Here is a 1,153,433-nt window from a genome sequence, read left to right as displayed (position 1 = left end):
AAGTGGTTGCCCAGCCAAGCATTACAAAAAGGTGAGACCATTTTATTTTATCCTGGGAAGTAAAATGTGCTGGCAATGATGCATGTCACATCCTGACCTAGGAAGTTTCTAAAAATAGAGTTTGCTTTCTTCACCTGTACTGTATCCCTCTGATGCTCTCACCAGACACATGTTGAAGACTTTTAGCTCCATAACATGCTTCTATCCTGGATTCTTGAGTCCTTGCTTGAAAAAGAACCACCCAACATTGAAGGGGCAATTTTACTGAGATTTGAGTTGGACTTTATTGCAAAAAGAAGTACTTGCTGAGTATGTTAAGTCCCCAGGATTTTAGGATTACCTATTATAGATGTTACCCTCTTGATTAAAATGCCTACTGTATGACCTCAAATGGGATAATTTAACCTCTCTGTGCCTGTTTCCTCAGTTGTAAAATGGAAAGGAGAATAGAGAATACCTCATAGAGCTATAAGAAGGAAATGGGGATAATTTGTGTAAACATTTAAAAGAGTTACTGCCACATTGTAGGCACTCAAAAAATAGCTATTGTCATTTGTACCATGGTATTTGTTTTGTTAATGGAACTAAAGGTGGTCTTTATGGAAAGCAGGCTCATTCTATTTCTTCTTAATATATGGTCAGACTGATGTGGGAGACAAAGTCAGAAGGAAATGATAGATAAAATTAAATTTCCTTATAACCTGCCACCCATTGACAAATACTTGAGGCAGGCAGGGTGTAAGATTTATCTAGGAACTCCCTACTGTCTTAATGTTAATGCTTTGTTAGAGGGAAAAATAACCTTATCTTGACAATAGCTAGCCAGAATCCTGTTAGTCTTTGGTAGCCTATGAAAATCCTTTGGGAAACTTCCCCTTGCCTTTACCTCCCCCCAATTCCCAAGTATCATAATCAGTCACTCCTCACAATCCTGGGACAGCTCTTTCTGCCCATAGGCCCTGTCCCTGTGCTTTAATAAAACCACCTTTTTGTACCAAAGACATCTCAAGAATTCTTTCTTGGCCACTGACTTCAGACTGCCCTCTCCCCGCCCCCACCCCACTCCAAAACCACATCAAGACCACAGGGTCAAATTAAGCAAAACCTAAAATCTTCCTCCAGAAATCCAAGAGAAAGTAGAAAATCCACTGAGAAAGTAAATAATCCTGTTGTCTGTATTTCAGTTTGCCAGAATTGTCTAGGTAATTGGACAGAACTTTCTTGAAATGGCCATTCTATCAATCCCTTCTTTTTCTTGGGCTTAGCCTATCCAGCCACTAAACTAATGGCTAACAGAGCAAATTCAACTGCCCTATTGATAGATCAAATTATTATTTTCACTATTGGGCAGGCACAGCATCCTGGTGGGGACCGTCTATTGTGTTGACTCTCTCCCACATCTGATCCACCTTGTAACAGAGGCCTGCCTTTATGGGGCATGGAACTCATTGCAGAGAACACATTTCCTACCATGAAGCTTGAAAGAGTGCCTGAGCCTCCTTGACTCTGTGTCTCCAGCATCCCACCCTGCCTGTGGGTGTTGGCAAGGGTGGGGCCAGAGAAATGTCCTCTGGGAAGCATTGTTAGGCAGACCTGCCCTCCTGTGATGTGAGAAGACCCAGGAAGAGAGGAGAGTGGAAATGTTATGTGGGGTCACCCCCAAGGAACGCCAGCTGTTGGTAGGCATCTGTGCTATAAGGCAGAATCCACCTGTTCCTCCCTTTAAGCTATATCAGAACTGTTTTTATTTGAGTTTTGACCCTGCCTGGTCTGACTCACTTTCTCCCACCAAGTTGATTTGGATCCATGTTCCTTCTTCACTAAAAGTGTTTTCATTGCCTTGACTTAATTTTAAAAAACAATTCTGGCATTACTTAAATTCAAAAGGAGCCCTGAGGTAGTTGCCCCCCCCTGTCTCTTAATCCATGACTTAATTATTTATTAAAAGACCATGAAGAGCACCCTGCCTCTTCATCAGGACCCAAGGCACGTCCCCCATGTCCCCTATCACTCCTCACGCTGGTTTCCCTCCCCACAAGGCAGCTCTGGAAGAAGCCTGTCAGCACTGGGAAGGAAACCAAGCAGATAATCAGGAAATCAAGTATTCACCAGCAATGGGTATTTGGAGTGCAGCAAGTTCAATTTGCCAGATAATTTGCTTCCCACACTCAGCTTTACCTACAGCACAATGAAATACATTTCAATCTAAATTGCCTCCTAACTCCAATCAGCATTAATTTAATAATACATATTCAACAGATATAAACACTTTAAATGACTGGAAAATGAGTACAGATCCACATGTGTTTATGCTGATATTGGTGCCTAAATACGATATTTATCAGTGATGGCAATGGAAATGTTTTTTCATTTTATTCCCCCCTCCCAGATGTGAATATAAAATCATTTGCAAGCTGCTAAGGGGTTTACATATTGGCAGGGTTGGGAAAGCCTTCACCTACTTTACTTTGCTTGCCTGTGTGTTCATTATGATTTTCTCTGCTGGGCCTTGCTCTGGTCTGAGAAATTTCTTCTCTAATCAGGACACACTGCCACCTCTGGTTGGTGTAGAGGCTCAGCTCCACCTGCAGAGGTGATTTTTCTTCCAGCTTTGTGGAAAAAGAGGGGAAACTGAGGAAGCATTAGTACATAGGCAAGAGAGCCACAAAAAGAGCCTTTAGAACAGAGAACATCTAGAAATGGAGTAAGTTCTATGCAGATGGGGAAACTGAGCCCCTGAAAGGAAATGAGTGTTCCTTAGAGTGTTAGGCAAAGCAAGGACCAGAAGTCGGGCTTCCTGACCTCCAGGCCTCTGGACATCCCCAGATGCCTCTTCTTCTCTGGGAAAAATGTAAAGGACTTATAATTTACATGGAACTAGAATGGCCTTTTTTATTGGTTTTCAAAGACATGGTAGGGCAGCTAAAAAAATAATGAAAAAGAAATTTGAGAATTTAATATAAAAGCAAATGATAGTGATATTGGAAGAAGTTTTATACGACTAACTGGGTCAAAGTACAACTTTCAAAAAGTTAAAAACATGATGCACTACAAATAAAGTATGAGCATGTGTCAATTTATTAACTCATTAATAAGGAAATAAATGAGATGGTAAAGCTGGTTGCAAGAACATTTGAGGAACTGAGCATTGATAGGAATTAAGAAATGTTAGCCTAAGTTTGCTAGGTTGGATACAAAATTGGTTAATATCTACAAGACATTAAAACCTTAAAACCTGAGTGTTTGGGGGTATCTTTTCTACTGGATATAAATCTACAAGTTAATGTGTAATGTCACAGTGCCTGGACTCCAATCAAACACTAAATAGCAATATCAAACACAGGTATAGTCTTCCAGAGAACTAATCCATTGGTAAAAAATGCCACTGTTCCTGCCTCTCATCTTACCTCACAGATTTGAATAATAAAGCAAATTACAAGTTTTAGGTCATCATCACAATAGAAGTTCATAACCACCCTTTGCGTTTTTCTAAATATACTTCTACCAGACCCTCCCTGTCCTGGTCACACGCATGCTTTCAGCAGACTCAAAGCCTGTGTGGGTTTTTATATTTCCACCCTCTCTCACAGAGTCCTTACTCTTCCTTCCTCCAACTCAGTACTTCTTTCCATTTCCAACATTAGGCCCACAAGATCTTCAGACTTTTACAGTTCCTCCTGTCATGGATCAATCTAGTGATCTTTAAAGTCAGAAATGGTCATGCTAGGTAAAATTCCATGCCAACAATAGAAAGGCCAGACCCAGAAAGCAAAAACTAAATTTTCCCTGGGAGAGGAAGAAGTGGGGAAGAAACTAAGCATACTCAAGCATTAGAGATCTTATTTTATCCCTGCCACCAGTAAAATTCCCACCCAAGAGTAGGTCTGTCAGAGATTTGTGGTCTGGAAAACATACAAAGATTTGGCCTTTGGGGGCCATTGTACCAATTCAGGGTAGCATCAGCTCCTTCCCTGTCTATCAGCCCTAGACCTTCCTGAGCTATCCTAAAGGCCACTTTGTTTTTTATTTTATTTTATTTTATTTTATTTTATTTTATTTTATTATCATTTTTTTAATATATGAAATTTATTGTCAAATTGGTTTCCATACAACACGCAGTGCTCATCCCAAAAGATGCCCTCTTCAATGCCCATCAATTACCCTCCCCTCCCTCCCACCCCCCATCAACCCTCAGTTTGTTCTGTTTTTAAGAGTCTCTTATGCTTTGGCTCTCTCCCACTCTAACCTCTTTTTTTTCTTAAGGACCACTTTGAAGATTCCAAGCTTTCACTAAGAAACTTTGTTGCGTGCGTTGTTTCTCTCTCTCTCTCTCTCATCTCTCTCTCTCTCTCCTCTCTCTCTCTCTCTCTCTCTTTTGCTGATTTCTGTGTTTGTTTTCATGGATATATAATTATTATTAACCATTTGGTCTGTTTATTCAGGCACATACACTTCAATTGCAATACCAGGTTCTAATATTTTAAGAAAAATGTGTTTGAAGCTGACATTTCATTGGGTTTCTCACAGGATCTAAGACATGAAATGCATTTGCTGGGTGTAAATAATTAAAGACATTTCTGCCTTCAATTGGAGTCAGTAAGTGCAGAATTTGTTTACTTTTAAAATAGATCAGAGATGTGGTGATGTGAGGTTTAAGGTTGGAAGACCCTGGTTGTCACCTGAGGATTCTTAAAGGTAGCTGTGTAGCCTTGGGCCAGCTCTGCAGACCCTGAGTGGGAAAGAAACTCTTGTGTGGGTCTTTGAGTTCTACAGAGAGCTAGTGAAGAAAGTATATGGGGTGGTGGGGGGAGGGATAATTGAATGGGTAGGAGCATCATGAAATCCTGCTCTCCTGTTTCTCAGTGCATGCAGTAAAATCAAGGGTTATCCTGGACTTTATTTTTTTTTTGCAACATACCTAAAGGATATAGTAATCCTCATCATTAACAGAGCTGCATTTTGATTAATTTTCAAACTGGAGGCGAATGGGCAATGTGAGTATTTGCTCTTCATTTTAGACAATGCTGTCTCCCTCCCTGTGAATTCTGCTTGCTCCTACCCCTAGAGAACGACTGCTGTGAACAAAGAGGTTAGGGAGATGTTGATGTGCCCATTGACACATGCACTGTCTCTGTAGCACTCAACCTCTGCCCCCACACAGCAGTCACCACTGAAGGACTCTGAACACAGGTATCAGAACGCAGGAGGCTTCCACCTGTGAGTACATTTTACATGATCTCCTCAAAGGGACCAGTGCATATCCTAGCTATGGTATGAATGATTCATCACGTTACAGTCCAAGCCCTCCTGAGCTCAACAACCTGGGGCTCACATTTGGGCCCGGAAACTTTGTTATAATTCCCCTTTGCCCTACATTTTCTGCTGTTTGTTGACTTCTTTCATTCTGGAGATTCTGAGTTATGGCTCTTGACCAAATTTTGGCACAGATGGCACAAGGTCAGCAACCATTTCTCTGTGGCTACATCTCTTTAAAAAAATTTTTTTTAGCATTTATTTACTTGGGTGGGGAGGGGCAGAGAGAGAGAGACAGAAAATCGAAGGCAGGCTCCGTGCTGTCACTACAAAGCCCGACATTGGGGCTCAAACCCACAACTGTGAGATCATGACCTGAGCCAAAGTCAGATGCTCAACAAACTAAACCACCCAGGCACCCTTCTGTGGCTGCTTCTCTTATCTGTATCCTATAAATAGGATTCACAGGCCTTTAGATTGTATACATATTGGCACATCATGGCTTTGGAGTTCTATGATTTCTGAGACTTCTCATGAGATGTGAATGCAAGCTTCCATGTAGACCAATGCTTCCCAAATTATCTATGGTGAAAGGTCAGTTTTATTATTTAAATTTTTTTTAATCCACTGCAGACTAATATACTTTTACAATGCAAGAAAATGAATTTTAAAAAATGAAACTAAAAAAGAGACTACAAGCTCCTTTTTTATACTATTAGATTCAGCTAGCACAAAATTGTTCTGTCAGGTCTCTGTTAAAGTTTCTGAATGCTTTCATCTCGATTTTCAGTTCTTACCTTGCTGTGGAACAATAAAAAACAACTCACAGACCAGCCCTGTTGACTGTCCACAGTTTGAGTAGCTCTGATCAAGAGAATGTGTAGGAAGATTCTCAGCCAAGTGTATACTGTCCTTTTTATGGTGAGAGTAAAGATGGTCTCCAGCTGTGATGATATACTCAAAGTTGTGAGTGCCTCCATCCTACCCATCCCCTTCTAAGAAGTTAGGACCACATTTGGAAAGTATGAGGTAGAAAGATATTCTTGTTCATAAAATCTAATCAGAGCTTAAGAAGACTTCTTTTGTAATAATGAAAATGAAACGAATGCAGGAATACAGATCCAGCAGATGATAGAAGTCATTCTATATTTTCCCAACATGCCAAATTGGAGAGGGTTCAAAAATGTAAATATGAAAAGACCCTGAATAGCCAAAGTAATGTTGAAAAAGAAAGCCAAAGCTGGAGGCATCACAATCCCAGACTTTAACCTGTATTACAAAGCTATAATCATCAAGACAGTATGGTATTGGCACAAAAACAGACACATAGGTCAATAGAATAGAATAAAGAACCCAGAAATGGACCCACAAAAGGTATGGCCAATTAACTTTGACAAAGCAGGAAAGAGTATCCAATGGAAAAAAGGCAGTCTTTTTAGCCAATGGTGCTGGGAAAACTGGAAAGCAACTTGCAGAAGAATGAAACTGGACCACTTTCTTACAACATACACAAAAATAAATTCAAAATGGATGAAAGACCTAAATGTGAGACAGGAAACCATCAAAATCCTACAGGAGAAAACAGGGAGCAACCTCTTTGACCTCAGCCACAGCAACTTCTTACTTGACACATTTCTGAAGTCAAGGGGAATAAAAGCAAAATGAATTATCGGAACCTCATCAAGATAAAAAAGCTTCTGCATAACAAAGGAAACAATCAACAAAACTAAAAGGCAACCAATGGAATGGGAAAAGAAATTTGCAAATAACCTATCTGATAAAGTGTTAGTATCTAAGATCTATGAAGAACTTATCCAACTCAACACCCAAAAAACAAATAATCCGGTGAAGAAATGGGCAGAAGACATGAACAGACACTTTCCAAAAAAGACATCCAGATGGCAGACACATGAAGAGATGCTCAACATCACGCATCAGGGAAATACAGATCAAAATCACAATGAGATACCACCTCATACTTGTCAAAATGGCTAAAATTAACTCAGGAAACAGCAGATGTTGGTAGGAATGCAAACTTGTGCAGCCACTCTGGAAAACATTGTGGAGGTTCCTCAAAAAGTTAAAAAGAGAACTACCCTAAGACCCAGCAAGTGCACTACTAGGAATTTATCCAAAGGATACAAAAATGCTGTTTTGAAGGAGCACATGCACCCCAATGTTTATAGCAGTGTTATCAGCAGTAGTAAAATTATGGAAAGAGCCCAAATGTCCATCAGATGATGAATGAATTAAGAAGATATGGTGTGTACACACACACACACACACACACACACACACACTGGACTACTATTCAGTGATGAAAAAGAATAAAATCCTGCCATATGCAACAACATGGATGGAACTGTAGGGTATTATGCTAAGCAAAATAAGTCAGTCAGAGTAAGACAGATATCCTATGATTTCACTCATATGTGGAATTTGAGAAACTGAACAGATGAGCATAGGGTAAGGGAAGGAAAAATAAGATAAAAACAGACAGGGAGGCAAATCATAAGAGATTCTTAAATATACAGAACAATCTGAGTGTTGATGAGGGAGGAGAGGGGAAAATGGGTGATGGGCGTTAAGGAGGGCATTTGTTGGGATGAGCACCATGTGTTATATGTAAGCAATGAACCACTGAGTTCTACTCCTGAAGCCAAGACTACACTGTATGTTAACTAACATGAGAATAAAAAAAAAAGTGTAAATATTATTTGTAAAGAGGTCTGTGTAAAAGCCAGGAACTTTAAAATGAACATAAGGAAGCCAATGACCTCAGCTAAGTGCTTAAGATAACAACATAAGTACTACATGAAATGAAGGGCAGAGGGAGTGTCTGGGGATGGGGGCTGGGTGGGGTAGGAAGGAGAAGGAAGAATCTGAAGCCAGCACAGCAGATGCCCTCAAAAGAGATGGATTTGATGAGTCAGTGCTAATCTTGAGATTCAGATGCATTTGCATTTTTAACAACATCAAAATCACTTAAACTTTTGTTACTCCGTGGAACACCTCCAAGATGTTTAAATTAATGCATCATAGCATTAACTACATTAAGTGTATTTGCTCATTGCCTGAAATAATGGCATCAGTCAACAAGATTGCAACTGGCTTTGTATATAAATGCGAGAGAGATTTACTTCTGAGACTGGAATTAGGTGGACCAATTAAATGGAAAAAATAGTGCCATTATTTGAAAGAAAAAAAAAAACTCACACAAAATAAGCTACCCCAAAGATGAAGTTACACAAGGAGGTTTTGAGAACTCATCAGAGAGAATTTTCTAGGTTGACACATTGTAGAAGAGTTGATTTTATCTAATCCGACTTACTACTTGGCAAAACTTATTGGTACTGGAATATATGATGTATACCTTGGTGAGTGCCCTCACCAAGCTGATAAATCATTTCTGTAAGTTAGAAACAATTTGGTGCAACTGATGTGGTAAAATGCTATAATAGAATGAAAAGTCTTGTAGTTGCCCTTTTTTTTTTCATATTATATCACTTCCATTTATTTATACTTATTTATATATATGTATTCCCACCCAATAATGCCTATGTGGTTTTTTTTAATATATATATGAAATTTATTGACAAATTGGTTTCCATACAACACCCAGTGCTCATCCCAAAAGGTGCCCTCCTCAATACCCATCACCCACCCTCCCCTCCCTCCCACCCCCCATCAACCCTCAGTTTGTTCTCAGTTTTTAAGAGTCTCTTATGCTTTGGCTCTCTCCCACTCTAACCTCTTTTTTTTTTTTTCCTTCCCCTCCCCCATGGGTTCCTGTTAAGTTTCTCAGGATCCACATAAGAGTGAAACCATGTGGTATCTGTCTTTCTCTGTATGGCTTATTTCACTTAGCATTACACTCTCCAGTTCCATCCACGTTGCTACAAAAGGCCATATTTCATTTCTTCTCATTGCCACATAGTACTCCATTGTGTATATATACCACAATTTCTTTATCCATTCATCAGTTGATGGACATTTAGGCTCTTCCCATAATTTGGCTATTGTTGAGAGTGCTGCTATGAACATTGGAGTACAAGTGCCCCTACGCATCAGTACTCCTGTATCCCTTGGGTAAATTCCTAGCAGTGCTATTGCTGGGTCATAGGGTAGGTCTATTTTTAATTTTCTGAGGAACCTCCACACTGCTTTCCAGAGCGGCAGCACCAATTTGCATTCCCACCAACAGTGCAAGAGGGTTCCCGTTTCTCCACATCCTCTCCAGCATCTATAGTCTCCTGATTTGTTCATTTTGGCCACTCTGACTGGCGTGAGGTGATACCTGAGTGTGGTTTTGATTTGTATTTCCCTGATAAGGAGCGATGCTGAACATCTTTTCATGTGCCTGTTGGCCATCTGGATGTCTTCTTTAGAGAAGTGTCTATTCATGTTTTCTGCCCATTTCTTCACTGGATTATTTGTTTTTCAGGTGTGGAGTTTGGTGAGCTCTTTATAGATTTTAGATACTAGCCCTTTGTCCGATATGTCGTTTGCAAATATCTTTTCCCATTCCGTTGGTTGCCTTTTAGTTTTGTTAGTTGTTTCCTTTGCTGTGCAGAAGCTTTTTATCTTCATAAGGTCCCAGTAATTCACTTTTGCTTTTAATTCCCTTGCCTTTGGGGATGTGTCGAGTAAGAGATTGCTACGGCTGAGGTCAGAGAGGTCTTTTCCTGCTTTCTCCTCTAAGGTTTTGATGGTTTCCTGTCTCACATTTAGGTCCTTTATCCACTTTGAGTTTATTTTTGTAAATTGTGTGAGAAAGTGGTCTAGTTTCAACCTTCTGCATGTTGCTGTCCAGTTCTCCCAGCACCATTTGTTAAAGAGGCTGTCTTTTTTCCATTGGATGTTCTTTCCTGCTTTGTCAAAGATGAGTTGGCCATACGTTTGTGGGTCTAGTTCTGGGGTTTCTATTCTATTCCATTGGTCTATGTGTCTGTTTTTGTGCCAATACCATGCTGTCTTGATGATGACAGCTTTGTAGTAGAGGCTAAAGTCTGGGATTGTGATTCCTCCTGCTTTGGTCTTCTTCTTCAAAATTCCTTTGGCTATTCGGGGCCTTTTGTGGTTCCATATGAATTTTAGGATTGCTTGTTCTAATTTCGAGAAGAATGCTGGTGCAATTTTGATTGGGATTGCATTGAATGTGTAGATAGCTTTGGGTAGTATTGACATTTTGACAATATTTATTTTTCCAATCCATGAGCAGGGAATGTCTTTCCATTTCTTTAAATCTTCTTCAATTACCTTCATAAGCTTTCTATAGTTTTCAGCATACAGATCCTTTACATCTTTGGTTAGATTTATTCCTAGGTATTTTATGCTTCTTGGTGCAATTGTGAATGGGATCATTTTCTTTATTTGTCTTTCTGTTGCTTCATTGTTAGTGTATAAGAATGCAACTGATTCTGTACATTGATTTTGTATCCTGCAACTTTGCTGAATTCATGTATCAGTTCTAGCAGACTTTTGGTGGAATCTATCGGATTTTCCATGTATAATATCATGTCATCTGCAAAAAGCGAAAGCTTGACTTCATCTTTGCCAATTTTGATGCCTTTGATTTCCTTTTGTTGTCTGATTGCTGATGCTAGAACTTCCAGCACTATGTTAAACAACAGCGGTGAGAGTGGGCATCCCTGTCGTGTTCCTGATCTCAGGGAGAAAGCTCTCAGTTTTTCCCCGTTGAGGATGATGTTAGCTGTGGGCTTTTCATAAATGGCTTTTATGATCTTTAAGTATGTTCCTTCTATCCCGACTTTCTCAAGGGTTTTTATTAAGAAAGGGTGCTGGATTTTGTCAAAGGCCTTTTCTGCATCGATTGACAGGATCATATGGTTCTTCTCTTTTTTTTGTTAATGTGATGTATCACGTTGATTGATTTGCGAATGTTGAACCAGCCCTGCATCCCAGGAATGAATCCCACTTGATCATGGTGAATAATTCTTTTTATATGCTGTTGAATTCGATTTGCTAGTATCTTATTGAGAGTTTTTGCATCCATATTCATCAGGGATATTGGCCTGTAGTTCTCCTTTTTTACTGGGTCTCTGTCTGGTTTAGGAATCAAAGTAATACTGGCTTCATAGAATGAGTCTGGAAGTTTTCCTTCCCTTTCTATTTCTTGGAATAGCTTGAGAAGGATAGGTATTATCTCTGCTTTAAACGTCTGGTAGAACTCCCCTGGGAAGCCATCTGGTCCTGGACTCTTATTTGTTGGGAGATTTTTGATAACCGATTCAATTTCTTCGCTGGTTATGGGTCTGTTCAAGCTTTCTATTTCCTCCTGATTGAGTTTTGGAAGAGTGTGGGTGTTCAGGAATTTGTCCATTTCTTCCAGGTTGTCCAGTTTGTTGGCATATAATTTTTCATAGTATTCCCTGATAATTGTTTGTATCTCTGAGGGATTGGTTGTAATAATTCCATTTTCATTCATGATTTTATCTATTTGGGTCATCTCCCTTTTCTTTTTGAGAAGCCTGGCTAGAGGTTTGTCAATTTTGTTTATTTTTTCAAAAAACCAACTCTTGGTTTCGTGATCTGCTCTACAGTTTTTTTAGATTCTATATTGTTTATTTCTGCTCTGATCTTTATTATTTCTCTTCTTCTGCTGGGTTTAGGCTGCCTTTGCTGTTCTGCTTCTATTCCTTTAGGTGTGCTGTTAGATTTTGTATTTGGGATTTTTCTTGTTTCTTGAGATAGGCCTGGATTGCAATGTATTTTCCTCTCAGGACTGCCTTCGCTGCGTCCCAAAGCGTTTGGATTGTTGTATTTTCATTTTCATTTGTTTCCATATATTTTTTGATTTCTTCTCTAATTGCCTGGTTGACCCACTCATTCGTTAGTAGGGTGTTCTTTAACCTCCATGCTTTTGGAGGTTTTCCAGACTTTTTCCTGTGGTTGATTTCAACCTTCATAGCATTGTGGTCTGAAAGTATGCATGGTATAATTTCAATTCTTGTAAACTTATGAAGGGCTGTTTTGTGACCCAGTATATGATCTATCTTGGAGAATGTTCCATGTGCACTCGAGAAGAAAGTATATTCTGTTGCTTTGGGATGCAGAGTTCTAAATAGATCTGTCAAGTCCATCTGATCCAATGTCTCATTCAGGGCCCTTGTTTCTTTATTGACCGTGTGTCTAGATGATCTATCCATTTCTGTAAGTGGGGTGTTAAAGTCCCCAGCAATTACCACATTCTTCTCAATAAGGTTGCTTCTGTTTATGAGTAATTGTTTTATATATTTGGGGGCTCCGGTATTCGGCGCATAGACATTTATAATTGTTAGCTCTTCCTGATGGATAGACCCTGTAACTATTATATAATGTCCTTCTTCATCTTTTGTTACAGCCTTTAATTTAAAGTCTAGTTTGTCTGATATAAGTATGGCTACTCCAGCTTTCTTTTGGCTTCCAGTAGCATGATAAATAGTTCTCCATCCCCTCACTCTGAATCTAAGGGTGTCCTCAGGTCTAAAATGAGTCTCTTGTAGACAGCACATAGATGGGTCTTGTTTCTTTATCCATTCTGATACCCTATGTCTTTTGGTTGGCGCATTTAATCCATTTACATTCAGTGTTATTATAGAAAGATACGGGTTTAGAGTCATTGTGATGTCTGTATGTTTTATGCTTGTAGTGATGTCTCTGGTACTTTGTCTCACAGGGTCCCCCTTAGGATCTCTTGTAGGGCTGGTTTAGTGGTGACAAATTCCTTCAGTTTTTGTTTGTTTGGGAAGACCTTTATCTCTCCTTCTATACTAAATGACAGACTTGCTGGATAAAGGATTCTCGGCTGCATATTTTTTCTGTCTAGCACACTGAAAATCTCGTGCCAATTCTTTCTGGCCTGCCAAGTTTCAAAAGAGAGATCCGTCACGAGTCTTACAGGTCTCCCTTTATATGTGAGGGCACGTTTACCCCTTGCTGCTTTCAGAATTTTCTCTTTATCCTTGTATTTTGCCAGTTTCACTATGATATGTCGTGCAGAAGATCGATTCAAGTTACGTCTGAAGGGAGTTCTCTGTGCCTCTTGGATTTCAATGCCTTTTTCCTTCCCCAGTTCAGGGAAGTTCTCAGCTATTATTTCTTCAAGTACCCCTTCAGCACCTTTCCCTCTCTCTTCCTCCTCTGGGATACCAATTATGCGTATATTATTTCTTTTTAGTGTATCACTTAGTTCTCTAATTTTCCCCTCATACTCCTGGATTTTTTTTATCTCTCTTTTTCTCAGCTTCCTCTTTTTCCATAACTTTATCTTCTAGTTCACCTATTCTCTCCTCTGCCTCTTCCATCCGAGCCGTGGTGGTTTGCATTTTGTTTTGCATTTCATTTAAAGCGTTTTTCAGCTCCTCGTGATTGTTCCTTAGTCCCTTGATCTCTGTAGCAAGAGATTCTCTGCTGTCCTGTATACTGTTTTCCAGCCCAGCGATTAATTTTATGACTATTATTCTAAATTCACTTTCTGTTATATTATTTAAATCCTTTTTGATCAGCTCATTAGCTGTTGTTATTTCCTGGAGATTCTTCTGAGGGGAATTCTTCCGCTTGGTCATTTTGGATAGTCCCTGGTGTGGTGAGGACCTGCAGGGCACTTCCCCTGTGCTGTGGTGTATAACTGGAGTTGGTGGGCGGGGCCGCAGTCAGTCCTGATGTCTGCCCCCAGCCCACCGCTGGGGCCACAGTCAGACTGGTGTGTGCCTTCTCTTCCCCTCTCCTAGGGGCGGGATTCACTGTGGGGTGGCATGGCCTGTCTGGGCTACTTGCATAATGCCAGGCTTGTGATGCTAGGGATCTGGCGTATTAGCTGGGGTGGGTAGGCAAGGTGCACGGCGGCAGGGGGGGCAGGCTTAGCTTGCTTCTCCTTAGGTGATCCACTTCAGGAGGGGCCCTGTGGCAGCCGGAGGGAGTCAGATCTGCTGCCAGAGGTTTGGCTCCGCAGAAGCACAGAGTTGGGTGTTTGAGCGGAGCGAGCAATTTCCCTGGCTGGAACCAGTTCCCTTTGGGATTTTGGCTGGGGGATGGGCGGGGGAGATGGCGCTGGCGAGCGCCTTTGTTCCCCGCCAAACTGAGCTCTGTGGTCCGGGGGCTCCGCAGCTCACCCTCCCTTTGTCCTCCAGCCTTCCCGCTTTCCAAGCAGAGCTGTTAACTTATGACCTCCCAGACGCTAAGTCGCGCTTGCTGTCGGAACACAGTCCATCAGGCCCCTCCGCTTTTGCAAGCCGGACTCGGGGGCTCTGCTTGGCTGGCAAGCCACCCCTCCACCCCGGCTCCCTCCCGCCAGTCCGTGGAGTGCGCACAGCCTCGCCGCCCTTCCTACCCTCTTCCGTGGGCCTCTCATCTGCACTTGGGTCTGGTGACTCTGTTCTGCTAATCCTCTGGCGGTTTTCTGGGTTATTTAGGCAGGTGTAGGTGGAATCTAAGTGATCAGCAGGACGCGCGGTGAGCCCAGCGTCCTCCTACGCCGCCATCTTCCCCTCCTCTGTAGTTGCCCATTTTTATTGGGTATCAGAATTGTCTGGGGTGCTTGTCAGTAATAGAGATTCCAAGTAATATAGGGTCTCAAATCTAGATATTGTGATTCAGCATATCTGGGGCAACATAAACTGCCTTCACAAGCAATCCCTGTGAGTCTAACCCAGGTGGTCCCTAGAACACATTTTCAAGATTTATACAACTTTCTCATTGGATGAATGAGGAAATGGGGACTCCTTAGCTGTATGACCTTGATAAAGTCATTTAAATTCTAAGAGGCAGAACCAAGACTAAAACTCAGGGATCTGTTCCCACCCACATGCTGCCTTAGGAGTACCTGGGTCTCTGGCTGAATTGTATCCCTGTACAATTCCCTGCTACAATACGTAGCTTGGAAGCAAACGTATCTCTCTCAGTTTACAACTAGAAGGGTTTTGCTGAAACCAGGGATGACTCACACAAGAAAATTTTCTATGGGGTCATTGAAGTTGCTTCTCAAACTCTTACGTTAGTGGTAACATGTCCAGTGACTACCTTGGGTTTCCATAATCTCAGACACAGCCTGAGGACATAAGGGGCAGACAGTCTCTTTTTTGCTCCAGGTGGGGAATCTGAGAATCACAAGAGGAGGTAGAAAAACTGGAGTTCATACCCAGTCCAGTTATCAACATGTGAAGGAAGGCTTAGAACCACGGCAGTTGTCTCTTGAATCATTCTGACAGTAATCCTCAGGTATCCTTTGACTCAGTTCAGTTTTAACACTAACCACCCAGAGATAGCACAGACACATTGGTTAAGGATTAAGTCCCATAAGACTGCCCCTACTTCAGATGCCAGCCCTATAGCCCAGGTGTCACCATGCCACCTTCACTTCTGCTACAAATTGGAGAGTTCCCATGACCTCCTTTCAGGTTTGATAATTCCTTAGAACAATTAGCAGAACTCAGGAATCAGCTATACTTATACTTTAGGATGGAGAGAGATGAGGAGGCAGAGCTTCCTTGCCCTCTCCAGGTTTGCCACCATTCCCAGTACATCAATGTATTTGCCAACTTGGATGCTCCCTGAACCTCAGTATTTCAGAGATTTTATCAAGGTTTCATTATAGAGGCACAGTAAATGAGCTTATCAGTCATGTAATGGAACTCAGTCTCTGGTTCCACTCCTTGGACAGAGACGAGGGGATAGGGCTGAAAGTACTAACCCTCTAATCACCTTTGATCAAGCTGAGGTTCTTCGGTGGTCTTGCTCTGGTCATCTCATTCACATAAACTCAGGTATGGTCTAAAATGACTTTATATAAATAATACAAGATAATCTTGCCACTCCAGAAATCTCACAGGTTTTAGGTACTCTCTCCTGGGAACTCTGGACAAAGGCTAAAATAGGTTTTTTCTTACATTACCTCTTTCAATTATGTTTTGAATAAAGACTTTTGTCAGAGAAGACCATTCATCTTATTGACTTATCTGCAACATTGTGAAAGGAGGCATTTACTATCTGTGTCTAGACTGCAATATGTAGGAATATTAGAAATGATTACGTGTGCAGTTTGCATTTCTTACATTAAAAACAAGAAATAAGATGACTTTACAGATTATTTTGTAACTGCCTACATGCTGTTATGATGTAAAAGGAAGAAAAGATTTATATAAGATGGTATGTTACCTTGTTAGGAAAATTAGGCTGCAGCAATAAATATCATCCACTGGCAATTTACAGTTTATAATGTACTTTCATGGGCATCATAATAAACTAACATTTATTAGACACATCTTTGGGTCAAACTGCTAAATGCTTATATGCATGATAATCTGGCTTTTAGGCCTCATAACTCTATTAAGCAGGCACTATTACTATCTTCATTTTGCTAATGAGGAAACTGAGGTGTACACAAGGTTAAATAACTTGCTCAAAGTCACAAATGAGCATTAGCATCAGAACTTGATACCTGGTGCATCTGAGCTTAGTGCCCTCCACTGTACTTATAATCCGTGCCCTATAACCTCAAAGTAGAGGAGAGAATCCTGGACTGATAGCCAGGGTGGCCTGGATTCTAGTCCTTGTCACACAGACTTGCTCTTTGACCTTGGACACCTCACTTTGTTAACCTCTGATTTCCCACTTTGACCTTGTTGGCTGGGAGGCAAATTGAGGAAGATGTGCTTTGACATTTCAAGTTTTACTGTTTATGACCCAGTGCCTTGACTTTGGCTTCTGCTCGTGTTTGGTCCCTAACATTTGGAAAAATGACACTTTATAAATCTGGGGGTTTGGAGTGTCAGGGGCAGCTCCTTGAGAAATTCGAGGGCCAGTGCCCTTGTTTCCTTTTATGCTACAATCCCTAGCTCCAACACCTTTAATGACAACATATTTGATTTCTCTGAATGTAAATGGAAACCATTTCACAGAGCCATATGGACAATGTAAATCAGATTTAAAAATAAACAGCATCCTGGGAAAATGCCTTCACAATCTCTAAGGTTAATATTGCTTTTATTTTTTTCACAAATGATTGAAATCAGGGAGCATTTGGAAGTCTGTTATTCCCTCTTCGTATTGCAGAGCATAAACTTGTTCATGTTTTGAAGTTTTGCTTTCTGAAGTTTTGTTCTGAAGTTTTGCTTTCTGCTCTCTTATTTACCAACAGAACTGATCTCAGTCAAGTGACATGACTATTCAGAACCTCAGTTTCTTTATGTGTCAGATGACAATAACACCTACTTCATGAGATTATCAGGGGGATAAGAGGAAGGAGCCTGAAAACTGCTTGCTCCATGTTGTGGATGTAAATCGACCTTGGATCTTTTCTGAGCCCCCTTCCCTGCCCTCCCTCCTCTTTCTCTGCCTGAGCTCATCAGGCAGCAGTATACAGGTGGGTCTGGGGCACCTGCTGGGCCGCTAGGTGTGCTGCTCTTGCTACTGTCTGTTTCATTTTCAGATCTTCCTCCACCCATCTCAGCAGGATCTCATTTGGAGATGGAAATTAATATTGTGGGGTTAAGCAGAAAATTCCTCTCAGTTCACAGATAGGCTTTATCTCCACTGTGAGTCTGTTCCCAGAGCCTTGCAGTGGCCTCAAGAGTAATACACATCTTTCAGGGCCTTGATTAAAGGTGGTCCTGATTTTTTTGTCCTTATGGTCAGTGTGACCTGAGTAGTAGAGCCTCAAGTACAGGATAAATCCGTGTGGACATCTGAGACTCTGGCTTCCTTGTGGTGTGCTTGTTTACCTTGGCAGATAGGAGGGAGCAAGGACTTTGAGAGCTTCCTGATGCCTCATTTAGACACAGTACAGTCTAATGAGCATTTGGACTCTGAAGATAGATTCCTGGGATTCAAGCCCAGGCTCTGCTGCTTTGCTGACTGGCTTGATAACCTTGGGCAATTTAACTTACCCGTCCCTCAGTGTCCTCTTCTGTATGATGGAGATAGTAATAGCTATCTCTTGGGTCATGGTGAGAATGTCTGACACATATTAAACACTGTGTGTTTTTGCTATTACTTTAAGTATTTGCATTAATATAATGAATGAAGCCTATTTACCTATTACTCTTGATATATTACTATACTAAAAATAACATTATCAAGAATCAGGAAACTGTGACAACTTTAGAGTTTGTAATAGCTCTGCTTAAGTCAGTTTCTCCAAGGGTGATGGTAAAAAAAAAAAAGATGATTTTGGATGACATGAAGACAGGCTTTATTTTTCCTAATAATTTTGAATCTACTTTAATGTACTTGGGAAAACATAGATAACACATCAAATCCATGGGTTTGCTTGGGATGAGGCCTGGTGGTCGGAGGACAAGGTTCAATATACATGAGGCAACAGAAAAGTTTCCATTGGAGAATTTAAGCACTTGAGATGTTCTTAATCTGAATATGTGGCTCTAAGTGCTTGCAGATCTTGAATGCAAGTTACAGAGGAGGCATGAATCATCAATGACTTGTAATGAGATGAGATTACAGTTAAGAATTGGTGTTTTAAAATAATTTTGAAAAACACCTTGAGAAGAAAAATGTCTTCATATGTTTGGTAATGATAAACGTTAAGTGTTTTTTGTTTTTTGTTTTTTTTTCCCCTGTAGTGTTTCAATGATAATGAACAGTGATTCTTCCCCCGGGCCTGGTTCTTGTTTATTTAGTAGTGAATATTCCTTGATAGAATCTCCTTGATGGCTGCTAAAAGACTGTTTCTGAGAAATTGCCACTCAAAGAGGGAAATAATGTAGCCCTAACTGACTGATGGACAGAGGATAGCTTCAGGGTGGAAAGCCCTCCATGTTGATTGCTTGACTTCTCATTTCCCTATGGTGGCCAGATCTGGACTTGCCATTCTGTTCTAAAGAAATAGCCACTGAGAAAATCCCACCAGTTGTCGGCTGTGACATAAATAAGGAAGATAAGAGGAAACCTGGGTTCTCTTTCCAGTTCTGTGTCTTAGAATGTCTGACTTCGGGTTAGTTATGGGTACTGTCCGGGCTTCAATGCTTAAGTAGGGTAGTAAAGCCAGGCCAGAGCTCAGAGTCATCAACTGGATTATTTTAGTTCCAGTTTGGATGCGGGAGATTTTTTTTTTTTTCCAATCTGCACCATGTTGTTTTTTTTTAATTGTTTTTTTAAATTATTTTTTATTTTTTTAAGTTTATTTATTTATTCTGAGAGAGAGTGAGGGAGGGGAAGGAAGGGGCAGAAAGAGAGGGAGAGAGAGAGAATCCCAAGCAGGCTCTTCGCTGTCAGTTCAGAGCCCAATGTGAGGCTCAAAATCATGGACATTGAGTCCAAGACCTTAGCCAAAATCAAGAGTCAGACGCTTAATCTGACTGAGCTATCCAGGTGTTCCTGCACCATGTTTTAAATAAGAGGAAATTTCACCTGAAACATCTGTAAGTCCTGTTTCTGTTTGAAACTTGGAAGATCCAATGACCTTGATCTCATATTCCTATGTGGTGAAAATCCACTGGAGATGAGTCACTGTTGCCACTTGAGATGTAACTTCCTCATGGTTTACACTAGTTCTGTTGTCTTACACACAAGCCTCTTTCTTCATTTGCAGCACTTGCCTTGCCTCTGTGGTGTGCTTGTAATGTCCAGAATTCTCTTTTGGTTGCTCAAATGTCTTCATTTCTACTTCCTTGGCTACTTCAAAAATAGATTGGATTTGCCATTTAAGCAGTTTCTGGATAAATAAAATGCTTGTAGTAAGTTTTCAGAATTTTTCATATGTATGATATTGATCATAATTATGAGTGTGAATGTTATGTTTAGTTACATTTTTATTCCTTTAAATCTGAAATTAATCTCCAAATCATAAAATGATATGTTCTTTTAAAATGCTTGGTTTTGATGTAATTTCAAAATAAAATCCAAACTTCCTTTGTTCTCTAAATTATCAAGGGAACCAGAAATAACTTAGAATAAGGGCAAAAAAGCCTTGGAGTTCTCTGTAACTTGCTAATGTATTATGTCTCCATCTTTAAGGAGTCCACATAAATGTAGTTGTTGGGGGAAAAAGACATTGGGTAGAGGAAAAACCTAACAGATAAGAAAAAATAATAAGCACTGACTTAATAATGGGATATTATTATATATAATAACATAGGCTTTTTAAAGTTATGATATGAAATAGATATGGGACCCACCATCCTTTCAACTCTAATTCCAAGGTTCTGAAATTTTGGCAGTATGCCATATTTTACAAAGACCTTTTTTCAGAAATTATTTAACTGTTTTTGGATTTAGAAGGAGAGAGTTTAATATCTGGAAAATTCTATGTGATACAATTTTTTCTTATCTTCATATGTGACTTGTACAACCTAGCATGACATTCTTGGGGAGTTGGCACAGCTTGGTGGGGAAAATCACTGGACTGATGTCAAATAGAATCTAGCCCATGTCCTGGCTCTAAAACAGAGTCGCAAAAAGAGTCCATTTTTGAGGCACTCAGAGCTTTAATTTCCTCCTTTGTTAAAAGAGATAATAATGGGACTTATTCATGGGGAAGGTCACTAAGACCAAATAACACAGTCTTCCTAAGTCAGTGTAGTATGTGCCATAAAATAAACATACCATAAATATTATGTTTTAGTTTTGGCACAGTAAATAATTATTGTTGTTGAATATTCCTTAAATCCTAATAAATCTTGAGAAGTCACCTTGTCTTAGATGTTTTAACTATTGTCTATTTTTTTTAAGAACAACATACAACAACAACAACAACAACAATCCACTGAAAATGGATTAGAGCTAGTTTATTTCTCTCCAACAGTACCTTGTCAAGATTTATGTGCAAATGTATGTTACATTTATCCTGACATCTGAACTATATTTTATCATTTAAAAGCTCCATCTTTTCTAGAGTGAAAGGTTTCCACAGGCATCCACTGCCAAGATTCAGTATATTTTGTTTACAACGTTGGGTGTTAACTAACCTGATCCCACACAGCCCTCATAGCATTGACTTAGTATGGTCAGGGACCAGAGACATGCAGAATTCTTGTTTCGTTGAGGTTGTTGGTGAGAGTGCCTGTGGCAACAGATGTTCTTAGGTAGTTGTATGATGCCGTGTAAGCAAAAGCGCCACTTGTATGGATCTTCCACCTTCCATCTGGTTGTTTTTGGTGTCTCAAACCATGGGATTATCTGTAGTCTTCTGGGTTGGTGGGAGGATTGAGCACTTGGTAAATCAATGTGCTATAGCATGAAAACTGTTAACATCCTAAATGCAAAGTGTCAGAAGTCCTTTAAGAAATGAAAATCAAGGGGCGCCTGGGTGGTGCAGTCGGTTAAGCGTCCGACTTCAGCCAGGTCACAATCTCACGGTCCGGGATTTCGAGCCCCGCGTCAGGCTCTGGGCTGATGGCTCGGAGCCTGGAGCCTGTTTCCGATTCTGTGTCTCCCTCTCTCTCTGCCCCTCCCCCGTTCATGCTCTGTCTCTCTCTGTCCCAAAAATAAATAAACGTTGAAAAAAAAATTTAGAAATGAAAATCAAATGTGTTACTCCCTTTGAGATTTAAGACACAACACTTCACAGTACAGGATAAAGAGAAAGGAAACCTAACTCTGGAGAGAAATACACGAAAGCCCATAAAAGTCACTTGAGAGCCAATCAACGCTTTTAACTTCAGCCTTTTAAGTTACTATTTCGTATTGTACTCAATTTGATTCTTAACTTGCTTAAAGAAGAAAACAAAAGTAAGAGTGAAACATCTATAGAGGTGGAAAGAACTAATCCCCTCTTGGTTTGTATTCAAAAGAAACCCACATATTTAAATAATTCCTGTTTTTGTAGAATTACTGAAGATTTCTTTTTCTTTGTTTCTTCCTTTATTGTTCTAAACTTTTCTCAACATGTCATTTAAGTTGTATTTACTATAGGCATCATATAGCTAGCTATTATTTTGTCTTAATAAAAGGATGCAGCCATTCATCATTATTTTGATATCTTATTTCCTCTATATTCTTTTATGTCTATTACTTATTCCTTTTTTGGCATTCTCTTTGTTTTCCTTTCTTTGCATTTATAAGATTAATATGTTTTATTTCTTGCTAATTTGAGATTTCGATTATGGATTTACATTTCATTAGTGGTTACCTTCATAGTTTAACAGTTGTATTTGTGCCCATGTCAAACCTTCTATTTTTTCCAATGCCTAATTTTGCAAATATTTAGACATACAATACAGTTGAAAAATGTTACAACAAATAGCTGTGGGTGCTCTATCCAGATATACAATGTTCATGTATATGTTCATGCGAATGTTCATGTTCCTTGGGTATGGTCTTCAACATGACTTTTCATGCTTTAGCTCCTGCTTACCTTTCCTTTTACTATACTTAATTTATCAATTAAGGCATTGCTTTCCCAAAACTTCTTTGCTAGTGTTTGTAGTAATACTAGAACATTTTAAGTAACTAAAAAAGTGCATTCAAGCTCATTATAGCCCTTTCTAAAATAGAGGTGGTTGAGCTAAAGTGTGCCTTACTCATTGATCTACATGGTCCAGCCATTCTGTCCAATAATCTCAAAAAGAATTCATTATCTTAACACTGGGCCTTCAGAACTAGTATTATGTTCTGATAATAGAGAGGGCTACTCAAAGCTTCACCATCCAAAGTTAAATTGGTTTATCATATGCAATTAGGTGTCATTTGTTGCTATTTCCAGAAAAAAAGGTGATAAATTTGCTGCTTATCTTGATAAATTTTTCAGAAGTTTTTAATTTTTAAGTATACCCCCAAATGGTAAAGTCTAAACCTATATTTTGTTTTTTGTTTGTTTCTTGGAAATCTCCTCTGTAATAATTTTGAACTGATTTTATTCATTGAATCTCTCTAAAAGTCAACACCATTGGTGTATTTAATAAATAAAAATACTTTTAAATTACATTATTTTATATATGTTATTAGATGTCTAATTATTCCCAGAACATGGATTTCATCTAAACTAAAATAAATCATTTGGTTTCAAAATATTGAAACACAAACATATTAATAATAAAATTAAAATAGGAAAATCATGAAGGAAAATAATTAACATGTCAAATGTTGCAAGAAATATCAAAATATGTATTTTATAATCAAATATTTTGGTACCACATTGTAAAATGATGACAAAAATATAAAAGAAGTATAAACTGAGGAAACTTTGTAGATGGCTCTCATAATAGATCATCTGCACTAAAATTAATAAAATAAAGGAACTTAAATGCATTATGGATATACATGAATCTAAAAGCCTTACATCTGTAATACCATGATGTATTCCAGATCACCATTCTGGGCCAAAGGTAGACTTGTTTTTTTCTATGTGGCCTTCTAATTATGTTTGAACAGAATCTATACAATATCTTTGAGCAATCACTGGACTTGGCATAAGTAGATTCTTTGTCAAAGTCAGAGAAAAAGTTGTGAGAAAATGAGAGACAAATCAAGTATCCCATTCCTTCCTTCCAATACTATTGTATTTTTCCTATTCTTTACAGCCAAAATATTTGAAATTATCATCAATATTCTTTGTCTCTACTTCTTAATCTTGCAATAACACCTTCTCAACCCATTTCTCACCTGGATTTTGCATTTTTAACACCACTGAAAGTGGTTTTCTAACTAGCATCCACTATATCAATTGACAATATCCATTCTTAATCTTGTTTGAGCTTTCTACAGAATTCTGCACTGATGAGGATGGCCACATTTTAAAATCTCTCCATTTTGGATTCCACATTGCTGCTTTTTCTAGGCTTCTTCTAATCTTCTGCCTGCTCCTTCTCACTGTTTTTCATGGGCTTTGCTGAATCCTCAGTGATGGTTTCCCCTCTGGGTTCTCTTCTAGGCTGTCCTCTCAATCAACATATTATTCTTGAATAAAGTGTTCAATTTTCTCTCTGCTATTGGCATTTGTTCTAAATCACCAGCTCAGACTTCTCATCTTTTTTTTTTTTATTTTTTTTTTTAAATTTTTTTTTTCAACGTTTATTTATTTTTGGGACAGAGAGAGACAGAGCATGAACGGGGGAGGGGCAGAGAGAGAGAGGGAGACACAGAATGGGAAACAGGCTCCAGGCTCTGAGCCAACAGCCCAGAGCCCGACGCGGGGCTCGAACTCACGGACCGCAAGATCGTGACCTGGCTGAAGTCGGACGCTTAACCGACTGCGCCACCCAGGCGCCCCCAGACTTCTCATCTTGAAACTCATATATTCAAAAACCTACTGGAATGAACCATCTAGATGTCCCCAGGGCACCTGAAAGTACATTTGCTCCCAAATGAATTTACCTTCCATTTTCCTTCACCCAGGATCTGTTCCTTCCCTTTGTTTTGATATTTCAAGTGGCACCACTTTTTGCCACATGGTCTGTGAGGACATTTGGGATTTTATGTATGATTTCTCCCTTTCCTATTCTCTTCTCACTTTGAATAGTTCACTAAGTTCTCCATGCCTATATCTTAAATGATTATCACTTCGCAATCAACAAAATCCCTTAGTCCTCCCTTGCTGCTCACCAACATAAGTTGACTCCATTAGTGAAACACAAGTTGAATTTTTCTCTTCCTGGGTCTCCCAACAGTTTTCTAGACTGTGTTCACTTTCCTTGCTGAAGTGTAAATCTGATAATAACTCACTTTGGCTTGAAAATCTGGAACAAATGTTCATGTTTCTTGGGTATGGTCTTCTTTTTTTTTTTTTTTTTGTCTTTTTTTAATATGAAATTTATTGTCAAATTGGTTTCCATACAACACCCAGTGCCCATCCCAACAGGTGCCCTCCTCAATGCCCATCACCAACTTTCCCCTCCCTCCCACCCTTCATCAACCCTCAGTTTATTCTCAGTTTTTAAGAGTCTCTTATGGTTTGCCTCCCTCCCTCTCTAACTTTTTTTTCCCCTTCCACTCCCCCATGGTCTTTTGTCAAGTTCCCCAACATCCACATAAGAGTGAAAACATATGGTATCTGTCTTTCTCTGTATGACTTATTTCACTTAACATAACACACTCTAGTTCCATCCACATTGCTACAAAAGGCCATATTTCATTCTTTCTCATTGAAAGTAGTATTCCATTGTGTATATAAACCACAATTTCTTTATCCATTCATCCGTTGATGGACATTTAGGCTCTTTCCATAATTGGGCTATTGTTGAAAGTGCTGCTATAAACATTGGGGTACAAGTGCCCCTATGCATCAGTACTCCTGTATCCCTTGAGTAAATTCCTAGAAGTGCTATTGCTGGGTCATAGGGTAGGTCTATTTTTAATTTTTTGAGGAACCTCCACACTTTTCCAGAGTAGCTGCACCAGTTTGTGTTCTCACCAACAGTGGAAGAGGGTTCCCATTTCTCCACATCCTCTCCAGCATCTATAGTCTCCTGATTTGTTCATTTTGGCCACTCTGACTGGCATGAGGTGATATCTCAGTGTGGTTTTGATTTGTATTTCCCTGATGAGGAGTGACATTGAGCACCTTTTCATGTGCCTGTTGGCCATCTGGATGTCTTTTTTAGAGAAGTGTCATGTTTTCTGCCCATTTCTTCACTGGATTATTTGTTTTTCGGGTGTGGAGTTTGGTGAGTTCTTTATGGATTTTGGATACTAGCCCTTTGTCCAATATGTCATTTTCAAATATCTTTTCCAATTCTGTCAGGTGCCTTTTAGTTTTGTTGATTGTTTCCTTTGCAGTGCAGAAGCTTTTTATCTTCACGAGGTCCCAATAGTTCATTTTTGCTTTTAATTCCCTTGCCTTTGGGGATGTGTCAAGTAAGAATTTGCTACGGCTGAGGTCAGAGAGGTCTTTTCCTGCTTTCTCCTCTAGGGTTTTGGTGGTTTCCTGTCTCACATTCAGGTCCTTTGTCTATTTCACTTTTTGCAGATGACATGATATTATACATGGTAAACCCAATAGACTCCACCAGAAGTCTGCTAGAACTGACACATGAATTCAGCAAAGTCGCAAGATACAAAATTAATGTACAGAAATCAGTTGCATTCTTACACACTAATAATGAAACAACAGAAAGACAAATAAAGAAACTGATCCCATTCACAATTGCACCAAGAATCATAAAATACCTAGGAGTGAACCTAACCAAAGATGTAAAAGATCTGTATGCTGAAAACTAAAGAAAGTGTATGAAGGAAATTGAAGAAGATATAAAGAAATGGAAAAATATTCCGTGCTCATGGATTGGAAGAATAAATATTGTTAAAATGTCAATACTACCCAAAGCAATCTAAACATTCGCTGCAATCCCAATCAAAATTGCACCAGCATTTTTCTTGAAGCTAGAATAAGCAGTCCTAAAATTTGTATGGAACCACAAAAGACCCCAAATAGCCAAGGTAATATTGAAGAAGAAAGCCAAAGCAGGAGGCATCACAATCCCAGACTTTAGCCTCTACTACAAAGCTATAATCACCAAGACAGCATGGTATTGGTACAAAAACAGACACATAGACCAATGAAATAGTATAGATACTCCAGAATTGGACCCACAAAAGCATGGCCAACTAATCTTTGGCAAAGCAGGAAAGAATATCCAATGGAAAAAAGACAGTCTCTTTAACAAATGGTGCTGCAAGAACTGGACAGTAACATGCAGAAGGATGAAACTAGACTGCTTTCTTACACCATTCACAAAAATAAACTCAAAATGGATAAAGGGTATGGTCTTCAACATGACTTTTCATGCTTTAGCTCCTGCTTACCTTTCCAGCTTCATTGCCTGCTATTCTGTTTCCCTACCCCACAATCCCATGTACCATCTGGCTTTTACTTTACCTGTTCTAAATGTAGTAGTTTATGTCTGTCAACCTCTTGTGCCCTCTTGATCTTCTGCTTTTGCACATACTGTTCCCTTTTGTCTTGACTATTCCCACTCAAACTAGTTCTCATTCATCCTTCATGTCTTAGCTTGGACATTTCTTGCTTTGGGATGACTTTTCTAGGTTTTCCTTTTCAATGTTTTTCTTTTTCTTTTTCTTTTTCCTTTCAATTGCATCTTTTCAACATGTGTCTGCATATCCTTGGTTATGGTGCTTTTCAAATTGTAAAATATTTCCCTCTTGCCTTTTCTGTTACCAACATTTCATCAAACATTTTGCTAATAATAAATTTATGTCAGCAACTGCTAGTAACATTTATTGAATGTTTTTTTCATGTGAAGTGGTTTTAAGATCTTTCCATGTTAGTATTAATAAATTAAATCCACCAGTATATGTGGAAGTATTATTAAAAATTAATGCAACAACTTATGTGGCAGATTTTATTAGTACTATTGGACATAACGGACAGGCACAGAGGTTAAGGTGATTGCCTAAGATCTTACAGATGGAAGTGATAATATCAGTATTCAAACCCAGGCAGCTGGATCTCAGGTCCCCCATTTTAACTTTTGAAGACTGGAACATCATGTACCTTATTCTCATATCTTGAGCATCTCACATAGATAATAGTACATGGTAGGTGCTCAATGAATAGTCATTGAGAAAAGAGAAAATGATTGATGTACTGGACCCTGTGTCAAAGCCATCTGGAGTTTGTGTAGAAGTGAAGAAATCTGCATACAATGCCTGATTGCCTGATGCTACCAGGCTGCTGGGCCAATCTTTCTCAAGCACCAGATACTCCAGTTTTCCCTTACTTCCCCTCTGAAGCATATATTATATTAGCACATATATGGTATATATTACCCGGTAGGAAACCAAGATATTCTAAACTGCTTGCCTACAATACAAACAATATGCTCTTGTTTGTAAATCAATGAAACCAAATTTGATTAAATGGCACTGAAGGGAGATCTTTTGGAAGGCCACTCTATAATGCATAGAGTCAGTGGGAAGAAAAAATTTGCAAATCAAGTAGAACCAAGATATAGCAGGAAAACAGGTATGCATATGATCCCTCTAAGTAAATGGTCTTTATTAATTCACTTCAAATGCTGTTGCCGGCATCTTCTCCATTCTCTTTGTCTATTGTAGGACTCTCATGGCAAAGTCATGACAAGAGTTTTGAATCTCCTTACAGCAGCTGCCAACACCTTGAAAATATCTTTGCTGTAGCTGGGTATTTGTTGTTTCTTTAATATGTGAAGTCCTTGTTGGAGACATCTGACTGGCTACCCTAATTCTTGGGTCTTTACCATGAGCTGGTCCATCCCTCCCATGTCCCAACTCCTATATTTCTCTATTTCTGTATTCTCCAAATTTAGAACAATAATTTTAATGTCTGGTAGTCCCCTTTATTCCCACCAAAAATACCTAGGCAGAGCCTGTGCATTCTCTAAAATTAGAAGAAGAAAGTGATGTTTTAAGAAATCTTAACCCCTCTTACCAATTCTTGCTTATTCCCTTTTGAAGTAAGGGATTTAGTCTGAAATAGGGTAAGTATTGACACCTTCTGATGTATTAAGGGATCATATTATATTCATTCATCTGTTACATTTATTAAGCAGCTACTATGTGCTGGATACTACTCTAGGCACATACTGAAAAGGGAAGATGGTATCCTACCTTTCAAAGAACTTATAAAGCCCATTAATACACTAGCAATCAGAAGTCAAAAAGGCTAATTAGAGTACATAAATTCTCTCAGCAGAGTACAGAGAGCTCAGAAATTCAGAAGAATGATATAGCAAGGCACAATTCATTATTCTTTGTTTAGGAAGATTAGGAGACAAGTTATTAGATTTAGTTTGACAAAGACTTTACAAGCTCATTTTTAGCTTCTTTGCCTCAAGGGAGCTAGTTCACTGTCTTCTCAGCAGGCTGGAAGCCATCTCAGCAGATGGTCCTGGGCTGTGTATGCCAGCCACAGAGCATTTGCCTGGCGTGTTTGCATGTGGCTCTGTTCTTGTCCAAGCAGGAGGCTATCAGTGCAGAGTGTTTCCCACTGCTCTCCAACAGAGGATAGGGAGGGAGGAGAAATCCATGGGTGGAGATCCAGAAGTGGCTTTCTTTCATTTATGATCCTTTGTAAGCAGGCTCACTGCTTGACAGACTCCAGAGGCAAATTATGAAACTGACAGAATCCTAGAATCTGAGAGCCCAGAACAGTACCTACTAGGCGTACTCATTGGTGACTGATATGTTCTTATGTTTCTAATAATTTCTCTCCCATCTGAAGAGCAACACCATGCAGTATCAGTTCCCCAGCTTGTGTCTTGCCTACTCCTGGGGACTGTACTACTAGACTTACTTTAACAATATATTAAACAGCTGTTTCTTTTTAAACATCATCAAATGCTTCTGGTCCAGGTTCCAGTCATGACCTTCGCTGTGTAATTTGAACTCTTCCTTGAACTATTCTGAACTTCAGTTTCCATAGCCATAAAATTGGGAGAAAAAAATAACGCTCTCTTTAGCTGTTGAGAAGATGGAAATTAAGGTGCATAAAAACATTTGTAAACTACAAATGGCTTTTCAGATATTCATGTAGTAGGTATCATTATTATATTACAAAGGTGATATTTAGAAACCTCAGATATTACTAAAGAAAAGTGTTTAAATATATAAAAAAAGAACACAGGACTTTCAACTATGTATGGATTTAAACTAGTGTTATCTATAATATGAGGGTGGTGATAGGTAGGCTACAAGGTTTATATACGGAGATTAGTGAAGTTCAAGATAAGAGTGAATATAAATCTCTGCTCTCAATCTTTGTGACTCTAGAAAAGTCTGTTAACCTTTCTGAGCCTCCATCCTTTCATTTCAAACAAGGATAATACCTACTTTTCAGCACTCTTGGAAGTACTGAATAAGGCAGTTTAGAGAATGCATCTGGCCCAAAGTAGACTTTGAATGTATGTAAGCTGTATTTGCCTTTTGTTGTTACTTATAAGGGGATAAGCATTTCCAGAGTTTTCTCATTGTCCATGGGGAAAGGAGGGAACACATAATCTCATCTGTCTCCTCCCCCCGTTTTAGGGGGTTGATCTGTTCTTAAAAAATGATTACAGGAGGGGCGCCTGGGTGGCGCAGTCGGTTAAGCGTCCGACTTCAGCCAGGTCACGATCTCGCGGTCCGTGAGTTCGAGCCCCGCGTCGGGCTCTGGGCTGATGGCTCAGAGCCTGGAGCCTGTTTCCGATTCTGTGTCTCCCTCTCTCTCTGCCCCTCCCCCGTTCATGCTCTGTCTCTCTCTGTCCCCAAAAATAAATAAACGTTGAAAAAAAAAATTTAAAAAAAAAATGATTACAGGAAAAAAACAGTTTATTTTATTCTCTTTAGGTAAACTATATGAAGAGAGAAAAATTAGATGTAGAACATATCAACAGTTGGTGGTCTATTTTGCCACTATTCTTCCAAGTCTCCTATCAAACTCTTCCCAATTACCTGATAATTTTTTTTGGTGTTTTTGAGTATTAATGTAAGATATTTGTGGTTGTGAGACCCCTCAATGAGCCATATCCTGTCCTTAGTTCTGGTATTTTCATTAGGTTGCTATTAACACATTCATTGATTTTGTAAACAAATCCAAGACATTTCAATAGCTGTTTTCTTCCATCACATTAATACAAAATGGGAGACACCAGGCTTCCAGTGAGCTTTTTCCCTATACTTCACTTACATTCAATTTCCTATGCTATTTTATGGAGGCTTCCCTAATAACTTATTTTTTGTTCATTTGTTTTTCCCCTTCATTATCTTTATTACAACTGTCCTATTCTTAAATATCAAAATATCTCTTTTTTGCTGCCCAACTATTTCTTCCTCTCGAGTTCCATGTGATTTGTTTCTATATGAAAACTAAAATTTATGAATCTTTCTTATTAATTTGAAATAATTTCAGTCTAAAGAAAAGGAAGGAAAACTAAAAATATTTTTTGAACCACCTGAGAATAAGCTATACATGTACTACTCCAGCATGCCTGAACACTTCAATGCAAATTTCCTTGTTTATATTCTCATTGTTTATAAGATAACCAATAAAATTAGAAATTAACATTGCTATGTTACTAACATCCAATCCAAAGATTCCATGCAAATGTTGCCAAATATCTCAATAATATTTTCTATAGCCAAAGGATCCAAAATAGGGCCATGTGTTACATACAGTTATCATATTTTTTCAGTCTCCTTCAGTCTGAAGCACTTCCTCAGTCTTTCCCTGAAACTGTTTAAAGAGTATAAGACTGTTATTTTGGAGAAAATCCTTCAATATAAGGCTCCAAGGCTCTCACTGTAGAGAAAGCTAAGATATATATGTATGCGTATGTGGTTACCCATATTTACAGCTATATTTATTTCTCTATCCCTCTATCTAACCTGTCAAAAATTATAAGTTACAGTTGTTCCAATTCCAATCTAACACCAGATTGTTAGTTTCATTTTTTTCCCCATTTTTTTCCGTCTCTGAATTTGTAACTCCCGCCTCCAGTGCTGACAAACCTGGGTGCCATTTGCCATCTCCTGTATTTTATGTGTTCAATCTCCATTTTTGGAACCAGTCTCCCAAAGCTTCTGGAACACCATCTTTCTGACTGTGCCCACCTTCCTTGCATAGGCTTCGACCCTAACGACTTTTGAAAAGATAGAGAAAGGCAAGAAGGCAGACAGGCGGACAGAGTAGGTGGCTTCTAGCTTCTTCATATGTTGGTATTTTAAAGTACCACACTACTAAGGATTTGACTATATGTTTATATCTGGCTCTTCCCGTCTCTTTTTAAAACCTTCCATACTGAGATTGGGGTGGAGGTATCTTAAAGTATCTCCTTTCCCATTCCTTCTTGTCATTGGTTTTTGAATTGATGCCATTTGTGAGGCATTTCTTCGGAGCCTATTATTACCCTCTTCCCTGAAATGTGAACATCTCTTAGAGGGGCCTCCCTTTTATAGTGTGTGATTTTTCATGTCACAGATCTTAGGATATTGCCACCTCCTTTTTACAACACTCAGTGACTTCTCACTTACAGTAGTGTTTTCAAACTTTTCATTTATTTTATTTTAGAGGCAGATGTTCTTTTGCAAATGACATCATAGGCAGACGACCAATTTAAATCATATAAAAGGCTCTTCCTATTACAAGGCAGAACATTCTGTGAGAACCAACCCCCCAGTCTATATCAGGAATTTTCTGCTTTTAAATTGGTCCCCAGTTGGAATTGATTTTATCTTATTCCTTGATTCACAATATACTCTTATTATTAATCTGTGCATGATCTGTTTTTTTAATCTACTTAGTTAGTGATTTTTAATAATATAATAAGCATCTACAAACTTACCACCCCCAAGCAAAAGCTAGCGCTTTAATCTACACTAACCATATGACTTCCCTTCCCACTATATCCCCTGTCATTTTACAACTGAAAAACCCCTGTCCTGAATCTTGAGCTCATCAATCCTTTCTTACATTTTTTTGGTAGCTTTAATGCCTCTCTACACTTCTATAAAATATACTTTTATATGTTTATAAAACTATAACATATACGTTGAACTGGTGTTAACATTATAAAAAGGTATAATTAAGTTTTTTTTTCCACTTGATAATATGTTGCTAAGATTCATTGAGCTTGTTGTATACCCTTTTAGTTCATTTGTTTTCACAGCAGCATAATATTCTATTGGGTGAATATACCATTGTTTATTCTCCTATTAATGGGTGTATGATGTAGTTCTATTTTTTTCTCATGCGAGTAGATTAACAGTAATGTCTCCTCTTGTAAACATATAAGCAAGCATTGAGTATATAGATGTGAAATTGCTCTGTCATAATATATTTGACTATTTTACTTGGTACAGCATTTCTTAAACTTGGAATTATTGGCATTCTAGGCCACATGGCTCTTTGTTGTGGGGCTGTCCTGTGCAGTGTAGGATGCTTAGCAGCACCCTTGGCCTGTACCTATTGCATGCTGGTAGCATCTGCACCCCAGTTGTGACAACCAAAAATAGCCTCTGACATTGCCAAATAAGACTAGATGTGGGGTTGCAAAATCATCCCTGGTTGAGAAATACTGCTTTAGAAGTTGAAGCCAAGCTAGTTTTTCAAAGCAATTATACCATTTGATACACTCACCAGAAATGTTAAAGAGGTCTATGTCTCTGTACTCTCTGTAACACTTGGTATCTTCAGACTTCTGAAATTTGCCAATATTCTTTAGCATGACAATTTAACCACAGCCATCTGTTCTCATTTCTGGCTCGTATGCTCTTATCAACTAACATACTCTCCATTGACTAAACTGGCCTAATAAACTTCTTTGTTTATTAATCCTACAAATATTAGCAGCAATTTCATGCCAAAGTATGAAGATGCTAAGCACAAGATACCATGGTAGTAGAAACAGGTGTGGTTCCTGCTGTCATGATGCTTGACCTCTAGTGAAGGAAATACACATTAATCAAATTACCATACTGTTCAATAGAAGGGAGCAGGAGCATAGCACTGATAACCTATAATCAAGAGATTTGACCAAGTCAGCAAAGTCAGGAATACATAAGGAAGTAGAAAGGACTTCTGTTTTTGAAGACCATAGAGTGAGGGGATTGTGGTATGAGTTGAGGCACGAGACAGAGGTGAGGGTCAGACCAAGTAGTGCCTTGCTGGCCATATTAAGGTGTTTGGATGTTAGATACATTTGGATAAGAAACATGGACACCTAAACTGAGGGTTGATGGGGGGTGGGAGGGAGGGGAGGGTGGGTGATGGGTATTGAGGAGGGCACCTTTTGGGATGAGCACTGGGTGTTGTATGGAAACCAATTTGTCAATAAATTTCATAAAAAAAAAATAAAATAAAATAAAAAAAAAAAAAAAAAAGAAACATGGACACCTATTTATATTAGTCTTCTAGGGCTGCCAAAACAAATACCACAGAGTGTGTGGTTTGAACAACAGGCACTTACTTTCTTACAGTTCTGGAGGCTGATCGAGGTGCCATCAAGGCTGGCTTGGTTTGCAGATGGCTGCCTTCTTGTTGTGTCCTTACACAGCCTTTTCTCTGTTTCCTCTGTGTGCTCCTGGCATCTTTTCCTCTTCTTATATGGACACCCACCTTTATGACTTCATTTAGCCTTAATTACATCCCTAAAGGCCCTATGGCCAAATGCAGTCACATTGAGGGTTAAGACCTCAACTTATACACTTGGGAGGGTCACAGTTCAGTCCACAACACCTTTGAAATGTTAGAAGTAGGGAAATAAATTGATTTGTCTATTTTAAAATGAGGTGATTGCACTGCAGTATGGATTAGAAGGCCACTTGAAAGTTAAGTGTAGCAAGAACCAGGATGGTGATAGAGATTCAGGGGGGTGTTATCATCAGACACTGATTTAGAAGCTAAAATAGACCAGGAATATTGATGAGGAAAGTGTTAAGGAAAAGGGGATGATGATGGCACTACCTTATGGCAGTGCCATTTCGTGAGTCTGGGGCTGGCTGAGAGGAACTGAGAGAGGGCCCGAAACAGGTGTGTGGAGTGATTTGGTTCAAAGAGTGTCCTCTGCCCCAAATGCTTTTCACCCTTTATCTATTCTTGTCCATCTCAACTTTTACTCATCTCTCAAGGCCCACATTGAATATTGCTTCTTTTTTAATGACCTTTCTTAGATTTTCATCTTTTCCCATCCCCTCCCCAGCTTTACACTCATGATTGCATGTATTTTTTATTGCCTTATTCCACATTGCCTGAAGGCACAGTTTTTAGGACATTAGAGAACAGATATTCTGGTTTTGGATCTCAGTTCCTTCCCAGGTAGGAAGCTCCTTCAATCCAGGAAGTATGTTTGGTTCACCCTTTTGGTCTAAGAGTATATTCGTGTCTATTACAAATGAATTGTTCAGCAAAGAGAGAAAATTGATAACCAGAAGGGGAAAGAGATGCTCAATGGAGAAATGAGCCCCAGTCACAACCTTCTTTGCTGGCATTTATGTCTGTTCTCAAGTCAGCCCTGGTCTGGCCCTTCCTCTTCTCCTTTCTGTTAGAGTTGGGTGGGTTTGGTGCCTGGAGGGCTTCACCAGTTTGTGTGTGGATCCTTTTTTCTTACCTTACTCTATCTCCCTCTGCCTCTTTCACTCATGTGTTCATTCATCTATCCATTTATTTACTCATTAATTAATTCATTCAACAAATCAGTCCTTCATTCAGTATTTATTAATTAATAGACACCCTTCTAGGTACTGGAGAATAGAGCAGAGAAAAAGCAGATGAAAATATCTGCTCTTATGGGAAAAACCAGGCCCTAACCCTGAGCAAAGTTTTGTCACTGATGTCCAGCTCAATGGTAGGTAAGGTCATTGGCTTCCTCATTCTTTGTAGCAAAATTTTAGAGGAAATAGGAAGGGGTATCAAGAGAAAAAGTGATAGTGGTGACTCTGCATCCCAGAAGGCAGATTTCTGGGATGGAGAGAGGGGGAAAGTGTCTGTCTTTGGAAGTCATGGAACAGAGAGACAAGAACCTGCTGCCTGCCCATTGTGTAACTTTAGATCATAATCTGTAAGAAGAGCAGGTTAGTCCAGATGATTGCTAAGGGGCTGCTGCATGTCCCATCCATGGATGCACTGTGAAGTAAAAACAGAGACTGCATTAGGAAACGACAGGGCCTTGGAGGTACCTGGGTGGCTCAGTCTGTTAAGTGTCTGACTCTTGATTTCAGCTCAGGTCATGATCTCACAGTTCATGAGTTGGAGCCCCGCACAGGGCTCTGCACTGACAATGTGGAGCCTGCTTGGGATTCTCTGCCTCCCTCTCTCTGCCTCTCCCCTGCTTGCTTTCTATCTATTTCTCAAAATTAATAAAAACAGAAAAAACAGTTTAAGGAAACAAGAGGGCCTAGAAATCCTAAATAGTCACTATTTATACTAAATTTAAATATTTACTTCCAAATAGGTAAGTAGCCAGTTCACTGCTTTGATTAGTCCTATATTCCTAGTCCTTCTCAGCTAGCATACAAGTTCGGTGAAACATTTATCTAACGTTAAAACAATTAAGTTTTTAAAAAACATACTGCTGCAATGATGTAGTAGTAAAAAGAGAGGAGGTATTTGAAATTCATTGCAGCATAAAACTAAATTAAGTAGATAAGTGCCTATTTTTTATTTGAACCTATGTAAAGACTGCTATTCAAGACATTAATTTTTAAATAAAGAGCTGCTGTCAGGATCCTGTAATAAATGGCATATGTTCAGAGGTAAAAGGAAGCCCCAAATTAGACAAATTTAAATAATCTAGGATCCTCAAAGAAGACATAAATATGTATTTGCTTATATTCTCTGGGAAGTGAGATGAATGCCTCCAAGCTCTAATTCAAGAATGTTGACATTCTCTATCCATTCATGTTAACTCAAATATAATTTAATACTTTGCCCCTCATCGTATAAATCTCCCCATGTGTTTATTTTGCACACTAATGTTGGTTTCAAAATCATTCCTTCAAAAACAAATATACCAGGTAGCATGCTCTATAATAATTTAGGGCGGGAAAAACCTTTCTGTGAGGAAAATATAATAGAAATAATACACCCTGTAAATCTGTTTCTTGGTGATGCATAGTATGTGATGGGTACCTTCACCCTAGCATTTCATTAAAATAGTTCTTTATCTGACATGACTTATTATGGGTTGGTGCAGTTCCCCAAACCCTGGCTTTCTCATCTCCAGAAACACTATTATTTCAGGGGCAATTACAATACTTCACGGATAAACTCTGTGGGTAGTAAGGTTAAGGTTATTTTGTGAAAAGTGATGAGGAAGACCAAGGCTCTTGCAGATAACAGAATCAACTTATGCTGGTTAAGCAGGAAGGAAAGAATCACAGAGCATTAGATAGCTTACCGAATTTCCACAAGGATCAGGACCTAGGCTTGTATCTGTATAACCAAGGTCATATGACCAGGAGAAATGCTCAATCATAGTATGGAATGTTCTGAGTGAAACCCCTACCCTGCCCTTTATGTCACTTGCTACCAGTGATGTTGGGTACTTGCTCCTGAGCTACTCTTAGAAGAACCATACACCTTCCCTATCAAACTTTGCAGAAGCTCCACTCTCCCTGCATGTTGTCACCTCATCATATTGCTCAGAATTAGATTCTGAATCTCAGGGAGGTGTCTCAACCTGGCTGAACCTAGGTCATCTGCAGAACTCAAAGCCATCTTGGAAACATCTTTTAGTATAGACAGGAAGTCATTCCAGCAGGGGGCTATAGTGGGAGCTATAGGAGCCTACTTGCCCTGAGTAGCTTTACTGTGATGTTTACCTGTTTTTAGGTAGTTAGACAAAATTAGACAAATTTGAATAATCTAGATTTTTCAAAGAAGATAAAAGTATGCATTTGCCCATATTCTCTGAGAAATGAGAATCTTCCTTCATCCTCAGGTCTTCTTTTGAAAATCAGAAAGTTGCTCCAGGGAAAAGGAAGCAATTTGACAATGTTACACTTTATGGTACTTAATATACTTTGGAGACATTTTTAAATACTCTAATAGTATTTAGAATATTTAAATATGTACTCACTTCTTAGAACTTACAGGTTCTAGGGGCGCCTGGGTGGCGCAGTCGGCTAAGCGTCCGACTTCAGCCAGGTCACGATCTCGCGGTCCGGGAGTTCGAGCCCCGCGTCGGGCTCTGGGCTGATGGCTCAGAGCCTGGAGCCTGTTTCTGATTCTGTGTCTCCCTCTCTCTCTGCCCCTCCCCCGTTCATGCTCTGTCTCTCTCTGTCCCAAAAATAAATAAACGTTGAAAAAAAAAATTAAAAAAAAAAAGAACTTACAGGTTCTAGATCCAGATATTTATTTTCTAGCTAGTGATATTTGATGTTCATCCATTCAACAAATATTTAAGATTTCCTCTCTTCAGAACACTCCCAGGGAACAGAAGAGTTCAAAGAGATTGGAAACAGTATATAGAGTTCCCATGTTGAGAAGAAGTAGAAAGTGCTTGGGGGAAATCCAGCACTTCCATGTGGGTGATGTGAAGTGGGCTAAGGGGCCAAGAGATTTATCTGGAAAGATAATAGAGCCAGTTCAACAGGGACCTTGTATGTCAGGTTATAGATCAACTATTTAACTTCTCCCAAACCTAAGTTTTATACTAGAGCTCTCTCAAATCGACAAACTTTAAATCACAAAATGAAACAAAACAAAACAAAAAACAGAAACAAATGAGAGAGAAACTGAGAGGATTTATTAACTTGTGGGCTGGAAAAGATAGCCCACAGGATTCTGGAAATAAATTCAGTAAGCAATAGTAAGTAAGCTTTGGAGACTGGAACTCGAATTGAAGATACTCAGGACATGGACTCATATCTCTCTTTACCTTTGTCTCTCTCGCTGTCGTTTGTCCCTATTTGGTTTCACTTAAAGGACAGGTGTTTCTCACATGGCAAATTAAAATCCATCCAACATCTTGGAAATCACATCTTCCATCTTAGAAATCCTAGAGGAAAGGGAACCTTGTCTCTGTTCTCTTTCATTCAATCCCAGGGAAGCCAGTTCACTTATTTACCCTGCTTGAGTTAAATGCCCATTAATTTCTATCTAAGTTACCAGGGTGATAGCCAATGCCAATCCTCTATACTTGGATCACATGTTTTTCCTGGGGATGGATGGGTGCAATATTTTGTAATTGTTCCATTAAAAACCCCTATCTGATAGTTTCTCTTCCGGTGAGTAACATGACTGTTGAAAGTTCCTTATTTATATTCTTATAGCTTATTATCCCCAGTAGATATTAATAAGCTACATATATTATGTGTTCAAAATATTTTTTGTGGGAGGATTATACACTTCCTAACTCATTGATATCAAATTTGGCCATATAATTTGTAGTACTTCTCTCTGTGTGAAAATTATACTTCTTCACTTCATTAACATAATATTTGGAGCCAGAAAGACACCTTGGTCATTGAAAGCACTGAAGTTGAGGAGTTTGTAACAGTAGCATAACTGAACCTAAGTTGACTGATACACACAACTGTTTTCTTCAAATGTTTACATATTAAACCTATGAAAGAACTGTATTGGCTCTGCTGTCCAAATATTGAACCAAATGCCATTTTTAGAGGGGCCAGAGATGTGATTGGCCAGCTCAGGAGGTCACATGTCAGTTTTTTACCAATCAGGAAAGAGCTAGTGGTTTCTGTGTGATGTGGGTAGTGCTCTGTTGGTACCAACAGAAATTATTGTATGGAGGGGCGCCTGGGTGGCTCAGTCTGTTGAGCATCCGATTTTGCCTCAGGTCATGATCTCGCAGCTTGTGGTTTGAACCCCGCGTCGGGCTCTGTGCTGACACCTCAGAGCCTGGAGCCTGCTTCAGATTCTGTGTCTCCCTCTCTCTCTGCTCCTCCCCTGCTCACGCTCTGTCTCTGTCTCTCCAAAATAAATAAATAAACATTAAGAATTTTTTTTTAAATATTGAAAAAAAATTATTGTATGGAGAGGAGGGTTGTATGGGTTCTCAAAAGGAAAGGAAGAATAGACTGCTAAACACAACATGTGTCCATTTGGACTTTGTCCTCCCTGTCACTGTTGGTAGTACCTCTGTACTTACACACAGCAGGTTATGGACAGGTGTCACTGAAAAGGTTTCTGAGAATAAAGAGAAAGATGATTTTGTTTGGGTTTGGTCTCTGTTGTGTTAAGAAGAAAAAGTTTATTTTCTACTTCTCTTTCAGGAGACCAGAGCCATCCTGTGATTCACCTTTTGATTTATAACAAAGACTAAGTGACTGTTTCATCTTCTTTCACAAACAAGACTCATCATTCACCCATTTTTGTTCCTAGAAGGCTTGATAAAAACTAAAGCTGCAACCTCAGAGAGAATAGAGCTGCATATCCATCCCTTCACCTGCATAAATATAATCCTGCTTTGTATCCAACCCCAGACCTATCTTTACCTTGAGAAGCCCAGACTAGACTTGCCTGGGGTAGGGAGTGTGGGTTATCTGCACATGTATGACCATCTTGCCTTGGTGGCAAGCATTCCCTTTAATGACTGTGCCTGAGGGAAATCTGCCAGACTAATTTGGGGCCACTGGTTTGTGCTGACATTTGTGATCAGGGAGAACTGATATGCTAAACCTATTGAAAACACCATCTGTAATTAAAATCTGGGCCCTTGTAATATAGAACTAAATGAACATCATCTATTATCTTGTATTGTTGAAGTCTAACATGAGACATTTCCTTGGGAGCTGCCTTTGGGATTTTAAACCTGAATTGAATTATTATTGGTAAAATAAATCAAGACTTTTTCCCCTGCAATTTTTAGCCCAAAGTTTACAAGATATGTCTGTTTTCCTAGTAGTATCATGCTTATTTTTGAGCCCCAGATGATCAGATAACACACAGTTCTCACTGTCATGGTATATCTACTCTAGGATTTTTTCTTTTAAAACCTGGTGGGTTCACGTCTGCCTTCAGAAGGGCTGGGACAGAGTGATTAAAACAAGATAGTACTTTATCATATTATTACTGACATTGATATTCAATCCATTTAAGAACTAACTATTTCAGGACTGCATTGCATTTCTACTTACTTTATCTACCTTGGAGAACTGAGTGATGATGGAGACTGTAGGTTTTTACCTGTACCTAATGGAAGAGTCTAACTCTACATTATTTTACATATGGATAAACTGAGGTCCAGGGAGAGAGAGTTCCTATATGAAGTGGAACAGTGAATTAGTAATGGTGGAACTGAGGTAACTACCTAGTTTCTTTTCTTCTTCTTTCTGATGCACCAACACCAAAGTGAAGGACTTTTACTGGTGATCCTTCAGATGAGATTAGAGGGTTTCATGCTGGAACAATCATTCGCTATTCAATCCTATTTCATTCTTTCACACTCCAACAAGGAGATGGTCTTAGTTCAGTGTCAGCCTGTACCTGTGTATACTTGGTAATCTTTGTTGAACAGAGACCCTGAGCCTCATTAAATTTTGCTACATTTAATAACATAACTTTGCTTACATTGAATTTATGTTCACAGTTGCCTTTTTCTGTATAAGAAGTGATACTGCTTTTTTTATTTACAGTAGCTATATAAAATTCCTTTCTAAAATAAAAAATGTAAAGTGAGTTGGTTCAAAGAAAAACATTAAGTAAAAAGTAGAGGTGGCATAAGGATATGGTAATAACCTGAAGTTTCCCTAGAGCTGTCCTTCGGGAAACAGAGGGCTCTATTATGTTGCTCTCCTTTCTTTTATTATTATTATTTTTTAATGTTTATTCATTTTTTAAGAGAAAGAGCATGAGCAGAGGATATGAAGCAGGCTCTGAGCTGACAGCAGCAAGCCCCACGCAGGGATCAAACTCACAAACCCAGAGATCATGAACTGAGCCAAAATCAGATATTTAACTGACGAAGGCACCCAGGCACCGGTTGCTTTTCACATAGGCTTCACAAACAACTGATCATCAATGCTTACCACTTTTGCATCTATCTCTCTATCTACTTACTTAGGCCACACAGATTGATTTCTTTCCTGATTGGCTGAATTCTACCCAGTCTGGGGGTACTTTACATAGTCATCTTAAGGTAACTTCCGTCTGCAATGCAGAACCTTTAAGTAAACAAATAAGCAAACCAGCAAATAAATAAACCAACCAAAAGCCCCAATAACTTTGATTTTTAATGGTTTTGCTTTACTTAAAAAATGTGCACACTCATTGGAACACAGAGAACAGGAAGTTTTGTAAGAAGAATCTTCCCAGGATCTGGATTTATACAACTTTCAGTCATGGTTCCTCTTATCAGTCCCCTGGTGAGGTGACTGCTGTGAAGGCTAACTGCAGGGAACACTGTCCCCCATCTGGCCCTCTGTCTGGTCTCCCTGAAGCTGTCAGAATGCTTGTCCAACCCTCAGGGAATACAGGTAGCTCATCTGAATTTAGTAGGAAAGGAGTATTAGTTTGGCCCCAACTCTGATGGCAGCACTAGAATATAGCTTCTAATTAAGCCCATGTAGCTAATACTTCTTGAATGCTTACTGGTCCCATGGTCAGTGATGAGCGCTGTGTACAAGTTATCTTGTAAAATCCTTTCAGCATTTCTAGAAAGGCTTCTATTCTTACAGCGATGGAAACAGAGAACTCACTTGCTCATTATATTTGCTCTTTTTGTTTTCCAAGGACTACACCCTCACACATAAAGAGTGGCTACAGCTCCTAGATTCTATGCTGGGAATTCACTCACCAAGCAAATCTAGGTTCTTACTAAATTGTTTAGTGAGCACTTAAAATGTTCAAGTAAGCTGGGATACAGAGATTAATCATGAAACCAAGCTTTTAGTGACTCCCCAGCTGGTCCAAGGCACATGCATGAAAACAGATCAATCATGATACTGCTTGGGGTGGGAGAGGGAGGCAATTAGAGGAAGCCAAATGTGAACTTGGATTTGAAAAGAGGAGAAAGTAGATCAGGTAAAGAAGAAGGGAAGAACAAAGGCACCATCACATCTTGACTTCCCATGTCAGTAGGCTTCAGCCTAACAATAGGGTTAAGAGCCATTTTTTGAATGTCTACTATATGGTTGGCCTGGCAGAAGGGACATTTCTTTACCTCATTTAAAATTTTAACAACTATAGGATAGTTACTAGCATGCTAAATTTTTATAAGAAGAGACTGAGACTTGGAATAGATGAGATGAAATTGTCATTTAAGAAAGAAGATACACCAGAGTAGCAGCCCGGGATTAAAATTTATGTTGATAGATAGCTGCTGATATGCATGAATGAGAGTAGCTTCTGGAGTGCTCTGTGGAGAGAAATGGCGAGGCTGTGTCCAGCTCTCTGGTAAGCAATGGTGTGATTCATTAGTCTGGGTATGGAGAATGGAGAGCAGTAGTAGGAATGATGTGTGATCCCAGAGTAAGACATGAATGGTGTATGCAAGAACCATGAAGAATAAAAGGTTCCATAAGAAGTCCTAGGAAATGAACCTCATTTGAGCCACCACTGCCATTTTAAGCCTTGTCATTGCTGTCTGCATTACTCTTAATGCACTGATAAATACCCTGTCCTCCATCTCCTGCCCATTCAGTGCATTCTCCACACCTCCACTGACTGTAACCTTGAGTTTAAGCATATAAAACAAATCCTTGGCCTTCTTTCCTTTCACTATTAAATGTAGTTCTTAGTACATTCCCAAGAAATTGGTTGCTTCTGAACTCTCCACAGTCACCATAGAAACACAAAGTCAAACAAGTCATTTAAAAATTATCATATAATTTTCTCTTATTTCTAAAGCAAAGCTTTTGGTTGCACTTTGCCTTGATTTGACAGACATCATAACCTGTGATTGAAAGTCTAGTCTTTTTATACTTGCAATTTCCCAAAGGTGATTCCTGTGATATTGGCAAAGGTAGTGAATTAATTTCCATGCATTAGAAAATAACCATATAGACCATATCTTTCTGACTAATGTACACTTCATCAACAAAATTAACTGCCTACCTCTGAGGGGTGGCCGTTGGCTGTCCAGCTCAGTCTGGTACAGGGTAGGTAAATCTATCTAATTCAGGGAAATCATGGGGAACAGGTTTGCCCACAAACTGAAGTCATATTCTCCAAAGAGCTTTCTCAGCATTAAATTTAATATTCTGATTTCCATCAGTCAGTCTCCTTTGACTTAATTTTCATTTGGTTCCTGTTCTGGTCATTTGCTTGTTTTGTTTTTTTTCCCCCTCAGGTCCTTCCCTTGCTGATTCTCCTCTCTTTATTATAGGAAGACTGACCTTTCAAACTACATTTCTAACTTTGCTGCTGACTCAGAAAGTGTAGGCACTAGCAAGGTCTTGGAAGACAGGAAGAGGTAGGAAGCAAGGGTATTTTTTCCCTCTCTCACTTCTTAGAGTAGTATTCCATCAGTGGTTGCCAGAGACACAACTTGGTTCTGGCTTCTACTACCTAGTTATCCCTTTGGGGGTAGGTGCCTTCCAGAAAGCTCCAATGTTTCTGCTGGAGGCACCTTCCCCTGGGCTCCTCTAGCATTCTCTCCATCCTTTGTCCATCCAGTTCTTGAGGTCATAGGAGCTTCCTCCAGATTATCATCTCTAGATTGCCACCCCTTTCCATGTTCCTTTTTTCTTTTCTTTTCTTTTCTTTTTTTTTTTTTCTCTCTTTTGAACATTGAAATAACTAATTTCTCATTTTTGGTCTGCTCTTTTGAGTTACCTGGTGCAGTTTTGTTTTTCTACTTGGACTCTGGTGAATACAGTTCCATATTCAGAAGGGGAAAGGGGGGCTGTGAACATTTTATTGATCACCTGAAACATCATCAATATCCAGTCCCAAACCCATACCTCTCTAGTGTGGCATGACCTTACTGACTAAATACAATTATTATCCATTTCTCACACCGTATAAGTGAATGGGGAACAAATGGATCAGATCAATGATCTAAACATAAAATTGTGAGTATAAAAATAGACTCCATCCAGGGAGAATATTTATGTAATCTTAGTGAGAAGATCTGTAAGTCTTCATTTTACATCTGAAGCTCATTGGGACTTAGTAATGTGTTTAAGAATAGAAACATCACTAGAATTTCAAACCCACAGGTACAATAACCTTGTTGGTCTTGTTTACTGCCATGGCTTCAGAAACTAGAAATATTTATTACATAGTGTGATGTTCCAGAGCACAGTGCCAGCAAATAACAGAATGAGAATTCATATATAGTCTGATTAGCCTCTCAGCTTAGCATTTATCAATAGTTCCTTCCCATGGATCTCAGTGGCCAGTGGTAAAGGCACATGGGATGTTATCACATCGGCAATGAGACACAGTTGCTCACTGGGTTTACAAAGCACTCAACTTAGAGAAATGTGATATTAGAAAAATTATTCATAAATATATAGTAGAGATGAAGAGACGTGAAGGCTTGTCTCCACTAAAATACAAAGTGCGCCACAACACAGATAACAGTCTCAAAACTAAAAGACAGTGTTGGAACCGGCTAACACAACACAGAATGATCTTCTTGATACCATGTTTCTGTTGCCTCATTTGCGAGGTCAGGGTTATTTGTAGAGCTTGCCACTTTTTGTTGCTTTCCAATCATGATAGGAAAGTGGCAGAAGGAAAAGAAAAGTGCAGCAGCAGCAGCAGCTGCAGAGTACAAAATATGTATTTAATATTTAAAAAGTACAGGAATGCAGACTGCCTTCCAATCTATATGATCATAATTTGGCCACTTTATAGGTTAAGTTATTATGTATGTAAGAACATAAAAAGAGAAAGATCATCCCTTTAAAAATGAACAGTGACAACAAAGCCCTCTGGACCTGAGGAAGCACACTGGCTTTTAATATATTGAAATGTGTCTGTACTGTTACCACAAGCCCCACAGCCCTCTCCCTAACACTTCTGGCTGTCTACATGATCCTGCACTATTGGGACCCCAAATCCTTGCTCCAGCATCTGTTCTGATTGATCAAGTCCCAGGCTGCATTTCTTGTTAAATATATTCAATATTATCTCTGAAAACATGTTTATCACAAGCAGATCTAGATAATAATTGCATGATAGAAGCCAATACCTCTACATGATCTCATGTTTCAGTTTTGCACAAAGTGTATTATGGATTGAGCTTTGTCCCCCAAATCTGTATGTTGAAGTCCTAACCATCCCCATGTGACTCTGTGGAAATAGTGCCTTTAAAAAGGTAATTGAGGGGCATGTGGGTGGCTCAGTCAGTTAAGCATCCAGGTCATGATCTTGCCCTCTGTGAGTCTGAGCCCCGTGTTGGGCTCTGTGTTGACAGCTCAGAGCCTGGAGCCTGCTTCGGTTTCTGTGTCTCCCTCTCTCTCTGCCCCTCCTCTGCTCACACTCTGTCCCTCTCTCTGTTAAAAACAAATAAACATTAAACATTTTTTTAAAAATAAAATAAAAAGGTATTTGAGATTAATGAGTTTATAATGGTGGAGTCCTAATCCGATAAGACTGGTGTCTTTGTACCAGGAGTAGGTGCACACAGAGAAAAGGCCATGTGAGAACATGGCACAAAGGCAGCCATGAGCAAACCAGGGAGAGAAGGTCTCAGCAGAAACTAACCCTGCTGAAATCTTGGTCTTGGACTTCCAGGCTCCCAAACTGTCAGAAAATAAAGTTAAGCCACTCAGTATGTGGTATTCTGTTATGGTAGCCCTGGAAGATTAATACAGGTAGTAATGAACTTAAAATGGAAAAGAAGGTTGTTTTTTTTTTTGTTTTTTTTTGTTTTTTTTTTTTAAGATACAAAAAAGGGTGAACACCTAGAAATAGCCATAGATCAGTGTGATCTATCTTAGGGCATGAAGACCCTGCCAAGACAATGCTAGTCCTGTGCAGATCTAATGGTAGAAAGCAGTGTGATGTGAAACAGCAGGTGACTAAGATATGTTTCCTTTGAGTAGGTGATATAGTTCTGTATCCTTAGTACCTGTCTGCCTACATCCATCAAGGGTCACAATAATGAAAATTCAATGATAGAGCCGAGTCAGAAAGATAAACTACCTATTCCACTTGAGAAGAGACAGCCGTCCTTGATTTTCCAATAATAGCCTTTCAACGTACACTTTAAAATTTAATCCTTTAGACTCCAACATGTCTTTAATTATTTATACCGATTTGGCTCTATGTATGGCAGCCGACATGTAGTGAGCAATATTAATTGGCCTCTCCCCTGGTGCAGTTTCTCAGAGTTGTATTCTTCCCTTGTGCATGAATACAAGTTGTGTGTGTAAAAATATGTTAATCCTGATATATAGGGAGTATTTGCAGTTTTCAAGCCTCTGTGCTGGTTCTGAAATGAATCAAATGCTTGCTTTTCAGTGGGCAGTCTGTATCCTGGACTTACAAGAATTGTTTTTTGCTGCCCAAACATTCATCCCCCGTAACAGCACATTCTTCTTATAATGGGACTTTACTTTTCCTTCATAAGTATGTTAAGGCATTTTGGATAAGGAGTACAAATTATTTTCCCAATGTAGGTACCAGGATCTGGGTTATAATGATCAAATTAGAAGTTCACCAAGTTAACCATAGAACTTGATGAGTATTATAAAAGGACTAGTTGCAAATGACTGAATCCATACTATGGAATCAACAGTGTGTGATTCTTTATGCATTACAATAATTATCCATGCAATAAATGAAACATTTATAATTTCCTCCTCAGTAAGAGGTGATGAAAACCTTTGGCATTGACTAGTTAGAGCTTTCTTGACTGGATTTAAATTTCTTTGACTTTTATTGTTGACACTCAGCTATTCCTCTAAGGTTCCATAATACAATTCTGACCCTCTTTTGTGTGCATTCAGAGGTCACATTCTTGAATTGTAAACCTCACTTCTTAATCTGTTTATTGAATTGCCTGAAGCTCATTTTAAGCAATGATCAATTGTATTGCTAGACAGAATTTGCTTTTCTCCAGTTATGTGCTGTGAAGTACCCACAGCTAGGCACATAGGTTGTGAAAATGGCTTCTTACTCAATTTCTGAGACAATATGTGAGTTTGTAAGACACCCTGCCAAAGGAATGGTTATGTGCCTGTTTATTGTGGTAGAAAGAGTAGGTTGAGACTGGATCTTGGCCTCAGATGTGGCTGCCCACCCCCCACCCACTCCCAGGGAAAAGCATGAGGACCAGGAAACATGTGACATACTAGTTGTCATCCTGTAGGGTGGCAGTAATTTTCTATAACTGTTTCATACCCATCCCAAATCCACATCTAACAACATGATAATGGTACCACGTGGAGTCTACAATGCTGTAGTTCTGATGCCTATTACTATTATTATTAATGTCCATTATCTTTTAACCCATGTATAGACTTGTGATTCAATACGTATATGTATATGTGTATATATATATATATATATATATATATATATATATATGTTTGTGTGTGTGTGTGTGTAATATAATACATATATAGAGAGAAATGGAGAGAGATCTTTTCTGTTATCTATTAGGCATATATTCATTCTGATGGTTGCAGACAATTATTTGTTCCATAACTATTATATTTATAAAGCATCTGCTGGGTGCTGGCCATTGTTACAGGAGCTACAACCAAGAAAGCAGGCTACCAACACATCTCTGTTCTCATGGAACTTACGCTACTGTGGATGTGGATCAACCTTGCCCTAGAGGAAATGCAGGGCCAGCCAATGGGACAATGTTCAGTGTTTGTTTATTGGACGCAAATGCGGTACAATGTGTTTACAAGAGCAAATAAAGCTATAAAGAATTGTGGGATTTAGGAGTGAAATGATTGGTTGGGGGCAGATTCTGGAGAGTCTTAAACTGTATGAGTTGTTGGAGTTTCTTTATTTTTAAATTATTATTCTTAATAATTTTTGATATAATGAAGTAAGAAAGATGGTAACATTAATGGCATTTCCTTGGCCTCGACTTGGGTTGAAATTAGCAGATCAATCTAATGACTGTCAATAGTTACTGGATTTCATCCTTGAGCAATAACATACATCTTAATAGACATCAATTTAGGCACATTTGCATAAAATGAATATTTGTGATTTTGCATTTCAAGCACATACTCAAGTAGAAGGCAGAGTTCTGTATTTGGCATTGGTAAAGCAATTTGCTTTATGGTTAATCTTTCCGAATTACTGCTATTGAATTAATTTGTTTAAATGAGACTAAAAGGAAAACAAAACAAAACGCTGACATAAATGTGATAGAAAAATAAATCTATCCATTCTTGTGGAATGGAGTATCTAAGTATAATCTTTGTTCAGGATCCTAGACTAAAGAGGCAGTCAGGGAGGGCAAGTGACTGAAATCTGACATATGAATTCAAGTTAAAGCTATCAGTATCAGAATAAAAAAATAATTTATGTAATCTTCAAGGCAAATTTTTCCTGCTCCTCACAGGTTAATAAGAAGGAAAGTAAGGTATTCAAAGCACCCTACCCCACATAATTGTACTTCAAATATTTGTAAACTACTATCATATCTCCTCAAAGCTGTGATGTCAAACTGAAACACACATACAGGATTCACATACTGAACTGCTGCTGCTTTGATTTACCTGCACAAGACACCATGTCATTAACATAAATCATTGAATATTGCGTATTGAGGTACTGGCCTTTTCAGTTGATTCCTGTGCTCCACAGATAACTGTATGAACACATTTCTAGAACTGTCTGCCTAGTTCCCTGACATCTCAATCTAATTTCAGGTTTTCAACTTGTTTATGGGTTTCTTATGGATGAAATGCATTGATTTTGCTTTTGAATAAGAATGATTTATCGTGGGGACATGACATCCCTTTGGTAGGTTGAAGGTATTTTGAAAACAGTAAGACCCAAGTCCCTGACTTCGGAGGACAGCAAAGCAGTTATGCAGAAGCTAACGTAGACTTTTGAAAAAGGGGAGACTAAGGCTAATCAAGGAATATAAACACCAGCTTGTTGTGGGAAAAGCGTGAGATTGATTTCTCCCCAGTTGTACAGAGGCAATTGAGCTACAATTTTCACACTGTATTTGGTTTGAATTGTCTGGGAAAAATAAAGTTGTGTATTGATTAGCATTTGAAAACCCAATTAGTACTCAGTTTGCTTGAAGGACAAAATGAGCACAATGTCAGAACCAGTTATAGGTGTTTCTAGGACTAACAAGCACCCCAGAACTCCTAAGTGGGCCCTGATATTACGAAGAAGCAGTTTCTGAATAGGGACTTGATTTCCTTCAGAACTACATGGCATGCATCCACACTTTGTGGGGGGGTTGGGGAGGCAATTCTTGCTTCTCTGTTACCATCTGGCTATAGAGTTGATGTACATATGATTTTGCATGTTTTTTTTAATACAATACTTTTTTGCTTGTTTTGTTACATGCTTCTTTGTAATGCTTTTCCTGTCCTAATCTCTTTCCCAACAAAATGATGAAGACAATGTTGCCATGAACATTGAAAAACTTCTGGAAATCAGCAATTTCTAAAATATAACCCATGAACACTAGTTCCAAGGGATTGACAAAAAGTTATATGAAAGATAATTTGTACCAGCAAGTAAGTTGGGGAAGTGCTGAGTTAACTTAGTTTAACAGAGAACTTTGCTGCAGGATCTAGGTACACCCTTAATATGCCAATGTAAATGGTGGCTTTCAAAGAAAAAAGAATTTAGGAGAATGGACTAACTCCTTATTTTTCCATTCTTTTCCCCATTTTGTTTGTCTGTCTGTCCGTCCATCCTTCCACCCATCTGTCCAACCAACCAACAAACTTATTTCATTCAATAAACTACATGTGACATTGTCAAATGGGGCAAGGGGCTGAAATAACTTCCTATGAGAATAGAGAAGAGAATGTTAGGTTAGAAGTAAAAGAAACTTGGCCTCATCTTGGAGATTTTTCAGGACTTCTAATTTGAAGAATTTGCCTGCTTATGTGGAACTTTAGTTTCTTGAGAATGTTACGAGGTGTTTTTTTTCTTTCTTATTTAGATTAGTGATACTTTTTTCTTGCCAGCATTAATGAGACTGGAACTTAGTGGCAGTTGACTGGGCCCTGAGGAGAGGAGCCCAGGGCTGCTTCTTATCTCCATGGTGGTTCAGTCTGCAGTTTGAGCTCTAAGGCCTGAGGTATAAAGGTGACTAAGAGACAGTCCTTTGATCACTAGTAGAGTCCAGAGTCTCTCTGTTGCCCAGCTGGTCTAACTCAGCAGGCAAGTGAAAGTGAGCAGAGAGAGACTAAGGACACACGTTCTCAACATCTTTTATTTATCTCAGCTTGTCATGGGGCATAAGGGTGGGGACCTTTTACATTGTCCAGGTGAGCAAGAACTGCATGCAAGGATGATACAGTAGTGAATTCTCACATCCAGGAGAAAACTTAGCTCCCAGCCAAGAAAGCTTGGCAAAGGACATGCACATTGACTCTTAAAAAAATGTGTTCAAGCTGAGAATTTAGTAGCAATAAACCTGAAAGTAAAGACTAGGGGCTTGCAAATTGCAAAACTCATGAAGCTTCAGTATTGTAAGATTAAATAAATCAGTAAAGTAGAGGTCTTTCCAATGAATCAAAATCTAAATAAAGGCAGGAATGTTAGTTGTTCAACTTAGGAGCTAGAGCAAACCTCCACTATGTTTATCACAAGTCAGGTTATCCAAAGACACTCCTCTCTCCCTTAAGAGGGAGAAGAGTGGGTCCCATCATGGACCAAGATCATTTTTTCCTATGGAAACATCACATTGTCTCTGGAATCTATTCTCTGTTGTCATTGCATTTTTTATTAGGTTACTACATAGTGTGAGCTGTGTATATTAATCAAATTAGATCTCACGGAAGAATTTGGTTCTTGCTGAGTGGTTAATACCCTGTGTGTCATGCTGAGATGTGACAAAAATGCCATCTTCTGAGCACAGCAAGTGGCTGGGGAGAGGCCAGCTCCAAAGATTTTTTTTTTTAACCAGGAGTATTCTGTGACTCTAGGATTTGGGACTTGCAGACTGCACTGTGTTTTAATAGTTTTTGGTATCTGATACCTTATAAAGCATCTTGAAATGGGCAATTTCCTACTTGGTGTTTCTGCAAGATTGCCAGAAAATTCCTCGTGCCCCTCCCCAAATCTCCGCTGGCTGAATCTGTAATTCTGTCTACTTGTCTTTTAACTCAAAGCTTTTTTTGCCAGCAACTATGCATGTGTACCTGGCTTTTCATCGAAATCTATTTTCTGGTCCTTTACACTATAGTGTAAATGTGCTTTGGAACAATTCTCCATTCACTAGACCCTCATTTTGAAAGTATATATTGGGTTGTACCAGGTACCATGTTAGACACTTGGGGAAATGTGGGAAGCCAAACAGATATGGTTCCTGACTTCATAGAAGTTTTCTATTTTAGTGGCTCTCAACTTTTTAAAACTGGGATTGGCAAATTAGAGCTCTCAGATCAAATTTAGAGGGCTGCCTTTTTTATGTAAATGAAGTTTTATTGGAACATAGCCACAGCTGTTCATTAAATATTTTTATTTATGGCCGTTTTTGAATTGCAATCATAAGGTTGAGGTTGTCATGACAGAAATCACATAGCCTGCAAAGCCTAAAATATTTACAGAATATTTGATTCTTTCTAGAAAAAGTTTGCCAATTCCTGTCTTAAAATTGCAGGTATTGGCGACCCACTCTGAGATATTTTAAATCAGTAGACCCACAGGTGTGTAACTTTGGGCACGCACACAACTTTATATGCACAGACCTCTACTATAGCCACTCTTCCCATGAAGGGATTCTCTTAGCTCTACATATGTGCCTTTGGTTTTTCCTTTAGCAGTTTCTCCTCTTTTCTCCTCTCCTTTCTAAGGCAGGTGCATGTGTTCTAGCAGCCATAGTGTCTGTCCTCTGCAGTTCTCCATTGGCATTTCATCTCCCAATTTCTTCCTCCTTCCTCCTATTAACTATTCTTTGATAATGCCCCAGATATCTACATTTTCAGTTCTTGCTCTTCTCCTAGATTCCTCCCTGTATTTCCAGTTGCCTGGATCATAAGGCTCTCTTGTCTCAAACTTAGTGTGTTTGAAACAAAATTCATCATCATTTCCTCCAAGCCAGCTCAGCCTCTGGACTTTAGGATTTTCTGTTATTGGGAACATCCGTCTTCCTCTCTGACTTCTTAGTCATTAAAAATAATGATCATATTTCTTTCAAATTTACCTCTTGGTCCTAAAAAACAATCTAGTTGAAATCAGGACCTAAGGACAAGTAACAAACGACAGAGGTTTATGAAAAGTTCACAAAGCTTACCAGATGTATAGGCTTTCTTATTTTCCTATGGGAGAAATAAGGAAGGAAAGAAATTAACCAGGATCAGGCATCCACAATGAGCCAGGCATTATGCTAGCCACCTTTTCTTTTTTTCCTTTCTTTCTTTTTTTCCTTAGAGAAAGAGAGAGAGCAAGGTAGAGAGGCAGAGGAGAAAAGGAATCTTAAGTAGGCTCCACCCTCAGTGTGAAGCCCAGCAGGGGGCTTGACTTGGGGCTTAACAAGGGGCTGGATTCCAAGACCCTGGGATCATGACCTAAGCCAAAATCAAGAGTTGGACATTCAACCAACTGAACTACCCAAGCACCCCAGTGCCAGCCACCTTTTCTATTTAATGTACATAACACTCTCAATAATGCTATGAATATTTATATCCTCATTTTATAGGTGAGAAAGCTGAGTCTTACAGTACCACTTAGGTACTGGTAGCTAGATCTAAGTTTTTAATATGGTTTCCCATCTTCTTGTGGAACAGCAAACCCAGCTTCTACTCTTGAAAAATATCTTGGGATTTTATTGAATTGATGTTTGCTAAATGTTCTTTTTTAATATCTATCAATCAAACCTGACTATTCAATTAAGACTGACTGTATTTTTAAGTATCTCTTCCTCTCTTGCTCCCCACTAAACAACAATAATAATGATAACAGTAATAACAGTTGACATTTATGGAAAGATTCACTATGCCAGGTGTCCCTACCTACGACATTGCATGAATGTTTGATTTTTGTCTTCACTTCTACCTTGTAATGCTGACTCTTTTGTTATCTCCACTTCACAGATAAGGATACTGATACATAGAGAGATTTAGTAAGTTGCACACAATCACAAAGCTAGTAAGTGGTTCACACATAGGCAGTCAGACTGCAAAGTCCTTAAACTTATTTTTTGTAGCTGATGTCATGTTGTTATATATTTATCAACTAGCACTATTTTGTGTGGTTGGGGGGATTTGTAGCACTTATCAAGTTCTGTGGTATAAATATCCCCATCCAGGCAAATTTCAAGCTACATCACTATGTTGCATCACTGCCTTACAATATACTTGGCTGATGGTATGTGAAAAAAATTAGCAATGGGCTCTTGTGATCCTGTATTGACTTGATCTACACAGAACCAGATACAGATACTTTAATGCATTAGGGCAATTTATTCCTTATGCTAGAAATGTTGCAATATTGATGAGACAGAACATGCTTCAAGAGTTTGGAGTGGGTAAGATTGGTGTGAGCCAGGTATGGTTAATCTTGCAGTGTATGATGGGCGACATTCCAAGAGATTGAAAGAGACTCCCAGGTGCAAAGCATAAGCAAATGGGAAATGTTGGGGAGGTAGCAAGATCACACTGACCCATCTGGAACACAGAGTAACTTGGGAAGAAGACTCTAGAAAAGAGCCCTTTTAACATTGGGCCATGTCATTTAGAGCCTTTAATGGATGGGTGATGGAGATCTTCAGCCTCCTGGGTTTGGACTTTGGAGAAGATAGTGCCTCCAAAGCGTGCACACACACACACACACACACACACACACCCAAGACAGTACCCAGGAATACTGGCATTTAATATTTCTCTGTCATGCTCAGATTTATAACATTTTTTCAACCAAAATCCTCATTACAGGTAGGGTTGCTTTTTATGATGATATGAATGATACACATTTGAAATTAACTTAATCCAAAAAAAATTTAAAAGACTCAATTAGTCTTTTAAGTTTGAAATAAGAAATATCTCTAAATTGTTAAAAATGCGATCCCAAAATATCAAGGCTGTCAACCCACAGAAAGTGTAAACCATGTTAATGTTAGTATCTTGTGAGCATACCACTTGAGTCATTTAAATGGAAAGAACTCATTTTCCTTTGTTGGAATTGTGTGTCCCACACTTTGGTTTCTGTGCAGTGAATATTCTGCAAATGGTATTGCTTAGCTTGTAACAGTGGTGACTATTAAAATATAGTGGTCTTTATTATACAGAACAAGCTTGTCATCTATGTGCTATTGATGTGGATTGAAGTGTTGGGGTTTGGAGCCAAAGGCCAAGAAAGAATTCTTGAGATGTCTTCTAGTGTAAAAGGTGGTTTTATTAAAGCATAGGGACTGGAACTGTGGGCAGAAAGAGCTGCACTGGGGTTGTGAGGAGTGACTGATTATATAAGATTTTCTATCCTATAGAGGGGAAGGTGATGTTAGGGCTCCCAGGAAATTGAATCTATGGGTTTCTGGAGATTTCTTTTTCTTGTAAATCATTAAGACATTTGCAAATTGATGAAGACTCATCTACTGCATGACTGTGGTCTCCATCAGTTAACAATTTGTTTTTCCCTTTCCTTTGTTCTTGGGCAGCCAGGAAAGCCCGAGGAATGATACACATATCACCCACTGGAGGGAGGGGGGTTGTTAGCTTGTGCTTTGCCCTCAACTTGCCTTTGTTTCCTACATCAGTATTATTAATCCGAGCACTAGAAAATACATCCATAGAATAGTTAACCGGTCTAGAAGTTGACTTTGGTAAAACAGTAATGATGTGCCATGATATTACTAGAGGAACAGACTTAACTGCATAGTATGAGAGATAATGCTAAAACAAAACAACAAAACAAAATGGGATTAGAAAAAATAATATATTCATTGCAGATGTACAGTCTGGGAAAATAAATGTTATCCTTTCGTATTTTAGTGAAGTGTGATGATGATGATGATGATGATGATGATGATGATTAAGTTATGTAATAAAATTTTATTTTTGAAGAGGAGAGTTGTGCATTATGTGGTGCCCTGGAGATACCATATCCCATAGGTGCCTACCATATACATTTGGGTGTCAGAATACAATTCTCCCCTCCCCTACAAATATGTGGGATTTTGGGGTGATGGTGTGGGATTGGAGACAACAGCCAAGAAAGATCTCTTGAAGATGTCTTTGGTGCAAGAAAGGTGATTTTATTAAAGCAGTGGGGCAGGACCCATGGGCAGAAAGAGCTGCACTGGGGTTGTGAAGAGTGATGGATTATATGCCTTTAGGTTGGGAGGGTGTTAGGTACAGCATAAATCTCTAAGGAATTTTGGAAGCAATGTTTCCAGTACCTTGAGGGGCTAGCTGTTGTTAGGAAAATGCCATTTATTACTGTTTAGTAAAACCTCAGTCATGAGACCCTGCAGATGTAAATCAAGGGCCATATGCTTGGAGTATAATTGCCAGCATATACTTGGGAGTTAAAGATAAAGAAGGTTTACAAAGGAATTTTTATGTGTTTAAGGGGACTCACAGGAGCCTGAGGGGTCAGAATAATGTTAAGCCAAGATTCCCTTTTGTCCCCAGCAAAGTGTCATCATCAAGGCAGCTGAGTTCCCAGAGGAAGGTCAGTCTGCCTATTTCAAGGACTTGTCAGTGGGCTGGCCATAGGCAGTAGGAAATTTAATTTTTCATTTGCCTTTGTTTCCCACATCACCATGGCAAACATTTGAACCCCCTTACATCTTGATGAGGGCGATATTCGGTCTCCAGGAAATGGAGTCTATAGGTTTCTGGAGATTAGGATATGGATAAAATTGTCATTTTCTTACAGTTTACTAATTTATCCATAAACTGAAGAAGACTCCTGTCCTGCATGACTGTGATCTCTATCAGTCAACCATTTGCTTTCTTTCCTTTCCCCTGTTCTTGAGCGGCTAGGAGTGTCCAAGGAATATCACATATATCCCACCTGGGGGTGGGGGGCGTTGTTAGCCTGTACTTTGCCCTCAGTTTGCCCCACACTCCTTCATCAGATGCCACTCTGTTAGAAATTTTGATATCTTTTCCCCATGTGCCTCTTCTGCAGGCTGAGGATGAGGAGTTTATGTGTAGCTCTATAACACTTACAAATAAAATGCAGGTGTTTGCAATGGAAATGTCTGTGGACTTTTACACAATCAAAATGTCTTTCCTGCATAGATCATCTGACATAAAACTGTATACAAAGGGCCAGAGAAGAGCTGAGCTTCATACACACAGTTTACAAGACTGCTGATCAAGCCAGTAGCCCTTCATACTGGGAAGAGACCACTGGACAGGAGGGCATCATAAGGCATTCTCATCCTCTTGCAACTCCTGCCACTCTTTAACTATTAAACGTATATTTCTTTGGCTTGTTAAGAACCATAAAAACCAAAGAAATACCATTTCCTCAGACTGAGTAATAGCCTCTTTGAGGGCAAGCATTCTGTCACTTATATATCTTTGGATTTGTCCCAGAATATAGCATAATGCCTTCTCAAACACTGACTACCTGATGCCTTTCTCTATTAGATGTTATTTCCAAGAAAGAAGAGAAATGTTTACTGGTATTTTTACTCCTTGACTTAAAAAATAGCCTATTCCTTTAATAAAGATCTGAATGTAAGGGTGCTGGCTCACTCACTAACTGTGTAGTATGATATAGACATCTAAACTCTCTAGACCTGTTTACTCATTTGTAAAATAAGGTGGTAGGACTAGATGTTGCATCAGAGAAAAGTTGATCTCTAGAGATGCCCTGTGGAGCTCCATCTGCCCAACATTTTCATCAGCCATGAAGATGTGAAAAGCATACTAATAGACATCACAGAAGACTTGGAGCTGGAAGGCATGGTCAGTGTTTGACAAAAGCTGAAGACCAAAAGATTGTGGCAGCTTGGAACAATGTGCTACATTCCAAAGGTAAATTCTTCCTCTGAATGTAAAACCTTCTATAATGGTGTAAAACAAGTGAGAAAAAAGTTGGAAGGCCACAGCTTCAAAACAGTACATACAAGTAAGACTTTCGAGAAGCAGGCTACAACGTGGCATATGATTTGCTTTAAATTAAAAAAGCTTAACTTTTATGAGCACAGAAGATCAAGGACATGGGGTATGTTCAGATCAAGATGGTCAATCTGTCTAAGACAAGTTTTCATCTCTAAGGTAGGGATAGTCATGATAAGTACGGTTCAGAAATGTATCCTATGAATCTTAAGCACTGTGCTAAGGGCTTTTCCTGGCACATCTCAGTAATCTTCATAAAATCTCGGTGAGAGGTAGGTATTAATAGAATGCCTGTTTTATAGGATAGATGAAGAAATTGCAAAATAGATTATGTAGGTCATTGTCCAAGGCTTCACAGGTAGCCAGAGGTAGAGTCAAATACAGTTCTTTCTGACCTCAAAGCTCAAGCTATAAAGTGCTATTTTCTATTGCTTCCCTCTATAACATTTAAGGGGCACAGAGCTAATTGTGCCATATAAATCCTAGCACAGTGCCTTGTGTGAAGGCATAGAGTAAATGCTAATTCCCTTCTCTTTTGCTCCTTCTCTCTCCTTCCATCCTGTGCCTTAAAGGCCAAGCTCCACCTCGGTACGTCCTTCTGGGGATTTTTTTTGAGGCTTCAAGGGTAGACCCTCTGCATATAGGAATAGTTATTCCATGACTTTGCCTACCTGCCACTCCTCCTCTGTTAAATAGAAATCTTTTGCTTGCAGCTGCAAAGGAGGCCATTTAATTATTCACCATCAGCAACAATGCTCACCTCTGCCTCATTCATACTCAAGGCTTGCTAAGAAGTTTGGAGGGCTTGAATTTGTGTCACTGAAAACATTCTCTGGAGAAGGCTAAAACCTCTCTGCTAATAGACAGGTAAACAACCTGAAGAGAAAATAATTCATTTTTAATACCATAGCACAGACTCAGGTTGAGCCAATGGCAGCATCTATGTCCCTGCAGAGGAGATATGCTTGGGTCTGAGGGGCATTTCTCCTTTTAAGAATTTGTGGCACTACTTATTTTATAGAATTGACATGACTGGTTTTGTCAAAAGTATGTATTGCCCAAGTGGCTGAAACACACATAATTATCAGCTGCCTGTTACTCCCAAGAGGGACAGAAATCTCACTTTCTACTTACTCTTGCTTTTAAAAAAGTCACAGCCACAGATTGGTTCCAAATCCTGAATCAGTAGTGTTTACCACTAACAGAAGCGAGTGTGTATGGGGATTGTAGCTGCCTTATAGTCAGTCCCTGTTGGAAACATTAGTATAGTCCAACCATTGAGGGAAATGACCTCTTTATAGTAGAATTGAGTTGACCTCAACCGGTAGCCCCCAAGTTTTTTCTCTGGATTCGAACCTAGGGATAAATAAGTTAAAATCCCTTGGAAGTCTGTGAGTTCCATGTTGTCTCAACCCAAAGTTTGAAAACAATGATCTTATTCCCAAGACATGAAAAAACAAAAAACAAAAAACAAAACAGGGGCACCTGGGTGGCTTAGTAGGTTAAGTATCCAACTTTGGCTGAGGTCATGATCTCACGGTTCGTGGGTTTGAGCCTCACATTGAACTCTGTGCCGGCAGCTTAGAGCCTGGAGCCTGCTTTGGATTTTGTGTCTCCTTCTCTCTCTGCCCCTCCCCCACTCACATTCTGTCTCTCTCTCCAAAATGAACAAACAAGAAAAAATTTAAAAAAGAAAAGAAAAGAAAAAAAAAAAACCCTTACCTAATACACATAAAGAAAATTAAGTTTGAAAAAATTACCTCAAACTAAAACAAACAACTATACTATTATATGTACAATTGACCCTTCAACAACATGGGTTTGAACTGCATGTGTGTGAACACATAGGTTATTACAGTTCAGTACTATGAATGTATTATCTCTTTCCTATGAGTTGCTTAACATCTCTTTTCTCTAGCTTACTTTAATGTAAGAATATAGCATATAATACACACAACCTAAGAAATATGTTAATCGACTGTGTTATCAATAAGACTTCTGGTCAAGAGGCCCCTGGGTGGCTCAGTTGGTTAAGCGTCTGATTCTTGGTTTTGACTCAGGTCATCATCTCACAGTTCATGGGATTAGGCCCCACGTCAGGCTCTGCTATGACAGTGCAGAGCCTGCTTGAGATCCTCCGTATCCCTCTCTCTCTGTCCCTCCCCTGCTCATGCTCTCTCTTTCAAAATAAATAAATAAATAAACATTAAAAAAAAGACTTCTGGTCAGCAGCAGCCTATTAGTAATTAAGTTTTGGGGAGTCAAATTTATATGCAGATTTTTGACTCTGCAAGAGTCTGATGTCCCTAGCCCCCTGCATTGTTCAAGGTCAACTGTATATTAAAAAGATGAGAGGGAGGAAAACTGCAAACAGTTAGCAAGGTTCTCCTATGTTCAGAGATTGTACATAGCTGAAATTTTTGCCCCTTATTTTTATTTTCTGAATTTTCTCCAATAAACAGGATTCCTTTTATAACCACAGAGTGCAAATGTATTTTGGAAAACACTTTGAAATGCTACAGTAATAAGACAATCCAGGGTATGTATGCCTACATAGGTCCAGGGAAGTGGCCACAAAGGATGCAGGTGAATTAGATGTCTCCTTTACTCCATCTCTGACCCAGCACTGCCCTTTGAGCAGGAGCAAAATGTTGCAAGGATGGATGTGGTTGCATATGTGAATTCATTTGCCAAAAGATACTTAGGAGTGAAAGTTTCTTTTTATTTTATTTCTTTTTTCTTTTTTTTGCAATGCTAAAGAGGATAGCAGACACTGTCAAGGAAATTTATTAACAGTGACCCTGCTTTTTTTTTTTAGATAAATCATGGAACTTTAAGGAAGAAGACTGCTAGGTTTAAAGAAGATATAGTAATAATTATTTTATAGTATCCCTAGTTTGCAAGGTAATAGAAATGTATTGCTGAATTTTTTTGCCATTATAAATGAGTGTTAAACAAACACGTATTAAGTCTTCATGCTGATCTACAATAGTACTAGGTACTTGGATTACAAAGAACAAAGATCCTTCTTGTGGCCTCTCATAATGGATTTAAAAAATCAAACAAACATGAATAAAATGATGTTAAAATATGATAGTTGGTGTATGGGAGGTGTGCACAAAGAGGGGGTATGAAATTGGCATGTAGTAAGTCACATAGCCCTGTAATGTTTTCTCTCTTTTGATCTCTCAGCCTGGTAAACTAACTCGGTATTTCCATATTATAGAATACAGCAGGAAAGGGGTGCCTGGGTGGCTCACTTAGTTGAGCGCGGACTTCAACTCAGGTCATGATCTCATGGTTCGTGGGATAGAGCCCCTCATTGAGCTGTGAGCTAACAGCTCAGAGCCTGGAGCCTGCTTTGGATTCTGTGTCTCCTTCTGTCTATGCCCCTCCCCTGCTCATGCTCTCTCTCTCTCTCTCTCTCTCTCTCTCAAAAATAAAATAAACAAAGAAAAAAAATAAGAATACAGCAGGAAAGAGCTTCCTACCAGCCAGGCACTGTTCTGTTCTTAACAGGAATTATTTATGTATTACTACTCCCTCCATAAAAGCCTAGCAAGGGGGTCTTGTGCTATTTCTATCCTTACTTTATGGCTGAGGAAATTTGGCACAGAGACATTTAGTCATTTGCTGAAAATCACCCAGCTGGTAGGTGGTAAAACTGGTACTCTAATTCAGGTCTTTCTCCAGAGTCTGCTGTGGCCTCCACATGGAGAAGTGAAGTCTCCTAGATGGCAAGTGGCCATGCCAGCCCCTTGGAAGGGTAGACCTGTCCCAGGACCTGGTGTTTATCCTTCTAAATTCAGCCTAGTGAAGGAAAGAGAGTGAACCATGAACCCCAGTTTCTCCTTTGACATGTGTACTTTCTGGAATGTTTGCAGTCTGGAGAAAAAAGAATGCATGTGTTAGGGATTGTAAATTCCTGAAGTTATTTTTATTTTTAGCTTTATCATGTTTTGTAGATAGACAAGACAATAAAAGGGGGGAAAGAAAGAAAGAAAATCCAACTTCTTTTTTTCTTTTGGTTCTAAGTGAGAGTAAACCTTGCCATTAGCAGCTGATTAAGCACCTCCCTGGTTTCTGTCCTAATTCATCCACAGGGAATCAATGTCCTGATGTTCTTGTTCATGGGCTGTTAGCCACCTGTTGGAAGGACCCCAGCACATAAGTCCTCAGAAAGTGACACTTGCATTCCTTTTCTCCAATGACCTGTCTATGGACTGTCATGTGATCTTGAGGCTTCTTGGCATAGTACACATGCAGTCTGCCCCAAATCCTTTGACACCTCAGCCCTAACTTCTCCCAACCTATGCCTTGTACCCTTCTGTCTTTCTGGCTTTGTTCATGCCTTTTGCAGATATGTCCATATGGCCCAGTAGTATCTGTCTTTCAAGGTCTCGCTCAGTTATAGTCCCTCCTTTGCCCCCAAGGAAGCTTTCCCTGGGAAGTTTTCTTTTAAGAGTTGTTCAATGTATGGACTAATTCTCACCTCTGAATCAAGAAGTTAGTGGTGAATATATTTAAGGTGAGGGGATAAAAAGTTTGTATTATGTTAAATGAAAAGAACAACAGCTCGCAAAATTGTGCATTCACTTTGGTGTTGACATGATAGAAATGTACATGCATATCACAAGAGATCATAAGAGAACCTAGGGAGACAAAGGTAATCACAATGGTGAGGTGGTAATATTCATTTATTATTATTATTATTATTATTATTATTATATAAAAAAACACCATTTTATAATATTCCTTAAAAGTATCTATGCATTTTCTTTTAACCTGCAACGTCATTCATTGCTTTCTCGATGGACCTCTGATCTTTTTGCCTGCCTGGTATTTATTTCTCCTCATAGGAATATCTCTCTTTGCCTTTGTGTGAAGTCCTTTCCTACACTAATTCCATCAGGAGGGCCAGCCTTTCTCTAGTCCAGGTACAGGTATGTGAGAGCCAATCAGTGTATTGATTACACTGGTTTCTATATTTGGATCAGGGGTATCACACAATTCAAATTGTTTAGGCGAGATTGATTTCTAAGAGTTTTGTTGGAATGACTGGGAAACAGAATCTCCATTTTCTCAGAGACTTTTAAGCTGGTACATATATCCACCAGAAGCAATCAGTGATCTATTTTCTGACTGCCACCACAGAAAAGCAATAAGGAAGGTCTCCTAATTGATCAAAGGAATTACCTGAGTCCATGAATGCATAACCTTTACAATTCATGGTGTAAAATCGTATAAGACAAGCTGATCTAATTTGATAGGCATGAGTAGAGATACTGTAGCCTTATTCATTATCTCCAAAAAACTTGACCCACATAACCACATTGAACTTGAAGATGAGAAGTCTGTGGATGGACTGGGATTGATGCTTTCCCTACTTGGCAGGACAATTCCTTGAGACTTGATGGTTTTGCAAAGTATGGCTCTCTCTTATTTATGGCAATTGGCAGTTTGTTTCATGCTGAGTAAATGGGGCTGTCTACTTTGTCCATGGACTACTTTCTTTTTGCTGCAAGCTAAGGCCTATTATATCTCAGGAAACAGAAGTCTTGGTTTCACCAAGTCTCACCAGGCCACTGGTGATCTTGAAGTTAGTTTTTCAATCTCACAGTATTTGTTTCTCTACTGTGAAAATGACAGGATAATGTTTCATGGCTTTTGGGATTCCTTCCAGCTCCAGTACACTGTGAATCTATAAATATACACTGATTTCCCCGGAGCTGTCCAACATATGGTGCATATCTAGGGTATTATTACAGCATGGTAACTTGCTTTACCATAGTGGGGTCTCGAGAGTGTCAGTGACTCCATGTTCATGTTTCACAGTGAGGGTAGATTATGAGGGCACACAATGAACATTGAGTTTAGGCTTGTTTGCAATTCACTCTGACCTCTGATTTTTTTTCTCCAACTTGACCCATTTATTCAAAACTGATTTGGTTGTCATCCAGCTTTGCTCATTTTGATTTGCAAAATTTAGCCTATCTTGGTGTATCTAGGAAGGATCATTTTGGCTGATTATTCAGAATTACTGAATACTTTTAAACTGCAATTTTGTTGTCTAAGCCAATACTTAAGAAAGTAGTGAAGGACCACTTTTTGTTTGTTTTGTTTTAATTTTCAATCTATTATGGACTTAGACTTAGGAAATCATGCATTTGGATGCTGTGGCAGTTCCAGATTACTATATATCTTTCTAAATGCTTGGTCTCAGATTTGCACATTTTCTGTTTGTATATATGCATTGATTTATTTCTGAATTTTCTCATTCTCTTCTGCTGGTCTATTTAGCTAACCCTGTGCTGATACTACACTGTCTTAATTACTATGGCTTTATATTGAGTCTTAATATCAATTAAGATGAGCCCCTTCTCTGAGCCAACCTTGCTTTTCAGGAGTACCATGGCTATTCTTGGCCCTTTGTTCTTCCTTGTAAACTGTAGAAGTGGTGTGTCAGGGTTCACAAATAATTTAATTTAATTTACTTATCAATTTAAGGAGAGTTTTTGTCTTTCCAACAACATGTCTTCTTATCTATGAGCATGGTTTATTTTACTAGTTATTTAAACTTTGAATAAAGTTTTATAATTTTCTCTAAAAAAATTCTTGTGTATAGTTTATACTTATTTCTTGGTGGTTTATTAATGCATTGTTATTGCAAATGACCCCTTTAAAATATGTTAGAAAATGTGCTTTCTAACATTTTGTGGCTATTTTATAAGTACGCAATTGATTTTATTATATTAATTTATATCCAACAGTCCTGCCAAACTCATTCTTTAAATAAAATAATTTCTCCATGATTTTTTGTTTCTGACATAGTCATGATTTGTGAATAATAAGTCTGTTTCTTTGCAATCCTTTTATTTACTATTTATTTTCTTGTCTTATTGCAAGTATATTAAAGTTTTGTATTACTTTCTTTAACAAGTGCTATAACGAATTACCACATTCTGAGTGACTTAAAGCAACAGGAATTTGTTTTCTCACCAACTGGAGACCAGAACTGCTGTTGCTAGGGGCTTGCTCCCTCTGACAACTCTTGGTAGGAAGGCTTCCTTATCCCTTCCAGCATCTGGTGGCCTCAGCACTCCTTGGCTGTGGCAGCATGATTCTACCCTTTGCTCCTGTCTTCACTTGGCTTTCTCTGTGTGTCTTTCTGTGTTTTCTCATCTTTTTACAAGGATACCAGGCATTGGATATGGGGAACACTCTAAATCCACGATGGTTTCTTCTCAAGGTACTTAACTAATTGAATCTACAAAGGCCCTGTTGCCAAATAGGGTCGCATTCTGAGATTCCAAAGTAGAAATGAATTTTGAAGAGACACTATTCAATCCACTACCAGACCTTCACTAGGATAAAGAATAGAAGAAATGGTAGTGGGCATCCTCTTGCAGTCCTAATTTTTAATAGAATGCTTTTAATATTTCCATAGTTACCATGGTTTGTGAATTCTAAAAAACATGAATTTTCACTTTTCAACAAGTCAGAAAGTATTATGAGTCTTACAACCAGTGATTACCATAGTTTAACTTGTAGCATTTTTTTCCTTTATTTGTAGTGCATCTTATAACAAATGGTACCTTAGATTGAACAGAATAAAATAAATTTGTTTTGCTTTATATTTATTTTGAATCTACGTTTAGCAGATTAAGAAATTTCCTTCTGTTTTTAGTGTAATGAGAGCTTTTTAATTTTCTTCGAAGATTTTATTTTAAATTCAACTTAGGTAACAGATACTGTAGTATTGGTTTCAGGAGTAGAATTTAGTGATTCATCACACACATATAACACCCATTGCTCATCATGAATGGATGTTGAGTTTAACTGAATGCTTCTTTCCTCTTTCTATTGAAATAAATATGTGATCCTTCTCCTTAATAGGTTAAGTAATAGGGTAAATTTTATTAATAGATAATTTAACTTTAAACTCACTTTGGATTCTTTTTTTTTCTCTAATATGGTTTTATTTACTTATTTATTTTTTGTTTTATGTCTTTTTTTAATTTAAATCCAAGTTAGTTAATATATAGTGTAATAATGATTTAAAGAATAGAATTTAGTAATTTATCACTTATGTATAACACTCAGTGCTCATCCCAACAAGTGCTCTCCTTAATGCCAACCAACTATTTAGCCCATATGCCCACCAAATAGCCTGCCAGCAACCCTCAGTTTGTTCTCTGTATTTAAGAGTCTCTTAGGGTTTGTCTCCCTGTCTATTTTTATCTTATTTTTGCTTCCCTTCCCCTATGTTCATCTGTTTTTTTCTTAAATTCCACACACATATGAGTGAAATCTTATAATATTTGTCTTTCTCTGACTTATTTCCTCTAGCACACTACACTCTGGTTCCAGCCATGTGTTGTGAATGGCAAGATTTCATTCTTTTTGTTCACTGAGTAATATTCCATTGTGTGTGTGTGTGTATATATGTGTATATACATATATATATACATACATATACACACACACACACACACATACATGTATACACACCACATCTTCTTTATCCATTCATCTCTTGATGGACATTTGGGATCTTCCCATACTTTAGCTATTGTTGATAGTGGTGTGCATTTGTCCCTTGAAATCAACATTTTTGTATCCTTTGGATAAATATGTACTAGTGCAATTGCTGGGTCAGAGGGTAGTTCTATTTTTAATTTTTTGAGGAACCTCCATACACTTTTCCAAAGTGGCTACACAAGTTTGCATTCCCACCAGCAGTGCAAAAGTGTTCTCCTTTCTCCACATCCTCGCCAACATCTTTTGTTTCTTGGGTAGTTAATTTTAGCCATTCTGAAATGTGTGAGGTAGTATCTCATTATGGTTGTGATTTGTATTTCCGAATTATGAGTGATGTTGAGTATCTTTTCATGTGTCTGTTAGCCATCTGGATGTATTCTATGGAAAGTGTCTATTCATGTATTTTGCCCATTTCTTCACGGGGATATTTGTTGTTGTTGTTGTTGTTGTTGTTTGGTTATTGACTTTGATAAGTTCTTTATAGATTTTGGATACTATCCCTTTATGTGATATGTCATTTGCAAATATCTTCTATCATTCCGTTGGTTGCCTTTTAGTTTTGCTGCTTGTTTCCTTGGATGTGCAGAACGTTTTTATCTTGAAGAGGTCCTAATATTTCATTTTTGCTTTTGTTTCTCTTGCCTCCAGAGACCTGTCAAGTAAGAAGTTGCTGTAGCCAAGGTCAAAGAGGTTGTTCCCTGTTTTATCCTCTAGGATATTGATGGCTTCCTGTCTTACATTTAAGTCTTTCATCCATTTTGAGTTTATTTTTGTGTATGGTGTAAGAAAGTGGTCCACATTTATTTTTATGCATGTCATTGTCCAGTTTTCCCAACACCATTTGCTGAAGAGACTGTCTTTTTCCAATGGTTATTCTTTCCTGCTTTTTCAAAGATTAGTTGGCCATACATTTGTGGGTCCATTTCTGGGTTCTCTCTATTCTTTTCCATCGATCAATGTTTATGTTTTTCTGCCAGTCCCATACTGTCTTAATGATTACAGTTTTGTAACACAGCTCGAAATCAGGAATTCTGTTGCCTCCAGGTTTTGTTTTCTTTCTCAACATTATTTTGACTATTCAGGGTGTTTCCTAGTTCCATTCAAATTTTAGAATTGTTTGTTCTAGCTCTGTGAAGAATGCTGATGTTATTTTGTTAGGGAGTGAATTGAATATGTAGATTGCTTTGGGTAGTATCAACATTTTAACAATATTTTTTCTTTCAGTCCAAGAGCATGGAATAATTTTCCATTTTTTTATCTTCAATTTCTTTCATAAGCTTTCTATAGTTTTCAGTGTATAGATTTTTCACCTCTTTGGTTAGGATTATTCCTAGGTATTTTCTGGGTTTGGATGTAATTGTAAATGGGCTCGATTCCTTGATGCCTCTTTCTGCTGCTTCATTATTGGTGTATAGAAATTCAACCAATTTCTGTACATTGATTTTATATCCTACAACTTTCCTGAACTCATAGATCAGTTCTAGCAGTTTTTTGGTGGAATCTTTTTGGTTTTCCACATAAAGTTTCACACCATCTGTGAAGAGTGAAAAATTGACTTCTTGCCAATTTGGATGCCTTTTATTTCTTTCTTTTGTTTGATTGCTGAGGCTAGGACTTCCAATAGTATGTCGAATAACGGTGGTGAGACTGTTGTGTTCCTGACCTTAGGGGGAAAGCTCTCAGTGGGTCTTTTTCATATATGGCCTTTATGATCTTGAGGTATGATCCTTCTATCCCTACTTTCTTGAGAGTTTTTATCAAGAAAGGATGCTGTATTTTGTCAAATGCTTTCTCTTCCTCGATTGAGAGGATCATGTGGTTCTTATCCTTTCTTTGATTAATGTGATGTATGACATTGATTGATTTGTGGATATTGAACCAGCCCTATATCCCAGGAATAAATCCCACTTGATTGTGGTGAATAATTCTTTTAATGTATTGTTGGATCCAGTTGGCTAGTATCTTGTTGAGAATTTTTGCATCCATGTTCATTAGAGGTATTGGCCTGTGGTTCTCCTTTTTACTGTGGTCTTTGGTTTTGGAATCAAGATAATACCTCATAGAATGAGTTTGGAAGTTTTCCTTTCATACCTATTTTTTGGAACAGCTTCAAAAGAGTAGGTGTTAACTCTTCTTTAAATGTTTGGTAGAATTCTCTTGGAAAACCATCTGGCCCTCGACTCTTATTTGTTGGGAGATTTTTTATTACTGATTCAATTTCTTTACAGGCTATGGGAATGTTCAAATTTTCTATTTCCTCCTCTTTCAGTTTTGATAGTTTATGTGTTCCTAGGAATTTTTCCATTTCTTCCAGATTGCCCAATTTGTTGGCATGTAATTGCTCATAATATTTTTATATTATTGTTTGTATTTCTTTGTTGTTGATTGTGATCTCTCCTCTTTCATTCATGATTTTATTTATTTGGGTCCTTTTTCTTTTTGATCAAACTAGCTAGGGGTTTATTGATTTTATTAATTCTTTCAAAGAACCAGCTCCTGCTTTCATTGATCTGTTTTATTATTTTTTTTAATTTCAATTTCATTGATTTCTGGTCTTATCTCTAGTATTTCCCTTCTTCTGCTGATTTTGAGCTTTATTTGCTGTTCTTTATCCAGCTCTTTTAACTGTGAGTTTAGGGTGTGTATTTGAGACATTTCTTCCTTCTTTAGAAAGGCCTGGGTTGCTATCTACTTCTCTCTTATGACCACCTCTGCTGAACCCTAGAGGTTTTGTCCTGTCCTGTTTTCATTTTTATTGGCTTCCATGTAGTTTTTAATATCCTTTTTAATTTCTTGGTTAACCCATTAATTCTTAGTAGGATGTTCTTTAATCCCCAAGTATTCATGGTCTTTCCAAATTTTTTCTTGTGATTGATTTTGAGTTTCATGATGTTGTGGTCTGAAAATATGACAGTCTTTTTGTACTTCTTGAGGGTGATTTATGACACAATATGTGATCTGTTCTGGAGAATGTTCCATATACACTCAAGAAGAATGTGTATTCTGCTTTAGAGTAAAAAGATCTGAATATCTGTTAAGTCCATCTGCTCCAGTGTGTCATCAAAGCCATCACTGGAGTTATAGCTCAGTGGCAGAACATTTGACTGCAAAGCCATAGTTTCCTTGTTGATTTTCTGTTTACATGATCTGTCCATTGTTGTAAGTGGGGTGTTTGAGTCCCCTACACTTATGGTATTATTATCAATGAGTTTCTTTATGCTTGTGATTCACTGATTTATATATTTGGGTTCCTCCACATTGGGGTAAAAATAGTTACAACTGTTAGATCTTCTTGGTGGACAGACCCTTTAATTATGATATGATGCCCTTATTCATCTCTTGCTATAGTCTTTATTTTAAAATCTAGTTTATCTGTATAAGTATGGCTACTCTAGCTTTCTATTGATGACCATTAGCATGATAGATGATTCTCCATCCTCTTACTTTCAATCTCCAGGTGTCTTTAGGTCTAAAATGAGTCTCTTGTCTCTTAAAAACTGAGAAAAAACTGAAGGTTGATAGGGAGTGGGAGGGAGGGGAGGGTGGGTGATGGGTATTGAGGAGGGCACCTTTTGGGATGAGTACTGGGTGTTGTATGGAAACCAATTTGACAATAAATTTCATATATTGAAAAAAATTTTAAAAAAATAAAAAAATAAAATGAGTCTCTTGTAAGTAGCATATAGATGGGTCTTATTTTCTTATCCATTCTGATATGCTATGTCTTTTGATTGGAACATTTAGCCCATTTATATTTAGAGTGATTACTGAGAGGTATGAATTTAGTGCCATTGTCTTGCCTGTATGTAGAGTTGGTGTTTCTAATAATGTTCTCTGGTCCTTTGTATTGTTTGTTGCTTTTGGTGTGTTTGTTTGTTTGTTTTGTTTTGTCTTTTTTCCACTCAGAGTCCTCCTTAAATTTTCTTCAGATCTGGTTTAGTGGTCATGAACTCTTTTAGTTTTCCCTTGTCTGCAAAACTCTTTATCTCTCCTTGTATTTTGAATGACATCCTTGCTGGATAAAGAATTCCTGGCTGCCTATTTTTGCAAGTCAGCATGTTGAATATATCCTGCCACTCCTTTCTGGCCTGACAGGTTTCTGTGGATAAGTCTACTGCAAACCTGATCTCTCTTCCCCTATAGGTTAAGGACTTTTTTCCCTTGCTGCTTGCATAATTCTTTCCTTGTCCATGTGTTTTGTGAATTTGACTACGATATGCCTTGCTGATGGTCAATTTTTGTTGAATCTAATGTGGAGTTCTCTGTGCTTCTTGGATTTTGATGTCTGTGTCCTTCACCAGATTAGGAAAGTTTTCTACTATAATTTCCTCACATAAACCTTCTCTGTTTTTTCTCTCTTCATCTTCTTGGACTCATGATTTGGATGTTATTCCTTTTTAATAAGTCACCGAGTTCTTTAAGTCCTATATTGTGATATTTTGCCTCTGTTTTCCTCTTTTTTTCTGATTATTCTCCGTAATTTTATGGTGTATATTGCTGATGCACTGCTCTGCTTCCTCCATTCTTGATGTCATGGCATCAATCGAAGATTGCATCTTGGTCGTAGCATTTTAAACTTTGTTCCAATTTCACTTAATTTCTTTTATCTCTACAGGTAGGGATTCCCTGGTGTTTTTTATGCTTTTTTCACCCCCAGCTCATGTTCTTACTATCATGGTTCTAAATTCTAATTCAGATATCTTGCTTATATCTGTGTTGATTAAGTCCCTGGATATTTCTTCCTGTCCTTTCTTTGGGGTAAATTCCTTCATTTTATCATTTTGGAGGAAGAAAATTAATAAATTAAAAACTAAAAATTAAAAAGTTAAAAACAAAAAATCGAATAAAGGAAGCTAGATCCTAGGTGTGTTTCAGTCTTCTTTTTGAAAGAAGCTTGATAGAATAGAGAAAAAGGGGAAAGTAAAGAAAACAATGTAAGAAAAAACTGAAAAATTAAAATAAGTACATAATAGAACAGAATAAAATGAAATAAAATGAAAAATTTTGAAAATAAAAAATAAAATAAACAAAATAAAAATAAAATTTTCTCTCTCTGTATCCAAGAAAGAGAAAGAAAGAAAAAAGAAAACAATTTTAGGGGCGCCTGGGTGGCTCAGTCGGTTAAGTGGCCAACTTTGGCTCAGGTCATGATCTCGTGGTCCGTGAGTTCAAGTCCTGCATCAGGCTCTGTGCTGACAGCTCAGAGCCTGGAGCCTGTTTCAGATTCTGTGTCTCCCTCTCTCTGACCCTCCCCTGTTCATGCTCTGTCTCTCTCTGTCTCAAAAATAAATAAAAGTTTAAAAAAATTAAAAAAAAACAATTTTAGCAAAATCAGAAGCAAAGAAAATGAAAAAAATAAATGAACCAGCAAACAGAATGAAACCCTAGTGAAGCTACATCCAGTTTCCCCTAGAACTCAAACTATGAAGCACTCTATAATCTATAAACAAGCAGGTGGAGTGACTTGTGCTGGTCTTCTAGAGGATGTGCTTGGAGGATGCAACTGGGTGGGGCTTGGTGTAACAGTCTGTTTTACACTAAGTGGTGCTGCTTAGCTTACTGGGGTGGATCAGTGTGCATGTGCACATGCGTATTCAATGAGAGGTGGAAATGGCTTTACCCAACTCTCTAGTCTCTAGAGCAGGAAGTTTGCTGTCTCATCAACCAGCAATTAAGCACCCCTCCTTTGTCGCAGGCCTCTGTCCATTCCCTGCTTCTGCCTGTCTGTGTGCACGCTGTCTGCCTGCCAGGTGGCACCTACCTCCAGAGTTTTATCTCAGATGGGGTTGTATTTCAAAACCCCATATTTCAGAGACCCCCACAGCTTGGACCTGTGCCAGCTCTCTGGGAGAGTGTCTTGCTGAGTAACGGCCAGGTGCCAGCTTGCCCCAGAAAATGTTCAGTGATCACACAGTGGCAGCTATTCAGAGATTATGGCAAATCACAACACACAGCTAGTGCCATGTTTTGCCACACTCTGGTTTCTTTGTCCCAATACCAGCAAATATGGCTGCTCTCCAGGGCCCACTAGGACCTTTGCCTGTGAGGAGGCTGTTTGGCCCATATTGAATGAGGGGGAACCGCTTCTCCCTGTGTGGCACATGGACCCCTTAGACCACACTGCCTGCTTCTGGGTATTTGCCCCATTTCTTCACTGGACCACCACCAGGCACTGGGCTCTGAAACTTTGGACTCTCTACTCCACTTTTTATAGAAACCTGGTGATATTGAAACCTTCTCCTATCTCCCTGTCAATGACTGTGGGGAACAGATTTCTTGTTAAGTCCCCTGTAAATGTTTTCACTCTTTCTCTCTCTTTCTCTCCAGGTACTTTTGGGGGAAGTGCTTTCCTTGAATGAAACCAATGTACTATACTCTCCCCCTTTCTCTCTCTCTCTCTCTGTCCTCTCTCCATGACTATGACTCCCTACCATCCGCAGTTTTTCTCTCCCCCAGTTCACCTCTCTGCACCACATACCTACCAAGTTCTGTGGCTCAAATTATGCAGATTATTCCATTAATCCTCAGATCAATTTCCTAGTTGTTCAAAATGGTTTCATGCTGATCTAGCTGCATTTCAGGGATGAGACAAGTTCAGGGTCTCCATGTGCTTCACAATTTTATCCCATCCTCTGGATTCTTTTGATAAGTCCCACTTGGTTTTACTCTGTCATCTTTATATAGGCACTGTTTACTTAAAATTTTCCAATTAAAAATATATTTGTAATATGTTCATGAATGATATTAGCTTATAATCTTCCTTCCTCTTATTTTTTAAAAGATTTATTTATTTTTATGTTTTAAATTTGTATTTATTTATTTTCAGAGAGAAAGAGAGAGAGAAAGCATGAGAAGGGGAGGGGCAGAGAGAGAGGGAAAGAGAGAATCCCAAGCAGGCTCCATGCTGTCAGTGCAGAACCCAATGCAGGAATAAACCCAGGTACCTACAGATCATGACCTAAGCTGAAACCAGGAGTCAGACACTTCACTGACTGAGGCACCCAGGTACCCCATCTTCCTTCCTCTTCTTATTCAGGACTGGTTTTATCAAGATTATACTTGGTCATGCTGTATAATGTTATTAATATGCTGTTGAATTCGGTTTGCTAAAATTTTATTGAGAGTTTTTGCATCCATGTTCATCAGGGATATATAACAGACCTATGGTTTTTCTTTTCTTATGATGTCTTTATCTGACTTTGGTATGAGGGTGATGTTGACCTCTTATTTTATTTGTAAAAAACTTTAATAGACATTAATATTATTTTTTTTGAGGGGGGAAGAGGCAGAGAGAGAGTGAGAAAGAGAATCCCAAGCAGGCTCTGCACTATCAGTACATCCTCTCTACCAAACATTTAAAGAATTAATATTGGACTCCAGCGTGGCTCAGTTAGTTAAGTGTCTGGCTCTTGATTTTGGCTCAGATCATGATCTCATGGTTTACAAAATTGAGCCCTATTCTAGGTTCTGTGCTAACAGCATGGAGCCTGCTTGGGATTCTCTCTATCCCTCTCTTTCTACCCCTCCCCTGCTTTCTCTCTCACTTAAATGAATGAATGAATGAATGATGAATAAATAAATAAATAAATATTTTGTGGGACTCACCTGCAAAGCTTTCTGATCCTTGGTGTTCTTTGTTGGGAACTTTTTTTATTAGCAATCTAATATCCTTGTTTGGTATTGGTATTCTCAGGCTTTCTATTTGTTCTGAGTCAGTCTTGGTTGTATGTTTCTGGGATAAACAGAAACTAGAAGCTAGTTTCCTCTAGCTTATTCAATTTATTGTTGTATAATAACTCAAATAGCCCCTTATGACCTTGTGTTTTTTATTTCCATGGTATCAGTTATAATGTCTCCTCTTCTTTTTTTTTAAATGTTTATTTTATTTTTGAGAAAGAGAGAGAGAATGCAAGTGAGGGAGGGGCAGAGAGAAAGAGGGAAAGGGAAAATCCCAAGCAGGCCTAACATTGTCAGCACAGAGCCCAAAGTGGGGCTTGAACACATGAACCATGAAATTATGACCTGATCCAAAGTTGGACGCTTGACCAACTGAGCCACCCAGGCAGCCCATGTCTCCTCTTTTATTACTGATTGCAACTCAAATTCACAATGAGATATAATCTCATACTTGTTAGGATGATTATTACCAAAAAAAAGTTTAACAAGTGTTAGCTAAGATATCAGAAAAAGAAAACATTGTACATTATTCATAAAAATGCAAATTCATCCAGGCACTATGGAAAACCTTACAAAGGTTCCTAAAAAGTCAAGAAGAGGGGCACCTGGGTGGCTCAGTCTGTTAAGTTTCTGACTTCAGCTCAGGTCATGGTCTCACAGTCTGTGCTGACAGCTCAGAGCCTGGGACCTGCTTCAGATTCTCTGTCTCCCTCTCTCTCTGCCCCTCCTCTGCTCACTCTCTGTCTCTCTCTGTCTCAAAAACAAATAAAAACATTAAAAAAAATTTTTTTTAATCAAGAAGAGAATGACTACATGACCCAATAGTCTCACTTCTGTATAGATATCCAAAGGAACTGAAATGAATATTTTAAAGAGATATCTGCACTCACATTTTTATTGCAACATTGTTCTCAGTATCACAGATATGGAACTAATGTAAATGTCCACCAATGTTTGAATGGATAAAGAAAATGTATGTAAGAGTTACATACACACAATGTAATATTATTAAGCCCTAAAAAATAACAAATTCTCATGTTTTAAATAACATGGAAGAATGTGGAGGGCATTATGCGAAGTGAAATAAGTGAGACACAGCAGGAAGATATTACATAACACCACTTATGTGAGGAATCTAAAATTGTCAAACTCATTGAAGCAGAGAGTAGAATGGTGTTTGGCAGGGGCTAGGAGAATGAGAAATGGTGAGATATTAGTTAATGGTACAGAGTTACAGATTCACAATATGAATAAGTCATAGAAATTCACTTACTCTACGTATGTACTGTCTACTGTACAGCATAGGGCCTATAGTTAACATTATATACTTAAACATTTGCTAAGATAGTAGACCTTATGTTAAGTGTTATTACAAAACAGAAACAAAAACAATAATAATAATAAGGAGGAGGAGGAGGAGGGGGGCAAGAGGAAACTTTTGGTGGTAATGGACATATTCATGGTATAGATTATGGTGATAGTTTCATATGTGTGTATTTATCTCAAAACTCATAAAGTTATATACATTATATATGTATATAATTTCACATGTCAAGTATATCTCAAAATTGGTTCCTTAAAAAACATACTAACAAAAATAATTGACAGTGTTCTCTCATTTTATTCTCTGAAAAAGCATATATATCTTGGAATTATCAGTCCAGACTTTCATTAAAACTTGTCTATGAATGTACTTGTACCTATTTTTTTTCTTTCAGTGAGAATGTTTAAATACTTGTCCAATTTTTGTTACAGAGGAATGTTGAGGTCATCTTTTAACCTTCCCGATTCACTTTTGTTAAATTAGATTTTTCTTGAAATATGTCTATTTAGTCTGTTTTCAAATTAAGTGTCATAGAATTGCTCATATGAATTGTTTGTTAGAATTCCTGCTGCATCCCTAATAATACCACTTAGGTGGTTCCTAATATATAATCTTCTTTTACTTATCAATTTTCTTTAGTTAGTTTAAATTTGGTTTTCTCTGCTTTGTGTCTTCATTGACTCGATGAGGTTTCAGCTCATTTTGTATTATCTCCACTTCTTCCTTCTTTCTGATTTAGTCATTAATCTTTCTTTATTAGTACTATTTGCAGATATTCTAGTGGCTGCCTGTGTAATTTTAAATGATATAAATATTTTACATTTTTTTTCTTTCAAATTTTCATCTCTGCTTACCCTTTGAGAGGTGAGATAAAGGCCCTTCCTTTTGTTCTTCAAATTGCTACTTACAGATTAATGGTCCTGTCAATCAGCAAAAATGATTGCTCTTGAATGGCAGTCTATGTTCCCATCCCTATGTCTCCCTTAAAAGTAGTCCAAATACCACTTGAATGCACCAAATATTTCCATTTACTCAAAAGCAAACTGTATGTAGAATCTAATTTTGAAAACTCAACTAGCTGCATGACTTAGGGAAAGAGTTTCACCTTTTCAGTCTCAGATTACTTATTTGTGAAATGGGAATGCAGCCTGTCCTACAGGGTTATTTTAAGACTATTATTAGGTGACAGCTGTTAGTGTGCCTAAGACCGGCACTGCATGGAGTAGGTGCTCAAGATAGATATTTCTCTATGCCCATTAATAACTTTTCTGTTACACAGCATGCTCCCTTTTCTGTTTGAAGATAGTGCAAATGACTATGTATTGGTTATCCACAATTTTCCAATAACTTAGTACATCAACTAAATTCTAGGAATAAATGGGCACAGGTCTTTTCTCAGCCTATGCATATGTATTGTAGGAAGTAGAAGAAAAATTAATTGATAGAAGTATTGTGAGAATTCTAATGTCCAACTTTAAAAAAAAGATTAGTGTTTTATACAGAATAGAGTGGTGGTTACTGTGGGGTTGAGGGTTGGGAGAAAAGGGAGATGTTAGTCCAAGAGTACGAAGTTACAGTTGTAAGATGAATAAGTTCTGGATATCTGATATAGAGCATAATAATTATAGCTAATAATATCATATTATATACTTGGAAATTACTGAGTAGATCTTTGATTTTTCTCACCACAAAAAAAGAAATGGTAATTGTGTGACATGGTGCAGCTGTTAGCTAATGTCATGGTGGTAACCATTTTGCAGTACACAAAAGAATAGTAGTTTATAATCTCTTTTGTGTCATCAACCTCTTGGAGAATAAGATAAAAATCATGGATACTGTCTTCCCCCCAAAACACATCTGCACAATCTTTTACACAGAATTCTATATTTCATATATCCTTCATAAGCTAACTATGAATTGAGGAGTAAGAATCTCTCTTTCAGAAAGTAACAGTTTTCTTTAAGGTTAGCTGAATGACATATATTTGACAGCACCGATATTCCAATTCCATGCAGACCAATATATCCTGAGTTAGAATATGAGTTTGAAATGGACAGATAGATTTTTTTGACACTGGTATTCTTTTTACTATCAGTCATAATGACCCCGAAAGGAAACCAGAAACAGCTTATGTGCTTAAAACAGAATGTGAAAACATTTCTCAACTCTTAGGATGTTCTGAAGAATGTATCCCCTGTGAAGTCCCTGTGAATCTTACATTGAATGCATTTAAAACTTCAAAAACTCTTCTCCTACCTTTCTTTTCCTTTACATTCCAAGTTATGCTGGACTTTGTATAAAAGCAGCATCTAAGGCAAGAATATACTTAGTGTGTCAATGATAAGAGTAAAATGCTATTTATCTTTGTTTCAAAAACAAATAAGGCTTTGTTAGGCCAAAAAATTATGTGTGTGTGCACATGAACAAACACACATGAGAGAGGGGGGAGGGGTAGAATTATACCAATTTTGACCTAATGCTCAGAAGTACAAAAATGTCAGAATCTAAAATGTTCTCACATAGCTAAAACATTGTAAAACAGTGGGGTACATACAAGAAGGTGAAACTTAGAATAAGACTGAAACCTTGAATTTTTAAAAACTCAGGAATGATTTTTAAAAATCAAATAAAAAATAATAATGATACATGGAAAGATCTTTAGGAAGTATCTGGTGTGTAGTTAGCATAGCCAAGGTAGTTATTGATTCCTGCTCTCTTTATTTAAAATTTGTGCATTTAAAAGCACTGGGCTCTAGCTTCCTTTGCTGCTTCTCAAAATATATATTTTAAAAATAATAGTGGAAATAATTTTTGTGGTTGATCTTGTCAAGTAAACTGTTTTTTGCCAAGGATATGCTAGGACCATCTTCATATGAAAAATCACTTGCTGGTTTGAAAGATACATAAATGGAGTAGGTTTGATATGATTACAAATCATAGGCTTCTTTAGTCATCAAAGCTGACTGGAGGTAGGACCAAAGCTTATAGAACACTCAAAGGTAAAAATCAGGCTTACTAGTAGAAGTCCAAAACTTGGCTGGAAAGGGTTGTAAAGGACAGGAAAAAATATCTTTAACAGACACAATCTCTAATCTGCAAATATTCTTTCTAGACTCCACAGAGTATATAAGATGGGGGGAGAAAGACAAAAAAATATCATTCATGAAGGACTTAGATAAATGGTAGGTAAATAATCCTGCAATAATGACCAAGTTCATCTACAGACACTAGATTGTTCTGTTGTGCAAATTGATACGCTATGGTACAGTTAGACACAGGTGTTCTTAATTGGAGCAAATCCCTAAAGACTTTAACTTAGGGACACACTTAAAAATATCAAAAGATAGAGGGACACCTAAGTGGCTTGGTCAGTTGAGTGTCTAACTCTTGTTTTTGGCTCAAGTCATGATCTCAGGGTTCATGAGTTGAACCCCGCATCAGGCTTTGTGTTGACAGCACACAGCCTGCTTGAGATTTGTCTCCCTGTCTGCCCCTCCACTGCTCACTCTCTACTCTCTCTCTTAAAAATAAATAAACATTTTAAAAATATCAAAAGATCAAAAGGTATTATTGTGTTACAGATAAGAAGACAAACTCTGATTTCAAAACCAAAATCTAAGCCTTGAACACTTGTTTGCTAGCTAAATGACTTTAGGTTTATGGCTTAACATAGCCAAACCGGCTTCCTCATATGCCAAGGGAGTCTATAAGGGCCCCAACCTTATAGAATGACTGTAAGCTTTAAATGAGGCTCTGTGTGTTTAAAGCACTTAGCACAGTATGTTGCACATAGAAAGCACTAGATATTAGCTCAATACTGGTTTTGACATTGTTATTGATCGTTTGAGGCATCCTCTGACCTCAAGGATATTAGTTGAGAAAAACCAAGTTGATAAGAATATAAAAGTCTTAATGCAGTAAATATGCTTATTTTTAAATGCCTAACCAAGTATACAGGAACACTGCATTAATGAAGTGTTACAGGAGAAAGTCAATAGGATGAAGTAACAAGAGGCACAGTCATTTCTTTAGGTAGTTGAGACAAGGCAGAAGCGTATCCTCTTCTCAGAAGTGAGTACCACGAGACTTCCAGGGCAGGGTCAGCACGGACAGCCCAAGACATATTGCCATACATTAGTTTTTCTCAGAACTATTTTAAAAATTCCTACAGTATAATTAGGGTGGCTGTGATAAACGAATTTTAATGCCTTCATCAAGATGTGTGCAGTGGTATTTTTCCAAAGATCATTTCTCTGTCATCTTAAGGGGCAAAACTAGGAAGATATATTGGAAAACATAAATGATTCACTAACTCTCAAAGGAGAGTTGAGATAAATATTTATATTGGTCATTTATCATCCATTTAATACTCAGGGGCTTATTATATCCACAGTTACTATGTTATCTGTTGTAACTATTCCCATTGGAGTGATTTTTCTTAGCAGCTATATAGAGGAGGTGCTAATAGCCCAGGCATCTCTCCATTTTTTTTCTCCATTTTAATACCCCATTTGCTGAGCAACTACCTCCTTCGTTTCAAGACTGTGCATTCTATTAATTTATGCATAGTGAAATTCTATGCTGTTCACAGATTGGTATGCTTGCTAGACCCATTACCTAACCGAAAATAGCCTGAATGAATGGCATTTTAGGAAAGTGAGAAATTAATATAGTAAAAATCGTAGATGATAGCATTGGGGTTATAAAAGTCACCTTTGCTTTCCATATATCACATACTTTGCTCAAGATCAATTATAAATTGAAATAGGCTCTAATTCATTCCATAATTATTGAGCACCTACAATGTACTAGAAAAACAGTGTATAATAAAATACTGTCCTTATGTTCAAGTGGCCTGTAGTCTAGTCAGTATAACAAACTTATAATTAAAAATAATAGAACATTAAGTAAGGTATGTGCAGTGATAGAGATATGCACAGTAAATATCCAGAGTAGGGGTACTTACGTTATCTATAAGTGGTCAAAGAAGTTTCATGGAGAAGGAGAAACCCAGAAATGTCATTCACATACGCACACACAAAGTTAGGTTTATCTCTCACTTATAGGTATATTCATGATTATGTATCTCTGTCCATGGCACACAAGGTTTTAAATAATTTGAATTTCATTCATTAAATTATCTGAACTAAGTCTTAAAACACCCTGATTAACCAGTAGAAAAGTGTGGCATTGAAAGGTGTTCTAAGACAGGGAGATTAGATCAGTAAAGGCTTGAACTCAGAGATAGCAGAATGAGTACAGACAAAAATAATTCATTGTGACTGGAGTTTAAAGTGGTAGGCACAAAGATACAGCCATTGATGTAATCATGGCAAGATAATGGAGGTCTTTGTTATGAGCCATTGCTTTGTGTGTCCTTCTCTGTGGGTGCCCCATTTTATTGGTGCTTCTCCGCATGAATTGTTTTGGCCAGTGGAATGTGAGAAAGAAGTGAGATATGCCACATCTGAGAGGAAAATTAAAAGCTATTCTATGATCCTGATGTCACTCTTCTATACATGCATCCTATCAGAAGGCAATCCACAACCAACATATTAATGAACGAGAAAGAAAAGTTGGTTGTTGTAAGCCAACTGAGATTTGTGGAATCACTTGTTAATACTTGGTTTAAGTATTAACTTAAACTTGGTTTAAGCTAACTGTAACAGTCATATTAGATTATTTGGTGGGCAACACAGAAGTTTTTGTGTGTGTGTGTGTGTGTGTGCGTGTGTGTGTTCCTATACATAGAAATGTTCAGAATTCATGAGTAGAGACTAGAGAAATGTTCAGAATTCATGAGTAGAGACTAGAGAATTATAATACAGGAAGCATATTCATATGATGTATATCCTGATTAGAAAGTAGAACATTACCAGCAGTCCAGATATTCTTCTACATACATCTCCTTTTCATTAACATCTGCACCCATACAGATAACTGCTATCCTGATTTCTAATGTCATGAACTGGTTTCAACTTTTTATAAATGTAAAGCATACATTATGTACTTTGCTGTGCATGGATTCTTTCATTCACTGTAATGTGGGTGAGATTAATTCCCATTGCAGGTAGAGCACTTCATTTTATTGATATATAGTTTACCATTTTATGAATGTATCAAAATTATTTATTCTGTTGATGGGTTGTTTCAACTCTTTGATTATTACAAATAGTACTGCTATGAATATTCATGGTTTTGGGAAAGCTTACATATGCATTTCTTTTGTGTATATGCTAAGGAATATCACAGAGTATGCCTGTGTTCAGCTTTAGTAAATATTGCAAAATGGTTTTCCAAAGTGATTGTACAAATTTATATTGCACACAACAATATGTGAGAGTTTCAGTTGCTCCATATCCTTGCTAGTATTTGGCATTGACTATTTATTGTATTTTTAGCCATTCTGGTGGGTGTAAAAGTAGTATAGAATGTTTCAATTAGGGAACATAGTAGGGCATATCCTTTCACTTATTTGGACCCTTAATTCTTTCAATAATGTTTATATTTTTGTTCTAGTTCAATTTGTAGTCATGTTCTATGTTGACACTGTAATGTTTTTCCTAGACTTATTCTTAATTATTTGATGAAGAAGCCTTCTTTGGTGCCATTACAAGTTTTTTTCTATATATTTGTCACTGGTATATAGGAATACACTTAAATATACTTGATATATGTTTCATTCAACATTATTTTTCTGTGCCTATGGGTATATCTGACTGTATTTATTTGAATATAAATAAGTATATATTCAATTATTATTTTAAATGTTAATTTATTAATCGAGAGAGAGAGAGAAAAGGAGGGACAAAGAGAGAGAGAGAGAGAGGGAGAGAGAGAGAATCCCAAGCAGGCTCCACACTGTCAGGGGAGAGCCTAATGGAGGGGTCTAACTCATGACCATGAGATCATGAACTGAGCTGAAATTGAGTCAAATACTAAACCATCTGAGCCACCCAGGCATCCTAATAAATATATATTCAATTATTAATAAATTATTATTTGTAGAGATATTTAAATTTGCTAGATCCACAAGCCTATCATCTATACATAATGACCTTTTTAACCATTTTTAAACTTTTTAGTGGGAAATAATTTGAAACATGAAGAAAAGTTTCAGTAAGTATGCAAAGAACACTCATAATATTATTTATCCAGATTTATCTCTTGTTAACATCTTATTTCCTTGATCACTTTCTCTACTTCTCTTCCCTAGATATACATGTATAACATTTCTGTCTGGCCAAATTGAGAATAAGTAGCATACATCATGGCAATTTATATCTGAATACTTCAGCGTGTATTTCCTATGAGTAGGCATTATTACCTTACTTAACTACAACAGTATAATTAATCAACTTTACCTAATGTAACCTTGATAGAATATTTTTAATTTACCAATCAATTCCAGTTTTGTGAATTGTCCCAACCAGGCCATTTATAGCCCTATTTTTCTTCCTCCAACAGAAGATCCAGTCTAATATCAGCAAAACATGTGATGTCCCTGTCTCTCTAGCCTCTTCTCTTATGGAATATTTTCATAACATTTGTCTTTTATGACATTCACAATTCTTAAGTATATAGTTCACACTTTTTGTAACAGTGCATCTCATTTTGTGTAGTCTAGTGTTTTTTCATGATTAGATTCAGTTCACATAAGAGAAGTTGTGTGTTTTTCACAGTATCACATCTGAGGTACATGGTGTTCATGTGCCTCTTGTTGATTATGTTAATTTTGACCATCTTGTCCAGAAAAGAAATGCAATTTCTCCACAGGACAGTTACTGTTTTTTGTTTTTTTGTTTTTTGTTTGTTTGTTTTTCCTTTCACCTACTAGGATTTCTTTAGGGAGATAATTTAAGATCGTTCAAATGTTCTGATCCTTGTCAAAAATTTCCCCTGGGTTTCTTGCCTGAACCTATAAAGCCATTTCTATAAAAGCTGCAAAATGATAATTTTTCATTGCTAGCATTTTATCCATATTTACCAATTGGTGTTCAATATTCCAGAGTATGAAAGAGACCTCCTTTCTCCTTCATTTGTTTATGTCTTTATCTAGGTATCATCATTTGGACTTAAAGATTCTCATGCTTTCATTGGTTTATAATTTATTACTATTTTTAATTATTTTGATGCTCAGATTATCCCAGATTTGGCCAGTAGGAGTACCTTCAACCTATATTTTGTCTAAGCTCCCCAGTCTCCACTGCTGATTGCTTTCTACTTCCACAACCTTGCTATAACAGGTGAAAAGAGAAACTCTGTTGGCTTTCTTTTCTTCTCTACTTACAGGTAACTATAATTATAATAAAGACGTCTGTATTCTAGCAAAATTGAAGGCAAAGCTCATGTGTGGTTTGTGTACTTGATTTTAAAGTCTTTTTTGGAAGAGTATGGGAGAGTTTCCAAGTCCAGCCGCTGCCACTTTTCTACAAACTTATAGATGTAGCATTTAAAGTATTTCCAATAACGACTATTTTATTTTTCCAACTTTTAATCTATTTATTTTACTTTGTGTACTGTATTTCAAATAACAATGTTAACTAATCATGATGGTATCAGATGCCCTTATCCCTCCAGTCTTAAAGGAAGATGCAAATATTTCCTCATTAATCATAAAGTTTATTATAGATTTTTGGTAGATATCCATAATTAGATCAGTAAAGTATCTGATCCAGTGAAGTAGCCATTTGAACTTTGGAGTTTTCTTTCTGACAACATTATTGTTATTTTTAATTTCCTGATTTACTGTTTTTTGCTAGATATAATTTTACTAAGAGTGTCCATTTCTTCTTTGTCAATGTTAGTAAACTTAATTTTTTCTAAGATTTTGTCTTTTTTTTAAATTTTTTTTTAATGTTTATTTATTTTTGAGACAGAGAGAGACACAGCATGAACGGGGGAGGGGCAGAGAGAGAGGGAGACACAGAATCGGAAGCAAGCTCCAGGCTCCGAGCCATCAGCCCAGAGCCTGACGCAGGGCTCGAACTCGCGGACCGCGAGATCGTGACCTGAGCTGAAGTCGGACGCTCAACGACTGAGCCACCCAGGCGCCCCCTAAGATTTTGTCTTTTAATTGAAATGTTCAAACTCATCCTAAATGAATAATTATTCCTCCCATGGTTTATAAATTTGACAAGTTTTTTCAAAGAATCAATTTTTTACTTTATTGATAATTTCTATTGTACGTTCATTTTCTATTTCACTAATTCCTTGCCTTAAATCTATACTTCCTCCATTATAATTTCTTGGGTTTAATTTGCTATTTCTTTATTACTTCTTGAAATAAGCATGGCAGCTCCCAAATTTTCAGTCTTTCTTCTATTTAAATACGTGCATTTACAGCTATAAATATTGTCTGGACCGTGGCTTTAGTTGAATCCCACAATTTCTGGTTAGTTGTGTTTTTGTCATTCAATTCAAAATATTGTGTAATTTTCATTATGATTTCTCATGTAAACCATAAATTTAGAACTGATTAATTTCCACAATTGGGGATATGCTAGTTATCTTTTTATTATTGATTTCTATTCATTTACATGGTGGCTAAGAAACCTTTCTGTATGACTTAAATTCTTTTTTGTTTGTTTATTTTTTTACTTAGAGAGAGAGCATGAATTGGGGAGGGACAGAGAGAGAGAGGGAGAGAGAGAATTGCAAGCAGGCTCTGTGTTGCTGAGCATGAAGCCCAATGTGGGGCTTGATCTCATGAACAGTGAGATCATGACCTGAACCAAAATCAAGAGTTGGACACTTAACCAACTGAGTCACCCAGGTGTTCCTGTATGTCTTAAATTCTTAAAAATTTCTTGTAATTTTCTTTTTGGCATAATATAGTATTGATTTTGGTAAACATTTCCTGTCTTCTTGAAAAATATGTTCTATTATTGTTCATTTTTCCATGTCAATTTGGTCAGTTTTATTAATTGTGCTTTTCAAATATATATCTTTATATTTTTCTCCATATTTTGTCAGCTAGTTGGACAGATATACTGAAATATCCTTCTCTGTATATTTGTACCTTTCTCCTTTAGGTCTGTCGATTTTTGTTTTGCATAGTTTGAGGTGATGTCACTGCCAAAAAATAACCACAGAGCAATTATTTCCTCTTCCTGGTGATTGAAGCTGTTATCCTTATACATTATCCTATATTTGCAATAATAATTTTTTATTGTCTTAAAGCCTAATTAGTCTGATCATAGTACAAATTCATGAGCCTCCTTTTCATCAGTATCTTAGTCTGCATAACAAAATACCATAGACTGGGTAGCTTTAAACAGTATAACTTTACTTGCTCATGGTTCTGAAAACTGGAAGTCCATGATCAAGGTGTCAGTAGAGCTGGTGTCAGGTGAGAGCTTTCTCCTTTTGTTGCAGTTGGCTGCCTTCTCTCTATGTCCTCAAGTAGTCTTGCCTGGGTGCATGCATGCATACAGACAGAGATCTATCTCTCTTTTCCTCTACCTATAAGGCCACAAGTACTGTCAGATTAGTATCTCACCCTATGACCTTATTTCACCTTAATTATCTTCCAAAAGGTCTTTAGTTAAATGCATTCACATTGCAGATTGGGCTTCAATATTTGAATTTTGTGGGGACATGGATTAGTCCATAGCAGTTAATTACATGTAATATATCATTTTCATACTTTTATTTTCAAACTTTCCATATCTTTTTGTTTATCATATGTCTGTTTGAAAAATGTAGAATTCAGTTTAATTTTTTAAAGCAATAATATTCAGTCTGGCAATATTTTTCTTTTATCTAAATATTTAATTTACTTACCTTCAATGTAAATACTTAGACATGAATGTAAACCTGTGCTTTATCATTTACTTTCAATGTTAGCACCTATTCTATATTCCTTTTTTATCATTTTTGTAATATTCAAGTAGTTTTTTACTATTGTACCTATTTCCCTCACCGGCATATTATGTTATTTGCTATTTTTTAGTGGTAGCTCTAGAGCATAAAATACATATTCTTATCTTGTTAAAGTGTATAAATTGGTATGTTTACCATATCCTAGGAAATGTAAAAACCTTATAATATTTAATTTTTATTTAACCATCCCTGCCTTTTCTTTGTTAATTATTTTAATTTTGTATTTGCACTAAGCTCCACATGTTATAGTTTTATATAATCAGTCTTAATTTAGATTTATACACATTTATACACATTTTTATTTCTACTTGCCTTCCCATTAGAACAGCTTTTTAAAGTATTTATTTTGGTGTGGGTTTGTTAGTAAGAAATTGCCTCTTTTGGTTGGAAAATATCATTATTTTTCCTATTTTTTAAAAAAATTGTTTAAGTTGAAAGAGAGAGAGAGCAAGCACATGTGTAAGTGGGTAAGGGCCAGAATGAGAAAGAGAGAGAATCCCAAGCAGGTTTCTTGCTATCAGCAGAGCCCAATGTGGGGCTCAATCCCACAAACCATGCAATCATGATCTGAGCTAAAATGAAGAGTTGCATGCTTTAACCGTCTGAAGCATCCAGGACCCCCCATTTTTTCCCCATTTTTGATGGATATTTTTGTAGGGTATGAAATTCTACTTTGGGTATTATTTTCTTTCACTATTTTGAACATACTCCATTGTCTTCTGAGTTATATTATCTCTGTCAAGGATCAATTACTTTTCTTGTTGCTCCTTTGAAGATTAGGGATAGTGTTTTTAAGATGTATCTCTTTTTGTTTTCTTTTCTTTTCAGCATTTTTCTATGAGGTCCTAAGGTGTAGCTTAAAAATTTTTTGAATGTTTATTCATTTCTGAGACAGAGAGCGAGAGTGCAAGCAGGGGAGGGGCACAGAGAGAAGGAGACAGAATCCAAAGCAGCCTCCAGGCTCTAAGCTGTCAGCACAGAGTCCAATGGGGACTCAAACCCACAAACTGTGAGATCATGACCTGAGCCAAAATCAGACCCTCAACCTACTGAGCCATGCAGGTGCCCCACTAAGGTGTAGTTTTAAATATCATTTTTTGGCTTAGTGATTCTAGGATGCTTGAATTTGTGGCTTGATGCCTTTCTTCCACTTTGGAAAATTCCTTGTCAACACCCCTTTGTATATTACTTCTTTTAAAAAAAATAACTTTTATTTATTTTTGAGAGAGTGTGTGTGTTTCAGCAGGGGAGGAGCAGAGAGATTGGAGACCTAGAATCCGAAGCAAGCTCCAAGCTGCCAGCTGTCAACAAAGAGCCCAACATGGGGCTTGAACCCATGAACCGTGACATCTTGACCTGAGCCAAAGTTGGAAGTTTAACAAACTGAGCCACTCAGGTGCCCCATACTTCTGAAAAATTCCCTCTCTCTGCTCTTTCTGGGAATTCTCATAACATATATTATTCTTTTTCACTGAATCTCACCATGGCTTTTACTCTTTTTTCATCTTTTAAAAATCTCCTTATGCTTAGGCTTAGTGTTTTCTACTAACATCCCAATTTACAAATCTTCTCTTCAACTTTATTAACTCTAACTTCATTTAATGTATTTTTCAGTTTTATGATTTCCATTTGGTTCTTTTTAATAGATTACAGTTGTCTCCTGAAACATCTCTAATGGCTTTTTGGAATTTATGGATTAACAGCTATTTAAAATTTTTTTTCTGTTAGCTCCAGTATCTGAGTCTCCTTTGAGCAGTATATTTTATTTTAAACTATTTGTTTTTCTATTCTGTTGTTCTTTGGACATTTAGCCTTAACTCCTGGTAAGTTGAATGATAAAATTTTTTTTTTAATTTTATTGAATGTCAGATATTGTGTGTGAAGAATTACAGAGATGATTCATTGATCTGATGATGTTATCTTTCTTGAGCTAAGAGTTAATTTTGCTTCTAGCAGTCGCTTGAGCTACAGATATATCACTTTAATATATTTTGGAGTTGAGTTGATTTCAACTGGGTTTGGTCATTGTGAGTGGTAATCTGTTTCTACTTAGCTCTACTTCATTGGTATACTCCTTCAGACATCCCAACTGAAATGTTTACCTGGGCCCTTTATTTTTCGTGCCCTCTACTCTCCAGTTTTAGGTCCCAAGCTCCTGAGATTACCTAATGTTCAGTTCAGCCTCTCAGCTACAGCTTTATACTCATTGTTGTTATCTTGCATCTTTATGTCCCTTTTGGTATCTGCTGCTTCCATTTTTGACTTGTATGCTGCCAAGTTGAACTGGTAAATGCCTGAGGCAAAAAGCTGTCTCCAGTGTCAGATTTTCATCTCCACACTTACCTTCTCTGCAGGTTTTGATGCCTGGATGCTCACTGCTTTGGTTAATCTTTAATACCTTCAAATATGTTATTTAAAAACCATTTTATCTGGAATTTCTGCTTGTTTTCAGTGGGATAATTGGTCTATTCCAATCTAGTCTGCTAAAGAGAAAAGAACTGTACACCATATTCTTGTGGAGGATTTTAAGATCATTGATTCACGTCATGTTATCAAATCATCATTTTAGAAAAGATTAGGCTCCCTAATTTGTGGTATTAGGTAATGCCCAAGGCCAGCCAGAAGCCTTCACAGAAAATCACATTGCATTTAAATGCATCAGGAGTGTTTTTAATTAATGCAAGTAATTAAAACCCTTTGCAAAGTGAAATTTCCCTTTATAATTGAACATCCCCTTATTTTTATAAATCTTGAGGATTCATATTTTTTTAAGTGAGGCACACCTGTTATTTTTTTGGCTCTTCTTCTTGGTACGATTTGAGGTTTTAGAAATCTTTTTGAGTAAGCATAGAGCCTGCTGTTTAAAAACAAAACAAAACAAAACAAAACAAAACAATCCACACAGGCCTGTGAAGATTTTGGAGAACCACATGATTTTCTTTTTTTAATCCAAGTGTTCCAGGAAATATCCATTTTTAAAAGATGATTTGCTGACACTTCGAATCTTGAATCCAAGTTGCTGATTCATGCAGTTTGAAGTTCAGAGAATTGCTTAAAGTTATAGCTTCTCAGGAAATAATCATGTTGATGTCAGAGGAAGTTTGTAGAGCTATGAAGAATTGTAATTACATAGTCTGCTGCTATATACTGCAGTCTGATAGATAAGGGACAGATTTAACAATGAGGTTGACAGTGGAGCTGTTATCGATCTTTTGTTTTTAAAGCTAGCAATGATATATCTCACATTGTAACTTCAGTTCAAACCCACATAAATATGAAATTGCTGAGGTAGGAGTAGGACACAGAACAAACAGGTTAGAACATGTGACTATCTGAATATGTAAAACTATAAAAAGTGCATCACTGATAGAATGAATAAATTCTTGAGGGAATTTTGTCATGTTAGATATTTATAATAAACTTTACCACACTCTGGAATGTAAAGAAAACACCAGCCAATATATGATGTAGCTATATTATTAAACCACATATTGCATAGTTTTAATTTTGTCATATCCTAAATCAGTACTTGGGCTGTGTCTCTTTAGTAATTCTTTATAAATAAATGGTGCTAAATAAATTCTGCCCCATTCATGGAATAAATTAATTTAAAAAGTACAAGGTAAAGTTTTAATCCTTTTTTCCCTTGACCATTTTAATTCTGTTCATGAACCACCAAATTGATTATCTTGGTAGGACTTTGAGGTTCAAGAAATTTATGGGCACCTGGGTGGCTCAGTCAGTAAAGCATCCAACTTCGGCTCAGGTCATCATCTCCCGGTTTGTGAGTTCAAGTCCCACATTGGGCTCTGTGCTGACAGTTCAGAGCCTGGAACCTGCTTCAAATTCTGTGTCTCCTCTTCTCTCTGCCCCTCCCATGCTCATGCTCTGTCTCTCTCTGTCTCTCAATAATTAAATGTTAAAAAAAAAAGAAATTAATATACGGGGACACCTGGGTGGCTCAGTCAGTTAAGCACCCAACTCTTGATTTCAGCTCAGATCTCAAAGTCTTGAGATTGAGCCCCGTGTAGGGCTCCCTTCTGAGTGTGGAGCCTACTTCAGATTCTCTCTCTCCCTCTCCTTCTGCCCCTCCCCAACTTGCATTCTCTCTCTCTCTCTCTTTCTCAAAAAAAAAAATAAATAAATAGATACATAAATAAAAAGAAATATATGTATCTATGTAACAACATACATAAAAATAAATTAAAGAAGACATCTATCACCTACCCAATGGAAAGTTCATTTTTAAAATTTTGTCCCTTTCTCCTTCCATAGGTATAACCTATTTAAGGTTAGTGACTATTAAGTATATATAAAATTATGTTAAGTTTTCATTTTATATATTACATAGAGAATGCTTTTACAATTTATGACATGCAAATATCTGTGTACAATATGCAGTATTATTTTGCATAATTTAAAAATGATATAAATGTTATGATGTTACTTGCAACTTGTTCTTTGTTAATATTATATTTTTGATATTAATTTATGTGGATCCATGTACACCATTAATTTACTTACCTTATAAGATTAAATTTATGAATAATAGGAATAATATGTTAATTTCCCTCTAATTATAGGCAATTAGATTATTTCCAATTTTTTCACTGTTTGAAACATAATGTAGTGAATATACTTGTGCAGGTCTCCTTGTACACTTTTATAAGAGCTTCTCTAGGCTATTTATCTAGAAGCAGAATTTAATTAGAAATTGCCAGCTTGTTCTCTGAAGTGGTTATATAATTTTATACTCATACCACTCTGTGATTTCTCATTTCCCCGCATACTCATCAACACATGGAATTATCTAAGGCTAACAAACAAACAAACAAAACAAAAAATCCCCACAGCTTTCAAGACTCCCCTCATTATGACCATCACACAAAACATAAGGACTGGAAAAAACAGTCCCATACTTTAAATGTTAAGGTTTAAGAAAAGACCACTCCTTCCCCCAGCACACCCCCCTGGTTGGAAAAGCAATACCATATCTCTCACTGTTGAACCAAAAGCTCAGCATTGCAAGCCTTCATTCTCTCTGAGGTTGTATCATTTTTCTATGGAGCCATAATAAATATTTCATCTGGGAATATATCTAGCCAACGCTTCCCCAAACTTGTAATTCAAAACATTAGTCAAAGAAATTTCCCTTGAAAAGCAAATTCCATCTGGGAAACGATATATGTTATATCCCTCTTCAGAAATTTAACAAAGCTTCTGATAAATTCCACAGTGAGAAAGCCAATCTAATTGGGTTAAACACAACTTTTCCTAATTTTGTTAAAATCAACTACTACTAGGAACACAGTGGAGAACACTAATCTAACCCCTTTCAAGCTATCATTAGCAAAGAATTGTGTATTAGAAACCTGGGTTCCATTCCAGACTTACCATTTATTTGTTCTGTAATTGTAGACAAGATATTGACTGTTCATGAACATTAACTTTCTCATCCCTAAAGGAATATGAAGTCTTCTTTACAGGTGATAAGAAGGAATAAAGTGGTCTATACAAAGCACCTAGCATGCCCTAGCCCATAATAGGCATTTGGTATATGCAGGATTATTCCTCTGTTTTCAACTTCTTGAGATAGCTTCATGCATGTATTCTCCCTAATTCAAAGTGTTCATTTTATTCTTCTAAAAGTACCCTTGTCATGCAGATATGGGCTATCTGCTATACATAGGTCAGAATTGAGAAAACCATAATCGTTCATGATTGTATAATCTCAGTTGGAAAAGCCTTGATTTTCTTAGCCTGTCCTAACAGACCAACTCCAAGCCTTCTTGATTTCAATTTAGCTTCTGAAGTTTTCCTTTTACTTTCTTATATGTTGCTTCATCTACAGCAATGAGGGATGCATGAGATATTTCATAGTTAGTTATACCTTATTTTTTCAGAGCCTCACAGAACCATCAGGCTAAAAGATACCTGCTCTGAATTTTTCCATTCCCATAATGTCAAAGAAGTTGAGATTCAAGCAAGTTAAGTGTGAACATTTATGTGAGGAAAGAATAATATGGCCTAACAGTCCCACCTGCCTTGTGGCTTATTGCATGGACCTTTGACAGACACTGTGTTGGGTTCATATATCGCCCCTTTACTTGTGACCCTGAACAGATGACTAAAACTCTCATAGCCTCAATTTCCCTACCTGTAAAATAGGTAAAATTATATCATCTCCTTCATTTTGTGCTTGAAGGAATGGGCGAAGAAATGCAGCACAAAACATGTGAGAATTCTCAACAGATATCCATTTCTTCCTGGAGATGTTTACTTTGGGGTAGCCTCCACTACTCCAGAGGTCTATTGAAATACTATTGTTTTGAAATCTTTATTGAGTTCCCATTCATTATCTACAATGCTAATTGAAAGAACAAGTCTGAGGATGTTGCATTTAAGCAAGAAGTGTTTTATTGTAATTATCATAAAATATATCCCCTACTCAATACTACTTAGACTAGCTGAAGAATGAACACATCTTTAGAGGATAAGACTGACCATCAGAGTACTCATTTCTATGTAAAACAGTTACAACTTATTGAGCAGCTACTATGTGCCTGTCAGTGTAATAGAAACTTTGTATGATTATAATGATCACTCCCAATTGCTTTGTAGAAATTAAAATAAGAAAGGAAAGATCTTATTATCATGAGGCACAGTGATAGTGCATGTGGGAGTGGTTAGTAATTCCAATACCGCCACATCCTACATTTATTAAGTACTTGTTATGTGACACATAGTGTGATCAGCACCTTTCAAGCTTTATTACATTTAATGCATACTAAAACCTGGGTATTTACTATTACCCATATTTTACAAATGAGAAAAACAAGGGCTAGACAGTTTAAACAGTTGTTCAATGCCATGTTGTTAGTAAATGTTGAAGCCATGATTTGAATACAGTTCCCTCTGATACCACAGCCCAGGGTTAGCTGCCTCCTAGAAAGATGACATTTGTAGACTTGGTGCTTTTTCACGGTCATACATGGACACTCAGTCTCATGAACTTGGAAACTAACTTTGTATATTCCTGCAAGCACTTCCATCTTTCAGGATATAATCTCAATTTAAACAAGATCACAGAATGATATGTAAATTAACTCTTAAGAGGATTCCAGATATCTTTCCCTATAGATATACACCTGCCTGTGAAACCAAAGTATTTGGAAGGTTGCTTCACCTCTTTCCAAAAGAAAGTTTGAGACCCAGTTGGGGGAATGAGGTATATGATTTCAGAGGCTAAAGTATTGAACTAAGGCAGTTTGATGCATTCTCTCTTTAAAAGAGGTAGACTGCTCTCATGTGGTCAGTTTGGGATCCACTTCCCAGGACATAAAAGGCTCTGAGAACCATCATTGCTCTCCATTCCAAAGCTGACCACCTTCTTTTAATGGACATTTCCTTCCATTAGCTACAACAGAACCACATCTTTAGTTACGGTCAGGTTCTCAGGTTTAAAAGGAAGTACTTTTGCTAAATAATACTGGGTATATATTAAATTGATTGTAAAATATAGCACACACATTTATATATGATATTAGAAATTAACATAGCATGTCTAGTAATCCAGCAGCTTATTTTCTCAGTGGAATTGTGTTTCCTCACACAATTACCATATGTAGTTATTGGTTTACCTTGGGCGCCAAGTAATGTAAAAATGAGCAGGAACTGACACTAACTGTAGGATCAGCCAATTTTGGGCCTATTATCTGGCTTTCACTCAGTGGAATGTGTTCATTCACTGAATTGACAGGTGGAGAATCAGTGTATAATGACTATTGAAGTTACTCCTCTTCTCTTTTATTCCCTGGAAATGGAGAAATGAATTCTGATTAGCAAAGTATGCAAATAATACTACTTTTCATTTATCGACTTTCATCCATTTTGCATTCATTTTTCAGTTTATCACTTAAAGAGCATCTTACTTTATTTCCACATTTTTGAGGACTGTTGAGCCCTGCCACCCAGGAGCTGCTAACGCACATCTTTGTTATTTTTGTGTTGTAGAAAAGAAAAGGCAAAAACTGTGATAGCTGTATGACTTGTACCCATCATTGGTAGGAAATGATCATCCCAACATATGATTCCAAAACCTATTCTCTTCCCATTGTGATCACATTTTTCAAATTGGTTTTTAGGAAGTGCTAAAATATCATGGCTCAGCTGTCTTGTGCTTGAGATCTAGAAGGTATGTAGACATATAGATAGACATAGACTTTAATTTCTGGGTTTAGTTGTTATCATGTTCTCTTTTAAAAAATGAGCATATTTTTGCGTGGATGACCACCTCCTATCTGAAGTCTCCTGCAATATATCGGAGTCCATGTTTGTGTTGTATTTGAATGGTATTAGTGTGAAGAAATGCCAATTAAAATTTTTGTGGTGAGATTTAAGAACAGAGATGGGCTTTATCAAAAATTTATGTCTTCTTCATTCCCAGTGAAAGGCAAATGAAATACATGAGGTTATGAAAAGAGACGTCCTAGGAGTGTTTGAATGAAGAAAAGTGGTGGACAAATTGGGTCTCTTGGTAAGCCATATTGTAAAGGATGCAGCGCTCTTTTGAGCCTATATGTCAGCACTAAGTATGCCATTCACTCTTTGGACTCAAGTTGTTTTTAGGAAAACAACAGAATTATGTTGTTTTAGTGATTTCATAGTTTTATTTCAATTTTTATTAACAAATTTTATTTCAGGGTTGGATAAGTTCTGTTCTAGAAACATAAGTTTACATAGTCTTCTCTTTATACATATTTATGGAACTTTACATAATATAATTTCCCAACTCAGAGTTGGGGGAATTCTGACTTTTTAAAAAATAAGGTATGAGCATTGATCAAATGTAGGAAATATTGCATATATTTTTTTAGTAAACATGTATATATTGCACTTATATACTACATTCTGTGAACTTTGCCAGTATTGCTAAACTTCATCACTTCTAAGGTGTTTTTCCTCCCACATTTAATTTATTCAAAATCAGTGTATAATTCATTGCCATTTTTCCTCCTATTGATACATAAAATACCAGTTCCTCTAGCATATTAGAATCAAGGAAACTTGGGAACTCATTTCATCTGCATATTAACCCTCAGAGAAGTATGATTGTTCCCACGTTTGAGGTGTGAAAATTCAGGCATAGAGATGTCAGTGAACTTGTGCAAAGGCAAACAGCTAATATGCAACAAAGTCATTCCCACTCATGTAGTCTAATTAGAGAGTTCCTGCTCTAACCAATACAACTATAATGGCTGCAATTAACATACTGTTGATAATGTAAAAATTAAAATTTGCCAATAGCTATGACCAAATTGCTACAGCTTAGCAAATTACATACTAAACTGGCTTGATTTCTGATTAATATCCCCTGCTATTTTTACCAAATACTACCACTATGTCATCTTAAGACTGTGGAAGATTGACAAGTGCATCAAGTGCTTTAAATCTCAGAAGATACTACTGGGAATTGAGTTCCTCTGAATCTGTAATGTGATGGAAACTGTTCCGTCTTCACCAAAGATTAATTTATAGTAACTAGGTCCGATGTTAGTTCCTCACTTAGATTTTTCAGTTTGACAAACCAATGGAATGAACATTACATACGAAAGAAATTCAGAACAGTCTTTGGAAGGGTTGGAACACAAACATTGAAGACACATCACAGCATTTCCACGGGTTATAGATGTCAACACTTAGCATCTGTGAATGAGGACAGCGGGAAGGGTTACAGGTTATTGTAACGTCTTTGTTTCTTTTGTTAGGAACTTCTTGGCTTTAAACAACTGACCAAGACAGTAGGGCAGAGTGAGAGTATGGCGCAATTGAATGTCTTAGTGTCAATAAATACCATAGAAATGGCCACTGGTATGAATGTTCTTGAATATGAGTATACATTAACTGCTATGATTTATTAAAATGATGTTTTTAATCCATGGCCATTTGTGTAGTCTGCAAAACTTTTCTGAGAAAGAAATTCTCCCTTTTGGTCCATGTGGTATGTGGTTCACATTTTCTTAGGTACTTGCAAACACATGTAGCAATACCAGTCCCTGTATTGTTAAAAGAATGTGATGTTTATTCTTTAATTACTGTGCTACTTTGTATTTTGTATGTTTATTAATACTGCGTATAGTTTATTGAGGATATTTTATGTTAGCTGCAGACCTAGTGTATCATTTAGCTTTAACTGTGGCACAAACCATCCTAAAACTTAATGGCTTTAAAACAATACCTATTTATTTAGCCCATGGCTCAGCAGACTGGCAATTTGGCTTACCTTTAGCTGAGTAGTTATTCTGGTTTCACTTAGTTTCACTTACATTCCTATGATCAACAGTTAGGTTGACCTGAGGCTGGCTTATCACCAATGGGCTTAACACTGAGAGCTCTTATCTTTTCCATGTGGTCTCTTATGTTTTAGCAGGTTAGCGTGTGACTTTCACATGGCAGCTGGGCAGGTTTCTAACTGAAAAATTGTAAGTTTCTTTAGGCTTAGCCTTAGAACTTGCACAATGCCATTTCTTCCCCATTGTTTGGGCTAAAACCAGTCACAATTCCAGCCCATTATCAAGGAGAAGGTAAATAGACTCCATCTTTTGATTGGAAGAGCTGAAAATACACATTGGAAAGTACAAGGATACAGCAAGGGATTGAGATTAACGGCCATTTTTGTAGTCTACCGCATTTAGCCTTTCATCTGTCTTGCAAGATAATGTTCTTTTTTTCCTGTTCATTTTTTAGTACTATTCACAGGTTTATTCTACCACAGTATCTACCATCTGATTCTCTTTCTTTTCTTTCCTTTTCTTTTCTTTGTTGCATAGGTGCAGTGAGAGGGAGGTTGAAGAGTGCAAAGACTATTGTTCACCAAATGAGCAGTCCTTTCCAGAATACCTTGATATTTAATGGTGTTTGAGACTACATGAGATCTGTAAGAAATCCTACCATAACTCTTCCTCTAACCCACCAGAGTGGCTAGCAGATTATGTAAAAGGACTAATTCAAATATAATGGGAACTCTAAAGGAGACTGTAGAAGATAAATTCTTGATGTGGCAGAAGGATTAAGACCCACAAAATATGAAGGGCAGTGGAAACAACCTAGTATCAGGTGGTTCAGGGAATTGATATCTCAGATAAAACACAGTTGTCCTCAGATATAAATAAGGAGTAAATTGTTTTTATTTGGCCCCAAAATGCTGAGCTAGTACCAATAGGTAGAAATTACAAGAGTCAGGTTATGGCTTATTATATTGAAAAAAATATTTTAGACTCCCAAGGCTTTTCAAAACTGAAAAGGGTGATAACAACTAGTAGTTAACAGCATGGTAAATCTGGAGTCAGATTGCCTGGGTATAAGTCCTGTCTCTTGTGCTTCCTGTCTTTGATCTTGGACAAGTTCATTAACTTCCCTCATCTATAAAATGGGACTAATAAAGACTTGTACTTTCCTTTTTTGTGTTTCTATTTATTTTTTTAATTTTATTTTAAATTCCAGTATAGTTAACATACAGTGTTATATTAGTTTCAGATGTACAATATAGTGATTCACTAAGTCTATCCATCACCCAGTGTCATCACAAGTGCACTCATTAATCCTCATCACCTATGTAACCCATCCATCCACCCACCTCCCCTTTGATAACCATCAGTTATCTATAGTTAAGATTCTGTTTCTTAGTTTCTCTCTCTCTCTCTTTCCCTCTTTTGTTTTTCCTTTGCTTGTTCTTTGTTTCTTTAAATCCCACATATGAGTGAAATCATATGGTATTTGTCTTTCTCTGATTCACTTATTTCACTTAGCATTATACTCTCTAGCTCCATTCATGCTGTTGCATATGACAAGGATTCATTCTTTTTATGGCTGAATAATATTCTATTGTGTATATATACCACATCTGTTTTATCCATTTATCTATTGATAGACACGTGGGCTGCTTCCATAATTTGACTATTTTAAATAATGCAATAAACAGGGGTACACGTATCCCTTTCATTTAGTGTTGTTGTTTGGTGGGGTTGGGGGGAGAAGTACCCAACTGTGCAATGGCTGGATCACAGGGTAGTTCTATTTTTGATTTTTGTTTTTTGTTTTTTGAGAAAGAGAGCGTGAGCAGGGGAGGGTCAGAGAGAGAGAGAGAGAGAGAGGGAGAGAAGGAGGGAGAGAGAGAGAGAATCCTAAGCAGGCTCCACACTGCCACCACAGAGCCATATATGGGACTCAAACTCATGAAACCTGAGCCAAAACCAAGAGTCGGACACTTAACCAACTGAGCTACCCAGGTTCCCCTATTTTTAACTTTTTGAGGAAGCTCCATATTACTTTCCACAGTAGCTGCGTCAATTTGCATCCCCAACAGTGCAGAAGGGTTTCTTTTTCTCTACATCCTTGCCAACACTTGTTGTTTCTTGTGTTTTTGATCTTAGGTATTCTGACAGGTGTGAGGTGGTATCTCATTGTAATTTTGATTTGCATTTCCCTGAAGATCAGTGATGTTGAGCATCTTTTCATGTGTCTGTTGGTCATTTGGATATCTTCTTTGAAGAAATGTCTGCTCATTTTTTAATTGAATTTTTTTTTTTTGGTGGTGTTGAGTGGTATAAGTTCTTTATGTGTTTTTGATACTAACCTTTTATTGGATATGTCATTTGCAAATATCTTCTCCCATTCTGTAGCCCTCACTTAGTGCCACATTCCATGTTAGACCTTGAGAACAATGAAAACAATTTTTTGATTGTTTCCTTCGCTGTGCAAAAGCCTTTTATTTTGATGTAGTCCCAATAATTTATTTTTACTTTTATTTCCCTTGCCTTGGGAGACATATCTAGAAAAATGTTGCTGTGGCTAACATCAGAGAAATTATTGCCTGTGTTCTCTTCTAGAATTCTTATAGTTTCAGGTCTCACATTAAGGTCTTTAATCCATTTTTTAAAAGTTTGTACTTTCTAATATTAGGATTTGATGATAACTCATATGGTAGTTCTTATTGTAGTGGCTGGCAAGATAACTGTTCAAAATGGTTAATAATTAATAATAAAAATATCTATATGTTTGAAGCTGACTGAAGGCCTCAGTGAACAATACAGTTGGTGAAATATCAGGCAGTAAGGAATACTAACACTCATATGCTTCGTGGGTATGTGACACCTGTCTGTGCTATTGGAGATTTTCTCCCACCCTGTTAGAATTGCCCCAACAATTCACTAAAAACTCTCCTTTCCCTTCTGTCTATAAAAACACATTATTACTATTTTGGTCCAGGCCTAATTACTATGGATTATAACCTTATTTTCTCTTATGGAAATAATCGATAATTCTCAGTGTGCAAAGATATCTACTTCCAACTATGACTTTATCTGAAAAATCATTATTTTAATGATCATCACGGCTCATTTTCTTCCTTTTTGCCAACATCATTCTTCATAAGACCATTGCTTTAGGTGACTCAGAAAAATCAATTCAAGGGAAAAAAAATGCAGTGTCCATAGGAGGTCAGACTAATGGTTGATGGTGCCCAAAGCAATGGCTTCTGATTACCAATCCACTGGAGTGGGTCTTGGGATTGAAAACAAATCATTCAGCCAATGGCTGTCTTATCAGTTTGTTTGTAAATTGGGTCTTTTTGAGTTACAGGGCATTTTGCAGCTTTAGCTATGCTCCTAATGTGCTTAGGAGACTTGGATGAAAGATGCTGATAGCATTTCTGGGAGACTAGGTCATTTGAGTGATCACCTGCTGACTTTTGTTAATGTAGGCTAGCAATCAGCAGAATTCAGTTGGAGGAAAAAATCCATTTTCTATGTTCAGCTACCCTGCATAGGGGAAACACCTGTGAAAATTCCTACTTGGAATTATGGTAGCAAGAAACTACCATAACAATCCTTTGAATAACAGCTGCTGAGCTAATCGTTTTATACTCTACTCTAGTATAATATTATCACATATTATATGCTAATAAATATCATATATTCTCTATATATCATTATATATATGCTATATATATTTATATATATATAGCATATATATAATTCAAATATATGATAATTATAATATACAGGAATAAACAAGGTGGAAATCAATTTACAGAGGATGCTAGAAAAATACCATAATTGTTACATAATCCTAAAATCTGTTTATAAGAAATAAAACACTAAAATTGAATTGCTTCAACAACAGTAGCCAAAGGCTTGGATTTTATAAGTGTAATGCCTTAATTCTAAGACTATTCATTAACTACAGCTGTACTCCAGTTCACCCACACTGATCTTTGCAGCAGCCACTAGCCATAAGAGGGCTACTGAGCACTTAAAATGCAGCTACCTCAAACTGAGATATACTATAAAGAATAAAAGGCAGATTGCATTTTGTAGGCTTAGCATAAAGGCAAGATTGGAAATACCTCATTAATATTTTTATGTTGATTTTGAAATAACATTTTGGATATATTAGGTTAAATAAAGTACATTTCAAAAGATTCTTTTTACTTTTTAATATGGCTTCCAGAAAATTTAAAATTACTTATTTGGCTTGCATTTGTGACTCACATTTTCTTTCTTTGGGGCAGAGCTGGGCTGGAGTTGCATTACTCAAAATGAGGTCCTCAGACCAGTGGCATCAGCATCCCCCGTATAAGAAATGCAGAATCTCAGATCTTGCCCCAGACCTCTTGAATCAGAACCTTTTTTAAGAGGATTCTCAGTTAATTCACACACACATGAAAGTTTGAGAACCACTGGGTCATGTCCAGTGGAGCTAGAGTGAACTGATTAAGAGGAAAATACCCTTGTTTCATCTGTAATGTCACTCTGACATCACATTTCTTTGGTGTGTCCATATTACCATGGTCCACACAGACCTTCTATGACACCCTCTCCATGATTTTATAATGGAAATTAATAAAAAATATAACTCAAATAGCAGAAAATTCACTTTCTGGTAAACTTTTTAAGAGTAACTCATTTGGAAAGCAGAACTTTTCTGTAGCTGATGCTGACTTCCTTTTTCTTCATTGTCCTGCTTGATGGTAATCAAAGAAGGGCAGATCCAGGCCTCCACCCTCACCATTTTCCCCCTTTCATCTTTGAGTCTCATCTTGAAGGTGGGATAGGCTTTTCCTGACCATACTCTGCCTCTTCCTCCAGCCAGTCTCTCCCCATCACATTGAGTTGTCTAACCTTCATGGCATTTCTCTCTTGTTAAAATCCTTATTACTAACTCTTTATGTGCTCATTGTCTACCTTTTTCCCACTAGACTACAAATTCTTATAGGACAAGAACATTCCCTTGTTCACTTCCACAATGACTCCTGACACCAACTACCCCAAGCTATGCCACATTTCTCAGGTTAAGAGTATAGTCCCCCAAAACTGTTTGATTTCAGACATAGCTTCAAGTTTGGGGGTCCTCAGGCCACTTCACTTCTTACCAGTTGGCTACAAATTTGGGGGTTCCACTACCCCCTCAGGTTTGAGAATTTTCTAAATGAATCACAGACCTCAGGAAAGCACTATATTTATGGTTTTATTATAGTGAAAGTTTACAAATTGGAACCAGCCAAAAGAAGAGACACATAGGGTGAGGTCTGAGGGGGTCCCAACATGAATCTTCCATGTCCTTAGGGAAAAATCACCCTCCTGGTATATCTGTGTGTGACAATATTCAGAACATAATGCCAACTAGGAAAGCTCCCTTGAGCTTCTGTACTTGGAGTTTAGATTGGGGTTTCGTCATATAGACATGGATGCAACTGGCCATGAGGTTGACTCAATCTCTAATTCTTGTCTTCTCCCCAGAGGTTAGCTGATATCCCATGGCTCAAGGCCCCAGTCCTCTAATCATCCTTATCCTGAGTCTCCTGGTTGGCTTAAACTATCTAAGGGCTCACCACAAGTCACCTTGTTAACATAAAGCCAGGTGTGGTTTAAGGGGCCCAGCATGAAAAATAGCAAAAACATCCCTATTATTTGGGAAATTCCAAGGGTTTAGAAGCTCCTTCCCAGGAACTGGGGACAAAGGCCGGTTAAGCTCTTTATGGTGCAGGAACCTCTCTAACCTTACTGCCTACAATGTTTCTTGGCAAATGTGAGTACCCCTTAAATATTTGGATAAATGAGTTCTCAGTGCCTAGCATGGAACCTGGCACTAAGTGAGGGATAATAAAACTTTGTCAATAGAATGATTATACTTTCAGTTCTTCAGTTAGGTGTACTGTCTCAGAGTTTAGAAGTAAGAGTTACTTACTTCTTCGCAAGTAGCCTTCTAATGCCTTACAGAGGTGCAGCATTGTTAAACAGAATTAATTACAATAATGGAGGTGAAGAACGTAAATCTTTTACGTAATCTTTAAAGGAAGGAAATGAGCTCTATAAAATGACTCTAAATTGGTATTTGAGCTTTTTCTCTTGTAATTAATTATTGACAGTTTGAACTCATTATGCATGGGGGGGGGGGGAGAACACCAATTATTAATACTTTAAGACAACTCCTATAGATTAACTTGTTCTTTTGATGATTGTTTTGATGTCCTCAAAAAAACATTGCTCTGTCAAGAAATGATTGTTATAGGGGCACCTGGGTGGCTCAGTCAGTTGAGCATCCGACTTCAGCTTAGGTCATGATCTCACAGTCTGTGAGTTTGAGCCCCGTGTCAGGCTCTGTGCTGATAGCTCAGAGCCTGGAGCCTGCTTCATATTCTGTATCTCTGTCTCTCTGCCCCTCCCCTGCTCATGCTCTGTCTCTCTGTCTCTCAATAATAAATAAACATTAAAAACTTTAAAAAAAATAAATGATTATTACATACTTTCTTGATTCCCAAATTGTTGGTTGGAATAGCTAAAATTCTGCCTCAGTGAAGAGGAAAAAAAAAATAAAACAGGAATTTTCAGTTTAAATAAGATTAAACCAGGCATGAGATTGAATTGGTGGTCTAATAGGTTCAGAACCTTGGACAGTTTCTGTGAAAATGGAGGAGGGTGGCAGAAAATCAGAGAGGATTTGGAGTGGAGGATAGATAGGGTAGACCGTGCAAGGAGTCAGTGGTTTGTGGTTTGGGAAACAACCTCCCACTGCTTGTGAAACGAGGTCAAGCCCTTTATGAAGTTCAGGGGAAATAAGTCAACTGGTGCTTTCATGTTTATAAATCTACAACTTTGTTCTAGTACCTGTTAGTTAGGTGATTTGGGGTGAACTACCTCACCTCCTGACATCATTTTCTATAACATGGGAGAATAATTCCTATCTGAAAATAGCATCTACTTGGCAGGGTTGTTGTAAGGGTTAAGTGGAGCTGTGCCTGTAATGTCCATAGTGTGTGCTCCTGAGCTGTAGCTCCATGAACATCATCTCTCTCCTTTTGGATCTCCAAGTTTTTTCATGTCACATTCCTTACAATTGAGGAATGTGAACAGGTGAACAAGTCTCTAGAAAAACACATGGTTGCAGATTTCTCTCAGAAGAACCAGTTTTTTGTGTTTTTTTTTTTTTCAGATCATCTTTAGAAAATATCCCACTTAGCTAGTCTCTGTTCCTGGGATATTTCTCATAAATGTTTGTTTCTCCCAATCAGTATTCACATATGAGAGATTTCTTCATTTTTTCTTTGTAAATATGGACAGTAGTTCAGGATGAAATTAAGAGTAGACACATAAACCATGGCCCATGAATATTATTTGATGTGAAATGGCATGGTCTTAAATGTCCTCTTTTCAGAAATTACCTTTCTTCTTTCCTTTTCATTTTTGTATAGAAACACAGTTACATATAAGGACTTTGGAGTCAGGCAGAACTTGATTTTTCTTAACCTCTCTGAGTATGAGTTTTACTCTCCATATGAGGATGATAGTTCTTGCCTTCCTTGGGTGGGAATTAAAGTGAGACTCTTATGCACTGTCTAGTCTGGTCCTCAGCTGGCTCTGAAAGCCTCTACCTGCTCAGCTCTCCTATCAGAGGAACATAGTTTCTGACTTGGCCACCGGTGACTTTCCATGTCTTGGCTCTTGACTTTCACATCTAGACAGTCAGGTGAATTGAGGCCAGAAGAATTTACATATTCCATGATGTTTCTTGTTGGGTCTGTGATTCCCTTTGAAATACTTCAGGGACATGCTGATATCCCCTGTGTTTATGTTAGTGGTAAGTAACCTATTAGGTATAGCTAGAATCTTGATTAAGGATTTAGACTCTAGTGTGGTCAGCTAGTACTGCTACTAGAAAAGCTTTACTCTAAAGATGCCTACTGCAAGGTCTTTAGTTATCTTTAGTTCTCAGTAACTCAACTTTTTGCCAGTTAGCTTAATAAATTAGTTTATTGGTGAAACTGGTTGCTTGTTAATCAGCACGATGGTTGATAGAAATGAGTTCTCCTTTGTGAAAGGAACAGAATTCAAGTTTTGGGGCTTGGCTAAAATATCATATGATTGATGTCTATTATTTATCTATTTATCTTATGTTGTGATATTTCAGCCAACACACTCTACATATATATGTTATGTGTGTGTGTGTGTGTGTGTGTGTGTGTGTGTGTATACATATAGTCCTCCCTCTTGCAAAGACAGAGCATAAGAATATTGGTGGTTTGTTTGGATCCTCTTTCAAATAAATAAACTGTAAAAATACATCTTTAAGGCATTTGAGGTAATCTGAATATAAACTATGCATTGGATGATAAAGAAATATTAATTGTTAGGTGTGATAATGGTACTGTGGTTAAATTTTCTTCAATTCCTTGTCTATTAGAGATATATATTTAAATAATTACAGGTCAAATGACACATCCTGTATATGGGATACACTTTAAAAATTCCAGCCACATCTTCTAACAAAGACAAAAACAAAAATTTAAGAACAAAAGAGCAAAAACAAAACAAATACCTAGGAGGATAGATAAAATGAAATTGGCAAAACACAAATAGTTGCTGGCAATGGATATATAGCATATAAGGATTGATTAAACTATTCTCTCTAAATTTATGTATGTTTGAAAATTCCCATTGAAAATACTCTAGGGGGGGCACCTGGGTGGCTCAGTCAGTTGAGCATCCGACTTTGGCTCAAGTCATAATCTCACGGTCCGTGGGTTCGAGCCCCGTGTTGGGCTCTGTGCTGACAGCTCAGAGCCTGGAGCCTGCTTCGAATTCTGTGTCTCGCTCTCTCTCTGCCCCTCCCCCACTCATGCTCTGTCTGTCTGTCTCTCTCTCTCTGTCAAAAATAAACATTAAAAAAATTAACAAATACTCTAGTGGGGCCTCCAATCTGAATAAATCCTTAGGGAAGGTGTGAAGATGGTCCTGGGTACAATGTCAGGGCATTTCTGGGTGCTGATGCTAACTTGAATCTGACTCATAATGGGTCTGGGATATTGTCATATTTGCTTTTAGTAAACCTTTCTGACAAACTAGTGGTTAGAACCTCTAAAAGAACAGTGAACCAGGGCTACAGGAATTGGCAGAACATCTGTACAAACTAATTTGGCCTATTTGCTGAAAAATTTTTCTTTAAAAAATGTGTGAATAAGACAAAATTTGACCTGAGACTTATTTATGTTGGAATTTGATAATGAGGTTACAGGTGGGTAGCTGATAACCATCCTAAATCTTCCAGTGGTAGTATCAGCCACCAAAAATAGAACTCAGAACTGTGTACAGATGGGCTTATGCCAATTCTAAGCAGTGTTGCTGAAAATGGAAAGACTGACTGAGAGGGAGCAGAGCCTGAGGAATTAGCCCCTGTGACACAAGTAGAAGGGGGTAAGAAAAAGGAAAGGGAGTGGCAGGGGGTTCCACACAGAACTTGAGAGAGAATCTCACGTTGTGATGGACATGGATGGCACATGCAACATGTGGCTGACTGAGGGAAGCATGTGTGCAAAGTAGAGCTCCACAAAAAGGGGGTAAGTTGGGAGCTACTGGGGGCCAGTAGTAGGTGGATAGTTCAGGGTCAATGGGAGAAAAAGAACAGGTAAGGCTTCAACAGGACCTTGAACCCCATGAGGATGTGCTTTATTTGGAGGGGAATTCTATTAGCAAGAGGAAGGCAAGCACCCCTCCACCCCTACTAAATAATGACATTTACCCATTGAAGGAATTTGTAAGCCATGAGGTAGGAAGCCAAGAGTTGAAAGTCATTACCTGAGCTAAGGTTCATAGTGAAACTTGTGTTTTGAAAATGGTAGAAGCTCAGTTATCCTTGGGTAGTCAGGTCAGAATGAATATATTATCCTGAGCTATGAACTGGGTCTCCTTAAATTCCTCTTAAATCCATCGCTGGCTAATGATCATATTGGTCAGTGAGAACATAGGGGGACTGAGGGGTAAAGTTATTAGGTGGATTCTAGTCAGAACTTGCTTCCAGTTGCTTCTCTTCCACAGGCATCTCAACCTGGTGAGGTAATTTATCGGGGTATTAGTTTGTGTTTTCTCTCCCTGCAGACCACATTCTTTGCAGACCTTTAAATTCTTTCTGCTTGAAGAGAGGTTATGTTAGTGAAACATTAGCATTCATTACATGCCTTCTTGCTTTTCCCTTTGGGCTTCTTTCCCCCTAAGGCCAAGTCATTAAAAAGATGATACATTACCAAGGGAGATGTTGCCAAGCTAAAAGGAGAGATGCCCCCAGAGGAAAGAGAGAGTAGGGGTCTACAGAGCCTGTGAGCAGTGGGAACAGGACTTGCTCCCTGATGTTGCTCTGGGGAGATGAACAAGTGTCGCCAGGAAAGGAAATTTGGAATAAGCAGAAAAGAGTGTTAGGTGAATTCAATGGAAATCTATGCATATAACATTACAGGTTAAAGTTCGCAACTAAGTAAATTGTAGCTAAAAGTAACGCAAAATAATTCTTGTCTGTATACGTGCAAATACATTCTGTCCAGTGGGAGATTAATTGGCTTCTCTTCCCACCTTTTGTGCCTATTTGTAAATTCCCTTAAGCATTCCTGTGCCCCATGTAAATGAATGCTGCTTTGACTTCTCCTTCAAACTTGTAATATTTCACCATTCCTTCATTAATAATGGATTAAATAAAATCTTTAACATGTATTCATTTTATACCTGTTGAAAATTTTCAATTATGATTCTACCTTTTATGAAATTTATTACTTTCCAACAGGACAGGGACATGATACGTCTCATATATCTGGGCAGTACCCCACAGGGAGCCTGTTGCAAGCTTACGTAAGCCACTTAAGTCACTCGATGCTCATTTTCTCTTGGTAAATAGTTAATTGTCCTCCATAATTAAGTGCGTGGGGTAGCTACTCTCCTCCCTTGCAGGCTTGCTTCCAGGGAGTTTGATTTAGTGATGCCAAGTCCCAGAGAGAGTATGCCACTTATACAATGTTGGTAAACAGCCATAGAAAGGAAAAGTCAGTTCCCAAAGACCCACTTGGCCAGGCACCCTGAAGCAATGAACTGATGTTCTCATGGCTGGATCAGCTGGCCTTCTGCTTGTCTTAGGTGACAAGACTTCTCCATGAAAGAGAATAGATGGAGGACCACATGTGTCGTTTTAATCTAGGATTCTACTTCAAAGTGTAAAGCTATTGGGCTCACTGATTCCTTAAATGTTGCTCATTGAGGGCAGAGGTGCTGGTTCAGTCTTTCTAGTGTAGTAGTGTTCAGGTACTCATTTCACTAAGAAAAATTCACACTATGCTATTTAGCAAGACTTTTGTTGCATATTTATTTTTTTAAATTAATTTATTGATTTTTAATTTTGCATCCAAGTTAGCATATAGTGAAACAATGATTTCAGGAGTAGATTCCTTATAGCCCCTTACCCATTTAGCCCATCCCCCCCCACACAACCCTTCCAGCAACCCTGTTTTCTATTCTTAAGAGTCTCTTCTGTTTTGTCCCCCTCCTTGTTTTTATATTATTTTTGCTTCCCTTCCCTTATGTTCATCTGTTTTGTATCGTAAAGTCTTCATATGAGTGAATTCATATGATATTTATCTTTCTCTGACTAATTTTCCTTACCATAATACCCTCCAGTTCCATCCACATAGTTGCAAATGGCAAGATTCCATTCTTTTTGATTGCCAGGTAATACTCCATTGTATATATACACCACATCTTCTTTATCCATTCTCCATCAGATGGACATTTGGGCTCTTTCCATACTTTGGCTATTGTTGATAGTGCTGCTATAAACATTGGGGTGCATGTGCCCCTTTGAAATACCACACCTGTATCCCTTGGGTAAATACCTAGTAGTGCAATTGCCGGGTCGCAGGGTATTTCTATTTTTAATTTTTTGAGGAATCTCCATACTGTTTTCAAGAGTGGCTGCACCAGCTTGTATTCCCACTAGCAGTGCAACAGAGATCCTCTTTCCCCACATCCTCTCCAACATCCATTGCTGCCTGAGTTGTTAATGTTAGGCATTCTGATAGGTGTGAGCTGGTATCTCATTGTGGTTTTGATTCTTATTTCCCTGATGATGAGTGATGTTGAGCATTTTTTCATGTGTCTGTTGGCCATCTGGATGTCTTCTTTGGAGAAGTGTCTATTCATGTCCTTTACCCATTTCTTCACTGGATTATTTGTTTTTTTGGGTGTTGAGTTTGATAAGTTCTCTATAGATTTTGGATACAGACCCTTTATCTGATATTTCATTTGCAAATATCTTCTCCCATGTCTTTGGTTGCCTTTTAGTTTTGCTGATTGTTTCATTTGCTGTGCAGTAGCTTTTTATTTAGATGAAGTCCCAGTAGTTCATCTTTGTTTCTGTTTCCCTCGCCTCTGGAGATGTGTAGAGTAAGAAGTTGCTGTGGCCGAGGTCAAAGAGGTTTTTGCCTGCTTTCTCCTCTAGGATTTTGATGGCTTCCTGTCTTACCTTTAGGTTTTTCATCCTTTTTGAGTTTATTTTTGTGTATAGTATAAGAAAGTAGTTCAGGTTCATTTTTCTGCATGTTGCTGTCCAGTTTTCCCAGCACCATTTGCTGAAGAGACTGTCTTTATTCCATTGGATATTCTTTCCTGCTTTGTCAAAGATTAGTTGGCCATATGTTTGTGGGTCTATTTCTGCATTCTCTATTCTGTTCCACTGATCTGAGTGTCTGTTTTTGTGCCAGTACCATACTGTCTTGATGATTACAGTTTTGTAATACATCCTGAAGTCTGAGATTGTGATGTCTCCAGCTTCAGTTTTCTTTTTCAAGATTGCTTTGGCTATTCAGGGTCTTTTCTGGTTCCATAGAAATTTTAGGATTGTTCTAATGTAGGTTGGTTTGGGTAGTATCAACATTTTTACAATATTTGTTCTTCCAATCCAAAAGAATGGAATATTTTTCCATTTTTGTGTGTGTGTCTTCTTCAATTTCTTTAATAAGCTTTCTACAGTTTTCAGTGTAGAGATTTTTCACCTCTTTGGTTAGGATTATTCCTAGGTATTTTATGGTTTTTGGTGCAATTGTAAATAGGATTGATTCTTTGATTTTTCTTCCTGTTGCTTCATTATTGGTGTATAGTAATGCAACCAATTTCCATGCATTGCTTTTATATCCTGCGACCTTGATGAATTAATAGATCAATTCTAGCAGTTTTTTGGTGGAATCTCTTGGGTTTTCCATATAGAGTATCATGTTATCTCTGAAGAGTGAAAGTTTGAATTCCTTCTGGCCAATTTGGATGCCTTTTATTACTTTGTGTTGTCTGATTGCTGAGGCTAAGACTTCCAAAAGTATGTTGAATAACTGTGGCAAGAGTGGACATCCCTGTCATGTTCCTGACCTTAGGGAAAATGCTCTGTTTTTCTCCATTGAGGATGATATTAGCAGTGGGTCTCTCATATATAGCTTTTATGATCTTGAGGTATAATCCTTCTATCCCTACTTTCTTGAGGATTTTTATCAAGAAAGAATGTTGTATTTTGTCAAACACTTTCTCTGTATCTATTGAGAGGATCATGTGGTTCTTGTCCTTTCTTTTATTGATGTGATGTATCACATTGAATGTTTTGCAGATATTGAACCAGCCCTGCATCCCAGGTATAAATCCCACTTGTTCATGATGAATAATTCTTTTAATGTATTGTTGGATCCAGTTGGCTAGTATCTTGTGGAGGATTTTTGCATCCGTGTTCATCAGGGAAATTGGTCTGTAGTTTTCCGTTTTAGTGGGGTCTTTGGTTTTGGAATCAAGGTAATTCTGGCTTCAGGGAATGAATTTGGAAGCTTTCCTTCCATTTCTATTTTTTGAACAGTTTCAAGAGAATAGGTGTTAACTCTTCCTTAAATATTTGGTGGAATTCCCCTGGGAAGCCATCCGGCCATGGACTAATGTCTGTTGGGAGATTTATGATTACTAATTCCATTTCTTTACTGGTTATGGGTCTGTTCAAATTTTCTATTTTGTCCTGTTTCAGTTTTGGTAGTTTATATGTTTCTAGGAATTTGTCCTTCCAGATTTCCCATTTTATTGGCATATAATTGCTCATAATATTCTCTTATTATTGTTTTTATTTCTTCTGTGTTGGTTGTGATCTCTCCTCTTTCATTCTTTATTTTCTTTATTTGGGTCCTTTCCTTTTTCTCTTTTATTAGATTGGCTAGGGGTTTATCAATTTTATTAATTCTTTCAAAGAACCAGTGTCTGGTTTCATTTATCTGTTCTACTGTTCTTTTTGTTTTTGTTTTTGTTTTGTTTCATTTTGTTTTGTTTTGTTTTGTTTCGATAGCATTGATTTCTGCTCTAATCTTTATTATTTCCTGTCTTCTGCTGCTTTTGGTCATTATTTTCTATACTTTTTCCAGCTCTTTAAGGTTTAAGGTTAGGTTGTGTATATGAAAACTTTCTTCCTTCTTTAGGAAGGCCTGGATTGCTATATCCTTCCCTCTTATGACACCTTTGCTGCATCCCAGAGGTATTGGGCTGTGGTGTTATCATTTTCATCAGCTTCCATGTACTTCTTAATTTCCTCTTTAATTTCTTGGTTAGCCAATTCATTCTTTAGTAGGATGTTCTTTAGTCTCCAAGTGTTTGTTATCTTTCCAACTTTTTTCTTGTTGTTGATTTAGAGTTTCATCACATACTGGTCTGAAAATATGCACGGTATGATCTGGATCTTTTAGTACTTGTTGAGGTGTGATTTGTGTCCTACTATGTGATCTATTCTGGAGAATGTTCCATGTGCACTAGAGAAGAATGTGTATTCAACTGCTTTAGGATGAGATATTCTGTATATATCTGTTAAGTCCATCCAGTCCAGTGTGTCATTCAAAGCTATGATTTCCTTGCTTATTTTCTGTTTAGATGATCTGTCCTTTGCTGTAAGTGGGTGTTGAAGTCCCCTACTATAATGGTATTATTAACAATGAGTTTCTTTATGTTTATGATTAATTGATTTATATATTTGGGTGCTCTCACATTTGGAGCATAAATTTTTACAATTGTTAGGTCTTCTTGGTGGATAGACCCCTTAATTACGATATAATGCCCTTATTCATCTCTTGTTACAGTCTTTATTTTAAAATCTAGAGTGTCTGATATAAGTATGGTTACTTGGGGCTTTCTTTTGGCAACCATTAGCATGATAGATGGTTCTCCATTACCTTATTTTCAATCTGAAGCTGTCTTTAGGGCTAACATGGGTCTCTTGTAAATAGCATATACATGGATCTTGTTTTCTTATCCATTCTGTTACCCTATGTCTTTTGATTGCAGCGTTTAGTCCATTGACTTTTAGAGTGAGTACTGAAAGATATGAATTTATTGCCATTATGTTGCATGTAGAGTTGGAGTTTCTGGTGGTGTTCTCTGGTCCTTTCTAGTCTTTGTTGCTTTTGGTCTTTTTTTTTTTTTTTTCTTATTTAAGAGAGTCCCCCTTAAAATTTCTTGCAGGGCTGGTTTAGTGGTCATGAACTCCAATTTTTGTTTGTCTGGGAAAATTTTGGTCTCTCCTATTTTGAATGACAGCCTTGCTGGATAAAGAATTCTTGTCTGAATATTTTTCTAATTCAGCACATTGAATACATCCTGCTATTCCTTTATGGCTCTCAATTTTCTGTGGATAGGTCTGCTGCAAACCTGATATGTCTTCCTTTGTAGGCTAAGGACTTTTTCTCCCTTGCTGCTTTCATGATTCTATCCTTGCCTGAGTATTTTGTGAATTTTGACTATGATATGCCTTGTTGTTGGTCGGTTTTTGTTGAATCTAATGAGAGTTCGCTGTGTTTCCTGAATTTTGATGTTTGTGGCTTGTTAGGAAAATTTTCCACTATGATTTGCTCACATAAGCCTACTACCCTTTTTCTCTCTCTTCATCTTCTGGGACCCCTATGATTCTGATGTTATTCCTTTTTAATGAGTCACTGAGTTCTCTAATTCTTATTTTGTTCCCTTTTGCCTTAGTCTCCCTCTTTTTTTCTGCTTCATTATTCTTCATAAGTTTGTCCTCTACATCACTGATTCATGCTCTGTTTCATCCATCCTTTCCGCTGTGGCATTAATTTCAGATAGCAGTTCATTTATAGCATTTTTTATTTCATCCTGACTAGCTTTGACCTCTTTTAGCTCCACAGAAAGGCATTCTAATCTATTTTCAACCCAGGTAGTACTCTTATTATCATGATTCTAAATTCTGGTTCAGACATCTTACTTGTATCTGTGTTGGTTAAGTACCTGGCTGTCATTTCTTCTTGTTCTTTTTTGGGGGGTGAATTCCTTCATTTTGTCATTTTGCAGGAAGAAAATACATTAATAAAGTAAAAAAATAAAAATTAAAAAATTAAAAACAACACGAAATATCTGATTAATGATGTTAGGTCCTAGGTGTGTTTTGGTCTGGTTGTTGAAAACAACTTGATAGATTAGGAAAAAGGGCAAAGATAAGAAAAGGGAAAAAAGGAAAAAAAAAAAGAAAGGAAAACATTCCAAATTTGAAAAAATGTATAACATAAAATAGAATAAAATGAAATGATGGAAGTAAAATAGAATTTTAAAAATTAAAAAAATAAAAAATATAGAAGAAAATAAAATTCTTTTTAATAAAAATGGAAAATAAAAATTTTCTTTCTATATTCAAGAATAAGAAAAGAAAAGAAATAGAAAAAACATTCAATAGATGGACCAGAGAACAGAATCAAATGCAATTGAAATTACATCCAGTTTCCCCTAGAAGTCAAAGTGTGAAGAGCTTTATAGTCTATAAACTAAGGAGGTTGAGAGACTTGTGGTGTTCCTCAAGAGTGTGGTTAGCCCATTTGGGTGGTGCTTAGTGGAATTGCTCCATTCTCCACCAGATGCTGCTGCTTGGATTAGTAGGGTGGATTGCTGTGGCTGGGTAGGTATGTATGCACATGCGTGGGAGGGGTGAAAATGGGATTACCCAGCTACCCAGTGTCTAGTATCAGAACTCTGTGCTCTCCCTGACTGGCAATCAAGTGCCCCTCCTTTGTCTCTGGCTTCTGTCCACTTCCCACTTATATACTGTGTCCAAGCCATCAGGCTGCCAGGCAGCACCTTCGTCCTGAGTTTACCTAAATTGGGGCTGTGTTTCACAACCCCTCACTTCTGAGGGACTGCGCCTTTGACCCATTCTGATCATCTGGGGGAGGGTCTCACCAAATAATGGCTGGGTGCTGGCCCATCCCCAGGAAATGATCATGAGACCATGTCATCGTTGATGCCCAGAGACTGTGGCCAGGCACCAGCCTGCTCCAGAAAAAGTTTGTGTGATCATGTAGCAGCAGCACTTCAGGGATTATGGCAAATCTCAACACACATCTGGCACCAGGCTTCCCCCTTAATGTCCTTATTCCAACACCAGCGAATGTGGTTGTTCTCTGGGGTCCAATGGGACCTTTGCCTGTGAGGAAGCTGCACTGCTTCTACCAAATGTCCTTCCAGCATGGGAACTGCCACTCTCCGAGTGGCCCAGGGACCCCTCAGACCTCACTCTCTGCTCCCAGGGATTCCCCCTTCCCACCAGAGCACTCCCAGGTATTGAGCTACAGAGTTTCAGACTCTGCAGCTCCTCCTGTTTATAGAGTCTTAATGGAATTTACACCCTCTCCTTTCTCCTTTCTCCCTTTTTTTTATTAAAAAAATTTTTTGAACACTTATTTATTTTTGAGACTGAGAGAGACAGAGCATGAACGGGAGAGGGTCAGAGAGAGAGGGAGACACAGAATCTGAAACAGGTTCCAGGCTCTGAGTTGTCAGCACAGAGCCTGACATGGAGCTCGAACTCACAGACCACAAGATCATGACCTGAGCTGAAGTCGGATGCTTAACTGACTGAGCCCCCAGGCACCCCTCTCCTTTCTCCCTTTTTAGTTCAGTCCTTCATGGCTGTTTCTACTCTTCCTTTTTCTCTCCAGCTACTTTGGGGGGATGCTTTTCCCATACTCTCCCCCCATCTCTGTCCTCTCTCCATAAGCAAAACCACCTCCCTGCCCTCCATGGCTTTTCTCTCCCCCAGTTCACCTCTCCACACTGCATACCTGCCGAGTCCTGTGGTTCAGGTTGTGCAGATTGTTGTGTTAATCCTCAGATCAGTTTTCTAGGTGTGCAGGGTAGTTTAGTTTTCATCTGGCTGCATTTCAGAAATGAGAGATGCAAAAATACTTCCATGCTCTTCCACCATCTTGGCTCCCTCCCTGTTGCTGATTTAGATAAAGATATCTGAAGTATATCCACAGAGATCTCTGGAGTGACTTCCTGGTTAGGTCTGTCAAATATTTAGTCTGTAGTGTGTAAAACAAAGGTAATTGTCACACATGTGTGTATCACACTTTTTACTGGTATCAGTTAAGGGAATTTGCAGAAGGATTTTTTCCCCAAATTTTTATTTAAATTCTAGTTAGTTAACATATAGCATGGTATTGGTTTCAGGAGGAGACTCTAGTGATTCATCACTTACATATGACACCCAGTGCTTACCATAACAAGTGCTCTCATCCATTTAGTCCATCCCCCATTCACCTGCTTCCATCAACCCTCAGTTTGTTCTCTGTCATTAAGAGTCTCTTATGGTTTGCTTCTGCCCCCTTCTCTCTGTCTCTCTCTCTTTTTCTTTCTCTGAAGAAGGATTTTTGAATAGAGGAATGACATCATATGTGTACTTTAGGATAGCACTTGTGCCACATGTGAATCTAAGGATTTTACTAAAATATGTAATCTGAGGGGCGCCTGGGTGGCTCAGTCGGTTAAGCGGCCGACTTCGGCTCAGGTCATGATCTCGCGGTCCGTGAGTTCGAGCCCCGCGTCAAGCTCTGTGGTGACAGCTCGGAGCCTGGAGCCTGTTTCGGATTCTGTGTCTCCCTCTCTCTCTGACCCTCCCCCGTTCATGCTCTGTCTCTCTGTCTCAAAAATAAATAAACGTTAAAAAAAATTTAAAAATAAATAAATAAAATATGTAATCTGATTCACCAGTCTTGGGGAGGGCCCAATCTGCATTTTTAGCAAAACTCTCAGGTGATGCTGATATCGACTGTTAGTCCCTAGGTCACACTTTTTGTACCAAGGGCTTAAAACAGGAATCTGAAAATTTTTCTGTAAAGGCAAAGAGAGCAAATATTATCAACTTTGCACATCACATTTGTTGCTGCTTCATTCTACTATTACAGCATGATACCAGCTATCAATGATACATAAACGGATGGTTGTAACTGTGTTCTAATAAAATTTTATTTAAAAAAAAAACCTGTTGAATATTTGAATTAGGTCCACAAACAATAGTTTACCAACTCCTGGTTTAGAAATATCATTCTGGCAAGAGTGTGTAGATGGATTGAAAGAATGGAGGGAAGATTAGAGATAGGTAGCCCCGTTAAGTGGAGGAATTTTGATGGAAGCTAATAAATGTTTAGACTAGGGAAAAGGGTTGGGAAATCAAAAGTGGGAATAGAATTGATAGGACTTGACAGGAATAGATAAAATATGCAGAGCTGACATCAATATTGGATGAGTTTTAGGTCCTCAAGTAATAAAATAAACCATGACTTTTCATGGACACAGTTTGAGAGGATTAGTTTTTGGTCTTTTTTCCCCCTTAAGTTATGACAGCTTTTGTTACTGATGTCCTTCAGAATTTATGAAAGCCCAGACAATTTTATGTTCCTTTTGATGATGGAAAATTGGAAAAATTTTATATGAGGTTTCATATTTCGAGGAAAAAATATCTCATTTTAATTAACTCTTCTTTCTACTGAAATATGAACAGATTTGTTTATACATTAATTGTAGCTTTTAGAGTTAAAGAATTGTATGCCACTTAAAATTAAGTTTCTTTTCTTCTCTGGGGCCTCTGGTAGGTGATAAGGTATATTCAAGGACGATCAGTATTATGTAGTAGGTATTTATGATTAAAAAGTGAATTTGACAGACATGTCTCAAGCTTAAGAAATCGAGCTTTTTTGGAGAGAGTCTAAAGTAAACACCCCTAAGTTAAATAATAGAGGAGTTAAATTCTATCTCAAAGTAGTATTGCACCAACTGAGTTCTGTAGAATAGTTAGAAATTAGTCCCATGGTCAAAAGATCAGGAGACATTAATTACCTACTTTCAGTATTCAGAATAAGGGCTTGCTTTTCCATGCCTCAAAACCATTATGAAATCTATGAAAATGAAAAACCCATCATATTTAATTTTTGATTTTGCTTCAATTTTCTCCAGTTGTCCCTGTAAGATCTTTTACTGTTTGTTTTAAAATCAGGATCTAATCAAATTTCATACATTGTGTTTGGTTGTTACATCTTTTATAGTCCAGTGTTCTCAAAATGTCATCCTTAGGCCACAAGCACTAGCATCATCTGGGAACTTGTTAGAAATGTCACTTCTCAAATCCCACCCCAGATCTACTAAATCCAAAACTCTAGAATTGAGACCAAGCATCTGTGGTGGTGATCCTGAAGCAGTGAAGTTTGAAAACTGCTGCTTTAGTATACAGTCTTGACTGCTTGTCTTGGCTGTGTAATAGTTCACCCAGGAATCTTTTAAGAAGACTCAATGTCAGTTAGAACTTCTAGGTGTGAAACTCAGGCATCAGTATTTCTGAAGCTCCTCAGGTGTTTCTCCTGTGCAGTCAAGACCCCTGCTTTAGTTTCTGTTCACCTTGAACTGTCTCCTTTATTTAATGACATTGACTTCATCTTGCTAGTTATTTTGTAGAAGGGCCTATAGTGTTTATTTGATTGGATGCCTACTTTTTGCACCTTTATTGGCATTCCTATTCCAAAGAAATGAAAGGAATAAATCATATGTCTTTTCTAAAGCCTTCTGAAAATATCTTTGGGCTTGCATATTCCTTGCAAGTAAAACAGATAATATCACAACCATCTCCTTGGGTTGTGGGGTTTTTTTGTTTTTTTGTTTTTTCAACCAAGTACATCTCTCTGCCACCTATTTTTCCTGTATTTCTCAGCCATATTATTACCACTCTGGATTTCAATGCAATTTTTATTTTTCATGTTGATTTTTTTTTGTGGAACATTTCTGCAGAATTTTGCCCTTCTCTTTCTGGGTTTATCAGCTATCTGCTCATCGTATGGACTCATCCATTTCTCCTACCTCTTCTATTTCAAGCTATGTTTTATTAGAGGATTTGTTTTCAGTATCTCATCTGGCCATCTTGTGTGTTGAGAGGCATCTTTGTTGTCTTACTTCTTTTTTTTTTTCCCTCCAGCCACTCAGTACAGATTTGCTTAGATGCCTGCTCTGAAACCTGTTTTTATGTCATCTGTCCTGACAGTTACACTGAGTTTCTTTTTGTTTAGATTTGTAGGACAAAACCTGTTGACAGTTAATATGTTTCTGTATCATAGAAGGCTCTAAGTCTCAGTAGATTGACCCACATTTTTTTAACCCAGGATGAAGCAACTCTATGATATTATACATGCATGTTACCTCTATACGAAAATAAATCAAGGCATGCATTCTACCACTTTCCATCTGCTAAGATAAAGGTCGTTGAATATAATGCAAAGGGAAGTAAGTATCTTCATGAGGATTTGATAACTCATATACATAACAGAATCAGTAAGTCAAAAAATTAGATTTTTAAATTCTATCTTAGTGATAATAAATAGTGTTAAAGGATAATTTTCATATATAAAAAAGTAAAAATGAGCACATTAAAGAGTTTACTTAGCTCATTATTAATGAGTGAACCAGACATTTTATATAACAGGCTCACAGGAGAAGTCTAAGAAATACAAAATTTACATGAAATAAAAGATTGAAATGAGAGTGCAGATTGACACCAAACAGGGTTTATTTTTTGATCCCCGGGAAAAGACTAAAGTCAACTGGACCTCTACCAAATAATGTATTTTTAAATCCACAGGTATGGTTTTGCAGTACTATCAGTTATATGCACCTTACAGAGCTGTAATGGAGCTCAAGGTCAATGAAAGAATAAAAGCAGATAGAAGAGTATGCTTAAAATATTTCATTGTTTTCTATTAGAGATACCAGTAATCCTTTTGGTATTTCCAAATGCCCTTACAGAAATAGCATTTGTAAAAGGCTTGATGGCTTGCAAGACTTACAAATATATGCTTTTAACCATCAGCTCAAACTTGTCACACAGAGTGGTGTTATCTTTTCATAGTTGGCTTCAGGGAGGTAAGCTATGAAAACACATAGTGTGATACAAGTAGGTGTTCACAATGTTGTAGCTCTTCTTAGGGAAGCAGTGTTGGTGGTGGTGGTTAAGAGCAAGGACTCTGGAATCACACAGATTGTGCCTCAATTTTCTCATCTGCACAATGGGGACAAAATAATGACAATCTCATGGAGTTGTTACGAGGGCAAAAGAGCTTATTTGTAGAAGTGCTGAGAACAGGGACTACCTCAATAAATGCTGCCTTTGTTGTTACCATTGGTTGGCACTCACCTGTCACAGACAAGGTCCAAAAATGGCACCCAGATCCTCTGCGTCCAAACCCATGTGTACCCTTTGTCAAAGATGCATTGTGAAGAATGACATATATTTACATATTTGACAGCTTTTTTCTCATTTTTTTTTAGCAATCAAGCTGGTTTGCAGGAAGCAGGTTTTCTATTTGAATCTGAGAAATTTGAGTCATACTTGAGTAGATATTCTGTTCTGCGTCTCCTTTCATCTTGCAGGTCAGACGTGCTCAGTTTACCATATTCAGCCAAATATGAACTATGCTAATACCCAAGCCTTAGCACTTGATGTCTACTTAAATGGAATCGGAAAATAAATACTTCTGAGCTCTCAGGATGACATTTCAGTGGCATTAGGAAGACAGACAAGAGTGCGGCAGAATGCCAGTGTCAGGTCTTGGTGATGAACCATAGGAAATGTTTGCTTACAGCAGTTCTTTGTATGGATGAGAACAAATGTGGCCCAAGGAATAATTAACTGAGCAGAGCTTGGGTTTGAATGCTGGCCTGTCTTCAGTATGTGATTCTCTGAGCTCTCTTGTCTTCTGCTCAGAGGGTTACTGTGGTACAGTAGATTCCAGATAAATGTGGTTATCAATATGGTTAATAAGGACTAAAGAGTAAAACAAAGGTCTAGTAACTAAACCTACTTCATAGAGTAACAAGCTTAGCTGTTGGCAGTGGGGCTAGAGTTTTGGTGAAAGAGTAGACTTTGGTGTTGAGTCTTTCAGATGTTGAATTGGAGCTCCTGAAATCCTCCTGGACCAGGAACTGCCAAGACCTGATTATGGCACTGAGGCTGTGAGAAAGACCTACATGAGGCTGTCAGAGGACTGGGAAGACTATAAAGCCAGTTCTGGTTTATATAGACTGGAGTGGGGAGTCCATCTGTATGTCCATTTCACCCATTCCTAATGATGAAGCTTAGCAGAGGTCATCATTGGGGTGGAAGGAAAGCCCACTAGTATCCTCACTTTTAGAGCTCTGTTGCTTGTTTCACTGGAGTTTGGTTGCAGGGAAACAAATGTAATATTTTCCTTTTCTAAAAGGGTGTCATGTACAGACATCAGCATAAGACATCTTGCATGATCACAGTTGGGGCTCAAACCTGGTGTGTTTGATTCCAAACTTTTGTATGTCTCCCTTCAACATTCTGTACACCTGGTTCATTTCTTAGGGCTGCAGTCACAAAATACCATACATGGGCTTGCTTGAACAACAACAACAACAAACACAAAACATAAATGTGTTGTCCCAGTGATGGAGGCTGGAAGTCCAAAATCAAAGTGTTAGCAGAGCCGTGCTCCCTCTGGGGGCTCTCAGGGAGGGTCACACTTCTGGTAGCCCTGGATATTCCCTGATTTGTAGCAGTACACCTCAATCTCTGCCCCTTTCTTTACATTAGTGTCATTTCTCTATTTCTATGTCTTCATATGGTTTTCTTCTGTATGTGTGTGTGTGTGTGTGTGTGTGTGTGTGTCTGTGTCCAGATGTCCCCTCCCTGTAGGTATTTTAATCATATTGGATGAGAGCCCATTATAATGATTTCATGTTGACCTGAGTACATAGGCAAACACTATTTCCAAATACGGTCTCATCCACAGTTACCTGGAGTTGAGACTTCAAACATGTGATTTTGGGGAATAGACTTTAAACCAAAATATGACCTATTCATTTCTCTGGCTCCCTTTTATTTTCCAGGCACCAGGTTTTCACATTTGGTAATTATTTGTTCTTTTCTCTATGTACCCATCCTTTTAATAACAAAATACTAGTGATGGCCTACTGTGCATAAAGCAATGAGCCCATAATGATGCATGCAAGCAATGGTACATAAACCTGAAAGAGACACAGAAACAAGTAAGCAGATGGGTAAAAAGAATCTCAAACCATGCATAGTATTATAAAGGAGGGAGATAGAGGTGGAGACATGGAAGGATGGGTGAAGGTATAATCTAGGGTAGCCCAGGAAAGTTTCTTAGAGGAGTTACAGCTGAAATGAGACTGAAAGAACAAGAAGTGATGTCCGTGCAAAGCTAAACAGTGACCCTGGCTAAGGAAGAGCAAGTACTAAGAGCCTGAGGCAGGGACCAGCTTAGCACATTTGAGGAGCAGAGAGGTGAGGAGTGTGGCCTGGGACTTGAGGTAAGGCAAAAGAGAGAGCTAGAGATTTGTGCAGAGGACAGATCTTGCAGAGTCATGGAGGGAAATGTGAATTTTAACTTAGGTCAACAGCTGACAAACATCATATCATAAAAGCAATGACATGCTAACAATAATAATAATCAGAATTTCTTAAGCATCTGCTCTGTGCCAGGCATGCAGCTGAGTACTTCTCACATACCAGGTCATCTCATCCTCACTACAAACCCGAGAAGGAGATGGTTTGAGAATTCTTAGAATATTTGTTCATTCTTACATTTATGGAGCATGAAACCTATTCTAGGAAAAATACTAGACCCTCCAGGGATGTGTTGAGGATCCCTGCCCTCAAGTTAAATACAGTCTAGTAAAAACATGTGTTAATAAACTACCACTGGTAGCTGGATGTCAGGGCTACAGCCTCCCAAGCACTCTGAGCTTCAGTGCACTCCATATGTCAAGTGGGGAAGTCATCATTTCCTCTTTGCAGGGTCATGACAGTTACCCACAGTGCACACTGGGTGAGAGAGAGCAAGAGAAGATGAAAAGTCTCTGAAGAGGAGGGTGAGCTGAGCCTTGCAAGGAAAGTGGGCATTTCTCAGGCAGACAGAGGAGAATGACAAAAATTTGATTTTGATTTGTTATGCCTAAAGCATTATAATCTTTATTATTTTTTTCACGTTTATTTATTTTGAGAGAGAGGGCACACATGTGCGCATATGAACATGTGAGCAGGGGAGGGGCAGAGAGAGAGGGAGAGAGAGAATCCCAAGTAGGCTCCATGCTGTAAGCTCAAAGCCCAACATGGGCCTTGATCCTACGAACTGTAGGATCATGACCTGAGCCAAAGTTGAGTCAGATGTTTAATTGGCTGAGCCACCCGGGTGCCCCTATAATCCTTACTATTAAAATTAAATGTGAGGAACGAGTGTATGCTCTTGAAAACAGGCTACACGATGTAATTTGACATCTAAACTTTGTATAATGCTTGGTAAGAAGTGTGCTAAAACACCACTTACTGGTCAAAGTTCTGCATATAATTTTAGTAAAAATGAGACTGCCATGGTAAATAGAGACCCATTCAAGGTTTTCTGTTTCCAAGATTGTAGTATTGTCTTTTCTTTTAAGAAAAGGTATATGTCAACTTGCCCTCTAGTGACAGTATTTTGTATTTCACTCAAATTTAGAAAATAAACTGCATGCTGTCTCCTCCACAAAATAATTTGCTTTTTATAAGATAGAAGCCTATTGTGTGTATAACTACTAAAGGTGTAGGAAACAGTGACCTCTGTGAAGTGTCTTTATTGTGTGCTGGTGATGTGCCTTCCAGATGGTGACAGGGGTCATCACTGAGAGATAATAGTCCAGAACTTAGGCAAGTTGCCTACCCTCAGGATATAGTCTCCTCTTGACATGAGTTGACCAGGATGGTGTGGATTTACCTCTCTGTTACCCCTACCAGAATGTAAGCTCCATGAGGGTGGGGGTTTTATTTGCTTCACTACCAATCCCCAGTGCACAGAACAGTGCCTGGCATGTAGGAGGCACTTAATTCCTGAGGTGAAAGAAGGAATGGACAGTGACAAGTATGAAGGTCAAAGGCTGTCAGTTATAGAAAGCCCAAGTTGCGTGGTCACATAAGCACATGCGTGCTTAACTGCATGATGGTGTCTTTCCTTCTGTGGCTATGATCACTTGCTTTTTATTTTATCTAATCAGGTTTATTTTTCCAGGCTGTTTTCTTAGGATGCTTTCTTTGGCCATTCTGAGCAAAAACTTAGAAGAGGAACAGGGAAGAGAGAGTCAAGGATGGGCTGTTCTGGGTCTGAAAGATGAGGAGACAATTAGCAGACTCTTCTTATTGATGACTTATTATGTTTAAACCCTCTTCTGTAAATCATCCATTTATTTATGTCTGTAATGTGCTTTGGTGCTAAACCATAGACACACAGAATATGATAATCGTGGAAATCTAACTGAGTCTGTCATATAGCTTTTCACTGTTCAGTGTAGCTTAACTCAGCAGCCTCCCAGGCTTTCAGAAAGGACAGTAACTAGTGTTTCTTTGTCATCCTCTTCATAATTGTTTTGTTCCTTTCACCAAGGGTTTACTGCTCACTCCTCCTTTGAAAGAGAGGACAGGGAGGCCACAGAGATGAAGGAGATGTGATCACACTTTTCCCTGCTGATGGCTGAACATGCTTGCTACTTACAGTTGAAAAAGCATCATCATCTTCAAGTGCCTTTTAGGAGCATTCATGCTACGAAATCAGGGTGAGCCAGGAGAGGAAGGAGGCATTTCTTAATGTGCTTTTTAAAGTCTTCAGAGTCGAAATCCTTCCTTAAACAGTCACCCCCTTGGAGAGAAGAGAACATATCTTTAAAGTTTCTTCCCAACATCTTAAACCTTTCAGGGTTTTATCAAGTCAGAGATGATAGTGAAAAGATACCCTTTGAGAGGTAGAGGCAAAGGATGGATATGGATTTATCCTTTTACTCCATGACATTCTCCTCTGCAGAAACAAGTAATGCTTCCCAGTGGGTGGAGGATGAAGGCCAAACTTCTTAACCTTCCATTTTAAGGCTTCTAGAGCCCAGCACCAATCTATCTTTTTGAGGCCATCTTCTAGTATCCACTTTATGATGTTCCAGTCCAATTGTCTTCCCCAGTAGCTTCCAGCTATGCTTTGTGCTTTCAAAATTTAATTACATTTTTTTTTCTGGTTAGGGAAAGATAGAGTTTTGACTACTGAAATCTGAAAAGTACAAAACAGAAGATGGCATTCATAGTTCTACTCCTCAGAATTAACCTTTCTTGGTCATTGTCATATTGCTTCCGATTGCTAAATATATATAAGTCTATTATAATTACTGTGTTTACAAATATTATTAAAAATTACCAAAAAAATGATTAATCATTTAATCAATCCTGATTCCCTTCACCTTCTCCAGAAGTAACCACTACTTTGGTTTTCTTGCATTATGTTAACTTAATAATATACGGTATTTTTCTACATTTATTTTATTTCACATAAATAACATCGTATGGTGTGTGTCATTCCATGATTTTCTTTTTTCCTTAAACCACATGTGTTGATGTCTAGCTATGTTGTTCCAAATAGTTCAAATTCATTGCTATTAACTCCCATTCTCCACTGTATATTCTGCTTTTCCTTTTACCTGCTTGGTGGGTATTTGGACTCTTTTCATATTTTTGCAAAGCTGCAGAGAAAATGAATGGAGTATTTCATTCACACATGCAAGTATTTCTCTTGTGTGTCCAGGGGTGGTATTGCAGGATCATCGTGTCTACATGCTCTGAGTGTTCATGGAAGATGCTACATCTCCTTGTCCTTTTACTAGCTTACAGGCCCAAATTGGGTGAGCAGAGAGAGACATATCTCAGATATTCTTTCTTTTCTCCTTTGAATTTCACATGTGTAGGATTCCCTTTATTCTTCTCCTCTCTTATGGATGCTCAATCTGTTTATCAAAATTCAATTGACATAACATATAATGAATATTCCTCTCATTTGACATTTACTCCATATTTTGACTATTTTTGCTTTAGCCATTGATACCCCTGCCAGAGTGAATAAATGGATTTAGAAGGCACAAGGCCTGAACACTCCTTTGTATTCTGTAGTGCCAAGCCTAGTCTCTGGCCCACAATGAGTACAATACAGAGCAAAGTCAAGTCTTGCTTGAAGCCTATGTACTAAATTGAGAGATGGAACACCCAGGATAGTCAAAATCACCCTTGTTTTTTTTTTAATTGCCCATAATTTGCTGTCTTGAAATAAGCTCACTCAATTTTTTTCCTGCAGCATTATACCTAATCAAGGCATCTTTGTTTGATCAACAGATAAAGGTGATGGACCTCTTAGTATGATAAATATGCACTGTAATTTTTAAATGCATTTCACCCAGCATGTAATGTACACGTTTCTTTTGGGAGAGGCATGTGGGAAATGTAACTGACAATGGAAACAGCAGATAACCTCTCATCTCATCCTCCTAGTGGGGCATTTATGCTGGGGCAGATCAGAAGGAATCATCTGCCTGCCCTTCATCTCTCCCATGCCCCAACACACCTGTACTTGGTGTGCTTTTTCATGTGACCTCACCAAACATAATGCTCAGATGAAGCAGGTATTCACCACAGTGGCAGCTGAAAATAAGCACCCGCCTCCTTGGTCTTGCCCCACAGAGAGAAGAGGATGAGACAGAATCCAGCAAATAAGGCAATAGGGTAGCTTTTCTATAATCAGTCTCCTAACACTCCCTGAGGTTTGACAGAAATAATTAGTTCCCAAACACTTTTCTGAAGGTCATTTACACTCTGCTGTTGTGGGAACCATTTTATTTCAAAGTTTCTGGATATAACCCTGGTGGTGAGTTAGTAATAGAGAGAAAGATTGCCTCAAATATGTACAGGCATATTCCTCAGTTTCTCAGGCACACATAGACCTAATTTGTTCTCACCGTACATGAGATTACTCATTGATTGTTTTAAAATACAGGTTTTATGTTTATTTAGGTATGGTGAGGCCCATAGATCAGGAGACGGCTGTCTTTGAAAACATAGTTTGTTGCTCACAGATTTCCAAGATGAGAGGGCACACCAGGCCATGAGGGTCACACAGGGAAGTACAAGGAGGGATAGGTCAGGAGGCAGAGGGAGTGGGGAAACTGTGTTAGAACCTTTATTGGTTTTTGTGGAAGGAAGGGGTGAGGCACAGAGAGCAAGATTTGAATTGGCTTGTTTGAGTAATTTCAGTGGGCTCTGGAGTGTAGAGGCCATCCCTAGTTGTTTGACTCCTGGCCTGGGATAATTACAGCAGGTGGGTAGTGGCCTTGGTGTAATAGCCTGATAAAGGAAGTGGTTGAAGTGTTGGCTCTGGATGGGCTGGTTCGCATATGAAAAGCTAGCTTGCCAATGAGTCCTTTGCTGTCTTTAGAAACTCTACCCTAGGAGGGTCAACAAGGCCCCAGGACCTCAAAGCATTAGAATACAGAGAATAAAGCATAGTTAATACAATGAAATTCTTCATGGTGATATTTTCCCTAGGTGTGGCTTGGTCTCCTGTATCCACATAATGTGTTTGTGACCTTCTATGAGGGATATAATCAGCTGTCAACAATGGAACAATGCAGAATGCCACAAATTTAGATGTCGGGGCAACAGAGATTTGGAAAAAGCTACTGGGGGTGGGCAAGCATCCTGATTCCTACAGGTGTCCTTCAAGTGTACTCCCCTCCCCAAATGTCCTTTAGACTAAACTATAATTATAATGTTACCATCACTGGCTCCTTGTAAAAAAAAAAAAAAAAAAAAAAAGGTGGTTTAATCTGCAATTTTGTGTTAATTTGTTACCTCTCTCAGATAAGATATTTGCATTTTGAATGGTAACCAACTGATCTTTGCCCTTAAATTTCTCTCTTGATGTCCAAAGATTTGTAAAATGGCATCACCATCCACCCAGAGAGCCAACCCAATAATTTGGAAAACACCTTTGACCCTTCCCTCTCTCTCCCCTCTTCATATGATTCCTTCCTGAGTATTCCCTCTTATTGCCCCTAAGTCTTTCTCATATCCATATGTCTGTGTCTATTACTTCTCCATTAGCTGACTTCAGGATCACTTCTTTTCTTATCTGCATCATTACAGCTTCCTGACAGTTCCTTCTCTTCTCAGGAAAAAGGAAAGAAAGGACAAATCACCAAAATTGGCAATAAAATTACTTTCAACCCTACAGATATTAATAGAATGATAAGAAAGATCCTCTGAAAAAAATCAATGCTAACAAATTAGACAACTTAGACAAAATAGAAAAATTCCTAGAAAGATACAACCTACCAAAAATGTCTCAAGAAAAAATAGAAAATCTGATTTGATTCATATCAAATAAAGTCTCTGAATTAGAGGGGAAAAACTTTTTCACAAATAAAATGCTAGGCCCAGATGGCTTTCCTGTTGAATTCTGTAATTTTTTTTCTTTCTTAAGGAAGAATTCTAATTCTGCACAAACTGTTTCAGAAAAAAAGAGGAGGAAACACTTCTCAGCTCATTGCAAAGGCAAACTAAAAGCATTCACAAGAAAACTACAGACAAACATCCCTCATAAACACACAGGAAAATTCTTAACAAAATTAACAAATCAAAGCCAGCAATATATAAAAAGGTCTGTATACCCATGACTAAATTAGTTTATGTAAAGAATATAAGGTTGACTTAACATTTGAAAGTCAATTAATGTATTATAGTGTACTGATAAAATAAAGAACAAAAACACATGATAATCTCAATACACACAGAAAAAAATCCAACACCTGTATACGGTAAGAGGGGAAAAAAAATCTTAACAAGCGTTGTAGGGAAGTTCTTCAAGCCGATAAAGGGTATCTATGAAAAGTCCCCAGCTAACACGTTTTTTAATGATAAAAAACAGAATCCTTCCCTTTACGTTCACAAACAAACAAGGCTATTCACTCTGACCACTTCTGCACATGGTGTACTGGAGGATGTGGTCAGTACTAAAGGCAAGAAAAAATAATTAAACCCATACAGTTTGGAAGAAAAGTCCTAAAGAATCTACCAAATGGTGACAGTAGCAAGACAGAAGGATTTAAGATGTGTGAGCAAAACCCTACTGTATTTCCATATAGTAGCAAAAATATCCAATATGGTAATGAAATCAATTCAATTTGCAATCATATCAAAATAAGCAAAATAAGTAGGAATGATTTTAACAAAATAAGTGTAAGACCTAAACACTAAAAACTTCAAAACATTGCAGAAAGAAATTAAAGAAGATCTAAATAAATAGACACACCCTGTTATATTATTGTTTTAAATATCCATTCTGTTCCATTGGGTTTATTGTTCCTCTTCAGGATCAATTTAACGGTTAACTTTTTCAGTTCATTATATCTTTATATTTTTTTCTCAGCATACACATGTCAAACTCCTTCCCAAATATCCCTTCTAAATGGAATTAGTTGGACTTCGGTTGTGAGTGGACCACCCTGTGATGTCTCTTTACTTCATTTACATGTTCTTTGTCATTTGCAGATGACTATCCTAAGGAAGGGACCCAGGGAAACTAGGGATGGTATTTAAGCCTTTCTTGAATGTATTCTTCTGCTGGGACTGCCGTAAAAAAGTGCCACAGACTGGATAACTTAAACAACAGAAATTTATTTTCTCACAGTTCCAGAGGCTGAAAGTCCAAGATCAAGGTTTTGGTAAAGTCTGTCTGTCCTGAGGCCTCTATCCTTGGCTTGCAGGTGGCTGCATTCTCGCTGTATTCTTTATATCGCTTTTTTTTTGCATCCCTGGTGTTTCTTCCTTTTCTTATGACACTAGTCCTATTGAATTAGGATCCCACTTTTATGACCTCATTTAATTTTAAAGACCTCCTTAAAGGCCCTATCTCTAAATATAATCACATCGGAATTGGTCTTCAACATATGAATTTGGGGGCACATGAACAATTCGGTTCATAATACTGAAGATGCACATTTTGTGGTAAAACCCCCATTGTGTTTCTGTCTCCCTCGCTTCCGTGATCAAAAGAACCCTTGAGTGTTTCTCCTTGTCTTGTTATTCCTCATAAGGTTTTATCAGCTCTATCCTAAAGAACCAATGATTACCCTTTACTTTTTATGTTCCAGGTACTTTTTGAACGTTATAAATTTCCAATGTGTTAAACCATTTCTGTTACTGTGGTTTTGATTTCTAGCATTTCCTTTAGACTTTTTCTTAGTGTTTTCATCTCTCTATTTTCATCCCCCATCTGTTCTTACATGTTGGCTACTTTTTCTATTAAGGCCCTTATCATGCTAACCAATATTTAAAATTCTCCAATAATCCCAACACCTGTGTCACATCTGAGTCTGATGTTTGCTTCATTTTTTTTTTGTCTGTTGGAATGCCTTATAACTTTTTGTTGAAATCCAGACACATTTTACTGAGCACCAGAAGTTGAGGGCAGTAGATTTTTAAACTGATATTTTAAGTTAATCTGACTAGGAGTAGGGCTGTGTTTAATACTCCTTTGCAATTATGAGTGCTGGAGGATTGAAGTTCCTATAGTGTCTGTATTTTGGTTTTGAGATTTCCAAAGTCCAGCCCCTCAGATAGTCTGTGCATCTCCCAACTCTTTCACCTATAATACAGTATTGTTACATTGGAGCCCTATTATTGTGGTAAAAAGGAGTGGGGAAGGGGCATTCATTCTTTAACCTTCTGATTAAATTCAGTATTTTACTGAGCCTGTATCCCTTGGCTGTGACTTTCTCATGTTCATTCTGTGGTATAGCTGTTTTACCCCCACCCCACCCCTATTCCCTTCTTGATAGTGTTCTAAACCAATTTCCTTAAATCCCTGACCTGTGCTGATTAAGTTTTTTGTCTTGCTAGATGAGACAGGATAAAGTGTACATGAGTAGGAGAAATGCCTTTCTCTAAGCTAAGTTCCCCAAAATTGTTTCTCCTCAAGGCAGGCCTTTTTTCTGGATTGACAATGATCACTCTTCCGCTTCATCTTTTGTTGAGCCAGGAGAGAAGCTTTTTTTTGGATCCTCACCCTGAGAACCTATAGGGTTTCAGGAGGTAATGCCCAGAAAGTGTCACTTCCCACAAATAATTTTTTTAAAAAGTTATAAATAAATGTCTAGGCCCAGATGACTTCACTGGTGAATTCTATTACACATTTGAAAAATAAATAATAGCAATCCTACGGAAACTCTTCTGGGGGTGGAGGGGCGGGGAGAGAAGAAGGAAACACTTCCCAACTGTTATTCTGATATCAGTATAATGTGATAAGCTTGGCCTCCTGCAATTCCTCAACGTTACTGTTTGGGTGTTTCTACCAGTTTATGGTGTCAGCAACTTCTGCTCCATGTAGGTGGATCTTAACTGTGACCCTGGATATGCGCTTTAATCTCCAGATTTCAGGCTGGTGGTTTGTCCTCTAACCTCAATTCTTTGATGGGTCCAAGAAAAGCCATTGATCTTTAGTGTTTTTAGCTTTCTCCTATTGTATGGATGGGAGTGATGACTTCCAAGTTGTTTTCATGTCAGAGCTGACACCAGAGGCCCACATCTATTAAATTAAATGAGTTAACTCCAACCCAACGAGGCAGATGACATTATTATCTCCATTTTACAACCAAGGAAACCAAAACCACATGTAAATAGATTGTTTCTTTGCCCATGATGACACAGTCGGTGGTACAGTCAAGTTTTAAATTAATTCAACTTATTGTCTTTTACTATGTAACCCTAATACATTTTCTTCCTTCTGACAAGACACCCACTGTAAAAATTTCTCCTCTGATCATTGATGCCTACTGAGAGCCCATTATTTTCCAAGTAAGCATTAATGCTTGTAAATCACTTAATACAATGCCTGACACAGAGTAGGTGTTCAATATATAATGGAAGTCATGTCTTTTGCCTTTACTATTTCATTTATTCCTCACGATGATTCTTTGAGGTAGCGTTCTATACTTGCCATTTGGTACAGGAAGTAGGTACTACCCTAGACATCCTAATATAATAGAGCTAGGATGCAGCCTGAACACTGCAGTTTTGAACAACTTCCCAGGTAATTTCATGCGAAGCCAAAATAAAGAAACACCACTGTAAAAGCCATGCTAGTCAGCTCCATCCCACTGGTGCCAAGAGAGAGGACAGACCCTGTGTCACCAGACATATTTTTGTCCTTTTTTTTTAATAAAAAAGGAAGCTGGAAAGTTGAATTACACTGTGACATTTCCTAATTCAAAGTTGTCTTGAACTTTAAAAAAAAATACATGGACTCCTGGGAAGTCATGGCATACCGATACTTTGCAACCAGTGCATTGGGCAAGTTGGAAACATCAGTGTTGCTGTCCTAGCTAGTGTTTAGATTAGATCAGTGGTTCTCAAAGTATTGTATCAGTATCACCTGGGAACTTGGTAGAAATTCATATTCTCAGACCAGGTCCAGACGTATTGAATCAGACATTCTGGGGGTAGGTACAGTATTTATGTTTCAACCAGCCATCCAGGTGATGCTGGTGTATGCACAAGTTTGAGAACCCCTAGAAAAACTGGCTGTCCTTTTTTCTTCCATTCCATGGAGAAAGTCCACATTAGCAGAGAGGGTCTATGGAAGCAAACACTACAAAACATGAATCAGAACATCAGGGTTCAACTCAGGTATCAGCCTGTAGAAATACTACATTGCATGAGAGACAGACCCTTCCTTGAAACCCAGTTTTGAGGACAATTCAGGGAAAGTTGAGCTGATGTGATGGCATTTTAATTTGTTTGATTTTCACCTCTGGTACTTACATCTTGAAAGACCCATTAAATCAGCCTATGCAGGATCTGTATGAAGCCCCTTATCTTTTCAGCCATATGAATACAAAGGGATGGGAGGAAGGAGTGGGACTCTGGTTAGAATAGGGAAGATGATTTATGCTATAAAGGGTGTGAACCATGGAAAAGTGTTTCTACAAGCTGAATACTAAAATATTAATCTGGAGAGTGATATGGAACTCTGTACTCTATACTACTTAGTTTCAGTATATTCATCCCCCAGGTTAAATGCGCATGCACACACACACACACACACACACACACGCACACACACATTCCTATACATACATGGTATACATAAATGCATGTATGTGGGAAATGCATGTGGAATATACCATAAGACTTATGAGCAGTTGATGTAAACTCCTCAAGTCAGAAAAAGTTTCAGGATATGGAATGATGGGGTGGTAATGAAATCTGAACAGCAGCCTTGAATGTGAATGGAAGATGACTTGGAGGAGATTGCCATTGGCTGTCCACAGCCTGGGGACTGTGGTGGATTATACATACATTACATTCAGACAGCCCAGGGTTGTCTTCTTCCCTGAAAAGTATTTGGGGCTTGTCAGCTTAAGCACTAGGGACCCTGCTTGCAGACAGCTTATTCAAGCAAGATGAAGGCTAGACAAAGAATTATGAGTGTACAGAGTGTTTTTAAAAAGTGAGGTTGCTAAGAGGTTGCATAGTAAGGGAATGAATTATAGTCTGGAAGTGACGTGAACCTGGGTAAACAGTATTAGGAAATGAGTGGGAATCAGCTGGGTCAGTGGCTCTCCACCATTGCAGAGTATGAGACTCTCCTAAAGTATTTGTTAGTAATGCAAAGGTGTGATTCCCTCTTGCATCCCCATACCCATTGCCTAACCTCTGGCAACCACCAGTCTAAAAGGGCAACAGAATCATTGTGGTGTTACAACTGATCAGTATTTTAACTGTGATGGTGTGTATGCAAATATACAAAAGGGATAGAATAGTATGGGATGGAACATAGACACAAAGACAAGCAAAACTGGAGAAATGTAAGGTGCATATCAATATCCTGAGGGTGATATTACACAATAGATTATACATGTTTCCATTCGGGGAAATTGGGCTAAGGATACAAAAGATTTCTGTATTATCTTTTACAACAGCATGTGAATCTACAATTATCTCAATTAAAAAAAAATCCCCAAAATGTATAGGTCCAGGCTTCTCCTATTCCAGTGATGTTGGGTCTCTGTGTGCTTTGCTGACTTTTCAGGGGATTCTGATATTCACCAAAGTAGGAGAGCCACTGGGCTAGATGATTACTGGTAGGAGTGGGGTGGAGAAATCATCTCAGGCGGGAAGGATAGAAGAACAGTAACTGTGAGGACCCAAGGAGAAGAGCTTAGCAGATTTAAGATGCAGGAAGAAGACATTATTACAGGAGATTAGGCTTGAGAAATGGGTTGTGGTCAATTTAGGAGTCTGGTAAACCCTTATGGGGCAATTGCAAACTCTGAAGAGCTTAAAAGAAAAACCCTCCGTAAGCAGATCCTCACTCTAGACATCTCCATCAGTTGAGTGGGGTGGAGCTGGGGCATCATTTTTTTTAAGAACTATATCTCTAGAGCTGTTGTTGATTTATAAGAAAATTGAGAGGCATGTACTACAATTTCCCCTATATCCCTGTCCCCACACATGCATAGCCTTCCCCACTAACAATATCCCAGTTATGTATCAGCAACAGAATAGTACTTTTTCCCCCCAACGATGAACCTACATTAACACATCATAATTATCCAAAGTCCATAGTTTACCTTAGGGTTTATGCTTAGTGTTATACATTCTATGGGTTTGGACAAATGTATGACATATATTTATCATAATAATATACAGAGTATTTTCACTGCCCTAAAAAATTCTTTGTACTCTACCTCTTCATCACTTCCCCATGCCCAACCCCTAGAAATATATTTGTATAGCCTCCATAGTTTTGCCCTTTCCAGAATGGCATATGGTTGAAATCATACAGTACGCAGCCTTTTCAGATTGGCTTATTTCTCCTAATAATATGCACTAAAGATTCCTTCTTGACTTTTCATGGCTTGATAGCTTATTCCTTTTTAGCACCAAATAATATTCCATTGACTGTATGTACCACAGTTTACTTATCTATTCACCTATGAAGAACGTTTTGGGTCCTTCCAAGTTTGGCAATTACAAATGAAACGGCTGTAAACATCCATGTACAGGTTTTTGCACGGACATAAGTTTTAACTCCTTTGTGTAAATATCAAGGAATGTGACTGCAGGATTATATGATATAAGAATGTTTAGTTTTGTAAGAAAACAGCAAACTGTCTTCCAACGGCAGTAACTTTTGAGATTAGCACTAGCAATGAATGAGAGTTCCTCTTCCTCCACATTCTCTCCATCTTTTGATGTCAGTATTGTGGATTCTGGCCATTCTTATAGGTGTATAGTGGTGTCTTATTGTTTACTTTACATTTCCCTAATAACATATGATGTGGAGCATCTTTTAATATACATATTTTACCATGTGTATATTTTATTTCATGATGTGTCTGTTAAAGTCTTTCGCCCATTTTTAAATACAGTTGTTTTCTTATTGTTGAGTTTTAAGAGTGTTTGGGTATTTTGGATACTTTATCAGCTGTTTATTTGACAAACAGTTCTTTTTCAGATGTTTATTTTGCAAATATTTTTCCCAGTCTATGGCTTATCTTCTAATTTTCTTAGCATTGTCCTTCACAGAGCACAAGTTCTTAATTTTAATGAGGTATAAATTATCAATTATTTCTTTCATGGATCTTGACTTCGATCTTGTATCTAAAAAGGCATCACCATACCCCCAGGTAATTTAGATTTTCTCCTGTAATACCTTTGAGAAATTTTATAGTTTTGCATTTTTACATTTACATTTAAATGTATGATCCACTTTGAGTTAATTTTTGTGAGGGGGTATAAGGTTTTCTAGATTTTTTTTTTTTTTGCATGTGGATGTCTAGTTCTTCCAACACCATTTGTAAAAGAGACAAGTTTTGCACCACTTCTTTGCTTTGCTCGTTTGGCAAAGATCAGTTGGTTATATTTAAGAGGTCTATTTCTGTGCTCTCCATTCTTGTTATATTAATTTCCTTTTCTATCTTTTCACCAAGACCACACTTGCCTTGATCCCTGTAGGTTAAAAGGAAGTTTTAAAGTATTGTCAGTCCTCCATCATTGCTCTTTAATATTGTGTTAGCTATTCTGGGTATTTTGTCTTTTTATATAAATTTTTGAATCACTTTGTTGGTGCACATCAAATAACTTGCTGGAATTTTTATTGGAATTGCATTAAACCTATAAATCAAGTTGGAAAGAAATGACATTTTGAATATATGAGTCTTCCTTTCCATGAACAATGAGCATGGATTTATTTAGGTGTTCTTTGATTCCATTTATTTAGTTCTCTGATTTCATTAATCAGATTTTTTTTTGTAGTATTCCTTGTGTAGATCATATCTTGGGCAAATTTTGTTAGATTTATAACTATTATATTTTTTTGTGCTAATGAAAATGATAATGTGTTATTTCAAATTTCACTTGTTCATTTTTAGTATACAGCAAAGCACTTTTTTGTGTTTTTTTAATGTTTATTTTTTATTTTTATTTTTGGCAGAGAGAGAGTGAGTGAACACAAGCAGGGAAGGATCCAAATCATCTCTGCACTAACAGCAGAGAGCCTGATACGGGGCTGGAACTTATGAACTGTGAGATCATGACCTGAGCTGAAGTCAGATGTGTAACCAACTGAGCCACCTAGGGACCCTAAAGCAATTTACTTTTGTATATTACCCTTATATCCTGCAACCTTGCTATAATTGTGTATTAGTTCCAGAAGTTGTTTTTCTTTTCTTTTTTTTTATTCCTTTGGATTTTTTACGTAGATGATCGTGTCATCTGCAATTTTATGATAGTTTTATGTCGTCCTTCCCAATGTGTATAACTTTTATTTCCTTTTCTTACTGCATTAGCAAGGACTTCAAGTATGATGTTGAAAAGAAATGGTAACAGGGGACTTCCTTGCTTTGTACCTTATCTTAGAAATTTTTTGGTTTCTCACCATTAAGTAGCTGTGGGTTTGTTTGTTTTTTATTTATTTTTTTTTTTGTAGATAGTATTTATCAAATTGAGATAATTCCTCTGTATTACTAGCTTACTAAGGGTTTTCATCATAAATCATGTGTTTTGCCAAATGCTTTTTCTACATCTATTGATATGATCACATAATTTTTTTTTTAGTCTGTTGAGCATTGTGTTAAATTTATTGATTTTTAAATGTTGGACCAGTCTTACCTACCTGGAATAAATTCCAGTTGGTCATTGTGTATAATTCCTTTTATCCTGTCTTTGGTTCAATTTGCTAGTATTTTGTTGAGGAGGATATTTGCATCTATGTTTATGAGAGATACTGTTTTGTAATTTTTCTCCTAATATCTTTTCCTGGTTTTGGTATTTATGGTAGTACTACTAGAACTCATAGAAAAGTTCAGAAATATTCACTCTGCTGCCATTCTCTGAAAGAGACTGTAGAAAGTGTGTATAATTTCTTCCTTGAATGTTTGTAGAATTCTACATTGAGCTCATTGCATCTGGTGCTTTCTTTTTTGAAGTTTATTAATTATTGAGTTAATTTCTTCAAGAGATATAGGCCTGTTCAGATCATCTGTTTCTATGTGTAAGTTTTGGCAGATTGTGTATTTTAAGGAACTGGATGATTTCATCTAAGTTATCAAATTTATGGGTAGAGTTGCTTATAATATTACTTTTAATTTTCACATCTGTATTGGTCCCCCCCTCTTTCATTTCTGATATTAGTACTTTGTGTCCTCTCTCTGTTTTTCTTAACCTGGCTAAGGCTTGTAAACTTTATTGTTTTTTCAGAAAAACAGCTTTTGGTTTTGCTGATTTTTCTCATTTCCTATTTTTAATTTCATGGATTTCTGCTCTGATTTTTATTATTTCTGTTCTTCTGCTTTCTTTGAACTTAATTTGATTCTCTTTTTCTACTTTTCCAAGAAATTAATTTAGATTATTGAGTTAAATCTTTATTCTTTTCTAATGTACATATTCAATGCTAAAAATGTCCCTCTAAACACTGCTTTTGCTGCATCCAAAAAATGTAGATAATGATGTTTTCATTTTCATTTAATTCAAAATATTTTTAAAATTTTTCTTGAGATTTCTTTCTTCTTTGATCTACATCACTTAGAAGAGTGCTGTTAAATCTCCACATTTGGGAATTTTCCAGTTATCATCATTTTATTCATTTCTAATTTAATTCTTATGTTCAGAGAGCAGACATTGCATGATTTCTGTCTTTTTCAACCCCTTCAGGTGTGTTTTATCACCCAGAATGAGGTCTATCTTGGTGAATATTCCATGTGAATTTGAGAAAAATGTGTATTCTGCTTTTGTGGGGTAAACTAGTCTATAGATATCAATTATACCCAGTTGATTGATCGTGTTGTTAAGCTCAAATATATTCTCATTGATTTTTCTGCCTGCTGGATCTATTCACTTCTGAGAAAAGGTGTTGAAGTCTTCAACTAGGATAGTGGATTTGTCAGTTTCTTCTTGTAGTTCTGTCAGTTTTGGTCTGATGTAGTTTAATCCCCTATTGTTAGGTGCATGTGCATTAAGAAATGTTATGATTTTGTGGGGAGTTGACTCCTGTACCCCTTATGTAATATCCTTCTTTATCTCTGATTACTGCCCTTAATTTTCTTACTTTGAGGTCTGTTCTCTCTAAACTTAATATAGCTGCTCCTGCTTTCTTTTAATTAGTGTTTTTCTCCACCCATTTACTTTTAATCTACATGTGTTCTTATACTTAAGGTGGCTTCCTGTAGACAACATATAGTTGGGTTGTTTATTTTGGTCCACTGTAACAATCTCTGTCTTTTAATTGGTGCATTTAGACCATTGACATCCAAAGTGATTATTGATACAGTTAGAATAATATCTACCACATTCCTTACGGTTTTCTAATTGTTGCCCAGGTCCTTTGTTCCTCTTTTTGTCTTTGATTCTTTTTCTGGCTTTGTGATTTTCATTTAGGCATTTTACATAATTTCATTTTCTCTCCTTTCTTAGCATATTAGTTATTCTTCAGTTTTACTTTTTTTAGTGGTTGCCCTAGAGTTTGCATTGTATTTTTACAACTAATTTAAATCCACTTTCAAATAACATTACCACTTCAAAGGTAATGTATCTTCTTTTTTTTAATGTAATTTCTACTTTTAAAAAATGTTTATTTATTTTGAGAGAAGGAGAGAAAGCATGAGTAGGGAAAGGGCAGAGAGAGAGTGAGAAAGAGAATTCCAAGCTGACAGTGCAGAGCCCAAAGCAGGGCTCAATCTCAGGAACTGTGAAACAATGACCTGAGCCAAAATCAAGTGTTATTATTTTGAACAGACTTATCTGTTAGCTCAGTTAAGAAAAGCACAAGTTTTTATTTTACCTTCATTTGTTTTTTCTTAGATACTTTTCTTTCTTCATATATATATAAATTTTTGACCTATGTTATTTTTCTTCTCTCCAAAGAACTTTGTATATCTCTTGCCAGATAATCTATGGGTAAGAAATCCTCTCAATTTTTGTTTGTCTGAGAAAGTCTTTAATCCTCCTTAACTTTTGAAGGGTAATTTCACAGGGTACAGAATTCTAGGTTGGTGGGATTTTTTTGTTTTTTGTTTTTTGTTTTTTGCTTTCACCACTTTAAATATTCCTCCCCATCCTCTTCTTGCCTGAATTGTTTCTGAAAAGCAGTTGGATATAATTCCTGTCTTTGTTCTATAGATAAGGCTTTTTTTCCGAATTTTTTCTTTATCTTTGACTTTCTGTAGTTTGAAGATGATATGCCTAAGTGTAGTTTCTGTTTTCATTTTTATCCTTTAGTATTCTCTGAACTTCTAGGATATGTGGTTGGTGCCTGACATTAATTTGAGAAATTTTCAGACATTATTGTTTCAAATATTTCTGTTTCCTTCTTTCTTCTTCTAATGTTCTCATATTCACATTTTATAATTGTCACACAGTTCTTGGGTATACTGTTTTGGTTTTTTTTTTTTCAGGTTTTTTTCTCTTTGGTTTTCAAGGATTGTATTGATTACAGAGATTCTTTGCTTAGCTGTGTCCAGTCTACTAATCAGCTCTTCAAAGGCATAAAGGCATTCTTCATTTCTGTTACATTGTGTTGGTTTTTGTTTGTTTGTTTGTTTTGGTTCTTATCTCTAGCATTTATTTTTGGATCTTTTTTTAGGATTTCCATCTCTCTGCTTACATTGTCCATTTGTTCTTGCATACTATTTTATCCATCAGAGCTCTTAGCAAACTCATCATAGTTGTTTTAATCCCTGATCTGATAATTCCAACATGCCATGTCTGTTTCTTTACTAAACAAGCATCAGTGTCTTTAAATTGTGGTGGGTTTTTTTGTTTGTTTTTTGTTTTTGTTTTTGTTTTTTTTGTTTGTTTGTTTGTTTTTTTTTTTTTGCCTTTTTGTATGCCTTGCAATATTTTCTTGGTAGTCAGACATGTTATAGTGGGGAAAAGGGACTGCTGTAAATACGCCTTAGTAATGTGATGGTGATGTGTGTGGGAAGTGTTATATATTCTTATGATTAGGTTTCAGACATTTAGTGGGGCTGTGCCTCTGGACTGTGAACTTCCAAGAATTTCTCAGGTTTTTCTTTTTGTTTGTTTGTTTTTCCTCCCCTTCGGTGGAACAGGATGGCAAGAGTGGGCTAGATTTGGTTATTTCCCTTCTCCTCTGTGAGTTAGGTTCTGATAATACCCCAGCATGTTAGGCTGTGGTTAATTAGTTTCCCCTGAGGGCAACCTTATTAAGAAAACCGAGTGCTCTGGTGTATTTCAAAATGGTTCCTTCTCTTCTTTTGCTGGCAGCATAGGGAGGTTTTTTCTCCTGTATTTACTGTGGGAACCTGGTCAAGCTCCTAAAGGTAAGTAAATCTTACAATATTGTGCGGGCTCAAATGAATGGGTCTCCCTGAGGTTTTCAACTCTCAGAATTGTCTGCCCTGAGCTTCCAGCAATCCATCAATTATAGTTGAGGTTTTCGTACCCTGGCATCATATTTTTTTTAAACCCCAGGTCATGCTATATTGATCCAGGGTTGGGAACCAATGTAGAAAGGCAATGAAAAGCCACCAAAGGTTTTTGGTTTTTTATTTTTTTAATTTTTTAAATGTTTATTTATTTTTGAGAGACCGAGCACAAGCAGGGGAGGGGCATAGAGAGAGGGAGACAAAGAATCGGAAGCAGATTCCAGGCTCTGAACTGTCTGCACAGAGCCCAATGTGGGACTCAAACTCACAACCCATGAGATCATGACCTGAGCTGAAGTTGGACGCTTAACCGCCTGAGTCACCCAGGTGCCCCCATTTAAAAAGAAACTTTTTTTTTTAATAGAAAGCCAGTGAACGTTTTAACCGGAGACATGGCTTTGTCAGATTTTTGTTTTAAAATCACTCTGGCTCTAGTGAGAAAATGGATGAAGATTGAAGACAAACAAGGATATGGGGGGGAAGGGGGCACCTGGGTCGTTCAGTCGGCTGAGCGTCTGACTTCGGCTCAGGTCATGATCTCACAGCTCCTGAGTTCAAGCCCCGCGTCGGGCTCTGTGCTGACAGCTCAGAGCCTGGAGCCTGCTTCGGATTCTGTGTCTCCCTCTCTCTCTGCCCCTTCCCCACTCGTGCCACATCTCTGTCTCTCAAAAATAAATAAACATTAAAAATATTTTTTTAAAAAAGGATATAGGAGGGTACTGCAGTCATCCGGGAGAGTGGTTGCAATGGTGTCTTTCAAAAGGGAGATAGGGATCTGGGGAAGATGACCATGTGAAATTAAAAAAAAAAAAAAATTAACTGGCACCACCTAAAAACTGATAGGAATGAGCATGCAGGAGAGGAGTTTTTAACTCCCAAGTACCGGAGAAGGGAGGACAAATGTGTTGTTGAGATGATTCTGAAGTTGATGGTAGAGCTTGATTCATCAGTGAGAAAAACAGGTCTACTTGTGACAGCCAATTTCAGGATCAGATTACAAGGACCAGGATTCCACCATTTAGCCATCTGATTGTACCACCAGAGAGCAAGACGAGTGTTACAGGAGACTTGAACTGTGCCCTGGGAGAGTCCTGATGCTATAGCTTTCCCCAAAACCAACAAGAAGGAGGCAAACATGGTAAAAGTGCCCTATCAGGCAGTCTTGTTAAGAGTCAGAGTGCCCAGTGGAATGGAGGGAGGATAATTAGGGAAGGGAAAACTGAAAGGGAAGAGAACTGTGGGGAGGCTAAATGCAATAGTGAAGGTATGGAGCAACTGCAGGCCAGAATTAGTGATCGCAGTAAGACTACAGGGAAGGGGAGAAGGGGGCATCATGAGTTAAGTTATGAGGGACAAATCAACAGGACCAGATGGCTGATTGAAAGTTGAGCGGCATGCAGAATAAGGAGGCCAAGAGCAAGAGGACATAGAGTAACAGTAGAAACGGGGCTGAAAACAGGGTGGAGGAAAACTGGAGTAGGGGAGACTCACCAAGATAAACAAAAATGAACCTTTGATTTCTGAACCGTCCTAGGATGGCAGATGTTCAAGCAAATAAAAACAGAGGCTGTCACTTATAATGTAGGTCTTCAGTAAAGAAATGTTAAGGCAAAAGCCAAAGAACTTTGGATGCTGACAAAAGATAGAGGGGGTTTCTGATTGCTGGTTCTTCTTCTCACCTGCTATTAATCAGTGTAGCAAAACACAAAGTTTGGTTCAACTATAGCCAGAAGGACAAATCCAACACACTGTCTGTTTTGGTAAAGTAAGTGTTACTACAATACAGTCCCACCCGTTCATTTATTTATTATGTGTGGCTTTTTTTTTTTTTTTTTTTTTTTGTGCTACAACAGCAGAGCTGATTAGATGCAATAGAGACCATATGGGCCACAAAATTTATAGTATTTACCATCTGGCCCTCAGCAGAAAATATTTGCTGACCCTTCCTCTTTTCATCATTGTCTGTACCAGTATGTGGCTTGGAGAATCTTCAACAATCCTACCAAGTACCAACACCCCAGTATCCATCTGTTCATTTTTGCCCAACACATTGTTTGTCATAACAATTCTACTTAATGTGATATACAGGTTTATTCTCCCAACCTGTGTTCCAGGAGTAAGTAGCTATCCCCCAGCTTTCACCCATCCATTCCCGATTTGAATGGAATTGACCCCATTCCTTTGCCATTGTTACTAAATTAGAATCAGCTCTTGAACCTTTGGAGCTCAGTGTTTGAGGCAAACAGAGGAACTTACTTTCTTGTAAATGAACATGGAAGGGTTTAACCTAGGAGCTGTTGAGAGAAGCCAGAGTGAGGCAAAAAAGAGGGAAATGTTGAAATAATTTTAGGGAGATTGAGCTAGATTCCTCATCCTTCAGAATCACCAGATTGATTTGAGTCCTGCCCAGGCTCAGGGCTCTGTGGTTATGTAAACAGATAACTTCCTTTGTCATGTAAGTTAGTTTGAACTGGGAACTAGGCTCAGGCAATTTAAGAGGTCTTCAATGACTTGTCCTGACATAGTTACTTGTCACTTTCCTTAAGAACACTGGAGAAGCCACATCCCCTAGTCAGTAGTTAACAAGGGAATTGATGGCAGCTTCTCCACCTGGAGTCCTCCTCACGGTGGTTTTCCTGGGCTCAACTCTCATGCCATCGGCTTCAGCCTCTATCCCTTTCTACTGCTAAAAGTTGCTGTTGGCCTCCCTCTCCCTGTATGCTGGAGTTTGTTCTGGTCAATCTTGGGATGTTTCTCCTGTAGGTTGGTCTTGTTGAACAGCTTAGAAACAACCTTCACTGTTCAGGATCTTGGTCCTTTTATGCAATTAAAACATCTGTGGCTGTAAGGAACAGCAACTAAGCCTGGCTCTTTTTGGCAAAACAAGGGACTCTATTATGGAAGAATACAGGGTAGCATATATGGTGGAGGGAAATGCTGAATTACCAGAACTTGGAAAGGACATGGTCCTTGCAGCTCTTGGGCTAGTGAGCAGGAATGAATGGACATTCTCTTTGGGATTCAGCTATTGATGAGGCCACTCCAATCCTCTTGTGCCCTATGCCTTCACTCAAAACCCATGTTCTGAGAGAAGAGACTCTGGCCCAGTGTAGGTCACCTCTTGACTGCAGAAAAACAGGGACTTTAATGGGCAGACTCTTCAGGACAAATGGAATGAGGAATGAGTAGTTACTCAAAGGAAAATAATGATAAGACTACTCAAAGGAGGTAGGGGGATGATACACTGGAAAACAATAGTTACCTGTTAAAAAACTCTGTTTGGACTCCTTAGGGCCATATTCAATGACACTTTTATCCCGTAAATCAGTTTTCAAAGCTTAGTGTGCTTTGGAGGGCTTTTTTAAAACACAGATTCCTGGGCTCCTTCTCTAGTTTCTGAATGCAGTAGCCCTGGGGTGAGGACCTGAGATGTGGCTTTTCTAGCAAATTCTTAAGGTGATGCTGATAGTCTAGGACCCAGAGTTTGAGACTCACTGTCCTATATAAATGGTGTCTTTTGCAGATTATAGTTAATTTTTTTCCCCAGCAGTAATGGATCAACCCTTCCAGTCTGAGAAACTTGAACTTGTTACATTTCTTACTATAATTCAACAGCTCTTAACTTTGTCTTTACCTTGTGAATGACAGTGGGTGTGACAGTGAGGTATCTTTTAAATTATCTTTAGGGGCACCTGGGTGGCTCAGTCGGTTGAGCATCCGACTTCGTCTCAGGTCATGATCTCGCGGTTCGTGGGTTCGAGCCCTGCATCAGGCCCTGTGCTGACAGCTCAGAGCCTGCTTCGGATACTGTGTCTCCCCCTCTCTCTGCCCCTCCCCTATTCATGCTCTGTCTCTCTCTCAAAAATAAATAAAAACATTTTTAAAAAAATTAAAAAATAAAAATAGTCTTTAAATAATACCTTCCTAAGAGAGTACCTATGTCGTTACAATATTAAAAAATAAAAATAAATTGTCTTTAAATAATACCTTCCTAAGAGAGTACCTATGTCGTTACACAATTGTAATGTCTGTCTTGAAACCTATGATAAAAGTCAAATCCTATGGTGTGTTTAGTCCATCTATTTTGACAGTCTTAGTCAAATTCCAAATAACAACAGAGGAGTGAGGGGCCTTGTAGCTAAAAATGTTTTGGCAGGACTTCTTTAGGGAGAAAAGGTGTTCCTCCATCTTAGCTTTGACAGGTATTCTCTGTTCCAACCAGATTCTTTGCTATTGCTCATTGGAAGAGGGGATGCAGGTAATGAAGGTGAAAGTGCTACAGGTGTTAGTGAGTTTCTGATTGATTTATAGAAGATATTCTTAGCCCCAGGAAAAAATGCTGGATGTAGTCTGGTGATGTCCTCTTTTGAAGGTGATGTTTGTAGACGAAAAGTAGTTTGACCAAAAATTATAGAAAGTTAGTGTCATAAGTAGAACAGGATTCCCTGTCTGTTAATTCTCAGCCCTGAGATGGTGATGGTGCTAACAATATCACCAAAAGTATCCTTATCACCATTGTTACCATCTTCATGAGCCACAGGGCTGGTTACCACTTACTGAGCTCATAGTTTGTTCAGAATTACGGTAAATGCTTAACTATGTGCTCTAACTCAGGGAGCATAGGAAACAATTATGTTAAATGTGTAACTATAGGGGCGCCTTGGTGGCTCAGTTGGTTAAGAGCCTGACTCTTGATTTCACCTCTAGTCATGATCTCACAGTTTGTGAGATCTAATCCCATATCTGGCTCTGTACTCAAAGCAGAGAGTCTGCTTGGGGTTCTTTGTCTCCCTCTCTCTCTGCCCTTCTCCCACCTCAAAATAAATAAACATTAAAAAACATAAATGCTTAAATATATGCTCTAACTCTGTGGTTAACAAAGAATTTTCAAACACTATGTCCTGTGTTGGTATAGAAAGTTTCATTGAGACACTGCCATGCTCTTGTGTTTCTTTGGCTGGCAGCCCCCAGCTGCAACAGCAGAGTTGAATAGTTGGAATAGAAACTGTCTGACCTACACAGCCTCAAATATTTACCATCTGGTACTTTACAGAAGAAGTTTTCTGATTTCTTCTGTCTGCTATTCCAGGCATCAGCCTGTGGAGTCAGCACTATGATGGCATTTTATTGATGAAAAAATAGGGGCTCAAACAGAAACATACCCCCGATCATACAAACCATTGAGATGGGATCCAAATTGAGGTGTATTAGCCTCCAAAACTTTTGTGACCTATACTTTGTATTATCTCTGATTAATTGGGTTCATTCTATGGATTGTATCTTATTAAATTAATACAGTGGGCTTGAATATGGTGACATTTTTTTCTCCCTTAAACTTTAAGTGACATTCTAAAATGGGGAACTTGTCCCTAAAGGGTAATCACATCACAATGGCATATTTACTTTTAAAACTAAATTATATTTTATGGCAGTTGCTAAGTTAATGAAATGATTATACTACCAGCTAAATGGATTTTATTACTCCATGCTTTTTGCAGGACACCTGAGAATTGACTGTTAGGCAATGAGAGAATTGATTGCTCAGTGGGAATTTGAGCCCTGAACTTAGACTCCCCTGAAGCATATCTGTATGTATTTACATGAGCTGCTTATTACCCTAAATATTTCATTCAAGCTGGTATTTTTTGTTGCTTTTAAAAGTTCCAGTTGCATCTTTCAACTCAGTGGATATCAATCTTTATGGTACGTTCCAATCATAGGGGAGTCCTGAAAAATGAAATATCTAAGCCCAGGTCCCCCTCTCCACTTCCATTAATTAATTGCTCATTTACTTAAAAAAAAAGTTGGTGTGGAGGCAGTGTTGATAGACTCTGTAAAGAATGCTTTGCCAGGGACTTGATATTTGAAGGCATACACTCTGAGTTAAGGGCTCCTTGGAAGCAGGCAAAATTAAAATTTTCTCGCTTGAATGAGCAACAAGGGACTTGTGAAAGATTTTGAGGTTTTCATTGCTCATGCTATGTGTCCATTTCTATTTTTCCTCATCAGCTAGTCCACATTTCACCTTATTAGCTTTGGGAGAAAGGTCTAGATAGTATAGATTAAGTTAATATAAATTAGACACAATTAGGCATCAGTTACCTGGAGAGCAGGAAGAGTGTGGATCATCCAAAGCTTGAGAAAGTTAAACATTGTTTCTTAATTAATTAGATATAGAAACTGTGCTTCAGATTTATTAGGTGTCCTTGATAAATAGCAGATTTCTGAGTCCTACCCCAGATCTCCTGGATCAGAACTCGTAGGGAGGAGGCCCAAAGAATCTGTAAAGGTGGTTCTTATGCACACCAAGTTGTGAGAAAAGAATATATTGAGTCCTATGTTTCTATTGATGTGTGAATATTACTATGTCAAAAAACAGGATGTGGGGAAAAGAAGCATACAGGCATGTTCAGCTGACAGAATATTCCACTGATTATCAGATGTATGTGCACACACATACTTATTTACACATGCATGCACATACAAGTATATTTCAGGTGGTCAAGTACAAGTATTCATTTGTACTTGACATCCCTTTGCCTAGACTGAGCTCTTTGTATATGTGCCTCTTCTCATCATTCAAGTGTCAGCTCAAATGTCAATCCTCCAGGGGGCTTATCTTGACGATCACGGTAGATTTATGGCAGACATTTCCCTAATGTTCATTCTTCTTTGTATCTATGCCTTTTGCCATGTGACTTTGCAGTTTATTTCATCAGGAAGTGCAGTCTATTTCCCCTCCCTTTGAATCTGAGCTGACCATGAAAACAAACATACCGTGACCAAGAATATACAATCAAAATTCCAGTGTATGGCACAAAAACAGACACATAGACCAATGGAATAGAATGGAGAACCCAGAATTGGACCCACAGAAGTATGGCCAACTAATCTTTGACAAAGCAGGAAAGAATATCCAATGGAAAAAAGACAGTCTCTTTAACAAATGATGCTGGGAGAACTGGACAGCAATATGCAGAGGAATGAAACTAGACCACTTTCTTACAACATTCACAAAAATAAAGTCAAATGGATAAAGGACCTGAATGTGAGACAGGAAACCATCAAAACCCTAGAGGAGGAAGCAGGAAAAAACCTCTCTGACCTCAGCTGCAGCAATTTCTTACTTGACACATCCCCAAGGGCAAGGGAACTAAAAGCAAGAATGAACTGTTGGAGTCTCATGAAGATAAAAAGCTTCTGCACTGCAAAGGAAACAATCAACAAAACTGAAAGGCAACCAATGGAATGGGAAAAGATATTTGCAAATGACATATCAGACAAAGGGCTAGTATCCAAAATCTATAAAGAACTCACCAAACTCCACACCCAAAAAACAAATAATCCAGTGAAGAAATGGGCAGAAAACATGAATAGACACTTGTCTAAAGACATCCAGATGGCCAACAGACACATGAAAAGATGCTCAGTGTCACTCCTCATCAGGGAAATACAAATCAAAACCACACTCAGATACCACCTCACGCAGGTCAGAGTGGCTAAAATGAACAAATCAGGAGACTATAGATGCTGGCAGGGATGTGGAGAAACGGGAACCCTCTTGCACTGTTGGTGGGAATGCAAACTGGTACAGCCGCTCTGGAAAACAGTGTGGAGGTTCCTCAAAAAACTAAAAATAGACCTACCCTATGACCCAGCAATAGCACTGCTAGGAATTTACCCAAGGGATACAGGAGTGCTGATGCACAGGGGCACTTGTACCCCAATGTTTATAGCAGCACTTTCAACAATAGCCAAATCATGGAAAGAGCCTAAATGTCCATCCACTGATGATTGGATAAAGAAATTGTGGTTTATATACACAATGGAATACTACGTGGCAATGAGAAAGAATGAAATATGGCCTTTTGTAGCAACGTGGATGGAACTGGAGAGAGTTATGCTAAGTGAAATAAGTCATACAGAGAAGGACAGATACCATATGTTTTCATTCTTATGTGGATCCTGAGAAACTTAACAGAAGACAATGGGGGAGGGGAGAAAGAAAGAGGGAGAGAGCTAAACCATAAGAGACTCTTAAAAACTGAAAACAATTTGAGGGTTGATGGGGGGGGTGGGAGGGAGGGGTGGGGTGGGTGATGGGCACTGAGGAGGGCACCTGTTGGGATGAGCACTGGGTGTTGTATGGAAACCAACTTCACAATAAATTTCATATTAAAATTAATTAATTGATTTTTAAAAATCCAGTGTATTCATCATAGGCCTTAACACTCTTGGCATACTTTTCTTGTTCTCTTGACCCACTTTTCTTGTTCTCTTGACCCCTGCCTCCATCATATAAACAAGCCCAGGCCTGTCTCCTGTTTGATGTGAGACACATGGTCCAGTCATCTCATCATCCAAGTTAACGTCCAGGTGTAAGAGCAGAAGCTATTTGATATGAGCCTGGCACAAGCTGATCTGTCTTCTGACTGCAAATTCACGAGTGAACTCAACCTGGATTAGTCTCACTGGGTCAAGATCAGCAGAACTACTTACCTGTCCCTTAATGTATGGGAATTAATAGTTGGTATTTTAAGCCACTATATTAAGAGAAATACTTGTTTTTTAAGTCCGTATATTTTGGGGTGCTTTGTTACACAGAAATAGCTAACTGGTAAAACCATCTTTTCAAAAGTCTTCACCTTATTACCTCTTCATTTTGTGTACAGTCTTCTGTGTCTTTCTCATTATCTGAAATTAGTTTGCTTTTACTTGATTTTCTCATAAGAATGAAAATACATTGAGATTAGAGTTTCTTTTTGTCTTGTCTGCTGATGAATCTCCAATGCTTAGAGCAGTGCCTAGCTGGTAGACAGTTGGTAAATATTTATTGAATCAACAAACACATTTCATATAGGCATCCCTTACAGATGTTGTTTCCTAGTCTTTTTTTTCCTAAAGGTTTATTATTAGAGAATGGTAAAATTTATTCTCAGGAGGTCTATAATGGGAAATGATGGGATGTGGCTCACACTTATGAGAAGTTGCTAGAAAATGCTAGCTTGGAAGTGGCTAAGTGGGTCACTTTCTTAAGTGGGTCATGTCACATTTTGTTTTAGTCCCAAGTCCTGTCTGCTGCATTGGCTGATGTTAAAACTTGGGAAGTTAGGGAGACACTCTAAAGATACTAAGTATTTTAGACAGGGATTCATATTTTCCAGGAATCCATGGTCTGTGACATTGTGTCCATAGGTAATATTATTTGCTTTTTTGTGCATTGAGAAGGAAATCTGTGGTATGGTTTGTCCTAGGGAAGGACATTAAATGCTGTGGAAGGGTTCTGCTCTTTTCTACCAGCTGAATGTTTCTGACAATGGGTCTGTTCTTTGGGCTGCCTAACTGTTACCTTTTCTTTTGAATCTTTCTTCTTTCCAGAAGCAATATACGCCAGTGGTTGAGAATCTCCACTTCGGAAGCTGATTTCCAGAGCTGGCAAATGGGCTCACCAATAAACATCTGTGTGACCTCAGGCAAATCACTTTATGTGCATCATTGAGGTAAGGATAGTCCTTACCTTGCAGGGCTATTGTAAGAATAAATGATCTAATAAATGTAAATCTTCAGGACCAGAGCCTAAGAATATAGTAAACACTATGTAAGTATTAACTAGGAATGTTATTACTATTGACACTCATTGTCAGTCATGTGATTTTGAAAAAAAATTGAAAAATCCATCTTAGAACCTCAAGTTGGTTATCAGATTCCTATAGTATGGTCATTAGTAACTACTAGTTTTAGGAATGATAATACTTGGATTTGATGACTGCTTACCTTGTGATAGACTGGATGCTAAAACACTTTTTATTCCTGCCTAATAATACTTTTCACAACCCTATGCTGTAAGTAGCTTATTATCATCTTACAGGTGAGGATGGTAAAGGATCAGAGAGGTTTAGAACCGTGGCCAAGTTTTCACAGACAGTAAGCCAGGATTCAAAACTATTTGGGTTGATGCCACATACCCCTCAATTCTACCTCTGACTTCCCATAAGAGAAACAAAATGTAGTAAGTTAGAAGTAACTTATCATAAAAGACTACTCTTACTGATGATGCCATTTCTATACAACTCTGGAAATATACCTTTGCATCAGACTTAGGAGTTTGTGGAGAGTTTTCACATGTGCATTATTGTTCCCTGCAGTCCTCACAACAATCTTGAGAGGTAAATGGCCTCCATTTTCCAGTGTGCTGGGAAGCAGAGGTTGGAAAAATCCAGTCACTTATTTTAAATTACACAGCCATGATGTGACAGCACTTTGACATAATCCAAAGGTCCAAGGCCAAGTCCCACACTCTGTTGACAATGCTATGTTGACATAACATCATTGACTTATTTGTATTTTTCTAACTTCAGTCTGTGAGATGTTAGGCATATTCTGGAATAGAAGTCAATAATTTAGGACAACAGGCATTCTTTAAATTCATAGAGGCTTAAAATAGCACTATAAATGGGAGGATTAAGCTACTTAGAAGGACACAATATTTTTGGGTACTTTGGTGAAATCATTGCCTCTATCCAACTACCACTCTAGGGAAATCAATTTGTTAAATCTATTGATTAAACAAAATCTTTAGATTCTAAGTCTACTCCTTGGTCGCAGCCTAATTTCACACGACTGTAGAGCTATGTTTTCTAAAACGTTACTTAAAATAGGTTTTAAGTAGAAAAGAATAAAGCTTTAAAACTATAGTATTAGATTTTTTTTTAAATCTTTTTTTCTTAATTAGAGCATGAGTAAAGGAGAGGGGCAGAGGGAGAGAGAGAATCTTAAGCAGGCTCCATGTTCAGTGCTGAGCCTGACACAGAGCTCTATCTCTCAGACCGTGAGATCACGACCTGAGCTGAAATGAAGAATCAGATGCTTAACTGACTAAGCCACCCGGATGCCCCTAGATTTTTTTTTTTTTTTACTTAAGACTTCATTATGTTAATGTGGGCTATGGAGCTCTGAAAAGAGATGACATATATAGCCTCACAAGTTTGTTTGGCCATGGAACTCCCTAGAGTAGGGGTTGGTACACTATAGCCCAGGGACCAAATCCAGTTGTGACTTGTTTTGGTTTACTCTGTGACATAAAAAATGTTTTTTGTTTTGTTTTGTTTTTACATTCTTAATGAGTTCAAAAACAAAGAAAAAAGAATATGCAACAGACTGTATATGGCTTACAAAGCCTATAATATTTACTATCTGGCCTTTCATTGAAAAGTTCTGTCAAAACAAATGCCACCTTCCAGAAACAACAGCAGCGCCCTCATCATTGCCATGGTCATGGTAGCTTGTGTCCAAGATGGCCGTCATCGGTTCCTTCCCCTCTTATACAGGCAGGCAAGTCACCCATCAAATGCAGTGTCTGTTCTCCTACTCCTTAAATGTGGGCTGGCCTGAGAGTTCTTTGACCAATAGAATATGTCACCAATGACATAACAGTTTTAGACCTAACTGTTAACAAACTGTAGTGCCTTAGTCTCTTGTAATCCTGAAGCACCGTGTAAAAGATTCAACTACCCTGCTAGAGAGAGATCACACTTCAAGACATCTTGAAGAGAGAGAGAGCCCAGTCTTCCAGCCATCCCATCAAGGACTAGATGTTAGTGAAGCCAGCTTAGATCCTAGAGACAAAGTCAAATGTCAGTGGAACATCAGTAAGTGATGCTCGTTGATGCCATGTTGAGCAAAAAAAATTGGCCAGTTAAGCAGTTTGAATAGATGCACATGATGATGACATAAGAAAAAATAGTTGATATTTTAAGCTATTTTAGAACAACCCCATGAGCATCTTTATCCTTGCCATCATTCTGGAGACAATTTCCACGACTGGCATCTCAAGACACTCACTTTGAGAAAATCTGATTTTGTAATAAAATCCCATCTCACAATTTGGTGTTTTTATTAAATTACACAGACCATTCCACAAATGGTATAGATGAGTGAGGTTTAACCTAGTGATACAATTATTTTTATCAAATGTTATACACAGAGGACTTTGTCAGTTGTGATATGCCTACTGAGACAAGATAGCAATCCAAACCCCTGAGCTCCTTAATCTCCTATCTCCAACTATATCTTACAGCCTGCACTACTATCTAGGCATGGAGATTCCAAACAACTAAACCTCTGCTATCTTAGTTGTACTGCAATCTCTTTAGGGAGTTACAAGATCGCATCAGGAAAGAAAAAAAAAAAAAAAGATCATTACATATGTACCAAATCCCAGCACATAACAGATGCTCAGTGATGGTATCTTGTGGATGTTCATTTCCAATTCAGGAGGGCATCATTCCTTCACTCCTGAATGGTTGATATTTTCTCCTTGTTGTTGATGATTGTGCTGCTCAAGTCCTGTGTAAGCAACCAGATACACTGATGGCTTGCTTTAACTTGTCACACTTATAACAGCTCATTAACATCCCCACTGTCTACAGAATATCTCTTTTCTTTAGCTCTGCCCATATGCCCTTTGATAATCTAGCCCTAGCTTATTTCCCAATCTGCTACCTGAAATTTAATGTCCCTAAATTTTTCTTTAAAAAAATGTTTATTCGTTTATTTTGAGATGGAGAGCACAATATGGGGGAGGGTCAGAGAGAGAGAGAAAATCCCAAGCAGGGTCTGTGCTCTCAGCATGGAGCCCGATGCAGTGCTTGAATTCATAAACTGTGGGATCCAAAATCAAGGAGTCCAGTGCTTAACCAACTGAGCCACCCAGGAGCCCCACTAAATTTTTCATTGTTCCCAGAACACACCATATCTTCTTATAACTTTGCACATGCTATTCCCTCTTCGCTGAATGTGTGTCCCTGCCTTTCCATCTAATGCATGTCTTCCCAGATGGCATCTCCAACTCTTTAATTTTTTTTAACATTTATTTATTTTTGATATAGAGACAGAGTGTGAGTGGGGGAAGGGCAGAGAGAGAGGGAGACAGAATCTGAAGCAGGCTCCAGGCTCTGAGCTGTTAGCACAGAGCCAGACGTGGGGCTTGGACTCACGAACGGTGAGATCATGATATGAGCCAAAGTCAGACACTTAACCAACTGAGCCACCCAGGTGCCCCATCGAACTCTTAATTAATCTCCTTTGGTATGGTTTTCAGGCTCCCCAAAGAGAAACTGTCTAGGCATGTATATGTCTGCTATATTTCTTACTACATTGGTTACAATTTATCTTCCCAAGATAAACTTTGTTTCTCTTAGCCCCAGTTTTTTGCGGTTTTTTTTTCATTCATCTATGAAATAGGAAAATCTTACATACCTTCAGGCTTATTGTGAAGAGTCAACAAAATGGAGTCTATGTAGGTATCTGGCATGTGCTAACAAAAGAAAAACTCACTGTAAATCTTTGTCTCTGTCTAATGTTCATGAATTACTGCTTTCCCCTTCCCCACCTCCTCCAACACACTGATCTGGTCTCAGGCAGGCAGTGTGTCTCTGATACTGTCCTATCCACAGTGTCTGGCAAAGATGAGGTGCTTGGTAAGTAAGTGCTGAATGTATTGGTCTTTCTAGTTGTATGATGGACCTTGACTAATCACTTTTTTTTTTGGATTGGATAATTAGCCACCTGTGGAAGAAAATACTTAAATAGAAAACACACTGCAAAAGACCTCCTTTAGTTTTGGAAGATTATAATGTACAGAAAACACCATGCTAGGCATGGTCATTTTTCTATCTCCATTGGTAGTAACTGTACATAAGGCCATTCCTGCTGTGAGTTATGTTTTCTTGGTGGGCAGCCAAGGACAAATCTAGATCCAGTTCCAGTTGTTCCCCCAAAATGACTCCTTGTCCTTCTTGCAACAAGGAGAACATATAATGAACTCACATTCTTTGCCAGTGTCAAATTTAAGAATCCATCTTTATTTTTCTTCTTTCTCTCAAGAATCTTCATTTTATCATTGCTCACTGTGTTTTTTCCATCTACCTGGTATATATTAAAATAGCAGACATGGTTTCATTTACAGGTTATTTCCTTCCCTGCTAATTGATTTTTGAGGTGCTAACTCTTTTTTCTTAATGTAATTTATTGTGAATTCAGCTGAGGTTTTATTTATAATACTCTATTTTCCATTGTCATGTGAAATGGCTTGGAGGGAACACCAGGGAGAGTCCCTTGGGATTGGTGGGAAGTAGGCTGGTAGTTTACATGGGCCTTTGGCTCCCACTGCATCCTTCAGAGAGGTGTCATTGGGGTAGAGTACATCTGGGTGTGTCACAGAGCCCTGCAAAAGCAGAAGGATCCCACTCCTTTCTGCTCTCCCCTGTAAAGAAAAAGAAAGATAGGACCATGGACAACCTAACTGCTTGGATTCAAGGTAACAGGGACTTAGGCAGCAGATTTCCAGCCAAGTCCTATGGGATACCAGCTACTCAGCACCTGGAAACATAGGCCAACATATCCTGTCGCAGGAAGGCTCATGAAAGCAAGATGGCTACTTGATGGCCCACAATCCTGTGGAAGGTTGAGTTGGGCTACCCTCTGGGTAAGGTGGGGAAGCCAGTAACGAGAGAGCTTGTTGCCAAGCAACCTAGAGAAGGAACCTGGAGTCATTGATTGGACAATCCTGCTTGTCTCCATATGCATTTTTGTTGCCATTGTTCTCCATCATATGCATCTATAAATCTAAAGGAAGGTGATCAGTAAAACAGCTCTAATCCTGTAAACTTGTATTAAAAAATCAGTCCAAATGGTCTATATGCAGATGAAAAAATTAAGAAATTTAATATTTTATACTTAAAAGGGTACTATGAAAAGGTACTAGAAAAGGGTAGCAGGGATGGATTTAAAGGTGAAATCTCCATCTTTGAAGCCTTTGCTCCCATTTTCTATTGTTTTATTTCATTTTTGCTATCTATATTGTATTGCCTTAAATCTGTGATGCTTATGCTGTGGTTTTTCAATATGGGTTGCTGAATGTCTATATAAGAAAGCAGTCTACTACTATTTCCAGTACTAGACTACATATAGTTGAAGCAACATATTCACATTTATAAATCAACTAAGATGGAAGGAAAGAGTATGCTACTGTGGTTTCAAAATCAGATCTAAAAGAGAAATTTCTGGATATTCAGACCATAGCAACCTCATTCGAGTCAAAATGCAAAATACTGTGATGATTTTATAAATAAGAGGACTTTTGTTATTTGTAAATTCTGGTCAATTTAGGAATTTATTTATTTTCTACCCACCTTTCTCAAATCATAGTTTCCATTCCTCTGCCCAATAGCCTCCGGAGGAAGCCTTTTGCTTACACTATGGCCACATTCTATAAAATTTTCACCAAGCTGCTGCTCATATTTTCTCCCATCTCTTGGAATCCAGCCAGAAAAATTCTGTTTTTAAGGGATATTGTGGTTAGATTGAATCCACTAGATAACCCAAGATAATCTCTTGTTTGTTAAAATTTTTTATTATGTTTATTTATTTTTGAGAGGGAGCAAGAGAGGGGGGAGGGACAGAGAAAAAGGCAGACACAGAATTCAAAGCAGGCTCTAGGCTCAGAGCTGTTAGCACAGAGCCCGATGCGGGGCTCAAACCAGTGAATGCAAGATCCTGGCCTGAGATGAAGTTGGACGCCTAAATGATTGGAGCATCTGGGTGGCTCAGTCTCTTGACTTTTAAGGTCTACAGCCTTAAATACATTTTCCAGGTCCTTTTTTCAAGTAAGGTAACATAATTGCAGTTTTTTGAGGAATGGGACATGTGCATCCAGGGAGGGGGTGTTATTCTGCCTATACAACATGCCTGTCCTCTTTGTCCTGTGGTGTGCTCCTGCTTAACCTTCAAATTCCAGCTCACGTGTCACTTCCCCTCTGCACATTGTACAGATGTTCCCACCTCCAGGAATATCATTGACACCCTTTCTGTGCTTCCTCAAGTCTTTGACCAAATTTTCAGTTTCAATCACATTGTTGTATTACTTTTGGTGCATTTACCTCTACTAGAATGCTGGAGAGATTTTGAAGATAGAAATGATGATTTATTTATTCCTTATTTATTCCTTATCCAATGTGATAAGTTCAAGGCTAGCACATGCAGTGAATGCTCAGTTCCTTTGAACATGTGGGGTCCAACCATATTCTAGAATACCTCATTTCATTGACCTCTTACCTTTCATTTTCCCACCTTTCTCTGTCTTTTTCTTCTCCTTTCTTCCCATAACTGCAGAACCCCTTGGACTGAAAATGACTTTGTCCACCCACACTCACAGAAGAAATGAATCAGTGTTTCATTTCCATCTTAGATTTTATTCAGTCCAATATTTTATACCATCCCCAAGTCTCTGTAATTCAAATGATAGAGAATCCAGATCTGCAAACATCTGCTGAGTAAGCTTTGCTTATTTTCTCATTTGAAATATTTTATTTAATATTTCCAAAAACCTCTTGTGATAGGTATGACCTTTCTGAAGGGGCTCAGTTAAGCGGGGAAAGGGAGACTCTTAATCAAGGCCCTAGGTTTTTGGGTCCAGGACTCTTCTATCCATATTGCTTCAACTTGTATTATTTTTGAATTATTCTCTCTGCCTCCCCAGAGATCCTTGCCTCCTGTCATCTTTGTCACTGTGACAGGCAAGTGTGAAGTTCAAAGATGGCTTTCTGTCTCCCTACTCCTGCCATGCCCCCTAGCTCCTGGATTCACTGACATAGGTGCCGTTACTTCCATCCCACCAATGTCTTTCAGATATGTCTGTTTCTTCATAGTCTCTGCACCTCAATGTGTCAGATCAGGTTCTGGGAGATGCATGAGAATCCATGGATGTTAGGGCAGACTTTGCCAGAAATGAGAGACAGGCATACAATCCAGGCACGGGCCTTCTAGGTCACCTCAGAGGAACCCTGGATATGACTTGGAGCACTGTGAATACAGAAAAGAAGTGTCCACAGGAGAGGGGGATAAAGAAGAAGAACCAAAGTAGACTAGGGAGCAAATTTTGCCTTAAGATATCAGGCAGCAAACTCCTCCTGTGTGAGCCAAGAAAGAGAACTTTGCCTTGGGTCTGTCATAAAAGGGATTTTTTGCCTTTAAACTCTAAACTCCTTTATAATAGGCAAGTTTGAGAAGGTTTTTTTTTTTTTTCCAAATAGAAGTAAGAAATCAGATTTTTAAAAGATATTTTTCTTTTAGTTCAACTCTCCTTGAATTTACGTGTGAATTTAGTCATCATCTACACAGCTTGTTCTCTCTTTCATTAGATGGTAGGATCTGCAGGGCAGTCACCTCGCCCCCCATTTGGGGATGTGCTAATACAGTGTTGGTTACTCTCTCTCATTATCAGAGCCTATTGGTAGGTCCCATATCAAAGGGTATGCACTGCACCATTTAAATTTTATCTCAGAAATTGCATTAGCTGGCATTTATGGCTGAAAGGGAGAGATTAAATTGTTCTATCCATTTTTAAACCTGTGGTGTTGCTTTGCAAGGAGTGCACCTAAAGGGATGCAGTATTCATGAGAGTAAGGCCTCCTCCCAGGTAAGCACAAAATCCTATCGACTAAACTGGGATCAAGGAGAGAACAGAGACCAGAAGTCTATAAATTTTATGCTTACTGATGCAACTTCAAAATTGTGTTCTATTTCTCAGCACATATTTATTTTTATGTGCCATCTTCTGCTATTGAAGAATGGACATGCATGGAGGGGACAGGCAGGAGACGGATTCTTACATGCGGTTTGTCACTAACTAGATGCATATAGCCTGGGTTCAGGTACACACACCTTAATAGTGATGGAGCCAGAACCAGGTTCTGTCTAAGCCCAATTTTTCTTGTATGGAAAATGCATTTAATGTGGGAGTTAAACCATATAGGAGTCTTGAATATTTATTGTAGTAGACTTTTGTTTCTCTGTCTTTAATCTCGTCTCTTTTTAACCCATCCCTGCTTCACAATAAAAAAGATCCATCTAGAATCTGTATAATATTCACAAAACTACATTCTCTACCTTCTAAAAATATTTTTAGGGGGCACCATCCTGGCTCAGTTGGTATAGTATGTTACTCTTGATCTCAGGGTCATGAGTTTGAGCCCCACATTTGGTATAGAGATTACTTTTTAAAATTTTGTAGATAATATCCAACTGTTATCATTGCTTTACTGGTTCTCCTGGCTCAGAGACGAAAACTGCTTTTGCATGTAAAGTGAATGTGGGCAAGGACTAGAAGGGGGTGGCTGGATTCACAGACTGTCCTTGGTCCTGAGAGCCTCCTTTTTTTTTTTTTTTTTTTAATTTTTTTTTCAACGTTTATTTATTTTTGGGACAGAGAGAAACAGAGCATGAATGGGGGAGGGGCAGAGAGAGAGGGAGACACAGAATCAGAAACAGGCTCCAGGCTCTGAGCCATCAGCCCAGAGCCTGACGCGGGGCTCGAACTCACGGACCGCGAGATCGTGACCTGGCTGAAGTCGGACGCTTAACCGACTGCGCCACCCAGGCGCCCCTGAGAGCCTCCTTTCATACTGCCTAGGGTGCTGCCATAGGCAGGGACTGCATGCACATGAATGAAAAGAAGCCAGCCCTCTGGATTTCACAAGGAATAAGGACACTGTTGTGAAGTTGGATATGTCCAAGGAGCTTGTTTATGTTGAAAGGATGAAACAGGGTTTCTCGAAAGAAATGACAGCATTAATATGAACTTGGGCAGTGGGGAACAGTGCAAGAGATAGTGCTGGCTGAAACTGGAAGGACAAAGTAGTGATGTTAGCATTCCTGATTTCCCCAACTGCCTTAGAGAGGCTACTACCCAGTGTCACCATGTTTACTGTATTCTAAGATTATCTCTCCTCTTTGCTCACGTTCAGGGGTTTACCTCTCACCACCCAGCTCTTCATACACCGCAGACTCTTGAACAAACTTAATCTCTCTCCCAGGGGCTATATTGGAAGGCAGGGCGACCTCATTTTGAACAACAGCTCTGCCACTGGGCATGTTTTTTAACCTATTTCTTAGTTTCTTCATTCACAAGGAGGAAGTGCTTACCATTAGGATGATCCTAGCAGAAGGTGCTGTTTATTAAATGCTTCCCTTTAGGGTAAACAGAGCACAGAGATTTCCATTTAATTCATTTCTTAGAAAATCGTGTAGTGGTAGACACCATTATCTGCATGTTACAAAGGAGGAAATGTGAGATTTACTAAGCATGGGGTGATTTATGCAAGGTCACACAAGTGATCGAAAAGCTGGGATTGAAACCCAGCTCTGCTGGGTTTTACACCCTGAGCTCTTTTTTTTTTTTTTTTTTTTTCCTTTTGTAGTGGAAGCTTTGTAATTATTTTTTTTTTTTATGAAATTTATTGACAAATTGGTTTCCATACAACACCCAGTGCTCATCCCAAAAGGTGCCCTCCTCAATACCCATTACCCACCCTCCCCTCCCTCCCACCCCCCATCAACCCTCAGTTTGTTCTCAGTTTTTAACAGTCTCTTATGCTTTGGCTCTCTCCCACTCTAACCTCTTTTTTTTTTTTTTTTCCTTCCCCTCCCCCATGGGTTCCTGTTAAGTTTCTCAGGATCCACATAAGAGTGAAACCATATAGGGCGCCTGGGTGGCGCAGTCGGTTAAGCGTCCGACTTCAGCCAGGTCACGATCTTGCGGTCCGTGAGTTCGAGCCCCGCGTCAGGCTCTGGGCTGATGGCTCGGAGCCTGGAGCCTGTTTCCGATTCTGTGTCTCCCTCTCTCTCTGCCCCTCCCCCGTTCATGCTCTGTCTCTCTCTGTCCCAAAAATAAATAAACGTTGAAAAAAAAAAAAAAAAGAGTGAAACCATATGGTATCTGTCTTTCTCTGTATGGCTTATTTCACTTAGCATTACACTCTCCAGTTCCATCCACGTTGCTACAAAGGGCCATATTTCATTTTTTCTCATTGCCACATAGTACTCCATTGTGTATATATACCACAATTTCTTTATCCATTCATCACTTGATGGACATTTAGGCTCTTTCCATAATTTGGCTATTGTTGAGAGTGCTGCTATGAACATTGGGGTACAAGTGCCCCTATGCATCAGTACTCCTGTATCCCTTGGATAAATTCCTAGCAGTGCTATTGCTGGGTCATAGGGTAGGTCTATTTTTAATTTTCTGAGGAACCTCCACACTGCTTTCCAGAGCGGCTGCACCAATTTGCATTTCCACCAACAGTGCAAGAGGGTTCCCGTTTCTCCACATCCTCTCCAGCATCTATAGTCTCCTGATTTGTTCATTTTGGCCACTCTGACTGGCGTGAGGTGATACCTGAGTGTGGTTTTGATTTGTATTTCCCTGATAAGGAGCGACGCTGAACATCTTTTCATGTGCCTGTTGGCCATCTGGATGTCTTCTTTAGAGAAGTGTCTATTCATGTTTTCTGCCCATTTCTTCACTGGGTTATTTGTTTTTCGGGTGTGGAGTTTGGTGAGCTCTTTATAGATTTTAGATACTAGCCCTTTGTCCGATATGTCATTTGCAAATATCTTTTCCCATTCCGTTGGTTGCCTTTTAGTTTTGTTGGTTGTTTCCTTTGCTGTGCAGAAGCTTTTTATCTTCATAAGGTCCCAGTAATTCACTTTTGCTTTTAATTCCCTTGCCTTTGGGGATGTGTCGAGTAAGAGATTGCTACGGCTGAGGTCAGAGAGATCTTTTCCTGCTTTCTCCTCTAAGGTTTTGATGGTTTCCTGTCTCACATTTAGGTCCTTTATCCATTTTGAGTTTATTTTTGTAAATGGTGTGAGAAAGTGGTCTAGTTTCAACCTTCTGCATGTTGCTGTCCAGTTCTCCCAGCACCATTTGTTAAAGAGGCTGTCTTTTTTCCATTGGATGTTCTTTCCTGCTTTGTCAAAGATGAGTTGGCCATACGTTTGTGGGTCTAGTTCTGGGGTTTCTATTCTATTCCATTGGTCTGTGTGTCTGTTTTTGTGCCAATACCATGCTGTCTTGATGATTACAGCTTTGTAGTAGAGGCTAAAGTCTGGGATTGTGATGCCTCCTGCTTTGGTCTTCTTCTTCAAAATTCCTTTGGCTATTCGGGGCCTTTTGTGGTTCCATATGAATTTTAGGATTGCTTGTTCTAATTTCGAGAAGAATGCTGGTGCAATTTTGATTGGGATTGCATTGAATGTGTAGATAGCTTTGGGTAGTATTGACATTTTGACAATATTTATTTTTCCAATCCATGAGCAGGGAATGTCTTTCCATTTCTTTAAGTCTTCTTCAATTACCTTCATAAGCTTTCTATAGTTTTCAGCATACAGATCCTTTACATCTTTGGTTAGATTTATTCCTAGGTATTTTATGCTTCTTGGTGCAATTGTGAATGGGATCATTTTCTTTATTTGTCTTTCTGTTGCTTCATTGTTAGTGTATAAGAATGCAACTGATTTCTGGACATTGATTTTGTATCCTGCAACTTTGCTGAATTCATGTATCAGTTCTAGCAGACTTTTGGTGGAGTCTATCGGATTTTCCATGTATAATATCATGTCATCTGCAAAAAGCGAAAGCTTGACTTCATCTTTGCCAATTTTGATGCCTTTGATTTCCTTTTGTTGTCTGATTGCTGATGCTAGAACTTCCAGCACTATGTTAAACAACAGCGGTGAGAGTGGGCATCCCTGTCGTGTTCCTGATCTCAGGGAGAAAGCTCTCAGTTTTTCCCCGTTGAGGATGATGTTAGCTGTGGGCTTTTCATAAATGGCTTTTATGATCTTTAAGTATGTTCCTTCTATCCCGACTTTCTCAAGGGTTTTTATTAAGAAAGGGTGCTGGATTTTGTCAAAGGCCTTTTCTGCATCGATTGACAGGATCATATGGTTCTTCTCTTTTTTTTTGTTAATGTGATGTATCACGTTGATTGATTTGCGAATGTTGAACCAGCCCTGCATCCCAGGAATGAATCCCACTTGATCATGGTGAATAATTCTTTTTATATGCTGTTGAATTCGATTTGCTAGTATCTTATTGAGAATTTTTGCATCCATATTCATCAGGGATATTGGCCTGTAGTTCTCTTTTTTTTACTGGGTCTCTGTCTGGTTTAGGAATCAAAGTAATACTGGCTTCATAGAATGAGTCTGGAAGTTTTCCTTTCCTTTCTATTTCTTGGAATAGCTTGAGAAGGATAGGTATTATCTCTGCTTTAAATGTCTGGTAGAACTCCCCTGGGAAGCCATCTGGTCCTGGACTCTTATTTGTTGGGAGATTTTTGATAACCGATTCAATTTCTTCTCTGGTTATGGGTCTGTTCAAGCTTTCTATTTCCTCCTGATTGAGTTTTGGAAGAGTGTGGGTGTTCAGGAATGTGTCCATTTCTTCCAGGTTGTCCAATTTGTTGGCATATAATTTTTCATAGTATTCCCTGATAATTGTTTGTATCTCTGAGGGATTGGTTGTAATAATTCCATTTTCATTCATGATTTTATCTATTTGGGTCATCTCCCTTTTCTTTTTGAGAAGCCTGGCTAGAGGTTTGTCAATTTTGTTTATTTTTTCAAAAAACCAACTCTTGGTTTCGTTGATCTGCTCTACAGTTTTTTTAGATTCTATATTGTTTATTTCTGCTCTGATCTTTATTATTTCTCTTCTTCTGCTGGGTTTAGGCTGCCTTTGCTGTTCTGCTTCTATTTCCTTTAGGTGTGCTGTTAGATTTTGTATTTGGGATTTTTCTTGTTTCTTGAGATAGGCCTGGATGGCAATGTATTTTCCTCTCAGGACTGCCTTCGCTGCGTCCCAAAGCATTTGGATTGTTGTATTTTCATTTTCGTTTGTTTCCATATATTTTTTGATTTCTTCTCTAATTGCCTGGTTGACCCACTCATTCGTTAGTAGGGTGTTCTTTAACCTCCACGCTTTTGGAGGTTTTCCAGACTTTTTCCTGTGGTTGATTTCAAGCTTCATAGCATTGTGGTCTGAAAGTATGCATGGTATAATTTCAATTCTTGTAAACTTATGAAGGGCTGTTTTGTGACCCACACCCTGAGCTCTTGACTGTTGTATTGGTTTCCTATGGCTGCTGTAACAAAGAGTTACAAACTGGGTAGCTTAAAACAACAAACATATCCTCTCCATGTTCTGGGGGCCAGAAGTTTGAAATCAAGAGGTTGGCATGGGCCATGCTCCTGAAACCTGTAGGATAATCCTGCCTTGCCTTTTCTAGCCTCTGATATGTGCTGGCAGTCCTTGGTTTCCTTGGTTTGCAGATGCTTCACTCCATCTGCTTGTCTTGTGATGTCTTAGTCACAGTTTTTCTGTTCTTGCTGCATCTATGTCCAAAGTTTCATTTTTATATAAGGTCACCAGGCCTATTGGATTAAGGACCCACCCTACTCCAGAGTGACCTCATCTTCACTAATTACATTTGCAATGACCCTATTTCTAAATAAGGTCTCATTCTAAGGTACTGAAGGTTAGGTCTTTAGGACTTCAGCACATCTTTTTGGGAAATAGAGTTCAATCTGTAACACTTACAGTGTTGAAACAAATGCCTGCAGGCTTGTCATGAGAAATAAAGGAAGTAATAAATATGAAGTATCTGGCATTTAGTAGACTTTAGAAATTGCTCATTTTTCTGATAAGATTATTTGAGGAGATAGATAATTTGTGAATCCGAAATGTATATTCCAAAGGTGTGAATTAGAAGTAAGGTGGCTGGCCATTGACAAAATGTGTTTTTTTTTGGGGGGAGGGGCATGGATCCTTTTGAAATGCAAGTATACCAGGAAGGCTATTTCCTATTTGGTTTTCTCTTCAATTTAATTAATTTAAAGCACTGTAAGTATTGAATTGCAAGCCCATTTCTCTTGTTTTTTCAGTAATTTTCTTGGTAAAAGTCAAAAGAGGAAAAGCAAAGATGCATTTCTTCTACCACATGATGAAACAGAAACATAGGCATTCCAGAAGGGGGAAATAGGTAAAAGCTAGAAATTCATGTAATCCAGTTTAAGGGTGCTGTCATTATCAAGGAAACATCACCCAATAATCATAAGATGATGTCAAAATAGTTTAAAATTTTTATCTGAGTTTCTAATAGGAGGGAAATAGTCCATTGCATTAATTCTTAGAATTTTCTTTAATTGCCATTCATTTCTTTTATGACTGAAACACCTCTGCACCATCTCTTCCAAATTCCATAATTTCTTTCTCTCCAGGGGCTAGCCTAATGCCTCCTGTGCCCTCCTGGCCTTTCCAGTTTTGCTACTTGATTTTGATTCTTCAGATACAGCATCGCAAACTCTGAAAGGTCCAACTTGACAATGGCAGGACCGTGAGTAAAAGTTCTGGATCACTAGAAACAAATTGGGCAAAATTCAAAAGCTTTTTGGGTTTGTTAAGGACATGTTGGGAATTAGTAGGCTTATTTTGTCTCCTTGCATATGATAGTGAATTATCTTGGAGTGGAGATAATTTTAAGCTTGATTCATGTATCAGTCCTGCTAATTTTCCAGGAGGTAGAAGTAGAGGCATCTATAGAGCATCAATCTGGTGGCTGTTGGAGTATTTTCTCCATACAAGACATGGTGCTAATCACTGGGGAAGTTCAGATACTTGTTACAGTGGCATAACAACTGTCAAGTCCAAGGTTTGAATGCACAATGGGTTTCCAGAGTCTCCTGGGTATGCCGGAGCTCAGAGCCAGCTCAGAGCAAAATGAGATGGGAAGCAAATATTGAGGTCAAGTATACTATAGTGTCCAACATTCATTATTTAACTTGAAGTGACATTCTTTAGGCTTTGGTCACAGAGTCTTGGGTAAAGGTAGAGACTTCATGAATCACCAATTTATGGATGACATAAATTTGGAAGGAATTGTAAAAATATTAGATATTAAAATTAAGTTCTAAATAATTTCAACCAGCTGGAACAATGGGTCTCATCTAGAAGATTAAATTTAAGAAAGATGAGTAGAATTTCATGAGTATAGGTCCAAAAAATACTCTAACTGCCAAATATAGGCATAGGGACTGTAGGGCATCATTTAGAAGGAGCTCTTGGGGCGCCTGGGTGGCTCAGTCAGTTGAGCGTCTGACTTCAGCTCAGGTCATGATCTTGCAGTCTGTGAATTTGAGCCCTGCATCAGGCTCTGTGCTGACAGCTCAGAGCCTGAAGCCTGCTTCAGATTCTGTGTCTCCCTCTCTCTCTCTGCCCCTCCCCCACTCATGCGTGCACGCGCGCGCGCGCTCTCTCTCTCTGTCAAAAATAAATAAAAACATTAAAAACTGTTTTTAAAAAAGTTCTAATAGAAGCAGCCCAATGAACAATGACTGGGGGTTTCAATTTGCTGCCATTCTGCCAATTTTGATTCATCACTGTGATGGCAGTGTAAATGTAAATATTATCTGATACATCCTTGGTGCTCATGGAACTGATGAGTGATTTCTAAAGTATTTTGTTCAATTCTCTTTGTTATGCTTTAAGAGAAAAAAATTGAAAACTGGAACATGTTTGCTGGGAAGCATGCTGAGTGGCTGAGACTAACTTGGGTCTTCTGAGAGAGGGTAGCTTGGCCTGGAGAAGAGAAGATGGTCTATTGGGTGGTCAGAGAGCAGAGTCTGGCTTCATGTGGGTCTAGAGGGAGGAATTGGGACGAATAGTAGATATATAATAAGGTAGACTTTAGTTTGGAAGACACCTTTTAAATGTGACCCATATATCAACTAAGATTTTCCTGCCAATTCAGGTTATTAGAAAAGTGTTCCTCTACCTGTGAAAACCTAATGTTCTCCCCAAATTCATATGATTTCTTTTGTATGGTCCCAAACAGTTCACTTAACATGATTTTGCGTTGATAAAGACTTGACTGAAGATTTGGAAAGATGAAGAAACTTAAACCACAGCATTTATTTTATTTTTTTTTTAAATTTTTTTTTTCAATGTTTATTTATTTTTGGGACAGAGAGAGACAGAGCATGAATGGGGGAGGGGCAGAGAGAGAGGGAGACACAGAATCGGAAACAGGCTCCAGGCTCCGAGCCATCAGCCCGGAGCCTGACGCGGGGCTCGAACTCACGGACCGCGAGATCGTGACCTGGCTGAAATCGGACGCTTAACCGACTGCGCCACCCAGGCGCCCCAAAACCACAGCATTTAAAAACACTTAAAGTTCAGTATTAGATATTCCTATTTTTAACTATTTCTAAGTCACTTCCACAACTCAGGATCCAGTATTCTACCCAGTTTCTTAACGTTCTTTGCATTCTTTTCTTCCCCATTCCCCCTTTCTCTCTCCTCTCTTTCTTTCCATGTAAAGTTATCTATCATTGTCTTTTCTTGCCGTGGCTCCCACAAGTTCCTACCCACAGGGTCACATCTTCCTCAGATAAGGTATTTAGTAAATGTGTTAATCCATTTGGGCTTCCATAACAAGGACAACATAGGTAGCCTATAAACAATAAATATTTATCACAGTTCAAGACACTGGTTGATTGAGTGCCTGGTGAGCTCCCACTTTGTGGTTCGTAGACAGCCATTTTCTTGGATTGCCACACAGTGACAGGGTGAGGGAACTCTCTGGGGTCTCTTTTATAAAGACATTAATCTCATTCATGAAGGATCCAACCTCATGACCTAACCCCATCCATGTTTCCACCTCCTAATACCTCACATTGGGGATGAGGTTTCAGCATATGAATTTTGAGGGGATACAAATAATCAGTCTCTAGCCTGGAGATTTGCCTCAACAGTATTATCTCCCTATCAGAGTCTCTGGTGCTAGTTGTTTGGCTAATCGGTTATCTTACCTCACTCCCTTTGCAAGTTGAATCACCTTGAGAATGAAATGAGCTACTCAGGAAGTACTAACTCCCTCCTGCCCAAGGGGTAAGGATTGTACTCCCTCTGGGTGACTGCCCACCTGGAATCTGGTGGTGGTACTCCAAGCTTCCACTGTGAGGTGGAAACTGGGTGGTCTCTCAAATGACCATTGGATCTGATAGACCATCATTCTCTAATTAGCACTAAGTTGTGAATGGCCAGTAATTGTTTGGTGTGGACCCTAAAGCCTCTAGGCAGGAGCCACTCTTATGTAGATTTCAATTATTTATTTAACAAGTGTGTGTTGAGCCTTCCCACAGGCCTTTTATGGTTCTAGGAATACAATATAGGGTGAAAGAAGACACCTCATGGAAATAAGAGTGTTGCTGCTGTAGACTGAATGTTTGTGTTCCCCTCAAATTAAATGCTACATCCTCACCCTGAATGTGTCAGCATTTGAAGGTGGGGCCTTTGGGAGGTGATTAGGTGAAGAGGATGGAGCCCTCCTGAATGGCATTATTGCTTTTTTAAAAGAGACCCCAGGGATCTCCCTTGTCCCTTGTACTACTTGAGAGCATAGCAAAAAGATAGCTGTCTATGAACCAAGAAGTAGGTCTTTGCCAAGTTGCACTGCCAGTGCCTTCATCTTGGACTTCCCAATAGTCAGAACTGTGAGAGATAAATTTATGTTGTTAATAAGCTACACAGTCAATAGTATTTTTTATTAAAGTATCCTGACAGGACTAAGACACTATATTGCTAAGAAGGTGTTCCTGTGTGTCTTTCAGAAAGACCCACGGTAGATACTTGGTGGAAAAGAAACCTAGTAGGTACCTCAACTTAGTCCATGGAAGGATCCAGGCTTACGTGGCTTTAGATGTTTGTTAAGGATGTATGTTTCCAGACTCCCATCTTCTTCCCTGTTGGAACATGGGACTGAGACCACACTGGCTAATACTCAGTGTCTGATGTCCTGCTTGTTCTCTGATCTAATGGCTAGTGGCCATGCATTTAAGCTGTATAATTATGAGGAATATTCATACCCACTGAGCCTGTAGATTGATACACTTGGCAGAATTATCTCTGGGAGTATCCTGGTGCAGGAGTTGTGATACACTAATAGAGTAGAAAATGACTAGATTCCTTTGGGAGAAACCCCTTGACTTCCCTTTGGAAGCATGGCATAGGCAGCCTCTTTATAATGCAATTCCCAGAGGCAGGTATTTGAAAAATTTTGGATTAAAGATGTGTGGTGAGCTAAAATGACAAAAGAAATGTCTCAGGTAAGGAAAGCACATCCAGGCAGCTGACTAGAGGGGTTCCTGAAATGTTTAAAATGGCAGTGTTTTTTGGTGGAAAGAGAGGCTAGTACCTGGGGAGGGGAAGGGACTTCTTAAAGATGTATCAATTGGGCTTTAGTACTGAAATCCCTGTAAGTATTTGGGCAGAAAAAGACTTGGTCTGGGGGCTTAGGTGCACACAAACTCATCAGCCAGGGTTGAAGTTATGGTTCTAGACTGTACCCAGGAATGGCTCTCTCACTGTGAGCTAATGACCTATAGATGTGGGGTCCTTCACTTCCATGGCCTCTCCAGATGCTCTGGGAGGAGCCCTAGCAATTTATATTGAAATTGTGTATTCCTTTTTGTGAAGGGCCCTCCTCATAATGAAAGTAAGCATCAGCCCAGCAAAGCATGGATGGGTCCCTGTCCCAGGGCAATCTTGTTCCTACCTCTGGAACCACTACTGGTGTTAGGAGTTTAATAAGATTGTTCTTCCACAATCACAAAGGTCGCAAAGCAGGAAAGCCAGTGTCCTCTACCACTGTGAACAATGACTCTTGGCACCCAGGAAAAATAATAGACACTGAAAAGCTGCTCATAGAAAACTTTGTAATTCTGTAAACTTACTTTCTAGGCAAACAGAACAGAAAGATGGTTTCATTTTCCTTTCATTTTGCCTCTATGACATATCCCCCTCTACGGCAAGAAGCGATACTAGAGATACTAGTATGGGTATACCAGCTTTCTTTCAGGTGGTTTTATAAGACACATCAAGTGTATTAATCTCCTGGAGCAGCTGTAACAAATTACCACACACTGGATGGCTTAAAACAACGAAGTTCATTGTCTCACAGTTCTTGAGCACAGAAGTCTAAAATCACCAGGCTGAAATCATGGTGTCTGTAGGGCAGCACTTCCTTCAGAGGCTCTAGGGGAGCATCCCTTCCTTGCCTCTTCCAGCTCCTGGTGGTTGCCAGCATTCCTTGGCTTCTGGCTACATCACCCCTGCGTCTCCCTGATCATACGGATTTCTCCTACTTTGTATCAAATGTCCGCTAGCCCTCCTTTTACAAGGATGCTTGTGATAGCATTTAGTGCCCACCCAGATAATGCATGATAATCTTGTCATCTCAGAATCTTTAATGTACTCATATCTGCACAGATTCTTTATTTCCAAATAAGGTAACATTTACAGATTTTAGAAACTACACTTTTACTTGCAACCTTTCTGTGCAGGGTGTTTAAAGAACGTCTCTTGTAAGCACTTGAGTTTAAAAAAAATCTGACAGTCTCTCTTTTCTAATTTGCACTGGCTTGTTTACATTTAACAAAATTGCTGACTTAATTTAGGTTTAAAACAACCATTTTACTCGTTGTTTTCTATTTGTCCTACTCTTTTTTTTCTCCCTCTTTTTTCTTGCCTTCTTCTGGAGGATAAGGTATTTTTTATTATCCATTGCATTTTCTTGTCTCAACCACACTCACATATGTGCTTTTGAATGGTGAAAACAAATTTGCATCCAGAATCTTAGTTGCAAAGGCATCTGGGAAATGTATCTTTCAGCTTTTGTGCTTCTCTGTTTAAAAGAAGCATGCAAGGTGGTTGAGGAGGAAGTTCACAATATCCAACACACATAGTGAGTTAACAGATTTGTGATAACTTCCCCACTTTTCCTTACCCTCATTAAACAATACAAGGCACTCTATACTTAATCTGGGGTCTTAGGCTTTCCAGAATAAAACATGGAGCTTGGAGGGAATGGTGGATGGATATAAGCTTGGTCATTGAACTTGGCCATAGATAAATACAAGCATCATGATAGGTTTGTATTTTTATAATACTTAAGTAGTTTGCTGAGTATGCTAAACTGAGGAAATGATTTCATGGCTTCTGTTTTGATTTTGAAGGACTGTCATGAAGACTGATAAGGTGATGAATAAAAAGGAATAGAGAATACAAATCAGTGAAAGGAATTTGAAAATCTTTTCAATCAGTGCGTGATATCGGCGAAGACTGATCGAAGGTATAGTGAAAATACTATTTTTTTTTTATTGCGTCTCTGATTAGTTCTGCCTTCGTTGTGGATGGAAACTTACCTTCACAATTTGGAATTGCCTTACTTTTAGTTTTGGTATAAGGCAGAGGAGAATGGAAGAAAGCAGGGAGGGGCAGAATTAGATACATGTTTGGTTCTGTTCCAAGTCAGTCTGGCACAGAAATTGCAGCCTGAAATGGAGTGTCTCATTGTGATTCTTCATGTGCTAGCAACAGAGGCTGAATAGATAATTTGCCTTAAAATACAATCCAGAATGGGAGTGAATGTGGGGACAGTTGCTGCTACCCAGAGAGCAAACAGGCTTCTGCAACAGCCTAATGATCTATGTAAAATGGATCAAAGTGGCCCTTGCCAGCCTTGATGTTTACTGTGGTGAGTTTTAGTTAAGCAACCCTCAGGATGGTGCACATTTAAATGGGCTTCTAGAGACAGCTTTTCAGAGTCCAGCCTGCCCGGTCCCTGTGCTTTGTGGAGTATTCAACCAGGTGATTTTCCCCAGAATAGGCACGTGAGCATCTCTTTACCCTCACTTTGAACATTTGGGACAGGTGTTCCAGAGTTTAATGTTATTGGGAGGTATCCCCGATTTGTCTTATTGGTAATAGGCATTTTGTGTCCTAAACATTTGTGAGTATTTACAAAGAAGTTGCTAGAAGTAGAAATAATTTATTATGACCTCTGGTACATTAGTTTGAAAGATCCTTTTTTCTCAGCCAGGATACCTTCCCAGTAAACTCCTATTCTCTCCTTTGTTGAAGAGACTGCTGTTCATTGGGGAACAAATGATAAACTCTGACCAAAAAACTGTAAGAATTCTTAGAAAAGGGTTTCTATTCCTGAATAAAAAGACAAAGCCTCAGGAAGAGGTTTGTAGCTTTATTTTTACTGCTTTAAGTGTGAACGTAGTGATTGGAAGTTCAGCAGCCATTTTGTGATTATGAGGGTGGAAGCCATACATCAAGGATGAGGGGCAGTGCAGGAGAAGACAAAGAACTCAGATTCTTAGATATCATCCTTGATCAGCTACAGCACATCTTAACTGTCTACCTACAGACTTTGTTTCTTAAGAAAAATAAATTCCTATATGTGTTCATTTTTTTAAGTGTATTTATTTATTTTGAGAGACAGAAAGTGTCTCTCAGGGGCAGTGAGAGGGGAGAGGAGAGGGGCAGTGAGAGCGGAGAGGGAGAGAATCCCAAGCAGTCTCCTCGCTGACATCACAGAGCCAGATGTGGGGCTCAAACCCACAAAACTTGAAATCATGACCTGAGCCAAAATCGAGAGTTGGATGCTTAATTGTCTGAGCCACCCAGGTGCCCCTATATATTTTCTGTTTGTTGAATTTAAATTTCTTCCCTAGATTCTTCTCCTGCCTTGTGGATATCCTTCAATGACACAGCCTCGCAGCCGCTTGTCCCTAACACATCCTACCTCCACACTGACAGGCACTTGAGCCCACTGACAAACTAATACCCGGATCAAAATTTTAATTAAAAATTTTTAAAAAATGTAAACATATCTGTGTGTCAGGCCTGTAGTATTTTACCTTATGTAATCCCTTAAAAACACTGAGGAATATTACAATGCATTTAGAATTAAGGAGTTTCTGGTGGCTCAGTCAGTTAAAGCCTTGGATTCTTGATTTCTGCTCAGGTCATCATGTCACAGTTTGTGGCATCAAACCCCACTCTTGGGATTCTCTATCTCTCTATGTCTCTGTCTCTCTCTCAAAAATAAACTTTTAAAAGAATTAAATTAGGGGTGCCTTGGTGGCTCAGTCAGTTGAACATTGGACTTCAGCTCAGGTTGTGCTCTCAAAGCTGGCAAGTTCAAGCCCTATGTCAGGCTCACTGCTGTCAGAGCTGAGCCCACTTCAGATCCTCTGTTCCCCTCTCTCTGCCCCTGCCCTGCTTGTGCACTCTCTCTCAAAAGTAAATAAAACATGAAAAAACTTTTTTAAAGGAGTTTCTTTTTTCTTTAATTGTTTAAAAATGTTTATTTTTGAGAGAGAGAGATACAGAGTGTGTGTTGTGTGTGTGGGGGGTGGGGGAGGGGTAGGCAGAGAAAGAAGGAGACACAGACTCCAAAGCAGGTTCCAGCCTCTGAGCTGTCAGCACAGAGCCTGACATGAGGCTTGAACTCACAAACCCACAGGATCATGACCTGAACTGAAGTTGAACACTTAACTGACTGAGCCACCCAGGCACCCCAAGGAGTTTCCATATAATCCCAAATATGACTGAAAAATTGGAAATTGGGTTTTGTTAAATTCAGTATAAAATTTTGATGCACACATGTGTCAAAGAATTACATAGTGAGGTCCCACACATGGCATAAATTTAACAGTTTTCATTTTTTGTATGTGCTTCCTCACATAACTCTAGTACCCCTGGGATCTGAAATCATTTACATGCAACTTGTAATAATTCAGTAAAATTCTCTGTTACTAAGTGTTAAAGAATTGAGGAAGTACTATGTGCAGTTCTGCTAGTTTCCCTCCAGACATACAGTCTTGGATGTGTTGGATGTGAGGATGCTGAGCTTGGGAAAGAACATTGTTTCCCCATATTCTGACCCCACCTTTGGTTCAGGGGCCTACATGGGCACTCTTAAAGTTTGGTCTGTCCTGAACGGGATCACCAGTGGGAACTGGCTGGAAATAAAGATTCTTGGGTTCCATTGCAGTGCTTCTAAATGAAAGATTCTGAAGCAGACCATCCAATGTGCCTTTAAACCATCCTTATACGGGTTTTCTCCTGCGCATTAGAGAACCAGCATTTTTGAGAAATCAACTGCACCGGTGTTAGGTGGTGGTGATTCAGGGCTTGTATTCATTATACTTTCCTTCTTCTAGCTCATCTTCTTTGAGATACACCACATGCAACTTTATTTTTTTCCAAGAACACCATCACAAGGGACACTTTGTGATCACAATATGAAAAAAAAAAGTACAATCTTACTGGGGCTAGTGGATCTGTGGTGGATCAAGTTCACCTCAACTGTCAGGCCTTTTTGGATGTAAATTACCTACATTAGTGCAATTGATCTGGTTGTCTACATAAAATGTAAAGTACCAGATGAGCAAATTAATATTTAAACTGCCCCCCCCACATGGCTGAGGAGCTAAGGATAGATGTGCCACTCCTCTCCTGACAGGACAATTTAGGGGAATTCTTGCTTACCTATCCTTTATTTTTCACTTTTGAGTCTCTCCCCAAAGAGAATTAAATGAATTGTGTGTAATTCTAGGATTCAGTAATATTTATATTCCTTTTCTTCCAGTGTCAGAAGCTTGGTCTGGAAGCTTTTGTTCAAAATAAGTGTTTGTACACCCCAGTGGGTCATACAAGTCATTTTTAATGTGTAATAAGAGTCTTCAGATGGAGAGAATACAGATGAGAGTGGGAACATGGGAAGTATTAAGGAATCTTTGAAAAAGATTCGTGCACAGCTCTGCCAAGTTCCCTTTGGAGAGATCGACATGATTTGTCCAGATAGAAAATCCTCAAGCTTTATTTTGACCTATATTCTAAATCTCTTCCATTCAAGAGAGAATGAGCAGAAAGCCAATGATACCAGAATGAAATGATTCTTTGGGTCAGGGGAGTGGGACCATAAATCTCAATTTGCCTGGGCTCGGGGGGTTTTCCAGGAGGCTGGACTTCCTGAGCTAAAACCAGCAAAATCACAGACAATACTGGGATAATTGGTAAATTTTGTCACTGTCAGTTTAGAGAATTGCATAAAAATGGATGGGTCCTAGGTCTTTTATTTCTCTATAATTGGTGCTTGTTGTGGACATGAGGTGTCCCTCCCCAGCAGCCAAGAGAGCTGTTACCTTTTTGTCAATGGCCAGATAGAAGCACTGGATTCATGTTTCTAAGTGGGACTTACCAGAACATTAGGCTAGTGAAACCAAGGTCTGAGCCATAGAAAGGAGCAAAATGTTGTCTCTTTGATGGAGAAAAGCTGTGGCTTTTCTTGAGCATGAGAATGGAAATAAGACTAGTGCTACTGACTTAATTAGTTCTATTACTCCTTAGTTTTGTCTTCCTGAAATGGGAGTAGAGCTACTCTGCTAGCAGAATTTCAGATCTGATTAAATGATTAATGATTATATGATGGAGCTTTGCTAATTTGGAGTCACTTAGAAGAATGTGGCTCATCACATAAGCAGCACAATGATCAGGTAATTTCTAGATGTATAGTGGGAAGATTGGGATCTTAGTTGAGATTATTGTGTGAATATTTTGTGTGTAGCCACAAGGGCACTTGAGGTAGTTGTCATCCCTGATACACAAAGCATCATCATTATTTGTTCATGCCCCCCCTTCTTTATGTTTAAATAATAAAATGTAATGAGCACTTGGTAACCTGTACCTAGCCTAAGATAAGAACTCACCATTACTGGTAATTCACTTCTCCCTATGGCCTTTTTCCTTATCTCATTCCCCCATTTTCCCCTAGAGGTGACCATGATCCTGAATTTTGCAAATTTTCTTCTAGAACTTTTTCACTCAATATTATGTTGTTAAGATTTATCTATGTGATTTCATGGATTTTGCTGCTGTGTAGTATTCCATTGTATGACTGTACCATGCTTTATGTGTCCATTTTTCTGTCAGTGGATACTATGGTATTTCCAGGTCTTTGTAATTGTGAACAGAGCTAGTATAAATACCTCTACATGTCTCCTGAGCTACCTGTAAAAATAATGTTTTTGAGTCACTACAGAGCAGTAGAGCAGCCAGGTCATAAGGAACACAGATACTCAAGTTTATGAAATGGAGATTTTTTTGTCCAAGTGGTTGTACCGATTCACACTCAAATCAGGAGACTGTGAGATCTCTTACAACTTTCTGACACTTCCAGTTGAATAGGGTAAAGTGTAAAATGCTCTTTCATTGTGATCTCCGTTTTCTTTTCTAATGAAATTGAGCATCTCTTCATGTGTTTATCAGTCATAGGATTTCCTCTTCTGTGAAATATCTGTTCTTGTCAATATTGAGGAGTTTGTCTTTATCTTAATTATAAGATATATGTGACATTTTATTATATGTATATTTCATATATATTCCTTATATACACACATACATATATGTGTGTATATATATACGTTCCATGTGCACATGTACATTTATTCCTAATACATATTTCTAATATTAATCCTTTGTTGGTGTATTTATTATAAATATCTTCTTACAGATTATAGTTTTAGCTCCACTTTCTTTAACTTTTGAGGAATAGCAGTCTTAATTCTGATATAATCAAAATTAGTAATTATTTTTTCTATGGTTAACCCTTTGTTCTTCAGAAATCATTCCTTCAAAGTCAGAAAGATACTTCCCTATATTTACTCTTACTTCTCTTATATTTTCTCTTTTTTCTTATGACACTTACATCCTTAATCCATCTGGATTGACTATATTATGTATAATGTGAGCAAGTGTTCCAATTTTTTTTTGCATAGACAGAATTCTTTTTTCATCTCTGTCGCAAAGATCCATGTGTGTCACTCCATTTCCAGGCTCTCATTCTGCCCTGTTGGGAGTCTGGTTTCTCAGTTTGGGAGCATCTGCTGGAAACAGGTGGGAGGAAAGTGTTATGATAGGTGGGGTAGTTCATCATTTCTAATTCCTAGTATCCATGCAAGTCCTAATCCCTGGCATCTGTGTTTCTTTCAAAGCCACACTGTGGGGGGATTTAAAAATAAATCAGTATCTAGGTTTCCCTCCAAATTTCTGTTTTAATTAGTCTGGGTTGGAGCCAGTGGGTCAGTATTTCTCAAAAGCCCCTAAGGAGATTCTAATGTAAATTCAGGGTCCAGAAGAGCTGTTACAGTTGATGCCTAAAGATGATTTCAAGTAGGGAGCCAACATCATGCTGTACTGCTTTGCCAACTTAGCAGAAATCCATAGGATGATTTTCAAATTATCTTTTCCCCCTGACGATAAATATAGTGCTTGCTCATTGCAAAGAAAACAAAAAGTTAAGGAAAAAATTAAGAGTAAAAAATAATTATTATTTGTAATTACATGGCTCATTTTGCATTTTTCCTTCAAGCTTTATCTTGGCATGTATATATGAATTTATGTAGTTGGAATCATCTTGAAAATAATTGTAAGAGCATTTTTCTACAACAACATTCTTCTGAATCAATTTTAATACTGTTTGTCTATCTTACTATAATTACTGTGTATTGTTCATACACATACTTAACCTGTAAAAATCTTCTTTCATTCTGGTTAGGGATTTATTTTGCCTATGGTGATTATAATTGTTATTTTGGGGTGAAGGAAAACATGTTTTGGGCATGATAATTTAGTGGTTAATAGTATTGGGTCCAGAATCTATGACATCTGGGTTGAAATCCCAGTTTTTCCGTTTACCCATTGCATGACTTTAGGGAAATCATTCTGCTACTCTTTATTTTACTACACATAAACATGAGGATAATATCAACCCCTCCCACACAGAGCTGCTTTTAAGATTGAATGAGTTGACTATGAATTGCTTACCACAGTGCTGAGCACAAACCAAGTGCCTAATGAACTTATCTCTAAGCTGGCTCTTCACAATGGGTAGTAGCTAAGGGCAGTCCTGCCCCCTCGGCTCAAAGACCAGTGTGATTTGCCTGACATAATTTCCCTGGTAGTAAATGTTCACTGGGAGGATGACAGTCACCAAGATAGACTTTGTCATTGTCTAGCTAAGTAGCCAGATGCAGAGCTGGCTGGAGAGTCATTTGTTCAAAGGAGAAGGTTAAAAAAAAAGTGCCAGTTACTCTGACAATGGATGCTGCTAACTGGCTGCCTGACTCAAAGTTAGAATAATTTCTCCCTAGGATTTCCCTTCATTGTAGTGAATAGGTCCTTGCAATTGAGAGGCAAATGCAAGTTCTCAACTATGGAACCAGGTGTGTACACAGTTGGGGATCTGCCTGCTTGGAGCCCACAGGACAATAAAACAAACAGCAAGCAAAATAAAGAGTCAGCATGTCCAATTTTTTTTAAGTAGAAGTGGGGGATAGCAGTGGAGGAAAAGGAAAAAGAGCAGTGGGAAAAGTACAGATTTGGGTTGGAGTGTTCGACTCTGAATCTGGTTGTACATCCTGAAGTGGCCACCTCTGGATGAAATTGCAGTATCTTCGAAATGCTTGACACCTTATCTAGAATGCAAGCTTCTCGAAGGCATGTGATTTGACTTCTTACTGCTGTGTCCCCAAGAATTGAGACAGTGCCTAGTATATAGCAGGTGCTCAAATTATCGGTTGATTGAATTCTCTACTATTGCCTATTAAAACAGTAAAGGGCCAGTGAAGAGAAAATAATGCTTTTCTAAACCAAATTCAGATCAGCAAGGAAGACCTGGTAAAGAAGACACTTAAAAGAAAGCACCAATGTCATCTCAGCATCTAAGCCAGTCTGCTCATAGCCAAGTAGGCAGATGAGGCTTTGGAGAGATGAATTTCAAAACGTCAAAATGTTGTAATGAACTCAAATCAGAAATAGATGGCAAACCTAACAGCAGAATACATTTAGAAACAGAATTCTGAATCTCTGGTCACGAACCCAGAAAAGGAGAGATAAGTGATTTAAAGAGACAAATGTAGGTATATAGCAAACCTTCCAGTGAGTTGGGTTTCAATCAATTTATGCAAAAGCTGGAAGATGGGCAAATGCAGACCACTGCGGAACAGTGATGGAAACCTACAAGGGTAATGTTTGAAGCCTAAAATCCAGAATGAATGGAGGTGTGCAAAATGAGTTAGAGCTGAAAAAGAGTCTTTTGCTTGTTTTAACCTTTTGTTGTGTGCAAAGCCAGAATACAGAAAAAGTAATTTGGTTGTTTAGACTTGCCCAGTGGTTCTCAAAGTATGGCCCCTGGACCAGCAGCATCAGCATCACCTGGGAAAGTGTTAGAATTGCAAACTATGACTTCCCACCCTGGACCTACAGAGATAAAACTCTGGTTGGGGGTGAGAGGGGCAGGGGCCCAGCATTGTGTGCTTTAGAATTGCCTCCAGGGAATTCTTATGCTAAGTTCCAAGACCCATTAAGAACATTAATCTCCCACCCTACACATGGGAAGCATGTGGAGAAAAAACAAAATGCCCAAGCTTTACCCCAGACTAAATAAAATGGACTCTTTATGGGGGGGGGGGGTAGTTCTTGCTATGGGTATATTTTAAATGCCCTTAGTGAACTGAATATGCAGTCAGGGTTGAGAACCAAACTCCAATTCAGGTACCAGCAGTACCATCATATCCCCAAGGAGCTTATTAGAAATGCAGAACCCTAGGCCCTTCCTGCTGAATCAGAATCTGCATTTTTAATAAGATCCCCAGTTGATTTAAAGACACATTAACGTTTGGAAGCATTTGTCTAAGACAAATGTTAACAAAAGTTAAAGGAATTAGAAATCAGAATTTGTACCTTGCCTCAACTTGATTGATTTACTAATTTCATTGTAAACAGGAAAAGTGTGAGACAAGAAAAGCCAGGATAAACACATTGGCATGTGGGACAGGAAGCATAGTGAAGGTTTGGGGTCAAAGAAAGACAGATGCCAGGAAGGCCATGTGAATGGAACAGGTATTCTGTAAGTCTTAGGTGCTTGAATTGCCCACACCTCTTTTGACAATGCTTCAGTTATTCATTAGCCAAACAAAATAAATCCAATAGGTCAACATCAGAGTTGGCAACCACTGGGTGATCCCCTGCTGTGGTGATGAGTTTGAGGGTGTAAGCAGACTGTGTTGTGCAATAGGTTCCAAGCCATGCTCCATGCTCTCCTCTGCCCTCGAGGAGTCCTGGGGATTCAGAGTGTGCTCGGAGTCTGGAGGTGGTATAACACGGCCAGAACTTCACATGCGGATGGCCTTAGGAATAACTTAGGAGCTTGATTTGAGTCCATGGAAGGATTGCAGGGAAGATAATGAAGTCGATGTCTTATTTTCCATACTTAGGGAAAAAAAAAGACAGCCCTAGAAGTCATTCATGGTTCATGAAGTGATAGGATTGTTGGTCTGTCTGAGGTTTTGTGACAGAGAGTCAGAGAAACAACGTGGATATAGGTGTGTTGATCTTCACAAGGCATCACAAATGCCCTTAGCTTTGGTTCATTTCTTGTTATTTTTTGTTGGGCAAGAGAAAACAACACAGGACGATTGTTCCTGCAGTTTTGAGGGATTTCTAATTAGAGCAATGACTGTATCTATATCCATCTACCTAATGCTGATTAATGCACCAAAGTCAGCCTCACCATGGGTCTCTGGTAGAAGCCGCCAATGCCCTGCTCTAGTCTCTAGCATTCTCCAGAATATTATCACTACCTTGGCTGAGAGTTACTAAGCAGATTTATCACTACCATGGCAGTTGGAAGGCTAGAATACAGATAAGAGTATCAGGATCTAAACAGACATTCATTTGAGGGCATGATAAAGTAAATTTGACAAAAGGATAATTTACAGAAGAAAAAATGTCAGGATTCTCTCTGCCCTTCCCCACTCTCACTCTTGCGGTCTCTCTCAAAATAAGCAAACTTTAAAAAGAAAAAGAAAAACGTCAAATAAGAGATAATACGACAGGACCAACTGGAGGAGGGATTGAGGGATTTTATCTATTGGAGTCTCCTACTTGAGTTTGTGTGAAGTGGTGGCCAAAGGCACTGCTGGATATCTTAGGCATGAATCATGCTGACACATGTGACAGCTGAATCATTCTTCATACTGAAGTCTCCCCTTGGACCCCAGACACCCCCCTTCCAGCTGTTGCAGGTTATTGGTTAACACATTTTGATCATGAAGTTAACATTTGGAACAGGTTTGTAAAGAGTAGTCTGATGGATGCAAAGGCTTGAATCCATGTCGTATTGATATGACAAGAATGAAGATGGGAAGAATGCACTGGTGTGTGGGATGCCTGAGACGACCCAGCCAAAATGTGCTTTGACCTAGGAGTTGTGATTCTAAATCCAGTACCTTCCTGTTACTTCATCTCCCTTGTGCCGCCATTCCTCCCCTCCTGTTTCAGATGACAGAGGTGTTTTGCCTTTTGTTTTGTTTTTTTTTGTAGAATTATTATGTAAAAGGTTATTTATTTTGAGAGAGAGACAAGCTGGGGAGGGACAGAGAGAGAGGGAGAGAATCCCAAGCAGGTTCTGCACTGACTGTCAACGTAGAGCCCGATGTGGGACTCAAACCCATGAACCATCCACAAGATGAAACTTGAGCTGAAATCAAGACTCTGATGCTCAACCAACTGAGCAACCCAGGTGCCTGGATAAAACAGCTTTTGATAGAGAATATCCAGTTATCTGTATCAAGTTCTCACTTCACTTTCTAAGACTGGTTCACATTCTGACAAAAGGAAGCACTATGCCAGAGTAGTAGTTCTGTCCTTTACTGCTGAGGATGAGCCCTAATGTTCACGTCTCGCCTATTTGTTCATCTGGATCCCCTGGGTCTTACCTGTCCTTAAACTTTTCTTTAATCTTTATTTATCTTTGAGAGAGAGAGAAAGAGCATGAGCAGGAGAGGGGCAGAGAGAGAGGGAGACAGAATCGGAAGCAGGCTCCAGGCTGTCAACACAGAGCCTGACATGGGCTTGAACTCACAAACCACAAGATCATGACCTAGGCTGAAGATGGATGTCCAACCAACTGAGCCACTCAGGCGCCCCTTGCCTGTCCTTAAAGACCCAGCTCCAGCCCCTCCTCTGCCACCAAGGCTGCTGCAGCCACCAGCATGTTTCCTCCATCCTCTTTCCCACTGTTCTCCCACTGTTTCCCCTCTTCTCCCACTCTTAACCTTCAGCCATTCATGCTTCCTTTCCCTGACTGCTTTACAAATACTCAGGGAGTGCCTACTCCTTGCCAAACCTTGTCTGGAGTGCTGGGATACTACAGAGAATAAACCAGACAATCTATCTTTTCTCCTAGTTCTCACTGAAGAAAGGGACCTGATGAGAAAGCATAAGACAAGCTGACAGGCCACAGATACCTCCTCCCTATCTCCAGGTGGGATATGTGTGATAATCCTGCCCAAGAAGAGAGGAAAGAAGAAAAACAAATAGTTAACTGATAGTTTGTAGTCTTGCAGGACTCTTCTCCATCACCCTTTCATAGTGATGTTGGAAACAAAGGCAGAAGGAAATGGCAGAAATAAATTTCTTTATAACCTGCAGCCCACTGGCAAATACTGTTTCTCCAGAAACTCCCTACTGTCTTGATGCTAATGCTTTGCTGGAGGGAAAACAACATGACAACAGCTAGGCCTCCAGTATCCTGGGAGTCTTCTTTAGCATATGAACATCTCACTGGGAACTTCCCCTGGACTGTACCTCCCCCAATTCCATAGTATTTAAGAAGTCTCTCCTCATGGTCCCTGGGCAGCTCTACCTGCCCACCAGTCCTCTCCCTGTGCTTCAATAAAATCACCTTTTGGCACCAAAGACATCTTCAAGAATTCTTTCTTGGCCGTTGGCTCCAGACCCCACTATTACCCCTAAAACCTCAGCAGGACTAGCAAAGACAAAGAAGCAAATCTAAAAAGTCACGTCATGAGTATTGCATAAATGAATAAAGCAGGTCAGTGGATTCACTGTGATGGGGGTGGGGGGGAGCACTGTTCCTTTAGATCAGCTCTGAAAAGACATCTGATAACGTGATGTTTAAGAAACTGGAAATATACATGAGGAAGTGGAGTCATGTGGTTGTGCAGGGGGGGATGGTGCTGGGCAAGAGAATAGCTGGTATTTGGGAAAGAGCACAGGGTCCTGGAGGGGAGTGCATTCATTCTGCTGCCCTGCTATTGGAACACTTTCTATTACATCTGTCCTAGGGCTACAGACACATTTCAACTTAGCTACTGGGTTGGGGATGGAGTTTCTGGAACATGATTAGAACTGCCTTCTGAGGATTAGTATGCATTGTAATGCATATGACATCCATGAGGTATATAATGCATATAAAGTAAACAATATACATTTAGTGTGTGTGTGTGTGTGTGTATATATATATATATATATATAATGTATATAACAATTCCTTATAGTACTATAGAAGCTTTAATTTTTATCCTTGTCATTATCTCCATCACTGTTATTTCAATTCTATGCTGAGGATCCTGGGCCAGAGTAAAGGTCCTTGGCAGGAGCTCTTGGCAATCCTATGTGCTTTTGTTATTTCCTCTGCACTCTTGCTTATATGTTGGAATCTTTTGGAAAGGCTCTTGCAATTTCTTGGTGAAAGAAATTATTTCTTCTATGTGGCCCAAAGTCAGCCTGACTTTCCCATGTGCTGTTTTACAGATTGTGTTTGCATGTCTGGAATGAGAAAGCACTGTGCACTTAATTTTATTTTTAAGACAAAATGTAACAGCCATGGTGGTGCGGATGCTAGCTAACACACGTGGCAAGTTAACCGAGTGCCAAGCAGTGCGCCAAGCCCTTTGCATGGATTTTTTCCTTTTCTCTTAATCCTCCTAAGTCTATGAAATATGTAGTAGTATTAACTTGTTTTCTGCTGGAGGAAATGGAGCATTCAGAATGTTTCCATAACTTTCCCCAGGATAGCTAGCTGGAGGGGAGCCAGCTCTCACCCTGGATTGTTTGGCTCTACAACTTGAAAGTGTGGATGATCCAAAACTCCTACCTGCTGTGATTAGCTTTTTATCTCATTGGTCTATTGCTTGAAGGGTGTTTAAGGGCTATGAAAAAAGTGGTTGGTATTTTAATTTTTCTTAGCGTGATCCTTAAATAAGGTTTCTAGATTTTGTGTACACATTGCGTGGGCTAAGCAGCAAGAGGTTAGTGGAGTTCAGTGACTGTAGAAAATTAGTCACAAGTAGATCCACAATGGGCCATTTAAATCCATTTAAATGTATTTTGGGGCCCTACCCTGAGTGCTAAGGACAAATGTCACCCTCTGTAAACCGACATTCTTTTGTGATCCTGACACCCAAGTTATTGTGAGGGTATTTCCCACATTTGACTTTGGGGAACCCCAAGTCTTAATCTTGCTGTCAACATGGCTACCATATTTGTTGGTAAGTACAGACAAATGCATTGTTGTAAAAATCTTTACTTAGGTTCTTTGGTTAAGTTTCACAGAGACTTTTCATCTTTTCACTCATTTGCCCCCAAATTGTTTATTGAAGCTAGTATTTCTTTATTTTCTCTTCCCTCTGACACTTTGACTATTTTTGGTGAGTAACTTACTGAGTCAATGTCTGAGGGTTCTCAGGTCTCAATTTCACTTATAAGGAGACAAAATGCATGGGCTTTGTGCTAGCTCCTTTTTTTTTTAGGAGAGCATTTAGCATCTCTGGATTTATCTATGCATTTCAGATAGGACTTGTGAGTGAAGGCTTATTTCTTTCACAACTTTGGTTGTTCACAGTGTTCCCTAAACTTAAGATTTCATGAAATAAGCTATATAACTAAAAGGGGATAAACAACTAAAAATATTTATTTCAGGAAATAAAAAAGTTAACCAAAGAATTTTATTGGTACATTCTTGGACAATATCACAGAATTGAAAGAGAATGGAAAGGGGGAGTTTTTCAGCAAGGGTGTTTTTCCACTAAATTGGCACATAAGCAGCAAGATTAACGAAAGTACTTATTACAAACAGTAAAAAACATACATGCTTTTTTTAAAGTCCTTATCACACTGGTCAGTCATAGGGGGCATGAACAAAACCTCAAGACATGAAAAATCCATATTCTTTTCTTCAAATAGCTTAATCATTATTAAAATTATTGCAAAATATCCATTTACCTTAATTAAAATAACAAAAGAGAACACAAATACAAATATTGAACGTAAATTATTAACATGTACTGTAAAATACATTACTGGCATGCATTCCAAAGATGAAGACCTCTATTCAGTTCAGCCAATACCTTCCTTTCATGTGACCTATCCTTATACCAAAGATAGGTGGGTGGGGCATACTTTCTCAGCACAGTTTTTGGTCTTTAAATACCTTTTTTGTGTTAAAAAAATAACATGATTTGCAGTGGTACTATAATCATAATTATACAGTCATTACATATGTGGTTTTAATTTCTTTCTTTTGTTTTTTTTCTTTTAGTCTGCCGAGATCTTTTTAATATTTGAATTGTTTAAAAATTTTTCCAAATATTCTGCCGTCTGAGAGAATAGGGCTCTATGGAAACAAGGCATTCGAAAACAAACAGTGAACCAAGGTACAACATCAGATGGCAAAGTGCAAAAGTCCTCACAAACTGTACAGAAAATTTCAAAACCTTGCAGTCTGGAAGTACATACGTAGAAAGACAAGTCAGCCCCAAAACGTTCACTGTGGCTCTCGATGGTTCATCCTAAAGAGCCTGGGTGGGACTTGAGTCTCAACACTCCCTGTGGTAGGGAAGGTCCAAAATTGCAGCCGAGTTGGCAGTGCTGATGCCAGTGACTTATTAAGCCAAGATAAAGTAAGAATATTTCATAAAGCAGCTGTGTAGGACACTTGGATCCTCTAACGTTGGTCTCCTGGCCGGGGATGCTCCTCCAGTGATGGGCAGCGGGCAGGACCAAAAGAGTCCTATGCCAGGTTGGGTGACGAAATAACTGAGGGTCTTCCTCTTCCATGGTTCCATGGAATGAAACAGGTTAGATAACCAGGTTATTATAACTGACATACTTCTTTTTTGCAGCAGGGCCTGAAAGAAAAATGTAAAAGGGTCAGTTGTAGCAATGACCTTGTTTGCAAAGGTAGAAACAGATTTAGATCCAGAAGGACCTGGGTGCAAAGTCAAGAAGGAACAATGCACCACTAAGGAACACACAAATCACTTTGGATTCCTATGACTCTTTCTAAGGTTTTGTCTACTAAAATCTGCAGTGTCCAGCAATTCTCAAACCATCTGTGTTCTTTATTCTGAGATGTCTCCAACCTCCCTCTTTACGGTTTATAATGGTTAGTAAATTAATAGTGGATGCCATGCTTTCTAATTAGCCAACCTTAAGCTTAAAGAGCCTACCCATGTTGCAGTATATTTTGTTGTGTAATCTTCTCCCAGACCTTCTCATAAAAAATGGTTTTTGCTTGGGAAAGGTCTGTCCTGGGTCACTGGAATTAATGTTGGTTGACTAAAGATTAGGTCAACCAGAGTGTCTTGTTCAGTTAGGAGTCACACAATCAAATTACTGTTGACTGATTTTCATAGAGTTTTCATCAGTAAGTTGTAAATGTAATTTGTGGAACAATTTCCATCAAAATCTGAGGCTCACTTTAATCTCAACATGGATGCATTACATTGTTTTCCTTAAATGTGGGATAAATTACTTATCTGGCACAGTAATTCTGGGACCCAACTCTATTCATTCATTCATTCATTCATTCATTCAGGAGATACACATCAGTTGCCTACCATATGCCAGACCCTTTCCTGTTCTTGGGCTGAAAACAAAGACACCGAGATCCCAACGTATGACTCTGATTTATACTCTAGTTCTCAATACCAAGTAATATAATTGCTGTTGTGTGACATGTTCTTTATTTATTAAATGGTAGAAGTTTTACATCAGCTTCTGTTGGACACAAATTAACTGTCAGGGAGCGTTTACTGATGGCTTATTTTACTTAACGTTTTTTATTCTAAATAGTATTATTCATTTAATACAAACAAGTAACAAGAGTCTTAAAAAACTCTTAAGTAGGGATTCATATAGGGATTTAGAAGAATGGAGAAGCCACAATAACACACTGAGAGAGAGTTTGTATCTGAACTTTGAGTAAGTAAAGCAGCCAGTATTTTACTGATATATACATGCATGTGTACACTATACAAAAAGACAGATTTTTCTGGATTAAAAATTTAGACTCTGGTTCTGACAAATTCTGATTTGAAGACTCAGACTCCTTTATGAAATCACATTGCATTTATTAACAGAAATTATAGGAAAAATGAATTCTATGAAATGGAGGGTCTTCTGGAAAATATGGTCATGAGACAGGTCAGGATGCTGCATCCTCGATAAATGTATGGTATCAGCAATGCCCCAGTATTCTAAGAAGGTTCTCATTGTTGTTACAACCTTTACTGTCTTCTTTTATATGCTCAGTTTGAATATAAAGAGAATAGCTTTCTAAAAATGTTTTCTTGGGGCACCTGGGTGGCTCAGTCGGTTAAGCGTATGACTTTAGCACAAGTCATGATTTCGTGGTGTGTGAATTTGAGCCCTGCGTCAGGCTCTATGCTGATGGTTCGGAGCCTGGAGCCTGCTTAGGATTCTGTGTCTCCCTCTTTTCTCTGCTCCTCCCCTGCTAATGCTCTGTGTCTTTCTGTCTCAAAAATAAATAAACATTAAAAAAAATTTTTAAATATTTTCTTTACTCTGAAGCCTATTTACAGGGTCATAGCTAGAAAGAAAACTTGGAGTAGATAGGTGCAAGAAACAACCACAACCTACCTCATCACATGCCAAATGCTAACTATCCTCAGGACAAAGTGGGGGAAATCAAAGGAAAAACTCAGAGGCTTAAAATGACCTAAATATGTGAGACTACCTCTATTGTGTGATTATTGTGTGACTGTTTTCCCTATAAGCATAACTGTCTAGTGAAAAAAGCAAAACACAATTGAAATTCCTCAAACAGGTTTTTTTAAAATACAATTTCTCCAGAAGAGTCTTCAGCAAAAGAATAAGTTAGAATATGTTGCCCTTACATTGCACAGCTGAGTATTGGTTTGCATTAAACTATCATCACGATGCGGTAAAAATTTTGAAGTGATAATAACAATGGTGGAAATTTACTGATGCTTGTCATGGATTACCTTCTTGTGTTTGCAAGCCTTGAGATGAGTGCTTTCATGATTGCCACCTTACATAGGAGAGGTCTGAGGCTCAGAGGGACCAGCATTCCAAACGAAGGCTGATGTTTGAATCTAGAGTTTGCTCTCCATATCATAGTTGGAAGACCATGCTTCATTTGGACTCACCTGCCCCGGGTTCTGATTTAGCTCTATCACTTACTTACTTGAGGTGTGACTTAGACCAGTCCAATGACACTGAACTTCTCTGAGCCTTTGTAAAATAGGTAGGATAATTGTCACCCTGTGGTCTGTTAATGGCATCAATGTATGAAATACTCCATTTTCTCATCTGGTAACATAATGCATGACAGTATTTTTATTTTTTTATATAAAAATTTTATTGTTTTAACGTTTATTTGTTTTTGAGAGAAAGAGAGTGAATGGGAGAGGGTCAGAGAGAGAGGGACACACAGCATTTGAAGCAAGCTCTAGGCTCTGAGCTGTCAGTACACAGTCCAATGTGGGGCTCGAACTCACAAGTGGTGAGATCATGACCTGAGCTGAAGTTGGACACCGAACCGACTGGGCCACCCAGGAGCCCCCCAAAATTTGTTTTTAATGGTTATTTTTTCTGTGTGAATGAGAGGGCGGGAGAGAGGGACACAGAGCATGAGTAGGAGAGGGGCGGAGAGGGAGGGAGGCACAGAATGTAAAGCAGGCTCCAGACTCTGAGCTGTCAACATAGAGCCCGACATGGGGCTCGAACTCGTGGACCACAAGATCATGACCTGAGCCAAAGTTCGCCGCTTAACCCACTGAGCCACCCAGGTGCCCCCATAAAGTTATTTTTAAATTGCAACATTTTACACAAATGATTAGCCTCAGTTCATGCTTTCTTTGCAGAATAGCTGGAGATCATTGCAACTAATGGTGATGGAGTTGTGCAGGTCCTAGAATGGCAATTTACATGCATTTCAAAGCAGTGTCCAATGTATTATTATGTTTATTTTTAAAATGTTCTAGCCTTGTGAGTAAATAAGATAAGTGCCTGTGGTGTCTGATAATTCTATTTATTTGAATAGCAATGTAGTTTATGGCCTAGAAAAGATAATTGCTTACTTGTGCAGTGAAATACTTACTAAGGAAATAAACTTTTTAAATTTTAAAATAGAATTGTTTTTTTGTAAAGTTACAAGTTTTAAGGACCATTAGGAACATACGGCATGGTTCCTCTCAAATTTTTTAAAGTTACCTACATCAGTAGTTTTCAAAGCAAGCTCTCTTAAAGAGTTTATGTTTACTATGAGGCAGTGTTGTGGACACAGGCTTTTGCAATGAAGTGCTTTGTTCCTTAAAAAAACATTAGACATTCCAACTTACTCTTGGTGTGTTATCAAAATCACACACAATTTGACATTAACTTGAGTGAACTGCTTTTTTCCTTGAGTTTCTCCCAAGCCTGTTGGTCTCACAAAATACTTAATTTCTCAGGTGTGTTCCATGGAACACTTAATACCCCAACTATAGGAAGTGAAGAAAAAAAAGGAAAAAATGGAAAGGAAAAAGAGTCCTGTGGATATTATACACAACAGTGAATTATGAGAAACATAAATAAATATAAAATTTTGAATGAATAAGATTAAATAGGTCTCTTTTCTCTCTTCCATATTTTTTAAATAATAAGGAATTGTATAGTTCATTAACAATATGCTATGTTTCTGTGAGCTGTTTTTAAAATTTAAATGTATATGTAGATATGTATACCTATCAGTGTCTATGAAGTGATTCACACAGCCACACAAATTGTAGGCAATAATATATCGCAGCCTTGAAAATAACACATTAATGTATTTTTTTTTTAATTTTTTTTTTCAACGTTTATTTATTTTTGGGACAGAGAGAGACAGAGCATGAACGGGGGAGGGGCAGAGAGAGAGGGAGACACAGAATCAGAAACAGGCTCCAGGCTCTGAGCCATCAGCCCAGAGCCTGACGCGGGGCTCGAACTCACGGACTGCGAGATCGTGACCTGGCTGAAGTCGGAAGCTTAACCGACTGCGCCACCCAGGCGCCCCAACACATTAATGTATTAACATCTCTGCTTCACGTGCCTCTCCATCCACCCATAGGAAATAAAAACACAGTCAAAGCCTCCCCTCCTTCCCCTTCCCCTTTGACAGGCTTCTCTCCTTGCCTCCCACCAACGCTATTATTCTGATGTTGGTGTGCCTCCGTCCCAGTGAGATTCATGCTGCTGCAGTCTGTGTAGCCGTCCATAAACTAGAGATAGTTTTGCTTTGTGTTTTTTAAATTGTTTAAAAAATACCATTCCATGCATAGCCATTTGCAACTTGTTTTTCATATAACATTGTTGTTTTAATATTAATTTATGTTGATTGGGTAATCAGAGTTACTATAGAGCTTCTTTTTTATTTTTTAATGTTTATTTTTGGGAGAGACAGAGAAAAAGCATGAGCGGGGCAGGGGCAGAAAGAAGGAGACACAGAATCCAAAGCAGGCTCCAGGTGCTGAGCTGTCAGCACAGAGCCTGACTCGGGGCTCAACCCCATGAACCCCAAGATCATGACGTGAACTGAAATCGGACACATAACCCACTGAGCCACCCAGGCGCCCCATATAGTTTCTTTTATAAATATACCAAAGATTTCTGTAATTTATTTTTTATTTGGTGGACTCTACTTACTTTATAATTATTTTCAATAGCAAACAATGCTGGAATAAATGGTATCTGAAAACGAATACCATTTCTAAAGTTAAATTATAAAGCTATTAACTAGGAGATATTATTTGCAATATATTTAAGTGACAAAGGATTGTTACACAAAATTTTTAACATAGACCAATTAGTAATAAAAGACAAGCTAATTTTTAGAAAATGAATTGAAGATATGTAAAGGTGATTTGTGGATAAAAAAAAACATAAAAAGGGCTCAACCTCATAAATTAGAAAAGTGGAAATTAATAGTAAGAAAGCGTTTCATCCCCAGCTATTACAAAATAAAAGGTGTATTTGCACTGATACCATTTGCTGGTGAGGTTGGGAAGAAATGGGGATTCTTAGACTACACTAGTAGGAATGGAAAGTGATAAAATTTCATGAAAGAACCATTTGGAAATACCTAGAAAAGATGATGGACTCAGCAACTTTATTTCTACATATATATCTGAGACACTTGTTTGTATGTGCACATAGACATGTGTGGGCCTTCCAGTGCTGTTACTACAATTATGTGGTTTGTGATTCTCTAAGAGGGAATTCTCCTATAGGGGCTGGGTGTATAATACAAATGAGCAAAGTGGGTCATGTGTAAGATGTTAAGGAATAGCATGGAATCTGATCCACTAGAAAACACATGCCCCATCTGAACAGCATAATCATTTATAGGATGTTACCTTACTTTAGTCAGATATTTCATTTTTTTAAGTTTATTTATTTTGAGAGAGTTCATAAGTGTGTGAGGAGGGGAGGAGCAGAGAGAGATCGGGAGAGAGAAAATCCTAAGCAGGCTCCACACTGTCAGCACAGAACCCAATATGGGGCTCAGTCCCAGGAACCATGAGATCATGACCTGAGCCAAAATCAAGTCAGATGCTTAACCCACTGAGCCACACAGGTGCCCCCAGATATTTCATTTCTAAAAGAGGAGCTGTACTTATGTGTTGTTAGGTAAAAATTCATTTTTTCTTCTTTTGAAATTTCTTTTCAAAATTCATTTTTCATTTATTGAGCACATATTTTGTATTAGGCTCTCTTCTAGGCATTAAAAATACCTGTTTTTTTAGTGCACAGTTCAAAATTATATTAAAACCTTTAGCAAGTCAACGGAAAGAGGTCAGGGGCCAGAGTAAGTCTCTGGGCAGCCACCTGTAGCTCTGTGATGTTATTTGCACTGTTTTCCAAATTTATTTCATTGTGTAGCGTTCTCCCCACTTTTTAGTGGATCCCTTGGTACTGTACGAGAATGTACTTTGGGAAGTATGTTTGGTTATTTTAAATTTTGGCCCTGCCTACTACATTTGTCCTTTGTAAAGCTCACCAAACTGGAATACTGGTTTATTGCCTGATGGAACTTGGTTCAAACTGACTTTTCTATGAACCCATCCTAAGCCATATCTGTGTCTCTCCTTTCTTCCAGCCATTGCTTACCTGCCAATCATAATTCACGGTTGTTGTTTAGTTAAAAATACTTTAAGTGGGAGAGATTCTTCATATTAGAGTTTATGTTTACTAAAACAAAAGGAAATACTCCTAGTAATTGGTTCTGTGGTCACTGGCCTGCTTCCTGCCTGTTTGTTTCACCAAGTAAATGGCCTTAGCCCACCACTTACTGGCAGATGAGTCGATATTACCTTCAGTTGTTAATTTTCACTCAGGATTTCAAAACTAGTAAACTTCCTATATTGTATTAAAAAATAATTTTCTAATGATTTTTCCTAAATCTTTTTTTTAATTATCATCCAAGAGTAGTAAATTACACCCCCTAAAAACATGCAAAACCCAAGAATGGGGAATATGATTATCAAAAAATGAGGTATTCACAGTTGTGTAATTTGAACTCTGATCTAAGAAAAGCTGAGACTTTTCTCTATCTTTTCTTCCCCACCTCTAGCTGTGTTGCAACAACTTACCACCAGAATTTTTGAAGTATTTGTCTTTATGTTAGGTAGCTGGACATCTTGACACAAAGAGCTTAGCAGGGTGAAAATACAATCAGCTAAATACATCAGGATTCCAAATCACCAGTAATTCTAATCTAGTCACCAAAGATCCAGAATCTGAATGTCTGTCCATATATCCAACCGCCCATCTAACAAAATATTATTTAGCATCGATTAAATACCAGTAACTTTACTACATGCTAATTATGCAAAAACAGGCTTGGAAGTTTGCAAGCTGTTTGGTTCCCTTCTCATTCATTGTATATTTGAATTATTTGACAACATTTAGAGAGGGCTGCCATGTACCATCAGCAAGGGCTTGGCATTTCCTTTATTTTATTTTTTTAATTTAAAAAAATTTTTTCTCCTATGTAGCATGATCAGGATGAGGCAGGAGATCTTAGGTCAGACTCACATTGAGAGGAGTCCCCAAAGCAAATTGGTATCTTTACCAGAGTTGAATGAGGGAGACCATTCAATGGATGATGGGGCATCGAAGCTGCTGGGACCAGTCTACCATGTTTGCAGACAATAAATAGTAATCCAGTTCAAGGGAAATAGAGAAGTAGCATCCTAGAAATCCTTGAGAAAAAGTGTGCTAAGTGCTTTCCCCATTTTTCACCAGGGACAAAGAAAGGAGTCAGGTGTAGTCCATTTTGTTAATAGATTTTATAGTTGGGGAAATGATTACAATGCTTGTGGTAAGTGCTTAAAGATATTTGACAAGGGCTAATTAACTCTGCCTTGGATGGAGGTATATTGTACAAAGCCTGAGAAGGCTTCTCAGTGAAATGGGCATTTGATCTGGATGATGAATGTGAAAACATAGGAAGGACGCAGGTGATATAAAAGTACATACTGTATTCTCATTAAAGTGCATGGGGAAGGGAATCAGAAAGTTCTGGAACTGAAGGATGAAGGGGTAGGAGGGTCCAGATAATTACTTCAGTAAATATGCATGATGCCATATTAAATTCAAGCTATAGGAAATAGTGATGAACAAGACACAATCCTTATGGTTATCTAGCTTCCTAAAGGAGTCTCTTGTCAAAGGCCTTGAATGCCAAGTAAGGCGATGGTGTTGAGGAGGCCATGGGGAACTGTCAGTGCTTTCAAAGCATAATCTTCAACTTGAGTTTACTCCCAACTTGAGTTACCTGTCTCCTAATCTGGTTACCTCCTGCTCCTTGTTCTCCTTAAAGTTTCTCAAAGTGACTCAATTCAGGGAGCCTTTCCTGACCTCCCCCAGACAAGCTAGGTGCCCCTGCTCTACTCTTTCATGGCCCCTATATTTCTCCTTTGCCATATTGCACACAGCCAGGGTGCATTGCATTTTGCTCTTGTGTGTCTCACACATTAGCAGTGGAGATGTAAGAATGGAAGAATCCCTGGATTACTAAGCATCCTAGTGCTTAGTAAGTGTGTAATACAAAGTGCTCAGTACTTAATGAATCACTATAGAAGAGCTTCTGCTCTCTGAAGTCATTGTCAGCTCTTGGAGGGCCTTAGTAGAGAAAGAGAGTCTCCCCTCCCCCCGACTCCCCAAATACATGGGAACTTCGGGGGCTTTGCCAACCTCTTTTTTTTTCCCTCAGTATCCAACTTGATGCTGTTTTACACAAAGCTAACAACTGCTGTAACTTCTCAGATTTCATTTGTAAGTTTTAAATCACAACATTCTTTTTTTCCCCTTTTAGCATCCACAGAGGCCTAAAACAGCCTAGCTAAAATTGAGAAATCAATTTTCAATTCTGCCATGAAAATAGTCAATGAACATTCTAGTGTTTCTTTAAAAAATCTAATTTGTTTTTTAAGATGTAAAGCATCAAGAAGAGGTTTACGTGGTTCTTAGATGTATTTGAAGCAAATAGACTAAGTCTCTGTTTGGAAACATCTTTAAGCGTGGCCAAGTTAAAATCTGTCTGGGTAGTTTGATTGAGGCTGTATATGTTTTGCCTTAGGAAAAAATAAAAAGAATGGACTAAATTACTGCATTAAAGATTTCTACTTTTTCTTATACACTCTGCCTGGGCACTGAAAGCTTTTGTGTATTTTGCAATTTCAATATATTATGGATGCGAGCATTCTGGAGCATATTATGAGTGCATTCCAATGGTGCATCCAAGACTGAAGCTGTGCCTGAAAGCTTGTCTTAAGGATAATGTTATGAATAAGGCAGTAGTGACAAAATAGTAGCAGAGTAATACTTAGTGTTCCTGGATGAAAAGCTCTTGATAAATCCAGGCCTTGCTGTTTGGGGGTAGGAGATTCATAGTCCATCCATTCATTTCTTTTTTCTTTGTTCCACTAATACTAAGAACTTAAAGTGTGCTAATAGTAGCTTGTTTAAAAACCAGTGGCACAGGGTGCCTGGGTGGCGCAGTCAGTTAAGCGTCCGACTTCAGCCAGGTCACGATCTCGAGGTCGGTGAGTTCGAGCCCCGCGTCGGGCTCTGGGCTGATGGCTCAGAGCCTGGAGCCTGTTTCTGATTCTGTGTCTCCCTCTCTCTCTGCCCCTCGCCCGTTCATGCTCTGTCTCTCTCTGTCCCAAAAATAAATAAACGTTGAAAAAAAAATTAAATAAAATAAAATAAAAACCAGTGGCACAAAGGTAGGGGGAAATATTCTCTAACTTTGAACAATGCCTGGTTCAGTGTGATTCAACACATATTTATTGAACACCTACTTTGTGTCAAACATTATTACAGACAGGGAAATGTGGCCATGTTAGCATTCAGTACAGCCTCTGACTGTATGGAGCTTACATCATCTTGGGGAGAGAAAGATTCAGCTGTTTCTCATTTTCTGTTATTGTTATCTTCTATAAAGTTGCAATAAACACTGAATTGGTGAATTCTGAACCATTGCTCCTGGGGGAAATGCAGGGTTAGGTTCCTATGAGCCTCTGGCCACAGCATTTTATCAACCAATCAAGATATAACCTTAATTTATGTTTTTGTTTTTTCTGTTTGAAGACACCTTATATAATATATATTATTGATTGGTTATCATTGAACTCATGACTAACAGCATTATAACTCATAGTTGAGCAAAGTTTGAATAATACATGCATCCTGAACTCAAGAACACTACACAACACTTCAGCACTATGTTTGGGGGATATTTTAAATGGTGAATCACAGAAACACAAAAATACAAAACTTGGGTATTAAGCAGACTACAGAAGGCACCCTTAGAACTGAAACAAGGCAGAAGATCACCTTGTTCAGCCTCAGCTGAGAATGTGTGCAGTGACTCAATAATTTCCCTATTCTTCATGTATCTGTAAATGACTGTAACAGTGCAGCAAGTAATGGTTTTGGAGTTACAAATCACTTTCAGAAAGTGGGGGAGTCTGTAAATATAGAACCTGTGAATAATAAGGATGAACTCTATGCTGATGTCAGGCAATCCTAAACACCATGAAAGAAGTTGACTAAGGGGCTAGACCTAGATTAGGCTGAGGTTGCTGTCCTAAGAAGGGTTACAGTTAAGGTTCAGCAAGGCTGACATTTGAGCAGAGATTTGAAGGAGATGAGAGAGAAACTATGAAAATTCTTGAATCATAGAGTGAACAGCAGGTGCAAAGCCCTGAGGTTGCCATTAGAAAGGCCAGGAAGGCTGGAATTAAAGAGAGTGAGCAGAAATGGGGGTACACATGAAGAATTCCAACATGGCAGAAGGTGCCATCATAAACTTGTGCAAGGAGGAAGGGATGAAAAATACTGCTTGAGAAACTCAAGGAAGGTATCAAGGTGGAGGGAATATGGAAGTGTGTCTTGAACAGTAAATTGTGGGCATATCTTGGGCAGGGGACACAGAAGTCATGGGCACACGTATTTAAGAACATTCCATGTGGAGGACATGACATTGGCAAAGGTCTGTTCTGTGAAAAGGCTGAGGGTTTGGAGAGGAAGGCAAAAAGTGTGGAGAATTGAAAGAGGACAGGGTTCGTGCAAAGAAGAAAGAATGCTGGGAAAGATGATTGGGGAGATTAATCTCAGATTGGCAATGATGTTTTACGTTACATATAGGGTAACATATGGATATGAAGCTGAACTGTGAGAAGTTCACCAATATTTGAATAAAGGAGAGAATGTTACAAAAGTAACCTGAAGGATGGATTGAGAATGGGAAAGAGGTGGGTGGTAGTTACAACCTAAGACATCAGCTAGCGGTTGATGGTGTGATTAGAACTGTGCGTGGTAAGTGAAATTCCAAGACAGTACTACAGTGGGATTCTAAGTGAGAAAGCATCTCATTGTGCCAGCAACACCCTAACTAACACCTTGTTCTCTTGGGCAGGAGAACACCAGAAAGTGCCTTCGGGGCCATCGTCATGGGTAGCATCCTTGAGGCCAGAGCTACCCTGTGTGTTTGTTTGACTGATTTTTAATTTATGAGGGGGTATATGTGACATGACAATAAAGTGGTGTTAAGTTCAGTTAGGTTTACTTTTAATGTGACTATAGATCTCAGAGAACTCAGAGGGCTCAAGGAGAGGAAACTAAACAGGACTACTGGTCAAGGCAAAGAAAAGAGATGAAGGAAACCTTAACTTTCCTTCTTAGAATCCAATTCATCTTATGCTGGTAGGCCAAAGACAGAGCCTGAGAATGAAAGCTCTGTCTAGGAGTAAAGATTTAGTATCCTATGGGCTGCATATTTTGGGATACTGGCTTTGCAAGATAGAAGGATTGGAATCTGCTACAGATCCCAGAAGTCAGCCATAACTTCAGTTTAAAGCAAATAAAAAACAAATGTTTCCTAAGTGTTAAATACTGGTTGCTGGGGATACAGATGTAGTAAGTCATTTCCCCATCCTGAAGGAAGGTCTCAGTCTAATAGACCAGACTCCCTTGTGGCTAAACTGAGCACTGAGTGCAAAGCTTGAGTATATAACAGTCAACTTTCATACATTGGCTTCTACAGTGTATGAAACTGAGCAGCTCATACTCAGAACTAAACCTGTTGTCAATTTCAAATCAGAACTTTGATGATGAATATTTGTTTTTTATTGTTATTAATTTTATAACTTAATTTGTTGATTTATTTAACAAAGTTTTTATGAGCAAAGACATTAACATTAAAAAACAGTGAATTTCAAGGTGCTTTATTTTTATTTTTTTTGTGTGTAAGATAAATAACAAACTTAAAAGTAAAACAGTAAATCCTATGAGTTAGTATTAGAAAAGTAATATGTATTTGGACAAAAAAATATGTATTAAGAATGTTCAAAAGAGGGACACCTGGGTGGCTCAGGTGGTTGAGCATCTGATGCTTGATTCTGGCTCAGGTCACAATCTCATGGTTCCTGGGATTGAGTCCCACGTTGGGCTCTGTGCTGACAGCGCAGAGCCTGCTTGGGATTGTCTCTCTCTCCCTCTCTGCTCCTCCCCTGCTCATGCCCACGCGCTCGCTCGCTCGCTCTCTCTCTCTCTCTCTTCCTCTCCCTATCTCTCTCAAAATGAATAAATAAACATTACCCCCCCCAAAAGGTAACTATTTTAACATAATAAAGTCATATATGAAAAAACAGACAGCTAATATCCTATTCTGGATGAAACACGGAACAATTTTCCTCTAAGATCAGGAAGAAAGGGACGCCGTCTTTTACCGCTTCTACTAAACACCATTTTGGAAATTCTGGACAGAGCAGTTAGGCAAGAAAAATGTGTGCATTGGAGCTCCTGGGTGCCTCAGTCATTTAAGCCACCAACTTTTGGTTTCAGCTCAGGTCATGATCTCATGGTTCATGAGATCAAACCCTGCGTCAGGCTCCATGCTGATAGCTGAGAAGCTTGCTTGGAATTCTCACCCTTTCCCTCTCTCTCTGCTCCTACCTGCTCATGCTTTCTCTGTTTCTGTTTGTCTGTCTCTCTTTCAAAGTAAATAAATAAACAAACTTAAAAAAAGAGTGTTAAAAGAAAATAAAAATGAGTAAGGTATAAGCATAAAGATACTCATGAAGAGGTACAATATTTGTAATTTTGAAGAATCTAAATCACTCGCACTAGACAGGGGTTAAATTAATTCTAAAGCATTCTTTAATGGGACATTTAAATCTCTCAAAGGTAAGGGCTATTAAGATGATGGAGGAACTTGGGAAATGTTTATGCCATAGCATTAATAATGTTTAGTACAAAGAACAGGTTACAAAATTGTAAGTACTCTATAATTAAACCTGTGTACTGGAAAGACTGAAAGCAATTGACCAAATTATTAAAAGCTAAAAGAAAGCTGGTGGACTTTTCAAATATGCCAATATCGTAATGGACACAAATAAGATGTGGGACTCTTTGAGATTAGGAGTCTAGGGAGACGAAACCACTAAATGCACTTCCTGATCCTTGACTGACCATGGATTAAGAGCAAACAAAACCCCAAAATATTGGCTGTACTGGGGAAAGTGGGAACATGTGAATTTTGACTTAATACTAAGTAGTAACATTGTATCAATATTAAAGTTATTGGGCATGAGATGGTATTAGGATTGTGTAGGGCAGAGTCCTCACACTATCAGTTGAGGGAAAAGATCAGAGATTTTGTATTCAGATAAAGCATGGATGGAACAGACCCCCTACCCACACCATGCTTGAGTACAGATAGTGGCTTCTATCAGAGGGGCTACACTGGAAATTGGTTATGGCTGAAGGCTGCGATTAGCAAACTTGATTCTACGACTCTGGGCTCCCATAACCAATCCAAACAACACAGCCTGTGCTCAACCATATCAGGCACCTAATGGTTCCATATTTTCCACCTTAGTGTTTTCTCTAGAAGTGTTTTTATTCTCTACTTTTGTCTCACATGTCGCCCATCTGTTGCTTTGAGGAGGGTGGATGCATAATGGTCCTTCAATGCATAGATTAGGCTCATGGAGTTTAAGATGATTTAACAATCCTGAGGGATATCTATCAAATTCCTAATTTAAATTGATGGTTTACAGTCTTTGCCTAAACATACTCTCTTTGCCATTCTAATGCCTAATAGACCCGTCTACATGGCCTGTTCCTCTTTGTATTTAAGGTCAGTACGCTTGTGATGTAACTTGAGGGATCTAACAGGAGACTGGAATTCTCAGCCCTGGAATTCAGCATGGTCTTGTGGGAATGAGCACTTAGCTGGATTAAAGGCATTGGGTTTGGAGAGACTAGACAGAGGAAGCAGAAGAGGGCCTTCTATCCGAAAGTATAAGGAGACTGAAGATGAGAGACCATAGACTTGGTGTGAAATAATAGAAAATTACTATGAACTTGGTTAGACAGGATAATGTTATGATGGTAATATTGGAGAATGCCTGAATTCTGTGATGAACTAAAATATATTGGAGTAAAGAATTGTGATGTCTTTAGTTAACTTCAAAATGGTTCAAGGTGGGGCACCTGGGTGGCTCAGTGGGTTAAGTAGCTGACTTCCTCCTAGGTCATGATCTCATGGTTCGTGAAGTCAAGCCCCACATCAGGCTCTGTGCCGACAGCTCAGAGTCTGGAGCCTGCTTCAGATTCTGTATCTTCCTCTCTCTCTGCCCCTTCCCTGCTCACCCTCTGTCTGTCTCTCTGTCTCTCAAACTAACTAACTAACTAAATAAAAATAAAATGGTTCAAGGCAAAAATATATAGATACAGATAAAGCAAATAGGGAAAAATGTTAGTTGTTCAGCCTTGGTGGTGGATTATGCCACTATTTCTACTTTTCTGGATGTTTGAGAAGTTTTATGATAAAATGCTTAAGACCCCTCATCTCTAAAGCAAAATTTATGCTTCACAACTTTGCTTGGACCTAGCCCTACCTTTGTCTCATAACATTTGCCACCAGGAAGCAGTACCCTCAGGCAGTTTTGTAGATCCAAGAAGAGATGAAAGCAAATTGCAATCACTTCTGTGGCCCGGTGTAGAAGCCCGATGATCCTAATGCAAGAGTGATTTTCAAAATAGTCATCAGAGTAAAAGGCAGGGCAGTGGAAAGGATGGATAGATAGACACACAAGGACAGCCACCACTCATTCAGCTGTTATGAGCTTGGGCAAGTTACTTTATCCCTCTGTGCCTCTGTTTCCTCATCTAAAAAGTGGGCATAACAATTGTGTCAATTGTGTTATGAGGATTAAGAGTGTTAATGCATGTAAGACACTTAGAATGGGATTTAGTATGGTTTTACTCAATATATTCAGTCTTTTCTCTATGCACTTGCAGAATCTGTCACACACACACACACATACACACACAACCCTAACTTACTGTGCATTGCCTTTCCCTTGAAAGAAAGGGATCCTTGTGCAACAGAAGGTTAGGCTGTCTATAAAATGAAACTAAATTAGTTGTTTGGTTTATGGATACTCTTAGGGTGCCAACAACTTTCCTTGAGGAGGTTTAAGGAATTGTCAGAGCACCTGGTACATTTCATCCATTCATTGAAAAAGGAATCTGTCAAGTCACTGCCAACATATTTGCATTTCTAAGTAGCTATGCTGCCATCATTAGCCATGGCTTTATCTCTGCAAAAAATGTGATACTGACCACTTGTACTTTGAGAGACTGTTAGTCAACTGGAGTCAAAGGGAGAGGCAGGAGTTTGGCGGGTTCTATTATGGCAAAAATGACAGTTTCTTATTATATGGACAGACTTGTACACATAATCAATGGCTGTTGATACTCATTCATACAATTTATGTCATCTTTGTGCAATACTGGAACTGGCCCTCATTGATTCTGGGAACCTTTACTGTAGTACTGTTATGTTACTTGTAAAATCAATTACTAGACATTGTAAATGTGTGTTTACTTATGTATTGCTTTTATCTATTTTGATTTAGTAATTGGGTATGTACTGATGAGCACCATACGGATGTCAGTCAGATGAGCTGGAGTGAGTTATCCTCTATTTATCCACTCCTCAACTTTGCTGGAATTGAGCTGTGTCTGCACTGATAAAGCAAATTGAAGACTGGGGCAACTATCAAGCTGATTCTATCAAACAGACTGAGACTTAAGCGATCTGTGTGTCTCTGATGTCTGAGTATATATATGTACACTGGGTCCATATGACCCCTGTAGGTGAGCAAACAGACTTAGCAGTGACTACTCAAAATTCCATGTTTTCCAAGGAGTATTTATGTACCCCATACCCAAAGCTACCTGTTTGCTTTCAGAGGGTAGTCTGACTTATACAACTTGATTGCAAATTGTGTAGGGTGAATCCTTAATCTCAGCAAATATTGCCGACATAACGGGTCATTAAAAAAAAAAATTCTCTTGATAGTCCTGCTTTCCCTGAGGTTAAGAAACAGGGATCCTGGATGAGGCATCAAAGAGTGCAGACCCTTGTGCTCTGAATGTAGTAGTGTTTGTTGGACACTTAAAATATTCTCGGAACTCTGCTGAGCAGGTGGTATTTTACAAACCCTTCCAATACTTCCCGCAAGCCTTGTGAGGCAGATACCAGTATCATCCCTACTTTACTAAAGGACATCTGAGGCTTAGAGAGATTAATAACCACATCCAATGTCGTATCAGATACCCCTACCTGTTTCAAATTACGGGTTTTGATAAAGCAAGAAAGGAGTAAGAGAGGTGGGGCTAATGTCAGTGGCCACAGATAATTCTTATTCCACAAACAATTTTCAAGTATCTACTATGTACCAGACAGGGCTAGATAGTAAGCTCCAATAAGTCAGGACAACATCTCTGTTGTCACTTCGTTTTATCTTTAGCACCTCGCCCCCTTGATTGCTTCCCCAGAATCCCATCCCTTAGTCCCCATGGATGTCCAGCTTGTTGTAAGAGGCAAGGCATCCTGTGAAGTGCTTAGGAAGTCTCAGTGACTGAATTGGCAGCATGGATGCTTAGGTTCCAGGAGGCTGAGAAGCACTCCTATAGACATTGATAGGCCCTCACAACAAAGCCTGGCTGGTGATACTCCATTGTTCAGAATCACCTTCCTTCTCCCCAGAGGAACGAGTGCAGGGCACTTTGAAAAAGAAATGCAGTGTGTGTTGAGACTTGGAGAGTAGATCTGAAGTGGACAATGCAATATGTGATCTCAGTGTATTCTTTAAATTTGGAGAAAAGGCTGTGGCTGAAAGCAAAAAAAAAAAAAAAAATTAACAAATGTCCAGCCTTTGCCTTCCCCAAAAGAAGAGAGAGGTGCTATCTCCTAAATCAGTGATGTGAGAAAAGATGTGAATTTATGGTTAAGGAGAGGCTTCTTGTGTCAGACTTCAGGGATTTAAATCCCAGCTTTGCTCTGTAAGCTGGGATCTTGGGTGAGATATTGCTAAGCCTCAGTTTACTTGCCTTTAAATTGTTTGCAATATCAGGATGGTGTTACTAGGGATGTTCGGAGGATCACATGTGATGATGTATGTGATGTGCACTCAATGCAGGACACCTAAGAAGATACTGTTATCATCACCTCCCCTCCCACCACCACCATCACCTCCATCTCTTTCACTGCTCAACCATGTTAATTACCATAATTGAAAACTAGTCATCTATACAAGACTGTGGATTTCAGAAGAATGGTCATATCTCATGACCCTTGTTTGATAGGATGAACTCCTCTCATAGGATGTGATTTAAATGCAAAACTGTTAGGAGACTTGGAACTGCCAGTTTTGCTATTATGTATTGCAGAGTATTCAACTCTGAACAGTCTTCAGTGCAATCCTCTAGGCCCTCAGGGAGGAGATTTTTCAGTCTATGTATAGTGTATAAGGAGATTATGTTTTTGCAAAGAAAACATAGGTGTGTAGTTAGAAGGTAGATTTTTATATCACAGCAGAAAATATGAGTGGTTTCTAGATAGCAGAGTTTGGCTAAAGAAATACTTTAATTTTTGGCTAAAGAAATTTTTAAATATTTTAAATTTGATTTAAATAAGGAAATTCTTAATATCAGGGCTGTCTTGAAAATCTTGGTTATTATGTTGCTACAGAGAACAGCACTCTTTTTTTCTGATGAGTACTTATAAACACTATATCCTCAGATAGCTACAGTCTCCAGAGATGTGTCACCTCAAACGGCCATAGTGCTCACACCATTCCATCTACCACAACTACCTGTCTCATTGTGGAAGGAGGTAAAACAGTCAGTAAATTCTTACCTGGCCCCTAACAGGAACCATCGTCCATTGCAAGTTCTAGGGTTGTGATGGGTGTACAAACATGCAAGGTGTGCCCCTGGCCCTCAAAGAAAGTCCAACCCGGCAGAAAACCTAACCTAATGTACACGGCAAGTTGCCAACATTAGCAAAATTGTCACCAAAGTCTCTGCTGCTCTGAAGTCAGTCACTTGGCATCTTTCAGTTTTATACGACCTTCTGTCCAGGGAGTTGTTTTCTGGAACAGATGTTGATCCCACCCTCCCAGGTAGGAAGTCTGGATTGTTGGCTTGGCCAATGATCCTTGCTCAGGTATCCACCTTAGGTCTCCTGTGTGGCTGGACATGTGGCTTTTTTCATTTCCATTCCGAGTCCTACTTCCTAGTATGATATTGGTGTGCTGCCTCAACTTCCAACTCCCTGGTGTCCAAGTTAATTATTTTCTCTCTTTGTTGGCCACCTTTCATTAATGTCATCTTCTCATGTATGAGGTTTGGGATAATTCTTCTCTAGGCTTTTAAGGGTCACCTTGTTCCAAGGACTTCTCATCCGTTACCTTCCACCCCCTTATGATCAGTGAGTTATGAAGGTTCTTTTGTCCATTGTAAGAAAAATGTGCAAAGGAAGGAAGTAGAGGATGAGCAGGTCTCAGGAGCTGTTAGATACTGCAAAGTGAGGGAATAATTTTAAATGGCTGATGAAAGAGAATTTACTTAATAATCGTAATGGTTGACACTTATAGAGTGGTTCCCATACCCAGAAATGGCACCCAGGCTTGTAGACAGATCATTTGACCATTGATCTGAGGTGCTTTCATTCTCCCCATTTTGCAGATGGGAAAAGAGAGACACAGGTTAAGTATAACTCTGAAGACCTCTGAGGTAACAGACCCAGGTCATCCGACCTGAGAGCTCATAGCTGACCCACCATGAACCTCTTCTTTATGTAGGAAACTTTGCCCTTGCTCATCTACTTCATTTAGAAAATGGAAATAGTGCAAGTTGGGAGAGTGGAAAAAATGAATGAGCAGGGTGTGACAACATGTAGTTCCATTCTGCTGGCATGCTGTAGCATATTCAGATGCCCCACTGAGGACTGATCAAATGTGGCAGTGGATTTTGAAAAGTGGAGAGCAGAGTTCCATCCATAGCGAGCATCTGGGGTCGCATTTGCTGTCATGAATACTCTTCTCTTTCCTCCCTGCCTCTGAAAAAGCTCATACCTGGAAACTGAATCTCATTTTTGTCAAGCACTGAAGCGCCGCCCCCTCCTGTTGCTGATGGGCCATTGTACCTGGCAAGCTACAGGCTGCCAACAGGTGTCCAGAAACAAAGATGTATCAGTTTCCACTGGGACAGAAATTTGATTTATTTTGGGCCCTTGCACTTGAATCCAAATTTCCATTTAACTTGCTATAATTTCTGTTTTTGGACAATATATCCATTGCTTCTCTAAAGACCAAAATAGGTGACAGACTGAAACATACATGATAAGAAAATCCTATGGCTGAATGCCGACTCTTTTTGGTCTCTGAGGGAGAAAAAAAAAAATACACCAGTAGTTTCCAGACTTTCTGTAACTGCTTGTATAATTTTCCAGGCACCATGATTTCACCTTTCCAAACTGCAGTCAGTAAGAAGGCTGTGTTTTACCTCTGTCTACTGGCAAAGAAATTAGTTTGATTTTGATTTTTTTAAGATGAAACTTTAGATCATTTTCTATCCATTTTTCTGGATGGTTTCAAAATAAAAACTCAAATTGATCCATCTATAATTCATCCGTTTTTATATGAGGGAGAAGAAACCAGGTCACCCAATCACCATTTTGAAGAGGAATGGAAGAGAATGATCCATTTTTGGGAAATTAAGACAATCCCGGGAATATGTCCAGCATTCTAGCCTTCTACACTTGCAAGTGTTTCTACAGTTAGTGCCAACGGTCAGAAAAACGAACCCAAGGCCATTTCAGAGCTCCCATCTGAGCAAAAAAAGATGAAATAATGCTCAGCATGCTTCACCAAGTAAACAGAGTGGAGTGATATATTTTTTGAAAATAAGAATTTCCACTGTAAGGAATGAAACAAAGAGAGGTTTATCAGGTAGCCCCAAGTCAACCAGAAAATTCAATAAACCTCGAACACCGGATTTCCCTTGCTCACTACTTAATCAGTGTTACTGGAATCAGTTTGAGTGAAACCACTTACTTTTTAACCAGCTGTTTTGATATCCTGTAAATATAGCCCAAATATCAATTTCTCTAAGGCAGCCAACCATAAAAATAGAGTCAATCAGCAGCATCATTCAATCCACAGGATTATGATGTCCAAATGAACTATATTATGTATTCAAGTTGGAGCAGGGCCATTAATTTCATTCCATTTCTATGTTCTCTCTGGTACTCTGTGAGCAAACTCAGGCAATCACTGCTCTGTCCATGCCATATATTTCCTTTTTCATAAAAGCCTACAGATGTTTTCCACTTCTTAATATATGCCCTAGGCTTTGAGATGTTGATATGTAAAGTACTAAGCTTTGGTATCACTTTTGCTGGAAATGGAATTGGATAATGGTCAGTTTATACACCCTAATCTATATTCTGAAGACTATTATTTTCTCTGTAGGCCAAAGAAATGAAAATGAGGGCAATAAATGTATCCCAGCCTGTGGGTTAGGTGAACAACGAGTGTGGGGAAATGCTGGCAAAGATACGGTCATTTTAGAATGTATCCTAAGAAGGAGACAGCTTGTGTGCCATGAGGGGGATCCAAAGGTACATGAATTAAGTCCATCCCGTGTGTCTCTGAAATAAGAAAACATCCTTCACAGCATGTTAGAAACCTCTATATTGGCCAGTTCCGTACCTTTGAACTAGACGTGAGTTTTCTCAGATGCTTCTGCGCGCAGGGCATGTGATGGGTTCCAGGCAAGGGGAGAGCCTGGTGGTCCAAGGGAGAATACTATCAGGGATCAGAGGGGAGGAAGGCCACTATGGAGAGGAACCTGATCTAGGGGAGGGCTACTGAGTTCCTGTAATCTCTTTGCAGGAGGAGATGGAAATGAACAAAGGAGGACAGGAGACATACTCTCACAAGGTAGTGTGAGATGAAGAAGGAAAAAGAGAAAAAATGATTTTTTTAAAAGAAGTCTAAATTTGTGACCTTTAAGTTCTATCTTACTTCTCTGTGTGTAGATAGCAGGAGTGGAGTACAAGTGAGACTCTGGAGCCAGACTGTGGGAGTCTGAATCCTTGTTCTGCCACTTGCTGTGTTACTTTGGGCAGGTTAATTAACCTCTCTGTGCTTTCAGTTTACTTAACTCTTCAATTAGAATAACAATAGAACCTACTCACTCTATGCTTCTGAGGATTATGTCAGTAAAGATTTAGTAAATATTGAATATACACTTGTTATTATGTCATCAGATCTGAGTATTCCTTTGTTCCTTTCTGTCTTTCCCACTGCTTTCTCTTTCTCAGAGAAACACTTGGAGACATGGTATAGAAATAACACTATTTTAATTATAAGAGATAAGCCACCCATTTAATAGGAATTATGTGACATATTCCATTACAAATTTATTTTGGCATTACAGGAAGCAGAATCCAGGTCTGCTTACTAAGGGACCTTACTAAGGATCTTTTAGTTCGGGGGTGTCCTTGTATTCCCAACCTTTGGCAGGTATGGCGTTTGATTTTGTAAATTATGCCACAGTGTGGTATTGGTTGTTGTGCTTTGGGCAACTAAAGAGGGCCTCTTAAACAGCCTTCCTACAGAAAGAGGTGCTTTTGTTAGAGCTATTTGGATTTTACTCAGATTCAACAGGAAACATTTGAATGTTGGGACTGATATGCTGTTGGGTTTGATACTTTGTGAATGTATCCCTAGGGTCCTCTCCACCCCACCTCAATGTCCCCCACCTCCCAGTGAAGATTTTTACTAGTTCTGGACATTGCCCAGAGTCCCAAACCCAAGAGGTGGAGCTTCCAGAAGTTATTAGAAAGATCATCATGCTCTGGCAGGTCCTATTTTCTTCTTCCTAAGAGTCCAGAGACAGGAGCCCAGAGCCCCCGTCCTCTGTCTTTGGCTTCTCTTACTCTTCCTTCATGTGGTCCAGAAAAACTGGACCATGGGCTCCTGCCAGGGAGAACAAAAGAGCAGTTCTACCACAGGGCTTAGAAAAAATACCTCATTTTTTCTCATATCTAATATCTCATATTTCTACCTCAAATAGAGGTGTTTGCCTCACCTCTAGCTTTGGCAAAAGAAATATTCCGTGTGCTTTCATATCAGTTCTAACATATGGGTTGGTGATAAAGACCCAGCTAAGAGTAAATAATAGTGTTTTCCTGCTGTTATGGTAAACTGTACAAACATATTTCCCTTAGGGACCTTGTAGGGAACCCAGATGATCATCTCTCTCACTAGCTATCACCTCATTTTAATTCTGACATAAAGAAAATACTTTCCCTGCTCTAAAAGATTTTATGGTCCGGCAGTGATCTTTCATTATTCCTATTTAATCATGGTCAACTAGCTCATTATCCCTACAGAGCAAATGCTATTTTCTTGTGACAGTCCCTAAAGTTGAATAGCACACAATACCATCTCTGAGTGCAAGTAGTACTGACATGGGATATGTGGTTTATCAGACTCTGACAGCCTTAAGATGCCTCCTTGGAAATGGACATTGATCATATCTGATGTGCTGTAATCACTCAGCAGATACAGCTGCTTAACTACTTCAGTAAATTATATAATGGCCCTCCTTGTGACTCTCACACCTAAGGAACTATTTACTGCCACACAGAGCAGTTGGGTCATAAGTAACACAGCTGAAGCACTTAATCTATATTCAGAATTGCTTAGACACTCACAAAAAATTTCAAAGGAAGGGTATGCGATATTTTGCTAATTCCCTTGGATAGAAATTTATTGTAATACACTGTTCCTTTTAGTTTCCAAGGAACTTTTTCTCAAGAAACAATCTTCTTATAAAAGTGTTTAGTTTTGCTAAGTGTTTTTTTTCAAAAGCGATGTATGACTCAGAAAAATACAAGATCAAAACTGCAGGATGGACAACAAAACAAATAAAAAGCACACCCAGTGCTTAAAGGCACAGTCAGTAATAGATGGACAGTATGAGTTATGGTCGATGATAAAGATATCCTCAGCCAACTATCAGGATTTAAATTCTGAATGCACGTGTTCTACCGATACAGTACTTAGGAAGTTCAGAATACTGTATTTGGGGAGGGGGAACATTTGACATTCATTTACTTACTATAAACTAGTTGTGATTAAAGCAAATTTCCTACCCACCCCCTACCCCTAGTGGAGTGTAGCATATTGGAAATCATACTGCTTTTAATTCTTAGTTTATCTATGTTTGCGGTGGTGTTTATTTAAAAGTTTGACAACAGTGAGAGTATCAGCTTGATCAATAGAAAAAGTGTCCAGTCTCAGTGGAGTGGATGTGAAGAGCTTTGAGCCTTGAGTAACCAGTTCAAACTTAAATATTGGCAGCTAGGGTTGCAAAATTCCCTGTTGGGTATTCAGTGGGAATCCCTTTAAAATCCAGAGAAGCAAAGGGTGAGAGAAATGGGCTGTTTTTCTCTGAAATGGAAAGGCATGTTTGTTGTCCTGGGAGAGCCTTGAATGCTGTTTTTGGCAAGGAGAAACCTAGGTTCCGCTGCTGTTTGGCTAGAAAGAGAAGCCACCAGCTGGGTGACTGTTCATTTGCCACTGGCCTGGGAACAAGACTGATTTAGCATTTTCCACCTGCAAATCTTCATAGGTGGGAACAAAGCCATGCTTCGGTCCTGAAACTCTTCAACACCACTGGCACCAATGAGTGATTCAGCTGTGGTCTCTCTGGATTTAGCAATAAATGGATTTAGGTATAGCCTTTCAGTATCCAACCAGTTCTTCAGTGGAGGAATTTCGCACAGAAGGAATTATGTGTCAATGGCCCTTAGCTGGTACAACCAGGCTGCTGGGTAGATAGATGCAAACATGGGTCAGCATGAGGCAGATTGGGAGAGCAGATTGGTGCCAAAGAGCACTTTTCAAACTATAATGTGCCTATGAATCACCTGGAGATCTTGTTATAATGTAAATTGAGTCAGTTAATCTGGGATGGAGCCTAAATTGATGCATTTCTAACAAGCCCCAGGTGATGCTGCTGTTGTTGGCTCACACATCAAACACTGAATAGAGCAAGGCATTGGGGACATTTCTAGAAATTTACATCCCTGTCATGTTCTGTTTATCACTCCTGGCCTTGTTGGCACACACAATTAAAAGGAGTTCTGGCACTTTTTACAAGACCATTCAAGTTATGAAAGTTGAGATCACTGAAATAGACCCGGGTTGGATTTCGTTCTTCAGTTGGAGATAACTACCAAAATAGTTATCTACAGTTTTCTGTTCTTTGCCACATATATTTAAAGATGGCCTGTGCCAACATTTCCTCCCCAAGTCTGGTTTGTTTACTAAAGCATTCAGAATAATTCCAAGCTTTCTTGATGGCACAGATTGGTCGTGTGTTTGGTTTCACATTCAGGCTTCATTCACGAAGTAAGGTTGGCAACATGCGCTCATGGACATGGGATTCAGAAACACAATCATGCACGCTTAGCGGAGATTGGTTGTCCTGCCTTCCAATTCTGCATCACAGGACGAACAACAGAAGCTCCCTCTGCTTAATTCCAGAAAAAACATACAGGCATTGGGAATGGTTTCTAGAAATGCCCTTCTACTTGTCTGGGTTGGCTTCTTCACCAAGTATGCAGTCTGCTTCCCAGGAAGTCGGCATTGGGTCAGGCTGGCATAAGGCAAAGTCCAACCACTGCCAGGGAAGCAACATTCAGGGCTATTGCTGCCCTCAGAGGCCTGGCACAAACTCCATGTTGATGGCTTTCTTTATTTAACAGTTTTAATCATCATTATCCCATAACATGCTTTATTCTAAGAACTTTCCTTGGCACTAATGGCTACACTGCTCTCTGAGCCAGGTAGTATTTTCCCTATTTTACATCTGAGAAAACAATTCAGAAAACTCATTCAAAGTCATAGTAGTGATCACAAGTAGAATTGGAACTCACACTTTTTAAAATTATTATTATTATTATTATTATTATTATTATTATTATTATTACTACTGCTGCTGCTGCTGCTGCTATTTTGAATTCACACTTTTAAGTGCTCCAGAGCTTTGAACTCTTAATCCTGTAACCACTTGGGATTCCAAAGGGGACATGTTATGGTTAAATTGTATCCCCCACCAAAAGATTTATTGAAGTCTTAACCCTTTGTACCTGTTAATGTGACCTTATTGGAAATAGGGTCTTGGTAAGGGAGGGACAAAGAAAGGAGGGGAGGGAGGAGGGGAAAGAGGAGGAAAGGAGGAAAGAGGAGGAGAGGGAGACTGTGTCATTCTAACAAAATAGACCTTTATGCGGAGTTCAGCCAAGGGGGTCACCAACTAGAGGCACCAATGTAATGTATCTAATAAATAAATAAATGGTATCAAGTCTAAACACTGAATAAATACTATTTCAGAAAATACACACACACACACACACACACACACACACACACACACACACAGAGTCTATGAGAAAAATACCTCTCATTGTTTTCATTTTATAGCTGTGAAAATTGAGACCTAGAGAGGTTAACTTACCAAAGGTGTGAAAGGTGGAGTCCAGAGTCCCATCTGCCTGATGTTCCCATCTCCTGTCCTTAGCATGATGGGCAGGAAGGCATGTACTACCTGGGGACGCTGGGGCTCTCCTGGAGAGCCCCTACGTTGGAGGCAGAGGAGCGATGGATGCCCTACAGTCTCCTGGGGCTCAGTCACATGTCAGCATACAGAAATGCTCATTTTAAGAAAGTGACTCACTGCCAAAGGCTTGAAATACTCTTATGCACCTGTTCAGTTGTTTAGTTATATAACTTAAGTAGGTGCAGAAAGAGCAGGAAGTACATAGACTGTTTTTGTTCTTACTGTTTTAATAAAGTAGTTAAAAATCTGAGAATGACTTGTCAGTTTCTGCTTTTCATAGACACAGCCATTTAGATGGAACTCGTCTGTGAAAAGCAGTGAGAGATCATAGTCCTCCGTGTGGGTGATGGTGGCCCCAGATACGTGATGTACAGGTGAGGTATCAAGAGAACCCAGGGAGGGAGGCATTGCCCAGTGTCAGTGGTTCCTTTAGCAACTAAGCAGAATGTTTCCTGAATGCCTTATATGTCTTTGAGGCATCTTGTAATTGAGAAATCTTATTCTGAATGGAGAGTCAGAGGTAGTTCAAGTCACATCACATGGTTGGTGATACCTTTAGAGACTGCCACATGCTCTGTTGCTACCTGCAGCTCTGACCTTCCTCTCCTCCACTCCCCTGCTCATGCATTACACTACCATTCTTGCCATTCTGGGTGCCTGCCAAATGTGCACCTACCTCAGGGCCTTTGCACTTGCTGTATGCACATTGTACCATTTCTGTTTTGAATGCCTTCCCAGAGATCTTTGCAGGGCTTATGCCTTCTCATTATTCAGTTCCATCTCACATGTCACCTCCTCAGGGATATTTTATCTAAACCATCAACCTATGGGTACACTCTATCTCTATACACTGCCATGATGAGTTTCTGTAAACATAGCCCTTAAAAAAATTTAACATTTATTTTTGAGAAAGAGAGAGAGAGAGAGCGAGAGTGAGCAGAGGATGGGCAAAGACAGACAGAGACAAAAAGAGATGGAATCTGAAGCAGGTTCCAGGCTCTGAGCTGTCAGCACAGAGCCCAATGCAGGGCTCGAACCCACGGACTGTGAGATCATGACGTGAGCTGAAGTCAGAGGCTTAACCGACTGAGCCACCCAGGTGCCCCAACATAGCCTTTTTTTTCCCATTGAAACATAAGCTCTGCAGGGGTAAGGATTTATTATGGATACCAGTGTGCTTCACACTTTAGGAATCATTTCACCAAGATGGGTGGTGTGGGCGAATGACACTGGGCAACCAAATAAAAGTGTGAGAGAGTCCTGTACAGAACTATATAGTATGCAGGAGGGGCATTCTGTCCAGTCTTAGAGAAATTCTCAGAAAGGGTGATGATAAGTAGACTGAAGCCAAGATACAGTTGACATTAAGATAAGGAGGCAGGAAGGTTTCTTGGTGAAGAGAGCAGGATATTTGAGGGTTAAATGTTGTTGGGCAGGAATGTAGGGTAGATTATGACATTGGGGGTTAGAAGAGATGAGAAGAGGGCAAGATATTTCAGGGGCTTTGTGCCCTGTGCTGATCAGTCTGGACAAACAGGTCCTACAAAGTATGACAGAAACCCCAGACAAATGAAGGAAGGAGCCTAGCATCTCCTCATATGTGTCCCTCACTCATCTAGGGCAGGACCAATGCCCCACCTTTCCCCCACCCTGTCATTATTTAGGTAGATGCTGTCTGGCCTGGAATATTTAGTTAATCCTTGGGTTTATCTTGTGGGTCTGGGGCTCCAGTTGGCTTTCTGATTTACTCCTTGTGGCACCTTCTGGCAAAGTCCCAGGAATGTGAGTGACAAGGCAAAACAAGGCACCCTGAAATTACCTATAATGAAAATGACTGGTAATCTCCAGCGATTACTCTGTGTGAGTGACAGGGTTGCACTTTCTGCAAAACCTTTGCTGTAGCAAAAATGGGTCCTGTGGGGTTTCAAGTTTGAGAGTTATTTTTTCCCCAAATGAAAATAGCTTTAGAACTTTTGGCATCATGTATTGTTTCATTCAGATAATGAGGCTAATTGTGGATATTTAATATATTTTACGAGAAGGTACACTGAACCTCTTTTAACAATATAAACCCAAGCTAGAATGAATGCAGTAGTATAATTCTACAGTGGAGTAAGTCAGCTATTTGATTCCAAGAGTTCCATCCCAGGCCCTGAGTTCTTAGAACATCTACAGATCATGGGAAAAAGGAAGCTTGGGCCAAATGGAGGTAGAGGAACAGCCAATGTGCCTCCTAAAGCTGGAATATGGGGAATGAAAGTAAGACCCAGGACAGTCCGATGGCCCATTTGCATGGACACATTTACTGCCCTCTGTGGATGCCTGCTCCCTGTTATGGAGAATCGTGGTTCAGAGATCACAGGGAGATGCCTTCAACCTAAGTTTCTCCAGACCCATGAAAGGAATTAGAGAAACACTGAGCTGCTTGTTGAACGTAGAAGTTTGCAAACTCCTTCAGAACCCTAACGCAAATGAATACTGCCTGGGAAGCCAAAATCTATGCCAGATGATGGAGAGGTTTCTCTGCTTGAACCCACACACAGCCACTCTTTTCCTCCCTGGGACACTCTCTGGTGTCCCTGTGCCATTTTTAGAACATGCTTTGTAAACTGGCTACACGTATATGCACAGGATTTTCAAATTCGGTGTAATTTTTATATATTTATGTATAGCTTTTGCATATATATGCACGTATGTATGTGTATGTACATACATATACACATATATATTTATGAGAAAATAAGTCCAACCTCAGTCATGCCTAACCCCAAACCAACCCACACCTGGCCTCAGGTACTTTCTTGGATCCATACCAGGTTTCTGAGTGAGCTGGAACCTCTGTCCAACAACAGGATGTCAGGCATCATGCTGTCAAAAATGAATGGTTTCTAGCCTGCATTACTGACCACAGATTTTCCATCCCAGTCATGCCTGTCGCTCTTCCAGGTGAATATCTTTGCTGTTATGAATGAAAGTTCAGGGTAGGTGTCCATATTGTAGAGTACCAATTCCTGTATCTATAAACATAAATGTGTACTGTACTTGGCTCCTTCCCTCTGTCTTATCCAACAGACTGTGTGCTTCCATCTTGTTAATGCCTCATCAGCCTTTGAGATGCAAGTCACTGTCACCTCCCCCAGGAAGCCTTCCCTGATTTCCCTAGGCAGATTTAGGTCTTTCCTCCTCTCTGCCCCTAGAACACTCTGTGTTTTCTGTACAATCAGCCATTCTACCACCTCTTCAAATTTTTTGCCATATTTGCTTACTATCTGTACTATTATTTGTCCACTTCTTTCTGCATATAAACCTTAAATCAGTTAACTTAAACCACAAACAAAGGCAAAAAACTAGGCCTCATTCTAGATAACAATATATATGAAAGCATGTTCTTGACATTAAAAATAAAAGAAACCAAAAAACCAAAACAAAAACTAGATATGTGTTGTTAGGATCGAGGGTAAAAAATAAAAAAAAATAAAATATAGAGATTTTGTGAGGGAAATAAAATGACAGAAGAGACTTGTTATGCCCTGTAAAACCCTGTAATTATGTGAAATGAGCCAAGACAAGTGCTCCATGAGATGCCTAATTTTATATATCTCCCAAACTTCCATTTTCTGAATTTGGAAGTCAATAACAAGCTTCCTCTACAGAGCATGGAAAATCAGGAAAATGAAAACTTTTATAGTGATAATGTTCTATCACAGTGCCACAAAGACCAGATTCTACATAGAATAAAGTTAAGTGGCAAGAAGGCCAAACCAGGAACCCCAGCACAGGAGCCCACTGTCAGAAGTCACTTACAATGGCTCTGCTTACAGAGAGAGACCATAGGGGATAGAAAAGATTAAAGGAACTCAGAATTTCTGTGGTAGAGACCGCAAATGTCAAATTAGTTCTTGGGAATGTTTTGGAGGCATCTGGCCTGGGTGATTTCGGAAATTTCTGGTGACCATAATGGCTCCACCATCTGCTGGTGTCTTGTCAGTAATATTTTCATCTTCCTTTAAAATAGATACTTAAAAAAAATGGTGCATCAGCAACACCCACTTAACAGGGTGCTAACTTAACACAGTGCTCTTGATTTGCATACTATTGTTTACATATTATGTCAGGTGTCACCTCCATGGAAATTGCTTGATTTTAGTGAATGGTAAAGTATAAGCAGTCATCCTGCCAAACAGGAAGCTGTCCTGCCTCTCTGTTTCCTTGTGGGTTTTCCTCAGATGGGGGTGGATGGGGGAGACCTTAGAATCTGGCCCATTAACTGACTCAGCCAGAAATGACTCAACTAAGAAACTCAGGATTTGGAGACAGATTAAAATGGTGAAATGGGACCAACTTCCCTTTTAGGCAATCTCAGAAAATGCATTTTCCCCTAAGTTGACCACAGGGGAGAAAGATAATGAGGACCTCAAGGAAGAAGAGATAGAGAAATCCTTAGAGGAAGCTTTCTAAGAGTTAGGAAACTAGTTCTGGGCAAGGTAGAATCTAACCTTGGTTCATTTAATCTGCTGCTTCTAAGAAAAATCGCGTATTTCTATAAGCCCATATTCCACTTCAATGCAATACCGGCTTTAACTCTATTTCTATTGCTATTGACATAAATCATCATTGTTTTATGTCATTGGCATATTATGAAGTAAAGGATTTAATCTTGTCTAAAAAGAAGTGTGGCCTTTTGCTCTTGGCTCCTGGGGTGTACTCTTTGTTTGCCTTGATGCTTCAGGCTAGCAGATAGGAACAGTGTGATTTAGGCAGTGGCGGGGGTTGGGGGCAGGTCATGCCTGGTAAACCTGGAGAGTGAGTTCAATCACATACACACTCAAGCAATCAGTCGTGAGATATAATGGAGCCCCAGTAAATCTCTGAACACTGAGGCTTGGGTGAGCCTCCTTGGTTGACTATACTCTGTGTATTCTCACACATCAATGCTGGAAAAGGAATACATCTTGACTTCATGGGGAAAGGACAATGAAAACTCCATGTCTGGTCCTCCTGGACTCTGTCCTATGCAATTCTTCTCGTGGCTGACTTTAACCTGTACTCTCTCCCTTTGATAAACTGTATTGTAAGTGAAATGGCTTTCAGTGAATCTTTCTAGCACTTACCAAATCCAAGGGTGGTTTTGGGAACCCTCCAAGCTTGCAGCTGGTGGGCTGTCCCATACAACTGATGCAATTTTGAGGAATGCTCCCTCTAAACTTTGTAGCTGACCTAAATTCGTCATAGAAAGATCAACTATTTTTGGCTTTCATGAATATAATCTAAATAGACACACAGAGATATCTTCATAAAGATCATAAAACTAATTGGCCTTGTGCATTGGAAAAATGGCCCTTTAATTCATAGTACAGAGAAATGATAAGGAATAAAATCAACTAAATTTGAGTAAAACAGCTCTTTAAAGTTGAGCACACCTACTTTGTTTTTCCACGTCTAAGGGCCACAGAAATTAATGAGTAGATAGGCAAGAACTGCCTTCTAAGTCACTAGAATTTTCCTATGGGTAGAGAGCCAATTCATCAGAAGATCTTGCTGCTTTTACCTTTAACATAGTTTATTCTTTCAATTTCTTTCCACCTCTACTATCCCCTGTGTAGTCAAAGCTAACATTATCACTTTAACTAATGAAATACCTCCAAACTGAATCATGGATGTTTACATATAGCTATTCTTCTACACAACGGCTGGAGTGCTTTCTTTTAAAAATGTAAATTGGATCATGTTGTTCCTTATTTTCTAAACTTTGCTTAAAACTCTTCAGTGGTTTCCCACTTTTAGAACAAGGGCAAGATTTCCCATTTTTTCTACAAATACCTGTGTAACTTGACACCCAAAACAGGCTTTCTTGAACCACACTTCCCCTGGTTCTCTTCCCTCTAGCCACAATGGCCTTGGTTCAGGCTTTCCTATTTTTCATGCCTCTATAACAAGGTCTTTGCACATGACTTATCCTAGGTGGTTTGCCTGTCACTTTTTGTTTGTCAGTGTCCACATGTCCTTCAAGCAAACCTCTCATAAGAAAAATATTCAAGGGGTGCCTGGGTGGCTCAGTGGGTTAAGCGCCCGACTTCAGCTCAGGTCATGATCTCACAGTCTGTGAGTTCAAGCCCTGCGTCAGGCTCTGTGCCACAGCTCAGAGCCTGGAGCCTGCTTTGGATTCTGTGTCTCCCTCTCGCTCTGCCCCTCCCCTGATCATGCTCTGTCTCTCTCTGTCTCAAAAATGAAAACATTAAAAAAAAAAAAGATATTCAAGGTGTCCATGGATAAATTACATAGCTCCCTGTACTTGTTTTTCACAGAGTGTTTTCAAATTTGCAGTTTCATTTCTGTTAGCTATTATTTTATGATACTCCAGTAGACTGAGTTCTTTGAATATGGGTGGATCCATGGTTCTGCACTCTTCACAAGAATCACAGATCATTTTGGTGTAGGTCAGCTTCAGACTGGACTTTGTTCAGATAACAACTGTCAGGTAGGATGCTGGCAGCTGTTCCTTTGGGATGGAATGTTGGTTGAAATAAGTGACTGTCAAATAAACATAGCCACTCAAGATCATCATTTGCATCCAGGACATGCTTGCAGATGTTTTTCCCTAGTGGATTTGTCCCAAGCCATCCTTTTCAGAAAAGTGCCTTTGATGTCCAAAAATGGTATGGGTATGATAATTGGCCAACTTTAGCCCTCTTGGGCTCTAGTAATGCAGATTGTTGTAAGCGACTGATCCCTTTAGACCCTGGGGCAGCTACTTAAAGTTTGGGACAATGTTGTCAATCATGTCCTGCCACCAGGAGCATTGTCTGGGTGTATAGGGCTCCCTTGAAAGCGTCTTTAAAAAAAGGTTTTTTTAATGTTTATTTTTGAGAGAGAAAGAGTGCGAGTGGGGAAGGGGCAGAGAAAGAGGGAGACACAGAATCTGAAGCAGGCTCCGGGCTCTGATCTGTCAGCACAGAGCTCAACGCAGGGCTCGAACTCAAGAACCATGAGATTATGACCTGGGCCAAAATCAGACACTTAACCAACTGAGCCACCCAGGCGCTCCTTTTGATAGTTTCTTAACCAGAGAAGGAACTGGTGACTTGTCTCACTGTTCCTGTAGGTGAAGGGCACAATGAATGAAATCTAGCCCTTGCCTTTCTGCCATGGAGCATGGGCAATGAGGTAGTCTCTCACCTGGATATAAGGTTCTATATATTGTGTGCCACTGCCATGACAGACAAGAGCCCCCCTGGAGCTTTAAGAAGACTTCATTCAGTTTGTGCCAAGAAAGCCAGGCAGTTGGGGATAGCAGGGCAAGACAAGTCTACATCCTACTGGTGACCCCATATATTTGCATTCACATAAATAGTAGATACTTCTGTCCATTTGTGACTGATGTACCTTTTGGGTAGCATCCTATCTAACAACATAAAAACTTGCACTGGGCTCAACATCCTTTTACATTATCGGAAGACATTTTAATATTACTTTTTTCAATAAGTGACTCTTTAATTATAAATTCAAATGCTATATATATTTCAATTAATGTAAAAAAAACGCTTTCAAACTTTTTATCATCTACTTACACAGAGTTTCTCATTTATGTTCTCTATCCAGAATTTGAAGATTTCCTCATTAAATAGTCTCAACCAGGAACTGTTTGTGCCCATTTTATGCATAAGTGGATATGAAATATCTGTTCAGGGAAGCAAGTCCAAGCTTTTATAAAAAAAAAATGAAAACACTAAGTTTTGAAGTTAGATATAAATTCAGTCTCTTCTCTAGAACTTTTAATTATTTGGTAATGCCCTTATAAATAAGATATGTTTCTCCAGGAAGTCTTACATAGATTCTGCCCCCCACCATCCAGTGTAGTTTACTAAGTATGCCATACCAGTATTATCATTTTTCACATGTGCCAACACATAAAAAAACACTGTTCTAATGGATATTTGGAATGCAAAGTCTATTAATAGTCTCACTATTTGGTCTGCTGATCAATAGGACCCAGCAGGGATGATGAAGGGGCTAGAAATTGGCTGTGAGGAACAAGGAATATTTATTTTAGAGACAAGAAAATGTAAAGTGACAGTTTTACAGGTTTTCTTAACAACAGATTATTGATTATTATTTCTGAAAATGAATTCTCTACAGGGCTTCAAGACAAAGAACTTGGTGTAAATTTTGTATGAAACTGCATGACCTTGCCCAATGTTGCAACTTTTGTAAGCCTCAGCTTGTGCAGGAGTCCAAGGAAGAGCATAACATCCATCCCAGGTGTCACTGTCATACCTTGTGAATCATCTTTTAAAACGAATCGTCTTTTAAAATACATAGTCTGTACCTAGTAAGCATCTGTAATGGAAAGGATTGGGCCATGTGGTAGTGAGTTCCTATCATTTAGAGGTATTCAAGCATAATATACGTGATCACATTTTTAAAATGGCATGGTGACAATTAGATCTTTAATTAAATGTCATTAAGTTTCCTTCCATTGCTGAGATTCCCAGACTGGAGGTAGTAGAATCAACTCTAGAATTAACACTTCAGCTCAGTTGGCTGGCTGTCCAACAGATCTCCAGCATGAGACCTTTTGATGGCCCCTCATAAGAATCTCTTCTGTAAGAACATTGACAAGAACCCTCATCCTTCTCAGGAAAGAACTTCGAGGAGCATGCACCTGGAGTGCTTGTTAAATCACACATTGAGAGACCTCAATCCCAGAGTTTCTGATTCAGCAGGTCAGGGGCTGAGTGGGCAAGAATCTTTGTTTTCAATAAATTCTCAGGTGATGCTGATCCTGCTGGTCCTGGGACCAGAGTTGAGGATCTCTGCATTAGAGCAAGGGTTCTCAGCCCTGACCGCCATTAGACTCACTGGGGACATATTTGGACCACAGCTGCCTAGACCCCATCTGATGTAACTGCACAGAGTGCTGGGTGGTGTAGGTTAAAAGCGCTCCGGGTAACTCCAAAGGGCAGTCAGCACCAAGAATGTCAGATTCAACGTGTCTTTATCTCAGCCAGCCCCTTTCACTAGACTTCAATGTTGGCTTAATATTTGCACTAGTTTTGGTATTACTACCTTTCTCTTTTGAACATTTTTTGAAATATCATAGTGACATTTGAAAAACAAGTGGTTTGTACTCTGAGGCTGTTCCAGCCATGAGTCGCACCCCTCCTCCTAATTATTCAAAAGCCGACTCACTGTTAGCAATTAGATGAAAATCTGTAGTCTGTAATTAAGATCAGTATATCTGACAGTGCAAACGGGGCTTGAATATTTTACAATTTATCTTTTTTATCACTTTAGGTGCTTTCAACTATGGTACTCGCAAGAGTAACCTACAATGACTCACAAGTGAGATGGCAACTTGCCATATTTTTATATGTTTTCTGCTCAGAGAGACTGAAACACCTTCAGGTAGCAATAGTCGGTTGAATCATGCCAAGTGTTCATGTTCACTATTTAATGATACGGTGACTGTGTGAGGTTAGTTTAAAACGTCTGCATCCGGTTGACCCACACCTTGTATAGGGGTTAGGTTTTAAAGTTGGCATGCCTGGTAGAAAGTTGGGCATGGTCAAAATTTTCCTGCACAGTTCCCCCAATCCATGATATCTAGAGTGCGGTCCAAAGGCCGTCAGCCTGGGCAGCACCCAGGAGCGTGTTAGAACCACAGAGTCTGAGCAACCTATTGAGTCCACACCAGCATTTTAACGAGATCCTTGGATGATCACATGAACATTAAAATTTGAGAAGCACTGCCTTAAATTATTCATTAATCGCTAAGGCCTGGGACTGCAGAAGCTGAAAAGTCCAGAATTACTTATTTGGATTCTCTTTGCATTTTTGCTGAGGCTTCACTTTTCCCTAGGAGGGGAGGCCTGCCTCTAGACTGAAGAAGAAAAGCAAGGAGAGCCATTTTTCTTTTCTTCTCTTCCTCTTCTTCTCCTACTGTTTGCTACTGCACAATCCACGTAGTTGAATTAATGTTACTTGAAAATACACGTATTACATCTTTCATTGTATTTAATACATTAGCTCAAAAAGTGGACTGCCCATCCAGCAGGCACCAGGCAGGAACCATGTCAGGTACTGAAGCTATGATAGCCAAGGGGAAGAAACAGTTCCCAACTTAATAGACCTTAGTGTCTGAAACTGTCCAATTAGAGACACGATTAGCAGGTCTCATTACATGAATAATACATGAACATGTTCCGTTCAGCTCAGTGTTTGGTTTCCGAATAATTTGAGCGAAGAACCTCTTCTGTTAGGAGTCCCTGTTAACTGACCGCCCATTCTTTAGGCTGAGAGGGCATTTTCTGAGGGAAGCTCCTACTACCAGTTTAACTATACTCCTCCTACAACTCTTGGGAAGGCCAGAAGGGATGGCTTGAAATAAAGGCGACCACGAGCTTCCAGATCCAGGACTCCACTGGAGAGTGGAGAATCAATGGCATTGAGAACAAAAGCATCTTCTGGGACAAGGCTGGGCAGCATGATGGCAAAGGTCCCATCTGTCACTCTGCCAGACCCTCTCAGTACTGCACAGTCCCAAGCACATCTTGAGTGGCTGTCAGTGCCACTCCTGGTATCAGCAGTCCCCAAACAGTCTGAATAATTTCATGCTCCTGCTTCCTGGAGGAAAGAGGGGAAAATGCTTTGTTTTCGCTGCCCTCTTGGGATTTCATCAATTGCACTTTCTGGCTGCTTGCTTTCTGTTGTTAACATCTTTCTTGGAGAGGAATGTTTTTTTTCACTTCTGCAGGGAAGGAAGGAGTCACCTATGAGATGAGCAGTGATCGCCTAATCGTATGATCTGAATTTCTTCCTGACATCTTAAAACTCCTTACGTTAATGCCAGATGTTTGCTGTCCTCAAAATGCCATAAGGCATTGCTTAGTGTTCTCCTTTCCCATCAATGGCTGGCAGATGTTTGAGGTTTGGTGTCTTTACATGCCTTTCATCAGTACAGAAACTGTACATCTTGTTGGCTGTTCCTCCCATACAATGGCTGCTGTGTAATGGTGTATCGTGTTTAATGAGGAATTGCAACTTGCCTCAGAATAAAAAGAACAAAGAACATATTACAGGATATTTATGTCTAAGTCTATTTACTATTTATGAAGACCCTAACAGCTTAGCAATTTCCTTCACATACAAACTGTAAAGACTGAAAAAACTATAGCTGCTTAAAATTTCACATCCTTAGTTGAATGCCTGATCTAGACTTAAACATTCTATTTGACTATCTTTTTTAAAACAAAGCTGTCAAAGACAACGCTCTCCATTATGTCTTTTTCCTACTGTGGTGCAAGTTGAGGGCCTGATGTTATTCCCAGGGGAACTGCTGACATGGAGAGGGTGGGGTTCCAGTTTCCAGCCTCCCATCGAGGGAGATGGGCTGTGGGGGCAGCTTTCTGCCCTGAGTTGAAGGAGATTCACAAAGTGGCTGGGATGTGCTCTTCCTGAAGACAGGTCATTCCCCTATCTGAACACAGAAGAGTCTCTGAGAAAAGTCTGATCTCACCAAAGTCCTAAATGATTCTCTTAAATTCTGGACACAGAGGAATACTAATTACTGCATATCAGCCATAGGTCAGACCGCATCCTGGGACCTTAGCTTGTGTCATCTCACCCAACCTCAAAAGAGCCTAGTTAATGAATGTGCTCGAATCCCCGTGTTGCCACATGAGGTAGCTGAGATGGGAAAATGTTTGTGTCAAAATTATGCTATGTCTAATTCCAAAGTCCTGGACTCTGACCTGAAGGCTGGCCTTTTCTATCAGAGATGCACTGTTTGCTTCCTCTGGGATTAGATGACTTTTCACAGGCAATTAAGTTCTTTTTTTTGAATTTTCTTTTTAATTTAAATTCAGGTTAGTTACTCCTCTTAAGAGAAATCCATGTCTGAAACCACGTTAGAAGCTTGGAACTGCACTAGGTTCAAAATGGCCATGGCAGTTTTGTAAAGAAAGCTCAGAAAATACTCCTTTCTTATCCCTCCCGGTGACATAACTCACTGAGAGTCAAAACAGGGAACAGAAAAGAAAGCTGATGTTTGAAGAATGGATGAAATTGTACAATTAGGCCACTGCTTACTGCTGGAGGCACAATTCTGAATTAGATCGTTTGAAAACCATCTTTTGTTTTATGACATGTTTCTTGTAGAATACTTAAAAGTGGGTAGATCTTTCTTGCTGTTTATAAAAGAGCTGCTCTGAACACATACCTGTTGGTTTGAAATTTTGCCCCTATAGAGACTTGGGGAGAGAAGACTTCCATTTTTTTCACTGTTGCCAAGTGTCCAGTAAATCTTGCCCTCACTGAAGTTCACATAACTGTGTTCACACTTAAAACAATGATATGATATCTGACGTTGGAGCTTCTTAAGAAGGCTGGGTGGTCGGTTTTTTTCCCCCCGATCCAGAAGCTTTCTTACCTAACATAAAACTGAGTTTTGAGCTTTCAGGTCAGGGATTGGCTGTTTTCCAGGGACCACTGGGTAAAATTGTTGCCTCAGCTTTTGCACTGTTCTTATATATTAGCCTTTGGTATCTTTAACTTCAGGATTTTTGAACATACCATACCATTCATAATGTCCTGTTCCTAAGTTCAGAACTCAGAGTATGCATTCTCTCTCACAGATCTCCTGCCATAATGATTCTACAGGTTATCTCTGCTGCTACTCCTCAGTTATAAAACCCCAAATGGCACCTTTCTCTCCAAAGGTACATTCCCACAGCCTTCAGAACTGAGGATATTAACAGTTCTGATATATTTTTCTGCCTTTCTTCAGCTTCACACATCATGTTTGTCCAGTGGTTTTCAGCTGGGCAAATTGTGCCCTCAGAGAACATCTGGCAATGTCTGGAGACATTTCTCATAGACGTGCACAACTGTAGGATGGAGGTGCTACTGGCATCTGTGGATGATGTATGTCAGCATCCAGGGATGCTGCTTAAACATGCTGCAATGCACAGGACAGACCCCTGCAACCAAGAATTGTTCAGCTCAAAATGTCACTAGTGCCATCACTGAGAAGCCTTGTGGTCTAACTATACTGGAGAATGGATCCTCCTAAATGTACCTATAACTGGAAGGCATTACAGTGGTCACAAGCATGACCTCTGAGCCCAGAAGACTGAGCTTATATGCAAGTTCCTCTAATTATCAGCTGTGTGACTTTGGGGAAGTTATTTAAAATGTCTGTGCCTCACTTTCCTCATCCTTAATATGGGCCTAATGCTGCATATACAATAAGATTCTTAAAATTAAATGAACTGATGCATGCCAAGTACTTAGAATAGTGGCTTGTGCATGGGTGGTACTCAATACCTGCTGCCCAGCACTGTTGGTAACAATGTTGCCACCACTTCACGTACTTGGGCTTGACTGAGGATGATCCCTCTGTGTGGCGCACACCCTCTCCCATGTTGGTTCATGGTTCAAGCCACAGTTGTGAGACTGTCCTCTTGCCATCCATGAGAGCAAATGGCTACTTTGTGTCTTCATCACATACTTCTTTTAATGGATCCATGAGTCGTGTCTGACAAGGACTTAGTTGTTCTTCCTTTCCCTTTGGGTTGTGAACTCCCCAAGGAGCTGTGGCTTGTTCTGTGCCAGCCTTATGTGTCCAGTCCCTAATGATAGTAAACACTTCATCAATCATGTTGGTTGGTTTGGGGTCAGGCTCTGCTGACAAGAAAACTAATAGACAAAAGAAATAGTAAACTCTTTCTTTTCAGACTTGGTTTAACCTCTTTAGTAAGTTTTGCAAGTTTACAATAAGAAGCTTGGATTTCAATTGGTTATATGCAGGGTCTTTATAAGCCTAGTAGAAGCTGAACGAAGTGCAAGACAAAACCCTTTTCCCTTCCATCAGACACTGCACACTCATCTCCAGCCATGCCAGCCTCCTAGCCTCAGGGAGATGTACAGCCTAAGTTATTATCTGGTATTAATGATCCATTTCTTCTATAGCCATCTATCTTTATTTTCCATTCTGGCTTGAGCTGTTTACCTTCCCATAGATAAGGTGACCAGTGGCTACTCAGTGCCAATAATCATCTATAAGTAGAAGAAAAAAAAAGTTGTTTTCTTTTTTTCCAGACTGTGCTATGAATCTGAATCTTCTATAATGAGGGATTTCCCTGACCTGGTTTAAAAATGAACTTCTTAACCCCCATGAGCTGTATGATGCCACCTACTTCAGTGTGATGCCCTGAGGATGAAATGAGGTGCATCCAGCACATGCCAAAATAACACTATAAAATGTTGCATAAGGGTTAGTTGATTTTCACAGTTAATTGATCATGATCTAACGTTTAAAAATTCTATGGATTTTTCTTTTTGTCTTTTCTGCACTTTTGGAACATAGACTCATTGCTACTGTTCTGTAGACAGTATCAGCAATCAACATAATCCATTGTGTTTTTTCTCCATTAGATAAGATATAGCTTGTATGGAAAGTTCAAAAACAGAAAGAGGCAGTTTTTATTTTTGCTCTACCTTATGCAGCCATTTTACAACCTGAGTTCTGGAATGAGTGATCTGAGAAGCTAGGAAAGGTCTCTCTTCAACTGTAGTATACTGGACCAGTTGATAGAGCTGCTCTGGGATTTAATATATTACACTGGCTCTTGTTCCTAGCTTTCTATGCCAGTTTTGCAGTGAAAGTTATCCAGAATATAAATTGATAGCAGAGACTCCTTTAGACGATATATGACATCACTAACTGTTCATGATTCACATAAAACTTCTGCTTGTTGAAAATGATAGACATCTTTTGCTTTTTCCTTGTATTTTTTCCTTACTCTGAAAAATTTACAAACTACTGCCAGACACGAATGCCAGGGACTAACCAATGCATAGTACAAATCATTGACCAATGCATGGGACAATTCAATCAAATTTGACTGTGGAAATTTGACTCTGATGGAAAAGACCAATAAGTTTTCACCCAACACCCAAATTGCAAATTTGAAAAGTACCTGGAAAGGCGCTATTTGGGATTGGGTGAGGGCCTATGCTCACATCCTTGAATATTTAAGTTGCTTTTCCTCTGTTGAGCAACATTGGTGTGGTAAATGAATATGTACACTGCTTCCACTTGGGTGGTGATGGAGAAAATCATCCTCTCCCCTAACTACAGCATTCTGTAAGACATATGATGACTAAAGAGTTGCCACCTTTCCTGGTTTTCAAGAATTATGTGCAACTAGAGAATCAATAAATCCAGAATGTTGTAGAAAGTATATGGAAACAATGGGGAAACTTTCCAGCTGAGAGAAAATTTTCTGGGTATTTTTGTTGTGGTTGTTCACAATATTTATTTTACATTCCACAATGTAGACCAGTCTTTACTAGATGCTACAAAATAAATGGACTCCAATGCCTTCAGAGAGAGTCTTTAGACTATTTCCACAATCATTGGAAAGTGCAAAGAACAAAAGACCTCTCTTCTATGAAGGATGTTCCTATCTTCCTTTTTACTTTCTCTAGGTGATGGCCCAGAGCACTCATGATCCAATAGAACTTTTAGTGATGATGGCAGTGTTTTATATTTTTGCTGTCCAGTATGGTAGTCATTAGCTATGTGTGCCCACTGACCACTTGCAGTGTGGCTGGTACAACTGAGGAACAAAAGAATTTTATTTAATTCTAACTAGTTTAATTTTTTTTAATGTTTATTCATTTTTGAGACATAGAGAGCATGAGTGTGCACACAAGTGGGGGAAGGGCAAAGAGAGGGAGACACAGAATCTGAAGTGGGCTCCAGGCTCTGAGCTGTCAGCACAGAGCCTGATGTGGGGCTTGAACCCACCAACTGTGAGTTTGTGACCTGAGCTGAAGTCAGATGCTTAACCGACTGAGTCACCTAAGCACCCCTAATGCTAACCAGTTTAAATGTAAACCCGTGTTTGTGGCTAGTGGGTACCATATGAACTGAGCAGCTACAACTTAGTTGGTGATATTCATAAGAAGAATAACAACTAATTGAGCATCATATTATATACCAAACATTATGTTAAGCATACTACGTACACTTATTTAATCCTAATCACAACCCTATGAGGTAGTTAGTAATATTCTACCCCTTTAGTAGAAGAGAAGTCAATGCACAGAGGATAAGCAATGCACTCACCCACCTTTTTTTTTTTTTTTTTTTTTTTTTTTTGCACCTGGTCGGGCAGAAAAGCATCACTGAAAATTTAAAAATGGTCATCTCTTTGGTAACTTCTGGGCTGATTAAATTCAGAGGTGACCTACTGAGTAGCTTGGAAAGATTGCAGAAAGATGTATCAACTCCTTGTGCCTACAAAAGTCCATGACCTGTGGCCCTCTGCAGGAACTAGAAACACTGACCCAGCTTCTCATCTGATATTGTCATGGAGATTCAGCCTTAAACAAAAAGATGGCGCTGTTTTGGGGTTCCAGGAATAGAGCTCAGCAATTAGCTTCATCTTTATTTAGTTTGTAACACCAGCCTGGAAGACTCTCGAGAGAGGAGACCTGGAAATAGCTTCTCACAGTGCTAACAGACAGCTAGAGATGATTTCCTGGGAACATCGTGGATGCCATGTGTGGGATAAACCTGAATATTTTTTTTAATCAGTCATTTTAATATCTTGGAAAACACTCAGCTCTCTAAATGATCACCATCACATCAACACCATATTGCATGTGTTGATTATCAGGCAGGGTTTAAAGAAAAAAAAAGTTCCCAAACCGGATGTGCATCAGAACCTTGGGGAAGCTTGCGACATTTTGATGAGCACCAGGTTAGGAAACAAAAGATATAAATTAGACTGAAGTATAAACTTTAAGGCATTTCAAAAAGATTTCTTCTTCACAGATTTTCTGCCATAAATAGAATTTTAAAATTGCTCCTTGGTATTTCCTTAAATACCTGAGTACTAACAGTAATATGTTAATGTAACATTGCCACAGTGGTGACCGTGTTGAATGTATTTATGCCTACGTTCAGGAAATATATGCTGTGTTATGAAACTGAATGGAAGCAAAGTGTGTTTATGTGTGGTTTCTCAGGTATCTAGTTACTTCAGTAAACTTTTGGCTTTAAGACACCATTGCTCCAGAAATGATCAATACTGAACAGGTGAAAGACAAGACAGGAGATGTATTGATACTCAATCTGAAAATCCTGCAAGTTTTTCCAGACAAAAATCAGATACAGATGGATTACTTGCACTCTCAAACTTTATTACATGTGGTACAGAAATAGAATGGGTACAAGAGATCACATGGAAAAGGATCAGATTGGAATCTCCAAATTCTTTCCTAGAGGAAACACAAATAGAAAAATTCAGTTAATGTTAAGTGACCTAATAACAACAATGATAGTTAACATTTGAATAACTACTGTGCCAAACTCAGTTCTAAGTGCTTTACTTTTATGGGTACTTCACAACTACCCTATGAGGTTATGTTTTACAGATGAGGAAACTGAGGCACAGAGAGATGATCTTTTCTAAAGGGTCAGCACTTTACCCTTGGCATAAATGAGGCAGGGTATCACATGCTGACCCTCTATTTCACTTCCTTTTACTTTGTAGGGGAGTTAGGTAGGAGCCCCCAGTGATGCTACAGTACCTGCCTCTTTACCCAGGATGCACTGAGAACCCACTACCCAGGGAGGGAATGGATTTGAAAGGGTCACATCACAGTAGATCATAGTAGGGATCTCTTTCTCAATTTGATGGTACTGATGTCTTTCCTAAATAAAGCCCCTAGAAAAGGTTCTAATGGGCTAAGGTCTGAAGACTTCGTTAGTGTAATTTCTCATGGTTTTGGAATATTGAGAGGACATTGACGGTATGTGAGGAAGACCACCTAGGGACTAAGCTTGTCCTGGAAACTGGAGAAGGTCTCTTCATTACATTCATTGGTGGGCTGGGTAGCAAAGCTTCCTCAGGACACTTAGAAGGATGTGAAATGATACTTGCCTTGGACCACCGCCTGACTGTATGCCTGTGCACATGGCCAGGTGTGCTTGCACTTTTCACCTGAATAGAAACAACAGCTGAAGTCTCAGTCTGGACTCAGGCAAACCACGGCAAATTTAAATGCAAAGGAAATTTGCAAACATGACCAAAATGAGGAATAGAAGAATTAAGTTCCTAGAACAAAAATCTAGAATTTCTCATGCAAACCCAGGGAGGCCAGCTTAATCAAATTTTCAGCTAACACAGATGATAATGACTCTGGTGACCAGTATCTTTATGGGGCTTCACTCCTGCAAGAGCAGAGAGAAAACAGGTGATGAAGCCATGGTGGCAATTACCTTTCCACATTTTTGGGCTAGGGACATGACATTTTTAAAAAAATGTTAGCAAATCCTTTTCTGAGCTTAATTTGATTAGCTTTGGTTCTCACGAGGAGGGAGAGTCTGCTTACAGCCATCAATATATGATGACTTGGGACTGTAACTCTGAACAGGCTGCACTCAGCCCAGGATGACTGGGAGGTCTTGAGTTTGTTATTCAATGGATTTCACTGAATTCTCAAGAGTTAAACATTTTCAAGTCTAGAAGACCCATGTTCTTAGAGCAACAGCTACAGTCTTTAATTTTTCAGACCAACAAAAGAATTCGAGAATACGTGGAAAGAACACCGAATAGTCTCATCATTTGCAATAACATCCAGGAAGAAAAAACAAAAGAGGGCACATCTCATTTCAAAATGACCCTTAACTCAGATTACGATTTCTGTCTTGAAGCCCTGGAGGGCCTCTAGAATCAAACGATGAGAGCCATAAATGTTGATAAGATAGATTATGCAGACTGAAACTCATTGTGTCCCAGTGCATTTAATTTCAGAAAAGTTGATTAAACAGGACTGTGGCCAGAAGCCCATGTTGAGACATCCACTGTGCCATTGGGAAGTTGTGTGTGTCACTAGGAAGTTGCCTCACTGTTCTGAGCCTCAGTTTCCTCATATGTTAAGTGGGGACGGTAAGTCCTCTCTCAATGGATGGTTGTAAGTCTGTAGCAAAAGGTATAATATGGTCCAACTATTATCATCATCCTAATTGATATTATTATTATTATTAAATTGCTATAAAGTGTTATGTGAGGCCCTTTGAAGACTGAGATAAATGAGCCTAGCTCTTCAAGGAAATTCTATATTTGATATAAGCTTGATAAATACCAAACTTCAAAGTACCAACAAAGATCTCTGAGGGGTTTTGTTAATTGATTTTGTTGTAGTACCCTAGCCTTGAAAGGAAACAAAATGTGTTTTCACAAGCAAAGATTAAGGGACTCTGTTCCACTCAGTCATTATTCTGTCACTCAAGACATACCCCAGAATGATTATTTGTACTTAAAATGCTCTTCAGCTGGCCAGCCAGCGTGGAGTTACCTGTCGAAGTTAATCATATGGAGTGGTTCATGTATCAGGAAGTATGAGCCTATCTGTCCCACAGCAGTCTCGCTGAGTGACTGATAACATTCTGTGTCAATTTCACCAAGCCGAAAGACTATTACTGACCCATCAAAAGACCAAAGTGACCCATCTCGAAAATAGAGTCTGTTGTACCTAGAGAAAAGGTTGCCCGACTTCATTGGCAATCTAGATGTCATTCCTTCCAACTTTGATGGTTTACGGTAACCAAAAAATGTAACCACATAAAAAAAGGAGAAAGCAAAGCCAATTAAAATAGAAAGATGATTAGGGACTAACAGTCCTACCTCATATATGCACATCCTTTATAAAGGAAGGCTTTTATTTACACGATTCCATTCAAGCTTCATGGTATTCCCCTGGAGAAGAGCATGCTCCCATCTTACACCAGAGGAAACTGAAGATCACATAGGATATGACTTATCCAAGATCACAGAGGTTCGTGAGGTGATAAAGCTTATGCTACCTCAAATAGGAGAGCCACCATTAGGGGCTTAGCCCAGTTTTCCTTTTTCTTGGCCAGAGAAAAGAAGCAGCACACACAAGGTCATAACCAATACTTGGACCAACACTTACGTGAAGTGGGATTGCTGATTCTTGTCATGTTCTTCTAAGTGTTTGGGTCACTTCAGCAAGAACAGGCTTTGGACACATTTGCTCAGTCCTCTTAGTGCAAGCTGGGGTCCTCAGAGGTTACTCTGAAAGAAGGCAGCAATATAAAGGGAATTCAAAACTAATCTTACACTTGAAAAGAAAAAAATAATGAGAATATTCATGTGGATTGTAAAGAGAAATAATGATTACCTTTGATTCCTAGAGAAAGTTAATTTAAAATGCATCCAAGTTCCATTGTACAGCCAAAAAAAAAAAAAAAAAATCTGCGAAGCTGAGACATGTCTTTAGAAGGCAGAAATAAGAGTCACCGTCACTTGAGTCCTGAGAGGATGCTCATTCCAGTAATTGGGAAGAAGAAAGATTGTACAGATTAACTGACTTTGGTTTAGGATACACTGTTTTCTTTTTAAATGCAAATGATACTTGAGGCCTAAAAGACAAAATCTGTCCTAAATGCCAGTCTCTAAAAAATTTAAAAAAAAATTTAAAAGCACTTAATAATCAGAAAACAATGAAATTGATAATATTTTTGTTTTTACCAAATTAGAAGTGCTAACTACTTAAGCAAGTGCATAGGATCCATTTCCAGTGGTAAATTTGAAGTTCATGTGCCCTTTGAAACACAAATAGGGTATCAGTAGTCCATAAAAGGAAAGAAGTGGGCATAAAACTTTGTTGGTTTTATACACAGGGTTAGCTCATAAAAAGACATCTTAATTACACAAATGCAGATATAGCATTGATTGTCAGTTTTAAGAGTTTTATGTAATAACTACGGCATAGTTTTGACCTGCGACATCAGGGTAAAAAAAAAAAAAAATGCCTTTCAAGGCAGTTTATAACTTTTAGAGGTTTTATCTGGAAGAATACAGTTCTACTTGCTGAGTCTGTCGATGCGGAATTTTGTTATTATGTGTACATAATGTGTTCTAGGTAAGTTTAGGAGCCTTTAGTATGTGAGGTATAATACTCCAGTCAATCCATGCACATTTTCTGAGAACCTAGTATTTGCCAGGCCCTTTGCTACAGGCACAAAGACACAGGTGACTCAGTCCCTCTACACACCAGCTGCTTTCCTGCATGTCATTCCCTGCAACTGTCTGCCTCAAAACATAATATTCCAGCCTCACAGAACTGCCTTCTAGTCTCACCATATACCATATTCTTTTGTACGCTGGGTTCTTTGTGCATATTTGTTTTCTGCCTTTTGTGACTTTTCTTTATGGTTGCCTAGAGTCCTTCATCATTTGAGACCAGCTCAAACAAAACCTGGGTGATGCTCTCCACCTATAGCTTGCTAGCACTTGGCATAGACCTCTTCTAAGAGGCATTGCCAATCTGAATGATCATTTCTTACCTTCGAGTCTTCCATCAGATCTGGGCTCCCTGAGGGTATCGTTCGCTTCTGTCCCCAATTCCTAGTCTGTCCAGGGCTGGCCCAGAGGAGTGGTGCTTGACAAACATTTCTTTGATGGACCCAACTTAAAAATGCCCTTAGCGTTCACAAATCCTGGCCAGATGATGTGCTGCCGTGATTAAATGTAAAACTTGACACAATTGTCATGGCTTTTGGGCATGATGTAAAAGTGTTTTATGCTAAGGGTACATATTCTAGCCATGTGAATTTTCATCCCATTCTTTAAGTTAACCTGAAGATGTAGAACTGAGGTGGCAAATGCTAATTGCTTTTTAAGGATGCTGAGATGTCAGGCCCCAAGGAGAGAAATAATGGTATTTCACAGAACTCTTAGGTAGAAAGAAACAGGCCAACAAGATTTATAGCTGCATTTATTTCTAAGGTGATTCTATGTCAAAGGTCGGGTAACATACATTCTGTGCTATCCTATACTTACAGAGTGTTTTCAAAATGGATTTTAAATTGACAGTGTCTCAAGTTAGTGCAGAGATATCACACTGAAGGTGAAAGAGGGGCGGGGGGCGGGGAGCTTAACATGATACAAAAACTTGGTCACACAGTTCCAAAAAGCTTTAAGATGTAAGATAACCCCATTATGGTAATTATAAGAGACGAGATTATTGATTTTTTTCACAATACCAGTTAATAAATTAGTGAAATGTCAATAATATTAGAACCAGCGCACTTGCTAGGAGGAACATACGTTGTAAAAACAAGACTCAGGGCTATTACTTGCAAGCCTGAATTAAGTTCAAGTTTTAAAATCAGAACACCATCCAGTGGTGTGAAAATTTACTTCCTAACAAAACAACCTGTTTCCTGACCTGGTGATGATGCCAGATTGATTGTGTTTCTATTGCTTAATTGCGTTTTAAAATAAATGTCATTAGATTGATAACCCTCTGCAGGGCTTTAAAATCCACAAACATTCAGACAAGAGATGCCAGGAGGACTGATTCAGTCGATGTCTGGCCTGTGGTGTTTGTCAGAGACAGGATGTCGAGTGTGTTTTCAAGCCACATTAGGTTCTGTTCTGTCTGAATTTGGACCTGCTTCCTTCAACCCCCTACAAGTAGGTTCCTGCTTGGAGAGTCTGCCTTTGCTAGAGTGTGGGGGCTGAAACAAGTCTTACTAGCCCAGTAGTACATATTGTTTACTCTTGAATCTACAAAATTTCCTTTACTGTTTTGTCTTCCTAAAAACAATGTAGATATGGATTTGAACACACAACTTTATGTGACTTTCTCCATTGTTCTGCTGAGATTTCCTGTCTTACTGTAACCTGAAAAGGCAAATCACTCCCCTTTTCAAGTAAATGTAACTTAGACCAAATTCCCAATTATTTAAAATTTTTATTATTTATTTTGAGAGAGAGAAAGAAAGCGCATGTGCACGTGCAAGCAGGGGAGGGGCAGACAGAAGGACAGAAAGAGTCCCAAGCAGGCTCTGTGCCATCAGTGCACAGCCCCATACAGGGCTTGAACTCAGGAACCAAGAGATCATGACCTGAGCGGAGATCAAAAGTCTGACGCCTGACCAACTATGCCACCAAGGCGCCCCCAACTTCCCAATTATTTTTTTTTAAGTAGCAGTATGAGATCATTATCATTAGTGTGTAGAGACACCTTTACATTGGCAGAAAAGGAGAGCACCCAATCACAATCTTTGAAACAAGAAAATCCTAGTCAAAACTTTATTCTGAAACAGCACATCCTAAAAGTATTTTTTAACTGAAGAACATTTTCATCTTGTATCCTTTAACCCAAAAGGCATCAACTCTGAATGGAGCTAAAGAGAATTTTTAATGGATTGAGATTAATTCTATCATTTTCACCCAGGGAAAATTCCTTCTCTTTTATTCTCAGGGAGTCTCATGTAAACGGAGTGTTCAAGTGATGAGTTGCAGTGTTTTGACAAGCCCTTGGTGTACAAAAACTTGAAATCTCACTGGAATTCCACTATATATTCACTGGGAGGAAAGAATGCCCTATTTAAAAACTAGGACAGATCATGTTGATATGGAAAAAGGAAATAAGTATGTGAACAATATATCCTAAATTAAAGACTGAGTTGCAGGCACCCATCTAAAATCAACAGGAAATGTAATTACTCTGAAAGTACTCTTGTCCTATCTTATAGTGGTGCTAAATGCCCCATTAAAAATAAATTAAATAAATAAATAAATAAATAAATAAATAAATAAATACAAGACACACAGCAATGATCTGATAAAAGTTCTATGTTAGCAACATAGAAACAAGGAAGACTAGCCTCTATTAGGAAGCACTATTTCCCCCTCCCATGATAGGACCTCTCCACTCTCTCTTGGAATCTTTCTACAGATTGGTTTCTCTATTTTGTAGCACAATACCAGGTTTAAAAGCAGATCAAAAGGCAACCTTTCATTCACAGCCACCACATGATTTTAATAACTTTGCTCCATATTTTCCACTGTTTGTTTTTCCACAGTTGGGAATACTTTGACTCCATCTGGATAAGGATGTTTGTCAATACAAGGGTTGTTTTGCACTATATTAAACTATTGTGAAGGCTAAAGGGTGGAAGTGTGCTACTAATAATAAATAACAAAATAATAATAAAGTCACAGCATATATGTTTTAGTGGGAGCCTCAAATAATAAACTTCAGTGATGAACCAATGATTACTTCTATGCCTGCTCATTCCTGTGTCTAGTTCACATATCACACCATTCACCATTTCTCTAAGCTATTAGTTTGAACACCTTTGGTATTTATTGATAATTCCTGGGTTTGACTAACATTAAGACTCATTTTACACTCTTGAGGTCTTTCCTTGAAGCTTTCCTTGCTCAGTGTCACATGTTATGACTGCAGTTGGTTCCATGCTTCTCTAAGGCAGAACTATGAGCCACAGATCATCTTCAACACACTATCAAGCCCATCCGGCAATGCCTTTGTGTCACTTTGCTGTAAAGAAGGAACTGAGACTATTTTGCGTTTAAGATGGTAAGGCCATTTGTTATTTTTTGAATGAATACATTTCTGGGAATGTATTTAATAAAAATAAACCAGAACAAAGGTTTTTGCTAGGCTTGTAAAACATTCCCCTTCCTTCCCTGTAAGTTGCCACATCAGCTTCTAAAACCAGAGCATGACAGCACACATTTAAAAATAATCTCTCACCATCAGTAGTTTTAAAGTAGACCATATAACAGAGTGACCAGCACCAATTCCACCACTGTTGGCTACTTGCTCAGCAAAGACAAATGTATACACATCCACACACATGTTCTCCAGAAAAGAAATCAAGTCTGTGACCTGTAGCAGCTGTCTGCACTATGCTGAGCAAACAGATTGTCTTTGAAAACACGTTTCATCATATAAATGATTTATAGGTAATCATGCAGTTTTCATGGAAACATTTCTTTTCTCAGTAGAGACAAGAACATACAAATAAATAAAAATTAGATTGTTTCTTACCTTTTAGAAAGCAGGCAAAAGCTATACTGTTGGTGGGATAGTGTACCAAGTAACAGACTTTTGTACACTCTTTCTTACTGGTGGTATACAGTCTACAGGAAAAGTAAATATATAGGTATGTATAAAATAATTGTGCAAACAATATTCCTTTTATTCTTTTTTTTTCCCGTTTGGAGAAGAGGCTGCCATAGAGACCCTGGACATTATGCCCACTCTTTCAGTGGGTTCAAAAGACCTTGGGTAGACCAGTTCACCACAATTCAGGTACCTCTGAACATGGGAGTGCCTCTTGATTTAAGGCAGTCAGGGTTTAGTTCCTCAAGCTGGAGCAGTTGGGGGAGCCAGCTCCCAGATAATTTATTTATGTGGTCAGAGTTTTCTTTCCATTGCCATCCTCCCTTTTTTTCTCTCATCCTAGTCCAGCTATAGTGACCAGCCTGCATGGTTAGTCCAGCAGGATGAAACAGCATAATGTTGAGAATGTTAGAGATCCAAACAAATGAAGAAGCAAAACAAAACAAAAACCATAACAAAATAGCACAGCACAGGAGCGTGTTCCAGAATTTTCTAGGCATCATTACTTATGTAGGGTTTGGTGCCCACATCCATTTTCCAACAGTTTGAGTTTTTTTTTTTTCTTAATCAAATGCCTCCTTATATTGACAACTCAACTATTTTATGTAATAATTCCCTTGGAGAACAACAGAAATTTTCATGTATATGTTTTCCCTATAGTAGGTGCAAAAAAATGGTAGTAAAAAAAACAGCATCAGAATATAAACTTGTATTTAAAATATCTTATTTTAGCTTTTCTATTTTAGGCACAAATTATTCTTCTAAAACATGCTTTATCATAGAACGTGCTCATTGGCCTAGTGTATGTCTAGCCTCTTTCTCAGAGTTAATCAGTCATACATTCTCATATCCAAGAAGGAGGTGTCCCAAGCTGTCCACCTGCCTGACATCTCTGGTTGCTACTGACCTTCCAGAGTCTAAACTATCTGCAACCAATCCAGATACTTGAGGACTTTCTCTGCACTACCTGGGGGCATTGGCTTAGAAAATGGATGGCAGTTTAGGACAAAGATAGCTTAGGGCTGCTTATAATTTTGCCCTGTGATCCTTTACAAGGATAGCATCTGAAACAGAGGATAATTTGCAGAGCATCTTCTGGTTCTGACCAGTCCAGGTGAGGGAGGCAACAATTCTTATCCACCCATCCCTATAAAGCCATGCTGCCTCAGTTAATATTGTTCATCCAACTGGAAAAGGGTCCTGCTGGCCATCAATAAGCCATGTCCCAAGCACAATGAGGTCTTCTTTTTTATTTGTCATCTACACGTTTGCCATGAACATAAATCTGCCAAGTAGCAATAGAAACTATAAGGAAACATGCTGAATTCAGGCTGCAGATGCAAGAACCAGAGGTTGAGGTGCCCTTCTTCTTAGAAAGGAATGTGGAGAAGGCATCATGGTGGCCAGATCTAAAGCTATCTGAAGTAGGTCAGGTTCTTCTTATCGTCTAGCAACAGAAATCTTGTTTGTGTAAATAAAAATTCAACAAGTAGCTGAGCTACACCCCTATACACCCTACAATTTTTCAATCTGAATGCAGAAGCCCTTGCCCAGCTCTGAATATCTAATGTCAGTAGTGCACAGATAATGTTACAATTTTAAGATTTACTCTTTGTGTACACGCAAATTTTTCTTTTCAACAATGGAATACTAATGGAAGAAGCAACCTTAGAGGAAAACTGAGCTTCTTGGGGAAAACCCAGGCAGTGCTGGGGCAGTTGTAATTTCTGCCCATGGTAAGCCAACAAGCAAATTCATTTTTATATAGACATGTAGTTGCAATGTGCAGTTGGATGAGGAGAAGCATGCATGCACCAGATGGCAAGCTGCAATGACGGAGCAGAGCTGTTCAAAATGAAAACACTCAAGACTGAAATACATTGAGACTAACTGTTTAGAGCAACAATGGATAAAGGGACATTTCTGCTTCATTATTTACTTTGCGGCTTATACTATAAACCCATCTTCCTCTCAGATACCCTCCCTCAGAGAATAGCGGATAGGATGTCCCCTTTGGAAAGACATGGTCCTGTTTCAAGTATATGGTCTGTGCTTTTGTTTCTTTTTAACCCGACAGCTTAATTTCAGCATATAATTCCTTTGTCTCTGTTATTAATGCTTAGAAATTTGATACTATTTGAGCTATATTTGATATTAAATAGAATATAATATTCCTTTGCATGAGCGTAGTCTTACTGTTTATTTTCATTAATTGAACTTTTCATTACTGCTCTTACCCTACATACATACATTTTTGCATTGGTCAGGACTGGCTTTCTGAATATAATTACTATCTATGATACCACTATTTCCAGATTAGTGTCTCCTTTTGGATCATTTAAAATAACTAATTGACTGCATTTTTATCTCATCTCAAATGTTTCATCCCTTGAAGTTGACTTTGTCCCAGGTCAACATCACTGCTAAAACTTTGGGAGGCATTTCCAGTATGTGTCCTAGATAAAATATTGCCTATTAAGACATAATAATTTCCAGAGATGAGCTTTCTGATATAGTAGCCAAAACCACAGATGGCTATTTAAATTGAAATTACTTAAAATAGTGTATTTCTTTAGTTAAGTAACCGTATTTCAAGTGCTGGTTTGCCACATATGACTAGAACATTTCTATCACTGCAGCTGGGTCATCAAAAACCCCAATGTTTGGAGGTACATGAATCTCCTCCTATGGTTCAGCAAATATCTATTCAAATTACTTCTGTTATTTTAGGGAGTGTCTACACAAAACCAAAAGAACTAAAATGGTTTTTAAATTGTTTTGGACTGCTTGTAAGACAAGGACTCTATTTGATTTCATTTTCCCCTCTGGGCTGTTTACCTTTGCTCTGTGTAGACACCAAAAAATCATTGACAAAACCCAATGAAACTTTTTCATGGGAAGGCACCAAGTGAATTCCAAACAGAATAGTTGTCAGGATTGGCATTAGATAATAAGTTATTTATATTTTTAAGTAAGTATGATGAGGCCTCTACCTGGGCAGCCTTCTTTGAGCTCAAGTTACTCCTATCTTTGTAGATAACACAGCAAGTAATAATAGATTTCACAGCACATTTAACTCAAGAGTCTGCCACAGACATCATTTATATTCTTTATATGCAACTTGAATCACCAGTTGAGGAAACCAAAAGAGTAATTTCTGCTTTGGAATTATGACATGCTCCTTAGGTTCTAAGAAATAGAACAGCAAAGAGAAGCAGGCATGGATTTGAGACTCAGACCTGGGTTTCAGTCCAACCTTCACTGTTAACTATATGTGTGACTTTGGTAATGGCACTTAATCTCACTAAGCCTAGGTTTCTTCAGTGAAAAGCAATTCTCATTCTACAGAGTTACTGTGAGGGGTAAGAGATCTTCCACACAAAGCATTTTGGATTAATACCTATTTCAAAGTGTAGCTATTGCGAGCATTATTAGTCATATTAATATTGCTATTAGTGTTAGCTATTAGTGTTAGTGTTAGCATTTTACAACCATTATCCTATCCAAAACAGCTTCAACAAGGATAGAACCTAATCATTAAAAGTTAATAACAGTACAAATGTTGTTTGAAAGCTAATTATTTTTAAGTAGCGAAGTACTGAGTTGTCTAAATTCAAAACTTCTAACTTGCTCATTTTTTTCCAATACATATAGACTTTTGATCATATATTCCACTTACTGATTTTTGGACACATCTACTTAAATGCTTTGGGGCATTAGTTCTGTCTACCTCCATACAGCCTTGAACTGTAACCATCGCATCTACATTTACTTTTAGGCAGAACTTTCTGCCTTTTAAGGAATAAAAGGACAATAACAATTGATATATTATTTTTCAGATACATAATACGTTATGGCATCCTTATTACATAAGTATTATTATCTTACATAAGTATTATTATCTCCATTCCAAACATGAAGATGCTGAGCTTTAAGAAAGCTCAGGGATTCTCAAAGCCACACAGCTGGGAAGTGGAGTGGATGGGATTTGAACCCAGGTCTGTCTCAACCCGAAGCCTCTTCCTATGTCACATGAATTACCACAGGATTCGCCATCCACTTCCCCTCCTCTCTATTGACCATTTGCTCTGAAGACACAAGAACAGAGCCTATACATTTGGTTTCTCCTTGCTCATACTGTGGTCCTTGTCTTTCCTCTTGCCTTGTCCCAGAATCCCTTCTATTAGAGGGTCAAAATAAAGCCCACGGTGTTGTTAACAAGCCTTTGGTACCTTGTCTATGTATTTTCAAAGAGTTTCACAGTATTCACTCAGCCAACTGCTTAGAAATGGAGATGAGCCAAGATCATGGATCTCTGAACAGGATTTGTCAAAAACAAACTCTGTTGCCTCCTGCTCTTTAAAGATCTCTCTCTTCCTTGCAGAGTACAAAGGATTACCTCAGAGTTCTTAGAATAGGGATTCCTTTCTGCTTGGCAAAGTTGATAACTGAAAAATGTCTTGAATGATTTAACGGACAACCTGAATCCCCCTCTACTTTAAAAACAGGAAGTATGAGAATCTGCCACATTCTGTCTGGAACTGGTCAACTTGTTCCTAGAAAACAAATACTGGAAGTAGTATTTTTAATCTAAAATGCACTCTTACCACCATACTGTTAGTAAAATTAGCAAGTGGGTATTCTATGCATTTAACCTCTAGTTACACGGTCTTATTTTCTAAAAAAGTATGTCCATCTTTTTGTAGTCATTTGCAGGCTACCCAGGGGTTGCAGATATAAGCATATCAAATGTAACATTTCACCCTTTATCCCCTCCCTAATGTTTTGTCTTAGATGTTTTCCCTATGTGGGGGTGTCATGAGCATGGTGGTAGATGGCCTATATAATTGGGTGTTTTCTTGTTTCTAGAAAGCTTGCTTAGTAAAGAATCCTAATGCTCTCCACATTCACATTCCAGTGAAAGGAGTTTTGCTTTCTGAGTTATTAAATATTCCAGTTTCCTTCCCACTACTACAGTTTAATCAAGTGTTAAAATTTCCCTACTGGGAAGTTGTTTCTCTAATAGGGAGAGAGCAAGAAATGTGGGTCACATCCCGACAGGTATGTTTACGTCACTTGAAGTGTTTGGTTACCAAAGGATAAGAAGGAAGGGAAGGGGGAGATTTCACACTTCAGAAGCAGAGCCTCTAAAAGCTTTTTTTCTCATAGGGAGCAAAAATGACATGAGGCCAAGAATGAGGCAAACTCTTAAGAGCAGAAGTTCGCATTTATCCAGGAACCCACTCAGTTAAGACAAGGATGGACATAATATTTCTGCAAGGAGAGGCAGGCTGATCCCACAGTTCCTAGAGCTTCCTGATGTAGTAGGGGAAGATGAAAGGAAAGGAAAGTTACTTACTGTTTGGGTCTACGTTTTCACAGAGTTCTGTTTTTGCCTCCCCGTTGGGTCTGTCACTGGGTTTGTGTGACAGCCGTGAAGACATGGTGGCTGCTGTGACTACCGCCTTGAAGCTTCGCTTCCGTTTCTGGACATTGAGTTCAGGGTGGAAAATGATGATGTACACTTTCGGCATGTATAGCATCCCCAGCGCCACTGATGCACTTAGGTTCATGGAGATTGTAAGTGTGGTAGTTTGTATGTAGAGCTAGGAGACACAACACACAAGACACTATTACAAATAAAATGACTGCAAAGGAAGTCTGAATACTTAACACAATGTCAAGAATGACTCTGGCTAGGAGAGAGAGCATAGCAATCTCCAGGGCCTTCTCATAAAAAAAAAAAAAAAAAAAAAAAAAAAAAAAAAAGAAGTCAGAATGACCCTGCACATTTATCAGAGAATTTGTGCATATATTTAACTGATGGAATGCCTTTGGGTGAATCCATGTGCATGCTTGTCCTGGAGAAGTCTCCAAAATAAAGTTCAGAGTAGATCTTTAGTCAGATTTGAAACACTTCCATCACAATGGCAGATGAATATGAAGATATGAAAACCATAGAAATTTGTGTAAGGTGGTTATTTTTTATCCCCTATATGTACACAAAAGGATTAACACTATATGATTTCTTGCTCCACAAAGACCCTGGGACCTTTGAAAGTCATGTTAGTATATGTCCCTTTTTGCATTACTATTTTTTTGAACAGATCACCTTCACCATACCTACAAAGTAGTGAGTTAAGGTCCCCTGAAAAGCCCTTGTTGCTTAGTTCTGACTTACAAAACACCAATGGCGAGGAAGTGAGATCTAGTGATGTTGGCTTGTCCAATCGTCCAATTGACAAATTGCTAATATAAGGCAAAAACCATTCTGACACTGTATTATTTGTTGTTTGGATGGTGTCTCCATAACTATCCTGTCTCCTTTCACTTCTTTGAAAAATAAGCAAACAACCATTCAGTTACTGCTCAGTGTGTTAAATCATTGCCTTGGTTATAAACTTGAAAAGGTGATGGTTGATGACGGGTGTGGGAAATTGTAATATCAGCAAGGCAGAAGCTCCTTGCCTTTGTCCAGTTATGTTTATGAAGTGCCCTCTTTAGTGATCCAGAACCGCACCTCTATATATTTACATATGTTTTCATTTTACATGACTACTAAAGGCTAGATTAAATAGGAAGTGATGGATGTGTTAATTAACTTGATGTGGTAATCATTTTTCAATTATACATATTAAATCATCACATTGTATGCCTTACCTTTTTAAGGTTGTATATAATTTTTGTCAATCATAACCTAGTAAAGCTATAAATAAATGAAAACATTCATCCATCCATAAAATTTCAATTACATTAAAAAATGAATAAATACCATAGCCTTTTATGTCAGTGGAAAACTGACAATATATTCAATCATGGTATTCCACAACTATGCCTTTCTATTGATCAGGGAATAAAATCTCCACCCTTAGTAGAGTCTATGAGGCCCCATGTGGTCTGCCCCCTGCCAACTTTGTCAGACTAATTTGCCACCACTTTTCCCCCCACCCTTCTCCTCAGGTCACCATCCATATGGGTACTCTTTTAGGTCTTGAAGATGCTGTGCTCATTCAATCACAGAATCTTTTATACATGGGATATTTCTTTATTCTTGTTTTCCTCTGTATGGAATGATTTTCTTCTGCTTCTTACAGCATGCATCCTAGGCTGCCCTCACCTACAGCCTCAAAGTTTAGGCCAGCTTCTTTGCTTATACACCCACAGAACTGTTGTCTTTATATCATTGGTCTCCACTTGTAATTATACACCCCTTGCCCCAATCTTTTGCCCATCTCTCTGACTAGTCTACAAGTACCCTGAAGGCAGGAATATGTGTCTGTAGTACATCGTCGTGTCTGTAGTACTGGCAAACAGTAGGCACTTAAATAAACATGATAGATGAGTTCACTTGTTTGTATAATGGATGTCTTTTCCTACCTATGACTTACTGGTCAAACAGCCTTTCTTTAAACATACAAGAATTTGTTTCAGACCTATTGGCTGCCTGGATATTTCTGTAATATTTTTCAAACAGGCTCTGGTGAAGAAATTAAGAGAGACTTTGCCATCTCATGTGGAAGGAATACAGTTTTCCAAAAAAACATTAATTTGAATGTGCATGTCTTTGAATGGTTTTAAGGAACTGCCAGGGGCTAACTGTATAATACATAATGAATGTAAAATAGAAAGACAAAACAGTATTGAAGTAATGATCCTTTTGGTTGTGAATCAGACCATATTTTAAAAGCTCATCTTTTCCTATCAGAATGCTTGTAGTCTTTGAACTCCATTCCAACATGCCAGCCTACACTATTTAAGAAAGGCTACCATGGTCACAAGGCTTTATGAACCCAGGCAATGTTGGTTGCTTCCCTTGTGGTCCCTGATGTTATCCTACTGAGGACTTTGCAAACCGTAGCTTAGCAGTACAAAAAAGAAAATATAATTTGACCTATGGGACCTTTGGTTTTGTTTCTCTTTCTCTGTTCATGAGCAAATTTTACAGTTGAAGAAATCAACTGTATAGATTTAAATTCTAGGGGGCGCCTGGGTGGCGCAGTTGGTTAAGCGTCCGACTTCAGCCAGGTCATGATCTCGCGGTCCATGAGTTCGAGCCCTGCGTCAGGCTCTGGGCTGATGGCTCAGAGCCTGGAGCCTGTTTCCGATTCTGTGTCTCCCTCTCTCTCTGCCCCTCCCTCGTTCATGCTCTGTCTGTCTCTGTCCCAAAAATAAATAAACGTTGGAAAAAAAATTAAAAAAAAATTCTGACATTCATCTTATAGAGTGTTTGATTTCATTATTCTCTGACTAGGGCCCATTGGGACTTGGTATTTTGTTTTGAAAGTTTTGCAGTCTTGGGGTGCCTGGGTGGCTCAAATGGTTAAGCACTGACTTCGGCTCAGGTCATGATCTCATGGTTCATGGGTTCAAGCCACGCTTCGGGCTCAGTGATGACAGCTCACAGCCTGGAGCCTGCTTTGGATTCTGTGTCCCCCTTTTTCTCTGCCCCTCCCCTGCTTGTGCTCTCTCTCTGTCTCTCAAAAATAAATAAATGTTAAAAAAATTTTTGCAGTCTCTGATGACACTTCAGAACTATGTGAAAACCAACATTAATATCACTGATCAAATTCCTACTTCCATATTTCCTCTTTACACTTCATAGTGTTTAAGAATGAGTGGTCTGGAGTTAGTCTGAGTTCAACTTTCATTTACTAGTTCTGTGACCTAGGGCAAATAATTTGCCCTCTCTATGCCTCAGCTTTTGCATCTGTAAATGGGGATGCTAATAACAGTACCTACCTCACAATGCTGTGTTGATGATTAAATGAGTAAGTATTTGTAAAGTATTTAGAATCATACCTAGAAATACTATAAAATTATTTTGGAATAAGTACATAGATATGTAGGCTTTAGTCTACAGATATCCAAGAGGTACTGGTCCTCAAAGATTCAACCCCACCAAGCCCCAAGAAAGGACCCACGTCACTTTTTGGCCTTTGGTGGGAGGATCACCTTTTGACTCTTTTTATTTCAGCATCAACTCTTAGTACATTCTTTTGGCAAGTTGTAATGTATTTATTTTTAGTCTCGAGGCTTTTCCTGTTTTACCTGATGTTTATTGTAAAATACATTACCCTGTTTAATCCTGAGTTTTTGACATTTTATCTTTTTTCAAATTTCTTTAGAGATATCAAGGAATCAGTGCCAATTTGGTCTCCTTCATCAAAACATAGAGGCCCTTGATACATAGTTTTACTGAGATTAGGCCTGTTCCCAGGGCAGGCATTCAACTAAGCCTCATGGCATTCTGGCTGTCTGAGGATAATCCCCAGTCGAGCAATCTCCCCACCTTGGCCAATCCTCCATGACTCAAGCCTATGGGAAGGATGCAGATTGCCTTGGAGTTTCCATATGTTTTGATCATTAAGGCTTAATTTTATCATTACCCTAAATGAATTTGCAGAATCTAGTTTCTGTTCCTTGGTTGAACGTGGCTTTTCTAACACCTATCATATATAATTCAGCTTTTAGAACAAGAGCATTTAGGCAAGGAATTTGCAGTCAAGCCAACAAAGAGCTTTGCATATATTCTAGAATAGTTTTTCTAAAGTCTGATCCATAGAATTTGGGGCTGTAAATATGCTCTCTGTCCCTCAGCTTCCTCAATCGTCAAATAAAGACAATAATAGTTCCTACCTTATATGGTGGTTTTGAACATCTAATTAATATATGAAAAATGTTTAGTGTAAGGTCTAGGAAATAAGTAGCCATGAAATGTTAACTACTATTTATATTCTGCCTAATATTTATTTATATTAGGTTATTAGGGTATAGATCTCAAGATAAGGCTTCCTCTGTAACCATTTTCATATATTTTATATTAAAATTATTTTAATGTTTATTTTTGTGAGAGAAAGAGACAGAGCATGAGTGGGGGAGGGGCAGGAGAGGGAGACACAGAATCCAAAGCATGCTCCAGGCTCTGAGCTGTCAGTGCAGAGACTGACATGAGGCTCAAACCCATGAACCATGAGATCGTGACCTGAGCCAAAATTGGACATTTAGTCGATTGAGCCACCCAGGCACCCCTAAACTTTTTACATATGTCTTATTGATTAACTAGGTTGTAGTGTCTAAAACACCAGGCCTATTTAAATCTGGTCTAACTGAAATGTACCAGTAAGTATATTGTTAGGGTATACAGATATATGCTTAACTTAATTCCAGGCAAACCTCATCTGAATCTTCTCCATGTACTTTTTCATCTTGGTCTAAGTTCATTATCAGATAAAATGCTAATGTATACTGTGAGATGTCATTATAGTTTTGTAACATGGTAGCATTGGGATTAGTTGAGTTCTCCTTGTCTTTTTATTGTTAAGTTACTAAGAAATTTGAAAAATGGTTGGATAGTGCTCATGAGCAACTTTGAGGTTTGCCAACTCTTCACTGTGAGTTTCAGAATCGGTGTATTTGAACACTATTTTGAGAGATTTCAAGGCAAGGTATTAATAGTTGTAATAGTGACAGGTTTCAAACTTTGAAAATTATAGTATCTGCAATACTGTCCAAAGAATAACAAAAAGAAAGAAGTAAGGAAAAAAATCTTCAGGGCACAGACACAGATACAAAACTAGAACTATCAGGAAAAACTCAGTGTCAGATTTTTGGGTTCATCCAAATACTCTCATCATTATTGCTGATGTCCTAGAAGTCTATACTACACAAATGAACTAACTGTATATTTGTACTAATGAATTACCATCTTTATGTGTATAACACTTCAATTGGAAGAAGAGTTCTGGGACTGTTTGATGGCATTAAACCATTGATAGGAGATTATTAACTCATGACCACATGCTGTAAATTCACTGTTGTATTTTGCAGATAGATTCTGTGAAAGATGCCTTACTTTTTGGTGCATTCATCCACATATTGGTTCTCCATTTTTAGTGAGATACTAGCAAGTGCCTGCACTGGCCCAAACACTAAGTGTACCATTGTGAGGATGATAGGCATTTTCCCTCCATGAGGGTGCCATATTATAGTAGCAGGAGTAAGGCAATCAAGAACCAACTAATTCCTAATGCATTAATTGTTCACCAAATCCTGTTTCATACAATGTATATTTGCCCCTGTTTTCTCCTCCTCTTGGCATTTCCTCTGCTGACATGTTGTGCCTCTGACACCTTATTTATATTTGATACTTAATCCAGTGGTCCCTTCTACATAAAGCATTCCCTATGTCTCCAGTCAAGTCATTTCTCCTGTTAGCCACTTTCAAAGGTACACTCCAAAGAGCACATAACCTGATCTGCTCAGAAGAGTACAGCCAGTTAGTTGGGCTTTAACACTTGCTTTGAAAATGCAAATTCATCCCTTGGAGACTTATATATTAGGGAACAATTTGAGTATAACACAAAGTGCATGTCTCCACGTGTGATTTCTTCCCCACGAAATTCTGGATAAGCACAGTAAACGGCATCCAGCTGTACCCAGCCATGCGGGAATACACAAAATGGACACACACACACACACACACACACACACACACACACACCTCAAACACCTTCCTGTGTCCCCCTTGCACAATTTTATAATAAATCACAAGCAGCACACTTCTGGCAATTGCATCCACAAGCAAACTTTAACTCCTTTTTTAAAGATAAAATGCCATATTTATTGTAACATTTATGCATTTCTTCATTGAAATTGTGTAAAACCATGCCACCATTTTCATTAGATTTCTTTCTTTAAAAAAAGTCACTGGTGATGTTTTTGAGGATTGTGTCCATAACCCATTTTTTTCCCATAAATCTTGTGTTTTTATTGCACAATTTTGCATAATATGGTAATTTGTAAGGACATATATGTCACATTGTAGCAGAAATGACTAGATAATAAGCACAATGACTACTAAAAGTGTGCACTTACTAAATTCTGGTTGAACAAAAAGTTCACTTGAAGCAAATATCCTTGGCATTCACCATTGTTTTAAGAAAAGTTATTATTTGTAGTCTGTTAGTATTATTATTTGTGTGTCCCCGTTTCCTTATTTCTAGAGTAGAGATAATAATGGTACCTATCTTTGGAGGTTGTTGGGATCAAATGGGTTGACCACTGTGAAATACACAGAAGTGTGTACAGCACATATCAAGCACTCAATCAAGTGTATTAGTGTCTGTTTATTGGCTATAACATAAAATAGTTTTCCACGCTGTTTTTCTTCATATTATCTTAATACATTTCAAGGTGATGATCTTTCTTAGGAAATGTGAATCGCAGCCTTTTGGAGGGAGAGGCGTTTCATTAAGTTTGCTTCTATTTTGTTTGAAAGTATTCTCAAACCACTATTTTATCTGTCATTGACTTTCATGAAAAATAATAAATTTTGTGCATTCCCAAGTGACAGTTGGGAATTGGGACAAGAAGGCCTTAATGGAGTCTTTAAGTGGGATGAGAGACCTGTACCTCATGACATCCCAAAGTCTTTGTAACAAAAATGAAAAATGTGTCTGATGGACTCACAGTAAAGATGAAGGATATGTTATTGCCTGACGGAAGTTTGGAACATTCATAGGACTAAAGTGAAATGAAAGTTCCTGACAGTTAAGACCAGTGTTTTCCATCCTTACCACCTGCATGCCTTGTTTCCTAATTAGAGTAACCATGTTTTTGAGAAAAAAAAATGACATATGGTTGGTGACGGGACAAGATGTTTGCAGTGGGACTTGCTCAGTCATCTGGGGGGTCAACATATTGAGGGCTCTTGCTCATACTGAGTTATCAAGTAAAACATGATGATAAAAGCATTCAGGATAATTATGGGGCAAATCTTGCTTTGTTGGAGTAGAGTCACATCTTCTAAAAGAATGACATTACAGAAAGAGTAAGATCTTTGTCATTAGAACTGATTTAAAATCTTGGCCCCAGATTGTTGGTTGGTGACTTTGGACAAGGTATTTCACCTCTGGCAAGTGACATTCAAAATTCAAGCCCTAGCAATTTGTTATCAGAGTCTCTGATATATAACCTTTCCTTACTCTACCACTACCATGGAGATCTTCTCACTATTGGAAGATTAAAAGGTATCATGTGAATAGTAGCGCACAGGGTCTGGAATAGGGTGGGTGCTCAGGAAATGCAGGTGTATTTATTAGAGTAGATGGCCCCATCTTCCGCAGATAATTTTCATGCTATTCTCTTTAGACCTCCTATCTTTGATGAGGTAATAAAAAGGGGAGAGAGGTGGGATATACATAACGAGATACACACACCAAAGAGCATAGGCCACATTTTGTGGATAGGTGTCTGGCATAGAAGTATAAATAATGAAGGCAATCAGATGATTATTGGACAAGATGTAGTTTTACTGTGTTTTGTTACCGTCATTTAGTATTTCTAGGCAGACATGATACATCTACACACAATTACATTCTTTATTTAGATGGACATAAGACAAACACTGCTGGTGAATGTAAATCAATTTTTAGGATAAGTGATTGTGTCATGCTTGAAATCACCCACACCTCAGTTCCTTGCTCTTCTGACCAGAAGCCTGGTGCTGTGTTTATTCCAGTGAGTTGCTGGTAGTGCAAGTGACCACGTTTGGTAATTTCAGTGTTTTGTTCCCTACGACATCCTCAAAAACTGCAGACCACCTCAAGAGCCATTTCTTCCAGGCAGTCACTTCAGATTGTGCCAGACAGATAGAAGTATAGCCTCCACACACTGATACACACAGTTTCTTTCCTCCACCAGCTCTCTGACTCCTCAATTTTGATTTCAAGATATTTTTCCCCCTATAAGTCAGAAGATTTGCTCTTTTATATATAGACAGTCCTGGCACCATTTCCCCTGTTGTGTATCTAAAAGGATATTTACCATTCCTGCTGGTTTGAGATTCCCCACAATTGTTAGGTCGATGCCTTGCAGTGATTTAACATACAAAGGTAAAACGTTTTCTTCAGTCAGCCTGGAGAGATACACTTCTGCCAGATTCCATTGGCTTCCTTTGAACTCTTGGCCACATTCATCAGGAGTAAACCTACCAGCATTTTTATAGGAAGCAACATCAAATTCTTATAATGTGAAAATGTTTGTTTGCATCTCACTGGGGAATACATTAGGTAAACTATGATGATGTTCTGTATGACTTTGCAAATAAACAAAGTAGATTTAAAAAAAATAAGTCTGAACTTAAAGTATTCTGTTTATAAAGTTGTCACTTGGAATGTCATTGGAGTTTCTGTAAGTGCTAAGCTGTGTAATCTTGCCCACTCTTAAAGTCATTTTTGTAGTTCTAATGAACATAAAGAGATAGAAATCAAATGAAAATATTGATGTCAAATTAATAGCTAAAAGAAAGAGATAATCTTTGCATTTATTGGGCATAGTCCATGTGTTTTAAGTTGGACTTGTAAAGTGTTCACTGAAACTGGACCTAAGAGTGTCATTGACAAGACAAAGCCAGGCTCTTACTAAAAGAAAGTGCATTCTTATCTCAGTTTTCAAACCATTGACAATGGCTCTCTGTTGAACTTTGACAAGTTTTGATCATCCTAATCATATAGCTTTCTCCTTTCTCTCTTTAGTTCTGGCTGTTATTTCTGTTGATCTTCCTCTGTTCCTTTTGGACTGTATCCTTCCTGTCTTGCTGCTGAGCAATGGTACCTTTCTTTTTGCCCTTCAAATTCATTTCCCCTTCCATTAACTCAGTCTTCCATATATTATCTTTGCTTCTCTGCTTTTCCACTGCCACCTGTGTGGCGGTGTGTAAGTAAATAGAAGCAGGCCCCTGAACCTCTGCCATGGTGGTAGCATGCACTGGCACCCACTGCCACCCCTGGCTGATGGGCAAAACACTTCAACAGCTAGAAAGTAAGCCAGCTGAATTGCCCATGGAGGGGTACCTTATTCTCTGAACTCCTCATGAAGGCCCTCAGCTGTGTAATGGTTTAAGCCCCAAAGGAGAAAATAATTGGAATGAAACTTAGAAAATTGTAGACAAATAGTTGCTCAAGCCTATGGCCCTAACTGGAACAGTGAGGGCTCTGAGATTAGGCAGAGAAATAATACCCATTCATTATGCCAAGAGAAATATAGCATAAGGGAGTGAGCCCAGGTAAGGAGTAGGGGCTGAGTGGTTCATGGTTTTCATCCTAACCTCACAAGATACCCTTTGCTTTGCTTCTGTTTGCAAGGTCTTGGGTCAGGGATCTCAAAACTGCTATTTCCTATCTACTTCCTCTCAAGCCTGCAGTCTGGTCTCCTTCATCACCTGCTCTGAGTTTGTCTTCCTAATTTTCCTGGACTCCTTACCAGGCATGAGAGATTTTTCCCAGGTGTCATTTATCTTTACAACTCAGTGCTGAGAGCAATGATTTTGGGGGCTTCACCTGTCCTGCTGCACCTGCTCAACTTACCATCACACATTTTATGAAGATAAAAATCCTCATCATGGCCCAGGGAACTCTGCAGGTACCCCTTCTGCCTTCCCTCACCTTCTCCAAACCTTCAAATGTGCAATGCTGTGTCCATCCTCAAGGCTTTTAAACATGGTGTTCCCTCTCCCTAAGATGCCATTCACACTCCTGGCTGCCTTTTAAGTCTGAGTCTCACTTCTCTGACTCTCAAATGTAAAATATGACCTTCCTCTCTTGCTTGCTCCTGGAACTTATCCTGCCCCTTCCTTATATTAATCACAATTGGTGAATGATTACTTATACGAGTGTTTATTTCAGAAATATCCTGTCAGTAGACTGCCCACATGAAGGCATGGACCATCCAGGCAGGTCCTGGAACATAGTAAATGCCCAAAGCATAGCAGGTGAACAAATGAATACAATCTAGGAGATACTGTGCAGCTGAGAACAGCAAAGTGTATGACCAGTGCACTGGAATTGCAGTCAGGAAATCTGGATTTGGATGCGGGCACTGTAGCTTACTAACAGTGATGGGATCTTGAGCACCTCACTTAGCCTTTCTAAGCTTAATATTGCTACTTACAAAGGGAGGTGAGTAATGGCGTCTATTCCAGATGTGACAAGGAAGAAATGACTTGTAAGTGGTCATAACTCTTTTTAATTTTTTTTTAATATTTTTGAGAGAGAGAGAGTGAGTGAGGGAGCATGAGTGGGGGAGGAGCAGAGAGACAGGGAGACACAGAATCCGAAGCAGGCTCCAGGCTTTGAGCTGTCAGCACAGAGCCCAATGTGGTCAAACTCACAAGCGGTGACATCATGACCTGAGCCGAAGTTGGATGCTTAACTGACTGAGCCACCAGGTGCCCCTAAGCAGTCATACTTCTTAAACTCTAAAGCCCTGGTCAAAGTGCTATGCTGGTAAAATTTATGCCTGTGTAGAACTGGGCAATGTAACCATGTCCAGAGGCTCTTTGTCTCTGAACAGTCATAACTGCTTCCCATTTTTTCAAATACTTTTTTTCCTCTAGCAATTTCAGTGGGTTCACTTCTTTCTCAAGTCATGGACCTGGGGCATTCCTGTGGCCCAGGCAGGGCATTCAGAGCTAATAAATAGAGAAGACAGAACATAGAGATCTGTTGTCTCATATAATAGGGAGAGAACCAGAATATTTTGTGGAAGTCAGGGAGGAACAGAACATTTAGAAGTGAGCAAATCAAAGGCAGGGACCATGTTTAATTTATCTTTGCACCCTCATTCCTGGTACAATGAACAAGTTCAATATATGTTTGATAAATGAGATGGTCTTCACTCATTTTACAAACTGAACCAAAATTCAAAGGCATTTACTCATCTTTATCTCTCAGCTCATCATGTCTCCCAGCCCATGGCCTCTTTCATATCCTTGAATATGCCATGCTCTAGTCTGCCACAGGGCCTTTGCCTATGCCCCCCCCCAACCTGGAATGTTTCCACATCCTACCTACCTTGTTTTACTTATTCTTTAGATCTCTATTCAAGCATCTATTCTTCATCCAGGACTTTTCTAACCAAAACTAGCTAATACCATCCTGTCATAAGCTTTCAAAGCAATCATAAGATTCATACCTAAACATGTCTGTGTGTGTGTGTGTGTGTGTGTGTGTGTGTGTGTGTGTGTATGATAAATATCTGTCTCTCCCACCGGGAAGTATGACTGTTTCTGTCTCATATTGTATCCTCAGTACCTAGCACTGTGGTGGGGGGTGAGGGCAAATACAAGTGACTTAACTGATATTGTTAGGGAAGTACGTCTTAGAGATACAGAAGTTGACATTGCATTTAGTCTTTGGCTCCATACGCGTCCTTATTCCGCAGGACAGAGTCAAAAGGGTACCTGGCAGGAAGGAGCAAATGTGATGTTCCCATGGACTTAAACTGCCTGTAAAAAATACTTTGCAAACCGTCCCAAGGGAGGAAAGGACTGTGTTGTCCTGGGGACTGCCACCTACATTTCTTAATCCTTCTTTCATGTGTTCACCAAAAGATAGATAGATAGATAGATAGATAGATAATAATTATCAAAAATGACTCCTTTGGACTCAGAAGGAACAATGAAAATCAATAACACTGCCCCTCTTGGAAGAATGAGAGTTTTTTCTTCAAAAAGCTTGGACTAACACCCAGGTTAGCACCTAATTGTCTCTTCACAAATGGAAAATGAAATGGTTGCTATGACAACTCAGTAAAGAGTGCATTTTTTTTTTTTTTTTTTATTTGACAAAAAGCCGCTGACTTTAACTTAACTGATAGCATATATGGATTTTGGTCTTGCAATTCTGATCATTCCTGAAATTTTTCAGAATCATCACTAAAGATCACTGAAAACATCCACCTTCTGTAGACAGTGTAATAGCTATGAAGAGGACATAAAAAGAGACATATTAGGAAGGAGAAATGAAAGAACATGGGATGGGTTGGGTGGGAAGAAGTAAGAGGAAGAGGAACCAAGGGATCCTTTTTTACATCCTCATTCCTTTTATGCAAACCACACGATAGTACTATACTAAATCACATCAGCACTGTCCAAACCCTAGAGTGGGTTTCAGCTCTCCTAAAAAAAAAAAAAAAAAAAAAAGTCCCCCCCACCCGCCCAAGTAAGAGTGGATTGACCAAAAATTTTTCCAAGAGATTTGAAGTGATAATGGCTTAATTAGATCCTTGGGCCCCCTTTGGGAGTGCTAGGACCTAGGCATTTAAACTAGTTTTATCTCTCCCAACCCAGTGAGCTCTGATCCTAATCTAGTCAACCACACAAAGCCAGTCCTTCACCCTTATTTATTTTTATGGTTAAGATTTCCTCTCCAAGCCTGTACCTTTCTTTTATTCCTACTTGGAATTCCTAACCTACCCTTTAACAAAAAAAAATCTACCTTCTTCAGAAAGTACAAAAGAGATCCATAAAATGGTTAAGAACAGGCATGTGAGTACACTGCTGTTTCTCCACCCCCCCCAAAAAAAAATCTATGTTCAAGAATAGATTGGAAATAATCTGTATTTCAATAATTTCAATATATGTTCAATAATCAATAATTTAGGAAAAAAATTCTAAAGGTCTGCTGTTTTATCTGACTCTTGAAACCATGTCACCATTTGATTATAATTCAAAGAAAATGAATGCTTGAATGTTAAAACATAATTTTTTTCAAGACAAATTCTCTGTTCAGTTTTGGCTTATGGAATCACCATATGCTATCTATGGGAAGGAAAATAAAACATGAAAGCTCTTGTCCCTAGTTTACTCGATGATGTCTACAGAGATTTCAGGCCCACACGTCAGAGTACCCTGCAGCAGACAGTTCTGAGAGGGCTATGGTCATTTATATACAACTAGACGTCCACTGTCTTTAATGTAGGGATCATCACCTTTGCCATCCTCATAGCTGCTGAGACAATTCAGCAGACATCTCAAGTAATATTGAGAATGGAACTTTCCCTGTGAAACCTGCCTCTGCACTAATTTTCTTCATTTCAGGAAGTGTTACCTCCATCTCCCTAGTTGCACAAATTGGAACCTTACGGGTTATTCTTGAATACTTGCCTTTCCCTCACATTGTACCCTTTATATTCAAGCTTTTAACCAGTTAGCTAATATTATCTGTAAAATATTTCTAGAATCTTTTCCCTTCTCACTGTATGCCCCCACCTTAAATATGTTTAACCAGTTAACACAAATTAGTACAGGGAACAGTGGTTACCATTTGTAAGTTCTCAGACTTAGCGACAATGATGATGTTAATGAAGATATGGTGATGCACTTTCACAGTGTTCCTGGGGTGCTACAGTAGCATCCCACCTGGTTTTACTACATCCATTTTTTGGCTCCCTTTAAGCAACTCTGCACAGAGTAGCCGGAATGATCTTTATAAAAACTGCAAATCAGATCACACGGTCCCCTGTAAAACATCTTTCAAAGACTTCATCTTGCCTTCTGGTATCTGGCCTGGCTACATTTACAACTTGTCAGTCTTTGTTGAATATGATTGATCTACACTGGCACTCTTGAATGTTCCAAGCTCATTTCTACCAAAGGGACTTAGCACACACCATTCTCTCTGTCCAGAATATTTTTTTTTTTGCCTCAGTTCTTCACCCAGGCAAATCTCTATCTATCTATCTATCTATCTATCTATCTATCTATCTATCTATCTATCTATCTATCTAGATATCTAAAGAGAGAGAGAGAGAGAGGGAGAGATAATCCCAAGCAGGCTGCGTATTGTTAGCGCAGAGCCTGATGTGGGGCTCAAACTCGTGAACTGTGAGATCACGATCTGACCTGAAACCAAGAGTCAGATGCTTACCTGACTGAGCTACCCAAGCACCCGTCACTCAGGTAACTCTGAACTCATCTTTTAGGTTCAACCTGCATGCATTTTTCTCTGACAGACTTTTTATGACTGTATGCTGCTCCACGAACTTGAGTTTTCTCCTTCCATGATGTTCTCTCATTGCAGCCTATTCTTTTTATTCATTGTATGTATTATAATCAATGAGCAACATAATCATGTATTCATTTATCTCTTCATCTCCTACTAGAATTCAAGCTTTATGATGGCAGGAATATACTCGTCACAAAAAAAGGACTTCAACAATATCTTTTTGAATCAATGAGGGAGGATAGCAGTTAAAATAATTCTAAAGTAAGGTATGAATATAAAGCATCCTAATGAGTAAAACTGACTTTGTTTGGGGGCTTCAAATATGTTTTGGGTAGATGTTTGTTCTTGACTGAGTATACTCAGAATATTGAGTAAATCCTGAGCTTCCAGAGAGGTCACATGATTCGTTGGGGTATCATTGTCATGAGGAACAAAGCTAAGCTGTAAGTCAAAGTCTTTTGACTCTAACAGCTCACTGTATTGTATCCACATTCAACTAAAAAGCCTATTTAATAAAAGAGTGTATCATAGAACTGTTTCATTTTTTATTCCCAAAGGCTTTAATTGCCAATGCTTAGAAAAACAAACACCTCTAAGTATTTCTTTTTTTTTTTTTTCAACGTTTTTTATTTTATTTTTTTTGGGACAGAGAGAGACAGAGCATGAACGGGGGAGGGGCAGAGAGAGAGGGAGACACAGAATCGGAAACAGGCTCCAGGCTCCGAGCCATCAGCCCAGAGCCTGACGTGGGGCTCGAACTCACGGACCGCGAGATCGTGACCTGGCTGAAATCGGACGCTTAACCGACTGCGCCACCCAGGCGCCCCAAACACCTCTAAGTATTTCTAAAAGGAACTGACAGAAGCTTCCTGTTCTTTTCCATAGATTGCATCTTGGTGCAAGTGTGTTTTATATTTAAGTCCATATTCCCTACTAAGAATAATAAGTAAATATCCTCTGCATGTGATTGAAACTGTGTCCAATTTCCTTGCCAAATTCAGCTTCTTGTCCAGAGGATGCAGTGTTGTTGTCTTTCCCCCAACTGTGCAGACACTTACACTCAGGGAGATGCCCTACATGATAAAAGGTGTGCTTGAGCAGGCAGAAAAAAATGATGAAAAATAATAGGCAAATGTCATGTAAATACTGTCTGAAGTATGAACAGGTTGTAAGGTCTGATGCTTCTGCTGATAGGTGTTTATTACTTATTGACTGGCTGATTTAAGAAGGTCTAGAGTAGACCAAGGGAACTGCAAAGAGGAGAGGAGGGAAATTCAGTCATATCAGGAAGATAAATTGGTATTCTTTGATTTTCAAGCAAACACTGAATGTCCCAGTATCATTGTTTTTTCCTTTACTGGTAGGACAGAAATCCTTCACCCTCCTTTTACTTTCTAACTGTTTAACATATACATGAGATCTTGAGATGGAATAAATAAAGGGCATTTAGCAATTCCCCTCCGGGCAGAGACTCTGTGAGTAATAGCACATAAAGAGAGAATGATGAAAGGAGACCCAACCTGGCAGTGGGAAATGTCTGATCCCTTTATGGACATAGGGCATGGGTCTGAAACGGGGACTAATCATACCAGACTATAGTGACCAAGAGCTGGTACTTTGGAGAAGGTGAGCCAAGGAATCAGGAAGGGGACAAAGGGGGATTTATTCCTCAGTGACAAGAGAGAGGCAGTATTGGGGGTGGCCTGCAATGCAAAGACTTTCCCCTGACAAGAACTTGAAGGGATTAGGTGACTAGGGGAGAGGAGACTTTTCTTGGGTTGGGTAATATGGCTATAACCTTAAGGTATATACGGTTCATAAATCTCTCTGGACTCTGGGATATTGGGCTGGCTGAATATATGGTGTTTAATAATGAACGATCCCACCTTTCCTTCTATTATAAAGCTGTAGTACAGGTCTTACATACCTTGGTGATATTTCAGGGCAAGCTACATTGCCCTTGTCATCAGAAAAGTGATATTCTCTGTGTTAAGACTTAGGGCTAACGGATTTATTAATGGTGCAGGGATGAGGTCACTGGACTCACGTGACAGCAAGCCTGATTTCTAATTTCCGCTCTGCTGCTTAATAGTTGTGGGATTTGGATAAGGCCATTTGTGAATACATTTGTGACAATGTATTATCTTTACCTTTGAACCTCAGAAATGTATCTACTCTCCTAAGCTACCTACATTATAAAACAAAAACAAAAACAAAAATGAACAAAACCCAAACCCATAGTCTCCACATCATGGCATGAATTGAGGAAAGTTAAGCTGTAATTTGAAGAAAATTAGATTTTGAAATAATTTCTATACTCACGATGTATAAAAGTGACGAATGGTTATATGCTAATTATTTTATAAGCATTATAAACAATTAGTCGTGCATGACCTGTACAAAAAGTATGCAGAACTTGTAAAAGAACCACAAGAAGCAGCATCACCCAGCAGGATTCTCCTTCAGGACTGAAGGATTTTTCCCCCGACATGCTGCTGTAGCATATGAAGCAATATGAAGAGGCTCATATTTCCTAAGGTTCTTCCCCCTTCCTGGGAGAGCCTGCAGTCCCTGGGAGATACTGGGGGCATAAAAGCTTATCCCCTTGCCCCAGGAGGGGACAGTTCTGAAGGGCAGCTTGCTTCAGAGTTTCTCAAGAGGCATCAGCTGAGACCTTGTTGAGTCTGCATCATGGCCCAATCTTTTCCTGTTCAATCCTGTTTCTTTTCTTTCTACCTATTGTTGTTGATACCAGGGGTACTCCTGAATAAACCTGAACTTGGGCTTCCAAGCAGGGATGCAACCTGGGACTAGAGGGATCAGTTAGAATTCTTTTCTTTCTTTTTTTTTTTTTTAGAGACAATGAGAACAGGTGAGAGGTGCAGAGGGACAGACAGAGAGAAGCAGGCTCCGCATTCAGCTCTGAGCCCTCTGTGGGGTTTGATCCCATGACCCTGGGCCAAATCAAGAGTTGGACGCTCAAGACTGAGCCACCCAGGTGCCCCTCGGTTAGAATTCTTATGGGCATCTCAGTTCCAATCACGATCAAGAATTTTCTCAAAACATTCTGTTCTGCAACTCCTTTTGCAGCATATACCTCAAAGTTTGAGCACCCTACAACAGTTATAGCATGTACTAGGCAGAGCAAGCAGATCTCAGACAAAATGTATCCCTCCCCACAACTTGTTCCTCTACTTCTACTGCCTGCCTGTGAATAAAGTTTTCCCTGTCCCGCTTTTCACATCCAGATACATGTAAGTACATACACTACATATGTTTTCCCCAGATTTTTCTTTCAAAAACTAAAATTCTCAGAAACTTTGACACAGGGGAAAGAATATATGTATAGTACAATTGAGGTCCACCATTGTTAATATCACACTACACTGTTTTCTCTTTCTGCCAAACATTTCTGTTTGTATCACATTTACTACATAACCACAATAATGTTATCATACTTAGGAAACTTAACAGTTACAATGTATCATCTAATACATGGGAACAAGGTCAAATTCCTCTTATTTTCCCCCAAAATTCTCCTATGATTTTCTCCACTCTCAAATTCAATCAAGTTTAATGCATTAATATTTGATTATATTTCTTCAGATGCTTAAAGAGCAGTCTCTCTGCCTTTGTTTTTTAAATAGCTTTATTGATGCAAACAATAAACTGCACATATTTAAAAAGTAAAATTTCATGTTTTGACACATGTAAACAGCAGTGCAATCATTACTACAATCAAGGTAGTAAACATACCACCTCCAAAAGTTTCCTCCTGCCCCTTAATCTTTCCCCTTCATTCCTCCCTACCCCCCAAGCCACGCAAGCACTGATTTTCTTTTTGTCATTGTAAATTTATATGCATTTTATAGTTTTATATAAATAGGATCATATATAATATATTCTTCTGTCAAGCTTTTTAAATTCAGCATAATTATTTTGAGATTCAACCATATTGTTGAATATATCAATAGTTCATTCTTTTTTATTGCTAAGTAATATTCCACTATATGGTTATATCACTTCTATTTCATCATTCATCTGTGAATGGACAACTGGGCTATTTCTGGTTTTGGCTATTACAGGTAATGTTACTACCAACATCATACCAGACTTTGTATGAACCTATTTTCTACTTTATTTTGGACATATAAGGAGGAGAGGAATATCTGGACCATATAGTAATTTCAAAAAGATTAACTTTTTTAAAAAGTGCCAAAGTACTTTCCAAAATGGTTAGTATCACTTGACGTTCTTAACAGCAATGTATGAGAGTTCCACGTCCTCAAAATTCTCTCCAACACTTGGTATGGTCAGTCTTTTTTAATTGTAGCCATTCTCATAGGTGTGTAGTGAAATCTTACTGTTGATTTATTTTGCAATTTCCTAGTAGCTAGTGATATTCAGTAGGTTTCATAGGATTGTTTGCTATTTGTGTATCCTCTTTGGTGACATGTTTGTTCAAATCTTTTGCCTACTTGTTCCTTGTGGGTTGTTTCCTGTTGCTAAAATTTGAGAGTTTTGGATTCTAGATATAGGACCTTTTTTAGATACATGTTTTGCAAAGATTTTTCTCCTAACCTGTGGCTTGTCTTCTCTGTCTCTTAATACTGTCTTTTGGAGACAAGTTTTAAATTTTGGTGAAGTCTATTTTTTAATTTGTTCTTTTGTAAATTATGCTTTTGGTGTGATATCTAAGAAATCTTAGCCAAACGCAAGGCCACAAAGACTTTCTCCTATCTATTCTAGATGCTTTAGAGTTTTAGGTGTTAATGTATAGGTCTATAATCCATTTTACATTAACTTTAAAGTGTAGCATTAGTTATCAATCTAAGTTCATTTTGGAGGGATATAAATATCATTGCAGCACAATTTATTAAAAAGCCTACCCTTTATTGTGTTACCTTTGTACCTGGGTCAAAAATTAGCTATACATGTGTGGGAGGTTCTTTGTTTTTTGTTTTTATGGACTCTCTATTCAGTGTCATTGATCTCTTTAACTTTCTTTAAACTAACATCATGCTAGAGGTTTATAATAACTTAAAAGCAGATGGTACTACCCCTCTAATTTTTTTCTTTTTCTGAGTTATTTTAGCAGTTGTAGGTTTTGTATTTCCATATGAATTTTATAAGCAGTTTGTCAGTTTCTATAAGAAGCCTTTGGGGATTTTGACTGACAATGGATTAAATTTACAGGATAATCTGGAGAACTGACATATTAACAATATTGAGTCTTCCAACATGTCAATAATGTATATCTCTTCATGTTTTAAGTCTAATTTTCCTCAGCAATATTGTGTAATTTTTAATAGACATGTCTGTCAAATTTTGTTGTTTTCAAGACCTTGACTTTTTGGAAGATCGCAGGGCCATGCCAACATCTTATAAGGTACCCCACCTTCTGATTTGTCTATTTTCTCAAAATTAAATTGAGGTCATAATATCAGGGTGTCTTGCTGCTGGTAAGGTGGTGACCACCAGATCTCACCATTATAAAGGTACAATTTACCTTTGTCCCTGAAAAATAATTTAGGAGTAGTAAATGGAGATAGAATTGTTTTGAAAAGTTAAACCATAAGGTTTTATTTAAAACTTCTGGGGGCGCCTGGGTGGCGCAGTCGGTTAAGCGTCCGACTTCAGCCAGGTCACGATCTCGCGGTCCGTGAGTTCGAGCCCCACGTCAGGCTCTGGGCTGATGGCTCAGAGCCTGGAGGCTGTTTCCGATTCTGTGTCTCCCTCTCTCTCTGCCCCTCCCCCGTTCATGCTCTGTCTCTCTCTGTCCCAAAAATAAATAAACGTTGAAAAAAAATTAAAAAAAAAATAAAACTTCTGCTCTGACATGTGAAAGTTTTTATCTAATATTCTTTTGAACAGAATACAAGTGAACAGAAGTCCAGTTTTCTCTGTAGGAAAAGTGTTAGAAAGGAAATGCTATGCTTTCCTTATCCTCACTCTCCTACAAATATTTACTAAATTTATTATTTACAGAAATAATAGGCTACTAGGAAACATTTGCCTAGCTCCAGTACCAAAAGCAGAATGATTGATGAAGGGTGGGGTTAGTCTGTAAGAAACCTGAGATGAGCCCTCAAAACATGAGGATATGGCAAAAGAAAATCTTTCTTGAAGTGCTGACAATACAAGTTTAGTTCCTATCTCAGTGAGATCTTGTCACGATGAAGCCAGCTGGGTTTTGATCAACTCTGTAAGTTTATAAGCTATGAACCAATTATATTGGCCCTCAATCAACATTAAACAAAAGCAGGTGTCTTGCATAATGGTGTGCACTATGTGTGAACAGATGGGACTTCCAGTAGGTGATCACTTCCTTTCCAGACAGCGTGTACTTTATATTCTGTGAGGAGGATTCATGTCTGTTGCTATTCTACTTTACATCAGTCTTGGTGCTCTGGGACATTACACATGTGACGGCTTTAAAATAGTCACAAACTAACCATTATGGGAGTCACAGAATGGACAGTGCCTTTAAATGGACATTGGGTTCTTTGCTTTAACATTTATTTATTTTTGAGACAGAGAGAGACAGAGCATGAATGGGGGGAGGGCCAGAGAGAGAGGGAGACACAGAATCTGAAGCAGGCTCCAGGCTCTGAGCTGTCGGCACAGAGCCTGATGCGGGGCTCGAACTCACGGACCGTGAGATCGTGACCTGGGCGAAGTCGGACGCTCAACCGACTGAGCCACCTAGGCGCCCCTGGGTTCTTTGCTTTAATCCAGGGCCCCTTTGTTTCTTCCTCGTGGGACCTCAACTGGAATATACTTTCTCAGCTGGAAAGTGTATTTTTGTAGAATACACAGCATACTGTACTATGCAATGTTTCCTCTTTCCCTTGTACCCATGAAAACCTGAGTAAACAGGTGAACTAAGATTTATGGAGAAGCAGCAATATTTATTTTTGCTCATGGAGAAAATTGCCAGGATTCAGCAAGTTATAGTTAATGTTCACCTTATTTGGCTTGGATCAGAGCAGGTCTTGAAGGGAGATGGCTAGACAGAAATAGGAGTAAGTCAGACAAAAGAGCATTCAGTTACTGGGTTGGAAAACAGTAATTACTTTTACTGTTATAAAAACTTTGGTTTTCAGAAATTTTCAATCATTGCTTAAAATGCAAAGATGTGTTTGACATCAAATACCCCCAACACTGTATAAAAAAAGTGTTAATCTTGTAAAAACTTTCATGCCTCATTGTCTTTTCATAAATTTAAAATATAGAGCAAAAGGAAAAACGCTGAAGTACTATAAACAAAAAAAAAATAGATGGGAAATTGTTAGAATTCAAACACTCATTAAATAACTTTGATGTTTTCATTTATTTGGGGTTTGCTATTCTGTGGACTATATTATTAACAATGATAGGGATTATTCTAAAATACATTAATACTGTTAATAGAATACTTCCCTAGTTCCCTCCATCCCCAAACTGTTTCTTCTTAAACTGTTTATGCAGCATTTATCACAAAGGGCATTGTTAACTTGCTTTACATCAGCCAGCTCTCTAAAAATTGACTGTGGGTCAATTTCACTGGATTTCATACATTTTTGTTGCTGAGACCTTTTGATGTGGCTAGGCTTTTTCTTATTAAAAAATTTTTTTTTAATATTTATTCATTTTTGAGAGACAAAGCAAGAACGGAGGAGAGGCAGAGAGAGAGGGAGACACAGACTGGGCTCCAGGCTCTGAGTTGTCAGCAAAGAGACTAATGTGGGGTTCAAACCCATGAACCATGAGATTATGACCTGAGCCGAAGTCAGATGCTCAACTGACTGAGCCACCCAGGCGTCCTTTGATGTGGCTAGTTTTTATTGAATGTCATAGACTGAATGAGTTGGCAAGATAAGCAACTTCTATCTAGTAAAAAGGCTATCAAATAATGGCATTTCCCAAAACCAACGAGTTCAAGTTTGACACAAATGATTTTCCTCCCTTACTTTTTGGTATAGTCCCTAGTAAATGATATATGATGAGTATTTCTTGGAGTTTTTGCTACTATAGTCTCTAAATTCATTAGGAATGTATCTAACTGGGTTTATAAAATTCACCATGAGACCCAACAAGGTTTAACATGTAAAAGATTGATTTAAATTTTAGTATGTACACACATACTCCTCGTTCCTGCATGCATTCATAAGGAAATCCTTTTGATGCACGTGAATTTAGGAATTTTGGAGAAATGTAAATAATGTTGTTCATCCTTAACAACTCTGGGCCCATCATTATTTTTTCGATTAAAGACCTTAGTGATCTAGCAGAGACACGTACCTGGGAGCAGAATGTTTTCCCCAAGGCTCCCTTAGTTGTTTAGTTGGAGAGATCTCTGAAGAAATGAGTGTTGGCTGTAATTTCCAGCCTGGTCTGTATATTGAGACCAATGGTCCTGCTCTCACTGGGTAGGTGTGTTGATCCAGGACCAGCTAATGTCAAGCTTTCCTCACTTTCCCTGGCAGATTAAGGTACTCCTTTTACTATCATTAGTATAATTACTAGTTTATGTATCACCATCACCACACTAGACATGTGCTAGTCATTAACGTATGGGGATGGATTTTCAAAGTGACGGACACTCAATAAATGTATATGGGGGGGGGGAGGGAATGGAATTTCTTTGTCTTGATCTTTTACAAACTCTACCTCAATGGAAATTAACATCAAATGAAACCTTTTCTCCTCTTCAAAAGCATGCTCTAGCTGCTTTAGTACTTTTCTTCTTCTGTGGCCTGGGTGCAGAGCAGCACAAGCCCATCACAAATGAGCTCAACCCAGACATTTATATCTGATAAAAGATTTACCATTTCCATTAGTTTCTACCCCAAATGTTCCGACACCAAAAGGTATGGCCCAAGTAATCACTATTCCTTGAATAGCTTATTCCCCCCACTAATTCTTACTTATTTTTTCTACTTTAACATTTTTCTCATTTGGAGAACTCCTGAATAGCACTGCTCCTGAAAGGGAATTGTGGGCTCCTCAACCACATCTGATATAAGCAGAAAGCATTGAAAATGGGCTTTACTTTCCTGAGCACAAATGTGCCCCTCCTTTGGCACTCATTACCTGGTCAGCCTCATTAGTTCCTATAAAAACAAACACTGAAGATTCTCCTCTATTGATTTCAAACTATCTTTGTACTTTCCCTAAACACTTACTATGTTTTCAGTAGCCTCAGTTTTCAAGTGGCATTAGGCAATATGAATTCACTTATCTGCTCAATTGGTAGGGAATTACACCCATTTTAGGTGACCTAATACTTCATTTGGTAGGGATGTCCTGACATTTTTAAGGTATATTCTGAAAGTCCCAATTATTTCATTTGTTTTTCTAGGACCTCATCTTGACCTTTTTTTTTTCTTTTGATGCTTCACTTTTCAAAAGACATTTCTGAGGTAGTCTGTAATTTACGCTTTTAAGTGTAGGCATCAAGGAGCTTGTCTCAAATAAAAACGAATGTTGATGCTCAGAGAGATGGGGTTTAACCTGGCTGTCACAGGGTCTATAAAACACTACCTGCTTCTCTATCACCATACGTTCAATATATGTCATTTTGCGTGTTCTAGGAAATAGACAACCACATACACACGTTTTAATTTATGGACAGGATAAAAAGAAAATCTAAAGCAGAAATATGCACCCATCACTGGGGAAACACCCAACAATCTCTCTTTTATTGCTATCATATGCCAAGCATGGTGCTAGGCACTTTTATATTATTCTCATTCTCATATTATAGATTGTAAGTCTTTATGTAACATAAATATGGTCACATAGCACGTACATGGTGGAACACAGATCTGTCTTACACATGGTTCCTTTATAAAGAATCCATGAAAATGGATGCATTATTTTTGGATTTTTCCACATGTCCAAAATTTGCAACCAGGGCAAGGATGAGCAGATTTCTATTCAGGGTGAGAAGTTGTTCCCACTGTTAGAATCCATATGCTGCTTTGGGAAAGCAGAAATTCATTCCTAGTCTCTTTCTTGTTCTGAAATTTCCAGTATCTAACAGCCATGACAACTAGCAAAACTAAATTGCAGTGTTGGTAATAAGGGAAAGGTCTCACCCCTAAATCTCATTCAATAGGTATCGCCCTTTTTCAATGAGGCCCCAAGGCAGAATGGTACATTTTCAAACCAACAAGAAGTAATTTGGAAGTTGGCCATTGTCATGAATTGAATAGTGCACTCCCATACACACACACTCCACACACACACGTACATACAATGTCTATCCAGAACTTGTGAAAGTGAATTGCTTTGGCAAAAGAGTCTTTGCAGAGGTTAACATTAAGGATCTTGAGAGGAGTATATCTTGGATTAGGTGCCTCAAATCTAATTCCAAGTGTCTTGAGAAATGAATAGCAAAGAAGACCCAGAGAAGGTGCTGTGAACATGACAGCAGAGATTGGAGTGATGTATTTATGAGTCACATAAGCGTAGGATGGCTGGTCGCCCCTGGAATCTTGGGGACAGCCTTGAAAAACACCTTTCCCAGAGCCTTTACAAGGAGCCAACCCTGGCAACACATGCATTTAGAACTTCTGGCCTCCAGAACTGTGAGAGAATACATTATTTGAAGCCACCAAGTTTCTGATCATTTGGAAGCCCTCGGAAACTAATGCAGCCAGTTTGGGGACCAATGGAAACAAGTTTTATTTTTCCTCCTCTTACCCCTTTTCATTTTTATTCGTCAGCTATGGGGTGCCATAACAAAATACCATAGCTTTAGTGGCTCAAACAATAGAAATTTATTTTTCACAGTCTGAGAAATGCAAGATCAAGGGGGCAGAAGGCAGATTTTGTTCTTAGAACTCTTTTCTTGGCTTATAGGTGGCTTCCCTCTCACTGTATGCTCACATGAACTATTCTTTGCTTGCAAAGAGAGAGAGTAATGTTTCTGTACATCTTCATATGGGGCACTAATCCCATAATTATGGCCTTCACCTGGTAACCTCATTTAATCTCCCAAACACTCAGTCTTCAAATACTATCACATTGGAGGTTATAGCTTCAACACATGAATTGGGCAGAGGGCCCAAACATTCAGTCCATAGCCACCTTTTCCTTATCCTTTAGGTCAACCTTACTGAGGTAGAATTACATACCATAAAATTGACCAATTTTAAATATACACAGTCGTGTAACTACCACTATAATCATGGTATGGATTATTTCCATCATCCTACAAAGTTTCTCCGTGCCCCCTTTGGAGTCAAGTCTTTCTCTCTACATTCTGACAAATGCTGATTTGCTGATTTTAATCACCAGATATTGACTTTTATATAATTTCATATAAATAGAATCATGCACCATGTTGTTTTTAGCATCTGACTCCTTATTTAGTGTGATGTTTTTGAGATTCCTCCATGTTCTTGTCAATAGTTTCTTCCTTTCATTGTAGATTAGTATTCTACTGTATGGATATACTACCATCTGTTTATCCATTGAACAGTTGGGTTGTTTACAGTTTTGAGTGATTATACATAAAGCTGCTATGAACATCTATGTACAACTTCGTGTGGACATATGTTTTTATTTCTTATGCGTAAATACCTAGGCACGGAATTGCTGTCACATAGTATTTAATTTTATAAGAACCTGCCAAACTCTTTAATTAAGTGGCTCTACACTTTTGCATACCCATTAGTAATGCATGAATCTACTAGTTGCTCCATTTTCTTGCCAACATTCGGATTGTCAGTGTTTTAAATCTTAGCCATTCTGGTGGGTATGTAGTAGTATCTTATTATGGTCTTAATTTGCATATCTGTACAGATTTTCCCTCCGCTTACCCAAGGCACACAGCTTCGTGTTTCATTTCATTCTTAGGTTAAAAGTTGATAACTTAGGACCTTTGGACCAAAACAGGGTAGGAAAATGGATGTACCAATCATCGCACAAAGTGTCCATTTGCTTATTAGTGGTTGCCCCCAGAGTCATCCTGTGAACAATTTTTTCACCTTTGTTCAAGTGACCCTTAATGAATGCTTCTGATTCTCATGATTAGGGGATGCCAGGTAACATTCCCTTCTCCTTACTGGACCTTAGTGTCTAGTAACATGAAAAGAGGGGTCCACAGTGGTGGTTCTTAAATCTGCATGCATATAAGTTACCCAGGAACTAAAACAAAAATGAAGATTTACTTCCAGCCTCTGTTTAGTTTAGCAGGTCTGGAATGAGACATGGGATTTTGCATTTTTAACACTCTAATTTCTAGACTGATGCCTATTTAACTGCATTGTCAAAGCAGTTTTCAATGCTCTCAGGTTTCTTCTAACTTTGATATTCTCTGCAGAACATGAGATGATCTGTTACTCAGACCTTTCCTCAATGTTATAAAAAAACACTTTAGATGGCTCTTATAATTTTTTTTAACTTTTATTTAGTTTTGAGAGAGAGAGAGAGAGAGAGAGAGAGAGAGAGCGCGCACAAGCCAAGGAGGGGCAGAGAGAGAGGGAGACACAAAATCTGAAGCAGGCTCCAGGCTCTGAGCTGTCAGCACAGAGACTGATGCAGGGCAAACACACGAACTGTGAAATATTGACCTGAGCCGAAGTTGCATGCTCAACCAACTGAGTCACCCAGGCAACCCTTAAATTGTTGGCTTTTGCTGAATATAGATGGATAAAGAGCATTGATGGGAAATCAGTTTCAGTCATTAAGTAATTATTTCTCCTAGTGTGGAGCAGCCATCCCCAAAGTGTCCAGAAAAGAAAAGTCGCTATTTCTTTTTCACTTAGCTCTCTGATTTCCATGAAGTATCACCTACTATCTTTTACCCTACTCTATCACTCTCTTGCTGTTGAGATGTGGCCAAGTGCTTTCTTTTTCTGAGCCTGTTTCTTCATTGTAAATGAGTGTGAGGAGAACCTTCAAGGATTTTGGTTGTGAAATAATTGAAATAATATAGATGGAAGGCTGAATATAGCATCTGGCATTTAGAAAATGGTCAGTAAATAATAGTTTATTGTTGTTTTGGTTACTATTATTCAGAGGGAATGACAGTCACTCTCTCCTCTAGCTGTTTTTAAAGCTGGCTTATGCCCTTTTCATGCCTTCCTTCAAGGAATAGAAACAGAGAAAAGAGATGACCTAGTTTAGTCTGCAGAGGGCCAATGCTTTGAGCATACAGAAGGAGAGGAAACTAACACAGCTAGGTCTGAACTGATGATGCCACTGACAAGGGTCTGTGGGATTCACTCTTTGGAGGCTTTGGAAACAAACTTTCAGCACAACATGGGGTGATTCATTAGAGAAGCTGGAGGAATAGATATGCTTTTCCCAGTTTTGGGGATTTTACATAAAACTTCTTGCTCTTCTGTATCAAATTTAGGTCTTTGATGAGAAGGCAAAGCAAAGCTACTATATATTGTGTGTTTGTGACAACAACCTAGGAAAAATCTACCTGCTTTTCTATTTACTATAAAATAACCTAACCTCAATGTCTTCTTAGTTAGGAGGGTCACAAGCTGGGCATGTCTTTAGCAGCTTACTTGATTTAAATGGGTCAATTCAAAGTTTATAAGAGGGTCCCTATGCAAACTCACCGACATCATGCTACACTGTAAAAAGAAGAGAGAGAGAGAGAATGAGTGGGAAAAGGAGGCAAATTTTTAGTGTTCTGGAAATAATAGAGTTGACCACAAATAGAACATATATGTGAGCAACCCTGTGGGATTATTTTCTAACACATAATTAGGAGTCAATTAGCGGACAATTATTCAGAGGAACAACACATAATTCATGGCTACTATGTTTGAGCATTTACTATGAGCCCAGCATCATGCTCTGTACAATGCGATTTATACACTAGTTCCTTTCAGCATCACTGTATCAGTCTCAGGTAATTCCCATTTCCTTGGATGAGACCCATAGACTCAGAAGGTGGGACCAAGCTCACACAGCTGTGTAATGGAGGAGCTGACATTCAAACCCAGGAGTTCCAAGTTCCAAAACCCAGGTCTCCACCTCTTCACTGACCTGAAAAGAAGTCCAAATAATGAAATGGATATATTCTTTATAAAACAGTGCCACTCCAGTAACTAATCCAGGAAAGATGGTTTCTGGTTCTCTTAGATATCTTACTAATCTAAGAAGAAATTAAGTTTCTAGGGTCTTTCATTTTTTTTTAAATGTTTGCTTATTTTTGAGAGAGAGAACACAAATGGGAGGGACAGAGAGAGAGGGACACACAGAATCTGAAATAGACTCTAGGTTGTGAGCTGTCAGCACAGAGCCTGATGTAGGACTTGAACCCACAAATCATGACATCATGACCTGAGTCAAAGTCAAACGCTTAACTGACTGAGCTACCCAGGTGCCCCTAAGGTCTTTCATTCACAAGCAAAAGACAGAATACAGTAGAAATAGCAATTCTGGTTGGTAATGCTTTAACTGTAGAGATCACACAAGGGCTAAAGATGTTATCCAACAGATGTGGAAGTGATAGATGAATCTGGTTCCACCTTCCTTTATTCTGTTTAGTAGGCAAGTCTGTGGAAAGGACACACTAAAGTGTGGGTTCTGGAGCATTCTCACAGTATCAATTACCTTGTAACTTATTTATGTATCCCCTCTACTTCCACAAATATTTTTTTGTTTTCAAAGACATCTTTAAGGGGCTTGCCATAAAAATAGATGAGTTCAGAGGGGGGAAAAACCCATAAAACTATAAGAGATGGTTTGAAGGACCGGAGGGATAACAACTACTAACTATGAGCTTTAGAGCATGATTCTGAGTTCCCTGGTAGAGAATGGGGGCAGACAGAAGCAATGTCACATCAGGATGACTTAAGGAAGGGGGTTGGGGAGCATTCTTGGAACCAGCAGTACCTGGAATCCACATTTCTCTTACAGCCCTGACCCTATCTTTTAGGTGAGTCATTTTGTCTACTGATATATTTTCAGAAATAGCTCCCATATACTATTTTGGTACTCTGGTCTACAGTCTCTACTGGCTTGGGTAAATGTGCTGCCCTCCAGGACTTGATATTCTTTTGCCCAACTGTTGGTCAAAACATCCTATTAAGATATTATCCAGTTCCAAAGGGATGAGGCAGGGGAAGGCACATGTGATATTCGAACTATTTTCCATTGTAGGCAGGGGCTCATGGGTTGGACCATTGCCATGCAGGTATGCTTGGCCAAAGGAAGGGAATTCTCCCTACCTCCACTCTTAGTTCGGTTGGCTGAAACTTTGGTTCTGCCATGAACTTAACATATTAATGTTGGTATGAAGCCCCTTCCTGTCTCTGAGTTGCTGCTGCTTCTGTAAAATGAAGAGTTGGACTCTGGTATCTCTAAAACCCACAGCCCAGCATATCCACATTTGGAGCTACACAGAATGAGCACATCTTTGGACTACATGTCCTTGGTGGAAACTTACCCCATGGAACCAAATAGTGATTGTTTTTACAGAGCCAGGACTGGGGATTCGTTCCCCAGGAAGTCTAATGAGATGTATGTAAATAGCTCTCCCTGCCACCAGCCTTCTCAATTACAGAACAGGAGCTTTGCCAATTCACCCGACTTCTAGAAATTCACCTCTCTGGTCCAGCAAAACAGGCATTAAGAAGCCTATAAATAATCATCTTATTCCCACATCTCTGCAGTAGCAGAAAGGCCGGTGCTGCAAGCAAATAAATTGGCAATTCATAGACAATGCAAATGAATATTGAAGGGTGAAGCTTGCATGATGTATTTGGAAGTAAGCGGCAGGTTGTCTTTTGTGGGGTTTTTTTGTTGGAACAAAGGCAACCCTTTTTCCTTTCTTCACCCTGTTTCAATCTGTGGCTTTAATTCCTTTGCCACCATAAGGTCCACAGCTAAGCTCTCCATTTCACATGCTAAAGCTAAACTTTAAGAAGAAGAAAGAAACCCTTTGGGTCCCTGAGTGGGGGACCCTGTCATTTATCAGGAGCAGACATGAGCACCCTGTGCTATTAAGTTGCATGTATTGAATGATAAAGAAGCTGCTTTTGGTTCCCTTCAGTTTTCTTTCAAACCCAGGACCGATAGCCAGATTTGGCGGCTGGAGTGGGATCAGGAGACTGTTCTCATGAATTTTCATTAGCACCCTTTCTGTAATGTTTTAAGGACCCTCTGACTCTGTCTTTTTGATGAGGAGAAATTACTATGGACTTGGAGTTGTCTCATACTCATCTTAGAAAATGACCTCTGCTTACTCTCTGTAAGACAGAAATGAATGCCACACTTCGCATTCAGTGCCACAGTAATTAATAATTTTACACATCTGAAACAAAATTAGGGCCAGAGCCTTCAGAGGTGACAAGCAGGATGCCTTCTGCAAGGTGAAAGGGGTACTTTTTTTTTTAACCAGCAGAAAGAATAATTTAGAAATTTCCATAGGGACTGATACGGAGAATTGTCATCTTTTTGGTATAATAGCCAAGAGTAGGCTCTTTGCTCAGGGCTTTATCTGCAGCATCTCACTCAGTCCCTGCACACCTCAGGTGCTGGGCAGATGGGTACCATCATTACCACCAGATGTCCAATAAGAAAGGAAGACTCAGAGAACTCATATCCTTATTCAAGGTCATAGAGCCAGGGAATGGCAGAGCCATAATCCATACTTGGGAGTGTCTTCACTCCATAGCTCATGTATTTATAGCATACAAAGTCTTGAGAAACACTAATGTTACTTAATGTCACTGGATTCAAAATAACATTAAATCATTTTTCAAATAGCCTTCTTTTCCTGATGCAGGATAAAAGATTCCCTCCCTTTAATGAATAAGCTGCATAGGCAGACATAGGCATTCAAATCAAAATAATGTAGGAAAGAACACAAAAACAAATAATTCACCATCTAATTAAGTCCTCAAATTTTCCATTTGAAGCCTAGATAATGATGTGGTATAATTATTATAAAAATAACAATCTATTATCACCACTATGAAATTACCAATTATTATAGGATTCATGTTGGCTTAGAACATTTCTCCTTATTAAAGTAGTACCCCTCATTCCCCCCCCCATTTTTTTTTACCTGTAGTAGAAAGAAATTTGTGTGGAAAATGACATAGGCTGTATTATATAATGAAGAAGAGATTTGGGAAGGAGGATGGTGAACAGTTGGATTCACTCAGCAATCGCTTTTCACCGAAATGTCAATGCTGCTCATCTCCCCCAAAGAAAGACACATAAATCTGTTAAAAATCTAGTGGTGTAAAAGCATCTCATGCAAGTAAGGCAGGAAGGCAAGGGGGTGGGGGGAGGGTTGTGGTGGTGGTGGTGGTGGTGGTACTGCACTATCTGTGCATCTACTTTGTTCTGTATCTCCACTACCTTGAACCACTTAGCAAAACAAAACAAATACCCACCTCTCAACCAGGAGGCAGGAAATTTGTCTTGTTTGTTTAATGTTTATTTATTAGAGAGAGAGAGGGGAGGGATACAGGATTTGAAGCAGGCTATGTGCTGACAGTGGAGAGCCTGATGCAGGGCTTCAACCATGAGATCATGGCCTAAGCTGAAGTCAGATGCTTAGCTGACTGAGCCACCTAGGCACCCCAAAATTTGTCTTTTTTGAAAATCTTTAGATAAAATGTTGGTTTTACCACCCTGATCACAAGCAATACACAGTTAACTTGAAGAAAATCTTAATTTGATCAGAGGGAGTCACTTCCTTGCAGAGTGAGCCTGGCCTGATCAGCCAGACACACAATGCCCAGGGGCGGGCATGAAGAGAGTCAGTGCCGCCTTTGGTGTGTTCCATTAACCAAAGAGCAGGCCCCTCTGACTTTGAATGATAGGGGACTCTGGCATGAGGCTGAACAAATGCTATGAATACCACACTCTGCCTGTCACCAACTCCCAGAAGACCTATTTTTTATAATGTCAGTAAGCCCATCCCTTTGTAAGAAAGTACAGTTTGTATGAAGCTTAGCTTAACTAAATCTGAAGAACTGTAGGTATCTTTGAAGGAGGAAACGTCTGTGCTTTGGCTATTATGGGAAATTAGCCTCTTCTCTTTTTTTTTTTTTTTTTTTTTTTTTAGTTTATTTTGAGAGAGAGAGAGCATGAGTGGGGGAGGGAGAGAGAGAGAAGCCCAAGCAGACTCTGCAGTGTAAGCAGGGAAACTGATGCAGAGCTTGAACCCACGAACCCTGAGGTCATGACCAGAGCTGAAGTCACAAAGTCAGACACTAACCAACTGAGCCACCCAGGCTCTCCATAGGAAATCAGCCTCTTGATCCTCATTGTGTCCCAGGTGTCTATGTCTTTCCTTTCTCTATTAAGCACTTTACCTCCTTTCTACCTCCCCCACCAAACAACAACAAAACCCAACTATTTTCCTATAACAAACATAAAAAATAAAGTAGACATAGTTTATAACTTAAAATTATAGCCACATAAAAAAGAAAGGATTCTCACATTTCTTTCTTTGTCAGAACTTCCTCTGGGAGCTCCCAAATCACTTAGACTCAAAGGATAGAGAAAGATTATACATTGCTTTGGAGATCCTGCCATACAAATCAGCTTTGTCCCAGTTTATTTCTAGGTTGGTTAGTGAGCAACTGGGGCATCATTATGAAATGTCAGATATGCCTAGTGAGCTTCAAAAGCCAAATCACTCCCCTCTTGTTGAAGTTCTCTTTTTGTAGGGCTAAATAAATAACACATATAATAATCTCAAGTAGACTTGAATACTTTTAATTTGTCCTCTTTCCTGCTACCTCCCCAACCCATTTCTTCCATGATCTACCTCATCTCCTTCAACAGCAGTGTCATCTGTTTAAGCCACTGATGGTCTTTCCATCCTCCCTTCTTCCCATTCCCCAGCTCCAACCTGCAGCACATCATGTCTGTTGATTCCAAATCTCTGTCTATTCAACTCTATCTCACAGGCCACCATTATCTCTGGCCTAGAAGACTCCTAGGTAGTCTTCATTTTCACTCTTGTTCCCTCTACAATGCAAAGAGAAGGATTTTTTTTTACTTTAAATTATATAACCCTCATGCTTAAAAATCTTTTATTGGTTTTCCATAATATCTACAGTAAATTCTAGACTCCTCATCATAGTCTACACTGCTTCTGCACATTCTGGCCCCTGTCTCCTTGCAGTTTCTCCAACAATTCAGTCTCTCTTCTGGTTGAGTTAGTTGGGCAAGGAGGTTCAGGTGGATGTATTATAAAAAAACTGTTTTCAGAGAAATGTAGAGGAAGAAAGAAAACAAAAGAGGATGCACCTGTTATTCCTAAGAGAAAGGAAGGGGCTGGTTCAAAGCTGACCAAGTAGGAGGCCATAGTCAGTCAGAGACACTGTGATTTGGAAGCAAGAAGGAGGAAACATAAGTTTCCTAGGCTGATTCTTGTAAGATGGGTGTCCATATCCACTTCATCATACCTGCTTGGGTTCTTCTTTTGGTCCATCTATATAATCATACATATATCCATTTAGCAAACTCTTATGGAACACTAACCATGGTCAGACAGAATGAAAAGCTGAGGAAACATTAGGACAAAAGAAGAATACAAATAGCACTTTGGACCCAACTAATCTAAAAGTGCATGCTCGTGATGTAGCACCGAGACTCAGGCCCTTTTCCTGTCTCAGCCCTTGAAAATGACTTCGAGAATACAGACTTTCCATGACTCCCTGATTAAACAGTTCAGCTGTGGACCTAAACTTCTTTAGCCTAGGAAAATGTCTTTTTTTTTGACTAAAAGAAACAAAAAAAAAAAAAAAAGGAGGGTTCACTAGAACCATTTACTGTCAGAGATTCTAAGCCCACACTCCTATTTATAATATATGCACACATGTACACATACCCTTCCCTCATCCCCCCAAAAATAATGAAGCAGAGAGAATATGCAGCTGGCTTTGTTGGGCATGGAGAACCAGGCAAAGGCTGTTGACAAAAACAAATTACAAGCATGTCTTTGGCCCCATGTGTACTGTGTGACACTAACAAGGCCCGTCAAAAAGTTGGATATTGGATCTGACAGGGCTAAGTGGCCTGTGATGGCCTGAAAATAGACTGTGGCCCACCCAAGCAAACACACTGGAAGGAGGGAAAAAGCAGCCAGTGTGACAGTTGTGGAACATGGACCCTGTATGGACACAAAGACCTGTCTTTTTTCATTAGATCGGGAAACTGCTCATTAGATTTAAGTCTAAAACCAGGAGAGAAAAAGGAATAAAGAGATGTAATGTCCTGATAGATTTTAAACATATTTATGAGAGCTTAGTGAAAAGACCTTCTGATTTAAAACAACCAACCAGATGCTCCCCAGACGATAACAAAATAAAATAGCTTATTTATGCAGGGACTGGGTGTGATAAATTCTGTGTCAACCTACTCCCAAATAGCAGGAGGCTTTGGACACTGAAAGGAAAATTGGGGTCAGATTGGGGAAGATTACCACCTGCAGAGGCTAAATGCAAAGTCTGATAGCTCAGTCATAAACGGGTCCACAGGGTTCATTTTCAATTCTCTTTCCCAGCAGCACATAGAACCTCTGCTGCTTTTTCCAGCATTACACTTAGGGAGCCAAGTTAAGACTGCATATCTTAAGACTCAGTGACTTGTAGATATTGGCTTGTCAATTAGGTTTCAGGGGTCTAGAAGACAGAGAATGTAGACTTCCTAAATCATTATTTCATTTTTTCAGGGGTTAGCAAGAAATTTACTTTCTGTAGACTCTGATCCATCTATCTCAATTCAGAAAGTAGTCACTGGTTCTTGAGGCAAGGTCTGAGTTATTCCTCTCACCTAATCTCATACAATAGTCATTTGGGGGGAACTTGAAAGGGAGAGCCAGCCTCGGAGAGGATGCAACCTTAGCAATATGGAACTTTGCTCCTCCTTTTTTTCCCTTTCTTTCAGGCTGAATCCCTAGCTGAACAGGGCTTCTGTAGAAAGGTGTATCTGCTGATGAGGCTGAGGGCAGCCCTGTGAATCTTACTGGAAATCCAGGCAGGAGGTGGTTCAGTGAGAAACTGAGCAAGGACCACACCAGATTTTATTCTCTAGACTTGGCCCAGAAGGGAGACGAAAGCCCATGTGAATTCCTCTGGAATAAAGAAATATTTTTTCTTGTAAACCAACAAAACTGTCTGGACTGCTTGTAGATTGGCAAAGTTGTTGGAGCAATTTTCTACATAAGATGGGTCTGAAACTGCCTGGAAAAATCCAGATAATTAAGGCCAAATCAGTTTCTTTTTTTTAATTTGTATTTAATTAATTAATATGAAATTTATTGTCAAACTGGTTTCCATACAACACCCAGTGCTCATCCCAACAGGTGCCCTCCTCAATACCCATCACCCACTCTCCCCTCCCTCCCACCCTGTCATCAACCCTCAGTTCTCAGTTTTTAAGAGTCTCTTGTGTTGTGGCTCCCTCAACTTTTTTTTTCTTCCCCTCCCCCATGGTCTTCTGTTAAGTTTCTCAGGATCCACATAAGAGTGAAAACCTATGGTATCTGTCTTTCTCTGTATGACTTATTTCACTTAGCATAACACTCTCTAGTTCCATCCACATTGCTACAAAAGGCCATATTTTATTCTTTCTCATTGCCACGTAGTATTCCATTGTGTATATAAACCACAATTTCTTTATCCATTCATCAGTTGATGGACATTTAGGCTCATTCCATGATTTGGCTATTGTTGACTGTGCATCAGCACTCCTGTATCCCTTGGGTAAATTCCTAGCAGTGCTATTGCTGGGTCATAGGGTAGCTCTGTTTTTAAATTTTTGAGGAACCTCCACACTGTTTTCCAGAGCGGCTGCACCAGTATGCATAACCAACGGTGCAAGAGGGTTCCCGTTTCTCCACATCCTCTCCAGGATCTATAGTCTCTTGATTTGTTCATTTTGGCCACTCTGACTGGCGTGAGGTGATATCTGAGTGTGGTTTTGATTTGTATTTCCCTGATGAGGAGCGACACTGAGCATCTTTTCATGTGCCTGTTAGCCATCTGGATGTCTTCTTTAGAGAAGTGTCTATTCATGTTTTCTGCCCATTTCTTCACTGGATTATTTGTTTTTCGGGTGTGGAGTTTGGTGAGTTCTTTATAGATTTTGGATACTAGCCCTTTGTCCGATATGTCATTTGCGAGGCCAAATCAGTTTCTATGGTAAGTGATCAGGATAAATGGTTCACACTGTCATTTTCTCCAGCTGACATTCCCAGGACTATCCTTTCAAAGACAGTGAAATGAAATAATATGTTGCAGTATTTAGCATGGTGAGGAATAAAGATTTAGGAATAAAGAATTGTTCCTCGGTTTCTGTACCTTTTAATATTCTGGGAACTTGTCTGGAAGGCAATTGAATTATTTAGGTAACTTGACAAAAGGAATAAAGAAAACTCATGTTACTTTCTGACATAATGTATATCAAATCGTGACCGGGAGATAACTGAAGGATTAGATCTGGGCTATTAAAATGGACCATTTCTGCAAATTATATTACCGGAAGATCGGTAGTCATAGAAACATGTTCAAGCACATCTGTAGCTTCATCTGTATTCTATCTTGTGTTCTATCAGTATCCTGGCCAACATACATACTTAACTGTACTTGAGAATCATAATAAAGGTCATAATTGGTGTATATCAAATCTGACAATTTTCTCTTCAAGGCCCCATATAGAAAGATAAGACCATAGAGTGGCCCTGCCCCTTAGATGACCATCCAGTCACACTTCTCACATAGGAAGGATGTGGTAGAGAAGTGAACGTACTGCACCTACTGTCAGTGGGTAAATGGACTTGAAAAAGATATAGCCCTCTCTCTCTCATCAAAATGTAAAACAGCTAGGCACTGGGGTACAATGATTATAATGATGATAATGATATTAACAACCTCTTGCTTTTATGATTTATGATTTATAAAGTGCTTTTCACTTATATTATCTCTGACCCCTGCCACACAATCCTGCATGGTAAGTATTATTAGCCTCATTTGACAGTCTTAAAAAAAAAAAAAAAAAAAAAAGAGCAAGGCTTTAAGATGTAATCTATAACCTGGTAGCTACCAGTGGCATGCATAACATGTTTAAAAATGTCAAGATCTGGCCACCGTTTCTCTACAGCTTTGTGGGGACAGACACCCTTAAACACAACATGGGTGCTTTTGTTTGTCACTATACTGTCCATATATACATAAATCATACACACACAATGTATGTTGATATAGATACCTACTGCACCCTATCGTCCATGACTGCCCTGTTTCTTCACTAAGCTCCCTACCCAGTACCTGTAGACACTAGAGTTGGCAACCAGTTCTCCAGAAGGATAGGAAATGTGTCCAAGATCAAAAGGTGGTACAAGTGAAGTTTGAAATCAGAATTCTGGTACCAAGTCTATCTCGGCTTCTGTTTTTATGGAGTTACTCTCAAAAAGAATGGTCTAATTTAGATTTTGGAATCCTAGGTAAGAGGTCCAAGAATCTGAAATTTGAACAATCACCCAGGATGTGATGTGACTGAATGCAAGGAAAACCATCTAGGGATCCCCTTGGTCCTTTGACTAAACTAGTCTGCCTCTCTCTCATTAAATCATTAAGTCTTTAGAAACACACACTCACACACAGTGCTGTGCTCTCTGGTTCTGGATGATGTCATTCTTTTAGGACCTTAGCTTCATTAATTACTTGTAGAATGGGTTAATATTTGCCTCCTCTCTGCCATTTGGGTATTGATATTTGCCACACTTATTCAATAAATATTTGATGAATGGATACCTACCTGGTGATACGGACTATGCTTTGCTGTGGGGAACCAACATCACAGTGTAGAAGTGGTTATTTACTTGAGCTGTCCAACTATCAAATCCAAGTGAGGCTGAGCTGTGGGTGTGTACTATACCAAAGGTACTTCAGTATTTAACTCATGTCAGTAGGCACAGCCTTTATCAGGGTCCACATTGAACTCACATGGTTTATCAATTCCCATGACCTCATTCCTTTTGTAGTGGCCCTCAAATATTCACATTCATTTGACTAAAGGTCTTCTTTTTTCAAAAGTAACCCCAGGATTTCATTTTTCAGACAATGCATTATGAAAGTAGGCAACTGCTCAAATGCCAAGTTTTAACTAAAATTATTTCACTTGTTTGCATGAGATTGAGAATAGCTATATTTGCTCTTGTCTATGAGAATATATAGATGTGTATACCTATGTTTTATACCCTCCTGATCATTTATTTTGAGATCCTTAGAGAAACAAAAGATGAATTTAAGCTCTAACCCTCTCTAAAATTTTGAAAGTTGACTAAGTACTTGCTACTGAGAATGTGGTTCCAGGACCCACTTACTGAGATTTTGCTCCAAATGTAGTTTCTTAGGCCTAAATTTACATTAATAAGATCCCCAGATTACTTCTATGTACATTAAAGTCTGATAAGTGCTGATTTAGATTCCTTGTTAATAGTTCCAATTAACCTCATTGTGGTAATAATTTCCATATATACATAATTCATATGTACTTGATATACATATATCAAGTCATCAAATTGTAAACCTTAACACTACACAATGATATAGATTAATTCTATCTCCAGAAATCTAGAATTAAAAAAAAAAAAAACAGTTCCCAAGATGTGGCTGTTTTGGTATGTGCATTCATCTAAGGACCTTTTAGATACAGAAAGCTAGGCAGTAGGAAGTGGAAAGTGTTAAGGAGTATCTACACGCTGACCTTTTCCATCATTGTGATTTCAAATTAACATGTTTGGGAGATTGTGGGCACATAGAACATGAAAAGGATAATGCAAAAAATATTTCCTTATAAATTTATATTCTTTATACATCTAGGACACTAATACCATATGCATTATACATGTTTCCAATGTTTATCAAAATTTTTGTTTTAGGTAGTCAAATAATTGGACATTATTATTTTTACTATGTTGAGAACAGTGAATCTCAACTTTGGTTACATAGTGGAATCACCTGGGACGCTTTAAAAACTATTGTAGCTTGGATTCTGCCCTTCCTCCTTTACCCCTGATGTCTTGATTTGATTAGTCTGTTGTCCTACATGGGCACCAAGAGTTTCAAAAGCTCCCTAGGTGCTTCTACTGTGCAGTCAGGGTTGAGAACCATTGCCTAGAAAGTCTTTCTATATAGCAAGATCAGATCATATTCAGGTATGAGTATTTCATATTGTTTCATGGCTTTATTCATTACCAGTTTACCTTTTTAGTTAGTTATATGGTGTGATTTTGGGCTCAACCCAGGTCATAGTTACACTCTTTGAATACCGCAAGTGCTCTTTTCCTCTTATAATTCCTCTTATTTTTTTATCTTTTCAATCCAACATATAATTGGCCTCACAATCAATTTGGAGATGACTTATTACTTCTTTGGTGTTACTTTCTGGTCCTTTACTACTGCAGTAATAGGTCCAAGAAAGTTCTGGTCTCAGGGAGTTGTAGGAAGAAGCAGGAAGGAATTAGGTTTACTGTCTCATTTGTCAATAGTCACTAATGGAAACTTAGCTCTTCACTGACTAAATTGGTTACTGATTGAGTAAGATTCAACCATAGTCTGGACAATAATCACCAGAAATGCCTATCAGCAACTTCCTTCTCTGTCTTTCCAGAGGCTCTAAAATTCTATTCTTGAACAGGTGCTCTATAATTAGGATTCCTCCACTGAGTCTTAAGTGGTTTTTGAATGGACAGAGAGGCTGTCAGAGGCAGACACATCTCATGATAGTCATTGTCGCAGCTTAGTTGAAAGTCAGAGATCTTGATGTTGCATTAGATAGTCCTCACTTCAGCTTGGAGACAAAGTAATATGCCTTTTCCCCATAAAAGCAGCTGCCATCACTGCAGAAGCCTTTGCAGCCTTGGCATAATTTTCCCCCTGTCCCATAAATTTTCCCTGCCCCATTAGATTGGCACTCAGTCCTAAGACTTTAGAAGCTTGAAGTACGAGGCTCTAGCTATTGCTATAAATAATATCTCTGCCTCTCTTCAGATTCACTTTATAAATAAACTAAAAGGGCAAACACAATATATATTCCCTCAAAATATTTGCTTGACTGGCATTCAGACTTTGCATTCTTCAACTTCATCACATTCCATTAGTTGGGAACAAGCTGAATTTTTGACATTTTCAACTTTATCACATTCCATTATTTGAGAACAAGTAGAATTTTTGACATTTTCATTTGAAATTTGTGGTCATAAAGTCCACAGAATGCAGGGCACGGTAACCTGTCCCAGGCATATGGTCATGTCAAAATGCAGAATATCACTTCCCCAAACCTCGCATATTAAATCAATTCTCACAATGTAATAAGGTGCTATAGATATTGCGTTGCCTTCCTCTTTACATCCTGCCCAATAAAACCATCACCTCTATAAAATCCCTGGCCTGGTGGCATATAGTTTCACGGAGGATATGCTTTTCTGCTTATACTTGACCTTTCTCTTGAAGTCAGCTAATGACCCAAGGAAGGAATTTATCATTTGCTTAATTTAACAAATATGTATCATGTATCAAATATACTTTAAACCCTGTTTGGGGTACTGTGGGAGACAGGAGATAAATTAATTGCACCCTCTGCCTACATGAGATTACTTCTTAGGGGTGGACAAAAAATAGATAAAGGCAAAGATTTCTTATAAGATGTGGCAACAAAGTGCTCCAGGAGTTCATCACTGTATATATGCAAGAATGAATCTCAGGAAAAGTTTTGAGTAAACCATCGAGACACAAAACAGTACATACTGTATAAATTCATCTATGTGATGTTCAAGAGCAGGCAGAATAATCTATGTTGACTGAGGCAAAATAATGGTTATTTGGAAATTGGTACTAATTGGAAAAAGACAAAGGCAACTTTCTGGGTAATGGAAACCTTTACCTTGATGTAAGTGATGGTTATACAAATGTCCATATTTGTCAAAATTCATCCCAAATACACTTAAGACCTGTGTATTTCACTTTGTTTTATATATATAATTAAAAAATAGGGGGTGCACCCTCGTGGCTCAGTCGTTAAGTGTTCAACTTTGGCTCAGGTCATGATCTCATGGTTTGTGAGCTCAAGGCCCAAATTGGGCTCTGTGCTGACAGCATACAGTCTGCTTGGGATATTCTCTCTCTCTCTCTCTCTCTCCCTCTGCCCCTTCCTGACTTGTGTGCTCTCTCTCTCTCTCAAAAATAAATGAACATTAAAAAATATTGTAGCCAAATATCAGAAAAATTGAGATTGAAAACACTGGGTCCATTTTTTACTCAGAAAAAAAAAGGTTATTTCCTTGGGAGGCCTCCCTGTGCTGGGGTGGGCTGTGCGTGATACTAAATACCCGAAGAACTGGTGGGAACCCCACCTCTACTATCTTCAAGGTGTGATCTTGAGGAAATTTTTTAATCTGAGCTTTAGCTTCCTGTTCTGAGAAAGATAATGATGTCTACCTTAAAGAGTTATTTTCAGTATCAACTCAATTAATTGGTGTCAAAATGCATTATAAACTGTAAATCATTGAGGAAAACTGAGTAGCTATCATTCCACTTCATAATGGTGAAGTCCCTATATTTGGTGAACCTGCTATTTCCTCCATCGACGAATGTTTTCCCAGGAGACTTCAAAGCAGACTACTCTTTGCAAAGATTAATTTGTGATTCTGGAACTTGACCCTACTCCCTGCCAAAAGGGTGTGGATCTATTAGAGTGAGGAAATGTGAAAAAAAATGAGGCAGAAGTGGATAAGTGTGGAACTCATAACTGAATACACTTTGAAGAGGACTTTCTTTTTCTTGTTTTCTGATCCTGTGTCTCAATTCTCTTGGATATGCCAAAGGGAAGTTATTGAGTTTGCTTAAGGGGGCTCTTGGTCCCTGGACACTGCAGTGCCTATAGAGGGCAAACATAGCTTTTAGAGTCTTATGAGGCCCATGTCAGAATTGTCAGATCAGGCGCTGTGATGGTTGCCCGCAATTGAAGATTGCCTCGAAGGCTCACTCCCATGGGGGAGGATGCTCAGAATACCAGCCTGTCAGACTGTGCCTCTAAGTTTCACTGCTGATACTGCACTAGCTGTTGCTGTCACTGATGCATCCAGTTTACATGCTCTGGTGACAGAACAACACCACTGTTCAGGTTGACCAACCCTGTCACCACAGTAAGCAGTCTGCCACCAGGCCTTCCCCAGTTCAGCACCTTTGTATCAGATGACTTCAAGCCCTGTTTCCAATCTAGGTGTGCCTCCTTTTTTACCCAATAGGTGGCAGGCTCCTGCCAAGTGCCGGCAGAGAGAATTTGTGCAAAACAAGTTCTATTGTCCCATTGGTTTCCTTTGGAGCTGCAAAAAGGCTTATGTCTGACTGAGTTATTGATTGGGGGTGGCGCCTGGCATGTCAGAATTGCCATTCTCAGAGACATGCACAGTAAGGAAAGCCACGTATACTGTGACTAAATGGCTGGCTGAATGTGATCAATTCTTTTGCAAAGGAACATATCCTGATCAAGAAACCCTAATATACCTCTTCTTGAAGTTCAGATCTTCTTGTCTGGTGGGGGCATTCTGCAACTATTCCTCTTCCTAAACTCTGCATCCTACCCCAATACATGCATTTCTGGTAGACATTCTTTTGAGGTCATTTGAAAAAAAAAATGGACCAATAGTTTAGGATGTCTCAATTCATCTGGAATATTGTCATGTCATGACCACTAAGTTAAGGGCTATTTCCATAATCAAGGGAAAAGAATATTTTGGAATATGGAATTTGAGGAAATTATTGTATCTTAATAGAAATCATTACTTTTAGTAGAAGGAATGCTTAATGTTTTCATGATTTGCCAGCAACTCTGACAGGTTTACAACCTGGAGAAGACTTGGGCACTTGGGGTGACCCTTGGGTACTGAGATGTTTGTACATGAGTGAAGTGATTAGCACGTATACCACCATGAATCCAGAGTTTTCTCGGTGTCTACACAAACCTACTCTACGTGGAAATGTTCTTTATATGCAATAGACCCATGGCATTTAAGATAGGTATGTTGAGATACAATCACAGATATCCTTTTGGCAATTAATATTTATAATAACCTGTATGGTCTCTCTCCAGTTGCTGTCCTGATATAGACAAGCAGGTCTCTGCTTATTACCTTCATTGAGACCTGACCCTTAAGAATTGTTCTAGTATACTTCATGGAAATGTTTTTATGAATATGTGCTAATTTATCAAATAGTTGCAGTGTCTTTACTATGCCCAGGCCCCTAATAGATATTCAGGAAAATAAAGATGAATAGGACAGTCTCTGTCTTCATTTGGCTTAAGTCCAGCAGCAGAGAAAGAAAAGAACACTCACTCCGATATCTCTGTTAATATGACTGCAAGAAAGTGTAGGACCTGGGAAGTAGGGCAAGAGAAGACATAAAGTGAAGCTCAAGCTAAATTTTGAAAGATGAATAGGAGTTAGCCACGTGGACAAGATCAGAAAGGGTATTTCTGGCAAGATAAGCCATCTACAGTTAAAATTTGCCATAAACAGATTTTGAAGAAATCCCTTTCTAAAATTTGCTGGTTCTGATAACATAGCATATTTTATTTTTTAAAATGATGAATAAGTCAGATATACTTTTGTGGCAGAGTGAATTAGCTTGTACAGGTTTGCAGCAATCTTGGCTTTGGATCATGATAGTATTACACCAAAGAATCTGGGCCTTAGATCAGTGTGAATAGCTCCTAACAAAGATCGAAGTAATTATCTACTGAAGATGTTACCTGCAAACACAGCAGGGCATTCTATAGTTTTCAGCTGAGAAATAATGAATTTCATCTTAAACACCAGTGACGATATCATCTAGAAAAGTTAATTAAAGATGCCATTTCATTAAAGAATTAGCCTGGTATGACAGCCCCATTCCTCAAAGTTACTGATGAAACAGACATTGTTTAACATCCCTCAAGTTCTGCTTGACTTTAACCAGAGTTTTCTTGAGTTATTGGAGAGATTTAATCCACCTACACCTGCTAGGTTCACTCTTCACGATTTTCAAGTCCCATCTATTCACTGATGTTGTTTTAGGAGTTACAAATTCCCGCCTTCTTCCTATCTATAGACTATCTATAGTCGTATTGTGGTACATGGTAGGTAGTAGCTATTTAAATTGAATCAAAATTAAATATTTCATTCCTCACTTATACAAATCACATTTTAAGTACTCAATAGCCACCTGAGGCTGTGGCACCATACTTGGCAATGCACATATAGAACATTGTGATCATCACAGAAAATTCTATTGGGCACTGCTGATCAATGAATACCCATGATTAATCCCACTTAGCCATATTACAAGAGTATTAGGTAATGCTCTTAAAGAGATCTTTTGTACCTCTTAAAAACTATTATTTTCTTTGAATATACTATTCAAAATCTGACCACTTACTAGTAAACTTGAAAGATCTATAGTTGTTTCATTTTTTTAAGTGCAAAATCAAATCCCAACCATTCCCACCTTTAGTGAAAATTTGACAATGTGTTTAAAACATAGCATATGCTTTCAGTTTGCAATGTGAAAAACACATGGAGATGTTTTTGTTGCTGTTTGTTTAGAAAATAGGTTCCTAATTGGCCCAGGAAATAATAAGATGATATGTGACAAATTACTTGATTATAAGCAGTTGGAAGTGGTGGACATATCAGAAGTGTGGGTAAACTGCCTGCTATAGAATAAGATTAGTTACACAGATGTGAACTGAAACTTATTGCTTCTTTCAGATTACATTGTCAGCCAAGTCATCCAAATGTCACCCTAGACATAGAATGAAGGGAAACAGGAAATGGACATTTGGTATGATGCCATGAGCTAGGCACAATGTTGGCGGTTCTATGTATCTGTGGAATGAAATCTACCATGCTTCTTAACTACTAATTAATAGCATCTTGGTGAACAAAAAGCAAGCATAGTGCATAGGACAAATTGGGATATATTCTCTTAGGCTGCTGGCAATGTCTATTGTTATACATACATCCCAAGGTCAAGGAGTAGGACATTGCTAATTAAGAAAGAACCCTATTTATTGGAACGTAATTAAGTTGATGAAAATGAACTATAACAAAAGATGCAAAAAATAACTAAAAAGAAAAGGTCAGCTTGAAAGGGTCTTGTTGATAAATCATGGGGTGCATACAAAGAAATAATGTAATGGGAATGCCTTGCAGGGAAAGAACATCAATGATAACTTGGAAATTTTTGTTAGCGCCTTCTAACAGGCTAGTGTGCATAGCACAAAAAATGAAACTAGTTTGATGTGGTTTGTAAAAGCTGCCAGGAATACTGCAGGGTCAGAAAAGTTTTCAATATTGAGGATTACAGTAATTCCTGTTTTATTCCTCTTTCCTCCTAACCACCTCCTCCTTTTTTACACGTACCCTGCTCTGCACACCAGCTTCTCTGTTATTTTTTCTCATAATTCTTGTCTCTCCTGTTCTCCTAATTTATAGCCCCATAATTTATTTTTATTTTATTATTATTTTTAATGTTTACTTATTTATTTTTGAGATAGAGCAAGCTCACAAGCAGAAGAGGGGCAGAGAAAGAGAGGGCTCTGAGTGGTCAGTGGAGAGCCCAACATGGGGCTTGAACCCACAAACTGAGATCACGACCTGAGCCACCTAGGTGTCCTTGTTTTTTTTTAATGTTATATTTATTTTGAGAGAGAGGAGAGAGTGCATTTGGGGGAGCGGCAGAGAGAGGGAGACACAGAATCTGCAGCAGGCTCTGATCTGTCGCAGGGCTGGAACCCACAAATTGTGAGATCATGACCCAAGCCAAAGTCTGAAGCTTAACTGAGCCACCCAGGCACCCTTTTAGCAGTATATTTTAATGGTTAAAACATAGACTCTGAAATGAAAGCACCTTATTTCAAATCCTGAACATCACTTGCTAGCCATTTATCTTTGGATAAGTTACTAAACCTCACTAAGCCCTCAGTCTCCTCATCTATAAAATGAGGATAGCAATACCTACTACATCAAGTTGATAGGAGTATTAAATGAGTAACAGAACAATCATGAAAATTCTTGGGACACAGCAAGTTCTTTGTGCGTGCATGCCATCATTAGCAAAATGTGCTATCTTCAGGAAAGCTTTATGGCACTTGTTCCCAAGTCCATATTTTGGTCATGTGATCATTATAAGCATGTGTATCTCCTATTCCTTCATTGGCTAGGACCATTCTAGATTTTGATGCCCGTTTCATCTTAGTACCAAGTTTGTATAGACATCAATCCATATTTGTGGATGAATGATTGATTCCACCATCTTTTGGTAGTCATTCGACACTAGTCCATTTTGTTTTTATTTCTATCAAAGCATAATCTTATTTTCTGTGTATGGTTCTTCAGGTTATCCTGTAAAACTCAAGACTGGCTATCAACACTGTACATGATATTAAGGAGAAAAAATGTTTTCCTTCAGACTTTTCTTGCTCTATCGTTAATTAAAAATAGATTCACTAAGATCTTTCTTTTTAAAGTAAGTTTAAAACACATTAAATGCAAACTTTGATAACTAAGTTTAGGCTAAGGAATAGATTCTAGACTGAAGGTGGTCAAGGAGAGCAAACGAATTTGACAGACATGTAGGAGATAAAACATGATATTTAACATGGAAGAAGTTGTTAAAAACAAAATAGGCCCCAAATGGAGTGGCTTATGCTAATCCTCACATCTCCACACCAAGATTCAGTTGTAGTTTCAGCTCTCCCAGTTAATCAGGAATTGCCTGATCAGCATTAGTTAGGAAATCCATCTGATAGATGCCCCAAAGGAAAGTGACCTTGCTACAACCAGTCTGCTTTTGGCTAGTATAACTCTCTTGTCCCCACTACCTTCTGCTTATAGAAGTCTTTCATTTTGTAAAGCTTCTTGTAGCTCCTTTCCATATGCTAGATGGGATACTGCCCAACTCAGAAATTGTTGAATAAATCCAAAAAGATCTTTACAATTAATTCAGTTGAACTTTGGCTTCTAATGAAGTTAATATTGTTCTTGATAATAGTAATTAAAATATGTTGACATAGAATAAGATTTTACTGAATTCTCACTCTTCATTAACAGATATTTAATACATTCTTTTTGATCCCCATTTTACAGGTTGGAAAGTAATCTTCAGCACATTTCACACACATCTTATCACTTACCCATTTTGATTTTGTACCATCATCAGTTCTTTTTAAATGAAATAGAATCTAAGGGCAGGTTGGGATGCAAATTAATTTTCCCATATTGATGGGGCTCTTGTCGTATTTTCCATAGGATTCTATTCCTTTACTTTGTATCCCCTGTAAGCACAAGTGAAACACGCAGAGGGCCTTCACACAATAGAATGAGTAATGATGCTGACTTGGTCCTAAAATGTAAGTACTATATCTTCCATGCTTAAAATTGTCCAAAGCTTTCCTGCCACACTTTTTTTTTTAATGTTTATTTATTTTTGAAAGACCAAGACAGAGCACAAGCTCAGGAGGGGCAGAGAGAGAGAGGGAGACACAGAATTTGAGACAGGTTCCAGGCTCTGAGCTATCAGCACAGAGCCCAATACGAGGCTTAAACCCATAAACCCGTGAGATCATGACCTGAGTTGGACACTTATCCAACTGAGCCACCCAGGCACCCCCTACCACACTTATAATAAAATCCATACTCCTATCAGCCCTCGAGTCCCTCCACTCACACTGGCCTGCTTTAATTCCATGAAAAGATCAACATTTGCCTCAAGCTGGGCCTAAGTATTGGTCTTTGTGTAACACTTCTATATTCACCATGATCCTTTTAGGTCTTCTCTTAAATATCACCTCCTAAAAGATGCTTCCCCTAACCCTTTAACATTAATTAAATCCAATTCTATGAATTTTGTTTCCTTTGTGATATTTATAATAACTTAAAAATATACACGTATTGATTTGTTAGTTTCTTTATATATTAATCTAGCTAAACTAAGGGCAATTTTGTACCTACCTCTCCACCTGGGGGATATTTGGCAAAGTCTGGAGACCTTTATTATTGTTCCAATCAGGTAAGGGAGGTTATTACTGGCATCTCGCGGGTAGGGGCCAGGGATATTGTTTAATATCCTATGATGCACAGGACAGTTCTACTTCTCCCCATCCCCCAAAAGAATTAACCAAAATGAAATGTCAATAATACTGAAGTTGAAAAGCTCAGATCTAGTTCCATCATTATACTGAAAGCTTAATGAAGGCTGTCCCTTCTCTGGCTTATTCATCATTGTGGTCCCACAACCCAGCAAATGATCCTAGTGGATGAATTAGTGAGTAATATAAAGAAAGAGGGGAAGGTGGGTGAAGTTCTTAACACCCAGAGGCCCTCCAAATGCAGAGATCTCAGATTCTACCAGGAGTCTCATCCCATTTGGGGGTTGGGGGGAGGTGTTCCACTTAAGTAAGTATCCTTAGCTGGGACTCTCCAATACTCATCATTGCAGGTTACTTCCACCTGAGGCACAAGTATTCGTCTATTTGAATCTTTGTCATGTAAGAAGACAGAGATTTGTAGCAGAAACAGACTTAACCAAAGGTGAACATCACAGGGCACAAAGAGAAAAAAGGACAGTGGGTTCCAGCCAGCTATTTGCCCACTGGTGGTTTGGTGTGATAGTGCACCATCCATCTTCTACATTACATGGGTCATTGGAGGGGCCAGTTGTATTCCTGTTGTCTGGTCCCCACAGCTGAAAAAATGAATGGTCTCATCCTCAGAGGTCTGTTTGGCAAGCAGTTGGCTGTGAAACAGACTACAGATCCAGAGGGGACTAAAATGAGGGCTTTACAGGAATTTCCCTTTTATAATATCTAAGTGTTGCAGTGATTATTCATGTTTGGCATTTCTGGAAAAGTCATATTATTAAATAAGAATTCCTCATTCACCTATTGGACTAGACACTTGGTGGCAACATAATCAGACAAAAAGTTAAAAGTACGTAACATACATCTAATGCCCCCAAATGCCAAAATAATGTCAAATATGCAGCTATTCCCTGAGGGTAAAGAGTTTCGTCCCAAATTTGTAGGTCTAAGAAATTGGGAGATATGATGTAAGCTTAACTGTTCTGGGTAAAGTTAGGCTTTTCTTCTATAAATTGCTTGACTTCACCGATAATGCCAAATGTTGTCACTGGAGACAGATCAGCTCACCAAAGCACAGAGGTAGGATGATGATACCAATGAATTCTAAGGGACCAGACAAATTTGCTATTTCCAGTTCCAAGTGATTTCTAAAAGCCTTCATGAAGTGACAGAAAACATTTTTGGATAGCAACCATCCATCCCTTGCCCCTTATCTTCCCTCCATCTTGTCAGCAGAAGTACACCTGGAAATGCTGTCAGTGTGGTGGGTGAGCTCCACAGAGATGCAGGTCACCAATGAAATCTGATTTGGTAATCAGTGGTATTTTGTAAATTTGCACCACATTGGCCATGTACTAAAAATACTGAGGTAACTCAGTGATTCTATTGTCACTCTTGTTTGTGTCTGATCAAACATCTTAGGAAGATTACCCAGTCTGATAGAGCAGATGGAAATTATTACCCCCTACCCTGTGTTCGTAAGGGGGCTTTCTTTCATGAGTCTTTCCCCACCCTCAAGTCATTTAACCTCTATAATGGAAATCATCCTTGTCATTAAAAATTGGGGGGCAAAAAAAAGCAGAGTATCATGCATATGTACAAATGACTGCACCTCAGGCTAAATTTTAGATGTCAGATTATACTAACAATGTAACTTGCTTTAAATATCACCTCATTTCTAACTCTGAAGAGAGTCTAATGATTAATTCAAATTAAACTACTCCACAGCCAAAGTGGTATGTGTTATAAAACATGAAAGCAAACTGGCTGAAAATTTTTAATTTTCCCTACTTATTAGCTATCTCTTCTGGGAATAAATTGAAGGTGTTAATTTCCTGGGTTTCAAAACTATTTTAAAATGTGCTAGGCTGAGAGAGAAAAAAAATGGAATGTAGAATAATCTTATCTATGAGACAGAATTAAGAAACTTGGTTATCTTTTCAGAATTGTGTTGGCTTTTGAGATACTATTTTAGAGTTTAGATGTTAAGTTCTGGTTGCCTCATCCATATGATGCTTAACATAAGATGATACATAAGCTCTGTATAAACATTATGATGGGTTAAATTGAGTACCCCCAATGTGACTATATTTGCAGATAGGGCCTTTGAGGAGGCAATTAAGGTTAAATGAAATCATCAGGGTGGGCTTTAATCAGATGGAACTGGTGTTTTTATTTAAAAAGAGAGAGACCAGATAGTTCTCTTTCTATGTATATTCAGACTTCAGACCACATGAGGACACAGCACAAAGGTTGCACCTGCAAACCAGGAAGAGAGACTGCACAAAAACCCATCCCTGCTGGCACCTTGATCTTGGAATCCTAGCCTCCAGAACTGTGAAAAAAAACAAATGTCTATTGTTTAAGCTACTCACACTATGGTATTTTGTATCCCAAGTTAATCCACAACTCTACCTAATTCTCTCCTTTAGTCATATAATACCATGTATTACTGTCAAGTCTCACAAGGAGGTTCATTTCTTGTATAATTTCATCTAACTGGTGACCCCAATACTGAGTAATAAAAAAAGCTATCCCTAAGTCCATGCATTTTAAGCTGTGATAGTCATGTCACTTGCTTCCTTAACAGAGTCTTTATAAATAATATTATCCATTGGTCTACTAGGATCATCCTGCTTTTTCTAGGTTATTATAAGCTTTAGGTACAGGATAGGTTGAGATGCAGAATATATATCCCCATGCCTACTTTAAACCAGATAGCAATTGAAGGTGAACAAACACAAACAACAACTACTACTTAAAGGCCAATTAATCACTGTGTAGTCTGAATAATGTCACTGCGTGTTCCTAGAGGCACAAACTCGGTTTCAACTACCAACATGGTACCCAGGACTTGGGGCAAATTTTGCAAACACACAAGGATTGCTGTCACTTCTGATCCTTCCACTGCCCCAAATGCTTCTCTACTGAGTCTCGCTTGTACTTCACAATGAATCTCAAATGCTCCCTCTTCCAAGAAGGCCTCTCTGACTCCCCAAATCTGAGTTAGCCATGGAATTACTGAATTCAAAGTGCCCTTAGAAATTTCTGTTCTAAAACACATTTTTTACAATGGAAGAAATTAACGTGAGTGACATTGCTGGCATAGGACCAGGACTCCTAGACACGCTTTTTACACAACACGTTAAAATATTTACATCTAAAATAGTTACAAACTAATCCTTTTTCTTTTTTCAATTACATAGTAAAACTAACTGCTGATAATGAAGTGCCAGGCACTGAGGATGTGGAGATAAAGGAGAAATGGTTTGCGGCGCCTGGGCGGCTTGGTCGGTTGGGCGTCTGACTTTGGCTCAGGTCATGATCTCACGGCCCGTGAGTTCGAGCCCTGCGTCGGGCTCTGTGCTGACTGCTCAGAGCCTGCAGCCTGTTTCAGATTCTGTGTCTCCCTCTCTCTCTGCCCCTCCCCTGTTCATGCTCTGTCTCTCTCTGTCTCAAAAATAAAATAAACATTGAAAAAAAATTTAAAAAAAAAAAGGAGAAATGGTTTGAGTTCTTTCTAAAGTTATAGACTGGGCAAGTTGTGAAAAAATACACTGGGGACTGTTAGAGTAAGAACTTTATCTGAAGATGCTACCACAATCCCTGGACTGGCACACAGCAGAACTTTAGGAAAAGTATGGTGAGTGAATTAGCTACTATCAGTAATATAATTGAAGTATATACCACCTATTTTAAGAGAAAGGAAAGATGACCCTAATTTCTTGTTATTTCAAGGAAAAACTGTCTCAATTTTAGTAAAAATCTTGGGAGCTGTGCTTTGGAGTTCTAAAGTAAAATGGTAGATATATTTTGCCTGTGAGGAAGACATGAATTTGGGGTGATCAAAGACCAGAATGTTATGGGCTGAGTTGTGTCCCCCAAAATTCATATGTTGAAGTCCCAAGCCTCAGTGTCTTGGAATATGTGACTCTGTTTGGAAATAAGGTTTCTAAAGAGTTGATTCAGTTAAAATGAGGTCATTGAGGTGAACCCTGACCCATTATGACTGGTGTCCTTAGAAGAGGAGGAAATTTGGGCATAGACACGTGCCTGCACAGAAGGTAGGCCATGTGAAGACAAAAGGAGAAGGTGACTACATGCCAAGGAGCAAGGTATCAAAAGAAATCAGGCCAGCACTTTGATTTTAGACTTCTAACCTCCATAACTGGGAGGCAAGACATTTCTATTGTTTAAAATCACCTAGTCTGTGGTACTTAGTTTATGGCAACTGAGCAAACTAATAGAGTAGAAAAGACATATGTTGAGATACAAGTATTTTCCAGCAGCTACAGCAACAAGCCTCCAACTCTGACTAGTGGAGATTTTGTAGTTTTAACACTATGCAAATATCTGTCATGCTGACCTTTCTATATCTACAAAGGAAAATTTCTTATTGTCTTTATGAATATGAGATGCTACTCTTCCACTAGAGAATAATTATTCCCTGAGATATCCAACCTTAATAAGCTAACAAGAACATCTAAAACAGGGACATGATCTCTGTTCTACATCCACAGAAAGGTGGAGTGTTAATTTGTACTTCAGGTAACGTTTTTGAGACTAATTTGCCACCTAAGGCCATGTGCTGGATTTCAAAGATACGCTGATCAATAAGAGGAAAAATAAAAATGACTAGGTTTCTTCTTGGTTTTGTCTTTATAAACTTTAAATGATAAAAATAACATTGAGTGTGTGTGTGCTTTACAGCTTTTCTAATCTGTTTTTGCATTTCATTTGATCTGAACCACAGTACCCTGACTTGGAAGGATGAATTTCTATGTAGACAAGCAAGCTGAGGCTCAAAGACTTACCCCAAGCTGAACATGGCCTGAAAACAGTTGAGGTGGGACTGCGGTCCAATGATGCTTCCCCCCTTACTGAATTACCGATACTTTTAAGGCAGCCAAAGGGAACATAGTTGTGATTTCAGAGTGTCTATAAAGTGAAAATGAAAGGAGGTGTTTGTGTAGGCTTCTGGACCTGAGGTACTGTAAATAAGACCATGGTAATGGCAGATTCTCACATGTCAAAGCCCTTGGTACTTCTGAACTGTGTCTCCCTTACCACAAATTCATATACTGAAATCCTAATCCCCGCTACTTCAGAATGTGACCTTATTTGGAAATAGAGTCATTGTAGATATAATAATTAGTTAAGATGAAGTCATACTGGAGCATGGTGGGCCCCTAATCCAAGGTAACTAGTGTCCTTATAAAAAAGGGAAATTTGGACACAGACACACATACAGAGAAAATACCATGTGAAGATGAAGACAAAGGCTGGAGTCATGTTTCAACAAGGAACAGCCATGATCGCCAGCAAACCACCAGAAGCTTTGGAAGAGGCATGGAAAAGGCTGTTCCTCACAGCCCTCAAAAGGAACCAACCCCGATGACACCCTTATTTTGAATTTCTACCCTCTAGAAATGTGAGACAATAAATTTCTGTTAAGTCCTACAGTCTGTGGTCCTTTGTTATAGCAGCCCTGGCAAACAAATACAGTCCTGCTCGTGTGATGATTTTAGAGCTGACAGAGGATCTGCCTGGGGACTCCAGCAGGACTTTTTATCTTCAAGGATCCAATGTATACATTTACACCACAGAGCTGTTATTCCCTACCAAGTAATACAGTTAGCTTCTACCCACTACCAATTAGTGAGCTACACCATCAATGTAAGACGCTGGGAGGAAGAGTCCTGGGCTCACACTGGAGGAGCCTCAAAGTAGTATGCCTGGGAAACCAGCTTCTGATATGGGCCCCCCCCCCTTTACCTCCTGTGGTCTAGCCTCTAGGTCTTCCATTGCCCTGAAACAACTCTCCTTCTTCTTAAGAAACAGCTCCATGATGCTTAACAACATGCTTTCCATGTTGTTAAAAACTGCCCTTTTCTCAGCTGTAAAAACCATATGTAACCTGCATGTTTTCTCCCTTCTTGGGCCACTCCTTGTTCTCTTTTTTTTTTAACTTTATTTTTTATTTCTTAAGATTTACATCCAAATTAGTTAGCATATAGTGAAGCAATGATTTCAGAAGTAGATTCCTTAATGCCCCTACCCATTTAGCCCATCCGCCCTCCCACAACCCCTCCAGCAACCGTCAGTTTGTCTGCCATATTTATGAGTCTCTTCTGTTTTGTCCCCTCCCTGTTTTTATATTTTGTTTCCCTTCCCTTATGTTCATCTGTTTTGTCTCTTAAAGTCCTCATATGAGTGAAGTCTTATGATTTTTGTCTTTCTCTAATTTCACTTAGCATAATACCCTCCAGTTCCTTGTTCTCTTTTAACTCTGTGTCTTTGCTCACCTTTCCTCCACTTTCTCCCTTTGCTGTATTGCCAGCAAAATGCTTGGATGTAGATGCCTCTGTTCAGCCTGTATCTCTCTTTGAGAGTCCTAACATATGTCCATTTCCATTTGGATATCTAACATAACTTCAATCTGAACCTACAAAGGCAGCCTGTACAGAAGACAGAAGGTATCTTCCCGTTCTTATCACTTCACTCCAGGAGTTGTGTAACTTTTAACAAAACATTTCTGAGCCTCAGTTTTCCCACTCAGAAAAGAAGCAAATGATTTATAAGGGCTTGTTCAGGTATAAAATTCAGAGATTGAAACAAAATCTAACTCCTATACTGGTTGCCTTGCTTTTTGCTACAGCTCCATTATTTTTTCTTCCTCTCCAGACTGTAGGCTTTAGATTCTTTTCATTCCTACCTTCTCTAGCAAACCTTGTTTTTTATTTCTTTGCTAATCCCTTGCATGCATCTGACTCAACTTTCCAGATGCATCATCCCAGAATTGGTCATTATCACAGCTACTGGAGGCATCTTAAGAATTTCTGTGCTCTGGAAATTTGTTCCCACTGCCCGCTGTATTCAATGTTGTGTATAAACTGGCCTTTCTAAACTTCTGCTTTCCTTTCCTGCTCCAATCCTCTGAAGGTGAAGTTAAAACTTGGAAAAGACAAAGTGGAGAAACCAGAAGATTATCACTAATCTCACCTGTAGCGAAGTTTCGAAGACAAATTAATGTTTATTGAGCCTCTAAAACTCTTCAGACCCTAGGTTAGGTATTTCCCATACATTATCTCATTAAATCCTTATGACAACTCAGAAATAGATTATATCACAGTTAGTAGACATAATTGTTAATAGGTAAATTAATAGAACACACTGAAAATTAGTAAAGGGAAACCTCACTAACAGAATTGGGAGGCTTACCTCCTGATGTCAATTATAGGAAGAAATGTCAACTACAGACCCAATAGAACCATCAACAAGGAGGAATAATCAATTCTAGGCCCCAGCAGGGAGAAGATGTAGACTGCATCTCTTATAAGAAATCTATCCCCACAACCCAATGAGAGAGAAGCTGTCATCACCCTGAACTCTGGCTTTTCTCTAGTGGACTTTCATTCAAAACAACCCCTCCCAATGTAGTACTTCTTCTCCACAAAGTAACCTTCCTCTCCTTTGTTTGCTGGACTTGCCTCTGGTTTTGCTTTAGCTTTCATGTGGCTGAATTACAGTTCTGTTATTTTTGGATGAACCCATTTTTGCTGGTAAAATAATTGACAGTTTTAGTTTTAATATTCACAAACTGTTCTAGCAATTTCCATACATTAAGATTGTGTAGGCTTTGAGAAACATTACATAAACTGAACTCAATGCAGTTCATACAACTTACAGTAAGAAGTATCATTAGAAATTCAGGGGTACCTGGGTAGCCCAGTCAGTTGAGCATCTGACTCTTGATTTTGGCTCAGGTCATGATCCCAGGGTCATGGGATCAGCATGGAGCCTGCTTAAAGATTCTCTCTCTCCCTCTCTCTCCCCCTTTGCTGCTCTTCCCTGATCACATGCTCTGTCTCTCTAAAACAAACACTTAAAAAAGTGTCATTAGAAACTCCTGTTACCAGATTCTACAGTACTATTATCCAAATGTAATTGCACAGTTATTACAAAGCCAAATATACATGATGTGTAATTTGTAGTTTGAGTGTATTAAACTGATACAATTATGATTTCCTATATAGAGTCCTACTTCAAATCCTTAATTCCTGAAGTCCACATGGTATATCTCATATGAAGATGGCTTCTTCTTGGAGGGCTCTTCTTCATCCCATATATAAGACACCAACAACCCCACTCTGACCTCTCATCTTGCTTTATTTCTCTTCTTGCCAATCTTCATCACTTTACTTTCTGCATCTTTGTTTGAAAGCTACTTCTAAGACTAGTTACTGTGTTTGGCTCATTATTATATCCAGTCCTCAAAACAACCTTGTCATGTAGACAGTATTACTGATAGAGTAGGCAGTTAGCTAGATATGAACTGGATACAAGGGTGGTGGTAAACAATGATTTCTTGGTTTCTCATCTTCTGGGGCTAGCAGACCAAGAACAACAGGTGCAGAGAAAGCACTCTCCTTTCCAGCCTGTTTCCTACAATAACCTGTAACTTCATTATAATATATTTGTTCTGTAGTTTCCACACCACCACCACCACCCCGCCCCCTGCCATGGGGGAAGATGGCCAAGACAGTTCTGGCAAGAACCTTGTAGGACCAAAAATTCCCCCTCCTGACTAGTAGGAGGAGGCCCTTGGATGACCAGAAATAAACTCAGTCAAAACCAGCCCTAGCTATGACCCATAACCTATGCAAACATAAATAGAAAAAACATTTCTTCACTGGGTTATTTGTTTTTCGGGTGTGGAGTTTGGTGAGCTCTTTATAGATTTTAGATACTAGCCCTTTGTCCGATATGTCATTTGCAAATATCTTTTCCCATTCCGTTGGTTGCCTTTTAGTTTTGTTGGTTGTTTCCTTTGCTGTGCAGAAGCTTTTTATCTTCATAAGGTCCCAGTAATTCACTTTTGCTTTTAATTCCCTTGCCTTTGGAAAAACAACCCTACCCCCAGTGCAGTTGCTCCCTCTGGGCCTGCCTGCTTTCCCAACTTGAGAGTGTACTCTTCTTAATAAGCTGCTTTGTGCTTGAATACTTTCCTTCTGACTGTCTTTATTAGAGTGTGGATCCTCACATAAATCTTTGGTGGGGAATCCAAGAACTGAGACCTTCATTCATACAATTCAGACTCTCCCAACTGTAACATTACCCCTATATTATAAGGGACTGAAGTCTAAAGTGTTGTACTAACTTGCGCCAAAATTCTAACGTGAATCTGACAAACTGTCCCCTAAGACACTTTGACAAAGTCAACATGTTCTGCTCCCCAAAACTCAAGCCAAACCAGTCTTGACTGAAGGTTCTGAGCCTTCCTATGTGGGAAATTGTACCTGAGATTGGGCAGACAGAAGTGAATCAACAGCCATGCCATTTCTTTATTTCTGTCCCGTTATCTTCTGAACCTACACTCACCCCACCTTGTCCTGGATCCTCCAGCTTCTTTGATTCCTGTGTGTGTGTGCTTTTAGCTCCAATGACTCATTGTCAGGTCACAGGCAGCACATACTGACACAGGCTTCAGTTAGCCTTTAAAGGCTCCAGCTTGTCCTTGTGCCCCCCCCCCGCCGCCATTTTATATCCCTGTTTTGTCCTCAGATGCCTGCCTTGTGGGCTCCACGTTCCAGTATTAAATGCCAGGATGACAGTCTTACAAACTGTGCACTGCTGGCTGCCACAACACCCTGGTTGTTCTGCCTGTCATAATGAAGCCTGGCTAAGTCTTCTTCAGATATCAGCTCCATCCCTGCTTGGAACTGGATCAGTTTCACCCTAGTCTGTGCCCTATAGTACAATATCCTTTCCCAAAGCATTTATCATTGTCACAAAAATTCCACTTATTTGTGGGATTACATGAAGAATGTCTGCCTCCCCTCCCTGACCATAGTTCTGGAAAACAAGATCCATGTCTATTTTATTCATTGTTTTATTCCTTTGCACAATGTATTTATTTAACTGATATCTCTACAATGTATGGGTACTGAACGTATTTGTTGAAAGTCAAGGTAGTCTATTATGGTGTAGGTAGTATGATATGGGAAGGGAAGTTTCATGGCTAGATCTTGCTCACTCTTTTATCCCACATGCCTACCACAGAGTAGGTGCTTAATAAATACGTTCACTGAATGATTCAACAAACTGACACTCTAAAATCCATCCCTGAGCTATTTATGAAGCCCTGCTCTACACTCTTCCGGACAAAAATGGCCCCGGCTTAGTGACTTGGGGAAATCATTTTACCTCTCTAAGTCTTAATTCTACCTGAAAAATGATCACAACACCTTCCTTTTAGGACAGAGAATATTAAGAGAGATATAGACATACACTTACAAAATCTGATGAGGAGAGAGGTATTGTTCCAGCCTTTCCCCAGATTCACAAACAGAATGTAACAACCCATCCTACTTTATCTCAATCCAATCTACCATGTTCTTGCTTCTCTTTGTGAAAAGCCCACCCGGCTTTCAATGATGTCAAATCATAGCTGGGATGCCACAGTTTTTCCTATGTAAGCTTTTTCCATTACAGACTCCTATTTTCAGGAACTCAGTGTGTGAGTGGAGACTCTCTGGTTTCATCATTTTCTGTAATTGCTGTGAGCTACCACCTCCTTCCATATGACATTTCACATATTTTCCTGATATGAACTGCAACAACAAAAAAACATGTTTCATTGATCGGTGCTGTTTTATTTCATTTGAGAACATACTTTAAAAATAAATTAGGAGTCTTGTAATGGGATACAGCTAAGAAAGATGTATTTAGAATATACAAGCATGTCAGTTCCCTCTCATCCTCAGCTGACAGGGCTTATGCAAGACACATTTTACAGGTGCATTCCAATGGATGCTAATTTCACCCATAATTCTTTTGGCAGAGTCCAAGTTTCTGTTTAATTAACTAAATGACTTGAACCATCCAATTCTTGTTGCTACTAATGTATCACAATTAGAGCAAACAGTAGCCATGGAAACCAATGGCTTCGTCATAATTCCTAAAACAAGTATGGCTTTACTTTTGAACCCATCAAATTCACAGCTCTCTGCAGCATACGTTTATGGTTATTGCTAAATGGGGATGTGGTCACTCTGGAATGCAATGTGGAGCTCCTTGTTTCAAACGAATGTCATTATATGAAGTCTGTCATTTCACTTATGTTTGCCAAGTTCCAATCATTCCCAGATCCCTCATATTTATGTTCAATTAGGGAGATACTGCAGTCCATAAAAATGGATACAAATTCACTATGGGGGTGGGGAAAGACATCCTTTTTTCTACAATGCAAAAAGGAAAAGATACAAATGTGTGTTGAGCTAAAACTTTGACAGCCTTGAAATTAATCATTCACCTCCTCCTCTAAAATGGGCTGTTCTCCCCACTCCCTTGTGGCAAGAATATTATTTTCTGTAATTTTATCACCAGGATCTGTTCCAACACTGGAAAGAAAACAGAGGTACACCATTGAAATTCTGGACAAGGCTGCTATAACCTAACAGGCAAGGAGATGGAATCTGCTATTCCTGAATAGCAGTTGCTAAATGGTAGTTTACAATTTGGGTCATTTTAAAGCAATTTCTGCACTCTGTAACTGGCTATAAAAATGAAGGGAAAGTAACACGCTACATTCCTCCACCAGCATATAAAAGTCATTTGTGAAATAAAACCACATATGTATATTTATGTGTAGCACATATATAATATTAGTGCTGGGCCCAAGTGCCACAATACTGCCTGGTATGCTGTAAATATAAATCAAGAGACCTTGCCACTCTTCATTTCTTGCAGTTCTGTTTCTGAAAATGAACTGTGGTTTTAAGTCATAATAGTTCATTAAGACATCAACTTAATACCTTACCTGTCTAAAATCCTGAAACCTAACTTTTTTGCCCCATGGCATTGCATTTAGCTGGGCAAACAGAGTTGCCAAATAACATAGAAGACACTTAGTTAAATTTAAATTCTAGATTAACAACAGAGGCATTTTTAGTATGCATAGGTCCTAAGTAGTACATGTTTTGTGTACCAAAAATGATTCCATGTAACTAATATTCAAATTTAACTGGGCATGATGTATTTTTATTTGCTAAATCTGGTAACCTTAGAGACAAAATGTTTGTAATTTTTTTCACACTATTGAGGATTTCAAAGGTCTCTTCTCCTTTTCTACTTCTTCATACTAGGAATGAATACTTAGCTCCCTGCTGAGGCCAGGCAAGTGAGGGGAATGGGCAGTGAGATTTGGGGAAGAAAGCCTAAAAAGTAGTGATTCATATTCAGATGGCTGCCATTTGCATAAGAGGGCAAAGGCAGAATTTTAAGAAATGGCATTGGGCTACTGAGACATTTTGCCAACAGCTATCTCACTCATCATGGATAACCAAGGCCAGAAGTGCTGAATGCTAAGGAAGCTGAACTTAGAACGGAAGGCATAAAATGTCATTAAAACATAAAATGTCATTAAAACATTATTACAAAACATAAAGCTTTGCTGACCATTTGTCTAGGACTCTGGGTCACTTGTTCTGAGGGAGAACTTTCTGATTAGAAATTGCATTCTTGGGGCACCTTGGTGGCTCAGTCAGTTGAGCGTCTGACTTTGGCTTGGGTCATGATCTTGCAGTTCGTGGGTTCAAGCCCTGCATCAGGCTTTGTGCTGACAGCTCAGAGACTGGAGCCTGCTTCAGATTCTCTCTCTCTCTCTCTCTGTCTCTGCCTCTCCCTGCTCATGCTCTGTCTCTGTCTCTTAACAATAAATAAATGTTTAAAAAAATGTAAAGAAATTGCATTCTTTATGTCTAGCTTGAATAAGCTCTCTACACACTGAATTCTGCCATAAGTAGATACATGGATAGATTTGCTTCCTTAAAAAGAAATCCCTGGATAGCGTCCATGTTTTCTGCTCTTCTCAGAGGACAAATGGAGAACATAGCAGTTGCCAATGATCCTTGGAGGACAGACCTTTTCACAGCAGCTTTTGAAGCCATCTCTAAAACTTTTTCTTTGTTCCAAAAATGAACTAACTCAAATCATACTGGTTAGTACATAGGCCCTTCATAGGCTTGTGTTTGGTCTTTACTCAACCTACTGAGACCATGCAGATCTTTCTATGCAATAATTCTAGGCTGACTTTTTCTTTGTTCCAAAAATGAACTAACTCGAGTCATACTGGTTAGTACATATGCCCTACATAGGTTTGTGTTTGGCCCTCACTCAACCTACTGAGACCATGCAGATCTTTCTATGCAATAATTCTAGGCTGGTAATTCTAGGCTGACTTTTTCTTTGTTCCAAAAATGAACTAACTCGAGTCATACTGGTTAGTACATATGCCCTACATAGGTTTGTGTTTGGCCCTCACTCAACCTACTGAGACCATGCAGATCTTTCTATGCAATAATTCTAGGCTGATATTTTCCTAAAATTCACCTATGTCTCTCTTATAAGTGCCCACATGATGAGTCAGAGCCATTGCACTGTCCAATTTAGACTTTTATTGACACCTGACATTTGAGTAATATCCCAATTCTTCAATTTCATCATTTAGGGCCAATTTAGTCTTCACATTACGTTGATAACCTAAATTGTTAGCAGAAGCTGTGCCACCACTAGTGAGGAGAAACTTGTCTTCAAATTACATTTAATTACCTTCATTAAGGACGACAGCATTCTGTGACACATATTTGCAAAGTGGGCAGACTAAAATAAGCCTGGTGAATCTCATTTCCTGAACATCCCAGGCTTTTTTCCCACCTCTGTCCCGTTTGTATCTAATCATTGTCCTCTCTAGCATTATTAGGTCAAAGGCAAAACTGCCCACACACTCTCTAGTCAAAGATATGACCTTTTTCTGAAAATGAATCTTTTTTTTTTTTTTTTTTTTTTTCCCTGGACCTCTTCTGATAAAGACTTTGATAAAGCAAAACTCATTACAGATTTGAATTTTCCTAAGGGACTGAAAGTGGGAAATTTCTGCTTAGAGACGAGTGCTGATGGTCAAGAGAATTGGATCTTCAAATGAAGGCACGTTTTCTCTTAAATGAGTACGTGGACTGAATAGTTGCCTGACAGCTTCTGTGAAAGAGATGTGGCTTTGTGTTGGTTACCTATGCAGGGGATTCTGGGTTAAAGTCAAAAAGACTTTTTAAAACAATGTTCATCCAGACTTGATTAAATACTGTCTGCCCTCACTCTATTTGTGATATTTAACTGGGTTCTTTAAAGTCACAGTTGGCAAAAGAAAGCAAACTGCTTGGGCCTACACAAACTAAAGGAAAAAAAAAAAACACCTTGTTCCCCCTTCCCACATTTTTTACCACATTTCCCAAATGTTCCTTCTAACATTTAAGCAGTCCTGATCACTACAGCTAATTTTTGCTAGCTAGACCCAGTAGTGCTCTTTTAACAAACCCTTCAGTGGCACTTAATGGATGCCACCCTAGTTCCAAAGGCAAATGTGCTTTCTAAGTATTAATTCACTGCACTGCCATATCGACCCCACTGTGTAAGTACTATTATTTCTCCAACTGGCAAATCTAGAAACTGAGGCCAGAAAGGTTAAGTGATTTACTCAAGATCACCCCTCGCTCCTTCACACAGAACTGGGTTTTGATTCCTGACTCAAAATGAAGGAGTGAAAGTAAGTCTATCAGTCAACAGTTATGATGCACTTGTGTGCCTGTCACTGAGCTAAGCATTATCTAGTCTTTTCCTCATCAGTTCTGTGCAATGTATTCCTACCCTGCCACCCCCACTTTGTATGTAAGAATACTAAGGCACAAGATGGGTTGTTATGTGATTTACCCAAGGTCTAAAGTTGGATGCATCCAGGGAAAACAGCACAGGACAGGCATTTGGAACCCTGCTCTCCCCCTGCATCCAATCCATTGTCCTGAATTGTTTCTCACTGGATTGAAAAAGTGTCGATTTACTTAAAAACAAATCCTTATTCTCTAATCAAGGGTCAACACTTGGAATTGTTTGTCATGGAGACTCCCCCAAATCTTCCAAACCTTTTCCTATCTCTGGTAAGATAGTGTCATGCTGTTTTCTGTCATTTGTTCATATGACTTTATCAACCCTGTTCACTCTATCTCAGAGTTGCTTTCTGTTTTGTTTTCTCTCTCCTTGATTTATTTTGTTTTCTTTACTTGCAGGAATCTTTTATATTTTCTTGTTTCTTTCGTTTGCTAATAATATTTGCATCCATTCTGTCATTCCTGTGTTTTATTGTTTCTGGGTCACTGTTCATCTCAGAAGGTTCTTCCCATTCTAATATTTTCAAATTTATATTATACTTATAGATGTCTTTCTTTTTAATTTTAGCCATTTTCTTTATCTACGGTTTCCTTTGTGTGCAACATGTGAAGTATGGGTTGAAATATTTTTTTCTTTCATGGAGAGTATCCAGCTCATTTCACATTATGCATTGAGCAGAACATCTTAACTTCATGATGTGCAATGACACTTTTATTATAAAGCAAATTCCCACACACATGAGTTTCTCTTCTATTAGGTTCCACTGAGTTATTTATCCACCCTTAAAACAATACCACAACACTTTAATTATGTTAGCCTTGATAGATATCTTGCCATATGATATGGTAAGCCACTAACACTACTTTTCCAAACTTGTCTTTATTATTTATTTTCCTTCCATATTACCTTTCAAATTAGCATAAACATTCTTACCAGAATTACAATGAATCCATGTATTAATTTGGAACTGATAATCTTCTTCCTCTCCAAAGCCTATCTCTCAATTCATTAAGGCATCCTTTCAGTTTTTCTTCCTAAAGTCATTAATTATGACAGTAAAACTAAAGTAAACCTATTGCTTATGGCAGGGCTTCTAAATTAATCAGTGCTTTTCATTAGTAACTTCAGGGTTTCCCATTGTTAGGATAAGAAGGTTTTGAGATCCTTTTATTTATATGTGTTACCTACCCCTTAATAAGTTTATTATAAATATGCAGGAAACACCAACTGTATACATGGGATAAGAAAAGCCTATCATACAGCAAATAAACACAGGCTCCATCAGATAATGAATGCTGGAGTGTGGTAGCAGGAAAGTTCAATATGCCTGCAGTCATTAAGGGTACCTGCATAGAGGATGGGGACATTAGCTGGGTCCTGATATACCTACTGAAAGTTTTGATTAGTGCGTGAAAGCACCAAACTATGAGCTTAACAAGATGCAAGATACATTCTATATTAGCATCTTGAGATTCAAAGTTTCAAGGATAGTCTATGTTAGGTGTAATAAGCACACAGATCATAGCTGGTTGTACTTGAATATATTCCAAGCTACAAGTTTGTTTACGGTGGTGAGGGGGGAGCATTTACTGTTGAAAGAGCCCTATGCTTTTCATTTTAGAACCTTCAAAAATGTGTGCAAAATGTTGCCAACAGTAAAGTCTGTTAGCATAAGACATTGTATTTTATCACAGTAAATGTTTTTATTTGACCTTTAAGTAAAGTAGCATCTACATAAAACATCATTAAAGAGATGACTTTCTTTAAAGAGAAAAACTGTAGGGAGAAGATCATAAGAAAGAAGATAAACAATAATCCTCATATTTTGGAGGGTTTTATTTTTCCCCTTTTCTTCCATTTTGTATTTCTCCAAGAGCCGTGCGCTTATTCTAGAAAATATCATATTCATCCAGGCTTTGGTATGAGACCTCAAAGGGTCATAAGCTGGTAATAAGGGCTATCTAGAAATATACCAGTCCTTACAGAGCTCAGCTTAGACTTGCTTAGAACAAAAGTCAATGTTTTCTACTACCTCAAATTATCTGTACAGTTTCTCCTATATAATATTCAGTTGGTGTTAATTATTAGTTATTCAAGGTAACAAGATTGAAACGATGGCAAAAAAAAAAAAAAACCCTCAGAATTCAATGCAATAGCTTTAATGGTAGATTAGGACAGAGTTCAAAAGATTAGAAGATATGTCAGAAGAGGGGTACCTGAGTGGCTCAGTCAGTTGAGCAGATGACCCTTGATTTTGGATCAGGTCATGATCTCATGGTCATGGGACTAGACCCCATGTCAGGCCATGCTGGGCATGGAGACTGCTTGGGGATATTCTCTCTCCCTCTACCTTTGCCCCTCTCATGCTCCCTCTCAAAAAAAAAAAAAAAAAAGAAAGAGTTAAAAAAAAAGGTGTGTCAGAAGAAAATAACCAAAAAGAGAAAATTGAAACAAAAGTAAGAGATTCATTAAGGCATTCTAAGTTACTTAAACTTAGAGTCTCAGTATGCAGTGAAAGTGAGAATGGGGAAGAAGTTATACTCCTCTTGAACTTGGCTGTTCATGCTAAATACATTAGAGGAGTGGACCAAGGCTGTGGATTCTGGGTTCTTACCTTCAACTGGATTCTTCAGTTTCTGCCATTACTCAAAACTTACTAAGGTGGTAGTGACAGGGGAAGGGAGAGGGATGAGAGACCTGGGATGCAGTAATACTCTGATTATTAACAGGGGTGCTGATTATCTGGATGTGCTCATTTTGTGAAAATTCATTGAGGTGCTCTTGCATTGTTCAGGTACTTTAGTTAAATTAACTCATCAGCTAGTTAATTTTTTAATTAATGTTTCCCATGAGTTAAATAGCAACATTATCAGAACTTCTAATATAAAAATAAGTTTCCTCCAACTTTCCCTCTACCAGGACTTAAGTTACTTGCAGTAGGAAGATCAGTCAAAATACCAAACATGAGGCCCTGATGACAGAAGTTGAGACTTACTACCACTGTCTTCTGAATTAGATCATGTTACCAGACAGTGTCTTATTCAGAAGTGGTCACAGAGAAGAAACCAAGGCCCAGATCACCTGTTTTCCCAGACATAGGGCATATGTGTTTGGGAGAATGCTTGAAAGATATTCTCTCTTGTTAAATAGTAAACATTCTTCAACTTCTAGGGAAAAACACAACTCTACATTTGGAAGATGTAGACATTTCCTTCTCTACTTCCCCGCCCAGGGAGAGACGGTTGCCTTATGTTTATATTCTGAGTGTCAGGGATGAATAATGCCACATATTTAGAGTGTTCCTCAAATGCCCAATCACCATCTGGGTTGAAATTTAGCTGCTTTTACAAATGTTTTGTCAGCTATAATTGAATCTTGTTGAAATATGCTGGACATATGTATGTTATGGTTGTAATGCTGAATGCACAGAATAAGCCCTATCCAGCACTTGGAGAGCAATTGTAGAAACAGATATTTACTGGTCAACCCAACACTTCCACTATCTCCTACCTTTATTATCTAAGCAGAATCTCATTAATCTGGTAGTCACTGATCTCAAATCCACATTCATTCAGACTAAGTGAAACAGGCAGATTTTAACTCAGCTGATGAAAAGTATTTCCCAGGCAAACTGAGAGGGTAAATACATTGGGAGATTGTTTTTAAGGTCTTTACATCACATAAGTATGTTAAAGACTTAGAAACATTAATTATATATTCACGTTGCTGATAATTATATGTTCATATTATCTGTTCATTAAAGCAGCTCATTAATTTACTCTGAAAGAGTAATTGGTTCAAGTTATGATGCAGATTTGAAAGAAATGAAATTCTGCTTCCTTAAAGATAAGCAATGGATATTTTACTGAATCTAATTGGTCCTCTCCACAAGCTAATTCAAATTCATGCAGTTTTACGGAAGCTGTCTTTAAGACTTCTTCTTGGGTGCTCCAATAAATTAATCTCTCCTCTAAACCCAGGCCTTCCCAAATATTAGCAAATATGAATGGCTATTTCCCAAATCTTGAGGAGTCATCCACCTAAAATCCCTTCTACCCTTCATCTTAATTCTGTGCCTTGATGCCACATGGGGACGTCTGAGCCTCTACTCTATGACACCCATTGTATATAAGATGTCTATTATGTCTAATGTAGCTGTCTTACCTTCTCCAAGTTAAATATATCCTATTTCCCCCCTGAGCTTAGTTTTTCCATGGTCTTTTTGAACTTGGCCAATCACACTAAATCCAGACCTGCCCTGATTCCAACAGTTCACAGCAGTTTCAAAGGAGAGTTCCCTCCTCAAAAGTAGGGATTCTTCTTTGCTGCCTATCTTAGCCTGGGTCCTGACATATGAAATGTATATTGTCCAATGGTTTTAAACACTTTATAAATACTATTTCAATTTAATTCTGAAAATCAACTCAAGAAAGTAGTGACTATTGTTTTTATGCCCATTTTAGAGATGAAGAAACTGAGACAGAAAGGTTTAAGACACCTAAGGGCATATAACCCAATGGTAGTGAGCTAGCTAGGCTTTGGAAGTCTGGCTCTGGAGTCCAGGCTCTTGAAATGCTATTCTTTAACCATCCTACCATGCTGTATTATTAATGCCATCAATATAGAACTACAATCCAAGACTTTCAGAAAGGTCTAAGAGAGGATCTAGCAAAGGTAGACAGAAGAAGGAGTGGATCCAAAAGAGGACAAGAGACGTTAAGGTGACAAAATTAGGATTAAAATTCCAGGCTATTGCCTTTCACTCCAAAGCTCTTCCCACAATATTATTCATGAGCACTGTGAATTTAAAACATTGTTCATATTCTTTTTTACTTATTTATGATTATGCACCGTCAAATTGAATTAACTTCAGTGTTCCACATCTCGATTTCTCTTTGCTGTCGTTTTCTACCTTTAATGGGAATATGCATATAATCTGGGTTTTCCGTTAGAATGTAGATTCTGATTCTGGGGTCAGGACTGAGAGTCTACATTTCTTTAGTGCTTCCACATGCCAGTGATTTCAGTCCATGCGTTTGAATTTACAAGCAAGGACACAAGCTGTTCTTGTCCCTTAGGATCCAGTTTCCATTTCCAGTCATTGAAAGGCTTGGCCTTGATAATCACAAAGACTCTTTCGAGCTCCATTAAGTTTGTGGTATTTTTTCTTTTTAAAAAAATGTTTTAATGTTTATTTATTTTTGAGAGAGAGAGAGAGAGAGAGAGAGAGAGAGAGAGAGAAAGGAGGAGGGGCAGAGAAAGAGGGATACACAGAATCTGAAGCAAGCTCCAGGCTCTGAGCTGTCAGCTCAGAGCCCAATGCTGGGCTGGAATCCATGAATTGTGAGATCACGATTTGAGCTGAAGTCAGATATGTAACCGACTGAGCCACAAAGGCACCCCTGTGGTATTTTTTTCTTGTTTCTCTCTCTCCTCATTAATCTCCTGGCCTCTCCTTCCTAATTTCTCTATCCTCTTAGCTGACTTTCCAGTTTGTTAGCTGTGATTACAATATGTACATTAGGGTTAAGAAAGTCATTCTAAACAAACTTGTCTCCCAATCCTGGCTTTGGAACTTTGGAACTCCTCCCTAAAGCTCAGTTTCCTTATCTGCAAAATGCATACAACCCATTTACCCACAAAGTGGTTAAAAGGAGCCCTCCCCCCATCAAGGTGGTGTTTACACCAGTGCAGTGTGACAATCAACAGACTTTTGGTTCTATTTCTCTCCACCACCACCTCCACTCCCAAGTAAGTTACAGATTCAATCATATCACCTGCCTTCTCTTCTAGAGGTTATTAGCATTTTCAAAAAGTTCATCATACCCATCATCATCATCTGGGGGATAGAGTCCTCTCTCACTACTATACCTAAAAACAAGGTGCTTCTATTTCATCTCCAAGTCAACAATAGGGGGTCAGAATCTGTAAAGCCACCTTAAAGAGAAAATGGTCCTTGCCCAGAAGATTAAAGCCGAAGAAGACATACAAGGCTATAAGACTTAAAGCAAGAATAGGCGCATGAGAGAGATTTGGTTTGCCTGGGTCAAGTACCTTCTAAGAGCCAGATGCCCAGGTATCTAGTTCTCTCAGCAAAAGCCTCCTGATTGAGGAGAGAGAGAGTTACTAAACTGCCTGAAGCCCTTAACCATTCATTCATCTGACCCCCACCATTATTTACCTAACTATAAGAGAGAGGACATACAAGCTGTGCCGAACTAGATATGATGGTTCCAATGGCAGTTCTGTTTGACACTGCAAACTAGTCATCAGCTATTCTATTTTTTGAAATTAGTTTCCTGAGCTTGGATTATTCAAGTGGGCCTTTTATATAGGTGGTAACTGAGTCTGATGGTTAGAGTCCATGTAAGCAAACACACTTTCGTTCATGGATGAGTCCTATGGAATTGACTAAGCAGAACAATGTGATCCACAGTGACCTGGGAGACAATGACCATGAAAGGAGAGCCATTCTCTTTAGCATAGTCATGGAGGACTTCTCTAAGGAAGTGACCTTTGTGCTCAGACCAGAGTTGTGAGAGGTGAAGAAAGAGGGTTCTGTACTGTTCAGGAGATCATACAGAGGTATAATAGGAAATGAACATCATGTGTTCCATGAATAGAAAGAGGAAGCTTGGCAAGGAAGACAATACAATGGATAAGCTTGGTTAGAAAAGAGGCAAGGACCATACCATGTGGTCCTTTTAAGTTTTGGAGTTCCTACACAGAGTAGTGGGTGCACATGGTTGAAAGTTTCAATTGGGTAAAACCATAATCCTTTACATTAAAAAAGAATGGAAGTAAACAACCCAGTCCAGAGGCTGTCATGGTGGCAAGAAGGATCAGGGTTTGGATTCGGGTGGTAGCAATGGAGACCAGAAGGAAAGAGGTATTACAGACATAATTTCGAGGAGGGACTTTATCAGAGACCATTTCATCTTCCCTAAAGGGTTTTCTGCATCCCCATATTTTCTTCTTAAATTCCTTGTTTCCTCCTTACCACAAATAGCTCATTCACCTGTGTAACATAGCTCATTGTCCTCATTCCCACCATTCTCTACCAAATTACAGGGCCATTGATACAATAAGGCAACAGTGTTCTGTTTTGTTTTGTTTTTAATAATGATTATTGGTCACTATTGGTCAAGTACTGTTCAAAGGAATTTATGTGGATTCATTCATTTAATCCTCACAACAATCTAAGAAGATAAGTACTATTAGCATCTCCACTTCATAAATGAGAAATATGAGGCTTGGCAAACATAAGTAGTGAGCACAAGCCTTGGGATATTCATACACTTTTGTAGAATTAAAATGACTATGATCCATGAGGAAATGTACAAGTCAATTCTACATATTCTGTAAGACTGCTTTTCATATAAATGCTATCTAAATATTTGAGGGTTGATAGTACACTCCACTGGCTCTGTTATGTCTAGTCAAAAAAAATCTATTATTACACATTAAATATCTTCTTATTGATGCTTGTTTCTTAGTGGGCCAGGCAAGAATGATCCAAGGAAAATTTAAGCTAACCATAGCCCACTGCTTACAATCTTCCACTCCAATTCATAGTGCGATAACTACAGAAGAAACCAAAACCCAGAAACAAAAAATATTTCACCTCTAAGAAAATGTGGCCTTGGGGATTATCTGGAGGCTGTGAAAGACTACAATTTCAATTGCTATGGGGACAATAGAATAGGCCAGATGTAGTGACCTGAATCATGAAAATAAGAAACAAAATCCCGGGATGTTTCTTTTGGACACATGTTGTACCTAAATCATTCTGCCACCTTTGCAATAGCTGATTTGTATTTTCCTGGTGTACTTATTTTTGTTAGGCCAATTACGCACTGAAAACTGAAAATTTCCCCCCAAATATATTGCAGATCATTTAATTCTAAGTTGTAGTTTCATGGCCATAGCCATGTATTTTAATAGAAATGAGAACATAAATGAAAATGCCTTATGACATTGCAGAAATTAAAAAAATCCTATCTGGTTGTTTCATCTGCAGGGTAATTGCTTCATTTGACTAGACTGAAACCAGTGTCAGCAGGGCTATTGGAAATTCTTGTAATGTACTCTCATATCAATCGGTATGTGTGTTGGGGAGGAGAGTTCAAATTACTTTGAAAAGCATCTCTATTATGGCTACTTCTTTACTCAGTAGACAATTCATGAGTGGCTTTATACATTTTTAAAGAAATGATTCCTGGAGATAACTACCGCTATTAGGGACTAAAATCCTATACTAATTTAGACTTAAAGTTCAAGAAACTTTTAGCCTAATGCAGTTAGCCAAGAATTCTTCCAAGTGTCTTACCTTCAGTAAAATAGATGTTCACTCATATTTGCTTAAAGGACCACCCCTCTTTCCAAAAAAAATTAAAACATAAACATCAAGCATGGGACAACAATGGTTGAGTCTGTTTTAAGTAAAACCAAATCAAGCAAGAAGAGTTAAAGGACTCGGAATCTATTTGGCGTGGGACGGCTAGATTTACAACCAATTCTTTCCTGGTACCACTTGTTTCGGTGTTCTTGTTTAAAATTCTAGAAGTGGGCTTTTAACAGTGGCTGGTTTCACTTTAAATTCATTGCTACTAACTTCAAGTGGCTTCCTGATGTTTCCTAAACATCAGACTGTATTGTTGGTCCTACCTGTTCCAATTCTCTAGGTGAGAGTGTCATACATTGTCCTCTCTCCTTAAAATCTCAACATTTTTGTCCCTGATACTCATTTGATGCCCTTGCTTTCTATTTAACAGAAAAGAAACCATCAGAAAGAAGTTTCCACCAGCTTTCAGCCCACATTTACCCACCTGCCTACACCTGTGTCATGTACTTGGCTTCCTCCTGGTGACACAAATGAAATGTCCATCCTCAGTTCGGTCAAGTGCTCCACTGGCGCGATAAAGCTAATCTACTCTCCCCTACTCAAGAACATTGTTCCAGCAATCTCTGCCCCCCACCATGCATCAGCAGTTTCTCCCTGCTTACTAGATCATCTTTACCTACATGCACGGATGGTATTATTTCTGCCAACATTTAATTTTACCTACTGATTTCACTTCCAAATAAAATGTCATTTCCTAGCTTTTCTGTAGTTTTGGATACCTAGAAAATTTCTAACTAAAATAGAATAGCATACTTCTGACTTATGTACATTTGTTTCTTACTTACAAGCTGTATCTTTGGACCATATAAATGAATGTATTCATTTTTGCCACTTTGAGAACTTGTACGAGGGGCGGGTGTGGTGGTAGAAGGTTAAGTGTGTTCATGAGTTCTGTGAGTTTATTGAAATGGTAGTGTGTGGCAGGCAGTTCTCAATTATCCACCCCTCCAGCTTTCTCCGTGAAATAGTGGCTATTTATTTTAATTAACAACTGTAATTAATATAGGTGTTTGAGATTATACTTAGGACCAGTGATTTCAGGGAAATAAAACCATGTGTATGCTTTTATACTAAAGTAGTGAGCAATTGGGTTTCTTTTGTTCCTCTTGTTTTGGTCTCCCTTCCTCTCTTCACATAACTTATACTCCTATATTCTTAAAAATTATTAAGGACTCCAAGGAGATTTTATTTATTAGTTGTAACTATCGGTATTTACCATGGTGGAAATGTAAAAGAAACTAGTTTTACAATGCTTATATAATGATTCATATGAAGATAGCAAAGAAGAAGACATCCCATGTTAGGACATCTTAGTAAGAGTATAAGGTTAATTCTGACCTGTGTACCCCCTGGGATCTGTCCTAAAATAAAGCCTCCATTGGTTCTAGAACATCAAAGAACATAATAACAGATGGAACTTGGAGAATGAAATTTATTTGCCTTGGTTAGAATACCTGAATCTGCGAAACTATACAACGTGTTCAAGTGTTAGCAAAACTTCAATTTTCATGAGCTTATTTTCTTAATTTATGAATTAATGACTTTAGCTGCAATAAGGATTTTTTTCTGTGTAATCTGTCTAGATAACAAAGTTATTGTTTTAGCAGATAAACTCCTGTTTTATGTTCACTTTTTTATGCCCTTAAGAAGAAAGATTCCTCACTATAAAAAAAAGCCAAAGTTCTTTACAATTATATTACCTTGTATGCTTATTCTCGTTTCTATTGTCACATCTCAAGAGTCCAAGTCACCTTTCACTTTTTTTAAATATTTTGCCTTCCCCAAAGGAGATTCTTAATTAAAAAGAATAAATAAATAAAACATTCAGGGTATCTTTTCTACCTAAAACTGTCTTTGAGATTTCATAAAGGGCATCTGGAATCATAGATTTTTTTTTCTTTCACCTTACAAAAAAAGAGAAACTAGAAGTAATTAGGTTCATTTGCTATGTTATGGGGGTTGCATGGGAAAAGTAAAATTAGAATAGCTTTCCTGAGATTAAATTTGTATAAGGTAAATGTTATAAATATAAAGAAATTATATGTTTTATGGAAAGTTCCTAGAAATTTGTTGTCATCCTCACTGTTCCCAATTGGTTTTTATTTCTCAGAGTCCTGATTATGCTCTGATGATAGTAGACAACAAGAGTATATAGTGCAGCCATTTGGTCAGTACGCCAGCCCAATATGGCCCACTACCTGTTTCTAAAAATAAAGTTTTCTTGGAACACATACAAGCCCATTTGTTTATATATTGTCTATGGTTGCTTTTATACTATAATAGAGTTGAGAGCAGTGTGGCAGAGATCTTGTATACTATCAACTGAAAATATGTAGTAATTGGCCTGTTACACAATAAGTTCACTGAAGCCTGGTATAGTGTTATCCCTAATTTTAATTACTATTTAAGACACTGACTTGGTCACAACCTCACTTCTTTTACTTAAATCTCTCATTTTCTAGAAGAGTGGATTTCAATTAAGGGTGCACATCAGCCTTACCTATGCAGTTTTATGAAGACGCAGATATCTAGGGCCTATTCTAGAGTTAAAACATTTTTGCCATATTCTTGGTATGTCATTGGTATACCATGTGTGTTATATCTCCAGATTATTATATGTTACACATCAAGATTTCATTCCTCTATAAAAATTATGGTCATTAAGTTTTATATGTAGCATCCCCTATCTTCTTTCAAAAAAGCCTTAATCATTATTCTTAGGAACCGTTTGTCTAAAACATTTTTGGGTTGGCTTTGTTATCTTGTTTTGCATGCCACAGAAACAACCAAATTTCCTTGTCATTAAATTATACTTGATGTGAATGCTCATCAGGCATTTTACATTTGAAGATGGCCAGTACTAAATTAAACAGAGCCACCATGAGTCTCTCCATTTTACTGTGACTCTTCCCTGAAAGCTTTGTAATCAACTGCAGACCCTCTCAGAGTCATAAGGAAAAGGACTGTAGCAAATGTGGATGGCACGATTTGCACAACTTAAAGACCACACCTGGATTTTCAGAACTTTTTTTTTATGAAAAAAACAGGCAGCTTCATGAGACTGCTGCTACCCAAGAGTCCAAATGGAACAAAAATTAATTACATAGGACTGAATGAATTAATGAGGGAAATTGTATCCATTTGTTTGCAATACTGTTGATGCTGGCCTAATGTCCTAATTTGAATAGATAAGGAGGCCATTTTCCTTCTTAAACTAGCTGTAACTCATAACAGATTGGTGGGCTCTGCTTTGTTTTTGTTTTTGCTTTTTAAACGTTTATTTATTTTTGAGAGACAGAGGGAGATAGACTATGAGCAGGGGAGGGTCAGAGAGAGAGGGAGACACAGAATCTGAAGCAGTCTCCAGGCTCTGAGCTGTCAGCACAGAACCTGATGTGGGACTCAAACCCACAGACCACAAGATCATGACCTGAGCTGAAGTCAGACGCTCAACCAACTGAGACACCCAGGCGCCCCTGGTGGGCTCTGCTTTTGTAGACCAAAATAAAACATTGGCAAATGCTATCTCTTTCATTTTTTCCACAGTCTCCTTCCCCCAGTTCAGAAACTCTTTGAATCTCCTTACTTCATATGACTGTATAGCTACTTGCATAGATTCAATAAGAGTCTGTTCCCTTTTTTTACCAGACTATAATAGGAATTATTGGTTATGCAATGAAAGACTTGCCTGGTATATCATATTTGAGGATGATATTCATTTAATCAGGTATGGGAAGCCACATTTAAGGAAGAATGACTTTTATAGAGCCCTCACAAGAACATGGGTTTGGTACCTGGGTTTATGGGGTCTCAGATTACTGGTGGTAAGAATGCCACTCTCTGGCAGGCCAAGAATATTGAAGTAATTTGGGAAACTTGAGAAGAGAGAAACTTAACCAAATATATAGATACTGCAGGGGAAATCTGGTAGGCTTTCTTGGGCTTGGTCTCCTAGCCTCCGAATGACAAATGATAAAGATCCTTCACAAGTCCAATATGAGACTCCTTATGAAAATTTCCAACAAAGCAAACTTAAACTGTCCTAGATAATAAAGTAACACTTGCTGCACCTATATAAATAACTAGGCCAAGCCTAATGAGACTAGTCTTATTTTATAATCAAAAATAATCTTTTTTTGAGATTATTAGTGGTCAAAAGGAGGGAGAATTATAAGAAAACTGGGAATAAGCACATGATTAATAAATGTCTCTGTTGGAAAACTATGCATATTTTACAGCAAGCCCTTCCAGACTATCTGCTTTGAACTTTCATTGCCTTTGACCTCTTTTATACTCTGTAACTTGTAGTTAGCTCATATAAATGCTGAATAATTCTTGTCTATAGACAGATCAATTTTGTCCAGTATGTTCAGGAGTCAAACTGATTTTTCTACCCCTACCAAAAATTGGCAAAAGCCAATTTTGTGTCTACTTGAATATTCATTTCAACTTTACTTTATTGCATATAAACTTGTGATTCTTTGATTTCTCCTCTGAATTGGTTGTAACATATGCCTGATGCCCTTATTAATAATGCTATGAGTTATATAAAAAAATCTTAAACATGTATTAACATTTCTTTTAGATAACTTGCAAAGTTGAGTTTTTTAAATAGTATCAAAATAACTTTCATCCCACCTTCTTCCTTGACTGAAACCTATGACAATTACAATAGTGAGGATAAAACAGACAAAAATCCTATCATCCTAGAACTGACACTCTAAAATAATGTATACAAAATGAACACCAAAAGGGGAAAAGAGAAAATAAAATGAGTGTGTAAGTTAGTACATTTCAAAGTGATAGCGTTATGAAAAAAATATAAGACATTTGTATGAGCTGCTATTCTGGAAATTTAACTCAGTGGCACTGTATTTCTTTAAGAGGTAACAAAATCCTGAAGGAGCATTCTTGGGATTCTAGTGTCATTTTTGGAATATCAGGGATCTTGACTTTTATTTTATTTTATTTTATTTTATTTTATTTTATTTTAGAGACAGAGTGTGTATGAGTGGGGGAGGGGACAGGAGGGGACAGAGGGATAGAGAGAGAGAATCTTAAGCTGTCTCCATGCTCAAAGCAGAACCTGACACAGGGCTCAATCCCATGGCCTTGGGATCAGAGACAATGAATTTTGTTTCCATTTCATAAGATTTGCACTTGACCATGTATATGTCCAAGTGTTTGGGGAAGAAATGTAAGCTCTTTTGTACCAACTAAAACCAGACAAGTTTGACTGAAAGGCACATAACTGGGCTTTAGTGCAATTATTCAATGGTGGCTTGAACTAGACAGACTTGCTCTATGAGGTACAGTCTATGCCACAGATTTGTAGGAAATCAGAGGACTACAATTTTATTTCTGATTTACCAATACAACGAGTTCACAAGATATCCCCCATTTTTAACAGTAGATACTTTGCTTACCAGTGTGGTAACCTACATCTAAAAGCTTAACTCACTAGCTCATAACCAATATGCAACAAGCCTTTGGAAATAGTATAAGTGGCTAGAATACTTACTCATAGGTGGCAGTGATAGGAGAATATCCTGATTTTCTACATGAACATCAAAGACCAAACTTGCAAATCTTTAAAGAATTCCACATTGACTACCAGCCTACCTTAGAGAATTCTAACTTAAAAAAAGTAATTTCTTCCTAAATAACTTGCTTTATTATGAAACAGTAGAAGGCAAATTAACTGCAATTGCATCTTCATAAAGATTTCCATTCCAAAAGCTAAAATTTCAGGAAATCAATGGAGGGCTAATTATGCATGAGTACTCCCTGATGCTGAAAGCTGGGACGCAAGGGACAGTACTGGAGAGACGTGAATTGTTACCTCTCTGAGATAGTATCTCTCCTTCTGGTGGTAGGCATATGAATCTGTACACAATTTTAGGGAGAAGACGACTTTCAGATCTTTTCTTTTTTAATCTCTTCTGTAGACGATAATCAGAGAGACAGATAATGAATATGAAGTATAAAATATGACAACAAAAATGAACCATGTTACATTTTGGTGTTCATTTTACATCCTTTCTTTCACAGTGTGTAAAGCCTGATTCACAATGTGCCACCTGATTTGGGGAGAGGGGGGTTGATTATTCAGAAGAGTGAGATGCTTCTATTTCCCCCTACACATTCTTGTGTGAAATTCTGTTCTAAAGGCATAAAAAAAAAAGCAGGGCTGCTTATGAACATTACCCTTTATAGAATTGCTCTCCCCATACTTTCTTTTCTAAGTATTTAACAGAGAATGACATTTCTTCCTGCTAATACCTGACCTCTGATGAGCCTCCCTGAAGAGATGTGTGTCACTGACTCTGCTGGTTCCACACCTTATATTTCTTCCTTCCGATTTCTAGCATGGCTTATTGTTTGTTTATTTTTCAATCAGCCCCCTCCTCAGCTCCAGACAAGGATGCTTATCAGTCTTACCCAATCAATATATGTGGTATTATGCTGACAGCTACTCTTGGTCCAGGGAAAGGCATTCATTCTAATTTGGCCCAGTGAAACTGAAGGGAAGAATTTATTTTGCATGGTTGGAGGTAAAGGTCTCCTCTCTTCAACTACACAGAAACAAAGAAGCACATGGCCCCAGTTGTTACTAGCAGCATCTTATAAGCTCGACTGCCAACAGCAGAACAGAAGCTTGGAAATAGCCTGAGTTTTCCATGTTTCAGAGACACTGACCACATGGTACCCTAAAACTGGCCACCTTCAGACTTCATGAGTACACATCTCCTTGGTATTCAAATCACCTTGAGTCAGGTTTCTGTTCTTTGCAGCCTAAACCATTTTAAACAGAACTTTTTATGCACCTTTTCTCTAAAAATTAGATGTCAGCAGCCCGTATCATGTAACTAGCTACCTCAAAGAAGAGTTATCTTCTCCAACCTTCTATTTTTTTCACTTATTCACTCAACATACATTTATTTACCATCTCCAGGCTGCCAGAAACTTCACTACACCAATCCAGCTACAACCTCTCTCTAATTTATGGTCTGATATAGATTAACTTAAGCTCTTAGATGCCCAAGATCTTTTGGAAGTCAGTGGAAGTTGTGGACACCTTCTCAGCATACTGCCTTTAGATGTACAGGACAAAATACATCACATCACATAGGAAGTCACATGTGTTAATACACAGTTATCAAAACACTTTTAAAAATTGTGACACACTCACACACTCATGTGCTTCTCTATTAATGCCTTAAACAACAAGATCAAGGCAGAAGATTTAATAGCCAGCATAATCTAAAAGTAATGATGAGGGGTACCTGAGTGTCTCAGTTGGTTAAGCGTCCAACTTCAGCTCAGTTCAGGATCTCATTGTTCGTGGTCGGGCTCTGTGCTGACAGTTCAGAGCCTGGAGCCTGCTTCAGATTCTGTGTCTCCCTCTTTCTCTGTCTCTCCCCCACTCGCTCACTCACTCTCTCTCTCAAAAATAAGTAAGCATTAAAAAAGTAATGATGAACAGACATGATACTTTGAGATAGCCACAACAAGTATAATGTGATTTGAATATGTGTGTGATATTCAGCATGTGCAAAGACACGTGCAGGACAATATAAGTATGGAGGATTAAGGCCAATGTGGCTGGATCCCAGAGAGTTAGTAAAACATGATATATAAATAAGGTTGACTAGGTGAATATGCATTGCTTTTCTCCCTCTTTCTCTTTCCTTTCATCTCTCCTCTCCTGTGTCTTGCACACAGCGTACTTACATACACACAGACGCACACACAAATAACTACAGTAAGGAAATAGCACACACATTGGCTGAAATAGCACATGAAATAGCAATGAAATAATAATAGAAAGGAAACTGCAGATGTAGTTTTTCAAATGAATGGGTCCATTCATCAATTCTTTTACATGTGAATTTTCCCAGAGATACTATAATCCATACTAAATTATAATCTAAAAAAACCCTTGGTTGAGATGATATGGGAAAATTATAAGATATTTTTACAGTTTAGAATCACGGACTTCAGGTGGTGTTAAGATCCATTTTATGGATAGGTAAACTGAGGCCTGGAGAGGACCAAGTGACTGCTCAAAGTCACACGGGTGGATAGTGGCAGAGCCAGACCCAAGCTCTATAGTCCTTTTGCTTGAAAATTTCAACACTCTACTCTATTGCTTCAGAACATCCCGTTCACCAGGACAGGCATAACGAAGTCATTTGTGTTGCTTACCAAGAGCTTTATTGACAACTAAGGGCTCTAAGGAGAAATTCACACAGAATTATCAAAATCTAAATTTGTCCTCCTGCCAGCCCCATCTCCCCACCTCAACCCCTGGGATCCGGAATGAGAATTTCATTTGGTGCATCTCTCATCTCGTCAACACTTCTCTGTGATAAAGAAAATCCATTTCCCACTAAATTAAAACTGCTTTTTCATCCTAACAAACACTATACCCTTGGTACATATCAGAATAAAAATAAATTGATTTTTAAGTATCCACTGGAAAAAAATAACAAGAAGAAGCATAAAAATCATGGAGCCATTGTATGCCTTTTGAACAATTTAGCTATGAAAATGGATTCCTTTCCTGGAGACAGCTACTCTATCTCTATGGTGGCAACACTGCAGGGTAGTTCAGTAGCTTCAGTAAAACCTTCAGTCTTCCCGACATTTTACATGAATGATGCTAAATGACCTGTTAGCTTGACACGTTGCCAAGGTGATAAGACAGTTAATGGAATATACCACTCTCTCACTCAATAAAAGGGAATGACTTTAAAAAGTGTCTCTTTTTCCCCTTCCCCTCCCCTATGATCTTCTGTTAAGTTTCTCAGGATCCACAGGAGAGTGAAAACATATGGTATCTGTCTTTCTCTGTATGACTTATTTCACTTAGCATAACACTCTCTAGTTCCATCCATGTTGCTACAAAAGGCCATATTTCATTCTTTCTCATTACCAAGTAGATATTGTATATATAAATTGTATATTGTATATATAAATTGTATATATAAATCACAACTTCTTTATCCATTCATCAGTTGATGGATATTTAGGCTCTTTCCATAATTTGGCTATTGTTGAAAGTGCTGCTGTAAACATTGAGGTACAAGTGCCCCTATGCATTGAGGAAGGCACCTGTTGGGATGAACACTGGGTGTTGTATGGAAACCAATTTGAAAATAAATTTCATATTAAAAAATAATAAAATAAATAATGAATAACATTTATTGGTAAGCCTAAAAAAAAAAGTGTCTCAACAACCTTCAAGTCCTCACTAGAAACCCTCTAACATGTATGTCTGGGACTTAAAACCCAGCACCAAATAGTGTGCTCCTGAAACAATAGCAGATACCTAGGGCTGCACTGCCACTAATGCCTTGAACTTCGGGAGATCAAAATCCTTTATTGGTTATTCTCATCTATCCTGACAACCTCTCCTCCATAATGAGCCTGTAAAACGTTTGCCGAGTCACATAAGGGTGACTTCTCTATGCAGTGCTTTGCTAGTCATGAAATATGCATCTTTTGATACTGAAGCAAGCATGGATATCTGTGTGTCCACCTCTCTATATAAGAGTGGAGACATACTGCCAGTACTAAAACTAACACACCAGATGTCAGTGCAAAAACTGAAGCTAATACTTTGAGGACCAGGATTTCTCATCACTCATTGAGAATACAGGAACTAAAGTTTAAACAGATGTCCATAATATATCATTAAGTGATGCTTTGAACCTCTCTGGGGATGCACAGTAACCAGTAGGAAGTAAATGTATTTTAGTTTCATGGTTTAAAAAAAGAATGAGAAAGCACAAACAATACTTAAAATTCCAAGTGTTTAATTTTGTATGGCAAACATTAATTTTATAATAAGAACATCAAGAAGGACTTCTCAAAATAATGAAAAAGCCCATAGGAAAGGACATGGAAGCACTCTCAGTGCATTTTGGGAAACATAATTTGCATGTGTCCCATTAAATGAGATCAATGCTGCCAGTGATGATGGGCCCCTAGGCAGGTCCCTTCAAATCTGAGTCTCTGTTCTCAGATTTGTAGAATGAAAAAGCTGGACCAGATCCTATCTATAGTTCCTCCAAATCAATTATCTTGTGAGTGTGTGTGTGGGGGGGGAGGTTCTCTTCCAAGAAGCATATATAAAACATAAGGGAAAAAATGAAGTCCGGGCATCCTTGCCCTCTGCTCTGATTAACTCTAGCTATCTTCATTATATCTAAGCGTGGAGTCCTTCTGAAAAGACAAATTCATGTTTCAAATCATCACTGCTCCATATTTAATCCACTAAAGTCAATTATTGATTATTTCACTATTGACACAAATGCTTATTTTTTTCATCATGGTGAAACTCTTCTGCTATGTCAAGAATTATCTGTGTCTAGGCCACTTTGAAGTGTGCCTCATTAAATGCAGAATTGCCAACAGGATTTTCAGAAGCTTGAGTAAAGATCAAAACTTTTACAATTAATTTTACAATTGTTTCAAGGATTAAAAAGTCCTATTTGATTTAATATCATATGAAGGACAACTTCAAGACCCTTGTGATCAAAGCTCAAAAGCAAGAGACCCCTTTTATGATAACTGATAAAAATGTCATGAGAAAAGTTTCTTTCCTCTATGGTAGGGGTTGGGGACATTGTGTCTTTACAAGAGAGAACGCTACATAAATGAGTGGGGCATGTAAGTGGAGTGTGCCTATGTTATCAAAGGACACAATGCTGGTGACATCACATGCTGTGGCAAACACAGTGCTCACCTAACATCCCTGTGTTTCCTTCCATCTCTCAGATACCTCTTACCCCTCCCACTCTGTGGCAACCTTGGAAGTTGTGTGTTACAGATAGCATCCCTGGAAGATAGAGAAGGGCTGCCCAGTCCTTATCATAACTTACCTTGTCAACAGCCACTAGGATGTGGACATTCATCTCTTACTGTGTCATACCCTAGCCCATATGAATGAATATAAGTGTTGACACTGACATTTACCCAGAATTTTGTGGTCACTGCTCCTCTCTTATCCCCCAGCTTTCTTATCTGTGATATGTTAAATATCGAGAAGTGAAGAATAGACTCCTGAGATTCAGAGAGGGTTCTGATTTGCATGCAAATTTCATGGCTGAACAGGTTTCAAACACATTCACCCCATAGTCCAGGGGAATTCGTTGTCTAGTCTTCCTAAGAATGAAACTCTCCCTCACTCTTTCTGTCCAGGAGGTAGAAAGAGAAGGGAGAGCCTTGCTGTCTCAGATAGAAGGAGACTGTTGTCTATCCCAAAATGACCCTGTTTCTTTATCTGTGATGTGTCCTGGTCAATTGGAGACTAGTCTGCTTCCTGTCCTAGCTTTCCTCCATTCCTGGTATCTACCAGCACCATCGGAGCTGTTCACTGAAAGTTGCAGTTCTAACTTCTCACACCATTCATGGTTCCAGCAATTAACATACTTTAAAATCTCATCCTCATGGAAACAAATAACAACAAAAAATTGAGCCACACCAAGAAACAAAGGGATCCCAGATCAGAAGCCTTATGATATATGCCATCTAATAGATGGAAGCATCATACCTCCACATACACAACTGTATGTGTTAAAACAATATATCTAATTCTACTTATGGAAGACAATTTAACAGGTAGACTGCAGGGGTCAGCAAACTATGGCCAATGGGCCATATCTGCCCTGTATACAAAGCGTATTTTTGTATTTCCCAGAAGCTAAGAATGGTTTTTTGCATTTTTAAAAGATTGTAAGGGTTGTTAGATAAGCAAATGAACAACACACATATCACTCTATTAGTGATTAAATCTCCTCTCTGTGCAAGACCTTTGTATTTATCATCCAAACATTTGAAAACACTCTCCCTTAGGCTTATAACCTCCACCTGTCACTTGAGTCTATGCAGCTACATTTATGTCGTTCATGGAATCATTACAGTAACCCCCTTGGAAGCCTTCACTACACTCACTGACCCAACTCTCTCCCCTCCCATCCTCTCTTGCATCTACTCTAGTCAAGCTTTCACCTCTGTCACTCCAGCACAACACTCTGCAAGGTCTTCTGGGATGACCCCATTGCCCAATTCCATGTTCACATCTCAGTTTGCATCTTTCTCAACTTTTTATCAGTACTCCATCATTCCCTTCTCGCCCCCCGCTTTATTCCCTGGGTATATGGACATCTCTATCTGCAGGTTCCTGTGCAGCTCCTTCGCCACCTCCCTTCTTCCCTAGTTCTATAAATTGGAGCATTCTCTGACTCTCCTGTCTCATGCCTAAATGACCTCATTGAGTCTCAAAATTTAATGTTTCATTAGTTATCTGATAACTCCCAGCATCTCTCCTGAATTCCAGAGTTGGATAGCCAACTCCTAACTGACATCTTCACCATCTTTAACAGGCATCTCAGAGTTAATGTGTCCAAAATTACACCTTCCCAGCACCTCCTGCAGTCTCTTCCATCTTAGGGAATGACATTGTTATCCACCCAACTCTTCACACTGACAATCAGTTGTGGGGCTCATTTGGATTCCTCTCCTTTGTTTAATACTCCATACAAAGGCAGTCACCAAATTCTGTTCAGGCCACCTTCATATCTCCACAGTCTAATCACTTTCAACACCCACAACAGGATTACTGGAGCCCAGGAGACCACTGTCTCTTGCTTGGATTTTAGTCATTGCCCCTGACTCATCTTTGCTTCCACTCTTACCCCTAGAAACTGTTCTCCTCCTAACAGCCACAGAGTCTTTGTAAACTATAAGTGAAACCATGTCATTCCCTTGTTCAAACCTTCCATAAAATGCATAATACAACTGAAATTCCTTTTGCTGCTCCTTTTCTAGCTCCTTATCAAACTCAACACCTAAGAAACAAATAATTCAGTTAAGAAATGTGCATAAGACATGAATAGACACTTTCCCAAAGAAGACATAATGGCTAACAGACACATGAAAAGATGCTCAACATCACTCATCATCAGGGAAATACAAATCAAAACCACAATGAGATACCACCTCACACCTGTCAGAATGGCTAAAATTAACAATTCAAGAAACAACAGATGTCAGCGAGGATGCGGAGAAAGGGGAACCCTTTTGTACTATTGGTGGGTACAGAGGTTCCTCAAAAAATTAAAAATAGCACTACCCTACAACCCAGCAATTGTACTACTAGGTATTTATCCAAAGGATACAAAAATCCTGATTTCAAGGGGTACATCCACCCCAGTGTTTATAGCATCACTATCAACAATAGCTAAATTATGGAAAGAGCACAATGTCCAATGACTGATGAATAAAGGAGAGGTGGTGTCTATACACAATGGAATACTACTCTGCGATCAAGAAGAATGAAATCTTGCCATTTGTAACAACGTGGATGGAACTAGAGTGTATTAGGCTGAATGAAATGAATCAGCCACAGAAAGACAAATATCATATGATTTCACTCATATATGGAACTTAAGAAACAAAACAGATGAACATAACAGAAGGGAAGGAAAAATAAAATAAGATAAAAACAGAGAGGGAGGCAAATCATAAGAGACTCTTAAATACAGAGAACAAACTGAGGGTTGCAGGCTGGGAGATGGGTGGGGGGATGGGCTAAATGGTTGATGGGCATTAAGGAGGGCACATGCTGGGATGAGCACTGGGTGTTACATGTAAGTGATGAGTCACTGGGTTCTACTCCTGAAGTCAAGACTACACTGTATGTTAACTAACTTGAATTAAATAAAAAAAAATAAAAAAAAAAATCCTCATCATGGCCCATGGCTAAATTATCGTGTTCCTGCTCCCTCTAGCACACCTTCCTGCCTGCTCTACTACAGACACATGAGCCCCCTGGCTCTTCCTCTTACCAGTCCTGCCTCTGCCTGAGCACCTGCCCTTGCACTTGTGTGTCCCTTTGTCTAGAGCACTCCTCTCCACTGTCCACCTCCCCCTGAGATTTATTCATAGCTCCTTGCTCTGCCTTGTTCTCTGCACACACGTCACTCCCTATAGAGGCCTCACCTAACCACATGTTCTCTCTCCAACCCATCATGTCACAACATTTAAGCCACTGATATCATATCACATGCTCATTTGCTAATTAATTCAATATTGGTCTCTGCCAGAGCATGAAAGTGCTATAAAAACAGGAAATTTGATTCCTTAACTCTTTTATTCCCTAAAGTGGATGCTCAGCAAATATGTGGCAAAAAAAAAAAAAAAAAAAAAAAAAGAATAGAATAGAAAGGGGAAGACAAAGTATCTGGCACCTTAGTGTGAACAAAGCTTAACAGATCCTGTTTGCTCTCTGGGTCCTTCTCATCACAAAGTCAGGGTAACTCAGTCCCTCATGAAGCCTTTCATGAGTACAAATTCGAAGAACCACTGCTTCCCCCAGCCACTCTCAATTGTCATTAGCCTGTTTTAGTTTCTTCAGAGCACATACGACTATGTGAAATTATCTGTCAGCTGTTTTCCTCACTAGAATGAAAGCTCTAACTTGTCAGTTGTGTCCCCTCTCTAAGGCCTAGACAATGCCAGGCACAAAGTTCATAGTCCTAAATATATATATATATATATATATATATATATATATACACACACACACACACACACATATAATGTGTGTGTGTGTTATGTGTATATATATACACACACATATATATACACATATATATGTGTATATATATAGTGTATATGTATGTATATTATATACATACATGTATATATAATATATATATTACATATATATCAGTAAGTCAAATGACTGAACAGATCCCATAAGATGGGAAAATGTGGACCTCAACAGACAGACACACACACACACACACACACACACACACACACACACACAGATAGAGGGAGAGGGAGAGGGAGAGGGAGAGGGAGAGGGGTCAGGAAATAGAAAGTGACTTTCCCCCTCCTTCCACAGTGATGCTGAGTTGACACTTTTAGCCCCCTGAGAGGTCAGGCAACTCACCATCTGCTGGTTTCTCCTGGACTGGGTATCTCATCTTGCTCATGATGTGAGGGCCCTGAGCTTCGAGAAAGCCTGCAGATGTTTCAGCAAGAGGCCCAGATGGTGCTCAGGGATGTGTCTAGAATCTCAGATCAGATGCTTCACCTCTGTTACCTGCTTTGATCTGAAATGTTTCTGATGGGTTTCCAGAACGTATCCTGCCAGAGGCCTGTCTATGAGACAGGTGTAAAGGTTTTGTATTTTTGAAAATGCACCCTGCTGTCCATGCAGCCACTTCTGTATTTACAGAAAAGATGCTAAGAAACAAATGACCTCATTAGAGAGTCAAGACAAGGATAATCACTATAATCTAGGTTCTCAGGAAACTGAAAAGATCATCTCTTGCTCATCTGTATTTCCAGTGCACAGTGGCAGGCTATAAGGTACAGTTGTGTAGGCTACACACTGTACAACTCCACGAAGTAGCATTTCCATCATAGTCTGTATGAATAGCAGTCCCTGGGATTGTGCAGGATACAACGTGCACAGCCCAGCACTGTGACCCTGACTCATGGCACGTCGGGTATCAAGGTGCTCTGTAAAATGCGCTGAATGAATGGGGGAGGAAGACACGTGGGAGGCTCATTTGCTATCAGGGAACTACCTCAGAGGGCCACCTGGCAGGTGGGTGGGGCCTGAAACACCCATCTCTTTTCAGAAGGAAAAAAATCAAGAATTAGGGTCCATAACCCTGAGTAATTACCTGTAGAATTTGCCTCCATCAGGGAAGTTGTAGGACCTTGCTTACCTAATTGATCTGATACAGTGGGTACCCCAAAGGTAGAAAAGTGAGATGCTTATGCTGTAAGTCACTTTCATTTCAATTTTTCCTTCCATGGATTATGTCAAGAATATAGCTGCAAAATCTATCAAATGTATGTGTGCTTCTGAAACTGACCCCGCTTCTGGTCCTCTACAGTTATCTCCTTACATGCAGCACAAGTAGTCTTTCTAAAACATAAATCAGGCTTTGAAGACTCCTATTTTTCCCCATCTTGCTCAGAATGTATTCTATTTTTAAAATTTTTTAATGTTTATTTTTGAGAGAGAAAGGGGGGGAGGGGTAGAAAGAGAGGGGGACACAGAATCTGAATCAGGCTCCAGGCTGTGAGCTGTCAGCACAGAGCCCTATGTGGGGCTAGACCTCACATACCGCGAGATCATGACCTGAGCTGAAGTCAGATGCTTAACCAACTGAGTCACCCAGATGTCCCTCAGAATGGATTCTAAAGCCCTGCATAAACATCCCCCTGTTTCCTTCCCATCCCATTTCCTACTTCCATCCTCTACTCTCCAGGTTCTATTTCTCAAGCCAATCATCTCTGAGCAACTTTGCCCATGTTTTTCCTTGACAACTTGGCCTCTGCTATCTCATTTTATGCAGAGTTCTGCTTGAACAGCACCTCCTCCAAGAAGTTCTCCTGACCACCCCCATCTATAATAAGCCTCTGCAAAGTCTATCTAGACTCTCCTTTATTTCCCCTATTTCTTCCTGTCATTATCTAGTTATTTGAATACTATCTCACTTTTCCAGCAGAATAGAATCTCCCTGAGGTCAAGGATTTGTCTTATTCTCACTGTTCCATCCCTAACACCTCGAAAAATACCTGACACATATTAGACTTTCCATAAATAGTTGTGTGATGAGTGAATGTTTGAAATTGGAAACTGTCAAAAACAGCAAGGTGGATAAACACAGAAAATCAGAAGAAAAGAAGGTTATAAATATGGGACCATTCTTTGACTATCTGCTACTTGTTTAAGTTGTACTTTTATGTGTGTGTTTATTCATTTATTTTGAGAGAGTGCGTGTGCATAAAAATAGGGGAGGGGGAGAGAGAGAGAGGGAGAGAGGGAGAGAGGGAATGAGAATGAATCCCAAGCAGGCTCTGTGCTGCTAGCAGAGATAATCTCAACACAGGGACCAATCTCAGGAACTGAGAGATCATGACATTACCCCAAATCAAGAGTTGGATGCTTAATGGACTGAACTACCCAGGCTCCAAAAGTTGTACTTTAAAAACACCAGAGAAGAAATCCTGTGGGGCAGTTGCCACAAGCACTGATCTCATCAAATAGTATTTTTTAAATGCAAAAGTGTTATTGTTGAATTAGAGCTAGAGAGATACACTTATTTTAAAGGGACTTCCATAGTCTTACTAGATCCTACATTTGCATTATTGCATAATTACATATGGAAGCCCTAATGGCTGGTCTCAGGAAGGAAGTTACTGGCCTGCTGAAGTCTATTCAGGTTTAGGTGTTCCTAGGCTGAGAGCCAGGACAGGGTTGATGCAAGAATTCAGTGTCCTTGTATTTTCCAGCACAAACTGGCTTCTCTCAAGCAATGAGGCAACGGCACGTACATGAACATATAAGAGGATAAAGGAAGATGAAGTTTTTCTTATTCTTTTAAAATATATAGTAGTCCGGAAGAAATTTTGGATGTACTGAAACTGGAAGATAGATGATGACGTTAATATCACAAATAAAAATACCTAAGCTTTACTGAATATCTATCATGTACCAGGCACTGTTCTGATTACTTTATATGAAATAAATGTATGTCACATTGAACCTTTCAAAATTGAAATCAAATAATTTTGCCTCCATACATAATCCTCTAAAATCTTCCTTTTCCAACCAGTCTGATTCCACATGAACTGGTGTCTTGTTCTCTATTCTCCTATCCCTATCAAGCACTATGTTCCTCCTTTCTTATATATACTGTCCTCCTTGTTATTTCTCAGATATTCCTGACATGTTTCTGCCTCAGGTCCTTTGCACTTGCCATTCACACTATGTGGAATATTCTTTTATATCTCCTCATAGTTTGCTTCTTTAAATGTCTGCCCAAATCTTATCTTCTCATTGGAGACTTCTCTCAACACCAATTCAAAACTGCAAATACCATTTCCCCCATCCTGGTACTTGTGTTTCCCTTTGGGTTTTCCATATTATTTGCCATAATTTAATATTCTCTGTATTTTCATCTATTTAAATTCTATCTTCCTTCCACTGGTTACTGGAGTATAAACTGGGAAATTTATCTCCTTTGTTTCCTTTGTTTCCTGCTTCCTCCACATATGCAACAGTGCCTGATACATGTGCACGTGTGCAATTAGTTAACCCATCAATCCTTATGGTAATCTTTTAAATAAATATTACTGTCATTCTCATTTTACAACAAAGGAAACTGAGGCACAAAAAGATCAAGTAATTTTTCCAGGGCAACAGGAATGACTGTTTCTACTGTCAATGTCTGTACTCCTGAATACGGTAGTTATATGAGAAAGGGCTTGATCAGCAAATTTCTTTCTCCTTTCCCAGATCTGGGACCAGAATCACTTAACCTCTGTAAGCCTCTGTTTTCTCATATATAAATGGGTAGATGTTAACATCTATTTAGAATTTGGTGTGGAGTTTTAATGAGATAATATATACAAAGTATTCAGTCTAGGGATTGATGCACAGAGAATGCTCAACCACTGGTATTCCAGTCTTTATAATTTGCATCATCGTTTTTAACATTCATAAGTAGTACATTGTATGGAAGATCTACAGTGCATTTAACCACTTCTCTTTGGCCAGACATTTGGATTCTTTTTTTTTTTTTAATTTTTTTTTCAACATTTATTTATTTTTGGGACAGAGAGAGACAGAGCATGAACGGGGGAGGAGCAGAGAGAGAGGGAGACACAGAATCGGAAACAGGCTCCAGGCTCTGAGCCATCAGCCCAGAGCCCGACGCGGGGCTCGAACTCACGGACCGCGAGATTGTGACCTGGCTGAAGTCGAACGCTTAACCGACTGCGCCACCCAGGCGCCCCGCCAGACATTTGGATTCTGATTAGCATTCTGATACCTCCAACTTTGGAAACCTTTCCAATATCTTCCTCATCATCAACTCCTAGAAGTAGAACTACTAGGTCAAAAGTTATACATATTCTAAAAGCTCTTGGTACATAGCATTAAATGGGCCCTTCTTATGATTTGATCAGTTTAGTAATGTGATAGAGATCTTAATTATTGCTACAATAGCAATCATATTACAACAGATAAGCATATCAAATTAACATGTTGTATATCTTAAATTTACACAATATTATATGTCAAATATATGTCAATTAGAGAAAGGAAAAATAGATTTTATCATCCATTTGTATTTAATAAGAATATACATTTTCCCTCACCACCATGTGTATTACTGGATTTTTTTTTTCATTTTTACTATTCTGAAGACTAAAAACTGGTTTGAGGTTGGATATATTTTATATATTAATCATTAATTAGTTTTAATAAATAATTTCCCCAATCAGTTCCTTCAGTTTAGAAAGCCTCTATCTATCTAAGAATGCATGATCATGCTTGAAAATTTGCCTTGTCTGTGCAGTCTTCATAGACATACTGCTCCAGGAAGACCAATCTCTCTCATTTCTTGCTATAAAGCTACTTTCTGATGGTTTTATATTGAAGGCAGGGGTTGCATCTTCCTCCAGAATAGATTCATTCATTTATCCCCCACCCACTGAGATTTACTGAGCATTTGCTATATGCCAGTCACCGTTGGGGGCCCTACTGATCCAGAGTAAACTAAGTACTTACACTCAAGGTACTTATATTTATAAGGACATGCAGGCAAAAAGTACATGAGCAAAACAATTACTGACACTAGTTACTGATGAAAGACAGGAAGAAATAGGATACAAATGGGTTGGAGAGAACGTTACCTGAGATGCAAGAGTGTAAAGACCCCTCACAGAGAAGTCTAGAAGCTGCAATCTGAATGATGAGAAAGAAAAGTTCTAGGTTACAGAATCCTGGACAGATGGTACATCCCGTGTAAAGTTCCTGGGAAGAAAATGGTCTCAGTATGTTCAGGGACTGGCATAAGTCCCTTCAGCAAGATGAAGGGATATAAGTGGGCATGAGAAGCATAGGAAATGAGGGTCAGAAAGATAGGAAGGCATCTCATCATCTAAAGCAGAAGCAGCGAACTTTTTTTGGTACAAGTCCAGGTTATAAATATTATCTGCTTTGCAGGCCGTATGATCTCTGCCACAACTGCTGAACTCTGTCCTTGGAGCACGAAAGCAGCCATTGGCAGTATGTAAATGAATGAACGTGGCTATGTTCCAATAAAACTTTATTTATGAAAACAAGCAGCTGGTTGGATTTGGCCTGCCAGCCACAGTTTGTGACCCTTGTTCTAAATCTCATAGCTTCTAAGGAAGAGTTTAAATGCTATAGTTTGGATGGTGACAGAGAGGCAATACTAATATTCATAATAATATTACCACCATTAATATAAATGGAAAGTCACTAGAGAATTTTTTTAAGGAGAGGGATATCCAAACCACCCCCCCAAAAAAAACATTGAAAAATATTAGACATAGTTTTCTCTAATGAGGGGTATTTGGAAATGGAAAAAAAAGGTGATGAATGCTATTATTTTTGTTGCAAGTTTTAAAAAAATTATTGACATTTATATATGTATAATTTTGATACTTATAAAAATAATTAAAAATTTTAAACAAAATATAAAAAGTACAAACTATATGAACTGGTATACTTACTCAATGGCCAAAACTATGAGTAAGACAGGAGTTGGTGCATATCAAAGAGAAGTTAAATCATGCTAAATTTCCTGAATTGTTTGGGACGGTGATGGAAACACACATATTTTAGAAAAGTACAATGTACATATGTATTGAAATGTAAGGACAATCAATATACATAGAAATAAAAAAAAAGAGGGATATGAATCCCAGCTGTTGGGGTCTCAGGACCTGGCATGTTACAGGCAATTAAAAATCAATTGCTAAGTAACAAAGGCTATTCTAAAAGATAAACTATTTGAAAACACTCTCTCTAGCTCTGGGGTGGTAGGCACTGGAAAAAAATAAAAATAAAGATAGTGTTATTATGGGGAACAAAAATCTTTCATATTTGCTATTTCAGTACATCTACTAACCTGGTATTTTTAGACCAGTGCAATGGGAAGCACTGGATCAAAAAATTGACTGTTGATTATAAGACAAGCGATCAGTTGGAACATAAAGCTGAATGGAAGTGCACAGACACGTTAGAGAGACGATTTTCAATTTTAGGCACCTGAGGACCTGTTACAGACACCAGTGCTTTTGTGTCAGGTAGAATGATTGCCAGCATCACCGTTAAGGAATCATTTCCTCACATTTTCCTTTCCTAACAGCTGTAGTGGGAAACTGGATTTCTATGACAAAATGAAACAATAGCTCCTTCCATTTCCCAAAGCTCTTTATTAGGATCTAAAATTTAATGAGCTCACTCACCAATCATTCGCACAGCTCTAGCACTGGAATCAGAAGGCGCGTCTCTTCTGCCATAAGCATTCCTACAGTATCTGTTTCATTTCCTGTCAGTTGTTTGCCTCTGTTTGTTGTTTATTAGTGTTTGTGCCATATTTTCAACAATGGAAAATCTGAAGATTCTGAGCCTGTTCCCCACTACAATTTCACTGGGTAATATCCCAATTTTGAAACTTATACACAAGTGCCAAAGTCTGATAAAACACTTATCTATGTCCACATAGCAAAGATTCTGGGAAAAAGAAATGAGGAATTAGAATGAATTTCACTATGCATATTAGAATTATCCATGTGGCCCCTTGGCTCTCAGTTAAATTTCTTAAAAAGAGAGAGAGAGAAAGAAAGAAAGAAAAAAGAAAGAAAGAAAGAAAGAAAGAAAGAAAGAAAGAAAGAAAGAAAAGAAAAGAAAAGAAAAGAAAAGAAAAGAAAAGAAAAGAAAAGAAAAGAAAAGAAAAGAAGGAAGGAAGGAAGGAAGGAAGGAAGGAAGGAAGGAAGGAAGGAAAATGAACAAATGAACAGGATACTTCTCCATCTTAAAATCTGGAACATTAAACCAAGAGATAATTATCTTATTTCTGAGTCAAAATGAAACACTCTACTCATCTGGTGTTTGGTCCAGCAGCAGACAGCAGCCCTTGCCTCATCAACAATGCCATTTGGCCATGGTGTTCCAACCGAGTCAATTTGACAGGGGACTGGGAAGGTTACCAGAGAAACACAATGGACTGTATAGAATTGGAAGATTTAGCTAGCTTAAATATCTAGTCTTGGATGCTAAAACCCAATCATCACAAACTGATCTGGGGTTTTAGGTTTGTTAGCCAGAATCTCCCAGGTATGAATGACTGACTTCTTATACATAAATCAAGCCTCATTGGAAACACTATCAACTTCCTGAAAGTGACAAATCAGAAAAGTGCTATCACATCAAAGTTCCAAGTGAAATTGGAGAGCCTGCAATACAAGAAGGAAAATGGGACTTCTTGTTTCAGGAACTCAGTTGCCCATCAAACAGATTTTTATGGATAACCCATTGTGCCTAAGGTTCCTCCTTTGAATATATAGAGATATTTGAGAATCTCAAGGAATTGCTAAGTTAGTGGTATTGATTTGTCCTTTACATTCCTTGATACAGTATACTCTCAGCCTTGCCTTGTAATTTCTCGGTTGACTGTATACCCTTCTCTTCCCCAACAACTCCATGTACACGAGACCTAAATAGGAAAGTGTGACTTTTTTTCAGAGTAGAGGAATTCACATGGGCCCTCTCTGAAGTCTGTAATTAGATCATTGTGTAAAATTTGAGGTTGCTCACTTCTTGATGCACTGACTTCCCCATGGTTTTATGGCCAAACTCAGTCAGACCTAGAGGGCCAAATGTGACACCAAACTAGGGTAGAATGCTACCAAAGTACAGGTTAACAAACCTGGCCATCTGAGGGTGTGCAACTCCACAGCAGTTGGCATGCATCCTGATTCTAAGATCCAACTGCCAGTCAGCTGCCAGTCAGCTTTACTCATTAGGAACTCCTTACAATTCAAAAGCCAAAGACCCATTAATTATCCTTGGAAAAAGCTAGACTGGTGGCAACACACTGATGATAGCCAAAACAAGGAAGACTGTGTATAGTACAGTACAGTATTTAGAGTATATCCTCTTCAAAGAATACTTCAAAGTATTCTCACCAATACCAATAATATAAATCAACTACCACTGTGGTGTAGTCTTTCCTGTGGGTACCTCTCTACCTGGGGACAGAGGATATAGACTGGATGCAGTGTTCCAAGTTTCCTCCCCACCAGCCATCTTCTGGAGCAGGGAAGGGAGCAGGATCATAATTTTCAGATCCGAGGTATTACTCCCAGATGTGGGAGGTTTGTTTGGCTCCTTTACTAAATGGGAAGTAAAGGGAAGAACAAGTGGTTTGCAGCTCTGATCCAATGTTTTTCTCTAAGAGACTGTTCTCAGTCATCCTTATCCTTTGAGTTGTATACTGTACTATCATGGATCTAAAACTCTAAACATAGGAAAAATAAAAAATAAAAATTAATAAATAAAAGCCTAAACATAAGGAAAGTCCATTTAAATCATCACTGGTAACCACTGTCTATCTCCCCAGGGTAGAATTTCACATATTAAGGTTGTGCATTCAGCTCTCGTGTCTGGATTTTTTCCCCCTCACCACCAAGCGAAGCTTTGAAACCTGATGGGTGTCCTACAATTCTACCCAATTCTGACACTCTCTACTTGGAGATTGCATCAGACTCTACAGGTTAAGGGCTCAGTACCACAAGACGGCACCTTCCCACCCACACTTCAGATGCCCGTCTCGAGTCCATGTTGTCACCTGTGCTTACCACCTTTGGCTATAGATTAGAGGTTCCAACAACACTCTCCTTAGGCTTGAATTCATTTGCTAGAGTAGCTAACAGAATGCAAAAATATCTTCCTTACTACATTACTGGGTGTTTTTGTTTGCTTGTTTGGTGTTTGTGTGTGTGTGTTTTATAAAAGGATATAACTCAGGAACAGCCTGATGAGAGAGATGCATAGTGAATAGGTACTGGAAAAGGGAGCAGAGATTCCCTGCCCTCAGAGCATGCTATTCTCCCCAAATCTTAAAGTATTCATCAACCTGGAGGCTCTCCAAACCCTGTCCTCTTGGGTTTTTATGGAGGCTTCATTACATAGGCATTATTGATTAAATCATTGGTCAGTGGCAATCCATTCAACCTCCAGTCCTTCCCAGGGGCCAGGAAGTGGGACTGAAAGTTCCAACTCTCTAATCACATGGTTGGCTCTCCTAGTAACCAGACTCCATCCTTCAGTAGGGTCCAAAAAGTCACCTCATTAACATAAAAAGGACACCCTATTGCTTTCATCTCTTTGGAAATTCCAGAGGTAGTAGAAGCTCTGTGCCAGAAATGGAACAAAGAGTAAATGCACATTTCTTATTATAAATCACAATATCACAACTATCATGCAAATGCTTACTCATAAGGAAAGAGTAATCTTTTGAAAGCATAAATCGAACATGTCACACACATCCCTGCCCTAAAATTCATTGATGACCGCTTTCCCCTGCTTGCCTTATAAACAAAATCAAGCATGCGGGGTCCTTCAAGATTTCACCTCTACCTGCCTCTTCAGAGTTAGATCCTGTCATCCTGCTAATTCATACTAACTCCTCTACTTTCAGTTTCCCCAAATACAGGACTATGTTACCTTCTGCAGACTCTCCTGCCTTGACCTAGAAAGAAATTTTTGCTAAGGTGAGCCTAGGGTGGAAGGATACAGTTCTCCTTTACTGAGCATTTACCATGTGCTAGAAAGTGTTTGAAGTGCTCTTCTACTGTAACCCATCTGTACAATTGTGGCCTTATTGCCAATGCAATTTATAGTTTCAGTACTGTGCAAATAGGCCACTAGGTATAATAAAAGCACTTAATGAGTAAGGCTCAAGAAAAGAGGAAGAGCAAAGAAGAGGGTTTCTAGCAAGGAGATTTTTAACAGCTTTTATTAATATGTAAAGCTCCTTGTGTTCTTTTGTAATTCTTCAGCCCCCCACCCATCCCCAGCCAACAAATGATCTGCTTTCTCTCACTAAAGATTAATTCCAATGTTAAAACTATTTTGGTATAAGTGTAATTATATAGTGCATACTCTTTTTGCCTGTATTCTTTGAGCATAATTATTTGGGACTTATCCATGCTGTTGGACAGATCAATAATCTATTGCTTTTTACTTCAGAGTAGTATTCCATTTTATCTCCTGACCATGACTTGTTCATCTATTCAGCTATTGATGGGCATTTGGGTTGTTCCAATTTTTTGACTATTAAACATACAAAAAATTATATGCAAATCTGTGTGGACATATTTTTTCATTTCTCATGGGTAAAGAGATAGGAGGAATAGCTAGCATAGTACAATAGGTGTATGCTTAATATTTTAAGAACCTCCCAAACTATTTTCCAAAGTGATTGACTAACTTTTACATTCCCATTAGAAGCACATGAGAGTTCCAGTTATTCCACATCTTTACCAGCCCATGTTATCATCAGTTTTATGAACACTGTATTAAGCAATTTAAAGTTCTCATTTTCTCTTACATAAATCTACAAGTAGGAATGACTACAGATGGAAGAACCTAGGACCACAAAGGTTAAATGACACAGTCACAAGGTACAATTAAATAGGTCCAGAGCACCACAGCATGATGGGTGACGGAGGAACCGTCTTATAGGACCACAGGGCATCTGGGACCTGAACAAAACACTAAGTAGACCGGTGTTAGGCTCTGCACTATAGGTATCTTAGGACCCCAAACCTGGATTTGGCAGGCCCTCAACTGCTCATCAGCAGACTGTGTTCTGCTATGATTTCCCATGCTTTAAGAAGAGTTGTTTCTGAAAACGATAGGTAGCCTGTGATGCTTGAGAGATGCCAATCAACAGGGATTTCTCTGAACATCCCACTACTAGTTATAAAAGTGAGGTCTGCATCCTTGTGACTGGTGTCTCTTGGAGGCTAAGCTCTCACAGTAAAAGACACTTTCGGGGCGCCTGGGTGGCGCAGTCGGTTAAGCGTCCGGCTTCAGCCAGGTCACGATCTCACGATCCGGGAGTTCGAGCCCCGCGTCAGGCTCTGGGCTGATGGCTCGGAGCCTGGAGCCTGTTTCCGATTCTGTGTCTCCCTCTCTCTCTGCCCCTCCCCCGTTCATGCTCTGTCTCTCTCTGTCCCAAAAATAAATAAAAAACGTTGAAAAAAAAAATTTTAAAAGACACTTTCATGGGAAAGCTAGGCTCTCCAGTACACTTCACAGGGGACCGATTCAAGACTTGCTTAGTTTTTCCCTTTAGCAGCAATTTCTCTTTCTTGAGCACTTCTCTGTTTAAACCTTGAATGGTGGGGACTTTGTTTTAATATAGTAAGTTATTTCCTTGTTAGTCTCACTCAGTTCAGTTTTACAACGGCTCTTGCATTTACCTGCTGAACTAGCTATTCCAGATAAAGGAAGGGACTAAGATGGTGAAAACTCCCATTATCCTAGGTGACTGCACCCAAAATTAGCTTCAGGAGGGGAGTATAGGACAGCACTATCCCAAGCCACTGACTAACACCAGACGTGCAAACAGCTGGTTTCAGAGGGCTGTTTGGAGAGAAGCTCAGTTATCATGAGGGTCACAGGAGGAAGCAGAAAGGAGATTGTTCCATATGCTTCTACTATAAATTTGAACAGACAAAACTAAACAACAGAAGCAAGACCTCAACCACTGGCCCCCTTGCCCATCACAGCATGAGTGCACAAAGGGCCTCAAGGGAAGCTAAGCACTGGGACACTTCTCTCAATATGTATTTCCAGGCAAGGTGGAGGTTCTACCAAGCCTTCCAGAAAAGAAAGTCAGAATTTTTGTTTTAAAATACATCTACATTTGTGTATGAATCTGGTGTATTTACATATCCAGAAGCTGTTATCAGACTGTTAGCCATGACTGTATATAGAAGACAGAATAATGGGAGGGAGTCCTCCTTCTTTCCTTATTTAGTTGCTGTTAGAAAACAAACAAACAAACAAAACAAAACAAAACAAAACAAAACTCAAACATGGAATAGTGGGCAATGCTATTTGCGAATTCCAAAAAAGAAACAAAGTACCTATAAGCATATCTCTATTCCAGTAACAAAGCAGCATAACACAAAAGGAAAGGTAAGGCATATTATATTCCCTTACTCTTTTAAGGTTCAAAGTGTTCAAAGTAGCTTTCAAACCTGTTTTATCTTTTCTATTCCCTCAGACCTTCTTTAAATGAGCACCATCTTTTGTCAATCTATTACAATAGCTACTTAGTTTTCTTAACACCAGCAGTTACACCTTTACTCATCCTCAAGCACTGTCCCTGGATCCCTGGAATTCACATTCCAAAATACCCTATGTTCATGTTCCTCCCACCTTCATAAACCTTTTGTTGGCTCTCCATGGCTTACAGAAATAGAATCCAAACACAGTCCTCCGTAATTTGGATTTGTTTCTCTTCACCGCATCACTATCTCTGTCACAGGGCCCAGGCCCACAACATTAGAGAGGGGAGAATTGCATTAGAGAGAAGACTTTGCATAATTCAACATACGCAGAGGGGAATATTTCACCCTAAGAAGGAAAAGCGGGTATTTCAGCTTACAAGCTAGAGTATTTAAAATTAACTTGGTCCATCACTTTGAAAGATGGGATTCTTGCCAAAAGTTTAATTTGAGAATGGAATGTTGGGGTTCACACTGTTGTAAAGTTTTCCCATAAAATGTGATTTTATTAAATTTTATTCTTACACCTCATATTTGCAAGAGTCAAAGTCGCCTTAAGTGCAATCTGTCTCTTCTCTCTACACATCAAGTGTTGAAAACACCACTCCCTACTTTTTTACATGGGATATAATTTCTCACTGGATTGTCACAGCGCTTCCTCTGCCTGGTAACTTCAGTCCATGTCACTCCTCCATGAATCAGAAGTAGAGTTCTTGTTTCTGGGGTGCCTGTCCTTCAGTCCTCGTCTGACAACTGTAGCGTGCCTCACACTATTCAAAGTTGGTTTGAACATCTCTGTTGATCACTAGCTTTTGAGTTCCTGACTGAAGAACATGGTGCCTTCTTCACCTCTCCTCCCCAGTCCTTCACAGAATACTAGGGACATAGTAGGTTATTTCACAATTGGTGGAGCAAGTGCTCAAAGACCATGAGAAAATCTTAATCAAATCAAATAGGGCAGAGGCATAAACTAATATATGACTCCCAAAGGGAGCTAGGACTGTTCCTTTCTGTATGGCCTTTGAAAACTTAGAGATGTATAATCAGAGACAAGATAAAGACTAATTCAAGCACACTCCCATTTTCCTGAGTATTCTTTATATTTAAGCAGATATATTCTAATGAAAGCCACCCAATGGCTCTTGCACAAGGACAACAAACAGCTGAGTTGGCAGAGATATCAAAGGTCATTTGTCAGTGTCCAGTAATAATGGGAAATGACACATGGATTTCACATTCCTGCCAGTTCTGACTTACTGGTAGTGGCTGCCTAATGACTGTGTTGATAAGGATTTTAAGACCACACCTGAGTTTAGAGAAAGCTCGCCATAATTGATTACCACTGTCTGCCCAGGGCACAGATTAGGAAATATTTACCTACCTGCCAAATATTTCTGATCCTTAATGTCAGTCCTAGATTAGTTCACTCTGTGTTCAGATTCTGGGGCTCTGTCACATGTGGAAGATCAAAATGTTGCCTTATGTCTAAATCCTCTAGAAACACTCGTGGACATTTCTTTCTGCCTGTCTCTTTGCTATCTCTGGTTGCAGGGTCAATGTCTTGGTCCTGACTTTTAAGGTCTCTAGCCAAAGCTTACAAGTTGACACTTCATTCAGACCTCCTGAGTCTAAACTTTGTCTCTGACTCTGAATAATGTCTTTCTGATCTCCTGGTTCCTTGATCTCTGGACCTCCCAGTTGCTTGAGATGAGAATTAATTTATTCTTAAAGGCTCTAAAAATAGGGATCAGGAAATATTTATATGACATGTTCGGTGGATTAGGAAGAAAATGTTCAGGTAGTTTTCAGAAGCATGCTTGGTTTGTGCTGACATACTTCCAGCATGCTTGTTAAGAAGTCTAGAGTTCTATGCCCATCCCACTGCCCTATTGAACCAGTTGGGAATATTTTTAAAGACAAGTTCCAATGGGGATTATCATACACACAATTTTAAGAACCATGGAATTAAGGATCCTGAGTTGGTTCAGAGATTACTAGCAGTAGCCCTCTTCTGTCACCTCATGGAATAATGCTTCAGTGAAAACCAAAGAATCTTATTACTTAAGTGCTATAATCTTTGCGATTCTGTTCTGATATATGAAGAATGGCCTGTGGGCCGCATTACAGGACATACTCCTTCCTTTCAGCCACTGCTCTTTTTCCATCATTCTTCCCTGAACATAAAATGCCTCAATGCTTTTCCTTCTCTTCCTCTCCCCACCTTGCTCCCCAAACAAATACATATGCACAGAGGGGAAGACCTCTGAGACCCTCTGACTCCACTCCATTTATATCAAGGTCTACTTTGCCTTTGCAGAGCCAAGTGGTGTAAAGGTTTTCTCCTCATCCATGTGTAAAAAAAACCCAACAAAACAAAAAACAAAAAAACACTGGCTTACCTAGAAAGCTCTCCTGACAACTGGTTAAAAAGATTTGGATAAACCTAACTTCTACAGGGTTTCTCTTATTTTGACAGGGTAAATTGTATCCTCCCTGTATGAACCAAGCTCTTTTCCAGGAGGCATGCAAAAAAGATAGATAAGCCATAAACAAAGACTTTTTTTTTCATGGCAAACAATCTAGTCCTCCAGTAGCCATTGCCAGTATATAGCAATGGGACATTACCACACTTGACTAGACCAGCTAGTTCCCACATTTCTATAACTCTATTATTTCCAGTGTTTCCTTGAATCATCTCAGTGACCTAAACAGAAATTCCTAAAACCAGGGATCATTCTCTTATGGCTCAAGTTTACCTCCTTCATCATGCCTAACCTTGTTGCATGATCCTCATAATCACAGGGTTAGCAACAATAAAACAAGATAACTTTAATCTCCTGCATCCTTCTTCACAAAAGCAAAAATATACTGAGGGTTGATATTTCACGAGAAAATAAACATTTCTCATCCTTTGTGCTGTGCTAATGAACTCAACTGATGAGAAACTTCACAAAGATATCCTTATCATAATCAAAATGATTTCAATTTCCTAAAACAGTAAATAGTTATTACTGAAATCACCGCCTAATCCTTTATTTTTGTTACAATGGAATTCTTTCACTTAAACACTTAGACTCTTCAATCTAAACAGAAATGGAAGGGCTGTGATTCTGAATATTTTTAGCTTGGCAATGATGCCTTTTTCTGTGATCTCTGTTGCATTTGTCAATTTGCCGCCTTCCACAATTTAAATTCCATGGTTTCATGTACAAAAAATATTTTAAATTTATCACTCATGCTTCTCTAGCCATATGCCTATCTTTAAGATGTGTGAATTTCCATATAAAATTCACTGTTCCCATTTGGCAATTTAGTACCTTTAATTGTGCCAATCAACCATGTAAGACATCACAAACCATTGAGAGTATACAAAGAAAAACATACATGCCTTCAAAACTCTAGGATACAAAGCACACTGCTTAAAGACAGCCTACTTATTGCTGTAGTTCAGTTCAACCAGCTCAAAGTCTTACAGAACAACTGGAACCAGTGAATTCAATTCCTGAAGCCCTATATCACTTTCAGGTATTTAAATGAGTCTACTATACCCGTGATCTTACAGAAAGGATTCACAGTCATGACCAGAAAGGGCTAGAAATGACAAATTAAAGGGTAGAGACTTGAATTGTCAAATATCATTACAACAGGGACCATCTATAAAACTGCAGGTACTCCTGCCTTTTATATTCCCCAACAATAAATTTATAAGAAAAGGATTTAATGTTTTTAGCCTGTTACATAGGGATTTGTGTTTGTTTTAATAAAAAATAATTATTATCTTCATAGGCTTTGATAATACACATCATTTCCCATAAAAAGTTCAATGGTTATCAACTTACTAGCATACATTTGGGAAATTCTTTTCCTTTTTCTCTCTATTGCGTTTCACTACCCTAACTCATATTTTACTATTCCCTTGGCCCAGGGATAGATAGAAGCAATAAAATGCAATTCAGGTTGGTTTCACAGACAGTAAACATGCATTATGAATTTGAAACATACTGTTGGAAACATACTATGCTTGTTGAGCATGTATTTTAGAACTTCCTCTAAGACATTCATGACTAAAATCATATCTGGAACCATTCACTGTCCTTGGTTTCAGAATTCTCTGTGGTTTTAGAGATACTCATTAAAAACAAATAAACAAAAAAACCCCAAACCCCACACAGTCCAAACTGATGGCTTCTGAATCACACAATTTAGATGAGAGACATCTTCTCCATTGGAACACCAGTCAAAGGTCATTAATAATTTACAGGATTATATGAGAAGAGAAGTAATAATGAAAAATTCAGATTCAATGAATTCCTAGAGGCACAGATTTGTGAATTTGTAGAGATTCCTACTTCAATCCTTGTTTTCCTCATTTAGGGCACTAAGTCCTTGAATGCTTCAGAGACTCCTACAAAGTAACACAGAATCAGGCTACACTCCCTACATTTTCACTTCTAATCAAGCTATACGCATGCCCTCTCTTATACAGTGTTCCATTTAGTGCTCTAGGTCTTGGTTCTGGCTTTAGCTGTACCGCCATGCCAGAGATGACTTTAAGGAATGAAGGACAGCACATCTTATTAAGATCACCATATTAGAACTGCCCAATTTGCATACACAAAAAACCAAATCCAGGTGAGTATAAAAGATGTGTAGGAATCTCATGTAGAATCAAGGCTTTAGCAGTGCCTAATTGCATGCCTGTTGAACCTACAGCTAGACATATATTAATTGCTTTAAGAATCAACACATTAGGGCTGCCTAACTACAGACTCATAAAACTGTATAACTATATGGGGGGGGGGTAGAATGCACACTAACCATATCTAGGACCAACATATTAGGGTCCACTAATTTTGCCAACTTTGAGTTTCCACAGTTTGATGACACCTGCTGTACAACATACTGTCCCTCCCATGGCTAGAAAGTTGAGTCTCTCATATCACTCTGAATCACTTGATGTGACAGATGTATATCTAGCTTTAGGGAGCCCAGGATACAGTGATAACCAAAACTCTCCTATTTGCATCCACTATATATGTGTGTGTATATATGTGTGTGTGTATGTGTGTGTGCATATATGTAGGTATGTATATATGTACATGTATATGCATGTATATATATATACACACACACATAAATATATAGTGGATGAATATGTATGAAATATATATCATATATATGTGTGTGTGTGTGTGTGTGTGTGTGTATATATATATATATATATATATAATATGCAAATGGAACTTCTAGTATGTTGTGTTGCTCACAAACTAGGTCCAATCCACGGTGAAAACCTAGAAAGTCACTAACAAGACAGAGAGAGCTAGTAATGACCATCTTCATCCCAGTGAAGCATTGTGGCCTTTTTCTCCTATCCCAAGGAAATATATGTGTAAGAAGAGAGGGCGGGTAATGAATGAATAGGAAGATTATATTTGGACAGACTGCATGATTTTATCCTGGATGAGCTCTTGCTACACTGAATAATTCCATCACAAATTAACTTGAAAAAGCTACCTCTTGTTGGTTTCCAGTGAAATGAATGTGGCACAGTTCCCTGCAGATTTTAGATTCCTGTAGCACTGAAGCCTAGTAATTCAGGATATAAAACTTCTTGCTTTATACAATCAATTTGGTTTCAATATTTACAAAAACAGACATATTTTGAATGTGTGGTGTGGTGTGCATTTTCACTTACCTTTTCCGCTGACTGAGCAGTGCCAAAAAAAATGGGAATGAAGGCAAGCCACACTATACATGTCGTGTACATAGTGAATCCAATGGGTTTGGCTTCATTAAAATTCTCTGGGACACCCCGAGTCTTGATGGCATACACAGTACATGTGACCATGAGAAGAATGCTATATCCCAAGGAGCAAATGATTTGGAGATCTGTAATGTCACATTTGAGAACTCCCCTGGCCTGCTCAGGGTTCATTGTCTTATGTTCATCATAGTCTATGATGATGTTGGGTGGGTCAACACCAAACCAAATGAAAACTCCTAGAAGCTGAACTGATATTAAACTGGAAGTGATTGCCAGCTGTGATGTTGGGCTTATGAGTCTGGGAGCTGTCACTGATTTCTTGCCCTGCTCAAATATGCGATAAATCCGATTGGTTTTTGTCAAGAGGGCTGCATAACTGATGCACATACCCAAGCCCAAGAAAACTCTCCGGAAAGAACACACGGCCACATCAGGTTTGGCTATCATCAGGAAAGTGATAATGTAGCAAAGAAAGATGCCAGTCAACAGAACGTAGCTCAGTTCCCGCCCAGATGCCCGGACAATGGGCGTGTCATTGTACCGGATGAAAGTGGCCATGACAAAGATGGTGGCAATGATCCCCAACATTGCTAGGAAGACAGGGATGACGGCCCAGGGGGAATGCCACTCTAATTTGATGATGGGGATATCCTGGCAGCCGGTTCGGTTTTCATTTGGCCTCTGGTCGTAGGGGCAATGTTGGCATGTCATCTCATCAAACTGGTACTGGTAGCCATCACAAGGCTCACAGGTCCAGCAGCACGGAGTTCCCTTCTGAGTCTTCTTTCTTTGCCCAGGCTTGCATGGCAGTGTGCACACTGAGGGGGGGATCTCCCGGACTCCTTTACCCCACTGCATGTCCTCTATCTGCAGCATAAGAAATGAGAAGGTGTAACTGGCAGATTAGTTAAGAGAAAAGGGAGAGAAGGAAACAACAACAGTGATAGAAGCAGCATTTGAGACTTGACAAGGCTAAAGAACTACCCACCTCCCTACAGTTAGTTTGAACTAAGACCAAGATTTGACCCCAACTATTCCACCACAGCATCCTTACTTTTTGCTACTATGGAGTATGCCAAACATGCCTGATTTTAAGATTTCCCTGTGGTTGGGGCACCTGGGTGGCTCAGTCGGTTAAGCATCCAGACTCTTGATTTCTGCTCAGGTCATGATCTCACAGTTCGTGGATCAAGCCCCAAATCAGTATGGAGCCTGCTTGGGATTCTCTCTCCCTCTCTCTCTCTGCCCTTTGCCGTCTCGTGCTCTTTCTGTCTCTCAAAATAAAGAAATAATGATAATAAAAAAATTCCCTGTGGCAACTGTTAAAAAATACATATTCCCTATACCTACCCTACACATTCCAAATAAGAATATACTAAAAGGAAAAAACAAAAAACAAAACAAACGAACAAAAAAAACCCAACTACCTTTGGATCTTTAATAAATCTTTAACAAATGATAAATCAAAACACAAATTTTAAGTAATGTGAAATGTTACATGCATCTCCCTTACTAGCTGCTTTTTAAAAATTTGTTTTAAAATTATTTTAGGTGATATTGCAATGTTGACTACCTTTCCTAAAATTCTGTAGGCATCACTGCCATTATCAATGAGAAATTTTGAAGCAAATTCATTTTAGTCTATTATTTATCACATAGGAGTAATAAGGTTCATTACTGAAGGGTATATAATGGTAGTTGGCCATATCTAAGTAATTGGTAAGCATTTGAATAAAAAAAAATATGGTCTGGAAACCTTTCAACATTGGCCACGTACCTACCTATTTAGAGATGAAATTTAAAACTAAAATACCGTATCCTAGAGGAGGATGAATGTTGATTTGCTTTAATTAGAATAGTGGTTTTCTAGAGGGGAATTCATAATCAACAGTGTTCTGAGAAATAATGTCATTAGAAACAAAGAAAAAGTAGTGTCGGGCTGAAATTTCATTGTAGCAGAGATCTCTTACTTGTCAGCACACCATCTACTCTTCCTCTTTCCTGATATTGGTTCCTCAGAACTCTTTTCTACATGCTTGCTGTGAGATGAAACTTACACTGAAGTTCCAGGGGTTGCTCACATGACCCAGTCTTGGCCAGTTAATGTACAGCAGGGGTTCTCAAGCTTGAGAATGCTTCACTAGGAGGGTTCCTTACCACCCAGTATGCTGGGTCCCACAGTAGGATTTTTTGACTGCGTATAGAAGGGATCTGAGAATAAGTATTTCTAACCAAATCTTTGGTGATGTTTCTGGGGGTTATCTAGGGACCACACTTTGTCAAAAATGGATACATTCCAACCTCCTAGCCACAGAATATGGGTCAGGGATGGGATTGTTATAGAATGGGGAGGAATTTAATTTCATTTTTACTGAGATTATACGTAATAAAAATCTCTCGTTTTTGTTGGACTGGCAGTTTGTAGGATATAATGATGCCAGTGTGCAAGACTATAAGAATGAAGGAGTTTCTAAGAGAGAGAAGTCAACAAAAAGAAAAGCATTACTGAGAAAGAGAAGAAGAGAGATTACTAAGGAGCCTGTTTGAGCTACTTGAGACAGCCATGCCTGAAGCATGAATTCCCTAGACTGTGCCATTATACAAGCCAGTAAATTCTGCTATGCTGAAACACTTTCAATGGCATTTCTGTTACTTGTGATCAACAGTCCTGAAAAATACATGTATTAAATAAGTTAAATAAAAAATATAAATTAAATATGACTTTAATTAAGTCAGAAAATTAATTCATAGAATAAATGCCAATGAACAAATTTAGCTGAAATTCCCCATACCTTTTTTTTATTTTATTTTATTTTTATTTATTTTTTTAATGGTTTTATTTTTTTTATTTATCCATACCTTTTTTTTAATGTTTATTTTTGAGAAAGAGAGAGAGAGAGTCAGAGCACAAGCAGGGGAAGGGCAGGGACACAGGGAGACACAGAATCCAAAGCAGGCTCCAAGCTGTCAGCACAAAGTCCATGGGGCACCAACTGATAGCCCATGAATCATGACCTGAGCAGAAGTCAGATGCTCAACTGACTGAGCCACCCAGGCACCCCTTATCCCCCACACCTTTTTAATACAGTTGGACTAAAAAAATAGGATAGAAAAATACCGGAAAATCTGAGACTTTTTAAAAATGCATAATTTTAAGAGATGAGGGGGAAAGCAAACTAATTTATTGCTCTTGGAAGTTTAGTACTGTATTAAAACAGAATGCAATGTATAGCAGGGTGTGATACTTGCATCAAAACCCGAGTTAAGATCCACATTCAAAATCTAAAACAAATGTAGTTAACTGTGAAAAATAATGGCTCAGGGATTAAGCTTCATAAATTATCATAGCCTTGTAATGGTTGAATTTGAACTTTAAGCAGAGACCCAAAAATCTTCAGATGACTTGTGTAAACCCATTTGCCTCAGCACAAAGCCCAAGTCAGTACTAATAAATCTAACTAAATATAAAACATAATCATCTCTTTCTCAACATCATGATTTTTGAGGCAGTAAGTCACTGGCAGCCATCCCAAAGTCATAAAATTAAGGAAATAATTTGTAATAAGCGATAAAAAGATACACATTAACTTTACAAATGTCAAACTGCGAGAAGATGGAACCTAAAAAATTGCTATTATTAATACAAATTTTTCCAAATGTCAAATTAAAAGGTCCTACTCCTGGTTAGTAAGAAAGATTAACCAAAAAAAAAAAAAAAAAAAAAAAACAAACAAAACCCAGCAACCTATAAATATATTTCATTAGCTAAACTTCAGATTGCCTAATTCTAACACTAGTAGATAGTAATATGCCATATGATTAAACTTGATCTATGGGAATAGATGAAAGGCTCATACAAATATAAAAACAAATTATCATTATCTGTAATATTTTACAGCCAATTTCAAATGTTGCCAGCTACTTCTTTCCCCTTGGAATAAAATAAAATGCCCAGCAATGCTGAACAGCTTTTTTCCACCCTTAACTTATCCAAATATATACAAGAGCTATAACCACAAACATTACATTGACTGATTACTTAATTTGTTTTCAATTTTCATTTAAAGTACATCTCAACTCCGTTTAATTGTATATATTACAGCAACAAAGTTGCCTCTTGCACCAAATGAACAAAAGTCTAATTTACTCGCTTTGCCAAAAAAATCATTATTGAAAATATATTGTGTTGAATGAAGATACCAAGTAACCTTTAAAAGCTCTAGTAAGTGAGAATTCTTCTAAAGCTATACATATGATTTGTGTATATCTATACCCATCCACACACACTCAGTGGCTTGTTTCATTAGAATAAACAGTCAGCTGCAAATGCCCATGGATACTTATTAAAGGGAGAATACTCATTTAGGACTATGAATATTCAAGTATAGTGTCAATTTTCTTTGCCAGAGGCTAGTAGGAATGTAGATTTCTATTCTATTTTGATGGCTGCAACAAAACCAAGTTTCCCTTAGCTGGAAAGCCAAAGTGAAGGTGCAGAAAGATTAGAAAAACGGGCTAGGATGTTTACTGCCATCTTCTTTAGAAGATACAGTTCTACATTCCCTGATTAAGGATGCATTTTCCTCCCGGACACCATTGTTTATAGTCATTGGATACTAGGTCTGCTCAGTAGCTGGCTCATGGGGAAGAGATGTTGAAATAGATTATATGGATAGGCAGATCAATTGTTTAGGAAAGAAATGTAGTTCTGGGCAATGAAAGCAAACATAAGCCTGATGTCGAGTCCTAGGAATGTGGTTCTTCGCTCTTAAAAGAGATACAAGGAAGAGATCTATGGTCTTTAGCCTTTGAACTCTGATGTGTACAAACATGATGTATGGAGCTGCAGCAGCCACTTTTTAACCATGAAGACAAGCTTATGGGAAAAAAAGCCCATATCCTGAGGATAGAAAACAATAGATAAAAAAAGAATTTTTGTCTTTGATGGTGCTGAAATAATTTCTGGGCCCAAGATGGAGCCACTGCTGCTCAGGATGTCACCTCAGCAAACCAAACTTGGATAAGTTCTGTGCCCCTATAACAAGTTCCCCTTGACCAGACACACAGTGTACTCAGTTAGCCAGTCTCAGAATGCCAAACCAACTCTGAGCCTTCTTGGCCCAAACAAGATTGACTATATGGCCCCAGACTATCAGTTCTTTTCTATTTGTCTTTTCCTTGTTGTTTATTCTTTATCCTGTAAAAAGCTTCCTGCCTTCCATCCCATTTTGTGGTTCTCTGAAAGGAGACTGTCTAGTTCATGAAGTGTTTAAAGTTAGTTTCTATAATCTAAATGATCTTCATTAATCATTCTTTAACAGTACGATAATGATGTCACCAAATTAAACAACACTGGTGCTAACGTACCCCTGAATTTTGAACATGAAATGATAAACTTTCCTTAGTGGTTGGCCAATATTGCCTGCATAGTCAACTACTTGCAATGAAACATTCTAACAAATACACTTTTTCTTACTTCTGCATCTACTATGTGAAGACCTTCTGAGACTGTTAGACAATTAGCCAATAATTCAAATTCTAATAGGGATAGCAAGTAGCTCCAGAAGGAAAAGGGACTTTCAAACAACAAATGATCAGAAACACTTGTCTTGTCTCCTGGGAATGCTCGTAAAAGAGAGTAGGAAAGCCCCAGACTCAGAATATCAGCTGGGACTCCATTGCTCCTGGCTCAGAGAGGAAACAATGAAAAAGCACCTGTCAGCTCAAGTTCTCTAGCACATGTGATTGGCAAAGAAAAATTGGGGTCTGGCTCTAGTAGACAGTGAGCTACTTCACAGGGAATGTGCAGACCTTATAATCACTGGAATTTTAAAATAAAACCAAATTAGTTGCTGTCTTACTGCCAAAGGCAGAACTCAAACAAAAGCAGAATACACTGTTTGGTGTATCATTTGTATCTAGTAGAGATCTGTTCTTTTCCCCCCATAGACATTTTCTATCTAAGTGAAAATTTTGTCACTGCAGGGATATTTTCTTTAGTGAAATTCCATTTGCATGTTTCCTAAGCTTACTCTGTAGACCAAGCTGGCTGGTGCTTTTATTGAATAATTCTCTACAATATTATTTTTTTACTTATTAAAACCTTAATAGAATAAGCTAATTTTAAAAGAGCCTTCTTATTAAAACACTATTTGTTCATTAAAATATATTTGTCCTGTCTAATTTTTGGAAAGAGCGTTTTAGGAAAAAAAAACAGGAATATTTAATTCTTGATATTAGAAAAGAGCCAGGTTTCAGTTCTGCGGGGGGTGGGGGGGTCAAGTAAGCAAGGTAGAGGGGCTATTAAGAGCTTCACAAGGAATCCTGTAGCAGCATTCAATGGCTTTTTCTTTTTTAAGACTCAGCTTCTATTTTTAAACCATAGGCAGTATGACTAGACTATGAAACAGAATTTCAGGGCTGCCATATTACAATAAAAACACTCATTAATTCATATTCTACCTATTCAAACTTTATAAAAGAACATTTTTTTTAAGAGAGCGAGAAAGAGAGAGAGAGGGAGAGAGCAGAGGAGGGGGAAGAGAGAGAGGGAGACACAGAATCTGAAGCAAGCTTCAGGCTCTGAACTGTCAGCACAGAGCCCGATGCGGGGCTCAAACTCACAAACCCCGGAGATCATGACCAGAGCCGAAGTCGGATGATTAACCGACTGAGCCACCCAGGCGTCCCAAGAATCATCTTTGTTTTTAAAAAAAAAATTTTTTTCAACGTTTATTTATTTTTGGGACAGAGAGAGACAGAGCATGAACGGGGGAGGGGCAGAGAGAGAGGGAGACACAGAATCGGAAACAGGCTCCAGGCTCTGAGCCATCAGCCCAGAGCCTGACGCGGGGCTCGAACTCACGGACCGCGAGATCGTGACCCGGCTGAAGTCGGACGCTTAGCCGACTGTGCCACCCAGGCGCCCCTCATCTTTGTTTTTAATGTACTCTAGGAAGAAAGTGGCACCACCATATTGTTAGGAAAGGCTTTTTGCTATGGTAGAAACTGGGCATTCTCATGGAAAGATCCAGAGCTTCATCTCACCGCGGAGCCCCTGGAAGTCCAGGACGTGGATAAATTTATGCTGTCATAGAGATTTTATTTTGAATTAAGCCAGTGGTTCCTAAACCTGCCACACATGTGAATCACTTGGAGAGCCTCTAAAATTTTCAAAGAAGCATCAGTGTCTTTTAAAACTCCTCAGGTGAAATGTAGACAGGTTTGGCAACCACTGAACCACACACTCTGAAGAGCTGGGGTTTGGAAGAAAATCTTTGTGCTGTGTAGACAACTTAGTGACCACAGAGGTGGTCTTGCCTGGACTTCTATTCTCAACCTTACGATACAGTATCTCTCATTAAAAGTCAGAATGGGTCACATAAAATGCTCAGTGATACTCTGACAATTTAATGGGACAGTATGAAGCTACCGTGAAATTACAGAGTTGCATGGTCAGTAAGGTCTCTAGGCTTACGTTTCATTATGTCATTGGCCAAACAATTTAAAATGCCTACAGCAGCAGAACATAGAAAGTAAATGAATGGAGAGGTAGTGAGACATTTCTGTCCCCAAAACAACCAAGTCTAAAGGAACACAGTAAGATTATGCATACTTAGAAATAGATGTTAAATTATACATCAAGAAGAGATTTCATAATAGTTCTGCCTAAATGATCTGCACTCACTGTTTCAATGCCTGTATTTCCCTCAAATACAAGCAACAGTGGGTGGGTGCTTGTTTTCAAGTGTATATAATTGAAACCTCCCAGATTAACTGAACAGTTTGCCCCTACAGTAAATCTAGGTTTCTCATTCTTTATGAAGCTTTTCTCTATTTCTAACTAAAAGGGATGACTAGGCTTGGTTTCAGAACTTCTTTTTTATCCTCCCCACCCTCTACTCAGAATATATGGAACCTTCTGATTTTTTTTAAAAGTTGATGCCTTTTTAAAGATAGCATATATGTGAGGGCACGTTTACCCCTTGCTGCTATCTAAAATCTATAAAGAGCTCACCAAACTCCACACCCGAAAAACAAATAACCCAGTGAAGAAATGGGCAGAAAACATGAATAGACACTTCTCTAAAGAAGACATCCAGATGGCCAACAGGCACATGAAAAGATGTTCAGCGTCGCTCCTTATCAGGGAAATACAAATCAAAACCACACTCAGGTATCACCTCACGCCAGTCAGAGTGGCCAAAATGAACAAATCAGGAGACTATAGATGCTGGAGAGGATGTGGAGAAACGGGAACCCTCTTGCACTGTTGGTGGGAATGCAAATTGGTGCAGCCGCTCTGGAAAGCAGTGTGGAGGTTCTTCAGAAAATTAAAAATAGACCTACCCTATGACCCAGCAATAGCACTGCTAGGAATTTATCCAAGGGATACAGGAGTACTGATGCATAGGGGCACTTGTACCCCAATGTTCATAGCAGCACTCTCAACAATAGCCAAATTATGGAAAGAGCCTAAATGTCCATCAACTGATGAATGGATAAAGAAATTGTGGTATATATACACAATGGAGTACTATGTGGCAATGAGAAAAAATGAAATATGGCCCTTTGTAGCAACGTGGATGGAACTGGAGAGTGTAATGCTAAGTGAAATAAGCCATACAGAGAAAGACAGATACCATATGGTTTCACTCTTATGTGGATCCTGAGAAACTTAACAGGAACCCATGGGGGAGGGGAAGGAAAAAAAAAAAAAAAAAAGAGGTTAGAGTGGGAGAGAGCCAAAGCATAAGAGACTGTTAAAAACTGAGAACAAACTGAGGGTTGATGGGGGGTGGGAGGGAGGGGAGGGTGGGTGATGGGTATTGAGGAGGGCACCTTTTGGGATGAGCACTGGGTGTTGTATGGAAACCAATTTGTCAATAAATTTCATAAAAAAAAATAAAAAAAAAAATAAAGATAGCATATACTCTAAGGGCCAAACAGTGCACATCTGCTGACACTAGTTAGCTGCCTCTTTCTGAAACAATACTGTCAGTCTAGAAGCCATCTCCTTACAGTGTATATGCTGACTACAAGTGACCACTGATCTATTCCCTCTCTGGGGACAGTTCCCTAAAAGATGCTTAGCAATCAAATATTAGGTATTTAATCTTGTGTAATTACTAAATACATTTCAAAGTACTTTTTAAAAAAGCTGGATCTAACAATAACATATTCTAATAATAACGTGAACGAACATATTCGTGTGGATGCTTCAAAAATACCTCCCATTAAACTTGTTTAAAATTAAACTCATGATTGACTCAGGGACTGGCAAACTACTGCCCGTGGGCTGAATCCTGCCCACTGCCTGTTTTGTCAATAATATTGTATCAGAGCATCATCTCAGTTGTTCACTTACATGTTGTCTATGGCCAGTTTTTTGATACGATGGCAGAAGTGAGTAGCTGTGAATGCATGGACCGCAAGGCCTAAAGTATATACTATCTGGCCCTTTATAGAAAATATTCACTGACACAGATCCAAAGAAAACAAAATGACAAAGCCCTAGTGCATGGCAACCTTATGTATCTGTAAACCATAAGTTTTGTCATCTTCAACATCTCCCATTCTCTTGGCCCCTCACAGTTAAGTTACCAACACATCATGTAGATTTTACCTCTTGAAATCACTTAAGTTAATCATTTCATATAACAAACTATTTATTAAATACAGGCACATCTTGATTTATTGTTCTTCCTTTTATGGCCCTTAGGAGGTATGGCATTTTTTACAAACTGTAAGTTTGTGGCAACCTTGCACTGAGCAAGTCTGTGGGCACCATTTTTCCAACAGCATTTTTCACTTTGTATCTCTATATCATGTTTTGTAATTCTCACAATATTTTAAATTTGTTCATATTATTGTATCTGTTATGATTACCCATGATTCATGATCTCTGATGCTCAATTATAATTGTTATGGGCTGCCATGAACCACTCCCACATAAAATGGTGAGTGGGTTTTATTTAATTGATAATTTATTTAATAAATAAATGTTGTGTGTGTTCTGACTACTCTACCAGCCAGCTATTCCCCCATCTTCCTGCCTCTCCTTAGGCTTCCCTATTTCCTAAGACACAACAATACTGAAATTAAGGTAATTAATAACCCTACAATGGGCTGTAGTGTTCAAGGGAAATGAATTTGGCGGACTTCATTGTTGTCTTATTTTAAGAAACTACCACAGCCATGCCAGCCTTCAGCAACCACCACCCTGATCAGTCAGGAGACCCTGACATTAAGGCAAAACACCCCACCAGCAAAAAACCAAACCAAACCAAAACAAAACAACAAAATAAACCCAAGTTGACAAATGCTCAGAAGATGCTTAACATTTTTTAGCAATAAAGTATTCTTTAAGTTATGTACATTATTTAAGACACAATGCCATATTGCACACTTAAAAAACTAAAGTCTAGTATAAACTTCTATATGCACCGGGAAACCAAAAAGTTCATCTGACAGTATTTACTGTGATATACACTTCATTGTGGTGGTTTGGAACCAAACCCGTACTACCTCTGAGGCATGCCTGCAAACTTTTTGGTGCTGCACCCTGTTTATTTGCTGAGAACAAAACAGAAAAAAAAAAAAAGTTCCTTAGAGAAATGAATCCTCTTTTCTCATCTTTGCTATCACCATCTCCTCTGCAAAATCTTTCTGTGGAGTTTCCCCACCTCCCTTTTCCTGCTGGCTCCCTCCTAATCCCATTAGCTGCACTACAGCCAGAAGGGTCCTTTAGCATGTCACCTTTATGCTTAAGCTCTTTAGTGACTTCTTGCTATAAAACATCCTAGATGCGTCATAATCCAGCAGACACACAGAGCAATAGGCTTTAGCTGGGTTCCATGAGGGTTCCTGCCCCAGCATGAGTATGGGCCACAATATGCTGCTCTGTGATTCTTTGGTTCACTAAATTCTTGCTCAGGAGGTCCCTACCCCCACTGAATTGGCTCCTCCTTTAATAAACTCTAAAGATCCCCCCTTAAAGAACTTAACACAATTTGTAATTATGCACATATGTTACTTCATTAAGGTCTTAACTCCCAATTTATACATAAGCTTCTTGAAATCAGAGCTTCTGTCCACTTTATTCACTTGTTAGAAACTCAAAATCTGGGAGGAGGCTCCATAACACTGTTGGACTGAATGGGTGAATGGCAGTGTGAAGGACAGAGGAGACTGACCAGTCCTCTAGAACTGATTTTCCCCAGCCAAAATTCGAGTTTGATTCTAACTAACAATGAAAGGATCCCTAATTACATATGTGAGTCTCCCTGTTTTCAGGTCATTTACTATACATCTATAGAGTGAAAGTTTACAGTTGAAAAGTCTTTGGCATTTTCTTCAGGGAAGAAAGGGAATTAAATATGGAGCACTGAAATGCTAGGTAGAGGGGAAATTAATACAATTAACACATCACAGAAAAGGAGAAAAACAAGTCATGGACAATTTGCAGCCAAGGGCAGAACTTGATTTGAATAGGTCTCTGTGTCACCAGCTAGACCCCAAGACTTGGTCTTTACTGCCCACCTGCTTGTACTCACTAACCTCTGTCTTACATTTTTCCCTGAGCTCTTCTTTCTCGCTTTTCCCTTAACGCAGACAAATGAAACATGAAACCACCCCGGGTGATAGACTCTCCTGACAACACCTGCCTTAGACCTAGACCACCTAGACCTTTTCAGCTAAACCTGAGTTGTGCCTGCACAGATGGATCATGGAGTCACCTCTAGAATGACCTACAATTACCTTTACCTCATTGTAGCACTAAACTCTCCACCCAAGGAGGAGTCTTAGCCTCATTTACATAACATACAATGTAAGTATATATAAGCTTGTTTACTTCAGGCACATGTGTGACCTTATGCCCACCTCTACATAGGATGGCAAGGCTCCCCTATGCCCTCTCCCAGAGAATCACCACTTGGGAAGCCACTCCTCATGATCTCCTTGTTTGCTGCAAATAAAAGTTTTCATTGTGGGACAACTCAACCTAGTGCAGGTTCTGACTCACCAAGGAGTGAACTCATGTTGGCTCAGTTACACCTGATCATACAGGCAGAAAGAGCTAGGGGCTCCTAGGCAAATGAAGACAAGGTATAGCTTTCTTGACATAAGAAAACTCATTTTAGGCTTCTGGCCATCTTGTGATCTATGCCTGACTAGCACTACTTGCCCAAAGCACATTTCTTGCAGAACTTCCTGGAATATGTTGGGGCACCTGGGTGGCTCAGTCAGTTGAACGTCTGACTTCAGCTCAGGTCATGATCTCATGGGTCGTGGGTTCAGGCCCTGTGTAGGGCTCTGTGCTGATAGCTCGGAGCCTGGAGCCTGCTTCGAATTCTGTGTCTCCCCCTCTCTCTGCCCTTACCCTGCTCATGCTCTTTCTCTGTCTCTCAAAAATGAATAAACGTTAAAAAAAATAACTTTCTGGAATATGTCAAAATTGCAGAAGAAGAGACCCCAGTAGATAATGATTTTAAGGCAACAAAAGAATGTTAGAATAGCCACAGATATAATCATCATATCGGGGACAATAAATCAGTGGTCAAAGTCCCAGTGCTGGTTCAAAAGCAAAAATTGATTAACCTTATGCACACTCTTGAATTATCTTTGCAAGATTTAAAGCCCTGTGAGCACTCGAATACTAAACCAACAAAAGCCAGAGAACTGATGATGCTGACTCTTATGGAACCTCCTGATCTTGACTTGGATTCTGTCACCTTAAGATGACTTTTGCCCCACTTCAATGCTGAACTGCCTAGCATGCAAGCACCCTAAGTTTAAAACTTCCCCAATTTTGTTGTTCAGGGAGACACAGCTTTGGGAAAGATCTCCAGTGTTCTCCTTGACTTGTTGCAAAAAAAATCCTCCCATTTCCTATTCCTTCGTTCAGTTGTATCTTTCACTCAACATCAACCAAGAGGCAAACCCATTTTGGAGTAACAGAATTTTCTCTGAATACTACCTTCTCCATTAGCAAGGTAAGCTACAGCTCAAAGTAGAAAGAGCATGATCTGTGAAGTCCAACTTTCCTGGGTTCAAAGATAGATTTCATTACGTCCAGACTTTATACCCAAAGGCAAGAAGACAATCAGAGTATCTTTTTGCCAAGCTTATTGGTTATGAAGACTGAAGGAGATAACATGTCTAAAGAATTAGCATGGTGCCTGACACATTGTAGCTTCCTGAATAATTGTCATTAGAATATGCTAGGGCATCAGTGAGCAACTTAAGCCATGCAAAGAACATTAGGATGGCCATTCCCAATTCTCCATTCACTCTTGAGTGCTGACTCTTCCAATGGAATATCACCAGCGATAATGCGATAGCGGCATTTCAGACTCTATGCATCAAAAAGTGAACATAGCATTTTTCTTCCCTTTCTTGATTTCACCTACCCCCTCCAAACTGTCTTGGTATAGTGGAGTAGTTAACATGAATGTGGAACTCAGAAGCACATGTGCTAAAATCCTAAGAGAGTAATCTTGGACAAGGCATTTATGTTCTCTGAGCTTTATTTTTTGATCTATGAAATTTAGATGGTAAGAGTACATCCTAGACTTACTGAGAAAATTAGTGTATGTGACACACATTGTTTTACACATGGTGAAAACTAAATGAGTTATGTCTATTCAAATCATGATTAGTGACCATACTGTCACTTAAATTTTTTAACATTTATTCATCTTTGAGAGATAGAGACAGAGCGTGAGTGAGGGAGGAGCAGAGAGAGAGGGAGACACAGAATCTGAAGCAGGCTCCAGGCTCTGAGCTGTCAGCACAGAGCCTGATGCAGGACTCGAACTCACTGACTGCAAGATCGTGACCTGAGCTGAAGTCGGACACTTAACCAACTGAGCCACCCAGGCGCCCCTATACTGTCACTTTTGATACCTCTCTTCCCTTGCTCCCCTGAAAAAATAACAGTTGCAAAGTTCGTTCCAGTCTTCTTCTGTGAACCCGTTTTGTCTTTGCCCCCAATGACAAGGGTCTACTAAAGTTATCATTATTGTGTTCTCTTACTTGCTTTCTGATTTTAGGTCTTCCCTTTCACTTCTTACTTTATTATTCTGGTATCTCTTTATAGCAATTATAGTCAATGAAACATCCAGGCATTTACTTCTTTGTCTCTCTCCACTTGAAGAGAGCACATCCAAGTTGTTTCCTTATGTTTACCTTGTACCTAGAGGAGCCGCTCAAAAACTCTTTGTCATGAAGTTGCCTTCTTGGAAGGTGTGGGTCTATTGCAGCTTGGATTAAAATCCACTGCCCACCTGACACAGTGCAGACACCTGATTTTGGCAATCAAGTCCCTCCTCTCCTGCCTCATCTGCATTCACCAACCACCCTAACACCCATTACTCTTCTAGAAAAGGGCACTGTTTATGTTTCCCTTTGATACCCTGTGATTCCCCATTGGCACTCTTCCATTCACACTCAGCCTTTAGTTGTTATGCTTTCCTCTAATTCTTAAACAACTAGCTCAAATGCCCCAAATCTTCCCTGATGCCTCTTTGCTATAAATACACTCTCCCTTTGTTGACATCTCTTAGCATTTGTATCTGTACTATTCTTCTACCTCTTATACTTTGAAAACTGGGGCCCACCATGTGTTTTTTTAAAACCCTTTAGAGCCTAGAACGTGGACTGGAACCGCCACAGATTCCATTCCAAGAAAGAACTCCCAGGATTAGGACATAAACGGATAAATCCTTAGGAGAAAAAAAAAATGGCTTCTTGTTAATGCCTTCAACACTCCTGTATTCTTGCTTTTTGTTTGAGCCTTCCAACTCTGACTTGCTTAAATATGACAAACTATATAAGCAAGAACAATAGAAGTCCTCATATCACTGCTACTAAATCTTCTTTTCTAACCAGTTCAGCCATTCATCTTAGATTTTCACACTCGAGGCAACTTGCAAATTGCTTTTCACCCACTCACCTGGGGTGAGTCATGCTATCTGCCAGGTAAGTGGGGAAGAATGCTGATCAGTTTACCATCTGAGACAAGAAACGCTTTTGATTTGCCTTCTTTTTTTTTTTCTTTTCTCTCCTTTCTATTTTTGTAAGCTCCGAGTATTTTGCTTCCCTTTTCTAAACTAGAGGAAAGAAACTGTTTTTATACTGATTTTTTTTTTTAGGAAACTTAACCCACATTTCATTCTGATGAATACTAGCCCTGCAATATATTATTTTGAACATAGGAACCTCCCCCCACCCCAGTCACCTTGCATTAACCATTGCCATGTCAGGAGGGACCAACGAACAGTTTATTAAAGAGCCTGAGAAATCTTGCTGTTAAAAAGAGACTATGCTTTGATTTAAGACAGTGGTTTCTAATTCATTTGAGTGCAGAACAAGCATTCTTTACCCTTCTGTAACATCGATTTTCTCAACATCCTGCAGAATCTGTATCTGTCCAATAACACTAGGGAAAACAGTGACATTAGTTTATTAATACTTTGGGATTCTAGCACCATCTTTCAGATCTTTTCCCTTCTTGGATGAGTGTAATCTGTCACATCATGGAAGGTCAAAGAACATGAAATGGATTGTCACCCATCAGGATGCTAGTTGGATCATTTGGCTCCCGTGAAGCTTCATTTCCTCACCAGTAAGTGGAGTTAGCTAATGGAGAAACAAATACAACTGTATATATAAGACTATTTAAAAATACTTAATATTCAATTGAAATAAGTATTTTTATTTCTTCTGGGTTTTTTTTTTCATAAGAAAGAGAATAAACTAGTATTCATGAATTTTTTAGCTTTCTCTTTTTCACTGCCTCCACCCCTTTGACCACACAGCCTTATTAACTGGCATGTCCTCTCCCCTACTCAGGTCAGCAAGACTGAGCCAAATGTGTCTTCCTGATGAACATCAGGCAAGCCAAACTAAAAAGTTAACCTTCATATTACAGGGCAATGGGCTACAGCTGCCTACAAATTGAGCTTAAGGCAGCAGTGTTTAAACCATAAACTTTTCAATGATGAATTGGAAATTTACCTCTTTAAGAGACACCTCCACATTAATCCAAGGAAAAAACTCAAATAATTGGAATTATAGGCTCAGTTGTCAGCTCAGAAGATGTGGTAGTGACATATTTCGGTAAGAAGCCCTTTGGTATCGTTCACACTACATCTAAGTAAGCAGTCATCTATTGCCACTAAATTCTGTCCCATGCCATAAGGAGTTTTGCAGAAGGCTGTGGAGATGTTAGACTAATTAAGAAATGGAGTCTACGATCTCACACATTTAAAGTTCACAAAGCTAAGACAGAAGTGACCTCTAAACCAAACAGGATATGGTATGGACTGAATTGTCCCCCAAATTCCCATGTTTAAGCCCAATCCTAATGGGATGATATTAGGAGATGGGGCCTCTGGGAGGTAATTATGTCACTAATGTGGAGCCATCTTGAATTGGATTAGTGTCCTTACACAAGAGATCCCAGAGCACTCTCTCACCCATTCAGCCCTATGAGGACACAGTGAAAAGACAGGGGTTCCTGAACCAGGATGCAGATTTTCATCAGACACCGAATCTGCTGATGTTTTGATCTTGGACCTCCCAGCCTCCGGAACTGTGAAAAATCAATTTCTGTTGTTTACAAGCCACCCAGTGAATGATATTTGGTCATGATAGCTTGAATGAATGGGGACAGCATATTTGTTTATTTTTACAGGGAGAAGCGAGGTTATCTTCAGCAAGCAAGGCAAATGAAGTGTTTATTTGATTCAGCTTATCTAACCAGGAATGCTAGACAACTAAATAAAGGGATATGAAAAGTACTTTTTCATCATGGAAAGTGCATACAGGACTGAGGAACTATGATGTCTGGAAAGGATCTTTCACAGCCAAATTTTTAAGGAGACATGTTTTTAAATCATCCTCCAGACATCATCTTGTATTTCTCCTGTCTCCTAATTCAAAGGCCACTAAGAAGCTCCTGTGCTCATGCACCACATTAAGCAATGACAATACAGATATGAGAAACACTTACTTCTTCTCTCTCAATAGGATTCTGGTGTCATGCTGGACATTTGCACATAAATGTCACTAAAATCCAGTGTAACTCAAGATACAATTGTGGCCCAACTGATCCTTTACCTGCCTTTGTAGGATACTGGAGCAGAGTCTCTGGATGAATATGCACTCTTTAGAGGGACAAAAGTGGGGAGAAAGCAACTAGGAAGAGTGAGCAGCTCAAACAAATCCAAGAAAGCATGAAAACACTCAATTCAGGGATGGGGTTGAGGATAAAGGGCTATAAGTATTTTAAGTTGAGCTGAAATACAGAGTACAAGTTAAAAATAAAGAAGATAATGTTAGAGACAGACACAGACAGGCACCAGATCATGGAAAATCAGTTTGCTTATTATTGATTCAACAACTATTTACTGTCTACCCAGTATACACAAAGTGTTGTTGATTAGGATATGGCTGATGATCCATTTGGATAGGATTCCTTACCTCAAAGAGCTTAAGTTAGTAAGACAAATAAACAATACAACAAATAAAACATATATTATAACAAGTGTTAAGCAGGGAATAAATAATGTACTAATGCAAGAATAACAAGGGGGCAGCTCCTCTCCATAGATAAAGAGAAAAGGTAATTTTTAAGCTATGACCTGAAAGGTAAGGACACATGCATGGGAATTAACAGGGCTACTGCTAAGGCCCTGAGGCTGAGAAGACTGGCTTGTTGTAACAGTTCCTCTCCAACTTTAATTTGTGAACAAATCCCCTGGGAATCTTGTTACAGTGCAAAGTTTGATTTAGTCCACCTGGAGTGGGATTGATATTTTGCATTTTTAACAAGCTCCCAGGTGACAGTGCTGGTCTAAGGACTACACCTTAACAGCAAAGTGTTAAGGAACTGAAGTCAGAATGTCCAGAGCCTAGATGTGGGATTAACAACACTCTCAATAAGGGCGGAGACTAAGAAGGAGATCAACCCAGAACTGTTGTGCATCCTACTATGAAGGATATGGTTATCAGCAAGGCTACCATTTATTTTCCTCCTTTATGGAGCATTAGGGGAGAGTGAATATGGGGGCATCTTCTGGAAAAAAAAAAAGTTGCTGAGTCAAGTCTCCTTTTTATAACAATGGGCTTCCTGGCAAACAAACCAATGGCAGCTGGAGATTCTTATCTCTGGGACGCTCCTATCCAGGATGTACCTAGTCAGTGTGAAATTGCTTATGTTAAACAAACCAGCTAGAATCTATCAATTTACAGGGTATGATATCCTAGAAAACACCTTGTAAGCTGTGTGCCTATCTAAGTTTAAAATAATGGTGTTTCATGTCCAGAAAAAGTTTTTTTCTTTCTATGTAGCCACATAAATTACTTACAAACCTCATTTCTTACCCAGAGACCGAAGGCAAAAAAGGACCCAGGGGATGGTGTTGATACTTTCAGACCTCTCCCTACTTTGTCTGTGTCTCACAATTATTTGTAACTCTGGAATTCAAAGTAAAAAGCTTGTTAGTGGGTTTTATGGACATGAAGAATGTCCTCCCCAAATTCTTAAGTTAAAGCCCTAACCCTAATGCCATGTGACTCTATTTTGAGATGAGGCTTTAAGCAGATTATTAAGGTTGAACAAAGCCCCAAGGGTGGGGCCCTAGTCTGACAGAACCAGTGTCCTCATAAGACGTAAAGAGTCGCCAGGAGTGTATGTACACAGTAAAGGACACATGAGGACACAGCAAGAAGTTGGCATCTACAAGCCAGGAAGAGAGGTCTCAGCAGACACCAAGCCTGCTGGCACCTTGATCTTGGACTCTAGTCTCCAGAACTGGGAGATAATACATTTCTGAGGTTGAAGCCACCCAGTGTGTGGTATTCTGTTACAGTGGCCTGAGCTAATATGCTAGGTAAAATCACTGATTTGTGCAAATCGGGTTTGACAAACTAATCCTCTATGTTAACTCACCTTTGCAGAGAAGTTGCAAAATAACCCCGTACAATGACTGATGACTCAAAGCCATAGTACTCTGCCCTGGATATGTTGGGAGGTTTCGACATCAAAGAAAAAAAAAAAAAAAAAAAAAAAAAAAGGAAAAAAAGAAACATACCCACATCAAGGCCGCCCAGCCAGAGGGGGTCTGATTTAATTGTTCAGGGCCTATATATCAGTAGATTTTAAAAGCTCCCCATATGATTCTTATGTGCAGCCAGAGGTTTGAAATAGTGGCTGAAATTATGTTTTTAAAGATGTTTCTGGAGACCCTGGATGCAGGGATGGCTTGTGGGAAGTCTGTAAATGTGTGTCACAAACCTTGGGTTTTGTCCACCCCAGACCTGTTAGGTGATAAATTAGCACCACTTTCCCTTCATTTCAAACCTCCAAGTTCTCCCTTCTGTCAGAGCCCTGAACCTTCTGTGGGATGAGAAACCAAGCAGTGATGTAAGGCCCACACATCCCATCGATGCCTGGAGCACCAGGTCCCTCTGTAACTGCCCATTTTAATGAAAAAAAGTAACTGTTAATATATATGCATTATTGAAATGCACTCTCTAGTCTTTCTTGCCAACCTGCATATTTCTGTAATAAGCCATTGGTTCTGAGCTCAATTATTTTGTGATGTTTGATTAAACAAAATCAGTACCAAAATAATTCTATTAGGGTTAATTGACATCTTCTCGGAGGAAAATTAACCACTTTGTTGGACATGCTTTTAATAACAAGCTTCCCAGATTTCAATGGCCATATTTGAACACAATTCTTGAGGACTGCTCTGAAGATTGAATACAACCTTACAGATGGTTTTTACAAAACAGTTACCATGTGAACAGATCAAAGAATTATTCAGCCTTATAGACAGCACTATAATAATCATAAGACTTGGCAGCTAGGATTTATCTATTAAAGCCTTGTAATTAGTTTCTTAATCCAGAACTTGAAAATGGTAATAGTTTAATGCCCAAACTATGTCAGTAACATTTAGGTAATGCAATCTACTGAAATAGATGAACTTCGAATTCTCTTAGGAAATACAATGAGATGAAGAGGAAGTTAGTTTGCACCTGGGTCAGATAAGCTTTCTGAGCATAATACTACTAATCAATTTATTGTTGTTGTTGTTATTTATTATTATTTTCTTCCCTCCCTTTGGCTCCTGGCACTAGAATGTGGGATTCTCCTATAGCCCAGAAACACTCTATCAATGCTGGAGGCCTTCACATCTTTTCTTTTACTTTTTTCAATATCAGGCCAATATTTTTACTTGCAAAACCTCCTCAGACCTAAAACACAGCCAGAAAATATTTTATTTAGCTACAGCCTATGAAAAAAGGTTTTTACTCTTCAATAATACAATTATTGTTATTGAACATGAACTGAATGCTAGGCATTAAATATATACAGTCTCTAATCCTCATTATAAACCATTCAAGGGAAGAATTAGTCCCTGGGCTTTGTGAATGAGGAAACCTGGGCTCTGGTGTTAAGGGTCTGAGTCCATAATCTTGATGGCTTTAAGGACACAAAAATAATGGGCTTTTAAAAATGTATTTAGATACCTATCTTTTAAAAATTCAAAGGGTACACAATCTCATACTACTAAGAGTTACTTTCTTTACATTCTTGCAACCAAACTCCCAGAGGCAAACAAGCTTACTACTTTCTTGTACACATTTTAGTCGATCTGTAAAAATATCTTCATTAATTGCAGTGCTTATTTAATTTTGCCGTGTTTCCCTCCCCGCCCAGGAGGAAAAAAGAGAAGAGCTCCAAGGGGTTCAAAACCGCAGTCATTAATTATTAATCCTGCTTATTTCTAAGGATTGTTCCCTTCTTCACTGGACTCTATGGCTCTCTGAGGTCACACTCAGATATAAAAAGATCTGCCTTGTTTGTAAATGGCTGGCTTATGGGAATGAAAAGGAAATTTGCATATTTATGCCTCTGTTCAGAATTATTTTTAATAATAGTAATTATAAATTATTTGAAGACTGTTAATGAGGTTAAGTCTTTTACTGTTATCAAGTATGTTTAATATGATGTTCAGTTACGGTTTTCATGCGCAAACTTGGGTCTCTAAACGTAGGCAACAATTCTAGTAGCGTTAACATGTCTTTACACACCCTCCTTCTTCTCCCTCTTCATGTGATCAGTCTATCCACCTCATAGAGGCCGGCCACATCTGTGCATCCTTGACCCTGGTCAAAGTGAATGTCTTTCTCTGACCCCGCTCAGAGTCTCTCTTTTCTAGAAGGCACAGAGAAATCTTAGGCTTTCTCCTCTAAAGACCCAGGGCATCTTGCTTAAACTTCCACTGTGGAATTATAACCATCATCTCTCTAAGATTTGCATTTACATCTTCCTATAAATTCCTCCAGGGCTGGAATCCAACATGAAATAAGTACAGAGGAAATATTTTGTGGTAGAAAGCTTGAAGTAGATTTTGGTCTCATATAAGCCTGAGACCCAACACATATTTTCCTTATCTTTTATTTTGTATTGTTAGGCAAGTCAATAGATCTTTCAGAACATTTTTCTGATTCAATCAGTGAGGCAAGTGTCTGCCTTAAAAGTTTCTAGAAAGATGAATGAACATAAACTAAAAGACTACAAACACAGAAAGTGATGAATACATGGTAATTTATTTCCTTTTCCCTCCTTCAATGTTTTTTTTGAATTGACAAATATTGCCATTCTAGTTTTAATTTTAAATTAATTATAAAATATATCCTCAAACTTCAAAACTAGTTGAGGATCTGTTCGATCAGGCATTGTCCCTGTGAAAAGAATGGCTATGCCCACAGTTGAGGAATCCAGAATCCTTGAAGAGTGACCCTCCATATTGTCCTTCCCTAACTAATCTATCTCCAAGTCCTGTCAATTAAACCTTCTAAGTGCCTATCCTGGCCAACTTCATTTCTCACTCTCCATCTTTATCCCCAGAGAGTGAACTCTTTTCATTTCTCATGAAACCCTGGACTTTCAGAAGAATCTCCATGCTCATCCAAACACATCTGCTTGGCTCCATCTGCCACATACAGGTATCTTTCAAAAGGCTAGTCTAATCTAGTCACAGCAACCCTACTCTTCTCTGCTTAAAACCTATAAATGGGTGTGTTTCCATGCTCTTAAGCAAAGTACCATAATTCTAACTGTGGCCTTCAAGACATACTTTGTTGGCCTTATCCCAAATGACATGATCCCCTAGCTTTCTGCAAAGGCTTACCCGTATAGGAGATCTTTGAGCACACATGGCTCTTTCTGATAGATTCCTCTTCCCTAGCTAGCTCCTGCTCCATCCTGCAGCCCTCAGCTCTCAGATCACTTCTTCAAAGAAGTCATTCCTAATCTCTCATCTTGGTGAAATTCACTTATAATGGACTGATAGCATTATTCATTGTCATAGATGCAGTTTGATATGGTATGTGAGAGAGCATGTGATTGTCATCTGCCTCCCCTACCAAGTGGCAAGTTCACTGAGCAAAAGGGCAATGTTTTGGTTCACCACCATGTCCTTATCAGCCAGCACAAGGCCTAGCATCAAACGGACAACCAACAAAGATTAGTCAAATCAGTATGTAAACTAAAACTATACACAGCCACAGGTAGGAATAACTCAATGCTTACTACATGCCGGGCACTTTGTCTGGATCACAATGGATCACAATGGATCTTTATAACAAGTATTATGTCTCTTAAACCCTACTTTAGAGGGTGAAAATAATCAAACACTTAATCGACGTTAATTATCCAAAATGGTGATTCCCCTTTAAACATTTCAGACTGATGACATGAGGGGCTTCTAGCTGTTCCACTGTGTTGAGTAGTGATTCTGCTCCTTAACTGCAATTGTCTGCCTTGAGTGTAAGTACCAATAATTGAACATATCTGCCAATTCAAGACTCCTACTGCCTAACAGACCACCTGGGATTCAGGCAGTCATAATAATGTTTTAGTTTTCCATGAAAAGATACATAGACTGTGAGGACTAACAGTTGGAGAAAAGCAACTTGAACCTACCATATTATGTGACAGGAAAGCCCAATAGCTATTTACAAAATTTGAGTAAAAACGAAAGCCACACATCTACCCTGTCAGAGTCCTGGTAAGGAGGCAGGCACGGAACCTGATATAACCAGGCAAAGGGAAGGGAAGAGGTGATAGGGCTGGTTAGCAAAGGACCAGGTGAAATGTCACATTGACATGGAAATGGACATATGGTACTGGAGAAACAGTAGTGTTTTCTGCTGCTCTGATTTAAAATTCTAATTCCTTCAGGTCTTGCCGTATCATTACTAATGACCACCACAATAATAATTTAAAGGAATGATGTGCTTGGAATAAACTAATCAAACCCTATGCTAAATGTTATTTATAGAGTGTATCAGGTATTCCACGTCACTGCTCACAAAACAATGCTCTGTTATTGTCATCCAGGTTTCACAGCTGAGAAGAGGGAGGCATGGAGAGTCTGGATCACTAAAGCCAACCTGCCAGGCTTGCAAGAGGCAGAGCCAGGAGGAGACCCAGGCAGCCTGACTCCAGAAGCTATGTTCCTAACCAAAGTCACACTGGGCAACACTGTACTTGACCGCCTTATTCTCTACATTTTCATCCTTGAGGCAGAAAACAAGCGAAGGCTCTTCCAGGCACACAGCTTGTCCATGCTCAGCCTCCCTTGCATTTATGCTATAAGCAGACTGGTGTGTGTTATTGGCAGATCTTCCCATAGAGCCGTCCCCTCCAATAGCTGCCTTAGTGCTGTCCACCTGCCACATAAGGGAGGAGGCCCTAGAAATGGCAACATGGACGAATGGACAGTCTGGGCACTTCAAAAACTGAATGGAACCCAGGTCCTTCCATCTCCACGCCAACCGCAGTCCACAATGTCTAACCATCCTGGCCTGTGACCAACGTGAGAAAGAAATCATTATTATGCTAAGCAGCTGAGATGTGGGAGTGGGTTACTTTAACTAATTCAACAGTGTTCGGGTCCTCTACAGCACTGACTGGCAGTTACAATTTATTTGTATGTTATTCACTTACTGCTGTCTTCTTTGCTCAATTGTAAGCTCTGTGAGGGCAGCGACCAGATCTATTTCATCTACTACCATAGCTAATAGCAAATGCCCAGCCTGCAGCAAACACCCGGTAATATTTGTTAATGGAATATTGGGAGGGCGGGAAATGAAGGCAACTAAGTGATCAGGGGTCATGGTCACAAAGTGCTCCCACTGCCAGTGACATGGGAACTGTGCTTAATGAAACTTAAGTCAAGAATCAGAAATGCTCGTGTCTTTAAGTGTATTCTTAAATGAAAACTTTAGGTTCAAAGGTTGTATATATTCTTCCCCAAGAGAGGTATTAATATAAAATTAGAATGCAGCACCAAATTATGTCCCTAGATCTGGTAAAAGTCTACCCTGCATGGCTCATAGAAGGTTTGAACGGAGGGTGGGGTCCCAGAAACCCACACTCAGGTGGGAGGCCCCTGCCCCGTAGGACCTCTCTCCTTTAACTGACTTACTGAAAACACACTGAGAATCCTTTGAAACTGGGCTATGGTCTCTCCCTGCTATCATAGCCTCCCCAAGACGATACACTAAATGAATGGAAAATAAAATCTTCCTGAGAACCCACCATGGACTAGCCACTAATATCATTCACCTAATTCCCCACATCAATCCTCTGGAACAAGTAATGAAATAGTCATAATAATAACCAGAAAAATAATAATTCTAGTTTCGACCTACTTTCTATTATGGACTAGGCATAGACAATGCCATACATGCTACAGACTTTATTACATTTAATTATTGCAACACATCCAAGAAATAAATGCCAAGAAATGTTTAAGGTTCTGAGATTTCACCCTACTTTTAACTAGCAAGTTAGCTTACCACAGTCTTTTGGATGCTGGCAGAAGATATGCAAGCCCTGGGTCAGAGACAAAGTACCATTTACTATTCACAGTAATAGCAATAACCAGAGTCACATCATTTGTGCTGGTTTCTGGGGCCCCAATTCTCACAGGGTGATGTGAAGAAGGGCCAGATAGATGCTGTACACGCTGTGGTTTGCATTACAAATGAAGGACCTTGAGTTTAGAAAACCCCAGGATCTCATAGGGCCTGCACACATATACCTTCCAAGCTCTAACATGGACGGACATTATTTTTATTTTCCTGGACAGAAAACAAATCTTTCATCTGCTCTATAAGAAGAAACTTGTGTCTTCCACAGTGTTCATGATATAAATATCCTTGAAAAAACCAGTCTGGAACAAAAGCTGAATTAATTTGTTCACAAAACATGCAGAAATGTGACAGACCCATGGAGATTTGTTTCCTATTTTATGAATGTGATAACAGGTCTAGAGTCATTGAGTAATTTTCCCAGTTAACTTACCATGACTGGGAAGAAGAGAAGCAAGGATTCCAACTCTGGTCTAACTACCTCTAAAAGCCACATCCTAACTACCATGCAACATTTTTTTCTAGGTTTTCCTGAGCAGGAGACCAGGGCTAAGGAATGAAAGATAAAGTCCCTCAATGCTGAAGGAGATTGTGAGGAAACTGAGATTTGAGTCCACACCATCCAACTCCAGACCTGGTGGTGTTACCACCACACTACAGCTACTAACCAAACAAACACCAGCATACGTGAGTTTTCGGCAATGCAGGCAAAGTGAACACAGCCAGGCAAAGTGAACACAGCCAGGAAAGGTGTGGAGAAAATGGGAGGCACAATTTACTCAGGTGAGGTGGGAAGGCCCCATCAGGGTCAAAGGAGAGAGACAGACAGAGGCAGAGAGAGAGAAGCTAAGAGGGTGTGACTGGACTTGAGCTTGAAGGTTGGTTTTTACTTTACAGTGTGTAGTTTCTGTGCAGCCATCTAATTATCTAATTCACATGCAGATTGTCAGTATTGTGTTTGATGGACAAATCTTTTGAGAGCAGACTTGCCTCTCCTTTTCAGATGAGCTTACCCACTTGCACCATCCCATATTACAATTGCCCCAGCTACCCAAAAGCTCAGGCAGGATGGCCACAACAAACAGATCTCACCAGTCATGGGAATATAGGCTCCATCCTTGGAGGTTTGTAGGTGATGTCTACAGGCTTTAAAATGAAATAAGCCAAACCTCCACATAGGAAAATGAGAAAAGAATATGAAAAGAGAACTCATTAAAAAAAAAAAGACAAGAGAGGGAGAAAGGGGAATGGCTTCTAAACCTATAAAGAGAAGTGAGGGCCCCTCAGAGTAACTGAAACACAAATTAAAATCCCATGGGGACACCATTACTCAGCTGTCAGATTGGCAAAATCCAACACTTCGACCACTCAGTCACTTTCTTGGGATGCCAGGAAGCAGACACTCCTCATGTTGCTACTGTTATAAAGAGTTACTCATTGCAGCATTATGCAATGGCAAAAGTTTGGTTACAACCTAGGGGGCAATGAAATAACTGATTAAGTAGAGTCCATTCATATAATGGAATACTCTTCACAGCTAGTATTTAAAAAAAATGAAGGAGCTCTTTGTGCACTCATATGGGAAGATAACCAAAATCTATTATTAATGGTAAAAAAAAAAAGCAAATGAGTATATTATGCAACATTTTGTGCAATAAATGGGAGAATGATAGTGGTAAAAAAGAAACATTTTATATTTACTTGGATATGCAAATAAGGAACAAACGATGTATAAAAAGAGCAGAAGTACAGACAGCACAGGGTGTTAGAAAGATGGTATTATGTTTACTTCATGACTTTCCATACCTTCTGGTTGTCTGGACCATTTCAGTACACTTTAAAAATTCAGTTAAATTGCTAACACTACAAATTTACGATCAAGGATTATCTCTTCTGCAAGATCAAGTCCTAGGATGGGGAAAGTTGGTCTCCTTGGATTTCACTAGGCAGTTTCATAAGCTTCTGGCATCATCGTCACTTGTGAAAACAGAATTGATTTCACCATTAGAAAGCAATATGGATTCTACTGCTAGTCGCTGGATTTCTTTCCTCAGCATCTTGCCTGGTTTGAATAAGACTGTGAAAGTTCTTTCTCCTCCCTCGGTTTTCTAAGCACCTTTTGGGAAAATCTTTCTCTGGGTCTAACTCATCACCTGTCCTTCGTAATACTAATTAAGGTGCTTGATCTGCACCCATCCCTTCTCCCCAAAAACACCCAGAGGTGTGCTGATAAAGGTTTATAACCAGGTCAGTAAGGTGGCGGGGGGGAAGGAAAGCCTTGACTTTTAGTTGATTTCCACACTATAAATATTTACCGTGGCCGTTAACAAGTCAGCAATGTGATGTCATAGAGAAGCACTGTAAACAATTATACAGTATTTCTACTATACGAATTCAATAGAAGTAAATGACCTCAATCACAGAGATAACAGTACAATGCAGTAAAATTATTAGGAAGTATGAATTTTGAGTATTTACTTTGTTTTTAATTTATTGGATTGTAAGTTTAGGCCACTTAATTTTAATGTTCATTTAAAAACTACCTCTCAAATTTCCTAAATATTTAAGTCAGCTGATACACCGGCCACTGCCATACCCCAAAGCTCTCTTCAAGGAGGTGAACTCTTTCTGCACTGGCATACTCTTTCTGCGCTCTGCTTACAAAGCCAACTTTGGAAAACTGAACAACACATCCCATGCTAGTTGATGGGTTAAGAGCAAATGTTGTAAAATATTGAGTCCTAGAAAGTCCCAGACACTGTGGGACATGCTTTCAGTCACGATTTCATTACGCCTTCACATTAACTTTACAAAGTTTCAAATATTGGCTCCCGTGACAAAATGAAGAGAGAGGCTCTTAGAAAGGAGGCACACGTAGCATGGCAACCAAGCCATACTCACGTCTGTTCTTGAACTCACACTTTGCTGCTTGGAAATGGCTTCAAGAGAGGGTTTAAACTGAGTCAGGCAAAGACCCCTTCCTTCCTAGGGGTCAAGGTTAGGAGAAGAACCAGAGAGATATACAGACTAACAGATGGCCCTGTTCCCCATACTCCAAGCAAACACCTTGATACTATTTTTGAAGATGTTTTTGACCTTAGGTTTTCCATATTAAATATAGTCCGGATGTCTCTCAGAATATTTTTCTCACTCATGCTCTGGGTTCCTGGTTGGAAGCTTTTAGAATCCAAACCTGATCCACCTTTAACCCTACTTTCCTTCCTTGTCCTTGCCACTCTACCCTTTTGTCTTTCTCTAACCCATCTCCACCATCACCTTGCCTTCCTTGGACTTCCTTCAGGAATCTACAATCTAACCATTCTCTTTTCCAAACTAGCTCCTCAGGAAATGATCACCAGTTAGCCAAACGACTCACCTGTCTTCAAGTCAACTGCATTTTCAAGAGCCAAAGGAATGAGGCTTCTTATTAAATGGCTAAGGAGTAGTTTATACTTGTACTTCTTTGTTTTTGTCATCTTGTTCATTTTTGTTTGTTTGCTTGTTTATTTTACCTTTTGGTACAAGTGGGCATGGATAGGGTAGGAAGATCTTTCTTAGACTGGTGTTTGCCAAACTTTGCTACACACTGGAACCATCCATGGATCTTTAACACACACACACACACACACACACCCCACACACACACAGACACACACAGACATACACACACTGATGTCAGGGTTCCATCTTGGAATTTCTTAACTGATAAGGGGTAGGTCCTGGACATTGGGATTTTTTGAAGCTGACTTGATGATTCTAATGTGCAGCAAAGTTTGGCAAATGCCAGCTATTAAAAATTCACCGTGTGGATGGCTTTGCTGAGAAAGGCCACTCTCCCAAGGGCCTTCCTCATCGATCTGGTATAGGACAGGTCCATTAATAAACACTTCAATTAACTAAATTTTCACTGAATCCTCTCTTTCTACCTTAGGCCTGGTGGATTCATGATGTTTCATATTCATGAGATTCAATCTGATTTAGTTTCCCAGCACCTCCCTGCTTTCAAACAAAATAAAACTAAATGACCTCTCCCCCAAAAGAGATGGTTACTAAATAGAGTGTAACTCAGCTGGCAGTGGAAAATGTTTTTCAATGGCTTAGTAAGTTACTCCAATAGACACATTTACATGCAAATAATTAATGGACAAATTATAAATTATTTGTTTTTATTCATTAAAGCAGAACCATGATTTATTAAAGCAGGAACCAAAACAAATGGTCTTATTGTACAAATGATCCGTAGTTGTTACAGAAAACTTAGAATATAAAAACTCAGCATGTATATAAGAGAAAAATATCTCCAGGCTTTTCAGAATCCATCCAGTGGAAAATATGACTAATGTAAGGTCAGTGTTAATTCATGAATTCAGAAGCTTGGGAAGAATTTACATCTTATGCAGCATATGCCCTTGGCCAAGCTGAGGTCACCCAAAGGCTTTGTTTTTCACTTGCTTTTGCATAGGACACAGTAGTCATGAAGCTGTATTACCTCCATTTCCCAGGGCAAGTGTCTTTTGTTTATGGCCTACTGAGAGGTTTAAATATGAAGACCTGAATCATTCAATAAGAGGCAATACCATTCAGGTAAATTCACCTGGGGTATTTTCCTGATACTAGTCTATTGTTTTCCTTTCTAAGTTTCCTTAACCAGCTTCATTCTAGGGCCATGGTCAGGTCTCTAACACAAAGCCCAACTAGGGTCTGAGGAATGCATTGGTGAATGGATACACTATACAGCAAATCTACCAAAATGTTGAGTGTAGAATACACTCAATGGTTAGTCTACAAGAGTTCATCCTACTCTTCTTTCAGTTTTTCTGTGTGCTGGAAAATTTTCATGATGAAATGCTGGGGCTGAGGAGAGTCTACATCTTATCCTGTTTTTATACTCAAACTCCCACTGCTCATGAATTGACAGTGATGGACACTTCTAACTCGGTCTCAGTAAATTTCAGCTAAATGAGTAATGTTGATGAATACCAGCTAATTCATAATTAATAATCAATGAACCAGACACTGTGCTAAGCCATTTGTATACTATATTTCATTAAATTCTATTATTAAATCTGTGAGGTAGATGCTAGTATTATTTCTGGTTTACAAAGAAGGAAATCAAAGCTCAGAGAGGAAAGTAACTTGCTCAAGCAAGTGACCTTTAGAAGGCTCAGTCCTCATTCCCTGGTTTTAATTAGTCTATCTTTTTGGTTAAATGATAATGCACATCCATAAAAACACACAAATTATAAGGGTCCAGCTGTGAATTATCCTAAGGTGGACATATCTGTGTAATTAGCACCCAGATTGGGAAAGAGAAACTCCCCAGAACCTTTAAAGCTCCTCATTCTCCCTCCCAATCACTGCCCCTGTGCCTCAAGTTACCCCCTCTCCTAACTTCTAATAGTCTAGATTCAATTTATTTGTCCTTATTCTTTCTGTATCCAAATTCTCAGGGAAAAGTTCTCCTTTTGCAAGTAGTAGCTTTCTCATCCCAAAGATTTCTGGTTAAAAAGTGAGCTGAATACGTCGCTACCTGAAAGTATAAGGTTTCTTTCTCATCTGCCTACCCAGGGCTTCCAGGTTATAAAAATAAACACTTCAATGAAACAGAAAGGGTGGTTAGGAGTAAAGGTAGTGTGCTCCACTCCTTCAGTAGTGGAGAGATCTCCACACTCTTGGAATTATTTCAACCCAGGATGATGGAGATCTACATTTTAATTCTGCCTCTGATGTATTTGTTAATTTAAAAAGTTAACAGACACAGTGATACAGAGCAATAGGAAATTGACATGTGTCCTCAATATGTCGACAATTAGGTTAGAGATGAAAACAAAGATATGAGATAATTTTGAACAATGCTCTTGTAAGGTTTGGACTGGTTTTCACAAGTGGGAACAAATTTATGTTTCCTTCTTGCTATGTACCAGGCATAAAACTAGGCAATTTCTTTACCTTGTTTTCAGTTAATCCTCATTCATCAACTGATCCTTCATCCAATAAATATCATTGTGCATTTCTTATGTGCTATGTGCTAAGGATATTGTTATAAACAAGACACATAACTTCTTGTGAGTCTGTAATTTGTAGTCTGGGGCATGCATTCTCAACAGGCAGCAACATTGCCCCAAAAGGGCAAGAATTCTTGGGGGGGGTGCAAAAAATTAAATCTTACAATATTTTATGACCCTTTAAGGGACCACAGGGCACAAACTGATAGAATATCTGCGATGTTAAAATATCACGGGGAGGGGACAGCACAATTAGGAAAAAATGTGCCAAAAATAATCCTTCAAGAACACTAATGTAACACCAATGAGAAACGCTGGTCTACAGAGAACTACAGCAAATAGGTCATGAGTATTAGAAGAGCAGAGATACAGGGACCTTTGAGAACAGGTAGCTGTGAGTTCTTGTAGGCAACAACTTGGAAGGTACCTCCAGGTACCTGAAGGGATTCTTGGGGCATCTGTAATATTCCATTTATAAATATAGATACTGGGCTTAATTAGGCTGACAGCTAACTAAGATCCCCTACCTGGTAAGTGAGAGGCAAAGGTGATTTCACATCCAGAGCCCTCTCCACCTGATTCCTGTCCAAGTGTGTGTATGCTCTTTGATCCTACCAGTGACAGAAGTAGAATTCTAGATCAAGTCTGTCTACTCTGGACACCAAACAGTGGACTTGCTCCCTCTTGGGTGTAATCAACTAAGAGCTTCATGTCAAATTTCTTCTTAATGTAAATGTAGAATCCATACAATTGGCTCGTAATAGTGAAAAGCTCTGATTTAAGGAAAACATTATGTCTTTTCCCAAAGAGCAGTGAGAGTTAGCTTTTACTGGGTCAGCATAAGCCCAGGGATGAATCTGTGCCTCTCATTTAAAGCTAACTCAAGTGCAGCACCAGCCCCAGACCTGTATTTTATCTTCTGTCCCTCACAGCAAACGCTCACTGCAGCTGCAGATTTGGTCTTGATTTATGGCTTCTAAAGACACAGCCATAGAATTTTCTTCTTCTGTTAAATTCTAGCCAATTCTCTCTTCACAGCTTCTTACTGAAATTTTCCTCCATAAAATCCCAAGTATAGACTTTCCAAATTTCTGCACTGCCACAGTACTTCCAGGATTTGAACTACTAAGTGTAACAGGCCGTTTCCCAGGCCTGTAACCTAGTGGCAAAACTGGAACCAGAGCAATTAGCTTAATGTGAAAACCACACACAAAGTGGCTTCAGGATAATACTGTCCTCCACGTTTTTTTTTTTTTTTGGAACTGGCCCATGAGCTAAGATTTTTTCTTTGAGAACTTCCTGGCTAGCCCTAACCTGTATCTCTGCTTTTTGATTGTTGTTGCCTTTACTACCACCCATTACCCTCTATTCTGCCTTCTCCTCAGTTATTGAACCAGGTGGGTGACATAGAGGCATTGTCAAAGGTCACATGGTAAGCCATGAAATTGAAAAATCTGTCTCATATTAACCTCTCTGTTCTGAACCTTTTATGTAAGACTGACTTCTTGACAGAGATGTGTGTTTCCATACTTGCTTCTAGTTTATTCATTCACTTATTTGTTCATTCAATTATTCATCTGAACAAAAACTTTGAATACTTATTGTGTATGTGTGCTACAATTGAGAACCAGTCCAGATCCCAGCCCATCACAGAGTCTTATTTGGGGGGAGGGGGCCTTGGAGCAAAACACAAGCAAGAAAATAGCTAAATTGATTTGTAACTTGATTGTAACTATCTACAAATGGCTATGAAGGAAACTATCAGAGGAGAAGGAGAAGGAGAATGATAAAGAGGGATAAGGTCCTGCTCAAGAGAGGATGAGACAGGAAATGCATCTTAGAGAAGGTGGTATTTGAAGTTAAGACATAAAAACAAAGATGAAGAAAGGAATAGGAAGGTCAAGGGAGTATATTCCAGGTAGAGGAATTTGTAAGAGTATATTCTAGGCAGAGAGCAGTACATGCAAAGAGCTGGTGGTAGAGACTAACTTAGATGCTCCAGAAACTGAAACATCAGTGTAGGAGCACAGTGAGAGACAGGCAGGCATTCGGTAATAGACACCTAGGCAGGTCTTGAAAGACTTTTATTATAGGTTGAATTGTATCACTCCTAAAGATACATAGAAGTCCTAACCTCCAGTACCTCAGAATGTGACTGTATTTGGAAATAAGGCTTTTGCAAATGTAATCAAGTTAGGATGAGGTCATATGCAATTAGGCTGGGTTCTGTCCCAATATGATCATTTAAGAAAAGAAAAGAGAGGCAGACACACAGGGAGAATGCCATGTGATGAAAGAGGCAGAGACTGGAGTGATGCAGCTATAAGGCAAATTATGTGAAGGATTTCCAGCTACTACCAGGAGCTAGAAAGAAGCAAGGAAAGATTCCACCCAGAGACTCAGAAGGAGCATGGCCCTGCCAGTAACTTGATTGAGGACTGTTAGCCTCCAGAACTATTTTGTTGCAAGTTCTGTTGTTGTTTTAATCCCCCAGGTAGATGGCACTTTGTTATGGCAAGACTGGGGAACTAATACAACCTTGTAGATGTCAGTAAAGACTCCAGATTTCATTCTAAGTGACTGAAAACAGGACAGCAGCTGGGGAACACTGGAGACTTGCAGCAGCAAAGAGAGAGAATGGTGGTGGCATGGACTAAGATCGGCACAGTGAAGATGAAGAGAAAGCACTAGCTAGGCTTTGATATGGGAGCCAGTGTTTTTATGTAGGACAGTGGAAAAGACATAGAAACTAGAATTCCTGAAGTCACTTGGGGTAAGTTTATAAAACAATTCCATAATTTATTCTGATAAGTATGAACCATCGACTTGCTGGGAAGATTTACACATAATAAACATCTAAGAAAGTTACCAACTCTTGCTACTGTTAATATTACTATATCACAATCCAATGAGGGCTGGTACAAAATCTGGCTCCATAATGTGTGTACCATGTTAAATTTAGTGTCGGGAAGTGTGTGTCCAAATCTCCATTCTTCTATTTACTTTTATAAAAATGTTTGAATAGGAAATTTCTGATATTTGACTATTTTTGACCAAGAAAAATTTCAATGTCCTATGGCTTAACCAAATATCATATTCACACAGAAAAGAATATGTACAATATATAATAAAGTATAATAAATGTTGATGTTAGCATACTTGCCATTTAAGCACCAGAATATTGCCAGACTCTTGTCTTTCTCTCAACCCCTATCATTGTGATGACTAATGCTTGGTTTTATTTTAAATACGCATATCTTTTCCTCTTACAAATATATCAACTATTAAAAAGAAAACCACAAGCCCAAAATGGAACCACTTATGTTAAAGTCTTATGTCAGCAAACCAAGACTTAATACCTAACATAACCACAGTCCCCACCTTCCCCTCCCACCAGGAATGTGGTCTTTAACCAGACAAACATGGAATTTCCTGGGCAGTGGTAACAAATTTACTGACAGACCCCTTCTGTTCCCCTTAGAAGGGCCACCTTACCTAAAACAACACATTATTTTTTTTAATTTTTTTAATGTTTATTTATTTTTGAGAGACAGAGAGAGGGACAGAGCATGAGCGGGTGAAGGACAGAGAGAGAGGGAGACACAGAATCCAAAGCACGCTCCAGGCTCTAAGCTGTCAGCACAGAGCCCAACACGGGGCTTGAACTCATGGACAGCAAGACCATGACCTGAGCCCAAATCGGATGCTTAACCCCCTGAGCCACCCACGCACCCCTAAAACAACACATTATTTGTTGACAATTTCCTTTTTACGTTTCCTCTTGGCCCTTAAAAACCTTTTTCCCTGACTACAGTTCAGTAGAAGTCCTATCTATTTTCTCTGTGGGATGCTGGCTGATTCATGAATCACTGAATAAAGCCAATTAAATCTTCAAATTCACTCAGTTGAAATTCTTGTTATTTAACACGGTGTACGTATGTTTTCAAGCTTTATATACATACTCAACAATCTCTGGATTTTTCTTCAACTTCCTTTTTATTCCACTGGAATGTGTGTTTCAGTTCCATCCACGTCCTTGCCTGTAATTGCAGTTGCTTCATTTTCACTTCTGTGTAATATTCTACTCTGAATATGCTGCAATTTTATTAATAACCCATTCTTCTGCCAATGGGTATCACTTGCTGGGTAAATTAAATCATTTTTCAGTAATCCTATTTCCTAATTTTTTTCTAACACATTTTTTGTAATGAAGATCTAATTTTCATGTCATAAAATTCTCCATTTTGAGGTATCAGAATCAGTTGGCTTTTAATAGATTCCCAAACTTTTATACAGCATACTACTGACTAGTTCTACATTTTCATCACCCCAAAGCAAACCCCATATATTAGCAGTCACTCCTAATCCTGCTTTTATTCTATTCCCGGCCATTACTCTTCTACCTTCTGTCTCTATGGATTTGCTGATTCTGGACATTTGATATTAATGGAATCATGCAGAGGGAAAGGGAGATGAGGTGAGGAGGAGGAGGAGGAGGAGAGAGAGAGAGAGAGAGGGAGGGAGGGAAGCTTCTTTCACTTAGCATAATGTTTTCAAGTCTAGTCATTATTATAACACATCAGGACTTCATTTTTTTAGCTGAATGATATCCTTTTGCATGGATATGCCACATTGTGTTTACTTACGCATCAGTTGACAATAATTGAGTTGTTTCACTATTATGAACAATGCTACTATGAACATTCATGTGCAAGTTTTTGTGGGGGTACACATTTTTGACTCTCCTGAGTAAACACCTAGAAGCCAAGGTGCAAGGTTATCGCGTAACCCCATTTTTAACCTTTTGAGAAAATGCCAAACTATTTTCCAAAGCAGCCACTCCAGTTCACATCCCCACTAGCAATGAAGAAAGAGGGTTCTAATTTTTCCACATGGGTGCTAACACCTGTTTTCATTTGCCTTTTGATTACAGATAGTTCCTCATTTTAAAATGGGGATTCAATAAGAAAATCCATATGCAAAGTTATTAAGAGAATCAAATATGATAGTAGGTATCAGAATGCTATTTAAATTGCTAGGTGTCCTTATTATAAAGCTGATGGAATCAAGGAAAGTAAAGAGCTACAGAAAGCATTTCTTTAGTGCACCAGCAAGACACACAAGATATTTTAATGACTAAGTAAGACAAGCCATCTTTGAGATTCAACTCTGTGCCAATTCATTTACAATTCTAATTAACTCTTAAAGCTGAAACACCCTAGAGTTTGAAGCACACCTCTTCTGCATGACAGTGGTTTGTCTTTACCAGGTTGTCAGGGACTGATGAGGGACTGGTTTTCAAAAAAAGGAAGAAAAATTTTGCCACTCCATTTGGAAGAACTTCCTAATTCATAAGCAAAAAGCAAATTTTCCTGGGGCGCCTGGGTGGCTCAGTTGGTTGAACTACCAACTTCGGCTCAGGTCATGATCTCATGGTTTGTGAGTTTGAGCCCCGCATCAGGCTCTGTGCTGACAGCTCGGAGCCTGGAGCTTGCTTCAGATTCTGTGTCTCCCCCTCTCTCTAACCCTCCCCCATTCATGCTCTGTCTCTCTCTGTCTCAGAAATAAGTAAATGTAAAAAAAAAATTTTTTTAAAAAGCAAATTTTCTTTTTCATAGCATTACACATGCTAATTGCTGTAGGGACGTTTTTTGGTCATAAGCTTGCACAAAACCCAGCCAGAGGCCAGAGAAGAAATGTTAGGGTGAAGGCTTTGGGCTTAGCTTTTGTGCCCCCAGTTCTCTGCTGATCTAGGCACAATAAATCACCTCAATAGACATGTTCTATGGCCTCTGAGTATTTAGAATCCCAGTTCTCATCTATAAGAATCAACCATCTGAAAGTTAATTTTAGAGGTCCATGAAGAGGAACCAACTTTTGCATCATTTGGCAAATGGACACTTAGTTTGGGGGTGGAGGCTGCTCTGAGTTCCTCTGTGAAATACAAAGGCACAGTGTGGGAAAAACTCAGCTTCTCTCTTACAAGCCAAAGTCAAGCATAAAATCACATCCTACTTGCCAAGTCCCTATTCTGATAACCTGTTTGGTAACCCAGGTTTACCTAGCATCTATTCACTTGATTTTGTTAGAAAAAGAACAAAAACAGCAAGAAAAACAAGATCCATGATAAATAATGCTCCTAGAACAGCTGATATTCCTTCTGAATCCTCAGGACACAATTAAGCTGTATTTAATTTTATGTTCTTTTCATCACCTTAATTTTTTTTTTCCTTTTTTTGGTTGCTGTGGAGCACTGCATTGCTTTATAAGCCCTGAATCTGACATCTAGCTGGTACTCAGTAAATATTACTGATTTGAATGTAATTTTACCAACACTACAAAAACTGCCAACATGCTTATACACTTTCCTCAACCAACAGAACTGATTAAATTAAACCTTGGTGTTTTTTAGCCTTGAGGAAAGAGTGCACATTTAGTGATATACTTTCTACAGCCTGGCAGGGTGGCTCCTGGCCCAGGGGTAGAAACAGTCAAAGAGGGCCACAGAAAAAGGCTACGTATCAACATGCATTAATGACATGGGCAGAAACTCCTGTTGTAGTCATGGAACCAGCAGAACCAAGAAGATAAGCTTAAACCCAGTTAAATTTTGGACACTGCTGCAAAGCATATTCCTTCCAAATACTATTTTCATCTTGCCAAGACAAGTTTCGGGAAGAAAACTGTGCTGAAGCTCTCTTTTCTGCTCTGTTAATACAAATTGCAGACCACACCAGCCTTGGTCAGTAGTTCTCACACATTGGGGTACCTTAAAGAATCTGTCAAAACAATAGACTTTCTCCCCTAAAGACAGACACCTGTGCAGTTAGTTGAAGCATTTACATGAAAATGATCATTCCCTGGGCTGCCTTCCCCCACCAGCCTGAGTTCCAGAGGGGAGGAAGCTTTCACATACCATTTCTGAGGAATAAGCTCTGCTAGCACAGGGCCTGCCATGATCAGGCCTCTAAAGCATTTTTTGCAACTGACCTCAGGTCTGAGCCTTGGGACAACTGTTTTGGGGAAATGCAACATGAAAAGCAAGTACCTGAAGCCTCTTGCGTTGAGAATGGGGTTAAAACTGAACCAACCCATTTGCCTTTCCATGTATTTATTTTATTTGTTTGGAGAGTTACTCTCCTTTCCTCCCAATTCTCACGAATCTGCTGTGGTTGACCCTGCTGTTTGCCTCAAGCTACACAATCGGACACTCAGTTCCTAAAATAGCTTCTTGTAAGAAGGAAACCAACAGGAGCTACAAGAGCCTTTCTACTTGGCTTCCTCAGTGACAGCTGGCTTTCCCCATGTGAGTGATGCAAGAGAGAAAACAAGGCAAAAGCCACAAAGTTTTTAACAGACTAGCCTTGGAAGTGGCAACCCCATCACTTTGCCCTATTCTACTGGTCACATAGATCCATCCTGATATATTGTGACAAAAGACCACACAAGGGCACAAATACCAGAAGGCAGGGATGATTGAGGTTTTCTAGTAGGCTACCACATGTCCCCAGGCTCAACCTTCATCTATGAGAAACAGGAGTCATTAAATACCTGAGTTTTTGTTCCTGGTGAGACAACTCTAAGTTGTGTCCTATAAAGTCCATCAGACAGTGTCTGGGGGAATAGCTCCAGTTGCCAATAGTGATAACTGGTATTAGCTTTCCTCTCTTCCCTACGACCTCACCATGCTTCCTGGGATCCACCTGCCCTCAAACCCTTGGCTCAGAATCACAAATAAAGACAGCTCATGGCTGTCATGACCTTTTGGTACTATGTTCTTCTACAAAGAAGAATTAAAACCCATGCCTATTGTTCCTGAACATTGTCTCCCATGAAGGCCCAGCAGAAAAGCACCAGCTCCTCACCGTGAGCATCTTGAGGAGCTGGGCCACTGCCAACTCTTGTGCTTGGTGCCAATTTTTATTTTTTATTTTTTTTTCAACGTTTATTTTATTTTTGGTACAGAGAGAGACAGAGCATGAACGGGGGAGGGGCAGAGAGAGAGGGAGACACAGAATCGGAAACAGACTCCAGGCTCTGAGCCATCAGCCCAGAGCCTGACGCGGGGCTCGAACTCACGGACCGCGAGATCGTGACCCGGCTGAAGTCGGACGCTTAACCGACTGCGCCACCCAGGCGCCCCATTGGTGCCAATTTTTAAAAGGTATTACTCTCCCTGTGCAGATGCAGACCCCTAGACTTTTGGCCTGGCCAGTGGATGATGTCACTGTGGGATGATGCTCTCCTTGGGGTGGTGGAAGCATCTAGCAAGATGCACAGTGTGGCAAGTGAAACAATAGCTGGATTTAAACTCCCCTTGACCCCCTGCAGTTTGGATAATGTTATACAATATCTTTATTGAGCAAAAATTCCCAGTGGATGTTTTCTGCTCTATTGGATGCTTAGAGGAATATTTATTGTTGGTCTCCCTGGGTATGGGGAGTGGATAGTCCACATCTTCAATGCCTGATAAAGAATCTTACTATGCAGTCAAGGAAATAGAACACATGTAGGTTAGGTAAAGAGGTAGAGTTGTAGAAGTGCTTCTTGCTCATGTCCCTGAGCTTCCTGTGACTTCCTGTGCTTCCTGTGACTTCCAAGACATTCCCACACCCAACAGTGGTCATCCCAGCTGGCTCCTAGAACTATTTTGTGACTGTCTCAGATTCATTAGTACAGCAATACTCTTCATCAACTGCCCAGTGCTCTTTCAACTTTCCCCTACCTTTTTTTCAAATGGAGTATTATATATAATACACATATAATTTTTAGACGTCCATCCTCCTCCAGTTGCCTCAGCCCTGGGTCTTCTAAATCAGTTATGGTTGTTCCATTTCCTGAGACATTAAAAGTTTAGGAGATGGGCATTATGCAATTCTGGCCAAAGATGCTCAGGGGTCTGTGGGGGAACATCTGGGAAAGGTTCCTCTTAGAAAACAGGCACAGAGGAAGATTTGGTATATCCTTTAGTTTGTGGTCATTTCTGAATGAAATGCCTGATACTCTCACGACTACCCTGTAATAGTGAAGAAGGTGAGCTTCAGGACAAATGACAAAACAAAAGTGGAAGAGTGGAAAGAGGGGAAGAATGACCTACATCTGCATCCTTAGACTACTGAGATGCTGAATGAATCAGTCCCAAACCACCCTGTCTGTAGTTTTCACATTATATAAGGAAATACATTTCTTATGGTTTAAGTCAATTTGAGTCTTGCTTGGATTTCTGTTCCTAAAAGTCAAAGATAGCTCAATGGCTTCACTGGCTAAGCCATGCCTGGATTCCCACATGCTGTGTTTTGTTTCTACTTGTTACATTGCCATCAACTAGGCCATACATTCTGTAAGAATGAGGACTGTGTCTTTAATTTTATATTCCCTAGATGATTGACTACAGTGCCTTATTTACTATAGCACCTTAATAAATAGGACAAATGGGACAAGCGAAACTTGTACTTCAAAGGAACTTGTGAATGGGAAACAAGGCACAAGGATCCTCTTGCTAGCTGTGTGTGGCTTGCAATGTTATTTCTGAGTCTTGGCTTTCACATCTGTGAAATGTGGTAAAACACCAAGATGTAGAATTAGCCAGATGTGGGTTCATATCCTAGCTCCACAATAATCTAACAGGTCAAATTTCTTCACGTTTTTGTGCCTGTTCCCTCATCTGTAGAATCAGACACTAACATATCTCAAAGTATGGAAGTGAGACTTAAATAATATAGTATATTTAAAGTATTTAGTACTTTCTATGTCACACATTTAATACTCTGTTAATAAAGCATTTGTTGGGATTATTGTGTGGAGGTAATACACATGTACTACTCATAATGCCTGATGCATAGTAGGAATGCAGCAAATCACTATGGAAGAAACTAGAGATATATGTCTTGGTTGTGAGACTGAGATGGTCCAGCTCTTAATACCCTTTAGAACTGAGGGAAGTTGGCAGTTGAATGTAGACCATGGAAGTATCTCTTACCTGTGGGAATTAAATACTGATTTTATTTTCACTTCGTTAAGTTGCCTATTGATTTCAAACAGAGTAGAAGATAGCAGTCAATCACTGAACAGAAACTTGATAAATATCACAAAAGTTTGTTCTTTCTTCAGGATTGGGGCTCCCTCTAGATTTTGAGAACCTTCTGTGAGGCTACATGATTTACATGGTGGAGGTAAATCAACCATTCAAGAACCTAACCTCTACCAGTCTGAATTGTAAAATGCAGGCTAGTTATTCCCTAGGTTAAGGTTTTGAGAATGACCATAATTCTTCTTGTCATGCCAGAATTTGACATCCTAAGGACAGCACTGAGCGGAAGTGTCAGGACCCTGAGTCTGACTAGATATGTACAAGGAAGAGTAGGAACACGCAGTAAGGCAGGCAGATGAACCCTGAGCATCAGGCAGAGGTCTTTGAAAGTCCAAACAACCACACTAACAGTGGGCTAGGAACCAAGGTATGAGAACCTGAGGAAAGTCCATAAAAAGTCATGGAGCAAGAAAACTAGGCAATATGTACACGCAGAGAGTCTCTATAATGGTAATGACCCTGATCCAGTGATTCTACTCTTGAGTGTAATCCACTCAGAGTAATTCTGCTCTGTCCTAAGGAAATAATTATTAGGTTTATTGGGCTGGGTTGTACCATGTCATTCCTGGAGGGAACTGCCAATCACAGCTTTCTTTCACCCCATCAGGTAGTGGGCCATGACACATACTGAACCACTGATGGTAACCCATTCCCCGGGTGAAGCAAATGGACAGGTGACTCATACCAAGACAGAGATTTCCACTTGTCTCCCCTCCACCACCTCTCCACACACAGTCTGGAGCTATGCAGGGAAAGGCTCTTTCCCTTCCTTTCCATGAGGTTGTGAGGATGTCAGCTTATAACTCCTGGTGACCAGGTCTGCAGACTCAGAAGGTGTTTTAAGCATTGTGAAAAGAGATGAGAAGATGAGAAATTGAGAGAGAGCAAGAGACTCCAGATGAAGGGGTCCCAGATTTCAGTGATTTTGGAGAGCTCTCCTATACACCTGTTTCACAGCTTCATCGCACAGGTGAGTAAACTGGCCTCTTTCTGCTTAAAGGAGTTTGAGTTAGGTTTCTCTCCTTGGCAGTTAGAGCACATTACATCCGTGAAAATACACAAAGTGTATGAAGAAATTTAAAGCACAAAGATGCACTTTGCTACAAAGGTTTAACCGGGGGTGGGATTTGGCACATCTTTTGATAAACTTTAACACAGACATTAAAATTCTTCTTCTTTTTATTGAAAAAAAAATATTTCCAAGCACTTTACCATATGGCAGGTACTAGGTAACAGGCTCTACCTATTTCATTCAAGACTCACAACCACCCAGGGGTAGGGACTGCCTAGTCTTCTTTCACAGAAAAGAAAACTGAGGCCAGAGCTTACAAAACAAACCCAAGATTATATAGGCAGTAGTGGCAGCCAATATGCCAATCTAGATTCTTTTAACTCCCAGAGTTCATGCTCCAAACCTCTGCTAAATGCTTATCAAAACCATGTAACAACAGATTACTTTGTAAAGTTAAATAAAACAAAATGGTGGAACAGAAAACCACACATAGAGAACAGCAATAGCCATATAGAATGTATACACCAAGCAGACTAGGGAAAAATGGCCAAAATGTACATTGAGGCATAACCTGGGGTTATTTTAAAAGCTTCTTTTTGTATGTTTTTAAAAACTTCCTAGAATAAGCATGGGTTACAATCAAAATGGGGGAAATGTGCTGGGAAAACTCTTACTTTATTTTCAGCTATAAGCTCCCAAGGTAAAGCCTCTTTATAAACCCAACTCTTGGGGTCAGAAGAGGTCTTGGATGTTATTCTACCTCAAGATGGGCTTGAGGAGCGTGAGGTAAGAAAGTGCCCGACAACAGTAGAGATTTTCTTTACCGTATTTGCTGTCCTTGTGTTGTTTTCTCTCCTATATCCCTTAAATTTCAAACTGTGCTGCAAGTACATTCCCAAAAGCTTTTGGAGTGACCCTTGGAGAGCTGGCTGGGGTTCGTGGTCAGATAAGCTTTGACAGAAGAAAGCAGGTCTAATTATAGGACCTACTCCTGCTGCTCATTTGCCCCTGCTATGAATATTCTGGATGACCATACCTGGCCCATGTTCATGTTCATACCTCAATGTCACTCCAAACCAATGCAATGTCACTTCCCCTACTGCTGTTTCAGTGACTGCACTAGCTATTCAGGAAGGGCATAAGGAGGGTCATAAGGAAGGTCTAGTTTCTACCTCATTTCTCTGCTGTCACCCCTGTCCTGCACCTCTTTTCTTATAACTTAGATCCTTGCCCATCAGTGGTGATTCATAACTGCTGTCTCCCCTTTCAGTAGTCTTCTGCCTTGCCAAATCCCCTAAGTTAAATGAATGTGTGGATGGATGGCTAGCTACTTTACTGGATCGATGGATTCTTTCAATTCAGAAGCAACTCTTATGAACCAGAAGCTATCTTAAACATTCATTTAACAAACATTAACCTAATACTATCCTGAGTCAGGAAGTGTGCTAGACAATGGGATCTATTCATTTACTGCAATAATTATTTTGTGACTCTACTAGACACTGGAATGCCCAGGATAATGGACTTTCCAACTCTAATACATAGCAATTTTCCAAGACTCTTTCTAAAAATTCAGTTTCCCAGACTCTATTCCCAAAGATTCTGATTCAGTCCACTTTGGCTTGGATTGAAAAAAAAAATGCATTTTGAATAACACCAAAAGATTAAATAACACATGGCTCATGATGACTTCTGAGAAACAGTGAACAGTGTTTCAAAGCATCTTCTGAATGCTTTGGGTCCACACAGGACCACAGTGTGGTCCACTTAGGGTCCACACTGAACTTGGTCCAGCCCACTGGTAGTTTCAGTGACCTCTGGGGGAGCAAGATGGAAAAAGAGGGGCTTTTCCAGAGACTTTTGTCGTCTTACAAAAGCATCAGCAGAACACACAACACTATGCTGAGATACCATCCCTAGTTATCCTTTATTGTTCTTAAAGTCAGGATGTATTTCCTGGAATCCTCTCTCCCCATCATTGTATCTTTATAACTAAGCCCTTATTTCCCAGTATCTCCCTAATCCAGCCACACACTAATGTGACAGTGACAGTGACCATTATGGCCACAAAGGCTAAAATAAAAAAAAAAAATCCTCTCTTTCCCCAACAATTTTTCTGATGGTGTCACTGTCAGGAAAGAACTCCCCTTGCAGTTTTCCCAGATTTGCTTATTTCTCTCAAGTTTCAAATGTGTCAAAAGGCACTTTTATTATTTAAGTGCTATTAGCTTCTGGTCTTTCATGCACATGACCGAATACAGCAGGAGTGCATCCCGCTATCAGCTCAGAGATGCTTTGCTTGCCACACTGTTCTCATAAAGTACAGTGCAGCAAAATGGAATGCATATGACCAGCAAAACACTCAGGGTCTCTTAGACTCCATCTGTTACAGGCAACGAAGAAACTTGCTTAGGTGGTTTCAAGGTTTAATTTAAGATATAGGGCAGGGGAGAGTTGGACAGTTTCACGTTAGAAACAAAAATCCTTCTGTATGTCAACTGTTCCTTCCCCTTCTCTGACCTACCTCTTTGTTTAAAGCCACCATAGGAAATAACTGACGACAAATAGCTCTCTCATGGGAGAAAATGGAAAGAAAATGTACTAACTAGGGAAAAGAAAAAAGAAAAAAGAAACGTGAGAGCACAGAAGCATTTTTCCTGTTTTTAAAAATAAGTTTTATTGTAATAACTATCACTAATAACTCTGTATTTAATCTTTACCCTGGAGAATACACACATACAGACATTGCCAGCTTTAACATTTACTCCAAAGGTAGACTCTATACTAATGCAAAAGGGTAAGACTCTTTTCTCACTCAAAATCTCTTCTTTACTATAAACAATTCTCACTGCATTTGAATTAAGATTCTAGAGCATTCAGCAGAAAAGAATTTGGGTATTAGCTCCGTCTGCCATAACACAGTGTCATAGACTGTGGCTTAAACAATAGAAATATATTTTCTCATACTAATGGAGGCTGAGAAGTCTAAGATCAAGGTTCTGGCCCATTTACTTCCTGGTGAGAGAATCTTCCTGGCTTACAGACAGCTGCCTTTATGCTGTGTCCTCACACAGCAGGAAGACAGTGCTGGTCTCTCTTTCACTTCTTATAAGGGCACTAATCTCATTATGAGGGCCACTTCATGACCTCATCTAACCCTAATTACCTCCCAAAGGCCCCGTCTTCAAATACATTGGCATTTGGGGCTTTGACATATGAATTTTAGGGGGGGATACAATTCAGTCTATAGCAATCCAGAGGCCATTGTGCTTTTTACCAGCTTGCAACCTTGATGTGTTATTTGAACTCTCTGAGTCTTTTCCTACAAGTCCAAAGAAAAGAAATTAAGAAGTACAAACATTCTGGAAGTATTGGATGTGACCAGAGCTCAGCAATGTTTGAAAAGGAATTTTCTGGCTGCAGGTATGCATGCATACATGCATGTGCATATGGTTGTTGGTGGGGAGGCAATAAAATGATCACTGAGAGACAAAAGGGTAGGTTTTATAGCACCGAGGGCCAGCAGCCATGGGTCTCCACATGGGAAGAGAGGTACATATAAGATGGTATACATGGGAATACAAGGCCAAGGGCACTTGAGGATCCTGGGAGGATTGGCTAAGTGGGAAAAGTAGCACAGGGAATTGTAACTGCTGTTTTTGGACTATTTATATGTGTCCAAACCCTAGATTTCTTCTTTTTTTAAGTTGACTTCATTTATAAATAAGGAAGGGATGACACAGCATGAGAGGAGAGTCAAATTTTGGGTTTCAAAAGCTAAGGTCAAGTCATATTACAACGAATTTGATCAGAAAGAGCCAGTCTATTCCATTCTCTTCTATTTATCAACAGGCTTAATGAAGATTCCAGATGGTATAGTCCAAGTCAAACCTGAATAGGTCTATGGACCTTCAAGATGGGCCAGAGAGGAAACAAAGTTACAACCCTCTGTAAGCTGCTTCCCTGAATAAAGCCCAAGGTTAAGATACTAAGTTCCACACTCCAGCATGAAGAAGGAACCAGAGAACATAAATGTCCATGTGACATATGGAGGTAGGAGGGGGTTCTGGGGGCTTCATCCAGCTCCATTGATCCATTGAGAATCAGGGAGCCTTAAATCGTTTTTATGCAGGAAAGTGATGAATAACTTTATCTCCATTGAGTTCCTAATGGCTCAAAAGGGCAACTCCTTGTTTCTTTTATTTCTAAGGGGCACAGCAGTATCTGAGGGAGGCCAGGCCTGCGTATATCTTGTAGTAAGGTACCTCAGACATGAACCCCCAGACAAGAAGAGGGTCCCTGTAGCAGGAAAATGATCAAAGACTGAGGCCACACCCAACCACCACCATGACTCTGAGGTCAGTGTCCTTATGCCACTGGAAACCTAGGAAAAGACAGAAAGCAGAGAGACTCTGGTCTGCTTAACATTATGTTCTATTGCCCAGTGGAATGGGGCCCAAACTAGGAGTATATAAATTTATTAATTTAAAAATAATTCTTAGCACACCTGAATTTTTGGCCAGATACTTCTACCCTCTATGTCTGGACAATCATCCTGTTATCAATTTAGCTCTCCCACCTCCTACTATGTTCTTTAGGAAAAGTAAAACCTGGGTTAGAACGTACTTACCACTCAGAATTTGGAGGGGTACAGGGGTGAGAGGAAAACAGAATCTGGGATATGTTAGGAAGGGAAATCCCCAAGTTTAAAATATATTGAAGGGATGTGCAGTAAATATGTGGGAACTTAACTTGCCTTCACAATCAAGTGCAATATTGCACGCTGACAGGAACATTTCTGATGTCCCACTCTGGAAAGAAGGCCATTGGGATGATTTCACCCAGGGAATGAAATCTATTTTAAATGGGAATCTGAATGCTACAATTACAGCTCAATTGTCTATGTAACAGCATTAGAAGCCTCACACAAAGGCAAGCTATGCATTGGGTCCTAGGAAACACACTTTCCACATCCTGAAGCCCCCTGGGAAATAAAAAGGAAATAATCCATAAAATGTGAATTTGTACTGGGGTCAGTCTCAGTTGATTCTGGGCTTTAGATGCATTTTGTCTTAATGGACAAATGTTAAGAGTCCCATGACGGTGTTTTATTACACCTAGAGAGTCATTTGAATGTGGGGCATAAAGAAGACAGAATTTAGAACTAAGTGATGCAAGGAAAACCAGAAATTAAGAGGATTAATAAGATTAAGATGGGACTCTTATGTGCCTAAACTAGACACAAGCCTGGCTGTCCACTAAAGTGGCTCTTAAACCTATTCAGCAGATACTTGCCTGCCTCCTTCTTGTGTTCCTGATTTTCCATCAGGGTTTCAGCAACCATGGATAATCAGATGACCAAGCTCTTTGGGAAGATGATATGTTCCAAAGATGGCCCATGTTATGTGCTCCTCTTATTATACGAAAGATATTTTCTCCCTCAAAAGGAAAGATCTCTGTTTCTTCTTCTTGGATCTGGGTAGGGGTTATGATTTCCACAGTCAGCAGAGTATGGTGGAAATGATGCTATGCTTTTTCCTCAAGGTTGGGTCCTTGGGCTATAGTTTCCACCTGTCTCTCTCAATCTCACTCTTAAGATGCTTGCCCCTTAGCAGCCAGCAACCATACTGTGAGGAATCACAAACGAGTCCATAGGTAGAGAACATGGATAGATGATTCCAGTGCTCATTCTTTGAGCTGCTTCAGCTGATGCTAAGTAGGGCAGAGGTGAGCTTCCCCACCAAACCTTGCCCAAGTTACAGATTCATGAGCAAAAGAAATGCGTCTTGCTTTGAGCCAAGTTGCAGGGTAATTTTTACACTGCTAATAGGTAACTGTTACTGATGAATGCGTCCCAGGTGCTACTATAGACTGGATTGTGCCCACCCCCACAGCCCTGCCAATTCATATGTTGAAGTCTTTACCCCCAGTGGACAATATTTAGAGGTGAGATTTTTGTAGATAAGGGTTAGATGAGATCATGAGGTGAAGCCTCATAATTGGATTAGTGTCCTTCTAAGAAGAGGAATAACACCAGAGCTTTGTCTCTGCCATGGGAGGACATTGCATGAAGGCAGCCATCTTCAAGCCAGGAAGAGGGCTCTCACCTGGAAGAAAGCAGGTCAAGCACCTTGATCTTGTACTTCCCACCTTCCTGAACTGTGAGAAATAAACTTCCATTGTTTAAATCACCCATTCTATGGTACTTTGTTATGGCGGCCCAAGCTAACAAATAGAAATGCCTAACATTACTCAAGCACAAAATGGCGGAATGATTCCTGGATAATCAAGAAATTATCCTAATTTTGCTTCACTGGTAATTTGGAGTTATCTGTGGCCTCTCTGACCCCTGTCCCGGGTAATCAGGAATAAATAAATGTTGTTATTTGAGTTGGATATTAAAGTAACTTTACAAGATCATATAACAACAAAGGTTGTAGACTCAGCCCAGGTTATGGATAAACCTATCAATTTTCAAAAGGAAGGGCAATTTAATGGCTAAAAATCAGTTATATTATTAAACACTTTTTTAAAACATTTATTTATTTTTGAGAGAGAGAGAGAGAGAGAGAGAGAGCAAGCACGAGTGGGGGGGGGAGGCAGAGAGAAGTAGACACAGAATCTGAAGCAGGCTCAGGCTCTGAGCTGTCAGCACAGGGCCCTATGTGGGGCTTGAACCCACGAACCATGAGATCATGACCTGAGCTGAAGTCGGACGCTTAACCAACTGAACCACCCAGGTGCCCCAAACATAATCACTTTTAAGCTCTACTGAGAAGCAGTTTGGTTTCATGAAGAGTAGTACATTTATAGCAAGAAAAAAAAAAAACTGGGTTGAAGTATTCACAGTGTCATATTTTAGTTGAACATATCAATTTCTCCAGACCTCAGTTTCCTCAAATGTAAAAATGGACTGAGAATAGTGTCTCTTTAGCAAAGTTCCTGTGAGGATCCAATTAAGTGGTTTAATAGAGGGAAAGTGCTCAAAATTATTACATGAATGAGAGTTATGAATGGCAGTTTTTTAATGATTTTTTTAAAGGACTAATATTAAAAATAGCCATCTAAATCTTAACATTAATGAGAGGTCCCCTTTTCACTAAGGAAAATTGAAAACTTACTTCATTAACTTACTTTCTGAGGTATTACATGAAACTTGTTTTCCATTTACTGAAAGCCATGTTACTAATTTCTACTTGGACAGCTCTAATTGTGAATACCCTGGCTTCTCAGAGTTTGATTGGCTGATGTTAGTCTTTTAGCCAAAACATGAGCTACAGGAAACCAGAGCTGGCAGCTGTAATATTATAATTTTGACGTCTGAAAAGTCCAACCAGTTCTGAGGTATTTTTCTTAGCATTTTAATGTCAATGAGTTAATGGCTTAGTGACAGGAGCAAGGTAAAGTCAGGAAAAGGAATCTGAGATGTGCAATCTTTTTCTAGGAAGACAGGCAGGAAAACTGTGGCTGGCACCTTTTTATAACTCTTGCTTAAAACCTACCATGCCTGAATTACATAAGGTGAGAGGGAACACCCAGGCCATGACAGGCAAGATGAGAAAGATTTTTCATGATTCTTTCTGATGGACTTTACAGAGGAACTATCAAATGGCATTAACTTGGCGCTATCTCCATCCTGGGTTTGATTTTATAGAACTTCCACTGGTATAGATAGAATTCCCTCACCCCTTGGAAAGGCTGCAAAGGCTCTCTCAGCCAAAGACTTTCTGAAGTCCTCCTTCTGAAGAAAGGATTGCACCACAGCTGCTCCCTCTGGAGGCTTAGCTGCAGGGTCCTGAGCCATCTTAAACCTGTGTTTTGGGCAGCTGTTCAGATCCCACCTCTGCTACATGTAACCTAGGTAAGCTTTGGACAGCTACTTAACTTAAAATGTGAGGATAAAAGAAGTGATGAATTATGAAACCACTGTGTAGATGAATTACGATAATCCAAGCAAGTGTTAGTGCTTGACCCATGTAATCCCTAAAAATAACCAGCACTATAAATAATAACTACTGTTATAACACTATTTATACAAATTATCCTCCATTTTATACATGTTTATTAATATCTACTAACTACATGTAAAGCAAGTGCAACGCAACTTCTGCAAAATTAAAACAAACAAAACATCAAGAAAACACTTGTGATCTCTGCCTCAGTTTAACTCAATGGAAAGGAAACAGGACAACTGGAGTCTCAGTGTGATTTATGCAGCCCTGTCCTATTCATTGTCTCCAGTCTTGTCATGTCCTGGGACCATGATGCCAAGAAAGTCACAGAGTGAGAAAGCTGCCATAGCCATGCTTGTGAAAGGAATTCTGGGCAGGATCAGTGTACTTTAGAAAGATTGGCAACAGAGAGATTGATGTTCTAGGTGGCAGGCTGTGAATGGGGCCTGCAGGGAGGTGCCTCTCGGCAATGTAAAACTTAAGATTCTCTCATCAAACAGGAGATTCACTAAGTCATCCCAATGTAAATAGCCAGGCTCTGTGTTAAACAAGACTGGGTTAAATCAGAGTCTGGGTTATATCTGAAATGCTATGTCACTAAAGAGGAGGCTGAGTCATCAACAGAAGCAAAAAAAAAAAAAAAAAAAAAAGAGAGAGACTGCTGAGGTAAATGTTAGCAATACCCATCTTAGAACCCACAAGTGCTTCACTGGTACACATCCCTATTGTGGGGTACATACATGGGGTCTGGTGGCTTAATGCCATCCAACCCTCCAGTTTTCCAGTGCATGTCCTTTGTTCTCATTGCATGCTCACCAGGTGACTTCAAATATCCAGCTTCTTTTGGGGTGCCTGGGTGGCTCAGTCGGTTAAGCATCTGACTTCGGCTACGGTCGTGATCTCACAGCTTGTGAGTTCGAACCCCACCTCGGGCTCTGTGCGGACAGCTCAGATTCTGTATCTCTTTCTCTGCCCCTCCCATGCTCATGCTCTGTCTCTCAAAAATAAATAAACATTATTTTTTTTTTTAAATCCGGCTTCTTCTACCATTGTTTTAGGAATCAACTATACTGGTCATATCAACCTGAATTTAGGTAGTCTTAACAATTCTATTCTCTTTACAAATGAATGAACTAACCATCTAATTTTTGTATCAGTCACATGAAGGAGTCACTGCCCCCTAGTTTATGCAGCAAAAACATTTGGCCCTAGGTATATAAGATCTAGGAGATAACTAAGTCTGAGATGGTATGGACTTTCAAGGCTGAGAATCCAAGCCTTTGGAGTAGCTAAATCATCAATTTGATGGGAGTTCTCCAGGTGACAGGCCAGCCTCCCTTGCTATAACTTAATGGCACTATGAAACTTCTTCAGAATGCTGGGGAATTATCACAACAGATAACCATCATAACTAGGTAATGCTTTAGTGTCCCTTCTGATGCTAGTTTGATAAAATATTAGCAAGTATTATTTTCTCACTCTTATTTTATCATTTAATCCCTTAAAATAAGAGGCAAAGAGCTAAGACAGAAGTTCTCAATGAAGTAATTTTTGCTCCCCAGGAAACATTTACCAGCATCCAGAGACATTTTTGTTGTCACAACTAGGGGATGGGGTATTACTGGCATCTAGTGGGTAGAGGCTAGGGATGCTACTAAGCCTCCTACAATAAATAGGACGGCCCCCTGACTCTCCACCCCACCTCCCCAACACACACACACACAGAGTGATCTGGCTCAAAATGTCAATAGTCCTTCTATTGAGAAACCCTTATTTAAGAGAAAATTTATTTCCTTTTTCTTCTCCATCTAATACTGCACTTGTATTCCAAAGGAATAGGAACTAACATCTCTTTAGCATTTTACTCTCAAATGTATTCTTAATTTTCACAACACCCTTTGAGGTATTGATCAGTATCCCTATTTTACACAGAGGGAGAATGAGGATCAGAAAGGTTGAATAACTTGCCTAAGTTCCCATAAGAACAAGAGTCAAACTCAGGATTGTCTTATATACTAGATATCCTTTATGAATTAGGATTCCTAATTTGAGTTCAAGGGAAAAGAAATCCAGCTACTTCCTGAAGAGCAATTGAATTTTAGAGATATTAAAAACTATGCTAAGCAAAGTTTCACTGAAAAGGACTCTGGAGAATAAAATCAAGTGCTTATGTCACATGGAAAGTATTGCACCGAGTGGCACAGTAAGCAAAAAGTCACACCAGCTCCTTCAGTCATGGTATATACTTAACCGAAGTCAGGCTCACACCCTAGACTTAGATTGTACCATGCAGTGATTTATGTCAATCATTAAATTCTTCAAATAAGATGGCCTATAGTACTTTCAGAGAAGACCTGGGAGCAGAGCCCAAGGGCTTCAGGAGACTCTCCGAGAAATCAATTATCCTCACTGGCATGGACGGAAATAGGAATGGGGCACTGACTGGTCATAGCCATCCCAACCAATACCCCTCTGATGAGAAAAGGAGTGAAACACCATACAGTGGCATATCAAAGACTATAATCTGGGATTCACCCCTTAGTTAATTCAGGATTGACCATTTTTCTTTGACTAAAATTCTCAAAATTTAGCTTTCATCAGAGTCACCTGGGAAGTTCATTAAGGAAACAGATATTTGGGGTTCCTATTCCAGAAATTCTTATTCAATAGGAATCTGCAATATTTACAAGTTCTCATGCACGAGGTCCTTCTAATTAAAGCTTTAAACCAACCTATACTGAAAGTAACCTAGAGTGAGCCTCTATATCCAACCTTATGTTTGTCTATCCCTGATATTTTTCAGTGGGAGAATTATATATTTTTTGGTATGTGATACACTCAAATTATTTCTTCAAAGAAAAGAGACAAAAGGGTAACAAAAAATAGTAGCAAACTAAATTCAACAATACATTAAAAGGATTATACACCAGGACCAAGTGAGATTCATTCCAGGAATGCAAGGATGGTTTAACATCCACAAACCAATCAACATGATATAACACGTTAATGAACCAAAGGATAAAAACCATATAATCATCTCAATCAATGAATAAAACCAAAAGAAAAATTAAACAAAAAACAAACAAAAGAAACATTTGAGAAAAGTCAACATCCTTTTATGATAAAAACTCTCAACAAAGTGGGTACAGAGGGAACATATCTCAACAAAATAAGGCTACATATGACAATCCCACAGCTAATATCTTAGTCAATGGTGACAAATCAAAAGCTTTTCCTTTAAGATCAGAAACAACACAAGGATGTCCATTCTCAGCACTTCTACCCAACATAGTATTAGAAGTCCCAGATATTAGGCAAGAGAAAGAAATGAAAGGCATCTAAAGTGGAAAGGATGAAGTAAAACTGTCACTATTTGTATATGACAGAAAACCCTGTCATAAAACACTGAACACTCCTCCAAAAATGAATTAGAACTAATAAATACAGTAACTTGGCAGGATACAACTAACATATAGAGATCTATTATATTGCTATGTACTAATAGCAAACTATCAGAAAGAAAAATTAAGACAATATTTCCACTTGTATTTGTATTGAAAAGAATAAAATACCTATGAGTAAATTTAATCAACAAGGTGAGAAACCTGTACTTTGAAAATTATGAAACACTGATGAAAGAAATTGAAGGTGACACGAACAAGTGAAAAGATATTCCATGCTCATGTGTTAGAAGAAGTAATATTGTTAAAATATCCATACTACCTAAAGAAACCTACATATTCAATGCAATCCTAAACACCAATAGCCTTAGTCAAAAACTAGAACAAATAATACTAAGCTTTGTGTGTAATCACAAAAGACACCAAATAGCAAAAACAAGCAAAACCAATTTTGAGAAAGAAGAACAAAGCTCGAGGAATCACAATTCTAGATTTCAAGACATACTACAATGTTGTAGTAATCAAAATATTATGAGACTGGCACAAAAACAGACATATAGATCACAGAACAGAACAGAGAGTTCAGAAATAAACACACACTTCTATGGTCAATTAATCTACTACAAAGGAATCAAGAGCATAAAATGGACAAAGTTTCTTCAATAAATGGTGTTGGACGATCTCGCGGTCCGTGAGTTCGAGCCCCGCGTCGGGCTCTGGGCTGATGGCTCAGAGCCTGGAGCCTGTTTCCGATTCTGTGTCTCCCTCTCTCTCTGCCCCTCCCCCGTTCATGCTCTGTCTCTCTCTGTCCGAAAAATAAATAAACGTTGAAAAAAAAAATTAAAAAAAAAATAAAAAAAAAATAAATGGTGTTGGGAAAACTAGACAGCTACATGCAAAAGAATTAAATTGGACCACTTTCTTCTACCATATACAAAAATAAACAGTATTAAAAACTTAAATGTAACACTGGAAATCATAAAACTCCTAGAAGAAAACATAGGCAGTAATTTCTCTGATGTCAGCCTAAGCATTATTTTTTTTTTCAGTCTGTCTCCTTAAGCAAAGGCAACAGAAAAGCAAAGTAAACAAATGGAACTACATCAAACTGGAAAACTTTTGGAAAGAAAATGAAAGAAACCATAAACAAAATGAAAAGACAATTTACTGAATGGAAGAAGATGCTTGCAAATGATGTATCCAATAAGGTTATATCAAACTATATATATAAATTCACAAAATATAAAAAATTCACAAAACTCAATGACCAAACATACACACACACACACACACACGCACACGCACACACACACATACACACAAAATCTGATTAAGAAAATGGGCAGAGGACCTACACATTTTCCCAAAGAAGACATAAATATGGCCAACAGACACATAAAAAGATGCTTAACATCACTAATCATCAGGGAAATGCAAATCAAAGTGAGTTGTTACCTCAAACTTAGAATGGCTAAAGTAAATAGGACAAGTAATAACAGGTGTTGGTGAGGATGTGGAGAAAAAGGAACCTTCACACACTGTTGATGGCAATGTAAATTGGTGCCACCACTGTATAAAACAGTATGGAGTTTCCTCAAAAAATTAAAAATAGAAATACCATATGATCCTTTAATTCTGCTACTGGGTATTTACACAAAGAAAATGAATACCATAATTTGAAAAGATGTATGTGCCACTCTGTTCACTGCAGCATTATTCACGATAGCTAAGATATGGAAGCGATCTAAGTGTTTATCAAGAGAGAAGTATAAAAGGAAGATGTGTGTGTGTGTGTGCGTGTGTGTGTGTGTGTGTGTGTGTGTGTGTGTTGAGGAGGAAAAGCTAAGATATACATTATTGAAAAAGGTGGAAAAGAGGCAAGAAGGGGATGGATGGACACACACATACACACATACACACAGGAATACTACACAGCCATAAAAAAGAATGAAATCTTGCCATTTTTGGCAAATGGGTCTACCTAGCGGTTATTATGCCAAGTGAAACAAGTTGGACAAGATAAAGACAAACACTGTATGATTTCACTTATACGTGGAATATATAAAAAGAAAATAAAACAGAACAGAACACAAACCAATTCATGGATACGGAGAACTAACTAATGGCTGCCAGTGAGGAGGTTGGGGAAATTGGTGGGAAGACAGGCAAAAATAGGTGAAGGGGATTAAGATGTACAAACTTTCAGTTGTGAAATAAACAAGTCACCAGAATGTAATGTATAGCATAGGGAATATAGTCAATGATAATGAAATAATTTTGTATGGTGGGACATAGTAACTACATTTAATATGGTGATCATTTCACAATATATAAAAACAGCGAATCACATGTTATATACTTGAAACTAATTTATATATCAATTATAATTTAATAAAAAATAGTATTAGCTGCTCTCTTGTTTGAATTCCAAGTACACACACCAGAGCTCTGCTAGAAGCTTCATTTACAGTAACTTATACCGTAAGTATACTCACCCTTACTCACCCCAGTCAGTATCACTACCCCCACCCTACAGCTGAGGAAATTGATTAAGTCAGTCACTCAAGGCACACAGTTAATAGTGAAGAATGGGGTTTAGCTCATTACTAAAATGAGGTATTGCCCTTGAGGAATTTCTTGAGTAGCTGAAAGATAAGACAAATATGCATATAACTATGGATAGGAAAGACAAAGTCTAGGAAAAAAAAAAAAAAGACCTGCCATGCCCCTCAAAGCTCAGAGAATCAAAAGAGAATATCCAGTGAAGGGCTCAGATCACAGGTGGTCTTTCAAGTATATGTGGAGCATATGTTGAGTATATGTTGACCACACCCACTGAGTGTGGTCCTCACAGGCTCAGGAACAGACAGAAGTGTTAATTTGCGAATGTAGGTGGAGGGTAGCTGGGCATCCATTTCATTATTCTGAAGGAAGACATAGTCCAGGAGGAAGCAGAATTGGCCTAGAGGTGAGAAAGCCCTGGGTATGTAACAAGGAATTTCAACTTGGTGGCTGTTGGGGGAGGTTGTGGTGGTTGTTTCTGGTGTTGTTTTTAATCCATTCAGTGACAACTATTCTGAGTGTGCACTTGTCCTACAGGAACACCAGGAGGGAGAGGAGAATGTGGAAATAGATGACACTACTGGCTGTATGGTCCTAATGAAAAACACCAATGTGCAGACTTTATGGGTAATCTGTTTTCTATGCAACAGCCTTCTTAGGTTGAATTCTCTAATGCCCTCCCTGAAATGCTCCTAGGATCTGAAAGCAATTCCCTACTCCCTGGACTCATTTATTTTCTCCAGGTACTGCCTGGCAGCCATCTGTAACTGTAAACAAGAGTTCCATTTGGGACAATTAAAATTGATTTTCTATTATGCTAAAAACACTTAATTAGTATTCCTGCCTTTATCACATTGATGAATTTTTTAAACACAGCGACCCCTTCTAGTGTCTGGGAGGGGGAAGGACATCTTCCAGGTCTAGACTGGCCAAACACATGGCTCCCCTTCTTGTGTCTTTCCTACTCTTTTTAAGAGTGTCTATCTTAGCTTCTCCTCTTCAGAGCAGTAGCTGCTGGGGCCTCACGCAAATGTGCTCTGGGGTGGTAAAAATATTTTCCTCAGTATCATCTGATGGCTTTTAAAGAGTATTTTACTTCAGGGCACCTGGGTGGCTCAGTCAGTTAAGCATCCAACTTCTGCTCAGGTCATGATCTCATAGTTCATGAATTCAAGTCCCGTGTGGGGCTCTGTGATGACAGCTCAGAGCCTGGAGACTGCTTCGGATTCTGTCTCTCTCTCTCTCTCTCTCTCTCTCTCTCTCTCTCTCTCTCTCCCCCTCCTCCATTCATTCTCTATCTCTCTCTCTCTCAAAAATAAATAAACATTAAAAAAAGAGCATTTTACTTTATTTCATATCCTAGATTTGAAGGAAGAATACCAAAAAACCCATCCCTCAAATTTCCATAAGATTCTCCTCTCGTCAAAAACACCCAAACAAATAAATCAGTAAACAAGAAAATCCAAAACAAAAAGTTAACACCACCCCCACCCCCCAGACACACACAGATGTATATTCGCTTCCACCTACAAAAGGTACTTCAAGTGTCTCCCTTCTTCTAGAACCCAGAAATAAGGAAAATAAAGGTTGAGTCAAAGCACATTCACATCAAAGGCCAAATATTTTACATCATCATATACAAGATATACATGTACATGCATACACATATGCAAGTGGGTTGGTTCACTCTCTACAATGATTGCATACGGGCTCTACAGAAGTTTTATCATTTTTTTAAAAAGAGAAATTGACCTTCACTCTGGAAGTAATCTACCAACCTCTTATCTTTCTACTACACTTAACTTTTTTTAGTAAAATTGAATTTCACATCTTTCAGGTTTGGACATTACGTACACTGCTTACTCTGCTTAACATGAGCTTCTCTCAAGAACAAAGGTAAAATGGTGTTTATGCTGAAAACAGCTACTCAGGGGTCTTTCCATGGTCACTGATTGGTGCTTTTAATTTCATGGCAGTAACTCCTGAGGGTGGAGGCTGGACACACACTGAAGGCGTGATGGCGATGAGCCTCCTTCTCCCCAGGGCCATCTCTTCCAACTCTGCAGACAGGCACTGACTCTTTTGTAGTCTTATTTAGACACCTCCGGTTTAGCTTCATTAAAAGGTGATTTACAGCAGTTCTAAAACTGAATTGGGAAAATAAAAAAAAAATCTTAAAAAAAAAAACGTACTCATGCTTCCCTTGGGGCTCTGCCACATTTGGCATGAGATGGTGCATCACTGGGTCTGATCTTCTTGGGCAAAATGCAGCTGAAGAGATGGAAGTTGACGCTTATGACGAATGAGAACACACTAGGTAATGAGGAGGCCACTCAATCTTAATGACAAGAGGTCACGGTGTCAGGTGTGTGCCTACCACCACTCAGCAGCCTCTGAATGTGACCAGGAAACAAACAGATTCTGTTTATCTTTGGAAGGATAAGGGAGCAGTCTCAGCTATGATTTTATCTTGGCATTGATGTTCAAGTACTGTAGTGAACATCTGCTCTTTTTGCTAAGTTTCTAGATGATGGAGACATTAATCAAGGTTTCCTCCATCCCTGCAGTGAAGGACTGGGCATGTAAGCTAAGCCAGTCCCTCTCTTTTCCTAGAATTTGAAACTGAGCTAAATGAAATAATGATGGGGGCAAGCAGATTTCGTCTGATGGTGGTACCTTAAATGACAGTCTCTTTCTTTCTGCTACCTAGATTCTCAATAGTTCCCCAGTGTCTGAATTTCCTAAGCTCTGGTTGTCCAGCTCAGATATCATGAGCTAATTTAGGAACTGGCAAGCTTTTTCCTGTAAAGGTCCAGGTAGTGAAATACTGTTCTTGTTTTGATTTTTTTCAATTATTTGTAAATGTAAAAATTATTCTTAGCTCATGAGCTGTATAAAAACAGGCAATAGATCCAATGTGACCTGGCCCCTAACTACCCCTGACTTCCTTTATTTTACCTCATCTAATCAGAGTCAGTTTCTGTTGTCTGCAAGGAAAGAAGACTGACCACAATGCGCAGTGAATTTAGTTCAAAACACACTGGCAACAAGGTTCCCCAGCCAACAGTGTTCAGTTACTTATTTGCTCATTCAAGAATTCAATCTGTGTTGAGCACCTTTTATGCTGCAGGAATGTAACAGGCACTGAGAATACTGCTATAATTTAGGCTAACACCATTTTGCCTTCCTGAGGGAGCTTTCCTGTGTAAATGGTATGGACAACCCTGATGAGAAATAAAGGTGGGGATTTAAAAGAATCACCGTTGGCTGCACAGGACATTCTCTAGGGAGCCTGGATGTTTAAAAGATATATTCCAGGGGAGGGGTTGGGGGGAGTGGATTACAAAATCCAAGATGATAAGAGTGGGTCAGAACAACTGAGCTCTGAAATAATTCTTGTAGGGGAAAACAAATTAAGGGCCATCAGAAGAATTTAAAGCTCTCATTTAGAGAGAAGGAAGAGGAAAAAGCAATAAAAAATCCCAGAAAATCAACATAAACAAGACAGCATATTTTTCATTGGCTAAAAGAGGAAACAATAAATATTAGAGATGGCACCAGCATGGTTTCATAGTTTGCCAAATATGGATGGAATCACACACAAAAAGGGACCTAATCTATCTCTCTTCTAAGATGGTAAATAATCAAATGAGCCCATCCAGGGTTTTGGCTTTTCTAGTCCTCATTGGTGATTCCATACTCCTCCTCTCACCTCTTCTTGGTTTTATCCTCTGATACTTACTTAGGCTAGGGAGGTGTTTTTTTTGTTTTTTTGGTTTTTTTTTTTTTTTTTAGTATTTTTTGCTGTGTATTTATTTTTGAGAGTGAGAGAGAGAGAGAGAGAGAGAGAGAGAGAGAGACAGTGTGAGTGGGGGAGGGGCAGAGAGCGAGGGAAACACAGAATCTGAAGCAGGCTCCAGGCTCCAAGCTGTCAGCACAGAGCCCGATACGGGGCCTGAACTCATGGACTGTGAAATCATGACCTGAGCCAAAGTAGGACTCTCAACGAACTGAGCCATCCAGGTGCCCCAGGTCCTTCTTAATATTAAAGAAAATCTCCGCAGCTCAACATGTAAAAAGAAGAACTGAGTTGTGGTTGCCTTCTCTACAAAGGCTTTCTGAAGCACTAGTAAGATATGTTAATAGGTTGACCTTAAGACAGTCATTTTCCAGGCTGAATGAATTTGGGTGACTATACTTCTTCCCAAAGGGATTATTGTCCAAGTCCCTTATGAAGTGGTTTATCAGAGCACAGGCTGGATCTCCCTAACATGGGAGAGAGAGGTCCAAAGTAGTGCCTCTTTCAGACTTGGCATGCAAACGCAGATATACTGTCGACTGGGGGTGGTGCAGGGCATGTAGCAAGAACCCAACAAAGGCACTGTCAATTCACAGAGGTATTCTGAGCTTATGTTAATACGGCATTATTGGTGCCTTCCCAAGGTTTTTGTAAATTCTGAATTTGTTTCATTTTCCTCTCCTTGAGTGCTCTCAGAGGAAATGCTGTGTGAACCACTTTTCCAAAAAAAAGTTTTTAATACACTAAAATGAAAACTAGCCAAACATAGGTTCATTCCAGCCTCACCATCATATTGCTCATTATCAAAAGTAAACAGCTGTAAGGAAATCATTTATGAGTATTTAGAGTACCATAGAAGAAATTAACCCCTTTTTATAATTATGTGTATATATATACACACATGTGTATACACGTATACATGCATATAAAATTATACAATAATATTCAGTGTAAAAATATTTGTTGAAGATAAATTCTTTGTGTTCACATTTAAATAGAAGGATAAAACGCCACTTGAACATTCAAAGAAATAGGACTTCATGGCACAGATCACGTCCTTCTCTCCAACATCTCAATTATTATTTATCACTCCCTAGTTTAAGCCTCACTTTGTATTTTTCCCACAGGACTAATTGTAAATGTGATTTCCACTTCTAATGCTATTTTGTCACTCAAAGCCTGGCCCACATTTCACTACAACTACAGCCCTTCCCACCTCTAATCACTAGATTGACCAGGATGAATTGCTTGACAAAGATCTTAGAAGGAAAAAAATGCAGACCAGAGCTTTTAGCACCTAGACATTCAAAACATTGGCTAAGTTTTGAATATTCTAGGTAAGAAAATCACATACATGGTCTTTTTCTGTTCTCAGATACTATAAATCTATTCCTGGATGAGGATATGGGAAGAGGAGTGATTGCCCAAAGGAAGCAACACAAGGAGCTGTCACCAGAAGGATGGAAATTTAAGTGTTGTGCAAGCAAATATTAACCAGAAATTGTCTATCTTGTCTGACCAAATTGAGACCTAAATATATTAGGAATTCTACGTTGTTTGAAAGAAAACTGAACCCTACATTGTATACTATGAGTTCTTTAAAAGACAAATAAAATACACAGAAGTCTGAAAGTAAGCCTTTTTTAAAAGAATTAAAACAACTGAAATAATGTCGTGCTGTCTATAGTTGTAATTAACTTTCGATAGTTGTAATTAACCATCAAGTAATAGCCAATTCAGATTTACTCGATCTGTCCCAAGTATCTAAAGTTAGTGGAACTACACCAGTTCTCCCATTGTACAATATATTAAAAGGGAATCTGGCCTCAGCTTTTATCTGTTGACAGTTAATTGGCTTCAGTTAGTTTGCACACCTTATCAGAACCATGGTAGTCCCTTAGTCTGACAAATCTTTGGAGAATAGTGAATGTTTTCCTAGAAGTAGTTTTCCCCATAATATGAACACACATTATTATGTCTGCTCTCTCTCGGGACTTAGTTTGATTCCTATGTGGTCAAATTTATTTAGATGGAAATAAAAATCCTCTACATGTCCAAAGATGAAACATGCAGTTTGTGTTTACTGACCCCAGAGCTGTGTCCTGACCAGATGCTCCTTACCATGAGCTCTGTGCTGTAGTTCCTGACTCCAAGTTCTCTAGACTGGACTGTTTCCTACCTGCTCCCAAGCCTAGTTCTCCAACCTCACAAGAGAAAATTTCATTAGAACTCCCTTTTGGTTAAATTAACCAGACTCGATTTCTGCTACTTACAGTAAAATACCCTTATCTGACAAATCGTTTATTCAACTGATGTTTTCTAAATGCCCATGGTCTGTCAGGCACTTGTGCTTTAATGGTGGACAGAACTAGTCTCTGCTCAAAGGCGCTCAGATCATAGAAGAGGGGATTATAACAACAGTATGGAAAAACACACAGGGTGTGAGAGGGGTGGTGTGTCCCTTTAGATATGGTGACACAGGGATGACTCTCTCAGGCTAATTTTATTTTTTTTAATTTTTAAAAATTTTTTTAACGTTTATTTATTTTTGAGACAGAGACAGAGCATGAACAGGGGAGGGGCAGAGAGAGAGGGAGACACAGAATCTGAAACAGGCTCCAGGCTCTGAGCTGTTAGCACAGAGCCTGATGCGGGGCTCGAATTCACAGACCGTGATATCATGACCTGAGCCGAGGTCGGCCGCTTAACCGACTGAGCCACCCAGGCGCCCCTCTCAGGCTAATTTTAAAGAACAGATCTAAGTGGAGAGAAGGCAGATGTTTGAAGAACTGGAACAAGAACATTGAACTCAGAGCGAGGAACAAGTACAAAGATGGAGGAAAGACCTCGGCAGGTTTTGTTTTGTTTTGTTTTTAAAGAAAGGCAGGCTGCCGCATACAGTGTTTCATTTGGATGTATCTAGTATTGGAAGCCTGACCACCCTACGTTCTCCTACAAATGGACCTTGAGAGCTTGTGTGGAGGTTCTAACAGGGAGCCTCAGCTACTCCGACATCCTTGACCCAAGAACGGTCCTCTACCGGCGAAGGTTGTCCTCTGTGACCCAGACCACAGCTTCAGGAGGGATGCACATGGAGCGGTGAGGGAGGAAGGGGACACCCATCTAGCCAGCCAGATCAGCTCAATCACCCTGGAGATCAATGGGGTGACAGATGTCGCAGCCAGATCGCCCTCACAACCAGTAACTTGGCAGTTTTAAGGACAGTGGTTGAACCTATGTCAGGTATTTTCACCATAGACATCTTTCCACAGGCATCTTCACCACAAATATTTTTTACTGCATAACTAATAGTCTATATGGTAATTTCGCCATGAAAGAGAAAAAAACGAAAACTGGTTGACAGTTTGGTTTCATTTCTCTACTGATGCAGTATTCCAATTTTTATATTATATTCATCTTAGCTCCCATAATGATCCTTATGGTAGTACACAGGTTTGAACACACATTTTCCATAGAGGTGAAATGTCCTTCCGTGGACATGTTACAATATGCCACAAAAACAACAAACAACAAAAACAGTGCATAAGACTTTCATGATGCATTATAAAGCTCAGGTACAAGTGCACATCCTAGGATCTGGAAACTGGTACCTCTCTTCATGAGGGAAGAAGTTTTAGCAGAAAAGAAAAAGTGCAAAGGAGACAAATCAATACGCAAAAAAACAAAACAAAACAAAAAACAAGTATAATACTATCAACAAAAAGCTGTGAATACAAGTGGTTAGGTATAATCCATAAAATAAAATCAGTTATTTGTGCAGTACTGCCGTGAGTTTATACCATACATTCTAAATGCACTCAAGTAGTTTGTATTTCACAATAAACCCTTTTTTTCTTATTTAAGTATTTATTTTTCTCTTCTTTTTTCAATTTAAATCCAAGTTAGTTAACATATTGTGTAATAATAGTTTCAGGAATAGAATTTAGTGATTCATCATATACATATAACACCCAGTGCTCATCCCAAAAAGCGCCCTCCTTAAATAAACCCTTTCAAATCTCATTATTCACTTAATTTTTTTTCTTTTTAATGTTTATTTATTTTTGAGAGACAGAGATAGAGCATGAGCTGGGGAGGGGCAGAGAGAGGGAGAGAGAAAATCCAAAGAAGGCTCCAGGCTGAGCTGTCAGCACAGAGCCAGGCATGGGGCTTGAATACACAAACCATGAGATTATGACCTGAGCCGAAGTTGGGGCTTAACTGACTCAGCCACCCAGGCGTCCCTCACTATGCATTTTTTATGTTTCATTATGTCCTTTTCAATAAATGCCCCTCTTTTATTTTTCTGTTATTTTATATTTTATAGCAAAACTGCCTTATAACCAATTAGTTATGAGGCAAAAGTGTCTGTGCTTAGGTACAATTGCCAAGAACAGTTTGAATCATCTGATTCCATTCAGTAGGCCCCAGTCTCTCCTTAAATGCCCTTCCAAAGCACCTGTGGCTATAAAATGCCTGTGAGGCAACACTACTCCGAAAGTGATCTCTCCTTTCACTGAAATTATTTTATCATAAAAGTTTTATTTATTCTCAATTTGTTTCATACATTTGAGGCTTGCTTCTCAATAAAGTTATAAGCCCTTTCAGAATCAGGGACATGTCAGGCACTTTGTTTTTATCCCCACACATTATGTCATGGTAGGTATTCTGTAAAAGTACAGCAATTGATATCCCAAGTGCCCATCAAGAGCAGATTATTGTGAGTCTGTTACCACATGTGGCAATCATGCTGTAAAGATCCTGCAGCCTTCTCTCCATGGGCCGCCTTCTTTCTGCATTCATTAATTAAAGCAATTAGGATGGAGACTCTTTATATATCCAGTCCAGCCTGAAAAAGCTGACATTTCAATTGGATTCATCAGCTAAGTCCCTAAAGTTACAAGCTCTTATAATTAGCAATTGACTTAGAGGATTTAGCAAACAATGACAAACATGTGGACATTTCCAATCCTTGCTAACACAAAAAAATAATCGTCTTTAATACACTGCATTAACACCATATACAGAGGGTATATGCAACATACCACCAAGTGGGGATCCACTCTGTAGTGGATGATTAAAAGATAATGTTTCCAGCATAACTGATCAAAAAAAAAAAAAAAAGGAACAATTGCCAGGGATGTGCCAAATGGTGGGTAACTGACTTGTCTAGAACGTTTCTGGAAATCGAAATAACTGAAATATATTACATTTGCTTTTTGTTTTTAATATAATACATTTGATGTGATGTGTGGGGATGTCTCAGGAAAATTTAGGGAAATAATTTTTTTTTTCCTCTTGGTGGAGAGGCCATTGTCATCTAACAAAGAGCTGTAATTTCCATTTGTTCCCATGGTAATGAGAAGCTACACAGTGGGGATATGATAGAGGCAAAGAAGGGAGATGAACTTTATCTGGTCCTTGTCTTCTTGGGAACTCTACATTTTAAGTGAATTTCAGAATCCTTTAGGCTGTTTGATTATGTCAAAAGTAGTGATATGGAGGATTTATCTGTCCCTGAAAAGCAATTGTGTTATCCTGCCTGGTTTTCTCCTGCCTTGCTTTCTAGACAGTGCTTCTGATGCTAATTAGACACAGCATTGTGACAGGCATAGTAATATGCATACATATGTTAGCTATTACTAAGTCTTTTGTATGGGCACAGAAGTAGGGCAGGAATTTAAACTGAGAATCACAAGTCATAATTTAGTGTAACACTGAAGGGGTCGTCTAGTTATGTGGGCTCTCAGAGTTTCATCTGTGAAATGGGATTTTTCACACTTCAAGCACTGCATTAGAATTAAAATGAATGTTGACAAATATTCAAACAGTCGCTACTGCAATAAACTAAACAGCCTTGCATTTTGTTTGTGATTTATTACAACCAATATCCTCACCCACTTGGGTAGCAGTAACCCTTTACTGACCAGTAGAGAAGTATTTTCCTGGATAAATGCAAGTATCCCCTACATTTTCTCTTAGCCTCTTAGGATACAACATTCCCTGGGAGGGGTAACAGTGGATCTATTCCATAGGGCCAATTGGGAGCATTCAGCCATACACACATATACACAAAAACATAAAACATCATATTTACTCAGGGGCACCTGGGTGACTCAGCCAGGTAAGCATCTGACTTCATCTCAGGTCACGATCTCAAAGTTTGTGAGTTTGGGCCTCTAAATGGCCTTAATGCTGTCAGTGAGGAGCCTGCTTGGCATTCTCCCTCCCCTCTCCCTGCCTCTCGCCTACTCTCACATGCACACTCTCTCAAAAATAAATAAACTTTAAAAATAAATTCATATTTATTCAGATTATTTACTCTTGAATCATGCATTTTGGTTTGTTAGTTGCTTGTGTTTTATACCTGGAAGGAATAAAAGTTCATCTAATCCAAACACCTCATTTTAATGTTAAGGAACTGAGGCCCAGGCAGAGGAAAGACTTGATTAGTTTCTTGTGTCCACCCAACTAGTGTTGAAAACCAATGAGAAGGTGTTCAAATCTGTGATGTTTTAAAGAGTGATGTATTCAAATGAGAATATATGTAAATTAGAATTATCAGGATGGTGAGTAAAGAAGTCACAATTCCTTCTTAGACAGCAGTGATTGCCACTGTATGATTTGTTGTTTATTGAGGGCAGTCACTGAACCAAGGGCTTTCATACATTTTCATTCTTGACACACTCTACAACAATGTGAGGTAAGCTATATACACTGAAGGTTGTATACATAAAGATGATGAGGCTGAGCAAGGTGACATAGTTTACCTGAGTTCCTAGGTAGCAGTGAGCAGAGTCAGAATTTATGTCCAGTTTTGTTTGACTCCAAAACCAAGTGCTCTTTACCACTAAGTCATGTTTCATTGTCCACCAAATCAAGCAACAAGTTCCAGAGGATAGAAATCTCAATAGAAGTTGCATATGGAGCCCATCCTACTCTTCTGTTCTGGGATAATACAGCAACAGAATCTATGTTTTCTGATACTCAGTCCCAAGCTCTTTCCGTTATTCACTTCTATCTTATTGTGCTATGTCTGGCATAGATAGTCTCAATAAATACTTGTTCAAGGAACAATTGCAAAGACAGGGTGAAGCCACTCAAATATTACATATAATTTCTCTACAAAGAAAATGTCTCTGAACGAAGTAGTAAATATGCATCAATCTGTACTATCATAGGTGGCTTACTGTAGATTGGAAGTCAGGTGCTGCATCTGAATTCTAGTTTCATCACCTACAAGCTGTGTGACTTTAAATACATTACTTAACCTCTCTGAACTTTAGTTGTCCATCTATAATACAGGAAGATAAATAGCAACCTTAGATGGCTATTGTGCAATAAGTCACAGGATCAAAGCATAGAGTCTGACACAAGTAGTCAATAAATGACACCCTTGATCACTGCTCTTACCAGCTATGCCTGTGACAGTGGTTTCCAGGATGATTTTGCCAAGATCTGTTCTTAAAAAACAGAAGCTGTCAGTGTTCCCTAAGAATTTCAGAAGCATTTGCTTTTCTGATCTTAATAAGGATTTTCAAAATCCACTTTGGTGCCTTGTTCAAAGGGGTAAGTTTGATGAATTATTCTAATCATTTTCATCAAAGGCAAAGGCCTTTCTAAGACTCAAAAATGGAGATAATGATATTATATACTTCATAGGCTTGTTTTAGAATTAAAAGTTAATGTAAGAAATGTGCTTAGACAGTGCCTGATAGCACATCTTAGGTACTTAATAATAATTTTAAAACAGTCAATACTATTATGATTCTGATACACTAATTTCAATATGTGGGTCCCTCCCCCAACACAAACGCTAAGCAATTCTCCAATACCAGCTGGTATCTACAATTCACCTTAATCGTGACACTATCTACCCAGAGATAGCGTGGGATCCCACAGGTCAAGGGCCTAGTCGTACAGAACTGCTCCCCTAACCTTCAGAGGCCAATCACAAGTCCAGGTAGTCACGTGGGCTTCTGACCAAACTGCTGGAAATCAGAAGTTCCCTTGACCTTCTCCTCAGATTCAATTAATTTGTTAGAACAGCTCACAGAACTCAGTGGAACATTTTGCTTACTGTTTTACTTGTTAGTTTTTTTTTCTTTTTTTTATATAATGGACATAACTCAGGAACAGCACAATGGAGGAGATGCACAGGGAAAGGTATGGGAAAAGGGGGTGGAGCTTCCATGCCCTCCGAGTCAACCACTCTCCTAATACCTCCACATGTTCACGAACCCAAAAGTCCTACAAACCATGTATTTCTGAGTTTTTATGGAGGCTTATTTACATACACATGATTGATTAAACCACTGGTCGTTGGCGACTGATTCTCTACCACTCTCTCTCTCTCAGGAGGCTAGGGGGTCTGACTAAAAATTCCAACCCCCTTGGGCACCTGGGTGGCTTGTGCTGACAGCTTGGAGCCTGGATTCTTTGTCTCCCTCTCTCTGCCCCTCCCCGGCTCATTCTCTCTCTCTCTCTCTCTCTCTCTCAAAAATAAATACACATTCAAAAAAATAAAAAATAAAATAAAATAAAAATTCCAACCCCCTAATCACAGGATTGACTGCCCTGGGAACCAGCCCCCATCTTAACACCACCTCATTAACATAACAAAAGACATCTTTTTGGGGGGTCTCCTATCACTTAGGAAATGTCAAGAGTTTTAGAAGTTCTGGGCCAGAAATTGGATGAAGACCAAACATAAATTTGCTATTATAAATCACAATATCTCAACTATGTAGTCATTAAATATTACCTGTTACATTAGCTATGTTTTGCTTCATTAATGCTGTGAAACAAAAGTCTGAACTCAATGGCTTGCAAGGACAAGTATTTCTTACTCTCACAATTATGCAGGTTGACTGACTTGGCTGAAGCAGGTTGGGCAGAGCCAGGCAACTTGCCTTCATGAAGTGAAGGCTGAGGTTGAGTCTGAGACTAACCAATGCTTTTCTCATACTCCTGGTAATAGTGGATTTCCAATGCACATCTTATTAATTTGCGTTTTTTAAAAATATTTATTTATCTTTGGGAGATCTCAAGTGGGGGAGGGGCAAGAAGATGGAGACAGAGGATCCGAAGAGGGCTCTGCACTGACTGGCTGACAGCAGAGAGCCTGATGTGGGGTCTAACTCAGGAACCGCAAAATCATGACCTGAGCCAAAGTCAGCTGCTCAACCGCAGTGGCCCCAATGTCTTATTTATTTGCAGACCAGAAGTATAGGCATAAGCCAAATCATGTTGCTGCTGTAGTCAAGCTTGTTAATACTTCAGTGACTAGGGGAACCTGGGTGGCTCAGTTGGTTAAGTGTCTGATTCTTGATTTCGGCTCAGGTCATGATCTCACAGGTTAGTGTATTTGAGCTCTGCATTGGGCTCTGCAGGGACAGTGAGGAGCCTGCTTGGGATTCTCTCTCTCCCTCTCTCTGCCCCTCCCCTGCTCTCTCTTTCTAATCTCTCTAATCTCAAAATAAATAAACTTAAAAGAAAATACTTCAGTGACCAAAGCAAGTCACATGACCTAGCCCAAGTTAGTGCAGGAAGGGAAGTTTATCTGCCCAAAAAAGTGAAGGACAGAAAAGAAGATTTGATAAACAATAATCAAATCCATCACAATTGGATTCAAAGTATTCAAGAGTTAGACCAATTTAATCGACATCATCGATTATCAGAGGAAATTCCCTCCTGGCCTCAGGGTAGCCAAACCCTAAGGATGCAGATGACTGGATATAATCAGGTTCAATTTTCCCCTAAGATCATTTCCTGAAGACCAAGTTGGAGAAAACTGGCCCTCAGGCAGCAAGGCGGCATTTGGAATTCCAAATAAGGAAAGCTAGAGCTCAGGGCACTGCATAGAGAAGCATAAGCCAACTCTGAATTCTTATTACCATTAAAGGGGATGACACCTTCAATCTATCTCAAAAGAAAAACGATTTCCTTCCAAAATCAGATGACAGCTGATATATGAATGCTATGCATTTGATGCAATAGAATAGTTCATATACAGTGGACCAAAGGACGCTTAAAACCAGAGACAAGGGTTCATGTGAGCTTCATATTGAATTTAAGGGGACATCTTACCCTAGTATGTCAAAACAGTTTTGTAAAAATAGCTCATAAGGAATAATGTGGGAAGTAGAAATGAAAGGTGTATGGTTTAGGGAGTGAGAAAGCATGGTGTCTGAAGCCAATCCTTACAATTCATCTGTGCTATGATGACTTAATCACCGCTTTCTCGGCCTCAGCAGTTTTAACTCTGGAGTGGTCAAGGGTTGAGCTTTAATTAGTAACTAAAACCTTACTAACTGTTTAATCTGGGCCACTCTCCCTTTCTGATTTAGTTTTTTCATTTGAAAATAGGTAACTAGTTTTGTAGGCATTTGTAAAGCTTGATATGCCAAATATTTTAAATAGTGCCTTCTATAGAGTCATCGCCTATTAAATATTAGCTTTTATGGGTCTAAGCAACATTTTCATTATTGTATACATAATGAGAGTATATAGAAACTTATTCCATCAAGGACCTTCAAAACAAGATTCTCTACATTATAGGATGTAAGAGTTTATAACAGGACTACGAATTCAGGGACTATGAAGATGCATCATCTGTGCCATCCCACTTTGAAAGTGAGTTGGTCTTCAGGAATTGGAGAAATAGAGCATTTCGGAATTTCTGGGTGACTCTGGAGGCTACTTTAGACAAGGTGCACCTGCAACTTCTGCTAATTTCTCCTGGGACACTCTCTCTGGGAGCCTTCAGTTGCCATTTAACAAGCCCAGTGATCTTGAGGTTGCCATGTGGTGAGACCACACCCGCAAGACCCCATAGAGAGTGAGAGATGCTTCAGCTCCTTCTCTTGGATGCAGCCAAAGAAACCTTCAAGTTCTCCCAACCTCCAACAATCACCATGTGACTGCAATTGCATGGCAGAATCTAAACAACAGCTGACTCACTGGGACTAGTCAACCTCAGATGAAGGGGCAAAATCAGGGATTGTCATTTTTTTTGGTCACTGTTTTCCCATGATTTGTCATGCACCAGTAGATACCCAGATTGTAGCGATCCTTCAGTGTCCCAGTGGAAGAAGAGAACCAAGTATATATAGAGACCCAGGACAGGCTGCCCCCAAATGTGCCACTTAGGTACACTGACAATTTAAATGAAAGTTCCTTAAGAGACAGCTTGTGCAAGGACACTGAGAACTTCCTCTGTCCCCCTAAAATCAGGAAATAAATCTTCCATGTGAAAGGTACCGTCCCTGTATCAGGAGGTAAAGAGACATTCTTATCACCAGAGATGGAAAATAGAGAGCTGAGAGTACTGTACAAACATCCCTTGTTACTTTTTACTAATTTACTGCCCTAGCCAAAATTCTATTTGAATTCCTTATTAATTGAAACTCCTAAAGTTAGGTTTTCTTTGTCTTGACAGATTGACTATGTCTTTGTCTAAGAAGTATAAAAACTGCCTATCTTGGTCATTTCTTCATGTCTCAATTTCATTATTGGGCCTCAATGTACGCATAATAATTTTTCCCTATTAATCTGTTGCCTATGAATTTAATTCTTAGTCTAGCAGAAAGAACTGTGGCCTGCAAAAAATTTCAGCCTCACTTTCAGTAGCCAGAAAGGGCTACTCAGTCAATCAGAATGTCAATCAGAATAACTCTCCTTCATACACTGCATATATCAAAATACATTGTATATATTTTATTTTTTAATTTTGAAGGAAAAAAGACTTTTACTGCTAAAAGACAAGATTGTGAAAGCCATGGAACTAGATACTATGTAAAATGTCTTCTGGATCCACAGCTTCAAGTATGTAGTTCACTTTAAATGATAACAATACTTGCCTATGTACTATAAGCCACACACACTGTGCAGAGTGCTTTACATCCACTGAATCTTACACTGAATCATTAAACACTCATCATGCTCCCCAGCCCAAGATTAACCAGCTGTGAAATAACACAGGCAGGATGTGAACCCAGGCATTCTGATCTCAGGGCCCACACTTCTAATTAGATTACAAGTGCTAAATTGAGCAGTGTTACTTAACAAGAAACAGTCCTCGTGCTTCTTAAGGAAAGTTGTGAATGAGGGCCATGTCTACTTGTAAGTTGAGTGTCAGTTACATGGCACAATTAGCTTCTAAAATATTGCCAACCCAAATCACTGACCCCAGCTGCACATTCTCTAGGGTAAAGGCTTTGCCATTTGGGAGAGGTAACTCATTAAGTCATTTACACACATTAATTTCTCCTGTGGACAAGCAATGATGTATGAGGACTCAGATAATAAAAGCAGAGAGACAAGTTTTACTGGTGGAAATGCCATGAAAATAATTTCTTCAAGCAAGGTGTAGAGCCCAAAAGGGCTGTTTCATGTGTACTGGGAGGGATAAGTGGTGAGGAATTCAGATGAAGAACAGCCTAAGGAAGTCTGACACTAAAAGAATTAAGAAGAGGTCCTCAAACAAAGATCTGTATTTCTTTATTGAATCTTTCCAAAGGATCAGCCTTACCACAAGAATAATCAATAACACGAATATGATTTATTGTTAGTACTATTAGAGTCTCCAACATACACAATAATTTAAAAAAAAATATATATGTAGTTCTTACACTCATCCTATCATCAATATGTGCATTGTGCTTATAAGGAAACTGAGGCTCAGACAGGTTTAACACTTGCTCAGGCCACAGATATATATATACATATGTGTGTGTATAAGCACACATATGTGTATATGCACAAAAGGTATATATATATATATATATATATATATATATATATATATTATGTATAATATTATTATTCACTATCTGACTATTCTATCTCTTCTTTAAATGGACACAAGAAAAAAATTACCCAAGATAAATTATGTGGACATGCTCTATAAACTGAAAGCACTACCATGTAATCTGCAAGAAAATGGGACTCTGAGACAAAAAAGATGAATCTAGCCAAGCACTGAAATCTGTATTGCTTGGACAGTGGCTACATGGAGAGAAATCTAGGATCAAAACCAACTGGTAAGAAGGAGGGATTCATGAGGCATAAACTGATCCCAACAGGTAGGATTATGCTCCAAGAGAGACTTATATGTGGTTGCCAACACACTTTGAGAAACACTGCCATATTTTCTATTTATGACCTCATGCCATGGTGTGGTCATGATTTGCTCTGACTAGGACATCCCTGAGGTATCTCAGGGTTTATCTACACAGGTGACATAAATCCTATATATGACTGAAAGTAGCTTACATCACATTATCAAGCTCAAGCAAAAGTTCCAAAAACAGTACTCAAAACTTCTTATACTCTTACTAATTTCAATGTTTTGCTACATTCTTGATCTTATCCTCTCTCTCCCTTACTCAGCATGCGTATGTGTGCACAGGCATGCATGTGTGTTTGTGTGTGTGTATCCTTTTATATTTTTCTAGTTCCTAACAAAAGGATATTATTTTACATAACCACAGTTACCAAATCAGGAAATTCAACACCAATGTTTTTATGGCTTTGTCATTTTTGAAGAATATAAGCCAGTTTTTACTTTTTTAATAGATGTCCCTCATTTGCTAGGTTTCTGATGTTTCCTCATGATGAAATTCTGGTTAGACATTCCTAACCAGAATACTACACAGATAATTTATGGTATGTCCTTTCTCAATGTATTGTATCCAGAGATCTATGGTGTCCATCTGCATTTGTTAATGATATTAATGATCACTCAAAATACTGGGTTTCTCCCCTCATAGATATTGTTCTTTCTCTTGCCATGAATAAGTGATCTGAGGGGAAACACTTTGGTACTAACTTTTGGGTCCATGATTAAGGGTCAAGACCCACAGCTACCTATATGTTTCTGTCCCCAAACTTCCACTTTCCTCCTACTGATGAGAGGGGTGTAAGATGATTCCCATAACAAACATTTGGGCACTACTTGATAGAAGAAAAGTTGACAATAAAAACACTTTTTATACTTCCTCTCTGGATGAGCAGACCCATTTTTCCTTGCTCTTCCTCTGGAAATGGCTTGATAAACAATCAAAGGAAAGCTCTAAAAGGTGGTCAGTATAAAGTGAGACGGTTTGGGAACAACAGAGTAGTAGAGCATCTTACACCTTCCTATGCAACTGAAGGTGACCCAGACCCAGTTTTGCCCTATACTTGATTTATCAATAAAAGAATCCAAGTAAAGTTATTCCTCCTGAGAAAACAGGGGTGTCTCTGATACCAATGGTAAGGGAGATCTATTGAGAGTCCCGCAAGAAATAAGCAATCAGGGGGAAATACTCTCTTTTTTTTGCTGGGCCTGAGATTCCCCTTTTACCTGGAGAAATACTGAGATGGATAGAGCAGATCAAACTGGCAAGACCCACCTGCAGTGAGGATATGTAACCAGGAAGCATGTTTGTCCTTAGGGGTCTGAGACTACTTCCCCCCACCCAGACACACAGAGGCAGGTAAGGGAGGGACCAAGCTCCAGCAAGCATCCTGATCCAAGGAGCCTCTTTGTTCTTGCAGTTTCCTAACTTTCCTCCTTTCTCCCCTACACAGAGAAATCAAGAGGAGGGGTGGAGCAGTAGGAGGATCTCATCACAGCCCTCCTCCACCAAGACACCCATAGCCTGGCCTCTGGAAACCTCTTCTGCTCCCTCAGGCAACACCATCAGGGACCAAGGGAGTTGCAGTAATACCTGATAAACTAAAATAATACTGCAAAGACAGCAAGAATTAAACTGCCACTGGAACCACAGTTAGCAGAAGTAGGCCAAGACCCACTTGCTAAATTTTAATGCAGTTAACGCCTGCCTGCCAAAATTAAAGATTCAAGTAGGACCCAGAGTCTCTTATTACAATAAATAATATATGCAGGATATAAACGAAAATGACCCATCATGCCAAGAACCAAGAAATCACAACTCAAATGAGAAAAGACAACCATATGATGCTAACACTGAATCATATGTTGGAATCATCGGACAAAGATTTTAAAGCTTTCATTATAAAAGTGATTCAATGATTACTTACAGATTATCCTGAAACAAATGAAAAAACTTAAAGCCACATTAAGTAAAATAGTAAGTTATTAAAAAATAAAAAGGAAATGATAGAGCTTAAATTTACAATAACAATAAGAAAATACTTACTGGATGAACTCATTCAAAGAGTGGATATGATAGAAGATACGATCAGTAAGTTTGAGGATGTATCTGTACAATTTACCCTATTTGAACAAAAGACAACAGACTGGAAAATAATGAAGAGAACCTCAATCACCTGTGGGACAATAACAAAGGATACAACCTTTGTATTTTCAGAGACCCAGAAGAGGGGAAAAAAAGAGTGAGGCTAAAGAGCATTAAAATAAATCATGGCTTAAAGCTTCCCAATTTGGATGGAAGACACAAACTTACAGATTCCAGAAGTTGAACTGACCCCACATAGGATGACCCAGAAGAAACATATGCCAAGACATACCCTAATTAAACTTCTGAAAAAAAGAAAAAGAAAAAAAGAAAAAGAAAAAAGAAAGAAAAAATCCTGAAAGCAGCATTATCTGTAGGAGAATACCAATTTGAATGACAGTAGATTTCTTATGGAAATGATGAAGGTCAGAAGGGCATACTTCGCAAGTGATAAAATAAAAGAACTGTCAACTGTGAATTCTTCATCCTGTGAAATTACACTTATAAGCAGGAAATAGAAATTTCTCAGATGAAAACAAAAATAGTTCATTGCTACTAGAGCTACTCTGAAAGGAAGTTCTTCAAACAGAAATGGCAAAAGAAGGAATCTTGGAGCACCAGGAATTAATTAAGAACAGATGTGGTAGAAATATGGGTATATACAATAATCCATCATTTTCATAAATCATAATTGATGTAAAACAAAACCTCCAACACTGCCTGTTACACAAGACAATGATTTTTAAAAGTGGGGAGAGGTAAAGAGACCTAAATTAAAATGAAAATAAAGATTCCAAAATTCACTCAAAGTGGTGAAATGTTGATGCCAGTAAATTGTTACAAGTTATTTATGTATATTATAACACTCTGAATAACCACTATGAAAAATATACAGAGAAATACACACAAAAACACTAAATTGATCTGGAATCATCAAAAATATTTAAACCAAGGAAAGGCAAAAACAAAACAAAACAAAACACAAAAAAACAGAAGAGCAGAACCAGAGAAAATAGAAAACAAATAATCAAATGCCAGTTTGAAGTACTAATATAACAATAATTACCCTAAATGTAAATGGTCTAAATATGCTAATGAAAAGACAGAGATGGGCAGAATAGATTTAAAATATAACCAAAATATATGCTGCTTAAAAGAAACTCATTTCAAATTTACCTACATAGATTGGTTGAAAATAAAAGGATAGAAAAATATATTGCAGATATGCAGATATTAATTCTTTTTAAAAAGCAGGAGTGGCTATTTAGTATCTCATAAAGTAGACTTCAGAGTGAAGACAATTACCAGAGACAAAAAAAAATGTAACAAAAATGATAGAAGGATCAATCTACTAGGAAGGTATAATGATCTTAAGTGCATAATCACCAAAAAACAGAGCCTCAAGATAAATGAACAAAAACTGGTACTGCTAAAAACTATTACAGACAGATTCACCATTACAGCTGGGGGCTTCAACACTCCCTTCTCAGCAACTGGTTAGACAACTAGACAGAAAATCAGCAAGGATATTGGGATATGAACAACACAGTAAATCAACAGGATCTAACTGACATTAATGGAATACTTGAGCCAACAAGAGAAAAATCTCTACTTTTTGCTCCCAAACATTCATCAACATAGACCATATACTGGGCTATAAAACAAACTACAACAAATTTAAAAGATTTAAAATCATTCAGCATGCTTTAGAATACCAATAGAATCAAATTAGAAGTCAATAACAACAATACAACAGGAAAATCTCTAAATATGTAAAAGTTAGACAACACACTTCTAAATAATTCATGGGTTAAAAGGGAAATGACAAAGAGAATTGTAGATATCAAAGAAGATCAGCATTTCATATCAAAAATTGTGGGACACAGCTCAAAACTTCCATGAAGGAAAATGCTTACTAAATGCTTACCTTAGAAATGAGCAAAGTTCTCAAATTAATAACCTAAATTTTTACCTCAAGAAACTGAAAATAATAAAATAAATCCAAACCAAGTAGAAAGGATGAAATAATAAAAGGAGAAATCATTGAAATTGAAAATAGGGAATTCATAAGGGGAAAAAAACAGTGAAAGAAAAGCTATTAAAAAAATCAATAAAATATAAACTTTTGGTAATACTGATAATACAGAGAAGACAAATGCCACCAACACCAGAAATAAAATAAGATATATTACTAGAAATCCTAAGTCATTAAAATGGTATGACCAACAACTTTATATTCCCAAATTTAGGCACTTAAATAAACTAATTCCTTGAAAACTAAAAACTTCCTAAACTCAATTAAGATGAAATAGACAATCTAAATAGTCCTGTAATAATCAAGCAGATCAAATCTATAATTTAGAATCTCCCAAAAAAGTAATCTCTAGGCCCAGAGGGCTTCACTGAACAATTCTATCAAATACATAAATAAGAAGTAACACCAACTGTATCCAATCTCTCTTAGAAAACAGAAGAAAAGGAAACACTCCCCAACTGATCTTGTGAAGCCAGTAGTGCTCTGATACCAAAATCTGGAAAACACAGCACATAATACAAAAACCACAGACCAGTATCTCTCATTAGTCCAGATGAAAATCCTCAACAAATTATTAGAAGTAAAATTTAATAATGTTGTCAAGAAAGAATTATACATCATAACTAAGTGGTATTTATTCTAGGTATGCAAGGCTGATTCAACATTAGAATATAAATCCATGTAATCCACCATATCAACAGGCTAAAGAAGAAAGATGATATGATCTTATGTCCATGTTCCCCCACTGTCATTGTCTTAGTGTAAGAACCCAGATGGACCAGGGCTACTCAAGAGGGGTTCTGGAAAAGGGGCACATTCCTTTCAACACTATAGTTAGTCTTTTTGAAAGGTTCCATGTCATTTAGGTATTTACTGAACATCTACCAGGTACTAAGCTCTTTATCTGGTGTTTCCATATTTTTGTTTAATCTTTATTATCTCCACATTTCAAATACAGAAGCAGATTCAAACATTTTCCTAGGGTTGCACAGCTCTTATTTAGGGGAGCTGGTGTCTAAATCCAACACCCATGTTCATTATACCTTCCACTGTCGACTAGAAGGAGGCTATCACAAAATCTGGTCATTTTAAAAACTGGAAGGAAATGCAGGGTTTAGAGGTCCAAGTTCCTCACGTTGTCGATGAGAGGTGGAGGGGCAGTCTCAGGGCTTCCTTCTCCGGAGCTCAGGGCAACACCACACACACAATAAACAAATATTTCATGCAAATTACAAACTAGAGGAACTTTCTACAGATTGCACATATTATCTCAACAATTTTCTTTAATATTTTTTAATGTTTATTTATTTTTTGAGAGAGAGAGGGAGCGAGCCAGCAGGGAGGTACAGAGAGAGACGGAGACACAGAATCTGAAGCAGGCTCCAGACTCAGTGCTGTCAGCACAGAGCCTGATGAGGGGCTCCAACTCATGGACTGGCAGATCATGACCTGAGCTGAAGTCAGATGCTTAATGAACTGAGCCACCCACGCGACCCAATAATTTTCTTTAATATTTTATTGCATACACAAAAGAAATCATAACATGTAAAATAATTCACCCATTGTTCCAACACACTAACAAAGCCCTTAGAAATCACCTTTGTTTTCATATTTGCTTATCTCTCTCTAGTCCCTGTTTACCCGCAAATGTCATTTTTTTATTAATTTTTTTTTTAATGTTCATCTTTGAGAGAGAGAGTGCACATGCACATGTGTGCAAGCAGGGGAGAAGCTGAGAGATAGGGAGGCAGAGGATCCAAAGGGGGATCCATGCTGACAGCAGAGACCTATTCAGGGCTCAAACTCCTGGACCATGAGATCATGACCCGAACCCAACTCAGAAGCTTAACCCACTAAGCCTCCCAGGTGTCCCCCAGAAATTGTTTTTTTTTTTTTTTAATTTTTTTTTCAATGTTTATTTATTTTTGGGACAGAGAGAGACAGAGCATGAACGGGGGAGGGGCAGAGTGAGAGGGAGACACAGAATCGGAAACAGGCTCCAGGCTCCGAGCCATCAGCCCGGAGCCTGACGCGGGGCTCGAACTCACGGACCGCGAGATCGTGACCTGGCTGAAGTCGGACGCTTAACCGACTGCGCCACCCAGGCGCCCCTAGAAATTGTTATTTTTATATAATTTTTCACTAACATAAACTAGGAAATTTTCTTCACTTTGGTGATATCATGAAAATCAAAAATAGTCTCTATCTTCATGACAATTAGACAGTGATGAGTCCATTTTTATTATTTTATCATAGTAACATTCTTACATGTCCACATAATTTTATTTTGAGGTATCAAAACATATTCCCTAATTTCCCTATTTTAAATGTAGAATATTTTAATTATGTCTAGATTTTTACTATTTCAGGGAATAATACAGTTTTTTTGTTCATTTTTCTTTTGTTTGCCATTATGTCTTTTCCTTAGACTTCATAAAGTGTGGCTGTGGGGTTTCAAGAGTATGCACACCTTTACTGTGCTCAAATGTATTTCCCAATTTATTTGTGAAATAGTTGTGCATACTTTATACAACTACCAGTTAGATACATGGAGTGTTACACTATACGTGGAGCAACTTTAGGTATTGAGATTTTTAAAAAAACGTTTTTAATGAGACTTTTGAAACATAAGCAAATCTAGAAAGATAGCCTAATGGCCCCCCATATATAAGACATTCATTTCAATAATTACATACCACTTGTCAACTGTTTTTTTTATTGGAGTGAGTTGGAAGAGAGCTGTTTTTTTTTTTCACTCAACATCTACTAAATAAATATGTTAAAAATGATATTTCAAGTTACAGTTTCAGGCTAAGATGAATCCACACATTTACTCAACAAGTCAGTCTCTAGTTAGAGAACATCACATAGGAAAAATTTGAATTGCATGCTACATTTGGATGAATCCAAAATGTAGCTTTGCATGTCTATGCCAAGGGGGAGCTTTAGAGAGGGAAAAATCTTAAGACTTGAATTCATTCAGTACTTACTCTACTTCTCTATTATTCCAAGTTGAAGTGCAAGGTTACTATGTGACCCCAAGGTAAAAACATTGGGGAAAAAATGGTTCAGAAAAAGAGAAAAATAATGAATAAACTAAATTTTCATTATATTTTATTTATAACTTCCATATATTGATTTTCAGATGGGTATTTATATAGATTTGTTTTTATTGTTCACTTGGTAACGTTTTATGTGATAATCATTTAGGAATCTTTGGGATAGGTTTTAGCACGTTTTTCATAATTTTCCCCATTAATATTATTGGGAATATAATATTATCTGTGTGTATATGTGTATAGAGTTTATAACATTATGTTATAGGAAATAATGTATGTTATCATATATCTTACTACAAATAATAATTACATACGCGCACACACACACATACACACACACACACACACACACACAAAATCAGAGGATTCTGGTGCTACACTGCATTCTACCTAAATAATTTGGCTAAATCACAGGAACAATGCACGGCTGCTATTGGGGAAGGTCACTGAGAGGATGCTGTTACAAGGTGACCTGTGAGCAAGACCCCAACAATCGGAGGCTTTGCACCCCCTCCCCTGTTTTTGGAATGTGATGCTATTTGCCTTCCCTGTTCCCAGAAGCTGTCCCAAGAACACAGCCTTGAGAAGAGTGTTGTGATGTTGAGATCATCTGGACAGTACACATGATGGAACCCAGTTGAGGCCACTACACAAGCTTTTACTATCTGGTGGGCAAGTACAAAGATCTACTCTTCTTGCAGCTGCCTAAGATGAGGGTCATATGTAAGCTCCCTCCCTTATGAAACCTGCCACCTACCTACCTGGAGTGCTCCATATCTTCCTTCAGTGTCTCCCTGCTATCCATGTATGAGAACCAGTTTCATATTATACCTGGGGAAGTTCTTGAGGGGGCTGTGAACCAAAAGCAGCCTATACCCAAAGAATCACTCAAAGAATAAATCTTGTAGATGGATATCATGTTTACCATGGCTTTTATTTTTTTAAGTGTATTTATTTTCAAAGAGAGAGTAAGAGAGAGTGTGTATGTGCACATGTGCTCACACATGCATGCTAACAGGGTAGGGGCAGAAGGAAAGAGAGAGAATCCCAAACAGGCTCTGTGCTGTCAGTAGATCTCACAAACCATGAGCTCATGATCTGAGCTGAAACCAAGAGCTGGATGTTTAACCAAGGGTGTCACCCAGGCACCCCTGCCATGGCTTTATAATGCAGTATGGGGAGAATGTGTGTTTTTAATTTTTTTTTTCAACGTTTATTTATTTTTTTGGGACAGAGAGAGACAGAGCATGAACGGGGGAGGGGCAGAGAGAAAGGGAGACACAGAATCGGAAACAGGCTCCAGGCTCTGAGCCATCAGCCCAGAGCCCAACGCGGGGCTCGAACTCACAGACCGCGAGATCGTGACCTGGCTGAAGTCGGACGCCTAACCGACTGCGCCACCCAGGCGCCCCTGAGAATGTGTGTTTTTAAAACAACATATCTGGGTTCAAATCCTGACTCTACAGTCTATTAGGTTGTAAGCATTAATGTAAGATTTAATTTTCCAAGCTACATTTGTAAAATGGAAATAACACAAACATTGAAAAAAGGCTGTTGTGGTTACCAAATTACATTATGTAAAGTAAATTACATTATATAAAGATATTCAACAGATGGTGGTCATGGTGAAGGAGGAAGAAAATGAAGAGGAGGAAGGGGACAGCATTTCTGAGTTTAAAACCACAATCTTTCAACAAAAATAAAAAGTCAAAGAATAAAAATACTTTGGGTGTGTTCATGTCTGTATGTTGTCCCAAGAAATAGGTTTCTTACATGGACCATAGTCAAGTAAGTTTTTCTTTTTTTTAATTTGAGAGAGAGAGACAGAGAGAGAATATGTGCGAAGGAGAGAGACAGAAGGAGAGAGAATCTTAAGCAGGCTCCACATTTGGTGCAGAGCCTGATGTGGGACCTGATGGAACGACCCTGGGAAATCAAGTGGGATGCTCAACTGACTGAGCCACCCAGGCACCCCTCCAGTTTTTTTTAATGTATCTGTTGAGATACTTTAATATTGTGAGGATGGTTTTAATACCTACTTCATAGGGTTGTTTTTAAATAAGTTTAAGCAGGCAAAGTACTTGAAGCAACAGCTACACAAAGCAAGCAAATGGTAAGAATTAAGCAATTATAACTAGTTGTTGCAGTTACTATTGGTATTGGTGATCTTGTCACTTTGTCTCCAACCATGTGAAGAATGTGATTTGCTAAGTACTCTGTTTGTCTACTATGTCATGCCTTCTGCTAAAAGAGCAAAGAAAGACCTTCCTTTATCACTGGTTTCCAGAATGTGCAACAAGATCAAACAGTGGAGAGAGGAGACTAAAATAAGAAAACTAATTTATAATTTTGCCAAGGACATAAGAACAAGCAACAAAATCTTCCCATGTTTTATCATCATCACCACCACAACCACCACCCCTTACAAATCAAGAACTCTTAAATACTTACAAACAGAAAAAAAAAATCCCAGAATAAAGTTAATTAGATAAATTTAAATTTATGAAAAACCTTTACTTGTACCTCCTTAGAGCAAAGTGAAACATTCCTAGGTCAGAGTCAGTTGAAGAGGCAGCTCTTAAGATCTACATTTTTTGCCTAATTGACTCTTTAAAAAACTTTAAAGCTTATCCTCAACTTCTGTGAGACCTGGCACTTATTTCTCGAAGATTTGATCATATATAATGTATCTTTTTCTATATATACACTTACTTATGCATTCACTTATGTCTTTACATGTTAAAGGTGCCCCAAGTTACAGCTTCTACTATTATCTACTCATGGATTGTTGGAGAAATGCAACCATTTAAGTTCTTCCGATTTTCCCTTTCATCCTTACATGTAGGCAGAGTTTGTGAACATGGGTTAATAATATGCGCCATTAACTTCCTATATAGTGGCACCATAAATTTTCTTGCTGTCATGATAAGACACAAAGGACAGGAAAAGAATACTTGAAAATCTATTTTCTGTAATCTTTGAAAAAGCAAAAAATAAGACAGCAAAGAGGCTTTCTGGGAAAATAATTAGTGTCATATCTGTTAAAAGAATCAGCAATTCCTCAACTTCCTTTAGTACTTTCTAATGCTTTGGGGTGATTTAATGTTTATCTTAAAGTTCAAATTTAAAACCTTTTGTGTTTAAGTTTCTTTTTTTTTTTTTAAGTTTCTAAAAAAAAATTTCCCCCACTCATTCAAACAGGAAAAGGTAAGTACAAACTAAAAGTCATGTAACACTATTATGAACAGATCTATCTCCCAGAAACCTGAAGACTGGTCATCTTAGAACTGAGGTGATATACTGCATACTTTCCCAACTAGATGTATCTAAATGACGTGTCCAGAGCAGTCTTAATAGGTGAGTTGAGAAGCTCATTAAGGAACACTTCACTGATAAGTTCTAACTCTCCTGAGAATGTGTACATTTGGAAGAAATAGAGAAAAGAAAAAAGTTGAATCCAGAAAGATCGCATATTAGTTAGATATTGCTGTGTAACAAATTACCCCAAAATTGCTGACTTAAAACAACAAACATTTATTTTCTCATACATTCTATGGGTTGGAAATCTAGACACACCTTAATTGGGTCCTGTGGCTCATAGTCTCTCATACTGCTACAGCCAAGGTGCCAAATGAGACAGAGTCTAATATCAAAGCTCATAAGAAGGACTGTTCATTTCCAAGCTATGAACACCCACCACATTTGCTTATTTTTATCTGCTACAGGTGAGTTTCTAGCTTTGGCTAACACACAGAGAAGAGGGTTGGAAAAGCATGAAACTGAAAGCTGAGGAGCACTTTGGGCTATTTTAGAGATCCCACCACAAGAGGTTAGAAGGTTCCATCTAATCATAAATTTCTCAACATTAGAAATCAGAAAAGTAGTATTATAAGGAAATCATACAAACATACTAACCCCAGGAATGCTTTTTGTCTATTTTATTCCAATTGCATTCTAGTGCTAAGAACAGTGCCTGGCACACAATTCAATGAAGGTAAGTGTGGAGGATGTATAACTCATGCCCCCTGTCTGGGCCTCCATTCATACATCCTCACAATTAGAGGTTGGGAGCATTTAATCTCCACTCTATGATCCTCTCAGCTCTGGACACTGGAGGAGATATATTTTCACACATGATAGACACTGCCACCTATTACACTTACTGTGAATTGCTATTATCCAGTGTCAAGCAATCCTCACAGTATGGACAAATGGATTTAATGGAACCTTGGATTGATGAAAATAATATTACCAGTGGAAATTAAGAAAATGGAGGAGGTACCACTTCTCTTGTTCCTTCTTAAGTGCTACTAAAGGGTGTAACATGTTCTGATCCAGTTAAGTCTGACAAATTCCACACACGCACAGTGAACTGTATCAAAAGACAACTGGAAATAAAGATTGTTCTCATTAATAACACACCTTACTACAAGTATTTATTTTATATTTATATTTTGTTCCCTTAGGAGGTGGTGTCTCAGTTGTGACAGCTATTCAAAACCATTCCAGAAATAAACTGACTTCAGAGCCAGATCTTTGAATCTTAGTATCAGAATTTGTTAAACCACATTTAAAAAAAATAATGAAGTATTTTGGATTATATTACCCACCAAAATGTTAATGGTGTTTTTAATAGCAATATTTAGTGACAGCAGTTTTTTACTTTTAATGTAATAAACTATTTAAAATACTTCTTTCCTCTTTAGCAGATTTTTTTCTCTTTAGATTTTTAATGTCTATTTTGTGTTTTATAGTATTCCTAAATGGTATAGTAGTCCTCACATAGTCCAACATAATGCATATATTTTATAATACATATATATATATATATATATATATATATATATATACACATATAGATACAAGCATATATTTATATCAATTCATACACAGAAAGAGAGATTGGGAATGCCAAAAGTCATTTTTACTCTTTGGAATTTCCAGTTCAAAGACTTTATAAATAGTCCTTCTCACCTGGAATAATAAAACCATTCAGCCTAACTAGCTTTTCTCCTGCTCCCATCCCCTACAACACAGTCTCAGTCCCCAAACCACAGATATAACTCAGATCATATCACTTCTCTAATTAAAATCCTCAAATGACTTCTGGTACTCTCAAGAAAATCCAAACTCTTCCCAAGATCCAAGATCCACTGGCCCTTGCCTACTACTGACCTTGTTACCTATCCCCCTAACTCTACTTTCCAGCTGGTAGCTCCTTCAGTTGCCAGAACACACTAGTGTCCTCTCTCCTTGAGGGCTCTATTCCTTGACTGCTTTATGTTCCACCTAGCAAATCCATTCTGTCCCCAGATTAGTTTCCCTGGTTGATTGTCACTCCCATGTCAACTTGACTGTCACCTCCACAAAGGGGCTCTGCCTTCCAGTTTAAAGTATCACTCTGTATCCATCACCCTATTTTATCTTCACATAGCACCTGCAACTGTCTCTTTATTTACTGGTTTTACTGCCATATTCTGCACTTGGATGTCATGCTTCATATGAACATGAACCTACTTCCTCTCGCCCAAGAGGCTGAGCCCTCAGCATTTAGAAAAGCATTTGGCACAACAGGCACTCAGTGCATATCTATTGGATGAATCAATGGATATGCTAGGAAGACAGTAATATTACTCATGTTCTTGTTCATTTCTTTTTTGAAAAAGGGCAATTCAAGAGCTACATACTTCTTAAGTTTGCTAGGAATGTCATAGATGATAAAAGTAAATTTTCAATGATAAGGATAACAGAGGAGGCATAAAATGAATGTTAGTTCTTCCTTTTCTCTCCCCAAGGACCATATAATTCTCTTAATGTCGTTTATTTTTTAAAAAAGGAAAAAAGTCGCATGACACAACAGAGCACATGATCCTCAGAATCAGAGGAACCATACCCTCAACCTTTTTCCAAAACACTTCTGAGACCTCCTTGCTTAAACTTCCATTAATAAGGGCTGCTCATTCTCTCACTTTCTTCCCTTAAACTTCTACAAAAACCTCTGTGATCTACTTTCTTCCAGAAAATAAGCCAGCTACTTGGTAGACAGAGTCTTTCATCACTGGATACCGAGTTGGCCTATATATAACATCACCACCTCTGTATCACTCCAGTCTCTCATTTCATGACTGTCTGAAGATATGGTGTTCCCTCCTGGCACTGTCTTCCTTCAGGACCTTACAGATCAACTTGTCATTGACCTTCCCCAGTTGTCCCAGGCGCAGTTAAACTGCTGGCACTTTAATGGGAACTAGGTACCTGTGTTAACAGTTCCTCTTCCCACCTGCAGTTAAATGAGGTCATTACTTCAGGACAGTGAGTTTACATGGAATCAATCAACTGACAGATTCTTTGTCTAGAGCACTGTCTATGGGATTGAGATCATTTAATCAAAATCACCGGGTTTACAGGACCCAACTTGCCTGCCATGGTGTGAAATACTAATTTCTAATTAGCAAAATGCTTTGACCTCTGAAGTACATTCACACCTTCAATGCTTTCTGCAGCTCACAGCAGGGATTTTGCATGGTTGCTGCCAGATGCTCAGTCCGGCTACACTGAGAATACTTCCTCCATATTCTCTAACAACCTTGGGGAGGGAGTGGGCACATTCAATATCCACATGAATAGACATGAGTCCTTTTACCTCCCTGAGACAGGTTCTTTCTGCCAAGTCAATATAACATGTATTGAGGGCTCAGTCACACATAGTGATAACAATTACCATTTTTCCTTACAACAATCCTGTTAGCTGGTTATTGTACCCCCTTCCTCAACTGTGGAAACTGAGGCTAAGAGAGGCCATATAAATTGCTCAAAGCCTTACAGCCACTATTTGACCAATCTGAGATTCAACTCCATGTTTCCCTTACAAACTGCCTAGTATTTGCATCAAATTAAGGAATGAATTTCAGCTTGCTTTGAAAAGTATGAAGACGGACAATTTGGACCTGGGGAAGATGGCGGTGTACGAGGATGCTGCTGATCACTTAGATTCCACCCACACCTGCCTAAATAACCCAGAAAATCGCCAGAAGAATAGCAGAACGGATTCTCCGGAGCCAAGTGTAGACGAGAGGTCCACGGAAGAGGGTAGGAAGGACAGAGAGGCTGTGCGCGCTACACGGACTGGCGGGGGGGGAGCCAGGGCAGAGGGGCGGCCCGCCGGCAAAGCAGGGCCCCCGAGTCTGGCTTGCAAAAGTGGAGGGGCCAGATGGAGTGTGTTCTGACAGCAAGCAGGACTTGACATCTGGAAGGTTATAAGCTAATAGCTCTGCTCGGAGAATGGGAGGGCTGGAGGACAACGGGAGGGAGAGTTGTTGAGCCCCGGATGACAGAGCTCAGCTTGGCGGGGAACAAAGGCCTCACCAGTGCCATCTCCCTCACCCATCCCCCAGCCAAAATCCCAAAGGGAACCAGTTCCTGCCAGGGAACTTGCTTGCACCGCAAACACCCAATGCTTTGCTTCTGCGGATCCATCCCTCCAGAGGGTCTGACTCCCTCCTGGTGCTGCAGGGCCCCTCCCGAAGTGGATCTCCAAAGGAAAAGCTACCTGAGCCTACCCCTCCTGCCCCTGTGCACCTTGCCGATCCACCCCAGCTAATACACCAGATCCCCAGCACCACAAGCCTGGCAGTGTGCAAGTAGCCCAGACAGGCCACACCACTCCACAGTGAATCCCGCCCCTATGAGAGGGGGAGAGAAGGCACATACCAGTCTGACTGTGGCCCCAGCGGTGGGCTAGGGGCAGACATCAGGTCTGACTGTGGCCCCACCCGCCAATGCAAGTTATTCAAGACAGCACAGAGGAAGTGCCCCGCAGTTCCGCACCACTCCAGGGACTATGCAAAATGACAAAACGGAAGAATTCCCCTCAAAAAAACATCCAGGAAATAACGACAGCTAACGAACTGATCAAAAACGATTTAAACAATATACCAGAAAGTGATTTTAGAATAATAGTCATAAAATTAATAGCTGGGCTTGAAAACAGTATAAAGGACAGCACAGAATCTATTGCTACAGAGATCAAGGGACTAAGGAACAGCCAGGAGGAGCTAAAAAATGCTATTAATGAGCTGCAAAATAAAATGGAGAAAACCATGGCTCCGATTGAAGAGGCAGAGGAGAGAATAGGTGAACTAGAAGATAAAATTATGGAAAAAGAAGAAGCTGAGGAAAAGAGAGAGAAAAAAATCCAGGTGTATGAGGAGAAAATTAGAGAACTAAGTGATGCACTAAAGAGAAATAATATACGCATAACTGGTATTCCAGAGGAGGAAGAGAGAGGGAAAAGTGCTGAAGATGTACTTGAAGAAATAATAGTGGAGAACTTTCTGGATCTGGGGAAGGAAAAAGGCATTGAAATCCAAGAGGCACAGAGAACTCCCTTCAGACATAACTTAAATCAATCTTCTGCATGACATATCATAGTGAAACTGGCAAAATACAAGGAGAAAGAGAAAATTCTGAAAGCAGCTAGAGATAAACATGCTCTAACATATAAAGGGAGACCTATAAGACTCGTGACCAATCTCTCTACTGAAACTTGGCAGGCCAGAAAGGAATGGCAGGAGATCTTCAATGTGATGAACAGAAAAAATATGCAGCCGAGAATCCTTTATCCAGCAAGTCTGTCATTTAGAATAGAAGGAGAGATAAAAGTCTTCCCAAACAAACAAAAACTGAAGGAATTCATCACCACTAAACCAGCCCTACAAGAGATCCTAAGGGGGATCCTGTGAGACAAAGTACCTGAGACATCGCTACAAGCATGAAACCTACGGACATCACAATGACTCTAAACCCATATCTTTCTATAATAACACTGAATGTAAATGGACTAAATGCACCAACCAAAAGACATAGGGTATCAGAATGGATAAAAAAACAAGACCCATCTATTTTCTGTCTACAAGAGACTCATTTTAGACCTGAGGACACCTTTAGATTGAGAGTGAGGGGATGGAGAACTATTTATCATGCCACTGGAAGTCAAAAGAAAGATGGAGTAGCCATACTTATATCAGACAAACTAGACTTTAAATTAAAGGTTGTAACAAGAGATGAAGAAGGGCATTATATAATAATCACAGGGTCTATCCATCAGGAAGAGCTAACAATTATAAATGTCTATGCACTGCATACAGGAGCCCCCAAACATATAAAACAATTACTCACAAACATAAGCAACCTTATTGATAAGAATGTGGTAATTGCAGGGGACTTTAACACTCCACTTACAGAAATGGATAGATCACCTAGACACATGGTCAATAAAGAAACAAGGGCCCTGATTGACACATTGGATCAGATGGACTTGACAGATATATTTAAAACTCTGCATCCCAAAGCAACAGAATATACTTTCTTCTTAAGTGCACATGGAACATTCTCCAAGATAGATCACATACTGGGTCACAAAACAGCCCTTCATAAGTATACAAGAATTGAAATCATACCATGCATACTTTCAGACCACAATGCCATGAAGCTTGAAATCAACCACAGGAAAAAGTCTGGAAAACCTCCAAAAGCATGGAGGTTAAAGAACACCCTACTAAAGAATGAATGGGTCAACCAGGCAATTAGAGAAAAAATTAAAAAATATATGGAAACAAATGAAAATGAAAATACAACAATCCAAATGCTTTGGGATGCAGTGAAGGCAGTACTGAGAGGAAAATACATTGCAATCCAGGCCTATCTCAAGAAACAAGAAAAATCCCAAATACAAATCTGACAGCACACCTAAAGGAATAGAAGCAGAACAGCAAAGACAGCCTAAATCCAGTAGAAGAAGAGAAATAATAAAGATCAGAGCAGAAATAAACAATATAGAATCTAAAAAAACTGTAGAGCAGATCAACGAAACCAAGAGTTGGTTTTTTGGAAAAAATAAACAAAATTGATAAACCTCTAGCCAGGCTTCTCAAAAAGACAAGGGAGATGACCCAAATAGATAAATTCATAATGAAATGGAATTATTACAACCAATCTGTCAGATATACAAGCAGTTATCAGGGAATACTATGAAAAATTATATGCCAACAAACTGGACAACCTGGAATAAAATGGAACAAATTCCTAAACACCCACACGCTTCCAAAAGTCAATCAGGAGGAAATAGAAAGCTTGAACAGACCCATAACCAGTGAAGAATTGAACCAGTCATCAAAATCTCCCAAGAAATAAGAGTCCAGGACCAGATGGCTTCCCAGGGGAGTTCTACCAGAAGTTTAAAGCAGAGATAATACCTATCCTTCTCAAGCTATTTCAAAAAATAGAAAGGGAAGGAAAACTTCCAGACTCATTCTATGAAAGCCATTATTACTTTCATTCCTAAACCAGACAGAAACCCATAAAGAAAGAGAACTACAGGCCAATATCCCTGATGAATATGGATACAAAAATCTCAATAAGATACTAGCAAATCGAATTCAACAGCATATAAAAAGAATTATTCACCATGATCAAGTGGGATTAATTCTTGGGATGCAGGGCTGGTTCAACATTCGCAAATCTATCAATGTAATATATCACATTAATAAAAGAAAAGATAAGAACCATATGATCCTGTCAATCGAGATGCAGAAAAGGCCTTGACAAAATTCAGCAATCTTTCTTAATAAAAACCCTTGTGGGGCGCCTGGGTGGCGCAAGTCGGTTAAGCGTTCCGACTTCAGCCAGGTCACGATCTCGCACGTCCGTGAGTTCGAGCCCCGCGTCGGGCTCTGGGCTGATGGCTCAGAGCCTGGAGCCTGTTTACGATTCTGTGTCTGCCTCTCTCTCTGCCCCTCCCTGTTCATGCTCTGTCTCTCTCTGTCCCAAAAATAAATAACGTTGAAAAAAATTAAAAAAAAAATAAAAATAAAAAAAATAAAAACCCTTGAGAAAGTCGGGATAGAAGGAACATACTTAAAGATCATCAAAGCCATTTATGAAAAGCCCACAGCTAACATCATCCTCAATGGGGAAAAACTGAGAGCTTTTCCCTGAGATCAGGAATACGACAGGGATGTCCATTCTCACCGGTTGTTTAACATAGTGTGGAAGTTCTACGCATCCGCAATCAGACAACAAAAGGAACTCAAAAGCTTCAAAATGGCAACGATGAGGTTAAGCTTTCACTTTTGCAGATGACATGATACTATTACATGGAAAATCGGATAGACTCCACCCAAAGTCTGCTAGAACTGATACATGAATTCAGCAAAGTGCAGGATACAAAATCAATGTCCAGAAATCAGTTGCATTCTTATACACTAACAATGAAGCAACAGAAAGACAAATAAAGAAAATGATCCCATTCACATTGCACCAAGAAGCATAAAATACCTAGGAATAAATCTAACCAAAGATGTACAAGATCTGTATGCTGAACTATAGAAAGCTTATAAAGGAAATTGAAGAAGATATAAAGAAATGGAAAAACATTCCATGCTCATGGATTGGAAGAATAAATATTGTCAAAATGTCAATACTACCCAAAGCTATCCACACATTCAATGAAATCCCAATCAAAATTGCACCAGCATTCTTCTCAAAACTAGAACGAGCAATCCTAAAATTCATATGGAACCACAAAAGGACCCAAATAGCCAAAGTAATTTTGAAGAAGAAGACCAAAGCAGGAGGCATCACAATCCCAGACTTTAGCCTCTACTACAATGCTGTCATCATCAAGACAGCATGGTATTGGCACAAAAACAGGACACATAGACCAATGGAATTAAATAGAAACCCCAGAACTAGACCCACAAACGTATGGCCAACTAATCTCTGACAAAGCAGGAAAGAACATCCAATGGAAAAAAGACAGTCTCTTTAACAAATGGTGCTGGGAGAACGGGACAGCAACATGCACAAGATTGAAATTAAACCACTTTCTCACACCATTCACAAAAATAAACTCAAAATGGATAAAGGACCTGAATGTAAGACAGGAAACCATCAAAACCCTAGAAGAGAAAGCAGGAAAAGACCTCTCTGACCTCAGCCACAGCAATTTCTTACTTGATACATTTCAAAGGCAAGGGAGTTAAAAGCAAAAATGAACTATTGCGACCTCATGAAGATAAAAAGCTCTGCACTGCAAAGGAAACAACCAACAAAACTAAAAGGCAACCAACGGAATGGAAAAAGATATTTGCAAATGACATATCGGACAAAGGGCTAGTATCCAAATCTATAAAGAGCTCACCAAACTCCACACCCGAAAAACAAATAACCCAGTGAAGAAATGGGCAGAAGACATGAATAGACACTTCTCTAAAGAAGACATCCAGATGGCCAACAGGCACATGAAAGATGCTCAACATCACTCCTCATCAGGGAAATACAAATCAAAACCACACTCAGATATCACCTCACGCCAGTCAGAGTGGCCAAAATGAACAAATCAGGAGACTATAGATCCTGGAGAGGATGTGGAGACACGGGAACCCTCTTGCAATGTTGGTGGGAATGCAAATTGGTGCAGCCACTCTGGAAAACAGTGTGGAGGTTCCTCAAAAAATTGAAAATAGACCTACCCTATGACCCAGCAGCATCATTGCTAGGAATTGACCCAAGGGATACAGAAGTACTGATGCATAGGGGCACTTGTACCCCAATGTTCATAGCAGCACTCTCAACAATAGCCAAATTATGGAAAGAGCCTAAATGTCCATCAACTGATGAATGGATAAAGAAATTGTGGTTTATATACACAATGGAGTACTACGTGGCAATGAGAAAGAATGAATATGGCCCTTTGTAGCAACGTGGATGGATCTGGAGAGCGTGATGCTAAGTGAAATAAGCCATACAGAGAAAGACAGATACCATATGTTTTCACTCTTATGTGGATCCTGAGAAACTTAACAGAAACCCATGGCGGGGGGGGAGGGAAGGAAAAAAAAAAAAGAGGTTAGAGTGGGAGAGAGCCAAAACAGAAGAGACTTTTAAAAACTGAGAACAGGGGCGCCTGGGTTGCGCAGTCGGTTAAGTGTCCAACTTCAGCTCAGGTCACGATCTCGCGGTCCGTGAGTTTGAGCCCCGCGTCAGGCTCTGGGCTGATGGCTCAGAGCCTGGAGCCTGTTTCCGATTCTGTGTCTGCCTCTCTCTCTGCCCCTCCCCTGTTCATGCTCTGTCTCTCTCTGTCCCAAAAATAAATAAACGTTAAAAAAAATTAAAAAAAAAAAAACAGAACAAACTGGGGGTTGAGGGGGGGGGGGGGGGGGGGGGAGGGTGGGTGATGGGTACTGAGGAGGACACCTTTTGGGATGAGAACTAGGTGTTGTATGGAAACCAATTTGACAATAAATTTCATATATTGAAAAGAAAAAGAAAAGTATGAAGACTAATGCACCCTGTACCCTCATGCCTTCACTCATGCCCACCCATTCACACACTTGGCACTACTAGCATCTAGGTAACTATTCAGAGTGTAACACAATCCCATGCTTAAGTGTCTCCTTTTTAATGCACTTTGTAACTGTGTGGGTAGGCTCTTCATTGATCACTTTATTAATTTTTATGCAGCTCATTCTTGGATTCCTTGGTAAATATGGATAAAGGGCCAGCCTTTCCAAATGTGTTCCAGACCCAACTACAGTAGAATTTCCTCAACACCGAACAGTGTTTTTAGCTGAATCAGAATTTCAGAGTGGTGGCTGCCTATGGTAATCTCCATTTCAACATTCATGCCAATAGGAATGTATGGCAAAGTTTGAAACTCACAGCTCTAAACTGTACATTTAACATCCCCTATCCCCCACTAGCCGTAAGTCTGCAATACTCACAATGAATTACTGCCCCCTAAGTGTAAGCAGAGAAAGAAAAAAATAACATTTATGGACCATCATTTTGCTAGTTTGCTTTTTAGTAACCTTGCAGCTCACTGGAGAAGTGGATATTATGGGGCCTATTTCATACTTTGAAGTTCAGTCTCCAAGTCATTGTTAACACAGCTCCAAACCCAAGTATGATTTGATTCTAATTGCTTTGAGGTATGTTTATATATAACCCATCTTCCCTGACATTAGTGAAGAGGATGGTCCCTCCCCCTTGTGACTTTTCTTATTTTGCTCTAAATCTGCATTTTCACCAGCTGGAACCTGGAAAACACATTGCAGGGGAAGAAGAAGAACCTGTCTGTGTTACCTTAAGGGGCCTGGCTGAGTTTTGCATGCTTAGTTTTTCATTTCTGCCACTTAGGTAGGAAATTATGGCATCTGTACTACCTGGTTAGACTCAGTGATGGATGAGACTGTCTTCCCCCACTTCTCTCTAAACTCCCAACAGCTCCTGGAACAAGCTCTCCACATGAGAAACCATCAAGTAAATGCTCTTGACTAATGATGGCATCTGTGTCTGACAAGCACAGTATCCACTGTGTACTGCAAATGAATGGGCCTGGTCTAAATTAAGCAAAGTGTCAAGTCTTTTATTCCAAAGGTCTGTTTCTGGGGTCATATAAATGGGCCTGAGTGACAAACTAAAATAAGGGTTAGAGTAGTTAACATTTATGTAAATCTAGAGATATTTTCGGCCATTTTTCCCTTATACTCAGAAGAAATAATACATAGTGGCTATGAGTGGGGACTGTGAGGCCAGATTGCCTGGATTTATAAACTCCCACTTAGTATCTATTTAACCTTCACCACCATTGTTGGGGACCTTGGTTTCCTAACCTATAAAGTGGGGATAAAGTACCCTTGTTAGTTAACTATGAGGGTTTAAATAAGTTGGCATGCAAATAGTGACTGGCATATAGTCACTATAGGTGATCAAAAAGGTCACCTAATATTATTATTAATCAAATGACTATTGAGAAGGCTCTATGGAGTAGACACACAGCTAGATCCTCTGCATACAGTATCACAAACACTCTGTGAAGGGGGGATTTGTAGCAGGTGTTGTCCATGCTCTACTCATACCAACTTGTCCCACTTCAGAGGCTAGTCTGTGGATAGTTTCAGTACATGCCAATTACTTCCAACATACTGACATGTCATTCTAGGTTGCCATGTCTGAGGATATCTTCTGGCCATTTTTAGGTGGAACTGCTGGGGAGATAATGCCCAAGGAATAGTCCTCAACCTGTGAGGTATGCAGTTGTAGATAATCCCCCAGCTTCCTTGCCATGATTCTGAGGCTCTTCTGGATACTCTCTCGGAATCTCCAGTGGGACTATGCTCAGATGCCCTCAAAGAAAGCCTGCCTGGCCACACTCTGCACTGATCCCTTCTTGCTTCACTCCCTACCCTCTCACATGTTTGCTGGGATCATCTCCCGAATGTCTGCATCCAAATCCTTGTCTCACAATTGGCCTTTTGAAGAATGTAGTAGACTAGGACAATACAAATGTCCCCACTTTATACATGGGTACACTGAGGCCAGAGAAGTTCACTGCACCCCAGAGACCATACTCTTTTCTCTTCCATGATGTAACTGTCTTCTGGTCCTTAGCATATGATTTTAAGTATCAAAGTCATGGTTAGCGTTTCTGGGGACACTGAGTAGGAATCAGTTGGAATTAGGGAAGGTTCTGCAGAGATAGTGATATTGAACTACCTGCAAAGATGAGCAGGCAATTGCATGCCTGGGGGAGGTGGGCAGAGATGGACTATAAGAGTCACATACACAAGAATAACTTTGTGAGTTGCTAAAATACTAAAATGCCTTCATACCACTTGATGAATAGAACTGCCCACAGGGTCGGGCCTGGTTAGTACTTGGATGGGAGAACTGCCTCCTCCCTCCAGGATTCACTACTGCTCTGCATCCCTAGCCTTGCCATGAGCGACCCTGCATCCATCCATGACTCAGAAACTCATGGATTAGTGCAGCAGGGGCCTTCCAGGACTCTAGTCTAACAAGGGCTGGTGACTGAACAGACTAGTTGGTCCCAAATCTTATTGGTTATTAAATATTTGTATAAACCCCCCCTGGCAGAATGAAGAGCATTAGCAAGGATATTTACTTTTCAAATCCAATGTTCTTTCTCCCCTCTCCCTTTTCAAGTGACCCCTTCATCTCACAGCTTAAAAATAAATGTCTACTTGATACATTGAGCAACATAAATTTTTAATGTCATGAGCAATTACCCAGTCGGTACCTTCCCCAAAACACAAAGCTGATTGAAACAGAGCCCAGTGCTTAACTGTGAAGACTTCCACCTAGGATGGCAGAAACATATGTCTTTCAACAGACCAGTAATTCCCCCAGATTTCCCTCCAGTTGGCTTGGGAGAGACCACGCCTGCAAATTCATGGTTACTGAACAATGCTGTCAGTGCGAGTTTCGGTGGGCTGAGGAAAGGAAGTGACTGCAAGGCAAGAACAAGCACAACAGACCAAGAAGGACTGCCAAGTTCACGTTGCAAGTTGGAAAGCTGTATTTTTCAGCTTTAATGAAGTCATCTGTTTGACACTCTGAACTTGATCTTCCAAGGGGAAAGGACAAGGGGTCATGGTTAAATACAAAGACTTTGCACCTTAACAAATGGCCATTAGATGCCCTTTTGTACCATGCTCTAGATTAGAAATTGATATGTACCAAGTTTACTGAATGTATTTGTATGTGATTTTACTTTTTAATTGGAGGATACAGAGTTTGCAGGAGGGAGAGGAAAATTAGCAATCCCATGAGAAATGGCTGGAAGAAGGGATTCAAAAACATTCAAATTAGATTTCAAAATGCTTATTTTTAAAAGGAACATATGATGCTTTTTCTTTGTTGTGATCACAGTGAAGAAGAAGAAAACAAAATAATAAAGATCCGCATCTCAAAGTGCAACAAGCAAAATGAGAAGCAGGCTAAAAATAGCCCCAAAACCATGTCCTTGGTGGAGGGTTCCTTCTTAAAGAAGTTACCTAACACAGGTAAACCTGTTAACTCCGACCACATACCCATGGATAGCTTTCTGAAAATAGCCGTCCTGGATATTAATTGATCTCAGTCTATTCATTCTGAAAGCCAGCTGGCATTAGGAAGTTAAAAAGGTAACATTGCAGAAGTATATATTGGAATCAGGAAGGTCTGAGAGCAGTAGTTAATGCTTCCTTAGTCTCTGTCTACGGAAGACTTCCTGTGCCCTCTTAGTCCTCTTTCGGGGTGAGGTTGAACCCGGAGGGTCTGAGCAATGCATGGCTCTGGACTACTGGGCATCTTGCTCTGTTGAGTGCATTTTATGAACTTAAGCTAGAGGTGCTTCTGCCAGCTTCAATAATGATCTTTCTCCATACACCGCAATTTCAGAGCTCCCCAACAAAAAGGAAGTTGGTGCCAGAGAAGATATCCAGGTTTTCAATATTTTCCTGCCAATAATTTCATTTTTAAGTAGGTCTTTGGTGCCTAACACTGTGCTGGGCCCCAGGAGGTCCAGTGCCATTGAGGACTTCATGGATGTGGTTAGAGAGGAGAATTTGCCAGGGGGAGAGGAATAGTCCCACTTGTGGGGCACAGGGGAGGAAATGCTTGATGTAGGGTCTTTCCAGACTAGTTAGAGTACTTTCAGGGACCAGTGTTTAAGTTCTTGGAAGACTATGGCATTCCAAGTGGACGGTAAGACAGAAATGTCAGAGAGAATGTGACAGATCCCATGACAATTTAGGGAGGTCTGTTACCAGAATATAAGCATGTGGAGAGGAACCCAGGTTTACCTGGGGAGAGAGCAGAAGCTGAAAAGGAGTGCCCACCCTGATCCTGGAGGAAGGACAGGACAGCGTGAAGGTCTTGGCACAGAAGAATGACAAGATCAAATCTTTTTTTTTTTCTTTTTCAGTTTAAGTTTATTTATTTGATGGGGGGCGGGGGATGGTACAGAGAGAGAAGGAGAAGAGAATTCCAAGCAGGCTCTGTGCTGTCAGCATGGAGCCTGAGTGGGACTTGATAATTCATGAACCGTGAGATCATGACCTGAGCTGAAACCAAGAGTTGACTGCTAACCAACTGAGCCACTCAGGTGTCCCTCAAATTGGTTTTTTTTAATTATTTAATTAATTTATTTATTTTAGAGAGAGAACACATGAAGCAGGAAGGGGCAACGAGTGGGGAAACGAGTGAGAAAGAGAAAGAGAGAGGAGAGAATCTTAACCAGGCTCCATGCTAAGCACAGAGCCCAATGTGGGGCTTCATCCCAGGACCCCTGGGATCATGAACTGAGCTGAAATCAAGAGTTCAGTGCTCAACCAACTGAGCCACCCAGGTGCCCCAGGTTAGTCAGGTTTTAAGAAAAGATGCACTGACAATAATGGTAGTCCTAGTAAATACTGAATATACCAACCACGATCATAGGCACTTTTCATGTAGGGGATCCTCACGAAAATCCTACTAATAAGTAGCTATCCTTATTAGTCCCTCTTTACAGAGAGGGTGAGTGAGGGCAAGTTAAGTGAGGTGAAGTAGGGCTAGTAAGTAGTGAAGCTCAGGATTTTAAACCTGCAGCCTGACTCCATGGCCCATGCTTGTTAACGCTATGCCATATGCCTCTCAGAAATGACCTATGCCAGGATACCTGTTCATGGTGACCTATTAATTCCTCTCCATTTTTCAGCAAGGAAAATTAAGGCAGATAACACAAATCTGTTTCAGGAAAGGTCACTGAAGGAATCAGCAGCATATTCTATTTAAAAATAATCCATCAGTAATTTTAGCTATAGGTTAAAAAAAATACTAATAAATTTAAACATGGAGCTGATACCAGTAAGAGTAGGGTGATTTCAGCAGGAGTCCCTAAGTTTTGAATACTTCTTTTTTTAAATGTCTGTCTGAAGGGCTAGTATCCAAAATCTATAAAGAGCTCACCAAACTCCACACCCGAAAAAACAAATAATCCAGTGAAGAAATGGGCAGAAAACATGAATAGACACTTCTCTAAAGAAGACATCCAGATGGCCAACAGGCACATGAAAAGATGCTCAACATCACTCCTCATCAGGGAAATACAAATCAAAACCACACTCAGATATCACCTCACGCCAGTCAGAGTGGCCAAAATGAACAAATCAGGAGACTATAGATCCTGGAGAGGATGTGGAGACACGGGAACCCTCTTGCACTGTTGGTGGGAATGCAAATTGGTGCAGCCACTCTGGAAAACAGTGTGGAGGTTCCTCAAAAAATTGAAAATAGACCTACCCTATGACCCAGCAGTAGCACTGCTAGGAATTGACCCAAGGGATACAGGAGTACTGATGCATAGGGGCACTTGTACCCCAATGTTTATAGCAGCACTCTCAACAATAGCCAAATTATGGAAAGAGCCTAAATGTCCATCAACTGATGAATGGATAAAGAAATTGTGGTTTATATACACAATGGAGTACTACGTGGCAATGAGAAAGAATGAAATATGGCCCTTTGTAGCAACGTGGATGGAACTGGAGAGTGTGATGCTGAGTGAAATAAGCCATACAGAGAAAGACAGATACCATATGTTTTCACTCTTATGTGAATCCTGAGAAACTTAACAGAGACCCATGGGGGAGGGGAAGAAAAAAACAAGAGGTTAGAGTGGGAGAGAGGCAAAGCATAGGAGACTCTTAAAACTGAGAACAAACTGAGGGTTGATGGGAGGTGGGAGGGAGGGTAGGGTAGGTGATGGGTATTGAAGAGGACATCTTTTGGGATAAGCAATGGGTGTTGTATGGAAACAATTTGACAATAAATTTCATATATTAAAAAATAATAAAATAAAATTTCATTGTAAAAAAGTAAATAAATGTCTGTTTATTTATTTATTTATTTATTTGAGACAGAAAGAGTACACAAATGCGGAAGGGGCAGAGAGAGATGCGGGGACAGAGGATCTGAAGGAGGCTCTGCGCTGACAGCAGAGAGCCCCTCGTGGGGCTCAAACTCATGAACTGTGATGTGAGATCATGATCTGAACCCAAGTCAGAGGCTTAGCTGACTGAGCCGCCCAGGTGCCCCCAAATTCATTTTTATAAACACACTTACAATAATGGATATGCCTAATAAGATGCTGACAGTGACATTTGCAAGACAGCTAGGACATCTTCAATAGTTTTCCAACAATGCTGCAAGTTAATGACTACAAGGCAAATCAGTTGGTCTTCTGCTCAAGCCTCCTTTCTTTAAGGCAGTCACCTCAAGTTGCAAAGGTACTCATTTGTATAACAATAGCAGGGATGAGAGAGAATCACTATTGGTTTCCACCCCTTCTAGCCAGACTCCTGACAGTCTAATCTGGCCACTCTGATTGAATTCTGTAAACTGGCATTTATAGCCAGGTGATCTATACCTTTAATGGGAAAAAAATTAACTATTGGGAAATATGCGCACAAATCTGTAACTGACTATTTACCAACTTTGCTGCTAGCTTCTTACTGAAGCATAAATGATTTCAGAGCAATTTCAAAGAGCCACTCCCTTCCAACGCAATCCATCACTGTGTTAAAGCCGGCTTTCAGATTGTGATTTCAAATGGCAGACATCATGTTCCCTGCTAAGATAAAGGCCCTTATGTCCTATTCAGTCATTGGAGGCTGTGTTACAGTATCACCACGCAATAAATCAAGAACGCATTGTTATTTATGAGAAATTTACAGTTCTTTTATTTTCCTACCGCATCTTTTCTGTCTTCCTTGTTCTGAGCTTACTACTCCTTTCTCATTGTATATTGGGGAGGATTATTAAGCAGGGCAATTGAACACCACCTACATCTGAATACTTGAGTGTTGTTGAAGAAATTGTAAGAATGAACACCTATTGGCCAGAGAGCTGTGTGTGGAGTGTCAGGCAAGACAGTTTTTGGGATTGAGGTGTAGCTTGGGACAAAGGGTATAGCTGGAAGACCACCACTCCCAGGATCTCTTCACACCTCATTTTCCAAGTAGGACAGAGATTTCTCATGGGCTACACAATCCATCAATGAGAGAGCCTAAGGGGTCGGGGGTAAAAACCCACTGAAGCCACTTTTATTCTTAACGATGAGAAATAATCTGTGCAGCCATGGAAAGACAGCTGGAACCCTGTTCCCAGGCATGGGAAACACATATGTGAACATGCACAACATAATTAAGGGGTTGGAAGGTCTGCCATTCAGATTTTTTATGCGGGAGGGTTTGCTACTCTCAAATGTAGATCATGTGGAGAAGCTATTTGTAGACATCATGCCACATAAGTGCTAGAAAGAAAGAAAGATGGCTTGCACAAAGCATCCTTAGGAAGGGCAGTGCATTACCTGAGAAAATAAGAGTGGGGCCTTCCAGGGCGGTAACCAGAAAGTGAAACTCTTTCAGACGAGGGACACTACTTAGATTAGGACACAGACACTAATTTAAACAGAGGATGGACTTTAATAGCATCAGTTATGGAGATGGCTTCCTGAAGCAAGTGGGGTAGGCTGAGATGATATATACCTTGGTGTCTGTGCTATTTTGGTTCTGAAGGTTGGGAGAGAATGGAAAAAGAAGACAGGGGTGACTTTTCACATTTGAGGAAGAATTATCCTTACATGTGGGTAGCAATGATACCACAAAATAGCCTCTTGCTAGGTGTTACAGAACTCCACTGAGGATGACTTTGCACACAGTTAGCTTATCCCAGACAAAAGCATTCTAACGGTCCACCTCAGAACAAGTTGCATGCAAGGATCAAAGACACTCTGTCTACACTAATGATGGTTCCATAATGCTAGAAATTCAGGACCAGGAAGATGAAGTTACAAATATTTTTGTAATATATATGAGGAACTTCCTAAAAATGTGTCTATTTGAATACTAGATCATCCTATTCCCAGGAAAATAAATTGCCATAGGGGAAGTCATTTTCCAGATCACTTATCACTCTACTGACCCAAGCCCTCCAATAAAATGACTATTTGCTCAAAAATACTTACTCCCCAGCCCTCCTTGCTGTGTTCACCAACATGAAACTCTAATAACACACACTTTGCTCAATTCTGATCAAGCCTCCCTCATGAAAAGAAGTGCTTCAATCCACACATGCCCTTCCTCCTTTGAGAGGCTACTAAGATTCTGTAAAGGTGGTGATCTCCCTTATTGTGTGGTAAATATGATTTTGCTTTATCAACAGGGCATGTTGGTAGCTGTGTCAGGGAGCTGGCAATAAACACCCCATATTCCAAGTTACTACTATATTCTACTCCTTGTGGCATTTCAGGGATCAGAGAACATCTGAGTTAAGTATATACCTAGGAGTGGAATTGGTAGTTCTTATGGCAACTCTATGTTTTTAGCTTTTTAGGGGCGCCTGGGTGGCTCAGTCGGTTAAGCGACCGACTTCAGCTCAGGTCATGATCTCGCGGTCCGTGAGTTCGAGCCCTGCATCGGCTCTGTGCTGACAGCTCAGAGCCTGAAGCCTGTTTCCGATTCTGTGTCTCCCTCTCTCTCTGCCCCTCCCCCGTTCATGCTCTGTCTCTGTCTCAAAAATAAATAGACGTTAAAAAAAAATTAAAAAAAAAAGAACTGCCAATATATTCTCTCTCTCTGCATTTCTGCTTTGCCACTTAAAGAGAACTAATGCAATCAAAATGAATGCTTAGGAACTTGGGGGCTATATTGGGAACAAAAGGTTAAAAGAATTAATCTTCTAGATTAAGAGTGTGAATTAAAAGATTAATTAATTGGGGATAGGATGATTGGGAAACGTCAGTATCATCAAATTACTATCTCCCGACAAATGAAAAAAGAAAATGAGTTAATGCAAGATGAAGCCTTGTCCCTCACTATCCTTTTGGGAGTTTCATTTAATAAGCAGGTTGGGCCATATTATCTGACTGATAAAAAGTTGGAGGTCACAGAACTCCCTCTTGGAGCTCAGCTAAGTCTCCTGTTGTGCTGGCATCACTTACTCTTCCTGATAGTCTTCAGTGCTGCCTCCTCACTTGGGGGGGATTCTGTTTAATTCTCATTAATTCAAGGTTCTTAATTCAGGATTTTTCCCTAGACTTTTCTAGAAATAGGATTAGAACATTAATCAAACACATTAGCTCATTTAGACACCAAAAGTGCTTAAGTTTAGAGAACTGCATAAACCTCCTATCTGTGTACACAACTATATTAACTCCTTATTTATGAATAATCAGAATATGATATGGATGTTATAGACTTCAGGTAAAGAGTTATGCAGTAAAGAACTGTGGTTAGGCAAAATAATCTGCACCCACTCCAAATAGAAACGTCCACATTCTAATTTCTTGAACCTGTCTATATGTTACCCTATATGGCAAAAAGGACTCTGTAGATGGAATAAGGTTACAGACCTTAAAAATAGATTATCTGGATTATGTGGCTGGGCCCAGTGTATCACAGTGGCCCTCCAAAGTGGAAGAGGAAGGTGCAAGGACCAGTGAGAGAGAGAAAGAGAAGGCAGTGCAGATGGGAACCATGAGGGAAGCTCAACATGTCATTGCCGGCTTTGAGGAAGAAGGGGGTGCAAACCAATGCATGAAGGCAGTCCCTAGAAGCCGGGATCAACTCACGGCTGACAGCCAAGAGAAAGCCTCAGTGCCATATGACAAAGAACCAAATGCTACCAGCAACCTGAATGAGCAGCAAACACACGATTGCCTGGAGCCTCCAGAAAGAAACACGACCCTGGTGACACCTTGATTGAAGCCCAGTGAGACCCATGTTGACTTCTGACCTCTAAGAGGATTCATTTGTGCTTTTCTCAGTCACTTAATTTCTAGGTATTATTTATGGCACCCATAAAAAACGCATACAAGAAACACAACCACAAATGCCATAGGCTTTCTTACATCAGGGAAATTATTGCAATTTATTCTCCAAGTGTTCTTGTGAAGTAGCTGTTTTGCTTGACTTCACTTTATTTTAAATTCATAGGGAACTGGGATTCAGGGATGTTAGAAGATCTGCTAAAGCACTAAGTGGCAAAGGCAGATTCTAGCTCGGCCTTCTGACATGGTCTCACTTGTTAAGACTAACTTCCATGCGTTTGAAAACATGTCAAATCAAATTCCTATATTTTAATTTTAACATGATTGGATCATTCTAGCAGTTTTTTTCACAGGGCAAAAAGTCAGGCAGAGGGTCCATAAACTCATCTCTTTCCTTACTATAATTTTGGATTGTCAGCATCTGCTGAAAGCCCCTGTTCTAACAGTTGAACTCTTTCCACTTGTCCTCCTGATTATTTCTCTTTGCCGGTGTATTATGCCTGAGTTCAAAATGCACACAGTAATAAAATCCAACAATTTCCCTATATAACATGGTTGTATATTCATAAACTTGAAGTGACTTGTGTGAATACCTACCATGCCAAAACAAAAGTCGGGGTTTAGAGTTCTTTGTTTACGTGTTTGTGGAGCCATATTGGTAATTATAAATACCATTCATCTTCCAGACGTTCATAGACTGAACACAGTTATACACCACTGACTACTAGAAAAAAATGCTGACAAATGCAAGGGTGATGTGCTTCTTTTATTTTCAATATGTTTCAGAATATGTACAAATACGTATTTCCAAACAAAAGCACTATCTTTACTAAGTGCTTTACTTGATGCTTTTAAATAAAATGTTTTTTTATGCTTATGGGTATTTGGGGTCATTAACAAAATTGGTATGTTATTGTTGCTTTTTAAAAACAAATTTCCAGAGAAAAAAGTCAAGCATATGCTCAAACCAAATAAGTGGAAATAAGTTAGAATCTAGTCTAAATCTAGATTAGGAGAATGAAACACAACGACAGGAGTAAGGTAGTGGTGGGCTTGGGAACTTGGGAGAACACATACTTTGTCTGAAGTGGGAAGTTGCCACTTAGTTCCAGCCAGCTGTTACAGCATGGGATAATGGCATGTTATCGCCAGATTTTCTGATTTTTAAAAGACCAGCCCAAAATATACTTATTCTTATGGAATTCATTGATTTTTAAAATACTGTCAAGTCATTAACTTTTTATTTTATTTCATTTCAATGTTTACTCATTTTTGAAAGAGAGAAAGAGAGTGAGAGCGAGTGAGCAAGGGAGGGGTAGAGAGAGAGGGAGACACAGAAACCAAAGCAGGCCCCATGCTCTGAGCTGTCAGAGGCTGATGTGGGGCTCAAACTCACAAATTGTGAGATCATGACCTGAGTGGAAGTCGGATGCTTAACCGACTGAGCCACCCAGGTGCCCCAAAGTCATTAACTTTTTAAACATACCTGCTGACTGTATTCTTTTTGGGATTTGTGGTCTCAAGCTGCCTGACAATTGGAAAACAGTACTTAATGTTAGATTCAGACAATAAATTAGAATTTACTGACAAATGCAAAGAACTGTTGTGACTCTGGTCTCAGGATAAATGTCATCTTTTCAAAGAAACCTTCCTTGTCCTGGTTCACAGATCTAATAACTGCAAGGAGAATGATTATACACCAGATGCTGTGATCCTAAATCTTTTGCTGTTTTGACTTCTTCACTAAGGTAGCATTAAAGGGTAGAGAAGCAGGTGGCAGATGGAACCAGCTTCAATGGCTTAAGTTTTAAGTTACTTTCACCAATACCAACATAGCCAATGACTCTCCCACTTGATCCCTCAGGACAGTAGTCCCACCCCATGTTCTCAAGAGCCACTGGTAGGTTTCTAAAACTAAGGATCAACTGAAACAAAACTAAAGCCATCTTTTATCCTTCTTTCTCCTTTTTTCCTGACTTGCCTTATCATTCTGAGACCAAAGCAGTCTATCTTTGCAGTTTTTTTTTTTTTTATTTTTTTTTTCAACGTTTATTTATTTTTGGGACAGAGAGAGACAGAGCATGAACGGGCGAGGGGCAGAGAGAGAGGGAGACATAGAATCGGAAACAGGCTCCAGGCTCTGAGCCATCAGCCCAGAGCCCGACGCGGGGCTCGAACTCACGGACCGCGAGATCGTGACCTGGCTGAAGTCGGACGCTTAACCGACTGCGCCACCCAGGCGCCCCTTATCTTTGCAGTTTGAACCAGCCTACCTACATACCATGTACAAAATGGAACTGGGAACCTGTCTGGTAAACCAAGTTCTCGGATGAATCCCTAAATCATATGAAATTGCCGATTGGGGTAGAACTTTGGACAAATCTTCTCGTCCATTCATCCAACAGACACTGGAAATTCTACATCGAAACTGGCATTCATCACCCCTAGGTCATTTATGGTGTAATTCAATGGTTTGTCTGTTTATCTCCTCATTTAGTTAATATAGAACAAGCCATTTTTATATACTAAGCATTATAATGGGTGCAGGGGTATAAAAAAATAATGAGGCTAAATACTAGAAACTGACATTTTGAGCAGTTACAGATAATGTTAGCAACTAGGGATATTAAATTATTGTTGCTCCTGTGGCTAACATTTATTGAATATTTACTATGTGCTAGGCACTGTTTTAAGTATATTACATATATCACTACATTTAATTCTAACAATAACCTTATGGAATTCATGCTATTGTAACACCACTTCACAGCTAGTAAGTAGTAGAGCTGAGACTCAGGTCCATTTAATCAGGTCAGCTTCATGACTTGTAGTCAAAACATGAAAACTATAAATTGTAAGATAAGGGTTATTCATTATTATTTATTAGGATGCACAATCAAGTGATTCTTTAAGACTGCAAACTGAACCTAAAGAAGTTCTAGGTTTTGACAACTTACACACATTTTCCTCCCTGTCAACACTGCTTTGATTATGGCTATCTATTATCTTATAGTTCATGCAATACAGTAAATTATCAGTGTGATTACATTTTTAAAAAACATTTTTACTATTGCAATTATGAAATAATAGAGTGATTAGTTTTATATGCAGGTATAAGTAAGTATTGATTTTGGCATATGTAGTTTGATTAAACAATGATTTCTGCAAATAACTGTACTTTTTATATCTTCAGATGCCTGTGAGAGCCAAAATTCTAAGCACTGAGGAAGATTCAATATATAACAAAATCTCAACATTTAAAATTACATTTTGATTACTTCAATTTAATGAAATGTGATAAATTCTGCTTATTGAGGGTAGGTGGATTCTTTTTCATTTCTGATCTGGGAATATTTTTAAAAATACTCAAATGCCCTTGATTTATTGATAACAGAGCCGTCCAGAAGGCATGGCTTCCAACAAGCTTTTCCTAGGGCTTAAAGACTGTAAGCTAGACCTGTTTCTCTCTCCAAGTTTGACTCCTCTTCCCTGGCGCTCCTGCATTGTGGCCTCCAAATGGCTCCTTGTGGATCCAGAGGGTCACATCCACTTTGGACAAGAGCTTCTTGGTATCCCAGATTAGTCACCAGACATCTAGTGCTTTATCCTGATTGGGCAAGCTTAGTTTGGCACCAATCCCATTACAATGGTCCTGGCAACCAGCTTAAGCTCAATCAGATCCCACCCCTGGTCTTGGGAATTATCTAGCACAAACCATATGGCTCAAAGGACACTTGGGTACTCTTCCCATAGGGAGGAAGCAGAGGCTGCTTGCTGTAGGTACTGTCCGTCATCAAAAAGAGATCATATTCATTTTACATGGTTTTATGTGTTAGCAAAAAAACCAGATGCCTACCGGGCGCCAGGTACTTTGCTAGTGTGTATGTAAAACAATGACTAAAATTTGGGTTTTACTTTCAAGGAGCTTTCAGTCTATAAGTGGAAAGTAAGTTCAATGGGGGAACAAATCACTTAAAAAGATAACAAGCCTCACTTACCTCACAAGATCACTAAGCCAGACTATTTTACAGAATGGCAGATGATTGAGGTTCCAGGAAAGGTTAAGTAATATTCATTCAGAGCCTTTTATGTAATACAGTGCAATTCACCGCAGGAAGGTGCCTACTAAGAGTACTCATTATTCTTAAACTCTAATTAACATTTTGGTATTTTCAATAATTTCAGTTATTTGAAAATTTAACATTATGGGCACAACTAATTTCCTACTAATTGTAAATAAATGAAAGATGACAAAAATCATCTTTATTTCTAATACACATCACAAATGTAGAGTTTACTTCATATCATACATTTAGAATTTTGAAAAGCATCTCCATTTCATTCTTGTCTTTTTTTTCTGACATATTCCCATATCTCAATTTTAAATGGTACTACATTATGCATTGTAAAACATTTTTTTTCTTCTTTCCTATCTGGGAACTACCACCTTATGCTTCAAAATGCTGTTCAAATGTAAATATACAAATAGATTGGGGGTTGCCTGGGTGGCTCAGGCGGTTTGAGCATCCGACTTCAGCTCAGGTCATGATCTCACAGTTCATAGGTTCGAGCCCGGCATCGGGCTTGTGCTGACATGACACCTCAGAGCCTGGAGCCTGCTTCAGATTCTATGTTTCCATCCCTCTGCCCCTCCCCCCACTCATGCTCGTCTCTGTCTCTCAAAAAATGAATAAATGTTAAAAAAAAATACACATTAGATTATATAATGTTTTAAGCCCGTTATATGCGGTGTATTCATTACAGACCCTTTATCCCAGTCCATGAGCTCAAGTGCAGGGCCTGCCTGTCCTCTATATCCTGGCAGCTCCACTAGCTATCATCCATCCTGACACACTGCAGATAAGCAATGTCTATTTTGTTTCATTACCCCGCTTTTCCTGCCCTTCCACCAGGCATCATGTTTTATGGAATCTCTGTGTAGCAAAATACAAACCTGAGACAGCAAGTCAGGATTATTTCTGTAGAGGTTGCAATTGAGAGAGTAAATGGCTTTACTCTTTATGATTTCCTTGTGATGAATCTTGTTAGTGCAGATATATCCTAGTAGCAAACCATGGGTCCCTCTTAGTCCAGAGAGGAGATAGTGTCCAGGGCTACCCCTCCAGCAATAAGGGAGCATGACCACGGTCCCTAGCAGACAGCACGCTCTTAGGACCTAACTTCCAGAGGATTGGATACCGAAGAGCAGAGCAGTCTGCTCAATAGGCTGGGATTCTTAAAACTCTCATTTCTTGGCTCAGAAACTCATTTGCAATTACTGACCACAGAGAAAGTGCTCGTGAAAATTTCATTGCTAGAGATGATCTAACTGGGGATGAAGCATATTCCTGATCCTTTGTAAATGAGAAGTACACTTGCCATTTTGAAATGCTTTGTTTTGTTCTTTTGACTAGAAGAAAAGAAAGCAAACATACAAAACTAAGTTTGCCCAATTACACTCTTATAAAATTTTTAACTGAATCAGATAATTATAGCAAAAGGAACATTATGTGTAGGGTGATGTTGGGTAAGATACCAACCATTGGATTGGCTGCCTGGGCATGGCCTGGCTGTCCAGGGCAGGGTACAGGAGTGGCCTCTGGGTTCTCTATCTCCTCTTTTGTCTTTCCTTTGGGATTTACATTCAACTTCATTATCTCCTAAGGATCCCATAAAAAAAAAAAAAGATGTCAACAGGGTAATCGCCTATCAAGGCTAGTTATCCTTGCAGCTCTCCTGAATTGCATTAATCCAGCCTCTCACCATTCCTGAAAATGGCCCTGGCCTGGCGCATTCATACCTCAGGTGGCATGCAGGACCAAGCAGACACTACTGGATCCAACCTGTGAACTCAGGTGTCCTGTATGCTCTTCATGACACAACACGTTCAGCATGACAAAATAGAGTAAGAAGTATTCCCATCTAAGGCTGTATCTCCCTGATTTAGCTTCCATTAACAAACACAAAAGCCAAGTGTATGTTTTACCCCAAAACTTTCCAGGCTCATGAAATCGAGTATTTGAAGCTGGGTGCTATGTTGAAAAGTTGGAATCCGAGCTGTACCATTTCCTGTGAGGTTTTTGAGGCCTTGGGTTCTAAGCTATTCTCTTTTTCTTTTCATGGATTTAAATGTCATTTATAGGTTGACAACTGTGTTTTTGTTAAATAACTGTAGCCAAAACTCTTTTCTGAGCTTTCAGACTTAAATCCAGTTCATCTTGGCTCTTATACATTTAAGAACACTAGCTTAGGATTCTCACTTTACTTTCCCCTGACCCCTGCTACACTGAGCAGCCTTCCACATGTTATGTGGCTATCATCCAACACAGCCACTCAGGCCATGAATGTGGGGTTCACTCTGATTCTTATTTTTATTCCAGTACCAGAAGTGAAGCCATCACTACATTATGCTTTTCTACCTCTAAGATAGTGTATGTAATATATAATACACGTGTGTATTATATGCATTAGACACTTATTGTTCTACTCACTTCATTATACCTCCACATCACTACAGTCTCTAAGCCAGTGGATCTCAAAGTGCCACCAGCATTACACAGAGACTCTTAGGCAAATGCTTCAGACCTCCTCCCACTCTGAGACCTTCTGAATTTAGAGGCTACTTTTGGACAACAGGTTTGAACAATGGAAACTTGATCAAGGTAAAAGGGTCCACAGAGACCTCCTGGCTGAATACAGACAGGACCATGAGGCACCTACCGCAAAATATCCAGAGGCCCTAAATGACCAATGGGCTATTTATAACCAAGCACAGTTACCAAAGGAGGAAATTCCATACTTCTCCATACCTCCCCACCTTCTCTCTTTAAAAACAGCCCCATCAACTGTCTCCTTGGAGAATCTCTCCTTTGCTCTCCCTCCCACTGCTCCCTGGTGGTGTATCCAATAAATTGAACTCCTTAGTTGTGCCTTGGTGAATCCTTCACCATCCATGCCACCTGCCTCAACTCGATCCCTAACTCCACATTTTGGGGTCCCCACCCAATCAAGACAGACACCACATGAATCAGAAACTGTGGGCATGGGCACGAGCAAGGTACGTTTTCACAAATACTCCAGATGATCTTGCTATATGCTAAAGTTTGAGAAGCCCTGCGCTAACCATCCTTTTTAGCCAGACAGCTCAAATCAACTCTCAGGTGGTCTTCCTCTCCCACTCTTACCTCTTCCAATTCATTACCTTCCTAGCAGACAAAGTAATTTTTTATTCCTAAATTTGATCCAGTCATTCCCTTGCTTAATACTTCTTAATGGCTTTAAATGCACTTGGAATAAAAATTTAAAAAATGTTTTAGCATAGCCTGCAAGTGACTTTATGCTGTGTGTCATAGCAATGGCTCTAACCTCTCTTACCACTCCTCCTCCTCTCCCTTAGTCATGCCATTGCAATTGTCAGCCTCCTGATCTGCTTGGTAGAATCACTCATACTCCCTCACATGGCTAGCTTCTCATCTGGAAGTCTTTCTCCACTTCCATTATTCTCCCTGCTCCATGCCTCTTCTCACAACTTTGGGATCTTCTCTGTTTCCTTTTGTGTCACGTACCACCATTCCAGATCATCAATTCTGTGAGAACAGGGACGACATGTGTTTCTTTCTTCCCCATCGTGCACCCACTGCCTCTTGAAAATGTTTACCATGTCATAGATGCATTAAAAACAAACAAAAAATGCATTAAATTAAAAAAATAGGGTGCCTGGTGGCTCAGTTGGATTAAGTGTCCAACTTTGGCTGAGGTCATGATCCTCGCAGTTCCTGAGTTTGAGCCCAGCATTGAGCTCTGTGCTGACAGCTCAGAGCATGGAGCCTGTTTCACATTCTGTGTCCTCCCTCTCTGTCTGCCCCTCCCCTGCTCACACTGTCTCTGTTTCTGTCTCTCTCTCCCCCCAAAAAATAAACATTAAAATTTTTTTAAACAAAAAAGGAAAACCTGTTAAATGGCTAATCAAAAACACTCATGTATTATGAAGGATAAATAGCAAACCAATAAAGAAAAATAAGATTGGTATGATGTTGGTTCTTAAAAATTGTGGGTTTAAAGGGCGCCTGTGTGGCTCAGGTGATTAAACGTCTGACTTTGACTCAGTTCATGATCTTGCCATTCATGAGTTCAAGCTCCATGTTTGGGCTCTGTGCTGACAGTGTGGAGCCCTGCTTCAGATTCTGTCTCCCTCTCCTCTCTCTGCCCCTCCCCCACTCAATCTGTTCTCTCCTCTCAAAAATAAATAAAAATTTAAAAAATAAAAATTGTGGGCTTACCAATTCCCAGGTAAGGGAGCCTGGGAGGCTCAGTCAGTTAAGTGTGCAACTCTTGATTTTGGCTCAGGTCATGATCCCGGGTCATAGGCTTGAGCCCTGCATCAGGCTCCATGAAGCCTGCTTGGGATTCTCTCTCTCTCTGTCTCTCTCTCTTTCCCTGTGCCCCCCTTCCCTGCTCATGCTCTCTCTCTCTCTCTCTCTCAAAAAAAAAAAAAAAAGGAATTCCCAGGTAATATCTGAAGTTGGTGAAGCATGGTTGGGATTCTTGTGTGCATGGACAAAATGAACAAATTATACATGCCAGGAATTTAACATTGGTGCAGGGGGTTATGCTAGCAAAGATTAATGTACCTATACAATCTTGTGGGTTTTATAATAAGCCTTACTTCACATGTGTACCATAGACCTTGATTCCCTATATTTAGTTCTGGCTGATCCATCTTTGTATGACATAGGCAACACCCAATCAAAACACACTTTGGGTATGTCAGCCAGATTATGCTACTTTGATTTGCTTTTCATTATTACCCCTTGAGTCTACCTGGTGAATTTGGTTTGTGTTGTTGTTTTGCTTTCATTTTCTATTTTTGCTCAAAATTTAGTACACTTTAAATTAAGGACAATTTTAGCTTTTCCTTTGCTTCTGGTACTCAGCACACATCTTAGCCATGGCTCACACTTGCGGTCTGCGTCCATCACAGTCTTCTGGACTAATCATTGTGTGAGCTCACTTGGATGGAAGATCTCAGGAGAGGAAGAACTAGACAGGGATGAGCAGAGCTAGGCCGGGCACCGTACAAATGAGGTAACGGATCTGTGGTGGCCACATCAGCCTCCAGTCCTCCCACTTATGAATAATCCTCTCTTCTTATAAACCATGCCCCAAACTCCCCACTCCCATAACATTAATTCTATATTACACTCTCAAGAAGCCTTACTCTCAGGAATTTCCAAAGTGTCTTCTAAAGGTGTAGAATGATAACGGTATCAGCTTAATTTTGAGCTTTGTAAGAAGCATTAGAAGGAATTTTCTGGGATAGGGCCTGTGATAGTTTCATTTTATCTGCATGAGGTACCCAACTATTTGGTTAAGCAGTATTCTAGGTGTGTATCTGAGGGTGTTTCTGAATGAGATGAACATTTAAAATGGTAGAATGTGTAAAACAGATTGCCTATCTCCAGTGTGAGTATACCTCACCAAATTTGAAAGCGGAAATGCAACATAAAGGCTAAGTAGAAAGAATCCTCTCTGCCTGGTCTTTCCTTTGGGACATGAGTCTTCCCCTGATATCACACTCAGACTGGAATTACACCACTGGCTTTCCTGGGTCTCCCAGCTTCTCGATTATACATTTGGGACTTCTTATCCTTCATAGCTGAGGGAACCATTGCCTTATAGTCTATCTATCTATCATCTATCCTATTAGTTCCATTTCTCTAAAGCAACTAGAGTAATTCAGGAACCTTCTGGACAAAAGGAGATCATGTGTTCATATACAATATAGCATTATGAACCTGGGATGTTTCTACCCAAGTTGTAAGCCGTGCCCAATGTACCCAGCTGCAAGGCCACTGCAGGAAGGGACCTGCTACAGCATCCTCGGAAGTGTAACCCTATCCAGCCCACCTTAGCACAGTGGCCCCAGAACACTCTTACTTCTCCAGCTTCTGTTGCCCTAGGTTCCAGGATCCCAAGCACCAAGCTGGGGCCTGGCCTATTTAAGGGAGAGAGGGGAAAGCAGAGGATGTGTGGTATGCTGAGTTCCAGCTATGTAGCCCAGCCAGGATGGAAGTATCCTGGCTCATGTTCTTTGCCGCTGTGAAGACTGGTATATTTATTTACATTAACATAATTTCAAATGGGGCATGGAAATATTATTAGAAGAACACCACTGAATGTTTAATCTGACATATTAAGAAACTAAAAAATTATTTTAAATGGCCAGAAATCTGTTAGCTAATATTGAGGCAGGCACATTCCAAACAGAACATCAACAACTTTACTAGAATATAAATGATAATCAGACAAAGTCACTCAATAACTAAGGTGGGACAGGACAAAAACAAGGCCACTCCACAATTGGGTCTGGAACTAGTTAGAAATAAGGATACTCTGCAACCACAAAAATGACATTTCCCTTTTTCAGCTCTCGAAAGTGCCTACTACTTCTTTGTTAGTGACAACTCTTGCTCAGCCTTTATCTTCCCATCCTTGGAACAAACATTACCAAGATGTACAACCATCACTTTATGTCTATTCCTTAGAGGATCAAAGCCAAAGCCTTTGTTTCTCTAAACTTCCTAAAAATCACCGATCTCAGCCCCAAACATATAATAAATGACATCTGAACTCTTTCATAATTAAGAAGTTTTGCTGACAGGAGCTTCTCTTCATGAAACAAGTTAAATAAACCTAACTGTGTTTGACTACAGACGAGCTCTTGATAGCTCTGGCTGGTGAACTTTGACATAACATTGCACAAGGAAGCAGCTACTTACTCAAGGTCATGTTTGACATAAAGAGGAAGAGGTTATGGAAACTAACAATGCAATTACTCAGAGAATCTCAGTACAAAACCAAAGTGACTCACAGAAATGCTTTAAAACATACATCACCAAATGAAGAAGAAAGGAAGGAAAGAAGAAAGAAAACCTGACCAAGAGAAGGATCTTTTAACATATTAGCTGGTAACTTGTTGGTTAAACAATCCAAGTCTCAGGCTAATGAGATCATTCACGTTAAGTCCTGAGTATAATGCCCAGCAGAAATTCAAAACACATTGTTTATCTTCATAATCCTCATCATGATCATTCTCTTATTACTATGGATTATCAGTTGCTACAGATGATTATAACAGGATGCATGCTCACTTGTATATGCATGCAAACATATGAGCAGGAATGTTTGCCTAATTTAGCATATTTGAAGTCTGCCCTTTCATCACATAAGCAAAGGAAGAGGAACAAGTAGTACTCAATTGAGCTGAAGTTCATCTGTCCACTGTCCAATCAGACGGTAACCAGGGTTGGTGGTGTTTGTTGTCTGGTACTGAAAGATGTCATAACGCCCTGGTGCATCCCCATTCTTGTTAAACATTACTGGGGTGCCTGCACTACCTGAGGGAGGCAAGAAAATAACAGATCTCATACAAGATTCCTTCTACCTCTTAGGCCTTGGGTGATGGTCCAGAAACGAGCTGATGAGCAAGGTAACTGGTGGAAAACCCCATTATTTAATGGTACCCCCCTAAATGGGCAATAGGCAAGTCAGCACTATGGTCTGCAGATTCTTGTTACAGAGGGTGGAAGGTGACCAGCCACCCCCTTTGAAAAAGTTATATGTCTCAGTATTTCTTAGTATTTTATACAAATCTGTCCCCTTGAGAAGAAAATTAAATGCAGTATTTTCTAGGGACTATCTTAACTTGTATTATTATTTTAGTTTCCACCTATGATTGACTGCGGTTAGTAAAGAACCATTTCAAAAATGATTAATAGATTTTTAAAAGAAAATCTAAGAGAATTATAACAAGCACACAAGGAAAAAAGTTTATTTAAATATGTACTTAGATATTAATTGCATTTAAACATATTTGTTGATTATTTCTAATTTAAATGATAATGAGTCTAAAATGCTGAGCAATAAACCTGGGAAATGTTTAATAGATATTATTCTTTTCTCAATATCCTATGTGGGTCTTACTTTGTTAAAATGTGGGTCTTAGGATGAAACCCATTATTTTGGCAGAATTAGGCACTGAGTCAATTTAAAAAGACTATACATCTATTGTGTGTCTGGGTGTGTGTATGTTTGTGTACATCTTTTGGAAGTTAGATATTAATGAAAAGCTCCTTAGTATTACCACATGGAACAACTGAAAAACCATATATAGAGAAGGAAGATGGGGGTTCGGCTTACTTTTAGCAACAGTTACAAAGGATTCATCAAAAGTTGGCACAATGAGTGCTCTTTCTCTTACGATCCCTTGGCAATAGGATAAATACCACTGGCCTCAGGGTATATGATTGGTATCTGCTCTGTAAGTTAATACTGGATTGATAATTTTCATAGAAAACAATGGTATATTTCCTGTCTTTTATAAGGAAGTTAAAGATCATTTATAAGCTGCAACAGAATCACTAAGAACAGAAGTTCATCTTGCTAATTTTTCATGGGGAAGGGTAGGGTAACTTCGGGTAAGGAGAATGAAGCCCTTTTGAGAACTCTCATTATAAATTTAAGACCCTATGATGGCAAAGCTCTACATTTGGTTAGCAAGGTCATTAGCTTCTGCAGAATTTGGGGCAAGATGATATTTGCATTAATAACACGGATGGAAAAAAAAAAGGCACCTATACTTAAGGAAGCAGGCATGATGCTGGGTGACCACAAGTGAATGATCACTTAACACAGAACAGAGTTAGAAAAATGGGTCCAGAAAGAGAGACACATACTAAGTCATCAGAAACACAGAGAGCTACAATCCTGTGCAGAAAGTTACCTCTAGTGAAAGAGGCAGTTCAATATATAGGCAGGACACAGGAACAGTTAAAGAACTCCACACCATCCTACAACCATTGGGCACAGTATTTTATGACATTTTGTTATTAAAAATGAAAAAAGGAGCTTATGATAGGCTTATAATGGCTCCCGAAGTATTTCCATGTCCTATCCCCAGAACTGTGAATGTTACCATACATGGTAAGACTTTTTACAGATAATAATGAGGGCTCATGAGATGGGCGAAGACTATTTTAGATTACCTGGGTGAGCACAGTGCAATCATAATCATCCCTATAGATAAGAGGGAGCAGGAATCAAATGAGAAAGGAGGAAGGAGTTGTGATCCCAGGAGAGCAGGCAGCCCTCACAAGCTAGAAAAAAGAAGGAAACAGATTCTTCCACAGAGCCTGCTGAAGGAACCAGCCCTGCCTTCACCTTAACTAAAGCCCAGTGAGACCTGGGTCAGACTCTTCGAATTACAGAACAATAAGATCATAATGTATGTTGTTTAAGCCACTAAATTTATGGAATTTTTAAAGTAGCAATAGAAAACTAATCAAGAGCTGGAGGACACAGAACACCAAACTTCTTAATTTTACAGGTCACAAAGTATACTTAGGTTGAAATTCCTTGCCCCAGGGTCACTCAGCTAACTAAACTAGATAGTGCCTAATAACTGGCTTTGGAATCCCCAAGAAGGGGTTTTAATTCCAAGAACCACCTACTATATGTGCGACCTTTATCAAGTTATTCTTTCTGCTTCTGTCTCTGACTGTCCCTAGTGACACCTTTCTCCTAGGGTTAGTGAGGATCAAATGTAATAAAGTATATAAACTGCTTATTACCATGCCTTTTACATAACAAATGCTCAATAGATGGTAATGATATTTTTAACTGTTTTAATTGTTTTCTGTTTTTAAAGAAAGTTCTGCCTGGTTTTATTAAAGAAAAATTTTGTGTGATTTACTTTTCACCAATCTGTACTGGCATGCTTCTAATGATATAAGAATCACCTGGATCAATGATAGGCAGTGTGCACCCACGTACTCCCCACTGCTGTGCCCAACTCAGTATTATTGTCACTGCAGTGATGGACAAGCGGTTTGGGCCAACATGGCATAGTACTCTATTTCAGATTTCCTCAAGGCTGGGCAGGTGTTGGTCAAGATGAGCAGTTTGTTCTTAGCCGCATCAGATCATTTCCAGTGTCTGCTTGTACACCAGCGTGTACTTTCCACTTTTCGTAATGAGTTGGAGCCTAGGTTGATCAACTGCACTGACTTTTTCCATCTTCTTCATAGCCACCATCTTCCTGCCTTAGGGGCAGAACGGCCTCAATGAAGAGAAGCCACCAAGTTGGCTGGGAGCGAGAAAGGAAATACTTCCATTTTTTATCATTGTTTTATGTGCTCATATCTCAAGACCAAAACACCTGCCTTCAGATATTCAGGCTGTCTTTTAAGGCAGAAAATCTGTCTCTCCTAACTGGTATCTTATTTAATTTCTCTATCAGTGATATTTTTTCCCTAAGAGTAGACTAGAGCCCATTCTGATGATGTACACTGACGTACGAATAGCATTGCTTTGGTGCTACCAAACTGAGTCAATGGGTGCATTTTGTGTGACCAAGGGCACCATTTCAATTTATTTCTTCTATGTTTTATCTGAAAGCTATCCCCAGGGCCCACAAAAACACCCAATTTTATCACGAGGCAAAGCTCTTAAGCCTTCTCTGTATGCTAATCAACATAAGCTTTTTCAGTAGAGAGACAGAGAAAAAAAACACATACAACATCGATAACAAAAACAGCTTTTTAATACAGGATTTCCACTTTCAGTGATCTCTAAGCATAAGGAAAAGAAACGAAATCTGGATTCCACATGTTATTAGCAAGAAAATGAAAATCCTATCATTTCACAGGAAGATATTAATATTCATATGCTCACCTTTCTTTTCTTCCACATTGGATGCTAGGATTCATGTTGTGCTTTGTGGTAATTCTACAGCTTCTATTCATTAAATACCAGGACTTGAGCTTTTCATAGTCTTTGAGACGAAGAGAGCAGTAATACTGGAGGCCTGGGGCTCCAAAGGGTCTCTAGCTCACCAGCTAAATATTCACCAAAATGAGACACACCGCCTAATCTTTCTCTCTTCTTACAATCTTTGTTAGGAGAAATGATTCTTGTCATGCCCTTTCCGTTCTCATTAAAGTTCATGCTTAAAAAAAAAAATTAAGGCAGAAGAGCTGAACACTTTATCTAAGTGATGACTGGTAATAGCATATTGTGTGGCTTTGACCTTTTTGATGGATTCTATAATGCAACTGGGCTTATTATTTCCAGGGTTTTTTCCGCACAGCTCCTTTTTAACAGTATCCCTGAACTTCTTGAAAGAGAATTAAGGGGATTTTGTTCAATGAAGACTATATTTTAAAAAAAAGAAAAGATCAAAGAAGTCCAGAGAGGACAAAGAAGTTATCAAAAGAGAAGTGATCCCCTGCAGAAATGTCCACAGGTATCAGGGCCAGAACCCAAGGGCACAACAGTGAAGGAAGCAGGGCCACTTGACAAGCTGGGATATTGAGAGGAAACTGATGACAGCAAGTATTTGTCTTCCACCTCCTCTATTGAATTAGAGTATCAGAATGAAATTCCTTTCTTCTAGGACAGAGAAGAATTTGGGATCTAGATTTCCCAGATGACAAAAGAGTACTTTGCATCAAGGTATTAGGATTTTTCTCTCATTTTACCACTTCATACACAGATTCCAGAAATGCTGCATTGATTTGTGTTTAATTATCTACTGCTGCTCAACAAACCCACCCTAAAAATTACTGCTCAAAATAATGATGACCTGTATTTTGAAATCCAAGCAGGGCTCAGCAGGGACATCACCTCTCTGGTCCACTTATGTCAGAGGGGGCAGCTTGAAGCTCACATGCCTGATAATTGATGCTGGCTGTCAGCTGGGACCTCAGCTGGGACTATGGCTGGAGTACCCTCATATGGCCTGTTTGAGTTCTTGGCTTGCTCCCAACATGGTAGCTGTTTCTGTAATACTATGTGTCAAGAGTACCAGGCAGAGTACTTATGACTCTTATGCTGTAGAAGTTACATAGTGTCACTTCTGCATTAGTCACAGACTCACTCAGATTTAAGGAGAGGAAAACCAGATCTTGCCTGCCAATGAAGGAAAGCTAACGTCATTTTCAAAAAAAGACAGGAGATGTGTCTTCCTTACAAAAATATACCCCAATCTACTTTGTTCTCTGGAAACTAACAAATCTAGATACAGACACACTTCACATTAGCACTTCACTATATAGCAATGCTATAAGATATGTATGTGAGGTAACAAATTTGTTAAATTTACATCTACAATAATACCATCTAGTTGGATGGGCCAACACAGACATAACTAAATCATATTTAGGCTCAAGTCATTGCATTCATTTGGGATGTAGGAAAAAATGGTTGTAAATGATAATGACAAAATTAGCCATCTTTTCTCTTACTGAATAAAAGAAGGTTAAGTACTTGGTGAACCTGTAGTAGTACTTTTAGGGCATTTTTTTATTCATAAAATGATGCTTTGGTAAATGTGAAGTTTAGAGTTATTAAATTGTACTCTACTCGTCTGGAGCAAAAACTCCCAGGGGTACAAGAAACTTTGTACTAAAGTAACGTAAGAGCACAAAATTAAGCTGATTGAGACCAAGAAAAATAAAAATCCTCCTAAAACACGAAAAAAAAGTCTCCATCCTAAGATGTCGGTCAGCAGGAATGATGCAGTAAAACCCTTATCAGAAACCTAAAGAATTGTAGTCAAGGGAGCAGGCTGTGGAGTTAGGTGCCCAGGTACCAAAGCGGGTAGCATCATTACTGTGTATATACTTTTGAACATCGTTGTTCTTAATTTCTCTATGAACCACTTTCCTTATCTATAAAAAAATTAAGGAATATAACAGAATCTATATAATTTGGTATTAAGTAAGCCAACTCAAGTGAAGTACTTAGCACAGGATCTGGCACACAGTAATCATTTGATAAACAGGAGCACTGTGTCCAGTCGGAAGCTCAGAAACTCTAGCTCATCAGTGGGAAATGTCATCTTGACCAATCAGTTTACAGACATTACCTGGAAAAAGAGTCAGGGTAAAGTCACCAAGGGCATTTGCAAAAATCAATTGTTTTGAAACTAGGGTAAGAATGGCCAAGCCATTGTTATACATAAATAAGATGTGGATACTAGTGTTGTCCTTTCTACCAGGATCTCATTACTGCTAGCCCTCTCAGTGGACAGAACTAGGCAGCACAGGTATGTAGACATATATAACATTCACAAATCTATTTATGTATCTACCTATCTGCATGCATATTAAGAGCCAAGAGTTCATTCAGGTATCTCCCATCCAAACACAACAAGGTTCCTTCTAGTTTTCTCTCATTCTTTCTAGTAACTTCTTTCTCTAACAGTAAGAAACATGGCTCTCATTATCTACAATATACTCATTATTCTCTCAATCCTCTCACATACGTAAATTATTTTCTTAATTGTGAACCCACAAGTTTACTAGCTATTGTACGATAAGTGTGTACAGTTATTTTTGCCTTTGGTCTTATAGCATACAGTCAAATACTATCTTCCAAAACTAAGTGTGCTCATTTTTTATTCCCCAAACCCCTCGGTGTGGTTACGTTGCTCATATATAGATATTTTAAATTTATTTATTACTGTCTGTCTTGAATTTACACCTACATGATGGCTAATTTTATGTGTCACCTTGACTAGGGATGCCCAGATAGCTGGTAAAACATTATTTCTGGGTGTTATCGGTGATGGCATACTTGAAAAAAGATCAGTATTTGAACTGGTGAACTGAATAAAGCAGGTGGCCCTCCCCAAGGTGGATGGGGGTAGGGCAATCAACAAGTCTCTTGAGAGACTGACTAGAGCCCAAAGGCAGAAAAAGGGCCAATTCACTGTCTCTATTTGATCTGCGACAGGTGTGCTCTTCTGCCCTCAGCACTGTTGCTCCTGGTTTTCTGGCTTTTGGACTCAGATCAGGACTTACATCATAAGCCCTCAGATTCTTAAATGTTACCTTCGACTGAATTACAACACCAACCTCCCAGGTTCTGCAGCTTGAAGACTGAAGACAGAGGGCCTTCCTTGTCTCCGTAACTGTGTGAGCCAATTCCTATAAATTAGTCTCTTCTATGTATCTATACAGATGTCCTATTGGTTCTCTCTTTGGAGAACTCTAATGTGGCCCGCATTCAGGTTTATTTTAATTATTTGTTTACTTTTTGATAAGTGAAGTGTTCACATGTTGTAAAGACTCAAGACTATATTAGCAGAGAAGTGGTATTTCTCCCTTATGCCTTCTACCTGATTTGCCAATTTTCTCACCCATCTCTACCTACTTCTCTTAGGTAACCAATTAATTTCTAACAGAGTTTTATACTCTGAGAAATGTGTGTAATCTGGGATGTGGTTATAGCAACTACAATCATTACTTCAATTGACTTAGATCCCTTTCCTTTCCTCTCTCCCCTCCCACTCTTACTAATATTTACCAAAAAAGATAAATCTTAACTCCCAAGTATTTATTTATTCTTTCCTTCATTCGCTTATTTATTGTTCATATATTGATTCAACTATTTGAAATCTTATCACCAACCAGGTCTTAACAGTAAATAATTTAACTACATAACTCAGGAACACCAGGATGCCAACACGTAGAATTCCCCAAATCATGGATATTTGGTGACTCACCATTGAAATTAACATTGCGGATATACTTCAACAACTTCTTTCCCCCAGCTTGCTCCATTTCCGGACAGACCCCTCGGTAGTCAGCACAGAGATCTTTGTTCATATGATGAAGGGCATGAGCCATTGCATAGACCGCATCAATCACAAACTGAACTTTACCCTCCTGTTCATAGTTGGAATCTTTCCCAATTCTCTCCTGTCCTGCACATTAAAACAAGAAACATGCACACACAAAGATTGGTGTTGAGTAAAGCATCTAAATTTGCATTCACATCCAACTATGCTCAAAGCAAACAATGTTTTGGAGAATACAATAGTGCAAACAGCATATCCACATTTAGCTACCATATTAAGTTGTTTGGACAGTGTTTGGCATTTGACTTGGTAGTCTATTACACTAACCTTTCCGACGTATTAGACAAACCTGTGAAGCACACTCCACAAGATCACAATGGCTTTTGTAACAAGCCAACATATTGTTCAAAATATAGTGGTCCCATAGAATAAAGAGATTGCATGGATTAGAGTCTGGGACGCTATATTCAAAAGTTCAAAGCTTACTCACTCTAAAGAGGTGATGGATACAAAGGAAAATGATATAAAATAAACTAAATTCCACACGTGAACTTCTGTATATCCACTCCACCTTTGTCTGGCTCAATGGTTGGTATTCCTGACAACTCAGGTGCTCAGGCTATAAACCATGTCATTTTTTATTGTTTCCTTTTTAACTCTCCCACCCACACATATCTAAGAGAAGCCAAGTTCTATCAGCTCTATCTCTGTAACACTGAACATCTGCAGCCACACTACCAACACCCCATTTATGCCCTTCTATCTTCCATCAGGATGCAATCAATGCTAGATACCTCCCTTCATCTTATCTGGTCATTACTCCATATCCATGTTTCCGAATAACAGAGCTTATCACCTCATCCTCATGCTCAGGATTCTTCCATGTTCTTCACTGCCTACAAAATAAAGTCCAAATTCTTTCCCCTGACAAATCAGAGTGTTCATCACTTTGCCCCCATCTGCCTAATAGGAAGAAGAACTGGGATTAAGTGCCCTTCACTGTGTTGGAAACTTGGCACACATTATTCTTATTTCATTCTTACTTTGGGAGTTAAACATTATTTATCCTCACTCTACAGATAGAAAAGGTCAGCTTTATAGAGATTAAGTAACTCCCCAAGATCATTTACAGGTAGAATAATTATGATAGCTCAGGTTCGTCCAACCCCAAAGCCCACTACATCTTCTTACTACATCAGCCCCGCACAACTCTTTCCCTGTAATTTTGTTGTTGTTGTTGTTCCAGATAGATATGACGCTCTATTTTTCTGAATACACCACACCTCTAATGTCAAGTTATATTTTCTTATGCTCTTTACTTTGCCAGAAACATCTTTCCTTCTTGCTTTCACTCGTCACAACTTAATTCCCTCTCTATGATGCAATGCAATGGTTTCCTACACTTAGTCATATTTAAAGATTTTCATCACATATAGTAGCACTATATTTAATGCTCTACTAGGTTTCTAGATTTTTTCATTTCCTTTTTACCTTATATTGCTATCAGCAAACACAGCATTTAGTATTTAGTAGATTCTAAACAATACTTGTATTAAATTATGCATTCATTAAGTACATGATACCAGAACTACCTTTAGACCTCTTGATTCCTTTAGAAAGAATAATAATTATCCACAGATTGCATTTCACTTTCACAGCAGAATTTCCTACATTGTTTTCCATGGCACATTTCTAAGTGGAAAAAAAAAAAGCAAGAGGAATGCTACAACTCCAGTCCTCTCCCCTGAAAAAATCAAAGGTTCCTGACAGACATTGCATTACTTATTTTTAGATTTCTTTACTGACTTTCCAAACCATTTAATGTTATCAAGAAAATTATAATCTACAGGATAAAATTTCACAATTTCCCAAATTTTCTTGAATTTGTATTTTTCCTTTTCAAAGCACATATTAATATCTCATAGGGAAGACACTTCTGTGTTTTATATATATTTCATTTAACTACCAATAACTTCATGCTGCTGCCTGTCATTGGATCTAGGCTTTTCAGCGTGTGTACAGTAATTTTTTTGTAAAGTTTATTTATTTTGAGAGAGAGAACAGAGAGCGAGCAGAGGAAGGGGCGGAGAGAGAGGAAGAGAGACAGAATCCCAAGCAGGTTCCACACTGTCAGTGCAGTCAGAAGCAGGGCTCAAATCACCAACCATGAGATCAAGTGAGCCAAAATCAGGAGTGAAGACGTTTAACTGACTGAGCCACCCAAGTGCCCCAGGATTTTTGGTTTTTGAGTAAGATAAATTGATCATAAATCCATAGTGCTACTTCCAATTGAAATTCATGACTACAGGGTTTTTTTTTTTTGTTTGTTTTGTTTTTTAATTAACTTTGGCACTCTTATACCTCTACTGCCTCCCTTTTATGAGAAAAATATTGGTTCTTAATAATACCATTCTGGTCATTTATTTGCTTTATTCCATAATATAGATCATGTCAGTATATCTTGTCTAACAGTCTAAAAAGTACAGTATACTAACTGCCTTCTGAAAATAGTTTTTCAATGTTTTGCCTGTTTTGGCGATGGATTCTAAGAGTGATTGCTTTGTTAAAGAGTACATTCATATGTATCTTTTGCTAAATATTGACACATCCCCCTCTAGAGTGGGATTGCACTAATTTGCTCTCCTACCAACAGAGGGTGAGAGTGTTCATTTCCCCAACCAACTCACCAAAGTATATCGTCAAACTTGATTTTGGTCAATCAGATAGTTATGTGAGAAACAACTCCACAGTGCATTTTTATTTGTATCTTTCTTGGTATAGGGTAGGTTGAACATCTTTGCATTTCTCTTTTTTTTTTTTTTCAACGTTTATTTATTTTTGGGACACAGGGAGACAGAGCATGAACGGGGGAGGGGCACAGAGAGAGGGAGACACAGAATCGGAAACAGGCTCCAGGCTCTGAGCCATCAGCCCAGAGCCTGACGCGGGGCTCGAACTCACGGACCGCGAGATCGCGACCTGGCTGAAGTCGGACGCTTAACCGACTGCGCCACCCAGGCGCCCATGAACATCTTTGCATTAAGAAGCATTGCTTTTTTTTCCCTTGTAAACTGTTTGTAATTTAGCCAGCTTTTACAAGAACTTTTCCTTATCTATTTTAAAAAGCTTTTTGTTAATTACAAATATTAAATCTTTGAGTTTAAGTTGTAACTCTTATTCCCAGTTGCTCGTTTGTCATTTACTTTAAAAAAAATTTTTTTAGTGTTTATTTATTCTTGAGAGACAGACAGACAGACACACCATGAGCAGGGGAGGAAGAGAGAGAGAGAGAGAGAGAGAGAGAGAGAGAGAGAGAGAGAATCCAAAGCAGGTTCTAGGCTCTGACCTGTCAGAACAGAGCCCAACATGGGGTTAGAACTCACAAACCGTGACATCGTGACCTGAGCCAAAGTCAGATGCTCGACCCACTGAGCCACCCAGGCACCCCTCATTTACTTTTTACCACACAATTTCCAAGTGAAATTTCTGTAAACATAGAATTTTCCTAAACCCATTTCTTTTAACTTCTGGATTTTTAATTTCCACCTTCAGAATAAAGAAGATTCCACCCATGTTTTCTTCTAGTCCTTTATAATTTGGTTTCAAAAATTAGGTATTTGATCCATTTGGAATGTTTTCTTGTGCAAAGGATGAGGAATAAATAAAAATTTTATCTTTTTCCATATAGCTATTGGGTTAAAACATACAAGACTTCATCTTCTGTCACAGATTTGAAGTTTCATTTGTAGTTTCACAGATTCATTACATATGGAAATTTAGTAATGAGGTCTATTTCTGGATTTAAAAGATCTGTTTCATTGTTTGGTTTGTCTATTCATGCACCAATGCTAGAGTTCCATTATGAAGGGTAACATTTAATAACTGGTAGAGTTAGACCTTCTTCCACATTATTATTCATTTCTTTCAAAATTTCCTGGTTATTTTGTTTACTTATTCAAATGAACTTTATTAATTGCTTACATAGCTTAAGAAAAAAAAAACCTTGATGGTACATTTATTAGGTTTATGCTATATTCATAAATAACTAGAATAGAAGTCTTTATGAAGGTGAGTCTCACTACCTGTGTCTTTCCTCTTTAACTTCCTTCAACTGTTCAGGATTTCTCAAAACAAAAGTTTTGAGTGTTTCCTGAAAGTTAGCTTAGATATTTCATTTATTTTTGCTATTATAAATACAGTTTCCTTGCTATGAATGTCTCATAGGTTTCTGGTTACATATGTAAAAGCTATTCTTGGTTGTTGTGGTTTTATTAGTTTTCAACATCCTATCACGAAACATTTTATTATTCATTTTTTTTTTCAACGGTTATTTTATTTTTGGGACAGAGAGAGACAGAGCATGAACGGGGAGGGGCAGAGAGAGAGGGAGACACAGAATACGGAAACAGGCTCCAGGCTCTGAGCCATCAGCCCAGAGCCTGACGCGGGGCTCGAACTCACGGACCGCGAGATCGTGACCTGGCTGAAGTCGGACGCTTAAACCGACTGCGCCACCCAGGCGCCCCAAAACATTTTAAACACAGTGCAAGGTTGAAAGTACTTTACAGTGAACCCACCAACTAGATGTTTACATTAACATTTTACAATACTTGTTTTACAAGGCAATTCATTTTCTCACATTAGTTTTATAACCTGCTACTTTACAATTTGTTATTTTTTATAGTACTTAAAAAAGGCCACCGTGAAGGCATTATGACCGCTATAAAATATATACTATGGAATAGGTTCAGACTAATAATTCAGGAGATCAGTTTCTATTCTGCATTCTTTGAGTCATTTATCCCAGAAAGAATACCTGGAAAATAATTGCTACATTTTAATAATATAATTTGTGGAACACTGTAGGTTTTATCCTTGTCTTAGGGAGTCACCATGTAGGTGAGCTTATTAAAGGGCTTTCAGAAGACTTAAGAGACAAGTTTGTCTTTCGGGCTATAATGACTTGAAAATGTAACCTTATATCAAGAGAATCAGAAATGGCAAGTTCATTAAAAAAACAAGGTTAACTTTATTTTCTCAAGGGTCACAAGTACAACTGTTTGCCATTTTCTCCCCTCCTTCTTTACTTGAAATCCGGTTGTCTTCAGATATTTGTACCGTGTGTGTGTGTGTGTGTGTGTGTGTGTGTGTGAGAGTAAGAAAGAGGGTTAGGGGAGAAAAAGCGAGGAAAAGAGAAATATGATCTGAACCTTCTTCGAGCCTCACTGAGTCAATACTGATTTCTCTAAGCCAATCCAATTTCCTCTGCAAAGGCTGATTTAGAACAGGCATGGGGACACAATTCTAGCTAATGAGATGTAAGCAAAGTTTGGTGGAAATTCCTGAGATAGTTTACTTGTTCTTATAAATAGATGTACTCAGTTTTATCAAATTAAAGCCCAACATATACCTTGCATTTACTCTGGTCATTTTGTGTTCCTCTGGTCATTATACTGCAAATAAAGGACAGCATAAAAATGTGCTATGTATATGAAACTATAAGTAAGTTGTAAGTTAGACAAGCCTGAAATAACCCTACATTTTTTCCATGTGATATATTAAATAATTTTTCCATGTAAGTAATGTTTAATACTCATTAATTCCCATGTTTTTATGAATGCTACACTTCTTATTCATGTACTACTGTATAATATCCTAGGGGTGTCTGGGTGGCTCCCTTGTTTAAGCATCTGACCTCTGCTCAGGTCATGATCTCATGGTTTGTGAGTTCGAGCTCCATGTCAGGCTCTATGCTGACAGCTCAGAGCCTGGACCCTGCTTCAGATTCGTGTATCCCTCTCGGTCTACCCCTCTGCTGCTCACACCCCTGTCCTCTCCTCTCTCTCCAAAATAAACATTTAAAAATTACAAAATCCTAGCATTAACCATCCCCCCAACCTAGCCCCCCCCCATAAAAACCATGAAATGAAGTTTTAAGAAATACTTTTAACATAGATTGAATTAGAGGAAAACAGGAACATTTATATGTTAAAAACTTTTGTAGTGTTTATCTTCTTGAGAGGGAGAGAGAGAGAGCGAGCACACAAGTTTGGGAGGAGCAGAGAGAGAGGGAGACACAGAATCTGAAGGAGGCTCAGGCTCTGAGCTGTCAGCACAGAGCCCGACATGGGGCTCGGGCACACAAACTATGAGGTTAGAGGTTTAACTGACTGAGACACCCAGGCACCTCAGAATACTTTTTCAGTCAACTGTCAGTTAACAGCTCATTCTTTCCATCTTTCTGATTAACTGACATACTGTCATATTCTTTTCTTGGATGAAGTTAAACCTTTTCACCTTATTTCCCAGGAAAGGGTCTGAGGTTAGATAAATGAGGAAAACTCTGCAGCACTATCTTTTACTTCTTCAGCAGACAAAGTGGACTATCTTTTTAAAGTCTTGTGATTTTCTGGAAATGGATCAATTCCTAGAAACAAACCTTCAAAATTGTCTCAGACAGAAATAGAAAATCTGAGGAAACTAATAAACAGTAATGAATTTAAGTCATTAATTAAAAAACTACCAAAAAAAAAAAAAAAAACAGAACTCTAGCACCAGATGGCTTCATAGGGGAATTCTACCAAACATTAAAGAAGAGTTACTACCAAGGTTAATAACTGTTCTCAAATTACTCCCAAAAAAATCAATAGGAAGGAAAGAATCCAAATACATTCCAGAAGTTAGCATTACCCTGAGAACAAAACCAGACTAAAACATGCCCCCCAAAATAAAACTACAGGCCAATATCTTGATGAACCTAGATATAAAAATCCTCAACAAAATATTAACCACATTCAACAATTCATTAAAAGGATTTTTCACCATAATCAAATATGATTAAATTTTGAGATGCAAAAAGGCTCAATATTCACAAATCAATGTGGCACACCTCATCAACAAAGTAAAGGATAAAAGTCATGTGATCATCTCAACAGAACAGAGAGCCCAGAAATACATGCATGCCAATGTATGTGGCCAGTTAACCTATGATGAGGGAGGCAAGAATATACAATGGAAAATGCACTATCTTCAATAAATGGTGCTAAGAAAATTGGACAGGTACATGCAAAAGAATGAAACTGGACCATTTTATTACGCCATGTATAAAAAATGCACTCAAATGGATTAAACAGCTAAATAGGAGACCTGAAATCACAAAACTCCTAGAAGAAAAACAGGCAGTAATTTCTCTGACATGGGCCATAGCAACATTCTTCTAGTTAGGTCTCCTAAGGCAAGGGAAACAAAAGCAAAAATTAACTATTGGGACTACATGAAAATGAAAAGCTTTTGCACAGCAAAGGAAACCACAAAACAAAAGGGCAACCTACTGAATGGAAGAAGTTATTTGTAATCTATACATAAAATTTATAAGTTATATATCCAAATATATATATTGTGTCACTATCCAAAATATGTAGAGGATGTATACAACTCAACACCACCACCACCAACAAAAAACTTGATTAAAAAATGGGGAGAGAACCTGCAAGACATTTTTCCAAAGATGATATACAGATGGCCAACAGAACATGAAGAGATATTCAAACGTCACTAATTAACAGGAGTGCAAATCAAAACCACGATGAGATTGTCAGAATGCCTAAAATCAAAAAGAAAAGAAATGACAAGTGTTAGTGAGGGATGTGAAGAAAAAGGAATACTTGTGCACTGTTGGTGTGAATGTAAATGGGTAGAGTCACTGTGAAAAATAGTATGGAAGTTCCTCAAAAAATTAACAACATAATTACCACAAGATCCAATAATTCCACTACTGGGTATTTACTCGACCCACCCCCCCCCCAATTGAAAACACTAATTTGAAAAGATCTATGCATCCCTATGTTTACCTGCAGCATATTTACAACAGCCAAATTACAGAAGAAACTTAAGTCCCCATTCAACAGATAAATGAATAAATGGATAAGGGAAGTATGGTGTACACGTGAGCACACACACATACACATACACACACACACACATACACCACAAAGGAATATCACACGGCCATAAAAAGGATGGGATTGTGCTGTTTGTGACAACATAGAAGAACCTAGAGGGTGTTATGATAAGTATGTCAGACTGAGAAAGGCAAATACCATATGATTTCACCTCATACGTGGAATCTAAAAGAAAAAAAAGAATAACAAAGAGCAGAATCAGACCTATAATTACAAAGAACAAAGTGGTTGTTGACAGAGAGGAGTGGAGAAGGGGGTTAGACAAAATGAATGAAGGGGAATAGGAAATACAGGCTTCTATTTTTGTTTAAGTTTATTTATTAATTTACATCCAAGTTAGCGCATGGTGCAACAATGATTTCAGGGGTAGATTCCTTAATGCCCCTTACCCATCTAGCCTATCCCCCCTTCCACAACCCCTCCAGTAACCCTCTGTTTGTTCTCCATATTTAAGACTCTCTTATGTTTTGTCCTTTTCCCTGTTTTTATATTATTTTTGCTTCTCTTCCCTTGTGTTCATCTGTTTTCTATCTTAAGTCCTCATATGAGTGAAGTCATATCATATTGTCTTTCTCTGACTAATTTCATTTAGCATAATACCCTCTAGTTCCAACCACATAGTTGCAAATGGCAAGATTTCATTCTTTTTGATTGCCGAGTAATACTCCATTGTGTATATACACCACATCTTTTCTATCCATTCATCCGTCAATGGACATTTGGGGCTCTTTCCATACTTTGGCTATTGTCCATAGTGTTACTATAAACATTGGGGTGCATGTGCCCCTTCGAAACAGCACACCTGTATCCCTTGGATAAATACCTAGTAGTGCAATTGCTGGGTCATAGGGTAGTTCTATTTTTAATTTTCTGAGGCAACTACATACTGTTTTCCAGAGTGGTTGCACCAGTTTGCATTCCCACCAGAAGTGCGTAAGAGATCCTCTTTCTCTGCATCCTTGCCAACATAGCATTCTGACAGGTGTATGGTGGCATCTCATTGTGGTTTTGATTTTTATTTTCCTGATGATGAGTGACGTTGAGCATTTTTTCCTGTGTCTAGTCATACAGGCTTCTATTTATGGAATTAAGAAGTAATGGGATAAAGGGTATAGCATAAGGAATAGAGTCAATGATAGTGTAATTATGTATTGAGACAAATGGTGGCTACATGTGTGGTGAACATAGCATAACATATAAACTTGTGGAACCACTATGTTGTGCAACTGAAACTAATTGAACACTGTGTGTCAACTATATTAAAAAAATAAATGAAAATAAATTCTCCTGATTTCCTGCTCTATTGGTATTTGTGTCCAAGAGTCCAGTATTTACCTTCAAAATGCACACCTTTTTCACATTCTGTTGAATAAACTCTCATCTGTACTACACACAGATAATCCATAAACTCTTCCACTATCAGAATTTTTAGTGTTCATTCTTCTGGTGAAGGATTCTCTTTGAATGACCTGCTTAACCTACTCATTTTTGCATACTTCTTTCTTAGAATGTATGCCTTAGTTAATATGCATAAGCAAATTTTTAGAAGAAAAAAGGAATAGGAAATGCAAGATATTATATATGGCAAGTTATTAATATAAACAATCTCATTTCACTGAAGAAACTAAAAGAAGAGATGGTGTAGCAGGAAGTCAGGAAACAAAAGATGTTTTAATGCAGACTGACAAACTTCCCAGAAAGATTCAGTGGATTTGAACAAATGGTCTAATGCGTACCATATGTTTCTAAAGGAGTGAAAAACTGATTTTTATTTTGATTTAAAATATTAATTGAAGTTATTTGGTTTGGAAAGACCTCTCTCAAGTAATGCATGCTGGTGCTGACCATGTTTATAAACCATGCATCACTCAAATTTATTTTATTGAATATAGAGCCTCAAACTCAAATATTTCTTGAGGCTGACGTGCTGAGTAGTTCTCTGTATAATTAACTATGGTAATAATGTTTGGATTTATTGCAAATGACAAATACCTTAATAAACAGGAAAAGAGTATGTCACAGGCACTCAAAACAGAGTGAGGGCAGACTTCGGTCTTAACAAAGCTGCTAGATTCTAGGTAGGGGCAGCTCGGTGGGTACCCTGGGGTGCTAGAAAATGTTGCAGGGCTTACAGTTCCTCGGCAAGCCTTATCAAGATGTTTCTGTAGTCCATTCCATATTTAAAATTAAATAACTTGACTTACTGGATATTTTCCCCCCTTAGAGGTATACATTTCTACTTATACTATGAATGTTACGGTAAAACTGGATTCTGTGTTTGAGGAAGTTTACTTTGTTGCCATCTTTTTAAGTGACCTGCATTTATAGAATCTCAGAAGTAAAAACCCATAGCCTGCAATAAATATCAGTCAAAGTCAGAAGGTTTGGATTGAAACCAAAAGCCTTCAACGTGGTTGTGCTTCTATTTGTAGGCACAACGTGGTTGTGGCTTCTAGTTGTAGACAATGGGAAACACAACTCCTGATAAAAATGGCAGGGTTCATAGTACTACAGGGAGCATGTATCTACTGCGTGCTTTCTATGCAGCAGACTCTGGGCTGAGCATATCCATGGCTTCATTTGTAACTCTCACAACACTTTCTTCGGTCAGTACTATTGTCTTTTCCATTTACCATCCATTTCCTGCCTGTTACTTCACTATACATTATGGGCAATTAGCTACCTGGTTCCTTCCTTATGTGCACATGGAAAGCGATGAACTAGAACTTTTCCTCTTTATCTCTGTTCATTTTCAACTTGAGATCCACAAATGACCTCCAGGTTTATGCTAGTCATGACTTGTACATCCTCTCATCCCCACTGAATACTTCACTACAAGAGTTTCCTCTAAGGAGGAAATGGATGGTTTTGACAACCCCCACCATATCCTCCCCTTGATCTCTCCTTGAGTGGACAAAGTATCCAGAGAAATGACCAAAATGTTGGCAGAGGAACCAAGAAAAACAAAGCAGAAATGGCAGTTGACTTATTAACTGATCCTCTACTTTAGATGACCAAAATTGATTACAAATGAACCATTAACATCCTAATGTTCTGCAGTGGATACACATGGAGTACTTGGTTATAGATTCATAAAGACTTCCAGCAAGGGAGATACACAATATCTAGCCACAAACCCTCATTTCTAATCATTTTCCATGCAGGATGCTTCCTGGGGGGAGCATTTAATTGTCACTTAAAACTGAGTTTCCTTCTGCAATTCCACTTCCAATTTCCAGGTAAGTGCAAATAAAAATACAAGCAGTGAGTAAATATGTGTGTGTGGTGGGGTGGGGTAGGGAAGGGCAGGGCAGGGATAGGGGGTTAGTTTTCAAACAATGTACTGGGGAAGAGGAATGAAAGGGCATGAAGTTTCAGACCCAACATTCACACACCTCAAACGTGTAGGTGGTGTTCTGAGAGACTCGACCAAGGACTTTTTTCACTGCCAAGAAGAGCCTGTTGTATGTAACATGAGCCAATTCAGTCAAGGTAAGAACACTCCTTCTGAAGCTCACACCAGGAAACATGCTATACCAAACAAACAAACAAAAAAAAGATGTAGATTCTTAAAGAGGAGTATGGATACAGTTTCAATTTCTCATAGAGATTTCTTCTCTGATTTCTTCAGCTGAATTCCTGTTTATAAATTTTCTATTGCTTCTTCCATGCAAACTTTAAAATCACTAGCGAAGGTTTCTTTCCAGAACTGACTTAAAGATTAAGAAAAACTATGCCATAGATGACTGTTCTTAACCACTTCTTCAGCTATAGCTGCTGCAGTGATGGGTCCTGACCCTGTTAAATTCTGTTTATGTCATTCCAGGAATTGTATTCAAGTTGAGCCTTCACAATATTAATTAACCAGTTTATTAAAAATGCATTTAGATACCACATGAATAATGGATCTGTGCAATCAGCAGCAGCTGATCAGACCATGAATTCAAAGGCTTATGGGTATTTTACAGTGAATAGTTATTTGACAACAATGGCCTCACTGCTGAATCTTTCCTGTTCTTCTCCTTCTCCTTCCCAACCTCTTCCTCCTAATTCTTTTTGGCTGAGACATTCACAATTTATTTGTTTTAATTTAGAAAGATAGCATTGTATATGCATGTATGAGAACTGAAGGAGCGTGCAAAACTAAAAACTTCACAACAGCACATCTTCAGACTAACAAAATGTCAACTTAGCTCTTCTGCCCCCAGGGTGCTCCCCCCTTCCAAACAGAACCAACCACCATCTTGACATCTTCTCAACTTCACATTACACACAATAAACCAGAATGTTATATATCCTTGATATAATACAATAATAAATCTATCAGTTGGTAAACATGTCAAATGTATGAAAAGACTGCCACACAGAGAAAGAAAAGAATGAGAGGGGAGAGAGAGAAGGGCAGTGAAGGAGAGAGAGAGACAGAGACAGACACAGAGAGAGAGGGAGGGAGGGAAAGATCTAGATCTGATCTACTGATTAATATTGAGGAAATACAGAAAACAGAAAAACAGGTAAATCAACATTGCACAGATGCAAAGAACAAAACCATATATGAGAAATTCTGTAGTAATAGTAATAAACTGTTTTATTCAACAATGGCAAGAAGTAAAATAATGGGGAGGAACATTTTTAGACTAAAAAAGACACATTAAAAAATAGAGCACATGGACTTACTTTAGGTACACATGTGAACAAGCTAATGGCATGGAGATGTTCAAGAGAGAATGGGCAGGCTATTTTATAGGGAACTATTGTTTTTTCTTTGTTGTTTACATGTATTATCATGTATTTTTAAGAACTTTTTTTCAGATTTGTGTATTTAAATGTTTAAGACAAATTAAATGTCTGGGTTTACTTTAAATTGGCCAGTGAAGAGAGGAGAAAACAAAATAAAACATGAGTTGGGTATATGAAAATAAAATACATTGGTATAAATGGACTACTGCTAAGGTTTGGTGATGGATGCAGGGGGACTAATTATATTATTCTCTCAGCTTTTGTGTTTTCTGGAAAGACAACATGCTAAGGAAAATAAAAATAAAAGGAGAAGAGAGAAAAAGAGTATGAAGAAAAGGAAGAAGAAGAAAAGGAGCAGTGGAGGCGGGCCTGTGAAGGGTTGGGGAGGGGAAGGAGAAAGAGAAAGAAAGAGAGAAAAAATAACAAAAGAAGAGTATCGGGATGAAGAAAAGGGGAACTAAGCAGGAAGGCAGGTGAGTTGCATTTAACTGGCATCTACTATGTGCCACACACTCTGCTAGACACAAGGGTTATAGGTATCAATACGGAACCCTGTCCTGTTGGCACTTTTCACAGGCTCCACTCAAATCCTCCTGCTTAAAGGTTTCCATCTCTCATCTCAGGTCTGACAGAATGACTCTGCTTCCCAGGTATTTGTTACGGGGCACACACACTGTAGATGCTAAGGCATACGGGCAGGGTCACCTGACTCCCCAGTCTAATGTCACTTCCTGGAAGCACAGTGGCCATACTGTGGGGATGGAGTGGTTCTATCTCACTGGCACCTTGACCCGTCACCTTTTGAGCATAGGCAAAGGTCCTTAGGGAATTCGTCCCACTGCGGGTTTGAAAGGACTTCTCAAAATCTTCAGTCCAGTGAAAGTTTATATAAAAAGAAAAAAACTATTGTTTACCTCCATCTGGGCTCCATATCCAGGTCTAAGCAACTCTAAATCAAACAGACAAATATATATACATATATGCTCAACTCCCCAAAGGCAAGACTGTCCTCTACACATTGCCATATGCCTAGAGCCAAAATAGGGCCTGGAAGATAGTAGACACCCACCAAATGTGTGTTGAATAAAGGATGAAACAACAAATAAGTATCTTGGGAAGGGAAATAAAATAATGAGCAAGGAGATCCTGTAAAAGAGTAGAAAAGGAAGGTAATGATCCTTCACTGTGGATAATTGGGGTTTTTCAAACTGAGTTTTTATGTACCCCAAGACTTCAATTACTGCTTTCACTGGTGTCAATTAGTTAAGTAAAGTTGATAAAAATACTGTGAGCTTTTTTTTGTTGAAGATTAATTTTACTAAACAAACAAAAAAACCATATAGGTTTACACATACTTCTTCACACATACTTTTGACTAGTTAGCTATGACAGTTCAAAAATAAGACCAGTTTCCTCATATGAGGCCTTAACAATACTCCTAAGTGATGAGAAATGAAGTTAGAAGGATTCTCCACTCCCAAGTTCTGAAAACACTGCATTTATCAATGTCACATTGCACCTGTGTTAAGAAAAAACAAATGACTGGGGTGCCAGGGTGGCTCAGTCAGTTGAGTGTCCGACTTCAGCTCAGGTCATGATCTCACAGTTCGTGGGTTCAAGCCCCATGTCCGGCTCTGTGCTGACTGCTCAGAGGCTGGGGCCTGCTTGGGATTCTGTGTCTCCCCCTCTCTCTCTGCCCCTCCGAAGCTTGTTCTCTCTCTCAAAATTAAATAAATATTAAAAAAAAAAGAAAAATCAAATCACTACCCTGACAAAGAAAGCATCTTAACCTACTCCTAACCAGAAAGTTGAAACTGACAGTTCACCAGTCCCAACACACTGAATAATTTTCCTGAAGAACAGTTAGCCACATCCATGCTACTTGTGGAACAAATTAATTCAGTAGTAATGAAAAGAAAACTCTTCACAGAGCATATAGGGGAGGTTCTTGATGCACAGGCTTAGTTTAAAAACACACAGGTTGCCAGTATGACTTAATTGGATCAAGGTCCTTCAAAACACCAACATTTTGAAACCAGTATGTGATGGCATTTCCATCTCTCCTACAATCAGCCCAACAACTGAATTAGGGGCATGTAGGCTTATATCAGACAAGCCTGGGTTGAAATTCTGCCTCTGTAGGCATTATATATGTGACTGATGCAAAGTTATATGACGTAAGCTTGTTTCTTAGTCTATAAAAACGTAGACATTATGAAAGAGAAGCTGGTTACATTCTCCATGTCGCTAGATAACATGAGAAATCTTGCATCAGTTCCAATGCTTCCAAGTTTACAGCCAGAAATGAGCTACCAAAATAGAGATCATGATTTACTTCAGCCCTACTGGGACTGATGGTTCCCAAGTTCACCTAAATCTCATAGGCACAAGTGATCACCCTCCTCCAGAAAATTCTCAAAACTAAATTATTTATGCCTCCTATCCAAGCTTTCTGGGGTACTGCCTCTCTGATGACCCTTTACTTGCCCTTGGCCCTTTACTCACCCCTATATGCTATCTTGTGCCTTGCTGAACCACCAGCTCCTTCCTCTTCACATCTTTGGCTGTGCTTTCTGGGATTTTTAATCCACATTGATCATTCCTCTAATATGGTCTTATCCAAGTTTTCAAATACTTCCTTAACTAAAATCTGTTTCCTGAGAACACTGCTTCCCCTGTGACTCTATTAAGTGGAGATCATCTTTCTCCCTTTACATAACACATGTATCTCAGTGACCTTTTGCTCCCAATACCACTTGCCTCCTCTAACTTATTACTCCTTTTGTAAAAAAAAAAAAAAACAAAAAACAAAAAAAACACCAAACAAAAAAAAAAAAACCAAAAACTCCTGCTCCTTTGAGTCTTACTCCCTATAGGTCTTGACTCATTTGTTAAGAACTATGAAGGGTCTGAGATTTTACCATACTTGCAAGCCTACAAGTCATAGACACGTTGGTGGAAGGCAGGAGACTCATGGGTCAGTGACCAGGGCTTTATTGTTCACAGCAATAGCGCTAGGTGGAGTGTCACCATTTGCAGGCTCTGACTCTCTAATCACACACACCCCTAATCACACAGGGTGACAGAAAGAGGGCCAAATGACATAGTGGGCTGTGCTACAGGAAGGGATCCCAGTGTTTTACCATAAACATGTCTGACCTTTGCCAGAAGTCACTTCCTCCACCTTCCAAGATGGTTTGCTACATAAACATCCTTGAAAAGGTAATCTAGAATGAGGGGAACTTAGTGTCTCTGCTTGCACAATTTGCAGAAACATGAGACATCCATGGACAGTCTCTTCCCAACAGCATTCATTCTTCTCACCTGATCAGTGTCTGGGTTTGAGACCTGTATTTCTTTTCTCCTAACCCTCACTCTTTCCTGGGAAATCATATTCATTCAAACAACACTTACTATCATCTACTGACAAATGTACACTCTACCTCCAACACAGACTTCCGAGTTCTACACAGGCACTGAATTGCCTTCCTAACCCTTCCAGTTGATGCCTTATTGCTATAATGAACTCAATATGTCCAAAACTAAATAGATTCTTGCCTTTCCTACCTTCCAGATGTTTGCCACCTAAATAGATGAGAACTCCTGCACCGGAAAAACTGTGTTTCTCCCAAGATCCACTCAGCACCACTCTCAATGTCCTGAAAGCTCACTTTGACAGAAAGAATCAAAGAACTCTCTTGCCTTTTCACATCCAGTTCATTTAGCAAATGGGCATCACAGGCAGGAGACTGGATGGCAGGAGGATGGTCTGGTCCTCCAGACAGTAGAAGAGGTAAATACATTTCCCAATTCATTTTCTGAGAGCAACATTAATCTGATACCAATACCAGAAAAAGACACTACAAGAGAAGCAAACTACAAACCAAGGTCCATGATGACAGTTGATACAAAACTCCTTAACAAAATATAGGCAATTTTAATACATCAGTATATATGAAAAAAATACATGATTAAGCATGTTTATCCTAGGATTATAAATTTAATATTTGACAAATCACATAATTCATGATATTGACTAAAAAACAAGCATTGCATCATCTCAATAGATGCAAAAATAGCATTTGAACAATTTATTAATGATAATAAAACTCAGAAAACTAGAATAGGAGGGGACTTCTTCAACCTTATCAAGTAGGTCCAACAACATTTATAAAAAATCTACAGCTATGATCATATTCACTGGTCCAGGACTGCTTTACCCTAAGACTGGGAACCAAATAACATACTTTCATTAAGACTTCCACTCAAAATCGTACTGGAGGTTCTCATCAGTGCCATACAACAAGACTAACAAAATGCAATGAGATTAGAAAGTGTATGGAGCACCTGGGTGGCTCAGTCAGTTAAGCATCCAACTTCAGGTCATGATCTCACAGTTCATGACTTTGAGCCTCACATCTGGCTCTCTGCTGTCAGCACAAGAGCCCACTTCAGATCCTTTCTCTCTCTCTCTCTCTCTCTCTCTCTCTCTCTCTCTCTCTCTGCCCCTCCCCTGCTCTTACTCTCTCTCTAAAAATAAAATAAACATTAAAAAAAAAAAGAAAGTATGGTGTCACAGATGACATGACATCTACCTAAAAATCTATCAAGGAGCTACTGTAACTAGTAAAGAGCACAGCAATCTAATAATCAACGTATGTATACAGGAGTCACTAAAAAATAGGAAACAAATACAAAATCACTATTTTGTGGTAGCATAAAATATAAAATACCTAGGGTTCAACAAAAATATATACAGTGAAATTGTTGAGAGAAATAAATATAGAAGCATAAGATGTTGGTGCATGAATAAACTCAGTATTATTAAAATATCCATTTTATTCAAGTTGATCTATGAGTTCAGTGTAACTTCAGTGAAGCTCCGTAGCATCTCTCATTTGAAGGTGCACCCAAAACACACAGATGTGACAGGATGACAGCAGTGGTCACCATATAAGAAATTCAATTTTAAAGTATTTGTTATAAGCCTTAAGAAGACACTAAACATCCTTTGGGGGTACCCCTCGGTTATAGAAATACATTTGGCATGGATTTCCTTCATCTGGAATAGTCCTAGAATAAGTCTGCTCATCAGAAGAGACTTGAAAACCCACTTGGATGATCCTTGTACTTAGGTCCCATTTGCTTTTACAGTATGACATTATCTTTACCAAAACGTCTTTGATAGCAATATAGTACGGCAATAGGACAGCTCTCACTTGTCTTACACATACCCTTTGCCAAGAAGTTGTGCTCTAACAAAATGTCACACTAGCTTATTAAAGACTCAGCACACAAGCTGGTGAACAGCACATTGTTAGGTAGGGATGGTAATCCCAGAAGAGGAGAGGTGTTCTCGCAAAAAGGAACCAACGTGTAGTGTTGTTTCTCCATCACGGTACCGATGATCTTCAAAACATCATCAATGCCTCTGTTCTCAGGATAAGCAGAAACATAAGGGACCCATATAGGGTTGTCCCCTAATAAGCTAATTATTAATAAATTTACTATGAACATTTCTGCATAAAGGTTTTGAGGATAAAGGTTTTTATTTCTCAGGTAAATACTTAACAGTTGCTGTGTCATGGGATCATGCTTGTTTAACTTTTAAAGAAGTTGCCATGGGGCACTTGGGTGGCTCAGTTGGTTGAGTGTCTGACTCTTGATTTTGACTCAGGTCATGATCCCAGGGATGGGATGGAGCCCCAAGTCAGGCTCTGCACTGAGTGTGGAGACTGTTTGGGTTTCCCCCCACCCCTCTGCCTCTCTCTCCCTCTCTCCTTCTGCCCTTCTGCCCCTGTCATGTTCTTTCTCTGGAAAAAAAAAAAAAGGTGCCTTGTTTCAAAGCAGTTATATCATTTTACGTTCTAACAGAAATGTATCAAGTGCAAAGCTTCTCCAGATCTTATTCAACACTTGATGCTATGTATCTTTTCATGTTATCCATGTGTAATCTTACTGTGGTTACAGTTTGTATATATATTTTTTGGTGAATTATGATTTGTTGCATTTTTTTCAGTGACTATTGGCCATTTGTACCAGATCTAATGGCCTCCTTTCTTAAGTATCTTAGCAGTCCAGCAGCCCAGACTATGCCAATTCTCTAGTAGACTGGTGCCACAGTCCAAGAGACCACAGGGTTAATGTGTGGATGATGATCAAATTCTATTTATTTTGAAACCATCCTATTGCCTGCAGCCACTAAATAATACTTTATAAGACAACTACCTCCAAGTTCTAATTTATGGCTAATTCTTTGTCATTTAGTATGTCTTTCAAGGAGTCAGAATGTCAAGTCTCTTTAGTGGTTTCCAAATGAACTACAGGTAGCAGCTTCTAAGATGTCTAAATCATATTCCTCTAGAGACTTAATTAAGCTTTTTATAGGGAAAAGTTAGGCATTGTTTTTGTTGTTGTTGTTGTTTTTTAAATATTGTATTAACCTTTTCATGCCAGGAGGTACCACTTGCAGAAGTCACTATTTACTAAAGTGAAGCTAAATGCTTTGGTTCAAATCACAGCTTTGCAAGATGCTAGCCAAGGGACTCTGAGCAAGTCATCAACAAATCTCTTAAGAACCTTGCTTTTATCTTTCTTTTCTGTATACTGTAAATATTATCAGCTCTGCCACTCTGCTGAGTGGCAGGGATGATCTATCATATGACCTAGGAGATATTAAAACAATTTAAAGGCTCTAAAGTACAGCTCACAAAAACGGTAAAATCAGGACCCAAACATATGGAAAAAAAATCCAATCTTGTAAGTTTTCCAAGAAATGCAATCAAAACAGAGGTAACATTTTAGTAGTTTTCCCAGCAGCTGAATAAATTAACATAAAGCCTGCAGTAAACAAATTGGCATACATTTCAATTGTCCAAAAATATTTATACTTTGAATCTGTAATTATAAAGTAATGTGTGCTTACTATTGTTTACCAAATGTTTCCTATCTGTTGTGCATTGTACTAAGCAGTTCACAACTTTGTACAGGTTAGCTCACTTAGTGCTTCTCCTTAAAACATAAAACCAAACCAAACTCTATCAGGTTTTATTATCATTTACATTTTACAAATTAGGAAATAGGCACAGGAATGCAACATCATTTAGGTTAGGCTTTGTGCTAGTACAGAGCAGGGGTGGAAATTGATTTAAGGTTATTTGGCTTCAAAGTTCTTATTCTTTATTACTCCATGTAACAACTTCTAGAAATTCATCCAGAGAAAGTAATCGAAAAGAAAGTAAAAGCAAGAAGTCTGAAGATATTTTCTAATGTCTTTTTTATATACCTGTTAACATTGGGCACAATATAAGTAAAGACTCAACAAGTGATGGTGTATCGTATCATTTCATACAACTATCACAGAATACTCAAAATAAGCAAGCTCTAAGTACAGTATTGACGGTTAGAAATTTTTTAAAAATTAAATTATGTGAATTTCTTATTGTCACCATGTTAGGGTTGTAGGATTGCCAGAATTTTTGGTGTGCCCATTGGAAGTTCTCTCAAGGACTATGAAGTAACACAAAAAGGCCCCCTTCCTTTGCTAAGACCATAGTGACAAATCCCAGTGATGTCACCAGCAATTCTGTGTTTCCAGGGAACCTGGGTGGCTCAGTCAGTTAAGCGTCCAATTCTTGATTTCTGCTCAGGTCATGACCTCATGACCTCATCTTAAGATGAAGCCCCACATCCCACTCTGCACTGACATTGCAGAGCCTGCTTGGGATTCTCTCCCCCTCTCTCACTGCCCTTTCCCTGCTCATTTGTGCTCACTTGCTCACTCTTTCAAAAAATAAATAAATAAATATTTTTTTAAAAAGAAATTCTGTGTTTCCATGAGCAGTAGTCAATAGGAAAGAACCGATGAGCTGCAATTCCTATTTTAAGGAAACAACACACATTCCGGTGTTAAAATCAGAAGAAAATCAGATACAGATGAACAATCAAAGAAGCTCTCCCAGGAGAGGGGAAATAGTCTTAGTGGAACACTTGCCTGGAGTTTATTATGTTACAATTTACTCCATCAGAGAAGTTCAACTCCTTTCAAGGACAACCGCTTTTTCCTTTCTCCACGTCCCTTCTCTACTGCAGGGTAGCAAAGCACTAAAAGATAGACACACTCTACTTTGGTTGGCCAACTCAATAGTAGACAAGCCCATGATACAGAGCTCCTATCAGACACTGAAGGTTAAAGCAGATGTTCAAAGCCCATCTTTGGATCCAAAGCTGATCCTCAATGTCTGAATGTCTTGGCATTACACCATTTTCACTATGAGCTGTCTCTACTCAGGAGGATGCTTGGAACAGAACAACAAACAAACAAACAAACAAACAAACAAACCAAACAACAACCCACACAGTGACATCAGGCCAGACCTAGGTTTGGATTCTATTTCTGCCACTTTCTAACCAAATGGCCATGAACATGTGATGTCATGAAGCTCCCGAAGGCTTAGCTACCATTTTGTGCCATGTGAGCTTGGGCAAGTCACCGTGACTTCCTGTGCTTCCATTTCCTCTTTTATGAAACAGTGAAAGAAATGGCTCTGAGGGTTGTTGTGAGGATTAAAAGAGTTTAAATCTGTTTCATTTTCCTCAACTAACAGTTGACAACAAAAATCTAATACTCATTTTGAGGATCATTATTGTCTATGAAAAGTAATTAAGCTAGTGGCTCATACATGCCAAGCACTCATAAACAGGGCTTATTGTAATTATTTCTTAAAAAGATGCTCTAAATAAAAGTCTTAAATGTAAAACTCGCAAAAAGCTAAAGTGTTTTTTCATTAGATACGTATTCACGGATTTATTTGTCAGATGAGAGACTGCCATTTAAATATCTAATAAGCATTGGCTACTCTATAATTTTTGTTACTATGTTTTTTGTTACTATTGTGTTACTATAATTTTTGTTACTATGTTACTCTGGCCCTGAATCTAAATTCTTCCTCAGAGTGTATAAAATGCAGCAATTCTTTAGTTATGAGAATAGCAATAATCAGTAGAGGGAAGGATATGGTCAAAGCTGGGAGGCTGATGTGTTCTTATTCCTCTGTTCCTGTGATTTTGTTTTTAAGAGGGAGGAATGTTTTATATATTATAGTTTATTGGATTTGGAGTTTCCACATTTTTACTTAAAATGGAGCACTTGTCAACTGAAACAAATGCAGATCTTGCTATGTTCTTTCTGTGTCTTGTAAAAAACAACATAATGGGCTTCTGAAACATTTAACATGTGCAGCCCAATAAATCCTACAAAGCCCTTGATTCAATCCATTTGCCCAAACTGACTCTATAAATCAGAGATTCTGTTTCAGTACTCTTAGGTACAAGAAGCTGGACACCTTTAGGAAAATATAGGCACATATCACTTGCCCCCTTTCCTCCCTATTTGATCAATCACATTGACATGTTTTATGCAAAGCAGATTTTTGTTTTAAACAAAGGAAAAGAGGGGCGCCTGGGTGGCTCAGTCATTTGAGCATCCGACTTCAGCTCAGGTCATGATCTCACGGTCTGTGAGTTCGAGCCCCACGAGCCCCGTGACGGGCTGTGTGCTGACAACTCAGAACCTGGAGCCTACTTCAGGTTCTGTGTCTCCCTCTCTCTCTGCCCCTCCCCCGCTCATGCTTGCTCGCCCTCTCTCTCTCTCTCTCTCTGTCAAAAATAAATAAGCATTAAAAATTTTTTTTAAAAAAGTTAAATTAATGCTTCGACAACTCCTACTCTATGTCCAATCTGAGCTGGGGCTGGTGGTGTAAAGAAGGTCATCAACAGAGGCATGGGTACCTCGTTTCAATGAGTCTGCAGCTGAGTACAATAAAGAGATATTTACCACGTACTCCAACTAATGCAGACACCATCACAAACATACACAAATGCAGGCCAAAGATGAGTAAGTGGGAAGATGATAACAAAGAACTTTACCTACATTGTGGTGGGAACATTAGTGAAGGCTTCTCAAAGAGGTGACACTCTTAAGATGTAAAGTGTGAGGAAGTATTAAGTAGCCAAACGAATCCACTGTCATGAAGAAAGAGAATTCTGGGCAGATGCAATAGCACATACAAAGGCCCTGCGGTACGGAAAATCCAAGTGCCTTTATACAACTACATCAAGTTCAGAGCTGCAGAAATAGGAGATGGCACCCTGCCACAGGGGACCCTGGAAACCTGGCTTAGAATTTTAGTTTTATTCCAGTGAACAATATATGGATATTGAAATGCCTCAAGTATTGGGATAACATGATTACCACATGCTAAAAATAGCACCAATTTGGGTGGTGAGCACTTCTTAAAATTCACTACTTTTTCTGCAATCTCAAAACTTGTCCAGGGAAAGAAAGAATATATTGAAATATAGTCCATGCTGGAAGCGTGATTTCTGTAGCCACGTTCATAGTCAGGTTGTCAAACATCACAAATCTAATAGGTATTTGTCCTCATGATTTGTGTATGCTTGTATGCACAGAAGGAGAACTGCTTCAGACTGGCTCTTGGAATAATTTTCTTTTTCTTTGTGTGTTTTTTGAAAAAAAAAATTTGTTTCTAAAATGTAGCCATTTGTTACAAACTTGCCTGAAACTTGCTCGTGACAGTTTCATTTTTCTCAGATGAAAAAGCAATATCATCGTGTAATTCAACATTTTCCTTCCGTAGTAAATTGCCTACTTCTGCCAGAGCATCAGAACACTTCTAACCGCAAATCCACTCTTGGTATGCATCCCCTTCAAGGTATCATTTTGTACCTCCTCCAGCTCTCACTATTTCAGTCTCCACCGTCTGCTCTGATAAGACTGTGGGTCCATGTGTCCCACTATACAAGGACAGGGAATCCCACAGGGATAAGATACATTTGGAGAGAATTTTACGGTCAGGGCTGCAACTCCCTGTTGTGTAATTATGAGACGAGGAGTTTGAATCCTGTGTCTTTCTCTTTGTGCAAGCTACTAATGTGTCATCAATATAACAAAGTTTGAGCATAAACTGGTAAACAATGCCCTGTTTTAAGTTCTAGAGAGGAGAAAAGAAATGAGGTCAACTTTGTTTCTCCACTGCATTGTACTGTTTATAAGAAAGGATCAAATAGACCAATCCAGGGTCATTTTAAATATGTTCTGCTAAGAGCCTTTATGTGGCTGGGTGTCACAAAGCAAGGGAATTGCTATAGAAACAAAACCATGAAGTTACCCAAAATGAGCAAGTGCCTATTCACACTCAGTTTTCCCTGAGTCCAAAGGCAACCAGGTCTTAGAGGACAAAGGGCACAGTGAACACTTGGTTGCATCCAAGCAAGACACAATTTCCTCATCTGCGAAATGGGCATAATAAACCTTCAGGGACGGCCAGGGCTATTGTGGTGATCTCTACCAAGCCTACTTTTCTGCAACAGTTCTTTACTGTGGTTTTCTACTTCAGCTGCTTGTTTGTTTCCTTCACGGCATTAGTCACAATTTCTAATTATTTTATTCATCAGCTTTTGGTTTCCTCTCTGCCTCCCATACTGGAATGGATGCCCCTGAAAGCAAAGCCTGTATTCTCACCTCCAGCACAGGCCTGACCACACACGTTTGTTAAGTGAACAAAGGAGTGACAGAATTCATGAGAATGAACGTAGACCATTGGGGTTATTACATTTCCTTATTAGCAAACATGCTCTCATGGAACTCAGAGGATTTCCCCAACCTTCAGTTCTGTTTCGTTTTACTCTGTAAAAAGGGGTTGACAGCTGCCTTGTCTATTTCACAAGGTCAATACAGGCATCAAATTAGATGATATAAACACATCAAAGTGTCTTGATATGTGTATAGGTATATAGAAGGCAAAGGATATGTAAAGGAAGAACAAGTCTGGGCATGAAAATAACAGGACAGCGAATTCCAACTGATAGAGGAGTTTTTCGTTTTGTTTTATTTTCTTAGGCCGAAGGTGGCATTGTTCATCACCAACCACGACAACTGTGGCATCTAAACCCACTGAGCATGCAAATTCCGAGCTGCACCATTCTGCTTACCCTTGTGCAGGATCCCATGTTGCAGGGGCTATTTTTATCTCAATTTTACACTTGAGGAAATGAGAGGAAATGAGAGGCTCAGAATGTTTCAGTAACCTGCCCCTGGTGAGTCAACTACCTATGACTTCAGGCAGCTTAAAGAGCATGCTTCTAATAGTCACTATCCTTCAAGTCAGCACAAGCGCTCAGCGCCCAGGAAGCAAAGAAGTACTCTCTGAGGATAAAGGAATGGGGAGCCTCACCCTGTGTTCATCCACATACCTGATCTACTGTTACTAGAAACAATGAGACAAAGTTACAAGTTGCTCTTCCAAGTTTTTTAAATCCGGGTTTGTATACATGGTAGGTATTTATTCGGTGGGCACGTTTTTATTTTCTCAAAAAAAAATGAGTATGATGCTGCAGACACTATAAAAACCTAAAATGCTTTTAGTATCCTTATTTCTCTTTGGATGAGGAAAAGGGGAAAAAGCAGAAGAAAACCTGTATTATTAGAAACTCTTCGTGAGGAAAGCTATATTCCATTCAAAGTTGCTTGATGATACTTGATAAGTCATTCAACAGCCCTTTCTCATACCTACTAAAATGACTCTAAGCATCCCATTTATAATACTTCTATTGCTTCGAAGAGACACTTTGTTTACAAGGAGTGATGCCGATTAGATGCCTACCCATCAATTCCCCTAGTTCACAAATTCCTTCTCATTAACTGCCTAGCCTGACAGACTTACTGAATCTGGAAAGGCCATAACTACCATTTTCAAAGCCATTGCATAGCGGAGCTAATGAGAAAGAAATGACACACAGCTCAAGTAATTATGGCTTCTAACAGTTATGGAAACCATTTTTCCTGGGTAACCCGGACTTTCAGCTTGGTGTTCCACTGCCTGGCTTGGGTCTGCACAGAAATAAGCACAACTCCTACAGATGCTTTGGTGTGCTGAGAAGAATGTGAGGGAGCACAGCTTGAAGTAAAATGATGTGTGGTGGAGACCCTTTTATATGCTCTGCAGGGTTGGTGGTGAAACGCAGAATTTATTTACTGCAGGGTCCTATAAACATCTATTTCAGAAGGCTCAAGATTAGCCAGCTCCTACCTTGGGTATCTGGGCAAAATTTAGGAAAACGAACTTTAGGAGTTTAGTGCTATATTTGTACCATTTAGTAAAGGCCAGGGCCTGCCCTGCCATCCATACCTCTTATACCTTGGTTGTGCTAATACTGTGTTGTACGGTAATATTCTTCTATTTTTATTTTTTGAGCAAGAGAGAGAACGTGTGTGGTGAGAGAAGGACCAGGAGAGGGGGAGAGGGAGAGGGAGCAAGAGAAAATATTAAGCAGGCTCCATGCCTAGAATGGAGCCCAATGTGAGGCTTAATCTCACAAACTTGAGGTCATGGACCTGAGCCAAAATCAAAGGTGGGAAGCTTAACCCAATGAGCCACTCAGGCACCCCTAACATGTTATTTGGATGTGCCCTTCATTTTCTTTCTTCCCTTCTTCCTTTATTGTAACTCCATCTCTCAGCTTTGGAAGCGACAGAGCTCTCATTTATTGCTTTTTAGTTAGTTAATAACATACCACAGGAAGACAAAAAAAAAAAAAAAAGGACTTTTCAGTTTTAAAAGCCAGCATCATGTGGTCAGTACTAGGCTCTGAGCTCCAAAAGCTGCAATCTTTCAGGACACACAGTATCTACCAAATACAAGAGGATGGCAAGGATGGGATTGGATCTAAGTTAGCCTCTTCCCTCACTTCTAACAAAGACATTCAGAAATAGAAGATGAGGAGAGAGAGACTGGGGAAAGCATCAAGTTGAATGCACCTGTAAAGAATCCTAAGCTTGCCATCTCCCCAACCATGTCACAGGAAGGCCATGGAAGTAATCAAAATCAGAAGGGAGCCTGGAGACACCCTGAGGTTAGGACCCAGAATCAGTTATAGACACCTTCAAATCTCCACTAAGGGCCAGCACATGCAAGGTACATTCCTTGAGGTGGATTCATGCACAGTCAGAAGTCATGGAAAGATGTCAACGGCACAGAACAAAGGGACTTTGTAAGCAATTCCTATATTCTGGCCTTGAAAAAGCCTGTAACTATGATTCAACCCTGCTGACCAGGTAGAACAGACTCTAAAAAGACTAATTAAATTTCAAAAAGCCATTGAAATAGAGTCTTGAAAACAAAGTGAAACTATAAAAAACAATCAGAAGTTACGTTGTTTTACACGCTGGCTTTGTTTTCTGAGCACTGTGCCTACTTTAATAGACAGCCATAGGAGAGGCTACACTAATCATCCTCTCAGAATCAAGCACTGCTACCATCTTGCTCATCTTCCCTCAAATTTATCTGGTGGGACAATTGACATAGCTAGTGAGGTTCTGCCCATCGAAAAGAAGCCACATTTTTGTTCTTCAATCCCTTTAAAAAAATACGTGTATTGATTTTAAAATAATAATATAAACTTTAAATTTTTTTTTCAACGTTTATTTATTTTTGGGACAGAGAGAGACAGAGCATGAACGGGCGAGGGGCAGAGAGAGAGGGAGACACAGAATCGGAAACAGGCTCCAGGCTCTGAGCCATCAGCCCAGAGCCTGACGCGGGGCTCGAACTCAGGGACCGCGAGATCGTGACCCGGCTGAAGTCGGACGCTTAACCGACTGCGCCACCCAGGCGCCCCTAAACTTTAATATTTAAATGCATTAAAGGCAAAGCCATAGAACTACTATGGCATTTACGCGAAGATGCCCTTTTTTTGTTAGACTATTACTAGAAACATAATCATCTTTTATGGACACGGGGTTTCTATCCAACAGTCCTGTTCCAAAAAGAATTTAAAGTTTTCCAAGAACAATGAAGTCTTCAGATGTGACATTCAAATAATTTTAATTTGGGAGATTCTATTTTAATTATTGTTTCATCTAGCTAAATTCTATTAGTGAATTCACCCAAATAGATACTATCAAATGCTATACTAAATCCACAAACTTGTATTTCTGTAGTATAATCCTTGACATTTATTTTTTTCTGTTTTGTAAGGCAGAGGCACCCACTTCAAAGACCTTTCTCTCCAATAAATACTTTGCCAACCACACAACCTGAGATCCTGGCCACCGCTCTAACCTGAGACTCCTTTGTTTTAAAGATCCAGATTGATTAGATAAGTAACCATTTGGACCGCCTGTCTTTTTCCACACTTTAAATGATCACTCTAATGTTTTAATTCACCAATACCAAGTGAGTCTGTGAAAATTTAGGCCCTCCCTGAGCACTAATAAAAACAGAACACCAGGCCCATGTGCATATGCCCTCTTACTCTCCTCCTGCAACCTTGCTGTGTAGTCTCAGGTATGTTGTGTAATTTCTAGTCTTGTAAGCAATAAACACCTATTTGTTCAAAGTTTCCTGATGGTTGTTGATAAGAGGTGTCCTGAAATGATCGTGAGAACCCCAAAGGCCAGACCAGTCACAACACCAGTTATTGAGAGTCCGACATCAGCTCAAAAGCAGTTGGTATAACTGGCAAGAATGCATGATTACTCTTGCAATCAATGAAGGGGAACACCCTGCAACTACAACTTGCTTGCTAACCACCTAACTCAGGTGGGTACCACCATCAGGGAAAGGAGGACCATTTGCTTGGCGTCCTTCTTGCTGCTGTGTGCTCTTGCATATTGCCTGTGTCATGTTATTACCCGCAGTATCCAAACCCGCAGGTTACAGCTGCCATAGAAATCCAATGATCTCCCCAGAGTGCTGTGATCAAGGCCATATGGCCTAATGAGACTATTATACTACTAATTACAAAGGATTTAATTGGCCATTAATGTGTGTAGAGGTCCTCCAAGCCTCAAGGCCAAGGAGGGTTAAGAAGGGTGGATTGGATTGCAAGGCCTTGCACCCAAGGAGAGGCTCTGGGTGAAGAGCAGGAGGAAAAGATTCCCCTTATCAGAGGACAGGAGACCCCGACCTGTGATCACTGAGTTTGTGGCTTGTGCCCAAACTACATGTCCTAGCCCAGGAGAGTCAAAGAGCCTTACAACCAGAAAGCAATGGCATTGCAGGAGGGAAAACCTAACCGGGACCTTATAGTCTCTGTGTCACTGCTCTACTAACTACTATTGCTCTTTGTCCTCTGACCCGATGAGATATTCTGGGTCCAATCCCTGGCATGACATTCCCTAAAAAACTTAACTGCCAAATATAACATCTCATTCCAGTGCCTCCTAAGAACCATGTGAAAGTACACCAGTTCCTTGGTATTAGTGTATTTATTCATTTTGGGAGAGAGAGCACACACACACACACACACACACACACATGCACACACACACACGCACATGCACGAGCAGGGGAGGGACAGAGAGAGAAGGGGACAGAGGGTTGGAACTAGGCTCTGTGCCGACAGCAGCAAGCCCAATGCAGGGCTCAAACTCATGAACCATGAGCTCATGAACTGGGCCGAAGTTGGACACTTAACCTACAGAGTCACCCAGGCATCCCACTAGTTTCTTGATAACCGCAAAACCTCAGCGACTCTTCCTGGGTGTTACTCAATGCCACGCATACCAAAGGGCCAGCACTGTGGTATATGCTCCAGAGGCCTAGGGGCTTTTTCTAAAGATCCAGTGCTTATGGCACTTGTGGAAGAAGATCCCAATCTCAGAGACGTCTCTCCAGACACCCTGGAAAAGAAAGCACCCAACTACAGAGAGAGCTCACAGTGACATTATCCAAAATGTTCCAGTAGTAACACATAAAATTAGGATAGGGGAAAAATCAAGAAGTAGAAAATAAACACACACACACACACACACACACACACACACACACAAACTATACTTTGAGTGAAATTCAAATCTTTCTTCAAGATTTTATGCAACAAGAAGGCAACAGGGGAACTAATTTGGTATTCCAGATTTTCTTGTTTGTTTGCAATGGGTTCTAAATTGTTATAGCTGCCAAAATCAATCAACTGACCACTATCCCTTAAGACCCCAAATCTGTAACTTTCTGAAAGATCCATCAGGGCTATCTGCTCATTTTCACAAAGATACAGCACAATTCTGAGCCCCCTTGGCTTTCCCTGATCAGGGCAGAACTCAGAAAGACACCTCATGAGGCATCCCAGCCAGCAAGGGAAAAGCTGACTGGTCACGGAGGCCTCTAGTGAAGATGAAAGAAAATGGAAGACAAAGGTGTCTGGAGCCACTGATATTTATAACAGGGTCTCCCCTCTCCTCACTTGGATATTTACTGCCTGGCACCATGCCCATGCCTCCAAAAGAGTGATCACCGCTATAGCTCACAGCGAGTGGAAAACATTAATATAAAGGCTTTCTCCTACTGTGCAAAAATGGTGTGGTTGCAGGGGGTTATCATTTCCACGACCAGAGGGACCCAAAAGATCCCCTTTCGGTTTCCAACCTTGAAGAGGTCCCATCTGACCCTAGGTCCAGATAATTATTCTCCCCAAGGTATTCCCCCTAATTATAAGGTGATGTTACTACATTTTAATTGGGAATTCCAAAACTATTGAAAAGGCACTCAAACTCCTAGGAGAAAGTTGTCGCCTGAAGATAAAAATCTTACCACGTCTTTGAAATGTAAACACCCTAGGAGGGAACTAAAACTTGTTGGAGAATGAAGGAAAAAAAAAAGAAGAAGCAAAGAAATCTTTTTAAAATAGAAACACATACAAAGGTTCTAGATCACAGCCTCCATAAGATTACTTGTCAAGGATAAATTAAAAAGTTAAAATTCTTCTCCACCAATATTAACAAAAATCTTTTAGGCAGGTAACTTTAACTTGCTCTGTCTGCCAAAGACACGATTACTTAGAAACTAGTGAGTCTTATATGATTTCTGCTTCATGGCTTCACTTTTGGAATGAAAGCAAGAGATCAGTGTCTCTGTCTGCTTATGGAAGTCTAGGTATGTATGTATGTTACAGATACAGTATTTCCCTACCCTTGGATAGCATTTCCAGAATTTGTAGAAGAGCTCTATTTAATGGTTTAAAAATAAGCACTTATGGATTAAGTATTTCTAAATTCCAGAAATGTAACAGAAACTAACCCAAATGTTTTTTCAAGTTCATGTAATCTAGGATAATTTTCAGTAAATAAAAACTAGTTTAAGTTTGTTGGTTTAATTAACACAGTCATGTCTTTAGAGTTATCAGCATAAGTAGTAAACCTTCTATTTTAACTAAGTTCACTCAAAGTCTAATAAGCCCATGTTACCTCCTTTACAAAATTTGTCAGCTAGAAAGATAACTTAAAAGGATGGCTAACTGCTTTCAATTTCTAGGAAATTTTCATGAGCGATCTAAGTACGGTTGTTAAGAACAAGTGAATTCAATAGATGTGAGATAAGTCTTCAGGTGAAGTTTTTAGCAAAAATTGTTTTATGATCGGTCTACTCTTCACTAACTTAAACCCTTAGAGTTTTTGCTAATTTCAATGATGAAAATTCACTGAATATCTAGATCACTTCCAAGTAAGATAAAACACAGAAAAATACATTACTGAAAGCAGGTTTTCCCATGGCTTCTTTTTTAGAGCAACTAAAGATAATCGTATCTACCCATGAACATGTTGTAGGCCATATTGGAAAAAAAAATGTACCTCTAGAAATTATGAAGTGTATTCATATACTTGCCAAACTAAAGAATGCTAGTTTAATAGGTAGTTCAAAGTTATGCAATTAATTGTCACCAGAAATAAAGGATTTTGAGGGTTAAAAATTCCAATATATATATATATATATATATATATATATATATATATATATATACACACAATGAAGGCTACTGGAAATAAGGGAAACAGTTGTATGCAAGGAAAGTAGGATGTGTTTTTAGCTAAGAAAAGGTATGAAATAACAGATACATTTTTGTTATGGGGAAAAAAAGTAAATATGTCCTATTGTAAAATTAGTTATTTTAGAATGGGAAAGAGAAAACAAAGGACAATATGGTATAGAAAGTTAGGAAAAAAGAACTTTATCTTGTGTGGTCAAATTGGCCAACAATTAAATTGTTATTTTCAGGATTTTAAAATTAAGCTTTAATACCAAATGTATTCATGTAAAACTAAACCAGTTTTCTTCTGCTGAAAGGTCGAGTTTTCTTAGACTACGTATCTGCTCTTGCTTAGGTATTGTGAGGTTATAAAGGTTTTTCTTTACCTCTGAAGTAATCTGTATGGAAGACAAATATTTTGTGTCTTCTCAAAATACTTTTCTGTGTTTCTTATCAGGTCTTTGATTATTTAAGAAGGCTGGCCCTTCTTTAGTAAAAGAGCTAAGTTATTTTAAAACACATGCGCGCGCGCACACACACACACTATGTAACTTTTGTGTTCACTTGCAAACACAATTGTCACTTTGATTATGTGGATAACTAAGTATTGTTTCATAGTGACCTATGATCCTATTTGACCATGTGTCCAAATCTTTTGATGTTTTTGACAAACTTCACTCAAATCAAATTCAAAATTAAGTCTTTTTGTCCTTGAACTAAATCTGGGTTTTTTTCAGAGGCTCCCTGGAAAATTTCATGATGTCTTCTTTTTCCTTATTAGAAATGAGAGACAGAGAGAGAGAGAGAGAGAGAGAGATGGATGTTACACTAATTAGGCTTATTTGATATGTTAAATTATATGGGAAGCTGTGAAATAAGGGATGACAAACCTTCTTAAGTTGTATTATATGGGTAAATGTTATTAATTTATGTATCTTAGAAATTGCATGAAATTCCTAAAAATCTGACATATCCTGGTATACTTTTATCACTTATAATGCTAGTTTTCATCTGAAAATGTTGTCTGCTCCAGAAATAAGCTAATTTCCTTGTCAATGAATTCTCAAGCGTTCCTGCAAAAATGTTTAATTTTAAGAGAAATTCATGGAAAGAACCCTGGCCAGTGCTTCAGAATGTAGGTTTCTGATTTCTTTGGAATCATACCAGTACAACCTGGGTAAGAATTTATAGAATTCTAAGGAAAAAAACTGGATTCCTGAAACTGCTAACAAAAGATCAACAAGAATTACATGGGGACTGAATGAACTGATAAGGATGATTATACTTTTCATGACTTTTTGTTTGAAATATTGCTGGTTCTTTAATCTTTTGTTTTCTGCATATAAAGAGACCTTTTCTCCTAAGCTATTTATAACTTACAGTAATGTAGAATTTATCTTTGTGAACAAAGATGAAACATTTATCTTTTTCTCCCTACCTGATACCTCCAGAATTTGGGAACTCTCAGTGAGTATCTTATTTTCATGGTAATATGGCTATTTGCATACGTTCAATAAGGATCTGTTGTGCTTTTAACAGGTCACAGTTGGAAACACTAGTTGTATTACCAAGGCTTTGAATGGAATGTCCTGTATGAGAGGGATATGCATACATTCAGGTATGACCACACAGCTTTAAGGAACTAAAGTTGATCTGAAGGAGCCAAAAAGGCCCCTTGGAAAAATGGGGTGGTACTTGCATACAGTGGTCTTACCAGGTGTCACTGCCTGACAGGTCCAGGAAACTCAGGGTATTTGGGGACCTCAAGTAGACAGGAATCCACCCCATCTATAGGTATTCCAGGCAGTCTGATGCCAAGTTCTTGGTTTAGCTTCTTAGCCTAGAGAGGCTGTTCAAAGTTCAATCTAAAATTCCTTATAAGAATGCATGTGGGGCGCCTGAGTGGCTCAGTCGGTTAAGCTCCGACTTCAGCTCTGGTCATGACCTCATGGTCCATGAGTTGGAGCCCCATCTCAGGCTCTGTGCTGACAGCTCAGAGCCTGGAGCCTGCTTCAGATTCTGGGTCTCCTTCTCTCTCTGTCTTTCCCCGACTCACACGGTGTCTCTCAAAAATGAATAAATGTTAAAAAAAATAATAAAATTCCTTATAAAAGATTCCAATAAAGCAGACTTTTAAAAACCTATATGGTCAGTCATTATTTTTGCTGCATTTACCCAAGTCATCAGGCCATGATTAGTGAAAGAAACTGGATTTAATTATGGTTATTTCTGATAGAAACTGAGGTAATTATAGGTGGAAAGATAGGTCAGTAGAAACTGTAAGATATGCTGCAGATATTAGACTCTAGTTCTGTTAACTGTTGTTGAGGTTTTGTTTTCTACCTGTACATTGGACTATATATTCAATTCTTGCAATGTCCTCCAATATCTGACCACAATTCTTAAAAAAAAAGTTTCCAATTTTTGTCCAGTCCTCTGATCAGCAGAAACATACAAACCACAAACCAACAAAATCTAGCAGATTGCCACTGCTTATCCTCACCTCATCTGAAGATGCTTTGAGCCTCCCATCTATGAAGTCTTCTCAAATGGTTGCATTTAGAACTCAGAAGCTAGAGTTCTAGTATGTCCAATTCTTAACCATTGCTTTTCTTTTGTTTTCATAGAAATGCTTATTAAATATCTGTATCACATAGGCCTCACATGGGTAATCCAACTGCATTGTGGCCTTCTTTAATTGAACTGACCTATTCTCAGCACTAAGAAACTCATTCAATGACATGGAATCATCGACTAACTCAGAACAGGTTCAAACCTACTTACACCAGATGGCCCAAGGTGATAAAATATTTCCCAGTATTACTCAAATCTTTGAACATATTATCAGGGTGCACCGCTGAGATTATAGACCTATTTCCATGGCTGAACCCTCCTTGTTTGAGACAATGGTTACAGACTAGATTGCAGACTACTGCCTCTATAATTATTATTGGGTTTACTACTATAATCCTATTTTGATGTGTACTCTCTGGGTTACAATGTGCCTACCCCTGACTTTCAGCTTATCAGCTACCCAAGAAGTTAATGTCCTCATCATTAACTTTCAGGCTTTGGCATCACAGGGTGGATTGGATTGTAGTGTAAGCCCTGACAGTTTTTCTGTCCTTCTTTCCCTCTTTTCTTCTCTTTTTTGTAATTCAAGTGCCTGACAAAAGCAATGATTGCAAAGGCATCCTTTACAAAGAGAGCTATCTTCAATTCATACATTGCCAGCCACAGTAACAGATCAGGAGTCCTGATGACCTTCCCCCAGTGAGGCTCCTTTATTTTAGATCTTGGTTGGTTTCAATAACTAACAGTTTGGGCCACTTTCCTTTTCTCTTTCTGCATTTTAAATTCTCACTATTATGTTTTTTTTTTTTTTAATGTTTGTTTATTTATTTATTTCAGAGAGAGACAAAGTGCAAACAGGGGAGGGGCAGAGGGACAAGGAGACAGGGAACCTGAAGCAGGTACCACACTGTCAGTGAAGCATCACACCTGGGGCTCAAACTCAGGAACTGTGAGATCATGAGGTGAGCCCAAGTGGAAAGTTTAACTGAGCCACCCAGGTGCCCCTCTATTTCTTTTTAAATTCACCAATAAATAATAAGCCAATCAAACTATGGGCCCTTGAATCTCAATTAAAGTAGAACCACAGGGTCCTGAGTATTTTCTCTCTACACCCACCACCCCACTGTGTAATCTCAAGGTCTCATAAGAATAAACCTATACTCTTTTCAAGGTTTCCTGATGTTGTTGCAGAAGCAGTTCTTCCAAAAACATAATAAAAACCACAAGGACTGGTCCATTGACAACACTGGTTGAAACCAGTGCAAAACAAGAACACCTGAGCCTTTCTGTGGTGATTCTCAGATATTCGATACTTATTTAACATTTATTTTTAAATGAATAAATTAATAAATAAAAATTCATATTAATTTGACTCATACAGTTCCAGTTCCCACAATGATAGGAACCAGCCATTAACAAGGGAGGTAGAGGCAAACTTAAGGGTGATGGTAGCAAGAGAAACATCAACAAATGTTTTCATTTCTAGAGTTAAGTCAGAATACAAAAATTAATGAAGAACATATTAACACAGGATTCTCTAATGGCTGCGACACGCAGACTCAATCATAGTTAATCTGCCTTGAAGTTGTATTTAAAAAGCACAAAGGTATAAAAATGTATTTTAATTTGCTTCTCATCAAAAGGACTTCAAAAAGTCCGAGTACCAAATGGTTAGACATTATCTTTAACATTTTGACGTGGATTCCACAATCATGCTGAGTAAATTAGGTGCTGCAATATAACATCTATATAACAATTAAAGGTCAATTCAGAATAAGATAAAACGGCAGGAAAATTAATTAGTCATAAATTCTTTCTGCACATAGATTCTCAAAGCACTTGACTTACTTAAGTGTTATTCCTTTGTCTTGACAGACTTGTTAAATTATATAGGCTCTGATGGGCCTGGGTCCCATGCGAAATGAAGGAAGCCTTGACAAAAATATGGTTTATTCATTAACAGCATTTCTTAAAAGACTTTTTTGGCCCCACCAAGAAAGTGACCTTTACTTAAACTATTTAGTTTTGACAAGGGAGGTGTCCAGATAAAGATGATTTAAGGATTCTCCCAAAATGTGAACATTTACCAGAGTATGCTCTTAAGCCTCTGATCTCTTTCCACAGTAAACATTGACTGATTAAGCACTCCAATCAAAATTGAATTGTGATTTCTAAGCACTAAGCACTAGCAATGGAAAACAATGGCTTTTTATTTAAAAAAATCATCAATTTATTCATCCTCTGTCATCTCAAAAGGAAAACAAATCTTTGAAAGTCAAATTGTCCCTTCATGGGATGATAGATTTCTAAATACTGAGTTCCTTCTGTTCAGTTAAGAGGTAACTCTGATGAATCAGTGTCCACAAAGTGGCAGTTGGCAGAACAGTAATATTAGTCAGACAAATGTTCTGTGTAAGTCCTAAGATATGACAGAGTGGTAATTTTTATGGGCTGCAATAGGCAAGCACATTCAGATTCTCAAAACATCCTTCTGAGCTTAAAAAATGGGTTTCAGAGCAAAGACCTTAGAGATGCTACAAACCACATAAAGATCTAGCATGTCAGAGAGAAAATGGTACAAAAGTTGGTCTATGGGGGGGGGGGGGGGGGTCAGTCAGTCCAAGGCCCAGCGATGCTTAGACACATACTCTACATTATGGCACTGAAATTCTTTAAACCCTGAGTTTCACATTCCATTCAGAAAAGGAAGTTGCATGCTGCCTATCAACTTTTGATACCCTATTATATTGCTATGCACGGTGTATCCCAATGAAAAGCTCCTGTATCTACTTTGCTTATTCAATTCCCTGGTTTTATTTTCCTGGAAGAATTTGATATTCACCTTGATTTTCTATAGCACTAACATATGACAATAGGATCTTTATGAAACCCTCACAGGCAACTGCATTCAGCCCCAAACAGTAGGTAATTGATACCATTAAAGTTGGAATTAAAGTTTTATTATTCCCATTTCAAAGATGGGAAAAGGCTTTGGAAAATTAAATAATGTCCAACCTCTCACAGGAGCATTGGGAAATAGCTCTGGAACACAAACCCAGGCCTCCTTCATGCCCAAAACTCTGGTTTCTTCAAAAGAGTGATTTTCTGGACTCCAAGATGGCCTCAATGTCTTTTTCAGAATTATCACCACCTGTATACTTTTCCTTCTTTCCTTAACCTTGTTATCCCCATAAAAACATGTCATTCCCCAAAATATCATAATTTAAACTGGTCTTTGTGTCAACAATATACTAGCTGGTATTAAGGGTAAACACATGTAGCCAGTGGGGTGGGAATGGGGAAGCTCAAGAAAGAAAATGACATCCAATCTTTCTGTCCCCAGACAACAAATAGGCTAGAAGTATACTTCTGGAAGTACCCAGAAGGACTTATTTTATTCTTTAAAGTATCCAGAAGAACTCACTTTTTACTAAAATTATCTAGAAGGATACTTATTTTATTTTGTGTATAGGTAGCACTAGCTCCATGACAAAATGTGCGGCTACTATGAAATGCCGTCATATTTGTTAGAGTTTGTTTTCTATGAAAGCTTAAACCACCAGTAAACTTAACTCATGTGCCCTTGGGGGATGGCAGGTAAGATCAGCCATGAGCAGGATGGGTTGCTGGCAAGTATTAATCTGTATCAGTGAAAATTAAGCAATCACCAGTGAAGGTGGGATGAAGTATGACTAGCTTTTAAGGTTGAGAGAACTAGGAATTGGTTTATCAGGCAAAGTTGAATGTTCTTAAAATACTGAACAACACGATAGCTTTCCTTGTCTAAAGGAGACTTTAAATGCATATGGATAATTTATAAGAGTAAGAATCGCCTGGTTGTTCAGGTAAATTTCTACAAGAATTCATGCACATCTAGCTCCCAGTTAAATTATGAAGTGTACATAGTTTAATAATATATCATTTTTTCATCGATTATTCTTCCTTTCATGACATTTTACCACCTTGGCCTTTCAGATCCCACTGCAATTCTGTTACCACAGGTATTTGCTCTCTCCAAATAGTATGGGACCCATATCTCATCCTCAAAGTTTGTCTGGTCAGATGATTGATTCATTCATTGTCTACTTAAGGCTAATATGGAATTATTATGGCTCATCATTATGGCTAAAGAGACTATGTAAAAAAAATATAGAAAAACAAGTTGGCATTTTAATGTGTGCCTAAATCCTAGGGGTATTTTAAGACTTTCTTATTCCTCTTTGTTTTAAAAAAAATTTTTTTTAACGTTTATTCATTTTTGACAGAGACAGAGTATGAGTGGGGAGGGGCAGAGAGAAAGGGAGACACAGAATCGGAAGCAGGGACCAGGCTCTGAGCTGTCAGCGCAGAGCCCAATGTGGGGCTTGAACCCACAAACTCCAAGATCATGACTCAGAGGCTCAAGTGACGGAGCCACCCAGGGGCCCCAAGACTTTCGTATTCTTTAGCAGAGCCCAGTCATAGATAAAAATCTGTGAGGTGGGCTGTTTTCTGCAGTTCTCAGAACATGCACTATCTACACTGCCTGGAGCCAGACTCACTGTCTGCAATGCCAGACTACTCAGCCTGCTTCTTCATCTGGATATTTCTTTCCAATGTACCCATTCTTCTAGTGTTTCAAAACCTCGTTACCAAAGCAGCTTTCCCTTTCATCACCCACATCCTTAAGCCCATCCACACTTCCCTCTCTTACCCATTCTTTTCCATTATTAAAACTTAATTTCACATCTTGGTTTCAAGAACTCTTATCAATACAATTCCATCTGTCACTTCTCTCCATCTCTTCCTTCCCTGTAAGTCTAGCTAATCTCAGCACACTTCTCCTCACATTATTCCATTTCCTAGTTGAAGCATACAGTTGAGTCTTGAACAATGTGCATAGTTAGGGTTCCAATCCCCTGCGTGGTCAAAAATCCTCCTTTAACTTTGGACTCCCCCAAAACTTTACTAATAGCCTACTGTTGAAAAGCCTTACCAATAACATAGTCAATTAACACATATTTTGTAGGTCATAGATATTATATACTATATTCTAATAAAGTAAGCTAGAGAAAAGAAAATGTTATTAAGAAAATCATAAGAGAAAAAAACATTTATAGTACTGTCTTTGTTGAAAACAATCTGTTTAAATGGACCCCGGAAGTTCCAACACAAATTGTTTAAGGGTCAACTGTTGCTAAAGGCCACAATTTTGTAAACAGTATTTTGTGAATACTTCCAAAGCAAAATATGGGTTTAGTTGGATTTAGGAAAGGCAGTACAAGAAAGAAACACACGACCACCCATGTATTCAAATCCAATAATGGGAATAAGAGACACAATGATGGTAATAGTATTTGTCTCCATTCAATACAGCAAATCTAACAACTGTGAAAGTGGTAAGGAAGGAAAGAGAGCAAGGACATTATTTAAATAAATTGGGGTCACAGGTAATTTAGTAAATGTGATCAGAGATTTGTCACATGGAAGGAGTGGGATATGAAAAACTCTTCCATATTCATTTTTGAAAAAGGATAATGGGCTTATTTTTATTAACTGCAATTCTTGACAATTAGCATGAAAATGTGACTACAAATAAAACAGCACTGTTAAAACACTAAGAGCATGGGGCTTGGCCTTAGAACAGCCCTAATGGGTGTAAGATAATCTACCTTCCAGACTCTACAGAACGCAAAATGTTACAAGAAACCAAAAAACTGTCATCAATCATCTAGATTCTTCTAGTACACTTGGATGTTGCTTGTCATATAGACAAATTATGCAGATGTCTAAAGAATTTTTTTAAGTTTCCTCTTGAGAGCTTTGTTTCACCCAGGTCTAGTCAACATTGAAATAATTTTTTTTCTTTTTTCCCTACAATATTATAAAGATCATACTTCTGAAAACACTGTTGCTACACATAATGGTCTAGAGAATGGTTAAGCTGGTATTGTAATTTACTGAGTTATTTATCTAATCATGCAATATGTTGATTTTGTATTATTTTTACTCATATCACTGTTTTTTATCTTTCCTTCACAAAAACACTTTGAAGAAAAGACCTAAACTTAAGCATCCTCACACCATTTATGATGTTTTTAGGACCATGGTTCACATGCATTATTCCTCATTAATAGGTGTTTGTTGAATGTGTCAGTCTACAGTATCTGGATGACCAATATTCAAAGACCCACAAACTAAACATTAGTGTATCCAACCTGAGTGTACTTTTCTAGATTATACAGAAAAACATTTTAGGGTTTTGTGGTATTTCAAGATCATCACTACAAATGATAAAGGGTACTGAAGTATGAAATTGGGTATTGACATGTGATATATAGCCAGGTGATAAGATAGTAGAATACATCACATGCTTCTGTAACCCCTTGCACCCCCCCAATTCCTATCTCCTCCCCTTCCTCCACCCCACCCCCAGTTTCCAGTACTCTTAGGGGAAATACCAAATTCCACATATGTCCCCACGTGGCTTATTCCTTTTCCACATGTCTACACTAGCAGCCTCAGCTCACACATTTGTCCTATTAACTGTACTTTTGTCAGGTATTTGTTTTTCCTATACTCTGAGGTACCATAATTGCTACTGCTATAAGCTCTTTGCCATGTTATTCTTCTATAAGAAATTCTCCTATCTGTCCTTACCCTTTCCTAACTAGCGAATACCTACTCACTCTTCAAGGAGGTCTTTTGAGATAGCTTCTGCCCTCAATACAAGGGAAATTTCTTGGTTCTATGCCCATATGGCCCTCAGGACACTTACTGCAACTTGTAATTATGTATTCACTGAGAGATGACTGGAATAATGTCAATCTTCCCCCACTATCCCCTGAACAACATGAAAGCTGGGTCTTTACCTGGCTTGCTTACCATCACATCATGGTGCCTAGTATTGTGCTCAACAGGAAGGAGTTGCTCAATAAATATTTGTGAATGCATCAGTGAATAATTTTGTTTTATGACTATTTCATGTATATACATATATATGCATGGCATACACACTTTTTTAATGTTTATTTTGAGAGAGAGAGACAGAGAGAGAGCAAGCATGAGTGGGGGAGGGGCAGAGAGAGAGAGGAAGACAAAGGATCTGAAGTGGGCTCTGTGCTAACTGCCGAGAGCCTAATGCGGAGTTTGAACTCACAAACTGTCAGATCATGACCTGAGCTCCAGGCAGAAGTTTAACTGACTGAGCCACCCAGGCATCCCATACACGTTTTTAAATTTGGAATAATTATGCAAGGTTCCCTATGAGGTTGCCGGAAGTTTTGTTGTTGTTGTTTTTTAAGTAAACTCTATGCCCAATGTGGGGCTTGAACTCATGACCCCAATAGCAAGAGTCACATGCTGTACGGAATGAGCCAGCCAGATGCACCCCTAAATATTTTTAAGTGTATTTTCAATAGCAGATGACTCATTAACTTGGATGTTATGGAAATCCAGTGCAATTCTCATTACTCTAAAACCAAGTATTTTGTTTCTTTAATCAAAAACACAGTACAGTCCATGATAACCATTAAATCCGGTGCTGATAAGATATTCACCAGATTTTGTCTTTGTGAAGATGACTTCATACTCCTGGCTAAAACATGAACTAATATTTATCACTGAGAGCATTCAAAGCAACATGACCCTTTTGAATTCCAAGAATCAATGAACATGTCAATTCCTGCTAGATGGACAGGCAGAAAAGAATACAATTTTGTCTCTACTTCTCTTGTCCTGTAAGACTTATGCTCCTGTTCCATTTTCTGAACAATCTAGTAAAATTCAATTTACTTTTTCAATTTGTCTCCAGCCAAGCTTCCTTCTGTCAGCTATGCAGACATTTCAATGCTGGCCACGTAGAGTAACTGGAGAAGGACAATGAGAATGAAATTACCTGTGCATTTGCGATCTGTGTCTTCTTTCTTTGACCCACTAATTGTCAACTTGCAGTTGAAGTTTTCCTCCCAGTATTCAGCAAACCATACGTTTCTTCTGTTGTTTTCAAGTGTGCGTGACGTAAAATAGGCATCAAACCCTGAAGAAAGTTAAATGAGAAGGTCATTGCTTGTGGGCCACTGCTGGAACATTGGGAAATAAAAAAAACAAGTGATGGTTTTTCTTTGTTTTAGTAGACTGGATGCTTTTGGATGAAGATTAAAAAAGGAAAGAAAGAAAAAAAGAAAGAAAGAAAGAAAGAAAGAAAGAAAGAAAGAAAGAAAGAAAGAAAGAAAGAAAGAAAGGAAAGAAAGGAAAGAAAAGAAAGAAAAGAAAAGAAAGAAAAGAAAGAAAAGAAAGAAAGAAAGAAAGAAACGGAATTCCAGTGCTAACCTATGGCTAAATCCCTAGTTCAATCTGTCAGGCAGACATGTGGCCTACAAATGACATTGCTACAGTGAAATCTGCATCACAGACCTTAGCAATGACACAACAAACCTTCTATCTCTAGTGATGCTAGACTATGGACAAAGCATCTTCATAATCATCAAGATAATAATTGATCATTTCGGGGCTTACTGTGGATAGGATTCTGTGCTTCTTTTATTCTTGGATTCTTTTATTTATCTCAACAACCTATAAGCAACTATCCTTCCCACTTTGCTGATGAGAAAATAGAGGTTCAGATGAAATAAAAGCATGCCCAAGGTCAACCATTAGGCCATCCTGCATCTCTGATTATGTGATCTACTGACCGGTGAGTATCATTTTAAGCCCTCTTTTCATTTAGCAATGTCCCATTATATAATTGATGTTTTAATAAAAATCAAAGTTTCTGCAAAGGCCCTAAGTAAGTGGCAGTCTAACACAAAGCTCAGTGCTATTCACTGAGTGAACTGATGTGTGTGAGGAACAGAAACTCAAGAGGCCATGTCTGCAGAGAATTTCTATCTCTTTAGTAGTGCAGCCTTAAATGTTCCAACGGAGCCACAAGGTCTTATAGTGATCAGATAAGATTCAATAACACAAGGGTAGGCCTGAGGACCAGCTCCACTAATGTCTTCAACTCAGGGGAACATAAGCAAATCCACGCCTTCCTCATCCTAATCTTCCTGTAGAAGTAAAGACAACACTACCTCCTTCCCTCCCAGCATCTTGTTTGTAGTTGTGGGAAGACATTGGAAACTTACAGTTCAAGGTTAACAACCACAGGAAATAGACTTGTTTTCACATTATTTAAATCACTCTGTGTTCCCTCTAAGGCCATAAGGGCGGGGGGGGGGGGAAGCCCCAGACCCCAGACTCTAAACTCCCTGAGAGAAGCATATCAGGTTAACTCTATCACTACGTGGCCGGCACCAAATTCATGGCCTGACATATATTAAACCTACTATAAATGGAAAAATTGAAACAAGTAAATAACAAAGAGTAAAGAGAAAAACAAAGCACAGGAGATTACATAATATTTTGAGGAAAATAAAGAATATTTGACATTCCTTAGGTCACTTTCCAGGCTGTTGTCAGTATATGCTGGCTAACTGTCCTTTTATAGCCACTCCCTTAACTGATTTGAAACTAATCTGGCTACAGTATGTGATCACATTCTAACACCAATACTGATTAAACTATTTGTCTGAAAACCCTCCTTCTGCTTAGCTTCTCTCCCACAACCCTGCCTCCAGACAACTTACATAGAGTAACCTAATTACATAGAGTAACTTAATATTTCTAAACAAAGGAGAATCTTTGGGAGGAAAATAGAGGAGTCCCGCCTGTTTCCCAGAACACTAAATGTGTGCATGCAGTCATGTATGTACATATACACACTCATATATGGTGACTGGTGACTAGCTTTCACTTTTTTCACCATTTTTGCCCCTTGTCCTCCTCCCAACCCCACCCGGCCTGAAACAAACAAACAAACAAACAAACCAAACAAGTTAATCAACAGTGGTAGACTGTGGAAATGGCCCCGGATTGAAACATGCTTCTGGGGTTTCATACCCATGTACAGTCTGCCTCTTAGGCACTGTGTCCCTGTCCGGGGGACACTGACAGGTGCAGCACAAGAAGACGCTGGGAAACCCTGTGCTCACTGAAGCTTGTTTTTGTGGAATTCTCTTTTTGGAAGCCTGCTGCTGTGCTCGAATACATTTAACACGAGGATGGCAGATCATGTGGAAGAAGCCCAACCAGTCTCCACCCTGCTCAGCAGAACTCCTTTGGCCCTTCCAGCCTTCCAGCTGACTGCAATAGAAGAACCACTTAGCTGAGACCAGCTCTCCTTGCACAACTGTGGTTGTTTGTTAAACCAGTAATATCTGAGGTCGTTTTTTTAATGTAGTCAAACAACTAAAACACTCTTTCTTTATCACAGCACCTTGAGCCTCTCTCTGTGCAACACCAAAACAACACACACCTCAGGAAGAAGTGCCTTCAACAGAACACGTAGAAGCTTCAGAAGTAAATCATTCGGCCACATGACACAGCTCTGAATTCCAACCAGCCTCAGAATAGAAACTACCAAAATGGCTCAAACTCTAGCAAAGATACATACCTGCCCCAGCTCAGAAGAAAACATCTTTAGAGAAAACCCCATTGTTGAAAATGTCTACCGGTTCAAAACGCCTCTCTCTGAATCCTGTGTCTGCTGGAAATGAAAAAGCCCGTCGAAGAAGGAAGGACTATGTGTGGCTAACGTGCAGGTAGGTGATTGTGGAACATTTAAAAGGAGAAAGAAAGGAAAGCAGCTGTCAAAACCTCCCTCTGTTCTGAGTGAGAATAAACAGACTTTGGGAACGCAAGCAAGCACTGTGAGGGCTGTCTGTACACAACACAGCAGAAAACGGAAAAGGGACAACATTTCTGAACCAAAACCCCCCTCCTTCCTTCTCATATATATATATATGGCTGGTACTTAATTTCCTCCTCCCCCATCCCCCTGCTCCTCCTCCCTGTGGGCCTGATGCCTACCTCACCTGTAAGTTGAGAACTGCTCTTGCTTCTCAGATGCACGTATATATGAATTGCCTGAGTATCTCCTAAGATGCAGGTTCTGATTGAGGAGGTCTGGGGTGGGGCAAAAGATGCTGCATTTTTAACAAGCCCCAGCTGATACTCATGCTTCCTGCCCATACTTTGAGAAGCAGGATGATTGAGCAAATCCTAAACTTCAGTGGGTGGGACTTGAGCAGTTCCAGCTCGATTTATAGTATCTCAGTATTGTCACCCTCTCAGCCTCAAATTTATGCCTTGGTTTAGATGAGAGGGTCTTTGCTTTGCTTCTATAGTTGAAACTTTTGCTCAGTACCTGGCTCAGTATGGCAGGAGCTTTGCCTTGCCACCCTATAGCCTGCAGATGGCCCAGGAGGATAGAACATGCTGTCTCAGTTGCTGGTGAATTTTCCTGGTGTGCTTGCTGTGTCTTTATATTCCTGAGCATTGCTGCTCTGGGCCCCTCTGCAGCCTCCAAAGCTTTGTTCCTCACCTGTATGTCCTGTTACCATGCTGGGCTCTCCAGCCTGGAATTTCAATCTGGCTGCTGTGTCTTAGTGCTGCTCAAAAGGTAACCTGAAATAGCCCTGTGTCTTCATTACCTCTTCTGAAGGTCCATGGCTCCTGATGGGGACACTCAGAGCCCCCAAGTAGTAACTCAGCATGTATTCACTTTTGAATGGTTTCCTGAAGACCTCAACAGCCACGCCATGTGAGAGCCATACTTCCTTCCAGGAAGCCACATAATGTACAGATGAATGTAGACATCAGAGACACACTGTTGAGTCTGACACCAACAACTCCCATTTTCCACTTGTATGACCTTGAACAGATGACTCAGCTATTCTGTGTCTCTGTTTCCTAATCTGTTTTTTTACATATTAAAATTAATTACAGGATTAAAATTAATACCTAATTTCGTGCTGTTACAAGCATTATATGAGCTATTATTTGTCAAGTTCTCAGCATTGTGTGGAGTAAAATGGTAACTGTTGGTTGTAAAATAACCACACCCATCCATTATAATCTCTTGAGCACTTAACCCTGTGACAGGCACAATTCTCTACACTCACAAATGTTGGGTTAAAACATACATGGGTTTTATCAGATTGATAAATCAGAATGTTAGTTAGCCTGATGGGGAAGATGGAATTTGAAAAATATCATTTAAATAAATATAAAATTGCAACACACATGCAGACAGAGAGAAATATCTTAGAGTGTCAAAGAGGGCTTGCTGGGGAAGTAAATGCATATGAGAAAAGGGAAAAATATGTTTTAACTGGAAGTGGGGGGAGGACAGAGATTAGACATTTATTCAGATGGAACAACATGTGCTTTGTCATAAGAATACTGAAGCATTTCGCATTATAAAATCTCCCAGGATGATGAGGCCTTAAAATCAACAAATATAAATGAACCATCTTCTATGTATATGCTGTCTAGAATTGCCACAAGAATTCTAATAAACCAATGGCATAAACATTTATGTAATGAATGAATAAATATGAGTAAGTTATTCTTGTGAGTAGACATCAAAATCTTTGTCAGATTTCTATTTAGTCATAGAGAATTGCACTAATAGTTATAAAAATAATAAGCATTCATATCCATTTCCTCTATCAGTGTCACATAAATCCTAAGAAGTAGGTACCAACCATATCTCCACTTTTGAGGTAAAAACTAAGGCTGAGAGAGAAATCTGGACCCAAATTAGCCTGCTTCTAGACCCCAGTTTTTGACTTCCATACATAAAGTAGTGACTCAGATTTTGGTGGGCATCACAATCTGGAGAGCTGATGAAGAAACAGAGATCAGGCTCATGGAGGTAGGTCAGCCCTGTGATTTTCCCTTCAAGTTTGCCAGGACATTCTCATATTCTTTTTGTAATGTTTATTTTGAGAAAGAGAGAGACAGAGCATGTGTCCATGTGCACATGAGTGGGGGAAGGGCAGAGAGAGAGAATCCCAAGCAGGCTCTGCGTTGTCAGCACAAAGTCTGATGCAGGGCTCAATCCTATAAACCATGAGATCATGACCTGAGCTGAAATCAAGAGTCCATTGATCAACCAACTGAGTCACCCAGGCACCCCAGAGATTCTCACATTCTAAAGACTGAGAACCATGGCTATAGAGCATTTCTGTAGTCCAGTATTATGCCACCTCTTTTCCCTCTCTAATAAATGCCCTATCACCAAACTACATCAAATATCATTTCCACTAGCCAACTGGACAGACAATTCAACAGGTTGAAGAGCAAAACAGTTCTACAGTCAGGTTCTGGAATGGGTGAGCTAATCAAAATGGTAAAACTGGTGACATGGGCTGACCGTGCTAGGGCAAAAAACAATTTCTGAAAACAGAGCTCCCTTCAGACAACTGAGAGAAGCAGAAGCAGAAGTCAATAGATGTTATTCAATTTAGTGAATGCTTGCTGATTTATCTCAGCTTAGCTGAGTCAGATTTCTTTCAGGACTTAGCAATTTGTTTATTTCTCTTTAGCAGGGCCATGGCAAGAGATAAATTAAGTCTTACTGGTTCCCTCTACTCATTTTCATTGACATGGAATGAAATTGTCTGTGAAAGATTCAAGATTCTAAAAGAGACCTTGCTGTAGCCATGTGTCCGCAATGCCTTGGAATGTTATTGGCTGCCTTTTGGGTTCAGCACACATCATACCTCTGCTTTATTAATAGAGAAAGAGCTTCTGATATGTGATGGTCCAAAGCTTTCTCTCTGGTTGCAAGCAGTAACCCAACACTCTTGGCCTGTGATTACAGTTTCTGTAGCCTAGTGATTTCAACTGTTTGTTTTGAAAGGAATGGACTACCTAATACAAGATGTACAATCACCAAGGTGCAACAGAATCAGAGACAGAAGTAGAAGGCAGAATAATTGTAATCTAACCTAATTATATATGTATACAAGGGTATGTGTGTGTATCCCAGTGAACTGAGACTTTATTCCTTTCTGATAAGAACTCAGAAGAAAAGTGATCTGAACACACATGCCTTTATTATTGGTTAAATTATCGGAATTTAACAATTTAACCCAAGGCATCAACACTGAGGTTTCAGCCCACAGAAAACAGAATAAGAATTCTGTTAAAGGAGAAAGGTCATTCTTGTATGTGAAGCTGATGAAATTCTTAGTATTAAATTGTTCTTTTTGTTGAACAGATTATTTTAAATTCTGAAATTAATCTACAGCTGATTCTAAGACAAATGTCTCACTGCATACATGTTGTACAACCTTTGTATAACCTTGGAAGTAAACTTAAAACAACATGGAAATAACAAGCCAGGTTTTAGCTGGCATTACAACTACACATGCATGGTTCTTTCCTCTTTAACTGGGGTGCTGTCCTCTGAAATTTGTGGCTGAGACAAGAGCGTGCAAGTCAATAGATGCATAATTCATCCAGGGTGGTATGTTTGGGATGGGACCTTTCCAGCTGAGGAGGAAGAAGACCTCACAAGTGTGTGGTGTGAGAGGAATGCTATCAGAGTGTTAAGAGGGGTTAGAGGACACAGCTGCCTGCTTGACCAAGGTGAAGGGATACTGACAGATACTAATGGGGCTTCACACAGCATAAGAGAGTGACCAGTAAGTAGTCCTGATTGCTGCTTTAACCACACAAGTCATGCATTGTGGGTTAGAACATCACTGTCAGCCTACATGGCAGGGAGCACCCAGGGCTTCCTTCTCACCAGCCTAAGGAGAGGCTCTTAGCTCTTTCTGGTCTATGTTCAACTCAGGAAGGATGTGCTAATGACTTAGAAACACACAGGTCCTTGCACATCATGGAGATGCAATACTAACAGAATAAATAAGTGAAACAATGAATAAAAAGAAGAAAAAAGACAGATAATGAGAGAAACAGAGAGAGAGAATGACAGAAGGAAGGAAGGGAAAGGAGGAGAGAAAGGAGAGGAGAGGGGGGAGGAGGATTGAATGGGAAGGTACCAGGGGAGGCAAGAGAAAAAAGGAATAGAATAAGAAGTAGAGGAACTCATATTGTCCGCTAACAAAAGAGTAAATCTAAAAAAAAACAGATTTTGAAAACAGGACTTTATTTATTTCACTCCTTTTTCTATTGCTGTGACATAACTCCTAGTGGGTTAAATTGTGATCCTCAAAAAGATATGTCCATATCAAAAGCCCCTAAACTCGTGTTACTTATTTGAAAAATATTTTGGTAATGTATAACAAGAAATTAAATGGCAACTGGAATTAAGTTAAATATCTCTGAATGAGATCATCCTGCATTGTCTATATGGGTCCTAAATCCAATCACAAGTATCCTTAATAAGAGACACATAGAGAGCAGGTGCCATGGAGGAGATCATGTGTAGGTGTAGGTAGAGAGTAGGGTAATGCAGCCACAAAGCAAGTAACATCTGGAGCCACCTGAAGCTGGAAGAGGCAGGAAGCGTCCTCCCCAGAGAGCCTTCAGAGGAAGCAGCACCATAATGATACCTTCATTTCAGACTTCTGGACTCCAGAACTGTAAGATTACAAAGTTATGTTTTTTTTTTTTTTTTTTAAGCCACTAAGGTTGTGGTCAGTTGTTGTGGAATCCTGGTGAATGAATGCATTCATGATAAGTAAAAAAAAAAATCCTATCATAGATGCCTTTTAACAGCTCTGTCTGGTCTGAATCACAACACTCAGGTGTTACAAACTGATGTCTGGCAGAACATATTTAACCTACAGACTTTGTCCTTTCTATTTTTCCCAAGAGTATTTTAAAACTAATTTAAAAATCAGAAAATTTCATTTCTAAGTCCTAATTTCTGGCTTCGCTTGTAAGGTCAGAAGATCTTGTCACACAGACCCCATTCCCATGTGGCAGCAGTTGGGTTCTGAAGAATGGCTATTCCCTTAAGATGAGCCTGAGCTCTCTGGCTCACAGTACTCTCCCACCACCTCTGATGGCTTCAGCCTGGCTTCTTTTCACATTTGTAAGACATGTACTGTCACGGTAGACACAGAAATTTCCACCACCAAGAAATGCATCGCCCCTTTCTTCAACAGACATTTGCAGCAATGTGAATGGTATACAATCTCCACTGAATTGAGTATTCAGGCCACTGAGAATATACCCATGAAAAAGCTATCAAGAACAAAGGGAAGTTGGGGAAGAAGCAGGATTTAAAATTACACAGAGAAATCTATCCTCCTATATGCAAAAAATAATCACTTAAAAGATGTAGTGGAAGAGAAGACTATAATTAAAAGAATAACAAAAACAACAAAGAAATGTATCCTTCTGTGTAATCAAGTTGACTTTTGTCCTTCAAGAGTTCTGTTCTAATTAATTAATTAATTTTTAAAAGTTTCCCTTACGTCAATTCTCTCAAAGCTAAATTGTACCTTTTACATGATTTTGATAAAAATATTTACATCTTTTTTTCCCCTGGAGCAAATTACTTTCAAAGTTTGTATGGAAAAAAAATAGAAGAATGAGGAGACCTCTGAAAAGGAGAACACCACAGCATGAGTATTTGGGGGTGCTGAGGATTGAAGGTGAAGGTGAGAAGGGCACACTATCAGGTAAGATAGTGTAACAACAGATTGTAAATTTTCTATGATTTAAAAGAAAAAAAAAAGTCCTGACACAAGAATAAAGAAATTAGTGAACTATTGGGATAGAATGAAAAGCCCAGAAAGACTTCCCTGCACATGGGAATTGCATATACTAGCAAATAAAGGTAATGTTTCAAATCACTAGAAACATGTTACTCTATTAATAATAATAATAAATAGCAACCGATTGCATGATTGGATAATGATCAGATTGCATTGCAGTTAGAAATATAACATTGCATTAGCCCCACAAAAAATGTGGGAAGCATTGCATGAATTTAACCATAGTAAGTGAATTTGGGGTTTCCCATTTCTGCAAGACAAGGGATTTTGAACAGTTGCAGACACCAGACATCCTCCACCATTGGTGTGATGCCACCTGCACAGGACATCTACAGTGGGGTCCAGCGACACCCAATATGCTCCCCATTCCCTGGGCATGTGGCCCTAACTGCACCTGCACAGTGCTGTGGGAGAGCATGTCCTTCTCTCTCTCTCTCTCTCTCTCTCTCTCTCTCTCTCTCTCTCTCTCTCTCTCTTTGTCTCTCTCTCTCCAGACATTGAACTCCAAGCGGGCAGATTGTGCCCTGCTCATCTCCACCTTCCCAATTGCCTGTAAACACTTATTGAGGTAAACTAGAGTTGGAGACATGTTGAGTCAGTTTGGCAAGAAAATCATTACTAATCTAGTGGGATAAGTCTAGGCTCTCAGATGCACCCCCAAATTTGCTGGCTGCATCTACTGATGAAACCAGCCATTATTTTTGAGAAAACAAATAAGAATTATTGCAATGGAAATTATCCCACAAAGAAGAAAAATCCCATGGGAGGTGTTATGGATGAGGTAGAAGGAATAATGCTTGCAATATTATTCCACAAAATGTCTCCAAAGGGCTGTTGCATATTATATAATGCTAGAATGCCTGCCATTTTTCACTCTTTTAAATTGTCTGGGAAGCAGAAGGGCATTTTATGTAATCTCAGTACACTTATATAGGAACGAATATGGGTATAAACAGTACATATTAAATTGATAGTTTTAGCATTAGAATGCCTAAAAGCAGAGTCCTAAACTAGAATTCTAGGATTCAATTCCTAGCTTTGTCACTTGCTAGCTAGATGACCTTGAGCAAATGAGCAAACCAATCTAAGTTTCTCAGTCTATAAAATGAGGATGATGATAATACAGGATTGTTAAGAGGCTTCCATGTGAGAATATATGCAGTGGTGACAATAATGAATGGCATATAATAAGAGTGCAGATGTTAGCTAACTTAAAAGAAAATTAACACAGACATGTAAAGTGAGAAAAGAGAGTACAAGAAGAGGAAATTCAAAAAATTTTGAACTTTAACACCAGGGACTCCATTCATTCATTCATTCATTCATTCAGAGAAGGAGAGAGAGCAAGTGAGAACACAGGGGTATGCACAGGAGGAACAGAGGGCTACACAGAGCCCTATGTGGGGCTTGATCTCATGACCCTGAGATAATGACCTGAGCTGAAATCAAGAGTTGAACACTTAGCCAACTGAGTCACCTCAGTGCCTCATAACACCAGGAACTCTTGACGAAGTATTCATCTATCAAAGTCCTGGCTTTAGAGTCAGATAGGCCTGAGTTTGAATCCTGCCTTAGCCAACTACTTTTTATTTAACTTCACTTATGCTAAGTCAGTGGCTCACTGGTTATATTTTATTGTTGAACTGGATATTCGTTCAGTCATTTGCTATTTCATTCATTTATGCATGCATGCATGCATGCATTCTTTCACTTATTCTGGAAAAAAAAATAAAAGTTGTGTGTTTATGTCCTCTACTAAATGAATACAGTTGTACCTAGCTTAGAGAAGGATGTAAAGTTTTAAAATACAAAGGCTAAACCAGCTAATATCTTAAAGTTGCTCAGTACCTAGAGGTTCCTTCCTCCTGCTAAAGTAAGCAGTTTCAGCTCAGTTCGAGACAGTATAAAGTAACCATCTTCCCTCTCAGAAAGCCCCTCCTTGATTTCCTATGCCACGTGGAGCCCTGTGAGACTAAGGGCTGGAATATATGTTGCTTGGTGACAGCTCAGGGTGCACAAGTTCAGTCAAGAAGAAAGATAAAAGGGCATCCCTCAAGTGAGTGCTTTAGGAGGTGAGATTTGAGAAGCCAGCTTTCTGGAGGCCATAGGGTATGGTGGAAGGCTCCTGCTCTTCTTCCTGTACTCCCCCCTCATAAAGATGCTCAGCTTGAACCCCTTCATTACCTGGTTAAGTCTATACATTGATGTTCAAGGGCCTGACTCAGGAGTCCTGATCACTCACACAGTTTATGGCATTAACTTGGCCTTGGGTTTTTAACTGTTGTTCCTCTCATTTCTTGCCTTCTTCCCCGCCTGCCTTCCTCAACTTCCCCTTCCTTCATCTATGCTGTGTTATTTTCAGGATACCTCCTCTTTCCATGTCTTTCTTCCCTCTCCAGTAACAATGAACCTAAGAAGTGTGGCGCTAAATCTGTACAATCTTGACCATGATACATGTTAGCACTATGTATCAAAAGTCATAAAAGAGGTGCAAATTCTTTGATATACCAATTTTACTCCAGGGTACTTACTTAATAAAATAAGTATATGTATTTTTTAGAAAACATGTATGATGTACTAGATGATATGAAGAAATCATTATTTTTATCAGATGTGATAACAGCAGACAATTATATAAATAATAGGTTCCTACCAGTTAGAAATACATTCTGAAATATTTTGGTGAGAAGTCCTAATGTCTGGGATTTGATCATGACCTGAGCTGAAGTGGATGCTTAACTGAGCCACCCAGGCACATTTAAGATTTTATCTTAAATGTCCCTTCACCATAAAAGTTCAGAGGGAATAGTTAAAACATGGAAAGACACATAGTGGTTTTGCTTAAATTTTCACAGAAGAAAATATGGTGGATGGTAGGGATCGTCTGTATCGAAACCCAGAATAATAGGGTGTGTTCCAAACCTTGTTTATTGATTGGTTAGTGTCTGTGGCTTAACATTGCTATTTGCATTAGAAGTGTGTGTGTGTGTGTGTGTGTGTGTGTGTGTGTGTGTATGTGTGTGTGTGTTGTGTGTATTTACCTGTAAGACTCAAAAAAGTTAAGGATTTTCTATGATTTCCCACTAGGCCATCAAGAGGCTTCTCCGTGGGCGAGAACCGCAAGGCGGAAAGGGACCATAGCCTACATTATACAGAACACACGTCCTGGTATTGCACTCCTGCTGCCATCAGGGTTGAAAACCTATCTTGTGATTAGTAGATTCTAGGAAAGTCCCATCACTTTTTTTTAAACCATGGCTTCAAGAATCCACCAGAGAAAAGGAATTATTTTCTGTCTCCTAAAATCCAAGACTCAACTTCTATTACGTTCTCAACATCCAGGAAGGAACACAGCACTAAGTTCCCAGACAAGTCACTGGCCCAATTACTTAGCTGGGGAAGATCACATCAAATCCAAAATGATCACTTAGGATCTTCCAGGAAATTCCCCAACTGAGATATGCCTTTTATAAAAGACAGCCTTTACATAAGAGGAATGTTTGCCAAGACATGCTGCATTTCCCTAGGACTGTGCTATAATAGCCCACAAATACTCATGTCTGTAGAGTTCCTCTATCTGGAAACTCATCCTCTATTCTACATGAGGTATTTGCCGAATATCTGTCTCCAACAATAGTTCTTGTCCCTGGCTACACACTGGAATTATATATAAAACTTAAAACACACACACACACACACACACACACACACACTCGTATGTTTGGACTCAAGGTCAGACCAGGTAAATCAGAATTTCTGTTGGTGGGCCTAAGCATCAGCATTTCAACTTCTCAGGTTATTCTGATGTGCAGTCTAGAATATTGCCCTAGAATACTATGTGATTTTATGACTCATATGTATATTTTACAAACAGTCCTAGAAGAGTTGTCCAAGGGACATCAGAAACACAAAAGACAAGGAATCTTAACTTGAACATAGCTATTTTTGGTATGTATATCATGATTACTCTGATAATATCACTTGCTCATATGTCTTTCGAAATATCAAATCTTTGAAAATTTTTATACATTATATGAAAGATTTCCAACATTTTAATTAATAAACTCTGCTACATAGAGAGTATATGTATGTCTATTCAAGCTTGATATAATCCTCAATGCAGAGTCAGATTTATACTTACATAGTAAATTGTGTGAACATTTGTAATACATACTTTTTGTGTAGAAATGTTTAAGAATTTTAAAAATCATATTATGATTACAGTCATGTGTGCATATGATTTACCAACAATCATAACATTTCGAAGTAAGGAATTTTAGCTCATAGTAGGTATTGAACTTTAACTACTGGAACTTACCTGTTTTTCCAGGCAATAAGAGAGTGAAAATCAGACAAACTTGTCAGAGAATTATTCTGCATTGTGGAAGCTTCACATTTTATTTTTAATAACTGTACAAAACCATGTTGCCTGGTTACCATCTTCATTTTGTACCCTGATCTAAAAATGTCTCACCAGCCAGAAGTTTTCACTGAGCTCAATACCTAAACTTACATAATCAAACATCTATAACAACCCAGAAGGAATTTTACCAAAATGATCTTTCATTTTCTTCCTAATCACAGATTCAACCACTGCCTAAAGATTGGGTTAAAAAAAAATATTTCGAAGGAAAGATTTTTCTTGTGCGAATCTGAGAGAAAAAATAAAAGAGTAAGGAAAAAAAAAAACCTTAAAACACAATACCAATGCCCCATATGTTTGACCATTTACTATTTCAGTTCCCATGGAAATATAAATCAAGAGATAAAAAATTGGAGACTGTGAAAAGCTTAACTTCATTGTAAAACAGCACCTAATAAATGCACGACAAACATCTCATCTTGGGGGTGTAGTAGAACTCTTTAATATCCTGGATTTTTGATCCCTATTCGAGCAATCCCTAAAGCATGTTATTTTGATGTATATTATTTCTTGTGTATTATTTGGCATATTAACGAAGACATTGTACTTTCAGAAAGGTAAAAACAAGCTGAAATAAATGTCCCAATGTCTTCATGTAAAGATCAAGTTCAAGAAGCAAATTCAGATTATTTAATTATTTTCCCACCCACATTAGCAAACTATTTTGGGGATGAAGACACTGCATTAGGTGCTGTAATAGGAAAGGTTATTCATTATGAACTCTTCTCTCTTTCGCTTTTGAGCGACTGTATCCTATTATCTAGGAATCCACTTACATATTTATATGGTTGTACTAGATGTGAATAACTGAGTTAGGGGTAAGCACCAAATCCAATCTGTGTCAATCAAATTCCCACTAGGAAATTTGGGAACCTGAAACTGGAAATAATGAAATTCTGGAATCAACCCAAACTGTTTACTTTAATACTAGAGATGTAAACTTAGGAGTTGCTGATAGCACTCAGGCAGACTGGGAAGTAGGAAAAGGCAGTTTGCATTGGGAGCAAACAATGAGTTAGTCAGCTGCCAAGAGAGAAGAGACATGGTGGGGGGAAAAGAAGTGTCTTGTATTTTCTATAGGGATTAAGTACCTGGTTCCTATCTCTCTTGAAGACCTGGATATATTCCTTGCCCATGGGTTCTATAAGATACCTCTTTTAACTTTATAATAAGTTATCTCCCCTCCTGTGTGCTTAGGCAAATCCCAACGGGTGTCTGCCATTGATTGGCAACTATAAGGTTGTAAATAATAGCGATGTGGTGATATGTCAGATATAGATCTTGAAGAGATTGCTAAGTAGGATACACACAGATAATTTTAACAAAAGGGAGAGTTTCAGAAATTATAGAGTGAGATAATAGACATTTTAATAGGAAGAAGCAAACATCCGTGGCTCTGGAGAAGGTGGATCAGAAAAAAAAAAATTCACAGCAGTGATAGTCAGTGCATTTGAAAATGCCTAGAATGATGACCAACACTATTTTTTCTAGGTAACTGATGTTCCATGAGTACAAATTCAATTTTATGCTATTTGGTTCAGACACAGAAATCCTTGTTTTTCCTCTCAATGTGGAATATTTCATAGAAGAATTTCATGCTCTATGTACTTTAGCATAAGCAATAGGATGGACTTGGTATTCAAACCATATAGCAACATAATACATATGGTCTTGCCTTGGACATATTTCCAACAACAAAATACAGTCAGCCTTGTTTGCACCAGAGCCCTACTGACAACACTCTCTTTACAGCAGGCAGCACAGAATGCCAGAGGAGAATTCTGTGACAGGAACTGGCAGAGCCTGAGCTTGCTACCTAGGTCACTGACATTATCCAAAGAAATACAGTCCCCTTTCAGTTACCAGGAATTGCTTCTTTGTCATCCAAACTTCAAATGTCTTAGATGAAAAAAAAATGACAGAGCAATTAATCACAGCAAAAATTAATTAAATTAATTAAAGCAAGAAGCCCCATGGTAAGGGAGATTATGAAAACACAATACATAATCACTACCTCCAAGGCACTTTCAGTCTTTGGGGGTAGATAAGAAAATACAAATAATAACAATAAGAGTAAAACTGATTCATATTTATTAAAAAATTGTCAATAATAATACTGGGCTAAGTATGTTAAATGTATTAATTCAATCCTCACAAACATCCTATGAGTTTGCCATCATTATTATCCCCATTTGGTGACTGAATAAACTGAACCTTACATAGTGTAAATATCTTGCCCAAAGGCTCATAGCTAATAAGTGGATCCTGAACACAGTCTGCCTGATTCCAAAGGGTAAGCTCTTAACCACAATGCAAAAAGAAATAAGAGAACAAAGGCATATAAAATTTTCAAAGGTACTCTATAAATGTTACACGAATTCAGGGGATGAAAGGGAATGCCAGGCTATAGTTATGTGCATTTATTCCATGGCAGAGCTGTGATCTGAATTTAGCCTTGAAAATATAGAGTTCATATACACAGGAAGAACTAAAGAGAGTAGACGATAATAGCAAGAATAAAGGGGTGATGTGGTTTTATCATATGTTTCTGGGTGTGGATTAAATGGATTTGACTACAATGGATGCTTTATGCAGAGGAGAACCTTATGCAAAGGTAGGATGGAACTAGATTGTGGAATGTCTCAAGTATAAGAAAGTTGGATATTATCTCATAGGCACTGTGAAGTCATTGAAGGTCAGTTCTTAACAATGTATATGATGGTAAAAGAAGTACCTAATGAAGAATACACTAGCAAGATTGGGAGGAGGGTTCACATTTCCTGACTGACATTGTGATAGAAGCATTCATCTCTGTGGTCTAATACAATTCTTACAACATCTTGAAATAAAGAAACTGCCATGCCCATACTTGGATGTAAGGGAAAATGCCTCCTTCAAGGTCACCAAATGAAAAAAAGTAGACATAATATTTTAGTCTTAAATATTAAAACTTAAAACCCATACTCTTAACAATTCAATATGAACAACTCTAAACAAAGAGACATTGCAAAGCTATAATAAAAGTAATAATTACTTTTCAATAACAACAGTTATTGAGCACTTATTATTTCTAGACTCTAACTGATTTATATTAAATAAACTATTTATACCTTCCAGTAGCCATAAGATAGGTACTATACTATCCCCACTTTTCAGATGAGAAAAGTGAAGCAGACATAGCATGGGACATATGTCCATGGCGATGGGAAACTCATTCCTTCATGACTCAGAGAGATGAGATTGCATCCAGATTTTCTAGCTTTATAGCATGTGCTCATGGTTCTGCTTGGAGCCACTCAATTACAGCAGCATGTGACTAAGAAATAATATGCATGTAGGGGCTCAAGGGTGGCTCAGTCAGTTAAGCGTCTGACTTCTGCTCAGGTCATGATCTCACAGTTGGTGGGTTAGAACCCCGCATTGGGCTCTGTGCTAACAGCTCAGAGCCTGGAGCCTGCTTTGGATTCTGTGTCTCCCTCTCTCTCTGCTCCTCCCCTGCTCACGCTGTCTCTCTCTCACAAAAATGAATAAACATTAAAAAAAAAAAAAAGGAAGAATATGCATGTCAACTAACATAGGATGTTTTATAAGGACAGATTGAAAATGACCTGAATGGAGAGGAGATTTGGTGACTGGATCCAGAGTTTGGGGGAAAAGATTGAAGGAATATTTTGTTTTGTTCTGTTTTTCTTTTTAAATAAAAAGATGGTGTGATTTCCCAATCACTGAACTTTAGGTGATGGTTGAACTCAAGTATAAAGCTATAGATTCAGAAGTCAAACAAATGCATGTGATACTTGGAACTGAGAAAAATGATAAATAAAAGGCAGCAAGAGAAAGGGGTGGAGGAGAGAAGAAGAAGAAATAAAATAAAATATATAAAGCAGAAAGGCACATGAAGAGTTGAGTCATGAGAAATGCCCATTATTTAAGGCTGTCAAAGAGAAAGAAGTCATCAATGGAGATGGGAGGGGAATTGCCAGAGAAACAGAAAGAGGGCATAGGATACTTCTAAGATCCCACAGCTCGGTAAGATCTAGCGTTCTCTTTACTGGTCTATGCTCTGAGACTTACACAGGACATTAACTATAGGAGGGCCTCATGCTTGGGTTTAATACTCTCATGTCACCATTTTGAAATTCTTAATTTTTGAATAAGGGCCTTCATATTCATATTTTGTACTGGTCCTCACAAAAAAAAGATAGCCAGTCCTAGAAAGATCTCAGGGGTCATTTTTTCCAATTCCCCATTCAATGATAGTATTTCCTTTAAAAATTTTCCAATCATACACTATCTAATTTCTTTACAAATTATCCATTCCCAAAGAACTTAGGGATAGTCTATTGCCTTCTCAGACAGATAGAAACTTTGAGGAGGTCTTCTATAGGAACATAAAATGTGTTTCTCTGTAATTTCTATGCATTTGTCTTGTCTTTCTCTTGAAGAAAACAAAGTGTCGGTATAATTGTGCTGCCCTTTTATCTCTAACTTTCATGATTTACTAGATTTCAAATGTTTTGTCCCATAAACCCCCAAAACTCTTCACTGCCAATTGCCAAACAGGGTGTTAGCACATAGTAGTCACTCAGGAATTACTAATGAATTAAAGTGATTCTGAATCATATAGGTGGTTCGTCACTTTCAGAAAATATATTAAAATGTACTTATAAGCCAAGCCACCCATTAAGATTTCTGAATATGGCATTTAAAATTTAAATTAATTCCCACATGGTAATTCTGAAAATTTTTAATTTTTTAATGTTTATTTATTTTTGAGACAGAGAGACAGGGAGTGGGGGCAGAGAGAGAAGGAGACGCAGAATCTGAAGGAGTCTCCAGGCTTTGAGCTGTCATCACAGAGCCCAACACAGGGCTCGAACTCACTGACCATGAGATCATGACCTGAGCCAAATTCAGACTCCCAACCAACTGAGCCACCCAAGCTCCCCAATTCTGAAAAATTTTAGAAGGCAATGAATGGTCATATTTACACAGAATCTTCTTACTTTTTTCAACTTTCCCTACAATTTGGAGAGTTTGTTCATCATGTGGGTCAAGTGTAACTTGGGTATGTTGCAGATGATTTGGATCGCATTAAATTATGGCTTCTCAATCGCAGGCCTATTTACACAGTGCCCAAGTAATTCTTTGTTGTGGAACTGTCATGTGCATTGTAGGATGTTTATCAGCATCTCTGGTTTCTACCTGATAGATCCTTCCTACTCCAAATTGTGACAAACCAATGTCATCAGACATTATCAAATGTCTCCTGATGGGCAAAATCACCCTCAAGTGAAAACCACGGATTTTAAAGTATAACAGCTCTACATGATGGCTTTAACTGAGTGTGTGGTATTTGTTTCCATAAATTACAGGGCTTACTTTTAATCACATTGAAAAATCAATGTAAAATTAGTGTGTAGTGTAGCGCACAGTTATTTCTGTTATTTATTAATATTATGATGCTTGCAAGGAGAGTAATCAAAATTTCATTATGGTAAACTTCCCTGGGGAATAAGCCTTAGTTCCTTCTTTATACCTTTTAGTGGTCTAGTTACTTCTTCACACTTTCCATATTACTCTTTAAGTTATTAATGATGAGAATGAATACTTTTTATGATAAGATAAAAATGGCATTTTTATTTTGAAATCAAATAATGAATACATGAGTAGTAAGGAAATGGAGCTCTTGGGAATAGACGCATTCAAGGAAGATTCGAGACAGGCTTTCCCTGCTTTGTTTACCACGAACCCAATACCCTACATTTATAGGAAATGGAAACAATGGTAAAGTCCATGAAGTTCTACTTTATGACCCAAGACTATTTTATAAACACATAGGAAAGGTAGGCTGATACAATAAGTCAGGGATAGTGCTTTAGAATGAAGAAGTAGCCACACCTAAGCATAGTTGCTCCTAAGGAAGAGGGAAAACGGTGCCATTGGCATCAGATGACATGTATGGGGTGGGGGTGGGGGGGCTGGAGAGTTTCTTCAGAAATAGTACCAAAGCGAATTCCTTTTATACATCTACTTATGTATCTAAAACATGTTTCTTATACAACTAATTTTTTTATCTTGATGATATAAATAGATACAGATATAAGCAGAGCAGGAGGTACTATTCTTGCATTTCCTAAAACTTCATGTAGGCATTCATCCCAAAATAATAGCAATAAATGTCATAAAATATGGATAATCAGAAAATCTCCAATACGCTAATTCACAATGCAAAAGATGAGAATTATTTTTTACAAATGATGACAGGTTAAGTGGTGAGGATATAAAGTTCTTTTATTTTGTGGCATAGTTTTTAAAAGAAAATTAAAAATTAAAAAAAATTAATGTTTATTTATTTTTTCAAGAGAGACAGACAGACCATGATGGACGGGGGGACAGACAGAGAGGGAGACACAGTATCCAAAGCAGGCTCCAGGCTCTGAGCTGTCAGCACAGAGTCTGATGCTGGGCTTGAACCCATGAACTGAGAGATGATGACCTGAGCTGAAGTTGGATGCCTAAACGACTGAGCCACCCAGGTGCCCAGAAAATTTTAATTTTTTTTTTTTTATAAGACAGTTTCTTTTATTTTCTTTCTTTTTTTTTTTATATATATATGAAATTTATTGACAAATTGGTTTCCATTCAACACCCAGTGCTCATCCCAAAAGGTGCCCTACTCAATACCCATCACCCACCCTCCCCTCCCTCCCACCCCCCATCAACCCTCAGTTTGTTCTGTTTTTAACAGTCTCTTATGCTTTGGCTCTCTCCCACTCTAACGTCCTTTTTTTTTTTTTTTTTTCCTTCCCCTCCCCCATGGGTTCCTGTTAAGTTTCTCAGGATCCACATAAGAGTGAAACCATATGGTATCTGTCTTTCTCTGTATGGCTTATTTCACTTAGCATCACACTCTCCAGTTCCATCCACGTTGCTACAAAAGGCCATATTTCATTTTTTCTCATTGCCACGTAGTATTCCATTGTGTATATAAACCACAATTTCTTTATCCATTCATCAGTTGATGGACATTTAGGCTCTTTCCATAATTTGGCTATTGTTGAGAGTGCTGCTATGAACATTGGGGTACAAGTGCCCCTATGCATCAGTACTCCTGTACCCCTTGGGTAAATTCCTAGCAGTGCTATTGCTGGGTCATAGGGTAGGTCTATTTTTAATTTTCTGAGGAACCTCCACACTGCTTTCCAGAGCGGCTGCACCAATTTGCATTCCCACCAACAGTGCAAGAGGGTTCCCGTTTCTCCACATCCTCTCCAGCATCTATAGTCTCCTGATTTGTTCATTTTGGCCACTCTGACTGGCGTGAGGTGATACCTGAGTGTGGTTTTAATTTGTATTTCCCTGATAAGAAGTGACGCTGAACATCTTTTCATGTGCCTGTTGGCCATCTGGATGTCTTCTTTAGAGAAGTGTCTATTCATGTTTTCTGCCCATTTCTTCACTGGGTTATTTGTTTTTCGGGTGTGGAGTTTGGTGAGCTCTTTATAGATTTTAGATACTAGCCCTTTGTCCGATATGTCATTTGCAAATATCTTTTCCCATTCCGTTGGTTGCCTTTTAGTTTTGTTGGTTGTTTCCTTTGCTGTGCAGAAGCTTTTTATCTTCATAAGGTCCCAGTAATTCACTTTTGCTTTTAATTCCCTTGCCTTTGGGGATGTGTCGAGGAAGAGATTGCTACGGCTGAGGTCAGAGAGGTCTTTTCCTGCTTTCTCCTCTAAGGTTTTGATGGTTTCCTGTCTCACATTTAGGTCCTTTATCCATTTTGAGTTTATTTTTGTAAATGGTGTGAGAAAGTGGTCTAGTTTCAACCTTCTGCATGTTGCTGTCCAGTTCTCCCAGCACCATTTGTTAAAGAGGCTGTCTTTTTTCCATTGGATGTTCTTTCCTGCTTTGTCAAAGATGAGTTGGCCATACGTTTGTGGGTCTAGTTCTGGGGTTTCTATTCTATTCCATTGGTCTGTGTGTCTGTTTTTGTGCCAATACCATGCTGTCTTGATGATGACAGCTTTGTAGTAGAGGCTAAAGTCTGGGATTGTGATGCCTCCTGCTTTGGTCTTCTTCTTCAAAATTCCTTTGGCTATTCGGGGCCTTTTGTGGTTCCATATGAATTTTAGGATTGCTTGTTCTAGTTTCGAGAAGAATGCTGGTGCAATTTTGATTGGGATTGCATTGAATGTGTAGATAGCTTTGGGTAGTATTGACATTTTGACAATATTTATTTTTCCAATCCATGAGCAGGGAATGTCTTTCCATTTCTTTAAATCTTCTTCAATTACCTTCATAAGCTTTCTATAGTTTTCAGCATACAGATCCTTTACATCTTTGGTTAGATTTATTCCTAGGTATTTTATGCTTCTTGGTGCAATTGTGAATGGGATCAGTTTCTTTATTTGTCTTTCTGTTGCTTCGTTGTTAGTGTATAAGAATGCAACTGATTTCTGTACATTGATTTTGTATCCTGCAACTTTGCTGAATTCATGTATCAGTTCTAGCAGACTTTTGGTGGAGTCTATCGGATTTTCCATGTATAATATCATGTCATCTGCAAAAAGCGAAAGCTTGACTTCATCTTTGCCAATTTTGATGCCTTTGATTTCCTTTTGTTGTCTGATTGCTGATGCTAGAACTTCCAGCACTATGTTAAACAACAACGGTGAGAGTGGGCATCCCTGTCGTGTTCCTGATCTCAGGGAAAAAGCTCTCAGTTTTCCCCGTTGAGGATGATGTTAGCTGTGGGCTTTTCATAAATGGCTTTTATGATCTTTAAGTATGTTCCTTCTATCCCGACTTTCTCAAGGGTTTTTATTAAGAAAGGGTGCTGGATTTTGTCAAAGGCCTTTTCTGCATCGATTGACAGGATCATATGGTTCTTCTCTTTTTTTTTTGTTAATGTGATGTATCACGTTGATTGATTTGCGAATGTTGAACCAGCCCTGCATCCCAGGAATGAATCCCACTTGATCATGGTGAATAATTCTTTTTATATGCTGTTGAATTCGATTTGCTAGTATCTTATTGAGAATTTTTGCATCCATATTCATCAGGGATATTGGCCTGTAGTTCTCTTTTTTTACTGGGTCTCTGTCTGGTTTAGGAATCAAAGTAATACTGGCTTCATAGAAGGAGTCTGGAAGTTTTCCTTCCCTTTCTATTTCTTGGAATAGCTTGAGAAGGATAGGTATTATCTCTGCTTTAAACGTCTGGTAGAACTCCCCTGGGAAGCCATCTGGTCCTGGACTCTTATTTGTTGGGAGATTTTTGATAACCGATTCAATTTCTTCGCTGGTTATGGGTCTGTTCAAGCTTTCTATTTCCTCCTGATTGAGTTTTGGAAGAGTGTGGGTGTTCAGGAATTTGTCCATTTCTTCCAGGTTGTCCAATTTGTTGGCATATAATTTTTCATAGTATTCCCTGATAATTGTTTGTATCTCTAAGGGATTGGTTGTAATAATTCCATTTTCATTCATGATTTTATCTATTTGGGTCATCTCCCTTTTCTTTTTGAGAAGCCTGGCTAGAGGTTTGTCAATTTTGTTTATTTTTTCAAAAAACCAACTCTTGGTTTCGTTGATCTGCTCTACAGTTTTTTTAGATTCTATATTGTTTATTTCTGCTCTGATCTTTATTATTTCTCTTCTTCTGCTGGGTTTGGGGTGTCTTTGCTGTTCTGCTTCTATTTCCTTTAGGTGTGCTGTTAGATTTTGTGTTTGGGATTTTTCTTGTTTCTTGAGATAGGCCTGGACTGCAATGTATTTTCCTCTCAGGACTGCCTTCGCTGCGTCCCAAAGCGTTTGGATTGTTGTATTTTCATTTTCGTTTGTTTCCATATATTTTTTGATTTCTTCTCTAATTGCCTGGTTGACCCACTCATTCGTTAGTAGGGTGTTCTTTAACCTCCATGCTTTTGGAGGTTTTCCAGACTTTTTCCTGTGGTTGATTTCAAGCTTCATAGCATTGTGGTCTGAAAGTATGCATGGTATGATTTCAATTCTTGTAAACTTATGAAGGGCTGTTTTGTGACCCAGTATATGATCTATCTTGGAGAATGTTCCATGTGCACTCGAGAAGAAAGTATATTCTGTTGCTTTGGGATGCAGAGTTCTAAATATATCTGTCAAGTCCATCTGATCCAGTGTCTCATTCAGGGCCCTTGTTTCTTTATTGACCGTGTGTCTAGATGATCTATCCATTTCTGTAAGTGGGGTGTTAAAGTCCCCAGCAATTACCACATTCTTATCAATAAGGTTGCTTCTGTTTATGAGTAATTGTTTTATATATTTGGGGGCTCCGGTATTCGGCGCATAGACATTTATAATTGTTAGCTCTTCCTGATGGATAGACCCTGTAACTATTATATAATGTCCTTCTTCATCTCTTGTTACAGCCTTTAATTTAAAGTCTAGTTTGTCTGATATAAGTATGGCTACTCCAGCTTTCTTTTGGCTTCCAGTAGCATGATAAATAGTTCTCCATCCCCTCACTCTGAATCTAAAGGTGTCCTCAGGTCTAAAATGAGTCTCTTGTAGACAGCAAATAGATGGGTCTTGTTTTTTTATCCATTCTGATACCCTATGTCTTTTGGTTGGCGCATTTAATCCATTTACATTCAGTGTTATTATAGAAAGATACGGGTTTAGAGTCATTGTGATGTCTGTATGTTTTATGCTTGTAGTGATGTCTCTGGTACTTTGTCTCACAGGGTCCCCCTTAGGATCTCTTGTAGGGCTGGTTTAGTGGTGACAAATTCCTTCAGTTTTTGTTTGTTTGGGAAGACCTTTATCTCTCCTTCTATTCTAAATGACAGACTTGCTGGATAAAGGATTCTCGGCTGCATATTTTTGCTGTCTAGCACCCTGAAAATCTCGTGCCAATTCTTACTGGCCTGCCAAGTTTCAAAAGAGAGATCAGTCACGAGTCTTATAGGTCTCCCTTTATATGTGAGGGCACGTTTACCCCTTGCTGCTTTCAGAATTTTCTCTTTATCCTTGTATTTTGCCAGTTTCACTATGATATGTCGTGCAGAAGATCGATTCAAGTTACGTCTGAAGGGAGTTCTCTGTGCCTCTTGGATTTCAATGCCTTTTTCCTTCCCCAGTTCAGGGAAGTTCTCAGCTATTATTTCTTCAAGTACCCCTTCAGCACCTTTCCCTCTCTCTTCCTCCTCTGGGATACCAATTATGCGTATATTATTTCTTTTTAGTGTATCACTTAGTTCTCTAATTTTCCCCTCATACTCCTGGATTTTTTTATCTCTCTTTTTCTCAGCTTCCTCTTTTTCCATAACTTTATCTTCTAGTTCACCTATTCTCTCCTCTGCCTCTTCCATCCGAGCCGTGGTGGTTTGCATTTTGTTTTGCATTTCCTTTAAAGAGTTTTTCAGCTCCTCGTGACTGTTCCTTAGTCCCTTGATCTCTGTAGCAAGAGATTCTCTGCTGTCCTGTATGCTGTTTTCCAGCCCAGCGATTAATTTTATGACTATTATTCTAAATTCACTTTCTGTTATATTATTTAAATCCTTTTTGATCAGCTCATTAGCTGTTGTTATTTCCTGGAGATTCTTCTGAGGGGAATTCTTCCGCTTGGTCATTTTGGATAGTCCCTGGTGTGGTGAGGGCCTGCAGGGCACTTCCCCTGTGCTGTGGTGTATAACTGGAGTTGGTGGGCGGGGCCGCAGTCCGACCTGATGTCTGCCCCCAGCCCACCGCTGGGGCCACAGTCAGACTGGTGTGTGCCTTCTCTTCCCCTCTCCTAGGGGTGGGATTCACTGTGGGGTGGCGTGGCCCGTCTGGGCTACTTGCACACTGCCAGGCTTGTGATGCTGGGGATCTGGCGTATTAGCTGGGGTGGGTAGGCAAGGTGCACGGCGGGCGGCAGGGGGGGGCAGGCTTAGCTCGCTTCTCCTTAGGTGATCCACCTCAGGAGGGGCCCTGTGGCAGCCGGAGGGAGTCAGATCCGCTGCCGGAGGTTTGGCTCCGCAGAAGCACAGAGTTGGGTGTTTGCGCGGAGCGAGCAATTTCCCTGGCTGGAACCGGTTCCCTTTGGGATTTTGGCTGGGGGATGGGCAGGGGAGATGGCGCTGGCGAGCGCCTTTGTTCCCGGCCAAACTGAGCTCTGTCGTCCGGGGGCTCCGCAGCTCACCCTCCCTTTGTCCTCCGGCCTTCCCGCTTTCCGAGCAGAGCTGTTAACTTATGACCTCCCAGACGCTAAGTCGCGCTTGCTGTCGGAACACAGTCTGTCAGGCCCCTCCGCTTTTGCCAGCCAGACTCGGGGGCTCTGCTTGGCTGACGAGCCGCCCCTCAGCCCCGGCTCCCTCCCGCCAGTCCGTGGAGCGCGCACCGCCTCGCCGCCCTTCCTACCCTCTTCCGTGGGCCTCTCGTCTGCACTTGGGTCTGGTGACTCCGTTCTGCTAATCCTCTGGCGGTTTTCTGGGTTATTTAGGCAGGTGTAAGTGGAATCTAAGTGATCAGCAGGACGCGCGGTGAGCCCAGCGTCCTCCTACGCCGCCATCTTCCCAGAATCGAAAATTTTAATTTTTTAATGTTTATTTATTTTTGAGAGAGAAAGAGACAGAGTGTGAGTGGGGGAGGGGCAGAGATAGAGAGGGAGACAGAATCTGAAGCAGGGTCCAGGCTCCTAGCCTTCAGTACAGAGCTCAACTTGGGGCTCAAACTCATGAACTGTGAGGTCATGACCTGAGCTTAAGTTGGACGCTTAACTGACTGAGCCACCCAAGCGCCCCTAAAAGAAAATTTTAGAAAAGGGTTTTTTTTGCTTTCACTGCTTCAGACATGTCTTCTCAGATTCATGTGTTTTATTTTGTGCAGTTGCACTTTCATTCCATTACAGCTTCTAATAAACAAGATGTGGTGTATACACACACACACACACACACACACACACAATGGAATATCACCAAGCTATAAAAAATGAAACCTAGTCATTTGCAATGGCATGGATGAAACTAGAGGATATAATGCTAAATGAAATATGTTAGTAGGAGACAAATACCATATGATTTCATATGTGGAATTTAAGAAACAAATGAGCAAAGGGAAGAAAAAAGACAAATCCAGAAACAGATTCTTAACTATAGAGAACAAACTGATGGCTACCAGAGGGGAGGGGGTGGGGAGATGGTATAAATGGGTGATGAGGATTAAGGAGTGCACTGGTCGTGATGAGCACTAGGTGATGTGTGGAATTGTTGAATCACTATATAGTACACCTAAAAGTAATATAACACTGTATGTTAACTAGAATTAAAATAAAAACTTAAAAAGCCAAAAAAAGTATTATTGGACTAAAAATAAACAAATTATTTAATTAATTAATGTTATATTAAATCAAATATATTGTTATAATGATTTTTTAAAAGGCTATTATTGAGAAACTTTTTGTTTTATCTCCTAATTCCTCCCAAGCTTACTTGAGTCTCACTGAGGACTTCAATAATTTTGACCAAGATGGACCCTCTCGAGAATCACGGATAAAAAGGAACTGTGATACTTTGCATTTAATTTTTAATTTTCATTGGGTGAAAAAAAATGGGGAGAAGAAATGATATCTGAAGTTAATCTCTATACTAGGCTGGAAAGAAAAGAAAAGGTAAGAGAAGTTATTTTAGATTTATTATGAGAACTAATGTGTACCCTATTTGGTGAATGTGATGTAACTCAAATGGATGGCGGAAAAGTAAATGAGGCTGTTTAAGGTTTATTTTGACTATTTTTGCTCCAAAGAAAATATACATCAAGTGGAAAAAGAAGAAAAAAATCACAAAATGGGAACAAAATCTCCAACCAAATTATGATAGAGAAAGAGGGCATCTTGTCATTCTTAATGAGTTCAAATTCAGGTCCAAACCAATTGTACTATGAAAGTTCTGGCAAGACTAAAGGAAGACAGTAAAAAATTGATGAAAATTATAAAAATTATAGTTCTGTCAGGTCTCAGACTAGAAAAAAAGTTTTCCCTATCTTAGAAAGGGGAGGACAAAGGAAGATGAATTATGGAAAACATTGAAGCTACTCTCTGGAAAATTTCTATGCACTTATATAACAAATTATAGTGAATACAAGAAAAGAATTAGATGATGATTGAGACATTGCTAACGTGTCTTGACAAAAACAAGCTGATATTGAGTTTCTGTTTTACTGACCAAGCTAGATGAGCAGACAGAAGATCTAGAACACTGTACATGTCCTCATTGGACATGTTTATTTCATTACCATCCTTTTAAGATCCTGTGAACAGACAAAAGAAACGCTGTTTGAATCCATCATTGGAGAAATGTGAATAAGGTAGATTTACAGTACACTGCAATAAGATTGTTGAATAATGGTTTCAAACAGAGCAAGAGGGCAAGACTGTAGAGAGAAAGAGAAGAGAAAAAAAGTTTTTGAATCCGATATATCTGGGTTCACATTTAGGTTCTATTCCCATATAGTGATGTGCCTTGGGCATGCTATTTACATTTTCTAAGAGGGGATTCATTTATCTCTAAGATGGGGATTCCAATAAAGACTTAGAAAGGATTTAAAATAATAACGCTCTGTAACATCATATAAAATGATATAGGTAAAATATATGCAGAGTGCCTAAGCTGAAGAAATTTTACCATCTGATTATTGTTATAACTATCAATACTAATACTATCACACTCTAATGGGGGGTATCTAAGGAGTGTGCTACAGGGACCTCTCCCTGCTCTTGACCTTTGCATGGTTTTAATCAACATCTTGTTGAAGGAAAACTTATTTGTTAAATTTACCAAATTCCTACTCAGCTTGAAATGTAGAAGAGAGTTAGTAGTGTCACAGGAGACACACAACAGTCTGTGTAATAAATGAGATGATATTTAGTAAAGCACATATGCATACACACAAAACCCTTTTAATTGTGAGTTATAATTCATGTGAAGAAAATGATATAAAACTTGGCTACATGGTAAAATGAGTAATTATAAAGCAAGCAACCATGTAACCAACAATTGGGTCAAGAAAGAGAACACTGTCAGCCTCCAGGAGCTATCCCTTTACTGTCACATTCCCTGTGTCCCATAAGCTAATCATAATCCTGGTTTTTATGAGAATCAATTCTGTTTTGCTTTTTGGTTTTATCACATTGTACACCCTGCTAAACAGTATATATTGCTATTTTGAACTTAATGTAAATGAAATCATGCTGTATATACTTTGTGCTTTGTACCTTTTGTTCAACATTTTGTTTCAATTATCAACAGTCATTCTCATTGATGCGTTCATTTTTATTGTTGTATAGTTTCCAGGATATGAACATATTACAGCATCTCATCCTTTCTATCACTGAGGGAAAATTAAGTTGCTTCCAATGTTTGGCTTTTGGCAACAAGTATGCTATGAATATTTTTGTTCATGTTTTACAGTACATTTATGTGCACATGGGAAGGTATTCATGAAAAATATATTAAAGTTACTACTTAAGTTATTTTTCTATTTTCCAAGCATATTTATTTTTATTTTCCATTACACATTTAATTTGTGTAAGTTAAATCTATTCTTTTGACATTTCTGCACATAAAAAATATATGTAGAAATGAGATACAAGAAAATTTAATAATAATAGTTGAATATAGTTTCTATGAATTAAGGTTTAGCAATATGTCTTGGCCACAGATAAGTGCTTTTTTATCAATACATCTAACACATTCCTTTCAGAAAAGCATAGATTATATTAAAATAAATAAAAGTCACATTCTATATGGTCAAATATAACCTGATTTAATTTCCTAGAAATGCATTTTCCTTTATCTTGATAAGAAAGGAATTTTAAGAACTTTTATGCATTTTTTAAGGGAAGCTTTAATTTCTTTCTTTAGCCTTAAGGGGATATGTAGACTCTGAATATTGTTTAGAGGTTTTACAGATGAAATATTCTCCATTTAAAGGCAGTTTACAAAGGAAGGTGAAATATTGTCTTTCTTTAAAAACATATTAGTCACATGTATTTGTTTATAATCTACTTGTAAGACATTTGATTTTCATAATACATTCCTTAAATTTCTGATACTTATCAGAAGAAAGAGACAAGAGAAGGATGGGCAATCAATAGTTTTGATCAGGCAGAGATGGTAACTTCCTAAATATTCCCTGACGCTCTGTGGGCAATTGGAGTTTAGCTGTTTTGTGACTGCATACACCTGTACTGTCTAGGTTGGTAGCCACTGGCCACATGTGGCTACAGAGCAACTGAAATGTGGCTAGAGCAACTTAGATGTGCTCTAAATTGAAAATGCATCCATGGGGCGCCTGGGTGGCGCAGTCGGTTAAGCGTCCGACTTCAGCCAGGTCACGATCTCGCGGTCCGTGAGTTCGAGCCCCGCGTCAGGCTCTGGGCTGATGGCTCAGAGCCTGGAGCCTGTTTCCGATTCTGTGTCTCCCTCTCTCTCTGCCCCTCCCCCGTTCATGCTCTGTCTCTCTCTGTCCCAAAAATAAATAAACGTTGAAAAAAAAAAATTAAAAAAAAAAAGAAAATGCATCCAGGAGTTTGAATACTTGGTACAAAAAAAAAGTAAAATATTCATAATTTTTATATGTGGAGATGATACTATTTTGAACATATTGGATTAAATGAAATAAATTATTAGAATTAATTTCACCTATTTCTTTTTATTTAATGCTAGAAAATAAGAAAAATACATATATGTTTGCATTATGTTTCTATTGTATAGCACTGCTACAGACCCTTAACAAAACAGAATATTCCAAAAGTTCATAAGATTTTTTTTTCAGAATCATGAATTTATTTCATGATACTCCTCAAATGAATATAAATTAATATAAATATAGACCAAATTCTTTGGTCTATAATGTCATAAAAAGCTCACTTTTACACTAAGAGTAGCCACTAGGTGGCTAGTTTATTCCTAGTGAGAATTATTAATGTAGTTAGTTATAAAAAATAAATTTCACAAAGCTAAGGAGACACTAGGGAAATTATAGTTCCATTTAAAAAGGCAAACATCAATATTAATTAAAACAAATCTTGAGGTAGACTTCATCTGTGCTCACTGTGGTAGGGGTACACTGCTGTATATTTCATTGGGTTAATATTTGGATGACTTAAATGCAGATGTGTTTCTGTTTGTATATCTTTGTTTTCCAATGTAGTACAGAAAGCCAAAGGGTTAGTTTAAGAAGTCTCCAGGGGAATCTATGACATTTCACATGGACCTGCTCATTGATGGTGGGTTTTCAAATTATCTACCAAAATCTGTTCATCTTCAGAGCATCTTATTTAATAGGTAAATACTACTCTGTAATAATCAATAGGAAAGTATGTATATAAGTAGTGACTGAATGTGTGTGTCCTTTTTTGTATGGCTATACACAAGGGGTTTTTTCCTAATAGCATGGTAATGGTCTAAAAGTTCATTTCTGGGGTGCCTGGGTGGATCAGTCAAGCATCTGACCTCGGCTCAGGTCATGATCTCATGGTCTGTGAGTTTGAGCCCCATGTCGGGCTCTCTGCTGATAGCTCAGAACCTGGAACCTGCTTCGGATTCTGTATCTCCCCCTCTCTCTGCCCCTTCCCCTCTCGCTTGCTCTCTCTCTCAAAAATAAATAAACATTAAAAAATTTTTAAAAAATAAAAATCCATTTCCTTTTTTATGTCTTTGGATCACAAAGTTTACAGCTTCCACTCCTCCACAAACCATTTTCGCACCCATTTCCGTTTGTACAATGTCATCTCAGCTACTACAGTTATACAAACCAACCAAAGAGCCAGATGGAGGGTAAAACACACCCAGAAGTTTTAAGCACCCAGCTTTTAAATACATCTAAATGAAACACCTTAAACCATTTTCCCTGGAAACCCATAAGAAAAAAAAAAAAAAAAAAAAAAAAAAAAAGGATACGGTATCTTCTCCAGATCAGTGTCTTGGTAACCAATGACTTCCATCTGAAATTTGGAGGGGAGGATTTAGACACTGAATCTGGTTTGAGACCACTCACGAATAGCCCAAGATCAATTCAAACACATTACTGACTTGGCATGGTTAAAAACCCCAGGCAAATTCCTTCCTTTGAAGTCACGTCTATGACTGGTAAGGACAGGGTGTCCGTGTGTGTTAAGCTGGAATGAATATGTGTGACGTAAAGATTAAATGATCTGCTCCAAAGCCCCTCAGTGAACTGAAATTGTGCATTGTAGTTTGATTACTTAGACTTGAGAAATCCTGTCATCTTCAAGGTCTGCTTCCTTAATGTAACTGAGAAGGTGGGCTGGTAGTCTGCCTGAATTTCATTAAATGTCATTTTAGGTTACCCACTTCTAAATTATAGACAAAAACTCTTAACACTTTTAGGTGTCAATCTCTGCTCTTGCTTTTTGTTTACCCTTTTATTCAACAAACTTCCTTGAGTGTCTTTTACATATTAGTTATTATTCAAAAGTCAGACTTATTGAACAAAATAAGTGAAAACTTCTGCTCTGTAGAGTTTACATTCTTAAAGGTTGTAATGGATTCTGTTCTTTCAATAGTAAAATTTGGATGGTTGGAGGAGGATTCCCAGTAAAGTTCAGGAATAAGGCAAAGAGAGGAATCATCACTGCCCTCTTCACCAAAATGGAGAGCTTCTCTAACATAACAAAAGTAAAAGGAACAAGAGACATATGAATTAGAAACAAGGAGACAATATCCTCCTGTTTTACAGCCAGTAGACTTGTATGCAAAGAAAGTCTATGATGATCTAGAAGCATTAAGAGTTCACAAGAGTGCTTGGTAAATATCAACAACTTTCTCTCATATCAGTTAAACACTTCAGAAATCTCAAGATCCAATTTATGACAGCAAAAGAATCCATAATATAACCAGGTTAAACACACACACACACACACACACACACACACACACATTTGAAAAGAGAGAATAAAGGATCATTATAGAGAAGTTCATAAAACATTGAAGAATGGTTCTTGTTTTTTTGTTTTACATTTTTTGTTTTTTATTTTTATCTGTGATTCTTATTTTTAAGAATTATTTTATTTTCTCTGTGATTTTATTTTTATCTGTGATTCTTAACTTATTTTGAGTCATAAATTTTTTTTTATTTAATTCTGGAAATAAACATACATATGTAAAATGTGGTGTTTGAGTGTTTGACCAGCCTCTGATGTCTACTTATGCTTAACTGTGTACTCTCAGATGTCCCACAAACTCTAAACTGTGTATCTCATTATTATTGCTTTAAGATAATAGTAATAGATTATAATAAAAATCACAATGGCAGTAAATATTTTAATCAATGAGATCCTACTCTTTCCAGGCAATATACTAAGCACTTAACCTGCAATACAACATTGAGTCCCCACGACACATCTATGTTGTAGTCACTATTATTATTTGTACCTATGGATGAGGAAATAGAGGCTCAGAGATCAAGTCAGTCAGATTTCAAAGTGATCATGCTCTTTGGATATATCTTCTTATAAAATCAATGGTTTTATCACTTGTTTTTCCTTTTTCTAGAGAACTTATCTCAATTTATATTTATATACTCCTCTGAATGATTGCTTGATTAATGCTTACTTCCCCCTATCGGACCATAAACTCCAAGAATACAGACCTTAATTAGTTTATTCATCACTGTTACCCTATATATATTTTTTTACATTTCATGGGACTTGGTTATCACTCAACAAGTATTGGCAGAATAAATTAATGAATAGGTAAAAAATGAATGAAGAATGAACCTGTCCAAATCTGCATAGCTTTTGAGTAGGAAAGCCTGAATTCCTGTCTAGATCTGCATGATCCCAGAGCCTCACACACTGTAAATGAAATGATAAAACATGAAAAATGAAAAATAGAGTATTTTAGGAGTAATGAAGTGAGCATCAAAATATACTAAATAATATACTAAATAATAGAATGAAGCAAGGGAAGCAGACAGCTGGAGCACAGATATTTATGTGGGGAAAGTAAAATTGGCTCTGAGCTTTCCTCTAGCCCAGAGCTAAGAAAGAAAAAATGATGAATTACTTTGACTTCCAAATTCGAGTTTTTCCATCACCTGATACCTCCCTTATTATAACCTGCCATTTTTGCACACCTTGTCTTATGACCTCAAGACACACCAGCCCTCCTTTCATATTCTTCACCTTAATACAAAAGTTTCACAGAGACTGTGGATATTATAATACAATAGAAAAACACCAGTTTCCCCAGAGTTGTATCTTGGAAAGAATAATGTAAGCAGAAGGAGCAGAAATGGATCTGGTTGGGCAGTTCCAGTGGGGCCTAGTAAAATTTTGGCCCACTGATACTGACTTTTCATAAGTTGGAACACTTCAGAGAACATACTCTTTTTTAGTTATGCTCAACCAACATTGCTTTCAGGTAAGTTAGTATGTTCAAATCTGAGCAGGTTTTGAAAGAATTTTATGACTCCTGTAGGGCCCACCTCCTTCTAACTCTGGTGCAATAGCTCAGTGCGAAACAGTTAACAATTAATTGATTTACAGAGCAGATATTTATACTGTCAACAAGCACTACATTTCTAGCCAGAGCAAAAGGAACAGAGAGGTTGAGAGAGAATAAATGTGCACAGAACCAATCTGATGATGCACTAATTTATTCTCCATCAGGACATTCATCCATCCCCTATTTCAACTCTCACTGATGCCCTTGTGGCACAAAAATATCTTCTTAACAGAATACATGTTCTGAACAGAATATAATGTGCAGGGTACACATTCTCTTTTTCTCTTGTTCTAAACTAAACTCTGAGCCTCAATAGCACAGATCTTCCACAGTGTAATATTAAAAATTCTTAAGGCTGTGATCAAACTAGGTCATTTAGACCATTGCCTGCATTCATAAGGGACACATAAGACTTCTCTGAACAATTCTTTGTTTCTCTTGAAGTGTTACCAATATTCTCTTTTTACAAGTGAATATGGACTCCCACATTTCAAGCTATGCCAAACTTTCTGCTTGTTTCTCAAGTTGTTGATTAGTTTTGAAATTCCATTTAGAGCTAGAGAAGATAATTAGGTATAAGCTGCTTTTGCACAGGGTCATCTGTCAGTGAAAAAGGAAAAAGGGTAAGAAGAAGGTTTGGAGAGTTGAAGACCCAGGGAGAGGACAAAGAGAAGACTGGTATGTAGTGTCTGAGGTTGCATTTAGGAAGCAGGTAAGGAAAAGAAAATCTGTTTCAGTCTCTCTGGAGATAGTGACCTCTGTGCAATAAAGATACAGAGAGCAAGAAAGAGCCAGCTGGGAGAAGCTGAATAAGAATGTAGGGCGACCTCACATTCCTAGGTACAGAAGGAACATATGTAAAATAGATTCCCAAAAAGGGTTTGCTTTAAATTTTAAATCTCCACCAAGGATACATTTCCTCCTGAAAATTAACATACTTGCATTTTTTACAGATTTATAAAACATTTGGTCAATCTCACACAAAAAAGAAGAGTAAAAATATCTAAGAAAAACAGAATAACCCACTCTTTTGTAATTTTTAAGAAATTAAAAAAGAAAAAAAAAGATACAAGTAAAGGTTTAAGAAAACAAAGGAGGTGGTATTGTTAGCTGTCTAGGGCTTAGGATATGGAGTTTGACAGTATTTAGGCAAGTCTTGGAATATCTCTAATCTTCAGAAGTTGTAATGATAATGCATATAAAATGCCCAGATGTCTGAGACATAATATGTGTTCAATAAATGTAATTTATCCAAAAGCCATGTTGCACAGACATTTTTAACTAATCACGGAATCTGATATTTGATTTAATAATGGGCTGTATATTATTTCTGTTATATGTGAGAGTAACATTGCAGTTATATAAGAGAATATTCCTAATTTTTAGAGAGGCATACTGAAACATTTAAGGGAGGAAATGTATGATGGCTCAGATTTTCTTTGAAACACTTAAGTATGGAATAAAAACACAGACAGATGAATCAAATATGGCAAAATCTTGGTAACTGGTGAGAGCAAGTTATTTCTATATGGGAATTTATCCCATTATTTTATCCACTTTGACTTTGTGTAACTTTTCATAGCAAAAATCAATCATTATTAGTTAATATATTATGTTGTGTTATATTGCAATATATTTTATTACATTAATAGTTAATTTTAGCTAATATAATGTTATATAATACAATTAACTTCTAAATGCCTCTAAAGTCCTAACTGTCCTTGTCACAGATAGGATTCTAATTTGGCATGAATTCTAACACGACATTTTCTATAAAGAGAAATACAGGAGATGAGAGATTCATCTTAGCAGTTGATCCATCTGGGGACAGTAGGCCCTTTAACTCCAGTAACCGAGATAATACTTGAAACTTCTTTCTTTCAAGGAGTAGAGAATCTAGCCTGATCTGGCTTAAGCCAAAAGAATATTTTTACTTCATATAAGTTTACATGCCCAGGTGGTCCAATTATCTTTAGGCTTGGGAGAATCAGAACACAAATATCATTAAGGATCAATTCCTGTCTATTTTTCATCTCTGCCTTTTACTCTGGAGTCTCATGTTCAGACTTCATATGGCAGCAAGATGGTGGTAACGACTCCAACCTCTACAACTTTTCAACTCACAGGACGAGAAGATCCAAGGGAGAGTCTCTTTCTCTAGAAATCCATGAGTGTATTGGCTGTACCTGGGTTGTGCAGCCATTCCACACCCAGTTACCAGGGGGCTGTGTAGCATGCCTATTAGCCTTGACAGACATCATCATGTGTTTTTGCCTGGAATTGAGATTACAGTCAGCTTCACAAAGACAGCATGGATTGAGATGGGGAGGTGGACTTCCTGAAAGAAGATAAAAGTAGATAACTAGATTCTGGGAAAATGAAAGCAACAGTCATTCCATATAAATGAGAACCACCATTTCATCCTCCACGGATACACACCCTGAGATTTTTTGCAATGAAACTTTAGCATGAAGCAGCAACTCCCGATGTTTCTGAGACTCTAAATGCAAGATTTTCATGTTCTATTAACACAACTAGTATCCAGTATTTTTGTCTCTTCTTACATAATTTCTTGTTATGTAAGTATTTCTATTTGGTCTCTTAGAGAAGCTGCTTGAAGAACTGCACCGTGTCTTTCATCAAAAGACCTAGTTTACATCTTTAGGGGATGTATTGTCTTCAAACACATACGCATGGCAGGGATTCCTGTGTCCCTTTAATGTTTTTTCAACCCTAACATATTATGGTATTAATATTCCTTCCTCCTTTCCCTACTCCTCCCACTCTCCCTGCTCCTCTTTCTTTTCCTTCCCCTTCCTTCCCACTTCTACCACTACCATTCCCATCACTACCACCCCTTGAGTACTCAGTAGGTGTCAGGCACTCTCTGAAATGTTTTATAAAAACGGGATCTCACCTACTTACACCTAACCACATTTTACAAATGAGGATACTCAGGATCAGAGAAAACAAAATAATCTACCCAAATTTATGGAGTTTGTAGGTTGACAGTCTCAGATTTAAACCCAGTTCTACTGGGGCACCTGGGTGGCTCAGTCCATTAAACATCCCACTCTAGCTCAGGTCTTGATCTCAAGATGCCTGAGTTCAAGCCCCAGATTGGGCTCACTGCTGTCAGCCCCACATCGGGTTTGCTGCTGTCAGCATGCAGAGCCCAATTCAGACCCTCTGTCCCCCTCTCTGTATGCCCTTCCCCAACTCTCTCTCTCTCTCTCTCTCTCTCTCTCTCTCAAAAATAAACAAAACACTAAAAAATATCTATACAAACTCAGTTCTGCCACACGCCACAGACTGCGCTCAATGCCCTACGGCCATACTGTCAATCCACATACACTCCTTGACTTGAACTTCTGGTAGAAGGATAAAAATAGGAATGTGGCCAGAAAAATGTCAATATTTTTTCCCCTCCTAACCACATAGATAGAGCTGTACTGTCCTTAGGTCAGTGAAATCTGTGTAAGGAGTTTGCCAAAAGAAGGAAAGTAGGTGATACATCTAACATCTTTACCTTGGTCAACACCTGATTTGCTCTTGCTTTCTTGTAAAATGTATTTGTGTCTACTGTGTCTAGAAAGTGGTTCTCAAATGGGGGTGATCTTGTCCCATAGGGGACATTTGGCAATAGAGACATCTTTGCTTGTCACAAATGGGGAAGGAATGACACTGGCATCCAGTGGGTAGAAGCCAAAGATGCTGCTAAATGTGCCACATGATACAGGACTACCCGTGCCCCACATCAGATACCCTGCCCCAAACACAATAATTCTGAGGTTAATAAACATTGCTTTAGAACAGAAGTTAGGAAAAAAGATTTCTGTAAAGGGTCACAGAGTAAATATTTTAGGCCCTGCAAGCCAAATGGTCTCTGGTGCAACTAGCAATTCTGCTGTTGTAGTGTAAAAGCAACCACAGAAAATCCATACACAAATGGGTATGGCTGTGTTCCAATAAAACTTTATTTACATGGGCGCCCGGGTGTCTCAGTTGGTTGAGTGTCCCACTTCGGCTCAGGTCATTATCTCATGGTTCATGAGTTAGAGCCCTGCACTGGTCTCTCTACTGTCAGTGCAGAGTCCGCTTCAGATCCTCTGTCTCCATTTCTCTCTGCCCCTCCTATGCACCTTCTCTCTCTCTCTCAAAAATAAATAAATATTTTAAAAATATCTTTTTTTAAAGTTTATTTATTTATTTTGAGAGAGAGAGGGAGCATACATGTGGGAGAGGGAGACAGAAAATCCCAAACAGGCTCCGTGCTGTCAGCGCAGAACCCAATGCGGGGCTCAAACTCATGAACCATGAGATCATGACCTGAGCTGAGTTGGACCTTAACCAACTGAGCCACCCAGGCTCCCCTAAGAAACTTATCTCAAAAAAAAATACACTTTATTTACATATACGGATATACAGGGCAGTGGGGTTTGTCCTGAGAGCCATACATTTGCCAAACCCTGTACTAGAGTGTCCCTGAAATTGCCTGACCCAAAAGGTAGCTGAAGCCTCTATGATTAGTATTCTGAGGAAGACTCTGTTTTCAGATAAGGAATCATCCTGTCTAAGAGCATCAGGGAATTCTACCTTATTTGAAATCCTCAATTATTTTCTCCTTAAGGAATTTAAAGGCATTTTGCAGAAGAGGGGGAAAAATATGCACATGGCACTTATTAGGAAAGTAACCTGGTATAAAGATTACAGTATTTATAAGAGTGGGCTATCAGCAGAGAGCTGGCAGCAATGGGCCACGAACTAACAAGTGAGAATCAGAAGGGAGAGAAAGCATCCTATTTGAAATAGAGTTGTCTGGCCCACATGGTGAGAAACATCCAGACAGCTGGAACCATGGGGTGTGAGCTCTTTGCTTGTCATAAAGCTGGTCAGCATGATACAGACACCAAGTCAGCAGGAAGGTTTAATTAAAACAGTATCACTTTATGTCTTTGGAGTGCTTTGCCATTTTGAAAATGCTCTCACCTACATTGTTTCATGGGATCCCTGGGACAGTCGTATCTCCTCAGTAAGCCTTTCTGAGGTATATAACTAACAGGTATTTGGGTTACAGAGGCAAGTGAGACTTGAGCTTTTCTCTCAAGGAGACCTTATTCTAATAAGAAAGACAGACAGAAAGAGACACAGAACACCAGCATGATTTAGGGAAAGTGATCTTCATCTGGAAGAGGATGGTGACATAGCCTGGCTTTGAGGTGAAGCCAAGGGTAGATATGGTCAGAGAGGTTTTCCTAGGTTGTCTTGCTTGAATCAAGTGCTAAAATAAAGAGAGGCCAATCTAGAAATTGGGGTGGGGTGGGAAGTAGGAAAGGAAGGGACATATGAAGAGTTAGCCAATCCAGGAAAGGGTTGGGATGAGACGGAGACAAAAAGGACATTGGCGGCACAGGGACAACAAAGCCATGGAGTTGAAAAACAGTGGGGCACATTGCATGTAGTAGGGGCATGTCAGGGAGTCTAGGGAAGCTGGAGATTACATTTAAGGAAGAAAACAAGTAAAGAATAGATGTTTAAGTGAGAGCCAGTTCATGGTTTGTCCTTGGTTGTCATTGGAGGGCTATGGACTTGATTCTATAGGTGATGGAGAGTTTCAAATTTCAAAACTCAAGTTATGACACAAAGTCTGTAGATGAGGAGAGTGGAGGCAACGAGACCTAGTAGGATGTGGTAATGTCATCCACACGAGAGATGGGGTGGTGATAAAGGAAGGAGGAAAGGAAAGAGACTCAAGAAACTCTTAGGAGGTAAGAATTTCAGAACTTGAAAGTCTCCTTGAATAGGCAGGGCAGGAATTATCTTATTTTACAAATGAGGTAACAATCTCAGACATCCTTTTTTAAATATGTATTTGATTGGTTTTGAGAGAGAGAGAGAGAGAGAGAGAGAGAGAGAATCCTAAGCAGGCTCCATTCTGTCAGCACGGAGCCCAACGTGGGGCTCCATCTCACCAACTGTGAGGTCATGACCCGAGCCGAAATCAAAGCCTGATGCTCAACCGACTGCACCACTCAGACATCCCCAAACTCATAAATATTAAGTCATTAGTTCACTGTCTCAAGTATGGACGCTCAGGTTTAATCCAAGCCCTCTATCTCATGCTCTCTTTTTTATATTTTTTAAACTAATATTTATAGAATGTCCACATGTGCTAGATCTCAAGAAAGCCTGTTTTACCCATGCTATATCTTACTAGTGCTCATGTAAGAAAGAGTTTTTACTTGGATTTTTTCTAGTGGGGAAACTGAGTTTCAAAGACATAGGTAACATTATGTCTAAGGACCCAGCGATATTAACTAAAGGGGCTGGCTTTCCCCCACATCATGTTGCATCTCCCAAAGAGTGTGCCATTGAGGTGACCACTCTTCAGAACTGCACTTCCTTGACACAAGTCACTAGTTACCTGGACTATTTAAATTTAAATTACTTAATATAGGAGCACCTGGGTGGCTCATTGGATGAGCATCCGTCTTTGGCTCAGCTCATGATCTTGCATTCATTGGTTTGAGCCCTGCCTTAGGGTCTGTAGTGACAGGTCAAAGCCTGGAGCCTGCTTTGGATTCTGTCTCTCCCTCTCTCTCTGCCCCTGATCGTGCTCTGTCTCTCTCTCTCAAAAAAATAAAATAAAACTTCAAAAAAATTTAAATTACTTAATAGAAATAAAAGATGCAGTCTCTCCATGAAACAAACAGTATTTCAAGTGCTCTATAACCACACATGGCTAGTGGCTACCATATTGCACAGCACAAAGTATGACTTTCATTAAGGCAAGAAGTTGTATGAAATAGTGGGGCTACTTCAGAATGCAAAATCCCAAAGGTGTGTGCCACATTCCAAACCTGTTAAAGTAGGAAACTTGAACCAGACTTCTGAGGTCACAAACCCAGGACAAGGGGAAGGGACCCCATTTTATTTTCTTTCTCTTTGACCCGTAGTAACCAAGACCCATTTGTGGATGCAAGAGTTCCACCATAAAACAAGGAACAAGCATAACGTGAATAAAAAGATCTTAAGCAATGGTGGTCTAGGTTTTTTTAATGAAGGACTGGCTTCTTGGTGCTATGTTTATTAATGCAGTTTAATGGAAACTGGAGATTAACTAAAGGAGCCTGATAAGTAAGGTCTATCTAACAGACACTATATGGGGGATTAAAGCTTAGTCTAAGTAGCCACATAATCTGATTTCTTTATATTCCTATGTGTATAAAAATAAAATAAAATAAAATTGGCCAAACTAGCATCATGGGGGATAATATCACAAATAAACTTAAGTTAACCAAATTAAGCAGTTCTGAAGAAAATTAATGACCTGACTTCTTGGGTACCAAGTGTAAAAGCAACATGTCATTCTGAAAGAAAGACTTGGCAAATGGGATTTAGAAAGCAGGATATCAGTGGTAACCAAGATAAGGTACCTCAAATAATTAAGGTATTAACCAGAGAGTGGCAGCTTTCCTTTGAACTCTGAGTCCTTATGCAGGGTGTCCTTGAGAGAGACTAAAACAGTGTGAGTGCCTTCAGATTTCTTAAATTCCAAATTCCAGAAAGATTTCAAATATACTGCTCTAATTATGCTTTCCAACTGGCAATTTGAATTGTGTTGGCTTAGTGGTACATTATATAAGACTTTTCTTTTGTCAAGAAAAATACATAAAATAAAAAGAGAAAGTATCTCTTATGTGTCCTTCATTGCCAAGGACACGTTTCTTGTAATTTTTTAAAAGGCTTTCTGCTATTTTCTTTTCTCCTCTATCCTCCACCCCACCCCCTCATAACAGAGTCCTCTTATACCAAACATAAAATGTGATGCAGGTAAAAATTGCTGTGATAAGATATAACATGGTTTAAAATAAATTATGGAGTCCTAACTGTCCTTGATGAAGATGAAAAGTATTAATAGTTACCTGTTTTGTACCAAAGTGTGGAATTCTAAAATACCCACTACCTCTTGGGAGCTTTTATTCTGAGTCATCCTGCTACCTGTGAGAAAGATGATTGATTAGTTGCTGAAATATTAAAGAGTCTAAACAGTGACCAAAGTGAATGGCATACAATTAGGGGCTACGGGAGTGTTCTGTGTGCTTGTAGCACCAAGGCTAATTGGGAGCTAATTTTATGCATGCAGACCACTTTCTACACTTCTAGTTCCTAAAGATCAGTTAGCCTTAAAGATAAGACTTCACTTTAGACTCTACCCTTGAATTTCTCAATATTTCTGAACATCATTAGCTTATATGCAACCTGAGAACAGAAGATGAATATTTCCAGCAGCCAAGAGTGTCTGACACATATTAGGATCTTGAGCAAACCCACATATACGTCTGTATATGATTGCCTGGCCAACGTTTCAAACCCAGCAGCAACTCCTAATGAGAACGCGATCTTCTGTCCCCACACCGCCGCTCTTTACCTAACTATCCCTTACGTAGTTAGTAGCGGTTTCCAGTCACAGTGCCCATGCCCCGCCTCCCTATAGCTTCCTATTGTTAGGGGAGGTCCTTACCTACAGGGCAGAATATCTAACTGAATATCTCTCCCTCAGACTCTTACATCTCCCATATCTGCCTTTCTAGCAGATTCAACCACTTCTCACTTCTGAACATCTTCTACTTCTTTAGAATTATCTCCAACTGTACCCTCAGGGTACTCTGTCCTAGAACCCTGGTCTGCATGCACCAAGCTCACTAACTACCATATTCATACTTGTGCTCGTTCTGTTTGCCACATCTATTAGAAACTCCTTCCCTTTTCAAAGCTCAACTCTTCCTTCAAAGCATTATACCAAAGAGGTTGGGCCCATGGGCTGTTTACTTGACAGGCCTGGTAGTCTGTGTGTGGTGGGGAGCAGTGTGCAGGGAGTACAGGAGGAGACCGAGACAGAGACAGAAACAAAGGGACATAGAGAGATGGAGGCATGCCCATCTCTCCTCTATAGTATTGATTTACCAATGCAACAGTATCTACCTCCTTATGCACCACTGATAACTAAATAACTTGATACATGTGACAAGCACTTAGTATAGCACATCATAAGCAATAAAGAATTATTAGTGATTGCTGTTAAGCACATCAAGCTTAACCAAACCATTTTGGTGGCTTCTCTCATCTTTAGGTCAAGTATTATAAAACATTTACTGCAATTATTACCTATTTTAGTTGTGAATTAATTACACCTAAGTGTCCACTAAGTTGGTAGCTACTTAAGAGGAGAAATACTATTCCTGTTTACATCTCCTGGATCAGTGCTCTGCAAATGTGGACTCTTTGCAAAGATCTTGCTACTGGGGTTCCACAGCATGATGGCATCAGAACTTGAGCCAGCTTTTAGACACTTTCAAAGCACTAGGCCATGACTACAACATTTAATTCTATTTTATAGAAGCTTTGCTCTGCAATCTGTTGAATTATTTTTGAATAAATAGTCCTTTACTAAAGATTTTCAGTTTCACTGTCCTAAATTATGTAGCCCATGAAGTGACCTATACTAGATGCTCACTGGATATTTAATAAGCTCTGAATGAAGAAAAAAATATTCAAAATGGTGTTTTACTTGGGGCTTCTCTTCTTGTTCAAGTTAGCAGCATATATAGATATCCCATGAATCAGGCTTCTGAAATCAAATTCATGACTGGAGGAGATTTAATATAGACGAATTTCTTAAGTTATGAATTTCAGAAACTTTTTTAAAAATTATTTTTAAAACCTGTTCTACCATGTGTAAAGCACACTACTGCATCAATGCCTTAAAGAATGGAATAGGAGGTGTGAGCTCTGATTTTAATTTTTCTACCACCAAACATATCAGCTGAAGTGTCAACTCTGATGCTGATGCTCATGATTCCTTCTGCAAGGTAAGGTGAGATATGAAGGCATAAAATAAGAGGGATCATTTCTGGTCATATTTGTACCCATTTGACTGTGAGCCTTTCAGTTTCTGGATCTTTGTTTTCTTTTCTTCTTATTTTATTTCATTTTATTTATTTATTTATTTATTTATTTATTTTTAGAAAGAGAGACAGCGCTAGTGACTGAGGGGGAAAGAGTGAGGGGAAGAGAGAGAGAGAGAATCCTATGAGTGCAGAGAGGGATAGAGGGATAGAGAGATAGATAGAGATAGAGATAGAGAGAGAGAGAGAGAGAGAGAGAGACAGAAGCGGGGCTCACCCAAAGCAGGGCTCATGTTCACCCTATGCAGAGCTTGAACTCACGAACCACGAGATCATGACCTGAGCCGAAGACAGATGCTTAACAACTGAGCCACACAGGTGCCCAAGTTTCTGGATCTTTCTGAAGATATCCTTAACCCTTTCCCTTTCTCCAACTTGGGCTCAGGTCAACCATGCCTCAGGGGTACATGAACATGAGGAACGGGTCCAGAAAGATGTTACATCAACATTTGATACTGATAGATACTGGAAAACTTATTAAAGCACTTTTAATTGACTAATTTGAAGAAAAAAAATCCCTCAGTATCAGCAACTTAAGTCTTGGCTTCAGATACCAAAAAACACTTTAGTTCTCTGAGAAAGATAAGTGGAAATTTTTGTTTTTAACCCAGGAAAGTAGGGGCCCTTGACAGAATTAATCTCATACATTATGCAGTCACCCCATAGCCTGCACTCAGCAGAGAGACTGTGATCAAAGTTTGCCTTGCTTTTGTTTTTCCCAGAGAAATTTCCTACAAGGGATGCTCACATCTTTTCAGCTATTTCCTTCATCTGTAGGATCCTCAGTTAGTTCAGAATAAAGATAAAGAAAATGCGAGAAAATAATTTATAAACCAGGGTATAATGATGCTATTAAAACAAAAACAAAAACAAAATAAAACAAAAACCTTTACCATTTATTTCTGAGAAATCTGCCTTGATTCTGTGGTTGTTCATTCATTTAACAAATATTAACTGAGCACATACTATACATCAAGGACTATGATCAGCATTAGTGACAAAATGATGGAGATGTATTTTCTGTCTTCAAGAACTCTAGACCTTAGTGGGAAAACCAGAATAAAATGAAATGGCATCTACTATTCAGGGAAAATAGTAATGTAAGAGGGAATTGTGAAAACTCACATGGCAATAACTGCTAATCATACCCTGACGTCTGTCCCCCTCAACTTTAATAATAAAATTCCCATGTTTTAGCTATCACCATGGAAACATAGCTAAAAAATTATACTTCCCAGATTCCCTGCAATTGGTTGTGGCCCTGTGACAAAGTTCTGGCAAAGGGAATGTAAAAAGAAGTAAATGTTGCCACTCTGGGAAGGAGTCCATGTGTTCTCCCTTTCCCGGACCTCTTAATCCTTTCTCCTAACTGAACATGACAACTGTCCAGACATGGAAGACACATGGTGATGACATCAAATCATCCCACAGGGCCTGACCACTTACCTCTCTCAAGCTCTATAAGAAAATCTAATACTTATCCTGTTTAACCTCATTCTGGGGTCTCTTTGTTATGTCAGCTTAGCATATACCTTAACTAAGAGAATATAGCTTGGACACCTGACTAGGTTCTGGGTATGTTCAGTGTAAAATGGATAACAGAGTATGCAAAAGCTTCTGGTTAAAAAGAAGACTGGAGTATAAGATGGGAGCTGTGCTGTATTGGGTCCTGAACCTATGTAAGAAATTTGGACTATCTTAAGATCAATGTTTAATATGTGTGTTATTTAAAAAGATATCTCTAGTTGCACTATGGAGGGGGAACACTAGGAAAGATAATTCAGACTAAGTGAGAATTAAAAATGGTTGGAACTGAGTCAAATTTTTGAAAAGCAATGGAAACAGGTTGTTGGATTCAGAGTAAGCATGAAAAACACTGATTACTATTATTCAACACATTTTTTTTTACCAGACTACCACTCTGTCCTAAGCAATGAGTTTAACATCACAGATATAATGAGAATAAAGAGTAGATACAGTCCCTGACATCATAAAGCTACACCAAGAACAATTCTGTCCCATGCATTACCCATCAGACCCTCACTATAACCAAACTGTGGTGTTTATTATCATAATCATACATTTACAGATCAGAAGGACAAAGCTCAGAGGATTTTTAAGTAATGTGATCCAAATCTGGCTTCTTTCATTGTTACACCCCATACTTTCTTAACTAAATCATGCAACTCCTTGTGGAATAACATAAAATGAAGTAGGAAATATATCATCTCTAGTTTCAACAGTAAATCCTGAAGCAATCCAAAGGTCTGAGTTACATTTTGAAGAAAAGAGAATTATGCAAAGTGAATTATCCATTACTACAAATAAAACTATCTGAGTCTCATTTTACCTGTTGCCAATGCACAAACTCTAAGAACTTAACTAACTACTGGATTAAAAAAATTACAAAAATAAGCCCTATAAAAAGAAAATCTGGGATTCATTTTGTAAGATGGTAAGGAAATATAATTATGTATCACTTTGTTTTTGTAAATCACTTACATTTTGTAATTAGTGGCATATTTGTACATTGTAGTTTGACAAACTCACCATTATATCTAAAAATGCCTATTAGTCTTCCCAAGCCAATCCCCAGGAAGATGGGTCCACTCAGGTAAAGTATGTAGTATCTTAAGGTGTGATGGTCTTGCAGTTTACGTTCACTTCTTACACTTGTTTTATTTTCTCCAAGCAGACATTACTCCTTCAATTCTTTTAAGCCCTTTTATAATTCATATTTTATTTATTGCTTATTTCTCTGTGTGTGTGTGTGTGTGTGCGTGTGTGTGTGTGTGTGTGTTTTAAAGGATTGATGTTCCTTTTCTCTTAATGGCTAGGTTTGGGAATAAGTACTGCAAAGGGAGGAATGCAGACTGTGAAGCTTTGAAGAAAGGTTTGGATCAGCTGTCTACAGGGTCCCATCTAGATGGAGGACAGAAAGATTGCAAGAGGATTTCACTTACCCAGCGCTTTTCACCAGTGAATACTACTTATTTTGTCTCTCTCTTTGAGCAACCATTCCAGACTGCACTGTTAAAATACACTTGGGTTTCTTGAGAAGATATTGGAGGTTTTTTGTTGTTGTTATTGTTGTTGTTTTTTAGTTAGATAGGATTGTTATTCAGAGCCTTCTCCTCATCCCACCCCTGTTCTTCTAGAGGAGTTAAACTGTTCTAAAGAAAACACAAGAGGAAAAGAGATAGTAGGATAGGGGTGCCTGGGTGGCTCAGTCAGTTAAGCATCCAACTTAGGCTCAGGTACGATCTCACAGTTTGTGAGTTCCAGCCCCGCAATGGGCTCTGCACTGACAGCATGGACCCTGTTTGGGATTCTCTCTCTCCCTCTCTCTCTCTCTCTGCCTCTCTCCTGCTTGCTCTCACTCTCAAAATAAGTAAACTTTAAGATAGAGTAGGATAAACAATTTTCATATTGTACTAAAAAACCTAAAAGCCTTCTTTCTAGTAACTTTTCTGTAATCCCTAACATATTTTAACAATGTAAAGTAAACTGATTCTTGTTGCATTTACATTTTAGACAATTACCATGCTTATAAAACAAAAGAGCAGCAGCAACAAGAACAAAAAGCTTTAAAAAAGAATCCATTGATCTCAAAATCCATTTTCAAGATGAACTATGGGCAACAATCATTGGAAATACAGCCAGGATGTTGTACATAAAGACAAAAGATTTAAAAAAAAAAAAGAGCACCATGAAGGGAAAAAGTAACAATACATTATATTTGTGAACCTTCTTTAACAAGGTTTTAGAAGTGTTATCTAGAAAGCATGGATGGGGGCAATGTCAACAGTCTTAGAGTAAATATAGAGCCATATGATGTCAAAAGAGATGGAAAAAAAAAAGAGAGAGAGATGGATCAACTCCAGGAAAACCTTAAGCAGCAGAATTGCAGAGATGACCTATAAGCCACTTAGAATAGAATTTTATTATGTTTCTACAAGCATCCTTAAGGAGATTCATAATAAAAGTAAGAAAATGTACTTCTAAGATAATTTTAACATTAATTAAAGAACTCATTAATAACTATAACATAACCAACCAGTATAACTTATCTGACCAATTCCTATTAAATTTTATTTTGATTAATGAAAATCTCAATTACCCAAGGCTTTTGCTAATACATTACTTTTAGAAGAAAGACTCAAAAATGATAAGCGAGTCGGGTGATGCTATGTATTATACAGAAATTCTAGTTATTGTGATTCAGAATTCTTCTCTCACATAGCTTTCTCAATCTTTTTTTTTTATACAGTGAGAAATGAAATTGTAAATGGCGTATTTGAGACACTGCAAAAATCTTCACACCAGACAAAGATTAGGGTTATTAAATAGTATGCACTTACAGAAAAATACACAGAGCAATTTTAGATAATTTCCTATCAGAGTTAACACAAAAAAAGAATAAGAAAATATCATTTCCAAAATTCATCAATTAAACATTATTTAAGCATGTTCTTTACTCAAAAAAATTATAAAAACATTGAAATGAACTATACTTCTATTTCTAGCAACATGGTGGACTGATGATATGCAAACTTGCCAATAGTTTATTTTTAAAAAAAAAATCACTTAGAAAGTGTGGATGGCATAAAACTTAACATTTTTTAGATGCATAGATAATTTGAGAGTGTAGAGAAAGTGCCCAGGTGACAATATTACGTAAGAAAAATAAAGAAAAAAAACTATAATGCAGAGGCCACAGAGGAAGAGCAAAAAAGGTAGTATTATCCAGACACAGGCCAGCACAAGTACAGGCTAACTGTTAAAGTCTTCTTGGGGGTGGAGAATACAAATTTGGGTCCATAAGGGTCAAGGGACTTCTGTATAAACTAGAACTCAGGAAAGATAGCTCCCTCCATTACAGTAAAACAAAACAATATGGCCCTTTCAGTCCAGAGAAGTAATGAAAGCAAACCATCTCCATCTTGTACCCCACACTGTTTTATGGTCAAAATTCACTCTGCTACATTCTTACAGTGTAGTGTAAGAGTATTACACTGAAAACAATATAAAAACTGGTCCTAGACTGCTAAAAGTCCCAGGATCCTAGCAAATATATTATATATTAATTTTCTCTGTAGTCACACTTTCACAGAGAAAGTCATCCCAACCCTACATGCAAAGAGTAGTACCTATCAAAAAGAAGTTTGAAAGTAAAAATTATAAACCAGAGAAAATATATAAATGAGATTGAGAGTTAATGGAGAGAGCAAACAGTTAAATTAATCTGCAGTGAATTGGTAATAAAACCATGTAAAGGAGGGAGTAATATACTGGACTTAGATGATTAAAGATATAAAAGAAAGTATAGGTATAACAATAAAAAATCAGAACACTAAACAGAGTAAGGGGGGAAGAATAAGATAATCTGAAATGACAAATATAGAAAATAAATTATACTTGAACAAAGCAAGCCATGGCAAAGGGTTAAATATTATAATAGATATAAAGAGATAATCAGTAATGTAGAAGGAAGTTTGAGAAAATTCCATACACTTCAGCATAAAGACATGAACAGAAGAGAAAATGGAAGTGATTTTATCAGGCATGGAGACAGTTAACTTGTGAAGGATTTCCAGAAGAAGAAATTAGAGAGAAGGAGTCCACATTCAAAGAGAAAATAGTTTGTATTTTTCTTGGCTTTATGTAACATATCAACTTCAACTTAAAAAGCACACTGAGGGGTTCCTAGGTGGCTCAGTCAGTTAAGCATCCAGCTTCCACTCAGGTCATGATCTCACAGTTCTTGAGTTCAAACACTGCATCGGGCTCTGTGCTGACAGCGCAGAGCTTGGAGCCTGCTTTGGACTCTATGTCTCCCTCTCTCTCTGCCCCTCCCCTGCTCACACTTTGTCTCTCTCTGTCTCAAAAACAAACATTAAAAAAAGTAAGCACACTAATTGATACATACAAATTCCCTATGCCTTTATAATAGAGAAATCACAGACCACAGCGTTTTAGCTGTTTTAAAAATAATCAAAGAGGGGCGCCTGGGTGGCGCAGTCGGTTAAGCGTCCGACTTCAGCCAGGTCACGATCTCGCGGTCCGTGAGTTCGAGCCCCGCGTCGGGCTCTGGGGTGATGGCTCAGAGCCTGGAGCCTGTTTCCGATTCTGTGTCTCCCTCTCTCTCTGCCCCTCCCTCCGTTCATGCTCTGTCTCTCTCTGTCTCAAAAATAAATAAACGTTAAAAAAAAAAAATTAAAAAAAAAATAATCAAAGAACAGCATATTACATTAAAATGTAAAAGAACTTTATTGGCCCTCTCTCTCTGTCCCTCCCCTGCTCACACTCTGTCTATCTCTGTCTCAAAAATAAACATTAAAAAAAGCACACTAATTGATACATAGAAATTCCCTATGCCTTTATAATAGATAAATCACAGACCACAGGGTTTCAGCTATTTTAAAAATAATCAAAGAACAGCATATTGTATTAAAATGTAAAAGAACTTTAGTGGCAGCAAACCTTTCACTAGCAACAGAAAAGCCAGAACTATGGAATAGTATGTTCAAAGGTGCTGAGAGGCAAAAACTGTCAACTGTTAATTCATATTTCTATACCTAACTAAACTGTCCATCAATAGTATAGACAGAGTAAGGGCAATTTTAGATAATGATTAACACTCATGTACTCTTACTGAAATAAACACTAAATGCTATTCTTCAGAGAAAAACAAGAATAAAGGAGATAAGCAAGTAGATGCAAAAATAAATAATAAGCAAGGGAATTTGTTATCATGTGAGCTAATCTAAATAAAACTCTGGCTTAAACAACACTAGTCATGATAAAGACAATGATTAAGGAATTTATAAGCCCTGGAATTTAATAGAAATAGACATAGCTGTGGAATACAAAATTGCCTGTGGAATACAAAACCCGTGGAACTACAAAACCCTGTGAGCAGGGTTACATCCTTCAATAAAGCCTAGTATTTTTTAAGTTTATTTATTTATTTTCAGAGAGAAATACTGTGAGTAAGGGTGCACCCCACAAGTCAGAGAGCAGCAGAGAGAGAGGGAGAGAGACAGAATTCCAAGCAGGTTCTTCTGCACTATTAGTGCAGAGCCTGATACAGGGCTAGAACTCAGGAACCTGTGAGATCATGACCTGAACCAAAATGAAGAATCTTGGATGCTTAACCGACTAAGCCATCCAGGCACCCCAAGAAAACCTAGTATTGTTTGAGAGGAGAAAAGACACAATTTTTCATTTTTAAGTCAAATTGAATGTTATAGTTTCAGAATTATCAATAAAAAAGGGAAAATAAAATTCCTAGCTTCCTAATATGGAGAAGAAAAATGAATGAAAAAAATGTTAAATATAGTTGGAGGAGAAAGGGATCAAATGGCAAGTAAAAATTCTGTTATGTAGAAAACACACAGGAAAGTAGTAGAAATAAATACAAGTAGTCACAATAAAGAGGACACAAGTAAAGTTACTCCTGAAAGGACCAAGATCCTCAAATACATTTTCAGAAATCTAGATAGCTGCTGCTTATAAGAGATTTACCTTAATTATGAAAAAAAATTGAGAAATGGACCAACTAAAACTGAGAGAGCCTGAATATGAGACAAAACAAAATTTAGGACAAAAATCTGTAGCAATAGTAAAGAAGTCATTATGAGAGGGGAAATTAACCAGAAAGAACAAGGCAATCAATCTCAATCACTCAATCTCCACCCCTGCTCTCTTTGTCAAAGCTGATAGGGTTGATGGAGAAATTCAACATGCACACACACACACACACACACACACACAATCACAAAGAGACATTTTAACACACCTTTCTCAGAAACAGATTAAATAGCCTGAAATCTATTAAGAATAAAATACTTTTGAATGACACAATTAATAAGCCTTATAAACAATATATGTAGTACTCAACTTCAAAAAATTGGAGAATACTCTCATGAGTAGGAAACCCATCAATGGAAACATTTTAAAAAATGATATAAACAGTAAGTTTGCAAAAAGATAAAATTAGAATGTGAAATAAAGATATGAGAAATATACTAATAATCAGGACAATGCAAGATAACACAGTAATAATTTTGTCCATCAGATCTATAAAAATCTAATAATATCAAGTGTTGCTGAGGATACAGTATAAGAGGAACTTTCATTGACTGCTGGTGGGATAAATCATTTGACAGCTTATTTGACATTAATTTGATTGAATGTACCCATATTAGCTATGCTCCAGAAATTAATTCCCTTTGATGTGAATTATTGTAGAGAAGCTCTCATATGTACATATCAAGATGTTCATCATCTTTCCAAGTGGTAAGAGGGAAAATTTGGGAATACACTAAATGTCCTTCCAATAAGGGGATGGATAAATTCTGGCATAATCATAAACAATAATTAAAATGAATAAACAGGAACTAAATCAATTAAGATAAATTAAATCTCTAAAACATAATGTTTCAAATAATGTCAAATAATGTTGAATGAGAAAAAATATAGAAGTGACATATGCCATTTAAAAGAATATATGTAGGGGCGCCTGGGTGGCGCAGTCGGTTAAGCGTCCGACTTCAGCCAGGCCACGATCTCGCGGTCCGTGAGTTCGAGCCCCGCATCAGGCTCTGGGCTGATGGCTCAGAGCCTGGAGCCTGTTTCCGATTCTGTGTCTCTGTCTCTCTCTGCCCCTCCCCCGCTCATGCTCTGTCTCTCTCTGTCCCCAAAAAAATAAATAAACGTTCAAAAAAAAAATTTAATAAAAAAAAAAAAGAATATATGTAAAATTTAAGACCATGTAGGATTTTAAAATACATTTAAGTTATCAAGGTAGACCAGTACAGATCAGACAGAAATTCACACTATTGGTTCCCTGAATTTTTTTAATGTTTATTTGTTTTTGAAAGAAAGAGACAGAGACAGAGCGTAAGTGTGACAGGGGCAGTGAGAGAGGGAGACACAGAAGCCAAAGCAGGCTCCAGGCTCTGACCTGTCAGCACAGAGCCCGATGCGGTACTCAAACCCATTAACCACGAGATCATGACTTGAACTGAAGTTGGACACTTAAATGACTGAACCACCCAAGCACCACACACACTACTTGGTTCTTTTTGGGGAATGATTCTCCAAAGAAAAAAATAGAGGTGCTGTTACTAGTAAGTGCATATAGAGGGAAAAAGGAGACGTTTATTATACACCGTCTGTTAATCTTAAGTAGAGAAAAACAGGTTTTGTAAATTAGTATTATGAGATGTAGTTGGTATTTGGCTTGAGAGGATTATAGGGAAGCTCACACATGAACAAAGAAGAAGTTTGGAGGGAGGTTGGATTTCCCAAAGTCTCTCATGACTTTGGTTATTAAATAGTGTTCATTAGGCTGTGTACCTTGCTCATTTGGTCATGCTGGTCCAAGTATTAGATAAAGTGGATTTTCCCTATCTTTATGTATCATGACCTCTTTCTTCTTCAGAGACTTCTTGTGGTATCATGTCCTGCCCAAGGGTTACTGTAGGACAAGTTATAGAATCAAGGTAATAGAGCAAACATGGCTTTTTCTACTTTGCATATGGTGTCAGTTAAATATCCAATGGCTCTGTGAGATATATTGTATCACTCCCCCTGTTCTCGGATATAAGAAACTGAAGCTTGGTTAATATGACCTGACAAATAACAAGCAGAAGAATTGATATTTGAATGAGCACATCTTTTTTTATGACACCACCCATAAACTTGGGAGAATACGTTTAGAGCTGTTATGCATGTTACCTATAAAGAAGTTTCCAAATAAATATTCATTAATTATTTTTCAATGAGTACAACTACTAAACAAGGGCTGTGATACATCAGTAGTTGTGGCTATCACTAATATGTATTAATTTGACCAGATGCATAAGCAACATATGAGAGGCAGTTTCTAGAGGAAATATATTAACAGCTTGTTGTGAAAAAAAGAAATATTTTCCCAATGTTTCTTAAAATGTTTACATCTAATATCAATATTGCTTTCAAATTATGCTACAGTAATGAATAAATAACAATTATTTTAAAGTATGGTCATTTTGTTCCACTTTGGTTTTGACTGTATATATATATATATATATATATACACATGTATACATAGATGTATATATGTATATATACATGTATGTATATGTATGTATGTATGTGTATATATATATATATATATGTATATACAGTCAAAGCCAAAGTGGAACAAAATGAATTATATATATATATATACACACACATATATATGTATATATATATATATATATAATTCATTTTGTTCCACTTTGTGTATATATATATATATATATATATATAAACTTCTTTAATATCTGACAAGAGATGTTTTAAAACCATGGAGCACCTGGGTGGCTCAGTTGGTTTAGCGTCCTATTTCAGCTCAGGTCATGATCTCCAGGTTCGTGGGTTTGAGCCCACATCGGGCTCTGTGCTGACAGCTCAGAGCCTGGAGACTGCTTCAGATTTTGTGCCTCCCTCTCCCTCTGCCCCTCCCCACTCACATTCTCTCTCTCTCTCTCTCTGTCTCTCTCTCTCAATAATAAATAAACATTAAAAAGAAACTAGAATATATCTTTAAATATGGGAACCTGCTATGCTATGTTCTAAATGTGCCCAAAACTATTACAAGTACTTTCTTTCTTGCTTCTTATTTGAATGCTAATAATACAGTTTCAACTTTCATTCATCTATATCCTCAAGCACCTTAATCATGCTGTTAAAATGGCTTGAAGATATCATTATTAAAAAAAAGTATTTCAAATTAATGATACGATATAACTCTCTATTTCTAGTTTTACCCCTTCATCTCCCAGATCACAATGACATACAATATGCAATATATATGTATGTATGTTGCAATATGACCCTACCATCAAAGCTGAAACTTGGGACATGAATAACCTATTTGTCAAACACTGGTTAATATGTGCCTGATGTATAAACATTGATCAGAGCCTCCTTAACCCTTAAAATCAGCAGAAATCTTCCCTAGAGATCCTCCAATTCTATAGTTCCCAATCTTAATTAATTCTGGACCCCTAGGATCCTATATAAGCAATATTCATCCAATCTTTTCTTCTTCCTTGAACATAAAGTTTTGAGAACTCATTTGGAACCAGGGATGTATGAGCAGCCAGAAGAAAATATCCATTGGTTCCCAGATCTTCTGAGTTGTCCTACTTCCTGTCCTTTTGGGGGTTTTCTCCCCATTTTTATAAACCATATACTTCCAATATGCTTTTTTCTTAAATTAGCATGTACTAGTGTGCACTAGTTTCTGTCGTTTGCAACCAAAGAGCCCCGAACAATACAGTCATGCTTGAGTGGTTTCTCAACTTCCAGAAAGAGGACAAGGTAGCCTACAGGGCATGATGTGAACCACAGACTCAGACACACACACACACACACACACACACACACAGAGGAATTCTCATGCTTGACAACATTACACAATTGAAATTTCAGGATAAAAACAAGGTTTCCTCAACATCAAAGAGGAATATCAAGCACTGTAAAACAGTTATCTATCAACAAGCAGATTTCTGGAGGCATTTTATGTCTGCTTAAAAACTCAGGAGCTAATAAAGACCTTGCTTGTCTGGCTGACTAACGCATTTCTCAGAGATTAGAAGAAACCTCAAGGAGAATTCCTGTTTGAGAATGAATTCTGAAAAGGAAGAAATGATAAATAATGGAAAAATAACAAGAATTATAAGATAAAGGCCTTATTTGGCATGAAGTTTATATTTAGCCCAGTAGAGTTCCACAAATGTTTTTTTCACATCTATCCTGTGCCATGTGTTGACCTCATTCATGAAGATACAAAGTCAGCTTAAAGGAATTGGGTTACAAAAAAGAAAGAGAACAGAAAAGTATGTTTCTTGGATGGAGACATTCAAAGGGATATAGCTGCTACTTTTTAGCGTCTAATAAAAAGGAAAGCTTGAGTATAAAACTGCAACACACACACACATACACACATCCTATAAAACAGTAAAGGCAAAGTCACTTTGAAATAAAATATATAGACCTAAGGAAATTTTCTGAGTTCAAGCTCATAAAGTACTTGTACAATACATTGAGGAAAGGCTCATAAATAAAAAGAAATGATGAAAAGGGGCAATCACCTATAAACATAATCTGTATTCAATAAAGAAGCTTATCACAAAAGGCATTAGGTGGAATTTAATTCGACAAGAAGTTAAAAATTATTATACGCAGAAATAAATTTTGGAAGCACTAGGTTCAAGTTGAATTGGTTTCTTTATTGCAGGACCTCTCAGAGCCTTTATAGTATTAAAATATACTTCGAATTTCCAGAAAAAAATAGTAAAATTCATTTTCCAATATATTTGCCCACAGGATCCTTCCAGTACAGAGATTTTCAAGAGTAGTGATCTTTTCTTAAGTTTATTTATTTATTTTAAGAGACAGAACACACACACAGGAGAGGCAGAGAGAGAGGTACAGAGAAAGAGACAGAGAAAGAGACAGCTCCAGGCAGGCTCTGCACTCTCATCACAGAGCCCTACATAGGGCTTGAACCCACAAACTGTGAGATCATGACCTGAGCCAAAATCAGATGCTCAATGGACTGAGCTACCCAGGCACCCGTTGAAGGATAGTGTTCTATGAAAGGATACTTAGGAAATTCTGGTCCACATGATCACTGAGTTCCTTCAACTTTTAAGAATGTTTGTTATTAATTGAATGATTGGGTAGTGACTGCCTGGGACTCAATTAATGTACTATTGTTTGTGGACTTAATTAACTAGATTTCTAGTAATAAATTGATGTCTATCCTTTCTTGCCTTACCATCACTTGGACTCCAGAATAATAATCCTTATGGGTGATGGCCATTGTGGAGGTCACCTGCTGGGATGAGCATGGGTGTTGAATGGAAACCAATTTGACAATAAATTATATTTAATATAAAGAAATAAAAAAATAATAATAAAATAAGGATTAAAAAACAGAATAATAATCCTCACATATGAAATATCTCTTCTTTTTACTCCTGGAGTTCTTCATGGATCTGTTCCTTTCCCCCCAGCTCTCCAAATACCATCCCTAAATTTCAACTTCCAGGCTTCCGAGGAGAGTTGTGTGACATGTTATATTAGAATAGGTTGGAGGAGGGTTGAAACAAAGGAGAAGGAGAAAGGGAGGGAGGTACCACAACATTACAGAGATGTATACTGAGGTCATAATTTCACATGCCTACAGGGGCCAGGCAGGTAAGTGATATGAGTAAAGCAGTCTGAGTACTGGCTTACTGGGTTGGAAGCAATATTTTTCATAGTTTTGAAAACTAATCTTCTTATTAACTGCAATCCTCTTGGTCAGTCTTTCAAGGTCCTACTTCTGATAAAGAGATAAACAAAGAGAAAGAGTTCTTTATTATGAGGAAAAACAAGAGTGCAAAAGCTAGGATATGTGGTAACCAGTCAGCCTGAACATCAGGAAGACCACAGAGGGCAGGGAGAGCGATGCATGCGGTAGATGAGGAGGATGCATGTCCCAACCAAACATGGTATTCCCTGCTGCAGAAAGCTATACAGCTGTAACTATCACCTGCCAAGAAAAGAGTGGAGGACATTCTGATTTTATTTTAAAGGATGCCAGCTATAGGGATGTCATGAGAAATCTCTGGTTTTTTAATATTGTCTCAATATTTGTAAAACACCTTGCAAAAGAAAACATGCCTGCAGGGTCTGCAACCTGAAGAATTCAGGTGGAGAAGAAGGTGAGAGGAGAAATGGAAATCTTAAATGAAAGAGTTTTTGTAATTCAGTTCTCAAGAGTTTCTGGTGAAAAAGAATTGGCAAGAATGGTGGGAGAGTAACATCATAGAGCTTCGTGAACTGCCTTGCATCTCCCTATGTATCTTTAAGGGCATGTGTAAAAAAATAAAATTCCTTGTTTATTTTTGCCTGTTTGGACAGTTCAACAGCATGGAACCACAGCTCCAATTAGGGTCCCATGAATATAAAGGTGCTATCATTACAGGATGAAGGAGGGCTGGTTCAGCTTATAAGGCAGCCAACCAGATGTTGGCAAAAAGGGACCCACAAATGGTGAGAGTATAGTCCCTGTCATGTTTTTCAGTTTTTTGGGGACACAAGATGAATGTCTTATGTCTGATACCCAATGGCAATTGGAGGGAAATCATTTCACTCTGATGGAAAGGAGGCTGCTTGCATTATGATCGCCTTTCTATAAGAAGAGACAGTGTGATGGGTTATACCTTGAGACCAACCTGGATTTGAATCCTGGCTTCATCCTTTACTGACTGGGAACTAATCACTTAAATCTCAAGAGTTTCTGGATCTCCATGACAAGAAGACAAATACCCACTTCACAGTTTTGATAGAAGAATAAAAGAGGTCATGTGCCTTTACTGATGAGAATTTAGTCTGATATCCTACAGACCTTGCAGATTACCCCTCAAACTTTATCATTTGATTATATATTATATACTTAATTTTATGTCTTGCTTGTTTGTTTGATGTTTACTTATTTATTTTGATAGAGAGAACATGAGTGGAGGAGGAGCAGAGAGAGAGGGAGAGAGAGAGAGAATCCCAAGCAGGCTCCATACTATTAGCACAGACCCTGATGCCAGGCTCGATCCCACGAACCTTGAGATCATGACCTGAGCCAAAATCAAGAGTCGAATGCTTCAAGCCCTCTACTTTCATTTCCTCTACCAAAAGGAATTTTTTATAATTGAATTCATATAAAATCATTCATACAACTGGGCATTCTTTGTATGTCAGAACACCACCAGGAAAGACTAACCTATAATAATCTCAATCAATGCCAGTTTACGGTATTACCAATTTCCACTAAAAGAAAAAAAAGCCAAATAAATCTAACACATAGCTATGAATTATTCTCAGTGGTATGAGCTAAAAGGGATAAGTATTAGCAGCCCTATAAAAATAATGTTTTCTAACTCATTTTAGAAAGCAATATGGTGCATGACTATATTGCAGAAATCATTGTGAACACAAGAATAAAGTAAACTTTAAACAATAAAAAACAACATTGTCCTTATGTTTTGTGATTAAGCACTTATAGTACAAGGACCAGCCATTCCAGCCATGGCCTTATGCACAAATGGAATAAGAACTGTGTTTCCAAAAACATAAGAGGAAGTCAAGACGGTATGTTCTGGAAAACTGCAAGATAATTCAAAAAGTAGCTCTAGAGATGACAAAAGAATTGGGCTTAAACATGCTTAGGAAATATTTGAACACAATTATTTTGTGAAAAGAAAAAGAAGAATAATTCTAAACTAGTATGTGATTCTTCATATAAATTAAAAATTTACATATAATAAAATTAGTAGATTAAAATGTATATGGAGAGCACATAAATACTTACTTGATTATTTAAAGTAAATAAAGTATATAGATATTTGACTATTTGTAAGTAGTATATAAATAGATACTTGATTAATCTATATCCTTAAGAGTTACATATACAATCAGCCAAAAATAAATTTTCTAAATCTTGTTATAGGAAAAGTGGGAAGTTGTTTCATATTAGGGAATAGGTAATATATGTGGTTCCATAATGATTTGGTCATTCCTTATACTATCGAATGTTTCTAGGGCCTGAGCCAAGTTATGGTAATGAGTTGCACCAAGCTGAGGCAGACAGGGGGGTTTCAGTTTACCTACTATGATACCATGAGTTAAAAAAAAAAATAGTTTTCTGGACCCTGCTGTCCAGAAACAACTTCAGGACTTGAGTGCCAATGAATATCAGTGCAGAATACATGTGGAGAAGACAAATTCAAAAGTAGAAATGCTCATACTGTGCTTGAAGAACAGCTAGCCATTATGTTCTGAGTTCTGCATGACAAGCCTGTCAGCTGGGCCACTTTATGCTTGTAGAAAACAAGCTGACATGTTACAGCAACCTGCAACTGCAAGTTTGCAGTGGCCAGTCTCTTAATGAATAAAGAAATTTATGTCAGGCTGTAACCAAGCAAAATGATGAAGAAAATCAAACTACAATAAAGAAGGAAAATGAATAAAAATGTTCATTGTAAGGAACTAAACTGACAGAGGCACTGAAACAGACTTTAAGAACCTGTCAGGCTGCATTCTAAAGTGTGCTCTTTGGAAACCAGGGACAGAAGATGATTTCTTAAAAGAACCGTGCTCACACTTGCCTATCTAATATATTACTGAGAAGAGGACTGCAGAGAGCACATTTACCCCCCTTCTTGCACTGAGGTAGCCATTTAATTAGCACTCACCAATAAGACATGAATGAAAATGATATGCATCATTTGCAGGACCAGGCTTTTAAGGAACGGGTGTATCTATCTAGTCCACAGTCTCTGAATTTCCACAGGTTGGATGTGGGTGTCCATAAGGCTGTAGAATAGGGATTCTCAGGCTTGGTGTGCATCACAATCACCTGGGGGGCTTGTGCCAACATAAAAATCTTGGCCCTTTTCCCTAAGTTTCTGATTTAGTGCCTCTGGGATACAACCTCATTATTTACATCTCTAGGGAGCTCCCAGCTGATGCTGATGTTGCTTATAGGAGGACCAGTCTGTGAGGGATGGAGAAGTCATGTGATAAGAATTGTCTGGTCTTTGAATCACTGTGTAGACAAGAGCCATTTGCTGATCATGGATATATTATTCTATTATATTGGCAACTTTATATATTTGGGGGTCTATCTGCTAAAGAAGCTATCATTACCATACTAATAGAGGGAGTAAATGTATAAGGAATGTTTGAGGGACAGGTCAGTGTTGGGGAGAAAACAGGAGTGAATCAGAGTTGAGAGTGGAATTGGAGATCCTGGTGTGCTTGGGACATATCAATAAGCAGAATGACTTAGTTGGAGTAAAGGGTTTAGATTAGTAAATAATAGGGATCTAACTCTCAAGACATAAAATGGAGTCCCTGGTAATATGGCCTAGAATGTCAGACTGAGTAAAAACTTGAACTCAAAAGGAAAGAAGAAAGGGGAATTCCTAGGCAAATACATTAACTAGGCTGTCAAAAGTCACTGCTTAAAAGAATGATTGCCTGAAGTTTAGATTAGAGGGCAGAGGATGTGGATCTCAGGGGGCCATGTAGGAGCCTACTACCATCCTTCAGAATCATACAAATTTACTAGCAGGGTGACTTTATGACAGAGTCACTCAATCAGTCAGAGCCTCAGTTTCCTCTTCTGTAAAATAAGAATGATGGCCTTCAGGGTTATTATAAGGAGCCAATGCATGTGTGTATGGAAAGCATTCAGCACAATACTTTGCTGTAGACCCAAAATAACTATTAGCTATAAGGCCAGAATTAACACAAAAGAAACAAAAGAAAAGAATAAACCCAAGGACGATAACAAAGAAGTCCGTTGAGGACTTCACAACCAATTACATGTGTTGAGGAAGTGATGAGTAGGACTTGGATTCATATTTCTAAACTAGGACACTCTTAAAGAGTGGGATAGAGAGAAACACTGAAGAGAGGAAGATGCAAGACAGTGAAATGTTTTATCTTTTTGTTTTTGTTTTAGGCCTAGTTCATGTTTGCTCAAAGGTAGATTTGTGGAAGCCTTTGAACAATATGGGCTGGTGGGGTATTTAGATACTGCAGATATCCAAACAACTATGGCAAAAGTATGCCATGGCTTACTTGAAAGAGCTCATTGTATGACAATCTGGATGGTTCTATGGCAGAAAGATTTATTCTAAATTTAATTTGCAGCACTGGAGAGAATATTTTTCAAGTTAAAATGACTGATTCCCAAAAATGTTGCTGGCAGATCTGCAAATGTTGCAGGTGACCCAACAAGCGTTCAGAGAGTGGAAAGGATCCACTTTGGGAGTCATTTGTTGGTGTACAGTAAGTTCCAAATATCCATTCACACAAGAAAATGGAAGCTGTGACAGAGGGGTAGGCATGTTGTCTTAAACTCAAAGGTATTGTAAGGATCAGTCCTGAAATATTTTTAAGTGTGTTGTGTTAGCACTCCAGCAACAATACTCCATTTAAATTTCAGAGCCATTCTTCTCTCTAAACATACTTGAAGGCTTCCTTGGAACTGCGATGGCATTTTATCGATTTCACTAAGTAACTTGGATTGATTGAAAACTTAGGGGAGCTTAAAACACTAAAAGTTCCTCAAGGGCGTTTTTCCCTAGTGGATGTCCTATTTATTTTTAATACAGTGTTTTCCCTTCATAACCCATCTGTCTGACCATTTTATGTGTCTGGTTTCTTTTAGAGAGTTTAGACATAGCATGAGATCTCACTAGATCTGAGCTGAAATCAAAAGTTCCAAAGCTGATGTTAGGGGCTGTCATGTGGGTTTAAGATTTCATGTTTTAGACTTATAGCCTTTCTTGGTTCCAGGGCTCACCTAGAATTTCTATCTTACTAGAAAGTATCATATTTGATATAATGGATGCAACTTGCATGATGAAGTCACAAATAATTGGGAAAGCTATTTTATAAAGGATATATACCCTTAGTTCACAGGTGATACATTTACCGATGGGCGCTTTTACTGCTCACTTGATAACAGAACAACAGTAAGGAGACTAAGGAAACTATGAATCTTACAATTGCTCACTTCCAGAGGAAAAATAAATGAAACTACAGTTCTCTCTTTTTCTCCCACATCATTGCACTTGAATCTAAACATTCCTGGAAGTAACTGTTCTCTTAGCATCTCCACATAATATGATTTTTCTCACAAGGAAATGATTCACTGGAGAAACCAAGAAATCCCAATGAAGTTCACGGAATTTTTATTAGTATTTCAATTCTTGGTTTAGTTCTAAAGAAGTTATGTCATCCACTTTCCATACAGACTGAAAACATGGAGACCTTCTGGTGGCTCCTGAAATTCACAAAATCCAGCATTCAAACTGAGGCGGGCTATTAGAATTGCTACAGGTCATTCTGGAACACATCAGAGTTGATGTGGTATACACCATTTGCAGGCAAATTTGTTGTTAAAATCCGAAATCTGTGGTTTCACATGGTTGAAATCACATAGGCACACAGAGCATGGATGATAAAAACCATATTATAAGCATGCCCTCACCCTACTATGGTGACTATCATCCTATTCAAATAAAACATGAGAGTCTTTGTTACATGCATACTAGGTGCATAAATGCCTAGATTAGTGACTCACTATTAATTTGTAGCTTTAAAGGCCATATATGGCCAATGTATTTGGGGGAAAGGATTCATAGTTTATAATTACTTTTCTGTAATTTTTTAATAACATTGCTAATCATAACATCATTATACTCTCCTTGAAAGCTGTGACTGTGCCTTACATTAATTAATACATCAACATTCTTTTTTTTTTTTTTTTTTTTTTTATTTTTGGGACAGAGAGAGACAGAGCATGAACGGGGGAGGGGCAGAGAGAGAGAGAGACACAGAACCGGAAACAGGCTCCAGGCTCCGAGCCATCAGCCCAGAGCCTGACGCGGGGCTGGAATTCACGGACCATGAGATCGTGACCTGAGCTGAAGTCGGACGCTTAACCGACTGCGCCACCCAGGCGCCCCAATACATCAACATTCTTAAGATTGATAAGCATCTTCCAAATTCAACTTCATTTAGTTTTTGTGACTCTCTATGCATAAATACATCTTACCTCAGCCTCTTGCAGGTCTCAACTTCTCCCAATGGTTAGACGAATAAAATATGGGAAGCATCTAAAATCTGGGTTGATGTCCACCCGTTATAGTGGCTAACCATATGCTATAATCAAATAGTTGACATTTATTCAAATGCTTACTATAGGTTAGACACTGCACCTAAAATAGGCTGCAAAAAAAAAGTCCTGCTGGTCATTGGAAAGAATAATCATGAAGACCTGAACATATTCCACAAGTCATAAGTGGAAATCATTATCATTATTTTATAGGCAACCCCATGTGATACAAGCTCAGATCAAGTTCAGACTTGGATATTTATAATGGAAAATTCAAATGCCACTTCAATAGTAGATCATTATCTCTATATAACAATCACATACTCTGGATTTTTCATCATTCCCCATGTTATACATTTTCCTTGTTTTCATAAACATGATTTGGTGAATATACAACTAAAGTTACATAAGTTACACCCAGATATAGATATACACACAAACTCATAAGTCAGAGGAGAAAAGGCCTTTCTAATTTGAGTGTTCTGATTTTAGATTCAGATAGTCGACCCTTCAGCTGTAGCCTCTGCATCAGGGCACCAAATTCCCAGGTCTCTCTTTCCCCACCTGTTGTATGCAATTTGTAGCTGAGGGGCTGTGAAGGAATTTCTTTTCTTTCTTTCTTTTTTTTTTTTAAGTTTATTTATTTTTGAGAGAGAGACAGAGTGTGAGCGGGGAATAGGCCGAGAGAGAGGGAAACACAGAATCTGAAGCAGGCTCCAGGCTCTGAGCTGTCAGCACAGATCCTGACATGGGGCTCACAAACTGTGAGATCATGACCTGAGCCGAAGTCTGAAGCTCAACCAACTGAGCCACCCAGGCGCCCCTCTGTGAAGGAATTTGATAGCAATGCATGACTGTAGCACATGCAGGAAGGATAAAAAGAGCAAAGCAATTCAGATGACAGATTTCAATCATCATCATGGGAAATGCCAGTCATAAAACCAGGCCATGGTCTGGTGCCAACACAATTATGTCCAAGCTCTCACAGTTTCTGAAAAGAAGCATCCTGCTCTACCTTTACCATAATGCAGTGCTGAAGATGTTTCCCTGATTTGGTCTTTCTTTCCTATAGCAAGTAATTTGTTTTTGTTCTGAGCATCAATCTGTGCAACAGTCTGCATGTTTGTTCATCACTTTGATAATCAAAAAACTCAAGCAATGGGTAAAACAGTCTACGAATAAATATTTCAACTAAAAAAGGCCTCCTATAAGAGCTGTGAACTGCTCTAACCTCTTACATTCTGGTGCCTTCTGATGCTCAGAGCAGTCCCATGTCACATAGGCCTAGATGTTGAATTCCCATAAGATGAGCATCTAAGACCTGCCATATAGGCAACTCCGAACTGACTAAAAAATCAGAATGAATATATTAATTAGCTAACACATTTTGATGAACCCACTAAGTTCGAGTATTTTTAAAGCACTTAACATATTTAAACTCACTTAATCTTCGCAAAAACCTCATGGGGGTATTACTATTACCATGTTTTACGTATGAGGGATTATAGGCAGCCTGGAATTGAATAATGTGTCAAAAGCCACAGACCTCATAAGTGGCTGGGTTGATATTTAAGCAAGGTAACTGACTCAAGAGCCCCTGATCTCAATCATATTAATAATTAAACAGCAGTAGTTCTTTTTTTTTTTTATTTTTTTTTTTAAATTTTTTTTTTTAACGTTTATTTTTATTTTTGGGACAGAGAGAGACAGAGCATGAACGGGGGAGGGGCAGAGAGAGAGGGAGACACAGAATCGGAAACAGGCTCCAGGCTCTGAGCCATCAGCCCAGAGCCTGACGCGGGGCTCGAACTCACGCACCGCAAGATCGTGACCTGGCTGAAGTCGGACGCTTAACCGACTGCGCCACCCAGGCGCCCCAAACAGCAGTAGTTCTTAAAGTGTGGTACTTGGCCCAGTAGCATCAGCATCACCTGGGAACTTGTTAGAAAGAGAAATTCTTTGGCCCCAGTCCAGATACACAGAGCTGAGTATTGTGGGGTTGAGCCCAGGAACGTGCTGTAACTTAACACTAAGCAGGTAACATGGAGGCAGGCTAAAGGTTGAGAATGACGAGTATGGGGGGGGCAGATTTGAGCACAACACATTCTGTCCTCAATAAACTCTTGAGGTAGAAAACAAAATTACATTTCTTATGCCACTCACAAAAATTATGATGATGTCCATCATGGACTTGGGCATGGAAGGATGGATAAGTAGTATGCAGACTGCATGCATCCTTTTTACACTATAGCAGCATTAAAGAATCCAGGACCTAGACACTTTTGAGGTTTGCTGGCAAGTTTAGAGGTTGAGATTGAGGGACCACCTAAGAAGAGCAACTGAAGCCAGAGGGAATAAACTTAGTTTGTCTTACAAATCACCATGCAAGGTTGTCAGGGAAAATATCATCTCTGGCTCCCTGAGCCACTGCAATATCTCTTAAAGCAAACAATTGATTTCAGTGCCCCACACAGACACAGGCACAGATCCTGCAGGGACTTTATTTGAGGGACTGTGGACTAAAGACAAGGGGTACAATAAAGGAATGCTTATATCTCATACTCTCACATATTTGTTATTTAGTAAAGCTTAGTGCCTAGTATCATCTACCTCTCCTAAATGATCCTATTGTCTACATAATCTTCATGTTTCACTTCACATTCTGTGAGTATAACCTTGTCTCTTCAAGGACAGAGGCAATAAATTAATGGTTCAGAGCACTGGTTCTAGATCCAGACAGCCTACGTTCAAAGCTCAGCTCTTCTCTTAACTTGCTATGAAACTTGAACAAGGTTTTAAACTTTTAAGCTTTAGTTACTTGCAAGTTTCTTTAGTTCTAAGTTTAGTTAGTTCTTAACTTTAGTTTGAGACAATACGAGGTCCGACCCAAAAAGGTTTTATCCAGAATGAAACACATATGAAATACATAGTGAACACTTAATAAATATTGGTCTTCTAAATTAGACAACTAGCTCATTGTTGGGAGAGACAAATGTCTTGTACCCTGCCACATACTCTTTGAATGAAATAGATTCACAACGACAAAAACTTCTGCCTAAGGTAGTTCTGCTGATCTGATCTATGGGCAGAGTACAATTCTATCTACTGGATTGCAAGCTCTTGTAAGAGACAGACATTGTTTTATTAAACTTTGCAGTGGCCAAACTCAAAGTAAATGCTGAGTAAATGTTTGTTAAATAAACAAGGAAAACATGATCTGAATTTTACCATTATTTACAATATTATCTCTACAACCCCTGCACAAACCCACGATCTCTAAATTATATTCTCCTCTTGATGCTTGAAGTGAAATCAATTGAATTTTCACCCCTCACATAATCTCTAGTAGTGCTCTCAAATCTGAGAAAATGTTCTTTTCCATAGCATTCATTAACTATGGCCCTTGGCTTTCACAGAGATACTGGATATCTTTCCAGTAAGTGATTCTTCTCTATAGCCAGAAGCTGTGTCAAAATTAACAATGCTTAAGAATAAAGAGAGTCATCTGTCAGCGTGAGCTTTCTTCATTTCTAGGATTTGGCTGCGTTTGATGATTTTTTTTTTTTTTTTTTTTTTTTGCTTGCTGCAGGAAGCTGTGGCAGCTTCAGGCTGCCTCTGCTGGTGAAGTATACACAGGGGAGGCAGTATATATTGGCCCTCAGCCCTGTGCGAAGCTCGATGCAGGCACCCAACTCACATCCTTGGGCTGTCTGAGCTCATTGCAAAGACAATAGAGATTGGCTTTTAGGATAAAACTTTTATTTCACTTAAGCCTCTTGGTCAGAGATTGGCAGTTACTAATTTTACTACTTATCATGGATTTTTTTTCACTTCTCCTGAATAAAATAGTATAAGTGATGGATCCGATACTGAGATAATACTATGGTTGAAGGCAAGAGCTCTCACTTCTGGGGATGGTCTCCTCCTCACCAGGAGGAAATATGAAAATGCATTAAGAGATGTTTACAGAGAGTATAGTACTTTCATGGAGGCACTCACCCTGGTCACTGTAACACATGGAAAAAAGAAATGACACTGTTCTTGCTCAGAAGCTTACTGTAGAGAAAGAAGATCACAAACTATCCCAACAACTGTAATGTGAGATCACTTATTCAACATATAATATGTCTTAAATGTTTGAGTGTTAGAAGGCATATATCATCTCATTCCTAAATAGTTAAAATTATCTTTAGGAAAGTTATTTCTCAGCTTCATAAAGATCTGGACTTTTGGATAACAATATTTAGAGCCAAAACATGTATTGTTCCCTGGCTTATATTTTTTCGTCTTCTGCTGCCCAAATGAATACAGTCAGCAGTCAATGAAGTCATTTTATATTTGGTAGAATGTGTTCTTTGAAGTAGTGGAACAAACTCAACTGGCCAGTTATGTAGGAAAAAAAAGTTCCATAGCTCATTCCTCCAAACACCCAGGGAATACTCAGCAAAGCTCTTCAGTTCACTACTCCCATCCTTAATGAGGTATGACCGACTTTGCTCCTTGCCACGAAGTAGCCTGTTTCTCCTTTAAGTCAATTCCTTTAAAACATGGAAAATGCACAGCAAGCACACTCATCTTCTAGGTGCTGTCTGCCTAGCTATTGTTTCAGCTGACTCTGAAAGTCAAAGATGCTGGAGTTCAGAGACTCTAGGAGGCCACTATGAAATTCCGACAGTGCCCTAAGGAAACTAACAAGCTCCTAACTCAACACAGGGTGTTATAGATTCTATCAGAGACCAGAAAATCTAAAGCACTGTATTCACATGAAATGCCATTTCAGCTAAAGGTTATACCCTGTGGCCAATTACTGTGATTACTGAAAAAATGTATTCCCCATGTGACTCAAGCCTGCTTGATAAAAAGAAAAGGCAGCAAGCTAGAAATGGAGATTAAGAGTTGGCACTTACTAACTGCCTTAATCTTTGTTCTTTTGATTGTTGTACAGGCTGTTACAGGTCTATATGCCTACCGAAGTGGCCTTGGAGTAGTCACTTTGGCAATTGACAAAGGATGAAATGGATTTATCCAGAGATTTCCTTCAGAGGGATTCTGAATATTTACCCATATCCTTACCTAGTTCATGTTTGAGATAGGACTCTTATGATCCACTATATATTATCAAATTATTGCTAAATATAATTTTCTGTGGCTCAAAGATTTTTAATTTTTAAAATGTTATTTTATAAATTTTGATGTTCTTCTGAACTAGATAGATGGAAAAATAATATTATTGGCTGTTGATGTCAGGAGCTTTACTTAGAAGTCTCTTTTTAAGAAACTATGGCAGGTGCAGTGTTCCCCTGGAAGAATGCCAAACTATATTATAGGCCACAATTTATTTCTACAATAATAAAATCAAAGAGATGATTTGCTGCTTTTAATACTAAGCTTCTTCAGGGGACAATGACCAAGTGTTATTTCTATAATCATTATATAAAATGAAGAGAGTTTACTCATTTTAATACCCGTGGTCCAGTGATTTGAAGAAATATAGACATTTTCACACATCCTCCATGATAGTGAATATCAAAAGGTAAATGTTCTCCACATAGTCATGAAATGCTATTCAGATTCCCTAAATATCAGCTATCGGTGTTTACTGCTTTTGAAGACTCATGTGAGGGAAATGTGTTCTTAATTGAAGGAAGAGATCTTTGAAGACTTGGTTATTATTGATTGTGTTATAGATTCATATATGACCCAGCGGGAATTACACAAAGACATAAATCTATGATTTTAAAGTTTAGTTAAACTACGTAGAAAGACTATTTGATACAGTGAAGATAGTTTATTGCCTGTCTCAATATTGATTTTCTTGGACCATAGCTTACCTCCTTTAGTCCCAAGAGACTATATGGAAACAAGAGGCTTCAGTACTAGTCTGACCTTCACTATTAACTCTAGGTAATCTTAGTTTTATTTCTTTCCCTATAAATTAGATAAACTATATAGTCTATTTCCTCTCCCCACACAAAGTTGTTGGGAAGACCACATTTGGTAATAAGTGGGAAGGAGCTATGTAAGCTCCAAACACTTTAAAACTCAGGGCAGCAGTAATTATGGGATGCTGAGTTGGCCTTCACTTTTATTATGTCATGGTGTCACTTGCATTGTATTTTGTGCTGCAAGGATTTGAAGTGCGCTCGAGACAAAAGGGGAATTCCTGCTGGGTACACCTTCAAAATGTATTTATAATCTGATGACTTTTCACCATTACCTCTGTTACCAGTTAAGTCTGAGTCACCATCATGTCTTACCTCCTTTAAATTTTAACATCCTTGTCCAGATATACCCAATAGAACTGCTTTGGGTTGGTGCACTTGCCAGCATGGTACTGCATGGAAACCTTCACAGAATATTCTTGAAATTTATTCCTTTTTTCTTACCTACTTCTTGAATGCCAAAACTGGTAGAGCCCTTAGACAGCTACCTCTGTATTTTTTACATATGGGGAAACTGAGGCTCAGTAAGACAAGAGACTTCTTATATGCCATACAACAATTATGAGACAGGACAGGACGACAATAGGAGGACCTTGTTCTATGACATAGCAAAAGTCCCTAGAAGACTGGGGAATAATGAGGCCAAAACATCTATGTCCCAAGCTGCAGGACTTCTGGGATTTCTGGATGTTGAATCCATGCTGCAGCCTCACAGACATTGGTTAAATGTCTACAGGAAGAAAAATGTATTATGCTTTGAGTGTGGTATTTTGTTTCTCAACAACCTTAACTGGTGGTGTGTCCACATGGAAGTCCCTGCTTCTGGTACATTTTCAGAATCTTCCCCAATTTGCCGTATTCCTTCTTTTAGTCTTTTGATCATATGATTCTCTTCTTCAAGGAAATTCTCCATTTTCCCAATTGTGCCTGTCAAAATTCTGTCAAGTACCCCCTCTATCATGGATCTTTCCTGATTGCCTTATCAGACATGCTCACTCCACTCTATAATGTTTCTGTAGTTGGGCCATGAAACATCATGCCTGCTTTGTATTCATTTACTTTAAAGTGTCTGTCAAGGGATGCCTGGGTGGCTCAGTCAGTTAAGTGTCTGACTTACTGATTTCAGCTCAGGTCATGATCTCATGGTTCATGATACTGAGCCCCACATTGGGCTCTGCACTGACAGAGTGGAGCCTGCTTGGAATTCTCTCTCTCTGCCCTCTCCCCCAGCTTGCGCATGTGCTCTCCCTCAAAAATAAATAAATAAACAAAAAATAAATAAAATGTTGATTGAGTACCTAATGTTTTTAGACCTTATTTTTCAAATTTTAGTTCAGAGAGAAGATAGTGTTAAGAGAGAAATTGTCCCTAATTTTATGGAGTTTTTGTTCTACTGGGAGAGAGAGGTAATAAGCAAGTGAATATAGGGGCAATTTTCTGATACTGGTAAGTGATGTACAAAAAAATAAACAAACAAAAAAATATAAGATAGAAAGTTTTTGAAGGGGCTCAGGAAAGAGAGACATCTCTGAAGAGGTGAGACTTCAGGTAAGAGCTGAATTAGTGGGAGAAATGAGACCAATGGAAAGAAAAGAAATAAGATAACAAGTAGAAGGACCATCCTATCTCCAGGTCCTGAAGCAGGAACAAACATGGAGCACTGGAAGAAAGGAAATGAAGCCACCTTGTCGGGAAGATAGTAGAAGGCTAGAAAATGAGGATGAAGGTCAGCTGTAGCCCTCCTAAACCAGCACAGAAAGTGAGGCTTTCTTTCAACTGGAACAGATGTCATTGGTAGATTTCATGTGAGGCTCTTCCATATATCACTAGAGAATCACTAAAAACATCCAGTGTTTCTTAGACATGTTTGTGTCATTAGTAGGACTAAGACAATGCCTTACAAATAGTAGGAATTCAACATCTATTTGTCAAGCTGACTATGAAGTACAATTTATGAGACGTTTTGAATTCATCTAGAAAGGATTCTATTTATCTGAAGTGGGTACTACATGTCACAACCTCTCATTTAGGTAACATTAATATTATCTTCTGTGTTGCAAAATTACATTTTTTCTCTCAGTGGTATTCTAAGAGTTTAATAATTAGTACTATCCAGTGTTTCCCAAATACTAGTCATTCAGGCACCACCTTCAAGATTTTTGCTAAATTCAATTACCACCTATACTATTGAATACTTAATATATTTATCTAAAACAAAATACTTTTTATTTAAATAAACCCATTTTAAAGGGAAAAATGTACGTACATTTATGTGTGTATATGTGCATGCACACATACACATACTCATACACATATACACACTCATACACATATGTTAAAGAGAAACACAAAATACATATATGTACACATAATCTTATTGAGCATCCTTGGATGTGGCTTGCTAAATATGGTTTTAAATTACATTAAAATACATGATTATTAAAAATATTAAATGTTGACTTATGTATACCCTAAATAACTTCATTGATGGTGTATATACCATCCTTTTGGAAATTATGGTCTAATCAAGTCAACTGGCTTCATTCTGAATATCCTGAGTCTCAACTCTTCAAAGCAGGGCAAGGAGACCAGTAGCTAATTGGTAAGTGGCTACACACACCCAGTGAGAAAGAATAATATCAGGCTGCAACTTCTCAATTACTGGCAATGCAGTCTAGCCCATCACGGGTCAAGCAGCTTCTCCAAGGCCCAATGTGAGTGAGTGGCAGTGTAAAACAGATTATGGTGAAGGACGGTTGAAGAGACCCGCTTGCTGAATGATGGACTGAGCAGTTTTCAGTATAGCTGTCCCTCTTAGAATGAGCCCCTTGGGAACCTGTCTTTCTCCTAGTGGAAATCATAGCAAAGTAACAAAGTTTAGGAGAGAATTTGTCATCAGAATGTTCCTACAGTGACTCGTGGCCCTGGTTTGGATGCTTTGATGATGTCTTTTGTGGCAGAAGGCAAGTTATGATTAATGCTAATGTCACCAAGCTAACGTCCTTAATACAGTCCAGGTTATAAATATAAGAGGGCTTGGGATCTGATTTTATTTTAGGTTCTTTATCAAAGCTAACTCTCACAGAACTTTAATTTATGTTCAGAAGGAAGAATATCTCCACAAAGACCAAAAGGTCCTGTACCACAGAAGGTAGACATACCAAAACATTAAAACAGACATCACACATACCCATTCCCACAAAAACTACCTGGTGTTCATCCCATATGAAAAACTCAATTATAGACAGAGGAATAAGCAATAAATCTTATCTGTGAGGGATTTACCATGTAGCTTTCTATATCTCGTACAATTCATGTCAACAGAGGGATGAATTTGGCTTTAAGTAATAGCATTAATGACTTACAGTACCATAACAGATAGGATGTAATTTTGTTTCCTAAGAAGTATTCTCTGAAAGCTGAAGTCTAGGGTCAGTGTTAAAGCTCAACAATGTCATCAGAGACCCAGGTTTATTTTCAATGTCCACTCTGCTGTCTTTACAATGCTGGCTTATTGAATCAAAGGTGAAAGATGGCAGCTCACATCTGCATGGCATGTAGGGCATGGATATGGGTCAAGGTGAGAAGAGCCATGCTGTTGTTTGTATTTCAAAGACCAAAACTCAGTCACTTAGCCACCCTTAAGAAGCAGAGAAACTAAAGTATTAAGTAAAAGGTGGTCTACTAGTGAGGTAATGGAAATGATTTGGGGGCATAAAAAACCAAGTTTCTGTTACAGGCAAATATTTCTTCAGAGACTTCTGAAGTAGGCCATGCAATCAGGGTATGCACAGTAACAATAACTTTTTTATTAAATAGCACAGGACACAAAAATCATGACAGAGATCTAGTAATTTTTTTTCCTAATCTCTTATCCTCAGTAAATCAACCATGTATAAGGCAAATCTTTGGTTACCCTAGAGTTCAGATGAGCCACAATGATTAAATTTTAGTAGGTAGCTGTGTGGTGTGATAGAAAAGGAGGGGTTTCACCATTTGGGAGTCCTGTGTTCTAACCTTGTCATGGCACTTTGTAGCTAATATCCCTGACCAAAATCATACCCTCTCAAAGCCTTGCTTTCCCTGTCTACAAAATATCACTTACCTTTTCATAGGTTTCTGGTAGGAGTTATAATGTTCTTTTATATTACTTAGAATAGAGTCTGGCTCAAGACAGATCAATAAACAGTTGCTTCTGGAATTAGATGCAATTTTAACATCAGTTTGAGTTACACATTAGGGGCAGCTGAGAGATTTGTTAAAAGTTAATTATGATGGCATTTTAGATCTGATCAATCAGAACTTCAGGTGATAGGGCTCTAGAATCTTTATTTTTTAATGGGCTTCATTGGAGCTTCAAGCATAAAGTTTGGTGTGAAAAAACAAAGAAGTCCAACTGTTTTTCTATTATGAGAATGCTTTCTACAGGGGAATACCAAGATAATTTTCGAGAGTAAATATAGAAAAATAATTTTGTAATTAGATAAAAATAAGGTCAAAATGTTAAATATGTAAATAAATATACATATGAGTGTTATCTTGGGGTGTCTGCGTGGCTCAGTTGGTTGAGCATCTAGCTCTTGATTTTGGCTCAGGTCATGATCCCAGAGACATGGGATTGAGCCCCTCATTTGGCTCTGTGTTGAGTGTGGAACTTGCTTGGGATTCTCTCTCTCTCTGCCCCCCCTCCCCATTTGTTCTCTCTCTCTCTCTCTCTCTCTCTCTCAATAAATAAATAAATAAATGAATAAATAAATAAATAAATAAATAAATAAATAAATAAATGAATTTGAATATGTTCTATTAGAGTTTATAATTATTTTTCCCTTGTATGCCTAACTAAATTTTGCATCAAAGATTTATATTCAGACTGAGGAAAAAGAACTAGAATACATCTTCTTTCCTTCCTGCCTGCCCTCCTTCCTGCCTTCCTTCCTTCCTCTTTCTTCTTTTTTTTTCTTTTCCTCCCCCGCCCCCAATCTCTCTCCCTTCTCTTGCAAGAGGCAGAGGAGAGTTATCAGTATTTTTCACTGGTAAATAACAATGGGGAAATGGACACCTAAGATCTGGCAATGAAGGAATAAATTCATGGACATTAACTCTGAGCCCATCTTTAAAATACCCAATAGAAGATTTTTTTTCCATCAATAAGTCTATCCTTATTAAGTGTTATTTGAACAAGTAACAGTGAATTCACAAGCATTCTCAGGATTAGCTTTAGGTCCAGAGATGTTGGCTGTTATAGAAAAGTACTTTAATTAATCAGTTAATTTCTGTAACAGTTTCTTAAGCACCTATTCCCAGCACCATGCTTAAATGGAGAGACATAGTATGTGTTCTTAGGAAGTGTAAAGTCTAGGGACACAGACAGACATTTTACACATTTATGCAAATAGGTATTTAAACATAATTGCATTAACTGTAGTGAGGAAGAAAAAGAAAGTCCCTTTGAGAAATTATAATAAGGAAAGGCGAGCAGAAGAGCTGGGAGAAACACTGAAGGCACAGGGAACATCACAGGCCAACGCTAAAATGTAAATGAGTAAGTATATATGAAGATGTACTGTCTTGGAACAAGACAGAAGCTTACAACCTCCAGGGAAGGCCAATGCATCTGAAGTTCAGTAATCCATGGGGGTGCATATTTAGGGCAGAGGGGAGTCAGGTCAAATCATGCAAGGCTCTTTTGGCCTCAAGGGAGAAGGAGCCAAAATCTGACACCTCTCTTCTCAGTGACTTTCATGTACCAAGTATCATAACAATTATAGAAAGGAAGGAAAAAATTATATCCCCTTTTCAGAAAGCAAAGGACCTGGCAAAGATTTCAAAATAGTGAATGTGTAAAGTGTATTTCAGATAGTATTTGTTATCTGATTACAGAAGGTTACATGTTAGAACACCAGCCTGAGAGGAAAGAGAAAGACGAAGGAAGGATATTGAGAGAACTGTGTGTACATGCCCCGAGATGAAGGATGATTAAAAGAATGTACAGATGCAGGAGTGTGTGGGTGGGTAGTGGCAAAGATAAAAGGAAACAGTTATGGGACGCCTGGGTGGCTCAGTTGGTTAAGCAAGCAACTCTCTATGTCAGCTCAGGTCATGATCTCACAGTTCATGGGATCTAGCTCCAAGCTGGGCTCTGCTCTGACAGCATGAAGGCTGTCTGGGATTCTCTCTCTCTCTCTCTCTCTCTCTCTCTCTCTTTCTCTCTCCCTCTGCCCCACCCCCTTGCAAAAAATAAATTTAAAAATGACACAATTATAATAGTGACAGTTGTGGGAAGTACAACAATAAAAACATTTGAGTATTTACTATGTGCTAGGCACTTTCCTGAGTACTTTACACATATGATCTATATGCATATGAAACTGAAAAGCCACAACAAGTAGGTTGCCACTACTGACAAGTAACAAAAAAAACAAAAAAAAAAAAAAGAAAAACAAATCTACTAACTTAATACTTCCCAGGTCCCCTCCCTCTCCCAAACAGAGCTGATCACAGTATTGTTTCTGCAAAGCTGCTTAGAGGAACCCACCATCTCTCTGCATAAATGAGGACTGGCCCCCCACTTGCCTGGAAAGCAACACTGCCATCCTTGGAGGCCACTGTGAAGCAGCAGGACCAGGCTACATGAGTGTCTCATAAGGTAAGACAGCCACATGAGAGGAGAGATTCCTAAGATCTCAGCCTCCTAAAGCTAGTTTCACATTAACCAGGAAGGACTGGATCCAACATGTAAAGATAAAAATAAATGTTATTCTTTCTCCACAATGGTGGTTTGCCTTTGATGATTATGTTGCTCTAACTACATTCATAATGTAAATTCATCTAGAAATTTCCTCCTTCTTTCAAAGCATGCACGCGAGCGTGCACACACACACACACACACACACAAACACACCCCTTTCCTACTCTCCCCACCCACACTCCACACCACTTTGTTCCATCTGTCTCTATGTCTCTTTCTTTTCTTTCTCTGTTTTTTTCTCTATCCATCTCCCTCTCTCTTTCTCACTCTCTTCTCCCCTCCTCTTTCTATCTCTCCAGCTCCCCCTCAGTAGCTGTCCTCCATGGCCCCACAAGTCCAGGCCCTCACCTTGCTCTCTCAACATCCCAGTCACTCTGCCTCCCAGACATCAGTCCCAATCCCTCTCTCTACTTTACTTTTCCTCAATGTTTCTTCCGTTCTCCCTGACACAGAGTGCTTAATTAAACCTTATTATCTCATGATATGACCACTGACTGACAAAAATATTACCTGAAAACACTTTAACGCTGAGTTCTTTATGGAAGTGCTAAGTCACTTGCTAAGATGCACCTTCATCTGTAGTTACAAAGACTATTGTAGTAAGTCACCTGCAGTTGCCCCTAATGAGTTCTCAAGATGGAATTAGCTCAACACTGACAGAAAGGAAACTGCTGTCCCATAATTACATGAACTTTTAAGTAGGCCTCCTTGTAGGAAACCACGTGATTAGGTTGTTGTTTTCCCCTCAAAAAGAGTAATTTTTTTCCTACTGTTGTCCAACAGATGTTGGTACCTTTAATTACTATGGTTGTTTCTTAAATCTGATTTCAAAGCTCTCTTCTCTTTGTTAAGAATCAGGTGGTACTCATGCTTTGGGAGGATAGAAGGGGTCATTTATTTTCTTCAGACAAGTTGGATTTCACTTTACTATGATGTTCCTTTAAGCAATGGCTCATTAGGATGAAACAGTTGCTCAAGCATGGTTTTTCGTACCGTTTCTTACCCAGAAACGGGTTTAGGCAAATATTCCTTCATTGTCGAGAGACAGAGTAAAAAAAAACACAAAACAAAACAAAACAAAAAAAACCCCACAACATTATGAATTAATTAAGTGGGGAGAAAGCCCAGCACCCAGCAAAATTTTTACTGCTGCATCATTTGGAAGAATAAAAGTATTATATTATTTTTAATGCTACAAATGTTTTAATGACTTGATACATTGAGACTCTTGTAGAAATTCTGTTCTGGGGGGCCTGGGTGGCTCAGTTGGTTAATTATCGGACTCTTGATTTCCGCTCAGGTCATGATCTCATGGTTAGTGAGTTCAAGCCCCACATTGGGCTCTGTGCTGACAGCAAGGAACCTGCTTGGGATTCTCTCTCTTCCTCTCTCCCTGCCACTCTCCACTGTGCTCTCTCTTTTTCAAAATAAGTAAATAAACTTAAAAAAAAGAAATTCTGTTCTGAAATAAGTCACATTTGATCAGAATATTAGTTCAACACTATTCAGATTCATGTAGCAGTAGGTATATCTGATTTGGCATCCCCCAAATTCCCTTTAGCAGGCTGGTGTATCTATACATCAGATGTGTGTTGGCTGATAATGGCTCAGAGTTGACACTTTCTCCAGAGCAGTGCTTCTCAAAATGTGATCCTTAGATCAGGGAACCAGTGACATGGAAACTTGAAATGCAAAAACTTGGACCGCACCTCAGACTTGGCAAATCAGAAACTCTGGTTGAGACCCAGCCATCTGTGTTTTAAGAAACCTTCCAGGTGATTCTGATAAACACTTAAAGTTTGAAAAACATTGCCCCAGAAAATCCTCTTAAGGTCAAAACAGGACCTATCAAGAGAAGTAACCATCTCTTTTCTCCCACCAAGGAACTTGGCATCATGATATCTTAGTAGGTATATTTAAGCACCTTCAATACCCAGGTTCCCCTGAATCCTCTGGCCCACCCCTTTCTAGAGGATAGTGCAGGACTCTCACTTGAAGATTGTGAAAAAAACATAAAATGAGGCAAGTGGCTTATAAGACAATGTATGGTCTCCTCATGGTCTACCTCCCCTTCATTCTTGGTCAGTGGAAAAATAACCAGAAATAATCTCAGCATAGCCTGACTGGAAGTGCTGGCCTGCTAACAGAGGAAAGGAATTATAGTTTGGAAAAGCTGCAGGACCCAACTAATATATAATGGTAGGAACCAGAAGAGTATATTTAGAAATAGGACCTCAGGTGTTAGGTCAAAGGAGAAGGAGCCAGAAGAGGAAGATGGGTAAGAGAATTTTTTCATATTGGACACTTACCTATGACTTCATATTGGACATCCTGGCAAGTATTCTATTGGTTCCATCCTTACCAGGTTGAAATGGCTCTTAGAAGTAGAGATACCAAAATGCCACAGCAGAGTGTGGTATGTGGTCATGGCTATTGATCTAACAAAAGTCAGATCCCTCAATGTTTCTAACCAAAGTGCCCCCCCAAGGCAAAACTATCAGAGGCAGTTTGCTTTCAAATGGGAGAAACAATAGTATGCATGAACACTGCTACAGGATTATAAACTTCCTACTCTACCACAGTTTATTTTAACAATATAGACATTCTGTAGAAAATAAAATGTGGTCACTATACTACAAATATTATGTTCATCAAACATGTTGTGCAATAAGTAGCACGCTCTGCAGATGTCCTAGTAAGACAGATGGTGGGAATGCATATTGTGAAGATTTAGGATCCTGCTATGTCAGTAAAGTTTCTGGGGGGTTTAATAATTTGGGACATGTCAAGACTAATCCCTCAAAGTAAAAAAAAAAAAAAAAAAACAAATTGTGCCCTGACCCTTCTTACTCCTAAAAATGATTCACAATGCATGATATTATAGACTGAGTACTTGTAGCTTACCCTCCCAATTTCATATGTTAAATCCAAACGGCCAATGTGTTAAATTCAGAGCGGGACCTTTTTTAAAAAAAATTTAAATGTTTATTTATTTTTGAGAGAGAGACAGACAGAGAGACAGAGACACAGAGTGAGAGCAGGGGAAGGGCAGAGAGAGAGAGAGGGAGACAAAGAATCTGAAGCAGGACCCAGCCTCTGAGCTGTCAGCACAGAGCCTGACGTGGGGCTCAAACCCAGGAACCGTGAGATCATGACCTGAGCTGAAGTCTGACGCTTAACTGACTGAGCCACCCAGGAGCCCCAAAATTCGAAGTGGGACCTTGAGGAAGTGATTAGGTCATGAGGGCAAAGCCCTTATGGATAGGATTAGTGCCTTTATAAAAGAGACCCCAGGAAGTTCCCTGTTTCCTTCCTTCATATGAGGACACTGTATGAAAATGGCCAGTTATGAACCAGAAAGTGGGCTCTCAACAGACACTGAATCTGCCAGTGCCTAGATCTTGGATTTCTCAGCCTCTAGAACTATAAAAAATAAATTTCTGTCGTATATAACTCCCAATCTAATGTATTTTGTTATAGCAGCCCTGATGGACAAAGACACATGATAAGATGTTAATGATTCACAGCTCATTTCCTTCTTCTTTGGCTAAACAGGAAATGATTCTATGAAGTTATTTATACCTCATCCTAGGGCAGCCTGCAGCTAATGAATAAGTAACCCTGGAATACAAATATCCCTTTCTATTGCCTTGCAGGGGGATCAATTCTCTGGATCAATTCACATTACAGAGATCTCCTCTGAGTCAGGCTGAAGCTGTGCCCCAAGGGCAGGTATGTCCTTACTTAGTGCCCCCCCCCCATCTTTCTTCCTTCACTCCTTGTCTCCCTTGAGCATTCCCTTAGTAAAACATCTGTATCAGAATTCCTGGCTCACACTCTGCTTCTAAGGAACTCCATCTAAGACGGATGCCATTAAAAAGGGCACCTTTCTAACATCCAAAAGACACTTTCAGTATTTTCCCAAGCTCCCTTTAAATAAATAATAATAACTTTTAAACACCAACTGGTCAATCTACCCTTCACTAAATAGAATACAAAATAGTGGTTAAGAAAAAAGTGTTAGGAATCAAATCGTTGCTGTGATAAAATTCCAGCTTCAGCAGATTTATCTTGTGTAACTCTGGGCATGTTATCTAATCCAGGCATTAATTTCTTCATCTATAAGATGGGGATAAAAACAGTTCTTACTTTCAAGATTGTATTTCATAATATCTGTATATTATAAGTGTTCAATAGTAATGCCATTCCTGTTAACATTAACACATCATCATCATCATTAAGGTAAATAAAGACATGTAATTATATATTCACCCTATCCATGGAGAACAGGAAAACAAAAGGGAAAAAAACTTCCATATGTTTTGTTTTTGTTTTTGTTTTTGTTTTTTTGTTTTTTTTCTATTTACATAGCTAATTTCAAGGGAATCCTGTTTTCATTTCCCTCTTGATTATGCTTTTATAATTCTTGGGTTCTTTCTTGGACTCACATGGTAATTTACTAGAGACCACTCATATTGACACTGACATATGGAGGCCAGATATAACCTAAGCATGGCATAAGTCACTGACATCTGCATTAGTGATGTTGAGAGTTGAAATAATCAATTCAAGGCAAGAACAGTCCCATGGTACCCCAAAGTATTGGCTAAGTGCCAACACATGGTGCTCCATTTGGCTTGTGTATAAGAAATTCCATAAGACCTTTTTAAAAAATCAGACAAAAATTTTTAATGGTCAATTTATTCCTAAAAAACAAATTCCCTGAGGTTAGAATAAATTAGTGCCCCAAATGTCAGTGTCAGAGTGATTGGCTTTTGGAAAACTGGTATTTGATTAAAAAGACAAACAAACAAACAAACAAAATACTGCCACAAACCCAAGAGTGTTAAACTATGTAAAATATGAATAGGTGAAAAGAATTTTTGTTCCACCATGAATTGTTGTGTAAAAACAGATAATAAAATATAGCAGAGAGATCATACAAAACTAAAATATTATCTGTTTGTGAAGGAAGAAAATTATGTAATTAATTACTCTAGTTTTTGGGACTGGTCAGAGGTTGGTTTCTATATTCATCAAATTCACCAAAGAATTGAACTCTCTACTTACATATATTGGTATGTATATATACAAGTCATGAGGCTTGAGTCTAAAAGTAGAACTGAAACAGAAATCTCATCTAAATTTAAAACCTGTTAGAATCATCATTAATCTCAGAACCTCATGAACTCTATAGTATTTGTATGACAACTCAGGCTTAGATCATAAATAATCCTACTACTGCCTGCATTATATAGCCATATCTTTCTGCATTCACTGACTTTCCCTTCCATCAATATATATTGGTTTACTTTGTGACTTTATGGCTGCATCAAAAGCTCACCAAGGGGGCTCAATGACAGTGAGACAGACTATCAAAAAAAGCACTAGGATACTTTGTTAAAATGGTAGAGTAGTTGAAAAATGTGCAAGAATATGAATTTCCCCAGTAAATTTTTCTTCAAAAAGTAATAAAAGATAACAGGGATATTTGTGTCTTAATACAGTCACAGCTTGAAATTGGAAGTATCCAAAATTACACTGGCAGAGTACCATAACACAAATGTTTATGATGTATCAGTGGATAAACACATTGCAGTGTTTTGTACAATGGAATATTACATAGCAATAAAAAGAATAAGCAGTGTTATATGCAACAATAGGGTTCCATTTCTAAAACATTATATTGAGCAAACAAATCAGACACACACAAACATAAACACAGTATGATTCCATTCTTACATGTATGATTCTATGGAGTTCAGAGGCAAAATTGATCTACTTTGAGATTAAAAAAATAATCTACTTATACAAAGTGAAAGAAAAGACAGCATTAATCCTTTTGAGGATGGGAAAATTAGTGACAGGAAATGGAACCAAAAGAATTCATCTGGGATGATAAATATATTCTATGTCTTTAAAAAGAAATTAATGTTTATTTTTGAGAGAGAGAGAGAGAGAGAGAGGGAGACACGGAATCTGAAGCAGGCTCCAGGCTCTGAGCTGTTAGCACAGAGCCCGACGTGGGGCTTGAACTCACAAGCTGTGAGAGCATGACCTGAGCCAAAGTCAGATGCTCATCCAATTGAACCACCCAGGTGCTGCAAAATACATTCTATGTCTTGATTTGTGGTGGTCACTTTGCTGTATACATTGGTAAAAAGTCACTCAATGGTGCATTTAAGATTTAAATATTCAACCCTATGGAAATTATACTCCCACAAAATATTTTAAAGTAAAATTAAAAAAAAAACACAACAAAGCAATATAATATAAATCAGGTTTAGAACAGGAAATGCATGTAAAGAACAATGAGAAAACAAGAATGGTCAGTTTTTTCATTAGCCATAATAAGTGAAAGAAGCTTGTTGGGTTTTGTGTAACATTGACTAGTAGCTTCAGTCAGGCTGGAATTAAATACCTTCAAATAGCCAGTCAGATGTGGACCCTTTTGCTACACCATGGACATTCTTGGTTCTCTGAGGATACATTTTGGTGTCCGTAACAAATCTAAGAAAGATCATTCTGAGCTCTATGTTGACATCAGATCCTGGGACAAACATCTCAAAGCTTCAGATTGATCCATTTTGCTGCAGGTCTTTGAGAAAGCATGTCCAGGATGTTGTTTGTGATTGGGTCCCTTCCAGTCTCTGCATCACTCATTCAAACCCCTTCAAGCTCTTCGGTTTGTTCTAACATGTTGAAATACTATTTGCAACTTTAGCTCCCTTATAAATTCTGCTGTCACTAAACAGAAGCCCTCTACCTCTTATTTACTAGGTTAACTATTATTTGTTCTTTACATATTACTTCTTTTGACACCTACACTTGTCGGTTAATACCCTCTACCTACTGGTGTTCACACAGCCCCTGGGATTATCCCTATGAGCTCAATTCATCCTCTGCCATTAAGACAGATACCTTTTTTCTGATTCTTCAAATACACCATGAGCATATTAAAGGGATGGTATCATACTTCTTATCCCTAGAATCTATCAGAATTTCTAGTCTGTACCCAACTAAGTTTGTTGAAGATATGTTTAATGAAGGGACTTCAAAATACATCACAGGTTGGGGTGCCCCTATGTCTCTTGCCAAAACTTCCTAAACTTCAACAGGACAAAGTGGTATTTTTGTCTGAATTGTGAATTCTAAGAGAAAGCAGTCAGCAATTTTAGCAACATTAAAGAGGTTTGAGCATTAGAGGTTAGGGAAGTAATTTTCCAAGTCAAATTAAAAATAGCACAGTAGACTTAGTGCTTAGGAAGCTGTGCAAAACATCCCCTTTTACAACTAAGAGAAAAAAAAAACAAGTTTCTATTTAAAGTTAGAAGAAGGTTATTTTAACTCGAAAATTCCAATTAACCTAATAGCACACACCTAATGTCATACATACTGAGCCTGAAAAATCCCTTATCTGATTTAGCGGGGTCTTTTTTCTTTTTCTCCAAATGAAGAGAGATTAACAAACATCTAATTTTTGTTAAGAACATTAAAGAATCCCCTTCAACCTCTCAATTTTTGTAAATGATTTTTCTGCTTTCCATCCATTTGGCTAACTTAATCACCCTTTAAATTCTTACTACTGCTTTGCTTTCATAGTCAGCTCGGCATTTAATAGTTTTGAGTGCTTCTGTTCACACTCAATCCAAACTAATGGCACTTTTTAACTCCACTAGGTGCATCTCTTCACAGCCTTTAGTGGAGTCTGTAGGCTCCTGCAATGACCCCACTGGTGGCAAAAAAGCGAATCCTTTCTCTGGGTCGTTATTTAACCATCTTCTTCTAGGCAATGCACCAAGTCAACACTCTCCTAAATGGTGAACACAGACAGAAACTGTTTCCTTTGCCTTCTGTTAAGGAAATAAATAGCTATTGTTCTGGAAAGAGAAGAAAAGTTGGTTTCGGACAGCCCAATTTAAAAGATAGAGATTTTCAAAGTGTTAGGATATCTGTGATTTTTCCCTCTCCTTAGACAACATATACATTTCCTTCCTTCCATCAACTTCCAATTTCAGATCACCCTTCTCCCAGATTCCCTTTCTTGCTTGCCTTCTTCAACATCTCCTCCCATAATTTCATTGTTTTCTGATGGTATTTCAAGATGGGTATTTTCAAAAATGCTTTTGGCCTATTTTACAATTTACAACTGTTCTAAAACTTTACTACACTTGTGATTTTTATCTCTTTATTGTCTTCCCTGGGTGCTCCCTCACAGCAGGACAGCTCTCTCACAGCTAGTTCTTTCTGTCTACATTACACACACTCACACACACTCAGACACACACTCACATACTTTTTTATTTTTTTTTTTTTGCAGTATATAATTACAGAACACTAGGGCTGTAGCACTTCTCACTAATTATTTTTGTATCTACCAAAAATACAAATGTATGAAATAAATGCCTACTAGTAAACTCATCATGGTGTTAAGATAGTAAATACCTGCCTTGGTAAGTTCCTCTAAGGTTTTTGCTCTATCTACATGTTATAACATGGCCTCAGATATAAAAATAGCTTCACATTCTAGAGGTAGGATTATTACATGTCTTAAACTTTTATGTCCTTTCCATTTATAATGGCATGTCCTTTGAAGATATCCCAAATATCTAGGTGACCACACCCTCCTTCCTTTCGGTCTGTGGTAATAAATCTGGGGAGAGGTTGCTGGAGATTCTATGGGATGGTATTCATTGACAACAGACACACTGCTATAATACCATCCTAAACTAATTTCATCCGGGGTTTTGCAAATACCACTCAAAGGTAACAATTTGTCAGAATTCACCAATGAACTCCATTTTGTCAAACTGAATGGTTAAGCCTGACTGAAGAGTAGTATTTTGATGAAGCTGATGACATTCCTGTATTCTGAAATACTGTCTTGATTTGAAATATTGTCTTGTTTCCAAAAAACCATGGTCATGTTATTCTTTCCCAAACTCACTAGTCAATCTAATTTCTCATTTTCCCTGACTTTTCATGTTAAAATATTCTAGCAATCACTATTTTTATAATTCCTTATTATTCTCTAAAATGTTTCTTTAAATGCCATCTATACTGTAATTAATCCAGAAAATTAAGAGGTTTCCAGAAGTCTCTCTTAAATTCCAGGTTCCTATAATGAATTGCGTATTTCATATTTTTACTTGGATGTCTAAGTATTTCTAATCCAGCACATCCAAAATGGATCTTGTTTGTTTCCCTAAAACCTGCTCTACTGACAATTTCCCCCATCTTAGCTGATGACAATTCCATCTCTTGCATTTGTTGTGTAAGTAAAGAACTCTGCAATCACTCTTAGAGATTCATCTCTTTTTCTGTCCAAAATCTTATTGACTTCACTTTCAAATAATATTTTAAATTGGAACACTTATTACCTTCAATGCTACCACCCTGGTTCACCCTACTATTATCTCTCACTTAGTCTACTTTAACAGCATCATAACCAGTCTTTTAGACTTTATCCTTATTTCTCTATATTCTATATTCAACCCAACAGTATTATCTTTTTAATATGGAGGATGTATCATCCTATTCCTGTGCTCAAATCCTACAAAGGTCTTCTACTTTATTCATAATAAATGGCAAAATCTTTACAATGGCCTGCTAGGCCCTATATTATCTGACCATCCCATTACCTCTTGACTTCATCTTCTTCTTCCTCACTCTGTTCCAGCCTCATCAAATTCCTTTTTCTCACATACACCAGGCATGCTCCTCCCCCAGGACAACTACATTGTTTTCTATAGGAAGCTGTAAACTCTTGTCCCTCCAAAGAAATACTAAAAAGAATCAGAAACTATCAAGACCAACTTTGTCAGAACTCTGGAAGACACTGAAAGGTTTATAGCAACCAAGTGAACGCAAAATCAAGAAAAAAAGACAACTTTACAATGTTAGGAAAGCTTTGTGGCTTTTTTATTTGCTTTTTTCTCATCCATTCCCTATCTCAATGGCAGTCTGGACAGCCTGAAGGCCACAGCCTGCATTCCTGGAGTGAGACCCTTGTACTTGGTTCTGGGAAGAAAGCAGAGCAGACCTTATTAGAAAAGTGTTGTGTTTCTTTATTCTAACCTTTCTGGGGGGTACCTGAAGGATTAAAACAACTTAATAGTCTCTGTTTTGCCTAACTTGGAAATCATTAAGTGTGGGAATGAGGTAAATAGTGTTCCTAATCATTATAAAGAAAATGAAAAGCCCACAGGCATCTAGAGCTAAAAATTATAATTGAAGCATACAATAGACAGCCTAAACCCTAGGAGAAAAATCTGAAAAGAGAATTTCTTTGGTAAATTAAAACATTCACAAGTGCCTGTGTGCCCTGGGAATTTAGAAAACCACAAAAACAAACAAATGAAACAAAACACAAACAAAACAAAACAAAATACAGGGCAGGATGGGTGCTCTGGAAAGACCTGAGACCTTAATCTCTCATCTTTGGCTAATCTCTAGGCTCAACATGCAGGAGGAAAAGGTTAAGGCACAGGCATCTGGGTGGCTCAGTCAGTTGAGCACCCAACTTTGACTCAGGTCATAATCTCACGGTCTGTGGGTTTAAGCCCTACGTTGAGCTCTGTGCTTACAGCTCAGAGCCTGGAGCCTGCTTCAGACTCTGTGTCTCCCTCTCTGTCTGCCACTCCCCTGCTTGTGCTCTCTTTGTCTCTCTGCTCCTCATCTGCTTATGCTTTCTCTCAAGAATAAATAAATAAACAAGAAAGGAAGAAAGAAAGAAAGAAAGAAAGAAAGAAAGAAAGAAAGAAAGAAAGAAAATGCTAAGGCAGAATTATACAGGGCTTGGTTAAGCCTTGAAGTATTTCCCCAGAACAGAGCCAACCCACAAGACTGGGTGGTATGTTTTAATTGGATCCTGTCAAAATTTATTTGGTGAGGTCATAACCAGTACCTCACAGATGCCCTTATTTGAAAATAATACCATTACAGATATAATTAGTTAAGATGAGATCTTTAGGGTAAACCATGGTCCAATATTACCACTGTCCTTATACAAAAGGAAAAGTGGGACAGGGAGACAGACAGGGAAAACATGTGAAAAATAAAAGCAAGCCTAGGAATGCTTGCTTTCTCAGCAAATTATCAGAAACTACAAAAGGGGCATGAAACAGATTTTCTTTTATATCTCTGAAAAGAAACAACCCTGCCAAAACCATGATCTTGGACTTCTAGCCTCTAGAAATGTGAGACAATAAATTGCTCCAGCTTAAGCCATCTATTTTGCAGGACTTTTCTATGAGAGCCCAAACAAACTAATTTACCATGAAAGGCATTTTGTTTGTTTGTTTGTTTGTTTGTTTGTTTGTTTTATCCCCTGGCATTCAAAGAACTCTCTGGGAAAACACTAGCTGAATACAAGCTAATAGAGCAGGCACTTTACTGACCACAGATGACAAGGAATACAGTCTTCATGTTTGGAAAATACATGAAGCAAAACAACAGCTGCAGTCTTCCGTAATGAATAATATCAAACCATAGAAAAGATTTAGAATCTGATGATCAGAGTTATCACATTGTAATATTCAAATTTTCGGTTTTCAACAACAACAACAACAAAATCACAAAGTTACAAATAAATAGTAAATTATAGACCATTCAAAGAAAAAAAGGACAGAAACTATGCTTTAGGAAGCCTAGAAATTTTTAACTTACTAGAAAAGGATTTTAAGTCAATTGTCTTAAATATACTCAAAGAGCTAAGGAAACCATGGACAAAGAAATAAACAAAACCAGGAGAATGATGAATGGACAAAATGAGAATATCAATGAAGAGATAGAATTTATATAATTTATTTCCTGCTAATATTTTTTATTTACCTATTTATTATGTCTGTTAATTATTACCTGTTCCCCTCTGTGAGTGCATAATCTCCATGAGGGCAAGGATCTTTCTTTTCTGGCTACCAGTACCTAACTAATACCTTCAATATAGTAGACAGTCAAGATTTGTTAACATTAACTGACAATAAATGGTCTCTTCTACATCCTACTACAGTTATGTAATATAAAGAAACATTAGTGATGATGCTATAAAATAAAAAGTAATTTGGGAGCGGGTAAAGAAAAAGAGAGGTACATTTATAAAGTGACAGTTCCTATAAGTGATAACTCAGGGAGGAAATTTGGTAGGAACACAGTTGGATGAACAGTCTATAACCCTGAGAATACATTACAATCAGTTCTCAGTTGGGCAAAGATCACATAACAGTCATTATTTATTTAAAGAAATAATCTCCATAGTGTAGAAAGTGATAATCCAGTGAAATCCTTAGTAATATTATTGGTATAATATTTCCTTGACCCCAAAACATGTTTATTAATATACTTTCACATTCTGCTTTTTCCAATTGAAATTAAAATTAGGTTGTCAACATTTACACATTTATAATTTCAAAGTGGAAGTGTATTTCTTTGCAATAATAAATCCTTCCCCCTTGTTTTACAATTTTGTTGCCTGTATGAAACATAAGCTGTACTGATTTCACAAGTCTAAGAGCATTCTCTAGTTTACATTTTTCCTTCATGGGTAATTCTGGCATTGGATATTTTCATATAACTTATAATTCTTATACAAAGTCTTATGAAATGACTTAATAATAATACTTAAGATAATATTACTTAGGGTGATACATATAGGCATATACAATGAAAGCAACAAGCATTCTTGAGTATCTGAACTTTTACTCTACAGTGATATGACTTATCTTACAGACTACATATATTTTAAAAGATATTATATTTACAAAAAAAACCCTACAGCTAACATCATACTTAATGCTGAAAAACTCAAAATTTCCCCACAAAGATAAGGTACAAAGCAAGGGTTGTCCCCCACACTACTCATTTTCAACACCATACTAGAATTCCTTGGTGATTCAATTATGCTAGAAAAGGAAATAAAAGTTATATAAATTGGGAAGAAAAATATAAAAGTGTCCTCTTTCACAGATGACATGATCATCTATGTAGAAAATCAAAAGAATCAACAACCACCATAACAAAAACCTCCTGGAACTCGTAAACATTTATAAGAAAGTTGCAGAATAGGGGCGCCTGGGTGGCGCAGTCGGTTAAGCGTCCGACTTCAGCCAGGTCACGATCTCGCGGTCCGTGAGTTCGAGCCCCGCGTCAGGCTCTGGGCTGATGGCTCAGAGCCTGGAGCCTGTTTCCGATTCTGTGTCTCCCTCTCTCTCTGCCCCTCCCCCGTTCATGCTCTGTCTCTCTCTGTCCCAAAAATAAATAAAAACGTTGAAAAAAAAAATTAAAAAAAAAAAAGAAAGTTGCAGAATAAAAGGTTAATATATAGAAATCAATTGCTTCCGTCTATAACAAAAATATAAAAGTGAAATTTGAAATTAAAAATACAAAAACATTTATATTAGCGCCTCAAAAATAATTAGGTATAAATCTATAAAATAGGTATGAGATCTGTATGAATAAAACTATAAAACTCTGATAAATGAAATCAGAGAACCACAACAATGGAGAGATATTCCACATTCATAGATAGGAAGATTTAATATTGTCAAGATGCCAGTTCTTTCCAATGCTATCTATAGATATGCAATCCCAATATAATGCATTCCCAATAAAAATCCCAGCAAGTTATTTTATGGATATTGACGAACTGATTCTACAATTGATATGGGGAGGCAAAAGACCTAGAATACCTGGCACAATATGGAAGGAGAAGAAAAAACCTGGAAGAGTGACTCTACCCAACTTCAAGACTTACTATAAAGCTATAGTAATTGAGACAATATGGTATCTGTGAAATAATAGACAAAAAATCATGAATAGAATACAGAGCCCAGAAATAGTCTGTCATAAATATAATCTTTGATAAAGGAGCAAAGCAAGACAATGGAGCAAATATAGCCTCATCAACAAATGGTTCAATTGGACATCTACATGCAAAAAATCACATCTAGATACAAACTTACACCCTTCACAAAAACTAACTCAAAATGGATCAAAGACCCAAATGTAAAACAAAACTTTGAAACTCTCAGAAGAGATCATAGGAAAAATTCTAGACGCCCTTAGGTATGGTGATGTCTTTTAAGATACAACAATCAATGAAAGAAACAACTGATAAACGGGACTTCATTAAAATGAAAAACTTCTGCTCTAGCAAAGAAAATATCTAGAGAAATGGAAGAGAAACCACCGAGTAGAAGAAAATATTGGCAAAATATGAATCTGATACAAAGTTCTTACCAAAAATATATAAGGAACACTTAAAACTCATCAATAAAAAAAACAAAGAACCTGATTTAAAAAATGGCCAAAGACCTTAACACACACCTCACCAAATAAAATATGTGGACATAAATATGTGCACAAAAAGATGCTCCATATCATATATCACCAGGGAAATTAAAATTAAAACAACATTGGGATAGCACTATTAGAATAGCCAAACTCTTGAACACTGACAACACTGAATTCTGGGAGGGACAAAGAACAGCAGGAACACTCATTCATTGCTGGAGGGAATATAAAATGGTATAGCCACTTTGTGAGACAATTCCACAGTTTCTTCAAAACAACATAGTCTTACCATACATTCCAATAATTAAGCTTCTTAGTATTTACTCAAAGCAGTTGGAAACATGTCCACAAAAATCCTGCACATGGATGTTTATAGCAGCTTTATTCATAACTGCCAAACCTTAGAAGCAATCAAGATGTTCTTCAGTAGTTGAATGGATACATAAACTGTGGTACATCCAGACAATAAAATATTAGTCATCACTAGAAAGAAATGAGTTACCAAGGCATGAAAATTCATGGATGAACCTTAAATACATATTACTAAGTTAAATAATCCAATCTAAAAAGTCTACTTAGTATTATTATTCCAGTGATAAAACATTCTAGAAGAGGAAAATCTATGGGGATAATAAAAGATCTGTGGTTGCTTGTGTGGGGGGGGGGATTAATAGGCAGAACACAAAGGGTACTAAGGGCAGTGAAAATACTCTGTATGATATTATTATGATAAATATATATCATTATACATTTTTCCAAACCCACAGCATATACAACACCAAGGGTGAAGCCTAAGGTAAATGATGTACTTTGGGTGGTTATTTTGGGTCAATGTAGGTTTATCACTGGAAAAAAACGTGCCACTTTGCTGAGTGATAGCGATAATAGGGTAGACTACACGTATATTGGGGCAAGAGTAAGTGGGAAATATCTGTATCTGCCTCTTGGTTTTGCTGTAAACCTTAAACTGCTCTAAAAACATAATGTGTTTTTAAAAAGCATCATTTTATAAAATCTATTTATTCAACAAATATTTATGACCGTCATTTCTTTCACAGGCCTTTTGCAAATGCTGGGTCTACAGAAGTGAATAAGACAGAATGCATGATTAAGATTACCTTAGGCTGCATGTAACAAAATATCTAGCTTAACAGTGGCTTAAAGATAAAGGGTAATTGTTCTCACATGAAAAGAAATCCTGAGGTAAATAATTCCAGGATTGTTTCAACAACTTAAGTCATTATGGACCCAGGTTTTCCATCTGTCTCCTAGCTTTCCTCAGTTGTCATTCACTTCTCTCATTAAGGGGACTGCCATCATTACAAGTATCCTGTCCTCACAAAATAACATGACAAACACAAGAAAAAGGGAAGGCAGGGATTTTTCTCCTTGTGAGAGGGATGGGCACATACTCTGCTTTGCCTGGGACAATTGCAATTTATCCCCTCTTTTATTTCTAATTTGTCCTGGATTTGGATAATAAATAAGTTAGATAGTTGCTATAGTAGCATGCATTTTTTCGAGAGAGAGGAAAATATTTCTGAGAGCCTCCTTCAGAAAATGTTTTCACCTGCTCATCCCATAAATGCAGGGAGATGTGGGTAAGTGAACAGTTGGCATTTTAAACCTTCACAGAATGAGGAGGCTTCCACCCTTCTGGCCAAAAAGAAGGGTGAAAGAATGACTGTTGTTTCAAGAGTTAAGAGCATAGGCCATAAATTACAAATCTGCAATCTCGGAGGTAACTGGAATTTCCTCAAACCTCACAGACTGCAGGAATAAATGGAGTCACATTATCTAGGCCCTCACAAGCCCCACTGACACTTTCCTATGTGGTTCATGCACATTATCTTCAAGGGTATCACATACATTCTCACAAACAAGTCTGTCAAATATCTTACTATTTCCTAGGAGTCACTGTTTTCCTTTGGATATCTTCTGGGTTCAGTTGAACTTCCAGAGCTCTGCCAAGCATCATGTTTTCCAGTAACACCAGGATCCCCTGCTTTGCATTGCTGCCAAGGCAGTGCACATGGTGTCAAAGCTATTCAGAGGTCTGGGGCAAAGTAGCAGAGAATGCTATTCTCTCCATATGTTGTACTCCTGTTAGGACATTCCAAGGTATTACTATGAGCGTCCCAATGGCTGACAAAGTTTTTAGGAAAATGGAACTTGAGATGGATACGAATTAGTTTCAGCAATATTCAGCAGAATTTCCCTTGAAGAGAGAACTTGTTTTGACTTGCTTTGGCCAAAGAAGTTAAGGTTGAAATAAAGCGCATCCCTTCAAAATAAAGGCATTTAAGAATAGTTTGTGAATGTGCCACTCTTTCTTTTTGGCAACGCAGCACAGAATGTATTGATATGGATATGCCATAAGATAGAAACAGCCTAGAAAGCTAAGCAAATACATGGAAGCCAACTACCCTGGAATGTCTCCTAGAGTCAGAGAGCACTTCACATGGGTGAGTACTATTTGTTGTTGTGTTAGTTACTGAGAGTTGGTCACCACAGTGTAGCTTAGTCTATCCAACTGAGACTTTTTTTTTTTTTTTTTTTTTTGTAGAGTCCGACTGTTCCCTATGGAAATAATGTGTGAATTCAATGGGTTCTGGCCTGGGAAGAGTAACTTGGTCTCTTTCTTTTGACAACTAAGACTTTCTTACTGGATCAGACTAATTTTGTCATTCTTCCTTTAGAAGGGATTCTCTGCTCAATTCTGAAACAATTAGATTTTGGGAGAGCAATCTGATAGTTCATCAGTATTTCTCAGGAATATCTGAAGCCATCACTTAGACTTCATCAACATTCTGTGATATATAACTTAGAATAACTGATTATATGTGAAGATGCTTCATGAACAGAATAGCCACTGCATGGCTGAGATAATGGGATTAGGAATAAGGCTCAGGCGACAAGGGAAGGAAAACATCATAGGGTTGATGAGACTAATGGTCTCATAAGACAAGAATACATAGATTTCAAAAGAGAGGGATAAAGAAGGGGAGACTAATTAAAAAGGGACACCCATGTGAGGTAAATAGCACTTGGAAAGGATGTAACTCAGAGAAGATACAAGATTTAACAAAAGGCCTGACAGAAGACTGTCCTAATATGCAATCATATTTGTTAAGTCATTTGAGTTGTAAGTTACAGAAACCCATTCTGAAGGATCTTATACAAGTAACAGGAGTCTATAGTTGATAAACATGCGAAGTCCTGATCCAGACATGGGGAGCCAGGGGTGTGATATGAACTCCATGCCTTATCTCTGAGTCAAGGTTTTGAATCAGTGTCACCTGAGTCACATGAGCTGACAGCAAGTAGAGTGTGAGCCTCTGCAGGTGAGAATGTGGGGGCTGTAACAAGTGGAGAGAATGGATGCAGGGTAGGCAGAAATAACAGATAATCACTCTCACAATGAAGGACCCTTTGGGGATGATAGAGCTGAAAATTTTCACCTACAGGTGAAAAACTTAAGTCCTAGGAAGGGAAAGCCCAAATGTAAATATATTGGAAACTTTATAATTAAATAATAGTTAAATATTATTGAGACCCAAGGTAGGTCAATTAATAAAACATTTATATCTTGGCAAAGAATCATTAAAAATACATAAATATATCAAATATTTTGACTCAAAATCCATCCATACACACACACACACACACACACACACACTCACTTGCCAATCTTCTGGTGTATGATCATGAAAATTTTTTCCAAATATGCATCACCCATTTGGCCTCCCTGTTATAATCTTGAAAAAAAATCAACTATAATAAAATTCAGTTTTGTGGTCTTTAAAGTGAAATAAAAACTTGAAGGTAGTTGACCAGTAGTTAAGTGCAGTATGTTTCTAGTGTTTATGATTTCCTTTAAAAATTTCCACCAAATTTAGCCTACAACTAACAGTTACAAACTTATCAAATCTTTCCAAGGAACTCAAATGTATCTTCTTTGAAATAGCATCTCTCATTCTCTTTTATTTTCTCTGCACTCACTTCATTGGTTTATATGATTTTCATTACATGAAATAATTACGGTAATACATATTACTGCAGTAAATACATTTAGAATCAAAAATAGCTATTCCTGAGAGCTAAAAATTAAACTGGTGGGACATACTAGGGATCCAATTATTAACGGGGAGTGTTCAGGGTACTGGGGACATCAGACAGCATATCATGCAAACAGAATGGATACATTCTTTTTGGTTTACATATTCACTGGTTAGGAAATGATTGGTGGTCAGTTAAGCGAAGCCCATTAAGAAAGCATGTATCCTCTGGGAAGCCATCTGGCCCAAGACTCTTGTATCTTGGGAGATTTCTGATTACTGATTCAATTTCTTTGCTGATTATGAATCTGTTCAAATTTTCTCTTTCTGTTTCAGTTTTGGTAGTTTGACACACACACACACACACACACACACACACAGGAATATTACTCAGCCATCAAAAAAGAATAAAATCTTGCCATTTGCTATGATGTGGATGCAGCTACAATGTATTGTGCTAAGTGAGATAAGTCAATCAGAGAAAGACAAATACTATATTAATTCACTCATATGTATGATTTAAGAAACAAAACAGATGAATATATGGGAAGGGGGGAACAGAAGGGAGGGAAACAAACAACAAGAGACTCTTAACAGTAGAGAACAAATAGAGGGTTGATGGAGTGAAGTGGGTGGGAGATGGGCTAAATGGGTGATGGATGTTAAGAAGGGCATTGTTGTGATGAGCAGTGGGTGTTGTATGTAAGTGATGAATCACTCAATTCTCCTTCTGAAGCCAATATTGGGCTGTATGTTAACTAAAAATTTCAATAAATAAGAAAAAAAGAAAAAAAGAAAAATCTTCCTAAAAAAAAAAAAAAAGTAAAGAAAAAAGAAATTGTGTATCCTATGAGACAGGAAAAGGCATGGCCTCAAACCTGGGACTTTATACACATAAAGTGAATTGTTCTCAGCTCTCCTTAGTTACTTTCAATTGAGATTTCTCTGTTTACATTTCTGACCACTTGCTCAAGGCCAACAATGTCTAATTTAAACAACACAAGATAAAAAATGAGATGGTGTTTTTCTTCACATACCTATTCTTGTCACACCTGTGATCTGCTCACCGTCTCTCTCTGTCTGTTCTATGAGTAGAAACAGTACAGTTCAGAAAGGAAGTGCCCACGAAGTGTCTAAGACAAACAGCCTTACCTGTGCCTTCCTACTTTCTGAGGAGTCAGAGCTGAGTCTTTCCTTGTGTATTTGGAACATTCCAGCAAGTCACCTAATTAAGCCACAGGGCCAGTGCTGCCCAGATAGTCTCTCCAAACTTGAAAAAAAGGCAAGACATACAAAGAATGCAAGAGGTGCAAGATGGATAATCTCAAGGAAGCCATGAGCGGTAGGCATTGCCCTTAAGGTTCAGATTCTAGTTGTAAGTGCCACAGGTGAGCCTGGTATGTTTGGTGGTTTCAGGAAAGGGGCATGCAGCACATTTTAGACTTGGGAGCAATGAGTTTGCTTTTGCAGGGTAGACTAACTCTGAGAAAAGCAGGAAGTCTTTTGAAAATACTAATGATTTGATCTGTCTTGAAGAAAAAGTTATTTTCCAGAGAAGTAAGAAATAGGGAAATGGGAAACTTTGGTGGATTTTAAGCACTGAAAGAATCTGTTATGGATATGAGCCAGGAATCTAGAGTAGGCTACAGAGGCTTGAGCCACTGACCTGCACCCACATTCTCCCAATCTTTGTTTGCACCGAAGAAAAAGTTATTTTCCAGAGAAGTAAGAAATAGAGAAATGGGAAAATTTGGTAGATTTTAAGCACTGAAAGAATCTGTTATGGATATGAGCCAGGAATCTAGAGTAGACTACAGAGGCTTGAGCCACTGACCTGCACCCACATTCTCCCAATCTTTGTTTGGACCTGTATTGTGTCCTGGTCTCTCTTCCTCCTTCGTATCTCCATAATTTGCAAGCTGGTTTTTAGGGGGAAAATGTAAAATTATTCTAATATGATATTTTCTTTTTTATACTTTTTTTTAAATCACCTGTCACTTCTAAATTAAGTAGGCAACTAATGAGAGCAAGGACCTGGTCTAGACTGTCACTTGCTATATCTCACTGTTTAGGTTGGTGCCTGATACCCTGCTAGAGTTTACCAGTATTTATAAAAGATTCAATAAACCAATTGTCATGACACTGAACACGCAAAACTCTCATTGCTCTCTTATTAAACCAGTTATAGCTCTAAAAGGCATATGCAGGGGCGCCTGGGTGGCGCAGTCGGTTAAGCGTCCGACTTCAGCCAGGTCACGATCTTGCGGTCCGTGAGTTCGAGCCCCGCGTCAGGCTCTGGGCTGATGGCTCGGAGCCTGGAGCCTGTTTCCAATTCTGTGTCTCCCTCTCTCTCTGCCCCTCCCCCGTTCATGCTCTGTCTCTCCCTGTCCCAAAAATAAATAAAAAACATTAAAAAAAATAAAAAATAAATAAAAGGCATATGCATTGCTCAGAAATAGCACTGTGGTTTAAGGCAATGTTTTCTTTCTTGTCATTTTCTGCCATTCACCTACAAAACCTTGTGATATGTGTGGAACATTCTAGGTAATCAAGGAAGGCTAAAGTAGGACACATCTAAATTGGAGCCAGAAATATTTTAGTTTAGCTCTTCATAGCTTTGATCTCCAGTTTTAGGAAAAATAAAGAATTCATTTCAGTCTTGAATTAAAAAAGCATGAAATAACCAACTTTTTATGCCAGGTCCAGAGCATTTTTTTTGTCTCTCCTACATAGATTGCAGATTTAATTCAGGAACCAAGCTGTTCCACAGACACATTTGAAAACATCACCAATAGTCAGAGCCATTATAGTTAGCTTTGAAAATCCACCCTTCATTACACTAGCTCCCTAATGTTAATGATTATAGCAGAGATGAAAAGATACTGGTCCACAATCCCTGTTGACTATAATTAGAGGCTGCCTTGGACAGCCTATTCTCAGAGAAGCAGAGCACTTTGTAGGGCAAAGAGTTGAAAGCAACATGGACATTTTTTGCTCTGAGGACTTGTTGGGGGCTGGAAAGGATGACAGAAAATCCCAGTTAATGGGGCAACAGAAAAGAGGAAAATGCCAGAGATCCCTTGGCTTATCAGACAATTCAGAGACACTGAAAATTACAGAAGTGTTTTGGCTCAGGAGCTGGAGGAGAGCTGCCAAGTTGTGGAGACGTTCTCCAGATATCCTGTGAGTGTTGGGCAGCGATCAGGGCCATGGCCGACCTTTCCCGGGCACAATTCCTATCAACATCAAATTGAAAGGGGGAAGAACAACACACTTGGCTAGCAAACACAGAAGCCCTTTCTTCTATAAATGGAGAATAAATACAGATAGAAGATAAAAGAAGATGAGCACTACTCTCACAGAGGCCATGTGCTTGCTAGCAATTTTTCCTAAAGCAATTTATTGTTAATTATTCATGCAGATAGAGAAAAGACCAGCCAAAAATTCAGATCTTTGCTGAACATGTTCAAAATATAAATCTAAAGAAAAGAAACATGTTGATTATTGATTGCCTTTTTCCTGTTTGCATTTGTACATACAACATTACAAAACACAAACATACAGGGATATAGGAGTATTATAAATATTTGGAGGATGTTCCACGACAGTAGAAATCAATATGGGATATTTATCAAAAAGAAAAAAGAAACATTAGACAGGAGAGGAAAACTTATTTGCTGATACAGAATATTCTCCATTTTATTAGTTTCATTTGGGATATTTCATAGCTTGCTTTACAAACCTTAGTGCAAGCAAATGCATTTCTTTTTGCACTTCTTTAGGAGTGTGTCACTATAAATGCACAACAACAATCTTGATGTCTCATCTCCTAAGTGAGCAAATCTAGTCTGTTCTTTGTAGCAATGCACATAGACAATATGGCTAGACATAAGCCACACACACCAGCCAAAGAGAGAGAGAGAGAGAGAGAGAGAGGGAGAGAGAAATCCTCATTTTTATCCGGTTAGGAGCAGAGAGTTTTGTATAAAGAGTTGCTGCCCTATCATGTTCCAATTTTAACAATATCTCTCTCTCAATTCATTGTTTGGAACAACCCCTCCCCAAAAGAGAGATATAGATATAAATGACATAGATATAGATATAGACATTGATATAGATACAAATGTAGATATAGATATGTTTTTTTCAGATCTAGGATGTTGTTTTGTGTTTGATTTAAGAGCTTTGCATATCACCCCTCTCCCCACCCAAAAAAGATAACTTTGTGTATCCCTAAATACACAGCAGGAAATTTTTTTTCAAGAATTTATAAAAACTTCAAGATACTTAATAATTTCCCTAAATATCATGAAACTGGAGCTAGTAACCATGGAGTATAGGCATCCATGTCATGCGGCATCTACAGCCAAGGAAGAAAGGACCTCACTCATTCCTTGCTTGCTTTCATTCTCACCTGACTCTTACACTTCACTTCTCCATAACATCACCTGAGTGAACATTCTAACCACCTTTGATCACATTCTACTTTCCAGACACTGCCCAGACTTTCAGAATAAAGAACACTTTCCTTAGCATAATTTCAAGACCCTTTTTAATCCAACTCTGGCCCGTTTCCCTGCCATATTTTATGGCAGGATGTCAGGTGGTCTGTGATTCCTCCACCCATCTCAGCATCCAAACACTTAAAAATCTGTTTATCTGCCATATGCAGGCCAAGGGGTACTGGTGCTGGGGGCACAATGCAGGGCATACATAACAGATATGGTTCTAGACAGAGACAAGTAAAGAGATGCTACAATGGTAGGGGTCATGAAGGATGCCACAGAAGCAACAGAAAGGGTGTCTAACCCAAACCTGGCTGAGGTGGAATGGTCACATGTAGCTTCCAAGGAAAATTAATGTCTGAGCAAAGTCCTAAAGGACAGAATTAGGAGTGAATTAGGCCAATAGTGCAGTGACTGGAACTCTAGGAGAGAAAAGAGTTGTCCCAATGCCCTGTAAGTGGGAACGTTTTTAAAGAACCATAAGGATTTCAGGATTTCAGGGTTGTGCTGTAGAATGAATTATTTACTGTTATCCCAGCATGCCCTGCTCCTTCACTCTTCTGTTTCTGTCCCTGGGTTGGGGGTGGATGGTGTTCTTCTCCTCACCTGCCTGATACATTTCAAGTCATGACTTTATCTCCTCTCAGGAGTATCCCCAACTGCAACACCACCATTCAGAGAAACTTCCACAGTATCTCCTTTGTACCCTGTGGTATCGATTCCATATTGCATTTACAGTGTTTCTCATGTTACCCAGTCAATGGCTATTTTTGACACCTTCTCTCAGCTCTGTATGCCTTGAAAGTAAGGATTTTGTCCTCATCTTGTTTTTCAACTCTCAGAACAGAGCAAGACATATGGTGGATACTCAAAATTTTTAGTAAAAAGGAGTGGAGATAGTTAAAATGTTATCTTTTATTTTTGCAACCCATCTGCAAATGCATTGGTCTGTGTTGTAAGATAAGCAATCTTCTCAGGACACGTACTGGGGAATGAAATGAATTCAAAGCCTCCCAATGAACACATGGGTGACTCATGGGATCTTTATCTCCCCCAGATAACACAGAAAGGCAACAGTGACTGAACCACAACCTGGCTTGTTTAAAAAGGTCTCCATAGACCATGCAGGCTTCTGGGGAGAATAATTAATTATACTGGAGTGGAGACAGAATAGAAAGAAATGCAAATATTTGATCCTTTTTTGAGTGAGAGGATAGAGGCTTTTTTAACGTGCAAAGCAAGCATGTTTTGGGGAATCTTTGGAGACATGGTCCACCAGAAAAGAAACACAAAGCAGGATACCAGTGGAGGAGTTCCTTTTCTTCACAGTATCTTCTTTTCAAAATAACTTTTCTTTTCAAATTAAAGGAGAACATAAATTGTAATCAGCAACTTCTGTTAGATCAGAAGGATACCAATAAACACCCTCTCCTCCTTCTTCCTCTTGAAGACTCTTTGTAGCAGCAAGGAAGGCAAAGGAAAAGAAAGAGGCAATGATTTAGGAAGGCAAGAGAAAGAGAGTGAGAACAAAAGAGACCCATGAAGGCAAGGTGATGTTGGTGCCTGAGAGAGGTGGTGTGCAGTGAGATCCTGGGGGCTGGAAGACACTCCACGAAGTAACAAAGAAAACAATCCCCAGAGTTATTCTGCTGTAGAAGTAATGGATACATTGCAAAGGGAAAATATTCTTTCAGAAAAATGCAGTTCACTTATGTACACTTGGATTGTGTTATTATTTCACTTATTAATGGTGATGCTCATCTCTCAGAAAGCTCTGGTGCCACAATAAAAAAAAATGAGAATTTTGATATTATAAAAACACATGATCTCTTCAAAAGAGGACTATCAACGAAAAGAACAGAGCAGATATATGGCCTAATGTGCATTTCATGGCTACAAGTTTGAAATTACACTGCATACATTATGTAAAAATACCAAATCCTCAAAGAGACGCCTGACTGAGCCATCCTGCGTGGCACAAACCAGTCTCTTAGCATATTTTACAATGGTTAAAACCCATACCTTCGACTGTTGCTCGCTTGGGCTGAATGGTGATGGCTCCTTCTGCAATATCTTCATGCTGGTGCAGTGGGTTTATTTTGGAACCCCAGCTGTCTGATCCCACCCAAAGAAAATGGCCTACTTGGTCAGCTCTTTTGGCTGCTGCAAGGATCTGCCTGTGAAAAAACAGAAAAAGTTTTATTAATGATAAGGAACAGCTGCTGAACGTATATATATCAATTATGAATCAAGCAGAAGGAAAGCAAGCTACCAGTTCTCAAAAAGTAAGTAATCAATGGCAAAAAAGAAGTATGTCAAAGGGTTTATATCCCTGCATATATAAAGAAATTTTATAAACCACTAAGAAAAATGATCATAACAGCTTGAAGAAAATAGGCAAGAAACAGTAAAAGACAAATGACAAAAGGAGAAATATAAATAACCCGTAAGCTGGAGATACATATTCATATACGTTAGAAAGGAGGGAAATGTAAAATAGGGTAAGATATCACACTTGCTTTTCATGTTGACCAAAAGATTTGTTTTGTTTTGTGAATCTGGGCATGGGGCTGGAGAAATGAGAGTTTGCATTCACTGCTGGTGGTCTATATAATTTCTGGAAAACACCATGTCAATCTAAATTAAGGGTCTTAAATTATTCATTGAAGTGAACAAGTATGCCATACTTGAAATTTTACAGCCCAGTTTTATAAATAAAAATACTATATAAATGGGGCACTTGAGTGGCTCAGTCAGTTAAGTGTCTCAGCTCAGGTCATGGTCTCGCCGTTCCTAAGTCCAAGCCCCGTGTCGGGCTCTGTGCTGAAAGCTCAGAGACTGAGTCTGTTTCGGATTCTGTGTCTCCCTCTCTCTCTCTGCCCCTCCCCTGCTTGTGCTGTGTCTCTGTATCTCTCTCAAAAATAAACATTTAAATATATATATATATATATATATATATATATATATATATATATAACAAGGGCAACAAGGCAAATAAAACAAAATGAAAAGTAATCAATCATGGTACAGTTATTATAATATATTTTTGGAAGAAAGAAGAGGTGGATAAGGTGATTGCATTTGTAGAACAGAGGAAGCTACAACTGAGAGTCCTCTGGTGGGTCATACCACAAGAGAAATGATTTGTTTGTTTCTCAAGACTTGGAGGTACTTTGTCACATAGGTACATGGCCAAATTCTTTTTCTTCTTGGCAGAAAATGGAATGGTAATTTTCTATTAAAACTGTAAGGAATAGGTTCTGATATTGTAAACATCCAAATACCAGAAAGTTGTGAATGAGAAATGTTGAATTAAGCCTGTTAATTATAAGTTAAATTTATCACTAAGTATTAAAATGGTAAGACTCTCTGGGAAATTTACACTTCTGCCTACAGAATGCTGAAAACTAAGAGAGTGTCTCCCCCGGGAGAAAACAGCTTTTCTCAAAAAATCTGGACCATCCTAGAAGAATAATTCTATATACTGCCATAGAGAGACCCTCTAATGGAATGGCAACTTGGATGTCTGACCAGACCACTGAGAGCCCTTTTAGGTGATATGCACTGTCCATGTATCAAGAACTCTTTGGTCTTTCTCTCAAATGGGAACTTCCAGAAATCACCCGTAATTGCAGAAAATCTCCAATGTAAACTAGAAACCAAATAAGTTAACACAAAAAGGAAACTGATGTATAGTGGGGCAGAGAAACATATAGAAAAGAACAAAAACAAATATATTTAAATAAGAATTATCATATCTTCTGTAATCAAGAACAAGATAACATAGAAAATAGAATCAAACAATGGGAAATAGCTCTTAGTTATTAAAATATGAAATATGTTAGGAGAGAAAAAAAAAGAGTGAAGAAAATTATCCAGAAAGCAAAACAACAACAAAAAGGTAGAACACATTTCAGAAAATATAAGAGTCTTAAAGAATGAATCTAGGGACACATATATTCAGCTAATAAAACTTCCAAAACAAATAAACAGAGACAACAGAGTGAATTTTGTAACAATATATTTTTAATGAAGAAGAGACCAAAAAATTGATAATATGAATTTCCAAATTTAAAAGATTCACTCAGCAAAATAATGGGGAAAAATCAAGCATGTCACACAATTTAAGATTTCTGGGGAAAAAAATTAAAATATCCTAAAAGCTTCCAAAAGAAGATCAGGACACAGGAAGAAAAATAAGAAGCAGAATATCACCAACCCCTTAATAGTAAAAACAATCAAACAAACAAAAACCAGCAAACAAAAGATGATGGATAGTGGAGCAACGCCTTCCAAATTCTGAGAAAAAAAATATTTTATAATCTGGAATTCTAATATTTAACACACAAAGAATCCCAGTACTAACAGAATTAGCATATATGTCCTCTAGAACTTACAGACTTTTCCATCCAAAATTAGAACCTCAAACTCCCTGCAAGTTACAAGTCCTACAACTCATTAGCCACCATAGCTATTGGCTGAAAATCATTTATGTGCCAGGTATCATGTAATTAAAAATAAGTCTGAAGCCACCTGGATGGCTCGGACAGTTGAGATTCCAACTTTAGCTCAGATCATGATCTTGGGGTTCATGAGTTTGAGCCCCACATCGAGCTTACTGCTGTCAAGACTGTCAGCTCTGAGCCTACTTCAGAGCCTGCTTCAGATCCTCTGTCCCCCTGTCTCTGCCTCTCCCCAGCTTGCATGCTCTTAAAAATAAACACTTAAACAAACAAACAAACATGAAGCTATGCCTAACCGTTCCAACTACTAAGTAAATATGGAGAATGAGAACATTTTTTAGGCATGCAACACAAAATGTTTTCCTTGAATTTAGCCTTTACTAGAAAGTTTTGAAGAGCATGCTACAGCAAAATGAGGAAAGAAACCATAAACATAAATGAGTGACAGGGAAAAATTTCTTACCATGATATAGATTGGTCCAGAATAAAACAGGAAGATGGATATTTGAGAAGGTAAGTGTCCAGGAAAAAAAAATGGAACTCATGGATTATCTTTCACATGAATATATGGAAACAGATGTGAGACGTAGGACATTAGTAAGAAAAAGCAAGTAAAAAATCATCATATGAATGCTTTGAAAAACTAAACCTTTTACTCAAAAAAATCATATCATAGAAAAAAGATCTGATGCTGTGGTATATAATATTTATATAATCATAATAAAGCACGTACTCGTTTCTGTTAAATGAAAACCTTATAGGATAACATTGAGAGACTACGGAGGGTACAAGTGAGCCAAATTCTACCTAACATAAGAGGAATTAATAGATAATATTCAAACTTAATAATTCCAAAATTGTGTTATTGGCACATTATGCAGATAAGACAGAAAGAAATAGCTGAAAGAATTAAAATAACTGCTCAAAAAGAGCTTAACCAGAGAGTCTGAAGGGTCTGGACACTGCTGTTTGTATCAAAGTGTTTCACTTATATTTTAATTTTTATAGGTGTTTTTCGTTTTAATAAAAATAAACACAATCAATAATTTGTACTCTTGACCTAGAGATACTATTTCTACTAATCTATGCAAAGGAAATGTCAAAAACGCTGTCAAAAATGTATGTTCATTACTGCAGACAACCTAAAGGTAGAGCAATAGGGGACTGTCTAAACAAACAAGAGTGCATCCAAAGGATGGACTAAAAAGTAATTAAGAATATGCTTCATTAGAAAAAAAAGTGAATATTCTTAGCTTTCCACAAGCACTTGTTAAAAAAGAAAAATCAATGAATAAAAACTGCAATAGGTTATTCAAGTCGTATATAATAAAAGCTGGCTAAACTTTGCCAGTGTATGCATATATATACATAGTTAGAAGTACAGGGTCATCTGAGAGCACAGAAAAATAAGGATACTGCTAAAAACATATTGTTAACCTAACAGTCCACTGAGAAGGTGTTGCTGAGATTGAAGACAGTACAAATGCAAAGGTGGGCAGAAGCCAAGTAAAACAAGGAAGAAAAGACAAAACTAAAAAAAATGCAAAAAGTGGATGTTCACTTTAATATAAATGTAAAACTGTGAGTTTATTTATTAAGATAACTAAGAGTAAACTATTTAAAAATACTTATGGTTAAGTGAAATGTGAATTACAAACAGTGGAAGATAAAAAGTGAGAAATTCTTTTGGGGAAAATCTGTATGTAAACATTAAACCAGAATTTTATTCTATCTCTGATTATTGGGATTTCACATTTTATAGAGATTATTTAAAATCATTGCTTGTGATTAGTTTCTCTAACCTTAATCTTTTCTAGATAATCAGGGCAAAGTAAACTTAAAGATTCCTTTTAATAAAGAGCAACAACAACAAAAAACTTTACCATGTTTTTCACTGGATGTACAATAGTTATGTATTACTTTTATAATCAGAAAAAAAAGTGTTTCAGAAAAAGGATCCACTATTGTCTAAAATTCAAATTATCAGTGGCCTTGACTTACTGAGCATTTGTCTTAGCTTTAAAATCTAGATATTACTATCTTCTCACTGCTATTCTCTAACAAAGTATTTGAAGTTAATGTTCTAAGAAATCTCAAAATTTCCCATTTACAGTGTAAATCTTCTGAAAAAAGAAATAACATAATATTGTGAGTTAACAGTACTCTTCAGACATTACTATATTTGAGATCATGTTTTAGAAGAAACATAAATGCACTTAAATTTTATTACTGCGTTCAAGAACTATTTCTGCTATCACTGCTATGGATCACAGTATACAATAATATTCAGCACACAAACCCCATAACAAAAAGAACGAGCATAATTATTGAGTGGATTGTATGCATTTTTACAACCCAAATTAAAACCACACATTATCGGGGCGCCTGGGTGGCGCAGTCGGTTAAGCGTCCGACTTCAGCCAGGTCACGATCACGCGGTCCGTGATTTCGAGCCCCGCGTCGGGCTCTGGGCTGATGGCTCAGAGCCTGGAGACTGTTTCCGATTCTGTGTCTCCCTCTCTCTCTGCCCCTCCCCCGTTCATGCTCTGTCTCTCTCTGTCCCAAAAATAAATAAAAAACCTTGAAAAAAAATTAAAAAAAAAAATAAAACCACACATTATCTACAAGTCAAGAGTATTATGATGAATTAGTCACCAAAGCTATTTGCAGTAATTTTTGCATGACATATACCATGTATTTAGAAATAAACACAAAGCCACACCTTATCAATACTTTGAAAATGTGTAAAATAATGTATGAAAAATATTTATGAGACAATTAAGAAGGAGATCAATAGAGATGAGAGAAATAAGCAAAAACAAAACAAAAGAGTAATATTATGAAAACAAAATCTTTCAAGTAACTACCACACAAAGTGTAGAAGAAAATGGCCAAGGAGCAACATATTAGAATTTTGTAAGAAGAGAAGTAATACATTTAAGGGGTGGCCAGAAATAGTTTCGTGGAGAAGGGCATATTTGAGACAGACTTTAAAAATGGACAATTTCAACAGGTAGAGAAGGAGAGAAACAAAAAACACCATCAAAAAAAGAAAGGAAGGAAGGAAGGAAGGAAGGAAGGAAGGAAAAAAACAAAACACCATGGGGAGAAGCAATTAGAACTGCTAGAGGACCAGAGCCATGCATTTTGGGTATAGAAGTGGATGAGTGGGGATGAGGTCTAAATGTTAAATTAGGACCACATTTTAAAGCATTGTGAAGTTCACATAGAGAAGCTTATCTTTAAATTAATAGTGTGCATTAGCATAGTGAGTTCACTCATTCATTTATTTGGTACCATTTCTTGAGCATTTACTACCTACCAAACACCATGAGAGGGACTGAAGTACAGAAGGAAGTCCAAAGAGGTATCACCTCTGCCTCTACAGTGCTTACAGACTAGTGGAGAAGATGGACACTAAACAAATGATCAAGTGATGCAAAATAACATTAGTGACATAAACTATGAAGAATTTGTGAAAGGTGCATCATTCAGAGACATCTTCCCTCAGAAAGCCACACTAGAGATGGCACTGGAATGAGAAACTGAGGAAGGAAAAAAAAAAAAAATTCTAGGCAGGTAGAAGGGAACACACCAAGACCAGGGAGTGAGGAAACACAAAACATGAAGGAGCAGGGAATGAAATAAGACTAGAAAGGTGGGACGAGGCTGGATAAACAGAAAAAGAGCTTAAAAGGATTTTCATTTTATTGATGGGAGAACTGAGGCCTCAGAAATTGGGAAGCAGGATGGGGGTGAGTGACAGTGGGGAGACTTCCCAAGGTGACACAGTGCTCATTAGTTGCAAAATACCTCAGGGATCTCAATTTCAGGTTTACTATGCTTGGCATTTAATAATCCTGCCACCCTAGGTCAGAGCTTAATACTGGGAAAGTGATAGATGGATTCAGAAACAACATTTAGGGTGTGTGTGGAGGGGAGAGGCACAAAATCAGAAGGCTGACAATGATGACAGTGCAGTAATCCAAGCAGGATACAGTAATGTGCTGAGCCCTTAAACCTCACTCTGAATGAAAGATACTCACCTTCAAATTAAATGGTGTATTTTGAATTCTAAGACAGAGACTAAATAATTCCATCCAGTTCTTTCATACCAGTGGAGATATACACCAGCACAACCTCTTTGGAAAACAACATTCATATTGGAATACATCTTTGTCCTGGAAACTTCTTTTCTAGGCATTTATGTTGAAAACACTTATAGGGGTGCCTGAGTGGCTCAGTCGGTTAAGCATCCGACTTCGGCTCAGGTCATGATCTCATGGTTCATGTGTTCAAGCCCCACGTCAGGCTCTGTGCTGACAGCTCAGAGCCTGGAGCCTGCTTCATGGATTCTGTGTCTTTCTCTCTGCCCCTTCCCCACTTGTACTCTGTCTCTCTCTCTCTCTCTCTGTCTCTCAAAAATAAATAAAATATTAAAAATCACTTATAAGATAAATACATAAAATAATATAACTGCATTTATATATTTGTGTTATATTATTACATATCTATCTATTGCATAAAATGCATATATTAATAATCTGTATTTGCATATTTATATTTGCATGCACAGATGTGGAAAAGGAAGTTTATTGCAGCATTATTTATAATTACAAAAGTCTGCAAATGTCAATCAATAAGGCAGCATTTAGACAAATTATAGTATGGGTACAAGATGAAATTCTGCACAGCTATTAGAAAGACTGGATAGACAGGTACTTATATTCATAGACATCCATGATAAAATAGTGAGGAAAAGCTAGCAGGGAATACAACAAGATGTACACATAGTATGCCACCATCATATAAAAATATAGACTATCTCTAGAAGAGTATACAAGAAACTGGTCACTAGCCACTGCAGCTGAAAAAGAGAACCTGTTAGCTGGGGGGAGGCGGCAGGATGAATGGAACTTTTTTATAAACCTAGATTTTTAAAATATTTTTAAGCAAGTGTAATTACTATTTATTCTAAATAAATAAATATTCTGGACCAAGGTGGTAGTGGTCAGAGAAGAAATCAAGGCACATTTGTGTCTTAGAAACATATTCCAGATCCACATAAGAGTGAAAACATGTGGTATCTGTCTTTCTGTGTGACTTATTTCCTTAGCGTAACACTTTCCAATTCCATCCATGTTGCTACAAAAGGCCGTATTTCATTCTTTCTCATTGCCAAATAGTATTCCATTGTGTATATAAACCACAATTTCTTTATCCATTCATCATTTGATGGACATTTAGGCTCTTTCCATAATTTGGCTATTGTTGAAAGCTATTTGGCTATTATTGGCTGCTATAAACACTGGGGTACAAGTGCCCCCATGCATTGAGGAGGGCACCTGTTGGGATGAGCACTGGGTGTTGTACGGAAACCAATTTGACAATAAAGTTCATGTTAAAAAAAAAGACAAATTGAAGATAATAAAAAAAAAAGAAAGAAACATATTCCGGACACATTATGTTCTAGAAACAAAGGTTAGCTCTACATAGCTTGGCCAAGAATGCAGGAATGAGGAAAACAAGTCATGATTCCAATCAGATTTTTTACTCCTAGAAGAATCAAGATAAGAAGGGGAAGAAGTGGACTGGAGATGTGGAGGTGGACAAGCTTGGTTTGGAACATATTGAGTCTAAAGCGGTAGTAATATAGCCAGAATTATAAGACGTTTTCTCTTTTACATTAAGAGGAACCATTCTTCGGATAAAAGTCTGTTACATTTGGGTATATTTTTAATAAAAGAACCTCTGAAAGGTCCAGTGGTTTTCTCTTTTTACAAGTAATTGAATACATTTATTTTGCTAACAGAGGGGAAGACATGACAGGAACACACTGCTGCTTCCGTGGTTGACTACCACTACGTGTGTAGGGGAGAGAGCACGTACAGACTTCCCCACTATGTAATTATAGATTTGCTTCTGTGCTATCTTTTCCCCTTTCTCTGCCAGTATCCTGATCCTTCTGTCTCCAAAAGTTGCAGCATGCATATTAATGAATTACACCAGTCATCCTTACTTTATATCCTCATCGTTGGCAAAAATCACGACGGCCCTGGAGTTGGGGGTGTCCAGGAGCTGTTTGATAATTCTATCAAAGTCAATGGTTCTGTCTTTGCGCTCTTGGGGGATTCTCACAGACTGTGCAATGCAGAGCCCACCTGTTTAAGAAAAGAAAGCAGAGTGTCAATAAAGTTCCCTCAGAGATACCAAAGGAACCAGGGTCAGTAGCTGAGGAGGAGGGAATTTTGATTTCTGAGTACATAGCACTTTCTTGGCGATGCTGCTGAATGAGGATGGCTGCGGGTATTATGTGAAGTCCTGAGCTGTTGTTCATAATAGATGCATCCTCCATGATATTGCACAGCCTGATTTTCTTAGTACTGCACTTAAGAATGCCCAGGAACACCATTGATACTGATCCTGGGGAGACAAATTTAGGTTGACAAAATGGGTGGAGGAAGGTCTTTAAAATGAATGTGATACACTACAAGAAAACTAAAATCAATAAACTACAATAAAAATGTACTGAAACAGTTAAAGCTCAGGTCAATTTTTGTGACTTTCCTGGTGTTTGCATTCCCATGTTTTTTTTTTTTTCTTTCACCTTCATATCTATCCCAACTTCTAAAGGTCAGCCAATGGAATAAATTTAAAAATAAAATAGCACCATCAAAACACCAACTACTATAAATCACAGTAACAAACATTTATTGACCAGATAATATGTACTCAACCCTCAAATATGTGTTTTTATATATGTTATCCCATCTTAAAAACTTTATAAGGTAGTTGGTATTATGTATTTTTTGTTAGAAAGAAAGGGTATTAAATTAAAGAATAGATGTGTTTATTCAGATTTCTCAGAGCTGTTATGATATTAATTGTCATGAATTTCAAGATGGAAATATGCAGCAGTTTACTAAGCAATTGATGTACTCCTCATGACCCCACCTCTTGGTTAGTAGTAGCTCCTGGATATAGTACTTTATAAAACACACTTTAAGAAAGGCTGGTATAGGGGTGCCTGGGTAGCTCAGTCAGTAAAGCGGCTGACTTTGGCTCAGGTCATGGTCTCACAGTTCATGAGTTCAAGCCCCACCTCGGGCTCTGTGCTGACAGCTCAGATCCTGGAACCTGCTTCAGATTCTGTGTCTTCCTCTCTCTCTGTGCCTCCCCTGCTCATGCTCTATCTCTCTCTCTCTCTCTCTCTTTCAAAATACATAAACAAACAAACATTGAAAAAATTAAAAAAAAAAAAAAGAAAAAGAAAGCTTGGTATATGGGGCACCTGGGTGGCTCAGTTAGTTAAGTGTCTGACTCTTGGTCTTAGGTCAGGTACAATCTCATGGTTTCATGAGTTTGACCCCTGCATTGGGCTCACACTGGCAGCACAGAGCCTCCTCTCTCTTTGTCTCTCCTGTCTCTCCTGCACTCATGCTGTCTCTGTATCTCACAAAAATAAATAAATAAACTTTAAAAAAAGAAAAAGAAAAGAAAGCCTGGTATAGGTGAAAGGGGTAGAGAGAATATTTGTAGGAAAGGCATCAAAGGCCATCCAATGGGCAGAAGACCTAGAGGTGAAGAGGAAAAACTTGTTCTTGTAATGTGGTTGGGAGATATCTATTATTAAGCTTACATCCTGAGCGTGGACAACTGAGTGGATGATACTAGGCTTCCACAAACATAACAAATATGAAACCTCATCCAAAACTGAACCTCCATTACACTTTCATCCTAATCAGTGTTAGTTCTCTATAAGTGGCTGTTAATTTTCAGTGTGCACAAGATCACCGATAGTCCGTTTTCAAAATGTAGAGTTTCAACAACACCATCAACCAACTTGACTTAATTGACATTTATAGAACAATCGAGAGGACAACAGAACAGTACACATTCTTTTCAAGTGTAAGTGGAACATTTGTTAAGCTAGACTATATTCTGGTCCATTAAAAAACAACAAGAACAAAACAAATTTAAAAGCATAGAAATCATACAATGTTATCAGACCTAACAGAATTAAACTAGAAATCAATAACACTTGGAAATTAAACAACACACTTCTAAATAACCCATGGGTCAAAGAGGAAATGTCAAGTGACATTTTAAAATATTTAAAACTAAATGAAAATAAAAGTGGAACATATCAAAATGTATAGATTTCAACTAAAGTGGTATTTAGGACAATTTAGGAAAATTTGTAATCATCAAATGCTTATGTGAGAAAAGAGCTAATATTGAAAATAGCAACTGAAGCCTCTTTTTAAGGAATGAGGTGGGAAATGGCTAAGTAACTGTCCCCCCAAAAAAGCAGAAAGACATAATAAAAGAGCAAAATCAATTAAACTGAAATCAGAAAAAAATAAGAGAAAAATTTAAAAAACAAAAAAAATCTGCTTATTTGGGAACATTCATAAAATTGGTAAATCTCTAGTCAAAGCTGACCAAAAGAAATAAATCAAAAATTATTCATATCAGGAATAAAAGAGGGGCTAACCTTACTGATTGATCCCACAGGTAGCAAATGGCAGTAAGGGAATATTATAAACAATATACTTTTGCCAATAAACTTATCAAATTAAATGAAATCGATGACTTCCTTGAAAGACACAAACTATCAAAACTGAATGTGGGATATATAATCTGAATAGTTCTAAATATATTAGAGATACCAAATTCACACACACACACACACACACACACACACACAAACTTCCAAAAATGAAAGATCCCGCCTCACATAGTTTCATTGATAAAGTCTACCAAACAGTTAAGGAAGAAATAAAACATGATCTATACACTCTTTTACTGAAAAGAGAAGAGGAGAGAAAATAACTCATTTCATAAGGTCAGTATTATCCTAATACCCAAGCCAGATGAAGATATCATTTTTAAAAAGACTAATATCATTCATGAACATACCTGCAAAACTTCTAAAAAAACTACTAAACAAATAAATCCAGCAATTTATAAAAAATAGTAATATATCATAAACAAGTGGATTTCATCCAAGGATTGCAATGCTGATTCATTATTTGAAAATCAAGTATTATAATTCATATATGATCAGATTAAATAAGATAAACCATATATGATCACCTTCATATATGTGGAAAAAGCACCAAACAAAATTCAATATACATTCATGATAAAACTAGGATCAGATGAGAACTTCCTAAGACTAATAACAGGCATCTACTAAAGGCCTACAACAAGCATCATGCTTAATAGTAAGAAATTACAAGGCAACTTTTTCTTCTCTTAACACTCTTTTTCAACATTGAACTGGATGTCCTTGTCAGAGAAATAAGTGGGGAAAAAAGAAAAGAAACAAAAGGCATACAGTTTGCAAATGAAAAACTAAAATTGTCTCTATTTGCAGATGACATAACTGTCTAGGTAGAATCTTCTAAAACTAAAAGGTGAGTTAAGCTAAGTTGTGGGACAGAAATTCAAAATACAAAGGTCATATATCTACAGATCAGCAATGAACAATTATAATTTTAAACTAAAATAATGTCATTAACAATATAATAAAAAATGTGGTGCTTATGTATAAACCTAAAAAAAAATACGTACAGGAGCTATATTCTGAAAACTATGAAACATGGCTGAAAGAATTTAAAAAAATTAAATAACTCTCCCCAATTTTACCTCTAGATTCACTGCAATTTTATTCAAAATCTCAGCAACCTTTTAAAATACACTAAAACCTTGGTTTGTGAGCATAATTCATTCCCGAAGCATGCTTTTAGTCCAAAGCACTTGTATATCAAAGCGAATTTCAAGAACCATTGGCTCAGTTGTGATCATGTGACATTTGGCATCACATGCTACGCATATTGCAAGACATCACCCATTTATCAAGTTAAAATTTATTAGAAATGTGTGCTTGTCTTGCAGAACACTTGTAAAACAAGTTACTCTCAATCCAAGGTTTCACTGTACATATCAATAGCTAATTCTAACAGTTATACAGAAAGTCAAAGGAACTAGAATAGTCAAAACAACTGAAAAAGAGGAACAAAACTGGTGAACTTTCCAAATTCAAGACTTACTATCAATCCCAAGCTACAGTAATCAAGATGGTGAGGGGTTGGAAAAAGAACAGACACTTAGATCAGTGGAACAGAAAAGAGGTCCAGAAACAGATCAATACAAATACAGTCAAGTGATTGTTGGCAAAGATGCGAAGGCAATCAGTGGAGAAAGGTACTCTTTTAAACAAATGATGCTGAAACAAAAAGATATTCATGCACAGAAATAATTGCTCGACATATACTTCATACTTCATATAAAAATTAACTTTAGGGGCACCTGGATGGCTCAGTTGATTAAGCATCCAACTCTTGATTTTGGCTCAGGTCATGATCTCACAGTTTCATGAGTTCTGGCCCCATGTTGGGCTCTGTGCTTACAGCACAGAGTCTTCTTGGGATTTTTCTCTCTTCCTCCCTCTCTCTGCCCCTCCCCTGCTCACTGGTGTGTGCACTTTCTATCTCAAAATAAGTAAATAAATAAACTTTAAAAATTAACTTCAAATGGATGATAGACCTAAGTCTAAAATACGAAACTAAAAAAACTTTCAGACTGAGACAAAGGGAAATCTGTAATGACCTTAGGTTTTGCAAAGAGTTTTCGGGTATGACAGTAAAACCCCAAACTGTAAAGACCAAAATTGATAAATCAAATTTTATGCAACCTTAAAACTTTTGTTCTATGAAAGACAGTATTAAGAAAATGACAGCTCAAGCTGGAGACTGGGAGATAATCATATATCTTACAAAGGATTTATATCTACAATACATAAAGTAATGAAACTCAGCAATAAAAAAAGAAAACTCAAAATGGGCATAAAATCTGCATAGACACACACACAAAATAGATGGTAAATAATCACAGGAAAAGATCAGTCATTAGGGAAATGCTAATTAAAACCACAATGATATAATGCTACAATACCTATTAAAACAGTTTTCAAAAAATCCAGCAATATCAAATTCTGGAGAAGATGCAAAGCATAGGAATGTCTGCTCATTGTTGGCACGACTGTACAATGGTACATCCACTTTGGATACCAGTTTGACATCACAAAATGTTAAATGTAGAGGTAATCTATCAAGCAGCAGTCAGTTCCAATCCTAGGGATTTATCCAGATGAATTAAAAGCTTGTACTCACACAAATGTGCACACAAATGTTTACAGCAACTATATTCGTAATCACTAAAACTAGAAACAACTAAGACATCTGTCAACTGGTGAATAGATCAACAAACTGGTACATCCATACAACTGAATCCTGCTCAGTAACAAAAAGGAACTGCTGATTCGTGGATGAGCATGAATAAATTTTAAAAGCATTTTTCTAAGTCAAAGAAGCCAAACTGAAAAGACTACATATTGTATAATTCTGTTCATATTGCATTCCAGAGAAAGCAAAACTGTAGGGGTGGAAAACAGATCCATGGATGCCAAGGGTTGAGAGGAGGTGTTGAGTACAAAGGGAGCCTACAAGGGAATTTGGGGGTAATGGAAATGTTCTGATGGTACTGTGGTAGGAGACACATGATTCCACACACTTGTCAAAACCCTAAGAGCAACACACCACAATAATGCAAAATTTAAAAGATCAGGTTTTATCAGGGGATCCTAGAATGGAATGCAACTGTGACAAATTAATCTAATGGCATTACTAATATCTGAGGCAATTTTACTGATGGAGATGTGTAGAAAATAAGTTGATCTAAATAAACAACTTTTAAAAACTGCACTTTGACTGGAAAGTCTAAAGCTAGAGAGTAAAAGAACTGAATATAAAATGGTACTCTGATTTGTGTAGTTTTCACAGGGATATGAGTTAGCAATTCTGGAACTGCTGTCCATATTTGAGTTGGGTTGAACAAAACAGTAAATTAATTATAGATAATGGCAGATAGGTTTTACACTGTTGAAGAATTTATGCATAAGCAGAAAAGGCAGGCTAGAATGAACCATGTGATGCCAGAAAGGGTCAGAAATATCAGCATAAACTCATGTTTTAGAGAGGGAGAGATATGCTTGTATACATGGATTAGTATACATACATATGTATCCTAGCACCATCCACTGAGAAAACCTCGAAGCAATGACATACCAGAGCAAATAGTCCTCTTACTACACAGGTGTTGGTTTGGAAATATCATCTTTCAGAAAAAAGAAACAGAACTCTTTGAAGAGATGGCTGATTCTAAGGCTGGGGCAGGGCACATACAAAATGAAGCTGTAGTCAGGAATTAAGAAATACACAAAGGCAAAAAAAAAATATGGGGTTACATCAACAGGACACAAAAGCGACCTAAAAATGTGCCCAGTGATCAAAGCTCGAACAATATTAACAAAATAAGGAACAATGGTATTAAATAATTATCCAAAGACTACAATACACACTTACAAACCAATACTGAAATAAAAAAGACTAAATAAGTAAATAAGAAAGAAGGAATGAATTTTCTGTACAGAACAATTCCAAGTAATAAATGTAGAAGGAATGAGAGAAATGGAATATCACCATTAGAACATTATAGTAATAATTGTTGCACATCAGAGTCACTGATAGATGCTAAAGTTAGTGTGGGAAACTATAAGGAGACACTGAACATTTATACAGCTTAAAAGTATTTCCCTCAAAATATTTACTAATTACTCTAGTGGTCTGAACACATGCCTATAACTTCTTTGACACTATTCCTTTGAGTTAAGGCTGTACTTAGTGACTTGCTTCTAAAGAATATATAAAAGGAGAAAGCGTAACTTAGGAGTGGAGAAACCTGGCAGACACTGCTTTAACTGGATCACTAAGTGAACATCATTACTGATAAGTCATGTGGATTTCATGTGCCCTCTGATAGGATGTGATGTTAAGGGCACCCCATTTGTGTTTCATTCTTCCCCTAAATCCATAACCTTCATCTAATCATGAGAAAATATTATAAAAATCCAAAGTGAAGGACATTCTACAAAATACCTGATGTGGGCTCTTTGAAACTGTAAAGGTCAAGAAGTCAGACTGAGAAACTGAAAACCGGATTGGATCCTGGAACAGAAGGACACTCATGTAAAAAACTAGTGGAATCTGAATAAAATCTGTATTGAAGTAGTATTTTTCCATTGTTAATTTCTCAGTTTTGATAAATGCATACTGGCTGTTTAAGATATTAACATTTGGGGTAACCTGGAGAAGGGTATGTGGGAATTCCATCTTTGTAACTCCTCTGTAAATCTAGAATAATTTTTAAAAGTTTACATTTGTGTATGCATATATATGTATACTTCTATCTACCTACCTATCATCTACTTAGGTAATCTACCTAGCCCAGATCTTACCTCCAATGAATGCTTATTTAGTCAGCAGTAAAGCAGGCCCAGGAATCTGAATTTCTAACAATAATCCTTAGATATTAGTTCACTGGGAGGACTTGATAAAATACTCATTTCTGGCCCCACCTCAAGAGAATCTCGCTCAGTGGGATTAGTAAAGCTTGTGAATTTGCATTTCTAACAACTTCCCAAGGGATTCTGTGTTGCTGGTCTAAGGACCACACTTGGAGACCATTGCTCTAACTGATACGTATGCAGGTAGCTATGGGAGCATATTTTCAGAAGTATTCACTTGGGCTCTCCAAACTGACTGTACCCAGCTCAGGTGGAAGTACCATATTTGCATACATATTTTAGTCAAACTTTTTGTAGAGAGCTCTTAGGAGGGTAAGATACGGAGAAGGAAGGAAGAGATGGATCATTATACATGGTTATAAGGTTTACAATGATGCAGAGAGAGAGAACAACAGGAGAAATATCCCTGAGAATGGGGACCACAATCTCCATGCCGTAATTCCTCCAACTCTGGAAAACATCATGGAGTAGGGAGAAACGAAACCATATGCAAACTGTCCTGGGGCTGCTGGGGAGAAGAAATGGCTACTTTACCACCTTCTCGGCAGGAGAAGGGGAATAATTCTGGATGGAAACCCAGCTTCCCATCAGGATTCAATTACAGCTGAGTGATTAAGCAAATTAGAGCAAACTCCATTTGGCGATGTGATTAGTGGAGGGGCGGTCTGCACTCATGGATTTAGGGCTCACCCAGTGCACACTGGAGGAATCCATGCATGGAGTTTTGTGATTACAAAAATGAGATGGTCGCCCCCTCTCAAAGAGAACTGCTCACAGGTGTGCAAAATCAAACAACACAACAGAAGAGTGAAATTGGCTATTAACATGTTAATGGGAATGAACATGCTCATAAAACTAAAATCTTAAAAAAGAAAGAAGATTGGAAAACAAAGTATGAGAAATAAACAAGCTGTTTTGATCTTCTGCTCTTGGAAGGCTTGAGTGGTACCTCTTTAAAAGACAGTTCATTTGCCTCACCTCCATAAGGGAATGTAGTAGGTTGAAAAATCTATGTGTATTGTACATAGATGACTTCACCTCAAGTATTCAGTCCAAAGTGTATTATGCTAGAAATGTGTCACTGTGGAAAGTAATGCAAGAAGCCTTAGTTCTATTCCAGCAAGGAATGGAATGGTCTACATACAAGCACATACATGCCCACACACACTCGAGGTGTCCTGGTATCAGTTAGCTTATTTCTCAATAATGGTGGATAACTCAGTACACTACATTCTCCTCTGACACATATCCATATTTCCATCCTAAACTGCTGCCCTATTCAACGCTAAAGTTCTCTCTCTGGTTTGTGTTTCAGCTTAGACCTTCTTCACAGTGGATTCAACTTGCCTGCTGTTGCATTTCTGCTGTTATTTGGTCACCAAGGTATATGAGCAACCTATCAAAACCTTAAGAATCTCACTTTTGAGGGGCATTACACATGCATATGAAAGCTAAATGGAGTTTCATGGTGCAGGTTGTCATTGCAACTGCCAAATTAATTTTCACTTCTGTGGGGAGTAAACATAAAGGAAAAATTGAGCAGTATAATCATAAATGTTGCAAAAGAAGGGGCATAACACAGATAGGATAACACCATTCATGACATGTCAGTTTTGATTAAGAAAGCCCACTGGCAGTGGCTGGAGGAGGGAGATACAAGCCACTGAGGTAATAGAAAGAATTTCAGAGTCTCAGAAATCAATCAGCTTCTCAATTTGAAGCTAAAAACTGATCAGTTTTCTGTCTGCCCATGGTAGCTAGCAACCTGTAACAGCAAGAAGAACCTCAGGAGTTACACCACAAACTGTTTCCATTAAAAATACTTTTCTCTCTTAATGAGAATGGATAGTTTTTCATATAATAAGCAGAAGCAATAGGAAACCTTTTAAAGTTTGTAGTTCTATCCTATCAGAGGTTATACATTGTACAGTTGTACTGATGATCTGCTCTATTATTTAGATATGCCGATTCAATTTTGTAAATATTGAGACTCTTATGTGAAAGTCTCTCTAGGATTTGTTAAAGAAATATATGAAAGCAGAAGGAGCCTGAGAAATAACCTTATCTAATTCCCCATTCTGAATGAGGAAACTGAGGTCCAGAGGGTTTAACTGTAGTAGAAGGATTGCCAATTTCTGAGTTCTATGTGTCACATACCATTCTAAGTGCTTTATGTCATTGACACAGTCCATTGTCATACAGCCCTATAAGGCAGGTGTGCTAACATCCTCATTTGGACAGGAAGAAACAGAGGCATTCTCAAGTTAAGTAACTCACCCCCAGATCATAAATTTAATGGCAGGGAAATATAGGATTTTTGTCTTCTTATTCTTCATGCTAAGTGATAACACAACACTCTTGTTCTCATATACTTCACAATTGAGAGAAGAGTAGGATAAATGTTGTATAAGCAAAAAAATTTTAAAAAGGGTAGACATAATACATCTTGTTAGATAAATCACCAAAGGCTTTATGAAAGAACTTTAGTCTTAGATGGGTTATAGCACATCTGTGGAGGGCGTCAGTGGAAAAATACATAATGAAGAGAAGAGAGAGATCAAACTGGAAAGGTCATATTGGATAAAACTGTCCAACTCTCCATTGCCCCTTTTTTTTTATTTGCAGATAGATACCTGGTGCTAAGGGAAGTGAGCCCTCCATTCCCAAGCAACAACCCATCATTGATCACCACCAAAGGGGCCATTTCTGTTTTCAAATCTCTAGCATCTTTTACAAGTAGGAATGACCCTGTTAGTCATCAAACAGACATAAATTTTCTGGGGACAGTTCTGGAAAACTAAAACTGGGGGGGGGGAGCTGTAGGGCAGGAGGGAGTGAGAGGGTGAAAGAGAGAGAGGGAGAGACCTTGCCCTTCCTCCAGCATTCTGGATGTTATGTCTGGAGTTTTTATTGTCCTTTTGGTATCACTGGGACACAGGAAAAATGATGAAAACCAACACACTAAAAAGGGGAAAACAGAAAGACAGAACCAGAGTTCCTGAAGTCATGTACCACTGAGCAGAAGAAATGTCAGTAACCACTTACTTATGGACTTCCTGATATGGGAGAAAACAAACCACCTTTTAATTTAAATTACCAACAGTCAATTTTATGTTATTTGCAATTGAACATATTCCTATTTTATCCTTGCCATCCAAAAGTTCTACACCTATAAAGAAGGGGTAGAAAATTCCTGACAGTGAAAGAATTTCAAGGAAGCATAAAAAGCAGAAGAGATACCAGGGATCACCACTGCATAGAGAAGCTGGGGAAAAGGGACTGATTGGCACCTCCATGTATTTGTGGACAAGACAGTTGGGTAGGAGAGGTAGACAAAGTGAAAGAGTAAGGAGTAACATGGAAATTAGAAACAGTACCTAGGATTGGAGGAGGGGGGAGCAAGGATTTTGGTGATGGAGGCATATTTGTTGGAAGCCTGGGAGTTAGGACTTAAGGGTTCTTGTTTTTCTTAGCCATCAACTCTCTATTTGTTTCTATTTAATCTTTGACATATTCTTATCCTTTTCTGGATTGAGAAGGGAGAGGAAGGAAAGGAGGAAGGCAGGAAGCAACGACAGATTAACATGCCAAGAAAATGCTCAGATACCAGAATATAAATAACATTTTGGGGGCACGGAGAGATGAGCTTACCTGCAGCAAAATATAATAAAATGCAGTAGTTAGACAGATGGGGCTGGGCTTGTATGGAAGACTTTGTAACAAGAAACTAGAGGTTTGGGCAAGAAATGTTCTGCGTATACCCTGCCAATGAGGAAAGAGCAGAGCTCATGCACTGTTGCACATACTCATACAAGGTTACTCCATCATATCTCTTGGCCTAGAAATGTCAGACTGCAAGTCTCAGTTAAACATGTTTAGGAATTTCAGTGGTGTCATTTTTCCTGAGAAGAATTTGCATCATATTTTGGAAGACATTGAAGCTTGAAGCAATCTTGAGCAGAACCATGTATATTCTAGCTGACTTGATCTTAGAACCTAAGAGCTGAAATAACACTTCGCACAACCCTCCTGTTGTAAAGATGGTGAAAATGGTGTAGAGAGAGGAGTCAACATGCTGGAGAAGTAGGGGGACCTGAAGTTTCCTTGTCTCTCAAACATAGCAAGTATTGAGGCTAGAAGACTTAGAATTGCAAGAATCTGGGCTACATAGTGACAAAAACATCTCTAGAGGCCCACAGGGACAACTTGGTGGGCCATAGGTGCATGACTGAAAAATGGGAGAGATAAAATGGGGAGCACAGACTTGGAGGAGAGGGATCCCCTTCTGCAGAGAGACAAAAGGAAGCGAAAGACAGGCTATGGAAGTGTAGGACAAGAGAAAAACCACAGATCGGGGAATGGAAAAAATGGAGAAAGAACCAATTTCCATCTCATTCTAGGATTGCAGGGCTTTCTCCAGACTGGGGCCTGCTGCCCTGTTCGCATGTCTGGGGAGGAGGGAGCCAGCTCTGGGCTCTGTAGCCAGCTTAGAGGCTCAAGCGGAGAGAGCAATCCTCTCCCTTGAGTGCTGTGGGAAGAAGAAATATAGCCTCCAAGGACAAAAGACTTTGAAGGCACCTGCCAGCCAGAGGCCCTTTGTTGGCTGGCTGTGTGGAGTGGCACTATCCTGGAACCTGTGTGCACAGAGTAGGACCCTTTAAGTCATCAAGGTTTGAATCTCAGCCAAGCGCCTGGGAGGCACAAGAGACTGTACAGTGGAACAAACTGGCCCACTTGCACCTGCATGGCACTGTGAGGACTGCCTGAACAAAGTGGTTTGGGACACCTGATCTGGTGGGGAAAGACTAGGATGTAACCATTTTTCTCCCTATCACCAATAAGGTGGGACTTCAGGGAAGGGACAATGGGAGGTGGGACTGCCTACACCAAACCATGCCCTTCTGCATCTGGTAACTGCACATTTACCAGAGCAAGATTGGCACTGACTGAACCAGACAGCCCCTCCTCCAGACCAGCACAACCACCGGTTCCAAGGCACCATCAGATATCAGTCCAGTGGTTTTGCATTTTATGATTTTATTCTTGGTCAATTCATATATATATATATATATATATATATATATATATATATATATGGAACAACAAAGAAACTCTAAAGGCATCAGAAGAAGAGAAATAATCAAGATTAGAGTAGAAATAAAAAATATAGAATCAAAAAAAAACAACAGTAGAACAAATCAATGAATCTAACAGCTGGTTTTTGAAAAAAATAAACAAAATTGATGAAAACCCTAGCCAGACTTCTCAAAAAGAAAACAGAGAGAACCCAAAGAAATAAAAATCATGAATGAAAGAGGAGAGATCACAACCAACAACAGGGATATTTAAACAATTATTAGAAAATACCATGAAAAATTGTATGCCGACAAACTGGACAACCTGGAAGAAACAGACCCTGGAAGAAATTGAATCAGTTATCAAACATCTCCCAAAAAATAAGAGTCCTGGGTCAGATGGTTTCCCAGGGGAATTCAACCAGACATTTAAAGCAGAGTTAATACCTATCCTTCTCAAGCTATTCCAAAAAAATAGAAACAGAAGGAAATCTTCCCGACTCATTTTACGAAGCCAGCATTACCTTGATTCCCAAACCATACAGAGATCCCACTAAAGAGGAGAATTACAGGCCAATATTCCTGATGAACATGGATGCAAAAATTCTCAACAATATACTAGCAAATAGAATCCACCAGTATCTTAAAAGAATTATTCACCATGATCAAGTGGGATTCATTCCTGGGCTGCAGGACTGGTTCAATATTCACAAATCAATCAATGTGATACATCACATTAATAGAAGAAAGGGTAAGAACCATAATGATCCTGTCCATAGATACAGAAAAAGCATTTAACAACAACAACAACAACAACAACAACAACAATAACAACAACAACAACAACAAAAACCTAAAGAAAGTTGGGATAGAAGGAACATACCTTAACATCATAAAAGCCCTATATGAAAAGCCCACAGCTAATATCATCCTCAATGGGGAAAAACTGAGAGCTTTCCCCCTGAGATCAGGAATGTGAGAGAGATGTCCACTCTCACCACTGCTGCTAAACATAGTGTTGGAAGTTCTAGCATCAGCAGTCAGACAACAAAATGAAATAAAATGCATCCAAATTGGCAAAGAAGAGGTCAAACTGTCACTTTTAGCTGATGACATGATACTCTACATGGAAAACCTGAAAGACTCCACAAAAAAGCTGGTAGAACTGATTCATGAATTCAGCAAAGTTTCAGAATACAAAATCAATGTACATAAATCGGTTGCATTTCTACACACCAATAATGAAGCAACAGAAAGAGAAATCAAGAAATCTATCCCATTGGGGCGCCTGGGTGGCGCAGTCGGTTAAGCGTCCGGCTTCAGCCAGGTCACGATCTTGCGGTCCGTGAGTTCGAGCCCCGCGTCGGGCTCTGGGCTGATGGCTCGGAGCCTGGAGCCTGTTTCTGATTCTGTGTCTCCCTCTCTCTCTGCCCCTCCCCCGTTCATGCTCTGTCTCTCTCTGTCCCAAAAATAAATAAACGTTGAAAAGAAATCTATCCCATTTACAAATGCACCGAGAACCATAAAACACCTAATAATAAACTTAACCATAGATGTAAAATATCTATATGCTGAAAACTATAGAAAACTTATGAAAGAAATTGAAGAAGACACAAAGAAATGGAAAAACATTCCATGCTCATGGATTGGAAGAACAAACATTGTTAAAATGTCAATACTACCGAACAATCTACACATTCAATTCAGTCCCAATCAAAAGCACCACCATTCTTCTCAAATCCATAACAAATAATCCTAAAATTTATATGGAACCACAAAAGACCCCAAGTAGCCAAAGTAATGTTGAAAAAGAAAACCAAAGCGGGAGGCATCACAATCCTGGACTTTAGTCTCTACTACAAAGCTATAATCATCAAGAGAGTATGGTACTGGCACAAAAACAGACACATCGAGCAATGGGATAGAGAACCCAGAATTGGACCCACAATGTATGGCCAACTAATCTTTGACACAGCAGGAAAGAGTATCCAATGGAAAAAAAGACAGTCTTCAGCAAATGGTGCTGAGAGAAGTGGACAGCAACATGCAGAAAAATGAAACTGGACCACTTTCTTACACCATACACAAAAATAAACTCAAAATGGATGAAAGACCTAAATGTGAGACAGAAAACCATCAAAACCCTAGAGGAGAAAATAGGCAACAACCGCTTTGACCTCAGCCACAGCACCTTCTTATGCAACATGTTTCCGAAGGCAAGAGAAATAAAAGCAAAAATAAAATATTGGGACCCCATCAAAATACAAAGTTTCTGCACTGCTAAGGAAACAATCAACAAAACTAAAAGGCAACCAACAGAATTAGAGAATATATTTACAAATGACATATCAGATAAAGAGTTAGTCTCAAAAACCTATAAAGAACTTACCAAACTCAACACCTGAAAAACAAATAATCCAGTGGAGAAATTGGCAAAAGACATGAATAGACACTGTTCCAAAGAAGACATCCAGATGGCCAACAGACACATGAAAAGATGCTCAACATCACTCATCATCAGGGAAATACAAATCAAAACCACACTGAGATACCCCTCACACCAGTCAGAGTGGCTAAAATGAATGACTCAGAAAACAATAGATGCTGACGAGGATGTGGAGAAATGAGAGCCCTACTGCACTTTTGGTGGGAATGCACACTGGTGCAGCCCCTCTGGAAAACAGTGTGGAGGTTCCTCAAAAAATTAAAAATAGAGCTACCCTACAACACAGCAATAGCACTACTAGGAATTTATCCAAAGGATACAGGAGTGCTGATTCATAGTAGCCCATTGTTTATAGCAGCGCTTTCAACAATAGCCAAATCATGGAAAAAGCCCAATGTCCATCCACTGATGAATGGATAAGAAGATGTGGTTTATATGTACAATGGAATACTTCTTGGCAATAAGAAAGAATGAAATCTTGCCACTTGCAACCACGTGGATGGAACTGGAGGGTATTATGCTAAGTGAAGTAAGTCAGTCAGAGAAAGACATATGTGTTCCACATATGTTTTCACTCATATGTGGAGCTTGAGAAACTTAACAGAAGACCATAGGGGAAGGGAAGGGGAAAAATAGTTTCAAAAAGATAGGGAGGCAAACCTATAAGAGACATTTAAATACAGAGCACAAATTGAGGGTTGATTGGGGAGAAGAGGGGAAAGTAGGTGTTAGGGATTGAGGAGGGTACTTGTTGGGATGAACACTGGGTGTTGTACGTAAGTGATGAATCATGAGAATCTACTTTTGAAACCAAGAATACACTGTATACACTGTGTGTTAGCTAAGTTGACAATAAATTATATGAAAAAAATAAAAGTAAAGCTGCATAATAATTTAAAAAAGAAAATGGTTGAGAAATGGGAAGTGACCAACCCATTTAGTACCAGAGCTGAAGCTCGGCAACTAAGCTTTTTGATTCCTGATTTAATACTCTTCCAGCTGGTGATGTTACACTGTGAGTTGCTTTCTTTGTCATTTTACAACCATGCATTCATCCACTCTATTAAAAAATAGACTTACTAAGCATCTGCCATGACTTGAGCACTCTTTTAGTTGCTGGTGATATAGAAATCAAAACAAAAGACAAACATCCTACTCATTCACATGGGGATACATACTAATAAGACAAATTTTCTTTCTAATTCTTTTTCAAAACTGTGCTGGCTTCTGAGAATGCTCCGAGTTTAGCTCACAACCAAAATCCCAATACGGAACATCAAGTTTTTCTCAACAGCTGGTGTCTTGGCAGGTCATGAGTGGGTTAATCAAGAAACTGGTCTGATTCAGGAAGCCTTTGGAAGACAAGCTGTTCCTTTCCCTGAAAAAGATCTATGAAATTGGCTGATTTTTTACAGTGACTGGTTTTCCCTGTGGCTTTAGCAGCCTCGGCAGTCAGAATCAATTGTCACTTGTCTCCAAGCAGCAGCTTTGTAAGGATGTCCCACTATGCATGCCTGGACAATAAAAAGGAGGTCAACTCATGAGTCTAAAACATGACTGATATTTCTCAACTTCTGTTTGCATTTATTCTCTTCTACCTTGGATGTGTGGGCTCGAAATGAAGCAATAGGCCAGGCCAATTTTATGATTCATTTTATATCTTGAAAATAAGGAGATAATGGGATATCATGTCTATGTGGGAAATCCATCCAGAGAATTCTTATTTAGGGAAGGCACACACACGCACGCGCACACACACACACACACACACACACAATTTCTGTATATTCCTAGGGCAATGGTTCTAAAAATATACTCTTAGATTTGTGAATTCTCCAGTAACTTGTGTGTACAGTGCTGTTGCAGTACTATACTACAGTAATTTAAAAAAATAATTTCCATACTGTTATCTTCCACGAATAAATTAATAAGTGATTTTTGTCATTCTTCATTGGTTATTTCACTAATTGATTATTGTCTTTCCCCTACAATGATTCTTTTTCTTGGTCCTTTTTTAGCTCATCTATGCTTATTTGAATACCACCAAGTACTACCAGAGGTAGGGACAGTTGGGAGTACTGGTCCCTTTTATAGACAAGGGGACAGGAGCTTGAGAATGAAGCTGATTTGCACAATATTATACAGTTACATACAGTACCAGTAAAAAAAATTGAGAATACCTGACCCTAATCCAGAGCTATTTCCCTACCAGCTCTCAAGGATTCTGATGACATTTCCTCCACCTCTAGTCTCTTACTCTCCTCTCTATCACATTTATCTCAATGAATAGATAAAACAGAATAAATGGAATCCTTATAATTCCAAACTCTCCTGAATAGTGAACATTTTTTAACTCGTTTATAACAGTGTCTCTTCATTTAATGAATCAGTGCCAGATATTTCAACTCAACATCTTCAAACAACTTAAAATCTTCAAACAAACCACTATATGTCTTTTGTATATTCTTAGAAGATAAAAAAAATAATTGAGCCTTATCCTGTCAATAGGAAATGAATAATTTGTACACATATCTCTAGGCTTGTTCTTCACGGGTGATGAAATGTTTAAATACACATAATTCAACTTTGTAAAGAAATATAAAGAAAACATCACTTTTATATGATTAACCCTATCAACTTGGATAACAGTTTGCCACACTGGATAACAAAATTAAAATTATATAATATGATTAGCTATCATTAAAATAGTGACCTCTACATGCTAAAAGATAAATTGAAGTTGAAGAATTGTGATATTTTTCAGCATCTTTTTCTGCAGCTCTCTTCCCTCTTTCCCTTAGTGTCTTTGCTAAGATATATCAGTACTACAGTAAACTGTTAGCCTTTTTTTAAGACTTGGAAGAGTAAACATATTAATAAAATACATTTTCAAAGTATTTGAGCATCTATCACTGTTAAATAATTCTTGCTATTTGTTAGTGTTTATGTACAACCCTAAGAAGTGGAAACAAACTCAATCTGACATTTAATGGCTTTAGCATGTGTCACCCTCACCATTTTTCAGAAAGCCCAGAAAAAAAATATTTCTTCTCCTAAGAAGTGTAGTATTTAAGGCTTTAGGTCAGCTGACACTTCTTTAATCATAAGAGGTAAAGGAAGACACTGATTAACAGCACAGTCTTCATCTTAGGTGACCAAGGCAGGTAGCTTTGCATAAATGCTTTCCAAGGCCCAGGAGATCAATTCTACTGTTGACAGTAAGGAGCAATGAGTTCACTGAGTTTCCCAAGTGTCTTGGTAGAACAGTAGATTCCTTCATCTTTCAATTTATTAGTTGGTCTCCGCTTGGAGAAGTCTTGTTCCCTTTGAGTTTTCTTTTAGAGAATTCCCCCAAAAGGTCAACTACAAAATGGGCCACAAGTTTGAAAATTCAATACTTTCTGAGGTCTTAGGTCACTTAAGAGTTTGAAGAATTTATCCTCCAGTAATATTTGTGTATCATTTGCAAATAAGATAAGAGCCTACTTACAGGATTTTTCTGAAAAAAAAATTACCTCCTTCCACAGCATCAACCATGCTAGCTCTAGAAGGAGTATAATCTCTCTCTCTAGATATCCAGGAAACTGATTCTTCTACAATCAGCTCACAAGTGATTTACCCAAAACTGCATCTGATAAGACAAGGTTCTGTTCCAGGAAGGTACTGTTGGTATTAAACCAAAATGAAATGTTTTTTTTTCTTACCATATTTGCAAATATACTTTTCTTTGTGACAATCATTTTTATTGTGATTTGATAAAAACAATGAAAATTTTTTCATTCTCAAACACAAGTATATTCAAAAGAGAAATAAATAATCACACCTTTAATGACCTCAATATAAATTTGGTCAACCATTTGTAAGTCTTGAAAGAAGAGAAAAAAAAGGCATGTATGCAGATATCCTCAAATCCTAAACAGAGACAGGAATAATTAATAAAACATGACCACTTTACAAGACTTTATGTTTTGGGTGACAAAACAAAGAGAAAAAAACAGACCAACAAATATAAAGCATCATTTTCACTTTTGTTCATGCATATTTCAAAGGGTTATTGAACCTGAGTAAATAAATAAAAAAATTAACAAGAGGACTATGTGCCACACATAAATGTAAAACCAATGCTTTTGAAGCAGCTGGGCCTGTAAACCAATTGCTTCTGATACACTGAGTTTCAGGCTGGTAGAAGAGTACACCTATAAGAAAAAATGATGGATAACAAATATTTGTTGACATCACATAATTTCTACCCAAAGTAAGAAATGTGCTGTGGCATGATCCTTGGAATTATCACTGGCCCAACAAATGCCAAATTACATCTTGAAATGTGACTACACAAAATACAGTCTAATAAACTGAATGTTCAAAGTTCCTTGCAAAATATTAAAACACATGTAATCTTGCAACAGTGAATACGGATCTTATTGCTTAGGTTGGACCAAGCAATCACCTTGGTGATTATGTGAGCTCTGAGCATTAAGCTAGCTCTAGCAAATTACCGTCCCTAGAGGGGAAAGTACACATGTGGTCTCATTCAAATGCCCTAATTAGAGGTTAGGATCAGATCTGGGTTGCTACCTTTTTGACCATGTTGTGTCTTAAGGAACCAAAGGAACACATATCTAGAGGATATGCTATATTCACACATGGTGTGGATTCAACTATGTTACCTGCTAAAGACACCATAGGGATTTAGGCTACAAAAGCTGTCCTATATTAAAATCACCCTTGCACTTTGGGGATTACTATGAGAGGTAAATGGGAAGAGGAAAATTCCATAAAGAAAGATGCTAATTAGAAATGTAGACATATATACAGAATTAATAACTCTTTCCTCTCAGCCCATAGTGTTGTCTTACCAAGAGGGAATTGATATCGTACAACAATTAAAAAAAAAAAGGCAAATTACTATCTCCAAGTAGAGGCATCTGGAATTCAGCAGGCCCTAGTATATACACTCAGCCCGGCCTGGCCCTCTGGAGTATAAGAGATTATATGGATGTTGTGAGTATATGCATACTGTGCCATACATTTTATTCCCAGTTCTACTACCTGTATGACCACCTCTCTGTATAAATTATACTGTTGTGCTCTTGAAAGGAAAAGCATACTAATAACAGAAGGTTTACTGTGTATTAGACTCTATTTGGTACTCATGTATAATCTTTATTCAGTAACATGACACAAAAACACTATAGGTTGAATCAGAGATATATCAAGATGGGGTGGTAGGAAGAGTCACACAATAAGAGGTACACCGTCTATAGTGGGAATTTAAAAAAAGAAACAACTAAAAGTAATCTACTTTTTATTACAGCCATATGATAGCAATGCTAAAAAATGGTAAGTAAAAAAAAATAAGTACTATCCTCAAAACCTTTTGTTGATCTATGTCAAGAGTCGGCAAACTCCTTCTGTAAAAGGACAGATGATAAAAACTTTAGACTTTGCAAACTGTATGGTCTCTGTCATAGCTACTCAACTCTATTGTAGCAGGAAATCACCCAACTTCCCTAGATGATATATTTTATTTTATTTTTAAAGTTTTATTTATTTTTTGAGAGTGAGAGAGAGAGAGAAAGAGAGAGAGAGAGAGAGAGAATGCAAGCAGGGAAGGGGCAGAGAGGGGGAGACACAGAATCTGAAGCAGGCTCCAGGCTCCGAGCTTTCAGCACAGAGCCCGAGGGGGGGCTCAGACCTACGAACTGTGAGATCATGACCTGAGCTGAAGTCGGATGCTCAACCGACTGAGCCACCCAGGTACCCTTCTAGCCGATATATTTTAAAATTGGACATTTAAAAAGTATATTCATACAAATAGGCAGCTGGCCAAATTTGACCTGCAGGTCAAAGTTTACTGAATTCTGGTCCAAGTTCTAAACAATTGATCTAGCTACTGTTGACTTTTACACACACACACACACACACACACACAAAAGTTCCTACCATTTTTCTTATGACTTATCCTTTAACAAATATTGCATTCAATAGGTAAGTGAACTGAGAAACCCAACTTATGTAGCTGACCTCTGACACATGCCGATTCAGTTACACACACTTATTTCAAAAGTAAGTTCATAACTGCTAGAAGTCATTCAAGCTCACGTCAGGCATAGTTCATCCCTCCAATTCCTACAGTACTGCATATTCTTGCATTCATAGTGCATTTGCAGTAATCAGTGATATCACAGTGATTGCAAAGATGAAGAAACATTAACAATGAATACTTCAATTCTGCTCATTGTTCTAAAGCAGTGGATTAATGTCAGTAATTGATATCAGTCACCATTTTACCTAATTTTGCTGAAAAAGAAAACTTGAGATGTTACAAAATATAATAGACATTTAAAATGAATTTGTTGACAAAGAAGGAGAAGTTTGTCCAAACGTGGAGACATTTGAAAAATCATTCATAAAGAAATATAGACATGGATGCTATGGCAATTTCTGAAGTTATAATGAAATAGGAACTCATGAATTTTGGCCAAACTTATGCTTATCTTCAAGACTTTTCCAAATTGTGTATCTATCACTTCTTGTACAAAATAAAGTTTTTATAAATAAAATTAGTAAAATAATGTTCTTTGATTGAACAAATACACATTGACAAATCTGACTAAGTTGTCCACTGAACATACAATATGCAAAGATCAATTTTTACAAAGTAGTTGACAAATTAAGTCATTGTAAAAGCCTTCAAAAAAAATGTAATGCTATTTGTTGCAACAATGGGCCAACCAATATGGAAGTATAAAATATTTTCTCTATTTTGAAAATATAACAAACTTTATCTCCTACTTTCCTACCCTCCAAATTTATTGTATATTTATTTAAAATTTTATTACAAGTATGAACATACATGTGAAAATGCAATAATGAGATTTTTAACCACTTTCATTTTTGTCATTATTGTTATCGTTCATTTCACTTCATGATTATTATTGAAAATAACTTTGTCCTGTAGAGAAATCAGTTGCTAAAAACTTATTTACTTTGAGATTCAAACAGGTTAAATACTCCCCTCAGGTAAACAGTTGTTTTGCTTCATAAATGGAGAAAAGGTAAGAAGGTGATTTGCCCAAGACCTGGAATAAAAACTAGGTTTAATTCTATAACACAAATGTCCCATTACATCATAATAAACAGATAAAACAATGATCATGACTTAGAGTAAGCCTGAGCTAGAAGATGAAAAGCTGCCCTAGTATTCTTAGCCAGTGCTCTACTGAGAGTTGATTACATCTAGATTGTAATAAAGAAGCAGAAAGAGTCAAAAACTTTTAAATTCACCTACCCCCAACCTTTCGTAACTAGATCTCCCTATTCTAAGAGATGACATATTCCATACTATTAATTACGTGATGTAGTGTGGATATATTTTAATATATCTGTCCATTTTGACTGCTAGCATTGCTTCTCTGTGCTGATGTGAGATCCGAAAGAGAGCACATGTACACATCTCACACACACATGCATCACACAAACACACACACACAAACACACAGCATATACAGCACACACCACATATCACAGACACCATATGCTACACACTCCTCAATCCTGAAGCTAACCACTCTGGTACCTTGGTAATCAGGATTTTGTAACTATGTATGTCTGTGATTATGAGTATTGTGATTTGACTTAGCTAATTAAAACCTGGGGAAATTAGTGTGTTTTTCTCTCAATTTCTTCAAAGCTCATTTTTCTACCACAACCCTAATTGAGTTATTAGGCTGTAGTAGAGACAAATTAAGATTCCTGATTATGTTTTCCTCTCTCAGGAAAGATATTGACACCGTAGTTCCAGTTATATTTGAACTGTCATTTTAGAAAGGTATAGACAGCACTTGTAATTACAAGACCTAATCTTCTGAATTGGTTTGATTAATATGTTGCTGGAATCAGCTTTCATATAAGTTGGTTTTGGTTAGAACTTAAAAATAAAAAACCAGGTCAGGAACCCCCATTTATTTCTTTAGGAAAAAAACCCTGCTAAGTGTTTATGTGTGTCAATAATTCTTTGTGAATTTTTAACTGCCAGTACAAATCCATGTGTAGAACTTGGAAGAATCTTTCAGTGATTTGGCTCAAGTAGCTAGATCGTATAGATACTCACTGAAAGACTACTCACAGATACAGTGTTTTGCCATATAATGTACCAAGCCTTTAACTTAAATCTTATTTATTCAACCAATGCCACTCTAAACTCTTTTCCCTGGTTTGTATTTAACAGTAAATCTTAACTTAGAATTCCCTCAAATTTTTAGAGTCAAAAGTAATCTTTCACACCTATATAAACCAAACATTCCAATGAAGAACGGGCTTATCCGTCTTATACTATTTATTTAGTGCAAAGGACTTTCTTGTTAGCTTTACTTTCTATTAATAATAGTGATGGCGATAATAGTAATACCAAAAAATAAAGCCCTCATCAAAAACTTTTACTCAGTACTTGGTGTGTGCTAGGCTTTGCCAAGTATCTTATATTGTATTAACTAATTAAAATTCACAATTTATGGGGTGCCTGGGGGCTCCTTTGGTTAAGCATCTGACTTTGGCCCAGGTCATAATCTCACGGTCTGTGAGTTCGAGCCCCATGTACAGCTCTCTGCTGTCAGCCTGGAGACCGCTTCAGATCCTCTGTCCCCTTCTCTCTCTGCCCCTCTCCCACTTGTGTTCTCTCTCTCTCTTTATCTCTCTCTCTCTCTCTCTTTCTGTCTCTCAAAAATGAATAAACATTTTAAAAAGTATGCTGAAAAAATAAATTCACAGTTTTATGAGGTTGATCCTATCTTGCCATTAGCTAAAGCACAAAGAGGTCAAATGCCTTTCTGGGTCTCGTGGCTACAGCATCAGCAGTCTGACCCAGGATGTCTGACTCTAGGATCCATGTTATTAACATTTCCCAAAACTCAGAACTTGGAATTAGAGAGATTAAAATCAAGGCCATATAAAGTATAAGTGGTTGGTCCAAGATGAGAATGTAAGTTTCCCAATATACCAAGCAGAATTGAAACAGAAGAGAAAAGTAATTTGCCTACAATTAAAGTAATTTGAGATAAGGTCCAATAAGGAAAACCTAGTCCTAAATCTCCAATTCCAGGGCTCTCTTATGTGTAGGTTAAGCTTGGAAAGAATGGAAGGAAGAGTACACCTTGCTCTGGCCCATATGTCCCAAAGTCCTCTCTTCCAGGAAATGTCAATAAAAGAGTCATGTGGCCAAACACATTTGGGGATTATTATACAGTGTATCTCATTTTCAAAGTTTTATAATATGAATAACACACTAACCCCCAGAACCTTTGAGTATATTATGTTTTATGGAAAGGGAAAATTAAGGTTGCAGATGGAATTAAGGTTGCTAATCAACTGATCTTGAGATGTGGACATTATCTTGGATTATTTAATGGAACCATAGTATTCAAAAGGGTCATTATAAGTGAAAGAAGGAAGCAGAGTCATCAGAGTCAGACAAAGATGTGAAGATGCTACACTATTGGCTTTGAAGATGTAAAGTGGCCATGAGCCAAGAAATGAGGTCAGCCTCTGGAATCTGGAAGATGCAGGAATGTATTCTTCCTGAGTGTCCAGGAGGAATCTTCTTTGTTGAAACCTTGATTTTAGATCACTGAGACACATTTTGAACTTCAGACCTCTAGTGCTATAAAATAATGCATCTTATTTTATTGTAAACCAATAATTTTAAGGTAATTTGTGGTAGCAGCAAACAAGAAACTAATATGCTATTTTTCTTCTAACACCTATTGCCATTTTGGAAATACTAATCTAGTCCATCATCCTGGCTGGAAGAGACACATCTCGAAAGCTTGGGGATCATGGAATTATGACGTTTTAAAGTAGCACTTCTCAAATTTTAATATGCATAGGAATTACATAGGTACATTTTTAAACACAGATTCTGATTCAGTATGTGTTGTGTAAGGGCCCGAATTCTGTATTGCTAACAACTTCCAAGGTGATCCTCATCCTGACACTGGTCAGATGTTCACATTTAGAGAAGTAAGGGTTTTTTTTTTTTAATATTTCAGTTATATTTATTTATTTATTTTGTCAGAAAGCTTCTTTTTTTAATATGAAATTTATTGTCAAATTGGTTTCCATACAACACCCAGTGCTCATCCCAACAGGTGTCCTCCTCAATACCCATCACCCACTGTCCCCTCCCTCCCACCCCCCATCAACCCTCAGTTTGTTCTCAGTTTTTAAGAGTCTCTTATGTTTTGTCTCCCTCCCTCTCTAGGGCAGTAAAGTTTAATGAATACCTGAAAGTAAAATCTCCAGTCTTCTTAGTAAAACTTTAGTAAAAGGAATCCCATGAAGTTTCACAAAGACTATGTCTGGCTGCAAATACATGATCATGAAAATAGATTTGTAAGTACTGTCGCATCAGTATTTATGACAAAGAAAAACTTTTAAGGAAAGGGGATAAAGGGAAAAAAAGTCACTGAGATGTCCCCTCTTTGATAGATTAGAAACAATCTGCCCCACCAATAAGACAGAAGAAGTATGAGGCACAATAGGAGTTTTTATAAAGCATTCCACATTTGATAAGAAAGTCATATAAAAAACTTCACTTATCACTATAAAAAGAACTAGATTTATAGAGAATAAAATGATAAATTAAAAAAAAGAATCTGGAGACTTCTGTCTTGTTCTCTTTTAAAACCTATATTCTAAAACAAATTTTACTTCCAATGTTTCATACTTGCTCTAGAAGCACCTGTGTGCATGGGACCAGAAAGCATCATCAATTATCTTACCTCTTACCTGTGGGGGCAGGGGGAGGGGGGGAGGAAAAAAGAGCTTAAGTTAATTTGAAGGTGCTAAAGAGAACAATTCTCTCCTAACTCTGCCTGCACAAAAAGAACAGATGCTTTTTCTTTTTTCTTTTCAGAGTAAATTTAGTGTTCATGAAAGGTGCCAAGTTAAAGTCCCTAGAAACAAATGCATTCTCTGTACCTGCAAGTCTGGCAATGATGATAAAAGCATTTTCATATACCTGCTTAGTCCTGCAGGAAAGCTCATTTATAGACCATTTCTACTTAACTGGTCTTTACACAAGGAAACAGAAATTACAGACTCACCTATTAGCAAGCTGCCAATTGTAGGTGTTTTGAAGATTAATCCAAAATATATAATTTTGTACCTCAAGAAACCTTTGTTTGAACATTACCAAATATGTACAGTGTTGCAGAATTAAAGCACTGTAATAGTAAACACTTCTTATAAACACTTTTCTGAGCTCTTAGAATGTACTGGGCACTACCAGGCTTTGTATCAGTGCTTTATACATTTCACTGTATTTGCCTCTCACCACAGCCCATAAATAGGCACCATTGCTATTTCAATTTCGCAAATGCACAAGATGAGGCACAAAGTGTCCCCAAACATCACATATGTTGCCTATGATCACATAGCTAATCAGTAGAGAAGCCAGTATTTGAAACAAGGAGACTGGTTCTAGAGCTCATTCATTTAATAATTATAGGACATAACTGTCACAATTCCAAGAAATATAAAATTGTACTTACCAAATGATAAAACCAACACCCAGGAAGCATGATGTGCCAAATGTCACATAGAAAGCATGAAAATTCATATCTGTATGCAGCACTACTTTCAGAGAGAAAGGACTTTGCAGCTTGTCCTGATATACTGGCTCAAAGTGCTACCTTTTACTGAGTTTTGCTAGTGTAGAATCAATTTTGCCCATAAGAATAAAGAAGAGGTGAGCCCTTTTATGATTGAGGATATAAAGTGCTCAATATTTCTGACTTCCAAATTAGTAATTTAGCTTTTATTTTAACAAAGCAAGCACACCCATTTCTGATGGAAATATGTCCTAAGAAACTCAGGCTGACGAGGTTCCCTTGTGGTCACTAGCCTCCCTTCCTCACATCCAGCCCACAGTGAGGTTTTATAGGGAAGGGCATGGGACACTGTTCTCAAGAGCAAAAGAAACAGTCCAAATATGACCATACAGTTGGAAAATCCGTCTCCCAGCAGGAAAAATCATAACCACAAGTTGACTGGCATTTCAGAATAGCAGTGATTTCGGTGCCAAGAAGTATAAGACAACTTAAATTTTCTTCTCTCACATAAACAGACACAGACATACATACACAGACTCACACTAGACAAGTATGGAGTCCTAGAGAAGCATGTAAACCATGGAAACTGTTCTCCTGGGTCTCAGCTATTCCTCATCTACTCTTTCATTTTACGGCTTCTTGATTTCTTATCTTCTTACCTCCATTCATCTGCTGTACCCTACTTTCCACAGAGAACTTCCTCTGTTTCCTCATGTTTTCTATCCCTCAAAACTTTAGCTTGCACACATCTACTGGTGGTTGTGGTGCCAACTCTTAAAGCCAACACCAAAGCTAACAGTCTCTAGTCTCAGTACTGCATTATATAATTTGGTCAGATGTCCACTTCTTATGCAATCCATTGTGCAGAGAGGAAAAGGATAATTCTTTGCAAAACGTTATGTATATATATGTTGGTGTGTATATATATATAGGATATATATACATATATATTATGTATATATATTATATATACATATATATAGAATATAGATTATATATACATATTATATACATATATATATAATATAGATATTTCTGAGTGTGGTTAAGACAAAATTTGCCTACTCCCATTGTGTTAAAATTGATTCACTCACCTTTATTATCTAGAATACATGGAGATTTGCTTACAATAAGGCTTTTAGATAAAATGATTTTATACCTTTATTTAACAAATCACTCTCGTATTTGATGTACCTCAACAAATCCATTATATGAACTCAGTTGTGGGTAAATCCTTAATATAATGTTTTCTTATCTATGTTGAAAAACTAAAGCATTATCATACAATATTTAATATTCCACCAAAGTAGATACTAGAATTATAAATTGTCAAGTTTGAAAAGGAACTACAGAAACCATCTATATTGAGCATGACATTATTTTCACAAGAGGTTTCAATAATAATGAAATTTCTAATCTTAGGCCTACCAAAAAACTAACTGATAATTGTATTTGATGTTTCTTATTGCTTTGAAATGACTCAGTTTGTACCTAGCCCATTCAGCAAAGACTTGAGAATTCTCTGTATTCCAATTATACTTCAGTTTGTTTTTGTTTTGTTTTTGTTTTTTATATTAATGCCCTTGCAGTTTCAATCCCATACTTTATCCTGGCTCTTGTCATACTTTCTGAGCTTGCTTATATACTTGTTTTACCAACTGGAAAATGAGTACCTGATACTGGGAATCACATCTTACTCATCATTATGTCCTTAACACTAAGTACATACGTAGCATAAATAGATGCTCAGTAAATAAATGAATAAAAAAAATATACATTAAATGATCAGTGAATAAGTTAAGAAGAAAGGAGAGTAGAAGATGATGTTCTTTTATCTTAGGAAGTATAATAAGTGAATTAAAACAATGACATTAGTTTTTAAAAATATAAACATACTATAGAGTTACTAATCAAATACATGTTTTCATTTATCAGAGTATTGATTTGCTCATATAAGACAAATCATAGGGTTCAGGCTTTATCAAATTTTTTCTGCCTTAGATTTAGCTAAACCATGATGAAATTAAAATCAGAGACAAAATAAAATTCAGAGCCCAATACTAATCCTTGATAAATTAAGATTTTGTATTCAGAACTTGCTTTTGAAGTGTGTTCTTCTAAATATGGCCTTATGGTTTTAAATGTATCTTAAATATGGTTTTCATATATTTTATCACTACTAAGAATATTTATTATGCTAACTAAATCGAACTCGCTATGATATAGAAATGCTACTGCAAACCTAATTTAAAAATCAAAATGATAAAGCAATTGAAAAGCAAATATTGAAAGGCAAATACCAAAGCCAGAAGTGTTTGTTCTCAGCAATAATATATGACTTTAAATTCATAACATCTTGAAAAATCATCAATTATTACTTAGTCTCATAGTGGCCTAAGGAAGAAATAGATTCAAAATATAATACATAGGTATCACAACCATCTTTCTTAGCTAATAGCTATGAAAAATATAAAATGTGTCAAGAGTACACCATCCTGCCCATTTTCTTTTGTCTTCATCTTGTTCTCTATAATTCTCTTCCTTTTTAATGTGTCATGAAAAAAAAAAAAAACACCTGTAACAGTATAGATGACAAAATGAAAATATTTCACATGTACAGTAACAACCATTTCTTCTTAATGTAGTTCTAGACAGTTTGATTGGTACCGTATGTACCTGTACCCCAGGACACTAGCGATTGGCTCAGAATGGCGATGTTGATCAACTATTGACAAAAAGAGACATTCATGTTTTATAAAATAATGTGGAGAGTAGAAAGAAATGGATTTTGTTTCAAGCTGTCTTACTTGGCAAAGAAAGCATTGGTAATCTTATGTTAGCCCACACATTTTTGTTTTTTTTTTTTTTATTTTCAAGGTTATTTTATTTGAAATATTTTGACTCTGCACCTATCACAATTGTTTTTTTTTTTTTTCCACTTGTACCCCAATGTTCATAGCAGCACTCTCAACAATAGCCAAATTATGGAAAGAGCCTAAATGTCCATCAACTGATGAATGGATAAAGAAATTGTGGTTTATATACACGATGGAATACTATGTGGCAATGAGAAAAAATGAAATATGGCCCTTTGTAGCAACGTGGATGGAACTGGAGAGTGTAATGCTAAGTGAAATAAGCCATACAGAGAAAGACAGATACCATATGGTTTCACATTTTTGTTTTCTTAGAAAATTGTCTGGTTTACAAAATCCACCCTTATAGACATCACCTATCCAGCTTAATGTGGAGGAATAAAGTGTTTATTAAAGAGAAAATATGAGGTTAAAATTGGGCCCTAGGGTTGTGATGGTTACTTTTATACATCAACTTGAACTGGGCCCTGTGATGTCAGATTAAACATTCTTTCTGGGAGTGTCACTAGATGAGATGAACATTTGAATCAGTGGACTGAGTAAAGCAGACTGTCCTACCCAATGTGCCCCTTGTGGGTGGAACTCATCCAATTCATTGAGCGCTTGAATAGAACAAAAAGGGAGAGCAACAAAGAATTCACTCTCTCTGCTTGATTATGGAGGAGGGACATTGTTCTTCTCCTATCCTTACACTCAGACTAGAACTTACACTCTCAGTTCCCCTGGTTCTCAAGCCTTTGGACTTGGACTGCAACTATGCCACCAGCTTTTCTGAGCCTCCAGCTTCCAGGGGGTAAGTCATGGGACTTCTCCTAATTGCATGAGCCATTTCCTTATAATAACTTCCTTATAATAAGTTTCTATATGTAAATATATATCTCTCTCTATATATAGAGTTGGCTCTATTTCATGGAAAACCCTGACTAACACAAAGGTAAAGTAGATAACAAACCATCAGTGACAAGTTTGGTCATATGATAGATTAAGTGTTCTTTCTTTGACTGGACGGATTACCAATTATAACATTGCTTTTAATTGTTTCAAGTTGAAAATAACCAACCCTTATCACAAACCTAAGTTGGGAAGTAGTTGGACTTTCACAATAAATCATTATTGAGCATAATAATGACAACAATTATAACTAATATATTACTGTACCAAGAAAGCACTTTCCTCTCCATGACACCGCACACTTGGTTCTCACTATACAACAAGCAACAAACAAACAAACGGCAAAGGAAACTTAGGTGTTACTAATTCCAAGGGCTAGGGGTATATTTTGCTGCATCAAAAAGATGAGTTAGTGGGTTTGTGGGAGGGGGGATGGGCTAAATGGGTAAGAGGCACTAAGGAATCTACTCCTGAAATCATTGTTGCACTATATGCTAACTAATTTGGATGTAAATTTAAAAAATAAAAATAAAAATAAATAAAAGAGTTAGTGATCATCTAGAATCATGCATGGTTTGGAATGGTCTGAAAAATAACCCATAAAGAACCTCACAAGTAGAATGCTAAGAGTGTATTTTAGTCCTCTACATTTGCCATTGATCCTGCAGTAATTTTCATCTAAGATAGTTATGGAGCATGCAGTGATACTAAGTATTGGGCTAGATCAGGGATGGGAAGCACTCAAAGGAGTAGGTCCAGTTTGAACCTTAGAGAGGCTCCTGCCTAGGGGAGACTGCCATGCAATGCGTCTTTGAGCAAACCATTGTGTATCATAGCAGGTTATCAGGAGACACATTAAACAAGTCATACTTTTGCTATTAACTGGGTTGGTGATGGAAGTCACGATTTTGAAAGGGAAATACTAAACTTTAGAGATTTCTCATTTTCTCTTAGATTGAGGCAATGCTTTCACAATAAAGAGACAATTTCATGCATATATTTCATTTAAGAAGTAGTGGTTAAAATGAGAAACATTTCATGCACAGTGTGGCAGTGTGTAATCTTCTGCAATCACCTACAACATGCACCCCTCTGCAGTCCTAATTCATGGGGACATGTGCTCAGCAGAGAGTAGGTTTGGTCAAACTCTTTATTTAAAGAGGAAAGATCACTGGATTGGGCATCAGAAGCTTGTAATATCCCACCCTCAGTTACTCACGAGGAAAATGAGTGTGCATGTTCTTTCCCTGCACTATGTGGAAGTTGAGACTCCAAATGAGATGGTTTACATTATGAAATGATGTTATACAAATGCTTAATAATATGACAGGAAGAGGAGAAAGGGTCATGGAAAGAAAGAAGAAAAGATGGGGGTGAATGACCAAAAATATGACAACTGAGAAATAATATGGAGATAGTATGTGAGAATAAATGATGGCATCCTAAATACATAGAACTGGATTTCTCCCATAAAATGTGAGTAGATTTAAAGCTCCCTCCTAGAGTCTTTCTCCTCCATAAATCTGTCACAATATTTATGATTTCTGTTTCTTTCATTCTTTTAGATGGGACTTGGAAAGACCCTGTTAAAACTAAATCGCTGATCTCTGAGGAAGGGTACAGGAAGTGGTTATCAGCTGCCAAGAATGCAAACACAAATGTGTTGACAAGAGTTGACAGGTACTCAGCTGAAAAGGCCCTGAGAAAACAGGAAGCAGCTAACTCAACTGGCAGGTTTTGTTTTGTTTTGTTTTGTTTTGTTTTGTTTTGTTTTGTTTTAATACAAAGATGGGACAGACTGAGGATGCACTGAGGCTGATGGAGAGAAGAGTGTTTCTTGAACTGTAAAGTGCAGAGGAATCAGCTAGGGACCTTGTTAAAATGTGATTCTGATTCAATGAGTCCAGGGAGGGGCCTGACATTCTGCATTTCTAATAAGCTCTGAGCAATGCTGAACTGCTGGTTCTGAAATCACATTTTGAAGATAAAGAATATGCAATTGGAGAAGCATCCATTCTTAAACCAAGGTAAGGTGTCACAGAGAAGACCTCCAAATGGCTAGAAAGTAACATCATACATTAAGAATTGAGAAAAAAATAACTTGGGGTGCCTGGGTGGCTCAGTTGGTTATCTAACTCTTGATTTCTGCTCAGGTCATGATCTCAGGGTTGTGGGATTGAGTCTAGCATGGGGCTCTGCACTGAGTGCTGAGCATGAAGCCCACTTAAGATTCTCTCTCTCCCTCTCTCTCTCTCTGCATCTCCTCCATTGACATGCTCTCTCTCTCTCTCTCTGTGTCAAATAAAAATAAATAAACTTTTAAAAAGTAACTCAAAGAAAAGGGGTTACTGAGAAAATTTTACATTTTAAGATGAATACTTAACAAAAAGAAATTTATCCACCATTTAATACTTAATAGCCTGCCATGCAATACAAATGCTGAAGATACTATGATACACACACACACACACACACACACACACACACTATTTGTACTCAAGTGAGGCCTAGTTAGAGCGTCATGAAGGGCTAATCAGTTATCAAAACCACCAAAGAATAAATGACAGTAAGCTAAGATTTAAAGCAGTGGTTCTCAAAGTGTGGTCCTAGGTGGGCAACATCAGCATCACATGAGAACTTGTTAGAAATGTAAATTCTCTAGCCTTACCTCACATTTACTAGAGCCAAAAGTCTAGGAGCAGGACTCAACGCTGGGTGTGTTAACACGTCCTCCATGTGATTTGAATACATACTAAAGCTCGAGAAATAGTAAAGGAAGCGTAGGAGTTAACATGCCAAAGATTGAGGGGAGGGAGGGTTAGAATGAGAGAGGTTCAAGAGACAGCAACAGGTGATGGGTCACCAAATGGCCGCCCAGAGAATGAATTTGTTCAGAGTCCTAGCTTCCTTAGCTAGTGGGAAAAAGCAAGTTTAATTTGAATAAGAGGCGCAAGATCGTCCTGCATTTACACCATTAGCCTGGCCCCCAAAGGCCTTTGGTTTTGCAACCTGGGCTAAATCATCACAGGAATAGTAGTTAAGAAGTCACACCCAGTTCTTTAGTGCAGTAGTTCTTAGCATGGCTCCATACTAGAATTACCCAAGGAGCTCTAACAATATAAGAGGCAGGAGGGAAACCCAGAACAATTAAACTGCATCTCTGGGGTTGGGTCCAGGCATCAGATATTTTAAAGTTGCCCAGACTGTTCTAGTGTGCAGCAAGAGTTGATGGAGCACCACTCAGTTTGAAAAAAAAAAAAGTGTCAGCAAAATCATAGCTGTGGTGGATTTTCTCTTAATGCTTAAGGCAAGAAAGAACATAGGAGTGACCATTTTGATTATCTTGCTTAAGCCCCTTTTGTTCACATTGAAAAGGTTTTCTGTTAAATTGTAGATTCATTTCCATGAGCACAATGAATTACAGATCTCTGCATATAATGGTAATACAAACTATGTGGTTCCATGGAAAACTATGTCTTGTTTAGAGAACACCCTTCCCTCTAGGTTACCTGATTCTAATTTTGTGGGAGCCCTGTCTCTTAATCGCCTCTGAGCTATTTTACAACACCATGATTCGTAGATAACTGATAGCAGTGGGAAATAATTCTTGGCTAAAGTCATGCAAATATATTCAGTCTGATGTAGGTTCAATTGACTACCCTTCCCTGGACCCAATTTTGTATCCATTTAGATAGAGTACATTTCAATATTCCTGATCTACCAATGTGTCTTTTCTTTGGCTATTCCTCTGAACTGGTGATAACATCTCCTTGTTTCCTTCATTAATAATTAGTTAAATAAAAAACTCAATGGGTTCATTTCATAACTGTATGAGAGTCATAATTTTACCTTTTTTGAAAAGTGATACTTTGACACAAACTGGACTCTAAATTAGCACTGAAGATGCTTGAAAAATGTAGAGATATGATACGGTTTCTCTATTAAGGCTAATGAAAAGCAGTAAGGGGTATTTATAACACTCACTAATTGAACATTTATTCCATTCTTTCCCTGGGTTTCCAAAATTAAACTATCACAAAAGTACAATTTTAACCTCTTGTCTCCCAACTTCTCATTCCCAAGAATACCACTTGATACAATTCTCTTATTAACCCATTTCAGTGAAATAAATCAACAACATGGGGCGCCTAGGTGGCGCAGTCGGTTAAGCGTCCGACTTCAGCCAGGTCACGATCTCGCGGTCCGTGAGTTCGAGCCCCGCGTCGGGCTCTGGGCTGATGGCTCAGAGCCTGGAGCCTGTTTCCGACTCTGTGTCTCCCTCTCTCTCTGCCCCTCCCCCGTTCATGCTCTGTCTCTCTCTGTCCCAAAAATAAATAAATGTTGAAAAAAAAAATTTAAAAAAAAAAGAAATAAATCAACAACATTTTAAGAAGGTCTCACAGTAACAGCATGTTTTCCTTAGGAGAGATAGGATACTCTTTCTCTTATTGAACATTTTTTGCCAAGAGAGGGGTAAATAGAACAAAAACAACAAACAAAACCAAAACCCGAACCAACCAACCAAACACACAAACCAAAAACCCCAGCTTTCTTTTCTCCTTGCCAGCCAAAAATAGTGAAACAGGCCTAAGCAATAGGTGCCCAAAATATAGCACTTTCAACATGGAACCTTTACGTTTCTGTAATAAATATAATCAGTACATTTGAATTCTCCCCGAAGGAGTAATTTCCACTTGTTTTTGATGAAGGAATGAATGAATGAATGAATGAATAAAAATAAGATAGTTAACCACAGATTCCCAGTGTACAATAATAGTTACAGTGAGTTTCTCTGAAACAAGAAACAAAGTACTGAAGAATATTAGCAAGTATCCCCACTCTGTATGGAAACTACCAAATGCTATTACAAAATCAAATAAATGGCCCGTGAAAAAATTGACAGGGCCTCCCAGCAATCTCAAAGTCAAAGGGTCAGTTGAGTGGATATAAAATAAGTTAAAGTCACATATAAATAAAGAATAAAACTTATTTCAGAATACATGTTTAGCTACTTCTTTTGAAAAAAAATGAATTATCCCAGTTTAAAAAGCAAATGTAATTTGATGATTGTAGAGTTCAAGTATATTCACCACTTGAAATGTGATACAATGCAGTTTCTGTTTAGATTGTCATAAAATAAATACATTTTTCTGGGCTATATTGGATTTATACCAAAAATCCTGAGGTGGATGATTTTTGCAACCTAGAAAAAACAAAATAAAATAAAAATCATTTTGTTTGGTAAAAAAGTAAATAAGTAAGCACATTGTTTTTGCTATGTAAGGTTTTCAAGGATGACTAGTATCTGTGTTTAAGTACTGCTAATTCACAGACGTTTCTTGTTTGCATGTAACTTCTGGGCACAAGTCTGACCACACGTAAACAATCCTTTCTGGTGTCACTTAGGCTACCTTACAAAAATCTATTTCCAGCAACCTCTACCTCCACTGAGAAACTCCACATTTCATGACATGATTTCATTTTTCAGGACCATTTCTTGTAATTTCATATAGTAATTTAGGTGATTGTCAAGCATATGTTATAAAACTAAATGCTTTCTTTTGAAAAGTAATACTTTGTTACACTGAATCCTTCCATTTCTAACTAGAAAAAACTGAGTTTCATAGCACCTGTCATAACCTATATTTTGGATTTCCTTTTTCTTTTCTAATACAATAGACTAACATTTTTTCTTTTAGTATATTATTATTGTACTATTATACCTATCATATCTTGATTTGGTCATTTCATCATGTTAGTGATTATTAAAGCACCCTCTCTCTCTCTCTCTCTCTCAGCCATTTTTTTTTCAACACTGTTGTGGAGACCAACGTGCTCTGGGGCTCAGATTATCACACAGCTTCCCTGGAGTCAGGATGAACACAATGCCACATGCCCAGCAATGACCACTGTCTTGCTGAGCAGAAGCATCAGATGGCCAGATACCCTTCTCTGCAACCCCACCTGGCCTCCCAGAGCATTTAGGAGGATTAAGGAGATAATGCCATCCAAAGACTTGCACCTTCTCAGCAGGGCAATCTTTAGAAAATGAAAAAGAAGAAAATTCAGGGAGCTACAAAAGGAAAAAAGAGAAGTAATATGTCATGCTTTGCACTGTAACAGATAGAAAGCAAAGCACACACAGTTCTAACAGGACTTCAGGAAACAAGAAGAGAAATTCCCTTAACCATCCTTAAGCTCTGCTCACCCTCCCCATGTCCAGAAAACATTTTGTACAGTACCCAACTTGGTGAAATCCATGCTGGAAGTATTATCTCTCTCTAGTGTTCTTATGGATGTAACTTGAAGTATTATCCCTTTGTCTTTGGACGAAATACCTCTAGAGAGGGGAATTGTGACCTTTATCTATAATTCTTTCCCAAGGTCATGAAACTGTTCTATGACACACACACACATACGAAAGTTACTTCATCTTTCTTTGCCACTGATGCTGATGAGTAAAATGTGAATAATAATCATTTATCTCACAGGATTTGCTAAGAGTTATGATCTCTAAAGTTCTTAGGAAAAGAACCTGGGACATCGTTAGTTCTATACCTATATTTTAAATAAGTAAATTACAAAATAGATATTTTCTCCAAATGTCCACCCTTAAAGTTAAATGACATCAGAATTCTAAACTGAAAAAGTTTCCAGTCAAAATATGCTTAGAGAGAGTTAGAATGTTAGATGCTAGTAGAGAGGGAGTTGGATTGTATCATTTCTGATATTTTTTCTGGCATAGGATAAATTTGAATGTGGCCCCAGTCCTTGGGAAAGAATTCACAAATATCCAGCTTCTCACTCAACCAAAAAAGGTACCCATTAAGAAGAGTACCAGTGATTTGTAAATCAAAACCACACTCAGATATCACCTCACGCCAGTCAGAGTGGCCAAAACGAACAAATCAGGAGACTATAGATGCTGGAGAGGATGTGGAGAAACGGGAACCCTCTTGCACTGTTGGTGGGAATGCAAATTGGTGCAGCCACTTGGAAAACAGTGTGGAGGTTCCTCAAAAAATTAAAAATAGACCTACCCTATGACCCAGCAATAGCACTGCTAGGAATTTACCCAAGGGATACAGGAGTACTGATGCATGGGGGCACTTGTACCCCAATGTTTATAGCAGCACTCTCAACAATAGCCAAATTATGGAAAGAGGCTAAATGTCAATCAACTGATGAATGGATAAAAAAAATTGTGGTTTATATACACAATGGAGTACTACGTGGCAATGAGAAAGAATGAAATATGGCCCTTTGTAGCAACGTGGATGGAACTGGAGAGTGCGATGCTAAGTGAAATAAGCCATACAGAGAAAGACAGATACCATATGGTTTCACTCTTATATGGATCCTGAGAAACTTAACAGAAACCCATGGGGGAGGGGAAGGAAAAAAAAAAGAGGTTAGAGTAGAAGAGAGCCAAAGCATAAGAGACTCTTAAAAACTGAGAACAAACTGAGGGTTGATGGGGTGTGGGAGGGAGGGGGAGGGTGGGTGATGGGTATTGAGGAGGGCACATTTAGGGATGAGCACTGGGTGTTATATGGAAACCAATTTGACAATAAATTTCATATATTGAAAAAAAAAAGAAGAGTACCAGTGATTTGTAAATTAAGTAGAAATATTTCCTCTCACTAACCACTAAACATGTATCCTCACTGAGAAAGGCACATAAAGAGCCAATGAAAATAAACTTATTAAAAGTTAACTAAAAATCAATTCAACATTCATTGACTATCAACTCAGGGGCGGCTTTGATGGAAGCTGCTTTAAATACATTTACTCATTTGGTCTACCTTCATTTCAAAGGTGAGGAAACTGAGCTCAAAGGAGTGAGCTTACTATGTTTTTGACACACCCCTAATGTTAAGTGCTTTTCACTTATTCACACACTAAGTTTTCACAGCAATCCTTAGCTTACAGAACAGTGCACTCTTAAGTCCAAGAAGTCACTTAGCCAGTAACTGGTAGAGTCTGCACTTTACTCTCTGAGACTCCAGTGGTTATGGTATTTATAACCAGAGCTCTAGGAATGCAAAGAACCAGATTCAGCCTTTGCTCAGAGCAACTCAGTTAATCTCTTGGAGTCTCAGCTCTTCATCAGCAAAATGAGTTTAACATACCCAAGGATCTCAAGGGGCCTTTATCTGGCTAATGTTCTGTAACTATTGGAAATCAAAATCTCTGACCAGAACCTTTCCTGAGTAAAACAGTGAAGCAGTGAGCTGTGCTATTGAGTATCTCCACCAGTAACTGCCTTACAGAGTCCTGGCACATATTTCTCCATGATATCGACTTTGTTTATAACCATCTTATGAGGGATATGGCTCTTCTGTGTGGCTTGAGCGTTTTCAAGACCTCTACTTTACATATTAAGTAACATTCTTTAAAAATTCCAAAATTTATCAAGCAGCCAATATGGACTTTAGAATTCCAATTAACCAGTGTGGGCTTGCTGAGCAAATGCTGTAGCAGAAAAGATATAAAAAAGAGATTTAAAATGACTGTATGAAAGGCTGTGATCACAAACCGATCATTTACACTGTCAGCTTTGACTACTCCATCTGCCTCCAATCTAGCAATAGACCAGTGCCAATGCATTCACTTGGAACATCCTGCAGGGTGCACATCTTCTTCACACATACCTGAAGTGAGTCTTGTAAAGTAGTTTTACCAAATTCCTGGAGTTTTCCATACTCATCTTGGATTGCCACATTTACATAGCTTTTCCTTTCTGCTTTTTCAGTACCTCTGCACATGTTCAAGACCACCACCTTCCCCCAAGTATCCTTTTGTCATTTTCTTTTCCTTTTGATTCATCACAAACTATTGGGCACACAGTGCACTGAAATTTATAGCACAGATGTCCTTGAAACAAATCAGAAGGATATGATGGATCATGGCAAACATTCATAGGCCTATAGTTTAAACCAGGAAGATAAACTTGTGGCACCTGTTCCAAACACAGTTTGCAGGAATCTTTTGTTTACATTTGTTTTAAAATATTTGAATTAGTGGCCACCATTTAAAACTTGGTACTTTCTTATAGGATCTGCATTTCTGGCTTTTCTTGGAGAATCAGAGAGTTTAGCCACAATGGGCCCATCTGTCCAGGGCTAAATAACAGCTTCCGTTTCACATGGGTGTGTGCTCTCCTGTCGCCTTTGATCATAATACCCCCTCTACTGCTGTCATAGCCTGTCTGCCATTTTGGTAATATTACCTACTCAGATCATAGGCCTTTGGTTTTTTCAATTTTGACAGAAAGCCTAGTTTCTCAACCTGACCACCCATTTCAGTCCCCTACAATCTAGATTTAAGCATGCTTCTGTCCAACCTCCAATGACATGGTACAAGTGGAGTGAGAAGAAAAAAAAATAACTAGCTACAAAATAGGGCAATAAGAAGGCAGAGAGAGAAAAAGGTTTAAACTTAGAGAAGGATGTTGGCATAAAAACATTATGCATATTAGTTAAACAGTTAACAGAATTAAACAGTTAAACAGTTAAACAGAATTTGAACCAGTCACCTGCTAGATATAATTTGTGAACTACTGTACTTCTCTGGACCTGAGTAGTCTCAATGGAATAAAACAATATGTTGCAAACACTACCTCACATCTAGGGCTGGAGTGTAAGGATTAAATGAAATGCTTAGCACAGTATCCAACACAAGGATGGTTCAGTCACTGGAAACTCCTAAGCGTATGTGAGAAGGTAACTGGAAAATACTCCCTACAATTCTTTATGGCTAGTCACCAAAATAGGTAAAGAAAAGGAAAAAGAGCATGAATATTTTACAGGCATTAACCATTCACTATGGGAATCTCTTATGAGGGTCAATGAATGAAAGAAACCTAAGTAAAAGTTCACAAAATTGTGATGGGATTTATGGAAGAGGCCACAGGTGGACATGCGAGGTGCTGAAAGCTTAAACACTACTAAGAGAAGTGGTTTTGCAAAAGCAACACTATCTTAATTAAGTATGAGTTAGGAATAAATTTGCTTGCCATTGCTAGTTTTCTACCAAGGTCAGTTGGATAGAATAAATAAATGCATATAATAGATGTGAACAAACTATACTCCTGGTTTAATATTTATGTTTGTGGGGAAAAGAGAAAGGAGCAGAAGCTAAATTAGAGCTCTCTAGATACCTCCATCCCTGAGGCATTGAGCTTCCTAAGTTAATTGGAATGGGGTAAGCAGATTTTAATGGCCATTCAGAGAGATTCGCTCTGCTACTTAAAATGCTATGTTGCTTTTTATCAAAAAGACTCTTTTGATCTTCAATGATCAAGACATCCCTAGAGAATTCCTTTGTGGGTGGGACTGGGGCTACAGTAACCAGCAGGGAGACCATTATGTTAAAAAAAAGGTGGGGGGATATGGCTTTCTTGAGTCATGTACTTACTGGTAGAGTTGCCTTGCACAGAAAACCTTACAAGATCCCTCATCTACCATGCCCCTACCTCAAAACCTTCCCTCATTTAGGGCTCCCAAACAAAGCAGAATCTGAGGATTAAGGGACAACCTACGCTACTCAGAATGGAAAAGAGAAATCCATGTCCATGCCACTTTCATACCTTTGCTTAACCATATCCCTCTGCTGAAATGGTATTATCTTTTTTTCTGCCTGGCAAATTCTATTTCCCTTTGTGGACCGAGGTACCTAATCCAGGCTTCTCAAGTACCTGTGAGAAACTTAATCACTCTAAGTCTTCACAGCATTTTTAAAAATAGTTTAATAGTTCCTACTAAAATGTTTACTGATCTTTATCCTCTACTAGATGATAAATTCTTCTAAGATAAGTGCCATTTTTCCATTCCAAGGCCTAGAATATTCCTTGGGACACAGTAGGTGCTTAGTTAATGGAACCTGAATACCTTCCTTTAGGGACTTGATATTACTATGTGGGTGTGGTGTGTGTGTGGTGTGAGCATGCACGTGTGTGCATGAGAGCTATATACGAATGTCTGGCAGTCTATAGCTTCACAGATACTTATTTTAGAGAGAGAGAAAGAGAGAGAAGACGAGCGAGGAAGAGGGGGGGAGGGGGGAGAGAGAGGGAGAGACGAGATGAGAGAGGAGAGAGAGAGAAACGTGAGTGGGGTGGGGAGAGGGATTGAGAGAGAGAGAGAGGAGAGAGAGAGAGAGAGAGAATCTTAACCAAGCTCCACCCTCAGCACAGAGCCTGACACAGGGCTCGATCCCACAACCCTGGGATCATGGCCAGAGCTGAAATCAAAGGTTGGACACTCAACAGACTGACCCATGAGGCACCTCAATAGTTTCACAGATAAAACAGCCATCATACTACTTCAAAGGGGTCATCCAACTATAAAAACTTTGTAAGGATAACAACAGAAAGTCACAGAGGCACTCCAGTAACCCTCCAGGATATTCTCTGATATTCAAATGATAACATAGTGAGCAGGAAACCTATTCTGCTTATTGAAATATGTTCTTTCAAATAAACTAGAAACAGAAATCATTCTTATCCACCCATTCATTTATTCATTTAATAAATACTTATTTATTGAACACCTAACAGCATCAGGCAGTGTTCTAGGGACTGGACTGAACATGACAATCCTTTGTTTCAAAGTGATTTCCTTCTGGCAGGGGAAAGCATAAACTAATGAATAAAACAGATAATTTCCTAGTGTAATAAGTGTTATCTGATGTTCGAGCTGATCCCTGAAGAATAACAAGCAGACAAGCATGCAAAACTCTGGAGAAGTATTGTTCTGGATAGAAGAATTGGCTGAGCAGAGGCTTTCAATGTGAATTAAGCATGGTGCAGTGGACACAAAGAGATAAGGTCAGGATTGTGAATGACGGGCCAAGCGGGTCAGGCAGAGACATCTGTATCAAGTCTATGACCCATTGAAAGATGTGTATTTTAGACAAGTACTGATGGAGAAATTTGAGTTGGACAGTAGCAGAGTTTGGGTTCCAGTTTTATTTGGTGACTTCTGTAGCTCCATAAACAGACTGTAGGGAAGCAAGAGTGGAAATGCACAATCCCTTGGGAGACTCCCGTGGTAATCCAGTTGGGGAATGACATTTTATTGCTGGTTGACATGTTTTGTGGGATCAGATAGAATCGGTGTTAATTATAAGAAAATTGCACAGTTCTCATCAACAGTGTCTTCATGGGAGAAGGGAAACTATTATGGTTTCTCTCCACCATCTCTCACACCATCCCTTAAATTAAAAAAGGTATATGGTTGGGGCACCTGAGTGGCTCATTCGGTTAAGTGTCCAACTTCGGCTCAGGTCATGATCTTGCAGTTCATGAGTTCAAGCCCCACATTGGGCTCTGTGCTGACAGCTCAGAGCCTGGAGCCAGCTTCAGATTCTATGTCTCCCTTTGTCTCTGCCCCTTCCCTGCTCATGTTCTCTCTCTCCCTCTCTCTCTCTCTCTCTCTCTCTCTCAAAAAAAAAAAATAGAACATTTAAAAAAAGGTATATTGTTTAAACACCTTGAATGAGTAGAATGATTATTTTAGGCCACATTGGTTTTTATTCTTATCTGAAAATACTGCAGTAAATATACAGTGTTGCCAAATCATATAATTAAAATGGGAACATTTCAGAGCACCCTTTTATAATGCACTAGCTTTAATTCAAAATCAGGTTTGGATTGTCAAGAAACTGTGTTGATTCCCTATTTTATGCATGAAGAGTCCAACAACTAAGAAGGAAGTGAGTAGACCATTCCACTGGGAGGTGAGAAAGCAGTGGTCCCTCTGAGACTCAACTGAACATCACAAGCTGGAGACTAGTGGAGACACAGCAGTTAAAACCAAATGCAGTTCCAGAGTCTAAGCCCTGATTATATACATAATAGAACACCTCTAATTTAAAAAAGTTCTAGTGCAAACCCTTCATTTGTAGGTGAGAAACTGAGGCTTGAAGATGGTAGTGGCCTGGAAAGAATAAACCAGGCCTTCATTTGCCTCTGGGTTGACTAGTTCCAATGAAATGGATCCTCCATGAAGACCAAAATTGTTACTTCCTTACCACAAAGATTTGCAAAGGAAGGTAGAGAAAGGTTGTTTAATTAAGGTACATAAGAGAATATTTGCTTTTCTCTCAAGACTGATCCAGCAAAGGATTTGATGAAATTATCTCTTATGTGTTTCTATCTGCAGAATGCACAGAACTCTGAAAGTCAAGCAGTTAATAGCAATGATTATAAAAGTAGTATCTGTTGTAGTTGAAGGAGTTACCACATGTTAAACTGTGGCTAGATGACTTTTATGCACTGACTCATTTACAACTAACAACCACCTCATGAACAAAGCATGTATATTATCCTGGTTTCACAGAAAAATAAACTGAAGCTCAGAAATGTTAAGCAACTTGCCCAAAGTGAGAGTAAATGGTATAGTCAGGGTTTGAATCTGAGTCTGACTCTAAGTAAGGGCCGGTGAACTGTAGTCTGTTGGTCAAATCAAGACCAATACCTGACTACACAGATAAAGTTTTATTACAACACAGCCACTCTCATTTCTCCCTCTATTGCCATGGCTGCTTCCAGGCTACAATGACAAGGTTAAGTAATTGCAACAGGGATCACACAGCTGGGCAGAGCCAAAAATATTTACCCTCTGGCCCTTAAAGAAAAAGTATCTTGACCTAGATCCTGTACTCTTAACATTCTTTAAGAAATGTCTACTGAGTGCTTGCAATGTGAGTGCGCACTGTTCTGGGTGTTCTGAAGGTCCAGTAAAGAGAACAGATAGATAAAGATCCTTGGCCTTGTGGAGCTCTACTGGAAAATATGATGGGGTCTATCACAAAATGAAAACAGGAGACCTTTGTATAAACAAAGTATTTCCCATGGCAATGGAGAATTACACCAAGCAAAGGGCCTTTTCTAGTCATGGGCCCTGTGGGAGTGTCCAGATTACATGCCCATAAAGCTAGCTCTGTTCCTGTAATAGACTTGCTGGCCTGGGCTATGAACAACTATGCCCAAGAGTCTGACAAGTAATCTTGCATGCCTAAGGAAGGTACATTTTAACTCCTTCTTACACATAATTGACTCCTGGGAGGGGGAGGAAAGCTTTGTAGCTATCTACATGGGGCCACACCCCACAGGGCTTAATGGTATACAAAGCTGTGCTCCTTACCCTTAACACAAACTCACTCTTTATCTTCCTTTTTAAGCAATACTTCTGCAGCCATCATTTGTTAGACTGCATAAATGCCAAACAATTTCAGTTTTGATTTAATCAATCATCATATAATACAATGATTGAAACAACTCCATAAATATCTATTTTATGATGACCGAAGTGAGCTTTATAAGGTGTTTTTTGAGAGGGCTGTAAACCAGCGTCCAAGAAATCTTTGTGGGGGGCCCTTAAAGAGGTGCAGTTCATCAATAATAGTGTCTCAATGGTGGGCAAATCCAGGACATATGTTTGAGAGGTCATCTGGGAAACTTTAAAAGCCTCATCCTCTGGAATCTGAATGTCTGCATCTGAATCCTTATGCTACCACATCTAGTATTGTGACCTGGAACACATTCCCTAACCTCTCTGTGTCTCAGTTTCCTCAAGCTATAAATGGGAACAGAAATGGGACACCATGCATATGAAATAAATCAAATGTATAAAGTGCTAAGAACACCTGGCAATGCTGAATAATATATAGGTTGATTATTATTATTATTATTTCCTTTGGATGGAAGTATAAGCAAGAAATCATAAAATAAGTGATCTACCTAGCCCAGTATGAGTTAACAAGAGATTAATGTAAATGAATGAAGTTGGTATTTTAAAACAGTGTTGCAGGATGCCTGGGTGCTCACAGCATACACAGGGACATAAAGGCCTTAAATCCTGCTTGCCAGGCAATATTTTGAGGGAGTCACTATATATATATAGTATTACAGTGATTAGGTACACAGACAGAGTTTACTGGCAGGACTGAATGTTTTAGAACAGAACCGCATAGTGCCCAATGTGCTTTGGATATTTTTGCACTCCCATCATCTAAACCAATCACCTATGATGGTTCTTGTCTCACAACGAGTATTAACATACAAGGATCAGAATAGCCCAACACAGATCATTAATGTTATTCTATATTATTTGCTCTATTACAGTAATTTTAGAGCAATGATTCAAATTATTTAAGTATATGGGATTTAAACAGCATTTACTATTTTTCATGTATATTCATTATATTGTATGCTATCTCTATGAAAAAGATAGCATACCCTCCCAGCATTGTTGAAACCCTAAAAAAAAATAAATGATGTAAGATCAGGTATTTGAGAGAATAACGTAATTCTCTTGACTCCTAGTCAAGTCCACTTTTCCCAGGAAATAAACCACTCCCTTTTTTCTGCTTTGAAAACATTAACATTCTCCCTAGTTATTCATACTTTTAATAGCCCCTTGTTGAACTACATCAACAATGGCTACATTCCTTTCGGTGTATCTTAGTGAAGACTTAGTACATAACATTCACCTTATGTCTCCCAATTGCTTTCAGATAATATCTAAACTCCTTACCAAGCTTTAGAAGGCACTTCACAATCTAACCTGAGTCACCTCTCCAACATTATAATCCTTCCACCTTTACTCTGTACTTCCATTTTAGCCATATTGATGTTCTCTCCATCTTTCCTTTCTTAAGCTTCCCTAATTGGTTTCTCTCACTTGTAACCAAATGTGTTATCTAATGCATTCATAAATGAAGTATCTACCATGCAAGCGTTTTCAAGATACTTCTAGTCTGCAAATTATTTTTAATTTTTAATAGTAGTGAATAATTTAGTTTTACATGAATACCTAACTTATTAGCACAAGTTATTTCTGTAGTTAAATAATATATTAAAATAAGTTCAGTCTTTAAAATTAATTGTAATGGTTATTTATTATTGAGAGACAGAGAGAGCAGAGTAAGAGCATGGGGAGGGGCAAGAGAGGGGGGAGAAACAGAATCTGAGGCAGGCTCCACACTCTGAGCTATTAGCCCAGAGTCCAATGCGGGGCCCTAACATCAAACCGTGAGATCATGACCTAAGCCAAAGTTGGATGCTTAACCGACATGAGCCACCCAGGAGCCCAAAGAAGTTCATTATTTTATCTATTCCTAAGTACTCTGGCCAAAATAGAAAAGAAAAATGATATCCTCCCACTCCAGTAATGGTCACTACCAATTCCAAGGAATAATACAATTCTTTGAAAAAAAAGACTGTAAAAAGGAAAATGTATGTTTTGATTTTTTTCCCCTCTTGGTAGCTTTGGTTCTTTAGGGATATTCAATTTCAAATATGTTTTTTCCATGAATATCTACTCTTGCCTTTTTCTCAGAATATTTAGCTTAGTGTTTGGCCAAAAAGAATAATGTGACTAACTTCTGACAAGATATATGAGCACAAGGAGGCCAGCAACCTCCGGCCATGACCTTAAAGCAAAGAGTGTTCTCTGGCCTTCCCATTTCCTCCTTCCTTCCTACTACACAGACATAATGATATGCCATTTTGATTCTTACATGTGAGGACAATGCACTGGGCATGGTAGAGAAATACACAGTTTGGGCCCCTGACGATGTGTAGACAGAGCCACATTAGTGGCATAGAGATATAGTTCTTTCTTGTGTTTATTGTGTAATTTTTGCTCTCTCTGACACACAGCTATAAATATATTACAACAAATAAAGAAAATTTCCACAGATTTTTCACATGGCAAGTTCAGGAAAGAACCTTATTCTAATGTGGTGATTTGTCTATGCCAATACTTCTCATTCTGGTGATTAAGAAGTGATTTGTTTAGTCATGCTCTTTTCTAGCTATAAATATAATTTCATTTCCCTTATCAGAGTCAGTTTCGATATTATTGACCCATACTTAATTTTTAAAATCATACAACACAATGGATTTGAAGATAAGCATTCAAAATGCTTCCTACCTGGAGCCAAAACATAGGACACTCTTAAAAACTGAGAACAAACTGAGGGTTGTGAGAGTTGATGGGGGGTGGAGGGAGGGGATGGTGGGTGATGGGTATTAAGGAGGGCAACCCGTTGGGATGAGCACTGGGTGTTGTATGGAGAACCAATTTGACAATAATTTCATATTAAATAAAGAAATAAGTAAGTAAATAAATAAATAAATAAATAATAAATAATGTTTCCTACCCACATTTTCAAGAGTCTCTAGGTATATGGCTGATAGCACATAAAATTATTCTGTCCAAAATAATACTAAGAATAATTTTCCTCTCCCTCCTCATTTACGTTCACGTCCAGAAATGATGGGGAACTGTAAAAGCTAACAAAGCCCAGAAAAACATGCAAAGAGATCTACAGACGGCACACTCATATTCTTGTATGATCTAGGATCCATTTGCTTGTACTTTCATAAGCTAGGTAACTGCCTGGAATAAAAGCATGCCATGAAAGATAATTCCATGAATAGGTAGAATAATCTTTGAGGGAGGTCACAAAATTGTTTTGAAAATCGCAAGAATCCCAAATAACGTACATATAAATATACAGGTACATTTAATATATAATTCGGTAAAGTCACTTTCAAAGACTGCTAGAATACTATATGTGAATTCCAGAGTAAAATCCCAGACTTGAGATTGATGTTCATATCCATATCTGTACCTATATCTGTCTATTTTCTATCTATCTATCTATCTATCTATCTATCATCTATCTATCCATCCATCCTTTTTTGTGCTGGATTTTTATTTTTTTTAATGTTTATTTATTTTTGAAGGAGAGAGAAACAGAGCATGAGTGGGGGAGAAGCAGAGAGAGAGAGACACAGGAATCCAAAGCAGGTTCCAGGCTCTGACTGTCAGCACAGAGCACGACACAGGGCTCGAACCCATGAAGCAGGAGATCATCACCTGAGCCAAACTCAGACACTCAACCGACTGAGCCACCCAGGAGCCCCTGTCCTGGATTTTTAATACATTTAGTGTATAATAAACTATTGTGTTCTCCATCTGATCTCCACTTATGGATAATGACAAAAGGAGATAATAAAAACAATAAGAGTAGCAATTATTGTAATGAATGGCCTCCCATGCCTCAGGTGCTAAGCACTTTTTCTATCATTTAATCTTTAAAGTAAGTCTCTTTCATAGGTAATTTACCCAGATGGTATAGTCCGAACATAAAATATTTCTATCACTGGTCAAAGGCCCTCCATAAAAGTGACAGAACTGTATTTGAAGCTAAAATTGTTTAATTGGAGGCCAGAACTCAAAATGACCTAATTATGTTTGATAAAACCAACCCATACTGGTTAATTTCATTCCCAATAACTCTTTATTAATTGAAAATAATTTACATTTCATAAAATGCAGGTTTTAAGTTTCAACAAGCTTTGACAAATGTGTGACCACCAACATAATCAAGAAAGGAGCATTTCTATCACCCCCCTCAAATTCCTTTTTCAGGTAACCCATTTCCTCTAAATGTAAGGACTGTTTTGATGTTCATTACCACATATCAGCTTGACTGTTCAAGAATGTCATAGAAATGAAAATTATTCAGTATGTTTGCTTTTGTATCTGTCCTCATTTATCAAATAGGCTTTTAAGATCCATCCATACTGCTGTGTGTATGGTCATTCATTCCTTTTTACTGCTGAACAGTATCCCTTGTATGAATAAATCACAATTTGCATTATCCTGCCATGAACATCCTGAGTGACTTCTAGTTTGGCCATAATAAATAAAGCTGCTATGCACAACTCTTTAAGTGGACCCATGCTTTCATGGTTTCTTTTCTCTTTCTTTTCTCTTTCTTTTTTCTTTCTTACTTTTCTTTTCTTTCTTACTTTTCTTTTCTTTCTTACTTTTCTTTCTTTCTTTCTTTCTTAACTAAGAGTGAATTGCTGGGTTATAGCTCAGGTGTGTAATTTAAATTTATAAAGAAACTATAAATGTATTTCTAAGGTGACTGCACTAAATTTTACATTCTCACTAAGAATATGAGAGTTCTAGCTTGTGGACAACATCGATACTGTCAGTAACTTGTTATTTTAGTTTTAGTCATTCTGGTGGCTATATAGTGGCCTCTCATTGCCGTTTTATTTGGCGTTTCCTTGATGATAATGACACTGAGTTCTTTTTCTAATGCTTATTTCTCTTTTATGTGTTCCTTTGTGAAGCTTTCCTAAGTCTTTGACCTTTTCTTACTGGATTCTTTGTCTTTTTGCTATTGATTTGTAGGCATGTAGACATTCTCCATATATAAAAACAAAATATACGAGGTATATATATATTATATATTATAATATTGTTTCCCTTCTAGTTTGTAGTCTACCATTCTGATGAGCAGATCTTTTAATTTTGACAAAGTTTAACTCATCCATTTTTGGTTTTATACTTAGTTCTTTTTATGTCATATGAAATCTTTTCTTACTGTAAGTTTATCATACATACAGCTGACCCTTAAACAACATGGGGGCTAGGGGTTCTGATGCCCCATGAAGTTGAAAATCTGCATATGCCTTTTGACTGTCCCCAAACTCAACTGCTAGCCTACTATTGACCAGAAGGCTTACCAATAATACAGTCAATTCACACATATTTTGTATATTGTATAGTATATACTATATTATTATAATAAAGTGAGCTAGAGAAAAGAAAAAACTATTTAAAAATTCATAAGGAAGATAGGACAATTGGGTGGCTCAGTTGGTTAAGCATCCAACTCTTTTTTTTTTTTAGAGTTTATTTATTTATTTTTAGAGAAAGAGAAAGAAAGAGCACTAGAAGCAGAGGGGCAGAGAGAGAGAATCCCAAGCAGGCTCTGCACTGTCAATGCAGAGGCCAATGGAAGGCTCTAACCCAAGAACTGCAAGATCATGACATGAGCTGAAACCAAGAGTTGGATGCCAAACTGACTGAGCTGCCCAGGCACCCCAAGCATCTGACTCTTGATTCCAGCTCAGGTCATGATCTCTAGTGAGTTTCAGTCCCATGTTGGGCTTTACACTGGAGGTGTGAAGCCTGCCTGAGGTTAATTCTCTCTCTTCTGCCCCTACCTCTCTCTCTCTCTCTTTCTCCATCTCTCTCTTTTTCACGAAAATAAATAAATAAGCCTTTAAAGCATAAGGAAAAGACATTTTCAGTATTGTACTGTACCTACCAAAAAAAAAAAAATCCATGTAAGTGAACCCACACAGTGCAAACCCATGTTGTTCAAGGGTTAACTGTACTCTTACATATTTTTGTTTTTCCTAAAAGGTTTATAGTCTTAACTTTTACAATTATATGTACGATTCTGATTAATTTTTATGTTTGTTGAGAGATAGAGTTGAATTTTTTAAACTTAGATTAAAAAAACTTTCCTAACCCTACTGAATTATCTTGGTGCCTTTATAGAAAATAAACTGACATGTGTGGATCTATTTCTGGACAGTGTATTATATTGCATTGTTCTATTTTTCTATTTTTATGACAATGTGATATTGTCCTCATTACTATAGCCTCATAATGGGTCTTGAAATCTGGTGTTGTAAATCCTCCAATCATGTTCTCATTTTTCAAGACTGTTTTTGGCTATTGGCTGTTCCATAATACTTGCATTTTCCTATACATTTTAGAATTAGCTTTTGCAAGCTGTACACAAGAAAATCCTTGTGGAATTGTTTTTGAATCTATAGATCAACTGGAGAACTGACATAGTCATGGGTACCAGGGAGACTTCTCGGGTCTATTCATGTTTTATTCCGACTCACAAGATCTGCAGAGTCCACAGCTGGAACCAGTCTATTCACAAGGATCCAGATCAGGCAAGAACCTGGCAGCAGTACACAGTTGGGTATTCGTGATGAATGTAGGTCTTATGTTGTACAAATGACCATCCAGGAATTACTGTCTTTGTCTTACCACGTGATGACAGCTGAGGTAAAAGGAAGCAGGATCCCTACTATGGATGTGAGGCCCACCTTTCTTAGCCCTAAGCACACAGGAGACAATATCTCTTGTAACAACTTAATAGATATAGTTTCCAGGAATTCTGCAAGAAATGTGTCAATATATAGGATTCACTTCGCTAAGGGAAATCCAAGGTTAAGTCTTTTTATCAGGAAATTATACCACTTCCCAGGTAGATGCTATTCTAAGATCGCATTTACCATATAGCTAATGTTCCATTTTTTAATTTTATTTTTTATTTTTTACTTTTCAAAATTTACATACAAATTAGCATATAGTGAAACAATGATTTCAGGAGTCGATTCCTTAATGCCCCCTTGCCCATTTCTAGGGGAGCAGAGCTAGAAAATTCTGTATAAATGTAATAATTTTATATCTAATAAATTTCTATGTAGTTCAATACCATACTCCACTTTGATGCCAATTTCATGTTCTCATGCAGAAGGAGAAAGAATTTTTTAAAGATGCATTAACGATGAACTAGTAATATTAAGTCTTTTGAACTATGAACAAGTAGCATTCTCCGGTTACGTACACATTTCTTTAATTTCTCTTAGCATTGTCTTGAAATTATTAGGGTAGAAGTCACATACATATTATGTTTGATTTATTACTAGGTATGTTACTATTTTGATTCTATCTCAAAAGGCACTTGTAATTTAAGAAATGTACAAATAATAATTTACTACCACTATAATTTTTACTTTCTCATGTGTTATAAGTCCCTAAACAAATTATTATTATTTTGATGTGAATATTCAACTGTAATTCAAAGAATTTAAGAATAGAAAAAAAACCCAATGATTTGTATTTGCCCAATATTCACATTTCTAGTGTTTTTCATTCCTTTCCAAAGATCCAAATTTCCACTAGGTATCATTCTCTTATGCATACAGAATTCTCTTTGTTGTTTCCTCCAGGGAAGAATTGTTGAGATGAATTCTCCCAACTTTCATATTTGAGAATGTCTTTATTTTATCTTTATTTTCAAATTATGTTGTATTAGAGTTCTTCAGAGAAACAGGACCATGAGGAGACATGCATCTCTCTCTCTCTCTCTATCTTCTCTCTCTTCCCTACCCCTTCCCTCTCTTCCTCCCTCTCTCTGTCTAAATGACCATTCAGGAATTATTGTGTGTGTGTGTGTGTGTGTGTGTGTGTGTGTGAGTGCATGTGTGTGTGCCTGTGTATGTGTCGAGAGGGAGAGAGAGATTGACTGATAGAGAATTGGCTCATGTCCTTATGGAGGCTGAGAAGTCTCATGATCTTCCATCTACAAACTGGAAGCTCAGGAAAGTCCATGGTGTAAATCCAGTCTAAACCTGAGACCTGAGAACCAGGGGAGCCAATGGTGTAAGTTCTAGTTTAAAACCAAAGGCCAGAGAACCAGGAGCACCAATGTTTGAGGGCAGGAGAAGATGAGTATATCAGCTCAAGAAGAGAACAAATTTTCCCTTCTCCACCTTTTTGTTCCATTTAGGCTCTCAATGGATTGTACTTCAAGGGCAATAGTCTTTACTCAGTCTTCTGATTCAAATCCTAATCTCTTGTATCAACAACCTCACAGACATACTCTGAAATGATGCTTTACCAGATATCTGGGCATCCCTTAGCCCAGTAACCATCACAGATATTTTCCTTTGATATAGAACTCCAGATTTATGAATTTTCTTGTCTTTTTTCTTTCTTTCTTCTTTTCCAATTCAGCATTTTAAGGATTTTTTTTTCACGGTCTGTTACAAGAAGTAGGACATTGTTTCTTCTTTTTTTCTAATGTTTCTCTTCTCTCTGCCCACTTTCAGTAAGTCCTCATTTTCTTTGGTTTTCAGCAATGTGATTATTGTGTGCCTAGATATGGTTTTCTTTTTATTTTCCTGTTTGAGGTTCAGTACAATTCTTTGATCTAGAAGTCATTGTTTTTCATCATTTTAAGATTTTTTTTTGCCATTATATATTCTAATATATTTTCTGCCTCTTTCTATCTCTTCATCCCCTTATTGGAGAGAGATGTTATCCCACAGGTGATGGAGGTTTTGTTCTTCTTTTTTCAGTCAATCTGAGCTTCATTTAGATGATTGCTATTTATCTTTCCTCTAGCAGATTGATCAAAGTATCTGTTATGTCCAATATGCTATTACTCTCATCTAATGAATCTGTGACATTAAATACTGCATTTTTCAGTTCTAGATTTCCTTTTAGTCACTTTAAAGCATTTTTACCATTCTCTTGAATATAATGTAATAAAAAATCACAGTGATCTAGAAACCAGAAAATGTAGGTTTTACAACCAGAGAACATCTATTATTTTAACAGCCATCCATCCTCCCTTTTTCAGTAACTGTAACTTTTACTTTGAGGGGTGCCTTTTTTTTTAGGCTCACACTGACTCAATGGCAAAGTTCATGACCTTAGCTTAGGGCAATTGATTTGCAGTCTTCTGAGCAAAGTGATTGGTGTAGGTATAGGTTCATGTTTTATTCAGAACCAATGAGATATCAGAAAAATTTCTCCAGAAATCCTGGGAAGGAACTACTCATTCTTTTAGGATTTTATTCCAAGACACAGAAACATCTAGAATTTCTGAAACCATTTTGCCATTGTGAGATAAACAACCTCCTGAAAATAGGGCCAACATACAATGAGACAGGGAGACAATTTGAACTAAGGAATTGAAGATATTCCAAATGAAGTGTGATACACTGCATTAAGCCTCACCTTTGCTTATACTGCATAAGGCAATCATATCATCTTACCTTAAGTTGATAGAGACTGAACTATTGGTTAACTTTATTACTAGTTGAACTTAGGCCAGAGATTTGTAAATGGTATATTATGAAATGTGTCAAAAATGAGTAAAGAATATGCTTAGATCTTAATCTCTCATGTTTTAGGAAGGCCAGAAAGATCTGCAGCCCCCGGAATTGTTGGGCTGGTCAACTATACCCACTAATATCTGAAAAGGTTATCCCAGCTTGTCATGGGCATATCATTATCTTCAATCTGTTCAGTGTTATGAAAATGTTTGGAAAGCATTGCCTTAAGCAAACCATTTAATATTTCTTTTTTTTTTTTTATGAAATTTATTGACAAATTGGTTTCCATACAACACCCAGTGCTCATCCCAAAAGGTGCCCTCCTCAATACCCATCACCCACCCTCCCCTCCCTCCCACCCCCATCAACCCTCAGTTTGTTCTCAGTTTTTAACAGTCTCTTATGCTTTGGCTCTCTCCCACTCTAACCTCTTTTTTTTTTTTCCTTCCCCTCCCCCATGGGTTCCTGTTAAGTTTCTCAGGATCCACATAAGAGTGAAACCATATGGTATCTGTCTTTCTCTGTATGGCTTATTTCACTTAGCATTACATTCTCCAGTTCCATCCACGTTGCTACAAAAGGCCATATTTCATTTTTTCTCATTGCCACGTAGTATTCCATTGTGTATATATACCACAATTTCTTTATCCATTCATCAGTTGATCAACAATAGCCATTTAATATTTCTAAACTTCATTTTTACCATATGAAAAATAAGAAAGCTGTTAAAGGGTATTTTTAAGGTTTTTTTTAATGTTTATTTATTTTTGAGACAATGCGAGAGACAGAGTACAAGCAGTGGAGGGACAGGCAGAGGGAGACACAGAATCTGAAGCAGGCTCCAGGCTGTGAGCTGTCAACCCAGAGCCCAATGCGGGGCTTGAATTCACGAACCGTGAGATCAAGACCTGTGCTGGACTCTCCACTGACTGACCCACTCAGGCACCCCAAGGGATTTTTAATCTATATCATTTTATGAATCCACATTATCAATTTTGGCTGCAAAATTCCAATAGCAAAGTCCAAAACCATATTGTACAGCCATGAGAGAAATGGGTTATATCGACACAGAAAGAAACAAAAGGAAAGGTATAATTAAAAAATGGAGAGACACTTTAGCACACAAACCTGAGACACATAGGGTCACTAGAGAAAAGTTTGCCTAAAAATAATTCTAAAATAGATCAGATCACTTCATTTGTAACCTAGATGGTTTATGGCCACACCCAATTTTAAGGCAATACTACATCTAAAGCTGCAAACATGACAAAATAGATATAGAGTCTAAAGGCCCTATCAACATTAAATTTTCCATCATTTGACTAATACCCAACATTCAATAAGTGCATTCACACGTGCAACAAAATTGTCTGAAGTTACAAACAAACAAGCAAAAAAGCAATGGCATTAAAACAGTCTAGAGCAGAAAGCAAGGCACAGTTTGAATGTGGGCACGCCAAGTTTCACAAAGAAAGATGCGGTGGATTATGCTGGAACAGATCTGAACCCATCCTCTAGTACAACTCCGTCAGTTTAAAGATGAGAAAGACCATGCCAAATGTGATCATTTCCTGATAAAGCAAATAGGTTCTTTTGCCACACTGCATTCAACCAAGGTCATCTAATTTGAGGTTTACACCCTATAAGAGATCCCGTACTGTGAACCCAGGGGCTTCCTTTCCTGGTAAGTAAACAGCATGTGCTATCATCTCTCTGGACCCTTTATCCCTCGCCAGTCAGAGAATCATTATTTAAGTTTGGCATCTTTGCTTAATCTCCTGATGCTAAGCTATATCCTACAGGGATTCTGACAAAACAACCTAGCACAAAATGGGTTAGAAGTTAACAGCTTAGTTGGTGGTACCTGTGCCTGTTATGTTTTCTCAGAGATAAAGATGTTGCTTCCATCCCATTTCATTGAACCTGTAAAAAATTTCCACAGGTAAAAACCAAGAATTTCAGCAGGGGATACAGGAAAACCAGCTGTAGTTATTGTCACTGTGTGCCAGCATTGCTGAGAAACTTACTCCTGAGGCATGATGACAAAGCGGGACCCTCGGAAGCTTGCAGGTCTCTGAGATGTTCTAACAACCAATACATGCATCTGTGCATGAATAGAAATCTGGAGGGGTGCCCTAGAAAACTGGTTACAGGAACCTTATGACTTACCAGTTGGCAAAACTGAAGTACCACCAGCTTCCTACATCCTCCATTTCTCATGCTGATAAGAGATTGGAATCATTTTGGAAATTCAGAATCAGTCTCTCATCTGTTCATTCCTTCACTCATTAGCTCACCCAAGCATGCAGCCTGGCATTTAGCCGAGTGCGTAGCTGAGAGTGGGTAACCAATATATCTTGACAGAGTACATGTAACAGAAAATTAAGTAATCTTTTCTGTAAGTTCTCCTTCGCCTTTCTTGACCTCAGGTTTATGGGATGGTCTTCTTCAGTTATTTCACCATTTTTTTAAAGTTCCTAATTTAAACATTATTTATTTTTAAAGTTTATTTACTTTTGAGAGAGAAGGAATGTGTGTGCATGCATGGGTGAGCAGGGAAAGGGCAGACGGGGGTTCAGAGAGAGAGAGAGAGAGAGAGAGAGAGAGAATACCAAGCAGGCACCACATTGTCAGCACAGAGCCTGATGTAGGGCTCAAATCCACGAACCGTGAAATCATGACCCGAACCAAAATCAAGAGTTGGACGCTTAATTGACTGAGACACCCAGATACTCCGTTAAGTTCCTAATTTAAACTTTAAAAAGTAAATTCCTCTATAGATAGCAAATAATGCCAACTATGAGTACAAAGTTAATTGATATATGCAAAGCACTCAAAACAGTGCATGGCACATACATAAGCATTAAGTATTGTTATTGTTGTTGCTGTTGTTGTTATTATTGCTACCACTAGTAGTACTAACATGGTTAGTATTTTAAGATGCTCATAATGCATATAAACACCTTTATTCACATGAAAAATCGAAATCGAACATTTGGGATCGAATTAAGTCATGTACCATGTTGTTCACTGATTAAGGCTCTCTCAAATTTAAGATCAAGCAAAGAACATCACCATTCAAGTAAGTTTTGGCTAAATTACATGTTAATTAATTTAACAACCATACACTGGTTGCTTATTTATGTGCCTGGCGCTGTACAAAGAACCATGTGAGAGAGAATGAGTGAAGGAATAAGCAGTCAGAAGCAAGACCAAAATCTTCCTAAAAAGCAAAGTAAAAACCAGACTTCTCAATTCACGATCAATGATACAAATGGGAGAATTAGGCTGCTGATGGATGCTTCAGGTCTGAGGGCTGAGTAAGACACACGGTATTTCTTATCAGCTATATCTCCAACTTATGCCAATATCCAACCATATATTAGTAGTTATATAATTCCTTCATTCATATTTCAAATGACTTTTAATGTCTTTTTGCAACCGTGAAAAAAAAAAACAAACTTAAAATTCTAAGTTAGTGGGCTAAGTTTACTCCCAACAGACATGTTTACTTGGTGCATTTTAAAATTGGGAGCTTTCAGGTTTAAAATATATAGCATATGTCTAGATGCTTTAAAAAAGCACAAGATGTTACAATGTGGGGCCTTCATTCCTGCATGACCACAATAAGCTGAAGAGGAAAAGCAGGTGCTTTCTTTAGAAAAGGTTTGTTTTCTCATGGGTGTCAGGGTCCCACTATTCACTCCATGAATGAACATGCATGCAAGTATCTCACTTCACTTCCTTATATGACTTGCTCTGTCCCTCCACACATTGAAGGGTGTGACCCCCACTATGTCTCCAGAGATTTATTTTATTTTTAGTTTATTTGTTTATCATTTTTGAGAGAGATAGAGAAATGGGGAGGGGCACAGAGAGAGTGGGACAGAGCATCTGAAGCAGGCTCCACACCATCAGTGCAGAGCCCCATGCGGGGTCCCACAAACCGCTAGATCATGACCTGAGCTGAAGTCAGATGCTTAACCTACTGAGCCATCCAGGTGCCCTAATGCCCAGAGATTTCTGATATACCTCTAGATGATCACAATGCCCTGCAAAGCTAATGAAGCCTAAGCTCAGGGGCCCCTCACTGGCACAAATCCTTACAGAGCCCTGCACCTAATTTTATATATTTAGAAGGGCTGCTACCACTACACTGAATAAGTTTCAATCCCACACCACCTAGATCTGCCTCTGCTATTTCTAAAAAAGATTGTCAAACCAGAATGCAATTAAACCATGAGAAAAAACCAAAGCCAAAACCAAAACCCACACATGCTGAAAAATTGCTGCCACTCTTAACTCATGGATATTTGATGGGAAACAAGTGGGGAGACTGGATATCTGCTATTGTTGGGCATTATCTCTGATAGGGTATGGAAAATTAACTGATAAAATGATACAGTGCTTTTATTCTTAGAATGCTTGTTGAAATCTGGGGGATTGCTTGCAGCCAAAAGTAATTGAAAATGTGATCAAAAGTTACAGCCAGACTACTTGGTACAGTGTGTGATGCTCCGATTTTAGAAGGGCAGAACTAACTTATGAATTAAAGCCTTGAGAGAAAACTCTGATGCTGGAAGAATGAACACGAAGCCTTAACCTCTATGTTTCTGGCTCCCAAATCTCTCCTCTCAGGAAACCAGTTAAACAAGCAGTGTCTTTGAGAGTCTTCAGGAAAAGTTTCCAGTCCAAATATGACTCACGCTACCCCTCATGCCCAGCCCCTGAAATTATGTTCATAAGAGATGGGGGAGGTGAGTTAGGGACAGTCAGGAGGGTCTCTGCAGAAACTGCAAGTGGCAGAAAGAGACAGCCTTTCTGAAGTGAAATACAAGGGGAAATTCAGGAAGGCTGATCCCAGGTTGGGCTCCACAGCATTTGGAAATCCAGCCAAAGCAGTAAGAAGCTGGAAGAAATGTAAAACTGATACATTGTCACAACTGTCCTTTGTGACAACAGTCAGTAACATATCTAACTCTGGATCAACAGTTCAACGAACCATGGCCCACAGACTACCTGCCTCTTTTAGCACCTGAGCTAGCCCTGTATGCAAGAGGTAGAAAAACGTAATAATTATCTACTAGATATTCTATAGGCTTCCCAGAGCATCTAATAAAGACTACTTTGACTTGAGGCTTTCTTAAGACAACTGCTAAACATCATTGCCAAAAATGGATGTGGGGGCAAGAGGAATATTGAAAGAAAACAAACAGGGGCTTTAGTCTTGTGCTCAAATGCTGTCACTGCCACTTAATGTCCAAGTGACTGGGTACAAGGAACCTCTTCTGAACTATAGTGTCTTCATCTGTGAATGGAGATAAGATACTTCTGGAGATACAAAATTCACTGGGGACTAAATGAGTTTACTTTTGTTCTCACAGAGGGGGACAACAAGAAGTATTTAGTAATTCCATCCCCCTTTTTTCACGAGTAGTCAGTACAGTAGTTCACTGAAGAAGGAAGAAAACCCACTATATCAGAGAGCTATAGTCTGTGACAAACTGCCCCAAAGCACAGTGGTTTGAAATAGTATGCATTTATTGTTTCTCAGGAATGTATGAGTGCTTCTGCCCATGTGGGCCAGGATTGGCTGATCTTTAATAACCGGATCCTGGTCTGTGGTCAGTTGGGTAAGATATCTAGGAAAGATATCACTTGCAATCTAGTGGTTAGCTGGCTCTTGGCTATGGCAAGGGTAGGAACTGGATCCTGGATCCCTTATCACCCATCAGGCTGTCCTTTGCTTATTACCATGGTATCTGGGCACGGTTCAAAGACAGAAAGCAAAAGGAGGGAAGGCCTCTTGAAAGCCAGATTTGAAACTGGCACATTGTCAAGTGGTCTAAGCAAGTCACAAGGGCAGTCCATATTCAAGCAGTGGGTGAAAACTCCATCTCTTCTTAAGAGTTCTGTCAAATAGGGGTGCATGCGTGGCTCAGTCGATTAAGCGTCCCACTTCAACTCAGGTCATGATCTCACAGTTTTTGGGTTCGAGTCCCGTGTCAGGGTCTGTGCTGACAGGTCAGAGCTTGGAGCCTGCTTCAGATTCTGTGTCTCCCTCTCTGTCTCTGCCCCTACCCTGCTCACGTTCTCTCTCTCTTTTGAGAGAGATCTCAAAAATACATAAACATTAAAAAAAAAAGGAGCTGTCAAATCATACTGCATAGGGCATGGATATAGGAAGACATGAAAAGTTAAGGTCACAACCAATCTACTACATCTCTTTGTCTTGAAAAAAAAAAGGGAAATCAATATCTGACCACATTTGTGGTAAAGATCAAATGAGACAAAGTATTGCAAAGATCTAGAACAACGGCACATTCTAGGCATGTGATAGAGCTTTTCCTGTGTCAATCTAATTTGTGCACTATAATTCAATCAAACACTTTCTTCACAGCTTGTGTTTTTTCTTTCAAAGAAGAAATAAACTCCAAACAGACTTAATTCTGGGTGAAAAACAAATTATATGTACATTATATTCTTTACATCTAGTTTAGAAGTGATGAATATTATCTGTGTAGGCGCTCAAAAATAGGATGTGTTTCCGTTGTGAGTTGAATGAATTTGCATCTTTTCGTGATGTGTTAGAGAAGCAAGATATAAGTGCCAAGTGAGGGTTGCCCTGTCACTTGCTATGAAGGATCTGCTTGGTGGTCTAGGCCAAATGCCAGGATGTACTGGTGTAATGCTGATGAGCACAGTCCTTAAAGGTTGGAGACAAAGCTGGGTCAATATCAGAGTATAATGGGGGCCCAGGAGTATTAATCAGTACTGTAGAATTTCATATAAGTGGTGGCCAAGATACTAGAATAAACACATCTCTTCAGAGAAGGTTAAGAAGAAAAAGACTCTACTTACCCATGCATGAAAAGTGCTGTACCAAATACAATGAGTAACTTGACATACATACTGAGAGCTGAAAAATGCTATTTACAGGAGCAGAAAATTGCAGAAGCACAATGCATGAAGGACTATATACAAATACGGGGACATAAAAAATGCAAACAGAAAGGAAGGGAAGCACTGGCCCTTCCTATTGTTTATTATCTGGTGGATTAGTAATAACTAGCAAGGTAATTTAGGTTTAAGGCAAAAAGCTTAAATTTTTTTTTTTTTAATGTTTACTTATTTTTGAGAGAAACAGAGCATGAGAAGGGAAGGGGCACAGAGATGGAGACAGAGGATCTGAAGCAGACTCCAGGCTCTGAGCTGTCAGCACAGAGCAGGGCTCAAACCCATGGACCACGAGATCATGACCTGAGCCGAAGTCAGCCACTTAACCAAGGCGCCCCAAGGAAAAAAGCTTTAAAACTAGTTTTCTAACTTTAAGATTGGAAACTTTATTCTAAGGTGAGAAGTTCTTAGATAATAATTAGATACCAAATGGATCTAGAGAAGTGTGACATAAATAAATATTATAAAGCGTTCAGTCTCATAATAGGCAATAAAAAGATAGATGAATGTCATATTACAAAACCCTGCCCTAAAATGGTTCAAAGGAAAAAAATAAACTTTAATGAGTGTAATGAAAGAATCTTTGATCTGGCACCTTTTGAGAATACTGAGTAGTAAAGCAATACGGCATCTTTACTAAAAGTATATTTTACAAAAAAATGTCACCAGTGTATTATCTAACTTAAATTCTCTCTCAATAGCAGTGTTTTCCAACCAAATAGTATTTTGTAAACTAAATAGTATTTTGTAAACTAATGACCCTTCTCCCAAAATATAAAGAAATTCTTTTGGCTTTGCTAGAAAAAAATATGTGGAAAAATGCAAGTTTTGGGGCGCCTGGGTGGCGCAGTCGGTTAAGCGTCCGACTTCAGCCAGGTCACGATCTCGCGGTCCGTGAGTTCGAGCCCCGCGTCGGGCTCTGGGCTGATGGCTCAGAGCCTGGAGCCTGTTTCCGATTCTGTGTCTCCCTCTCTCTCTGCCCCTCCCCCGTTCATGCTCTGTCTCTCTCTGTCCCAAAAATAAATAAACGTTGAAAAAAAAAAAATTAAAAAAAAAAAAAAAAAAAAAAAATGCAAGTTTTTTAAAAAAAGTTTCTGAGAAAGTTTTATCACTCAAGTGTCATCTTCAATTATTTTTAATGTTTATTTTATTTTTGAATGGGAGAGACAAAGAAAGAGAGTGAGCACGAGCAGGGGAGGGGCAGGGAGAGAGGGAGACACAGAATCAGAAGCAGGCCCTAGGCTCCAGCTGTCAATACAGAGCCCAAACCAGGGCTTGAACCCATGAACTGTGAGATCATGACCTGACCTGAAGTCAGACACTTAACCGACTGGGCCACCCAGGCGCCCCCATAGGTCGTCTTTAGAATCATTCCTTAAAACAGTATGGAGGTTCTTGAAAAAGTTAAAAACAGAACTATCCTATGATCTAGCAATTGCACTACTATGTATTTACCAAAAGAATGCAAAAATACTGATTCAAAGGGATATAGGCACCCTAATGTTTATAGCAGCATTATCAACAATAGCCAAATTATGGAAAAAACACAAATGTGCATTGACTGATGAGTGGATAAAGAAGATGTGGTATATATAATTATATATAATGGAATGTTAGTCATCAAAAAGAATGAAACCTTGCCATTTGCAATGGCATGGATAGAGCTAAAGAATATTATTCTACATGAAATAAGTCAGTCAGAAAAGAACAGATGCCATACTGTTTCACTTATATGTGGAATTTAAGAAACAAAACAAATGAACGCTGGGGAAAAAGAAAAAGAGAGAGGCAAATTAGGCAACAGACTCTTAACTATACAGAACAAACTGACGGTTATTGAAGGGGAGGTGGGTGGGGGGATAAGTGAAATTGGTGATGGGTATTAAGGAGGGCACTTGTGATGAGCACGGGGTATTGTAAGGAAGTGATGAATCACTAAATTCTACACTAGAACTAATATTACACTGTATGTTAACTAACTGGATTTAAATAAAAACTTGGGGGGGGGGAAAGCATCACTCCTTAGATAAGATACTTGATATATGTGTCATCAATGAACATTTGTTGAATGACAATTTTATTGAGTGTATTTTTATGGATCAGGCCCATTTCTAAGTACTTTATAAACATTATCTTATTATAACAATTTTATGACGTGGGTACTATTATTACTGGATAGGAAACTGAGGCCCAGAGAGGTAAGTAACTTGCCAAAAGCAGTACTCTTAGTAAGTGGTAGAGATAGGAATCCAAACCATGCAGTTGGAATCCACATTGACTGCTGTCTTCCTTTGTGCAGCTGAAGGGAAAATTAACACATTTTAGGTGATGGGAGGTGGGTACATATTTTCTAATGAAACTCAGAATCCCAGTCAAAGGTCAAACTTGCTTTCCATTTCTTAAAGTTACCTTATATTTTAGTCTTTTATTGAATAATTCTTTCTGGGTAAATAAGGGACATAATTTTGTGTTCTTAAATCCCATTCAGTTTGCTTAAGAATCCCTTGGTCTTTGGCTATTATAAAGGCTTATATCTTAAATATCTAAAACTGTGTTAAAGACAGTAGAGTATAGGACAGCTAAAATTAGGATCACTGGGTAGAAGTTTCAGGAAGAAAACTAAATGTTTCAAATTACTTGAACATGCTTTGAGTTGCTTCAGGATATAATACTCATGATGGGAAGTATTCAAGACAAGGTAACCGCTCAGAAGGAATGCTGCAGGATGGAAGATATTAAATGGTAGCTGGGGAAAGGATGGATTAGATGGTCCCTCTTCCAACCTAGACATTCTATAGGAATCCAGTAATTGGGTTTACTCACTGCAATTTAGAAATTTATATATATATATATATATATATATATATATATATATACACACACACACACACATATATATAAATATATATTTTAATACATTTTAATATAAAGTATACATATATATACTTTATATATACTTTATATGTATATACACTTTATATATACTTTATATGTATATATACTTTATATATACTTTATATATATATATACTTTATATATACTTTATATATATATACTTTATATATATTTATTTATATATATAAAGTATATATATATATATATAACTTTATATATATATATATATATATATATATATATATATATAACTTTATTTATATATATATAAAGTTTTGACCTGTCCAAAAATCATGGTCTATATGCAAACTAAATAGAGCAGTTTTAGTCATCTGACACTTTCCTCCAGCAGAGTGTCCCATATGTAGTAGATATTCAATAAATGCCTATTGCTGCATTGCTCATAGTTGGTACAATTACACCGACTATATGGTTTTCCAAAGAGCTATTATAGGTATTATTCTCATGGCTCAGATTAAATAAGCTGCAAGGCTAAAAAAAAAAACCCCTCAGTTATAATAGCTGGTGCAATCTGATATCATAATCATAACTTTATATTATTGTCTGCATCCTTATTCCTGCATTTTCTAACAATTATGGCAGGGGTTACTTCCCACTATATCAGAGGATTAGTCACTGATGTTTAAATCAGTGAAAGGATCATATTAATCAAAGTGCCCATTTAAAAGAACTTGCCAGTGGTCAGGAAGACTTTTTAGCCTTCTGACAAGTCTTATCTTGGAAAGCTGCAGTAAGCAGATTAAATAAATTGGGCTTTTTCAATTCAAAATGTAATTCTGTAACTTCAATTACAAAGTTTCCCAGTATTCTAAACTAGGACATATATATTCCATTCTCTATTTCAAGAATGTATAATCAGTCTTTGAAGCAAAAGAAAAAATAATCCTTTGAAGTAAAAGAAAAAAAAAGTCCAAACCAAAACTTGTTAACAGCTTTAAGTTCATTCAATTCAAGAAGCTATTTTAATATCACTCTGTGGTCATACAAGTAAAACAGAATCTGTTTTCAGACAGGCTCTCCATTCACCAAGCATTCCCATCAGGGCACTCATAAGTATCCATCAATATCCATACTTGGCTACCATCTGAAGAGCTACAGAAGAAAGCCATCTAGAAGGGTGATGAGAAGGCTATATCAGGAGGTTTGTAAGTTCATCTTAATCAGCTTGAAATTGATCCTATCAGACCTCAGTTAGAATCTTAGCTCTTTTTCTTAAGCAAATGTGTAACCTTCATCTGTAAAATGTTTTGAAGAAAAGTAGCTATTGAAGTCAGGTTGTTGAGTGCATCAATTGAATTAGAGCTTACAAAACACAGTGCATAGCACTGTGGAAAAATGGAAAAAAATGGTCCCAAATATTAAATAGTCTTTCACTACATACTGTGAATAAGTACCCTTCATCTATCTCTCAGGAATTACAAGAAGTTCAAAAGGATGAGGGATGAGTTATATCTTGCCATATGAACTGATCCAAGAAAATTTGCCCCGTTTTACATGTCTCCACCTATCAGCTATTTCAGCCCATTTTCTCCACTTCCACCAAGATTCTTCTAGAAGGAGTCTATGATGGGCATAAGGGAAAATAAATGTTCAGTGTCTACCCTCCTGTTTTCTATCATCTCTGTCCCAGCTCAATCTGTAATGATAGATACATGTCATTATACATGTGTCAAAACACATAGAATGTACAACACCAAGGATGGACTTTAAGGTAAACTATGGAATCAGGGTGGCAATTATTAAGAAATGTACCACTCTGGTGGGGGCCTTAATCATTGTGGAGGAGCAGGCAGTATATCAAAAATCTCTGGACCTTTCTCTCAATCTCCGTACACCCCTTAAACTGTTCTAACAAAGTCTTAAACCCATAAAGCATTAACAAAAGAGTAATAATTTTAAAAGGCTCAGTCTGACTTTGAAAAGTTGACCTACATCTTGGGAAAAACTGATCTATATTTTGAGCCAATCCAGAGCCGACACTGTGAATTTGACTTTTTTACAAGATTTGAGTGAGAAAACATGTTGGAAAAGAGTCTTCCCACATACAAGAGAAAGCTCTCTCATGCCTCCTTACTGTGCATGGGTGCTATTTCTTCCTTTATCCCTTCACTTGTCCAAACTGGTACTCATGCGTTAAAAGGCACCTCAGATGTTGCGCATACCTGGAATATTTCCTTTCCTGATTCTTGACAGCTAATCCCTTATTTCTCTGTCCTACTTGATTATTCTTGACATACTTCTGTTCGGTGCACTGTGTATGGTGATCTGTTCACATCCCTTTCCCTCAGCAGCTCCCATGGACTGGGACCCCTGTGTATCAGTGGCGCCTCATACAGTGCCAGTATAAACTGGGTCTTGATACATGTTGAAAGAAAGTGCTGCTCCACTGGATGACAGTAGTTTAGGGGGCAGTTTAGAGTTTGGACTGCCTGCCTGAATCCAGATCTGCCACTTCCTCAAAGGGGGTCTTTGAGTAATTATTCAAACATTAAATGTTTTTGCTTCCTCATCTGTGAACAGATAATCATCTCTATCCCAGAGACAAGTTGTGAGGATTTGAAAAATCAGTGGTGGAAATTCCTTAGATCAGTGCCTACTACATTGTAAGTATTCAGTAAATCCAGGTGCTGTGAGGATTGCCGCTGTTATTGTTGTCATAGTGATTTGTCCGTAGATTTGTCATGTCATTACCCAGGAGCAACCCAGCAAAGATACTTTCATTGGTTAGCCATGGAACTTTACCAATATAAACTGTGTTTTGCAAGGAAAGAATTATATACTCCCAATTAAAAAATGATTTCATATAAAAATATCGTGGAATGCCATCTGTTCATACATTGGAGATGGCCAATTAGACAAAATTCTAAAGTAACATGTTTATGTGCTGACATTGTACTATTAGACACCTTTTGATTGGTTATCAAGTTTATTCAGGTAATCTTTGTAAGGCACATGTTCATAGGATGCATTATGTGTGCAACAAGAAAATGACGATGTCTAGGAATCACCTACTCAATATCCTAATTCAGTGAGTGCTTAATTCAGTGTGCAGGACTCACTCCCAGAGCCCAGATGTGAAAGACAACATCTGTACAAAAGTGCACAGAACCCTCTTTTCTTCCTCTAGCTGTCTTCCTATTCTCTTCCTATTCTCTCCCTCTCTCTCTCTCTCTCTCTCTCTCTCTCTCTTACACACACACACACACACACACACACACACACACACACACATTTTTGTAATAGCTCCAAGTTTGAGAGTTTAAGCCTATTGGGTGGGTAGTTTTCCAATGCTCCTGCGAATAAGTGAATGGATGGGTAGGTGCGAATGTTGTTTCTTGTGGTCCAATTGAGGTGGTAATGGTCTATATCACTATTCCACCACTACAAGGTTCATAAATATGCCAACAGGGTCTTATGCAATAGCTGCTTCCCAGAATTACTCCTACATTAACAACCCTGGTTTGCTCCATTATCTCTTCCTTGAGGCATACTTAATACTGTTTGCAAAAAAATCCTTAACACATAAGATTTTAATCTTTTCCAGGTCATTGTCAATTCACAAATGCTGTTCAGAAAAAAAAAATCTGTTCTTACATAAAGTCTCTTTGAAAGCTTTCTTCAAGTCACTGGCTCATATCCAACTTGCAATCTATGTCCAAGTGTCTCCTTAACTTTGACACTGCTCTCACTGACTTCAGATGAATCTTGGACATTTGCAAGAGAAAAATCAAAGTTATAGCAAGTGCCTCTCTTACTAAAAAGTGAACCTTCACTCAGAGGGAACAGTAAGAAATGTTTGCTGGTACATACTTAACCCTATGACTAGAATTCAAGTAACATACATAATAGCAACTTGTTGACCCTTGACTGAGGGTGTGAAAACCCAACGCCATGTGACCCTGCTTACTTTTAAGATACACATTCCTCCAAAATGATAAGCATCTCCATGGTGCCTTTTCTGTTTTGTTTTTAATTCCTTCCAAATGTTGAGTACACAATTTTGTTAGTTTCTATTCTAAAACATTTGTGAACATATATTAATTTCACTATTAATTTAGTCAATTTGAGTAGGTTTTTCTTTCTTTTTTTCCTGGGGAATTCCTGATCCATAAAATGTATAAAGGTAAAGAAGCATTAAACATCTGACAATCAGAAAAAAAATGTGTCTAGGATTAGCTGAGTTGGGTAAGTTAAGAAGCCCATCTCTTTTCTGTCTTTCCCATTGTTGTTTTCCTTTCTCAAGAGAGTATGTCACACTAAAATCCAGACACTATTTTTGAGGTGCCTGGGTGGCTCAGTTGGTTAAGTGTCCAACTTCAGCTCAGGTCATGATCTCGCCATTCGTGAATTCAAGTGCCACATTGGGCTCTGTGCTGACAGCATGGAGCCTGGAGCCTGCTTCAGATTCTGTGTCTCCTTCTCTCTCTGCACCACACCCCCCCCTCAAATATAAACATTAATTTTTTAATTCTGTCCACTTTTCAATTTTTCTCACACAAAATTCAAACTGTCACAAAAGTTTTCAAACGTCTAGAGTCTACTAAACAAGATAATGGATAAATGACTAGTATCTTCATGTGTAGTGAGAGGCAGTTTAACAAAACATGCATATCGTAGTTGTGTTTCATTCCTAGTTCCAACGCTTGTAGATGTGAGACGTTGTACAAGTTTCTTAGCACTCTGTGCCTCACTTGCCTCAGTTATAAGAAGGAAATAATAAAAGATCCCACTCTTATTGGGTTGTTGGGAGGATAGATGAATTAATACAAAGAAGACTTAAATCAGTGCCTGTTACATAGTCAATGCTCAAAGGTTATCTAATGATAAAAATGTTTCTATAGAGTAACCATTTCGTCTTTCTGTTTTTTCGGTTCTATTGTCACTATGTTGATATTGGAAGGTAAATCCAAAATCCGTAAGTTCCCCCAGTACCATCTCTCAGCTGCAGCTAGGAAGATAAGTCACCTGTAATCAATTACGGTGGACATCAGAGAAAGTGCTCAAGTCCACTTATTCTCACTGCATGATTCTTTCCATTGAATGATGCCATGAGGTCTTATAAGAAAAGCCTGATTTTTTTCATTTCATGTAAAAATAAATACTCACTACTATGCCAACATTTGTTATATATTTAATAAAACTATTAATACCTCAGCCAAGGGGCGCCCGGGTGGCTCAGTCGGTTGAGCATCAGACTTCGGCTCAGGTCATGATCTCACAGCTCGTGAGTTCGAGCCCGGCATCGGGCTCTGTGCTGACAGCTCAGAGCCTGGAGCCTGCTTCTGCTTCTGCTTCTGTGTCTCCCTCTCTCTCTGCCCCTAACCCACTCGCATTCTGTCTCTGTCTCTCTCAAAAATAAATAAACATTAAAAAATTTTAAAAAAAATACCTCAGCCAATCAATAGGTAGTTGGGTCATATCTTTTAACATTATTATCAAAGCTACTATCCTTTCCCATTCTAGACTTCTAAAATGTATTTACCAATACTATCCACAGTGAAAAAGTCAAGGAATGGAAATGGTAAATGAGGTATCCAATATGACACATGGGAGTGGAGTCATGTATAAAAGCTAGTACACTCGATTCCAAATTCCACAAACCTCTAGTAGAAGGGACTTTACCATAAGAATGGAGAGTATGACTATAGAATCTTTTGTTATTCTCGTGTGCCAAAAATCCCTTTCTAAGTCTTTTGGGAGCAGCTCCTCAGATTTTTATTTGGGAAGCTGTCCCTCTCCACTGGACACAATACTAGTGGGATTGCTATACAAGATACTCTCATAATCCCCCACTCCTGTGCAAAGGATGAAGACATGAACCAAGCTAGGGGGATAACTCACTCTTCTCCTAGGATTTGATTCTCTTTTCAAACACATTTGGAGCAAGTTCTCAGAGGTTCTTTAAGCCATAGCCTAAAGATGCTGGGTCCTGAAATTCCTGAATCCTGTTTCCCCATCTATTTTTTTTTATTTTATTTCTGATCTTCCATCCTTCTAATAAATTTGTTTTTATTAGTGTTATCCAGGATCAGTATCTATTTCTTACTACCAAAATGTTATCACTTACACAAACAGGCATTTACCTTATCACTTACACAAACAGGCAGCTCTATTGAACATCTGCTCTTTTAGTCTTTGGTATAGTATGTAGCATTCAGCCTTCTCACCTTATGATATCAACAGTTCCCCTCATCCATTCATAGTACATTGGCCTCAGTTTGGGTTGGCCTCACCCACATGTGCTGACATTGGGCAACCTTAGCACTAAATTTATCTCATCACAGTTACAGGCTCAGTGATGAGTTCATGACATAAATTGGTAACATCAGAACCAACCACAGGTATTTTGGCAAAACAAATCATGAAGGAATACCTTTCAGGTCACTTGGAGAAAGGCAGTGACTCAGTGAAGATTTTCATACCAAAGTAGACAGTAGACAGTGGATAAAGCCTAATTCCTAAAGTTCGTGAGCTTGGGGATCCAACTACCCCTAAAGTAGGAACCATCCTGGACTTTTGAATCATCTAAGCCACTATGCTGCTTACCTCTCTCTTTTTAGGAGATATATTTCTGTCAGTTGCAATAAAAAATGTTGCATCCAATATGACAGCCAGTGAAAATTTGTCTCACAATTTTGTTCTGATGCTAACCAACACATGAGAGTAATGGTGTCCTTTTATTCCTTTTAGAACTAATTGTAGTTTAAAAACACTCCTGCATGTTAAGTTCTTATTATTTTTTTACTTTGAAAAGTATTTTATGTTTGCCATTTCATTTTAAAAGTAGTAAGAGCCACAAGAGGAAGGTAGCACTATTATTCACATTTTGCAGATGGGAAAATCAGAGGGAAGAATGGTTAAGTATTTTATCCAAAGTCTTACCAAAAGGTAGGCATAGGGCACAATTCTAGGTTTCCTAGAATTCAAGGCTACACTTTCTTTGGTACAAAATGGTGAATATACTAAAGAGATGTCAAATGCAGTAGCATAGGTACTCCAGAGGCAACAGTTACTCTATTATCTGCTAGAACTCTAAAACCCATGTTGTAAAGAGTTCCCCAATTATTCTAAAATAAATGAATGCCCCTTATTTTCTAAATGCCTTAACTGTAAACATTCATTCAATGTGAATTGAATCCCTGTGATTTCCCACAGATTCATAAAAATGGTAAAATTACAAATGGCAAAGGGCAATCCAAAAAGAAATTTTATCTAATATAAAAAAGGATTAAAATATGACCAAATAAGGCTTCTACAGTTAAATAGTCTGAATACTGCAAGAGATACCTTAATTAATAATAAAATAATTTAAATAAAAATTGTACAGATATTCCAGTTAGGGTATCTATTTTCTTCTAATCTCTAGGTGACTCCTTCACCTCTATCAAGTCTTAGCTAACTCAGAATGCCCTTGAGAATATTCTCTGAATATGCTTAATGGTAAGTGAAATTTATTTATGGAAGCAAATTAGAGCAATGCCACTCTTAAGCTTTGTATGATTTGATCCTGAAAGAAATGTTTGGGATGAAAAAATAAAAACCTTAAAATAGAATTTTATTATCATGCAAATTCACTGGAAGCTGACTATAGAGTATAACACAACATGAGGACTTTCACAGTTACAAAGTAGATAAATGAGAGAATCAATTGAAAATAATGAAGAACAGGGAAGAAAGCTTGTTTTGTACAATTCAAACAGGAAATTCACTTTTCAGGTTACCTTCTTCAGTAGACACACACTGAATAATCCATACCCTTGTATAATACCCTCCCCCACAGTGCAGGTAAAATCCTGTGACTTGCTTCTAATTGATAGAATATGTCAAAGTTAATGGGGTATTGCTCCTGTTTTTATGTTATATTATGGAGGACTCCATCCTAGCCACCTGGAGTGAGAGACTTTTCTGTTGGCCTTGAAGAAGCAACAACCATAGAGAGGACAATATGGCAGGGAAATGTGGGAGGCCTCCAGGACCTAGGGTGTTCTCTAGTCCCACAGTAAGATTCTGGGACATTCAGTCATATGGCCATAAGAATGAATTCTAACAACAAACTGAACGAGTTTGAAAGTAGATTTCCCCCCGTCAAGCCTCAGATGACACTGCAGCCCAAGCTGATGCCGTAATTGCTCATCTGCAGCACTGTCCTGACTTCTGACCAATACTAAGTGTGACATAATAAATGAGTAATGTTTTAAGTTGCTAAGTTTATGGTAATTTGTGATACAGTAATAGAAAGTCAATATACTTTCTGCTCTGAAATTAATGTTCTTCTGTATTTTTGATGAATCTCAGGACCTGTCATATAATAGGTACCCAGTAAAAGCCAGAATTAGGACTACTGCTTTACCAATGGAAGACACTGATATTCTTTATTTCAAAAAAGGCCATGTATGGGGCGCCTGGGTGGCGCAGTCGGTTAAGCGTCCGACTTCAGCCAGGTCACGATCTCGCGGTCCGTGAGTTCGAGCCCCGCGTCAGGCTCTGGGCTGATGGCTCGGAGCCTGGAGCCTGTTTCCGATTCTGTGTCTCCCTCTGTCTCTCTGCCCCTCCCCCCGTTCATGCTCTGTCTCTCTCTGTCCCAAAAATAAATAAAAAAACGTTGAAAAAAAAATTTAAAAAAGGCCATGTAGATCTGAGGATGTGATATAAACCTTCTAAATTTCTCACAACTTATTTTGCTGTTTTCAAAGAGACCCAGATAAAGAGTAATGGTAAGTAGATTGTCAGATGAACTTGATATCCCAGGGACCATTTACAAACCAGTGTTTGAGTTTCAAACATTCAGAATCTCTCTTAAAATAGTTTATGGGACATGACTAACTTATAAATGAAATATACTGAGAAAATTGGAATCCTCAAAGACCAAAATGTTAGAAAAACAAACAATGCTTAAAGTCAAATATATGAAAAATTCCTGAGTGCAGATTTAAAGATCTTACCAATTAATTGGCAAGATTAAGAGCAACAAAAAGCTCACCTATACCTAACATAGTTCAGTCAATATACAAATTCAAAAACATATATCTAGAAAAACAACATGGAAAAAAGGGGGAAATATTCTGTTTCCTCTCCAACATTAGTTTAGTAATGTGAATAAAATTATGAGAAAGAAGATGTGTGACTCCAAAATTCACTATCCAGATATGCTGTCATTTATGTTGATAGCAAGAGATAAATACTCTTACACATTCAAGTGCTAAGAAAACAAACTGGGTAAAATTACTGAAAGACTGGCATTGGACAAAGAAATAATTTAAAGATAAAATTAATTCTAATTAACACTTGTAAAATGTAATGCAAATCTCAAGATCACACCAACAAATCTAAGGCAGGATGGTGTATAAAGGAAAATAGAGATTGAGCTAATTTCACTGCCTGCTCTATTAGTTTGCAATTGCCACCATGACAACCCATCACAAACGTAGTGGTTTAAAACAATAAGCAGTTATCATCTCACAGTGTTGTAAGTCAGAAGTCAGGTGGGCTTAGTGCTTCTCTGTTTTGGGTCTCACAGGCTGAAATCCATGTGTCAGCGGGGCCACACGCTTTCTGTGGGCTCTGGGTGTAATTCTACTTCACTCACCCAGGCTCTTGGCAGATTTCAGTTCTATGTAGTTGTAAGGCCACAGTCCTGTTTCCTTGCTGTTGCCAGATAGAAGTCATTCTCAGCTTCTGGAGCTTCCTGCATTTCTTAGCTTACAGACGCCTCTCCTCCATTTTCAAAACCAATTATCATGGAATATGTGCCCCCACTTTAAATCCGTGACATCCTCCCTTGCCTCATCTTCTCTCCTTCTTCCTAACACATTTCTCTAATTCTTCTGCCTTCCCCTCCACTTCTAAATGCTCCTGTGTTACACAGGATAATCTCTCTAATTTAATATTTTATGACATCTGCAAAATTTTTTTTTACCAGATACCTAGATTATTGTTTGATTGAATAACCAGGAGACAGAAATCTTTGGGGGAAGGATAACTTGAAATTCTGCCTACCATACCTGGCAACAAAGGCATTCAGAAACACTGTCATATTGTTGGTGACGATTCATAAGTACAACTTCCAATAATATTACTTTAAAACTGAAAAGTAATCATTAAGAAATTTAAAAATAGGATGTATCTCCTCCAAACCACTCAAAAGAAATGAAAAAAGAAAACTTACATAGCAAAATATATAAAGCAAAGAAAATGGAAGGAAGGAAACGTGTAAAATAAAAGATCCGAAAGAAATCAAATTAATAATTACATTAATAAAGGCAAAATGTGAAATTAAATGCAAAAAACAATAAAGGTATTGCATGAAAACATGGAACAACCTGAGAGTGGGAAGCCCTTGCAATTATAAAATGTGGAATCCATGGAAGAGATTGTTAAGCCAGCTAAATAAAGAACAAATATTTCCACATAGTAAGATGCAACAAAGTCAAGACACAAATAACAAAGTAGAAAACTATTTGTTGCATGGCTTCTATAAATCAAAGAAAAAGAACACCCAAATGGAAAAATAAACAAGAGCTATGGATTGACAGAAAAACATGCAAATGTTTTTTAAACATCTGAACAGCTGATCAACTTTATCATAAGAAGAAAAATTAAAATTAATACACTGACAGATGGTGACTACACTTATGGTGATCAGTAATGCACAGAACTGTTAATTTATATGTTGTGTACATGAAACTCATATAATATTATGTGTTAACTATACTTGAATAATAATTTTTAAAAGAAAAAATATGCTGAGATTCTATCTTTAAACAGAATAGCAAAGTACAGAATCTCTGGTAAATATTTTCTAAAGGAAACATCTCTTACATTGCTAGTGGAAGTTTAGATGATATAGCTTCAATGTAGGGAGATTGGATGATGTCTCCTTTTTTAAAGAAACTTTATTTCAGAGTTTTGGACGGACAGAAACATTGTGAAGACAATTGATCTCACACCTAGTTTTCCCTGTTACTAGTTTGTTACAATTAATAAACCAACATTGATATATTATTATTAACTAAAATCCCTACATTATTCAGATTTTTCCCCCTAATGTCCCTTGCCTATTCCAGAATGCATCCAGGTAACAATTTTACAGTTGGTCATCATGCCTCCTTAGGTTCCTCTTGGCTATGGCATTTTCTTGAATTGTCCTTGTTTTTTATGACCTTGGCAGTTTTGAAAAGTACTGCTCAGGTAGTTTGTAGTATGTCCCTTAATTAAGATTTGTCTGATGTTTTTGGATATTAAAAAAAAAAAATTTGTCTGACATTTTTTTCATGATTAGTCTTAGTACGTTTTTTTTAAAGCTTATTATCTTTGAGAGAGAGAGCAAGTGGGGGAAAGGCAGAGAGTGAGGGACAGAGGATCTGAAGTGGGCTCCACGTTGACAGGAGCCAGCCTGAAGTGGGGCTCAAACTCATGAACAGTGAGATCATGACCTGAGCTGAAGTTGGATGCTCAACCTACTGAGCCATGCAGGTACCCCAGTGTCAATATGTTTTTGAAAGGAAGGCCAGAGAAGTAAACTGCCATTCTCACCAAATCATATCAAGGTTATGTACTCAACATAGCTTATAACTTTACAGTATTCATTTTTGCCTTAGTCACTGAAGTAGTGTTTATCAGGTTTCTCCACTGAAAAGCTACTCCCTGTCCCACCCCCTCTGCCTTCCATAGTACTCCCTTTGAAAGGAAATCATTATACACAGCCCAAATTTAAGGAATGGTAAATGATGCTCTACCTCCTTGAAGGTGGAGTATCTACAACAATTATTTCAATTCTTTCATATGGGAGCTTTGTCTACTCTCCCCAGTTTACTTACTTAGTCACTTACTTATATAAGTATGGACTCATGGATATTTATTTTATACTTTAAGTTATAATCTAATACTACATTCTTCTGTTGCTCAAATTTTTCTAGCTTTGGCCATCAAGAACTCTTTCAGTTGGTTCTTGTGTCCCTTTGACTGATTTCATCATTGTGGCTTTCATTTTTTTTTTTTTTTTAGTACTTCTTTATTTTCTAGACCTGCAAATATTCTGGGTTCATTTTGCATATTTCCTCCCCCAATCATAAAATCAACCATTTCGCTGAGAAGCCCTGGTTCCAATTTACCAGGAAATGGAATAGAAATCAAGACCAGGGTGCCAGGTAGTTGTTTCTAAGTCCTCTTGGCTGACTAACAGAGCAACAACATATATGTGTACCTTACCCACGTGTATACAGATATCTATTAGTATTTCTATATGTAACTATCCATACCTATAGGAAACCAAACATGAATTCATACTGATTCCTCCATCTCTAATCCATTACCACACAGATCATTATAGCCTCTCCCCTTGTTTACTATAACTTCTCCCAGCAGTTAAGACAATGTCTTTTAGCACATGAAAAGATGCTCAGAGTCGCTCCTCATCAGGGAAATACAAATCAAAACCACACTCAGATATCACCTCATGCCAGTCAGTGGCCAAAATGAACAAATCAGGAGACTATAGATGCTGGAGAGGATGTGGAGAAACAGGAACCCTCTTGCACCATTGGTGGGAATGCAAACTGGTGCAGCCACTTGGAAAACAGTGTGGAGGTTCCTCAAAAATTTAAAAACAGAGCTACCCTATGACCCAGCAATAGCACTGCTAGGAATTTACCCAAGGGATATAGGAGTGCTGATGCATAGGGGCACTTGTATCCCAATGTTTATAGCAGCACTGTCAACAATAGCCAAATTATGGAGCCTAAATGCCCATCAACTGATGAATGGATAAAGAAATTGTGGTTTATATACACAATGGAGTACTACGTGGCAATGAGAAAGAATGAAATATGGCCCTTTGTAGCAATGTGGATGGAACTGGAGAGTGTGATGCTAACTGAAATAAGCCATACAGAGAAAGACAGATACCATATGTTTTCACTCTTATATGGATCCTGAGAAACTTAACAGAAACCCATGGGGGAGGGGAAGGAAAAAAAAAAAAGAGGTTAGAGTGGGAGAGAGCCAAAGCATAAGAGACTCTTAAAACCTGAGAACAAACTGAGGGTTGATGGGGGGTGGGAGGGAGGGGAGGGTGGGTGATGGGTATTGAAGAGGGCACCTTTTGGGATGAGCACTTGGTGTTGTATGGAAACCAGTTTGACAATAAATTTCATATATTAAAAAAAAAGACAATGTCTTTTAAATAAAAATGCACATCCAGCACTTTCAATTATACAGACTAATTCATACGTATACAAAATGACATATGTACAAATACACCCATTGTAGCACTGCTTGTAAGTCAAGATATAAAAATAATTTAACCACCAATAGATGATCAATTAAATAAATGTATCCCATATGCAGATTTATATCATACTATGCAGTCTAATTAGAAAAGGTCCCCAAGTAACAATTTTCAATAAATTAATGAATAAATGGATGAGCAAATAAAAGATGAATAAGAGAAACTGAGGAAAAAGTCATTGAACATTATCTAAAGAATCTAGCCACAGAAAGGAAGGAAATTCAAGAGCTGGGAAAAAAAATAAAGTTTATCCTCAATCTGTATGCAATAATTAACCTGAGAAGGACTGAACACTTTAAATGGGAAAGGAAAAGAGGTTAGAGACGGAGAGAGCCAAAGCATAAGAGACTCTTAAAAACTGAGAACAAACTGAGGGTTGATGGGGGGTGGGAGGGAGTGGAAGGTGGGTGATGGGTATTGAGGAGGGCACCTGTTGGAATGAGCACTGGGTGTTGTATGGAAACCGATTTGACAATAAATTTCATATAATAAATAAATAAATAAATAAATAAATAAATAAGAAAGGAAAATCTTGTGTGAAAACATGTTTGGTGAATGATCAAAACACAACATAATTCATAGAACTAATTCCAAAAATACCACATAATCAATAGCATAAACACCATTAATTTCTTTTAATGGCAAAAGTTGCAAATACAATGTCAACAGACAAAACCTACTTTTGAAAAACAATTTTGTAATTTGTAATGCACAAGACAAATCAACTATAACATTCAATTGAATTTTTTTTTATTTTTTATTTATTAATTTTTTTAATGTTTATTTTTGAGAGAGCAAGAGACAGAATGTGAGTAAGGGAGGAGCAGTGAGAGAGAGACACAGAATCCAAAGCAGGCTCCAGGCTCTGAGCTGTCAACACAGAGCCTAATGCGGGGCTTGAAACCATGAACCATGAGATCATGACCTGGGCCAAAGTCAGATGCTTAACCAACTGAGCCACCCAGATGCCCCTGAACTACTTTTTTTGAGAGGGAGACAAAACACAAGGAGGGGAAGGGCAGAGAGAGAGGGAATCCAAAGTAGGCTCCAGGCTCTAAGCTGTCAGTGGAGAGCCCAACATGGGGCTCAAACTCACTACCCTTGAGATCATGAACCAAGCCAAAGTCAGACGCTTAACTGACTGAGCCATCCAGGTGCCCCAATAACTAATATTCAAAGAAAGCTTACAAACTGATATGAAAAGACAAACAATACAATAGAAATATAGAGAGTATGAATAGGCAGTTAACAGAAGAGCAAATTCAAATGGTCAAAAAAGTCTGAAAAGATTCTCTATCTTCCCAAGTAATCAGGAAAATACATGAAAAATTACATGCCCTTTTCTACTAGTGAGTGATAGAAACTGAAATATTCAAAGTTACCCTTTTTCTCTTAAACTTGTATATATTGTTTGATCCTCTCCCACAAGGAAAATTTATTATTTACATAATTAAACAAGTGAAGGTATTTTTATTTAAAAATGAAAATATGGGGGCGCCTGAGTGGCGCAGTCGGTTAAGCGTCCGACTTCAGCCAGGTCACGATCTCGCGGTCTGTGAGTTCGAGCCCCGCGTCAGGCTCTGGGCTGATGGCTCAGAGCCTGGAGCCTGTTTCCGATTCTGTGTCTCCTTCTCTCTCTGCCCCTCCCCCGTTCATGCTCTGTCTCTCTCTGTCCCAAAAATAAAATAAATAAACGTTGAAGAAAAAATAAAAAATAAATAAATAAAAATGAAAATATGGATAAAATGTGGATATAGACAATTCAAAGAATGCAAATTGAAAATAAACATATCAAATTTTTTAATTTTACTAGAAATCAAAGTATCATTAATTAAGGCAAAATCTTGCATCACCTAAGAAATTTTCAGTGATGAAACATTGACAATGCTGTACTGTTTAGATTGTAAATCACTAAGTGCTTTCTGTAGGAATGTGAAAATATATATCAAGTATTAAACATAAACATACTTTTTAATCAGCAACTGAACTTTTAGAAATTTATGATATGTAAATAATCTAGGATTTTTGGGGGTTAGCTGTAAGATTGCTACAGTGTTAGTCATTCATTGTCCAGGCTCACAATTGTTGTTCATATCTTATGTGTAAATGAACAAAAATTATCTCTGAGGTTAGGAATTTTAAAATATTTAAAATAAAAATATAATTTTTGTTACAAAACATTTTTATCTTACAGATAATTTCTTATAGAAATTTTAAAGATTTCATAATGTGCCCATATTATTTTTTCAATTAGTACACATGTGTATAGGTGAGAAAAGCCAAATAAACACGAACAAAGGCCCAAAGGTTATTGTTTTCCTCAGAATTTTCTCTATTGTTGTTGAAATGTCTTTTATTTTTTTTGAAATGTAATTTAAATGAAATAAAAAGTAATATAGTCTTGGTGATTTGTAATTGTTTTTCTTCAGATTTAAGACTGGATAATCATTTCTATTTAAAAAGTCTGTAGTAAGAATCCTAACCAGAGTGGAAAAATCAATTGTAGGTAATAAAGCTCAAGAGGACAGCCAGGAAGCCACAGGGAAACAATAACAGCTCTATACTCTGCCACTGAGTGGGAATTAGGTCAGTTGGCAAACACTTAAGTCGATATACCATTGGAGCAAAATTATAATTTGCTTGAATCCCATCATCAGGGTCACTGGTGGCCCATTTGTAATTCACTTGTACTTCATCACATCTTTTCTCAATCTGGACATCATAATCCCTCATTCCTGTCTCAAATTAGCTCCCTTCTGTCAAGAAAGGCATTTTTTCTTTATGCTTATTTTTCCCTTTCTTTCAATTTCAGCAACAGTTAAGCAGACAAATGACCTTAGAGGTACACCAGCTCACCTAAAGAAAGGAACCATTTACTCAAGATTAAAAAAAAACAAACGATATGATTATATAAATTACTAGAAAATTTTCCATTTACCTGGTTACAGAGATGCCTGAATCACATATCAAAGACAGACACTTGCACTTACACAAATACCCTAAAATTTGTTGATGCAGCAAGATTTAGTATTGGCATATCCAACAGCATCTATAAAGCTGTCAGTTGGGTCACTTGTGCCTAATGAAAACAAACCAGCAGAGAGGACAACACACACACACACACACACACACACACACACACACACACACATACACGCACAGACGCACATACACAAACACACAACAAAACAAAACAAAATCCTAAACATTCTTCAGATGTGCTGTTTCAACCTTAGTAATAAAAACATTTGCTAACAGATTTCTGCAGTAATAGAGAAGAGATCATTTCAGGTATTTTTAGGGACAGCTAGGGCAGTGATATTAGTAATATGCATACATAAGGATGTGGGGACAAAAGATTTTTCTTCCAATTGTGAATAAGCATCTAAAGCAATCTCAAATCCTTACGTATCATGTAGACCTGAGACAATCTCATCTTTTCACAAGGTTGGCAAAGGCAGTATGAAAATATTCTGTGGTCAATTTCAGAGGGTACTTTTATTATTCTATGGAAATAAAAATTACAAAATATATTACAAATTCTGCATTCAAAGCCTGTCACAGACACATTCATTCACACACATGCACACACACTGTCTAATTTTTTCTGTCAATTAACAATCAAGTATTCTTGTTGCTTATATTATTATGCTAATATAGGATAATAGTGCAAAGATATGTTTTCTACCAAAAATTCACAGCCTTTGCTTTCCCCACTTCTAAATTACAAAACTATAGGCATAAAACCACCTGTATAATCAGGTATGTTCTTTGGAGTGAAAGGATTAGCAGAAAGAGATAAATTCCCAAAGCATTTCTAAAACCCTTTGGATATAAAAACAGAACTGGACCTGGGAAAACATTCACCTTATTATTTTAAGAAGATTAGAAAATTTAAAAACCTTCATGTAGAGCTAGGGCTAATTGTCTTCTGAATGGCGAATATTTGACAATTCTTATTCTTGTCCTCTAACACGGGGTATATTTGTCAGGAGGGTTTTCAAAAAGAGACAATTGGACGGGGATTGCCAGGGAGACACAAGCATTCTCTTGGTGGGAAAGCTGAGCTTTGTCCAGTTTTCCAAAAGCCGTGTTAAGGGTAGTGACTCAGAAAAAGGGATAATGTCTAGTTCTTCAAAATTTCATTCACACATTTGTGTAGCCTTTAAGGTTTATAAGACACTTTCATGCACACTTGCTTTTTTAATGCATGTTACTGAACCTCTGAGGGTAGAAAAGAAGTATCACTTCAAACACGTGAGGAAACTGAGTCACAGATAAGCTCAGAGGTTTGCCCAAAGTCATGAAGTAAACTTCAGAATCAGAACACAGATTTCACTTGGGACTCCAAAACTTTGTTCTTTTCAATAGATCAAACGATTTTGAATGTTGAGAAATGCGAGGTTACAAAGGGTTGCCCAGATTTTCTGAATCAGAGTTTCAGAGGAAAAGTTATAGGGCAATATATTTTTCGGCAAACCCGCAAGTGATGCATGTGTAGTACCAAATATTTTGCCACCTTGTTAAATCATTTGCCCATTTTTGTGGCATCACTTTTTAAAGTTCATAAAAAATGTATAGTTTCATGAAACACAGAAAATATACTTTCTTACTATGAAAGAGGTTTAAATGGGAGGAATATCATTATTTGCAAATGAGGCTTCTAGGTCTTTCTGAACACTAAGCTCAGAAAAACCTGGAAGTGTATAAAGAATTCAATGTTATAAACTGTGTATGTAATCTTTTAGGAAAAGTCTCTAGGTGTCTGAATACTATGCCAAGAAAATAAGAACAACAGCAATAACAAAATCAAAGCCAAGATTATTTTTTCCAATGACTAGCAATCATAATCCGTTTTTTTTTCTGTATGTATTTTTCAAACCTGGCAGAGTTTCCTTTCCTTTGAGTCCACCTCAGGAAGATTTATGAGATCTCTGAAAACTGGCTCAAGATGAAATTATTTTGGGGACAATTAAATATTTAGACATATGAAGTTTGAAGTTCAAGTACTTGTCTACATGTGTAGAACAGTTTGTTACTTATTTCATCCTGCAAGCATTTATATGCCAGGCAAGAAATCACTAGGGATATAAAGAAAAATATAATTAGTGGATCCTCCAAAAAATCCACAAAGTAGGGAAAGACATAGGATAACACAATAGAATGACTTGAAAGAGGTGAGGTCATAAGGGCAAGGGCTTGATGATGATGATGATGATGATTTATTTATTCATTCATTCATTCATTCATTTTGTTGTCCAATCTCCAGCACCTACAATATTGCCTGGGACAGAAAGGTGCACAAAAAATATTTGCTGAATTAGGAATTTGAAAAGCAATGTTTTTAATCCAATTATCAGGCAATTACTAAAAATGATTTTCTGACTTTCCTGTGGGCATGCATTTGTGACCTGGACATTTATTGTACTGCACCATAAATGACCTTCAAAAACTTGGTTTAAACAGTATCTGATGCTTTTAATTGTAAGGTTTTATCCTCAAACATCATCACTGGGTTCAGCTTATTTTCCTTCTCTTTTGTCAATTAGCTCAGATGAACTCTATGGACATCCAAAACTAACTTTGAATGAGGTTTTTCAGGTGAATATAACTTCTTCAAATAGTACTTTTTGTATAAAATAAGTATTCAAGACATGACCCAATAAAGAGTAATCTATTAAGGAATCAAATATAGGGCTCTTTACCCAAACTTACTGGGAGGTGTTTTTGTGAAATTACCCTCATCTTATGTGGTGGGGCTGTTGAGCGGCCTGGATCCCTCGGGACTGTGGGCCTCATTCTCAAGTAGCTGCTGTGAGTGTTGGAAGGTGATGCCTTTCCTAGAATTGCCCTTGTCCAAGGTCATGGGGCTTCCCCAGAGGTAGCCCACCCCCAAAGACTTATTTATGTTATTCCAGGAAGGACAACTCTAAGGGGCCATCCAAGACCATAGTCCACTGTGGTATTATTTGAGGCCTTTGTTGTAAACGCAGGGAAATTCAATCCCTTCCTCTGCCCTCCTTGTACTCCCTCACAGGTGTTCTCAAGAGGTCTCCCCGGTAAACCTGAACACACACCTCTCATAACCTACATCCCAGATAACCCAACTTTAGATACTTTATATTACAGTATATATGGTATTTGCATAGCTGTGATCAAGTCACTTAACATCCTTGGGTTTCATTCTTATTCTATCTGCCCTATTAAGATACTGAACTGGGTGATCTCCAAGGGCCTTCCTCCCTTTAAAGTTGTATGCTTCCACTACCCAATAATGTTATTATGAGATAAATAAGTGATAAATTTTATAGATGTTGGAAAAAGGAATAGCATAATTATTCTCAATCTTTTCAAGCAGTATTTGGATAATACTGTTCAAAGCCAATTTTCATATCAGGATGACACAACAAAACCTCAGAAAAGTCTGAGAATTCTCAGAAAAGTCTGAGAATTCTGTTTCTGACCTGAGCTGGTATCTAAAGGACTCTTTTTTGCCTTGAGCAGGGATTGATAGAACTAGCTAGTAAGTATCTTACTTAGAGCTCAATGACAACATGGGGAAGTAAACACGCGAAAATGGAGTGGAATCAGAATGGTGGAAACCTGAGGCTTCCAAATAGTTAAGAATTTTGTACCAAGTTTTGCAGTGTGAAATAGTCACTGCTGCTATAATGCTTCTAAAGCCTCTTCAACCTTCTCCCCCACCTCCTCCGCCCCACCAACCATGATTCACTGGGCATATGCTGTGCATCAGGCATTGTACTTAGTCCTACTTGGCATGAACAATAACTTGACAAGTTCATTATTTTCTCATTTTTTGCTGGTAATAAAAACGGAGTCAGAGGTCAGAGAGGTTAAGCCACAATGTCCCATGACTAGTTATTGCCTGACCTAGGATTTCAGTTGAATCTGTCACCATAGCTTTCCCTCTTTCACCCAGCTACAATGTACCAAGAGACACGTATGTACCAAAGCACAAAGACTGCGTTAGTGTGTGTCTGTCATAAAGGATCAGACACTGATTCACTTTACTTAAAGAAAAATAGGTAATCAAATATGGTACGATTGTTGTAGCCCAAGAAGGCTCTTTTAGAAAGTGTGAATTGGTTACTCAGTGAAGACCCTGCAATACCTTCATTAAAGAAGAAGCAGTAGCACACATGTGTGTTTGAGGAATGAAAACTCAACATGCAGAATCTTGTCAGTGCCCGGCCCCTAACGGATATGTGATGAACCAGTATGGAATTGTTTAAGGCATTGATTACCATTGAATCTCTTGTTTTTAGTACAGGGCCAGGAACCAAATATTCACTCAAATAGTCTTAGTTGGCATATGGAGAAAAGAATGAATAAAAACATAAATAAAACTTGTAGAATGTTCTTTTTTGCTCACATTCAGCATCAGCCACGTGTGTCTCTCTTATATTCCAGGGGGAAATTATCTTTCTCAGAAATATCCTTCTCCATCTCTTCCTGCAAACTCATGAGATCAGGTTCTACAGATAGATTCACAGTATTCTTGACATTTTTTCCCAATGTTGATCAAAGTTTTCAATTATATATTTTTGTGATTATTTCAATAATCTTTAGTCATTAAAGTTCAATACATGCTAGATTGACTCTGTCTCTTTTATTATCTCTAGAAATGAGCATGCTTGACACATAGCTGACACTTAATAAGTACTTATTATACAGGTGGATGGATGGATGGATGAATGAATGGATGGGTAAGTACTGTGTGAGTAAATAGGGAGAAAGAGACAGAAACTGAAAGGAGAGATTAAGAGAAAGAGAGAGAGAAATCAGGGAAAACAGGTAGATATTTCAGTTTTCCTACCATTAGGGGAAATCAAAAAGTAGGAGAGATCTAAATCTCAGTGCAAACACACACACACACACACACACACACACACACACACAAGCAAAAACAAAGAGGACCCAAGGAAATGACAGACGTTGAACAGGAATTTGGAAAACTATGCTGTATTTAGAAGGGTCGGGTCAGGGATGCCTGGGTGGCTCATTTGGTTAAGCGTCCGACTTTGGCTCAGGTCATGATCTCGAGGTCTGTGAGTTTGAGCCCCATATCGCGCTCTGTGCTGTCAGCTCAGAGTCTGGAGCGTGCTTTGGATTCTGTGTCTCCTCTGCCCCGCCCCCACTTATGCTCTGTCTCTCTCTCTCAAAAATGAATAGACGTTAAAAAATATAAGAAGGGGCAGGTTAATTCCATTGTTTGACATATGAACAAGATATTTCAACTGGAAATTGTATATAATTTTGAATTTAGTGAAATCAAGACTGGGACACTAGTTTAGGAGGGAATGTACAGGCCTGTTAACAGTTGATCCTATTTAAGGAAAATGTTGAACCTGAGGGAATATGTGTTAATTGGGAAGAAGTGCCAGCCAAAAAAAAGAGAAGCCAGTCAAAAGGTGGTCACAGAGCCAGTGCGACTGAAAAAGTTCAAGTCAGGGAAATAAGAGTAGGAAAGTTTTAAAAAAAGCAGCCACCACTGGTGATATCCGATGTAGCAGAGGGCTTGGGGAAGAGAGCTGGCTCCCTTACATTCCTCATTAACAATATGTGCTATTGGATACAATGTGAAGTCTAAAATGCAAAATGCATTTCTGCTTGTACTTACCTTTTATAAGCATTCCTAGTCAGCAAGCACAATGAAGGCTTTTTCCCCTTTAGGGTGCCATTTTTTTTTTCTGGAAGTACAGAAGGAATGCTGGGAAATTATTGGCTCTTTTTATAAGTTTGTATAAAATTCAATCCCCAAAATAGATTCTATCTGCTGATACTTAATAGAACATGGATTCACCTTATTCTGCCTGGCAAGAACTAGAGCAAGGCTTTGCCAATTAGGGTTTCAAGGCTACAGAGCTCTCACTCAGGAACCTGAGATAAGCATGACCCAAATCCAGTTTCTTCAATGCCTTGTTCTTTTCCTACTTGAATCAGATTACCACAGGGATTGGACATCTGATGTGGAAGTCCATAAAGGAGCTTGCTTGTACAAATGCAACAAGATACCATAGTTTGCAAAACCACATTTGAAAATGCAGAAGTCATCTTTATGCATTTGCCTTTTAGAAGATGTGGTCAAATTACAGACAAAGGTATGATGCTTTAATCTAAGGTGAAGTAGAAAAGCCTACTTTTTTTTCTTACTCATGATAAATACTATCGTGGGGAAAAGCCTGAGTACCTCAGTAATAAACACAATAATAAATATTTAGTGGCTTACTATTTTATTTGCAGAGTTGCCTTTTCAGTTGGGAATGAAACTAGTGGATATCACTGTACATGATTTAGTACCACCAGGGAGTTAGAAACTTCTCCATTTAATAATGAAGTGGTTTCCATTTCTAATATGGTGTAGCCTTTTTTTTTATTATTTATACAGTTATTCATCTGAACACCCCTCCTCTGAAGTAACATCATTTTACATTTTTAAATATTTTATTTATTTTTGAGAGAAAGAGAGAGAATGAGAGAGGGGCAGAGAGAACGAGAGAGAATCCCAAGCAGACTCTACAACCATCAGCACAGAGCCTGATGTGGGGCTTGAACCCAGGAACCATGAGATCATGACCTGAGCCAAAACCAAGAGTCAGATGCTTAACCGACTGAACCACTCGGGTGGCCCTGAAGTAACATCATTTTAAATGTTCTCCGGCACAAACAGGACACTGTAATTCCTCAAAAACCCAATACACAACACCATGAATACTTGCCCCTATTGCTGTGGCATTTTATGTTTTCACTCCATATACCTAAAGCATGTGAGCAGAGGGCAGAGTGGTCATAGAAGTCTTTCATGGTGAACGTTGTCCTCAGTTTCCGCTTTGATACTGAGATATTCAGATATTTCCTTTACACAACCTTTCTTGAATATTGCCTTGATTTGGGGACAGAGTGAGATCTTAAATTAGAAGGAAACTTCCATTAAATCCCATCTGTGGGGCTTCCAGCATTTCTGTTCTTGACTTGATTCTTAAAAACACAGTCCTTCCGTAACACCTGGTCCCATGCTTCCCCATCCCTGCACTCCCTAGAGCTTATCAGTTAAAAAAAAATCAGGCTCTATTTTCAGGATAGAAAATCCTCCAAAGATACTCAAGCCTGATTCATATGCTGAATGTCATGCTAAGATTTTATAAGGAAGTGGTAGGAGCGCTTCTTTGGTGCATTTCTAATGGCTGTGAAGCCACTGCAGCTAATAGATGAGAACTGAATAAATCCTCCATTTGTTTAAGCTGATAATACTTTTGCCAGCCCTGTGCAGCAAAAGCTCTGTGTGAAGTTCCTTAGCTAGGATTCCTTGACTCAGCACCCAAGCCACTTCCAATTACCTTGAAGAATGTGGCAATAGTTGAATGCAAAGAGGTATTTTATGTGATCGGACTGTGAACAGCTGATGAAGATTAGGCTCCTAAGTAGACCAAAAGGAAACACTTAATTATCATGCTTAAAGTATTCTCTCTGCAAGGGTGGTAATGAGCATGAGCTGTGAGTCCATCTTGCTTAAAAGTTTTACTGTCTGGGTCTTTTCACTTCTCATCCTCACCCCTCTAGCATTTATTCCTGAGAAGCGAGATACAAACGTGCCCTGCCAGGTTCAAAGTATTGTTCCTTTACCCTCGTGTGAAAAACAAACATAAAAATTACCCTTCCAGGCCCATGCCAGCCAGCTACACCATCCTCTATTTTCACCACCTCATCTCCTGCCCCATAGGATGGCTCTCCGCTAAGTCCCAGGTCAGGTCTATATTCACTTAACACCTTGCTTCAGGTTCACACTTTTCTTTGTTCTTACCCTCTGGCTCCTGGATGACTTCCACAGGCCTTTGAACTATGTAGTCAACAAACGGCTCCTTAGTTCCCTTTGTCTTTCCTGCACATTCTACCTTAGCTCTACCTGCTACAGGGCAGTATCTACCTGGCTCTTGACACTTTCTGAATTGCACCATCTTTTAAAGCTCTGAATCAGATGCCTGGCCCTTTGGCAATGACCCCCTACACTTCCAGTTCTCGCTCGCCCTCACTCAGAGTACACTGTTTCTGGATGTTTAACCTCCCTATTTTCTCTCCCTCTATGGGGCCCCTCCTCTCATGTACTTATCCCTTTATCTTGCCAGCTTAGATCTTTCCCTCAATTCATTTATTCATTCAACTAATTCTTGATTTCCTAGTGTTTGTATTATTCATCCCTGAGTATATAGCAGTAAATAGCAAAGACAAGAAGCCTGACCTTGTGGAGGGTACATCCAACCATGCTCTTGCTGAACCCTGAATCACTTCATCTCTTCTCTATCACATCCTCCTGGAAAAATTCTGTCCAGAATCACGTTAAATGTTTATCATCTTTGCTTTAACACCCAGATTTCTGAGTGTTGCTAACAAAGACAAATTACAGAGCCAGCCGTGTGAAGTGATGCCACAGATTTGGTTAAACAAAATAAGATAAAACAATGTTTTATACAAGTATAATGGGATGTATTAGTAATCATCCTCATTCTGAATCCCCTATATAACTCAATACAGTCCTGTGATAATAAAACCATGGCAGCCAGTGTTTCTTGTAGTGGGTGCTATGTAAAAACTGTGCCTTTGTTAACAAGGCTTGGGCCCTTTAGTAACTTCAACACCTGGCACCATGCCCAACACACAGAAGCTGCCAAGGTAGATTTGGAAAATAAATCTGTATCTCACAGATGAGAAAACTGAGGCTGAAAGCCACTCAGCAACTTGCAACAAGGTCACACACTAGAAGTACAACACAGCAATGCCAACCTGGGAACTATAGTTCTGGATCCCCCCAGCCCCCAATCTCTCACACCGAATTCATACTGTCTGTGTCACCTCATCACTGCTAAGGAAAGCATTAAACCTAGTGAGGGCTGGGGCCATGTCTACTTTGCTTTTTCTTCCAGTACCACTGCCATTTGAAGAAAGAAAGAAAGAAAGAAAGAAAGAAAGAAAGAAAGAAAGAAAGAAAGAAAAGGAAGGAAGGAAGGAAGGAAGGAAGGAAGGAAGGAAGAATGGAAGGAATAGGACAGGAAGGCAGGAAAGAAAGCAAAGAAGAAAGAAAGAAAGAAAAGAAAAGAAAAGAAAAGAAAAGAAAAGAAAAGAAAAGAAAAGAAGGAAGGAATAGGAAGGAAGGAAAAGGAAGGAAGGAATGAATCTTTAGAGAAAGAGATCAAATGGGGAGGGGGGTGAAATGTCTATCTTCTCTGATTCTGAGGAGTCACTGTAGCTGAATATGCTGTTGTCAAAAGTACTAATGCCTTTACAGAGTGCCTTCTCAATTTCTTTTGCCACAGTTGATTTTAAGGCAGCTGTACTAAATATAGAAGGCCCAGTATATCTAAATGACCTATTTAACAACATTTCTCCCTTGTGCTTCAGGTATTTCTTTAAAAATAAAAAGGTTTGAGTAAATAAATCCCATTTTCATGGTTATAATTGTAGAGGCATTCTGAAAGATAAAATGTGCCATTTTCATCATGTTTTTGAACAGATATAGCAAAGCCAGTATGATTTGCAAAAGATAGTAACATGTTCTGAAATTTATGCTATGAGTGTCTTAAAAATGTTAAATATCTTCTGTTATTCTACTGTCTCCTATTAAAGATTTTAAAATCTTACGCATTTAGTGTCCAAAGCTGAAGAGAAGGAGAGAAGCTCCTCAGCTTGACATAAAAACCTCCATTTACAGAAACACTGCTATAAAGAATTTGCTTCTACAGCTCGAGTGTTAGGATATTTTATCAGTTTATATAGATTTCTGTTGTGTCTGAGACTATGCAGAGGGGAGAGGGTGACGGGCAGGATATAAAAAGTGAGCTTGCAGATGGAAAGGAAAACACCATGAGAGAAGATGGCATGAAATGGCATCTTCATATTCCAGAGCAGTATTTGGCTAGGTTGACTGTGCCTTAGAATCACCAAATGTACAAGCCCTGTCCCAGACCAATTCAATCAGAATCTCCTGGAGTGGAACCCAGGCATCAGCAGAGATTCAAACTCCCAAGGTAATTCCAAAGTCCAACGTGAGAAATGCTGTTCCAGTGTCTTGGTGTATCGAGTGCAGACACAGCTGTGAGAAAGCGGTGGTCACAGCAGCTCGTCTGAACAATGCCAAATGTGTCCCTTCACCTCTGCATGCTCCCTCGCAGGTGTTTGGTCCCTTTGTATTTTTCTCTATTCCTCTTTCAGGATACATTTACTTTCTCAGGCTAGCTTTCTTCATTACTGTTACCTTGTCTCCATCCAAATACTCCATGTGCAAATTATTTTTAACCAAAACTCCTACTTCATTTTACGTGTATAGATCTTGTCCATATTTTTAACCAAAATTCTTCTCTGGTGCTCAGTCCACTTAAGCATCTCCAGCACCTTAGGTTCGGATTCTATTACAAAGCCAGCTGTTTAGAAGCAAGCATCCATTAGAGCACATCAAATGATAAAAGAGGGCTGAAAGGTTTCTAATTTCCTTTACATCACCTTATTCTTTATACCAATTATAGTCACACTATCACAAGCTGGGCCCCGAAAGCTACCAACACCTCTGAATTTTCTCAGATGCTATCTCTCCTTTTGCTTTTCTTGCCAAGGTTTAGCAGATATATAGATAGACTCTCCTGTCTTGCACCTCAGAAACAACAAGGTTATTTTTGCCTTGTCCAAGATGATTCAATGTAGCCATTATTAGCGCTGTTATACATCCCAGAAAATAAAGGAGGTTGGCTTTGTAAGGTTATGGACCTTGCTTTATTAAATTTGAGTTTTATTAAATATATAATACTTTATTTCTTTTCCAGTAAGAAAAAAATTAACTGTGGACAAAGAAAAAGCACATTTGCTATAATTTAGTTGTACAATAAATTGGCTGGCTTAATTTAATGATCAATTATTAATGAATTAGTAACAAATAAATTCCATAGATTATCCCTAAGCTTCCTTTTAGCTAATAATGGTAGCTGCTTCTCCCACTGAACATTTAATAGGAACTGCTAACAAGTTGCAAAATTAGCAGATTTAAGTTTCATTGCCTTTTGATTTCCCTATCTGCCTTCTAATGAGAGATCTAATGAGCAAAGAAGTGGCCAAGAGGAGGCAGTAAAAAAGAGAAAAAGAAAATAAAAGCAAAATGACTAAGAAACACAGAACCAAGTGCATTTCCTTCCCTACTCACTATTTCAGAGCCTCCTCTCTTTATTGTAACACTTTGGTGTATGTCTGAGTTAGAACTAGAGTACTAATACAATGTCATGAACAAAGACAATCATGTTGAATACAGTGAGATACCTGGGGGAAATTCAAGAATGATTTAAAGACACATAGCACAATTCTATCCATCCCTATATCATTTGGCCATGGTGTTTAAATAAACTTCAAAAGTGGGGCGCCTGAGTGGTTCAGTTGGTTAAGTGTCCAATACTTAATTTCAGCCCAGACCTCAAGGTTGTGAGTTCAAGCTCCACGCTGGGCTCCATGCTGGGCATGAAGCCAACTAACTAACTAACTAAATAAATAAATAAACAAACTATCAAAATTAAGGCTCTTCAAATAAATCTTTCTTTGATGTGGTAAAAATGATCAGATTATCAATACACATTCCTTTTTAAAAAAAAATCATCTTCCTGGCAAGTTTATCAGCAGCGTGTGAAATTACTGTTATCACTCTGTACTCTAATCTTGCTTTGGCCTTCCCTGTCTCCACATGATGGGTCACCATACTCACATAATTAACCTGCAACTATTTTGAATGGCTTTGTTGTATCTCCAAATCCTGAATCCATCTTCAAATAAAGATTTACCATCTTAGAGAATATTAAAGTCAATGAGTCTTGATATTGGAAAGCAATTTCAAAAGAAAACATGATGTAAGACTATTAAATAAAAATAGCATGACTTGACGATCTCCCTTTGCGTATGATTCTAGGTGAATTATGTGCCTCTGAACTAAGGACAACCCTGAAAGGCAGACTTTCCATTTCCTGGTGCAACCAGGAGTATGTGCTACTTGGTTGACCTAGCTAAGGAGCTGAAGTGAACAACTTTATGGTCCTACCTAAAGATATTTCGAAATTATCAATCAAAGTTATTAGAAAATGGCGACACTAAATCTAATATACATCCGTAATGCAAAAGTCCCCAGATCTTAAGCTTCTTTGAAATTATTATTATTTTAAAAACATGCTTCTGAAAACCAAGACCAATTCACCCAGTTCAGTAGAACACTGATGGTAACTTATAAAGGCATAGCATAATTTGGGGGAAAGAGGGCTCCTAGGTGGCTCAGTCAGTTAAGAGTCCAACTTCGGTTCAAGTCATGATATCACAGTTCGTGGGTTCAAGCTCCATGTCGGGCTCTGTGCTGACAGCTGAGACAGGAGCCTGCTTTGGATTCTGTGTCTCCCTCTCTATGCCCCTCCCCTGCTCATGTGTTCTCTCTCTCTCTCTCTCTCTCTCTCTCAAAAATAAATAAATATTAAAAAAATAATAATCTGGGGGAAAGCTATTTTACACTGTAAAAAAAATGACATATTTGGGAGTCTAAAACCTTAGTCCTCATAAGAATATGATTCAATTTCAATGTAAAAAGCATAGTCACTCTTCCACACTGCTTTCCTTTTTCCATACTTATTTTTAGATATAATACTTAAATAAATCACCCAGAAAGCATGATGATTATTAATTATTTACTTACTTGGAGCCAAACCTTTTTAGTTTTCACTGAATTACTTATTTACAAATGAAAAACAACTCAGAAATCCCCAACATATTGACCCAGAACATAAATTGCCTCTTACATACATATTTTTCCTCTTACAAGACTATTTTTAATATGAGAAATTATTAATGTGTTCATTTCCAAATGGAGGAGAAAAAACTGCTCTACAATTAATGCAGTGTTGGGTCCAGTATTTTTCCATTTCTGTTAAAAAGCAACAGACTGTCCAGCATTCACAATGGAAAAGTGAGGATGTGACGTTCAGTGTAGTCAAGAACATTTCTAACACTAGGACAACACCTTCTTCCTATCTCCCTAATGGTTCTTTGCACACCCAGCACTCATTTCTCCAGCATTTTCATGTGTGTGTCCACCCTTTATTATGAGGTAGCCCATGTGCTTCAGGGAGAGCTGACTTAACCTCCAGCACTGATTAGGTTTAGGGGACCCTTTTTCCCTTTGTCAGTGATGAACTCAATAATGCAGGGCTAAGCCAATCACTTTCATAAAATGCTCTTGGCTAGAGGGATTGGCTAAATAATTGGCAGGTAACCCAATTTTGGCCAGTAAAACATAGTGAATTATTGCTCAGGGCACTGAAAAAGAGATTTCTTTGCTTCCAATAGAGAACCATTGGAATCTCTCCTCCTCTGAACTTCAAATACTGACTGAGAGCCATCTGTGAGGCTGCCAGAGGGGAATGGTGGCTGATTCAGGGAAAAAGGGCAGGAGTCCCAAGCAAATGAGGCCTGACCTCTATTCCACGTCTGAACTTTGTCCTTTAAATGAAGGAATACATTTCCCATACTGTGTTAACTTGAATTTTCTTCCTTCCATTTATAACCCAAAATACTTTGACATGTTCTTCAATCACAAATATTATATCCCAGCTTCCTCCAAACACTAAAAGGCCTGTCTCCTTACAACTGCCTATTTCTGTTCTTTTAACAATTTAATTTTGTTTTTCACAGCAAGTCTTTCCTGTTTTACCTGTAATCAATCTAATTTCAAGTATCTAAATTTACAGGGAGGGAGTGGATACAAATACACCTGGTATCTATTTTCTGTGTATCTCAGAACAAAATATGTTTGTATACTATATGATGTCTAATAAACTCAGAAGATTCATAATTTAAAAGATAGTCTGGACTCAAAAAGACAACTTGTGAAAGAAGACTTCAATAAGAATCAGTTTCTAAAATACCAGCGGCCTTCTAAACAAAATGGTGGTTAATGCAGAAGCTCACATTTTAAAAAAGGTTTAAAAAATAGTCTTTTAAACTGGATATTTGGGCTTCAGAAGGTCTGGGCTGTGTTCAAGATAGGTGAGTATATCTTTGACAGAGTGGAGAATCATGAGTGATATTTTTAAAAGCAGCAAAAGAAACTGTGTGTGCTTGCTGTTGTTTTAAATATATTTTTTATATTTGACTTAGGAGTAGGAAATTGAAGAATGGCAACAGCAAAAGGCCACTTGAAACTTTACCTAAAAGCAGGTATTTAATGAAAGAAGGTAAGAGATGACAGGGAAAACACATTATCGCTCACATGTATCATAGAAAAGAGAACAACAGGGGCGCCTGGGTGGCTCTGTCGGTTAAGCGTCCGACTTCGGCTCAGGTCATGATCTCAACAGTTGGTGAGTTCGAGCCCTGCATTGGGCTCCGTGCTGACAGCTCAGAGCCTGGAGCCTGCTTCACATTCTGTGTCTCCCTCTCTCTCTGCCCCTTCCCTGCTCATGCTCTGTCTCAAAAATAAATAAGCATTAAAAAAAAATTAGAAAAGAGAACAACATAACCCTGAAAATTAGATTTGAGACAAAATGACTGTAGACTTTATTAATTAACCATACCGACAGGCTAAAACACACTACGAGGGAATACATAGCTCCAAAAGCTTCAGATCCTAGTAGAACGTTAAGAAGAATATAGTACCCTTTTAATAGAGTTAAAAATTAAAAAAACAAAACAAAACCTGGTAATGTAATTAATAGTAGAAAATAGTAGAAATGTCAGCCATTCCTTTTTTAGCAACGTGGATGGAACTGGAGAGTGTTATGCTAAGTGAAATAAGTCATACAGAGAAAGATAGATACCATATGTTTTCACTCTTATGTGGATCCTGAGAAACTTACCAGAAGACCATGGGGGAGGGGAAGGAAAAAAAAAAAGGTTAGAGATGGAGGGAGCCAAAACATAAGAGACTCTTAAAAACTGAGAGTAAACTGAGAGTTGATGGGGGGTGGGAGGGAGGGGAGGGTGGGTGATGGGTATTGAGGAGGGCACCTGTTGGGATGAGCACTGGGTGTTGTATGGAAACCAATCTGACAATAAATTTCATTAAAAAAGAGAAAAAAATAAAAAATAAAAAATAAAAAGAAATGTCAGCCATTGCCACAACCTGTTGAAGCAATATATCTTGTTCCAAAATACCTTTACTCATTATATAGAGAGGTCATTCCATTTTGACTACTGTTTCAGATAAGATTGTTCTTTTTTAAAAAAATATATTTAAATACAGATGTCCAATAGTAGCCTGCCTTTTACTTATCTATCAGTTATCCTACGAGACAATGTAAAAATGCTGGCTTTGATATTAATTAGTTATATGATCTTGGGCAAGTATCTGAACCTTGGTATGCCTTAATTTCCCCATCTATGCACTGCAGATAATAGTACCTGCTTATAAAGGGCTTATCTGGCGTGCTGCATTAGACAGCTTTTGCAAAGTATTTACATAATGTCTGGTACGCAGCAAAAATGCAAGAAAGTTTAACTGTGGCCATTACTATTAGTGTCTTCTCTCTAAATTGGCAGCAGCATACAATTTGTAGCTGCTATGGAGAATGTAAACACATGGGGTCACAAAAAACCAAGTGACTGATCCAGGAAGAAAACATCCTTTCTAAAACAGTATTTCTGGCTCTAGTGTATAACCCATGGCCACCTTGATAAGCAGAAAAATTTCCTCTACTCTTTCAATGCTATTTAATATTTCAAAATAAATTAAAAATGAGAATCAAAAGCAAATCAAACTAATTATAAAATTAAATGTGTTTTTCCATGTTTTGCCCATGCCCCACCTTCAAACTCAAGATATCCTAACATGTTCCCCTAGGACAGTATTTCATAAGCCACGGTCCTATACCACTAATATTAGAATCACCCCAGGTGAGGCAATTTATTAAAATGCAAATTATTTTGTTCCCAGCCCAGACTGAGGGTGGAAATGCAGTGGGGAATGAGGAAAGTTCTTAAACCTTGAAGTTTTGCAGTCGCTAGAGGGAAATTTTTATGTACACTTAGATGTGCAAAATAATAATCTAAGGCATTGGTTCTCAAAGTGTGATTCAGACTAGTAGCGTTAGTGTCACCTAGGAATTTGTTGGATATACAAAATCTCAGGCCACACCCCAGGCCTGCAGAATCAAACCTGGGTGCATGTCTTCAAGGTGATTCTGATGCATGCAAAAGTTTGATAACTACGTTTACAGTCTTCCTATGCAAAGTGTGCTCCAAGAAGCAATACTTAGGCATCATCTGGGAGCTTGTTAGAAATCAGAAATTTGGGACTATAATACCTTCAACTTTGTTCTTTCCAAAGATTGCTTTAGCTATTTAAGGCTTCACCCCAGTTCAAGTAAATAAGATTTTAAAATTTAAAAAGATGCCCAGATTATTTGTATGCACATTAAAATCTGAGAAATGCTAGGCTATGTCAGTGTTTCATAAACTTCCATGAAAGTAGAAATGTAACTTCCTAAGGTCCTTCCTTGGAGATTCTGACTCTGAAGGTCTGGGATGATTTTAAGATTTTTATATGTATAACATGAATCCTAGATAACTAATATTATCAGCAAAGTTTGGAAATATGGCTTTGGAGAAAATTTCCTGGATATCACCTAACTTATGAATCATTGCTCTGTACCAGGTGTCTCAACTTTGGCATTATAAACATTTTAGGCCAGATAATTCTTTATTGCAAGGGCTTTTCTGTGCAGTGTAGGGTGTTCAGCAATGTCCTTGGCCTTTCCCCACTAGATGTTAGTAGCAAGCTTTCCAGTCCTGACAATTAAAAATGTCTCCAAACCTTGACAAACGTCTCCTACTGTAAAAAGTCCCTCTATCTTCTACTGAGAACCACCACGCTAGAAGGCAACTGTAGCTATTATTTTATAATGCACTACTCTGAGGCTTAGGAGCTTAAAACAATAACCATGTGGTTTTTCTGGAGAGCCAGGAATTCAGGGCAGGGTTGGCTGAGTGGTTCTTCTGCTCCATGTGGCATCATCCCATGACACTCCCTTCATTGCCTTCTGCTAGCAGCTAAACTGGAAGATCCATAAATACCTCACATCTGGTCATTAGCGCTCTCTCTATCCATGTGATGTCTCAGAATTTGACAGGCCAACCCAAGGTTCTTTAAAACATGGTGGACGGATTCCCAAGAGAGAAAGCAGACGCTTCCAGGCCTCTTAACGGCTAGGTATGGAATTTTCACAATGTCATTTCCTCCATGGTTTATGGATAGAAGTGAATCACAAAGGCAGCCCAGATTCAAGGGGAGGCACACAGACCATGCATATTTACAGGAGGAGATGAGTTGGTGACAGTCACTATTTACCACAGTGAATTTTGCAGATACAGTGCACTTTAATAACAAATTGCTATACCATGGGTTTTTTTTTACACATAATTTAGTATGTTTATCTAAAATATTAAAATTTCAATATAATATTTTCTCTTAGTATTTCTTTTTTAAGATCTTTAATTCCAGTGTAATTAACATACCGTACTATTTGTTTCAAGTGTACAATATAGTAATTCAACAGTTCCATATATCTCTCAGTGCTTACCAAGATAAGTGTACTCTTAATCTTCTTCACCTATTTCACCCATCCCCCTGCACTGCCCCCCTGGTAACCTTATGTGTTTTTTTTTCTATAGTTAAGTGTCTATTTTTTGGTTTCTCTCTTTTTCTTGCTCCTTTGTTCATTTGTTTTTCTTAAATTCCACATGAGTGAATTCATATAGTATTTGTCTTTCTTTGACTGACTTATTTCCTTAGCCTTATACTCTCTAGACCCACCAATGTTGCTGCAAATGGCAAGATTTCATTCTTTTTATGGCTGAATAATAATCCATTTTATATACATATACCACATCTTCTTTATTCATCTATTGATGGACATTTGGACTGCTTCCATAATTTGACTATTGTAAATAATGCTGCAATAAACATAGGGGTGCATGTAACCTTTTTGAACTACCCAATAGTGTGATTATTGGATCATAGCATAATGCTATTTTTAATTTTTTGAGGAACCTCTATACTGTCTTCCACAGTGGCTGCACTAGTTTGCATTCCCACCAACAGTGCACAAGGGTTCCTTTTTCTCCACATCCTTTTCAACAACTTGTTGCCTCTTTACTTTTGATATAGCCATTTTGACAGGTGTGAGGTGATATCTCATTGTGGTTTTGATTTGCATTTCCTTGATGATGAGTGATGTTGAACATCTCATACCATGTGGATACATCCTATTATACTCACCCCCCAACCCCTAGCCAAGAGATGCATTGTGGAAAGGATTTCTTCTGGCTTTGCAATTTCTTTGCCTTCATTCTTGACCTCATCCTCATTTTGGGGAATAAACTTCTTGAATTATTACAGACTGTGAAGTGCACATAACTAAATTGTAGAACTAGGTGAGTTTTTATATCCTGGGTCAGGATATTGGTTATCAGCACTCCCAGAAGCCTCCCAGTGACTATTCCCCTTCAAAAATAACCACTGAATTCTATCACTGTGAATTAGTTTTGCCTACTTTTCAGTTTCATATTAAATGGAGTTGTAGAATATCACCCTTTTTGTGCATGGCTTATTTTGTACAATACTGTATATGGAAGATCCATCTGTGTTGTTATTTAGAAAGCCTGATATTTTTCACCTCCCCTTGAGTGGTATACCTATACATCTCTTTTCTTCTCTTTAACCCTTTATTCCTCAGCTGTATTAATATTTTGTTAAAGCTGATTCTACAGCTTTTCTGATAAAAACTCATCATCAGAATCCTGAATCTCTACTACTTTCAAAGTAAAATCAAAGGGCTTAGGCTCCATAATCTCATACCAATCTACTTTCCAAATCTTATGTTACTTACTAATCAGAATACCTACTGGGTCTCATTTAATCATTGACGTCCACCATGTTTTCACTCAGTCTTTTACTGGGATCTAAATGGAGAAATGGATCTCCTCCCAAGGTCCTGTCATTTTTTGTTTTTCCCTACTCACTTGAGTTGGCTGGGCTTTCAATGATGAGTTTTTAAGTGCTGGAGTAACTATATACTCCATTAACTTGTCAGTTGAGATCTAATAACATAAGAAAGTTGAAATTGTTTCTGGATAGACTGGAAAAAAAACTTGAGGTAGAAAGTATTTCTTCCTTAAGATGTTACCTCAATTAGAAGCAGAAATTCTCAAAATATAAAATTTGATTGATATTTCAAAAACATAATATGGTCAGGAACAGGTAAAATAGAAGCGGTTTAGAGAAACAAGTGAACAGAGGTCTATATGAATAGAACTGTATTATCTTGAAGAACTAAACAGTTTCTGTGCTACAAATAGGTCAGGAAAAAAGAGTATTAGGTGAGTATGAGGGTCACTGGAGCACTTTTTACAAAGCAGAAATTGCCTAGTCCCACTTGCTAACCTACTGAATCAAATAAAACATAGTGGCTAAGGATATACATTTTTAAGTAAGTGCCTATCAAGCTTTAAGATCTATTTTAATTCAAGACATGTTTGCCTTTGATAGCAAAAGGTGTAAGAAAGTGTTCCAATTTTTTCCTGATTCAAAGGATTCTTTGGATTTCTAACCTTAATATGGAAAATACTTTTTTCAATTACCTGAAGCTCTATTTATTTGTTTATTTATTCTGTATTCATTGGGTGGCTACCATGTGTACTGACATGGAGTTAATACAAGAAGTCAGGTCCCTGAACTCACAGAGTATCTAAATTGAAAGGGAAAGCATATGTGGAACTAATAGATACAGAAAACAAATTTATAATTACTAATATGTCAAGCCATGTAACTGTGGTGAGTATAATGAAAAAAACTATGGCTTGATGCAGAGCTGCTAATAAGGATGCTTGATTGAGACTGAAGGTCAGAAACATGCCTCCTAAGAAAAAGGGCATTTAAGCTGAGGCTGAAGGATGGGAAGGGATTTTTCAGTCCACGAATGAGTAGAAGGGCATTCTAGGTAGAGGGAATAGCATCTATGAAGACCTTGAAGTAGAAAAAAGAAATTTGTGTTTGTGAGGAACTGAAAGAAGTCCTGTGTGTTTGAAGCAGATGAGTGGTCCAAAATGAAGTTGATACTTAGGCAGCGGACAGATCAATCACAGTGTGATGGCTAATTTTATGTGTCAACTTGTCTGGGCCACTGTTCCCAGATATGTGGTCCAAAATTATTCTGGATGTTTCCATGAAGGTGATTTGGATGAGAGTAACATTTAAGTAGGTTGATTTTATGTAACGCAGATTGCCCTTCATAATGTGGGTGGGCCCTGTCCAACTGCTTGAAGACCTATACAGAGCAAAAGAATGATCTCCACCAAACAAGAGGGAATTCTGTCAGAAGACAGCCTTAGGACTTAAACTGCAACATCGGCCCTTCCCTGTATTTTCAGTCTGCTGGCTCACCCTTTAAATTTGGGTCTTACCAGACTTTTACACATACACATATATCCTATTGGTTCTCTTTCTCTGGAGAACCGTAATAAAACAAATGTAGGAAAACTTATAATACATATTTTATTTTGCCAAACATTAGAATGAGAGCCATTGCAGAGAAGTAGCTTTAGCAAATATTGGTCATCACATATTTGGTTTTTGTAGATACATTTATATCCTGCTATCTCAATATATAGACTTCTAGAAAGGGCGACCAGATTCATAGTCTACCCTTAGTCCCTTTATCTCTTTAATATTCTCTCCCATGCATTTTATATCTTTCCTTTATCCCCCTATTAATTCGTAAAGTCCAATCTCAAAAGTTCTACAACTCCCTGTTTTAAAGATTTTACTGGAGAAATCACTAAAATAAAGCAGCTTTGAAACCCATTTAACTCTACTGCTCCTAGCATATCAACTATATATAGTTCCAAAATCCTAATAGTCTTTCTCTAGAATTCACATACAGAGTGTATTTCATTGACAGACAAGAAAAATTCAGTCCAGATCCCCAAGTTAAAACAAACATCAATTTATTTTCCATTCTAGAAATAAATCTCTAAAGAACTTTCTTTGAATTGGGGTGCATGGTAGGGAGGTCTTCTTGTAATTTATTTTCATAGCTCCCATCCAAGGGAAGTCACCAGACTGAATCAAGTGAGACAGAGGCATCCTGACTGACTCACTAAAGCATGGAAGGATGGCAGAATTCTTCTCAAAGAATTCATACAATTCAGCAATTACAGCTCTCAATTTTCTCACTATGCAATGCCCGCATGACTCTTGTTTATTTTTTTAAGTCATGAATGATATTTGGGCTTTCATAAACAAATATATTTTTATAACTTACTATGCGCATGTCAAGTTTTAGGAATTGAGTGATTGATAGCATACACTATTCATTCAACAAAAACATGATGAATGCCAAGCCCTATTAAAGCCTCTGGAAATACAGCAGTAAATAAGGAAACATGAAGCATGGATCTTTCCTCTTCTATTGACTCCTTTTTCATTCCGGATGGGTGAAATAAACTATAAAATGATAATCAAGCAAGATAATTTCAAAAACCAATAAGTGCTATGACTATAATCATAAAAAGAACAAACACTTAACATATTTTGTGCCAGCAACAGCACTAAGCATTTTACTCACTTGAACTAATTTTACCCTCACAGCAATTCTATGAGACAAGTAATATTATTATCTGTTTAACAGATTAGGATCCTTAGTCATCAGTAGGTTAATGAATTTGGCTGACACTAGGTAGAGGCAGGATTTGCCTCCAGGTCTCTGACTCCAATATCTGTGCCTCTCACTTTCATGTTAGGTGGGTGGCTATGATAGGAAGGCATCAGAGTCCACATAGAAGGAATAGTTAGAAAAGGCCTCCCTGAGGATTAATTTAGCTCTGAGACATGACTAAAGGATTCAGAACATTCCAGAACTCTAAAACCCAAGGATTCAAAACATTCCAGAACTCAAATGACTTAATCTATAAATAGCAATATGGCATCTAAAATAACACAAATAGATAGACAGATAGATCGATAACACAACAAGAGCATCTAACATTCTTAGAATGTTCCCTATTTGCCAAACTGTGTTAAGCACACAATCTGCTTCATCTCACTTAGTCGTCTCAACATTCCTATGTGGTAGTGCTACACCTCCCCATTTCAATGAAGAAAACATAGGAAGTCAGGGATAATACCTTGCTGTGAGTCAGCAAGAGACCAGAAATGATTCTGTGTCCATCGTCTAAAAACGTTTGGTGATTGTAAAGGGGTGTAAACCAGAAACCACAAAATAGAAAAGGAAAGAAGAGTGACTTAAGAGTGACAGAAAATGTATTTTATACACAGTTTGTTTTTCCATTCATTAATGGAGATGAACTCTGTGGCTTACTAGAGGATGTCTCAAGCAGAGTAAACATGTCTGTTTGAAAAGAAATGAAGGAGAACAGAAATGACATTTGTTGAGTATCAATGACGTACTAGGTTCTGTACTCAGTGCTTTCCGGAGCCTGTGGATTATAGCTTTTAAACCTGAAGTAATCAAGACCCCTAATAACAGCTCAAGGTATTAAGTTTCAATCTATACTAACACCTGTCATCTTACTAATGCCTGATACTATGAAGTTTCTTATAGTTGTCAGAAGTCTGGTCTCTGGTTCTATGTTTAAGTGCCAAATTTTCTATACTTTTGTTGTAGCTGGAGCTGCATACATGTTTTAAATATACCTCTTAATTTAATAAATTTCCCCAACATCTATCCTTAATTGTATGTGAGTGAATGAGAGAGAGAGAGAGAGAGCAAGAAAGAATAAGATCAAGAGAGAGAGAAAACAAGAATGAGAGAGAGCAAGAGAGAGAGAGAGAGAGAGAGAGAGAGAGAGAGATAAAGAGAATGAGTATGAATGGGTATGTCACAAAATTTCTTAGCTGTCACAGATGCCTCAAAGAAGTCGTTCCCATGTATTACCATTCATGACCTTATTAATTCAGAACTTTGTTTTTTTTTTAATTTGCACAATAAAAATTGGGTCCCTGGAAGAAATATAGGGAGTGAGAGGTCCACTAAATCCTTGGCCTTCCCAAAGTGATCCAATGGTCAACAAGGCTTCATGTTCCATCATGGAACTTATAAGCTAAACACAATTTCATATTCTGACCATCCCTTAGTGATGAAAAAAGGAGTAATGAAAGCAAACAAGCAACTTAGAGTCTGTGTATGCCTATTAACAAACCCACACAATCAGAAATCAGTGACCTATTACCTTTGACTGTGGTGTTTGTCTAGTTCATAGATATTATTTCAGTTATCCATCCTTGCAGCCATCCATTTATCCTCTCAACAAACATATACTGAGTACCTATTAATTATAGGCCTATGATCTTAACAGTTATGGACAGTTAAGGGAATCATGAGCCTATAGATCATCAGCATGGAAGAGATTTCCCAAAGGTGGTAAAAAAATCAGTGCAAAGACTTGAGGGCCAGAAATAGACCCCTCTGGACAAAGCAGACATAGAAGCATAAAGAATTATGAGCTAGGGAAAGAAACCTAGAAGAAATAGTCATAAAATTAGGAGGAGAACAGAAAAGGTATAACTTTTTAATAAGAAAGAAGGGCTCAGCAAGATCAAATCAGATGAAGACTGGATTAGTCAGAGGCTTACATTATCCAATAACGTATCCAGGAGGTTATTGGCAGATTTTTACCTGTGACATCTCAGTGCAGGGTTGGAGGTAAAAGCCTGATTACTGTGAATTGACAAGTGAAGAATAGCCATTGAGTGGAAACTGTAATTGGAGATTATCTACTTGAGGAGTCTGGCTGTGAAGAAAAACAGAAAGGGTGAGCAATAAAAGGATATTCTAAGTCAAAGAAGAATTGCTGGTATAAGATAGAGGTGATGAGCACATTCACAGGCTGTGTGGAAGGAACCAGTATAGAAAGAATAATTGGAAATGCAGGAGAGAAAGAACAGAGGGTCAAGATGCACTCAGACGAAGAGCACAGAGGCAGAGATATGTAACCTTTGAAGATAAGACATACCTCTTCCTCAGGCACTGAAAAAGAGAATGAAATTAGATGCAATTCTATATTTTTTAAACATAAGAAGAAGTTGAAGGAGAGCACATCTAAAAATGCTGTTTTTCTAGGTGACAAAGGCAAGGTTCCACTAACTACTGGAAGAGTGAGGTAAAGAATTGGAGGGGGCCGGTGCAGTATGCAATACTTATGCTGGGCAATGGAAGAGAAGGCTAATCAAGGACATTTAGAATTACTGAGCAGACACGAAAGAGCTATCCAAGTTTGACATTCACTTGATAATGGCATTTCTTAAAGTCTGTCCCATGGACCACCTGAATTAGATTTTTCTGAAGTCCTTGCTAATAATACCAATTTGTAGATCTCATTCCAGACCTTATTACATCTTCCTAAATTGATTCTTGTGCTCACTGAAGTTTGGAACCACTTATATGGTCAGTTTCTCAAACATTCTCAATCCCCAGATTCACTTAAGCTCTTGCACAGATTCTTAGACTTTGACCGGATCTATTGAATCAATATCCTCAGCAGAAAGTTCTGGTGGCCTCTACTGTTAATGAGAGACCTGGATGCATCTGATGATCAGTCAAGTTTAAGAACACTGATCTGAAGTTCAGATGTGGTGGAATTTGGCAAGGAGTATTAATAATGGTGTATACGCTCACAGAAGAGGATTTTTAATTTAACTTTTTAAAAATTAATACACAGTAAAATTGAAATATCCATGTCCAGTTGTAAGAATTTTGGCACATATATAAGATTGTGTAATCATCACCACAATTAGAACAGTTGAATCAAGCAAAATAATTTGCTTGTGCGTTATAGTCAAATTCTCCCCTAGTTGTTAACATCTGGCAACAAGTGACCAATTTTCCATCACTACATCTTGTCCTTTCAAAATGTGCTATGAATGTTACCACACAGTGTGTAAACTTTTGAGACTGACTTGTTTCATTCAGCATAATGCCTCTGAAATTCATTCAAATTGCTGATTTATCAATATTTTGTTCCTTTTTATAGCTGAATATATACAGGTGTACCACAATTTATTTATACATTCACCCATTAAATGTATAGTTTGGTTGTTTCCAGGTTTTATAATTATGAAAAATTCTGTAATGAACGTATGTGGGCAAATTTTTGTGTTAACATAAGCCTTCACTTCTTTAGTGTAAAGAGCCATGAGTGGGACTTCTACAAAGTGAATTCTTAATTCATTAATAAACAGTTAATGAGCAGTCATTTTTAATTTATAAATAAAAATTTTAATTGTCTAAGTGCAGAAGAATTATCACAGTGTTGAATAAGATGCAGAATGACCTTCAACATGAGATAGAAGAGATGAGAGTATACACAATTATTGAAGCATGGGGTAAGGGGTAAGGACTCATGAAGGAAACAATGGCTGTGGGTTGAAGAGCAACATATTCTACCTCAAGGCTGGTATGATTATATGGAAAGACCACTTTCTCCTCTCATTCCTATGGCTAAAGTTATAGGACTCTGTGAACCCTGTGGGCTTGAAAGCTATAAGAAATCTAAATCAAGTAAGAAACAAACAAACAAAAACCCCTTTCACTGATATTTTTTTTCACCACTATATCAAAAGATTAACATGTAGCATGCAGTCAATGAATGCTTGGTAAAGAAAGAAGACTCATGCATATGTATGGTAGTGGCCAAGGGCATGATTATTTCAGAGGAGGTGGGTGAGTAACCATATACGTTGTTAGTGCTGTGGGAAAGGAGATCAGATGCATTTAAGTCATTCTTTCTATTGTGAAATCATGGTTTGGGGATGATGGGAAATAGATTCCCATATACTGATACAGCTTTTGTAGGATGACTGTCTTACTTCTGGCTGAAGTAAGCCAAAGGCTGCACCTGTCGTCCAGGTCTAAAAGAATACTCCACTCACTGGCATGTGTTAAGTAAGGGTTCATCTATGCCTATACGCTCTATATGGGGGAGCCCATGGTGAAAAACAACCCAAGAATGAACTGCATTTAGGAGAGAGAGCTACAACATAGTAATGAACTTCCAAAATGATGGTCTCTAGAGCCTTGGTCCACACCAGAAATCAGAACTGGCAAAAACAAAGCACTATGTTAGTATGACTTGAGCTCTTTATGAAAAAGTTTATAGAATAAAGCAAAGTTATTGAGGAAATAAGGAGGGAGGGATCAAGGGATATCAGATCTTGCTTCCAAACTGGAGCAAATAAGAGAATTTAGAGTCTTCCTTCATTTTAAAAATGGGCCCAGGAAGCCCATTTGTCTAAAACCAGTACACATTTTTTTGTGAAATCTGCTTTTGAATCTGTTTTTTTGACTCAGACAACATCCATTTAAGGAACATTATGAGAAGAGACACTGTATATGGAAGATAACTAATAGACAGCCTTAAGTTGGACAAGGAATTACTTATATGGCTTACTTATATGACATGAATGCCAAATGCCTGCTTCCCTCTGATCAAGATGCTTCTAAAACTGTGTATTACGCAAGACTATCACGAAAGCACAGAGAAATGATATGTGCAAATGGCATCAAGGATGTGTTACTTGACTAGAGTACAATTACAGTAATGACCATGGCTCCTGTTTAGGACATGAATAAAAAATAATACAGACATGAAGACTCAATCACTGTTCAACAACCTCTCAGGAAAGGACAATTTGCTTACTGTGAAAGTTGTCTGTGGAAAATGTGTGTGTGTGTGTGTGTGTGTGTGTGTGTGCATATGTGCATGTGTAGTGTGTGTATAAAATGTGTACTGCAATAGTCTCAGCAAAAGAGACAATGTTTAGTCATTCTAATACATCATTGGACAAATAACTATTTATATTCCTCATTCTGCATTGTTACATTTCTATGATCCTTTTTGCTTGATTTGTGACTATTAAATTCCTGAGTTCCTAAGGAACATATAGGTGAAGGAATGATTTTTATCACTGTATTTGCTTCATGATGAACACATATTTTAAATTTACCCTGCAAACCAGCTTTTCCCATCTTCCCTGGGTCCATTATCCTATTATGGAAGACAAAAGTTTGAGGTCATTGAGCATTATGTCCCGCTTCTATCTATCCATAGTCAGCTGTTGCTAAGCTACATCAACATTTTTAGACTATTTTAACAGAGCAACAACACTAATAATAATAGGAACAGCAGTAGCAGACATCTTTTATTGAGCATTTGGTATATGTCAGACAACAATCTAAAGCCTTCACAGTATTAACTCTCACTACAAAGCCAAGAGTCAGATAATCCTCATTTGACAGATGAGAAAATAAAAGTGCATTAGAAAGTATAACACTTTTCTCAATATCATAACTGGAACAAAGAAGAGCCAGAAGTTGTAGGAGAAAGTTGAGAAATCCAGAAAGTAGCAAGTAGGGAAGATCAGGCTTTAGTCTTCAACAACCCATGATTCATTGCCTCCTCATAGGTGTGTGTGTGTGTGTGTGTGTGTGTGTGTGTGTGTGTACCTAAGTTATATATGTGTATGTGACTATATATATGTGTATACATATGCATCATATATATCCATATATGCAAGATCTACCTATGTGTACTATAAGCCTTCTGGTTTCACTGTTATGGAAAACAAGCACCTGGCAGCTGTCTTCATTGCCACAGCCACCTCTCACTCTGGAAGAAATGGCTAACACAGAGCTCATGGCCATAGCACAGATCTATGACCAGAGAGGGGCCATTCAGCCAGAAAGTTCAACTTCCAAACACTTCTATTTTTAGATGAGACCACACAAAGAGCTAATGTACACAGAAAGTAAATGGGAGGGATGGGAGTCACTTCAAAACCAAGGTTTTTAAGAAGTGGGTATGTCTCTTTGTCACTCTATTTCCCTTTTCACCATTAGGTGCAATAATGATGAGATCCTATGGAATTCAGGGACAAAGGAGTGTAAGACCCTGAGTCCCAAAATCACCACACAGGAGAAAGCCACACACCACCACTACCACCACCAAAAAAACCCCCAAAAAACAATGAACTGTTTTTTGTATGAGTGAGAAAGACATTATTGCGTTTAGCTGCTCAAATGGAGAGACCTATTTGTAATCATTGTCTTTCCTTCACTTACACACTCAAGTATAGCCTTTATTCCAATATCTTTATTCATTATTTCCTATCACTTTCATGTGCAGGGACCAGCAAACTTTTTCCAAAATGGCCAGATAGTAAGTATTTTAGGTTTTAAGGGCCACAAAAAGTCACTATTGCATATTACAGTTTATTTCTTAATGACTCTTTAAAAATGTTTAAAAAAAGTATTCACTTGAGGGCTATACAGAAGCAGGCTGTGAGCGGATTTGGAATACAGGCCATAGTTTGTCAGTCCCTAACTTAGGAATATTTTATCAGGCTAAATTTTAAATTACAAATTATATTATGTTACATAGCCATTCACAAAGTTCTTTAGGTCTATGCTTCCTAGTTTATCAGCTATGAAGTTTTCTCCTAGATTCCAAACTTTTACCCAAGCTGGTTATGCTGACTGCATCCCATCCTCCCACACTCCAATCACTCTCCAAAACAAGACCATCTCTTCATTCCCCACTTACACACATCCTTTGTCCCCTATGTAGACCTCCCCTGTAAAGCACTTATCCATGTTTCTGCCCCAAGTTCAATGCCAAGTACAAGACCATACAGTCAATGACTACTCCATGTCTTTCCTCCTCTATAAACCTTGACCAGAAAACTCCAATCCTTCCAAGTTTGTCTTTATTCTGAGATCCTGAAAGAGAAATCCTACATCATACTATTTGGCACTTAATTATATTCTTGGGAATCAACTATGCACCAGTATTTTCAAAGGCACTGAGACTGCAATAATGCATATGTCATAGCCCTTGCCCTTGAGAAATTTATGTAGGACTAAACAGACCAGAAAGCAATGACAATACAAGGCTATAAGTGCTATCAAGGAGAATCAGAGAGCAGCATGGAAAGCACATAGAGAACAGTTTGTCTCATGCCTTTTTTATTTTGTTTCAAAGGCACATCTTGTTGCTAGCTTGAGGAACGAAGACTGTGCATGTGTGTGTGTGTGTGTGTGTGTGTGTGTGTGTGCTGAGCGGTGAGCATATTTCAGAAGAGCATTCAGTTGATGGAGATACAAGAATTAAGATCAAATCAATTATTAATTTTGGCATACTTATATGAAGGGCAGTGTCTCAGATACTTAGGTGTACTCAAAAAAAATTAAACATCATTTATAATCATGCTAGTTCCAGGGAAGTTTTGAAATTGCTAACCATAGAAGACTAATTAACATCAGGATCATTAAAATAAAAATAAAAATGGAAAAATAATATAGTACAAGGGAGACCACAATTATTCCAGAAAGACAGGGTAAAGATCGTTATTACAATGGCATATTAAATATGTCTCTGAGCTACACAGTAACCAATATAAATATACACAATAAAGGGAGAAAAATAGCTAATATTGTCTGATTAAAGAAAGAGAATCAGTTAACCCATATAGTTGCATTATCTGGTTAGATATTTATTTTTAAAAATAACTATGCCCTGAACTTACTCATTTTATTAAATTAAACTAAAATGTTCTTTGATGACCAATTAGGAATGATACCAAGGCAATTGGTACAAACTTTTGCTGGCAGTAAGCTTTGTTAAAAATGTATTGCCTCGATTCTTAGACAAGGACAAATAAATGTTCACATGTAAAAATTTTTTTAAAAAATCAACTCTAGAAGAAGTGTAAGTTTAAAGTACAGGTCTATACTTGAATTTCTCAAGGAAAAAAGGAAAATGAAACAAAACCATGTGCCAACCACTTAACTTTTTGTTGATTTTAATGGATAGAGCAAAAAGGCAAAAATGAAACAAAATTTGAAATTTGGAGGATTATTTAGCTCATTACACTGCTTCTCCTGAATGTCAATGGACATAAGAAAACCTTCTGGCAGGTCCTGAGTAGCAGTTGTTCAAAGAGTCAGTTCCCTGTAGAATGACTGAAAAACAGTCTTTGTCTCCTTGTTATTGGAAGATGTACCTTTGCTCCAGCAGCCAAATATGCCCATGGTAAAGCTGACATTTTGCTAGGAAACTTTAAGATCTTGACTCATTTTCGTTGAGACAGAAAGCCATATTACTTCCAGCTGAAGATGGGTGACGAAAGGCGGCCAAATTTGCCCTCAAAAACACAATTTGCTCAATTTCCTAGTAAAGTATTTATATCTGGCCCCAGAAATATAAGCATTGGCATGATTTGGAAACTTTGAAGGGCAGGTGTTCCCAGTTGGCTACATAAACCATAATGCATTGGATCTCCCAGGCTGGCAAGTAAAAGAATCTCCTAGACAATTTTTATTTTTTTTATTTTTATTTTTTTAAATGTTTTTATTTATTTTTGAGACAGAGACAGAGCATGAGCAGGGGAGGGGCAGAGAGAGGGGGAGACACAGAATCCGAAGCAGGCTCCAGGCTCCGAACTGCCAGCACAGACCTTGACGCGGCGCTCGAACTCACGGAGTGTGAGATCATGACCTGAGCTGAAGTCGGACGCTCAACCGACTGAGCCACCCAGGCGCCCCATCTCCTAGACAATTTTTAAAAATATTTTAATTTATTTATTTTACAGAGAGAGGGAGAGAGAGAGAGCACAAGCAGGGGAGGGAGAGGGAGAAGGAGAGGGGGAGAGAGAGAGAGAATATCTCAAGCAAGCTCCACACCCAACTCGAAGCCTGACGCAGGGCTTGATCTCATGCCCCTGGGCTCATGACCTGAACAGAAATCAAGAGTCAGCCACTCAACCAACTGAGCCACCCAGGTGTCCCAACCTAGAGAGTTTGTTAAAACAGATGGCTGAGCCCCAGCCCCACAGTTTCTGAGTCAGTAGGTGAGACGTGAAGCCCAAGAACTTGCATTTCTCATAGGTCATCAGTTAATACTGATTTGAGAACACGTTGAGAAAAAATTCAGTAATAAAATTCTAGGATTTCTAGACAGTAGCCCATACTGAACAGCACTGCTTTTTAGATGGGCTCACTCCTACTGGTGAGCTGAAAAACAGCCACAGAAATTTAATTAAAATGCCCAAATAGAGTTACATACTAGGATCTACCTGAAAATCGAGGAAAACTGGCCAAAATGATTATTTTCTTTTGAGCATAAATTGTCTTCAGGTCTTCTCTGAGCTTTTTAATTACTTGGTAGGCTCAGATGAACTTGTGGACATGGTAACAAATTATACAATGAAGGCCAAAAAAAAAAAAAAATCCTTTCTCAAATCCCTATGTACGGTGGTACTGTGACATATAAACAGTCTTTCCAACCTCCTTGTGAAGGCATCAAGGTTTATTTTGGAAAACATGAATATCAGAAGATAAAAGTACTTTCTTTGCCTTCATTATAACATGTCTACTAATTAAGGATATGGTTCTTGCATTCACAGGGACCAAAGTTAAATCTATACTTGAGCACTTGCTAATATGTCAATTTAGGTAATTTTTTCCCCAACTTTCTAAGCCTCTGCTGCTAGCAAAATGGTGGGAATGCCACTTAATTCATAGTACTCTTGGGAGAATAAAATAACATAATATTTTCAAGAGAATGAGAAAACAAGCTGCAAAGAGGGAGAAAATATTTGCAAAAGACACATCTGAAAAAGGACTGTTATCTAAATATGCAAAGAACTCTTAAAACTCAACAACTGAAAATAATCTGATTTTTAAAAACGGGCTTAAAAAAGAAAGGGCAAAGACCTTAAATGACAACTCACCAAGGAAGGTATGCTCGTGGGGAATAAGTAAATGAGAAGATGTTTCACATCATATGTCTTTAGGGAAATGCAAATTAAAGCAATGCGATACCATGGTACATATAAATTAGGATGTCCAAAATCCAGAACACTGACAACAACAAATGCTGGTGATGATACAGAATAACAGAAATTCTCATTTACTGCTGGTGGGAATGCAAAACGGTACAGCCACTTTGGAAGACAGTTTGGCAGTTTCTTAAAAATCTTTAAAAAATATATTTTAAACACATTTTTGAATGTTTACTTATTTTTGAAAGATATAGACAGACAGAGTGTGAATGTGGGGAGAGGGGGTGGGGGCAGAAAGCAGAGAGAGAGGGAAACAGATTCTGAAGCAAGGTCCAAGCTCTGAGTGGTCAGCACAGAGGCAGATGCGGGGCTCAAACTCATGAACCACAGATCACAAAATCACCAGAGCCAAAGTTGGATGCTTAACCGACTGAGCCATCCAGGCTCCCCCCAAACAAAAAAATTCTTACAGTATAATCCAGCAATGGCACTCCTTGGTATTTACCCAAGGAGTTGAAAACTTATATTGATACAAAATCCTGCACACAAATATTTATAGCAGTTTTGTTCATAATTGTCCCAGACTTGGAAACAAACAAGATGACCTTCAGTAGGTGAACGATAAACTGGTACATCAGAAAATGGAACACTATTCAAAGCTAAAAGGAATGAGCTATCAGACCATGAATAGACAAAGAGAAACCTTAAATGCATATTATTAAGTGAAAGAAACCAATCTGAAAAGGCTGCATAACATGAATGTTTTTCCAAGTATATGTTTCCAACTATATGACACTCTGGAAAAAGCAAATCTATGGAGATGGCAAAAAGATCAGTGGTTGTCAGGGGCTAGGGTGGGAGGAAGCAGGAATATGCAGAGCAAAAAGGACTTTTAGGCAATGAAAATACTCTGCATGATACGATAATGATGGCTACATATCATTACACACTTGTCTGAACCCACAGAATGTACACTAAGAGTGAACCCTAATGTAAACTCTGGTCTTCGGATAATCATGATCTGTCACTATAAATACATCAATTATTATAACAAATGTACTACTCTGGTGGGGAATGTTGACAATAGGGCAGGCTATGCATGTATGTGGCAGGGAGCTTATAGGAAATCTCTGCTCCTTTCCCTTACTTTTCCTGTGAACATAAAACTGCTCTAAAAATTTTACCTTAATTAAAAAAAATACAGAACATATAAAAACAGCATAATGAATGATACGCAGTAAATTCTCAATATCTGTATTTTTCTTCTGATTATTACTGCTGTTATTGACAATTGGGTGAGCACAGAATATCATTAATTAGAAAAATAAGAGCAAAATGGGAATGGATCAACAACAGACGTATAAAGGCAGACCAGGACAGCCATATTAATAATGTAAGGGGCATACATCACAACACAGTTTGTAAAAGCAAAACATTTGAGTATATAAATATTCATCAAGTGTAGGTTGCTTAAATATATTAGAGTTCATGTAATGGAATACCATATGGTCATTAAAAATAATGATGTAGTTCTAATTCATATGTATGATAAGATACCATGATGCACTTAGTGGAAATAAAGAAAGCAGTTCACAAAATAGAGAAAAAGATGCACACAGGAAGAGAGACAGAACAGAGAAGAATTATGTCAAAATCTATGTAACACAATATTAACAGTATTTATCATTGAACAGTAGAATAATTAACATATTTTACTTTCTTATATATATTTTTCTGTTATAAAATAACTATGTAAAACATGTCATAAACACATATGTATTTTACAATTGTAATACATTGTTTTTTATTTAGAAAAAACAACAAAACTAGTTTTATGTCAGAAACTGATACATAAAATCAATTAATACAGCTAATACAAGGAGCTCTGTAAAAAGACAAGGGGGACAATAGGGACCAATTATCTATGACAAGATTTACAGACACCATACTTACAAGTTTTTTGGTGTTTTTTTTCACTTTCTCAGAGAAGGAAATAAGATTATTTTCCATATAAAGCTGGATTTTCTGCTACAAAAGCATACTACTTAGTGCATTATGTACCTAATAAAATGGTTCTGCCCTTGGTCTCACTCCCTCTCTTTTTCTCTCTGTCTCAATCTCTCCTTTTCTCTCTGCCCTTTAATCATCATACCCACTATCATGAGATTAATCATTCCAAAACACAAATTTGATGTTACTGTTTTTGCCATATATATTTATCAGTTTTATTTTTTTGCTTGCAAAATTCTTTTTTTGAAATATGACATACAAGATTGTGTAAATTTAAAGTGGACAACATGTTGATTTGATGTGTTTATATATTGTGCTACCACTATTGTTGTAGCATCAGTGACTCCCTTTATCATGTCACCTAATTATCATTTCTTTTTTCTTAAGTAGGCTCCACATACAACATGGGCCTTGATCTCATGACCCAGAGATCGAGACTCTCAGACTCTGCCAACCGAGCCAGCCAGGTGTTCCTCATTTCTTTCTTTGTGGAGGGAATAATTAATTTTAGTCTCTTGGAAAGTTTGATGATTATAATACAATTATGTTGTCTATATTTACCATACCATGCATTAGCTCTCCAAGACTTATCTGCTAGTTAAAAGTTTGTACACTTAAAAATATCTTTCCCACTCTTCTATCCTCATCCCTTGGTAACTACCATTTTCCTGCCTTTTTACTAGTTTGGCTTTTTTAACTTTCACATGTAAGTGATACCATATAGCATTTATTTTTCTCTGTCTTACTTATCTCACTTAGCATGTTTGCAAGGTCCATCCACACTGTCACGATGGTAGGATTTCCTTCTTTCTCATGGTTGAATAATACTTCATTATGTATATACACATAGACCGCATCTTCTTAACCCATTCATCCATTGACACATGTCACTTTCTGTGATTGACATCTTCCATCAGGGCCACATTTGTGCAAATGGCATTCAGGACTATTCATACTTTGTCTTCAAAGTATTATTTTTCTATATGTTCAATTGTTAATGCAATCTCTTAAATTTATCTTCTCCTCTAAAGATGTCCTTAATTACTCCACCCTGAATTGTTTTGTTTTTGAGTTTTTACAGCAATGTGTATGTGTGTGTGTGTGTGTGTGCGTGTGCACACACACATCTGGTATAGCATTTATGATAGTCTGTTTTCCTAATGGCACCAACAGCCATCACAATGAACACAGTGGGACAAAGAGAAATTAACATGTCATGAGTACTTACTTAATACCAAACTCATGACAAGAGTTCTCCACGCATCACTACTTTCAGATCCTTATTAAAATATATGGTGTCATGTGTTAAAAGCATGAAGTATTTCTCTCTCTGGTACACAACTAGGAAGTACAATAAGTAGAACTGAATTATGTTTTTTTTTTTCATCTGGAGTCTTTGATGTTAATGACCATAACACTGACAACTATCCTTGAATGCTTGGATTTATGTGAGGAACTTTCAAAAATATGGACGCTCAGGTACAACCTATAATTGCAGAACCAGGATCTCTTAGAGCAAAGCAAGGGCAAGAATGTTTTTGTGTGGGAGTGTGTGTATGTGTGGTTACTGAAACATTTTAAAAGCTCTACTTGACTGATTAGAATTTACCAAGAGTCAGATGATTCATATCACATGTATTTTCCCCACTGAGGTAAGCCTGTCATTTTTATTTATCCATTCCTTTTGTTGTTGTTGCTATTAAGACTATACATTTTAAAGCCATTTTAGGGTCACAGCAAAATTGAGGGGAAGGGCCAGAGATCTCCCTTATATATCCACGTCCTACAAATGCATAACCATTCCTCCATCACAGCAGTAAACTGTTACAACTGACGGACTCACAGTGACACATCATAACCATCCAAAGTCTACAGTTTACATTAGAGTTCATTAGAACTAGAGTTCATTAGAGTTCATTCTTGATATTGTACATCCTATGGGTTCGGACAAAGGTATAATGACATGTATCTATCACTATGGTATTATATAAAGAAAAATTCTCTGTATACCACCGACTCATCCCTCCCATCCCCCAAGAATATATATTTTTAAAAGGTTTAAAATTCATTTTGACATCCAGCCTATTCAATACTTACCCATGCTATGCTATCCTACTATACTTACCATGATGTGCTGAGGAACTCTATATTCGGCTTGCAAATTCAAAATCACTGCCTTTTTTTATTTATTTATTTTTAATTTCAAGTTAGTTATCATACAGTACAACGATTTCAGGAGTAGATTCCTAATGCCCCTTACCCATTTAGCCCATCCCCCTTCCCATGACCCCTCCAGCAACACTCTGTTTGTTCTCCATATTTAAAAGTCTCTTATGTTTCATCCCCCTCCCTGATTTTATATTATTTTTGCACCGCTTCCCTTATGTTCATCTATTTTGTCTCTTAAAGTCCTCATATGAGTGAAGTCATATGATATTTGTCTTTCTCTGACTAATTTTGCTTAGCATAACACCCTCCAGTTCTATCCACATAGTTGCAAATGGCAAGGTTTCATTCTTTTTGATTGCCGAGTAATACTCCAGTGTGTGTGTGTGTGTGTGTGTGTGTGTGTGTGTGGTGTGTGTGTGTGTGTGTGTGTGTGTGTATATATATATATATATATATATATATATATATATATATATACCACATCTTCTTTATCCATTCATCCGTCGATGGACATTTGGGCTCTTTCCATACTTTGCCTATTGTCAATAGTGCTGCTTAAACATTGGGATGCATGTGCCCCTTTGAAACAGCACACCTGTATCCCTTGGATAAATACCTAGTCGTGAAATTTCTGGGTCATAGGTAGTTCTATTTTTCATTTTCTGAGGAAACTCCATACTGTTTTCCAGAGTGGCTGTACCAGTTTGCATTCCCACCAGCAGTGCAAAAGAGATCCTCTCTGTCCGCATCCTCGCCAACACCTGTTGTTACCTGAGTTGTTAATGTTAGCCATTCTGACAGGTGTGAGGCGATATCTCATTGTGGTTTTGATTTGTACTTCCCTGATGCTGAGTAAGGATGAGCATTTTTTCATGTGTCGGTTGGCCATCTGGATGTCTTCTTTGGAGAAGTGTCTATTCCTGTCTTTTGTGCATTTCTTCAATGGATTATTTGTTTTGTGAGTGTTGAGTTTGGTAAGTTCTTTATGGATTTTGGATACTAACCCTTTATCTGATATGTCATTTGCAAATGTCTTCTCCCATTCTGTTGGTTGCCTTTTAGTTTTGCTGATTGTTTCCTTCACTGTGTAGAAGTTTTTTGTTTTTTTTTTTTTTTATTTTGATGAGGTCCCAATAGTTCATTTTTGCTTTTGTTTTCCTTGCCTCTGGAGACGTGGTTAGTAAGAAGATGCTGTGGCTGAGGTCAAAGAGGTTTTTGCCTGCTTTCTCCTAGAGGATTTTGATGGCTTCCTGTCTTACATTTAGGTCGTTAATCCATTTTGAGTTTAATTTTGTGTATGGTGTAAGAAAGTGGTCCAGGTTCATTTTTCTGCATGCTGGTGTCCAGTTTTCCAAACATCGTTTGCTGAAGAGACTGTCTTCATTCCATTGGATACTCCTTCCTGCTTTGTCAAAGATTAGTTGGCTATATGTTTGTGTGTCTTTTAAAATTTTCTTACCATCTCCCCCTTCATCTCACACCTAATATTTGTCACACAGTAGGGTCACGAAAAATCTAGATAAAACCACATATGATTGCATAAAATAATGTGGTTTTTTTTGTGTGTGTGTGTTTTTTTTGTGGACTTCAGTAATGGAAGACATTATGAATGAAAGGATCCCAGTGATTTCAGCGATAATTCTCTTACCCTGGACATGGCTTTTTATTATTGGTGAGATTAGGGAAAATTTTTCTTCCAAAGAAATGCTTGTTCCAATTAATTTAACATTTCTTTCCTGAGAAATCTAGGGACTGAAGTAAAATATGCAAAGCCCATTTGAAGGAGTTGGTACTCTCTGAACTTCACCTTTATAAAAAGAGCTAAGGACAGAACATAAACTGCTAGATATACCACGTTGTAACTGTATCTTTTTCTCCCCTCAAGTCTTTTTTCCTTTACTGGAGAACAAAAGGTAAACAATAAAATAAATAAATACAATACACAAAAACCAAAGTAATCCTTTCCAAAAGATTTCTGTTGAAGCGATAAAGTTTAAGAGGTATCAGAAAAGATACAAAGGGAAGAAAATCTCCAAATTACACTAAACAGCTGATCACAGCACAGTTTTATACAATGTTTGGATAATGGCACATAAAAGGGTGAAAAGCTCGAGGCTATCTAAAGGTTAAAATATATTAGGATTCTCTTTTGTTTAAGTAGGATTTTTTTTGCATTATCAGTAAATTCTGAGAGATTTTTATTACCTGCATAATTCAATGAATTTGAATGTTGAAGGTATGTAAGAACAAGAACAATAGAGGTGGAAAAAAGATGTCAAAAGTAGAAAAGTAGAAAACAGTTATAAGTGGAACAAGACTATTTCTGGCCTGTGCTATTCTTTAGCCATGAGCTTGCAAAAGAAAATAACAGATTCACATTTTATCAAGGCTACTGCTAATTGGATTTATATATACATATATATGTTAAATTAAATTCTTATATCTTTTCTTAAATTCTGTGTAACTGAATATTATTTAAAAGCTGGAGGACAAGGTATTTTCCTCGTAATATATGGCAGAGCATAGCCCATAAAGCCCAGGCTTTTACTTTTGTTGCTACTTTCAATTATTTTTAAGAAACATGAGAAAATAGGGGCGCCTGGGTGGCTCAGTCAGTTAAGCGTTCTACTTCAGCTCAGGTCATGATATTGCAGTTTGTGAGTTCGAGCCCCAGGTCAGGCTCCGTGCTGACAGCTCAGAGCCTAGGGCCTGCTTTGGATTCTGTGTCTCCTTCTATCTCTGCCCCTCCCCTACTTGTGCTCTGTCTCTCTCTATCAAAAATAAATAAATGTAAAAAAATATTTTTTTAAAAGAAACATGAGAAAATAGAAAATTACTAACTTTACAGGCAATTAGGATCAATAAATGGAGTCTAGATTTCCAAATGGCTAAAGCTCAAAAATGATGGGTTTTTGCATAAGAAAAGACTGGGGAACATGGATCTACACTGAGGAGAGACAAATCCAGTTGAAGGGTCTGTAAATTAAACCTGAATAAAAAAAGCATGGGAAGGAATACAGAATGATAAATGTAGGAATGCCATAGGTCCAATCATTATGGAGGTCATGAAGTAAGGCAACAAGAAAAGGGGACTAATTTAAGATCTTTAAAGGAAACTACACTAGAAGACTGGGTCTTCTATGATTTCATATCAATGCTCAAAACATCGGTAAGAAGTAGATAAAGAGACTGTAGGCAAGAGGAAAATAATCTCAGCAATCATCAAGGCTTTGCTGAATGGAATTTTTTTTTAATGATTATGGGGGTATTTTGTTCAGTTCCACTAAAAATGACTTGTTAGAAATGGAGGTCAACTAGTGGGCAAAATGGACTGGCTTGAAATTAAAAAACCTAAAAGGTAGTAAATATGATAGCAAAGCTCAATAAAAATAACAGGAGCCAAAAGGTGCTAGATGCAGACGCCTTGTCAGATGGAATATATTGTTACTCTCTGACTGGAACAGAAAACAGACTTAAGAGTAATGGAAGATGTAAGTTTGCCAACCATCTGCTAAAGTGTTTCCTTGCTAAAAAAGAAGTATCTAGTAAATCCTTGATTTGACTTGAGGTATACTAGAAAAAGAATATGAATCTGGGGTCAGAATTTCGGGCTCTGGATTGGGCCTTCAGTTCTTCAAATTAGAAGCTGTGATGTGAGTGAGTTACACCAGCCAGAGGTGAGTGTGGCATGTGTCTGAACTGCATTTCAATTGCTGGAGTGCGTTTAAAAAGAGATCATCCTGATTGCCACCCTGGCCTATACTCCTATGCAGCCAATCAGTGCAGGTCCACAGACAACCATTTGGGGTGCACTAGGCTATCATGAGAAGTAAAAGATATTAAGACCTACAAGCTTCCCGCACGTAAGAGCACAATTCACATTGATTCCATCATTTTCTTTGCAGATAGTGACATAGAAGCTATTTGTTGGCAATCCTGGCCAAGACTCCAGTACAAATAAACAAGATGATCTTCAACCATTTTGGAAGTAAAGTAGTTACCACCAGATTCTAGTCTGGTTACTAGCAGCAAGTTGTTGCAAACTAATTTCTCTGACAATGTGTTTTAAAATCAATTGAGTATAACAGGGTACCTGGGTGGCTCACTTGGTTAAGCGTACAACTTTGGTTCAGTTCATGATCTCACAGTTCCTGAGTTCAAGCCCCGCATCAGATCTCTGCTGTCAGTGTGGAGCCCACTTTGGATCTTCTGTCCTCCTCCCTCTCTGCCCTTCCCCCTCTTGCACTCTCAAAAATAAATACACATTTTTTTTTATATATGAAAGTTATTGACAAATTGGTTTCCATACAACACCCAGTGCTCATCCCAAAAGGTGCCCTCCTCAATACCCATCACCCACCCTCCCCTCCCTCCCACCCCCCATCAACCCTCAGTTTGTTCTCAGTTTTTAACAGTCTCTTATGCTTTGGCTCTCTCCCACTCTAACCTCTTTTTTTTTTTTTCCTTCCCCTCCCCCATGGGATCCTGTTAAGTTTCTCAGGATCCACATAAGAGTGAAACCATATGGTATCTGTCTTTCTCTGTATGGCTTATTTCACTTAGCATCACACTCTCCAGTTCCATCCACGTTGCTACAAAAGGCCATATTTCATTTTTTCTCATTGCCACGTAGTATTCCATTGTGTATATAAACCACAATTTCTTTATCCATTCATCAGTTGATGGACATTTAGGCTCTTTCCATAATTTGGCTATTGTTGAGAGTGCTGCTATGAACGTTGCGGTACAAGTGCCCCTATGCATCAGTACTCCTGTATCCCTTGGGTAAATAATACACATTTTTTTAAAAAAAGTAAGATAAAATCAATTGATTATTTTTTTTAAATGGGTTTGGAAACAGAGAAATGGAAAAACTGAACATCTACATGCAAAAGAATGAAATTGGATCTTTACCTTATGACATATATATAATTAGCTCCCAAAGTAACAAAAACCTGAACACAAAACCTAAAACTATCAAATTCTTAGAAGAAAATGTAGGGAAAACTTTGTAACACTGGGTTTGGCAAAGATTTCTGAGATATTGTACCAAAGTACAGACAACAAAAGTAAAAGAGACAAATTTGTACATCAAAGAATACATCAACAGAGTGTAAAGGCAATCTACAGAAGAGGAGAAAATACTTGCAAATCATGAAACTGCTAAGTGGTTACTATCCTGAATATATAAAGAACATCTATAATTTAACAAGAACAAAATAACTAAATTTTTAAAATGGGCAAAGGACTTGAATAGACACTCTCCAAAGATTATATACAAATGGCCAAGAAATATATGAAAAGATGCTCACCATCAGTAATCATTAAGGAAGTCCAAGTTCAAACCACAATAAGACATCCATTTATGCCCATTAGCGTATTTATGATTAAAAAAAAAGAACAAAGAAACAAACAAACAAACAAACAAGCAAAAAACCACCAAGTGTTGGCAAAGAGAAATTGGAGAAATTGGAATGCTCAAACACTGCTGGTGGGCATGTAAAATGCTGAAGGCAGTGTAGGGATCATTGTGGTGCTTGCTCAAACAATTAGAAGATAGAATTAGCATATGATCCAGCAATTCCATTTCTCATTTTTTTTTTCCCAAAAGAAGGAGAGCAGGACCTTGAAGAAATATTTGTACATCATGTCGTAGCAGCACTTTCACAAAAGCCAAGAGGTGGAAACAACTCAAGCACACATCAAGGGATAAACAGATAAACAAAATGTGGTGTGTAAATACAAGGGAATATTATTCAGCCTTATAAAAGAAGGAAATTCTGACACAGGCTATAATAGGATGAACATCAAGGACATGATGCTAAGTGAAATAAGCAAGTTGCAAAAAGACAAATACTGTCTGATCCTACTCATATGAAATATTTATAGTAGACAAATTCATAGAAATGGAAAGTAGAATGGTGTGTACCAGGAGATAGAATAAGAAGAAAAGGGGAGTTTTTGTCTAGTAGATACAAAGTTTCAATTTTGCAAGATATAAAACTCATGGAGACTACTTGCACAACATTATAAATATACCTAGCAATACTGAAATGTACACTTAGAAATGATTAAGATGGTAAATTCTAGAGTCGTCTGGGTGGCTCAATTGGGTAAGCATCCGGCTTTGGCTCAGATCATGATCTCATGGTTCATAGGTTTGAGCACCCTATTGGGCTCTGTGCTGACAGCTCTGAGCCTGGAGCCTGCTTCAGATTCTGTGTCTCCTTCTCTCTCTGCCCCTCCCCTGCTCATGACCTGTCTCTGTCTCTCAAAAATACATAAACATTATAAAAAATTTTTTAAAAAGATGGTAAATTTTATATTATGTATTTTCTTGCCACAATAAAAAATTAAAGCATTGATTTTTTTTAGTATTCTTAGACTACCTTTTTTTATAATTAATGTTTATTTTTGAGAGAGAGGGAGCACAAGTGGGGGGAGGGGCAGAGAATGGGGAACAGAAGATATGAAGCAGGCTCCACTCTGACAGCAGAGAGCCTGAGGCTGGGCTGGAACTCATGAATTGTGAGATCATGACTTGAGCCAAATCAGATGCTTCACCAACTGAGCCCCTCAGGTGCTCCCCTAGACCACAATTTTTAAAACTATTTTCTGTGAATGTCAGGAAATTTTAATTTATAGAAGGTAAAAAACAAAACAAAAACAAAAGAAAACAATAGGAGAAAAGGAATTCCAAAGTCAATTAAGTTTGAAAATTGCCTTGTTAACCAAATTAAAGGGTTTCTACTCAGGACTTGACAGAGCTATTAATATGCTAATGTATGGTGAATCTCTGAATGGGGAATAAGGTATGGCAGATTTCCCAAACTTTCATTTTTTTGTGTAAAGTAAAAAAGCAGATGTAAATGGTGTTTTTCACATGGTTACTTAGTTATTTCTTCACCAAGTGAAACTAATCCCTAGTTAGACCTATTTTCCCTTAAATATGACACAGCTAAGGGCATGTAAAAAGTTTAACATGAGACTTACACGTCTTACTCAGTACTGGATATATTACAACTCCCAAGCAACTCTACTATAACTGAAAAATAAGACTAGATGCAGGCTTTCTAGTTGGATAGTCACCGTTTGCGTATTATGGGTTGTAATATTAATAAATTTAATTAAATATTACAGATGCTTCTACTTGCTCATGCCCTGTGTTTAATGTTTTTGTGAATGTTGATATGGGTGGGCAGTGGGGAGACATGAATATGACATTCCCTCCAATGACTTCAGATACCAAGTTCCTCTGTGCATAATGAAGTTTGAACTGTACGTACTGAGATTCTAGAGTACCAAGATATTATGTTTTTTGAGGAATGGTGTATGTCAACTATACTTCAATTTAAAAAAAAGAGGCATACCATGTATTTTGTTGTTGTTTCTTTTGCTTTTGCATACCATCCTGAAACAAAGCACAACACATTTATTTGGTGTTCAATCGAAGAAGTGGATATCTGTTTCAAAGTTAAGGAAAAAACTCAGCTGTGTTAGACCAGTTGAAAGATATGTCCATCTCCAACTTTTGTACATCTGTATGGGATTCTCAAGGATGATTTTGGCAATCTGCAATGACTGCCTTATGGGCTGACTTGTGAACCTACCCATTATACTCATTTTATATGCGTAAACTAAACCTAAAGACATAGAAGCAAAGAATCAGAGCTGGGGCTGCAGCTGCACAAGGGGTAAGCACTGAGCTCTCTTCATTATACAGCTCACATGTAGATAGAGATCAACAGGAATGTGAGGGACCTAACAGAAGAGCAAGATCCCTGGGCCATTTAAAATTCAAAGAGCAAAAAAGGAGGCAAAATCTAACTAAACAATGTAAAACAAATGATATGTAATAAATCAGGATGAGAATGACAGAACTAAGGCAGTGAAGAAGAGTGAGAAGGTTTCTAAATCAATTTTTATCTTGGTCCTAATGCCCAATACATCAGAGGTGTTGCCTTTATAGTAATTTCAATTAGCTACTAAACGTCCTTAGACATTCTGTCTAGACTTTCTGATGCCATGATATGACTCTGGCTTCAATAAAACACAGAAAAATTATTCTCTAAGAAGTCTTGCTTTCATATTAGCTGAAAGATATTCTTAACCAAAATGTTAAATTCATTAAAGTGTCATCTGCTAATAAGGAAGGCAATTAATCAGCAAACCTGAGCAAAAGCAAGAAAGAGATTAAGTAAAAAAGCAAGCTACTTTAACATTTAACATGGGACTATATATTTTGAACAAGATTAAAAGGAGTTATTTCTGGGAGGCAAAGGACATTATATTGTAATCAAAAATTCTATTTTAAAAGTATTCTCATTTGTGATAGGATTTAATCAAACTTGAGGACTTAAGTAATAGTGAATTATAGGTAACAATAAGAAAGTGTCACTCTTGGATCCTAAGAGCATACATAAAGACAAGTGGTTTAATAAGTAGTAGTATTGAAAGCATATTGTATGTCTATAATCTCAAGATATAAAAACAAAAATGATATTATTTCCCTCTTTCCCTCCTCTCCTCTTTCCATCCATTCATTTTAATAAACACAAGATATCAACATTTCAGGTAGCAGAAATAAGACCAGTGCAAAAGGTAAGCAAAGTGGCACCTGTCATTTTAGAAAAACAGAAAACGTGCCATGGTTGTTCAGAAGGAATAGATTTTACTTTCACCTTGAGATTTCAACCTCAAAGAGCTCTAAAGGCTACACATTTGGGGACATATTTTAACAAAGCCTCCAGATATTTAAACAGCCTGCTCAGTGCTCTGCAAAAAAAATAAACAGAACACTGGAATCACAATTCTGGGAATCTATCATAAGAATCCATACTCTTGAAGAATTGGTTGAATTCTGAATCAAAGAGATTAGAAGTTAAGTGGGGAAAGAACAGAACAAGCAAAGAGAGAGGTTCAGGAAATTTGGGGTCTATGTAGAGAAAGAAGAGTGATAAGGTCACTCTTACTTGAACTTTGATTTCACTGAATGGCACCAGTTAAAAACTTAGGGACAAAAGTGAAGCTTCACAAGGTTAGCTTCTGTTCTTCCATAGGTAATAGTGAGTCACAGAACTTTGAATGGTATGAATGAAGATGATCCATTAAGTGAGAGGTGTAAAATAGAAGACTGATTGGATTAATTGGCTATTTTAACAGTTGAGGTAAGAAGATGAATAAAGATAGAGAGTTTGGGGCGGCTGGGTGGTTCAGTCAGTTGAGCGTCCAACTCTTGATTTCTGCTCAGGTCATCATCTCACAGTTTTTGAGTTTTGAGCCCTGCATTGGGCTCTGCACTGAAAGTGCAGAGGCTGCTTGGGATTCTCTCTCTTTCCTTCCCTCTGTCTCTGTTCCTCCCCTACTTGCATGTGTGCCTCTCAACATATGTAAATAAACTTTAAAAAAAAAAAAAGACAGTTTGAGGACAGAAGGATAGGGTGTGACCAAAATAGAATTAACTCAAAGCCTTGACCAATAAAATAGGTCAAAGAAACAAGGAAGAGACATGCATGTAGAAACAACTGCAAGGTTTCCAGTTTTGGGCTCCAGTAAGGGTCATTTTTAATTATTTATCTTATTTTTCTAGAAGTCATTAAAAATTACTTAATATCTAATAACTCTTGAAAGGAGACACATAGTATTTAGTTTTTGCAGGTAATTTAGAAGGTGAATTGCATTTGCTTTCTTCTCTGAAAGAATACACATGAAAGGATGAGCTTGCACAATTGTAACATGAAATGTTCCATTTTGTGGATTTGTTTGATTTTTTTAGCTAATTAACAAATGTAAATCCATCTCTCTTTAAGTTTTCCATGGCACATAGTATAATCTTAGTGAGGTTAAAGTCAAAGTTAGTAATCACACTGAAAAAGTTGTATCTAATAATGCAAGTATAAATTCTTCCAAATGTATGTATATAGATGGATGGATAGATGGATGGATGGATGGATGGATGGATGGGTGGATAGACAGATGGATAGACAGACACAGACAGGCAGACAGAAATATAGACAAATATTAGCCAAGCATGAAGATGCCACCTCTACTTTTTATAGTTTTGTGCTGACTTCTGTGGCTTTTGATGGTGTTTTTTGGTAAAATATAAAATTTCAAGTTGATTCAAGTTGTGAGTCATCATTAAATTATTTTCATATTTGTTCACCACACTGTGTTGAATACTAAACTCTTCTAACAGCAAGCAAAGTCCAATAATGTTTGTTTCATTGAGACACTAAAACAATGTCAACCATTTTTTAAAAAATTAACTCAGAATGTAAAATTGCCGAAGATCATAAAATTGTGGCAATCTCTGAATACACTGCTAACTTGAGAGATGAAGGACTCTGACATTTGCATAGAATAGGATTGCTAGGAGCAGCTGTTGGCTGCATTACAGAGTTGTCTCTAGCTGAATATGGGAAAGTTATCATTTTCATTCACGTTCTCAAGAGTTTAAATACATGTTCCAAAAGCAAAACTGAAAACATCAATTTAGAACCAAGTTTAACTCACACTTTTCTTAGTTTCTTTCATTTCTTTCCTTTTCCTCTGTCCTCAGTGGAGTTTATTCTCTGATCTTCTTTCTCCTTAATCCAAAGGAATAGATCACTTATGTTCTCGACACTATGCTGGGATACTTCACATGTAATTATTTCTCTTAAAAATCTATATGTTAGCTATTGCCATCATTTTACTGAAAAAGAAATTGTGGCTTAGACTATGCAAGAAAATTGGCTGAATGCCTACCAAAATTTCAAACTCCTCTTTCTATAGTGTCAAGTTGTCCTGGGAAGCAGCTACCCAGCCAGCAATTATATTTTGCCATACTTTTGCACTGAGGCGTGATCATGTGTGCAGTTCTCACTCAGGAAGGTGGAGCTAGAGTTTTTAAAAAGTGAGACCTTGTCCCCTACCTCATACCCTATTTGTCACCTGAACGTAGCAAACTCTGAGGATTTAGGGGGACTGCAAAACCACTAGACATAAGGAATAAAGACCAAGCACTCCCATATAGAACAACAGCTAGAAATAAACTTATTATATTGAGCTACTGAAATTTCAGAATTTGTTTTATGTAAAAAGCATGGCCCTAACTAATATAGGGCTTAAATAGAATTTCCAAGGTCAAACAGCAAGTAAGAATGGCAGCTGGGATTAAAACCTAACATGTCTGACTCTGAGACACTAAATTTTAAGTACATTCATATCAAATAATTCTTCTCAAATCACTGTTTTATCACTCTTATCCCTATTATTTTAGTCACTTTCATTATTTGAAGAATAAATGTATGACTCTTGGCTATTCAATTTTACCTGACACTAGTTTGTCAAAATCATCTTCTGATAATCCCAATTTCTCATTCCATACTTGAATAAATCTACATTTTTCACCACCTATAAATACTGTGTTTTTCCATCACTGAGATTTTTATGAGATTTCTGCTACCTAGAAATATTTTTCCTCTACTCCTACCTCTAATCTTCTCTAGATTCTAGTCACCATGTAAAATGGAGATCAAACACCATCTTCTCAATGTTGCTTCCTTGCCTGCCTCAATAAAAATATTTATCTTTCTCTGGTCATTCATAAATTCATATTCATAAATTCAACCACACAATATTTTGTACTGGGCAAAGGGGTTACAGCAGGAAACAAAACTGAAAAATACCTAACTCTCATGATTTTAAGATTTACAGGACAGAGACAATCAAACACAAAATAAATAAATGAATGAAGAGCAATTGGGACAAAGACTAATAAAGAGGTATAGGTTTCCAAGTCAACTGATTAAAGAAAGATCTGTTTCAGTCTGGGGGAAGAAACCAGACTTCCATGGGGGAGTGAAATTTGAACCAAGTAATGAAGAATGGGTAGGAAATGACGTGGAAAATGCATGAGCAAATGCTGGGGTAATTTGGGGAGAGTATCTAGGCAGAGGAAATAGGACGTGTTTACACTACAAGTTCAGAGCATCATGGCATGTTTGAGGAATAGAAAGGGCCAGTATGACTGGGACAAAAAATAATCAAGGAAAAGAGAGGCACAAAACAGCCAAGCAGGAGTCAGATCATACAAAATGTTGAGAATATGTTGAAAATTTTGGTTCTCATCCAGTGAGAAATGGTAAACCACTGGGCAGGCTTAGGAAAGAATTATGTATGCAATGCATTGTATAGGATCATTATGGCCACCATATGGATAATGAATTGAAGTAAAAGAGATGGAAAAAGCAGCTGTCATCCATTGTAATGGTCCAAGGTAATGTGAGATATTCCATTGATCTGAACCAGGGTAGTGACAGTAGAAATGGAGAGAAGTGGCCGAATCCAAGAAGACTGTGAGTAGTAAGGGCAAGAGAATCTGATCCTTAATTTGAATGTAGTTGGCTATATTCTTGAAGTGCTTAGTCTCTCTTTTGGGAGGCCTAAGACAGGAGGAGGTAGGAAGTCAAACCTACTCATAAGGTCAGCATACCAGCTCTGTCACTAGCTCTGTGACCTCAAACAAGTTACTGTAACTCAGTAGCATCACCTGGAAGACAGTTCTGAGGATAATACTTTATCAGTGTGTGTGTGTGTGTGTGTATTTATTGTGGTGGTAGTTGTTGTTGCTGTTGTTGTTATTATTATTATTATTATTATTATTATTATTATTATAGCATAGATAATTTATCCTCCTCTAGTGAACAACTATTTTTTAAAGGTGGGACTGACATGGGGCGCCTGGGTGGCGCAGTCGGTTAAGCGTCCGACTTCAGCCAGGTCATGATCTCGCGGTCCGGGAGTTCGAGCCCCGCGTCGGGCTCTGGGCTGACGGCTTGGAGCCTGGAGCCTGTTTCCGATTCTGTGTCTCCCTCTCTCTCTGTCCCTCCCCCGTTCATGCTCTGTCTCTCTCTGTCCCAAAAATAAATAAACGTTGAAAAAAAATAAATAAAGGTGGGACTGACAGAGCATAATGTCACAAAGATAATGCATGTATCATTTTTTTTTAAATTCACTGTAATTGTACCACTGGGTGTAACCCTTCAAAAGAAGTATCAGTTTTCAAGTAGAACTCCAAATGTTTATTATCATACTACCAAATACTCAGAACTTATTGTTCCTTCCCAAAATATAACATCACAAATTAAGTTTATAGCCATTAACACAATGCCCAATGATGCAATCTGGGAATGAATATGCAATGCCATATTATATAATGTGTGTAGAAGACTGTGTATGGACTTTCACGGATGTCCTGGTGATTGGGGAGCTGCGAAGGATGTGAGCATCATCTTCAAAGTTTCAAGCTTCTAGGCTAGCTCAGCTACTGAAAATAAGCGCAGATGATTGAAATTGCTATTGTCTGAGTTAAGACCACGATGATCATACAAACATGACTGGGAAATCATCTAGTTCACTTCTTTATCTTCAGAAAGACTGTAGCTAATGTTTAAGGGATAGTGTGATGTGAATATAGCTATTTTATTTAAGATTTTTAAGTGTCCACCACATTACCCTTCTAATTTTCCCCTAAATTTAGCTCTCAATTTTTTTACTTAAAAAGAAAAAAGTAGAGCCCTATCATTTCAAGCCCCAGAGGGCATTCTCATATTTTCCTTTGGCAAATCTTTGGGGAGTTTAACAATTCATGTCTTACTGCCATTGTATTATTTTGAAAATCCTATGCCAAAAGAATGCATGCGGAAACAGAACACACTGACAATTTCAAATGCCAGCATGGAAGTCCTTTTCCCACATAAGTGCTGAAAGACACACATATTTCTAGTAAGAATGTATTCTAAACCTACTTCTGCAGCCAGGGAGTAAGTGCACTGGGAACAGTGCATGCTGTTTTCACTTCATTGCTGATGTATTATTTTCCTAGGGGAAGTTGTAGAGAGAATGCTTTAAACTGTGAAGCTTTCCTGACTGCACATAACCCTCACCCAAAAACACTTGGCATTTACTTGGTGCTGGTGTGTAGGGAGGAGGTGGTGTTCTCATTTTCTAAATCAGAGTCCTCAACAAGTCATGCCCTGTATCTCATGGCCCACCTGAAAAAGACCAAACAACTAAGACTGGTATGCAGAGCATTTGTCTTTTGTTCATTTAACATATATATGATGGTAACTCTAAGATCCTGACTTTGCCCCCTTGGGGAATATGATCCAGTGGTGGGGATAGACAATCACATCACTGCATAAATAACAGGAATCTTATAACTCTAATATATTCTAAAATTAAAAATCCATGGTGCTATGACACCTATTGCTATGGGTTGAATCGAGCTCCCCTAATAAATATATGGTGTGATACTAAACCCCAGTTCCTCAAAATGTGACATTATTTGGAGACAGGATCTTTATAGAGGTCATCAAGTTAAAGTGAGATCATTAGGATGGGCTTCAATCTAATATCATTAGTGTCCTAATACAAAGGAGAAATTTGGACACAGAGACAGACACATATGCAGGGACAATGACACACTCATACAAGGAAAAGCCTTATGTCTACAAACCACAGACAGGGGCCTGGAACAGATCCTTCCCTCACAGCCTCAGAACCCTGTCAACACATCCATTGTGGACTTCGCACCTCCAGAACTGTGAGATAATGCATCTCTGTTGTTTCAGATACCCAGTCTGTGGTTCTTTGTTATGGGAGTGAAAAAGATTCCAGAGGATCACAAGAGGAGGTGTCACCTCAGCTGAGAGCTGAGCAGGAACCAGACACAAATAAAGAGGTTTTATAAGCAGGCATAGGGAACATCATGGCACAGACATGCTTTAGCACATACGAAACTGAAAGACCTCTGACATACGTGGAGATGAATGACCAGGAGGAAGTGAAAGACAAGATAAGTCTGGAAATGGATGTGGAAGCCAGATCACAAAGGACAATGTAGGTCTCATTAAAGATATTCTTTAGATCTAAGTATATTCTTTAGATTCTAAAGATCATCTAAAGATCTTTAAAGATCATCTCCCAGTTTATAAGATAGGCTACCTTTATCCGTTTCTTCTTCCAAATACCTGTATAACTTCCCTGCAGTGGACCTGTTTTTTCTATGCTCAGTCCCTTGTGAACAGTCTTGCTGTGCATGAAGACATGATGAGGCTTGTTAGTGTCACTTCCCTGGCTTCTTTCATATCTAATGCATTACTGTGTGACAAGCATCTACTAATCAGATTTGAACTTGTGACGATTTGCCTCAAAACCAAACCAGTTGAGGAAGAAGGCTCCACAAAGAATCCATGAGTGGAAAACATAGGACGTTCAGGGGATGATAGTATTTTTAAGAAGCAGCAAAACTGAGAACAAACTGAGGTTTGATGGGGGGTGGGAGGGAGGGGAGGGTAGGTGATGGGTATTGAGGAGGGCACCTTTTGGGATGAGCACTGGGTGTTGTATGGAAACCAATTTGTCAATAAATTTCATATATATATAAAAAAATAAAAAAAAAGAGCAGCATCGATGTTGGCAAAATCAAAGCTACCACACAGTGATGTTCCTGGAAGTTTTGAAACTATAACAAATACACCCCTTCTCAGGTATTACTGGTCAATTAGTCATCAGGCTATTTGCTTCAGGTGGTTTGGGTCATTGTTCCTGGAAAATTGGCCTCCAAGGTGATTTCACTTTAACCATCAATGTCTATTTAATATAATGTTTCTATTTAGGGGCGCCTGAGTGGCTCAGTCCGTTAAACGTCCGACTTCGGCTCAGGTCATGATCTCATGATTCGTGAGTTTGAGCCCTGCATCAGGCTTTGTGCTGACAGCTCAGAGCCTGGAGCCTGCCTCAGATTCTATGTATCCCTCCTTTCTCTACCCCTCCCCCGCTTGTGCTCGGTCTCTTGCTGTCTCTCAAAAATGAATAAATGTTAAATATAATGTTTCTACTTAAATAGCTAAAATCTGCTTTTTATAATTAAGAATGCTAATAACTGATTTGCTGCCCTAATCACCCATGAGGTGGAGAAAGCAGTCACCAATCATGCCTTTACAGGCTACTATGTCACTGGTTCTTAAAGGTTGGTCCTCGGACCAGCAATACCTGGGGATGAGTTAGAAACACAGATCTCAATCTCTGTCCCAAACCCACTGAGTCAGAAACACTAGGGATGAGGCCAAGAAATATGTGTTTTAACAAGTCTTTTAGGTGATTCTAATACAGACTAAAGTTTGAAAACCATTGCCCCATATATACCTCTGTTTTTAATATTTTAACAGATGTTAAAAAGGTTTTCCTCCCTACCAGACTGTGAGCTCCTTGGGGAAACTACCACATCTTACTCATACTTAGATCCTCAGTGTTTAGATTGAACTGGCACAATAATTTGATGATTGGCTAAGAAATATCTCTACTCTCCTATCCTTTTTGTCAAACTGGGCTAATCACTGCCTAAGAACTCTGTCTACCTTTTCTGTGTCTAAAGGAGATGATGGAGGGGCTCCTGGGTGTCTCGGTCGGTTAAGCGTCTGACTTCGGTTCAGGTCATGATCTCACCATCTGTGAGTTCGAGCCCCGTGTCAGGCTCTGTGCTGAGAGCTCAGAGCCTGAAGCATGCTTTGGATTCTGCGTCTCCTTCTCTCTCTGCCCCTCCCCTGCTCATGTTCTGCCTCTCTTGCTCTCTCTCAAAAATAAATACACATTAAAAAAATAAAGGGGATGATGGACAATAGACATTCTTCCCAAAGACAATATACACATAACGGTACAGGCATCAAAAATGTTATGTAAGATGAAACTAACTTACAGCTTTACCTAAAGTTCTACCTACCTTCATAGGTATCTGCTACTACCTTATTCAATTTTCAAAGCTCAGATAACATTACACTTCACTCAATGATGTAATTTTCAGTGCTTCACAGTTTCCCACATCCAATTTTCTGAGGGTTTTGGGTTTTTTTCCTTGTTTTTTGTGGGGGAGGTCGACCTGGAAACTCAAGGACTCACGTGAACAACCCTTCAGCTAAGCAACCCCACAATGGAACCACTGAACTGAAGCTGGTACTTCCAAGTGGCTACCTCAGTTCTTTATTACCCTAGAGGATTGGGGGGGGGGTGGCGGGGAGAGGCAGAGAGCTGGAGTCATAGTGTTGACTGGAATGAGTAGCATTTTTGAGCTGAGACAAAATGTACTTCTATGAAATGGATGCCCTGAGATACTGAATGGAAGCCAGGAGAAAATCTGTGGTGGTCCTGTACTTCTGCCTCAGGAGAGAAAGACTACCAAGAAATAATCAGGAACCAGCTGAAATGTCAATGCAAGGCAAACAGAAAGTAGAATGGGTCCTGGCAGGGGTGGGGTGGGGGTGAGGTCCTGAATACAAGCTATGGTTATATGAGCAGTTTTGAAATCCTCTGAATACATACATACATCTAGACAAAAAAAAAAAAAAAAAAAAAAAAAAAAAAAAAAAAAAAGGTGTTCATATTCAGGCACATATAAAAAATATAGATACTTTTTCTTCTTCTCATTTGTCTGACTATGTTAAATATGGGCAACGTAGGGGTAATTAAATGGGAGACTTGTCCACTACATGCTGAATATCAAGACAAGATAAAATTCTACCAAAGAGAGGCCAGTCACTTTCCTTAGGGAATATTACTCCATAACATCACTTCTTAATGCACTCTCTACACATCGCCATGTATTTTCTCACACTGGAGAAAGTCAAATAAATGTTTACTCTTGTACAGGATACTGGATTGTGTTAATAGCAATATATTTGGATGCTGTGAATAATAACAACAATGAAACAATTATGTAACAATCACCAAAATAATGGAAACTTAATTGTACATTTATAAGGTATCAGGCACTGTTCTAAGTGTTTTCTATAAAAAAGGAGTGTTTATATATTCTGAAAAACTAAAGGGGTGGAATATAGGAGGTATTCCTGGGCTGACCACTTAGCTCACAAGGATCCTCCCTACACCCACTCTCAGGCTGACATGTGGTCCTATCTAAGAGTGAACATCAGATCTTATTTGTGCTAGATTATCTCAGGAATTTGGATTATTATTTTTTAAATGAGAGGCTCTTTAAGTCACTGTAGTTGATAAGAAAGATTCTACAAAGATGATTCATGAGAACCCACCATGAAAGGGGGTGATCTTTTTTGATCTTACCTTTTCAGAAGTGCTTATTTTAGTCTGCCTTGAATGCTGTGGCATAGGCAAATATCCTTTCAGGAAATTCATCATTTTCCTTAAGCTAGTAAGAATCAATCTCTATTATTTGCAACCAAAGAACTCTTAACTAACCACAAAATGGCACTCTGCAAAAGCATATGCAGGGATGTGTGAAAAACTGTTGATTTTCAATCTAAATAGGGCTAGAGAAAGTGAAGGTATCAGCACAATATGATGAGAAATAGTGTGTCAGGCTGAATACAAAACTAACAAGTTTCAAAATTGAATGCTTACTATGTGTGGCTAATGCAAATTACACTTATTAGGGTTGGTGTTTCTATTTGGGCAATTATTTAAGAAGGGCTCCTGTAGTATTTTTGCTTACAGTGCTAATGAAGAAATATTTGATGGATTGAACCAAAATCATTTTCTTAGGGTTCCATTACCAACAAAACAGTGAATATTAAAATGCAAAGAGCCAGGTCTGTGTTATTAAAATACTATTCTATCTTTTATCACTTGTTCGAGGTATCCATTCAGCCAGGAAAAGCTTACTTTGTTTCATAACTAAAATATAATAAAACACAAAGGTTGCCATGACTTTCAAGGCATACCATTTAAACACAAATAAGCAGATTTTACTCATTTCCTAAATCCAGATAAATGTCCAAGCAACATGGGCAATGCTGAACATAGTGACTTTTGCACTGCACAGTGACTGATTCAAGCAGAATCATTTTCTCTGATGGATGTCAGTGCCATCAAGTGACATCTGTTTGTTAATAAGCAGCTGCCCTGGAATTGGCTTAGAAAATTCAGGGATTCAGTATACATGGTCTAGTGGTTAGAACAGCAGGCTGAGAGTGCACATTTCTGGGCAAGAATCCCAGCTCTGGTCCTGTCACTTCAGGCTGCCTTGGAATGAAATTCAATCTATACGGCACTAAAACAATCTCCTAATTTGGGTGGAGGCAGTGGCTGGGGAGGGGAAGGGGAGGGTTCATACCAATTTGTCCTCTGAGAGAAAACATCTCCTGTTAACTATTGGATTATTCATTCATCAGCCGATGTGGGGGACAGTTCTAGTGCTGAAATACATCAACGGCTATTATCACAAATGCTCATTTGGGCTACTGGCTAAATTGGATACATAATTCTTCTGTCCTGAAAAAATATTACAGTATTATAGGCATAACCATAGAAAGAGTAATTCATCTATGCCACTACTAGAAAATCAAGAAAAAAACATTTCCCTAGTTAAACCCAGTGAAAACTCCTTTCCTCAAAAGAACAAAGTTCATAATTTAAATACCAGCTCCAGTGTTTTGCCTTCAATATGCAGCGACTGCTAAGTACAAAATTATACAAGAGCTCTCTGCCTCAGTTTCTCTAATTCTAAAACTTACTGCTAACCCTTAGCCAAACCAGTGAACTGTGCAAATAACATATTATAAATAATAGTAAGATAAAGAAAATTTAACATTCATATTGATGAAAATCAACATTCCCTCTTTGACATTAGAGTAAGAATATATTTCCAAGTATTTGGGAATTTAAAATGACTTTAAAAGCAAAATTAAACTTGCAATCACTGTGAAAATTCATTGAGAATGAAAAATTAATTGGCAATGCCAAATATATAATACAAATGTTGGTATTAGCATATAATTTTAGAAAGCCAGATGGCTCAACTGAAATTTTAAATATTTAAATAGAGTTTTAAAGAGTTTACCATTAATATATGTTTCTAAGTAAATGTTTTTAAGTAAAATTTCCTGAAGAGAATTGTGGTAACCAATATTTTTTTCCCTAATGTCATGATCACAAGTATTTAAGTCCTAGTATTTTGACAAGCTATATAGATGCTGAATTTACTAAGTATGCTGTATTAAAATTATTCATATATACTACAGGAAAATAATATGGAATTTTGAACCAAAAATATTAACTAATTACGGTCCGACTAAAAAAACATTAAAATATATTCATATACTAAAAGAATGAAGTGAATGAACCTTATTAAATAAAACATTTGATTCTAAATTACTCAGATAGTTTAATTTTTTCTAATTTTTTCTTATCATACATAGTACCACTAGGGAGCCAGAGATTGGCCTTTTATGACCAAATCTAGCTCATGATTGATTTCTCTGTACAGTATACTTATTTATGGAATCACTGAAGATATGTAAGCAAGAAATGCAGTTGCTGACATGTGCCATGGGGTGGCTCCTCAGATAGCAGAGTTGAAGGTGGTGAGGAAGGTGGGAAGAATGGAAACATAGAAACCTGGAAAATGCTACCTTAGTATCTCAAGTGAGGGATAATATAAATCTAAAGTGGATGTCAGTTATGTTTACTTCCTGAATGTATTCCCCATCTCTAACAACATCCTGAAATGTCCATGGGAAAATGTATAGTGTTGGTGGGGCAATAAATACAGATGTCTATCTTCTTACTATGGGAATAATTTGACTCCCAGACTTCTTTTCTTTTCTTTTCTTTTCTTTTCTTTTCTTTTCTTTTCTTTTCTTTTCTCTTCTCTTCTCTTCTCTTCTCTTCTCTTCTCTTCTCTTCTTTTCTTTTTTTTTTTTCAGCTTGTTCTCATATTACACAGCTACCACATTGTGATGGGCAAAGGACCCAGTAGGTGCAACCAGAACCTCTCTCCTAGATTTTGCCTTCGAGTCAAGTGTTAAAAGGATTGAAGATATCTTTAAATGTGTTCATTCCAATAGCAGGGCCAATGACGAGAGGGTGACTCTCACTAATGCATTCAGGTTCTTATTAGCTACTTCCTGTTGATTCCAATACATTTCTTTATATTCAAATTAGTGATAGTTTGGTTTTGCTACTAGCAACCTTCTGTCTGATTTCTATGGCAACATCAGTGGAAGAGGATATGGTCTAGCAAACAATGGGACTTGAAAGGAAGAGGTGAAAATGTGACTCTGTTAATGATGATGCAGGAGACAGAATTAGGGGTGTCGTGTGAGACATGGCTTGGGGTGAGGGTGATAACTGACTGTAGAAATGCAGCTTTGAGAAAAAGTATTGACATTCTTTGTTGCTCACTTCCACAAATGTCCAGAGGTATAAGAAGACTAGTTTGAGTCCAGGTTGAGATTTTGTTTTCTGATAAACAACAAAGTGACATAATCTGAGAGGTGGCCATTAGAATGTTTAGCATAGGGGCTATAGGGAAGCCATCTGACATAGAAGCTGTTAAGATGATTTCTGCATTAAAAGGGAAGGTATATTAGTATGACAGGATTTAGTCTCTTGTTTCAAAAATTTTATAAACAACTTTAAAAGGGATCAAAGGAACTTTTTAAAGTATGAAGTATGACTCAGGCATGACCTCAACTAAATAATTCCATATAATGACGTTCTTTCTTTGAAAGTAATAAGACATTCCTACCTCAAGCTCTTTGAACACTGCTGTTCCTTCTGCCTAGAATGATTCCTCCCAAACTTTCATGATTCAGTACCTCACTTCATTCATCTTACTGTTCAAGCATCAACTCCTCAGAGAGGCTTTCCCAACCATTCTATTTAAAATAACATCCAACATCCACCCTTTTCACTCCCTCCCATTACTCTGCTTTATTATTATTGTTCTTATCTCTGCTCACATCATAAGGACAAGAACATCATAAGGACAAGAACAATTTACCACTGATTACTCAAAAACTCTAACAGCAGTGAGCACAGAGTATATACTCACTAAATATTTGGTCAATGAATGAACGAATAAAATGAAAATCTCCCTTTCCTTTTTGAGTTCTTTCCTTGTTCAAGGAAAGGAAGAACTTCTGGTTACAATCTCTGAGCAAGATTCTTTTACATTTCCAAATACTAAGATTGGGAACAAAGTGTTCCTTGATATTGAGATCAACACTCTGGCTGCAACTTTTGGGGGACAACTAAAAGATCTAGCCAGAGATCTACCCACCTCTTCTGACACTCTGAGCCTGTCCTAGAGCTGTGCACCTGCTATATATACCACTTGCCTGGCCTGGACCTACACAATAAGGTTTCTGAGAGATAAGCCTACGTAGTCTCATATTTGCATCCTTAGTGCAGTATAGTCTAGGGCAGCAAGAGTTTGGAGAAAAAGAAGATAAGAAAAACAGAGGAAGAATAGGGGTGAGAGGAGTGGAGGAAGTAGAAGAATTGGAAAAAGAAAAATGGGAGCAACAGGACAGGAGGTGAGTGTGAAAAATAGACTCCCACATATGCTGTCCTGGACCCCTCCCAACTCCAACAGCTAATTGTCTCATTTCCATTATGATACTCTCCTACTCACTTTGTTAAGTTCTCTACTCACTTTGTTCAATTCCCCTGCCCCCATTCTTTCTTGCACCTACTCTATTCAGGTTCTGGCCTTACCATTACACCCCAAAACCTCTTTCAAAGCCATCAATGGCCTCCACGGACAAAATCTAATAGTCAATTCTTAGGTCTCATCTTACTTGATTTTTCATTCATCTTTCCTGCTTCATGAAACACTTTTTTAACTTGGTGTCCAGAACACAATACTTTCTGGCTTTCTTTCTAGCTCTTCAGGCACTTTTTAGTGCATCTTTCTGGAGCCATTTCTAGTTATGGACTTCTAAATATTATGTTGGGTCAGTCCTCCTGTGTCTTCTCTGCTGAAGTGATTACATCCCATCGCAATGCATTTGCATACCATTTATATGCTCATGAATCTTCAGAATTAGATCTCCATCATGGACCTCTCAAATGCTTGCTCAGCTCTTCCACTTGGGTATACTGTAAGTATTTTAAACATCACAAGAACAAAAGAGGGCTCTTGATATCCACTTTACTCCTCAAATCCCTCCTCAGTACTGGCTCCACCTCATAAATCTAAGCAAGCATTTGTCACCCCTCACTCCCCTTCACCCCGTTTCAAGCGATCTATGTCCCTAATGTAATGTAAGCACCAAAAAGAAAAGGAATTTCACTGTTGTATAAAATGACTCTCAGCAATTGAATGCAGTAATGCAGTAACGCCCATGTATATGATATATCACAGTATGTGCAATAGCTACATTGCAATATAAAAGTATTTGTGACTTTTATCATTTACAAAGTCATCAGAACTGTTCTTACTACAGTGGTTCACTGTCTACATTTATAATCCAATGAAACTCTGAATATGTTAGAGGGCCATGAAAATAAAGATGCACGAGAAAAATGAAACAATGTTTTTGTTGAGAGAGAGTCAAACCAAAAACAGACTCTTTTTTTTTAATGTAATTTATTGCCAAATTGGTTTCCATACAACACCCAGTGCTCACCCCAACAGGTGCCCTCCTCAATGTCCATCAAACAGACTCTGAACTATACAGAACAAACTCATGGCTACCAGAGGGGAGGTGGGTGGGAAGATGGACGATATAGGTTATAGGGATTAAGGAGCGCACTTGCTGCGATGAGCAGCACGTGATGTATGCAAGTGCTGAATCACTATATTGTACACCTGAAACCAATACGACACTGTACATTAACTAACTGGAATTAAAATGAAAACTTAAACCTAAATAAAATTTTAATTTAATTTAATTTAAAAGACTTTTTTTTCACTGATACATACCCAAAACTATCTTCTTATTTGTTATTATCTGCTTATCTCTTTAAAATGTACAAAAAAGGTCTAGATCTGTTTTGTGTATCTCTGGCATCCAGAATTGTGCTTGGAAACCACTAGACCCTCAATAAATATTTAATAAATAAATGAACAAAATAGAAGTAATAAGAAAGGAAGCATTCTTATTAGTAGAAGTAGTGGTAGTATCATTAAGGTAAAAATCATTATAGCAGCTAATGTTTATAAAGTACTTAGCCTGTGATGGCTACCATGATAAGCAATTTTATGCATTGGAGTATTTCATTACACACAAAAGCTTTTTTTTTTTTATATATGAAATTTATTGACAAATTGGTTTCCATACAACACCCAGTGCTCATCCCAAAAGGTGCCCTCCTCAATACCCATCACCCACCCTCCCCTCCCTCCCACCCCCCATCAACCAACAAAACTAAAAGGCAACCAACGGAATGGGAAAAGATATTTGCAAATGACATATCGGACAAAGGGCTAGTATCTAAAATCTATAAAGAGCTCACCAAACTCCACACCCGAAAAACAAATAACCCAGTGAAGAAATGGGCAGAAAACATGAATAGACACTTCTCTAAAGAAGACATCCAGATGGCCAACAGGCACATGAAAAGATGTTCAGCGTCGCTCCTTATCAGGGAAATACAAATCAAAACCACAAAAGCTTTTTAAGGAAAGAACCAGTAATATTTCTGTTTTACATACAGGAAATAGAATCTTTGTGAGGATAAGAGATTTCTATATTTCTGTAATGGACATAGCTAGGTTTTACCCTTAGGTACAACTAACTTTCAAACATGCTCTTAAGCATCATGAGACAGGGATATTCAGGTGTTCTATGGACATTTGTGAAAACGATAACAAAAAATGGAAAGGGGAAAAAAAAGAGAGAACAAAGGAAGCTTGAGCACCAGGTATTGAATATTTGCCAACCTCCTGGTGGTAATCTCGTCTTCCTCCAAAAAACTAGAATGAAGCTTGATCTTTCTACCAGATTGATCCCATTTACATGGGAGGGAAATAAGAAAAGTGAAATCAGTATGACCCTTATCCTCTTCTCTGGTGAATGTTCTCAGACCTTGATTTCTGCAAAAGTTAAGGTAAGTTTATCTTGAACCAGATAGTAGTCCTACCTTATGGGAAATAAATTTCTCTAGAAATTTAATGGTTTATTGTCTGTTTCTTTTACATATAGCTCTTCTTAATTTAAAAGATAAGTAAATGAACAAACCTCATTTTTGACCTCCCAACTCAACAAAAACAACTTGCCTTTAATTTTCTGGTTCCCAAGCATATATCAACTGTCTCCCTATTTTAAATGTAATTTTTCTCACAAACACACACACAAATCTATGAAAATCCACTTCACGTGTCAAACGCATAAAACAAACCCTTGAATCTATGTGCAGAATGAGTTTAGGTTTCACTTAATAATTTGATTAGATTAGGTCTTGTTTTAACAAACTCAGCGGGCACTGACAAAAAGAAAATCACTAATAGTAGAATCATAAAACTATGTTAACATTGTGTAAGTTTTCTAATCCATCGTAAACTCGCAGCTAAACCAACCTTAGGAAACTGGGGAATGCAGGTTTCTTTAGCAGATTGCCACAGCAGCTTGTCTCCAGCATTACACAAGGTGGGATGAAACACTCTCTGGAGAGGTGAAATTTACAGAAGGATTTGAATGAAAAGGGAAAGTAGATTTATGGATTTTAGATACCAGCATTTCACTACATAAACAAATGTTTATTTACTATTTAATATTTCCATGGGACTGTTTTATAAGTTCTGGCTAGCACCTGGACTGTGGGAAATGCCCCCAAATTTTCAGTTTTCCTTCACCATTTTTAATATCTGTAGCTGCCCATATGGAGTTCATAATCTTTCGTGTCACTACAGTGACAAAATGTAGTATCTCCACAGATATATGTGCAAGTGGAAGGAACAGTAGACAGGGATGGAGATGAGGAGAAAATAACACACCATGAGAACTTTACTAAGGGAGGTATATGACAATCACCTGAACTTGGGAGGGGACATTCCAGGTTTAAGAAACCAGTTGAATAAAAGCCTGGAGGGATGAAATGTTTCGTGTTTGGGGTACAGCTTGGAAAATAAAGGACAATGGAAACTAACCAGGGGTTAAACAGAAACTGAGAGAAGGGGAAATAGATTAAAAGCAGAAAGAAGAGTCCTCAATCCTCTTTTTTTCTGTATTAGTCTATGTTTTGAACTTTGCTTCATAACCGAATAATAACTGACATCTTATTTGCATTTCAGTTCTATACTTTACAAGGTTATAATTATTCACATCTTGGGAAAGTGGATATATGTGTTAAAAACTCCTCTTTCACACAGTTAGCATTTTCCCAACCAAATTAATGGCAGGCTCTCTAAAGCTAGCTTTACCAGAAATGTTTCTGTCTCCCACATAGTGTTTGAAAAGTGTTTTCTTAGGCTCTATGGCAAACACAGCCAGAAGCTTCTCATCGCTATCCCAGCATGCAATGGGTCCCCGTCATTTTCCTTCTCAACAAGTTTTGTTTCTCTTGGGCTTCAACACAGAATGTTCAGCTACCTTATTAAACTCATGCCCCTGCAGGGAAGAACTCAGGAATAAGGCCTGTCTACTGCCACTTCAACATTTCAAAGGAAGTTTGTTTACTCCCATTATCAAGACCTCACAGCCACAGAGGTTGGCTTGGAGAAATTCTGGGATGTAAAAAAATGAAATTACATCTTTTTCTACACTGCTCAGCACAAATGAGCAAAAGCCATTCTTATCATGTAAAAATGCTCCTCTTGACCCTCTATCATTAGAATGAGTGCTCAGATTCTGTGAAATTTTCCAGTGGTGGTGAAAAATCTCCCCCTACTCTCATTCTTTATATCTCAAGTCATGGGGTAAGGTAAAACTAATTGGATCACCTGATGATTGAAATCTGGCTCTTAATGAATTCTGTCACAGATGTAAAGCTTGGAAAATTGTGTTCCCTACCTTTTTAGAAAGCTAGTGGTTTGGGGAATATTCTACATGTATTTAAAGTCAAAATGGTTTCTTTTGAGAATATCTTTAAAGGAAAAAGAAGAATAATGTTATTTCAGAAATTTAACAGATCTGCTTCAACTAGAACATTTTATATTGCTACAAATTATTCTTTTTCCTTCAAGTGCACAAGGAAAGACATTACAGGGACTGGGAAGAAAATCTACTATATCACATCTGGTAGTACACAATTGTCATCAGCACCAATCACCTCTGTTTGGATATTAGGATCTGATGTTTATCTTAGATGCCCACAATAATGCCAAAAAACTGTCTGGTATAATTTTCAGTCAATGGCCAAAGGATGGGCACACAGTGGAATATAGGAATACTTTCCACTAGATTCTGAGTTTGGAGAGAAAAACTGAAGGTCTAAGTGGAGTTGGAACTGACCCATCCTGTTGGTGGTATCCCAAGGAAATGGTTCGTCATCTCCTGCTACCTAAATTTTTAGAGTACCCTTTCTTCCTGTTTCAAGCTTAGTTCAGTTCCTTGTTTTTTTTTCTTCTTTTTCTTTCTGATACCTCATAAACTTCCAAACCATCCTTTATTTTTCCCTTAACCACCCATAGTTAATGTTGCTTACATGTTTTTTTCTTCTTCTTCTTTTTTTTTTTTTTTTTTTTTTTGGTAATTCTCAAACATTTTGACTGAATGATTTAAATATCTAATAAGATCAAACAAATAAAAACACCAACAACAAAACAACTTCTAAAATAACAAGAAATTCTACTGCCATGCCTCATGGTACCAGTTCTGCCCTTCTTAAGCATAAGACAAGGTCATGATATAAAGATGTATATACCCATTTCACTGTGAATGAATTCAGGCATTTTATACATAGAAGGCTGACTTTAAGGCTGAAGTTGTTTTTTGTATACACTCAACTATAAACCTGTTTTTATGTTTTCACATAACAGATATGAGGATGACTTCCTACCTTTAAAAGGAATGGATACAGGCCAGGTAGCAAATAATAATTATCAGCCAAAAGCCAGTCAAACTGGGAATCAGACAGCTCTGCAGAAGTGTTGTTATATTATCGATTCAAGTTGCTACCAAAGCCATTACTCTAATATAGATGCAGTAATATAAGGCTGAGTGAATTTGTTCAGAGAAAATAAGCCACTGTTAAATCTTAATTCACACTATAAGAAAATGGAAACTTTTCTTTCTTTAATAACACTAAGGGATAACGTTGGAAAACTGTAACCCAAAGAAAATTTGTAAAGGAGTTTATATTCAGAGACCCTCACCTCCTGATTATTTTCTGCCCCATGACTTCCTTGCTCATTCTTAGCATCCTGTGATCTTGACTTTACTCCAGCAATCTTTACCACTAATGCATATCCTCAACCAGCATCTTCTGTCAGCTATTCTGTCTTTTTAACACAAGATTTTATTTAGAAGTTTAAAAATGTTTGCAATTTAGAATTACCATTTGGTTGAGTGCCTTACACTGATTTAGCAAAACACACAGAATAATAGTAAAATATATTAAATCTGATCCAGTTCTTTAAAAAGGCAATTACATGGTTAACACATATATTTTCATTACAAAATGTGCTTGTTCTATCTTTTCCCTTTCCAATTTAGATTTAGTATGCCCAAGTATAACTCCTATTCTGTTCTTTAAAAATATAGTGGGAGGAGTGACATCAGCAACATGGCTGAATATGACATCCTTTGTTGTATCTGCCTTCAGTAACAACTGGAATCCATCCACAGACAGAAGTGCCTCTGTAGGAGCTACAGTATTGAACATCATACACCAAGGGATCCAAGAGGAATACTGTCCACCTATGCATTAGGTAACAGGCATACAGACCTTGGACATGGAGCATGCAGTGGCCTATGAATATGATCCTCTAGGCCAGGGTTCATAAGTCCTTAGAGAGTACTGTCTTAATCAATCACCCATGGACAAATAAGCTGTAGTGACAGTTCAGGTTTCCAGTGGAGAAGTCCCAGCATATAATTAGGACCAAAAAAAGTATGAATTTGGAAGTTTTGGAGAGGGTTAAGAAGAAGAGTCTGACTTGTATCACCTCTCCTCCAAGGAGATACAATTCAGTGCCAGATGAGATCTTCTCAGTACATGATTTCTCCTGGGGATTAAATAAGAGCATGGGACTGAATGTTTGTCTTCCCCAGCTATATGGGACATTACCAAAGAGTCTCAGTTCTGTCTCACACCATCAGATTATGGAGTCATGAGCCATGGGGGGTTGGAAGAGGTAGAGAGAGAGGCACACAGGACTCTCAGAAGAAAGGGATATAGATCCCACTAACTGCATTTCAGACTCCATCAAGAAATCCACCCATGACCTGATGGGTACACCTTGTCCACAAATCACTTTAGCTTGCCCACAGGCATCCCCAGTGCTGTGTACACCTCATCCACACACACTTTCAAACTATGGCGGGCTCTCTATACATGCACCGAAAGGTAGCAAGCCTGAGCTTTGGCAGACATCTGATGAAAATGCCAACATGAATATGTGAGCCAGGAAAAAGCCCACAAAATTGAACTTTAGCTCCACCACCTGCCATGGTACAATGCAGGATCAAGAAAAGACACACAAGCTTAAGAATCCTGCTACAACAGGAAGCAAGAAACATAAAGCACAGATACCCAAAGGAAGACAGAGGAAACCTCAGACTCCCTATCAAAATGATGGAAGTCATTTCTCTCCTGAAGTCAGTTAGTAATGACTTGAGAGGTGACCACTACTGCAAATTCAAAGACAGCAACACAATACTTCAAAGAATATGGAACATCAAGGAAACAAGAGACCACCAAAGAATCACAGTAATCTTTCAGTAATAATCCCAAAGACATGGAGATCCACAATTTATACAATAAAGAATTCAAAATAACTATTTTGAGGAAACTCAATGAGCTACAAGGAAACAACACACAAACAAAATGACAACTTTAATAAAGAGATAGAAATCATAAGAGTCAAATAGGAATTCTGGAGCTAAAGAGTACAATGAATGACACAAGAAATGCAGTGGAGAGCATCAATACCAGAATGGATCAAGCAAAAGAAAGAATCCATAGATTAGAAGATAGGAACTTTGAAATTATCTAGTCTGAAGGGAACAAAGAAAAAGGAATAAAAAAAGAATGAAGAAAACCTATGTGATCTATCAGATATCATCAAAAGAAGCATTTTATTCATTATCAGAGTTTCAAGGGGGAAGTGATGGAGAAGAGTGCAGAAAGCTTATTTGAAGAAATTAATGCTTGAGAACTTTGCAAATCTGGGGAGAGATTCAGATATCCAAGTTTATGAAGCTCATAGGTCACCAAACAAACTCAATTTAAAGAGATCTCCTCCAAGACACATATAAAAATCAAGGGAACTCTCATAAAGCAATCAGCAGATGTCTCTGCAGAAATCTTAAAGGCCAGGAGAGAGTAGGATGATACACACAAAGTAATGACAGAAAAATAATGATAAAAAATTAAACCAAGAAAGCTCTATTTAGCAAAGTTTTCTGTCAAAAATAAAGAAGAGATGAAGATTTACCCAGTTAACAAAAAGCAGAGGAAGTTCATCATTAGACTCGCCTTACAAAAAAAAAAAAAAAAAAAAATGCTGAAAGGAGTTCTTCAACTGAAACTGAATGGCAGCTGATTAATAACAGGAAAATGTGTGAAAATATACAACACACTGGTAAAGGTAAGGATACATCAAATTCAGAACACTCCAACACTGTTATGTGGTATGTGAACCACTTAACTCTAGTATAAAGGTTAAAAAAAAGTATAAAAAAACTATAGTTACAATAATAGGCCAATGAATATATAATAATATAATATAAAAAAAGGCAAATTGTGACATTAAAAACCTAAAAGGGTGGGGGAATAAGAGAGTAGAGTTTTTGTATGAAATCAAAGTTAAGTTATCAGCCTTAAGTAGATATTATATCTATAAGATGTTTTATGTAAGCCTTTATAAGAGTCACAAAACAAAAAGCAACAGTAAATAAAAGATAACAAAAAGGAAATCAAAGCATACCACTAAGAAAAGTCACCAATTCATAATCAGCAAGACAGGGAGAAAGGGACAAGAGAAACTACAAAATAGCCAGAAAACAATTAATAAAATGTCATTAGTAGTCCTTACCTATCAATAATTACTCTTAATGTAAATAGATGAAATTATTAAGTCAAAAGGCAGAGTGGCTGAATGGATTCAAAAAACAAATGAAGAAAAATAAGCAAACAAAACAAACAAACAAACAAAAAACAAGACCCAATATATGCTGCCTACAACAGACACTTCAGCTTTAAGGAATTACATAGGCTCAAGGTGAAGGGACAGAAAAAGATATTCCATGCAAGTATAAAAGAAAGGAAAACAAGAGTTACAATACTTACATCACACAAAATATACTTTAAGCCAAAAACCATAATACCATGTCTCAAAGGCTATCTACTATTAAAGTGAGAACATTTATTTGGAAAAATGAGATCCTGAAAGTTGGAATGGGGACATATAGAAGACCTTAAAAGAGGTAAGAACATTAAATCATTGTATTCTGATAAGTACTTTAACTTTAGAAGTGGACTTTTCATTCCCATATGAGAGGATTAACTGAGTACGGGGGGGGGGGGGGAACAACAAACAAAAACACAAAAGAAAAAAAAAAAAAAAACCTCAATAAGAGACAAAGGAAAGCTATCAGAAGGGCACCTGGGTGGCTTACTTAAGTATCTGACTCTGGGTTTTGGCTCAAGTCATGATCTCACAGTTCATGAGTTCAAGCCCCACATTGGGCTCTGCACTGGTGGCACAGAGATGAGCTTAAGATTCTCTCACCCTCCCTTTCTTTCCCTCCTCTGGTCACGTTCGAAAGAAAGAAAGAAAGAAAGAAAGAAAGAAAGAAAGAAAGAAGAAAGGAAGGAAGGAAGGAAGGAAGGAAGGAAGGAAGGAAGGAGAAAGAGAGAGAGAGAGAGAGAGAGAAACAAAGAGAGAAAGAAAGAAAGAGAAAGAAAGAAAGAAAGAAAGAAAGAAAGAAAGAAAGAAAGAAAGAAAATTTTAAAAATGGTCATCAGATAATGATAGTCAATTCATCAAGAGACTATAATAATAATAATAAATATATATGCATCCAGTATCTGAGCACCTAAATATATTAAGCAAATACTAACAGATTTGAAGACAGAAATAAGCAACAGTACAATAATAATGGGGGGCTTCAGTAGCCCACTTTTACCAATGGATAGGTCATCCAGGCAGAAAATCAATATGGAAACACTGAACTTCTACTTTAGCCCAAATGAACCTAACAGACATATATAGGACATTTCTGCCAACAGCAGCAGAATACAGATTTTTGTCCAGTTCTCAGAAAACATTCTCTAGGATAGATCATATGATAGGTCACAAAACAGGTCTTAGAAAATTGAGGAAGATCAAAATCATACCAGGTGTCATTTATAACCATGATGATATAAAACTAGAAATCAATAACAGGAAGAAAACTGGAAATTTCACAACATGTGAAAATTAAACAACACACTCCAGAGCACCAAAAAGATCAAAAAAGAAATCAAAAAATACTTTGAAACAAATGAAAATGGAAACACAACATATCAAAACTTATGGGATATAGAAAAAGTAGCTGTAAGAGGGAAATCTATAGCAATACATTTCTACATTAAGTAGAAAAAAATAAAACAAGCAAAAAAAACAAACAATTAAGCCCCAAGTCGGGCATAAAGGAAATAACAAAAATTTGAGCAAAAATTTGAGCAGAAATAAATGAAGTAACAGAAAATAATGACAAAAGTAAGAGCTATTTTTTTGGAAAGAATAACAAACAAAATTGACAAATTTTAGCCAGACAACTAAGAAAACAAATTTAGCTAAACAACTAAGGAGAAAAATCAAATAAAATCATAAATGAAAGAGGAGACATTACAAATGATACTACAGATGAAATAAAGTTCTTTAAAGACTACTGTGGATAATAATGTACCAACAAATTGGATGACACAGGAGTGGAAAAATGTCTAGAAACATACAACGTAGCAAGGGCAAATCACAGAGACACTCTGACAAGCCAATAATTAGTAAGAAGACTGAATAAGTAATCAAAATCTCCCCAAAAAAGAAAAGCCTAGTACCAAACGGTTTCCCTGGTTACTTCTACCAATAATTTAATGAAAACCTAATGCAAATTCTTCTAAAACATTAAAGACGATGGAAAATTCTCAAATTCAATTCATGAGGACAGCATTATTCTGATACCTAAGCAAGAAGACGATACTACAACACAAGTGCAGGCCTGTATCCTTGATGGATATAGAAAAAATTCTCAACAAATCTACATATGTTGTATGCCTGAAAGTAATGTAACATTTTTTGTCAAGTATACATTAATGACTAACTAACTAACTAACTAACTAAATAAATAAATGAATAACATTAGCAAGCTGAAATCAAAACACACTAAAATGATCATATACCAATAATCAGGCAGGATTTTTCCTGGGGGTACAAGAATGGTTCAACATGTAAAATCAATAAAGGTGATACATTACCTTAATAGAATAAAAGGGGAAAAAAACATACATACGGTTAATCTCAACAGATGCAGATAAAGCATCTGATACTACATCCTTTCATGATAAAACTCTCAACAATTGGGTATATTAAATAAAATTTTAAAAAATTGGTTATAGAGAGATGATGCCTCAATATAATAATATGGCAAGCTGACAACTAAAATCATATTCAATGGTGATAGGTTGAAAACTTTTTCTCTAAGATCAGGAACAAAAAAAGGGTATCCACTCTCACCACTCCTATTCAACATAGTACTATATATCCTAGACAGAACAATCAGGCAATAAAAAGAAACAAAGGTATCTAAATAGGAACACAAGGTTTTACTATATATAATATATATAAATTATATAATATATATATATATATATATATATATATACAAACAATATATATATACACTTCACTGTTGTTCAGTCATTAGAAAGAAGGAAATCCTGCCATTTGCAACAACATGGATGGACCTTGGAGACATTATGCTAAAGTGAAGTAAGTCAGACAAAGAAAGACAAATAATACCGTATGAGACCACTTATAGGTGGAACGTAAAAAGCCGAACTCATAGAAACAGAGTAGAAGAGTAGAATGGTGGTTGCCAGAGGTTGGGAGGCGTAGGTGGCTAGGAGATGTCAGTCAAATGGTACACTTTCAGTTAGAAGATGAATAAATGCTAGGGATCTAAGGTACAGCATGGTGATTATAATTAACAACACTGTATTACATACCTGAAGGTTGCTAAGAGAGCAAATCTTAAATATCCTTACCACAAAACAAAATGGTCATCATGTGAGGCAACAGATGTTAACTAGCCCTACAGTGGTCATTATTTTGCAATATATAGGTGTTTAAAAATCATCACATTGTATACCTTAAACTTTCACAATGCTGTATGCCAATTATATCTAAATAAAGCTGGGAAAAAATATAGTGAGAGCCCAATAAATAAATAATGCAAACCCTCAAGAAGAATGCAATCTGTGAGTCTAATGTAAGCCATTCCAGTTTTTACGTCCTATCTTAGTTCCTCCCTGGTTACTGTTGAACAAAACACCCATAAGAAGAGACTGATAGCAAAATTAACATTACTCAAAAGTGTGGAGAGTGAAATGTGTACCAAGTGCATTACCATATAACAGGATTTTAGAAAATAACACTCATGATCCTGATATAAAAGTAAGTATTAACAATGTTTATGTCAAAGAATTTTGTACCCTCTAGCATTATGAGTTCAAAAACAACACACTTCCATATAATTAGTCATCACTTATCAAAATTTCTGTCGTTAAAATTCTGACAACTTTATCTTTCCCAGGAAATTAACCTTCTTTGATAAGAAATACACCAAGTTTGTGTGTGTATTATTGATTTTTTTTTAATTTTTAAAAATTTAAATGCAAAGGATCACTAATACTCTAAGAAAAAGAAACCGTTCTTGCAAGTGGACATTTTTAGTTAAGTATTCATTTATTTAGGCACTTCTAATATGTAGCTCTAATTATTCTCTTAAGACCTATATCATTATCACGATAACTTTTCTTTTAATATTTTCCCTTCTGTGTAAAAATCTATGTTGTAACTATATACTAGTTTCTCAAAGGGTCACCATGACAGTATGACCTAAAAAGAGTGATGGCATCCCACTGATATCTATCTAAAAAGGAGTTTACTTGACAGTTAATGCCAACTCTAAAATATTAATGTAATCAAATAATGTCATCTAATGATCATTAGCAATATGTTTAAAGTTTTTGTTATTTAAGATATCCAGCCAAAAGAGTAACAAGAAATGTGAAAAAATCAGGAATAGGCACATTTGGAGCTACCCAAGGTCAAAGCTTTTCAAAATCTTAATGTAGTTTGTGTTTAGGATAGCTACTGATCCTTCAGTTTGCCTGAGAGCGCTAATGCAACTGATGGAAAGCTTTGTAGAATTACGTATAATCTCTTGAAAGATTTAACAGCAGGGATCCATTTGTCAAATAAAAGGAAAACAGATCCCACTGTGCAGGTCTCAAAGAGGCTACATTTACACACATCAAGTTGTTCAAAATACAAAATTATTTAGGAAGGAGCTGAAGTCCAGTAAATAGATATTTTGAAGCAACCTATTATTAATCTAAGGTTTCTTGGACTAGAGTATTTGTTTTTCAGAACTATCCATTTGACTCTTTCCAGCGCCCACATCCTTGCCACCATTTTGATGAATGCATTTTTCTGCGTGGATTCTGTTTAAACCTCTCTTCCCCCTTACTTACCTATCCCAGTGGAATGAAACCCCGGGAAGCCTCTGGAAAAGGCAACCAAGAAGATAATATATTTTAGACCGTGACCTTCCCCAAATTTTGGTTAGGTCACTGACATTCCATTGGGAAATGTCTCTTCCCCACTGTGTATGGTCTTAATGGGACTCAAAATCAAGGTTCCTACTTTCCCACAACCAAAACATATGCACGCCAAAAAAGCATTTGAACTCTGTATATTTCCTTCTAGTTTTATAAGCTAACTGATATTCTTCTATTTTTTTCTACTGAAATCTCTCTCTCTTCTTGATATCCTTCAAAACCTATGAGAATCAAATTAAGAGTCTTTTCCAATGAACACTTTTGTAAAGACTGAGAAAAGAAAGCTTCACTTGAAGGCTGAATGCGGCGTTACTAAGTAGGGAGAATAAATCAAGCATTCTGTTTCTAAAGTTCAGTGGGTATAATATTATGCAAAATCATGGTTACTTTCCAAAATAAACTACCCCAGAACAACAATCTTCCTCTCCTCTACCCAACTGACCAAGAAATTCTATTGCCTAATACAGTCCTCAACAAAAGTTGATCTAAGTTCCTTTTCACTTCATCTTTAATCTCAGTACCACAATCCCATGTCTTTTCTCTCCTAAGCATGTGCAACATATGGTAATAATATCAAGTAGGTGAGAAAAGGAGGAGTTCACTCTATCTTCAGATCCTTTCATATACCTCCATGATGCTCAGGTACAATGAAAGTATGTAGAAGAGGTGAGAAGGAATTACTGAGATGTCTTTTCCAGTGTCTATTCCTTCATGCAGCAAAACTACTCTGCCATCATCTATTTCCAGTCCCACATCAACAATGACAGTCTATTATTGCCTGGCAGAAACCCATCCTTTGCAATCAGCTTGATATGCATCTGAGAACTGCCTGAACAAGGAAAGAGTAGTTTTCTCAAGAAATATGCACCGACTTTACAACTCAAAGAGCAGTATGCTGACTCCTGGTCAGTTACTACAGGACTTGGGACCAGAACCAGAAGTTCTTGGCTCAAAAGCCAGAGCATTTTCTGCAATAGTTTCCATGTTGTGTGGGAGAACATTTTACATCACAGTAATTCAAGACTCATAATTTTTTTCAAAGCAATGCTATTTTGCTTATACCATTTAAAATTTAAAATACCATTAAATAATTTTCTTTTGGGTTTCTAATATGACTCTCTTTTCCTAAAATGTCATTCATTACCCCAGTTAGGTAAACCTTATCTGCTAACTCCTAAGTACTCTGAGGCTTAGCGAAGCATCTACCTTCTTCCAGAGTCCTCCCTTTCAGCATGCCCCAACAAGTCTCTTTTCATGGCTCTACTTACATATTTCTAACCTTAGAAAGCAAGGATTATTATTTTTGTTTTGTGCTTTTTACTACTATAATTATTTATAACTATTATCCGACACAGTATCTGACAGAAAGAAAATACTCAGACATGCACTGGATGAATGTAAGGTGAATCAGCAGATTTTTTATGTCAGATCTTTCCTTCTATAAAGTCAGTTTATTATAACAGGTTAATAACAAGTTTAGAAAGCCAAAATTGGAAAAACTTCTAACAGTTTCACAGTACCAACTACAGCCATGAAATCATCATCTCTTCCATTATTAATAATTTTTAAATTCAATGGCATTTATTGAACGTAATATATATTGGACATTATCTGAGCATAGAGTGTTGAAAGACAAATACAACATAATGCCTATCCTCAATACACTTATAATGGGAGAGGATAATTAGACAGATTACAGTAACACACAACCAATTCCATGACAGAGTTATACCAAAGCTGTTACAGAACTCACAGAAGAGAGTTCTACTCACTCTCAATTATATTAATGAAGGTAAAAGCCAAACAACTGAGGTAAAGCCTGTCTAGATCAAGTAGAAAATAAATTATAAATTTTAATTATTATTACTGAAATTATGCTGGACAACCCACAGAATCAGTGGGAGGCCAGGGAGTCAAAGACAGAAAATGAGCCTAAACAAAGGATGACTGAGCTGTTAGGAAAAAGCCAAAAAAGGTGTCACAGAACTAAGTTAGCTGGGGCACTGTTGCCACTACTCATGGAATGAGGAGTTGGAGATTATACTACTGCTGCCCATTCATGCTGGACACCCCCTCCCCTCCCAGAAACATGGGTAACACTGCTATTGTTGCAAAAAACATGGGTTTTTCCATTGCTCCTGCTTCTTTGTGCCCCAACTCTTGATTCATCTATGGTGGGTATATCTGATTAGCCAAGACTGGGTTACATGGCTGTGCCTTGGCTTCAGGGGAGGCTGGGAAGATGAATACCTGACCCTTTTAGCTCTATAGCAGTATGCAGGCTTGTTTTCTCCTCAAGACTTGTGCAGATGGGCATTCTCTATGAATTTATTCAGGGAGGTAGACTTAAAATGGAGTGCTGTTAAAATAGACAAATGTATACACAGCAATTAAAAATAGGATCATGAAGGAAGATTAAGTCAGGGATAGCTTTTCCCAAGGTGTTAAGTTAAAAAAAAAACAACAAATTGGAGTTATCTGGCAGCCCAAGCAGAAGCATAGCATTTGCAATGGAACAGAGCCTCCTGATAGTCACAGAAGGTTGATCGTGTGGCAGGTAGAGAGAGTACATATGGAGGCTTGTATGGGAATACAAGTGGGCAAGGATAGTATGGGAATGAGACTGGTGATTAAAGCAGACACTAGATTAGAAAGAAGCTATATGCCATGCTAGATCTTTTACTTACCCCTCTGGGGAAAGAGAGGCAACAGACAATAATGAAATGGCTTTCTTAGTATTTTAGAAAAATTATCATTATAGCTGAATGAATACTATTGGAGGGGCTAATCTGGAGGCATGGATAGCTGTGGCTATGAATGAAGGTGAATCAAATGTGGCCCAGAACTAAATGGTAATGATGATATGGCTAAGGGGTCACCTCTAAGATGTGCTAATAAATGGAGTATGAGTTAAAATTTAAAATGTTGTGGGGCGCCTGGGAGGCTCAGTCGGTTAAGCGTCCGACTTCAGCTCAGGTCACGATCTCACGGTCTGTGGGTTCGAGCCCCGCTTCGGGCTCTGGGCTGATGGCCTGGAGCCTGCTTCCGATTCTGTGTCTCCCTCTCTCTCCGCCCCTCCCCCATTCATGCTCTGTCTCTCTCTGTCTCAAAAATAAACGTTAAAATTTTTTTTAAAATGTTGTGCTAACCACAGAAAATCCAAAAAATAAAATAAAAAAAATATAAAGTCTCTTCTTCAGGAATTTACAGTTCAGTTTTAAGGACAACTGAAGATAAATGATACCATGAGAGTCCTTGTGATTTTGTATTTTGAAATTTAGACTTTGAATGTTTAATGCCTGTATTTAGACTAGGACCACTGAACACTTCATTCAGGAAATACTGTAACTACATATAAAAATGCCTCTAAGTTTTCTATAGTCACCATGGCATAGACAGAGACAGGCATACAGAAGGAAGAAGGAAGAATGAAGAAGGAAGAAGGAAGAAGGAAGAAGGAAGAAGGAAAGGAAAGGAAAGTTTATCCTGAAATTCACCTTAGATGGAGGCATTGGGAATTACAGACTGTTGCATCATACTGCTTTAAGTTTTGTGGGAGGATCATAAGAGAGAAGAATGTAGTGTGACCCACAAGTCACAAAATTATATATCATGAAATTTTATGTCATAAGTGCTTCTTCTACAGGCTTTTTTTGGGGGGGGGTTGTTTTTCTAAAGGGCAAAGGAAGAAATGCAATTCCTCCTTCCTTCTCTCCTTCCCTTAAATGTTTACTAAATGCCTTTTATATGTCAAATACTGCAGTAGATGATAGGGGTGTAAGGCAAAAATCATTGACCTCATAGAGGTTATGGGAGGATGGGGAAGACTGACAATTCATACACAACGAAGGAGAATGTTGCATTTCAGAAGACAGAGAGCACAGAATCCTATAATAAGCAACTAGTTCTAAGATCTTAAAAGACTAAGGGCTGTATAAAAGTTATTAATTGTCAATTAAGTCTCACCTAATTATTCTAGAAAATTATTCTAGGAAAAAATATTCTAGGCTAAAATAAAGTGTTAAATAAAAATAAATTCTACAGTTTATCTGAATAAGAATGGTAATTACTTTATAAGACAAATTGAAATATCTGTTTAATTAAGTGATTGGCATGAAATACCCAAAGGATAGTTCAACTGTTATTTCAGGTTTTGAAAAGTTGACATATATCATGATACCATGGCAGTAGCAAATCATTACTATTTGTGTCATACTGTGAAGGAATGGTCATTCGGGATTCTCCTGAAAATTGTCTCGCAAAGTCTAAGAATCACATGTGGTGTCCTTACTCTCATGATCCTTGAACTGAATTTGCTTCAAAAATCTGGAATATACTAATGGTGTAAATACTCTCATAAGTATTTACTTTTACCTTCACTTAGAGGCCTCTGTATCTCTACTTTAGGCTATTTAGGTTATTACATCAACCTGAACTTTAAAGTGGATTGAGAGTGAACTGTCTCATTCCTTGTGATATTAAGCAATAAATTGCTTTCATTGCTGTTGCATGTGCATTCATTCAAACACACAGGGCAATTTGTGCAAGTATAACTATTCTATAAAAATTTCATCATCTGAGAAAATCATGTTACGGTCCTCTCTGAAAGTTCAACAAGGAGCCGCATCCATGCATATTTCAATTTCTCACAACTACATGAGAGGAGAATTACTGAGATTTTCCTTGACAGCATAGAGAAGATATATGCCTAGGTTTCCATGTTCCAAACAAATTACTTGGCCTCCTGTTGAAGGATGGCTTCTTTCTTCAAACATCATTGTCTTCACTTGTGCTACCAGAGTATGGCAAAGGAGAGCTCACCCATGTTCTTGACTATGGGCATGGTAGATACACCTCAGGTGGTAGTTCTACAAGTAGCCTCTGCTTCAGGACTTAAATCTAAAGTAAATTTTGGAACTAAAGTATTCTGAAAGGGTGAAACTCTTAAAGACATTTATAAAAGAGAAGAAACATAATCTTCAAAGTCAAATGGTTATGAATGGGAGTAACCCCTTCAAGCCTGCTAGCGGTACATAGAAACATCCCTTACTCTCATCCCTCTCTCTCTCTCTGTCACACACACACACACACACACACACACGCACACACATTACATACATAGGACAATTTGAACAGTTAACTTCTTTTTTCTTAATGATTCTCAAGCATTTTTTAAAGTTTATTTATTTATTTTGAGAGAGACAGAGACAGCATGAGTGGAGGAGGAGCAGAGAGAGAGGGAGAGGGAGAGAGGGAGAGAGAGGGAGAGAGAGAATCCCAAGCAGACTCTAGGCTGTCAGCTTGGAGTCCAATGCAAGGCTCAAAGTCACGAAATCAAAAGATTGTGACCCGAGCCAAAACCAAGAGTTGGACACTTAACTGACTGAGCCACGCAGGCGCCCCTTCTTCTTATGCTTCTTATATAATGAAAGCATATTATCAAAAATAGCAACTCACTATTATATATATATATGTAACTTATATCATATTATATAATTATATATATAACATATATATATATATATATATATAACCTTGTAGCTATAACTAAAGGCAAAAGTCATCTATCACTTGCATTATTTTCAAATTTTTATAACTCAAATAATTCTACTAATTTATAGAGAACTGGTGTGATGCATTAATAATAATCTGGTATTGTTGGGTGTTACATGATTCCCTATATATGATGTTATTTACTTTACTAACCTGATGAATCAGGTACTAACTGCATTCTCTACATGAGGAATCAGAGACCTGAAAAGTTAAATCATGTATCAAAAGTTTTACAGCATGAAAGTAATAGCATCTGTTAACTCAAACCTACATGTTCCTGACACCACAGGGCTTGCTTATCTCTGTGCCATGCCACCCCTCCTACACATGCACGTGGACCTGTATCTTTGAGGACCAGGTTCCACAGTCATCAGACAAGAGAAAAAGTAGACATTTAAAATTACCCTTGGGGTGCCTGGGTGGCTCAATAAGTTAAGCTTCCGACTCTTGATTTTGGCTCAAATCACAATCTCATGATTCGTGAGACTGAGATTCTCTCCCTCCCTCTCTCTTTGCCCCTCCCCTGCTCACTTGTGCGCTCTCTCTCTCTCTCAAACTAAATAAACTTAAAAATATTAAAATTACCCTTAAAATTCCCTAAGCATGTATACTTTCAAGAAGTTCCAATAAAGGAAATTTTTCTGCTCCTTTTTATGGTTCTGAATTAGAATATATTGGTGTTTCTTTGAATATCAGAGGAGGCAGTTGGATTACTGTAGAGATAGTGGCATATGAATATGTATCTCTATCTACTGAAGTCACATTTGGGGTAGCAAGATGCTCATATTACAAGGCCACATAAGTGAACACAGCTGAAAGCAATGGAATCATGTTTCCCCACTCAAGTTTTCTCTAAGTAGTGTATACATTGGTGAGTAAAGGTACTACATGCCACTTAAATTGCAATTCTTCCCCCTTCTCTGTTTTTTTTTTCTTTAGGGGTGGGGCAGGGGTGTCTGTTAAGCACATGAGTGAATTCACTTAAATTAATTGCACAAATGCAATGGTTTTGATTAAGTTTACTGTAAGTACATAATGAATATTATAATACTTATAGGAAGAAAACTAATCTGCAAGACATTACCTAAACCCTCAGTGTTTTCTTGCAATTCTGCAGCTGGCTTTTTAGTTACTCTCATCCCCAATTCAAAGGCTCTCCGATTGAAGGATCTCATCTGAAATGGCTGCTGAGGATACAATCTTTATTTCTGAGCTGGGTTATTTCAATGTATGTTTAGCTAAAGTTATGAGCTGGGAGTTGATACCATATTACCATAAAGGCTTTTCCTTTTTGCAGTGTCATTATACAGCAGACTCTGATATTATATCTTAAGTTTTCACCAAGTGACACTAGGAATAAACAACCATATGAAATTCACAACTGACCTGTCTAGAAAATATAGCTCTTTATAACAGATCCAGAGCAAACATTTGTCTTGTTCCTGTCCCTTACCGGACAATCAACATGATTTTGACCTTATGAACACTGTAAATTTTGTAACAAAATGAGTAGTGCTCTTTGCTTTGTCCAGCACAAAAGATCAGCATTAAATTTGAGACCCACTTGCAGCAATAACGTAGAATAAGATGGTATCTGAACTTTATCTCTGAGTTTCATCTTACTATTTTACCCATATTTTCTCTTTAACTTGTCTTGTCTATTGGCTTTTACACTCATATTTTAGTTATTGCTCTAAATTGGCTTCTAGCATTTGGGTCAAAGCAGAAGTCGAAGAAACAAAGAAAGAAATAAAAACACAATTATCAAAACTGATTAGGTATTTCTTTGGAAATGCATGAAGTCAATTATTAATGACTCCTACAAATCATTGCATGCATGATACAAGAACACAGGATTTCTTTCCTAATCAGAAAATTTCTAAATGAATTATATTAAGTACGTTTCCCTTGGAAACACAGCAGCTGGGACAGCAGTAGTGAATAAGACGGACATGATCCCCTAGTAGAGTCTAGGGGGCAAGATAGAAAACATCACCACCAACAAATTATACTACCATGTAACAAGTGCTGTGGGAAAAGACACTAGAAATACAAGGTCAAGCAAATAGAACCAAGGCAATTTGGGGAATGTTTATATTAACCTAGAAATGGCATTTAGGATGAGACCTATGAAGGATCAAAAGTTATCTAGTCAAAGGTACTAAGAGTAAGAATATTTCAGTCAGAAGGAAAAGTAATGCTTCCAGTGAATTATTCAAAATAGAGCTAATGATAATGTACTGACTTAAAATCATGGGATTTACACAAGCCCTGGCCTCCTTTCAGTAGCCATGTGCAGATACATGCCAAAGCTTTACATTTCTGGGTATATCTGTAGTCTGAGTCAAATATTCAAAACCATGTCTTCAGGATTTATGACATCTTTCCTTATGAAAAGGACCTCTGTTTCTATCACCTTGTTTGTTTGTTTGCTTTTATGATTAGTTAACTACTCCAGTCAATAACAATTTAGATTAGATGAAATACTCACAACCAAATGGAGGACCTAACATTAGCATTAAGAACTTTACAGGAACATCAAAGCATGTGTTTTTTTAAATATATGTTTACTACATCCAATATTTCCATTAGGGGAAGTCTAAATATTTATTGCCAGAATTTCTACGTGCAAGAATTTTATCTCATTTTTCAAAATCTGCCCAATGAAAACCAGCTGGCCAAACAGCTGAACCCTTTACTTCCATTTTGAGATAAATAAACATAAAAGAATCTACTACAAGCACTACTTAATTGAACCATTTTTCTCAAAATAATCTAAAGTTCCAAAGATTATTTGTCTAAATACAGGCTATAGCCTAGATAATTTATTTAAATTTATTTTGGACAAGTAATTCAGAGCTATCACTGTCATTTCTCTTCAAAGCAAAGGGCCACCATGACCAGGGTCTCATACTTCTAAATAATTCTATGTATTTTGGAGAGGGGCAGAGAGGAAGGGTATGTGTGGAGAGGCACATTTAGCAATACTGTCTTAGTCTTCTGTATGCAGGCTGCAATCCACACTGTTATTCATTACACAGAAATAAGATACCAAATTTAGTGCACAGCATCTTTTCTCCACTTCTGCTACTAATACTTTCAAGTACTTCAGTTTCACACTTTTGAAAATATTCTCTTCAAAAATGGCAAAGTGTTATAAATGAAGTCTTTACAAATTCACTTAACAGGCAGTAGGGAATATGAGAGTAGGGATATGGTGATTATGTACAGTGTGTGTTTAGTAAAGATTGAGAAGAACACTACAAGCCACAGGTATGTGAAGAGGGTCATCTTGACCATTGCAATCTCTTCCTACCTGCCTCTTTGGAAATCTGCGTGAAGGATTCCACACCTTTCTCTCCGTAACTTCCTTCAGATGCAAGGGTAGACACATAATTCCAGCCTAGGGCCTTTACAATGTCCACCATAGCCTGAGCTTGGAAGGAGTCAGGTGGGACCACACGAGAGAAGAAGTCGTAGCGCCTGTCATCACTTAACTCAGGTGCCGTTGATGCGTAACTGATCTGGGGGATCTGGAAAAAAAAGAAAGCACCACATGAGAGAGCACACCACCCGGATGTGAGAGATTTATTTATACTTATGACCACTGACTCACAATACAGGGCTTGCTCAACGTCCAAAGACGTTGCACCCGGTAACTGTAAACCACCTAAATGCAACCAATCACCTTCTGACAGCACAAAAGGCGGTACTTTTGTGCTTTGGCCTTTTGTTTCCTCCTCTGTAGAAGAGGGAATGAGGATAGCATGGAAATCACATGAGTCATGGTAGTTAGGAAAACAAACTTTGTAAACATTCTCACAAACATTCAGAATCATGCTTTGCTTCTTATAAACTATTAGAAACCATCATCACCACCACAACAGAAACACAATCGCCTAACTGGAGTTTGCATAGGATCGGTGTAGTTGACAAAGCCCATGAATATTGGTAGATGTCATCAGACATCTAACATTGAGTACCAATCACCTGTGAGGAAATGTCTAAGCAAGCTGCATGCATTATTTCATGGACTTTTCAAAAAATGTCATAAAGTAGCTAAATAACACCCTTAGAACCAGGCTGGAGGCTCTCTGCCACAAGGCCTTTACATCAGTGGTCCCTGCACTTTGGAGGGCCTTCTTTAAAGTTCTCTAAGCTCCTCTTTGGGTGATGGTAGAGGGTTGGCATTCCTGCCTGCATGGAGCCTGCATGGGGGTCTGATTCCCATTTTTCCCACTTAAAGAATCCTCTGGCCCTCTACCTTACACAGGATTAACCAGATGCCCCAAGGAGCTCTAGAACTTATAAGGATCATCCTAGGGCCCCATAGCAGGGACCCAGTTCCAGGAGGGTAGCCTAACATGCAGATTGCTCCCCATACCTGGTATAGTACTTTTTCTTAGGATTACATGAGATAAGGCTACCTAAGTAGGCCTGACACTCTGATTTTAGTTCAGTCAAATTACGTATAAATAAAGAGGCCCTGTAAAAAAATGTTTGCTTGGGATTCCAAATACCCAAGGGGAAGCCCTGAAATAACAATCAGTTAGGACCCTGTCTTAGGTCCTAACCTCAGGACCTCTCACTAATGACCATTACAAGCTCTGTCCCCTCATTCTTCTAACACTAGCATGCAATAGGCTAACACTAGCATGCATTAGTCCACCTATAAAAATGAGCAACTTCACAAAATTCTGCCTGTATTCTCTCCAAGGACTCACCCTTGCTTTATCATAAGTATTTCTCAAGTATCTAAAGGCCAGTTTTGATCTTTCTTCAAGCCAAGCCCAATAGTCAACTCTGCTCCAAAGATGCCAAAGCTACACTCAAGGTGATTGCTTGAGCCCTCAAAAAATTCTACTCAATATTAATCTATTCCTAAACCAAACAGTGTTGTTTAAAGCTGGTTACCACCTCTGAAAGCTCATTCCTCTACCAATTTTCCTAGGTCTGCATTACTGTTAAGTCATATGGCCTTGGCAGTAGATGACCCACCATGCAGTCCACCCTTGATGTACTTTTTCTCCATGACCATTGGGGGCACTGTCACTGATCCAAAGCCTCAAATCAGTGTGAGAAAGCCTCAGTCTCCAGATGAGGAGCAACATCCTGAGACAGGGGTAGTGAGGTACAGTGGAAATAAAATGGGCTTTAGTATTGACAAGATCTAGAATCAAAGCCTGAGGTTTCTCTTCATGAGTGTTTACCTTGGTGAAGTTAGTTTACTTCTTAATGAGCTATCATTAATAAAAGTTTGTTTTGAGGGATAAGAATAATGATTATACATTGCTTAGCATGATGACTGGGACAGACTGGTTGATTAATACATGGGGCAATGATAATCCAAACAGAGAACGGTGTGTTTCCTAAGTTAACACATTCCCCTCATTTGACTTCCCAAGTTCTCTGTGACACATTATCACATTCCCCTCATTGTCCTAAGGGAAGGACATAGTTTTATACATTCCTATCATTATCACTTTAGAAATGATCTCTACTATTTACCGAACTCTTTCCTACTGCCAGCTATGTTCTAAAAGTTTATATGCATGAACTTATCCAACCATCAGTAAATATTCTATACTATTATTACCTCATTTTACACAAGAGGAAATTGAAACTTGGAAGTAGAATAATATGACCTTGTGTTAAGTCACAAAGTTGTAAGACAGAGCAGCACCCACACCTGAGAGTGCCTCTGTGTGAACTTGTGAACTCTTAACTACCATACTTTGTTGAATCGCTGGTAAAACATTTTAATAAGAAGAATAAGACAAAGAAGGGAAGTAGATTACTAGAGTTCAGGACAATTTCTGTCCACAGAACTGACTACAGAGCCACTGAAAGTTTTTTAGTGATCAATCTTAGACTGTTATTCAAACATTTTATGTAAATGTCTTGTTGAAGCTTATACAAATATCTCAGTAGAATGAGCTCCCTATGTTTCATTTATAGTCCCAAGCTTACAAATTTTAGGTAGGAAAACATCAACTGAATAAGAACTCTAGGCAGAAAAAAAGGAAATAGATTAAGGAATGGACAAAGAGAGAGGGAGAGAGGTGGGGGGTGGGAGAGAGAGACTTTTTCATATAAGAAATAAAAAGGAAAGAAGCCAAGCATGTCAATTCATTTCCATCAGTTTCAACTTGTGAAAATGTAAAAGCTTCGTGCTGTTGCACAGATGTCTTTACTGCCAAAATCCCTTTCTACCTTTGAAACAGCGCTAATGAAGATACATCCAGTCCTCTACTTGAATTTGCATTTATGTAGCTGCTGTAAAATATCAGAATTATGGAGCACTCCCAATGCTAGTACATTTTCTAAACTGTACCCAAATTCAGTAATGAAAATCCTGGTGAAACAGATTGCTTCCCTCACTACCTGCACCCATTGAAAGTGGTCACTATATGTGGTCTAGTTCTTCATAATAAATAAGATGCTCCCAGGTTAAGACTCATATAGTCCTTTAGGATCATGCAAACATCTTATATACAGTGTACTTATTTCTACATTATGCATATGCTAGAATAAGGAATGAAAGAACAAATGGGTTTCATTTCTGTGATAAAAATATAGCTGCATAAGGACATGCCTCCTCAAAGTAAGAGATGAAGGACTGCAAGAATTTATGTAACCTATGAAATATGATCTATGCATTTATTTAAGTATTATGTTGTATATTTACTTATTTTCAAAAGAATGTTTAAGCACACAAAGTAATTATTTTGAAGTATGTGTTATAACTGGTACCTACAACTGGCCAAATTTTATTAGTCGTCTTCAGTTATTGACCTTCACACTCTCCTTGATACCTTAGTGCTACTTTTTCTTTCTGTTACTGAAACCCTCCCCTCTTGCCAATCTCCTACGGAAATGCAGAATCGATCTCTTGATGAAGAAAATTTAGTGTAGTGACACTTTGGCTATAGAAAGTAGGTATTTCATCTCTTGTTGAAACTTCCTTTCTCTGATTAAAAAGAACATGGGGGGGGTCACCTGGGTGGCTCTGTTGGTTAAGCATCTGACTCTTGATTTCAGCTCAGGTCACGATCTCATAGTTTCTGAGTTCAAGCCCCACATCTGGCTCCAAGTGAGAGAACAGAGCCCGCTGGGGATTCTCTCCCTCCATCTCTCTCTCTCTGCCCCTTCCCTGTTTGCATGCGTGCTCTCTCTCTCTCAGAATAAACTTTAAAAAAGCCTCTAAAAAAAAAAAAAAACTAAAGCACTTTTCATCTGAATCAGATGACTAAATTTTCATCTTATTTTATTATTCTCTGCTCTTCATAAAAACCTATCACACAAACATGGTTTTCACTAATGATGAGTCCAAAATAGGAATGAAAACATCTACAATCCATTGTAGTTGTTTAGAATGAGTTTGTGCTTTTTCTTAGAAAACAAAAAGAAGAAATAACTTTAATACCTTCATCCCTGTTAACAATTTGTCTCTCATTTTTGTGTGTGCATTTGGGTATGGATATACATATTACTAACTATAAAAATGTGGGTCTTAATCTCTTCTTCCCTCCCCCTGACCCTTTCATTTGTCTTTCTCTCTCTTTTTCATTGTAGAATATTCTGCTCATCTAAACCTAACATTTATTGTTAAATTTTAAAACACTCACTAAGTTTTTGCTATTAGAAGAAAAAAGAATCTTCAAAGCTAATTCAATTCTCTGTAGATATCCCTGAATATTTTGTTAGAATATTGTTCAAGCCCCTACCCCCACCAATGTGACAGAAATATTTAGGGAAATACGTTTAAATATTTCCCTATATTGAAATTATTTGGAATCATTATAGATGGTAGAGCAGCAGTCTATACTTATGGCAAAGACTATCTCTTGTCACATCTTAATTTTTTTTTAAGTTTATTTAGTGTGTGTGTGTGTGTGTGTGTGTGTGTGAGAGAGAGAGAGAGAGAGAGACAGAGAGAGAGAGAGAGACAGAGAGACAGAGACAGAGAGAGAGAGAACCAAGTAAGCTCCACGCTGTCAAAACAGAGCCCAATGCAGGGCTTGATCTCATAAACCATGAGATCTTGACCAGAGCTGAAATCAAGAGTTGGACACTTAACCAACTGAGCCATCTGGGTACCCCACAGCTTAAATCCTTAAATATCCTTGGATCACCAGGGTGTATTCTCTACTTATTCCATTTTTCTATCTTCCAAGTCTTAGGACAGTGTTTTACTATTTTAGTTCTTATAAGCTTACAGTGTTTAAGGCTATATTAGTTGGAATGTATCCTCTCTTCATAACTGTTCTTTTATAAATTACCATAGGCAATCACACTGTTTAGTTTTCCAGCTGAAATTTTAGCATATTTTTTTTCAAGTTTATAATAAAGTTCCATTAAGATTTTGATGAGAATTGCATTATATTTATAAATTAATGTGGGAAGAATTGATATATTTATAATATTTTATTTTCCCTTATGGGAAAATAACTATTTTTATCCATTTTGTTGTTCATTCTTTTCTATTAGTAAAACTTTATGACTGTCTCCATGTAGGCCTTGCACACTGTTAACTTTATTTCTAGATAATTAATATTAACTTTATTTCTAGATAATTGCTATTTTTATTGCATTATGAATGATATAACATTTTCATTTTGTTTTCTATTTATTGCTGGTATATAGGAATCTATTAATTTTGTATATTTACTTTGTGACTTACACCCTTGTTAAAATTCTTATTAGTTTTAATAGCTTTTGGTTTATTTTCTTGGGATTTTCAGGTAAGGAACTCATATTATAAAAATTCATTTAGTTTTATTTTTTAATTACATCAGCTAGAATATCCAAGAAAACAGAAATGATAGAGGTGAAAATAGATTTCCTTGTTCACATTTATCCACAGTGAGTGTTTAAAATCAACTAGAATTTATTCTTATTTCTCATCTTGAAAAATGTATAGTCAAAGGAAGAATTAAGATTATCAGTTAAAATCTTATTTTGACAACATACAGTCTTCAGCTAGAACTCATAGTACTTACTATACATGTCTCCAAATAGTTGAAAAAATATACCTCTCCACCAAGTCTTTTTTTTTTTTTTTAATAAAATCAAGGGGAACCTGGGTGGCTCAGTCGGTTGAGCATCTGACTTTGACTCAGGTCATGATCTCACAGTTCATAAGTTCGAGCCCTACATCAGGCTCTGGGCTGACAGCTCAGAGCCTGGAGCCTGGCTCAAATTCTGTGTCTCCCTCCCTTTATGCCCCTCCCCCACTTGCATTCTGTGTGTGTGTGTGTGTCTCTCTCTCTCTCAGAAATAAATGTTAAAAAATTTAAAAAAGAGAAAAATTTCATTTCTACAATTATTTCTCCCAAGGTATGAATCAAAGTGACAATAATCACAAGATGGAAATTTGTTTCAAGTAATAAAGTTTTTGAATAGTTCTCACACCAGAAAGTAGTCATTTCAAAGTTATGTAGAAGCCAATCTGGACCCTTTTTAAACATTGAAAAGCAAACAAATAAAAACAGCAATAAACCCATCATTCTTCAATTATCAGATGCGACATTTCCCAAACCTATATCTTACTCTTAAAACAGAAAAAGGAAACAACACCAACCAAACAAAAATCCCAATTTACTGAGTTCTTAATTTAACTTTTAAAATATATATGAACATTTAAGATCCTAAGAATTCCTATAAATCTAAGAGAATTAAGGCCAGTGGAAAACTCATTTCAAGAATTTTGGGGGTGCTTGGGAGCCTCAGTCAGTTGAGCATCTGAATCTTAATTTTGACTCAGGGCATGGTCCCAGGGTAGGGAGACTGAGCCCTGCACTGGGCTCTGCATTGAGCATGGAACCTGCTTAAGATTCTCTCTCTGTCTCCCTGTGACACTCCTCCCCAAGCACTTGCTCTCTCTCAAAAAAAAAAAAAAAAAAAAAAAAGACATTTAAATATAACTTACATTCTCTGCACTTCTAAAAACATTCAAGTTTTTAATACTTGTACCCCACAATACAAGTGATTGTGGTAATGGATTTGTTCGGTGGACAGAAAAAATAATCAAGTTAATTTACATCCAGTTCTTGGAACACAGCAATCACTAGGAGATGCACAGGGCTCTCTCCTAATCTTCAATATTCACCCTAGAAAGCAGGACTTCATAGCAAGGTCAATGAGGAGTTCTGAAATGCTGTGGTTTCCTTTGGAAACAAGTGTCACAACTTTCTGGGTACACTGTTAGTTATCTGTGTAATTATCTGTTTATCCTGCTCACCTTTCCTGGAGAGTACTTACCCTCACAAAGAGCAAAGACTTTGTTCATTTTATCACCACTGGACAGCACTGTGAATGAGTAAGCCAGCCAACGAATGAATAGAATAACGCTAAGAGAACAGAATCCCTCATCTACCTGGATGGGTGGCAAGAGAGACTCACAGTTTATGGGAGTTATCCCTGCCCTTGTCGGACCTGTGACTGACTGGCAGCTTTAAGCATGGAAGCAAACAACTTCTTTCACCCTTTTTATTTATCCTTGGCCCATGAGTCCTTAGGAGTACCTTCCTCATCACTGGAATGTAGGTAAAGGTAAAGGGATCTAGGGAGTCATTTCAACTGTTCATTCTGTTTTTTCTCTTAGGCCTGAGACTTGACAATTCAAGACACCTCCAGGAAGCAGCCAGAGTTCAGTCTAACTCTGCAAAACATACTTAAATTTATCATTTTAAACAGGGTCATTCTGCCCTGCTGTCTCCTTAGCTTTTCTCCCTTATACAACCAGGCTTGGATGTCAGACGCAAGAAGCAATTAGTGTTTGGCATCCCAGGTCCTTGGTTCCAGTTAAATGCTTTTACTTTATGTTAACATTGCCATTATCAAATCAAAACAGGAGGAAAAAGAAGGAATATATTAAACAAAGCTAGAGAAAATAATTCCATGTCATTTCTAATAGAAAATCAAATGAGTGTGTGATGCACTTTTGCTTTCCAAGTGTTGACAAGATTGAACTCTACTAAATTTAATTTTATCCCATAATTACTACAAAGTCAAACACTTCTAGGCAAAGGGATCTCTTGGGCTTGGAAACAGCACTCCTCTAAGCATGATCATAGTGTCAAAGTCTGTCAAAATAACTGAAGACCAAAGTCCAGATTTGGAAGTGATTACATTAATATTTTTAAAATCCAAATGGTCACCGCTACTCCAACACAAACTCGATTCTCTTCAAAATACATTCTTCAACATTTATAAAATGAAGGAACCACTTCACTTTTTTAGAAAAAAGGAAGGACCTGAAATTGATTTGGTGCATTTTGAGCTTCCTCTTCTTTATATTCTAAGGACAGTGCCTGTGACAAGGTCAGTCACCTGGGAACTTCTTAGTTTTGTAAAAGTGAATAAGGTTTACAGTTCCATGTTCCTGGGAAATCTGCATAGCTAGGGAAGGCAATACAAAATGTACTAATGCTTATTCTAGAGGGCAGTTTCCACAAAAATTGTAAAAGGCAATTTTTGAAAGTATCATGTGCAATTAAGATAATGTTTCAGTGTACCTGTTGAGATATTAATGAACTCCCAGTGGGGCATTATTAAGTTCACAGTTAGCAGCAATTTCACTCTTAGTTCTTATTAAGCTTTATTGATATGGATCCCCCAAAAGGGAAAATGAATGAATAACCCTTTCAGGTTCATTCTTTGAAGCATCATTCTCCTCACTTCATACTTACCTCTTCTCTCAATAATATCTCAGTACATATTTGGATGGTTGGGCTTTAATATGGATTTCTGGTAGTATTTATTTCTTTCAAAGCACTTAGTAATGATTAATAACTCCCAATCTATCTACAATCTGGAGTTTCACTCAACTTTAAATTGTTCATGACAGAGATTATCATTAAGTATCGCAATTTTTTTCTTTCATCTTTCATTTCTTTAACTTCATAACACCTTCAACATTTTGTGAGTGGTAAAAACCATCTTCTTGAGAGCCAAGAGTTCTACGTGTGGACTGCCAATCAAATTTGTATAATACATGTGTAAAAAGGTTTATGTGTTATTGATTTTATTGCTATTGCTTTATTAAATCTCTCTATATACTGGACTTTTAGATGTGTGCTTCTTTACATATATAACCTCATGGATTTCTGCAACAACGTGTAACAGGTAAAAATGTTACTGTCATGAATATTCTGTTTTGCCTTCCTCATCTCCAAGTTTCTAGAGTTGATGTAAAGATAACTGTAATTCAGAGTCCAGATGTTGGCACATGTGGCCAAACAGAACACAGGATTTCTGTAGCCACAAAGGTGAGTCAAGGAAAAGGACATGACCTCACCAGCCCAATGTGAATAAATGAGATGCAGTATCAATGCAAAATGGGGCAACCTAGTATCTTACACATCCCATAGGTAGCAAATATTAGGAATGGTTAGGAAATGTCCTTAGAACTTCTCTATGTCACTTACAGCTTGTTGATCCACATTTCTCATGAACCATAAAAAGTCAAGAGAAAGCTGGGACTTTTTAGAAGATTAATAGCAGCCAAAACAGTGATAGCACAAGTTACTGCTAGACAAGTTAAACAAGCTCTCTAGGGTTATATCTCTATCCATAAAATGGGGTTAATCATATAAGCCCAACCTACATCACAGGGTAAAGGTGAAATACCTACAAAACAATATTTTTACATGTCATACTGGCATACAATGCTGTTTTGTCTGGTTCTATTTGCTTAAATAAGCATCCTACTTAAAAGTGTGTCTGGGGATATATGTGTATGTAGCATATAGCTCCCTGAGAACTTCTGTTGATTGGAGAAGTATCTCCACCCATATCTCCATAGCATTCAGTGACAAAGTACAATGGAAACCTCCCTGCTACTCCGACATGGCACCACAGAAATTATCGGCATATACTTTATTAGAGAAATAGAAGAAAACAGGGAGGGGGGTGATTTTTATAATCTTTCATGGTCCTTCCTGATCCTACACATCCCTGAGTTATCTCTGGCAAGTATTCCTACAACCATATATGAATAAAAAGTAACCACAGTAAGTGTTTAACATTTTTCATATTTATTAGATTTGATCCCAGGTCTCTTTTAAGGCCATAAGGGCCAGAGTCTCATGCCTAGAGTTTGGTTTACCAAACACTAAAGGCTGACTTTTGAGGTATTCCGCTAGCAACATAAATGTCAAATCGCTATAGATCAGGGCTCCCAGACCTTGCTACTATTGATATCTGGGTTCAGATAAGCCTTTGTGGTGGTAAGGAGATGAACTCTCCTGTTCTGTGTAGGATGGTTAGTAGCATCCCTGACCTCTGTCATTAGGTGCCAGTAGCACATCCTGAGGTTGTCACAGTCAAAAATGAATGCAGACAATGCAAGATATCCCTGTCTGTACGTGGGGTTGGGGAGTGGGGGTGGGGGGTGGAGAATGCAAAATTGCTTTGGCTGAACCAGTGGAGGATTATCTGTGGAAAAGACCAGTTGGAGTCATCATACTGTGGTCACAAAATAAAAATGAAGAGATATTTTTAATGTCTTGTAAACTCAGGTTTGCATGTTTTCTCTTCTACTTGCCAATCTGTTCCAATTATCAAAGCTGTGTGTGTTTCCCAGTCACCTTCAATTATCTGGTTTCTCAATAGAATGCACAGATACAAGCTACTACAATGCAAAGTCCTTTACATGGACACAGCCAGGAACTTCTTGTTTTTTTTTTGTTTTTTTTAATTTTTTAACGTTCATTTATTTTTGAAACAGAGAGAGACAGAGCATGAATGGGGGAGGGTCAGAGAGAGAGGGAGACACAGAATCTGAAACAGGCTCCAGGCTCTGAGCCATCAGCACAGAGCCTGACGCGGGGCTTGAACTCACGAACCGCGAGATCATGACCTGAGCCAAAGTCGGACGCTTAACTGACTGAGCCACCCAGGCGCCCCAACCAGGAACTTCTTAAAGTGGAGAAGAAAATAAAATGAAATCTGAATTTATTTTCTGAGAACCATTGCCACCTTTATAAGTGTGCTATAGTCCAATAATCTTGATTATTCAGGATGCTTGAAAATGGAGTATTACAGGGGCACCTGGTAGCTCAGTCCGGTAAGTATCCAACTTTGGCTCAGGTCATGATCTCATGATTGGTGGGTTCAAGGCCCCAGTCTGGGCTCTGTGCTGACAGCTCAGGGCCTGGAGCTTGCTTTAGATTCAGTGTTTCCTGCTCTCTCTGCCCCTCCCCTGCTTGTGTCTCTCTCAAAAATAAATAGTAAATATTAAAAATTAAAAAAAAATGGAGTATTACAGTTAATTAAATATTGTAGTGAACTATGTGTCATATGAATTCCAGTTCTCAGAAAGTCAGGGCACAATAAAGTGCACTAAACAGAAATGCTACTGAACATGATACAATCTTTGCTGAAGGATTCAGAAGCCCCTTTCAGGGTATGGCAGGACTGTAGGTACATTAATTCTCATTGTAGAAGACTACAGATGTAGATGTTCCAGAAGATGAAGTTAAATCTGGGCTGATCCTCTGATTCCCTGAAAGAGGCTTACTTGAAAAAAATTCCTTATTTACTTTTTATTCCCTTCTACAGGGAGGGAAAACTATGTTCTTTATTTTAGCTTCTATATGGCTCATGTTCTGAGTAAACAAGCATTAGCAACTGTTTATTAATGCAGATAGGATGATTTGTAAGATTCCCATGTAATAAATACTTAGTATTTAATTCAGGTAATACAATTCTATGCCAGTACTATAGGACCAGATTTTTTTTTAAGTTTGTTAATTTAGGAACTGTAGATATAAGAATTAGATAGACCAGTTTTAGGGGTGTGATGATCTAATATATAAAGAAATCTGCATTCATTTTAGTTTTATATGATTATTATTCCCCAGAAACCACTTTGGTGGGGAAAACTGGTTTGAATGAAATACTGAAAGGTCACTGAGGAGAATACAACTATTTAATTTGTAAATTTAAAGGAGATATGACTAAGATGTGTTGTTTAAGCTAATTGGAAGACAGGAGGCAGATATCCCCCCAGGAAAGGAGCAAGAGAAAGCCTTTCCTGGGGGTGGGGGAAATGGTGAAAACACTGTGTAGAGTAACTAAAACATGGGGTGCTTTCGAAAAAAGCAGGGGAATATGTATGGCTGGAGGGTAGAATCCATAGTTCCACTTGCTTTAGAGCTGGAGAAAGGATAGGGCTAAGTGATAAAATAAAACTAATACCTATCTAAAAGTATTTTGTTTCTTTTATTATAACAATAACACTTCAACACTAATAAAATATACAGAACCTATTAACACCCATTACTGAACTCTCAGAAGAACAGTAAGGTGACACAAAAGGAGAAATCGCCGGGAGCCTTGATGACTCAGTTGGCTAAGCATCCCACTTCGACTCAGGTCATGATCTCGTGGTTCATGGGTTCAAGCCCCATGTTGGGCTCTGTGCTGACAGCTCAGATCCTTGAGCCTGCTTTGGATTCTGTGTCTCCCTCTCTTTCTTCTCCTCCCCTGCTCACTCACTCACTCTCTCTCTCTCTCAAAAATAAGTAAACGTTAACAAAAAAAAAAAAGGAGAAATCTCAAGAATTACTAAGTCCCAAGTACCCGCAGTGTAATAACTTAGAGGCTCCTTCACTCAACAATGATTCAGTTACATAAAGTGTCACTGATTGTTCAACAAGGTCTCCATGACAAGTTTTTCGTCCTTTCATCTGGCATCTGAAGTGGGCTATTCCCTGTTGTTACAGGAAATAAGGAATTTGGTCACTTTGTTAAAAGGTACCTCTCCTGCATATAATCTCAAGGGTTGGTAGAAGCAGCAAAGCTAAGCATTTGTCTATTTTTTTTTTTCTTTCCAGTCCTTCCTAGTTACTGGATGGGCATGAATAATAGAAAAGGGAAAACTATGGTAAAGATTTTGGAAGGGTAAAGTCTCCCAGCCAGAGGTCCAAATGTTGGTGAAGTTCATCCAGGGTTAATAGATCTTAATATAATTATTGTAAATGCACTCATGTCTTTCATGGACTCAGACATCTCTATCTAGAAAGATAATTAGTGCACCCCTCACTATTTTAGCTTCTGTCTTGACAAAGCCTATTTCTTGGTCAAGCATATGTATGCTACAATACCTTCTGTAAAATTTCCAAGATATTTTTCAGGCTAAAGTAGCCTGATAAGTTCTGTTCACGGCATGTTGTTGGAAATATTGATTTGTTCTAGAATTTGCCATTTTTAATATTCCTTCTCTATATCCTGCAACTTCTGCTATCATATCACCTGCCACCATATCATCATCCAATTACCATGATTGCATATTTCTGACATGTAATTATATTTTAGGCTGACTGCTTCCTGTGGAGATTGAGGGGGAGAGAGAATATCATCAATGGTAGAACCACAGCTGGATTTTAATGAGACTGTTTTAGGAAAGATTTTGAGATGGAGCTGATAATGCCTTCTGTGATGCATAGATTCTTATTAGGTGCAAATCTTGGCTGGACGTATCGTGTGTTCTCCCTAATCTTGTACTTTAGTTGCCAGGTTGCAAATGGCCAACGATATGATGCTACTGCTAATGGAGTCAGACCTCTACTAAAACAAAACAAAGAAAAAAAAATACCCAGAGAGGGAATGTAATTTATACAGTCACATTGTCACAATGTTAGTGAGGAATTGTTAAGTTCACATCTTTTGACTAGTTCCTACAGTGATGTTTCAAAAATCCATACTGTCCTATGTGTTCAGTCCCACTGCATATTACATTTCAAAATGAGGAAGACTGATTTTGGCTTTTATGTGATGCCAATTATGAACTGGTTTGGTTTCAAAAATAGAAAACTCAAAATAACAGTTACTCAAAAATATGTTTCTTTGTCATACAATATAAGTTGATATGTAAACAGTCCAGAGCTGGCATGACAGTCCCACTGTCACCAGGGAACCAGAGCCTTTGTATTTCTCTGCTCTAACATCCTAGAATGTCAATTCCATCATTAAGACCATTTATGATTCCAAATGCTATCAAAGATCCAGCAATGATAGATTCACTTCAGGCAGCAATATGGGAGATATGGAAAAAGACAAGGGGGCACATTTTCCAGTTGGATAAAGTCCTTTTTTTTCAATGTTTATTTATTTTTGAGAGAGAGCCTAAGTAGAGGGGTTGGGGGGAGGGACAGAGGATCTGAAGTAGGCTCCAGGCTCCGAACTGTTAGCACAGAGCCCAACGCAAGGTTTGAACCCACGAACCGCAAGATCATGACCTGAGCCAAAGTCCGAGGCTCAACCAACTGAGCCACTCAGGCACCCCTTGGATGAAATCCTTCTAAGGCACCTTCCCAGGCTTGCATAGAACACTTCCACCTATATGCCATTGTCCAAAATAGTCTCATAGTCACATCTAGTTGCAAGAAAAGATTTTTTTTTAATATTGTCCTTTAGCCATGTGCACTGTCATCCCAAATAATACTGAAGTTTATTACTAAGGAAGAAGAATGAATATAGACAGAGTGGCCATTACCTAACACAATCTTGAAGGATGGATGAGTCAGCCATCTGCATTTCTAGGCAAGGGGACTAGTAATTAGATACGTTTGACAATTTATGTATGACTAAATCAATTTCCAAAATGATTATATACAAGAAAAAGAAGACAAAATAATAATCAATAATCGCCTGCTAGGATATTAACCATATATTGATCACAGGTGATAAATCATGTTGGGTGTACATTCCTACTAACATTATCCTATAATAACCTTCAAATAGTATGCCTATTTCCATGAAAACCTTCCAGACACTAAAATGGCATGGACTTTATAATTTCCCAATTCTTCGGCTTTAAATATCCATGAAAGTTCACTAAAAGTTTCCAATCTTCTCCATACAACACTCTTTTTTAAATGTTTTTAATATGAGCAAGTTTAATATTCATTAAAAAAAAAAAGTATTTTGGCGCGTGCCTGGGTGGCTCAATTGGTTAAGCCTCTGACTTTGGCTCAGGTCATGATCGTACAATACCTGAGTTCGAGCCTATGTTGGTCTCTGGGCCCCGTGTTGGGCTCTGCTGATAGCATGGAGCCTGGAGCCCACTTCCATTTCTGTCTCCCTCTCTCTGCCCCTCCCCTGCTCACACTCTGTCTCTGTCTACCTCTCTCAAAAATAAACATTAAAAAACATTTTTTTAAAGGTGTTTTTTTCCCTCTTACCTTCAGCTTACAGGCAACTTTGTGATTATTTGTGGGTTCTTTTTTTTTGCTATAATGGTCCTCCCTGGACTGGAAAGATAGCTCCCCTAACCTACTCCACTTTGAGCAATTAAGAAGTTACAATTCTTGATTTCTCTACTACCAAGGGCAGGAAAACAGCTATAGCTATAAACTATCATCCCAAATGAAGAACTCATGAGATTCAAACGTCATCATTATCAACCTATGCATCTTGGAGCAATGAGCTACGGATATTAGCTGTCAGGTTTTCAGCAGTCAGACTTTCATGCATGTTTGCATTCATGCGTAGAATTTAAAATAAAATGAATGACAAGATAATTTCCCAGCTAAAATGCCAAGCAGGAGGTCTCCGGGGTGGCTCAGTCGGTTGATCATCTGACTCTTGATTTCAGCTCGGGCCATGATCTCATGGTTTGGTTTGTGGGATGGATCAATACTTTATGTCATTTTTTTGAAAACTGAAAAACCACTGTGCCAAGTAGAAAATTACTTCTACTTAATATCCAATAGTGATCATGTGGTTTTACATCTGCCAGATTTGTTTAAAGCAAAGGGCCCCATACATGTATTTAATCATGACTTCTAGTCTTCCCTTAGCCATCTTTTCCCTTCATTTCTCTGAAATTACATTGTGTGAGCTTCCTACTTGAATGAATCCTATTTACACAGGCTTGCACTATACCTCAGAGAAAAAATTTTGTTTTCATTCTGATCTTAATCTATCTCCACAGCAAAATCAATATGCATATTAAGGAGCTCTGGCTTCTCCACTTCTGGTAGAAAACTGTACAGATTTGAAGATTGGTCATTTGGATTAGGCAAACAATATTAGAAGTACCAAGAATGTGAGAAAATTACAAGCTAGTTACTCTTCAGTCTTAGTATAAAATACTTGTACATTTCCCATTTAGGTATATGTCCATGTATACATACTATGAATAATGTTAAGTATCATTATGCTGTGTATATTACTAGTGATAAATACTACAAATTTCATGTGATTTAAAGGATATGTTTTCCCAGTTAGCATGAAGAAAAATAAAACTAAAAACCTGCATCCATTGTAAGGAATATTGTAACCAGAAGGTTTTCTGAAGACTACTAACCATGGAGTACAACACAGCCACCTTGAGTTTAGCAGCTATTGGTGACAAGGAAAATAGATGCTGAAGCATTGATTCTAATTTGTGTGAGGGATACCACACTGTTAGAGTTAGATTGTATGATCCATTTGCTTTGTAGCAATGATCTCTCTGTTCAGTTCCATTCACCCAATACTTCACCGAATACTTCAGTCTGTGGAAGATGTTAGGGACACAGAGATGTAATCTCTCTTCAAGCATTTCGTGGGGAGAGAGCTGTGACCTTATAAATATATAGTAAAATTGGCTGCTCTCTAGAATGCAAATAAAAGATTATCTTCCCCAAATATCTCCTTCCACCTGCTCAATAGAAAGCCAGAGTGTTAGATAATTTCACAAGTGACATCATTTTTTAGTGAAGTGATAACTCCTTCTAAGATTAGTATGAAACCAATTTGGCATAATTTGTTGACCATTGCTTACTTTTGCATAATTTCTTTGAAGTAGCACATTTAGATAAGTGAGATTTACTTAATTAATAAAAGAGAATTGTGTGCACCTTGATCCCAATATTTCAGAGAGTTGGTGTCCAAGGGCAATTTTTCTTTTTTTTTTTCTTTATCATACTACAAGTAGCCTGTCCATGAGGAAGAAAAATAAAAGGAAGTCACAGAGGCGAGTAAGAGACAAAGATATGCTGACCGGAGAAAATGAAGAGATTGACACATAATAAAACAACAGAAGGGCAAAGAAAAAGAGAGGTAGAGGAGGGGGAGAGACAGAGGAAGAGGTGGTAATCCCAATTTTTTTTAAAGAACATTTTTAGGTGTATTTATTTTGAGGGGGGGCAGATAAAGAGGGAGAATCTCAAACAGTCTCCACACTGTCAGCACAGAGTCCATGTGGGGCTTTAACTCAGGAGACCATGAGATCATGATCTGAGCCAAAATCAAGAGACAGTTGCTTAACTAACTGAGCCATCCGGGTGCCCCTAAAAGACAATATTTTTTTTTTATCTTGGGATGTTAAAATTTTTGTAAATTAAGGATCTTTTTAAATTCCCTATGATATAAAAAGTAATTAACTCAGTTCCCCTCCAAACTCCACATAATCCTGGGAAAAGCGCAAGGTTATATAAGAAACAAAACACTGACAAGCAAGATGCCCGGCATTTGTAAGCCTGATCATTTTTCAACCACCAAACCATACCCCCATCAAACATGACAAACTATCAGGGTTTCATATGCGACTAGTGGTTTCCCATAGCAATTTAAAATAAGCTATTCTGTCTAGAGCATGGCAATTAAAACATCAGGGTGATTTTAATTCATTGCTCTCCATCTGAGTGTCACACATTTGACCTCAACTGACTACTTAAAAATGGGACTTTGAGTGCAGAGTTACCGTAATAGATGGCACTTTCAGAAAGGTAATTTCAAATCTTAACAAAGTACCAGAGCACCAGCCTATTCTGGGATAGAAATCACTGAACCCATCATTAGTCAAGTTCACTAAAGGCTAGAGGCAATTTGAACCACCTGAGTAACCTTCCCGAAGAGCACATCTTCACAACTGGCCAGAACCTTTGAGCTATTTCCAGTGTGACTTTTCTCTGCTCCCAGGCTGTCCTGATCCTGTTCACTTTGCAGCAGTAAGAGAGACTCTGTTTTTCTATTCTTCTATTTCCTGACACTGCACAGAACAGATTATAATTAGGGAACCACCTGAGGGGAAGGTGACAATTCAGCTGTCAATTTTCATGGGTAAGTCCCATTTCTAACAACACAAACAAGGCAAGCCTCTCACCCTCAAAATAGATACTTAGTGGATGCTGTTGTTAGCTGGTTCACTGCCCTGAGAAGGAAGCAATCACAAAGATGACAGCAACTACAGCAACAACAGAGATGTGAACAACAGAAAAAAGAACCCTCTCACTGTAAATATTTTCACTGCCAACAAGTCTCTAATGTGGTATGGAGTGATGCGAAACAGCCATCTTGCAAAGCAGCCCTTATAAGGCTAACTAAAAGCTGTCATGTCAGCATGTTGAGCGCAGCCCAACAGGGCGCTCTGAGATGAATGAGTGCAAGTGTTCAAAAGGCAGAAAATAAGCAAATGTGCAGCTTGTGGTGGGAATGTTTAGATAGCCCGGCCTCATGTGAGATTTTAGCTCAGAATGGATTAAGGAGATGTTATAACCTTCTTATCTTTAATCATGTGGATGCAAGCTCTAAAAATCTGTTAGCCAAATAGATTTTTTTTTAAATCTCAGATTAATTTTTCTTACAACAAGCTATCTTTATTCTACACATGTTCCACGAAAATTTACCCAGAGAGTGAAACACAGATGCCAAGGGTGGGATGACACCAAAAATAAAGGAAATATTAGAAGTAAAAAAGGACATTAACCTTAGGCTTGCACTGTATGTCTCAGATACAAAAGTCATAATTACTCCATGGGACTGAAACATGGGCATATCTAAATATTATCTTGCAATGTTATCATACTCTTGGATCCACTTTTCTTTCTGTTCACAAAATTTTTCATTCTGAGGGGAAAGAGCCCTAGAGCGAAGTGGATCTATTAATAAAGGACTGAACCACCTCCCTATTATTAAGGGAAAGTGTACTTGGTGTGATCCAAGAAACTGAACAAGCTAAATATTGCTTGTGTCTACTGTAGCAAAGTAATTAATGTAATTAATTATTGTCAATTACTAGATAATTTTAATCAAAATTATTCTGGGTTTTGCCAGGTTTCCCATCTTGTTTCCATCGCTTCCCACCCCAGTCTGGATTTATCCCCTTAATTCTAGATAACTACAGCTCTCCTCCATAGAGGTAAAAGGCTATGCACTACCACATTTCTTCACTTATAAGTCTTCTATACTTCACGTTTTAATTCTCCTGAAACTGGGATGTTTCTTCAATCAAGAGGTTGTCTGAATCAGAATACTGTTATTAGTTAGTTTATACTTCTGATTTAATAGTATTGTTTTCTTCACTTATGCCTTTAAAACACCATAAAAACAATTGTGTCCATGGCAGCTCCATCACAAGTGATATGTTTTATAATAGTTTATAAGCAGTAGCATATTAGAGGTGGAGAAAAGGGAAAAAAATGGACAAAACTTGCTGGATTAGAACAGGCAATAGGTCAAGATAAGAGCAGGGCATCAGGGAGAAAGACTGGGTCCAGGACACAATCCATTCTGAATGGCCTGGGAATATAACAAAGTAGAACTTAGTGAAATGGAGGCTCCCAAATTCAGGGGCAGTGGGCAGGACAGAAAAATGATTTGTAGGAATTGACAACTACACCAAAGGACAGGCAGATAAGATTTAAGTGGCCAAGAGAAATTTTATCAAGGAGGCAAAGGAGGCCTCAATACAAAGGCATTTCTATTGTTGTAGAGGCACAGGGAGATCCAGGAAGCATTGATTTCCAAGGGTGATGAAGAATTACTGAAAAGCCCCATTGGAGGGGGCAGTGGATGAATCAGAACGATAATCCCTAATGTGTATTCTACAACAACAAGGCATCATACTTCCTTAAGAACAACAGCATGTAACAGTTTAGTTATGGTAACTAGCACATGTAACAGTTTAGTTATGGTAACTAGCACACCATTGTTCAAACAGGCCAACTTCCCTAAGTCATTGGTAATCCACATCTAAGCAGCTAAAAAAAAAAAAAAAAAAAAAAAAAAAAGAATAGAAAAATGGGTCTAAAAGTTCCTGGCAAACATTACTATGATGATAAATAGAAAAAATTATTATTATGATCATTATCATTATTATATCATTTTAGTTTCAGGTGTACAATGATTCAACAATTCTATACATTAGTCAGTACTCATTTCAATGGAGGTGGGAGAAGAAAGAAATGAAAAGAACACAAGACGGGCAAATCATTTATGTGAATCGTGCATTCACCACTGACATATTCAAAGATGAAATGTTTCTGATTATAGTGATTCTGATTTACCAATTCACTTTGAGCGAGGGTGCATAATTTCCATATGTATCTCAACAGGGAAAATGGAACCTTTTCAAAAATTCCCAGGGATGCTTTTTTATAGGTACTAAGTTTTTCCTACTGCTGATATTCAAGGTTAAACAGATGCCCCTCCTCATGATAAAATCCTTCCTAAGAGCATATTAGTTGCTTTCAGTATTTGATTTATCTGAGACTTAAAAGCTAACTATTATTTTTGAAAAGTAATTTGTACTCAATGGCAGGTACCTACCCTGACAGATGTTTGCTAAATAACATGTGCTAGATGCATGAAATGTTCTCGTACTATTTTCAATAATTTAAAATGTTAGCACTGAAATATCTTTTGTTCACAAGTATTTTCAAAGGAGAATAAAAGTTAAATAATCATTGTATAGGTTAGTCAGTCATGGTTTTCAAAGCATTTTACCACCATTTTCTGTAAAAATCATATTGGTAAAATATGCAGCTTTATTAAATTAGTTTATACAGTTTGAAGAACTAATTACATCAAAACAGATAATATTTTGATCAATTCTTAATGTGTCTTAAGACTCATTTTATCTTTCAGAAAAAAAGATTTACGTTTTTTTCATCTGTGTTTTGACAATTTAGAAGTTTATTATATCTAGTACTCACATTTTAAATCATTACTTGGCCTTCAAAATTTATGAAATTTGTTCTTTATGACTTTTAATTTCTGTAAAAATTTTTTAAGTTTATTTATTTTGGGAGACACAGAGACAGTGTGAGCAGGGGAGGGGCAGAGAGAAAGAGGGAGAGAGAGAGAAGCCCAAGCAGGCTCTGTACTGTGAATACAGAGGCTGATGGGGGCCTCGAACTCACGAAACCATGAGATCATGACCTGAGCTGAAATTCAAAGTCAGACGAGATGGACAATTAACCGACTGAAACACCCAGGCGCCCCTTTACTTCTTTAATCAGGATAAAGAACTGTAACTTTTGGGCAAAATATAGTAAATATAGGATCATATTGTGGAAATACTTACCTCTCAAAATGTGTGCAAATAGACTGGTACACCTCACCTTCCTAGCCATGTACACCCACAGCTATTCAGGACCCATTTCTTACCACGCTTAGGTTTGGTTACCCATATTAGTATTATTTTCAGCATTATTCACAAATTCTATCTCTGCTTCCTTTATGCTATGGTATATCCATGCATGCTTATGTCCATAGATGTTCAATGCATATTCAGTGGCTCTTTGTGATAAATTGTCCCTTCACTGAGACTGGGTAATAGACAGAAAAGAATGAAAAATAAGAGGAAAATGGATCATGTTGAAGTCTTTTTCTTTTTCTCATTCTGATGTTTTTAATTTTTTTAATATGAAATTTATTGTCAAATTGGTTTCCATACAACACCCAGTGCTCATCCCAACAGGTGCCCTCCTCAATACCCATCACCCACCCACCCCCTCCCTCCCACCCCCAATCAACCCTCAGATTGTTCTCAGTTTTTTGTTTTTTTTTTTAAATTTTTTTTTCAACGTTTATTTATTTTTGGGATAGAGAGAGACAGAGCATGAACGGGGGAGGGGCAGAGAGAGAGGGAGACACAGAATCGGAAACAGGCTCCAGGCTCTGAGCCATCAGCCCAGAGCCCGACGCGGGGCTCGAACTCACGGACCGCGAGATCGTGACCTGGTTGAAGTCGGACGCTTAACCGACTGCGCCACCCAGGCGCCCCTGTTCTCAGTTTTTAAGACCCAATGTTTATAGCAGAACTTTCAACAATAACCAAATTATGGAAAGAGCCTAAATGTCCATCAACTGATGAATGGATAAAGAAATTGTGGTTTATATACACAATGGAATACTATGTAGCAATGAGAAAGAATGAAATATGGCCTTTTGTAGCAATGTGGATGGAACTGGAAAGTGTTATGCTAAGTGAAATAAGTCATACAGAGAAAGACAGATACCATATGTTTTCACTCTCCTGTGGATCCTGAGAAACTTAACAGAAGACCATGGAGGAAGGGAAGGGAAAATAAAAGTTAGAGAGGGAGGGAGCCAAACCATAAGAGACTCTGAAGTCTTTGTTGTAAGGTCTCTGGGAAGCTCAATCCATATCTGGAGTTGGTAGTTTCTACAAACTGATGCTTGTGTTCCCTATAAAAGTCATATGTTGAAATCCTAACCCCCAGTGACATAGTATTAGAAGTTGGGGCCTTTGGGAGGTGATCAGACTTTGAAGGCAGAGCTCTCATTAATGAGATTAGTGCCCTTATAAAAGAGACCCCAGAGAGCTCCTTAACCCTCTCTGCCATGTGGTGACACAGCAATGGCTATCTATGAACAAGGAAGGGTGCCCAGACCACACCAAACCTGAAAGCACCTTGATCTTAATTTTTCAGTCTCCAATACAGTGGGAAATTTTTTGTTGTGGTGGTTATTTGTAAGCCACCTGGTCTATGGTATTCTGTTACAGCAGCCCAAACAGACTAAGACAGTACTTAAATGCACTAGCCTGGAGCACAGGCTTAAATTTTTATTTTTAACATTTATTTATTTTTGAGAGACAGAGAGAAAGAGAGCATGAGCAGGGAAGGGGCAGAGAGAGAGGATGACACAGAATTCAAAGCAAGCTCCAGGCTCTGAGCTGTCAGCACAGAGCCCCATGTGGGGCTCAAACCCAAGAACACTGAGATCATGACCTGAGAAAGTGGGATGTTTAACGGACTTAGCCACTCACGCACCTCAGGTTTTTGAAAGAGTATATCCAAATGACTTCAAGACGATATTCACAAAATCATTAATAATCTACTTATGTAACAGGCAAAGTATCATAAACATAATTCTATAAAATAAATGGATACATGGATAGATGGATGGATGGAAGGAAGGAAGGAAGGAAAAAAGGAAGGAAGGAAGGAAGGAAGGAAGGAAGGAAGGAAGGAAGGAAGGAAGGAAGGAAGGAAGGAAGGAAAAACCACACAGGTAATCTAAAACTATAGTAAAGGTTAAATGATCCTTCTGTCTATATGTGCAGCTGGGACACATGGTCATTTGGTCACTTCCATTTAGTGAAATCTGCCACAGAATACAATGAGTTCCTGGGCCAAGTCCAAATGAATATTATGGCAATAGCAGAAAGACCTGATGATAATACTCTTGCACTTACAGTTCAACTCAATAAATATTTATTGAGATTTGTATGTGTCAGGAACCCTGCTAGGGTTTGGAGCATGTGATGGTTTAACATGTAGCTGTGGAGAGAGAAAAAATTCACAATTCAGTAAGAACAGGATGTTAACGGAGGCAGAAGGAAGAACACATAAATTGTGACAGAGTTTGATGACAATTTAAGATTTCCTTCTCCTTAAGTTTTAGAATTCCAACTGCCCTGACAAATAAAAGCTGTCTTCAAGAAAATTATATAGGTAACCTGACTGTGGCCTCTGGGTAAAACTAGCTCCTGAAATGTAGGATATTATATGAGTTGTAATGTTATGGATCAAATAAACAGTTTTGATCCAAAAAGTTTATGGATTTGAGATTTTGGTTGGTTTTAGAAATGGGAAATAGCCTTTAGTCCATACGTGTTGTTGAAATTGTTTTTATATTTAATGTGAATTTTTTTTTGCAATACATCTAAATATATGCAGTAGAATCCTGATATAATCTTATAAATTTGCTCATGGAATTGTTACATAGACCTTATGTTTCCATAAAACTATACATGTGTAATAGAAAATGTTTAGTACCTAAGGGTATTAGTCACTTCTATAGCAAGATAAATATATTGTGCAATTATCTGGGAAACACTGAATTAATACTATAATTATGATGATGAATGAATACCAAAAATCTTTCCAGGTTTTTACACCCAAAACATACCATGTAAATTAAGGTAGAGTTGGACAACTACATACCAAATATTTAGGAGCTTGAAATCTTAGAAATGCAGAACTCAAGTCCCCCATACAAAAATCTCAATTTTTCCACCTTTGACTCAGAAGTTTTTGTTTTTGTTATAGCTTTTCTAGCACATGAATATTTCAGCCACTGCATATATCAGTTTTTTGTAGCTCCAAAAGTTTGTTTGCTCCGTTCTTCCTATTTCATCCAGAGCTAAGGATCTCAAAGGTTTTCAGTGTTCTTAAATGTTATCATAGACTTTTTGTGCTTGTTTATTTCATCTCTCATTTGCCTGGGATTTATTTGCAAGACTGTGGGGCGGGGGGGGGGGGGGGTGGGGTGGGGCGGGGAAGTCATCATTTGCTACCTTAATGAAAGATTGTCCTTTCTAGAAAACCTTACAAGGAAAGAACATATTAAAGGAAAACAAGACAAATGTCATGTAAACACATTTTACAATGGGAAGAAATGAGCTATGTAAATTGGATGCACCCATAATTTTGAAATGTGAGCTAAAGCCATCTTCTCAGATATTGACCTGATTTTCCTCTACTTGGAATAAACACAAACTGAATTCATCTCTAATGAAACTGTGTTTGTGTACAGATACCTAATTCCTGATTCTGGAACAGAGGAAAAGCTCAGAGAAACAATTAGGCTAACCCTTTCATATATAGGATTTGACATAACACAAGTGACTACAAGGAAATATCCAATCCAATTGCAGATTATAGATGTTAGGGTACATTTCAACTGATCCACCCAAAATATCCACTTTGGAGCTCAAATATCTAATAATGGGGGAAACTGCAAAGTATATATTTGAGAATTAATAGTTTTTGTTTTGGTGGAACACTTTGTGAGATTTCTAGGTTACCCATACCACCAGTCTAATTATGTATGTCAAATCTCAGGAAGGCATACCTGACTGCTGTCATCCAGCCAAGAACAAACACTCATATCCAGTAAGTACACAATTTCAAGTCACACATGTTCAGTAAAATCGTCCCATGATGTTTTTCAAGAGATCAGTTTTGAAAAGGTTTTAGGGAGGTAAAAAGGAATATGGACAAACTCCATCCCTAAAAATGTGAATGTATCCTATGGAAAAATGATCCTAAGGGATTTGTAAGAACATGTGAAAGGATGTTACGCAAAATTATACACAGCACTGGATTGCCAGAAAAATCTGATCAAACACACAACACACACACACACACACACACACACACACACACACACACACACACACTGGGTTTCTGATAAGAGATAAACAATAAAAAAGGAACTAGAAATTTAATTGATTTTTTAAATGAGAATTTGGTAGGGAAGCTGTTTCTAGGTTTTAAAGCCAAGAAATAGCAACGTTAATGGTTACTTAGGAGAAGAGAAAGAGAGATTAATTATTATTTTAAGGCAAGACAAGACATGACCATAAACTTGACACTTTCAAGATGAGTGCAAATTCCTAGGTAGGATGCAATGTAGATGTGCACATATTTGAGGAGGAAGGCATGTTAATATTCTTGTGATTTAAAACAAAACAAAAAATAAAAACAAAAACAAATAAAACAAAGAACAAAAAAGTCATTTTTTAAATTGTATTTTAAAATCTAAACAGCTAAAATCTATCTTTAGGAAATTTCCAAAGGCAATGGTTCATTATCTTCATGTAGGATACCACAGAAACCACATGAAAACATGGGATTTTTAAATGTCACCATTAGAAGGGAAGAAGCAGTTTTTCTTCATTCTCTTGGTTGTTGTTGTTGTTATTTTGTTTAGTAGGAATGTAAGGATTCAACTGGCCCAACACCCAAATTTACACAGAATGTCACTTAATGTTGAATAAAAAGCAAACCACTGTTTTCTGTAATTTACATTTTGTGGGAGAAGTATATGACTACATTAAATTGTATTCCTTATTTTAAAAAGGTTTTTTTTATAGATAATTATGCATAAGAAAAATATTTTTCTCCTGGACAGGAATTTTTCTTTTTCTTTTTCTTTTTTTTTTTTTTTGCAATCCATACTGATACTTAAGTTTCTTTGCTCTACTGGATGTTTCTTACGAGGCCTGGGACCTTCTGGATTCTGACTGAGGATGAATCAGAATCATCCTATAGGTCTATCAATGGCAAAAAACTGGTGTTCTAACTTTGGAAAAAAAAGAAGTTACTAATGGGCAATTTCTAGGAGCCTGGCATTTTGAAAAATTCATATACTCTTTATTATAAGCATACAAGTGACTGATGCTCTAGTTTACAATTTCATCACTGAGGTCCAGAGTAACCAAGGATATGTCCAACTTCACACACCTACAAGAGTGGAACTGGAATTTTAAACTAGAATTTCTTATCTCAACTATCATGGTTTTTCTTCCTTTTGCTCTGAGATGGTGGAATAACTGAGCAAGAAACATGAAGACAACTGGTGGTGGGTGTTGGACTCAATACCAAGTCTACTGATGCCTGGAAAGACTGTAGTGTCAGAGTATAGCTTAGACCACCCTGGAGAAGTAATCAGATGCCACCTTCCACCTAGACTAAGTGCTACAACGAAAGGATGTTTTCTTATGTGGCCCACGGCTACAGAGATGCAAGTGGGTTATTCTCTGGCTCCAAAGAAAAGAAATTCTTAGTTCAGAATTTACTGAGACCAAGGGTCCTCAGGGAAAGAATTTTGATGTTATTTCTTCTTTTCAGATACTGTTAGAAAAGAAAGGGAAAGGAAAAACATCAGGCATTATACTTGGACTTGCTCCCTCCACATCTGAATTATGTGATAGTAAAGATCCCAGTGGAAGTGTCCAACACAGCATCATGTTCTAATATGTGATTCTTTTCCTTGCATGGCTATCACTGTTGTATTCTTCCACCTCCCCTACTGGACTTCAAGGTCTTTTAGGACAGGAATTTCACTCTCCCTGTATTCCCAGAGCAGATCAGGTTGCCTGGCATATGATGACAGAAGTGCTCACACCCCATTACTATCCAACTTACCCCTAATTCATTCTTACAGATTTACCTTTATGTGCAAAGAATCAAATTGTTTGAGCTAAAGCTTTATTCCCCAATATGGGTTGAAGCCCTGAACTTCTAAAGTGGTCAAATGTTGCTGGGTATAAGGCAAATTATCCATTTCCATAATCACAAGCAACTGAAATTTTAAACACTTAGGAAGAATCCACCTATGGCCCAATTCCTTTTTCGAAAGGTACCCAGAGTAGGAGTATGTGTTGATGATGTTATTTTACAGCAAAATAAACCTTGACATATTTTTTGAAGGGAGGAAATCAAATAAAGGCTTATCTGAAAAGAGAAGATTTAGATTTTGCTCCCAATGACCAAAGTCTGCAAAGTACAATAATGATGGTAGAATTATTTTTTCTTGGCACCATTCCAAGTCATCTCTTTTCTATTTACTCCAGAAGGTATTGCTTTCTTATAATAGTAAAGTAACCATATTGCTTTTTTACAAATGCAATGGCAGTCCACTTTTTAAATAAAGGTATAAATAGAAATAAATAGTAAGAGATAATGGTAAAGGACTTAAGCTGCAGAGTCAGAGCACCTGAATGCAAACTGGTGGCTGTCCACCTATCAGATGTATCTCTCTGTGCCTCGGTTTCTTCCTCTGCATAAGGGCATGATGGCAGGTTGTTATATGTACTCAATGAACAAATACAAGTCAAGTGTCTAGACTAGTGTCTGGAACATAATAAGGCCTTACAATCAATTTCAGTTGTACTGCACTTGTTGTGACTTGGGATTTTCAGCTTATGGTAAATCTGGCAGCCCTCAAGAGAAACAACAAGTTAGTCAATTGTTCTGGTGATCACCAAGGGAATGGCTACCAATTCTAAAAGGGATGGAATATTTTGCCACCATCACCACACTATGCTGGTATAGTCTTTGAGTAATCCTATCAAACACAACAAGCATACAGCCTTGGAAGATGCTAAGGACAAGCCTAGGGAACAAACCTCATGACTTACAACATCTTTAAATCCTTACTTGAGAAGTCTGCAGTTTAACCGCCAGGAGGCTTGTGAACTAGTCCTCTGGAAAAATCTAAGTATCTAGAGGGGCCATGATAAGACACTTAAAAGAAAAAAGACAATGTATAAACAGGATAATTTTCTGGTCCCTGTTTTCAACTCAAACAAACTAGTATCATGTTATTAATTTGCAATAACTAGGTGGTTCTGGAGACTGGAAAATTCATTCAATCGTCTGACACAACTTCAGGTACTAGTTCAAGTTCTCTCTTACCACCCTTTCTATCTGCTCAGATTAGGAATTTTTTTGGAAGGGGGTCAATGTATTAAATGAGCTGACACCATGTACTTAGATGACCTAAATAACTCCATAATAGCTACTTATCCTGAATAACTTCCCATATACTCTCCAGGAAAGACTAGCATTTATAATAGATTAGCCCTCACCTAGGGTTGGAAAACAGGCTTGGGTTATCACCCAATGGCCTTTTATTGACTCTAACATGAGAAAAATGTTTTCAGAAATATTTTTTAGCATCCATCTATAAGTTCTTTGCTGGCATGAGGGGCAAAAGGGACTCTGAAAATGTTAAGTTTCTACTCAGAACCACACAGGAAAAAGGAAAGTTGGAAAAGAAGCTAACATATCATGAGAACCTAGGATTTTTCAGGCACTGCTTTGGATGCTTGGCATAGGCTGTCTTGAAAGTTCTTTACAAAACGTCAGCAAATTTGTTATTGCTAGTTTTACAGGTAAGGAAAGCATAGCACAGAACAGTTAAGCAACTTGTACAAGAAAGCACAGTAAGAAGCAGAAGGACACTATGAGCCAAGAATGGCCTAAAGTGCAAGCTTTTAAAAATACAACATAGTGGTTAAGCTCACATGCTTTAAAGGGGCGCCTGGGTGGCTCAGTCAGTTGAGCGTCCAACTTCAGCTCAGGTCATGATCTCGTGGTGAGTTCAAGCCCTGTGTCAGGCTCTGTGCTGACAACTCAGAGCCTGGAACCTGCTTTGGATTCTGTGTCTCCCTCCCTCTCTGCCCCTCCCCTGCTCATTCTCTGCCTCTCTTTCAGTCAAAAATAAATAAACATTAAAAAAAAAAATTAAAGATCACATGCTTTAAAGTCTGAAAGAGTTAAAGTCAAGTCACCACTGGGCCATATCCCAGCTATGTGATCCTGGATCAATGACACAGCCTGTCTGCGACTTTGAGACCACATCTGCAGATTGGGGCAACAGGCGAAATCACAGAATAACAAAGATGATGCATACACATCACCTTCATTCAGTGCTTGGCACACAGCAAGTACTCCTCAAATGGTGGTTTTCATGACCTCATTCAACCTTCTCATAAACAGCCTTGTACAGAGAAGCAAGGAGAGACAGAATCTTGCCTCCAGGAGAAGACAAAGCATAGGTAGGTTGGGGCAGTAATGATCTCCAATCAGGCCTGAGATCAGCAATAAAAAGCAATCACCCTGAGGTGATCTTTAGAAACTGACAAAGCTTGATCCAAGCCTGATTCTTTTTCTCCAGACCCTTTGTCTTATCCTCACAACTGACTCTAATTAATGGTACACTCTTGAGCTTCCCTAAAGTGTGGACTTTAAACATTCCAAAGACAGGAGATCTATGGTAATTCCAACTGATCCAGGTCAGCTGGTGGGGGGAGGGTACTTTTATCAACTAGCCTTTTTGTTTATACCAAAATGACAGATTAATTGACTGATCTTCTTTGTGGTCTTAGAGGAACGAGGAGTGATCTTTCTTCTCCTTTACAGAAGGAGACTGTATCTTCCAGGTATGCACACTTTATTTTATTTATATAAATAAAGGGTATTAATAAAAATAAATAAGTACATTTTATTTATATAAAATTTTATACAACTTTATTCTGCTGTGTTGGAGAACAGCCTCCTAATTTATCAAGGGGCCACCAGATATGAATGTATAAACCAGAGCTCAAGTACACTAGCCACACACTGGAGAACAGGTTTTAGTAGGATGTTGACATTTATTATTATTATTGTCATCATTGTTGTTGTTATTGCTATTACCAAAGTAGGTTCTGAAATGAGGTACATGATGGAACTGGGCATCTTGAGAATGGGCTTGCATTTGTGTGATGACCTTGTTGCTCACCAAACTATTAAAATGTTTAGCAGCAGACACTGAAAACCACTTCTAGTGAGTATGTGCTAATGTTCACATCAGAGTTAGAGTAACCGAAGCATTATGAAAGCCTTAAACTTCTGAATGTTTTTCCAAAGTCTTAAGCTTTTCTCTCCATTAGGTAGGACACTTACACTTGATATGCCATAATCGATTAGAAAAGATTCTGGTATCTACTATCTAAGAGACAACATGTAGAGTAATTAAATTCAGGCACATGGAATAAGAAGGATGCAGGTTAAAAATCCAACTTGGGCACTAAGTTTCTATAAATCTTTAGCAATGTGACTTCATCTATAAAATGAGGATCATATAAATAATTTCTAGAGATGTTAACATTACAAAATAATACACATAAATCACTTATCAGAATACTAGATGCGTAGTAAGTACCCAAATGTCAACTGCTATTTTTCCTTTAGCCATGATCTGTTGAAGCTTCCACAGGGTTCAGGGTATGGCTCATAAGTTGGGAGTGAGGAGACATACTTTGTTTCATCATATCTAACATCATTCACTGTACCTAATATACCACCAAGAACAACAGTAACGATAAAATAACAATATTGAACAGTGCAATATACTATGATACAATGTGTTCTTATCACATAGAATTGTTTTGCATTTATATAAAGAATTCATTTACATATACTGAAATAAATATATTAATCACATAATATTTTTTTATGTGTGCTCTACAGTGTAATTAAAATAAAACACAACAAATGAAGTAGATAAGGTATTCCCAAAACTTAATCACATTCAGGATCCAACTCTTCATAATCATTATTTCCCCTGGGAACCACTTATATCTGTGCTCCATTATTTTTTACAGAATTTTCATCCAAGTTCATCTTGCCAGTGTTGATGCTAGCACTTGCCTACCTGATCACACTTGGTTCCATCTCCCCTCTTTTGAGTCATAGGCCACTGGAAGCAAAGGAACTTCAGTTCAAAGTCAGCAGGAAGTTGCATTCCCATTGTTTGATGTGTTACCAGAAATCCTGCTGAATCAGTCACACCAGTCACTTGTGACTTTGACAATTCTTTCTCCTCTTCTTGAGGGATGGCTTAATTTCTCCTGCTTTTGGTGGCACTGTTCAGCACGTGGCACCAACACGAGCAGCACCAGCAATGAACATAACTCCTACGAGGTGATGACAGCTATGGCTCAGACCAGATGCAAACATGTGAGGGCAAAGGCAAGTGAGTGGGAGTCACCACATACAAGCCTGATGGTGCCTGTAACTCAACACCAACTATACTGTATGTCTCAGTGTCAGGGATACAATATTGTGGAAAAACGCATTGAAAAATGATAAAATATGGAATGTTGGTTGGCAAACTATTAGGGAGAAATATACCACCTTCCATAAAAATGGCTAGCCAGGTTCCTACAGTTATCAATTCATGGACTAACTGCATAACCCTTCCTTTTGTGAGATTTGACCTTTGCCATATACAGTATTAACAGCTTTGATAAATCCCCTGCCTTTTGAACTCCTGCCAACTTAAATTTCAACTTCATCAGTTTGTGCCCCTTACCAAAAACATTGGGCTGCCTGAAAAATATAACTTTTACAATAAGTCAATCTCAGGCTTAAGTTTAAAAGGCCCTGAAAAAAATAAAAATAAAAAATAAAAACAAAAAAAAATAAATAAAAGGCCCTAAAGTGGGGCTTTCTAGGGGACTACTAATATATTCTGCTTTTTGATTCGAGATACTATTTACATAGATGTGTTCACTTTGGGAAAACAAGTGGAGTTGTGTACAAATCTTGAGTTTATAGCTTAGTGATTTTTTTTGCAAAATAAAAACAACCACATAGCTATGATGTGCATTTTCCTGTATGCAAACTATAATTCAATTAAAAGATAAAAGTAAAACAAATAGAAATAAAAAAAAAACCTTGAAATAGTCTGAAAAAATATAGGTGAAAATATATGGAAATAATCCATTAACAAGTTTATCTTATTACCCTAAATACAGGCAATTCCCTAGAGATACTGGATGTATTCTTCCAGACCATCACAATAAAGCAAATATTGCAATAAAGCAAATCAAATTAATTTTCCAGTTTCCCAGTACACACAAAAGTTATGTTCACACTATAGTGTATTAAGTGTGCAACAGCATTATGTCGAATATTGTTGCTGGTGTGTGTGTGGGGGTCCTGTTTTGATGTGAATGGCTGCTGACTGATCAGGGTGCTGGTTGCTGAAGGCTGGGGTAACGGTGGCAATTTCTTAATATAAGACAAGAGTGAAGTGTGCTGCATGATTGACTCTTCCTTTCACAAGTGATTTCTCTGTAGCATGCGATGCTGTTTGACATCATTTTACCCACAGAACTTTTTTGAAAATTAGAGTCAATACTCTCAAATACTGCTGCTGCTTTATCAACTAAGTTCATTTAATATTCTAAATCCTTTGTTGTCATTTCAACTATCTTCACAGCATCTCCACAAGAAGTACATTTCATCTCAAGAAACCACCTTATTTGGTCATCCATGAGAAGAAACTCCTCATCCATTCAAGTTTTATTAAGAGATTCTAGCAATTCTGACCCACCATTCGGCTCCACTTCTAATTGTACTCCTGCTATTTCCACCACATCCGTAGTTACTTCCTCCATAGAAGTCATGAACCCCTCAAAGTCATCCATGAGGGTTGAAATCAACTTCTTCCAAACTCCTGTTCATGTTGATATTTTGACCTCTTTCCTGGATCATGAATTTTCCTTATGACATCTAGAAGGGTGAATCCTTTTCAGAAGGTTTTCAGCAGACTCTGCCCAGATCCATCAAAGGAATCAACATCTATGGCAGCTATAGCCTTACAAAATGAATTTCTTCTTTTTTAAGTTCGTTTGCTTATTTTAAGTCACCTTTACACCCAATATGGGACTTGAACTCATAACCCCAACATCAAGAGGACCATGCTCTTCCAACAGAGCCAGCCAGGCACCTCACAAAATCCATTTCTTAAATAATAAGAAATGGAAGTCAAAATGACTCCCTGATCTGTGGACTGCAGAATGAATGTTGTGTTATCAGGTATGAAAACAGCAATAACCTCATTGTACACCTCCATCAGAGCTCTTGGGTGACCACGTGCATTGTCAGTGAGCAGTAACAATTTTAAAGGAATCTTCCCCCCACCCCTCAAGCTGTAGATCTCAACAGTGGGCCTTAAATATTAAGTAAACCATGCTGTAATGAGATGGGCTGTCAGCCCATTTGTTGTTCCATTTCTAGAGCACAGAGTAGATTTAGCCTAATTCTTAAGGGCCCTAGGATTTAAAGAATAGCAAAATGAGGGGCGCCTGGGTGGCTGAGTCAGCTGGGCATCTGACTTCGGCCTAGGTCATGATCTCATGGATCCCAAGTTCTAGCCCCATGTCAGGCTCTGGGCTGACAATTCAGAGCCTGGAGCCTGTTTCCGATTCTGTCTCTCTCTCTCTCTCTCTCTCTCTTTCTCTCTCTCTCTCTGCTCCTCCCTCACTCACACTCTGTCTCTTCCTCTCAAAAGTAAATAAACATTAAAAAAAATTTTTTTAAAAGAATAGTAAAATGAGCATTGGTTTCAACTTAAAGTCACCAGCTACATTTGCCCCTAAGAGAGTGTGACTGTTTTTTGAATCTATGAAGCCAGGCATGGACTTCTCTCTAGCTATGAAAGTCTTAGATGGTATCTTCTTCCAATAGAAGGCTGCTTCGTATACACTGAAGATTTGATGTTTAGTGCACCCACCTTCATGAATGATCTCAGCTAGATCTTCTACATAACTTGATGCAGCTTCTACATCAGCACTTGCTGCTTCATGCTGTACTTATTTGTTATGGAGATGGCTTCTTTCCTTAAACCACATGAACCACCTCTGCTAGTTTCAGACTTCTCTTCTGCAGCTTCCTCACCTCTCTCAGCCTTCACAGAATTGAAAAGAGTTAGGACCTTGCTCTGGATTAGGCTTTGGCTTAAGGCAATATTGTTGCCAGTTTAATTCTATCCAGACCACCAAAACTTTCTCTGTATCAGCAATAAGGCTGTTTTGCTTTCTAATCATTTAAGTGTTCACTGGCATAGCATTTTTAATTTCCTGCAAGAACTTTTCCTTTGCATTCACAACTTAACTGTTTTGTTCAAGACAGCTTCCAGTCTGTCTTGGCTTCCAGCATGCCTTCCTCGCTAAACTTAATCATTTTAGCTTTTGTTTTAAAGTGAGACATGTACTAGAACAAGCAATCCTAAAATTCATATGGAACCACAAAAGGCCCCGAATAGCCAAAGGAATTTTGAAGAAGAAGACCAAAGCAGGAGGCATCACAATCCCAGACTTTAGCCTCTACTACAAAGCTGTCATCATCAAGACAGCATGGTATTGGCACAAAAACAGACACACAGACCAATGGAATAGAATAGAAACCCCAGAACTAGACACACAAACATATGGCCAACTAATCTTTGACAAAGCAGGAAAGAATATCCAATGGAAAAAAGACAGTCTCTTTAACAAACGGTGCTGGGAGAACTGGACAGCAACATGCAGAAGATTGAAACTAGACCACTTTCTCACACTATTCACGAAAATAAACTCAAAATGGATAAAGGACCTGAATGTAAGACAGGAAACCATCAAAACCCTAGAGGAGAAAGCAGGGAAAGACCTCTCTGACCTCAGCCGCAGCAATTTCTTACTTGACCCATCCCCAAAGGCAAGGGAATTAAAAGCAAAAATGAACTATTGAGACCTCATGAAGATAAAAAGCTTCTGCACTGCAAAGGAAACAACCAACAAAACTAAAAGGCAACCAACGGAATGGAAAAAGATATTTGCAAATGACATATCGGACAAAGGGCTAGTATCCAAAATCTATAAAGAGCTCACCAAACTCCACACCCAAAAAACAAATAATCCAGTGAAGAAATGGGCAGAAAACATGAATAGATACTTCTCTAAAGAAGACATCCGGATGGCCAACAGGCACATGAAAAGATGCTCAACGTCGCTCCTCATCAGGGAAATACAAATCAAAACCACACTCAGATATCACCTCACGCCAGTCAGAGTGGCCAAAATGAACAAATCAGGAGACTACAGATGCTGGAAAGGATGTGGAGAAATGGGAACCTTCTTGCACTGTTGATGGGAATGCAAACTGGTACAGCCACTCTGGAAAACAGTGTGGAGGTTCCTCAATAAATTAAACATAGACCTACCCTATGACCCAGCAATAGCACTGCTAGGAATTTACCCAAGGGATACAGGAGTACTGATGCATAGGGGCACTTGTACTCCAATGTTTATAGCAGCACTCTCAACAATAGCCAAATTATGGAAAGAGCCTAAATGTCAATCAACTGATGAATGGATTAAAAAATTGTGGTTTATATACACAATGGAGTACTACGTGGCAATGAGAAAGAATGAAATATGGCCCTTTGTAGCTACATGGATGGAACTGGAGAGCGTGATGCTAAGTGAAATAAGCCATACAGAGAAAGACAGATACCATATGGTTTCACTCTTATGTGGATCCTGAGAAACTTAACAGAAAGAAACCCATGGGGGAGGGGAAGGAAAAAAAAAAACAGGTTAGAGTGGGAGAGAGCCAAAGCATAAGAGACTCTTAAAAACTGAGAACAAACTGAGGGTTGATGGGGGGTGGGAGGGAGGGGAGGGTGGGTGATGGGTATTGAGGAGGGCACCTTTTGGGATGAGCACTGGGTGTTGTATGGAAACCAATTTGACAATAAACTTCATATACTGAAAAAAAAATAAAATACATACTTGTAACCAGTCACCCAAAAAAATAAATAAAGTGAGACATGTGTAACTCTTCCTTTCACTTGACCATGTAGAGGCCATCAGGTGTTATTAATTGGCCTAATTTTAATATTGCTGTGTCTCAGGGAATAGGGAGGCTCAAAGAGAGGGAGAGAGACACAGAGAGACATGGCCAGTGAGTAAAGCGGTCAGAACACACACACCATTTATCAATTACATTCACTATCATATGGGCACAGTTCACGGTGCCACAAAACAATCACAACAGTAACATCAAAGATCACGGTTCACAGATCATCCTAACAAACTTCATAATGAAAAACTTTGAAATGTGGCTTGAATTACTAAAATATGACACAGAGATACAAAGTGTGCAAATGCTGTTGGTAAAATGGTACCTAGAGACTTATTTAATGCAGGATTGCATTTGTAAAAGACACAATTTGTAAAAGACACAATATCTACACAATATCTACAAAATACAAAAAGTGAAGTGCAACATGTTTGTATTAATCATAAATATAGTCTCAACTAAATTGATTCTTTAAGTAGAACCTCTACTTTTCCAAATCTGTCAACTAGACACAAGGCCATCTCTTATCCACTCATACTAGAAATGGGATCTTGCTCCTTTCTTCCATTCTTCCTTCCCTCCCGATCTTCAATCCATGGCCAAGTCTTGCAGATTTTACTTTGTACATGCATCTTGACTTGGTACCCTTAAATCTATCTCTTCCTACTGTCAGGCCCCCATAACCTCCTGCTGGACCTCTGTAATATACTAACATCTAGAACAACCTGTTCTAGTCTTGCCTACTTTCCTTTAAAAAAATGTTTATTATTTATTTTTGAGAGATAGAGAGAGATAGAGTAGGGGAAGGACAGAGAGAGAGGGAGGCAGAAAATCCCAAGCAGATTCCACACTGCCAGCCTAGAGCCCAATGTGGGGCTTGAACCCACAAACTGCAGGATCATGACCTTGAAAGAAACCAAGAGTCGGACACAACTGTGCCAACAAGGCGCCCCATTCTTGCCTATTTGCAATCTACTTTATCATCATGTATCATGAGGTACATGTCAGGCCATGTATCTTCTTGCGTAAAAGCCTACTTCAGTGCCTTATCCGTAGTTCAGGGGCAGCACCTGGGTGTGATGTATAAGGCCCTCTAGAGGGGGACCTTGATCAATCCCTATAAGTCTATGTGAACACCACTCCCTGCCTTGCACTTTAAACCCTGACACATGCAGTTCTCCTCCACCAGGCGATTTCTCCACTCCTTGCCACTACTCATGCTGCTGCACTGACTTGAAATACAGTTTCTTCCTTCATCCCAGCCCTCTCTCCTACCTCTTCTCCACCCCAGATCTCTTCTCCAGGCTCATTACTGCTACTTCAATTTGTATCTCAGACATCATCTTCTGGAAGCATCTTTCCAGGACTCCCTCCAGCCACGCTGCTTTGAATGCTCCTCATCTATGTTCACTTTCAGTGTATTCACTTCTCTTGCAGATCTTGTTATACCTTACTGTTGTTTATTTACATATCCTTCTCCCCTCCAGACTACTTCACAAATAAGTCTACACATTTATTTATTCTGGCACTCTCAATCTAGCATCTGGTACTTAGTAGGTGATCCACTAATATTTTATGAACTGAAATGAATGCCAAAGGACTCACTGAAATGGGAGGGCACAACCAGCAAGAATATAATTGTAGCAAGTAACCTGAAGCTAAGTAACCTAATATAATTCACTTCACTTAATTTATCTGTGAGATTTTTGGTATGTTTCTTATTTGCTTAAAAATTAGTGTTACACTTCACATTATACTTTCCTATAAGGAATAATAATCAATACTCATATAATATGAATTGGGTAAACACCTGGCATTAAAGTCTTTGAAAATTTTTCACCTTAATCAAAGGTATTGGAGATTTAGGTAATGTGTTAAGTTCCTGGGCCACGAAATGATTTTGCGCAGTCAATGAATCCAAGTTTTACAGCTTCAGTGTTTTAAAATAAATAATGAGATTTAGTCTCCAGGGTAGAAGAACCTCACATCCCATTTAATTTTTTTTAATATTACTATTTACAGTCAGAGAAGGATTGGAGTACATTTGTAGTTAGAACAATTTGGCTTTGATTTTTGTTCATCTAATTTAAGGGAAGCTAAACAGATTTAATTTAAAAGTGGGAGATAAAAACATAAAAAAAAGAAAAACCAATTCAAGATGAGAAGATTACATTTATAATGGAATCACGGACATGCTCTTCACAATGGTGGGCAGAATGGGGAAATTGTAATAATTGCTTGCAATGGTATTGCTTTTCTCTAAGTTGATATTACCTACATACTATTTCAAAAATAATCGAAGAAAGATGCATATGAAAGTTTCCTTTTACTGACAAGTGAATTGTTTCATTTGTATATTAAATTTTATTTTTAGCACGTAAAGCTGAAAAAAGCAGAAGAAGTGGAAAAGAATTCAGCCTCCTCCATACTGAGCTGGAACAGCAGAGGAGAATGCTAGAGAACCCCAGCTACACAGCACTATATTTACTATATTTGGGTCATCGTTTGGCCATACCTGGAAAATAAGTCTAAGGACAATGATTATTTTTCCTAAAGATGATCACATGCCTCAACAACAACAAAAAAAGCTAACAAACACATAAACATAAAAAAACGTGTGAGACTTAGTTTTTTTTTTAATTTATTAATGATTAAATTTATTACTTTATTAAATGTTTAAAATAGTAGCAATGCTTATTAAAGTTCTATAGCATATATCTAAGCTTTTTTTCAATATATGAAATTTATTGTCAAATTGGTTTCCATATAACACCCAGTGCTCATTCCAAAAGGTGCCCTCCTCAATACCCATCACCCACCCTCCCCTCCCTCCCACCCCCCATCAACCCTCAGTTTGTTCTCAGTTTTTAAGAGTCTCTTATGCTTTGGGTCTCTCCCACTCTAACCTCCTTTTTTTTTTTTTTTTTTTTCCTTTGAGACTTAGTTTAAACCCATATTATGGAATACAGTTTGGTAAAATGGAGGGAAGGGCACAAAATATTCATCAGAGTTGGCAGAGAATTTAGTAAAATCAATAGCCTTTTAACAACATTTACGTAACATAAGTTACACAGAGCTAAAACAATGACTTCGGCTTCCAATTTTTATTTCTCCTCAAACGTTTTCTTGCTGACCAAATTTCAAAATGACCACTCCCATAAATCCAAACTTTCTATTAACTGCTGGTTCAAATTAGACATTATAGCCAACCAAAAGAGAACACAAGTGTTATCTCAGCAAAAGAAACAGGTAAGAAGGAAAAGGAAGAGTGTATCTTGTTTTTCATTCTCCATCAGCCTCTCTTGTGCTCGGTGATCATACATACACATTTGCCTGAGGGTTCTGTCTACCCAGACCTTTGCCACTCACTCAGTCTCTGTGAAAATTTTTTTAAGTTAAAAATAGGATAATAATAACATTACTCTTTGGAAAAAAAATTATGAAATCTTCAAATGCATGCTACCTCTGAGACCAATTTGCTTCTGAGTTCTGCTACTATCTTGAATCTTATCACTCTGTAGAAACTTGGGAAACTTATCTGCATTGAAACCCTGACATGGCTGCAACTCCCTTCTGAGAGAAACACCCCTGGATAGCCCTTCTACATAAGTGGCCTGTGCTGTATGGCCTGTGACTCTATTATTTTGGCCATTATGGATTGGGCCAGGAAGGTACTTCCATGCCCAAAGTAGCTACCACAGTGCAAATAGCCTCTAATCTGGTCTGGTCTAAGACATCAAACAGAACTAGCACATAATGAATGGGGACTGACTGTACCAATCTTTCCCCTTGAATTATTTTGAACTTAAAATACAGACAAAAAATAGTACAATAATAGAGAAGTAGAGATCTCAAGGAGACAAGAAAGAAAACAAAAAGCAGACTGTAATGGCTAAGTCTAAGATATGGGAAAGTCACAGAAGAATCAAACACCTGCTTCTAATGGAATACAAACTCACTGAGTCCTCAGAGTCACATCAGTGGGTCTATACTCAATAACAAATCAGCAATTTGTCAGTTCTCCACAAAGCCTAGCCATATATTTGCCCAGACTCCTTCATAACCTCCATCACCTAAGGCCATCTGACCATATCGTTTCTTCTTACAATCAGAGCCTAACACAGGTCCTTTACATGGTTGCTGACAGTGCATTTTCACTCGAAAATATAGATTGTAGAATACTATATGGTTTGCTGAATGCTGTGTCAAGCAGCACTTACTTATAAAGTTAAACAAGCTCCAATCATAGCACAAACACCATTTCCACTAAAAATGGCACATTCTATCCAAGAAAACAACCCTACTGTGTGGTGCAGTGAATGACAATTTAAAAAAATTACTATTTCTTAAAGACTTGCATGTATTCATCCTTTTTCTACCTGCACTTAAATTGTTCTCTCTGCCCACCTTGCTTTCATGGCTAAGCATTTTATGAATATGTAACACCTGTCCCATCTCCTTCTCTTTTATTCTAATTGTCTGATACTGAGTCTTTGGCAATATCCTGCCACTTAAACTGGCATAGTAAAAGGCCAAGGAACTCCTAATTTCCCAAACCTAATTTTTTATCTCTTCACTTCCCATATTGACTGACCTTTAGGTCGCATGGTAAAAATGACTACCCTTTCTTTGAAACTCTCCAGACAATGGTTATCTTCCTGCAAATGCTTCTTGCCAGTCTATTTGCAATTAAGTGTACTATGAACTAAAATTACACTCAAAACTGATCTCACTGGTGTCTCTTCTTAAAATTTAAAACTTCAAAATCACTGGCTTTCCTGGAACTTTGAGTTCAGCATCTATTTCATAATATTTATGTGTGATTAGTGCTATCTACAGGATGTTTTTTCCAGGGACTCTGCTGTGGCAAGTATCCTCCCTGGGATGCACCTTTCTCACCTCATTCATGGCAAAGTACCTGATAATCGTCATGCATGTTACCCTTGAGAAGCTCCCCTTTAAAGAATTTTCATCCATGTAACAGGTTTATGGTACATGACCACTTGAAAAAACTGGAACAGCCTTTACTATAGAATATATTACATGACTATTCACTCAGCAAACATTTACCAAGCTCCTGCTGGGCCCTAGGCACCTATCTAACTGGTCAGAGAATGTATACTCCAGGCATTAATAGGAACCGTGTATGTGAGTAATACTCTCCACTGTTTGCTCAGTGCCTGGAAAGTGTATCACTATTTTATGAGAGCCCAGTAACAGTTTGTTAAATGAAGAAAGCAAACATTCCATAATCTAGCATCTCATATTCTACCAGTCTTAACTCAGGCTATCCTTTCCCTCACTCATGTCTCATGAGTGTGAGTTTGAAAGGGTTACTCGTTTTGAGCTCAGTGAACTGACAATGGTTTTTTGGGTCATCATTATATCTCTATCATACCAACTGACATTAGAGTTGACATTCAATCATCAATTTGGTGAATGGAGTGATTTTTCTCTTCTAATTTGTTGGATATAGTCTTGGGGAAGCAATACTGGGTAAGACTTCCTCACCTGTAAGACCTGCAGAATCTGTTTGGAGCTGTTCAGTAAATGGGTAAAGAAGAAACACAGTACGGAGTTTGCTTTAGTCCAGATCAGCATTGCAACTCCATCCCACAAAGTTTTTCAAGTGTCCGAAAGCAGCAGTGACAATATCAGGTAGAATTAGGTCACTAGCAGAAATCAAATGTCCAAATGCTGGAACAAAAATGGACGGCATGCACAATTAATGCAATTGTGGCCTTTGCTTCAGCTGGAGCATCCCGCATTTGTTCCAACTCAGCTGTTGCCATTATCCATTTGTTGATTGCTGCCCCATTCTTGGAAATACATAGGCATCCCATTCATTTGGAGCTTTGTTTTCTTGAAAATTATCATCCACATTTTGAAATTTTTTGTAGCTGCCTAACATAGCAATGTCCAAGAAGTTTGAAAACTCAGGCATTTGATGAAAGAAGAATTGGACCAGCAACGGGGTCAATAAGGAAGCAGAATGATTCCAAAAAAGAACAAAGAGAAGAAAAAAAACTTAATTACTTTATTAAAGCTGTTACTGACCTTCTCCAGCTTCTTCTCTAATTTAATTTTCTCAGAAATTTGAATTTTGAAAAAAAAACTAATACTTTTATTTTAGATATAAATTGTGATTTTTAGTTTAAAAGCGTTAGTCAGATGTGAACATTAGTTGGATGAATGAATGGACAGAGAAGCAAATGAACTGAATTAAACAGGAATTAGTTGAATGGGAAATATAAAGCCTATAAACATTTTCCAAATAGAGTTTTTGAGAAGTTAATGATTTTCCAGGCAGGATTACACTATATAATTTGAACTGTGAGAAAAGTACCAATAAACACCACTATAAATTTCAAACGGGTACCTTTGAAAGCAAATTCAACTTATTCCAATATCATTATTGAACAGAAAAATATTTATAATAATGACTTTTACATAGTATTGGTCCATATTTAATTGTAACAAAACCCCTCTATTTAAAAATTTTCAAATACTAATAATAGAAGATTGTTTGGGTTTATTCATCCCACTCCATTCTAAATTTTTGTCCTAACGTTATAATTCCACCTATTTCACAAAATACTTGAAGGAATTAAAAGCAAACAAAGAAAATGAAGGTAAAGTAGATGTGGCAGGTGACAGAATCAATGAGTAAGAATCATCAACATTTCTAAGATCACAAAAAAATTTTCAATAAGTAAGGGAGGGAATAGTTTCTACAAAAAACGTCTTTGAAATATTTAAGAGGAGCTTACTGGTTCCTACAACTTTAGATGTCTGGGTAATTTAGTCAATTAAATGAGGCAGGAAAAACCCTGAAAACCATAGAGGACTTATTAAAATAGAACTTGGATCATGATACAAGTAATTGTACTGCATAATGTGGGAGAGAGGGGTAAGGGCCAGCAGATAAACCCAAAGTAGGCAAAGTGGCCACCAGGATTTTCAACTTTGTAGCTACATCTCCAGAAAGATGGTTACAGATGAAGGATGTCAGTGTTTCTCATTCGTGATGGAAAATCAAAGCTCTGGAACAAATTTGCTAACTAGTGCTAAGCCAACAGCTAAATTCCTGGCCATCCTAAACTCGGAAAAGACTTCACTTTCCACATATGTTAATCTTTTAACTGTCATTACAACATTAGGATGAAGAATATTAAGGCCGAATTAAACAATATGTTAGGATCTGAAATCTGGATATTTAAGAAATATGGTCCTGAGTAAAACGAAATACATAAATATAAGATAATCTCTTATATCTACTACTTATGGGGAACCAAGTAATACCTTCATGTTCAGGGAAAACCCTATCAAAACATTATTAGATGAAAATATAGAATTAAATAAAAAATAGGACTCCAAGGATGGCAAAATATTCTTTCTTTACTCTCTCCTTGCAAAAAATTTTCAATCTAGGGGCACCTGGGTGGCTCAGTCAGTTAAGCATCCGGCTCTTGATTTCAGCTCAGGTCATGATCTCACAGTTGTAAGATCAAGCCCCATGTTGGGCTTGCTCTGTCAGGTTCTCCTCTGGGCATGGAGCCTCTTTAAGATTCTCTCTCTCTCTCTCTCTCTCTCTCTCTCTCTCTCTCTCTCCCTCTACCCCTGCCCTGTGCACATGCACATGTGCATGCACGCTCTCTCCCAAAAAAAAAAAAAAAGTTTTTTTTTCAACCTAATTTATATTCATTGCTTTGTGACGTTAAGTAAATCACATAGCTTTGTGATGTTAAGTCACCCAGATTTGGTACTACTTTTAGCAGTACAGGTTAATGGAAACTGAAGCCTAACATTTTTATAAACAGGAAAAGAAATTTGATAAGTAAACAGATTATGGATGTGGTTAGAAGTCAGTTGCAGCTGCCATAACAAAATGCCACACACTGGGTGGCTTAAACAACAAAAATTTATTTTCTCACAGTTCTGGAGGCTAGAAGACTGAGATCAGGGTGCCATCATGGTCAGGTTCTGGTGAAAACTCTCTTCCTGGCCTGCAGCCAAGCACTGTCTCACTGTATCTTCACAGGGCAGAGAAAGAGGATGAGAGAGCAAGCCAGCTCTCTGCTATCTTCTCTTATAAGGGCATTGCCCCATCATAAAGGTATCGCTCTCATGACCTCATCTAATCCTAATTACCTCCCCAAAGAACGCATATTCAATAAATCTCATTGGAGTTAGGGCCTCAACATATGAATTTAGGAAGCACACAATTCACATCCATTGCATGGAGATCGAATTTGCAAAGTCAGACAAACTTAAGAACCCAATGTTGGAATTCAGAAAACCTGTAGCAACAAATCACAATGATGCAGTGACTGGGGATATTAAAAACATCGGCCATAAACAATTTTAATTTGGTGAGTTGTGGATTTCTAGACCTAATTATAATGATAGCCACCTCTCAGGAAAAAAAGGAAGAAAAAAGAAAAAGACCCAAGACTAAGGATCAAACAGAGACGGTGTGAAGAAGCCACGCAATTAAATGCTGTACATATTTGATTGTAAATGCATGGAATTATCCCTGTCCCCTACTTGAACGATTTGGTTCAGAACTATTTATCATGGACTCAAGAGGGATAGGCTACTGGTGCTCCAGGCTACTGAATGTGTATAGGAAATAATGGACTTGGCTCTGTTTGAAACTTTCCTCTTTACTCAGTGTTTTGTTTGGTTTTGTTTTTTAATTTCTTTTTTTTTAATGTTTATTTAATTTTGAGAGAGAGAGAGAGAGAGCAAGCAGGGGAGGGGCAGAGAGAGGGTAGACACAGAATCCGAAGCAGGCTCCAGGCTCTGAGCTATCAGCACAGACCTCAACGCAGGGCTTGAACCCAGACACCATGATATCATGACCTGAGCTCAAAGTCAGACACTTAACCAACTGAGCCACCCAGGCACCCCTGTTTTTTAATTTCTTAAACTTGGCCTTGATGTCCTTTTGATGTATTATGATTATGGTTATTATTATTATTATTATTTTCTTTTTGCTCCCTGGCTGAAGGTCTTTTCATTCTCAGCAAATATTTTGATTTCCCTTCAAAGTATAAGTGAACATGGGATGATTTTACTTGTCAAAGTACAAAGCTGAATGAAGCTGGAGCTGGACGGCATCAACTACAGGAGGACCTGGGGGTATCCCTTATCACCTACAAGAGAACTTTAAGAATGTTAAGAAGAAAATGGCACAGGCTAACAGGCTAATTGCATTGATACGTTAGTATTAGATTAGTCAGCAAGTAATCTCTAGAAACACTAAGTTATAATGACCCCCATAAAGCTGGTTCAGTTGCAATGATATGTGCAAGAACCCATTTCCTTCATTAAAAGGGATATGCATACACCTTCTGAAGTATGCACGATAAAGGCAGGGACTTGAAGAAAAAAAGCTTTAAGAAATCTCCGAAAGCTAGAATTAGAATGAGGTTAGTGAGAGACGTATCATAGAATGAAGAGTTCAGTCTCCAGGTAAACACGTCATCTCAAGAAAGGTCTGCATAATAAATAACATTAACTGAAATAGAATTACATAATTTAATCCTTAACAGTTGTTAATGATTTGTCAGCTGAGGCTTTGATTTTTCACAAATATTATCCCAGTTATGGCAGGGTAGCTTGTGTTGGACTAAACTCTCCACAGGTCAAAATTATAAGATCTGGACAACATATTAAGGAAAAACCTATTTGAGTATACTGGAGTGACCAAAACCAGATAGAAACCACAGAGTACTATACCACTAAAAGAAGAGAATGGTCTATGGGTAAAGACCATTTGGTGTTATGGATTACCACCTAAAGGCACTCCTCTGTTTGTGTTAGAAGCACAGCCAGGAGTGTCATAAGATAGAGGTCAAGTGTCCAAGAATGGCTGAAAAATGAGGGGGAAGGAGGATTCCTGCAAAGGAGGTAATGACTTAACAGTTTAGGAAGCCCTCACAACTGCAGAGTTTTATAAACATAAGAAAAGGAGAAAGTAACCAGATCATAAAAGAGAAGATAAGAAAAAATACAGAGAAATTAGGCAAACAGAAGAACCCAATGTTGGGACTCAAAAGCCTGTAGCAACCAAACCAGAATGGTGCAATATCCAGATGTGGTGGAAACATTGGACACAACAGTCCTATTTTAGAAGCTCAAATCCTTCCTGAAACCTGGGCTAAATATATGTGGAGTAAACTCCATAGATCCTGAGAGATATCTGGCCATTTAGAGAAGATGAGCAGAATTTTGGTTTCTGCCCATTATAGGGCAGGCAGAATTCAGAGTTTGAATCCCACCAAATACAAAAAGCTTGGCAAATGCTTCAGGATCAAAGTTCAGAGACAAAGGCTAAGGGCTCAGACTTAACCCTCAGACTAAAAGACAAAACTGAAACAATGTATGAAATAAAGCCTCTGTAAGTTCAAGTTAATTGTTGAGGATTTTTAACAGCGTACTAAAAAAAAATCCCATAACCTTCTTTCAAAAAGGACAATAAAATCCAGAGTTCCTACAGTATATTATTCTTAATTTCTATTCAGAATTTAAAAAAATATATATATGGAAAGAAACATGAAAATGTGATCCAAAATTGAGAAAATATCAACAGAAACAGGCCCTCAAATAACCCAGTTGTTGGAATTAGGACATATTGTTTTAGAGAAGTTATTATAAATACATTTGAAATTTAAAGGAAAAGATGGGCAAATGAAGGAAAAAAGAAAAACCCAGCATAAAAAAGGAAACTGTATGAAATAACCAAATGGAAATTCTACAGCTAACACACACCCACACCCACACACACCCGCACACACACACATTCAGTATATGAAATGAAAATTTACTGGACTGGCTTAACACTGAAGACAGGCAAAAATAAAAATAAGAAAGTTCATAGAACTGAAAAACAGACTTTATTCAATGTAAATATGGGAGAGAGCAAAAACTTTTAAAAAGAAAATGAGCAAAACCTTAGTGACCCATGAGACAATCCAAAACAGTTAAATATGTGTATAATTAGCCTCAGAAATAAAGGAGAGAGAGAATGGTATTCAAAAACATAGTTGAAGAAAAATTAGCTCAATATTCCCCGATTCAAGGAAAATGCTTTCACTTACAAATCCAGGAAGCTCAATAAACTCCAAACAGGAAGAATATGAAGGAAACCAGATCTATGCACATCGTAGCCAAAGTGTGAAAATCAAATATAAAAAGAAAATCTTGAAAGCAGCTAGAGAAAAATAGCACATTATTAGAAATGGACACTGATTTGGGAAAACAACAACAACAACTGACTTCTCTTCAGGAACAATGGCAGCCAGAGCACAATGGATCAGCAATGTGAAAGTGCTAAAAAGATAAACTTTTAACTAAAATTCCACTATCAGGAAAAAAAATATTTACATGAAGTCAAAAAAAGCATACACAAAACAGCAACACCTACCAAAATAAAATACCACCAGACAATTGAAAACTAAGACAGTTGGTTGGCAGCAGAACTGCATTCAATAAATGCTCAAACAAAAAATTTTCAGGCTGAAAGCAACAAGCAATGAACAGAAAGATAAATAGTAAACAGGTGGATAAAGACTGTTTTTTCTTAGTTGCTGCAAATGATAACTGCATGTTGAACATTCACATTGAATTATGGGATATATAATATATGTAGATATAAAGCAGCTGACAAAAATATCACAAAGGATGGGGGAAGGTTAAATGAATTTATAATTCTGCAAGTGTGTCACATTTTATGTGAAGTGGTATAATACTATCTTTAAACGGACTATGATAAATTAAGAATATACATGGCTATTTCTAGAAAAAAATTACTGAAACACATACAAAAAGTTATAGGCAAAAGCCATGAAAACAGTTTAGCCAAATTCCAACAAACTAAAATGTATTTAGTTAACCCAAGAAAAGGTGTGAAAAGAGGAAAAGGGAATTTAAAAAAAAAGATAGCATCAACCATATCAGTGATTATACTACATGTAACTGTCTTTAACACTCAAATGAACTCAGTACAAAATAAAGACACAATTGCAGGCTATCTACAGGGTCTGCACTTTAAAGACACAGTAAGAAAAGGAAAAAGATGAATCAGGCAAACCATAAGCATTTAAACAGGTAGGCTATTTTAATATCTGACATGTCCTCAGAGAAATGCAAATTAAAACAAAAATGAGATGCAAATACACACTCTTCAGAAAAGCTAAAATCAAAAAGACTGGCCACATCAAAAGTTGAGAAGCTATGTAACACTTGGAAGTCTTATGCATCAATTGTTGGAAAGCAAAATAGTATAATGACTTTGGAGAATAGTTTAGGAGTTTTTTTTTTTGTTTTTTTTGTTTTTTTTTAAATAAGGTTATACATAAAGCTACCTGTGGCCTAGAAATTCCACTCCAAAATAGATGAACAACTGTCTACAAAAAGAAGTGTCAAGAACTTTTTTTTTTAATTTTATTTTTTATTTTTAAAAATTTACATCCAAATTAGTTAGCATATAGTGAAACAATGATTTCAGGAGTAGATTCCTTAATGCCCCTTCCCCATTTAGCCCATCCTCCCTCCCACAACCCTTCCTGTAACCCTCTATTTGTTCTCCATATTTATGAGTCTCTTCTGTTTTGTCCCCCTCCCTGTTTTTTTTTATTATTTTTGTTTCTCTTCCCTTATGTTCATCTGTTTTCTCTTAAAGTCCTCATATGAGTGAAGTCATAGGATTTTTGTCTTTCTCTGACTAATTTCACTTAGCATAATACCCTCCAGTTCCATCCACATAGTTGCAAATGGCAAGATTTCATTCTTTTTGATTGCCGAGTAATACTCCATTGTATGTATATATACCACCTCTTCTTTATCCATTCATCTGTCGATGGACATTTGGGTTCTTTCCATAATTTGCCTATCGTCAATCGTGCTGCTATAAACATAGGAGTTCAAGTACTTTTATAATGGCTTTTTTCACAACAACCAAAATATGGAAACAACATAAAAGTTCATCAAATACAGAATGGATTAATAAATTGTGGTATACTTACAAGACAGCATTAAAATTTATAAGGGTATAATTTGTTTTAGCGTTTTCAGCACTGAAAATAAACTACTAATACATAACAATATAAATGAATCTGAAAAACATATGTTACAAAAACATGTTAAGCAAAATAAGAAAAGAGTACATAATGTATTATTATCTTTATATAAATTTCAAGAACAAACAAAAATTTATTGTACTATAACTGAGAACATGATTTGTTTTGGGGGTGGGAACTGGTCAGAAAAGGACACAAAGCAGCTTTCTGCATTGATAGAGATGAGTTCTTCATCTTTAGGGGAGTAGTAGTTCTCTATCTTGACAGGAGAAATAGTTATGTGGTTATATACATTCATCAAAACTCATATAATTTTATTTTTAAGATCTGAGAATTTCCCTGTATTTATTTTTTTCAATGAGAAAAAGCACATTTCCAAATAATAACAGAACTGGAGTTTTAAGCTCATCCAAACACAAGTCTCATGTTTTTTTATACTATTCCACACTGCACTCATTAATACCAAACTATGTCAGGGATTTTAGACTATGATTTTGGTTGGTATTTTTGGCTTATGGAAAATTACCCTATTTTTGTTTTTCTAATAGCAACATCTTCCTTTTGTACAACTTTCTTCCTGTGAGAGAAAAAAAAAATAACTGATCTCCTTGGGAGGATGCATCAAGCACTTTAAAACTGCAGGGGTGCGGAAAGAGCCCAAATGTCCATCGATGGATGAATGGATAAAGAAGATGTGGTATATACATACAATGGAGTGTTACTCGTCATTCAAAAGAATGAAATCTTGCCATTTGCAACTACATAGATGGAACTGGAGGGTGTTATGCTAAGTGAAATTAGTCAGTCAGAGAAAGACAAAAATCATATGACTTCACTCATATGAGGACTTTAAGAGACAAAACAGATGAACATGAAGGGAAACAAAAATAATATAAAAACAGGGAAGGGAACAAAACATAAGAGACTCTTAAATATGGAGAACAGAGGGTGACTGGAGGGGTTGTGGGAGGGGGGGATGGGCTAAATGGGTGGGGGGCATTAAGGAATCTACTCCTGAAATCATTGTTTCACTATATGCTCACTAATTTGGATGTGAATTTAAAAAAAATTAAATTAAAGCTGCAGGGCTGCCAATTAACACAGTTTCAGGAAGTGTCTCAACTTAAATACCAGAAACTTTCCCATATTACTAAGTACAGAGTCCATGAAACACCATGTTGTTTCCTAAAGCTGGTGTCTCAATAGTCATCTAAAAGAAACAATAAGTACACAAAAATCTAAAAGTTCATACACCCAATATGTTATAAAAGTTTAGGTTTTTAACTCTGTCCCATTTTTCTACTGAATTTTTATATCTACATTGAAGATTTAAGTGATTCAGTGCCTACAGCTTTCTTTGGAGAAAGTAAAGACTTTTTTTTTTCTCTCTCTCATACAATTACATCTGTGAACTTTTCTAGGCCCAATGTCTTTCTCCATTCCTTGTGCATTCATTCATTCATTCCATCAATCATAACAATTACTGAACTATTACAATCAAAGAATACTGGGTCTAAAACAAGTTCCATCACAAATAATATATACAGGTCCTGGCCTTAAGAAACTCATGGCCTAAGAGAAGTTAAGGATAATTAAAAAGATAATGCTAAAACTGCATAAGTAGTGCTGGAATAAAGAAAGGCCCATGAGCAACAGGGAGCATATTTCACAGCTATTTAAATATGCTTGTGCATGTACACTATTTCTCAATGGGAGAAATTCCCATGTTCATCTAACATGTCTGTACAGCAAGTCTTATTTTTTCCTTAAATGGAAAAATGCATTATACACATAGCCCATACCTAAGGAGCCCAATCAGACTGTAACACATACCTTATCTTATCTTATCTTATCTTATCTTGCCTTGCCTTGCCTTGCCTTGCCTTATCTTATCAGCACAAAGCCTGACAGGGACTTGAATCCTGAACTGTAAATATCATGACCTGAACCAAAACCAAGAGTACATCACCCAACCAACTGAGCCACCCAGGCACCCCAGATTGTGACATCTTACAGTACTAACAAATGAAGTCCAATGAAATTATTACCCCACTTAGATGTCTTTGGTTTTTTTCTTCTTTTTTAATGGTACCTAAGAATATTTCCTAAAGCTTTCTCCACTAGAGCTATAATTATAGTCTTAATGAAGAATAAAACCAAAAATTAAGAATATATATTTTCACCGTCAAGTTCATCTTTAATGTCCTCCTTGATATTTAGTAGATTACATAAATATGTGGGACACATAATATATGAAATTATTCACAGAGGAGGAAAAAATGTCATATCCAATTCTAAATGTTGGGGTTGGTAGACATTTCTTAATAAACTTAATAACATTTCTTAATAAATAGCTCAAAAGTGACCCTAGAAACCACTAGTTGATCCAATGAATTGTGTTATATAATATAAAATTAGATTTTCAAGGTAGTCTAATGAATCCTTCTGGATTTACAGATGTAGCTTTTACTGTTGTTATTTTAACATGAGAAGGACCCAAGAAATATACCACATCTATCTGAAATTGTTAATTAATTTATCAAGTCATTCAAAGTGCTATAGTTTATATTTCCTGGCCTATCATTTCAGCATTCATGACACACAAAGTTGAATCACTAGAAGACAGAAACAGCTGTTACTGGGGAAATAAGGGAACTCTATAAAGGATTTAAAAATTATTCTGGGTAATCAGTTTCAATTTTGGAAATTAACAGCTGCTTTGAAAACACAATATCCATACGCTTCAGGCTTTGTTTTTCTTTTGTCCCTTTGCCATTTTAATGTTTGTCATCAGGATATAACAGCTAAAAATATACAATATATTGGGTTTTCACCAGTTACCCATCTCCTCAAAGAGATTCAAAGGCTCCCTATTGACCTCTACAAGTCATAGGTATAGCAAAATCAAACATTGTTGAGTAATGATTATAAGAGAGAAAGTTTCCACACAAAGGTGGTGGTTGCAAACATTAAAGGAGTCAGAGCAATCAAGGGTTTTGAATTGTGAGACAAGACCATGGAATATGCCAATTGGGAAGTTCTGAAGACCCCTCAGAGAACTTGGAGTAGTATCAACAGTATGGAAACCAAGTTCTGGCAAACATGATGAAGAAAGGGAAACAAAGGAGAGGATTCTATTTATTTATAGCTCATAAAGTGAATGGAAGTTTCTTTATTCATTAATCATTTTAATAATCCTAATTCTTTTATATTTCATACCACTCTACTGACAACTATTAGTAAGTAGGTGAGTTCAGTGCTATCTCAAGGTTTCATTGAGTCAAGGACACTTGGACACTGTTCCATAGGAGAAAGAAATATTTTATGGACTATTTACAATTCTGCATATACTACTCCTTTTGGGCCAAGGTTGTAAAAATAATGGATTCAATTGGGAAAAGAGACTAGCATCAAAAGTTCTTCTTTTTTTCACCAAGGTGTATCATTATTACATTGAAAAACACAGCGGTAGCCATTTTCTAGTTATTTCACATCATCTTAGGCATGCCTATGGGTAGGTATAATGTTCACCTTGATTATGAGTTTAAGTGGTAAGGGGGGGGGGATAAAGTTTCCAACAATGTCTGGGGTAGATGTATCTACCATTCTCCATCTTGTTTACTTGTCATTGGGTAAGTGATCAAATTGGTTTTGTCCTGCATGCATGGGTGGCTTCATTGTAAAGGGAAAGTTGTGGAAACACTAAATTGGGCTCCAGATTCATACTGTATGCTCATTTGTTCCACATTTAGGCCTTTTGTATTTCTTATTCATCACTTACAATTTAGATGGGAGGTGGGGTAAGGGAAGGGTGTTCCACAGCTCCACTATTAATACACATCTGTCTTTGCCTTCATTTCGTGACTATATGATGATTTTGATAGACAGAATCTGTAGTATAATAAAAAAAGAATAAATATCTGGTTTTTGTTCCTGGTTCCCAGCAAGAGTATTAAAACCTCTTGGCATTTCCGGAAAGATAACAGTGTCTTTTGTTATGCTAATGAGATGACTCATGGTAGGGCTCTAGACAGCTTCAGAATGGAGGTTGGTCAACAGAAAGACTAATGATGTGATTAGGACACTGGAACTGTGGACAATTCCAACCTCCTGGGAGGACAATGGGGGCTAAAGATTGAGCTCAATCATGTGGCCAATGATTTAATCAACAATGCCTAGGCAATGAAACCCCAATAAAATTTCCAATCACCAAGGCTCAGTGGAGGTTCCTGGTGGGTGACCATGTTGATGTGTTCGGAGGATGATACACCCAAACTTCATGGAAAAGAACATGGAAGGTTTGCACCCCCTTCCTGATTTTACCCTATCTGTATCCTTTATAATAAAATTATAATTTTAAGCATAGCACTGTCTTGAGTTCTGTGAGTCATCCCAGCAAATCACTGAACCTGATGGAGTTATGGGAACCCTCAAATTTATAGCTAATACATAAGAAATGTGGGTGGCCTGGTTGCCTTCCAAGTGCTGCTGGCATGTGACGTAAGAGCAATCCTGTGGAACACAGAGCCCTTAATGTACGGGGTGTGTCCTAACTCCAGTGGTTGGCATCATTATTGTAATGTTGGACACCCACTTGATGCTGGCCAGTGGGGATAGTACAGAATAGAACCTTAAGGAGCCAGCTGACTTGAAGTACCTTTAGGATAGGAAAGACTAGAATATTTTTGCAGACATGATAGAAGAAGTTTATAGAGAAGATACTTGAAAGACATCTGCAAAAATAACTGATTCACCCTATAAAGTTAATATATTATTTTCTAGTCACAAAAAGAGAGGGAGGGAGGCAAACCCTAAGAGACTCTTAAATAAAGAGAACAAACTGAGCATTGATGGGGGGCAAGGGAGAGGGGAAAATGGGTGATAGGCATTGATAAGGGCACTTGCTGAGATGAGCACTGGGTGGGTGTTGTATGTAAGTGATGGATCTATCCCAAAAATCAAGAGCACCCTTTACACACTGTATGTTAGCCAATTTGACAAAAAATTGTATTTAAAAAAATAAATTGATTAAAATAAATAATATTGCCAAAAAATACATTATTTTCAATACTCTTAGTTTTAAGCAATAGAAATAAGTATATGCATGTATATGTGTATGTATATATACATAAGTACTTTATATATATAAAGTATATATAGTATATGTATTACTACATTTTACTATATTACATAAGTATATGTGTGTATAAAACGTGCATGTATATACACCACACATATTCACCAACCCCTACATGTATATACACACAACTGTATACACACATATACAATATTCATTCACACATGCACATACACATATAGTCATACATGCACACAAATATATTCTCAAAGGGCATAGGATATTAAGTAGTTCCAGGAATGCCAGAAAATACAGAGATCAGGATTTAGAAAATGAACAGCCATACTCATGTCAAAATTACTTCATAGATCTAGCTCATGAGGAAGGCTACCAATACCTGCAAATAATATCTTACACCAGTGCCACCACCAGCATAGGACACAATTGTCTGTCACTATGACCACACTGTATTTGGAAACTGGTTATTCCTGCTAAAAGAGAATTATCAGCACTATATTTTTTATTTGTGAGCTTGAAATTCAAAGCCTAAGACTGGATGACTGAGCGACTGAGCCTTAAACTCTTAAACTGCAAGGATCTTCAACTAAGCTGCAGGGAAACTCTTTTAGCTTCTTTATTCGAAGTTAGGCTTTGCCTTCCAACAAGATTCTTGTGGTTCAGAATTTTCTACACATGTATGAGTGCTTCTTTATCAAGAATGAAAAATTTACAAATCTGTATTTCAGTTATCAAGCATTTTTTTAAGTTAAATAAAACAGAGTAGATAGCTTCTGAATCCTAAGTCCTCTTAAACCCCTCATATGTCCCTCATTCTTCCACTTTATTTCACACACAACCAATATTTTATTATGGACATTTTCAAACATGTAGCAAAGTATAAGAAATTTCACAGTGAATACCCATATAACTACTATCTAGATTCTACTATTGGCATTTTATTATACCACTTATCACAGACCTATCCCTCAGTCTAAAGTATTTTAATGCATTTCAAAGTACCTGTAAACATCAGTACACTTTTCTCTAAATATTTCAAAGTATATGTAATTAACTAGTGTTCAATAATTTTAAAATTTATGCAAGATTCATATATACTGGAAAATAGACATCTTAAGTGACAGTTGAGTTTTGACAAATGCATACACCTGCATGATCCAAGAGATATATAAGCTTACAAACACACCAGCATCATAATTCTCTCTCCAAAGCCCCAGACCCAACAAATATCCTGATTTTTCCAGCATACGTTAGTTTTGCCTATTCTAGAATTTTGTATAAAATGAATTATATATTTATTACTTTTAGGTAAGTCTTCTATTACAAGTAATTTGAATTTTTAATAAGTCTGCTACTTTTCCTTGGTAAATTGAGCATCTTAAAGGATCAAAACAGAAGTGAAGAAATTTAACTATTAGCAGGAAAGAAATATGGCTAAACGAACACAGAAGAGATAACTTCCTCTGAAATTGAAGTGCTGACCCAATTCTTTATGATATTTTGCATTTTTATCTCATCTCTATATTCCACGAACATAATATAGAATACATTCCAAATGAAATATGAAAAATGTCTGCCTCACATAAAACAGACACATGGATTTATTCTTCAGACAACCAGTGAAAAAGAATGTTGTTTTGCATCTCCCAAAGTCCCAGGCTCTCCACAATATGTGCATTCAATGTGAATGAGTTCTATTATTTAAAAAAAAAAAAAGAAAGAAAGAAAATTCAAAGCAATGACAGACATTAAGCTTGAAAATTTCTTAAAGGAAGGGCATCAATTTGGTGATTAATTTCTCACTGAGGAATTCTTTAAAAAATAAAGTACAAAGTATTGAATTAAAAAGTTGATGGATGAAGTCAAGCCATTTTGTAATCTGAGCAAAATAATAGAATCTAGGGATGCATTGCTTCTATTTATCCATCTGTCAGATAATTAAAGTTACTTAATTTTGAGAGGTTTAGGGATGATTAATTAATTTCTTAAAGTATGTTGAAGGTGAAAACTCATTTTATTTTCAGCAAGTTTGCTCCTTACATTTACTAGGTTGGGGAAGACTATAAATACTAAGGACCAAGAGACTGTACTATAGCAACCCAAGAACATACTATAGGGGATGGACAAGAAACTAAAGCAATATACACACATATATACATTACACACATTTTGGCCCTCATTGAAGTACCATTTTTCCATATTATTAATCAAACATTAATAAATGTTCCCATGTGCTAAAAATATTGTAATGTACTTATTAGAGTTCCTTGATTAATTCAAAGTAATTTTTTTTATGTTTATTTATTTTTGAGAGAGAGAGAGACAGAGTGTAAGCAGGAGAGAAACAGAGAGAGAAGAGAGAAAGAGAAACAGAATATGAAGCTGACCTCAAGCTCTGTGCCAACAGCAGAAAGCCTGATGCAGGGTTCGAACCCATGAACCACAAGACAATCACCTAAGCCAAAGCCGGATGCCTCACCAAGTAAACCTCCCAGGAGCCCCTCAAAGTGATTTTTTTAAAATGTTTTTATTTATTTTTGAGACAGAGAGAGAAGAGCATGAGCAAGGGAGGGGCAGAGAGAGGGAGAGACACAGAATCTGAAGCAGGCTCCAGGCTCTGAGCTGTCAGCACAGAGCCTGACGCAGGGCTTGAACTCACAGACCGCGAGATCGTGACCTGAGCCGAAGTCGGATGCTTAACCGACTGAGCCACCCAGAAGCCCCTTAGAGTGATTTTTTAACATTTATTATATACTAGGCTGTGTGCTAAGTGACTTACATGTATGAATTTACCTCCCCAAATCTATACTATATCTAATTCATTTTATTTTATTACCATTTTACAAACCATGAAATGAGGCTCTGCAAGTTTAATTATTTTGCCCCCACTTATGTAGTAATAAGTAGCAGAGCCAAAATATAAACCCTATAGCCTATAGTTTTAATTATATTGCCTACAAAAGCTATTTAAAGTATTTCTATGCGACAATTTAGTTTAGGCAAAAATATCCCCAGACGGGAGTACATCTGATGCAAGTCAAAAAGTATTGTATTTGGGAGATAGGCAACATATTTCAGGCCTAGTTCTGCCGTTACCTACCTCTTTGGCTTTGATCAAGTTAATTCTTAGTTTTCTATGTGTACACTAAGAAGAATGGTGTGAAAGATGTCCTAAGTTTCTCCTGGTTCTATGTCATCCTTCTTAGGGAAAAGCCATTTCCTATGTGAAATGCTGTTAGGCCATAATCTGACATAGTCCTCACATGTGTGAAAGAATTTGTACAATCAATTGTGCAGATTAAATGCAGAGAATTGAGCAATATAATATGCCACCCTTACTCTTTGTCTCAAGGAACTTTGCTTTGTTTCGCCTACTTCACTTGTCTACAGAGTCACCTCTACTGTCTGACATTATATTAGTTATCTATTTAATGTTTATCTCTTCCAATGGAATGAAAGCTCTGAGGGCAACAAATTTATCTATTTGTAGTATAACAAAATTATACTATTTCCTGCTGTATCCTTAGCCCCCAGAACAGTGGCCAGTACATGATGTTCAATAAATAAATGTTGAATGGAAAAATGAGTAAAAGAAAATGGCTAAAGAATTCAATGACAAAATGTAAAGATGGTGAAGTAAGCTAATTAGTACATACATACATACACACACACACACACACACACAGAGTTTCATCCCATAAATACAGTTTTCTAACTCCTCCTACATTTGAGCTAATAGCTTCTTCTCTGGTTGTTAGTCTCTAACCACACTATTTTTAAACAATTTTTTTTTTTCATTTATGTATTTTTTAGAAACAGAGTGAGACAAAGTGTGAGTGGGGGAGGGGCAGAGAGAGAGGGAGACACAGAATCCGAAGCAGGCTCCAGGTTCTGAGCAAGCGGTCAGCATAGAGTCTGATGCGGGGCTTGAACCCACAAACTGTGAGATCATGACCTGAGCTGAAGTTGGACACTCAACCGACTGAGCCACCCAGGCACCCCTCTAATCACACTATTTTAAATGATATAGCAGAAACAAAACAAAACAAAAATAAATAAATGATACAACAGAGGTGACAACTACAACAGTTCCTGGTACACAGGTGGTGCTCAATAGGAGTTCTTTGAAACTCAACACAAAACTCTCCACCTGGTTCCAATATCTTACATTTTAAGAAGCAAAAGCAACTACTTTAACAAAGTATAAGAATTCCCTCTTTTCCCCTGATAGATATACAGATGTGCACACGCGCCTATGTCATAAACCTAGTAATATTTACCTTCTCTGTTGCAGTCTGTCTGTATGAGTTTGAAAAATCAAGTAACCAAACTGGGTCTTAACTGCCTCACTGGAAAACTAAAAATATTTTAATTGCCTGAAGTCTCCAAGCAAAAGAGAGTCACTATCAATGTTCTCTGTGTCACTCCTAAATCAGAGTTTAAAACTTCAATAATTTCTCTGAAGTTTAATATTGATAGTAGGAGAGGGTCTACATTTTGGTCAACCTTAACTATTCCAGTGGGGCTTTTGTAAACATGACTGCCACCTTTCTCACAAATGTTAACAGTTCCTCTGACCTGGGCACAGTAGTCATCAGAGCCTGCAAAGCTACCTCAAGATCCCAAGTAATTAATGAACCTATGAGCTGCCCACATTCAAAGTATATTATTGCAACTGAAAACATCAACAGAAAGAATAACCAATAGGACCTAGTGCTTGAATGTTCATTAAGTGTCAGATTCAACCATTCAACATAAATTATCTTATGTATACTTTCAATATGCCATTTTACAAAAAAACAAAAACAAAAATCAAAAACAAAAACAGAAGTATAAAATGATTATCAATTGTCCAAAAACATGAAACTAGGAAGTAGTGGATCCCAGAATACACCAAGAAGTAACTATAATCTCTGTGGTTTATGTTAGAGATACATCAACAAATGCACCTAAGATCAACTAAGAAACTATATCGATTAAGAATTCCTGTCCTTGGGGCACCTGTGTGGCTCAGTCGCTTAAGGGTCCGACTTCAGCTCGGGTCATGATCTCTCGGTTCATGAGTTCCAGCCCTGCATCCGGCTCTGTGCTGACAGCTCGGAGCCTGAAGCCTGCTTCGGATTCTGTGTCTCCCTCTCTCTGTGGCCCTTCCCCTCTTGAGCTCTGTCTCTCTCTCTCTCTGTTTCTCAAAAATAAATAAACATTAAAAAAACATTAAAAAAAGTAAGAATTCCTGTTCTGGGGTGCCTGAGTGGCTCAGTCAGTTAAGCAGCAGACTCTTGATCTCTGCTCAGGTCATGATCTTGCAATCATGAGATCAAGTGCCACATCGGGCTCCATGCTGACAGTGCACGGAGCCTGCTTCTGATTCTCTCTCTCCCTCTCTCTTTCTCTGACCCTCCCCGCTCATACTTGCTCTCTCTCAAAATAAATAAACTTTAAAAAATTAAATTAAAAAAAAGAATTCTTATCCTAAATGTGCCTAATTAGCCATGGAAAAAGTTGATTCACGGGCTCCTAACTAGATTCCAGGCTGCTATATCACCGTGTCATTGATTCCTTTATTTTATGGCTTAAAAGAAACTTTGTTTTATTCAATACATTCTTCCATTTTACAAATAAGGAACTTGAAGTTCCAGATAGCAAAGTGAAATCATGTGACTGCTCTGAGATTGATAATTACAATATTGGTCAATAAAGAGCTTTCCTATATTGTACTAAGGCAGAAACTTCACATAAAGTATAAAGCAGCATAAAGTAGCTACTGTATCATTTCAGCTTCTATAATTATTCTGAGATTTTAAACTCAGTCTGCACCACCTTGTGAAAAATATCCATTACTGACTTTAAATACCTGACTTTAAGTTATTTATACAGGTTTTAGTCCAAATGTGTTAGCCGAAAAGGCAGAACATATCAAATACAAATTGTGAGACTTTGCAATTCATTACTGCATCTCCCCTCCTGCACATAAATGATTTTGAGATAATGGGACTCTAGACAAGAGCGCAAATCCAAAAGGGAACAGACGTTGCTAAAAAAGGTCGTTTTTTGATGCCTGTAGCAAAGAAAACTGTTGAAAATGGACCAGTGTAAACACACCAGGAGGCACAGCACAATATGCTTGGCAGCCATTCATAAGGTATTTTATGTGTTGTGTCTGATGAAAATAATAAACATCTTACATCAAAAGGTAGAAATGATGTTGTGTGTTTCTGCTACCTGCTGTGGTATCTCTTTATGTGGCTGGAGACACCCAGAGGGTGTGTAAGTCCCAAGAGAGGGCCTTTTAGTCATCAACATTTAACAAATGCACTGGCTGACTTCCATCATAGGCCCTTTTGGCAGGTCACTGCTGGACCTGCACACATATCCTTGTGACATCCATTAACCTGTAAAATTCCTGTACCCTGTGCAGAGCTAGAGAATTTACATCAGTTAATGGGTACATCCTACACATTCCGAAGGATGTTCCCATATAGGGAAATACAAGGTCAGTATCTTGGGACATATAAATAATTACAGATACATTTAATATGCTAGTCATTTAGAGTCAAATTCTCACTGTTCAGCTCAACATGTCTTCACTATTCTATTTTTTAACCTTCATGTAATTTTCTTAAATAGTTGTTTGAAAAAGCTCAGTAAGGGGATCTCATAATAGTTTTATGATTTTTTCTTTAATATATGAAATTTATTGTCAAATTGGTTTCCATACAACACCCAGTGCTCTTCCCAAAAGATGCCCTCTTCAATGCCCATCACCTACCCTCCCCTCCCTTCCAACTCCCATCAACCCTCAGTTTGTTCTCAGTTTTTAAGAGTCTCTTATGCTTTGGCTCTCTCCCACTCTAACCTTTTTTTTTTTGTTTTTTTTTAACGAAGCTAAATGCATTTTCTTAAGGACTTCAAAGACTCATTGCTGAACTTGAGTTAGCTACCCAAGGATGACAAAGAATCGCTTTCTCAATCTTAGAGTTTTCTCTATTTTCTTTTTTTTACTTTATTACCTATCACTGGTTCCTACTCTGAATTCCTTGAAAATAATAACTGGGAGATATAAGAGTTATCTGTATACAGGGTAATCAAATCTAATTGTTTATCTTTGGTTTGGAATACTATCAGTTCTCTGTGGCCATTACTAATCAGAAGTTTTAATTGCCTGCTGACATTAAAATAATAAATAGGCATTATCAACGAATTAGGCAGTTATCAGAGTGGAATGGCACTTGATCAAATCTTTAGATTGGAAAGAGGAGAGCACAGACATCTGGTAACATCACTGTTGGAACATTCTTGCATTCTGAATGAATGCCATATGTTGGAAACCGTTGCTTGTTTCGTATGCTCAACCCTTGTCCCATTCTTAATGTCACATCACTCAAGCCAATATTACACTCATACATCCTCCTCATTGGTCTGCAGCTCCAGACTTACCTGTGTCTACTCCACAGTTATGATTTTCAGATTAATCTTTCTCAGTGGCTGCCCACTGTTCACACATACACACGTGACTTGTGCACATGCACAGAGAACCATCCCAAATCCTCTTTCCAACATTACCATTCTCAAATTCTACTTATTGTGTGCATATCCATAAAATATCCCCAAACTCTACATTCCCTACAACCCATTTATTTTTAATTAGTATTATTTAGCTATGTTTCCTATCATTACTGTTGTCAGGCCCATATCAGGAGCCTTTGAAATGTAGTTATTTTCCAACATCCAGCTCTTTGTGTATTAGTATCTTCCTCTTTCTCTAACAACTGAAACAAAAGGTCTTCAAAGCTGTAGCTTTGGTTTTAAACTCTTTAAACTTTAGGTTTTAAACTCTTAAACAAAGTTCACAAGTCAATCCATGTTGAGAACCTCCTTCCTGATTGTCTATATGATTAAGTAGCTTTATCAACTATCATGGTCCTCAGCACTTACTGTCTTCACTTTTAATTACCCCCAAAAAACATTGTTTAAAGAACAGAGATAATATACATAATTCTTCCGATTTTCCCACACCTCATAGTCAGCATTTTGGTTGAATATATACTATTAAATGAGGCAGAGTATATGTTTGGAGAATTATGGAATTGACACAAACAGCCTTAAAAAGAAATGGATATACAAAACACTCTACTATGTGGAACCCACCACTGATACAAGAAAATTGCATAATACCATAAGCCTATACTTTTATATACCTTTCTCACTGATTTTATGACTTGATGTTTTATTTATAATATTTCTTTATCCTACTTATTTCTTATAGATTTTATGCTATTCCTGGTACTACTGAATTCTCTAAGACATTGGGTAAAGACTTTGAGATAAAGTAACTCTACCAAGCGAAGTGGGAATTTCCCAAAAGATATATATACTTTTTACCAAAACCATGAGAAAACTGGGAGGTTAAACTCAAAGGAATGAAAAGTTCACAAACAATTTTTGTCAGTGGCATTTGATTTTGGTTGGAGGAAACCTGGCCTTTTCTTTCTGAAGTAGGTAGAGCAGTAACAAATCGGCAATGGTAGAAGGTCTTGCTTTTAAGAGAACAGGTGTATTTGGACACTGAAATACATCTTCTCAGGATGTCATTCACTAAAGAAGTTCAGAGCTTTGAGAAGTCTAAAAAAATTCTTTAAAAAAAAACCCTACTGCATACATTCATGTTGCTCTAGAAGTAGTTTCCAATTCTTCATTCTTTGAGTCAAAAGTATGGGGTCATGGAGGGTGTTGTCACCAGAATCATCTGTTTTATAGCATGCTTGCTTAGCACACAGGTGCTCCTGTGGAATGAGAAATCAGTAAACTTCTGGGATCCACTCAAGGCTTTGGGATATTTTTAGAGAATGAACTAAAGGATCATTCAACAACCCACACTTAGTTATTAAATGCGAAAGTTATAATCATTAATTTTCCAAAGCCACACATTTAGATCACTGCCCCTATCCTCCCTGATACATCATAGCCATTAAAAAACAAACAGGGGCAACTGGGTGCCTCCATCGGTTGAGTTTCCGACTTTGGCTCAAGTCAAGATTTTACAGTTCCTGGGTTCGAGCCCTGCGTTGGGTCTGTGATGACAGTTCAGAGCCTGGAGCCTGCTTCAGATTCTGTGTCTCCCTCTCTCCCTGCCCCTCCCCAGCTCATGCTCTCTCTCTCTCTCTCTCAAAAATAAACATTAAAAAATTAAAAATAAATAAACATATAAAAACACTCTAGCTAAACACCCACTTATAATCAATGTGCCATTTTTTGCCATTTTTAATTTCATATAAATCTTACATTCATGACTTCATTTTGTAGATGTTCTGAAGAATCTCTCAGCTTCTTCTGCAAGATATATCTGAGCCAACATCCCTCTTGGCAACCAGTTCTACACACTTCTAGATTTTGGCAACCATCAAGAAAGGCAGAACTGACTTTTTCTTCCAGCATAGGCCTCCTCTGTAAGGCAACCCAGGTCTATGCCCCAGGAATGGAGAAAGGGTGCTGAACCCTTAGCAACTGAACTTAGTAATGATTGACAATAATAGCTCATTGTTTATGGATCAGCCACAGGTTTATTGCTAGATTCTCCACATTCATCTTCCCAGTATGACTGCCAACTAGGGGGTGTCACTATTATTTTAACAGATATGAAAAGTGAGGATCAGAGATGTTAACTACTTTGCTCAAGGACACAGTTATTAAGCAGTAGAGAACTTAGTCCTATCTGACTGTAAAAATTATGATTTATATCATTATTTTGTCCACTACATTATGTTGTCTCTCTTATAACTATTAGCTAATGTTGGCCAACTATTAGGATATTCTATCAACACGAATAAAATCATTTCACATTTATACACCATATAATTCCCACAACCTTTGAAATAGATGGGCAAAGTATCATTTGTATGTTAAAGAATTAATTTTATAAACCCTAATGCTACAGAGTCTGTGTATTGCATATACAAAACACTTTTCCTAAGGAGCTTTCAGCTCTGAGATCATTCATTCTCTCACTTAATCTCTTTCATTTCTCTACTCAGGGTTTAAGAACAGAGTATTGACTCACAATAGCATTTAAAATGTTGGTTGTATGAATCAACACAATCAGGAAATACAGACATTGAAAAGTCTAGGTCTTTCTCTTCCCTCAGCTGTCTCTCTCAAGTCCATAGACCCTGAAAGTTTTCTTTCTTTCAGCTATGAATACACTTGTTTTTGTCCTAGCTCTCAATTGGAGAAAAGGTCATAATAGCTATAAAGAATTTTTTTTTAGTTAGAGTGAAAAAATTGAGTCTATTCCAACCTAGAAGATATACAGTCACTTAGCAGAAAACTTGGCATGCATCAGATACAATCATTAGTTGTATCCACAACCTTAATGAAATTAAGACCACCATTAACTTGTAGTAAGGGAGGTTTATGTTCCACAGAGTTTAAGCTCCCAGGAATGTTATTTCATCTAGCGAACTTAGAATAACTCTTTTGATAAACTAATCTTTTAATCATTAAACATCTCTCTAAGTTTTTATATAAACTCCAATTAGTTAACATAAAGTGTAGCATTAGTTCCAAGTGTACAATTCCGTGATTCATCACTTATGTAAAACACCAGGTGCTCATTACAAGTGCCCTCACCTATTTCCACAAAACCTATTTCACCCACCCACCTCCCCTCTGGTAACCATCTCTTACCAGATATGTCTCCTGAGGCAAGGGGAAAAAAACAAAAATAAACCAATGAGACTTTACCAAACTAAGTAGATCTCTTAATTATAAGAAGAAAAGGCATGTCTCTCAATCAGATATTTTGGGGCATTTTAAAAATGGCCCCTAAACTTAAAAGTGAGAATTTTAGACTTTCTTCTGTTTGTTTTCATTTTGGCCTCGTAAAATGTCTTCCTTTATTAGCACTCATTGCCTCATCCAGGAAATGGGTCTGTTTCATGTACTTATTTACTTTTGGAAGAAACACCAAAATGACAGCTACCTAGACTGAAATCAACATTAGCCTCAGAAATAGTAGCATCACATCCAGCAGCCAGAGAGTCACCTCTATGTGAAGCAAAATTTCCACTCCTGAGTTCTTGAGCCTGGATCTTTCTTCTTCCTATTCTTTTATATTTTTCTCACACAGATGCAACAAGAAAGGACAAAAATGAGACTAACCCTTTTTTTCCTTCAGTTCACTGACACCTGCTAAGGCCTTGTGGCTTTCTATTCTTCTAACTGGCTAGATTCCTTGGCAACTTCCCCTTTTAAAAAGTGAACAACACGATGAACAAGAGAATAATACCCAGTCGCCAAGCCCTAGACCTTAATATCAACAGTTACCTGTACACCAAGGTATTAGCCAAGTATCACGAAATATGTGAAGTATTTCTTTGGAAATAACTTCCTCCCTCTATCTCCCTCACTTTTGCCTTCTAGAAACCCTGTGCTCTTATGTATTCCTCTACTTTAACAAAACTTCTCAACACTCAAAGCCACCCTAGTTTGACTGAAGGATCTTTAAAAAGAATAACAACTTATGTCCCTAAAGGACTTTTTAAATTTTAAGATATACATTTATAAACACATGCAGATTTACACACACCCCACACACACACCCTCACATGCATATTTATTTATTTATCCTGATAAAAAGCATCACTTGGAAAGTCATTCTAGATAAATTCAAAACCCAAGCAAATGCAAAATATAAATGTAATAAATAAAATGCTTAGGTGGTAGATTTTCCCCATCATTGGAAACAGTAATGAAGAAGTCTTACCAACTATTTATCAGAATTGCTGATGGTATTTGGAGAGGATTAGCCTAGATAACCGAGTAGGGTTTCTTAACATTCCTAAGATTCTGTAGTTGTGTATCTATTCGGATTTTTTAAATAACTGAGGTAAATGAGAGCTAGGATTTTCATTACTATTTCACATTTTAAGGAAGAGTTTAAGAGTATTATTGAAAGGCCCAAACTCTACAGTGGCCAAGGTAATATTCGGTTCTAATTCTTTATGTTTCTCCAAAAATATCAGATATCCTCTTACTAGTTTGCCCAGCAAAACTAACATATTCACTGTTTGACTGAATGTTATAAAGAAAACACATTTCTTTTTAAGGATAACCTATTCTATGCTTGCCCTCCCAAGGGACACATGTATTTTTAAAAAGGAACACAGGAGTGTAAAGTATACATACTAATAGATAAAATGTGGAAAGCAATAAGGAAACACCATCTGTGATAAAAAAGAAATTGCCCCAAATTTAAAGAAGATCATGTCTTTTCCTTATGAGTTAGAGTTTAATAAAATAAAATATGTTTAGCCACCTCAACTATATACACCATGTACACACAAAGTACATTATATATAAGTAAATAAATATATAAACAAATAAATTAAGTATACATATATGAAATAGAATCCTATTTATATTTATTTACCTAAGGTTGCATATTTTTAAATATATCATAAAAATACATATGTATATATTATTATACTTTTATTATATGTCCATATATTGATTTATTCATACATTTAAAACTTTCCTCCCCAAGATTCATGAAACAATTCTATTTTAAATATGTACTCATGCCTTCAACATAAGCCTCTTTGTCTTCATTGTAATATATTTTTCTGAAGTAAATTTTCTTTCATGTTTTTGAAATATGATTTTTATTTAATTTGAGTATAATACTATTCCTAAAAATTGTATCCCAAACTGAAAAACAGAATTCCATAATCCTCTAACAGATCATTTTTGTATCCACCCCTTAAGCATATAACCATGATTTCTACAAGATAACTACTTACTACTTTGTAAAGTGAATTTGAAGACATGCTTAGAATGACACCAAATACCTCTAATTCTGAGATAATATTTTCATTAGTATATATCAAATCTATCTCAATTTTTCTTTCTAATTTTTCTTTGTTTTTGTTATATAATCCCCTTAAGCATCCAAAATAAACATTGATTTGGGTAATTTCAGACTACAGTGTATTCTCTAAGCAGTGCTTTGTTCCTTTAAATAAATAGAGTCTTACATTATGGGAGAGTTTATAAGAAATCCAATATAAGGTGCTTTTTTGGAGGATTTATAACGAGTACTGGTAGAATTATTTTCAACCTTCATCTGACATTTGGGCATTATATTTATAAAACAGCAAAAATTTCCATGGCCCCTTGTGTGTGCCAGACCACACCTTTTGGCTAAAATAGCAGAGGTTAATATCTTGACATCTCCCTTCTAAAACAAAACACTCCTGCCATAGCCATTGTTCACATTTCCAACCGAACTTAAAACTGAATGCTTGCATGCCCAGAGAAGTAGAGAGCATGGAGGAGGTATGCAAGGCGCATCCATTACCTGAAGCATTTTTCACAAACACCACATCTCAGTCTCACTGAACACTGAATGACAAGACAGAGTTATCTAACAAAGCCAGATCAGCAGCATGGAAGCCATCTTTTCTGCAATACATGAACCAGAATGCCAGCTGCATGTCCTAGCAGCTAATGTCAAGTTGAAGAAACTCTGAGCTAAGCTGGACGTGAATGGAAATGTTACAGGACACAGTGAAAAACAACTGCAGAACACATGAGGATAACCGGGATCTAGGAACAACCGAGAACACACACCCCTGGCAATTATTAGACCTATTAGGATCAATGGATCTCTCTTCAGAGAAGTAATTTTAGCAATTTTTTTCAACCCAGGAAGGAATTTTATCCTTACCAACTCAAAGCCAAGTCATTCCAGTTCAAACTCTACCAGAACAATTTTTATCACATGGCTTTATTTTAATTATGCAGATCACACATTGTTTTTATGACTGATTCATAAATGTGCATCATTAAAGTATGCTTACACTTCTTATGGATTTGAATAGCCTTTAATGACTTTAAACAACTGAACAAGATCCACATTTCAGTGGATTGGGTAAGTTCCATATGTAGACGAGAAGGTAGATATTTTGGCCAACTACCTATTTCCTCATTAGGAGGTATAAAGGAACTATGGAAGCCATGCCACCTACTATGGCTTCCACCATAGTATGCCACCACTCAAATTTTACCTGGGTACTCAGCAAAAGAATTAGTTGAACTGAACAAACTGTTCCATCTTCAAAACACCTAGAATAATTAGCTTGAAACTCTCCTCTAGTTTCTGACACTTTCTTCTACATTTGCCACTACTACTGAAATTCTAGAGCATCAAAATACATCAAAACCACAATTCAGGACAGAACTATGCAATTACTGTTGTTAACAATTAGGTAGAGAGTAATGCTATTACTTCAGATTCTTAATTCTTTAACAGGTCTAAATATAACTGGTTATCCCATTATCATTCAGGTATATTGTTGGTTGAAAAATAACAAATAAAGATAATGCATTGTACTTCAAACAAAGGGGAGATTGGATGACATACACAGATATCCAAATTTTATTAAATAACAAATTATGTATCAACAGCCAATATCATGTTAAACTGTACAAAATTAAACTGATTGGTGCAAATTAGGCCTACCATATTCTGAAAATATCTGATGTAGAACAGATTTTACAGACTATTAGTATCCTTAGTTGAATCTCCACACAAAAAAAATACCACTCTATGGACTTCCAAACCAAGTCGGCCCCTCAGCAAGCTACTAAATCACATACAGAGTACTGTCTGAGGATATGAAATGCCATGACACCTTTGACTTTCAAAGTAATAATGGAATAATATTAATTTCTAGGTTCCCTAAAAAAATACTTAGTCATTTAAGAGATTCTATTAGGTGATCCCCAGCATATGACAAATTAGAGGAATTAGTCTCGTGAAAAATTTAAGAATTCACTTTTTGTTTTGACCTAATTTTAAAACTGCTGCCCTGCATAGTTCTTTAATCTCTATAGTTCTCAACTATTTCCACTTCTTGAACAACAACAACAACAAAAAAAAAAAACCATAATAGCAGTCAATTAGTCTTCTTAAATAGATTCATTAAAGAGAAACTGAACTCCACACGTGAACATCCAACTGCCTACTTAACAACTTCACTTGGATGCCTGCTGGTCACACTGAAAAGAATATATCAGAACTAAAAAGATCTTCATTCCAACTGTTCCTCCCAGGATTCTCTCAGCATGTGGTAACCTGATTCCACCAGTTTCTTAGTTCAAAAACCTCACAATGATCCTTTTCACACATCTACCTCACATACAAGCATCAGTCAATCCGGTTAACTCTGGCTTCAACATATGTCAGGAAAGGACAACTTCTTACTGCTTCCAAAGCTATTCATGCCCAAGAATGGTGGTTCTCAAATGTTGGTGAGCATCAGTATTTGCTGGAGAGATGGTTATAACACATGTTTCTGGGCTCCCCCTACTCCTAAACGTCTCTCATTCAGAAGGTCTGGGGTGGGACCTAGGTAATGTTCATATTGCTCTAGGAAATGTCCTTGAGAATGACCGTCCCTGTACAAAGCCACCAATACATCCTGCCTAGACTATTTAATAGACTCCTCTCTAGTTTCCATTTTTCATCCCTTATTACTTGAGGTTTTCCTCCAGAAAGTATTGCAGATGATCTGCTTTAAATCTAAGTCAAATTATATCACTCTTCTTCTTAAAATCCACTCATGACTCCCATCTTACCCAGAGAGGCATCTAGAGTCTTTATAATGACCTAAAAGACCTTACAACATTGATATCCCCTTCTACCTCTCTAAAATCACTAATTCTTCTCCAGGTGTACTAGGTGGGGGGAGAAGGGGCTGCTCCATGAACATCCAAGTATATTCCCACCTCAATGCTATTTAGGTTGCTGTTGGTTCCTCTTGCAGTGCTTACCCTCCACACTGCGGTGATATATTCCTTCAATGTGCTCCAATGGCATCTTATCAGAACTGCTTTTTCTTTCCTCTCAGCACTCACAGAAAAAAAAATTATATATACATATATATATATATATATATATATATGTGTGTGTGTGTGTGTATATGGGGGGCAGGGAGAGATAGGGAGGGAGAGACAGAGACACAGAGTTAGAGTATAAGTAGGGGAGGGACAAAGGAAGAGAGAGAGAATTTTTTTATAAGAATTTTTTACTGTTTATTTTTGAGAGAGAGAAACACAGAGTGTGAGTGGGGGAAGGGCAGAGAGAGAGAGAGGGAGACACAGAATCTGAAGCAGGCTCCAGGCTTTGATCAGCACAGAGCCTGATGAGGGGCTTAAACTCACAAACAGTGAGGTCATGACCTGAGCCAAAATCAGAGGCTTAACCAACTGAGCCACCCAGGTGCCCTGAGAGAGACAGAGACTCTAAAGCAGGCTCCAGGCCCAGCACAGAGCCCAATGTGGGGCTCAATCTCACAACCATGAGATTATGACCTAAGCTGAAATTGAGGCAGATGCTTAACTGACTGAGCCACCCAGGTACCCCTACAGAAAATATGTTTAAAGTTTCGTAAATGTACTTACTTGCTTTGTATCTGTCTCCCCCTGTGAAGTAAAGGTAATCATGAGTGGAAATGTGCCCTATTTTGTTCACCACTGGATTCTCAGCACCCGGAACAGCCCCTTAACACAATGACTGCTGACACATTATTGGATCAATAAGTGAAAAAAAATTAATATAAACCTAGAAAAGGAGTGACAAATTAACTTAAGATCATATACTATGCTTTTGTATCATGCACTACAGTAGACACTTACTATATAACATCATTTATATTCTTACAAGAATTCTGTACTATAGCTGTTTTTATACACAGTAGTAAAATGACAAGAAGGGGTTCAGAGAAGATACGTAACTAAATATTACAGGTTTGAGTGGATTCCTCGGAATCCAACCCAAGTTTTTGTGACTTTGTAGCTAAGCCTATATTTTTTTCATTACACTAGTTTAATCCATTTGCTAAATATTTTCAGTGCCAATTATATGCCAGTCTTTATCTAGGTATAGGGTGCATTGGGATAATTTAAGAAAGAAGTAAGGAAAGAAGGAAGGAAATAAAGAAGGAAAGAAGGAAAGAAGAAAGGAAGGAGGGAAGGAAGGAAGGAGAGAAGGAAAGAGGGAAGGAAGGAAAGAGGGAAGAAAAGAAGCAAAGAAATAAGAAAGGCAGGAAGGAATAAAGAAGGAGGGATGGAAGAAGGAAAGAAGAAAGGGAGGAAGGGAGGGAGGAAGGAGGAAGGAAAGAAGAAGGAAAGAAAAGAAAGAGGGGCGCCTGGGTGGCTCAGTCGGTTGAGCGTCTGACTTCGGCTCAGGTCACGATCTCACGGTCCGTGAGTTCGAGCCCCGTGTCAGGCTCTGGGCTGATGGCTCAGAGCCTGGAGCCTGCTTCTGATTCTGTGTCTCCCTCTCTCTCTGCCCCTCCCCCGTTCATGCTCTGTCTCTCTCTGTCCCAAAAATAAATAAAACGTAAAAAAAAAAAAAAAAAAAAAAAAGAGCAAGTAGGAGGCAGCGGCTGTGAAAAAGTCTCCATTTTCTTTCTAGTCTGGTAAAGGGGAAAGACAATATAATCACCATTTAATGTCTAATTATAAGAGGAGATGAAGCTAAGATCGAATCTTAGAGTGCTAGAAAAGTACAGTTTATAACAAAGAATATCCTGTTATATTGAGGAATTTAGGCTGGACTTGTTACATTTCAGTCACCTAGGAAACAGCTAAGAAAAGAGCAAAGTAGGTAGTACTACTGGTTACTGTGATGCACAGAATGAAAATCCTACCAAGGGGTCACCCTTTGGACTTGTCATAGGAAAGTTGGTCAATAACTTCATGACTATGAATGATATTTCCGAAGCAAAGTGTATGCAGTCAGGAGATAGGAAGACTCTGGTATTACAGAGTCCATAGGAAAAGTGTTTCACCAAGAGGGGAATATTTAATAGTATCAAAAATGTTGAGTGACTTAATATGATTAGACTTCCAGAAAATGTCTTCTGACCTTAAAGGCACCAAAATGGCTGGTGATACTTTTTGGAGGAGTTTTGTGGAGAAAAAGGCAATTTGGAGAAGTTTGTGGGGTGAGTGGGAGCAGAATAGAGACACCATAAAACAGACGATTAAGGGACAGGTGAGGAACCTATGATGGACAGGTGTTTTTAGAAGCTTGATTGGAATGGGCAGAAGAATCAGAATGGCTCTACTAATTTTCACACAAATTCCACTCATCAAATGAACTCTATATCAGACTTTCCAACTGTAAGATCAAATGAGTAAACATTTTTTTAACACTTGTTCCCTATTACAGACTATACAAGTTCTCTCTTGCTCGTGACCACCTGAGATTCTCACCACACCCCAACACAGGCAGAGCTATCCAAACCATTAAATAACTCAATTGTGATTACCTTTAGTGTAAACTACTTTCAGGGGCCTCTATTTAATACATATCTCCAAATTCCCACTTCATCAACTCCTCTAAACTGACCCACAACCACAGGCTGGCTTATCCTAATCCACATCTCTATACCAGGTACATTCTCCTGCCGCTTCACATCCCTTTCCTTGGTACTGACACTCAAACATTGACTAAATGCCTACTAGGTGGAATATTTAATCACCCAGCTCTGACTGGAAAATTCTCCCAGTCACCTTGGATTAATTTTCTAAAGAACAAACTGAACTGCTTCAGACTCACCCATCATTTAGACAAGTCTCCATTTTTGCTTCTAAGTCATCACTGCCTGCTTAAAAGGTTGAAATTTCGATTTTAATGTTATGCTGGATTTATATAGTGCCATTTCTTCAGAGAGCATAGTGACCTTTATCATCTGTCCACACAGTATCTGTAGAAGAACAGGCATTATTCTCATTTAACAGCTGAGAAAACCACGATGAAGGCAAAGAGGCTTCATTTATTAGACTACATCCCCTCATATTCTGGGTCAGCAGTGAACTAACCATCAGTAAGTCCTTACAGATTGTACACTTCTTAGGAAGAAGAGGCATTCAAGCTATGGTTGGGATCATTAACATAAATCACAAAGTTAAATAAATGTGGAAAGCATAAGTCATTCTATTAGTACTGCTAGTCACCATATAACAAAATTAAAATAATGCAGTATTCATGTTTACTTAAATTCTGATTAACAGCACTTATTTTTTGGTTTAAGTCTTTAAAGCAAAGTTTCTCAAATATATCTCTTTATCTTTTTCACTTCAAAGATGCCAGTTACCTCATTCTGATGACATCTATTAATTCTAATTACCACAGCCAAGCAATGATGTGTGTGTGTGTGTGTGTGTGTGTGGATTCCAAGAGAAGTAAGAAAATGCCAACAGAAGGTAAGCTTATATTTCTCCCACTGACTTACCAAAAATGACTTACTAATTAATTACTCAGAGTACAGCTATGACTTACTGGCTAAACAGTGACACTAATATGCTATAGTCTCTATCACTCCATGACTAAATCCCACTTATCATTCAAGGGCAATTTCGTATAATACCTTGCTAAACCCCACTAGACTCTGAAATCTCTGAGAAATCTTTTTTTTTTAATGTTTATTTATTTTTGAGAGAGAGACAGAGTGCAAGCGGGGTACAGGCAGAGAACGAGGGAGACACAGAATCCAAAGCAGACTCCAGGCTCTGAGCTCTCTGCACAGAGCCCCACATATGGCTCGAACTCACAAACCACGAGATCATGACCTAAGACTTAATGAACTGAACCACCCAGGCACTCCTCTGAGAAATCTTAACAGAGGGTATGAGTGAATACAAAACTGAGGGAGTGATTATGTTAGTCCTAGCATTATGGGAACTACTGTAAGAGTATCATCTCAATTAATCTTGTAACCAAACCACCCTATGTAGTTCGTGCCATAACCCTCAGCATTATCTACCACAGTGCTTCTCCAACTTAATGAGCAAAAAAATGTATCCCAAGGAGCTTGTTGAAAAGCATATTCTGAGTCTGCAGAGCTTGGGCAAGGCCTGAAATTCTACATTATTAACTAGTTGCTAGATGAGACCTACTGGGAGCTCACTGAGGAAACCAAGGAGTGGAGAGTTTATGTAACAGGCAAATCACTACACACCTGGCACTGATACCAGACTCCATCACCCAGGGTGATTCCAAAGCCTGTGCTCTTAATCAGGGTTTAGCAAGCTCTGGGCTGCAGGCAGACCTCAAGCACAGCCAGGCTAAGTGTTTTTAACGTTGCTTGTGGCTGCCTTCCTTCAAGCTACTGGCGGCAAAGCTGAGCTGGTTGTGACCAAGGCAGTCAGCCCTGCAAGCGTAAAATATTTGCTTACAGGCCTTTTTAAGAAAAAGGATGCTGACCTCTGCTCTTGCTCATTTTACTATCTTGTCATATACATTTTGTTTTTTAATTCCCAGATCTGGGTGCATAGAGAGAGCTATGAAATAAACGCTTAGAATCCATTCAGTTTTAAATAATGGCTCCCAGCTATTATTCCACATCATTACACCTGTAACTCCTATTTTCTACTCTGTGATGTATTTACCTAACACCTGTATGATTTCACCTTTGAACGGCGGTCTTTACAGTAGTACACTTGCCTAAGGCGTATTACAGTTGGCCCACTGGGGAGCAAGAAGAAAAGAAAAGAACTCTTTGTATTTGTCTTCTTCTGTTTTTATTATTTGTATATGTTTTAGAATTATTCCTAAGGTGTAGTACAGTGATCGTCCCAGTACATACTGCAAGAGTCAGTGACCCCCTATTTGTACTCTCCCCACGTCCAGCAGAGTGCCATGGACATAGCAAGTACACAGTAAATCTTTACAAAGTACCCATTCATTTAGTCAAGATTTTTTTTTAACTTTAAAATCCTAGATGTGATTCCTTTCATATGGTTTCAGAATATGGGCTAGAGGGATATGACCAGAAAATAAAAACTCACTTTTGAAGTATGAAAGGAAAAAAAAATCTATCTTCCAGGCATGTGGCACAGAGGATTACTCAAATAGGTTGGCATTTGGACCAGAATATTCTATGAAAGACTCTACAACAGTCTAGGAAAGACACGTGGAAATTCAGGTCTTAGAAGAAGAAGTTTTGTAGAGGGAAAAGAGATGAAGAGGAAACCCTCCATGTGGACTTGAAGGAGGGGAGAGGAAGGCCTGGGAGGCACAGAAGTGGCAGAGAAGATATGTCTCAAAGATAAACGTGGGAAGTCAGCACATCAGACTGAAATCCCTGAAGGCAGTAGCTAATACTGCCTCCTTCGTGCTCAAACTCCTCCTGTTTGCCTCTGGTGGGGAAATTCTGGGCATGGAGCACCAGGGATTTCCCTTGTGCGTGTCCAAGTCCTCATTCTAAAGCCTCAGTTTTCACTGTAAACTGCTGCAGAAGAGGAATCTGAGTCCAACCAGATTCTAAATTCTTTACAAATTATTTTTTGCATAAATCCCTAACATGGGCCTTTTTCATCTCATTTGTCCCTCTCCCCTAGGATCAAATTACAAAAACAGACTGATTTAGGACACTCTGCTTCAAGACTTTTCCTCCAAGAAGTTCACTGGAGTCAGATGCAATGAAATAGCTGTTAAGCAACTCCTGGTTTTTGTTCTTATGGTAACATGCTTAGCTGGCTGTGACTGAAAATCTACCATGTGTTAAACACACTGCTAGATGCTAGCTACTATGTTCCTGTTTTAAATTTGGCAGCGATCTTACTAGGTAGGTGTTAAACCCATTGAAAGAATAATAGAAATGAATAGAAACCAGGCCAGCCTTTATTCTACACTGGTGGTTCTCAAACTACGTAAAACAAAATATCAGTTTGTTTTGTTATTATTTTAAATTGTCCAATCTGTCGTTGATCATTACTTATAGAATACACTAAAAATAAAGTCCTAGAAATATGGAATAAAAAAGTGTAAAATGCAATGTAATTTTTTTCATTATTATTAGATGCAACACACATAAAATTACTGTCAAATAGTCATGAAAGTTCTGAAGTGCTGATTCTTAAATTTTGTTATTTATATTGCTACATAATAGTAAGCAATACAATGGCAGAAACCCAGTGACCACACTTGGAGTGGTGCTCTCTACATCACACAGATCTGAGAGCAGTGCTGGGTATGCCACAAAGATGGTTTCCACCCTTAGCTGCTATGGGAAACTGCTCTGTATCCTGGGATTCAGGCAAAATGGATTCACCTCCAGGCTGATGTTGGTAGGACTTAATGAATCTGAATGTGAGCCCTACTACTCACTAAGAGTGTAACCTGAGTCAAGTGCTCCAACTTCTAAGTCTCATTTTCCTTTGGCTACAAAACTGGGGCAATGAGAGAAGCAACTCCATGGTGCTATTTGCAGATGGATGGAGTTGATGCATGTAAAATGCTCAGAGTACGTTTCAGTACGTTGGAAACACTCAGGTACGTGTTGTTGTTTCCATTCTTAATCATCAACATAACTACAGAAATATCTTCATCTTCCTCCTTCCTCTCTTGCCGTAAGCACTACCTGAGCCCGCGCCACTTTTCATCTCAACATTATCTAGTGATCTTTCTCTTTCAGTCCCCACCATTTGTTTCCTTAAACATATCTGTGAGATTTTTTTCTAAACACCCCACCATCAGGAAACATTTATGGAATATTTAATTTCAATGACATTTCCTCTCCACCTCCCTCAGGGCACTAAGGTAGCTCCTGTCTAAGGCAGTACACATTATCTATTTACTGCTCCAGCCCTTGCGGATGATGGTAAGGAAACTGTGACCTCTTAACCTTCATTAGAAGTACCTAATATACCCTGAACTTAGAGCTCAATAAATACTTATTGAAGTAAAATCCTGATCATTCAGTCAAATCTGGAAATGTTAGCATAAACTATTTACAATGACTAACATGTAAGCTTGACAAAACTCATCAAAATCAACAACTGTTTTTATATTAGATGAACACAGCCATGTTTCTTTATCTCCAATGAACTATTAGCTTATGCAACAGTCATCTGGGAATCAAAGATTTCTTGAAATTTGGCCTGACAATCAACCATTAGTGGAAAACTACAATTGTTTTTACCTTCAAATAAAAAAAGAAGATAGTCTACTTGTCAGTAATACTAACATACATTGTTGTCTTGAAACAAGGGGATTAGTCAGAAATTCTTCATGAATCCCTTCCAGCTCCAAGGATTTAAGGGAATACACGAACCATTATTTTCAGACTGCATTGCCATTAGCTAATCAGCATTCATTTTTTCAAGGCAAGAGGTGTGCCACAAAGAGGAATTATTTTGAGATATGAGACAAAGTATTTCAAGTATTTTCTTCAGATATTGGATCCATTTAACTATTTTATCACCTTATCAATCTGAAAGGATTTACCGCATTGGTCATGTATTTTGTATATATGTCATTAAATTAAAAATAGTAGCATTTGACTATGCTACATGAAAACAAAAAACATATAATACAAAAAAAGAATTCCATAGTGCTTGGTATCATATGAAAATATAGCTCTTCTTCATAATGTTAACTACTTTAAAGATTACTTGACAGAGGGGCCATTAATTTCTACTTCTGAACCCTTCAATCCTTCTTACAGGTCCTCCACGAAAGCAATATGACAGCACACACACTGAGGAGTGTTCAATATCATGATCTTAAATTTGGTCAGACTTTAGCCAAAATGGTATGATTCAGGAAAACAGTGGTCCTTCATACAAAGAAACATTTTTTTTTTTTTTTAAATCCTAAGAGCATCAGTACCCTTTCACAAATTTCTAGACAAATAGAGCTAGGGGACACTTTACAACTTAAGTTAACTTGAGGTAACAACTTTAGATATGACATAACTTGGCAGATACATGAATGTATACACAATAGCTTAAAAATATTCAAGGGTTCATGATCTCACAGAACCCAATCTATAACAAATGTCCTTTCCAGGTCCAATGTGAGAGTTTGAAAGAGCCAATGGAACCTGAGGGGAAGGGATTATACACCTACACCATACTCTCCTACCAGAGATGCTACAGGTTATTACCACACAGAAATCTCTCCTCAATAGAAACTGAGAATCTTAGTGTCACCTGGAATTACCCAGGACTACTGGGGGAGCAAATACTGAGACATAATGTGAATTCATCCATGAAAGGGGAAGATAGACTTCTTCCTCTCCGTGCAGTTGTCATGGTAACAGTGGGACTGAATTTAACTCAAGCATTTTTTGATAGACAATTCTCTGAGATTAAGAAATATTTAGTAAATATTACATATTATGACAAATCAGTGGTATTGCTATTGTAGTTTTAACATGACCAAATGGAATTCATTCCCACATGATTTTGACACTAACTTGACAAATCAGCTAATTTTAAAGGAATTTTCTTTAGTCATTGATTGGACCCAAAAATGATAAAAATAACTGTCAAGAAAGCAAATGTGGTATGACTTGATTCATAAGTATTTTACAAACTTTATTGCAAAAAAGGAAAAGATACTTTTTTGTTTTGTTTGTTTTGTTTTATAGTTCCTTTTATGACATCCTTCTTTCCTCAGTTTGGGGAACAGTAGGTGTTCACTTCTTGGACACTGATCAGTCTAATGCAAAGACAGTAACTCACTAAAGCATCTCAATAACAGGATGAAACAGCAAGAACGTTGAGTAAAAAGGTTTAGAAAGCATAGGAAATTATTTCCTCACCCCTGGAATATCTAGAGCATGTTCTCCCTTATAATAAGGACACGATCTGCAAGTTTTGTCCAGATGAAACTTAGTTGGGTCTCTCAGTCTTGGATGTTTCTTTGAAAGGGCTTAAAAGTTATTCTGACAGTGACTTTTAAAAAGGCCACCTATTTCATTCCAGTCAACTCACTTCTGGTTCTGTTTATGATTGAAATAGGCTTAAGTACAAAACATCTTGAAAACAAATGCCCATGCACAGACAAATTAGTGTAGGCAAAACTCAAACAGAACAAAGCTCTGATCCCTTGCTAAGCTTCACTCCAGTGGGGCCTGCTAAATCACTTCTGTGCCCCTCAGACTGGGAGGCCCAGTCTTTCAAATGAACACACAATTTTCTTGTATAAAGAATGGACATAGTGTCTCCTCTGGACAGAGGATCTCAGAGGGAAAACCCTCAGCACTCTCAGTGCAAGTATTGGACAATAATTTTAAAAAGCAAATTAAAGAAAAAGAAAAAGTCATTTTAGTGAAGTTGAACCAGTTGACCCTTCAGGAACCAGGCGTTAGAGCAGGACTCTTCGAAGAGACACATAAATCAGTAGGCTTCTATCTACTGGATATACACAACTTTCCTTAGTCCTGCCTGTGTTTCTTGGTTCCTCCACCTAAGCAATTATTTCAACTCGCATTCTCACAATACTAAAAAGAAATTATGAGCAACTGACTGTATCTAGACATTTAAGAGCTCTCAAGGTACAAATTCCTGTGATAAAAGAGAATGGACGGAGAGAGAAAACAGCTTGATGTCCATTATGTTCCCCTAGTGATGGGTTTGTTGCTTTGTTTTCTTTCTTTCTTTTTATTTATTTTTTTTTATTTTGTTATATGGCTGGCTATTTTCATCAAACCCAAGGAGCAATTCTACTTGAAAAACACTTTTAACTCCTTATACTGGAATAGTATTTACACATGACTACAGTTTTCTGTATCATTAACTATTAAACTAGAACAAGTATGTTAGCAGAACATTATTTCTATGTTGAGCATTAATTTGGAATTAAATTTTTTTTCAACGTTTTATTTATTTTTTTGGGACAGAGAGAGACAGAGCATGAACGGGGGAGGGGCAGAGAGAGAGGGAGACACAGAATCGGAAACAGGCTCCAGGCTCTGAGCCATCAGCCCAGAGCCCGACACGGGGCTCGAACTCACGGACCGCGAGATCGTGACCTGGCTGAAGTCGGACGCTTAACCGACTGCGCCACCCAGGCGCCCCAGTTTGGAATTAATATAAACCTTCATTCCATATGGAAAAAAGTGTTCATCATTTGGCATGTGGACTTGGATAGTACATGGTCTATTGCAGCAGGTGCTTTTATTTTCCTCAGCTACTTGGGGGATTCCACAGTTTGGAAACTGTTATTCTGACAATTAGCTACTTCACAAAACAATTATTGACCAATTACTCTTTTTCAGGTGTTTGGTTACACTCCAAGGATATAAATATTTTTTGAAGTACGAGGAATTATTCTTTCATACATTTCCCTAAAAACAAACTACAAACTTAGCTCATCTTCCCAAAGTAAAACATTATGGTTTATACACACCGTTTCACTCTCTGTATTTCTTCTTCCTCATTCTCTGTAGAAAAGTGAACTTTTTAATTGTTGTAAACTACAAAGGGGTTGGAATTAACCGGGGTTATCTCATCTGTAGGGAAAATGTGAGCCTCCACCTGAGACTTGGGGTTCACTGTGCTGCTCTCATATTTTGTCAGCTTCTTGGAACTACCAAAGTGTTTTGTTCGGAAACACCTCCACATAGACAAGCCATTGGCACAGTCACTAATCATATTATCTAGACACCCACACTGACAAAGCTGTACAACCAGAACACAACATTTCTCTGGCTACCACATGTACCTATGTGGTCCATGTGGGTCAATGAAAACTTTCCCTAAAAATTACAAATGGCAACTGGAAAAAAACCCTATCTTTTTACTCAAAGGGCTAAATTGGGCATGTTGAATATCTCCATTTCCCCCTCAATATTAAATTCCCACCTTGCTCTGTACCCTTGGAAGCTGACCTTTGTGGCCTGAATCAACTGGATTCTCTTACATTCTGTTAGGTTTGGCTCATAGGACACACTTGAAGACTAGAAAGAAAGGTTGGGATATGTATTCTTCTAGTTCTCTCACTCTGAGCTGCAGTCTAGCATTAGCTTTTCTACCGAAGGCCACAGCTCCAGTTGGGTGGCCCTCTCTTACAACTGCAGTAGTCACTGATTATGATAACTTAGCCTTCCATTTATTTCTTCAGCCTGGGAGTGAAAGCATTCTCCTCCAGGCCAGCCCAGTGTCCCTCACCATCTGTTGTAGCTGTCTCTAGACCTGCCTGAAACTTGCCAATAGCTCCCATATTAAATTTTCTTCGATCATCCTGTTGACTATGCTAGTTTTTTTTCTTGCTAAGACTGATATATATATATATCATGACACCATGAATGAGCTTAGTCTGAATATACCCCTTTAATCTGCCTTATAGAGAAAGCCTGCATTCAAACTAAAGTCCATTGAGAGAAGTCCAGCAAAGAGATGGACACCTTAAAAACGGTTTGGCTTTTGCTTTAAGTTATGGTGACAGCTGTTCCTGAAGCCAGCAAAACCCCTGAGCATTCCAGTTACATGATTTAATACATCTCCATTTCCTTGGAGGTAGTTGAGACTGGGTTTTTGACATTTGCAACTGAAAATAGAGGTGCGCTTTCTGTAACGGAATATATGCTGTACTGAGAACTTCACACTCTGCAACACCAATAAAAATAGTATGGTTTATAGAGAAAAGTAGGTTTGAGGGCAGAACATTCAAAACCTCTACAATTACAATTCTGTACCTCACACACTAGTTCAAACAATCCTTATAAAAATACCCTTTATCTTTTTAAGATATACTACATTTCCAAAATAATTGAGCCAAAGTAAGCAATGTTGTACAAAACACAAAATAGGGCACATGGTCAAATAGTCCTTGCAGAAGATGGTGATGTGTTTGGGTGTCTTGGACAGTAGAATATTGCTCCACAGTTGACTGCAATCAGCTGTATTAATATACTTTGTTGTTAACTACTATTTCTTGATGGCAAAAAACCATAATAGGCTGGGGGAAAAACAAGTGTACAAATCAGAGTGACTTCCACGTGATCCCGACATCATCATCCTATTTACAAATAACAACTGGGTTAACTCAAGCTATGGAAGCATGCATTTGTCCCAGAACAGACTGTAGGCCTATACAACTATCATGTCCTCCTTTGATCTGTTGTTCCACTGGTGATTTAGAAAGATGTACATGTTGCATTTATTTTATCAGTAATTACCTCTAAGTTTTCTAAAATCACATCTGAATATGTTTTCCATTTCCATGCAACTTCCCAGTCTCAGATGATTTGTCATACAGACTTGTTTCAGCATCTATATTCAATGTCTTTATACACTATGAATTAAAAGATATCTAAATGTTCTATTTTTTTAATAGCTACATCATAGGATAGAAGTTGTTCTGCATAAGCTAGATGTTGGTTAAATTCCTCAGTATTTATATATCAGTACTTATTTCAGTTTGACAGAGTAGGTATTCTCAGGTAATAAAACAGTGCAGTTGAGATATTGTGGCACCAACTGGCTGGTTGATCACAAAACTTATTTCCTTTCTCTCTAGATATACAGCTATGTTCCCCAAGTTGTTTTTTAAATGTTTATTTATTTTTGAGAGAGAGAGAGAGAGATTATGTGAGCAGGGGAGGGGCAGAGAGGGAAACACAGAATCCAAAGCAGGCTCCAGGCTCTGAGCTATCAGCACAGAACCTGATGCAGGGCTCCAACTCATGGACTGTGAGATCATGACCTGAGCCAAAGTTGGATGTTTAACCGACTGAGCCATCCATGTGCTCCATTCCCCAAGTTTATTTGCAGTCAGATATGACCTTATCATTAAATTCTGGCCAACAGACTTTAGGCATGAGCTACTATATTTTCTTTCCAAACCTAACTATGGAGCTCCCTTCTGGTCTCCCACTTCTCTCTTGCCCCTTGTCTCTTGACCACTTGCCAATCATCACAATATTCTTGGGAGTTGTGCACTAAAAATGGCAGCTCCTCTGTCAGCGTAGGTCCCTGAATGACTGGGTGGATCAGAAGCTTCCACCAAACACATCATAATAGCTTGTATTATTTTAACTAACAGGTAGAGCTTCTGATGGACATTATCTATGTTCTCATTCAAAAACTATAGACAGATAGAAAAACAGGGGCATATTTTTTTAATTCTTGGGTTACTTTGCATGTAATCCAGCACTAGAGTTTATAAGGAACAATCTGGGGACTGAGTCTGCAAGGAATTCCACCTTATCCACCAACTAGTTTCTCTTTTCAGTTGATATGTTTTAATTAAGACACTTATGGTTACAAGGATTACACACCTATCAAAATTATTTCACAAAAAAAGAAATTATTTTAAGGTGTGGTAGGGTCCCCTCCCTAAGTAGAGAAAAAAAGGCAGAGAGAGAAAAGAAAAAGAAAAACAAAAACAAAACAAAACTTGAAGGTAATGTGGCTACATGGTACAACATCCCTCTTGACCTTGTAAACTGAGACCACTTCATCAGACTACATGTTTGTGTGTGTTACCATATATGGGAGACAAAGAAAAAGAAAATGTATTTAAAAAAAAACTATGTCATGTGACGTTCGGTGCTCCGTTCTTTGGGTATGAACCCAACTGAGGGGTGCCAGCACAAATAAAGTTTCTTCCTGGAAATTAAAAAGCCTCGGTGTCATGACTCTCTGTGCAAGAATCCTGCTATGAATGTATGAGTCTTACTGAATTCATGGAGAACGAACTTTGTGCAGAGTTAAGATCTGTCATAAACTGAAGAACCGACTACCTCAAAGGTGTAGCTAAAATTGTATTTCTGCTGTTTCTAGATGTCCCTCCCATCCTTTCTTTAACCCACAGCTATACCAGACTCATGGTCCAACATGGCCACCAACCCAGCATTCACCAATATAGCTCAAGAGTCTCTGAGTTCAAACTCTTGACAGAAGGCAAATGAATGGATATAAATGGAGCTAATAAACTAATCTCTCATTCAATGAATCTTGCATACCACACTTTAATTAGGTCTTAATTGCCTTTAGATTAGTGATGTGTTACTCCCTAGACTAATTAGCCATGGCCCAAGAGTGCTGGGCTACAAGATCCCATACTCATGCATCAGAGAGTATGTTTAAGAAAGACAACAGCAAATATATTCAGAACAAAATGGCAGCAAATGAGCTAACTGTCTGTGTTATTTTGTGAGGGGAGGCAGGAATCAAATGTTTCCAAGTACTCTTCTCAGTATGACTTTCTGGTGTTTGTCATGATTCTCTAAAACACCAGTAGGAACCAGATGATCCCTCAGACAATTGTTACTTCTTTCAATTATAAGTTTTAGTATAGTTCTTCTAGTGACATTGCCAAGCATAAACTGTTTCTCTTATAGAACTATTTCTCTTATAGACCTATCTAGGAAGAGGCATAGATACTATAAATACCTTTTGAAATAAGAGGCACAGATAATATAAATACTTTTTTGAAATTTAATCACTTATGCACCATGTTTAACAGAAATTGCCCTGACTTTTAAGTTTGTTGATGACAACCATCTACTAATGATATCGTTTGTGTCATTTTTTTGCAAATTAGTAATTTAATTAAATTTAGATATGAAAAGACAGGATTAGACAATTATGCTAAAAGTCAACTTTTTACTTGGAATTTTCAATTGCTCATCATCATGACCAAATTATGCTTTGGGCTGACCCATTATCTGAGTCACATTTCTTCAAAATGGCAAACACCCTCATTTGATTAGCACAATTATCGGTATTGAATTACAGAAACTGTATCTTGTATTTCTTTGTATTTATTCTAAAATTTAGCTTAATGTTGTACATATAATAGATACTCTATTTCTTAGTTAATGTATCTTGATTCTTTCTTCTTAGAATGAAACTCCCTCCTTTTTCTTGGCTCTTTATTTCTTCCTTCATTTGTAGATGGGTGCTCTCGAATTCAATCCACAGCCTTACTACCTGCCTAAAATGCTACAATATATCTTTCATGTCCACTGAACATGAAAAAAAAAAAAAACCTCAGTATTATGTTTTCTCCCACCCATTAACCAATCCATCTCCTGATTCCCATGCCTTTGTCTCTCATCTTCTCAGATCCCTCACTCTGAACAATTCAAAACGTTTGATTTTCACTATGTTAATTTCTCTAAGAGTTCCTATACCATTTTCTTTCCTGGAAGACACCTTAGCTGAATAGATATAAATAGTGGAAATTCTGCTATTTTGTATTTTAAAGCCAAATTTAAATCCGAGATCTTACATTTACTCTTACTTTGACAAGAAAGTTACTTAATTTCCTTGTGTTTTAACTGCCTTGCTTTAAAACTCTATGGTAAGAAACTATTTTCCTGGGTAGACTATTCAGGGGAGAGAGTATTAATTGAGAATGTATATACAAAGTGCTCACCAAGTTAGTTCTTGTTCCTCTCTTTCTCTTTCAAGTCTGGCATATCCCACCTAGCACACAGATCAAATGTCACTATTTCTCATTAAATATATGCTTACTCATTTTCTTTGTTGAGGTATCTAATTCATGTGCATGCCTGGCTGTTCCAGTAGAGAAAGGGTGAGATATAAAACTTGTATTCTTTTGTATCACAATTCCCAAATCTTAATTAGGAGGTATTATATATTAATATTAATAATAGTATACATTAGGGGCACCTGGGTGTCTCAGTTGGTTAAGCGTCTGACTTCGGTTGGGGTCATGATCTCTCGGTTTGTGAGTTCGGGCCCCACTTTGGGCTCTGTGATGACAGCTCGTACAGCCGGCTTCGAATTCTGTGTCTCCCTCTCTCTCTGCCCCTCCCCTGCTCATACTCTGTCTCTCAAAAATAAATAAATGTTAAAAAAAATTTAAAAAATAATAGTATATATTACTATACTGTAATATAGTGGCTAACAATGATCAACTTCCAGTTTATTATTTTTTAAATTTTTTTTAAATTTATTTTTGAGAGAGAGAGAAAGAGAGAGAGCACGAGCAGGGGAGGGGCAGAGAGAGAGGGAGACACAAAATCTGAAGCAGGCTCCAGGCTCTGAGTTGTCAGCACAGAGTCTGATGCGGAGCTCAAACCCAGGAACCCTGAGATCGTGACCTGACCCAAAGTTGGACGCTTAACCAATTGAGCCACCCAGGCGCCCCAATCAACTCCAAGTTTAAATGTCAGCTTACTCTCTGTGGAAACTTAGATAAGTTAGTTAACATCTCTATCCCTTTTTTTATTATCCATCAGTAAATGAGGGTAATGTTAGTAACCTACCTCATGCATTTTCTATGAAGATTAAATGAGTTAATATATGTTATAAACTTTGAGCAGTATATAATATATAATAAAGGCTCAAAAATGCTGGCTATTATTATTACTATTACTAATAATATATTGCCATGTTTTATAACCAACAGTCACTCTCCAAGTACCTAAGAACAATTCAACCAATATAAAAGTGACATAACCATATTATGTGGAATTTTCATGCACAGCCTTACAAGATTTATCTTACCCCAAATCCTGACATGAGGGATGTGATTTTCAGGAGTCTGCCCTGCATATAAATCTTAATATTTTTATGAAAGTATGTCACAAAATGCCTGTACTAACACGACAGTGAATTCCAAATAAAGCTTAAAGGGCATTATATTACATTCACAGAAATAGCTTGGGAGAAGGCTTGCAGATTCAATGGCAATGTGTTCTATAAATCAGTCACCCAGTATGACAGTAGGCATGTGAAAAGAGATGATACATCTCATGTGAGATGGGAAAATTGCTTGAGAGATAAACAATGATATGCCTTATAAATATAAACATATGCTTCAAAGACACTGCCTTTATCTTTCCTCATAACATTTTTTCTTTCCTACTTTTCACAATAAAAATAAGGCGATTTCTTCCTTTATAGACATAGGAAAACATCTAGGCAGTAAAAGGAATAAGCACATTATTTTTATTTGACATGATTAATACGGAAAGCTACTTGCAGTCACCGTAATGTTGGTGGCTGTATCAAATAAACACCAAAACTGGAGGGACTTAACATAACAAAGGTTTAGTTATCATTCTTATAACAGCTCATTAAGGATGTTCTTGATTCATAGGCAGCTTTCTTCCCCAAAATGATTCCTTCTACTATGTACACTGGCGTCTCCTATAGCCACAGATTCCTCTGTACCTCAGTCACTCAAGAGAGAAAGAGGAGGTAGAAAAAGCACATCTTTGTCTCAACATCTTGTCCCTAAAATGATATATCCTTTCTGCGCTTAGTCAGTTGGCAAAAACTAGTCAGACAGTCCCACCCAAATGCAAGGTTGCTATGACAGTGGTAGTGGTGGTAGGTACGAAGTTAGGAACCTCCTGGACAGCCACTTCCAATGGCTTTTTACCCAAACACAGCAAAGACAGGCTGACTCTTGATAGACACTGCTCTCTCTGCCACAACTACAACAGACAGATAAACTGAAGGAGATGCTTGTAATTATGAACCCAAGGGCCTTACCAATCATCTTAAGGTATTAACTCTAAAGGACAGAAATAAAGGTCAACTGGAAGGACCTCCCTAAAATCTCTGATCCATCTTCTTAAATCTCCCTTTCCTCTTTTTCTGTCCCTCAATCAATTACAGGATACAGGGAGGGAATAGAAAATAAACTATTTTTGGAAGATTTAAGTTTCCTTTCAAGAATTCCAGCCATGTTCTGGGGAAAATTTAGGACTAGTAATGATCAATAGAGCTAATATAGACAAACCTCTTAATCTTTGGAGATGTTCTTTTTCTTATCTTATAGAAGGATAAAGATTGAATAGGAAACTTTTGTAAAGACCTTCCCAGTTATAATAATAGGTGAATTAAACAATGGCAGGGAATGAAGGAGAAATTGTGTAAAGAGGTATTATATACTGGCTCTTTAGATTTGGTCACTGGTATGAAAACTTGCTTGGGAACATTAAAAAAAAAATAAAACTCAGTCTCTCAGTCCTATGTGGATTCACTCTGCCCTATAAAATACATATTACTGAAACACTGATAATTAAAGACAACATCTAACCAAATAAATGACATTATTGTCAACAATCAAAATTTTAATGCCACTGGTACATAGAGTCATAAACACATGAAAAACAAAACAAAAAAACCCAGTGAAACAAAATTGAGTCAACTCTTTCCAAACCTAAACATTCCTAAACATTTAATAGTAATCAATGTGATATTTTACATTAACATGAAGAGAAAGCTTTAATATAATGTTTGTGTTAAATACTTTTCAATTGTAAAATGCAGAAATATAAATATGTAAATAGAATCTTATTTAGTTCACACTTTCCAGAATTAATTTACAGACTTTCATAGAGCTAGTTACCTGGAACTACATACAGGTAGCCTGAAGAAAGAAAATTTGATATGATCCATCATCTCACAAAGGCCAAAACTCAACTTCTTCTTTTTTTCATTTTTTTAACATTTATTAATTTTTGAGACAGAGAGAGACAGAGTGCCAGTGGGGGAGGGACAGAGAGGGAGGGAGACACAGAATCGGAAGCAGGCTCCAGGCTCTGAGATGTCAGCACAGAACTGGATGTAGGGCTGGAACTCACAGATCACAAGATCATGACCTGAGGTGGGAGACAGATGCTCCACCAACTGATCCACCCAGGCACCCCTCAGCTTCTGAAATTCAGTAAAAAAGTATCTGAATTTACAAAATACAAAAGGCTTCCCATGTTTATTCTCAAAGAAGTTAAAGTCAAAGTGATTGACAATCAAATGAGGCTCTCCCAATATCCCCAGGAAATTTAATTAGGTCAAAGAGGGGGAACTGACCAAATACTGGTCAGTTTGCCTGTGCAGGTCAATTGACTAACAAGAAATTAAGCAATAAAGTATGCAGTAGAGATAGAAGTTACCCTAAATTAAGACATGGTGAACCATTAAACTACAAACTGTATGCATCCATCCTAAAATCTTGTTGAGACTCAATTTCTCCATCTGGAAGATTCAAATTGGAAAAGATTTTAGCGATCAGTGCATCTAACTCAAACATTCTAGTATTCTAAAGCAGATATGCTGTAGGTTATACATTCTCTAGAAATATATTATTTTGTGTATGCAAAATGCACTGGTTTACCACAATTCAGTTATGAAGAAGAAAATGATGTGTTAGAAAGTAAGCTCCCAGTCATTTTTATCTGCAAAGTAGATAGGAATTAGTTGCTTAGGGAAAAGTTTATTAAATATATTTTTAAAATAATAAGGTAACATCTAAAGAGAAATTTTAAATGATCCATATTCCTACCATTTAGACAGAACCACTGTATTTCGTACTATACTAATTTAGAATAGGTTACTTAAAACTAAGGATCATATATAAACAAAAGAAATGCATAAGTACAGGGGTAAACAGATTTCAGAGGTAATACTCGCAACTACTGTAATTAAATGAACTTTTCCTACATTCCCTTAAGTGACTGAGAAACCTTTATTTGCATAGAAACAACCCATATGTTAATTGAAAACCATTCCAATCTACTAATTCAAACAAGTTTCCTAGGGATCTCTCCCAGACAACACTTACTTTGTCAGCCTAGCTTTTCACACCAAATGGTCTTGAAATGAGCTTAATTGAATTACTTTTAATATTTTCATTAATTCACACCACATTTATATAGGCTGCCCCTACAAATTCCAAATTAGTATATTTAATTGTACTGCAGAATGGCTTAGAAAATTGAATGAGATAAGAAAAAGAAAATGCCATTTTTTAAAACCTTACAACATATAAGGACATCTATGAGGTCTACAGAATTCACGTTTATGATGTGATGAAATACAATAGTAATTTTACAAGGAAAATCACTAAGATTTTTGTCTCTTTGTTGTCCCACTATTTGAAAACAGACACGAGATTTTAAGTAAATTTGTACTGTATATCTAATAAGTATAGGTAACGTGGTATACACACAATTTTCTTTGAGGACCCTGTTACAACTGTGTTAGGGTGGTAAACAGACCTCCAAGAAATACGCTGTCATCTTCCACAGGAGCTTCAAAAACTGATATACTCCTGGGCTGCTTCTCACACTTGAATAGCTGGAAATATTTATTTAAAGGTGAGTAGCAGTGGGGATTTATTTAACGAAGTTTAATGATTCTCCCAACCAATAATGAATGGGCCATGAGTATATGGGCCATGTACATGTTTAAGTTCTTGATTTGAATGTGTAAGAGAGATCAATAGCATGAATTCAACAAAACTGTCTACCACCTATAAGAGAGATAATTGGAGTAAAGATGTTCCCAGCTTACTTGGCGACCTAAAACTGGGTACTGGTTTTAAAAAACTGTCTTGAGGGGCACCTGGGTGGCTCAGTCAGTTGAGCATCCGACTTCTGTTCAGGTCACCATCGCACAGTTGGTGGGCTTGAGCCCTACATCAGGCTCTGTGCTGACAGCTCAGAGCATGGAGCTTGCTTCGGATTATGTGTCTCCTTCTCTCTCTACCCCTCCTCAACTCGTGCCCTCTCTGTCTCTCTGTCTCTCTCTCTCTCCCAAAAATAAATAAACATTAAAAACAATTTTTTAAAAACCATCTCGAGAAACAGCTAATGACAAGCAACAACCGTCACCATTTGACAGCAAGAAAAAGAAAGACAAAGACAATCCCAATATATTCTTTGATATATTAACTAAAACTCTAGAGAATGAGATAAAACATCACTCAAAGACTGTAGATTTGTATTGTTCCAAGCAACAAACAACAGAAAACAGATTTAAAAAATAGTACAAAACCAATAAATAAACTTCTTTGGGTTCTTAACGGGTAACAGAGGCCAGATTTATAGTTTATATGCCAACTTTAAACAACAGGAAAACTAGAATACATACACAATTCCTATGAATACATAAGAATATGTACATATTATACACACACACACACACACACACACACACACACACACACACACATTCATATATTTTTCACAGACGTTGAATACCAGGAAGGAAGAGAATAGTGATCTGTGAGAGATGGAAAACAAATTAGGTGAGCTCTGCAGTCACCCCAGCTCATTGCCTAGACAGAGATTCTAGGACATGGCATGAGGAGGAGTAACGTAAACAGAGTCTGGTACATTTCCTGAGTTGAAGAGTCAGACTTTGGGCTTCAGGGAGCCCAAGATGGCTAGAAATTTAAGAACAGATGAAAGGAGTTGGGATAAAGAGTAGGCAGATGCACAGAGAGGCAAGGAGTTGACAAATAGAAAGGAGTCCCTTTGATTCTTTGGCCAAATAAGGATCTGTGCATGTATGTGTGGAAACCTGCAATATTGTAGAAAGCACCATGGTGAAGGAGTAGATGGGACAATATTAAGAAGTTACAACAGAACTGAGGTTATCTGTGTTCCAGTCTGCACAGGGCATCAAGTAGCATCCTTAGAAAGGTATGGCTTTAGTAGTGGAGCCAAATTAGCCTCAGTCTAAAGGCTACACAGAATCTGACCTAATAAAGCTTAAAAGTAAACCTCAAAAGAATAAAACTGCTTTCAAGTAACTTAACTTGAAAACAAAGCAAAATCCTACACTAATGAAAAGAACACAACAAAACTAGCAATCAAAAAGTAAAATATACAATGTCTAGTATCTAATCAAAATTGAAAAAAAAATAAAAAACTAAGGAAAGTTGACCCCAAATTAGGAGGAAATACCACAATAGAAACAAATCTAGCAATGATGGATGTAGCTGACAGGGAGGGACTAGTTATAAAGACAAGGAGATATCTGTTATAAATATTCTCCATATATTCAAGAAGATAGAAGAAATGTGACAACTGGATGGCTCAGTCAGTTGAGTGTCTGACTTCAGCTCAGGTCATGATCTCGCAAGTCCGTGAGTTTGAGCCCCATGTCAGGCCCTGTGCTGACAGCTCTGAGCCTAGAGCCTGCTCCAGATTGTGTCTCCCTCTCTCTCTGCCCCTCCCCCATTTATTCCTTCTCTTTCCCTCTCCCTTGCTCTCTCTCCCTCCCTCTCTCTCTCTCCCTCCCTCCATCAAAAATAAAAATAAATATTAAACATTTTTTTAAAAAATTAAAAGAGGGGCAACTGGGTGGCTCAGTTGGTTAAGTGTCCAACTTCAGCTCAGGTCATGATCTCAGGGCTTGTGAGTTTGAGCCCCGCATTGGGCTCTGCACTGACAGCTCAGAGCCTGGAGCCTGCTTTGGAGTCTGTGTCTCCTTCTCTCTCTGCACCTCCCCTGCTCATGCTCAGTCTCTATCAAAAATAAATAAATAAATGAAATATATATATAATATATATAATTATATATATAATAAATATATTTATATAATATATAAAAAGAAGATGGAATAAAGAATTCCCAGGAGATGAAAGAAATGGAATTATATGAAAAACACCTAGATGGGACTTCCACAGGTAAAAAATATATAATCTAAAATGAAAACTACACCAGACAGAATTAAAAGCATACAAGGACATTAAGAAAAATAAACACATTATAATAGAAACCATCCAAGGTTAAAACTTAAGAGAAAAAGGGGTTTGATAAAAGCAGAGAGTTTATCAGTCAGCTGTGGGAAAATACCAAGCAGACTAACATGTTGGTTAATTGGAATCTCATAAGGAGAGACAAGAAGAGGCAGCTGGGAAAAAAAAAAAAAAAAGGCAAAAATGACCATTTTTTTAAGTTTGATATAAACTATAAAATATAAATAAAAATTCAGTGAATGCAAAGCAGAACAAAAAGGCAAAAAAGACATTATAAGCAAATTGCTAAAAAAATACTGATAAATTTTAAAGCAGCAATAGAAGTATATTATATACAGAAAAACAAAAATAAGAATGGTAGTACACTTCTTCAGAAAAAATGCAAACAGATGGTTATTGAGTGAAAATTTTAAGGCAGATAAATGGTGTGTGGGGGGCAGAGGGAGGTAAATTTTATACCCAGAAAAAATATCTTTCAAAACCAATGGTGAAACTAAGATTTTTTTTCAAACATATTAAATTTGAGATTTAATTACCTATATATAAACTTCAAAAACTGTTAAAGTCAGTATCCCAGACAGAATAAACATGATGCCAAATGGAAATGTGTATATACAATAAGGAATAAAGGGAACCAGAAAATATAAAAGCTTGTTTTTCATTGTTTAAACTTGTTTAAAAATGGTAACTGTAGCCAGACACCTGGCTGGCTCAACAGGAACTGCATGGAACTCTTTGATCTCAGGGTCATGAGTTCGAGCCCCACATTGGGTGTAGAGATAACTTAAATACATAAAACTTAAAAAAAAAAAAAGGTAATTGTGTGTTTAATGCAAAATTACAAGTCTCTATATATTTGAAAAGATGGAAGTCATACAAAATATGTACTGTGAATACATAAGAAATTGGAACAAAAAACAAAGAGATAAATAAAAAATAGCTACATATTTGGAAATTAAACAGCACCCTTATAAAAATATACCAAGGCTAACCAAGACATCACAAAAAAGATTATAAAGTGCTTTAAGTTAAATGAAAGTAAAAACAGAGTATTTACAATTTGTGGGATGCACGCTAATAAATGAATGATGCAAGGGAAATAGCATTAAACACTCATTTTAGAAAAGAAGAGAAGTGGGGCACCTGGGTGACTCAGTCAGTTAAGTGTCCAACTCTTGATTAGGCTAGGATCATGATCTCATGGTTAGTGAGACTGAGTCCCACACTGGGCTCTGTGCTGACAGCACAGAACCTGCTTGGGATTCTCTCTCTCTCTCTCTCTCTCTCTCTCTCTCTCTCTCTCTCTCACCCCCTCCTGCTCTTTCTCTTTTTTCTCTCTCTAAGTAATAAACTTTAAAAAAAGAGAGAATAAAAATATCAAATATGGCAAGTATCAAATATGGCATTTAAGTTTCGATCTGAAGAAACTAAAAATAAAAGAGAGATAAATGAATGCTTCCCTCTCAAAAAAAGGTAGAAGAAAATAATAAAAGCAGAAATAATAAATTTAAACAGATAAAGTTAATGAAACTAAACAACTGTTTGCTTGGAAGATAAAATTGATAAACCTCTAGCCAAAATGAACACAGGAAAAAAAGACAGAAATTACCAATATTAGGAATAAAATAGATGATGCAGTACAGATTCTACACACATTAAAAGAGCAAGCAGATATACACAAACCCCACTGAACTTTAAAAGAGTTTTATGCTTTACGAATTAAATCTCATTAAAATAAGTGTAAGAAGGAAATAGTAAAAACTCTATGCCAATAGCTCAGAAAACTTAGATTAAAAGAACAAATTCCTTAATGAATCAAAACTACCAAAAGTCACTCAGGAAGAAACAACCTGAATACAACAAAAAAGAAACAAAACCTACCCTCAGCCAGTTTCCATTGCCACAGTAAGGAACCTGGAAGTCACCATTCTATCCTGTCAAGTAAACAGCTGAACAGACTGAAAAATCAACAGTTCTTGGATCCTTAAGAGAAGAGGACACAGATAAACCCCAAGCCCCCCAGGATTAGAGAGACAGACAGCAAACTCAGATACTCATGACTTACCAGAGTAGACACTCCTAAAATGAAACTGCAGAAGGAACTGGCACCAGGGTAGAAAATCCTACACTGTGGTTGAAGATTTTCTGGAATATCACTGCAAACAACTCAGAATTAAAAATTCCAGGAAATCCAGTGATGGGGGAGAAGAAGCTCACAATATGGTGAGATTTACCTCTTGGAGCTTCACTAGGTCAAATATCAGTAAATCCCACCAAAGAGGGAGGGAGGAGGAAGGGAGGAAGGGAGGAAGGGAGGAAGGGAGGAAGGGAGGGAGGGAGGGAGGAAGGAAGGAAGGAAGGAAGGAAGGAAGGAAGGAAGGAATCCCCTAGTAATCCCCGCAGGGAAAGGAGAAAAGGATCCCAGTCTGAAATAAACCAGAGCACTCTTCTTAACAAAGCCTGCACTCCAGGGGAAACTAATTAACCAGAGAAGGAAGGAAGGAAGGAAGGAAGGAAGGAAGGAAGGAAGGAAGGAAGGAAGGAAGGAAGGAAGGAAGGAAGGAAGGAAGGAAGGAAGGAAGGAAGGAAGGAAGGAAGGAAGGGAGGGAGGGAGGGAGGGAGGGAGGGAGGAAGGAATCCCCTAGTAATCCCCGCAGGGAAAGGAGAAAAGGAGAAAAGGATCCCAGTCTGAAATAAACCAGAGCACTCTTCTTAACAAAGCCTGCACTCCAGGGGAAACTAATTAACCAGGGAAGGAAGGAAGGAAGGAAGGAAGGAAGGGAGGGAGGGAGGGAGGGAGGGAGGAAGGAAGGAAGGAAGGAAGGAAGGAAGGAAGGAAGGAAGGAAGGAAGGAAGGAAGGAAGGAAGGAAGGAAGGAAGGAAGGAAGGAAGGAAGGAAGGAATCCCCTAGTAATCCCCGCAGGGAAAGGAGAAAAGGATCCCAGTCTGAAATAAACCAGAGCACTCTTCTTAACAAAGCCTGCACTCCAGGGGAAACTAATTAACCAGAGCTGACCTGTTGGGGTATTATCAGAACCTAACCAACCTGGGAGAAGGGAAATAACCAAATCCAGCCCATTCTATCCATCCTCTCCTACCTAAAAGAAAGAGAAGGTGAGGTGACACCTGAGAAATTATAGGGAAGGTCAGAGTACAGAGGTGGAGGCTCACTAAAATAATGAGATCTAATCTACTCAGGAGAAAGAAACATATCCTGCCATTTGCTACAACATGGATAGAACTTGAGGGCATTATGCTAAGTGAAATCAGCTAGACAGAGAAAAACAGATACTGTGTGGTTTCAGTATGCGGAATCTAAAAAAAAAAAAAAAAAAAAGAAAGAAAAGAAGAAGAAAAGAAAAGAAGAGAAAAAAAACGTCAAGCTCACAGAAATAGAGAGTAGGAAAGTGATTACCAGAGGCTGGGGTGTGGGGGAAACAGGGAGAGGTTGGTAAAAGCATACAAACTTTCAGCTATAAGATGAATAAGGTCAGAGGATCTTATGAAAACCATGGTGACTATGGTTAATAACACTATTTTGTTTTTGAAATTTGCTGAGAGTAGAATTTAAATGTTCCCACACACGCGAAGGTAAATATAAGAGAGAACAGGTGTGTTAAAGAGATAGGGAAAATCCATTCACAATATATACATATTTCAAATTAGCATGACATACACTTTAAATATTTTATAATTTTATTTGTCAATTATACCTCAATAAAGCTGAAATTATAAAAATAAAATAGGGGTGCCTGGGTGGCTCAGTCGGTTGAGCGACAGACTTCGGCTCAGGTCATGATCTCAAGGTTTGTGAGTTGGAGCCCTGCCTTGGGCTCTGTGCTGACACCTCAGAGCCTGGAGCCTGCTTCTGCATCTGTGTCTCCCTCTCTCTCTGCCCCTCCCCCACTAATGCTCTGTCTCTGTCTCAGAAATAAATAAACATTAAGAAAAAAATTTTTAATAAAATAAAAATTTAGAAAGCCTAATTTAAAAAATGGACCAAAGACTTTAGTACATATCACATCAGAGAAGATACAGAGATGGCAAATTAGCATATGGTATTCAGGGAAATGCAAATCAATACAACAATGACTATCATTACACCACTGTTAGTGTGGGTCCAAAATCTGGAACACTGACCAACACCAAATGCTGGTAAGGATGTAGAGTAAGAGAGGGGCACCTGGGGGGCTCAGTTGGTTAAGCATCCAACTTCAGCTAAGGTTATGTTCTCATGGTTCATGAGTTCAAGCCCCGTGTCAGGCTCTGGGCTGATAGCTCTCTCTCTGCCCCTCCCCCATTCTCTCTCTCTCTCTCTCTGTCTCTCTCTCTCAAAATAGATAAACACTTAAAAATGTTTAAAAATAATGTGGAGTAACAAAAACTTTCATTCATTCCTAGTGGAAATGCCAAATGCTAGAGACACTTGGGCAGGCAGTTTGGTGTTTCTTGGAAAACTAAACATACTCTGCTAGGTGGCTGATGGTGGTGAGCAATGAAACATTTATAGAATTGGTGAATCATTATATTGTACACCTGACACTAATATAACACTTGTATATTAACCATACTTCAATTAAAAAAAGAAAAAAACTAAACATACTTTTACCATACGATCCAGCAATTTCACTCCTTAGTATTTACCCAAAGAAGTTGAAAATTTATTTCCACATAAAATCTTGAACAGGATGTTTATAGCACTTTTATTCATAATCGCCCAAACTTGGAAACAGCCAAGATGTCCTTCAGTAGGTGAATGGATAAATAAATTGTGGTACACCCAGGCAACAGAATAGTATTGAACTCTAAAATAAAATGAGCTACCAGCCCATGATAAGATATAAGAGAAATCTTAAAAGTATATTACTAAATGAAAGAAGCAAATCTTAAAAGGCTACATATTATGTAATTCCCACTGTATGATATTCTGGTAAAGATACAACTATGGAGAGAGTAGAAGGATATATGAATGGAAAATAAGCACATGAAAAGACTCTTAATAACATGAAAGCTTAGGAAAATGCAAATTAAAACCACAATGAAATACCACTACATACCAACTAGAATGACTAAAAAGAGAAAAAGCAAGTGTCATTGAGGATATGAAATAACTGATACTCTTTTTTTTTTTTAATTTTTTTTTTCAACGTTTATTTATTTTTGGGGGGACAGAGAGAGACAGAGCATGAACGGGGGAGGGGCAGAGAGAGAGGGAGACACAGAATCGGAAACAGGCTCCAGGCTCTGAGCCATCAGCCCAGAGCCTGATGCGGGGCTTGAACTCACGGACCGCGAGATCGTGACCTGGCTGAAGTCGGACGTTTAACCGACTGCGCCACCCAGGCGCCCCGAACTGATACTCTTATATAAAACACTGGTTGGAATATAAACTGATATGGCCACTTGGGAAAGGAGTTTAGGAGTTTCTTATAAAATTAAACATATACATAATATAAAACCCAGCAAAACACTAGTAGGTATTTACCCAAGAGAAATTAAGACATATGTCCACTGAAAGACTTGTTCAAAGTCTTTATAACAGCTTTATTCTTAATAGCTCCAAAATAGAAAGAACTCAAAAACCCATCATCTAGGGTATACACAAACAGTGATACATCTAAACAGTGTAATACTACTCAGGGATATAAAGAAACAATCTTCTGATTGTTGCAATAACATGGATGAATGTTCAAAGCATTAAACTGAATGAAAGAAACCAGACACAAAAGATTACATACTGTTTGCTAGCAGGCAATAGAAAGCAAACCAGTAATTACTAGGGTCTGTGGATGGGGGAGAAGACTGAATTCAAAGCGAGTACAACATAAAGAGATTTGGAGGATGATAGCAAAGTTTCATATTTTGACTGTGGTGGTGATTTAGGTTTTCAAAACTTGTACATGTACATTGATGACTTTTGTATGTAAATTATATTCCAATTAAACTAATAAAAATAGAAAAAAATCTAAAAGTTAATTTTTCTTAAGTGCTTAGATTTGGATAATTCTCAAAGAGTCCAATGAATGCACTGTTATATGAAACTTTTTTTGATATTATTGTTAACATAGAACTGAACAGGATGGATAAAAAGTTTAGACCAACATGGTATGTCTTAGGTAATGAAGTTTCCAGATTAAAACCAAGATAATGAAACTCAAAGACAATCATTCATTCTTAAATACATTTTTGGTACAAATATCGTGTTACTCCTTGGTAATCTGAAAGCTCCAGAAGTAGACCCCTGGAACAAAGTATAAGAAAGCATAAGAAAAAAGAGAATTTCTAAAGCAATGAGATAAATCCTAACATGATTTATTAATGCATAGGTTAAAACTGACTACTTCTCTGAAGACAGGGAGGGTGAGTATCATCATGCATTCTGGCACAAAGAATTAAAAATTAATGCACATAAATATCTTTTATAGCTAAGCCAGTCATTAGATCAGATTTATTTAGTTTCTAAACTATTAAATAAAGTTGCCTGTTGATGTAGAGATTATAGGTTGATCTGGCAGGTCAGAATCAGTATGTCTTCCTGTTTTCATTATCCACACTGAATCCTTCTAAAAATATTGTTCTGGTTGAAATCAATAGGAGCTATTGCAGAATACAAGAAATATTCTTGCACCTTAAAAAGCACTTTAAATTGCTGACTTCATTTGAATCTCTAAAGAACTGAAACCAATCTTTTAAATTACAGTCATGAGGAGGGAGAAAAGAAGAAAGCTTCCCATTCACCTAATACCTTTGTACACTTTACAGTCGGATGGGACTGGACCAACTTTTTCAAAGGATTTCCTTCAGCAGTAGTTGCAGTTAAAAGGAAAAACTTGCCCAAGACTCATTGCTTATAAGTTCTGCAGCTAACCTCTTTTCAGACTGGAGACATGCTACCTAAGAGACAGAAAAACAGAAGCAAAGGTTCTCATAGACAGACACTTGGGTTCAGTTTCACAAGTATGTACCCTTACAATTCATTAGGAACTCCACAATCTCATCTTGTTAAGCAGAAATTTATATTCTTGCATTCATTGTATGTAAACTTTCTCAAGTTCAGGCCAACTACTGTTTTCAATCAACTAGTCCATCTCATAGGGTTGGGGTAAAGATTACATGATAAGAGTTTGATATATATATATATATTTTATGTTTAAAGAACCTTTTATAAGGAACTTTCCTGAACAAGATGAAGTTTCCGGATCTTGTAGTGTAAACTTCAAGTGTCCTCAATCGCAAATACTGTAGGATTTTTACCTTAAATTGAAGCACTGATCTCCAAACTCCCAAAACAAAAACAAAAAAAACAACGAAAAACAAAACAAAACCCAAACTGTTGTATGTGCATGTGTGTTCGTGTGTTTGTCTGTGTGTGTGTGTGTGTGTGTATCTGTCTCACTTTCCTGAGGAGTTTTCACATGTAAACACATTTAATCAAATATAAAACAAATAGAACTCTGATTTCAGAACAACTAAATTTTCTTCCAACTGGCATGTAATTGGTGGTCAATCAAACACTGTGCAGCAGGGAGAATTTGTAAGTTGAATCCTACTGTCCCAGTAAGAGATTATGGGTGCTTCTGAGTACATGCAATTCCAAATCCTGGTGGATGACCACACTGCATATGCAATATTCAAAACAAAAACATTTCTCTACACACCTGGATAGTCAACTGGAATGAACTTTTGGGATTTACCCCCTTCATTTGTACAGGTTATGATTTAATTTGGCCTTAAGATTCTCAGCTCCACCTCTGAAAAGAAACATGGATTTACTTTCCAAAAGTTCATTACGTTTTATTAAGTAATCTACTTGGACATTGCTCCCTATTGAAATATTTACATTAAGAGAGGATACTGAGGTGACTGTATTAGATAAAAACGTGCGTTTGGAGGTGAAACTATCATGGATTTAAATTTTGTTCCCATGCTAATAAGCTGTGGGTCTTTGAGAGTCGCTCAAGCTTTGTAAAGCTTGATTTCTTCATGTATAGAATAAGGTCCCCTTATATTTGTGATGTTGATGTTGAGCAGTTTGATGTATGTAAGGCTTTTGACTCAGAGCAGACTTTCATATTAGTTAGTATCCCCCCTCTTTCATTAACAAAGAAGTCTCCTTTTTCACAAAAGGTTACATGGGTGAGTTCCATGGAAAATTTCATAGTTATGAAAGCATGGGGCATGAAGAGACATCCCATTGCACAAGTCTCTTAACACAGAACTCTCCATAGCCTTGCATCCTTCCATTCTTGCCCTGCTCCAATTCATTACCACACTAGCAGTAGGAGTGGTATTTTCAGTTCTCAAATACAGCCACATTACCACCCTAATGAAGTCTTGACTGGTTATGTTCCTAGAGGAAAACCAAACTTTTAAGTATGGTGTGATCTCTACTTTCCAACACCACTTCCTCAGATACTGAACTGGGTTGGTGTTCTCCATTTTTTAAAGGAGCCATCATCCTTGCTCTTCCATGACAGAATCTTTGTTCAGGCAGCTCACTTTGCTTGGGGCTCTCCTTCTGTCCTCCACTCATCTTGAATTAACTCTTTACCTATCAATTAGCTTTCAGCCCAAATAAACTCTGAAAATAGGAAGGGACCCTGCATCCCCAGTCTAGATCAGGCTTCCTTTGTGTAGTTTTTCATAGAACCATAGAAGTATTATCTCTTCCCCCATAACATTTTTTCTCAGGGAGTAACTCTACATTTACTTTTATGGGATTATTTTATTAATAGCTGCCTCCCTCACTATAATACTATACGCCTCAGGAGAACTAGGCAAGTGCATGGTTTGGGTCACCATTTATTTCAAATGCCTAATAGAGGGTAGGAGCATAGTGAACTCTCAATAAATACTTGTTTAATGAACAAGTGTGAGAAGAGCAAATGGGGATGAGTAAAATGCTTCATTTCAAGATTTTAATACTTATTTAGTCCCTGAGTAATAACACTATGACAACTCACTTAACCTTCAGAGATGCATATTCCTTTATCTGGCTGAGAAACAGAATCATTAAGGGAAAGACATTGTATAAAACATGGTGACAGTAAAGACTGTCTTTCTAAACCTATGAGCCTCACTGAATTCTAATTAAGTTATTCTCCCCAATGTTTTTTTTCTTTCTTTCTTTTTCCTTAAACATGATAACTTGGACTTCCTTTGGTCAGCAAAACAAGAACACCAACATCAATTTAGCATAAAATTCAATTAACTATTATTTAAAGTGAAACTTCAGACACTGATTTTAATGACAAAGTATTGATTGCATGTGTATACTTCAGTGCAGACAAAATCACAACAAACAAGAATGAAAAACCTATTCAGTTCTCTCATGTCAGATGCTAACCCAACTGTGAGTTGCGTGCTCTGACATATAAAAAGACAATAACTCAGTTATGCTTGAAACAGGAAGAGAAAACTTTGAATGTAATCTGTTACTTTGCTTATCTCTTATGCTTGACAATGTAAGTCAGAGATAATTAAAAATATAGGAAATCAAACTTTTGTGGAGGACTTTAATAATCCAAGAACTCAACGCACAAATTTGGCTGTGTTCCATTGCATTGCAATGTTGAACTCTGAATAAAGGTCATTAATTACGTTCATGTCAGAGGAAGTTATTTAACATCAAAATCTTCACATTGACAATACTTATCATCAAGAAAGTGCAGCTGAAAAGAAGTATAATTTGGCACCATGGCCTCAATTACATTAGTAGAACTGGGAATTTGAGGTTTCATAGAAATTTTTAAAATAAAAATAGAGATTTTTGAGAGCAAAATCATCCTTTGAATCAATAAAAATAACCTTTGAAGGATCACTCAAGCTTTATGATATGCTGACCCAAAACTTCCTTCCAGGATCTTCATTAAACAGGTCTGCATTATAGTAAGGTCTTTCTGTTATTACTAAGGAATAACTTGTCTTCTTAGGTAGTGTCCAGGAGACCTGAACATAGCATTCCACTATGCAGCAGTTTCCCAAACTGTGAGTGATTAATGTCAAATACTAATCAAAAGGGACCACTTATCTATTCATACTGTAAGTCTTCTTTATCAATTTCTAGAATTATATTGACATGAAATGTAGCAGCCTGGAGGTTTATTCTGACTTTGTCTCTTACTTGTTGTGCAACCTTGGTGAAATCACTTCATTTTTCTTGCTTTTGGTTTCCTACCGGCAGGAGAGACAGATGTTAAAGTGGATGACCTGAATGAACCCTTAAGCTCAACTTTAAAGTCATACACCTATTTCCCAGAGCCTTGGTATTTCTAACCATTCACATTGGATTTTGTTTATAACAATTCTCTAGCACATATGCATTTACTATGTATAGCAGGTGTTGGCAAACTTTTTGGTAAAGGGCTAGATAGTAAATAAATATGGTCACTTTTTCAGGCCACATAATTTCTATGTCACAACTACTCAATTCTGCCAATGTAGAGCAAAAGCAGCCATAGGAAACGCATAAATGGATGTTTACCAATAAAACTTTATTTGGGGCGCCTGAGTGGCTCATTCGGTTAAGCGTCCGACTTCACCCGGGTCACGATCTCGCGGTCCGTGAGTTCGAGCCCCGCGTCAGGCTCTGGGCTGATGGCTCAGAGCCTGGAGCCTGCTTCCGATTCTGTGTCTCCCTCTTTCCCTGCCCTTCCCCCGTTCATGCTCTGTCTCTCTCTGTCTCAAAATTAAATACACGTTAAAAAAAATTAAAAAAAAACTTTATTTATAAAAATGGGTAGTGGGCCAGATTTGATGCATAGACTGAATTTTGCCAGCTCCTGGTACATACCATAGCAACCACAACTATGGAATTAGGATAAATAACCCTTCTCAAGTCTATCCATAGAGCTGCCCAAATGGCTTGGACTGACTTAATAAATAATTCCATTCTTCTTATCAGAGTTCATTTTTTTTAATTCTTCTGACTTCCTCTTTTTCATGAGAACAACTTCATTGTCTCTATAGCTTCTACTGCCCAGAACTTATTTTTGAACACAGTTCATGGCAAAAAGGCAATGCTTTCTGGCAATGGCTTTCACATCAGATTCTCCTTTCCAGAAACTAAAGTTTTATCAATCAGAATATGTTTTTTTTTTCCTGAGGACCCTTGTAAAAGTATCCACTTTTCCTCTTGTCATAATCTGCTTCTGGTTTCAGCTATTTACCTAACTTTACCTCCCAGAACCAGCACGTCAGGGAAAACAGTTGTTACCACATAAACCGTGTATGTCTCTAGAAGAGGGGTGCCTTGAGTAAACAGCCTGGAAAAGACAAAATTGCAAGCCAGAAAATGCAACAAATGTGGTTGTTGCCAGATTCTGAAAAAGACAGTAAGTAAGCAAAGGCAAATTCTAAAAAAGGTAGTCTGTCTTCCCACTGTATCAACCACCAACGGCAAACAAATTGCTAACAACTTTGTGTGGTTTACCACATTGAAGATGTGCTGATATTTGTAGAGAAGCCATAAACACCGTGACAGTCAAGTTCTTCGGAATGAGTCCAGCTCCAGCTCACCAAGCTCCCTAACTCTGCCAACTGCTCACACGCACTCATTTAAACTCACCTTAGAGTCCTGTTTGGAAGTGTCCAAAAACAGCACAAAAGGCAGCACTTCCAAATTCTAATGGGTACCTCAAGAGCAAGGTCCCCTTCAGTGCCATCACTCATAAGGGGCAATGGAAAGGAAACGAAGAAAGAGGGAATATACCCAGATTTTTGAGGCAATTTTCCATCAAACATTTGGGTTAGTTTGTTTCAGTTGTAAGTATTTTATCCTAAGAGACATATACAATGAGGGAGACTCGTAAGTCACAAGATACAGTGCTTCCCCTGCTATCTTTCTTTCTGTGAAGAAGCAAGTTTATAACAAAACTATGAACAAAGTAGTCAAAAACCATAAGCAAAGTATGGTCATCCTGCTAGCAGCAATATGCACAAGTTCAGGGTGTGTGTGTGTGTGTTATGTTATGTTATGTTATGTTATGTTATGTTATGTTATGTTATGTTACGTTATGGCATTTCCATGGCATGAAGAGGAGTCACCATTCCTGGCTCATATCAGCCGAAGGGAGAATCTGAATAGGAGGGTGACACACTGCTTTGTCTAGCTACCATATTGGGAGAGGATAGTAACAGACAGTTGAGGGGAAAGTCAGTTAGTCTGTGGCCACCTGTGTCAGACATAATGCTGACTTCTGTGTGCGGTGTCAGGATGGAGTGGAGAGACAGCAAAAGATGAAGTCATGCAATGATAGCCAAAGAACATAAACCTGTTAGAAAATCTTAGCAGTATACTAGGACATATGCAAAACAGTGAAAACAATTTAAAAAGGCTCCTCTCTTGTAGTCAAATCTGGCTAGATGCTCACTGATTCCTCTTTCCCCCTCACAGTCTTTAAACACAGAAGTCACAGCCACTCTCTCATGCAAGATGGGACCTTGAAATTTGATGCTTCTTGCATTCTCTTCACTTGTTGTCCAACCAAAGGCAGAAGATTCAGAAATAGGTCCTAAGATGGATGAGATGAAAGGAATATTGCATGGAAGGCTGACTACCAAACATCTGATAAGACTGTGTGCACTTTGATGCTAAACCATGAAGATTTGGGGCAATTTATTATAGCTGACATCAACAGACCTAACACAACAACTGGGGCAATTCAACCTTCTAACATTTCACAGTTATGAACAAGGGCAGGCTATACATAAAATGCATACCAGCTTTTCTCACACTAACACACAGCTTTAGTTGTCACAGTCACACTTGAGAATAGCTTTTAGAGAACTTCAGCTATTTGTATGCGGTGAGTTTCTATATTAAAAATAAGAAAGAGAAAAATAGGCCTTTGTGATGATGCTTCAACAATAAATATCAACAGAGTGGAAATGAAATGCTTCCACTGGTTGCACCACACAAGAAGTAATAATAATAAATAATTATTTTAATAATAATAATTACTATAATTATTAATATCATAACAATAATTATTATTTTAAAAAATGACCTGCAAGTTGGGCTGGGTAAAATAAATATCAATACAAGTTCAGTGAAAAGATGGAAAGAAGCAGGGTCTTTGGGAGTATGCGTGATCTCTACTAGATGAGGTCCATCTTACTGCCAGAAGACAATTAAATATCACGACATATCTTGAGTCTTTACCCAAAACCTAAATGATATCAGAAATATTTTGTGTTTTTAATGCATAAAGTTGTGGGTTTAATGAAAATGCTAATCATATTTGTTCCTGGCAGTGTGAGATGAGAGGTGATCCTTGTTTTTTGTTTGTTTGTTTGTTTTTATATTTGTCTTTGGAACATTTTTTACATGGGTTATTTTTTTTCAAGAATTTGGACAACTGGTAATGAAGGACAGTGAATTCTGAAAGATAGGAAATGAATGAGGGGAGTCCAGCAATTAACCCTGCTTACTGGATGGAAAGAGTTTCCAAGCTATGTATGACACAGAGGGGGAAATACAGACAATGCCCAGAAGATTTCATGAAGTGAAGAGACAGAACTGAGAGTCCAGGGGGACAAATGTTCTGAGAGTTCCCAGGACAGAGTATCATAGAGAAGAGAGGAAACCCAGAAAGAGAACTCTGAAGGTCTTCAGAGTACTCCCCAAGTGCAGTACATAGGTGAGGAGTACTGAACTCATTAATATGAGGTCATTTTCTGAAGCAAAAAAAAAAAAAAAAAAAAAAAAACATTCTTGAGAGTACTTGAGAGAAAAATAGCAGTTCTCACAAAGCTAAAACTAGTTTCTGTTCCCACTATTCAAACTGGAAAACCTCACAATTCATGGTCTCAGTACTCAGAAGAGTGTTTTCCTCAGCAGTGAGGCAAAAATTAGCTCTTTACTTAACACCAATCTGGTTCCATATGTCAAAGCTTGAAAGAAAAATAAGAAAAGATCAAACTGGCTTCATGTAACTGAAATACATCCTAGAACAAAGCACAAGAATACGTGTAAAAATATAAAAATATCCAGTACTCAGCAAATAAATTTATAATTTTTGACAACCAATCAAAAATTACCAGGTAATGGTCATATATGACAAACCCACAGCTAACATCAAACTCAATGGTGTAAAGCTAAAAGCTAAGATCAAGACAAGACAAGGATGCCCACTCTTGCCACTTTTATTCAATATTGTACTGGAATTCGTAGCTAGAGCTTGAGGGAAAAAGGGGGGGGGGGCTATGTAAATTGGGAAGAAGTAAAACTGTCTCTATTTGCAGGTGATATTATATTATAAACAGAAAACCTTAAAGACTCTACCCCAAAATTGACAAAACTAATAAATGAATTCAAAAAACTTTCAAGGTACAAAGTCAATATATAAAAGCTAGTTGTGTTTCTCTACATTCATAATAAACTATCAGAAAAAAGAAATTGAGGGGTGCCTGGGTGGCTCAGCTGGTTAAGCATCCAACTCTTGGTTTCAGCTTGGATCATGACCTCATGGTTCATGGGGTTGACCTCCACAAAGGGCCCTGTGTTGACAGCGTGGTGGTCTGCTTGGGATTCTCTCTCCCTCTCTCCCTGCCCCTCCTGCATGCCCACATGCACTCTTTCTTTCTCTCAAAATAAACAAATTAAAGAAATAAATAAGTAAATAAATAAGTAAATAAATAAATAGATAAAATACCTAGGAATACATTTAACTAAGGAGATAAAAGACCTATACATCAAAACTATAAGACATTTTTGAAAGAAATTAAAGATGCAAACAAATGGAAAGATATTCTGTGCTCAAGGACTGGATGAATTAGTATTTTTTAAATGTCCACACTACCCAAAGCAATCTATCAATGCAATTCCTATCAAAAGTCCAATGGTAGTTTTTAGACAAATAGGACAAAATCCTAAACTTTGCACAGAATCACAAAAGACTCTGAATAGCCAAAGCAATCTGGAGAAAGAAGACTGAGAGGCATGATACTTCTTTATTTCAAACTCTCTTATAAAAAACTAGTAATAGTAATCAAAGTGGTATGATATTGGCAAAAAAATCAGACACAAAGATCAATAGGAAAGAGTAGAGAGTCCAGAAAAAACCCACATATATGCATTCAATTAACCTACAAGAAAGGAGTCAAGAATATACAATGGGGAAAGGGCAGAACAGACTCCAATAAATAACGTTGGGAAAATTGGACAGCCACATGCGAAAGAATGAAACTGGACCACAATCATATATCATACATTAAAATCAAACTCAAACTGGATTAAAGACTGGAATGTAAGATTAAAACCACAAAACTGGAAGAAACCAAAGGGGATAAGCTCCTTAACACTGAACTTGGTGATGATTTTTTGAATCTGATACCAAAAGCAATGGCAACAAAATAAAAACAAATGGGACAAAAATTACTAGCCATGCAAGAAGAAGGAAAATATGACCTATAGTGAGAAGGAAAATTAGTCCGTTGAAATCAACACAGGAATGACACAATGGTAAAGTAGACAAGCACATTTAAACAAGTATTATAACTGCATTCTATGTGTTCAAGTAGCTAGAAGAACACATTACAGGAAAAGGAGAGACTTGGAAGATTGAACAAAATTTAAACAGATATTCTAGAGATCAAAACGATAATGTCTAAGATGAAAAATACTCTGGATAGAATTAGAAGTAGATTTGGAGTGCCTGGGTGGCTCAGTCGGTTAAGCATCCGACTTTGGCTCAGGTCATGATCTCGCAGATAGTGAGTTCGAGCCCCGAGTCGGGCTCTGTGCTGACAGCTCAGAGCCTGGAGACTGCTTTGGATTCTGTGTCTCCCTCTCTCTCTGCTCTTCCCCCACTTGCTCTCTCTCTCTCTCTCTCAAAAATAAATAATCATTAAAAAAAAAGAATTAGAAGTAGATTAAAAATTGGTAGAGTATATTTTGTAAATTTGAAGATTTTTTATTTTTATTTTTTTAATGTTTATTTTTTGAGGAAGAGAGAGAGAGTGAGTGAAGGAGGGGCAGACACTCTCTCTCTCTCTCTCTCTCTCTCTCTCTCTCTCTCTCTCTCACACACACACACACACACACACACACACACACACACAGAATCTGAAACATGCTCCAGGCTCTGAGCTGTCAGTACAGAGCCTGACAGCCTGACGTGGAGCTTGAAATCACCAAACGCGAGATCATGACCCGAACTGAAGTTGGATACTTAACAAACTGAGCCACTCAGGCACCCCAAAATTTGAAGATTTTTTAAATGATGATTCCGAGTCAGGGGTTTGACACGTGCTTGAAAATATTTCTAACATGGTGCCCAGTGAGGACCATACTGCTGGTCCCAGGACAATCTTTTAAGTAGCAAGAGACCAGGATCTTACTTGAGACTTCAAATAGCAGGGCTAAACAATAAGGTTAAGAGTTGAGGGAGGGAGAAAAGAAGGTCAAACTATGAAATATACCCCATTATGGAGCAGCAAGGTTACTGTTAGAAGTGTTAGTAGTCATTAGCATTCAGCCATGTTGTAGACAGGCTGGATCTGAAACATTTCTGAGCTTCCTTCCAAGGCTAAAATAAGATGATTCGCTAAATCTGAACTTCAAGTAAATGTGTTTTATAAACTAGTGATCTTGGATTGAGGCCATATAAAGGGTATACAGTGAAACAACATAAGGGCAGTGGGCTTGGGAATAACTTCACTGAGGGCAGTATTGTCCACCCATCCAACAGATATGCATTAAGCTAAAGCTGTGTGCCTAACACAGAGGATACAATATATAAAAAAGACTGGCATTCATAAACTTGGCAAAATTATTGTTTTAAAAATGACATGGATAGGACCAGAGAAACCAGATATGCTTTCCTACTCATAAACATCCCAAAACAATGAATAAAAAAGGAAATAATCAGTTTACATATTCACAAGAGACACTTAGTCACAAAAGACAGATTAGAAACAGCAAATCGAATCTACAAGTCAGTGGAACAGATTCTAGTTTATCTAGGAATTCTCAAAGAATTTTTTCTCAGTTATTCTGACAGAACCATTGCAAGAATGACACTTCCCCTGAACTGAATTTCAACTTTATATTGATTGACATTTCTTACGTGGAAATTATGTCTTTTACTTTCTTCCATCATGGCACATCCAATGTTATACAGGAAACATGCATTTGCTATATTGTCATCTTTGCAAGCAAAATGATGCCACTATAGATTGATTAGCATATGCATTGCTCTAATCCCTTGAAAGGGAATAAGCTGTCACAAATTTTCAGGATAAAGAAGGTTACTTTTTACTTCAGTGCTCTTCATTAGGGAAATAAAGACATAAATGTAATTTCTTAATCCATATAATACATGTCACAATACATGAAAAACACTTTCTCATTTAAGACTAAGCAATTTTCTCCACGTCATCTGCCTTCCTACATAGTTAGGATCATAACTATCATGCTACAGGGTGATGGGAATTTGGAAAATTTGGAAGTTTTTCTCAACACCTTATTCTTTCTTCAAAGAAACCACACAAATTCCATAACCACAGGCTTATAAGAAACCCCACAAGCTTAGCCGGGTCTATGAGGTCACTTTCTGACACTGAACTTTTTTTTTTAAACATGAAGCCTTGCAGCATAAAGCAGCGGTCTTCAAACTTGGCACACACTAAAATCACCTGGCACACTGTTGAGACATAGATGGGTGGGCTCCACCCCCAGGATTTCTATTTCAGTAGGTCTGGGATGGAGCCTGAGGATTTGCATTTCTAATTCCCAAGAGATGTTGCTACCTGCTGGGAGCATTTTGAGGACCACTGGCAGAAAGATTAAGAACTTGGGGGTTGGTATAAAAAAAAAGGGGAGGTTGGGTCTTTATTAATCACCTTATGACCTGTTTACAACCCCCTTGAGCAAGTTATTAAAATTCTCTATGTCTCAGCTTTTTTATAAGCAAAATAAAAATAATAATTGAATCAGTGTCTTTCTACAGATGAGAGATTTATATAGAATGATGCTAGTAACAAAGTTATCATTGGACGGTAGGCTCTAGGAATAAATAAAAGTTAGCCAACTCACCATCATTAATAGCAGCTAATAATATAGGTAGGTAGCCTTTTGGGGGGAGTATCCTCAGGCTTAAAACCAGCGGAGTATTTTCCTAGCTCTTCACTCCTTCCTTCTGACCCTCAAAGCTAAGGAATTTCTTGGGCAACAGCTAAATCAATGAGCTTTCCTTTTGTTTCCTCTCACCTGTTGATAAAATCTGCCTGAGTTTAGTGCCAAAAGCAAGGAAAAGGAGAATGGAGCAAGCCTATCAGTAGTTTACAGGGTAGCAAGAATTTGGGAGTAGTGATCCTTCAGAATGGTCTGTGAGAATGTGTGCTAATGAATACTGTGAAGCCTCCCCTCTTGGTTGATTGCCGAGTGGAAGTTGGTCAAGCAAAAATCTTTACTAAATATTTAAAAAATAATAATATATCCTCAAACATGTTATAGGGGCACTAGGCAGTGACAGCCTGGTTCCCGGTGGAGGATGGAGGTATCATGAGGCTGTGGTGAATGAACCTATCTTCAGTCTACAGAGGGGTTTCTACAAAGGAAAAAAAAACTTCTATTAAATGTCTTTTTTATTGACTTAAATTATACTATTTATTATAATTCATCAGCAGAAGAAAAAAGTGTTAAGATGAAAAAAAAAAGAGTGGCTATCTGTTTAATATGGAAAGAAATTAGACTTCAGTTAAATTAGTATAGCAGACCTTGAGTACTTTATGTTTAGAATACATTTCCATGTTTATGAGGTCTCAGTTTATTATTTAATAACTAGAGGCTTGGGAATCTGCTTAGAGCATAATTTCCCCTTTGTGGTTTCTATGACTACTCTCCCTTTTATTTTATGAACTCATTGTAGTTAGATGTACAGCTGTTGCTGCAGTAACAGGTTCTATTTCTTGAGGAAATTAAAATATTTGTACCAAATATATTTTCCCTGTTCCTAAAGACATTTAGCACAATATTAAATATATCACACGCTTGTTGGTTCCTTCATTGAATCAGACATGGTATGTTTAAAGTTCTTTTCAGTTCTTCAAGAAGTGTGGGAAAATATTTCACATCTATGCAGAAAGGCATCTCAGATCCAAGTAAGATGAGAAAAGTAATAGCAATTCTTATCTAGCACTTTCTGTGTGCCAGGCACTATTCTAAGCCTTTTTTCACACATGAACTTACTTAATCCTTAAAACAAGCCTAGGACATAGTTTCATTATTCCTATGTTTAAGATGAGGAAACATGTGATAAGAGCAGGTTAAATAATTTGTCCAAAGATATACTGCTATCAAGTGGCAAAGCCAGGTTTTAAAACCCATACAGTATGGTATTCAGATTGCTTCACGCTTAGTATTAGATAGAATATATTTTTTCCAAGCTGATAAGGATAACTTTATTCTAAAAGAAGGTAATGGAAGGGTGCCTGGGTAGCTCAGCTGGTTAAGCACTGGACTCTTGGTTTTGGCTCAGGTCATGATCTCACAGTTTTGCGGGTTCGAGCTTCGCACACTGTCAGTGTGGAGCCTGCTTGGAATTCTCTCCCACCTTCTCTCTCTCTGTCCTTCCCGCACTCACACCCTGTCTCTCTCAGAATAAATAAACTTCAAAATAAATAACTTAATTAAGGTAATAGAAAGCCCATTAGCATCCCATCAATTGAGTCAACTAGTAAAGTGCAAATAAATCACTGATATCTTTCCTTCGGATTTGGGAAAAACTCATACAGCTGTTTAAATATTTCTAGGCATTTACCCAAGGCCAGAGGTATTATTTGGTACTTAGTGAGACATCATTAGAAACATTAATAAACATTTCAACACCTAAAACATGCATCTACTGATTACCCATGCTACCATGCCATGTGTATTTCAGGTAATTCAGTGATTATAATGGCTAGATTGTTGCATAGATGAAGACATCTGAAACTCAAGACAGATCACTCATTCTGCTATACTGTTTTCATTTCATAAATTTTAGGAAACATTTTGGCCATACCATGTGTAGAGGGAGCAATCTGAAACACAGGACTGTTCATGATTTGTCTGAATCTTACTCAAAACTTGTGACTGAGTTTGTAACTGCTATACAGCATGCTAAAAAGCAATAAGACATTCCTAAATGTTTAGAAGAACAGTGATTTAAACTGCAAAACTGTGGGGCAATAACAAAGAAATTGGAGCTTAATGTAATTTATATATTAAATAGAGAACCCTTCCTAGTCGTTCAGCAAAATTAAAGTATATAAGATTTTAAGGAAAAAATTCAACCAAATAAAATGTCTATTTTATAGTTCAATTAGCTCTTCATTGAACTCTAATTGGATTATATTCCACGTTATTCCCTCTCCCAGAAGACATTTTTCATAAATTCGATATATAAATTAGAGATTCCTTAATCATCTCTGAACTTCGTTATCTGGACGTTATTCTCAAGATTATAACCTCCAGAGCTCTTCCCATTTTCAAAATTATCATTTAGGCATTGGTCAAGCAACGTGAGGTATGTTCTCACTCCACAAAGCAAGTAAAGTAAATTCACTCCCATAAATAAAATTAGCCATGGAAATTATATTGTAATGCTATTAGCCTGTAGTATGTTTCTTCCTCTACTCTTTTCTCCTCAACCCTTCTCCCAGTCAATGGCCACAACTCAGTTATCAGCCTCTTCTTTATCTACTCTTTTCAGGGATATTTATTATACAATCATAGTATGCTAACCTCTATAGCACGGGTTTTACAAACAATTGGTTTGGAGTTTGACAGACCTGGGTTCATGTCCCAGTTCTGTCTTTCCCAGGATCCATAACCTTAGACAACTTAATTCACCTCTCACAGTCTCTTTATCTGTAAAATGGGAGTCCTAAAAATACTGTATTTGTTGTCAAGAATAAACAAAATTATACACACTGAAGGGAGAACATCCCACCCCAATAGATGCCACTTGTATATACTGATTATTTTGAGTTCTGGGCACTACAAAAACAACATATTCATGGGGCGGTGGGGGGAGGCATTCTCAGAACTCCTCTTATCTACCTAAAAAGACAAATGCTCCAAAAGGAAATCAACTGTCATATGTTCTCCCTCCAGGAATTTTATCAACCACAGAGGGCTGACTTACCACAGCAAAGGAGACTAGAAGTAGACATACACACACCGACTAATTTTGTCACAAACTATCAAACTTCCCATCTATTCTCCTAAGGGTTCATTCATCTTTCCTAAAAATCATTTACTCTCCCGAGAGGACTACACCCCCCACTTCTTTTTCTCTATTAAGATGGCATTTAATCATGAATTCTAAAGCCACTTCTTTGAGAGTCACTCACTTTTCCTGGATCGTCCATGTACACAATTAAAAATTTCTGTGTGTGTTTGTCTTGTTAACCCATCTTTTATTACAGAAGTCTCAGCTAAGAGCTCAGAAGGAGAGAGGAAAAATTATCCACCCCCTGCCCACCACAAAGTCAAAACTTTAGCAATGGAGCCTGGTACATAGTATGTGCTCAATACAGTGTTAACTAACAGAAAATACTGATTCATGCTTAAGCCATATGGGTATTTTACCTGGGCTAAAACAACCCATGAATATTTTCAACACAAGGGGGCTGAGAAGGTGGCTCTGAGACCAGTATCTGGAATGTCCTCACATCCTTCATGTTTCCTCACTTTCACATGTCTGCAGGCTCATGGGAAGCCATATCATCATTATGATCAAGTATTTCCTTTAAATGATTTCTAAGAGGATGTGTTACATTCAGGCAGTTTCTTACAGGTAGCACCTTCCTTATACAAGTCTTTGTATGGGCTTTCAAACAGCATTTACTATAGTGTATTTTCCTCTGTGTCTTTCATACTTTCCCCACCCTTAATGTGACTACATTTTATTCCAATGGGATTCTAAGTTACCGGCTAAAGTATCTGAAATGTCTTCTTTCCTAGTTAAAAAGCAAGAAACCCTAACAAGGCTCTTCTGCTTCCATTTTTTCCTGCAGCCATTTCCATAGTCAGGGGCTCTGGAGTCTCAGGCATTACACAACTCTGATGTCAAAGAAGACTCGTCTATCAACAAATAACCCTACCCCTGGGACCACAGGGTATACCCACAGTCCCTCAGAGGGTGCAACTGCTCAGTCCCAAAAAGGTGATCAATGCTAACACTCATGCCTCCACTTGCTCTTCTAGTCGTAGCCAGCCCATATCCATGGGCCTCTGTAGAACCTAGCAAAGACCAACCGCCCCTCCCCAAGAAGCCATGTGCTCTGTACACGGTGACCCATCCATACTTGTAAACTCTGGCTCCTTTTGTTTTATCTGGTCTCCCTCCATACTGCCACCCTGTCCCCTAGCCGTCACAACACTTTTCCTCCTGAGCTGGGGAAGGGTAGGGAATCAACACAGACTTCAATTGCCAGGCTGAAATGGTCTCAGCTAGTCACCCTCTAATTGTTCAGGGTCCTGGCTACTGTGCACAGGTCATTTGACTTTTTATTGCTTATCATCACAAACATCTGTCCCTGGCTCCAGGGTTTATATTTGCCAACAATGAGAACAGGGCATAATTTGTGATGGACTGAGAATTCTTGAATTACATGACTAATAAAGTCTAGAAGGAAGTCATAAGATTCAAGTTTTATTATTATTTTTATACTTTATTCTAGAGCAGCTATAAATCAAGTAGTGATGCTTCTAACGGTGAGAACTATTTGTCCAGTCAGTGCTTTGGTGTTGCTTCTTTTGTTGATAATCCAAATGTGTGCCAAGTATTTCTGTTCTTCCCAAACTTGGCTCATTGTCAGAATCACCTGATAAACACAAATTTTTAAACTCCACCAGAGACCTAGTAAACTTCTGGAGATGGGGTCAGAAAGAATTTTTTTTTCCTAAAATGACCCCCAAGTTATTTGGGTAATGGAACATACAAGCAATGGTGGAATGAGATCACTCAAGAAACCTGGTCTAATCTTACCCAGGAGGAAAGTCCTCCCCTCAGCCTACCCCTGACTAGCTCCTAGATCTTGTTGTATGTCTCTTTAGCTCAAGGGGGAACAAAGTATTAACCAAACTGAAGGTGAATGGTAGCTGAAAAATGCAAACCTCATGTTCTATAATGGTGCCTAGGTATGGCTGTAATAAAATCACACTTGAATAGTTTAATCATTTTTCTATCATACAAGAAAACTAAGGCAATTCCCACAAGAATTCACTTTCAGAAATATAACAAATTCACTGATGAATAGTAATTAGTCCTCTTCATATACTTTAAACCCTTGGGTCACTTTCCATGCTAGGGTTTGAAAATCTCCCAGTATGCTGAGGATTGAGGGTTTCCTCAGGATGTGGGGCTATGCTAAACCCAGGACATCTTACAAAAATTGGAATGGTGGGTCACACTTCTCTGTTCATGTTTCTTAGGCAGAGAGAAAGAAAACTAGAAGATCTGGGGAGGTATAAAAAAGTACAGGAGACAGTGAGAAGCCCATCTGTAGCCTTATGGACAAATGCCTTTCTCTCAGAAACCTTCTGTATATGGCTGGGCTGTGAAGGAAGCACATTTCAAGAAAGAATAAACCTGAAAATACATGTGTGTAGGATAATAGGGACTATAGTTTTACATTTATACTTTGAAGGCGGTTTTCATAAATACTATTGCTTTTGATTTTTATCCCTAAGTAACATTATAAAACAGAGAAAACTTGATTTTAAACTCTTCATTTTATTGTTTAACAATTCTTTGTTTTGTGAGTTGAATAGAAGACTCCAAAATCCATGTCCACATGGAACCTCAGGATGTGACCCTTTTGGAAACAGTTTTTGCAGATATGATTAGTTAAGATAAGTTCCTAGTGGACTAGGGTTGACCTCACAGTGGCTGGTGTCCTTAGGAGAGATACAGAGACATAGATAGATACACGGAGAAGAGAAGACCATGTGATGACACAAACAGAGATTCGAGTGATGTGTCTACAAGGCAAGGAATGCCAAGGCTTGCCAGCAACCACTAGAAGCTGGGAGAAAGACATGGAACAAATCATCCCTCAGACCCTCCAGAAGGAACTGTCCCTGTTAACACCTTAATACCAGGCTTCTAGCCTCTGGAGCTGTGAGAGGATAAATCTCCACCCAGTTAGTGTGATTTGTTATGGCAGCCCTTGAAAATGAATCCACGGTAGAAGTGGATATGTTAAAGGGCATGGAAAATGCCCTTGGAATGAGAGAACAGAGTCTAGATTTTAATCCCAGGATGGCCTTTGACTCACTTGGTTACTTTGAACATGTTACTGAACTCTAATTTTTTTCATTTGCAAAATGAGAGAATAGATTAAAACATGATGATTTTCCAAAGGTTCCCACCCCGCCAAAAAATCTGTGATCTGAGTATCAGTGAATCTTTTTTTTATTAGTTTTGAACTATCATTGTGTATACAAGTTTATAAGTCACCTCCTACTCATAACTCATACATCAATATCTCTGAGAAAACATTTTTTTTTCTCTGAGAAAATCAGTATTTCTGAGAAAACCCCAAGATCTATCAGCCCCTTTTATAAAAAATACCCCTTGTGCTCGCTTCGGCAGCACATATACTATAAAAAATACCCCAGGAAATGGACCCAAAACATGGCTGGGGAAACAATATTCATTTGACTAGAGGGGAGAGGATTTGTCTGCAAGTATATTTCTGGCTGAGTTTCTCCTAAGCATGAGAGTAATAATAATAATTAATGTTTATTAAGCACTAAGTAGGTCTTACTCTCTTAAATGCTGTGTATTTATTATCTCCTTTAATCCTTACACAACTCTATGAAATTGAAATAAAATATTATAGAGCTGCCTACCTGTACTACTCATTTCTAATCGAATAACTCACAGGATAAATTCCAAAGCATATAAGCATATAAGTTTGGACTAAAAGCCACATTTTCCCACAGCTACTTAATCAGTCATGCATTTGGGGATGAAGTATAGATTCTACGTTTCTCTCCAGCAGAAGGCCTACATACATTTTTTAGAGCAAAATCATCACTTAAAGTATAAGAACATATTGTTCCACAAGCTGGCTTACCAAATTAACTCCCATAGTGGCTGACAGCTATATGAGATGTCTTTTACATATTTTAGGAGATCAGATGCTTCAAATGTAATATTCATCTGCAATTCCTTCCCCTAGACATAGAGGCATTGATTACCACTTCCCTCAAATGTTAGAGGCCAGGAGGGTTAATGGAAAGGGCACAGGTCAGAAGATCACATTAGTATACTTAACTATGTTTCCTTGGGCAGGTCACTAACTTGTCCACGTGTCAGTTTGATTCGTTGTTTTATATTCACTACATGTTTACTAGAAGCCTATGTGTGCTAGGTCTTGTGTTAAAAATTAAGCATAAATTACTGAAAACACAATGGAAACAGAGCATAGGGTACACTATGGAGAGAGAAATTAAACAAAGTCATATATTAATATGTTAATTTTAACAAATCAACACAATAATTAACACAAGATATTAGCAATGTCTATATAGAGAACGTGTTTGGGATTACACAATAAAAGAGGGTCCAGATTTCAATGGAATTCAAGGAAGGTCACACTGAAGACATGAAAGTAATATCCAAACAAGGGAAAAGTATCTTAGGAGTATTAGGTGGGATGGACCTTAGCATTTCGAAGAAACTAAAGAAAGCCAGCATACCAGAGTATAAAATATAAGGAGTACAGGGACATGGGATGAAGTGGTTGCATATTATCCTGAGTTTTAATTTGCAGATAATGAAATTTTAAAATCTCTAAAATAAGGAAAGTCATATTTATCACAGTTTTTTTTTCTACCTAAGGAAGAAGGTGACAGTGTTCATGAATATGCCTTTTACAAGTGTCATACAAAATAAGGTATTTCTTACTACATATTTTTTTTCAGTAAGTACAATGCAGAATCTCTTCTTTCATGTTTCAAACACTGTCCAAAGAGGGCCAGTTGAGGAAGATGCTTTAACATTACACTTCAAGAGAGCTAGGGTTTGGGGTAAACTTGATTCTGAATCATTTGCTCCTAAATAATAGATGCGAGACAATTTTATGACAGACATATTAATTATTCATTTGGGTAATTTAAATTGATTTCATATTATACTATACCATTTTCTATTAAATTTCAATAAGCCTGCAAGGAATCCATTAAATTCCAAACCATTATCATTAATTTTCATTAAGATGCATGGACAACAACACGTTCCATCTCTTAAAGTCAATGGTTTCCAGGATCCATTTGATTAAATTATTGTGAAGATGAGCCATGTCTTGGCTTGTGCCCTTCATAAATAACAATGGCTTTTGGATCAGAGGGCCGGCCAATACATGCAGATATTAGGATAGTTTAACACCCTTTATTTTGGAATAATTAAAATACAACAAACTTCACATACTTCAAGTGTTAAATTTGATGAGTTTTAACGTAAGTATATATTTATTAGAATGTCACTACCAACAAGATAATGAACATATCCTCCTCCAAAATTTCCTAGTGGCTCTTTGAAATGTCTCCACCCCACCTTGGTGGCCATCACCCTTGTTTTCCCCCAACCCACGCACGAATCTGTAGGCCATCACTGCTCTCCTTTCTGTCACTATAGATTATATTCAATTCCCTAATGTTTTCTATAAATATTATAGAGTGTATAGCTGTTTCCTTTCACTCAGCATAATTATTCTGATATGCATCAAACTCGATGTGTTCCTTGATAGTTCACTTCTTTTTATTACTGAGCATTATTTTATTGTATAGATGCACCACTACTGTTTATTCATTTACCTGTTAATGGATAGTTAGAATGTCCTCAGTATTTGGCTATTACAAGTAAAACTGCTATGAATATTCACATACAAGTCTTTGTATAGATGCATGCTTTCTTTTCTATTGGGCTGGATCATAGTATAAGTAAAGTTCTAACTTGTTTTTTTGGGGGGGTTTTTTTCATTCTGGCAAAATATACATAAGATAAAATTTACCTTTTAAATGTTCTGTGGAATTAAGTACATTCACATTGTTTTGCACCCATCACCACCATTCATTTCCAGAACTCTTTCATCTTCTCCAACTAAAATTCTGAACCCATTAAACATACTTCTCCATTTCCCCATTCCCAAGCCCTGACAACCACCATTCTACTTTCTTTCTCTATGAATTTGACTATTATAAGTACCTCATATAACCAGAATAATAAAATATTTGTCCTTTTGTGTCACATTTATTTCACTTAACATAATGCTTCAAGTTTCATCCATGCTGTGACAGCATGTGTCAGAATTTCATGTACCACATTTTGTTCATCCATTCATCTGTCAGTGGATATCTGGGATGTTTCCCATATTGTGAAATATTATCTGAATAGTCCTGCTATCAACATTGGTGTACAAATACCTGCTTATGCCCAGAGGTGAAATTGATGGATCACATGGTAATTCTATGTTCAAGTTTTTCGAGAACCGCCATATTGTTTTCCACAGAAGCTGTACCATTTTACATTCCCACAAGCAATGTACAAGTATTCCAATTTCTTCTATCTAACTTTTTAAGAACCTGACAAATTGTTTTCTAAATGATTACATTATTTTACATTCCTACTGGCACTTCCAGTTTCTCTGTATCAATGCAAACATTTGGTAAGGTTAGATTTTTTTTATTTTAATGATCCTAATTGTTATGTAAAGGTATGGTGGTTTTAATTTGCACTTCCCTAAATGGCTAATTGTGTTGAGCACCTTTTCATGCACTTAGTTGTACAATAAGCTGACATACAATAGGTACCAAGCCTTACTTGTTTCCCATCCCTCAGGAATCTTTGTTCTTAGTTACTTGATATTCACTTTTTTTTTAATGTTTATTTTTGAGAGACAGTGTGAGCAGGGGAGTGGCAGAGAGTGAGGGAGACAGAAGATCCAAAGCAGGCTCCGTGCTGACAGCAGCAAGACCAACGTGGGGCTCACACTCAGGAAGAGAACTATTAGACCATGACCTGAGCAGAAGTCTGATGCTCAACTGATTGAGCCACCCAGGTGCCCCTTAATTTATACTGTCTTAAAAAGACATACAGATGGCGAATAGACACATAAGAAGATGCTCAAAATCGCTAATCATCACGGAAATGCAAATCAAAACCACAATGAGATATCACCTTACCCCCATCAGGATGGCTAAAATGAAAAAGGCAAGAAATAACAAGTATTGGAGAGGATGCAGAAAAAAATAAATCCTTGTGTACTGTTGGTGGGAATGCATACTGGTGTGGTCACTGTGGAAAAAAAGTATTGAGGTTCCTCAAAAAATTAAAAATAGAAATAACCATACAATCCAGTAATTCCACTACTGGGTTTTGAACCAAAGAAAACAAAAACATTAATTTGAAAAGATATATACATTACTATGTTTATTGTAACATTATTTACAATAGTCAAGTTATGGAAGCAACCCAAGTATCCATTGATAGATGAATGGATAAAGAAGTTTTGTGTGTGTGTGTGTGTGTGTGTGTGTGTGTGTGCGCGCGCGCGCGCGCCTTATTTATTTATTTATTTATTTATTTATTTATTCATCTCAGCCAAAAACAAGAATGAAATCTTGCCATTTGCAACAACATGGATAGACCTAGACAGTATAATCCTAACTGAAATAAGTCAATCAGAGAAAGAAAAATACCATATGATCTCACTCATATGTAGAATTTAAGAAACAAAACAAATGAACAAAGAACAAAAAACCATCTCTTAAACAGCAAACAAACTGGTGGTTACCAGAAGGGAGGTAGGTGGGAGGATGGGATGAAATAGATAAAGAGAATTAAGAAGACTCTTATTATGATAAACACTGAGTAATGTATAGAATTGTTGAATCATTATATGAAACTAATATAACACTGTATGTTACCTACACTTCAATATAAAAAGAAAAAAATGTTTCATAAATGTTTTGGTTTTGTTTTTAAATGATTGTTTCAAATAAGGGAATAAATATGGTACCTGTTACTCCATCTTGGCCAGAAGTGGAAGTATGGATTGACTATTTTTGAGCCACAGCTGTTATTACCTGAAAATTTTAAAGCTAACATAATAAACACATTTTCTCACCTGGCCTTTCAGACCCACTTTTGAATCAATCTATAAACATATTGTCAAATGTCTACTAAACATCTATAAAGAGCTAACTACTTTGTACTTTTCAGAAAATTAGCAGACAGGTCTCCATTTATAAGATTCTTACAAACTCATTGGGCAGTAAAACCACAAATATCTTTCATAACATTACAAACCAAGAGTCAGGTAGGCACAAATATTTAATAAGCTGTCATTAGAACTGTTGTTCACCTGCAATTCCTATACTCCATGCTAAGCACTGGGAAAACTGCAGTGAAAATGATAAACACAGCTTCGGACCTCCTGAAGCTTATATTCTAGTGGAAGGAAATAGAGAATACGAGGATTCAAATACATAAATAGGATCATGTTAGATAAGCTGTCAAAGAAAATAAGATAGGATAATGGGGCAAACAGGATTTGGGAGGAAGAATGAGAGTGACTTTATATGGGGTGATCAAATAACTCCTAAGATGTTAAGATTACTAAGACCTAAGTAATGAGAAGAAGCCACCAGCCATGTAAAGATTTGGAAAAAACCTTCAATATCACTAATCATTACAGAAATCACTAATCAAAGCTACAATGAGATATCATCACACACCTTTTGGAATGGCTATCAACAAAAAGACAAGAGATAATAAGTATTTTCGAGGATGTGGAAAAAAAGGAACCCTCAGGCACTGTTGGTGGAAATGTAAATTGGTGCAGCCACTGTAGAAAGCAGTATGGGGGTTCCTCAAACAATGAACAAAAAGACTACCATATGATCCAGCAATTCCACTCCTGGGTATATATCGAAGGGAAACAAAACTACCTTCCCAAAGAGTTATCTGCACCCCTGTGTTTACTGTAGCATTATTTACAATAGCCAACATATGGAAACAACTTAAGTATCCATCAATAATAGATAAATGGATAAAGAAAATGTGAGACGTGTGTGTGTATAGATACCTGCATATATATTTGTATTTATATGTGTGTATGTATCTGTATACATACACACACACGATGAAATCCTATTCAACCATAAAAAAAAAAAGGAACTCCTGCCATTTGCTACAACATGGATAGACCTTGAGGGTATTATGTTTAGCGAAATAAGACAGATGAAGACAAATACTGTATGGTCTCATTTATATATGAAATCTCAAAAACAAGCAAACAAATAAAAACTCATAGAAAAAGAGATCAAATTTGTGGTAACTAGAGGAAGAAGTTGGAAGTGGAGGGTGGGGGATGAAGATGGTTAAAAGGTACAAACTTCCAGTTATAAGATAAATAAGTACTAGGGATATAATGTACAACAACCTGATGACAATGGTAAACATGGATGTATGGTATATTCAAAATGTATAAGAGATCAAATCCTCAAAGTTCTCATCACAAGGGAAAAAAACCACAGTTTTTGTTTTGTTTTGTTTTTGTATCTATATGACAAGATGGATGTTAACTAAATTTATTGTGGTGATCATTTCACAATATACATACGTCAAGTCATTACACTGCACACCTTAAACTCATATAGTGCTGTGTGTCAATTATATTTCAATAAAAGTGGGAAAAAAAGACTTGGAAGAAGAACAAATGTATACAGACTGAACAACTTGGCATATTCAAAGAAGAGAAAAAAGGACAATGTGGTTGATGCGTAACAAGTAACTGGGAGAGGGTTCTCAGGTGGGGTGGGTATAACAGGAATGCAGTTTATCTAAATTCAGTGGAAAAGCATTGGGGGAGATGGCTTAACTAATGTAAAGGAAATAGCCACTTATGTACTATTTGTTTCATTTTGTTTTTCTTCCTTTTTAAAAGATCATTCCAGCTCCTGCATAGAGAGTAAACAGTAGGGAAGCAAAATAATAAATATGAGAAAAAACAACAATAAAAAAAGGGGGGGGTAAAAGCCAGTGTGTGTGCTATGTCACATTCCTGGGAGAGATAATAATGAAATAACAAAAATGAGTGAAGCTGGCTGGATAAAATCAAAAGGGAATAGTGTAATCTTTAGCAAACTGAAGTAAATATTTTTATGTACAGGGAAAGGCTATCACTCAGTTCTATTTGATTGTTGCCACTCTAAATATAGGCCCAGTGTTGCCAGCTGTTATAATTTTTTCAAGGGTCCAGACATCTCAAAGTTTAAGATATCCTAATTCTGATATACTGTATGGAGCGCCTCAAAATGTACGTGAGATCAATGAATACTATGGACCAAGTTTGCGGTCCTTGGCATCAACTGATAATATAAAAGTTTAAAGGCAGGATGTAGGTATCCAGGAAAAGAGAGACTGAATGTTAAGTGTTGTGATTCCTGCACATTAAAAGCTCACTTGGAGATAGATGATACGGGTTCGGAATGGCTTTGGGGGAAAGGCGAAGGCATATTGAAAGAAGTCACGGTATGTGCTACAGAAATGAGACTTGAAAAGTCTAATGAGACTTGAAAAGTGTTGGGGAAAGAAGAGTCCACTAGCCAACACCAGGAGTCTGGTAATAGAGCAAAGTAAATCCAGCTGGAAGGTGAGATTGGGGTCAAATACATTAATTTGGGCAGTTTTGGAATTTGTACTTCTGAAGAAGTACAGTCAAGCTGTAGTGACTCAACAATTGTGCTTTATTAACAACTATTACATTAGATGCTTAAACTGGTTAACTGAAGGATCAGAGAGAATTTATAGGAGAAAAATCGAGTTGGTATCAATAGTGATTATTCTTACATGGGTATAATTTCTGGGTATGCATTATCATAAATGCACATTTTTTCTCTATTCTCCTGAGTGCCAAGAGGATGTTTCTCTTTTATATAGGTGTCATGGTGATAAATATTCCGAAGTGCTTTAGTAAAGGTAAATTTAGCCCCATTTTCAAAAATATAGCAGAGAAAACTCCCAGTATTAGAAAAGCCCTTGAACTTTCAATGTCATGAGTCCTCTATAAACAGGAAAAAATGATGGGGTCCTAAAACAGGCAGTCCCTTCAGAATTCAGTCATCCTCCTCTGAATGAGATAACTGAAGCTATTCACATACATGATGGTATTTCTGCTAAACAGCCTAGATCTGTTAAGCATTCAGTTGTCATTTGTGACATTCCTACTGGCCACAGAATTCCTGGCCATTTGGAGGTGGCTCTGATAGGTAACAACCTTGGCGGCTGCCTACAGTGCAGTCCAGCTTGTCTTAGTGAGGCTGCATGAGTCACGTTCCCCAAACCACCGGGTTATGGCAGGTTCCATCATGCTCTCTGATAGGACTGATATGACACTGCCAGGATCCACTCCCTCCGCCTCCATCCCCTTTTGCTTAGTGTATAAAGTAAGTGATCAGCACTGAGGAACTGCAATTTAGTCATTGTCAGGGGGTGGGAGAGATGATAAATAGTCACAGGTAGTCACCTAGCTTCATTCTTTTAGCCATGTAAGGCTTGGCAAGGTATGTGTCATGAGATACAAGGGATATAAATACATCAGTGCAATAATTCTGATGCTGGAGGCTCCTACTACTTGTAACTACATGATAGATCTCATGCAGAAAAGGTTTTGCCTTTTAAATGCAGATGCTACAAATGTCATTCTCCCAGTTACGGTCACTTGCTAACCCCCTTTAACTAGATCTTTGGGCAATGAGGCTTCTAAAAGAGGACAGGAGGCCGGTGTTAGAATGAGATGTAGGCAGAGCAAAACACACATGTAGAAAGGCCATAAATGGAAAAACCAGGAAAGATACAAGAGAGAGAAAAAGATGGCAGGGGAGTATACCAATAATTCTGGTCTTAAAACATACTCATATATGCCCATGAGCATGACTGGGGGAGTTGGCATCCCAGCCTTTACAGAGATGATTGAGAGGAAAATTCTGGGGGATGCTGGAACGTCATGTCTTAAGACATTTCTCAAGATCTGCCCCCAGCTCTGTATAAACAGGGAACTGCTGACACCCACTCTGCTATATATTAAATCCTAAAATGCACTACCCTTTAACTTCTTCACACAACAGGGATGTGTTGGACCAAAGTCTGTATTTTAGCATCTCCTAGTGGTAGGCAGAATAATGCCCCTCTCCCAAAGGTGTCCACACCCTAAGCAACCTCTGGAACTATATATGTCTATTATAAGGGAAGGGGGAAATATTGTAAATAGAATTAAGATTGCTAATTGGCTAACCAGGAAAAGGGGAGATTATCCTGGATGATCATAGTGGGTCCAATGTAATCACAAGGATCTTCATAAGTGGAAATCTAGGGCAGAAGAAAGAGTCAGTGTGATGGAACTGGACCAGCCACTGCTGGCTTTGACGATGGAAGGGGAGAGACTATGAGCCAAGGAATGGGCAGCTTCTAGAAGGTGGAAAAGGCAAGAAAACAGACTCTTTCCTAGAGCCTCCTGAAGAGAGCCCAGCCCTGCCAATACCTTGATGTAGCCCAGTGAGAGTCATGTCAACTTCTCATGAACATATGATAATAAGTGTGTACTGTTCAGAAGCCAGTAAGTCTGTGGTAATTGTTTACAGCTGTCATAGAAAACATACTCATACTTCTCCCCAGGATCATCTGCATGACAATACCACTGTTTCTGTGGTGAGATTCCTGGGGCAGAGACAGTTCTAGGGAAAGATTTTCAATAATTCCCCACATAGAGTCCCAGTAAAACGATGTCTAACAAATAGCCCTTTCTTGGCTCAAGGTTGTTCTGCTATCACACACATTCTAGTCGGGTAGCCACACCAGACAGTTATTTTGTGAACATGTCACCTGTTGTCACATTTGGGTCTCTTTTCGTGCTGTGGTCTCCACTTGGAATGCTCTCCCCACCCACCGGTCCTAAAAGTTATCTCTCTGTGCCCAGCAATCTTCTATTTGTCCATAAATCCCAATCTTAACATCAACTCCTCTTTGAGGCTTTCTATGTTCACCATCTTCCCTCTTAAGAAATACTAATTTTTCTCTCCTCTGTGGCATGATGTTAACGTAAGGGTACACATGATCAGTCTGCTCTACCTTGGAACCACAGGGATTGCATTTGCTTTGGTGGGTTTGAGTTAGCTTCTTCTCCTTTGCCACAAATGAGGATAAATTTCCCCTTCCTCTTGGGGAAGGTTTAAACAGTAAGCCTTCCCTGGCCTAGATGAGAGGAAACTAGTTTTTCCATTACTGAAGTCTCAGACTTGGAATTAAATAGGTCTGTTGCAAATAAGGCAAAAGGAAAGTCTAAAGAGATCACCCCCAACAGAAACAAAAGGTGGTAAGATTTCCCCACCTTTAAAACAACACTGAAGGAAAGACGTTATCAAAGGAATTTGTGCAGCAAGGAAGTGGACCTGTAGCCCTGGGAAAAGGCCTGGTTTTGGTTCCCTTTGTTAGGTTACACAGCCAGCAGAGAGCAGGCTGGTCCTCCATCACCAGCCCTCCCCTATGAAGATTTTACTCAGCAGCTCCTCTCCCCTCATGAGGGATATCACCAATTTTGTTTGGTCCCCTTCTGACTATCCCATGTAAACAATCTGTTATGGTTGAACTGTGTCCTCAGAAGTGCTATATTGAACTCCTAGCCCCCACCAGCTGTGACTATGACCTCATTAGCAAATAGGATCTTTGCACATGTAATCAAGTTGAGATGAGATCATTAGGGTGTGTCCTAAACCAACATGACTAGTCCTATAAGAGAGATATTTGGAGGAAGACACACAGGAAGAATGCCATGTGAGAACAGAGGGTTGATACAAAGCAGCTGCAAGGCAGGGCACAGCAGAAATCACCAGTTGTTACAAGAAGCTAAGAGAGAGGCATGGAATAGATTCTCTCTCAGAACAAACCAACTGCCAACACCTTGATTTTGGACTTCTAACCTCCAGAACTGTGAGGAAACAAGTTTTTGTGTTTTGAGCCACCTAGGTTTCCTACTTTGTACTGCAGCCCTAGGAAACTAACACACAATCCTTCAGAAGGAAGTTTATGAGCCAAAAAAAGAAAAGGAAGCCCAGGACACCTAGTAGGGTAGGGACAGGAAAGCCCCTGTCTCTGCTGCCCTGGCTGCATTATGACAATCACGGGCTCAAAGCACTTCTGTTTAATGGACTTCTTTCTCCATCAAAATAAATACATAAATAAATAAATAAATATTATATATATATATATATATAATATATATATAATACATATAATCGTATTTTGCAGCTGCATTGATACATAGGTTAATGTATTAATATATATTCAAACATTTTCTCTAACCTAAAAGTTTTTTTTCTAATTTAAATTTTTTTAATGCTTATTCATTTTTGAGCGGGAAAGAGAAAGAGTGCGAGTGGGAGAGGGGCAGAGAGAGAGGCAGACTCCAGGCTCTGAGCTGTCAGCACAAAGTCCGAGGTGGGGCCCCAACCCACGAGCCCTGAGATCATGACCTGAGCCAAAGTTGGATACTTAACTGAATGAGCCACCCAGACACCCCTTCTTCTAATTTTAAAAGAAATTAAAACATTTTATTGGGTCCCTAGAAGTATGTAGACTCTGCAGAACCTGAAAAGACAGAAGTTCATTGAGTTGGGACAGTGTATGGAGAAATATATCTCCACACAGGTATCTTTTTTTTTAATATAATTTTTATAGTTTTCTCTTAGATCATGTTACATTTGGTTAACTATGTAGTTGGCATTGTATGTAACTTATTTCTATATGAAAGCCCCTTAGTGTTGTAATGCATTTGACAATGCTGAGGCCACAAGCAGTGTTAATTGCTACAGAAACAATTAACAGTGAATTCTAGCATTCCACAAATAATTGTCCAACATATTAACAAGCAAAATAAATAAATAAGAAAACAAGAAATTGAAACATATTTTGTCTTAAAACCTTTCAAGGCAAGGCTTGCTTTAAGATTTCCTAGACAGGGTTCACCTCTTTAGTTCATTCATCAGAAATGTCCTTGCTCTTGAGGGACCTGTGTACAGGGGACACTGGAGAATGGTGCCCCACAGTGCTTCTAGATGTTCAGCTTTTTGATCCTCTAGCAATTACCACATAAGTGACCTTTCCTAGGTAAGGAAGGCATTTCCATCACTAAAAGGTCCTAGTATAACTTAAAGTTCATTCGCTTAATGTTCTTTTTGATGTACTAAGTGGACAATTATGAGCAGGTTACACCTATCCCCACCCCAAGGGGGGAAAAATCAGGTTAAATTAGTGGCTTCTCCTCAATTAAGATGAAATTGCTCTGGTGAATTTTATAGGAATTTGTTCTTGAGTCAGTTGGACAATGCATGCGTTTATATACATTGCCTACATGCCCTTGCAAACATACAGGGGAAATAGATAATTCATCAACTAAAGGCCCAGACAGTTACTTTAGAGAGAGAAAAAAATGCATATAGTAAACACCTTTAAAATAATGATTTGGTCATTATCTTCATATTCATATTATCATTGGATCATTAAAAAATTGTGTCTAGGAAACACAGAGTCTGGCAGTTGATTAAAGTGATCTGCTGTGCTTCACATGCTGCATTTAAAAAAGTGATCCAGTCCTTCCTTCCTAAAAGGCCCCATCCACCATCATAGCTGGGGCTGTCCTCTTCTTGACTCTCAGAACATATTTTACATTATGTAACTCGACACTCATCAAGCTGAATGATAATCTATGTTCTGTCAACCAGACTGAGCATTTTTAGACAAGAGATAGTATCTTATTTTATCATAAATTTCCCACCATCTAAACAGAGTCTTACACATATAGACACTTGAAAAAGATTAGATAAGTAAACCAATGCATAAATGAAGCATGAATAAGCTGAAATTCCATATTTACACACAAGATCATTTGGGATGAGTTTTATAGTGTTGTACTCAGTCTATAAAAGAGGGCTTTATGTAATAGATGGCACAGTGGCATCCCTTTGAACTGTGGTTCTCAAGCTTTAATGGGTATGCTAACTGTGTCGGCAGCTTCTTTAAAATTTAGGGTCCAGAACCTACCTTCCCACATTATGATTTTGGTAGATATAAGGTACACCATAGAAATCTGCATTTGAACAATAAAACCCAATGTCTGATAAACAATTTGAGAAACAGTGTCCTCAGTGGTGAGATCTCCTGTAATGCATCTGGCAGAAGATTATAATTCACATTTTAGAGATCTATTTTATACAGTAAAAGAATCACAAAAGTGTCTTAAACAGATAGTTGAATTGACTAAATCCTGCTGCAGTGCATTGTTTTTAAAACTTTAGTGTGCTTATGAATTGCTGAACACCTTGTTAAAACACAGATACTCATTGAGTCTGAGGTGGGCCTGGGATTCTGCATTCTAAAAACTTCCAGCTATGACCCTTACGTTGATGAATTCTCTATCTCCCTTGTATGTTTCCAGTGGTATTTAGGCAATGTATATAAACACGTATTGAGGCTGCTGGTCCACGAAACACACTTTGAGTAGCAAAGATGTACAGCATCTCTCTGCAAAATGCGATAAAGACACATTTGTCTCGTAAGACACACCTCATTAAAAGTGTTCCTTGTGTCACCAGCTAGACCCCAAGATCTGGTCTTTACTGCCCACCTGCTTGTACTCACTGACCTCTGTCTTACATTTTCCCCTAAACTCTTCTTTCTGGCTTTCCTCTTAACTCAGGCAAATGAGACTCCAAATCACCCTTCAGGCCATGGCAACTCCCTGGACAAGAACTCAGGTTGGCTCTAACCACCAAGACCCTTGAGCCAAACTTGACTCGCACCTGTGCAGATGGACTGTGGATTGACATCTGGAATGACTTAAAATCCCCTTTACCTCATTAATAGTACTAAAATCTCCACCCAAGAAGGTCCACAGCCTTTATTTACATAACACAATGTATGTAGAGGCGTGTTTCCTCAAGGCGCATATACAACCTTACGCTCATCTCAAATACAGTGACAAGGCTTCCACCTCTAAGTATTCATCCTAACCCTAAACAAAAGGAATCCATTCACCCTCTCTTGGGGAGTCATTCCCCTCAATCTCTTTATTTGTTGCAAATAAAAGTTTCTTCAAGCGAAAACTCAAGCTGGTGCAGTTTCTGACTCACCAAGGAGTGAACTCACTTTGGTTTGGTTACACTTGGACAAATAAGCATTCTCAATGCTATATGCTATAGCATGCTCTTGAAAATATCACAATACATGGGACTGTAATATATTAGAACTTATGGCAAGTCATACAACACTGCCACAATTCTAAATTCACCAAATTTATTTTTAAACAACACTATTAACTTCCTGGGGGAACTGATATTATCTAGTGTATAGGACATCTCTTGAGCCACTGAGAGCCTCTCAGTTCCCCCCCCCCACCCCACCCCACCCCCGGGCTGTAGTGACTATTCTGGGCTCTGTCTACCTCAGGTGTGCCCAGACAACACAATCCTTGGGCCTGCTCTACATCCTTGCTCACTTTGTGCCAAGGGATGCGATGCAGACCCAAGATGCTGCTTACTACAAAGGACTCCAGGGGAACCTGCTTGGCCCAGAGGCATTCACCAAACAGAAATGCTGGGCATTTCTGGCTGTGGGGACACCCTTGTTCAAAGAGTGATGGATCAAACTTTCTTCTTTCATCCCATCAGAACAGTTCTCACACATATTTAATGAGACTCCGCAGAAAGTATCAAACATCAGACACCTATAGGGGTGACCAACATAGTAATACAACTTTGCCCCTTTCTCTGAAATTCTACTTTTTCTTTCATTCCAACGCTCTTGAATTCTTTCTCAAGTAAACTGACATTAAATGGTTGCTAGTCTGAATTTGGTTGTATTGTAACTATAAAATATATACTTGATTTCAAAGCTTTTGTATGGGAAAAATGCAAATATCTTTTTAATTAATTTGTCATGTTGATTACATGTGAAAATAATATTCTGAATATATTCAGTTGTGATATTGTGATTTATATAATAAGAAACATGTATTTGGTCTTCATCCCCATTTCTGATGTAGAGCTCATAAAACCCTTGGTATTTTCTAATTGATAACAATGATAAAGGTGAAAGGTGTGTCTTTTGTTATTCATAATAAGCCTCTAACAACTACTTCTGAATTTATGTTAATGAGGTGACTCTAGAAAGCCTCTAATTGGGGCTGGTTACCAAGGGAACCAACTAATTAGAGGGTTGGAAATTTCAGCCTCCCTCCCCTTTTCCCTGCCCAGGAGAAGTGCTGCAGATTGGGTTCAGTCACCAATGTCTCATGATTTTTATCAGTCCTGCCTATGTAATGAAACCTCCATAAAAATCCCTGAACTGCACAGTTCAGAGTTTCCAGGTTTGTGAGCACGTGGAGGTTGGGAAGGTGGCCTGCCTGGAGAGGGCACAGAAGCTCCACACTCTTTCCCCATACCTTGCCCTATGCATCCTTCCTATCTGGCTGTTCCTCAGTAATATTTTACAATAAACTGGGAATCTAGTAAGTAAACTGTTTTCCTGAGTTTGGTGAGCGATTCTGACAGACTGTCAAATCTGAGGAGGGGGTTTGGTAGCCTCTGATTTATCACCGGAGGTCAGAAGCACAGACAACAATGTGGATTCTGAATGGTATCTCAGTATGTATACTAGGGGGTAACAGATTTGTGGGACTGAGCCCTTAACCTATGTGGTCTACGCTAACTCCAGGTACTGAATGTGTTGGAAAACTGCATGAGGTGGGAAAAACCCATACACACATCCGATATCCGAAGTATTGAGAGGGGAGTAGAATATGAAAAGAATGGAGGTTTTTCTTTCTTTCATCCGTTAAATAAAATATATTATTGAAATTAAAATCTTACCTGTATGTATGTATGTATGTATGTATTCATTTATTTATTTATAAACTGGAGTACTAGAAATATAAAATTAGAGGGGCGCCTGGGTGGCTCAGTCGGTTAAACGTCCGACTTCGGCTCAGGTCGTGATCTCGCGGTCCGTGACTTCGAGCCCCGCGTCGGGCTCTGTGCTGACAGCTCAGAACCTGGAGCCTGCTTCGGATCCTGTGTCTCCCTCTCTCTCTGACCCTCCCCCCATTCATGCTCTGTCTCTGTCTGAAAAATAAATAAATGTTAAAAAAAATTAAAAAAAAAGAAACATAAAATTAGATATATGCTTCACATTCATGTTGGACAGCACTGTCAACTTGGTGGACTACCTCACATTCTTCCAGAAAATCCCCCTTCACATTTATTAAACTTATGTGATTAAGGTGCTTGGAACCTAAAGACCTAATCAGTAAGTCTAGTAGGGCAATGGATAAGATGTTATTATGTAACTTTTCATTTTATCTCCACTTATGCTCATTCAACTAGCACTAACTGAACAATCACGAAGTACAAAGACAGATTGGAGCTCACAGTAATTCTCTAGGTCAGTGGTTCTCAACTCTGATTTCAAATTAGACCTATGCGGGCAGCTTTTTTAAAAATTCTGATTACAGAACTTCACAGAAGACCAAGTAAGTCATGACTGCTGGGGAATAGGCCCTGGCATCAGTATTTTTAAAGAAACCTCCCATGTGATTAGAATGTGTAGCAGGAGGAAATCTCTAGAAAAGTCTGTCTAGACAGCACATCTTATCTACCTCAGATTAGTGGAAAATGACTATTAATGACAGATTGTGGGAGTATCATTACTTTCTACATAGTTACTTCTGAGCATCCAAGGCTATGAAATTTTCCTCAATTCCTATGATTAGGATCAGAATATGATTGTGATCAATTTTGATTAGCAAAAGAGACTTGCTGCTCACAGGAGTTGATACTCAGTGGACTTAATAAATTTCATTCTCTCTTCGGTGTGGAGAAAACTTTGCCACATCCCTGTATTGTTAATTATTATAATTAGTAAAAGTACAAAATCAACTTGCTCCCTCTCCATAAAGTCTGAATGGTTCTTAATTTTGTCGAAAATTGTCACAAAAGGAGAGATGCGGAAACACGAACAATTTCACAATAGTAACAAGTCAAAAGTTTTAGTTTCTTTTATGTACATACCTTTCACGTGGTTATAATATGTACAGAATTTACAGTTATTTTTATGACCGTAAGTTTCCTTAAAGACATAAATAGTATAGTTCTATACTAAGTGCTTCCCAAATTTTATTTTATTTATTTTTTAATGTTTATTTTTGAGAGAGAGAGACAGAGCACGAGCAGGGGAAGGGCAGAGAGAGAGGAAAACAGAGAATACAAAGCAGGCTCCAGGCTCTGAGCTGTCAGCACAGAGCCCAACAGGAGGCTCTAACTCACGAACAAGATCATGACCTGAGCCAAAGTCAGACACTCAACCGACTAGGCCACCCAAATTTTAACATGCATCTGAATCATCTGGGGCTCCTGTTAGAAATTCAGATACTGCTTCAGTACATCTGGAATATGGCCTGAGATTCTGTTTTTCCAACAAGCTCCAAAATGATGCTGATGCTACAGGGCTGCAAGCAACAAATCAAGAGGTAAGGTTTAAAGTCCAGAGTATACACTGAAATCAAAACTACCAGAGTGTGACATCCGTCTCTATCAAAGAGTGATCTCAAGTTACTCAGTCTCCCCAGGCTGCATTTCATCTCTTAAACAGAACAGTAGTGGTTACCATGATGATTGAAAGAGGTACTTTATGTACAGCACTTAGAATTTCAGTGCTATTGTAGGTACCTGATAAATATTACTTCATTTCATTGTTACTATAATTATAGTCAAGTTCAATTCCAAACTTCTTTTCAGCTGCCAAAAGTGTGACCGAAAGGAAAATAATAATAATAATAATTTGCTCAAAGTTTCCCATTTAACTTGTAATATAGCCAGCCAAGATTTCAACTCAGATTTCCAAACCCTTACTTCACCACTTATTCCTCTGTGGTAGACTCCCAATGCTTTCAGACCACTTTGGACATCTCTCTACTATAGCCTCTCTTGTACATCGTGGTAATTATCGCTTATAGTGGTTTTATTTTTTTTTTTAATTTTTTTTTCAACGTTTATTTATTTTTGGGACAGAGAGAGACAGAGCATGAACGGGGGAGGGGCAGAGAGAGAGGGAGACACAGAATCGGAAACAGGCTCCAGGCTCTGAGCCATCAGCCCAGAGCCTGACGCGGGGCTCGAACTCCCGGACCGTGAGATCGTGACCTGGCTGAAGTCGGACGCCTAACCGACTGCGCCACCCAGGCGCCCCTATAGTGGTTTTAAAATGTCCAAAAATTCTTTGGCACTTTCTTCAAAAGGGATAGCTTAACTGTTGTGTGTGGGCTGGAATTAGTGAATCATTTCTGATGAATAGAATAGGCAAAAAGTGACAGTGTGTGACTTCTGAGATTAAGTCATAAAAGGCACTGTGGCCTCCTTCTTGCTCTCTCTTAGATCATTCACGCTGGGAGAAGTCAACTGCCATCTTGGGAGGACACTCAAGTACCTGTATGGAAAGGTCCACGTGTCAAGGAGCAGAGGGCGTCTCCAAACAGGAAGTCAGGAAATGAGGAGATCTGCCAACCGCCACATGAAGGAGCCATGTTGGAAATTTATCCTCGGGTTCCCAACAAACCTCCATATGAATACAGCCCCAACCAACAGCTTAACTGCCATCTCCTGATACCCCCTAAGCCAGAATCACCCAGTTAAGCTTCTCCGGAATTCCTTACACATAGAATTACACATAGAATCTCACTATGAGATAATAATTTTTTCTTGTTTTAAGATACTACGTTTTGTGTTAATTTGCTGTGCAGCAAGAGATAACAGATACATTATTTACTGGTGTGTGTCTCTAATAGACTGAAAGCACGGTGCCGAGAACAGCATGTATTAATCCGTTTATTCACTGAATCATTTATTCACTATCATAACCATCCATCTACCCATCAAATATTTATCAAGAACCTATGATATGTCAGGTGTCAATTCTAGATGTTGGGGATACAATGGTCAGCACGATACAGATATTTTCCTTAAGGAACTTACCCTGAAGACAAGGAGAGAGATAACTATTACTATATATTTGATAAATGACTTGAGGTAAAACACAGGAAATAAAGTAAAACCTTAGCTAATATTAAGTGGTATAAAGATATGCTAATTTTGTTGACTTAATCACACTGAGCCAAACTGTAACTACTCTCCAAATTCAAGGCAAACAAGAAATTCTAGAGCAGAGTCATAAACTTGCGATGACAGTACCTTGAGTTTTTCTTTGTTTATTTTAATCCCCTAGTAAATTAAAAGATGTAGGCATTGATTACCAAGAGATGTAGTATTACTACAAGATAGGCATCCAGAAGTCATATGCATCCAAATGCAAGTACACAAAAGCACAATGGTTGCACGTATTCTTGAAACAAACAAACTACCAGAATTTGTTTAAACCTTTATATATAATCATCAATATACTGATAATTAAAGGAAGGGGCAAACATGTTAAAGGCACAAAGAACAAAGTCCAAATTGTGGAAAACTACAAAGGAAAAACATGTAAGTTTCTTCCACAAATTCTTTACAAGAAAGAAATAAATAAGAAAAGGAAAGACATATTAATAGATGAAGAGGTAAAATGTTTAAAAGACATAAAAACCAATTACAATGCATTACTTTTTTTAAGCTCTCAGTGAAAACAAACTCTTAAGTGAGATAAAAAAAGAAACATAGACAAGCACTTAAAACATTAAGGAAAATTATGAAAATATTAGAACTTAAATACTGACTATATGTTCAATGATGATTAGGGATTGTGATATTTCTGTTATTTTTTTTTTAAGTTCTTGACATTTAAAGAGATGCACTAAAATTATTACAGGTGAAATAATAAATCTAGAGTCTGCTTCAAAATACTCAAAGCAGAGTGAAGGAGAGGGAGAAAGACCATGAACTGATCAATTTGGAAGCTCAGTAATGGGTATGTGGAGTTTCATTAAATACTATTTTCTGCCTTTATTTGTGTTTGGTATAACAATGAACATTTTTTAAAATTAGATTTCAGATAAAATTCCAGGTTTTCAACTTAACTTGAAATATCTAAGTATCAGGCAGCAAGGAATTAGAGCTGAGCACTGAGAAGCTGGGACCTCTTCTTTAGATCAGCCAGGTTTATTTATCTCATGTTGACCATGGCCGTCCCTACTTCCAGTTGTCTTTATTTGACCAACCTCATTCATGTGCAGTATTTTCCTATGCACTCAGCACATTTGACCTCTGGGGAAACTAGACTTCTCTGCAGCACCAGGTTGGAAACCTAGATAGTGCTTTGAGACTCTAGTGGCAGGAAAAAAAAAAAAAAAAAAAAAAAAAAAAACAGCCCAAGCTATAGAACTCAGGGTCAGGGTTAATCTGATTCAGCTGTTTAACCCCCTTCTAAGGTTAATTCAAAAGCTTTATCTTAGAGGAAAGCTCTCTTCTAGGAACCTTCATTTACAAGACAAAGGAAAGAATAAAAATAAGCCACATATACGAGAATGGCTGATAGCTATTTCCTAAGGCTTTTGTAGAAGCTCATATATAAAATGATACCTTTCCCACTGTTTCCATTACAAATTCACTTAACATTTTAAAATCTCTTTTTAATCCTTTAGGACTGAAGAAAAGAGACTCCCATTATCATACACATGGCCCTCAGTATAGGTAACTCTGCCTTTTTTTCTGTTTCTAGGTTTGCTTTCTATTGTTAGTCAATTATAGGAATAAGTTCTTGGTGTTATTAAATGGATTCCATTTTAGATAAAGCAGATTTTGCACTGCTAAAACCACTGGCATTGAATGATAGCAATGTAAATGAAAAAGAGATAATTACTCTGTCTCTGTTCTCTACATTGAAAGGGGGGGGGGGAACGTATGCAAAGACTGAAAATAGCCAAAAGGATTACCTTATGGTGTTTATATACCACCAAAGAAATATAAAACACTCATTTAAAAATTAAGTTATTTAGGGGCACGTGGGTGGCTTAAGTCACTTAAGCGTCTGGCTTCGGCTCACTTGAGGTTTGTGAGTTTGAGCCCCATGTCAGGCTCTGTGCCCACAGCTAAGAGCCTGAAGCCTGCTTCAGATTCTGTGTCTCCCTCTCTGCCGCTCCCCTGCTAACACTCTCTTTCTTTCTCTCAAAATCAAATAAACATTAAAAAAATTTTTAATTAAAGTATTTAATGAAACTAATAAATGCTTTTAAAGAGAAAACTGGGCACTAAGAATGTCAGAGACTTATCAATGAACTAACTAATGGTAATAAAGGTTATATTCTTATATTTGTTAATAGCTCTTTTATGTATAGGGTTTCAATAATGTCCATGTTAATATTATTATTAGTATCATTGACAGCATTAATATACCTGCCAGCTACCATTCTAGCCATGTCTATGGATCATTTCATTTAATTCACATAACAATCCTACAAATTAAGTATTAATTAACCACTCTTCCGTCACATTTTTCCCACATTAGAGAACCAAGGCTCAAACCTTCATCAACAGTCAAGGCCTTATCCATTGCACTTTTTTTTTTTTTTTTAACTAGGTATCAAGAATATTATTTGATTGGGGTGCCTGGGTAGCTCAGTCAGTAGAGCATGCAACTCTTGACTTCGGCTCAGGTCACGACCCCAGGGTCATGGGATGGATTCCTGTGGCAGTGCTGAGTGTGGAGCCTACCTAAGATTCTCTCTCTCTCTCCCATAATAAATACATAATAGATACATAGATAGATAGATAGATAGATAGATAGATAAAAAATAAAATAACATAAAGAATATAATTTGAAGGATCTGGAAGACACTTCCGCCCCTGACTCTGCTTCTATAATCAATTTCCTAAATGTTCAATGTCACAAGGAAAATGCTTTTGCATTCTCTGGAAGTTCTGTGGTCTCAAATATACACAATCTTGCCTAATAAATTCCCTACAGAGGGGACTGAGCCTTGAAAGATGGTTGCTGGTTTTCCCCTCAAGCTGGGATTCTAAGAGCAGCTGGAAACCAAACTGTTTTTTAATGCTGAGTCCAGAGAAAGGATCTCTTTGATAAAAATCAAAGTAGCTAGATGTAATTTAGAGTATCTTCTTGGGTCCTGGCATTTTGGAATCAAATTTGAGAAGCTTTAAACTACTCACCTACTAGATGTTGTATTTAATTCCACAGATTTCTCACACTCCCAAAGCCAATCCAGAGGATATCCTTGATGTCCACGGACTCTTAAATTGGGTAAGAACTTTTTCTCTTATGACTACCAAACACAGTGTCAAAAAGATGACATTTCTAACCATTAAAAATAGGCACTGTGCACAGGATTAGGCAAATAGAACTGGGCATGGACACTGTTCTGTCATTTACCAGCTTCATGACCTTGGACAATCCCACAAACTCCAACTTCCTCGTTTCTAAAGCAACTTTGTTTATAGTTCTTGTGTCATAGTTGGGGAAGAATTAATTATATTATGTAGTTTAATACTTAACATACAGTACATACTAAATACATGTTATCAAAATGGTGAATATATAGTGAGACAGATACCAGCATCACTATGACATAATGAACCTTAACAAAACAGAGGTAAGGATGAGGACAAATTTAGGCACCAGGTGTTTTATTTCTGAGCACAGAATAATAGGAAACTGGCTTAACTGAACAAAGCAGAATCTGTTTCCCTGGGGATAAACGAAGGCCTTCCTGACACAAAAACTAATAAAAATTAAAGTTCTTTCCTAACACTACAGACTTAGAATTTTGGAGAAGATCCTTTCACATTCATTATCTCATTCAATTCTCACATAAATTTTCTCAGATGGCCATTATTATCACCTGAATTTTTCAGATAAGAAAATCTGAAGTTCAGATAAGTGAGGTGTTATATTTAAATTCATGCTATTAATATTCAGCACAAACATAACTAGAATATTATTCATTGGTTCTAAGCACCCTGCAAGGCAAGAAGCAAGGAAAGAAAGAAGGGAGGGTAGGGAAGAAGGGAGTAAAAGAGGAGGAAGGGAAGACTAGGACCGTAGAGGAATTTTAAGGTAAGCCCTGAAATATACGTCTAGCGCTAAAATGAGGTAAAAACAAGTAAGAATATCACTTAAAATTTTAGATATAAACTTGTATTTGAGAGAAATAAAATCCTCCATCTAGTAATTGTAAATAGTGAAGAAGTGTCTACAGGCCTCCCAAGATGATGTGAGCTGTCATCAGAATCCTCATTAGTTATGAGCGTTTGCTTAGAACCAAGTCAACCACAAAATTTCCTTAAGGACCAGGCCCTAAACAAAGAATCACCTTGAATCCTCAGCAATAACCATTCTTGATAAAGACAATAGACAACTGGAAAGACAACTCCCACTGATGCACCAGATATTTCACAGATGTTTCAGAGTCAATCAGTTTTATACTTCCTTCTGATCAGAGAGGCACCTTGTCACCAGGAGAGAAACCCTGCGTTGTAAGTGACCCCAATAAAAAGGCCAAGAAATAGCTATAGATGAGTGCTGTACACTATTTTTTTAAATTGCATTCTAATTGTTATTTACAGACATCATCCAAATGAACACTGTACCATTTTGCCAGCAAGTCTGTACCATCTTTCATTTCCCGGGGATATGTTGAACTTTTGGCTTGGAAAAGATTATGATTTACCTTCATTTCAATGTGGGACAGGAAGTAGGGAGTGTTTTGACCAATTCTTATATTCCTGGTTCAACAGGGGCATTTGAGCAAAGGACCAACGGCTGATGATGCCAACATCATCATTAATAGGCAAAAGGCCTATTTCTCAATATTAAAATCTGTCAAACCTATATGCAGTTTCAATTTGGATTTAATCTGAAGGCACTGCTAACTACTGTATGTAAAACATTTGGTGTATTCTGCTTCAATAAAGGAATAATCCATGAATGAATCTGACTTTTTGTGGGGCATCATATAATTTAAAATTATTTCATGGGGCGGCTGGGTGGTTCAGTCAGTTAAGCGTCCGACTGTGGCTCAGGTCATGATCTTGAGCGGTTCGTGAGTTCGAGCCCCACATCGGGCTCTGTGTTGACAGTTCAGAGGCTGGAACCTGCTTTGGATTCTGTATCTCCCTCTCTCTCTGCCCCTCCTGCACTCACACTCTGTCTCTCTTTCTCTCTCTCAAAAATAAACATTAGAAATTTAAAAAAATTATTTCATAATAATATCAAAATTTGCAGCAAGAGGAAAACACAAGCCAAATTTTTCAGGGCAGAGAAAACTCAGAGGTCGGTAATTCAAAATTTCTCATTTTAGTCACAGATGCGACTAGGAACTGGGAAAGTAACAAGAGCATGAGATAATTTGTGCTTAGAGACCTTGGACTATTCCAAATGTTGAGGCATACTTGCTAAGAGATTTATCTGAACCTTTGTTAGTTAGCAATATGACAGATTTTATCTCTATTTTGGGGGGATATAAGATCTGCTACAAGAAAGTTAAGATTGCAGAGAAGATCTCCAAGACCAATAATATCAAGAACTCATATTTGTATTCGTATTTCCACTGTTTTATATAACCTGTGCCATTTAATCTTTGCAACCAACATGTAGGTTATATGCAGCCTTCGTTTCTATGTGATTGATGGGGAAACATAAAAAGCCAAAGTTGAAGAGGGACACACAGAAGCTGTTAAATGGCAGAATAAAAAGGTGAGAGAGGTCACCTGCCCCAGTTCTGAGCTTTCTCTTGATTAGTCACACAGTCACTAATTATTTGAGAAATTTACTTTAAGCTGGAGACCCAAGTAGAAATACCTCTGACCAGTATATTCAAGTCTATCCAGAAATAATAGTCAAATTAGCTCTATCAAGTTGTCAAAGTTTGTTATTCTTCATGAATAGACTCTCTTATGTTACTTGAGATATTCTATATTGTTTGAAGTTATTTACATGTGTCTCATCAGTATTGTCAAGTCTTTTGAAGGGGAATCACTTCTTTTTTATCTTCATATTTCCTTCAGATCCTAACACATAGTAGGTGCTCAACAGTACTTGTTTAACTTAATTCATTAAAAATACTTCAACCTTGTAAACTAAAATTGATATTTCTTAGGTCCTTTCAAATCTAATCTGTATACACAAGCGCGTGTGCGTACACACACACACACACACACACACACACACATATATATATATATATAGAGAGAGAGAGAGAGAGAGATAATGGCCACAAAAACTACTATTATTAATATGGCCAAAACAAACAAACAAAAAATATCTTTCCCTTTAAGCTACCTTGCATCCAGAGTAAAAAGATAAAGATAACTGGGTTAGAAATCTCTATGATCTGATGGAAAAAAGCACATCAACTCATTAAGAACTAGTATTAACAGGAATTTATCCCTGTTGCCATCCACACTGAGTGACACTATGGATTTCTTAGATTACAGTTCACAGCAAACAGAGATGTTCTTCACACTCTTCCTGGTGATCTAATTGGTATGACTTTGAAGCTCAGGTATCTATGGAGCTTCAGTAAGGATTAATGATACAATTAGCTTTCTGTTATCCTATCTATCTAGAAATGATAAAGGCTATGGCATACAATGGACCAGTGGTTCCTAGATTCCTGGGGAACTCTTTCAAAATAAAAATTCAAAGCCCTGCTCTTCTGAAGTTCAGGTTAGCCAATACAATGAATTTGGGAATGGGGAGAGTGAAAGTGTTGCCAAGTATCTATTTCCACTTCTGATTACAACATCTCATTTTTCCTTTGAGGAATCAGGCCTCTCCCATATCTCAGAGATGTGGTTTGAATGAAGTTGGCTCTATACCCTTCATTACCTGAGTGGGCATGTGCCACAGTTCTGGCCACTCAGAGCCTTCTTCTCTGTTGACCTTACTGACTGGCTTGGCAACAGAGAAATGAGACCCAATACTGAGCCCTTTGTTAGAGCTGTTAGAAAAGAGGCAACCTCTATATACTAAGCACAGTATGAAGATAGGAAGTAAGCCTGATACTGCCCATACAGAGAGCCAACAGAGAGAAATCTAGAGGGCCAGTGAATATTCTGATGCCATTTTTGGTACTCCTGGATTTTGGTGCTGAAGTAATCCTGGATTTTTAAATTTAAATTCAATTACTGATACTTGCTATTGCAAAAGTCATAACTGACAATGCCTAATCATCATGATGCTTAAATCATACAAATCTTCCTAGATGAGTTTCATAATCAGCCAAGTTAGGAGAACACCATAAAGCATTCTCAAGAAGCACATCTTAGTATATATGCAAACACCCAAATAAGCATACATTATTATTAAATATAAGTTCACTTATAAAATGCAGTATTACTGAAAAGTTTGAGATGCTTTATGAACTTTAAAGATTCAAGGATTAGATTATAGACTTCCATTATCAGACTCTTAAAGTATGTTACTTGTGTGCTATGAATGAGTTATAGTTTGGGCGAGGGATAGGGATACCACATATTGGTGTGGAATTGGAGCCAACTAACATCTAGTTAGATAAAGCCACTGGGATGGTTGCCTCCACTTGTGAGTACAGTCTAGGCATCCGTAGAAGGTAGTCTTGGGAGTACATCTACTGAGTAAGATCATAAAGCTCATGGTCCTATCTGGCAGTGAAAATCGTGAACAATATCCAACGTCTGCTGTTCCTCCATGATATGCTTGGTCAAGGACAAGGACAAAGTACACTATCAAGCTTTTTACAAAGTCAGCTGCATAGACAAGGGGCAATCTGTATGTAGAGGGGACTGTGGATGGAGATGGTGGGCAGGACTCCTGATGTACACAATTCCACACAGCAGCCTGAAATCTAAGTCCTCTTGGACTTCACCTGTTATCTACATTTTTAGAGGCATTTGTCTTTTTTTTTCCTTTTTTTTTTTAAACAGACATCCAAGCTTTTTGTAGGATTTCTAATCCAATAACAGTGCAGTTCATAAATTAGAGTTTCATCATTACTTTGAAACACTTGACATGGGAAAATTTTGATTAGATTTGAAATCCATTTACATTATCACAATAAATTGGAAAGAAAGACCTGTTATAATCTTAAAACATAATTTTATATAAATTTCAAATGAGTATAAATGATTTTAATTCTTTTATTATCTACTTGTGTGAATGAAGTTTCTTGTTAAAGATGCCTATCAAGAATTTGAAGAGATTATCATAAAAAAGGCTTGATCAGAAATTCCTCATAACCATTTCATGCACAAAACTAGTTCTTAAAAAGTTTTGGCTCAGATCATGATCTCGCGGTTTGTGAGATCAAGACCCACATGGGGCTCTGTACTGACAGGGTGGAGCCAAGAGCCTGCTTCAGATTCTGTCTCCCTCTCTCTCTCTGCCCCTCCCCCGCTCATGCTCTTTCTCTCTTAAGAATGAATAAACATTAAAAATAAATAAGTAAATAAAAATTTTGTCCTCAAAGAAATTTCAAGCTTCTCATTAGTAACTTAAATAGATTTTATTTAAACATTTTACCCAATTGAAGATTTCATATCGGCCCTATTACTTTTATAAATCTAACCAAAATCATACAATACATATAAAAAATATTTTCACCATACCTCATTTGGATATATTCAAATTCTTCCAGTTTATCTCAGAGCACTATAAACATGTAACTCTTGATTTTATTTTCACTACTGTAGCTGATCTCTAAAGCGGGCCCCAATTATTCTCAGCTCCTTTTATTCATGCAGTCACCTCTTTCTTTGCATATAGCTGACATAAATAACAAGTATTGCATAAATGATGAAGTATGACTTCTAAGATTAAGTCATAAAGGTCTCTGTGGCTTCTGCCTTAAGTCCCTTGGGATCACTTATTCTGGTGGAAGCCAGTTGCCACAATGTGAAGATGCTCAAGCTTCCTTATGTGGTGCTGCACACTGCAAGGAACTGAGGCCTCTCTTCTACAACCAACGCTAACTTGTTAGCCACCTGAATACACCACCTGGGAAGTGGATCTTCCAATTCTAGTCAAGCCTTCAGCTCTAGTTGACATCTTCACTAAAACCTCATAGGAGACCCTAAGGCAGCTAAGCAGCTCTAATTGCCCCTGACTCACTCACAGACACTGCATAAAATAAGAAGGAGAAGGAGAAGGAGAAGGAGAAGGAGAAGGAGAAGCAGAAGGAGAAGGAGAAGGAGAAGGAGAAGGAGAAGGAGAAGGAGAAGGAGAAGGAGAAGGGGAAGAAGAAATGGTTATTGTTGCTTTAAGCTGCTACATTTAGGGGGGAAATTTTTACACAGAATAGATACATGTACCATTGAATTACTTCACTATGATAGCACTACAATGCATTAATTACTACTATAGTAGCAATCACCCAGCACTTAGGTAAAATTGCAAAATGAAACAAAACTGAAGCATGTGCTTGACATAGATCTAGACTCATTCACTAGCTTAGTGACTCATTTCCACATATCAGTCTTAGAATGAACAAAATTCATGGTTCCCCAGCAACATCTTGTTTTCTACAGTATAATCCCGTGAAGATCACCCACAAATGTTAAATCATCATAGAACAATGGTCTATGGTTTAAGTCTACTGCAGAGCACTATAACTCTTAAGGACTGTACCATTAAACTAGGAACCATTCCTATTTTTGCACATCGCTGTATTCCCAGTATCTAGCAGAGTGCTCAGGATAAAGTTGGTGTTCAATAAATAATGTCCTTTCATTTATGGATTCAAAACATTTGTATATTGTGATTCTTTGTTGGTAATCTTTATATTTGAATATCGTGTAATCTCTTAAATGGTGTATAATATAAAAGCTAGGCTTTAATGAGTAACACTACCTGCTAGGCACATTGGTTGTAATTTAATGATTAGAACAACCCTATCATTATCCTATTTTTCAGATGAGGAAAAAAGGAGTGTAATAAAAACTACGCAAATTTCCCTAAACACAAATCAGGAAAGTTGTGGAGTGAGATTAGAAATAAGGCAGATCTGTCTGACTCAAGGCCACTGCTCTTAACCACTAGACCCTCGAGGTATTAGCATCTTTTCATTATTCTTAATGGTTTAATCTTCAAATAAAATTATTTCTCATTTTATACTTCTGATTTTTTTTTAACGCTGAAATAGTAGATATATAAGGAAGTCTCTCAACTTTTCTGGAATGTGTCCCATGAAATAAAATGGAATATTGATGCTATTAATTTAAGATTATTTCTACCATTAATAAAAAGGTATACAATTCAGTTTTTGTTTTCCTTTTTTTTTTTTTTTTTTTTTTTTTTGAGAGAGAGAGAGAGAGTGCCCATGATCATGGGTTGGGGAGGGGGAGAGAGGGGGAGAGAGAGAATGCCAAGCAGCTCCACACTGTCAGCACAGAGCCCAATACAGGCCTGGAACTCTCAAACTGTGAGATCATGAGCTGAGCCAAAGCTGGACCCTTAACTGACTGAGCCACCCATGTGTCCCAAAAGTATATAATTAAAGATTAAAATAAATTAAATGGGGGCACCTGGATGGCTCACTTGGTTAAGTGGCTGACTTCAGCTCAGGTCATGATCTAATGGTCTGTGAGTTTGAGCCTCCTGTCGGGCTCTGTGCTGACAGCTTGGAGCCTGGAGCCTGCCTTGGATTCTATGTCTCCCTCTCTCTCTGTTCCTCCCCTGCTTGCTCTCTCTCTCTCTCTCTCTCTCTCTCTCTCAAACATAAATAAAGATTAAAAAATAAAATAAAATAAAATAAAATAAAATAAAATAAAATAAAATAAAATAAAAGTCTCAAGTTAGTAGTTGGTTTGGAGCACTTAGTGCATACTACAGTGACAGACCAAGGAATATGAATCAATGTACAGATGGGACTCCCACCTGCAAGTGGTGTATAATTCACGTTTATTGCAGAGAAAAGTTTGATGCAGGGCTATAAATGTGAAAAATAAAGTTTTAAAGTAAGTTTGTTTTTCATTCAAAGGAGTCAGTCCAAAGACATATTAATAAAACTTACATTGAGCACATTTTGTTCAAAAATAAATTAATTTCAAAGCCCTTAATTCAGTTTTAAAAAGTGAAACCACTCTAGTAACTCAATTTATCTGTAACTTACTCTTTTTTTCAACTCAATTTAAAAGTTAACCTTATTATATTTTAAACTCTGAAACAAGCTGTTCTTTATATGTGGTGAAGAGCCTTTTTTCCAGCTTACAAATAGATATGTTTTTCACTCAGTCTTAAGAGATTTACAGATAAGTTCATAATTAACTAGTTCACCTATAAATTATACATACATAAAGTTAATATGCAAGCTCCCCTAAAATGTATCATATTCACATGTAAAAAAAATAATAGCCTTTATAAAGCTTTGCATGAATATAAATTCTCCAATAGTTTGATTTAAAAATATATTATTATTATTTTTTTTACTTCATTTGGGGTTATGTTGGAAGGCTAGGTTATCAGTTACCACCATTTTCTGACTTTAGGACTTTCTGAAGAATGCCATTACTGCACAGAGTATCCCCCAATTGGAAGTAGCATCGGGGCATGTTACATGATTTCTAATCATGGTTTCCCCTTTTCATCCCCATAGATATATTGAAGTTATGTTTTCAAGGACCCTTGTAGTCAGAGGACACATCCCCGCACAGCTGCTGGGCTCTATTATGTGACCTGTTCTGGCCAATAGAACGTAAGCAGGGGTGTCATAAAGCCATCATGCAGAAGTTTGGCTCTGTCTCTTGCTTTCCTCATTTCATGAGAATGACTGTCCCAAATAGTGGGCAACCCTTGAGCCTGAATCCTAGAGAGAGAAGAAACATGGAATCACATCAGTCAGTCCAAATTGCTAATATATTTGGCATTATGCCTGTGGTTGTAATCCACTAAGATTTGAGGAGTGTTCATTAAAGCAGTTGACTGAAACAATCATCTTTCAAGAGGACTGCTGTATAATTTAAATGAGATAAAATCTTTAAAGGGCAACAGATTTGACCACTGATTAACTGCCTATTAACCCATTGAATTCAGACAATGCTAGGTGAGATAGGGATTTAGATCCATTATACAGATAAGGATACTATGGTTTATAGAAATTAACATGTTTCAAATCACAGAGCAAACATGTGTGGAGATGGAAATTAAACTTCCTTCTAAAAGACTCTACTTCTAGTCCATGCTCTTCCTACTAGGAAACCTCAGAATGTGCACTGTAAAATGTCAAACCCTATATCATTCTTGTGGCAGCTGCATTCTTGTTGATGAAAAAATGGTTACAAAATACTTTAACTTGAGAGAGATAAATCTTGAAAAATATGTAAGCCACTCTACCATGTTCACATAGTACATAATTAACCCCTTGCAGTTTATTATTAAAAGAATATATTATGTTCTGAAGTTCAATTTGAAAACAAAATTAATACACCTTTTATTTCAAAAATAGTAATCATATTCACTTAAGCTATTAAGATATTAAGCCAAAGTTTCTATTAAAGGGAGATAAAATAGGGACATCTGGGTGGCTCAGTCAGTTAAGTGTCCAACTTCAGCTCAGGTCATGATCTCTCAGTTTGAGGGTTCGAGCCCCATGTTGGGCTCTGTGCTGACAGTTCAGAGCCTGGAGCCTGTTTTGGATTCTGTGTCTCCCTCTCTCTCTACCCCTCCTCTGCTCACGCTCTGTCTCTCTTTCAAAAATAAAGATTAAAAAATAAAGAAAATTTAAAAATTAAAAAAAAGGAGATAAAATAAATTATCCCCGTATAAAGGCAACCTTAGTCATGGCATCTGACCAAGAAAATATTAATTGTCCAACGTAGCTAATAAAACCAGCTTTAATAGTGTGTGGGGTGGGGGAAGAAAGAAGAGAGAAAGAAACAAGAGAACCAAAAAGCTACAGAGTAATGAATTCAACATATGCACATTCAATTTTCCTCTCACCTACAATAAACAAATAATAACTAAAAACAGGATTCCGAAATTATTAACATATCTGTATTTGTTTTTAATCACTACTTCTTTCTTTTTTTTTTTTTTTTTTTTTTTTTTTTTTTTTATGAAGTTTATTGACAAATTGGTTTCCATACAACACCCAGTGCTCATCCCAAAAGGTGCCCTCCTCAATACCCATCACCCACCCGCCCCTCCCTCCCACCCCCCATCAACCCTCAGTTTGTTCTCAGTTTTTAACAGTCTCTTATGCTTTGGCTCTCTCCCACTCTAACGTCCTTTTTTTTTTTTTTTTTTTTTTTTTTTTTTCCTTCCCCTCCCCCATGGGTTCCTGTTAAGTTTCTCAGGATCCACATAAGAATCACTACTTCTTTCTATGCTGCTGGTACATAATAATTTTTCATTCTGAAGGGTTTCATCTGTGCATTTGCAGGTTAGGGGATTGGGTGGGTAGTTTTCCCTCCAGACTGTCTCTATGCTCTCCTCTTCCCCAGATTTATTTGCCATGGGTTTGATTCTGGTGAATACGATCCTCTCAGCTCCCATATGGAATCCTTGGCCCAGGCTTCTGTTTACACAAAGCAGGAAATCAGCCACATGAATGAAGGAGATAAGACATAAAGGTTGAAGGGAAGGAAGGGAAAGAAGATACCCTCTGCCTCTGTGACAGAAAATGTGAGGGATGTAATAAATTCGTCTGAGGTGGCCCTCACGTCTAATGGGTGGAGAAAATTTGGTACATTTTCTCACCAAACAGATATCGGATGGTTGTGAAGTTTACCAAGAGAAGCACTTATTTAGAAAACAAGGGAGTTCAGGAGCCCACTCACAAACAGCATTGCCTGAGCCACTCCTATGTCATAGAAAGCTGAGGTTTACTGACATAACCGTCACACTTTACCAACCAGCCTTAAAAACAGATTGTGCATTTATTATGTAGCACTTCAAAACTGACTTCCCTCACTTTCGTTCTTTAAATAATTAGTTTTAGAAACTTTTTACTGAAGTAGAACATACATGCAGAAATGGCCACATGTTGCAGATGTACAGCTGGATGCCTTTTTACAAAATGCTCTTCCCAAAGAGCACATTGATGCAGCCGGCACTGAACTTGAGAGTCAGAAAATTACTAGTCCCAGAAGTCTAATTTTGCCTCTTTCTAAACCTTGATAATTATCATTTAAACTCAACTTTCATTTGGGTTAGGGTTTAAGTGATATGGAAGAAGTCAGAAGACCTCTTCCCATGGACCTTTACTTAGACATAGTTCTTTTCTGGGTACTATTTCCCTGGCCATCATTATAGCCTCTGAAAGACACTTTCTTTTCTTCTTTCTTCTTTTTTTCTCCTGCAAGTTTGAATTTGAAAAAAAAAATTCTAAATGTTTGGCCCACTTTTTCTTTTTTCTTTTTAAGTTTATGTGTTTTGAGAGAGAGGGAGAGAGAGAGAGAGAGAGAGAATCCCAAGCATATTCCACGCTGTCAGCACAGAGCTCAATGAACCTTGAGATCATGATCTAAGCCAAAATCAAAAGTTGGAAGCTTAACCAACTGAGCCACCCAGGTATCCCTGGCCCACCTTTTCTTAAGCCATCTTAAGTAGATTTTAAGTCCTTATTTCTTTGATTCCTGAGATGACTACATCATATTAAAGATCTGAACCCCAAGTGACTTTATATGGTCCCATTTTAATAAACATTCTCCTAGAGAAGCACAAATCACCACTGACTCTTCAGTTCTCACATTCCCTTTATAAAGTATAGTAGTAGCCACATAAGATAGTATAGGCTGGGTTATTCTGCCCTAACAAACTCAACAACTCAGTGGCTTAAAGAAGATGCCAATAAACTATGGCCCGTTGGCTGAATCTGGCTGCTGCCTGCTTCTATAAATAAAATTTTATCGGAACATAGCCATGCTCATTTACTCACTTAGTATCTGTGACTACTTTTGCACTACAATGGCACAGGTGAGTCATTGTGACAGAGACCTTATCACCTGCAAAGCCAAAAATAGTTATCCTTTCCTTTTCAGAAAAAGTTTGGCGACCTCTGCTTATAGCAACAAATTTATTTCCATTCATCCCTCATGAAGAATACAGGTTGGCTAGGAGAGACTATGCTCACTGGGGTCATGCGGGTAAAGCCATGTTTTACCAGTGTAGAAAAAGAGAGCATGGAAAGAACTGTACAACACCTCTTGAATGCATCACTTCTGCTTACTTTCTATTAACTACCACAAATCATGTGACCCTAACTAATGTCAAGATGTAGGGGACTATAACCCATGTGCCCTGGGTGAGGAGAACCAGAAATACCAACAGCACACCCTTAAATAAAATCTCCTTCTAAACATAGAAGTATAAAACCCAACTTAATCCAGGCATTCAGACATACAATTTCACTATTGGAGACTTCAGAAAATCACTAAAAATTATTTTTTTAACCACCTATAATATGACCAGGAAATATGATTACTAAAAAGATAGCAAAAATATTTTATGTTACTATCACTGGCTAAGGTCTACAAATATAAAAATCATACTAACAAATAGTAAGTTGTCCTTAAAAAAAAAAACTGTGATATTGTAGATTAAAGAATTAACATGTCCAGGATAAATGTCCCACTAGTATTATTTAAATGGTTCCTTTTAAAAATTTTCAACAGAAAAAAATAAATAGAGCTTTATCTTTCTGCTTTAAGTACTGGGACATTATGACAATTTGATTACTCATTGGTCACATTTAGAAACTAATCTCTCCATCCTGTGGACTCCTAGCATATTGTTACTAAAAACATTTTCAGGACAACAAATCCTGTTTCATTTACACAAAACCAGGCAGAAAATACGAGACCAAGACAATTGCTTCCCCTCTCCCCTGCAAACATGCTCAGGTCTTCTCTATTAGAGAAACAAAACCACATTCCTGCCGGACCTCCACCCTGCATATGGTCTCTACTCATTCTGCTCCTTGACCATCAGAGTCTGCAAGAGTAATTTACATGATTACACAACCCAACAGTCATTTCTTAGTCCTGATTTTTACTTGAAATAATACACCTTAAAAATGCCTCTTTACATGGATTCTAATGTTCGAATATTTCCCCCCTTTCTTTCCCTACATCTATATCCTGTATTCAACTCTACATAATCACATCTACTAAGATGTTATTCACCAAATTTCCACTAACAAGTCTATTATTGCATTCTATTCTTGGCAACTATATCCATTCTTAGGCAACTACCATATTCATGCAGTTGACTCCCAAGTCTACAAATTCAGCCCATTATCCATTCCCAGATCTTCACTCCCAGCACAAGTAACTAAAAATGAATTAATCACTTTCTCCTTCAACCCTACTTCTTGCAGACAGAGATGGGGATAGGTTCTAAGGAACTAACAAGGGCTGTTGAGGTTACAGGAACTAGCAATCAGGGGAAACTGTTACCTTCAGCCCCAAAGAGGCCAGTAGAGGAAAGAGTTTACTGAGCCTGGTAGGGGTAGACACATGGATGAGAGCTGCCCCACAAGAGCTATAGTTATTTGGGAACCGTGGTCACTGCCAGAAAACACAGCCTTGAGCAGAGAGAGTGAAGAAGAAATACCTGCAACTTTCTCTCTTCTGATCCTCTTATCTCTTACTGCTGCATCCTACTGGTCAAGGGAAACTCAAAGTCAGCTGATGTGGGAGGCTAGGTAATGCAGTCAAGTAGAGTCAGCTTCCTGGGACACAGATCATCACAGGCAAGAGAGAAGAGAGAACTGAGATGAGGAAGCAAATAGAGACCTCTTGATGGAGGTATCAAAAAGTATCAGGTCACAAAATGGTTCCTGGGTAATCTGTTTTATACTATAGCACAAGGAAGGAAGTCTGCAAGAGATCAGAATACCACAACCAGCCTTCAGTTTTCAAGTAGTTCAAGATAAAGGGGAAAGTTGGGAAACACCTATCTCTAACATCCAGGAAGCTGACAGAAAACCCTGATTTGTGTGTGGGGGCTGAGGCAGGGTAGGGAAGCAGCTCTATTAGAGGCTTTTAGAAATGGAGGAAGTAATACATGTAATTAATAGAGGATATGGAGGGGCGACTGGGTGGCTCAGTTGGTTAGGTGTCCGACTTTGGCTCAGGTCATGATCTTGAGGTTCGTGGGTTCGAGCCCAGCAACGGGCTCTATGCTGACAGCTCAGAGCTTGCAGCCTGCTTTGGATTCTGTGTCTCCCTCTCTCTCTGACCCTCCCCCGCTCATGCTCACTCTCTTTCTCTCAAGAATAAATAAACAAAATATATTTAAAAAGGAAAAGAGAGGATATGGAGAGTCAGCTCACATCAAGTGCTCTTGGAAATCACAGAATTTCCAACTTAAGGAAGAGAAGCTCTGAAGATAAATGGAAGCAACTGCTGTCCACATTTCTGAATGTTTAACTAATGCTTCAGGAGAAGAATAAGTGGTACATACGGGTCTTCCTCTTTAATCTAGAAACTCTATTTCTTTTTTATTAAAAAAAAATTAACATTTATTTATTTTTGAGAGAGAGAGACAGAGGGTGCAAGTGTGGGAGGGTCAGAGAGCAGGGAGACAGGCTCCAGGCTCTGAGCTGTCAGCACAGAGCCCGACATGGGGTTCGAACTTAAGAACCGTGAGATCATGACCTGAGCCGAAGTCAGATGCTCAACCGACTGAGCCCCCCCAGGCGCCCCATGGAAACTCTGTTTCTTTTCATGCATACAAAGATAACATTAGCTCTTTTAACAGCTATGTAACACTGATAGATTCATATTCAGTGAGTGGTCAATTAAGACTTAAGACCAGTGCATCCTTCTAACCAGCAATACTCCTCAGGTCATATGACCTATTGACTTTTTGAAACTAAAGGTTGGAACTTTCCTTGATCCAGATTCACATTTTGTCTTCTTAAGTTTGGTCAATTTCTTTTAAAACACTTTTTGGTTCTAGATTCGGTTATCTCACGTATTTGTCATCATGGTTGTTCGTAGTTGCATGGTCCAGAGTAAGGATGTGGAAAAAAAAGGAAGACAGGTTGTAAAAGTTGGAAGGAAGTCTGAGAAAAGAGTAGGTTTTCCACTCATATATGGTAGGTGTGAACATACTGGTTAAAAATATAGAATAAGAAATGGAATACCACATCTCTCCCCCAAACAACTATATTACCACAGGCAATTCACCTAGCCCTAATGACTCTGAGTTTTCTCATTTATAAGTTGAGAGCAGCCTTTTAAAAATTCCAGATTTCAGGGATTTATTAGTCGATGTTGATCTATGTAATATTAATAATATTAGCCGATGTATTAAAGAATTTGAGGTCATTGAAAGCATAAACACATATTATTTCTTTTGGAACAAAAAATAACCTTTCCAATTGCTATTTGAACATATATATACCTTCAAGTGATATCTTTTTTTTTTTTATTTTTTTAACGTTTATTTATTTTTGAGACAGAGAGAGAGCATGAACAAGGGAGGGGCAAAGAGAGAGGGAGACACAGAATCTGAAACAGGCTCCAGGCTCTGAGTGGTCAGCACAGAGCCCGACGCGGGGCTCGAACTCACGGACCACGAGATCACGACCTGAGCTGAAGTTGGACGCTTAACTGACTGAGCCACCCAGGCGCCCCGATACCTTTTGATGTGTAATTCACAGACTACTACTTCTAGAAGCTTTGCATAAAAAGAGTCTCTTGTCAATTCACATTGAGAAATGTGGTACATTCTACTCACCCCTGCTCAGTTAGAGAGCCTCATACCACATTTGCATCCTGAAGAATATGGGAAATCCCATCCTAAAGAAAACTGATTTTATTAACTTATCATTAAAAAAAATATCAGGAAGCAGAAATGTTTCCTGGTAATAATACCAGTAATATCTCAAGAATCAACTTGAGCTTTTAGAAAATACTGCCTTAGAGGGATTTATTTAGTGATTTAAGAAAAATCCTACCTTTGGTGTATATGGAGTAAAGAAATTGCCAAGTTTCATGATGGTTTGCAATTCAAAAAAAGAAAATATAAATGATTTGGAACTTATAGTCCAAATGAAAAATTTGGCACAGTGAGGAGTACATGCTGTTTGGAAGACTTGCAAATAAAAATTAAATTCTAAGACCTCAATCTCTAGTGCTATCATGTAAAATGGGGAACAAATGGTATGAAATTTCATGAAGTTCTGGTACAAAAAGAAATAAAAGTAAGCATATTTCTCAGTGTATACCTGAGCTCGAGTTGTGACTGTTGATTCTCTAAGCTTTTAGAGTTAATAATTACAAGAATAACATTAAGACGTCATTATAAGACTTAATAAGTAGGAAACTCAATAGTGTTTTTAAAAAGGTAATTCCCTCAGTGATTGAAGAGCACCTTGGAGAATACAGGGTCCATCCAGTGCCTGCTAGAAGTCCTGATGGCCACCCAAAAGATCCATGTGTAAATTCCTGAAAGAGTAGTCCATGATGACCAGCAAAAGCTGGAGTTGATGCAGCTTTCCTAAGTGCCAGACTGATTCTCAGGGATAATTCAGGCAGGGAAAAAAAAAAAAAAAACAGCTCTGTGGGCTTGTGTTAATCCTTTAAGTTTATATTGTTCTTCTGGGATGATTGCAACAGTGTCACAGAGATGACTCTGCCCCCATCACTATTAACCTGGCCCAGACCACAATCAAGTCTCTCCTGGACTATATCCATAGCTACCTTCTGGTCTCTCTGTTTCCAGAAATCTTGCAGTATTGGGCCCTAATACTTCATCTTCATAGAGCAGCCACTGTGATTTTTTTAAACATGGGAATATGATCATTCCATCATTCCACTTTCCTGTGAAAACCCTCTACTGGCCTTCCACTGTACTTTGAAAATAGCGGTCTACTGGCAACTAGCACAATCTGGCCTAGAAAAGCTCTTCAACTTCACGTTGGTGTAGCTATGCTCTTTCATTCTGCCCCTTGAATACATCAAACTGACTCCTGACTCAGAATCTTTTTACTTTTATATTCTAGGCGAAACTGTTTCCTCTCATTACTCAAGCCTCAACACAAATGGCTCTTTATTAGGGAAGTTTCCCCTGGCCACCTTATTTAAAGTAGTGCCTTCCTGTTGACAATAGCCAAATTATGGAAAGAGCCCCAATGTCCATCGACTGACAAATGGATAAAGAAGATGCGGTATATATATATACATAATGGAGTATTACTCAGTGATTAAAAAGAATGAAATTCTGCCATTTGCGAACCACATGCGTGGAACTAGAGTGTATTATACTAAGTGAAATTAAGCAGTCAGAGAAAGACAAATATCATATGATTTCACTCATATGTGGAATTTAAGAAAAACAATAGATGAATGTAGGGGAAGGGAAGGAAAAATAAAATAAAAACATAGAGGGAGGCAAACCATAAGAGACTCTTAAGTACAGAGAACAGACTGAGAGTTGTTGGAGGAGAGGTAGGTGGGGGGATGGACTAAATGGGTGATGGGCATTAAGAAGGGCACTTGTTGGGATAAGCACTGGGTGTTACATGTAAGTGATGAATCACTAAAATCTGTTCCTGAAATCCTGACATCATTTTTACACTATATGTTAACAAAATTGGATTTAAATAAAAAAAAAAAAAACTAAGGCAATGGCTGCTACTTTGTCATAAATTTATCATTTTATTTATTTTTCTTTATATCACTAACAAGTTCTTTATTTACTTGTCTTTATTTACTGCTTGTTTGTTGTTTATCTCCTCTCTACTACTAGAATATTAGTACCCTCAATGCAGGGAAATTGTCTGCAGTTTTTGCCATTCTGCTGTTGGAACACATCTGTTCCTGCCACATATTAAGTGTTCAAGAAACACTTGTCATAAACTAGAAAAGAAAAGGCTTCCTAGAGGAGGCAAGTAGAACTATTGTTGAATAGGTTACAGATTAACTGAGTAACTGAGTAACAAATTTGGAAAAATACGTCACTCATTTATTCATTCATTCACTTCTGTAGCATATATTAAATGCTGATTAAATAACAAGAAATACACAAGAGTTGAAGGTATGGAGATGAAGGGCATAGTACCTCCGATACTGCAGTTCACTTGAAGAACAAGTGAATGCAGAAGGCTGCTGAATGGTAGATGGAAACATGCAAAGAATGGCCGTGGAACTCAGAAGACACATGGCCACTCTCATACAGGGATGACATCAAGGCAGGTTTCCTGGAAAAATGGCATTCGAATGAACAAGCAGAAGTTGGCCAAATGAAATATGGCAAGAATCTATTCCAGGCAGAGGGTGCAGAGGGGAAGAGGCAAAGAGAGCTTAGAAAACCATCATGATTAATTCCAAGATCATGAAATAACAAGTTAGGGTATGAGGCAGAAGCCAAGTAAGAACCTTAAAAGGTGATCATAAGAAGTCAGGAAAACAAGGAATAAGTTCTAGGAACTAAATTACTGCTTATAGTAGAATTACTGGGAGTTTTGAAAGCTCCCAAACAGATGAATTTGAGTCTTGATAACATTATTGGGCAGTGTCTTCTTACACGTTATTTTAGCAAAAATATTACAGTACCATGTATGTCTTTATAATTTACCCCCTTTTTAATTGATCCCATTTTGACAGTTAAAAATACACCTTTGTTACACAGGGGCCAATCTGCTTCTGCCATCATCTGTATCCCTTTTTTTCCACCTAAGCACCAGTACCTATGGAATAGTTGAAAGATAAATGGAGATCAGTTGGAAAATAGAGATTCACATCCAAGATCTACCTCATATTAGCCAGGTAACATTGGGTGAGTCATTTAAACTCTATGAGCCTCAGTTTCTTTATCTATAACATGGGATTCATAAGTAATACCTCCAAGTGTGTTTTGTTGGGGTTAAACCACATCATGCTTGTGAAAATGGTTTGGGGACAATACACTGAAAATGTGATAAATGCCAAAAGACAGTGAGGTGTGAGCCTTGCCCACATCAGTGGCTGCAGCCTTTGTAATCCATCTGAAGCTGAATAAAAAGGTAAGGCACTGAAACGGATTGCTTCTTCACTTTAAGCATACATACAAACTTGTTTTGGCACATGAAGGCCCATCGTAATGATGTGCATTAAGTCAGCAACCCCCTTCCCAGGTCCCAGTGGGAAATGACTTTGTTTTACTCCAGGAACACTTTCTCAACAGTCTATGACCTTACTTTTCTTGCACTTCATATTATGGCAAACACTGACCTCATAACTGTCACTGGGATATGTCAGTCTACCAGAGGGGTGGTATGACAATTTCCCTGCACAAAAGCTAAAGATAGCATTCAGGGTGACTGCAACATCCACAGAAACAGTTGGTCAGTCCACCAAAAGACACATGTAGATATAAGTTATGTTAAGACAAATTTGTCTACAATATTCCTGGAAGAAAAAATAAATTAATTGCTGTAGCATAGATATGGAACTTTTTACTGTGATGACTATGCAATACCTGGCAATCAATCATTAATGAAAACAAGAAAAAAGGGATCAGTAATGAGTCCAGTAAGCACTGATGGAATGAAAGCCATGTAATCCTCACTAAAGATTGTCATTGTAACTCATCAGCCTTCAAAAGAGTTGGGGGATATATCTTAGATGGCAGGATTATTAATGCAAGACACTTTAACTTCACTGATGAAACACTATTCTTTCTCCAAAATCTTCTGTGTTCTGCTTTTTGTCATGAGATAAGTACTAATTGGTGCGGTAATAAGGATAATAATAATAATAATTCATTCCGCTCTTGACATTATAGTTCTCTTTCTTAACCATGAGGCTCCACTGTCTCCAAGATGATGTGCTGAGGAATCTATGTATATTTTAGCAGGGGTTAACTGGGGATAATGTCTTAATTCAAAGAATGTCTGACATGTGGCAGAGTAGGGGGAGAAGTATTTTTCAGCAGGTAAGCTTTGTCTCTCAACTTATTCCAAGGAAGTGACTACCTGTCGGTGTTCTATGCCTGATATAAGCTCCTCGTTTTATGATGACAGAAGAAAACAAACCATGCAGGGTTATTTTGGTTGTCATATGGGTTAAATAGGATGGTCTTCTCAGTGAAATCCATCAATTTTTTGGCACTCAGAAAACTGAAAGAAAAGAGAAGAGAGGAGAAGAAAAAGAAAGATAAAGAAAAGAAAAAAGAAAAAGAAAAGAAAAGAAAAGAAAGAAAAGAAAAGAAAAGAAAAGAAAAGAAAAGAAAAAAGAAAAGAAAGAGAAGGAAAGAAAAGGAGAGGAGAGGAGAGGAGAGGATAGAGGCAGGGAGAGAGAGAATGTGGTGGAAGGAAGGAAGGAAGGAAGGAAGGAAGGAAGGAAGGAAGGAAGTCATTTGAAGGTAAGATTGTAGGAAAAAGTTAATGCATTTAAGTCTATAAATGCAGATGAACTGCTTTATATGATGTCAAGCCAGAAAACTGAAATATCCCAGAATAATTGACAAATTTGTAATGCTATGGTCAAACATGAAACTTTATGCCTTTTTAATAAACCTTGAGTTCATTTTATAAATGAGAATTATAAACAATAAAGAGACCCTCAGTAAACATTCAATTCACTCAATATCATTAATGTATCCCTTTATTACTTCTGAAAAAAAATCAACTTCTTGAAACCTTTAAGCAGTGTAACCCTTCCTTCTACCCAATCCCTAAAGATTCCTAACCACAGAAATCTGAGAAATTTCCCTTAGTGGATTTATGACAGCTTCTTCTCTCTCCCAAGTTGGAAATACAGACTTAAGTTTTCCTTGAAAGTGAAACTATTTACCCATTTTCTTGAAAATAAGGTATTTACCATTAATTATCATTTTCCCTATTTATTGATTCCCTTCTGCAGTAATTAAATTGACATTTTTTCCCAAATATTCTTGGATAGTCAGAGATATGTGTGACTTTTTAGTGATTTGTGATAGTGCCTAAACTCTCCAGCATATCTTGTTTTTGCATATAAGCACAAAGATAAAAACATCAATATAACTAGAATTTCTACAGGAAAAGTGGAAATTTCTTAGAGATAATTTGTGAATCTCTTCACTCATTACATTTTCCCCCCAAAAGCCTTAGGTGAATAATTCCATTCCTATGTATTTACTCTAGAAAAACAAAAATGTATATTCATACAAGATCCTTCAATATAAGTGTTCCTAATAGTTTTATTTGTAATATTTCCTAACTGGGAACCACCCAAATGCCCTTTACTGGGTGAATGAACAATCAAACTATGGTAAATCCTTACAATGGAATACTACTCAGAAATAATAAAGAATAAGCTATAAATACACACAACAATTTGGATGAATCCAAAAGGCATGCTAGGTGAAAAATGCTGAGTTTCATACTGTGTGGTTCCATATGTGTAACATTCAAATGGGCACCACTAAGGTGATGAGGAATAGATCGGTAGTTGCCAGAGGTTAGCAGCTGGGTGAGAATCTAACTATAAAGGGATAGATAGCATGAGGGACTCTTGGGGGCCAGGGGGAGGGGTGGGTAATGGAACTCTTCTGTATCCTGTGATGATACTTCCACAGATCTATGCAAGTGTTAACATTTAGTGTGCTGTATATCAAAGGTGGTTTTATTATGTGATGATTTAAACAGAAAAATCAGAGAAAAAAGTCCTAGATAAACTTATAGTTGGTTTTTATATTATATATTCAGTTTTCTCTCTACTGACCTCCTTATAGCATCCTCTGACAGACCAAAATGTGATTTCAGTGGAAACCAAGGCAGTCCTCCTCTGCAAGCTAGAAAACCCAGAATCAGAGGTTATCAATTTGAGGGTGACTGAGTGGTTAGAAAGTCACCTGCGAGGGAGATGAATCCCCACCCCATTAAGGGGAATGACAGGACACGAAGTAATTATCGTGCAAGGCAATTTTTACACTCACGATGGACAGGCCTTAGCCAACACTAGCCTCTCGATATGGACAATTATTTATAAAAAGAACCAAGGACACTTCTGGAGGCTCATTTAAATAATTTTGAACAGGGATTGAGAGATTCCATTACCTTCTTCCAAGTGCCTTGTTCACCTTCAACTACTAGAGAAAAGCACCCACAGCAAAGAAAGCTCAGAAATTGTGGCGAATTACATAATATGCCTAAACTATATTAGAGTTCTCAAAGCCAAGATATTTCTCCTTTAAAAGAACACATCTGAATTATAAATGAATCAAACATTTAAATAGCAAATTTATGCAATCCAGAAGTTCGTTAGGTCCCAACACTCTTTTGAGTCTTGGTGAAACTTTGAATTCCATTCCAGGGCCTTCACAAGTTCCTATAAATTCTTGCCAGGACTTCTGTTTTCACCTCTGCATCCATTTTCTCTTAGTTCTGCCCCAACGCAGGCTAACAATACAATTTGGCTCCTTTGAGGCTTTGTATCAGGGATAAATAATATCTTCCTAATTTAGGATTTTGTAATTTCAATAATTTCACTAGTTTACACTGGCTGGATCATGGAAAAGGGTCATCTCCCCATCTGTAGCCTTTCTCAGCCTTCTAGCTTCACACTTTTCTCTGAGTTCTCCCATTCCTTCTTTGGGGTAGTAAGCAAGTTCTGTTTCCTTTCACCAGGAAGGAAGCTCTCTCAGGCCCTAGGTACTACATTTTCCTAACATGTCTCTCTAATAGGAATTTAGATATTGCCTGGCTATGAGAATTCTAAACATGTCATTATGTGTATATTGGGTGTGTGCTTAATATTCCAAGTGGTCACATATGCATGTAATAAGTAGATATATAGATATAGATCATTCATTTAACACATATCCTCATAATCAAACAGTAGAAGTTCTCATACAGGAAGAATTTATCTCTTTTATAAGTTAGTTAGTTGGATCCCATGGATAGAGCTATACATCCAAATTTTCAGAGTATGAAATAGGCAGGGAGAATTGCCATTCAATTGTTTATCTCATTATAAGGATTTGTTGCAAAGATAAAAAAAAAAGTGATTAGTTCCATAAACAAGTAGGGATATAAGACTGACACTTGTCTTGGTCTAGAACACTACTAGAAATTATATCAAAGATTATTTAGTCTAGGAGTTCCTAACCTGAACTCAGGAAAGTGATTTGTAATGGGCTTCAAAGAGTTCACGAACACCACTGTCTCCCCAAAATTGTATACAAAGTTTTATGTATGTGCATTGTTCTAGAAAAAAAGATCAATAGTTTTTATCAGATTATATATAGGTCTGTGATCCATATAATTGAATTAATGATTAATACTATGACATGATTATTCAGATAAGGGTTTTATTTTCTTTTCCTTCCCAAGGTTTCTTATTAGAACTTAAATAAACAAACAAGGAAACAAACATATTATGAAGTTGAGGTGAGCAAAATATATATTTTTTCATATTTATTTATTTATTTATTTATTTATTTATTTATTTGAGAGGGTGGGGAGGGGGGCGGGCAAAGGGAGAGCAAGGGAGAATCTCAAGCAGAGTCCATGCCCAGCACAGAGCCAGACTAGGGGCTCAATTCCATGACCCTGAGATCATAAAGTGAGCTGAAATCAAGAGCTGGATGTTTAATTGACTGAGCCACCCAGGTGCCCCCAAATATATTCCTTTTTAATATTTGGTCTGATAGAGAATTACTTATGAAATACCAGAAGCTGGATGCATAAACCCAAGAAAACTTGTTAGGATTCAGCATTGTTCAACAAGAATGATTAATTGTATGTCTCATTCCTATGTATTTATAAAATGGAATATGCTACCTCTCACAGAGCCACATAGGCAGATCGATAGATAATCACACATAATCTAGTGAATAGGTTCTGGTACCAATTCCAGTGTTGCAGGGGGATCGTGGGAGTCCCCATACCAACAATTATCAGGACATCAACCAGGTATACTGCAATTCAGCTCAGTTCTGACACCATCTCTCAGGAGATAACCCGATTCCACAGGTTGAGGGCTCAGTTCTACAAGATTGTTCCCTTTCCCCGAATCAGACACCAGTTCCAAGTCCAGATTATCACCTGTACTACTGAGCAACTGGCTATAAATCAGAGGTTCCCAGGAATACCTATTCAGGTCCAATCAATTTGCTAGAGAGGCTCACAGAACTCAGATAAACATTTTACTTACTAGATTACTGGTTTATTTTAAAGGGATATAACCTGGAACAGCCAGATGGAACCGGTGCATAGAGCAAGGCATAGGGAAAAGTACAGAGGTTCCATGCCTTCTCCAGGTGCACCATTCTCCTCAACCTCCATGTGTTCACCAACTCAGAAGCTCTCGGAACACTGTCCACTGGGACTTTATGGAGACTTCATGACAGAGGCATGATGGATTAAATCATTGGTCATTGGTGACTGATTCAACTTTCGGCCCCCATTTGCTCTCTGGAGATAGGGGTGGGTACTGAAAGTTCCAACTCTTCAATCACATGGTTGATTCACCTGGCAACCAGCCCCCAACCTTAGTTTACCTAAGGGCTTTCCTAAAGTCACTCCATTAACATAACAAAAGATATCTTTGTGGTCATTACTATGGGAAGTTCCAAGGGTTTTAGAGAATCTGTGCCTGGAACTGGGTTAAAGACCAAATACATATTACATATATAAATCACAATATTCCACCTAGTACATAACTTTCTAGTCTATTTTTTCTACATGTATATATATTTTTGCATTATGTATATATATTTTTATGTATATAGATTTTAACATTAATGAGATCAGGCAGTAATTAATATTTATCAATCTGTACTTTCAATATTTCAACAAATATAGATCTTTGCAATTTTTAAAAATTGATTATTCTGTGACCAAGACAGGCAGCTATTTAATTAATCTCCATATCAGGATGTTAACTTGTTTCGACTTTTCAGCTATTAGTAAATATCACTGAAATGAACATCCTTGTAGATAAATGTATAACCATGATTACCATTAGTCCTGTGTAGGGGAGCAAAATTTGCCACCCCAGAATGTGTCTCTTTAACATATGGATTTATTTTAGGCTGATTATATTCATGAAGCAGAGGCTCAGGAAGAAACTCTGACCTTCTCCTAACTGCATAAAAAAAAACATATCTAGAAGACCTGATCCAGAAAGAGTGCTATTACTGCAGATAATTACACTATATTATTAACTAGCAAAGTCTGTTCATTAAAAATCCTCTGTTTCCCCTTGTTTCTGTAAGTCCCAGCAAACATTTGTTTACCAAACATTTATTCTTTCTATTATTCCTGTGACTGCCTTCCTTCTCTTCAAAGCCCTAGAACCCAACAACCTCCTCCTCAGTCCAGAATGACATATATACCTCATTTTGCCTGACTGCCTTTGGACTCTCATGTTTATGTAGATTCCCCATACATACACAACTAAACTTTATTTTCTCCTGTTAATCTTTCTCACGTCAATTTAATTCTTAAGAGCAGCTAGAAGAATTTTGGAGGGTAGAAAAAATTTTTTTCCTCCCCAACACCTAGAAATAGGGCTATTGGACCAGAATGTTTACAAGCACGTGATTATCGGTATGTTTGCCTAAGGCTCTTGGTGAACATCAAAGATACCAAATGTTTTCCTCTACCCATTGGCAGGAAAACCTTGGTTCTCAGGGTAGTCCAGACAGTTCTCTTGAACATCTTATTAAACATAGTGTGACTTAAGATCATAAATAATGACATGTCCTAATGTAGAAATTTCTCCCCTGGTAATGTTTAGATTCATTTCCTTATTGTCATTCATTAATAGGAAACATTAAAAAATTTCCCATTAAGAAATTTTAAGCCAAATGATAGGTCTTTTTGGTTGACTTTACTGGGATATATTTTAGTGCAGATACCTGTTATTCAGTTAGTCACTTTCAAGAATGCAATAGCTATACTGAAATAATCTGTCTTACCTCCTCGCTTAGTACTTGGCAGAGAGGCTACTCTAAAATATGTATACACTCTCCAAGCAACTTCCTCCTATAAGAACTTGGGCAGAATGAAAAGAGTTGTGTGAGCTCTTCTTTCTAGGTCCTTCTTTATTTTAAGCCACTATCAAGGATGAGTGTATATTCTGAAGTGTTTGGATGTCTGCCTTACAAGTTGGAAGAACAATATTAAATAACTGCATAACAGATACATAAACTCTGGGTTAATAAGTTTCTACTTGTTAACAAAGTCTTTCCTATTATTTTTAATTAAAAAAATATTCTAAGAGGTATTTTCATTTATTGCCATGCTACTGTGTTCTCTTCCAATGGCAATAATGTAGATAAGTTACCCTCCCACTCATCCTCATCAAGAGAAGCAGCAGATAAAACATCCTCATTTTGCAGCTCTACCAAACAAGCATTCATCTGACAAAATAAAGTCTCTGCATGTAGAAAATTACTCTAAAAAACAATGAAGTTCAGTGCCCAATAGCAATTTAATTGCTGGATCTAATAGGAGAGAAAACAGTAATTCTCATTGTCCTTGCTATGTTTGTTTCTGACTATTGCAGCCATTAAAAAAATTTATCAAAAAACTGAATAACTTAATAGAAAATTATTTTCTCATAGTTCTGAAGGCCAGAAGTCCCAAATTAAGATGTTGGCATAGCTGTACTCTCTTCTAAGCCTCTACAGGAGAATCTTCCCCTGACTCTTTCTGGGGACTCCAGAAGGTCCTTTGCTTGCAGCTGCATCACTGCATCTGTCTCCATCTTTACCTGGATTCTCCTCTTCTCTTTATGTTTCTTTTGCTGTCTGTGTTGAATCTCCCTCTGCATTTCTCTTACAAGATGCCTCCTTTTCATCATTGGATTCAGGGCACAGCCAGATAATCTAGCTTAATCTAGATAATCTAGAATGATTTCATTTTGAAATTCTTAATTGTGTCTGTAAAGATTCTTGTTTTCCAAATAAGCTTGTGTTCACAGGTTCTGTAGGTTAGGACATGGACATGTTGTGGGGTAGCCACCACTCAACCCACTACTCTTGCTCACCTAGAGCTTTGCAAATAAACTTAATAGTTTATCAACATAGGATGAAAGCAGAACATTATTTTCCCAGTTCATTTTTCAAGAAAAGTATTTTATCTTCCTGGAATCACTCAACCATTGACCAAAATACTCTCTGATAGAACTGCATTAAAAGGCAATTTTTCCAAGAATTTATAAGTCCTTGACTCGCCAAAGTCATGCTTGAGCCCAGTATTTGGGAATGCTCATATATTTCAGTGCCTTTAATATCTCCTGTTAGTCTACATCTTGGCCCATTCTAGTATAACCTATCAAAGTGCTCATCTACAATATAAGGAATAAATATTGGATTAGTTTTTAGTCATATTTATGGCTGATGTGTTGGTTTGCTTGCTTGTTTTTACTTTTGTATGTGGGTTTGTTTGCTTCCCTCTATTTAATGGTGAGTTGATACTGCTAGGTCTAAATTTCAACCTTCTGTGACCCCTGACATTGAAGAGAAGAACAGATTAGAGGGTTACAATTTTCATTACAGAAAAATCTTAAAGACCTATTTCAATCATTCATCCCATACAAAACAGTATGTACACACACACACACACACACACACACACACACACCACTTCAGCATCTGCCATTATAGGTATAGTAGAAGTATCTCAGCACAAGACAAAGAATACAATACATTGCAGACTGAAAGCACTTTTGTTTTGGTAATTAATTTCTAGTCTCCTTTGTTTGCTTATGATAATAACTAACCCCCAACCTTCCCTGTAGCCTCCTGTTTAGCCAAAGGTTGGTTTCACTACTCCTTCCTGGCTGGTCAGCAATGGGAGGAGGAAATGTATCACATTGCTTGGATAGATCAATGAATAAATGGCCAGGAATCATGCCATGTAGCAGTTGCCTATTCAGTGACCATCAATTTGTTCACAGTCACTTCACATCATAGCTTCAGCCTCTGCACAGGGCTGGATTATCTCTTGGCTAGATTCTATGGGCTGGGTTATCTACCTTTGAAAGGGACAATGCAGAAGTATGAGGTAAAAGGACTGTCCCCAAAAGAGCCTGACTGGATCCCATGTTGGAATTTATTCATGCTATTATCAAAATTCTCTTGAATGGTATTATAAATCATCTCACCTATGTATATAATGCCGGCGATAGTAGCTTTTCTTTCAGAACACTTGTAGTAGGAAAAGGGAACACATGGAATATGAAGAAGACAATGCTGGTAAATTAATAAACTTAGGACCACAAATTTTTAACAATTAGAACATAAATGGAGGATTGATGGTGAACATGAGGGACATCCCACGTTCTGCCAAACAGAGGGAATAAATCAATGACTGCTAATTTCAGAATTGGTGCCTCCCCCAACTTCAGAAATAAATAAATAAAATAATAATCTATAGTTACAAAGAACATAGAAATTAAAAAGACCAGGATTTTTAAGAGTGAAAAGGGTGTTATACTAACAATTACACTAAAACAACAGGTGCAAAGGGAGAGGGTTCCTAGCAAAGTGTGATGTATGGCCTCCTCATTTATAGTCATTTGTTTTATTTTTGTTTTTCTGGAATCTGAGTCAAATGGGTACCTGATTTCCTGTTTATCTATAAGAAGTTTATCCTCTCATTGAAACATTTTAAGTGGATTATAAATTCTCTGAATGAATTCACTCAAATTTCCTCTTTTCTGGGGCAACTGGGTGGCTCAGTTAAGTATCAGACTCTTGATTTTGGCCCAGGTCATGATCTCATGGTATTGAGAGCAAGCCCCAGGCTGGGCTCCATGTTGAATGTAGAGCCTGCTTAAGATTCTCTCTCTCCTCTCCCTCTCCTCTCTCTCTCCTCTCTCTCTCTCTCTCTCTCTCTCTCTCTCTCTCCACTGACCCTCTCCTGCTTGTGTGCATGTGCACATGTACTCTTCTCTCTCTCTCTCTCTAAAAAAAAAAAAAAAAGAAAAAGAAAAAGAAACAAAAAACAAACAACCAAAAAAGCAAACAAAAAACCCAGAAACTTCCTTTATTCTATACAATTTCTAGCACAATGTTGGGCATATTTTCAGTGCTTAATAAACATTCATATTTTGAAACTTAGTTAAGGAAATGCCTCAGTTGGTACAGCAGGGGTGAGAAACTCATATGCCTGTAGCATTAAAGGTAGTGGCCTAAATTAATGATTTGATTCAAGTGTAGAGAGAGAAAAGAGAAGAACTCAAGGAGGGACTAAGGACAGCCACACCAATTCTTCTGTTGTTGTTGCTGTTTTTTCTAATTTAGATGTAATAATCTAAATTGTAGAATTATCCCAGGTTAGAATCTTGGTAACTAATTTTTTTAAACAAAAATCAACCTATGGTCCAGTTTTCTGACCACATATTCTTAATATGCTTGCTCTGACTGAGATGATTTGTCTCTCATGTTCTCTTCAAAAGTTGACAGAATTTCATAATTACAGATTGGGAGGCACCTATGAGTGTCTTTTAAAACTGTGCTTTTCAAATTGTGCATCATGATCCATTAGTGGTTTATGAAATCTATTGCACAGTCAGATTAGCCAGCTTAAGAACAAATAAACAAACATTAAAATACATTACTAAAAATACATTAGGACAGAAAAAATTAGCATAGAATAGGAAATATCAGATAGTATCACATACAAGAAAACCAAACATTGCTTTTTTAATTTTTTTTAATGTTTATTTATTTTTAAGACAGAGAGAGAGCATGAATGGGGGAGGGTCAGAGAGAGAGGGAGACACAGAATCGGAAGCAGGTTCCAGGCTCTGAGCTGTCAACACAGAGCCCCACCCGGGGCTCAAACTCACGGACAGTGAGATCATGACCTGAGCCAAAGTCAGACACTTAACCGACTGAGCCACCCAGGCGCCCCCAAACATTGCTTTTTTAAACTTTGGTTCTTCATCAAGTACATGTGTCTACATCAGCCTATGTCTTTAGTGGGTCTGACACAAAATGTCCTAAAGAGAGTTCTCGTCAAATAAATGTGAAAGCCCTGATTTTGTCTAATGCCTACATGTTACAGTGATTAAAAAAAAAAAAAAAAAGGGAGGCCAAATGAGGTGATTTTCCAAATCTCACATAGGTAGAAAAGAAGATAATTGGAACTCAAGTTGAAATTTACATGAATCTCCTTGAAAATCTTTCAGAAAGGAACTATAATCAGAGCAGTTGCCTTGAGATCTTTCAGGCTAGGATTTGAGATCTGGTAGATTTTATTCTGATCATTACTCTTTCTTCTGAAACCTCAAGAACTTGTTCCACCACACCATTCTCTGCTCATGAACTTTTACTCAAAATACAGAAGAAATCTGGAGATTCTCCACGTATTCTCCCATTGTGGCTACTTATCATGCATTTATACTTTCAACCATGTGTTCCAGCAAAGGTACTGCCTTTGCTCTTAAGAGCAACCGCTCTTTGTGCTTTAAAACCTGTCCCCTTGCTTGTTCAGCAACTCCTCTACTAAAGCTATCTCCATTTTCTCCTACATCATGATTATGTCTCTACTGGATCAAATACATTAATATATAAGCAGGAACTGATATTTCCCAATATGTCCCCAAAGCACAATCTCTTCCACTTCTCCCTCATTGCCACCTCCCCTTTCCAGCAGAGCTCCTTGAATAACTTCTCTACACAATTCCCAGTTCTTCTCCTTCCTTTTTCTAGCAAAACAAAACAGAACAAAAACCAAAAAGACACAGTTCAATCAGGTTTCCACATCTATCTTCTACTCCTCCAAACTATACCTCATCAGGGTCACAAGATAATGTGAATGTGATATACCCGATGGACCATTCTCAGACTCCATCTTACTTGATATGGCTGCAGCCCTTAACACTGTTGGTCACTCCCTCTTCTCTGAAATACTTATTTCACTTGGTTTCAAGGACACCAGTTTCTCTTCCTGCTCTTCCCACCTCACAGAAGACTCCTTTGTGGTATTCTTCACTGATCCCCCTCATTCTACAGACTGCCAAATGATGATTTTCAGGACTCAGTCCTTGGACATCTTCCATCCTTTTTTTTCAATGTTTATTTATTTACTTTGTGAGACACAGACAGCAGGGGCAGAGGATGGGCAGTCAGAGAAGGGGGGGGTGCATGCAAGGAGGGGAGGGGCAGAGTGAGGGAGAAAGAGAATCCCAAGCAGGCTCTGTGCTATCAGCAAGGAACTGAACACGGGGCTCAAAGTCAGGAAACACACGATCATGACCTAAGCCCAAGATCAGAAGTCAGACACTTAACTGAGCCACCCATTTTCCATCTTTAACGCAGGCTCACTCCCCTGATAACCCCAATTGCTTTCTCCAAGCATTAAATAGCATCTTTAGGCCATTCCCAAACTGATATTCTCAGTTGGATACTAAGAGCCCTTTCACATTGCCTAATCAACATCCACACTAGAATTATTACTAAAACATCTCAAATTCTGTCCCACACTAAGCTCTGAATCTTTCCCCAGACACCACCTTCAATGCCCCTGCTAACATGCTACTCCTATAATCTTCTATTATCTCTGTAAAAGCCTATCCTTCTTATTGTTCAGGGATTAAAACTTTTGCTCCCATCCTCATCAGTAAGAACTGTTGACTTGATATCAAACACATGTCAAGAATTCAATCACTTCAAAGTTAAAACCTGCACCTTGGCCTGAACTATTATCATCTCTCTCATGGATTATTGTAGGGCCATGTAACTGAGGTCTCCCCATTCAGCACCTTTCCTCATACACTCCATTCTTTTTTTTTTTTATTTTTTTTTTGTGTTTATTTATTTCTGAGACAGAGAGAGACAGAGCATGAATGGGGGAGGAACAGAGAGAGACAGAGACACAGAATCAGAAGCAGACTCCAGGCTCTGAGCTGTCAGCACAGCACCTGACGCAGGGCTTGAACTCATAAACCATGAAAACATGACCTGAGCCGAAGTCAGGCGCCCTTGAGCCACCCAGGCTCCCCTACACTCCATTCTTAACATGCCAGTCCAATACATCATGCCCAACTCTGTGCAAATTCCTACAATAGCTTCCCCTCTCCTCAATCAATACCAAAGTCTTCATGACATTGCTAAGTATCCACAATATCTACCTCTCTGACTTCATCCCCTTTTATACTCCCTTTGCTCACTCACTTCAACATGTATTGCCTCGTTGTTCCTAGAATATTCTAGGCACATTCCCACCTCATGGCCTTTGCACCCGTTATTCTGCTGAATTGTTCCTTTCCCAAGTAGTCTGGTGACTCACATTCACTTTGTTTCTATCTGCCTCAGATATCACTAGATCAGTAGGACATGGCTTTACTACCACGTGTAATATGTTACCCTCATCCCTCCTCCTGTATCTTCCCCTATGTCCTTCCAAGCCGTTATTACCACCTGATATATTATGTAGTTATTATTTTTTTTACTGTCCACTTTTTTCCCCATTGACATGTAAACTCCTTGTGAACAGGGATTTTGTCTGATTATTTCACTGCTACAATCTCATTACTAAAAAAGGAGCACACTACATAATAAGTCCACAATTAAGAGCTGTTTCAACTAATGAATGAATAAATTACTTATTCTGTTTGGTGGTAATAATAATAGCTACATAAAAATTCAAATTTATATAACCCACAATAGCATCTGCATAACCATTACCTCATTTTTGCCTTCCTACCTCTCTTTATGTTTGATGTACATTATGTTCCCATTTTACAGAGGAAGAAAGTAGACTCAAAGTGCCATAGCCAGTAGACAGAGAAACCCAAACTGACACCCATACTTTCAGGCTCTACTTCAAGTTCTAGTTCCCCATGAAATGGCTCATAATTACATCACCCTGTTGGAGACACAGATACTTGCCACTGAAGTTCTCCCTCAAAAAATGGCTCACTGTCTAGCTACAAGAATTACAATTTACTAACAAATCGTACAGTCTGTTAGATTCATTAGAATCTAGAATCTCCCTCAGTTTTTCACCTGAGGTCAAACTATTTGGGGAGCCAATCTCTGAGCAAGGTGACGATGTAAGGTCTTAACTATTTCTGGTGGACACAGATGCTTCTAGGCAACCACCTATGCTTCAGAGCTGCCCACTGGCCTGGCAGAGACTTTCTCAGATCTAAGCCATAGTCCAAGGGCTCTCCCTGCCCATTCCTGCTTCCTGTCTTTTTCTCTCATAGGTCCCTCTATAAGGGACCTTTTAAACTAGTATCTTCATCTCAGCATCCACCCGCCAGAAAATCTAAACCAGCACACATGAATGGATGATACCTAAGACACCCCAGGGATGGCACTAGACCAAAAGCAAGGAAAGGTGAGGGACTTTACCAGCTATGCCTTATCATATAGTTCTCCTAACACTGCAACAAGGACATTTTTTCCTTACTCATCTTCATCTCCTGCTTTCTATCAGAAGACCCAGGGACAAGGAAAATCAGAACTCTCTCAATATGAAAAACCCCGGTTTGAGGACAGGCCTGTGTATTCAAAATCTAGTCCAGAGAAAAGTCACAGGATGCTTTCTATAATTGAGTGTCTTCCTGACCTAGGAGGCCAACACATTTCAAAAGGGAAAGGCACAGCATGTTCTGACATCAATGAAGTGAGAAAACACTATTTAATACAACTCACATGTCTCTCACAAGTTTGGGCTAATACCACAAATCTCCCTTTTACAAACTTAGCTGGGGATAATGGCAGATAGACACCTAGATACCTTAACTATAAAACAGGGACACTAAAAATAAATAAATAAATAATAAAATAAGATAAAATAAAATAAAACAAAGTAATAAAATAAAATAGGGACACTAAAAATAGTAATGCCTACTTGTTAGGTTGTGTGAGAATTAAATAGTATACTGTAAAAAGCTTAGTATAAAGCTCAATAAACATCACTTGCTATTATTATTATTTCTACACTAAAAATGAAATAAAACTGCCCTTTAATAACATACTTCTAAACTTTACTTTTAGTTTAGTAAAATAGTTGTGATCAACTTTTTAAAAAAATTATTGCTGCTTTTATTTTAGTCAATGTGACTCTTTCTCTTCATTGCTCTGAAAAGTTTCTTAACCCATATTATCTCTGTCTCAATGAAGTAAATGAATGAATACATAAATTGAAATGGGTGGTAAGAAACAAAACAGGATTTGGGGCTGAATGTTTATACCCAAGCATGTATGAAAGCTAGTATTCGTCTGGCTAACCTCTATCATTTTGCAAAATCAAACATTTTGCAATGCATGTTCCCTGAACTAGATTTTTTTCCCCATAGAAGATACCATTGGAACAATCAGTGAAATGTGAATTAGAACTGAGGATTAGACAGTAGTAATGAAGCAATGTCAGTCTCTTGCTTTTGATGGTTGTATTGAGGTTTTGTATGAGAAATGTCCTCATTTGTAGGAAATGCACACTAAAATATTCAGAAATGATAAGCATGGGCTAGGCAAGCTCATTCTCAAAAGGTTTAAAAAGAATAGGAAGAAAAGTTCTTCCTGTAAACTTCTGTAAGTCCATAATTGTTTCAAAATAACAGCAAGATTAGAATACCATCATTTCTTTTTTTACTTTTCTTTTGCTGATACATGTGGTTTTAAGCAAATGTTTTTTCAATGTGTATAGAAATTAGGACCAATTAACACAGTGTCTTCCTGTTATTTTTGATGTTTGTTTTAAATACAAGCAATTACCTTTGAAGACAAAATATTAAGTTTGAACACAGTGATTTAGCTGGGAGGCCTAGCTACCTCTGGTTTGCTGAGTTAACATCCCCTAATTAAACTGCACTCATGTACACATTTGTTCCGATTTGCAGATCAGAAGGAAAAGTCTTGGAGCTGGTTTCAGAAAAGAAAACTGGCTTTTCGAGCTGAAAGATGTCCTGAGTCATTGTTGGCTAAGAATCAGGTAGAACAGAGTAAATTCCTCTTTTGAAAGATCTATCCAGAATTATGATTTTATAAACGATGTACCTACCAGCCTAGTTTGCTTCTCAGTTTTGGGAAGAGGTAAGGGGAGTGTCTGTTCTGTTCCTTCTCACCTTGGGCAGGAGGAAATTTCTTCCACTTCTTAGAAAAGGATACTTGCATTTCTGCTTTACACATTCTAAAGGTGGCAGTGAGAAAACAAGAGCTGACAATTCTAATCCTACTCAGTACTCACTCTTCCTGTTAATGCCCTTGTACTCTAGGAAAATCTAATGGGCCAAATCTATTTGGGGATGAAGACCTACCATGTTCCCAAACAAATGTCACTACCTTATATCTTTGAAGACCTCAGAATGAATTAGAACTATTAATTTTCCAAGAGAAGATGTAGTTGGGGTGAAACCATGGTGATATGACACAGATTTCCCATGAACTTTTAAGAACTGATAAATTTACTTTTGTTCAAGCCACCTATTTATTCATTCATGACCTACTGTGTTAGTTCAGAAAAAGAAGTCTCAAAATCTATGATATTCCCATTGTTCTTTAAAATCTCCTACATACGAAATGAGTCACAGTGGGCAGGACATTGGTGTAGAGTTAGAAGTCTTGGGTTCAAGTATCTATTCATGAATTCACTAATATTCATTACCTGTGTGACCTCAGGAAGTTGAATAAACCTGTCTGGGTAGTTACTGTCTTTATCTGTATAGTGGAAATAATGGTGACTATCTCCCATGGCTATTTTAAAGATGAAAACAGAGAATGTACATACAAATATTTCTATGAATGACTAAGGGGCTATCCTTATAATATATAAGACCTCCTTTAGTCAGGTATTGATATATAATTCTTATGACATTATTGTGACATACTACCTAGCCTACCCTGATGGAGCCAACTTTCAAAACCACAACTTTAATAAATTTAAAAAACAACAACAATAAAAGGGGTGTGCTGTACACTTTTAAACATTCGCTCTCCAGAAACCAAAGGCACAAACACAAACAAAAAACGCTGATTTGTAGTGTGCTGATTTCGGTAGTATAAATACTCCTGCCATGGCCAATTTCAAGCTACCAACATGACATCATTGATGTTGGAGCTGAGCAGAGATAGAATTAGTTTCCAACATTTAATGTTTGGTAGATATCACATACAAATTGAATTCTTGGTGTATTTGAGAAAGTTTGACCATCTGGGCTCATATCTCATCTAACAGCAAGAGTTTCCTAGTAAATGCGTTGAATGTGTAGCTTTTTGTTGTGGGACACTTTTCACTATATCTTAAAAGATAGGGAGAGAACTCTAGTCAGCTTCTACTTCCTGACTCTCTAATAAAAACCTCCCAGTGCACCTGGGTGGCTCAGTCAGTTGAGTGTCCGACTCTTGATTTCGGCTCAGGTCATGATCTTACGGTTGTGGTATTGAGCCCTATGTTGGGCTCCACGGTAAGTGTAGAGCCTGCTTGAGATTCTCTCTCTCTCTCCTCTGGCATTCTTCCCTGCTCATTGCTCTCTCTGTCTCTCTCTCAAAAAACGAACAAACAAGCAAAAACACATCCCTGAATTACAGAAACCCAAAAGTCCTGCCTATTTCTTTAAATAGGGAAGAGATAAATAAAGGACAAAGTAAATAATAATAGAAAAAAATATCACAATAAATGATTCTGAGACACAATATTAAAATAGCCTATTTTTATCTAGATTTTTGCTACAAACATTTTAATGATCCCACTTCATTCTCTTTACAACACAATGAGAGAGATATGATTATTATGTCCATTTCCAAGTGCATACACTAAATGTATGAGGTGAATTGTGACCTCCCCAAAAAATATTTGAAGTCCTAACCCCTAATACCTCAGAATGTGCCCCTATTTAAAAATGGAGCCTTTTAAGAAGCAATTAAGATTAGATGAGGTCATTAGGATAGGTCCTAATCCAATATGACTGGTGTCTTGATAAAATGGAGAAGTTTTAATACAGATACATGGACAGGAAAATGATTGCAGAGGCACAAGGAGAAGACGATGACCCTCTGAAAGCTAAGGGGTGCATAAGGCTACCAGAAGCGAGGAAAGAAGCATGAAGCAGATTCTTCCTTCAACACTTCCGAGGGAGTTTGGCCCTGCTTGCCAACACCTCAGTTTCCAATTTCTGGCCTCCAGAATGTGAGACAGTATGTTTCTGTTATTCTAATCCACCAGTTTGTAGTGTTTTGTTACAGCAGCCCTAAGAAACTAATACAATAAGTTTCAGAGAGGATGAAATAAACGGCCCTAACTCAAATAGCTATTAAATTCTCACATTGGCCGCAATGAATTTGTGTTTGTTTTTATAGCAAATACCAACACCCAAATCTTCTTATTCTCCCTCTTCCCCACTTACACACTGATTTACCTGGCCTGGTGTGACACTAACAGAGGACTCTCTTGTGCAGCCAGGTTTAGGAACCACTATCGGAAGTGGCAGAATGGGGATCCAACCCACACCTGCCTGGACCTCAAGCCTGGCTTTGAGACAATGCATTGACATTCTACACTTTATGTAGGACATAAGAGTTTTTCTTTTACATTTGTTTTGCATCAGTGCCTAAGAGTATCCATTCCAACTGATTATGAAGATAAAATACTCCCCCAAAAGTATATCCCTCTCCATGAAGACTGAACAAAATGATCATTTATAACTTATAGTTACATAAACTCATTTCACTTCTTTAAATGATGTGAGAAGATACTGGTGTGTAAAATAGTCACTTACTTACAGGAAATCACGGAGACCTTGTGAAGGTCTTCTTACAGTGTAGCAACCTAAAACAATCCCTATGGTGATTACTAATATTGGTATTGTAAAATTTCTCAGTTACTTTGCTTTCACACACTCACATACCTAATATCATTTAATCAACTTTAATCCTTATTGTAATTCTGTACACTACTATTATTATTCTTTCTTATGAGATACCTGAAGATAAAGGAGGTTAAGCCTCATGGCAAAGGATCACATAAATTATAAATGGTAAGGCCAAATTTTACATGCCCAGATCTCTACTCCAAAACTGTTGCTACACTACACTACACTACAACATGTGGGCTTTGTTAACAATTATAGAAACTCTCTTGCTTTACTGATCAGTTACTGCCTCAGACTTTAAGATGTCACCCTTCTCTGTGACCCATTTTTTCCATTATGGGAAAGCTTGGAACTTTCTAATAGATGCATTGATCTATCACATATACTGACCTTACACAGAAGTTCAATTTTTAAAAGTGTCTTTGCAGGGTGAGGGTAGCAAGATAGGGAAATGGTTGTACAAATTCTTGTCTGACTTGAATCTAATGAGCAGTCTTTAGAAAGTTCACCAATTGGTAAAATCTGACTCTGCTTTCTAAGAATATGTATTCATTGAAAGAAATGTAAACTTCCAAAATACTGAACCTTCCATTTACAGCTGGAAGACCCCAGGAAACCCCCAGAAGGTCTCTGTGTTACTCATCCAACCATGCATCTTTACATCTTTCCTCTCCTATTTAAGGTTATTCTATTTTGATTTGCAAAAGAAAACAATCAATTATGAAAGAGGATTATATTGTCACAACTCTTTCACCTCCTGCCTACTCTAATTATGTGGTCTGGCAGAGAAGGAGATTGCTTTCCCGAATACATAAAATAAATTCCAGAAGTGCTAACCATTCCCTGACTCTAACTGGTACTGGTGGAATCACAGTAAATTATTATTACCAGCACAGGAAACAGTCTGCGGGAGCACCCAAAGGGCATTTAATATGACCACCAACGATATTTAAATTCCCTTTAACATATTCCTGTAAAAAATTCTCCTCCCAGTTTTGAAAATCTTTGAAATCACTTTGGTGCAAATCATAGGGAGTGGTAGCACAGATAATAAAAACACTATTTTGGTTCAGTACAGATAGTAGTTCTCAACTTGAGTGTGACCTGTTTGTGCACATTCTGAAGAGCTGCTGAACTTCCTTCTCCTGTCTATCATCAGCAGACCTTTTGAAGCAAGCAGAACAGTGCTCACTTATCCCTCAGAATGCATTGAAAAATGGTTGTTCACAGGCAGAATTTGGGCTGGGGAGGATTAAGAGCAGCCTAAGACTTTAACTTTAAAAGGAATCTCTTCATAGGACTACTTGAGCTATCAAGTGCAGATGGGAAGTGAGAGTAAAAGGTGTGGCTAATAAAACTAATTTTTTTTATGTTTATTAATTTTGACAGAGAGAGAGAGAGAGAGAGAGAGAGAGAGAGAGAGAGAGAACACAAGCAGGGGAAGAACAGAGACAGAGGGAAACACAGAATCTGAAACAGGCTCCAGGCTCTGAGCTGTCAGCACAGAGCCCAATGCGGGGCTTGAACTCACAAAACATGAGATCATGACCTGAGCTGAAGCTGGATGCTCAACCGACTGAGCCACCCAGGTGCCCTGAGAAGGTATTTTCTTTAAATTAGTTATCATGACCAAGAGACCCAGGGTTGTTCTTAAGCAACTTTCTCTTGTCCTGTGTTTTCAGTCACACTGACTTTCAATCAGTTCCTGTCAAGTGGCAAGTGGAGTGCTCCCTCTCACCCTGGGTCTTTGGACATGAGTTTCCCCCAGCTGGGGATGTTCTTCTGTCTCCACCAGACAAGATCTACTCATATCTCTCTAATTAATCTCAGCCAAAATGACACTCTGTCAGTGACACCTTCTTTGTAACACACACCCCTGAATTTCAGAGCCATAAGTAGATCTCTTACATTTCCCTTATAGTTGTTACTGTCTGTGCTTGTGCATGTGTATAATAATGTGATTTATATTGGTCTCCTCCATTAAATAATGGGATGCACAAAAGTAGCAACAGGGTATGTTTGTTCATCATTTATTTCCTCTGTTCCTAGCACAGGGCCCCACATATGGGAGATGCTCAGTAAACATCAGCTGAAAGAATGAATTCATTTATTCATTTTAAAATAGGTAAAATCTCTCCCTCCAAATATAGCCTATGCCCTCCCATCATAATGTATGAAATCTCTCCCTTCATTTGTAAAGCATTTCTTTCTTATAATACATGGAATTTAACTTAATTCAAATATTATAATTTTAACCGAATATTATATGAAAATCTGTTAAGTCCAGAGAAGAGAAATAAGAAATAAAAGTAATTTTACCACTTTAAATTATAATTATTAATATTTTTGTGTATATATTTTAAGATAAACACATGCACAAGTATACAGACAAAACAAACACATTATATAAATAATTTTATATTATTGTTATGAATTTAATAATATTCACAAATATATTTCCAAGTCAATGTAGCTATACATCATAATTTCTACTGAGTGAATGGTATTACATAACAAAGAATTCATTTAATCAATCCCCTGCTCTGAGTTTTGTAATTCTTGAGTTTTATAAAAATGGACTTAACTTCACACAATGGAATACTGTGCAACAATTAGAAATGTCCCCATTTTTGGACTATTAAATATTATAAAATGGAATTAATTCTGTACAATGGAATATTATTCAACAATTATATATGTCCCCCATTTTTGACATTTAGACTGTATATAATTTATCAACCATACTGCTTACTATATTGCATTTAAACAAAAAGAAATGTTTATGGGTATATATCTTGGGAGTTCATGTCAGCAGTCATCCATGACATTTAATGTGAATTAATATATCAGCTCACCTCCCTCAATGTCACCTAGATAAGAGTTAGTTCAAAATTGAGTTGGGTTATTTATGAGGCCAGAGTTGAAGGGAGAGTGGAAACATTTCTGGGAGAGAGAGGAGAGGAGAAGTTTATAATCATTGGAAGGACTTTGGTTTAAAGAAAATGTCATCATGTGTTTTCAAGTGGGTCTTGAAGAACAGGTAAATAAATGAACAGTAAACTTTCTCTGCATCACAATTCTCATAGGACAGTGATCTGAATCAGAAAAGATTAAATTAGAAATCAGATTAATGCTTTTACATTTATTAACTGAGAAAATCTTTACAACAACCTTACAAAGTAGGTATGACAGACTATACAATCCTCATTTTTTTTTAATTTATTTTAGAGACAGAGAACATGAGAGGGGGAGAGGGGTGAGGGAGAGAGACAGAATCTTAAGCAGGCTCCATACTCAGTGCAGAGTCTGACATGGGGCTTGATCCCATCACACTGGGATCATGACTTGAGCTGAAATCAAGAGTTGGGCACTCAAATGACTGAACCATCCAGGCGCCCCTATAATCCTCATTTTAACATAAATTAAATGAGATTAAGAAAATGTGCTATATATACATATAATAGAATATTATTCAGCCTTAAAAAAAAAAAGGAAATTCTGCTATTTGCATCAACACAAATGAGCCCAGAAGACAGTAGGCTAAATGAAATGTGCCTTACAAATACTGTATGCTTTTATTTATATTTAGAATCTAAAATAGTCAAATTCATTCAAAAGAGAGAGAGAATAGAACAGTGGTTACCAGAGTCTGAGCAGGGAGAGAAATGGGGAGATATTAGTCAAAGGATATAAACTTTCATTTATAAGATGAATAAGTTCTGGAGACCTAATGTACCACATGGTGACCATAGCTAATAATAGCGCACTGTAAACTTGAAATTTACTGAGAATACATCTTAAGTATTCTCACCACTAAAAAAACAAAAAAAAGATAACTATGTGAGGTGATGGATATATTATTCAGCTTGATTGGAGTAATAATTTCACAACGTATATGTGTATCGTAACATCACATTGTATACCTTAAATACATACAACATCTTGTCAATTACACCTCAATAAAGCTGGGAAAAAATTAAATGAGTTTCAGCTGGAATAACATTAAAAATCTAGCTTGTGAATGACAGTGAAATCTCACATCTTTTACTACAAATATAGAGCTCTTTCCATTAATTTGTCTCAAAATTTCTTTAAAGTTGTCTGAAAACTTGAAAGGGCTTGAAAGTAAAAGACACTGACATTTTTAAAGAATCATGTTTGGCATCTAGAAGATTTAAAATGAAGTGATTTTAGCAAGGTTGAAAAAGCAAGAGAAAGGGGTGAAATTCTTGCAGAGTTGAGGGTCCAATCCTTTTCTGACTCAAGACTGACTTCTGATGACCATTTACAGGTGTTTTTCCTGTTTCCATCTGCACCTAAAATCAAACTCATCATGGTTCATTCACACCAGCCCACCCTCCATATTTCTTGGTATATCTGTCAGTAATACCATCATCATTCCTCCTGTCTCCCAGGTATCCTTACTCTTTGTTGGTTGTTATGACACAATTCCATTCAATAGGCAAAGGGTATTGAGTGACTCCTGTATTGCTGAACATAGAGCTTGGGCTCTGACCCAAAGGAGTGTACAAACTGGATAGTAAAGGTCAAGGGTGGGAGTGCCATGTTGCTTCTCTGGTATTCAGATTTCCCTCAGTGATAAATTTGTCAGAAGCACAGATATGAGCCACAGTGACAGCAATTAATGTAGAAAATGAAACCCAGATAGAATACATTTGGAAGACAGTATCCATGGCATCCAGGGAATAATCCAACATAAGGTGAAAGAAAACAAAAAGCAACAATCAAAATTGCCACCAAGGTACTAAACATAGTAGACAAGGAAAATGATGATGATGATGCTGTCTGATACTAAGAAGTCTGGAGGGGCAGCTGGTATAAAATAACTATAATAAGTTTGGTTTGCAGATGAAATAAAAGCAGAAAAATAATGTGAAAATGATAATCAGAGACCTGGGCTTAGGAGAGGGAAGTGACAGAAATAAATCTTTTAGGACACTTTACACAGAGAATTCAGGGGCAGGTGGGGAATTTGTTGATTTTTGTAGGAAGAGCAGAGAGTTGAAGACTGCTTCTTAAGATGTGTTTAGGTTATGGAGGCATGTGGAAGAAACAGAGTCAGTAAAGAAGGGACCAGATATGTTGAAGGAGCCATCATGGCAGGCAAGAGAAAGTCTGAAGAGGAAGGGGGTGCTTAATAGTGTCAAAAGCTATCAACAGACTTTTGAATTTGGCAATTAAGACACTATTGCTGACCTGAAAAGTACAGGTTCACTTAAACATTGTAAAGGGAAGTGGAGACAGGCCTGGGAAGTCAGTGGAAGTCAGTGGAAGTCAGTGAACCTGGGGGCAGCAAGGGTAGATGGCCTTGTAAAGAAAGAAATTAAGTGGTAAAATGAAGGTGGCTGCCTGGAGGCAATGAAGTGTCAAAAACAAGTGTTGTAGAGAAAACTGCAAAAGAACTTAAGCTTGGCAAAATCTGAATTTCACAATAGAAATGAAAAAAGAAATTCACACTGAGAATATTTTTTTAAATTTAAGTTTGTTTATTTATTTTGAGAGTGTGGGACCCAAGGAATTTAACAAAAATCCCCTACCCCTGGACAAGCAGAGCAAGACTAACTCCATTTTGTGCTACACCCACCATCTCTGTATAACCCCCACATGACCTACTTATTGCTTAAGACACTCCCCACCCTAGTCAAGTGGCTGAGCACACCCTTACTGGAAACCGGTTCATATAGGAATGCAGAACCCCTAACCTCCAAATAATGTAAACGCCGACTTTTGCCCGTCAAACTTGCGTGCCAATTCTGACCAGAGTGATAGGCTAGTTTAAACAGTTACTATAGGGTAAATTGTAATTCAATTGGCCACCTGCGTGTGGACTGACATGACTATGCAACTTTCTGTGTCTGTTACAATCTCATTGGCCACTGGCCCCTATAAAACTGCTACGACTCTTAACCTAGGGGTCCAAGTCCCTGCTCCGCTGTGTTGGGTATACTTAGGCCCAAGCTCGAGCTTGCAAATAAACCCTCGTGGGTTTGCATCGGTATCGGCTCCTTGGTTGTCTCTTGGATTCGAAATCGGGGGCATTACTGAGAGATGCAGGGAGGAGGAGGAGGAGGAGGAGGAGGAGGAGGAAGAGGAGGAGGAGGAGAGAGAGAGAGAGAGAGAGAATATCCCAAACAGGATCCACACTTTCAGCGCAGAGCCCGACAGGTAGCTCGAACTCACAAACCATGAGACCGTGACCTGAGCCGAAATCAAGAGTCAGCCCCTTAACCCACTGGGCCACTTGGGTGCCCCTCACAGAGAATATCCTTAACATTAGCATTTATTTCACTGAAACCTGGATGCCATCACATAAGTCACATTCTTTTACATAAGGAGAAAATGCTACCAGTTGAAATACAACCCACATCAATTGTAAGTTACACCCTGATTTCAGAAATGCTAAAATGTGTGTGTAGATAAACTTAAGTGTTAGGATTACCACCTTTATTGTCTAATCTATGTTAGTGCAAAACATTAGCAGGGGTGTATTTTTTAATGCAGTAGTCTACCCATACATCTTTGTTCATGACATAGTCCTAGAAACATCTGGATTCTGGCAGAACTATTACACAGAAGTTGTTTCATTTATAAAGTAGGTATTTGGGGTTGCTTAGCTTAAGAAAGCATGAATATCAGTCAATAAAAGTTCTTAAGAACCTTCAACTTCTGAGTTCTCTACGTGGCCATATTTTGGCAAATAATTTACTTCTCTCCTGAAAATACTGCAAAGCATTATGTTTATGCTGAAGCAGCAGTTATACGCACTTTGCAAAACACTGGCCACCTGAAAAACATCTCCAAAGAAAGTAAGGGCTCCCATAGACTCAAGTATCCTTTTAATCTTATTTACAAAAGCTGCAATTATACACTGCAGAGAAACGAACTGAACATGGGTCCTTTGGCAGTTTTCCAGGGATGAATGCAGTATCCCCCCTGCATTTAACCTTGAAGTGTACTTCCTCACAATCACTTCATGATTGATAATAGCAGGAGACAAGTAAGCAGCTTACATTTAAAAGTAAAATGATTACAGTGTTTGCTTTTTTTTTTTTTTTTTTTTTTTGAAGAAGTCCTTTCTATTCTTCTCTTGGGTTGTTAGTACTCTTGATAAAACCTAGAACTATCTCCCTCCACTACTTTGGTAATATAACTCTTGCTGCAGTATGGCATAGTGGTTACAAGCAAGCATTCTAGTTGGTTGTGGGTTTGAATCCCAGTCTCCATACAACTACTCATTTGAATAACACTAGTCAAATTACTTGTGTTACCTGATCCTTGTCATATTTAACCTCTTCTTGCCTGCATTAAATGTGTCAGCTGGATGGGAATAAATATGTTATCATTACTCATCATTTTACTATTATTTTTGTTTCTTGGGGCACCTGGGTGACTTAGTCAATTGAGTGTTTGGTTCTTGATTTTGGCACAGGTCATGATCCCAGGGTCATGGGAATGAGCCAAGTTGGGCTTCACCCTGAGCATGTAGCCAGCTTAAGATTATCTTTGGGGCACCTGGGTGGCTCGGTCGGTTAAACGTCCGACTTCAGCTCAGGTCATGATCTCACGGTCTGTGAGTTCGAGCCCCGCATCAGTCTCTGTGCTGACAGCTCAGAGCCTGGAGCCTGTTTCAGATTCTGTGTCTCCCTCTCTCTCTGCCCCTCCCCTGTTCATGCTCTGTCTCTCTCTGTCTCAAAAATAAATAAAAGTTAAAAAAAAAAATTAAAAAAAAAGATTCTCTCTCTCTCTCTCTGTCCCTCTCCTCTGCTCATGCTATCTCTCTCTCTCTCTCTCTCTCTCTCTCTCTCTGTAATTATATATACATAAATAGGGGCACCTGCGTGGCTCAGTCGGTTAAGTGCCCAACTTCACTCAGGTCATGATCTCACAGTTTGTAGGTTCAAGACCAGCATCGGGCTCTGTGCTGACAGCTTATAGCCTGGATCCTGCTTCAGATTATGTGTCTCCCTCTCTCTGCCCCTCACCTGCTCACATTCTGTCTGTCTCTCAAAAATAAACATTACAATACAATATATAATAAATATAAATACAATATATTATATATAAATACTATATAATATGCAACATATAATATATATTATGTAAATATAATATATTATATATAATTTTTGTCTTCATTGACTACTGAAAGGTGTTTCAAACATTCATGTGCCTCAGGTTTTATCTTTGTGGTTCTAGCTTTTTTCCCTTTCATTATCTATCTGGGTCCCTCTTTTCATCCTTTTGACCAATTCTAACATATTGTTCTTTTTACTTTTTCATGTTCTCTAGTCCCCTGAATCTTGGATCAAGGGTCTATAGATGTACATTTTATAGATACCATTAACCAATGGGAGAATTTTTTATTCTTTCATGCATTCATTCAATAAAAATTTATTCATGGGGCGCCAGAGTGGCTCAGTAGGTTAAGTGTCCAACTTTGGTCCAGGTCATGATCTCTTGGCCCTTGAGTTCAAGTCCCCCCTTGGGCTCTGTGATGACAGGTCAGAGCCTGGACCATGCTTCAGATTCTGTGTCTTTCTCTCTCTGCCCCTCTCTCGCTCATGCTCTCACTCTGCCTCTCTCTCTCTATCAAAAATACATAAACATTAAATTTTTTAAATTTATTCATTATCTACTACATACCAGGATTGCACAAGACTATGCAGATGCAGAGATAAATATGCTGCAGTCTTAGTGTCCCTGAAGTTCACTGGGAATAGACAAATAATTATAATGTACCAAAATAAGTGCTAAAGACAGAGTTAAGAGGATGCATAAGATGATGAATGGGAATGGGCTATTGCATTTAGCAAACTCAAGATGTGGAGATGGAAACTCAATGGGAATGGAGTGAAGAAAGACTGGAGGTTGAAGGAGTTTGGGCGCATTTTTCAAGAAATTTTGTGATAAAGGGAAAAGGAGATATGGGACTCTGGCTATCGGAAATTTATAGTTAGTTTTTGTTTGTTTTAAATTTAGATGGAATATATAGTACAGCATGATAGCTTGTTTATATTCCAGTGGGGACAATCCAGTTGCCACTGCATGAACTGAAGTGGGACAAGAGAGGGACTGCAGTACACCAGTGATTGTTTGGCTCTAGTTAAGGACAATGAGATAGCACCCATAGTAAAGTGCAGGTGCATTAGTACATGTAATAAGAGGAAGATAAGGTTATATCACTTATTTTTCAGTGAAAGAAGTAGAATCACTGAGAGTAAAAAAGAAAGAAGAAGGATAGACTGGCTAGCAACTTAAGCAGGGAAGAGAAGGTGTGATTGATGGACAGTGGAGCAGGATTTCCAGTCAGTGTAGAGATCCACTGAGACACTAGTGTGAGACCAGTCAGAACACCTGTGCGTTTTTCTCAAGCCATAGTCTACTGTTCAGGGTCAGGGGTGTAATAGGCGGAGAATTAGAACAGGATTGTCAGGTCAGAGGAACAGATGGAAAAGAGGCAAAGGAGTTGAAGGCATGAGCAAGGAAGTGATAATGACAAAGATCATAGCCATTAAACTGGGGAAGGAGGAACTGGCCTGAATGGGGGCTGTCGGAGATCTGAAAGGGTTAAGCAAATTCTAAGCATGGAGACTATTTGTGTGATATGGAAAGATAGAAGATAGCTGTGAGAATGTGAGATGCTAGCAACTGAGATCTGGGAAGTGTCATTTTTATTGATGATGACAAATTCTAGGATACATGCAAAGGAATGCGCAACTGAACTTAGGTGGAAGAGATCACCAAAAGCAAAGGTGATCTGAGAGAATCACCAAGCCAGGGAACTGAGAGAATGGGATTCGGGGCAGATGATTCATGTGGATTTTGAAGTTTCCAAAAATAATGAAAAGAATAGTGACAGAAATAAGGCTGAAAGCAAAAATATTCAGAAAATGAAGAGAAATAAATGAGATTTAAAGAAGGTTATGACAACCTGTATAACACAGACTGTTGGCATGTACTTCAAACAAGCTGAGTTTTTTTTTGTTGTTATTGTTGTTTTTCTTGGTTTTTGTTTGTTTGTTTAATTAGGAGAAATGTCTTGGAAACAGCAATAAAGAGGGAGAGAGAGAATGGCAATCTAGTCTAAGCTCTATAATGGGTAGGATGTAGGAGGAAACAGAGTCTTCTCAGGGGACTGTAAGAGAAGCTCTGGCATCAGGGAAAGTCAGTTATTTTATTCAGACTGGAAGGTGAAGGAAACATTAAAATGCTGATGATGGGAAATTCTGGTAATGACAGACTACTGTATATATTTCAAAGGGTACACAGAAACTGGAGAGAGAGGAATTGGAAAGGGATGGGAAACTGTGACAGATTAAGACATATAAGGAGTTGCGGGGATAAAAACTGAGTGTTTAAAGATCCTGAATTCTTGAACTTTTGGTAGTTACAGAGTAAAATGGAAGTGAAAGCATAGTGAGGTTAATCTTGCTGGTTTTATGGGGGAAGATGAATCAGTGATGAGAACAGAGGAAATTTGGAGATGCTGATTTGTATTGCTGGGAGTGTTGGTTATGCACCATGCTCCGTGGGCTACCAAAGTGCTCAAAGTGAGGTCATGGCTGGGGAAGGGGAAGTCAATAGTGGGACCACAGAAAATTCTTTGGGCCTTTTTTGGATGCAGAAGAGTGAGGGGCACCTGAGCAGCTCTGTTGGTAAGTGTCTGACTTCAGCTCAGGTCATGATCTCACGGTTGGTGAATTTGAGCCCCACCTTGGGGTCCACTCTGACAGCACCAGAGCCTGCTTGGGATTCTCTCTCTCTCTCCATCTCTCTCTCTCTGCCCCTCCTCCACTCTCTTTTTCTCAAAATAAATAAACTTAAAAAAATGCAGAAGAGTGAAAGATATCAGAAAGAGGGGAGGTAGGGAATCAGCTAACATGAAGAGGTTGGGGAGAACATAGGACTGGATTTAGGGCAGGCTGACCTTGAGTCATTGTCTGGACCTGGAGTTCACCTTAAAAGAGGGAGCTGGGGAGTACATATTTGCCTTGCAATACGAGAATTAATTACTTCAAGTAAAATGTGTTCAGGAATATAGGAGTCTATCACTCACAAGTACGAAAAAAAAAATTAATCTCCCAGTACAGACACTGCATTTTGAACTTGCCATAAGGAAGATGAACGTTGAAGGGGCCTGTATGATCAAAGGCTGATGATCCATAACACGTATAGTCATAAAGATAAATGGACTCTAAATGGATCTGGTGATAGATTCTATTTACACTTCTGGTACCTCTTATTAAAAAAGACTACAAACTCATTTGAAGGATATATGCTCTTTGCAATTAAAGATGATAACCAGGCCCCTTAACGAGCCCATCTGAGGTAATACATCGTCTAGCATCATGCTATTGCCACTTTTCAGGGGGCACTGTTAGCTAGAGTCTTTTCATATCCTCACAGATAATCATGAAGTATAATGTAATCATCAGAAAGCATTTACAAAAATCTTAATTTCTTTGGCACCATTAGAAAATAAGTGTTTCTACCTTAAGTACTATTTTAGATGACTCAAACACTCCCATGGGGAATCCAAAATTTAAAGAAAAAATCTGTTTTTGATGGAGTTCTTTAAAAACTTGTTGTTTCTTTAAACAGGGTAAAAGAGGGGCTCCTGAGTGGCTCAGTCCGTTAAGCTTCCGACTTTAGCTCAGGTCATGATCTCGCGGTTCGTGAGTTGGAGCTCTGAGTCCGGCTCTGTGCTGACAGGTCAGAGCCTGGAGCCTGCTTTGGATTCTGTGTCTCCCTCTCTCTCTCTGCCCCTCCCCTAATTGCACGCTCTCTCTCTCTCTCTCAAAAATAAATAAACATTAAAAAAATTAAACAGAGTAAAAGAACATAATTTGATCCTTTCTCAATTACTTTGAGCAGGCTGTAGTCATGGCTAAAATCTATGTAACTAAGATCAAGATATTTAACTTCTCTCAACTTTATTTTCTGCCTTTATAAAATATATCAATACTTATTTTACAGGGTCATTATGAGAATTTAATGAGAAAATGAATAGAGACAGCTTAGCTTCAATTGTGGCACATAAAACATAATCAAGTGTTCCTATTATCAGTAGCCTCATCAGATCAGTATTTTAATCAGTAACATCAAAATTTGCCTCCACTTTAATCAAATGATGCTATCAGGTCATATGACCCTTGACAAAATGGCTCAAGATTACTGTGGTTTTGAATTATAATTTCATGTTTGTCCAAATCTTCATATATATACACATATCTGAATTAATTCTTCTCTTCACCGCTGGATTTTATGCTTCTTATATAAGACATTTGATGCCTGAATTTACTATGATTGGAAAAGTATAAAATAGATTTTGAATGAGAGCTAGAGAAACTCTCTTATAAGCAAAGTCATGGATTTTTGTGCATGAAATTGGTGACATCCCTACTGGTTATTGGGAAACTGTTCTTAGATTTAATTTCTCTCAACTTTTCTTCTCAAATATTTGTCAGGCATCTGTTACGTAAGGTCTAGATCAATGTCACAACCATTTATTTAATGATCAAATGTGTTAGAGGACTTAATATATTCAAGATGTGCTGCTGTACTAAGTATTAAGGATGCAATCATAGTAAGTTAGGCCCTACCTTTAATTAGGGAGGTGGACCAGAATCTTGGCCATCATAATAGCTTAAGATTGGTATAGAGTGCCGGGCTAAAAAGCTATTTAACCTAGATGTGAGCTCTCCAGAGGAAATAAAATTTAAGTTGGTTAAACAAGAGTTAAAGAAATGGACATAAAGGCAGGGACAATGAGAGTGCAAAGGTTCAAAGGTAAGAAGGAATGTGGAAAATTTGACGTAGCCTGAAAAAAGCTCAGTATAGGTGAAATATAAAATGGAACAGGAAGATACTATTGAGGCATAGTGCTAAAGTTTGCATTAAACAAGGACATAGATATTCAGACTATGTAAACCATGGTAAAGATTTGGGGCTTTTTTCCAAGGATTATGGCAAACTATTGAAAGATTTAATCTGTGGAGTGATATACTCAGGTTTATATTGAGTATACAATTTTTTCAAGTTCATTTTGTTCTAACTGTAGATGTGGATGAAGTATACAATTCAAGGGATGGGAGAGCAGTGAGGATGCTGCCCCAGTGGTCTAGGAGGCACATCACAGTGACATATACAAGAACAGTAGCAGTGCATATGGTAGAGATTTTCATGAGAGAAAACCACAGAACTTGAGGACCAACAAAATAAAGACAGTAAAAGAAGAACAGGTGTAAAGGCTGGTTTTCTGTGTTGCCCAACTCTACAGATGGTGGTACCACTTACTAAACTAAGGGATACTGATGGGACCATATGAAACGTAAGATCAAGAACTGAATTTCAAAACTTGCCAAATTTGAGGTTCCTTTGAAATACAGTTAGCCAGTTGGTAAGGGACCAACAGGTGTCCCAAATTTCCTCTTTCAAAGATCCACTTTTATGTGTGCTCCAACTTCTTGCCCTATTTTCTTGCATCAGTTAAAAGTTCCCATATTACATCCCAGCATTTCAGGGGAAATGAAAGTATAATGTCCACACAAAGACTTGTAGACAAGTATTCAGAGCAGCTTTAGCTATAGTAGATGAGACGGGAAACAACACAAATACCCATCAGCAGGTGAACAAATCAACAACTTGTGATATATTCTTACAATGGAATACTATTCAGCAATAAATGAGTAAGTAAATAAATAAAGATACATGCCATAGCATGGCTGTATCTCATTATCATTAAGCTAAGTAAAACAAATGAGACAAAAAGGAAAAAAAAAAAGAGAGCATGTTGCCATTTTTATAAAATTCTAGAATATAAACTAATATAATAACTAAGGCATAGAAAAAAGGAGAGGGGGTGCCTCAGTGGCTCAGTCGGTTAAGTGTCCGACTTTGGCTCAGGTCATGATCTTGAGGTTCGTGAGTTCGAGCCCCGTGTCAGGCTCTGTGCTGACAGCTCAGAGCCTGGAGCCTGCTTCAGATTCTGTGTGTGTGTGTTTCTCTCTCTCTGACCCTCCCCTGCTCACGCTCTGTCTCTTTCTGCCTCTCAAAAACAAATAAACGTTAAAAAATTTCTTTAAGAAAAAAGGAGAGATTGCAAAAGGACACAAGAAAACCCAGGGGGGTGTAGTATACTTGGTATTTTGATTGTGATGATAATTCTATGTGTGTATACCTATGTCAAAACTCATACTATTTAGTATACTTTAGATAAGAACAATGCACTGTATGTAAATGATAACTCAATCAAGTTTTTTTTTTTTGAAAAAGTCTACCTGTTACCCCTGATCACTTACTTCCAAATCAGGTGAGCACTTGTTCCCCATTCTATGTCCCATTACAGCAACCCACACTTCACATTTATAAAATGTATCCAGTTGTGTTTTGTAATTGGTGGCATATCCATTTGCTCAATGTCTTTCTTCCCCTAGAAACTGTCAGTTGCATGCAGGCAGATTAGATGCCCCCTCTTGTTCACTGTGTTTCCTACCTACCTAACACAGTAAATGAAGACATGAATCACTGATAGTCTCATTTGTGCTGGTAACTACCTGGGAATGACTCTCCTTTCCTGTCAAATCAGGTCCTCTGAGGACAGGGCAATAGGAGATGGACCAAAGGTAAATGCGAGGAAAGGTGTCCACTTACCATGATCTGGTATGCAAGTAAGAGATGAAAACTGAACAGTGGTGGACATGACATATGGAAGAAACAATGCTTTAACTTGACGTACACACAGAAACCAGTAAAAGAAAAAATCTACACAGAGGTACAATAAAATTTAAAAATATCCCAGGGAAAATGTGCTACCTATGGGACACCAAAGAATAATGCTTACATTTTACAGTTGGTGTTGGAAATGCAAGTACAGAGGGAGACTTTGTACACATGTTAGATGCAGCCCTCAAGGGAACAGCCATTTTGAAATGAAATGATATCATGCAGTACATTAGGGTTCCATTGCCATCCAGCTACCTTTGGAGCTCACTGCCCTCACAAAGTTAGCAGGTTAGATACCTTAACCAAGAATGGAAAGCTCTGAGTCCTGGGAGATATTCCTGCAGCCAAGAGATTAATTTTAACTAAATGCAAACAGCTCATGAAATTAAAGCAAGAGTTGGGCTCTATGGAAAAGTTTAGGATTGACATGGTGGCAGTCCTAAGATGAAACACAGAAGTCCAAAGGTAATCTTTAAAAGATGCTTGCAGGGTCTCTTAAGGGATCTGAAGTGACCTACCATGGAAAATAAAATTCTAGTGGGCAAATCCTTACACTATATCTATGCCTGCAAATGGAAGGTTAAATATATTCATCTAGCTATTTTTAGATATTCAATATGATGTGAACTCGATGTTATTCTCAACAGAATCTTTATAAAGCCATCACTGGATGCCATTTTAATTGAATTTATATTTATTTAGCCAATGTGTTCGGTACCAATGGGTTGCAAACTGTAATTTAAGATATAATCAATGCCTGCCTTCAAGGATTAGCCTCTCTCTTCAAATAACATTCCCTGCCCCCTGTGCTACATGAATAAGACATAGTAATATAACTTAATAAGACAAAAGAAATTCTGTGGCTTAATGCAACTGAAAGATATGAACACTGTGTCAAGGGTTCGAAGAGACGAAAGGTCTATGTGAGTAGTACTAAACAGGTAACTTTTCATAGAACAGAAGGGGTTTGAGACTACTCTTGAAGCGCTCTGAGATGGGTAAGTGATACAAGAGATACAAGATACAAGATGCCTTCCTGGCATCCACCTAGAATAGGATAAAGAACATGAGAGAGATGCCAGAGAAAGTTCTGAGATTTTCCTTGGTGTTAAAAAAAAAAAAAAAAAAAAAAAAAAACTTATAGTGCCTAAGTTTGTCCAAAGTCTCAGAGAAGGGCACCTGGGGGGCTCAGTCGGTTAAGCATCTGACTTTGGCTCAAGTCATGGTCTCACGGTTCATGAGTTCAAGTCCCCCTTTGGCAGCTCTAGCCCTGAGCCCTGCTTGAGGTGAACACAAGCCCAGTTTCCTGTAAATAGGAGCCCTAATTCCAGTAAACAGAAGGCCAGCTTTAGGTGAGTTCCAGCCCTGCTTCTCTGACTCTCTCTCTCTCTCTCTCTTTCTCTGCCCCTCACTCACTTGTACCCTACCAAAAACAAAAACAAACAAAAAAAACAAAAAAACAAAAAAACCCAAAAGACTCAGAGAAAAGTATCCCAAGAGTAGCCAGGCTTTTCAGCAATGATTTAAGGATCTAATCTGCATTAGAAACCACCTCAGAACAGATGGAGGGTAAACAGGCAGAACTTGCAACTCCTCCCTCCCCCCCCCACCCCCCACTACCCACTGCTGGTGTTACTAATATATTAAAACCCTTTTGTGACCATGGACCTCAGACTTGGGCTGCTTAGGAATATGGTGTTCAATGGCATAAGTTACCTTTTTACCTGTTTCTGAATTTATTTTTATGTTTTCTACGTTTGCGGTGAGAGAGCCTCTAGTAGGTGACTAAATTTCTAAATGGAATTAGTCATCACTAACGATCTTAAAATTAACCTGAGGTAGCAGGGCTTATAAAATCATAGACATCAATATTCCCCTACTTTGTGATGAAAGCAATCCATGCCATATCGGGTGTTTAAGAAATGTTACCACATGAATCCAGTGACCAAATTCTTCAGGAAAAGTACGCCACTCTATTTTTAAATAATAATGTTAATAAATATTAATAGTACTATTCTTTACAGTTGCTTGAGGTTTGTTTGTTTTTTAATATTAACTCTACCAGGCCAAGTAGAAAGCATAATTTATGTGAGAGGAAGATCAACTTGCCTAGGGCCACAGATAATATAAATGAAAGAATTTTAACAGATATTTATTTAGCATTGTGCACGTTCTAGGCAAGGTTCTATGCACTTTCACATACCTTATAATCGCTATATCAACACTGTGAGGAGAATATTATTAGCCTTCTTTTACAGATAAGGAGAGTGAGGTCTGGCAAGATTAAAAGCAACAAAGCATGGATGTAAACGTAAGGTATCTGACCTTAATCCCAATATTCTGCCTACTGTATTATAATGCCCCTTGTTTATAATCGTAATAATTATAATAACATTTATTAGGCACTAACTATATGTCATCTCTTTGTGTAAGTGATTTGTATATATCTTATCTTACTCCTACCGTAAAGTCCCCATGAAGGTTACACTACTGGCTAAAATTCACACATTCGGAAGAAAGGTTGTTCAAGGTCATACAGTTGACAGACATTGGAGGTAGGGTTTAAACACTGACTTTAGGGGCGCCTGGGTGGCGCAGTCGGTTGAGCGTCCGACTTCAGCCAGGTCACGATCTCGCGGTCCGTGAGTTTGAGCCCCGCATCGGGCTCTGGGCTGATGGCTCAGAGCCTGGAGCCTGTTTCCGATTCTGTGTCTCCCTCTCTCTCTGCCCCTCCCCCGTTCATGCTCTGTCTCTCTCTGTCCCAAAAATAAATAAACGTTGAAAAAAAAATAAACACTGACTTTAGAACCAAAGTTCTTTGTTATATACTTTGCTGCCTTTTACAAGGCCGTGAAATTCTACAAGTGGATTCAGTTACAGGAATTCAGCCCTTATTCAGGTGATATCTCCATGATAAGGTGAGGGGAAAAATACATTCTCTTGAGAAATCAGACAGCAAGCACACATTGTAACCTTCTTAGTAATTGTAGAAAACAAAGCAAGTTTAAATTTTTCTATATATTGTCATCATCCACAACAAGGGCACTTCAATTTTTGCTTAATATCCTATCCTTAGTTCATAATAACAAAAAGCCTCAATTATGGATCACTTTCTATATGTGCCTTAGACTATGTTCAGCACTTTAAATAAAATATCTCATTTAATCCTCAGCACTACCCTATTCCAACTATGATTTCTTTTTTTTTTAATTTTTTTTTTTTCAACGTTTATTTATTTCTGGGACAGAGAGAGACAGAGCATGAACGGGGGAGGGGCAGAGAGAGAGGGAGACACAGAATCGGAAACAGGCTCCAGGCTCCGAGCCATCAGCCCAGAGCCTGACGCGGGGCTCGAACTCACGGACCGCGAGATCGTGACCTGGCTGAAGTCGGACACTTAACCGACTGCGCCACCCAGGCGCCCCAACCAACTATGATTTCTTTATGCGAATCAAGGAAGCAGTCTACAAAGCCCTCAAAAAAACTCCAACAGGCACTAACTTACCTGGTTAAGGGGAACAGAACAATTCTGGCCCATAAATGCCTTGGAAACTTCCTTATCTTTTCCTTTATATGGATACCACAGTTTTGAGATTATTCAGCAGTCACTTGGTGAAATGCAATGCATAGTTTTGATCCAAATGTGGGAAATGCGCTATGAAAAGAAACACAGTTTACTGTCCTTTTTGTGCAAAAGAAGGTTCCCTTGACAGTGTAAATGGATGAAACACTAAAGAAATATTCAAGCTGTTGACCATGATCAGAATTGGAGAGATGGAAAAATAATAAAACATGCATTTTAGAAGGAGATAAAATGTGGGGCACCTGGGTGGCTCAGTCAGTTAAGTGTCCCACTTCCACTCAGGGCATGATCTTGCAGTTTGTGAGTTAGAGCCCTGTATCAAGCCCTGCATTAGGCTCCACACTCACAGTGCAGAATCCTGCTTGGGATTCTCTCTCTCCCTCTCTCTCTGCCCCTCCAAGACTTGGGTGTACTTGCTCTCTCTCAAAATAGATAAACAAACTTAAAAAAAAAGGAGGTAAAAGTCCACAAAGTTCCTTATGTTTGTCAAAACACGGCAAGCAATTTGCTTGCCTTCCTTTGTATAAAGTTGTTGCTAGATGTTGGCTTGCCAGGGTTTCATGTTCCAGCACCTCCTGCATCCATATCTTGCCAGTGAAATGTGAGCTGAGGTAGTGAATGTCACTTCTATATTGGGGTGATTACAGAGCCTTCTATACCCTCTTCTCCTCTGTCTTCCAGCTATATTCCAAAGTCTTTGAGGCCCTAGGAAATGGCAGAGTCAGGACACAGAAGAACCATGGGTCCTTAATTCATTTCATGGAAAAAAGCCCTCAGCAAATTAGAAACACGATGTTGGATTTTTATGTGAACAAGAAATAAACCTTCTTTTTATGTTAAGTCACTAACAAATAGAGATTTGTTGTTACACCAGCTCGTACTACCCACACTAATATAACATAGAAGCGTGAATCTTTTTTATTTCATTAAGAACAGATGTTGTATTGTGCAGTCAATTATCCATTGTCATTGGAATTTTGCATCACGACTACATTGGAGAAATCCACAGGGAACTGTGAAACTTCATTTCAACCACGAGGATGTTGATAGTAGAGTAATAAGGAAAGGAAAGTCATATGGTCCCATTAATTCAATTTTGTGTGCTTACAAACTCCCAATTTCCAGTTAAGATGTAATACAAGGACTATATTTACCCTTCTATCTGAAACACTAAAAAAAAAAAAAAAAAAAAAAAAAAAAGGAAAACATACGAAGCAAATTTTCAAGTAACTAGATATTTATCAGACAATGAAAATCAGTGATCCCTAAGAGAGAGAACAAACGGGACAAGCCCTATACTTGCCCCCAGATTACTGCATTGATAGAATTTTCAGCACAGGGCAGGAAGAAGAAATAAGGCAGAGCCTGGCTGACTCCTTGAGGACACAGAGCAAAGAGCCTGGAGAAATCAAGGCAACTAGAGTTGACAGGACAGAATGCTAGAAAGGAGACAGCTGCACACAGAGGGAACACCAGAGATCTGCAAAGGATCTTTCTCAAGTGTTTAGAAGTATGCTGATTTTCACACATATGAAAAACCACCAGAAAGCAGGAAAATAATAGTTCCAAAGGACTAGAGCTAACAGTGCCTGGTGCACACAGCACCTGGAATAGTGCCAATTCCTACTACCCAACCTAGATAATCTCATAAATCATGGGATATTGGACAGAGGACCTGGAAAAGTCTAGCCTTGTTGAGTGGAATAATTAGACCTATATTAAATATGCCTCTGGTCCTACCTAACAATGCCTAAAAGCAAGATCAGAAATAATGAAACTATTTCATGTAAGAAAGCTTCATCACAGGACAAAGCTCAAGAATATTTGAAACCTAAGATTCAGAACAGACTGGAGTATGTAGCATGATAATAGGCTTAAAGCCAATGATATCAATAAATGCTTGTAAAAGAAAGCTGATGGGTTATATGAAGACCAGATAAAGTGGATTTCAGAGCACAGAATATTACCAGAAACAAGAAAGTGCAATTCATAATGATAAAAGGATCAATTCATCAAAAGGACATAATAGTCCTAAATGTCTATGCAAACAGGCAAAAAGAGCTACAAAATGCATGAAGCAAAATAATCAAAAGAATAAGTAGATAGATAAATTAGTAAGGATATATTAGACTTTAATAACATGGTCAACTAACTTGCTAATTGACATTCACAGAATTCTTCATCCAACAGTAGTGGAACACACACACACACACACACACACACACACACACACACACACTGAAGTACATGTGAAGCATTCATCAATAAAAGCCATATTCTGGGCCATAAAACACGCCTCAAGAAATTTAAAAGGATTCAAGCTCTACAAATTAGAAATCAATAAGAGAAAGGTTTCTTAAAAAAAACTCCAAATATTTGTAAACTTTAACACACTTCTAAATAACCCATAGGTCAAAGAATAAATCAAAAGGGAAATTAAAAACTGTTTTGAACTAAATGTCAATGAAAACACAACCCGTCAGTATTTGTGGAATGCCACTAAAGCAGTACTTAAGAGGAAATTTATAGCAGCAAATACCTATATTGGAAAAATAAAAAAAATCTCAAATTAATGACCTCAAGTGCCACATTAAGAGGCTAGAAAAGAGAAAATCATACCCAAGTTCAGCTTAAGAAAATCAGACTGAAATCAGCAATACAGAAAACAATACATAAAATACATCAGACCAAAAATTGATTTTTTAAAAAAATAAATAAAATTGATAAAGTTCTAGTCAGATGAATCGGGGGGAGGGGAAGGAGACAAGATACAAATTGCCAAGATCAGAAATGAGAGAGGTAGAATAATTATAGATTCTACACATATTAAATGTAAAATAAAGGAAAGTTATGAATGGTGTTTTTGCCAACAAACTGATACTTTAGAAGAAAGACACAAGTTACCAAAGCTCACTTAAGAAACAGAAAATCTGAATAGACATGAATATATTAAAGAAATCAAATTTTTGGATGAAAAAAAATCTCACAGTAAAAACTCCAGATGAGATTACTTCATTGGTAAATTCTACCAAGTATTTAAGAGAGAATCAGTAACAATTATAAACAAAGTCCAGGAAATTGAAGACAAGGGGATATTTCCCAACTTATTCTATGAAACCAGTTATTACTCTGATATCAAAATGGGAGAAAAAAGCATTACAAGAAAATAAACTAAATGAATATAGATGAAAAATTCTAAACCAAATTTTAGAAAATAAAATCTAACAAAAATAAAAAGCATCATATGTCATCCCAAGTAGGTTTATTCTGAAAATATAAGGCTGGTTTTCGCATTTGGAAATTAGCCAATGTAATTTAACATATTAACATACTAAAAAAAAGCTATATACAGTTGATACTTGAACAACATGGGTTTGAACTGCACAAGTCCACTTATACATGGAGTTAAAAAAAATAGGGGCACCTGGGTGGCGCAGTCGGTTAAGCGTCTGACTTCAGCCAGGTCACGATCTCGCGGTCCGTGAGTTCGAGCCCCGCATCAGGCTCTGGGCTGATGGCTCAGAGCCTGGAGCCTGTTTCCGATTCTGTGTCTCCCTCTCTCTCTGCCCCTCCCCCGTTCATGTTCTGTCTCTCTCTGTCCCAAAAATAAATAAACGTTGAAAAAAAATTAAAAAAAAATAAATAAATATAGCACAGTACTGTAAATGTATTTTCTTTTCCCTATGACTTTCCTAATAACATTTTCTTTTCTCTAGCTTAATTTATTATAAGAATACCATTTAATGTACAATACATAAAATACATATAATGTACAAAACATGTGTAAATTGACTGTTTATATAATCAGTAAGAGTTCTGGTCAACAGAAGGCCCAAAGTGATCAATAAATTCAACACAATCCCAAACAAAATACAACAGGTGATTTTGTCAAAATTGACAAGGTGATGCCAAAATTCATGTGGACATACATAGTACTCAGAATAGGCAAAATAATCTTAAAGAACAAAGTTAGATGGTTGTTACGCAACTTCAATACTTATTGTAAAGCTAGAGTAACTCAGAAGTGTGATATTGATATAAAGGTAAACAAATGAACCAATTTACAGTCTGTAAATTGACCCACACAGTTTTCTGACATAGGCAATTTAATGGAGAAAGTTTTTTAAACAATTATGCTGGAAAAAATGAATTTCCATACGCAAAATAATTAACTTTAATCCATTCCTCACACCACATAAAAATGAACTCAAAATAGACTGTAGACCTAACTGCAAGTCATAAAACTACAAAGCATTTAGATCAAAACATAGGGAAAACTCTTGGCACTTTGGGTCTGGCAAAGATTTCTTAGATACCATACCAAAAACATGATCCATAGAAAAATCAAAATAATAATTTGGACTTAAAAACATAAAACACTTCAGGGGTATCTGGGTGGCTCAGTCGGTTAAGCATCCAGCTTTGGCTCAGGTCATGATCTCTTGGTTCGTGACTTCTAGCCCTGTGTCTGGCTCTGTGCTGACAGCTCAGAGCCTGGAGCCTGTTTTTGATTCTGTGCCTCCCTCTCTCTCTGCCCCTCCTCCACTTGCACTCTGTCTCTCTCTGTCTCTCAAAAATAAATATTTTTTTTAAAAAAATTATAAAAATAAAACAGTTCTGCTTTTTAAAAGACATATAAAGAGAATGAAAAGAGAAGCCTCAGCTTAAAAAAATTTGCAAATCATATATCTGATAAAGAATTTAGCTGTAGAATATATGAAGTATTCTCAAAAGCTCAACAATAAGAAAACAACAACAACAACAGAAATTGAACAAAGATCTGAACAGATACATTATCAAAGAGATATGGATGACAAAAAGAAATATAAAGAGATAATTGAAATCATTAGTCACTAGGGAAATAGAAATCAAAACAATAATGAGTTATCACTACACACATGTTAGAATGGCAGAAATTAGAGGGTGACTATACAAAATTTGGGATGAATGTAAAAGAATTATAACTCTTTTACACTGCTGATGGAAATGTAACATGGTACAACCACTTTGGAAAACAGTCTGTCAATTTCTTTAAAAAGTTAAGCATACCTATACCATATGATCCACTATTCCACTTCTATGTATCTACCTAATACAGAGTTGTACATAAATATTCACAGCAGCTTTAGTGTCAAAAGCTGAATTAACTGGAAATAACCCAAATTCCCATCAACAAATGAATGGATGAATAAATTGTGGTACATCCACACAATGGAATACTAGTTAGCAGTTAAAAGAAATATACTATTGATACATGCAATAACATGGATAAATCTCAAACTAATTATGCTGAGTAAAAGCAGCCAAACTCTTATGACATTTTAGAAAACACAAACAAATCTATACTAGCAAAAATAAAATGCAGGAAGAAACATTTCTGTGCGCTGGATATTGTGGTGATAGGTTTCACAGATGTACACATGTACTGTGAATTTTAATCATTTTTGTTTTATGCCAATTATACCTCAAAATTTTGTAAAAAATCAGGCCTTTAAATGCAGTATTTCTTCCAATCCTCACATTTTTACTGGCAGAAATTGTGGTAGTGTTGCCAGTGTACAAAAATAAAATCCATACTTCTGGGGAATCACAAGAAATAGCTGAAAATATATTCAATAAAAATATAGTTACTTGCAGGAGAAACATATAAATATAGTTACTTGTATGAAAAGCACCTGATGCATCACAGGTAAAATAAAAGTAATTAAGATATGGATGGTGCCCTTAAAAGCACCACCTCTATTAGGTGGATTTCTGAGTCGGACAGGTAAATAGTCAAATATGTAACAAGACTGAATGAAACAGTTCTCTTCTGATATTCTGCTCATATGACTACGGCAGTACTTGTCCAACTGTACGATAATACATGTTAACCAATATGACTCCCCTCAAGACTTGGAGGAGACCCTCCAAGGTGATGATGATGCCTTCTAACCTCTCTAGTCCAGTACCTGGATCAATACCAGATAAGGTCTACAACAACAAATACTTGGTGAATATATGAATGAATACAAGCATGAACAAAAGAAAGAAGAAACTGGAGTATACAGAGAATAAAGACATTATTTCAATATCCAGACCACTTAAAATATTCCATTGACTTTAGAAACCCTTTCTGAAGTTAAATTGAAGTGTGGGTGTGTCTAAATCCGTTCAAATCATTAATAACACAGTTAAGGCAAATGGTCAGAGTTTAAATGGAGCAAAAAGAGCTTGTTTATTTTGCTCTTGTTCCTCACTTTCTCTCCATAAACCTTCCTGGCTGAGGCAAAGCACCAACTTAATTTGAATTCTCATTTTTTGTCCAAAGTGTTACCTTCCTGCTGATTGTCGTTAAGTGGTAGACAAAGAATAAATGTGCATTCTCAGTATGAAAACTCTATTTCAGCTTCAGGTTTAGTATAGATAAAGAAAGGGTAAAACAGAGAAGTCTGCCATCTGGGGCATTACTTTCAAGGTTCTTCAAGGCTATTTAAAGTCATATACCTAAAGCAGAGGGCCCAACCATTCTGCTTGGATATACAGTTGTGAATTAATGTTTATACGTGGGGCAGGAGGTAATGATCCCTTTAACCCTTGGGGCTTCCAGGGTTACCTAAAATCCTGGAGGTCTTCACATTCAGCCATGAGTAGCCTCTCTGGGGTCTCCCAGGAAGGTGATCCTAGAGAGGCAGAATCTGATAGGGGATCAAAGTGGTCACAGATGGTAGGCCCAATGAGAAAGATCCACACCCATGGCTCCACCACAATTGCTCAACGTTCAACCAACTGGACAACAATTTCTGCAATAGCTAGCTGTACAGTATCAATGCTCATAGTGAAAAAAAAAGACTCTAGGATTGCTGGAAGAACTCATGTTCCAGGGCATGGGTACAACAGGTCCGGAGTGGAAGTTCAGGGAGAACTTGTCAGCATGGTTTTAGGTAGTTGTTCCTATCTCTGCCTTTACTTAAAGATGATATGATTTCCTTGGGCCTCCTACATGGTTCAGTTGGTTGAGTTTCCAACTTCAGCTCAGGTCATGATCTCACGGGTTGTGAGTTTGAGCCCCTCATCAGGCTCACTGCTCTCAGTGTAAAGTCTGCTTGAGATCTTCTGTCCTTGTCTCTCTCTGCCAACCCCCAACTCATGCATGTGTGTGCTCTCTCCCTCTCACAATTAAATAAAACGTTTAAAAAAAAAAAGATGATATGGCTGACTCATAGCTGTGGGTGCTTTAACACAGCAGCGCCTCCCACTGTAGTTATTGTGACATATTTATAAAAGCAACAAGTTGGATTGAATTCAATCTTATACACACTAGAAGACGATAGTTTGATAATTTTTGCATGTAAAAGAAAAAAGAGAAAAACTATATTCTTTGAAAAAAAATCAACTCTTGAAAATTTTTAAATGGTTACAAATATTAAAATTTTCTTAATGAATGTGATAATCAAAAATTGGAACATAAAATCTGATGGGAAAACTTATGTTTGTGGAAGCAAGGACAACTTTCCCAGTAAAAATTATGAAAAAAAATTATTTGAAAGTTTTATGTAAGTTAAGTATTTAATATCTTCCCAAATACCTTGTATTTTATTACACAGTAAAACCTTGGATTGCAAGTAACTTGTTCTGCAAGTGTTCAGAGGATGAACAAATACTTCTAATAAATTTTAACTTGATAAATGAGTGATGTCTTACAATATTAGTATGTGATGCCAAATATCACATGATCACAACTGAGCCAATGGTTCTTGAAATTCACTTTGAAAAATGAGACCTTTGGATTACAAGCATGTTTCTGGAATGAATTATGCTCAGAAACCAAGGTTTTACTGCAGTTGTTTATGTTTCTTTAATTTTTACCTACAGTTGTTTGATTTTATTTTTATTGTCGTTGTTTAATTTAAAGAAGGGTATATGATTTTTATCAAGTTCCATTTTGAACCACTCTGTATTACCTTAGTGAGGCCTACAACTATCATTTACTATCATTTTATAAGTGTATGGATAAATGAAACAGTAGGCATTGGTACCCTGGCATACGAACAACATGTTAATATCCACAACTAGACACTTTATTTTAGATTTGCAGGGGAAGAAATCAGAAGACACCCTTAGCCTGTTCATTAGGTAAATACTCAATTTTAGACTATATATTCCTTAGATAACACAAACAAAAAATAAATACCAGCATAATGATGGGATTTGAGATCTGTAATTTCATCTGGCAATGTAGCCCTTAGGGCTGCAATCACTAGTGTTTTATGCATTAACTGCCTACCATGGAGCTTTTTGACCCAGAATAGAAATTAATTTCATATAGCTCAGTGTTGTAAAACTTACTTACAATTTTCATGACACATGCAGAAAATAAAGATTTATAAATATGGAATAGATATATTTTCCATTTAAATGTGGTATCTATCACTCTGAGCTGAAAATAACAATGCAAATAACTCTGGTTGCAAAAAAATCCAGAGTTACTTAATTTTTGCTACTATTTGGTCCTTTACCCTCTTAAAAAAATCTAACTCTATGAAGCCCAGCCAAAGTATTCTGTATTTGAAGAATCAGATTTATTGATTGACGGTGATGCAGAGAAATCACACCATTAGGGCACAGGACAACTAAACATTTCTGATTACAACTCTTGTATAGATAATTTGGTTGTGCATGGATCCAGTCACTTTTCTTATTTGAGCTAGAATTTCCTCATCTCTAGAATAAAAGTTTATATTAAATATTTACTAAGTTCCCATGAGCATCCTGTGATTTTGTGATCTTGTATGACTTGTTAACAGAAAAAATAAATAAATGTATACAATCTTAGAAGTACTTAATCTCATTGTAAATTTAAATATGGGGTGGGGGAGTTTATACACTGAGTTCTTTTGATTTTATTCTATGCTACTTGCTAAAAAGTAAGCACCAAGGGCCCTGATAGTGATTCTCTAATGTTATGAGATATGAATATACTTTGAGATTGAGTTTGGATTGACCTCCCCCTGTTTATGAGACACAGCTTTCTCATGTGCTACCTACACTGGCTCCTATTATCTCCAGTCCCTTTCCTTTCTTTGCCAGACTTTCTTTTTCTTTTTTTCTTTTTTAACACTGAGAAAAACCTGCATGGTACAAAATTTCCCAGAAGTAATCCATATTTGAACAGTAGAATTCCAATTAAGAAACTTGCGAATGGGTCACACTCAGCACTCCCTGCTGACATGATCTTCCCCACTTCTTGCTCCTTTCTTCACTGCCTTGTGATTAAAGGGATTTTTGGCAATGGTGTCAATGCCTGTCTTTCCTAGGCTGTCTTATTATTTTTAAATCCTCAACAAGCCTACCACAGTGATCTAGCTCTTTACACGTTATAGGTGCTCAAGATCTATTTGTCAAGCCATCATGTCTCTCTCCACTTCTCTAGACTATAGGTCCTTAACTGCAGCCCCTAGGACAAATGGGAGACAAAGGAATGGAGTTGCAACTGTCCTGGCATAAAGTACAGATTTTTAATTACACAGCTTTGTGTATTAATTCTGGAGAAGCACAGGATAAAATGTTGTACTTGTGAATTTTATTTGTCAGGTGTGGTGATGGTGGAAAAGAGGTTGGTAATAGCTATGCTAGACCATATTGCACTATAAAACATCTGATAAATCCAAGCAATTCAGTTCAAAATGGTCAATTAAGGGAAAAATGCAGTCATTTAACTTGATAATTCTACATGATACATTAAATCCAACAGAGACTCCATTGAAATGAAAGCTGAAAGGGATTGAATGAAAGTGGAAAAAGATCCTCTTTAAAGTGCACTATTTGATTTCTCTCAGCTCTAAACATGTGAGAAGCAGTAATGCATATTGGTTAGGCCACTGTATTCACCTGATATTGAAGTCAGACAGTCTAATCTGTGCACTGCCTGAACAGATGGGTAACTGTGTGATCAGAGGCAAATTTCTAAGTGTTCTCTTCCCCAATGTCTTCATCTGTAAAATGGGGATGTCATTGGTACATTCTTATTAAGAGCTTTGTGAGGATTAGCTAAACTAACCCATGAACAAGGGGCATATTGTCTACACAGTAGGTGCTCAATAAGGTGCAGTGCTTGTGTTGCTTTGTTGATACTGACCGTGACAACAAAGATTCCATGTGTCTAGCTATTATATTGTGATTATACATAATACATGTTACACCTTCATGTTCTGGGATTAGCACAATCTCACTTGCAAAGCAACAAATGGCTCAACACTTAGCAAACATCAGTGTCAAATTGAAAGCAAACATTGAATTAAGTCTCTGAAGCATGTCTGGTTCTAAAAGGCATTGCTTCCACATACTTCCTGGTAAGAGGGAACTTTCAATGGTTGCCAGTCATGATCATTCCCTTAGTTCAAATTATCCTGAAAGATTCTCAATAGTTAAGATATGTTTAGTTCAATATTTGAGATTATTTATGCCTGGGATGTAGTCATGTCAAAAGACATCAACAATGGAGCCAGTGATTTGGGTTTCCAGCTGAAGCTGAAGGAGTTCTTTTCTGTAAACACTCAAAATCAGCCAAGTTCAATTTGTTTAAGACATTCCGGTTAACACTTTGTTTTTTCAAAGCACTCTAAGAACCACCAAGATACTCTGAATCATTTACTTCTTTCTCACCTCCCATTCTTTTGATGAGGTGCATTCCCCAACTGTACAACACAGGAAAATATTTGATCAGAAAAGCAGCTAGAAATGATTTATGATAATTGATATTTAATGGCTCAATCTCAAATCTAGTTTCAGTTCTTGTGCTAGATGAGATATTTTTCAGATTCTTGCTACGAAAGTTTGGCAGAAGACAATAAAAACCATGACTTCCTCACTTTTTTCTGATGTTTCATTACAGCACTAAATAATATTCTCAGTAGTCCCCTGGAAATACATAAAGCACTTTATGTGATATATTCATCATTTGCTTCTGCCTAAAATGTCCAAATGACCAAGAGCTAGTTGCAATAAAATTATAGATATGTGCAAAGAATGTGTACAAATATGTTTACTAGAGCATTGTTTACAATTGTGAAAATTAGAACAGTGTAAATATACATATCTGTGTGTATAAAACAAGTAAGAGATGAAAGAAAAAATATGAAGTATGCACTACTATACAGGCTAATTTGCAACCATTGAAATAATGGTGTAGAAACTTGAAGAATGTTGTGAATAAAGGGGTTCACAATCTTTTTAAAAATTAAAATAATACACACATCAGTATTAGATTGGGAAACTTGGACATTATTCTGTGTTCAACTAGTAGAGGAAAACCACATAGTAATTTGACCATGGAAAGTTTAATAAAAAATATTATTAAATATGGCACAGGTAATAAGGGCACAGCTGGTGATGAGTCAAGAACTATAAAATATACAGATACCAGATAGAAGGAATAGCCACTAATCCTCCCTCTTAGAAGGAAGCTCTCCTCCCTCCTGACAGGACTGAGGTCCAGACCAGGTTAGAGACAGCATGACCAAGGATCACCAGATAGTGAAGTTGCCATGATGCCTCATGGGGAAACTTTCTGGAAATATGCCCTCTGTGACTTGCTGGAAATCCACCTTCTACACTTCCAGGGAAAGCTGTTCATAGTGAGATTTCTCACTGGAGGCACACCACTGCAAAACTTGCTGACAGGACGTGCTGGGGGAAGCTTCTGGCTGCCAGGTACTGCTGAGGTCAACTACTAGAGACACATGCACAGTGGGAGCTGGACACTGAGGAGGCTCTCAGCGCTGCAGGAGCTGGGTGCTAGAGCAACCGTGAATGCTAGAGGAAACTGCATGCGTTGCATAGCTGGGTACTGAGAGAATCACAGGTGTCATAGGAACGGGACGCTGGAGAAGCCACCAGGAGGCTGACAAGGAAGCACACTGGCATCATGAAGCAAAACCTTTTTCTGCAATGCCCCTCAATGCCATCTACTAGTAAAGGCGAAAATCACGCCAGCTGGCAAAGGAAAGACTATTTAAAGAACCTGTATCTATTTTCAGAGAGCAGATAAAAAGTAGGGAATTTAGGCTGAAAGGCAATACATTTTAAAAACTGGCATAAACCGTATATATTAAATTTCTAACAATGGATCTCTTTGGGTGTGAGAGTATAGGTTAATTTCACATTTTTCTTGGAGCATTGCCATATTCCTGCAATGTAAATGTAAATAAATAGATTTCCTTTGTAAAAAAATAAAATTATCAACTCAGCTACCCAGTAAACTTACTATTCACTTAATACCTTTTACTTTTTATTGAATTACTCGCAGGATAAAGCATTAAGTACAAAGTGCAATGTGGATGCTGCAGATTTAAGGGAATAATCACTCAGTCTCACTCACTTATGGAATCAAGAAAAAAGGATCACTGAATCCTAGGAGAATTGCCTATCAATTTCTCTCCCACTCTGCTTCCTGAAACACTCCATCTAATTGGAGGAATAATGTGGATTGAGTTCTAGTTCTCCAAATAAACTATGTTTAATGTATGTTCTAGGTGTACTGGTTAATGTGTTGCAGTGGGGATGGAGGAAGGTGGGTATAAGGTGAAGTAATTTTTGGAAATGATCAATGGGCCAAAGAGAATGGGCTGACATATTACTGAACTTCTCAGGATGTATAAAATGATGATATTCATTGAAAACCTGAGGGGGTTGGTTACCCTATAGACCCTTTTCAGTATACTCCTACTTGGGGGCAGGAATGTCAGTGTTTTTTGGTTTTTTTAATTTACTAATGTTTATTCATTTTTCAGAAAGAAAGAGAGAGGCAGAGTGTGAGCAAGGGAGGGGCAGAGAGAGAGGGAGACACAGAATTCAAAGCAGGCTCCAGGCTCTGAGCTGTCAGCACAGAGCCCGACGGGGGGTTCAAACTCATGAACCTGCAAGATCTTGACCTGAGCCAAAGTCAGACACTTAACTGACTGAGACAGCCAGGTGTCCCAAGAACTGCAAGGTTTTAAGGAATGATGCTCTAAATCAGTGGAGGCAGGATAAAAGAAGCCGTCACAAAGCAATGAGCTAAATTAACACAATTATTTTAGCTGTATTTCAATAGAAGGCACAGAGATAGAGTAGATATGGTTTTCTTTGGTTTGTTTTTAATTTGGTCAAGGGTTGATATGTGTAAGCAATGGGGCTGGGTTGTGGTTGTAAGGGCAAACGGACAAGAATAGAGAAAAGAATTGCTTGTAGCACTGCCAATTTTGTGATGGAACATCTATCTATGAATATTATATATGGTATACAAAAGTATAAAAAGATAACGCCTCTATGATCAATATCACATTCACCTATGAATTGTTTAGGTAACAAACTCTATTCATTAAGAAAATCTGCCGATGAATATTTCTGGGATGAACTTTCCACATCTTTACAATTTCAGGCTGGAGTTTTTCTACAACTGGGAAAAAAAGGTAATTCTGAGCCCAAATTCCAGATTATGTGCCATGGATTTGAAAGAGATGTGGCAGAGGGTGAAAGTTTTAAAAATGGATGTAACATTCAAAGATGGTGGATAATTACTTGAACCAAGATTTTTCCTCTAGAGCACTGATCCCCAAACTTGAGTGAGTTGCAGCCAACTAAGGAACTTGTTAGCAGTGAAGATTCTTGGGTTCCATTTGGAAAATAGATCTAGAATATGAATCTGGTATCTGTCATTTTTACAAAACATACCCAGTGGTTCTGATGAATTGCGCCTTTGAAAGAAATGTTGAAAAGTTCGTCACCATGGTAGGCAAATATAGGCATTTCTTCCTAATAGTTCTCTAGAAGAAGTGACCCTCCTGCTCCTCTATCCATACGGTATTAGATGGCACAGCCATGTTTGTACCACACTCTCCATCTGCAGGTGATTGGGCCTGATCCAGCTGGACAATGACAAAAAGCCCTGGGGTATGAGACAGTAGGGCTGAGAGTTTCCTCTATAGTCTGTCCTTTTGAAAGAAGAGGTAAACTCGTAAGTAACAGCAGTTTCTACTTTCTAGCTTATGCACAAAGAGGAAAAAAAAATTCATGTGTGGCTCAGTTGGTTGAGCTTCTGGCTCTTGATTTTGACTCAGGTCATGATCCCAGGGTTGTGGGATCAAGCCCCACATCAGGCTCCAATGCTGAGCATGGAACCTGCTTGAGAATCTTTCTCTTTCACTCTCTCTCTCTTAATACAAACCATAAAAATAAATAAAGATTCAGCCTAGGAATGAAGCAGATATGCAGAACGAGTAGTGAGGAACCAGAGAGGACATTTCCTGGTCTCCAAGTAGGCTTCTGTTTCTGGGTCCTATAAGTTCCTGAGATGTGCATGTATCTTTGCTTTGAGGTTTTGAACACCCTCTTTATCCTTATATTTGAACTTCTCTTTTGATCAAAGGTAAAATCAAAACAGCCCTAACTAATACAAAGTACATTCCTCCTCTCTATTTACTGACTCTTTTTACTTACTTCCCACTCACTCTCCCATTTCTCTATCTGGCTTCTAGACCTACTACTGGATCAAAATAGTGTGTGATATTGCTGATATCTTCTTCCTTCAAGAAACACACTATCCTCATGATTATTTTGCTTCCAGTTTCCCTTATATTTCTCCAATTATTTTCTCTAAAGTTCTTTGGAAGCCCAATTCAATAGCCCATTTATTAACTGTTGGAGCTCATCAAAATCAAGCTCTAGGCCCTTTCTTTGTTTCCTTGGGTAGTCTTACCCATGACCACAACTTAAGTTTGCATCTATATATCAAAGACTCAACTTTTGTCTTCACAAGCAATCTCACATCATACATATACATGTATGTATGTCTCCACTTAATTACTCAATGTTTTCAAGCTTTGGGGTATCTCAAACGCACATCAAACTCAACATGTCTAAGGTAAAACCAATTATATTGACCCTTCCACCCTAAAAAGGTTGGTCATCTCTCAATATTCCTTTTTCTCAGAGCATGATACAAACATTATGGGAGGCTAAAATGTCGGAGACCCCCTTGAAAGCTTCTTATTAAACAAACCTTTCACAAGTCCTATTGCTCTAATATACCCTAAATATTTCCTTAATCTTGTATATCTCACTTTTTTCCAGCCACCAACCTCATCTAGACTAGATCATATCTCACCTGCACTGCAATAATCTAATAATATCCACATCCACTCTTTCCATCCCTATCCCTGTTCTCCATAACACCATCAAATCTCTTCAAAGATATACCCGTCATACATTCCCCACTCTGCAAAGACCAACAAATACTCACATACACTTAAAATCCTTCAACATCTTCATGTTAACTTTAGGGTAAGTATCTAACATGAACTAACCTTGGATTGTAACTATATATTCTCTAGTTAATTTTCTTTTTCAATATTGGTTTCTCCCAATATCATTAAATTCCAGGAGAGCAGGGGACAGTTGCTATTGTTGATTACTATTATATATTTTCACAACATGATCCTGACAAAAAAGGGACATTAAAAAACAAAACAAAACAAAAAAACCAAAAACTTGTTGAATGATAAATGAAAAGAAATGAATGAACAAATGTCACTGAGTATCTTTCAGAAAACAGACTTTCTTACAGTTCATTCATTCACTCAACAGGTATTTATTGAGGACCGATTATGTCCTATGTACCATGTTGTAAGTTTTTAAAGGTCTTGCATCCTAGTGAATGAATAAATAGGCTAGGACATCATCAGTGGGCAATCCTACCCTCTTTTTTGTAGAATGGACCATCAAGTCTACTGGCAGTCAGGAAGAATGGTTCTCCCCATGCTCACAGTGAGTTTGCCAGCTGCTCACTGGCACTGGCTTAGCTCTAAAAACTCCTTATTTTACTCATTTATCCCCAAACTTATGCTTATTTAACCTGCACCTTGATCTGATTGACTTCTCTCTATATAATCTCTCAGTTGACAAAAAGAAGTCTGTAAGTTTATATTTCCTGCCATTTAGATTGACCAATAAATAAAATAATTACTATTCTGGCTTAATCTTTTCTTTTCTTAATGTTTATTTATTTTTTATGAGAGAGAGAGAGAGAGAGAGAGAAAGAGAGACTGAGCACAAGCAGAAGAGGGGCAGAGAGAAAGGGAAAGAAAGAATACCAAGCAGGCTCTGCTCTGTGAGTGCAGAGCCTGACATGGGCCTTGTACTCATGAATTGTGAGATCACAACCTGAGCCAAAATCAAGAGTTTGAAGATTAACCAACTGAGCCACCCAGGCACTCCCTTTGCTTAATTTTCTCTGAATAATAGTATCATTTTGGCACAGTCTTGTACCTGACTTTGAGAATAATTAACATTTTTGTTTATTGGTTTTTTTAAATAAAATTACACATTTGGTAAAATGTAGCCTATTTTATTACAAAATAGGTATGGGCCACAGCACTAATCTTTATTATCTCAGGAACAGGACTAACACTGTGGTTTGATCTTGTAATCCAAGGCTTACATTCACTTTGTTTCCCCTTGCTCCTATTTTAGTTTGTTCTGAAGCAAGTTTCAAGATGCATTTTACATCAGTGGCCTCCTATACTCCAAATAAAATAGACGCTGAATATGGCACTGACTTTGCATAAATTCTTCCAATTTAATTTAAAATTCATTGGATAGCTTTCATCTTAAAGTAAGCAGCATCCATTTGATTTAAACACTATTTCTGCTTCTATCTGTACATGACATATGGATTCATACAGAGCTGCAGCAGTGTTAGGATCCAATTAGAGCCTGGATATGATCCTGATTTACCAACTCAACAAGGAAACTCTTTTCTGCACCTGATTTAGTCAAGGTGAATGAGCATGTTTTGGGGAAATTTTAGAGGCCTATGTTCTCTACAGCTCTCTCAAGTGCTGTAATGTAATTATAAAAGCTTTTTTCTTTTTTTTTTAAGTGAGTGTTGCCTTTCAGCCTTACTTCCTGCATTTTGTTAAATTTCATGTTACGTTAAATGTGATTTTTAAAGAAATGTTATGCCCCATGCTTTCTCAATTTAACTCTCCCTTCCTTCATCTCTACCTTATAAATCAATCAATCAATCAATCAATCAACAAGGCAAAAAACTCCATCTTATTTCTAAAAGGGCTGCAGCTGCAAAGGTAAATGTTACCTCCTGCTACAATCAATATACCTAATAATTTATCATTGAAGCTGTAATAAAGTTAGTAGAATACCTAAAACCATCTTTTGTTGTAAACATTCCTTGGTGTACTGGTCATGATTTTTCTTTTATTATCCAAGTCATATATGTAAACCTAAAAAGCCAAATGCAGTTTCATTCCTCTAAATTATTCCACTGTAACCACATGCCCTCTAACTGTAGAAGATGCTTGAGTCATTTCAGAAGACTGTGGTCACATAATCCCCACTGACCCTTTAGCAAATGGACCACAAGCTTCCATCAAGGCCACTGGATCAGAACAATTAGTGGATATATCAAGTAAAAAGCAGGATAAGGGCTTAACACTAAGAATATCCTTGTGGGAGAAGCCTAATTGTGTGTCCTTTCAAGGTAAAATATTCATTATATTTATTTTAAAGTGACTTTAGGGTCATGCAATAGGTACATGCTAATGTAGCTGGCATTTAATAAAAAAAAAAAACTTTAATCATGGAACATATTATTCAAACAGATAACACAAGTTGAAGTGTTCAGTTTTTCTTACCAGATTTATTGTGGTCCATTTTTACTCCTTGTTCTTCAAAACCCAACCTTAATATCACCTCTGGGATGCTTCCTCAACACCTGTCCCTGCATCCAGCCGAGTGTATTTCTTTTATCACAGTGTATAAAAATTATTTACTTAATAATATTTCTCCTTTACTAGAATATGAGTTCTATGAAGCTAGGATCCCTGTTTTATTAAGTTTGAATCTCCAAAATTTAGTGCATTCATTGTTTCAACAAATATCTATTAAATGTCTACTCTTTCCCAGATGTGTATGCTGGGTACAAGGTGGCTGGTCAAAAAGAGATTTAGTTCTTGAGCTCATTGGGTTTAGAGTTCAGGGAGGGAAACAATAAATACAACAAGTAAACATTCCAATAAATAATCACAAATTCATATCTGTACTATGGCAGAAAAGAGAAGGATACCACAACACGTAATAACCTGGGGGAATTTCTTAGGATAGACAGAAGGCCTCCATGTAGATGCCACTTTGGAAGATGGGGCTCAGCAGAGCATCCAGGCTGAGGTATCATGTATGGAGTTTCTGAGTCAGGGAAGACTCAGCAGGAATAAGCAGAGGACTGATGGAATAAATGAATGGTCTGGAAATGAGCTGTGGAGCAACATGATGGACAAAAGAAACATTATCTCTATCTCCAAAAAGGTTACAGAGAGCAAGGAAATTAGTGAGCCTTTCAGCACTGTGTGTCATATATCCTATGTCTATTCTTTCTTCCTTCACCTAAGACAGACATTACTAATCAATCATGGTATCCTTCACCCATTACACAGTCTTGAAATTTTTTTAACTCAGTGCTTCTGGCAGCCACTATGAATCACTCAAAATGGGTACTTGAGATGATACTGTTTTGCCCTTTCTGATTTAAGTCGTTAATATCATTTTTACATAATGAATAAAGGATTTGATAACCTTTTGAGAAAGACAAGAGCTAGCAAACTGAGCTAAAATATATAAAGCAGTGAGCAATGTCAATGGATACGAAGCCTGGCTCATTATAAGTGCTGAATTAATAGGAGTGATTATAATGATGGTGGTAGTGAAGGTAATGATAGTGGCAAAATACAGGGCATCCCAGTCACTGATGGGAGTTAGCATTTAAGGCTGCTCCTGAGTGTGAGGGAAATGACCAGCTGGGAGCCACTAAGTGCCCTTTAATGACTTCATAGTTTTCACTTGGGACAGCTGAACTAATGTACTCTCAAAAATACAGAGAAAGAAATATCCTTATACTGAAACAAAGGGGACCATCTGAAAGGGTACGCAGCTGGAAATTAGCATCTTGATCTAACACTTATGCATGCAGAAATAACCAACCATCAGCTTTGCTGGACTCCACCCCTTAGACTCAGGAAGTCAGAATCAGCATGTCCAGAATGTTTATTTTTCTCTACCTGCATTCAGTGAACTATGCATCTTAGGTATAAAATTATAGCATTGATAATTTAGTAAGAGCTAAACTCAGGAGTACTCTAATGCATTATTAAGTTTGAAAAATCAAACACTTAGAAACCAAAGAATTACAAAGGTTTAGTTCTTATGATGACATGAATTGGAAATGTGTTGCCTACACTCCACATCGAGAATGTTCTTGGATGTGAATTCATGTACTGAGACCTAGCCATGGGATCCAATCACACAATCAGTTAACCCTTGCCTACTTCTAAGTTCTTCTGAGTAAGTTTTTATTGCATATTATTTTGCTTTAGAACTGCCTAAGTTGGTTAGAGTACTTTTCTTGAGTTATAGTCACCACTTTTAGAGTCTATTTTATGTCAGTACTGTGCCTTTTACATATATTGTTTCTAATGTGTACAGTAACCCAGCAAAGGTGGACTCCATGTCCGTTTTACAGATAAGGCAACTGCAGTTCAGAGAATTTAAGGAATTTGTTCAACTTACAAAACTAAAATGCATGGTAGTTTCGGGGTTTTAATGTAGCTCTGTCCCACCGCAGAGCTCCTATCATTTCAATACCACTTGTTTGGCTGCACATTAGCTTTATTTTATTCCACAGCCACATGTGGGTTAGAGAAAATTAGATGATCACTACAGATACCACATTTACAGGGGCCTATCTTATAGAAGAGGTAACAGTGGGTTATCTCTGAGGGAGACAGTTGTTTCCATCTGATGCTAGAAAGATCTAGGACTCATATACTCTCCATCAACCCTGAAATCACTCCAGCAGTACCTAAGCAATGTGTGTGATCAGCACCTTTTACCTTTCCTATGGCTTCTTATGATGCTAATCAGTTTTTTTAAAATCCTCTTATAGATGTTCATTTTAACAAGTCTCTCTATGTAAACAGAGCCAGGTGTAGAGACTGTTTTTTGTTCCAGCCAAGAAAGAAGTTGAGAAGAGAAGAGAAGAGAAGAGAAGAGAAGAGAAGAGAAGAGAAGAGAAGAAAAACGTAGGAGAGAGAGAGAAGAGGAAAGAAGGAGAGAGAGAGGAGGAGGAGGGAGAGGAGAGGAGAGAGAGAGGGAGAGGAGAGAGAAGAGAGAGAAAGAGAGAAGAGAGAAGAGAAGAGAGAAGGGAAGGGAAGGGAAGGGAAGGGAAGGGAAGGGAAGGGAAGGGAAGGGAAGGGAAGGGAAGAGAAGAGAAGAGAAGAGAAGAGAAGAGAAGAGAAGAGAAGAGAAGAGAAGAGAAGAGAAGAGAAGCACACCACACCTGCTGGGTGATAACATGGCCGGAAGTCTGCTGTATCATCTTTACAAGCAGGATACCGTGCTATAATTATTCAATATTAGCTCATATACCCTTTCACTAATTTCCTTATTCTCTTTTTATTTTGTGCAGCTCATAAAAAACTGATTCATTTTGCAGAGATCAGGCCCTGTGCTCTCAGTGCTGTCTCTAGCAGATATTTCAAAGCAAGTACAGAAAAGAGCAGCCAATAAGATGGGGGAGGTGGTCAGGAAGGAATGGAGACCTAAACAGATTAGTAATGAGGGCAAGGAAAGAGAATAGAAGCTCTCTGCATTACTCAAGATGAATATGGGCCCTCTTGCCAACCAGATGTACTACACTTATGTAATTAAAATGACCCCTTTCCCATACCTCCCTACCTGGACTATTTTGACTCTGATTTTTGTTGACAACTCAGCCTGTGCTATAACAATATCACGCTGAATAGAGAGGATTGACAGTGCTACACATATCACCATCTCCTTCCAATGTTTTCTCAGTTTTCGAGAAGGCTGTGGGTATCCTGTGCAGCTCTCTCATTTGCTAGCAGAGAACAAGTGGAGCAAGACATTACCTAAGCATCTAAACAGGGCTTCTAACCAGAAAAGCAGATAGAAAAATCACTTACAAATACTATAACTGGCATTTCATGTGCCAATTCAAATATGGGGGAACCCAATAATTGTGAATGACAAACAAGAGCTCGCAAAACCACTACTTATTAACACAGCATGCTCCATTTAAAAGGAAATTTTCTAATGGCAAATACAGCAGAAGGCTACAATTACAACCTTTCAATGACTACTATCCATGAAAAAGCCATTTAGTGATATATTGGAGGCCAAGAGGAGATTATCACCTGCTTAACTATGCTTCTATTGATTCTATCAAGTTGTTTGCCTGGCAATACCTGGGCTGTGATGAAAAAGTTGAGAAAACTCTTTTTTCCCTTCTCCAAATATTATTCATCACAAGCATTCATTTTGAAAGGTATGTGGCACTCTGGCAGAAGAGGATCTGCTTGACAACTACTAATTATCCTTACTAATAAATAGTATTTATCATTTACATAATTATTTTCATATTTAAATACTTTCACAGATATTGCTTCCTCATATGCGTGAGCATGAAATATCAATGCAACTTCACTGTGCAAATAATGCTGTGAGATTTCTGTGGATCTAGCCCCAAATAGGAAGCTCTGACAGAAACATTGTGGGGATGACTCACATCCATGTTAACAAACTTTACCAAATAATTCAAATTGCATTTTTTAGTACCTGAGGAGAGGGGCACTACTGAGCAACATAATGGAAGAAATCTGAACTGATTTTTGGGAAAATGTTTAGTTAATGCCCAAACTCTGCAAATGTGGTTAGATGTGGCACAGGTGTGGGGCAACAAGATCAGTGAGGGGTGTGTTAAATTAAAATATCTATCCATTATCTATTTATTTTATCATCTATCAAGAGGGTAAAACAAAGGGGCACAACAAATAAACATAATTCACGTAATTGTGAATGTAAACGTCTGATTTAAATTTTTAAAAAATTGTATGAGTACATGTTGGATTTTTTGCTTAGTAATTACATATGTAGAAATTTATTCTGATGGTATAAATAAAAGAAGTCACAGAAATCTGGGTACAATGGCATTAACTGCAACATTAGGTATAAAAGGAAAAATGTGAAAATAATTTAAATGTCCAACAACAGGGGATTATTTAAATAAGTGATCCCATATGTTGAAATATTAAGCAACTTGCAAATTACCTAAATGAGGAATATTAGATTCTATGAGAAATAGTCATAATATAGTATTTGGTAAAAATGTAACAGAAATAAAAATTAAATAAACAGTGTAACTTAACATTATTAGATGAGATCAGGAGTGTTCAGGGTGGTATGACCACAGACTTAACATTATTAAATTATATGTGCATAAAATATGACTATGTAAACATATGTGCATATAGACATATATGCATATATGTGGAAAAAGCAAAAATGAAAAAGGTAATAGTAATTATCTCGAAGTATTACAAGTATAGGTATATTTATTTTTTTCCTTTATATTTTTTCACACTTTACAATTTCTCTACAATAAAATACTAATTTACTTACTACATATTTTTGAACAATTCCACTTTTTAAATTTGTTTTTACATATACAGTGGTCAAGTTTTTGTCTAACAGTGCAAATGAAAAATGCAGGCTGTCTGACTCTTAAATATAGAGAAGTGGTGGTTATTAGAGGGCAAGTGGATGGGAGAGATGGATAAAATAAATGAAGGGGATTAAGAGTATACTTACCTGGGGCACCTGGGTGGCTCAGTTGGTTGGGCATCTGACTTTAGCTCAGGTCATGATCTTGGAGTTTGTGGGTTCGGGCCCCACATAGGGTTCTGTGCTGACGGCTCAGAGCCTGGACCTGTTTCGGATTCTGTGTCTCCCTCTCCCTCTGCCCCTCCTCCACTCACGATCTGTCTCACTCTCTCTCAAAAATAAATACATATTTTTAATTTTCTTTAAAGTACACTTATCATAATGAGCGCTGAGTAATGTATTAAATTGTTGAATCACTATAATGTACACTTGCAACTAATATAACCCTGGATTTTAATTATACTGTAATTAAAAAAAATTTAATGCAGGGTGTTTTGTGGACCTGATGATATTTAAAGGACGAGGATAAGTTCTAAAACTACTAAGTCTATTTTGGCCAAATAATTCTGCTTCTGGTCTAGGGGTTCATCATAATATTATCAAGCAACTGGGTAAACACACTGTACAAAGATGTGTTCTGCAACACTATTCACAATGGGAGAAACACAGAACCAACATTAAAGTCTACCAAGATGTTGTATATCCATTGCAGGTAGTTCTACAGCTATTACAGTGATGATGTTCACAGAACACAAACTCAACCTTAGGAGGGGGTGTTCTTACAGACTGTTTGTATGAAACACACAATGCTGATGGCTATGCCCATTGGAGAACACCTGCCCAGTGAAAAGCAAGCCATTCAGATTTCATCACATTCACATTAAGTTGTACATCCAGCACCACCAGATTTTTCAATTTTCAAGATGTTGAATTCTCCAGGCTTTTCAAATGTTGTGCAGGTCCAGAGGGCAAATGAAATGTTTGTAGGCTGAATTGAACCCATCAGCCAAGAATTTGCACAGTTTGATACAGAACTAAATTTATAGCCATGTAATAATGTCCAATACTTACATTAAATTTTAAAACACACGTTTAAAACACTACATCTTTATTTAGGTAAAACTGTGTATAGGTACATATGTGTGTTTGTGTGATATTCACACAAATGGGCACCCAATATAAGGTGGACAGAAAGCAAATAAATGAAAGATCTGAAAGGATTTGCAAGGGCTTTTCTTTGGGCAATAGATTATTTTAAATGATTCTGGTGTTCTTTTTAATACTACTCTATCTCTATATTCATTATATAAGATGTTGCATATTTTAGGCTACTCTGTATTTTTATTTTTGAAATAAACATGTATGTTTTGTGATATAAGAATTATATTTAATAGAATTATATTTAATAATATAATAGAATTCTATTATCTATAACATAATAGAATATATTTAATAGAAATATAATTTTCTATTTGTGTGCATATGTGTGTGTATGTTTGGTCTCACCACATCAAGAGTACTAGATCCAGTTCTGAGCACTACCTTTCTTGAAGAGATTTTTCTTTAAGTTTTTTTAACATTTATTTATTATTGACAGAGAGGGACAGAGCATGAGCACGGGGAGGGGCCCAGAGAGAGTGGGAGACAGAACAGAATCTGAAACAGGCTCTAGCCCCTGAGCTGTCAGCACAGAGCCCAATGCGGGGCTCAAAACTCACAAACCGTGAGATCATGACCTGAGTCAAAGTCAGACGCTTAACTGAATGAGCCACCCAGGTGCCTCCAAGATATTTTTGAAAACAAAAGGAAGTGAAAACTGAGCAAACCAGCTGATAGAGGGTCCAGACATACTTTCACAGGATTATTAGAAAAGAAAAAAAAAAAATACTGGTGTTGTCCTGAAGCAAAGAAGTCTTCAGTGGTGTGACAATAGACTACAAATGTCTGAAGTGCCAACATGGTATTCAAACTGAAATTGTTTTCTCTGTAGGTGCATCATATCAAGACCAAGACAAATGGGTAGGATGCTCAGGGAGGAAAATATAAGGAAGTTTTATAGAAATTATAGCTGTGCATATATATGATGATTTAGCTCACCAAGGAGAGCATTGAAATCACTAGAAGTGCCCAACCTGAGGCTACATGACCGGTATTGGTTGTATACAGTAAATTCCTACAGTGGATGAGGTGACAGAAGCAATAATCTCAACTTCTAAAATCAAATCACATTTCCGTTTGAAACTAATAATATTATAGTATCATCTTCTCAGATGATACTATATAAAGCAGGTAACTGATTTGAGAAGGGTACTGAGATTGATGTCATATTGCCTGATTGATTCACGCATTCATTCATTCAACAAATACATATTGAGGGACTGTTCTGAGTGCCTGGAATCTTATGGAACAAAATTCCATAAGAAGGGAATGCCTTTAATGGAACGTAAAGTATGTGGAATTCAGATCATTAAATTATTATATATAGTAATGCATGCCATGCATCCTGAGGTAGGAAATTTATATGATTTTATGTCTATGCTTTGCCCCAAGAGCAAGTCTTCTCTAAATAGATTACTTCTGGGGCGCCTGGGTGGCGCAGTCGGTTAAGCGTCCGACTTCAGCCAGGTCACGATCTCACGGTCCGTGAGTTCGAGCCCCGCGTCAGGCTCTGGGCTGATGGCTCAGAGCCTGGAGCCTGTTTCCGATTCTGTGTCTCCCTCTCTCTCTGCCCCTCCCCCGTTCATGCTCTGTCTCTCTCTGTCCCAAAAATAAATAAAAAACGTTGAAAAAAAAAATTAAAATAATAAATAAATAAATAAATAAATAAATAAATAGATTACTTCTGGGGCGCCTGGGTGGCGCAGTTGGTTAAGCGTCCGACTTCAGCCAGGTCACGATCTCGCGGTCCGGGAGTTCGAGCCCCGCGTCAGGCTCTGGGCTGATGGCTCAGAGCCTGGAGCCTGTTTCCGATTCTGTGTCTCCCTCTCTCTCTGCCCCTCCCCCGTTCATGCTCTGTCTCTCTCTGTCCCAAAAATAAATAAACGTTGAAAAAAAAAATTAAAATAAATAAATAAATAAATAAATAAATAAATAGATTACTTCTGGTTTTCTCTTTCTTCCCACTGTCTTCCCCACTTACATCTCCTTTCCTGCTTCCGTAAACTACCCTGTCCTTTCCAATTCTAGCTGAAAAGAAGTCTTGGGTGTCAATTTCCTATATAACTGTGTGTCCCTCCTTATATTATGAAACAGGACCCAAAGGCCAATGAATTCTGATACATGACCCCAAAAGGGTAGCAAGACTTTGCTGAAAATTGCAGTTTGGGATCTTTCCCACATTTCTCCCAACAACTCGGGTATGGAAGCTTCTAAATCACAGGCCCAGAATCCCTAGAATCCCTAGAAATGTGGTTTTAATGCAAACATACTTTAAGTTCCTTTAATTAGGGTCTCATAGCCTCCCAAAGTATTTTTATATATCTGATTGGCCACCATTAAAAAAGAAAATTCACATTGCTCATCATCCTCATATAAGTGCCCATGAAAGAAGCAGAACTACCCTGACAGAGCATCCACTTTTGTGATACTTTTGCAACAGTATTTTAAGACATATAGTAGTTCTTGGGTGCCTGGGTGGCTCAATCCACTTTTGGTTTCCACTCAGGTCATGATCTCAGAGTTCGTGAGTCTGAGCCCCACATTGGGCTCTGTGTTGACAGTGCGGAGCCTGCTTGGGATTCTGTCTCCCTCTCTCTCTGCCCCTCCCCTGTTCACTATCTCTCTCAAAATTAAATAAATAAACATTTAAAAAAAAGATATATAAGGGGCGCCTGGGTGGCTCAGTCGGTTAAGCATCCAACTTCGGCTCAGGTCATGATCTCACAGCTGGTGAGTTGGAGCCCCACATTGGACTCGGGACTAACAGCTCAGAGCCTGGAACCTGCTTCAGATTCTGTGTCTCCCTCTCCTCTCTACCCCTCCCCCACTTGGGCTTGTCTCTCAAAATGAATAAGCATTTAAAAAAATTAAAAAAGGGGCGCCTGGGTGGCTCAGTCGGTTGAGCGTCCGACTTCAGCTCAGGTCAGGATCTCGCGGTCCGTGAGTTCGAGCCCCGCGTCGGGCTCTGGGCTGATGGCTCAGAGCCTGGAGCCTGCTTCCATTCTGTGTCTCCCCCTCTCTCTGCCCCTCCCCCGTTCATGCTCTGTCTCTCTCTGTCTCAAAAATAAATAAAACATTAAAAAAAAATTTTAAAAAAATTAAAAAAAAAGATATATAGTAGTTCTTAATCTTCACTTTGTATTAGAATCACCCTGAGTATTAGTCAGGGTTCTCTAGAGAAATAGAATCAATAAAATACACCCCCCCCACACACACACATATGTAATTAACATTAAATTTACATTAAACATTAAATACATATGCATATTAAATGTAAGCTGGAGACACAGGAAAGTCTGAGAACTGGAGGGCCCATGGTGTAAGTCACCATATGGGGGCAGAACATTAATTTTTCCAGCTCAAGTTATCAGACAGAAAGAGCAAATTCTCCCTTTTTCTGCCTTTTTATTCAATTCAGGCCCTCAGCATATTGGGTGAGGCCCACCTACATTGGGAAGAGCAATCTGCTTACTCCATCTATCAATTCAAATGCTGGCCTCATCTGAAAATCTTTCACAGACCCATCCAGAAATGGTAGCCAGTGTCTGGGCACCCATGATCTAGTCAAATTGACACATAAAATTAACCATCATGTTCTCTAAGCCTTAAAAAAATGCCAGTGCTTCAGCCCAACTCCCAGAAATCATACTTAATTGGTATAAAGTACAGCCTGGTCTTTAAGATTTTTAAAGATTCCAGGAGATTTTTAACGAATAGCCAAATTTAAGAACCACTAATATCAGAGATCACCTCTCTCCTAATGAGAACTCAAAATGCTTCCCGCTTTATCAGGGTGTTGATAGGACCTCTTTGAGGTGACTTCAGAGTGCCCTACTATACTCATGTAACCAATATTTTCAACAGACCATTGTAAACATGTGCTTCCAATCTGGTGAAAATCAAGCCAATTATTTTCCCCCCAAAATGTTAGCAGATGGGTAGAATTTCTTTTATGTTTACCACATTGTGTGGTAGGCATAATTATCCCCACACAGAAGGTTAACTGAGATTCAGAGAGGGAAAGAGAGGTACATACTACCATGAAGCTAGAAATTTTAAAAGTTAGGAAAAGATAAAGATTTTCTGACTCCAATTTAAATACATATTAGGTGTCATTATTTTATTCCAAAGACCCTACCGTCATGAGTGAGCAGAAAAAAAGTAAGTGAAAATGTAGCAGGCTTATGAACAGGAAGACAGTTAGCATCCTTTGCACAAAAGACCTGATATGTGTTCAGCCATTCAAGAGGTTTAGTCAGCTGTATTTACAGTCCCATAAATGGGAAGAAACATCAGGACAAAAGGAAATTCTATGAATCCAGGGAAAAACACATCAAATTAAATAAATAATTCATAGACAGAGCAAAGATCACAGAGTTGGCTCTGATAACAAAGTATCTAAAATAAGTGTTGATGTGCTTTTCCAATAATCCATCTGCCAGTCCAGGTGCAGAGGAAAAAAATAAAACTGCTATAGATCTAGTAAAAGTTAAACAGACAATAAAAACCAACAGTGGAGATGAATTCTAAATTAATGATTCGTTGAACAACCCTCAAAAGATTTCATTTGCTATGTTAATGCAGTGTCAAGGCCATTTTGGAAGTGAAAGAACATTTGTCTTCTTGCTAGAGTTTACGCATAAATTCTCAAACTGTATTAAATCAAGATGCTTCTAGAACCATACAGATAAAGATCATCAAGGATTACTGAAGAACTATAGTCACACCCTCCCTCATTTGACTGATACAAAAAACCAAGATAGTAAATGAATGTGTATTGGACTTAAAGTCAACATTATTCCTGTCGGTGGCCAAGGCAAGATTAGAATGCAGGTCTCCTATTTCCTTTTCACTTAATTATTCAACATTCTTTACCCGTTTGAGCACAACTAATGCACTGCTGTTTGAAACCTGACCATTCCAATGGTAGTCAAAATACCATATTCCAACGTGTTTCCAATGTCTTCGAACAGAATATTAAATAACTTGGCAGTTCACATTCTGAGCTTCTTTCCAGATAATTATGTGCTAAGCTCTATTTCAATATTGATTTGTAATATACTTTCTAGCATGTTAGTCTCCCTCTGGTCTCTTGCAGTTCTGAGCTATATGTATGCTAGAGTGTCTAAATGTGATTTTCTTAATATCTATCTGATTTTCTATCAGATATCAGATATCTTATATCTATCTATCTGATTTTCTCTATATCTACCATGTCCAACAACCCAACAATAGTCATTGCTTGTAACTAGGAAAAAAAAAAAGTAGATAAATTATAAGTGAATCTGTGTTCACTTATTTCCTTTATGAAAAACAGAAAACTATTTGATTTAGAATCTAAACTCTAGAAGAGTATGTTCAGCTTAAAGGAATATATAATTCTTCTATGGAATATTATGTTGGGAGAATTCTTGTCTAATCAATTGAAGCATATCATTAGTTACTTGCTGACCATATTAGCTAATGGAAATATAAGTGCCATTCAGTATTACTTCCGGTTGAAGTAAGATTTCTACCCTGAAGAGTGGTTCATTTCTCAGGACATCAGTATAAAAGGCAGATTGAGAGATGAGAAGGATATGTAGCATAATAGAGAGGTTAAAAGCATGGGCTGTATGGCATGGACAAGTTAGTCAGCTTTTCCAATCTTCCATTGGCACATCCATAAAACAGGGAATAAAATGTGTTACAAAGAGATATGCCGTGCTTTGGCCTTTATAGGTTTGGGAAGAAATAGGAGATCTGATGTCTTCTCCTTCCATCCTATTCCTGGAATAGGAATTGTGAATGTCGTTGGTCAGTAGCCAGAACAACTATTGAGCAGCGAGTAGAGTTACTGCACTGAAAAGTGCTAAATGTGTCAGTCTGCCCCAGTATATCAGCCTATGATTTAGAAAATAAGGCATATTAGCTTAGGCTTGTCCTGAGATATGGTCATCTGTCATTTGGGGACAAGAAAAAAAGAAAGTAATGGGTCCAATTTAGAATTCCAAAATGAGGTAACAGGGGCTAGCCAACTATTAATAAATAATACTTTGGTCTTTTCTGGCTTTGTTCCTTGTATATATAGCCCTCGGCAGGAACCTTAAAGACCCACTTCAGAGGTCTGTTATTAAATAAGATACAGTATGGGGGACGCCTGGGTGGCTCAGTTGCTTAAGCGTCCAGCCTTCGCTCAGGTCATGATCTCTCAGTTCATGAGTTCGAGCGTCGCATCGGGCTCTGTGCTGACAGCTCAGAGCCTGGAGCCTGCTTCGGATTCTGTCTCACTCCCTCTCTGCCCCTCCCCAACTCTGTCTCTCTCTCTCTTTCTCAAAAATAAACATTTAACAAATTTACATCAGATATAGTATGTAAACTGCACAGTGCTGTTCCTGGTACACAATAAGTTGTCAAAGAATATTATCTACATAGCCTTGGATTTGTACTTAAACTTTTGTTGTTAAATCAGTTTGTGTGGGACCAGGCATCCTGAGCCTCAGGATAAAATGGATCCATATGTTCTAATAAATGAAAAGCTCTTTGAAATTCTAGATGGCAGGTTGTGCTAACTCAGGTAAGTAGAAGCTATTGGCTGGGCATTCCCTCAGGACACAGGTATTGACTGAATGTGGACTCAGGGTGTAGAAACCAGCTTGGCAGTGGGTAGTAAACCATCACCCGGGCTCACGCTGCCTCCTGTTAAGCAGAAGGCTCTCATGCAAATTGCTTTCTAAATCATTAGCTGTCATCTACCCCCATTTCTCCTCCTGCAGCTGCTCTTTCTGATTCTGCCTGCAAACTTTTCACATCGGGCCGGCTCCCAAACCAAACAAGCTGCCTCTCGGCAGCCTTTGTTCTTGCTGGGGGCTAGAACTGAACCACACAGATAAGCCAAAGTAAGGATGCAGCATGGGCTGATATATTTACTGAAGGAACAGGCTCCTCTAAGCTAAGGTGATGAATGCTTTTGGAAGTGATTTTCACATTGGCTCACGTGAGACTGTCAGTCTCTAGAAGCTATAGGCCATAATTTAAAAATTATCTGCCTCTTTAGGTTTTACTAAAGCTCCCATCAATTAAGAAGCACCTTTAGATCAGACTCTATCTACTGGATGGAAACATGCTGATAATATCCTCAGGAAGGTATGACTCTGAGATCATGTCTGGGTCACTCAGCCAAAATGAAATGAGAAGCCCATGTGGAGGTCACTTCTTAGGAACAGGGCTTTCACGGATCAGCAGCACGTGGAAAACAACTCAACCGGGTCTGAAAACCTAAAGGAAGAGGGAGGCCCAGCCCCAAGTGTTGGCAATCATGGGGTGTAGAGTCAATAAAAGTAAGCTACCAATTAAACCCAACTCACGAGAGGTTACAGTAAACTAGTTTGATTTGACCTGCAAAGACATTGTCCTCTATCTTTGTGAGAAAACTCATCCATGTCTATTTTACTCAATTTTGGGGTTGATAAAGTGTATTATTGCTCTAACACTAATAATAGTTAAGCAATCTCAAATCTCCTCTCAATCTGAAATCTCTAAATAATTGTGTGACTATGTTAAAAATAAAACCAACAAGAAAACTACACCTTACATATATATCATGCTCTATAGCACTGAGCATCTGTATATTATATACAAATTGCTAGGGCTAAGGAATAGAACATGGCTTTGTCTAACTGACTCTTCCCCACTGTTCTACTCCCCACTATAAAAAGTGCCTGCTATGAAAAGACATGCAAGGAACTTAAATGCATAATATTAAATGAAAGAAGCCAATCTGAAAAGCCTAACTGGTGTATGATTCCAACTATATGACATTATGGAAAAGGCAAAGCTATGGAGATAGTAAAAATATTAATAGTTATCAGAAGGTGAAAGTGCTGTGTAAGAACTTGGGTATATACCATTATAAATTTGTCTGAATCCATAGAATGCACAATACCAACAGTGAACCCTAATGTAAACTATGGATTCTGGGTGATAATGATGTATTGGTGTAGGTTTATTGACTAGAACTAATGTGCCACTCTAGAGCAGGATGCTGACAATGGGGGAGGCTGTGCCTGTGTGGGAGCTGGAGGGTTATGTGAGAAATCTAGATACCTTCTACTCAATTTTACTATGAACCTAAAACTACCCTAAATATAAATAAATAAATAAATAAATAAATAAATAAATAAATAAATACACATATATATTTATTTTAAAAATTATATATATATATATATATATATATATTCCAAACAACATGAGTAAATAGTGTCATGTATTTTTTAAATCTTTTATTAAAAAGGCATGGAAACATTTGCTGAAAAAGCACAATGTCATTTGAGTAAACTAAAGAAGCTGAATTTAAGTTTCGCCTATGATTTTAGCAACTTAATCAGGTGAAAAGCTCAAGGCAAAGAGGCACAAGCCCTCTGTGAACAAAGTAAAGTTCAACGACAGGAAGGAAGGACGTTTTAGTCAAATCCTAACTTCCTATAATGGCTAAATATAATTAGGAAGTAAATAATCTGGAATCTTCTAAAATTGCCTTTCTCTATATTATACCCCTAAACTTGAGGGTTAGTTAAAATCAAGTAATGAGAGGCTCCCCATTATCTTATACCAGAAATCAAAAGTTTTAAATTTCTTCAGAATCTCCTTTGTCTGCGTGCAGAAGAAAAAGTAGCTGAGCAGTATAACCAGAAGGAAAAGGACAAACAATGAAATGATGTTTGTCCACATTTTGAATTAAAAATCTGACACATAATTTCTTTAAGAGTCCCTCTATCTATCCCACATACCTTAAGAACCAAAATTAAAAGTAAATTATATTAGAGGAGGGGGACAAGAATTTCTAACCAAATGAAAAGTTTGCCTTACATGCTGGCTGAATAAAATTACAGTCCATATCCAGACTCAGCTAGAAAATTAAAGAGTGCCGTGACCACTGGATGTGCAAAGAGGTCATGGAGATTGATTTTATTTATACACACCCTCATCTGTAAGAGTTTCTCACTTTCTTCCTGTGCTAATTTCCATGTTTATTTAATCTGCATTTAATCCTTACCAAATAAGCTCTGTGAGACATATTTGATCATTATTCCCATGTTCAAGAGTAGAAACTGAGGTTGGAAGTGTAGTGCATCCAAAGTCACTAACATTGTCACTCTACATGTCTCCAGGCTTATCTCTTTAACCTGTGTCCTTAGTCCTTTCTGTTTTCTCTGCCATCTGAGCTTTTCATCATCTCCTAATGTCGATTTCAAGTCTTAACCTCTCTGACCTCTGATATCCACTGAAAGATGCCTTCTGGCCTCCTAGGGAAGTTTAAACTATTCTTAGCAGAGTATTTGACATGCAGCAGGTGCTTGTGAAGTGAATGAATTAGTAAACATATACGACAGCATTCAAATCGCCATTTAATGGAAGGAAAAACAGGCTCTGAAGGAAGTTAGGTAACTTCCTTCAGCAGGCACATAATGCAGTCAGAATTCAAAGTCTAAAGCCCATGTGATCAGCCATCAGAATGACTGAAGTTATCTTCATCAGGATAGAATATGTCCAGTCTAAATCCCTCACCAGACACTAAGTAACATGAGGAAGGTTCTAGGTACCTAATGAACTTCATTTTGCATAAATTTTTCATTTATACAAAAATACAGTGTAAAAATGGACTGGAGGCTGAAGCATTCCCTTCTGCCTTCCCTGATGAACTTTCAGAATCGCTTTGAAGAAATCCTCATTTAACTCACTGCATGACCTTGAGCAAGCAGTTTTCCTCTGCAGCCACCATTTCCTCCTCTCTAAAATACTGTTGACAGGACTTGTCCTACCTGCCTCACAGAGATGAATATATAAAGCACTTTGGAAAGTATGAAGCTTCCTTTAAAAGCAAGCAAAAATTGTAAATGTCATTGCTATAGGACCCTTTAAAAGGAGCTTTTTATGGTACAAAGAAACGTTAGTTTATCAATTGTGCAGCTGAACCATACAAAACTTAAGGCAGGACATTCTGATACAATAATAATTCCAAAGAAATTCCTCTATGGTTAGGTAAAGAGTAGTCAAAATTCTTTTCTGACCTATTTTGATCTAATATGAAAGGTATTCCTCCAGAAGCTATGGAAGTTTGGATACAGAGCCTCAAACTCTAGACTGCAATGTGACATTCTTTTTCTAAACTTCTGCTGCCAGTCTTGCTATCAGTTCTGTAGCAATGTAATATATTACTGCATTTCATTTCTAGGCAAGAACATTATTTACTCACAGGAGAAATACTTTCCTGTGGAAAGATTGTCTTTGGGAACTTTCAAGGACATTTGAGAAATGCTTCGGCCCAAGCCACAAAATTATGAGCATTTGTTTGTGCCTTTCTGTTCCCAAGGAACCATTTTTAAAAATCTTTCATTTAAGTTTATTACAAACATCCATCTTCCCTTTCCAAAAAATAGCAATTAACAAAACTTCATTGATTTCCACTTTTTGTAGGTGTCATTTTATAATGCATATATTTTATTCAGTTCACATCATTATTTTTGCCTCTTTCAACATTTTCCTTGTCTTCCTATCAGAATTTTGAAATTGTATAGAAAGTTTTATCTATCACTTGCAACTACTTTGACTAAATCTAATGTCAAAATTCACCATTATTTAATTATGTTTCTTTTCTTTAACCTGCTCCAAACTTAGAAGAGTATGGGTAAAAATATTGTATAGTAGCTCATATTTACATACTGGACATAGTCCTAAAGGCTTATGAAATCCTCACCAAATCCTTTAAGCTTGGTGCTTAAAGGCACAGTGGTTAAATAACCTTTCTGAGGTCATACAACTAGTGACTGGCATAGATGGGGTTCTTATGAATAGTCACTAGGAGTATCTGCAACCCCTCCTCCCTAGTCAAAAGGGGACAACCATGTGTGAGCTGGGAAAAATCCTAAGGGCTAGTTACAGTGGTTACCTTGAATTGGTCTCATCTTGCAACACTCCCTGCCTGCACCCGAACACCACTTTCGGTTTTTTTGGAATTATTCTTTTCTCCTCACATCTCAAGGCTGAGAATGGTATTGACACATAATACGTTCTGGATGAATAAATAAATTAATTAATAAAGTTTCATCTCCAATATCACTCTTCTCCAATACTTCTCATCACTGACATTGTTTACTTAATGCATCCCTATGATCTCAGTTCAAATGGCGCTGACACAGGGAAGTCTTTCTTGGACCTCCTGAAAATACTAGTCCATTTACTTGCTTTCACAGCATCATGTTTGTTACTTATTTCACATATATTTGTATTGTTACTTACTGCCTGAACCCCTTCTTTCTATGGAAAACTTTAGTCTAGTTGTGCTTTCTAAAATATAAGATCCATGATTACATGGGCTATGTCTGTTTTGCTCAACACTGTATGTAGCTTCACTATTTGGCACATGGTAAGTATCCAGGAAATGTGCTGAAGGAATGAATAATAAATGATTGGATCAATAAATCTAATTGATCATAACATAAACAACAGCAGTGCCATCTTAAAAAATTTACTCTGAGTCCATAACCAGGACTCTCTCAAACTGGGTTCCTGTTTGCTGACTACGCTGCCAAATGGAAGAAAGAAAAACCAGCCAATGACTTTGCTGTTATACATATAGGATTAAACTGATGAGCTGGATTCAAAGATGGGATGCTTTAGAATAATTCTGCTGCGGGCTGAACTATATATAGAACTGAGTCTTAGGTTTAAAAACATCTACTCTTGGGGCGCCTGGGTGGCGCAGTCGGTTAAGCGTCCGACTTCAGCCAGGTCACGATCTCGCGGTCCGTGAGTTCGAGCCCCGCGTCGGGCTCTGGGCTGATGGCTCGGAGCCTGGAGCCTGTTTCCGATTCTGTGTCTCCCTCTCTCTGCCCCTCCCCCGTTCATGCTCTGTCTCTCTCTGTCCCAAAAATAAATAAACGTTGAAAAAAAAAATTTTAAAAACATCTACTCTTAATATGTTTGGGTAGAGAATGAAATAGAAGCATCAAGCCCACTGGTTGTGATATTTATTTCTATTGTAGAATTTCCATATCTATTTCCATGAATTTGGATGCCTCTAGGTGAAGCTCGCCCAAGCATTTACACTACCTTGATGAATAATGAAATATCAATGGATACACAGAAAGAAATTTCCCAAATTTAGCCGAGAACACATTAGCATGAACTTATAAATTTAACATTCAAGTTCATTGGCATGCACAGAATCAAGTGACTTCTGTTAAAGTAGGAAACTTTATGACTGTACAAAGTGATGAACATTGAAGAAAGCACTTCCTATTTTTAAATCATGAAATTAGGAATATTTTAATGAATCACATTTCTTTATATCTGTCATGCAGTGACAGTAAAATTTAATATTTATACATGAGATTTTAAAACATTGTGCATGTATGTGCAGAATATAAGAATACATATAATATATATGTAATAGAATATGTATTTATATATATATGTATATACAATATATAGACTATAAGAATGTAACTTTATTTAAAAAAATTTTTTTTTAACGTTTATTTATTTTTGAGACAGAGAGGGGCGCCTGGGTGGCGCAGTCGGTTAAGCGTCCGACTTCAGCCAGGTCACGATCTCGCGGTCCGTGAGTTCGAGCCCCGCGTCAGGCTCTGGGCTGATGGCTCAGAGCCTGGAGCCTGTTTCCGATTCTGTGTCTCCCTCTCTCTCTGCCCCTCCCCCGTTCATGCTCTGTCTCTCTCTGTCCCAAAAATAAATAAACGTTGAAAAAAAAATTAAAAAAAAATATTTTTGAGACAGAGACAGAGCATGAACGGGGGAGGGGCAGAGAGAGAGGGAGACACAGAATCGGAAACAGGCTCCAGGCTCTGAGCTGTCAGCACAGAGCCCGACGTGGGGCTTGAACTCACAGACCACGAGATCATGACCTGAGCCGAAGTCGGATGCTTAACCGACTGAGCCACCCAGGCGCCCCAAGAATGTAACTTTAAAGAATATGTTATCTCCCCAATATTTCCAAGATACAGTATGGAATAAAACAGAACAAGAAAACTCAACTGTAATGTTTTCATTTCTGTTCATTGTGAAATGACTGTTATATTCTGTTGAATAAAAAATACAACTATAAAGAACTACTCTCTGAAGAGTATTTAAAATATTAATGACTATTTTACATGTGATTCATCACAGAATCATAAAAGTGCAATTCTCCATTGTATATGTTTAAGACTATTCATGATGATGAATAAGAGGCTCATATGGCTGTGCATATTGGCTTTGGTCTTGGAACATGTAGACTTTTTCTAACATTTCTGTCAAACACATCTGCTCAACTGCTAAAAACAAGTAATGCTGTGGAAAGAAAGACAAGGGCCCATACTTGTCGTGAACAGAGATGGGTAGAATTGGGGGAAGTTTCCTTCAAAGTCAAATTTACTAAACACTAAGTATAAAACAGGGCAGGATACTAATGAATTCAAATTGGATAACATATACTTTCAGATTTTAAGGAGAAGATACCATCACTGGGACATAAAACCATGTGAAAATAACCAACACAATGAAAAAAATGATATTATCATTTTAAGTAGCAGAAAGTCAAATAAGTGAGTTCAAATACATTTCTATGGGAGCAATATAGCTGTTATTAATAAAAATTGACAACTTTATTTTGACTGAGGAAGAGATCTTCATTGAAACAACCTATGAACCTATTAATAGTTTACTGACTGATTGACTTATTGATTCTGGAAGGAACTGTTTTCTTAAGGTCAAGTGGAAAGTGTAGTAAAGTAAAGGCCAAGTAGGATTTAGGACTCTAAAGAATTTGAAGGGACTTTTTAAGCAGAGGAAACAGGTATGTACTGGAATATAAGAGAAGGAAAAGAACTTGTATTCCAGATAACCAGAAGCAGTCATGTGAACAGATATTCAGTGTATGAAAAAAGTGGGGAGCAAGATTTGAAGTAGGTTTTGGGAGATTAAAGTATGCAGTATCTTGAATACTGGCATACCATTTCCGAGCAGAAGAATGGTATAACCATGAGACAAAGATTGAGAAGTAAATTGCTAGTCAGTGTTAGGGGCTCAATCATTCAATCTGGTTGTTGATCAGAAGAGGGTTGGGGACAAGACTGTGACTGGTTGAGAACAACTCTCCTTACCCTTACTACTAAAACTATAAAAAATCTAAATCCTAACTAGAACAGCATTCTCACTTGACTAGGAACACCACTTCATCAATCAAGGATGACACCAAAAGGCTCATCAAAGTTGGAACTAGAAATGGAGAGGATGATGAAAAGGCCTACAAGTAGCCAGGAATTCAGTACTGACTGGACAATTATGGCCTCCGGAACAAAGGATTGGCGAAATATAAAAACAGGGAAGATAAAATTTGAGGAATTTATTATGCCTATTTTCACTTAGTAGAGGTTTCTTGTCATCCATGTGTTCATTATCTACATCGTCGTGATCTTAAGTTGTCCACAGAATCCAGCTTTTCTAATCTTCTAAGTTGGTAACCTACCAATCTTGTTTCAGTCACTCACTGATGTATGCATAAAATAAACATAATACTAAATTAGAGAAATAAAATTCAAATCAATTTCAGAGTGAAATCTTAAATTTTGAGATAGAATAGCATAAAGCCTTTGTAAATCATACCAGAGATTTGCTAGAATAAACATACAAAGTCATTGCTAAATGAGGATCTGGCAAAGATATATGGTTAAATTTTTTTAAAAAGAAAAAACACCATAAAGGAAAAATAAATTTATTTCAGTATCAAATGATTAAGACAGGCTTTAGGAAAATTGATGAACTCACTGGATGAATTTTTGCCAGAATTATCCTGTTTGATTGAGATGCTAACATTGAACACGTAGTGAAAAACAGGGTACTATTCTATAATTCAGTTTGAAATAATAGCTCAAAACACCATGTACTTTTTTTTCATTTTAGCAATTGTGTACAATTACAACCTAGCCTCAATTTTATTAGATATAAGAGGAAATTTACTGATTTTATTTATGTAATGACAACATATTTCAACATAAATTTCAAGTCAAGATGATTTTTATAAGTATTTTTAACTAAATCTGTGGTTACTATTTATAGATAAATTTAAGTATTTGCTTATTTGTGTTTTCATGCATGGAAAAGAAATATATTTTTTTACTTGAGTAGGATTTGTCTTAATCCAGAGATCAGATACAGGTCCAATAGAAAAAAATTTAAAAGTTAGCATTTTGCAATAGCAAAAGCCACTTTAAAGTTAAAACTTCCTAACAGAAGAGCATTCCAACTATAGATTTATCAGATTTAAGGTAGTGAGCATTTTGTTATCAAAATACTCATCCACAGCCAAATGAGTCTACATGGATATAGTGTAGGTTTCTGTATTGGAAACTGGATGAGCTTGCCTGTGGGCCTGCTTCCAAATGCTAAGATTTCAACAGCATAACTGAGACCAGAACAGCATTTTCCAGAGTTGCTAGAAACAAGAGTCCTTTAAAATGTTCCATCGACAAAGAGTAGCTAAATGAAGCTACTGAGAAGCTAAATGAGTAGTTTCAAGTGGGCAAAATGGGTAAAGGAGAGTGGGAGATACAGGCTTCAAGTTATGGAATGAATAAGACACAGGAATAAAAGGCACAGCAAAGGAGTATAGTCCATGTTACTGTAAGAGCCATGTATGGAGACAGACAGAGGGCAGGTGGCTACACTTGTGGTGAGCCTAGCATAGCATATAAGCTTGTCAAATCACCATGTTGTACACTTGAAACTAATGTAACAATGTATATGAACTATAATAAAAACAAACAAATAAATACTTTACATCAAACCCGACTTAACATAGGAATTCACAGGATACATTATAATTCATTACATAGGTCAAAAGCTTTCCAGTGAAAAAGCATGTTTAATTTTATCAAATCCAGCATTTCTCATATTTATTTTACTCCAAAGTCCTTTTTCTTCTTTTTTTCTCTCCACTTCATATCAACTAATATCTCATGGAAGCCTAAATGATATTCATAATGTCTAACAACAGGGGGGTGAAAGTACTAAACAATCAGACAGCTATCTAACTAAATAAAATTACCTTAAGCTAGTGTTCTTTGGATCATATCTAGGGATGGGGAAAATTTGGTTTAAAATTGAGATCCCGTTTAATATTCCAGTGTCATCAATCTGCAAAGTTGCCTTAATTATCAGATTTTTTTTTTGCTTCCATTTGTGGGACTTGCATGTGGCTGACATGACCATTTCATAAAGGTCTTATATATGATGGTCGCATGCTCCCTCACATCATAGCCATTGTTCTAAGTCTAATCTAATCCACCTTTAATAAAAGCATTTTTTTTTTTACCTTGGAAGGTTTAGTCTTAACCTAAACAAGCTTAAAGACAATTTTCAAAAATTAAAAATAAATCAGGAGTAGAAACAGGCAAGGGCTAAAATGGAAGAAGTTTTCATTGGCCGTGAAAATTCTTTTCTTAAATGTAATTTAAAATCTTTGAAGCATATATACATATATTTGCCTATGTCTGCAAAAGTATTCTTATGGACACATAAGAAATTATTATAGTGATTAAGAAAGGGGAAAAGAGCTCTAAAACTGGTCACATGAGGGCAAAAAGTCCCAGAAGGAATTTCCAATACTTATCTTTTTTAAGGATAATTATTTTTGTTATTTATATTTCAGAATATCTAATGATATCACATATTCCAAAATTACATAATATAAGAAGGCTGAAGAAAATGTGGTTGTATATACTCTGGCAAAAAGAAAACAGAGGGAGAATTTGATTACAGTGTTCAGTAGGCCAAGAAATATGAAAGAAGAATTATTACAATGTGGCCAGAAAAAAGCTAGATTTTAAGACAAACTTTCTGATAAGCAGAGCAGTAAACCTTTCTTTTGTTTGTCTTTGGTCAAGGATAGTTAGAGACCCTCACAAGGGGGCTAGAGACAGCTAGTGTCCGCGTCAAGTGAACTGCTGAGATCCTAAGTACTAGATATCACCCAGGGTCCGGGGGGTGGGGGGATAGTGGTATATTGCAGTTGCCGGTACAGTGCTTGGTAGATGCAAATATTTGTTGGTTTACTAAATAAATGATAAGACTATAATTCCTGCTATCTATTACGCAAACTAAATTGGTAGTTTTCAGTGGATGATTTAATTTATTACCATTCAGAACTCAGTTAGATGGGATAGTGCTCTTCAATGATTAAGAAATCAATCTTCCTCAACCTTCATGCATCACCATCTGCAAATATTGCCCTCTGCCACAGATTACTTGTCTTCAGCTGTGACTGAGACAGTGAGATCCATTTTATTTCCTCTTCCTGGACACAACAGAAAAATTACCTTTTCTAATATCCCTTGTAGCTGGGTAGAGGTCATGTTTTTGCATTCTGGCTAAAATGATATGGCTCCAACATTTCCAGGCCTGATCAAGAAAACTTATACATTACTGTCCATGTTCCCCTCTGCTGTAAGTTAGGAGGTCATGCACTTAAGACAACATCACAAGATGGAGAGGGCATGGGTTCCTGAAGGCAATCAGCTAAGAAAGAACTACCTGGGGGCACCTGGGTGGCTCAGTCAGTTGAGCATCTGACTCTTCATTTTGGTTCAGGTCATGACCTCAGTTTATGAGATCAAGCCTGAGATTGAACCCCGTGTTAGGCTCAGGGCTGACAGCACAAAGCCTGCTTCAGAATCACTCCCTCTCTGCCTCTCTCTCTCTCTCTCAAAATAAATAAACAAAAACCTCAAGAAAAAAGAAAAGAGAAAGAGAAGAAAGGAAAAGAAAAAAGTAAACAAAAGAAAAACCTCAAGAAAAAAGAAAAAAGAAAGAAGAAAAGAAAACAAAAGAAAATAAAAGAAAAGAACCGCCCGATCCACATTGGTGTCTGACATGAGAAATAAACATTTATTGAGTAAAGACTCTTGCGTTTAAGGAGTGTTTGTTATAGTATCTAGCATTGCTCACCCTCACTCATTCATTGCTAAATTGGTACATGGTAATAACCAGTGGACTAGAGATGAATCTACTCAACACCAACCCTATTCATTTCTTACTGTCCATTTACTCCATCTACCACAAATTATTTCTCATACTACTTCTTGATGACTGTATCAGCCTATAAGTATCCATTGTACTTCCCTATCTATCTCTTTTCTCCAGCCCAACTTCCCCTTGGGGAAGCTAGCATCATTCCTCTATACAGATATAATCATGGAGGATCAGGTCACAGAGAGACTCAGATGATCACTAGGTCACTTCTTAAGCCTTGTTTTTTTTTTCTATTCTGCAAATCTACATTTTTACATAAAAATTAGTTATTATGCTTAATGTATATGTCATGGATAGAAAATAGTATTTTTGTGTCTCGACTCAAATCAAATAGTGAAGGAATGTTTATATTGTAGAGGTGTTGTACAAGGATCCTAAAGTCATGTCCAGACCCAAAGGGAAGAACATCATGATAGATTGGCAAGTACTGTAATGAACAGGGGAGGAAAAAGTGTTGGCATACGTGCTAGGCATTCATTTCCCTGACCAAAGTCATGTCCTTGTTATATACAGTAAAAATCACGCTATTAGTTTAGTTGTTTGTGAGCTATGTGACACTGACAATCCACCAATGCATTTAACTAATGTTTTTGAGAACTCATTGTAGCCCAGCACTGTGCTACATTCTGAGAAACAGTGAAAATAATACACTAGGTTTTTACTGATGAAGCTCACAGAGGAAGACTTAACTTATCCCTGAATTGTGACTGACACAAGATAATGGGCTGAATGAGTGGTTTCCTATATCGCACACATGAGGAATAGAAAGCAGAGAGAAAAATATCTCCAAAGAGTTGGACAGTTTTATCATCACTGATTTTGGGGGTAACCACCAAGCAAAGGGCAGGCTTAGCAGCTAGAAATGAGGACTTCCTTAGATGACGACAAGAACCAGACCCTTGCAAAAGTTTCCTTAACTTCTCAGTTCCATTTTCATTTCATGAAGAGCCAGCTTGGTAAGTGGAAGGTCATGTTCTTGTATGTCCATAACAGAGATGATTTAAAGTACCTTGTAAGCTACCTGCTGGGTTGCCACCTGAGGTCGTAAGATTTTGAGTCATGGAGGATTTAATGACTTGGACAACTTTCTTTCCTGCAAATATGCGCAAGATGGATGATGAATAGTATTGAAATATAATAGATGGTGCTGATCATGAAATTTAAATTCTCTAAGAAATGGAGGAGAAACAATTAGCAAAGGGCATTCTTGACTCACCTGAGCAGCAATGCATCTCTGATTCCCAAGACACTCATTTTAGCAGTCAGGCCATAAGATGTATCTTTAATTTCTGCAAAATCTAGTTCTAGCTAGAGCTACTGGGAACATGATCTTAATGGATGTCTCATGTTTCTCATGCAGTGTGGCTGTGGAATTTTAGGGGATGGAGTCAACAAAAAAGACTGTGCCTATTTTACAGCATTCTTTGTGTCTGGTCAGTGTTGTCATTGTGTTAGTGTCCTAACAAAAGGACATCTCAGGGACTGTGAGGACAGGTACAGTGCATTTTTACAGTCAGAGCAGCGGACAAGCAGACGGAGAATCACATGAGAGAGGACAAGAGAATAGGGGTGCTATTCCTGTCTCCAGCATCACCTCATGAATGACCTTGGTGAAATCATTTAACCTCTTTGAACCTCAGTTTTCTCATCTGTGAAATGAGGGAAAGAACATCTGCTCCTTTGCTCCCTCTCAGGATTGTTGGAGAATTAAACAGATCAGGACTGTAAAGTGACGTACACTGAGCCCATGACAAAAAAAGAAGACATCACCCAAGTACATCGTATTCTTTTTATCATTACAAATTTCCAAAGGTAAAGATAACCTTATGAAAAAATTGTGAACGCTGACTGTGTTTTTCAGAAACAAATTAAAGCCACAGCTCACATCCCTGCATTAGAAAGGAGAGCTTGGAATTTACTTTTCAAACCTACTTTAAGATAGAACCCAAAATTTCTTTACACTTTCCCAAGGTTCTTCTGCTGTTTCATATATATGAAACAAACAAAGAAAAAGAACTAAGACAAAGAAAGAGAATCCAGCACAAGAAGTGTGCACATGCGTTGTACACATTTAGTAGGTATTAATTATAAAAAACCTGTCAAGGTAAGAATCTAAAACATACTCAAAGAAACATATTTTAATCCTAGAGATACTTTTCAATAAATTTTAATTCCTTGTACACTAGCCAAAAAGTTAGGGGGAAATGCTAGTAGGGTATAAATGTGATATACTGTGTGATTATGTCCCTTGAAAACACCTGGTGCAAACATGGGTTCAAGAATCCACAACAAGAGCAAAGCCTTCTGAACATCCTCAGTGCATGCAGAGAACCACTTGTCCAAGGTGACATAGGATGTAATACTCATTTCTGTTCCTTTCAATACATGTAAGTACCTCAAACTAGAATGATGGCGCTAGAGATGAAAGAAGAATATGGTACCAAATAGGGGCAACACACACACACACACACATAAGTCAAATTAGCTTTATAAAATAGGAGCCAAAAACCTCAATATTATTTTGCATTTTAAAAATGTATTAAATATATTGTGATAGGATGTTTCAAAAGTGATGGTACAACCCCCTTCCTGAATCCTCATCCCTGGGTCACCTACTTCAACAGGACTCTGGGCTTTGGCATATATCTTGCTCTAAATAGTGAGATAACAACGAAGGAGCTTGACCTCTCAGCTGTCCTGGACTAGCCTACTAGTTCTGAAGACAAGTGTACTGGGTTCTTCCACTGCTCAAGCCAACCACCAAATATGTAAATGAGGCTTTCTCTCATCAGCTCTCACTCAGCTGATTCATTAGCTGACTAAAGCTGTGGGTGAGCACAGATGAATCAAGTAAAAATCAAGTAAAAAAGTACCCAGATGAATCCAGCCCCAAATTACCAAGTGATTGTTGTGTTAAGCCACTAAGTTAGTAATGCAGCAAAAAAAAAAAAAACTAATTTATACAACAATACAACAGGGTCAATTGGTTTTTATCCTAGGGAATTTAAGGTTGGCTATACAGCAGAAAATCAATCGATGTGATTCACTATATTAGTTAAATAAAGAGAATCATATGGCCATTTTATTAGATATAGGAGATACAAAGTATCCTATAAAATTCAAAACTTACATTTGGGTGGGGTAAATTTTAAAAAACTATATCCAGATAAGAACCATCTTTCCTTGAAAAAGGCTGCATACCAAAAATACATTGCACATGTATACAGTAATAAAAATGATACTACTAATTAAAAAAAAAACATTACCATTTCCTTTAAGGAGAGAATCAAGATGAAGATTTCCAACATTACTGCTTCCACTGAACACGATCTTTTGCAACTGACCAAAATAACAGGATGTGTACTGAGAGAAATACAAAGACAAACAGAAGGTTTAGAAGAATATACATTAAAATGTCATATTAAAAAAAATTTAATGTTTATTTATTTTCTAGACAGAGAGACAGAGCATGAGCAGGGGAGGTGCAGAGAGAGATGGAGACACAAAATCTGAAGCAGGCTCTAGGCTCTGAGCTGTCAGCACAGAGCCTGTTGTGGGGCTCAAACTCACAAACCATGAGATCATGATCTGAGCGGAAGTCGGATGCCCAACCCACAGAGCCACCCAGGCACCCCTAAGACGTCATATTTATAGATTGTTTCCATAATTTATTTATTTGGAAACACAGGAAATGCAACAAGGTATTAAATATAAGAAAAGAGCTCAACAAAGTGGCTAGAAAAAAAATCATTACACCTAAGTCAAATATATTCCCCAATAACATTAATAACCAGATAACATACAAGACACATTTGCCACAGCAACAAAAACTATAGGGTATAGAGCTTCATCTAGTAAATAATGCAGAAAATCTTCATAGTGAATTCTTTAACTCCATATTAGAGGACAAATGAATAAAAGAAATACATACTACAGTTATGGTGAGATGACTGACTATAATAATATCAATCTCCTTATATTAATCTATAAATTAAATGCAAATACAGTAAAAATCCAGTATGTCTTTGAGAGACAGCATGAAAAGTGATTCTAAAATTTACCTAGAAGAATAAAGTGCTTCATACAATAGAGGAAGTTTTGGAAACTAAGACCAAAATGAAGAACTTGCCCTACCAGATATTATGACACATTGAGAAGTCATGATGGATGAAAATAGTATGATGCTATTGGAAGAAATGACAAACAAGAAAACCCAACCAGACAGGCTGTCTAGAAATTGAGGCATATACAGACAGGAAGTTGGCACACAAATGAAATGCCATCATAGTCCTGCAGATAAAGCTGTATTATAGCTTTTGGGGAAACAAGCTCATTACACAGAGGGACAGAAAACTGGATCATAACCTAATGATATCATGCCTATTGTGCTCAACCTTCTATAGCTTGCTTAATCCCCACAAATAGTCCCAAGAGGCATTAACTATTTTCCTGACTTTACAGGTGGGAAAACTGAAATACAAAAGACAAAGTGACTACCTAAGAAGTACATGGCAGAATTAGAACTTAAATCCACAGTCTATCCTAAATATCCTTCTATCAACTATTATATTGTATAATCCCATACAAGGTGTAAAACTAAAATATAACTAATATCTAAATGTGAAAAATAAAACCTAGAAAAAAAAAGAAATAAGAGAGTATCTTTGTGATTTCAGGGAAGAGAATAAAATAGATTTTTGAAAAAAAGTGCACTGTATAAAGCAAAACTGATGAATTGGACTACATTAAAATTAAGAGATTTCTGTACTAGAGGACATCAAGTACATCTTGATGGACATCTGTACTAGACCTCTGTACTAGAAAACATCAAGTAACTCTGACATCAGAGTTAAAAATAATTGATAAATAGAAGGCATATGCAATATCTACAAATCAATAATGGACTCACATTTAAATACAAAAAAGTCCTATAAATCTAAATAAATGGAGGCCACCCAATAGAAAAATGGGCAATGATCATGAATAGGCAATTTACAGAATGAAAAATGTGAATAACAAGAATGTATATGAAGACTCAACCTTGTTAGTATCAGAAAAATGAAGAATTAAAACAAATGTTACATATGAAACTATGCTAGATTTCCAAAAGTGAGAAAGCAAATTAATATAGCGTGGTGGTAGAGTGTATGGTAAGAAAGAAATTTCAAGTACTGCTGGTGAAAGATAAATGGTGCAGCTCTCCTGGGGAGCGATCTATTGCATAAGATATATATACAACTTCTACTTCAGCCACTGCATTTCTGAGGGTAAGCCTCAGGGAAACTCTGCACTGTTCTTAAAGTTGACATGTAGAAAGAATTTATTAACACCTTAGGTGTACAAAAGTGTTGAAAACAACCTAAGTATGGATCACTCGGGTAATGGGGAGGCAAAACATGGTACTAACATATGGTGAAATATTAGAAGCAATCAGCAATAAATCACTTTAGTGATACAACATACATAAATTTAAAAACTATAATTCTGTGGGGAAAATTAAAATATAAAACACGATTTTTGTCTATACTAGTTTTGCAAAAATTAGAAAATAAAACAATTCAATCCATTTTTCATATATATATAAAGAAGTATGAAATATATATATGTTTATATATAATTATTATATATATTATATATATAAATTTATTTATATATATTTAATATATAATATTTATATATATTTAAATATATTTATATATTTTATATATATTATATTTATAAATATATTTAAATATATATATATTTAATATATATTTATATATATAAATTTATTATATATATATATATAAAATAAGTATGAAAGGTGAGTTGGGAAATTACATACTAAATGAATGAGAAGAAGAAAGGAATTAAACCTGCCAGAAGAATACCAGCACTAAGAAATAATAATAAGATACTGGAAGATAGGGGACCATATGCATTGATGATAAAATAACATGAACTGAGTTATGGTCCATTTTTTTCTAAGTGCCTTAAAAATGAACAAAAAAAATAATATAATAAGATCTAAAGCAAAAATATTTAGCATCATTGCAGTATATAATAGAAACACATAACCTGCCATTTAAAAACAAAGACTGATGAAATATCATCATTGTTACTATGTCATCCATGCTAAGGAAGCAAAAGGAAATCAGCTTTTAAGAGAATATTTTACAATGAAAGATAAATGAACAAACAAAATATCCTAACTGTTTACCCCACCAAAGGGAGAAAAATCAATTTGAAAAGTCAGAGTAGAACTCCTCTGGGATAATATTTAACAACATTTCTTTAAAACAGAATTTTAAGAAGCTGGTTTTGAATTGTTTATAGAGTTTCTAATTAGCATGCCAACTAAATACATGGTCCATTTAATCCAGAAGCACATTAAAAAGTTCCAACTTAAAATTCTAGGCTGTAGAGTAGGTGCATGCTGGTGTGTGTATGTTCTCAATAAACTCAGTTTTGCAACTAATAGAATGGATACCACAGCAATAATGAAGAGTTTATAAAACAATGCCCAAGCATTCAGGGCAGTAAAATTTTAGTTCTAGAGTGCAGCTAATTTAACTCGATTTTCTACGACTCAAATTTTTATCTATAAACTAGAGGTATATACTACAATAACCCTAAAAATCTCTGATTCTCTGCCTTAGGTTTTCTCTTTAAGTGACTAAAAATTATAGCCAGATGTTGGACTTGCCTAAAAATTTTGCTTTTGTGTTCTCCCGTGCAAGTGTTCAGCTTGAATTCTGGATAGCTGTTATTTAAAAAACATGTGCAAAAAGCTAACGCTTTTTGCTAGAAGGCAAATCAATTTCCCCTGGACGTGTAGCAATACAAGACACTGCCATGTATTAAAAGTATGTGCTTTAGGGGCGCCTGGATGGCTCAGTCGGTTAAGCATCCGACTTCAGCTCAGGTCACGATCTCGCGGTCCGTGAGTTCGAGCCCCGCGTCAGGCTCTGGGCTGATGGCTCAGAGCCTGGAGCCTGCTTCCGATTCTGTGTCTCCCTCTCTCTCTGCCCCTCCCCCGTTCATGCTCTGTCTCTCTCTGTCCCAAACATAAATAAACGTTAACAAAAAAAAAATTAAAAAAAAAAAAAAAAGTATGTGCTTTGGGGCGCCTGGGTGGCTCAGTCGGTTAAGCCTCTGACTGGCTCAGGTCATGATCTCACAGTTTGTGAGTTTGAGCCCCGTGTCAGGCTCTGTGCTGACAGCTTGGAGCCTGGAGCCTGCTTCGGATTCTGTGTCTCCCTCTCTCTCTCCCCTCCCCCACTTGTGCTCTGTCTCTCTCTGCCTCTCAAAAATAAATAAATAAATAAATAAATGTAAAAAAAATAAAAAAAAAAGTATGTGCTTTGTGATAGACATTAATCTGGAGGTTAAGAGGTAGGTGATCTGGTTGAAGTCCAGAAGTTATCCCAAAAATACATATAATGTTAACTCACTTTGCAACAAAGCATTTACTTTCTCATATAAAAATTATTTTTTCTTCCTCACTTAAACCCAAAGAAAGTCCCATAAAAATTGCCTCCAAGAGGAAGATATAAAGAGTTCTTAAGATTGAAAAAGTTCCTATAAAATGTGTAGAAAGCTAGAAACGTATAAAATAGCCAAATATGTTGAAGTAGTCTAAGGGAAAGGCCAACAAATACAAACTTAAGAGGATTTCACTGAGATTGCAATCCTGAGAAAAAACAAATTATTTCTAAATGAAAAAGTAAATGGAGACAGTAAAGATTAGGAGCCAAAAGAAAATATTTAAAATAATAAAAATGAGCCAATGCAAAGTCGAAAACCTATTAAATTTGCTGTATTACCAAAGGCTTCACAAAAGTTCTCATAAATATCACAAATTGCAATAAAACAAACAAAAATCAGATTTTTCCCCCAGAATTGTCCTAAGAATCACTTATTGCTAAAGTGATAGGAACAAAATTGCCTTTAAACAATGGGGCTTTATACCGATCTATGTTTTTAGTTTTTAGGTGGATCCTGTTATATAATATACACGATCTTAAAAGAAAATTAGTTGATTATTTATTTATTGATTTTGGCATCTGCCATGCAAGTTCTATTTAATTACATCAGCTTAACTTAAATCACCTTAAATTGTTCCTAAATAAAAATGAATGCAAATATAGTATACTTCACATTATGAATTTTAAACTTCTGAGAGCTAGGGAAGCTCGACCTGGAGAATAAACCTTAGCTTTACTGAATGAAGAAAACTACTTTCTACTTTAGGAGAGGTTGGATTATCCAGTTTCAGTGGTGGAGGCAATCACAAAGACACAAAAAGAATGATCCTTTTTCTGTGCTAATGCCAGAAATATTATGAATGTTGCACTAGACAGTGTAAAAATAGCCATTGTTCTGGCACTCACAGGTCTGGGTCGTGGTATGTTAAAGAGTAATACCTTGCCCTGATGGTACTTCTTTGGGCCAAAAAGCTTTCACTTGCATTATTCCATTAACCTCACTGCATTGTTACAGGAAATGTGTTTATTTTTTGAAATGACATTGAAACACATCTTTTAAAGAACATTTTAGGTCTCTACAAGTTTCTCTCTTTTTCAGCCAACACATTACCTTTTCAAATCAATAGTCTACTTCTCTTTATCTCATCACATTTCAAAACAGTAGCAGGTAATAAATGTTAATATACTTTTCCAAAAATGCTATCTCCCTAAATTTCTATGCCCTCATCCTTATCATATCTCATCGGGACAAAGGTTATCTTTCCATTCCTTATAGTACTATCAGGACTATGCATTGTGTTCATTTTTTAAAGTGGTATTTATGGGCATTAAATAATGTAAATACAAAAACACCTCATATTATTCAGAAGTTGATTAAATTAAGTGATATGCTTTGAAACAATGGCTTTACTGCTCTCCAACCAAAATATACAGAAATGTAAGTTTAGACTGATGTGGCTTTTCTGCAATGCTTTCTTTCCAGGTTGCAGTCAACATGTCAGCCTCATATTTTATTCTTAACTTGTTGCTGTTGTTGTTCAATCTATAAAATCTCTCCTGAAGGCTCCCAAACTGCTTATAATTTAAACTTTTACTTTTGGTGACTCACTGTTTTCAAATTGCCATCTCTGACCATATCCCCCTTCCAGCTGAATTTATGCATTCTTTTAACTAATAATTGCTTTACTTTTTACCTCTATTTTTGGGTTCTTAAATTAGCTGTTACATCAGTATCTTTCATTGCTCAGATTATTTTGTTCTTAGGCATTTTTCCTGGAAGTAAGTCCATGGCTACTTTTGACAAGCAAATATTTGACTTCTGAAAGAATACTGAACTGACAATTTTAGGAATGGATTTATGTCCTGAATGTACCATTAAATAACTGTGTCACCATGCATAAAAGTGCCTTAATGTGTAAGGTGCTCTCTCTGCTTAACTCCAAAGTGAGTTGACTAAAAGTCTGAATATCTTGCTGTTTATGCTCTTTAGTCTCAGTTTGGTTAATGAAACTCTCAAAAGTCCATCAGACAGTCATTATTTTTATCATTAGTCCACATGTCTAAAATAAATTACCATTTGTGAAGCCAGTGTTGCCCTTTATTCTTGCATCCAATCGTGGCAAATATTTTCATGGATTCATTCTTAGAAGGCCTATGAGTAACCTACCCTCATACTGATTTCCCCTTTGAAGTCCTAGTGACATGCCCTCCCTAACAGCTGAGAGAGATTTTCACCCTTTCCTGGTATTCTTTTTGACCTCTCAAGAACATAGAACTTTCAAAAGACATCACACTAATACTAAATTACCACATACTCACCAAAAAGCCTCGACTTGTTTGTGCCTATGTATGAATACTTTATCAAAAGTTTTCTAATTGAGTTCTTTAGCCACAGGTCTTTGTCAGAATTTTACATGCCCTGTTTTATAAAGCTCTTGGGTTCATTAAGAATTAACTTCCTGGTATATATTCCCTCTGATACTTTCCTCATGATTGAGCCATTGATTGTCTCTTGTCTATAGAAAGAGAGCTAAGAGAGAAGAAAGCTACCTGGGAAAAGATATGTAAAAGAACTAGCACAGTAAGTAGCAGGCACATATCAAATGTTCAATGGGTGTTAGCTATGATTCTTCTCATCACCATCACCATCATCACCGCCATCATCACATTAGTTTATATGTATTAAAAACTCATTTCTGGACTCACCTCTTACTTCCATTTCTTATTAGATCCCTACAGCAACTCTTGAGAACGCTGTAGTAACCCTGAAGTGAGCTACACTGTACCCCCATCCCACAGATTGAGAGACTGCAGCCTAGGAGATTTGAGTACCTTGAGGGAAGACACAGAGTCAAGAACTGAGTCTGTATTTGTCACAATCACATGCCCATGTGTGGATGGAGTGACAGTACCCATCATTACACAGCTGCACTATGGTATTACTAAATTTTCTATTCTTATTCTCCTCTCTTTTCTTTATCCTGTCATTACTCCCTCCCCGAGTCAAGTTTCACTCCCTCAGTCTTAGTGAAGGGAGTAGAAGGTAGAAAGTGAGCTTAAAGGAGGGAACTTTAATATTATTTGAGTAGTGATCTCATCTTAACTTCCAGCTATTGCCTACCCATTCTCTGCTCCAAAGAATATTTGCTATTTATACCATACGTCCTGCTTTTTCTTCACTTGCAATGACTCTCTCCCTTTCCCTTGGCTCTTCACCAATTCTTACTCCGCATTCTCCATTAAACTCCAGTTCTTCCTTTGAAACCCAACTCAAATACCAGTTCTGCCCTGAAGTATCCTGGATCCGTCAGGTCAGAACCAACCACTTGTTCTTCAGTTCTTCTACAATGATTAATTATGTTAAAATGGCAAGTGATTTTAGAACCTGCTCACTACCTGTGGCAAATATATCCTATTTGCCCTTCCAGATTCTTTCTTTAGCCAACTCTGTGGTATGGATGGCTCTCATGGCCGGCCTTAATAAGTATCCTGGCTCTGGCCTCTATTTGGCTTTCCCAATTAAAAGCATCAAAAAAAGGCTGTTGGGAATGACGGAGGAGAGTGAGGTCAAGATGTTAACTCCTCTGTCTTCCACCCTGCCAAGTTCCTCAGGGTTGATTACACCCCTCGGCTAATGTACAGCTTCTATGAGGGGTGCACAGCTTCCATGGGGAGCCCTCTCTCTCTAGTAATACCTCCCTTCTCCTTCCTCTTCTTGGAGAGGAAGTGATAGAATTGCCAAGCCTTTACTGAACCCAATGCTGCACTATCTTTTTTCTCTAGATTCTGCTCAAATTATTTTTTTGGTGTACCCTTGATTTCCCACCGAGAGCCTGTCAGATAAACTAATTAATAGGCTTTACTAAGCTGCTAATTTTTCACACTGCATGATTACATTTATTACAAAGTGTCTTCAGGATGAGTTAAAAAGTTCTGATTGATGATAATGATAACAGCTAGACTTTATTGAACAGATACTATGTTTTGGTCACTCTGGTGAAAGCACTTCATGTATTAATCTAATTTAAATAAATCACTATAAGCTAAGTGAGGCACAAAAATAGTAAGAAGCCACGAGAAGTAACTCGTTCATGGTCACCCCAGTGGCTTAGTGGATCTGTCCAAAGCCTAAACCCTAAGTTTCACGACTAAGCCAGGAGTTTCCAAACTTGAGCATGCATGAAGGTCACCTGGAGGGCTCGTTAAAACACAAACACTGGGCCCCACCCCCAGACTGTCTGATTCTGTAGCTGTGGAGCAAACCCAAGAATTTGATATTTAATGAATTCCTAGGGCAAGCTGATGTGCTAATCCAGGTACCACACTTTGAAAACCCCTAGTCCGTGTTGTGTCCCATATGCAATGACTTAAGAAGCTGTTCAACAGTACAAAGTACAAAAATTTTAAAGGTAGTTTTCAGCTGAATCCCTAGTTAGAAGTCATAAGAACAAAGGATTATTGTCTATATATTGTCAATAAAATGTGATCCAATTCAGTCATCATTTTAGGTGTTAGAATAATTAGGTAGTGATAAATGTCAAAGAGAAAAGCACCACACTTAAAAACTTGTTCTGAACAAGCAGAACTTAACAAGTAAGTACAGTGCAATTGGGTAACTGCTGAAATAGAGCATATATGATGTATGTCTGTGTATGTGTGTACAGACATACACCAGTGGACAGGTGCAGTTCGGGGGGAAATAAATTCTCTTCACATGGAGGTAATAAATTCTATCTCACTCAATAATGGGATTGACTACTTTTAAAAAGAAGAGTTATCCTTCCAGGAACACAGGAGGAGATGAGTATTCTAAGGACCAGGAAACATCCTTTCAGGAAACTCACAAAGAGAACTGAAGAAAAACACAAGATTCTGGTACTCAATGGTCACAGAACACAAGTGTGGATACTCTGCCTCTCTAAAACACGAAGCCATGCTTTCCTCATTAGAACCACACATTATTCAGTACAAATGCTTACTGAAAATAGCATTGCCTAAACACTAGACACCGAGCACAGCTCCGTGATTACACCAATGATGCATGCAGCGCCTGCCCTCAAGGAGCGTGCCTTTTCGATCATGCACATCACTTAGATGCACTGCATTATGGAGATATACCAAATTCAAACTCAGTCTCAAGCAAAATATATTCACAAAAGTGATCCAGGAGTCAAATAGCAAAAGACCTCACGTCAGAAGCAGTGTTCACTGTATAAAGGGTAGGTAAAAAATATTTTATATACCAAGATACGCTTTGCTTAGAAGACATAACACTCTTTGATATATGAGCCAGCTTATAAGCATGTGATTTTTTTTCTAGGAGAAATTTTCCCTTCTTTCCTGAAAAGCTGAAAGTAGGGGTCAGAGGTGGGAATACTTCTATCACAGACAAAACCTCATTCCAACTGCTCAGCACAGCTCCAATTCACATCCTTCTGAATGGTTTCCAAACTAAGTAATTTAACAAAGTGATGATGAAAAAATGGCCCATTAATCTTATGCTGTGTGTTATAATTTAACTCTGGGTTTAGCATAGGAAAAATATTATTTGCATTGATTAGAAATATGCTTTATGGCTGCATATATTATCAACTCTGAACATTTTAAAATTATTGGCTGGGCTGACATGATGAACTACACAGAAGCACTTCTAGATGGCACCTCAAGGTCATCTGTTACTCATATCCCATTAGTCGAGAAATAAAAACCTATTCTACTCAATGTGAGATCTTATCCCAAACACCAAAATGTACCCTTTCCTATCACATGGTAGTAATCATGAGGCCATCAACTAAACATCATTTAGAAAATTCAATGCAAGGAAATTCAGGTGTTAACTGTCCAACTATTATTATGCCATTCCCCCACTATGCTGAGCTTAATGACCTGGTCCGTGTGACTATGAGGATTTATTTATTAATTCATTCAAATGTCCTTAGGTACATTTTTAAGAACTGTAGGATCCAACAGAAAGGGCACAAATTTATCCCTTCCTAGCTGTGTGACCCTTGACCAAGTGACTCTGCATCTCTGAACCTCCCTTTCCTAATCCGTAAAATGGAAATAATGGTAGAACCCAAGTTGTAAAGCTGAAGAAAAAAATGTGGTAATGTATTTTGGCACAAACAACAGTTAATATGATAGTCATTATTATGAGTGTGGTTATTAAGATTATTGAAAAACTGTTGGGTTAGGCCCTATTCAAGGAGCTAGAATTTTAAGACTGTTCTCCAAACTTGTATCAGTTTTACCTCTAAAGTTCTGCCACACAATGGGGGAAAAATATAATGGGATTACCAGAGAAGGGGATCACTGAGGTGACATCTTTACTGTAACAGGTGTAGAAAGTGTACAAAAGTTGTAGCCTATCTCTGAAGTCCTTCTTTCAACTTCTAACTACCTCTCACCAGAGTGAGCCTTGACATTCTCCCTGTAGATAGATACCTATGACAAGGTCAGTGATGTTGGCAGCTTCTCTCACTCAAGAGCAGAAGGCAGAAACACAGGAAGAGAAACTTCTTTTTTCCACTCCTGTGACTGAGAACCCTCTTGGATAACAATAATCTTAAACAGTTTCTTACACTGTCGCACACTACAGAATGAAAGGAGCATGCAAAGCAAACAGTACTGGCCTGTGTTATACTTGCATTTCACTTGAGATTTGACTTTCTAGACCGTGGAGAAAGCAGATGTTCCAATACTTTCCAGGTACTGGAATATTACAATCTGGCAATCCCCACCACTATATGTCTGATGGTACTATTCCCTCCAGATGGAATGTTGTTCCATTAAGGTCAGACTGACCAGTGGAAATGCCTGATTTTACCCAACAGTCAGGATCAAATAACTTACTGAAATTCTGCTTGGCTTACATTCTCATGCTCAGTTAAACCTGTTATGAGCTCCCAAGTTGAAAACAACTTTACCCTCCTCAGAGGACATTGTGTATTATATAAAATGTATCTTACATATAAATATATGGATATGTGTGTCTATTTCTTTAAATGAAAAAAAAAAAACCCGACTCCCTTATAATCCCAATGTTCATCATTGTACATCATTGCATCATTCAAAAAACCCAGACTAATGCCATAGGTTCAGTTTATAGTTGCTTAATAAAAAGTAATTAACTAATCATTACAGAATACTGGTATGTCTACAAGTGTGTTCAGTGGATCACAAATCCTATGAGAGAGTCCATAAAGGAGGGGCACCTGGGTGGCTCGGTCAGTTAAGCATCTAACTCGATATCAGCTTAGGTCATGTTCCCATGGTTCCTGAGTTCAAGCCCCGTATTGGGTTCGGTGCTGACATTGCAGAACCTGCTTGGGATTCTCTCTCTCTCTCTCTCTCTCTCTCTCTCTCTCTCTCTCTCTTACTCTCTCTGCCCCTCCCCTATTCACGCTCATTCTTTCTATTCTTTCTGTCTCTCAAAAATAAATAAACTTAAAAAAAAATTCCATGAAAGAAAAGGTCCATTTCAAACAAATTTGGGACTGGTTGTCCAGTACATCTCCTTCTCAGAGACTCATAATTCACAAGACTCTTAAGAAGCTCTTCCATAAAGAAACTGTTTGACTTAGTTTGACCCAGTAATTCTTTTAGAGCAGTATCTGGAGTTCTGGAGGACAAGGACATTTTCCAAGTCTAATGCAATAACTCTATTGCCTAGCAGAGTGCCTACCACTTAGTAGACACCAAATAAATATTTGAATGAGTTTGAACATATATCCCTTTTAAACCATAAAAGATAAACATAATGTATAATAAATTAATGGGAAGGAATAATAACAATGACAGACATATTTATAAAAATCATTTAAAAATAATATATGCAATAATTTTTTGTGTATAAATTTACACAACAGCATATTTAGTGGTGATGATAACTGAACAACATTCATTTGGAAAACTTACTAAAAAAGGAGAGCTGCTAAAAACTACAACTTGAATCCAAAACAATTAATGTAGCTCGTTTGTCCCCACTCCTTAGCATCTTCAGAATAGAGAAGATAGGTGTATCCATTGCTTTTCTGCAATAATATAACATCATTTAAGGGATGATATTTTATTAGCTAGAAATAAGATTTACTGCTGTTATTTTAGCACTTTTGATAACATAATAATATTTTCAGATTTTTTCCCCCATGTAACTTTCATAGCATCCCCATCTAAATTTTACTCGGGAGACTTACATCAAATGCCATATCAATCTCTTACACTGCTTATTCTGTGACTCTACTATATTTTAATGTCAAGATAGCTAGGGAGAGAAAAAAGGCATAGAGAAATGAAGTGGGTATATTCAACACCAGTCTCTACTAATAAAATTTCCCAGAATTTTGTGGGAAGTTATATTTATATGCAGAAAGATTTTCAGTGTGAAACTTATGGTAGGGGTGAACTTCCAGGAAGAATTTTTTTTTTTAATTACTGGGAAAAAAATGTGCTTGATCTTACCATAACTTAAAAACTTTCCATTTGCTGAAGGTTTTCCCTTAAGACGGCCATTTGCCCAAACAGAAATCTCTCACATGTATCAAGGAAAGAACGCACAATTAAAGAAAAAAAAAAATTTAATGTTTATTTATTTTTGAGAGAGAGACAGAGGCAGAGACAGAGACAGAGTACAAGCAGGGGAGGGGAAGAGACAGAGGGAGACGGAGAATCCAAAGCAGGCTCCAGGCTCTGAGCTGTATGTACAGAGCCCAACATGGGGCTGGAACTCACAAACTGCAAGATAATGACCTGAGCTGAAGTTGGACACTTAACTGAGCCATCCAGGTGCCCCAAGAATGCATAATTTAAAAGGAATGATAAAAGTGATATTAAGGTTAGTCCCTCATCTCACCAAAGAAAAGATATACATAGATTTTCCACTCTCCACCTTATTTTCATGATTTTAGAATGAAAATGTAGGGCCTGATGAGTTTGTCAATAGTCTGTAATTGTCAGTGCTAATAAAATAGAATATAAATAATAACCCATTGGTAAAAATGCAGTGTGAATGGGATTTTTATACAAAAAATTAATAAAAGTTAGTAGATTCTACTAACAATACAAAGGATATAAAACATGATGACCATATTTCATATGCTGGGAGACGTGTGTCTTTTTTTCTCTCTTGCTCTTCTTCAGCTCCTGAATAAGTAAAGGAATATATCCACAAGATGGTGAGCATGTTGTTGACATTCAACTGGTGTTTGAGGGAAAGAACAAAGATAGTTACCTCAATTGGACCAAATATTATATAAGAGATAGTGAGGCTAGAGATCAGATAAGGATTTGTGAGTTACTCAAAAGTTAAACAATCACAGATAGGACATTACAGCACAATATGCCAATACACTTTTAAAGAACTCCCTTATACTATGTGTTATCTATAAAGATATCTTAGTTCAATCATACTCAACTGCTCTGCACTTAACTCCACAGCTTCTGAGGTAGAATCTCAAAAGTAGGTACATGTTTCACTGCTATGGCAACACTTTTTTAAGTTTTCTTTCTTTACTATTCATTCATTCCTTCATTCATTCATTCATTCATTTCAGAGAGACAGAGATAGCGTGAGTGGGGGTGGGACAAAGAGAGAAGGAAAGAGAGAATCCCAGGCAGGCTTTGCATTGCCACCCTAGAGCCCCACATGGGACTCAAAGTCGCAAAAACTGTGAGACCATGACCTGAGCCGAAGCTAAGAGTCAGACACTTTGCCAAGTGAGCCATCCAGGCACCCCTGTTTACTTATTTTGAGAGAGCAAGAGATAAAGAGTGTGGAAGGGATGGAGAGAGAAGGAGAGAGAGAGAGAGAGAGAGAGAGAGAGAGAGAGACAGAGTCCCAAGCAGGAGACAGAGGAAGAGAGAGAGAGTCTCAAGCAGGAGAGAGAGGGAGAGAGATAGAGAAGCAGGCTCTGCACCATCAGCAGAGAGTCCAATGAGGGGCTCAATGTGGGACTTGAACTCACTAATCTTGACATCATGACTTGAGCCAAAGTCAGAAGCTTAACAGACTGAGCCACCCAGGAGCCCCTGCTCTGGTCACATTTAAATGACTCTGTATTGGGTGTATAATTACTAAGATCACAGGGTAGGAATTCAGGCTGATCTAATGTTCAGTTCTGGTTGTTCTACCACCCAACTGTGACCTAGGTTACATTGCTAATTTTTTGGAACTTTGAAGAATCTGGAATAATTTCTCCTACTTCACAGGGTTGTAGTAGAGGTAAAAAGTCATTAGAATGATGTGCTTTTCACCCAGGAAACACTGACAAATGTTAATGATGCTATCTATCATCATCATCATCATCATCATCATCATCATCATCATCATCATAGATCAAGGACATATTGCCACATGGAAGTTCAACACTCCCAAGCCAGGCTCACTTTTCCCTACGTGGGGCCCTAACATCATTAAAAGTAGAAAACATAAGTCTCTATGCTTTTTTTCCCCTGTAGCTAATTTTGGCATCTTTGACTTCCATCCATTTATGTCTTAGTTTAGCATATTCTTGTCACACACAGAAGTTGTTTCCAAAAAAGAGGACCAATGTAGTGTCAAGTGGCAATGACACTGAGTGAAGTCTCTCACATCATAGACTGTACATGGTACAGCTCAGTGGGTCTCTGAGTTGGCAGTGCTGGGTTTACTTCACCTGTGTGTAACAGGTGAGGGCTATGGTATTTACTTAGTGTGTGATCTGTGAAACAAAGGGAGTGGAAGATAAATTGTAACAGAGGATCCAATTCTTCCTCCTTTGGTCATTTTTCCCATTTTTAGATGTTCAGGGAACTTTCCTTCCCTCTGCCCCTGAGAGGAATATGTTACATCTAACTGGCAAAGCAGGTCACCATCATATATCAGGGAAGTTCTTATTTGCAAGCAACAGGAACCAGATATGGCTGATTTGAGCAGAAAAGGAAATTATTGAAAGGTTACTGGTTAGGTCTCAGTAACTAGAAACAGACTAAACAACCAGAAGCCAAGGCTATTCTATTGAAATCAAAGAATCATGACAAGCAATATATGTCCCCAGCTGCCTTGCTGACCCAGCAGGAACAGGGTACGGGAGGCTGACACAGGCACTGGTGTCCCTGATTCTTCACATCATTTATTTCTAACTCAAAATCTAGGACATGGGTGTAATTGGCCAACTCTAGGTCACTTGACAGTCTTCCAGCTGTAAGGGAGACTGAGTAAGAGAGTAAACAATGTATCTGGTATTTTCAGCTTGTATAATGGGAGGCTCTGTTTCTCACCAAGACTCACAAAGTGGAAAATTCCCCAAATAAAGAAAGGAATTTCAGATCAGATGCTTGGAAGTTAAAAACAACAACCACCAACAAATTCAGATGTGGAATTATACACACAGAGTAGTTGAGAACACAGTTTTGGAGTGATTCAGACCTGAGTTTATATCTTGAGAAAGCTACCCAGAGCTTCAATTTCCCCTGAAGGAAAAATTGTGGAAGATAATATCTATATAGTAACTTGTGATACAGATTAAGTGAGATAATATATGGGAAGTGATACATCCTAAGCATGTTATAAAATTAGTACTATTATTATTATTATTATTATTACTATCATATAATTTATTATAAAAATTAATAAGGAGAGTAATAATAAATATTAATGCAGTGTTAAATGTCACTTTTATCCTCTCAGCTAAGCATTTCTTGATTCAGCAAAGGTTCCCTGTATCAGAAAATAAACTGTTCGTATAATTTCTTGTGGAAAAAACAAAAACAAAAAAACAAGGCCTAGAAAGTATAAATAATATACCCAAAGTCACTCAGTGAAGAGGTGACAGAATATTATTTAGCCTAAAAAAGGAGATCTTGCCCTTTGTGACAACATAAATGAACTTGGAGGTGGCATCATGCAAAGTGAAATAAGCCAGATAAAGACAAATACTACATGGAATAATTTATAGGTGAGATAGGGAAAGGAAGGGAAGGGAAGGGAAGGGAAGGGAAGGGAAGGGAAGGGAAGGGAAGGGAAGGGGAAGGAAGGTAGAAAAGGTCAAGCTCCTAGAAACAGAGAGCAGAAAAATGGTTGCCAGGGGCTGGGGGGTGGGGGAAATAGGGAGAGGTTGCTAAAAGGGTACAAACTTTAGCTATAAGATAAATATGGCCTGAGGATCTAATGTATAACATGGTGGCTATACTTGCAAATACTGTACTATATAATTTGCTAAGAGAGTAGAACTTAAGTGTTTTCTCCCATACACAGTAAAGTTTATAAATATGTGAACTGTTGGATGTGTTAACTCAATAGAAATATTCCTTTCACAATGTATACATACACCAAATCATCACAATGTATACTTTAAATATAATCTTGTCAATTATACTTCAATAAAACTGAAAAAAAGAAGAAGTAATCAGGGTAAGATTCCCACCCAGGATTATCTAACTCAAAAAACTACACTCTTTCCTAAAAAATACTTTTTAAAGTTTACTTATTTTTGAAAGACAGAGAGAGAGAGAGAGAGAGAGAGTGAGAGAGAGAGAGGGAGAAAATCCCAAGCAGGCTCTGCACTGTCAGCATGGAGCCTGATGCAAGACTTGATGTGGGGCTCAAACTCATGAACTGTGAGATCAGTACCTGAGCCGAAATCAAGAGTCCGATTGAGCCACCAAGGCACCCCTCGAAAAACTACACTCTTAACCATTACAATACATCCCTCAAGATGTTATAACTGTAAAATGCTTAACACAAAGCAAACATAAATGATATTTATTATAACTATAACATTTATTAGTTATCAGTTATGTGTCATAATTTACTTCTAACTACAAGGCTATGAGGTGGGAATTCCTGTTGCAGAACTTAAAAGCCCCTGTGGGCAGTTGTGGGGTAAACACAAGAGGGAATGAGGTCTTTGATTTCCCACCCCAGTGTCTCAAGTTGGTTGTTCGTTTCACCACCTCCTTAAAATGTGGGAATAATGCCTTTCTCACATTTGCAGTGGGCATGGAAATCCATCCATACTTCCAGGTGTATATTAAACCATAGTTTCTCATCACCTTGGAGTCCTCATACCAAGCATCATTTATTCTATTAATATAAAGATTCGAGGAATAGAAGCGAAATGTATATGTGGAGTATTGGAGGAGTCCAAATAGCTTTCCAGATTGCCAAAGTCCTCTACTCTCAGAACAAATTTTAGGGTTCCACATACAAATATTGATGTTTGGGAACAAAATTAAAAATAAAATCAACAACATTTATAATTAACCAAGTAGGTATCATGGGGCAGCCTACATACTAGGCATTTTATAAATAGTACATCTCATCTTTCTGCAGTCCTTCAAAGCTTTATAATATTATTTCTATTTCATCTTAAAAACTATATCCAAGTAGGTTAGTGACTTGCCCAAGACCACATAGCTAGGTTACAAGAGAACAAAGGCATGTTTTAATACTCAAAATGATGATGGATAATATAATTAGAAGAGTACAGCTAATCAAAATCAAAACTATCTTAAGGCATCATTAGGACTTCTTTAGAGTAATTGGATGCCCTAGTGAATACAACAGTTGTAGAGATTATAAATAGTTTCTTTAATTAGCTGATCATACACACCTACTTTAATATTCTCAGTAATAAGGAGCCAACTACCTGACCAGGCACCTTCTTCAAGTTTTGGACAGCTCTGGGGGTGGGGGTGGGGGTGGGGGATGTAGCAACATCTTACTGCCCACAAAATCATCTAGTCTACCTGAGGAAATAAAGCAGAACAAGTAGCTTCTGTTCTTGACAAATGGATACAGTTTCAGTTTTTCAAAATGTGAGTGCTGGATTCATTCATTATAATGGACAGATTTATTCAATAGCTGTCTATTTACCAATGGGCAGTATACTACAAAAACAATGTTAGGTCATTTAAAGGACTAAATGTTGCCTCATTGATACTGTTATCAGTATAATTTATATTGGCATGTTGTCTCACACTGACTTTAAGGAAGCTCCAAGTCTGCATATCTTGGTTTGATCACCTCTGCTTGACAACACTTTCCACTCATTTTCTGAAGGGACAAAGGATAATAAATGCTTTGACTCCTCAACCTACTCATCATACTTCAAAAGACATACTACCTAGGCTGATTGTATCAAGACACCCCAAGCAGGAGTCCCAGAGGTTAAATCCCTACTTTTTTTTGGAGGGGACAGAGGCTGCCCCCCCTCCCACGGCCCCTCACTTCATGTTGCTAGGCACTATCTTAGCCTATTGTTGATAATCAGCATTTCATACTAAAAATTAATTCTGTTTTTCTGATGGCAAGCACACAACTTCAAATGCCATTTTTATAAACAAGGCAAGATTCTTCAGAGGGATAGATTCTTTCCAACCATAATATGAAGCAAGGATTGGGGCACCTGGGTGACTCAGTCAGTTAAGCATCCTACTTAGGCTCAGGCCATGATTTCACAGTTAGTGAGTTTGAGCCCTGAGTCAGGTTCAATGCTGACATTTCAGAATCTGGAGCCTGCTTCAGATTTTGTGTCTCCTTCTCTCTCTGCCCCTTCCCTGCTCATGCTCTGTCTCTCTCTCTCACACAAAAATAAACATTAAAAAAATTAAAAAATATATATGAAGCAAGGATTTACATTCCCATACTGCCCAAAAGGAAATCACTATAAAATTCAAGAGGGTGACTGGTGATTTTCTACACATCTGTGTTCATTAAAGGTTTTTTTTAATAGACTTGACAGTATTACATCTCTTATACATAGAAAAATTAGTAAATGAAATCAAACTGCATCATATAATATATAAAAAATAAACATATTAATATATTCAAAGTTATAAATCAAATGAAACAACATGGGTAAAGGTCATAAAGTCACAAAAGAAGAGGGACAGCCAATGAATATATGAACATGTATTCAACCTTACTATTACTAATCAAATAAATTAAATTAAAATAATTATCAGATTTGGGGCACCCAGGTGGCTCAGTCAATTAAGCATCCAACTTCAGCTCAGGTCATGATCTCATATTTCATGAGATCGAGCCCCTTGTCGGGCTCTGTGCCGACAGCTCCGAGCCTGGAACCTGCTTCAGATTGTGTCTCCCTCTCTCTCTGCCCCTCCTCAGATCATGCTCTGTCTCTCTCTCCTTCAAAAATAAACATTAAAACTTTTTTTTAAATAATAAAAAAAATAATTGTCAGATTTTACTCATCAGAATGACAAAGACTTAAATAGGTGGTGATACTGGTATTGGTGACAGGTTAAAACCACACAGGATGCTCAACCGCTAGCAGAAAAGTGATGCAGTGTCACACTTCTGGAAGACAGTAGGAGTGTAAATACCAAAATTAACAAGCAGCCGTCCAATTTCTAGAAATCCATTCTAAAGAAATAAGTGAACAACTGCTCAAAGAAATGGGAAGAGGGATTTTTTTTCATTGTTTAGAGAAGCAAAATGGAGATAATCTAAATGTTAAGCAGTAGGGAACTGGTTAAATAAATAATGGAGTGCTGTTCAACCATTAAAAATTAAAATACAAATTTTCATTAAAGTGATATGGAATCATGTTCATAATATAGTACCAAGTAAAAATATGTTTGTGTTGTGTTTATGTGCACCTTCCCTCACAAAAATAGTCTCAAAACACAACTTTAAAAATGTTAGGGAGATGATTTATGAGAAATGGGAATTTCAGTTATTTTTTTTACTTTTTCTCTTTGTATATTTTCCATTTTTGTAGTTTTTGCACTTGTAAAAAATTGTATTTTTACAATTAAAAATATTTTAATTTACAACTAGAAGACAGAATTCTCTAATTTTCCATTAATTTTGCACCATGGTTCAGGGTGTAGGTGTACAAGAAAAAAAACATCTTTTTTTTTAAATCAATATCAATTTACTTTCCACAAATTTACCATTTGAAATTGGTAGAAGTTGCAGAGGGTCCAAGTACTTTATTACCTTTCAAAGCATTGGAGGCTTTGGAAAAATTTATTTCACAACTTTTATCTGATACTGAGGTGGGAGTGAAATAGCAGGATGATAGGAATTAGGGAGGAGTCATCGTGAACTAGGAAAGAAAGCAAGAAGCAATTTGATCTGTACTCTTTTTTAAGGTACAGGCCCCCAAGTGTCAGCTCATACTAAACTGTCTGTACACACACACACACACACACACACACACACACACACTGAATCTATTGCGTCAGGCTGATCACTCATTGTGGTGGAAACAACCAGTTGTAGAGGGAAGACTTTTAATTAGCTCCTCCAGATTATAAAAGCAGCACTAAAACCAAGCCAGGGGCAACATCCCCCATCTCCATTTGCAACTGTGTGTGGCCACATTACTGGTTCTTTCCCAAAGAACTTGACCAAAAGTGATGTGAAGAGTTTATATTTGAAGGATAACGGGTTGTGCGCTTGCAACTTCCTCTCCCCTTTCCCTTTTGAGACAAATGTAAAGGCACATGATGGACGTGGTGGGTTCCTGAATCACAGAGCAGAAAGCTGACCTTTGAACAACAGAAGTCCATACTGAACTACTGAGTCAGTGAGTGATAAACTTCCAATGTGTCATGCCACTGAGATTGGCAGTTTGTCATATTTTTCTCTTAGAACTCAATTTACTCATTTGTAAAATAAAGTGTTTGAACAAGCCCATCTCTCAGTTTCTTCTAGTGCTTTTACTTTTCTTACTTTTTAATTCTCTGAGACACTCCACATATTGCTCACCTTCTCAGTTAACCAGTAAGTCTACCTTTTTCTTTCTTTGTCCCACAAAAGCAGATTTTTCGAGGGCTGGAGAAGTCATAGAAGACTATTGCTTTAGTTTAAGATAGGAGTTCAAATATGAGGTAAGAAGAAGAGGTGAGGATCCAGAGAAATACTTTCAACAAAGAAGAATGAGAGAGCACAGGCTGAAGAAAATTTGGTTATAAAGAATTCAGACAGGAGAAGTAGATACATGATATCTAACAGATTCGTTCAAAGGCATTTTAGAAAGGAAAATTTGTGAACATGTAAAGAAGAAAAAACACAGCAGAAATGAATGCCTTTTGGTCCCTAAATGAATTTTATTTTGAATAGATTCATATCACTTATACATGTACCATAAAACATCTCTGTCCACTTCTTCCAGAATTTTCTAAAGCCTGACAGAACATCTGCAGAGAGAGGATGTCATTCCAGGATAATCAACTGCAAGTTACTAAATTAAGATCAAAATGTCCTCAACCTTGAACAGTTTTCAAAGAGTTTTTAGAAGAAAGGAGGTCTCCAGGGGGTTGTATAATTATATAATTGTACCCTTTCTAAGAGACTATTTACAGATAAGTAAAGTTTCCCACCATTCTTTAAAGTACAATATATGAAATAAAATACGGTTGGGGGGGTATTTGTTTGTAATGGTGGGGAGGAAATCTGTGCCGACTGCTAGTTGTCTAATCAATAAACACTCTCTGCCTATTCCTTACTATCAGAGCCCTGGTTTAGTGGACCTCATTATCCTTAAGGTTAAGGTAGTCAGGTTTAAGCCTTACATCCTTGAGATCTAAATGGAAGTCTGCTGATGAGTTGCAGCAAATAATTTGCTCTCTGATTTAGACACTGCCTTTCTGTAGCCCTGATATTCGTGCCCTCCCACAACACACACACACAACACACATTCTTTTTTTTTTCAACATTTACTTTTTTTTTTTTTACTTTTTTTTTTTTAACATTTATTTATTTTTGAGACAGACAGCATGAACAGGGTAGGGTCAGAGAAAGAGGGAGACACAGAATCTGAAACAGGCTCCAGGTTCTGAGCTGTCAGCACAGAGCCCGACGCGGGGCTCGAACCCACGGACCGCGAGACCATGACCTGAGCTGAAGTCAGATGCTTAACCGACTGAGCCACCCAGGCGCCCCAACATTTACTTATTTTTGACAGAGTTCATGAGTGGGTGAGGGGCAGTGAGACAGAGGATCAGAAGTGGGCTCTGAGCTGACAGCAGAGAGCCTGATGCTGGGAGCTTGAATTCACCAACTGTGACATTATGACCCGAGCCTAAGTCAGAAGCTCAATGGACTGAGCCACCCAGGCTCCCTAACACACACTTTTTATCTGTCTTTGTCTTTCTTTCCTTTTTCCCCCCTCTTCTTTCTTCCTGCCTGATGGTTAGAGAACTGTAGAGGGTCAGCAGTCACCTTACAAGTAGAGGGATCACAGTGACATGCTAGAGAAGTGGGAGATAAAAGGTGGAGGAAGCTTGTCCCTTGCGGGCACTTCTTCCACAGCAGAATTAACACTAGTGGGACTATCTCCAAACTTCTTTTCATATGCAAAAAGTAAAGTAAGTCACTCTTACTTTTTCTTAGCTCAGCAAAACTCATTACTAACTGAGAATTCTAACCCCAGGTTTCTAGAATGCTTCTCACCATACCATAGTTATACTCTTGTTTTAGACTCCTAATAATCAGACCTACTTAGGGTAGGTGTGTGGGTAGGGCTGGTTCCTCTGGAAGCCCTCATCCTCTCCCACCTCCTACAACACACACACCAGATGAGTACTGGATTTGTGTCCACTCATCCTCCTATCTACACTTGGAGGCCAGAAGGCCTTCAGTGACAACCTTTATGAATGGTTAAGAATGTGGGTTCTGGAATCAGACTTCCTAGATTTGAACTCTTAATCTGCTTCCTACCAGTTTAGGACACAGGGACATGAAGTAGCCCCTACATACTTTATTGAAAGGATTAAATGAGCAAGTTCTTATAACCTTTCCTGAGTCAATCAATTCTAGCTACTATTGTTACCTTTGACCAATTAGGGTGGAGTCCCCTTGCCTCCATGTGTCTTCGTGCATGTCTCTTTCACTGCACACACAATCCTATACTACAGAATTGTGAGGCATGTTTTCAATAAACAAGTGATAAGTGGTTCTTGAAGTGTGGTCCCTTCGATAGCAATGTCAGCAACAACTAAGGAATGATTAGAAGTATAAACCTACTGCTCCAGAAAGTGTAGAGGTAGAGCCCAGCAATCTTTCTTAACAATACTCTCAAGCAAATCTGATGCTCAATGAAGACTGAGGACAGCTGGGAACATCCATCTTAGACTCTCCTGGAGGTGCTCACTAAAGATAGAGTTACCTAGACCTCATACCTGACCAACTGGAGAAGGGGATCAAAAATCAGCCTGGTTTGGGACATCTGGGTGGCTCAGTTGGTTTAAGAGTCCAACTTCAGCTCAGGTCATGATCTCACAGTTTGTGAATTTGAGCCCCACATGGAGCTGTCTGCTTTCAGGGCACAGCCCGCTTCAGATCCTCTGTCTCCTTCGCTCTTTGCCCCTCCCAAGCTTGTTCTTTCTCTCTTTCAAAAATAAACTAACACACACACACACACACACACACACACAAAGAACTGGACTGGTCAGCATGCCTGCCATGATTCTTCAGCACATTAATGTTTGAGAATCACTGCCATTTTTAATGTGAGGCTCACTCTGTTTGCCCAGTGGACTTTACTTGGAAGGAAGGTCTTTGAAAATTTATATTTTTATTATTGTTATTACTATCATTATTCTAGAATCTCTAGTGCAGAGTGCAGTCTCAGGCACAAAATAGTTGCTCATTAAATGGGTCTCTGAAAAGTCTTAGTAGAGCTTTGAGATTAATTCCTTCAGAAGAAGAAATACTACACACTCACTCACACACACACACACACACACACACAAACACTGTTTAGAAGTTCAATTCTTTGGGGTGGCTGGGTGACTCCTTTGGTTAAGGGTCTGACTCTTGCTTTTAGCTCAGATCATGATATCATAGTTTGTGAGTTCCAGCCCTGCATCAGGCTCCACAGGAAGAAGTTTTATTTTTTTAAAAAAAGCTTATTTCTTTGACATTTTCTCAGTTTTTGTAATTTTAGATAATATTTTTTAACTTTTTGTGTTTCAGTCAGTATTTTCCATCTTCAGAGAAACAGATAAATACAATTAAATATATAGTTTTTTAATTCACAAAAGTAAATAGGTATAAGGGAAATTCAAGTAATTACATCTTCAAATTATTTCTTTGGGGTATGTCTATAATTCTATATATCTGATGACATTAAAGATTAAAGATGTACTAAGACATTTGAGACTGTATTGTTAAATGAATTTAGTTTTGTGTAAAGTGGTAGAAATATTTTCTTCAACAAATTACCTGCAGATATAAAATCACAACACACAAATCTACCAAAAAAAAAAAAAAAAAAAAAAAAAAGCAAGCTACTGAATTAAATCTGATTGGCTATTTCTCTGCTGTGCGTATATCTGTGCTATCTGTGCTAATAATTTCATTTGCTACTAGAAGAAGCCAAAATTTAAATATAAATACATATATTTCCTCAATTTAAAACTGTTCTTAAATATGAATAATTTTATACATTATATATATATATATATATATATATATATATATATAGGTGTGTATATACACCTATATAGAGATATATATGAAGAAAAAAACATTCAATATTCTGGAATTCCTCCCTACCTCTCCTCACCCCTGTTAAACTTGCAATCAAACACTTAACTATAAAAGGTTAGAGCTGAGAGAATTTTGGAAACAATCTAGTAACACAAGGTTATATAACCTTAATTAAAAATCACTGATTTGGGAGTCAAACAAACCTGAATCCAAGTTCTACTTCTACCATATTTTAATGAGCAAATACTACCTCTGAGGTTCTGTTCCATATGTGCATTATGGGGGATCATAATAATACATATCTTTCCTGTTTCACTATCAGGGGATCATGAAACAACCCATTTACAATGGTTAGTTAAGTACCTTGCACCTAGTAAGCTCTGAAGACATAAGCTAACAGAGGAGAGATGAAAACAAAACTCAGTGACTAACTCCTACCTCAGTGGTTCCAATGGTCATAGTGACCTTCTTCATTTCAGCCTACTCTCTTATTAAGACTAAGGAGAAGAAGATTAGCAAATTAGGATAGTATTTTGAAAATAGTGCCATACTTCTTTAATGAACAAAATTATAAAAATGAAATTCTTGATTTTGCAAAATATGAAAGGAACTCTAGTTCTTTATGTTAATTCTTTAGAAAACCAATCTGTGGCTCTTAGATGTATCTTCCAACCCAGCCCCACCCATGACAGGACCACATTATGTCATTGTAAATGGAAACATCAACAACAATCAACAAGCAAAGTTACAAGCCAGTGAAGACTCATAGGTTTGATATAGACAATAGAGCTATGTTATTATATGTTAAAATAAGGTAACATGAAGTACTTACTCTAAAAAGAAAGCAATCTGAAGATTATAATTTTTAGAATAATCCTATAAAAAGAACCAGCTAGAAAGTTATTTAGAAGGTTTTCTTTATAAGGAAGCTCTCTGTATATAACTTTTAATGCACTATTGATGAGCACAATTCAACAAAACTCAAATAAATATTTGCAGATGCACTATAAAACTATAAAAAGAAAAGCACAGTTGGACACTACTGGGATAAAATTGCATTTCAGGATAAGACCCTACACTTGACCTCAAGTAAATTAACATGTAATAGAGTGGATGAGTCATGTATAGAATGTAAGAATGCTAAGAGGCCAAGGTAAGTACCAAAAGTAACATGTGGGGATTCTTAAGGAAATAAAATATTGGTTAATTGATTGAAGAAAGGCAAAAGGGAGTAATTTCCCTTTGGTCTTTGAAAAGGGCCCTTCCTCTCCCTACTAGTACTGAGGCAAGGACAGCACGGGATATATAGGAATATGAGGATCAAGACTTCTCTTATCTAAGTGGCTGGAAGCATATTTTTTTTACCAGGATGTAGTATAATAAAATTTACAGGCCATTGAGGTCAGAGAGACAGAGGTTTAAATATCAGCTCCATCTCTTGCTGTGAGTCAAAATGCTTATTTTTTTAACACATCAGTGTTTTTATCTGTAAAGTAGGGATGATGATAATCAGGTCTCCCACCTGATGTGAGAACAACATGATATAGTACACATACAGGGCCAAGTTTGGTGCCCAGCACACAGAAAGTGTTCAGTATGGTTAGTTAAGTGACAATGATGGCAGTGATGGGATGGTGTTGACTCCACCCCTACAGGACAGGTCTGATGAGGAGAAGAGCTGAAGGACCTTTGGGGTTCATGAGGCTTTATAAGCACTCCTTAATAAACGTAAGGTGATTATTCAAATAATTATGTTCAACTTAAGAAAAGTAAGGACATCAGATTTGTTCAACTACTTAAAAATATTAGTAGTACTGATAGTATTTGTGGAAGTTAATAAGTATTAAGTGATTACTGTATGCCAAAAACATGCTAAATGCTTTATTCACTTACTACAATGATGCTATACAGTAGGTCCTAATATTATTATTCTTTTTATCAACTGTAAACTCACAGGAGTTGCAAAAAACACCTAACAACTCACTGTCAATACACAATGGAAAGGAGTTCAAATTCAGTCTGCCTGACTTGTGCTTAATCACTAAAGTATGAAAATAACCATTTTGCCCTTTGCCTGACTTCTCTACTGAGGCCTGAATATTTCTTTAGTCTTCCAGATGAAGAGAGAAAATTCCTTGGCCTCAACATCCAACTGCCCTTTCCAAACAGGAATTGTTTCAATAAGCAGCAGTATGCTGTCTCCAAGTCCATCCACCTTGAGGACTAACGATCAGATACCAGTGGAAGGAAAAGCTCTGTCACAACCCTACTCTTATATAGAAACATGGCAGAAATAGAAATGGCGGGGAGGGGATAATGAAATGATGCATTGGAGAGATAGTACCTGGCATGGTGATGATGATGATGATAATGTTGATAAATAGACCTTGCTGTGCTCTAGCCATTGTATTAAGTGCTTGGCATGGGTAATTTCATTTAATCTTGAAGACAGTACTAAGAGGATGGAATACTATCGTCACCTTATAGATGGGAACACTGAGGGGCAGATAATCAGCTAAACTGACCAAGCTAATATAGTTAGCAAGTGGAAAGCAGGAATTTAACCTACGTCCAGTGCCTACAATCTTAACCATTATGCTACACTGCCTTCTGAAGACATAAAAATTCCAGTGATCTTTCCTATTACCCAGTCCCATACTGCAAACTAAAATAAGTCTAAGAGAAAGAGACAGCAAACTTGGAGTGTGACACCTAACAGAGTGTCAGTCATTTCAAAACAATGTACTTTTATCATATGGTACAGTTCTTGTGATAATCTTTACAACCCATTTTCAAGAAACAGGAAGCAAAGATACATCCCTATTTACAAGGAAGATGAGACAGCATATTTGACATTGGGTTTAAGTGTTCCAGAAAATGTGGTCCCAGCAGGCATACATGCTAGTAGATTTTCCCCACCTACCAAATCCAGAAGAAATCTTTCATTGCTATGTTGTTTTTCATAATCCCGCTCTTTTAGTGTCTGCCATTCATCCTCTGGCCTCTTCCTTTCTCCATTTCTGTATAGAAGTATGCTAAGTGTGGTTTTCATTTGTATTTCCCTGATGAGGAGCGACGTATGACAATAAATTTCATATTAAAAAAAAGAAAAAAAAGACGCCAAGTGTATGTTCTCTGATGTGAAAAGGGTGTGTTATGACAGGGAGCCATGGTGCCTCAATGTTGGGTTTTTTGTTGTTGTTGTTTTTTTTCATCTTAATTCTATTATGCCAACTCCACTGAACTTAATTATAGTGAATACAGAATTACACAATTACCCTCTGTTCTGTTCTTCAGATGCTATATTTTGATAAAATTTACTACATGCTGCTCTCCCCCTGAACACTAGAAACGGATGTGTTGATATAAAATTTGTTATAATTGCCATTAAAATATAGCTTACATAATGACAGTGTTAAAATACAATTATAGATGTGTAGAGACAACATGGTCATGCATTTTTTAGTATAAGGACATGCTTAGACCAGTATCCGATAATCAAATGAATAAGAAACAGAATTTTGGATAAGCTACAAAGGCTGTTAAATGATTTATAAAAACCTAAAGGGAGCTCAAAACCAGTAAGATCAAATTTTCCCCACCGTGTATTCAATAGCAAAGTGAATGGAAGATATGAGATGCCCAATGAAGTGATCAAAGTCTGTACCCATAAGGATATTATAAGACAGGCCCATTATTTTTCCTTGAATACCTGGGTCTCTGCTCAAACTCTCCTATACAACTGACCTTTGAACAACATGGGTTTAAACTGTGTACGTCCACTTATATATGGGGTTTTTCAATGAATACAGTACAGTCCTGTAAATGTCTTTTCTTTTCCTTATGATTTTTCGTAGTAATATTTTATTTTCTCTAGCTTACTTTATCCTAAGTATACAGTGCATAATACATATAAAAAAACCAAACTATGTGTGAATTAAATGTCTATGTCATCACTAAGGCTTCAGGTCAATGGTAGGCTATTAACTTTTAGAGGACTCAAAAGCTCAGTGTGGATTTTCAACTGTGTGGGGGTCAGTACCTTTGACTCCTACATTGTTTAAGGGTCAAATGTATACCAGTGATGCAAATCCCCAACTTTTATGTTATATAAATTGACTTAAAACAATTGTGTCACAAATACTGTTAAAATGATTGTGACATCACTTTGTTCAGTTCTACTGCAAAAACTATAGGATTTTTTTTTTCATTTCAGACAATTGTCTTTAGCTAGTAGTTATTAAATTTGGGGGAAATACACAGTGTTAACCGCATTATTTCATTTAATCTTTAAAATAGTATTCCCATGTACTCATTCTTAGTTATCTCCGTTTTATGAAAATGTATCTCTAGTTTAGGTTTTTCTTCATAACTGCAGACTTGTATATCCAACTGTGCATTCAGCATCTCTACTTGGATGTCAAAAAATTTCTCAAACCTTCTACCTCCAGATCTGATCTTTGATTCCCCAGATGTGCTCGACTCCAAACCTCTTCCATCTGAAGTGATAGTAATCCCACCTTTCCACTTGCTCAGGCCCCATGTCTTGGATTCACCTTGTCCCTTTTCTTCCTTTCACATCTCCCATTCTATTTACCAGGAAATAGTGTCACCATCTTCCAAATGTATCACTTCTTGAATCATCTGCTGCTAAAATCCTGGCCCAAGCCACCACCAGTCATCTCTTAAGCACCTGTAATCACCTCCTGAAATTATCCCTAATTCCACTCTTTCCCCCATCCTCAATACCACAGATGACATTGTTTTAAACCAACAGACGCATCATGCTAAAATCCCACCACTCATTGCCTACACTTATGGTAAGACAAAATACATGTGATGGCTTCCAAGGACTACCAAGGCTTCCCAAACTGCCCTGTCATATCTCTAATCTCAAGCCCTCTTGCTTCCCCTTTCTCTTCCTGACTTACTCAGTCATAGTGGCATCTTTGATGTTCCTCCAACCTGCCAGGCATATTTCTGCCTTAGCGTTCTGGCACTGGTTGTTCCGGCTGGCAGGGGATGGTCTTCCCCTAATCCATTCTGACAATTCCCTCACTTCACGTCTTTACTCAACTGTCACCTTATGAAATCCACCCTGACTACCATAGTTAAAAATAGAACCCACCTGTACACCCCCCAGGACTACCAACCCAACATTCCTCAGCATGCTTCATGTTCTTTTCCATATTCCATAGGGTTCATCAACTATCATACTGTAGGACTTATTTATCACATCTATCTGTTTCCACATGAGAGTGTAAGCTGACAGAAGAGTAGAGATAGGAGAAAGGGAAGAGGAGAGGGGAGGAAAGACAGAAGGGAGGGGGAGAGAGAGGAGAGAGAGAACACACTTGTCTCTTTTAGTCACTGATATGTCCAAGCACAAAAAACAGTGCACAAGAGGGATGCTTAATAAATATTTCTGGAAAAAAATACAGATGAGGAAACCAGTGGTAGAACTCAAAAAGTTTAAGTAAGTTCCTCAAGGTTGTATGGCTACAAAAAGGTCACAGTGGACTTCAAACTTGGGGCTGACTAACCCCATAGCCCACTACTCTTAGCCTGTCTGGTATATAAGTCCACGGCATTCCTTGTTCACCTTAATCATAGCCATAGAAATTCTCACTCCACTGAATAATACTACTAATGTGTTCTCACTGTGTGTGTGTGTGTGTGTGTGTATGTGTGTGTAATATTTTCCATTTAAACAAAGGAACAAAAAGAGTGAAATCCAGCATGGATTATTATGGTAATTTTACAGTAAATTTAGCAATAGTGACACTTAAGAAATAGTTATATTTAGTAATAATAGCATAATAATAATAAAATAACAGCTTTTAAATGTATTGAACATTCATTACATGCTAAACTCAGTGCTAAAATATTTCCATGCTTATTTTGGGCAATCTTTACAATTACTTATCAGACAAGTATACTTGTATCACTCCCATTTCAAATATAAGAAAGTTGATAAGAAATGTACCTGTTTGATCAAGGTGAGACTGGTAAAAAGTAGTGAGGATGAATTTAAATTCAAACCTAACTCCAGAATTTTGTTCTTCATCCCTACATGAAAATTCTGATGACTCCTTTGATAAAAGTAAGTTTTCTCCAGGAAAACATCCTGCATTATGTCTGCCTGTGCTACTACATTCAGAACACAGTCAAGTTTAAAACCCGATAAAAATGTTTAAGTAGTACTTTAACAAATGGAAATATTTTCATCTAAACAATAAGGTAGAAAAGCAGGCTGAGCCCTTGAAGTGGCTTCGTTGCTATCTTCCAACAAGAACAAGAGAAAGGATTGGCAGCCACAGAAGAGAGAGAGCACAACATCCAGAGATGGAGAGTTCTGTAAATGACCAATTATAAAACTATTTAGCTGTAGCACTTTCATAGCAAGAGGCAAAATAATCCATTAAACTGAAAATTCTCCTTCCCCTCACTCTACGGCCCACATAAACATTAATGTTGCATTTATTAGGATGTATTTCCTGTGCTCTATCAACTTGACTTTCAGCAATTGTATTAATACAGTCCGCTCACTTTGCACATATATCTGAATGATGGATTTTCCCACTTGAGGTTTGTAGAAAGAGTAGAGTGAATGAAATAAAGTTCAGAAAGAGCCATCATAATCCATAATGATGGGCACTGAATCAGGACCAAAAAAAAAAAAAACACATCTTTTCTCTTTTATTTGCATGGACAGTCTACTATGTATTTATTTCCTACATACAGGGCTACCTGTTGAATAATAGACAACAACCATATTTCATTTGGGGGTGAGGATTTGTGTGCTCAAGTTTTAACAGACCTATAGAATTAATCTCATTGTAGAACTGAAATAAAATATTATTTCTTTCTGGAAATAGGTGTGGTTAAGCAATCAGCCACTTTGATGTCTTCAAATTTCACCACAGTTTCAGGGTAGGTGAATTATAATTATTTTAAGTATTTCTGCATTCGTGCAAGAGTTGAACAGCATTCGTAGTGGTTGACAACCAGGGTACTGTCAGATAAACCTGAGTGTGAATCTAGACTTTGCCACTTACCAGTCATGTGACTTGGGGCTATGAGAATCACTTTCTTCAGCTGTACGGTGGGGATGATAATATGCCTTTTGCAGAACTATTGTAAGAACTAAATGAGATAAAGTATTTATAGTGCATGGCATAATGGCTCCTAGCAAAGATCAAATTATTAATGTGGTTACTACTACTGTTATTGAAAAGAAATTAGAGCTTTGGTTCTCATAAAACAGATATGTATACTATATTGTAACTTCACATTATTTTATTTTTGACCTTATAATATAATAACTTGATTCAAGAAACATTTAGCAGTAAATATAATTGAAAGGAAGTTACTTGTCAAACATGGAAATATCATAATCATAAATGCTGCCATAATATTCTTCTCAGATATTTACCTGAACAAAGATTTTGTTTTGCTTTTGTTAGGTACATAAAATACATCTATTTACTGTGTCATTTGACAAAAGGTCCATGAATTCATTGGTATGAATGTATGTTGCATAACTGTCTTCTAAACAGTAGTCACATATACAGGTTAGTTGTTGGAAAAATGTGTTTGTGACTGTTCTTTTTTGTCTACTTTAAGTAAAAGGGGAAGACAAGTAGTTAGGCTTGATGCTTACTGTAGAGTGACCCAGGAGTTTAATGCATTTTGTACTCCATTATGCCAGGAAAATGCTGCTCTTCCCTGGAGACATCAACAAAAGATTTGCTGTAATGAAGGGAAGCAAGGATGGTTCTAAAGCTTCCAAATAGGAGGCCTATATGCTGCACTCCACATCAGAAGTGTTCACCTTCTCTCTCAATTGCATCAAGATGGGATAACAAATCCTTCATGTTAATAAAGCAAATGTTGAGAAGAGAGGGAAGAATGCAGAGTTCTGAATATCCCACACCTGCCCTAGAAGGATTATATTTAATGTAAAGAAAATATATTATTTCTCACTTAATGGATGCCAATCAGCAAGCCTTACACTAAGCTAAGAAATCGCTTGTTTTGGCTAGGAGGCTGTTGGGTTTTTGTTGTTGTTGTTGTTTTGTTTTTGTTTGTTTGTTTGTTTTAGTGTTTATTATTGAGAGAGAGAGAGACAGGAAGAGCGCAAGCAGGGGAGGGTTAGAAGGAGAGGGAGACACAGAATCTGAAGTAGGCTCTAGGCTCCAAACTGTCAGCAGAGAGCCAGATGCGGGGCTCAAACTCATGACTGCAAGATTATGACCTGAGCCAAAGTCAGATGCTTAACCGACTAATCCACCCAGGAGCCCCTGGCTAGGAGACTTTTAACTGCACATAGCTGAAAACAAACTGAAAATAGTAGAAGGAATTTTGATGAATTAATTTATTTTAAGAACAAGTGCTGAAAATTCAGGGATTCAGCTGATTCAGATATAGTTGGGTTTGAGAGTTTCAGAGTATCAACAGGGCTCGGGCTTTCTCTCCATTACTCAACCCTGCCTACCTCTGTATGACTTTATTCTACAGAAAGTCTTGTCTTGTGTTGAATGGCCACTGGGAGTCCCAGAGTTGTTTTTCCCCAGCTTAGAAATTCCAGAGAGAGGAGCCAATTTTCCCATTTTCCTCTGGCAGAAAAGTCTTGGGGAGGATTCTGGCCAAGGTCAGATGCCTACACCTGAACCCATCACCTGCTTTGCTTGAGTTCAGTTACTTGGGCCAGGGAGGAGGCAGAAAGTCCTTATTTGGCAGTTTTCCAAAAGAAAGCCTGGTGTTTTTGCAAGATGAAAGGGGACAGCACTGGATAATGAAAGCTATATCTGACTCTATAAATTCCACAGTTCCTGCTCCCTGTCCCAGGTCTTCTGACGATGCAGTAAGCCAACCCAGAAGGTCATTTTCCTCAACACCAGCCTTGATATACATGACTAAGAAGCACACCAGCAAAAGAAAAAGGGGGAAAAGTCTGAATATGAGAAATGAGCTAGACTGATATTAAGATACCGGTGAAAATATTCTTTAAAAGTTCCCCCAAACTCGCTCAAAGTTCAAAGTGGGAGCCAGAAATATGACATTATAGAGTTTGGACAAGAGCAGGTTTTCTCCAAGCAAACTACGACCTGAAGAGATTAAAGACTTAGAAACATTTATTTTTAAAGAAAAAAAAAATCAGATGAAGTAACTGAGGCCTGGAAAAAATAATCAATTTATTTAGGGTAACAAGACTAATGAATGGCAGGAATGAGATTGGAGTGCACTTTGTGTAATCTGGCTATGGTCTTTTAAGGCCATGACACAACCTATATATATAGGAAATGGAGCATTTATGGTTTGTTATACTCTAAGAATTTATGAAAACAAAGCAAAGGCCATCATTATTTCCATTATTTTTGAAGAGAAAAATTCCCAAAGACATCTTAATCTTATGGGCCTGTATACATAAAATATAAACATGGAGGTATCTTCAAATATAGTATGTGCCTGCCTCTATTCCTTCCCTCTCTGCTCTTTTCAAAAATGCCCCTTTTAAAAATTGCCCACTCACCATCTGTTAGGTAAATTTCCTGAAACACAGTAAATGTGGAGGCAGAGATTGTTATAGAGCCTATTCCAAATGGCACTGACACCTGTATTTATGAAATTTTAAAAAGAGTAGGTTAGAGTTGTTTAAAAAAAATTCCTACTATAGTAATACCATATCATCCTAGGTGCCCAGTTCTACCCAATTATGTAAGATGGACAGAAAGAGAGAAAAGAGGGAGCAAAAGAAAGAAAGAAGAAGAAAACTAGGTATGTATATGTAAAATGCCCTGGAAGTTTGAGATTATGTTCAAGCTTCAATGAACAGAAGGACGGCATTTAGAAATTTACAAATGTATTTCATTTATGGTATAAAGTCCACAGGTTTAGATCTGCAATATGCTCCAACAAGAGTCAAGTTGGCCACTTTTTCCATGTAGTTGCTTTTGAAGGAACAAAGCAACTGAAACAGATGCCATTCAATTCCAAGTCTATGGCTTAGACCATGTCACTGGCCATGAAATATTGTTCATTCAGAGTCAGGATGTAGCAAGAGTAATTTATACTCTCAGAGTGTTTGCTCTCAAGTCAATAACAGAGAAGCCTTGAATAAAAACATGCCTATTACTTTCCACTATAATATATCTTACTTATAGCCCATAAAACAGTGGTCAGGGGAGATTTATCCTTTGGACACCATATTATATAAGCTCTCTACTTTAAGCCATCCCCACTCTGTGATTATTTTTTAAATATGTTACTCATAGTCAAAATTAATTTACATTTAATCTTTCTTAGCATTAGGAGAGTATTATTTTGTACAGGCTCAGAAACAAATCTCCAGAAATTCCTCCCTGATGTTTCTCTGAGGCTGAAAATGCATTGCAGGGTGGTTGCAGTGACTTAATTCTTGTTGGCAGAGCCCTGGCCACACACTAATTTCATTAGCCTCAAATTCCTAGATTTGAAAGACCCAGTGGACATCATTCCTGTCCTCTGACATGTCGTTTACTAATCAATTCAGTGTGCATACAGAGGAGAGAGAGAGAGAGAGAGAGAGAGAGAGAGAGAGAGAGAGAATGGACTTGCTCAGCTCACATCTTTGGTCTGGTAGACCAGCAGGCAAATGAAAATTCAAAGTCATAGACACTATTTATATCTGAGGAGTCATTCTTGCCCAGGTCCTAATTTTCAGGAAAGAACTTCATTCCAGTTTTTTTCTGACAACAACATTAGTTACATTTATTACTATCTCATTACTCCTTCCTGTCCCCCACCCCCAGTGTGTAGTACTTAAGTCACTAAGTCACTAAGTATTCCTTCCTCCAGCCTAGAAGCTTATCTCACCGTAATTTTTTATCTCAAATGATAGGTTTGGCATGGTTCCCACAGCAACCTACTGGGCCCTGGAAAAGAAAACTCAAATCTCTGGAGAGCTAAGAATTCAATCATTTACAGGAGCTTCTTTTATATAGGACAATCTTAATTGAGCTGAACCCTGCAGTCCCAGAGAAGATTCACCTACAGTTCTTTCCCTCTCTCTCTAAATTGATTGTGCTTTGGAACAATGGGTCTGTGTACCACTATTCTCTCTATTCATTTTGTAGGCTTACAGAAGCTGGGAAATTAGGGATTAGACTTGCATGCCCAGAGCTCCTACAATCACGTGCAAAAGAAAAAAAAAAAAAAAAAAAAAAACAAAGGCTACTGGGAGAGACTGTTGGAATATATAGCTATATATTCCAACAGGGGCAATGGTGAAGCAGGATACCCACACCGAGAGTTATACCCGGCTTGTAGCACAAGCCACAAGTTGGTGCATTCTTCCTGCTACCCAGCCTCTTCTCCATAAATGCAGGTGAAAACTGGGGGCTCTTTTTCCCTCAGCTGTTCAATCCAACATGAATAGCTGCAATTTGCAAATTAGAGGAAAATGACAGTGTTTTCTCTGAATGGTTGTGGTCCCAACCCACACTAACATTGGCATTCAGTTCCTTTCTTCCCAGCCCAGGGAATGCGGGAATAAGGCAAGCTATTTCTTTTGCTCACAAGAGCCTCAGGTTCACACACCAGAGGAAGAATCAGCTCCCCCTGGAATCTTTCTCAGCAAACACAGTCCTTCAGCCTGCTCTGCAATTCCTCTCCTGACTTGAACATTGCACTCTTTTTCAGACAAACAGGCCCATCTGCAGTACTACCAGTGCTCTGAGTGAAGAGAAGAACAGGCACCAAAATAATTTAAACATGTGAAACACCAAATATGCCTTCGACCCCCGGGGCTCCGGGCTCACAGGGTTGTGAGTGGCCCTAGTGGTTCCCAGGTGATCTCTGACTTCACTTTCTCCTGCAGCACTGCCCTCCTAAGTTGCCAGGCTTTAAGCTCAGACAGGAAGGAAGTGCTTCTGGGTTTGGCTTACAATAACCCAACCTCTTCCCAAAAGCATCATCTCAGAATGAAGGCTGCCCCCAAAGCATTTTTTTGGTTTGCAGATATCTAGGGACTCCCACAACAGCATACTCCAGAAGTGTTAGGGATGTTCAGAAGATCAGAGGGGCCATACCAGGCTGCAGCCTTGGGCAGGCACTTGTCCTTCTAGTGCACACACAAACTTCACACTCCTAGGTGCTGATGTGGTGACAGTTTGAATCTCAAAAGGAATCCCCTTCAGAAACCCAACACCCTTTGGGAAATCATTTGGAAGGGAGCCAATTCGTTAGATATGGGGAGCATAAGGACACCAGGTTAGCCAGAACATCTAGAGAAGGAATTAATTGGGTTGGGGCACTACCTGGCAGGGAGAGAGCTGTGCATTAGGAAAGGATCATCTCAAGACAGAGATGGAAAAAAAAAAAAAAAACAACAACAAAAAAAAACAAAAACCAAAACCTTGGGGGTGGGGGTAGAGAGGAAGAAAAGAATCAGAAACTGAAAGAGGGAGAGAGAAGAAGAAAAACACAAAGGAGGGAGAAAAAGAAAAAAAAGAAATAGAAAGACGGAGAAACAAGGAGAAGGGAACCCACAATCACACAGACCCTGGAACTCAATTTCTTAAAATCCAAAATGCATCAGTTTATACCCAATGCAGCACAGGAGCCACGGGGCACAAAATGCGGGAGCGGGCGGAGAGAGAGCACTGCAGTAGAACCCACCGCTCAGCTGCCCCGGATCCGCCTTCCTCCCATTTTCGCCGTTGCCCTCTGGCGCCCGGAGCAGGAGGGCGGCCGGCATTGCTCAGCGCACCCTAGTGCCTCCCTCCAGGCACCTTCTCGCCTGGCTCCGGGAATCGTTTTCGGAGCCGAGGGAAGGGTTGGGGGGCTGTGGTAGGGAGGTCGTGGGAAGGATGAGCGGAGGGCGGAGGCAGCGAAAGCGATTTTGTTTAGCAGTTAGCATGAGCTCATCTCTGGGCTCTGAAGTGGCAGGAGTAGAAAGCTGATCGCCCAGCTCCTGCCAGTGGCCGGACTGCAAATGCAATTTAGACGGTGCAAACACTTGCCCAGAGCAAATCACCCGGGGGTCACGTCTGCGGGTGGCATCTCCCCACTTGGGGAGCGTCCCCGCGCCTTCCGCCCCAAAGCCCTCGCGGAGACAGGCTACAGGTCGGGAGATCCAACCCGAGACAGATGGGCAATTGACATCCACGCGTAGGTGAAAACCTAGCCCTCGGTTTAAGAAGTGCCTCCCTAAGCTCTTCTTGAAATTTTCCAAGCGAGCTGCGGCTTGCCCGGTGGCTTGGGGCTGGGAAGCTGGGGAGTTGAGAAATGCCCAGTTTCGAGGCGTCTTCTCATCTTTCATATTCCACGAGCCCAACCGGCTCTCACAGGAGCCCGGCACTTTTACAAGCCTGTTTTTGGACCATATTTCACTCTAATGCAAACCCATTTAAATCATCGCCTTGTTTTTCGCAGATTGCTTCTTGTAAATGGGGCCATAAATCCAGGATGTCAAGCCGGATGGAGTGGAGCGCGGACAGGGGAGAGATGGAAGGGAAATGAACCAAGCAGGGAAGGTACCTCCTCGGGTGGGGTGGGAGGGATTCGCAGGATCTCCAGGGTGAAACTGCGAGAAGGCTGACCTGACCCCGCACCCCTGGAGTCCAAGCCAGCTTTTAGGATTAAGAGCGCGGGGAGCTAAAGCGCGCTCTGCCCCGGAGGGAGCGCCTCCCTACCTGGAAGAGCCTCAGGATGTTGGCTACCATGATGGAGACCGAACTCCCTGAAGCCCCAATCACTCCAACTACTTTCTCCGGCTTGACGAAAACCGGAGGCTCGCCGTTGGTGCAGCGCACGTCGGAGGTGTCCTTCTGGATGAGCGCCTGGACGAAAGTGAGCGACTGTTCGAGCGCGTAAGTGTCCCTGGAACAAGTGTCCAGGATCCGCGCGCCCAGCGTCACGTTGGGCAGCAGGTTGGGATCGCTGTTGATCTGGTCCAGGGCGTAGAGCATCGCTTCCAGCCTGTGGATCCCGTTCTCCCTCTTGATGTCGCCGCAGGGCACTCCGCTAGGACCCTTGGCATGCACCGGGAACAGCCCCCCGAGGGTGACGTCCCCCTCGATCCGGATAGAGTGCGGGGCGTACATCTCCTGGCCGCGCGCCGCCGCCGCCAGCGCGCACAGGAGCACCTCCAGCACGCAGCAGGGGAACTTCATCAAAGTCAGGACGCGGAGCAGCTTCCCCAGCTGGACCATGCTGCTCCGGCTGCTGCGGTGGTGGCGGCAGCGCTGGAGGGGATGGTGGCGGGCTCGCCGGGGTCCGGGCCCCTTGGGGTGAGGTCCTCCGGGGAAGCCCTGAGACTCCTGCAGGCACGGAGGGTGGGGGCGCCCGGGGAGGGGCAGCCAGAGAAGATGGGGGGTCCCGCGGCGCCTGCCAGATTGGGGCTCCGTGCGCTCCCGGGTTCGCCGGCCCGCGCGCCGCGCTCGCGCTCCCCGGCTTGCCGCTCGCGCTCTCCAACAACCCAGCACTGGGGAGAGGGCAAGGATTGCTATCGCTTTAAATGGTCGTTCGGCTCCCTCTCCTCCTCCTCCCACTCCCTCCCTCCTTCGCTAGCTCTCCGACACTCCCCACCCTTCCCAGAGCCCGTCCTCCCCACTGGTTTGCATCATCACGCAGGGAGGGGCTGCGTGCTGAGGTAAGGAGGGGGGAATGGGTGGGCGGCAAAGCAGGGAGTGCCTCCGACTGGGAGTTTCGCGGTCCCCAGGGAATCTGAGGATTGCAGGTCTCAGGCGAGGGCTGAACTCCCTTCTTACGGTAGAAGCGTCCAGCTCGCCCGCCTGTACCCACTGGCACATTCTAGGCACGGGTGGCAGCAACCCCAGGAGGGGGCAGGGATATCTGGTGCTGACTGCTCCCAACCCTGAGGTCGCGAACCCTGGCTGTCAGATCCCTGAGACTGCGAGCGAGTCGCTAGGTAGAGAACGCAGTGATGAAGGGGAGGTGGGAGATCCCACTCTCTACTACTAATCCGTCTGGACCAGTTTTTAAGAAAGACACACGTACACACAGGAGCCTGATTCATGACTTAAAGAACCTTTACCCGGAGACTTCTTGCGGGGGCGGGGGGGGGGGGTTGGGGGGAGGAACCAGGCACCGGACAAGCTCTTAGGAAAACACGCCAAGAAACGTTAGGAATGTAAGTGCACCCTGGTCTTCAAGGGTTACTGGGGGGCAGACAAGGATGAACTGAGGTCTCTAGCAAATCTGTGGTGGAAACCTCGGACTCCCCTCTTTTCATTCTATCATCGCCAGAGATGTAACAACTGAGAACTCTGCAAAGCGCACTTTCTTCTCTGGTGCTGACAGGTATAAGGCTTCCTCCTACCCTTTTCCAAAGATGTTTCTGGGCTGCTGACAGGTTTTTGCAGGCAGGAAACAGCAGGAAAGAGGTGACAGTAGGAGGAAGAAAGAAAGGCAGGTAGAAGTCTCCCAGATGATCCAGATACCTTTCTCTCTTTTTCTGGCTGGAGATTTGGTAGCTAAATCAGGATACCAGGACAGGCTGCAGTGCAGTTAGAAAGCTGATTTTCAAAGGTGTCCTCTCCTGCTGGCTGACACCGAACTTTGGCTAGTAAAGCAACAGGTGGCCATAGTTCTTATATGAAGAAAGGATAATGTCTCTGTCCTTGGTACCAGAAGGGACTCAGGATGGTTAGTTAACTCCTTTCTTGCTGAGGTTTTCTGTTGGAGTGCAGCAAAAATATATTATACAGATTTGAGAATGGAGAGAAAACCAGAAGCAAGGCTATACCGGTTGCTGTTGTTGTTACTGTTGTAAGAAAAATGTCCTGGTACAAAAAACAAACAACATAACACACACACACACACACACACAAGGTCAGAAGACTGGTAGTGGGTTGTCTCTGTCTCCAACTACCTGTGTGTACTCAGCATTTCTGTTTTCTTGTCTAGGTTTTAGACAAGAAATAATGTGTGAAATAGTGAGATTGAACAGGATGCTCTCTATGTTATCCCAAATCCTCTGTTAAAACAGGCCATATCCCTTTGGCCATGGGGCTCTTTTTAAGCCAATATCCTCTATTGCTTTCTGCATAGGAGACCAGTTTTTTGATCTCCAAAGAACATTACAAACATTTCCTGCTATAGAGGACTTTTTTCTCCCTTGCTTACCATCTATTCCTCTCCCTTATAGGGACGGTCCAAGCCATCAGTTTCTTTTTGGATAGGCCCTTCCTCCATGTTTCATACTTATGATTTGAGAATGGACCCACTATCTTACAATTTAGGACTGGTGACTGGCTATTGTGATGAGTTCAAGGACAAGAATAGAGCCCAACCAGAGCTATGCATGGCTAATCCCTTGACTTTGGCTGCAGCACCTACTATAGTATAACAGGGTTACCACTATCCAATAGACAATCTGTGAGTGAGTTAGAGAAAAACAAGGGGGCCTCCTTTCCTCAAACTACTTCAAGTGTATCTTATGGAAAATGTTACACTATTCTTATTTTTAAAGAACACAACATTATATGGTCTTCAAGTAAACAGTGTTGCAATTAATATACTGATCTATTTTTGTATACAATGTATCAATCAGTCTTAAATAGGATGTACCTGCTACAACCTTATGCTGTCACAGCCCCCATTCTTTCCTATCAGTCCTAAAGCTGTAAGGATATAAGCCTGTAGCTGTGCTAGGAGCTTCCACATAAACAGAGAGATATCTGAATCCTATAACAAGAGATATAAGAGAGGGAAGAAGGAAAGGAGAAATCAGGCTGGGGGTAGAGGGAGATAGGGGTCTGATAAAAACATCTGAACTCTTGGACCCAGGCAGGTCTGAAAGATTGCCTCTGGATTTTTTTCAATTTTATAGTATTTTTTTTCTCTTGTTTGAAACCAAAAGGATCTTCTAATTCACCTGTTCTAAAACACTGGCTCAAAAAGGATGGGAGAGCTAAAATGGATATCTTAAGGTACCATCAGCTAATTTGGAAAGGGAAAGAGAAGCAAAGCAATAGAAAGGCATACTTGGGAACACAAGTACTATGATCCTAGAATTTAGGTGTTAGTGCCTCAGGCTGTATTTCATAGAGACTATATCCTTATTCAGTTTTTAATTTAAGGCTATTTATTAGGAGCTCAGTGAAAAAAAATATTTTAAAAGTTGGGTAACAAGTAATGTCACTTGATTTTTCACCTGCCCATGTCCCAGTCCACATTTTACTCTTCCATTTCCATTGTGCATTTGTGATTGCTCAATAAATATTGCTTGGCTGAGTATCGAATGTTGCCTTATTCTGTGTTGTCTCTTTGCTCTGCTCATTCTCCCCAAACATCTGGCAGCAATCATTATCTTCTTTTTATTGCAGTCATCTGTGTTCATGTCTTATCTCCCTTGCTAAGTTGTAAGATCCTTGAGGGTAAGGGCTGGTATTATTTATCTCTTACTCCCGGACAATGTTTAGAATGGTGTTTTGTACCTAAAAAGCACTTATGTGTTGAATGAATCAGAATTGGTTTTGCCATTCCCTGCTGCCTTTATTTGATAGTGATGGAAACCTCAAGTGGGCAGAGCAGAAACAGTATCAGATAAATGACTGTCCTCTTAGTCACAGTATGCAGTTTCTAGAGCTTAAAAGATAATTAGTAGATTGTGAAATAATTTCATTTTACAAAAACTGCCTAAGATTGAAATACCTTAAAGCTCTTGATCAACTATAAAAGAGGGCTTCAATTTGATTCTTCCTGAGTCAAGTGATAATTCTTGAACTAGTAACTTGGGCCATTGTCACAGGCTGGTTGAGAAAGAGCAGAAGCCAGGCACTAGCACTACTTGAACTGAATGGAAAGAGTGATCTGTTACCAGAAAACCAGGGAAGTGACGCTGAGCTTGCAAAATCCATGTCGGCAGATACAGTACTTATAAGTACATCCAGTACTTACAGTATCGAATTCATCTTTATATCTTTAGCCACAGAGCATAGGATCTGGAACCTTAACTAGAGACATGGGTATTTGTGTGTGTGTGTGTGTGTGTGTGTGTGTGTGTGTGTGTGTTGAGGTTATATGAATTAAAAATCTTTGTGTAAGACTGGTTAATCTAAAACCAGGCCAGTCATTCTTCTAGTGTCATATTAAACTGGAAGAGAATCTAGTTTTAGGTGCAAAGACCATAATTATAAAGTGTGTTCACAGGCTTGGTTCTGTGTAGTCCTTAATCTGTCCTCACCCAGGGATTAGTAAAACTGTGTAACTCAAATTAAGGGCTCAGTTCTAATTTTATCTTTTTAGCACTGTGTTTTCTTAATCATCTCAGTTTTATTTATTTGCTTTGTTGTTCTCCTCTACCCATGATATTTCTGCAGAAAATAATGCCTTCACTTCTCATTCCCTCTTTAAACCCAATTTGTAATTTACAAAGCTGTGCTCCTTACCTGCTGCTACTCCTGCTACTGCTGCTAAGATATTCTGGCTATTCTTCCCTCCTTCATCTAAGTATTCATCTATAGTTGTGTTTTTGCTTTTGTTGTTTTGTTTGTTTGTTTAATACAATCTTGACATTTGCATTGCATGCCTCATTTGGAATAAGCCAAGAGCATATCTTCCTTCCCAGTTCCCAAGTATCCCTTTTAGCCCTATCCACTAAGGCATATGATTCAGTAAATATTAGTTAACTGAGTATTTTATAGTTTAGAATAGCTCTATTTTCACAATCCCTGAACATAGCCACCTAAATAAACTTTTGTGTCCTTCAACTACCCAGGTGGGCCTAACTTAATCACATAAGTCCTTTTTTTAAAGGCGGAGATTTCTCTTTGGTTGTAAAAGACCAAAAGGGACAGACTAAGCGTGAGCGAGAGGGATTCAACATGATGGAGGTTCTCTGTGGCTGAAAGGGTGGAAGCCACATAGAGACTTGAGAATGGCGTTAGCAGCTGCCTGGACCCTGAATGACAGCTAACAAGAAGACAGGGACATCAGCCCTCCAGTTGCAAGGAACTGAATTCTGTTAATAACCTGAGTAAGCCTGGAAATGGATTCCTCCCCCAGAGCCTCCAGGTACAGATCAGCCTTGCTGACGCTTTCACTTCAGACATGTGAGAGCCTCACAGAAGAGCCCATCTGAGCACTCCCCCCATCCTCCATACTTCTGAATATCTGTAGAGCTGTGAAATAAATGAGTGCTGTTTTAAGCCACCAAATTTGACACAGCAATAGAAACAAATATAAACAGCTAGTGTAAATATGTTCAAGAATTTGAAGGGAACATGAACACAAATAAGAGGAGAGGTGTAAAAAATATAAAATGTCTAGAGGTGAAAACTACATTATCTGAAAATGACTGCATATGTGTAACAGCTAGTGCACAATGCAAAAGAAAAGATCGATGAACTTGAAGAAACACAAAACAATGATCAAGACAGACCATATATTGTTCCACAAGCAAGTCATAATACATTTAAGTATTTAACTCATCCAGATAACAATGGCATTAACTTAAAAATCAATAATAAAATATCTGAGAAATCCCCTAATATTTGAAATTAAATGGCAATTCAAACAAAAACATTCAGATAAATTAGAAAATATTTTTAATGATGATAACAAAAATATCCTGTCAAAATTTGTTGAGTGTAGATAGAGTAGGTCTTACAGAGAGATTCATAACTTAAATCCTACATATTAGAAAAAAAAATTTTTTTAATTTAACGAGATTTTGAAACTGGAATTTTAGAAACTGGAAAAATAAAATAAAGTCACAGCAAGTAGAAAGAAAGAATAAAGAGCATAAATCAATGAAATAGAAAAGAGCAAAAAGAGAAAAATCAATAATAACAAGCTGTTCCTTGTAAAGATCAGAAAAATTAAGTGTCTAGGTAGACAGATTAAGAAAAAAGAGAAAAGAAAGAAATGATTAATATAAAAAGAATAAAAGATCGCTCTTGATTCTAGACTTATTAAAAGAATAATATGGAAATGTCATGAAAATTTTATATAAAATAACTGATAATGAGATGGAAAAATGCATTTTAAGAAATGACTTACAAAACTGATTTCCAAAAAAAGGAGAAAAAATGAAAAAACTTATGTTTTATGTCCAAGTGGCAAACAGACACATGAAAAGATGCCCAACATCACTCATCATCAGAGAAATACAAATCAAAACCACAATGAGATACCACCTCACACCTGTCAGAATGGCTAACGTTAATAACTCCAGCAACAACAGATGTTGGCGAGAATGCGTAGAAAGAGGATCTCTTTTGCATTGTTGGTGGTGGGAATGCAAGCTGGTGCAGCCACTCTAGAAAAAAGTATGGAGATTCCTCAAAAAATTAAAAATAGAACTACCCTATGACCCAGCAATTGCTCTACTAGGAATGTATCCAAACGATACAAAAATGCTGACTAGAAGGGGCACATGCACCCCAATGTTTATAACAGCACTATAGACAACAGCCAAAGTATGGAAAGAGCCCAAATGTCCAACAACAGTATATATATATATATATATATATATATATATATATATATATATATATATGTGTGTGTGTGTGTGTGTATAATGGAATATTAGTCATCAAAAAGAATGAAATCTTACCATTCTCAACAACATGGATGGGACTAGAGTATATTATCTAAGCAAAATAAGTCAGTCAGAGAAAGGCAAACATATGATTTCACTCATATGTGGAATTTAAGAAACACAACAGATGGACATAGGGGAAGGGAAGGAAAAATAAGATAAAAACAGAGAGGGAGGCAAACCATAAAAGACTCTTAAATACAGAGAACAGACTGAAGGTTGCTGGAGGGGAGGTGGATTGGGGGAATGGGCTAAATGGGTGATGGGCATTAAGGAGGGCATTTGTTGGGATGAGTACTGGATGTCATATGTAAGTGATAAATCACTGGGTTCTACTCCTGAAACCAATACTACATTCTAGTACTGAAGTTAAATTTAACAAAAGTTTATGTCTTTTAAATTTCTTTTAAATGTCTTTTAAAAACCTTCCTGCAATTGCCTGGGGCAGGAATGGGGATTAATTGGAAATGGGAATGAAGGATTTTATCAAGGGAATGAAAATGTTCTAAAACTGATTTATGTTGATGGCTGCACATTTATGTTGATGGTAAAGTAACTAAAATGATTACATCAACAAATCAAATTGGTGAAGTGTACAAGTAAAATATATCTCAATAAATCTGTTTAAATAAGAAATAAAGTAATATATAAAAATTCTTCCATACAATGAAAGAACTGTTTGAATTTTGAACAATTTCAAAGAAATTTTGAATTCAATCAACAATTTAAAGAAAAATATTAATATTACACAGACACTTTGAGAAAACAGAAGGGAGCAGAAATGTTTCACAAAACATGTATTTCATAAATAAGTTATATATAAAGATTATATGCACACATAGAATAAAGAATAGAAATGTTCACCAAAGAAGATATACAAAAGTCTGTAGACACACAAAAAGATGCTCAACACCATTAGTTATCAGAAATGAGAAAATTAAAACCATAATGAGATCCCACTCCATATTAAAATGGCCAAAATTTAAAACGATTGAACATGTGAGTGTGGCAAAAACACAGAGGAGCTAGTAATTTCATTCACTGCTACCCAGAATGTAAAATGATGCAACTGCTTTAGAAAACTCTTCCCCAGTTTCTTATAAAGTTAAACATACAGTTCCACAATTCCACTTCTAACCAAGGAAACACAAAATCCATGTCCACAGAGACTTCTTATGTTTACGATGGTGTTATTCAAAATAAATATAAAATGGAAAAACCCAAATGACCATCGAAAGGATAAAGACACCATGGAATTTCCATACAATGAAATACTACTCAGGTATAAAAAGAAACTACTGATACACATTACTCAAATAAATCTTAAAAATATTATATGAAGTAAAATAAGAAAGACAAAAGAGAATGTATTCCATAGGACACCTTTTATATGAAATTCTAGAAGAATCAAAATTAATGTATAGTGATAACAGATCAGCCTGGGTCTGGGAACAGACTGAGAATATAAGGGACATTTTCAGGGTGATGGGCATGTTCTAGATCTTGATTGTGATGGTTTCTAATATAAAACTTTCCTTAGTTTATATATTTATAAACTCATCAACCTATATATTGAATATGTGTGCATTTTTGTTTATCTAAATTGTACCTCAATAAAAAATTTTTATAAAAGGTTAAAAAATTCTATGATCTGGACAAATTAATCAGCTCTTCTCTTTCTATTTTTAGTATGTATAAACTAAAGAGATTTTTTTTTACTCTGCATTTTAACATTTCTTTCAGCTCTAATTACATGCCATGATTTTTCTAATTATTGATAAAACATAAACTTGCATAATGTCTCCTCATGAACTTTTACACTTCTATTTGTGTTGCTTCTTGTAAAAAAAATTATCTTCCCATAAATCAAACAGTGGTTACTGTTATAACACTTTCAAAAAGGTATTGATGAAAGTGCTGCTTCTAGAAAATTTTCTCTCCAACACTGATAAAGTCTCACTCCTACTTCAGGCCCACTCTTTTCTTAGAAAAAATTTTAATATAAAATACCATTTGATTCTCTTGCTTGACATCCTTGGCTCTTAAGGATGTGGTATTCCATGATTTTATCCAAAATAGTCTTCTCTATGCTAGATATGTCAAAGTCATGTAAGACTTCTTCCCATCTTGTCACACATTCAGCATTTATGAAGGAAGCTGTTGGTTCTTTGTGGGGTTTTTTAAATAAATCTCCTTAGGAGATATGTTCATCCTCATGCTTCTACTATGGGACAAGATTTTAAACCCATTACATGGTAAATTTGCTAGTAACTTTGCAGGGTGAATTTCCTAGTTACTCCATTCAGAAAAAAAAAAAAATACATGGAGAGATAGCCAGTCTATAAAAAGTTGCCTGGTAAAATCAAACGTAGTTAACAATCCAGCTATTTTTCCAGAGAAATTCAAAATTGTGTGATATGTCTGCTACAGTGGAGCACTCCTGGCTCAATTATAACTGAAAGAATTCTTTAGGGACTCTATGAAATCAAAGAATTGAATTAAAAGAAGTTAAAACAACTTGAGAGGGTCAATGGAAATGTTCTACATCTTGACTGTGATAGTGGTTACATAGGTACATATATCTGTTGAAAGAAATGATTCATATATTTAATGTGTGCATTTTCTCCATACAAAAATACCTTGAAAAGTTTAGTAATCATTTTAAAAAAGTAACCTTACAGTGGAAAAACATTTTCAACACCACCTCAACCAGGTGATCCAGGTTAACATCAATAGTGGCAAGCCATGTGGATAGTATATACCCTTGAATTGATGTAATAAAATCAGCACTTAACCTCTGTGGTCTTCCGCCCCAAAATGCATAGTCCAATTCTAATAGTGAGAAAAATATAAGAAAAATCTCAATGGAAAGACAGTCTACAAAACACCTGAGCAATACTTTTCAAAATGTGTCAATGTCATCAAAAACAAGGACAGCCTGAGGAACTGTCACAATTAAGAAGACCCTAAGGAGACATGATGACTAAATATAATAAAGAATCTTTGATGAGATCTTGTAACAATAACAACAAAAAGACACTAGATGAAAACTAAGAAAAATTTAATTAAGCACAGACTTTAGTTAATAATAATATGCTAATGCTGGTCATTAGTTGTGATAAATTATATAAGATGCTAATAATAGGGGAAACTAGGTTTGGTGTATATCAGAACTCTGTACTATCACTGCACTCTTCTCCTAAAACAGAAGTTTACCAAAATCATTTTTAATAAAATGCATGTATATAAAATATATGGGAGTTCATATATATCAATGAGGGAGGCTGTGTTAGGTGATCATATAATTTACTCCCCAAATCTAGACTTTTTTTTTCTTGGAGTAGAAGGGGATGCTAATTAACAATTACATGAAGACAAGAGACATAAACTAAGATGTTATGGTCACCCTAAGTACAAAGTCATATTAAATATTCAAGTTCTTGTTTCTGTTTCATGCTTCCCATGTTTCAATCCATTCTCTACCACTTACTGGTTGGGTAACTTTAACCTCATTGAGCATCATTTGCAAATTGGGAAAAAGAGTAATATTTATGTTGTAAAATTTGGGAGAATTGAATGAGATGATCAAATTAAGGACCTTATTTAATAAATTCCTAGCACATGATCAATACTCAATAAATGGAAAATAATATTTCTGCATATACACACATCAGTGAATTTTGCCAAAACATGACTACCCAATTATACCAAATCTTCTACACTGATATATCCTCTTGTTTTTCAGCCTAACCCACTGGTGGTCATATAAATACTTACTTTTTAACAGTTAGCTCAGATGTCATCTAACAACTCCTAGTTCCCACCCAAGATGTGTTAAAGAGACTGAAGGATGATCCACAAAAGATGATTAACATGATAACATTAAAAATAACAATAAATGATATTGACAATAAGATTCTTTTTCTGTAGATAGGTCTGTTAGTCTCAAGGCCCCAGGACGCAAATGCAGAAACAGAGCATGCACAAAGCTGACATATATTTTCTTAGATACAAGGATCAGTCCATAAATAGGTCTTAGACTAAAGCAGAGTCAATCTGCATCATTTGGGGAAGAGAGGTAGAGCTTTTACTTCTGGATTCATGACCCAGAGATGCCAATGGTCTTTTCCACAACATGAAAAGACATTTCCTGAGGATAATGTCAACTTAGAAGTAAGCAAAACTAAGAGGCAGAGAGGAGATAGAGTTCTGGTGTCATGGCTGAACTCCTGAGTACAGCTGTACCTGAATGCATCCCCCTGCAAGTGTTTTTTCCTACTTAAGCTGGTTTGAATTGTTTTATGTCACCTAAAACTAAAGAAGCCACAAACAATACAGTGAATTTCCCATTTCATTCTGCGCTTGCCTCCACTGCAATAGCTATCATACTGTGCATGATTTCCTGAATTGTTTCTTTTCTCCCTGGTCTAGAATCTCTGACAACAACTGAAGTCCAGAGAACCTTCATCCAGTTAGAATCCCACCCTCTTGGTTGTTGACTTGGAAAGGTTGGTTGAATAAATAAATTTTGCAATTCTTACACAGATGAGTTGAACTATTTGTCCTCCATCATTAGAATTCACAAAACATAGGTGAATAGAAGGACAAAGTGACTGGTTTGATTCTGGACATTTCCCTCCTCCATTATCGTCTCTATTTCAGTCTGTTATGAGGTAATTTTCCTCTGATGCCTTGCTTGTCCTTGAGGAAAAGGCTTGCAAGACAACTAACAAACTCACTTTTTATTTGTTCATTATTCCTGTGTTAAACTTCAAGGAGCTTTCTACCCCTTGCTGTTATTATACTGTTGGTCTTTCATTTCTACAGCTGCTACTTTGTGGTCTCTGTATCTGCAATTCCTTGCCCACATTTGCTCCTGGAAATATTCACTATATATGGAGCAGACCTCTTTCAATTTTAAGTGATGAAAATCTAATACAAACTAAACAAAGCAAAAAGAGGTAATTTTGTTGAGTCATATTGTGGGATGACCAAAGGGAAACACTAGCTTCAGATATGGCTGGATCCAGGTACTTAAAAAAGTCTTGAGGCTGTTTGTCTTTCGGGGTTTGTTTGCCTTTGTCTTTCTTTGCTTGTTGGCCTTATTATCTCCTGTTGTGGCCAGGATCCTTGCATTGGCAGACAAGACATTCACAGTTCCAACCACCTTACAGAATCACTAAAGATCAAAATCCACAAGTGATAGAGACAGATCTCTGTGCCAATGGCCATTATATAAATACAAAAAACAATCATAAAAGTAATAATGTTGGGCAAAACTGAGTCATGCTTTTCACCAAGAAATAATCAGCCAGCCACTGTGGTTAAAAAGACTCAACAGAATCATGTGAGTAACAGAAAACAATTCCACACTGGAAAAAATAGTAGCTCACTAAATACAAAGAGGAGGGTGCGGGGAGAGAGAAGAAGGAGGAGGAGGAGGAGGAGGTAGAGGAGGAGGGAGGTAGAGGGGGAGGAGGAGGAGAAGAAACCAACACATAACTCCTTTTTATTATAATTATGGGAAGCTGATTTACAGAGCTTCTTGTCTTTGGTTAGTAGAGGAACAGACCCAAGACAGAAGAATATTGTAGTCCATTCCTCAAGACAGCCCTTTCTTCATGACTTTTTCCATTTCCCTCTCTAAAACACATCCAGGCATCAAAAAACAAGCTTAAAGAAATCCCATAAACATCACCATGCTCTAAAGTTTCACTGCCTTGCCAAGTGGGGCCACATAAACCAGTTAGTGGTAACTGAATTCTATTAAATTATAATACTAAATATTTTTGTTGACTTACCATACCCACCAAGCATAAGTCAACTCACAGGCAGCCCACTTTATCTCTTAACATGAAGACCTGACTCCCATACCTGCCTCACTTGTTACTGCTCCAATTATTTTCCTTATAATTTCTAAAATATCTCATTGTACAACTTAAAATCTTGGAACAAATGTCCATACACAATAACTAATATATGGTAACATATCTTCAGTTAGGTCTCTCAATATCGATCTAGATTATTTAGATAGATCACTGGTTCACAACCATAGGTGATATCGCCCCCCAGTGGATGTTTGGCATTGTCTGGAGACATTTTCAATCGTCATGATAGAGAGATCTCTCCTTGTATCTAGTTGGGTGAGGCTACTAGGGATGTTGCTAAATATCCTATAATGCACAGGAAAAAAAAAAATAAAAAATGATTCAGCCTAAAGCTTAAATAGTGCTGAGGTTGAGAAATCCTGATCTGGATTAAAACCTCATGGGTTTTGGGCAAAATTTTTTTATATTTTTTATCACATTCAATATCCATAATATATTCAAACAGATGGATAAAGAATTTCAATCTTCTTTATAATTCTTTTCTTTTATTCTTTCACTTTTTTTTCTTTTTCAAGGCATCGTGTCCTAGTATGACATTGCAATGGGTTCTCAGATCTCTAATAGAAAAGTGAATTAAAAAACACAATGCACTAAAACTCAAGAAACCATGGTCCTAATTCTAACTGTCTTTTATTAGAGTTATGACTTGGGAAAATCATATAATCCCTTAGAAACTAATTTTCCACCTTTTAGTATAAAATATTAGATCATTGATTTAAAACAACTTTTTCGGGGCGCCTGGGTGGCTCAGTCGGTTGAGCGTCCGACTTCGGCTCAGGTCACGATCTCACGGCTTGTGAGTTCGAGCCCCGCGTCAGGCTCTGGGCTGATGGCTCAGAGCCTGGAGCCTGCTTCCGATTCTGTGTCTCCCTCTCTCTCTGCCCCTCCCCCATTCATGCTCTGTCTCTCTCTGTCTCAAAAATAAATAAACATTAAAAATAAAAAAATAAAAAAATAAAACAACTTTTTCATCTAATAAATAAGACCACAATGTAAAGAGAAATTCAAAGAAATGCTACAGTGGAAGAAAACTGAGGAACCAAGAACCCTGCTAACTTAGCTCACCTCCTTCCTCCACAACGGTACCAGTATGTGGATTCTTCTAAATTCATTTTACTAACCACTGAATTCAATTAACTCTATTTTCCCTTTCAGCACTAATGTTTAATGACTAAAGCAAAATCTATCTGTCCTATGCCCCATTTTTATAACTCTTTGCTCTCTATCAGGGATTAAAGTTTGACCTAACAAAATAACCCAATCTATCCTTTTAGACTCCATCATACAGGAACATTTCTGAGGTAAACACAGAGAGGGTTCTTTGGAAATTACTGTAATACTTATGATCTCAAGCATAATGCCAATTTAGTGCAGGTGACATTTTAGATGAGGGTACCATTTTACTTCTGTCAAACTATGTGAAAAGATAGCTTTTCCAAGACTTGCCTAAAAAGGACAGCTCCAAAATGCCAAGTCACAGAGCAAACCATGTTCCAGAGACAAAGACAAGTGATGGAGGCTCACTCCCTAGAGCATTCACTTGATATAGGGGGGTAAAAGTCTTACAAACAAAAAAATACTTATGAATTAAAAAAATAAAAAAGAAACAATACAAAACAACATTTTCTTTGTTAACCAGAGGATTCTCCTAACAATGTTTTAAACTAAAATTTGCAAAGAAGATTTTGGAGTGCCAGAAAATGAGCAGGGATACAAAACAAGGAGAAGAACTTACTAAGAATTTATCTATCTCCTCTGGTTCACCTAATTTGTTGGTGTATAACTGTTCTTGGTAATTTTTATAGTCCTTTGTATTTGTGTGGTATCAGTTGTTATGTCTCCTCTTTCATTTCAAATTTTATTTGAATCTTCTTTCTTTTTTCTCTATAAGTCTAGGTAAGGGTTTGTGTATTTTGTTTTCTTTTCAAAATACAAGCTATTAATTTCTTTGATCCTTTCTACTATCTTTTAGTCTCTTCTTCATTTACTTCTGCTATGATCTTTGTCATTTCTTTTCTTCTATTAACTTTGAATATAGTTTGTTCTTCTTTCTCTAGTTCCTTGAGGTGTAAAGTTTGGTTGTTTAGTTGAGATCTATCTTTTCCTTATTGTAGGTGTTTATCACTATGTAAACCCTTTTCTTAGAACTGTGTACTATAAGTTTTAATATGTTGCATTTTGCTGTGTGCCATTGTTTTGGTATAGTGTAATTTTATTTGTCTGAAGATTTTTTTAAACTTCTCTTTTGTGTCTTCCTTGGCCTACTGGTTGCTCAGTAGCATGCTTAATATCTGTGAATTCTTAAGCTCCAAATATTTGTGAATTTTCCAGTTTTCTCCTTATAATTGATTTCTAGTTTATACTACTGTGGTCAGAAAAGGTGCTTGATATGATTTCAAACTTGTTAATGTTTTCTGAAGAAGACACACAGATGTTCAACAGCCACATGAAAATGTACTCAACACCACTGATCATCAGGAAAATGCAAATCAAAACCACAAGACATTACCTTGCACATTAGAATGGTTATATCAAAAAGACAAGAGAGAAATGTTAGAGAGGAAGTGGAGAAAAACCCTTATGCATTGTTGGTGGGAACGTAAATTAATGCAGCTGCTATTGAATGTATGAAGATTCCTCAGAAAAATTAAAAAATAGAACTACTATATGATCCAGCAATTCTACTTCTGCGTATATACACAAAGGACATGAAAACAGGATCTTGAAGAAATATCAGAACTCTCATGTTCAATATACCATCATTCATAATAGCCAAGACATGAAAACAGCCTAAGTGTCCCTCCAAAGATGAATGGGTAAAGAAGATGTGGGGTGGATATATATAAATATTATTACACCATGAAAAAAGAAGGACATCCTGCAATTTGTGACAGCATGGATAGATCTTAAGGGCATAATGCTAAATGAAATAAGACAGACACAGAAAGATAAATACTGTATGATCTCATTTCTATGTGGAAACTAGCAAACAAATAATGTATAGAAACAGAAACTAGAATGGTGGTTACCAGCGGCAAGAGAGCAGGGGAAAAGGGAAGATCATAACGAGAGTACAAACTTCCTCTTTTAAAATGAAAATGTTCTCTGTATGGCTTATTTCACTTAGCATCACACTCTCCAGTTCCGAGAACAAACTGAGGGTTGATGGGGGGTGGGAGGGAGGGGAGGGTGGGTGATGGGTATTGAGGAGGGCACCTTTTGGGATGAGCACTGGGTGTTGTATGGAAACCAATTTGTCAATAAATTTCATATATATATATATATATATATATATAAAAAGAAATGAACAATAGATACACAAATGGGCATTTCACAGAAGAGGAAACATGATTATCCAATAAATATATTAAATATGAAAAAAAAATAAAAAAAAAATAAAATGAAAATGTTCTGGGGATCTAATGGACACCATGGTGATTATAGTTAATAAAATTATTTAATATACTTGAATGTTACTAAGACAGTATATCTTAAATGTTCTCACCAGAAATAAGAAATAGTAGTTATGTGATATGAGGGGAGTGTTAGTTAACACTATGGTGGTAATCATTTTGTAATATATAAATGTAACAAATCAACACTGTATACCTTACATGTTACACAATTATATCTCAATAAAACTGGGAAAAAGTTTTTTTAATTCCTGCTCTTTCCTTCCCTTCTTTTCTGTTAGTGTTAAATATTTTGGTTTTTCTCTTTTCATTACAAAACAAAATTTCCCAAGTGACTAATGTAGAATATTAACTTCAAAAAGTGTTAATTTTTTTTTTTATTTAAGAAAGTAAATGACCAAATACATCCTCTCGTGGGTATTCTCCATTCCCATTGCCAAATAAATTTTCCAAGAAGTCCTGCAGCAAAATTAACTTTTTATATTATTTCCCTAAGATATTTCACAACTGATCTCTTCCCCAACCTTCTCTTTTATATTTTTCAAGTAATAGCTATTAAAACCTATGAAGCTAGTGGAACAAATTCTGGAAAATGTTGAACTTTGACTTATCTTCCTTCCCTCTCTTCAAAATTCTTTACAATCTGTTTTATGGCCCTTAACATACTACCCTTGTAAAAGCACTTTTACAAGAATCTTCAATGGTTCTGAATTCCTGATTTCAATGTTGTCTTTTAAGTCTTCATCATAATTGGGTTTTCTGCAATGTATATAAAACTATCCATCACCTACTAGTTGACTCTCTGTATCCCTTGACTTTCAAAGAATTATTATTATCTTCTGATTCTCCTCCTTCTAAATGGCTTTTTCATCCTCAACTCTTTATATTATCTTATAAACAAGTTTCCAGTAAGACTCCACCTTTAGGTCAATTATTTCTTTTTTCAATTTCCTTTTTCAGGTGATCTCATTCACTATATTAATTCAGTTCACAATTGGATATGAGTAAGTCTTAAATCAGTATCTCCAACCCAGACTCCAGTCATGAGTCTGAGAATTAAATCTCAGTAATTCCCAAATACTAGTCCAGAGTTTACAAACTCTTTGTGGATAGGAATTTTGTGTTTCATCCCCACCCCACCCCCTTTTTTTTTTAAAGCTAAGCACTTATTAGAGTGCCTTTATTCATCATTACACAATACATCTTGGTTGAATGGAAACTTTGAACTAAATAAACCACATGGCTTAGTAATACATATAAAAATTTGAACTCAGTTAAACATGCCATTAGTTAAATCACTTACTTTCTTTGGCTGTCAGTTTCATTTGAAAATTGGAGAAGGTGATCTAGATAATTGCTATGGTTCCTATTAACATTACTTTTCCGTTTCTAAATTCTCTATTATCTCTCTTTAAAAATGAGATCTTATTTTTAAAAAACCATTTAAGATAAGTATTAAATAAGCAATTATGTTATTTCAGTTGCATTCATTTAACAAACTTTTCTGAGTGCCAAGTATATGTCAGGCACTGGATCATTAAAAAATACCAGGTATGAGCAGAAAGACAATTCTAAAGAATGTGACTTACATTTCCTTTTAAAGTCTTATATTCTCTTATATATGTGTTAAAAAAAATATGTTCCACAAAATCATAATTGAAACTAAAAGCAGCTTGGAAAATGACCTAAAAAAACTAATACATTCATTGTTAAGGGAACCACTAAAGAAATGTGTAATGGTAAAATACTTTCATAGTCTTGAAACATAATAAAATTGACCTAGTTGCACAGGTTTAAAAAGTTGTATTATGTTAACTATCAAATAATTACTCGGTTTTGTGTGTAGTAAAAATTCCAAAAATATGAAGGAAAATCAGGGAAAAAATAACATTTGCCAAATATTGACCAGGAGTACTGGAAGGCCAAATAATGGTATCTACTCATTATCAGAGTTAGAAGAGGTTATGAATGGGGCATACAGCATACTGAAGTTCGTAAGTAAAAAGCCATCTGCCAAAGCATTGGATGCTATCCTGCTCAGTTTTTAACAACTACATATATGATTCAGAAATCTCTGGAGATTGAGGAAGATTTAAATTTAACCCTCCTCATACTGGAGTGAAGAACATTTAAAGGAATTGTAACTAATGTAGACTAACAATTAGTGATAAGGGTTCTTATGTCTTTAACACTTGCTCTAAATTATACAGTAAAACATTACATAAAAACACTGGAAGAAAAACTGACATAAAAATAAATGGCATGGAGGCCTATTTCTAATAGGTAACGCCTTATATTATTAGTTTTTGCACTTCATAGAAAATACGGATGAATGTTTGTTAGCCCCTTTTGGATGACTCTTTTTGCATTCAGGGTCCAGTCCTCATTCATCTTGATATTCCCAATATTTAACTGAGTATGTGTCCACAAGAAGGTGCTTGAATTCAACTAAGCTAAGAGAAAAAAGGAATTATATAATATATGAGTGATTGATATTACTATACAAAAACATGTATAAATACAGCAGAAGCCCTTTTAACTGGCTTCTACTTAACTAACCTATTGGATTAACTAAGAATCCCAATTTGCAAAACTCACAATTTATGTTCATCACCCAAGCACTGCTCCCAGCTACTAAATTATGGTCTAATATTCTCTCATTTCTGCTACCACTAGATAAGCTGCATGCTTACCAAGAATAATTTGTATTTTTTCCCAAATCTGTTTTTTTCCAGGTGTACTTTTTATTACTTCTTTTATTATCTATACAACTAATGGAATATGAACATGGGAAGAGTTCTTTAGAAAACTATACTTAATGGTTTCAAAATACTCAAAGCAAGTTGTAAAGAAAAATAAAAAGCCTTGAACCATATACAGAAAAACACAAATGTACAAGATTGGGAAGGAGAACGTAACATCTATGAGGATTCTCATCTTGGATTGTTTTGGCAATACGTCTGAGTTCTCATTTTACTTACAGACAACCTGGAAATTAAAGACAGTGTATTGTGGATATAGTTTATAAAAGATAAGAAACACAGCCCTTCAATCAGCAAATCCATGTTAAAAAAGCAAAACAAGGAGCATCTGCGTGGCTCAGTTGGTTAAGTGTCAGCCTCTTGGTTTCGGCGCAGGTCATGATTTCACAGTTCGTGGGTTTGAGCCCTGAAATTGGGCTCTGCACTGACACCATGGGACCTACTTGGGATTCTCTCTCCCTCTCTCTATGCTCCTCCCCTGCTCTCTCACTCTCTCTCTCTCAAAATAAATAAATAAACTTTAAAAAAGCAAAACAAAACAAAGAACAAGCAACAACCAAAATGTCACCCTAGTTTAAAATATTGGAAAATTAATGATTGTTAAATAGTGCCTCTATGTTAAGTAGAAGGCTTCTATCCAAACAAAGCACAATGTATGATACATGACGTCTATTTTTAAAACAGTTCCCCAGTACCTCTCCTTACTGGTTAAGTCAATTTCTTTCTTTGTATCCACTCTATTATGAAGGCTTGGCCATGAAGCTTTTACCTCAGGTAAAAATAGGGCATGTTCAGCTCAGAATAACACATTCACTGTGTATTTTCAAGTCCTCAATGTTCATTTGTCTTTTTTTTCCCCATGGAGGAAACTTATCTTTATACTTTGATTATGTCAACAACAACAGAATCTCAAAAATTCCTATGGATCTTGTACCTAACAAGATAGAAGCCAGGACTGAAGATGTATTTATATATATAGTGTCTTTTACTTAGCAGCCTCACTGTCACTTATAGATAATCTTTTCAAAATTATTTTTCGCAAGAGAAGTACCTAGAAAATTCTTTCCACTCTGGATGTCTGCTTTTTAAATCATGTAGCAATGCCTCTTGGTAAACACCCTGAAAGTTTTCCCTGTGAAGAGGAATTGCTAGTGGTTAGTTGTAGCTGAGGAGAGAGAATGGCTTGCGATGTCTAAGAAGAGAATAAACATGAATAGTGTAGGGTCTGCAGGCAATGGGAGAGGGATCTGGTATTCCTCTGTGGAAGAGCTCAGAACTGGGAGCCAAGCTCTCCATGAAGCTAGGACCACCTTGATGAGGGAACAGGTAGGCTTGGGATGGTTGTCTTGACATGAAGAGTTTAAGCCAAGGCCTGGATGACAAGCATTTCTGAGATCCAGAGGACGTGAAGAAACTGTGAGAACCAAAATAGAGCCAAGTTACTGAGGAAAGGGAACCATGGTGTTCTGAATGACCGTAAGTTATATACCCTCATCAAGGTACTTAAGCAGTAGGTAGAGAAAGACGTGAATCCATGGCTCAGAGTGTAGTTAAGATGAGTTATGAATCATCTAGAATTTATGTGAACCCAGAAAGAGAAGAGCATGCAAAACAGAGGCCTCTTCTCCAAATCCATGGGCACAGACAGGTATCTCTCTGTGCCTACAGTAGACTTATACCAGGAAGAGGAATCATGGAACATCCTTTGAAATGGGATCAACAACCTTGATAGTAAGTGTGAACTATGGCTTGAGTGAATATTCATCTCATAAAGAATGATCGTCCCTTAGGAACTTTAAAAGTTTTTCTGAAGTTCACTTATAGAGAAAGAAACCATATGGTTTATTGTTTCCACATTTAAGTGGGAACATACACATTTTTTAACATAAACATATATACATACAAACATATATACACATAAACCTAAGAACAGAAAATGAAAGTATCTCAGAAGAAACCATGTTGATCGCTCTTCAGAGAAAGCAATATTTATTTCATTGATTCTAATGAAAAGTGAAATGAATGAAAGTGTATAGTTTTCATCTTTGTTATACTTATTAAAATGATTCATGGGAAGTTTTGGAAAAAAGAAACTCTTTAGTGTATACCCTCAAAATGTTTTTAGACAGTCATAAGAATTCATGTACCAGAGTTAATTATTCTGATATATGTAAATATCAGTAGCCTAAAAACATATGGCAGCCCTAGAGCTGTGGAGAATTATTTTATGTATGAGATTAATTGTGGTCTTGTTTTCTCATTTTTTAAAACTCATGGCTGATGAATCAGACCAATGAATTTAATAAGAATAACACCATATCACAGGGAGGCATTTTATTGAAAAGTTATGTTTTTGATGAAATGTATAACATGTTGTTAATGAATCAGTCTGTCTTCACAAGAACACTAAAATACATTTTAAAGAACCAAATGTTTAGCAAGACAATAGCTCTATCATCATTGTACAAAACAACCAATTTGACTTTTTTCTTCCCAAATATTATTTTTTCTTGATTATCTGAAAGCAATAATGGCAAATTTTATTCTAGTGTCATAGAACTTCAATGCTGAAGTTCTCAACGTTGCTTTCTTTTTTTCCCCAAAATTGCCCATTGTTTCCCAAAAGAATCTCTCATACAATACTGTCAGAGAAATGCTGCAGTGAATTTGAAACCAATTCAGAAACTACAGATATGCTCTTATGTTATTTTTTAAGTGTATTTATTTTGACAGAGAGAGAGCACAAGAAAGGGAGAAACAGAAAGAGAGGGGGAGAGAGAGAGAATCTAAAACAGGCTCAGCCCTGTCATTGCAGAGCCCGATGTGAGGCTCAAACTCATGAACCATCAGATGATGACCTGAGGTCAAATCATGAGTCAGATGCTCAACCAACTGAACCACGCAGGCATCCCAAGATATGCTCTTTTTTAAAAAAGAATATTTTATTTATGATCACTTTCTCTTCATAGTCTTTAATAGTGCTTGGCTATTTTCTAGAAGACAGGGAACCTTGAGTCAGTTCTACTCTATCAGCCATAAGTGAGAATTCCATATTAATTCCAGAAAAATCCAAAGGGAGTAAAGTTCTTCTAACAAAGTTAATTTTGCTAGAAGACATTGTTCTTTCACTCTTTAACATTCTCATCAACCTTTCTAGACAACAGTAGACACAATATTCTTTAGATGAAGTTTGAGTTTCTTCCCAAACACATTTTATTCCCTGATCTAAAGGGAAATAAAGGTGTACTTTTTCACTAATACCACATGTCTCAGGTAGTCATGGTTTCCCACGAGGTCACTAGAATAGCACAAAAGTGTAGCAGGTTGTATTGACTTGCTTCTCATTAAAGCTGTTAAATCCAATCATAATTTTCTTTTTCCCCCCAGAAGTTACGCATTCACTTTCTACCATGTACTGGTAATTCATCCTTGAATAAAATAGAAACCATTCTGGTTCTCATGTAACTTACATTCAAATAGAGGAGAGGAACAAAAAGAAGTATACAATAAATAAATATAGTTTCTCATTTTAATATATCTTTGATGAAAATGAGGTACTGAGGCAGATATACCTGAAGGTGAGATGGGGAAACCTAATTTAGATGAGGTGGGCAGAGAAGGCATCTCTAAATAAGTGACATGTCAGGCAGGGCCTGAATGTGAAAAGAGATTAATTCCAAAACAGGAAGAGAGAGAGGAAAAAAAATAAAATAAGGAAGAAAGGAAAGAAGGACGGAAGGTAGGAAGGAAGGAAAATGTGAGAAAACAATGTATCTGCAATGCAGTAAGCAAGGTAGAAAGTGACACCAGAGAAGTTGGAATGTTGGTCAGTAGCCAAGACATGATAGTCATGAGAAGGGCTTGCTGTCACTGCAAAAGTGTAAATGTGGTTCATTTTCAAAATATCAAATGTCCAAGAGGGCAAAAAGTAATGAGTTCTTGGTGATGATTTACAAATTCTATGATAGCATTCTAAACTACTAGAATCCTTACCATCATAAGAGTAAAAACATATGGTATCTGTCTTTCTCTGTATAGCTTATTTCACTTAGCATCACACTCTCCAGTTCCATCCATGTTGCTACAAGAGAACAAACTGAGGGTTGATGGGAGGTGGGAGGGAGGGGAGGGTGGGTGATGGGTATTGAGGAGGGCACCTTTTGGGATGAGCACTGGGTGTTGTATGGAAACCAATTTGACAATAAATTTCATATATTGAAAAAATAAATAAATAAATAAATAAATAAATAAATAAAACATTGTTTCAACAATAAAAAAATAAAATAAAATAAAATAAAATAAAATAAAATAAAATAAAATAAAATAAAATAAAATAAAATAAAACAAAACAAAAAAAGACTCCTTACCATCATAAAACACTGTCTGGCTTTGGTGCCATCCTTACCATCATCTTCTAGTAATGCAAAGATGCTAATAGTACAAGCACTGTAGAGTATCTATTTTTTCCAGTCAATGATAGTTTTATCCAAATAGGAATAAGGATGTTCTGAGGTGCAAGAGTTTGGGCACATACCATTCAACAGATTTACTTTGGGACACACACACGGTCTACCTCCAAGATCTACTTACCATTCTCCTAAGTGTGGTCCATAATAGCCACGGGCCATGGGTTTTAACAACTGTTATACCCCTGTAGTTAGAATGACTGTTTCCATAATTCTTCTCCTCCTCTGTTACAAACTCTGAGTCCATGGTCCAATCTCCCACACCATTTAGGGTAAACTATCAAATCTATTTTACACTTTATCCACATCTCACTTTTCTGAAGCAGGAATTATTAAATTAAATTATTTCTAAGACCACTTAGAAGTAATTGTGTTAATCAGAAAGTTTTAAGTGGAATTCATTTCTGAGAAATACATTTAATTCTGGTGTGGGGCAAATCATGACAATTTCATAGACTTCTGCAAAATTTGGCATTTTATAAAATAAATGAGAAGTTTCAAGCTGTTTCTGAGAAAAATAAAACAACACCCAATAACTTCAAGGACTATAAAATCTTGCAATTAATAAAAGTTCAACCATCCAAGGTTTTTATTATTTTTATTCTATTACCACTATAAATAATTATAAAATATAATGTGCTTTGAAAGACCTTTGTATTCATTAATTATATTTACAGTTAATAATATTTCACTAACTTTTTGTTGTTGTTGTTAGGTCAGATTACAGCATAGTAAAAGGGTGAGTGAGGTAACTCAAACTTCTAATAATGGAGACATTTAGTTTTTGGAGACATTCTCTCCTTCAAGTAAGTTGCTTAATTTATTCTGCAACATACTATAAACTTTTTCAAACTCTTCGATAGAGTGACTTCAGCCAAGCTGATTTTATTTCAGATATACAGTGAAAAAAATATTCTTGAAATTACAATTAGTAATAAATTAAAAACAGAGTAAATAGCATGCTGATCCCCAGCAAGCATGACTATCCTTTGCATACATTTTTTTTTGTCCCACAGTCTACAGGTATGTCTGAGGAAGGTTCCAAATAAATTATGTCATGGATTCTTGTTATTCCAAAAACTGTAAGGGGAATTATTTGTGTCAAGATGTATAACAAAACAAAATAAAATAAAACCGACTACATTAGATCCAAAGGTTGAAACTGGCAACACTCTCTTTGAGTATGGGTCCCAACAGGAAGTCAATGCATACTGCATGCTAGGCTTGAGTATAAGCAATTATCTTCTTGGCTAGAATCAGGATGGGCAGAGATCCAGGTATCATGGCTACATGACACTGAGAATAGAGTGACAGTTGGTGGTTGAACCAAGCAAAACTCTGATCTTTGATTCTTCATTCTGCCATGTACCAGGGGATGAGCTAAAAATTTAAGAAATTCCCTTTCATTTGTTAAAAGGAGTAGCCAAGTCTCTGTGGGTGGTTCTCAATCAGAAACTGGGAAACTCACTATTCACCAGAAATGCGCAACCATTCTAATTATTTTATAAGATGAAGTAACATAGACAATATCATTAGAACTTCTGCCCGGGGTGATCAAAAGAAAATGACAATTTGGGTCAAAGAATATAAATGCGAGTGTATTTGAGACAGAGATCTCAGTCAGTGACAAACTTCAAAAAGTTTCTCTTGTGGCAAGAAAGGTGCCTAGAAGCATATGTTTGTGTTTCTTCTGAAGTTGTCTTAGTTCTAAGCGGGTTGTAGTGCCCCTTTACCAGCTAAATACCCTAAAAATTCTTCTCTCTGAAAAGGATTTGCTGGTAGTCATTTATACCTTACAGTAAAATAAAGTCATTGTATCTTTTCAGCCAAGGGAACACATGCTTGTATTGAAAATGTATTTAAGAATTTGTCTCCCAATTCTTACTGAAAGAAACCACAGAGAATGGAAATGAGGAAATGGAATATAAAAGGAAATGAAAAGAAAAAAAGAATAGGGTGGGAGGGGAGGAGAAAGAGAATTCAGAGAAATAAAAACAAACAAAAAAATTAAGCATGAAGTAAGCAATGAGCGTGATGCTATTAACTTTCATATCCTAATGCCATTTAGCTTCCCAACCACAGTTAGCATCTCAGATGCATTCTGAGACATGATAAGAGATTTCCTTACCCTGAATTTCCTTGTAGCCATGGGACCCCTCACCATCAACATCAGCAAAAGGTATTATGCTAAGTGAAATGAGTCAGTCAGAAAAAGACAAATACTATATGATGTCACTTATACACAGAATCTAAAAAACAAATAAAACCTGGAAATAGATCCATAAATAAAGAGACAAACTGGTGGTTGCCAGAGGGGGGCAGTGGGAAATGGGTTAAGTAGTTGGAGAGGATTAAGAGGTACAAACTTCCAGTTGTAAAATGAAAAATCATGGAGATGAAAAGTACAGTACAAGGTATGTAGTCACAATTATTATAATAACATTGTATGACGACAGACTTGACTACACTTAATGTGGCAAGCATTTCATTATGTATAGAATTGTCAAATCCTGATGGTGTACACCTGAAACATCGTTAACTATGCTTCCATAAAAAATAAAAAAATAAAAATAGACAAAATGAATTTTCATAACTCAATATAACTAAAATATCATTTCAGTATATATTCATATAAAATTAATGAGAAAAAAGGTATGGAATTAGAGGCACAGTTGATGATATTCAGGTAGCAAGGAAATCAACTCCTATTTTCTCTGCTTCCCAGTGCATTTTTGTGAATCAAGAGTCCAGGTCCTAAACAATAGATTTAGAGGAATATTTACCTAATCTGGTTTAATCACCAGAAAAATAGAAGGGAAAATCCTTTTTAGTTCAAGAGATCATTGGAATTAGTTGCTGGGTTGGATCTCATTCTGATAAATGAACCCATAATCCTCCAGTCCTGTGCCAAGCTTAGGCAGTAATGGGGGTAGAATAATGTGCAAATGGGATTGATCATTCAATCGGCACAAGCTATTATTAATTATAATAATGTATAGATTGTTCTTTATTTCAGTGCATAAAAACTGCAGTGTCATTAACAGGCAATTATACCAAAAAACAAAAACAAAAACAAGAAAAGACCCCACCACCATTTAGTTTTACTATTCTGCAGTCAGTAATTATGAATATAATTATAAAGGAAACATTAATTTGACCAAATATGTAAATATATTGATTAATATTGATTAATTTGACCAAATATGTAAATATATTGAACATATATATAAATTACATATTTAATATATTTATAATATTTAATACTACATTCTGTTGAAAATAACTGTTGAAAGCAGTTAATATTTTATTTTTAGAAATATAAATGAATATAATCTAGGCACTGCATGCTTGATGGACATTTTGCACTACACAGAAATGTTTCTAGTATTTAATTCTTACAACAGCTCTATGAAGTCTGTGCAGACATTATCCTCATTTTACAGATGAGGACACCAATGCACAGAAAGTTTAAATGATTTTCCTAGGCCTACACAGCTAGATATTGGATGAGTTGAAATTTAAGCTAATCTGCTTAGCTGGTTAGGAATAAAATGGTGTTTATATGGGCCTAATAAAATGTCAATAAAATGCAAAAAAGTTATAGTAAAAGGGGAAAACTCCATGTATCAAAGACATTTCTACTTAAGCATCACCCAAAATTGAAATGAATTTCTCCTTTCCCCTTTGGCTTCTGCTGAGTTTACTGCACTACTAAATAGGAACAACAACAAACTGATAAATGTGTACAATACATTTCAAAGATCAGTGAAATAATACCTACTTCTTTTTTTTTTTTCCAGGAATTTCTCAGGAATTTGATAGGCTTGATATCTTCACCTCTCACACAGGAAAAGAGGTGGCAGGAAAATGAGTATTTTGTTATTGTAAGCAAAAGTAGAAAGTGTCCTGGGCTTGAAATTAAAACATATGGCTTCCAATAGCCTTGTGTGCCTGATTTTAAAACTTCAGCCAGTACAAAAAAATAATAATAAAATAAAATAAAGTACATTTTTACTCTTCGGGTCTCAGAAGTGGGCATTTTCAGCAAGTTTATGCCAGATTTAGGGACTGATTGAAATAACATGTAAAACTTCTGGTAACAGAGCTTATGTTCAATAAATGCTCCTTAATGCTGATTTCTACCATAGGATTCTATTCACTAAGAAAGGACTGTTTAGGAGTAGAGAAAATTACCTCAAGGGTGAGAGATAATCTTCCAAGGAAGATCATTTCCCAAAAGCAGAATTTGTCAGAAAGAGATTTGTAACCCATTGCTTACAAGATAAAATCAGTGTTTAATTTTTATTTTCTCTGAAAATTTGTGAAGTCTCCTATTTTTAATTTTTTAAAGAATTCCTTAGGTTGTAGGAACTGTATGGAAATCTATTTCTGTTACCAGATCATACAACTATACAACCCTATTTCGGTTACGAGATAATAGCACTTCAAACTCGACAATTATCACACTACTTAATTCTCACTATTAACTTGCAAGCTCATTATTATTGTCCCAACTTCCATAGTTTAAAAAGCTGAGATTCAGAAAGAAAAATCACTTTTGCACATCAAATTCTATCTTCTTTCACTATACTATGTATGTGGAATTCTGAAGGCCATACCACAGAAACTTTTCTGGTTAATTTAGATGAAACATGATTTATTAGGAAAATTTTAGGAGTCTTCAAGGACTTCTAGAATGTTGGCAATCTAGGACAGTGACTGTAACACTATAAATGACACCTAAAAATCGGTCTGCCACCCCTGCGTAAAAGTAAGCCAGGAAAGCTTGTGTTTGGACATTTTCACTGCAGTAGTAGAGGGGAGACTCTGCTTCGCAGCCTAGTCTGTGGAAGTCTAGTTTGAGGACTGGTTGATGCCCATTCTGGGTCAGATGGTGCTGGAGCAGAACACAGAGGGTGTGAAGTGGACACCTTCCAAGATGATCGCCCAGCTGGGCAAGGAGATCAACAACCCAGAATCCGTGTATTACTGGGCCCAGAAGAACCACATCCCCGTGTTGAGCCCAGCGCTTACAGATGGCTCTCTGGGCGACATGATCTACTTCCATTCCTACAAGAATCCAGGTCTGGTCCTGGACATCGTTGAGGACCTGAGGCTCATCAACACACAGGCCATCTTTGCCAAGCGCACCATCATGATCATCCTGGGTGTGAGTGTGGTCAAGCACCACATCACCAACGCCAACCTCATGTGGAATGGGCCAACTATGATGTCTACATTAACTCGGCCCAGGAATTTGATGGCTCCGATTCTGGTGCCAGGCCAGACGAAGCGGTTTCCTGGGGCAAGATCTGGGTGGACACACAGCCTGTCAAAGTCTATGCCCATGACTCCCTGGTCTTCCCCCTGCTTGTGGCTGAAACCTTCGCCCAGAAGACAGATGCTTTCACACCTGAGAAGAATGAGGACTGAATGGCTACAGCACCAGCGAAGCCTCCCCTCCTCTATTTATTAGCGTGCACACCCAGTCCTCCCCTTGCTCCTTGGTCAGCAGCAGGTCTACGATAAATGGTCTCTGTGAGCCTGGAAAAAAAAAAAAAAAAAAGTCCTTCCTAGTCCTAAGTCTAAGAAGGAAGGTGAGATGCTGGCTGTCCAAAAAGGTTAAGATTCCCATATTTCCTGTTTAAAACTGAAGAGTATGTACTCCTAGGTCCATTCCAACTCTGACCTCCTGTCATTCCTCCCATCCAAGTACTAATCAGGCCCGACCCTGCTTAGCTTCTGAGATCAGACAAGATCGGGCATGTTCAGGGTGGTTAGATGACCACCTGTTATTCCTATTTAGCCTGAGGCTTAGTTTACTTACTCTTTGATACTCACCCTTGGATCTATAAAACTTTACTCTCCAGCAAGAAATTAGTATCCAGTGGTGAAAGTGACCTTTTAGGCCTTTTTTTTAAATTGAAATATAGCTGACACACAATGTTACATTAGTCTCAGGAGTATAACATAGTGATTCAACATCTCCATATGTTATGCTGTGCTCACCACATGTGTAGCTACCATCTGTCACCATACAACCCTGTTATAATACCATTGACTATATTCCCTATGCAATGCCTTTTATCTCTGTGGCTTATTCATTAAATGACTGGAAGCCCATACCTCCCAGTCCCCTTCACCCATTTTGTCCACCCCCCCATCTCCTTCCCTCTGATAACCATCAGTTTGTTCTCTGCTTTGTTTGTTCATTTGCTTTGTTTTTTAGATTCCATATATAAGTGAAATCATATAGTATCTGTCCTTCTCTGACATTTCTTTTAGCATAATACCCTGTAGGTCCACCCATGTTATCACAAATGGCAAGATCTCATTCTTTTCTATGGCTGAGTAATATTCCATTGCAGATGATATAGATATAGATACAGATATAGATATATAGATACACATACATACATACCACATCTTCGTTACCCATTCATCTATCAGTGGACACTCAGTTTGCTTCTATTTCTTGGCTAATTTAAGTAATGCTGCAGTAAACAAACAAATGCATACATCTTTTTGGACCAGCGTTTTTGTGTTCTTTGGGTAAATACTCAGTAATGGAATTAGTGAATCATACGATATTTCTAGTTTAATTTTTTGAGGAACCTCCATACTTTTTCCACAGTGGCTGCACCCCACTAACAGTGTAAGAGGGCTCCCTTTTCTCTACATCTTCACCAACATTTGTTATTTCTTGTCTTTTTGAAGAGAGCCATTCTGAATTCTGAGAGGTGTGAAGTGACTGATACCTCACTGTGGTTTTGATGTGCATTTCCAAGCCTTTGTTTTCATTATGCTAAAGTTCCTCCTAACAATTTCACATGTCCAAGAAAGCTGGCTGCCATTTTTCAGCATCAGAAACATTCCCTCCTCTTTCCAATACCACCTACAGTAATGGTCTCTGACCATTACTATATAGTAAATATTTACTGAAAATGACAGGAAGGTTTTTAGTCAAACAAAACATGGATGTGAGAGTCATTATTAAATATTGAGCTCATCTTTTGGAAAATGTCTGGAACTTGTAGTCAGTCACTCAATAAGTATTTGTTGACTAAATTAATGACTATGTTGATTCAACCGTGGGACAAAATTGAACACAGAACAGAGGACCAATTCCTATATGAGTGACAGGGAAAAAATTCTTTACCACAGATAGTCTCTGCTGCTTCCTAAAAGGACATACCTTTTATATTTCTGAATAAAAGGAGAACCAGAATCCTTACTTATGAAGCCAAGAGAGATTATTTGTTTGAGAGATTATTTGTTGAGGAGTGTGTGTGTGTGTGTGTGTGTGTGTATGTGTGTGTGTATGTGTGTGTGTGTACAGAGAGATGAGAGGGTAATGAAAGTGGAAACCAGGTTGACTGACTGAAAAGGCTGCAGAGAAAGGGAAAAAAAGGACTGTTTGCAGTGATGGGAGATAAAATAAAGAGGAAATTGGAAGGAAATTTGGATGCATTTATAAAATTTGGCCACGTGGTATCTGATATAGACTGTTTTTCATGGGTCTTCATGAAATAGTAAAAATATCAATTTTTCTTTAATATAATGTAGAGTTGGTTGTTCCTAGGATATGTCAAAATGCTGAGCTTTGCTTCTCCAAAGGTGGTGAGCAAGGAGCTTGTCACATCCTGCTTAAAGATGCTAACAGTGCTATTTGCTCCAGGCAATCCCATGGATGCCAAGCTCATGTGCCTTTTATATCAGCTTTTTTTTATTTTTAACGTTCTTCAACTGAGAAATAAAATCAGCCTGCTCCCCAGGCTCTCTCCACCCTACCACACACACACACACACACACACACACACACACACACACACACATCTCAGTACACCATAATACTAACCACCATATTACTAGACAGACCAGGCTAGTCAGAGAACACAATCAGTTTTCATATAAAATGTGCTGGATGTCCAAGAAGCTTCAAATAAAATGAGGTGAGGTGGGAGAAACTCATCCAAAGGGAGTGTTGGTTTTGAGGTTTGCACTTATATTTTAATTTTTTGTATATGTGTCAAAACTTGAGCTATTTGATTTAAGTCAAATAATGTTTTGGTGAAGAGATAAGCAATTCACACACTTGGAAAATAAAATCTGTAGTGAAAAGACAATTTTAGTAAATTATTAAGAATACTACATTTAATGGGGCGCCTGGGTGGCGCAGTCGGTTAAGCATCCGACTTCAGCCAGGTCACGATCTCACGGTCCGTGAGTTCGAGCCCCGCGTCAGGCTCTGGGCTGATGGCTCAGAGCCTGGAGCCTGTTTCTGATTCTGTGTCTCCCTCTCTCTCTCTGCCCCTCCCCCGTTCATGCTCTGTCTCTCTCTGTCCCAAAAATAAATAAACGTTGAAAAAAAAAAAAAGAATACTACATTTAAGTATGTGTAAATCAGCAGTTTAAAGACATGTTAATAGGACAATATAATAAATTCAAATCAAGTCCACTTGCCATATTTGCTAGACAACGGTCAATTTGGTTCAACATTCCAAATTTTTAAACATTTAAAATGGGATGCATGGCAGTTATTTCAGAACAGAGCTAAGGATGATGACTTTTAAAGAGCAGATTTACTGGATAATCTATGAGATCTTCACTCTAATTCACAAATGGGCAGGTAAATTTCTGCATATAAGCTATAACTTTCAAGAAAGAATTCTTTGAGTGATATTGTTAGCTTTGTCATCACTTATGTGAACTTAAATAAAATCAGATTTTTTTTGAAAAATATATTGCAGTTCAGATCTCCCACTAATTCAGATTTGCCCTGCAGTCTTCATAGTTAGCTCAATTAATGACATTGCCATTTCTTTTACCTATGCATTCATCACAAAATTTAACTACTGTTATTGCTCATAGAACTAAGTATTTTGGCTAAGCATTGGTGCTACACAAACCACTGAAACTGAAAGCTTTCCTCCTCAATTCACTAGAGAGCCAGGTAGGTGGATATGCAAACACTGAACAGATGATTTTAAAAATGGCAAATATTAATTCAATAGCTTCTACGTGCCTGACACCCTTATAGGTACTGGTAATCTAACAGTTCATAAAGTACAAATGTCCCACTGTCATCTACTTATATCAAAGAAGGTTTGCAAGTACTAGAATATAGACATATGTAATACATTATTAAGAAAATGAAAATGTTCTGCTTTCTGTGTAGAGTATTATTGATATCCTAAATGAAAGTCTTCAACAACTTCAGTTATTGCTATAGTATTCCAAAAGATATTGTGCAATGGAACAGAAGAGATGCCACTGGGGAATCAGAACTCACCTTTGACATTAACTTAGTTTGTGCATTTAGGTAGGTAATTTAACATATCTGGTCAGATTTTAATCATCAATTTTCTCTGTAAAGTGAGAGTATTGATCATATATTATTTAAGATCTTTCTAACACCAAAACTCAGGGATGTTTGTTGGGACTACTTCAAACAGTAAGGGAGGAAAAGGGGGGCAATGGGTAATAGTAAAAGACATATTTCCTGAGGAACAATGTTAATCAAGTAAAGATGGGCACTGCGGTAGTCACTATGGCTATTTACCAAGTATTTCTGGTGTTTTTCATTCTGGAAGTATGGTCAGATTGCACTTGAAGTTGGGCCTGCAGGGGACCTAAGTAGAGACAATGAGAAGCAGAGACTCCAGCTGACCCGAAATGGACATAGGGACTGAGAAAGATTCTGTTGTTTTGGGGCAGTGAGATTTGGGGCGTTTGTTAGCACAGCATAAACATACCCACCTTGAATGATCTGGGGACTATGTTAGCAAATGAATTACCAATAGATCCCTTGTCTTCTCTCTCCTTTGTATGTAAAGTTCAAAAGGTTGACTCCTACTAGTTTATGGCTATTACAAAAAAGAGACAGAGGGATATTTGATCTTACTATATATACAACTTGCTAGAGACTTAGAAAACTTTTCAAACTGAAAATTGAATGTTGTTTTATCCTTCATTCTTAAACTGAATCTGGTCTACTGGGGCACATTTCATGAGTAGTATTTAAAGATGTACTCCACAAAGGTCCAGCACACATTGTAAAAACTCAGCAGAAACTTATGTTAGATGCTGGACCCAGAACCCCTGTTTTGATCCCCCTCTTATTGCCATGAAGACTGCATTGCCCCTTTATAATATTTTTCAGCCCAATTAGAGATCCTTCTAGATGTAATAACCCCAAGTCTTTGAGTGTTAGAGTTATCAAGTCATTATCAATTTATCAAGTCTAGAAGTTTCCTCAAGCATGTAAAAATGTCCAGCCTATATCAGGCTGATTCACTGAGAACCTGTCTGTTCATACACCACCCACCTCTAACACGTGGGACTCCAACACCAAGCTAGAGGCTCCCACACATCAAATCCTGGTTTACAAAATCCAACCCACAATAACACCTGCCAGCAATAATATTATGACTGTAACTCACATCATTCAAGTGCTGACCACAGCATTATGAAAAAAGTGTTATTTTTATGACTTATTCTAAAGCAAAGGAGGAGGTGAAAAAAAGAAACATGTATGGTCACGAGTTGGCTGGTTACTGGCCTTTTCTGATATGCTTCCAGTGTTCAGACCTGAGACACAAAATGCTAACCTATCTGGAAAGAAATAATGATCCCATTCATCACCCCTAAGTAATAATTCATAAAGTCTGAACTATGTTACTGATAGTGTGTCTTTTTATGCCAGCTTTATTTCTGCTGGTAAATAACAACCCATTTAATTACAGAAATAAATCTGCGATGCCATTCCACAAACTTGAATGTGATAAAAAAGTTTAATAAAATAAACCCCAGAAATAGAGAACTCAATTAGATGCCATTCTTTGGCCTGAGCATCATTTTATTTTAGTTCTTAAAAAACGTCCTCACACTCCTAAACATGGCTAAAGAATGGAGATAATTGCTAGTCCTTCTTATTAGTAGTTACCTTTTCTGAGTCCACTTTGTTAAAACTATTTAGTTTCTTATTAGTCTCAGGCTCTTTGTCACACAGCCTGAACTCTTGCCTATATTGTATATTCTTTTCTTTCTCCCATCGTTTTCCTTTTTTTTTTTTTTTTTTTGCTACGATCTTCCCGTCCTAGAAAAGGTAATTTCACACATACTGAATTACTGCAATTTAGGTCAGAGAGACCAGACACCATGAAAATAAGATCTTTATTTAGAGAAAAAAAGTTTCTGATCTATTTCCCTTGTTAAGCTTGTGAGAGTCTCACCTCCTGTGTTATAGTTATTGCAAAAAAAAAAAAAAACAAAACATTTTTAAGGCACCTTTAAATAAGTTTTGAGAGATACAAATACACCAGCATCTTTCCATAATGCAGCTCAGGATAAGTAAGACTATATTATAGGAAACAAAGGGCTCTGATCTGGATCCTTCTCTTTATGTCATTGGCGAAGCCCCCGTGATTTAGTTCAAACTAGATCTGATCTTCTGATCTCCCGTTTTTTTAAGCTAAAGTTATGGAGCAGTTTAATGTACTATGACTAAATTGGTTTTGGCAGTTTGTAAAGGTTTAGGGGATTATATTGCAGGGTTAAATTTTCTTATTTACTTGCTAATAAATATTCATTTCTTTTTTTTTTTGTGAGAAGGGATGTTCACACACTATGCTGGTACTGTTCCAAGAGTTTTACAAAAATTGCATCATTATATCAAATACAATAATATTCTATTTCATAAATGAAGAAACTAAGATTTTTGGGAGTTCAAGGAACTCAACCAAGATTACACAGCTCAAAAGTGCTACTGTCAGCACTAAATCCTCAAGGTTCAACAACAGAGAACTGTGATTCCACCTCACATTTTTTTTTTTAAGTCTACCTTTGCCATCTCCTGCCACCATATGACTAAGCAGTGAGTGAATTCAAGTCAATAGAGATTGTTGAAAATCTTCATTGGACAAAGTGCCACAGCAGATGCTGTAAGACATGAACAGGGGATAAAAAAGAAATGCATGGTCAATTAATGATGGAGCTAGTCTTATATTAGTCAGAAGTGTCTAATGAGAGAAAAATAAAGTGAACAGAGAAAGCCATTTTCCTTCTTTTTGACTGACAGCCTGGTCCAGCCAAATGTTTAGTTTACTCTTTACCCTAGAGGGGCATGTCAATAACAGAAAGATGAAATGGTTTGATAGATTTTATTATTTTTTTGTTAGATTTTAGTCATAGCTTTCTACCAGATGCCTCAAGACCCTATCAAAGACTTTATAGCATGTAAGTCACCTTGAAATATTGAGGCTATCTAAAGGAGTAATATCTCTAAGGGACATGTAAAGAGAAAATGTAAAGATGAAAATAGATCCTGAATTAAATTCCTATGACTCTTGCCAGAGAGAAGGCAATGTTGGTGATTTCACATATATTTGAGCATAACAAGTTGAGGCCTTGAAATCTATGCTCAGGACTGATTCTGATGCTTCTCTTTAAGGTTAAATGAGAAAAGCCTTTTCTAAAATGGTAGCTTTAATGTGTAAATAAAACCAAATAGAAGTGCCCACTATATGCAATATCTATCCTATACTAAGCACCAGAGATTCAGAGGGAACCACAACTTATCCATCGTCTTCCATAAAAAGCTCCCAGACTAATGAGGGAGACAGATATTAAAGCATATTAATGCACAAATAAAAATCTAATTGTAGGTGATGATTCAGACTATGGTAAATGAGGAGCTAGTGAGAATAACAAAGATAAACTACTTTAGGTTGGTGGGTAGGTCATGGTCTCACTGTGTAGCCACAGTCCCATCTGAATATTTTTCTCCCTCCTGTATGATCACCTTCACAAACCACGTGGTGACATTTGGTGTCATTTTGAAGATATAGCTGATGTATTTGTATGCAATGTTTTGATCTGTCGTAAAGGTTTAACATTTCTAGAATCTCCATCACTAGGCTCACGACCAGCCTTCTTGGGATACCTTAATTTGAGAATATGAATTATGCCAAAGAAAATCTATATATTTACCTTTTAATTCCAATTTATTTATATAAAATAAAACATAAATTAATTTTCCACATAGCAAGCAATGTCAATTAAAGCATGATTTAAAGTACAATGTCTTTGAGTATTCAGCCCTTGAATTTAGAACATACTATATTTTAAATCTCTCATAGCAAATCTGACGCTAAATCAAGAATATTCTAAGTATTTTTTAAAGCCAGTGATAACATTAGGATGTCCAAATCCTATCCATTAATATATAAATAAATATAAATTTCATCACATACTGAAAGTATGTTTTACGTCTAACACATTCAGCTACACAGGTATTTATTGAAGTGAAATAATGGTTAAAAAAATAACAATATAATTATCTGTCATTCCCACCATGAGAGTAGGCAGATTGGTTCAGTCAAAAGATATGGGAATTGATACCACTCTCTTAATAATTTATGACACTCAGAAACCTGATGGTTAAATCCTTGTGTGTGTGTTATTTTCCTATAACAAAAACTTAGAAAAGGATGATAAAGTGTGAATAAAAGAAGCAATTCCTTTTCCCTTAACTTCAGTCAAAATTGGGAAAAAGTCAACACTTCCATAAGAATTCAAGAAACACTTGATGTTGGCAAAACAAGAATGACATGGTCAGCAGCAAACTTTTTTTTTTCTATTCTGAAATTTGAGGGGTTTCCATTTACTAACAAGATTGCACAAACTATTTTCTTTGTTTTCATTAAAAATAGAAATAATTATAGACAATACAGAGGAGAAATCTATGATCTGTAACTTGCCCTAAGTAATGCAGTTCAAGTTGCAAATTTCAGTTCTGAATATGTTTCATAATAAGGGCACAGAATTCAATCTTGGTGGACAAAAAATAAACCAGGTTGTTATGAACAAAGGAGAAGACATTTCCATTATAACTTCTGAAAACAGCCACTATATTGGTGGTCTTCCCCATACTCTCAGATTAATCAGAAATTACTGTTTGATGTTTTCTACAGCTTTAGACAGGGACACTGAATCTTTTAAATTCATGAATTGATGTTCAACATTCTCGTTGATTATTTTAATCACATCACACACAGAAGTACTTCAGTCATCCAATATTTCCCAGGAGGTACAGCCTCAATTGCTATCTCTAATCTTTTTTAGAGCACCCTCTTTTGCTGCTGTTCATTAATTAAACATAGTTCTGCTGATACTTCTTTTGGCTGCTGTTCTCCCAGAAGCTGCCCAATTGCTTGTCATCAAATTGTGTCCTTCACTGCAACCACATTGGTTCATCATCAGTTATTTCCCCCCTTCAGAATTATGTTCCTCTATTCTAATATTCTTTGATGACTTGATAAATCTTTACAAATTCCACCTCATTTATTCAAATTACTATTCTTCAAAGGCACTATCAATCTTTCTTTGTGATCATTTCCTTATTCTCCAAAGGAATTTAAGGCTCCAATATCAACCGAAGACATACAAAAGTAAATGCCCAAATTAAAGAGTAAATTTCAATCCAGGAGCCGAGTCTAATACCAAGAATCTGTGTCAGTGAGGGAAAAAAAGCAGGAATTAGGATAATAATAAGGATTTACCATGTTATTTTCATGCAGTGAATTTATTAATTCAAAACACAAATATGTATTGAGTACCAATACTGTGTCAGACACTATACTGGGAAGTCAGGCAGGCAAAGTAGAAATAGTATTTTTTGTCAGACTATTTTTTCAGTGTGGTCCCAATCATATGCTCTTCTCATTATGTAATTTTGATACTTCTCCTGTAGAGAAAGAAGGGTCTATATTCTTTCCCCATGAATCTGCATGGGCTTCAAACTATGCCAGAACTGATGTTATTTGACTCCTGAAGCTAGAGCAAAAAAGCCACATAGTTTCTGTATGACATTCACTTAGAAGCCTTAAGCTGCTAGGTAAGCAGTCTGACTATCCTGAGGCAGCCACGCTGTGAGGAAGCCTAAACAAGCAACCAGCAGGAAAGGAGGCCCCCAGTTTTGGTTGAGTTCCCTACAACAGCTGTCACCAATTGGCTAGTCCTGTGAGTGAGCCATTTTGAAGTGGACCCCCAGGGGTGCCTGGATGGGTCAGTTGGTCGGGCATTAGGTCAGGTCATGATCTCACGGTTTGTGGGTTGGAGCCCCACTTTAGGCTCTGTGCTGACAGCTCGGAGCTTGGAGCCTGTTTTGGATTCTTCCCCTCTCCTGCTCATGCTTGCACGCTCTCTCTCGCGCTCGCTCGCTCTCTCTCTCTCTCTCTCTCTCTCTCAGAAATAAACATTAAAAACAAGTGTTTTTTTTAAATGTTTCTTTTCTCCCAAAGCAAAGTTAACAAAAAAAGTAGATCCCCAGCCTCAAGTGAAACCACCCCAGCTGACGCTGCACAGGGCAGAGCAAGTCATCCTTGCTGAGCCCAGACCAACTGTCGATTCAATAATTACTGTTGTTGCAGTTACTGAGCTCTGGGGCACTTTGTTACTCAGTGATAGGTAACAGATACATCCCATACTTCAGAGTGCTTACAGCCTATAGTGGAAGACAGAAAATATTACCACCTTAAATTTAAGTTACATAGTATGGTGTATACAATGGTTTCATATAGTTCATCATGTTTGGGTTAGTGGGTAAGAACTTTCACCCCAGAAAGCCACATGTCCAACTGAAACAACAGCTTTGTGTGAATTAGGAATAGCTACTCCTTCCTCATGAACTTCACTGTTATTTACTGACATACATGAGATACGAGTCTAGGATCATCATGAGCATGAGAGACATCCCTCAAGTTATGTGTGTAGTGTACTTACAGCCCAGGACAAAATATGGCATTCAAAAAGCCCCCAAAAGTCAGAAATTAAGTTCAGGAAACCAGAAGCAGATCCCTATTTAATGCCTTTTGATAGAATACTCTTCCTAAGCCTTAATATAGTTATGACCTACAAATTACACTGCCAGGAAGCTTTCTTTTTAACTTCCAAGTCTAGATTCTTTTTCTTTTTTTCTGAGAGAGAGAGAGAGAGAGAGAGAGAGAGAATGCAGGGGAAGGGCAGAGATAGAGGGGGGCATAGAATCTAAAGCAGACTATGCACTGACAGCAGCGAGCCCAATGTAGGGCTCAAACTCACAAACCGTGAGATCATGACCTAAGCCAAAGTCAGACACTCAACTGACTAAGCCACCAGGCATCCCCCAGGTCTGAATTCTAATAGTAATAATGATACTACTATTTTACTACAACAACTACTAAAAATACACTTATTGATCAGTGACTAATTATTAAATATTTTACTAAGCATTATTATTATTTAATCTTCAAGCAATTCTATAAGATAAATACATCGACATTTCATGGAAAGGGAAACTGAATTATAATTAAGTAAATTCAATTGCCCAAAGCCATACAACATGTGAACAGTGGTGTTAAATGTGAACTCAGAGAGCCTCAGTACACAGTATATGCTTTTAATGACTGCATACCCTGTCCTCTTTTGTGCTATAGTGATGGCCAACATTCACAGTTTACTCATCTTCGCTGCCCAATTTATTGCAAGTTCCTGGGGGCAAAAATCAAGTCTTAGTGACCATTTTATCTGTATAAGCACTAATGAAGGGCCTGGCATATGTATGGTTGGTGCCCAGTACATAACTGTTATCTAAATGTATGAAAGAATGAATTCTATAGGTCACTTCTCCTCCCTAGTCTATAATATCCTCATTGGGAAAATGAGCAATTTATAGATGGTCAGGAATATCTTTTTCAGCGTGGAAACTGTTACGATTCTCTGACCTGAACTACCTCTAAGTAAAGCTGAAACTGAGAATTTTCATTCACTTTTGCCTATCCCCAGACTAGAAAATAATAAAATTTCATAGGGTTGTACTTAGACTGACTTCTTTTCTCAGCATTGGGGATATCTTGTACTACTTTAGTGAAACAGATCATACATTTTGGATCCTTGAGAGACACCCAGGTAAAAGAGTCATACCTTTGTTCTTAGAGATTGGTGGAGAAATAGAAAAATCCTCAGTGCACACAGGGCTTGGCAGTTTTGAGTCAGGGCAGACAGAAGTCAGAGTTGAGATGCCGATGTAACTTTTTTGGGTTTCTTTGGTCCTCAGGAACAACCCATCCCATACGTCCTCACCACGTGAACCACAAGTAGGAGAAATGGGAAATGAAAGCTCCTTTTACAAGGTAGCAAAATGAACTCCATTTTTATATTACAGTTCTTGGAATTCAATATATAAATATTATGGAATGCTGAGTCAGCTTTAAAAGGGAGATGATCTCGCTCTGCTACTTAGTCTCATTTTGCATTTTTTTTTAATTGAGTGAAGAGGAGGGCTGTGTTAAGTTCATTACCAAGCAAAATTACTCAGCATAAATCTTTCCTGTTGAGCTCGTACAAATGAGAGATGTGGATGTATGTCCCAGATTCTCTGCTCCATTTAGGTGTCATAGTCCTCACATCAAAGTCATTTTTTTTTTTCTGAGAAATGCTCACATTTTTTCTACTCTGCAATCTATTGACTACTCTCCCATGTAATTTCCCTGGGCTTCCTGGGTTGTTCCATTCCACTATTTTCTCAGCAATGACTTTAGAAAAGGAATTTGTTATCTTTAGGACACAGTTCATGCCCTCCTTTTCTTACTTCATATTCTTGTCAAGTTATCTTTAAAATGAGTCATTTCTTACGCTCACAAACGTGGTAAAATTAAAGTTACTACCTTTGGGTGAAAGAAAACAGCCCAAATGAGTAGAAAGCAATTTTTTTTTATTAAAGGGTTAATATATGTTATTTTGACCCTATAGATATTTAAACATTTTTCCCTGTTCATAAGCACAAGAATTATATTACATTCTTGAATCTAACTACCATTGCATGCGCCTCTCCTTTCTTTATGGTGTCAAATATACATTTATTTTATTGCTAATGCTTTAGTAAATTCCTAGAATTTATACCTCTGTTATGAGCCTTACTGTTCTGTGATTTCCTAGAGGCCATTCCTAGACTTATACTCCTATGGATCCTTGTAAATATTGGCCCTTTGTGTCTGTTACCATAATAGCTATAGACAAGCAATTTTGTGAAGCCTTCGAAGACTTTTTCTCCCAGGGTTACCCAATTGCCTCACTCACATTAAACTTTGGATATCAGCCAATTTGCTCCAAATAAATGCAACAGACTATCAAACTCTTGCTTACTGGGTTTCTTTCCTTTCCTTTTCTTTCTTTCTTTCCTTTTTTTTTTTTTTTGTCCCTTCTTTGACAACAGCATCTAATGACACACTCTCTCTCCTCTGTTTCCATGGCTAGTAACCCTGAGGTCGCTTTTGACTCAGATTCTTTCTTTGAGATAAACAGACCATTAGGAATTTGTGTATATACTGCTTGGCACAGAGATGTACAGAAAATTGGAATGATGGTCACACACTGTTCTGTGTCTTTGGTTTCCCTTGTTACTTTTTGTCTGCCTCACTGTGAGGAAACATTGGGCTCTCTGTTTCTTCTTAACCTTTAATTATTTGGTATATTTTGGATTGTGTGTAGTCTCCTAATAAGATCTGAACCCACAAATCTCCTCTCATTTATACTTGTCATGCAGAATTACAGATTTTTTATAAATGTGGATGGCCTTTTTACTGCTTGGCTTTCCACCTTCCCTTTCCTTCCTTCCTTCCATCCTTCCATTTATTTATTAGACATTTATTGAACGTAATACGTATATACAAGGTATTGTTCCAGATGCTTGGACTAGCTTGCTCAGCAAAAGAGATGAGATTCCTAGTACTTATATTTCAGGAAGGCAGGGAAAGGAATAAGGAAGGAAGGGAGGAAGGAGGGAAGGTAGGAATGAAGGAAGGAAAGAGAAAAAAAGAAGAAAAGAAAGAAAAGGGAAGAAAAGAAAAGTAAGAGAGAGAAAGAAAGGAGGGAGGGAAGGAAGGAAGGGGGAAAGTAAGGAAGGAGGGAGGGGAAGGAGAAAGGGGGGGAAATGAAGGAAAGAAGGAAGGAAGGAAGGAAGGAAGGAAGGAAGGAAGGAAGGAAGGAAGGAAGGGGAAAAAGGAAAAGAGAAAAAAAACATGAACAGGATAAAAAACAGTGATGAATCTCTAACAGCAATTACAAAAGGTAAGGTAATTGAGGGTGACAAGGGGCAGGGAAGACTATTGGAGATCTCTGAGTTGAGTTGAAATGACCACAATAAGAGAAAAGGTTAGCCATGCAAGGTTTTACAGTAAAAACATTCCAGGCCAATGGAACAGCATATTCCATGATGTGTGGGAAAAAACATGGCTTGACAACAGGACAGAAGTAATACAACACAAATGGTAAAATCCAAACCTGAGAGCAGGAAGAAGGCACTGCATCCTACCTTGTTACCAGAGAATGAATAATGACACTCTAAAGGGGACAATGATCATCTATTTTCCCTATTCATTTGTTTCAATGATGCACAACAGAACTCAGCTTAATCCACTAAAGACTGAACTAAAAATCTGTGAAACTGCCAACAGGTAACTAACTCAGTATATCTGGTTCTATTATGTTACCTCAGCTCTTCCTTTTGCACCTTTTTTTAATAATAAAATATCTTGGAATTCTACAGAAGAATGCTTGCCTGATATAACACCAAAGAAAGTTTGAGAACTAGGAGATGGAAATATATGCACATGTGTGCCAAGAAACAGGTACAAGACTACTGTGCTATTCATAACAAACAACCAAATGTTATTCTTCCTAAAATAGATACATTTTAGGATATTTATACAGTAGAATAAATTGTGACATATTTATACAACAGAATGAAAATGACCCAAGTAATGATACAAACAAGAATGTGAATGAATATCACAAATGTAGAGTTTCATGATAAAACCCAGACATAAAAGCATGCATACCATTATGATTCAGGTTACTTGAACTTAAAATAGTCTAAAAAAACATCATTTTGAATGCATGTGAATAAACTAAAACTATAAAGAAAAGAAAAGTAATAATCATGACCCTACGAGGAAGTGTAGTAAGGAGGTGAGAAGAAAATGGGTTGGAATTCGGGTGGGCTATTTACCAATTCTGGGGAGCAGGAAGTTACAAATATACAGCCTGAGTGGCATTCCAGGGGTGTTAATTTCATGGTAAATTACTGACCTATATATCTTTTCTGGCAGACTCATCTCTATGGATGCTAAGTTTCACAATAAAAAAAAAATTGTTAAAAACAGAGAATAACATAGTTCCTGTACATACTAAATATTTCACTTATTAAAGCAGATGGCATTGTTAATTTGGAAAATACATTTGTCCTCATTTGTGAAAGGAAGCAGTAAGTGAAATGTTTTCTGAGTGTTTGTGGTTCTACTGAGTGGAACCATACTATCTCAGGGATCATGTTACTTTTATTTATTTTTATTTTATTTCTTTAAATATTTGTTTATTTTGAGAGAGAGATAGCATACATGAGCAGGGAAGGGGTAGACAGAGAGAGAGACAGAGAGAGAGAATCCCAAGCAGGCTCTGTGATGTCAGCGCAGGACAGATGAGGGGCTTGATCTCAGGAACCATGAGATCATGACCTGAGCTGAAATCAAGAGTCAGATGCTTAACTGACTGAGCCACCCAGGTTCCCCTACTTTTATAAGTTAAAGTAATATTAACTGTTGGAACAGATACACCCAGATTCTCAATAATTAATAACTGTTTTACTGGCAAGGTCTGAAGAGGTGGTGTTTACATGTGGTCACTGGTGGCTGATAGAAGTTCTGCCAAGATATTTAATTGTACCTCAGGTTGAGGGGAAAAAGAGAGACACATGGGAGATCGTGCAGGAGGATTTGGGGGGGGGGCAAGCCTGGGAATGGCATACCTCACTTCTGCCTACATTTTTTGAGGAAAACCCAGTAACATGGCACCTCATAGATGCGAAGGGAGCTGGGCAATGCACACCTTGTCTGAAGAGTTCTGTCTTGGTGAAAAGATACTCTGGAAGGTTTGGCCATCATGAACTTTAGGTGGACAGCTGGCTAAGCCTGCTATAAGACTATCCGATTCATTTTTTCATCCAGCCTTATATTCCACAAGCTAGACTACAAGCAGGTGAAGGGAAAAGAAGTGCATCAGGGTTTGAAGCATTTGACTTTCCTCTTCTCCAAGCCATCCTTTAATGTGATCCATGCAGATGATTACTTTGTGTTTTAAGAAACCAGAGATTGAACATTTATGTTTTTGCTCAATTGTGAGGATGTAAATGTATGTGCACACATATATAACATAACACAAAGAAGCCCTGCTTGGAGTTTTTGAGAGAACATTGCAAAACATTCAACATTCAAAACAAGGAACAGTTTTGCTGAGAGATTAATCTTCATTCTTACACAGTAATGGGTGAAATTTGGAAGTAGAACCTTGATTCCTTGATTCACACCAACAAAGGAATATTTCCAAGAACCTCTGTTCCACATCAAAATCTTAATTTGTTAAAGCAAACAATACCCTTTTATAAATGCTTAGTACATTTTCAGACTATTCCTAAACTGTATGTTCTCTGTTATTAAAAGTCAGCTCTAGACATGTAGGCCTTTCAAGAAAGGAGACTTTGAAAATTCTAATTTCCTAATAGGCTACCCCAAAAGGCTGAATGATCACCAAGAACTGGAAATTGTGGAAATTCTGCTTCTGTGATTCCAAATTAGAGCTTACAGAGCCTCTGGCATAACCAGCATATAAAAGAGCATCACAGCACTGGGGTGATTTAAACATGAGAAACAGGTACAGGTAATGTGGTTTAGAACCAAATCACTGAAGTACTGAAGATTAAACAGAATTAATGAATTTTAGGCTGCAGTCTCCATAAATGAGCCAACAAACATCCAGCAAAATCCTGAACAGCAGCCTTGAAATAAAGAGCTGAATGTAATTCAGTGCATATTGGTTGCCTAGAAACTAACTTGGAAGGGGGCTGGGGAGGGAAAACTACAAAACATGAAGGGTTCATAGGTTTAATAAGGAAATTATTAACTCTGAACTGCTTTGCAATATATGTGTTCTTTAATGCTCACTTCTAAGAACTTCTTCAAGTATCAGAGAGCTAGGTTAGAGGGCACACAGAAGAAACTGCTATAGGATGACAGGACAATGGCCAAGGCTTAAGGCAACCATTGAGAGCAAACACCATCATCACATTCAAACCTGCAGTCATTGCAACCAGAGACCATCTCAAACTGTTGACAAACTGCATCTCTCAGTAAAACTTTCTTATTTACTTTTCCTAAATTATCTTCCTACATACAGCTGAGGGCTTGCCTACTACATGAAACACTTCTCCATTTCATGAGCTCACTAAGGATGTTACAAATAAAGAATAAAAATGACAGATAAGGAATGGGAGAGTTAGAAGAGAGCTGAATAGCTTTCATATTAGGAAAAGTGAATGTGCAGAGAAATGGAACACACGTGTTCATCCAAAAGCCTTTTGGAAAAGGAGGAACTAGATTTTAAGTTTTAATCATCAACCACAATACATTAAGGGGTCACTGACAAGGCACATGTCACACTCCCTGTTATTAGTTCAGCTTCTTGTTTTTACTTAGAGAAACTGAGGAGGTGATGCTCAGGTGGCATATCATGAGCAGCATTTTAGCATTTCCTCTAAAACCATTAATAAACAGCTCTCTTGATTTTAGCAGAGTGAATACACAGGAGATACTGTGCTTTAGCATCTTAGCTTGAAAGAGTTGCTTAGGGAGGACATATTTTATCCTAATTATTTTTGACAGGAATTAGGTCAGATTAATTAGTTTAAAATTCAGCTGAACAACAGCGTCTTTGCTAATTACTTCAGGGTGTATACATAATTCATTCACAATAGTGGAAAAAAGGAAAATACTGAGGGAGAATGCTACACAACCCTGACCCCTTTGATGGGTGATTCCTAAAGAGAGAACCCTCTGTGACCTACAAAGGGACACAGGGAGCAGAGTATCTGCAGTACTTTATTTAGTATGAGGAAAATACTTATTTATATAAATATACATATTTATATAATCATATGTTTTTAAGCATCTATATTTAAAATATTTAACAATGGCAATATACCTTTAAAACTAGAATATAAATGTCACAGTAAGACAAAGTAGAGAGTGAATGATTAAGAACAATGGTTTTGGAGAAAAGGTTCTCTCAGCTCAACTCCTTGCAAGCTTTGTGACCTTGGGCAACATGCATCATTCCCTAAGTTTCAGGTTGTTGTTAAAGTAATAATAGAGTTTAGCATCTAGTTTAGGGCTACTTGTCAGAATTAAATGAGATAATATATGCAAACCATAGCAACTGACAAAGTATTTGTTTATTTTGAAGATTTTTTTAAGAGAGCAAGCAATTGCCAGAGAGAGTGGGGAAGAGGCAGCGAGAGGGAGAGAGACAATCCCAAGCTGACTGGAGCCTTCAGTGTAGAGCCCAACGCAGGGCTGGAACTCATGAACTGTGGGATCATGACCTGAGCCAACATCAAGAGTCCAATGCTTAACCAAATGAGCCATCCACGTACCCCACAAGTGACATGGTGTTTAATATTTGTTAGGTATCATTTCTATATCAGCACAGGAAATTAAATAAGTCTTTGCCATACCATCTACACACTTAAATTAATCCCCAAATTACCTTTAAATTAATTATAGCTTTGGCTTGAATTGCATTCAACAAAAGGGGGCCCTTTAAATATAGGTTCAATTTTCTAAATGGTAAAATGGATTAAAATATTTTAGTAGATTAAATATGCACTGATATTAACCAAAAGCAAAACTGTGCAAGGGCACTTGGACAAAGAGGAGAGTGTATTACCTGACCATAGTCTTACTCGGGTCTAAGAAAGGATTTTAAAATCTATTTTTTTAAATACTTATTCATTTTTTTTTGAGTGAGAGAGAGGGACAGAGCACGAGAGGAGGAGGGGCAAAGACAGAGGGAGACAGAGAATCCGAAGTTGGTTCCAGAGCCTGCAAAGAGCCTGACATGGGGCTCAAACCCACAAACTGTGAGATCATGACCTGAGCCAAAGTCAGATGCCCAATCGACTGAGCCACCCAGACATCCCAAAATCTTTATCAAAGAAGTCCAAATGAAAATTTTTTTTTATGGAATCTCCTGATATTTAAATTTGTGTTCCCATGTTTTCAAAAAATCATATGAGAGCTGGGGCACCTGGGTGGCTCAGTGGGTTAAGCGTCCAACTCTTTCTTTTTTTTTTTTAATGTTTATTTATTTTGAGAGAGAAAGAGAGAGAGCTTGAGCAGGGGAGGGGCAGAGAGAGAGGGAGACAGAGAATCTCAAGCAGGCTTTGATGCAGGGCTCGAACCCATAAACCATGAGATCATGAATTGAACTGAAACCAAGAGTTGGATGCTTAACTGAGTGAGCCACCCAGGTGCCCCAGACTCTTGATTTCGGCTCAGGTCATGATATCCTGGTTCATGAGATGGAGCCCCATTGCCCTGACAGCAAGGAGCCAGCTTGGGATTCTCTCTCTCCCTCTCTCTCTGTCCCTTCCCTCCCTCATGCTCTCCCCTCACCTCAAAATAAATAAATAAACTTTAAACAAATCATATGAGAGAAACAAATTTATTCTCACATTGGTTACTATTAACTGAAGAATTCTAGGCTAAATTATGGGTGTATTTATGGACCTACCAGCATTTAGATACATATAAACTAAAGACTAATTTTGCTGGCATACCAAATTAGTTTTAGCAGCCAGTATTAAGGGTCACTTTGATTTTCTTTTCAAATATTAGAATATATTTACAGCTTAAAAATTAGACGGAATAGAAGCCGTTAAAATTGATCACACTGAAAGAAATAGTAGAAATATTTTCCAAATGTGGAACCACATTGAAAATAACAATTCATGACACCATCTGCATCAATGACATCTATTTTGTTGCCTAGCATATGTGTTTACATGATGGCTTGCGACTTTAAATTATACATTTCTCTCACAAAATAACTGAATACTGAAGAGAAGCCATGCCTCCCGAGGCATGTGACATGTGAACGTTGATAGTGTCCATCACGTCTGACAAAGAAGATGCTTCCTTGTTTTCCACCCAAGAACTGTGTGAACACTGTGGTGGGTCTTCTCTCCCAACACCTGATTTCTGTACTAGAGGCACGCTCTCTGCTTAAGGGAGAGCTTTCTCTTTAATGTTATAAAACACCCCAATAAAATGAGCAACTTAAAAACTCCCATCAGAAAATAAATCCTAAACAAACAGAGTCTGCAGCATTTTTAAGAGATAAAAAGAGAAAGCCCATGTGTCCAATCTATGTGGACAAAATGTCAAAAGTTAACTTTGGCTGTTTCAGAGCAAAATTCAGCTATTAAAGTGGAAAACAAAGTGGATACATGTTGAAGTGGGGCGGGAAGGAGAATGGAGGTAGCTTGAAATGCCGAACAGCTGATTATAATCATCAGATATAGGTGATTCCTGGTCTTGCCTCTTTGTCAGAATAACAAACATGCAAGAGATGAGCCTGAGCTACAACTCACAAGCTTTTCTAGTCTTTGTACTTCTCAGTATTAACCAGCTATAACTGATATGGTCATTCCCACTGGCAGGGCCAGCATAGCAAGTAGTCAAGATGTGGAGTCGTGGTGAGAAAGATACAGCTGAAAAATCTTTTCTCCAACACAGACCATCTGGGATATTTGCCTACCTCATAAAACTATTTCAGCACTAAATTTTACACAATGAAGATTTTAGTGAATGTCCTGAGATACTGTTACTCTAAAAACATGAAGGGCATTACTGTCGTTACTACTGTGATTTTTACCTATGTCAAATAAAAACAATCTAGTTCTAAACTTAAAAAGGTTTCAATTTGAGATAGAGAACATTAACATAAGAGATGAGCAAATGAGACCCACATAAAATAAATTTCATGAATATACCTGCATTATAGTACTTGCCTATACTCTCGATCATTTTTATCATTATAAAATACAAACAGCTGTAATTTTTGAATGCCAACTCTGGGTTGAATTCTGTTAGGTTCTTCACATATACAATCTTATTTAACCATCACAACATCTCTATAAAGTAGGTATTATTATAATCTTCATTGTAAAGATGAGGACACTGACCTTAAATGAAGTTCACTATCATTCCCAAAGTCCCCTGCTGGTGATGCTTAAGCTATGATAGCAGATATTGGTATCTCAAGTACAGAGCAGGATGTAGGGACTTCCGTCCATCTGCCCCACTAGACCCCAGAATACACCACCTAAATTTGTTTGGGTGTGGTTAAACAACCTTTTGACTATCATGTATTTGCAAGAAAGGACAGGGGTAGAGTGATAGAGCCTGTGATGGAAGGGGTAGAAAAAGCCATTTCTAAGACTGGATGCTTGGAATCTAGACCACCACTGATAGTCAGACACATTTTAATAGTTTTTAAGCATCACTGTCATGCACAAAACATGAAGCAGCGACTTCCTTTGCTACCCACTATTTGAAAGGAGCACAGCTCTTTTTCCTTCCAGGCTAACTACATGAATACAGTTACAAATGTAAATAAAATATCAGCTTCCATAGGACTGAGGTGGGAATGTGGGGATATAAAATGACGCAGCCACTTCAGGAAAGTATTTGGCAGTTTCTTGAAAGTTCAACATAAACTTAACGTACAACCCAGGAGCCCCACTCCTCTATAAGTAGCCCAGAGAAATGAAAACATCTGTTTATAAAAAAAGACTTGCGTGTGAATGTTTGTAGCAGCACCATTCAGGAATGATCGTCAAAATGGTATAAACAATCCACATGTCCATCAGTTTATGAGTGGATATACAATAGGTGGTATATCCATAAAGGGAATACAATTCAGCAATAAAAAGGAATGAAATACTAATTGCATGCTACAACATGGGTGAACCTCATCAACATCATACTAAGTCAAAGAAGCCAGACACAAAAGACCACATATTATATAATTTACACAGAATGTCTAGAAAAGGCAAACTGATACAGATGGGAGGTGCATTCATGTTTGCCTGGCACTGGGCGTGGGACTGGGGATTAACTGCAAGTGGGCAAGAGGGATATCTTTGGGGCAAAGGAATCAGTTACTACTGGATTTTGGAAATGGTTACACAACTTTGTAATTTTATTAAAAGCCAATGAAATGTACACTTTCACTCTATGGATTTTATAAAATGCAAGTTATACTTCAATGAAACTCCAAAGCATTCTAAAAAATTAGGAATAGAGCATGTCAGGTGTGAGATACGACTTTTACTCAAGTTGTTTCCTTCCTAAAACATTTTGGCCTCCGCCCCCTGCTCTGCTGCATCAACCTCCTTCCCTTTTCTAAGCCTATAGCTTCTTTTAAAAGATTTTGTCTCTGCTTCATGTCTCTGAATCTTCATCTCATATCCAACCCTCAACCCACTGCAAATCTGGCTTCAGCCCACATTATTCTACTGAAGCCGTTCTTGCCAACTTCGTTATGACCTCCTTTTTGTTACATCTAGTGGGTGTATTTCAGCCTTCATCTTTATTTATCTCTCAACACTTCTGACCCTGTTGGCCATTCCTTCTCTTGTACCCACTCTCTTCCCAAAGAATTCGTGTCATTTGATTCTCCTGGGTTTTCCTTCAATGCCTCTGGTTACTTCTTCACAGTCTTCTTTCTGGGTTCCAGTTACTATGCCCAGCTCTTATGTGCTGATCCTACTAAGGCTTTTATTGAAGTCCCTCTTTCTGCTTTTATTTCAGAGTGGGGTCAGAGGATCATCTGATCCAAACAATGGGGTGGGACTCTTATTTGTCAAAAACACAGATTTCTGAACTACATCGTACACATGCTCAATCAGACGACCTGAAGTTGGTGCTCTGAATGTTACCAGGTCTCCTGAGTAATTTATCTGAACCCAACGTTTGAGAATCACTCTTTTAAATATCTTCCTTGATGGGCAGCTTGGTGGCTCAGTCGGTTAAGTGTCTGACTTCAGCTCAGGTCATGATCTCATGGTTTGTGAGTTCGAGCCCCATATCAGGCCCTGTGCTGACAGCCCAGGGCCTGTGTCTCCCTCTCTCTCTCTGCTGCTTCCCTACTCACACTCTGTCTCTCTATGTCTCTCAACAATAAATAAATGTTAAAAAAATTTTAAAAATAAAATAAAATAAAATAAAATAAAATAAATAAATATCTTCCCTGAGTAATATCATCTATTTCCACGTGTTCAATTAACATCTACTTGCTGAAAACTCCAAAATTTATATCTGTAATTCAGATCTCATTCCTCAGCTTCAAGATCCATAGATCCAACTTTCTGCTGGTCATCTCGATTGGAGTCCTACAGAAACATAAACCTTCCTATGCCCACAAATGATCTCATGACCTTCACTTGCAAGCCTCTCCTATGTTTTCTATCTTTGGAAGTGGAAGCAGTCACCACTGTTGTAAGTTCTAGAGATCTAATTTAGGTTCCCTGACCCTCACCCTCACCCTCCTCCAGTTACAAACAATTCCAAAGCCCTCTCAATGTAATCTTCTAAAACTCAGATGATCCCAGCTACTCCTCTGCATTCTTCCTTAGTGGTATTCTAGTTGAGGGCAATAGGGGCTTTTGCCAGGAACCCTAAAGCTTACTCCAAATAAGACCCTCAGTATCTAGGACACTGAGATGTGTCTAAAATGCAATCTGAGCCAGGTTGCTGCTTTTAAAAGAAAATCTTACTAAAAATCCCAGTGGCTCAGGGTGCCTGTGTGGCTCAGTCAGTTAAGTGTTCAACTCTTCATTTCGGCTAGGTTGTGATCTCAAGGTTCGGGAATTCAAGCCCTGCATTGGGCTCTGTGCTGACAGTGCAGAGCTTGCTCAGGATTCGCTCTCTCTCTGTCTCTCGGTGTCCCTCCACTACTCAAGCACTCACATGCTCTCTCACTCTCGTCAAAATAAGTAAACTGAAAAACCAAAACCCTAATGCTCTTTGAAGGAAGGTCAAATTGTTCAATATGGTAAAAATGGACTTCCATGATGCAATATAGTCTTACTTATTATACCCAACCCCTATTTCTTCTGTTCAAGAATTCTAACTTCCAGTCACATTAAACTCTTACTTCTTCAGAGAACATCAATCCTCTTTTGCCTTTATACCTTCACATATGATGCACACTGTGTGACTAAAGCATTCTTTTCCATATCTTTACTTGGCTGACTCCAACTAATACATCAGGTATCACCTTCTGTGTCACTTTCCCTGGAAACTCTCTATGACCCAAGTTCAAATAAGAGGATCCTGAAAAATGTGATTATAACATGCTGCACTGGCCCTATTATAGCACTTGTTATACTGCATTTAAATTTGAAGGTTACGTAGCTTTTCCTCCAGCAGACTTTCGGTTTAACAGAGGCTGGACCAAGTGAGCAGAACTTTAAATGTACACTGAATTATTCAACAGGTGAATAAGATTTTTAAAAAATAATCTACAATCTAAAAAAAAAAAGTGTTACACTCTCATATTTGTAGCTTCTATACAATTGGAATTAAAAGCCAGGCTGAACAATTATATTTTAGATTTCGGGTAATAATATGGTTATTATTTTAATACAATATCCGAATGTTTAAGAATGAATAAACACAAGTGTATTGTTTAGGTGAAACTATTAGAAAGTGTTCACAATTTCAGAGCCACCTCAGTATGACCCATGATTAATTATATAAAAAATCATCTTCACATATGTGGACATAAGAAATACCACTATAAATTTTAGGCTATTTAATAGTATCACAGATTGAGTGAAATTCTTATTTAAATCAACACGATAAAGGAGTTTTGTTCAAGGTCTTTTATACCTCTTGGTTCACCTTCTCTGAATGAATGGCATTTAAGAAGCTATAATATCTGTTTTCTTTTTTGAAAACAGATTTTCCTCCTTGGAAAGCTTCTGCTTTTCATTCTGTAGATTTCAGGGTGACCTCTTCACTGGCAATTTCAAGGTACTTCACTTATTTTTGCATGTAGGCTTTTAAACTGGAACTAGATCCCTTTGAATGATTGGTATCTGGAGCCTAGAAAGCAAATTCTCTTAGGAAGCTACAGTACGGTTCTTTAATTAGAAGCTTGGACTGGGTGTGCATAAAATCAAATATTCAAAGCCTATGAGCCTGTTCTCCTCGCCTTTCCCTCAGTGGCCATCTGGTGGCAAGTTCAGCTCTGGTCAGCTTCCTCAGAAATTGACGGAAGTGTGGAGATACATTATAACCAGCAGTAAATCCAATTCAGGGTATTGTTACATTGTCACATGATTGCACATCAAAGCTACACAACTTCAGAACACACCAGTATATATCCATTTGAAGATGGAAATTGATGAGGTAGCTGAAAAATTAAGTTCTGCCTTCCTACAAATACTAAAGAATTTAAAAATTCAAATAATGAAGTCTGGAAGTCTAGTTCCTTCACTTACTAGCTGTGTGATGTAAAAACAAATAAGATAATTCATGTTTTTAATGACCATGTATCACATTGAAATGTGACTTAAGTATCCTACAAATGAAATCCCACAGCTCTGAAAGTGATTTCTTTTAAATAGCTTGTTTGTGAATTATAAAAGAATATGAGATATAATTTAATATACTAGCATAGTCCCTGGTATCACACACTATTCTGGTTAGCACCAATGGTTCTAACACACTGCACTGCCTGGAAGAAAGTGTCATGATATCAAACAATAGGGCAGAATTCCACCAAGCAATACTGAACACTTTTATTAAGGAAAGAGGAAAAGAAAATATGAAATAGAGGTGGTTTCTTTGCACAAAAGCTGAGTAAAAATTGTTACCCTCAAGGTAGAAAAGTTTCTTGAATTAGGAAATAATACCCTGAACTGAGATTTTGGTACATTTGTTCACAAATCTACTAACTCTTCTAGGCTTCACATTAAACATCACAAGTAGTTTATTCTCTTATCATCTGGACCAGTAGGCCTAATTCTGCCCTGATTTTTTTTTTTATTCTTATATCCCCTTTGGCTGTTTTTATTGATATATATGCCATTTCTCTTCCAGAGTAGCTTTATTTTCCCCTTCCCAATTTTCAGGAAACATCTTTGTAATATTTGTGACCTTTTGATGAGGGATATTCAGGTCAAAGGAAAAAAAAAGAAAAAAGAACCCCCCCCCCAAACTATGTAAAAGTGCATCTGTGGTATTCTTCAAAAGACAGATGAGCTCGTTATCTGTGACCTTCGGCAGTTATGTACCCATTAGAGATTTAGGTCCCTCAACTGTGAAATCAGGGTGGTGATAATAAATACTATTAGTACAATGTTCATTTTTTTTCTCTGACAAAGAGACTTTCATCTACAATATCTCACTTAATTCTTATAACACCCTCTCTCCCTGTGAAGGAGATAACACACTCAGCAGTATTTTAGAATGGTATCCTACAAATACCATAGGGAGGTGAATATGAATCACTGCACCAGTCAAAAACTCACATTCAGACTGGTTATGTCTGGAGGGAAAATTACCTGTTAATATGCAACAAATATTTCTTGAGCACCTACTACATGTTTAACAATGTTCTCTACACAATCAGGACAGAGCAATGAATAAACAGAACATTTCCCTGTGCTTAGCAAACTTATATGCCAGTGAGAGTGGAGACAGACCACACACTAGGAAACCAAATACTAAATTAGGTCATTAGGAGAGGTAAATGGCACCATGAAGGTAATAACACAGTTTAAGGGTGTTATTGGATGGTGTCTTGGAGATACAATAATAGGATGATCAAGGAAAGCTTTTTTTTTTTTTATGTACTATTTATTTTCTATTCTGAATGATTAAATGTAGGAGGAATGCACAGTTCTAAGAAAGGTGACTTGGAGACAGAGTGAAAATCAACTATAAAACCCTAAGGAGGGAGTTAGTTTGCTAGGTCCAGTTGCCAGAAAGATCTATGCTAAACAATGGAGGAGAATGATCTGAGAAGAGGTAACTAAACAGGAACTAGATCATACAAGTCAGGGTAAGATTTAAATATCATTAAAATTGCTATGGTCAGTAATTTGGAAGGTTTTGAACATGAGAATTACATGATCCAAGATGTTTTCTAAAACATGCTACCCTGTGGGCTATGTTGTCAAGAACAGACTGTGTGAGAACAAATGTAACAATACAGAGAAACCAGTTCCGTGAACTGCAAGAGTTCAGGTGAGAGATGGTGGTGGTACAGACTAGGATGGTGGCAGCAGTGGGAAATATTCAGGCCCCTTTACAAAACAGAAATGGATGATGAACCGGTTTTGGGGAATGAAAAAAAAAAGAAAACATATCAGAAAAACTGCCTGGTACACATATATTTATAGAATCTTGCCATCTTAAAATTAAAAGAGAGCTTAGAAATTATGCAGTCCTAGCTCTCCATATTACATGTGAAGAAGCTGAAGTTCAGGAGCAGAAAGTGATTTCATTTGCAGCATATAAGCAGTGAATGCCGTGACTAGTATTACATATGTTTATTACACACCAACTTAATGTATCTTCTTATCCATCTATCTATGAATTCAACCATCGGTCCAATGAATCATTCATTAACCTAAGCATTCAATCTTTCACTTATTTATTCACTCAATAAGCATTCCTTGAACAAACACTTAGCCCACAGTGTGCTAATACTGGAGGAAGATGATGGTGAGAGATGCAATCTTGCATATGGCACTGTCATTCCCTTAAGGACCTCACAGCCTGGTTGGAAAAGATAAAAGAGGCCAATAGCTAGAAAGTTGCTGACCTAGACCACATACTAACCACCTTGCTTGTACCATAAGACTTTCAATATTTCACATTAATGGACTAACTCCTTCAAAAAGTATCTCAGAAGATTCTATCATGCCACCTATGGATACTTTCCTGATTCTCCTTAACCTCAGCTGAGGCTGTTCCCCATGTCTTCATGTAGGAAAAGAGAATATGTATAAAACCTAAATGATTTAAGAAGGGATCTTAAAAGATTGGGACGTATCTTAAATTTTATGGCTAGGGTAGATACCAATGCTCACCTCCAAAGGATCTTTACTACTTATCTTACAGATAAAAGACCTCATTACAAACGTTGAATCTGCATGAACTAAACTAATTTCTGTACATGAAGTCATCAGAAGTTAAAACTTGGAAGAGAACCTAGAGATCATACAATCAACCTTCTCATTTTGTATGAGTTTAGAGAAAACTGAAGACCATCTGATAGAAGAGAAAGGTTTAGAAACTGGGTCTTTCAATCCTTATGTACTTACATTTCCCCTCTTCTCTCTGACTGCTATTCTCTTCATCTCTCTTATCACTACAAAGTTAAATTTTTTGGTGTGTTTTTCATTCAAAGAAACCTTAAGTAATTTGAGTTTAAGACTACTTGTGTTTTGGGGCGCCTGGGTGGCGCAGTCGGTTAAACGTCTGACTTCAGCCAGGTCACGATCTCGCGGTCCGTGAGTTCGAGCCCCGCGTCAGGCTCTGGGCTGATGGCTCAGAGCCTGGAGCCTGTTTCCGATTCTGTGTCTCCCTCTCTCTCTGCCCCTCCCCCGTTCATGCTCTGTCTCTCTCTGTCCCAAAAATAAACATTGAAAAAAAAAATTTAAGACTACTTGTGTTTTAAGCAACAATTCTGTGATTTTCTGAATATAAGTTAAGAACATGATTTTAAATATCAGATACTATAAAACATATTATAAAGAACATATGTAATCCTACCATGTCAAGGGAATAATTATTTAAAAAATTTTGGAGTATATAGTTCATGTATTTATTTAATACCTACAAAATTATATGTTTGTACTTCATATAATTGGAATCACTCTATAATCTCTGCTTTAAACTGCTTTTTCAATTATCAAAATATATGGTGGCATCTGGGTGGCTCAGTCAGTTAAGCATCTGACTTCAGCTCAGGTCATGATCTCACAGTTCATGAGTTCGAGCCCTGCATTGGGCTCTGTGCTGATGGCTCAGAAACTGAGGCCTGTTTCAGATTCTGTCTCTCTCTCTCTGTCTCTCCCCCTCTCTCTCTCAAAAATAAACACTTATTATATTATTATAATATAATAATTATATTATTATATTATATAAATGTATATAAATAAACATTTATTATATATATACATATATACTTTTTAATTAATATAGGTGGATCCTCTTCATGGTATTAATACTTACAAAGTACCACTGAAAGGATTTCATCACAACATACTTAACTCATTCACTTTGGTGGGCACTTATGTGGTTGCCAACTGCTCACTACTTTAAGCACCATGGCAATAAAATGTGTGTACAGTTATCTCTTTAAAATGCTCAATTATTTCCATTAAGAGAGGTGTTGAATGGATAGTCAAGGGTTATACTCATTCAAATTGGTGATACATACTGCCTGATTATCATCTAGGAAGACAGCTCCAATTTCCATCTGCAACAACATTATCATTATTAGAAATATTTGTGAATGCAGAAGATTGAGAAAATGTTGAAGGAAGGAGAGAGGTAATAAACACCAGCCCTAGGAATTGAAAAGTAAAGATAACTCAGGTAGAGCTCATACTCAGCCAGGAACCAAAACCTATGCAATCTTATTCTTATCTCTTTTTTCTTTTTTGTCACATGTAATAATTAAAAAGTCTTGATTGTTATATGCACAAAAGATATATTTTTAATTTATAATATGTATTTCTGTATAGGTATATAGACATTTATACATATACCTCTTAATAACATGTAAATCAACATAAGTTATTAATATTAATCTTAGACATTCACACAGGTCCAAACTCAATGTTACTGTGTAGCATGCAGTTTTTAAATTACAATATAGACTATTCTCTATATTGTAATTTGTATATTGTGTCTATTGTACAATTTGTACATTTTGTACAACACATTGTATTGTACAATTTATATTGTACAATATAATACAATACTCTATATTGTAATTTGTATACTGTATCTATTGTACAATTTGTACATTTGTACAACACACTGTATTGTACAATTTGTATATTGTAATCTAGACTAATGTCTATTCTCCTATAGACATTAAGTATGTAACAATTTTCCATTCATCCTTCTTATTGTAAATTGTCTAATGATAATCTTTTACTTTTGCTCATTTTTATACTAAATTTTAAATATTCTTTATACTTTGTAAGAGCTCTTTATATATTAAATACATTCCCCTTTGTCATATATACTGTCATCAAGAAACAACCAACATAATGTTTAACAAGACCTCAAAGCAAAATTTTGTTATATCCTATCTTCTTGTATTCTCTGTGTGTAGCACAAATATTCCTGTATGATTTAAACTGTCTGGGATTCATCATTCTTGACCAAATACTTAAACTGGGAAGAGCATACCAATCATGAAGTCAAAGTTTTGGGTGCTAGACATGATTTTCAAAAACTTCAGAGGGAACTCATCTTAGACAAACACCATACCAAGGACCTGTATTCTTGAAAAAGATGATTATGACTTAGTACGAGTTAGCCCAACTATAGAAACATACCTCACTGCATAAGTCTTCTTCTTCCAAGTGGGCCTGTGTCATCTTCACATACAAAATATTGTACATTATTAATAAAGACCAATGTGGAAAATATTTTTAAGGCTATATGTTTTCCAAAATTCAGAAACGAAATTAAAATTTATCAGAGGTTGTCAAAAGCATGTTATTTCCATGGTCATATAAGTATTTATGAACAGTAAATCTAATAACTATGAATAATTATCAGACCAAATTATAAAGTTTTCAAATTGATAGGACTCTGGACTTAAAAAAAAAATACATCCCCCAAAAGAAATCTTCATGTTGAAATATGTCACTCTCCATATTTAAGGAGGATTAAATTGGTATGCCATATATATATGTGGCCATATATATGTATATATATGGCAGAAACCCTGATAATGAGGAATGGTTCTATCATTTCCTAAAAGTTTATGTATAAATTTCACATACTAGCAAATCTAAATACATCTGCTATTAAAAGCACAAGTGTGCCCCCTTCTGAATAAATGAAATATTGAGTCCTATATTTGCTCTTAAAATAACTACCTCCCTCTTTCTGGACCAAACTGAATAAATGAATTTGGGCAAATACTAGCAGCAAGTTTTAAGAGCACTCTTTTCTAGAAACATTCAAGATCAAAGGCATTTTAAAAAATGTTCAGATGTTATCTGATTTGTCTGTTTATATTTGTCTTTTGCCACAGGAGAAATCTTCTAAAATAAAGCACCCAAGAAGCAAGTTTGATCTTACCCTGAGCAGAGAACCAAAAGCCAGTTTGCTACATAACCCAGAGTGGAGCAGAATGAGCTGGGTAGAGAGATGGCAATTCTTTCAGAAATTGCAACAGTGATAAAGATGCCAGGAAGAAGTGAAGTGACATTTCACTGAAACATCAATATATTTTGAAAGACAGTGGCTACATAAGCTAAGTATCTATGTTGATTTCAAGTTCTCTCCTCTCCCAGTTTCGCAGCTGAGGAAATTAAGGCTCAGAATAAGTAAGTGTGTTTTGGGAAATCATTTAATAATCAAGCCATACCTTCTTACCCTCAATCCAGTGTTGTACCTGCAGTAAAATGTACTGATCCAAATTAACTATGCTGTTAGTTTTATATCTATCTGATAGACTTCATCTTTAAATGCATTCTTTTCGATAGACTCTTTTAATCTCCCTTCCTGTAAATTCAAAACCAAAAATAATTGCGACCAAAATATGGCACCATGTTTGATTTGATTATTTTAGGCAGTGTGCCACTTGACAATTACAAAATGCTACAGAAATTAAATGTTGATGATGATGAAAATGATAACAGTAATATTTATGATTATGTCAGTCGTGAAATGAAATGTTATGATAAAGTCCTACATTATTAGAAGCTGATAGTTAAATGCTATCTTAAATTACAGATTTAATCTTAAACCACCTGAATAAATGAATTAATTTAGAATTAAGTTCTCCAATTCATAGTCAGGAAATATGGTCCTTTGTCTTCTACCTGCTGTTATAGAGGCAAAGATAGCTTATTTCCTTTCAAATACAAAGGTGGGCTGATTAGGCCTATAGCAATTATGACAGATTTTAGTGGAATGGGTAGCTAAATCAGTTATCTTCTTTCCCAAATCTTATCATCTCAATAGATTAAAAAAACAGATGGGAATTGATGAAATTCATAGAAATATATTAAGATTTTTATTTCTTTAGGAAATTACATAATCTCTTGGTCATTTGACTTCAGTTGAATGTAGTTTTTCACAGATAATATAAAAAATCTACATCCCCCATGTAAATATATTATTATTATTATTATTTTTTTTTTTTTTGGCCAATGCATTTCCTGAAAACATCAATGGCTGATGTTCTCAGAACTTTGGATGAAATAAACACAGGTCTTTGGATGAAATAAAAGCAGTCTATTGACTTAAATTCTTTTCTAACCCCATTCTTCCATGATACTACAAAGATTTCCAACAATGTACTTATTACTGAATGAAGTCTTCAGAACACTGCATTAAAAAAAAGTACAGAATATTGACTCTTTAAATTGTTGTCCCCAATGAATACAACTAACAGACAAAAGTACATTTGTAAATGTCAGTGGCCATATGGGTTACACTTTTGCTAATGATCAATCCCAAGATTAAATCAATCATTGTGCAAATACTATAAAACCATGAAATTTCTACACTAACTTCCTTATATTCTCTTGAAGTCCCATCACTAACTTGTGCCAATATTCATCTACATTTAACCCATGCTCACTCCTTTCTACTGCATGATTCAATCTCATCAACTGCATTTTTTAAATGTTTATTTATTTATCTTGAAAGAGAGAGAGAGAGCACACACACACACACACACGCGAGCAGGGGAGGGACAGAAACAGCAGAAAGAATCCCAAGCAGGCTCCACGGGCTGTCAGTGTGCAGTCCTACAAGGTGGGGACTTGCCAACCATGAGATCAGGACCTGAGCCGAAATCAAGAGTTGGACACTTAACCGACTGAGCCACCTAGGCACCACTCATCAATTGGATTTGGTCTGGAAACCTGTTATTTGGGCCGAGATAAGTCATTTTCAGAGAATCAACATATGTAAAAAGCTCTATGACTGAATTAATAGCCACTGTATTCATTGCCTAAAAATATGTTCTCAAGTAAAACACGCACTATGATCGTCAACTCACAGTCATTGCTGATTATTCATAATTGTGCAATGAACCATTGTGTAAACAACCTCTATACTTCTTATTTAGGGAAACTTTAAAACATTCAGACTAGTAATTACATTGAATAATAGCTTAATTTAAATCATAAAAGACCTCTAGTGGATTGTTTATTTCTTTTCCACTATGTGATATGTTTCACACAGAAAGGAGTTATACATAGTCATGAATCAATATGCACAACCAAAAATTAATACTGAAAATAAATGCATTTTATTCTATTTTTTCTTTAAATTGTAGAAATTGAGTCCAATATTCCCATTGCCACTTATCCCAACCTTTACTTCATATGGACACCACCTCCTGACCTTTGAAATTCACCATATGTTTTTCATCTGACAATTATTTAAATATGAACACTTCCTCTAACATTATTATATTTTTGTCAGGGGATTTGTGTATGTGTGCATATATGTGTGTGTGTGTTTATCTGAAGTGATTATTAGTGTGGCATCCAATTCTCTTTCTCAAATAACTGCAAATCATCTCTTCATTGTGAAACTGGTAACTGAAAATCACTATCAACCCTTGTGGTCCTTGCTTGAGTGATAAAGATATAAACCTAGCTAATCAACATGCCTCTTATTGCAAAGATTGGTTCAGCAATGACCAATTAAAATAGATTCAGTCTCATTACAGCACTGAGAATTAAAACAACAATGAGATACTACTACACATTTTTTTTGAATGGCTAAAATCTCAAACAATGGAACAACAAATACTGACCAGGATGTGGATCAATTGGAACTGTCATTCATTGCCATTGAGAATTCAAAAAGGTATGGCCACTTGGGAAGACAGCCTAGCAGTTCCTCACAAAGCTAAAAACAGTCTTACAACATGATCAATATGCCAGCAATAATGCTCCCTGGTATTTATCCAAATGAAAACATGTCTACACAGAACCTGCACACAAATGTTTATAGTAACTTTATTCAAAAGTGCCAAAACTTAGAAGCATTCAAGAAGTTCTTCAGTAGATGAATGGATAAACAAACTGGTATATACAATTGAATACTAATCCAAAAAGAAAGAAATGGGCTATCAAGTCACAAAAAGATATGGAAGAACCTTAGATACATATTGCTAAGTGAAATAAACCAGTCTGAAAAGACTAAATATTCTATGATCGCAACTAGACAACATTCTGTAGGAAGCAAAGCCATCACTGGTTGCCAGAGGTTCAGCAGGAGGGAGGGAAGGATAAATAAATGAATCACAGGGAACTTTTAGGGCAGTACAACTAGTCCTTGTGATACTGTAAAGGCACATATGTGACACTGTGCATTGGTCACAACCCATACAACTGTATAGCAGAAGGAGTGAATCCTAATGTAAACACACTACGGACTTTAGTAAATGATAATATATCAATACCAACTCCTCAACTGTAATAAATTTACCACATTAATGCAAGATATTAATAGCAGAAACTGCATGTAGGGAGAAATAGTATACGAGAACTCTATTTTCTGTTCAACTTATCTGTAAACCTAAACTTCTCTAACAAAAAAAAAAATCTATTCATTAAAAACAACTGATACAATGAATCACAATTCCAGAAACTGTTAGAATTACTGGAGAAAAGAAAAGCCGATTAAAGACTACTTAGGGCTACCGCGGGAAGAAAGCTTACACATAAACAAAGCCAGTATCAGTAAAACAAGGTGAATGACAGGAAAACAGAGAGAGAGAATGACATGGAATCTTGTATCTTCTCAGTCTTTTGGAAGGCAGCTGTGCGTAAACTCAGCCCTATCCTTATGCATCTCAAAAATATCAGCCAATAGAACACCTTTAGCTCAGAATGAGTAGGGTTTTCTGCCACTTGCAACCAAAAGACTTCTTAATAATACAGCCCTACAGACACAGATCAATATCACAATCCTTATTTTAGATTATGAAATAGAATCCAAGATTACTTTTAGAGTGGGGAAATGAACATTTTCAAGTAACATGATGACAGACCTTCAGAAATGGAGGTAAAGACAATGAAACAGATTTTTGTCCAAGCAGTGTTTTTAACATTGGATATGGCAGACACATAGATGGTCCACGGAATTATCTCAGTGGCTACTGTGGAATAAGCAGAGACCGCAGGTGAATGTAAGTAGTGCGCAGATAAGGCTCCCAAAATAACAACAGTTCCTCTTCTTTATTTATTGAGCATCTTTCTAAGTTCTTCTTTGAACAAAGAATTGTTCAGTCAAGATGAAGTTTGAAAACCATTATATTTGGAACATGAGTAGTTCCCAAGTTCAGGCCATGCTCAGTACCAGAGGAGGCCTCCAAATGAACCACTGAAATAATAACATGGAAAGTGAATTTAGCAACAACTTCTTGTTATAACAGGGTACAATGGCTGGATCAGAACAACTGCCACCTTTCTAAGAAGAGAAGATCAGCCTCCACAGGTATAGAGAAGCTTGGTATCTTGGAAAATCCATTCTGATGTCATAATATAGAAAAAAAAGAGAAAAGACGTCAGCACAGAGGTGTCTGGAGAGCAAGAACCAAATGACATCAATCTCAATGTATACCTTGTAGATGAGGAGTCTGATTTTATGTAGGATCTCTCAAGATGGTCTTTCCAAATTACTGTTTCTTCCTAGCATCTTCTATTCCATGGTATTTTATGGAATAAATGAATGGATGAATGAACAAGCCCCTGAAATTGTTCAAAGCAATGCCCCTACTGCTGTCACATTAATATCCGTTGTTCAGTCTCATAGTACCAGCTATTTAGGGTAGGTATTTTACTCTTAATGCGATACTGTTAAAATGACCTCCTAGCAAGTAATGCTCAGTTTTTGGTTCTCTCACAGTCTCAGCCCATCATTTTCTAATCTATCTCCAAATCATCATTTCCACTCCAAATTTCTTCCAGGCAATTTCTGAAATGTTTAATTTAATTTTTAATACTGAGGTTCGTTCCTATTCAACACAACTCTTGCCTTCTGACAAACTTATTTTGTGTCTGTTGGAAGACTTGCATACAGCTATAAGAAGTTAATAACAAACATGATAATATTAATAACACTGCTGTGTCACACTGTACTTACTTCTAAAAGACTGAAATATATGATCCATTTTAGGAGCTTCTAATTTCTAAATAAAACATTGACTGACTTCTCTAAGGTGTCCTGAGGATTCCACCCCCAAAAAACTGTCTGTTTAACAGGTACAATTGGCAATTCTGCCAACTGGGATTCCTGCTGCTAATGTGGTTTCCCATATTGTTGTGTAGGAAGCATTCGTGACATCAGCTTCAGAACTAACCATGGAAATAGCAGATCTCACACACACCTACTCTCCACAAATCATCATGGACAGCTTCCCTCTTTCATATTTGTAGGAAAAAGGGGAGCAGATGATTTGTGTTTCTTGAGGGGGTGGAGATAAAAATTCTCCAGCTATTTGTTGCACATCACAGTCATGGAAAATGTTTCAAGAAAGATTTGAGGCAGAAATGAATAATTTTGGACTCTGATTTTGCCTCTACTGCTCTCTCAAGAAGTGTACATAACAAGAATGTTTTTCTTTTTATCTCAGAGTTCTGGCAAACATTACAGAGACTGAGGATTAATCCAATTGCTGAAAAACTGTTTTTAGTCATAAGAAACATGGAAAGTGATTTTTATGAGCATTCTGAATGACTATTTTTATGTCAATAATATTGAAGATGGAAAAAATAACAAGTTAAGGCTCTTTCTTTTTAATTAGCTACATTTAAAGGGCAATGTAGTTTTTATAGAAACAGGTATACTTTGATAAATGTACATCCTAAAGAGAAAAGTTTCTAACAGATGAAGCTGTATGAGAATTTTGCCACAGGATTTCTTTCTCACTTAACAAATTTATGTGATTTTGAACATGGTTGTTCATGATTATGCTTAAAAAAATAATCTATGTTGTAGCTCCGTTTTTATCTGTAAGATTTTAGCTTTTAAGCTTCTTTGTACAAGCCTCAAAAGAAGCTTCAAGTAGTCAGTTCGGGCTATGCCAAGTGTTGGGTTTTAGTCCTACACACATAAACCTCATGCTCACATACATGAATTTAAACACATTTTCATTTACAGGCGGAAATTAGTATTATAACAGGTAGATGGAAACAATAATGTTATAGTAACAAGAGAATTCCTAGGCATAGGGTCAGGAGCTCATGTTATGATTGAAAGAGATACAAAACCATTAACTTATGAGAGAGGGATATGGTCCAAACAATGTCAAAAAATCAAGGCTAATTGTGAGGCAGTAAGATGGGTATTTTTCTACCGGCTAAACTAGCTCCACCATATGGAGTACACAATCAGTTTCCAGTGTATTTGACCCAACAGTTTTTAAATAACAAGATTTTAACTATTTTTCACTGAGGAGGAATTTTCCTTATTCAAATGTTGTAAGTACAGTAAGACTCTTTTGATATCCTTATTAGTTCATTATTTTAAATTTGCATGGTTCAATTTGGAGAAATATGGCTATACCATAAGACAGGTTAAGGTGCTCAGCACAAGAAAATTTCTTTCACATGATAAAGCTTATCAGGATGGTTTATCTCACATGATAAACCTTCTCTCACATGATAAACCTTATCAGGAGGATGCTATAGCCATCCTCATTCATGTTTGCTGACACTGTTCCTGAAAGAGAAGTAGGGGGTGCCTGGGTGGCTCAGTCGGTTAAGTGTCCCATTTTTTATTTCAGTTCACGTCATGATCTCATGGTTTGTGAGTTCAAGAACCACAACGGGTTCCGTGCTGACACCAAGCCTGCTTGGGATTCTCTCTCTCCCTCTCTCTCTGCCCCTCCCCCATTCATTCTTTCTGTCTCTCTCTCAAAAATAAATAAATAAACTAAAAAAAATTTTTAAAGAGAAGTAGAAATAGTTTATACTAAAATAAATTATATTTATTGACCTTGCCCCTACTAACTCATATTTAAGTTATTCTTTTGGTATCAAGTCAACCATGGGAGACCCACAGAGCAGGTATCTAATTTTATTTCTGCACTTTTAATGAGAAGGCACAGAAGAGCACCCATCTATAAAAGAAGCTCTTCATACCTATTTCACACTTTTGTTTCAAGAAATGGCTGTAGATCTATGCACCTAAATACACCTAAAAGAGACATGAAGAATACACCTAAAAGAGACATGAAGAATATTAAACCCTATGACATTTTCCTTTGGAGGTTTTTTTTTTTTTTTTTTTTTTTTTGAGCTTGTGAAGAAGGACTGCAGAGATTATATAATGTAGTCCATTAAGTTTTACGATGAATATTCTTTAGACCCAAAGAGGTAGACTTAATTGTACTCCAAAATGTTTAATCCTATAGGCTTGAGTCTGTAACTCCAAATAGTTGGTATAGTGTGTGTCATTCTGCCCAGTTGTTATTTGCTAAATGAAGGTCACCGCATGGGGTTCAATGAGAGATGGAGTACACAAAGGACAATGCTGTTTGCAGGTCTTCTGGTCAAGATCTTCCTATCTGGAGTTCAATTAACTGGTTTTTTGGGTTTTTTTAACTTAAAAATGTTTATTTATTTATTTTGAGAGAGAGAAAGAAAGTGGGGGCAGGGGTGAAGAGCAGAGATAGAGGGAGAGAGAATCCCAACCAGTCTCCACACTCAGCACAGAGCTCAATATGTGGTTCAAACCCACGAACCACAAGATCGTGACCTGAGCCAAAATCAAGAGTCAGAGGCTTATTTATATTATACTAATTATATATTTTTTTACTTATTTGTAAAATGAGAAATTTAGAAGCAACCTCTTAAGATGTGTAATGTGAAGACTTAGTAAAGATGAAATGCATAGCACAGAGAGTACTCAACAAATTTTAGACATTGTGATTAGTATTATCACTATCAGTCCAGTATATTTTTTTTATTGTTCATTTATTTCTGAGAAAGAGAGAGAGAGGTACAGAGTGCAAGTGTGGGAGGGTCAGAAGGAGAGGGAGACACAGAATCTGAAGCAGTCTCCAGGCTCTGAGCTGTCAGAGACTGATGCGGGGCTCGAACTCACAAACAATGAGATCAGACCTGAGCCGAAGTGAGACGCTTAACCGACTGAGCCACTCAGGCGCCCCTGTCCAGTATATTTCTAAATAAGTCAGTAGATGGATGGATGGACAGACAGACAGATAGATAGATAAAATAGCATATAATAGAACTTTATTCAGAACATTTTCTGTCCTTTGTGTAAACTGCCAGTCTTTATTTCTTATTTTCTTCTCCAGAATATATATTTTTCCAAGTGTATTTTCCAAGCGTATGTGTGTGTATATTGTTTTTCCAGTGTATTTTCCAAGAAACATTTCTAACATCCAATAAAACTCATGCAAGATAATTAAGTACCAATGTAATGGGGAAAACGCACCAACAAAAAATGGCCAAAATCTTTTCTTCACTACTTTATATTGATCACCACAGTTCCTAAGATCTCTAGGAAAGTCTTAGCAAATTCTTCTCTCCACAATGGAATTACTATATAAATACTGTAACAAGAAATGATAAGGCAATTGTTTACCGTTCTGAAAAAAACAGTTTTAGAAACTTCTAGGGAAACTATATCCTGCAAAGTGACGGTTTCCTGAAAAACTTAAGTAAGGATTTGATCAATAAAATACCTATCTCTACAAAAGTAATAAATTAAATGTGAAGCTCCTGTTAACCAAGTGATATCTGCAAACAAAAATGAGAGTAACTGCCAATGTGTATTCTCCTTGTGGTACAAAAAAGTCAAGTTAATCGATATAATGTACCTTCATCATACTTTAGTATCACGTCTCAACCCAGAGCATATTATTATTCACATTTAGTATATACAACACAACACATATGCATGTCAAAATAAAGAAAGCTACTGGGTATATAAACCACAATTTCTTTCTCCACAATGGAATACTCCTTGGCAATGAGAAAGAATGAAATATGGCCTTTTGTAGCAACGTGGATGGAACTGGAGAGTGTCATGCTAAGTGAAATAAGTCATACGGAGAAAGACAGATACCATGTTTTCACTCTTATGTGGATCCTGAGAAACTTAACAGAAGATCACGGCAGTGGGGGTGGGGGGAAGGAAAAAAAAAGTTAGAGAGGGAGGAAGCCAAACCATAAGAAGGGTTGATGGGGGGTGGGAGGGAGAGAGGGTGGGTTTTGGGCATTGAGGATGGCACCTGTTGGGATGAGCACTGGGTGTTGTATGGAAACCAGTTTGACAGTAAATTTCATATTAAAAAAAAAAGCTACTGGGGCTGTTAGTTTCTTTTGCTTTTTTTTTTGCTTGTTTGTTTGTTTAATTTTTTTTAACGTTTATTTATTTTGGGGACAGAGAGAGACAGAGCATGAACGGGGGAGGGGCAGAGAGAGGGGGAGACACAGAATCGGAAACAGGCTCCAGGCTCTGAGCCATCAGCCCAGAGCCCGACGCGGGGCTCCAACTCACGGACCGCGAGATCGTGACCTGGCTGAAGTCGGATGCTTAACCGACTGCGCCACCCAGGCGCCCCTTGCTTGTTTGTTTTTGATAAAACCCTGCATTCAAGTACAAGAGCTATCTAGGATTATGTATGAAAAAAAGTGAAAGAAAATGGTGGTGTAAAGAGAAATCAAATTAATGGATAGCTATCTGTTCAATGACTGTTTGCTTGTGAATTATTATCAGCTCTCTTAAAATTTGCAGAAGTTCTTGCTAACCATGTCACTTCTTTCCATCTCTCACAGGTCTTCAGAATAAAGTTGTAGAGCACACGGTTCTGGGTTCAGGCTCTAGTTCCTTTTTTAGCTCAATTCCTTTCTAGGTCAAAGACTCAGTCTTCTCATCTTTAAAGTGAGGTCAATAATAGTGTATTTCTTATAAAATGCTTAGCGTAAATGCTTTGCACATAGTTAAGTATACAAATACATATGTTACATACAAACTGTTTTTTGTTTTTCTAGGCAATGTTCAAATGCTACTTGCTCAGCAAAAGTCAAATGATTTTAAAATTAGCCCAAACCAATTATTTTTTCCTGGCTCCCATTCTACTTGGCCATGCAGAGTGTGAGATTTTTCACACAGTAGACATTTAAAATTTAATTAATTACAGTTATTTTTGCTGCTTCTTCTTTACTTAGACATGAAGACTGAACTTATTCATTTATTCAATTACTTGTTTTTACTCTTCTACCCTCACTTTCCCGCGTCTCCTAATACTCCTAAGTGTCAGGGATCTGCCTCTTTTTCTAACCCTGTCTGACTCTAGTGGTAGTACGTAGGGATTCTTGCCCTCAGTACAATTGCTATTTGATGCTGGATAATCCTTTGTTGATGAGGCAATCTTGTGCATTACAGGATGGTTAGCAGCATTCCTGGCCTTCACCAATGAGATGCTAAGCAGCACCCCACCTCCTTGTGACAATCAGCAATGTCTGCAGACATTGTTAAATATCTCATGTAAAAACTACCCCCAACTGAGAAACACTACTATAACATTGGTTAACCACATGCTTTAGAGTAGGAAATTCAGCTCCTTTCCCTGTTTTAGACAATAGCAGGCATTCAATAATAACTTGTGAAAATAATGGTTGAAAAGTATACAAAAAATCACCTCACCTTTCCAGTCCTTAGTTTCTTGGTCTCTAAATAATACAGGAATCTGTTTTGAAGAGTTTATTGAATGACCCCTAATGGGATTTAAATGAGATAATACACTGACCCTCAAACAACATGTAATTTTTTTAACGTGTATTTGAGAGAGAAAGGGAGCGTGTGTGAATAGGGGAGGGTACAGAGAGAAGGGTACAGAGAGAAGGAGACAGAGGATCCCAAGCAGGCTCCCTGCTGTCAGCACAGAGCCCAATGCAGGCTCAAACCCATAAACTGTAAGATCATGACCTAATCTAAAATCAAGAGTCAGATGCTTAACCTACTGAGCCACCCAGGCACCCCAAAGGCACATATTTGAACTGCATGGGTCTACTTATATGTGGATTTTTTTTAACAAATGTTTTTTTTTTTATTATTGTTTATTTATTTTTGAGAGACAGTGTAAGTGGGGGAGGAGCAGGGAGAGAGGCAGACACAGAATCTGAAGTAGGCTCCAGGCTCTGAGCTGTCAGCACAAAGCCCGATGTGGGGCCCGAACTCATGAACCATGAGATCATGACCTGAGCTGAAGTCGGACGATTACCGACTGAGGCACTCAGGCACCCCAAATATGTGGATTTTTTAAATAAATACAACAGAGTCCTGCATGTATATTTTCTTTTATGATTTTTTAAATAATATTTTCTCTTCTCTAGGTTAGTTTATTGTAAGAATATAGTATATGGTACATAGAACATACAAAATATGTGTTAACTGTTTATGTTATTGATTAGGCTTCTGCACAACAATAGGCATTAGTATCTATGTTTCAAGGGAATCAAAAGTTGTATGCAAAATTTTGACTGCACAGAGATCGGTGCCCCTAACCCTTCTACCATTTAGGGTTCAACTGTATATGTCAGCTCCTGGGTTTAGTTTGGAGCAGAAATCAAGTGGGATTAAACTCACAAATATTTGATTGGAGAAAATGGTCATGTGAGAGATAAAGGGATGAGACTTGAAAAACTGGAGCCAAAGGACCATGAGGCAAGTTTGACTCTAGAAGGAAGGTTGCGTGGGAGTGCCCTTACCGGCCATACAGTCTAACAAAGTTTCAACAGGCTGAGGGAGTGTCCTGGGGCTATACTCAGTCATTAAAGGAGTCCCATCTGCCTTAGAATCTCTGCCATGCTCAGTCCTTCACCAGGAGTCATCCATGGGAGATGCAGCTCCAGTGCACCCACAGTGAAGGATTTCAGAGCTTACCAGCTGGAGCCCTTGATCAGTTACGCTCCTCATAATTAGAGGTCTGCCAGATTCATGTTCATGGATGCCATGTATTACACATAATGCTTCAAACAGATTAAGGTCTTATTATTATTATTATTATTAATTATTACCATCCTCATTATAATTACTAGTCTTATTCATATGCCAGCTATGCTGTGCAGCCGCCCCCATGTGCTGGCTCTCTTCTGAAATTCTATAGCACATACTGTTTGCATCACCTTCTTCGCATTCATTAGACATCTCTACAAGGACATCTCATGGGAATCCCAAAATTAACATGTCCAAAACAATACCTTAAATTCTGTCTACTTGGCAACATCTTCCTTCCCAGTCACTGCCATCTCAAAAATGGGCACCATCATCTAATCCAGTTGCCCAAACCTCTGGAATTATCTTTCACTCCTCTCACACACCACATTTGATTCAAAAGCAAATCTTGTCACTTGGCCTCCTGAATCCAACTATTTATTTCTTCCCCATGTTCTGCCCTTCATTCCATCTGCCATCTTTCCAGAGTAACAATTTGCACTGAGAAATAACAAATGATTACACTGCTTGGGCCCAACTGCTAACATTGTTACCTATGCCAGAAGCTGGCAAATTTTTTCTTAAAAGGCTAGATAGTAAATATCTTAAACTTAGCAGGGCAAGAGGCAAAATCAAGGATTTTATGTAGGTACTTATAGAATCATTTAAAATGTAACCATTTTAAAACACAGAAATTATTCTTAGCTCTCAGACTAAATGGCAAAAGCAGTCAATGAAATAGATTTGGTCACGGGTTGTAGTCTGCCAACTACCAGCCCAAACTATCATCTCTCAGCACATAGGTCATCTTTCCTACTTTTTGACTTCCAACAAACACTATTCTTTACAAGACAGCAGGATGAGTCTTTTATAATGAAAATAAATTATATAACTCCATTTCCCTCAACCTTTCAACAGCTTCTTGTAACAATTGTTACAAAATTCAAAATCCTTACTTTGACCTTTAAGAGCTTATTGATTTATCTCCCACCTCATCTCTTTGATTTCATTCTCCATCACACTGCCTCTTAATTTCATCCTGCAGCCACACTGGTTCTTGAGTTACTTCAAATGCTATTTGCATGCTCTGCCTCAGGGCCTTTGCACTGGTGTTCTCTTCTGCTGTCCTCTGAAAGAGCCACCTCACATTTGTCTCTGCTAAAATCTTTATTTTTCAGAGAAGTCTTTCCTTAATGCCGTATCTAAAATGTCACTGCTCTGTCACCCTCTCTCTTCTTACCCTGCATTGTATTTCTTCACAGTCACTACTGCCAGGTAGGATGTTCATTTGTTGGTAGCGTATCTCCTCCACTAACATGTTAGCTACAAAAATAGAAGGATTTGATAGTTTGAAGACACCTCCACGCGAGAAGAGTTCCTGACACTGAATAAAAAGGGCTATAATATTTTTTTAATAAAAAATAGAGTTATATGACTTTTGAATCATTTATTGCATCATGTAGGTTAATGCAAAGCACCTGAAGATTTGAGACCCATCTTTCATTTCTTTCTATTCTGTTACTCTTATTACTTACACATAATTGGTACTAAACGTTTATCACCATTAAACCCATCAAGCATATCTCACAGTTATCTCCTTTCTTTCACTAAAACAGATATGTTTCTTTGTTTTGTTACTAGGAAAACAAGTATTTATTGTTTTTCTTTCCTGATAATAAAACTAGTGCATACTGTCCATTAAGAAAAAGTACAGAAACAAAATATATACAAATTAAAACTCCCCTAAACTCTCAGTTCTAAGAGACAATCAGTAAATGAGTTGACCAAGCCCTTTATTGTTTTTCTATGCACAAATTACATCATTTTTACTGTAATAAAAACAGGATCATAGTCCCCATAATGCCTTAATGCTTTGTGACCTTTCGTTGTCATTGTTGTTAACACTAGGTCTCTGATATATGTCCATGACAAGAATTTATAATTTGAGATTTTGCCTTTGAAAAATTAACAAGGAAAATAATTGTCCTATTAATTAGGACATTTATAGGTGAAATTATTGCAGAAGTGACAAATAGGGGATTTTCAGTGAGTAAGATGACATTTGGAAGTCAAGGGTAGATGGTGAAGTCTAGATATAAAGTAGACATCATGTCATCTGCAGGTTAACAGATTATCTAAAAGACACAGATTAACAGTCTAAATTTTACAGGAGCAGGAATAAGATTGAGAAGTATAATAAAAGAAGTAGCAAAATTGCAACAGAGCAGTCAAATGGATATGCTTTTTGGCGGTAATTGTGAAAAGTCTGGAAATGAGTAAGTGGGAACTGCTAGTGGCTGCTATATAGAGAGAATATAAACAAGATTAAATAGATCAAGTTATAGCATGATGACTTCTTTAACAATCTGGAAAAGGTTTGGGAAACATTTAACCAAAGACACATACTTTATCTGCAAAATTAAGATCAGAAAACCTATTTTCTGGTTAACATGAACATACACATTTCAAATGGTCTGTTACTGCATTGTAGAACCTAAATTATTATTGCTGTTATCTTTTTCCAGAACCTTAATTTTCAGTTAGAGATGTCAAACATTTTCACACGGCAGAAGTGATACATTAACAAAATAAAGGTCAAAAAAAATTTTTACCATTTTTAAAGTGAGTTGTTTACATGCAATCATTTTTGGCATGCATGGGGTTATTAGTGTTTATATTGACCAATCTTTTGCTGTGTGTTTTCTTTAAACTTTTCAATTGCTTTCTGCTCAGATGTTGAGTTTCTACCTTGATTTCATCTCTGTTCAGTGATTCTAGACTAATCCTTTGAGCCAAAAGCTATTGCTGCTAAGGCAGTACTTATGATATGCCCATAACCCCTGCTTGAGATGTAGCCCATCTCTGTATTTATTCCTCCCCTGGCTGTTGGAGCCATGTGGAAACATTCTAAGTCCCATTATAATGATTTTTTTAATGTTAATTTATTTTTTGAGCGAAAGCAAGTGAGCATGTATAAGAAGAGGAGGGGCAAGAGGGAGAATCCCACAGATTCAGATCTCAGCACAGATCTCAGGAACCTTGAGATCATAACCAGAGCCTAAATTACCAACTGGATGCTTAACCCACCGAGCCACCCAGGCACTCCCCCTTTTTTTTTTATAATAATTTTTTAATGTTTATTTATTTATTTTTTGAGAGAGAGCATGCATGTGAGGGAGCGTGCCTGGGGGGGGAGGGGCAGAAAGAGGGAGAAAGAGAATAAGTCCCTTTAAATGAAAGCATGCTTAGAATGTGTGGAACCATACATCACTCTTTTCAGCACAAACTATCAAAGGTGGCTTTATGCTTTATTATATGACATCTTATGAGAGCTGTTAATTTTCTTAAGTTCATTCCGTTTACTTTGAAATTGAAATATGTTCTCCACATGTAATCTAAATGGGTTTGAGAGTAAAGTTAAGGCAAAATATATTGGCTTAACATGTATAAGTCTAAGATATCCTCACCCTGCATCTCTTAATATTTCTCAATGGTGATCATGGCTTTTGGGGTGATCTCCTGAATTTCAATAACTTAATCTATATGGAATCTCATTTTTAAGTGGCACTCTCATCTGTGGCTATATATAGTAATTATAATTAATATTAATAATGTACTCAGTATAGATGAGACACTACTTTTAAGCACGTTACACACACAAACTTATTAAGGCTTTAGAACAAAGATGAATATTATTATCTCTATTTCAGATAATGAAGGTGAGCCTCAGAGAGGTTAAGTAACTCGCCCAAAGCCACACTGGAAGTAAATGGCAAAACTGGGAAATGAACCATGAAATCTGGCTCCAACACCCATTCTGTTAATAATTATGCTCTATTTCTTCTTATTAAATTAAATGATCTGTTGATCATTGGCATCTTTTAGCAGCTGCAATATTATTAATGCAAGATCAGTAAAAGACTAATAATGTGCTACAAGGGGAAAACAGAGATTGGCCCTGCTTAGTATGATCTCAAGGCATCAAGAATTAGTTTATTTGAGGCAACAGCTGTGTTTAATATTATTATTGGCACATGGCCCATGGCAGGAACTCAATAAAGGGAGGATGAATCCATTCAGTCAACAAATACGCACTAAATTTCTGTTATTTTGAAGCACTGTGCTAAGGTGCTCTCAATGTTAGGATAGATAAGCCAACAGATGCCTGTACCCTTAAGGAATTTACATCCCAATGAGAGAGAAAAAAATTCACAAGCCAGTATCAGATGGTGATGAGCTCCATGAATGAAATCAGCAGGGTGACAGGTCTGAGAGGATAGGGTATAACTTAAAAGAGAGTATGTACTCAGAAATGGCCTCTTGGAAGAGATGACATTTCAGCAGACCTGAAGAGTATCAATTTTAACTTGATAAAAGAGCAATGTCTTGCAATATGAGTAGTACGTGATGCCAGATGTCACATAATCACAGGTGAGCCAATGGTTCTTCTCTCTCTCTCTCTCTGTCTCTGTCTCTGTCTCTCTCTGCGGGATTGTGGGTAATAGTCTCCCGTGCTTGGATGCTCAGTCTCAGGCCATGGTGTCTGGCAGATCTCAGTGATTTTTCAGAATATTGGAAGGTGCCCACAACTGGCACTAGTGTATTTTTTGTCACTTCCAAGCACCTATGGACAGTCCTTTGCTTTTCCATACAAGAGTAAGCTTAGGAATGTTTTGCTTCATTCTTTGTCAGGCTGCCTGCATATATAGACCCTTTCCTCTGCCAACTTATTGCCAGTTACATTAAATACATTATATGACAAGAGCTGATTATTACTGCACGTTGGTCAAGATGTGTGCAAGTGTATACAATGACTCTCATGCAGAAAATGATGCCATTGAGCCAGGAGACAGGAGTGATTCCGTTAGTGGTAGTGAAAGTCGTCCTACACAATAACCCTCCTCTCTCTTGTCTCCCTCACACCAGCCACAAAGGTTTTCAAAGGTAAGTGCAGGTTGGGGAGGAGCCAAGATGGCGGAACAGCATGGAAGTTTTTTGTGTGTCTCGAGTCCATGAAATACAGCCAGACCAACACTAAACCATCCTACACACCTAGAAAACTGATTAGAGGATTAACACAACAATCTGCACAACCTGAACCACAGAATTCAGCAGGTACATGGCACGGAGAGGTGAACTTAGGGAGAAAGAAGCCAGTGGTGGGCAGGGAGCCACCTTTGCAGGCAGAGAGAGGATGGAGACTAGGGCGGGGGAGAATACGGGAAAAGCACCCCTCCCCAAAAGCAGCTGGAGAGAAAGTGGAAAATTGGAAACAGCCACAGGGACTAAACTAAAAAGGGAGAAAGGAGAAAGGAGAGGGTTTAAATTCCAATAAGACTGTAAACAAGGGGAGCAGCTCCATACCTGGTGGTGCTCTGGTAGGAAGGGCGAATCCCCAGGAACAGAGTGGGGTCTGGGAGGTTCTCAGGCCACAGGGAAAAATCAGTTCCACTGCTGGAAGGACATTTGGTAGAGACTGTTGAAGCCACCTGGTCCCAGCAGACCCCAGAAAATGGCCACATTTGCTGGTGCTGGAACAAGGATGTTAAGGGTGAAACCTGATGCCAGATGTGTGTTGTGATTTTCCATAATCCCTGAAAAGCTGCTGCTACACTATTTCGCGAACTTTTTCTGGGGCTGGCTGGCACCTGGCCACAGTCTTGGGGCACCGGTGGCAGCAGAGTCCAGCAGGTGTTCCTGGGTGCAGCCGGCATTTGGCCATTGCTTGGTGAGACCCTCCCACAGAGGGGCAGAATGGGTCAAAGCCGCAGTCCTTCAGAAGTAAGGGGCTGGGGAAAACAAGCGCATCTGAGACAAAACTCGGTAGAGAGGTACTGCCTGGGGCTTGGTCACAGACAGTGAAGAAGCAGGGAGTGGACGAAAGCTGAAGACAGAGGACGGGTGCCTCAATGCTGATCGGAGAGAACAGAGTTCCCATACTAGAGACTCGGTAGCTGGGTGACGCCATTTTCACCACTCCTGCACGTGCGCATACGCACCTACCAGCACTGTAACAATTCACCCCAGTAGGCTAGCAGCGCCACCTAGTGGAGAGCGGACCTGTTACACTGAGCCCCGCCCAACTGGGCCAACTTTGCTCTTCAACAACACAAGTCTCACCACCGGCTTAGAGTTTATGGACTATAAAGCGCTACCATAGACAGACTTCTAGAGGAAAATGAAGTAATTTCAGTCCTACTTCAATCTGTCAGCAGATTCATCTATTCAATTTTCTTTCTTTATTTAATTTTTCTCTTTTACACTTCTTTTTCTTGAACACAGAAAGAAAAAAATGCATTTTTATTTTCAATTTTTATTAAAAATATTTTTCTTTAATTTTTTTACTATATTTTTTACTTTTGTATAAATTTTTTCAAATTCTATCTTAATTCCATCATTCTATTTTAGACTACTTCAGTGTATTCACTTTTTAAAATTTTCAAATGATTTCCTTGTTTTCTTTTTGCTTTTCCTTTTTCCTCTTTTTTGTTTCTTTTCTTTTTCTTGAATGCAGAAAGTTAAAAACTTCATTTTTAGTTTCAATTTCTATTAAAAATATTTTTCTTCAATTTTTTTACTATATTTTTTTCTTTTATGTAAAGTTTTTCAAATTCTATATTACTTCCATGATTTTATTGTAGCCTACTACAGTGTATTCACTTTTTCAAATTTTCAAATGATTTCGTTTTCTTTTTTTTTTCATTTTCTTCTTTTTCTTGAATACAATAAGAGAAAAAAATTCATTTTTTAAAAATTTTTATTAAAAATATTTTTATTTTTTTCCTACTATATTCTTTATTTTGTGTAGATTTTTTCAAATTCTATTTTACTCCCATTATCTCATTTTAGTCTACTTCAGTATATTCATTTTTTCAAATTCCCAAACGATTTCCTTTCTTTCCCCCTTATCTGTCAAACCACTTTCAACATCCAGACCAAAACACACCTAGGCTCTTGAATCATTTATTAGTTTTGTGTGTGTGTGTGTGTGTGTGTGTGTGTGTTTAATTTTTTAATTTTAATATTTTTTATTTTAATTTTTTAATTTTAATTTTTCTACTTCATTAATTCCTTTTCTCCATTCAAAATGACAAAACGAAGGAATTCACCCCAAAAGAAAGAGCACAAAGAAACAACAGCCCGGGATTTAACCAACACAGATACAAGCAAGATGTCTGAACCAGAATTTAGAATCACGATAATAAGAACACAAGCTGGACTCAAAAACAGATTGGAATCCCTCTCTGCAGAGATAAAAGAAGTAAAAAAATAGTCAGAATGAAATTAAAAATGCTATAACTGAGCCGCAATCATGGATGGATGCAGTGGTGGCAAGGTTGGATGAGGCAGAACGAAGAATCAGCAATACAGAGGACAAACTTACAGACAATAACAAAGCAGAAAAAAAGAGGGAGATTAAAGCAAAAGAGCATGATTTAAGAATTAGAGAAATCAGTGACTCATTAAAAAGGAACAAGATCAGAATCATAGGGGTCCCAAAAGAGGAAGAGGGAGAAAGAGGGGTAGAAGTGTTATATGAGCAAATCATAGCAGAAAACCTTCCTAACCTGGGGAAGGACACAGACATCAAAATCCAGGAAGCACAGAGGACCCCCATTAGATTCAACAAAAACCGACCATCAAAAAGGCATATCTGTCAAATTCACAAAATACTCAGACAAGGAGAGAATCATGAAACGAGCAAGGAAAAAAAGTCCCTCACCTACAAGGAAAGGCAGATCAGGTTTGCATCAGACCTATCCACAGAAACTTGGCAGGCCAGAAAGGAGTGGTGGGATATATTCAGTGTGCTAAATCAGAAAAATATGCAGGCAAGAATTCTTTATCCAGACATGCTGTCATTCAAAATAAAAGGAGAGATAAAAAGTTTCCCAGACAAACAAAAATTAAAGGAGTCTGTGACCACTAAACCATCCCTGCAAGAAATTTAAAGGGGGACTCTCTGAGGGGAGAAAAGATCAAATATATACAGAGAGAGAGAAATACATACATACATACATACATACATACATACATACATACCAAAAGCAACAAAGATTAGAAAGGACCAGAGAACACCACCAGAAACTCCAACTCTACAAACATTGTAATGGCAATAAATTCGTATCTTTCAGTACTCACTCTAAACATCAACGGACCAAATGCTCCAATCAAAAGACATAGGGTAAAAGAATGGATAAGAAAACAAGATCCATCTATATGCTGTTTACAAGAGACCCACTTTAGACCTAAAGACACCTTCAGATTGAAAACAAGGGGATAGAGAACCATCTATCATGCTAATGGTCAACCAAAGAAAGCCAGAGTAGCCATACTTATATCAGACAATTTAGACTTTAAAATAAAGACTGTATTAAGAGATGCAGAAGGGCATTATATCATAATCAAGGGGTCTATCCACCAAGAAGTCCTAACAATCGTAAACATTTATGCACCAAATGTGGCAACACCCAAATATATAAATCAATTAATCATAAACATAAACTCATTGATAGTAATACCATAATAGTAGGGGACTTCAACACCCCATTCACAGCAAGGGACAGATCATCTAATCAATAAATCAACAAGAAAACAATGACTTTGAATGACACATTGGACAAGATGGACTTAACAGATATATTCAAAACATTTCATCCTAAAGCAGTGGAATATACATTCTTCTCCAGTGCACATGGAACATTCTCCAGAATAGACCATATACTGGGACACAAATCATCCCTAAGTAAGTACAAAAAGATGGAGATTATACCGTGCATATTTTCAGACCACAACGCTATGAAACTTGAAATCAACCACAAGAAAAAAATTGGAAAGGTAACAAATACTTGGAGACTGAAGAACATCCTACTAAAGAATGAATGCGCTAACCAAGCAGTTAAAGAGGAAATTAAAAAGTATATGGAAGTCAATGAAAATGATAACACCACAACCCAAAACCTCTGGGATGCAGCAAAGGTGGTCATAGGAGGAAAGTATTTAGCAATCCAGGCCTTCATAAAGATGGAAGAAAAATCTCAGATACACAACCTAACCTTACTCCTTAAGGAACTGGGAAAAGAACAGCAAATAAAACTCCAAACCAGCAGAAGACAAGAAATAATAAAGATTAGGGCAGAAATTAATGCTATCAAAACCAGAAAAAAAAAAAAAAACAGTAGAACAGATCAATGAAACCAGAAGCTGGTTCTTTGAAAGAATTAACAAAATTGATAAAGCACTAGCCAGTTTGATCAAAAAGAGAAAGGAAAGAACTCAAATAAATAAAATCAAGAATGAAAGAGGAGATATCACAACACAACAGATATAAAAACAATAATCAGAGAATATTATGAGCAATTATATGCCAATAAAATGGGCAATCTGGAAGAAATGGACAAAATCCTAGAAACATATATACTACCAAAACTGAAAGAGAAAGAAATAGAAAATCTGAACAGACCCATAACCAGTAAAGAAGTCAAATTAGTAATAAAAAAAATCTGCCAAAAAATAAGAGTCCAGGGTCAGATGGCTTTCCAGGGGAATTCTACCAAACATTTAAGGAAGAGTTAACACCTATTCTCTTGAAGGTGTTCCAAAAAACAGAAATGGAAGGAAAACTTCCAAACTGTTTCTATGAAGCCAGCAGCATTACCTTGATTCCAAAATCAGACAGAGACCCCACTAAAAAGGAGAACTATAGACCAGTTTCCCTGATGAACATGGATGCAAAAATCCTCAGTAAGATATTAGCCAACCAGATCCAACAATACATTAAAAAAATTATTCACCACGACCAATTGGGATTTACACCTGGAATGCAGGGCTGGTTCAATATCTGTAAAACAATTAACGTGATTCATCACATCAATAAAAGAAAGGACAAGAACCATAGGATCCTCTCAACAGATGCAGAGAAAGCATTTGACAAAATACAGCATCCTTTCTTGATAAAAACCCTCAAGAAAGTAGGGATGGAAGGAGCATACCTCGAGATCATAAAAGCCGTATATGAACAATGCTAATATCATCTTGAATGGGGAAAAACTGACAGCTTTCCCCCGAAGGTCAGGAACAAGACAGGGATGTCCACTCTCACCACTGTTATTCAACATAGTACTGGAAGTCTTAGCCTCTGCAATCAGACAACACAAATAAATAAAAGGCATCCAAATCAGCCAGGTCAAACTTGCACTCTTTGCAGATGACATGATACTCTATATGGAAAACCCAAAAGATTCTACCAAAAAACTGCTAGAATTGATTCATGAATTCAGCAAAGTTGCAGGATATAAAATCAATGCACAGAAATCGGTTGCATTCCTATACACCAACAATGAAGCAACAGAAAGAGAAATCAAGGAATTGATCCCATTTACAGTTGCACAAAAAACCATAAAATACCTAGGAATAAATCTAACCAAACAGGTGAAAAATCTATACACTGAAAACTACAGAAAGCTTATGAAAGAAATTGAAAAAGACACAAAAAAATGGAAAAAGATTCCATGCTCCTGGATAGGAAGAACAAATATTGTTAAAATGTCGATACTACCCAAAGCAATCCACATATTCAATGCAATCCCTATCAAAGTAACACCAGCATTCTTCATAGGGCTAGAATAAATAATCCTAAAATTTCTATGGAACCAGAAAAGACCTGGAATAGCCAAAGCGATCTTGAAAAAGAAAACCAAAGCAGGAGGCATCACAATCCCAGACTTCAAGCTGTATTACAAAGCTGTAATCATCAAGACTGTATGGTACTGGCACAAGAACAGACACTCAGATCAACGGAACAGAATAGAGAACCCAGAAATGGACCCACAAACGTATGGCCAACTAATCTTTGACAAAGCAGGAAAGAATATCCAATGGAATAAAGGCAGTCTCTTCAGCAAGTCGTGCTGAGAAAACTGGACAGTGACATGCAGAAGAATGAACCTGGACCACTTTCTTACAGCATACACAAAAACAAACTCAAAATGGATGAAAGACCTCAATGTAAGACAGGAAGCCATCAAAATCTTAGAGGAGAAAGCAGGCAAAAACCTCTTTGATCTTGGCCACAGCAACTTCTTACTCAACACGTCTCCAGAGGCAAGGGAAACAAAAGCAAAAATGAACTACTGGGACCTCATCAAAATAAAAAGCTTCTGCACAGTGAAGGAAATAATCAGCAAAACTAAAAGGCAACTGACAGAATGGGAGAAGATATTTGCAAATGACATATCAGATAAAGGTTTAGTATCTAAAATCTATAAAGAACTTATCAAACTCAACACCCAAAAAACAAATAATCCAGTGAAGAAATGGGTAAAAGAAATGAATAGACACTTCTCCAAAGAAGATATCCAGATGGCCAATCGACACATGAGAAAATGCTCAACATCACTCATCATCAGGGAAATACAAATCAAAGCCACAATGAGATACCACCTTATACCTGTCAGAATGGCTAACATTAACAACTCAGGCAAAAATGGATGTTGGCGAGGATGTGGAGAAAGAGGATCTCTTTTGCATTGTTGGTGGGAATACACGGTGGTATAGCCACTCAGGAAAACAGTATGGATGTTCCTCAAAAAACTAAAAATAGAACTACCCTAAGATGCAGCAATTGCACTACTAGGCATTTATCTACAGGATACAGGTGTCCTGTTTCAAAGGGACACATGCACCCCCATGTTTATAGCAGCACTATATGTAGCCAAAGTATGGAAAGAGCCCAAATGTCCATCTGATGGAGAATGGATAAAGAACATGTGGTGTGTGTGTGTGTGTGTGTGTGTGTGTGTGTGTATGTGTATATATATATATATATATATATATATATATATATGAAAGTCTTGCAGAGGGTAAGACTTCCAGTATGTATGAATGTGTATACACACACACACACACACACACACACACACACACAATGGAGTATTACTCGGCAATCAAAAAGAATGAAATCTTGCCATTTGCAACTATGTGGATGGAACTGGAGGGTATTAAGTGAAATTAGTCAGAGAAAGACAAAAATCATGTGACTTCACTCATATGAGGACTTTAAGAGACAAAACAGATGAACATAAGGGAAGGGAAACAAAAATAATATAAAAACAGGGAGGGGGACAAAAGAGACTCATAAACATGGAGAACAAACTGAGGGTACTGGGGGGTTGTGGGAGGGGGGATGGGGTAAATGGGTAAGGGGCACGAAGGAATCTACTCCTGAAATCATTGTTGCACTATATGCTAACTAATTTGGATGTAAATTTAAAAAAATAAAAATAAAACAAGTCAAAGGTAAGTGCAGATTAATTTGTTTATTTTTCTTCATACTATATTTTGTATTTTATTTATTATTTTTTATTTTATTTCAGTATTGTAATCATTTTTATAGGAATATTTTTGGGTTGTGGAACGAATCATCTGAGTTTCCATTATTTCTTATTCGCTTTGATATACAAATGCTTTGGATTACAAGCATTTTCAGAATAAATTATGCTCACAAACCAAGGTTTTACTCTACTTATCTTCCCACATTAGCTCTATTTTAAACACTGTATTTCATTTAAAGGTTTACTTTTGGTCTTCATTAGAGATTCTATGCCTCTGTTTCTCTTTTTCATCTAGAAGAGTTTCTGTGTCAGTAAAGATTGTGTGCCTCCGTTTCTCTTTCTAAACATGTGAAAAAATACTTGTCTTACTTACTTTCAAGGGGTTATACAGGGATTGCAGAAGGTATTAGGTGTGAATTCTTTTAGAAAATATAAGCATGGCTATAGCATGCATAGAAGTGAAAACGTTCTCCCTTTTTACACTCCCAAAATGGTCCCTCACCACTTTTCCTCCCAATATCTGGGCAGATATGGTCCAGAAGAACAGGATCTTTGCAAGTTAATGCACATCTTTAAAAAGCTTAGTGATCCTGATAATTGGCAATGATGAGAATAGATGCTTTCCCAATGCTGTTGAAAAGAAGTCTCTCAGAGACCATTGATTTCATTTCGCATTGTCACTTAGAGTCTCATTAGCATGTCCCTTTATCCATCAACTTCCTTGATATGCCATGACAACAGAATAATTTACAGCAATCCTTTGTCTGACTCACAATGAATTCAAATTCAGTGGAGGCATTTGATTTAACACTCTGTCAAAACACTTCTGGAAACAGAACTATCTTCACCTGACCCCAAATTCTCACATATCCCAGTACCTTACTAATGACACTTTATATCTGTAAATCCCTTTAATCTTTAGCAAAGTACTTTCAGATTCATTGATTTATTTGTTCAATTCAACGTAGGCTTACTATGTGCAAAGCACAGGGCTGGGCGCAGAGAGAAACAACAAAGAAATTATGGTCCTGCTTAACAGGGATCTAACTAGCAAAAGCTGAAGCAGAAGTGCTGAGCCGTGATATTGACAATTATTCTCAAAGTGTGGTCACCAGAACAGCAGTAGACACATCACTGGTGGCACGTTATGAAATGTGTTAGAAAGGTGATGCATTGGGATCTCACCCAGACTAACTGAGTTAGAAACTTGAGGAAAAGTGGGAGGGGGCCAGTGACTGGGGTTTTAATAAGCACCCCCCCCACACACACACAGATGACTACAATGCTCATAAAACCTAAGAAACACTGAGATACAGAAGAATATTTTCCAAAGTAAAAACTGGAACAATGTGCTCAGGTATAAGACTACCATTAAAACTGGGTTACAATAGATAAAAGACCAGTAACTTTCAACCAGAGGTGGTTTTGGTTGATAGGGGATGTTTGAAAATGTCTGAAGACATTTCTGATTGTCACTACTGGGGAAGGAGTGCTACTGCATCCAAGGAGTAAAGGCCAGAGATGCTGCTAAACATCTTTTAATGCAGAACAGCCCTAAAAAAATAATTATATAGTCCAAAATATCAAGAATGCCAAACTAAGAAACCCTGAAATAGAAGTAAAACAAGAGAGTTGTGGGAGCAGAGAAGAAGAAATGATTAATTTGTTAGGCAGTAATTGAGAAACCCAAGGATAAATCAGGGGAAGGTGGATCTTATACAGAACCTTAAAGGAGCAGATTTCTACCAGCTAAGAGAATGTAGTGGGAGGTGAATGTGGGGAGAGTGGAAGAATGGGAGGTTGGAATGGGAATTCTAGGTTGAGAAAACCACCTGAAGTAAAGCCAGGTAAGTAGGAAAGGATGTAATTCTGTTAGCCAATCCCAACTTCTCTCCCCATCCCTTTGACATATGTCTCTGGGCCACTTTTCCTCTTTCTTCCATGGGTAGAATATACCTTTGAATTTCCCCATGTCACTCTTGTCTTGCTTATTAATTAAAGATTCAGGCTACGCATCTATTTTAGGAACACTAACTGTCTGTACTATAAGCCTTATAAGGCTTACAAGTCTGTACTTGTAGTCTTATAAGTAATATTGCTATATTTCAAAATACTTAGATATTTTACCTCAATTGATGGCAAAGAGTATTGGAGAGGAGAGTTAATTGAGGAGAGTGAGAATGAGAATCAAAATGCCCAGTTTGAATCACGGTTCTATGTAACGGGATAGCAGGTGTAAAGAAACTAACTTGTGACTGGTAAGTCACAGTAACAGCTAAATACATCCTAAGTATTTTTAATGAAACACTTGTGTGGATATATTTCACCCCAACACTATGAGGAAATAATGGATTTTTCTTTTACACATGCAAAGAAACCAAAGCTCTGAGAGAATAAGCAGCTGATCCTGGATAACAAAACAGGCTTTTGTGGCTCTAGACCCTGGGGCTTGGTAACCTCAAGGCTTTGACTTCTAGTCTACGTTGTCAGGCTCAAACAAATATTCACCATAATTATTCAAATGAAGATTTCAATCTCAAGTAACTCATGTAATTAAAGAATGGATATTGGGCAATCAAGCTAGAAAATGCAAGTGGCTCTCTCTAAGGCAATGACAAACGATGGCAGGGAATGGGGAATTTCATATTGGGGGAAATTGTTTAGATACAATTATTTTACCAACACTACCTGAGCTTCACCTTGTGTCTGGAACTACAGTGGCTACTGGGCCATACTCAAAGAATTTGGAGTCTCGTTCAACACAGAGTCTGGCACAAGATGCTGTGGGAACAGGAGGGGTCATCTAACCTGCCTGGAAGTGTTGATCTGGCAAGAAACAGTGTTCCAAGGGAGTTACAGTTGAAGCTGGGAAAGAGGTAGTTACAGGATGAAGTGTGTTTGGCTGGAGACATATTCCGTTTAGCCTCACCTCATCTTCAGTGCTTTTCTGTCCACTTCTCCAAGATGTACAGAAGGAGAATATGGGCCCAAACTTGCACAGTTTGGAAATGCCCCTTAAAGTTCACACTTACCACAATCTCCAGAAAGTAAAGAGCAGAAAGGCCACCCTAATGTGTGAATTCTTTTAAACATCTAATAGTTTAAACTACGCATGAGAGAAAGCTTTGAATATATGTTCCAACTGATACTCCTTTGTGCAAAGGTTTATAAAACAAAATCGAGTAAATTTCTGCCTTAGATAAATACAGTGAATATATTTTGGTGATGACTACATAATATATATAACTAATGTTTGCTATGGTCACATTTTTGTTGTACATATAGGAATAGCAAAATGTCCACAGGGAGAGCATATGGGGAAACTGGATTCCAGTCTAAGGCCAATCAAAACTGGGTGTCCTGCTCTGGGTTCCGATGTTTTCTTCTATAAAAAGAGGAACCTATGACTTGATATTCTTTTAGCAACATGTTATTATGCATGGAGTCAGATGCAACATGTAATGATCCTAGAAACAGAGAGTTAATTCCTATTTTCTTCCCTCTTGTTCAGTCTCCATTCCCCCTTTCCTAAATAACATTTTCATCCCTGTGTATGAATTTTTAGATAATGCTTTAGAAAAAATATTTGGTGTCTGAAAATTATGCCCACTCAGAACTTCTCCACATTCATTTATAAAATATTTTGATTATATATATACATATATTTCTTTCTTTCTTTCTTTCTTTCTTTCTTTCTTTCTTTCTTTCTTTCTTTCTTTTCATTCATTCATTCATTCATTCATACAGCAGTGAGTCTCTGAGGCTATGCTGTTGACAAAGCCAAGGGCCTTTCAATTATGTTTTTTTTATCTGTGTATATGCTACCTGTGTCAGTATGTGAAGAAGGGCCTGCCTCATAAGGGGCATAGGTCTTTCTCCCAGCAATGCTGGTCTCTCTCACCCATAGTTGTCCTCAGCATCAAATAAAGTCTTGTACTCACAGGTCTGAGCCTGCCTCCTGCCACCTGTCAACCTCCTTTTCCAACAGGCCCAGATGTTTCTCTCACTGAGTCTGGCATATTATTTTGCTGGTAAATGAACCTACAGTATAGATTTACCATGGCAGCCTCCTGTACAAGTTTCTCCAGAGAAACCCCACAGGCTCTCCAGTCCATGAAGTTTCCTTCAACAAAATATTTATTTTGAAATAGAAGTTGCTCTGTTTTAAGACAGAGGATCATAGAAGGTCATATAACAGAAAAACAAATGGATGCTATAATTCTGTACCATACAAACATGAGCAGAGACACACATCCAAATGCACGCACATAGCAGCTGTTGTGTGAGAACAAAAGGCAACGTGGACATTTTCTATGTGCACAATTGTCATTACAATAGCATTTGTATTTGAAAGACAATGTAAAATGTCTTATGCTCGAGTGGTGACTCAGCTTCTATCTACCTAGACTTATTTTTATATAAAGAGCAAATGGAAATCAAGATGAAATGTTTGAGCAAACCATACTGAAAAATCACTTGAACGATGGTTTAATCTTATCCTCTATTTCAAATCATCTAAAATATTTTGTCTCCATCCTGGGCTTGTCTAGAAGACTGAACACTGAAGGGGGGGAAAAATCCCCAGCAAGGAGAAGTAACTAATTCCTGATTTCTAAATATTGAACACTGGCAAATTTTAAAACTATTTTCCACATCACTTTATATTTTCACCTTTGTATCTTCCCAGAAATAGTGTCTTTGAAGAGAATGACAGTCAGAAAAGGGATTAAATAGCACATTTCTTTCCAAATGCTGATGCTCATGTCTGGAAGAGACTATATAGTGCTGTATAAATCAGCTGTTGGTTTGAGTTATGGGAAGGAGTTGGTCTTGTTTATATATCTTAGATATCAATAAAACAGTCAAAAGGAGGCAATCAAAGTCAACATTACAGTGATAATATACTTGCCACAGTTTGTTCCAGCACCTATGCTATCTGTTCCCCTTTCCTCTCAAACACAGAGGAAAACAAGCCACAAATAAAGCCTCTGAAACTACAAAGTTTCCAACATGTGTCTCAGCCCTGCTCTGCTCCCTGCCCCAGCCATCAATTCTTTTCCCAACATTCACATCATGAGCCCTGGGAAGACATCTGAGACCTAACAGAAGAACCGGGAGGAAAAAGTTTCATGTATAAGGCAGAAAACTACAGGACCACTACAAATGTTAAAACAGGACTAACCATTCAAGAGAGGGCGAAGCTCAGACAAAGAGAAATTCTTATTTTAGTTTCCACAGAAACATGAACTGGGTGAAGAAAAAGAGAAAATGAAAGAGAGAGAGAAAGCAAGCATACTTCTTTGATACTTGGGCCTTACTCCTCCAAGCTAGTTTATCAGGGTAAAAATTGTGACTAAGACTCATTGACTGTATAGTAATAAATACTGGAAATATTTCCAGACCAGTGTGCCTCCAAATTTAGATTTACCAGTACTACTTTCTTGATTTGGCTTTACTTACATACGATTTATATTACAACCATTTTTTTAATTTTTAAAATTTTTTAATTATTATATATTTTAGAGAGAGAGAGAATAGAGCACGAGCGGGGGAAGTGCAGAGAGAGAGGGAGACACAGAATCCAAAGCAGACTCCAGGCTTTGAGCTGTCAGCACAGAGCCTGACACGGGGCTTGAACTCACAAACCAAGAGATCATGACCTGAGCCGGAGTCAGACACTTAACCAACTGAGCCATCCAGGTGCCCCTATATTATTACCATTTCTAAAATCTGGGCTGAGCCTTCTTACTAGATTGATTTAAATAAATATATTTATAGAAAGATACTTCATATCTTCATACATTTCATTACTTTAAAGGCAAAACCACCATCATTCTGGTATAAATTGAATACACCTCTAAAATTAAAGGCAAAGAAAGGAAAATGGTGCTCAGAGAGTCTACATGTGGACAGAAGGCTCTGAGCCTCAGGTCTGGGTCTTTAAAGGATTAACCATCCCCTTTCACCAGAGATGTAGGGGTCAATACTTAACAACAACTGGAGGAAGGAGGGCGACTTACAGTATTTTATGATTTCTGTGGTGTAAATACTCCTACTATGGGTAATTTTAAGGTCTCAAGGTGACATCACTGAACTAAAGGAGAGAAGCAAAGCATCAGCTCTCAAGACATCAACAAGGCAGCTTTAACACAACGCTGCCCTCAAATAATCAGAAGAACCAAAAATAGAATTAAAACAGTAACATTTTCCTGATTATTTGTTTCCATTTAATTGAATTCCATTGTAGTGTTATACCCAAGATCATATTTAGTGCTCTGCTATATATCACCGCTTTAGAAAACAGAAGTCTTAGGTAACCTCCCAGGCTCTACTTCTCAATTATTTTATTTATTTATTTATTTATTTATTTATTTATTTATTTATTTATTTACATTGAGGCACTTTAATAGTAAGATCTTTCTTTGGAAAAGGTAATTGTTTTTTTTATCTTAAAGCCTGATTTCACAGGTAAGATTGTACGTGATACTCGTTCCACCTTCTCTGATACACTAAATTTGATCCATAAAGAGTACATAATAAATAAAAATATGAATGTCACAGGAATCAGCATCCATTTCAACTTTATGAAATACAAGGTAAACACAAGCTAAAAGAGAAAATATCTTAACATCTTTAATATTAACTTTTCCTTTTTGGGAAGGAAAGGGGGGTTTCTCTCTGAACTTATCTGAAATTTTCAAAATGTTGGCATGAGACAAAGTTTTCAGGCAAGAAAATATGTACATATTTTATTCTCATTCAATTCCCCCACTTACACTGTGCATCCTCTTTAAACTTCCTTTACCCTTCCCACTACTTTTCCTATTGTTCTTAGACAGAAAGTAAATTTTAGGAGAGTTTTGTTTATTTAGATGAATCCTAATGGCATTTTCAGGCACCAAATGACACAGCTGAGAATAATGAAGCTCTTACATTAAATCAAAAGGCTCATGATTTCATCCCAACAATGCAGATTCAGCAACTAAGACCTTGAAAGCATCTATACGGAATTCAAATGTGTAAAAGCAAAGAAGGAAAATGTCCTGAATTTCTTCAGAATGCCACATCAAATCAAATAAGAAGAAAGTTACCAGATTTGTAAGAATCTGATGTTCCTTTAATGGGCAAAGATTCAATGGCATCCAGAAATGAGATGTGAACATTCAGAATATAGTAGGGGGAAACTCTGTCCTGTCACTTCCACTTTATGAATTTATGTGGAGATTAAATTATTACAGCCTGCTTCAGTTCCCAACCAGTTCCTCAGGAATACAGGAGAAATTTAAGGGTGATTTAAAGGAGCATTTACATCGATAGAGAGAGGGCATAATTTGTCAGGGGAGACTCTTACTTACTTCCTTATTCTCCATAATGTTCAAGTGAACTGACATTTTAGCAAATTGAAAGGCTTAACTGTTTAAAGAGAGGTTCTGGATTTCAAAAAAATGGGTAAAAGCATAGTGAATAATGACTTGTTTGCTCACTTACCATCTCCCTACCTTGGATGCTCTCTTCTTTGCTGATAACCTGGTCTCAAGCAGGAATCCACATGACCCATGGATCACATCTCTGCAATATTCCCCTGCAAAGAATATCCCCATATCAGCATGATTTCCAGGTGCCTAAAGATGACATTCAAGGTCACAGTGATCTGGTCCCTGCCAGATCATCACTTGTCATTCTTCCCTTGAACTTCACCCAGTAACAGAGCTCTTTTTCTTTTCCTGCCTCAGTAAACTTGTTTACCTACGAGGTTCTTTTCTTCTTCCTACCACTCTACCCCAATTAATAATAAGATATTAGCTTATATTTATAGTGTACTCACTACACTCAGATATTATTCTAATTATTTCACTTAATCCTCAGTCAACAATGACAGGTATGGGCTATTATAATTACTATTTTGAACAACTTAAATAACTTGCCCATGGTCATGAAGGTAGTTTTAGAAACCGAGATTCAAAACTAGTGCTTCACCACTAGGCAATATTCTTTCTATTTTCCCTTAAGCACAACCCATCTCTTCAGACTCAGAGTCACCAACTCCAGCAAGATTTCCCCTTTTTCACTCTCCACGTGGGGGTATATCGTCTTTTTCTTTGCCATATATATATTCTTCTGCTTTCTATACTGCATTTGCCACAGTGTATTATAACTAATCATTCATGTATCTCTCTATACTTCTAGATTATCAGAGACCATGGCTCATTTATTTTTATAACCCGGTGTGTGCCACCTAATAAATGTAAGTTGAATGTCAATGTAAATAAATATTTCACATTACAGCAAAAAAATCAGAGGCTTGTAAGGCACTTCAGAATATGATATTTACATGTAATTCTCTGTTCCACTATCTTCTATAGTGCATACACCCAGAGCTTAAGTAAATATTTGTGAAGTGAATGAAAAGGTCCATGATAGAATTTTAGTGGAAACTAAAATCTTTGTAGTAAATATTCAGACTGTTCTAAAATAAAGAAATAGAGTATCAAATTAAATCCAGATAGATGAGAGCCTGTGGGTTAGATATATCTTGCATACAAATTAAATGTTTGGAGGATTTATTAACTGGCCTATGCAAATGGGCTGCATTCAACAATTCTGAGTCAAATATAAACAGGTAAGCCTGCAGGAAATGGTGATTGGATAACTGTAGTTTGGGGGAAAAAATCATCTTCAATTTTTTTCCTATCTTACTAAGTATAAATAGGCCACCAAATCAATGCTGGAAAAACTGGTAACTTTTTGATTTGTTAACTATTTTGGAAGTTTGTGTGTAGTCAAACAATTGAATATGTATATTAGCCTCCAAAAATTAAATAGAACTATTCCAATAAACAAAATCATATAACACTAAAGTTTTAAAGGAAAATTTCATACTGTAAGTCAGTCAGTATAAACACTACTTATGAAGGGCCTCCTACAGCCCTTGCACTTCCATTATGTTTTCTTCCATTTCTTTTTTGAATGACTAACACATGCACATAGTATACCATCAAAACTTACAAACACGAGGCATCTGGGTGGCTCAGTCAGTTAAGCGTCCCACTTCAGCTCAGGTCATGATCTCACAGCTTGTGCGCTCAAGCCCCACGTGGGGCTCTATGCTGATAGCTCAGGGCCTAGAGCCTCCTTCAAATTCTGTGTCTCCCTGCCCCTACCCTGCTCGTGCTGTCTCTCATAAATGAATAAATGTCTAAAAATAAAAAGTAAACTTACAAACATAACATCCAGGAAAAGTAAGATGCCTTCTTTCTTTGTTCTCCTGTTAGCTTTCTTATATATAAGCACTATTACCCTTTTTGTGTGAATTCTTCCAGATATAATCTAAGCCTATACCACCACAAATAGTGATATCATCAAGCTATACCACAAGACTGAATCCAGGATCTTATTCAACATTGAAAGTAGTTCTAACTATTGCAACAAATGTTTGAGTAACGATTCTCATACATATGTCTTTCTGTATTACCTATTAAATTTTAAATTTTAGAGTGCTTGAAGAAAAAAATAGAATTTATTAAATCAAAACATAGGTACATTTTAAATGTTGGTAACTATTATTAAATTTATTATCAAGCTGACCTCTTGCAGAAGTTTTACAGTTTATTTTTAATTTTATATATATATGTATATATATATACATATATATATATATGTATATATATATATACATTTATTTTTGAGAGACAGAGCATGAACTGGGGAGGAGCAGAGAGAGAAAGGGAAAGATCTGAAGTAGACTGTGCTGACAGCAGCAAGCTGACACAAGGCTCGAACTCACAAACCATGAGGTCATGACCTGAGCTGAAGTTGGAAGCTCAACTGACTGAGCCACCCAGGTGCCCCAGAAGTTGCACAATTTACTATTGTAACAATGAAAGAGAATGTTTCTTTTTCTATGCCTCTCATGGATGAATGGAAAAAGGTGGTCAATGCAGCTTTCTATGTTTCTATGTTGTAAGTAGAGCTTGGCATCTTCTCAAGTATTCAAAAGCCATAATTTATTTTTCTGTAAACATTTTTTCATCCTACACCTATTTTTTCCCATTGGTTTGTTTCCCAATACATAAAAAAAACCTTTATGTAGTAAAAATGAGTGTTATCTGTATTTATGCTATTTATTGGAAATATCTTTTCCTAGTTTGTACTCTTGCCTTTTAACACTGCTAATGGAGTTTCTTCTGTTTTTCTAGGCAAAATGTTGATATAGTTGAATGTATCAATTTTGGGGTATGGTTTTTACTACTTAAGCCATTTTAAGAAAAGTCTGCCTCACTCCAAAACAATAACGCTTCCGTGTTTGCATCAAGTATAACCACGTTTTCATTTATATCTTTTTTATATTTCACCCAGTATTCTCCATGGTATTTATAAAATGATCTATCTTTTCTTCCTTGATATATGCTCCATTTTTGAAATACAAAAAAATCCCCTATTTATATGGGTTTATATGTGAACTCTATTCTGCTCCAATAATTCATCTGACATTACTTCAGGTGGATAATGTCTATAGTATGATTTGGAGAGTTGATTCTCGTATCTTTCTAGTCTTTTTTTTTAGAACTTTTCTATTATCTAATGACTATTTTCCAATATGATCTACAGAATCTGTTTGTCTAATTCCAAAGGGAAAAACATCCTGTTGTTATTTTTACTGGATTTGCATTAAATGTATAGATTAATTTAGGGCAAATTGAAATCCTCACTGCATAGAGTCCACCTACTCAGGATCAGTATGCTTTTCCCTCCACTCAAGTTTCCTTTTTGGTATCACTAACATTTATAGTTTCTTCAAAAAATATACCTTCAGTAGTTTTTGGTTTATCCATAGTGATTTCATCTTTCAATTTCTATTAGAAGTAGGATCTCTTCTGCCACTTTAAATTTTTTTTTCCAACGTTTTATTTTATTTTTGGGACAGAGAGACAGAGCATGAACGGGGGAGGGACAGAGAGAGAGGGAGACACAGAATCGGAAACAGGCTCCAGGCTCCGAGCCATCAGCCCAGAGCCTGACGCGGGGCTCAAACTCACAAGCCGTGAGATCGTGACCTGGCTGAAGTCGGACGCTTAACCGACTGCGCCACCCAGGCGCCCCTCTTCTGCCACTTTAAAATACAGCTGTTTGCATACAGCAAGTCCACTGATTTTTTAATATTAATTTTGTTATTTTCTGTATTCTCTCATTTGGTATAAGTTCCCAGCTGATTTTCTTATGTTTTTCAGGCATGCTGTATTTCTTGTCCTCTTCTTTCCAATTTTTAATGCCACATTGATACTTCTAAACAGAACCATCCTTGTTTATATCTTAACTTCCAGAAAAAGTTACAATATTTTCCAATTAGGCTAAATATAGACTTTGGGGGAATATACAGTTGTAAATACTAATTCTATCTTTTGACTTGCATATTCAAAGCGTTTTGATTTTCATTCCACCTGTATACAATGTAAATGTTTAAGATTATATATTTTTCTCTGAGCACTCTTTTAGTTGCATCTCATACATTCTATATGTATTACTTTCCTTATCATTTTTTATACATACTGAATTTTTTACTTTGATTTCTTTGCTAAACCAACATTAAGGTAATATGCTCACCTGATCTCTTTCTCTTCATTCATCTCTATCGTATCCTTGCCAGTTATCCTTGATTTTTTTTCTCTCTCCCCCTCACTCTTTCATTTATTTTACCAGGTTGTCAGGCATGATTTACAATTTTGATCTTAATTTCTAGTTTTGTTGCATTGGAATTATAGTTGTCTGTAATATTTTGTCATTTATTCTTTTAGTAAGTAATTTAATTGGCACTAGGATACTAGGTACTATCTCTTTCAGGGTATGGATGTTGATATATTTAAATTACATCTACTTCATCTACTTCAATTTGTCATTTATTTTTCTGTGAACTCACCTTTGGTATACTTGATCTTACTTGGCCTGAGATAAATAATTGATTGTTTCCTATGACCAATGTGGTTTTCCTAATTTTCCACTGAACTGCTGTACTTTTTATGAATTGTATTAATCAGAATTTTGTTTCCCCGCTGTAATCCTAGTGCTGCCGTAACAAAGGACCACAATGTGGTCATTTAGAACAAAATGACTGTATTGCCTTTCAGTTTGGGAGTTTAGAAGTCCAAAATCAAGGTGTCAACAGAGCCACTCTTGCTCTGAAGACTCTAGGAGAGGGTGCTTCCTTGATTCTTTCCAACTTCTCATGGTTGCTGGTAATTTTTGTTTGTGGTTTGGTTTGTGACAGTTAAACTCCAACCTCTGCCCTCCATTTTCAAATATCCATCTTCCCTCTGTATAGCTCTGTCCAAACTCCTCTCTTTTAAGAACCCAGTC

General features: G+C 37.9%; 2 protein-coding genes across 2 annotated transcripts; one reads left to right on the top strand and one right to left on the bottom strand.

The window, feature by feature from the left end:
* Window positions 1-234,924: 234,924 nt before the first annotated feature.
* GRM7 (glutamate metabotropic receptor 7) lies at window positions 234,925-1,057,728 on the bottom strand. The gene is given in 10 exon segments (XM_030307293.1): window positions 234,925-235,011; window positions 240,354-240,600; window positions 344,868-345,803; window positions 459,924-460,066; window positions 467,236-467,436; window positions 509,284-509,424; window positions 610,124-610,278; window positions 618,584-618,725; window positions 779,461-779,677; window positions 1,057,210-1,057,728. Coding segments are annotated over 10 exon segments (2,772 nt in total). The 3' UTR covers window positions 234,925-234,940.
* Window positions 1,057,729-1,085,477: 27,749 nt separating this feature from the next.
* Window positions 1,085,478-1,086,046, top strand: LOC115500102 (deoxyhypusine synthase-like). Its single transcript, XM_032592517.1, is given in 2 exon segments — window positions 1,085,478-1,085,832; window positions 1,085,835-1,086,046. Coding segments are annotated over 2 exon segments (558 nt in total). The 5' UTR covers window positions 1,085,478-1,085,486.
* The last annotated feature ends 67,387 nt before the right edge of the window (window positions 1,086,047-1,153,433 follow it).

This window comes from Lynx canadensis, chromosome A2, assembly GCF_007474595.2.
Source record: "Lynx canadensis isolate LIC74 chromosome A2, mLynCan4.pri.v2, whole genome shotgun sequence".
Lineage (NCBI taxonomy): Eukaryota > Metazoa > Chordata > Mammalia > Carnivora > Felidae > Lynx > Lynx canadensis.
Note: the sequence above shows the minus strand (reverse complement) of the source record. Positions and strands in the feature narration are given on the sequence as shown.